This window comes from Schistocerca gregaria, chromosome 8 (assembly GCF_023897955.1).
Source record: "Schistocerca gregaria isolate iqSchGreg1 chromosome 8, iqSchGreg1.2, whole genome shotgun sequence".
NCBI lineage: Eukaryota > Metazoa > Arthropoda > Insecta > Orthoptera > Acrididae > Schistocerca > Schistocerca gregaria.
Genome location: NC_064927.1, coordinates 447,737,520 through 448,881,501, shown reverse-complemented (window position 1 = coordinate 448,881,501; position 1,143,982 = coordinate 447,737,520). Strand labels below are relative to the sequence as shown.

At 43.3% G+C, this 1,143,982-nt stretch overlaps 3 protein-coding genes, 1 non-coding gene and 1 pseudogene across 4 annotated transcripts; 3 read left to right on the top strand and 2 right to left on the bottom strand.

The window, feature by feature from the left end:
- Positions 1–56,978: 56,978 nt before the first annotated feature.
- LOC126284344 (protein CUSTOS-like) lies at positions 56,979–65,373 on the top strand. The gene is made up of 3 exons (XM_049983198.1): positions 56,979–57,138; positions 57,303–57,429; positions 64,538–65,373. The coding sequence occupies exons 1-3, from the start codon at positions 57,048–57,050 to the stop codon at positions 65,058–65,060; spliced, it is 741 nt and encodes a 246-aa protein (XP_049839155.1). The 5' UTR covers positions 56,979–57,047; the 3' UTR covers positions 65,061–65,373.
- Positions 65,374–97,033: 31,660 nt separating this feature from the next.
- Positions 97,034–236,918, top strand: LOC126284641 (sarcoplasmic calcium-binding protein). The gene is made up of 6 exons (XM_049983718.1): positions 97,034–97,305; positions 201,481–201,600; positions 221,354–221,521; positions 221,707–221,847; positions 232,049–232,129; positions 235,249–236,918. The coding sequence occupies exons 1-6, from the start codon at positions 97,180–97,182 to the stop codon at positions 235,396–235,398; spliced, it is 786 nt and encodes a 261-aa protein (XP_049839675.1). The 5' UTR covers positions 97,034–97,179; the 3' UTR covers positions 235,399–236,918.
- A 70,930-nt stretch (positions 236,919–307,848) lies between these two features.
- LOC126284370 (nuclear pore complex protein Nup88) lies at positions 307,849–787,239 on the bottom strand. The gene is made up of 15 exons (XM_049983242.1): positions 786,606–787,239; positions 539,204–539,373; positions 347,470–347,595; positions 343,962–344,094; positions 325,742–325,860; positions 322,896–323,088; positions 322,112–322,275; positions 321,482–321,567; positions 320,534–320,823; positions 320,019–320,132; positions 318,803–318,882; positions 313,340–313,486; positions 311,300–311,459; positions 310,921–311,009; positions 307,849–308,096 (listed from the first exon to the last, which is right to left on the bottom strand). The coding sequence occupies exons 1-15, from the start codon at positions 786,816–786,818 to the stop codon at positions 308,033–308,035; spliced, it is 2,148 nt and encodes a 715-aa protein (XP_049839199.1). The 5' UTR covers positions 786,819–787,239; the 3' UTR covers positions 307,849–308,032.
- Trnat-ugu (transfer RNA threonine (anticodon UGU)) lies at positions 329,859–329,932 on the bottom strand. The gene has a single exon. It is a non-coding gene; the product is annotated as a tRNA-Thr (tRNA).
- Positions 787,240–1,034,346: 247,107 nt separating the features above from the next.
- LOC126285690 (5S ribosomal RNA) lies at positions 1,034,347–1,034,463 on the top strand (annotated as a pseudogene).
- The last annotated feature ends 109,519 nt before the right edge of the window (positions 1,034,464–1,143,982 follow it).

Sequence of the window (1,143,982 nt, the reverse complement as noted above, 5' to 3'; positions counted from 1 at the left end):
ACGAACCCAGCTGACTGTCTCGTCCTTTCCTTCCCAATGCAACAGCGTCAGCTTGTGTAAACTGCCACCTCCTGTCCCCTCTGTCCGTATCCTTTCTTTCAAATCCAGGCCACCCCAACCTCCACTCCCCCTAACTGGTGACGTGTAAATCAACTTTCCAAACAGCTGTCTTCCAGCTGCATTAAATAAAAGCGTCAGTACATCCTTCACATAAACCAGTTCAAACACCAGCAAACAACAGCACAAAAATTGTAACAGTCATACTGTAGCTGGTGGCCGAGCGGTTCTGGAGCTGCAGTCTGGAACCGCGCGACCGCTACGGTCGCAGGTTCGAATCCTGCCTCGGGCATGGATGCGTGTGTTGTCCTTAGGTTAGTTAGGTTTAAGTAGTTCTAAGTTCTAGGGGACCTATGACCTCAGCAGTTGAGTCCCATAGTTCTCAGAGCCATTTTTTGAGTTTCTAACAGTCTCAGTTTTCTTCCTTTTGTTGTGTACTTCTTTGCGGACTTGGTATTTCTGTCCTTCCTGCAGCACACGTTCGGCGAAAGTGGAGTCTGACTTACGTAGTCTCCAACTACGTTCGTGTTCAATCAGTAGAACTAAAACACTGTACTTGTTATTCGGTCTTAAATTCGGAATTGTTCCATGAAGAAGTAGCGGAAGAATCCATAAACAAATAAAAATTACACTAGCTATGTAATTAAGAAAATGGTACAATAAAAATTTATGTACAAAATTGATTTATTGTTAAGACATAATTTGGTCAATGTTTTACAGTATGGTTCAAATGGTTCAACTAGGACATCACACACACCCATGCCTGAGACAGGATTCGAACCTGTGACCGTAGCGGTCTCGCGGTTCCAGACTGCGGCGCCTAGAATCACACGGCCACTTCAGCCGGCCCCTGTTAGAAGCGCTTGAGGTAAGCATACATGTAGCTCAAAATCTCCAGCTGTTTGTAATTCCTCCCTCCTCCCTTTTTTCATCTATTCTCCACATTAAAGTCATTTATGAAGATGTGACAGGGGCGTACAATAAATTTTCTAGCTCACTTAGCTTGTCATGCTGGGATGACTCCAGTTCTTCTTGTCCTAGGGGTCTGATTCTTGGAACTGAAAAATGTCACATCAGGTACTCACGGTTGGTTTCAACAAAATAAATTTAAAGATTGTTGATGCAGCATTTTTTTGTTGTTAAGGAAATATATTTACTCTCGTTTTAGTATATCATACAGTATTTTGATTTTTCACATTAACAAAGTCAAAATTACATTGTTCGCACCTATTATACAAAAATATGTCTGGGAACATCAGAGGCATGCTTACGACTCTCACACTCTGAGGAAATAACAGGGTTCACAATCTCTCTAAACACATGAATTTCTATTAGCTACCGTTACATTATTAATTTCGATTATTATTTCATAAATGAATCCAGAAAAAATATAGTAAACAGTGCAGGATTGCATAATTAATCATAGAAATTTTAAATGTGCCAATAATTCAAAATTTCAAAAAATTTCCAAAAAAACAGTTTAACTGTACATTCAGAACTACTACTTATCGATTATAACATTGAGACTAAAATTTTTATAAAGTAATTCCTTTTCATAAATTGTAGCTTGAATTATGACATACTGTATGAAAGTTTTCAGAAAAGCAACTGAGATAATACTGACCAGTCGAAAATTCGAAAAATAATACTGGTATCGACAACTACTGCTGATAAAAAGTAATGCTAGAGGAGAATGTCCCATTACATGGTTCTCACTGATCAACTGCAGCTGAGCACATCCCCACTTTTAAGCTTCACATGATGCAATCAACCAGGCACATACCTACAACCCACCACAATGGCACACTTTGCTACACAAAATCAGAACATAATAGAATTTCCTATTCCTTTTCCTTGCTTAGCCCACAGACTTCAACAATATATCTTGTAATACTTTGATATTGTATATCTTAATCGCGTACTGTGTTAAATATTGTCCGTTTCATAAAAGTGTTATTTACAATGTAAAACATGTTTGTTGCTCAATATAAGCTTTAAGGTTCAGTTACATATTTCTCAACCAATGTCAGTACCTCGCAAATTATGGCATCATAGCCATACAACCTGTAGTACCGTAACATTATGTATTTTAATTGTTGTGTATATTACTGAGCATCGCCTAAAGGTTAGTTTACGATGTTGAAAAAGATGTTTGTTGCACAACATAAATGAAGAGTGCTCAGTTTAACAGCTCCTCAGACATGTCAAAAACCTTTATAACTATTTAACCTGTAATATTGTGGAGTTTAATTATTTATTGTCTTTAACATTGTACATTGTATAATGTGTATTTTCAACATTAACAAACAAGTCTGATGCAAAGCACTCTATGCTAATGATTGTATCATTGCCTATAATGTTTCGTTACCTAGGAACTAGTGTCCCTTTCAGACGTTAGTCAATTGCTTCCTGAAGATGGCCTAGTAAGCATAAAACTAATTTGCGGTAAACAAAAATCAGTAGCGCAAAAACATTGAACTTACATTAAACCTTAAATAGTGTAATTTTATTTGTAAGCTCGCTTAATTATTTTAAAACAGTTCAAGCACACTCCTACCCATTGGTAGTGAGTGAGTTGAAACAACAACAAAGAAGAAAGAAAATGGAAAAGTGAAACAGGCATCACATCTCCCCCTGTTTTATAAGAATTAAGGGAGCAATATTAGTTTTACGTTTTGTTGTTGTGGTCCAAAGACTGGTTTGATGCAGCTCTCCGTGCTACTCTATCCTCTTCATATCGAAGTAAATACTGCAACCTACATACCTCTGAATATGCTTAATGTATTTGTCTCCTGGTCTTCCTTCAAGATTTTTACCCCCTACACTTCCTTCCAGTACTAAATTGGTAATGTCTTGATGTCTCAGAATGTGTCCTATCAATTGATCCCTTCTTTTAGTCAGGTTGAACCACAAAGTGCTCTTATCGCCAATTCTATTCAGTACCTCCTCGTTAGTATGCGATCTAACCTTCAATATTCCTCTGTAGCACCACATCTCAAAAGCTTCTGTTCTCTTCTTATCTAAACTATATATCGTCCATGTTTCACTTCCAAACATGGCTACACTCCATACAAATATTTTCTGAAAGGACTTCCTGGCACTTAAGTCTATACTCGATGTTAACGAAGTCCTATTCTTCAGAAACACTTTTCTTGCCATTGCCAGTTTACATTTTATATCTTCCCTACTTCGACCATCATCAGTTTTTTGCTCCTCAAGTAGCAAAACACATTTACTACTTTAAGTGTCTAACTTCCTAATCTAATTCCCACAGCATTACCTGATTTAGTTCTACTACATTCCATTATCCTCGTTTTGCTTTTGTTGATGTTCATCTTATACCCTCCTGTGAAGATACTGTCCTTTCTGTTCAACTACTACCCCAAGTCATTTGCTGTCTCTGACAGAATTACAATGTCATCAGCAAACTTCAAAGATTTTACTTCTTCTCCTTCGACTCAATGTCCTACAGCAAATTATTCCTTTGTTTCCTTTACTGCTTCCTTAGTATTCAGATTGAATAACATCGGGGATAAACTACAACCCTATCTCAGTCACTTCCCCACCACTGCTTCTCTTTCGTCCCTGTTCAGTCTTGTAACTGCCCTCTGGTTTCTGCAAAAATTGTAAATAGCCTTTCACTCCACACATTTTACCCCTGCCACCTTTAAAATTTGAAAAAGAGTATTCCAGTTAAGATTATCAAAAGCTTTCTCTGAGCCTACAAATGCTATAAACGTAGGTTTGTCTTACTTTTACTTACGTTTCAACTGCAACGAATTGATGAGATTAAAATCAATAACAGGAATGAAACAGGACCTACACCAATAGAATGCAAACATCACATAGTTTATTTTGCACATCCTGATATAATAATAATAATAATAATAATAATAATAATAATAATAATAACAAATTGAACTATTACAACTTGGTAGTCCAAATTGATCAGCTACCAAGCTGCACTCTCTCTTTGTATGATCAAATTGTCTCCCCTTTCTCTTGTCTCTATGTTTGGACACATCTGAATGTTGTGCCGAAAACAGAATGTCTCGAGTGAGCTCTCTGACTATGGAAAAAATTTATCAGTGGCGAATGAGCAGCACTGTGGAAGTCTAAACTACTCAACTATACGGAATGGTAAACGCCATTGGAGGACGATACAACATTTCACACGGGCCCGATTCCATTCTTTTATTCAAACAGAAGAGCTTATTCACTATCCCAATACATTTGTATATCAGACAGTACCGAACCAGAAGTCAGATCATGTGCCCTAGCTCTGATTAAAGTTTTTGGGAAACTTCCCTCATTCGTCAAGTTCATCACAATGCCAGTAGTTAGTATCTGTGTATCATTGATAGCTGTTGCAATTTTTTCTGCATTACATGCATATCTTCGGCATTAGCAGGTGAGATAATCTTAACAAATGAGTGCTTTTGTGAGCCAGTCTTTCGCTTCGCCATTGATATACGTAATAAATATGATCTTATCAGCCATGTACTGTTCCATGCCCAGAGACAAACGATCTGTCATTCGATGATGTCCATATCAGTTCAGTAATTGAGGTAGGGAGAGTGTATTTTCACAGTCCCAGAAGTTGTTGCATTTAAAATATCTTAAAACTCAGAACGAAGTAAGAATATCCATTTACTTTCGTTTTCTCCAAATAAAGGCTTACCAGTGGCACAGGCTGCCAAAGATTATGTCTCGATAGACATTTCCTCACCTTTTTGACATAATATAAAAATTCTCTATCTCTGCATTGCTATAAGGTGTTTTTTGTTTTTTGTTTTATTTGGAAGATAATAGTTTTCTTAATAAAATCATGTCCTCAGTTAGGAAATACTGTGTTCAGGTTCTGCCACTGTAGTAGTCTTACATTCTTTACTTCAATCCAAAAACTTTTTTTTTTCCTAAAACATGCTAGTCCCAAATATTATTATATGTTTGCAGTTGATCAGCTGCATAGAGTGTCACGTTCTCTGAAAAGGAGACTTTGTAATTTTCAATTTAACAATTTTTATAAATTATGTTCATGTCTTAATTTCATGTTCGAATTTCTTTCTTGTAGCTTTTTTATAATTCTCTTATATCCAAACCATCAAATTCATATATTCTGAGTATTTTACGTGAGCTACATATTCAAGGACACTACATATTATTCTGAAGAGTCTTTGGATAGATATTTCAAATTCATCAAAATTCTGTAGAACAATGTGAAAACTTCAAATTAATTATGGAATGTAACAGAACCTTCTATACCATTCTGGATAACTACAAGTGAAAAAATAAACGACATTTAAATAATATTGACAACTAATCAATATAATCCTTGTGTTATTTTTTATCATTGTGATTTTGAAATAAAAACTGTTTCTCCAGGTGATTTCAGAATGTAACAATACCTGCTAAATGTTCAAATGTGTGTGAATTCCTAAGGGACCAAACTGCTGAGGTAATCGGTCCTTAAACTTACACACTACTTAAACTAAATAATGCTAAGAACAACACACACACACACACACACACACACACACACACACACACACACATGCCTGAGGAAGGACTCAAACCTCCAACAGGAAAGGCTGTTCAATCCGTGACATGGCGCCTGTAATTACGCGGCCACTCCATGTGGCAATACCTTCTAGAATAATATGAGACCATCCAGATAATTCTGTTTCTGTGGCCTCACATAAATAAGACGGCATACGTGAATTGACATATCAGATGTTAACAACAAACATGGGCAGCAGTCGCCAAATTTGTAGTCCAGTGATACCTGTAAGCATATGTGATTTTTTTAAGGGTTATGTTCGAAATATATTCTGATTGGCATACAGAAGGGTCATGTGTGCTTTTTCTTTTGTATCAGTGAAAGAGTGATGTATGATACAAAGTGAGGCGGACTGGACTCCCTATTTTCAAACAGTCACTGAAGAGCACGCATGTGCAGTAGTGGAGTCGGAGTAGTGGGGATAGGTGGGAGAAACGACGCCATCTTCAGTAGGCACCATGCGTGGTCTGGTGAGCATCGCGGCTTTGTCGTAGAAACGATCTTTAAAAACGATGATAGTGTTGTGATGACGCAGAGGGCTTTTTGAAGGCGGTTTGGTTGGAATCGTTATGACAGGCTTCCTGAAGATAAAGTCACTAAGAAATGGATTACTAGCGCTAGGGCGACAAGATGGCGGCCTTTGGCGGGAAGTTTGAATTTTGGCAGGAAAGTGACACGCCCCCTCCCTTTCCCTCCCCCATATAAATGGCAAGAAGTTAAATTACAACAGAATGATGCCTCACACCACAGTTATCTATACTAACCTAAGAAAATCGTGGGATGATCAGGACAACTGGGCTACATCCACTAACATAAGTCATCCGACCGCCACTTCCTGCTATGAACTGGCCCCAAGAAAACTGTGAGAAGGTAGGTAACCTGGCTTACCTCCAGTTGTGGGAATTGGTATCAACCTGCACTGGATTGCTGGAGAGAGGAAGGATTGTACTTTATTTATTTTCGAACTATTTATTTAGGGATGGAGTATATATACCACAGTGATACAGAACCGCTCTTACATGCCACACAGCATACAGACCTGCAAACTACTCCTAAATCACTCATGTATAATGCTCTATGCACATGCCTGCTAATTGTAAACTGTGAAAATAACGCATTGCACAGCCTACAGACATGCAAACCACTCGTAAATCATGCAATACATTTACATCCAGAGAACCAAACAACTCCTAAATCTTAAAAATAATAATCCATCTAAAAGACTCTGCAAACATGCTGGCTAATCGTCAACTATCGAAATCATGCACCAGTATTTATTTAAACATTTATGGACAGCACCACCATCCAGTGTGTTCGCCAGGAGGTCTGGACTCCAATTGACTTATTACACACTACCACCAGCAGAGGGCGCTGTCGTCCGTGACGTCATCTGTTGACGAGACTACCGTTATTCAAGATGGCGGCCTACATTGTGTTCACCATGAGGCCTAGTACATATTGACACCACCAGAGAGCGCTACCGTGGACTAGGAATGAATCTTCGCGAATGCCACGCCCACCTGGACTTGGAAGGAAATACTTAAAGTGTCCACCACGATCCTCAGCCGACCGCCACGTCCCCTTACCAACCCATGTTGTCGGTCTATCGTTAACTAACGTGTACTAAAGTGTACTAACGTGCACTAACGTGTACTAATGTGGTATGTAAGTGGTATTTGCGACTCCCTCACACCGCTCCAGCTTGATAATTCTATAGTATTTGTAGCGCATTCTGTCTCGAGACCATATCAGAGGTTCTGCGATATATCCACTTAGTTATTAGCAATGACTGACTGAGAAGGTGCACAAACAGTAGTAGTAGATGATGTGCCGAGTGAGGTCATAAGAAAATGTACACTAACTTCCCAGATCTCTAGTGTTAGGCTATCCGCTAGAAATGATGTCCATGATTTGGAATCGGGTCTTTCCATTCAACCACATACGTGTGTTGGATATTGATAATTCATTTAATGATTGCAAACATTACTCAGTCACTTTTTCCTAACCTAGCTGCCACAGTAAAATTCGAATGTGATTTGTCACCCCCCCCCCCCCCCTATGCATATTACAACTGCTCCCATTTTTACAGCTTTCTGCATGTGATTACACCATTTTAAGCTAGAACTGAGCATAACTCGGAGAAAGCCATATCTACCACCTTCTGCAACCCATGTAGAAACAGAACGACCGTCTTTTGACCATTCGTGGAAATGGGCCCAATGTGTTACGTCTCCAAACTAAATACAGAAACTACAGCCCGAAAGAGATCCAAGTCCAATCAAATCAGTCAGCCCCACATCCTATCATTGTTCATCCGACGAATCAACGACGCTATTTTGTGGCAGCCCACACATATCCTGACCAATAGCATTCATAAATTGCAGCACTAGTCTGTTCCTGCCGCTGGTTACGTATTGTCTGTAAGTAAATTGTTTGAGGTTATGTTCGATGAGATGTCGCTTTTTGAAACAGAAATAAAAACTGGGATTTGCCTTGGCTCTTTTAGAGATAACAAGGCTAAGAAAAGGCGAGAGAAAGCTGTGGGGGGAAAAAAGTGGCTTATGCAAAGAAAGCGTGGCTACCTAGTAGCAATCTAGTATTCCAAGAAGGAAATTCTTTGGACAGCGCTGCAGCTCCAATGTAACTGCAACCTCTGACTCAGTCAGCTCTAGTCTTGTGATGTGTACCAGTGTGTTCTGTATGTGTCTCTGTCAGTTAATTAAGTGTAGACACTTGGTATTCACAGTCTTCTTCATTCCATCTGGAATATTTCTATCTATGTCTACACTAGATTTGTGATCCCATGTGGAATAACACTACCAGCTACAAGCTATTTTGGTTCCTCCATCTCATTTTGCGAGCATCAACAATAGAACTAGCAACCAAATTTTTGGCTGAAGACCAGCAGTTACAAGACAGTGTCTCATTTGGTGTTGAGTTCAGTAATTTAAAACAACAGCCACGACTATTGCCTCCATTAAACGTGAAAGTGACGTTCTCTCATGCAGCGTTGGTGATAACAACAACGACGTTCTTCTAACCGAAGAATGTGTACCAGTTCAGATATGGATGCCACTCTTCCACAACCAGACAAGATACTTCCCAGTGAACTGCCACAGACAGACATTGATTGATGTTGTTCGATCATGTCGCACCTCACATGTTGCATATGATGTTCTTCCAGGAGTGCTAATTCTGCAAGATTCGCAGAACAACTTCTGTGAAGTTTGGAAGGTAGTAGACGAGGTACTGGCAGAAATGAAGCAGTGAGGACGGGTCGTGAGTCGTGCTTGGGTAGCTCAGTTGGTAGAGCACTTGCCTACGAAAGGCAAGGTCCCGAGTTCGAGACTCGGTCCGGCACACAGTTTTAATCTGTCAGGAAGTTTCAATACGTATCCAGTCTGGTCAGGCTATGCACAGATACTCTCCAGGATTTTTACGTCCATTCCACGGCCTCCACAAGAAATCTAGTCTGTTATCGCTTTCCGAGCTATATGGACCTCAGAATTTACATAGCAGTGTTGTGCGGCCTAATTCATCAACCAAGCTGCCATCATTCCGCCCTGAAAAACCAAACATGTCGTTCGCTGTCATCGAGTGACATTCCATGATCAGAGCGCTACTGATGATAGTTCAAAGTTCGTCACCTTACTGTGTCACCTCGGCCAGTATGCAGATCTTATTACTGGTGTAATATCTTCACCTCTGGATATCAACAAATACGGTGCAGCAAAGACTGCTGTAACTCAACATCTCGCTCGAAGACCACAAAAGCAACTACGTCAAGATAACTATGACGAACGTTTAGGCACAAAAATATTTTCTGACATGAGCATTATTTCACTATTTCACCGATCTACCACCAGCAGGAAAAACTCTATGTGCCTTCCATCTCCATGCGGCAAACTGTTCACACACTACAGTGTATGGCCGGCCGGAGTAGCCGAGCGGTTCTAGGCGCTACAGTCTGGAACCGCTTGATCGCTACGGTCGCAGGTTCGAATCCTGCCTCGGGCATGGATGTGTGAGATGTCCTTAGGTTAGTTAGGTTTAAGTAGTTCTAAGTTATAGGGTACTGAGACCTCAGAAGTTAAGTCCCATAGTGCTCAGAGCCATTTGAACTACAGTATATGGAACAGAACCTTGAATACTTCACTTCAGTTTGGAAGACCATTTCTCTTGAAAATTTTTCATGTTGATATCAAAGAATTTGGGGCTTCGTGGCGCTCGCTGTATTGCAGTAGCTTGAGTAACGAAGATTTTTATGAGGTAAGTGATTTGTGAAACGTATAGGTTAATGTTAGTCAGGGCCATCCTTTCGTAGGGATTTTTGGAAGTCAGATTGCGTTGCGCTAAAAATATTGTGTGTCAGTTTAAGCACAGTCGTGTATAATTTTTCTAAGGGGAGGTTTCATATGGCGAGGGACTGAGACCTCAGAAGTTAAGTCCCATAGTGCTCAGAGCCATTTGAACTACAGTGTATGGAACAGAACCTTGAATACTTGACTTCAGTTTGGAAGACCATTTCTCTTGAAAATTTTTCATGTTGATGTCAAAAAATTTGGGGCTTCTGATCTGTCTGTTGGAACTCTCTTCCATCACAGCAGCAGATGTTCTGTCACTGGATTTATCAGCAGTTCTCTATACGTCATGAAGCCAGTGACCAATGACTATGGACCTCAGCTCACAAACTGTCAATTTAGTCGACACGCGCAAGCACTGCCTCTCATCGCCACTGGAATGTGACATACCTTCCAGCAACGCATTGATGTACGACAGGAAACACTTCACCTAAGCAAAGACCTCACACAACACGTGACAGAATTCGCTTGTCAGCAGACGAGCTCACTACTTCGCGTAAAATACCTGAAACAATTCAATCAGGAGCGGCCTCATCACACTCCTCCTCTCTTCACAAACAAGCCACCATACGATAGCAGATACACACCGCCAGAGCAGCTTGCAACCACTTCATCTGCATCTTTACAGGTCAGTCATGTGCATTGCTCTTCTGGTGCTCTTGCCTCACATTACTCGCAGGTGCAGTTCCAGCAGTACACTATTAGTAACGGTACAGTTCAAAAAATGAACACCATCACCACCAGTTCAACACAAAGCACCTAGAAAGGTTTCTGATAGACTCCGCATAACTAAGCTTGATACAGAGGAGTATCTGCGATTGTCATCCAGCCACCACCAGTTCAACACAAAGCACCTAGACAAGTTCCTGATAGAATCACCACCAGTTCAACACAAAGCACCTAGAAAGGTTCCTGATAGACTCCGCATAACTAAGCTTGACACAGAGGAGTATCTGCGATTGTTATCCAGCCACCACCAGTTCAACACAAAGCACCTAGACAGGTTCCTGATAGAATCCGCATAAATAAGCTTGATACAGAGGAGTATCTGCGATTGTTAGACAATTCAGTTGTCCTCGGGATTTCCTCGTCCAGCCACCAACACAAAGCTCCTAGACAGGTTCCTGGTAGAATCCACACAACTAAGCTTGATACAGAGGAGTATCTGCGATTCTCATCCAGCCACCATCATTTCAACACAAAGCACCTAGACAGGTTCCTGATAGAATCCGCATAACTAAGCTTGATACAAAGGAGTATCTGCGATTGTTATCCAGCCACCACCAGTTCAACACAAAGCACCTAGACAGGTTCCTGATAGAATCCGCATAAATAAGCTTTATACAGAGGAGTATCTGCGATTGTTAGACAATTCAGTTGTCCTTGGGCTTTCCCCATCCAGCCCGCGCCCAAGAATGATGGCAGCTCCAGACTATGTGATGACTATCAGGCACTTTATCAGACAATTACTCTGCCCATTGCTTGATAGGTACCTCAGTTTTCAGTGTATTGGTTTATAAGAAAGCATATTTACAGATCCCCATGAACCATGTACCTTGCCGTTGGTGGGGACGCTTGCGTGCCTCAGCGATACAGATGGCCGTACCGTAGGTGCAACCACAACGGAGGGGTATCTGTTGAGAGGCCAGACAAACTAGTGGTTCCTGAAGAGGGGCAGCAGCCTTTTCAGTAGTTGCAGGGGCAACAGTCTGGATGATTGACTGATCTGGCCTTGTAACATTAACCAAAACGGCCTTGTTGTGCTGGTGCTACGAACAGCTGAAAGCAAGGGGAAACTACAGCCGTAATTTTTCCCGAGGGCATGCAGCTTTACTGTATGATTAAATGATGATGGCATCCTCTTGGGTAAAATATTCCGGAGGTAAAATAGTCCCCCATTCGGATCTCCGGGCGGGGACTACTCAGGAGGATGTCGTTATCAGGAGAAAGAAAACTGGCATTCTACGGATCGGAGCGTGGAATGTCAGATCCCTTAATCGGGCAGGTAGGTTAGAAAATTTAAAAAGGGAAATGGATAGGTTAAAGTTAGATATAGTGGGAATTAGTGAGGTTCGGTGGCAGGAGGAACAAGACTTCTGGTCAGGTGACTACAGGGTTATAAACACAAAATCAAATAGGGGTAATGCAGGAGTAGGTTTAATAACCAATAAAAAATAGAAGTGCGTGTAAGCTACTACAAACAGCATAGTGAACGCATTATTGTGGCCAAGATAGACACAAAGCCCACGCCTACTACAGTAGTACAAGTTTATATGCCAACTAGCTCTGCAGATGATGAAGAAATTGAGGAAATCTATGATGAGATAAAAGAAATTATTCAGGTAGTGAAGGGAGACGAAAATTTAATTGTCATAGGTGACTGGAATTCGTCAGTAGGAAAAGGGAGAGAAGGAAACATAGTAGGTGAATATGGATTGGGGCTAAGAAATGAAAGAGGAAGCCGTCTGGTAGAATTTTGCACAGAGCATAACTTAATCATAGCTAACACTTGGCTTAAGAATCATAAAAGAAGGTTGTATACATGAAAGAATCCTGGAGGTACTAAAAGGTATCAGATAGATTATATAATGGTAAGACAGAGATTTAGGAATCAGGTTTTAAATTGTAAGACATTTCCAGGGGCAGATGTGGACTCCGACCACAATCTATTGGTTATGAACTGTAGATTAAAACTGAAGAAACTACAAAAAGGTGCTAATTTAAGGAGATGGGACCTGGATAAACTGAAAGAACCAGAGGTTGTAGAGAGTTTCAGGGAGAGCATAAGGGAACAATTGACAGGAATGGAGGAAAGAAATACAGTAGAAGAAGAATGGGTAGCTCTGAGGGATGTAGTAGTGAAGGCAGCAGAAGATAAAGTAGGTAAAAAGACGAGGGCTAATAGAAATCCGTGGGTAACAGAAGAAATATTGAAGTTAATTGATGAAAGGAGAAAATATAAAAATGCAGTAAATGAAGCAGGCAAAAAGGAATACAAACGTCTAAAAAATGAGATCGAGAGGAAGTGCAAAATAGCTAAGCAGGGATGGCTAGAGGACAAATGTAAGGATGTAGAGGGTTATCTCACTAGGGGTAAGATAGATACTGCCTACAGGAAAATTAAAGAGACCTTTGGAGAAAAGAGAGCCACTTGTATGAATATCAAGAGCTCAGATGGAAACCCAGTTCTAAGCAAAGAAGGGAAGGCGGAAAGGTGGAAGGAGTATATAGAAGGTTTATACAAGGGCGATGTACTGGAAATGGAAGAGGATGCAGATGAAGATGAAATGGGAGATACAATACTGCGGGAAGAGTTTGACAGAGCACTGAAAGACCTGAGTCGAAACAAGGCCCCGGGAGTAGACAACATTCCATTAGAACTACTGACGGCCTTGGGAGAGCCAGTCATGACAAAACTCTACCATCTGGTGAGCAAGATGTATGAGACAGACGAAATACCCTCAGACTTCAAGAAGAATATAATAATTCCAATCCCAAAGAAAGCAGGTGTTGACAGATGTGAAAATTACCGAACTATCAGTTTAATAAGTCACAGCTGCAAAATACTAACATGAATTCTTTACAGACGAATGGAAAAACTGGTAGAAGCGGACCTTGCGGATGATCAGTTTGGATTCCGCAGAAATGTTGGAACACGTGAGGCAATACTAACCTTACGACTTATCTTAGAAGAAAGATTAAGAAAAGGCAAACCAAAGTTTCTAGCATTTGTAGACTTAGAGAAAGCTTTTGACAATGTTGACTGGAATACTCTCTTTCAAATTCTAAAGGTGGCAGGGGTAAAATGCAGGGAGCGTAAGGCTATTTACAATTTGTACAGAAACCAGATGGCATTAATAAGAGTCGAGGGACATGAAAGGGAAGCAGTGGTTGGGAAGGGAGTGAGACAGGGCTGTAGCCTGTCCCCGATTTTATTCAATTTGTATATTGAGCAAGCAATAAAGGAAACAAAAGAAAAATTTGGAGTAGGTATTAAAATTCACGGAGAAGAAATAAAAACTTTGAGGTTTGCCGATGACATTGTAATTCTGTCAGAGACAGCAAAGAACTTGGAAGAGCAGTTGAACGGAATGGACAGTGTCTTAAAAGGAAGATATAAGATGAACATCAAAAAAAGCAAAACGAGGATAATGGAATGTAGTCAAATTAAATCGGGTGATGCTGAGGGAATTAGATTAGGAAATGAGACACTTAAAGTAGTAAAGCAGTTTTGCTATTTAGGGAGTAAAATAACTGATGATGGTCGAAGTAGAGAGGATATAAAATGTAGACTGGCAATGGCAAGGAAAGCGTTTCTGAAGAAGAGGAATTTGTTAACATCGAGTATAGATTTAATAGTCAGGAAGTCGTTTCTGAAAGTATTTGTATGGAGTGTAGCCATGTATGGAAGTGAAACATGGACAATAACTAGTTTGGACAAGAAGAGAATAGAAGCTTTCGAAATGTGGTGCTACAGAAGAATGCTGAAGATTAGATGGGTAGATCACATAACTAATGAGGAGGTATTGAATAGAATTGAAGAGAAGAGGAGTTTGTGGCACAACTTGACAAAAAGAAGGGACCGGTTGGTAGGACATGTTTTGAGGCATCAAGGGATCACAAATTTAGCATTGGAGGGCAGCGTGGAGGGTAAAAATCGTAGAGGGAGACCTAGAGATGAATACAATAAGCAGATTCAGAAGGATGTAGGTTGCAGCAAGTACTGGGAGATGAAGAAGCTTGCACAGGATAGAGTAGCATGGACAGCTGCATCAAACCAGTCTCAGGACTGAAGACCACAACGACAACATTTACAGATCCCTACTATGTTCCAAAGAGAGCTATCACTGCCCCTTGTGCACTGTTATAATTTCTTTATATGCTCTAGGGTCTTAAAAATGCAGCACAAAGCTGACAAAGATTTGTAGATTATGCTATTTTTAAATTCACCTTTTTCTGCAGTTACCTCGATGACATTTTACTACCTCCCGAGAGGAACACGAGGAACACGAAGAGGAGCAGTCGCGTGTTCCAATGAGGAAATTCTATGCAAAATGCTGCAGCTCCGCTGTAGCAGCGTTTACTGACTCGCTCGACTCCAGTCTTGTGTTGTACACGCATGTCAGTTAATAAAGGATAGGTATGTGATATTTACATCTCGTTCATTCCATCTGGTGTATCTCTACCTATGTCTACACTACAAAAGAAATCCACCCACACCCTGTGACTTAAGGAGCTAGGAGTCTATGATTTCCTTAAGTACCTAATATTGAATAAAACATTCGTTTCAGAGCTGCTGAACATCATGGTAACATTCTTAAGGAATACAGTCATGAGACAGAGGCTGTAAGCTGCAAGAAGAAGCTGTTATTTACATTAAGACCCGTTCATACTGACGTCATTACACCGTCACATCACATCACCACCACGTCAGGTTCTATTCACACTGACTGTGATATCACGTCACGTCAATTTGCTTCGCCTAGTACTGAGCAGTGAAAGTGAGGTCATGAGTTACCGTTTGTGGAATAAAAAGTCACAGTATACCACGGCAACGTCACATCGCACCACCATCACGTCAGCTTCTATTCACACTGACTGTCACGTCACGTGACATCAGTTTGATTAGCCTAGTACTGAGCGGTCAAAGTGAGGGTGCGAGTTACCATCTGTGATACAAAAGGTGAGAGTGTAGTACCGTACTTGAGGTACTAACGACGATAGAGTTTATTAATGGCCAAAGGAAGTTCGTAATGTATGTTTCTGGTCAATCTAGTGTGGTTAAATGCTGAGAAGTGAAACAACATTTCAGAACATATCATCTGCTAGCGAAAATATGTACATACAAACACATCAAACAATATTTATAAGGGAATAAATAGTGACAGTGTACCTTATCCATTAAGTTTCTTTTTTTGAGGTAACTAATAATGTCATAAATAACTGTATTTTTCTCCTTCGGTAACATTAACTCCTTCACTTGAAATGTAATTAATGAAAATTGATTTAGCTTATGTTCCTTTTTGTATACCGTCGACGTGTCAGCTCTCTTCTGTTATTGTAAAACCTAAATACTTTTTCATTTTTATGTTTCTGACCTGGTTGTGGAACAAACACTCAATGGAAAAAGTATCCAAGTCATCATGGAACATTTGCAATTTGCCACGAAAACTAAGCATAATAATAGAATACAGATTAAGAACAAAGAAACGTATGAAATCCGCTATTATAACATGAGTGAGTGTGGAGAAAACAGGTCGACTTCCAATGTCAACAGATAACGCCATTGCCAAATCTTTCTTCCCGAGAAAACTTGACGTGACATGATGTGACGTGGCAGTCTATTGACGGCCTTCTGAATGCTGCCGTTTGAAATCCGCTATGGAATGTTTTGGCGTGATGTGATGACCGTATGAACTGGCCTTGAGCGCTTCTAGCCACTGGAAGAGGTTAAGAGGGGATCTCAAATACAGTGCTCTTGTATCTCCACAGTTATTTTCGAAACTGATTCCTGAAACTTGCAACATGATGTGTAACTGACTGAGTGTAAAACAAATAAAAAATTATAGTCAAGTGAGCTTAATTGTCATCATATGCAGCGTAAATAGCCGTAATAAATAACAGTAATAAAAGAAACCGGCAGTCTCGTAAACTGACATACGGCCGGGAAAACAGTGTGCTGGCCACATGCCCCTCTATATCCGCATCTAGTAACGCTAGTGGACTAAGGATGACACGGCGGCCGGTCGGTGCCGTTGGGTCTACACGGCCTGTTCGGGCGGGGTTTAGTCTTTTTAATAAAAGAAACAGAAGATATCTCTTTAGAAACTCTGTCATCACATCTATATCCGCCTCGCTGTCTACCAAATTAGTCATTTTACACAGAGTATGCGCGCGCTGAGACAGCAGGCGATCGTCATTCAGGAAGTTGGTGGGACAGCGCTACACATAGCCCAATTTTTTGCGTGGGGGGTCAGTTGTCGGATGATCAGACCCAAACGACCACCCGACAAGAAAAATTGTTCTGGATTACATTTAGCTGAGTCGAGTCCTGCACGGGAATGGCAAGCGGAATAAGACGTGATTGCTTGAAGTTACTAAAGTAGCCAGGAAACTATACAGATGAAGAAGAGAAAAGTGCCGTTTGTATTAATCATTTGTCATTAGCAATAAGTGTTGAGTGAAACAAAACGTTTTCATTTACCTGTTGCCCTCTAATAGTTTTATGGTTCCAGTCTTCAAAGTAGGACATGACGGTACATCTCCTGTCCCCCACCCCCCCACCCCCACCCCCCACCTACACCTTACCAGTGGCAAAGAGTCAGAGGACAATCTTTGTTTTAAAAAAATGCGGGCCAGACCAAACTGATGTAAGATTAAAATAAAAACGGATGGTAAAGAGATGATCATTATATGGCAAAAAAGGAGCTGACAAGTGGTACAACAACCAGCGTAGCGAACCACCCAGGCGTACTGACGTATTTAGCAAATTGTGAAGTGCAAAAGGGACTCAATTTAAAATGTGTAGAACAAATGCTGCAACTGAAAGAACACGATGGAGCAGTTTTAAGCATTCTGCACAGCCCCAACAATTCAAGACAAGTGTCGCATGAAGCAACTCCGTGCTTTTCCTGACGCAGAATTTTTGGTGGTAACAAATGCATTTTTGGGTGCGAAACAGCATGTGAAGATATAGTGTTATCTGTGTTGTTGTTAATATTTATTCAAGCTGAGCTGTGATTCTTAAGCTAGTACTATTGCAAATTACAATTATGTATGAAACAGGAGAAATATATACTGGGATAAATAATGAATAGTATGACAGAAAGTAGAACATGGAGACGAATCTATGGATTCAAGATTTTTGGATGGTAGCGAAATCAGAATGAGAGAAAAGTTACATACGGTAATACGCCTTGTTCGGCGTCACATCAAGATCTGTAAAACTAATTGAGAATAGAACATAAAATCAGTGCATTAATGGGTTTAATAACGCGAAGGGAGGTGTAATGGCCAAAAGAGAAGGAGGAATGGGAGGCACTGCAGCTGAAGAAGATGGAAAACTTACAGATTTTTTTGTCAGTATCTCTTAAGCCGTAAGAATATATAGCCAAATGCAAGGAATTACCAACAAACAACTGGGAAAGAAGTTCCGTATTGGAACCAGGACTACTAAACCAATCTGAAACAGAGCAGCTGTGGGAGAGGAAATTAGAGTAAGTTTGAAATTATCTAAGAAAGAAAACGAGAGAGAAGAATCGAACACACAAGCTGTGCGTAGTGATGCACCAAATTCGAAAAGACTGTAACAGAAAAACGTAAGAAATGTGGCTGACTCTATAATCAGATGAAACAGCGAGGAATGAAATCGCCAGGAACAATAACAAGCTGGAAGAAGTTATACAGAAATGAGCTAGACAGGAATTAAGGGAAGAGTCGCGTACACAGCGGAACTATTTTCATAGGTTATTATGAGTCTTAGCTAAGTGGAATTAATACATTTGATCCAAAACGCTCGAACCACCATATCGCATTTTTGGCAGACTTCGAAGGAGGCTAGCCTTCCGATGGGACGGAAGGGGAAAAGATTGTTTTTTTTACTGACGAAACTAACTCACGTGACACTTGAGTGAAAGGAATAACAGTAAAAAGATAGATTATTTGTGGTGACGTTCCTGGAAGAACACCAGTTGAAAAAAAAAACAGATTGCAATAAAGTTGACGTCAGTAAGTGAACCCAAATACAGAAGAAAGCGTAGACAGAAGAATGAAAGACGATGAAAGAAGAGTAAGATGGGAAAGCAAGACAAAAGATCCGCGATCATCTGAAGAACATCAGATGAGGACAAAAGAAGAAAAGAAATAACATATTTTACAGTGCGAAAAGGAGATAATGCTCGTTCCACAATTCCCACAAACGTGACGTCATATTGCAGTCACGTGCAATATCGACAACCACCTGATCGCCTATCGACTTTGTGACAAGGAAAAATACGAATGTTGTTGCTCCTCGATTCATTCGTAGCAGTTTAAGCTGTTGTCTCAGGTTCCTGCCTAACCACCCACTCAGAAATCGCCACATATTTGGGAACAAATAGCCATATATTTGTGTAAAGGCAGAATATCAATTTTGCGTCGGTTCGTTTCAGTAGCAGGATTTAAAGCTGCACTCTCAGGTCTCCGCCTAACCACACACTCAGAAATCGTCACATATTCGTAAAGAAACAGCAAATCATTTGTGACAAGGAAGAATTAGTCCAGTGAAACTGTCACAAAAGAAGCCTGTACCTTCCAAAAGATGGGGTAGAAGATTTTATTTTTTAACTCGTTAATGTTGTTGCTTCTATCGCTTTGACGTCTATTTCCTTTTTTAAAGAGCACAAAATTCTCTACAAATTTGATTCTTACCATTTTTTCTACTCCCAGTATCTAAGGCGCTACAGCGCATCAAAAAATACCAATTTTTCAAATTTCGAGCAATATGGCAAATTACCTAATTTTTGAACACTGTTATTTCAGTTTCTGTTTGTGTAGCATAAACATATCACTCATCATGTTATTCATTGGAATTTACCATCTCACTCCGCTGCAGGGCCAGGACAAACAGTATCATATTCAGTAACTATAAACACATTCACGTCGGATTGTGTGAAGTTTATTTGTGTTACAATATGTAATACGATTGCATGCAGGTGCCGTACATTTTCTACTGATGATTGACGTTAATGATCAGTTATAAGAAAAAGTATGTAGGAATTGTTCTTTAGCGCACAAAAGTGTATTTATTCTTTGGCGGGCGGAAGGCGATTATCTCTGGTGATTGTTCACAGCGCGCTGACAGCTATTAGCACACAACAATAAGGGTCCTACAGTTTGGAGTCGCTTCCATTCAGTATATGTTCTGGTGCTGAAAATGAGTATGTCTGACATGAAATTGTGTTTCATTTGCGAAAAAGCTGTGGTGAGTGGTGGACGCAATGTGAAAAAGAAAGCACTGAGCACACTTATCGATTGTAGTGCTAAACACAGGGAGTCTGCTCACACGCTCAGTGAAGCGATGGTGCATGAAGCATGCTACAAGAAGTACATTAATGAGAGAATGATAGCAGCTAGCCTTCGACATCCTCAGGAAACAACAGGCTTGCTACGTCGGTCGCAAGGAAAAGATTAGTTCAATTTCAAAGAGAAATGCTTCTTATGTGCAAAAGGGAATTCTGATGACTTTTTAACCAAGCAGTTTAGATTGCCATATGCCAAACGAAATTTTGTTTACAAAGTAATGAAATTGGAAGTGCAATCGACAGTATTAGAACAGGCTAAACGACGTGGTGATGAATTTGGGCAACAAGTGATAGAGCGAATTCAAAATGTAAATGATTTAGTTGCTGCAGATGGGTGGTACCACAGAGAAAGTTCTTTCACCGTGCTTCAGCTACTGGGCAGAAACGAGGTTACCGACCTGCAACACAAGTAGATGAAGGCATGGAGGCTATATTTGCCTACCTGGAAACCAATAGGAAGAATGTCAGTTTTCTATGGACGATCTATTAGAGCAAATACCCACATCACCTCGTCCAGATATTCGAACTGTCAAGGCTCGCCTTTTCCAGAAATATGGTGACGATGTGGTGATAGCTGAAACAGTTTCAAAGCCAGCAGTCGTATGTTTCAAGAATGTTGGGCACCAGCTACTCAGTGAAAATTGGTACACCAAAAGAAATTCAGATCCTCAGCAAGAAAAACTATGAATCGTCAAAGCAGCTGCAATATCATATAAGATGATATAAGATCAGTAGTGTGTGATGTAAAACAGTACCCTCCTTCTGATAATTTTTTATGTGATGTAGAATCTGTCATACCAGAATCTGTAAGATTGCTCTTTGAAACTATAATTTTGAAACACAAGCGGTCTCCCAGAAAATGGGGGGAAATACGCTCATGCACTCAAAAGAGCTGCGAGGTCACGTTCATTTAAGTCATCACTTTTGACTGCTATTAGTGCATACTTGTACCGGAAGTTTAGCTCAAAACATCTCATCCCTTGGCTTTGCAGCATCTTATACGGAAGCTGCCCTATTGGAAGTGTCTTCAATCCTTCAGCTTGACAACGAAAGACAACGAAGTGACGCATTTTGCCAAGTTGTGTTTGATAATGCAGATTTCAATGTAAACACCCTAGATAGAACTGGTACTTTTCATGAAATGGCAGGTATAATATGTGTTACTCCTAATGATGCATTGCTTCCTCAGAAAAATATTAAAAAGTTGAATCATCGTCCCTCAGCTCAACTTGTTAGTGAAGTCGGAAAGAATGACATACAGACATTCCACAGAACACAAGTTGGAGGGCTGAAGGCTATAAAAATTGAAGATTTGGACACAATTGCTCCTGCAAAAGGTGAGATCGTCATCTCAACAGCGGAAATTACGTGGTTATATTGTAAATGCTCTCAGAAAGCAGTTGTTTCAGGATGGAATGGTTACATGGAATGCTTGACGGCAGGCAAAGAATATGAACGTTCTAAAATAAAGTGTCTTCCATTTCTTAATTCATCACCAGTCCATTATGACACCATATACACTGCTCTGATGATACCTAGAGATGCATGTAAAAGACATAATCAGACTACATGCTTTGTCACATTTGATCAGCCTCTGTATTGAAGGCAAGGGATATTGTCGAAATTGACCTTCCTGAATTTCGTAATGTGGAGGTCCGACTTGGAGGATTCCATTTCCTTATGTCGTTCATGGGATGTATCGGTATGATCATGGGTGCAAGTGGATTAAAGGATTTTTTTGGTGTAATATTCGCTGAAAACAGCGTTGAAAAGATTTTGTCAGGACATGCATGTTCCAGGGCTGTGCGAGCGCATTTATTGTGTCACCTTGCTTTGGCCTGTCAAGTATGGGATCACATTGAGCTAACAGAAGATGAACGTGGGATATTGAATGACATGTCTTCTCCTTGTGGTGAGTCAGAACTGTCAGTTGGCCAGGATACCAGTGCTCTCAGGGAACAAGTCATAAAAAAATTTGTAACTGTCCAGAAAACGAGGCACAGCAAAATTATGGGTTCAGTACTACAAGATGGCCACTCTCATGAAACAATTTATTGAAGCGGATCGATCAGGCAATTGGAAACTTCATCTTGAAAGCGTGCGAAAAATGCTTCCCTACTTCCATTCAGCTGGACATTTTATATACGCTAAAATTGGCCATCTCTACTTACAGGATATGTTGAGACTCGAGGAAAAAATGGATTTGTCAGAATAGGAGAAGTTCACAATGAAAGGACATTTTACAATCCGGCGATCAGAAAAGTATTGGCCAGGGGTTCCTTCTGACACGACTATAGAACAAACATTGATGAGAACCATGAAGAGTTCTGGAGGACTTACTTCTGGCCGAGCAATTACAGATAATGTATTAACCAGACGGACATTGGGTATGATTCACATGCAGAACATTTGTGAAGAAATTGAGTCGTGTTGCGAGTTGAGCGCAGTAACATCAGAACAACATGTAGATGCAAGACGTTGTCGCATCGAATGAGATGGCATAGACTTGCGTAAGCTCCTTGATTGGTTTTCAGTGCACCCTCCCTTCCCTGAAAGTGATTTTATAATGTCTATCAGCAGTATTGTTGTCGGAACGGAGGATGTTAATTGTCATATGTCTCACCAAGAGGGGGAAAAAGGCATGAAAAGAATAGTGGGTGACAATTTCCACGATGTAAAGTTCCGTAGAAAAGATAAAGTTGTGACTCTCCTTTCTGCGTTCAATTCTGTAAAAGCTGGGAGCACTAAAACTACTCCCGTTGATCCTGTAACTCTTTTCCAAAGGATTTGTTTAATGAAACAAAGTGAAGAAGAGTTAAAAGCCTTTCTGAAATATGAACTTGCTCCATACCCAATGTCCCTATTCTCAGAAAAAGGCATGCGAAAAGGGACAAAATCTTCATTCTACAATGCCTTCGTTCCAGTGGAAGATGTGAAGTCAGGTGGACCGAGTAAATTTTTTGTCATTGATGGAGGGTACCTCATCCACAAAATGACTTGGACTCGAAATGTTTGCTTAAAGTCAATAGCCCAAAGCTATGTTTTTTACCTGCAACGTCATTTTGGATCTCAATTTTCTATTGTATTTTATGGGTATCCATGCGTGGGAGACAAATGTAGCACAAAGAGTGTTGAGAGGATTCGTAGGTCCAAAAAACATTCTTCGGTTGAAGTTGTGGTTGAATCAGAGATGGTAAACCAAGTCCCTCAGGACAAGTACTTGTACAACGAAGGAAACAAGATGCGTTTGATCACACTTCTTACAAAGGAATATTTCGAGTGTAGCATTGAAGTGCACCAGGCACAAGAAGATGCTGACGTTATGATTGTAACATCTGCCATTTCAACAACCAAAGATTTTGGAAGTGTTGTCATTGTAGGACAAGATGTTGACCTGCCTGTTTAGGGCAAGGCATTGAAAACGCCAGGAAGAGGAAATGCAGAAGACAAGTGGTTTTCCACTGCATCTTACAAGTTTGATAGTGAATATATTCTGTTCACTCACGCCTTTAGCGGATGTGATACAACATCCGCTTTTTTTGGTCAAGGAAAAATTAAGTGCTGCAATATTGTTGCGAAAAATGAACACCTAACCTCATCGCTTTGCACGTTCAATAAACCACATGCTACGTGTGAAGAAATAATAACAGCAGGAGAACAGGTTACTATCCCATTGTATAGTGGAGGTGTCAGCAGTTCCCACACACTAGACCATTTGTGGTACCAGCTATTCGCCAAGTCTGCCACAACAGTAAACTGAATCTTGCACGGTTGCCACCTACACAAGATGCTGCACAACATCATTCGTTGCGGACTTACCAACAAGTCCAAAGTTGATGGGAAACTGGAAACCTCCTGAGAAATGGGGCTGGAATCACAGTGACCACGGTCCAATACCCGTTATAATGAGCCAAGATCCAGCACCTGAAGCATTTCTTCACATTATTTCATGCTCATGCAAGCTGAACTGTGGCGGAGCGTGCTCCTGCAGAAAAGCGGATTTGAAATGTTCTTCAATTTGCAAGAAGTGTATTGGGGTTAACTGTGAAAACGTGATAAAATTTTTATATAAAGACAGTGAAGAAGATGTTATTAAGGATGTTGAGGAAACCGCTGTCGAAATCAACGAACTTGCTGAGGCTGACTCGCTGTTTAAAGGTCAATCTGGGATCAACTCTATGTACGGACCCTGAATCCGTAACTCAAGGTCTTTCCGGTGGCACTGAGGAACCTGGCCCATCAAAACGTTGGAAGTGATGCTCATATCTGTCTCAAGTGCGCTAAAGTGCGATATTACAAGTATTACGCACCCAGAACTGCCAACATTTTTAGTAACTGACAATGCATTTTAATTGTAATAAAGCTACTTATTTCTATGGCCCATAGTGAACTTCAGGTAGTGATGTAAGAATCACAATAGTTGGGTGCCCAGCAATCCTCATGTTGCTTACAGAGAAATTGAATACCTGAAAGTGAGGTGGTAAATTACAACATACAACATGATGTATAATGTATTCATACTACACAAACAGAAACCGAAAAAATAGCGTTCATAAATAAGGTATCTTGCCACTGTGCTCAAAATTTGAAAAATTGGTATTTTTTGAAGCGCTGTAGCGCCTAAGATATCGGGAGTAGAAAAATTGCAACAATCAAATTTGTAGAAAATTCTGTGCTCTTTAAAAAAGAAACTAGGCGTTAAAGCGATAGGAGCAAATGAAACTGAGATATTTTGAAAAAAGCTGAAAAAGGCCGAAATTTTCCAAGTTTTTTGACTGCAGAAAGTTTTCCCAAGTGAAATTTTTTTGGCAAATTTTCTAATCTTTCCCACCATACGAACGAGTTGAAAAAATGAACTTTTCTACCCTACCTCTTGCAAGGTATATCTGCTATTCGACTGGACTAGAATGTGAAAGTTGTTGTTACTCGTTTCACTTGCAGTAACTTAAGCTGTCCTCTTACGCTCTTGCCCAACCACATACTCGGAAATCGCCACATATTCGGAAATAAATGTTTCGTTACCTTGAAACGGCAAGCTGCAAATTATAAAACTAGTGTGGAAAGGCAGAATATGAATTTCATTGCAGCTTGTTTCAGTCGCACCAACTGAAACTGTACTCTTAGGTTTCCTCCTAACCACACAATAGGAAGTAGCTAAATATTGATCTCATCCTTCGTTCTCAAACCAATGCAAATAACATTGAATACTGCACGACATACTTGTGTTACATTCGCAAGATAGTCACAGAACATGTTAACAACGCTAACATGAAAAAATATATATATTTGCATGTTCTGGGAAGCGAAACTACACTAGCCCTAAATCATGTGATGTTTGTCTCCTGTCTTAGTTATATCGTTGATACGTTATCAAGCGACACTTAACTATAATGGTGATGTGTTTGTGAAAGATTTTCAGTGCTCCGTTACCTTGAAACGGTATACTGCAAATTATAAAACAAGTGTGTTTCATGCTTAATTTGTAAATTATCACTCCTGAGAGAGCACTCATTTGTTGTTGTTGTCTTCAGTCCTGAGACTGGTTTGATGCAGCTCTCCATGCTACTCTATCCTGTGCAAGCTGCTTCATCTCCCAGTACCTACTGCAACCTACATCCTTCTGAATCTGCTTAGTGTACTCATCTCTCGGTCTCCCTCTACGATTTTTACCCTCCACGCTGCCCTCCAATGCTAAATTTGTGATCCCTTGGTGCCTCAAAACATGTCCTACCAACCGATCCCTTCTTCTAGTCAAGTTGTGCCACAAACTTCTCTTCTCCCCAATCCTATTCAATACCTCCTCATTAGTTACGTGATCTATCCACCTTATCTTCAGTATTCTTCTGTAGCACCACATTTCGAAAGCTTCTATTCTCTTCTTGTCCAAACTAGTTATCGTCCATGTTTCACTTCCATACATGGCTACACTCCAAACAAATACTTTCAGAAACGACTTCCTGATACATAAATCTATATTCGATGTTAACAAATTTCTCTTCTTCAGAAACGCTTTCCTTGCCATTGCCAGTCTACATTTTATATCCTCTCTACTTCGACCATCATCAGTTATTTTACTTCCTAAATAGCAAAACTCCTTTACTACTTTAAGTGTCTCATTTCCTAATCTAATTCCCTCAGCATCACCCGATTTAATTTGACTACATTCCATTATCCTCGTTTTGCTTTTGTTAATGTTCATCTTATATCCTCCTTTCAAGACACTGTCCATTCCGTTCAACTGCTCTTCCAAGTCCTTTGCCGTCTCTGACAGAATTACAATGTCATCGGCGAACCTCAAAGTTTTTACTTCGTCTCCATGAATTTTAATACCTACTCCAAATTTTTCTTTTGTTTCCTTTACTGCTTGCTCAATATACAGATTGAATAACATCGGGGAGAGGCTACAACCCTGTCTCACTCCTTTCCCAACCACTGCTTCCCTTTCATGCCCCTCGACTCTTATTACTGCCATCTGGTTTCTGTACAAATTATAAATAGCCTTTCGCTCCCTGTATTTTACCCCTGCCACCTTTAGAATTTGAAAAAGAGTATTCCAGTCAACATTGTCAAAAGCTTTCTCTTAGTCTACAAATGCTAGAAACGTAGGTTTGCCTTTTCTTAATCTTTCTTCTAAGGTAAGTCGTAAGGTCAGTATTGCCTCACGTGTTCCAGCATTTCGACGGAATCCAAACTGATCCTCCCCGAGGTCTGCATCTACCAGTTTTTCCATTCGTCTGTAAAGAATTCGCGTTAGTATTTTGCAGCCGTGGCTTATTAAACTGATAGTTCGGTAATTTTCACATCTGTCAGCACCTGCTTTCTTTGGGATTGGAATTATTATATTCTTCTTGAAGTCTGAGGGTATTTCGCCTGTCTCATACATCTTGCTCACCAGCTGGTAGAGTTTTGTCATGACTGGCTCTCCCAAGGCCGTAAGTAGTTCTAATGGAATGTTGTCTACTCCGGGGGCCTTGTTTCGACTCAGGTCTTTCAGTGCTCTGTCAAACTCTTCACGCAGTATCGTATCTCCCATTTCGTTTTCATCTACATCCTCTTCTATTTCCATAATATTGTCCTCAAGTACATCGCCCTTGTATAAACCTTCTATATACTCCTTCCACCTTTCTGCCTTCCCTTCTTTGCTTAGAACTGGGCTGCCATCTGAGCTCTTGATATTCATACACGTGGTTCTCTTCTCTCCAAAGATCTCTTTAATTTTCCTGTAGGCAGTATCTATCTTACCCCTAGTGAGATAAGCTTCTACATCCTTACATTTGTCCTCTAGCCATCCCTGTTTAGCCATTCTGCACTTCCTGTCGATCTCATTTTTGAGACGTTTGTATTCCTTTTTGCCTGCTTCATTTACTGCATTTTTATATTTTCTCCTTTCATCAATTAAATTCAATATTTCTTCTGTTACCCAATAATTTTTAGCAGCCCTCGTCTTTGTACCTACTTTATCCTCTGCTGCCTTCACTACTACATCCCTCAGAGCTACCCATTCTTCTTCTACTGTATTTCTTTCCCCTATTCCTGTCAATTGTTCCCTTATGCTCTCTCTGAAACTCTGTACAACCTCTGGTTCTTTCAGTTTATCCAGGTCCCATCTCCTTAATTTCCCACATTTTTGCAGTTTCTTCAGTTTTACTCTACAGGTCATAACCAATAGATTGTGGTCAGAGTCCACATCTGCCCCTGGAAATGTCTTACAACTTAAAACCTGGTTCCTAAATCTCTGTCTTACCATTATATAATCTATCTGATACCTTTTAGTATCTCCAGGGTTCTTCCACGTATACAACCTTCTTTCATGATTCTTAAACCAAGTGTTAGCTATGATTAAGTTGTGCTCTGTGCAAAATTCTACTAGGCGGCTTCCTCTTTCATTTCTTAGCCCCAATCCATATTCACCTACTATGTTTCCTTCTCTCCCTTTTCCTACACTCGAATTCCAGTCACCCATTACTATTAAATTTTCGTCTCCCTTCACTATCTGAATGATTTCTTTTATTTCATCGTACATTTCTTCAATTTCTTCATTCTCTGCAGAGCTAGTTGGCATATAAACTTGTACTACTGTAGTAGGTGTGGGCTTCGTATCTATCTTGGCCACAATAATGCGTTCACTATGCTGTTTGTAGTAGCTTACCCGCAATCCTATTTTCCTATTCATTATTAAACCTACTCCTGCATTACCCCTATTTGATTTTGTGTTTATAACCCTGTAGTCACCTGACCAGAAGTCTTGTTCCTCCTGCCACCGAACTTCACTAATTCCCACTATATCTAACTTTAACCTATCCATTTCCCTTTTTAAATTTTCTAACCTACCTGCCCGATTAAGGGATCTGACATTCCACGCTCCGATCCGTAGAACGCCAGTTTTCTTTCTCCTGATAACGACATCCTCCTGAGTAGTCCCCGCCCGGAGATCCGAATGGGGGACTATTTTACCTCCGGAATATTTTACCCAAGAGGATGCCATCATCATTTAATCATACAGTAAAGCTGCATGTCCTCGGGAAAAATTACGGCTGTAGTTTCCCCTTGCTTTCAGCCGTTCGCAGTACCAGCACAGCAAGGCCGTTTTGGTCAATGTTGCAAGGCCAGATCAGTCAATCATCCAGGCTGTTGCCCCTGCAACTACTGAAAAGGCTGCTGCCCCTCTTCAGGAACCACACGTTTGTCTGGCCTCTCAACAGATACCCCTCCGTTGTGGTTGCACCTACGGTACGGCCATCTGTATCGCTGAGGCACGCAAGCCTCCCCACCAACGGCAAGGTCCATGGTTCATTGGGTGAATGCATTAACCGTTGATAAAACATTTGTAACATCTTATTATAACAAAAAGTGTGATATATCATTCCAAATGACATAACGTTTGCAGTGAAACAAGCATTACCCGCCAAAGGAAAAAGTAAACGACAAACTACAAGCCTATTTACAGAGTAGTAACAGCAAGAACATAGCGATATTTGATAAACAAACTTGATGAGCGTGAAAGACGTAATGTGATATTTGTAATGAAAAAGAATAAGCAATTCTAGCCAAAAAAGGATTGCTTTTGAGGAAGCTAATGTAGTGTAAGCAAGGACTAATAACGATCTGTACATGTGTGGAGCAGGACTGCTCCATCCCTCATTTTCCAAGGAGCCAACAATGGGGGGACAGATGGCAACTCAGCACATTCACGGGAAAATGTGCTCACTCCATCATTACCTATTCTGCCAGCATTGGTTGACATATAGGGCGCGGTGCAGTAGATCAGCTCGCGTTGAAGCAGCTAGCAATCTTTGTCAACAAACACCTCATTCCAGTAGTGTGGGCGCGTGCGTCTGCCGCACAGATTTACACCTAATTGTGGCGGCACTTCCCGATAGTGTAATAGTTTCTGGCCCTAAACGAAAATGGTATAATTTTACCATTAACGTATACTTTTTCCATTCGCTTCAACTGTGACCAATAATGAAGAACATACACTACTGGCCATTAAAATAGCTGCACCAAGAAGAAATGCAGATGATAAACGGGTACTCATTGGACAAATATATTAGAACTGACATGTGATTACATTTTCACGCAAATTGGGTGCATAGATCGTGAGAAATCGGTACCCAGAACAACCACCTCTGGCCGTAATAACGGCCTTGATACGCCTGGGCATTGAGTCAAACAGAGCTTGCATGGCGTGTACAAGTACAGCTGCCCATGCAGCTTAAACACGATACCACAGTTCATCAAGAGTAGTGACTGGCGTATTGTGACGAGCCAGTTGCTCGGCCACCATTGACCAGACGTTTTCAATTGGTATGAGATCTGGAGAATGTGCTGGCCAGGGCAACAATCGAACATTTTCTGTATCCAGAAAGGCCCGTACAGGACCTGCAACATGCGGTTGTGCATTATCCTGCTGAAATGTAGGGTTTCGCAGCGATCGAATGACGGGTAGAGCCACGGGCCGTAACACATCTGAAATGTAACGTGCACTGTTCAAAGTGCCGTCAATGCGAACGAGAGGTAACCGAGATGTGTAACCAGTGGCACCCCATACCATCACGCTGGGTGATACGCCAGTATGACGATGACGAATACACGCTTCCAATGTGTGTTCACCGCGATGTAGCCAAACACGGATGCGACCATCAGGATGCTGTAAACAGAACCTGGATTCATACGAAAAAATGACGTTTTGCCATTCATGCGCCCAGATTCGTCGTTGAGTACACCATCGCAGACTAATCATTTGCATATCACGCCATCTACTTCCTGTAAGTTAAATTTCTCGTCTGTAGCACCTCATCTTCGTGGTGTAGCAATTCTAATGGCCAGTAGTGTACATGCCAGTTGTGCAGTGGATGTTGTTTAGAACAGGCTTTGACTGCTGTGACACCGCTATACACGGATGTGAATGTAAAACAACTCGTTCCTCATCATTGCCATTTATCTTGAAACCTGATCCATGTATCATGAAGCTAACTAACTTCATTAGCTTGTTGTACGTTGCTGTTACATCACTAGATTAGTGGCTTTGAGGCTAAATACCTCTTAATACCACTGTTCATCCAGATTTTATTCAACCACTACATATTCTGAATATTATAAACATAATTATAGCTTAGAGAACAATGGGCATATTCTGGAAGATGCTCCATGTTCGAAGTGCCTCTGTTCCCAGCTGGATAGTAAACTGTGGTGGCACCAACACTTGGATAAGTTAACTAAAAGCCTCAGTCCTGCCTGCTTTACACTAGAAATCCCTTACTGTGTTGGCCACTAGACAATGTTGCTAGCATACTTTCACTCATTTCTATCCTATGGCATTATCTCATGGGACATTGAACTAAGGTGGAAAAAGTGTTTATTCTACAAAAGTTCTGGCGTTACTGAGCTGTTGTTGCTTGATTCAGCTGGATCTTTCAAGACTTCAGTGAAGTTCCGAACACTTTTTGGAACCAAAACCTTTTTCGCAAATGCTTTGGAATTAGTTCGAGCACATGTCACCTTCTTACCCAAACTATAATCGTAGAAAATATCCATCGATGATTTGTTTCCACAATCCACTTCTGTAGCTGATACTATATTAGACAGTACAAAAAATTATTGCTAGATCACCTGAAACGTTTGAGAAGATTTGATGATGCCTTCACTGCGTTTTGGGGGCTCTGATAATAAACTTCTGTACGAGAATGTTGGTTGCAGTCAGGCATTACCCCTTTGAGCAATGGTGAAACTATGCTTACATCGCACACAGTAAGCTTGTGGAATCAGTAGATTAGCAAATAATATAACAAGTGTTTTTAAACAAGAATGTCTCTACTGAATAATCAGGTTTCATGAGTCCTTGTTACTTCGGCGCCTTATTTATACCATATCTGCTGATTGGTACAAGGTGAGCTCATCCATTGGCTGTCTGTACTAACCAAGAAACAAGTAATCATTCCCACTATCACACGACCCCTCTAGATGTGTAGATTACGTCATGTTTTCTCTGCTCCTTGCATTGCCTTGAGCGTCCGCCCCCGGTAGCTGAGTGGTCAGCGCGACAGAATGTCAATCCTAAGGGCCCGGGTTCGATTACCGGCTGGGTCGGAGACTTTTCTCCGTTCGGGGACTGGGTGTTGTGTTGTCCTAATCATCATCATTTCATCCCCATCGACGCGCAAGCTGCCGAAGTGGCGTCAAATCGAAAGACTTGCACCCGGCGAACAGTCTACCCGACGGAGGCCCTAGTCACACGACATTTATATTGCCTTGAGCCAAACCATCTTCTTTCTGTAGGAGCACGGATTAAGAAAAACTACATGTCGACAGTGGTATCTATTATCATAGGAAAATGTTTTGAGATTTGTCTGTCAGGGATTTCGAACTATCGATAGTACTTCACGGGATTAATATTTATGACAATGATCATTGTCGAAGTACACATGAGAAAATGTCCAAATGTGTGTGGATTCCTAAAGGACCAAACTCCTGCGGTCATCGGTCTCTAGACTTACACACTACTTAAACTAACTTATGCTGAGAACAACACATATACCCATGACCGAGGGAGGACTCGAACCTCCGGTGGGAGGGGCCGCGCAATCCGTGACATGGTGCCTCACACCGTGCGGCGACTCCACGCGGCTACACAGGTGACTGAGGCGGTAAATAAGGGAGCTAGGAGGGTTAACAAAAATTGCTGGAATACAGGAAATCTCGGGGAAAATGGGAGAGTTGGTCACTTTACCGCACACGTACCCCAGCTCTGCAACACGGTGAACAACATGTCTTCATACATAAAGCGTTGACAGATTGTGAATATGTTATTCTCTGGGATATCACAACTGCGCAGTGTTACTACCTCCTTACACAGGATCACATCCTGTCCTTAATCCTTAAGGGACGAGAAAATATCTTCGACATCCTGCTACACAGAAAGCCTTCAATGGTCTCCTTATAGCAATTAACCACACGATGTACCACAGCTTCTGAGACAGATAACCATAATAGCACATTACTAGCTGGCCACTTGCTCATTGCTCCAGACCACCCCGAGCACAGCCGAGGACTGTCAACAGTGACCTCCCTGCCTCAAACCTTGGCACCAACTAGCAGGCGGTGTATGACACAACTCCTACAGTTGACAACACTATACTCACCACCGCCATTGTAGAGATTAGATTAGATTAGTACTTGTTCCATAGATCATGAATACGACACTTCGTAATGATGTGGAACGTGTCAGCCTGCTGGTATCATGCCCAGTTTGGCGACAGTGCACGCAGTTACCAGTCTCCCTTTGTGTTTACAAGCATGAAATGCAGTCTGCCATAGGTGCTGCAGCTCATGTAGAGACGTCAAGTCCCAACAGTCAGCACAAGGACCTCAAGCACACTCAGAACATGATGCCATATGTCACAAGTGAATGTAATTATCTGAAGTATGCCACTTTGATTGTCTGATAGTCACAAACAGATGAAACTGAGTGCAAGGCAAATGCTGTTAGAGTTCAGTCTTTTACATAGGTCGATTATGTGAACTGACCAGTTTAGAGGCCCGCGGGGAATGGCTGTGTGGTAAGAGGCGCCATATCACGAATCGCGTGGCCTCTCCTGCCGGAGGTTCAAGTCCTCCCTTGTCCATGGGTGTGTTTGTTGTCCTCAGCGTAAGTTAATTTAAGTTATTTTTGATAGTGTGTAAGTCTAGGGACCAATGACCTCAGCTGTTAGGTCCCTTAGGAATTCCCACATATTTGAACATTTGAACAAGCTTAGAGTGTTGTTAATGTATAATTCCATTAATCAGGAAGACTCAACTATCAATATTTCTTTGTCATCACATTTTATTTCAATATTTTCCAGTTTTTCGTTGCTGTTTGGAACTGAATGAATTCAGCCTTGTTAACATTGTGGGACAGACCATTTAAAGGAAATCAGTCTAGAGCTTCCTTGAATATAGTGATGCAAAGTTCTCTAGGCTCCAGTTGGTTACTTTGTCTATCATAATGGTTATATCTTCTGCAAATAGGGTGAAGTGAGCTTTTTATGTCATAAACCATGGCAGATAATTGATAGAGATTAAGAAAAGTACAGGACCAAGCACCAAGCCCTATGGTACTCGACATTTCATTGTGCCCAAATCAGAGTAGACAGCTACCATTTCTAGCACGTGAACTACGATAAATATCACATTCATCCGAAAACATAAACTTGGCATGGTTCACTGCATTTCGAAACAGAGTTAAAAAAGCATGACATGTTAAACTGCATTCGTTCCAGTCTGTACCTGACAACCCTTTTACAAACGTCAGTCGAAAATACCTGACCTTAAGGCCCTTCTTCATGAGATCTCACATTTCTTGTCCTCGATATACCGAGTTCTAACTCGTTTATGTTTCGCCTTCATAGGAGGCTACTCAGTCGAAGCAAAGTCTCTTGCACATGTGGCTTCTAGCGTCTTCTTCCCTCCTCTCCTCGGCCTGTCTTTAACACTGCCAAAAGCAAAAGCACAGCTTCCAAATCCACAAGTGTTACATTTCGTAGTGGAGCCTTATTAAATCTTTCTCGGAGTGGTCCCATAATCTGTCTCATTGACTGTCCTGTGTGTTTTCGTCTGTGCACCCACGCACTTGCCATAAAGCGCTCCTTGACTGTGTAGCTACAGCGACAACTCACATCTGCCGTGGCTACAAATTAAAGCTCGACTTCGACTGTGAAAACGCGAATTCCAACAATTGATAAGAAGAAACATTGCTGCCAACCTGCATAACGGCATTTCCTACTAAGGAGAAAATATAAAATTGCGGTAAATGAAACTGCCAAAAAGGAGTACAAACGTCTCAAAAATGAGATCAACAGGAAGTGCAAAATGGCTAAGCAGGGATGGCAAGAGGACAAATGTAAGGATGTTGAGGCACATATGAGTAGCGGTAAGATAGATACTGCCTACAGGAAAATTAAAGAGACTTTTGGAGAAAAGAGATCAACTTGTATGAATATCAAGAGCTCAGATGGAAAACCAGTTCTAATCAAAGAAGGGAAAGCAGAAAGGTGGAAGGAATGTATAGAGGGTTCATACAAGGGCGATGTTCTTGAGGGCAATATTATGGAAATGGAAGAGGACATAGATTAAGATGCAATAGGAGATACAATATTGCGTGAAGAATTTGACAAAGCACTGAAAGATCCAAGTCGAATCAAGGCCCCAGAAGTAGACAACATTCCAGTAGAGCTAATAATAACCTTGGGAGAGCCAGCCAAATACCTTCAGGCTTCAATGAGAATATAATAATTCCAATTCCAAAGAAAGCATATGTTGACAGGTCCCAAAATTACCGAACTGTCAGTTTTATAAGTCAAGGCTGCAAAATACTAATACGAATTCTTTACAAACGAATCGAAAATCTGGTAGAAGCTGATCTTGGGGAAGATCAATTTGGATTTCCGTAAAAATGTTGGAACACATGAGGTACTACTGACCCTACAACTTATCTTAGAAGATAGAACAAGGAAAGGCAAACCTAGGTATCTAGGATTTGTAAACTTAGAGAAGGTTTTTGATAATGTTAACTGGAATACTCATTTTCAAATTTTAAAGGTGGCAGGGGTAAAATACAGGGAGCGAAATGCTATTTAAAATTTGTACAGAAACCAGAAGGCAATAATAAGAGTCGAGGGACATGAAAGTGAAGCAATGGTTGAGAAGGGAGTGAGACAGGGTTGTAGCCTATCCCCAATGCTATTCAATATGTATATTGAGCAAGCACTAAAGGAAACAAAAGAAAAATTTGGAGTAGGAATTGAAATCCAGGGAGAAGAAATAAAAACTTTAAGGTTTGCCAATGACATTGTAATTCTGTCAGAGACAGCAAAGGACTTGGAAGAGTAGTTGAACAGAATGGACAGTGTCTTGAAACGAGGATCAAGATGAACATCAACAAAAGCAAAACGAAGATAATGGAATTAAATCAAGTGATGCTGTGGAAATTAGAATAGGAAATGAGATACTTAAAGTAGTAGATGAGATTTGCTATTTGGGGAGCAAAATATCTGATGAAGGTTGAAATAGAGAGGATATAAAATGTAGATTGGCAATGGCAAGTAAAGCGTTTCTGAAGACGAGATTTGTTAACATCGAGTATAAGTTTAAGTGTCAGGAAGTCCTTTTCGAAAGTATTTGTATGGAGGGTAGCCCTCTATGGCAATGAAACATGAACGATAATTAGTTTAGACAAGAAGAGAATAGAAGCTTTCGAAATTTGGTGCTACAGAAGAATGCTGAAGATTAGAGGGGTACATCACGTAAATAATGAGGAAGTGCTGAATAGAATTGGGGAGAAGAGGAATTTGTGACTCACGTTGACTAGAAGATGGGATCGGTTGATAGGACATGTTCTGAGGCATCAAGGGATCACCAATTTAGTACTGGGGGGGGGGGGGGGGGGGTAGCGTGGAGGGTAAAATAGTAGAGGGAGACCAAGAGATGAATACACTAAACAGATTCAGAAGGATGTAGGTTGCAATAGGTACTTGGAGATGAAGAAACTTGTTCAGGATAGAGTAGCATGGAGAGCTGTATCAGACCAGTCTCTGGACAGATGACCACCACAACAACAACAACTAAGCAAGGGTTATGTGGGTAAGGGGGCTTCTCGCCCACCCTTACAATATGTACAAGAACACCACAAATAATCTTAATAATTTTACAATTCAAATCACCTTCAAACCAAATGGAACTCCCTCAGAATCATTCACCTTACGATGATTCCTTTCCTTGAAGCCAACGGCATACTAGAAACGAAATAAGAACGACCCATATCTTTGTTATATACCGCTTCAATCTGAAATGTCCAGTAAACAATGATATCATGACTGCTGAAACTGACAAGACCAGGAACCTTTTTAGCATCAGAACAACGTACTATAGCAGCAGTTATCCATCCTGCACGTCATCACATTTAGTTACAGTAAAGTTCAACAGACAAGTGACAAACAACTGCAGTCCCTGTAAAATAACTTGCTCTCTGACTTTAGACGGTGTAGTCACTAACACACCATCGATAGCTGTATATGTTAACTCTTATCCTAACTTTTAGTTAACAGTTTATATTTATGTCCTTATATAATTAAGTTATAAAACATAATATATGAACATTGTTTATTGCACTCTGTCATTAACAGAAGCAGACAACTGGTCCAGTTTGTTTCTTAGACCCATTGTATTCTGGCGAAAAATATGAAGTTTGTCATTTCCTAAACTCTTTGTTCTGATGTCACGGTTTTTTGTAAATTGCAATTAGAGGTTATAGGATGTGTACCTGCAGGTTTATGACTTAAGTCAGTTCTGGAACTGAGGCTGGATACCAAAAATACTGTAGAGTTGTGCATTTCCTGGTTCTTGTCTTTCTTCTTTTTTACTTATGTCAACAGCAAATGATGAACGAAGGGGAGCAGTAGTTGTAGGTTTGATGGCTACGTTTTGAGATTCCAAGTTCACTATTGCTGCACCTCACGTTTTCGATAATACTCCTGTTGATTCTTCCATTGTTTCCTACAGGTATGGTTGGATCTTTTAATTTTACCACTGCTGATAATGGAACTGGTATGCTGTTTACTTTACTTGTTGATAGAACAGCTTTTATTTCCCCACCCATAGCAACTTTACCCTTGTTATTTCGGTGCAGACCATGAATTGTAAAGTGCTCTCTTACAGAATTGTCAACTAGTATGAAAGTTGGACTGAGAAATGATTTACATTTTTTAATTTCCTGTTAGTGGTCATGATTTCAATTTTAGAATAATATTTTTCTATAAATCGTGCCTCCATTAAATAGTCACAGTAAAAAAATAATATGTGGGTTATTTCGAAGTTTATCTTTCAGCACCCTCATTGCTTAGAGATTGTAAGAAGCTTTCACAGTTTTTTAGAATTTCAAATGAAAGGCGCCTCTGGTTTGATGGTGCCACTTATGTCAAGTCTTTGTTGAGCATTATGGGAAATTTCCGCAATTCCTGTACCATGGCTATCTTCACAAACAAGAATTTTGCGATTTTTCTTCAGTACATGGTTATATTACTATTATCTTTTGCATCCGCTTCCCAATCACCGATTTTTTGTCATTTCTTTTCCTTCGGATTTACAGTCTTAGTGTTCAAGAAGATCGAATTTGTCATCCATCTACAAGACAAATTTCTCTGTTAGCACTAAACGAGCTGTATTTTTAGGCCTAATATAATTATGTTTCCTGTTGTTTTTCGTCCTGCACATATTCTTCACGATGAGTTGTGTTAATACTAATTAAATATTCCACAAATAATTTTCTGTTACTGGAACTTCTTCTCTGAGTGTTTCTACCACAGATTCTTCCAAATCGACATTAAGTTTTGTTTTCACAAATTGTTGGTGGCTAAACCAGAGTCACAAGATGGGTTTGTCGTATTTAAATTCGCCAAACAAGATAGGTGTGTCCACAGATGTACCACTGGGGACATTCGAACACCTTTTATCACTGTTTTTTCACTTACTGTACTGTTTAAGTTAATTAGATTCGGAAATTTTCCAGAGCGATTTTGTACTATGTCTACAGTTACAAGGAAGTCAATAAAAAGGTCAAATCGAATAAGGTGAGGATATATGTGATTCATCCTCTGGTGCCAAACCTATAAATACGTTTCCATGTATTAATACTTAAGAGGCACACACTGTGACCGTGCACTTGCAGATAGCATTTCTGAAATAGACGTATCCCAATTACTTTCAAGCTTGCAAGTAATTAGATATTGGAAACAACAACCAGTCTCATAATTTCTAAGAATCATTAAGTTACGATAGCAGGTATACCAGATGGAAGCTTCGTGCTACACGGGGCTCTCGGCACTGAAGCGCTCATACTCGATACGACCACGAAAGTCGATACACATCTCTAAAGGTCGGAACTGGACTTGTACCATACTATTTTCGTCGAACTTCTTTGACCAAAGTACTTCACTGTAGCAGTTATACTATAGTAAAATTTTTCTTCATAGTTGTCTGCGAATGGATGATAAACAGTAAATAACAGCATATGTGGTGGCAACGTATTGCCTCAAAAGAAAGAGAAATGGAAACGATTGTGGGTGAAACAGAGAATAGTGAGATAAAAAGTGTAAGTAGGCTGTTCACGTTTTCTTATTGGTAACGCCACATAGCGCTCTGTATGAAAAATCACTGGCTGTGCTGTGCGCAGTCTGTGGCTAGTTTGCATTGTTGTCTGCCATTGTAGTGTTGGGCAGCGGCAGCTTGATGCTAACAGCGCGTAGCGTTGGGCAGTTGGAGGTGAGCCGCCAGCAGTGGTGGACGTGGGGAGAGAGATGGCGGAGTTTTGAAATTTGTAAGAATTGGTGTCATGAACTACTATATATATCATGACTAGTGAGGTAAATACATTGTTTGTTCTCTATTAAAATCTTTCATTTGCTAACTATGCCTATCAGTAGTTAGTGCCTTCAGTAGTTTGAATCTTTTATTTAGCTGGCAGTAGTGGCGCTCGCTGTATTGCAGTAGCTTGAGTAACGAAGATTTTTGTGAGGTAAGTGATTTGCGAAACGTATAGGTTATTGTTAGTCAGGGCCATTCTTTCGTAGGGATTTTTGAAAGTCAGATTGCGTTGCGCTAAAAAATATTTTGTGTCAGTTTAAGCACAGTCGTGTACAATTGTTTAAGGGGACGTTTCATAAAAGCTCTAGGTGTTCAACAGAATGTGCTTCGTAAGCTACAGTGAGACAGCATAAAGAAGAACAAAAATTGTTTGAGAATGGGCGAACTAACATTTCAATTTGCCCTCATGAAAGCGCCCCCCCCCCCCCATATTTGTGTATTTGATATTCGTTTAAGAAATGCCATTTCTTAATTTCATTCATTATAATCGATATGATCATATAGCCTGAAACTGTGTCACTGATGATTTGAATAATGAAACACTGCACTAGTTAATATTTTTTCATGATTAATATGACATTTTCGACGTTGTATTCTCATAGCCAAACGAATATCCACGTAGGTATGTGGATATTACATATGGTAGTAATGTAGACTACACTGTTAACAGTCAACCATGTAATGATTTGAGTAGATTTATTCAACATGAGAACACAATACAACACGACATTTTACAAAGCACGGGACGAAATGTAAGAGAAGAGAGACAAGTCAAAGAAGTCAACCTAGAGGAGATACAAAACCAGCGCATACACTTTGCTGTGATCAGCACTCACCATAGCCCCCCGCCCCTTCCCTAGTAGTGCGGAGCATGGGGTAAGTGTAGAGCTGGAAATAGTATCTGACAAAGTCTAGAAGCCATCCAGAGGGGACATAGGTGGTCTCCCACGTGAGAGCAGAATTGGTCTCCGGCACTCGAGGTGAGAGCAAGCGACGGCAGGCAGAGAGGCACGTGGATTGAAAGGATGCCATCACCTGAAACAGATGCTGCTAGAGAGTCGATATCGGCGTCGTTGGGGACACTGAATATTGGGAGAGGTAGGACATCGAAGCCCAGCGATGTGTGCTGTGGTGGGATTCAAGAAACTTTGAAGATGATGCCATCGCACACTCTGATAGGACATAGATGGTAAGACTGCAGACATTGACATGGAACACTGACCTGTGTAAAGGAACAGAATCATACTCAGAGGAAGAGACACTGCACTCAAGGAGGTAAGATCCCAAGAGGAGTCAGTCGGAAAAGAAATGGTAACCTTGTCTGGGGGCTGACAACTGTAGAATCAGAACTCTCATCCATACTAGGTGGGACATGAGCTAAACACCAGGCTAGCCTGAGCCGATTAATGGAGACTGTTTGCGTCTTCTCATTAAATAGAATGTTAAAGGTTTTCTGTCCTCTACTGAGCACTCTGTGTGGCCCAGGTAACAGGGCTGGAGTGCAACTCTGACTGAGTCAACATATAGCATAACAATCCGCAATGTTTGAGGTCTTTACATCTGAATACACGAGGAATAGTGTGAGCCCTTGGAGGGGGTAAATATTTTAGAAATGCATTTGTGCGCTTGTTTAACAAGTTCCAGGAGATCATCTGTAGTTAGAATGGGCTCTGGGGCGACAAACTGAGCAGGTAGGACAAGGACTTCGTCATGTAAAAGTCTGCTAATGAGACTTGGCGGTCGTCTTTATGCACTGTGTGCACCCTGAGTAGTTCTAAGCTGTTACTCTAGGGATATTATGCTGTTGTATGGAATTTTTCCACTCCATAGAGCACACAAAGGCATGGTAATAGTCAAAGAGCGACCGAATCAAGCATTCCAGGCATTGACGAAGGCAAGAGCTACATTCTCAGCCTTGATATTGGAGAGTGTGGTAGCTTCAACCCACTGTTCATACAATCGATAATAGACAGGATGTAACGGGAGCAGTGAGAGAGGTAGAGGAGTGGTGATGTTGATGTGGAAGTATCATAATCTGCCCCTCAGTATGCTAAACATTCTGAGGGGTGACTGGGCATGTCTACCAGCTTTGCTCCTTTGGCACAGAACTTATGCATGAGTCTACACCCTACAGTCCTTTTTAATACTCAATCAGATGAATCATTCCGTTGTGATGGTAGCCATAGCTTCAATCCCCAGATGGGTGAGGTCATGAAGGGAGTCCAAAACTGCACGACAGACATAGGTTGGGACAACTGGGCAAAGTCTACCTATGGAAGTGTCACAGTAGGTAGGTGTCATGGAGCCTGGGAGGAGGTGTTCTCAGGCTTTAGAGAACAGTTCAAATCCTGAAGTATTTATAACAACTCTGGGTCATTTGCTCGTAGGCCGGCAAGCTTGTTCAAATTGATGAGGACGTTATAGAGTTCACATGGGAGAGATAGTCCATGAAGGCATTGTCCACACCCTGTATATATCACATATCAGTGGAGTATTGAAAAGGGAGGTCCATGTGCCATAAGCATTGTGCAGATACACCCTTGCTCAGGTTTCGAATCGCAGCTGCTAAGGGACAGTGACTTGTGTAGTTGGTGAACTGGCAGACCTCAATGTCATCACGAAAGTATTGTACTGCTTCGCAGACTGCCAGTAATTGATGGTCAAATGTGGACCATTTACACTGCGAGGCTGTCAGTTTCTTGGAAATAAGTTTCAAAGGCTCTGTTATATCGTACATGTGTTTCTGTAACGTCACATCTATTGACGAGTCACTCACATCAGTCTGATGGAGATATGAAAAGTCTGGGGTGGTTCAAAAATGGTTGAAATGGCTCTGAGCACTATGGGACTTAACACATGAGGTCATCAGTCCCCTACAACTTAGAACTAATTAAACCTAACTAACCTAAGGACATCACACACATCCATGCCCGAGGCAGGATTCAAACCTGCGATCGTAGCAGTAGTGTGGTTCCGGACTGAAGCGCCTAGAACCGCTCGGCCACCGCGGTCGGATAGTCTGGGGTGGGATGGGACAGACTAACAGCACAGGACAGATCCGACTTCAGTGCGTTGAAAGCCCAATGCAAGTCTTCCGTCCAAGGAACCTTTCTTGCACCAGAAGTGTTTTTCTCTTTAAGGACATCAGGGATGGAAGCCTGTTAGCGATTTAACATGAGGAAAGTGTCACCTCTAAAAGTTCGTAATGCCGAGAAACCGCCGCAACTCACGATAGTGACAGGGAAGACGAAGGTGTTTAATGAAATCAACCCAGTCAGAGGTAGGACAGATGCCTTCTGCTGAAACTGCATGGCCCAGGATCGTCAGGTCTCCTTTGCACAGTTTACATTTCTCATGGTTTATCTTGACAGCGTTCCTCTGTAGTATGTTCAGAACATTAGCAAGGTGCAATTCATTTTCAGCCTCACATGAGGAGAAAATGAATAGTCATCTAGGTACACATATGCATATAGTATGTTAAAAAGCACGGAGTCAATAAAATGTTGCCAGGTCTGGAGAGCGTTTTTTAGCCCATATAGCATATTACAGTATTCAAAGAGGCCAAAGGATGGGTTTTTGGAATGTCCTCTGGGACCATTAGGATCTGATGATAGGCTTTGCAGCAGTCCAAGACACTGGATACCGACGCGCCATTAAGCAGCTGCACAAAGTTTTGTATGTGCAGGATTGGATAGTTGCCTATAAAAGTGCAAGCATTAAGAGCCCTAAAATCACCACAGAGCCTGGTCGAACCATCTTCCTCTTGCATGAGGGGTATGTGAAAAGACCAATTGCTATCTGATTGGCAAACAAACTAAGAAGCTCACTAACATCAATTAGGCCTGGCAGAGTTCTTTTTGGATTGAGCTGGCGGGTTTTATGACGAACATGAGGTCCCTCAGTAGTACTGATTTTACGGTAAGTACCTTTAGCAATGCCTGTAGGTGAGAGTCATCTGGCACCACAAGGGGAACTTTATGGTCGACTTGTGAAGTGGAAAACACTGTCATTTGGTAACAAAAGGTATAGTTTTACTGACCTGACTAGTTCAGGCAGCTGTTGTGGGGTCCACACTCAGTACTGTCGTGATGGAGTTATGAAATTGTTGCATAGATGACAATTGTTGCAGCAGCCAATGTGCCTGTGCCAATTCCTCAGATGCCACTTCATCCGTTGCCGAATGACATTGTTGTGCTTGCGGAGAGTGTCAGTTGTAGTGCACTCAGAGGTGAAATAAGTGAGCTGTGTTGTAAGGCAAGCTGGTAAAGATGAGCACTCGACCAAAAGTGTGTGAGTGGATCCTTGACAGAGGGTAGGCCTGAGGAAGGGCCAAACGAGCCTAGAGTTTAAGTTCCTGAAGCATGATGCAGCAAGGCAGCTTTGCAAATATTTGGCGAAAAGCCAAAATGTTGTAGAAAGTCCATGCCTATAATGGGTTCGTCAGTGTCTGCCACAATGAAAGTCCACATCAAAGTGAGTCCAGGAGCAAGTTGCACTGAAATTTCATCTGTGACAAGGATGTTAGTAATAGAGTTATTCATGGCGTATAATGTTGATTTAGTAGTTGTTATTTTTGTCAGAGTTAGTACTGGGGTTATCACACTGGTCTCAACACCCGTGTTGATCAAAAACTTATAGCTGGATACACTATCCAATATGTAGATGTGGCCACCTCTGGGCGTGGCAGACGTCTCCATTGAATCTGTAGGCACCGAGAGGAAGTCAGGCAGTCCAGCATGTCTAAACCAGACCATGTGTGGAGTTTGAGTATGCACAAGGTGGGCGACCATTATGTAGAGCATCACCAATATGGAGTGGAACGAGCACAGTGGGTACTCTGAGTGGGGTGTGTTGGCCATTGCATGTGCACTATCTGTCAATGGAGTGGTGCAGGTAGGAGCACTGCCAGATAGTAGTTGAGCAGCTCTCAGAGAGGGTCATGTGCTGGGTACATGCAATGCAAATAGGTTACTGCCAGGAGACCACCTGTCACATGTGGACTGCACATGCACTACTCTGTGTTCTCTTCCAGCAGGGTAGGAGGGGGCAGTGGCGGCGGTTGCTTCTTTTTTCTGGACATCATTGGTGGTGTGGACCAGCCGACAGTGTTGAAGTAAGGTGTAAGCTTGGTTGGCGAAGCATAATCTCGAGTCTACAGGTTCTGGTACATATGAGAGCAGATGAACCTGAAATTCAGGCAGAACTTTAATGAGCCACACAGTCCATAGAGCCAGACCCAGCATGACAGTGGCGTCAATGAGATTGTGAACACAGTGCCACAGCTGCAAAGGAGTTCTTTCCCCCAGAGACTCTTCATGTACAATTTGGTGAATCACTTCAGATAAGGCACAGGGAAGGTGCTTGATAATTATGTTCTTTATGGCAGAATATTTATGATGAGAGGGCTCACAAAGCGCCTACTCACTAAATAGGTGGAGGAGATTATCATTTAATGTCCCATCGACAACAAGGTCATTAGAGATGGAGCACAAGCTCGGATTAGGGAAGGATTGACAAGGAAATTGGCCATGCCCGTCCCAGCATTTGCGTGAAACGATTTAGGGAAATCACTGAAAACCTAAATCAGGATGGCTGGAGACTGGTTTGAACCGTCGTCCTCCCAAATGCGCGTCCAATGTGCGAACCACTGCACTACCCTACTTGGTCACTAATTAGGTCCATGTGGTCATGGAGAGGGGTGATCAGGTACACAACGCGAGAATTGTAATCCAGTCTATAATAGAAGTTGAATAAGTTCGCGATGAGAGCAAACCAAGTGTATGGGTTGTCTGTTGAGGGTGGAGGCAACGTTAGCAGTTTGCCCATGAGTGAGGGGTGTGGGTAAGCCGATGTGGGAGGTAGGTCAGCTGGTGTCAAGAGGTGAAATCGTGATTGAGTATAGGAGGTTGTCCAGGAGATGCATTGCCCTGGGCTGTTGTGGTGTAGGGCTCACTGAGTGGAGCAGTGGGCACAGAGACAAGGTTGACTTGCATAGTAGAAGGTGGCACCATCATCAGATGCAGCAATGGGGAGCATGCAGACACATTATGGGATGCATCACCCAAGGTCTGGGTTTGGTGGTAACAGTGTACAGCACACAAAACAGGTGCAGACACGGCGCGGTCGACCGGGATGACTGAGGTGATTGGTATCATCAGATGTGAATCTGGTGAAAGCCTGAGTACAGTGAATGCCGTATGTGTTGTGTCGCCTGAGGCCCCAGTGCTGGCAGATGGTGCATGGAAACGTGGTCACCTGGCACAGCAGGCACAGCCATAGTTGTGGATGACGAAAACAGAATGGTAACGGAAGGCGCAAGCAGAGTACATGTTGCCCTGAACACAGTATGTGGTGTATAATGGTTTGTGGCACCCCAGCTGCTAAATGTCTGTTCAAGGTAGAATCACACACTGGAACCATACTGTATGCTAATGCCACATCTGAAATACATGCGAGGCAGAGGTTAAGGCATCTGAGCAGGTACACACAAGTCCAGTCCAGACGGAGATGCAGAATGTGAGATGCCAAAACCATGCAGTTGTGGAGCCCCATAGGTTACAACATGTGGATATGGTGAAACGACAGGCACATATTCATGTTCCATTTTAATGGTTGTCTGGATTGTATGTTGCACTGGGTTCTCTCAATCTTTATGTGAAATGCCTTGTGGAAGCACTTAAGTGTGTTAGTAATGGTGGAAGATCCATTGTGCGTAGTAAACAACACTTCTGGTCGAACAATTTTCGAGGAGATGAAACAAATCACAACCACAGTCCGTGATCACAAATGTGGAAATTACAAAAGGTAGTGATGTAGACTATGCTAGTAACAGTCAACGATTTAATAATTTGTGTAGATATCTTCAACATGGGAACACAAAACAACACAACACTTTATAAAGCATGATGGGAAACGTAAGAGAGGAGACAAAGTCAAAGAAGTCAGCATACAGGAGAATACATAACCAGTGATTATGCTTTGCTATGGTTCACACTGGCCAAAGGCATTTTATGTGGTGTTCATATGTGAGTTGTTCAGCCTGTCTTGCCCTCCCACCCCCCCACCCCCCCAGTTGTGGTTTTATGATTTACTGCAATCAGACAATATTTCTTTTGAGAGATTTTCCAAAACTCCACATAAAATACCTATATAAATATTTGTACTTGATCATGAGAATAAATTCTTGCAAATCATTGTGCAAAATTGAAAAAATACTTAACTGGTCCAATATTTCATTATTTAAATCATTATTGCTATTTCTGTTAAAGATTGTCTCATGGCTAAGTTAAGATTTTAGGAATGGGTGAAAGCTATTCCCCCCTTCAATACAAAACTTGAATCACAGATTGTACCATTTTGCATATTATTTCAGATACATGTGAACAAATATATAAATCACCTAATGAGGAAGTTTGAAGGTTAAGTTAGGTTATTTAGAGTACAAATAGATTTGTTTCATTTATTTACACTTTGAACAGAGTTGGTTTTTCACATCTGCATGGAAGCCTAACATAATCCACAGTGCAGGAACTTCAAATGCAGGTGATTGGTATAGCTTTTTCTCTGTAAGATTCCAACCGCTTATTATGGTTCTTGTAGGCAACATTCTATGTGTTATGGAGAATTTCGCATTCTTCACACTGTGGAGTGATCACTGTGGTGTAGCCACACAACAAATATACTTCATCATTTTATAGTCTACTTGCCCTGAAGCCAGCTGGGCTACTTGTAAACAATGACCTTCGTTCCCCAGAAATTTCCCTACTACACTGTCAAAGATTCGACCAAAGGGTTTTGATAAGTATTTATCATTGGTCATGAACCTGACATTCTTAATGCCACACAGATGTGCACTTAGCCTGTATTTATTGTGGACCACAGTACACATCATAGTGATGCAGCGAAGAGGTGAACCTAGCTTCTCCCAGATAAGCCAAGGCTAAAAAGAAAAGGCCATTTCTAAATACGGGAAACAAACATAACTAATGTAACAAACTTATACAATGCTAATTGGTCACTAACAATGGGTCTTGGGGATCCATAGAAATGATATATTGAATCCAAACTCTTTATTATACATCTCAGGCTTGGTCCATCATCAGATAATCTGTAAAAATATATAAACATCATGAGCACAAAAATGCTTCATGACCCACACAGTAAGACAAAACAAGTGACATTGTGCACTTACAGAATACATACCAATGTACATAATAAGCAAGTTGCGTGAGCACTGGCACACAGTGCAGAAGAGCAGAAGATTTTACAAAAAAAGGGGGGGGGGAGCAGTAAAGTGAACAAATCATGGTAACCACAGCAAAGTAAACTAGTAGCCTGTCAGATGGTGTGCCAAACATAGTGCCCCAAACAATGTCTAATACAAGAAAAATTACAGGAAGTAACAAAAAGGCAACATTTAGCCATGTGTGACAATGAATATTAGCAAAATTCACAGTATTAATGAGGACAACCTGCATAGTATTGTGAAATACATTAAAGCATAGATGTATTAAATGGCAATAACAAATTACAGTAGTAGCTTATACAGGCTACATTATTCAAACTAGAGTCAGGGATACAAGGAATGGAGGGAATAGGATATTTCACATTTGCTTTAATTTTTATACAAGTACAGAAATTCATAATTAAAGTAATATAATAAAACGATATGAATAAATCATAAAGCCATTCATAAAAAAAGCTGCTACACGATGGCATACTGCACTCAGGACAGTATAGACGCAGTCCTTCCCCTAATTTTTAAGATCGAAAAACACAATCATACAATCGAAACTGATGAAACTACATAGGCAAACAGCAATATCAGTGGGACATCCTTCCATATAAAATCAGTGTCAACAAACATTAGGATGACAGCAATTGAAAATAATGAGCAAACCATCAATTATTTATTTCAAAAAAAAAGAAAAACTATTGCAGGAGGAATAGGCTCCGCTCGGGGTGGCGATACCCAGTCATCATTATCAGCTACATTTGTACGTAATAACATGAACTAAACTTCAGCCAATAGAATTCCAAGTGTCAGACCATCTAAGAAAGTGAGATACACATTTTCACAAAGGGTCGCTTGGGCGCCTCAAAGTCCAGTATCCATTCATATAGAATGCCGATTTGACTTCGTGCTCTCTGTTCTGTTTGTATAGGGACAGTATTTATTGCTTGAGTATGTACCAGTCCTGGGGATGTTAAAGTTACCCCCAAGGGTCCCATCAGCCCTGCCTGTAACATGTCAGAAATGTGTTTTGGAGCAAATATCGACTGTTCTGGACTTTTTGATTGGAGTTTCATACTCCAGCCTTTGCAACTGCCTCTTCCTCTGTTTCCTGTCTGGTTAAGACATGAACATCGTACCCACTTCTTGGTCTCTTTGATGATTTCCCAAGTTGTGGTCTGGCTGCAGCTCTTGATTAGGAGGCTGATGATGAAGCAGGAACTGCTGATGAGGCAGGAACTGGTGATGGAGCAGATGACAAAATTTCTGTAATACTTCCATCTTCATCTAATTCAGAGACATGTAGAAAGAAACAACGAATTTCATTCATAATGTTGCTATGCCTAATCTCTAAATTTATGATATTCCTGAAATACCTTAACTTGGAGCCTCAAAAATTGAATATCATTACAATATCATGTTGTCTTCTGCATGTCTACATTGTACAGGGAACTCCACAAGCTGTCTGCATGAGCTGGTTGAAAAACAATACTACTGGCAATATCACAAGACATAGTGATCGAGTGAACAGAGATCTTTTGAAATCGCAAATGGGGAGGCTTCTGAATGCAAGCACTGCAACAATAATAATGGAGACAAATTTCCTAGCTATTTTCCTAATAAGAAGAAAATTCCTGGAAAGGTAACACCATCTTACAACAATTAAGCAATATAAAGGAGCATTACAGTAGCGTTCGATTCCACCCATCTGCTTTGACCAATGATATCATCACTGTGGACGGAACCAAATACAAAGTGACGATGATTACATCAATACATACACACGCCAACAATCGAGAACAAAAATAAAAATGACACAGAAACGTCTCACTCCAAAAATAAAATGAAACTATAAGGGCAACCACGGAAAACTGAGGGTTTAGGGTAGGGACAGACTAAATATAAAACAACAAAAAACCACTGTACCATCCCAAAACAAATAATATCCAAAAATATTTAAATTACAGCAATCCCCAACACCGACAAAACCACAGTAATAGGACATTTCCCTTGACCTGTACAGCTCAACCGCAGCTATCGATACCATAAAACCAACTTCTACAACTCAGAAAAGTGGAACCAGAACCCCAACAAATCAAAACTCATATACCCTATACTGGTTGGATGGTTGAATTAGGAGAGAGGACCAAACAGCGAGGTCATCAGTCGAACTGGGTTAGGGAAGAATGGAGAAGGATGTTGGCCATGACCTTCCAAACTATCCATCCTGGCATTTGCCTGAAGCAATTTATGCACCCAAAGAAAACATAAATAAGGATGGGCAGACGTGGGTTTGAAATGCTGTCCTCCCGACTCTGTGTCCAGAGCGCTAAACACTGTGCCACCTCACTCAGTCACCCCATATTCACTACATCAATTAAAACACATCTGACTTACTATAAAGGTATTGTTGTTGTTGTCTTCAGTCCTGAGACTGGTTTGATGCAGCTCTCCATGCTACTCTATCCTGTGCAAGCATCTTCATCTCACAGTACTTACTGATACTGACATCCTTCTAAATCTGTTTAGTGTATTCATCTCTTCGTCTCCCTCTACGATTTTTACCCTCCACGCTGCCCTCCAGTACTAAATCGGTGTTCTCTTGATGCGTCAGAACATGTCCTACCAACCGGTCCCTTCTTCTTCTCAAGTTGCGCCACAAACTCCTCTTCTCCCCAATTATGTTCAATACCTCCTCATTAGTTATGTGATCTACCCATCTAATCTTCAGGATTCTTCTGTACCACCGCATTTCAAAAGCTTCTATTCTCTTCTTGTCCAGCCGGCAACAGTGGCCGAGTGGTTTTAGGTGCTTCAGTCCGAAACCGCGCGACTGCTACGATCACAGGTTCGAAACCTGCCTAGGGCATGGATGTGTGTGATGTCCTTAGGTTAGTTAGGTTTACGTAGTCTTAAGCTCTAGGGGACTGATGACCTAAGATGTTAAGTCCTATAGTGCTGAGAGCCTCTCCTTGTCCAAACTATTTATCGGCCATGTTTCACTTCCATACATGGCTTCACTCCATACAAATACTTTCAGAAACGACTTCCTGACACTTAAATCTATACTTGACGTTAACAAATTTCTCTTCTTCAAAAACGCTTTCCTTGCCATTGCCAGTCTACATTTTATATCGTCTCTACTTCTACCATCATCAGTTATTTTGCTCCCCAAATAGCAAAACTCCTTTACTACTTTAAGTGTCTCATTTCCTAATCTATTTCCCTCAATATCTCCCGACTTAATTCAACTACACTCCATATCCTCGTTTTGCTTTTGTTGTTGTTGATCTTATATCCTGATTTCAAGACACTGTCCATTCCATTCAACTGCTCTTCCAAGTCCTTTGCTGTCTCTGACAGAATTACAATGTCATCGGCGAACCTCAAAGTTTTTATTTCTTCTCCATGGATTTTAATACCGACTCCGAATTTTTCTTTTGTTTCCTTTACTGCTTGCTCAATATACAGATTGAATAACATTGGGGACAGGCTACAATCCTGTCTCACTCCCTTCCCAACAACTGCTTCCCTTTCATGCCCCTCGATTCTTATAACTGCCATCTGGTTTCTGTAAAAATTGTAAATAGCCTTTCGCTCCCTGTATTTTACCCCTGCCACCATCAGAATTTGAAATAGAGTATTCCAGTCAACATTGTCAAAAGCTTTCTCTAAGTCTACATATGCTAGAAACGTAGGTTTGCCATTCCTTAATCTAGCTTCTAAGATGAGTCATAGGGTCAGTATTGCCTCACGTGTTCCAACATTTCTACGGAATCCAAACTGATCATCCCCGAGGTCGACTTCTACCAGTTTTTTCATTCTTCTGCAAAGAATTGCAGCTGTGACTTATTAAACTGATAGTTCGGTAATTTTCACATCTGTCAACACCTGCTTTCTTTGGGATTGGGATTATTATATCCTTCTTGAAGTCTGAGGGTATGCTGCTTGTTTCATACATCTTGCTCACCAAATGGTAGAGTTGTGTCAGGACTGTGACAGACCATCAGTAGTTCCAATGGAATGTTGTCTACTCGCGGGGCCTTGTTTCTACTCAGGTATTCCAGTGCTCTGTCAAACTCTTCACGCAGTATCTGATCTCCCATTTCATATTCGTCTACATCCTCTTCCATTTCCGTAATATTGTCCTCAAGTACATTGCCCTTGTATAGACCCTCTATATACTCCTTCTACCTTTCTGCTTTCCCTTCTTTGCTAGAGACTGGGTTTCCATCTAAACTCTTGATATTCTCTTTTCTCCAAAGGTCTCTTTAATTTTCCTGTAGGCAGAATCTATCTTACCCCTAGTGAGATAAGCCTCTACATCCTTACATTTGTCCTCTAGCCATCCCTTCTTAGCCATTTTGCGCTTCCTGTCGATCTCATTTTTTAGACGTTTCTATTCCTTTTTGCCTGCTTCATTTACTGCGTTATTATATTTTGTCCTTTCAACAATTAAATTCAATATCTGTTACCCAAACTATAAATATACAACACACATTCCTGAAGAAACTCTTGTGACATTGGATAGAACTAAGGTTTACTACTTTGATATCAAAGGAATAAAAACATGTAGATTCACACATAAGAAACACAGACATGTATCTCTACATGCAGCGGGGATCGACGCCCCAATTTTTGGTCGATAGGCCTACTGTGTTTTAGTCATTGTCACCTTTTGCCTCCATGTTTATATTATTCTAAGTTGGACAATCAACAGCCAAAAGTGGGAGAAGTATGCAGTGCATGTAAATGTCAAATTCTCAAAACTAATAACACTGTCAGAAATGCTGTCACATGTTAAATTTGCCATTAGAGACATTTCATTCAATGACATATTCACTAGTTAATCAGTGTTGGAAAAATGCTGTATCTTCTGCTTTAAAAGGTGGAATATATCGTCACTTACATCCATTTTATTTTTATGCCTTCCACATGCCTTTGTAATGTGTGCACTGATGTAAGCATCAAACATTCTGACAAAACCTGTATGCCTGGGTGCTGTAATATAAAAAATCTAGAGCGAACAATTTATTTTCTTCTGTCCATCTTACAGCACATTTCTCCTTCAGTGGCATCATAACCTGACATAACAACAAGTCAAGGGCATCTGTTTTTAAATGTCAGGATCCCATAGACTTCAAAATTTGTTTGTCCTTCATTTGATCCTTCTGTCGCTGTCTGTACTTAAAACGATATACACTATCTTTGTCCTATAATAGTCTTGCACGAAGTCTAGCGATCTGCACACACTGACACTTAACACGCTTTTGCACTTAATCTAACCACGTCATCGTCAAAGCAGGTCTTTATTAACGATTCAGATGAATCTGGCACTGAGATATGGAGAGTTTAAATGGCTGCTTTTGTGCCATAGGAGTGTTTTACAGTTTTAGACGAATTTTTGAACCTTTGTGGCAGTTTGCTCCTCGTCGTCAGTTGAGTTGGCTTATTTGGGATGTCGAACAGTGTGGGTTCTGCATTGCACACGAATTTATTATTGTCTGTATTCCTGAACTGGTTTTATTCGAAGTGTAGCGAAGAAAACATTATATTAAAAGATAAACAGGGTCTTTTTTCTTAAGATCTTCTCGTGTGCTATTCACTAGCCATTTTCTGCTCCTAAAACGAAACATTAATCATTTACATACACGTAGTCTTCTAGTGAATCATGGCGATGTAGGTTGGTAACATGATGGTATATACCTCTCATGGTCTGTAGAAAACCTACAAATGACAGATGAGGTGTCTTCTTCTTATTATTATTGCTGCAGTTTATTGCGCTGAAGACGCTACCGTTTGAAAAAAACAATTGTACAAACAAAAATAAAGAACTACTATTCGCTTTCACGATCGCGCCGAACTCAACAGATTTACTTACTGGCCGTTTGGCGCGCTGCTGGCACAGCAGGCAACAAAACTGAAGGGAAGTGTCGCGACTATTGTGTTACACCGTAGGGCTTACTCTCTTCCATTTTTTTTAATCGTTTGCTAAAATTTTTTCACAAATAATTTATTTTTTCCATGTCTTCCAGTTTTGTATTACTGTAGCCTATTTGATATATTTTCAGTAGTTCTTCGTAGGCGGCTTTTTCTTCGGAATGATTTCACAGTGATCCGTTTTGCTGGTACCACTCTACAAAATTTACCATCACAGACGAGCTCATTTTGTGAAAGACAAATTCCAACGGAACTGAAAAACAGAAACGCTTAAGGACCAACGTGGTTGAAATGAAAACACGTACAAACTAGCACCATGTGGCTAATGCTTGCACTGCAAGAAACAGCCGACACGGATGGAATTATTCCTGATATGCTCTGCCTAACTGAACATCACTTGGAAGCCACAGAAATTAATCAGATACATTTAAATAGTTATAAAATTGATTCTTTCTACTGTCGGAGCAATTTAAGACAAGGCGGTGTGGCAATTTACACACACAATACTATTAGGTCACAAGTTATAGATGTATCTAAATATTGTATTGAACAGCACTTTTAATGTTATGCAGTCAAATTAGAGCTTGAAACACAGTTCCTGATCATAGTAACAGTTTACAGGTCACCTACAGGAGACATTCAAAAATTTCTCTTTCAGCAGAAACAGTTCTTACTTAACTTTATAGAAACAATAGTAACGTCATTGTATGTGGTGACTTTAACATAAACTTACTCACAAAACAACAACAACCAGAAACTATTAGAATCACTACTGTTAACCTTCAATCTGCTCCCCATGATCTCATTCCCAACAAGAGTATATGGGCACAGCAAGACCCTGATTGATAATCTGCTCCTAGATCCCACAAATTACAATGAAGTGATGAAGCAAATGGTCTGTCTGATCATGACGGTCAAATGACAACCCTAAAACTTGACAGCAGAAAAACAACACATGGATATTGTAACCAAGTTAAACACGTAAGATCAATAAATGCTGAATCTACTTGCTTGTTCAAAAATACTTTATGCCATGAACAATGGGAGGAAGTATACCAGGCTGACACAGTGAATTAGAAGTTCAGCTCATTTCTGAACTTATTCCTTAAACATTTTGAAGCTTCTTTCCCCCAAAGACAGATTAAAATCAAACCAACCTGTAGTAAAAGGAACGAGTGGCTAACTACAGGCATAAAAATATAATGTAACAAAAAGAGACATCTGTATGTACAACAGAGGACTAGTACAGACCCAGCAGTAAAGTTACATTACAAGAAATACTGTAAAATTCTAACAAGTGTAATCAAGAGGGCCAAACAGTTGCACTATGCACAATAAATTAGCAACTCAAACAATAAAATAAAAACCATATGGCACATAATAAAAAATGAAACAAATAGGAACATAAAACCTGACAATAATAAACACAAAGCTGCAGCCTAAGATTTCAACATTTTTTTCCTTTCTGTAGCTGAAAAAACAGTGAACCATAATAAATAGGCTCCCACAGAAGCTATTGAACTACTTAACCACATGCAAATAACATCTAAAGTAGCACTTCATTTCAGAAGTACAACCCCTAAAGAAATTGAAAAAAAACCATAAAATCACTCAAAAACTCAGATTCCTGTGGATACGATGGCATATCAAGTAGGATTCTAAAATCATGCGCAGACTTTGTCGGTTATGCATTGTGCTATTTGTGTAACCAATCTATGGAAAGTGGTATGTTCCCAGATAGATTAAAACATGCAGTAGTGATGCCAATCCACAAAAGTGGAGGAAGGGATGAAATATCCAACTATTGGCCCATCTCCCTGCTGCCAGTATTCTCTAAGGTATTTGAGAGAATAGTGTATGATAGGATTTATAGTCACACTACACAAAATGGCTTACTGGCTTCTACACAATTCGGCTTTCGTAAGGGCTCTTCCACAGACAGAGCTATATTTAACCTCACACATGAAATTTTGGGTGAACTAAATTACAAAAGGTATCCAGTGGGGATATTTTGTGACCTAGCCAAGGCATTTGATTGTGTAGATCACAACACAGTCTTAAAAAAACATCCACATTATGGCATTAAAGACAAATCTTTGGCTTGGTTAGAATCATACTTACAGAACAAGAAGCAAAGGGTTGTCTTAATGGGGACAGGAACAGCATTAACATCAGACTGGGGAAATGTAAAGTATGGAGTCCCACAGGGCTCAATTCTTGGGCCATTAGTTTTCCTGATCTACATTAGTGATCTACCAATCACATTAACAACAGAGCAAAAATAGTAATGTTTGCTGACGATACAAGTATCCTCGTAAAAGGACCAAACTCAACAATGCAGGATACAGCCATGACAGTCTCTACTCAAGTACACAAATGGTTCACTGCGAATAGCCTAACTTTAAATATTTCAAAAACCAATATGATACAGTTTCTGACAAAAAATAAAAACATTAAAGCTCCTGAAATACATGTTAACAATCACAAAATTAATGAAACACATACAAAATTCCTAGGTATCCAGATAGACAGTTGCCTAAGATGGAAAGAACAATTTGATCCGCTGGTCAAGAAACATAGCTCATCGTCCTTTGCACTAAGAGCTCTCCATCAGTTAGTAGACAGAGAAATAATGTTGTTGTCATACTTTGCATATTTCCATTCTGTTCTCTCCTACGCCATAATCTTCTGAGGAAATGCTGCAGGTGTTGAAAAAGTCTTCAGAATACAAAAACGAGCAGTGAGGCTAATATGTGGGATCCCTAATGGGACATCTTGCAGAGGTCTCTTCAATTCTCTCAGGATACTTACCATCACAGGTCAGTATATATACTCACTGATGTTACTTGTAGCCAACAACAGGAAACTGTTTCAGAAAAATTGTGACATCCACAACCATGACACAAGGGAGGTGCATCTCTCACTAAAGTACATAGGGGAGTTACTGAGTCAGGTATAAAGGTCTTCAATAAGCTCCCCATCAATATAAAAAAGGAAATAAATAATGTACAGATTTTCAAAAGGAAACTAAAATTATTTCTCACCAAACAAACTTTTTATAAAATGAAAGAATACTTAGAGTTATGATGTACAAGAGTGCGGGGAAACTGCCTAAGAAAAGCATTCCCTTAAAGATAAAGTGTGATGCTGTTACTTGTAGTTTAACTGAAATTGTGGTGATAAAATGTAAATTTATCTGTTTCATTATGAGAAAATGTCAACTCCCCTGTATCCCACTCTCTTGAGTATTCACTTAAGCTTCTTGTTAAGGAATGCAGTTAAAACTTGTATTCATTCAAACCACGACCATGAAGAAAATTTACTTCCTTATATATGTCAGCAGCATAATGCACTGTCACTTATTCTACTATTTTAAATAATCACTTAAACTGTTTTTGGCATAATGCAGGCTTTAATACTGCATGCAAGTAATTGATCTTGCAAAATAAACCAATGTCTCTGCAATGTGATATATAAATGTTAATGTACTACTGTAATTGCATCAGTTGACTTGCCCTATATTACTTGTACACTAGCTGTATAATATGTAATCAACAGGACCAAATAAATAAATAAAAATAAAAAAAAGCTGAGCCCATATCTGAAAAGCGAATGTTGTCAATTCGTCAACACTCGGCCTCGCACACGTATGTATCGACAATATTGAAAATAATTTGGTTTCCATGAATACTTCTCATCGATATTTCTAGTAATGACAATACGTAAATAAATGCCCTCAGACGATCAATATATTGTCGGTTTGACAGTATTATTGAGCGTGTGAGGCCCCTTTGAAGTCACCAGGTGGCGAGGTCGAATGGCATGTCATTTACATGTCTTTGGTGCGATGTTCTTTGACAAAAAATTTACGAAGTGTGTGTTGTGTTTGTTGTCGTGAAGAGCCGCTTGAAGTAGAGGGATACAGTGACAGTGGAAATATGAGTTCTGAATCATCAGAAGACGAAAACATTCAGCAACTCAAAGATGCACTAGATGTCTCCATGTTCAGTAGCAAATCAGACGCTACGGGTAATTAAAATAATGTGATTATTGTATGACAATTCATTTTGCGGTGGACGTCTTTAATTTCATATTCTCCGTGATGAGCGACAATTTTTGTTTCAGTATGTTTACAAACCACTTCTGTGTGGAGCTGAGAAATACTGTGGTAAAATGTTAATGTTAAATTGCAGAGGGACGAGATGAAAAACCATCTAACAGAATATCAGTGGACGAGAAGACTGAACAGCCTAACGCACTGAGAGTAACACCAGAATTCCAGGCGTTCGTTGCAAAACGCTTGGCGAAAATGATTGACAAGTGAGTTCTGAAACTCCGTATTCATCGTGAAACTGAATCAAGTGTTAATTCTTCAAATTGCAGTGGGAGATCGTTGTATGTTTCACATCGTTCAGGTAACTTTGAAGCACTATCTTTAATTTTTTAGGAACAATATCTGGGCATCTAACCTTTTGTAACAATTCAGGGCATATATATTGAAACATAACTTCAATTCCGGACAAAGCTGTAGAATTTCTTATTTGATACATTTTGTAGTTCAGACCTAGCGTTTTGAGAGGTAGAGGTAATTGTTGAATTGCCTATTATTACCATTTTGCGTTCGCAGTGTTCTGTTATATTTTATTATTCCAATAATTTAAATTTTGTTACATATGTTAAGAGTATTTTAGTAATAGTGGAATGGGCTAGAACTGTGTATTGAATTTGTTTTAGGTGCTCACGTCTAGTAGAATGTTATTACTGAATCGCTGGCAATAAAAAATGCTGAAAATTAAACCGCTGAAATCTTGATTGTTATGACACTGATGTGCAGTGTAGCCCAAGATTTATGTTTGACACAAATATTGGCTCCAACTTAGGTTTTTCGTGGTTTCTTAAATAAAGTTAAATATTGGGATTTTTAAAAGGGTACTGCAATTTCGTTCCCTGTTTTTGTCCTACTGTGTCATTCTGACAGGGTGAGAATCCTTTCTGATCGGTTAGCCCATTTTTGCTTTTAGACAGCACATATTGTTGCAACATTCACTCCACCTTTAATACACTTTTCATTATTAGCAGAAAAGTTTGACTTAGTAATACTTTTACTTCATATAACAGAACTGTGTGTTTTGGTATAATAACTGCAACTATTTGCCATTTACTAACTACGAGTGTGTAAAATATGTTAGTGTCTGTAATGACCATAACTTTGATAGTTTATAGTTGAGAATAGATGTAAACTATTGTAAAATTCAGAATACCAGTAAACTGTCAGCTGTTCCTTTTTCATACTCTTAAGCAATCAGTGGACACAATCTGCCATTATTTCCACCTTGTGGTTGTCTAAGCTTACTAGTGCTGTACGACTCACTACCGATGAATGGGCATGAACTGCTTGATTATGTTGATAGAGATGAGGGAAAGACTGCATGTATGGCTTCATGGTTCTCCTAGAACAATTTAGGAAACAGTTTGTCCAGGCTCAACTATATTTCCAGTTCGCAGTTGAAACTTGGTGTGTTGGCTCTTTGAAGACCTTATATTGCTTGGGAAGGGATACTGTCTGACCACCGCAGGTAAGGCAATGCTGGGTCACCATTGCATTCTTTCCCGAGTGAGGTGGCCTAGTGGTTAAGTCGTTGAAATCCTATTTGGGGAGGAGAGGGATTCAGTTCTCATCTGCCCATTCAATCTTAGGTTTTTTGTGGTTCTTTAAATTAAGATGAATACTGGAGTTTTTAAAAATAATACTGCTGATTGTAAGGGGATGGAGGGATAGAAAGATAGCAAAATCTTTCTCTCCACTCGTATTAAATGGGAGAAATAAAAGTACTTGTTTATAATAAATATTTTTTCAGTTTTATATATCCATGGTTTTCAATGCAGCATTATCCACAGAAAAAGAAAATTTTGTCTGATGATATAATATACAGTGGTAAGCAACAATACTTTAATGAAAAGTGACATTCTACTGTTTTAATCTGCCTCCCATGTAAAGCATTCAACAAGAATGAGTTGTAAAAATCAGTTGAGAAGGCTGTCAGGTAAAAGTGCACCTGTGTCTATGATTGTAGCATTGCATGCAGATCCTGTGACATCTTATTCTGAACATTGGTAGTCGGATACAGTGAGAGTTGGTTGTTGGTTACCAGTTGGTTGGCAGTAGCCAGTCATAATGCTGCTTCATAACTTCCTGTGGTCCACAACAAAAGATAATTGATATTTTGTTCAACTAGATTATTCTCTCATTTGTATTGCCCAAGAGGTGTGTTAATGTGGATGGATCCGATGTTTTCTATAACTTGATGCCTGAAAAAACACTATCTTTCAAGCACAAAAAATGAAACTGAGGAAAATGCAACTGTTGGTGATTTTGTGTTGTAATTCAGATGGTTCTGAGAAGCTTAAACCATTAGTTATTGGAAGATACAACAGTCCATGTTGTGTTAAAAATATCAACTTCTTCAATCCACTATGCGCATATGGGAATAACAGTAAAACTTGGAAGACCAATTAGGTCTTCTGTAGCTGGCTCGTGAAGGTTCAACAACAGATGGCTTTGGCAAAAAGAAATATTTTGCCAACTGTGGACCATTTCTTGGCACATCACGTTGATGACCTGGAATTTCTGAACATGGAAACTATCTTCTTACCACTATGTACCATCTCTTGCCTTTGGATCAGTAATAATTGCCTCAATTAGAGTGTAGTTATGGATGCCAACTTATTAAGGCTGCCAATCCTGCAGAGGAGCAATTGTGAACAGTTCCACAGTAGAATGTACTGGAAGCTATATACAACATATCTGCTGCTTGGGATGAATTTCCAGTGGACGTGATAACTAACAGTTTTAAGAAGCCCTGGACAGCAACTGATAATGCCACTAAAACTGAAGAGGAAACCGATGATCCAACATCTGAACTTACTAACAGTGCAGATACAACTTTGGATTCCAGTGCTCCTATTCTACAGGCTCACACCGGGTTGATGCAGTCTTGTACTGTTAATGTAGAAGAATGAATGCAGGCAGATGGCATCATCTGTGCTGCTGAGGAACTCTTCAGTACTGCTGTTGTTCCATGATTCGTATGTAATTGTATCATTTGAGAAAACAAAATAAAGACCAGCATTTGACAGTATGTACATTAGGGTGACCCGGAGCTATACTACAGAAGTGCCTTTACTAACACATGTTTTAGTATTAATAAAATTATGATATAAATTATATACAACAAGGTAAATATATAGGTCTTAAAGTAGGGTTACTGAAAATAAGTATACCAAATGATAAGGCTTTTTTTAGTGATAATGTGAAACTGCACAGCAAAAATTCAGAATTTCTTGGTCAATGAGGGTTATCTTGTAGTTGTCCAATTGAGCTGAAATTTTGCACATATTGTTTTTTTTTACTGATTATAAGAAACTAGGGGGGTGGGAGCTGAAGTTGGAAATCAAGTGACACCATTATGTACATATGCTTTCTCAGTGAAACAAATGTCAGAAATACTGTTCTACAGAGACAGTGTTGTTATTTTTCTCTTAGAGCACCCTCATTCATTGGTACACAATAACTCAATAATTTGAACTTCGTTAAACTCAATTGGCTACATTTGGTCACTTGAAATTCTCTTAAACAATGGTCTGCTGTAATTCAAAGTCCAGGGGAAATTCTTTTAAGCTGTTTTTTATCTGCAAGGAGCTTAAACATGTTATTCACACTACCAAGATTTCAAAACTCATCAGTAGCTACCACCAGTGATAATTTTGGTCTATCTGCAGTCCACCCACATATATGGTATCTGAAAATTTTGTGGAGCAAGTATATAATTTTTTTGCCATAGAGAAGATCATATGAAATTATAGAAATGTAAATTAAATTGCGAGTATCTTCTGTATGAGACAATAGATCACATGGCCACACAGGGTGTGGTGTTTCACAGCATAGGTGATACAGTACGGTACATTTTGTGATGCGATCTGACTCCATACCCATATCATAAGTCTACACTTCATCCAGTCCTGCAGAGGGTGTACATATAAAACACACAACATATGTGTAAGAAGTGTCTGAACATGGGTTTATGTCTTCAAATTAACTTAACCCTATTGTGACATACAATAAAAGATTGAAAGCCTTTAGTTAACATTTCCTTTTATGTGGGTGTTTATAATACAGCACTTAATTTCAAAAAGATGTGACTGGATTTTGTCATCTGTCAGTATTTGTGTTTAACTCAGGATTTTCTTTTATTGTAGCACTTTATCCTACAGGTGCGCTTCATAGCTATTTTTTCCAGGATATAAGTGTCCTACGCACCTAATATCTTCACTGTTTCTTCCACCCTGCACTCCATGCCTGCCTCTGTTAATCAGTAGACCCAGATAGCTGTTCTCTGCTTTCGAAATTAGTTCAAAATATGAAGCACAAAGAATCGTAAGGGTCTAAAGCAAGTCATTGTCGATTTAGAGATTTTCAGCATATATGGATGCTCCTGACATCTTTCGAAGTGTGTTATATAAATAAGGGATGAAGTAGTGAAGGCAGCAGAGGATCAAGTAGGTAAAAAGACGAGGGCTAGTAGAAATCCTTGGGTAACAGAAGATATATTGAATTTAATTGATGAAAGGAGAAAATATAAAAACACAGTAAATGAAGCAGGCAAAAAGGAATACAAACGGTCTCAAAAATGAGATCGACAGGAAGTGCAAAATGGCTAAGCAGGGATGGCTAGAGGACAAATGTAAGGATGTAGAGGCTTATCTCACTAGGAGTAAGATAGATAGAGCCTACAGAAAAATTAAAGAGAGCCACTTGTATGAATATCAAGAGTTTAGATGGAAACCCAGTCTGTAGCAAAGAAGGGAAAGCAGAAAGGTAGAAAGAGTATATTGAGGGTCTATACAAGGGCAATGTACTTGAGGACAATATTATGGAAATAGAAGAGGATGTAGACGAGTATGAAATGGGGGATAAGATACTGCGTGAAGAGTTTGACAGAGCACTGGAAGACCCGAGTTAAAACAAGGCCCCGGAGTAGACAGCATTCCATTAGAACTGCTGACGGCCTTGGAAGAGCCATTCCTGACAAAACTCTACCATCTGGTGAGCAAGATATATGAAACAAGCAACATACCCTCAGACTTCAAGAAGAATATAATAATTCCAGTCTCAAAGAAAGCAGGTGTTGGCAGATGTGAAAATTACCGAACTATCAGTTTAATAAGTCACAGCTGCAAAATAATAACGCGAATTCTTTGCAGAAGAATGGAAAAAACTGGTAGAAGCCGACCTCGGGGAAGATCAGTTTGGATTCCATAGAAATGTTGGAACATATGAGGCAATACTGACCCTATGACTCATCTTAGAAGCTAGATTAAGGATTGGCAAACCTACGTTTCTAGCATTTGTAGACTTAGAGAAAGCTTTTGACAATGTTGACTGGAAAACTCTCTTTCAAATTTTGAAGGTGGCAGGGGTAAAATACAGGGAGTGAAAGGCTATTTACAATTTTTACAGAAACCAGATGGCAGTTATAAGAATCGAGGGGCACGAAAGAGAAGCAGCGGTTGAGAAGGGAGTGAGACAGGGTTGTAGCCTGTCTCCACTGTTATTCAATCTGTATATTGAGCAAGCAGTAAAGGAAACAAAAGAAAAATTCGGAGTCGGTATTAAAATCCATGGAGAAGAAGTAAAACCTTTGAGGTTCGCCGATGACATTGTAATTCAATCAGAGACAGCAAAGAACTTGGAAGAGCAGTTGAACGGAATAGACAGTGTCTTGAAATCAGGATATAAGATCAACACCAACAAAAGCAAAATGAGGATAATGGAGTGTAGTTGAATTAAGTCGGGTGATATTGAGGGAATTAGATTAGGAAATGAGACACTTAAAGTAGTGAAGGAGTTTTGCTATTTGGGGAGCAAAATAACTGATGATGGTCGAAGTAGAGACAATATAAAATATAGACTGGCAATGGTAAGTGTTAACATTAAGTATAGATTTAACTGTCAGGAAGTCGTTTCTGAAAGTATTTGTATGGAGTGTAGCCATGTATGGAAGTGAAACATGGATGAGAAATAGTTTTGACCAGGAGAGAACAGAAGCTTTCGAAATGTGGTGCTACAGAAGAATGCTGAATATTAGATGGTTAGATCACATAACTAATGATGAGGTATTGAACAGAATTCGGGAGAAGAGGAATTTGTGGCACAACTTGACTAGAAGAACGGATCAATTGGTAGGACATGTTCTGAGGCATCAAGGGATCACCAATTTAGTACGGGAGGGCAGCGTGGAGGGTAAAAATCGTAGAGGGAGGCCAAGAGATGAATACACCAAGCAGATTCAGAAGGATGTAGGTTGCAGTAGGTACTGGGAGATGAAGAGGCTTGCACAGGATAGAGTAGCATGGAGAGCTGCATCAAACCAGTCTCAGGACTGAAGACCACAACAACAACATATAAATACTTATGTATAAAGTGTATTATAGTAATCTTAAATATGTATGCCCAGAAATGACTTTTAGCTGTATATTTATAACTTGATTTATCAAACGTGTTATGCATAACATGCTTTGTAGGCAACAGGACCAATAAAATGAAACAGCTTCACCTATATCTGTAGCCGTACATTGTATGTACGGATATTCTCAAAACGCTATCTCACCAGTTTCTTGGTTATTCATTGCCATTTGGGGGCAAAGTACAAACTGTAATTTTATTGCTCAATTGCTATCTAGGGTACACAAGATACTTAAATGTGTATGGCATGTACATAGCAGTAATACTTCATAATTGGAGGTTTATCAACAGCTTTATCTGAACCTCGCGCCGCAGACTATGTTCAACGAAAATAATGAGGTTCTGCATTGCATTTAATACCTGTTCTTTATGTTCTAATTTAGTTTCACATTAATTACAAATTTACAACTTAGACACTTTTGTCACTAGTGTATACAGGAAAAATTCATTAATTGACATTAATAATAAATACAATCTTAAATATTAATATTTATTAACATAAAGTGAGTGCATTATTTTTTTCATAAGTAGTACAGGATATTAAGACTCGCTTAAAAAGATGTTCAGAACTATGAGACTGGTAGTTTGCCCATAAATTTGATTTTCACAAATATCTATGTTTCTCAGAACATTCTTTCTCTGCTCTAGTCCCTTAAGGTTCTCAGTGTCTCATTTCTTTTGCTGTGTGGCTCATCTCCTAGGATCTTATAATGTGCCCTTTTTATCGTGTTTTTTTTTTTTTAAAAAAAAGGCTTGATAACCAGTAATTCCACCTGGCTTTACTGTGCACAGCACAAGTCATCACTGATTTTCATACCTAATTGAAGAACTTTGTTTCGTATTGGATGCTTAAGACTAGTATTCTATTCCACTGTAATTTAATATTCCTCTGTCTTTTTGTTTCAGCGAGCTGGAGGAAGTACCCAGTGTCAACAGTAAACAAAAGCAGGGAAAGAAGAAAAAGAAACCCAAAGGTGGTGTTCGACTTCTGTCATCATCATCAGAGTACTTGACTGCGGAGGATCCGATAATTGTGTCTACTAGCCACAAGAAACAGCAAGCTGTTGATTTTGATGAAAGTAGTGCAGCTATGGAAAGATTTTCTGAAGCTGCTGTTCCATCTGACTGGATTACATCCAAAGAAAGTGTTAAAGGGTGGATTCCTTTTGAAAAAGGTGAAGTCATAAAAGTAAAAAATGGTGTCTGTGTTGAGGTAATGAAAAAGAAATTGCCTGATCAGTCTGGTGAAGTTTCACACCACACTATAGAACATATTAATGGTGAACAATTCACTGCCAGGAACTTGCCACTCAAAGTAACAAGTGATAGTACCACCACAAAAAGAAAGAATGGTGAGGAAAGTAGTCATAAACATAAAAAACAGAAAAGAATCCATGTGTCTGCTCTTGCAAATAATTATACTGAATGAATGTAGAATCACAATAAATCGTTAAAACATTTTGATTATTTGCTGCTGATTGTTTTTAGCCATTACTGGAAAATTTCTACCTTGAAACAGATAATACACGCCTGTCACTAGTGATATAGAATGCTACACAATGTCAAATGTTAACTATTTTGAGAAAGTGAGTGGAGGGCTTCAGGCACGTGTCCAAGCCGCATGCTTTGAGAGATAGACAGTGGACAGATGAACTTCATATTGCACAGTCAGAGTTGCCAACAATGGCAGACATTACCTCACTTAATTACACAGCTGCATGCTCGACACATTTGACACTGGCATTCATTGGACTGAGCATGTCTGCGCAGAGGTTGCTAAACAGTGAGTGTGTTGTGCATCCGTAACTCGCACCAGCGTGTTGGGCTTATGTCCTTAGTATGGTCAATGCAGTTAACAAATTCAAGCTTTCGCAACCCACGGTTGCTTCAGCAGGAAAGAGGGAAAGACGAAAGGATGTGGGTTTTATGGGAGAGGGTAAGGTGTCATTCCAATCCCGGGAGCGGACAGACTTACCTTAGGGGGAAAAAAAGGACAGGTACACACACACACACACACACACACACACACACACACACACACACACACACACACACACACACTCTGTCTGCCTGTGTCCATTCATGCGAATGGACAGTTTGTTGCTGGTCATTCCCACATAGCAAGAAGGTGTCCACGATCAAAGGCAGAGCCACAGGTGAAAGCACCCACTTGATTTACCAACTGACCTGCCTACACTGTGAAGCTTTCTATGTTGTTAATTGACAGAAGTTTGTGGCATACATTATTGGCTGTGGTTTTTGCACACACTTTTTTTTGTCTCTTGGGTGCAGTACACTTTTCATTCCACTTCTAATGTGCACAGCTGTGCTAAGGACATGTCTGAACATGATGGCTCATCAGCCACTGTGACAAATAGCCTTACCGCGCCAATGTCATTTGTGCAAATTTTTTTTTAACAGCCATGTCACTGTTGTGGCTAATTTTTAGAAAGGAATATATCATGATCGGCTGGCAATACCATAATATATAGTACGTACACTGAGCTAGTGATACTGACAATGAATTCTTTTTTATTTGTACATTAATGTTTTCATTTGTAAATAATATTAAATTGAAACCCCAATCAAGTCCAAATCCAAAGGTGGGGTCAGCAATGAAATGCTGCTACACATAAAACTAAAAGAGGACTGTGATGGACAGAAAGTCAGCTATTGATACAAACAAATACTTCAGAAACGATGAATACTATAAAAAAATTGCTGATAATCATATTTGAACTGGTGTTTCAGTGGTTCTCATTGAAACCAACTACATCACCCTGGATCTAGATCCTGTCAGTGGTCTTCTGTATGGTGGTACTAGCAGCTCCCCGCCCTCTGATTGTGTTTGTTATGTACTCTTCTCTGTGAGGAGCATCGAAGATAGCCCCTCGTGTCGAAGCTTCGCGTTTGTTCAATGGGTCTTCAGTTTCCTTGAACCTCTCATAAGCCTGCAACTCCGGATTGCAGTAGGGCTTCATATGGAAGACGTGGATGGCATCTGTGAGCTTTTGTCTTTTTGACAAAGAATCATAATTATTGACTTCACATATGACATCCAAAAAGCAAAGAAGGGTATATTACAGCTGAAAATGGTGCTTTTGCATCATTTCCGGTAGTCGTAAGTGCGACGCAGGAATAAAGATCCATACCAAGTCTCCTGGGCTGTATCTCACTGACCAGTGCTTGTCATTCAGCACTCTGTCTTCCTCCTTATATGAACCATCTGCCGTACTTCTTTGTTCCTGGTGATGAGGTGTTGCATGTTGGCATGCGAAGTATCATCCCGTTGAAATGGGAACAGTGCATTCATTGTCATTTTGTCATCGCAGCTGTGTAGCCGAAAGCACAGTCTAAAACCTTTAATGTGGTGCTTTGCTTCATTGTATGCAAATATCAAAAAGGGTGGTATTACAAAACAGTCTGTCTTTTTACGTCAACATACATGGAGAGCATATCTTCCAAAGTCTTATTAAAATGGCCTGTGGGGCCATTCATGTATTGATTGTATACAGTTGTGATGTTACAGCGTGAAATCAGCTCTGACACTAGCCTCAACTGGAAAAATTTTCACGGTGAGGGGTAATCACGCTGGGTCCTCTGTGCTTCAAATATCTGCTACGAGGGACTTCGCAATTTCTGGAGATTCAGGAGTTGCCCCAGCTTTAATGATAGCTTAGCAGGTGAGGTAGCCAGTGCAGACTATTGTTCATCAATTCCTGTTTGTGAACTGCAGGAATCTTTCCAAGAGGCTGATTTCAGTGTAGTGGAATGGTGCTGCTGCAGCTAGGATTGGTGCCAGATCCCCGAATGCAGTTGCGACATGTGCCTCCATCTGTGGCATTCCTTACAGTGGCTCACATAGTGTCTAATGGGTCAGTAGAGACTTGCCACCCTGATTCTGTCTAGAATCTTCACAAATCCCACGTGTTGGAGCATCTTGGAAGTACTCCAGGATAACTGGCCTTTGTTGAACTGGGATGATGAACAACAGTTTTCATTCTATTGGATCACAGTCCCTATTGTACAATGCTCCATTGATTGGAATTCTCCTTCGAGGCTTTTATGGTTTTCAGAAATGCTAGATTTTCTCCTGTTCAGCAGCGATATCGCATCATGAAGTGATACCTGATACTTCATCTACACTATTGTGTTCCTTGAACGACAGTCAGCATCCTGGTGTTTGAGTGTGCACTTGTATACCTTTGTGAATGACATACTCTTGAAGCCTCATCTTGGCAGTTGGCCCTGCAGATCACTCAGGCTAGTTAGACAGCATAGAGAATGGTTGTCCATCATAATGGACCACTAATGTCAGTGTGAAGTTCTGTCATAGAACACTTGTACTGGAGATGTTAGCCCCTCCTTAAGGACAAGGAAAGATATTTCTTGGCCGTGCAGTTTGAGGCGACATGTCATGGATTGTGCGGACCCTCCGGCCGGAGGTTAAAGTCCCCTCTCGGGGCATGGCCATGTGTGTTTTTCTTAGCATAAGTTAGTTTAAGTAGTGTGTGTGACTAGGGACCAATCACATCAGCAGTTTGGTCCCTTAGGAATTTATACACATTTGAACATTTGATATTTCTTGCACCTCATTCCAGAAAAATTAGCAGAGTCCTTTTTTGTACATTCGAATAGTGGTGGAGATTGGTGCTAAAGATTGATACCTCTTCAACATTCTTTATTATGTCTTGTTGTGTGGGGTCAACTTTCACAACTGCTTTCTCTTGTGCACTTCGACGTTTCTGGCTGTCATACGCAGCTGTACCTCTCCTCTTGTTATATGGTGTATGAGAGGGGCAAAATCGTGGTGGTCTTTCACAACTGCAATAGGGATCACATTAAGCATGCCCTTTTTTCAGATTCTTTTCCACAGTTTGCTGACACCATTTCATGATTTCCTCTGACATGACACCTTTTACCAGAAGAGCATGGTACATATTTTTTGCAACTCCTTACCTCATGTGGTAGATTTTTGTCAGCTTCATATTCAGATTCACAATGTGGTATAGGTCCAGAACATCATGTACGTACAACTTTGTCATTTCCCTGTGATGTTGGTCCGTGTTCATTTGTTCTGATAAAAGGACTTGCTGCGGATTGTCATAAATGTTTTTTTCAGTTCAGCAAGGAATTTGTCCCATCTATCAAACTTCTCCTTGTTGTTCTTAAACAAGTAAAGGTACAAATTTACCAAACATCTCATCTCATCCCACCTGTTGCTTTTTGGCAACTCAGTCGAATCCTTTCAACCATTTTGTTGGGTTCTGGCCAGTGTCTCTGGGAATCGCTGATAGGTGTCTGACTTACTACTGTTTTGGAATCCATGTATCTCCTGAATATATGGGCCTTAGGAACAATATACTTCCTGTATTCTGGTTCCTGTCTGTGAAGGTGATGGCTTTTACATTGTCTAATTGAGCCATGGTGATTTAAGTATTCTGAAGTACCTAGTGTCTCCACCAAAAAAATCATATTCAAACCACAATCAAGTTCAAATCTGAAGTCAGAGTCATCACTGAAATGCAGCATATGGAAAGCTCTTTCATTAACTCAATGTGCAGCCAGAACAGAACTGAAATTTTCAGTGAAGAACGCAGCTTGTGACGAAGCAAACTGGGATATATTTTACTTCCCCTCATGTTGTGTGGTAAATTTTGAAGCACGGCATTTTACACAATGCTACTTTACATTCACTACACTGGTAGCTTGTGTCTTTTCGCCACACTTCTCTAGTCAGGTTTTTTTTTTTTTTCCTCTCAGAGAACACACTACACACTGTTTTTGTTTCTATTTCTTAACTACTTCTGTCTCAATCTTTTCCAGGAAATGATTTCCATTTGATAGTCTTGAGAGTCCAGATGAACCAGGTCGGGGTACAACATCTTTGCTTTGTGCAAGATCTGCACAGATAACTGTCATGAAGTGAGATGTTGTGAGGTGTTTTCCAGTAACCTTATTATATAATATTATGGAATTTACAATCACCATTAGTATAACATGGAATGCCAACTTTCTCCATCACTTCACAGTTCGATGTTCAAGTGCGCCATATGTCATCGCTGATCTGATAAGTCAATAACCAAACTTGTTTTTATTGTAGTCCACTACACAGGCTGACTTTGACTTCTCTCTTCCTCTCTGATCAGTGAAAGTGACCATCTCAGCAGTGTGCCTTGTACTTATCATGTGCATGCACATTTCTTTTGTCCTTCCAACACAGTGCTAACATATTTCCTTTACGCCTGAAAATAAGTTCACCTCGCTGAAGATTCGGATCTTTTATAGCACGAGGCAATCCCTGCCGAGATTTTCTTGTTGTTCCCACAAGAGCAGTTTTTGCAGCTTCCAGTTCTGAAGTAAGTATTGGACTTGTGTAGAATCTGTCTGTAAACAAAGTGTAGCATTTTCCTGACAGATTGGCAAGCAATGTCTTTACCAGAGTCACTGTGTCAGACCTTTCACCCGCGTAAACGGAGAAATTCCAGAAGTAACCTGAGTCAGATAACTTGTACAGTTTGATACCATATTTATTTGGTTTTTGTGGCATGTACTGTTTGAAATACACACGACCTCGAAATTTACACATGCCTTCATCTATTGTAATTTTTTGAGATGGTGATACGCACGCAGGAAATTAGCACACACATTATCTAGAATTGGTCTCACCTTGTGCAGTGGGTCATAGCCAGTTTCTCCTTTCCTCTTAGCTAAGGAATTATCACTAATGTGGAAGTTTCTCAAAATAGAAAGAAATCTGTCACGGCCCAAGATGTTTGGACAGAAATCACACGAAACAGGGTTCTCGGACCAGTGCTCTCGTATACGCGGCCTCACACTTACACACAGATGGACTACAATTGCCAGAAATTTCCTTATTTCCATAAGTGTAACTCCTTTCCACTTTGATAATGAGCAGGTGGGTGAAAGGGAATTTGTGCTTCGTAATTTCCTGATGCATTGTTGAGCATACAGATTAGTTTGTTCCTTTATATGTTTCATCATACTGTCTGTCAGGAAAGATGAGAGAAATTCTAGAGGTGCACTGTTCTGGTCTAAACTGACAACATTGCTTAGTCCGGATTGTCGTGAGAATAGATCAATATCTGGTGCCTGATCAGTAGTCGTCCAACCTTCCTCAGAATCAGTGCGGCGCGCAGGTCTCAGATCCCCCCTCGCTGTCAGTCTCACTCATTCTTCAGGCACATATCAACGGGATTAATTGCTGCTGCAGTGCATGGACACCTGCTCTCCTCTTCTGAATCTATCAGAAGAGTAATATTTGCAAATAAATTCATTATTGCGTAATAATAGTTTTTTCAGTGAAAATCTGAACAAAAATTATACATGTTTTGTTGTCAGAATTCTTTACCTGAACTGCCAGAAACTTCTTCTTGAACATAGTCCACATCATCATCAGAGTCATCTACAATATCTTCCTCTGACAAATCAACGTCACTTTCTTGTAAATCACGATTTCTTCATCCGTCAAGCCACTCTTTGCCATGTTGACGCTACTGAGACCACGCGGGAAAAAATCGTCGCTCACAAAAAAACAACAAATGAAAAGGGAAACACACCCTTCCACAGCATGCCCGCACCATCTAGTGACCAATACTCGAACTACAGTCAATTCAGTGCCTCCCAGACAAGTGGGAGCCGTAAGAACACACAAAGGAAGGAAGGGGAAGAAGGAAACTCGCGCCCGTAAAATTACGGGCCGGACTTTCGGGCAGGCTGCGCACGCCCGTATTTTTACGGGCGTCGGCGCCTAAGTGTTAATATGAATTCTGAAGTTTGGAAAGAATGTTGTGTAGAGGTGCTGGCAAGTGCAAGCCACAGCTCCAGTCACTGCTGTGATTGCAGTAACCAGTTGGTGCACATTCAGTCATCACAGCTGGTCCCCACACATCAGTACAACCACTCGACAGGCAACCAGCGGCATTGCTGAAATCCAGTATGCTACTGCCATGTGGCTCAGAGAAGCAGCATCACTCCCACGCCACCCACTAGAGCAGTAACCATCGTCATTTATGCTGCGGGCCACCTGTTGTACGGTCCAGTGTTGCTTCTGAGAGGCTGAGTGTTACAGAGCCACCACTAGACTGTGAGGCAAGAATGCGCGGCCAGCAGTTACTCAGCAAAAGCTGCACTAACTGCGTGCCTAACAAGGACGCTCTGCTCCAAGGCGCACAGCACTGTATTCAGGCTGTAGCAGGATCCAGTCAACACATTGTGGGTTTGACGCCCCTCTACCATCCACTGTCATGGGCATTGGATCTCTGGTGTATGCTAAATGTAATAAATAAATCAACTAGTCCCAATTAGAAGTGCAAATACTGACATTCATTATTTGAAATGTGCAAGAGATAGTATATTGAGGTAATTTTTATTGGAACAGCTAGCTGATGAACATCATTCAGTGTTAATGGCATCGACTCACCACATAAAACAAAATAAATTTTGTAAAAATACTTATCCTTGGGGTGTAGAGCAATCTTATCGTAGGTGTTTTCATGTAAATTAATAATTGGGCAACTATTTTTACATGATATTGTATTCACTGTTTCACCACGGGACAAAAACGGATATTTTTACTGTCTTTGTTTCACTTACAGATAGTTAAAAAAACCTTTTACAACTTCATTGTATGCTGATGAGTACATACACAAAGCAGATCTTTCTTCGACATAATGGGAACTTAACTTGTGGGTGCTGCCACTTTGGTATAAGTAAACATGCAGTAACATCATATTACAACCTATTATTGACATGTTAACAAAATTAAAATTTTGATTGTAAATTATGTGTTTACAAAAGGTTAAGTACAGTATTGAGTTTCACAAAAGGACAGAAAATATTTGTCATAAGCAACATTAGAGAAAGTTAGCTTTCTATACAAATTTTGTAAAATGTAATTTTTAATTGGCTCCAAATAACATAATACTAATAACAAAATTATTTTAATTGCTATTATTTGCACAAGGTCTGTGTTAGAGTTGTACATTTTAGTTTCACAAATTTTTTATTGCATTATGAAATATTTCATTAAACAGAATTAACACTGTAATTTTTTAAATAAGAATCTTACATGATAATAGTGGTGCTGTAACACTGAAATAGTTACATTTTTAAATTTGATATCATATGACATAGTATGTTGTAAATTCTACGCTTGTATAAGGCAAAGTCACCTTTGAGCGTTTACTCATATGGTAATGGAAAATCCTGTGGTGAATACAAGGATCAAATACGAGATGTGAGAATTTTTGGTTTTTGGAAAGAAATTTATTTCTTTGCCTGTGTCAAGATTATCCTCTTCAAAATAGTTCCCATCATATATTAAAAAAAAAAAACACACACACACACACAGACACGTGCTTTTCTCAGTTTCTGAAACACTTCTGGAATTCTGTATTTGGGATAGCTATCAGCTGTCTCAACAATGTCTTTTTAATCTCATCTGTGGTCGTAAAATGACAGCAGGTTCTTTTTGGGAACAGAAAAAAGTTACATGGAGCTATGTCGTGAATATAAAGGCTGAGGTTTCATTGCACCATTGTTTTTGGCCGAAAATTAATAATCAGATAACATAGAGTGAGCAAGTGTAATTATTTTAGTGTAAAAGCCACAAATGGTTTGTCTACAAGTCTAGCCTTTTTTCCCGCAATTCTGCATGCAAATGGCATTAGGCTTGTAAGTAGTAGTCATTGTTGATCATTTGAACTTTGAGTCGTGGTACACCATATTGATAAAATCAGAGAATGCGACGAGTGTTTGACTAAATCAGTTGAGATTTTTACAGTTTTGGTATACACAGTGCTTCCACTGGAAGACTGAGCCTTTGTTTTTACTATCTAAAACAGTCTTGATCACTATTATGGTGACCGGTTTCAACCTCTACTGTGGTCATCTTCAGACCAATGAGTAAGAACCTCCTTCTGCTGAATGTGATTCTCCAGTAGGAGGAGGTTCTTACTCAAATAAATTGTGATCAAGACTGTTTTTGATAGTAAATATTTGTAACACATTGATCACTCTTCACTCTCATAATGTATTTAAAAGTAATAAGCCTTGGTTGTCACATGATAACTATAAATCCTTTCCCTCACATTCCAGTAGTTCTGCTTCATTGTCGGCTTCATCTAGTGACTTCATCAGTTTTTTCCATTCTTATATAAAAATTGAATAAAAATTCTCTTATTCATTTTTATACAAAATAAATAAATCACCAGTGCTACCAAAACATGCACAACCATTTTGACAATTGACAACAGACTAAATATCCAGTATGGCAAATCATGTTTAGATACTTTTTAGTTGGGTTATCCAACACAACACTGAAAAAATTGTACAAATTAGACTAGTACAGCAAACAAAATTCTCATTAAACACATCTCATATAACTTGTTGCGATATTACAATGCAGAGTCCAGGATAACAATATGGGAAGGAGGGATTGCTCCTCATCGCGTAGAGATGGCGTTGAGTCACAGACAGGCATAATGAAAAAGAATGTTGTTGTTGTTGTTGTTGCTGCTGCTGTGTAAATCTGGGTCTCTCTACTTCTGGAGAAGGGCCTTGTCCAAAACAAATATTTCTAGCTTTATTTTTTTATCATGCCCATATCTATCTCAGCACCTCCTCTGTGATGAGGAGCTATCTATTCTTTCCATATTGTTATTTTTTACCATGTAATGGTCATTTAGTGGCAGATAAGCTCATATCCAAAAATCTGAATATACAAGTTTGATTTGTGTGTTGATTTTCAGAGCACTCTTATACATGTAGCTACTTATCATGAAGCAGCAACTCTGTTATTTTAAGTAACTCTTCAATGAACATTGCTGTTGTCATTTGTACTGAGTTGCATCTCAGACAGACACTGTTCTGTCACCAGAGAAGTATTCTTCTATACTGTACAAAGTTTGCACTGTTAGTATACACATAATTTTAGAGTCACTATTGGGAAGCTGTTCTGTGTCTTAGTTAATCAGCATCTTGGTGTGTCCATACTCTCTTTATAGTGAGTGCTGTATTTGTGATCTTAATTTCTTTTCCTGTAGTACTCATGGTTTGTCTTTGTGTGAACAAGGTAGTTGAAAATATATTGGCTCAATAAGCTAAAAAATCGTATGGTATTGGGGAAGCTGTTCTACGAACTCCCAAATCCTACCTAAATAACAGGCAACAGATTGTATCAGTGCACAGTGCAAGGAGCATAGACCTACCAAATTAGTTTTTCACAGTTTCGTGCAGCGAGATAAGTTTTTGCTTTTATCGATATTTGTACTTTATCTAAACCTTCCCATTAGAAATGGGAGTCACAAAGTGCAATTTGTGTGTGTAAAGCAGGCAACACATCAAAACTATAAGCTTGACATACTTGCATGATCAAGCACTTCATGCAAGCATGCCTGAATGTCTGTTGGGTAATTTTATGCAAGCATCGGACTGAACAGTTTCGCAATCATATCAAATTACAGGGTGTGTATAATTCAAGTTCTAGTTAGTAAGAGAACCACCACTCCAACTACAGGCCACTTGACCACCGTGTTATCCTCAGTGAAGGATTGAAAGGGTAATGCAGTATGTAAAGGGGGACAAAAATCTAATAGTCTATGGCGACTGGAATGCAGTTGTAGGGGAAGGAGTAGAAGAAAAGGTTACAGGAGAATATGGGCTTGAGACAAGGAATGAAAGAGGGGAAAGACTGATTGAATTCTGTAACAAGTTTCAGCTAGTAATAGCGACTACCCTGTTCAAGAATCACAAGAGGAGGAGGTATACTTGGAAAAGGCCGGGAGATAAGGAAAGATTTCAACTAGATTACATCATGGTCGGACAGAGATTCCGAAATCAGATACTTGATTGTAAGGCATACCCAGGAGCAAATATAGACTCAGATCACAATATAGTAGTGATGAAGAGTAGGCTGAAGTTCAAGACATTAGTCAGGAAGAATCAATATGCAAAGAAGTGGGATACGGAAGTTCTAAGGAATGATGTGATATGTTTGAAGTTCTCTAACGCTATAGATACAGCAATAAGAAATAGCACAGTAGGCAGCACAGTTGAAGAGGAATGGACATCTCTAAAAAGGGCCATCACAGAAGTTGGGAAGGAAAACATAGGTACAAAGAAGGTAGCTGCGAAGAAATCATGGGTAACAGAAGAAATACTTCAGTTGATTGATGAAAGGAGGAAGTACAAACATGTTCGGGAAAATCAGGAATACAGAAATACAAGTCGCTGAGGAATGAAATAAATAGGAAGTGCAGGGAAGCTAAGAGGAAATGGATGCAGGAAAAATGTGAAGACATCGAAAATGTGGAAAACATGGATAACGAGAAGGGACAGGATGATAGGACATCTGCTAAGACATGATGGAATGACTTCCATGGTACTAGAGGGAGCTGTAGAGGAAGACAGAGATTGGAATACGTCAAGCAAATAATTGAGGACGTAGGTTGCAAGTGCTACTCTGAGATGAAGAGGTTAGCACAGGAAAGGAATTCGTGGTGGGCCGCATCAAACCAGTCAGTAGACTTTTGACAAAGAAAAGTCTGGCTCTGGGGTTGTCTGGAAGATTTGGTGTTGAGCGCTTCAGTTACAAACGGAGCCGAACTGAAGGCACACATTGCGCATTGCATGCTGAAAGTGACCCGAAGACACTCCGATCTGTTGCGAAACAGATACAATGCTCTGGAAATATGTGACGAAATAAAATCTTGTGGCGAGAGAGTGGTAGTAGTGAGTGTCGTGAGAACAGAAAGTGAACAAGCCACCGAAAAGTTCGTTCCACCTAACATACAAGCAACTGTTAACAAAAACCTAGAGCGAAAACTTAACAACTCAGCCCATAATGTGCCCAAAACGTTAACATCTGTTAATAATATAATACATAGAGACTGAAAAGAAAGAAGATCGTATAATAGACTGCAAAACTTCGGAAGACTCTAGCACAACAAATAATGCTTTTACTGTATATACAGGGTGTCAAAAAAGGTACAGCCCAACTTTCAGGAAACGTTCCTCACACACAAATAAAGAAAAGATGTTATGTGGACATGTGTCCGGAAACACCTAATTTACATGTTAGAGCTCATTTTAGTTTCGTCTGTATGTACTGTACTTCCTAGATTCACCGTCAGTTGGCCCAATTGAAGGAAGGTAATGTTGACTGCGGTGCTTGTGTTGGTTCAAATGGCTCTGAGCACTATGGGACTTAACATCTGTGGTCATCAGTCCCCTAGAACCCAGAACTACTTAAAACCGACCAACCCAAGGACATCGCACAAATCCATGCCCCAGGCAGGACTCGAACCCGCGACCGTAGCCGTCGGGCGGTTCCGGACTGAAGCGACTAGAACCGCTCAGCCACACCAGCTGGCGCTTGTGTTGAGATGCGACTCATTGCTCTACAGTACTAGCATCAAGCACATCAGTACGTAGCATCAAGAGGTTAGTGTTCATCATGAACATGGTTTTGCAGTCAGTGCAATGTTTACAAATGCGGAGTTGGCAGATGCCCATTTGATGTATGGATTAGCACAGGGCAATCGCCGTGGCGCGGTACGTTAGTATCGAGACAGATTTCCAGAGAGAGAGGTGTCCCGACAGGAAGACGTTCAAAGCAATCGATCGGCATCTTAGGGAGCAGGGAACATTCCAGCTTATGACTCGTGACTGGGGAAGACGTAAAACGACGAGGGCACCTGCAATGGACGAGGCAATTCTTCGTGCAGTTGACGATAACCCTAATGTCAGCGCCAGAAAAGTTGCTGCTGTACAAGGTAACGTTGACCACGTCACTGTATGGAGAGTGCTACGGGAGAACCTGTTGTTTCCGTACAATGTATGGCGTGTGCAGACACTATCAGCAGCTGATTGGCCTCCACGGGTACACTTCTGCGAATGCTTCATCCAACAATGTGTCAATCCTCATTTCAGTGCAAATGTTCTCTTTGTGGATTAGGCTTCATTCCAACGTGATCAAATTGTAAATTTTCACAATCAACATGTGTGTGCTGATGAGAATCCGCACGCAATTGTACAATCACATCATCAACACAGATTTTCTGTGATCGTTTGGGCAGGAATTGTTGGTGATGTCTTGATTGGCCCCCATGTTCTTCCACCTACGCTCAATGGAGCACGTTATCATGATTTCATACGGGATGCTCTACCTGTACTGCTAGAACATGTGCCTTTACAAGTACGACACAACATGTGGTTCATGCACGACGGAGCTCCTGCACATTTCAAAGTGTTTGTACACTTCTCAATAACAGATTCGGTGACCGCTTGGTTGGTAGAGGTGGACCAATTCCATGGCCTCCATGCTCTTCTGACCTCCACCCTCTTGACTTTCATTTATGGGGGCATTTGAAAGCTCTTTTCTACGCAACCCCGGTACCAAATGTAGAGACTCTTCGAGCTCGTATTGTGGACATCTGTGATAAATACGCCATTGTCCAGGGCTGCATCAGGGATTCCATGTGACAGAGGGTGGCTGCATGTATCCTCGCTAACGGAGGACATTTTGAACATTCCTGTAACAAAGTGTTTGAAGTCGCACTGGTACGTTCTGTTGCTGTGTGTTTCCATTCCATGATTGATGTGATTCGAAGAGAAGTAATAAAATGAGCTCTAACATGGAAAGTAAGCGTTTCCGGACACTTGTCCACATAACATATTTTCTTTCGTAGTGTGTGAGGAGTGTTTCCTGAAAGTTTGGCCGCACCTTTTTGTAACACCCTGTATACTTGCCGACAGTCTCGGTAAAATATTGGCAGAAACCCTACATAACTCAGGATGCAGTGTTACTAGCATAATAAAACTTGATGCTCCACTGAAAGAGATCGTCAATAACTGCGAAAATCTGAGTATCAAGATAAAGAAAAATGATCCTAGGGAGCGGAGTAGACATCCGCTGCAGTGATGTATTACCAACAAAACGAGCGCTAAGAGAGACGCTCGAAAAGGTCAAAAATGTACATATTATGGTAACCAGCATTCCATAAGATATTTTTTTTAATGAAATCTTGTGTTAACGTAGAAACCAAAAAAAAACTAACACACTGCTTCACAAAATAACGAAGTGCTACCCAGATTCAACATTTGCCCAGCTAGATTTCAGAAAACAACATTTCATAAACAGTGGAGATCTCCTAAATAGAGCAGGACAACTGTATGTCTGTGCTCAAATTATGGAAACAATAAATAGTCTCAATGATCAACACAAACTGCCTGGTATCCTCACTATGTCAGTTAACTGAGCGAATGGAAATTTGCAAGAAAATATCTAAGATGACAGAGATACCTAACATACCGGTACCAGTATCTGAAGGAGTGGTAGAATATGGGATACCAGCAGGAATGTCAGGAACATCCAGCAGAGTTGGAGGGAACAATTTCTTCAGATGAGAAAGCCTACAAACCTAGTGTAAACTCGTGCACCTGAAACCTCCAAGGATGAAGCTGTCAGCACAATGCAACACACTTAATACCTCATGCTCATCTGTAACTAGGACTGCAACCACACCAACAGCGAAGAACCATTCTACTAGATCCAGAAACTCATCAGCTGCTCTGCAGACATCGCAAAGGAAGAGCCTGAGGATAAGACCTGCTGTGTGTAGTGACTATTCTTTTATGGGATCTTCACAATTCAAAGAAGAAGAAAAGGCACAATCTTCAGTGTCAGCAACAAGAAAGTACAAAGGTAAATAGTGCAGCAAATCCACTACATGAAACTTTAACATTCGTATGCCAAAATGTGCAGGGACTAGAAAGTAAATTAGCTGAAATAGAAGTTCTATTAACTGACTATCTAAAAGATATCAACATACAATGCGTAAGTGAGCACTGGGTAAAAGAAATCCTAGCATAATTATAACAAATTTTGAAATGATTAGCAAATTTTATACAATCAACCATAAAGGGGGTGGGACATGTTATTATGTTACGATGGGGTAGAATCAAAATAAATTAAATGTAAAACTAAAATGCATAGAAAAAGATTTTTAATATAGTATATGTGAACTAACCAAATTAAAAATTACTATTATTTGTTTGTACTGATCACCATTGGCAACTTTGCCATTTTTATGGAAAACCTTGAGGGACTACTGAATGAACTTAAACATAATGTAATTGTTCTTGGTGATTTTAATGTTAACTTTAAGAATGATTGTAGTAAATAACAGCAACTGTGCAATCTGTTGTTGTGTCATAATATGATGGCAACAGTAAATGAAGTTACTAGATTCGGAAATATGTCTGAAACTATAATAGATCAAGTATTTATAAACAAGGGCAAGTGTGAATATAACACTGAAGTAATTGACACTGTTTTCTCGGTTCACAAGGGTATCAAACTGAGTTTAATTGTCACATCTTACAAGGACCCTGTTATCAATAACAATTACAGAGAAAGGAGATTTGTAAATGATGGCAACATAAGAATTTTTAATTACATTCTGGAAAATAACAACTGGGGTAGTGAATCAAGTGGTGATGTCAACACATAGTTTTACTCATTCCTTGAAAGCTACAAATACTGCTTCGATGTTGCCTTTCCTATAAAAAGGGTCGAAACTAAACATAAAACCAATACATGGGTTACACAGGGGATTAGAAAGTCATCAGACACTCTCAGAAAGTTAAATAAATCAGCCAGAAAGAATGTAGCACTAAAAGCACATGTGAAATGTTATAGAAGCCTGTACAAGAAAGTAATAAATGCAGCTAAGAAGCTTGATAATGATTCATATATTGAGAAAGGTAACAACAAACTGAAGTCAACTTGGGAGGTAATAAATAAAAATATAGGTAGACACAAAACAAAAGATAACAGCTTTGTGATTAAAAGTGAGGCTGCAACTGATAAGGACCCACTTCAGATTGCCAACATATTTAATAAAAATTTTACAAATATAGCCATAAATTTAATCAAAACTAAATACAATTCCAATAGCAATGTAAAAATCCCCATGAATGACATGATAATGTTCCTTTATCCAGTAACTGAATCAGAGGTACTAAATGCTATAAATAAGTTAAAAAATAAAATGTCATGTGGGTTTGATGGGATTCCTGACAGTCATTAAGCAAAGTGCAAGAAACATAGCCTCACATCTCACTGAAATTACAAATGAATCTTTTAGGCAGAGGTGTTTCCATCGAAACTTAAAATGTCAACTATAAAGCCACTTTACAAGAACGGTGATAAATATGATGTTAGTAACTTTAGGCCTTTATCAATGTTTCCAGGTTTCTCAAAAATAATAGAAAGGATAATGTATCATAGACTATACAAATTTCTTATTAAGAATAGAATATTGGTTAATGCGCAAAATGGTTTCTTTGAAAATAAATCAACTGAAACAGCTATATTCAATTTTTTGCAACTTGTTCTCAATTCCATAAATAGAAAGGAATTAAATTGTGAATTGTTTTTAGACTTATCAAAGGCCTTTGAAGTCACCAACCATATGGGATACATCGAGTTGCCCACAAATCGTTTGAATCATATCTGTCAGACAGGTATCAGAAGGTGGAGATAAGCTGTGCAGACATATTCATCAAGATTCGAGAAAGCTTTGTACGGAGTACCCCAGAGATCTGTATTAGCGCCATTGCTGTTTTTAATATTTATCAATGACCTACCAAGTCAACTATCTGAAGCAGAGGCAGTACTGTTTGCTGATGATACAAGTTTGTTTGTTAAAGCAAATAGTGAAGCTGACTTACAGGAAAAATTCACATTAGCAACAGACGAAGGAGACAGATTGTTTAATGCAAACAGGCTCATTGTGAATGCCAAAAAAACAATGTGGATCAACTTCAGACATATTACAAATAAAATAAAAACTAACCTTACAGTAGAACTGGGTAAGTCAAAGATTGAACAAGCATCATACACAAAATTCTTGGGAGTATGGTTTGATGAACACTTAAGATGGGAAAAGCATGTAATGTCATTGAACAAAAAATTAAGTCAAACATGTTATATACTTAGAATGCTTAAAAGCTCATGTAATATTAAAACAGTGTTATGTGTTTATTTCTCATTCATGCACAGTTTATTAAGATACGGGTACAGTTTTTGGGGAACAACAGTCTAACAAAACATTCATTTAGACTACATAAGAAGGCAGGCAGAATAATAAAAGGTATAGGATATAGAGACTCTTGTAGGCATGCTTTCAAAGAATTAAAACTCATGATACTACCATCCTTATACATACATAAAAAAGAACACGAGGAATTTTCTACATTAAATGGAGAATTTCACAACTACAAAACGAGGAATAGGAATGATTTCCACAAAAAACAGCTATGTATCACAAAAGTGTACTATACCAACCCAAAATCCTCTACAGTGCTCTCCCCAAAGAACTAAAAATAATACCAAAACTACACATATTTAAAAGAGAAGTAAAAAACATGTTATTGAGCAATAGTTTTTACAGTATTGAAGAGTTTATGAATCATTGACAATAAAAGTGCAGTTAATATTTCCCTGACTTAATAAATATGTGTAATTTCTCACATTTAAATACTTGCTGTTTGTATGAAAGTGTGAAACAGTGTTAATGTAAGAATGGAAATAATCTTTGATGTGAGAATCACTAGCTTTTTTTAATGTTGTTATTCTACTTGTATATTTTTATGTTAATGTACTTATAGTTCTATTAAAATTGTAATCTCTAAGTGACAAGTAAATTCAATTATAAATTTTCATGTATATGTATTTTAAATTGTAATGTTTATTGGCAAGTCGTATGTCATTTTGATGATACTACAAGGACGCTAATAAATTGAATTATTGTTTCTCGATTTGAACTTGGGGCACGAAACGGTGGACAACGTAGTTAACATCTCTTGTGCCAGCCTCGTAATAATTATAAACCGGTGTCATTTTACTTTTTGTACGGTTTTTGGCCTCAGGACAATTAGAATTCGATTTTCCCCACCCGATGTGGCGCGACCTTGCTGTTGTGGATGGACTTACCTGGCTAACAGTGCTACAACTGTTTGCTGCCGACCTTTTGCAGTCATGCAGATTGATGAATACAGATTATGTGATGTGCAGCTCAAACCATAGTCGTTGTATTACAATTCATTAGTCATTTGTTGCAGATCCCATTTACGTTAAGAAACCTACAGCGCCATCTATTGGTAAAATTTCAGTTAAATTTTTTCTTCGGTGACGTTACCCCTTGCGTCAATAATATACTGTTCAAATTTTACGTCATTCTAAGCACTGTTTCCCTTTCTACAGCGTTTTGAAAGTGGAATTTTAATTATGGACACCCTGTACATATGAAGAACAGAAATTGAAAGCCAGAATGAGATTTTCACTCTGCAGCGGAGTGTGCGCTGATATGAAACTTCCTGGCAGATTAAAACTGCCCGCGAAAGGCAAAGGTCCCGAGTTCAAGTCTCGGTCGGGCACACAGTTTTAATCTGCCAGGAAGTTTCAGAAATTGAAAGGATTTTAATTGCCAAATCTTACATTTATCAGAGAAGCAGAAAACAACGAATCTCTCTTTGTGCGTAACTTACTTGTACTTAAAAAAAATGAAAACGTATTCTGATGGCGCAGAATTATGCCGCCCACCACATCAGTGAAAAAAATATGAGGCAGACTTGAAAATAAATAATTGATTAAGAACATCTTTGATGCTTCTTAGTGCCAGTACAAAATTTATGTTTCAAGTGTCATTAATGCGGAGGCACTATGATTTATTTGGGATAATACACTACAGAAATACAACGGTTGTATTGTAACTAGTAGAATTGTAGTCAACAAAAAATATTTCTCGTCTCTCTTAAATTTATTACAAGAATTACAAAATTAAATTCACGAAAAAATTTTTCTGTTTTGATCTCTGTGTCGTACATAACACCATTCTTGGGATAAGATGTTGCAAAGTTTACTGTAAATCCACAGTCTAATATAATAGTCGCGACACTTCGCCTTAATTTTGTTGCCAACTTGACCAGAAGAAGGGATCGGTTGGTAGAACATGTTCTGAGGCATCAAGGGATCACCAATTTTGTATTGGAGGACAGCGTGGAGGGTAAAAATCGTAGAGGGAGACCAAGAGATGAATACACTAAGCAGATTCAGAAGGATGTAAGTTGCACTAGGTACTGGGAGATGATGAAGCTCGCACACGATAGAGTAGCATGGAGAGCTGCATCAAACCAGTCTCAGGACTGAAGACCACAACAACAACAACTGGTCCAAGCAGCCAGTAAGTTAAATTGTTGAGATTTGCGCGATCGTGAAAGCGAATACCACTTGTTTATTTTGGTTTGTACAACGGTTTTTACAAATGGGAGCATTAGCATAGCACAATAAATTGCAGCAACGACAAGAAGTAGATGCCTACAGGAAGTACTGCCCGCAACCTCCAGACAGCAGCCGACCTCACCTGAGCAGCAGACCGAGAGGTCGCAGGCAATGATACAGTCAGCTACATCCACCGCCCTCTCTGAACCACCTCGCCTCCAAGCTTACCTGCTATGCTGGCGCCATGGAACTTAAGGGGATGTCGCAACTGCCGCACTCCCTGTGCGCACCCAAACAATTCCTGCGGGCGCATTTAGGCGTGACATCCCGCCATGATCATCGACGGGGCCTACCTTCCGACGCTGCACCACTTGCTCCAGCTGTGCAATGCCTCTATGTCATGGACCTGTCATCGGGCATGCACTTTCCAGTCGACACCGGCACCGATGTCAGCATTATCCTGGCCAAGTTAGCAGGCAACACACTTTCTCCTGGTAACCTCGCTTTGATAACCGCAAATCATTCTCCTATCGTGGTCCTGGGCTCCATCAAGATGTCACTTCGCCTATCACCAGTCACGACCTTTTCTAGGGCCTCCCACATCGCTGACGTAGATAAACATGTGATTGGGTTGGAGTTTCTACCACTACAAACTTTCACCAGACCTGCAGGCCGCAACACTCTGCCACGCGTCTGGTTCTACTGTTCCGTGCTCGAACGAGTTTGGCACAACTCCACGCTCCACCTCATCGCTACGCTGTCCACTTGTGCATCTCTGCTCGAATGTATTACTGCATGTCTCTCTGAGTTGACGGATACCCGCATGCGGATCGACGGGTGCTGCCTTGGCTGAACTGGTTCACGTATAGAGTACTATTTGCAGTCTGTCTGCAGAGCCAGTTCTTTCGGATTCGTCAGCTGCTTCTAGCGCATCTTCATTCTGCATCGCTCCTAGGTCGATCTTACCATCCCCTGCTTCCTCTTCCACACCGTCGCAGCTCAATCTACAGGACACGCATAATCCCAGTCCATGGGATCCCTCGCTTCGCGTGGCTGCCATGCCACGCCCTCCATCATTGTCTGCCTCCGTCACACTGCTTAACATTGGCTTGCCACAGACACACATGTTCACACTTCGTAGGATTCATTGCATCGTGTGGCTGCCGCACCATGCTCTCAGTCGTTGTCCGCCACCGACACACCGCCCACGCCATTCTGAACGTCGTTTTCAGTCATAAGAGGGAGTGCAAGAGAGGGTGCAGTTATGGGATGAGTCAGCGGCTGACTGCGTTCTCCCAAAAGGAACTGATCGCCTCATCTCCCAGTTGGATAAATGTCGTGGCACGTGACGTGATTAACTGTGAATGGAACCATTTCATGTTACCGTTAATGCGGGTGTTCGGTTTTCGTTTGACTGTCCCGTATACACTGGTGTGCAAAATTGAAGCAACAAACGGAAATTTTGCAAGGCCGCGTTTATTTTGACACAGAACAGTATAAACAGGTGAAATTAAAGTAGAAACAACATAAAGTATACACAACGTAGTCAACTGCAACATGCATAACGGCAGTCAAAAATTATCTTCGTTTTTTCCAACTTACAGGATTTGCACACACAACTGGTGAATGTGCTCAGTATGAGGTATGACCATCCATGGCACCAATACAGGCCTGACAACGATGGAACATGCTGTGAACAACGTCATCAATCTCATGTTGAGGCAATAACGGCCATTCTTCCTGCAGAGCTGCTCACAAGTCTTGGAAAGGGGTTGATGGATGCTGACATGATGCAACCCCTCTCCCTAGCGCATCCCAAACGTGTTCTATGGGATTCACATCGAGAGAGCGAACAGGCCACGTCATGCGTGCAATATCTTCTGTTTCAAAAAAAACACCTATGCTCTGTGAGGTCGTTGAGCATTATCGTCCATTAACACTGAGCCTGGGCGCACAGCACCTCGCAACAACGCGCATAAGATCCAAAGATCTCCTCACGGTACCTGAAAGCAGTGAAATCTTGCTGATTCACCTGTACAATTTCCTGAAGAGGTGTTTGAGTGGTCAACATAATCCCTACACACGCCATTGGAGATTCTCCTCGGTATCGGTCTCTTTCCACAATGTTTGGGTCTCGAAATCGTGTTCCATGTGTCCTTCAGATGCGAGTCCATTGAGAATCACTCTTCAGACCAAATCGGGACTCATCTGTGAAAAGAACATTGGCGCACCGTTCGATCGTCCAGGTGCCATGTTGACCGTTCCACTCTAGACGTTCCTTTCTGTGAAGACTTGTCATCCTGCTGAAGCCTTCTGGACACTGTTTTCCTCGATACAGCACGTCCAGGGGATGCTGCGAGCTCACATGCAGTAGTAGGAGGTAATGTCGTGTCATTACACCCAAACAAAGATCCACTATTTCTGATGCCAGACGTTGTCAGCCCTGTCTCGGTCTCCGGCATACAGTTTCGGTCTCTAGATACTGTCGCCTTATCCGAGAAACAACAGAACGAACCACATTAAGCCATAGGGCCACATCAGATAGCGACTGTCCTGCTTCCATTCTTCCTATGGCCCTCAACAGCAGAGAGTCTGTAGGCGTCTTCTGTATGCCATGCTCCACCGTCTGTGACTGTGTACCCTCGAATGTGGGACTACCCTGCAAACACTACCCCGCTTGAAAAGTGACCTGACAGCATTGCTGGCGTTGTTGTCCCTTGATCTTCCACGCAGAACACGATCGGAACGACATCTGTTGACAGTCTGTATTATTATATCGTGCATTACATACAGGACGGGGAAATAACAGTTTGTTGTTTAATTTTGGACACCAGTGTACATATTTTTCCTAGCAAATAAATGACAATTAATCGTCTGTTTCCAGGTATTCAGCTAAGTTGTTTCCATTGTCTGCACAATATTTCCGACACCGACGCAGTCATCTTCTCGAGGAGCTGCGAGTTTTACTGTTATGTGCACTCGCTGCTTCATTGGCAACATACCCGTAGCACCTGAAGAAGATGACTATAGTGTTGTCCGAAATACTGTGAATAAAAAGAAAACAAAAACTCGGCTGAACACCCCGAAGCACACGATTAGTTAATCATTCCGAGAAAACCCGAGCTACCTCAAATTAATATCGATCTTTTGAAGTCTTTGGGTAATATTTCTCCCATTGTTTCGCTTCTCAACAATTTACTATACAAAATGCGTCACGAGCGATCATTATGAGTTTTCCTTTGGTCATTAATATACGTTATCATTGCTAGTTGCTCAAAGATACTATATTCCGGCTTTGTGTATGACTGTGGCCATCTCGTCATCCCACTTTCGCCATTCGGTACTGGACAATGGGAAGTGATGTGTTGACACTGCGTCTAGTGTGAAATCACCTCCATTTGATGGTACTCTGTTGTTCCGAGAAGAGATATGGTGTCGCTCTGGTTCTGAGTCGAGTGGAAAGCTTGGCCCAGAGACCCCGAGGGTTCTGTTACAAGCTACGCAGTGTCTTCATAGACCTGCGCCATAAGGTTAATAGTTGTAGCCCCCCCCCCCCCCCCCAATAATGGGTCAGGTGTGCACTACACATCAGAGACAGGTACCTAAGTAGCTAACTGTTTGTGGGGTGCACACTTTTATTATTATTATTATTAAAAAATTATTATTATTATTATTATTATTATTATTATTATTATTATTATTAGACGAGTTTCCATCCAATCCAGATAACGATAGCTGCAGGAATTCCAGAAGTGTCAGGATAAGATCCAAGGAAATGCCTTTGACAGCTGAATAGCGGATAACTGTAGGAGCATTCGCAACAGTGCCACAGTTTTAAGGGCCCATAAAAAGCACTCTAGCTCACATAACATTATGCAAAGAAAGCTGGTTAAAGTCTGAAGTTGATAGTAGTGAGATCTTCAGAGAAAATTTAAGCGTATACCGAAAGGATATGAGTAATGGAGTATTTGTCGCAGTAGACAAGAAACTCAAATCCAACCGAGATAAAAATTAAAGCTGCATGTGAGATTGTTTCAGCAAGATACAGAATCAAATGTGGTCATAAAATTACCATAGGGTTCTACTGACAAAAACATTCGTCTCCTAATGTAACCGAAAACTTCAGATAAAGCCTCATTACTCTTGTACTGTCATAATTGAGGAGACTTTAATTCTCCAAAAACCAACTAGGGTAATTACAGTTAGTGGTGGGCGTGAGAAGACATCCTGTGAAATATTACTAATGTCTTCTCTGAAAACTACCTAGAACAGATAGTTCATAACCCCATTCATGATAGAAATATATTTGATCTGATGGCAACAGACCTGACCTCTTTGAGGAAGTTCACACCGAACTGTTATCAGTGACCATGATGCAGTTATAGCAAGAAAGAATACCGAAGTACATAAGGCTAATAAAACAAGCTAAAAGTATAATTTCACCATACTAGACATAGAAGCAGCAGCGCCATACCTCAATGCGGAGCTTGAAACTTTTAGATTAGGCTAGGAGCATGTAGAAGAACTATGGCTCAAGTTTAAAAGAATAATCGAAACAATAGTTGGACATGCACTACATAGATATGTACCTGTTATAACAATTCAGGATGGGACAGATCCTCCATGGTAAGCAGTCGCTGTAAAGAAACTTCTAAGAAGCAGAGACTACTGCGTAATAGGTATAAAACAAAGCACAGGTCTATGGACAGAGAGATGCTGAAGGAAACGTGTTTGGCAGTCAAGAGAACAATGCGTGAACCATTCAGTAATTGCCGTAGCAGAATATTTTCGAAAGGTCTTTCACGAAACCCAAAGAAATACTGGTCGTATGCAACCAAAGTTAGCGTCAGCCACTCATGGACGAGGAAGAAACTGAAATTGACAGTAACAAAGCTAAAGCAGAAATGTTTAACTCTCTTTCCGAATGTTCCTTTACAAAGATAAACTCAAGAGTATTGCCCCATTTTAATTCTCATACCACTAAAAAGAAGAGTGAAATAGATATTAGTCTCAATGCTGTTGAGAAATAGCTGAGATCATTAAAATACAAGGTGAACAACTTTACTTCCGCCATTTTTTCCCCAACAATTGAGAATTTACTGACACAAATTGGTTACACATATATCATTCAAAGTATTTACCATCGCTGACCACTACTTTCTTCCGTCTTTCGGGCAGTGTACGAATCCCGCGTCGAAAAATTGTTCATCTTTTGAAGCGATCCACGAATCGATTCAATTTGTGACTTCTTCATGAGATCGGAAATGTTGGTCAGCCAAGCCATGCGCCATTGATCAAAACAGGTGATAGAGGGAGCAATGTCTGGAGAATACGGCGGGTGGGGTAGGACTTCCCATTTTAACGTTTCCAAGTACTTTTTGACCTCTTTTGCAACGTGAGGTCGAGCGTTGTCGTGTTGCAAAATCACTTTATCGTGCCTATCGCTGTATTGCGGCCTTTTGTCTTTTAATGCTCTGCTCAGACGCATTAATTGCGTTCGATAACGAGCACCTGTGATTGTTTCACTTGGTTTTAACACCTCATAGCACACGACGCTGATCTGGTCCCACCAAATGCAGAGCTTGATCTTGGAGCCGTGAATATTGCGTTTCACCGTCGACTTGGAAGCATGGCCGGGATATCCCCATGATTTTTTGCGTTTAGGGTTATCGTAATGAAGCCATTTTTCGCCCCGGGTCACGATGCGATGCAGAAATCCCTTCCGTTTTTTTCCTCTGAAGCAACTGTTCACAAACACACAAACGCCGTTCAACGTCTCTTGGTTTTAGCTCACACGGGACCCAAGCTCAGTCTGTTTGAATCATGCCCATTGCCTTGAGAGGTTTCTAAATGGCTTGCTGTGTCACTACCACTAATCGTGCCAATTCTTCTTGAGTTTGACGCGAATCTTTACTCAGCAATGTCTCCAATTCTGCTTCTTCGAAAATATTCTCTCTTCCGCCACTATGCCGGTCTGCGACGTTAAAATCACCCTTCTTGAAGCGTTGAAACCACTCACTAGACGTTCTTCCACTAATAGCGTCCTTACCATACGCACTTGAGAGCATTTGATGAGATTCAGCCGCTGTTTACTTCATTGCTGTTGTTGTGGTCTTCAGTCCTGAGACTGGTTTGATGCAGCTCTCCATGCTACTCTATCCTGTGCAAGTTTTTTCATCTCCCAGTACCTACTGCAACCTATATCCTTCTGAATCTGCTTAGTGTATTCATCTCTTGGTCTCCCTCTACGATTTTTACCCTCCACGCTGCCCTCCAATGCTAAATTTGTGATCCCTTGATGCCTCAGAACATGTCCTACCAACTGGCCCCTTCTTCTCGTCAAGTTGTGCCACAAACTCCTCTTCTCCCCAATTCTATTCAATACCTCCTCATTAGTTATGTGATCTACCCATCTAATCTTCAGCATTCTTCTGTAGCACCACATTTCGAAAGCTTCTATTCTCTTCCTGTCCAAACTATTTATTGTCCATGTTTCACTTCCATACATGGCTACACTCCATACAAATACTTTCAGAAACGACTTCTTGACACTTAAATCAATACTCGATGTTACCAAATTTCTCTTCTTCAGAAACGCTTTCCTTGCCATTGCCAGTCTACATTTTATATCCTCTACTTCGACCATCATCAGCTATTTTGCTCCCCAGATAGAAAAACTCCTTTACTACTTTAAGTGTCTCATTTACTAATCTAATTCCCTCAGCATCAACCGACTTAATTCGACTACATTCCATTATGCTCGTTTTGCTTTTGTTGACGTTCATCTTATATCCTCCTTTCAAGACACTGTCCATTCTTTTCAACTGCACTTCCAAGTCCTTTGCCGTCTCTGACAGAATTACAATGTCATCGGCGAACCTCAACATTTTTATCTCTTCTCCATGGAATACCTACTCCGAATTTTTCTTTTGTTTCCTTTACTGCTTGCTCAATATACAGATTGAATAACATTGGGGAGAGGCTACAACCCTATCTCACTCCCTTCCCAACCACTGCTTCCCTTTCATGCCCATCACTCTTTATAACTGCCATCTGGTTTCTGTACAAATTGTAAATAGCCTTTCGCTCCCTGTATTTTACCCCTGCCACCTTTAGAATTTGAAAGAGAGTATTCCAGTCAACATTGTCAAAAGCTTTCTCTAAGTCTACAAATGCTAGAAACGTAGGTTTGCCTTTCCTGAATCTTTCTTCTAAGATAAATCGTAAGGTCAGTATTGCCTCACGTGTTCCAATATTTCTACGGAATCCAAACTGATATTCCCCGAGGTCGGCTTCTACCACTTTTTCCACTCGCCTGTGAAGAATTAGCGTTAGTATTTTGCTGCTGTCACTTATTAAACTGATAGTTGGGCAATTTTCACATCTGTCAACACCTGCTTCCTTTGGGATTGGAATTATTATATTCTTCTTGAAGTCTGAGGGTACTTCGGCTGTATCATACATCTTGCTCACCAGATGGTAGAGTTTTGTCAGGACTGGCTCTCCCAAGGCTGTCAGTAGTTCTAATGAAATGTTGTCTACTCCTGGGGCCTTGTTTCGGCTCAGGCCTTTCAGTGCTCTGTCAAACTCTTCTCCCATTTCATCTTCATCTACATCTACATTCTCTTCCATTTCTATAATATTGTCCTCAAGTACATTGCCCATGTATAGACCCTCTATATACTCCTTCAACCTTTCCGCTTTCCCTTCTTTGGTTAGGACTGGGTTTCCATCTGAGCTCTTGATATTCATACAAGTGGTTCTCTTTTCCCCAAAGGTCTCTTTATTTTCCTGTAGGCAGTATCTATCTTACCCCTAGTAAGAGAAGCCTCTACATCCTTACATTTGTCCTCTAGCCATCCCTGCTTAGCCATTTTGAATTTCCTGTCGATCTCATTTTTGAGAAATTTGTATCCTTTTTGTCTGCTTAACTTACTGAATTTTTGTATTTTCTCCTTTCATCAATTAAATTCAGTATCTCTTCTGTTACCCAAGGATTTCTACTAGCCCTTTCCTTTTTACCTATTTGATCCTCTGCTGCCTTCACTATTTCATTTCTCAAAGCTGCCCATTCGTCTTCCACTTTATTTATTTCCCCCATTCCTGTCAATTGTTGCCTTATGCTCTCCCTGAAACTCTGCACAACCTCTGGTTCTTTCAGTTTATCCAGGTCGCATCTCCTTAAATTTCCACCTTTTTGCAGTTTCTTTAGTTTTAATCTACAGTTCCTAACCAATAGATTGTGGTCAGAGTCCACATCTGCCCCTGGAAATGTCTTACAATTTAAAACCTGGTTCCTAAATCTCTGTCTTTCCACTATATAATCTATCTGATACCTTTTAGTATCTCCAGGGTTCTTCCACGTATGTAACCTTCTTTTATGATTCTTCAGCCAAGTATTAGCTATGATTAAGTTATGCTCTGTGCAAAATTCTACCAGACGGCTTCCTCTTTCATTTCTTACCCCCAATCCATATTCACCTACTATGTTTCCTTCTCTCCCTTTTCCTACTCTCGCATTCCAGTCACCCATGACTATTAAATTTTTGTCTCCCTTCACTACCTGAATAATTTCTTTTATCTCATCATACATTTCATCAATTTCTTCGTCATCTGCAGAGCTAGTTGGCATATAAACTTGTACTACTGTAGTAGGCGTGGGCTTCGTATCTATCTTGGCCACAATAATGCGTTCACTATGCTGTTTGTAGTAGCTTACCCGCACTCCTATTTTTTTATTCATTATTAAACCTACTCCTGCATTACCCCTATTTGATTTTGTCTTTATAACCCTGTAGTCACGTGACCAGAAGTCTTGTTCCTCCTGCCACTGAACTTCATTAATTCCCACTATATCTAACTTTAACCTATCCATTTCCCTTTTTAAATTTTCTAACCTACCTGCCCGATTAAGGGATCTGACATTCCACGATCCGATCCGTAGAACGCCAGTTTTCTTTCTCCTGATAACGACATCCTCCTGAGTAGTCCCCGACCGGAGATCCGAATGGGGGACTATTTTACTTCCGGAATATTTTACCCAAGAGGACGCCATCATCATTTAACCATACAGTAAAGCTGCATGCTCTCGGGAAATATTACGGCTGTAGTTTCCCCTTGCTTTCAGCCGTTCGCAGTACCAGCACAGCAAGGCCGTTTTGGTTATTGTTACAAGGCCAGATCAGTCAATCACCCAGACTGTTGCCCCTGCAACTACTGAAAAGGCTGCTGCCCCTCTTCAGGAACCACAAGTTTGTCTGACCTCTCAACAGATATCCCTCCGTTGTGGTTGCACCTACGGTACAGCCATCTGTATCGCTGAGGCACGAAAGCCTCCCCACCAGCGGCAAGGTCCATGGTTGACGGGGAGAGCTGTTTTTTCTTCATATCGATACAAAACAGTAACACCTCCCGCAAAAGACGAGAATTAGGCTCGTAAACTGACATTTTCAATCAAGAACTACTTTATGATGCAGACACAAATCGACTAATGTTTGAATGAGGTTATGTTGACAGAAGTCCAAGCTAACTGCCTGACGTCTGCGATCTGTTTCTTTCGACCGCTACTTACCGTTGTCGCCATCTATCGGCAAACGGCGGAAGTAAAGTTGTACACCTTGTACAATAAAGCATCAGTGCCTGAAGGAATCCCTACCAATTCTACAACCAATTTGCAGTGAGTTAGCCCTTCTGTAAACTATGATCTATCGTAGATCCCTCGAACAAAAAAAGAAGAAAGCGTAGGTCACACTTGTTTACAAGAAGGGTAGCAGAAGTGATCCACATAACTACCGTCCAATATCCATGACAGCCATTTGTTGTAAAATCTTAGTACATATTCTTAGCTCAAACATAATGAGATACCTAGAACAGAAGGACCTCCTCCACGCTAAAGGGTATGTGCTCGTAGATGTAACTTCGGGTGTACCCCAGAGAAATGCTTTGCATCCCTTGCTGTTCATTTTGTAACCTCAGGTTTTTCACAGGTGTGGCAGTTATGTACAACGACGTACAGTATGAACAAGACTTACAAATATTCAGTCATACCTTGACGAGTTTTCAAAGTGGTGCAAAAATTGGCAGCTTGCTTTAAATGTTCAGAGATGTAAAACTGTGCACTTCACAAGAAGAAAAAAGCATAGTATGCTATGAATGTAATATGAGACACAGTTGGAATCTGTATACTCATAGAAATACCTGGGTGGAACTCTTGGTAGGGACATGCAATGAAACGACCGCATAGGGTCCGTGGGTAAAGCAGGTAGAAGACCTCGGTTTATTGGTAGAATAATATGGAAATACAATCGGTCAACAAAAGAGATTGCTTAGAAGTCACTCGTGAGACCGGTTCTAGAATATTGCTCAAATGAGTTGGACCCGTACCAAATAGGACTGGCACGGGATATCGAACGTATACAGAGAAAGGCAACACAAACGGTCAAAGGTTTGTTAGACGTGCGGGAGGGTGCGACAGAATTGACGAAAGAGCTGAACTGGCAGAGTCTTGAGGGCAGAAGGAAACTATCCCGAGAAAGTCTGTTAACAAAATTTCGAAGAGCAGCTTTAAATGACGACTCTGAGCATGTACTACAACCCCATCGTTGCCGTAGGGAGAGTGAGGACAAGATAAGCATAACTACAGCACCCATCGTTGCCGTAGGGAGAGTGAGGACAAGATAAGCATAACTACAGCACCCATTTAAACAACCACTCTTCCCGCCCTCCGTACGTGGATTGGATGGGATAAACCCTAATAACTGGTACGGTGCGACGTAGCTTCTGCCTCGCTCTTCACATTAGTTCGTAGAGTATAAATGTAGATGTAGAAGTCCCGTTCCGCTATGTTCCAATGAGGTCCAGTGTGAATCGGCCTTTAAGCAACAGGTTGGTGCTACAAATGAAAAAGAATATAACGTGTATCGTAGGAGACGTTGACCCTACAATTGATCGTACAATATGCGTTAGACGAGTATGTGCCAAGCAAGATCGTAAAAGATGGAAAAGAGCCACCGTGGAACAACAACCGAGTTAGAAAACTGCTGCGGAAACAAAGGGAACTTCACAGCTACATAAACATTGCCAACGACTTGCAGGCAAACAAAAATTAGGCGAAGCGAAATGTAGTGTGAGGAGGGCCTTGCGAGAGGCGTTCAATGAATACGAAAGTAAAGTTTTATGTACTGACTTGGCAGAAAATCCTAAGACATTTTGGTCTTATGTCAAAGCAGTAGGTGGATCAAAACAAAATGTCCAGACACACTGTGACTAAAATGGTACTGAAACAGAGGATGACAGACTAAAGGCCGAAATACTAAATGTCTTTTTCCAAAACTGTTTTACAGAGGAAGACTGCACTGTAGTTCCTTCTCTAGATTGTCGCACAAACGACAAAATGGTAGATATCGAAACAGACGACAGAGGGATAGAGAAACAATTAAAATCGCTCAAAAGAGGAAAGGCCAGTGGACCTGATGGGATACCAGTTCGATTTTACACAGAGCACGCGAAGGAACTTGCCCCCCTTCTTGCAGCGGTGTACCGTAGGTCTCTAGAAGAGCGAAGCGTTCCAAAGGATTGGAAAAGGGCACAGGTCATCCCCGTTCTCAAGAAGGGACATCGAACAGATGTGCTGAACTATAGACCTATATCTCTAACGTCGATCAGTTGTAGAATTTTGGAACACGTATTATGTTCGAGTATAATGACTTTTCTGGAGACTAGAAATCTACTCTGTAGGAATCAGCATGGCTTTCGAAAAAGACGATCGTGTGAAACCCAGTTTCTTGGCATCCGCAAGGCGTTCAATACAGTTCCCCACAGTCGTTTAATGAACAAAGTAAGAGCATATGGACTATCAGAGCAATTGCGTGATTGGATTGAAGAGTTCCTAGATAACAGAACGCAGCACGTCATTCTCAATGGAGAGAAGTCTTCCGAAGTAAGAGTGATTTCAGGTGTGCCGCAGGGGAGTGTCGGAGGATCGTTGCTATTCACAATATACATAAATGACCTTGTGGATGACATTGGAAGTTCACTGAGGCTTATTGCGGATGATGCTGTTTTATATCGAGAGGTTGTAACAATGGACAGTTGTACTGAAATGCAGGAGGATCTCCAGCGAATTGACACATGGTGCAGGGAATGGCATTTGAATATCAATTAGACAACTGTAATGTGCTGCGAATACATAGAAAGAAAGATCCCATATTATTTAGCTACAATATAACAGGTCAGCAACTGGAAGCAGTTAATTCCATAAATTATCTGGGAGTAGGCATTAGGAGTGATTTAAAATGGAATGACCATATAAAGTTGATCGTCGGTAAAGCAGATGCCAGACAGATTCATTGGAAGAATCATAAAGAAACGCAATCCGAAAACAAAGGAAGTAGGTTACAGTACGCTTGTTCGCCCACTGCATGAATACTGCTCACCGGTGTGGGATACGTACCAGATAGGATTGATAGAAGAGATCCGTACCAGATAGGGTTGATACAAGAGATAGAGAAGATCCGCCGGAGAGCAGCGCGCTTCGTTACAGCATCATTTAGTAATCGCGAAAGCGTTACGGAGATGATAGATAAACTCCAATGGAAGACTCTGCAGGAGAGACGCTAAGTAGCTCGGTACGGGCTTTTGTTGAAGTTTGGAGAACATACCTTTATCGAGGGGTCAAGCAGTATATTGCTCCCTCCACGTATATCTCGAAAAGAGACCGTGAGGATATAATCACAGAAATTAGAGCCCACACAGAGGCATACCGACAATCCTTTCCACGAACAATACGAGACTGGAATAGAAGGGAGAACCGATAGAGGTACTCAAGATACCCTCCGCCACACACCGTCAGGTGGCTTGCGGAGCGTGGATGTAGACGTAGACGTAGACCCGAAGTCACAAAAAATTAAGCTGTAATTGTTAAGCATCGATACTCATGCCCCTGTGATAGCAACAGAATGCCCCGTCGTTTTATTATCGGGGGGGGGGGGGGGGGGGGGCTGACGTTGTTTCTTTTGCCCCCCAATAATAAGACGACGGGGCACTGCTTCCCTCCCCCTTCCTCTGGTTCCCGCGTTGCGGCGTGTTGATCGCGCATGCGCACTGGTGGCTGCGTCGGGGTTGGTAGGCTAGCCCGCGCGGGTCCGCGGGCCAGGCTTCATTCTAGCGTTGCCTCCCGTCCCAGACGCAACAGGTGTCGCGCGTGTTAGGTGTGGTGGTGCACTCTTGACTCTCTGCAACAATGGCTTCCTTTCTGGTGAGGTCCGGTGTGCGGGCGGTGTTGGAGGCGGCGCTGTCGGGGGCGGCGTCGGCGGGCGTCGTGACACCCAGGCGTCTGGTGGCGGAGCAGCAGCGCCTCTTCAGCAAGGTAAGCCGGCAATCATCTACTTAGAGACGCGTACTTTGCACCCGGGCGATTGCTGCCTTTCAGAAACAGAGTATGTGTAAACAGGTTTTTCAGAGACCGTTACTCGTTACAGTTTGCAACATGTTTCCAATTACGGCCCTTCCTTCAAACACAAAGAAAGGCAGTACAAAAAATTTGACATGAAACCACACAGATCTTTGTTTTCTGTGTAAGCATGTATTTTGAACTTCTCTGTGCATCATAGATAGTTGTCCTCTTGCACCGTACTCTGTGTTCTTCACAAGTTTGTAAACAGATAGCCACAGCGAATGGAAGAAACTCAATACGACACAAGAATACAGCAATTTCTGATTAAAAGAGTAGACTAGAATACTTGCTAAGATAAAACCATGTATTTTCATTACTAGCTTCGCGCCCGGTGTTCCGCTCACATAGACTGTATGGTCTGCACAGATTAGCTTTTTTTTTTTTTTTAATCGAATTTTTATGTTTACAAACTGCAACACCTTTTAACCTTTTACACGCTAATTAAAGCCATAGAACAAGGGTCTTTTCCGAATGTACTTCCGACCAAAAAGTAATTCTGGTAGGTGGAGTCCAAGGTTTTCGTTGATCAGGTCTTTTGCGTTCTTATCGTAATATTTCCATAGAAACTTTCATCCCCTAACGCAGATTTCTTTATATCCAACAGAGAAGTCAAATACCAGTTTTCATAACTATATCTTTAAAATGCTTAGTAGTTCTTTAATAATGATTTATTTTCTAACATATTTCACTTTCGTAAAATTCTTCTTAAACAACGTCTACAATAAAAGATCAACACCCTCTCCAAAATTCAAGACTCTGTCTTGAACGGTTTGGGCTGGGCCTTGATGAGTCAATGAGTCAGGACATTGCCATATATAAGCAAGTTAACAACAAATTGTGATTGGTAGCGGTCTCTCAATATCCTCCCACACCATCGCCTTGTATCTCTACTAGTGTGTGTCAGTATTATAGCAATCAGGCAACAGTAGCTCCGTTTCAATAAACATGCCACTCGATTCCTCTTCACTTTCCGCTACGACAGACTTGCCAGTGTGCAAAGGCGGCCACACACGTGACTGCAAGTCTGACAAACATGCACGACCAAGCATTCTTGACTGACTGTGGCGCAATTTTGTGCGTTATGTAGGACTGTTTAAGCTGCTTGACGCTTCATCGATTTTAAATCATGCAAGCTCGTGCAAGCGTATTAAAATACGTAGCAAAATTTAGTTCTAATGCAACCTTCCTAGCGATCTTATTTCGAGTAACTTTAAACAAATCAAGGTGGACAAGTTTATTCGAGTATATGAAAACTAGCCCTCCTTCAACAACATTAAATCGAAAGGCTATCACGGTAAGACAAAGAGGGGCGTTGCATGTGGTACACTTTTCACAAAACACCATCCATACTTAATTAAACTTGTCATTATTAAACCGATAAATTCTCCTGGAATCGATTGCAGTACGGGAAAAATTGAAGGAAGAGCCAAAGTACACAAACCAACAGTCACGTATTACAGATATGTATAGATGCATACACCCAAAGACAATGGGACGGAAATCGTGAGATTTGATGTACATATACAGACAAACAAATGACAGTTTCAGAAAAATTAGATAATTTATTCAAAAGAAAGCAATTAAGCAAGTCAGTAATGTGTTGATCAACCTCTGGTCCTTACGCAAGCAGTTATTCGTCTTGTCATTGATTGGATGTCGTTCTGAGGGATATAGTGCCAGTTTCTGTCCAGTAGGGCACGTTGTTGTTGTTGTTGTTGTTGTTGTCTTCAGTCCTGAGACTGGTTTGATACAGCTCTCCATGCTACTCTATCCTGTGCAAGCTGCTTCATCTCCCAGTACCTACTGCAACCTACATCCTTCTGAATCTGCTTGGTGTACTCATCTCTCGGTCTCCCTCTACGATTTTTACCCTCCACGCTGCCCTCCAATGCTAAATTTGTGATCCCTTGATGCCTCAAAACATGTCCTACCAACCGATCCCTTCTTCTAGTTAAGTTGTGCCACAAACTTCTCTTCTCCCCAATCCTATTCAATACCTCCTCATTAGTTACGTGATCTATCCACCTTATCTTCAGTATTCTTCTGTAGCACCACATTTCGAAAGCTTCTATTCTCTTCTTGTCCAAACTAGTTATCGTCCATGTTTCACTTCCATACATGGCTACACTCCAAACAAATACTTTCGGAAACGACTTCCTGATACATAAATCTATATTCGATGTTAACAAATTTCTCTTCTTCAGAAACGCTTTCCTTGCCATTGCCAGTCTACATTTTATATCCTCTCTACTTCGACCATCATCAGTTATTTTACTTCCTAAATAGCAAAACTCCTTTACTACTTGAAGTGTCTCATTTCCTAATCTAATTCCCTCAGCATCACCCGATTTAATTTGACTACATTCCATTATCCTCGTTTTGCTTTTGTTAATGTTCATCTTATATCCTCCTTTCAAGACACTGTCCATTCCGTTCAACTGCTCTTCCAAGTCCTTTGCCGTCTCTGACAGAATTACAATGTCATCGGCGAACCTCAAAGTTTTTACTTCGTCTCCATGAATTTTAATACCTACTCCAAATTTTTCTTTTGTTTCCTTTACTGCTTGCTCAATATACAGATTGAATAACATCGGGGAGAGGCTACAACCCTGTCTCACTCCTTTCCCAACCACTGCTTCCCTTTCATGCCCCTCGACTCTTATTACTGCCATCTGGTTTCTGTACAAATTATAAATAGCCTTTCGCTCCCTGTATTTTACCCCTGCCACCTTTAGAATTTGAAAAAGAGTATTCCAGTCAACATTGTCAAAAGCTTTCTCTAAGTCTACAAATGCTAGAAACGTAGGTTTGCCTTTTCTTAATCTTTCTTCTAAGATAAGTCGTAAGGTCAGTATTGCCTCACGTGTTCCAACATTTCTACGGAATCCAAACTGATCTTCCCCGAGGTCTGCATCTATCAGTTTTTCCATTCGTCTGTAAAGAATTCGCGTTAGTATTTTGCAGCCGTGGCTTATTAAACTGATAGTTCGGTAATTTTCACATCTGTCAGCACCTGCTTTCTTTGGGATTGGAATTATTATATTCTTCTTGAAGTCTGAGGGTATTTCGCCTGTCTCATACATCTTGCTCACCAGCTGGTAGAGTTTTGTCATGACTGGCTCTCCCAAGGCCGTCAGTAGTTCTAATGGAATGTTGTCTACTCCGGGGGCCTTGTTTCGTCTCAGGTCTTTCAGTGCTCTGTCAAACTCTTCACGCAGTATCGTATCTCCCATTTCGTCTTCATCTACATCCTCTTCTATTTCCATAATATTGTCCTCAAGTACATCGCTCTTGTATAAACCTTCTATATACTCCTTCCACCTTTCTGCCTTCCCTTCTTTGCTTAGAACTGGGCTGCCATCTGAGCTCTTGATATTCATACACGTGGTTCTCTTCTCTCCAAAGGTCTCTTTAATTTTCCTGTAGGCAATATCTATCTTACCCCTAGTGAGATAAGCTTCTACATCCTTACATTTGTCCTCTAGCCATCCCTGTTTAGCCATTTTGCACTTCCTGTCGATCTCATTTTTGAGACGTTTGTATTCCTTTTTGCCTGCTTCATTTACTGCATTTTTATATTTTCTCCTTTCATCAATTAAATTCAATATTTCTTCTGTTACCCAAGGATTTCTAGCACCCCTCGTCTTTGTACCTACTTCATCCTCTGCTGCCTTCACTACTGCATCCCTCAGAGCTACCCATTCTTCTTCTACTGTATTTCTTTCCCCTGTTCCTGTCAATTGTTCCCTTATGCTCTCTCTGAAACTCTGTACAACCTCTGGTTCTTTCAGTTTATCCAGGTCCCATCTCCTTAATTTCCCACATTTTTGCAGTTTCTTCAGTTTTAATCTACAGGTCATAACCAATAGATTGTGGTCAGAGTCCATATCTGCCCCTGGAAATGTCTTACAACTTAAAACCTGGTTCCTAAATCTCTGTCTTACCATTAGATAATCTATCTGATACCTTTTAGTATATCCAGGGTTCTTCCACGTATACAACCTTCTTTCGTGATTCTTAAACCAAGTGTTAGCTATGATTAAGTTGTGCTCTGTGCAAAATTCTACTAGGCGGCTTCCTCTTTCATTTCTTAGCCCCAATCCATATTCACCTACCATGTTTCCTTCTCTCCCTTTTCCTACACTCGAATTCCAGTCACCCATTACTATTAAATTTTCGTCTCCCTTCACTATCTGAATAATTTCTTTTATTTCATCGTACATTTCTTCAATTTCTTCATCATCTGCAGAGCTAGTTGGCATATAAACTTGTACTACTGTAGTAGGTGTGGGCTTCGTATCTATCTTGGCCACAATAATGCGTTCACTATGCTGTTTGTAGTAGCTTACCCGCATTCCTATTTTCCTATTAATTATTAAACCTACTCCTGCATTACCCCTATTTGATTTTGTGTTTATAACCCTGTAGTCACCTGACCAGAAGTCTTGTTCCTCCTGCCACCGAACTTCACTAATTCCCACTATATCTAACTTTAACCTATCCATTTCCCTTTTTAAATTTTCTAACCTACCTGCCCGATTAAGGGATCTGACATTCCACGCTCCGATCCGTAGAACGCCAGTTTTCTTTCTCCTGATAACGACATCCTCCTGAGTAGTCCCCGCCCGGAGATCCGAATGGGGGACTATTTTACCTCCGGAATATTTTACCCAAGAGGATGCCATCATCATTTAATCATACAGTAAAGCTGCATGTCCTCGGGAAAAATTACGGCTGTAGTTTCCCCTTGCTTTCAGCCGTTCGCAGTACCAGCACAGCAAAGCCGTTTTGGTTAATGTTGCAAGGCCAGATCAGTCAATCATCCAGACTGTTGCCCCTGCAACTACTGAAAAGGCTGCTGCCCCTCTTCAGGAACCACACGTTTGTCTGGCCTCTCAACAGATACCTCTCCGTTGTGGTTGCACCTACGGTACGGCCATCTGTATCGCTGAGGCACGCAAGCCTCCCCACCAACGGCAAGGTCCATGGTTCATGGGGGGAGGTAGGGCACGTTAGACATCCAAAATCCCGAGATGATTGGATGGCGTTGCCCGTAATACTCCAAAGATTCTCAAATGGGAAGAGATCTCATGACCTTGCTGGCCAAGGCAGAGTTTGGCAAGCACGAAGAGAAGTAGTAGAAACTCTCGCCGTGTGGGGGTGGGTATTATCTTGCTGAAATGTAAGCCCAGGATGCCTTGCCGCGGAGGGCACCAAAACGGGGCTGTAAAGGCGTCGCGGGTGCCAACCAAATGTCCCGCTATGAAAAGAAATGGCACCCCAAACCATCGTTCATGGCTGTAGGTCCGTATGGCGGCCGACGGTCAGGTTGGTATCCCGCTGTCAAGGATCTCCATAAATAGCTTCAACCTGGAATCTTATTGAGTGTAGTAGAATTGACCTCTGTCATGAGTCCCGCTTCGAAATGGCGAAACGTGTCTGGAGATGCCCCTGACAGCCGTGGGATATCAGCCTAACTGTCGCCCACCACTACGGCCCGACAACAGGGAGTAATGGTCTTGGGTGCCATTTCTTTTCAGGTCTCCTTTGCTTATCATCCACGACGCCCTTACAGCATAGCGGTATGGCGACGATATTCTACGCCCTGATTTGTTGTCCTTCGTGGCAAGCCGTCATGGGCTTACATTTCAACAGGATAATGCCCGGCCGCACACGGTCAAAGCCTCTACTGCTTGTCTTCGTGTTTTCCAAATCCTACTTTGGGTAGCAATTTCATCTGGTCTCTCCCCAGTTGAGAACGTTTGGAGCATTATGGGCAGGGCCTCCGACCATCTCGTGATATTGACAATCTAATGTGTGTATTGGACAGAATTTGGCACGATTGAATAATAGCTTTCATAAGGGCCAGAGGTGAGCCAAAGCGTTACTGAGTTGCTCAGTTTTTGAAGCTCTTTGTCTAGGATAAATCATCCCATTTTTGTGAAATTGTAATCATATGTTTGTCTATACATGTAAATCACATCTAAGGATATCCGTTCCATTCTTTAATTCCTTCGTCGTGCGTTGCTCTTTTATTATTTGGTGTCATCATAGAGATTGTTCTGTTTACTCCGAAATAACTATAACAGTCATGTGGATACATCTTGAAAGCAGACTTCGTTTTTTCTTCTATTCTTTGTTTTTCTTTTTTTTTCGTGCCAGAAAGGGAAAACCAGCCGAAACTAGCAAATCATCTTCCTTCGTGCTCTACGTATTGGTAGCACAGGCTGATATTTGAGCGAGCTTGCTTGGACTGTGTAGAAGAGAAGGGTATTTGTGCATGCTCTCACAAAACGCTTGACAATGCCTGCTTGTCAAGTTTGCAGTTATCTGTCTGGCCACCTTAACACATCATTTGCTGTAAACCTCTGTCGGCTCGTGCTAGTCGCAGTTGTAAAAGCCAGCGGGACAGTTCAGAAGCGGCTTCAACTGAATTCTATTAGTCAGAAATGGAATGGGCCATTGAAAGTGTTTGAATTCTGCTCCTTCACTCTGATTGGTTCAAAGGCCTAAATGTTGAACAATTTCGTACAGCGGTTTTAGAGCTTGCGAAATTAGTGTGTCGGCGGGGGACGTGTTTTAGCCGAATATTTCAGAAGTCGGGGGAAGGCGACCGTGCGTGTTCGCCGAGTTATTTCTTGCAGTAAGCAAGGAGTGAGAGGTTTTCATCGAAGCTAATGAATCATAAGCGTTTCCCTGGACATTTGAGGGTTTTTCTCGCGAGGTACGGAAGGAAGATTTCAAGTGACCCGTTATCTTGCTAGCTCTTGCGGCTGCGAGACGTCGAACCCTAATCTTGCTCCCTTTTCTTTGAGCACACAAGGCGCGTCGAAGCTGTTAGAGAGCCAAAGCGCGGCGCTGCCGTCTGTAAACAATGGCTGTCTACTCGGTGACAGATAACACTTACTGAGGCGAACGTCCGCTGGCTCCTATAAACACACTGCAGGGTATCCGCTGCCATGCATTCACTCGCTGCATCGGAACCGTTGTCCGGGTGGGCGGTCGGAGGGGGGGGGGGGGGGGGGGGCAGATGCAGTCCCAGCAGCAGTTACGGGCCTTGTCCGCTGTCAGCGGGGGACAGGGGTGGCCAAGGAAGGCGTGTAGACTGCAGGACTCAGGCAGGCCAGATGGCTCAGACAAAGACCCTGTGGCGACGGTCAGAGAGTGGCTGTGTGACGGAGCTTCCTTCACATTGTTAAGCCAATCAGGTTCGTTCGAGTAAGGCTATCGCAAACGAAAGGAATCGTTTTCAAACTGTCTCTACTGCACATGCGCAGAACTCTTACCCGAACGCATGTTTTGGTGTTTCGTTGTCTGACTACTTGTGAAATGAAATGATCGTATGGCACTTATTGGCCGGGATATCCACGTCGGGGTTCGGCCGCCGTATTGCAAGTCTTTTTAGTCGACGCCACTTCAGCGACTTGCGTGTCAATGATGATGGACACACAGCACCCAGTCCCCCGCCGGGAATCGAACTCGGGCCCCCTTGCGTGGTAGGCGGTAACGCTACCGCTGCGCTACGGATTTCATTTCATCCGACCACCTGTAGCGGTAGTTGACACCTCTGGTCACTTCGCTTTGCTCAAATGTTTCTGATGTAAATAATGAAACCGAGCACCGGGTACGTATTTTTTTCATGTTAGGCACTACGCGTTTCGAGAATTTATTCTCGTTGTTAAGTGAAAATATTTACGTAAGTATTTTGTGTGCTGTTTGTATATGTGTTGCGCCTCTCGTGCGCTGTATTGTGTTTTTGACGTTAAGATGCAATACTGTGCCTATTACATTATGCAGGAGACACACACACAGTGAAATTTCACAAACAGCAAGAATGATGTGCTGCGTGTGTCTTGTTTTCTGCATAATGGAGAAGGCAAAGTATCTTATAACCACAAAAAGACGGCTACAGTACAAGACAGGTAGCACGACACACAAATATTGTAAACATTTGATTATGGTGATGTGAAGTTATCGAAATAACCTCGCGCGAAGCACGAAAAAATATGGAAATGGTTTAGTGTTTCATTTCCACATTTAAAGAATAAATGACAGCTGCAGTCTTAACAAAAACATCGAGTACAATGATTCAAATTGAGTGAAACGTTCCTGATCTCACTTGTGGTCAGCGTTTCTTGGAGAACAACAAAATGTTAACTGAAGACGTTCGTAATTATTCCTGACACTGTTTTCTTTGACATATTTTGATTATATATAATGAAAAAATTTGATCAGCTTGTCTCATTTTATTACCAATTAGTGCCAATATTAACAAACAATAATTTAGTAAATACCAAAACGTTACATATGCCAGAAATTATCTAATTTGAAGAAAAATTATCGTAGGTTTAATTGGTTCCAAATGTTCAAATGTGTGTGAAATGTTATGGGACTTAACTGCTAAGGTCGTCACCCTGACTCACACTGTGTCTACAAGAGCGTAGCATGCTTATTTCTACCTGTGCCACATCCCCTCTAAAGGGAGCCAACTTAATATGCGCATGTCATTTATAGCAATGAGTGTAGTATGTGACACCCCCCCCCCCCCCCCCGAATTAACGGCTGTTGTGATTGGATCCTTATATGAAAGAGAGAAAATTAAAAGATAGTGAGATCCTTTAGCTTTTGACACCCCAGGCTTTAAGCGAGAAATCCGGGTTCGAGACACGGTCCAACATAAATTTCCACTGTCGTCATTCCATTCTTCATTTGATGGTTGTCCATACTGTGAATACAAGTAAAGTTTCAAAACGGCTGTAGTCGCACTCCACGTTCCTTTGGAGGAGCTCGCGCGTCGAAAGGAACACTGCATCGTAATCAGAGTAACACAGACACTGCAATATTGCAGTACGTGTAGGTCTACTGACGAAGAGTGAGCCAATGTGTACCTTGTTTATGGTTCAAATGGCTCTGAGCACTATGGGACTTCTGAGGTCATCAGTTCCCTAGAACTTAGAACTACTTAAACCTATCTAACCTAAGGACATCACACACATCCATGCCCGAGGCAGGATTCGAACCTGAGACCGTAGCGGTCTCGCGGTTCCAGACTGTAGCGCCAAGAACCTCTCGGCCACCCCGGCCAGCACCTGGTTTATGGCTTCACCAAATTCAATGCAAGCATGGCATGACGGGACACTTTGATGAGCTTTCCCCACAGCGACGGCAACCACATCACACTAATTTTGCACTTGAGAGTTTTCTCATTACTTTCTGTTTAGTGTTGTACGTTTTGGTAATTTCATACTTTTTCTTGGTCGCTGATTGATTCGGGAGAGGGGACCAAACAGCGCAATCTCCGCCCAAACGGATTAGAGAAGGATGGGGAAGGAAGTCGGCCGTCCTGTTTGGAACGAACCTTGCCGGCATTTGCCTGAATCGGTTTAGGGAACTCACGGAAAACTTGAATCGGATGGTCGAACGCGGGATTGAACCGTCGTCCTCACCACTCCGCCATCTCGCTCGGTGAGACTGCTCTGCACATGCGCGCGCTGACCTCTTTGGAGCAGGCTTATTAAAGGGTTTGGAGCCAGTCACAAGAATTTCCTCTGATCAGTCGAAACTAGTTGCAACCGTCCATTGGCCGCAGCTCGATTAGTTTTCTCCCAATCACAAACCACGGGAACTGGAAGAATGCCTGCGTCGAAAGTATTCGCGTGGATGCAACAGTATCTCGATCGAACCTGATCGTCACACGGGACAAGACAGCTGACGTTGACGGGAAATCCATCGTGCTGGTTAACCTTCTCACGGGCGGATTTTTTTGTAGCAATTCAATGAAGATCATTTTTTTTGCTATCCTCTTAGAATTGTGATCACTGACTATATTTTTTGATGGTTGTTTTGTGTTTAGGACCAAAAACTGCGGTAGTACATACATCACCTAGTGCTTTTGTGAGGTATTAAAAATATGGTAGTAAATGGATTCTCCACTTTCCTTTTGTGAGCTGTAATGTGTTGCCATTATACGTAAAACTATAATGAAGTTTTTTTCTGTTCTTATTTTATGTTTTCTTTTACTTTATTGTAAAAAAATTCATATTGTCGATATTAAAGTTCACTTACCACAACGTGAAAAGAATCCTAGAAACTTTAGCATGCAATAAATGTATGAGCTGATACATGTCACAATGTGTTCAGACAACAGTAGTGATCGTATAAAAAACACAAACTGACTGTTGTATCAGTTTTCATACACCAGGTGCAGTGTACTACCACAAGATTTCAGGCATAGACAGAGGTGGTAAGATGTATCCCTAAGTTGGTGGTAAGTACGCTTCGCAAAGACCACAAAAGACAGATTAATTTTGTGGTAAGCATACTTCCCAAGCCCCTTCTGGAAACTACTTTGGTGGTAACCATACTTTCCTAGAAGCATTAAAACATTGTTTGGAGGGATACATACTTCCCACAGTCCTGAAGGCTATATTGCACAGCGAACAGAAACTAAAGAATGGTACGGCGGACTGCCACTAGATGCCAAGAGAAGCGGTAACACATGTTCGCTTAAACGTTGTAAAGAAATGTAGTTAGTGGGAAGTACAGTATATCCCCCATGGCCAGCGAAAGCGTTAACGTGATTTGCCATTGTAGCGCTATCCAGCGCTGTATCTGGCTCGCAAATCACACAATTGTTTATCTGTTACACAATGGACACGCGTAAAATTTCTACGTCAGCTCTATTAAAACGCTCATTTCCTGGAATGTCCACACGCTATTTATGTTGTTCCATAGTATACATAACGGAAAATTTCAATATCCATGAACGTCTTATATGACACAAAGGAAAGTTGTCTGCATCGACAGTAAGAACGTGTGCTTATAGTACTTTACAGCACCGGACAAGCTCACTCCCGTTATTTCTCAAAGTTTGAGGCTTTATTATGAGAAATTTACAATAACTTTTCGATGCAAAGTACTGACCATCATTAGCCAGTACCTTTGTCTTTTGTGGTCGGCTCAAACGCATCAGTTGCTTTCGATAGCGTTCTCGTGTGATTTACTGAGTATTCCGTCGGTCGTTGGAGGAACATAGACATATTAAAACTTGAATAAACAGTATTAATGTTCCACTATAATAATTATTTAATGGTTCATTATCGACTAATATTTTGATAGCGCTATGTTTACAAGTATTTGTACTAGTTTAATAAGAAAGTCCCAAACCTTCTAAAAAACGTAGGGGCGAAAAAATATTCGACATAGCAAAAGGAGAAACCTTTACCCATTGCTTCGTAGCTCGACATCTCGACCAATAATGCTACGCTGAACTTCTACACAACGATTTTGTAATTTAGATTAAGATGTTTTGGAGGCTTTAATCGACGATATGTTATTAACTGGCATTTGATCATAAATCTTACAAAGTACGACGCAGCAACAGGAAGGCGTTGTGTGGCATAAGCGAAAGTTGGTAGGCCTGATTCTACATCTGAAACATGATGTCTATTCAGATTTTGCGCCAGTCGCGTAGAGTGGCGTTATTAGTGCCGCTATGAGGATGTAAACCACGTCTGATTTAAATACACGCTCTAAGGGCCGTGAGCGTTAGTTAGCTTTGGGATTGGACGTGATGTTCATCTTACTCAAGAATGCCTTTAAGGCAACAAAGATGCCTTTACGAACACCTCACTGGGTTGAATAAGGTCGTGTAATAGGGCTACGAGAAGCTGGATGTACCTTCTACAATAGGGTCATTGCAAATTTTGGCGATACACATCTGAGTAAATTAGCTTATCACGCTTATTTTCATTCTCTGCTTTCGTATGGCACCATATTCTGGGGTAACTCATCATTGAGTACAAGAGTGTTCATTGCACAAAAGTGTGTAATCAGAATAATTTCTGGAGCTCATCTAAGATCATCCTGCAGACACTTATTTAAAGAGCTAGAAACCTTCACTGTAGCCTCACAATATATATATATATATATATTCAGTTATGAAATTTGATATTAACAATCCGAACGAATTCAAAAGTAATAGTGTACATGGCTACAACACTAGGAGAAAGGATGATCTTCACTATCAAGGTTAAATCTTTGACTCAGAAGGGGGTAAACTATGCTACCACAAAAGTCTTTGGTCCCTTATCTAATAGCATCAAAAGTCTGACAGATAGCCATATACCATTTAAAAGGAAATTAAAAGAATTTCTTAATGGCAACTCCTTGTGCTCATTAGATGAATTTTTGGATATAGTAAGTGGGTAATTTCCCCAAACTCCACAAAAAAAAGAAATATTGAGTGTCATGTTACGAAGTGTCGTATTCATGATCTATGGAAGAAGTACTAATCTAAAGACTTGACAGGAATGCAGCCACTGTTCATGATTGCTGGCAGCGGTGATCACGAGAATGTACAATCGCAAGAAGAGGGCTCCGAACCACCACACGTCACTACCGAGAGGGAAGACCGTCGTGCCTCGAAGTGGACAGCTTTAGATTTATCTACATTTGTATACAGTTACGTATTTTTAACACCAGACCGACTGGAAAGATTTGATGGGGGATTCAATGCTGGAATGCTGAAAGCTTGCGTTTTGTGGGACACACGGTTGCATATCATGAAGGTATCCCAGTACGTCGTCAATGATTTTATAAACCATATTTTATTAAAAAAGTATTTAAGGTTACTTAAATGTATAATAAATACATTATATACATTATACTGACGGAGCCTTCCAAGTGTACTCACAGCCTTCACAGAGCACGATCCAGTGCGTGTTGAAAGATTCTGTCAAGGGTGTTACTAGTGCGAGGTACTCCAGAACAGCTTCCGTACAGTTTGGAAAACAGGTTAGACACCCTTGTAAGCGGAGGTCAACACAAAACTGTTCAGAAGAACACTGCCCAAGGCTGGAGAGAATCCAGGTAAGAGTCACAGCCCGGCACACAGTTTTAGTCAACTTTTCATTACTGGGATTCAGTCATGTAAACTTTTTTGAAAGACTTGTTTACGCCAGTGACTGTTAAATTTTTATTTCCATTATGGACATGTGTGCTCGCACTACTTAGCAGCATAACGAATGTATGTAACAGCAGATGACAACGACATGTAAATGTGCCAGCGTGTGTAAAGCTGACATGGCTTAAAGCCAAAACATCTGCACTTGATAATGGCCTAAGGCCGAAATTGCAATAGTGGAAATAAAAAGTTTAACAGACACAGTCGTCAACATGATGTCTTTCACAAAAAAAGGAAAAGAAAAACAGTTTTAATCCGCAAGAAAAATTCTAAACAGCGCACACTCCCTCTCAGATGGAAGGATTTGTTTCAGCCAAGAGCAGATTATAGCACGATACCTATTAACAGTGCCCTCCTATTACATCTTTTTGACGCAGACGGTATGAAAAACTAATTAGAGCACCCATAAAGGAATACAAGTGAAATAGCCGGCCGGTTTAGCCGAGCGGTTCTAGACGCTTCAGTCTGGGACCGCGCGACAGCTACGGTCGCAGGTTCGAATCCTGCCTCGGGCATGGCTGTGTGTAATGTCCTTAGGTTAGTTAGGTTTAAGTAGTTCTAAGATCTAGGGGACTGATGACCTCAGATGTTAAGTCCCACGGTGCTCAGAGCCATTCGAACACTCGCTGTAAATAAAACGGAAAGAAAATTGAATATATGTTTTCTTGAGAAAGTACCTCCGTCGCCGACTTATCAGTGATTTGTGGATTTGGAGAACAGTTTCTGGGACCCATTACAAAAGCAGCATCCCTGAATTGTGCCACCCGGTCACGTCTTGTAGTTCGATAACGTTATCTTGTCCGCTGCGTGAGCTCTCCAAAGTCCTACTGTTCCGCTATGTCTATAAACAGACGGCTGCTCCAACTCCGTTTCTACGTGAGCGTTCAATACGTCACTGAGGCGTTTACAAAACAGTTTACGCTTTGCTCATCATTCTGAAAGGAGCACGAGGAATGTATAGTAAACTAAATTTGAGCTAAACTTAGAAGAGACAGTGAGTTAATCGTTTTCTTAACCGTTTTCTGCTTCCATCTTTTCGGCCACGTCTCCTTTGGACGTGCTATGGCAACGCTATATGGTTTCACAGCACTGTCAGTTTGCAAAATCGTAATCTTTTTATGCTTGTCTGTTACTAACAGTAGTGGTGGTGGTGGTTCAAAAAATAGTTAAAATGGCTCTGAGCACTATGGGACTTTACATCTGAGGTCATCAGTCCCCTAGAACTTAGAACTACTTAAACCTAACTAACCTAAGAACAGCACATAACACCCTTTCATCACGAGGCAGAGAAAATCCCCCGCCGGGAATCGAACCCGGGAACCCGGGCGTGGGAAAGGAGAACGCTACCGCACGACCACGAGCTGCGGACACAGTGGTTAAAACAACTGAATTTATATCCACTGGTCCTCAAAACTCTGAGTCTGATATTGTGCCCAGATAACTGAATGATTTTTTTAATAAATAAATAAACGCATATTCGTTCGCCTTTATGGACCCACATGTTCCTGTACCATACATTAAATACTTCCTGCAAGTTTCTCTAATGAGTAGTACCCCATTTTCAACAACCAGACATGAACTTTGAACAGTTGTAAAATGCACCGTGGACACGTCAGTGAAGATTTGTTTCGTTTTTCAAGATATTGTCGTCAGCGCCGTTGCGACAGGCATCTGTTTCTGCGGAAACACAAGTGATTTATAAAACTTTTTTCCTACTTCAGTTACTTATTGTATTAATATTTTTTAGCACGACGCGCTCTGATAGTATGCTGCTTCATCAGATAGTTTACAGTTACATTTGGCAGTAAGGTTATGTATCGAATTTTACCCCTTCACAGAAAGATTTATTTATTTCAGTGTGTGCTTTAAGTGACTTGTATTTTTAAATTATCTGACTGATGTCCTTACTTACATTTTTGGCGAATGTGTATTTGTCTGGCACACAGAGCACAGTATTTAAAACTACATCACTTAAAGCACTTTCACATTCAGTTGTTTCCTTCCCAAAGATTATTAACTGTTAAGATAACACTTATTTCAGTTGCTAAGATAGCACAAACAATAAAAATATAATAAGACTTTTACTAAGGGGCTCGTACAGGTCACTTATGTATGACCTCCCAACACCTGAAATATTCATTGTAGGCTATTCGTTCCCTACGCATAAGTACTCATTTTGGAATGGTCTGCTGTCCGTTTATTTTTGATCATGCATTGGTATGTACTGTACGTTCCAATACCGTACTTCCATTACCAGGCAAGTTAGTGAGTCAACAAATGGACCCAAAATGTATCTAGCTCAACAGAACTATTTACGCTTACAGTGCCTGTTTTACTGCTGTTACAGCTAAGGCTATTTCACACATCAGAAAAGTCTGAATGAACATCTGACGTTCTTGAAAGTGGCGTTCTGGAGTATCGTATGGACGTTTCGGTCATTTCCTTGCTCGATTGATCACTGCTTGTGATGCCAGCAAACTCTAAAATTTGTATATGAACCATTCACCCCAACTCATCTGAAGGTACTCTTCAATGGTTTCGCGCTGGTATTGTCACTACTAAGTTAAATTAAATACAAGAGGCAAACTGAGGATCTGAGAGAAATTTCCTTTTACAGTTAAGAAATAAACTTGTACACAATTATTGAACTACTGTGTTTCAAGGTTTCCGTTCTACAAGTAAAAATATAAATAAAAATCTTTGGAGTACTGCTTCTTCAGTCATCATTTCCAAATACTTGCAAGTGTACTGCGTCCATCGGCGTCATTATCGAGTGGACGTCTTCTCCAAAGAGAAAAATAAACCTTCCACAAATGCTACATTGCTGATAGAATTGCGTATAGGATACAGGCCAACTGCGCGTTTTGTTGGAAGTCCCTTCCTTTGCCGAGTGGAGAACTGTACTGTTTACTGCTGGAAGTAGGTGGTCGTTGTCAACAGGTTGTTCCGCGTCCGGTACCAGTCCTTTGTAGCAACAGGTAGAAAACGTTTGACGTCTCACCAGGGGAGGGAACTTCAACATGGCAACAGGGGAAGTGGTGTTCCTTAAGCTTCCCCAAGGCCTCTGGTGCACCGGCGGTGTCAAGGGGTCCCGTCTGGTTCCAGTTCTCCACTCCAGCAAGACACAGAACAAATGCCGTTCTTGAAAGACACGAACGATTCTCTCTAATCCTTGTCAGGAATTTGGTAAGTTTTTGTTAAAAAGGGGAGGGAAGACAGGGCGAGTTGTTGAGGCTATGAATTACAACTGAGTCACCTGTGGTTCTTACTGCATTCGTCTCTTGGTCCCCCTGTACCATTTTTAACCCACACACTTCCGTCCAATTCTAAGTTGGGTGATCCTTGACGTCCCATACTGTCTCAGAGCAACCGAGCCCAGCAATGCGAAAAGCAGAAACGCTGAAGTCCGTTTTCAAATGTTCCTTTACATACGAAAACCCAATTTAATAATCGCAGCCGATTGGCCGAGCGGTTCTAGGCGCTACAGTCTGGAACCGCGCGACCGCTACGGTCGCAGGTCCGAATCCTGCCTCGGGCATGGATGTGTGTGATGTCCTTATGTTAGTTAGGTGTAAGTAGTTCCAAGTCCTAGGGGACTTACGACCTCAGAAGTTGAGTCCCACAGTGCTCAGAGCCATTTGAACCAATAATCGAATCAGTGAAAGCTACCACCGTCATACCGTAGCAAAATATCTTGCTGAAAACCCAAGGAAATTCTGGTCTTACGTAAAATTGGTAACCGGGTCAAAGGCTTCCCTCCAGTCACTCACTGATCAGTCTGCTCTGGAAACGGTAGACAGCAAAACGAAAGCTGAAATTTTAAATTTAGCATTTGAGAAATCATTCACGCAGGAGGATCGTACAAACATACCGCCGTTTGAGTCTCGTACAGATCCCCCGTATGAAGGACATGGTGATAGACATCCCTGGGGTTGTGAAGCAGCTGAAATGGGTTGAAAATAATTAATCACCAGGTCCTGATGGGATTCCAATTCGGTTTTACAGAGTACTCTACTGCATTGGTTCCTTACTTAGCTTGCAATTATCGCAAATCTCTTGCCCAACGTTAAGTCCCGAGCGACTGGAAAAAAAGCGCAGGTGACGCCTGTGTATAAGAAGGATAGAAGTACGGATCCTCAAAATTACAAACCAATATCCTTAACATCGGTTTGTTGCAGGATTCTCGAACATATTCTCAGTATGAATATAATGAATTTCCTTGAGACAGTGAAGTTGCTGTCCATGCATCAGCACGGCTTTAGAAAGCATCGCTCCTGCGAAACGCAACTCGCCCTTTTTTCACATGATATCTTGCGAACCATGGATGAAGGGTATCAGACGAATGCCATATTCCTTGACTTCCGGAAAGCGTTTGACTCGGTGCCCCACTGCAGACTCCCAACTAAGGTACGAGCTTATGGGATTGGTTCCCAAATACGTGAGTGTCTCGAAGACTTCTTAATTAATAGAACCCAGTACGTTGTCCTCGATGGTGAGTGTTCATCGGAGGTGAGGATATCATCTGGAGTGCCCCAGGGAAGTGTGGTAGGTCCGCTGTTGTTTTCTATCTACATAAATGATCTTTTGGATAGGGTGGATAGCAATGTGCGGCTGTTTGCTGATGATGCTGTGGTGTATGGGAAGGTGTCGTCGTTGAGTGACTGTAGGAGGATACAAGATGACTTGGACAGGATTTGTGATTGGTGTAAAGAATGGCAGCTAACTCTAAATATAGATAAATGTAAATTAATGCAGGTGAATAGGAAAAAGAATCCTGTAATGTTTGAATACTCCATTAGTAGCGTAGCGCTTTACACAGTCACGTCGATTAAATATTTAGGCGTAACATTGCAGAGCGATATGAAGTGGGACAAGCATGTAATGGCAGTTGTGGGGAAGGCGGATAGTCGTCTTCGGTTCATTGGTAGAATTTTGGGAAGATGTGGTTCATCTGTAAAGGAGACCGCTTATAAAACACTAATACGACCTGTTCTTGAGTACTGCTAGAGCGTTTGAGATCCCTATCAGGTCGGATTGAGGGAGGACATAGAAGCAATTCAGAGGCGAGCAGCTAGATTTGTTACTGGTAGGTTTGATCATCACGCGAGTGTTACGGAAATGCTTCAGGAACTCGGGTGGGAGTCTCTAGAGGAAAGGAGGCGTTCTTTTCGTGAATCGCTACTAGGGAAATTTAGAGAACCAGCATTTGAGGCTGACTGCAGTACAATTTTACTGCCGCCAACTTACATTTCACGGAAAGACCACAAAGATAAGATAAGAGAGATTAGGGCTAATACAGAGGCATATAGGCAGTCATTTTTCCCTCGTTCTGTTTGGGAGTGGGACAGGGAGAGAAGATGCTAGTTGTGGTACGAGGTACCCTCCGCCACGCACCGTGTGGTGGATTGCGGAGTATGTATGTAGATGTCGATGTCGATGAAGATAAGCTATACTGTAGTTGTTTGTGTCAGTGGTGAAATTAAATACAGTGATGGAATTCGCAACAGATTCTGTATGGAATTTTAGGCTGTTAGCCTCTCTTTTATTCATAATTTACCGTAGATCCAGTGCACAAAACACCGTGCCAGGTAGCTGGAAAAAAGCACTGGTCAAACCTGTCTACAAGAAGGGTAGTAGAAGTGATCCACAAAACCAACGTCCAGTACGCTTGACATCCATTTACTGTACAATATGGTTCAAATGGCTCTGAGCACTATGGGACTTAACCATCTGAGGTCATCAGTCCCCTAGAACATAGAACTACTTAAACCTAACTAACCGAAGGACATCACACACATCTGTGCCCGAGGCAGGATTCGAATCTGCGACCGTAGCGGTCGCGCGGTTACAAACTGAAGCGCCTAGAACCATTCGGCCACACCGACCGGCATGGTACAATATAATACGCTTGACATCCACTTATTGTACAATATAAGAGCATGTTCTGAGCTCAAACAAAATGAGATATCTCTAACACAATGGTGTCCACCTTGCTAGCCAGCATAGATTGAGAAAACTTCGATCATGTGAAAGCCAGCTCACACAGCTTTTCTTTCGTGAGATCATGAACACTATGGATCAAGGCAGTCAGGTAGGTGCACTATTGTGCTTATCAAAACTACACTCTCACGGGGTGCCAAACAAAACTTGTGACGGAATTGAGTATTTTTTGGTGAGGAAGACACAGCGTGTTGTTTTGGGTGGATAGTTAGCGGCAACTTCGGGTGTGACGGTGTTCTTGCCGTTGATGTTGTAAATTAATGCCCCTGTAGACAATATTAAAAGTACCCTCTGACGTTGACCAATGATGCAGTTTCCTATAATCAAGTACTGCCTAAAAAGGCTACACAAATATTGTCGGATCTTCACAAGATTTGAAACTGGCGCACGGACTGGCAACTTTTTTTTAAACATTCAGAAATGTAAATCTGATTTCTTCAGCAAACGGAAAAACATAGTACCCGCGCGGGGTAGCCGAGCGGTATAAGGCGTCCTGTCGCGGTTCGGACGGCTCCCTCGCTCCCCCATCGGAGGGGATAACGCTACAGGAATTTTGCAACCTTGAAGCAAAATGACATAGCAAACCAACCAGTCAGGACATGAGAGGCGAGCTAGTACAAAGAGAGTAATCCAGACAAAGAGAGTATTCCTCGCCAAAAGAAGTCTAATAGTTCCCAGCATAAACCCTAACTTGAGAAATAAAATGACCGGATCGTACGTTTGGAGCACAGTATTGTAGGGAAGTCGATCTTGGATTATGGGGACACCGGTAAATGACAGAATCGTTGCGTTTGAAATGCTGCCTATTCATATAAAAGGTACGGCCAAACTTTCAGGAAACATTCCTCACATACAAATAAAGAAAAGATGTCATGTGGACATGTGTCCTGAAACGCTTACTTTCCATGTTAGAGCTCATTTTACTTTCGTCAGTATGTACTGAACTTCCTCGATTCACCGCCAGTTGGCCCAATTGAAGGAAGGTAATGTTGACTTCGGTGCTTGTGTTGACATGCAACTCATTGCTCTACAGTACTAGCATCAAGCACATCAGTACGTAGCATCGTCCGCAGTTCGTGGTCGTGCCGTAGCGTTCTCGCTTCCCGCGCCCGGGTTCCCGGGTTCGATTCCCGGCGGGGTCAGGGATTTTCTCTGCCTCGTGATGACTGGGTGTTGCGTGATGTCCTTAGGTTAGTTAGGTTTAAGTAGTTCTAATCTAGGGGCTGATGACCATAGATGTTAAGTCCCATAGTGCACAGAGCCATTTGAACCATTTTTAGTACGTAGCATCAACAGGTTAGTGTTCATCACGAACGTTGTTTTGCAGTCAGTGCAATGTTTACAAATGCGGAGTCGGCAGATGCCCATTTGATATATGGATTAGCACGGGGCAATAGCCGTGGCGCGGTACGTTTGTATCGAGACAAATTTCCAGAGAGAGAGGTGTCCCGACAGGAAGACGTTCGAAGCAATTGATCGGTGTCTTAGGGAGCACGGAATATTCCAGGCTATGACTCGTGACTGGGGAAGACCTAAAACGACGAGGGCACTTGCAATGGACAAGGCAATTCTTCGTGCAGTTGACGATAACCCTAATGTCAGCGTCAGAGAAGTTGCTGCTGTACAAGGAACCGTTGACCACGTCACTGTATGGAGAGTGCTACAAGAGAAGCAGTTGTTTCGGGACCATGTACAGCGTGTGCAAGCACTATCAGCAGCTGATAGTCCTCCACGAGTACACTTCTGCGAATGGTTCATCCAACAATGTGTCAATCCTCATTTTAGTGCAAATGTTCTCTTTGCGGATGAGGCTTCATTCCAACGTGATCAAATTGTAAATTTTCACAATCAACCTGTGTGGGTTGACGAATCCGAACGTAATTGTGCCATCACGTCGTCAACACAGATTTTCTGTGAACGTTCGGGCAGGCATTGTTGGTGATGTCTCGATTGGGGTCCATGTTCTTCCACCTACGCTCAATGGAGCACGTTATCATGATTTCATACGGGATACTCTACCTCTGCTGCTAGAACATGTGCCTTTACAAGTAAGACACAACATGTGGTTAATGTACGATGGAGCTGCTGCACATTTCAGTCAAAGTGTTCGTACGCTTCTCAACAACACATTCGGTGACCGATGGATTGGTAGAGGCGGACCAATTCCATGGCCTCCACGCTCTCCTGACCTCAACCCTCTTGACTTTCACTTTATGGGGGCATTTGAAAGCTCTTGTCTACGCAACCCCGGTACTAAATGCAGAGACTCTTCGTGCTCGTGTTGTTTACGGCTGTGATACAATACGCCATTCTCCAGGGATGCATCAGCGCATCAGGGATTGCATGTGACGGAGGGTGGATGCATGTATCCTCGCTAACGGAGGACATTTTGAACATTTCCTGTAACAAAGTGTTTGACGTCACGCTGGTACGTTCTGTTGCTGTGTGTTTCCATTCCATGATTGATGTGATTTGAAGAGAAGTAATAAAATGAGCTCTAACATGGAAAGTAAGCGTTTCCGGACACATGTCCACATAACATATTTTCTGTCTTTGTGTGTGAGGAATGTTTTCTGAAAGGTTGGCCGTACCTTTTTGTAACACCCCATATATATATATATATATATATATATATATATATATATATATATATATATATATATATATATATATATATGCACCACACACACACAACTACCTCGGTAGCAGCAGCCTCTGATGAGTAGTGCACACCTGACTCGTTTTGGGAGAGCCTATAGTTTTCATCCCCATGGCGCAAGCCAAGGAAGCAGCAGCTTAGCATGTCACAAAACCTTTGAAAAATCCAATTCGATGTAAAAGGGAACCTTTAAAGCGTAAGTCTGGACAGGTTAAATAAGTAAATAGACAAATACAGTTGATTAGGGTACTAGCATAGTCATTAATGTTGTTCCTAATGATATATAATCGAGATTAACCTCGACAGCATACAGGTTGCTTGTAGAATCGACAGTACAAGAAATCTGTTGTCTTGCCACAAAAAAGAAAAAAAAAATATCTAAGGTCCAGCTTCCTTATGGTGCGATTTGTCGTTATTAACGTAGTCTAAAATCAGAAGAGCACTATAGGCATTTGAGCTCGGTTCCTCCGTAATGCGAGCGGAGAGCTTTGGACCGGTGAGCACCAACAGGTTGGGTGTAATCTGCCATGTAGCCGGTTCCTGCTTTGAAATAGAGAACGGCGAAAACTTCCACGCTTCTTACAAGACCAGTCCACTGGTTGCGCTAGTGGTGCTGTTATTAAGGCCGCATTGTGGGGTAATTAATACTCCGGCCTCCCATTCGAGAATTTGCCCTAGAATTTCAACGAGCCTTAATAACATCGTTTGCTGTGACATTTAACTGCGTCCCGGCCAGGTGCTGTGGAATCGGTACGGCGCAACTTTCTCTGCAACTCGCGAAAGCATTGCAGTGTGTGTATCGAACAGCGCACGCCGACGCAAGAATTGAGTCTGGCTGTGTCCTCGATGGCTACAACGCGGCCATAGCAGTAGGGTCAACACGGAGCGAATGAAGGTCGACACCATGCACTGAGGTGACATAAGTCATGGAATAATTCCTAATATCATGTCCGCCTCCGTAGCGCAGCGGTAGCGTTACCGCCTACCAAGCTAGGAGGCCCGGGTTCGATTCTAGGCAGGTGACTGGGTGTTGTGTGTCTTTCATCATCATTGACACGCAAGTCGCCGAAGTGGCGTCAACTAAAAATAAGACTTACAATATGTCGGTCGAACCCGAAGGCGATATCCCGGCCAATAAATCCCATACGATCACTTTATTCCATGTCGAATCTCCTTTCCGCTGCATAGTGCAGAAACTCGGCGTGGCATGGACTCAAGAAGTCTTTGAGAGTCCCCTGCAGAAATACTAAGCCATGCCGCCTCTAAAGCCGTTACTAATTTCGAAAGTTTTGCCGGTGCAGGATTTCGTGTACGAACTGACTTCTCGATTATGTCCCATAGATGTTCAATGTGGTTCAATCTGGGCTGCCAAATCATTAACTCGAATTGTCAGGAATGTTCTTGAAATCAATTGCGAGCAACTGTGGCCTGGTGAGATGGCGCATTGTCATCCATAAAAATTCCATCGTTGAATGGCTGCAGATGGTCCTCAAGTAGCCGAACGAAACCATGTTCGGTCAATAATCGTTTCAGTTGGACCAGAGGACTCAGTCAATTGCTTGCAAACACAGCCCATATCATTATGGAGCCACCAACAGCTTGCACAGTGCCTTGTTGACAACTGCGTCCATGGCTTCGTGGGGTCTGCGTCACAATGGAATCCCACTGTCAGCTCTTATCAACTGAAATCAGCACTCATCTGACCCGGCCACGGTTTTCCAGTGCTCTAGGGTCCAACCGAATGGTCACGAGCCCAGGAGAGGCGCTCCAGGCAATGTCGTGCTGTTAGCAAAGGCACTCTCGTCGGTCGTTTGCTGCCGTAGCTCATCAACGCGAAATTACGACGCATTGTCCTAACAGATATGTTTGCAAAGTGTCCGAATATTAAAGTAACGTGAATATAGGATTGAATTATGTTTAAATAGTACTATAAAAGAACTTATGTACGTGATCTTAATAAAGTTTATGCTATTATTTACAAGACACATCACGGTATATAATACTTGGTTATATGTTTTGTTTGTTTTGTTACGAATAAAGTTATGATACAACAAGGTTAACGTATCATAGTGTTCGAATATTAAAGTGATTGGCTGTATATCATGATTGCCCTACTTTGTGCGATTGCGTAACAGCAAGTCAAGCGTGTAGAGTCAACAAAGTGTGGTATTTACATTTATACAAATACGATGAACTTTGTACGGCTTATTACTTTGACTGTATCATTTTTACATGTGGCACTCGGTGTGATTAAAAAAAAAAAAAAGTGGAGTCAGGTCTGAAGATGGTCATTACTGACGGAATGTAATAAGTTGATACTAAAATTTTGTGGTCCGTAACCAGAATAAATATGTAAACATATAGCTGGAAATTGTCCTTATATTGTCTGGGAACACTGCAATCTTATATCCAAAACGTTGGGGCATTCAGCTCAAACGTAGCGCCGGAAACCTCTAAAGTGATGATGACCAGATGAGGTCTGCGTCCTGTGATAATTGCCCATAAGCGGAGAACAATACACTGGCAAATGGATGGGGGAGGAGAGGAATTAGTTTCGACTCGGAAAGATATTATTAAGGAACCCATATTGGTACTAATAGAGTTTTAAGCTGTTTTTAAAAAGCTGTCGACAGCAGTTCGGTAGATTAGGTGTGGAACGTCCTTCTGATCATCCACTTATCAGTTAGTCACTCTGCTGCAAATTTGACACTTTGTAACACGCCCGGAAGTACAAATGGGTGGGGTACTTGAAACTGACTTCTCGTTTCTTGACCGTTGCTTTTCTTGACCGTGCGTCCTGTCCACACCACGTACATGATAATCCCGCGGCGGTCGTACCGTTCTGCTCCATACTGCTGTTGTCTTGCCTGGAATGATCTATCGAAATATGCAAGCGGGTTTAGGGGAGCCACACATCGTTAAAACTCAACACTGTCCTATCTCTGGTATGAACATCTATATTCTGAGACGATATGGAAATCTCAGGTTGCACTGTTTACTCTCTTAAATCGTAAATGTTTATCCCAAATAACAATCTTGATGATTAACAGTCCAATAAGATCATTCGGACGAGCGTACGCGTAACTGACACGACGCGGGTGATTGTTGATGACGCGGAAGCCGAATGATCGAACGAAAGTTCTTACGCTCGTCACACATACAGATATCTGGTAATAGTTCTTGTCACTAGTAAGGATATAACACTGTTCGGAAAGCTAATTTTTCAGTTCTCACTTGTACGAGCGTGCGCGTAACCGTCGCGGCGCGGCTGATTGTTGATGATGCGGAAACGCGATGATCGAACGCACGTCCTCACGCTCGCTACATGGCTCTGGCATTTCACTACACTCTTTTATGGTAACTAATTTCTACTGATTCACCGAACACGGCGCGGATGATTGATAATGTGCGACACGCAACGAGAGGATACACAAATACGTTATCGGCGGCACTGCTCATTTTTAATTACATCTCGACGCACTTTCCTCTGAATTACTTCCATATTTAATCACTTTCCTGTAGTCGCACTTGTAACAACACTTCGACATGAATACTAACAATGCTTCTTGCATGCAGAGCTATACACCACACAACGTAACAGTTTCGTGTCCGTGCTCGACTCTCTAGAGACGCGGCTGCCCGCAAAGATACTCCACAACTAAGCCAGCGATATGACAATACGCTTACAACTTCAGCTCTACGTGATGCCCCAACTGTATAGCATGACTCGTCGCTTGTGACAAACGAAAAGTTTTGGTAGACGTGATAGTGTTTCATATGGCTGATACTGACTTTTACCTGTCCTTCCTCGCTCTTCACGCGGCCTGTAAACGTCTGCTTCAGTTTTATTGTTTATTTACAGCTGCCATACCTTTCTATCCACCCGTCTCCGTCGCTGAGCGGTAATCGCTTCTAACTGCCATGCTGCTTCAGTTCCCGGTGGAAGTAGGGAGTTTTCCTTGGTGGGAGGAATGGAACGGGGTGCCTTCAGCCTGGGGTCGCTCACTGAGGAGAAGTGGCGGCTTAAATGTCTGGACAGCCGACAACGGCTGGGAGAACAGGGTAACGACCCGATGTTCCTCCATACCGCATCCGAATTACGTCATTTGACAAAGACTGACACGGCGGTCGGTCAGCATCGCACTGCCTTATGGGTCTCGTCGCGTTGTTTATTATAATTTCTTTTTATTTGTAGATCTATCTGTTAACTCGCCTAAGAAGCCAAAGTCGCTAACGTACGCTCGGGCGGTGGCGCTCGATACGGAGGTGCGCCGGTTCGAACCCTGGTGGTGGAAAACCTTCACTGCGAGTATTCGGTGGCGTAAAGTTCCTGATCACCAGTCTTTGCGCCAATGTCCTGGATTAAATTGTAAATCTCTTCGCAGTGAAGTGAGGGCATGTGACGATACGGATGGAGATCCGTCCGTGGCTGGTGGTTGGCTGTGACCCAGTATCAGGTTTCACGCTCTGCCTTCCGTTCATACACAACACAGTAGCCCAGCCCAACACTACACCGTACAGACACTCATCACAGCCGTCCACACGACACAGATACGCGCTTGACACTTCAAAACAGACCAGAGGAAGACAATGGCCAACCTCCCCTACGCCATTGCCTATAACTGCGATGCAGGATTCGTGCTCCCGCTCCCCTGCGTTAATTCTCAGAGTATGAGGTTACGCCGAATTTGACCTGTCTGTTATTACGTCATTACTCGTTTGATAGATATGTTGTTTTGAGAGAAATATCTTCAACAACATGTTAATACAACTGAAATTACAATATTTAATTTCTTCTTCACGGATGGATCACTTAGGGCCACGCGTAATCAACATTTGTTGGCCTTCCTTTTCGCCCAGTATTCCTTCATATAACGAATGGGCCAGCTTTCGTTGCGTAGACCACGTATGTCGGTTAGTTTCTCTCTCTCCTTCCTCAAAACCCCGTGTGTTTGTGATTTTTCTGATTTTATTTCTATCATGTAGACTTGGAGACCCTAATTGTCTCAAGTCTTCTTCCGTCTGTTTGTACCAGTTCGGTCTTGTAGTTTTGTTCTTTAAAAATGTATGGATTTTGTGCGTTAAACTGTTTGAGTCCATTCTTTCTAAATGCCCCATGAATTGGATTCTTCTCATACGCATTGTCTGTTATTTTGGAGATATTTTTTATATATTTCTGCATTGGGTCTTCGAAAATGCACACCATCTTCAGTTCTTGGTCCTAGGATTTTCCCCATTATTTTACGTTCTTTCACTTCTAATTATTATTAGTTACATTTGTAATTATTTTACAGAGAATCTTTAAGGATTCTTAATTATGGGTATGAAGAGGGCTTGAGGGCTCTGATTTATTCAGTTATGAGAAAGCCGAAATAAATGACTGGGTGAGGCCTGGGTCAGCACATCCAACACTACTTGCGTCCTCTATTTACCCACGGCGCGAGAAACTGAAACCACCATCAGGACCCTAAGGGAAATAGTCTGTATGCCTTGCTGGAGAGTTGAAAGGGATCCTGTGTGTTCGTCAGGATACGTCGGGCGCCTTGTTATCTACATCACTGTGATAAACTTATGGTGTAACGAAGGTTTCGAATTTGCTTTTGATGTGTATTTGTTCATCATAGGAGGTATGAACATAATCGATGTAATGATTCATGGACCGTGGACGAAGCTTGTGCCAGGAAGAGAAACGCATTCAGCAGGTGCATACAGTATTAACTCTCCCTTGTAGCAGCACTTCCTACACTATGCCATACTGCGGCTGCCCATAGTCAACGTGGACAATATACGGATAGATAACACAAGTCATGAGATACCTCTTAATACCGTGTCGGATATCCTTTTGCCGGGCGTAGTTCAATGGGATGCATGTCAGACGGTCTGGGTGGACAAATCATTCGCTCGAATTGTCTAGCATGTTCCCCAAACTAACTGCGAACAACTGCGGTCTGGTAACATGGCGCACTTTCACCACACAAATTTCATTGTTGTTTGGGAAATGGTTTCCAAGTGGCCAAACAAAACCATTTTAAGTCAATGCTCCGTTTAGGTCGACCAGAGGATCCAGTCGATTCCACGTAAACACAACCCACATCATTACGGAACTACCACCAAATTGCACAAATTGGCTTCGTGGCTTCATGGGATCTGCGTTACATTCAAACCCTATTATCAGCTCTTCCCAACTGAAATCGGGACTCATCTGAACAGGTCAAGGTTTTCCAGTCGTCTAAGGTCGAACTGATATGGTCACGAGCCCAGGAGAGGCTCTGTAGCCGATGTTGCGTCATCAGCAAAGGCACCAAGTCGGTCGTCTGATACCAAAGCCCATGAATGTCACATTTCGCCCCACTGTCTTAACGGTCACGTTTCATCGTACGTTCCACACTGATTTCTGCGGTTCTTTCACTCGCCGTTGCTTGTCTGTTAGCACTGACAAGTCTACACAAAAGCCGCTGCTCTCGGTCGCTAAGTGAAGGCCATCGACCAGTGCGTTGCCGTGGTGAGAGGTAATGTCTGAAATTTGGTATTCTCGGCACACTCTTGGCCATGTGTATCTCAAGTGTTGAACTCCCAAACGATTTTCGAAATGGAATATCCAATGCGCCTAGCTCCAACTACAATCGCCGTTCAAAGTGTGTTAACTCCCGTCGTGCGACCATAATCGCGTCGGAAACCTGTTCACGTGATTTAGCTGAGTTCAAATGACTACTCCACCAATGCACTGCCCCTTTATACCTTGTGTGCGCGATACTACCGCCATTTTGCATACGCAAATCGCTATTCCAAGACTGTTGTTACCTCAGTGAACAGAAAGCGTCAGGTTTAAAAGTACTTCTCCAATGGGATATAAAGCTGGAATCTCATTGGATCACACGTAGAGTAAAAATCGACGATTTCAACATGAGAAAGGTGACTGTTTCCTTTCAGAATTGTAGACAATGAACTGTGTCGAAATTGCAATCGCAATAAATAATTTTTAACAATAATTGCACTATGGATTTGGACTCAGTTGATTCTTACCGCCTCGTAATAGCGGGCCGTGCGTGTAGCGTTTAAAACTTTTTATTTGCATTCTTCACAGACGATTCTAAGGAACTGGAATGTGGTGTACATAACCTTCACAAGCGATGCAGAACAAGCGTTCCACGTTCGCAGATAGGAATCATCTGAGCACCCACGCTAGCAGTTTCGCGAATCGAAACGAAAGTGAGATTGCTAGCCATTACGTCTCCGGCGCTACGGCACGCATGCTTTCGCCGTTCGCCTCTCGCTAGGAGCAAAAGTCACATTGTGTGCATATCGAGGTTAATCGCTGCAATTTCAGCGTCGCTCGTGCAAAAGGAAGGTGTCGACACGGCTGTGAAACCGGGCGCGGTAGCCGCGAGTGTGCGTGACATCGAACCTAGGTTGGCGCTTGGCGCAGAGGACTGTTTTCGGTATTTACACTTAGATGCACTTTATCAAGACCCTGTGTGTAATGGGAAGCTACATTCTTGCCAAGCGCTCTCAGGGAGATCGGGTGCGATATTCTCAGTGACTGCAGTAGTACGTCTCCTGAATTCTGCCAAAGTTCAACGTTGTTAAGAATTGTAACCTTTAACAAAATGCCACAGGTAATACTCTGGCCATCGTCCTGACTCATAGGTATGGGTTTACGAAACTACCGAAAAAAACAGGTGATCACCATGGATACTAAATACCAGTATTCTCTCCCCTGACCTCTCAATTCCTGCTAAACATGCCTGATAGCTTTTCCTGTCTTTACCTTGAACAAGTCTTCGCCTTCAATTTCCTACTGGCAGGTGTAATTAACCCCAGACTTTTGCTTAGTCACAAGTAAACAGTCCAAGCTAATATTAGAGATAAAGGACATGTGAGGAGCTTACGATACTACTCAGATAAGTCTTATTCAGAGTAGAATTAACAGATACATTTACATCTTCAACTGAATTTACAATCCTGATCACTTTTTGACAAATGCAAGCACAACACGATAGGTAGCAAAGCGTTCTTAAGTAAATCAACATTTCAGCAGACATTGTTCAGGTAAATGGAGGATAAAATTCGTAAGAGGTAAAGAAAACGACAGATAATAGGGCAATATACAGCAGCAGTAGAACATTTTGCATTACCTGAGCGGCGGTATGGATGAAACAAGTTATCACGACTGGCGAGCAATAAAATTATAAAACAACTGACAATTGTAAATCGACAGCCTTTCTTTAGCTTGTGAGGTTTCAGCACAGAGGTAAACTACAGATATGACACATAAGCTGCCATACGAATTGCAGAAACGCGTATGGTGTTCTCTCGAAGCCAGCTAAAAAGTAGGGCGACAGCTCTTCTCTGATTATTTGAAACCTCATCATAGTCATCCTACTTTTTTTGCCTAACATAATTGAGTCTTTGAAGCACGTTCTGAAAGGACCAATTTCGATTTTACGTTGGCACGCTCCGGTGACTTTTCACGAACCATGTCACCTTGCAAGTGTATCACTGCATATGAGGTCAGGCTTATATCGCACAAACTCTCGGTTTTAACGGAAATCGCCACCTTTTAGATAATTAAGAACTGACTCGATAAAATAGTGGAAAAGTGCTTCTTTGCCTGTTGAACAGCACTATACCCTAATTATCATCGCCCACGAAGCACAAACGAAATTAATATCAAACTTTTCTACCCATTAATTAATAAGCATTTTCATTACTCTCGGTGGCTTCTCTTACTATGCAATTGAAGAATCCTGATGCAACCACTCATTGAGGTTGTAGCAGCACACAATGAGCCAGAAAGCTCAAGAACTGACATCCTACAACAGCTCTCTAGGCGAAGAAAAATGAAGCAGACATGTCACTTAGATATTACTCAGAACACACTACATTTAGATTGTCACATGCGATCCCAACCGCGCGGAATTTCCCAGATCCGTACATCATGTCCATATACCTACTGAATTCCCCAGATAAGAGAAATGTTTCAAATTTTCAGTGCACTGTAATCCTGTTGCGTAGCGACCATCAGAACCTCATAAAATACCTTCCTCCATCCCCATTTCAAAGAATCACTAGGCTGCGTTGTGTGTACCACTTGTTATTGTACATATCCATCGAGCAGCAACTTGCAATAACCCAGTACAAAGCACGTTTTCGTGAAGCGTTTAGTATTCCCATGAATGCAGAGGTTCTCCAGGTTGTGGGAGTTGAGATATAAGTAAATAACATACTGAAACTAGATAAAAAGCAGACATGCACTCGATCTTCTCTATAGTGATCAAAAAATCTACTGGATCGATCTGGTAAGATGGAAATGAATCGTATCTACCATCCACTCTATGGGACTTACGGTACATAGTATTTCGAACACTGACTGAGGGTAATAATATATTACTTTGATTCTGCCTGTGGGCTTTTAAAAAGCTTCTTGCCTAAATTATCTTTCTGGCCTTACTTTCCTGTAATTTTGGTTCAAATTCCCAAAATTCTAAGTTTGTTTGCGTCACCATCTTGCGCAGCAGCTGTTAAAGTCTTTTACTACAGGTTATCCGTCTTGAGCTGACTGCAGTTTAATGAAAAGAATCACACCAGACGCGTTCCGCTTTTATTAAAACAAATAGTTTCACAAGTTGGCGACACAACGTGAACGAAAACAAACGAACAGACATAAGCACTGTTGCAGTACGGAATGAGAAACAGTTTAAGAAAGTGAAATGTAGGTAATGATGCTCAGGGAATACTGCAGAATGCCAAAAACTGCCAAGTGCAGATGTTAAATGAAGCCTGTCGACGCCAACCATTGTTAGCAAGAAGGGAAGTAGCAGATTGTGCAAAGAAACACCGTAAGTATCTTGCAGACCGACTTCATAAAGAAAACGCTGTTTTAAATTTAAAACAATCAAAAAATGTACGAACGTATGTGTCCAATTTACAGAATAACTGTTGAGGTTGGCAGGAGAGCCAACACCGTGTTACTAGAGGAGGCCGAAATGCACGCGTTTTAGCTCACGCAGGCTGGCGTGAGGTCTGGAACAGGACAAGGAAATTAGAATTTAGAAAAACGGACGTAGCTGGTGGAATACTTAACTTTAATCCATTAATGATGAACGTCGCTCTTGACGGTACATGATTCACAATATCAATAGTAACTGAATATGGCGCCTTGCTAGGTCGTAGCAAATGACGTAGCTGAAGGCTGTGCTAAACTATCGTCTCGGCAAATGAGAGCGTATTTTGTCAGTGAACCATCGCTAGCAAAGTCGACTGTACAACTGGGGCGAGTGCTAGGAGGTCTCTAGACCTGCCGTGTGGCGGCGCTCGGTCTGCAATCACTGATAGTGGCGACACGCGGGTCCGACGTATACTACGCACCGCGGCCGATTTAAAGGCTACCACCTAGCAAGTGTGGTGTCTGGCGGTGACACCACAATAACCACGGAAGATGCTTTATAAAGAAAAGTTAAACGCGTCTGGTCTAATTCTTTTTAAGTAAAATTGCACTCAGCTCAAGGCGAATAACCTATAGTAACAGATGCCAAAATTCTAAACGATCAGCGTTAATACTGTCGACACACTGCAAAATTTCCGGTTTCGTGTCACACAGATCTCTGATGTCTATTGTCTGAAGTGTTCTAACGACGATTCTTCACCAGTTTCGTGCCCACCTCATATACAGGGTGTCGCACGAAATGTGTTACCATTTTGTTTTTGAATATAAGCTTTATGTCAATACAATCTGAAAGGATCATATACTACAATGAAGAGCCGTCCATGGAGATTTGCTCTAACTCAGCACATGCTCAATATGTCCACCATTTCGTTTCCTAACTTCCTTCAAACGAACACTGAAGTTAGTGATTACCCTACGGCACATGTCTTCGTAGTTTCACTGCAAGCTTGAAGAATAAGTCTTCTGAGCTCCATTAAATCACGTGGACGTTTCGGGAAAATGTTTTCCTTTAGGTACCCCCAAAGGAAAAAGTCACATGGATTGAGATCTGGACTATTGGAGGGCTAATTTTTTCCGTCATTGAAGCGATCTGGAAACCTGAGTGAAATGATCCGCATGTCGAAATGCTCGTGTAAAAACTCCAACACAGTGTTTGCAGTAAGTGGCCTTGCTCCATCTTGCATGAACCATTGCGTGTTGAAGGACAAGGCAGTGGCAAGAAGCGGTGGAATGAAGCTATTGCGAAGCATGCTCAAATAGCGCTCGCTGTTCAGTTCTTCAAAGAAAAAGGGTCCAATAACTCCGTGACTGGAAATTGCTGCCCACGCTGTAATGCTCGGAGCATAATGTTGTCGTTCATGAAGCACTTGGGGGTTTTCAGTGGCCCAAAAGTGTACATTTTTTTGTTAACCACACCGTCTAAATGAAAATGCGCCTCGTCTGAAAACCAAACGTTGTTGAGTTTCTTCCCTATCCTCCGCCCACTGAGCAAACAGTAGTCTTTGCTGTTTGAGTTCTTCAGTGAGCTTCTGTGCACAGGTAATCTTCTATGGGGTCATCTTCTATGAGAACATCTGGAGGTCACTTTTAACAATGCGTTGAACGGAGCGTCTGGATATTCCCAGTTGCACTGCTGCCTTTCTACACGATTTCCCGGGACTTCTCTGTACAGAAACTCGTACCGCTTCAACATTCTCCGGCGAACAAACAGGCCTAGGCCCAAGTCGCTCCGCTTGCAATACTGTTCCTTCCTGTACAAATTTATCGTACAACTTGTGGATGGTCTTCTTGCAACGGACCCATCGTGTGTTAAAGTGTTGTCGAAAACGCCTCTGAGTCACAACAAGGCTTTTCGTTTCACGAAAAAGTAACACAATTGCCGATCATTGCTGTGTCGTCAGTCTTCCATTGTCAGCCATTGCTGCTTATTAGTCTCCTAAGCGGCAGTATCGTGAATCACACGTCATTTCTTAACTCATTTGTTTTTCCAAGCTCTGGTGGTACTGCTTTAGACATCCCAGTGGTATACCTGATGTGCGTCGTAAATTGTGAAAGAAACAATTGGTAACACATTTCGTGCGCCACCCTGTATTTCTTCTTTAGTCTCATCCGTAACGAATATATGTCAAAAATTGTCTGTTATGGACATAACGTCGACGTTTGAAAAGAACCTCATCTTGTTCTCGCTACAAACTGCTCTTAACAACTGTTTTACCTCTGCCTCTGGTCGGTAGGCCTCACCATTGGCTGTTGCTTGATTTGTAACCATTTACGATACAATCGCTTGCTTTGTACATAGTTTCGTTTCAGTTGATTACTTTTGGGTAATTTTTTCCTTGTTCGTGGCACTTCCAATGTGTTTTTCTGTACGTTCGACTGGAATCCTCGCTAATCATTTTCAGTGTAAGAACTTACTGGCCTTAGGACCACGTAGTTCCGAAGTCGTTGTTGGAGTAGAGAAGCTATCATCAATCCGAACGTTCGTTTGGCCAGCACAGAGCTTTACTAGGCACCACCCTGTTCGACACGGTATATCTTTGCCTTCCTGCGATCTTTGAACTGTCTTATTCGACCAGTTATAGGAAGACCATGGTCTCTGAAGCGCGTTGCAGTTGGGCGTTTTTCACTTTGACAGATCATTGACACTGTGAAAAAAAAAAAAAAAACGGAAAGCTGCATCCACCACATGACTGTATTTGTTGCTTGATACGTATCCACCGAGCAGCACCCTAGCGCCCGAAGAGACTTTTTTTTCCTAAGGCTCAATTTTTCGCATGCTTCTTTTTCAGTGGGTACATATTTTTAGCTCCTAAACCATTTATTTTCTAAACTTTACTTTAGTTTTCACTTAGTAGTGGTCCGTGTCATTGTAGCGTCTCCTCTATACTCCTGTACCTCCAATCCAGTTTCACAAATTTTAATTCTGTTTTAAGTTCTGTTACTGACCTAATTTTTAAAGCATATTTACGTACATCTGTGCTGGAAGAACGAGCTTTCTACTCAAGACCAGTTAAAACTTCAACGAAATAACCGCACATGTTAATTTACAACTAGTTTTTCGTTATCGGCAATTAAATTTATTAGTTGATTCTTTTAAATCTGGCGTTTAAAGTTCTTTCTGTTGGCACGTAGCAAATTTGATTAGAATCTTTGATCTTCCTGAGTTCTTTGTAAAAAATTTGGTTTTTCTTAAGACTTTCCTCTGGTGTAGTCACGTAGTTGTACGAATGAAATTTTTAATTCCCCTCTCGAAAATAATGAAAAAAGAACAAATTAATTTTCTCTGATCCTCACTCAAGAGCAGCTACAACCTCAAAATGTACTGCAAATGGACAAGTGTGGATTATTTATTGTCTTAATAAGCCATAGTTTTAGTCAACTCCCATCTAATGATAACTATAGTCACCTGCTCAGTTCCATAAGAATGATCTTTCACAGCCAAAAAGTAGAAACCGCATTAATTATGGGACCATAATATTTTGCCGAACTGCTAAGAAATCACGTGCAACGAGAAAAACTCTTATTTGTTTCTCACCATCGCATTATATTCCGTATTAGTATGCCAGGAATGCTGAGAAAAGGATAGATGATCAGAAATAATTTGTGTAGTGAAAATTTTTTCGTTTTGATATGGTCTCCCGAAAGTCTTCAGCTAACACACAAAATTTGCTGTATGCTTCCAACATGTAATATAAACAAAGAAAGAACAATATACTCCAATCTCAGAAGAACCATTAACAAATGTTTACGTTTAGAAGAAAAAACGTAAACACCAGCAAAATACACCATAAAGAAGTAAAAACAGATAATATAAACATTAGTTTTAATGTGACTTCTGAGATTTTCCCGGCGTATTTGTTCTTCTAATAATTTCCGGGTATGCAGCCGGATCCCGTCGATATTCTGCCACGATATTTCGGCCTAGAGACGTACGGCCATCATCAGGTGAGTACACAACTACTGAAAAGCCCAGGTGCAGTCGCGGTATTTATGCCGAATCTCGCGCATGCGAAATGTACTGGCATCCTACGGCGCATGCGTCACGTGTTGACATGCGCAGCATAGCCGAGTTGTACGTGCTGCCCTCGGTGGTGAAAGTAAAAGATCATCTAGTCATTGAGTATCGAATGACGCTGTCTATTCCTCTGTGATTGTATAATTTTAATAACAGGATTCCAATTTTTATCCAGTTGAAAGCCGTTGTCACGATTTATAAGATTATCGGCAAGACGTATTTCCAGTGATTCCTTGATTACGGAATCCCAAAATCCGGAAACCGGAGCAAAAATTTTTGTTCCATTGTATTCCATTGAATGTCCCAATGAAATACAGTGCTCTGCTACTGCCGATTTTGACGGTTGCCGCAGGGAATCGAACCCGGCATCTCGTGCTCGGGAAGCGAGAACGCTACCGCGAGACCACGAGCAGCGGACTTCATATAATTAGGCGGGATATTAGGGACTCATGACGCTCGTGAGCAAAAGAATCTGTGCTGCCTCATCCCGTCCCCCCCTCCCCCAGTGGACTTGAAATACAGATAATTATTAAAATTTACTCATTAAGATGTCTTAAGGCAGGCTAATTCATCGCTCGCAGATTACATCTACATCTACATCCGTACTCCGCAAGCCACCTGACGGTGTGTGGCGGAGGGTACCCTGAGTACCTCTATCGGTTCTCCCTTCTATTCCAGTCTCGTATTGTACGTGGAAAGAAGGATTGTCGGTATGCTTCTGTGTGGGCTCTAATCTCTCTGAGTTTATCCTCATGGTCTCTTCGCGAGATATACGTAGGAGGGAGCAATATACTGCTTGACTCTTCGGTGAAGGTATGTTCTCGAAACTTCAACAAAAGCCCGTACCGAGCTACTGAGCGTCTCTCCTGCAGAGTCTTCCACTGGAGTTTATCTATCATCTCCGTAACGCTTTCGCAATTACTAAATGATCCTGTAACGAAGCGCGCTGCTCTCCGTTGGATCTTCTCTATCTCTACTATCAACCCTACCTGGTGCGGATCCCACACTGCTGAGCAGTATTCAAGCATTGGGCGAACAAGCATACTGTAACTTACTTCCTTTGTTGTCGGATTGCATTTCCTTAGGATTCTTCCAATGAATCTCAGTCTGGCATCTGCTTTACCGACGATCAACTTTATATGATCATTCCATTTTAAATCACTCCTAATGCGTACTCCCAGATAATTTATGGAATTAACTGCTTCCAGTTGCTGACCTGCTTTTTTGTAGCTAAATGATAAGGGACCTATCTTTCTATGTATTCGCATCACATTACACTTCGCTACATTGAGATTCAATTGCCATTCCGTGCACCATGCGTCAATTCGCTGCAGATCCTCCTGCATTTCAGTACAATTTTCCATTGTTGCAACCTCTCGATACACCACAGCATCATCTGCAAAAAGCCTCAGTGAACTTCCGATGTCATCCACCAGGTCATTTATGTATATTGTGAATAGCAACGGTCCTATGACCCTCCCCTGCGGCACACCTGAAATCACTCTTACTTCGGAAGACTTCTCTCCATTGAGAATGACGTGCTGCGTTCTGTTATCTAGGAACTCCTCAATCCAATCACACAATTGATCTGATAGTCCGTATGCTCTTACTTTGTTCATTAAACGACTATGGGGAACTGTGTCAAACGCCTTGCGGAAGTCAAGAAACACGGCATCTACCTGTGAACCCGTGTCTAAGGCCCTCTGAGTCTCGTGGACGAATAGCGCGAGCTGGGTTTCACACGATCGTCTTTTTCGAAACCCATGCTGATTCCTACAGAGTAGATTTCTAGTCTCCAGAAAAGACATTATACTCGAACACAGTATTTCAGAAGGGGAGCAGTTGGCGGCACTTAACGAATTTTACACATCATTTCAAAGCTTTTCGAAACATTTTCTCGTTGACAATCTCCACAAAATAATGAAGACTTCATCGGTTATTACATGTTCGCTGTTCATACCGTTTTAATTTATTATTTCTTTCCTCCCAACTCTTCATTTCCCATTTTGTTGGCAGCATCCACATATATCACTGAATGTACCTCAAAAATTGTCATTGCACTGAATGTACCTAAAAAATTGTCATTGCACGACACATAATCCAGGAAATATGACGTCATAAGGTTTCAAGCGGTTTTACACGGGGAAGTGCGCTTCTTTCAGTTTAAAGAATCCATTCAGGAGGACAACGGTTCAAATCCGCGCCCCGCTATCCAGATTTAGGTTTCCTGTGATCTTCCTAAATTGATCCAGGCAAATGCCACTATGGTTCCTTTGAAAGGGCAAGGCCGGTTTCCTTCCCCATTCTTGAAACATTCCGAGTTTGTGCTCCGTCTCTAATGACCTAAGTGTCGACGGGACGTTAAATCCTTCCTTCCAATTTTAAATAATCAGGGGTGGAGCGCGGGTGGAGTGGAGTGGGGTGGGGTCACTGATTGATTATTGAATGCTTACATTATCATGCTACCTACTTCACTAGAGTTTTAAACGGAGTATTGTGTATACACTCGGCATGAATATTCATACGGAGAGTTGTGGCTAATGCATGTGCTTATCAAGTGAACGATCTTGGAGGGTCGTTAGCATTCCATCTGTCATTTTACGTAGCATCAGGCGAGCTCCTTTTTGAAGAAGGAGAACTTGAGACTTGTAAACAGCCCGAAACCTTTGGTAACAAGGTATTCAGCAGGTGCCCTGGCATCGTGTTTACATACATATTGTTAACTGTCATTAATCTTCTAGCTACTGACTTTAAAAAAACCACTGTGGTAGTTTGAGGAGATCCTAGAGTCTACATTCAGGCTCATCTGATTCTAATCCATAAATAATACATGAAGTCTGGCCTTCAAGTAGTATTGTATTGGTATTATTTTTGTACCCATATGGGGTCGAACGTTTAAATGCTCCGCTTGTATGACAGAAATACACAAAAATAGTGTACTATAAGGATTATAACTTTTACACAGCGACCAGCCACAGCTACTCTTCCAATTCTTTGTGGTTTGACGCAGCTCTACATGCTACTATATACTTTGCAAGTCTCATCATCTCCGAATAGCTACTGCAACCTTCAGCCTTCTGAATCTGCTTACTGTAATCATGTCTTGGCCTCCCTCCATGATTTTTAAACCACGCACCTCCTTCTAATACTAAACTGGTGATGCCTTGTTGTATTATAATGTGTCATATTGACCGATCCCTTCTTTTAGTCAAGCTGTGATACATATTTCTTGTCTCCCCAATTCTGTTCAGACCACCTCATTAGTTACGTGATCTACCCATCTCATCTTCAGCACTGTTTTGTAGCACCTAATTTCAAAGGCATGTATTCTATTCTTGTCTAAACGGTTTCTAGTCCATGTTTGACTTTCATCCTAATACTTTCAGAAAAGATTTCCCAACACTTACATTCATATTCGATGTTAACAAATTTCTCTTCTTCAGAAATACTTTTCTTTCCATTGCCATTGTGCATCTTACATCCTCTCCATTTCAGCGATCATCATTTATTTTGCTTCCCAAATAACAAAACTCCTCTACAACTTTAAGTTTGTCCTTTCCTAATCTATGTCCTTCAGCGTCACTTGATTTAATTAGACTATATTCCATTATCCTTGTTTTGCTTTTGTTGATGTTCATCTTGCACCCTCCTTTCAAGACGCTGTTCGTTTCTACCAACTTCTCTTCTAAAGTCCTTTGCTCTCTTTGTCAGAATTAAAAGGTCATTGGCAAACAATCAAGTTTTGATTTCTTGTCCCTGAACTTTAATTCCTACTCCAAATTTTTCATTGGTTTCCTTTACTGCTCGCTCAGTGTACAGATTGAATAACATCTGAGATATGCTACAACTCTGTCTCACTCCCTTCTCTACCACTGCATCCTTTTCATGTCACTGGACTCTTATAACTGCCTTTCGATTCCTGTATTTTATCCTAGATATCTTCAGAATTTCAAAAAGAGTGTTCCAGTCAACTTTGTGGTAAGCTTTCTCTAAGTATAAAAATGCTATAAACGTAGGTTTGTCTTACTTTTACTTATGCCTTAATGAGAAACAGCTTCAGCTGCAAGGAACTGGTGAGATTAAATTCAATAACAGGAATGAAACAGAACCTACATAAATAGGATACAAACATTGCCCAGTTTACTGATACAATAAGAAGAAGAAGAAGAATAACATATTGAATTATTACGACGTGGCAGTCCAAATTGGTCAGCCACCAATATGCACTCTCTGTTTATATCATCAAATTGTCTCCCCTTTCTTGTCTCCATGTTCTGACGACATCCGAGAGTTGCACCGAAAGCAGAATTGATGTCTCGAATGAGCTCTCTGATAATGAAAACACTGCTATAAAGCACGTTTGCCTCTCCTTAAACTATCTTCTTAGCGAAGCAGTAGGGTCAGTGTTGCCTCGCGCGTTCCTACATTTCTCTGGAATTCGAACTCATCTTCCTCGACGTTGGCTTCTACCATTTTTTCCTTCTGTAAGGAGTTCTTGGTAGTATTTTGCAACCATGGCTTATTAAAGTTGTAGTTCGGTAATTTTCACACCCGTCAGCAACTACTTTCTTTGGAATCACAATTATTTTTTTAAACTAATAGTGTGGTAATGTTAACAGCTGCAGAACGTTATCTGTAGAGGTCTGCGCAGATAAGAAAAGTGCAATCCGCACCGCATCCGCATATATTTAAGTTTTGAATGAGTGATTAATAGTAATAGACAGTAGTACTTAATTATAGTATGTAATAGGGTGCCATTTCTGGGTCAGCTTAACTGCTTTTGACTTCTTAAATCACAGGAAATGGTCTATACCTACTATAAAGCACACCATTCCAAACAGGAAGGCATTGGCGCTCCGGAGCACACACAGTAGCGGCTCGGATCTCGTGAGATTGGAAACGCTCTTTAAATGATGAAAATACGTGTATAGAAACAATTATATTTCGCTGCTCTTGTGCCAAGGCAGCTGAAAATGAGGATGGTTTTAAACTGTTACTAGCACATTGCATCATTTACCGACAGTTTTTTTTTTAGCTCACTGCTTGGATGTGTCCAATTTTGAAGCCATTCATGTCAGCTGATGATTATATTATAGCTTATGCGTCAGTCCTTGTCATCTCCAGGTGAAAATATTTACAGTATTAGGCCTACACTGCAAAACACCGGCGCACCTGTGAAAAAGTTAAACTGCCAGCAATAATTGACGTTGTCTGGAAGAAATAACTCGTCTGCCGAAGAGTGACAACAAAATCAGTGGTTACAGAAATTACGAGTGGTTGGATGAGGTAGCAGTTTCTTAGCACTCATTGCACCGTACTTGGCCCCCACATCAATGAGAAACTGTGCCGTCTCGAGAAACCCAGATCCACAAGCAACTTCGAATGGCAAAATGTCTTTGCTGACAAGATTGATAAGTTTTTCTGTCGCGGCTGTCTTCAAATTTGGCGGAACTTCAGGAACTTTCGCGTCTCTTGGTATTTAAATAAGTAATTATGCTACTTTGTCGAGCCTCACACGAATGTTTTAGCAAAAGTTCCACTTTTGTGTCCAGCGTAGGAATATACTTTTTTTACATGCAAAACAAGCCACTATATCTTTTGTCTTTTCGTTGCCATCAAAGACGTATGCGGGTTTTTTTTCCAAATCGGCGATTTCAATTTGTTTTCCTTCACTAATGTAAAATAACCTTTTTTCATCTTACACGAAATTGTATCCATCGATATGGTGTTCATTTGAAGAAAGAACTCTCACTGATATTTGCTACGATGCACGTTGTCACTCGGTCACTACAAAGCGCTAACTGAAGACAGCGGAAAATTGCAATGGGCACCTGTCTGGTAGATAGTGGGCAGGTTTGCCACCCATAGAGCACTTCACTGGCCACACAAAAGACACGGTCGCGGAAACGGATTAGGCGCAGGTCTCTTGGGTACAGCTACGTCGGTCGTAGCCAGGGGCTGAGGACAACAGACATCCGCTCTACCCCGGCCCTGCAAGATTCCAAGAATATCAACAGACTTGAAGTTTTGAACTAACATTGCAACATACGTACTGGGCAGATGCCTTGCCCATTATCCGCAGATGACCCACGGATATCCGCGCCGGTCGCGATTTTATCCGCCAAGTAACAAGATATCCGCATCCGCGCAGACCTCTAGTTATGACATCACGTGTAGCGGCAAGAGCGAAGTGAGGAGGAAGTGGTGTTACATTATGGGTATGTTTTCCATGGTTAGGGTGTGGTCACCTTATTGTGCTTAAGAAAACGCTACGTGTTGAGGGCATGAAGACGTCTTACAGCACTGTGTATTGCGTCCACTAGAGGAACAGTTCGAAGACTGTGACTATTTGTCTCAGGACGACTATGCACCCCGTCATAAAGCACTAAATCTGAGGCAATGGTCTGTGGTTAACATCATTCCTGTAATGGGCTAGCCGCCCTGAGTCCCAACTTGAACCCCATGGACCGTATCTGGAATGAGTTAGAACGTTTCCTTCCTTCCAGATACCAAGGGCCAGCCGGCCGGAGTGGCCGAGCGGTTCTAGGCGCTACAGTCTTTCTTCGAAAAAGAATAGTCTAAGATTCCTCCACAGACATTCAGACACCTCATTAAAACTGTCCCAGCAGAGCTTAAGCCGTCATAAAGGCGAAGGGTGGGGCACACCCCACATTAATGTCCGCTAATTGCTGTCCAGATACTTTTGTTCGCAGCTTCGTTACTGTGTAGGCCGTGCATCTGCTGCCCCGTTGAAAGCGGATTTCTGTGCTTTATTCGGCCCTTCTCGACTTCCGCAGTAAGTGCCGCTTATCTCGATCACCTCTGGACCTGTAGGATACGAGATAGTGCGTCTGCCTGGGACCTGCAAGAAAAATACTGCAGCAGAAACTTCTTCGAAGATAGAGCAGTAATGGCGACTTGAAGCTGTACGGAAAACAGTTTCGGTTCAGTCACAGGGTAAGTTCCTGTTCCAACTACAATCCGTAGCAAGTTTTTCCTGCTGAATTGCTCTACAAATGCTTCAGTATATTTTTTTTTTTTTTTTTTTTTTTTTTTTTTTTTTTTTTTTTTTTTTTTTTTTTTTTGCTAAGAGACGTTTGTTAAGATCGATGCCCGTATGTACAATGTGATATTGTCTTCGGTAGTGTATTAACTCGGGCATCATGCTACAAATAAAGGTTTGGACTTGTAATCATGCTTGGCAGGAAGAATTCTTCCCCTCTCCCCCCCCCCCCCCCTTTCTCCTCTTTCTAAATTATCTTCCATCTATGGTACAACTCTTACTCGCATTTAAAAAGTGTGAACGTCCACGCTGATTTAGTTATCACGTCAGAAATGACCGGGGTGAACCTGTTCAGTTTGGAGGAAGACCAGGTCATGCCATCTCGTCTACAACAGCTCCTACAAAATGCAGCCGGCCTAAGTGGCCGAGCGGTTCTAGGCGCTACAGTCCAGGTTCGAATCCTGCCTTGGGCATGGATGTTTGTGATGTCCTTAGGTTAGTTAGGTTTAAGTAGTTCTAAGTTCTAGGGGACTGATGACCTCTGCAGTTAAGTCCCATAGTCCTCAGAGCCCACAAAAAGCAGAAAATTTTGAGTCCGCCAGAGTATTGTAATAATCAGTGAAACATCTGGATCGATAACTCCTTTAAGCAAATAAACTTATCTTCTATAATAATTGTGGAAACTGCTAGCGTTAAGTTTTCTTTTTCCATAAATTAAAAATATTCTTGTTATCATATCTGAGCTTTTATGTGTGTCCTGCAGTGTTTGTCTTGAGTAAGCGTAGAATTGTCTTTCTAAAAGCAGTATTTCTCTTGAGAAACGCGCGCATATGATTCGAAACATCTTGACTGGAACTCACACCTAGTAATGCTGTAAACTATGCTGATGTCTCTTATTACCAGTAGCATATACGTACCCACAGATAAACCAACAATAATTTTTCTAGTGAAAAGACAAATGACACCATTCTGTTAGCACGTTATTCAACATCGGTGGAGTGCTGTGCTTCTGTTGATTCCTTGCATCTTTATACCTGGCTACCTGTTGGGATTTATCATTGTCAGAGCTTTCAGCACCATTGCAAATCTGTTACTTCGAGCAAATGCACCGACTGGAAAATCGTGGATTCCTTTTTCTGCACATCCCTTGTTCTGTATTTCAGCTTCTGAAATGAGCAACCACGTTTCCTCCAGAATATTCGAGACTTCTCCGCTGTGGATAATCAGGTACACTACTAGCCATTAAAACTGGTACACCAAGAAGAAATGTAGACGATAAATGGGTATTCATTGGACAAATATATTATAGTAGAACTGATATGTGATTGCATTTTCACGCAATTTGGGTGCATAGATCCTGATAAATCAGTACCCAGAACAATCACCTCTGGCCGTAATAACGGCCTTCATACGCCTGGGCATTGAGTCAAACAGATCTTGGATGGCGTGTACAGGTACAACTACCCATGCAGCTTGAACAGGACACCACAGTTCATCAAGAGTAGTGACTGGCGTATTGTGGCGAACCAGTTGCTCGGCCACCATTGACCAGACGCTTTATATTGATGAGAGATCTGGAGAATGTGCTGGCCAGGGCAGCACTCGAACTTTTTCTGTATCCAGAAAGCCCCATACAGGACCCGCAACATGCGGTCGTGCATTATCCTGCTGAAATGTAGGTTTTCGCAGGAATCCAATGAATGGTAGAGCCACGAGTCGTAACACATCTGAAATGTAACGTCCACTGTTCAAAGTGCCGCCAATACGAACAAGAGGTGACTGAGACGTGTGACCAATGGCACTCCATACCATCACGCCGGGTGATACGCCAGTATGGCGATGACGAATACATGCTTCTAATGTGCGTTCACCACGATGACGCCAAACACGGATGCGACCATCATGATGCTGTAAACAGAATCTGGACTCATCCCAAAAAAATGACGTTTTGCCATTCGTGCACTCAGGTTCGTCGTTGAGTACACCATCGCAGACGCTCCTGTCTGTGACGCAGCGTCAAGGGTAATCGCAGCCACGGTCTCCGAACTGATAGTCCATGCTGCTGCTAACGTCGTCGAACTGTTCGTGCAGATGGATGTCGTCTAGCAAACGTCCCCATCCGTTGACTCAGGGATCGAGACGTGGCTGCACGATCCGTTACAGCCATGAGAATAAGATGCCTGTCATCTCGAGTGCTAGTGATTAGAGGCCATTGGGATTCAGCACGGCGTTTCATATTACCCTCCTGAACCCACCGATTCCATATTCTGCTAACAGTCATTGGATCTCGACCAACGCGAGCAGCAATGTCGCTATACGTTAAACCGCAATCGCTATAGGCTACAATCCAACCGTTATCAAAGTCGGAAACGTGATGGTACGCATTTCTCCACCTTAAACGAGGCATCACAACAGCGTTTCACCAGGCAACGCCGGACAGCTGCTGTTTTTGTATGAGAAATCGGTTGGAAACTTTCCTCATGTCAGCACGTTGTAGGTGTCGCGACCGGGGCCAACCTTGTGTGAATGCTCTGAAAAGCTAATCATTTGCATATGACAGCATCCTCTTCGTTTCGGTTAAATTTCGCGTCTGTAGCACGTCATCTTCGTGGTGTAGCAATTTTAATGGCCAGTAGTGTACCATCTCTTTCGTGATTTACTTCCGTGTTCATCATGTCCGATCGGGAGGACGTCACAGATAATTATTCGAGGAAGTGCATTCCAAATGCTGTTAACGAAGATCCAAGCAGGTTGCCACATCGATGAGTGGCTTGAAGACTATTTAGGTCTGGTACTGAGACTGTTCAGCAGAGACAAGGGTATCGTCAGGTGTGCCCCGCGGAAGATAGGATCGCTCTTGTTCTCAGTGTACACAAAAGATCTGACGAACAGGGTGAGCAGCAAATAAACAAATAAAAAAAAGGTTCAAATGGCTCTGAGCACTATGCGACTTAACTTCTGAGGTCATCAGTCGCCTAGAACTTAGAACTACTTAAACCTAACTAACCTAAGGACATCACACACATGCATGCCCGAGGCAGGGTTCGAACCTGCGACCGCAGCGGTCCCCTAGAACCGTGCGGCCAATTCTGCCGATGATGAGCAGCAGTCTTCGTCTATGAAATTTTGTCATATGATGACATGGTTAGAGACCGTGGCTGTTATTTGAAGACAAATGCTGACGTTGTTGGGATAGAAACCAGCCACAAATTTACTTTTAGTTCCTTTATTCAAAGGGTACCGTTACCGGTTTCAAATCGGCGTGATTCATCTTCAGACGGTTTACACGCTTTCCTTATAACATGTGGTGTGTTTTTTTTACAGATTAATTGTCCTAAAATATAAATAATACATAATTATAAGCACGCCATACACGGATGGTCGCGTTACAGATTTTCGTTGCGTGTGACTAACGTGAAATGTCAGTTTGGAGTGTTTGTTTTCATAACATTCGTCCAACAGATGTGAATACATTCCCACTTCATTCGTATTGTTGCACACGTAAATTTTCTCACTGAACACTTTAGATTTGTCACTGAGAAGATTTCTACCACGCACCACATATTTAGATACATAAAAAGAGCTTAATTAACACATGAATATCAAAGATGCTATGATATATCGTAACATTTGAAGATGTCCTATGTTTGGAACGGATCATATTTTCAATTGCGCAACTGAAATGCATTTTACACTAGTACAGAGACATTGATTTTTTTGAGTTGATACTGTTACATTAATTATAAAGTTGTTCCTTTTTTTGTTACTGTACAGGTAAAGTAGTACATTATTTAATTACATTTAGCATCATGAGAACTAAAGTAACATTTGAATTTGCTACTTGATCTGCAGATAGGAGTACTAATATTATTTGCTTTGGAGGTTGGAAAATAATTTTTGGAAGTTTTTCAGCCGGCCGCTGGTGGCCGAGCCGTTCTAGGCGCTTCAGTCTGGAACCGCGCTACCGCTACGGTCGCAGATTCGAATCCTGTCTCGGGCATGGATGTGTGTGACGTTCTTAGGTTAGTTAGGTTTAAGTAGTTCTAAGTTCTACGGGACTGATTACCTGAGATGTTAAGTCCCATAGTGCTCAGAGCCATTTGAACCATTTTTCTTAAGTTTCTCAGGAAAGGGGTGTTAGGTATCTCTGTTTGTTCATTAAGGATATAATCTTGGGTGCTGTTTATGTGCGTGTGTATTTCTATTTCTTCTAATATATTCATGGTGGCTGCTTTTTCTGCTGGACGTAAAATTTTTAAGTTGTTCTCAGTGTTTCTCACTGAATGGTTTTCTTCAGCAATATGGGCTGCAAATGCAGATTTGTTCAAGTTGCCAAGTCTGCGACTGCTTACTGATGACGCTGTAGTCAAATTGTCGTGGAGTGGCTGTGGGAAGATAGAGAATGACTGGGCAGAATTTTTATTTCGTGTAATGAAGACAGGTTATTCTAAATGTGGAAAACTTAAGTTATTGCAGATGAGTAAGGAAAAACAGTCCTGCAATGTTCGAAAACAGCTTGACACTGTCATATCTATTACATATATTACCATAACGTTGGAAAGCGATATGAAAAGGAACGTGGGCCTACGGTCCGAAGTAAGGCAGGCGAATGGCTGACTTGAGCTTACCGGGAGACTTTACTTACTAGCTCCTTTCACGTCTAGCTCGCGGAGACCATCAAGGTAGAACTGAGCCAACAATGTCACACAGGCGCCAAGACAACCATTCTACTTACGCCCCATCTGTAAACTGAACGAGGAGAAACCTAAATACACGGCACAACGAAAAACACACTCTACCGCGCACTTATTACTCATTTGCAGAGTAAATATGTAGGTGTGATAGTATTAACGTGAAACTTCGTCTTTCATTTAGTATCACTTTGTCATGTGTGGCTTTAATTATCAGCTTCCCAAATGATTACTTCAAGATAGGCAAATATTTCTCCTCTGCAGTACAGTCCTTGCTAATCTATAGCAGTAATACGGCAAGTTCGTATTTTAAAAATGTCTCTCCTAAACTGTTTTCAATAATATCAAATCTTGCAACTGATCGCTTCTTCCAAACAACTCTCAGGGTGTGTCGTTTTCATATATGCATTTTTAGGGTTCCGTCATCAATCGGTAAAAGTAGAACCCTTTTAGGAACACTTTGTAGTGTGTCCAAGTTTTCAAAAACCCTTTTTCTCAAGAACGCATAGACGTCTCAAGTTGAAATTTATGCCACGTATTGAGATCTACAGACGCTTGGCGATGTAAAAAAAGTGAAGCTTCTAAGTCATTGCAATCAAAAGATACTCCTTTTGCCCGCATCTCGTGGTCGTGCGGTAGCGTTCGCGCTTCCCACGCCCGGGTTCGATTCCCGGCGGGGTCATGGATTTTCTCTGGCTGGGTGTTGTGTGATGTCCTTAGGTTAGTTAGATTTAAGTAGTTCTAAGTTCTAGGGGACTGATGACCATTGATGTTAAGTCCCATAGTGCTCAGAGCCATTTGAACCATTTTTGATACTCCTTTTATTTCACATATGTTGATACTCGCAAACTCACTCATTTAAAACTAATGGGTACTTCGCCTTGGCGTAGAATCATAAAATTTGGCAAGAAGAAAGGTTTCACAGTACAAGCAAAGGGAAAAAAATTAAGAAATTGTTTATTTGTAGTAGTATCACACATCTGTTATTCTTCTTCAAACTTGAAATTAAAACATTCTCGAAAGGCTTGGAATCTCTGGGACGATATCTTGCCAGTATTAATGTCGAGGACAGGTAAAAATTGTTGAGATTTTCGATTCCCGGAGTGTATGAACTGTCTACATACCGGTACATAATTAAGTTGCTGCGGAACCCTCAGTGCTAGAGTCCTACTTGCACGTGGACAGTTTTTCTGTTTTCGAACCTCACTACTTCCACTAACACCGACGTTATCAGAGAAATGGCTAGTATCATTGTTCTTTGTTCTTCGGGATCTCTTCCTTCAGAAAAGAAACACTGTCCGAGCTTCTCAACCGTCAAATGCGCTTGGCGCCTGAAAGGCATGTCGTGGGGGGGGGGGAGGGGGGGGGGGAAGATTCTGGAAATTCTGTTCATTTTTTCCACAGGTCCTCCAGTGACTCGTTCGTCTGCCCTCAACCTGCCGTCAGAAAGGAAATGTGAGCCGTCAGCTCAAGGGATTAGGGACCAAACCGTGTACCCCACTAAGTGGTTTTTTTCACCCATGTCCCGCCCCAGTCCCTGAGCGTATTGTCCCGTGCCGAAGAATGCGGTTGGCTCCTTCGTTCAGTAGGCCTGCAAGGTGGCCACCTATGTTTGTATGAAAATACGACAGTGACACTGTCTCTGGTGGTGGGGTTTGTGCTTCCTGAAAGCCTGGCTCAATAAGTTGAGCCCAAAGTCTTCTGACAAATTTCGGATGCTGTTCAGGGATGCGTTCTTAGTGTTTTCGCGTGGTCCACGGTGGCGCGTTACACACTAGCAACATTTCGATTGATTTCTTACCCCCCTCTGCCCTTGTATTCGTGTTGCACTGAAAATAACTTCACAACATTGTAAATGTCAACCGCACTGAATCTTGCTTGGCAAAAAAATTTTGAAAGTGGTCATTTCGTTTTTGTTATATGGTAATGTATGGTTATATTTAGTAGTATTTTGCCTGCGTGGTAAAATAAAGTTGAACTCGTGATTCGAGAAGCAGTTATGCTCGTATTTAAGTTCGTAAGTAATGTTGTAATTCTTGAAAAGTGATCAGCAATGCATAAGTTAATCAGAAATGCAACATTAAACTGTGTACTGCAAAGCTAGTGGCGATAAAACAGAACGTTCTATTGAATAGAAAACTGTCCTGTTAGCAATAATACAAGCAATCTGACTGCGAGAAAAATAGAAATATAAATAAATACCAAAAATGCCCTGTCTGAAAAGTATGTCAGTGTTGAAATGTTAGTTTATCGCACGTAGATTATTAATTGACTACCTGTTTGCGCAACGAATAAATGCTGTGCTGCTGCTGTCTCCAAAATACTGCGGCTGCTGTTGCTACTCTAGTTAAAAAATAAAAATTCAAACTACTAGAAACGAGATGTGCAATAAGTGATTTAAGCTACAGAGACATCCACAAAACTTCTGTGCTAATAAATCTCGTTACTGCAATGATCATTCGCGGTTAAAGTTCTGTTACTGGGAAACTCAGGAAAGCTAAATTATAAATGTGAAACTCGAAATAAAGAGACAAATGCTGATTTATGGAAAAACAACAAAGTAACTGTACTAACCAAACTTTACATCACGAAGACAAATTATTTTAACACTTGGAATATTAAAAATTCACTTGTCGTTAATAGTGGAACAACGTGAACAAATTTTAATTTCTTACAAACACGAATGATATCCATCTTTGAAGAAATATCAGTAAATCGCGCATTGTAACGTTATCACAAAAATCTCCAATTCTAAATCCCTGACCAGATTAATTGATGTCTCGGCAAGTGTGCTATTACAGTACCTTTCGAAGTCTTCTGAATGAGTTGAGAAAATATCTCTCCGTAAATGAAAAATATAAGAAAATTATAGTTATCACAAAGCACCGCCTAAACATATCTTAATCCATAACAAGATACAACTCGCCTCCTCTCTCTCTCTCTCTCTCTCTCTCTCTCTCTCTCTCTCTCTCTCTCTCTCTCTCTCTCTCCCTCTCTCCCTCTCTTTCTTTCTTTCTTTCTAAGACTGATTACACTGAGCAGCGAAGGTCTCTCGCAGCACAACCTCTTTGGCAGAGATGTTGTCCGTTATTGCTCAGATGCTATTGAAGCTTTACTTTTCCTTGTGACGTCCAAAATATTACCAAATTTACAATTTTCTGTATAAAACAAAACTCTTATAACTGTTCCATTCAGTCACGGTACTTGGTGACAAGAGTAATCCCTCTCTTCCCATGTCGCCCTCAAACCTGCAGTTAGTACTGTTCGGTTCTGTCTCGTGCTACTTTAACCGGCAGTGTCAGTTCTGCATAAACAGTGATAGACAGCTGTAAGTGCGCATTAAATGTATTCGCCGTTGCGAATATCGACACCCATCAGCTGCAGAATGGAATGACGACAATGAAGATTTGTGCCGGACCGGGTCTCGAACCCGGATTTCCCGCTTAGCTCGACCGGTCGCATTACCATTTGGCTATCCGTGCACCTCTCAAGACCACACCCAAACTTCAATATGTCGTCAACAATGCGTCTACGACGTACGCGTACATCCATTATGTGTATTCCCGTACAGGTGGGACATTTTAATTGAAAGTCGCTTGATCGGTTTCAGCACGTCCAAAGGAACATTGGGTCGTAATTCGGAATAACACAGACACTGCAATATCTTACTCACCTGCCGACTCCGGCCAAGGGTGATTGAAGTAAAATGTCTCACCTTTACTGGAATATACACTCCTGGAAATTGAAATAAGAACACCGTGAATTCATTGTCCCAGGAAGGGGAAACTTTATTGACACATTCCTGGGGTCAGATACATCACATGATCACACTGACAGAACCACAGGCACATAGACACAGGCAACAGAGCATGCACAATGTCGGCACTAGTACAGCGTATATCCACATTTCGCAGCAATGCAGGCTGCTATTCTCCCATGGAGACGATCGTAGAGATGCTGGATGTAGTCCTGTGGAACGGCTTGCCATGCCATTTCCACCTGGCGCCTCAGTTGGACCAGCGTTCGTGCTGGACGTGCAGACCGCGTGAGACGACGCTTCACCCAGTCCCAAACATGCTCAATAGGGGACAGATCCGGAGATCTTGCTGGCCAGGGTAGTTGACTTACACCTTCTAGAGCACGTTGGGTGGCACGGGATACATGCGGACGTGCATTGTCCTGTTGGAACAGCAACTTCCCTTGCCGGTCTAGGAATGGTAGAACGATGGGTTCGATGACGGTTTGGATGTACCGTGCACTATTCAGTGTCCCCTCGACGATCACCAGAGGTGTACGGCCAGTGTAGGAGATCGCTCCCCACACCATGATGCCGGGTGTTGGCCCTGTGTGCCTCGGTCGTATGCAGTCCTGATTGTGGCGCTCACCTGCACGGCGCCAAACACGCATCGACCATCATTGGCACCAAGGCAGAAGCGACTCTCATCGCTGAAGACGACACGTCTCCATTCGTCCCTCCATTCACGCCTGTTGCAACACCACTGGAGGCGGGCTGCACGATGTTGGGGCGTGAGCGGAAGACGGCCTAACGGTGTGCGGGACCGTAGCCCAGCTTCATGGAGACGGTTGCGAATGGTCCTCACCGATACCCCAGGAGCAACAGTGTCCCTAATTTGCTGGGAAGTGGCGGTGCGGTCCCCTACGGCACTGCGTAGGATCCTACAGTCTTGGCGTGCATCCGTGCGTCTCTGCGGTCCGGTCCCAGGTCGACGGGCACGTGCACATTCCGCCGACCACTGGCGACAACATCGATGTACTGTGGAGACCTCACGCCCCACGTGTTGAGCAATTCGGCGGTACGTCCACCCGGCCTCCCGCATGCCCACTATACGCCCTCGCTCAAAGTCCGTCAACTGCACATACGGTTCACGTCCACGCTGTCGCGGCATGCTACCAGTGTTAAAGACTGCGATGGAGCTCCGTATGCCACGGCAAACTGGCTGACACTGACGGCGGCGGTGCACAAATGCTGCGCAGCTAGCGCCATTCGACGGCCAACACCGCGGTTCCTGGAGTGTCCGCTGTGCCGTGCGTGTGATCATTGCTTGTACAGCCCTCTCGTAGTGTCCGGAGCAAGTATGGTGGGTCTGACACACCGGTGTCAATGTGTTCTTTTTTCCATTTCCAGGAGTGTACATGATGGATGTACAAGTTGTGGGCGCTTGGTTGACGACATATGGAAGTTTGGGTATGGCCCTGAGAGGTGCGCGAATACCCAAATGGTAAGGAGACCACTCTCGATGAGAGGAAAATCAGGCTTCTAGTTCTGGCTAGCACAAATTTTCAATGTCGTCATTCCATTCACAGCTAATGGTTCTCCGTATTCGCAATTGCAAATACATTTAATGTGTTTCATAACGGCTGTAGTCGCAGAGCTTGTGCCTTTCGACATGCATGAACGTCCAAAGGAGCTTTGAATCGTATTCAGAATGACACGAGCACTGCAGTATCGTACTAAGGGTAGGTCTACTGATGAACGCGTTAGTCAATGTGTACCTGGTTTACGGCTTCACCGAATCCAATGCAAGCATGACTCGACGGCACTTTCATGAGCTCTTCCCGCAGCGACTGCAACCACGTCACAGTATGTATGCACCTGAGAGTTTTTGCATTACATTCTGTTTTGTGTTGTACGTTTTGGTGATTTCGTACTGTATATTCCTTCACAACTGTTAAGTTGTCCACAGGAATAAAGGTAATAAGGATAACAAACCGCCGGCCGGTGTGGCCGAGCGGTTCTAGGAGCTTCAGTCTGGAACCGCGTGACCGCAACGGTCGCAGGTCCGAATCCTGCCTCGGGCATGGATGAGTGTGATGTCCTTCGGTTAGTTAGGTTTAAGTAGTTCTGAGTTCTAGGGGACTGATTACCACAGAAGTTAAGTCCCATAGTGCTCAGAGCCACTTGAACTCCCTGTACACCTTACTTCCGAGGTGTAATGCATTATTTACAGATACCAAATTCAACGATTCGAAATTCTTTGGCCTGATAAATTTTTTCTGGCCCTTGACGTAGCTTTTGCCTCTGGCAGCCTACATGTTTGAATTTCAGATCATCTGTAACTAATAGGCCAGGTCGGTCGATTCGTTAGATGGAATATGGTGAGAACACACTACGAAGGATCACTTCCAGTAAATCAATGTGTAGTTTAATCCGTCTTTAGGCTGCAGACAGCTTTACGTAAGGGGGTACTACTATTACTTCTTGTTTAGAGCAGGGAACAAATATGCGAATTTTATATTACTCTTTAGTTTCTAGTGGGGCAGTGTGTCCAGTGCTCCAGTCCAGTATATAAATAAAGATATTTGTCGATCTGCTCTGATAGTAATAAAACCCCTGTTATTAAAATTGGCGGTCGCTTACTTGCTTCAACAAATGGCGAGCAGAGGAAGCTTTTTGAGTGGCGGGAGTAAACAGAGGCTGGTTTGGTTTCCACCTCTTGTCGTTTGTTGTTTACGGAATGAAACAACGAAAATGTTCAGATATGTGTGAAATCTTATGGGACTTCACTGCTAAGGTCATCAGTCCCTAAGCTTACACACTACTTAACCTAAATTATCCTAAGAACAATCACACACACCCATGCCCGAGGGAGGAATCGAACCTCCGCCGGGACCAGCCACACAGTCCGTGACTGCAGCGCCTTAGGCCGTATGAAACAACAGGTTTACTGTTGCCATTCACTGCTGATTTATTTCCACAATGCGTTTCGGAAGGTTAATAAACTTCCATCATCATGTGGATTAATATTACAGGCATGTGTCGTGTTAGGACAGAGGGTAGCCTGAGGCACAGTCGCCAATGGCCAGGGACTCCTTTTCCTGTCGTCAAGTCATGACGCACGCACGCACGCAAGCACGCACGCACGCGCGCCCGCCATTATCATCAGCATAATTTTAAAACCCTATAGCTGTTACAAAGTGCGATGGTGCGTTTGATGTGACACTACAGGAAAAGCAGCATCTGACCAATGGCGACGATGCCACAGGTTACCCCACAGTCCTAAAATTACATATACACGCCATATTAATCTACATAAATCCACCTATTAATCTACATGGTGACGCAGGTTTATTAACCTTTCAAACAGGGTTATGGATATAATAGTGACTGGAAACAGGAAACGTGTTACTTCATTCGAATGTCAATAACAGTCACGGCAAAGCCTAATCTAAAATGTTCGCATTCTGTTGTTTACTTAGAGTGTGAGAGTAAAATAATTAAAATGTTACTATGGTGGTCTAGGGGTAGCGTCTTTGATTCATAACCAAAACGTCTTCGGTATCGGGTTCGATCCCCGCCACTGCCTAAATTTTGATAAATAATCAGCATTGGCGGCCGAAGACTTCCGGCATAAGAAGTCAGCCTCAATCTGCCAACGGCCTTGTCAAAGAGGGCGGAGGAGCGGATAGAGGTACAGGGCACTCTCTTGTCCTAGGGGTGGGAAATTGCCCCTAAAGGCGGAAGAATCAGCAATGATCAACGACATGAGGATGCAGAAGGCAATGGAAACCACTGCGTTAAAGACACGTAACGTGTATCCACAGGACATGTTGCCTGTAGTTGAAGAAGTGTCATGACGATCTCTCCATTGGCAAAAGATTCCAGAATAGTCCCCCATTCGGATCTCTGGGAGGGGACTGCCAAGGGGGAGGTTACCACGAGAAAACGATTGGATAATCAACGGAAGGATAATGTTCTTACGAGTCGGGGCGTGGAATGTCAGAAGCTTGAACGTGGTAGGGAAGCTAGAAAATCTGAAAAGGGAAATGCAAAGGCTCAATCTAGATATAGTAGGGGTCAGTGAATTGAAGTGGAAGGAAGACGAGGATTTCTGGTCAGATGAGTATCGGGTAATATCAACAGCAGCAGAAAATGGTATAACAGGTGTAGGATTCGTTATGAGGGTGTGTTACTGTGAACAGTTCAGTGACCGGGTTGTTCTAATCAGAATCGACAGCAGACCAACACCGACAACGATAGTTCAGGTATACATGCTGACGTCGCAAGCTGAAGATGAACAGATAGAGAAAGTATATGAGGATATTGAAAGGGTAATGCAATATGTAAAGGGGGACGAAAATCTAATAGTCATGGGCGACTGGAATAGAGTTGTAGGGGAAGGAGTAGAAGAAAAGGTTACAGGAGAGTATGGGCTTGGGACAAGGAATGAAAGAGGAGAAAGACTAATTGAGTTCTGTAACAAGTTTCAGCTACTAATAGCGAATACCCTGTTCAAGAATCACAAGAGGAGGAGGTTTACTTGCAAAAGGCCGGGAGATACGGGAAGATTTCAATTAGATTACATCATGGTCAGACAGAGATTCCGAAATCAGATATTGGATTGTAAGGCGTACCCAGGAGCAGATATAGACTCAGATCACAATATAGTAGTGATGAAGAGTAGGCTGAAGTTCAAGACATTAGTCAGGAAGAATCAACACGCAATGAAGTGGGATACGGAAGTTCTAAGGAATGACGAGATACGTTTGAAGTTCTCTAACGCTATAGATACAGCAATAAGGAATAGCGCACTAGGCAGCACAGTTGAAGAGGAATGGACATCTCTAAGAAGGGCCATCACAGAAGTTGGGAAGGAAAACATAGGTACAAAGAAGGTAGCTGCGAAGAAACCATGGGTAACAGAAGAAATACTTCAGTTGATTGATGAAAGGAGGAAGTACAAACATGTTCCGGGAAAATCAGGAACACAGAAATACAAGTCGCTGAGGAATGAAATAAATAGGAAGTGCAGGGAAGCTAAGACGAAATGGCTGCAGGAAAAATGTGAAGACATCGATAAAGATATGATTGTCGGAAGGACAGACTCAGCATACAGGAAAGTCAAAACAACCTTTGGTGACATTAAAAGCAACGGTGGTAACATTAAGAGTGCAACGGGAATTCCACTGTTAAATGCAGAGGAGAGAGCAGATAGGTGGAAAGAATACATTGAAAGCCTCTGTGAGGGTGAAGATTTGTCTGATGTGATAGAAGAAGAAACAGGAGTCGATTTAGAAGAGATAGGGGATCTAGTATTAGAATCGGAATTTAAAAGAGCTTTGGGGAACTTAAGGTCAGATAAGGCAGAAGGGATAGATAACATTCCATCAGAATTTCTAAAATCATTAGGGGAAGTGGCAACAAAACGACTATTCACGTTGGTCTGTAGAATATATGAGTCTGGTGACATACCATCTGACTTTCGGAAAAGCATCATCCACACAATTCCGAAGACGGCAAGAGCTGACAAGTGCGAGAATTATCGCACAATCAGCTTAACAGCTCATGCATCGAAGCTGCTTACAAGAATAATATACAGAAGAATGGAAAAGAAAATTGAGAATGCGCTAAGTGACGATCAGTTTGGCTTTGGAAAAGTAAAGGCACGAGAGAGGCAGTTCTGACGTTAGGGGTAATAATGGAAGCAAAGCTGAAGAAAAATTAAGACACGTTCATAGGATTTGTCGACCTGGAAAAAGCGTTTCTACAATATAAAATGGTGCAAGCTGTTAAAGATTCTGAAAAAGGTAGGGGTAAGCTATAGGGAGAGACGGGTCATATACAATATGTACAACAACCAAGAGGGAATAATAAGAGTGGACGATCAAGAACGAAGTGCTCGTGTTAAGAAGGGTGTAAGACAAGGATGTAACCTTTCGCCCCTAGTCTTCAATCTGTACATCGAAGAAGCAATGATGGATATATAAGAGAGAGGTTCAGGAGTGGAATTAAAATACAAGGTGAAAGGATATCAATGATACGATTCGCTGATGACATTGCTATCCTGAGTGAAAGTGAAGAAGAATTAAATGGTCTGCTGAACGGAATGAACAGTCTAATGAGTACACAGTATGGTTTGAGAGTAAATCGGAGAAAGACGAAGGTAATGAGAAGTAGTAGAAATGAAAACAGCGAGGAACTTAACATCAGAATTGGTCACGAAGTCAATGAAGTTAAGGAATTCTGGTACCTAGGCAGTAAAATAACCAATGACGGACGGAGCAAGGAGGACATCAAAAGCAGACTCCCTATGGCAACAAAGGCATTTCTGGCCAAGAGAAGTCTACTAATATCAAATACCGGCCTTAATTTGAGGAAGAAATTTCTGAGGATGTACGTCTGGAGTACAGCATTGTATGATAGTGAAACATGGACTGTGGGAAAACCGGAACAGAAGAGAATCGAAGCATTTGAGATGTGGTGCTATAGACGAATGTTGACAATTAGGTGGACTGATAAGGTAAGGAATGAGGAGGTTCGAAGCAGGATCGGAGAGGAAAAGAATATGTGGAAAACATTGATAAGGAGAAGGGACAGGATGATAGGACATATGCTAAGACATGAGGGAATGACTTCCATGGTTCTAGAGGGAGCTGCAGAGGGCAAAAACTGTAGAGGAAGACAGAGATTGGAATATGTCAAGCAAATAATTGAGGACGTAGGTTGCAAGTGCTACTCTGAGATGAAGAGGTTAGCACAGGGGAGGAATTCGTGGCCGGCCGCATCAAACCAGTCAGTAGACTGATGACCCCCCCCCCCCCCCCAAAAAAAATGGTTTCTTTCAACAACCTGTCCGCAACTCGACGCTACCTTGTGACACTGGGGGTGGATCGGGCACGTATCCAATCCATACGTCGGCTAAATGACCGTTACTCTGGTACACTGGCGAGCTGGAGTGTGATTTTAATCGGTTTCCCACGCTCGTTTACGCAAATGCTTGGCTGGTCCCCCAATCTTCAAAATGATTCTAATGGCTCTAAGCAGTATTGGACTTAATATCTTGGTCATCAGTCCCCTAGACTTAGAACTACTTAAACCTAACTAACCTAAGGACATCACACACATCCAAGCCTTAGGTAGGATTCTAACCTGCGACCGTAGCACCCCAGAAAATACGATAACTCGCACAAAAAATTTTTACTCATTTCAGACAGATGACGCACATGGTTTTCGCTCGCCCTCCCCCCCATCCCCCCTCCAAACCCAATGTTAACTGAGGATTGTAGCAACAGGAAGGTGATCCGACCCCCCCCCCCCCCCAGGTTAAAATAAAAAATAAATTGACAAATTCTGAAAACAGCGGCCCTTTCCGACGGGACAAGTTATAGGAAACAAATATTACGTTTTGCTGTCAGTAGCAGTTGTGTATTGTCAACAAATGGTTATACTTAGTAAATTGCCCGTCTGAGGTTTTTAAGATCGTAATTTGAACGTTACATGAAAATAAGTGAAGTGAAAGATAACGACCCGCCGATATTTAGGCCACCAGAGACTGCGACAATGTCGACAGGAAACAGACTGCAGTGCTTCTCAAGGAACAGTGAAGGTATTCCCTTAGCTTATGATGAATGGTGCAGGATCTGGCAGTTAACTCTGAATGTAAATAAATGTGACATATTGTGCATACATAGGAAAAGAAAGCCACTGCTGTACAACTACGCTATTCGTCAGAAATTGACGGAAAAACTATCTACAGTAAAATATCTAGAAGGAACGATCCAGAGCTGTCTTAAGTGGAATGACCACATGAAACAAATAGTAGGAAAAGTAGATCCCTGACTGAGATTCATAGCAAGAATCTTGGGGAAATGTAATTCATGCACGAAGGAACTGGCATGCAACACACTTGTTCGACTAATTCTTGAGCATTATGCATCAATCTGGGATCCTTACCAGATAGGACTGATGGAAGAGACAGAGAAGGTCCAACGAAGAGCGGCGTGTTTCGTCACGGGATCGTTCAGTCTGGGTGAGAGCGTTATTAAGTTGCTCAGCGAACTCCATTGAGGTATTGTGCATCACGGAGAGGTTCATTATTGAAACTTCGAGCGAGTACTTTGCGGGAAGAGCCGAACAACATATTACTCCCTCCCACATACATCTCGCGTAATGACCACGCCGAGAAAATTCGAGAGATTAGAGCCAATACAGAAGCTTACCGACAATCATACGATCCATTCACAAACAGGGTGGGGGGGGGGGGGGGATCAGTTAGTAGTGCCAGTTGCACCCTCCGCCACACACCACTAAGTGGCTGGTGGAGTATGATGTAGATGTAGAACATCGGTTCCCGTCAGATCACCGCAGTTACGCGCTGACGGGCTTGCCTAGTATTTGGTTGGGCGACTGGATCCGCTGAGCGCTGTTGGCAAGCGGCTTGCCCTCAGCCCTTGAGGCCTATTGAGGAGGCAGTGAGAAGTGGCGATTCCGGTGACGAAAACGGACAACGGACGGGAAAGCGGTGAGCTGACCACATGGCCCTTCATCCCCGCTATCACCCGGAGACAACATTCCATTAGAACTAATGACAGCCTTGGGAGAGCCAGTCCTGACAAAACTCTACCATCTGGTGAGCAAGATGTATGAGACAGGCGAAATACCCTCAGATTTCAAGAAGACTATAATAATTCCAATCCCAAAGAAAGCATATTGATAGATGCGAAAATTACCGAACTATCAGTTTAATAAGTCACGGCTGCAAAATACTAACGCGAATTCTTTACAGACGAATGGAAAAACTGATAGAAGTCGACCTCGCGGAAGATCAGTTTGGATTCCGTAGAAATGTTAGAACATGTGAGGCAATACTGACCACTGGACTCGCATTCGGGAGGACGACGGTTTAATCCTGTCTCCAGCCATCCTGATTTAGGTCTTCCGTGATTTCCCTAAATCGTTTCAAGCAAATGCCGGGATGGTTCCTTTGAAAGGGCACGGCCGATTTCCTTCCAAATCCTTCCCTAACCCGAGGTTGCGCTCCGTCTCTAATGACCTCGTTGTCGACGGGACGTTAAACACTAACCACCACAACAATACTGACCCTACGACTTATCTTAGAAGAAAGATTAAGAAAAGACAAACTTACGTTTCTAGCATTTGTAGACTTAGAGAAAGCTTTTGACAATGTTGATTGGAATACTCTCTTTCAAATTCTGAAAGTGACAGGGGTAAAATACAGGGAGCGAAAGGCTATTTACAATTTGTACAGAAACCAGATGGCAGTTATAAGAGTGAGGGGCATGAAAGGGAAGCAGTAGTTGGGAAGGGAGTTAGACAGGGTTGTAGCCTCTTCCCAGTGTTATTAAATCTGTATATTGAGCAAGCAGTAAAGGAAACAAAAGAAAAATTCGGAGTAGGTATTCCATGGAGAAGAAGTAAAAATGTTGAGGTTCGTCGATGACATTGTAATTCTGTCAGAGACGGCAAAGAACTTGGAAGAGTAGTTGAACGGAATGGACAGTGTCTTGAAGGGAGGATATAAGATGAACATCAACAAAAGCAAAACGAGAATAATGGAATGTAGTCGAATTAAGTCGGGTGATTCTGAGTGAATTAGATTAGGAAATGAGACACTTAAAGTAGTAAATGAGTTTTGCTATTTGGGGAGCAAAGTAACTGATGATGGTCGAAGTAGAGAGGATATAAAATGTAGACTGGCAATGGCAAGGAAAGCGTTTCTGAAGAAGAGAAATTTGTTAACATCGAGTATAGATTTAAATGTCAGGAAACGTTTCTGTAAGTATTTGTATGTAGTGTAGCCATGTATGGAAGTGAAACATGGATAATGAATAGTTTGGACAAGAAGAGAATAGAAGTTTTCTAAATGTGGTGCTGCAGAAGAATGCTGAAGATTATATGGGTAGATCACATAACTAATGAGGAGGTATTGAATAGAATTGGGGAGGAGTTTGTGGCACAACTTAACCAGAAGTATGGATCGGATGGTAGAACATGTTCTGAGGCATCGAGGGATCACCAATTCAGTATTGGAGGGCAGCGTGGAGGGTAAAAATCGTAGAGGGAGAGCAAGAGATGAATACACTAAGCAGATTCAGAAGGATGTAGGCTGCAGTAAGTACTGGGAGATGAAGCAGCTTGCACAGGATAGATTAGCATGGAGAGCTGCATCAAACCAGTCTCAGGACTGAAGGCCACAACATCCGCTATCAGCGACGCATATACGCTGGATGACACGTGCTCGATCGGTACACTTGTGCCTTAAGGCCTGGTGGGAAGGAAGTTTTTATTCACGGTGTAGCTACCCTTTTAGCACATCCCACCAGTCTTCTTTCAGACCTACAGCGAACGAACGTGTACTTATGTAGTAGCCCCAATACTGTCGCAGCTTGTCTTATCCCAATTTTTTTTCTCTCGTTTTTCACGTCATCTGCTAACTGGATTCTATTTCTACTCACCCTTCGCGAGATTAGTTAACTTCTAAAGATTTCATACACTGCTATACTATTACTCGATGAACTGTTATAGAGGATGTGATGAATCAACATTGTTTCTGCCTCATTGTTTTCAGCTGCTATTTGCTTTGGGTCCACATTTCTTTTATTCTTCGAGATCGAAAATATTGTTTCTCCTTTCCTTCTGCCCAGTTTCTTTCTGTCCTGAAAACTTTTCTGTCACGTCTTCACAATGTGTCCTGTTACTTATTGCGTCTGTGTCGACTCCCACATTTTCGATCTCTCTTCCAATTCCTATGTCATGTGATTTTCGATTTATAATTGTTTAGTAAATCAAACATTTTTGTTTAGTCATTCTGTGATTATTCATCGTATGTAAGTGTCCATATAATTTTAATCTTCTTTTTCTCATTACCTCTCCTGATTTTTCAACTTTCAGCTAGAGTTGAGTATTAGATCTTAATCTGTATTCTCATTCACTGCTGCTTTTATTTATGTATTACTTAGCCCTCGCTTACTTCTGACCAGGAACAACACGTACCAAAGATATTACAAAACTTTCCCAATAATAATAATAATAATAATAATAAAGCATCCCGTGGAGGCCCGGGAAAAGAATAGGCCTCCGATATGTTCTGCCAGTCGTAAAAGGCGATGAAAAGAACAAACCACTAATAGGGCTAACCCCCCTTCTAGGGTGATTAGTTGGTTCAGGACACAACTAAAGAAGCCTCGGACAAGCGCCGTCATGGTCGGGGACGACGCTTGAACCCTATGCCCGCCCACAATGGTAACGACACAGCTAGCCAACTGGAAAATGATTTAAATCCAAATAGAGCTGTTTTGCAGGATATGCTTCCTGCAACCACCCTAGAAGGAAAACAAAGACAGAGGATGAGATGGTCAGATTAATTTAACCGACACCTCATGTTCTGTTATTACCAAGCAACAAACCTAGGAACCAACACAACTGGATACAGATCACAAGTATACACAACATTTATTACCAGATACCCAGAATTAAAATTTTTAACAGAACGACTAGCTGATCAGATCCGTGTAATAATCAAAAATAACAGGATACCCCAGTCAGAATTAGAAAACATCAAACAACAAGTACAACAAATACTGGAACAAAATAATGTGCAATCAGAAGAAGAAGAAAATACAGTAATGGACTCACACATCCCAGAGCAAACAAACAAAGAACAACACGCATCAATTAAACAATCAGAGGAAAACGAAATCTTAAGACTGTCACCAGAACAAGTACAAATAGAACACGAAGTGACACACATGTTAGATACAGAAGAAAAATTTCAGCTGACATATATAGAATACAAAGAGACAAATACAGACGTTAGACCATTCTTGGATAGACCGCCAAATAACCCACAAGTCGAAACAACAATAAAAACTATAAACACAATCATAAACAACAAAATAAATGAAAACACAACTATGGAAGAGTTACAACTACTGGTTTATATAGGAGCACTCACTACACTAAATATACACACTAGGCAGAGATCAGAACCAACCAACACACAGGAGAAACCCACAAAACCAGCATGGCAACACAGGCTACAGATCAGAATAGAAAGCTGAGAAAAAGACATTGGACAGCTAACACAATTTATAAGACATCAAATGTCAGGAAAAAAACGAAAAGGGTTAGGTAAAATCTCACAACAAGAAGCGATAGAGCAATTAGATGAAAAGAAGCAGAAATTACAAGCATTGGCCAAACAACTTAGAAGATACAAAAAAAGTGAAAATAGAAGGAAACAAAACCAAACATTCAACACAAACCAAAAGAAATTTCACCAGACAATAGATAACACACACATTAAAATAGACAATCCACCAAACATAACAGACATGGAACACTTCTGGAGCAACATGTGGTCAAACCCGGTACAACATAACAGGCATGCACGGTGGATAGAAGCAGAAACACACATACAAGATGATACCACAAATGCCTGAAGTGATAATTTTGCAACATGAAGTCACCAAAGCAATTAATTCCACTCACAATTGGAAAGCCCTGGAAAAGATAAAATAGCAAATTTCGGCTAAAGAAGTTCACCTCAACACATTCACATCTAACTAAATTATTTAACAGTTACATTGCAGACCCATACACATTCCCTAATACACTTACACATGGAATAACTTATATGAAACCTAAAGATCAAGCAGACACAGCAAACCCAGCTAAATACCGCCCCATCATATGCCTACCAACAATATACAAAGTATTAACTTCAGTGATTACACAGAAATTAATGACACATACAACACAGAAGAAAATTATAAATGAAGAACAAAAAGGATGTTGCAAAGAAGTACAAGGATGTAAAGAGCAACTGATAACAGATGCAGAGGTAACATATCAAGCTAAAACTAAACAAAGGTCGCTACACTACACCTACATTGATTACCAAAAAGCTTTTGATAGTGTACCCCATTCATGGTTACTACAAATATTGGAAATATACAAAGTAGATCCTAAATTGATACAGTTCCTAAACATAGTAATGAAAAATTGGAAAACCACACTTAACATCCAAACAAATTCAAATAATATCACATCACAGCCAATACATATTAAGCATGGAATATATCAAGGAGACTCATTAAGTCCTTTCTGGTTCTGCCTTGCTCTGAACCCACTATCCAACACGCTAAATAATACAAATTATGGATACAATATTACTGGAACATACCCACACAAAATCACACATTTGCTACACATGGATGATCTAAAACTACTGGCAGCAACAAATCAACAACTCAACCTATTACTAAAGGTAACAAAGTATTCAGCAATGATATAAATATGGCTTTTGGAACAGACAAATGTAAGAAAAATAGCATAGTCAAGGGAAAACACACTAAACAAGAAGATTACATATTGGATAACCGCAGCGACTTCATAGAAGCGATGGAAAAAACAGATGCCTATAAATATCTAAGACACAGACAAAAAGTAGGAATAGATAATGCAAATATTAAAGAAGAACTGAAAGAAAAATATAGACAAAGACTAACAAAAATACTGAAAACAGAATTGACAGCAAGAAACAAAACAAAAGCTATAAATACTTATGCTATACCAATATTTACCTACTCATTTGGAGTAGTGAAATGGAGTAACACAGACCTAGAAGCACTCAATACACTTACACGATCACAATGCCACAAATATAGAATACATCACATACATTCAGCAACAGAAAGATTCACATTAAGCAGAAAGGAAGGAGGAAGGGGATTTATCGACCTAAAAAACCTATATTATGGACAGGTAGACAATTTAAGAAAATTCTTTCTAGAACGAGCAGAAACTAGCAAAATACACAAAGCAATCACTCATATAAATACATCGGCTACACCACTGCAATTTCATAACCACTTCTACAACCTTTTAGATCACATAACATCAACAGATACGAAGAAAGTAAATTGGAAAAAGAAAACACTACATGGCAAGCACCCATATCATCTAACACAGCCACACATCGATCAAGACGCATCCAACACATGGCTAAGAAAAGGCAATATATACAGTGAGACGGAAGGATTCATGATTGCGATACAGAATCAAACAATAAACACCAAATATTACAGCAAGCATATTATTAAAGATCCCAATACCACAACAGATAAATGCAGACTTTGCAAACAACAAATAGAAACAGTAGAAGCGGATGTACAATACTAGCAAATACAGAATACCCCAGAAGACATGACAATGTAGCAAAAATAATACATCAACAGCTTGCCTTACAACATAAACTTATAAAACAATACGTTCCCACATACAAGTATACGCCACAAAATGTACTGGAGAATGATGAATACAAATTATACTGGAACAGAACCATTATAACAGATAAAACAACACCACATAACAAACCTGACATCATACTCACCAATAAAAAGAAGAAATTAACACAACTAATCGAAATATCCATACCCAGTACAACAAACATACAAAAGAAAACAGGAGAAAAAATTTAAAAATACATCCAACTGGCTGAGGAAGTCAAGGATATGTGGCATCAGGATAAAGTTGACATTATACCAATTATACTATCAACTACAGGAGACATACCACACAATATCCACCAGTACATCAATGCAATACAGCTACATCCAAACTTATATATACAACTACAGAAATCTGTAATTATTGATACATGTTCAGTTACCCGAAAGTTCCTAAATGCAATATAACACATACCGTACAGTTAAAAGGAAGTCACGCTTGATCAAGGTCTGCGTCACTTTCTACTTCTGACCAGACATAACGTCTGAGATAAGAAAGAAATAATAATAATAGTATACAGGGTGTCTACATGGACAAGGAAAAATAATTCCCGGTTTTCCCAGTTGAAAATACACTTTCTCCCGGGTGAAAATACACTTTTTCCGTGTTAAGTGACAGTATACTTTTTCTCGGCACTTATCACTCCTTTTATGTTTTATGGTTTTATACACCGGCGTAGAATTTCCCGGCACTTCAGAAGATGAAACTCGGGGGAAAAAACACGTTTTGGAAAGATCTTTGATGTGCAGCAACATATACACTGCATATTTCCGTGTTACGAAGGTATAAATTCGGATTCCGCCAAACACCGCATGTTACTTTCCGAAGCATTAAAATCGAGTTTTGCGACGCGCTTTTGTAAGCCAGTCACAGCCCATGTTACCTGATCTCGCCAGCTGACGACAGCATTTGACACGTGATGTAGTCAGCCAATACCAAGATCACTCTTAAGTAGCGCGAACACACAAATAAGAAAAATTAATAGCTTAAATTAATGTAGAATTGTTGCTACAAGAAAAGAAAAGCTATCACATATAACATTGGTCTCTAAGATTTATAAGCTGCAAGAGAAGCTAAGCTTCCACATATATTGTTGATCTTTTTTGCGCATCATACATCACATAAACGCGCCAGTAAAATTTTTTGATAACGACGTAAATGTCTGGTCTTCTGGGCTCGAAATTCTTAATATGGTCGTCCCCAAAGAGTTGATTTTTAAATGAGTCAAACGCTCTGTGATTTAAGAAATTCATTGTACACTCTCTCATATAGTTTATCTTACAAAAAAGGAAATTTACTTTGAAAGTAACGCTTTTCAAAGCAATATTCGCAACATTTTCCCGTGATCTATTAGAAAGGTACGTTTCAGCAGTTGCCAGAGAGCGCCAGATAACAGACGTCACTGCTCTTGCGCAGCTACGATGACACAGGAAGCCCGCATTAAAACGAATCTAATGTAAAAAAAAACTGTCACTTCACGCTCATTGAAGGTAATTTGTTGTTAAGAAGCACTGCACAGTCTTCCTAAAGCCTTTGACACACTTTGCTGCTGGAAGACGCTTGTACGATCACTGTGTTTTGCTGTTGTATATGTCGCATTTTCTTTGCGACTTAAGTTTTATTTTAGTTTTTTCCTCTCGTTCATGTTTTGTTGCTGCAGTATTATTCTGCTGAAGCGGGATACAGTAAATTTTTTTGTTAGAGTATTGGTTTTTACCAGTCAAAATCACAAAAATTTAACTGAAAACTAAAACAATGAAAAATTCCCGGAACGCAGAAAGATTCCCGGGTTTTTCCCGGTTTTCTCCCGGATGAAAAAATTCCCAGGTTTTTCCCGGATCTCCCGGTTGTACACCCTGAGTATATGTTATTAAGAGTGATGTAGATTAGCTTAGCACATTTGTAGCCATGGTCAGTACTACCTGAAGTGGAATGGATAAAGGAAGATTGAAATGACAGCGACAGCGGCTGTTAGGAAATAAAAGAATATACATAGAGAACTCTGCGGATAAGGGGTAGAGAAAAGTTCTGGGGGAGGGAGATTGACGAAATGAGCTGCAGGAGGAGGAGGGGGGGGGGGGGGCTACTGTGATAGAAGGTGGACCTCTAGCAGTCTTTTGACCTTTGAAAGAACTTTAATTTCTCTGCTACTTTGAGAAATATTGTTCCAAAGTCTGGTTTTTGATACAGAAAGTGATTTACAGAACATGCCCATGCTGTGCGATAGTACAGAAAGAATGTGACTTTGTCGAGAACGAGTATTTCTGCCGTGCTGTTGGTGTAGTCAAGTAAGAGTTGAAGACAAATAGGAGGGAGTGCAATAATTGAGAAGAGGACAGAGATGATATAGAGTATCATAGTCTCTACACCTATCGGCACGTAGCCATGATGACAATTCGTAGGCTGCCGTGATATGGTCGATAAAGTGTAGGTCACGAACGTATAGTAAACAGCCATTCATCGCCAGTTCCAGCCTGCGCGTGCTTCTATACAAAAGCCCTTTCAGAATAGAATCAGCATACTCAACTATGATGAGTATTTGTGTCTCCATCAGTTACTATTTAAGCTCGAAAAGAAATACTTTTTATATTTCTGTAGTATGGAGTGACGCTGACACCTTCTTACGGGCTTCAGTTGCGTGTTCAGTCCAGTCTAAATGATGGTCTAGTATCATCCCCAAGTTCTTTGCTGAAGAAGAAGAGGTTATTTCTGTGACGTTTAGGATAAGTGGTGCAAGAGATTTTCCGAAGTGAGTGGTAATAAATCTTTTATGAGCTACTGAGAATGCTTGCGTTGCAGACAGGTTAAGTTTCAAACGTCTGCTCTGCGCCCAAACTGACAGGGCAAGCAAATCGGGATTTACATGCCGATTGGCTGTGCACAGTTTCGATGGACTTGCAATTAGATATAACTGAAATCGTCTGCGTATATGTGCAGTGGCGGAGAATAATTCACAAATCATTAACAAATAATGAGAAGAGTAATGGGCCCAGTACTGATGTTTGCGGGACCCGTGAGTCGGCATCCCTCCATTGGGACCGTCTTTTTCCAGCCACTAAACACTTTTGGAGAGATGTAAGGCATGAGTGTACAGCAATTTAAGACAAATTTCGACTTTTTGATCCTAGTATTTTTCTGAGGCTTCTTCTTTCAGTCTTTCCTAATATTTAGAAGTGTCATTTCGTAGTCAGTTAAAGAGTTTCCGCCATATAGAATATTTCTACTCTGACCACCGTTTCAAGGTGTTCTGCGTTTGTGATCCAAGATTTAAAAAAATTTTAGTATATGTGTTTTTCATTATTTGAAGGACCCTCTCCATTTTATTTATTTTATTGTATTGTCTACTGCTGTCTTTCTTTCATATTATTTGTGATCCTAGACGTTGTATTGTTACTGCGCCAACAATGATGTGCAAAGGAGGTGGTGTTACCCATTATTGACCTTAAGAAAACCCTCAACGCGAAAGGATATGAACACATTGTACGGCATTCTGTTCTGCGTACAGTACAGAGACAGTTCGGAAACAATGACTGACTGTATCGACATAGACAATGCAGCCTCCTTTAAAGCAGCATCTTTCACGCAATTGTTTGTGGACAATATTAGTCCTGAAACGGATAGGCTCTTGTAACATTATGCGATTGCCATATCATTTTAAATCGTTCACTAATCGAGCAGTCGCTCGGCAACAGCTACAGTTAGCAAATAATGTTGCTAGAATGCAAAAGGTGAACGACCTGTGTCGTAAGTTGTTTATTGTCGAAGCGCCGTCAGAGTTGCACTTTTTTTTATGTACGAGATATTCTCGATGAACAGTTACTCATTCTTCTCTTGTCTCTTGTAACTTGTGTCGGACGCGCATGTGTTGCCGCCGTATTATTATCGTTAAAAATAATTTTATTTTAGTGTAAAGTAAATGTGCTATACTAAAAGTGCAATACTGCATAGCAGTAGATTTATTGTGCGACGTGTATGTGAAAACGTCAAAGGAATTATTTTCATTACGGGAAGAGAAGTGCCAGTCAAAACAGCATTCATGTTAAATTCTTCATTGTAGTGTAAGTTCATCTATTAATTGCCATAAATTCATAGTTAAATGGAACTGGTGTATGGACTATTTATTTAACGTAGAATCTATGTCTCAATCCTTCACGAAGTTATTTAATTTTTTTTATGTTTCTGCCAAATAGAGAGTTCACAGTCACGAATTCTTTTGTCGAAGTCGGACGGAAGTTGCATGCGGCGAAATATTTTCTCTGCGCCATATCCTACTGGTAAATGCATGATAAACTACGGTCCCTCAGGAAATTCATGTTGAGCTATCCAAAAATAATTATTTTGAATAGGCATTTACTCTCCTCTGCAATGCAACTTCAGACTGATCAGACGATCCAACAGGAAACAGCCGCACACGGTCGGTGCTCACAAATACATTTTCACCGCTGATTATAGCTATATGTTACAGCACAAAAGTAAACATATTGTTATAATTAGCGACTACGAACGGGGACATTTGTAACTGTATGTTTATGTATACACATTACGTAAATATATCGTTATACTCTGCATAGTGTCTCGACCTGAACCTAGTGGGACACCTTAGGGATGAGTTAGAGCGTTTGCTTTGATCCAGACCCCAGCGTCCAACACGACTACCTTCTCTGATTTAGCCTCTTGAGATAGAATGGGCTGCCATTCTTCCACAAACATTCAGAGACATGACTGAAATTGTCCCCAGCGGAGGTGTAGTCGTCATAAATGCCAAGAGTGGGCACACCCATATCCATAGTGCACCTTAAACGACTTTAGTAAGCTACGGGGAATCTAAATCTGGATACCCAGGTGGGGTCTGAAGCCAGGCCTCCCCAAATGCCACGCGTCTGGAGACGCGGCCGGGGATCTGAACAGCAGTCATCCGTAGTGCGAGTCTCGCTTCTTGACCCCCGCGCCACCTGGGTCGGTGCGATCACGGCACTCTAAGACGTCGACCTTGCCACGCCCGCTGCTGCTGCCGCCACGGTGGGGTCCTCTGCGTGGCGGCCTCTGGGGGTCAGTGAACCCCGGTCCCACGCGGCAGACACGTGGACACGAGCACCAGCCTTTATCGGCTCCAATCTCGTCTGACCTACATCATGGGGGACGCCAGCATCTTCTCTGAGACGCGTTTTCTACTTCGAGCTGGTTCCTCTCTCTCTCTACGACGCCACGTTCTTCGCCTCAGCGAGAAAAGAAATATAAGCGACACATCCTGTGCAAACGTCGCACTAGATTTGACAGTATTTTCGCCCAAGTTGTGTGCTTTAAAGCAATGAGAGATGTTTTAGTGTGTCTGAGAAATCTCGTAATACGTCTTATGTCGTAAGTTGTGATTTTTCTCTCATGCAAAGTGTTTGCTGACACAGCGAAAACGAATTCGTGAGTGGAAGCGGTTTCGTCTTACCTCCAGTCGGTACGATTAAGCCGTAGCTTTGTTTCCAAACACCTGTCTGGGGAAACGCTCGTACTGTCTCTGCAAAAAGCGCATTGCGTCTTTACGGGGAGGTGGTAAATCGGCCGTACAATAAGAAAGTACAGACACTAGCTCTTCTGAACACGCGCATTTATTTTCGACAGTACAGGTGCTTGTACTGAAACGTCCCCTTAGAAAAATTTATGAATGACTGTGCTGATAAACCTCTTACATTATTTGATCTTCAAACAGCTGAGCAGAACTGAACGTACTCAGACATTTCTCTCTTTACTTATTCTGATCAACACTAAACTCACACACAATATTTTTTGAGCAACGCAATCTGACTTTCAATAATCTCTACAAAAGAATGGCCCTGACTAACAATAACCTATACCTTTCATGGATCACTTACCTCACAAAAAAAATCTTCGTTCCTCGAACTGCGGCAATACAGCGAGCGCCAATACCGCCAGCTAAATAAAAGATTCAAACTACTGAAGGCACTAACTACTGATAGGCGCAGTTAGCAAATGAAAGATTTCGATAGAAACAATCAATGTATTTACCTTAATAGTGTTCAAAAGTCATAATATATATCAGTTCATGACATCCAGTCTTACAATTTTACTGTCTCTGATGGACACACGTTCAGATCATCTGCTCTCAAAACTCCGCCATCTCTCTCCCCACATCCACCACTGCTGGCGGCTCACCTCCAACTGCGCAACGCTACGCGATGTTAACAGCCAACTGCCCAACACTGCAATAGCAGATTCCAACAATGCAAACCAGCGTCAGACAGCACACAGCACAGCCAGTGATTTTCATACAGAGCGCTACGTGGCGTTACCAATATAAAAACCTAAACAGCCTACTTACAATACAAGGAACCATTCATTTCGCTTATTCTCTAACGCAAGGCTTGCTAGATAAACAAATTAAGCGCGACCAGCAGTTGGTTGCTAGTTTGTTGTGGTCGTGCAAACAGACGTCACGATTTTTGGGAAAATTTTGAATTAAGAGTTGTGGTACTGCACTTAGTTTTGAAAGATTGAGCTTCAGTAATATACAGGACCAAACAGGTTCCACATTAAGTGACGCCTCCATTATTTTCTGTAAGCAGCTGAACTTGAGTGATCGCACATCCACTGAAGCGCCCGAATCCTCCTTAGACCCAGGATATTCCTCAGTAACATCTTCTCTAGCGAATCAGTCAACGTCTTCTCGGTGTTCGGCAGAATCCATTCTCTCCCATGGCAACCATGAACATGTACACGTGCACCTCTCTCTCCAAGTCAATTAGAGTGGCTTTGACCAACTCCTAACCAACTTCATCTGTCTCCCGTCCCATCATCTCAGTAACAGGAAATTCTCAATCTATGTGCACCTTGATGTCGAGCAGGCTATTAAGATACGTGGCATTCCGGTCTCGTCTTAAGTCTCCAGACAAATGCTTTTTCAATCAAATTTTCGTCTTATTGCTCCCTTTCTATCCAACCACCAACGTACGTAATCATAAATAACACCGATTCTCACATACTACATCCCATTCGATGCGTGTCCCCAACGCCATTTCTTTTTTCTACTTTGTATATTCTCTACACTGTTGATATGCTGGAATTTCTCGTAGACAGTTTGACATGGACTGCTAACTAAAACAAGCAAACTGTTTTATTAGGTCACTGAATATTATAAATGCCCACACTTTTTCATTGGTGGAGTTAAAAATATAAAGCAATTATTGCATTTTTCGTTGACAAACTCTTTTTGAAACCATATCAAATTTTTCTGATTATGATAATGATGAATTCTGACATTCATTAGTTCCTCCAAAAGCTTGTGAGGCTGGACGAGTAGTTACGAACTTGTGCCTCATCTTCGCTGTTATACAATGATTTTACAGCTGCGCTCTTGAGGCGTTCAGGAATTATTCCTAATTTAAGTGACGCATCAAAAATATGGTTCAAATGATTCAAATGGCTCTGAGCACTATGGGACTTTTTATCTGAGGTCATCAGTCCCCTAGAACTTAGAACTACTTAAACCTAACTAACCTAAGGACATCACACACATCTAAGCCCGACGCAGGATTCGAATCTGCGACCGTAGCAGTCGCACGGTTCCAGACTGAAGCGCTTAGAACCAAAATGGCCCCTAATAAAAGTGAAATATGGCAGTGTTTTGATAAACTTGACAATAATTAAGTGAAGTGCAAAATCTGTTCCTCAAGTTTGAAATCCTCGCGAAATACAACAAACGTGCATAACCATTTGAGAAAACACACTACAGCAGCAACAAGCTAACGTTACGTGTTTAACAAGATAATAGGAGACTGCATAGAGCGTCACATATTTGTTAGAATAAAGTTCCAGATTTGAAAAGAAATGTAATTTGTAACGAAAACAAAAAAACTGACTGATTATTCTACTTAAAACTTGTGAAAATGGACTAGCTCTCTCTGTTATATAGGGCTAACATCAACAAAACCGACGAACTGCAGGGATGGATTCCTAACTAGAAATGAAGGATTAACGGTCAGAAATCATCCCAGAACACAGTACAGGGCTGCATCGCATCCACGTCACAACATATGTTCAAAGTTGTCTCTATGGTATCGGTTATCATGCAAGATACACATAATCGTACTTTGGCTTACACCATGTTGGCGGGCCACTTTCCTGGAGCTTTTAGTAGGATTCGTCTCAACATCCTGTAGGGCCACGTCCTCCATATCTGGTGTACACACAATCCACCGCCTCCCTGCACGTTCGTCTGTCGGAGAGGACCCATGATCACACAAACGCCCAAAAAGGGTTTGAAATGTTGTGTAATGCGGTTTGGTGTCTGTGAGGGTACTTGTTTTGGTATAGCCGTCCTGCCTCTCGACCGTTTCCATCTGCTTCGCCGTACACGAATATCATCTCGGCTTGTTCCCGACATGAATACCGGACCAGTCTGCTGCTTAGAGTACTCCGCGTCAATCACACAGTCTGCGACGGCCAAGCAACACACGACACGTGGTCAGCGCCATCTACCGTGGTAACGATGCATTTCCGGACTCATGTTCATGTTGTTGTTGTTGTTGTTGTGGTCTTCAGTCCTGAGACTGGTTTGATGCAGCTCTCCTTGCTACCTTATCCTGCGCAAGCTTCTTCATCTCCCAGTACCTACTGCAGCCTACATCCTTCTGAATCTGCTTAGTGTATTCATCTCTTGCTCTCCCTCTACGATTTTTACACCTCCACGCTGCCCTCCAATGCTAAATTTGTGATCCCTTGATGTCTCAGAACATGTCCTACCAACCGGTCCCTTCTTCTCGTCAAGTTGTCACAAACTCCTCCCCAATTCTATTCAATACCTCATCATTAGTTATGTGATCTACCCATCTAATCTTCAGCATTCTTCTGTAGCACCACATTTCGAAAGCTTCTATTCTCTTCCTGTCCAAACTATTTATCGTCTATGTTTCACTTTCATACATGGCTACACTCCACACGAATACTTTCAGAAAAGACTTCCTGACACTTAAATCTATACTCGATGTTAACAAATTTCTCTTCTTCTGAAACGCCTTCCTTGCCATTGCCAGTCTACATTTTACATCTTCTCTACTTCGACCGTCATCAGTTATTTTGCTTCCCAAATAGCAAAACTTCTTTACTACTTTAAGTGTCTCATTTCCTAATCTAATTCCCTCAGCATCACCCGACTTAATTCGACTACATTCCTTTATCTTCCTTTTGCTTTTGTTGATGTTCATCTTATATCCTCCTTTCAGGACACTGTCCATTCTCTTCAACTGCTCTTTCAATTCCTTTGCTGTCTCTGACAGAATTGAAATGTCATCGGCGAAACCTCAAAGTTTTTTATTTCATCTCCATGGATTTTAATACCTACTCCGAATTTTTCTTTTGTTTCCTTCACTGCTTGCTCAATAAACAGATTAAATAACATCGGGGATAGGCTACAGCCCTGTCTCACTCCCTTCCCAACCACTGCTTCCCTTTCGTGCCCCTCGACTATTATAACTGCCATCCGGTTTATGCACAAATTGTAAATAGCCTTTCGCTCCCTGTATTTCAATCCTGCCATCTTTAGAATTTGTTCATAGGACCTTTTTTTCTCTGTTTACAGCTAAGAATCCGTCCCTGCAGTTTGTCGGTTTTTTTTTTTTAATGTTCACCCTGTAGGTAGATTTTCCAAAACAGAGATGGGAGATTGAAGCATCTAGAATCTACTCTAATATTTTTGTAAAAGTATCGGTACTTTTCGTTTGGTACCGTGTACCCATGTGACAAGCGCCCGTGGAGTCTTGAGGGAGAATGGAAGGGGTAATTTGAGCAGTAATCGGTCTTAATATCGTGTTTACGTTGTAGCTGATTAAATAGCAGAGAATTTGGCGTGAAATGTGATGTAATCGTTGCATACAATGTAAGAAGGCATGCATCATGGGCGTACACAGCGAGGGGCAGGGGGGGGGGGCGCTGCTGTCTTCCCCACCGCCCCTAGAAGCTATTCGCAGGTTTTCAGTAGTTTACTGTTTTATTATTCGGGAGGACGACGGTTCAATCCCGTCTCCGGCCATACTGATTTAGGTTTTCCGTGATTTCCCTAAATCGTTTCAGGCAAATGCCAGGGTTGTTCCTTTGATAGGGCACGGCCGATTTCCTTCCGCATCCTTCCCTAACCCGAGCTTACGCTCCGTCTCTAATGACCTCGTTGTCGACGGGGTGTTACACTAACCTCTTCCTTCTTCTACTGTTTTATTTAATAAGAAGTGCTGTATGTTGTTTCGAGTCCTTGTTTCCTGAAACTAGTATGACCTGCCCCCCCCCCCCCGCCCCCCCACCAGTTCAGATCCTGGGTACGCCCTTACATGCAGTGTATGTTCTGACCTATTAAGTAAGCCAAACTGACGTCTTTAACGGTAGTTTCACTTCAGTACGAAGCAACGTTACGGAGGTCGTAAGGACAATCCACTGGCAATGAAACTGATTGGTAAGCAATTCGGTGCTGTAATGTACCGCAGAGCGCAGCGTATATTGAAACACGTAGTCCGCCTGTGGTGTAAGACGGCGTAACGAGCTGCAAGTGGAATGAAATGCTCTCCTGCGGGCTGCAGCGGCGGCGGCGGTTGCGGTGGCTGTAGAGGGGGAAGCGCTTTCATATGGGACCGGCTGACCTTGGACTGCACCCTCTTCTTCCTCCGCTGACCCACTGTCCTTTGTACGTTCGCCCCGTCCCTCGCGTTCCGTAGCTCTACCTGACCGACAATACTAACAAATCAGCTTTGTTTACTAGCGCACAGTTACTTCACACTAATTTTCCACTCATCTGAGTGTTTATTAACCATATTTACGATCGATTTTACACCTTTTTTATTACTTCGTCTTGTAACGGAACCTATTAAAGGCTTTACTTTACCGAAGTATGCGATACCCTCCAAATTCAAACATTTTAACGAGTATTTATGATCATAGAAAAGTTATTGTGTATGTTAACAATGATTGCAAAACATGTCTCCATAAACAGTCAACCCTTTATATTATACTAAATAACTGACCCACACAAAAGTTAATATCACTTGATCACTGATGCAGCAAATGTCATCATGTAAAAACACTAAGTTCATTTTAAATAATTAATATCAAGTACGAAAAATAGTGGCCAACTTACGTATTTTGGATCGCCTTAAATAAAAATCACCCAGTGAAACCTATTTGTTCAGTAGGACCGTTTTCACTCAGTACTCACGTAAACACTCCTATTTTAGACGAAAACCAACGTAATTCTTAATAATTCATGTTATTTACTTATTTATGCAAATTAGAGAAGTCAATTGACAAACTTCTAAAAAACGGCGTTTTTGTAACAATGAATTATTCTGTCAAGTCAACAAATCTGTCATTTTAATAACCTGTTAAATTATGTCACTCGATATAAATTAATAACTTTTCTGCACAAATTACGATAACAGATGTACATGTGACTTATAAACTATTATCTCTTTTTAGTAGTTCTTCGACAAGGTTATAAATACAAGCAGCAAGAAGGGTCGGGAGGGGAGTCTGAATGTCACTTTGGTAAAGTGTATGTGTGTTATTGTTCGAGGTGGATAAACATTGCAAATAACCTGTAAAAGAAGTGCTACTTTGTGTTGTGTCGTTGTCTTTGGTGGACAGTGGATTTAAGATGGCCACCAGAGTAATAAATATTTGAAGTTTAAATATTTCTTGGTTTCGCTCATTATCATCAAAAACACGGGACCTCATCTTTTTACCCCTAGACAAACAGATTTAGAGCCAGCATTAGCATCGATACACAGCAGCGATCCAGCAAGCAGCAGCGATTACCACAATGCATTTTAATGGCGCCAACCTAACATCAAGTGCTAACAAGCTCCGTAAATGGGAGTGAAATAGTGCGATTATAACAATATCTACGACTAGGCGACTATTATAATCTTCAGGTAGAAAAGGCTTCGAAACCCTGTGCAAATAAAGAAAACAGACACAGTAGAGTGTAAAATCTGTATAAAAGCAGCCTTCGTGCTCCAGTACAAAATCTACCATATGCCACAGGTACTGGCACCGGTTGAGGACTGCCACGAACAACTAAACACGTATAAATTTTTACATCTGTATACATTTTCCGCAAGCCACCATACGGTGATTCGCGGAGGCTTCCTTATACCACTGCTACCCATTTCTAAACTTGTCCCACTCGCAAATGGAGATGAGGTTAAAACGACTGTCTATATGGCTCTGTCCGAGCCCTAATTTCTCTTATCTTGTCGCGGCGGTCCTTATGTGAGATGTTGAGAGGTACCCCTTTGCCGGGGGGACCGTTGTGCGATCAGCCGCAAATGCCAGTTCAGTAAATTTCCCCATTTCTTTTCACTAAACGTCTCCTTAATACTCGCTTGTTGATGGAACCTACCGGTAACAAACCTAGCAGCACACTTCTGAAATGCTTCGATGTCCATCCGACCTGCTGGGGATCCCAGACACTGGAGTAGTACTCGGGTATGGGTCGTACTAGTGTTCTAAACGCGAGCTCCTTTATAGATGAGCTCTACTTCTCTAAAATTCGGCCAATAAACTCAGGTCGACCATTCGACTTCCCTACTACCGAAATTACGTTCCCGTTCCATTTCAAACCGCTTTGGAATATTACGTCTAGATATTTAAGCGACGTATTAAATAGCACAGCACCAATAACATATATTCCAACATTTGAGGTTTGTTTTCTGAGTGAGGGCAGACGGGGGAAGTACCGTCATACCACCCAACACCGAACGCAACATATTCTCAAATGGCTCTCAGCACTGTAGGACTTAACGTCTGAGGTCATCAGTCCCCTAGAACTTAGAACTACTTAAACCTAACTAACCTAAGGACATCTCACAAATACATGCCCGAGGCAGGATTCGAACCTGCGACCGTAGAACATTTTCTCAGTTGAGTAGCGCTGCAGTCAATGGGAGACAGTGTTGCAGCGTAGCGGAATATGGTACACGTAGGAGGCAGAGACGGCGAGTTCACATAAACGACTGTCGTCTTATGGAGCTAAAAGTTTTACTGATTTTTTTTGTTATTTTTGGTTTATACTTAACTGAGATAAGCCTTTCAATACTTTTTAATTGTAATGCAGGTAGATAGTATGTTTTCCGGTCTTTTAGCATGGGTTTTGTAACTTTTCGAGCCTTAGCAAAGCCATTGAACTCTCATCTCATTGGGTTAATATCGACAGACGAATTCCGAGCAATGTCGACAGCTTTAAGTTTAGCGATGTCAAGGCGAAGACTGAACGGCTCGCGCACAGTTTACAAACTTAGCCGCTTCGGAAATGCTTCACCCTTTACCCAGAAAGCAGATGATCAAACGGTTCTGGACGTCAGATAAATCGCTCCGCTTCCGCATTATGACAGCTACAGCACTGTTATCGGCATCACCCCGACAAGCCTTCTATACTCTCCACTGCTGGTGTTATTACACACTGACGTCGAACATAGGCGGTGGTTACGTTAATGTAATTGGGCCGTGTGCATCAGTAATGTATTTTAGTGCCAAGTGTGTGTCATAGTTAACGCGGCTTTCTTTTTTATTAAGTCCATTGTAACTTATCTCTGTAAACAGCTAAAAATATCGCACAAAATTTTCGCTTATAAGAAAGCACTGTATACATATAAGGACAAATATCTCTGGATTCTTTGTTTGTGAGAAAAGATGTAATTTTATGCACTTCTCTACCTACTGCAAAAGTCAGCGTGATACCAAAGGCCAATTATTTATAATAACTGAATTTCCTAGCATTTCACAAACTACCTTCTATGAAATTTCCGTCGAATTTATTCTCTTCTACTCTATTTATATAGAAATAACGTGACAGAGTAACACAATGAAGTGGCCACAATGCACCATCTGAAGATGGAAATTTCTCACCGGCATGCACTTTTAACATTAAAAATGGATTCAACAATGACAGACCGCTATTTGTGAATAAAAAGTTATAAATCTTATATGTTGTCTCCTTTGTTTTACTGCCTCTTTCTGCTGTTATAAGTCTTGTCACAGACCTTGGATGGACATCATTATTATTTTTAAAATGCTGTATTATTCCAATCTCTGATCACAAATGAATTCTTTAGACGGTGACCGGTTTCAGCCTGTAGTGATCATCTTCAGTGTGTCATTTAACATAAAACAGCAATATGTATCACAATATACTGTCATACACCAGGGAAATGTACAGATAAAATATGGTATAATGTACCTTTTTTACACCATGTCCTAAAGTGATACGGCCATAATGGCATCGTCAAAACATATAAATATAATCAGCATAGCATCGTCACATAGATTTAAAATGTGGTGTAGAATAGGCCACATCGTCCACATAGTGATTATTGCCAACTAGCTACTGAGGTATAGTTGTCTTCACCTTTCCTAGATGACGCTACTGTGGGTTTGCTTATACACTCCTGGAAATTGAAATAAGAACACCGTGAATTCATTGTCCCAGGAAGGGGAAACTTTATTGACACATTCCTGGGGTCAGATACATCACATGATCACACTGACAGAACCACAGGCACATAGACACAGGCAACAGAGCATGCACAATGTCGGCACTAGTACAGTGTATATCCACCTTTCGCAGCAATGCAGGCTGCTATTCTCCCATGGAGACGATCGTAGAGATGCTGGATGTAGTCCTGTGGAACGGCTTGCCATGCCATTTCCACCTGGCGCCTCAGTTGGACCAGCGTTCGTGCTGGACGTGCAGATCGCGTGAGACGACGCTTCATCCAGTCCCAAACATGCTCAATGGGGGACAGATCCGGAGATCTTGCTGGCCAGGGTAGTTGACTTACACCTTCTAGAGCAAGTTGGGTGGCACGGGATACAGGCGGACGTGCATTGTCCTGTTGGAACAGCAAGTTCCCTTGCCGGTCTAGGAATGGTAGAACAATGGGTTCGATGACGGTTTGGATGTACCGTGCACTATTCAGTGTCCCCTCGACGATCACCAGAGGTGTACGGCCAGTGTAGGAGATTGCTCCCCACACCATGATGCCGGGTGTTGGCCCTGTGTGCCTCGGTCGTATGCAGTCGCGTGCATCCGTGCGTCGCTGCGGTCCGGTCCCAGGTCGACGGGCACGTGCACCTTCCGCCGACCACTGGCGACAACATCGATGTACTGTGGAGACCTCACGCCCCACGTGTTGAGCAATTCGGCGGTACGTCCACCCGGCCTCCCGCATGCCCACTATACGCCCTCGCTCAAAGTCCGTCAACTGCACATACGGTTCACGTCCACGCTGTCGCGGCATGCTACCAGTGTTAAAGACTGCGATGGAGCTCCGTATGACACGGCAAACTGGCTGACACTGACGGCGGTGGTGCACAAATGCTGCGCAGCTAGCGCCATTCGACGGCCAACACCGCGGTTCCTGGTGTGTCCGCTGTGCCGTGCGTGTGATCATGGCTTGTACAGCCCTCTCGCAGTGTCCGGAGCAAGTGTGGTGGATCTGACACACCGGTGTCAATGTGTTCTTTTTTCCATTTCCAGGAGTGTATGTAGTCATCATTTACACAAAAATATAATCTGATAAAATCACATTAGATAAAATGCATGTAGCAGACTTATTAAAATTGATGACTATCATAGAAACCAATTGTGATACATTAAAAGATGAATGCAGTTACCTACGTAAAATTATTAAAAGAAAATATATCTGATCTGTCTCTTTTTCACTTCATATATTTTCTTTTAATAATTTATATCTGATCTGTCTCTCTTTCACTTCATATATTCCAACTGAGGCGCCAGGTGGAAATGGCATGGCAAGCCGTTCCACAGGACTACATCCAGCATCTCTACGATCGTCTCCATGGGAGAATAGCAGCCTGCATTGCTGCGAAAGGTGGATATACACTGTACTAGTGCCGACATTGTGCATGCTCTGTTGCCTGTGTCTATGTGCCTGTGGTTCTGTCAGTGTGATCATGTGATGTATCTGACCCCAGGAATGTGTCAATAAAGTTTCCCCTTCCTGGGACAATGAATTCACGGTGTTCTTATTTCAATTTCCAGGAGTGTATAAGCAAACCCACAGTAGCGTCATCTAGGAAAGGTGAAGACAACTATACCTCAGTAGCTAGTTGGCAATAATCACTATGTGGACGATGTGGCCTATTCTACACCACATTTTAAATCTATGTGACGATGGTATGCTAATGATATTTATATGTTTTGACGATGCCATTATGGCCGTATCACTTTAGGACATGGTGTAAAAAAAGGTATGTTATACCATATTTTATCTGTACATTTCCCTGGTGTATGGCAGTATATTGTGATACATATTGCTGTTTTATGTTAAAAGACACACTACTCACTAGATGTACATATTCATATATTTTAGACCTGAAGATGGTCATTTCAGGCTGAAACCTGCCATCGTCTAAAGAATTCATTTGTGATCAGAGACTGGAATAATAAAGCATTTAACAGTATTATATCACTGTTTGTACACGCGATTATGCCGCAGTTGGTGAGATTATTATTTTCATTGAAAAAGTATTTGGAGTCATAGGTGACTGCAAAGGGTGACTAAGGGGGCTATTGCCTCTTACAATCTGAAAATATAGGGGTACATTACAAGGTCCTCTAGCATTTATAGCAATGATTTGATTGTTATTCTTATGAAATTTGTTTCGGTTTTTGCACTTAGAGGAGTATTAATTTGCCAGCATTAACTTGTTTGTTTTATCACATTTCAGTACAATTTTCTCCATCGTTCTGATTTCAGATTATTTTCAATGAGAACCTGACATAACTATATTAATAAAAAAATCTGCATAAATAGCTCGGATATACTGAAATCAATCACAAAAATTATGTAGTTTGAGATCGTTAAACGAAAACAATAGCTTTCATATTCATATGAATAATTTAGAGATACACACTTCGCTTATACTAATGAAACTTGCTTACCATTTTGTTTTCAAAGTATTCTACTTCAAAACGTAGACTGGTATCTATTAATCGTTTAAGACACTCTAAGTTTTTTTGTAATTCCTGTTGAATTTAGTTCTTGGGGAAATATGCTTTCTCAAATTAAGTGTATCAGTTCTATAAAAAAGCAGAAATTTTAGAATATTGCCCCCCTGTTGGAAAAATTTCTGTGGGCACCCATCTGTGTAAGCCCATTTTGATGAAGTGATTATTGCTTAATCCCAATCGTAATCTCATCACTAAACTGCCGCATTTTTACTTATTACAGTGTTTCTACTCTTGTTAGTTTTGGGTTTGCGTAATGTTATTAATTTTGTAAAGTACTCCATGACGTCGAAAGGGTATGGACTCTTGTGGGTTCTCGTTCCAAAGAAGCCATGTGTGTAAGTAAGAAATTGATTTCCGGCAACATTACAGCGTGTGTCGTTCTAAGTAGTTTTCGTTCTACATTCTGATACACTGAAGGTAAGTTTCCTTCCGTTCTACGTAGCATATGCTAAGTGCCCATAGATGTAGTTGTATTTTCGAGTGCACTGGTTTGCCAGTGGAGGTCAGGGCTTTCTGTAGCAAATCTCAGTGGTTTTGCTTACGTTGCAGTTCAGTAAACCTAAGCAATTTCATGGTGATACAGGAGAGGCCATATTGTCTGTATGAGAAGCATGGTGTTGTACCAAATACTTTCCCAAACGTCGGCCAGTAGTCGGAGTCTAAACCAAGGAAGACATTGTCATTCCATATCATCTCCGTCCTCTACTGAATATCCCTCTAGCCTAAACTTTCTTCCCCTGGCATCCGCCCGTCTGATCGTGGGTGCGTCATAGGCGGTGACTCACCGCTCCACAAAACCTTGATCCGCTTCTCCACAAATCATTGACAGCATTGTTTGCACCACTTGGAACGAAGTCGCGCATTCGTTCTCGTGATTAATGCGTTCTGGGCAGTAGGGCGACCAAGAAAACATTGCCCTAACGGCTCTCGACGGATCGTTCAGTCACTGACCCTTTTTCCTGAGATATGCGTGTCACATCCTCTTCGTATGCATTTGCGACGTTTCTATATAATTACAGTAAGCTGTTTAAACAGGCCGCTAATAAATTCTCCTCGAACGGTGGACCTGTGCTTTAACCAGAGAGACACCTTACTCTGTAGAAATTATTAGAGTCTCAGATGTACCATCAGTGACCACTTACTTATTCATTTTGCTCTAGCTTCCTGCTCCCACCGTATAATGATGTAAGACGTGTCATAAACGTCAAATATTTAGCAGTGTTAAAAGTACAAAATTGAACCGATTTCTCGTATACAAACCTGCGTTGCCTGGTGAAACGTTGTTGTGATGCCTCGTGTAAGGAGGAGAAATGCGTGCCATCACGTTTCCGACTTTGATAAAGGTCGGATTGTAGCCTATCGCGATTGCGATTTATCGTATCGCGACATTGCTGCGCGCGTTGGTCGAGATCCAATGACCATTAGCATGATATGGAATCGGTGGGTTCTGGAGGGTAATACGGAACGCCAAGCTGGATCCCAACGGCCTCGTATCACTAGCAGTCGAGATGACAGGCATCTTATCCGCATGGCTGTACCGGATCGTGCAGCCACGTCTCGATCCCTGAGTCAACAGATGGGGACGTTTGCAAGACAACAACCATCTGCTCGAACAGTTCAACGACGTTTGCAGCAGCATGGACTATCAGCTCGGTGACCATGGCTGCGGTTACCCTTGACGCTGCATCACAGACAGGAGCGCCTGCGATGGTGTACTCAATGACGAACCTGGGTGCACGAATGGCAAAATGTCATTTTTTCGGATCAATCCAGTTTCTGTTTACAGCATCATGATGGTCGCATCCGTGTTTGGCGACATCGCGGTGAACGTACATTGAAAGCGCCTATTCGTCATCGCCATACTGGCGTATCACCCGGCGTAATGGTATGTGGTGCCATTGGTTACACGCCTCGCTCACCTCTTGTTCGCTTTGACGGCACTTTGAACAATGGACGTTACATTTCAGATGTGTTACGACCCGTGGCTCTACCCTTCATTGGATCCATGCGAAACCCTACATTTAAGTAGGATAATGCACGACTGCATGTTGCAGGTTGTGTAAGGGCCTTTTTGGATACAGAGAATGATCGACTGCTGCCCTGTCCAGCACATTCTCCAGATCTCTCACCAACTGAAAACGTCTGGTGAATTGTGGCCGAGCAACTGCCTAGTCAAAATACGCCAGTCACTACTCTTGACGAACTATGGTATCGTGTTGACGTTGCATGGGTAGCTGTACCTGTACACCCCATCCAAGCTCTGTTTGACTCAATGCCCAGGCGTATGAAGGCCGTTATTACGCCCAGCGGTGGTTGTTCTGGGTACTGATTTCTCAGGATCTATGGACCCAAATTACGTGAAAATGTAATCACTTGTCAGTTTTAGTATAATATATTTGTCCAATGAATACCCGTTTTTCATCTGCATTTCTCCTTGGTGTAGCAATTTTAATGGCCAGTAGTGTATTATGCGTTCATTCCCCTCTCGAAGTATGTAACGAGAATTTCAGAATACCCTGTATATCGCGCAGACGTCCAATTTTTCCCTGGTACAGTACAAATATATGTATCGCTACAGATTATGGTTTAACTGTACCAAAAACGTTATTTAAAATAATTTTCTCAACAGTTTTTTGGTCTGTAAGCAACAAACAGTGGCATCCATTGTGTATTCGGCACCTTCAGACTTCATTCAGGATGTTATGTACCGAACTTAATGTACAATGTGCAAATCGGAAAAAACTACGCTATGTTAACAATGGAATGACAGAACCAGCTGAGTAAGTTTTGCGTTTGATGCAGTTTGAAGATAAGTACTGGATGCTCAGCAAAGAGAATGAATAGAAGAGAAAAATAAGTGGCATGAGGGGTTCTTGACAAAGTAAGCAGGTATTACAAAACCAAACAACCGATATCTCCGAAGAGCAAAATTTACAGTCAATGTGTCTTACCAGTTCTGTTTGTAGCAATGAGCCAGACAGCTAGTTACAGACCTAACACTCTAAACGTGCTAAGTACCATTTTTTTTTTTTTCAAAATAGATTTTATTCGCTCTAAAGGAGCTACATACAAGCAAGTAATTTTACGAAAAGCGCTTCATCATATGACGTATTTAACGAATCGTAACAGTGACGAACAGAACGCGCTGGTTATAGCTCTTCGTTCCATGCGTGCTTGGCATTCAGTATTGAGTCACATCAGTTTAACGCGATAAAATAATAGTTGTTATATTGTTTGTGGTATGGATCTGTTTTTAAATTTGTGGTAAGTAGTTCCTATGGGGCCAAACTGCTGAGATCATCGATCCCTAGGCTTATACACTACTTAATCTAACTTAAACTAACGACAACACACACACCCATGCCCAAGGGAGGACTCAAACCTCCGACGGGAGGAGCCGTGCGAACCCTGGCAAGGCGCCCAAGACCGCGCGGCTATCAAAGCGGCTCTTGTTACGGAAGTAACACTTGTACATTAGCAGTCGATGTGCAACAAGTATTGTTTGTTGCAACTCTTACGCACTCGAATATGCTCTACTTACGCCAAATTTCATTCTACGACTTCTCTATTCACGCTCATGACAACACTGAGGCAATAATGTAAAGGTGGCATGAGAGTGAAGAGTCTCTTGGAGCTAACAAATACCATCACACCTGCTCTATGTTCTGAATGGCACTACAAATACCGTTAGTGTAACAGGTAGCAAACGGAAACTTGTGATTTGGAGTGACGGCTGCTGTGAACAAAACAATAACTGTATTTAGACTTGAAGAGCCCAAGAAACTGATCTGGGCATGCGTATCCCAATACATAGATATGTAAACAGGCAAAATACGGCGCTGCTCGGCAACCCCTATATAAGACAACAATGTCTGATGCAGTTGTTAGATCAGTTACTGCTGCTATAATGGCAGGTTATCAAGTTTTAAGTGAGTTTGAACGTGATATTACAGTCGGCGCACGAGCGATGGGACACAGCATCTCGGAGTTAGCGAGGAATCCGGTAAAACATCAACTCTCCGACATCGCTGCGGCCGGAAAAAGTTCCTGCAAGAACGGGACCGACGGCAACAGAAGAGAATCGTTCAACGTGACGGAAGTGCAACCCTTTCGCAAATTGCTGCAGATTGCAATGCTAGGCCATCAACAAGTGTCAATCATCGATATGGGCTTCCTCAGCCGAAGGCCTGCTCGTGTGCCCTTGATGACTGCACGACACAGAGCTTTACGCCTGGCCTGGGCCCGTCAACACCGACATTGGACTGTTGATGACTGGAAACATGTTGCCTGGTCGGACGAGTCTCAGTTCAAATTGTATCGAGCGGATGGACGTGTACTGGTATGGAGACAACTTCATGAATCCATGGACCCTGCATGTCAGCAGGGGACTGTTCTAGCTGGTGGAGGCCCCTAATGGTGTAGGACGTTTGCAGGTGGAATGATATGGAACCCCTGATACGCCTAGAAACGACTCTGACAGGTGACACGTATGTCATCATCCTGTCTGATCACCTTCATCCATTCACGTCCATTGTGCATTCCGATGGACTTGTGCAATTCCAGCAGGACAATGCGACACCCCACACATATAGAATTGCTACAGAGTGGCTCCAGGAACACTCTTCTGAGTTTAAACACTTCGGCTGGCCACCGGACTCGCCAGAAGTGAACATTATTGAGCATATCTGGGATACATTGCAGCGTGCTGTTCAGAAGAGCTGTGCACCCTCTCGTACTCTTTTGGCTTTGTGGACAGCCCGGCAGGATTCATGGTGTCAGTTCCCTCCAGCACTACTTCTGACATCAGTCGAGTCCATGCCACGTCGTGTTGTGGCACCTCTGCGTGCTCGCGCGGGCCCTACACGATATAAAGCAGGTGTACCAGTTTCTTTGGCTCTTCGGTGTTTATAGGTTAGGTTAGTGGTGTTTAACGTCCCGTCGACAACGAGGTCATTAGAGACGGAGCGCAAGCTCGGGTTAGGGAAGGATAGGGAAGGAAATCGGCCGTGCCCTTTCAAAGGAACCATCCCGGCATTTGCCTGAAACGATTTAGGGAAATCACGGAAAACCTAAATCAGGATGGCCGGGATTGAACCGTCGTCCTCCCGAATGCGAGTCCAGTGTGCTAACCACTGCGCCACCTCGCTCGGTCGGTGTTTATACACTTTCATCTACATCTACGTGGATACTCTGTAAATCACATTTAAGTGCCTGGCAGAGGGTTCATCGAACCACCTTCACAATCCTGTTATTCCAATCTCGTATAGCGCGCGGAAAGAACGAACACCTATATATTTTGAGTACGAGTTCTGATTTCCCTTATTTTATCGTGGTAATCGTTTCTCCCTATGTAGGTCGTTGTCAGTAAAATATTTTCGCATTCTGAGAAGAAAGTTCGTGATTAGAATTTCGTGAGAAGGTTCCGTCGCAACCAAAAACGACTTTCTTTTAATCATGTCCAGCCCAAATCTTGTATCATTTCTCTGACACTCTCTCCCATATTTCGAGATAATGTAAAACGTGCTGCCCTTCTTTGAACTTTTTCGATGTACTCCGTCAGTCCTATCTGGTAAGGCTCCCCCACCGCGCAGCACTATTCTAAAAGAGGACGGACAAGCGTACTGTAGGTAGTTTCCTTAGTAGATCTGTTACATTTTCTAAGTGTCCTGCCCAATAAAACGCAGTCTTTGGTTAGCCTTCCCCTCAACATTTTCTGTGTGTTCCTTCCAATTCAAGTTGATCGTAATTGTAATACCTAGGTATCTAGTTGAATTTACGACTTTTAGATTAGACTGATTTATCGTGTAACCGAAGTTTAACGAATTCCTTTTAGCACTAATGTGGATGACCTCACACTTTTCATTATTTAGGGTCAACTGCCAGTTTTCTTACCATTGAGATATCTTTTCTAAATCGTTTTGCAATTTGTTTTGATCCTCTGATGACTTTATTAGTCGATAAACGACGTCATCTGGAAACAACATAAGACGTCTGCTCAGATTGTCTTCCAAATCTTATATGTAGATAAGGAACACATTCATAATCAGGACACGTACATTAGTATGTTCTGCAAAAATGATTAGCGCTTCAGTCACCTCCGCGCAGTATGTGTCCTGTTGCCTAGTAAGTACAGGGTGTCATTTTTAACTCTCCCGAATTTGATGAAATTGTTGTTCGGTTTATGGAGGAAGGCGTCAATGACATAGATCGAGAAATAAACGAAAAAGACGACGATTTTACATTAGCCAGTGATCACAGTTCTGCTATTGAACAAGAGCATCATTCAGAGGAAGAACGTCAGGAAAGTTGTGATGGGAATCTGTTTCTTCAATAAAATACTTAAAGCGTCTGTTAATATGTTCTGAGTGGTGATAAAAATCTAGTTCCCAGAAATGAAGGTCAATTTGACGGACTTTCTTTTGGCAACTTTCGAGTGGAATTTTTAAGCGCAAATTTAAACCCTGGAATTTAGTTTTATTTTAAAATTTATTTGCTACAGAGATTGTATAATTTTTCAGAATGTAAAATTCAGTACTCTAACAGCCTATGTATGTGTACTGTTTAAAAGAACCACGCAAATTTATGTGCCTCTGCGTGATAAATAGTAAAATGCTGCAGGCTTTGATTAGTGCAATATAATAAACTAGAAGCATTTAAACAACGCTTAAATATTTGTAAAAATAAGTTTTATGTAGCATATGTTAAAAATTTCGAATCATTTTTGCTTTAAATCTCGATTTAAACATAGGGGCCCCAGAGACCCTACCTCGTGGTATACGTTACAGAAAAGTCACCTCGCGAGTTAATGGCTAAAAGAAAAACGCCTTTTTGCTTGCTGCATGTTAAGTTTTTTACTTAATTTTTTTCACCTAGATGGTGGACGTGTTTCACCTTATTTACAAGGCATCTTCAGTGAATGTCCTGAAATATTAGACGATTTTTTTCGTTTGCACATGTAGGCTTTTGTACGCACATAGAGGTTGTAAATTTAAAACAGTTCATTGTTATAATAAAACGGAAACGGCTATACAGTTCGGGGCTAGTGCACTGTTTATAAGCCAAACAATTTTCCCTGATTTGGAAACTGGCTGGAAGTTTGCAGTTTTCCTTTTGGTCACTCTGTTTACGAAATGTAGCACTGTAACTGCCATTTTCTTTGTCTAGAATGTACTAGTTTAAGCGTTGTCAACTTTCTGAGCTTTTGCTTTCATTTTATTGTTTGTTTGAGTGTGTGTGTACTTTTCCTATTTTTATTTTTTTTATTTACTGATTTATGCATTTTTTGGTTTATGTATGTATATATTTTTCAATTGATTACCATTGTTACCGTGTTCCGAGCATTGTCTGGAGAGGCTTGGTGACAACATACAAAAAAATAGTCTCATTCGTTTGCGTCACCTTGAAGTGTAGTGCAGCATTCGATAAATGTTATTTGGCCTATCATGATGACGTCTAACTTACGTTTTGAAGTCTCCTCGTAGTTGAAGATTTTACTACAGGGAAAAATCCAGAGCAGAGCTTTATCCAGCAGTGGACATCGAATTGCTGATAATGACGATGTAGTGATCAAATCTGATGTAGTGAACGAAGCTGTATATCGTTACAGAATTGTTTCCGTTAAGTCTTGTGCAACGGAGAACGTCTACTCAGCATTATCTAGCACTGGACCTTATGCGCAGAAAGGAGAGTCAATACAGTGACAATCGGACATGTGTGGTAACAGAAAACAAAATTTGTTAGTATTCTAAGATTGCCGATGTGAGGACTTGGGTATTTGTTGTCAAACAGCGTGCGTGCGTCACGGAAGACAACGCCGTGGTCTGAAGCACGTCATACGCCGGAGTTCTGTTTGCCCACGGATACTGACTCGTTTTATCAGACAGCTGCGGCTCCTTATTTACAAACAATAGAACACGGCCCGAAGAAGTGGGTGCGTGGCGATACGGAAACCACTGTGTTCTGTTGCGTTACAAGGAAACTAGATAGGAAGAAGTCAGCGCCGATGCAGATATGCTCAATAATATATGCTTTGTGGTTAAATGTTAGATATGGAGAAGTCAAAGAAATGGCTTACCATGAGGAACTTTTCTTTCAACAATGTTATTAACACGTATACCAATGACTAACCACTTCCGGCGAACATAAGGGGTTTCCTTTATGCCGGCGATTTGGCATTAGAGAGTCAAGAGAAACCTTATGAAGATGTTGAAGCTCATCTGAAAGATGCATTGAGAGATTTGTGTCTCTATTGCTTAAACAATCAACTTCGCCCAAACCCATCTAAAACCTAATTTCATCTTAAGCACAATGAGGCACGTCGCAAACTTAACATCACATGGCAAGGGATACAGTTGAGTAGCCTAGATGCAAAACTGTCCATGTCCTCCATAACCGGTTTTGAGAAGAAGTGGAAAAACTGTTTTTACTGGGTAAACACAAACTGCCCTACACTGTATGTTGTGTACATATGTATGGATTATTACAAAACCATTTGAGCTATTGAAAAAAAATCAGGAACTCAATCATGTAATATATAAGCAAAATAAAAATGAACTTGGACAGTTTTGCGTCTGACTTTGCAGATGGCCACTTTTGTATGCAACTGAAATGGACATGGACAGTTTTGAACCTGACTAGCTGTACATGAGGAGAGGATATGGGGTGAACATAAAACGGTGTATTCAGTTTTTATTTCTTTTAATATTTCTGAAGGTACATGGTGTAACAACTGACAACCTGCAATCCACTTAATACATCATATCTGGAACAATGTCTTCATGTTCTCCTGCTAGGCATTCTGGTTCAACTGATGCCCCTGACCCGCTGGAACCTAGTAATGTCATGTACCACAACAAGGATTCACTTTCCCTCCATGACTCACTATAGTGTTTCTCGAGGAGATTTGAAACATCCTCTAGTTTCTTTTCATTAATAGGAACAACCGTGTTCGTAATGCAGCTCGAGTTTGTGTGTCCTAAGTGTTTCCCATGTTTGCATACGGACACTGGTAGGTTGATTTCAGAATTATAATTAGGCTCCCCTTGGACTTTTATAGCATTCTGAGAATGTGTATAACTTTCAGAATAAATAGCTCTAAGAGACCACACAAGTACAATGTTTACATGCTTATTGTAACAATCTTGCATTACAGTCACATGACCCCAGCCTTCAATGCGATTTGTCAAAAGGGACAAGGCAAGTTTTGCACCCAACTTACTGATGGACATGGACAGTTTTGAATCTAACCACACTTTTCGTGAGCTGCTTTCCACAGGACATGGAGAGCTTTGAGCATAAATAGCATTTCAAGCATGTGTAAAATGTCATGCTCTACAATCCAAAGTAGCCCACTCAATTTTTTTTTAAGTGGACATGGACAGTTTTGCATCTAAGCGACTCAGTAAATACGCCCCATCCGGAATATCTAGGAGTCACTCTGGACCGAACTCTGACCTACAGTCAGCACTGCGGGAATACCAGAATGAAGGTGGAAGCCAGAGATAACAATCTCGCAAGATCAATGGGTATCTCGGCCACAAACCCTGAGGACGACGGCACTGGTAACGTGTTACAATGCTGCAGTGTATGAGTGCCCAATCTGGCACCAATCTATCCACGTAAACATAGTTCTATCCACATAAACATTGTTGACAGGGCGCTAAACGAAACGTGTAGGCTTGTGACATGGTGTCTGAAACCCACGCCACTTGTAAAATTATTATTGGTTAGCACACACAGCCGGCGCCAGATGTTCATCGTGAAGTAGCTGCGAACGGGGAAAGAACAAACCAGGAAACCTATCCCTTATTTAGGCACGTTGCAGAAGCCCCGAGGTTGAGGTACAAAAGTAGTTTCCTCAAGGCCTCTTCAATCTTGTAAGGAGCAGCAACTACAGCAAGGAAGCAACTGTGGATTTATCATCTTGAGAATAACACTACCTGGCGTCTCCATTCGAAACCACCTCCCATGTGGGCATGAACTGATCGCGTGGAGGTCGCTCAACACTTTTCGTTCTGGAGCTGGAGTTGGAAGAGCGAAGAGTAGCTAGCCTCCAGAATGGCACTTCCCTGTGGATACCAACGGTGACTGCGGGAAGCCACACACCATGGAGCGCCTTGTGGATTGTCGACTGAGTCCTGCATCTCACACAGGTGATGTACTGCGTGCAACTCCGAGCGCAGTTGTAGTTGCAAAATTCTGGCCAATAGTAGAGTGACTCGATTATTCTTCCTTTCATTTTATAACCTGTCTTCACAACTCGTAATAATGGGGTTGTTCATAGTTACTCATGATCTGCCGCAGTCGTCGTCCTGAGTGCATTAACAGTCGATGTAACTCAACTACTGGAGGGTTAATTTAGTTTAATCTTTTGTTAAGTTTCTTCATTTTTATTATACTTTCAAAACAAAATTGAAGTATTATTACAAAGGCAAACAATACTTAAAATACAGAAGGAGCAGCTACATGCTCACTGCACATAAACCAAAACCAGACTGCCTCTCTTTGCCAACATGGCTGTAACTTTTTCTACTTTCGTAACAATTTCGAACAATCCTCGGCATTGTTTAAAATTATTTCATTAATTAACAGTTAAAACTCTCACCCTAAAACAAATGACACATTTCATTGATTACGTGGATTCTTATATATTAAACACACAAGTGAATTCTAGTCTATATGCTAATTGTATCGTTTATAAATGCTTAGGTGTCAAATGTTAACAATGCACTTGTTATATTTACTAATTATAGAAGATTCGTATCATGTAAAATGTTCCTACCAATTAATGATCTTCTAAATATTAGTGTAATTAAGATTCAGTAATTGTTTTCTTTGTAACTTTTTCACAAGTACTGGGTGATCAAATAGTCAGTATAAATTTGAAAACTTAATAAACCACGGAATAATGTAGATAGAGAGGTAAAAATTGACACATACTTGGAATGACATGGAGTTTTATTAGAACAAAAAAAAGTTCACAAAACGTCCAACAGATGGCGCTGGACAGCAAAACGTAGTGACTGCGCATGCATAAAAGGAGCTGTAATGAGAAAGAGAATCAGATGCGTCGGCAGTCGCAGCAAGTTGACGTTACCTGAAAAGGCGCTTTTAGTGAGGCTGTATATCAGAATGGGGAATGCGCTAGTTCAGCGTTACGATCCTATCGCTATAGGAATGGGATTCGAACGGGTAAAGATCCGTTGACAAATGCAGCTGTGGCGAGAATGATTTTGAAGTTCGAAGCCACAGGTTGTTTAGACGATAGACCTCGTAGTGGCCGACCGAGCACAAGGCGTAATGCTCCTGAGACAGTTCAGGAAGAAATGGAGACTGTAGCGGGTTCGTCTATGTACGAAGAAGCCAGCGCTCGTGCAGTCGCACGTCGCACCGGCATTCAATACACTACTGTTTGGTTGGCACTTATGCGTACCTCCGATGCTATCCGTACAAAATCCATCGCCATCATGAACTGTTACCTGGCGATTAAGTGAAGCGGTGTGGATGTTTCAAAAGATGGCGGAAGATGACGATTGGTTGAGTAACGTGTTGTGGACCGACGAAGCTCATTTCACACTTCGAGGGTCTGTCAACGCCCACAACTACACAATTTGGGCTACCGAAAATCCTAGAACTGTCGTGGAACCTCCATTGCACGGCGTGAAACTCGCGGTATGGGTTGGATTTACCACATCTACCGTTATCAGGCCTTTTTTCTTCGACGAAATGCGTGATTCTTTTTTTGTAATTGCTACCGGGACGGGTGAGAGGTACGCCGATATGTTACAGAATCACATCATCCCCAGCCTGGCTGATAAAACACCTGCTGGAACGTACGATCTTTATGCAGGATGGCGCTCCACCTCATATTGCTAGGCGCGTGAAAGATCTCTTGAACGCGTCGTTTGGTGATGATCGTGTGCTCAGCCGCCACTTTCGTCATGCTTGGCCTCCCAGGTCCCCAGACCTCAGTCGGTGCGATTATTGGCTTTGGGGTTACCTGAAGTCGCAAGTGTACCGTGATCGACTGACATCTTTAGGGAAGCTGAAAGACAACATCCGACGCCAATGCCTCACCATAACTCCGGACATGCTTTACAGTGCTGTTCACAACATTATTCCTCGACTACAGCTATTGTTGAGGAATGATGGTGGACATATTGAGCATTTCCTGTGAAGAACCTCATCTTTGCTTTGTGTTACTTTGTTATGCTAATTATTGCTATTCTGATCAGATGAAGCGCCATCTGTCGGACATTTCTTGAACTTTTGTAATTTTTTGGTTCTAATAAAACCCCATGTCATTCCAAGCATGTGTGTCAATTTGTACAGCTCTATCTATATTATTCCGTGATTTATTCAGTTTTCAAATTTATACTGACTTCTTGTTCACCCGGTACATATTTCCATACACCTCTGTTAGAAATTACTCTTTATGGTTTAAAAAAATGGCTCGGAGCACTATGGTACTTAACATCTGTGCTCATCAGTCCCCTAGAACTTAGAACTAATTAAACCCAAGTAACCTAAGGACATCACACACACATCCATGCCCGAGGCAGGATTCGAACCTGCGACGTAGCTGTCGCGCGGTTCCGGACTGACCACCTAGAACCGCGAGACCACCGCGGCCGGTTATGGTTAAAATGTACGTGTTTAATAAGTTTCAATTTTCTTTTAATGATGATAATCATGTATTGTTTATGACTCGAATAAAAAAGTATCCATTTGGGACGGAGAGCCATTATATTGGAGGGAAAACACAATGTCCCACCACCAGAAAGTGTAGATGCCTTGTTGATATTTCCAAGGGCGAAACATGGTGACGTCCCCTTTTTTCTGCCTTTCCGCTCATTTGTTCGCGCAGGGTGGCCGTAATTAAACTTTCGGTTCTTGAGGCCCCCCCCCCCCCCCCCCCATGACAAACGAATGATCCTAGGTCGATGAAACTTTATGGAAACATTTTTGAGAACAGGCGGAAGAGACATAACGAACAAACTACTGAAAGAAACACATTTTAATTTCCACGTGAGCGGATAACGTTTGTTAGTGCTATGCTTACGTTCCATGTTACAAAAGGTTGCTTAATGTGACGCCCATCTGCATCCACGACAGCTGGAACCGCACAGCAGGTACCGTTTAACAACCGCTAGCAGCACTTCTCGAACGGTGAACCTTGGAAGCTTCAGCTGCCGTGACACTGCTCGAGCACTGCTCCCAGCATTCTCAGCCCTTGTAACAGTAACGTCTTCAACGATTTGTGGCGCAGTTGGACGTCGGCCACTGCTCGAGCACTGCTCCCAGCATTCTCAGCCCTTGTAACAGTAACGTCTTCAACGATTTGTGGCGCAGTTGGACGTCGGCCTCTTCCAGAAGCAATTCCCCACCGTTAGTTAATTCGAACTTCCGAATGATGTTCTTAAACCCCGGTGCGCAAAAACCTCTCTGTATCCTTTACGGACACTACTCGCGAGGAGTGGCAGTATTTGTGCTATTGTTTCGATAAAACAGCTTTACGTGTATATCCCTGCTCACATTGTCCACTCCCACGTTGACTGACTGCAACTGCAATGAACACTCATGCTTGTGTTCCAACCAGATAGCACCGTTCCAGTACTGGCACCTAACATAAAGTCGTGACACTAATGCTATTAACAACGCAAATCCTGCAGCGCACATTCTGAACATCAGAGTACCATGTAGAAGTAGATGTGGATGTAAATGAAAAGTGCCTACCTGTAGGGACATGTCCCTACGGTTGGCAGCGATGAGTCGAACTTATCCCAGACTCGACTGATTGTCTCTCTACCCGCTTAGAGCTAGCGCCACTTGGCAGTCCATGTGCCTACCATCGACATATGTGAGGCAAAAAAATGTGTTTATCGTTGGGTAAAGGATCGCGGATCCGTTACAACTCTGAGCTGAAGACCGTAAATCATGGAAAAGTCCAGAGCAGTGGATGTCTAAGGCTGATGATGATGATGATGATGATGATGATGAATACCAGAGCCAACTGTGTGATGGCCTGGGTGTTCTCTCCCAGTTAGGGATCCACACAAAGTTTTCGTCAGTGGCGGAATGAATTTTTCACAAACATTTTAAACAATAACACTTAAATGCATTAAAAAGGAAAACGAGCAGGAGAATGTGAAATGAAAACCTGTGAAAGGATCGCAATGTCGTTGTGGAAGAAGGTTCCACCCCCTTTAAGACCACTGAGGTCCCAAACTTGCGGCTAGAGGGGCACAGCCGCACACCCATGTTAGAGAGCCTGCGTAGGGAGAGAGTGGCCAACCGGACGATACGGCGGCCATTTTTCTGCCAAACTGCGGGCGGGACTTTTGAATGGCCAGTAGTGGAGTGCACACTCACCGAATCAAAAGCACAAGACAATATGGCGAGGTCATTCGTTAAATGCCTTTCTTCACAGCTATAATATACTCATACTAGCCTACTACGGACAGCACAGGTAAATTGGATACAGTGGCTGTAAAAATTATTCGTTACTTGCATTTATCTCCTAGACATATTGCAATGAAAGTAACGTAAATAAAAAATATAGTGTATAGCATTTTTTGTATCGTAAGTGCATAACGCTAAAGGTTTAACGTATCTGTATTACGTCAGATGAGTGAAAGTCGTAACCAGTTGTTTACTTGTGACATGCAAAAAGTGTGAGACGTATTGGTAATTCTTGTCACGTCTTCAAATGAATTATAGATGTCAAAAACAATACTGTACAATTACTAATGTGTTTACTTCAAACAAGTAGGCCAACCGACTTCATCGCAAAACGCTTCATTATTTCACCTCGTATTTAAGATCGCAAGCGCTAATTACGTACCAAAAACGATATACAACTGAATCGAACATGCATGCACAACGCATAACAAGTCTCTAAATAATTCAAATACCTTTTAATCATTTCCAAAAGTCATCTGAACTTCAATTCAACTCAAAAGCACGGCGAACATAGGAAGCTCGAGAGATATTTGGCAGAAAAATGGCGCCAAAGCTAATCAACCAATCACGGGCAATCACGGCCCACTCTCTCTGTATACAGGCTCTCTAACCCATGTGACTACAAGAACTAACATGCTCATGTATCGATCGTCCTCTGCACTCAATCGTGTTGAAAATAGTGTAACGGGAGCTTCATAAGAAGGGCGAGTGGTGTGTAGTGCGTTTCTGGACGGCGGAAAGACTACGGAAATTCATCAAATAATGGCGCAAGCGTACGGAGAGCACTGTATGTCCGTTGCAAAGGTCACGGTGTGGCACAGTGATTCAGGGAGGAATGGATGTCGTTTCCTTTTAATGCACGATCTACATTGCCGGTGCCGTTTTATACAACATGGGTGCAATCGTTAATCAAGAGCGCAAAGTATACGCCCAATGGAAGCATCACATTCTTGAACCAGCGCAGGACCGGGCAAGATAGCGCAGTGGTTAGCACACTGGAATCGCATTCGGGAGGACGATGGTTCAAACCCTCGTCCTGAAATACTAATTTATATTTTCTGTGATTTCCCTAAATCGCTTCAGGCAAACGCCAAGATGGTTCCTTTGAAAGGGCACGGCCTACTTCCTTCCCAATCCTTCCTAATCCGATGGGACCGACGATTTCCGTTTCCTCGGAACCTACCTACGTACCAACAAGCGCAGAAAGCATGTCGAATGGGACACTGTCTCGAACATCTTGCGGCACTGTGCTACGGATGGGAATGATTTCCTGGCTCAAGTGGACGCTGGAGACGAGACATGATGTCATCACTTTGAACCCAGCTGAAGCTTGCAGAGTTACTGCCACCCAGCGATCCAACAATGAAGCATAATTTATTACAGTTATGGTTATGCGTGAATCATGGACGATAAATAGTTTGGACAAGAAGAGAATAGAAGCTTTCGAAATGTGGTGCTACAGAAGAATGCTTAAGATTAGATGGGTAGATCACATAACTAATGAGGAAGTATTGAATCGGATTGGGGAGAAGAGAAGTTTGTGGCACAACTTGACCAGAAGAAGGGATCGGTTGGTAGGACATGTTCTGAGACATCAAGGGATCACCAATTTAGTATTGGAGGGCAGCGTGGAGGGTAAAAATCGTAGAGGGAGACCAAGAGATGACTACACTAAGCAGATTCAGAAGGACGTAGGTTGCAGTAGGTACTGGGAGATGAAGAAGCTTGCACAGGATAGAGTAGCATGGAGAGCTGCATCAAACCAGTTTCAGGACTGAAGACCACAACAACAACAACAACAACATGGTTATGCGTTTTTCCAAGTAATCCACGAGAATTATTCCTTGGGAATCAAAAAGCAGAAAAAGACTGTGGCTATTATTTGACCAGCGGATAAAACGGGCTTGTTTTCCTCAGTGTACTTTCATCAGCCTTTGTCCTCGTTTTGAGTGCCGTTTTGACTCTGGTGTGGAATAATGGAGCCATGTTTCTTCATCAGTCACAAATTGTCGCAATAAAGTCTTGCGGATTGCGATTAAACATCGCTAGACATTATGTGAAACGTTGTGCCGGATGCGCTTTTGGTCGACAGCTAGCATTGACAGCACCTACCTAGCTTTTTCATAGCCGATTTTCCGTGCAGGATATTATGCTCTCGTTTAGTTGAGATGCCTGCAGTCTTAGCAATCTCACGAACTTTTCTTGGGGAATCTTCCATTACCATACCACGGATTTTGTCAGTGGTTTTCTTCGTGGTGACCTCAATTGGACTGCTTGAGTGCGTTTCGTCTTTGGTGCTTGTCCGACCACGTTTAAATTCGTTAATCAAAAAGTAAACAGTCTTCACCGATGGTGCAGGCTCTGCTTAAACCTCATTCAAATCTGTTTTGATTTGTGCGGCAGTTCACCCTTATAATGAAAATGTTAAAAACCAGCGCGAAGTCTCTGTTTTCTCAATTATCAGCCGCAGTCGACACACTGACAAATTCCGATGGCTGTCAACAATGAACGCTGTACATTATTGTAATTTTTTATACGATCCTTGAAATAATCAAACTTACCAACCATGAAGGCGCAACAAAAATGTTCAGTTCTTTCATGGAAATTCGCCTTATCAAACCATCCCCGTACAAGTTTGTTTACAGGCCTCCGGATCAACCTTTTTTTTTCTTTTTGTGCCTCTCATACTACCCAAAACAGTGTGGAATGGGATCTTTTCCACACCATCTTGATAACACTACAGTCCGCAACGGCTACTGCGAAGTTCAAAATGGTTCTGAGCTCTATGGGACTTAACATCTGAGGTCATAAGTCCCCTAGAACTTTTTTTAAAAAAAACTTTATTTCAATAACAACAATAATAGTTATATAAACTAACCCACCACCTTAGTGATTAGTGGGTCCTAATGCTAATACAATATTGTATGTTATCAGCAGCTATTACAGTTATTAATATGTTACAATTACTTTGTGAGCTACAGACAGTGTGACACAGTACATTGTTAATCTATACACTACTACCTAGTTGTTAGTTTTCCTACCTACTTGTTAATTCCTAACTGCCTGCAGCGCCATGGGTGTGTCATCCTAGATATAAACTTACTTCACGGCCTTGCTCATCGAGCTAATCGCTATGAGCGTGGCCCTGACACTGGGCAGGTCAAAACTGCTTATCGCTGCAGGTTCCTAGTTCAGTATCTACTTCTAATGCTACTAACTACTACTAACTAACCTACGTCAAATCCGGTGCTGTCTTAGTCGGGAATGGGTGTACCTCAGTCCCCCTAGCCCTGCACGTGGTGGATTCCAACTAAAAGTCGACCTGTCCACGCACAGGCGGTACAGGATTAGGGTACTAGGACACGTTCAGTGGTTGGTTCTAGTCGCGAAAGTCCCTCAGGTATGTAGTCAGAACTTTTCGTTATACCACATTTGCCAAGTTGTTCAGAGTTTCGAAAGTCTCTTCGTGTCTTAATAAGTCTTATGTGTTATTTGGAAGTTCTTGTCTTAATGTAGCTGCTACATCATCGAAAAGGGGGCACATGTAAACCACATGGTCGGGAGTACCCTCCAAAGCGCCACAGTCACACTCAGGTGTGGCCCTTTTCCCAAACCGATATAGGTATGTCGGGTAGGGCCCATGACCAGTGAGAAAATGTATTAGACCCCGAGTTGGATCGAAATACCTCATGCCTAACCTTCCTTTAACACTTGGCAAGAATCCGAAGGTTCTCCTGCCAGATTCATCCATTTCCCAAGATTCCTACCATAAGTCCTCACCCCTTCTTCGTATTTCTCCCTTATCCCCTAGAACTTAGAACTACTTAAACCTAACCAACCTAAGGACATCACACACACCCATGCCCGAGGCAGGATTCGAACCCGCGACCGTAGCGGTCGCGCGCTTCCAGACTGAAGTGCTAGAACCGCTCGGCCACAGCGGCTGGCTACTGCGAAGTGCTTGGAATAAAATGGCACATTGGATCAACTGGCCGCTTCGTAATCCCGGCCCGAACTGCATCGAGCATCTATGAGCCGAACTAGAGCTTTGGTCGCTGGCCGCATAAATTCAAAACGACTACAAATCTTCACCACGTTTCAGAAAAAAACTGAATAACTATCCCATTCACTGTACCAGAACTTAATAAGCATTTCCGGTAGAGAAAACACTGTAAAAATAATGAAAGCTGGGTCTTAACCGTCGAGCATGTCTTCGCCATTTTGAGTATGTGGGGTAGTCAGTATTTGCAGAGTATCAACATGCAATTACAGTTTCATCTGTCTAACAGTTTAAACCAAGGTTCTTTCGATATTACAAGAACATGAGTTGACAGAGGACTAAAAAAATAATGCTTCAATTTAAGTGTATGTGCTTGTGCAAACTTTCAGTCTTGTTGATATGCTTTCGCAATCAAAGAACGATAAAGTACATTCTGCAGCTCGGACAAGTGCGCCAAATTTTCCGCGCGATGTTGAAACATACTTGCATCAAATGCTCAACCACTATCAGTCCCTTCTCGTGGGACAGCCAATACTAACGCGACATATATGAATGGATCTACGAAGAACGATCTACACTGAAGAGCCAAGGAAAGTGTTACACCTGCCTAATATCGCTTAGGGCCCCCGCGAGCACGCAGAAGCGCCGCAGTACGATTTGGCATGGGCTAGACTGAAGTCTGAAGGTAGTGCTGGAGGGAATTGACTCCATGAATCCTGCAGGGCTGTCCATAAATCCGTGAGAGTACGAGGGGGTGGAGATCTCTTCTGAACAGCACGTTGCAAGGCATCCCATATATGCTCAATAATGTTAATCTCTGCGAAGTTTGGTGGCCAGTGGAAGTGTTTAAACTCAGAAGACTGTTTTTGGAGCCACTCTGTACCAATTCTGGATGTGTGGGGTATCGCATTGTCCTGCTGGAATTGCTCAAGTCCATCACAATGCACAATGGACATGAATGGATGCAGGTGATCAGACAGGATGATGACATAGTGTCACCTGCCAGCGTCATATGGAGACGTATTAGGGGTCCCATATCACTCCAATTGCACATCCACCACACCATTACAGAGCCTCCACCAGCGTAAACAATCCCCTGCTGACATACAGGGTCCATGAATTCATGAAGTTCTCTATACCTGTACAAGTCCATCCGCTCGATACAATTTGAAACGAGATTCGTCTGACCAGGCTACATGTTTCCAGTCATCAACAGTCCAATGTCGATGTCGACGGGCCCAGGTGAGGCGTAAAGCTTCGTGTCGTGTAGTCATCAAGGATACACGAGCGGGCCTTCGGCTGCGAAAGCCCACATCGATGACTGACATTTGTTGATGGCCCAGCATTGAAATCTGCAGCAATTTGCGGAAGGGTTGCACTTGTGTCACCTTGAACGATTCTCTTCAGTCATTGTTGGTCCCGTTCTTGCAGGATCTTTTACCGGCCGCAGCGATGTCGGAGATTTGATGTTTTACCGGATTCGTGATATTCACAGTACACTCGCGAAATGGTCGTAAGGGAAAATCCCCACTTCTTCACCACTTCGGAGATGCTGTGTCCCATCGTTGTAGCAACAGTAACCGATCTTACAGCTGTGCCAGACACTTATTGTCTTATATAGGTGTTGCCGACCGCAACGTCTTCTGCCTGTTTACATACTCCGTATTTGGATACGCATGCCTATACTAATTAATTGGGCCTTCAGTGTATATGTATATTTGTTGAAGTGTTTCTGGAATAATAGGCGAAATTATTGTGGCATGTGAGTAGTTTATTGCAAGCTGGAATAGCTTTCGCGTGTTGCTAAGAATCTTAACCTAACCATAATATGATATTTAGCAGACATGGCTTTCGTGATTTAAATAACGAAACGCTGCACCAATTGCGTATTTGTTAAAGCTTGGTGTGACACGTTTCGAGAATTACTCTTTCTATCAAGTGGAGATATTTTCTTAGGTATTTTATGCGATGTTTGGATGTGTGTTGTTCTCCCTCTCCCCCTGCCGTCGTCTTTTTGTGGTTTACTGCAATCGGAAAATGGGACAAAATAACACCTATCCACAGTTTTACCAACAATTGTTTCCATTTCTTTTTCACTTTAAGAAACGCGCTCACTAGCACCATTAGATTAAGTGACGCTGTATCGACGAGTGACTGTTCGGCATCCATTGCGGAGCCACGACGACGAAAAATTTTGCAGTAGTTTGGCGGAAGAAGTTGGACGATACATTTGACATGTTTGTCGACGATCTTTTACAATGTAATACTGACTTTAATCGGATGACCATGCAGCAGACAGAAGTGTCACGTATTTAGGCTGACCAGACGTCCGGATTAATCCGGACATGTCCTCCTTTTTAGCTCTTTGTCCGGGATCCGGGCGGATTTTTACAGTGTCCGGCTTTTTCGCAAAGTTGAGCGTAATACAGTTAAATATACAATTCGTCCCGTTCTATTGCTCTTTTCTTAAGTACTTTAACTATTGGCACAGCCTTCGTGACAAACACGTACAAAGGCGGTGTCAGTAGATGGCACCACGATCGTCGATGTTATTGTTGATCTACCTATAAGCGAATGCAAATATCGATTATTTAAAATTTTCGTTTCGTATCTTCGCTTTGTATTGGCTTGGCTTCCTGTAGTGCACGTGTGATTTGAGAGTGTAATTTTTAACAGAATGAGTTACGTAAAATATTTGGCTATGCCTAAACGAAACTGAACATTTTCTGATGTCTTTTCCTGCAAAGATGTGGAGCTGGAACGTACGTCTCAGTGACCAATAAAGGTAAGAAATAACTTTACAGATTAACTGCCATGGTTTTATTTCATTGTTTCATATTCATTCAATTTACTTGTATTCGGAAGGTTAAAATGCAGCTTACATGTCGTCAGCTCCTGCTTGAATTATAGATGTTGGTAGCGGTGCGTCGAATGAAGGGAGGTGAATGTTCTTACGTTTTTCGCTTTGTAAACAATTTCTTGTTGACATAACAAAGCAATTGACGGCACACTCTCACCACAATCAATGTTTTTAATTTTTTTTATATTGCTCAGTTAACGGCCACCTGACCATCAGTAACAATTAACTACTAATTTTACCGGTAATTCCGGGCAGTCACGTGACTTGTCCAAAGCTGACGGGTGGTATCCTCATCAGCAATTGACCCGTTTGATGTGTCCTCTTTTTTCTTCCGTTGTCCTCCTTTTTGAAGCTGTTTGTTCTTTTTAAACAGTTGCATCTGGTCACCCTACACGTGTTGGCTACCTCTTTGTTGCAGAGCTTCCCGGCGCGGCTGTACCGGAAGGAGGCGGCCGGCCGCCCCAGCGCCCTGGAGCGCCACCTCTCAGACTCGGAGTCCGACAGCGACTCCGATGACGAGCACCGGCCCAGGGAAAAGGTAACCACAGCTGTGTCTGACGCAAGCGTGAACACGAACCTGCCCTTGTGGCAACAGATACGAGCATGCTTAAAGATTTACACTGTCCAGTCACGTTAATGTGGCCACCCTGCATGACCAACTTTCGCAGCGCGGACTGCTGCGAGACTTGAAGGAAGAGAGAATGAGCTGGAAGGTGCCAACAGGGACGTGGAGCCACGCCGTGTCCACAGCTGCGCTAGCTTCCTCTGTTGTGGATCCATGGCACGAAGTGCCCGACAGAGGTGGTTCCACTCCTGAACTTTTCTTTTATTTCCATCATTGCTTCTTCGATATACAGATTGAACAATAGGGTAGGGGGGGGGGGGGGGCCTACATCCCTGTCTTACACCTTTTTTTCATCCGAGCACCTCGTTTTGGTCGTCCATTCATATTATTCCTTCTCGGCACTTCTATACAGGGAGGTCCATTGATAGTGACCGGGCCAAATATCTCACGAAATAAGTGTCAAACCAAAAAAACTGCAAAGAACGAAACTTGTCTAGCTTGAAGGGGGAAACCAGATGGCGCTATGGATGGCCCGCTAGATGGCGCTGTCATAGGTCAAACCGATGTCAACTGGTTTTTTTTTTTAATAGGAACCCTCATTTTCATTACATATTCGTGAAGTACGTAAAGAAATATGAATGTTTTAGTTGGACCACTTTTTTCGCTTTGTGATAGATGGCGCTGTAATAGTCGCAAACATATGGCTCACAATTTTAGACGAACAGTTGGTAACAGGTAGGTTTTTTAAATTGAAATCCACAACGTAGGCACGTTGGAACATTTTATTTCGGTTGTTACAATGTGATACATGTACAGTTTTGAACTTATCATTTCTGAGAACACATGATGTTAGAGCGTGATTACCTGTAAATGCCACATTAATGCAATAAATGTTCAAAATGATGTCCGTCAACCTTAATGCATTTGGCAATACGTGTAACGACATTCCTCTCAACAGCGAGAAGTTCGCCTTCCGTAATGTTCGCACATGCATTGACAATGCGCTGACGCATGTTGTCAGGCGTTGTCGGTGGATCACGATGGCAAATATCCTTCAACTTTCCCCACAGAAAGAAATCTGGGGACGTCAGATCCGGTGAACGTGCGGGCCATGCTTCGATGACCAGTCCACCTGTCATGGAATATGCTATTCAATACCCCTTCAACCGCACGCGAGCTATGTGCCGGACATCCATCATCGCCACATCGCCATTCTGTCATGCATCGATAGAACATTACGTAGGAAATCAGCATACATTGCACGATTTAGATTGCCATCGATAAAATGGGGGCCAATTATCCTCTTTCCCATAATGCCGCACCATACATTAACCCTCCAAGGTCGCTGATGTTCCACTTGTCGCAGCCATCGCGAATTTGCCTTTGCCCAATAGTGCATATTATGCCGGTTTACGTTACCGCTGTTGGTGAATGGCTCTTCGTCGCTAACTAGCACGCGTCAAAAAATCTGTCATCGTCTTGTAATTTCTCTTGTGCTCAGTGGCAGAACTGTGCACGACGTTCGAAGTCGTCGCCATGCAATTCCTGGTGCATAGTAATATGATACGGGTGCAATCGATGTTTATGTAGCATTCTCAACACCGACGTTTTTGGGATTCCCGATTCTCGCGCAATTGTCTGCTGCTGATGTGCGGATTAGCCGCGACAGCAGCTAAAACACCTACTTGGGCATCATAATTTGTTGTAGGTCGTGGTTGACGTTTCACATGTGGCTGAACACTTCCTGTTTCCTTAAATAACGTAACTATCCGGCGAACGGTCCGGACACCTGGATGATGTCGTCCAGGATACCGAGCAGCATACATATCACACGCCGGTTGGGCATTTTGATCACAATAGCCATACATCAACACGATATCTACCTTTTCCGCAATCGGTAAACGGTCGGTCCATTTTAACACTGGTAATGTATCACGAAGCAAATACCGTCCGCACTGGCGGAATGTTATGTGATACTACGTACTTATACGTTTGTGACTGTTACAGGGCCATCTACCATCTACCACAAAGCGAAGAAAGTGGTCTAACTAAAACATTCATATTTCTTTACGTACTACACGAATAAAAAATGGAGGTTCCTATTTAAAAAACAAAAACAAAAAAAAACGCTGTTGATATCAGTTTCACCTATGGCAGCACCATCTAACAGGCCAATCATAGCGCAATCTGGTTTCCCCTTTCAAGATAGACGATTTTCGTTCTTTGTAGTTTCTTCGTTTGATGCTTACTTCGTGAGATATTTGGCCCGATCACTATCAATGGACCACGCTGTATATTGTATATTACCCGTCTCTCCCTATAGCTTATCCCTATTTTTCTAGGACTTTCGAACATCTTGCACCATTTTACACTGTCGAATGCTTTTTCCAGGTCGACAAATCCTGTGAACGTGTCTTGATTTTTCTTTAGTCTTGCTTCCATTATGAACCGCAACTTCAGAATTCCTCTATGGTCCCTTTACCTTTTCTAAGGCCCAACTGATCGTCATCTAGCACATCCTCAATTTTCTTCTCGATTCTTCTGTATGTTGTTTTTGTCAACAACTTGGATGCGTGAGCTATAAGCTGATTCTGCGGTAATTCTCGCACTTGTCAGCTCTTTCATTCTTCGGAATTGTGTAGGTGATATTTTTCAGAAAGTCAGATGGTGTGTCCCCAGACTCGTACATTCTACAACCAACGTGAATAGTTATATTGTTGCCACTTCCCCCATTAATTTTAGAAACTCTGATGGAATGTTTTCTATCCCTCCTGCCTTATTTGACCTTAAGTCTTCCAAATGTCTCTTAAATTCTGATTCTAAGTTACTTCAAACCCGTCTTTGCAACTACTAAAATGCGTGTTTACCCTGACGAATCAGAACATTATGGCCATCAGTGAAAGAGTTTGTTGATTCGCCTTTGACGTGAAGTACAGTAGCGAATCTCCGTGGCACAATTTCGACAAGTCCTTGGTAGGTTTCCGGAGGTATGTGGCACCAGATAGGTACAGCTACGCAAAGGTCACGCAATCTTGGTAAATTACAGGCAGGTGGTTTGTGACCGTGGAGCTGGTGCCGAGCAATGTGTCCGGTGTGTTCCATCAAATTCAGATCAGGCGGACTGGGTGGCCGAGACATAAGCATGAGTTTGCAGTTACGGTTCTCGAGCCACTGCTGCTTTGTCACGCAGGAGGTTACCTTCCTGAAACTTCCTGGCTGATTAAAACTGTGTGCCGGACCGAGACTCGAACTCGGGACCTTTGCCATTCGCGGGCAAGTGCTCTACCAACTGAGCTACCGAAACACGACTCACGGCCGGTACTCACGGCTTTACTTCTGCCAGTACCTCGTCTCCTACCTTCCAAACTTTACAGAAGCTCTCCTGCGAACCTTGCAGAATTAGCACTCCTGAAAGAGTCGTGCTTGGGTAGCTCAGTTGGTAGAGCACTTAGCTGCGAAAGGCAAAGGTCCCGAGTTCGAGTCTCGGTCCGGCACACAGTTTTAATCTGCCAGGAAGTTTCATATCAGCGCACACTCCGCTGCAGAGTGAAACTCTCATTCTAGTTACCTTCCTGCAAGACGGCATCGCCGTCGGAGAAAACGTTAATCGGCCAAAAGCGCATCTGGCAAACGTTCCAACACAATGTGTGGCTATGTTTAATCGCAATTTACTAGATATTTTGCGCTGATTTGTGACTTTTTATGAAACCTGCAGCCATCATTACACACCAGAGTAAAAGCGTCAGTCAAAGCAACGGACAAAGGCTGCTGAAAGGGCATCGAAGAAGGCAAAGACCGTTTCGTTAACTGGTAAGATAAATTTTCAGTAAGGTAATGGTCAGCATTTTTTGGGACTCCCAAGGAGTAAACCTCATAGATTACTGGCTCTGAGCACTATGGGACTTAACATCTGAGGTCATCAGTCCCCTAGAACTTAGAACTACTTAAACCCAACTAACCTAAGGACATCACACACATCTAAGACCGAGGCAGGATTCGAACGTGCGACCGTAGCAGTCGCACGGTTCCAGACTGAAGCGCTTAGAACCAAAATGGCCCCTAATAAAAGTGAAATATGGCAGTGTTTTGATAAACTTTTTAATCACACTAGTGTTTCCCATTCGTGGTAGGTGGCGCTGTAATCGACAAATATCAAGTGTGCCTGTTTTTGCGATTAACAAGCGACGCAGTTGACTCTACATTTCATTTACAATTTAAATGTACACCTTTGCGTTCTGACGATTGATATTGATGCAACGAAAACCATTGTAATATGGTAAAATGCCCATGAAGTGATACTGACAGGCACACATGCCATGGATACTCAACGATACCAAGCACCACAATGGTGAGACATAGGAGATGGCACCACCGACGAGTATCGAGGTCATGTTTAGTTAGTAGCATCTTTGGAAAGAAAGCACACCAAGTTTCAGCCACATTGGTCTACTACTTTTGTGGCTCAAATTGCTCGTAGCACTATGCGACTTAACTTCTAAGGTCATCAGTCGCCTAGAACTTAGAACTAATTAAACCTAACTAACCTAAGGACAGCACACACATCCATGCCCGAGGCAGGATTCGAACCTGCGACTGTAGCGGTCGCGCAGTTCCAGACTGTAGCGCCTAGAACTGCTCGGCCACTTCGGCCGGCATAGACTACTTGCAAAAAGGCAAAATTATAACGGGACCCTCTTATGCTCTATTGTTGGAGCGTTTGGAACTTGCGTTGACTGAAAAGACTAAGGTTGGCACGCAAAAAAGTGCTTCTTTACCAGGATAATGCACCATCTCACACAGCAGCGACAACAATGGCGAAAGTGCATGAACTGGGCTTTGAATTAGATCCTCATCAACCCTGTTCAACAGACGGAGCCTCAAGTGACTTCTTACTGTACTCTGACTTGAACTTTTGGCATGGTGGGAAGAACTTTTCATCAAATGGTGAAACTGTAGTGGCAGTTAACGATGAGATGAAAAAGCTATAGGATCGCTGAACACAGTATGTGTCCCTCGAAGGAAACTATGCCGAGAAGTAAGGTGAGTTGCTCAAGAAACAACATTTTTCCTTGCTTTTTTATCATCAGAATTACCTAACTACCCAGGTATACAGGGTGAGTCACGAATATATGCAAATATTTTAATATGTTATTCTACAAGTAAAACGAAAGAAGAAAGTTCATATAATCATTCGTAAACAAATGTTTAGTTATGGAGTTACGGCCAATAAAAGATTTTGCATGAAGTTTCGCTAATATGAAGCCATAGCAAAACTGTACAAGGTTAAAGTACGATATCCATTTATTTTGTTGTTATTGGTCTGGTGAATCTAATAAAACATGTCCCAGACGTGTATCTGCAGTAGTTTTCCAGAACATCCAGGGAAGCAAAGATTATTACTTGCTCGCATTATGAATGCAGTAGATGAAATTAAGAACAACCCTGAGAAACTGAAACAAACAACAAAATCTGTTCATACAGCTAAATGCATTGATCCCAGTGGAGGCATTTTTTGAACTTTTATTGTGAATGTATTGTGAAATTGTATGTACACTGTAAAACTTCCTTAACACTGAGCTTCGTTTTTTCCTATTTAACATGACTTCGGGTGTGCTATGGTATTAATAAAAGCAGATTAACTGACACATTCATACAGTTTCAGTTATCGTTATTACTATCATTTTTCCAAAATTAAATTCTGCACAACTTTTTTTCGAAACTTTGTGCAGTTGTCTGGAATTTAAAAAAGAAATTGGGCCAAGTAATTATTGTTGTTGTGGTCTTCAGTCCTGAGACTGGTTTGATGCAGCTCTCCATGCTACTCTATCCTTTGCAAGCTTCTTCATCTCCCAGTACTTACTGCAGCATACATCCTTCTGAATCTGCTTAGTGTATTCATCTCTTGCTCTCCCTCTACGATTTTTACCCTCCACGCTGCCCTCCAATGCTAAATTTGTGATCCCTTGATGCCTCAGAACATGTCCTACCAGCCGGTCACTGCTTCTCGTCAAATTGTGCCACAAACTCCTCCCCAATTCTATTCAATACCTCCTCATTAGTTGTGTGATCTACCAATCCGATCTTCAGCATTCTTCTGTAGCACCACATTTCGAAAGCTTCTATTCTCTTCTTGTCCAAACTATTAATCGTCCATGTTCCACTTCCATACATGGCTACACTCCATACAAATACTTTCAGAAACGACTTCCTGACACTTAAATCTATACTCGATGTTAACAAATTTCTCTTCTTCAGGAACGCTTTCCTTGCCATTGCCAGTCTACATTTTATATCCTCTCTACTTCGACCATCATCAGTTATTTTGCTCCCCAAATAGCAAAGCTCCTTTACTACTTTAAGTGTCTCATTACCTAATCTAATTCCCTGAGCATCACCCTTCTTAATTCGACTACATTCCATTATCCTCGTTTTGCTTTTGTTGATGTTCATCTTATATCCTCCTTTCAAGACGCTGTCCATTCCGTTCAACTGTTCTTCAAAGTCCTTTGCTGTCTCTGACAGAATTACAATGTAATCGGCGAACCTCAAAGTTTTTATTTCTTCTCCATAGATTTTAATACCATCTCCGAATTTTTCTTTTGTTTCCTTTATTCCTTGTTCAACATACAGGTTGAATAACATCGAGGAGAGGCTACAACCCTGTGTCACTCCCTTCCCAACCACTGCTTCCCTTTCATGTCCCTCGACTTTTGTAACTGCCATCTGGTTTCTGTACAAATTGTAAAAAACCTTCCGCTCCCTGTATTTTACCCCTGCCACCTTCAGAATTTGAAAGAGAGTATTCCAGTCAACATTGTCAAAAGCTTTCTCTAAGTCTGCAAATGCTAGAAACGTAGGTTTGCCGTTCCATAATCTTTCTTCTAAGATAAGTCGTAGGGTCAGTATTGCCAAGTAGTTAATAAATTAAAAATTTCACGAAATTACATGTTTGCTTCTCTGGATGTTCTGCAAAACTTCTGCAGATACACATCTGGGACATGTTTTATTAGATTCGCCAGATCAATAACAACAAAATAAATTGAAATCGTGCTTTAACCTTGTACAGTTTTGCGATGGCTTCGTATTAGCGAAGTTGCTAAGTTCCAAGCAAAATATTTTATTAGCCGTTACTCCTTAACTAAACATTTGCGGACTCATGTTTATATGAATTGTTTTCTTTAGTTTTACTTGTACAATAGCCGGCAGCTGTCGCCGAGTGGTTCTAGGCGCTTCAGTCTGGAATCGCGCTGCTGCTGCGGTCGCAGGTTCGAATCCTGCCTACGGCATGGATGTGTGTGATGTCTTTAGGTTGGGTAGGCTTAAGTAGTTCTAAGTCTAGGGAACTGATGACCTCAGATTTTAAGTTCCATAGTGCTTGGAACCATTTGATTTTTGAACTTGCACAATAACATATTAAAATATTTGCATATCTTCGTGAAACACCTTGTATGTTCAAAGTAATTCCAGCAGAAACGGTGTTACATTTCTCAGCGTCTTCTGCTGCTACCAATGCAGATTTGTGCTGCATTAAACATAATATCTGTTTGACTTGTCTTGTTAAATTTTCTCAAAATAATCTTTCTGCAATGACTAACACAGAGAAACAGGTGTATTTCGGCAGTACAACGTTGTAGCTACGCAGATACAACTTTGATCGGCCAGAAAATTAAAATGGTGCTGTTTTCTCAGAAGTTGCATGAGCATGAGCAGAACATTAAAACAATTTGTGGAATGGCATTTGACATCATACATACTGCCTGCGTCCAGAAGGCCAGAATAAGTAAGCATGAAAAAGTTTTTTGCTATCCTGTAAAATTTGCTTTCTGTTAGGTACAACAGTGTGTGGGTGAACGATTCAGTTCTAGGCTGTGAAGATGGGTGATTATCTGCAGGTGACGCACAATAGACTTGGTGGGAGAGACGTCCACAGCAGCACGCGGGCCCCGGCACGTACGCAGCGCGGCACAACGGGAAGTGAATAACAGGGGGCGAAGAGCAGCGTGAACTGCTGCAGGGGGAAAGCATCTGGCAAGTAGGACAACGCTGCACCTAGAACAAGGAATTTTAGGGGCAAAGATCTGGCGAAAAAGGTGCTAAAAAGTTGTCAGTTCAAAAAGCGAAAAATTTGTTATGCCTCTGCCAAGCGCTTCACCGTGATTTGCGAAGTATGCATGCAGATGGGTCGAAAAACATTACGTCACAAACCGCCCAAGGGAATGCACCCATGAAAAAAATGTATTGAAACATGTCACTGAAGGCAATGGCCTACTTCAGTCACTCATACAGAAAGCTACAAAACAAAAAACTTTCCGTATATTGCTTCTCCAGTTTTCAGATTGGAGCGACCGTGTACGAAATGAAGTTCATCTTGTAGTTCTTCTTTACCTGATAGCTATTTAGCCATTTTCACAGCAGGAATCATCTGGCAAAACATCTAAAAATGTGCACACAGCTCAAAACTATTACAGAAACACGACAGCTTTGAACCAAGTACGTACCCATTTCCCCATATAGTACAGATGAGCGAAGGCGGTAACGGAAGTCGCTGTAGTGTGTGATAGTTTTGTATTCTGCCAAGAGATTTCTCGATATTTTTAACGTAAAATTGTAATTCGTTAAAGTATCAAAAGAATCATTTCACATATTTTAAGTTATGTCACTGACTTCTGATTTAAAAATGCAAAAAATCTCATGTGAGACTTTTGATACGTAAGCACTAGCCATGCTTGGACCACAACATACTTTGAAATTTTTTATCATTGTGACACCAACAGCCAAATTCCTTGAGAAAAGGGGCAAACACATAAACACATAGGCTTCACTTGTTCTTCATCCAGTGTTTCCATTACCATATTCTCCTTCGCGGCACCCACCTCGCACACACCTTCGTAGACAGTTCTTCGTGCAGGCTATCATGCACTCGCCCAGTTGACATGCCTACAGTCTCAGAAGTTCCACGAATTTTTATTCTGTGATCTTGCGTTACCATATCATGGATTTTGTCAATAGTTCTCTTTGTGGTGACGTCAAATGGAAGGTCGGAGCGCGCTTTGTCTTTGGTTCATTTAATCCAAAAGTAAATGGTCGTCAGTGATATTGCAGAGTCCGCGTGAACTTGCAGTTCTGTTTTGATATGCGTGGCAGTTCAACCCTTCAAATGAAAATGTTTAGTTACAGCATAAAACTCCTTATTTCCAAGTGCAGTCGACACACACACACCAATTGATATGGCTGTCAACAATGACTTGTACGCTGTATATTGTTGAACTTCTGTATACGGCCCTTGGAATAATCAAATGCAACAAAATTGTTCCATTCTCTTATGGAAATTAACAGACTTAATCAAACCATCCTCGAACATTCATCATCGCGTACCTTACCGATTCCTAATGCAAATGGTAGCAAGACACACTTTCCTCTATTGTTCGTCTCTTCGCATCAGACATCTCAGTGCACTGGAGAGCCAAGAATTGTGTCTGCGTAAAATCTCCGAAACAGCTATGCCTTATAATCTGCCGATACATCTCCAAATGAAACTGACAGTGGCAAATTTCTTCCTTAAAAAAAGCTAATTGTATTATTTTGAATATTCCTCTCAAAAAACTGAGATATTTAGGGAATTCAGAGATACGCTCGAATGACAGCATTTCGCGGTCGAGAATGACAGTTTGCTGTTTTACAACCAACAGGAAGATGTTCTTGACAGTCTTGGATACTGCTGACATCACCGTGATGCTTCAACCATTCTGTAAAGGACATAGTGTGCTAGCAATACTATTGAATGAGATTTAACCTCTTTGTAGCTCCGTGTGATCGGAGTTTTCGGTCTGGTGTGAGGGTGGGACCTTAAGTGACAGTTGAAAACCGTTCAATGGTATTTGAATGTGATCTGAAGCAGCAAAGAGTGATTACGGTTTTTCAGTACTCCTGTTTCACACCATCCTGTGAGATGATCATGGAGGAGTGCGAGATCGACACATGTCTGAAAATAACAGCAAGGTGTCCCTCTAACACTGCCCAGTTCGGCAAAACCATCGGTGGTACCTAACCACTGTTATTGAGAATTTTAAAAATGCATCTTTACAGAGAAAGTTTGTGAAGTAGCCCTAGGCTCCTGCTGGTAGGCAACCAATTAGCACCCATCCAATGCTAGTTGCCTGCCTGCAGGCAACTGTGACTACTTCCCAGTCTTTTCCTCAATGATGTGTGGGTTGTGGACAGCAAAAATGAGCTTGAGGGTGAGTCAATACAATCCATAATGAAGGACAGCAAAAATTAGAGCTTCAGCATCAACATGGAGGGAAAACAACCTCAGACAGATTTAAGAACAAGAGCAGCAAAAAGGAAAGAACTATCAACTCAATTGTTGAGCACCACACATATACCACTTATTGCCAGATTTTTATGTATCTTAGAATTTTGCGACCCAAAGTTTAATATTTGTCAGCTATTCTGTCTCCTCTTAATTGTAGTTTATCCAAGTGAATTTTTGTTTTGATGTAATACATGGAGAACATGAGGAACTGATAAAATGTGTGAGAGGGAATGGGAGTCTGATGGTCTTGGAAAGCTGGACTGCTGTAACATAAATATGAATAATGTAGTGTTGAAGAAAAACATGAGATAGGAGAAAGATTTCTGAAGTTCTGTGGGGTAAATCTCATCTGGTTGTCCTTGATAGATACAAAATGACCCATGTGAGATTGGAAATTGTAAAATGTTAAGAATAAGGCTGTTGAGGTGCTGCCGAAATGTATCATGTTAATCTTAATTAGTGACAGTATTATGGGAAGGATAGATTGGTAATCACCATGTAGTGGGGATGTTGAGTCACAGATAGGTACAGCAGAGACTGTCAAACAAGTAAGCTTTGGGCCAAAAAGGCTTTCATCCAAATTAGACAGCACACATATATACACTCACAAAATGCAACTTAAATACATATGACCACAGTCTCTGGCTGCTGAGGCCAGACTGTGAGCAGCAGCACATGATGGGAGAAGCAATCTGGGTGTTGTGGGTAAGGAGGAGGCTGGGATGGAGAGGGGAAGAGATATCAGGGTAAAGGTGGAGGACAGCAAAGTGCTGCTTGCAGGAGAATACAGGGATGAGATGGGGAGAGGGTATGGCAGCTAGATGCAGTCAGTAGGTTAGACAAAGAGTGGAGAAGTGGGGGAGGGGGGGGTCGAAAAGGAGAGAAGTAAAAAGATTGTGGATCCATTAGTGGAATAGAGGACCATGTAAGGATGGAGTGAGAACAAGGGAGTACTACACAGTTTGCTATTCCACTGCAACCCTCCCTCCCCCCCACACCCCCTCACTCTCTATCTAGCCTCTTAGCTGCACCACCTAACTGCCCTAACCTATCTCCAACTTGTAACTGTATGCTCTCACAAGCAGATCTTTTACTGTTCCCCACCCCCAGCTTCCTCCTTACCTCCACCACCCAGATTCCTTCTCCTGTCATGTCCTGCTGCTCGCTGTCTGCCTCAGCAGCCAGAGATGGTTGTCGTGTGTGTGTGTGTGTGTGTGTGTGTGTGTGTGTGTGTGTGTGTGTGTGTGTTTATGTCTAATTTGGATGTTTGGCTGAAAGCTTACTTGTTGGCAGCCTTTTTTGATGTGCCTGTCGGCTCTGATATATGGTGAACAGCAATCTATCCTCTATTCCAGCCTGGATTTTCGACTGTTTAATTTTAGTTAATGGCAGTTGTGGAAGTGAAAAAAAGTATTAACCTACCAAATGCACATGGAATTGGGTGCAGATAAATGACAGAAATGTACCTGTGTGATGAAGAGAAGCGTTCCCAACACTATGGAGGAAGAGCAGGAGGAGATTGTTTGCAAGAAGCAGTTGATTCAATATTATTTCTGAATGTCACAGAACACAAAGTAACATTAAGTTAGAAGGGACCAGTGCATACCTTTAGGATTGCTAAAAATCAGTGGAGAGGGGGGGGGGGTTATGGAAGCTGAAGAAGGGTGCCAACAGTGTACAGAGACAGTGACATAATGCCTAATACCTACAAAAATCAGGTGGCAGCAATGAAGTGGAGAAAAAGAAATTTCCTTAAAAGACATGTGTTAGGTAGAAGTAATGCACACATATTTGAAAGCTGTGCACATTAGCAGTATGTTGTGTTGTGTGTCCAAGTTACAACACAAGTGACAATGAGTGTGGTTTTGTTCTCTGTGTGGTTTGCAGTCTGGCTGCCCCCCTCCTAGGGCTTGTGACGTCTGATGGTGATGATGAGTTTTTACACCAGGTGGTTTATCAGCAAGTGGTTCTTACTGTGGCGTTTCAGCATCTCAGTCAACAGGAGGAGTCAGACCCAGGAATTGCAAAAACATGCCTCTGTTTTGGCCTGTTCTGGTCTGTCAGTCTACATTGCCTGCCGCGTCTCCCCGTGCACTTTCGGTTTTGCCTGTCATTCCCCAGTCGTTTATCCCTAACCATTTCCAGCTTATGATGAATATGGCAAAGATTGGGAAGCCTTTGAAAAATGGTTGCAGCAGTATTGTCATGCATTTGGATTGACTGATGTTGCCTTATGTTGTGCTTTCTTTTTGCTTTGGTTATCACCTTGCATGTATCAACTCCTTTGCCAATTGGCCCCCAGCAGGATCTGTCTGCACTCTCTTTTGATAAAATGTGCAACCTTCTTTTGAAATACTACCATAAACACACACATCTGCTGCTCAAGTCGAGTTTTAATGGTGTCGCAAGAAACTACAACATTCGTATAAGACTTGGGCAGCTGAGCTCCACGGTGTAAGCCATTGTTGTCACTGATGTACATAAGGAGTCATATGCTAATCAAATGGTTCATGATGCAATCATTCGGTTGGCCCTCGATCATGAGGTTCATGAACGGGCCATTCAGTGTGAACCCCCACACCCCCTCCCCTCTCCGATGTTCTGACCATTGCACAATCGTTTGATATTTCGAGGGCTGCTGGTGCTCAAATTGAATTGTGGTGCAAAGTTGCAGAAGTTTAACCTGCTTCCAGTTGCCATTTGTTGGACGATCCACAGGAGGACATGGCAGCTGGCCCAACTCACTGCGGCAGCGACGGTCACAGCAGCAGCACGGAAAGCCTGATAATAAACAACAATGCAAGCGCTCCATGCTTCCCTCTTGTCCATCATGTTTTGTCACTTGTGATAGGCTGGATTTCCTAAGTGGTGGGCTGTTTACCGTCAGTGCAACAAAATGGGCCACATTGCTCCTGTTTATAATGTAAAATTCTGACAGACTATTACAGATGTCGAGATGGATTTAAGTTGTGTATCAGCATTCTTTGTCGCACCCAATTAGCTCTTTATTGATGTCAAGGTTTATCAGGGAATTTTGCAGGTGCAAGTCAATACTGGTGCTGCCGTGTCATTACTCAACTTTCAAATGTACATGGACTTTGGTTCACCCCCTTTAGTGCCATTTTCACATACATTAGTCACCTACAATAAACAAAGCTTTCTGATGTTAGGTAGTTTCTTGGCCCCAGTAACATATAAATCTATGGTTTGTCCACTAACTTTTCAGGTGGTGAATAATCACCCACCAAAAATTTGTTAGATTTGGACATCTTTAACCATTTTGGATTTCCTATTTCCAATGAAGGTAATCTTGTGTCTGGTCATGTGCCTTATACACAACTTGACTCTTAATTTTCTGAATTTTCTGCCCTGTTTACTGCAGGTTTGGATTGTGCCAATAATTTCAAAGCCCACATAACCACGAAACCTTCAGCCACAGACCCCATTTCTTTCGGGCTTGTACAGTGTAGATGGCACTCCATGACCAGGTCAAGGCAGAGCTTGACAACCTCTTGGCATCTGGGTCATCCAACCAATCGAATCCAGCAAATGATCTACCCTCTTAGTCATTGTCAAGATGACATTGGGACCATTACTCCTTTGCACTGATTTCAAAGTTGCTGTCAATGCTCAGTCTATCATTGACACATATCTCTTGCTGCAACCTGATGAACTTTTTGCTGAGTTCATTGGTGGTCAGTATTTTTCCAAGATTGATGTCTCCAATGTAAATTTGCAGCTTCCTGTTGATGCTGACTCTCAATGGCTCTTGGACATTAACATGTCTTTTGGCTTTTATCAATATCTGTGGTTACCATTTTGTATGGCCAGCCCCCCAGCAATTTTTCAACAGTTTCTTCAACAACTCAAGAGATCTGTTCATGTTTATGCCAACTATGAAGATGATATTGTGGTCTCTGACTCCTCCACTGCTGAATATCTCAACCACTCACGTACACTCTTTTCGATATTACAGGCCGCTGGGTTAAAATGAAATTTGGAAAAGTGCTGCTTCTTTCACCCTTCTGTTGTTTATCTTGGCTTTGAGGTCTCTAGTGCTGATATCAGACCCCTTTATCAATGTCCCTTCTGTGTCCTACATCAGTCAAGGAACTCCAGGTCTTTTTAGGTAAGAATGCTTATTATCATCAGTTTTTACCAGATGCAGTGTTGGTTGCACAGCTGTTACATGCCTTGCTGCCTGAGGGGACATCTTTCCACTGGTAACTGGTGTGTGAAATGACATTTTCCAAACTGAAATCTATGTTACAATCTGTATCTTGCCTGGTAACCTACCTACCAGGTCAATATTTAGTGATAACAAAATGTCCAGCATGGGCTGGGGGGGCAGTGTTAGCTCATAAATATTCTGATGGCTCTGAGTGGTCTATTGCATATGTATCAGAGATGCTTAAATTGGACCAGACTAAATATCCACAAATAGAGAAAGAAGCCCTCACCATTATTTAGACCTTAAAGAAGTTTCATGTTTTCCTGTACGGTGTAAAATTCCATCTCATCACAGATCACAAGCTATTAGTTTTGCTGTTTAATTCCTCAACGTCATTGCCAGACAAAGCTGCGCATCACCTTCAACTTTGGGTGCTGTTCCTCTCTTGGTACAACTGCCATGGCTAAACATTTGGACCCTGCCATGCTCTCCCATCTTCCAGCTGGTCTGACCCAGTTTTTGATCAGGAGGAGTTACTCTGTTTCCAGTTGATTAATGCGCTCAATGAACTGTTGTCGGTTTTCCAATCACTAGCTCTTGGTCACGCAGGCTAGTGCTACTGATCTGATTTTACGGAAAGTGGTATACTGCATATAACCTGGCTGGCCTGAGGCCCTAACCACTGTGCGTTTCAGCATTGTTTCTCTGTCATTGGTGGAGTTCTATTTCTTTATATGGATTATTCAGCCTCTCACATGGTGGTTTCCTCTGCTCTCCATTCGGAGATCCTGCAATTTCTGCATGCTGATCACTGGGGGGTGTCACGAACCAAGGCATTATCCCGCTGTCATGTGTTTGGACTGGTTTGGACAGTGACATCACTCATTTGCTTATGATATGTTCTCAATGAGCATCACAGCAAGCTGCCCTGTGAGCAACAATCTCTCTGTGGGTGCAGCCTTTTCAGGCCCAGGACCGTATCCACATCTATTTTGCCGACCCTTTCCTTAATAAGGCATACTGGCAAATAGTAACTGATGCATTCTCTTGGTTCTCACATGCTGTTCATTGTCTGTCCCCTTTGGCCTCTGCTACCATGGCAGCCCTGTCAAAAGTTTTTTCCATCGAAAGACATCCAGCAACATTGGGTCTCTCATAATAGGCCTCATTTTGTGTTGGAGGAGTTTGCCTGCTTCTGCAATGCCCATGTATTTTGTCACATTTTTCCCCCTGCCTTTCCATGCACAGTCCAACAGTGAGGCCAAAAGGTTAGTTAGAACATTCAAAATGCAAATGAAGAAATACATTACTCAGTCCCTGTCTGATATTGCCTCAGATCAGTTTCTGTCTTCCTGTCGGTTTATGCTGTTCAGCAACAACAGCCCAGCAGAAATCCTCCAACATTGTCAACCCCGGCCGCTCCTGCATCTCCTGTGGTCCGGCTGGGAACTCCAACCTGTGCAGGCATCATCCCGTTTCCAGCCTGGGGTGGCTGTCTGGGAACATGGGTTTGGTCATCACTCAAAATGGATTCCCGCCTTCATATCCTGTTGCCGTGGCCACCGTCTCTGTGATGTACATACAGAGGAGGGTCTCTGTGCACATCATTACAACCAGATGCACCTGCACATGGACGACCAGATAACCCTGGCCGGGGCACCGACGTTACCACACGAGCCTCCTTCACTCAATGGGTCATCTGATGAGGCTGGGTCCTCCATCACCAGTGGATGAACCTGGCACAGCTTCTCCAATACTGCTACCAGTACGAATGCAGCCGCTGCCCACACCAGAACTGTCTCCTCTGCCTGAGCCGTCAACTGTGGGGGCGTCCTACTGTATGGGCTGTTACAAAAAGATGCACTGCACTGCTGCCTGCCCATGCCCCAAGTAATTTCAACCATATGCCCTCAAATCAGCACATCATCTGAGTGAGAGGCTCACAGAAGAAGAAGCCACGGACATCTGGTGAATTCGAGCTGTTCCCCAAAGGGAGAGGAAAGAAGTAATGTGCGCACCCTGGAAAGTCATGTACATTAACAGTTTGTTGTCATCCATGAGAGTGCACTGTGAAAGAGCAATACTGTTAACTTCTTATAGATCCCCCTCATGGGCAAGTGCCTATTTAAACCATACCTTGCTATACTCGTGCTCAGTTATTATGTTATTACTGCTTGCATATATTTGCCTTATCTTATTATGTTCCGTGTATATTACGGTGATTGGTGTACATGCTACAGTCCAATAAAGTTGTACTAACATTCTAGGTTGTTTGTGTGTGGAAGTTACAACAGTAACATTTCAGCTTACTGTCACTGTTGTTTAGTATGTATGTTACAGAAAAAATGGTGGAAAGGAAGCAACATTTCAAATTAGAAATAGATATTTCAAAAGAAACATGTCCCAGTGCTAAAATTAACAGACAAAATAGTCCTGCTGGTAAAAACTAAAGAAATTTTATGAGAACTGTGTAACGGTTAGAATACTTGGCGCAGGATTTTGATTAATGGTTAACAAAGCAAATACAGAGATAGTGAAAAATAGTAGCAAGGAGTGATTTATTAAGTACTCAATATTAGGGAAGGCATTGTAGATAAATTCACCAATCGGAGATGCAAGATAACAGAAGATTGGCGAAACAAAGGAACATGAAAAGCAAGTAGGGACCATCAGAGAAAGAGTTTGTCAGTAAGTGTTCTGCTGGTTTCAAATACTGACATATAATCAAGAGAAGTTTCTGAATGTTTATGTCTGGTGCATCATATGGAAATGAAATAGGGGTTGTGTGAAAAGTGGTGAAGCAGAAGCTGAAAGCAATTAAATTTTGATACTAGAAATTAATTGAACAAACACAGTGTGAAATAAAATGAAGGGTTAGTCAGAAAAAGGACATGGGAAGCAATCTAAATAAAACACATTAGCAAATGATACATAAGGAATAAGATTAAATGTGCCACAAGGCTTGGTAATTGGGCTGTTTCTGTTCTTGGTCTACATAAATTATTCATCCAGGACAATGGGGGATCCTTCAAAAACTATAATGTTTGCTGTTAACATAAGTGTATTAATAAACTGCCTAAACAGACTGCCTAGACAGACTGGAGAATAATGCAACAGGCTTAGAACTGATTCACAGACAACAGCTTACCTCTTAATAATATAAAAAATGGCATTATCCAATTCCAAGCAAATTGAAATGATTTACAGATGACAGAAGTAGAGGTCAATGGGCATACATCAAATGAGGCTTTGTGTATGGTGTTCATAGGCATCCAGATGGATAATAAATTTTGGTGATGCCGGCATGTGAATAAATTGACTAAAAAGCTCAATTCTGTTTGCTTTGCACTTAGAAATCTCTCTCATTGTTTATATTTTGCATACTTTTGTTCAACTCTGTCCTATGTCATAATCTTCTGCGCAATGCAGCTGAGATCACAAATGTATTTATTCTATAGAAGTGCATTGTAAAAAGATGATAGCCATCTAGCAAAAATCTTGACAGGAATCTAGGCATTATTACACTTATGTGCCAGTACATGTGTTCCATAATGGTATTTGTGGTTAATACTAAGTTTCAGATGAAATTTGCAATTTACATCCACAACTAACAAACTACCACACAAGAAGCATAAACAATACTTGTATATTTATTTTTATTTATTTATTTATTTATTTTTTGTAACATTCATTATTGTTTCTGACCATATCCTTAAACAAAGCACATATGAATAACAAATATTCATATTCATCATTTGTTACTCATAAGCACATTGGTGGACTGTATGATTACACTTAAGTTTGACGGTATGGTTTGAAAGTGGACGTGATGGTCCAGAATTAGTCACCGCAAAGAGATAACTGTTATTCATGAAATATTTCATGCCCAAGTTGCTGATCCTACCCTCCATTATGTTGGAACTTCATAAATTCTCATATAAGTTTCATACATCCATTTTGTATGGGGAGGTGGATGACAGGTGGCGATTACCATCTGTTGTTAAATTATGCAAAGATAGCTAGGCTGCTAAGAGCTTTGACAGAGAAAGGCAAGGTTCTGGGTTTATGTCCTGGTCTGTCTCACAGTTTTAATCTTACAAGAAATTTCAAAAACAGGACACACTTCACTGCAGAGAGAAAGGTTCATTGCGCAAAAAACATGTTCCAACATTAATTTTGTATAATTATACTGATAACCAATAAATGTGTGTCTTCTCCAATCAATATATTAATAAACATGAAAAAAAGTTTAATTTGGTACAGGAAAGGCAGTTGTCGTCATGGCTTCCAATGGCTCTTCAAACATATCTAAGCAGTATTGTGCTTCACTGATTGTGCAACACACTATTACAAAATGTTAATTTATAAGGTACTAATATGTGAAATAAGGGAAGGAAACCATGGTGAGACTCGTAGCCACAGAATTGTGCATTTGAGTTTCTGTGTGTGTGAATGTGTGTAATTTTTTTTTTAGAAAAAGAGTAAGAGCTCAAAAACAAGTGTCAGTAGTGTTTTCTGTTCATAAACATGCGTGCCACACATCAGTCTGCTGTAGGTGAGCGGTTGCCTTTCCCCTATTTTGCAACTTCTTTCAGAAAGGTTTGTGGCAGAGCAGTCTTTATTATAACTGGAATGCAAATGCTTATGTAACAGGAAAGATTATGAGAAATTTGGCTTTTATTGCCATAAATAATGTGTGTTTGCTATCAAATACATCAGCATTAATGAGCCTGTTTGTCTCTTACAGGAATTATATAGCCATTCATTTTTTTATTTTTTACAAATTCTGATACTTAGTTTTTTATAACAGGATATATTAATGATGGTCAAAGCCTCTTTGCTACTCTTGTTGGTTCATTCTTGACTGTTTTGTACTACTTAAATGTGCAGAAAATGCTGAAATGTCAGAAGGAAGTTGTATCCTACAAAGAAAAGCAAGGCAGATTAACTAAATGTATAAATTACTGTATTTTTTCCAGTCCAAAGTGCAATAAATCTTTTCTTATATTGTCCTATGGTAAAAATCAGGTCTTGCTCATTCACAGCTTTGTATAGATTTGAGCACATGGAATTATATTACAAAGTCTGTATTTGTTCACAGTCACATTTATCATTTTCAGTGTAACTTATTTCACAATATTACTCTTGTACTGTCCACTCAGACAAATTTCTTAAAAATTATGTAACTTATATTCTCTTAACATTTAAAAACAAAACTTTCATTATTTTTTTTGCTGTAGGGTAACACAGAATTTTGGCGAAGAAAAATTCGGACCTTTCATGGACTCATTGATTTGAATCATGATGGTGTAGTATCAATGGATGACTTTAATATTTTGGCAGACAGATTCATTAACCTGGGACACCTGACAAAGAAACAGGAAGAAGAGTTCAGAGCAGCCCTTCAGGTATTATAAAGTATATTTAACAATATTCAACTCAAATCTAGTCAAACAATTGACTTTAGATACTTTTTCACTGCAATCCCACAAATGCTATTAGCATTACATAAATACATCTGGAAATAACTTACGACTGTTTTTGTGGAATAAAATGCTGTTGTTATTGCTCACACTAAATCTGTTTTTCCCAGGTGGTGTGGGAAGAGCAATGGGGTATTGCACACCCATATAACTTGGTTACCACAGAACAATATTTGGAGAATATGCATCATGTGATCAATGACAAGTCCCTTAAAAGGAAAGCACATCATTTTCTTCCGCATCTCTTCAAGGTACACTATGCACTAACACATTTTCATGTGCTGGTTTCATAATTTGCAACTCTGTAATTTTTTTTCAGTTGTATTAAAAACCAGTTACAAAAGTAATCCATTTGCACAATTTTCTGTTCTGAAATTTTTCATAAATGTTTGTTATCTACAGTAGTCATACCTTGGTACTTGATATGGTAACTGACTTTAATGTCAGCATTCAAGTCGGAGAACACTTAGACGCATTCCTTATATTTTGTGAAAAGGTTTACAGATACACTGTGAATAAATTACTTCATGAAAAAGAATACTGTATAAGAAGAAGAAGACTGAATTACTGACCAGTACTTATCTTAAAGAGGTGGAAAAAGGTAGGAAATTATGTTGTATGAGTGGTGTCTGGAAAGTAGTACCGTTTTGTTCTAACACACCACTGATGTTGCTCTTCTGCACATTCACAGTCATCTCCCTGGGCCATTTCCTTCCATTGACACCATTACAGCTGGATTCTGTTGTGTTTACATTTGTTGCTGATTTTTCAAAATGTTTAAAATGGTCTCTGAGCCCACAGACAGTGAAGTGCATTCTATAATATGATTTTTGAGTGCAAAGAATTTTAAGCCAGCTGAACTTCATCTTGTAAAGATTTATGGTGAAAATGTAATGACTGGTGGAATGGTGAGAAAGTGGGTGAGACAATTCAATTATAGATGACCCAATGTTTATGGCGAAGCATGGGGTGGTTGGCCTTGCGTTATCAATGACTGTTTGGTTGAGAAAGTGAATGACAAAATTAGTAACGTATGGTTCACAATAGGAATGCTTTGTGATGAGTTTCCACAAGTTTCATAAACAGTTTTGGGTAAGATTGTCAATCACTTAAATTTTCAGAAATTGTGTTGCCATTGAGTTCTGAAAATGCTTAAATGTGTCCACAAAATGAAGCAACTTGGCAGTGCTTTGACATTTCTTACCCAATGCAGTGATGAGGGAGATTAATTAGTAACAAAACTGTGACCAGTGATGAAACTTGGATTTCTCATGTCACTCCAGACTCATCCAAGATCACCCTGCAGACACTTATTTAAAGAGCTAGAGATCTTCACTGTAGCCCCACAATATATATATTCACTTATGAAACTTGATATAAACAATCTGAACAAATTCAAAAGTAATTGCAGTGTACATGGCTACAACACTAGGAGAAAGGATGATTTTCACTACTCAAGGTTAAATCTAACTTTGGCACAGAAGAGGGTAAATTATGCTGCCACAAAAGTCTTTGGTCACTTACCTAATAGCATCAAAAGTCTGACAGATAGCCATATAGCATTTAAAAGGAAATTAAAAGAATTTCTTAATGGCAACTCCTTCTACTCATTAGACGAATTTTTGGTTATACTAAGTCAGTAATTTCCCAACACCCTCCAAAAAAAAAAAAAAAAAAAAAAAAAAAAAAAAAAAAAAAAAAAAAAAAAAAAAAAATTTGAGTGTCATGTAATACTTTGTGTAATGTAATTTCTTGCATAGACACCTTTTATTAACCTGACACGTTCCACATCATTATGAAGTGTCGTATTCATGATCTGTGGAACAAGTACTAATCTAATCTAATCTAAAACAACAGTCAATTGAGTGGTGGTACTGATTATGCCCCAAAAGACAAAAATTCAAGACAATTTTGTCAGCTCAAAAAACATGTGCACTGTGTTCTGGGACAGCATACAGTTCAAAACAAAAGGCATGAAAAAACTGAGAATTCCAGCATACAGTTAAAAACAAAAGGCATGGAATGCTGAGTCAAGACATTGTGTTGCTTCATGACAATGCACGTTCCCATTGTGCTTGTGTCATTCAAAAGCTTACTCAGCAATTCAGTTGGGAGCAGTTCAATAACCCATCATACAGCCCCCATCTCACACCTTCCAGCTACCACTTTTTCTTGAACTGGAAGAGTGATTTTGGAGGAAGACACTTTGACAGCTATGATGGTGCAAAAAACTGTTTTCAGAAGTGGCTGTCTTCACTGGTGGCGTCTTTCTACGAAGAGGACATGGAAAAGTTGGGGTCCTGCTGTGACAAATGCCTGAACAATGGTGGCAAATATATAGAAAAACAGTTTAAGAAGTGCTCTTTCTGCTAGAAATAAATTTTTGTTTAAAAATTTTTTATGAGCTTTTTTTTGCAAAATGGTATTTACATTCCAGACAGCCTTTTACTTGGAATTTTGTCTCTCAGCGATATATACTTATCATCCATTCTGTCTCCTTGAGAGTTTATAATTTTCTCAGATGATATTTCCTTCTGATTTTATGTTAGTCTGTTACTTACCTGCAAATTAATTACAATAATTACAAAGTGAACCAGAACTCCACTGATAAACTTTCAGAAACTGTTCAGAGACTCCTTATGAATATTTTGGTGTAAGGGACCCATGGTCTGTCAGCTCATTACAGAATTATTGCATTTCTTTTTGTTTCTCTTTCCAGTTCAACTTTGTTCTGTATTGCACTGAAAATATCTGCTGAGGATTGAAAATGATTATAGTATGCACTGTGTGTCTCTTCGCTCTCAAACTTGTGTTCAGTAATGAGCTGTTCTTCCAGTGACACTAACTACCCTGAGGTACTTATGCATCTGAGGATTGTTGCATTACCCTGCGTTGTGTGTTATACATTTTGGTTATTGCCTATAAAAGGCTTCTTCACGTTTTTAAAGGTATTTCCACTGGAAAAAGGGTGATCATGGTAACAGACCAAATAAATCATAATCACATTATTAGTCTGTAATATGCTGCCAGAGACCAAAGGCCCTTGCACCAAATTACTCAGAAGGTATCCCTGAGCAACCTCTGAAGTTTTTCAGTGGAATTCTGGTTCACTCTGTATTATGACACAGAATTGCTGGCCAGTACTTAATTTCAAGACAAATTTCAGTACCACTTATAGATACATACACTATGTGATCAAAAGTATCAGGACACCTGGCTGAAAATGACTTACATGTTCGTGGCACTCTCCATTGGTAATGCTGGAATTCAGTATGGTGTTGGTCCATCCTTAGCCTTTACGACAGCTTCCACTCTCACATGCATACATTCAATCAGGTGCTGGAAGGTTTCTTGGGGAATGGCAGCCCATTCTTCACGGAGTGCTGCACTGAGGAGAGGTATCGATGTCGGTCGGTGAGGCATGGCATGAAGCTTGCATTCCAAAATATCCTAAAGGTGTTTTATAGAATTCAGGTCAGGACTCTGTGTGGGCCAGTCCATTACAGGGATGTTATTGTCATGCAACCACTCCACCAAAGGCCATGCATTATGAACAGGTGCTCGATCATGTTGAAACATGCAGTCGCCATCCGTGGATTGCTCTTCAACCTTGGGAAGCAAGAAGGTGTTTAAAAAATCAATGTTGGCCTGTATTGTGATAGTGTCATGCAAAACAACAAAGGTTCAAGCCCCCTCCATGAAAACACTACCACACCATAACAACACCACCACCTCTGACTTTTACTGTTGGCACTACACACGCTGGCAGAAGACATTCACCAGGCATTTGCCATAGCCTCACCCTGCCATTGGATCACCACATTGTGTACCATGACTTGTCACTCCACACAACATTTTTGTACTGTTCAGTCATCCAATATTTATGCTCCTTATACCAAGTGAGGCATCGTTTGGCATCTACTGGCACGATGTGTGACTTGTGAGCAGCCGCTCGACTGTGACATCAAAGTTTCCTCACCTCCCACCTAACTCTTATATTCTGGCAGTGGATCCTGATGAAGTTGGAATTCCTGTGTGATGGTCTGGATAGGTGTCTACCTATTAATCTGTCAGTCAACAGATGAGGTCAGCTTGTACGCTTTTGTGCTGTATGTGTCCCTTCAAGTTTCCACTTCAATATCACATTGGAAACAGTGGACCTAGGGATGTTTAGGAGTCTGGAAATCTTGCATACAGACATATGATACAAGTGACACCCAATCACCTGACCATGTTTGAAATCTGTTAGTTCTGCGGAGTGCCCCATTTCTGCTCACTCATGATGTCTAATTACTAGTGAGGTTGCTGATATGGAGTACCTGCCAGCAGGTGGCAGGACAATGCAGCTAACATGAAAAACATATGTTTTTGGATACTTTTGATCACATAATGTGTAAAAGTACACACAGTTACCAATCCTTCAGGATTAATAGTTCTGTCATTAGGGAGAAGAGAGTTCTTCACTTGTCCTCAAAATATGTGGATCCCTGTTGTCCCAAGGCCTGAGTAACCTGCCCTCACTCTTTAACTTTCCCCAGCCTACAACTCTCTCCTTCCCAACAAATGCAATATTAGTTCTGAAAGCTAGGATAATGCATGTCCTGCTTGCTATACATATCTATTGACAGTACTGACAACTATCCTGAAGGTAAGTACAGGGCAGCAATTTTGTCTCATAAATTTAGTTTTCTCAAGAGACTCTCCTTTTGATATGTTGTACCAGCTGTCCTCCAGTAATAAGAGATTTGAAACAGTCAAGCTATGAGATAAAGAAGTCCTTTTCTTCTTGTTCATAGTTTGTATTTCCATTTCATAATTGCCTGTTTGATTATATGTTGTATCTTGATGTGTTGCACATCCTGAGGCCATGCAAGAAGTAATTGTGTTAAACTTAATAAAAATCAACGCCACTAAGCTACAGCAAGTCTTAAAAAAAATATTAACTGTCAAAATTTGAGACAAACTTGAAAACTGTAAGCTAATTAATCTTTACAGTAGCAAATAAATACAACCCTTTGCCAACTACTGATGAACTTAACTATATTTAAAAAATATATAGTTGTTGAATATTTTTATCTCCTTCCTGTCTACAACCATGTTTAAAAATTTATATTATTGAATACAGTGTGTTTTAATATATCAGGGAGTATGATATTCATGAAGAAAATCTGTCTGACTATTACTGGGAAGGTTGTGCCACTTTGTACCCTATAAGAATATACGAAGACACTTAACACACAGGAAAGGAATTTAAAGTAACTTTCTTCTATGCTCGACAATGTGCCTTATCAATAATACCGTTGAAGATGTGACCTTGTCACAGTTTATTACACCTGTTCTTTGTCTCTAACAAAAACCACCAAACAAACAAATTACTGTGGTAAAGCAAACAATATGTCAATAATGATGTGATTGTTCACCTGTCCTAGCCCTTTTGTAGTTGGTTAATGGAACAGTTACAGAAGCTGATCAAAAGAAAATTTACTTTGAGCCTTACAGACTTGTGCAGTGTACAACAACATTTCTAATTATTGTGACATCCAAAAAGATTGGCATGAAAGAAGTCAAATTCAACTCTCTTGCTGCAGAAATGTCTACTATCTATCAGTGTTTCTGGACTCAAGCATTACATACAAGAATGTTGCTCTCATAGTGGCAAGACTTTAAAGTAACAAATTATGCCTCAAGGTTTTACAGAACGGTTATTGTCTTTTATCTCTGACTGCTTCCTGTCATATGTATCAAAAGGCATATGCAAGAACTAAGAACATAGATTTACTGAAAGTTACAGTTTTGGTGTCCCTCTTGTTTAATGTTTACACTCCTGACATACTTAGTATATTCTTGGAGAATGTGAAAGTTCTTCAGTATACACATGATATGTGTTTCTACATCAAGGATGTGCCTTACAAGAAAAATGCCTATGGAACATCCCTGCAGCTAACTTTTCCTGTAGTTTTTTTCCAACTTGCAGTGACTCCTCCTGAGGTAGTTGAACTGTGCCATGTCCCTGTAAAGAAATTGTGAAATAGGACTAAGCATCTATTAACATGGGAGATGCACATTAGTCACATTGCTGACAAACTAGTTATCAACATAATCAAAACAGTGATAAGATTTTGGTGGTGCTGGGCATCTGGACAGCTCCATAGCCTTACCAGTAGATGGTACACCCAGTCATTTATTAACCCTTGAGCGAGTGTGCCTATATGTAAAGTGACATTGTCTTGTACTGTTCCATTGTTGTTTTACAATTGCAAGCCTGTACCTATTCTTTCATTATTGCTTCACCCAACACTCTGCTATGTTATGCTATCAAATGTCCAAGTGAGCAGTAGCAATGTAAAATAAACAGTGAGGTAGATGAGAAAATATTTATGGTCCATGCAAGAAAATGACTCAGATTCCAAGCTAGCAGTGCAGTTCCACAGTGAAACATTTGTCTATGAGACAATGAGTAATCGAATAAACAGCTGGGTGGGACCAGATGCAACTGCACTGTTTAATGCTGAGAATGGGTAATTAATATGGGATAACACTTGTATGCAGCAACAGAGTGATAAAATTAATTTTTATTTATATAATGAATTATTTATATAATGAATTTTTATCTTACTATTGTTTAATGAAATAGTGATTTAACTCACATAATGTAAGTTCATTTCATCATTGTTTGATTGAATTAAGATTAAACCATGAGCCTGTTCTTACGTGTTTACCTTGGTAACATAAAAGATGGTGCACCTGCCCAAGGGTTAAAGGAGTGTCTGTTGTGGACCTGCATTGGAAAATTGTTTTGACAGAATTAACAACTGTCAATACAGAGTGGCAGGTTTCTGTGGGGGCAATCCAGTCCAGTCCACTCCTCTCCAGCCAATGCACAGGTAGTTTAAGCACCAAAACCTCCAGCTGTAGCCCCAAGCCAATTTTCTTTTGAAAAGAGCTCCAAATTTGACTAAAAATGCTTCACTGGACACTTTGAGATAGCTAGGATTCTTACTCCTCTAGTATAAACATATCTACACGTTCAGGAGATCTCTGGGAAGGCTAACTCAACTAAAAATCTTTAATACACCATTCCAACTAATATGTCATTTCTTCTGAATATTGTGCTGACATAAATAACAGCATTATGGTGCAGTCTTTAAGACAGAATCCAGAAATAGTCAATATCCACACTGAAGGCTTTGAAACTATCAGATCCATTGGAAGGGCATTCTACAGCCCAAAGTTGGTTTATTCAAATTAATAACAGACACAAACATCACGAATGAGGAATTTGTTGCCATACTGGAAGCTGTAGATTTATGTTTGTTGAGACAACAGCTCCATAAATTACTCAGTGATTCACTGTTGGCCCTAAGAGTTCTAAAGAAGTAATTCTTGAGCCTTCCTGATTGACACTGTGAGGTGTTGGGTGTTCTGCCAGACATCAGTGTCATCCTTGCACAATATCTCCGACAGTGTGGTTCATTTCCTTCATCAATCCTTTCCTTTGTCATAGCTTGCCCAGATTTTTGATATTCTTGTATGTCTTCTGCTCATAGTGTCTCAACCCTTTGCTTTGTCAAAGTTTGTCCAGCTTCTTAAAATGCCAATATATCTTCATCATAGAGTCTCTACTGTGACACAAGTCACAATGTTGAAATATTGTACATGGATGTCACTGATATCTGGCAGAACACCTGGTGCCGCAAGATTTCGTTTCTAAAGAACTTTAGTGCCAGGAGACAAAACCTTATTGTATACAGGATCACTGAAGTGCTGCTACCAGTGTGTGAAAAAGACAAATCTGTTATCATCACCTGTATGAAACCACATATTGGAATTATCAGTAATGAATTGCTGATCGCGGAGCCAAAGAAACTGTTCTTGAAGCAGATGTAACTTGGACTGAAATTCTAATTCTGGATTATCCTGAAATTCTAATTATTGATTATTGGCATGCATTATTTAGAGATACGATAAGAGATGTCTCTGCAGATGTTCACATCTAGCACCAGTGCAATACATCAAAGATGTGTGCAAAAACAATTAGTCATGATGTGCAAGATTTGTGTACAAGCCATATGAATAAACAGGCTGTTTGTTGCAAACTAAAAGTTATAAAATGAAAAGAAACCATACTTGAAGGGTGTGTACAACTCTGGGACGGTAAAACTGACTGTTAGGTAAACCTTAGTAACTAGCAACCTAATAAAAAAAAAAAAAAGCAGAAAGGTGAAAGAAAATGCCAGTATGCTTCATCATCAAAGGTGCATTTAAGTGACACTGAACAAATGGCCTACAGGAATGGATTTGCAATACCATTATAATTTGGACTGTAAAGGGAATACTGCTTGCAAGAAATGTGTGTGTGGAATCAGTGGCAGTGAGTCCATACTGGCCATGGTTTTCCTCAGATTATTCCAAGTATTTGCTGGAATGGTCTCTCACAACAGGCTGTGGTTTTCATCTTTCCCATTTGTGCCTATTCTTGGTACTTTCAAATTAACATATTATTGAGATACTTTATAAAGCTTGTCATTATTGTTATTATCATCACAATAATAATACTAAACATTAAATGATCTACCAAAGTATCAGAAATAATGGCAATGTTAAGCTTACTATTCTTGGATAGCTCTGCTGAATGAATGAAAACATGCTTACAAAACAAATATTTTTCTATATCTGGAAAAAAGAAGTTGACAGTTGCATAGATTACACAGTATGGCAAGAACTGGAATGAAATAATATCAAATAATTGTATATGACATAAAGAACCTTTTTAGGATATAATAACAAGGCTTTGAAGGAAAAAGGTTCCATAAGAAATGGGAAAAATATAAAGCATGGTCTACATTCATGTGTAAAAACATGATACCCATAGTCAAGACTTTGTGTAGCTTATTTTCTTCTCAGTTTTCTTAATAGCTCACAGTAAGATTCAGTACTGATTGTCCTTCCACATGCCGTAAAACACTCATAAAGTAAAGAATTACGGTCTCAAAAAATTGTATCCATGATGGCTTATAAAGCTTGGCTTTTGTTTTTTGGTTTGATGTGTGAGGCAATAGAAACACACACCGCTGACTGACATTGTGTCTCCATGTTAACATTGGTAAACTATGTCTCACCATCAGTCATAATTCAGTTCAGTAGGGCTTGTCCTTCCACATCATAATGGAAAAGAAAGTCTAGACAAGCAGTAGTAGACAAATATGAGTGAATAGTGTGGCATTACATTATTTAATGAGTTTTTTGTAAATAAATTATTGTATACCAGGAGTAAAATCTAATGATTGTCTCTAACTAGAAGTCTGTAAATATATGTGTATACGAATTAGCTTATTGTAAATTGATCTAAGCTTGTAAATACTTTGACATGTCCTATATCCTTGTAAAAAGAGATCTACGGATGAATAAAACTACTACTACTACTACTACTACTACTAGTCATTCATTGACATTGTGGTTTGCTGAAAGGCTTCTTGGAACGCAACAAGCAAGCAACTTATGATATATTAATTATTTAGTCACAATCTCATTCAAAACACTCAGAGAAAACTGCAGAAAGTTGTGTGGCACTAAAGATATCATGTGATACAGGTTTTCGCAATGTTTTCATCAATTTTCTGTAGAAGTTCATAGTTGACAACAAACAGATACACACTTGAAATCTTCTTGAATGTTCATCCTTTCTTTTAACACCTTCACTGAACACTTAGTTCACATACAACACAAACTTAATGATAAATGTCAATAGATGAGAGTTGGTTGTTTTTTTTTTTCCACTGAAAACTATTATTACAGAACGAATTTCTCAATTGGTGGGATTTTCAATTGCAACATTAAATTTGAAAAGTTGTTGCAGGTGACTGGGAAGAAATGTGACTTTCTCACTATCACAAGTCTAAGCACACTGACATACTGTGTGAGTCAGTGTTCAGTGTACTGAATGTCTCCTGCCCCCCCCCCCCCCCCCCCCCTTCTCCGCAGCTACTTCTTGCTACATAAATATTTTACTTTCCAGAGAGATCTCATAACATCCCATTGGTCTTCAACCACAAGCTGTGCTTCTCTACAGCTCAGAATAAAAACTGACCAGAAAAAAGATCTAAACTGAACTCTCTCTAATTACTTCACAATCTAATTACAAATGGCCAGTCTTACAACTGTTGTTGCATTTTTCATATTCTTCTACTGATTACACATGGTAAATTCTCACACCTTGGTGCAGCTTTGGTTTGTAAGTGGATCAACTGTAGCTAGAAATTTTTATCCCATTGTAGTACTTATGTATCATTTGTCACTGCAGACTGTTTTACCGAATCTGCCATAATTGTTCTGTAATTCTGTTTTAAGTAGTGCAAGCTCATGACATTGATTGTCTAATTGAGTGATCAGCTTGAATGTAAACAATTTAATGAAATTCCACCAGAGGAAATTTAACAGCACTTCTTGTTTCAGGCTATTGACAAGGACAAGAGTGGTGACATATCTGTTGAAGAATTCAAATTGTTCTTTCAATGTTTGAACCTAGGACCAGAGGTAAGAAACTGATGGTGGTGGTCGTGTTGAACACCACAGATATTCATGTATTGAGCAATAGTCTCTCCTTACGTTTCCTCAAAGTGAGAGTTATGGATGACATGCGTCACATTTCCTCTGGAATTGATAATTCCAGTATTGTAAGGAACAGGTTTATCAACTGCCTGGTAGGCTGGGAACATAAGGTCAACTCTTTTGGTTCTTTTCAAAATTTAATTATATTATATTTTTAGACTGTGTGTAACTCATACATGAGAAATGAACATAATGAGTATTTATTTAAGAATAAACTAGATTAAAGTAAGTAACAAGCTAGCATTTCAGGAATCATTTAACAAAGAGTCTTCAGTAAACTGCAAAGGATGAGAAAAGCCAAATAGAACAAGGCAACTACTAAAGAGAAGAAAAGAATTTCTAATAAACAATAACAGGAGCTTTTTGAAAGACATCATGTAGAAATTATTTATTTTCATCATTGGACTTACCATCCTTATCAAATGTTATATTGCAAAACACTGCTTCAGCATATGTCAAACTTTAAAAATCCACTGAATGTACATATGTGATTGTTGTACCAAGCCTTTCAACAGTCTCAACACCCTTAATACAAATCATGATAAACCACTGTTCTTATACACAGTATACAAGTTAATTGTGCATTTGGTGTCAGCTGCCACAATTGACATGTAAACAGTGTACAAGAACAGTGGTATCTTGGGATTTGTGTTAAGGAAGCTGACATTCTTAAAAGGCTCAGATATGACAAAGAAATAATATTCAGAATGGAATGTTACAACATTGTGCAAGAGTCTGCAGCATATTACCGACAGACATCAGTCAGTAAATTGAAAATCCCTAGATATTTAAAACTAAAGTAAAAGAATACGTTATTAGCCAACCCTACAATATTTTATCAGAATATCTGGATTCTAGTACTTAACTTAACCACACAATTCATAAAGAAGTGAATTTTTTAAAATAATGTAAACATATCTAGACAGCCGATAGTGGTCTGTATAGTGTTGTATAAATGTTCTGAGGTTTTAGGTGATAACAGCTCTGAGTAGTAGGAGAAGAAGAGCCTTGGCTTTTTTCCAAAGTATCTGCATTTTTCTTAATATGTATAATTGTACATAGAAGCAATTCCCTTAATTATTAGTGTGGTAGATGAGCACTAATAATAATTTGTTGTTAGCCTACTTTACGGAAGTATTCTACTGCACCTGCTTCTGCTTATTAACCCTTTCATCACTGTGAGTGTGTATACCCATCCTGTTACTCCATTCCCCAGGTGTTAGGGATGTGTATCTGCATGCCTCTTGGGCTTTCCTACAGTGCTACGAACATCTGAATGCATCCTGAGTGCTGACCTGTCACTGCTGCAGCAAGTTACTTCCACATCTGAATGAAAAAGTTTTGAGTACTTAAGTATTTATCATACAATATATGTGTATCATTGTGTACTATCAGTTGCAAAAAAACTCATTACAACACCTTGAATTTTTTATAAGATATGATGATTTTTACAATTACATGATTCGTGGTGTGCAAGGATGTGAGTGGATGCATTGCACCTGTCCATCCTTCAGATATAAAACACCATAACTCGAGAGCAAAATGAGACACCCTTCTGCTGTCATTTTAAATAAAATTTAAATATCTTATCTGTACTAGATTCACTGCAATATACTAACTAAAATCAGCCATACACAAAGTTTACACCATGTATTTTTCCTCTGTGAGCTCTTTAAAATTTTTTGCAATGTTTTACGTAATTTGATGAAGCACAATAAGTATGATCAATAATGAAAATAAATTCAGTTCTTTATCAATTAAAGATAATCAGATTGTAGGATGTGCCAAAATCACATTTTTTCATGTAATAGTTTTTGAAAAATCAGATGATGAGTATTTTTTATTGGCCAGAATGCAATCTCATGGCACAGGACCCGGCATTTGGCGAGCAGTACAGCCATCACAAAAGACGTCTCAGCACTGAATGCAAAGAGCATGTCTGAAGCAGTGAGAGAGTTAATGCATTAACATGACTCATTCCACATCCCTGATTGCTTCTCTTCTCCATGATGTGATGTGTGGGACATTATGTATGTATGTGTGTGTGTGTGTGTGTGTGTGTGTGTGTGTGTGTGTGTGTGTGTGTGAATGAATGAATGAATGAATGAATGAATGAAAGAATGAACTGCAACAAATATTTATTTGTGGACTGGGAATTTGAGCGCCTGAGGTATTGTTGAATATTGAATTAAATGATATTATTTTACAAAGCATTTTTTTTGTTAAGATGATCAACTACATGAAAATTCTAGCTTGAAAAAATAAGAATCAGAAACAATTTACCATGAAAGTATTTTGATATTTCAGATAACTATTGTACATACATAGTATATGAGGTAGAAAAAGCCAAAACATTACTATTTGCACCAAGCGTGTTATCAAGGCATATTGATTTGTTCCACCTTCCTTTGTTTCATGCTTCTTCTATATCCATGCCATATAGAAACTCAACCCCCCAGCCCTCTCCTACCTGCCATTACACACTCCTAAGTTGTAAGCTACTAGCTCCCCTGAACTGTGCAAGTGGAAACTGATCCTCCAGCACACTTGGCCTAAGCCTGTGTTAAGTCACTTCCTCATTCACCCGTTTACCTCTCCTTTACCACTTTGTCACTATCTTTGTACTCACTTTTTTCTCACTTGTCGTCAGTTCTGGAATCATTGACGACATTTTCAGCAGTTGCTGAGAGCCTTCAATCTTTCCACCTCAAAATACTTCCCTATCCATGGTTTTACCTCAGCACCTCCCCTTCTCCTTGCTGCCCAATTCTCAATCACTTCCTTTCTCTGCCCCCCTCCCTATCCCAACATCTCTTCAGCAACCACCTCTAGGCAATCATTGTTGTTCCATGCAAGGACACACACACACACACACACACACACACACACACACACACACACACACACACACACACACACACACACACACGTGGGAGGGAGAGAGAGAGAGAGAGAGAGAGAGAGAGAGAGAGAGAGAGAGAGAGAGAGAGAGAGAGAGACTCTGAAGATCTTACAAAAGAAAATATTTTTGTGTTTTGTTTCAGAAAGCAATTCAGAGCTTCACTGCTATTGATCTGAACCACGATGGACATCTTAGTGATGAGGAGTTTATTAAGCTTGGAAGGGAGTATTTTATCACAGAAGATGAGTCAAAGCCAAGTAAATACTTCTGGGGTCCTCTCATCAAGCCTTAATGTGCCGAAATATCTGGCGAGAACTGATAATGATGATGGTAATAACTTTAATAATGCAAACCTGAACATTCGACAAGCATGTCATTGACAAATGTACTTTTGTCCTACTGAATTTTTATTCAGCTAATAGTAGAGAGAAGTTACTGCTGCCTTGTGACAACAAATATGACACCTGAAAATTGCTACAATTCTAGAGGCAGAGTAAAGTGAAGAAACTGTAATCTTCACACTGTGGGATGTATGTTAAAATGTAGGATCATGTTTTAAAGTGTAATGAACTACAGAGTAACTAATTTTTAGTTGTTTAATTTCAAGACGCTGTTCAGCAATGAATTCAGAAGGATATTACATTCTCCAAATTTACGATACAAGAAAATTACACAACAACTTTTTTCTGAAAAAGTAACTGGATCATTAGAGAGTAAGGAATAAAAATTGTTCAGAGTATCAATTAAATCTCATTCAGAAACTGTGTTGAAATAGTATGACTGCCATGATAAATTTTCTGTCATTACCAAAGTAAAATTCTCAACCAGATCAGTATATATTAAATGTATTTTCTGAAATAATCTATAAAATTGTATTTGATAAAGAAATTGTGTTAATCAGGATATTCTAACTTCATAATTCACATGAAATATATTAATAATGTGTACAATACTAGGTGATGTTACAAATTTTATTTTAATGTGAAGGTGGTACAGGGGTGCTAATAATGGTTGTTTAAAACTGGGTAATTATTACAATAGTGGAAAATTTTGGATGGGCTGAAATTATGATTGACGGAATAGACCTTAAAGGTCAAGTGATGAATGATGAACAGGTACGTTAAAAAGGAAGTGAGTAATGCAGGACAGTGTAAATTTCATAAACCAGCAATATTCACTTATTTGTAATGTCTGTCTCTCATTTGAAAAGAGGAATGATTCATCTTCTCAATCATTATTAAGTACATACATTAATGTGTGTTCGAAGACATGTGAAGTATTTTGGGTTACTGGATGGTTGGCTGTGGCGAATCAAGGGATGTTATACCTTAATATTTAATGAGCTGTATTCACTGCCATTTGCATTTAAGTGCAATGTGATCATTTATATCAAAGTCGACACCATCTCTAATATTTGGTAAAGAGATTGTCGTGCATTCACAGCTTAACTCTTTAGGTTTGAACTGTTAGGGTGGGCAGTTTTTTCCCATCTAAGGCTTTTAGACACTTTATGTGTGTTATACTTTTTGAGTGAATCATCACCTAGTATTGCAGTAATTAAAAAGAGATACTCACTCAGAAGCTGAAGCTGTTGATAAGCAAAACCAACATTTTATATACGTTTTTAAATATTTTATGTCTTGAGTAAAATTCAGTGAGCAACACATTACATGAAAAAAAACGTGTCTTCCAATACATGGGTATATTTCCTACTTTTATATGTTTTGTAATTTCATGTTTTGTAAGACATAGAGATAATGGATGGTCTGTAAGTGACAAAGAGACTAAATAAAGTATATAGTCCTTGTTTTATTTCAGTGTTCATAGAGAACAATTTCTTGTTTTTGTTATTGTTATTGTTAATATATAACTTCACTCAAATCATTTGTATGACATTTTTCATGAATATTAACATAAAACTTCACAAGTGCTGAAAATTACCAACTAAATCATAAAACATACGTAACCTGTTCAGTGGTGAAATATGTTTTCTCCTGAATATTTTGGCTTACTAGGTTTTGTCACAGCTTATGTGTTATGCAGAACTCATCAAAATAATAATTTTGCCCTTTGTTACAAACTACTCCTCTGTTGCTAATAAAAGTCACCAATTATTCTTGTGCACTTTTTTAGGAATAATAATGCTAAGTTTGTGCAACCATTTTAAGCAAGAAGGAAGTTCAAAATAGTACTTAAGTCTATAATGTACTCAAGTGTTTCTCATGGATCTTTGTTGAAAATATGACTCGTTGAAAACAATGATGTCTTGGTGTACGATAGGGTTCTTTTAAGTTTGACAGTCTGGACACTGCATAATTAAATTTGTTCATCAGAACTTTTATTTTATTCACCTCACATTTCAGTAAAATGTTGCAAATTCAGTTTCCATTCTGATAAAATACATTTCTTTGAGTATAATAATTTCATATCAACTCATGAAAGCCACTTCACAACAGCTCAGGCCATAACTCACTGACAACTTGTTATGAAAATCAACAGGTACAAAGACACAGAAGTCACAGTTCAACGATTTTATAATACATAAATCTTTTATATCCAAGGAGTTCCATACACAAGTGAATACTTCCTTTATGAATGTTTTCAGAATAGATTATTATACAAATAGTAATAATGACATTAATTTTTAAAATATAATTACAATTTCAAATCAAGCTGGAAATAAATCTTGTGTTAATTGTATATATTATTTCTGTTTATGAAAAAATATAGGTGTGGATTATGTTATTATATTTATGATTTTTATTTCATGGATTGTGGTTTGAATTTAATGTGAATATCATATTCTACAATACATGACAGAGATAGGAGTGCTGACCAGTTACATTACACCTTATTGGTGGAAAGAAAATGCTTAATAACATACACCCTTACTCACACAGCCAGAAACTTGACCTGGGGAGAGGAGCTAAAAGAAGTTAGCAAGCTCCGCCTTCTTCTTGTGGTGCAGCCACTACTTGTATGCTTTGTGTTTCATATGAAGCATTTACACTCACTGTGGGAAGTCTTATACATGGTGTTACAAAAAGGTACGGTCAAACTTTCAGGAAACATTCCTCACACACAAAGAAAGAAAATATGTTATGTGGACATGTGTCCGGAAACGCTTACTTTCCATGTTAGAGCTCATTTTATTACCTCTCTTCAAATCACATTTATCATGGAATGGAAACACACAGCAACAGAACATACCAGCGTGACTTCAAACACTTTGTTACAGGAAATGTTCAAAATGTCCTCCGTTAGCGAGGATACATACATCCACCCTCCGTCGCATGGAAACCCTGATGCTCTGATGCAGACCTGGAGAATGGCGTATTGTATCACAGCCGTTCACAGTACGAGCATGAAGAGTCTCTACATTTGGTACAGGGGTTGTGTAGACAAGAGCTTTCAAATGCCCCCATAAATGAAAGTCAAGAGGGTTGAGGTCAGGAGGGCATGGAGGCCATGGAATTGGTCCACCTCTACCAATCCATCGGTCACCGAATCTGTTGTTGAGAAGTGTACGAACACTTAGACTGACATTTGCAGGAGCTCCATCATGCATGAACCACATGTTGTGTCATACTTGTAAAGGCACATGCTCTAGCAGCACAGGTAGAGTATCCCATATGAAATCATCATAACGTGCTCCATTGAACGTAGGTGGAAGAACATGGGGCCCAATCAAGACATCACCAACAATGCCTGCCCAAACGTTCACAGAAAATCTGTGTTGATGACATGATTACACAATTGCATGCAGATTCTCATCAGTCCACACATGTTGATTGTGAATCAAGGAAGTACAGTACATACTGACGAAACTAAAATGAGCTCTAACGTGGAAATTAAGCATTTCCAGACACATGTCCACATAACATCTTTCCTTTATTTGTCTGTGAGGAATGTTTCCTGAAAGTTTGGCCGTACCTTTTTGTAACACCCTGTATATGAGTCATAGGTAGAGCCTGTGATGGACAAGGAACTCTTGCATTGTTCCAGTGGAAACAATCATAACACAAGCCAGGAAAGTAAAACATGCTGGTCAACAATGTCTGCTACTGTGTTTCTATTGATTGTGTGGTTGGATCACTAAAAGTGGCAGTGAGTAGACACAAACACAAAGGCCCTGAAGTTATCTGAGTTTTACTGATTCATAAGTAGGGATCCTGCTGTAAAGGAAACAGTTTACAAGACTGTATTTGAACAAGTGCACATATAAAATGGAGTCACACATAATCTTACAGCTATTTTCTGTGCCCTCTATGACAAAAGTACTGTGCTAAGTCACAAGCTTGCTTTAATTATAACTATTATTGAGAATTAAACAATTGTTAATCACAGTTAACTACATAGATGATAATTAATGCATAGTACAATCTGATCAACACTCCAAGGAAATTGTTTTCCCATCCTGACCACATTCTTTAAACTTTACACTTTTACATCAGAATAGTTGTAATGTTTATATCTTTTCCCCATTGTCATGCATTTATTCCAGCATTGTAGCTATTTTTTTTAAAACAAACATCTATCAAGATTGACTGTTCGCCCATCCAAGAAGCAAAATAGACATAATTCACTTTTACAATAGCTCAACTAAATTTGGTTCCAAACCAGCTTCAAATATGTAGAGGTCTAGGACCACATAGCCCAACAATCTCTGAGCTATTAATATTCTCATGTGAGGATCACATCTGTGCTTCAGATTACATCAAACCGCCATCTATATGCTGAGCAGAATTCCCAGTGCACTCATAGTTGAGAATTACTCTACACTCTTGTTAATACAGCCATTCCTTGCACATATCGATGCCATTTCAGTGGAAGTGCTGAATTACTGAGTGTCTGAAATTTAGTTCAAACACCTTCAGGGCACACTTTATTAAACCCAAAGGTACTTTCCTTTTCATATGAAACTTAGTTGTGAGTGTGTACATATACAGTAGTATTAATCACTATGGAGCATGTCCTGAATTTATAATTGTCAGAATGATGATAGATGAAGGCACCATTCATTATCACATAAATGCTTTAAAAACATGACTTTGGTAATGCATGTATGTTGTTATTGCATTATATACTCCAGAGAGATGTCTGCAGCTTCAGTACTAGCAGTGTGAGAAATCTTCACTCTCTCTCCTCCCCTTTCTTCTTATTCTTCATTTTGATCATTACTTCCATTCAAACTTTTCATTGTTTTTCATGTGTTAAATTTTGGTCTATCTCTGTTTACTTTGTCTGACCACTTAAAGCTTAGTTTTAACATTCAGATCATGGTCATCAAATACTCTTTCCAAAAGACAAGCATATACAGTACTTGCACACTTTAGTCAGTGTAGAATTTCTGCATCTATGTCTGAATTTGTAGAAAGGTGCCTTCCCAGATATGGAAAATGCTCTACAATCTCTAGATGTGTTCCATCAACTGTGATAACCGGAGCTGCTGCAGTGGGATTTGGGACTGGCTGATAAACGACTTTCATTTCGTCTAGCTCTATACCAGCGGATTTGTATGCCTGACTGAATGCATGTAGGGTAATTTGTAGATCCTCACCTGTGTTTGCCAAGATAATGTTATCAGCAGCGTACTGAAGTTTGGTGGCAGCTGTTATGGTTATTTTGCTTTTAGCTCGGAGTCTGCTAAGGTTGAATAACTTACAATCAGTCCTATAAGCTATTTCAACACCCAACTGTAGGTTTTCCTTAACAAGGTGAAGTACGGTCCCCACAAACAATGACAATAACACATCCCTGCTTGACTACTGTGGTATTCTTAAACATTTCTCCGGTCTGTTACTGGCAAGGACAGCGGCACTCATGTCGTCATGTAGAAGCTGAAGTATTTTGATGTATTTTTCAGGACATCCATTTGCTGCCAGAATTTTCCAGAGTGCTTGTCAATTAACAGAGTCAAAGGCTTTAACGAGGTCTATGCGTACCATGTACAGGGATTGGTTCTGTTCTTTGGATTTTTCTTGCAATTGCCTTGCACAGAAAATCAAATCCAATGTTTCTCAATTAGGTCTAGAGCCACACTGAGTTTCAGGTTGAATTTTTTTCAGCCAGAGGAAGTAGTCGATTGAAGAGAATCCTAGCAAGGATCTTTCCAGCTGTTGAGAGTAGTGATATTCCTCTATAGTTTCCACAATGGTTTTTATCATCGTTTTTTAAATATAATAATACCATCAGTGACATGTAGATCTGCAAGGTATCATCACTTATCTTGGTGATAAGGATACGAAAGTTTTGGGTTAGTTCGATGCTGCCATTTTTAAATAGTTCAGCCAGGATTCAATCCAGTCCAGGTGCTTTGTCATTCCTCAGTTGGTGGATAGCTTCCTCAACCTCTTGAAGAGAAGGGTCATACCTCATATGGTCCTGAATGGGTTTCTGTGGTATTTTTGTAAAAATGCCCTCATGCACCTCTGGATCTCTGTTCAGGAGTTCTTCAAAGTGCTCCTTCCACCAAGAGCTGTTAGATGCTGAGTTTTTGAAAAGGGGGCTTAGGCCTTTAGTGGAGGGGCCATATATCACTTTTGTGGCAGTGAAGTTGTTGGTTGCTGCTAAATCTTCCATTTTGGCTGATTTTTAGCCCATCATTGGTTTTTGAGAGCTCTGGTTTTCCTTTGAACATTAGCTTTGACATGGAGATAAACTTGTTTTCTGTGAACTGATTTTGGATCATTTTGTTGTATGCCTTCTTTTTTTATTTTTATTTATTTATTTATTTATTTATTTTATCTAACATGCTTTGAATTTCATCGTCATTTTCATCAAACCAGTCTTGAAGTTTCCTTTTGATGAATCCAGTTGATTCTTGGCAAACCAAAAGCATGATGGTTATCAGTATTGACCAGTGTTCTTCAACATTGTTGGAGTACTCAGCAGGCAACTTTTGGTCCACAGTGTTCTGGAACTTCTTTTGGACCTCTATCTTTTAGTTGTTCAAGATTTAGCAGATGTTTTTCTTGTTTCTTTTGCTTCCACCATTCGGGTGGCACTTGTAGAGCCATTGCTGAATGGACCATTTGATGTTCTGTCCAGAAATCATGAGTCTCAGCTACAGTTCTTGTGATCCTCACTTCACATTGATCTCTAGACCACACAATCACATACTCTATCAGATGCCAGTGTTTTGATCTGGGGTGTTGCCATGTGGAAAACTCTTACTGTAGAAGTACTTCAAGGGGTGGAGGATCATGCATTTATATCAGAAAAGGAACACAGTTCAAATCAAGGCATGACCTCAGTACAGCAAGTGAAGACAAAAACTTTGAAATATCAGCTATTGAATTAACAGTGCTTGATAGCACCAAGAAATTAATCATTTTGTGTGTATATAGATCTCCCAGTGGTAGTATGGACACTTTTTTTCAATAAATTAACAGAAGTTCTAGATAAAGTCTCAAGTACAAAGATCAGCATAATTCTGTGTGGAGACATTAACATCAACACAAATATCGTAAATGAATCCAGCAGCACCCTCATGAAAATCCTTCGAAGTTTTAGCATGTCCCTATTGGTCAATAGTGCAACAACGGTTACTACAATGACTGCATAAGTAATTGACCATGTGGCCACAAATGTGGACAGGAAAAAATGTGATGTAGCTATAAAAGATCTCGGACTATCAGATCATCTCTGTCAAATAACAACAGTAAAATCAGGCATCAAATCATTCCCTAAACTACAAGCCTACAAGTGACATCTATCAGAAATCAAAATAAAAGATTTTTCAAAAGAGCTAAAACAATGAAGCTGGGATAAAGTGTATAAGGAAACCGATGCGAATACAAAATTCTCCACATTGTTTAAATTGAACTTTGAAATGGGCATTTCCAAAAGTATGCATGGCTGTATCAATATCTCACAAAAAGATATGAATAACAGCAGGTATTAAGAAGTTCTCCCAAACACTTAAACAACTCAGTTCCGTGAAAAAGATTCACGATGATCCAGAATTCTTAAATTTCTATCATAGATACAAAAAGATCTATAGGAAGATGCTGATTACTGCAAAAAATTCATTTAATGACAAAATTATATATACAGCAGAGAATAAAAGCAAAGCCGTCTGGGATGTTATAAAAAAGGAAATGAGGAGAGGCAAACAAACGCAGAATAACATACTGCAAAGGGGGGGGGAGGATAAGGTAATAAATGAGCCACTACACTTAGCAAACTATGTAAATTAGCGTTTTTCAAGTATTGTAGAGAAGTTACAGCAAAAATTCCCCAAAACAAATAAAACACCTGTAAATAATGTTGTGCTAAATACAATGATGTTACTTCCAGCCACAGAGAATGAAGTCAATAAAACTGTTCAAAAACTAAAAAAATAAAGTCTGTAGATATAGATGAAGTACCAATGTGTGTACTGAAACAATGCATAGGGATTATACAAAGCCCCTTAACAAATATAATAAATGAATCCTTCACATCATGGACATTTCCAGAGCAGTTAAAACAGGCAAAAGCTGTACCTTTGCTTAAGAAAGGTAATGCAGAAGACATAGAAAATTACCAGTCCATTTCCCTGCTGTCAGTATTCTCAAAAATAATAGAAACAATTATGAAAGATAGATTAATGAATTACCTAAATAAATAGAATCCTAAGTGGCAAAAATATGGAGTCGGCCGTAGTAGAATTCACAAAAGTTGTACTTGATGCTCTTGGTAAAGATGAGTGTGTCACAGGCATATTTTTGGATCTTTCTAAGGCATTTGATACAGTCTACCGCAAGATTCTATGAAATAAATTAGAAGCATTAGTAATAACAGGGGTATCTAATAACTGGTTTCAATCATACCTAAGAGATAGGGTACACAGAGTAGAGATAACACATACTTCAAAATACTAGTAAAATACTTATCAGAATCAAAATACATTAATATAGGGGTTCCACAAGGTAGCATATTAGGACCAATACTGTTCCTGATATAAATCAATGACTTTCCCAGTGGCTTTACTCATGGTGAAAAAAATTCTCTTCGCTGATGACCACAATATTATAGTCACTGAGAAAACAAGCGAACTCCTTGCTGAGAAAGCAAATGAAACTCTTAAGGAAGTTTATGATTGGTCAATAAGCAATAAAGTGATATTGAACACAAAGAAAGCTAATGTCCTGAATTTCAGTTTGAAGTGGAAGAATGACAATGTTAAATTAAATGTAGATGGCACCTTTATAGACTGTGTAACAAACGCAAAATTTCTAGGAATGAATATTGATTCTCAATTGAAGTGGTGTGAACACACAAAGGTACTTTCAAACAGAATGTCATGAGCATGTTATGGACTTAGAATCCTATCATCAGTGTGTAACATGCAGTGTCTTTTAGTTACATATTTTTCATATGTACACTTAATTCTTAGCTATGGGATATTTTTTTGGGGAACAAACACCCAGAATATGAACACAATTTTCAAATTCCAGAAAAGAGCCATAAGAATAATAACCAAAAATACTAGTTGAGCTCATTGTAAAAATCTATTCAAATCACTTGGGATTTTAACTGCTCCATGTGAATACATTTACCAGTCAGTTGTACATATCAAAAATAACATTTGTAATTACTGCACAACAGCTCTGTCCGTGACCATGCAACAAGAGATAGGCTCAACTTAATTTACCAAGAAAAAATAAACACAAAACTAAAAACAGCATTTTTTACCAAGGAATAAAATTGTACAATAAATTACCAAAAGAGATTAAAGAAATTGCACGCAGCTGCATTTCCTGTCAATGAAACAAAATAGTACATCACAGCTCTCCACCACTCAGCAAGTTTGACGTCCCTAAGGGACGTTTCTGTCATGTACATATGAACCTTATCGGTCCCCTGCCTCTGTCGGAGGGCCACAGGTACATCCTGTCCACAATAGACCAAATGTTGGAAGCCGTCCCCTTACCCAACATCACAGCAGAAACTGTGGCCAAAGGATTCATTTCTTCTTGGATCACTAAGTTTGGCTGCCATCCACCATCACAACCAACCAGGGTCGACAGTTCTAATCTGTACTTTTTACGATTCTCTGTAATCTGTGTGGTATTAAAAAGATCCATACAACAGCCTACCACCCATGAAGCAACGAGTTGGTGGAACGATGGCAGCGCACCCTTATAACTGCACTCATGTACCATGACTGTCTCTGGTCTGAGGCACTTCCATGGGTATTGCTGGCCCTATGTGTTACATTTAAACCAGATTGTCCCAATTTCCAAATTCGTTTTCGGCTAAAACGCATTTTTACCTGGGGAACTAGTTCTGCCCCAAAATCCCAGGGATTCCCCCTCCTTCCCAGACTTTATCGGAAGGATGCGTGCACACTTAAGAAAAACCGGCTACACCCACCTATCAGCCATTCCCCACTACACACTTACGTGCCTACTGCACTCACCATTTGCTCACACTCCATGCTCAGGCACGACTCTGTGAGACAACCCTTACAACTACCTTTCTCGGCCCCTTCGATGTACTCCGGAGGGGCGAGATGAAGTTTGACATTATGATAAAAGATGGCCCGCAAAACATTTCTCTACACAGGCTCAAGCCTTCCTTCATAGACTTCGACAACCCTCTGCCATCCCAGTCGGACTGCCCGAGCACGTTTATTTTGACAAACTCTCTAATGAGTTCTTTCAACCTACGGTTGGGTTTACTCCATCCAACAAGTCACCATCACAGTTTGCAGGTTCCTCAGGCATGTCATCATCATCCCCATTCACAGGTTTTGAAGACATTTCAGGCACTAGAGACATGGACACCCCGACCTTCATTTTGTGCTGCAATGTACCACCTGACTGCATCAACGAAGTGTCGATTATGGTGATAGATAATTGAGTGCTTGTACTGCTCGCTGAGAGCACAAACCCAACCCTCACCAAGGAACGCAACATCAAGATAGTGCACAGCTTGTCCCTCCCACAAGAGTGTGACCCATGATGTGTTCGAGCTTTCATTTCTTCAGACAGCTCAGTATGCATTCGGGGAAGACACACTCACACACTGCCTCCTTTCCCATACCTCTACTCCCAAGTTGGCTGACTCATCATCCCCCCTGCTGGTTTTGAGATTATGAGTGGGACCAGCGACCCCCCTCCGCACCTTCGCAAGCCGACGCATTGGAGATGGAGCTTTTGCCGAAGCTGACACCCACACGACAGCCCCTCAGGGCTCGTAGGCAATGGCCATACTCTGTACTGCGGAGGGGGGGGGGGGGGGGGGGGGGGGGGAGGAGACTGTGTGGTGCCGATAGGTCACATTGACCACACAAATTACAATCTTTGGAACATTAACTGCTCTGATGAGCTGCCATGTTTAATTCAGTCTACCTTTGTACTTCATGCAGTGTTCATGTGTATCAGTATTGATGGTAAAATATATTTGTATATAGAAAACTTGGGAACTGTTTATTACATATATTATGATCCGTATCCAGAATCCCATAATGTTCTTGTGAAATAAGAGTTTAAAATACAGTGTTGTTGTTATAACAAATGGATTAATATTTTCATTTGAAGTAAGAAGTTTTTTTTAGTCTTTCTCCCAGTCATTTAGTTTTACTGTAACATGTTTTAGCTGGCATGATTTCATCATTCTGTGCTGTTGCTGTTGATTATACTATAATTTTTCAGGTGAAATTCTTTCAAAATTCCATTGTTTCTTTTGTTTCTTGTTCCATGTTTCCATTGTGCAAGCTCTAAGCATTTCCATTGTAATTCAGATTTTTAATGGCTCAATGAACAGTGTGAATTTCATAGCGTTGCTGCATAATTTCAGTGTTCCAATTTTTTTTAGTGCATGGTTTGATTTTGGTTTTAGTTTTTGAATAACAGTGTTTATTTAATTTCCTGCACAATGAATGCCAATTATCTTTGTCTCTTATATAAATCTGGGCAGTGAGGCATGGTGTCTGCAATAGTAATTTCTGTTTTTGTAACAACAGTAAAAAGCAGGCAAACACGTTTATGCTCATAATGAATGAATGATCGAGTCAGAGCAAATAACATTCACTTATCTACCGCTACTTCTGATTGTCCACTGGCACTTTTGAAAAGCTGTCAGATAATTTTTTTTTCGTTTTCTTCAGCACACAGCACAGCGAATGTTTTATGTACTGATGATTTCATGTTTCTTTCCTTACAGCTATTTTTTGTGTACATTTTTCGTGTGAAATTTTCTATGTTTTTTTATGTGATGGATATTTATTATGTGTAACAAATATTCAGTACATGTGACAATGTTTCATCATGTGTTTCATTGCCATTATTCAATGGTTACATCATTTTTAGAAATTTATTCTGCGTGATAAACCATATTACAATTTAACATTTGTAGTATAATGGTTGTCAATCTCACTTTGTTACGACAATGAATACCAGATGCGTCAGCGCATGACAAACAGCAACGGATCCTGATGCAACACAACAAAAGTATGTCATCTATCTCAGTTAATAATGATCAGTTACCATTTAGCATCAATACAGTAAATGACATGGAATGTAATCTAATTATACAAATACAGGGAAATGTGCCTATACCTGGAACAGAACAAAATTCTGAAACAAGTGATAATAGTCAAACTAAACAAGAATCACTAGCTGGCAAGTTGCTATTCTATAATATGCAAACTGGGCTGGAAACAGTGAATAACACAGATATGAAACTTCCTGGGAGATTAAAACTGTGCACTTGACAAAGACCCAAATTTGGGACCTTTGCCTTTTGCAGGCAAGTGCTCTACTGACTGGGCTAGCCTTACTTCTACCAGTACCTCATCTCCTCCTGGAATCTTGTCTCTTGTCTCATTCTCGAAACACAGATGGATAACACAGAGTCAGGTTTTGCATCATTTGTTTCCAGCAGATTGGATGTTTGATGGTATTACTAACTGATTAGTTTTAGAAACTGACATTGAGCAAATTAAAAACACGCAAAATACTGACCGCGCAGAAATAATGGCAAAAATTAGCAAGGTCACCCCCAATGAAATAGTTATCAAGGTAAAAGAGCAGACTACATTATTACAACAGAATGTCAAAGAAATTACTGAAAAAATCAAACCCTTGCACTTACGATTTGAAGTACAGGAAGAATAAATAAGTAACATCTCCAAACAAAAAGATGGAATATGCACAAAAACGACAAATTTGGCTGCTGACTATGATTGTGATTCCAATGACTCAGGGACTGTGCACTTTGTGGACACAGCTGAATACCAATATCTGAAACATTTCAAGAAAACCAGATAAAAATCAATAAACAACAAAAGAATGACATTGCATCTGTACAATCACAGTTTTTGTCTATTGAAGAAAAATTGAACAATAATAGCAGTAGACAAGAGTTTATACCTAATAACACATGTCCACATGTGAAAACCTAGATGACAATAATAAATTATGGCACCTGGGAGATTACCAACATGAACCATTTCGTACGTCAAGACATGACAAGGAACAGAGCACTTGGTGCAACTGTGAAAACACTGCGCAAAGGTGCCAAGATGCATTTGATTATATGCAATTCCACACAATGTGAAAGTTCAAGATTATCAAAAATTTCACTAACAAAATTCATCCTAGGGCATAGCTTGTTCAATTTATCTGTGTTACCGCTTAATCGGCCCCTTGAATACAAGCTAGAATCATACATGGATACCTAGAAAATGAACCAGCAGTCAGAATGTGATCAGTTATAAGAGAGTGTTAATCAGAAGAGGACATTTTTAACTGATAATGGTTTACATCAAAACAGGATAGAATCAAGCACAGTATAATTATGTTGAACAGCTTTGAACAATGGGAATTCTCAAGTCCAGTACAGTATTTCCAGGACATGATAGTGCAGAATCAATACCTGTACCATCCGCTCAGCCCACCTGAGTAAATTAGAATTTGCCTCATGAAATTACCTGCCTCTTTATGTCAGATAATCTAGGCAAGCAGGTGTAAGGATGATTTAGAAGGATTTTTGAGCCTTTTGCAAGAGTTAGAATTAGACAATGATCATACTCAAACAGGAAAATCAGCTGATTACAAGTTTGATAATTATGATTGCTTATACTCACAACATGACAATAGTAGATCATATAATAAATTTCATGATAAAAACAGTCACAAACATGATCATAGACACCATCCTTAAGGCAAGCAAATCGGACACCAAAACAACTACAAAGACAGGCGCAGTTTCAGAAGCCACGATTTGAATTCTCATTCTGGAAATAAATATCATTTTGGGGGAAAAAAAAAACCAGTCGTAAATATAATAACAAACACAATAATTATCATGGACATTCATGTAATCAGCAGTGTAATAAGGTGGGTCAAAGCAACACCTGGCATAGCTATGGAAATTCAGGCAACAACAAATATCAGAATAAAAGTCAGCAAAACAAGTCTATATGGCAGAACTCCAGTAGACCACCATCACAATGGCAGGTAGAAATAGTTGGAATTAGATAACCAATACCTAATGACAGTCAGTGACAGGCTAAAAGGAATGAACAATGACTTCAGGTTCTGGCAGCTGAAGGGAAAAGGCAGCGAACAGATGACTCTGCTGCTAAACTATTAACTTAACGCAATTTGAAGATGTTAGTGCAATATCAGTTATCAGTGAGTCAGCATACAATAAATATACAAAAACAATATTTTTCTCTAAACTACCTCCTAGGAAAATTAAAATGCAAGTTGCATTTGGAGAAAAACTGTTGATGTTAAACATGAGACCTTTCTAGAATTTACTTGCAGGGAAATAGTTTTGCTATTAACTTTCTCATTGTGCCATTGATCTCTACTTAAATAATTTTAGGTGTCAGTTTCTGTAATCATTTCAAACCAATAATGAACTTTAATGATGCAGAAATCAATCTAACAATTTTGAATCAACATGTTGTTTTAAAATGTCATTTAAGATTGGTTAAATCCACAAGAAGAGATTAACCATTTATGTTTGTTGTATAATGATTCTTTTCAATGCTTACCCAATTCTGTTGATACTAATACAGCTTATCATTGTATAAACAATGACAGTTACTACCAGGCAATCAATTTAAGTACATTAATCCAGCAAAAGATTGAAGAACCAGAGCATTTTGATGAACATGACAGGAAAAAACTAAGCAATTTTTTACAAGTAGACCTGGCACCATCAAGGGATTTCAGTACTGGTTTCAGGTTAGCAAGCACAACAAATTCTATGCAAGACTTTATGCAACATTGGTTCATTACTGAGAGAAGGTGAAGGTTGAGATACAGTAAATGTTAGAAAATGGCGCTACTGAGCCAGTTGCCGCCTCCTACAACAGTCCATTACACATCAATGTCTAAAGAGATGGTTCAATTAGGTTGGCCCTGGACTCACATCAGATCAGTACTATCATTCTTCTGGAAACAGTTCGACCCCAAACACTTGATGAATTGTTACAAGTTTCTGTGGCATACAAGTATTGTCATCTACAGATTTATGATTCAGTTTTTAGCAGATAGGGTTACATCCTGACTGCAGGAAGTACACAACCTTTTTATGCTTGGGCCATGGTACCAGTTCTGTAAATTGCCTTTGGTTTAAATATGTCATCAGTAGCATTCATTCATGGACTAAACACTATTCTTCCAGACCAACTAAAGAGACAAATTACCACCTAGGTTAATGATATTTGGATAGCAGAATCATCTTGATCAACAGATACCAAAATCTTAGAAAATTTGTTGCACATTTCTGAAGATTCAGGTTTGACAGTAAACTTAGATAAATTACATTTTGGTAAGATGTGTGTGAAATTTTTAGGCCATAATCTTTTCACTAGAAGTTATTGCACCTGACGCTGCAAAACTTGAAGCAATCAGAGCAATCCCACCGCCTACTACTAAATGATAAGTTAGAAGCTTTTTAGGAATAGTAAATTTTTTCCATAGATTTTCAAATTTGAAAATTTTGATTGCACCATGACACCATTGACACTAGAATGACTAAGCTCAATTAGAGTTTGATATACTAAAAGAGGCACTGCTTACCATACCTATTTTAGCTCATCCTGAGCTCTTGAATGATTTCTGGTTATTTACAGATTCTTCCAAAATAGGACTTGTAGCCCATCTTTCCCAAGAGCATATTGACGATAGAATCATGGTCCAAAAGAGTATTGCATTTGCCAGTAGAGTGTTAAGTAAATCAGAAAGAAATTACTCAGTCACAGAATTAGAGGCCTTAGCCATTGTCTGGGCTTTTAAAAAAAGTAGGTATTGTTTACTTGGCAAGCATACAAAAGTTTATTTAGACCACAAATCGTTACAGTTTTTAATGACCTCCAAGTTAAACCAGGGGTAAAATACAGGGAGCGAAAGGCTATTTACAATTTGTACAGACACCAGATGGCAGTTATAAGAGTCGAGGGACATGAAAGGGAAGCAGTGGTTGGGAAGGGAGTGAGACAGGGTTGTAGCCTCTCCCCGATGTTATACAATCTGTATATTGGGCAAGCAGTAAAGGAAACAAAAGAAAAATTCGGAGTAGGTATTAAAATCCACGGAGAAGAAATAAAAACTTTGAGGTTCGCCGATGACATTGTAATTCTGTCAGAGACAGCAAAGGACTTGGAAGAGCAGTTGAACGGAATGGACAGTGTCTTGAAGGGAGGATAAAAGATGAACATCAACTAAAACAAAACGAGAATAATGGAATGTAGTCGAATTAAGTCGGGTGATTCTGAGGGAATTAGATTAGGAAATGAGACACTTAAAGCAGTAAATGAGTTTTGCTATTTGGGGAGCAAAGTAACTGATGATAGTCGAAGTAGAGAGGATATAAAATGTAGACTGGCAATGGCAAGGAAATCGTTTCTGAAGAAGAGAAATTTGTTAACATCGAGTATAGATTTAAATGACAAGAAGTCATTTCTGAAAGTATTTGTATGGAGTGTAGCCATGTATGGAAGTGAAACATGGACGATAAATAGTTTGGACAAGAAGAGAATAGCCTTTTAAATGTGGTGCTACAAAAGAATGCTGAAGATTAGATGGGTAGATCGCGTATCTAATGAGGAAGTATTGAATAGGATTGGGGAGAAGAGGAGTTTGTAGCTCAACTTGACAAGAAGAAGGGATCGGTTGGTAGGACATGTTCTGAGGCATCAAGGGATCACCAGTTTAGTATTGGAAGGCAGTGTGGAGGGTAAAAATTGTAGAGGGAGACCAAGAGATGAATACACTTAACAGATTCAGAAGGATGTAGGCTGCAGTACGTATTGGGAGATGAAGAAGCTTGCACAGCATAGAGTAGCATGGAGAGCTGCATCAAACCTGTCTCAGGACTGAAGACCACAACAACAACAACAAGTTAAACCATGAAAAATTACATCAATGCACACTAACATTGCCGGAATATAATTTCACTATCTGTTACATTCTCGAAAAAGACAACATCATTTCTGATACTTTATCTCATACCCCAATTGGTTTAGCTGTTAACAACATAGATACTTCACAAGACAAAAAACTCAGGTTGCTTTATCAACAAAAAGTAGCTTCTGAAAAATTTATTTCAAGTTCATTACTTGACATAGCAGAGGAACAAAATCAAGATCCCATTTGGAATGGTGTTAAATAAAAATAGAAAGCCAGGAGAAGTACAGCTATCAGACAGTTTTGTTTGGTCAGAAATGGTATTCTCTTTGAATGTAGCATTGTAGACAGTGCACTTTGGGTGATGGGTATTACAGAGGAATTTGTCAACAAGCTGATATGAAACATGCAGTTAAGCTATGCGTATTTTGGTCCACAGAAGTGTTTACACAAATTATGGACCATGTGCTATTTTAACAACATGGAAAAAAGAATATGAAAATTACTTGCAAAATGTAAACACTGTCAAAAGGCCAAATCTTCCACCATTTCACATTTTGCCACATTGTTTCCAATCATCTATCCAAGTAAGCTAAAAGAATTAGTAGCCATAGATTTACTAGGGCTGCTAGTTAGATCAAGAAATGGTTTTTATTATGTCTTTGCTGCAAAGGAGTTGACATCTAAATTTGTATCACTTGCCACTTTGTGTAAGGCAACAGCTTAACACTGCCTAAAGCTTTCATTAAGAACTTTTTACAGCATGTAGGACATGTTGGCAAGGTCATATCAGACAACAGTCCTCAGTTTCTATCAACATTTGGCTATGTACATGAAAGAGAAACAAGATCAAGCCAATATTTATTTTATTATATTGTCCACATTCATATCCATCAGAAAATGTAATGAAAGAGATTAACAAGTTGTGCAGACTGTACTGCCACTGTCAACACACAAACTGGGACAAATATATCACTTTATTTCAAGATGTCTTTAATGAGCTTACTTGTGACTCAACTTCTTTGCCACCAGTCTTAGTATTAAAATACCAACAGCCACCAGGCAAAATCAAATAACAACATACAGTTCCCTCTACCAGAAAATTATGGCACAAAGATATCATACAACTAGCCTTAACAAATATTTCAAACACAGCTAAATACTGGAGGAAATCTCGTAAGATGAAGGCACATATCAGGAAATTCCATGTAGGACAACAAGTTTTGGTCAAATCTCATCTGATATCAAGTAAAGGTAAGTCTCTTAGTTTAATTCTTCCTTCTCTGCAACGGACCCTTCAGAATTAAAAATAGTGCACAAGCAGGTAACTGAAGTTGAAACACCACATACACAGAAATTCAAAGGAATTGAGTAAATACTATGTTGGCAATACCTGATACTGTAGATAGTGATATGTATGGAATTTTAGGTAGCTCATTAGGCATCGAATGAAATTTTGTTTTCTGCTAAGTTGGTACATGGTAAACAAGTATACTGAGAGTATTGTATACAATTCCATGAAATATGTTAGGTAACAGCAGTAAACATTATTCAGATTTCTTGGTTTAGAATGATGAATGGAAGTATTACTGTAAGTGATTTTCTTAGCAAGCAGCTAATGACGTAACTTTTCTAGTGTTGTATTGAAAAAGTGATGAAGTTTTACGAGATATGAGGTTATTTGTGCATTGAAACCATTGTGGCTATATTTTGGTGGTGATGTATGGTAAAGTTTACGATGAGTAATATGATGATATACATTGATGATATTTGAGGTAATGATGGACAGGGGCTGGTTAGGGACTTTGTTTTGTATTGACACACGTTGTTGGAAGAACGGTACATTTAGTAGGTTGCAAGCTAAGAAGTGAGTAAGCAGTGACGTCATATGAAATGAATGACGTGAAATGTTTTACACACTCTATATGAAAATTTTTGCTTGAACACCTGGAAGAATTAATGTATGAGTTAGTAAAATGTTAGATGGAATATGGTTTGCCACTTAGTTGTTTTTACTGACCACATTTCTTGTGGATGATGTTTTGTTAGCATGACAGCAGTATTTCCTGCAATTTTCCTTTAGATACTTTTGTAAACTTAAAAATAATTTTATCACTTTGTACTGATATTTTACCTTTTCTGTTTGTCAGACATCGTGAAAGTTCATGATGATAAAATTTTTCTGAAAAATGTTCGTATTCTGAAAGATCATGGGGCATGGGGGAGACTTACTCAAAAACTATGAAAAATGAGAGAGGAAATCTGTCACAAAGATAAAGAGCAAAATTCTGGTAATTACTAACAGTATTTTTCAGAAAACACTTTTAACTTATTATACAACACATATTTAGTATAGGCATCACCTTGGGACACCAATCTAATTAAGCTAGCATAGATAATCAAATATTTATTGTTTACTTTTCAATGTCATCTTTCTTTACTTGACAGAGAGATTGATTTATGATGATATGCACTACATTTTGCTCTGGTTAAACCAATTTTTGCTATGATGTAATACACTTATGGGAAACGGGAATACGGATAACTGTATATGCAACAAACTGTTCCCATAATGTCTATACATACATATATTTCAGCACAAAGAAAGATACATGAGTACACTGTACAAGGTAAAAAGGCAGTGCGAGGTGACAGGTGCACATCTGGAAGCTCCATGTCAGTCAGGACGGCATGCGAAGGTGCGGTGATGGGCTGCAGGTCCATATCATAATCAGACAGCCAGTGGGGGCGGACTATGCATTGGCCGGCCCGGGAGTAGAGGTGTGGGGAGGGGTGCAGTGTGCGAGTGTACGTGCCCCTAATGCAGATCGAGCCAACCGAGGAGATGAATGCACGAACTCTTGATGGATTGCACTCTCAGGGGAGGGACAGGCTATGCACTATCTTGACATCTAGTTCCTTGTTGAGTGTTGAGTGCACAGTATCTGAAAGGAGCATGAGCACACAGTTGTCTAAAGTGACAATCGACACATAGTCGATGCGGCTAGGTTGTACAGTGCAGAGCAAGTTGAAAGTCGGGGAGCATGTCTCTCCAGTAGATGAAACATCATCAAAACCTGCACCTGGGGTCTTTGACGACATCCTTGGGAAACCTGCAAACTGCGGTGACGAATCATCAGAAGGAGAAGACGCAACCATGGGATGAGCTAACTCATTGTTGGGCTCGGCAATGGAAAATTCATCTGGATGGTCCGGCTGGGATGGCAAAGGGATGTCGGAGTCCATGAAAGCAGGCTTGAGCCTGTGTAGCGATACGGTCTGCGGTTGATCTTTAACCATAATGTTGAACATCATCTCACCCCTCCAGACTACTTCAAAGGGGCTGAGGTATGGGGGTTACAGGGGTTGTCTAACGGAATCATCCCTGAGCATAAAGTAGGAGCATGTGTTGAGTGTGGCTGGCACGTAAGTGTCTGGTGGGGAATGACTGACAGGCAGGTGTTGCCGTGTGTGTCTAAAGTGGGTGCACATTCTATAATAAAGTCTGGGGAGGTGGGGAAATCCTCAGGTGCTTGAGGCAGAATAAGTTCCCCAGGTAGAACCAGGTTCTCATTGAAAACGAGTTCAGAGATGGTTTCCTGTAAGTCAGGTTTAAAGGATGAATGGAGACTGAGTAACACCCAAGGAAGCGCCTCAGACCAGAGGCAGTCATGGCATCTGAGTGCTGTTTTAAGGGTGTGGTGCCATTGTTCCACTAAACCGTTGCTTTGTGGGTGGTAGGCTGCTGTATGAATTTTTTTAATACTGCAAAGGTTACATAGAATCGTGAAAAGTGCAGGCTTGAACTGTCAACCGTGGTTGGTGGTGATGGTGGATGGCCAACTGAATCTAGCCTTCCATGTTGAGATGAATCCCTTGGCCACAGTTTCTGCTGTGATGTTGGGTAAAGGAACAGCTTCCACCTAATGAGACATGTGGTTGATTGTGGAGAGGACGTATCTGTGGCCCTCTGAAGGTGGCAGAGGGCCAATAAGGTCGATATGTACATGATGAAAACGTCCTTGCAGAATGTCAAACTTCCTAAGAGGGGCAGAGATGTGGCATCCGATTTTGTTGCGTTTGAGGAAATGCGACTGCATGCCCAGTTTTGAAAGTCCTACTTAAAATTTTTCCAAACAAAATGCTTGGTGATGAGGGGTGTGGTGGCATGGTTGCCAGGGTGGGTGAGGTTATGCAAGGCGTCGAAGGCTTGTTGGCACAATGTGGGGGGGGAGCAACGGCCGCAGAGTGCCGGTAGAAGAGTCGCGCCACACATCGTCCAAAAAGTCGGTGAACTTGGCTTTGGTAAACACAAGTGATGTCTGAGGATCCTTGAGGAGAGCTTGAGATTCCTCATCAGAGGCCTGGAGAGTGGTGAGGTCAGATAAATCGATGATGCATGAGATTGTATTGATCCGCAAAAAGAAATCAGCGGGGATGTTTTCCATGCCTCTGATGTAGCATACATCTGTAGTAAATTGAGAGACCAGGTCGAAGTGGTGGAAACACCGAGGGAGTGGGTCCTCGGGAGGGTTGCAGAAGGCACCTGCCAGTGGTTTATGGTCAATAAGGATGAAGAAAGAACAGCCCTCGATGTCAGGGCGAAAGTGTTTGACGGCTTCATAGACCACCAGAAGTTCTCTATCAAAAGTGGAGTATTTCTACTGTGCTGTAGACAGTTTTTTAGAGAAGAAATGAAGGGGTGAAACTGTGTCGACTTTGCGTTGCTGTAATAATACCCTGACCATGATGTCGCTGGCATCCGTAGTGATGAACAGCTCGGCAGATGGATCGGGGTGGGCAAGTATGACGACATCAGCTAACACTGTCTTTAGAGCCCTGAAGGCCTCTAGCATAGGTTCAGTCCAATGAACTGGCTTAAGGCCCGAAGTCTGTTTGCTGGGCAGTGAGTCCATTAGAGAGGTCAGCCTGGCAGAGGCAGAAGGTAGATGTCAGCGGTAGTAATTTATAGTACCCAGGAAACGTCAGAGTTCTTTGTAAGTAGTTGGGGGTGGCAATGACGTGATAGCCTGCGCGCAGGATTTGGGAGGCTGTATTCTTTCTGCGAAGACAGTGTAACCCAGAAATTTCACAGAAGTCTGGTGCAATTGGAATTTACCTTTGTTGACCTCGACACCATAGGAGTAGACCTGGGATAAATGATCTTCCTGGTCCTCAGTCGACTTGCTGAAAATGAGGATGTCATCCAGATATGTAAAGCATAACTCGAACTGTTGTAATATTGAGTCAATGAAACGTTACCACATTCGTGCCGCATTCTTTAAGCTGAATGGCAAGAAGTTGTACTGGAACAAACCGAACTGCATGATGATAGCAGTCTTTGGAATGTCTTCCAGCACTATGGGAATGTGGTGATAGGCACGTTTACAGTCAATCACACTGAAGATTGTGGCGCCCGATAACATATGGGTGAAATCATTTATGTTCAGCACTGGGTAATTGTTCATGACAGTATGAGCATTTAAGCGTCTGTAATTGCCACACATTCGAAAAGACCCATTGTGTTTGGTGACAAGGTGAACTGGTGAAGGCCAATTGCTGTCTGATGGCTGCAGAATGCCTGCCTCCAGAAGTTCGTTAATTTACTTCCAGGCCGCGCGCAACTTAATGGGGTTGAGGTGTCTAACCTTGTGCCTAACAGGAGGGCCAACAGTGGTGATTATCTTGTGTGTCATTCTGTCAGTGATGGAAGAGACTGAGAACTGCACACAAGGCTGAGTAACCTCCTAACATGAAGTTTGGACGAGTGGGGTATGATGAGGTGTAACCATTAGTGCGAGTGGGAAAAGGCAGCATGAAAGTCACATGCCTATTACACGAATGTGGCGAGCACTTGTTTGTAGAGGTCAGCTGTGCAATCTTGTGGTACCAACAGTATGAATGAGCTGGATGTGGCAGTAGCAGTGATTGTGTTAATGGAGGAGGTTAGTCCTCATTGATTTGTTCCGGACTGTAAACCGGGATGTACAGTGCGTGTGCGATTCTTGAGAGCTCGGACAGAGGAACGAGAAAATGAGTACGGCCTGGTGGTGTAGATAGCGTGGAGGTGGAACAAGCCCTGCCTCTGTCTGCAGATGGCCAGTAAACAGGTGGCATAGTGCCAACCAGTGGTGAGAGGTGTGTCGGTTGTTTTTGTCACAGTAGTGCACACAGCTGATCTGCAATATGAAGGTGAGAGCCGATAGACTTGAAGGAGTGTGGTAGAAATTTAGAGTTGTCGTCAGTCACCTGATGTAGCTCGCAAAGGTGCTCCACAAATGTGAACCATGAAACGGTGTTGTCCTCGTATAAAGGAGGTAGCTTCCCTGTAACGTCCAGAACAACGGCCAGTTGCAATCTCCCTGATGAGTCACGGAAGCACGACGTGGCAGACACGGTCGGTACCGTGGGAACAAATGGATGAGCAGCGCATGAGGTAGGCTCGTAAACTGGACCAGATGTTAAAGGCACTTTACTTAAGTTGTCCACCTCAGAAATGATGCTGAAGGCCGGCGCGTTTGGCGCAGATGGTACTGTGGAAGGAGTGAGCTGCTGTATGGTTGTAATCGGGAGTCCTTGTGACTGGGGGGGGTGGGGGGGGGGGGGCATGGTTTGGTACTTGGTGTGGCAACAGTGAGAGTTTTCTGTGCACATCGGGAATGCATCCTATGTGGTGGGTCTTAAATGACTGGTGAAACCTGCTGGCGGTCACATTGTCATAGTACAATGTTTCTGGATGGCGAAGTACCATCAGATGTGCTTAAACCCAAGTGGTCGAGAAACTGGGGGACTGATCTGGTGGTTGAGCCTGGTGAACTTGATGTATAAAAATGTCCATTATTAAATTGTGAGGAAGGCAAAACTGGCATAGCTTGATAGCAGTTGACCGCATGTGCGGTTTGCACGAATGGCGGCATTGCACACAGCACTACTGTAACTGACATTGTGGCGCATAGAGGATCAAAGCACATGTGCGAATTTGGGTCCCTTTGAACACTACCCAAGCGATTGATCGTTACACAATTCTGGAAATCGTCCGCTTCACCTTTCACATGTTGGCGTGCACAGTCCGGCGATATGAAACATAAGTCCATTGTTTGAGGTAAGGGCATAAGACTCAGCCATTGTAGAGCTGCAAAGTTTGAGGTTAACTTCATTGGAGATCGTGAATCACTGTCTGTTAGCAGTGAAACAACTGTTGGCAGGGGATTGGAGTGGCCTAGTAGTAGTAGCTGAGCCTCCAAATCCTCGTATAAAACATTGGATGAGGCAGCCATGGCGTTGAACATAAAACCTGTTGATTCCACACAGCTGGCGTGGAAGTCACGGAAGACATAGAAACTTTGGGGTCACCAATATGGGAAACAGGAATACAGGTAACTGTATATGCAACAAATTGTTCCCATAATGTCTATACATACATATATTTCAGTACAAAGAAAGATACACATGTACGCTGTACAAGGTACAAAGGCTGACTGGAACATTAACATGGCGGCTCGTCAAAGCAGTTAGAGTTCAAAGATCATGCTTTACGTGGTCAATGTGACCTATCAATGCCACACACTGGTGCACGTGCTATGACAACTTACTTTTCTATGATTTTGTGTTTTTCAGTGTTTCTTTGTGTCCAGTTGCATTACTAATAAAAAAATTTTAAGATGCCATTCTGTATAGTTTGCATGGCGCTTCTTTTTCTTGTAGTTAGATGCTTTGCTCTTTTTTATGTTGTGTGAATGAGTCTGATGTGCTACTCTAACGTCCGTGAGATCTCCATACTTAAACTAATAGATGTAATTTAGAAAATCATGAGTTAGCAATAAGCTACTAAGGTATAAGTTAAGATGATGGTTAAACATGGTTGAGACAATGAGAGGCAAAGAAATGATTTGAAGTGATGATGCAAGATTTAAGGTTTGAGAAAAGAATGTGGTTTTACATGAGGTAATGATTTGAGAAATGCACGGTTGACAAAAAAAAAGGTTTTGAGTTTATGGTTCTAATAAGTCTACGTATGAAGTTTGAGCAATATTTGAGGTCTAATTTGAGTACTATGGAAGTTTTTTTGATTAAAAAATGAAATTTTAGGAAAATGTAAGTGATGAATGGGAGGTTTTAGAAGTAACTTCTGTGAGATTTAAGAAGCTGAAGGATGGAAATAATTTGATGAATTTTTGAAGTATAAGTGATGAAATACATATCTGATGCATGCATGGGGATGTCTGACAATTTTGGGTGAACATGACTTGTTGACATATGACTGTATGACAGCTCCCTTTCCCCTTCCCTAAACACATGATCATGAATCCAAGGCACATATCTGAAATTTTATGGTAAAGATAATTTTGGTACCAAATAATATATGTTTCTAATGATAAGTTATATTTCTTTGATTTTCATGGGTTAATGTAAAGATGCTGATTTGTAATATGTTTTTGATTTTTTCAGAACACATGTGGATTTGTTGTTATTACACTACTATGTTTCTTATTTTGTAGATTTCTTATTTGCATCTTATGTGATTTCTTTGCATGTTTATTATTAACAGTTTATTCTCAATGTTTAAATTTTCATGATTATCTTTTTATAGCACAAGTGTATATGTCATTTTGATGTAAATTATTATATATCTTTGTGTATTCTTTCTTGTGAATGTAATTCTTTATCACGTAAAAAGACTGTACATTATTTTCATACTTTGTAGTATTTTTGCAAGTGCCAGTGTGACAAAGCAAGCTGGGATCTTTTTACTTCCTCTCTTGTTTTGTCATTTGCCTCCTTAAATTCATTTTATTTTCATTTTTGCCTAATTACATTAATATACCTGAGTATAATCTACATTTTCATAAAACAGAAAGGTTGGCCCTCAGTCTTAAGAGATGATGTTGTTGTTGTTGTGGTGGTCTTCAGTCCTGAGACTGGTTTGATGCAGCTGTCCATGCTACTCTGTCCTGTGCAAGCTTCTTCATCTCCCAGTACCTACTGCAACCTACATCCTTCTGAATCTGCTTAGTGTATTCATCTCTTGGTCTCCCTCTACGATTTTTACCCTCCACGCTGCTCTCCAATGCTAAATTTGTGATCCCTTGATGCATCAAAACATGTCCTACCAACGGATCCCTTGTTCTAGTCAAGTTGTGCCACAAACTTCTCTTCTCCCCAATACTATTCAATACCTCCTCATTAGTTACATGATCTATCCACCTTATCTTCAGCATTCTTTTGTAGCACCACATTTCGAAAGTTTGTATTCTCTTCTTGTCTAAACTATTTAGCGTCCATGTTTCACTTCCATACATGGCCACACTCCATACAAATACTTTCATAAAAGACTTCCTGACACTTAAATCTATACTCAATGTTAACAAATTTCTCTTCTTCAGAAACGCTTTCCTTGCCATTGCCAGTCTATATTTTATATCCTCTCTACTTCGACCATCATCAGTTATTTTACTTCCTAAATAGCAGAACTTCTTTACTACTTTAAGTGTCTCATTTCCTAATCTAATTCCCTCAGCATCACCCGATTTAATTTGACTACATTCCATTGTCCTCATTTTTCTTTTGTTGATGTTCATCTTATATCCTCCTTTCAAGACACTGTCGATTCCGTTCAACTGCTCTTCCATGTCCTTTGCTGTCTCTGACAGAATTACAATGTCATTGGCGAACCTCAAAGTTTTTACTTCTTCTCCATGAATTTTAATACCTACTCCGAATTTTTCTTTTGTTTCCTTTACTGCTTGCTCAATATACAGATTGAATAACATCAGAGAGAGGCTACAACCCTGCCTCACTCCTTTCCCAATCCTTTCCCAACAACTGCTTCCCTTTCATGCCCCTCGACTCTTATAACTGCCATCTGGTTTCTGTACAAATTGTAAATAGCCTTTCGCTCCCTGTATTTTACTCCTGCCACCTTCAGAATTTGAAAGAGAGTATTCCAGTCAACATTGTCAAAAGCTTTCTCCAAGTCTACAAATGCTAGAAACGTAGGTTTGCCTTTTCTTAATCTTTCTTCTAAGATAAGTTGTAAGGTCAGTATTGCCTCACGTGCTCCAACATTTCTACAGAATCTAAACTGATCCTCCCCAAGGTCCGCATCTACCAGTTTTTCCATTTGTCTGTAAAGAATTCGCGTTAGTATTTTGCAGCCGTGACTTATTAAACTGATAGTTCGGTAATTTTCAAATCTGTCAGCACCTGCTTTCTTTGGGATTGGAATTATTATATCCTTCTTGAAGTCTGAGGGTATTTCGCCTGTCATACATCTTGCTTACCAGCTGGTAGAGTTTTGTCATGACTGGCTCTCCCAAGGCCGTCAGTAGTTCTAATGGAATGTTGTCTACTCCCGGGGCCTTGTTTCGACTCAGGTCTTTCAGTGCTCTGTCAAACTCTTCACGCAGTATCTTATCTCTCATTTCGTCTTCATCTACATCCTCTTCCATTTCCATAATATTGTCCTCAAGTACATCGCCCTTGTATAAACCCTCTATATACTCCTTCCACCTTTCTACCTTTCTGCTTTCCCTTCTTTACTTAGAACTGGGTTGCCATGTGAGCTCTTGATATTCATACAAGTGGTTCTCTTCTCTCCAAAGGTCTCTTTAATTTTCCTGTAGGCAGTATCTATCTTAACCCTAGAGAGATAAGCTTCTACATCCTTACATTTGTCCTCTAGCCATCCCTGATTAGCCATTTTGCACTTCCTGTCGATCTCATTTTTGAGACGTTTGTATTCCTTTTTGCCTGCTTCATTTACTGCATGTTTATATTTTCTCCTTACATCAATTAAATTCAATATTTCTTCTGTTACCCAAGGATTTCTAGCAGCCCTCGTCTTTTTACCTACTTTATCCTCTGCTGCCTTCACTACTTCATCCCTCAGAGCTACTCATTCTTCTTCTACTGTGTTTCTTTCCCCCATTCCTGTCAATTATTCCCTTATGCTCTCCTTGAAACTCTGTACAACCTCTGGTTCTTTCAGCTTATCCAGATCCCATGTCCTTAAATTCCCACCTTTTTGCAGTTTCTTCAGTTTTAATCTACAGGTCATAACCAATAGATTGTGGTCAGAGTCCACATCTGCCCCTGGAAATGTCCTACAATTAAAACCTGATTCCTAAATCTCTGTCTTACCATTATATAATCTATCTGATACCTTTTAGTATCTCCAGGATTCTTCCATGTGTATAACCTTCTTTAATGATTCTTGAACCAAGTGTTAGCTATGATTAAGTTATGCTCTATGCAAAATTCTACCAGACGGCTTCCTCTTTCATTTCTTAGCCCCAATCCATATTCACCCACTATGTTTCCTTCTCTCCCTTTTCCTACTGACGAATTCCACTCACGCATGACTATTAAATTTTCGTCTCCCTTCACTACCTGAATAATTTCTTTTATCTCATCATACGTTTCATCAATTTCTTCATCATCTGCACAGCTAGTTGGCATATAAACTTGTACTACTGTAGTAGGCATGGGCTTTGTGTCTATCTTGGCCACAATAATGCGTTCACTATGCTGTTTGTAGTAGCTCACCCACACTCCTATTTTTTTTATTCATTATTAAACCTACTCCTGCATTACCCCTATTTGATTTTGTATTTATAACCCTGTATTCACCTGACCAAAAGTCTTGTTCCTCCTGCCACTGAACTCCACTAATTACCACTATATTTGACTTTAACCTATGCATTTCCCTTTTTAAATTTCCTAACCTACCTGCCCGATTAATAGATCTGACATTCCACGCTCCGATCCGTAGAATGCCAGTTTTCTTTCTCCTGATAACGACATCCTCCTGAGTAGTCCCCACCTGGAGATCTGAATGGGGGACTATTTTACCCAAGAGGACGCCATCATCATTTAATCATACAGTAAAGCTGCGTGTCCTCGGGAAAAATTACGGCTGTAGTTTCCCCTTGCTTTCAGCCGTTCACAGTACCAGCACAGCAAGGCCGTTTTGGTTAATGTTGTAAGGCCAGAGCAGTCAATCATACAGACTGTTGCCCCTGCAACTACTGAAAAGGCTGCTGCCCCTCTTCAGGAACCACATGTTTGTCTGGCCTCTCAACAGATACCCCTCCGATGTGGTTGCACATATGGTACGGCCATCTGTATCGCTGAGGAACGCAAGCCTCCCCACCAACGGCAAGGTCCATGGTTCATGGGAGGTCTTAAGAAATATAGCACCATATCTAATTTTGTGGTTAGTTTTGTGTATGTAAGCAATTTCCTAATTTATTTTGACTATTCCTAGTTAATATCTTTTATTATAGGCTGAAATCAGTAATTGTTTCGTTACTTAAATTCTATTGTTGACTTATAAACAACCATAAATTCTGTACTACTTGTAAACATTTTGAAGAAGAACTACTAGGATTCTTTAAGTATTTATTTGGCTCTATTCAAAAACATATTAGCAAAGCCAGCCAAAAGCATTGTTTCCATAACTATATCTTCTAATTTCATTATTCAAATAAATAATTCAGCCTAACCTTTGTGATAGAAGGAACTGTTAAAAAGGAGGCATTTCTCAGTGTATTCAGTTAATTGAATGAGTCATGTTTTAATTGTAATTTCTGTAACTTAAACATCAAACAATATATAGTTTCAGTGCCTATTATTGTAGGATATATGAAGGCCTGATTTTTGATCCAGAGACAGTCAGTCCACGGCCAATTTTCAGATGGGAAGTCTGTATCAATTAGAGTAATGTGCCAACTGAACAGTGGAATTACTGTAACATGAATAGGCCATGTGTTAAAACAATGACAGTGTCTGTTCAGTGTATTTGAGAAATAGTGAACTGTGTGGTTAGGTATTTACTGCTCATAGATGTTCAGCAGAAACTATTGTAGCAGTCTGCTGATGTTTGCCAGCAAGCTATTAATGAGGCTTATCTAAGTTTACCAATAGTGAACTGGCCATATATCTGTTTAATATTGGTGGGTTGTGAACATGAGAGTAAAGAACTGTGAGGCACAACTGTGCAACTGTCAGCTACATCCTTTATAGCAGTCAGTGTTGCATTTCCACCCCCCCATTTTTCAGCCAGTATAAAAATGCAGTACGTCAACACAGAGGACTATGAACGAAGAAATGGAGCAGACAAACGCCACACCAGGGGTAAAACAATTAATGAACACTTTTCTCAGATAAGGTGTAACATTTGTTTGGTTAGTGAATGAAGGACTGTGTTGTTATCTGCACTGTGATTTTCTGTGCATCACTTAGTTTTTCCACCAGAATGTGCCATTAGCAGGCAAAAACACCATTTGGCACTGGTATGCCCTCCAAAAGGTGCCTGTGCATGTGCCTGTGCATAGTGTATAAGACAACTGGAGATGTGCAAAGTGCTGAGGTGTTTCAGCTCCTGGGACAGATTGAAGTGGAAGGAAGTACGGATGGGTAAAGAAAGGAAAGAAAGACAGGTTGTTGTAAGGCACACTTGGTCTGGCTTCTCTGCTGAGGCCTGTCTGGTTAGGTTAGACCTGCCAGTAGCTACGCTATCACTGGCATAGCTCCCTGCTTCACTGGAGCGCACTAACTCTCCCGCTTGCACAGACAGTGCTATGATAAGGCGGTGCCTCCTGGGAGAGGACTTAATGATACAGCATTTATGGAACAGAAAGAATAGATTTGCATTATGGATATGTTTTTGAGATGATAATTTTTGCTGGTGTGTACTGATAATGTTAGCAATTCTTGCAACAGAGCAGTCCACCTCTCCACATCAGTTTGGGTCAGTTCAGTCTAATTCATTTCAATCTGCATAATTGTAAAAGCATTCCCTTGTAAGACTTTTGTAAAGAATATAAAGTTTTTGGTTTTCTGTGTGTTTTATGTTCTTGTGAAATAAGAGTTTAAAATACAGCATTGTCATTATAATGAATGGATTAATATTTTCATTTCAAGTAAGAAGGTGTGTTTTTTTAGTATGAGGAAATCAAATTTTCTGCCAGTTGTTTAGTTTTTCTTTAGCATATTTTAGGTGGTGTGATTTCTTCAGTCTGTGCTGTTGCTGCTGATTATGCTGTAATTCTTCAGGTGAAATTCTTCCCATATTTTGTTGTTCCTTTCATTTCCATCACGCAAATTCTATGCATTTTCTTTGTAATTCATATTTTAATCAGTGTGTGTACCATAGTTTTTCTATGTAATTTCAAAATTTCAATGTTTTGGCAAGGCACTGTTTGTTTTTGGTAGTGGTTTTTGCGTAACAGTTTTGATTTAATTTCCTGCACAGTGCAAGCCAGTTTGTTGTATCTCTATCTAAATGAATACACTGAAACACATTGTTTGCATTAGTAATTTCAGTTCAACTTTTTATAACAGAGGACAGTACATTCAGTTTTGAGTAAAAGGCAGGCAAACATTTTAATGCTCTTGAACAAACAAACCATCAAGCTAGAGAAAATAAGTTTCAGCACCTGTTGGAAACTGTTGCTTGGTTGATTGGGGGATTAAAGGGACCAGACTGCTACAGTCATAGTTCCCTTTTTCCAAAATTTCAAACACCCACCCAGAATAAAAACAAACAATGGAAAAGGTGACAGATGACACAGGACAAGAAAGACGTAGACAGAGACCAGACAAGAGGAATTAAAATCACAAAGAGTGTGACAGTGGTTGGCCGACCATAAAGACAAAAAAGGAAAAGCCAACCACCGAGAAACACACTAAAAACTCAATCTAAAATCGTAGGCTGAAGGCCAGAATCAATGCAAAAAGGACGAGCACTTAGATTAAGTGATAAAAGCCCTGCCCAAATAAAATGCAAAGCTATGCCTGCCATAGCAGTGTCATTTGTTAAAAGCGCAGGGAGCGTATCAGGCAGTGCAAACGTCTGCCTGAGCACAGCTAAAAGGGGACACTCCAACAAAATGTGGACCACCGTCAAAACAGATCCGCAGCAACATAAAGGCGGGTCCTCATGGCACAATAAGTGGCTGTGCGTCATCCATGTGTGCCCAATGAGCATTCAGCAGAGGACAACAGACTCCTCGCGAGGTACCCACATGGATGACCTCCACAAAGTCGTCATCTTCTTAATAGCATGGAGTTTATTGGGTGTGGTCAGATCGCGCCATTCAGTGTCCGAAAGCACGAAAACTTTGTGGCATAAGACTGCTCGCAAATGAGTCGCCAGGAGGCCAATGTCCAGAGTTGAATCACTGGTGGCCTGTTTGGCCAGGCAGTCAACATGTTCATTGCCCAGATGCCGACACGACCAGGGGTCCACTCAAAGACCACAGAGTGGCCGCAATGGGCAAGATTATGGAGGGACTCCTGGACAGCCATCACCAGAAGAGAGCAAGGGAAGCACTGGTCGATAGCTCGTAAACTGCTCAGGGAGTCGCTATAGGTAACGAAGGTCTCACCTGAGCAGGAGCGGATATACTCTAGGACACAAAAGATGGCGACCAGCTCAGCAGTGAAAATGCTGCAGCCAGCCAGCAATGAATGTTGTTCGTAGTGGTACCCTAGAGCATAACTGAAAGAGCCAGAGCCCTGATACAAGGATGGCAAGGATGGAAAGAAAGCGGTGGCAGAAGGCCTCCGGAGGGAGTGAGTCCTTTGGATCCTGTGCCAATTCGAGCCGAAGGCAAGAGCGGGGCACACACCACAGGGGTGTACGCAGAGGGTCCCAGAAAGGAGGTGGAAAGAGGGAAAACCCCAAGCCCGGAGAGAAGCTGTCTGACGCAGACCGCAATTGTACAACCTGACTGGGGCCTACGTTCTGGGAGGGGGACAACCGACTGAGGGAACAGGAGATGATAATTAGGATGTCCGGGCAAGCTACAAATATGGGTAGCATAAGCAGCCAGTAAATATTCACGCCGTAACCACAGTGGAGGGACACCTGCCTCCACAAGTATGCTGTCCACAGGGCTGGCCCAGAAAGCACCAGTGGCAAGTCAGATCCCACTGTGAAGGATTGGGTCCAGCACCCGCAACGCAGATGGGGATGCTGAACCATAAGGGAGGCTCCCATAATTCAGACGGGACTGGATTAATGCCTGGTAGAGCCGTAAGAGGGTAAATCGGTTGGCACCCCAGCTGGTGTGGCTCAAGCATCGCAGAGCAGTAAGATGCCCTCAACACATCTGTTTAAGCTGTTGAATATGTGGGAGCCAAGTCAACCGGGCATCAAAAACCACACCCAAAAACAGATGTGTCTCCATCACAGCAAGAAGTTCGCTAGCAAGATAAAGCCACAGCTCAGGGTGAACTGTTCGTCACTGGCAGAAATGCATAATGCAGGTCTTGGCAGCCAAAAACTGGATGCCATGCTCTACAGCCCAAGACTGTGCCTTGCGGATAGCGCCCTGCAGCTGACGTTCAGCAGCTGCAATGCCAATGGAGCTATAGTAGAGGCAGAAGTCATCAGCATACAAGGAAGCTGAGACAGACGTTCCCACCTCTGCTGCGAACCCGTAAATTGCAATTAAAAACAGACAGACACTGAGGACAGACCCTTGTGGTAACACATTTTCCTGAACTCGGGAGGAACTATGGGAGGCCGCGACTTCCACGCGGAAGGTATGATGCGACAAAAAATTTCGTAGGAAAATTGGCAGTGGAACCCAAAGACCCCAACCATGAAGCATAGAGAGGATGTGATGACGCCATGTCGTATTGTACACCTTCCGCATGTTGAAAAAGACAGCGACGAGGTGCTGATAGCACGCAAAGGCCGTACGCATGGCTGACTCCAGGCTCACCATATTGTCGGCGGCAGAGCGGCCTTTACGGAAACCACCCTGAGACAGAGCGGCCTTTACGGAAACCACCCTGAGACAGAGCCAGAAGGCCCTGAGACCTGAGTACCCAGCTCAACCTCTGGCTCACCATGCATCGAGCAACTTGCAAAGAACGATGGTGAGGCTAATGGGGCGGTAGCTGTATACCTCCAATGGGTTCTTGCCATGTTTCAAAAAGTGGATAACAATGCTTTCCCGCCACTGTGATGGAAACTCACCTTTGACCCAGATACAGTTGTAAAGGTCGAGGAGGCATCGCTGGCAGTCCACTGAAAGGTGTTTGAGCATCCGATAGTGGGTGCAAACTGGCCCAGGAGCTGTATCAGGGCAAGTGGCTAGGGCACTGTGGAATTCCCACTCACTGAATGGAACATTGTAGGATTCAGGATGGCGGGTGTGTAATGAAAGGCTCCGATGTTCCACGCGCTCTTTAATGGAACAGAAGACCTGTGGGTAATTTGTAGAAGCAGAACTCAGAGCAAAATGCTCTTCCAAGCAGTTTGCAATTATGTTGGAGTCAGTACAAACTGCTCCATTCAGTGAGAGTGCAGGGACGCTGACAGGGGTCCGATAGCTATAGAGGCGCCTAATCTTGGTTCAAACCTGTAATAGAGAGATATGGAGCCCAATGGAGGAGACATACCATTCCCAGCACTCCTGCTTGCGTTGGTGAATAAGGCAGTGGGCCCGCGCACGCAGCTGTTTAAAGGCGATGAGGTGTTCTATTGAGGGATGTCGCCTGTGATGCTGGAGCGCCCGCCGGCGATCTTTAATCGTCTCAGCGATCTCAGGCCACCATCAAGGCACAGTGCTCTGCCGAGTGGGCCCAGAAGAACGGGGAATGGCAGATTCTGTGGCAGTAACGATGCCGGTGGTGGCCGAGTGAACCACCACATCAATGGCTTCATTAAAAAGAGGCGCAATAGCGGCCATGGAGGAGAATAAGTCCCAGTCAGCCTTATTCATAGCTCATCTGCAAGGGCGCCCAGAAGAGTGACGCTGTGGCAGACAGAAAGATTGGAAAGTGGTCATTACCACACAGGTCGCCATGCACGCTCCATTGGACAGATGGTAAGAGGCTAGGGCTGCAGATTGAAAGGTCGATGGCTGAGTATGTGCCATGCACCACACTGAAATGTGTGAAGGCCCCATCATTTCAAATGGAAAGGTCAAGCTGTATCAATACATGCTCAATGGTGGCGCCTCGAACTGTTGCTACTGAACCACCCCACAGAGGGTTATGGGCGTTGAACACGCCCAGTAACAGGAAAGGTGGCGGCAATTGGGCTATCAGTGTAGCCAGAACATGCTGTGGGACATCACCATCTGATGGAAGATAAAGACTGTAGATAGTAACTGCCTGTGGTGTCCCCACCCAAACAGCGACAGCCTCTAAAGGTTTTTGTAGAGGGACAGACTAGCTGTGAAGGGAGTGAAGGTCGTAGATGCAGACACCACCAGATACCCTATCATAAGCTGCCCAGTTCCTATAATAACCCCGATAGCCATGGAGGGCTGGGGTTCGCATTGCTGGAAACCAAGTTTCTTGAAGAGCAATGCAGAGGAAAGCGTGAAGGCTGAGAAGTTGTCGGAGCTCAGCAAGATGGTGGAAGAAACCGGTGCAGTTCCACTGGAGGATGATATTGTCCATGGCTGAGAAAGGCGCGATGGGACTGGGGAAGCAGATCACGCCGCTGGATCACCTGCTGCCTCCGATTGAGCACTGTGCAAGTGCTATCCATTGCGTATGAGGGACCGGCGAGATCGAGGTCCTCAGCGGACGCCAGAATCTCCACCTTGTCCTCAGACGCAGAGCTGGAAGGTTGTGGTGGGGTGGGTGGCACAGCGAGTTCCTTGGGCTTAGAGCTCTTCTTCTTCGATTTCTCACGCTGCTCCTTGGGTTTAACTGGCTGGCAGGGCGTCACCGATTCAGTCTCCAGGACGGAGGAGGATTGCGAAGGCCTGCGACCAGCTGCTTGTGGGCACTTATACCACTGCCGGGCATCAGCCCTCCCACTTGTGGAAACCTGGGAAGGGAGGGATCCAAGGGACCCCTTGGGAGTGTGAGAAGCTGAAGAAATGGGACGCTTCTCTGGCTTAGAAGTGGGGATGGATATCCCCAATGTGTGGGGGTGTGTTGCTCCTGAGGTAGGTGGCGTAGGAGCAACAGGGCGGATAGTGCCCCCCATGGGCAAGGGGGCATGTGGAGTTGTATGGCTCTGTGATTTGGCTGGAATATGCTGAACTGATGTGGCTACCACGGTGATTGTCGTTGCAGCAGCATAGGAGGAAGGCATTCGCACAGGATGTAGTCGGTCATATTTCCTCTTGGCCTCAGTATAGGTCAGTCAGTCCAGGGTCTTATATTCCATGATTTTGCACTCTTTCTGTAAGATTGTGCAGTCTGGCGAGCAAGATGAATGATGCTCTCCGCAGTTGACATGGATGAGAGGCGGGGCACATGGAATATCGGGATGCGATGGGCGTCTGCAATCTTGACACTGAAGCTGGGAGTGCAGCAGGAAGACATATTGCTGAACTTCCAGCATTTAAAGCACCGCATTAGGGGAGGGATATAGGGCTTGACATCACGTCGATAGACCGGGTGACCTTCTCTGGTAATGTATCACCCTCAAAGGCCAAGATGAAGGCACCAGTAGCAATCTGATTATCCTTCGAATCCCAATGAACGTGCCGGACAAAATGTACACCTCAGCACTCTAAATTGGCGAGGAGCTCATAATCAGACTGCAAAAGAAGGTCCCTATGGTAAATAATACCATGGACCATATTTAAACTCGTATGGGGCATGATCATAACAACAACATCACTCAATTTGTCACAAACAAGTAACCGGCATGACTGGGCAGAGGATGCCATTTGTATCAAGACTGAACCGGACCGCATTTTGGACATGCCCTCCACCTCCCCTTGTCCTCTAAATGCTGTACAAAGAACTGAAGCTGCATGGATACAAAGGATTCCCCACCAGCTCTGGTACAGATGAGATACCGGGGTGAATACGTTTCACTGTCATTCATAGCCTTTCGTTCCTCCCATGGTGTGGCCAGGGAGGTGAACGATTTGGGGTCATACACATTAGCTTTAAAATGAGCCCTCTAATGCTTAGAGACTGCTGGTGGCTGGCCACCAGCAAGAGATGATGTGCCACACTTCATTGTATGTCATCCACCCTGATGCCACCTACTCCGACCAAGGGCCCTCCCCACGGGTGCCACCCAGCCTCAGCAAGGGCCACCTGGCAGGATGGCCGTTGCCGGGCGTCCCAATGCCCCAGGAGGATAGGCATCTACTCCTTGGCACACATGAGGAATTAATGGCGCAGGCATCAGCAGAGTGATCCCTGTATTGTCAGAGGGCTACAACCAACAGGGTACATGTCCGAACCACCACAATGGACTGGCTACCGTGCTGGATCTTAGGTCCAAAAATGCCCAAAGTCATTGTCTCAGCAAAAAGCAACAGTGCACAATGCACAGTGGTAATCGCACCCAGGAACGTATCCTTGCCCAAGAGATAGAAAACGAGCGGAGCAGCATTGCGACGACGAGAAACCCGGCTAAAGGTCTCAACACCCCCGACGGATACAGAGAATTGTCTCGCTCTTCAGAAGAATTTAGAAAGATGGAGGTCAAACCCAAGAGGGGACAATCACATCAGGCTGAAACGTTTGAGACTCCTTTCAGTCACCTCTTATGACAGGCAGGAATACTGTGGGCCTATTCTAACCCCCGAATCCGCAGGGGGGTTTGGAAACTGTCTCAGGGCATCAGCTCTGGTTGCATCCAATAATGAGGACACAACAATGCACAGATACACCCCCCTCCAATCCACCCAGCACATTCTACATCCTACTCTATTTCTATGACAGGCTTAGCCTATTTCATCAGTGGTAGTGCAATCTGTGAAAGTAATGTCATATACAAGCTCTGCTGCATTTTTTGCACAGCATTTCATGTGAGCATGCCTACCAACCAATTCCTTATCAAAATGAATGGCCACTGCCAAACGGTGGCCAAGAGCAGAGTGGACCACCCAATGGCAAAACAAGCTGCTGAGCACAACATGATTATAGTCATTGGGTGCTTCATGTCTCATGTCATCTGAATCCTCCTCCCAGTACCATATTTTCTGAACTACTTGGATGGGAGTTATTCTTGCAAAACGCCCTTTGTTCCCATAATTCTTGTGACCTCAATCTCTTTAGCACTCACACACTCTTCCCCACAGCCTCTCCTTCGGACTCTGTTCTGTCAACCTGCCCTAATCCACTACTGCATTCATCATCATTGTGTGCTGCACAAACTAAACAGTTCTGGTACCAGTATGTCAAATTACTAGCCATTACATCTGTTGTCTTCCTTGAAGTTTGAGTCATCAGCCACCCCTTCCCCAACCCTCCCTCTGCTCCTCAATTCCTTTATTCCTCCCGCCACACCACTCCCCTCCAACTGACACAACTCCCCCCCCCCCCCCCCCCCCCCCAGTCTACCTGCAGAACTGCAGTTCAAGCATTGTGTATTAAGTCAGCATAGTGTAGTTGGACAGTTTTTGGGTGTGTGTGGTGTCTGTGTGTTGGAGAGGAGGGGGGGGGGGGGGGGGTCATGTGCCTGCCCACATGCATGTGCGGCCACCAATAGCATGTTTTCACAATTAACAATACAATGAAATTCTGTTAATTTTTGTTCAAATTCCTGCTTTAATTCCTACTGTAATATACTATTACAGCTTTCACAAACAGGGAATGTGGCTGTTGGAAGATTACATATAATCAAAATGTAGTGAAGCATGTTTGATTGCACTTTCACCATCTTTTCCTGCCACCTTTACAACTGATCTCCAGCACAACTGCATTTACAGACTGGAAAAAATGTAATCTCCTGTACTGCCTCTCGAAAACCTGCTGATATGTCCTACTGTATTGACTCAAAATAATTGGAAGCATGTACATCCACATCTGTACTCCGTAAGATATCTTACAGAGCATAGCTGAGTTGAGGGTAATTCGTGCTCCCCTGTGTCCCCCTTCCCACCAATTTCCCCCCCCCCCCCCCCCCTGACGTAGCAAGCTGGGATATTTTTACTTCCCCTCTTGTTTTGCCATCTGCCTCCTTAAATTTGCATTTTTTCACTTTTAAGTAATTACCATTGACATATGTAGGATATGTTATTGTTTTTTGAGTTCGTATATTCACACATAATTTCACAGTCTTCTATTTGTTTTTGGTGGTTTTCATTGTCACGGCACTGCCTTTCTTGTATTAGAGTATCATTTTCTTTCCTTGCCTCGAATAGTTCAGTTTTCACTGTGTCAATGTCATTTTGTAGCCTCTTCATAGTTTTGTTTTCTGAGGCTTGTGATCCTATTTAATGGATTTCACACACGCAGAGCTGCTTTTCACTTATAAACCTATTATTTTCTTTCTTTGTGTTTATATTTTTTTGTTTTTAATGCCTCTATATCCTGTTGTAGGAATTTTATAACTTCATTTTTTGAGTCTACTGTATTTAAAAGTTTCAGTGCATAAACAAACTTGTCATGTCCATGAAATATCATCACTGATGAACTTCAGGTTTACCTTAGCACACTTTCGTGTAGCCAGTAGCTGCACTTTATACACAATATACCTTTCATCACTCGTTTTTTGAATTCTCTACACAAATAACTGTTTGTTTTTTGCTTTTATGATGAGAGCGAAGTGTCACTACACTTTCCTAATGATGCCATGATGAAGGATCTGGGTACCTGGCTGAAAATGACTGACAAGTTCGTAGTTCGTGGTGCCCTCCATTGGTACTTCTGGAATTCAGTATAGTGTTGGCCCACCCTTAGCACTGATGATAGCTTCCACTCTCGCAGGCATATATTCAGTCAGGTGATGGAAGGTTTCTTGGGGTATGGCAGCCCATTCTTCATGCAGTGCTACACTGTGGAGAGGTATCGATGTTGGTCAGTGAGGCCTAGCACGAAATAAGCATTCCAAAACATCCCAAAGTTGTTCAGTAAGATTCAAGTCAGGACTGTGCAGGATAGTCCATTACAGGAATGTTATTGTTGAGTAACCACTCTGCCCCAGGCTGTGCATTATGAACAGGCGCTTGATCATGTTGAAAGATGCAATCGCCATTCCTGAATTGCTTTTCAACAGCGGGAAGTAAGAAGGTGCTTAAAACACCAATGTAAGCCTGTGTTGTGATAACGCCATGCAAAACAGTAAAAGGTGCAAGCATCCTTCATGAAAAACATGACCCAACATAACACCACCACCTTCGAGTTTTACTGTTGGCACTACACACACTGGAAGTTGTCATTCACTGGGCATTCGCCATACCCACCTCCTGGCACAGATCACCACATTGTGTACTGTGATTCATCACTCCACACAAAATTTTCCACCTTTCAATTGTCCAATGTTTACACTCCTTACACTAAGCGAGGCATTGTTTGACATATACTGGGGTGATGTGTGGCTTATGAGCAGCCGCTCGACCATGAAATCCAAGTTTTCTCACCTCCCACCTCACGGATATAGTACTTGCAGTGGATCCTGAAGAATTTTGGAATTCCTGTGTGAGGGTCTGGACAGATGTCAGCCTGTTACACATTACAAACCTCTTCAACTGTTGGTGGTCTCTGTCAGTCAACAGATGAGGTCAGCCTGTACGCTTTTGTGCTGCAGATGTCCCTTCATGTTTCCACTTCACTATCATATCACAAAAAATGGATCTAGGGATGTCTAGGAGTGTAGAAATCTCGCATACAGACGTATGGCACAAGTGACACCCAATCACCTGACAACGTTCGAAGTCTGTGAGTTCTACGGAGCACTCCATTCTGCTCTCTCATGATGTCTAACGACTACGGAGGTTGCTCATATGGAGTACCTGGTTCGGTAAAACAATGCAACTAATATGAAAAATGTATGTTTTTGGTGGTGTCTGGACACTTTTGATCACATAGTGTGTGTTTCATAAGACAGTAAGTTCTACACAATGATCCTAATTTCTTTTGTTGCCTGCTGGAGCTTTCTTAGAATGAGGGCTAGTGTTAGTTAATTCTACTTCTCTCATATTGTATGACTTACAAATTCCTGTAACCATTCCTCCAAATTAGATAAAGCCTTTGGAGTTCTAATTATTTCCCCAAATTCTTTGCACTTTTCTAATGCTATAACATGTAATTTGGTCTCTGAGATTTGATCCTTTACCTGTTTAAATTCTTTTAAGGCAAACTGACCTAAGTTGTTAATCCTGCCAGCTATTTCCTGAAGCTGGTAGATGCCATGTTTCTTGACTTACGCAAGGCATTCGATACAGTTCCCCACAGTAGTTTAATGAACAAAGTAAGAGCATATGGACTATCAGACCAATTGCGTGACTAGATTGAGGAGTTCCTAGATAAATGAACGCAGCATGTCATTCTCAATGGAGAGAAGTCTTCCGAAGTAAGAGTGATTTCAGGTGTGCCGCAGGGGAGTGTCATGGGACCGTTGCTATTCACAATATACATAAATGACCTGGTGGATGACATTGGAAGTTCACTGAGGCTTTTTGCAGATGATGTTGTGGTGTATCGAGAGGTTGCAACAATGGAAAATTGTACTGAAATGCAGGAGGATCTGCAGCGAATTGACGCATGGTGCACGGAATGGCAATTGAATCTCAATGTAGACAAGTGTAGTGTGCTGCGAATACATAGAAAGATAGATCCCTTATCATTTAGCTACAAAATAGCAGGTCAGCAACTAGAAGCAGTTAATTCCATAAATTATCTGGGCGTACGCATTAGGGGTGATTTAAAATGGAATGATCATATAAAGTTGATGGTCAGTAAAGCAGCTGCCAGACTGATATTCATTGGAAGAATCCTAAGGAAACACAATCCGAAAACAAAGGAAGTAGGTTACAGGATGCTCGTTCTCCCAGTGCTTGAATGCTGCTCAGCAGTGTGGGATCAGTATCAGATAGGGTTGATAGAAGAGATAGAGAAGATCCAGCGGAGAGCAGCGCGCTTCGTTACAGGATCATTTAGTAATCATGAAAGCGTTATGGAGATGATAGATAAACTCCAGTGGAAGACTCTGCACGAGAGATGCTCAGTAGCTTGGTACGGGCTTTTGTTAAAGTTTCGAGAACATACCTTCACCGAAGAGTAAAGCAGTAAATTGCTCCATCCTACATATATCTCGTGAAGAGACCATGAGGATAAAATCAGAGAGATTAGAGCCCACACAGAAGCATACCGACAATCCTTCTTTCCACGTACAATACGAGACTGGAATAGAAGGGAGAACCGATAGAGGTTCTCAGGATACCCTCCGCCACACACCGTCAGGTGGCTTGCGGAGTATGATTGTAGATGTAGATGCTACTCTTTGACTTCCTCTCAAACTTAATCACATTGGTTATCTACTTCATTCTTCAGCTCCTTACATAACTTTGTCAAAGTGTTTTCCAAATTCATTAACTTAATTTCTATTGTGTTAATTAATTTGTCCTTAGTTGACTTTAACTTGGTATTTAAATCCTTAACTTTCTGCATGAGGGCTTGTAGGCAATCAGGAGCCTCTGCAGCCATACTGCATGTGCCTACTGGCATATAACACAAATATACCCTTTTCTTTTGTTCAACTACAACTCTTCTTCTTCTTTTGGTGCCTTCCAGTTCGAATGTTGGTAGACATTATGGCTATTCTTCTCTTGTTGGTTGCAACATGGAATAGTTCTGTTGGAGACATAATGAACCAACATGTAAGGTTGTCAAACCAAGATATTCATCTTCTTCTAGGGCCTCTTTTGCTGTCGATTTTCCCTTTAAGTGTTTTTTTGTAGCAAATTATATCTATTTGTATTACACATTATATGTCCTAGATATTGCAACTTATTACTACTTTGCAACTTTTGGCATTTCACTATCTTGATTAATTTAGGTGTTGTGTTCATTCTTCTCAAAACTTCTACATTTGTCATTCTCTGGGTCCAAGGTATTCTCAGAATCCACCTATAAAGTGACAGTTCAAAGGCCTCCAGCTTCTTATCCATGACTTTATTTAAGGTCTGCATCTCCACACCATATAGGAGGACAGAATATACATAGCAGAGCAAAAGTCTGATTTTTGTTCTTAGAGTTAGGTTATGGCTTTTGAAGACAGCACTCATTTTCTGAAACACACTTCTTGCTTGCTTTCCTGAGTGCAACCCTAGATTTCTTGAGTTACCCCAATTTTAATTTATTATGGTTCCAAGGTATGTATATTGTTTTAAACTTTCTATAGTTCTTTGGTTTATGAATAAGTTTACTCCTGTAATATTTTCATCACTTACGATCATGAGCTTTGTCTTTGTGGTGGTGATTTCAAGCCCATACTGACTGCTGATTCTTGTAATTCTATTGATTAATAATTGTGACACTTGGATAGGATCAACAAATATAATAGTATCATCAGCATATTGAATGTTGCTTAATCTTATTACATTTATCAAAATTCCTTCTTCCAGGGCTTCTCTAAATATAAATTTTGAGTACATATTAAATACTGTGGATGGCAAGATATATCCCTATCTTACTCCTATGAGAATTTTGACTGCTTCAGTGTGTACTCCATTAACAAACAACGCCAATGTTTGTTTCCAGTAAAGGTTCCTGATGATTCACATGTCTTGTGACAAGGCAAGCAGGGGTATTTTTAATTCCCCTCTTGTTTTGCCATCTGCTTAATTAAATTTGTTTTGTTACTTTTAGCTATTTACCATTAGTATATGTGAATAGAATCTGCATTTTCATAAAAGAAAAAGATTGGCCCTCAGTTTTGAAGAATATAACACCAGATCTAATTTTGTGCTTAATTTTGTGTATGTAATTGATTTTCTAAACTATTTTGACTATTACTAGTTAGTATCTTTTGTTAAAGGGTGATATCAGTGATTGTTTCATAACTTAAACAAATATAAATTCAGTAATAATTGTAAACATTTGGAAGATGAATGCTAGTAATCTTAAAGTATTTATTTGGTTCTATTCAAAAACATATTAGCAAAGCCAGCCCTTCATTAATTCCAAAGTAATTAACAGTTTTGTCCAAAGTATTGTTTGCATAACTATATATGTTAATTTAATCCTTTAAACAAATAATTTGGCCTAACTCTTTTTGATGTATTCAGTTAATTTAATGAGTTAGGTTTTAATTGTAATTTCTGTAAATTTAACTTTAAACAATGTGTAGTTTCAGTACCTATTATTGTGATGACATATAAGGGCCCAATTTTTGGTCACGAGACAGTCAGTCCACAGCCGAGTTTCAGACAAGTAACCTGTGATGGTTAGAATAACAACAATGCTTCAAAGTAACTGTGTAATAAGTGTGAAACAATTAGGCCATGTGTGAAAATAGTGACGGTGTCTGCTCCATATGTACCTGATTATTCTTCAAGAACTGTGAACTTTTTGGTTAAGTTTTACTGCTCGTAGATGTTTAACAGTAGACTATTGTAGCAGTACGTGGAGGTTAGCCTATAAACTATTAATGAGGCTTATGGAAAGTTTAAATAATAGTGCGCTGGCCATACACAAACAAATCTGTATATCAGGGGTTGTGAGAAAGTGAAATTAAAGTACTATGAAACACAATTGTGCATCTGTTGGCTACATTATTTACAGTAGTCAGTGTCAAAATTAAAAACCCCATTTTTCAGCCAGTGTATCAATGCAGTACATTGACACTGAGGACAATCAACGAAGAAATAAACGCAGGTGGAACTGCTACAGTGTCTTTCTCCTTTCCAATATTTCTCAAAATCTCCATCAGTTTGTATGTTTTACTCTATCAAAAGCCTTCTAGTAATCTATTATGCAAGCAAATACATTTTTATTTACATCTCTAAATCTTAGAAACAATACTTGTACACTGCACCAGGATTCTCTCATACCCATGGCATTAACAAATCCAAACTGGTTGGGGGCTATCTGTTTCTGACATAGTCTATATATTCTTCCATGCATCACCCTCAAAAACAATTCTGAGATCCGGCTCAATAAAGAACTGATTGTCTGCATTGTTCGGCATTTGGCTTTTTGGGCAGTTGATTTCAGTCACTCCAGTGGAATATTTCCATACACATAAATTTGATTGAAAATTTCCCTTATTTTACATGATTTTCATCCATCAACTTTAAGAACTCTAAAAATCAATAAAAACAGTCTTGAATGCATTTTCAGTTTTTTAATTTGCTACCAACCAGTTTTAGCCCTTTCCTCAGACCATCTTCCAGCTTACTACTACATCTACATCTACATCCGTACTCCGCAAGCCACCTGACGGTGTGTGGCGGAGGGTACCCTGAGTACCTCTATCGGTTCTCCCTTCTATTCCAGTCTCGTATTGTACGTGGAAAGAAGGACTGTCGGTATGCTTCTGTGTGGGCTCTAATCTCTCTGATTTTATCCTCATGGTCTCTTCGCGAGATATACGTAGGAGGGAGCAATATACTGCTTGACTCTTCGGTGAAGGTATGTTCTCGAAACTTCAACAAAAGCCCGTACCGAGCTACTGAGCGTCTCTCCTGCAGAGTCTTCCACTGGAGTTTATCTATCATCTCCGTAACGCTTTCGCAATTACTAAATGATCCTGTAACGAAGCGCGCTGCTCTCCGTTGGATCTTCTCTATCTCTTCTATCAACCCTACCTGGTGCGGATCCCACACTGCTGAGCAGTATTCAAGCATTGGGCGAACAAGCGTACTGTAACCTACTTCCTTTGTTGTCGGATTGCATTTCCTTAGGATTCTTCCAATGAATCTCAGTCTGGCATCTGCTTTACCGACGATCAACTTTATATGATCATTCCATTTTAAATCACTCCTAATGCGTACTCCCAGATAATTTATGGAATTAACTGCTTCCAGTTGCTGACCTGCTATTTTGTAGCTAAATGATAAGGGACCTATCTTTCTATGTATTCGCATCACATTACACTTCGCTACATTGAGATTCAATTGCCATTCCGTGCACCATGCGTCAATTCGCTGCAGATCCTCCTGCATTTCAGTACAATTTTCCATTGTTGCAACCTCTCGATACACCACAGCATCATCTGCAAAAAGCCTCAGTGAACTTCCGATGTCATCCACCAGGTCATTTATGTATATTGTGAATAGCAACGGTCCTATGACACTCCCCTGCGGCACACCTGAAATCACTCTTACTTCGGAAGACTTCTCTCCATTGAGAATGACGTGCTGCGTTCTGTTATCTAGGAACTCCTCAATCCAATCACACAATTGATCTGATAGTCCGTATGCTCTTACTTTGTTCATTAAACGACTATGGGGAACTGTGTCAAACGCCTTGCGGAAGTCAAGAAACACGGCATCTACCTGTGAACCCGTGTCTAAGGCCCTCTGAGTCTCGTGGACGAATAGCGCGAGCTGGGTTTCACACGATCGTCTTTTTCGAAACCCATGCTGATTCCTACAGAGTAGATTTCTAGTCTCCAGAAAAGACATTATACTCGAACATAATACGTGTTCCAAAATTCTACAACTGATCGACGTTAGAGATATAGGTCTATAGTTCTGCACATCTGTTCGACGTCCCTTCTTGAGAACGGGGATGACCTGTGCCCTTTTCCAATCCTTTGGAACGCTTCGCTCTTCTAGAGACCTACGGTACACCGCTGCAAGAAGGGGGGCAAGTTCCTTCGCGTACTCTGTGTAAAATCGAACTGGTATCCCATCAGGACCAGCGGCCTTTCCTCTTTTGAGCGATTTTAATTGTTTCTCTATCCCTCTGTCGTCTACTTCGATATCTACCATTTTGTCAACTGTGCGACAATCTAGAGAAGGAAGCACAGTGCAGTCTTCCTCTGTGAAACAGCTTTGGAAGAAGAAATTTAGTAATTCGGCCTTTAGTCTGTCATCCTCTGTTTCAGTACCATTTTGGTCACAGAGTGTCTGGACATTTTGTTTTGATCCACCTACCGCTTTGACATAGGACCAAAATTTCTTAGGATTTTCTGCCAAGTCAGTACATAGAACGTTACTTTCGAATTCATTGAAAGCCTCTCGCATAGCCCTCCTCACACTACATTTCGCTTCGCGTAATTTTTGTTTGTCTGCAAGGCTTTGGCTATGTTTATGTTTGCTGTGAAGTTCCCTTTGCTTCCGCAGCAGTTTTCTAACTCGGTTGTTGTACCACGGTGGCTCTTTTCCATCTCTTACGATCTTGCTTGGCACATACTCATCTAACGCATATTGTATCATGGTTTTGAACTTTGTCCACTGATCCTCAACACTATCTGCACTTGAGACAAAACTTTTGTGTTGAGCCGTCAGGTACTCTGTAATCTGCTTTTTGTCACTTTTGCTAAACAGAAAAATCTTCCTACCTTTTTTAATATTTCTATTTACGGCTGAAATCATCGACGCAGTAACCGCTTTATGATCGCTGATTCCCTGTTCTGCATTAACTGATTCAAATAGTTCGGGTCTGTTTGTCACCAGAAGGTCTAATATATTATCGCCACGAGTCGGTTTTCTGTTTAACTGCTCAAGGTAGTTTTCAGATAAAGCACTTAAAAATATTTCACTGGATTCTTTGTCCCTGCCACCCGTTATGAACGTTTGAGTCTCCCAGTCTATATCCGGCAAATTAAAATCTCCACCCAGAACTATAACATGGTGGGGAAATCTACTCGAAATATTTTCCAAATTATTCTTCAGGTGCTGAGCCACAACAGCTGCTGAGCCCGGGGGCCTATAGAGACATCCAATTACCATGTCTGAGCCTGCTTTAACCGTGACCTTCACCCAAATCATTTCACAATTCGAATCTCCGTCAATTTCCTTCGATACTATTGCACTTCTTATCGCTATAAACACGCCTCCCCCTTCACTGTCCAGCCTATCTCTGCGGTATACATTCCAATCAGAGTTTAGGATTTCATTACTGTTTACGTCTGGTTTCAGCCAACTTTCTGTTCCTAGTACTATATGGGCGTTGTGACCGTTTATTAATGAGAGCAGTTCTGGGACCTTTCTATAGACGCTTCTGCAGTTTACTATTAGCACATTAATATTGTTATTCCTTGTTGCATTTTGCCTACTCCTGCCTTGCCGCGTCTCAGGAGGCGTCTTGTCGGGCCTAGGGAGGGAATTCTCTAACCTAAAAAAACCCCATGTGCACTCCACACGTACTCCGCTACCCTCGTAGCCGCTTCCGGCGTGTAGTGCACGCCTGACCTATTCAGGGGGACCCTACATTTCTCCACCCGATAGCGGAGGTCGAGAAATTTGCACCCCAGCTCTCCGCAGAATCGTCTGAGCCTCTGGTTTAAGCCTTCCACTCGGCTCCAAACCAGAGGACCGCGATCGGTTCTCGGAACGATACTACAAATAGCTACTGCCATTATGGCTGCAGATGGTGGCAGACAGAGTGAGACCCATATTATTGTCACTGCACTGGTATGGATCTCCCTCCGTCTGCTACCTCCAGCAGCTGTAATGGCAGTGATAAGCCTGAAGATGGTCTGAGGAAAGGGATGAAACCAGTTGCTAACAAATAAAAAATCTGAAAACATGATTGTTTTTATTGATTTTTAGCATTTTATGCAGATCACTGATTTCCAATCAAGAATGGTTTCTAAAATTTTAAGAACTCTGCTTCTGCTTTACTTCCTTATACACAAAAATTCCGCATGTCCAGTGTCTCACTGTGATGCGCTTTTACGCTGATCACCTGCCACCCTACCTCAAATCTCTTTCCTCATTACCTTAGCCAGCTTCATCCTGACCCACAACTTCTTCACTTTTGAAGGCCAGACATACCAACAATTAAAGGGAACAGCCATGGGTAGCAGGATGGCCCCCTCGTACGCCAACCTATTCATGGGTCGCTTAGAGGAAGCCTTCTTCTTTTACCCAGGACTGCCAACCCAAAAGTTTGGTACAGATTTATCGATGACATCTTCATGATCTGGACTCACAGTGAAGAAGAACTCCAGAATTCCCTCTCCAACCTCAACTCCTTTGGTTCCATCAGATTCACCTGGTCCTACTCCAAAACCCATGCCACTTTCCTTGACGTTGACCTCCATCTGTCCAATGGCTAGAATCACACATCCGTCCACATCAAATCCACCAACAAGCAACAGTACCTCCATTATGACAGCTGCCACCCATTCCACATCAAACGGTCCCTTCCCTATAGCCTAGGTCTTCGTGGCAAATGAATCTGCTCCAGTCCAGAATCCTTGAACCATTACAACAACAACCTGAAAACAGCTTTTGCATCCCACAACTACCCTCCCAACCTGGTACAGAAGCAAATAACCAGAGCCACTTCCTCATCCCCTCAAACCCAGAACCTCCCACAGAAGAACCACAAAAGTGCCACACTTGTGACAGGATACTTTCCGGGACTGGATCAGACTCTGAATGTGGCTCTCCAGCAGGGATATGACTTCCTCAAATCCTGCCCTGAAATGAGATCCATCCTTCATGAAATCCTCCCCACTCCACCAAGAGTGTCTTTCCGCCGTCCACCTAACCTTCGTAACCTCTTAGTTCATCCCTATGAAATCCCCAAACCACCTTCCGTACCCTCTGGCTCCTACCCTTGTAACCGCCCCCGGTGTAAAACCTGTCCCATGCACCCTCCCACCACCACCTACTCCAGTCCTGTAACCCGGAAGGTGTACACGATCAAAGGCAGAGCCATGTGTGAAAGCACCCACATGATTTACCAACTGACCTGCCTACACTGTGAAGCTTTCTATGTGGGAATGACCAGCAACAAACTGTCCATTCGCATGAATGGACACAGGCAGACAGTGTTTGTTGGTAATGAGGATCACCCTGTGGCTAAACATGCCTTGGTGCATGTCCAGCACATCTTGGCACAGTGTTACACCGTCCGAGTTATCTGGATACTTCCCACTAACACCAACCTGTCAGAACTCCGGAAACGGGAACTTGCTCTTCAGTATATCCTCTCTTCTCGATATCTGCCAGGCCTCAACCTCCGCTAATTTCAAGTTGCCGCCGTTCATACCTCACCTGTCTTTCAACAACTTCTTTGCCTGTGTACTTCCGCCTCGACTGACATTTCTGCCCGAACTCTTTGCCTTTACAAATGTCTGCTTGTGTATGTGTATGTGCGGATGGATATATGTGTGTGTGTGTGTGTGTGTGTGTGTGCGCGAGTGTACACCTGTCCTTTTTCCCCCCTAAGGTAAGTCTTTCCGCTCCCGGGATTGGAATGACTCCGTACCCTCTCCCTTAAAACCCACATCCTTTCGTCTTTCCCTCTCCTTCCCTCTTTCCTGAAGAAGCAACCGTCGGTTGTGAAAGCTAGATATTTTGTGTGATTGTTTGTGTGTTTTATTTATTGTGCCTGTCTATCGGCACTTTCCCGCTTGGTAAGTCTTGGAATCTTTGTTTTTAATATATTTTTCCCATGTGGAAGTTTCTTTCTATTGAAGCTGTGACTGTTCATACTCATTTCTATCATATTTACTTTGATAAAACTCGATTTCCTTGCATTGCTCCACTTTTTCCATTTTATTTTCCCTCCCTCACTTTCCTTCTGATGTTCATATTTATCTTCCTGTATTCCATTGGATTGGCCTTATTTAATCTCCTTTCCTCCATTAGATTCAGCATCTCATCTGTCATCCATGACTTCCTCTTCTTTCTCTCTGGTTTCATGTACTTTTCTTTTATTTGCTGTACAATATTCTGTAGTTTGTTCAATTCTAAACTGACATTGCTGCTTGTGATGTCTTCTGCATTAATCAACAAACTGAGATCTGTTTGTATATTCTGTTTGACTATCGGGTCTTACATTTTCCTCAAATTGTAGATCTGCTACGCGAATTGTCACCTCACAGAGTTTACACTAACCCAATAACACAAAAACAATGTCACACTATCTCCACAAAATATTTAACAGGTTCAAATTTAAACAGCTCACCATTTCTGTCAAACTACACTCTTCGGTTGCATAGTGAATGCAAAAGCGTGTATAATGTGATGCACCATGATGTGTTAAGGAGATGGGACCTGGATAAACTGAAAGAACCAGAGGTTGTAGTGTGTTTCAGAAAGAGTATTAGGGAACAACTGACTAGAATGGGGGAAAGAAATACAGTAGAAGAGGAATGGGTAGCTTTCAGAGATGAAATAGAGGGTGCAGCAGAGAATCAAGTGGTAAAAAGATGAGGACTAGTAGAAATCCTTGGGCAACAGAAGAGACATTGAATTTAATTGATGAAAGGAGAAAATATAAAAATGCAGTAAATGAAGCAGGCAAAACGGAATATAAACATCTCAAAAATGAGATTGACAGGAAGTGCAAATTGCCTATGCAGGTATGGCTACAGGACAAGTGTAAGGATGTTAAGGCATATATCACTAGGGGTAAGATAGATACTGCCTATAGGAAAATTAATGAGACCTTTGGAGAGAAGAGAACACTTGTACGAATATCATGAGCTCAGATGGAAAACTAGTTCTAAGCAAAGAAGGGAAGGTAGAAAGGTGGAAGTAGTATACAGAGGGTCTATACACAGGCGATGTAGTTGAGGGAAATATTAAGGAAATGGAAGAGGACATAGATGAAGATGAAATGGGAGATATGATACTGTGTGAAGAGTTTGACAGAGCACTGAAAGACGTAAGTCGAAACAAGGCCCTGGAAGTATACAACATTCCATTAGATAGCCTTGGGAGAGCAAGCCCTGACAAAATTCGTACCATATGGTGAGCAACATGTATGAGACAGGCGAAATAACCTCAGCTTGAAGCAGAATATAATAATTCGAATTCCAAAGAAAGCAAGTGTTGACAGCTGTGAAAATTACTGAACTATCAGTTTAATAAGTCATAGCTCTACCCGATGTTATTCAATCTGTATATTGAGCAAGCAGTAAAGGAAACAAAAGAAAAATTTGGAGTAGGTATTAAAATTCATGGAGAAGAAATAAAAACTTTGAGGTTCGCCGATGACATTGTAATTCTGTCAGAGACGGCAAAGGACTTGGAAGAGCAGTTGAACGGAATGGACAGTGTCTTGAAAAGAGGATATAAGATGAACATCAACAAAAGCAAAACGAGGATAATGGAATGTAGTCAAATTAAATCGGGTGATGCTGGGGGAATTAGATTAGGAAATGAGACACTTAAAGTAGTAAAGGAGTTTTGCTATTTAGGAAGTAAAATAACTGATGATGGTCGAAGTAGAGAGGATATAAAATGTAGACTGGCAATGGCAAGGAAGAGAAATTTGTTACATCGAATATAGATTTATGTATCAGAAAGTCGTTTATGAAAGTATTTGTTTGGAGTGTAGCCATGTATGGAAGTGAAACATGGACAATAACTAGTTTGGACAAGAAGAGAATAGAAGCTTTCGAAATGTGGTGCTACAGAAGAATGCTGAAGATTAGATGGGTAGATCACATAACTAATGAGGAGGTATTGAGTAGGATTGGGGAGAAGAGAAGTTTGTGGCACAACTTGACTAGAAGAAGGGATCGATTGGTAGGACATGTTTTGAGGCATCAAGGGATCACAAATTTAGCATTGGAGGGCAGCGTGGAGGGTAAAAATCGTAGAGGGAGACCAAGAGATGAATACACTAAGCAGATTCAGAAGGATGTAGGTTGCAGTAGGTACTGGGAGATGAAGCAGCTTGCACAGGATAGAGTAGCATGGAGAGCTGCATCAAACCAGTCTCAGGACTGAAGACAACAGCAACAACAACAAGTCATAGCTGCAAAATACTAACACGAATTCTTTACAGATGAATGGAAAAACTGGTAGAAGCCGACCTTGGGGAAAGATCAGTTTGGATTCCATGGAAATGTTTGAACACGTGAGGCAATACTGAGCCTACGACTTATCTTAGAAGATAGATTAAGGAAAGGCAAACCTACATTTCATGCATTTATAGACTTAGAAAAAGCTTTTGACAATGTTGACTGGAATACTCTGAAGGTGGAAGGGGTCAAATATAGGGAGTGGAAGGCTATTTATAATTTGAACAGAAACCAGATGGCAGTTATAATAGTCGAGGGGCACGAAAGGGAAGCAGTGGTTGAGAAGGGAGTGAGACAGGGTTGTAGCCTATCCCTAATGTTTTTCAGTCTATGTATTGAGCAAGAGGTAAAGGAAAGAAAAGAAAAATTTGGAATAGGAATTAAAATCCATGGAGAAGAAATAAAAACTTTGCAGTTTGTCAATGATATTGTAATTCTGTCAGAGACAGCAAAGGACCTGGAAGAGCGGTTAAACAGAATGAACAGTATCTTCAAAGGAGGGTATGAGATGAACATCAACTAAACAAAATAAAGATAATGGAATTTAGTTGAATTAAATAAGGTGATGCCGAGGGAATTAGCTTAAAATATGAGACACTTAAAGTAGTAGATGAGTTTTGCTATTTGGAGAGCAAAATAACTGATGATGGTCAAAATAGAGAGGATATAAAATGTAGACTGGCAATGGCAAGGAAAGCGTTTCTGAAGAAGAGAAATTTGTTAACATCGAGCATAGATTTAAGTGTCAGAAAGTCATTTCTGAAAGTATTTGTATGGAGTGTAACCATGTATGGAAGTGAAACATGGACGATAACTAGTTTAGACAAGAAGAGAATAGAAGCTTTCTAAATGTGGAGCTACAGGAGAATGCTGAATATTAGACGGGAAGATCACGTAACTAATGAGGAGATACTGAATAGAATTGGGGAGAAGAGGAATTTGTGGCACGACTTGACTAGAAGAGGGTGTCGGTTGGTAGGACATGTTCTGAGGATTGAAGGAATCATCACTTAAGTATTGGATGGAAGCATGGAGGGTAAAAATCATAGAGGGAGACCAAGAGATGAATACATTAAGCAGATTCAGAAGGATGTAGGTTGCAGTCATTGCTTGGAGATGATGAAGCTTGCACAGGATAGAGTAGCATGGAGAGTTGCACCAAACCAGTCTCTGGACTGAAGACCACAACAACAACAATTCTTTTATGGCCCCCTTCAGTTGTAGTCAATTTTTCAGCCCCATAAAGGAAAACTGAAACATTAGAGATTTCACCACTCTCGATTTAGTAAGTCTGGTTAGAGTTTGATCTTTCCAAACCACTGGCAGTTGCAATACAGCATCCCTACCCAGAGCAATTCTATGGGATATTTCTTGTGGAGGATAACCCTATTTCTGAACAACAGAGCCTACGTAGACAAAGCAGTCATCTCTTTCATACTCTTATAGTTCACCAGTAGCTGGCTGTGACTCACCTCTATCAATTATCATGATTTTGGTTTTTTTTCTTTTTCACTGACAACCAAAGTTTCTCACTTTCTCCTTTCACCATAGTCAGTAGTTTCTTCATTTCCAACTGTGGTTCTGTACACAGAGTGGTGTTATCAGCAATTCTTTAATTGCTTATTCTTCATCGTCCAATATGGATTCCACCAGTCCAGCCTTGAAGACCTTTTTTCTCACAAAATATTCTTCAAGATGTTAAATAGAACTGATGATAAAATGCACCATTGTCTAACTCCTTTACATGGTTCAAAATAACTTGAAATTGTCTTTCCTAGTCTGATTACTGCCTTACTATCAGAGAACAGATTTCTGATAAGGGTAACAAGGTGACCAGGAACACCCTTTTCTGCTAGTACACTCCACAGTAGAGGAGGAAGAGATTAGAGTTTAACGTCCCGTCGACAGCGAGGTCATTAGAGACGGAGCGCAAGCTCGGGTGAGGGAAGGATGGGGAAGGAAATCGGCCGTGCCCTTTAAAAGAAACCATCCCAGCATTTGCCTGGAGCGATTTAGGGAAATCACGGAAAACCTAAATCAGGATGGCCAGAGACGGGATTGAACCGTCGTCCTCCTGAATGCGAGTCCAGTGTGCTAACCACTGCGCCACCTCGCTCGGTCACTCCACAGTACATTCCATCAAACACGGTTGAAAGTCTTGCAATAGTCCAAGAAACAAAAAAATAAAGGTATATTGAATTCTTTACATTTCTGAATTAGCTGTCTGCCATTGAGAATCTGCTCCCATGGTCCTTTATTACGCACAAACCCAGCTTTCTCTGGTGGTATTTCTTTATCTATGTACACTCTCAGGCATTAATGGACGGCATTTAGAAGAATCCTACTTGCATATGAAATCAAAGAAATTGTTTTGTAGTTTCTCACAATGCTGTTATAATTACCAACAATGCTCAGTTTTCTATCCGTGTTCCATTTCCCCATATGCTGTTACATGTGTCATGCACGATCCCCAAACCTAGATCTCCAGACACTTTGATCATTTCGGTAGTAATAAGGTGAAGTCCAGGTTATTTTTGAATTTAGCTACAGCTTTTTGAACTTCTGATTTAAAATTTTAAGTTCCTTCTCTTCTGGAATGTTTGCATGGCCAAGTTCTCCATTGTTATCTGTCTAAAACTTTTTGCAGTATTTCTTCACCAGTCAGCTGCTAGTTCCATATTGGTTAGAGGTGTGCCATTTTCGTTTTCTATCTGAGGGATCTTGTTGATTCCTTTATTACACTGAACATGCTCCTGGTCTCATTGTAGTCCCAGAATTTCTCAATCCTCTCGCATTTCACTGACATAATCATTCTTGTCTCTCCAGCAACTTTTCCGCATTAACTCAGATAACTTGCAGTCCAGGCAGTTTTTTTGTCTTCAGAACTTTTCTGTCCTCAATGATTTTTTGGTGGTCTCAGCAGTAGGTCAGTTACTTTCATTCTTCACTTTTCTGCTACTCTTGACTTTTTCCTGAGCAGTTTTAACTAATGTCTCCTCCAGAAGTTCCATACCTCTGGGGATGTCATATTATCTGACTGGTTGAAATTTTTTTCTTGCACTCAATTCCTAAAAATTTCATTTTCAGCCATTTGCTCTAGTCTTCTTGTCTTTGGAGGTGTACCTTTACATTTTGACAGTTTCATTCTTGGTTCAAGACTCAGAAGTTAATTGTCAGAAGCACAGTCGGCATCTGGAAGATTCCTAATGTTTTCAATGCATAATTTCCATCTTAGACTAATCAAAGAATCATCATACTGATAACAGTAAGTTCCAGATGCAAAGTATTCATGCATGGTGTTGGAAGCACGTGTCGGTGATAAAAAAACTTTTTTTCCTGACAGAAAAGAGTCAATCAATATCCTTTCGCGTAAACCTCGACAGAAAAGTACTTCATCTGCTAAGTCACCTTAGCTTAAAAATGTTCTTGCACTATGCCCACTTTTTGGCTAGTGATTCAAGATGGTTGAAAAGAGACTCATAAAACTCTTCCAAATCTTAATGATAAGCTGCTCAAGTTGGTGCATATGCCTGTGTGACATTTAACTTGCAAGATCTACAGTTTTGACCATCACTATTAGCAACAATCATAAGTAAGTTTCCAATTAATAAAGTAACCAGCCAATCAGTTGTCCGAAGGCCTACTGTTGAATTTTGGCTCGTATCATATGGTGGCTGACAGTCTGTATTCAGTCACTGCAGCATTCCAAGGTAATAGCATTAATGGAATTATCTCATCTACTAGAAAATTGTACTGTATTGTCATTCACTCTTCTGATGTGTTCACTGCCTTTCCGATTAGTTTCTGCTAATCCTAGTATTTTGATTTTAGTTTGTTAGTATTCCCTTCCCAAAATCAGTAATTTTCCAATTTGGCACAATCCATATATGTTCCAAGTCACAGTCTTGTGTATATTCCTTTGTTGCTCACAGTTTTGTAGCATTGGAATGGTTTCCTATTGCCTTCTCCTGTTGGTTGGGACTACAAAGGAAAATGTAAAGGATTAAGTAAATGTGGATAGGATCAGTGGTAAGGTCATGGTTGATCCTGGATAAGGAGATAGGACAAACCAAGAGCTTGTGTAGGTACGCTCACTAACTCCCTGAAACAGGATTATCCTTCACTGGGATTGTGAAGCAGTTGATATCCGCTACCAGATGTATGTTATACATATTACGTATACGTACTACACTAATAACATTATATCAACCTCAGAATTCTGAGATAATGTCTGTCCTATCCTATTGCTTCGACACTTTTCAGTACTGTTGTGACTTGAAGGAATTCTCCCCGTCTTCGCCAGACTCTGAGAGTGCTGAACAATTCTAGGTGTACGTAGTGAGGCGAGGCCACAGCTGTCCACTAGGCAGAATCATCTCTGATAAAACTCCTGAACATTCAAAATGTGTTCTAGCAGAGCACTTCCAAGATATGACCCAATGGAGTACTTATTTTTTTTACAGAATGACAAGGTAATGAAGCTACATTATATTCTTTGTTCAAAATCCAACCAGTGGGGCTCAATAACATTCAAATTATGTGCAGAACGGTTGCAGACTATTGGTAAACTCACAACAGAGCAGTGCTGCTGTTAGGGGATGTGGCCTTTCCTGGGAGAACCCTGCGACTGCACTACAGGGGCACTAAAAATCAGTTGTCCATTTCATGTCTAGCTGTGTAGGGTAGTGTATGGTGAATTACATTGGTTCAGGTCATGGGATTTTAGTTACCAGCATCAGTCAGCTCAGTTTGTATATTTAGTGATGGATAAGTATACTACATTGCTGAAAAATGTGCACAATATGAAGAAGATCGAACAATGGAAAATCCAGGATGGAATGTATCAATAAGAGAGAAGGAAAGTTGCTACTCACCATATAGCGGAGATGCTCAGCCATGATAGGTACAATAAAAAGATTCATGCAATCAGCTTTCGGCCATTAAGGCCTTTGTCAGCAGTAGACACACATACACACATGCACACACACACACACACACACACACACACACGCAAGTGCAACTTGCACCCACATCTGCAGTCTCAGAGAGCTGAAACTACACTGCGAGGGGCAGCACCAGTGCATGATGAGAGTGGCGACTGGGTGGGGGTAAGGAGGAGGCTGGGGCAGGGAGGGGGAGGGATAATATTTTGGGAGTGGCAGACAGTGAAGTGTTGCAGTTTAGACAGAGGGTAGGAGAGAAGGTGCGGAGGGGGGAGGGGGTAAGTAGCAGAAAGGAGAGAAATAAAAATAAAAGAAATTAAAAGACTGGGTGTGGCAGTGAAATGATGGCTGTGTAGTGCTGGAATGGGAACAGGGAGGGGGCTGGATGGGTGAGGACAGTGACTAACGAAGGTTGAGACTAGGAGGGTTACGCAGTCCACCATCTAAAAACTGATCCCAATCTCATAATCCCACCTGCAGACAACGGCTCGACCACCATAGTTTTGAACCGGAAGGATTACGTGGCAGAAGGACTCCGTCAGCTGTCAGATACTTCCATCTACAAACCATGCCACAGTGATCCCATTCCAGCAATCCAGCAGGATCTCCAGTCACTACTCAAATCCTTGGGCCCATCCCAGAACCTCTCCCCAGAGTCCATCTCTCTACTTACCCCAACCACTCCCCGCACTCCCCCTTCTACATGCTTCTTAAAGTCCATAAACCCAACCACCCAGGATGCCCCATTGTGGCCAGTTACTGTGCCCCTACTGAGAGAATCTCTGCTCTCGTAGACCAACACCTTCAATCTATTACCCGGAACCTATCCTCCTATATAAAAGATACCAATCATTTCCTTGACCTATTCTCCACAGATCCTCTCCCTTTACCACACGGTGCCCTGCTCGTCACTATTGATGCTACCTCCCTGTACACTAACATTCCTAATGCCCATGGCCTTACTGCTGTCAGACACTACCTTTCCAGACACCCTATGGATTCGTAACCAACAACCTCCTTCCTAGTCTCCATGACCAACTATATCCTCACCCAAAATTACTTTTCCTTTGAAGGCATTACCTACAAACAAATCCGTGGTATGGCTATGGGCACCCAAATGGCACAATCCGATGCTGACCTATTCAAGGGCCATCTAGAGGAATCCTTCCTAAAAACCCAGAATCCCAAACCCCTCACCAGGTTCAGATTCATTGATGACATCTTTGCTATCTGGATTGAAGGCGAGGTCACTTTATTCACATTCCTCCAGAAGCTCAACAACTTCTCCCCCATTTGCTTCACCTGGTCCTACTCAACCCAACAAGCCACCTAAGTCCCACAGTCTGGCCACATATGTGAATTCCCCTCGTAACTCAGTACCATCCAGGACTGGAGCAACTGAATTACGTTCTCCGCCAGGGTTTCGATTACCTCTCGTTGTGCCCTGAAATGAGAAATGTCCTACCCACTATCCTTCTCACCCCTCCTACTGTGGTATTCCACCTTCGAATGAACCTACACAATATACTCGTCCATCCTTACACAGCCCCTGCTCCCAATCCCTTGCCTCAGAGCTCACACCCCTGTAATAGACCAACATGCAAGACACATCTACCACCACCTACTCCAGTCTGGTCACTAACATTACCTATCACATCAAAGGCAGGGATACTTGTGAAACCAGTCATGTGAACTACAAGCTAAGGTGCAACCACCGTGCAGCATTCTATGTATGCATGACAACCAACAAGCTGTCTGTCCGCATGAACGGCCACCGACAAACTGTGGCCAAAAACACAAGTGGAGCACCCTGTAGCTGAACACGCTGCCAAACATGATATCCCTCATCTCAATGACTGCTTCACAGTCAGTGCCATATGGATTCTTCCCAGCAACACCAGCTTTTCTGAATTGGGCAAGTGGGAACTTTTCCTTCAATACATCCTACATTCCCGTGACCCTCCTGGCCTCAACCTTCGTTAGTCACTGACCTCACCCATCCAGCCCCCTCCCTGTGCCCATTCCAGCACTACACAGCCGTCATTTCACTGCCACACCCAGTCTTTTAATTTCATTTTTATTTCTCTCCTTTCCGCTACTTACCCCCTCCCTCCTTCGCACCTTCTCTCCTACCCTCAGTCTAAACTGCAACACTTCATTGTCCGCCACTCTCACCATATTATCCCTCCCCCTCCCCACCACAGCCTCCTCCTTACCCCCATCCAGTCGCCACTCCCATCATGCACTGGTGCTACCGCTCGCAGTGTAGTTTCAGCTCTCTGAGACTGCAGATATGTGTGCAAGATGTGCTTGCATGAGTGTGTGTGTGCGCATGTGCTTGTATGTGTGTCTACTGCTGACAAAGGCCTTAATGGCTGAAAGCTATGATTGTGTGAATCTTTTTATTGTGCCTATCACGGCTCAGCATCTCTGCTATATGGTGAGAAGCAACTTTCCTTCTCTCATATTGTTACAATATGAAGAAGAGATACTTGCAGAATAAAGAGTGTTTGGTCATCTCTAATGTGACCACAACTTGTATTAAAGAGTTGACAAAAAAAGAACTGTTGGATAATATTGCCAGTCCCAATCAAAGCACTGCAGTTTATACAAAAGTCAGCCTTGCCACAACAGGACGTATTGGAAAGGAAGACAAATATAAACTATATGGTTTAATGGAGTTGCTAAAAATAAGAGGTTTGAGAATTTTGAGAGAAAACCGTTTGTTACAGACAACTATAAAAAAATGGTAATTTGATAAATGGTGGAGGACTTTACATAAATAACAAAATAGTGGTGATGTAATGCAAATTACTTATTTCAGTAAAATAAAAAATACATTTTCCTCGGCAAAAAGGTGTTTTGCACAAGACTCTGTATGAAATAGGATTAATGAGGACTAGATCTGTGACAGAACTGATGTAACTGACTGGCAATGCAAACAGTTGACACAAATAAGGAAATTGAGGGAGATGGTACATGAACTTGTGTTCAGATGAACACTCATTCTGTTCCATATTTACAGTAGACGTATGAATCCTGATGGACGACTTTCAATTCTACATTAATGTAATTTACTTTACAACACTGTGTTTCATAAGAAGGGAACTGTCTTCTATATGCCATATAGTACTGACTCACTTATTAAAAACAAATGCTGCCCAGATGTATCTGCACATTATGCCACTGCTAATTTAAAGTCCATGTCACAGAAGGACCAGTGCAACATTGTGAAACAGCTTGTAGAAGCACCTTGTCATGTGACTGGGTAGGCAGTGTGGGGGCTTGCCTGCTTGTTCACGAGTTTAGTAACAGACTATACTGTGCACCGAGAGAATTCATAGGAATCATCCCTGTTAGACAGCAACATCTCACCATAATATCCATTCCGATAACTGAAACCCTTCACATTTCAAAAAATACCTTCATCGTGTTAGCCTGGTACCTGTGGACACTGTATCTGCAGTGAAAAGCAGGAGTTATCTAAATATGTTGACAATCTTGGTAGAACTGTTAGTGATGACAGCACTCTGTCCAGCAGCACATAAACAGATTTCCTGCACTGTTACTTCCCATAACCTAAATAAACCTGTTCCCACTACCATCCAGCCACTGATCGTGGCTCACATGCCCCACAACTTTCAGAAATTCTTGTCATGCGTATTATTGAGGAATACCCACACAAGATATTGTCTCCACTCCCAAAGTGGTATTACACCATTTATCCAAATTATACAATATCCTAGTGGAGTCTTATATTCACTCCTGTTCCAAATCTTGGGCACCAAGTGTCCTCAAAGTAAGTTTATAGCCCAGCAGGGGGAAAGTGACGTATGAAAGCAGACATGTCATCCACCAGCTGTGTTATAGCTACTGTGGAGATGTTTATATGGATGTTACAGCTAACGAGATTTCCACTCTCGTGAAAGGCCACCACCAATTTGTGGCTAACCACAAACTGAACCACTCCACAGCTTCACACGTTGCACATAACATCTATAAGTTCAACAGATATTGCAGCACCCATGCCATTTGGATCCCTCTCCACCCCCTCTCCCCTGCATCAGCTCCTTTGAATGGAATGGGTGTAAACTATCTTTCAGTCATCCTTAACATATCCTACCATCCTGCAACCCTCCCCCAGGACTGAGCCTTTAACAGTCCTATTCTCAGCCACCCTCTTCCCATTTCCTTGCCTTAAACCTTTCCTCTCTGGTCATTTTTTAGCCCACTCCTCTGCATTCCAACATTGAACACTCCACTTTGCCCTCTCCACACCCAGTGTTACCACACCTGTGCAGATGAGCATTTACATGTTTATATTTGTATATATTGTTGGTAATGAGGATCACCCTGTGGCTAAACATGCCTTGGTGCACAGCCAGCGTATCTTGGCACAGTGTTACACCGTCCGAGTTATCTGAATACTTCCCACCAACACCAACCTATCCGAACTCCAGAGATGGAAACTTGCCCTTCAATATATCCTCTCTTCTCGTTATCCACCAGGCCTCAATATCCGCTAATTTCAAGTTGCCGCCACACATACCTCACCTGTCATTCAACATCATCTTTGCCTCCACACTTCCGCCTTGACTTATATCTCTGCCCATACTCTTTGCCTTTAAATATGTCTGTTTGCGTATGTACGGATGGATATGCGTGTGTGTGTGTGTGTGTGTGTGTGTGTGTGTGTGTGTGTGTGTGTGTGTGTGTGTGTGTGCGTGCGCGTGCGAGTATATACCCATCCTTTTTTCCCCCTAACGTGAGTCTTTCCGCTCCCGGGATTGGAATGACTCCTTACCCTCTCCCTTAAAACCCTCATCCTTTCATCTTTCCTTTTCCCTCCCTCTTTCCTGACGAAGCAGCCGCCGGTTGCGAAAGCTCAAATTCTGTGTGTGTGTTTGTGTGTTTTTTTATTCATTGTGCCTATCTACTGGCGCTTTCCCGCTTGGTAAGTCTTTGTTTGTTTTTAAGATTATGTGAGCGAGTCTATGCTTCAACATACATCTGCATTTTTACTCTCCCAGTCACCTTATGAACTTATGCCATGTTAATCCTCCCCCCCCAATCCCCCTTTCTTGTTGCAGTTGTGAATGGTGTGCAGGAAGACTAACAGTTGGCAGGACTCCATATCATATCACACTGAAACTCTGTACTCGTTAACACCATCTCAAGATATACTTAGGAGGAAGTTGATTGATCCTTCTAGGAACATACGCTTTTGAAATTTGAACAGTAAACCACACTGTGTCACATATCATCTATACTGTAGTCTCTTTTTTCCATGATTAGTGTTATATGGTGACTCTACTTTAAATCACTCTGTACTCCCACATATTTCATGCTTGCAATAGTTTCGAACAACTATATGGAAATTATAAAGTACTGTTTCTTTGTTTTTCCCCCACCTATTAATGCTCAATATGTTACATTTGTTTACACTGGGTTAATTACCAATCCCTGTACCAAGTGTCAATCCTCAACAAGTCATCCTGCATTTTGCTACAATTTCATAGTGTTTCTATATCCGTCAGCATCATCCATAAAGTGCCATGCAGCTTCGAATGTTATGCACAAGGTCATTTATGTACAGAGGATTCCAAAAAAATGTAGCCACTGTTTAAAAGTCCATAACTGGCAAACTAACTGACGGAGTTGTATCATCTTTGGTAGTGTAATAGTTTGTAGTTCTGTCAATCGCCACACAAGCGTTGTATTTTGTTGTTTTGTTTTGTCAGACGACAGTCGCCAGAGAGTCAATGTTTTGTTCTTAGTTGCACTTAGTTACTTGAGTAAACATGGCTGGCGCAAGGCTTACATTCGATGAAAGGAAGTCAGTTTTGAAGTGATATTTTAAGTACGAAAACATTAATGAGGTACAACAGCAATAGCGAAATGAGTAACAAACAGAGCCACCGACATGTTTAATAATTCGTCGCATTCGAGACAAATTTGAAGCCGAAGGCTGTGTTAGAGCACAAACAACGATCTGGACGACCTATAACAGTAACAAGTCCAGCTAACTCCCATGGTGGGTTACAACAATTCACTCGCTCACCACAGAAGTCTGAGAGACAGTGTGCCCGTGAAACTGGAGTGAGTCGCTCAAGTGTTCGGCAAATTTTGAAAACAGCAAAGTGGAAGTGCTTCATCCTACGATTGCTACACGCAATGAACAAGGATGACCTGCATCATAGAATGGAGTACTGTGAGTGGTTTACTAACATGGTGCGCAACAATGAAGAGTTTGCAGACTTGATTGTGTGGTCTGATGAGGCAAAGTTCAAACTCAATGGTATAGTAAATCGCCACAATTGCATCTACTGGGCCGCCAAAAATCTGAGTGTCCATGTAGACAAAGCCGTGAATTTGCACAGGAGTAAATGTGAATTGTGGGTTGTCTTACTGGTGCTTGACTGGGCCATTCTCCTTTGACGGCACAGTTACCGGTGAGGTGTACCTTCAGAAGCTTCAGACATTACATTTTACCTGCCATCCGAGACTTGTATGGAGATGGAAGAGTTTTCTTTCAACAGGATGGTGCCCCAGCCCATTACCAAAATCGTGTTAGGGCGTATCTCAATGAAAATCTACCAGGAAGATGGATAGGCCATAGAGGTGCTGTGGAGTATCCACCACGTTCCCCAGACCTAACTCCTCTGGACTTTTACCTGTGGGGAACACTAAAGGACATGCACATTAGATGAACTTCGAGAATCCATAGTGCATTCATGTGCAAATATCCAACTGAACACGTTGCAGTCAGTAGTTTGTGCTGCAGTTAGGCGGTATCGTTTGTGTGTGGATGTCAATTGTGACCATTTTGAACACCTACAGTGATATCTTCAAGTTGGACTTTAAGCTACACTTTCACCAAAAATGAGACAACTCTGTCAATAGTTTGCAAGTTATGGACTTTTAAACAGTGGATACAATTTTTTGGACCCCTCTGTGTAATGTGAAGAGTAATGGTTCTGTAACACTCACTAGAGGCATCATAAAATCTAATTCTAAGTCTAACAATTTCTCTCTGCTGTGAACGATAGGCTATGTTCCATTTGCCAGGAACTCCTAAATCCAGTTACAAAGCTGGTCCTGTATTCTGTATGCTGATCTTTAGAGAAACCTTCTGCATTGTGTCAGACATCTTCTGGAATTCTAAGCAAATGGTATCAACCTGGGTGTCGATATGTATTCAGTTCTGCTCCTTGTGGACTGTTCATTTGCAAGCAAGAGGGCAATCCTTATTTTCATATATTCCCTCATCTAACATATCTGCATGATTCTTGATAGCATAGCACCTGTAAAACCAAGAGAAATAAATAAAAGGAAGCACAGACTCACCCAATTAGAGCCACTCTTCATGTGTAACAGGACAAAGTTAGCAGTCCTCTTCCAACCACCCTTGATTCATGTTGAATGGTCTCGGTACCATTTGCACCATGACAAAACTTAAAAGACTCTTGGTGGTGATCAGCATTTTGGGAAATGACACCCCAACATTGATGTTCAAGTCTGTGCAGCTCCTTTTGGTCTGTGATTATACAGTTGGGGGGAGCATGAACGCATTCTAATGCCTCTTGAGTTGCAATATGCACACCGTTCTTTGCTGCCATCTTCTTCCATATTCAGAAGTAATGAAAAATTTGTTTTCAACCATTATTGATCTATGCTGCTGATGTATTTTAAGAATAAGTATCCCTTCATCACCTGGCATGTTGTTGCTCTTGATACTTGTAATATGATGATATTTTTTATCAAATAATTGTAAGCAAAAGCACTTTAACAACATGCCATCATTGGAACATGTCAGAGGTTTCCTATTTTGCACCACTTCTGTGTAATAGCAGTACACCAAAATGTGTAATACATCATTTCTCCTACTGTAGACTTACTTCCTTTGCAGCAATAGATAGTGAGAATCAAATGGTACAAATGCTCAGTATTTCCATTAAACAAAATAGCTGTTTCCAACAGACTTATTGATGAAACTGCACTGTGAAATATTACCGTATTTACTTGAATGTAAGCCGCACTTTTTTTCTGGTTTTTGTAATACAAAAAACCACCTGCAGCTTAGAACTGAGGGCAAAGTAAGCGAAAGTTCTGAAAAATGTTGGTAGGTGCCGCCACAACTAACTTCTGCTGTCGAATATATGTAGCGCTACACAGGCATGCTTTGCAGGCACAAAGATTAATACTGGAACCAAAACCTCAGCATCAGAAAATAAATTAAAAAAAGGTGGAAGATGAGCTTTTTTTTCCTCCGCCTTGAGTTTCTACCACTGCATTTCCATACATTATCCATTGAAGTAAATATAAATTCCGCATTGTTCATCTTCGAATGTAGCAGCATTTCAATGTACTACGAAAATCCGACTGGCAAGACTGTTAGGTATGTTTGTCAATATGGCCAACTCTACGTTCTGAATTTTTGCCTTCCTGTGAGAAGAGATGGTTGCTAATAGGAACTTTTATGAATTGTGAATCACATGCAGTATTCTCTTCACCATAAGAATAATATGAATATAAACATTTTGCCATGTATTCTTTCGTGTTTACTGCTATCTCATTTAAATTGTGTCTGCCTAATAAACTACGAAACTAGAGTGAGACAACAGCAAACGCGGAAGAATATACATATCATGTCATGTTTATATTCATATTATTCTTATGCGTAATAGTGATACAGTCAGAAATGAAGCACGGCAATTTTTAAATCTAATTTCTGTGCAGAATTTAATGTACTAAAGAGGCGTCTGCAAAGATTTTCAAACGGAGAAAAATTTTCGCTAAACTCTTGTTCAGAACATCATCTATCATACACAGTCTATTATTTGGTTCTTGTTGATCATTATCAAAGAAAGCAGCAGTGTAAGTATCAACAAATAGCAATCTTTTTCCACTGTTTCGTGGTAGCATGCACAAAAGCAAGCCATGCCGCAAGTGGCAACAGGCCGTAAACAATCATTATCAGAATGCGACAAACAATGCATGACACAGTACAGTAATGCATCTTCAGCTTAGAGTGACGTAAACACCTATAACAAAGAGAATGGCACTTATCCGATCAAAGAAAAATAAGCAATCAATTCAAACCAGACAAAGCCCATGAAAAACGAAGGGTACCTGTATAAATACAAACGAAGCACCTGACACATAACAATGGCTACCTGGTAAAGCTTAATTGCTAAGCTTACGTCTAGAACCAAACTACTGTAGTTGTATCATCATTCATTCGACCTAAATTGTGTGTCATATTACAATGGACCAACTTTGTTTTGATTTGGAGGTGCGGCCTAAAACTTTTCTCCCCCCTTGAATTTCGAGTCTCAAATTTCAGGTGCAGCTTAGATTCGAGTGTGGCTTAGATTCAACTAAATACGGTAGCTGCTGCTTAATTTAGTTTAGCTCAGTTTAGTTATGATGTTATTCATGAGCTTATTAGCAACAACTCACTATGGTTTGAAGTGCATTCGTGGGTTTACAAACATTACACATTTTGTCAGTGAAATATATTTAGTTGTTGGTTATTTAAAAACTTGGATTTTTTGTTTAGTCTTGAGCTATAATAAAACTTTATAAATGTAATCTACTGACACACAGGTATTAGCTGTTCAGAAACAGATCAGCAGGAGGAGGAGGAGGAGGAGGAGGAGGAGGAGGAGGAGGAGGAGGAGGAGGAGGAGGACGAGTTGTCGACCAGAAATGATTGCAACTAATTTTTAAAATTGTTTTCACTGGGTTCCTGTAGTCATGTCCTAGTTTATGAACCACGGGCAACATATGAGTGGCCAAGTAAGTGGTCTCGACAGTCGGGATACCAGTTACTTTGGAATAAGGCTGGGCATCTCGGACATATTCTGAGTCGTGGTCACCTTTGTGCTCATACGGCAAAGACTACCAAATCCACCGGTTAGTCCCTCAACCGTTACGGGGAAAACCCAATGGGACCCGGGGCAAGTAAGGCTAACAACCTGCTTCCCTTGTACTTTAAATATGATGCTGGCAACAATCAGAGCAAAATGCCTCGGACCTTTGGAGGTGACGGAGTCCCACTTCTAACTCACAAACCAGGGACTCCTAAGATACGACTTGTCAAACAAATGATAATGAAATGGGGAGCTATTAATATCAATGGGGGCTACTCTGGGCAGAAGGCAGAGGCTGCAAGTAAGATGGGGCTGGACGTTTTAGCTGTTAGTGACATTTGAGTAAGGGGTGAGAAGGAAGAGGAAGTGGGAGAATACAAGGTCTACCTGTCAGGAGTCAAAGCAGGAATAGCACAATGGGGTGTAGGGCTTTACATCAGGAAAGAAATGGAACCCACCATAGTTGCAATAAGGTACATAAACAAACGACTGATGTGGATAGATTTGACAGTGTCTAGCAAGAAAATTAGGATTGTGTCAGTATATTCGCATTGTGAAGTACAGATCAAGATAAGATGGATAGTTTTTATGAGGCACTCAGTGATGCAGTTGTTAGAGTAAAGGACAAGGACAGTGTTCTGCTCATGGGTGATTTTAATGCCTGGATTGGAAATCGAACAGAAGGGTATGAAAAGGTATGGGTAAATTTGGAAAGGAATTGGAGGCCAACAGGAACGGGAAACAACTCATGGATTTCTGTGCCAGTATGGGCTTAGTAATCACAAACTCCTTTTTTTAAACATAAGAACATTCACCGGTATACTTGTGAAGGCAGGGGAACCAGATCTGTCATTGACTATATAATAACAGATCAGGAATTCAGGAAGGCTGTGAGGGACACACGTGTATTCAGGGGATTCTTTGGTGACACTGATCATTATTTAATCTGCAGTGAAATTGGGATTGTGAGGTCGAAAGTGCAGGAGGTCTGGCCCATATGTAGGAGGATAAGAGTGGAGAAACTTCAGGATAAGGAAATCAGGCACAAGCACATAACAGCAATCTCAGAAAGGTACCAGTTAGTTGAATGTAGTCAATTACAGTCATTGGAAAAGGAATGGACAAGGTACAGGGACACAGTACTAGAAGTGGCTAAAGTATGTCTTGGAACAGTAGTGTGTAAAAGTAGGATGAAGCAAACAGGTTGGTGGAATGACACAGTCAAGGCAGCCTGAAAAAGGAAAAAGAAGGCGTATTAAAAATGGCTACATACTAGAATTCAGGTAGACAGAGAAAGTTATGTTGAAGAAAGAAACAAAGCCAAACAGATAAATGCACCATCCAAGAAGAAATCTTGGGCAGACTTTGGAAACAGGTTGGAGACTATGGGTCAAGCTGCTGGAAAACCATTCTGGAGTGTAATTAGCAGTCTTCGAAAGGGAGGTAAGAAGGAAATGACAAGTATTTTGGACAGGTCAGGAAAACTGCTGGTGAATCCTGTGGATGCCTTGGGCAGATGGAGGGAATATTTTGGAGAGTTGCTCAATGTAGGTGAAAATACAATCAGTAATGTTTCAGATTTCGAGGTAGAGTGGGATAGGAATGATGATGGAAGTAGGATCACATTTGAGGAAATGGAGAAAATGGTCAATAGATTCCAGTGTAATAAAGCAGCTGGGGTGGATGAAATTAAGTTGGAACTCATCAAATACAATGGAATGTCAGGTCTTAAATGGCTACACAGGATAACTGATGTGGCCTGGGAGTCGGGACAGGTTCCATCAGACTGGACAAAAGCAGCAATCACACCAATCTTTAAACATGTAAACAGAAAATATTGTAACAACTACAGAGGTATCTCTTTAATCAGCGTTTTGGGTAAAATCTTCTCAGGTATTGTTGAAAGGAAAGTGCGAGTATTAGTTGAGGACCAATTGGATGAAAATCAGTGAGGGGTTTAGGCCTCTTAGAGGTTATCAGGACCAGATCTTTAGCTTACGGCAAATAATGGAGAAGTGTTATGAGTGGAACAGGGAATTATATCTATGCTTTATAGATCTAGAAAAGGCATATGACTGGGTTCCTAGTAGGAAGTTATTGTCTGTTCTACGAGATTATGGAATAGGAGGCAAACTTTTGCAAAGCAATTAAAGGTCTTTACATGAATAGTCAAGCAGCAGTTAGAGTTGATGGTAAGTTGAGTTCATGGTTCAGAGTAGTTTCAGGGGTAAGACAAGGCTGCATCCTGTCTCCACTGTTGTTCATATTATTTATGGATCATATGTTGATAAAAATAGACTGGCTGGGTGAGATTAAGATATGTAAACACAAAATAAGCAGTCTTGCATATGCGTATGACTTAGTTGTGATGGCAGATTCGATTGAAAGTTTGCAAAGTAATATTTCAGAGCTAGATCAGAAATGTAAGGACTATGGTATGAAGATTAGCATCTCCAAAACGAAAGTAATGTCAGTGTGAGAGAGAGATAAATGGATTGAGTGCCAAATAGGAGGAACAAAGTTAGAACAGGTGGACGGTTTCAAGTACTTAGGATGCATATTCTCACAGGATGGCAACATAGTGAAAGAACTGGAAGCGAGGTGTAGCAAAGCTAATGCAGTGAGCGCTCAGCTACGATCTACTCTCTTCTGCAAGAAGGAAGTCAGTACCAAGACTTAGTTATCTGTGCACCGTTCAGTCTTTCGACCAACTTTGTTGTATGGGAGAAAAAGCTGGGTGGATTCAGGTTACCTTATCAACAAGGTTGAGGTTACAGATATGAAAGTAGCTAGGATGATTGCAGGTACTAGTAGATGGGAACAATGGCAGGAGGGTGTCCACATTGAGGAAATCAAAGAAAAACTGGGAATGAACTCTATAGATGTAGCAGCCAGGGCGAACAGGCTTAGATGGAGGGGTCATGTTACACGCATGGGAGAAGCAAGGTTACCCAAGAGACTCATGGGTTCGGCAGTAGAGGGTAGGAGTAGTTGGGGCAGACCAAGGAGAAGGTACCTGGATTCAGTTAAGAATTATTTTGAAGTAATAGGTTTAACATCAGAAGAGGTACCAATGTTAGCACTGAATGGGGGATCATGAGGAATTTTATAAGGGGGCTATGCTCCAGACTGAACGCTGAAAGGCATAATCAGTCTTAAATGATGATGATGATGTCTAAACAGCATCTCTAATTCTTTGTGGCTGCATAATTTGCTCCTTTCTGGGCAACAGTAAGTTTTGCTTGTCAATAGTGGAGATCACTTTTTGTCCTAATGTTATATTTATGAATGCAACTATTATATTCAAACTGTGACTGATTCATCACAACAAATTTCATAGAAGAGCAATTGTGCTGCCAGTTATTTCAAAGAGAAAAGTTTTTTCAGAAAACTATGAATTTATAATACACAATTTCTGGATAGTACTTGCCTTCAGGCGAAGTATCAATACAGCCAATAGACACACATAAAAGTACATATCCTATCCTAGCTTTCAGAATAAATAGTTCCTTCCTCAGGGAGGAGAAAGCCTGTTCTTCTCCTGACAACAGGTGGGTACTTCTCATTTTCGAGGTCTGGGTGACCAGCCCTTCCTTTTACATCTTCCCCAACCTTCCTGAGGAAGGAACAGAACTATTAGTTCCAAAAACTAGGATAGTGTATGCCCTTTTAAATATGTCTATTGATTGTAATGGCATTTCTTCTAAAGATAAGTGCTGGTCAGCAACCCAGTATCATAATTTTATGTTTTTTGAATGTATTGTCAGCTGTTGTTAGTAGGTTAGAGATTTTTTTACAACAAACAATCCTGTAGGAGGAATTTACAACTGAAGTGGTATTTTCAACCTCTACTAGATTTTTTTTGCTTAAGTAGCTGTTTATATGAAGTTTTAGGGTGGACTCTAGATGATATCTTTGCACAACGTTTCCTTGTAAGGAATACTTTGAGTCTAATGCAGAAGTGCTGCATAATTTTTTTTTGTCTTAATATGGTAAAGGAGAATGCAAAGTAAGCCAACTTTCAGATACTTTTAATAGAAAAATAAACAGTCATGCACAGAGCATATGTCATTGAACTTGAGCATTTCAGACCTATAATACATAATTTCCAATTCAACTTCTGGTCAAAATGCAGATCCATGCATTTTGAATATGCAGTTCTACATAAAGTAATTGTTCTGAATGCTTGTATTAAATCTGATGTTCCTTCTGTTGTTGCACCTCTGTTGGGTTTGATATGACACCAGCATCACTGACAAAGACCACCATTTCTGCTTTATCAGTGCAAAATGGAAAATCATTTGCATAGATACTCTTTTTTATACCTTTGGACCAAATTGTATTTGGCAACCCTAAAGAGATTGTTTTAACTTCTGTCGTATAATTTAAATTATCATGTCATGACAGTTACCTGTGACTTATGTTTTGCACAAGAATAGTATTACGTGGCCAAGATGTACATTTTATAACTGAAATTAATTCTCTTGCTGTTCTTGATGGCCAAAGGAGTCCTTATTAGCAAGATGATCAGTCCAAGGAAAATGAACATTCTGCAGTGGAGCTCATTTAAATAGAAGCGAAGAAATTTATTCTGAAGGCACATGTCTCCACTCTGTACAAAAATATGGCCTGAACAGAATATCCAGCCATTCAATGTCTCATATTAATATTTGAGTTTTTACTCCATGACAGTATTCTTCCTTTTACAGATTCAGACTTTATCACTTTGATATGGCTATTAGGGAGTTATGTGACAATGTATTATCATGTCTTTGTGTAATTTACTGAACAGGATAGAAAGAAAAAAAAATGAGTACAGATGGTATGCCTGTAATACAGAAAAAAAGGTAGGTACAATGTGACGCATTTGCAAGACACTTTGAAAATATTTGTCGACATTTCACTGAGTCTGAGAAAACAAGCAGCCAAGAACATTTGCTTTCACAATACAAAACAACTGCATTTTATTTCTTAGAAAAATAATTTAATACAATTGGTACAAAATCAGTGTGCCATACAAAACAGGAAATATGTTGCACTTTAGTAATGCTTTCAACCACACAACATACTATTAGTACTAAAATAAATATTTTCACAGCAATTCTTTGCACACCACAGAAATTTCATTAACAGTAAAAACTAGCAATCATGTTTTCAGTTCCTTCTTGATAAAATTAATTGTCTTGACTAGTTCTCCAATGCTATCTTCCCTGTAATGAAAACAAAGTGTCCAATGAGCCAAACTCAGATAGTATAATAATAAATTCCATCTGCTCACACAAAAACAATGTCAAAGAAAGGTAATTGAGCTACATTACTTAGTATCTGAAGGTAATTAATTAATAATTAAAAGCTAATACACTGAACAATCTATTATTTTTCTAGTACAATTACTTTAAAATCAGGCTAAAGCTCTCTCTTTTATTTATTTACATTTTTTGTATTTATTCATTAAGCTAATGATAAAGTCAAATTTTACACTTATCAGTAACATTAACTTCACTGTCTTCTGAATAAAGGCAGGGAAAAAGGGAGTCAGCTACAAAATAGGTCACACATTTATGCTTGGAATAAAATAACTTTTTGACAGACATACTGCTATAGCAGGAAGCAGCGTTGCTAGTGTGCAGCCAGCCAAGCTTGACAAGGATCTGCATTTGTGCACGACACAGGCAACACAGCAGACACCTGGCTCTCAAGCAAGAGCTATGCTTGGCTAGCAGTTGTCTCCTACCACTCGACTCAATGAAAGGTGAATCACATCAAGCTGTAATAATATTATTGAGCAGCTACAGGGGTATGTTCTGAAATGAAACACAAGAAGATACGCATTAGAGGTAAAAACAATGAGATTGCTTTGGCACCTGTTAGTTGTGGTGGCCTAGAGGGACTGGCAGACATGTGATACCAGTGTTTGATGAGTGCATAGGGCAATTATCATTCTTTTCGTGCACACAAAGCTTTCTGGAGGTGAAAATATTTAATGTTGTCTTGGGTGTCTAAGTGGTGCTGGCAACTTTCCTCTAGCAAATATTTCACGAGCAGAGGAGTTTGGGAAATTAATGTGGGAGGTGCTGGTTTCTTTCTGTAAACTACTGAGATGTAATTACATCATATAGTGAATTTCCATGGGACCTATCTTGTCTGAAGAACGTGGACTGCAGCACCAGACACTCCTTTCATGATAATAGGGATGAAATGAACATTTTTAAACACACACTCTCTCCTATTAGAAAAGAGAGAGAGGTGCATAGAATGAATGATAAGCTACTTAACTTCTAGACAATGACTTTAACACTGCAGTAAGCTTGGCTGAGGTGGTGGCAGGAAAATAGGAACAAAAGACTCGCAGCTGATGTTGCTGTGACCATATGTAGCCCATAGATGGCTTGCGATTGGTCAGCATACATCATCATTACATCCCGTCTGCACTGACGGTGAGACTGTGAAGGTGATGGAAGATTTAACTGAAAACTTGAGATTTCACCCAGATTTGAAATAACAAGTAAACTGAGTGTGTTTTATGTAATGATGTCATTGATGAAACTTCAGTCACATTAAAAATTTTCTCATTTTCATTCATACTGTCTTTATTTCACATCTGCTCTTTGTGTGATAAAATTAATACATACAGTCATAAGGAAGAACTGTCAATCGGAAACCCTCACATGATAACATGACATTCATGAATTTATGTGCAAGCAGGGTGACCCAAAAGCCAGTTAACATTTGGAAATGCATTAATTCATGGAACAATGTAGGAAGAGATGGAAAAATTGGAACATGCCTGAAATGAAATGGGGTTTTACTGAAACCAAAAATGAGAGCAAACACTGGACAACAGATGGACCTAGATAGCAACATGTCAGTGATGCTACATGAGAATCATGTCAGCATGACGGGTGTTACAGAACTGTATTACCCCTCGCCTGGCTGATGAACACCTGCTTGAAGGTATGACTCTTATGTTAAACTTAACAGGGAGTAAATGATATCCTAACCCCATATTTTACACATTAAATAACTATTGATTTACATGAATTTGGTATGTGTAGTGATCCATGGAACACATCTACCGCGCATAATGAAATTTATCTGTACACATGCAGACAAACATATCATTATAATTTCAGAAAAATTAGATGATTTATTCAAGGAAAGAATTTCACAAATTGAGCATGTCAGGAACATGTTGATCCACCTCTGGCCCTTATGCAAGTAGTTATTCAGCTTGGAATTGATTGATAGAGTTATTGGATGTCCTCCTGAGGGATATTGTGCAAATTCTATCCAACTGGTGCAACAGGTCATCAAAATCCCAAGATGGTTGGAGGGCCCTGTCCATAATGCTCCAACTGTTTTCAGTTGGGGAGAGATCTGACAACCTTGCCAGCCAAGATAGGGTTTGCCAAACATGAACACAAGCACTAGAAACTCTTGCCATGTGTGGGCGGACATTGCCTCACTCAAATGTAAACCTAAGATGACTTGCAATGAAGGGCAATAAAACAGAGTGTAGAATAATGACCTATCGCTGTGCGGTAAGAGTGCCATGGATGACATCCAAGTGGATCCTGCTATGAAAAGAAATGGCACCATAGATAATTACTCCTGGTTTTTGGGCTGTATAACAGGCGATAGTCAGGTTTGTATCCCTCTGTTGGCAGGGGCATGTCCAATCATGTGTATTGACCTGGAATCTCATTGACTGGCATAGAACTATCTTCAGTCGCATTTCAAATCGAGCTCCGATGACCAGTGAAGACATGTCTATTTTTAGGTGAACACGACTGCTTTAATTTAAAAAAAAATAAGATTACTAAATGCCAAAACTTAATACATTATGTCCAGCCTAAGAAATTGGTTTTGGAAAAAGTATTCCACCAAAATTTAGAAAAAAAAGGAGAATGTTTCATGAAATAAAAAGATAAATATGTTTTCTTCTTTGGTTTATCAAATAGCAATTCACACTGGAGGCTGTGATTCATTTACAGTTACTTGTATTTTATATCATGTAGGGGGGATGACACTTACATTTGCTTGAGAGTTACTTTCAGATTATTTATTCGGCCTGGTCCTAGTTGAATTTCCTTCTCCTTCAGCTGGGCTTGCCACTGCAACACCTGAAATCATTAACCTATTTTAAAGCATACATATGAAATGCATTTTAGTGCTATTAATCTTAGCTACTATTAGAACTGTGAAATTATTGTACAGTGTCCACTTTTAATAAACTATGTGGCTTAGTCCGTATGTACCAGACTACAAATCCAAAGTACTGGGATCTGAGAACAACTTTACTATTTCACATCAATAAATTATACTTTTTAGAGAGTATGTGGCCACTGATGAAAGTATCCAGAAATAAGGTTAACTTGATTTTTAAAAGCTTACAAAGCTTAGCTATAACAACCTGCTCTTTGTGATAGGATTCCTTTGCTTTTACTTGCTTCATTGCTCTCTTGTAAACCTTGAGTTTCTCTTCCACTTCTTTAAGTTGTTTCTCTAATTTTTTCTCAGCAGCAGACACCAAAGGCTGACATCGGACGACCTGACGAAGAATCTTTTCTGCCCTGAAAATGGAACAGCAATTATTTTTATAACAGAAAAATTTAGTAACAATATTGTTCCAGACAGACATCCAGGGCATTACATAATGAATTGTTAGTTAAGAGAAAATATGGCAGTTCTATGTGCAAAATAAATTTCTGATTGGAAAGACAGAAGCTTATCATAATAAACAAAAATAAGAAAATGCAACCATAACCTTGTAAGGAACCAGTAACACTTTTACATGGATATAATGTTTAGTGAGTTTTGCTTGTAATCTGCACATATTTTTGCCAGCAAGAAATGCAGTTACTTCCTCAGCACCCAAATGAAATCGTAGTTAAGGAGGGAGTAGAAGTTAATCATGTTTTTCTTTGTGTTTGCATGTTACAAAGATGTTTGTTATATATTTTGGAGAGGGAGAGGGATAGGGAGAGATTAATATTTTTGTAAAACTTGGACACACATTTTTTGCAGACTGCAGCTTGTTACTCTCTTAAGGCCATCACACCAATATCACAAAACAAAAAGGGTATTTCTCATAAAATGTGTATAGTAAAATGTACGAGCATCACTGATAATGAGCTTTGTAACAGCAAACTTGTCTTATTTTTTGGATAATATAGGTCTATGGCCTGCTATCCTGGTGACTGAATTTTCCAGATATTTTACAGCATACAGTACTTTGTTCACTTCACAAACGAAGTCTGATTTACATGGTTACCACTGTTGGACTGTTACTGCTACAAACACAGCAGTACCAGCACAACCTGCAGTTGACTGATGTGACATATGTAGACCCATGCAACAGTGCAGAGACTTTATTAGCTTTCATGCTATCACTCTTTTTCCAGTTCATGCAAGTTCTCCCACTCATGTAAAAGACACCCACACCCACATCCCCACCCATGATCATAGTGGTACTGACCACTTATGAGTGGTTTCTCTCTCTCTCTCTCTCTCTAACCCCCCCTCCCCTCTCCCGCCCGGCCCTCTGCGTTGAAAAATCTTCACAATGTACTGCATTTAGGAGATAAGTGGTTACCAGGAAGCAAAACACTAGCTATAAGAATACACTACCACATTGCTAGAGTATGACCCATCATTTATTAAAGTAACACAGAAAGTTATTTCACTTAAAGTAAATCTGTTCAATCTACTCAGAGGACGTCAGTTTTTCACTTTGGTTTACCTTCATAAGTAGGAGATTGGCAATGTTATTGCAGTACCCTGCTTATGCGTCAGAAAAAATTTTATGACAGTTCCTGATTATCAGCAACCACTAGTCTGCTCCTGGTAGCTGAGTGGTCAGCACGACAGAACGTCAATCCTAAGGGCCCAGGTTCAATTCCCAGCTGGGTTGGAGATTTTCTCTGCTCAGGGACTGAGTGCTGTGTTGTCCTAATCATCATCATTTCATCCCCATCGACGCGCAAGTCGCCGAAGTGGCATCAAATTGAAAGACTTGCACCCGGCGGACAGTCTACCCGACAGGAGGCCATCCTCACACGACATTTACATTATTTAGCAGACACTAGTAATTAGTCATTTTGAGAATTCTTTTCAGCTTTGGTACCTGGTTGTCTCAATGGTGGTACCAAAGTAAATTTCATTTAGGTTTTAACAATATAATGAAAAGGCCTACTCATCATAAAGCAGAAAGACTGAGTTGCAGAAGGGTCTTTCTGCAACCCAGCATCTCTGCTATATGGTGAGTAGCAACTATTCTTTTCATCACATTCTTACATTCCATCCTGGATTTTCCATTGTTTCATTTTGGTTTTAACCGTTATCACCAAGGCTGGTTGAAATACTGAGAATAATAACAACATATTAGACTGACGCTACAATTTAATTCCAAATCATTACTAACTCGTCCAGAATATAAGGTTTTTTATTTTACCTTTTACTGAGCTCCTCCTGTTTGTCCTTTGTGTCCTCATACTTTTCAGCTAACTGTTCTGCAGCTTGTTTTAGCTGTGTTTTTTCTTGTTCAAGATTTTCAAGTTCTTTTAACTGTCTTTCCTTCATCAAACGCAGTGTTCGTGCCCTGCATGCAAACAAGTATTATGAAATATCTTTATTTACTACTACTACTACTACTAATAATAATGTTTCTGAATACCGTTTAAATTTTGTATTATCTATAAGGACAGGGTAATGTGAATGGCTTATTATTAACAGCACGGTAGCATATGTCAGTATTTGAGGGGGAAAAAAAAGCAACAGAAAATACATATTAGTAAGGCTGGTTGCAATTTTCAGCACAACAATATGCCACAGTTTTTATTCATTCTTAGTAAATAACAACAGTAACAATAAAGTTAAAAGAAGCTTAGTTACTCATATGTAGAACAGAAGTAGTTTCCTAATTACAAAAGAACTTATAGTGTCAATGATCATCTTCAATTCTTGGAAAATACTGTTAAAAATAGTTACTGCACAGTAACAAAACTTTTCAGAATGGTAGTGTAGGATGTGACTCCCATACAGGACTGCCTTGTACTCAGCTGTTACATTTAGCTCAAATGGTTTATAGTAGTGTAACAATAATCATTAAATAGTTTCAGACAGACACTTTGTTGAAATGTGCCTTGACTAATTCCACATCACCGAAGATTCTCCTTCAAGGTGGGATCTATGAACATGATGAATGAATGGGGGATGAATTGTGAACTGAATAGATTCTGCTGTTCCTGCTATACAAAGTATAACAGGAAATTGTCAACAGCAAATTGCATAATGCAGAGACTAGATGAAACACAATATCAGTGTTAAGTAGTAGTCTACGTGAAGTTCATGAAGTAACATGCTTATGCCTGGATGACACATTGTATTACAGAACATTGCTATAACAGAATAGTCTAATGCTCAGAATATTTCTAGTATTTGCAAGAGATGGGATAATTGTAATTTTACGGTGTAATACTGCAATAGAAGGGTTGAAGTGCTATTGAGATCATGATGATTACAGTGTTATGCAGTTATAAAGTTATTAGTCAAATACCAATACAGTTAGGAATTACAGGAAAATAATGTTGTTGGAGACATTATGCTTAAGGAGCTGATGTTAAAGGCAAATTCAGTTTGCAGAAAAATAGAAGAGGGAGGAGGAATTAATCCTGCAACTATCTGTCAACAATAAAGTCTACCATATTTACCCAAATGTAAGTAGACCTCAAATGCAAGCTGAACCTCAGAAATGAAACTTCGTGGGCGGATTTATATTTAGCCTATTACAGTTACATTACAAACACTGACATCAGTTAGAATTCATGATATCTCTCTAAATATTCTGAGCAGACCTAGGGTAGCTGGGGCCACTAAAAACTTTACAGATGATAGCGCTACATGTGTTCGAGTCTTACGTCAGTCTTCCCATATTACATTAATGTCATCCAATGTATTTCTTTATTTTAATGAAATATAGTGTTTTCATCCAGGAAAGTTGCAGTTTGGCTTGACAGAGGATCACTACTGATTTAAAAAATATAAATTTGGTGAAGAGCAGACTACATATTCAAGACACTGATTTGTATATTTTTTTGTTAGATGTCAAACAGTGTGCTTTATTAGATTACCTTTTTTAACATTCTAAACAATATAATTTGTCAACACAGAATCATTTCCAACACAAGTGGTCAGTACAAACGGAAAACTGTAAGCTTTGTTATAATGCAGAAAATCTTTCCCCAGCCGTGTCTCCTATGTCTATCCATGTTGTTTGACAAACAAGTTAGGACACGGCCACCTAGAAAACAGTTGGCCATAATTAGCAACCACATACAGTTAGACGGTGAGTGGCAATATCAGGCGAGTATCCCTTTGCGCATGCTTAAAAAGAATTGGGATTTTTCAAGATTTCTTATGTGCCTGGTGAAATGCCAGTGTAAAGCTTCCCTCCTAAGGACATCAGCCGACTAGAAGAGCACATCCCCCCTCCCCCCATCCCCGAAGAAGATGCTCAAACAGGCTTATGGTAGACCAAACTGACCTGTGCTATGGAGAAACTTCAAATAATGTGGCAAACATGAATGCAAATTTACAACACATAACAAACAAACAGACGTAAATAGCTACCACATAAACATGCACATAAGAAACATACGTCATATCTTCTTATTTGTAGTAGCACATGCTCACTGACTGGCAGGATACCATCAAATATCTACAAAGAAAATAACTTAGAAACGAAAAGCGAAAGTGAACTATCACATATGCATCTAGGGTGTTCAGAAATTCCTGGTATAAACTTCTCGGAATTGTAGAGCAAAGTGTGTAAATAATATTTTTGGAAGCCATGTCCAGAAATGTAACACTTTTACAAGTAATTGATTAGGTGTGACCCAGTACATCATTTGTTTTACAATTTCATTCAGTAATAGCCAAAGAAATTGCTTATGGACTTGCCGACAGGCTCTCTTCGAAGTGATGCAGTCTGATTCAGGTATGTAGTGTCTTCTTGTAGCATCTCAGTCAAGCCTGCTGACAGTGAAGGTACCCTTCCTCAAAGCTGTTGGATGCTGTGATGAACGATCTCGATAAAGGCGACGAGCATTTCTTCTGCTACTGTAAGCTTTGCCATTTCAAAGGATCTTGTCACTGTATTCTACATATATGTACTCAACCATGTTGCTCTAACACTCACAGACACATGAAAGAGGCTCAAACCAGGTCAGAGAGGTAGGATAGACACCAAATGGCATCAGCTGATCCAATGTAACTGATGCCATGTTGCACACCTACCTAGCAAACATGTTTTCAAATGGTTATATATTTTTAGACGTGAGTTCCCCCTCTACAAGTCCTAGAAGTTTGTAGTAGGAATTTCTGAATAGTCTTTAATTATTAGCAGATGATTTTGAGTCATCATCAAAAATGGTTCAAATGGGCCTGAGCACTACGGGACTTAACTTCTAAGGTCATCAGTCCCCTAGAACTTAGAACTAATTAAATCAAACTAACCTAAGGACATCACACACATCCAAAGCCCGAGGCAGGATTTGAACCTGTGACCGCAGCATAAATAATGAATGGCAGCATTTTATGGACATTGGCTTTACAAGCATACATGACAGAAATGCGTTATTTTCATTACTCGTGGACAGTATCTTGACACATTAGTACTGTTTTGCTTCGACTGTGTAATTTGTTGGCATATCAAAATACATTGGAGTTGGGTCTGCATTACCTACCTGACCTAAAAATAAAATTATTGTTGGTGCGCCATATGATTATGAAATGCTGAAATTTGATGTGTTTTTCCTCATAGTTTTCTGGTAGCTTCTGTGCAACTGAAGTGTCCCTATGAACGATTTTATGCTGCTGAACAAATTCATGTGCTTTAACTTGGATAATTTCTGCACTCACAGGTAAGCACTTTGTCACTGCTCTCTAACAGAATCATTCAGCACAACTTCCAATGTATAACAGTGGCCACATTTTGATCCAGAAAATGTTTTTCTATTGCTAGAACAGGCAAAAAGCTGTTCTTTAACTGTCTCCACCATCTCATGTTACTCTTGTTGATCCCATAATGCAACCTGTAGCATGATGTGATGTTTTCTTGGCAAGGAAAATCACTTCTTTTTTCAACTTTGCGGTATAATGAACACACTTCATCATAGTAGCTAAAACCTGGCACTTCACAAAAGTAGACTGAAACAATGGGTGGAATCTAAATGTATCCTCTACAAATGCTGTAGCAAGTGCTGCTCTCATTGGCCTTGGGATCAATGGAAGAAACATAAATTAAGTTAGGAGAGATTTGCTGCTGTGGAAAAGTTTCACCCACTGTTTGCAGTGTGGCTGACATATGACTCATATCAGTCATTTGTTATGACAGAAATCTCTCACGGAAGTAACATGGTTTCATAGAACTTCACTATTAAGGACACTCATGTTCAAATGTGGAACTTATTTGTACTCATGAATACGTAATTAATTTAAGGCAATGAAACACTTATTATTGTTACGTAGCAAACATTGGCAGCACTGATAAAGGGCTCGATGTACACTGAAGTGTGCTGGCAGCTTACAAGCAGAGCTGGAACTGTCAAAATGTAAAACTGTACTTATCAAGCTTGCCAACTTGTGAAAGTTTCTTAAGAGCGCCTGTTTTAATAGTGTGTATGTAAAGAGATTTATTTATTTATTTATTTATTGCTATGAGTATTTGAAGAACTGCTGAATTCAGAGGTAAGCAATATTAAATTTGAATTTTCCCCATGATAAAAAATAAAAAAGATTCAACACTCTAAAAATGAACACAACAGCATATGTGGCAAAATAACTACTTATAGCACCTTCTAGTGCATTGTTTGGAATTGCCTTAGGCTCTGCTCTTGACTCTTAAACTGCAGATGCATTTCTGGACCATGAAAATTAGGAAAAAGGTCGGGTTTGATTTGGGTACAGGATAGACTGAAGCAAGAATTAAATATCACAAATGCCATTCTCCATTTTGGAAGTTGTGGTACATTCTGTGGTTCTGAGATTTGTAGCATTTTTTATACACTTTTGTCTTTTACACTGCTGTTGTCTTATAAGAAAAGGAATCTTGCTTTTAAAAATTTAAGGTGGATCCTCTTTTGATACTCCAACACAACTGTTTGACCATGTTCTAGTTTCTTTGGCAACTCTTACACACATGAGTTTTCACAGTCTGTATTTAGTATATAAAATCATTCCTGGGACTCATGTTTTCAAAGCTAAATTGACAGTTTTATAAGAAAAAAAATCTGATTTCATAGTAAAGAGCAGTATGACTACCAAGCAATAAGCAAGCAACAACTGATAAGTGCAGAACAAAGTATTTTAACATCATTATCTTCAAGCCATTAGGCAGGTGCATGTCAACTACATAACACTAAATGTGAATGCATTTGTATAGAAAACAGTGAAAGAAATATGATAACTATATACTTCAGAAATAAAATAAAAGTACCGAAAACACTAAATTAACTTTAGCATTCAGTATTCTCGACAGAATTAATTAAAAGTGGAAAAAAACCTTGCTTTTGGAGCTATTAGTCTCTTCCTCCTATGGAAAAGAGGGATAGGTCGGCAAAGGTGAAGAGGAGTTTCATGACTCTCGTACTTGACGATGGAGGAGCCCAACTGTGGTGGAATCAAGGGGAAACATGCAACCTTTACCAACCTGCACGTTTTTCCTTCCTCAGGAAGGAAGTAATAGGTCCAAAAGACATTTTTTTTCACTTTTAAAAGTGCCTATTGGTGGTACAGCAATTTTGCAGTAACTTACATTAACATGAAAACATAGTGGTAAATTAACTTGAATACTGTTTCATCTTTTTCACTTCACAGAGCTAAAGTGTCTTGAAAAGGGCTGACAAATGCAACATACCGTTTATCAATTTCTTCTCGGACTTGGTCATGCTTCAAAAAATATTCTTCTCGCAACAGCTGTGTACTCTGGTTTACAAGCTGTAATTTCCAAAAGCATGTATGTTGATATTACAAATTTAAATGGAATAGTTTTGTCAAGAAAAATCTACAAAATAATCATGAAAATTGCTGAAATAAAACAGCAATGACAACTATGAAGTAAGTTTCAATAACACAACAGGTCCAATTGGCCATTAAACAGAATGTGTGTTTTATCAAATAAAATTATAGGTATAGAGGACCAATGGAAAAATTGGGAAAAGAACTTCAGGCCACAAAAGCTGAAGCTAAATGTAACATACAGTACACAAAATATTTGGATTGTTTCGAACTGGAGCTGGTGGAAATATTTACATAGGGTGTAAAAAAACTATGTATATGAAATTTGAGTGCATTCAGACGAGATAAAAAGAAACACTGTTTTCACTGTTTTATGGCACAGAAATGTCACAGGCACACTACCCCCAGCCCCCCCCCCCCCCCACCCCCCTCCCAAAGCTAGTGGTCCATGAAAGTTCAGACACAAGTGATGTTGAGACATGGTGTTCGAACTACTGCAGCATGTTGCTTACCTCCTGTGGATTTCTTTATATGGTGAGTTTGGGATAGGTGACACCAACAGACACTCTAGAAGGGTGGACTATCTGTTTGACTTAAGCTGTAGCCAGTATTGATGAAACATCTGGTTGTTTCAAGCATTGGCACGCATATGCCAGGTGACATTTTCAGCAAAATCTCTAAAACAATATTCATCACACACTTAGAACACTGACTCTGAACATGTCTAGCAGCAAAATCTCGTGGACACCCAGTGTGACTTTTTGTAACATTAAAAAAAATCTCTTTTTAGCTCCTCTAAATACTCTAAAATTTTGTAATCATAGTTCTTTTTGCACACTGCATGTTACATGACACAACAGTCCACTTTAACCACCCTGGTAAATATGCATAAATAAAAAGTGAACTCAACTAGTGCAGCGTGTATTTAAGTATCTAACTTTATAATAACAAGTTAAAGTACACTCAACTGTGCAATAGCCATATTTCTATTACAGAACCAAGAGTCTACATTGATGAACAATTAATGCCTTCATATTAGTAATAAAGCTGGTTGTCAGTTACATTAAGCAATAAAAATTTTAATTTGTGTATCAAAACTGTGAATTAGTAAATACCTCCATATACTTTTGAGGTGTAGTGTTTGCTTGAGGTCCCAGTTTCAGGATTGGCTGTGTTACATCATGTTTTAACATATTTGTAATACGCATGTTGAAAGGTTCTTTCAGCATCTATAAATGAGAGAAAATGTTGAAATTATAATTAAAAGGACAGGCTAAATGATGATCAAGTTCAGGGGCATTATAAGCTACATACGTAACTACACCTACTAGAAAAATAACCAATACATCCTTTTCACTGAGCTTACCCAAATAAATCAAGTGATACTTGCTGCCGGTATCCAACAAACTATTATATTTAAATTTTTCTTTTCATACAATTTCCTCTAGCTTAGGGATTCAGTAACTGTTTCAACATTTCATTAACTTATGAACTTTATAGTAACCAGAAAGGGAGAAAAGGGCAAAAAAAGAAGGTTTACAGTCTTGTGCCAAAAGACTGATGAAACAAAACAAAGAGAGACAATACATATAACACGCTGTCTATTGTGTCCTAAGATGTAGAAACTTACTGCTTTGAGTGGTGATTCAGTTTTTTCTTTCGTAGATTCCAGTCTATCTGCACACTCTAGTGGAAGTGGCAGGGGAATCGAGGCCAAAGTAAGGCTGATAACCTCTCCACTAGCCAGAAGGGCAACAAGCATAACTGGTGTTCCAGGTGTCTGCACCAACCCAAGAACAGGCAACACTGACCCTTCCTGTGGTATGCCTGTTTCTGACGAGGAAGCTGCAGCTCGAGTGCACACTGCGTACTCCACCACAGCATTTTGTGACAGTATTGACGTGCACAGATGCAATTTGTCTGACAAAAGTTTTGGACATTATTAAAGACTTGAAATTCAAATTTCAGATACATTCACTACATAAAATATGACTAGTTTTAGCTTATTAACACATAATTTTTAAATTTAGTGTTTCAATTAAGAGTAAATCAAAGTATGTTACGAAGTAATTTTATTTTTATGGAAAAACTCATTGGACTTTTGTAGGATTTGTATTTTAAGAGGTTTAGATTTTCCAAAAACAACTGCAACCATTTTCCTATTTTATGATATGAGGAAACTGAGCAACATCAAGTTAAAACAAAAAAACCAACAGAAACACAATGACTGTCTTGAAAACAAAATTCTCTTATTGTATCTTTACAGCCAGCCAGTTCAGACACCTTAGCAAACCATCATCATTTGATATGAACATTTTACACAGTAATTCATCAAAAGAATGCATACTAAAGTGATTGTAAGCATAACTGCACAAACCAGGCAAGGCATTCACTCATCAAATCATTTAATGATTTGTTTTTAAAGGTTGATACCAATTAGGTGACCCAAGGCTGGAGAAAAATAGAGTAACAGAATTTTGTTCCAAGTTTCCGTAGCTACCTATGCACAAATAATGTAATAACATATTACTGGCGAATCACCTATAACAAAAGCAGATTATTAGCTGAAGGTTCTTACCATCATCACAATCTAGAAACTGATCAAGCTGAGAAACAGTCGGTATGAAGACAACGTGGACTCCAGTATCATGACTGCAAAAATATCTGAAACAGAAAAATATCACTTCTGTCATCTATTTTCAGCAAATAAGAATAGATCCAAAAACCTTGAAAAACAATCTTAATAACCATATGATTATAAAATAGGTAAAAAGTTTACCCAGGTTTTTAAATATAATATCACCAAGCCAAAACCAACTGCTGTAGTCACTAACTTAGGTTTTCGCTGCTGTGGCTAAATGGCTCTGAGCACTATGGGACTTAACATCGGAGGTCCCCTAAAACTTAGAACTACTTAAACCTAAGTAACCTAAGGACATCACACACATCCATGCCCAAGGCAGGATTTGAACCTGCGACCGTAGCGGTCGCGTGGTTCCAGATTGAAGCGCCTAGAACCACTTGGCCACAGCAACCGTTGCTCACATATTATGTAAGAATTCATGGTTGCAGCCTGTTATTAAAAAATTAAATTTCGCAGTTTAAATGTTTTACATTCAGTAAATCTCTGTTCATATACGAACAGTAACATTTTCTACTTTCACATTATAATCTGAAGAATTATTAAATACAGGCAGTAAGAAATCACCTTGCAGCTGAGATACAGTCAGCATGTAAGTAGATGGGACATGTGTAGGTATCAGCAGAGTCATTCAGTGCCAATCCAAGCTCTAATTCAACAGCTTCAAACACATGCAGACTCACATCAGCAGGATGAATGGTGTATGCCGAGCTCTCCTGTGACACCAGTGACTGTAACACAATTAAACAGGATTATTTACATTTTCCAGCAATGACATTTTTTTATTTCATTAAATGTCCCAACTACCTTATTTTTACAAAATGCATGTAATTCACAGGATGAGCCACAGTATGCATTTGAACCGATTACTAGCCAACTTTGTGAGAATATTGTTCATACTTTCTAAACACGTTCTGTGCCAGACACAACACACTAATTACATACAAAATGGAAAAATTCCACTACTTGTGCTTTTTGATAGAGTTTCAAACTTTGGTCTCCAATCATTAATATTGCTACCACTTTTAGCCAGTAACTCTTTATATCTTAGTTAGCTTGGTTCTCCTGCAACCAGCCATTTTTGTCATCGATTACTGTCTCAACTGAGAATGTACCAAACAATTCTGCACAGAAGAAAATCACTATGAGCTTATAGACTGGGACTGGCACTCTCACCTTTCTTTTGGTGACTGATGAGTTGTTTTAAGTTTGTTTTGTGAGTATTTTACATTATTATTCTTGTTACTATTTTCATTTTGATGATCCACAGGTAAGCACCTTGTTTGATACATTCAATCAATGGAACAAACTAAGAAAGTAAAAGGACAGAGAAATTAGAACAACAAATTACCTTGTCATCTTCATTATCAGATTCTGCATCATTATTCAACAGAAAACAGTGATACAAGGTTCCAGAGCATGATGCAATCACAACAACTGGAGGCACACATTGGAGACAAAGAATGGAACAGGAGTCCACACCATAATTATCATCAGCAGGTGGAAACATTGATATTGGACCTTGCAGCAATGGTTTTTTGAAGCTGAAAATAAGATCAAGTAATCAATGATTATGCAAATAGATTCAGGAAGAGCAACAGAAATAAAACAAAGAAACATGGATTGGGAAGCAAGCGTTCACATTTTATTTCTTTCAATTTTTCTCCTTCTCCAATATCTACATAAAGTGTACTGATTACACTGTCTGCCATATGTTTGGTATTTTTTTCCTTTTCCTTACTCTTCCAAGCTAAATGTCTTACCCGTAATTGTTCCACCTCATTATCCCTCTATCACTACCTGTCAGTTATTGCCTGTAGTTTATACACAGGGCTTTCATTAAGACTAGACCTTTGGGTGTGGGGGAGTGGGGAGGGAGAAATTTCAAATTTTATTATTTATTAGTCTTCATCACATAAGTTCCCTGCAAATTTACATACCTGTACAGTGATGTACAATCTGCAAGTTCACCACTCAGCTCTGAAAAAAGTTTTCCACTCCAGCAGTCACCTCATCACTGCCAAAATGTTGTCAACATGGTCGTTACTTCTCTTTGTGAACTCAAAAAAATTGTGGGTGCCAGGTATGGTGAAAAAGAACGATTTCATTGTCTAGATGTGAAAAAAGACCAACAGTTCATTGAGCAGTGAGAGTAAAAACACTGTCAAGCAGGAGTCAGGAGTTGAACACCTCTGGCTATCATCCCTCACCTATTTTGCTACATCTTAGGCAACAGACTGGGCTGAAAATTTTGGTAATACTTCAAATAGTGGACAGTTCCTTTTGTGTGTAGTCGCAAAGACAGGCACCATAACTTTCCGATAAGTCAGTGCACCTTTGCCTTCTTAGGTGGAGGGAAATTTGCTTATTCCTATAGTTTACTTCATCCATTGTGATTAGCAGGCTTCCTTTGAACAGTAGTTAACAAACGGGGATCCATCAGACCAACACTTTGTCATGTGGAGTTATCCAGGAGCTTGAGGGCCAATTATACACTAATATCAGCCTGTCTAACAATTTCTTAGGCAAATGTTTTGTAAATGCTGGGTTGTCATTTCTACTTTTTATTTCACCATAGATTACGAATGATGAAGGGCACATGTAGCAAAACAAACTGTGAATCTAGCCTAAAATCATTTCTTCAGGACAACTCCTTGTATTCCATATCTAAATTTTATATTAAAAACTGGTAGCTTATGTTGCTTAGTGAAGGTGGAGTGTATTTAAAACTGAAATGTTCATTTTTATCAAATTTAAGCCAGTGTTCATATAACTAATCTGTAAATGGTGAAATTACAAACAAGTTGTTTGTACCTATCTTGTAACCTTACTCATTCCACATCATTTCACAAAAAAATTATGGAAATCATCAGTGGATCATATAACGTCTACTTTTGGAGAAGACATTGTGGTTGAAAGATCAAATGTGTAACAGTCTTTTTGTTGTGTCTATATGAAACTCAACATCTCCTTTATGTGAGCAGCAATGAACATTGCATTACAGGCTGATATTTCTGGAAGCAAATCAACAGTGAAAGCAAATCAAGATTCAGTGACGAATGTAGATATAGAATAAACTGTTTGACATACTGCAGCTGGAAACTGTGATGCAGAAACAAACAAAACAATAAATACATGTGAAATGGAAAAAAGTGAATGGGCAGAAGAGGGACTCTGATACAGACTTGGAAATTGATATGGGCAAGGGGAAGGAGTGGGAGGAGAGGAAGAGGGAACTGGGGAGGAGGGGGTGGGGTGGAGATGTGGCTTTTCACTAAGTATGAACCACAATTTTAATTATGTAATATTCAGAGTAATCACTTTCACGTAACAGATTGTATGTTATGGCATCTGTTGCTTTTTTTCCCCACAACAGAACATTTCTCTTTGGAAATTTACCTTAACTTGGTTCATTATGTGTTAGCCATGGGAAAGTCTGTGACAATGTGAATATATCACACAAAGAATAAACGTAGTTACTTGTACAAGAGATGTTTATTCTCAAAAAGAATTAATCTACTAAATAGTTGCTGATATATTCTACAAACGTTTCATTAGAAAGTGTAAAGATTGTCTCTTTTACAATGATAAGATAGTTAATATGGCCTCTTGTTGAAACAAAGAAAGGAAAATATTGGCAAATACAGTAGCAGCAACAACAACAACAACAACAACATGACATACGAGAGATCGTTACGAACCATGAAGAGGGGGCATTAAATGGCAGGGAGTAGACTAAGCTATCGGACAAAGTCCTTTAGAGATGTATTACCTATGAAGTGGTTGTCTCTGAATTGTGAATTTTCCCCTACAGCAATGAAAGAGTTAGGTATTAAAAATACGACCAAGAAACCTTTCCTTATAACAAATATTTTCATAACTAAGACTCAGAATGACTACATAAAGACAGACTCAAGTGTCTGAAATGTGGAGGAACCAAAGCCTGTTGATGTCAGTGAGTCAATATATATATATTTTTTTTTCCTAGCTGAGCTAACAATGACAGAGATCCAAAACATTATCTTTCAGGATTACTTAACAAAACTGTCTGTACATTCAGATAACATCAATTCAGGTATAAACTTGGAAATATCATGATTTCAAAAATATTTTTACGTGATGCAATACACACACTGTACTGTGCAGGACTGACTATGTAACAATGATCATGTAATTTATCTGAATGATTTCTGTCACCTTTCTGAGTCCACTGAAGTTACAACATAATACACATCTCCATTGCCATATAAAACAAGGATGGGCCACTGAAGAGAAGGAGATGTATTGCGACCACCAGTTATCTGAGAGGTAGTTTCCTGAAACAAAGGATTGAAAACTATGATAACATGTAATTTTTTAGCAAAATACAAGACAAAATAAGCACCATGATATTAACTGAGATACAACCACAGACACTACCTACTGCAGTCTAAAGACAGTTAAAGAGATGGCCACAAAAACATCACCATTTGTTATGTAATAAATATTAGCACTTAAAAACTGATTTATTTTCAAGCAGAACACATCCAAAAGCTTATAGAATTTTCAACTCTTGGAACTGCAGGATGACTGCAACAGGGTAAGTACATTCACACATGCAGTATGGAACAGGAAGCTTGTGGAAGATAAGGGATAAGTGGTATGGAGTATGTAATGCAGCATGATCACTGAGTGTAGAAAATTCTCGTGACTGTCAGTAGCTGAATATTTTCCTATATAACTGTTGCCTCTTCCCACACCACAATAGGAAGACATGCTATGATGTCTTTGGAAATCATCATCATTACAATAAATCTTAACTGACAGAATTGCCCTAAAGCATTTCCAATATTTTGCACTCTCAATAATCATTTTACGAAGTGTGGAATTTTCATCATTTCTGATCTAATCTATGAAACAGTTCGTTTTCCCTGGAACACCATCTTGTACATAAAACTTCCTAAGCAGTATTAGTCTGTGTGCAAAGTATTAAAAGACAATTATATTACTAACCTTTAGTATGGGAGACAGAAAATGTAACAGATGTATGTCATACTTTAAATTATATAAGGAGGGATTGTCTTCTTAGTACTGGAAATTTAAATTATACAATTATGCATTTGTACAATAAAACACCGAGTCTTTGCATACTATGGAAAGCTACAAAATTGTTAAGGCACTGGAATCATATTCGAGAGGACCTGCACTGAACTGGTTTTCTCGATTTAGAATTTGCACAGTATACCTAAAAGCACATCAACTGAATGATGGTAAGATTCCTCAAGGGAAACTTATCATTCCTTCCATATGATATATTTCAGGCGTCCTAGTTAGTGAAACAGCCTAATAGTAGATTGTTGCAATAATTTCCTAAGGGGCATTTCTAAAAAGATAAAGGATCACACATTTACATATTATATTCGAAGTTAGCTACCATGTGGTAAATGGCGGAGGATGTTTTGTACTAATATTAGCTACTCCTGATCAGGTTCTACGAGTAAAACAGTCGAAGGAACAATGGCGGATAACAAAAGTGCCTTAATATTTCTTATAAAGAACATCCATAAAAAGTTACAATTGCACACTGAACTGGGTCTCAAACCTGGATACTGCGCATTTTATGTATTATCAGGTATCTCATTTGTGCATACTTCAAGGAACAAATCAAAATTTAAATCTATAACTAGTTTTCATTCATGTTTTATATGCACAGATAGTGCAGTTATTCAGTGTTATGAATGCCAGGAATCCGAGTTCAAGACACAGTTCAGCACACAGTTTTTATTGTTAAATTCAGTTGCTTTTTTTTATGTACTGGGTATCACATTTGTAACTGGTTGCTATAATGTGGAATTTGTCAGTATGTTTACAAATAACGAAAGTTTTGTCAAAGAAAATATGACAATATGTTCAACATTTATGGAAGTTGACTTTCAATTTTAATTTATAATAAAATTTAATATTATTACTCACTCACTTAAAACAGAAATTAATCTATGAAATTTGAGTACTTCTCAAACAAAAATGATTTCCATTTGCTTTTAAGATTGTTTTCATTGTCTGTGAAAACCTTTAATTCGCTATGGAGGAAACAAAACTTTTTTAGTACTGCCCATTTTGCTCCCTTTGTGGCACAAAAATTTTAAGTTGTGGATAGTGGAAGCTCATTTTGTGCCTACTGTTGTATGAATGCTCATTTCAAGATAAGAGGAAGCTGTCATATGAGCATGTTATTAATATGACTGGTTTCTCAGGTTTGAGGGTGAACTACAGATAATATGCTTGCAACATACAGTATATCAGTAGAATGAATAGTTTGTGATTATGGGTGGAAATGTCCCAGAAAATTATTCAATTTGACATAATATGTGGAAGTTTCTTTTACCAGCGGACTCGTCAGTAACACTGTAAAATAGAGCACAACAGTTTTTTGTGTGTCTTGTTAAAAAGTTGAACTGCATTTTATCATAGTTCTTCAGAAAAATGTGTCTTACATTAATTTTCTGCACTGCTGATTTCAGGTGGTCCTTCAATTTCATATCATTTTATAGCCTTACCTCTACCTATTAGAATGCCATCACGTGCCTTAGAATTTTACCACCATTGTTGTCAATTGTTACACTTCAGTTCTTTCTGTTGTTTATGCACACTGCCTGATGTTTATCAAAGTCAAGCTGCTACTGGACTGTAAATTGATTGTTCTGGATTTTGTTACAAAAGTCGAGTGGTGTTGCCTTCCAGCAAGTAATAAGATCAGGAGTGAACAATCTGGGTGTCTTGTTGACTTCCTCTGATAGATTGTTTATGTTCACTGAGAACATTAGTGGTTCTACTACAGTTTCTTACAGTACTGTTCCAGATAATTTTGTTTCTTTTGGAGATCCCACCTCCAGGGTACCGTTTTGGGTTGTGCCAGTCAGTAAATTTTCAAATTAGTTACACATTTGGTGAAATACTGTAGCTGCTACAAGAGCGAAGCTGGGTTCCTACACAAAAGTAATGTGATGCCACCGCTCGTGGTATTCTGTAGTGGCACCATGTGTTTCCATTCACACAGGAGACTACTAATTCTGTACTGCTGTACAGCTTTCAGTACGGCGGCAAATGAAATCACAGTAGTATTTAATGTCCTGCCAACAACTCATTCGTTAGAGATGGTACACAAGCTTGGATTAGGGAAGGATGGAGTAGGAAATTGGCCACGCTATTTTGAAGCAACCATCCTGGTACTGACTTAAGCAATTTAGGGATATAATAGAAAACATAAATCAGGATGGCTGGATTTTGGTTAGAATTGTCGTCCACCTCAATGTGAGTCCATCGTGCTAACCACTGTGCTATCGTGCTCAATTATTAATGTTATAGAGCAGGTTATGGCATTAGAGGTGCGACAAAAGTTAAATACAAGGAATACGAAAACCAAATGTTGGATACAAAGATAGACTTCGTGCAGTATTAAATTGTAGGCCACAAACATTTTTACACAAGAAATAACACTCTAAGATGAAAATACTGTCAACTATGCCAAACCAACCAACAACTGGCATGTAAATTCATCTGCAGACACACCACTCTCCAGGATTTTAGAATCTTACTGTAGTCTTGATGTAGGCAGTCCGAATAAGGCTAACATCATGCTCTGGGGCATTTCCCGCATACGATCCACAATATATACAGTGCTCAGCCTCTCAGGCCACAATGTTTGTAAGACACACCCTTATGGTTACATTTTCGAGATTGTGGGATACATCATTCATTTGCAAATATTGCATGCAACCCCCCCCCCCCCCCACACACACACACACACTTGTAGTAGCAGAAGCTGTGAAAGTGTGTAACTGCTGACCACTGTTTCGACTTTTTTCACACTGAAATAGAATTTGGTACAGCAGCAATTACTCCGTGATAACTGCGACATAACACCCTTATTTCCAAATACGGTCACTAGGTAGCAGTCGGATGGTGCTATTCAATGGCAGGGAAAGGCCAGTGGCGTCACAAAGTAGAACCGAGTTGAACTTTTTGTCGCATGACCGAAGTTGCATCACCTGAGTAACACCATGCCGTGACACTCCATACGCCACTAGCTGTGACGTCACTTCAGTTACATGTGTGAACCTGGCTTAACAAAGAAAGATGAAGCTTCACATGTACACTGAAGCAATGGGTGTGATATTTTGCGAAAAAACTGCACAGGAAAGTGCACTGGAACCCACAGCCCTTGGCACACTCTATCGGATGTGCTGGGAATAATGACGGAAATGATCACTAACTGAAACCCTCAGCTGCCGACAGGTGGTGTTGATATACCTCGATGTGGACAGCTGAAAATGTGTGCCCCGACCGGGACTCGAACCCGGGATCTCCTGCTTACATGGCAGACGCTCTATCCACCTAAGCCACCGAGGACACAGATGAATAGCGTGACTGCAGGGACTGATCCCTTGCACGCTTCCCGTGAAACTCACATTCCCAACTGTCCACAATTCTACATATGTAATGTACCTTGTAGACATTTTCCCACTCACTCATCTGTGTCCTCGGTGGCTCAGATGGATAGAGCGTCTGCCATGTAAGCACGAGATCCCGGGTTCGAGTCCCAGTTGCGGCACACATTTTCAGCTGTCCACATCGAGGTATGTCAACAACACCTGTCGGCAGCTGAGGGTTTCAGTTAGTCATCATTTATTCCAGGGAAAATCTGCACGGTCATCAACAGTATTCTGTTCTTTCGAGAACAGTTACTGTATTCATATATAATGACGGAAACATTTTCGGACCGCATGGCGTGAGGCTCGCGTTCCCTTTCTTCATCCTGGCGCAAACAGATCGCCGTTTCTGAGAGTTATAAATAACGCCCTTTATGGAAGCGGAAGGAAGCGGGAATAGAAGCGATAAAAATGCACGCCACGGCCAGGGCGGAGGCGGGGGCACCGCGACTGTTACCAGGCAATCAATTAGACAAAATATTTCAAAGATTAATAAATTCAAAACTAATGGCGCATGGACTTAATGGCGTTGAAAATCTCCCTTCCTCCTCCTGCTACCCACCCTCTCCGACTTTCGTCTGGAGGAGTTGCCAGCAAAGTGTTTCAGAGCGTGGTGGAGGGGGTGGGGGGTTTCCAGGCGGGCGAGTTGCCGGCCGTTGCCTTATTGATAGAATTATAAGGCGCGCCAGAAGGCTGCGGCGGACTTTTTAAGACCCGTAAAGTTGGGACTTTTCAATAACTCTGCCGGTATCCGGGAGGGGAGGGGCCGGGCTCGAGGACCCGTGCGGTGCATGGCTAATCAGGAAGAAAATTAATATGTTTCAATTGGAGAATTCTGGTTTAAGATCGCGGGGGTGGGGAGGCGGAGGTGTCGTCAGCGCGCTCGCGAGGGGCAGCGCCGCCGAGGAAACCGACCGCCAAGGGAATTGGACGGCACAGAAAATTAGGGCGGCTGGGGGGGGGGGGGGGAATCGAGTGGAATATAGATATCAGGAGATGATGGCGTTTTTATCTTGTTTTACGCCGCTTATTTCTTCGGGGGATGGTCCTCGAGACATCGTAATTTTTAAATCAGACGTCCTCCTCGATCCAATACAAACGAAAATAGATGACGCGGCCAGAGTTTAGCGGTCGGGTCGGCGCGGTCGGGGGGGGGGGGGGGGGGGGGGGGAGGCGAGCGGTGGGAAAAGGTGGGGGCGGCTGGATTGGAAGAAGAGTGGATGGAAAGAAGAGGGAGGCACGGGAGAAGCTTATTGCGATTGAACTTTTTCTAAATGCAACTTTTACAATTTCCTCTGCAAATGAGTTTTCTCCCATAATTGGCAATTATGGTCGAGAGATCCGAATTGCGCTGTCGCTCTAATGTTATAAAAAGACACGCACACTTCTCTTTAATACAAGGCGGGGCCGAAGTCTGCTCGCGAGGGCGGCGGGCGTTTGAAGTTCTCTCTTTCTGTTCGTTAACGGTCAGAGAATACAACTCGCTGGGCAGGGGACATTTCGTTTCTTACACTACCGGTGCTTAACGACTCTGTTTCAACTAATGTTCCCCCACACGCTCACAGACACACGCTGCTCTCTACGAAAATACGGCACGTTGGATGACGGGAGTAGCTGTTTCGATAAAAGTCGGAAGACTTTATTTGGCTGTGGGCCCATATTCACACTTTTCAGTCGCAACTTTTGTTAGATTTTATGTTTGCTAGCACACTGACATTGTCGTAGCCATATTGTTGGTCGCGGCTGCCGTGTAAGAGCACAAGTGCAAGTGAACACCCTAACCTTCCACACCTTGCGGATTTATTGGTTATTTTTCTTTGAATGTTGTTGAATGTAACACAGATGCTGCGATCTGAAAGATACGGCACTTAAATGTACCGCGCTACTGCTCCCCTAGACTCCATGAAACCTGGCGTCAGGGACGCAAGGAAACCCACAGTTGTGCACGTTTTGCAGCTTATGCCCATGCGCAACTCGTGTGACGTAATTGCCTTACGGGCCAAATACATATAGGTTAGAAAAAAAACTTGCACAGTTCACTCAACTAAAAGTTTACGTCAGTGCTACCAGGAGGTAGCAAACCGCGGCGGACGTTTCAGTCCCGTTCACTCGGTATAAATGCTGCTCGACGATGGCACACTCCTCATATACGCTGATTCACTCACTATATATTGCTGTAAAATAAGATCGGACCTCAGTATATGTTACAGCTGTACTGCCAGTAAACCTATTTTGTGGGTTTCTGAATGAGTTATCGTATATCAGGTTATGAATTTTATCACACAGTACTCCATTCGAGGTGCTGAGAATCATGAGGGCCTCAAGCATATCACCGTCCATTGTGAGACTGTGGCATTTATTCATGCTTCTGAAATTTGTTGGTCTTACGGTAAGTCAGGTTTATATGTGCGTAGGTCCACACTGTTTATATGAAAGCACGCGAATAGCTGTATCACTGGTTTCTCTGATATTCACTTAAATGTGGGATCGACAGCGGTGTGCTTTAGGTACTTATGGATCTCAGCGCCTCATGTGTATTCTAGTCAAGTGACCATGTTTGTAAAAATTACTACTCGAGTTTCATTATTTCCACAAACGGCACTTTATGTGCACTGTAAACATGGAGTATGTTGAACGCTAACAAAAAAAAGTATAGCTGTCAGGACTGATCGTGAATCGTGCTTGGGCAACTCAGTTGGTAGAGCACTTGGTCCGGCGCACAGCTTTAATCTGCCAGAAAGTTTCATCTCGGCGCACACTCCACTGCAGATTGAAAATCTTATTCCGAAAAAAAGAGAAGTAAATTACCAGGGATAGTTAGCTGCAAAGAGACTAGCGGCTCCGAGAACGGATCCTTTGCTTGAGAGAGCGACGAAATCAAGCGAGCGTGACTACAAGCGAACTTTTATCAGGGAAGTGAACAGTTAGCACAAGTTGTTGCGTGGATGCAGCGAAAGAATATCCGATTTTCAGCCCGGAAGTAAATCGTGAACTAATACATCTGCTAGTAATCTTGTACATTTGTCCGAAAAAAATGGAAATCCGAAAAAATGGAAAACTCCCACTTACACAAAAATTCAAAATGGAGAGTTGCGAAAGCTTACACATTATTGCCCTAAACTTTATTTAATTATGTACAAAACAACAAAATTCGACAAAAACGACTGTTCCTTTTGTCAGATAATTTATGCGTATTATTATTACTGTTGTTATTGTTACTGGCAGTGGCTGTAGTTCTATAAACTTGTTGATAATCGTAACATATAGGAGACGCTATTAATTTCAAACTCTCAAATTTATCTGAATCTAAAAATTTGCGAACACCCAGGATGTACACTCATGAGCCGCCCCTGCATATTGTTTACGTGTAAACGTCGCCCGGTGGTTATGATCATATGCGGAGCACATCCACGTCCCAATACTTTAATAATATAGTTTCCTTTACCTGTGTGGAGGCGCACTGAACTGGGTGAGCATGATGAACGTGACTACGTTAGTTGCGCCGAGGAATCTGTGGAAAGCGACCGAGGTTGGCGCCTTGTATCGTAGCAACCTTCTTAGGTTGGACACTTCAGTACGTTGCGCGGTATCGTCTGCAACTTCATCGGATAATTTTGTCTGATATGCGACGAATCGTGCCTGAGTGCGTGGAAATAACTACGTTCTTTTGTACGTTGATATAGCGTTATTTAAATCCTCTAACTCGAGGTTATATAACACTTCCCTTGGCACCCTCGTGCCACCTTGACAAATGAGTACCCGTCATCAATTTTCCTCTCTTTTCCGTTAATCTAACTTCAGGTTACGAGACTTACAAACAACATGCAAGAATCTGTAGACGAAAGTTTTTCCAAGTACTCCCCACCTCTGTTCACACGATCTATCGAAACAGCGTTCTTTCGGCACTATTTCTGAGTCTAGAAACAAAAAGAAGCTACACTGCAAGGCCTGAAAACAGTGGCCGCTGGGAGCACACGTCGTGTCCTTTGTGAATTATCTCATCATCGTTCAACACTTTCTAAACAACTGCAAAGTAATGACGGTTAACTGACCTTGAAAGAAGGGAGCATCCTGCAAGATGCAGGTTATGGGCAGCTACGGCCCTCACTTCCTTCCCGCGTTGGGAAAAAGGAAATTTATCAACTTCGCAGGACGAAGCCCTATCCTGCCCTGCCACACACCATACAGAACATGTAATGGACACGGCCAGTAATTGCAACTCGAGCCATTTATCGCAAAACTGTTTCGCCGTTTGGTACTATTCTCTTCTTTAGACTAAAAATGCCAGTTGACTATAGGTTCTGAAGGTTTCCGTAACTGTTGTACGTGTGGTTTGTATTGTTTTTTCGCGTGTTACCAGTCAATGTCAAAAAGTACTTAAATGTTTTTATAACAGGTAGCAGGGTGTCATGCTACCTGTCTGACAGCAAACTAATATATGCAAATGTTTGGTTCGATGATTTGGGCCAGGAGAGCACACCGCAAGGTCATAGCTCCCATCTGATTAGGGAAGAATAGGTAAGGGAATCGGCCGTGCCCTCTCAAAGGAACCACCCGGCATTTGCCTGAAGCGATTTATGGAAATCACGGAAAGCCGAAATCAGGATGGCTGGACGCGGGTTTGAACCGTCACCTTCCCGAATGCGAGTCCAATGTCCTAACCACTACGCCACCTCGCTCGGTTTAATACGTACAAATCTGACACAAATTATAATCTCTCAATTAGGAAAATTGTAGGTAACTATTATAAAGTAGTAGCATTAGTGTGTCTGGTGATTAATAAACAAAGTGTTAAGGTTTATTTTGTAATAAATTGTGAATAGCGTTCTTCACCCACCTCCCTTCCACAAGATCAATAGGATAGCAGCCGCCACCGCCCCCCCCCCCCCCCCCCACACACACACACACACAAAAGCACAGCTGCTTTGAGATGAAAAATTCTAACTGCACAAACCCAGTGATTTCGAAAAACTGGCAACATCGTTTTAATGCTGTATAGGCAATGTTTTTGGGTGTGGATATGCTTTCACAAACATTACGACAATTTTTGTTGCAGTTTTGTAGATATTCGATGCATGTTCAGGCTTTCGGTCAAAAATCTCAACCTATTCTGCAGACGATGTTGGCGCGCACCACTTCTTTGACTTGTTTTTCTTCTTTTTAATGAGAGAACCACCAAATGAGGTCGAACGTTTTCCCTGTCGAGTAATACACTCCTGGAAATGGAAAAAAGAACACATTGACACCGGTGTGTCAGACCCACCATACTAGCTCCGGACACTGCGAGAGGGCTGTACAACCAATGATCACACGCACGGCACAGCGGACACACCAGGAACCGCGGTGTTGGCCGTCGAATGGCGCTAGCTGCGCAGCATTTGTGCACCGCCGCCGTCAGTGTCAGCCAGTTTGCCGTGGCATACGGAGCTCCATCGCAGTCTTTAACACTGGTAGCATGCCGCGACAGCGTGGACGTGAATGTGCAGTTGACGGACTTTGAGCGAGGGCGCATTGTGGGCATGCGGGAGGCCGGGTGGACGTACCGCCGAATTGCTCAACACGTGGGGCGTGAGGTCTCCACAGTACATCGATGTTGTCGCCAGTGGTCGGCGGAAGGTGCACGTGCCCGTTGACCTGGGACCGGACCGCAGCGACGCACGGATGCACGCCAAGACCGTAGGATCCTACGCAGTGCCGTAGGGGACCGCACCACCACTTCCCAGCAAATTAGGGACACTGTTGCTCCTGGGGTATCGGCGAGGACCATTCGCAACCGTCTCCATGAAGCTGGGCTACGGTCCCGCACACCGTTAGGCCGTCTTACGCTCACGCCCCAACATCGTGCAGCCCGCCTCCAGTGGTGTCGCGACAGGCGTGAATGGAGGGACGAATGGAGACGTGTCGTCTCCAGCGATGAGAGTCGCTTCTGCCTTGGTGCCAATGATGGTCGTATGCGTGTTTGGCGCCGTGCAGGTGAGCGCCACAATCAGGACTGCATACGACCGAGGCACACCGGGCCAACACCCGGCATCATGGTGTGGGGAGCCATCTCCTACACTGGCCGTACACCTCTGCTGATCGTCGAGGGGACACTGAATAGTGCACGGTACATCCAAACCGTCATCGAACCCATCGTTCTACCATTCCTAGACCGGCAAGGGAACTTGCTGTTCCAACAGGACAATGCACGTCCGCATGTATCCCGTGCCACCCAACGTGCTCTAGAAGGTGTAAGTCAACTACTCTGGCCAGCAAGATTTCCGGATCTGTGCCCTACGTATGATTCAGAGGGGATTACATTAGGAAATGAGACACGGTAGTAAATCGTTTTTGCTATTTGGGAAGCTAAATAACTGATGTTGTTCGAAGTAGGGAGGATATAAAATGTAGACTGGTAATGGCAAGAAAACCGTTTCTGAAGAAGAGAAATTTGTTAACGTCGAGCATAGATTTAAGCGTCAGGAAGTCCTTTTTGAAACATGGTGCTACAGAAGAATGGTGAATATGAGATAGGTAGATCACATACCAATTAATGAGGAGGTACTGAACAGAAATGTGGTACAACCTGGCTAAAAGAAGGGACGCTTTCTGAGGCACCAAGGGATCACCAAGTTAGTACTGGAGGGAAGCATGGTCGTAAAAATCGTAGAGGGAAACCAAGAGATACATACAGTAACCAAATTGAGAGGAATGTACGTTGCAGTAGTTACTAGGAGATGAAGATGCTTGCACAGGATAGTTTAGCATGGGGAGCTGCATCAAACCAGTCTTTGGACTGAAGAGCACAACAACGACAACAACATCCTGAAGAGCCTATCAGAGCGACTAACATCATACACTGTAAGGGCGCGAGAAAACTGACCGCTCTTGTAATTCTAATTCTCTGGTAAACGGGACGCTCACTAAGAGACATAAAAGAACGCTCGACGTTTCTGTAACGACTGTCGGAAAGTACTGCCTCGTGCAGCGAGCGCTAGGCGAGAAAACAGGCGGCGAGGAAACGCAGATAGGGAAATCCGTGTGGCAGTGGGCGTCTATAAACAGGGTGCTTTTATTTTTTCTATCTGGCGCACCTATCGGCGCCTGCTGGCGTACCTACGCCGCGACCCTTTGCCTGCCTGCGTTCCGGTCCCTCGCAAAGGGTCAAGGAGGCCGCGGCAGAGCGCCCGCGGGCCCTGCTGTTTAATTCATCAATCCGTCTCTGACGGCCAGAAAAACACGCCCGCGGCGGCCGCAGCAGCCACGCTAAAACGCCCCTTCGATTGGAGCGCTGGCAGAGACTCCCGTCAGACAACCGGCGGCAACTCCCCCTCCCTATCCCTCCTGTGCGCAACAGCAGCGAAAAAAAAAGAGTAGGGGAAAAAAAAAAAGACGAGCGCGGAACGTGCTGCCGATCACTGCTGCAGCAAACGCTCATCATTAGCACTCGTGAATGGGCGTAAAAGAAAGAAAAACAACGGAGGGGCCAGAATAAAGACAGACTAGGCAGGTGGGTAACCGAGCCTGGTCGGTTAGGGAGACAGAGAGGAATTAACTGAGGTGCTTTGGTGCTTGCAAATTGTGGCTCCCCCTCCTCTCTCTCTCTCTCTCTCTCTCTCTCTCTCTCTCTCTCTCTCACCACAGCGAGCACGATTTCCCACACCACGTCCGTTGCTGTCGCCCTCCGTCCAGTCAGCACCACTTCTGACGCATTCGTAATTTGAATAAACAAAGCGGCGTCACAATTGACAGCGAAGCGATTCGTTTGTTGTTCGGCCGGCATTCGATACTCTTTCCGCAGTCGGTCAAAGCCGGCTGGAATCTTCGAATTACGAGGGGACAGCTGTATAAATGGCCAGTCGATGCTCAACGCTGGTGCCGCCGTAAGCAATGAGGCGCTTCCGTGGTTGACTTTATACTCTTTCCGCTTCTAATCTATGTAACACAGTGTCCATTCAGACAATTAACAATATCAGACCCAGCTGCTTTTGCTTTTAAGCGCAGATGATTAATACGATGGGAGATAAAAGAGTAATGCCCCATGCGTCATAAAAAATTAATAATCGACGTGTAACAGCGGAATTAGTACAGATCATAACCTGAACTACCCTCTACACAGCACTACATCTACATACATACTCCGAGAGCCACTGTATTGTGCGTGTTGGAGGGAACCCTGCACCAATCGTTTCTTTCCTGTTCCACTCACCGATACAGCGAGGGAAAGAGACTGTCAATATCCCTCCGCATAAGCTCTAATTTCGTGTATCTTATCTTCGTAGTTCTCAAGTGAAATGTACGAGGGTCAGTCAAAAAGTAATGCCTCCTATTTTTTTTCTACGTTTAATTGTCAGGAAATTTAAATGCAGTTACATAGGTTGAAAACCACAACATTGAGGATCATTTTGTCATTTTTCAATGTAATCTCCGCCCATCTCTACAGTTTTGGTCCATCTTTGAACAAGGGCTTGTATCCCAGCACGGTAAAAATCACAGCTCTGCTTCCTAAGCCATTGACGCACGGATGTTTTGACGGCCTCCTCATCTTCAAAATGAATCCCACGATGAGCTTCTTTTAGTGGCCCGAACAGATGGAAGTCTGATGGTGCCAGGTCAGGGCTGTATGGGGGATGAGGCAAAACTTCCCATCCAATTTTGACAATCTCGTCAGAGGTGTGACGACTGGTGTGTGGTCTTGCATTGTCATGCAAAAGAAGAACATCTGCCATTGATTTTGTTGGGCGAACTCGCTGAAGACGTGCTTTAAGTTTTTTGAGGGTTGTGACGTATTGAACAGAATTTATTGTGCATCCCTGCTCCAAAAAATCAACCAGAATCACACCCTCTGTATCCCAGAAAACTGTTGCCATAACTTTCCCTGCCGATCGCACAGTTTTGAATTTTTTCTTCCTCGGCGAGCTTGTGTGACGCCACTCCATTGACTGCCTCTTTGATTCGGGTTCAAAAAAATGCACCCATGTTTCGTCCCCGGTCACAATTTTTTTCAGAAACTCATCTCCCTCCAAACGGAAGCGCTGCAAGTGTTGGGAGGCTATTGTTTTCCTTGCCTCTTTATTCTGATCGGTTAACATTCTTGGAACCCACCGTGCACAAACTTTTGAGTACCCCAATTGTTTAATAATCGTGATCACACTGCCTTTACTAAGAGAAATAATGCGACACACTTCATCTGCAGCCACCCGACGGTCACCACGAATGATGTCATCAACTTGCTGAATGTTGTGTGGAGTCACTGCACTCACCGGCCTGCCGCTCCGCTTTTCGTCAGTCAACGGTGTTTGCCCTTCAGCTTCCTTACAACGACGAACCCATCGGCTAACAGTGCTGACATCCACTGTCACAACACCATACACCTTCTTCAGTCTTTCATGAATGCGTATGGGCGTTTCACCTTCTGCATTCAAGAATTCAATCACACAACGCTGTCTCAAACGAACATCGATGTCGGCCATCTTACAAACTTCTGCTGTGCTGCCACCTGTTGACACAGAAAGTTACTACTGCAGTGGATTGCAGAAGAAGGTTTGAGGAATGGCGCCAAATTCAAATTTTTCACTTAACTTAATTTTTTTAAGTAGAAAAAAAAATGGGAGGCATTACTTTTTGACCGACCCTCGTATGTTGGCGGCAGTAGGATCGTTCTTGCAGCCAGCTTCAAATGGCGGTCCCCCAAATTTTCTCAATAGTGTCCTTCGAAAAGAATGTCGCCTTCCTTCCAGACATTCCCATTTGAGATCCCGAAGCATCTCCGTAATACTTGCGTGTTGTTCGAACTCACAGGTAAGGAGTCTAGTAGCCCGCTTATATATTGCTTCAATGTCTTCCCTTTAATCTGACGTGATGCGGATCGCAAACTGTCGCGAACAGGTGACACTAGCTTCCTACACAATGTGACCTAAAGTATCCGGACACCTGGCTGAAAATGACTTACAAGTTCGTGGCGCCCTCCATCTGTAACGCTTGAATTCAAAATGGTGTTGGCCCACCATTAGCCTTCATGACAGCTTCCACTCTCGCAGGCATACGTTCTGTCAGGTGCTGGACGGTTTCTTGGGGAATGGCAGCCCATTCTTCACGGAGTGCTGCACTGAGGAGAGGTATCCGTGTCAGTGAGGCCTGGCACGAGGTAGGCGTTCCTAAACATCCCAAAGGTGTTCTATAGGATTCAGGTCAGGACTCTGTGCAGGCCAGTCCACTACAGGGATGTTATTGTCGAGTAACTATTCCGCCACAGGCCGTCCATTATGAACAGGTGCCCGATCGTGTTGGAAGACGAAATCGCCATCCCCGAATTGCTCGTAATAGCGAGAAGCAAAAAGGTGCTTAAAACATCAGTATAGGCCTGTGCTGTGATAGTGCCACGCAAGACAACATGGGTTGCAACCCCACTCCATGAAAAACACAACCACACCATAACATCACCGCCTCCGAATTTTACTGTTGGCGCTACACATGCTGGCAGATGACGTCCATCGGGCATTCGCCATACTTGACACACCTGCCATCAGATCGCTATATTGTACACCGTGATTCGTCACTCCACACGTTTTTCCACTGTTCAGTCGTCCAATTTTTACGCTCCTTACACCAAGCAAGGCGTCGTTTGGCAATTAACGGCGTGATGTGTGGCTTATGAGCAGCCGCTCGACCATAAAATCAAACTTTTCTCACCTCCAGCCTAGTTTTCATAGTATTTGCGATGGATCCTGATGCTGTTTGAAATTCCTGCGTGATGGCCTGGATAGATGTCTGCTTATTACACATTACGACCCTTTTCAACTGTCGGCGGTCTCTGTCAGTTAACAGACGAGGTCGACCTGTACGCTTTTGACCCGTACATGTCCCCTCACGTCTCCAATTCACTATCCTATCGCAAACAGTAGACCTAGGGATGTTTAGGAGTGTGGAAATCTCGCGTACAGACGTATGACACAAGTGACACCCAATCACCTGACCACGCTCGAAGTCCGTGAGTTCCGCGGAGCGTCCCATTCTGCTCTCTCACGATGTCTAATGACTACTGAGATCGCTGATGTCGTGCAACTGGCAGCACAACGCACATAATATGAAAAACATATGTTTTTGGGGGTGTCCGGATACTTTTGAACACATAGTGTATTGCGATCTGCTTTACAGATGTACCACACTTTCGTAAAATTCTCCAAGTACACAGAAATAGACCATTCGCCCCCCGTATCACAATCCTCGCGTGCTCTTTCCATTTCATATCGCTTAGCAATGTTAGGCACAGATATTTAAATGACCTGACTTGTGTCAAGCAGAACACTACTAATGCTATATCCCACCGTTACGAGTTTGTTTTTCCTACTCATCCTCATTATCTTACATTTTTGTACATTAAGAGCCACATGCATGCATTATACCAACTAGAAATTTTGTGTGTCATCTTGTATCGTCCAACTATTTCTTATGGAGCTGGTCGTCTTCTAGTAAAAAAAAATGTGGATGCAAAGTTGGCTTTACTACTAACATTAACTTGTAGATAAATCTTATTCACAATCTCAAGTCCACAGTTGCTCTTAAACGCAGTTCGGGAATTTATAAAATCACTTGCGATACGTGTCCTGTTTATTATATAGGACAAACTGGAAGATCTTTCTATGTCAGGTATAAGATACATTTATTCGAAAAAAGAGGCATTAATGTACATAATACCATCTTTGCTGATCAGCTGTCACAAACCGAAAAGTGTTGAAGAAATTCATTTTACATAGGGAAAAGAAATGTTACATTCTAGATGTGCTCGAAGAGCTGTAGATTTTTAAGCATATTTCGAAGAACGAAGGCCTCATCCTCAACGAACAGTTACAATTAGCTAATAAAATTTTTTTCGGTGGCTTTAATCCACTACTCGTGAATTTTTGATTCCTGTATTTTTTTTATGTCTTCTTGCCTATAGTTCCGACAAATCTTTTTTTCAAATCTCATATAGGTGTGTACTACTAAAGTTTCCTTCATGCAGATGTTTTTGGACCGTGCAGCTGTTCGCAAACATTGTTCAATGCTTTGTACTTTATGTAATGGGCATTTCATTAAAGCCTAATAAGTGGCTCTCAACTGTACTTCATTTGTATTTTCAAAAATACGTTACGCTCTCACCCTTTGAATTTTGCTTTTATAATTAACAACTGTTTAATTCGAATATTTGTAATGTCTCAAGTGGGCACACGTCACTCTCCGCGAACGATAAACAGCGCAACTTCGTGGCAGCAATGTTAAGCCACGGGCCGCTCAGTCTGAGGTTCCTTGCAGAATGTACGTACCAAAGGCTGGTACGTTTTTAATTTTTGACTTGAGTATGTCTGCTCTAAACTTAGACTATTGCCTTCTCGCAAAATAACTTTACGTAAGTAACCTTTCTATGTTAGAATATTTTTTCATCTTGGTTAATGTCCTGTCAAATTCATTTTTCTATGCATTACTTTATAAGACTTTTTAAATTTTCATTCTGATGAAGACATCCTTAGAGGTGTCGAAACCTAGGTAGTAAACGTATTGAACAATTATTTGCAACCGGTTGACGGTGTTATTTCTCCATTGAAACTTATACACGGTTGCTGAAAGACAGAAATGTTCAAAACTGTAAACTTTCAGTATAGCATACAGCCCTACTGTTTCATACACGTCTGTGCAGATCAGCAATACATACTTATACTAACTCGTAGTAAGTGAAAGTACAGCCTAGTCACATACTTCACTAAAGCATAATTACATACATTTCTCTTACACGCAATCTCACATCAACAAGGTTAGTACAGCAGACAAATCTTCATGGGTTATAGACAGTTTAATAGTTGTTGTTGTTGTTCTGGTCCTCAGTCCTGAGACTGGTTTGATGCAGCTCTCCATGCTACTCTATCCTGTGCAAGCTTCTTCATCTCCCAGAACCTACTGCAGCCTACGTCCTTCTGAATCTGTTTAGTGTATTCATCTCTTGGCCCCCCTCTACGATTTTTACCCTCCACGCTGCCATCCAGTACTAAATTGGCGATCCCTTGATGCCTCAGAACATTCCCTACCGACCGATCCCTTCTTCTGGTCAAGTTGTGCCACAAACTCCTATTCTCCCCAGTTCTATTCAATACCTCCTCATTAGTTATGTTATCTACCCATCTAGTCTTTAGCATTCTTCTGTAGCACCACATTTCGAAAGCTTCTATTCTCTTCTTGTCTGAACTATTTAGCGTCGATGTTTCACTTCCATACATGGCTACACTCCATACAAATACTTTCATGAAAGACTTCCTGACACTTAAACGTATACTCTATGTTAACAAATTTCTCTTCTTCAGAAACGCTTTCTTTGCCATTGCCCGTCTACATTTTATATCCTCTCTACTTCGACCATCATCAGTTATTTTGCTCCCCAAAAAGCAAAACTCCTTTACTACTTTAAGTGTCTAATTTCCTAATCTAATTCCCTCAGAATCACCCGACTTAATTCGACTTCATTCTATTATCCTCGTTTTGCTTTTGTTGATGTTCATCTTATATCCTCCTTTCAAGGCACTGTCCATTCCATCCAACTGCTCTTCCAAGTCCTTTGCTGTCTCTGACAGATTTACAATGTCATCGGCGAACCTCGAAGTTTTTATTTCTTCTCCATGGATTTTAATACCTACTCCGAACTTTTCTTTTGTTTCCTTTACTGATTGCTCGATATACAGATGAATTAATTTAATCGTTATAGACCGTTATGAAAAACAACACACACAACATACACATGTTCATGGGTTATACACAGTTTAATCGTCATAGGCTGTTATGAAAAACAACAAACGTTATCCATTATAGTTCCAATGTCACGTCCACCTGACGTGAGATACGCTGCTACCTTGAGTTCACGAGCTTTTAACGCCATGCGAAGTGACGCACCGAACTATGGAAGACAATTTATGTTTGGCAGAAGCGTTGCTACTGAGGCTTACCTCGGGCGGGGTAAACGTGAAGTCGACGGCGGTGTCTCCCAGGGCGGCGAGGAACGGCAGCGAAGAGGCGGGCATCCGGCCCACCACCCACACGTTGTGCAGCGCCGGCTCTCCTTCCAGCGTGTCGTAGACCCTAAAACCACGTGCGAGCAAAATCTGTGATTCAACGGCTGTCCGCCGACAAGGTAATACGCATGGAGGTAAGAATAAGGGGAGATGGTGCTACGTATCCCCAGCCGCACTACGTTTTGAAGTCATGGGGGCGTGTGTGTATTAAAGTCGCTAATTGCACCATATACGCATTTAACATCATCAAATTGTTTGTTTCGAAGTTTTTGTGTAACATAAAATTTTGTAAAGGCGAAATTCCGCGTTTCTTCTGATTTAAAATAGTTTTTAATGTAATATTACGAATAACTAGAAGTAAACGATACAATCTTGTTAATTCAGTAATAAACGTGTATCACAAACTCGGGTTGTTTGTTTACTTATTCTTACGATCATCTGATACAATCATCTGATTAGACGAAGCAATGCCAGATTTACGAAAAGTGACGACGTCTTCTCCGATTTTTGTGACATACAAACCAAAACTTTTCAGTTGTTTGAGTTCAGAATGATGTATTGGAACACTGTTACACTGCCTTAGCTAACAGACATGTCATGTAAGTGCTGCTGCCACAGTTGATTTGTTAGTTACTAAAAAAAAAAAAAAAGTGCCCTAGTATCAGACTAGAGCTGCTGCATACCACTTAAGAGAAGAAATGAGGGTATGTGTTGAAGTGTGTATGAACTGTATGGCAAAGAGTTTTGTTTTCTTCCTCAGGGTCAATGTTATCCAAACTGAAAGTACCTTTTTTGTGTATAACAAACACCTAATTTATATTTCTTGGGATTCTCCGCAGTTCTATTCCACTTTACAACAGAATGAAGTTGTGCACAATGTGCCAGGTTTGTTGGCTAAACATTAACTCACATTTATTTTATCAGACTTATTTATCTGCTGCTTCATTGTTTAAATAATTAACAACAAAGACACATCATTTGGTTGCCTCTTCAGATATGTGTGGTGGTCAGAACCGCAACCAGTCTGTTACACATTAGTAAATAGCTACTACAATAGTTGTAAAATCACACTTAGCGAAACAACTTACACATGAAATGTTATTCCCTCCGATTTCGCATCACAATCAGAACGATTCGTACACCCGAGCAGCACACAAGTCACCATAATAGCGCAAAATCCTTCCAAAAGCGAGCGACAAGCCTATGCACACAAGCTACCCTCGGCTTCAAATAGCTTCGCAGCTGTGACGTCACGGCGTCTCCCTCTATTCTTACCTCCATGGTAATACGTTCCACTCCTCTGAGGCAATCTAATGCACTGACTAGCCGTCCTCTAGCCAAGCTCTCCTGCTAGCGGGTAAAGGTTTTGATCTTCTCACCTGCTAGCTCACGCTGTGCTTTCACAAGGCCCAGTCACATTGTCATCACCTACCCAATGCCTAAATAAAACCACCTTTAGCGTCCCGGACGTGCAGGAAGAGAGTCAGTGATGTTCTGGAAGGTACCTACAGGGGTTTGGAGCCACGCCAACAGCAGCGCAGTGGCCAGCTGCGATAGGTTTTTCGGATGCGGGTCCACGGCGCGAATGGCCAGATCGAGGTGGTCTCTCAGATTCTCGATTGGATTTATATCCGGTAAGGTTGCCGGCCAGGGGTAAACTCATCCTGGTGCTCTTGGAACCACGCATGTACACTGCGAGCTGAGCATGCAGAAGCGGACATAGTCCTCACGGATAGATGTGTACTTGTGTTGATCCTCTATGCCAACAGAAAGACGAGATCACCCAGGGAATGCCACGAAAACATTCCCATACCAGAACGCTCCGACGATTGTTGCGATCGCTACGGGCGTCGTAGCGGAGGGCTCAGATGGTTCAAACGGATCTGAGCACTATGGGACTTAACATCTGAGGTCATCAGTCCTCTAGAACTTAGAACTACTTAAACCTAACTAACCTAAGGACATCACACACATCCATGCCCGAGGCAGGATTCGAACCTGCGACCGTAGCAGTCGCGCGGTTCCAGACTGAAGCGCTTAGAACCGGACGGTGAGGGCGGCAACAGGAGTAATTTTCTAGAGTCTTCACTTCATACTGCTGCTTAAAATTTTGTAAGTGGGCTTCTGCGGGTTAACTGGCATCAATCTTCAAGCGTTTGCCGATCTAGGTTCTCCAGTATCTCTGCGACGCTCTCGCGTGTGTCAAACGAATCTGAGACTATTCGTTTCGTCCTCCTTTGTATACGTCCAATGTGTCCTGTAATGAGTGAAGTGCTTTCCGGAAGTCCGGAAATACTGCGACCACCTGACTGGCTTCATCAATGGCTTTCAGAATATCATGTGAGAAAAGCGCGACTTGGGTTTCACGTATCGATGTTTTACAAATCGATGCTAGAGAGGGAGGGAGGAGGGATGGAGGAAGGGGGGGGAGGGAGGGAGGAAGGAAGGGAGGGAGGGAGAGAGGGAGGAAGGGAGGGAGAGCGCGTTATGAGGTGTGTGAAAAAAGTAATCAGACTGGTTTTTTACCTACCGAACTTTCCATTTTCCTAACAACAATACTGTCCCCTTCAAAGCAGTTCGCATCCGCAGCTATACATCGGCGGAGTCGTTGTTCTTAGTTTTGGTAGCAGAGCTATTTGTCTTAAATGATAGGGCCTATAACATGCCAGTCACATTCTTTTTAAGGTTCTTCAGAGTTCCAAAATGACGTCCTTTTAAGCCCTTTTTCAATTTCGGGAAAACAAAAGAGTCACAAGGACTCAGATCAGGTGAACAGGGAGGCTGTGGAAAAAGAGGAATGCCTTTTGAAGTCAAAAGTTCTGTGCTGGAAGTGGCTGTGTGACAAGGGGGGGGGGGGGGGGTGTATCATGATGCAGAATCCACACGTCTGCAATTTCCCGTCTCACTCGATTCACCCTTTTCCTGAGCCTTTCAAGGGCATCTGAGTAAACCACTTGGTTGACAGTTTGTCTTGGACGAACAAATTAGGTCTGATCTCACAAAAGCACAGACACGTTTTCGTCGGTTTTTGAAGCTGAAGGTCTCCCTGAGCGAAGTTCATCTTCACCGTGTTCTCGGCCTTCGAAAAATGATTTCTGCCGGCGAAAAACTTGTGCTCTTGATAAGGAATGTTCCCCATAGGGTTGTTTCAACTTTTCTAAGGTGTCATGCTAGTGGACTCCCCAAGTTTAACACAAACTTGATGGGATACCGTTGCTCTAAATTCCGCTGTTCCATTTTCCTAACACACAACAAAAACACATCTTCACTGAGGGTTCTCTGAAAAGTCACGTGATGGCTGTACGCAGCTGAAACTCGGACCGAGCACGTGGAAGCCACGATCACACCGGTCTACACTGACAGAATAACACAGCAGTGTCGGCCTGATTACTTTTGTCACGCACCTCGTCCGAGACGGCTGGGCTAGCGGCGGGCGCCTTACCGGATGGTGTTGTTGGAGGCGAGCACGACGAGCAGCGAGTCCGCGTCGGAGCCGGGGTGCCACTGCGCTGCGCGCACCTCCACGTGCTGGTTGCACAGCCAGTGGCGCTGGTCCACGCCGCGGCACCTGAAACACGTCACACGGCTGGTCAGCCGATCCAAGGCGCGCTGGGCAGGCCGCGGGACACCCTCACAAAATAGTGGAACACCTTATGTCAAACTACTAAGTACAGTGACACGAAAACTACGAATCTTGACAATGGCAAGGAACTCTACAAAATCGAGTTCAGTTTCTTGTCGACGTGGATGGGCTTCAGGCAGCCTCCTGCTGCTGCTGCTGCTGGCAACGATACGGTTCCTGAGTCCACAGTCAGAACCGGCAAGGCACACGAACTCGAGTGAGCCACGACAAAATGGGAAAGACCCCTCCCCTTCGCCGCCTCCCCAATAACAGCAAAATAACAAAGTAAATATTTTCTACCAAAAGATTTGTAGAGATTAACATGTAACAACAGTTTTGCAGAAACTAAATACAGCGAAGAAAAGAAAACTACCGAATGTCTTGCATAAGGCGCAAATCCTTATCAAGTAACACACGCACGTTACCAGAACGTGCAGGTTACCTGAACGTAGCCGAAAATGACTGAAGGGAACAGTATTTCCCACCATTTACAACTATCGCAAGGCCATAGTCAACAGACCTATATTCACAGACGTACTGCAGAGCGACATTAAGAAACTGGTGAATGAAAGTTTCGATTTTATATTGTGTACTTTGAGGTTCGCCGATGACATTGTAATTCTGTCAGAAACAGCAAAGGACTTGGAAGAGCAGTTGAACGGTATGGACAGTGTCTTGAAAGGAGGGTATAAGATGAATAGCAACAAAAGCAAAACAAAGATAATGGAATGTAGTCGAATTAAGTCGGGTGATGCTGAGGGAATTAGATTAGGAAGTGAGACACTGAAAGTAGTAAAGGAGTTTCGCTATCTGGGGAGCAAAATAACTGATGATGGTCGAAGTAGAGAGGATATAAAATGTAGACTGGCAATGGCAAGGAAGGCGTTTCAGAAGAAGAGAAATTTGTTAACATCGAGTATAGATTTAAGTGTCAGGAAGTCTTTTATGAAAGTATTTGTATGGAGTGTGGCCATGTATGGAAGTGAAACATGGACGCTAAATAGTTTAGACAAGAAGAGAATAGAAGCTTTCGAAATGTGGTGCTACAGAAGAATGCTGAAGATTAGATGGGTACATCACATAACTAATGAGGAGGTGTTGAATACAATTGGTGAGAAGTGAAGCTTGTGGCACAACTTGACTAGAAGAAGGGATCGGTTGCTAGGACATGTTCTGAGGCATCAAGGGATCACCAATTTAGTACTGGAGGGCGGCGTGGAGGGTAAAAATCGTAGAGGGAGAACAAGAGATGAATACGCTAAGCAGATTCAGAAGGATGTAGGCTCCAGTAGGTACTGGGAGAAGAAGCAGCTTGCACAGGATAGAGTAGCATGGAGAGCTGCATCAAACCAGTCTCAGCACTGAACACCACAACAGTTGTGTACGTTCTGATGATGTCAAACTCCTGAGAGATTGTTGTTATTGTAGTTCTTAAATCAGTTCTATGACACTTCTCAAATGTACAGACGAATGCTTTTGAAATGCTGTAGGCCGTTTCTCTGAAATTCAAGTTCTTGGCAGTAATGCGATATACTAACAAGGGGAGGACACGACGCTGGATCACAAATTTACTTCATACTTTGGACACCTTTAGTAGGCAATTAAAACAACATAATGTGGAAGTAGTAGAGCGTACTCCACTGGCGATTCCGAAAAAATTGCAACAGAAGTTTTACGCGTCTATTATGTAAATCATGTACCGCTGAAAAGGTGCAGACCGTAAGAATTCCTCGTGGTCACGTGGTTAGCGTTCGCGCATGAGTCATGGACAAAGCGACGATTTCAATCCTGGTAGCACTTATATTTTTGATCACTAGTCTCGTTACTAGAAAGACATTTCAGAGGTATTATAATGAAACAAAACCCACCAACATTTTCATGAAGTTGTAGTGAATTTCAAATGTTACTTGACTATTTACTATTTGTAATTACATTTTCAAAGACGAAGGACAGGTCTGGAAAGCCGAAGTGCAAACTCGATATATAATTATGCGAACGACGTTATTACAATCAGTAATATAGTACGTCACAAAGTGCCAGACTAAAAGAGTGATGTAGAATTACTTGTGCTCTCTACATCATCCGTTCGAAGAGGTTTTTTGTCATACAGACATGGAAAACATAAATTGAAATTTCATGCAAATATACGTGTCTTTTTCATTATATAGCTTTTCAACTGTCATATAAATTAAATAACGAGACCAGTGATGGAAAAATATAGATTAAAAAATAGGTGTTTGCGGATTCGAACCATTACAACGTCAACGAACGTCTTCCCACGCGCAAACGCTAACCACATAACCACAAGGGATTCTTACCGCCTGCATATTTGCACGGTTACATGATTTACATAATAGACAAGTAAAACTTCTCTTGCGATTCTCTGGGAATTGTCGGAGTAGTGCACATAACTACTTTCACATAATGTTGTTTTACTGGCCTATTAAACGTGCGCAAAGTTTTAAGTAAATCCGTGATCCCAACGTCGTGGCCTCCACTTGTAAGCACTGATGTCGACGTATTATTATTATTATTATTATTATTATTATTATTACTATCATACGCATGTGAGGCCAGTAAAAATTGGGGGTGGGGGGAGCGGGTGGGCGAAACTTTTAACTATCCGATTGTCTCCCGTACTACCGTAGGGCTCGACGAGCATTCGGAGCAGAAGATGGGGGCACTCACCGGACCGGAGTACAGCTAGTTAGCGGGCCCGATTAACTGCCGAGTAAATCGGAGCTTCTGACTAGAGTGCTGCCCAGTCACCCTTCCGCCTCCACGCAGCTGCGTCTAAATATCAGTAACCTATTTAACCACTGGCTTAAAATTATAGAGATCACGTCGTTTCAAGGAGAGTGGGATGATATTTGCAAACACTTGACCGCAGAAAACGTTATGTTGTGTATCTTGCGCACAATTAACAAGCCTCGTTGTGTATTTAACAAGAGGTACCTAACTGTTACTACCAAAATCTACTTACAAATGCTTAACGAGTGTCTCTGTGAGTTAAGGCAAACGGAATACATTAATATGATCAAAACATCATGTTAAGACAGGTGCAGTAAAGTAGTGGGATACCGTTTGTTGGCTGGGCGGTTCCCAGCGATACTTCAGTCGTCGAAAAGCAAGAAAGTTTTCTTCACTTGAGCTCACTGGAAACTTTCCTTGGCGAATGTAACTGTAGCGTCTTAATGTAACTGTTTTCAGTGTAACTGACTGAGATAAGTAATTGTTGAGCGAACTGTCTTGTCTGTTTTCTCGATTAGAGTGGAGGCGAGAAGACGACGACAGCCACCACATAGGCCAATCCTAACGTAAAAGTGCCTGGAGGCAGCCATTACCGACAGTCGCAACGTAATCTGCAGAGACTTCCGACATGACTGCCTGGAACACTACGGAGAAGTTTGCAATTGAAGTAAGACTCTGGCGGAAAATCAAAAACTGTAGGCGTACCGCCCATAGTTAACGTTATTCTTGTAACGAAATTTCGTCACTGGGAAGGATACTGACCACTTTCCATGCCGAGAGACATCGAGTTCAGTGACCGCGGACTCAATAAGGATTACTTTTCAAATAACAAGATTACTGAAATTGATATTTTTTCACGCAAAAGAATTTTGAAAGTGTCTCAGCCTAGAACACTTTCCCGGCCAAGTTCGCCTCGATAGCTGCATTGCGGCAGATTGCTAACCGAAAGGGCCCTGTTCGAGTCCCAAACCAATAGAGAATGCAGTTGGTCCATACGTGAGGACTATCCATTAGCCTGGTAAATCTCTGCTTCACTTGCGTCGCTGTCATAACAACATCTTCCACTCCAGTCTGTTCCGTGATTCAATTGTTTTCCTGTCTCTTCTGCTAATTCCTATTGTGCATCTGTCCATAGCTCGCTGAACAACCCTCAGCTTTTGCAGTAAAGGTTGCAACTTTTTCTATACTTCAGGTCGTCAAAAAATCAAATTCTGAGTCCCCACTCAATGAAACCACAAATGCAGCTTATAGATTATATCCATAACATATAACGAATTAAACTGGCTGAAGTTGATTCGAGGATTTTGGTCCTAGAGTTCACTCATTTCGTAAATAGAGTTCACAGTAACAACATGCATCGGCCATGTTCTCACACTGTTGCCAACCTACATTTGTGTTACATTCATAGGATACCGAGTTTCGACATATTCTGAACTGCTTTTCCGCACGTCTCAAGAATCTACTTATAGACATACCTCGCCTCACCAGTTTAAAGAGTATGAAGTCACAAAAAAGTATAAATATGTACTCCACAGTAGAATTAAACTGCCTGAAGGCTAGCGCTATTTACATTAGTATTAGCTTAAAAGAGTTCTTCTCTGATATATTAAATTAGTTGGAAAGTATATTAATACGCTAGCATTGCACTATTGTTTCCACGAGTAGTTCTACCATCGTAACAAAATAAAATAAATTAATTTTTACGAAATTTAATATACCTGCGAATTGGTGCGTGAAAGTGACTCATATTCAAGGAATTATTGTACTGATTCCAAAAATGATCTTAGTTTCAGCAAGCCTGTAATATATTTGAATTTACCGAGGATTTATTATTATAATTAATATTTACTAATATTAATTCATCTGATGCGTTCGTGTTACAGCAGCATGTGACATTTTCCAAACAAAGTGCTCTGACACTTTTACAAACTAAAACGTCCTTAAAAGAAAGGGGTGAGAACAGATTGCTGTGGAAATCAGATGTCCAAAGAAGAGTGCGACGTATTGGCCACCTAAAGAGACATCAGGGACTCAGGTACATAGACCACATTATGAAAGAAGAGTGGAGTTCCGCAACGAACTGGACTGCTGTAGATCAGTCCCGGCACTGATCATGACAGAAGGGAAAAAGGGCGCAGCTGTGCAGTTAAAGGCAAGCTCTGTTCGTATTTTCACGTTTTTACCAGCCAAACATCAGCGGACTCAGGTGCCCTCGACAGACTAAACGAGGGGGTCCAGTGTCTGACAGTCTTGTGAAGTATACAGGAAAGGTGGTTCAAATCTACGGCCGACCATTCTGATTTAGACAATTCGAGATTTCCCCTGTATTTTCAGGCGAATGCCGAGACAGTTCCTTGACGAATTTAACTATGAATTCCTTCGTCAACCTTGCCCAAGGGATTAAGGGTTCTTGTCAGCAACGAGTCCTGTGATCTTGCTTCTTTCTCCGTTTATCGCTGGGAGACACCACTCCCTGCGCTAAGACAACAGTTTGAGAGACAATGCGCTACAGCGAGTACTTAAACTCTAGAGAGGTACAGAGGGTATCGGCTGAGAACTGCAGCTCTACGGGTGTAAATACCGACCGGTCATGAATCCCAGGGAACTGCCGGAGCCCCCACCGGCAGTAGCGGACCGGATTAAAAACCAAACTCTGCAGGGTCCCCCTCGGGCCGGTGGCCGATCTCGGTCGAAATGCGATACACTTGGCGCCCTAATTCTTTCCCGGTGCGCAATTAACGTGCCACCGAATAAGAAATACAGCTACGGCGTTTTATTGCCCAAGGTAGCGAGTGTACGTTTACCGTCACGGGCAGTCAAGTATTCGGCGCATTTTATTTTCAAGATTAGCCCGGCGCGCTCGGCCGCTATCCCGAGAGCAACTGTATATCCTCGGCAATAAAACGAGCCACTGCACCATAAATCGAGGTTTCCCCTCGGTCGGCTGCCCCGCCGGCCAGACTCGAATCCCAATCCAATTTCCGCTAAATACCGCAATAACCAAATATAAAATCAATTCGCCGAACGCTCTCCTGTTCCTTTTTTTCGCCACCCCTTTCCTCGTCCCGCGCAACCCCTTTTGTGTGTGTGTGTGTGTGTGTGTGTGCGCGCGCTGAGCCGACCGACTTCTCTTGCGGACTCAGACCGCACAATACCGCGGTGTTCTCCTCCTTTTCTGCGACCTCCCCTCTCCCCGCCTACCGCAGTCCGTCCAACCCCTGGAGAATTCGCCGGCAGAAACACACGCGAGTGGAGCCGCAAAAATCCGAATAAAAATCGCGCAGACTCGGGGATGGGGCGCCTGCCTGCACGGGAAGGGGGGTAGAGAGGGTTTGGGGGGGGGGGGGGGCGGTGTAGCTGTGGCCGACCGTAGCTTAATCCTTGATCCCCGAACGAACGCTTCCTCGGGGCGAGCGAGGACGTCGGCCGGGGGGTGGGGTGGCAGCGGAAAAAAAGGGAAAGACCGACCGAGGGTGGAGGAACGGCAGCGGCGGCCCTTTAGCCGGTAGCGGCTATAAAAATTGAAATGGTCTCCGGCGCTGGGTCCGGGCCGTGAAATACGTCTCGGGCGAACGCTGGCCGCAGCAAAGCTACATTAGTAGGCATTCCGCGCAGCCGGCCCGGGCTCTCAATCCGGGAGAGGAAGAATATTTAACTGCCCGGGATCCGGGGCGATTGGACGCGGCCTACTGCACGCCGCGTTTGTTTCGTGACGCCCGGCTACAATCACTGTCGCGGCCGCTCGTGTGCGCCAAGTTCTGCGGCAATTCGGCTACCATCCGTCTGATTTCCCCCTACGATCAATAACGGTACACAGCGTGTACACGATAAGCGTTTACAACACACCACAGTGAACTAGGGCAGGTCGAGAACAACAATTTGATACGTAACATTTGTGGTCTGTAAAGTCGCGAAACTAGACTGAAATTTTCAGTCTGCAGCGGAGTGTGCGCTGATATGAAACTTCCTGGAAGGTTACGACTGTGTGCCGGACCGAGATTCGAATTCGGGACCTTTGCTTTTCGCGGACAAGTGCTCTACCGACTGAGCTACACAAGCCGTCATCACAACTTTACTTCTGCCAGTACCTCATCATCTCCTACCTTCCGAACTTCACAGAGCCTCTCCTGCGAAACTTGCAAGACTGAACACCCACGAAACGCAAAGGCTCCCAGTTCGAGTCTGGGTTCGGCACACAGTTTTAATCTGCCAGGATGTTTAAACGTCAAACTGCCCTACAAAAGACGCCAAAGCTATGTGGCCTGCTCGCGAGATTTTGGAAACCCACCCGACTTTTAAGTGGTCCTCACACGCTCAGTATTTCTTGCACAGTAATATTGTGTCAATACATTAAACGGAAGTGCGAGACCAAGAACGGCACAATATTATTGCGCATATGTATTGCGACTGAGTTGTTTGCCTTGGAGAACACAGCTAAAATATTGTACAGAACGGGCTCAGCAAGTCTGAAAAGCTTCCGGTGAACATTTTAAATGGACCAGCGGCTTAATCATTGCAAAATAAGATTCGTAAACTACAACAACTTGCAAATTAAACGAATGAACTGTGAAATTTTTAGTGTATATGCAATGTTTTCTGTGTATTTTCCTACTGTACAAATTGTGGCAAACTAAATAAACAATTAATTACTGATTACTTATTGAAAGCTTACACGATATTACGTCCGTGGCGTCACAACTGTAGCAAAAAATAAATAAAACACGTATGCTCAATGTCATGACACCATGATCTTCAGATTCCGTTGCTATTGCGCGCAACGAGATATTTCACGGTGGCTACTCAAACGTGGAGAAGAAAAAGAAGTCCCTGAGAATTCCAGCCGTGTGGAGGGGGATGGTATCAGTGACCTCCTGATAAATTAATGGTGAATGGTGAGGTGGTGCGGGGAAGGCATATCACTATAATAACTTTCATTTCTTTCCTCTCAGCTGAGATATAATAGCCACAAGCAATAGTTTACCCGTAGTTTTTAAACACAGATAATTTGTATTGCTTTTCCAGAAGAATCGCCGTCACGTATTTTTTGGTGTTTCCTAACAGCTGGGAATTTCATTTCTCACAGTACCACATAGTGCTTTTATAAACGTCCTATAGCACACGCCCTGATCTTTCGACATTTATTTTTTTAATTCCTTCGCAGAAATTCATTTGGAGCAAATTGGCAAGTACTGTCGTTTATTGCGCAATACTACCCTTAAAAGGAAAAAAAAACATGTTCCGCAATATCTTGTGCGGCCTTCTAGGTTTTTAAAGTTTCGCATTGTCCTTTTATGTGGTAGCGGTCGCGCGGTTCCAGACTGAAGCGCCTACAACAAGCTCTGCCACACGGCCGGCCGTCTGCCAATGACGTTGATTGAACATCTTTATTGGTCCACACAGGTAAAGGTCACAGAATGATGGACAACTCTTGGGAATTGGTCTTATAACTGCTTAGTAGAAACTTCTTTCGTGAATGAGTTACATCTTCTTTAGGTTCTTGTATAGACTGTGGCAGCAGCATGGTCGCTCAGTCTTCTGCGAATGCAAGTTCTCTAATCTACCGTAGCAGACCGAACGAGTTCGAATCCTATTTCCATTAATTTTGCGACTACAACTGCTGAGGTGTGTGGCGGTGCATTGTCGTGATGGAAAAGGACTTTTTCGTGGTCCAATTCCCGGCGTTACTCTTGCAGCTCGGTTTTGAAACTGTCCAATAACGATGCATAATATGCACCTGTAATAGTTTTACTCTTTTCAAGATAGTCGATGAGGATTATCCCTTGCGAATCCCAAAAAACAGTCGCCATAACCATTTCCGGCCGAAGGAATGGTCTTCGCCTTTTTTTAGTGCAGATTCTCCCTTGGTAACCTGTTGTTTAGATTGTTCTTTGATCTCAGGAGTATTGTAATCTACCCATGTTTCATTCAAAGTGACGAAACGATGCTTAAAGTCCTGCGGATTCTTCCTGAACAGCTGCAAACCATCCTTGCAACACTTCACACGATTCCGTTTTTGGTCAAGCGTGAGCAATCGCTGAACCCATCTTGCGAATAGCTTTCTCGTGTCCAAATGTTTATGCAAAATATTATGACCCGTCCATTCGTTATGCCCACAGTACTGGCAATCTCACGCACCTTAACTCTTCTGTCACCCACCACCATATCATGGATTTTATCAACGATCTATGGAGTCGTAACCTCCACAGGGCGTCCAGAACGAACAGCAAAACTTGTGCCCACATGGCCACTCCGAAAAGTTTGAAACCACTTATGAACTATTCTAATAGAAAGTGCAGAGTCACTGTAATGTTTATCATGCTTCTCTTTAGTCTCCAGAGGAGTTTTGCGTTTCATAAAGTAATGTTTAATCACCACACGAAATTCTCTTTCGTCCATTTTTTGACAATCACTCGACTTCCTTGTTCACACGAATGCCAAACACAAAGCAATAGACCAATATGGCTGAAACTTGGTGTGCGTTCTTTCCAAAGGTGCTACTAACTAAACATGACCTCGATAAGCGCTGGTGGTGTCCTCTTTCGGACTTTGCACGGGATATTCAAACGCCCTTCGTACATGCTGATAAAATTAACAGAGCTCTAGACTAATTTGAGACGGGTCTATCGAATGGGCAAGTAAAATTCGGCTTTGAAGTCATTTTTCTTGTAGCGGGATACAAACCGTCGGTTTCCGTCGACACTGGACGTCGCAAGATACACACGATGAACAGTTTTTTTGGGCTGACTCCAGCTACATAATGCCAAAATGAAACCGCAAATTTCTGTCGTAACAGCAGAGCAAATGCACCGTATGACTCTTCATAGGGGCACACTGTAAATGTGGACGCAGGCTTTGCACAATGCTCTACGATACCACTGACTACATAATAATAACCAACAAATGCACAATAATGTGTGTTCATACCTTCAACGCAGATACATGGCGCCGTCTAGATCAAATTCTTCTTTAGCAATGATACGGCAACGTAACTACAGCAATAGTTGGGCGTAATGCTATCTTGTACACGCAACATGTACATACGCACAAAGAAGCCAACAACTCTCGCATTATTCTGATAGAGAAATACCCTTTAACTTACGTGGCTGTAACATGCGATGTATTGTCAATGGCAAAACGGCAAAAAGGAAACAGTAGAGCAGAAACACCAGAACAGGATTTATATTTTTTTATTTTTCATTTTTTGTCGTCAATCTTTTCACTAGTTTGACGTGGCCCACTGTGAATTCCTCTCGTGTGCCAACCTCTTCATCTTCGAGTATCATCCGTACCCACCGTCCTCGACATTATTTGTTGGGGATATTCCAATCTCAGGCTTCCCGTGCCCTTTGCACACTATACTGCTCCTCTTTGGAACCACTGATTCGTCATATGAATCGGACAGAAATTTCCTGTTATAATTTTTATTCTGCAGCGATTTAGAGATTTATATGTTGATGAGGAATGTTAAGATTTAGCGTTCCGTCGACGACGCTGTCATTTGAGATGGAGCGCAAATATGGATTAGGCAAAGATGGAGAAGGAAGTCAGCAGTGTCCTCTCCGAAGGAACCACCCAGTCGATTTAGGGACAACAATGAAAATACAAATGCGGAGGGTTCTACCAGTGTCTCACAACTGCATCCCCTTGCTCGGGATACATCGAAGTTCCACACTGCGGTTTACTAGGGATGTCATGACGAGATGGGCAGAAAGTCCGTTTTACAATTGAGGAAATAGTTTGAGAAGAATGTGACAAATGCTTAGCTTTCGTCGACCATCACAAAGTAGTTTCCCCAGATATTTGGTTGTTTGTGTACATTTTCAAATAGGATATCATTTCTACACCGTAATTACAACCGTGACTGTAACTTTTTAAAGTCTTATATAATGAGAGAAACATCGCAGTAAATTTCTATTTCGATTCTTTTTATTTATTTATTTATTTATTTATTTGCTCACAATGGGAAACTTTAACATCATTTGCTGTATAGAGTCTACCATATCCCACGCGTAAAAGAAACTGCGTTAAAATTTATTTCTTTACACACATATGTATGAAACACATTATTAAATACAATAATTAAGGCTGAAAACATAACATTAATCAACGAAAGAAGGGAATAAATTTCGAATCAGTGTTCCTCCTGCTACGAAAAGAACGAAATATTAATCTGAAATACTTTTAATATTTGTTTTGTTTCCATACAGTGGAAGAGCAACCAAACTTCTTTGTCGTCCAGCAGAAGTACATGTAACATCATTTCTGCAGAATTTATTCTATAATGATGTTGCTGAGAGGAATGCCTTTTACTGAAATAGACTTCTAGTATAAGGGAGGATATTTTTTATAATAGTTTAATGACAGTCCTTGCAAAGCGATCCGTTGTAGATTTAATGCAACGGATCACTTTTTGATCACGGATCTCAAGTCGGTCGGTAAGATCGAATCCAGTTACTGGCGTGTAACATTGACGGACACCAAACTGTTATTAACAGGTAATATTTTAGTTAATTAGAATATCAGATGTCCAATGGTTATGTCACATACCATATTAAGTATAAAATGTCCTGTTTTACACCTTACTGCGATAAGGTACGCGAAACATGTACATCCGAATCAACCACGGAAGTCAACAACTCCGGCATTTTATGAGGGTTTCGCAATCTAGAGTTAAAAGCGAGATATTGCAGGTGTTACTGTAAAAGTTGTAAGTAGGCTGTTTAGGTTTTTATGTTGGTAACGTCACGTAGCTCTCTGTATGAAAATCACTGACTGTGCTGTGTGCAGTCTGTGGCTGGTTTGCATTGTTGGAATTTGCTATTGTAGTGTTGGGCAGTTGGATGTGAACAGCGCGTAGCGTTGCGCAGTTGGAGGTGAACCGCCAGCAGTGGTTGATGTGGGGAGAGGGTTGGCAGAATTTTAAGAGCGGACGATCTGGACGTGTGTCCACCAGAAAGAGTAAATCTGTAATACAGGATATCGTGAACTGATTATATATATGACTTTTGAACATTATTAAGGTAAATACGTTGTTTGTTCTCCATCAAAATCTTTCATTTGCTGACTATGCCTATCAGTAGTCAGTGCCTTCAGTAGTTAGAATCTTTTATTCAGCTGGCAGTAGTGGCGCTCGCTGTATTGCAGTAGTTCGAGTAACGAAGATGTTTGTGAAGGAAGTGATTCATGAAAGGTATAGGTTATTGTCAGTCAGGGCTATTCTTTTGTAGGGATTATTGAAAGTCAGATTGCGTTGCGCTAAAAATACAGGGTGATTCAAAAAGAATACCACAACTTTAAAAATGTGTATTTAATGAAAGAAACATAATACAACCTTCTGTTATACATCATTACAAAGAGTATTTAAAAAGGTTTTTTTTTCACTCAAAAACAAGTTCAGAGATGTTCAATATGGCCCCCTCCAGACACTCGAGCAATATGAACCCGATACTCCAACTCGTTCCACACTCTTTGTAGCATATCAGGCGTAACAGTTTGGATAGCTGCTGTTATTTCTCGTTTCAAATCATCAATGGTGGCTGGGAGAGGTGGCCGAAACACCATATCCTTAACATACCCCCATAAGAAAAAATCGCAGGGTAAGATCAGGGCTTCTTGGAGGCCAGTGATGAAGTGCGCGCCTCGGATAGTTGACGTTCAGGTAGTTACGGATAGATAAGTGCCAATGTGGTGGCGCTCCATCCTGCTGAAATATGAATTGTTGTGCTTCTTGTTCGAGCTGAGGGAACAGCCAATTCTCTAACATCTCCAGATACTGGATGCGTGCTACATTTTCATCACTCGTTCTCGGCCGTCCAGAACTTTTCCCTTTGCACAAACACCCATTCTCTGTAAACTGTTTATACCAACGTTTAATACATCACCTATCAGGAGGTTTAACACCATACTTCGTTCGAAATGCACGCTGAACAACTGTCGTCGATTCACTTCTGCCGTACTCAATAACACAAAAAGCTTTCTGTTGAGCGGTCGCCATCTTAGCATCAACTGACACTGACGCCTAGTCAACAGCACCTCAAGCGAACAAATGTACAACTAAATGAAACTTTATAGCTCCCTTAATTCGCCGACAGATAGTGCTTAGCTCTGCCTTTTGTCATTGCAGAGTTTTAAATTCCTAAAGTTATGGTATTCTTTTTGAATCACCCTGTATTGTGTGTCAGTTTAGTGTTGATCAGAATAGGTAAAGAGAGAAATGTCTGAGTATGTTCAGTTCTGCTCAGTTGGTTGAAAATCAAATAACGTATAGGTTTGTCAGCACAGTGATTCATTAATTTTTCAAAGGGGATATTTCAAAAGTGTCTCCCAATTAAAAAGGAGGCTATACTCTAAAATAAACCGTGAACAAATGAAGCCACTCGTCGGGGCCTAGTGCTTCATATGTAAAAAAAAAAAAAAAAAAGTGGGCATTGACTGTAGCCAGTCAGATAGACAGTGGACGTTCTAAGGTAGTTCTTTTGCTACCAGAGAGAAGAATATGCGGAGTCGACGAGTAGATGGAGGGTCGATGGATGACTTCAAAAAACATGGAGGAACAGCACAGATGTGTATCGTTGCGGACATGAATGGATGAAAATGGTCTGAGGAAGCCTTTAGCCAGCAGAGGATGCCAAACGGACGATCACGGTCTCTATTGGTGTACGTCGTGTAGAGCCCGAAGGCGAGCTCCGGTACGCGGCTGCCGCTACTCCAGCATGCTCCTGGAGGGATGCAGGGTCGCTGCGTGAGTCAGTGTGCCGTGAATCAGGCCTGGTGCTCCGCGATCGATATCCATCCTGACCTACTGCCCGACTCTTTCCGCGAGCCACGCACGGCTCGATTCGAAATGAACTGAACTAAACCGAACCGCACCGCACAACAGGGAAAGTCTTTGCGCTTAAGCCGTCGGCACACGGACCGTGCTGTGGAACGTTAACGTCGAGCGTGCCAAGTTCAACGTGCTGCTGAAAGCTCAAGAACGATGCGACTAGTGCATACGGTACGTGCGCCCCAACGTGGTATACGCCGTCGCAACGCACTCCAGCGGCAGTTGAGGGATGTTTCTAATTCGTAAATAACACAATTTACTCAACGGGCGCGCGTAAAATTCCCACGTTAGCTCTATTAAAACGCATATTTCTTCCATCGTCCACGAAAGGGAAAGTACCATGGCCAATCAATAAGGACACAGGCTTATAAAAGTTCAATTACTAACAGTGAGGTACAAATTTGGAATACTTCTCCGCATAAGATAAACATTGTTTCATCACTCCCACATTTTAGTAAAAACCCCAGGTCAGTCTTACTTGATCACTGTTTCTACCCAGTAGCAGAATCATTGCAACATGTGAATTACGAAGTGTAAAAGAAAAAGGAGCAAAATATCTTTATACCAGTAGCGCAAGCTGTCCTGTAGATTAAGCCAATCGAACAAAGTCACCCCTCAAAAAAAGTGAATGTTGGGAAATTTTTTTTTGGAACTTTCAAGACGGGAAGCACTGCCCCAACTTCCGACAATATTGAGGATCGAGACGCTACTCATTACACTAAACCAACAACTCTATCCTTGAATCTAATCATACTATTTTACGGCTTGCTGAAAACCTTAATCGTAGATATGTTACTAACTGAAATTTATTTATAACAAATTGTACCAAGAACAATGCGTTTTGGGTGGATCTTCAGTATGTAGCTGCCTTCAAATAGCCTACTCTCACAATACGTAAGTTACAATAATTCTTTTGCAACGAGTATAATGTTTCTCATTATTTTATTGCAACGAATCACAAAGTTAGCAACGGGTTTTCCACTGATTCTCAATTTGCTGGTGCTCAGAAACGGCATATATACATATAGGCTTGAAATGAATGCCAACATGGCGCCTCACAACTCTGTACTGAAGGGAGACGGCGTGCGTGTGACGTAGGTGGCATCGTCCAATCTCATTGGTCATCGCTGAGACGCACGCTCAGAATATCTGACATGCGAGATACTGCTCTGCACGTTCAGAAAGACTCCCGAACGTGCTACTCCACGCTATGACGTCAGAAACTCGGCACGCTCAACGTCCGGATGCACTGTCCGTGTACCGACGGCTTCACAGTGCAGAGCTGTGACGACACGAGCCGAGCGGCAGTGCCCGTGCGCTTTCCAACGGCACTCCTTTAACGTAACTCAATGCAACACCTTTGCAGCAGCGCGACAGCAGACACGCACGCGGCGCGCTATTTGACAGCACGACCGTGCTTGCATTCAGTTACGTCAAGGAAATGCAATGTGACAAGAGCACGACGACTGCCCGGCGGGCTGTGTCCCTACAGCCTCCGAGATATAATCGCATCTCTTCTGTTGCTGCTGCTGGTGCTGTTGTCCTCAATCAGAACTTTGGTCTGACCCAACTCTCCACGCTAATCTACGCGTCTTCATCGCACAAGCAGAGGTCCTCAGTGGTATAGGTGGGCTGTCGCTTCTTCGAATAAAAGAGAATTAAATTAACACCAGGTTTTTCGCCTGTCACAGCAGAGTAATGGCTAGCGTAACAACCTGGAAAATTTAAGAGGGCGAGTTCGAATCCTCTTACGTTCCTATACATTTCTTTTTTTTTTAAAAAAAAAAATAATTTTTTCAGTTATTTGCTTCAAATCTAATGTTTTTCAATTTTCTAATCCTTTGATAAGTCGTTTTAACCATTGTGTTAACTTTCTTATTTGTTCTCATTTCTCCACTGAGCTCAGAATCACAGGTGGATTTGCAGTTACCAATCACAAATCAGTTTTTTTGTTTATTTTTTGCGTTGTCCTCACACATTTGTTTTGAGTGTGTGTGTGGCATTTAAAATGTCCAACATCCCAAATTCATCAACCAGTAAATGTCATGACGAAAGAATGGAGAAATTTGATGAGGAACTATGTGAATGTAGAAAGATTTTATAGTTTGTCCATTGCGGGAGAACAACGTGTGTTTCAAATGTTTGTGTGACGATTGCCAACTAAAAAACTGTGCATGGAGCAAAGAAAAATAAATTTTTGTGACTGTTGCACAATCAGTATGGATACTAATAACTATTAGGTTTCTTAGTCACCTGATCGGTATTTTTAAATTATTAAATTTTACAATACATACATATAAAGAATTAAAATCATACGGACAAAGATTTCAAATCAAAAGCATGACAGGAAGGCAATATGAGAATGGTTTAAATGGCTCTGAGCACTATGGGACTTAACATTTATGGCCATCAGTCCCCTAGAACTCAGAACTACTTAAACCTAATTAATCTAAGGACATCACACAACACCCAGTCATCACGAGGCACAGAAAATCCCTGATCCCGCCGGGAATCGAACCCGGGAACCCGGGCGTGGGAAGCGAGAACGCTACCGCACGACCACGAGCTGCGGACAATATGAGAATGAATAAGGAAGTTAATACAATGGTTAAAATGACTTGGTAAAGATTACGGAAATTTAAAGACATTACATCTGAAGCACGTAACTGAAGAAAAATAAAACTGAAAAATGAAACAAACTTTGTAGGAGCGTGACTGGATCCAAGCCCGCCATCTTCAGCTTTCCATTCTGTTACAATATCCATTACACTACGGTGGCAGTCGAAAATCCGGTCTTAATTTAATGCTCTAGACAACAGGCTACATTGTTTTTCGGCTTTTACTCGTAAACGAGGGCTCACCAGGGTGAATGGCTTCAGGGTGTGATACCTGGGTTCTTAACCTACACCACCATAAGGTGGTTCCAAAGAGCTGATTCCACCACTGGGGAACTCTCCTTGTCGGCGTAACTGTTGCACCCTACATCCGTTTCAACCTGCTTACTGTAGTCAAGCTTTGGTATTCTCCTCCAATTTTTACCCTTCCCCCTACATTAAACTTCCCTGATCAAATTGAACTTCACTTGGTGCCACAGTATGTATAGTATCAACCGATCCCGTCTTTTAGTAATAAATTTCTTTCCTGCCCAATTCGATACAGTTACCCCCATGTTAGTAATTCTATCTACCAATATTATCTCCACAATTCTTCGGCAGCACCATATTACAAAAGCTCTTCTTGTCTGAAATGATTCTCGTTCACGTTTTACTTCTGTATAAGGATACACTCCAGACGAATACTCTGCTGTGGTTTCGATGTAGGTCGAATTCAGCACTGATGTAGATAAAGCTTCTCATGAGCTGTATGTAAGACACTTCATTTTAAACCTCAGTATGATCCGTGGTCTGATTGAAACTGTTAGTTTTGAGCAAATTGGTATACAACTACTGTACGAAGAGTTCTTGTTACGGGGCAGCCGCAATTGTGTAAGGCTATTTTGTAAAATGAAGAAACCGTACAACAATTGCTGAATCAACAGTTTTATAATGTTTACAAGACCGGTTTCGAAACACTTAAGGCTCCATCATCTAATGTAAACTATAATAAAGAAGATATTAACAGAATCTTCCGTCGGTTCTTGGTAGAACAACATTACATTAATAAATGAAAAGCAGCAATTTGCTTTTGTTCTACAATATTACTTTTATTGCTAACTGGTTTTCAGCTTACAAGGCCATCTTCAGATATTTATTGAGTATTATCACCAAAGGAGTTAAATGTTAGCAGACAACATTGGAAGAGAAGTAACACATCTAGAGTGAAGTAGAAACACGCAGTAAGTAACATCTTTGCAATGAAATAGTAAAAACTGAACAGTGAATAAATGGAGTTGACAGGAAAACCTTTAGCACAAAATAGGAATAGCATGCCTACATAACAGTTTCTATTAATAAACGAAACTAATAAAATAAGATAAAGTTAGTACTAGACAAGACTGCATCAAGAGGTATGAAACATGGAGAGTGATACACAACCAATTAAAAAGAAAGTTCCTTATGTATTCTGTATTTACACTGACAACTGTTTCTTCTTTCAATTTGTTGTGTATCACTCTCCCTGTTTCATACCTCTTGATGCAGCCTTGTCTAGTACTAACTTTATCTTATTTTATTAGTTTCGTTTATTAATAGAAACTGTTATGTAGGCATGCTATTCCTATTTTGTGCTAAAGGTTTTCCTGTCAACTCCATTGTTATTTATTCACTGTTCAGTTTTTACTATTTCATTGCAAAGATGTTACTTACTGTGTGTTTCTACTTCACTCTAGATGTGTTACTTCTCGTCCATGTTGTCTGCTAACATTTAACTTCTTTGGTGAAAATACTCAGTAAATGTCTGAAGACGGCCTTGTAAGCTGAAAGCCAGTAGTGCCACACAGCTCGGCCACCCCTATCTTAGAATCTGTACATTACATGCGTGTCACTACATTTCTAGAATCACGACCTACCACTACCATCTTGGACTACGTTTACGAAATTGCCTCTTTTATTCTACAGACTTGGTTTACGACGACTTTGTCTTGCTTATGGTTTTCGGTCGTTCTAGCTGGCTGGGTCCCTTGTCTTGTGCTACTACGGTTTCGGTGCATCAGTTGGAGGCTTAAGCGGTTTCGCTGCTCTACGCGAACCTGCGGTTGATCCCTTGTTTTTTAACTTCCAGAAGACCTTCGAAAGAGTTCCGCACTGTCGCCCGATGAATAAAATACGAGCGTACGGAATATCACACGAGCTTTGTGATAGGACTGAAGAGTTTTGGGAAACAGAACACACAGTGTCACTCTCTACGGAGAGAAATCTACAGACCTGAGTGCAGACTTATGTTATAGGATCATTACTTTTCACAACAAACAACAACGGCCGTGGGAAGTGTCACTGTGGTGGTGGGCGTCAGAAGCCTGATCATCTTGCGACCGTGGAGTACATTCCCGGGAACACCGGTACCAGCAACCAGGTACAGCGGCAACGTTCGTACCAAGCCTTTCTGCAGTATAGTAGAAGGAACATCCAGCTTCTCGTAGCCCTATCACCCGGCTTTGTTCAAACTCAGTGAGGTGTCGATATTGCGGTCTTTGTCGCCTTAACGGCATTCTTGACTTACACTCACGACCGTTGCAGCGTGTATTGAAAGCAAATCCGATTTTCACCCTCATAGTGGCGCTACTGTTATGCGATTGGCGCGAAATCTGAATAGACAATCTATCAGATGTAGAAACACGTGTACCAACTTTCATTTATGTCGCACAACTCCTTCTTGATGATCAGATTTTTTTTTTCAGTGAATGTAGTAGACAGGAGATGTTGAGCTACCTCCAGTGGCAAAGCTGCAAGAGAGGCGTTGCGCATCACGGCGATAGAAATTCCGATAGCGTGTGTTCCACGTAGAGTCAACTAATATATCGCTGCCTCCTATGTACAGCTTCTGAAAAGACCATAAAGGTAAAATTTGAAATTCTACCTCACACGGAGGCTCTCCTACAACCGATCTTCCCGCAGACTACTCGCGACTGGGACAGGAAAATGGGGAAAAGTGAGAGTGTGTGGGTGGGGGAGGGGAGGGGAGGAGAGGAGAGGAGAGGAGAGGAGAACGACAGAGGTAGACAAACTACTCTCCGCCACACTCCACAAGTGAACTTACACAGTATACATGGCGAAATCAAACGATAATCATTGCAATGGTTCCACTGAAAAGTAATCACCAGACACGTTAAGAGATATATCCCATTGGGAGACGAGATGACCAATTCCTGTTTCGTAGAACGCAGTCGGTCGCTTACCCACAATCTCCACTTCCGCGGACGATTGAAACCGACGTCTAAGCATATCTTTCTTCAGGTTGCCAAAGATGTGAACAGCACACGGTCAACGATCTGGGCTGTGTGGTGGATGTTGCAGCGCTTCCCAACCAAGTCGCTGAAGCGTAGCCTTCGTCCGATTGGTAGTGTGGCGTCGGGTTTATCGTGCAATAGGATGATTCCGCCCTACAGCACTCCTGTGCGTTTTGACTTTGTGGCGTGTCGCAGTTTCTGCACATTCACTGTAGCGCTGATTACTGATAGTGGTTCCACAAACGAGGAACTCTACGAGCGGAGGTCCCCTGCAGTCGAAGAATAAAGTCATCATGACCTTACGTGATGCAACCGTTTCGAGTCCGAGGGCAAACGGCAAAGCCAGCAGTGGGAATATCACACATCTCGCTCCCCAGAAATCGACAACTGTTCACACAAGTTCCGGTAAGGTCGTGACGACTTCCTTCTTCGACTGCAGGTGCTTCTGCTCGTCGAGTTCCTCGAGCGTCGAACCGCAATCGATGCGCAGCACTATGCTGAAACTGTGACGCGGCATAAAGTCAAAACCCCCAAGAATGCTGTCGGACGGAACCATCACAACGGCCGGCCCTACACTGCCAATAGTACGAAGACTATGCTTCAGCGATTTCGTTGGGAAACACTGCAACATCCTCCGTACAGCCCGGATCTTGTGGTTTTCACATCTTTGGCTACCTGAATATTAGTTAGTTGATTCTGAGGAAGGGGACCAAACAGCGAGGTCATCGGTCCCATCGGATTAGCGAAGGGTGGGGAAGAAAGTCGAAAGGGCACCTTTCGAAGGAACGAACCCGGCATTTGCCTGGAGTGATGTAGGGAAATCATGAGAAATCTAAATGAAGACGGCCGGCCACGGGTTTGAACAGTGGTCCTCCGTAATGAGAGTTCAGTGTGGTAACCACTGCGCCACCTGGCTCGAGGGAGCTGAAGGAGGACATGCACGGACGTCAGTTTCAGTCGGGCGCAGAACTGGATAGGCAGGTGCGCTTGTGGATCAGTCAGTGGCTGATTGCGTTCTACGAAATCGGAATTCATCGTCTCGTCTCCCGGCGTTCGGTTTTTATTTAACTGCCGCTCACACAAACAGAAATGTTTCTATTGTGAAGATACCGAGCACTTGGTACCGAGAGGAACTGCCGCCGATCGATGCCTCCGCGGCAAGTGGCGGACGCAGGAGCTCAAAGATTTTAACAGGGCGGCGGAGCGAAGTGCGGGCGAGGGGCTGAAGACTGGGGCAGAGCGCGCGCGGGCTGCGGCCATTTCTTGCTGCACTTTCACCCCCGGCCGCCTGAGGGAGCCTCTGTCCGGCAAGGAGGGGACAGCCGCGCCGCCCAGCCTCTGTCCCGCTATTTAAAACAGTGATAAATGGATTTCCCGGTCGCCGTCCCCATTTCTTAGCGCCCGGGTCTTTCTCCCCCACCCCTATTAACGCGGGGGATCCGCGGCTGCTCGTGTGTGTTTTTTTTTCCTCTGTCGGTTGATTCCTTTTGTGCGCGTTCCCTTCGGCCTCTATATATTTTTTGTTTACTCGGACATTTGCATGTCGCTCCGTCCTCCGTCCCGTCCCACCCCAGAGGCGTCGCACGCACGTGTGTGTGTGTGTGTGTGTGTGTGTGTGTGTGTGTGTGTGTGTGTGTCCGCTTCCGTCGCTGTTCGCAGTACGTTGCGCATACCGATAGCGGGCCCGCCGTCCAGAAATGAGGAAGTCCCCCAGACGAACCGTTCATGCCCCGCTGCACACTTTGTTAAGACGCGAAAATTACCTGCTTTTTTATGGTGTGTCCGATTCACAGTGGTGAGCAAGTAATCTCCGCTGGTAAGGCTGGTCTTTAGCACCGAAAAAGGGCGAAGAGAGGCAGCACGATGGTCTTGGCCGGAATACAAATGAAGGGAAATAATGGTTTACGACCTCTATGGTTCAACGTTCGTGATGAGGCAGACTAAAAAGAAAATAACAGAAAATTTCTCCATCTACAATTTACTTTGTTGCTAAACCTATGTACAAGCTATGTTGCGAGGACGTCATCTTTATCTTCTTCTTTTCCCTCCTCCTCACACGCACCCTGAATGCCACTTTCAACTTAACAAAGAAGAGATGTTGGCTCGCCACTTTCTCGGCAGAAATAAGATGTTCCAATGACCGCTCAAATAACGAACAAAAAAGGCTGTGCTATGAAAAGAGGTAGCCAAAACGTGAATGTATTGCAAAAGGAGCGCCATCGACTCCTTTGACTTTAAATCACTCTTTTTCTGGAATCTGCAATCTCTCTGTCTTGCAGTAATTCATTTTCTGTTTGACGGGGATCTCTTGGGATAGATCTCTAAACGTTCCCGTCGGTAAATACGCAGTACCAACTTACGATGTACAGGACGTCTTAGGAAAGCGAGAAGGTACGCTTTTTCACAGACACGTCAAGCTAACACAATAACCGCCCCGTCAAGAGCGAAGGCAATTTGCTACATTATTAAAGCTTGTAACGTTTTTTTATTTGATGAGATGTACAGGGCGTCACAGGGTGAATGGTAGATATTCAGCGATGTGACAAGAATGATCATTCGAAGCAAAAGAGCCTAGTAAACATGGGCTCTAAAATGGATACCTTAATGGCTATGAGCACTTGTTTATCTTCGCTACCGTCCATTTCTTCTATTGAACAAGTGCTCATATCTCTTAAGGTATCCATTTTAGAGTCCATGTTTACTAGTCACGGCATTTGGTTCAAATGGCTCTCAGCACTATGGGACTTAACATCTGTGGTCATCAGTCCTCTAGGACTTAGAACTACTTAAACCTAACTAACCCAAGGATATCACACACACCCATGCCCGAGGCAGGATTCGAACCTGTGACCGTAGCAGTCGCGCGGTTCCGGACTGAGCGCCTAGAACCGCTAGACCACCGCGGCCGGCTAGTCACGACATTTGTCTTAAGAGATTTATGTAAACAATGGAAAATATAAATACGTATCCAGAATGGTAGATCACTTGCCCGCGAAAGGCTAAGGTTCCTTGTTCGAGTCTCGGTCCGCCACACAGTTTTAATCTGTCAGGAAGTTTCATAAATAGGATGGCCCCATATGCGCGACTCCTGTGCCCTGTCACTCAGGTGAGGCGTACGCGGTAGTCTATTGCGTGCATAATTACGGCCAAATAAACAATGACGTCACCTAAAAATTACATACCTGCTGTGCACCGTGGTTCGAATAAATTGTAAAAAAAAAACTGTAGTAACTTCAACATCCCTATCCTCAACCTCACGTGAAAATGTTATATTAACCAAAACTGTTCATGAGGCATGCGCCGAAAATTTCAGTTGGTAATGAGATCACTAAATTAGGAACAGCTCGAGTATTGACTCTTAGTTAATTTCTGGTCTTCAGAACAAACATACTCTACATGAAATGCCGCTGCTATTAGTACCTTCCCAACGAAGGCTATTAACCAGCTACGACTAAGCCGTTTTATTAAGAACGGCGTTGAAAAATGTGTTTTTTAATAGCTGGGTGGTTACCGACAAGAAATGCACGATAATAATTCATATCGACTATTTGCTGTAAGACAGGAAGCATTTAATACGCAACAGGCAGAGGCTGGGTGCTTAAAGCAGCGGAGTTGTGAGAATGACAGGGACCCAATTGGAGATCACTGCACCCAAACGGAGAACCTCGTCACTTAAATGGCAGAAATAGTGACTTCTGTCCGTGGGAAGTGGTGGAAGTGTGGACATGGTAAATATACTGCCCGACAATCTAATATCACATCTCTTTTTACTTAAAAAAAAAATTAAAAATACAATACGAGAAAACGAAAGGGGATGAAGAATTATTGCTGGGTACCAGCTAACCTCCTACCCACAAATCAATATGGCTTTAGGAAGCAGCCGGCCGGAGTGGCCGTGCGGTTCTAGGCGCTACAGTCTGGAGCCGAGCGATCGCTACGGTCGCAGGTTCGAATCCTGCCTCGGGCATGGATGTGTGTGATGTTCTTAGGTTAGTTAGGTTTAAGTAGTTCTAAGTTCATGGCGACTGATGACCTCGGAAGTTAAGTCGCATAGTACTCAGAGCCATTTTTTTTTTTTTTTTTTTTTTGTTGAGGAAACAAAAGTAATGCGGAACGCGGCTCGTTCTTTCACACGCGATTTTCTTCAAACTGTAAGATAACAGATTTCATATCACACTTCCGAATATGTGATTAGGCTGAAGAATTTTTGAGTGACAGGACCTAGTACGCTATTCCAAAAAGTCACCAGAAAGAGACGTGACTCTTCTCTGTAACTGTGAGAAGCACACTGATACCCGTAAATTATTTGAACACACTGAGACAGTTTGCCGATCACGTAGTTTACGTTGTGATCACAGAAGTTTAATTACAAGTGTTCTCTCTTTATGGATCGAGGAGAAACCCTAACATGTGTTGCTCGTACCATGCTAAGTACCCTCTGCCATGGCCTTCACAGTGGTTTGAAAGCATACTTGTAGATGTGGACCGGTTTTGAATATGAGTACCTTTGTTTTAAATGCATGCACACTTTTGAAAGCAACGACTTTTGTCTATTTTTGACCAATTAATTCAATTGGCTGATCGTCTGTTCGACATTTTTATTTTTGTAATTGGTAATTTGGTTACCAGCAAAGGCAATGTTAAACAACGTCAGCTGAAGGTTACAACCATGAAACAACGTCCGCTGAAGGTTACAACCATGCTTCACAAGTCGACGAGTATTTAGTGTCTGGTCGTAAATTACACCTCTCCATAAGCTGCGCGGGATGAGCCGAGCGGTCTCAGGCGCTGCAGTCATGGGCTGTGCAGCTGGTCCCGGCGGAGGTTCGAGGCCTCCCTCAGGTGTGTGTGTGTGTGTGTGTGTGTGTGTGTGTGTGTGTGTGTGTTTGTCCTTAGGATAATTTAGGTTAAGTAGTGTGTAAGCTTAGGGACTGATGACATTAGCAGTTAAGTCCCGTAACATTTCACACACATTTGAACATTTTGAACACCTCTCCATTCCTACAAGCGCTTTGGAAAATCTTGTTTCCCCTATTTAATTACTTTGCTTTAAAAATCTATCCGTTTCATTGTTACATATTTACTATCTAATGTCAGGTCCAAGTGCAACTGGCCAATGAAATTAAAGAACGGAGCAATGCTTGTGAATAATAAATCTGTCTAGAATTCATATACATTGAAAAAGCTTTCGGACATCAGCTATTATATACACAGGATGTTACGAAGTCTTTGTGACAGGCGTCCTGTGGGTGATAAATCACGTCATGGGGAACAACTTTCGTTAGAGGCAAAATGTTAATTCACGTGTCCCAGTGACGCTACGCGTCTTTTATGATTGTTTATGCCTCTGAGAGGAGACAGGCTGTCAAGCATAAGACGGGGTGTACCTGAGCGCGTGTTGCCTACAGTCCTGTTCAAATGGTGTAAATGGCTCTGAACACTATGAGACATAACATCTGAGGTCATCAGTCCCCTAGACCTTAGAACTACTTAAACCTAACTAACCTAAGGACATCACACACATCCACGCCCGAGGCAGGATTCGAACCTGTGATGTTAACGGTCGCGCGGTTCCAGGCTGAAGCGCCTAGAACCGGTCGGTCACAACGGCCGGCTACAGTCCTGTCAAATACTCCGCGTGGAAGGGGGAAGAAAGTGGAAAATTAAAAGTTCCTGATTAGCTTTAAAATACACTAACGGAAAAAATCGGATTACCAAAAAGGGGTTGTGCAACATAAACGAAACACGGTAGGCGTGTTTCTACATCTGAAACATGATGTCTACCCAAATTTCGCGCCACTATGAGAATGCAATCAGACTTGTTTCAAATACAAGCTATAACGGTCGTGAGCGTCAACTATCTTTGAGACTGGAATTGGTGAGCTGACGTTAGTCAAGAATACCGTTAAGGCGACAAAGCTCCATTATCAACATCTCAATGAGTTTGAACGAGGTCGGGTAACAGGACTAAGAGAAGTTGTATGTTCCTTCTGATACTGTAGAAAGGATTGGCAGGAATGTTTATGGTTACTGGCACCGGCGTTCACGGGAATGCATTCTACGGTCGTAAGAATCGCGGGCTCCGGACGCCCACGTGGCAATATCGAGAGGCAAGACGATCATGTTCGGCGTATGTCTCTGGCGCATCGTACTGTATCTGCAGCAGCAATTTGAGCAGCTGTTGGCACCACAGTGTCACAACGAACTGTTACAGATCGGTTACTTCAAGAACAGCTCCGAGCCAGACGCCATGTAACGTGCATTCCACTGATCCCAAATCACCGCCATTTGCAACCAGTGGTGTCAAGCGGTAGCTCATTGGAGGGCAGGTTGGATGTCTATCGTATTTTCTGATGAATCTTACGTTTGTCTCGGTGCCAGTGATGGCCGAGTGTTGGTCAAAAGGAAGCCATTTGAGGGCCTGCAACCACCTTGTCTGCGAGCTACACACACTGGACCTACACCAGGAGGTATGGGCTGGGGTGCGACCTCGTATGACAGCAGGGCCCCCTGGCTGTAAATCTGTACGTCAATCTGACGATTCGACCTGTTGTGTTGCCATTCATTGACAGAAATCCAGGGGTTGTTTTCCAACTCGATAACGCTCGCCGCCATAACGCAATTGGAACGCAACATGCTCTATAAGAGTGTCGACATATTGCCTTGGTGCGGTCAATCACTAATGTTTCCAGTCGAGCACATTTGGTTCTTCATTGGACGACAATTAAACCGTCCCCGTATTTACCAACCACGTGCAACACGCATGGAACTGCATCCCATAAACTGACATTCGGCTCATGTAAGACACAATTCATGCAAATTTGCATGCTTGCATTCAAGAGTCTGACGGTTACATCGGTTAGTACTGTATCAACATTTCACGTCAGAAATGTCTTATTTCGAGCTTACATTAATCTTTTATCTTGCAAGCCGCGCGGTTTGAGGCGTCATGTCAAGGACTGCGCGGCCCCTACCGCCAGAGGTTCCAGTCTTCCGTCGGGCATGTGTGTGTGTGTGTGTGTGTGTGTGTGTGTGTGTGTGTGTGTGTGTGTGTGTGTGTGTGCGCGTGTGCGTGTGTTGTTCTTAGCATAAGTTAGTTTAAGTAGTGTGTAATTCTAGAGACCGATGACCTAAGCAGTTTTAGGAAATCACGAACATTTGATCTTGCAATATTAATTCACTTAAATATGTTACCTCGACAAATATATTCCCGAAATTTCAATACTCTGCATTAATTATTTTTCGGTGTCGCGTTTTTTTTCCATCAGTGTATCTTTCTCCGCCTGGAGACATTCAGTCTGATGGGTCCATTCTACTCAGTCAGTTTCAGAAAATAGATTTTATGTTTTATGATATTTTTATAGGTACAAACGTGCAGAATATCATATCAAAGCCGCGAGTTGATACCACACGTAGGAACAAAGGTACGCGTCATTCAGTTGGAGCACGCTGGAGCTACCTATGGCGCGTCGGAGAGCAGATGGGAATGTGTACATGCTCGACACCATTGGTGAAATATTTGATGGAACACATGAATGCCAGTCGGTATGCCCCATCGGGAAATTCGCTCCAAGACACATCAACTGCGTCTCTAGACCCACAGCAATACCGTGCTTTATGGTGGCTCCAACTTTCAGTGAAGGTTGCAGACCCAGTTTGAAAATGTTGCGAATCACCAGGATCGAACATGGACACCACGCACAAACATTAGTGGTCGATCGTGGTAATGATCGTTTGCAGGACGTTCACCGCCGCGGGTTGCACGATTCGTGCGAAGCGCTGGCGGCCAGGACAGCTGCGAGAACCGATGAGCGGCAGGGTGCGGAGGTCCTGGAAGGACTCGTGTACGGTGCCGGCATAGCAGGCTGGCTGTGATTATGAACATTTTTACACACATTCATTTTTAATCTGACAGAAATCATCCTTTTATCTTTGTACGCGCATTTCTCGATACACTGCTCTTCAAGCTGACGGAATCGATTCTGGGCACAGTAATAAAGATGTCTTTCTGAAATCTGGCTGAATTGCTCCTCGGGCGTGTCCGCAAGAAGTAATAGGCTATTTTTTCGTATTTTAATTTAATCATTAGTTACTGTGAAAAACGTGACCAAACAAACAAGACAAAACTACATCTATGTTTCCAACGTCCACCATTTCATTTGTAGTGTCACCGCCAGACAGCACACTTGCTAGGTGGTAGCCTTTAAATCGGCCACGGTCCGTTAGTATACGTCGGGCCCACGTGTCGCCATTATCAGTGACTGCAGACCGAGCGCCGCCACACGGCATGTCCAGTCTAGAGAGACTCCCTAACACTCGCCTCAGTTGAACAGCCGACTTTGCTAGCGATGGTTCACTGTCTACATACGCTCTCATTTGCAGAGACGACAGTTTAGCATAGCCTTCAGCTACGTCATTTGCTGCGTCCTAGCAAGGCGCCATATTCAGTTACTATAATTAATTCAAGAATGTATTCTGAAAAGATAATATTGTGAATCATGTACCGTCAAGAGCGACGTTCATGATTAATGGATTAAAGTTAAGTATCAAACTAATTACGTCCGCTTTCTGAATACTCATTCCTTGTCATGTTCCATACTTCACGTCAGTATAGTTCTTTCCTCCTCACGCCAGCCTGCGTGAGCTAAAACGCGTGCATTTCGGCCTCCACTCGCAACACGGTGTTGGCTCCTCTGCTAACACAAAATCATTATTTTTCAAATTTGAAAACAACTGTGCAATTAATCCGTGCGCAATACCATACAGATAAAAAAAAAACAGTTTTGTTTTTTGGGTTCAAACAAGATTTGCAGACTGCAGGACTTCCGACATACACTCACGTCATTCTGGACAGAGCAAGTTTAACTCCTCGGATAGTGGGCTTAATAATGACTGAATTTCTTGAAAGAATTAAAAAAGTTGTCCAAGGACAATAAATAATGTGCAAAAAGATTACGGTGATTTGGTCATTAATTTTTCAAAAAAAACCCTTATTTTATATGCTGAGTGAGGAGAATGGACCCATCTACATCTATATCCATACTCCGCAAGCCACCTGACGGTGTGTGGCGGAGGGTACCCTGAGAAACTCTATCGGTTCTCCCTTCTATTCCAGTGTCATATTGTTCGTGGAAAGAAGGATTGTCGGTATGCTTCTGTGTGGGCTCTAATCTCGCTGATTTTATCCTCATGGTCTCTTCGCGAGATATACGTAGGAGGGAGCAATATACTGCTTGACTCTTCGGTGAAGGTATGTTCTGGAAACTTTAACAAAAGCCCGTACCGAGTTGCTGAGCGTGTTCGAGATCAACAGTCTTTGCGCCAAAGACCTAGATTAAATTTCAAAGCTCTCCGCACTGTTTCATAAACGTGACGGTGTTGATGGTTACTCATACGTCGGATAAGGAAGTTCCGCTGGGTGGCCTTCAAGGTGTTATTCGAGAGGAGTGGATCATGTGCAGGCACTGGGTTTCTCTCTGTCCATTCCCTCAAGATCGTCGTACGACACACGCGTAAAATATATATATATAGTTCAAATGGCTCTCAGCACTATGGGACTTAACTTCTGAGGTCATCAGTGCCCAAAAACTTAGAACTACGGCCACAGCGGCCGGCGCCATACGTCATTTACGTAAAAAAGACCTACACCTGCAGCCTTACAATTTTACTGTTGCGCACGAGGTAAAGCGTTGGGACGAACTGTGCCTGCTCAGTGTTTCAGGCGGCCCCTCAGTGATGTGGAATCTCGACTTTTGGACCTCAGTTTTTCAAGTCTTCCGATGAGGCTTAGTCTGGCTTGTCAGGGTACGCGAACTTGCCGAACGTGCGCCATTCTCCATAAAGAAATCCCCATCCGAGTACGGGACAGGTTTTACGTTGCCCGCCCCTGTGCAACGGCGGCGCAACCGGAGAATGGAAGGCGACAGCGCGATATTGAAACTGCGCGCCCGGGCAGCGCGGCACGGCACGATAGGACACCGGCGCCCGGGCCCGCTCCGTTCTGCATAATCGCTCTATCCGGGAGAAAGACGCGGAGGAAGGGTTGCGGGGGCGGCAGCTAATACACGCGCGACCGCAGGGGGTGGATCTTGACCGGCGGCCGCTGTGAAAGAACTCCATTCCGCCCCCCGGCCGCCGCCCCCGCGGTCGGCCGGCCCTTCCGATGGTATCTCCTTCCTCCTCCCTCTGCAGATCCGGACAGCCCGGGGGCCGCCGGCACTCTTCCTCCACCCGCGCCGCTGGCTGCGCGCCGGCCCAAAATCATAAATTATACAATAGAAGCAGATTACTTAAATTGGTTATTTGTATCCATGGCAACCCGATAGCGGGGCGCCGGCTAGAGGAGGAGGTGGAGGAGCGGGAAGATCAGAGGCGAGAGCTTAGGGCGCGGGCCAATCCCCGGCGACCGCCGAAAAATAAAGCGCTGCCCGCCGACGGCCGCAAGGGCCGGGAGGGGGCGAAAACGGCCGAAAGGGACGCGAGAGGGAGGCGGGCGTTTTATTCCTGTCTTCCACGCGGCTTTCTCGCAATTTTTGCTCTCTCTTCGGCAGGCGGCGAGGAGCGCGCCCCTGCTCCGTCTCCACCTCCTCCTCCTCCACCGTCCTGCTCTCCCTCGCTCCCGCGGCCGTCCATGTGTCACTGTATGCGTGCGTTCTTGTTTCCCCTCTTTCGAGGGGTGGGGGGAGGACGGCTGCTGTCCAGTACCGCACCGCGCCTCTGTGTGTGTAAGTCTTTCTTTTTAATTGAAAGCAGTCGAAGTGTGGGTTTATTGATACGGCGCGTTTTTCCGTGGAGTGGCTACCAGCGCTACAAATTAACGATCCTGTCCTTGTCTTGCGACCCTCGTATAGCAATTTCTCCTCTTTTTTACATCCCCCCCCCCCCCCCTCCCACAGATCTTGTATCCCCGTCTGCATATCTGTATCCTCATCCCCTCTTCCACCCCAATTCCGTCAGCGCGCCGTCGAGGAGGCGGCTTCCGTAGTTTTTACTGTTTCTTCCACCCCTTCATTTTTTATTTTTTTTTCCAATTTCGTGCTGTTCTTACTTGTACGATGGGACGAGTAGGAACGATTAATGGCGACCGAGGCTTATTACTGGGGGGAATTGGAATTTATGGCAGCAAAGGAAGGATTAAGGACAACGGAGATTTTCACTTATGCGGCTGGTGCGATTGGCGATATAGGGAAATTAATGTGGAGACCGTCGACGACTGCAAAAGACCTGCGGACTAGGGAAAAGCGCAGTCTGTGGGGCCGGGAACACAGAATTCGTGGGTAATGATCAGAGCAGACAGACCAGACACGATTTCAATCGCCTCTACTCAACAAATCCAACGATACTACCTACCACAGTACTCAAGGCATTACGAAAACGAAACTCAGTAACTGCACTGACAGCAAAGACCTTTGCAAACCCGGGAACAGTTCTTCAAGTGCGTCGCTCCCAACATGCTGCACGTTTCTGAGAAAAAAGATAATTATTGCAGAAGGTCCAGCTTCAATCATTTGTATACCCATGTATAATACAGTTTAGTCACATGTATCCTCCTTTGCGTAATGTCCACAACGTGCATGGTTTAAATTTGGGCCAGGTAGGTCCGGGCCTAGACAGTCACGAGACCTCAACTGAAGCTTTTGTGCGCACACACTAATCAAAGAGTTGATGTAACTTAAAAGAAAAAAAGATAAAAACACAAAGGAGATGGCAAGACAGCAGTGCTGCCGTAAGCCTAGCGTTTGGTTCACTCATACATTTCAGTTGGAGAACGATTTCTAATGTCGCTGGCTGTAACTTGTGAATAGTTGTATTTCATATCTATTTTTATCCAAGTTTATAGTCCTTACTTTATAGCTTCTTGCGAGTTTAGCTACTTTTTTTTTCAAACAGTCTATCCACCACGGTGAGCAGAGTTAATGACAGCCGTTAATTTATTAGAAATGGCTCTGAGCACTATGCGACTTAACATCTGAGGTCATCAGTCGCCTACAACTTAGAACTACTTAAACCTAACTAACCTAAGGACATCACACCCATCCATGCCCGAGGCAGGAATCGAACCTGCGACCGTAGCAGTCGCGCGGTTCTGGACTGAAGCTCCTAGAACCGCTCGGCCATCGAGGCCGGCCGTTAATTTATTAGAAGAAGATTTACTGCTACATGATATTTACGACACGTATGACGTTCTCCCCGTAAGAAAAGCTAGTTAAAGATAACTCCATACAGTTTTACTCATAATCCATGTGTTCTAAAGCAAAAACAAATGTTGACGCGTCAAGTCTGTGACAGTGAAATAAATGGCGAAATATTTGGGCGACAACAGCACACTTGCACGTCAGACAAGATGTGCACGGTTACTAACAGTGGCAAAGACGACGCCTACGCGACGCCACAATTAAAAGTCCAAAGTTCTTATTTGTTTGTTCTAATACTACTGAGTGTTATGTACCTCTATGTGATCTCTTGACTGGAATTTCGCAGATCTGTGAGGCGGTAATTCTGTACCGAATTCAGTAAACAACACATATCTCTTAGCATTCGTCGAACCAATGCTAAAGAATAATTTTAATAACGCGTATCCTATACAACGTGAGCGGGAGCGTGAACAGATCACAACATCAAAAATAATTTTAAAGCATCTTTATTGTCCTTGCAGAGTGCGGCTGACAATTGTCATGAAGAACGAAACGCATGACAGTTATGTTATGTGGGCTGCACAACATCAGGCGAAATCTCTCACCAGGCCATCACACTTGGGTGAATATTTTGCAGTATCACGTATTTTTTCGATGTAAACAGAAATATACGCAACCGTCTACCGTACAACGACCAACGATAGCTCCTGTGAACTGGAGTACGGTATTCATTATAACGCAAGGTAATAGGTTTAGATCGTCTCATAATGCTGCGTTATGTTATGGTGAAGAATTACAATAGCTTTAACGGTCAAGGGAATATTAGCGGTGTGTACATTCTCACACGCCATATCCTTTTGTTTTAGTATACTGGGATGAGCCACGAAAACAGCCGACTGTTACTGAGTTCCAATTATCATCCATTGTAGACTACCGCCGAACAATCAACACACACTTATCCACGAGTTTCAATGGAATCACAAATACGATTTGCATTTGGGTCACACTGCATTGCGCTACTTACTACAACGATTTCACAATTCGTGTGTTTTTTGAATCCTTTACTTGCATCCTTTGAATTGTGTAACGTTTTATGCTCGACTATTTTTACACAGTTAATCCTATGGAATACAAAATGGGTTTTTCCTATTTCTGTGGCTCGTTGTTTGCATACATATTAAACATGAAGTTTGTAACATTAGAATTCCCTTGAATCTAGGTACTTACGAGACAGCCCACTCTTCGCCTACTGAGGTAAATTTTCCTTATGGAGGCCACCTCTTACCTGAAACAAGAGAAAGTAGTCTTAGAAGGCGAAGACAAATGAAGAGCTATGAACGATTTACATACTCACAAGCTAAAAAGGGAATAAAACAATATTACTGTTATTTTGTTTTAAATAAGTAGAACTTAGAAACCACCCGCTGTAAAGTCATAAGTGTAACTACCATGTTTGTACGACAGAAATCGCTAAAGCCTTGTTAATCTCTATCCCTTTCACATCCTGTCCCTACAATTGTGTACATTAACTTTTACTGTATTTTAGCTGCAACAGCAGTATTTTCCCCCACGCAAACCTCAGGTACATATTTGCGAATGTTCAATTTTTTCAAGATGCGCAAGTACTGCCAACTGTTGGGCATCACTATGAAAATACACTGTTTGACCAAAAGTATCGGGACACCCCCAAAAACATACGTTTTTCGTATTAAGTGCATTTTGCTGCCACATACTGCCAGGTATTCCACAACTGCGAGCTCAGTAGTCATTAGACATCGTGAGAGAGGAGAATGGGGCGTTACGGGGAACTCACGGACTTCGAACGTGGTCAGGTGATTGGGTGTCACTTGTGTCATACGTCTGTACGCAAGAGTCCCACACTCCTAAACATCCCTAGGTCCACTGTTTCCGATGTAATAGTGAAGTGGAAACGTGAAGGGACACGTACAGCACAAAAGGGTACAGGTCGACCTCGTTTGTTGACTGACAGAGGCCGCCGACAGTTGAAGAGGGTTGTAATGTGTTATAGGCAGACATCTATCCAGACCATCACACAAGAATTCCAAACAGTGTCGGGATCCACTACAGGTACTATGACAGTTAGGTGGTAGAAGGTGAGAAAACTTGGATTTCATGGTCGAGCGGCTGCTCATAAGCCACACATCACGCCGATAAATGCCAAACGGCGCCTAGCTTGGTGTAAGGAGCGTAAACATTGGACGAATGAACACCGGATAAACATTGTGTGGAGTGACGAATCACGGTACACAATGCGGCGATCCGATTGCAGGGCGTGGGTATGGCGAATACCCGATGAACGCATCTGCCAGCGTGTTTAGTGGCAACAGTAAAATTCGGAGGCGTTGTTTTTCATGGAGGGGGGCTTGCACCCCTTGTTGTTTTGTGTGACACTATCACAGCACAGGCCTGTATTGATGTTTTAAGCTTCTTCTTGCTTCTCTCTGTTGAAGAGCAATTCGGGAATGGCGACTGCATCTTTCAACACGATCGAGCACCGGTTCATAATGTTCGGCCTGTGGCAGAGTGGTTACACGACAATAACATTCTTTTGGAACATAAACTTCGTGCCAAGCCTTACCGACTGACATCGATACCTCCTCTCAGTGCAGCACTCCGTGAGGAATGGGCTGCCTTTCCCCAAGAAAGTTTCCAGTACCTGATGTTCAAAATGTCCTCCGTAAGCGAGGATACATGCATCCACCCTCCGTCGCATGAAATCCCTGATGCGCTGATGCAGCCCTGGAGAATGGCGTATTATATCACAGCCGTCCACAATATGAGCACGAAGAGTTTCTACATTTGGTACCGGGGTTGCGTAGACAAGAGCTTTCAAATGCCCCCATAAATGAAATTCAAGAGGGTTGAGGTCAGGAAAGCGTGGAGACCATGGAACTGGTCCGCCTATACCAATCCATCGGTCACCGAATCTGTTGTTGAGAAGCGTACGAACACTTCGACTGAAATGTGCAGGAGATCCATCGTGCGTGAACCACATGTTGTGTCGTAGTAAGGCACATGTTCTAGCAGCACAGGTGGAATATCTCGCATGAAATCATGATAACGTGCTCCATTGAGCGTAGGTGGAAGAACATGGGGCCCAATCAAGGCATCATCAACAATGCCTGCCCAAACGTTCACAGAAAATCAGTGTTGATGACGTGATTGCACAATTGCGTGCGGATTCTCGTCAGCCCACACATGTCGATTGTGAAAATTTACAATTTGATCACGTTGGAATGAAAGAGAACATTTGCACTGAAATGAGGATTGACACATTGTTGGATGAACCATTCGCAGAAGTGTACCCGTGGAGGCCAATCAGCTGCTGATAGTGCCTGCACACGCTGTACATGGTACGGAAACAACTAGTTCTCCCGTAGCACTCTCCATACAGTGACGTGGTCAACGTTACCTTGTACAGCAACAACTTCTCTGACGCTGACATTAGGGTTACCGTCAACTGCACGAAGAATTGCCTCGTCCATTGCAGGTGTCCTCGTCTTTCTAGGTCTTCCCCAGTCGCGAGTCATAGATTGGAATGTTCCGTGCTCCCTAAGACGCCGATCAATTGCTTCGAACGTCTTCCTGTCGGGACACCTACGTTCTGGAAATCTGTCTCGATACAAACGTACCGCGCCACGGCTATTTAATCCATACATCAAATGGGCATCTGCCAACTCCGCATTTGTAAACATTGCACTGACTGCAAAACCACGTTCGTGATGAACACTAACCTGTTGATGCAACGTACTGATGTGCTTGATGCTAGTACTGTAGAGCAATGAGTCGCATGTCAACACAAGCACCGAAGTCAACATTACCTTCCTTCAATTGGGCCAACTGGCGGTGAATCGAGGAAGTACAGTATATACTGACGAAACTAAAATGAACTCTAACGTGGAAATTAAGCGTTTCCTGACAAATGTCCACACAACATCTTTTCTTTATTTGTGTGTGAGTAATGTTTCGTGAAAGTTTGGCCGTACCTGTTCGTAACACCCTGTATACTCTCCACTGCTAGTGCTGTGCTACCTGCCCTCCGTGAGTCGTTATTGCGCACCGACGCAGAATACAGGCGACTGTCACGTTAATGCCACTGGACCGCGTAATTTATATTTTCAAATGGAATGTACGTTTTAGGTCCTTTGCACCTTTTACTTTCCTTGTTTTATGATATTACTGACGAATTTTTTCGGCGCACCATGCATTTCACGTAAGATACCACTTGCGGCAGGTGCAACATCTGCAACGACTCGTGTAGGTGCGCGGACAACACACAGCGGCAGCGCGGCAGGTGCCGTGTGGACGGTCCGAAGACTGCCCAATAAAACAGGAGCGCGGGCGGCGGGCACCGCCCCCTGCCGTCCGCGAGCAACACCGGACCGGGCCAGCCGGGATAAAAGAGGGGAAGGAGAGCCCGAGAGGAAGGGCTCGGCACGCCAGGGAAGCGAGGTTTATTTTTATCGCAGTCCCGCTATTGGTCGCCGGCGATTCTTCGACAAGTTACGCTCGATCGGATCGGTCGAGAGCCGCCTCCACAAAAAAGGGACGAAAAAGAGAACGGGCCAGAGAGAGGCGCCGGGTCGCCGGTGTATTTTATCGGCGGCGCCCGATTGGCTGTTTTCCGATCACGAGGCGGGGCCGACGCAGGGGGGTGGGCGTCCTGCACAGCGGAGGGAAAAAAATCCTCTTCCGCAGCACGGGAAAAGTCCGCGCTCGCAGCGGCGTCGGGGTCGCTGCTGTATCTGCGTGGCACTTCCGATAAAACAGAATGTGCCGAGCGATAAATCGAGAATACGTGGTGGGCGGTGAAGTAATGTGGCACATTGGCAAACCTGTCAAACTTTCAAAAATAAAGAGATCCAGTATTTTTTAAAAAATCAGGAGGGACGAATGATCAAAAACTGCGGTTCATTTTCAGTATAATCCTAAGCAGCTGATGTAATTCTTCATTTATGTAAAACGACCACAAAAACACAAATGGAAACATTAGAACTACCAAAAAAAATTGATTCCGTACTCCTAGTATACCCCAGGTAATAGGTTGGGATGATTTCTGGTTATTCACACAATCAACATTTTCTTGGTGCTTCTTTGTTTCCACGTGTTTTGAAACTGCTTTTTTTCATCATGTGATATACAAATGTTACATCGGCAAAAAGTACAAAATGCTAGCAAAAGACCTTTCATAGAATCCGTAACGCACGGAAACTGTTCCGAATATTGCTTCAAGAAAACAAAATTACGATGCTTTGGCATAATAAAAAACAAAACACCGAATCAAAATACTAAGAATATGACGAAAAGATACAAGTGAAACAACTTATTACCCAAAATAATGCTTTTCAGGTATTCGTGTAACAAAGTAACATTCATACCATCTACTCTAAAGATTTATACCGACTACAAAAACATCGTACAGCAAGCGATTTCACTTAATCACAATGCCCGCCGGGGTGGCTGAGCGGTTCTAGGCGCTACAGTCTGGAACCTTGCGACCGCTACGGTCGCAGGTTCGAATCCTGCCTCGGGCATGGATGTGTGTGATGTCCTTAAGGTTAGTTAGGTTTAAGTAGTTCTAAGCTCTAGGGGACTGATGACCTCAGCTGTTAAGTCCCATAGTGCTCAGAGCCATTTTTGAAACTTAATCACAATGATAATACACAAACACAAGTCCAAACAGAGCACACCACTCAGCAACACGAGTATACAGTCTGGGCAAGAAAGAGGAAAAGTAAGAATCGATATACAAGTTGTGCGCCACTTCCCAATTTTGATGAACTTCCAACCATATATTGCTTAGAAACTACTAGTGAGTGAGGGAATTCAGCACAAATGTCAAAAAACTGTAATGGTGGGTTTTAAACACAAATACCTTCGGACTGACGATATTTGCAAAAAACTTGGAAACATAATAGCATAATTGGGAGACGGGACGAAAAGCGGGAATTCGAGAGTCTCCCACCTGAATAGGAAGAGTTCGCAGGTACGCTTGAACTTTACGATTAATATTTTGTACAAGTGGTCTACACAAATATTTATCTCTACATGTGCAACATACTTGAAAATACCCTGTTTGTGAGTGTTTTGCAGAGTTTTTGATTTTTAGACGCGTCTGAACTTTTTTGTTACATAGCTATATGTAACTTACAATGTCCGTCCAAAAAGTTCCGAGACTAATTTTACTCGCGGCGTATAAGTGACGCCAGTGCGGTATCTACGGCGGCAGCTTGAAGTAAAAAGTGTAAACAACAGGTGTGCGACAACCACTCAATTGTGAGCAGGCAGTCTGAGGTAGTGGTTGTGCAACATCTCTAAATCTCTAAATCTCTAAACCAATTGTTCGAGACATTCTCCAGAATATTTTGAGGAAGAAAAACAGCGTGTGCAATGCTTGTCCCGCACACCTTGACTCCCGAATAAAAACGATGCCTGTCGTGACTTGGTTGACATGCAAAATGCGGAGTATCATCTATAGGGAAAAAAATCATCATTAGTGATATGACTTGATATTATGCATACGAACGAGCCACAAAATGGCGCAATGCAGGAATTCACATGAAGGGTCTGCGCTTTGACGACACAGTCAACATTTGAGCCAAAGCGACGCACGAGTTGAGCAACATCCCAAAGAAGGACTTTTCTGATAATTTCATACAGTTGTATAAACTTTGTGTTTATTGTACTCAAGTGAAGACAGAGTATGTAAAACACTTACAGTATGGAAATGGAAATGCCGTGTGGCTAGGACCTCTCGTCGGGAAGCCCATTCGCCTGGTGCAAGTCTTTCGAGTCGACGCCACTTCGGCGACTTGCGTGTCGATGGGGATGAAATGATGATAAGGACAACACAACACTCAGTCCCTGAGCGTAGAAAATCTCCGACCCAGCTGGGAATCGAACCCCGGCCGTTAGGTATGACATTCCGTCGCGCCGACCACTCAGCTACCAGGGGTGGACAGCTACAGCATTAAAACAACTATCTTTTTTCTGTTATTTTTACTAATCCAGTCTCGATACTTCTTGGCCAGACTTTGGAAAATAGTATCGACTAAAAAGAAAACTGAACTTCCTTCTCACATTTTTATACAACTAAACTCGTGTTACAAAAAATTAATAGTTCCACAAGGAGACAGTATTTAATGTACAGTCGATCGTTGGATCTTAATAAGCCCATTGCCACCACATGTGTCCATAAAAACAAATAATCATTCATGGTTTTTGATCCTCTATTTGAAGAACAATTTACAGGACTAGGGTTCAATATCTTTTTCGAAAAAAAGTAAATTCTTCTTATGATACTTATGCTGCCTACAAATGTTGCAGAATGTTTGTGCTTTGAACAGTGAGCCCTTATTTCAATGAGAACTGGGAGTAAAAGATTGCTTTTGATAAGAGTTTTACACAAATACTTAAATGATATTAATTCTGATGCGTATCTATCCTTGCACAGAGAAATGTGAGAATTTTGTTTGGTTTCGACACTGAGAAATATGCGCACAGCATTGCTATTAGTCTGAGCAACCATCTGTTTTCTGATAAAAAATAAAAGTAATTTATATTGGCAAGTAAGAGTTGCCACTTAATTCAAGCAAGTTGCAAACAAGTCATTCCTAAACGCGAGTACGCACTAAATTCCTTTTATACACACATTGACAGTTTGCATAACCGCTATCACTTAATTCAAAGATTTTTCGCCACCTCCGCGTCAAGAAGTCCCCACTGTACGTCCGCAACATGTGATGTATCACATTCGCTGCCGTCAGATTCATATATTCGAACGCGTCAGCAGAAAAGCTCTTTCTTGACTTTAAACTGAACCACGCTTTTTTTTCCCTTCCTTCTACTTCGAAGCATCTCTATTCCTTAAACAATACAACTGAACAGTAAATCAGGACCGTAATACTCTTACTGGCTCTGAGGACTATGACACTTAACTTCTGAGGTCATCAGTCCCCTAGAACTTAGAACTACTTAAACCTAAATAACCTAAGGACATCACACACATCCATGCCCGAGGCAGACTGTAGCGCCTAGAACCGCTCGGCCACCCCGGCCGGCAATACTCTTACTGCATCTATTTCTGGATTTTGCACAGAACGTTACATCGAGTTTCAGCAGCAGCGCACCACTTTCACATTTCCAGTAGATCTAGCACTGTATATTAAGGGCTCCGTAAAATTTTTTGTGTTTTCAATACCATCAGTTATGTTACTTCATAGCCAGAAGCTACTTCGTACTTATGCCGGGTCAGAAACAACTCAGATCTCTATGTTGTTGAGTTTTAATATCTGCAATAAGTATTTAGACCCACGTTCAAGACGTATCACGCAACAGTTTGTTTTAGTGGTTCATCTTCGTTATGAAATTATTTTGAAATAACTGCAAAAAGTATCCTAAACCAGGATGTCATATATATTTCACCATTTACGTAAAAAAATTAATACTCTAAAAGTTTTTAAGCGATAAAGTTCTAGTTGATCTTCATGGACAGTTTTCTTCGTTAATTTTGTAGCTCACTGCAGAATCTACGTGGTTTTAATACCTTTAGACGTAACACGTCTTTCAAAGTTCTATTATTGCTACGCGTGTTAGGCGTGTCATATGATGTTTAAGGTAGCCGTCACAGAGAATCGCCCTTCATTTTTAAATGAGGATCAATTATAATGGTGTTAGTGAACGCCGGCCGGAGTGGCCGAGCGGTTTTAGGCGCTACAGTCTGGAACCGCGCAACCGCTACGGTCGCAGGTTCGAATCCTGCCTCGGGCATGGATGTGTGTGATGTTCTTAGGTTGGTTAGGTTGAAGTAGTTTTAAGTTCTAGGGGACTAATGACCTCAGCTGTTAAGTTCCATAGTGCTCAGAGCCATTTGAACCATTTTTTTTGTTAGTGAACATCATAAACATAGCCGCACCATTTTCCTTATTTTTTATGCTCACTGACCTGCTCGCACTCTGAGACTAGAGAACTCTAAGACAGACACAAGTAGGGGCCTACTGCAAAAGTAACAAAACAAGAAACCATTGCCGAGCGCCTTTGAAAAGATTTACACTGATGAGCGAAAACATTAGCGTACTGATCCGCCTTTGGAATCCACACAGATTAAACACTACTGGCTATTGAAATGAAGATGACGTGCTACAGACGCGAAATATAACCGACAGGAAGAAGCTGCTGTGATATGCAAATGATTAGCTTTTCAGAGCATTCACACAAGGTTGGCACCGACACTTACAACGTGCTGACGTGAGGAAAGGTTCAAATAGCTCTGAGCACTATGCGACTTAACTTCTGAGGTCATCAGTCGCCTAGAACTTAGAACTACTTAAACCTAACTAACCTAAAGACATCACACTCATCCATGCCCGAGGTAGGATTCGAACCTGCGACCGTAGCGGTCGCTCGGTACCAGGCTGTAGCGCCTAGTACCGAACGGCCACTCCGGCCGGCGACATGAGGAAAGTTTCTAACCGATTTCTCATACACAAACAGCAGTTGAGCGGCGTTGCTTGGTGAAACGTTGTTGTGTTGCCTCGTGTAAGGAGGAGAAATGCGTACCATCACGTTTTCGACTTTGATAAAGGTCGGATTGTAGCCTATCGCGATTGCTTTTTATCGTATCGCGACATTGCTGCTCGCGTTGGTCTAGATCCAATGACTGTTAGCAGAATATGGAATCGGTGGGTTCAGGAGGGTAATACGGAACGCCGTGCTGGATCCCAACGGCCTCGTATCACTAGCAGTCGAGATGACAGGCATCTTATCCGCATGGCTGTACCGGATCGTGAAGTCACGTCTCGATCCCCGAGTCAACAGATGGGGACGTTTGTAGGACAACAACCATCTGCACGAACAGTTCGACGACGTTTGCAGCAGCATGGACTATCAGCTCGGAGACCACGGCTGCGGTTACCCTGGAAGCTGCATCACAGACAGGAGCGCCTGCGATGGTGTACTCAAGGACGAACCTGGGTGCACGAATGGCAAAACATTTTTTCGGATGAATCTAGGTTCTGTTTACAGCATCATGATGGTCGCGATGAACGCACATTGGAAGCGTGTATTCGTCATCGCCATACTAGGGTATCACCCGGCGTGACGGTACAGGGTGCCATTGGTTACATGCCACGGTCTCCTCTTGCTCGCATTGACGACACTTAGAACAGTGGACGTTACATTTCAGATGTGTTACGACCCGTGGCTCTACCCTTCATTCGATCCCTGTGAAACGCTACATTTCAGCAGGATAATGCACGACCGCATGTTGCAGGTCCTGTACGGGCCTTTCTGGATACAGTAAATGTTCGACTGCTGCTCTGGCCAGCAGTGTCTCCAGATCTCTCACCAACTGAAAACGTCTGGCCAATGGTGGCCGAGCAACTGGCTCGTCACAATACGCCAGTCACTACTCTTGATGAACTGTGGTATCGTCCTGAAGCTGCATGGGCAGCTGTACCTGTACACGCCATCCAAGCTCTGTTTGACTCAATGCCCAGGCGCATGAAGGCCGTTAATACGGCCAGAGGTGGTTGTTCTGGGTACAGATTTCTCAGGATCTATGCACCCAAATTGCGTGAAAATGTAATCACATGTTAGTTCTAGTATATTTGTCCAATGAATACCCGTTTATGATCTGCATTTCTTCTTGGTGTAACAATTTTAATGGCCAGTAGTGTAAATATGTATGTACGTATGTTCCACATCTACTCCTAAACCACTGGACCGATTTCACCCACACTTGATACACAATCACTTTCTGTCTGGAAAGAAATACTGATGGGACAGGAACCACCAGCCTGGAAATTTGTGGTAAGTTCCTATGGGGCCAAACTGCTGAGGTCATTGGTCCCTAAGCTTACACACTACTTAATAGAACTTAATCTAACTTACGCTAAGGACAACACACACACCCATGCCCGAGGGAGGACTCGAACCTTCGGCGGGGCCAGCCGCGCGAACCGTCGCAAGGCACCTCAGAGCGCGCTGGTATTATGGTGGAGGTGATAACGTCGTGACGGTGAGCTGCACGTTTCGGGCAGCTTTTCGCATGGATGACGGCGTATCCATAGACGGCGATGATCTGGTGCAGCAAGAAACACGATTCATCCGACCACGCGATACGTTTCCAACGTCTAAGGCCCACCACAATGATACCGTGTCTACTACAATCTTCACTGATGGCGTTGGTGAGTCAAGTATTGGACGTCCGATGTGTGGCCCGATTTTGAACAATGTGCGCTGAACGTTGCGCTCCTAAACATTTGGGCTACACCAAATGTGTAGTCCCCGTTACATTTGTCACAGATCGCCGCCTATCCTGCTTTGCAGAGCCAGCAGAATTCCGAATTCCATGGTTGCCAGCTTGCTTCACACATTTGCACCACACTGCGCCTTCCGCCTGTGAGCATTCCCTATTAAAGGGTAGACACGAATGGCTCTCTGGTAGTATGCTGTTGATGGACGACGTTGAAACCACTAGCATTACATCTACTATCACCAAGGTGGCATACGCCCTCTTCAGATCAAAATCGCCGTCCTCTTACCAGGCGTACCAATTTTTTTTCCTGATAGTGTATTCCTGTTAATAAGGCTTCTCTCCTTTCCTAGCAGCTAAGTCACATCTTACAGGAATAAAATTCAGTTGCCGTGATAGAAAGAGTCTCTACTCACTAGATTCCAAGGGGGGACAAACGGCCCTGCTCCCCACCCTCCACCTCGCGGACGCCTATGACACCAACTACGTTCTTTGCTGGATTCAAGAGGTAATTTGAGACCTAGATAGCCGGCCGGTGTGGCCGAGCGGTTCTACGCGCTTCAGTCTGGAACCGTGCGACCGCTACGGTCGCAGGCTCGAATCCGTCCTCGGGCATGGATTTGTGTGATGTCCTTAGGTTAGTTAGGTTTAAGTAGTTCTAAGTTATAGGGGACTGCTGACCTCAGCTGTTAAGTCCCGTAGTGCTCAGAGCCATTTTTGAGACCTAGACGACGACCTACTAAGTGGACAGACGACGTCAGAAAACATGTAGCAGCGACAGGCTGCCGACGGAGACACAGAAAAAAGAGCAGGGAGTGGCAGTGTGTGCTGGCGTTAAGAGCGTCCTGAGGTGCACCTTTATGTAGCTTTTCTCGGAAATAGGTCCCCACGTCGTGTTTTGCAGTCAGAAGGAGAGAAGGCTTGCGTCTCGCGAGAGGAGACAGCAGGGAGACGTGGCGGCCACGCCACCTGCGGCCGCTGACCAGCGCCGCGGTATTGACTCGCCGCCGCTCCCACACACACACACACACACACACACACACACACACACACTCGCCGCCCGCCATCTTGGACTCGGCGCCTGCCCTCTTTCCTGCGACGAGTGGCTACCACTCCTCTCTTTTTTCTTCTGCCTTTTGTAGCGCGTGGTACGGGAGCAGCCGAATGGGAACTGTAGAAGTGAACTGTGAGGTCCGCACACGGTCCAACTTCAAAGTTATTGCTTTGCTTTCATTCCTTTCTTGGCTTTGATAGGCAGCTGAAGTGCGGCAGGTGCAAAACCATCGCGTTTACATCACACTGGTCCTCTATACAGCATTCAGAGCAGACACTTCTCAAGATTCGTGCGTGGGATCAAAACAACGTACATCGTTGTTGTCACTTTTCATATATTCTGTATTGCAGGCCAATTAAAGACCACATTTAAGAGGCTAGGTCAATTTTGTGCTTTCTCCAATATTCCTTCAGCACTTCATTTTTATCTTTCCTCTCTTCTGGTACCCATTTGTTTCACTGTGTTCTTCGTTTTATTTTGTATTAGCAAGCTTCTTATTTCTTAAGTCTGTCTCCCTCTTTTCTTCCTTATTCACATAATTTCCTCCAGGGTTGCACGTATCTCTCTACGGGCATTAAGCACACTTCCAAAATTTTTATAACCGGCTTAAGTGGCCGAGCGATTCTAGGCGCTACAGTCTGGAACCGCGCGACCGCTACGGTCGCAGGTTCGAATCCTGCCTCGGGCATGGATGTGGATGATGTCCTTAGGTTCGTTAGGTTTAAGTAATTCTAAGTTCTAGGGGTCTGATGACTTCAGATGTTATGTCCCATAGTGCTCAGAGCCATTTGAACCAAAGTTTTTCGAAGCAAGTGCTTTTTTTTTCCTTTTTGCGCCTTCTACATTCCTCGAATGTGGCTGGAAAATTTCAATCTTCTCTCTAATTTCTTACGTATTTATTTCTACTAGTGTCTACATTTTCGTATAACTTTTTAATTTAAAAGTTTATGCTGTTGTTCTATTGCCCCCAGCCCCTGTTAACAGTCTCTATTTTGTCCCGATATTGTCATTTCCTTTTATCCACCTTTGAACTAGTGTTACTCAACACGTTCAACCTGCGCGAATTGCAGTCTCGTAGCAACGTTGCATTTATAGAGCGTAGTAAACATCTTTAGTTAAACAGTACATTCTTTCGAAATTTCGCATTGGTGGGTCACTTGTACTTTGCATTCCATTCACTGCAACTTTTTAGAATGGTTTTTTAAATGCTTTTTCTGTTACTAGGCGCACCAGTATTTGGCTGTACAACGCTATCAGGAGAAGGGTTTGTCTACAATGAAATTTAATATGCCGAGGGCTTCTTTTGTACTTACTCTTTGGTTCCTTGCACACTGGACAGGACAATAGTACGCGCTATAAACAACTTCTATTCAGTTTAAAATTCACACATCCCCTTTGCATACCAATTGCTAAATTGTTTTCTTCTGAACCACTGCACAGACACTGCTATGGAGAAGTAAATGAGAAACTGGAAGGTCTGAAATTGATACAATGTGAATAAGAACGGGGAGGAACATATGGTAGGCTGAGGGAGTGCCGACAGTGAAGGCAGCTGATGACACGACCACATAAAACACACTGCCGTAAAGGCGATTCTCAAGAGGGAAGTATGAACACGTCTGAGGGCGTTCACCGAAGAATGCACGATTACAACATCCATAAAGTGTAGCGAAGGTACAAGAAATTTCGCCCGTAAATAAATGCGGTTGTGAAAGCTTGCAATTTGTCAAGAATAATTAGCGTCAATTTCTCCATACTAACTTCTCTCTGTTGCACGTTCCTCGCAAGGTATAAATTCGGACATTAGTATGCTAGTTTTAGATGTAATTTATGTTGCCAGCTAGACACTGAAAAAGATTGTTTAGCGTTCTGTAAGCGGTGATTTGACACACTTTTTCAGCTTTCAGAGGAATTCGTGACACCCTTGTGTTATCTGGAACTCGTGCTTATACATGGCTCCCCATTAGAAGTGAATCACCTTTCAGCATCCTTGTAAATATATCAGGCAAATGTAATTTCTCCATATCGATCCACACTTCTTGGCCAAATAACGTCTCCCTTAAGATTTACTAGCATAATCAGTATTACAAAAGCTTTACGCATTTGTCCCCAGTGTCCACAATTTTACTGCATTTCTCGGATTATGAAATATTCATACAGGTGTACTTTGTAATCACCCGTTGCGTGACTCTCTGTAACAATTATCACCAACATCTGTATACACTTTAAGCAGCGTTTATGAATTTGGTTCTGTTTATGGAGTTCTTGGAGGGAAAACAAAAATTAAGAACATTTCTATTCTTATTTATTTCTCCTGCGTTATGAAGAGTGTGCACAATGAAATGTAGGGATGCTGTACAGCAAAAAGATGTCACGATCCTCGCCGATGCTAAAACAACGGCCGTGTCTACAGCGAATTCTAGTGATGAAATAATTAATGTAATGTGCCTGCAAATAGATGGCCAGAGATCAAGGTAACATCTAAAAGATGCCTTTCTTTTACTACTCTAAGAAACTGATTGTTAATCCGAAAAGCATACAGCATTCCTAAAGTTCTGCCACTCAACGTAAAATACGAGTAATTGCACATACTTCAAAACTGATGGTCAATCTGGACAACGCATTTTCAGCACATGCAAAGCGGCATGGGATCTGTTTCAGCTAGTCACAAACATATGGCAATTGCCATACAAGCATGGTAAACTGGAAAAGCAATTATCAAGAAAGTCAGGAAAAAATTTCCATTGCGGAACAAACCACTGTCCATCCGTATCAACATACATCTGCCCTAATAGCTTAAGTTAGAATAACCCAACTTCTAATGCAAGACTATACCCTCCTCCAAGCATCAAAGAACGCGCAAAATATGAAAAAGTAATTGGCATATATGGATATAAATCGCTGGTACGAATGGCTTACTATCGAAACTTCCAACGCCCATACGTTTGTTGCTGTCATTAATCGAAGAGTGTGGTACGACGGCGAAATTGAACGTGTAATTCATTTCCTACGGAGCATTACTTCTACAGCAGATTATCTATCCATGACGGTCACAGACATTTCAAAATACTGTTCGAGTAAACTGTTCATTTAGCTCTGCTTTTACCTTTTACTCTCCCCGGTATTTCCAAAATGTAGTTTCATTTTTATACGGTTGATTCGCTGTCCAGCTTTACAAATACTTTTAATATACATTGGTACACTCAGCACTATTTTGATTACTGTGCGAGGGTACAGATACTATTGGTTCACGATTACCATGAATGACTAACCTGTGCGGCTTCTAGGTCAATTTTTTCTGCACTTCTTCGCAAAATTTTGGAGCACTCAGAATATGACTGAGATCGCGCCGTGCGGGGTTTTTCGCATTTATCCGCACGTCACAATTTCAGGGTGGGGGAGAACAATTTTTATTTCGGAATTTTGTTAAAGCTGTATATGTTTCTTAGCCTCGACCGTCATCTTGTTGAAAGTTAAGGCATATTGCCGCCACATGTAGTTCCTTTTTCCGTTCATTTCAAAGCTCTTTCAAACTGTGACTATATACCTGGACAGCCTACTGCTTCGATATTGATAGCTTTCCTGTCCTCTATGGCGTCATTCCGTAATTCTGCACTTCCTTCACTTCTTCAGCGTGTTTTGTGGGGCAACAGGTGAGCGTCATTGTGCTAACTAATACTCGAGTAAGTTTAGGTCCGTATTTCTTTTTTCACAATAACGTCCTTATCGACTGCTATTGACGCTTCATAGTGAAGGACTGCGAAATAGTTACACAACCTCTGAAATATCTTCGTTGTTTGACTTTCGTATTTGTTCACTCCTCTTAATCCCACGTTCACTCTTAAGTTATCCACTTAATCCTGTAGTCGCATGTTCACCCCTAGCACTGTAAGTGTGCACTAGTACATGTTTGTGATTTTCTTGCAAATGACTACAGAACCCATCATAGGAAGACTCGGCTCATAAACAATGGGTGAGTTTGAGAAATAACGAAAATGTGCTCACGATTCTATGATTTCTAAACATAACGTTTATCACAACAATAGAGAACAGTAAGATTGATTTTCAGAAGCCTAGAACATTACTACAGCTTAACATATTAAATCAGTCGCGCCGCAACGATTTTACTAACAGGAAGTCCTAGTTGCCTGATCGCGCTCTGTTGTTCTTCTGTGAATAACACTAATGCCTCTCCCTACTCCTGATCTTGATAAATTTAGCTCAAATTTTTCCACTGTCCTGTTTAATTCTGCAGTCCTGGGAAATGGCTGTGTATTTATCTTTTAATCACGCCTTTTATGGCTCTGAGCACTATGCGACTTAACTTCTGAGGTCACCAGTCGCCTACAACTTAGAACTAATTAAACCCAACTAACCTAAGGACATCACACACATCCATGCCCGAGGCAGGATTCGAACCTGCGACCGGAGCAGAAGCTCAGCTCCAGACTGTAGCGCCCACGCTTTGTAGTTCTTTCTTCAGTTCTCGTAAGCCACTTGTAATGGCGCGTTATACACATTTCATACATACATTTTCATTTTTCTCCCGGTTTCATTCCTTCCCAGAACCCCTACCTTCTAGAGATTCTATCTGCCACCTCCATCCACCGCCCCCCCCCCTTTCCCAGCGATTCCCTTTAATTACTATATGCAATTCGCTCTTTGCTAAGACGCCTTTAGCAGTGTTGCTTACAGCTTATAGCTTTAAGTGCTAGACAATCCAATTCATTTCTCATTTGAAGTACCCCTTCTCAAATCATAGATTTTTATTCTCTTGAAACCTAAACCGTTCTCCGTGATTATCACCGCATTAAGAGTATATCATACGTAATTGAAGTTCAATATTTAGTTTCTACGTCTCTTCTAAACTGGTGCAAACCATGAAATACTTTGCACTCCTTTTCTGTCTTTCCGTATATTTCTTAATTAATATGGGACTCCTATGGCCACGTAAATAACTGCTTCTGATTTCACTCATAGTTTTTGCAATACATTTTCATTCAATCCCAAATTCTGCCCATTTTGCACCAGTTTTCTCTGGATACACAAATTTAAAACGTTCTTTCGAAACGTATCTCTGTTCAGAATTTCATGTTCTATGGTCTTAATTTCTTCAAGACGACTTTTGGTTTCTTGGAGCCGCTTGCACCAGGGCGAGATTTTGGGACTGGCATCTTCGAAAATTCTCTTACATGTGCCATTTTCATTCATCTGAAATAGACTGCTATAAATCATCAGCTAACGTTTCGTCATCGTTACATTTAGTTATTCAATTTTTTTGCACAGATCTTCATTACTTCTGTTCCTGTTCCGCCTGTATAATGAAGTACACGAGTAATTACAATACGAAAACACAACACGATGTGGACACAGATTGTGGGGACAGTTTCCCAGATACATAAGTGCTGGGGCAGATTCCCCGTTTCCGCAGAACACAGACGCTTAATACATACAGCCTTGGCTGGTTCATTGTGTACTCTGCTTCACTCTGTTCGATCGAGTTGAGTTTTGCCTCCACAGCTGAGTACCAGAGACGCAGGGGAGCTTTAGGCAGAGGACGACACTTGGGTCTGCCGGCACTACGTGTGCCACATCGAGGATGTAGTTCAACTAGTTTTAAATCACCTTGTTGATCTGTCGCCATCCGGCCACAAATGAGACATTAGTCGCGAATACTTCAATTAAAGAATTATGTTTGCTGCTGTTTAACGAGCTTTGTTAAGACAACGTGTAGACAGTATTCACTAACTACTCGGATTACACGACAAACCGACAGGTAAACAATCCATGTTCCGATGAATCCGCAGCAGGCTAGTATCCCTAGCGTATAAAACGCATGGCACTAACTTTACAGTAGCGTCGGAGCTGCCTCACGTAAGGATCAAGTGCCTGTGCATGGCCACTATGTGGCATACTACTGTGCACGTATGACGTAACATCATCGCTTTGATTTCATTGAGTATACGAATAAATGTGCTATTAAAGCATCGTTAGGAAATTCGAAGCACATTCAGCAGAGCTATATTTTAACAACATAAAAGATCCACACATGATTCATGCAACTGACATTCTGACGGGTGGTAATTCGACAGTTTTGGATTTCACAAAAAATGCAGCCATTTTTATTTTCCAATCCAGACAAACAAACCTAGTTGAACACATTCTGTGACTCAAAACACATACATTTATAAAACCGGGAAACGACAGATTTTGAAACACAGGCGAACATACAACACTGTTACGGATAAAGCATATCGGGCAAAAGAGTATGTTTAGTTCACACTTTAAAAAATAAAGGCATCTCAAGTGACCATCTGGAGTTATAATTAGTATCGTATGCGTCACTATCAGGTAGAGAAGTTGTAGCACGTTTTCAGATTTTAGTTATTTTGGTTGGCATTATGGCTTGCAGTCGATAACTTTACTTGTCTTCGCTTGCATGACGAAAAAAGACGTAAATATACAGTAAATTCTTTTTTCCATTTGATAGATGGATAGTAATTAATGTGAATATCGTCATTTAGGGAATAAACGAAACCTGTAACCCCGAATTGATTGAATTTAAACGTCCTGTGGGGTTAAAACTCAAACCCAGAACCTTTGCTTATCGTGCGCAATGCTCAGCTGACTGATCTACACAGGAAAGATGTACGAACCGCCCTCACAACTTTAATTTCATCAGTATCTCTTTCAAATTTTCCACATATCAGAGAGGTTCTCCCGCATGCCTTACGAGACTAGCACTCCTGGAAGAAGGGATACTGGAAAGGAATGGGTTGCCTAAGTAGGTAACGACGGAAATAGGCAGGGAGGGCAGGATAAAAATAACAATCAAGCCTGAAAACTTCAGTCAGTTGAGCATTTGCCCTCGACAGGCAAAGGTTACGCGTTCGAGTACCAGTTCGGCTTGCTGGCCGGAGTGGCCGAGCGGTTCTAGACGCTACAGTCTGGAACCGCGCGACCGCCACGGTCACAGGTTCGAATCCTGCCTCGGGCATGGATGTGTGTGGTGTCATTAGATTAGTTAGTTTTAAGTAGTTCTAGGGTACTGATGACCTCAGATTTTAAGTCCCACAGTGCTCAGAGCCATTTGAACCATTTTTAAACCAGTTCGGCTTACAGTTTAATCTGCCAAGAAGTTTCAAATCAGCAGATAATGCACTGCGAGAAGATAATTATTTTCTGAGAGAATACAGTCATGTAGGACTAAGACCTCCACAATATACTTTTTTTTAAAAATGTAAATGATCGTTTATGCATAACCCATTCGTATACGCGTGTGTTTTTTTGTACCTACCAGAGCGCCATGTATAATATAGACAAGTAACAATTATAGATTAAATCTAAGTGAAAATGTAAATGTTCGTTTCTTTAAAATTTACATCTCCCAAAGACCTTCAACGATCGCTTCGGAATTTTGATACAACACTGTAAAGAATACGCGCGTGTTCTTATATACCTACTTCCTTCATATATATCCACACAAATACAGAAAAATTATAAAGATGTACGTATGTTCCACATCTCCTACACCAATGTATCGATTTCAACCAAACTTGGTACGAATATCATTTACTGTCTCTAAAGAACCACTGTGGGGGTAAGAACCAACCACCTATCACCGGGGTCGGGACGGGGATGAAAAAGTAGTCATCCACGAAGCAAGAATACCCATACTTGAGTTGTCCAGCATTTAAGAATGAGAGCTTTTAGAGGCTTGCAATAAACTTTACTCCGTAATTTCAAACCTTTAAGAAACTTTTTCTAGTTGACGACCCCACTGATGAAAGGAAAACAGTTTCTCGGTAAGTATATTTTCACTGTTGCTGCAATAAAACTGCCAAATGAAGCATTACTCTTTAGTTTATCACTGCCTTATTACTAAACTGTATTCCTGACACATTTTGCAGACAGTTTTCACATACACACTAAATGTACAGAAAAATGACATCACTGTACGACACTATCTGCATATGCCGCTGAATGTACCAGATGTACCTGCAAAATTATATCATTGTACTGCACATAGTTCAGGATACAGGACTTCACAAAAATAAAGCTGCGTAAAAACGAAATTGCAGGGCCAAATTCGTTAGACATACAGGTGAAAGAAGTGTACAAATACATGTGAAATATATTAAAAGTGTGTGAAATATATTTGACATGTGCGCATGCGAGCAAAGCCACGGGTGAACAGCTCATCCTAGACCCCTGGAATTACTTCAGTCAAATTTGGTACATATGTTAGTTACAATCTAGAAATATATACTGTATGGGTAAGAACTACAAGCTTGCTATTGGGGTGAGTGTCATGACTTAGAGAGAGAAGGGAGAACGAGGAGGTGGACAAACAAAGAGGGATAAGGAAGAGATAGGCAGAGGTAGGGGGAAAAGGAGATGGACGAAGGGAGGGGCAGGAGAAGGAGAGAGAGTGGGGGGTTGAGGAGATGGACAGAGAGAAGAGGTGTTATAGATGGACTCAGGGCTGGAAGTGACGTACAGAGAAAGGAGGGATGGACAGAGAGAGGAAGGAGAAGAGGTGGATAAAGAAAGAGGAGATGGATAGAGAGAGAGGGAAGTAGGTGGATAGAGAAAAAGGGCCAGAGGAGATGGACTGAGAAGGGGACGAGAGGAGATGGACAGAAAAGGAGAGCAGAAGATTGACCTAGAAAGGAGAGAGAAGGTGATGGTGAGAATATATATACAGAGAGAGAGAGAGAGAGAGAGAGAGAGAGAGAGAGAGAGAGAGAGAGAGAGAGAGAGAAGATGGACAAAGAGGAGAGGTGGGGGAGATGGACAGAGACAGTTGGCAGGAGGATGTAAGACCGTATATCCAGTACCCATTGATATTATAAACGTGTGCTTTCTCTTTCCTTGCTATTCCATTTAACCAGACTGAGCCACAGTAACGCGCTTCCAGGAACAGCTATTTGATTAATAAAGGTGGACACCGCTAGAAATAGTAAAGAACTAGTATACAGCCGTTCGTTCGTCGCGTGATACTGTTTAACTGAAGACACTGCACATTTTAAGACGCCTAACCGCGCTTGCAGCAATCACAAAAAAGCCAAAGCCGAACTGGAAGGCTCTTATCACTCATTCCGCTACGTGGCCGGGCCCAAGTTAGATGAGATGAGAGGTGGCTAGGGCCGCGGAGATAAAAGCGTGGGATGGGTCCGCTTCCCCATTTTTATTCCCTCGAAAGGAATCTATCAGAGGTGCGGCGAGCCAACTCGCTGGAAGAGGAAATTAAGATAATTCCTGGGCGCCTCTCCTCGGCCGCACATAAATTCCTCGCGAGTTGCGGAGGCCGCCTCCACGGCGGAGTGGTGAATTCATTAGATTACGTAACCGCCATTAGGGCCGGGCCGGCGGTTAACCGAAGTGCGACAACCGCTAGAGATCGTCTCCGGTTGCCGCGAGACGCGCCGGCCGGCCGTGTGTGACGCCCGCGAGGAGGGGTTGGCCAGAACCAACTGTAGCGTCGCTTCTGTTTTTTTCGTCCCTTTTTCGCCTACCCCTCGCTCGGCCGAGCGCTCTTTCTATTTCCGCGGGCGAGACGGGGGAAGGTTCCTGACGTTATCTGGCCACGCCGGCGTGAGGTTTCCTCGCCGCCGGCCGCAATCTGAAAAGCGTCGCCGCCATTTGCATGCGGCGTCCCTCGTCGCCGCTAAGAGAGTGCAGTCGCCGGCGCCTACCTGTTAGGCAACCGCGCGAGGCCGGCGCAACGCGGGCTCTGCAGGTTCAGGAGGGCAGGCGCTCTTCCCCGTTGGCCAATAGACCACCAGGGGCTTAGTACGGCGGACTCGCTCGCGATGGCCTCCTCGAACAGCTTAGATAATATCGCCACTAAATACACAGTGTCCCAACATGTGTACTTTTACTTTGAATATCTCAATTACAACGCTCACCAGACAAAAGAAATAGTCCTCCCCAGCAGAGATCAAGCTACCACCGTACAACATCCCCTCTCGCCTTGATAATGCCCAAAATTCGGCAAGGAAGTTTCTTCATCTGAAGCAACTCACTGACGAACTAAAATTGTGTGCTGGACTGTGACGCGAACCTGCGACACTTGCCTGAAGCGACTCACGGCCCGCTTTCACAGTTTTACTTCCCCCAGTACCTCAGCTCCTAACTTCCAAACTTCTCGCAAAATCTCCTCCATACATTGCGCGACTAGCAGTTCTGGAAGAAAGGATATTGTAGACATGGCTGAGCCACAGTCTGGGAGATTGTTTCTAGAATGCGCTAATACTATGTTTCCGCAATATCCTTTCTGTCAGGAGTGCTAGTCTCGCAAGTTATGAAGGAGAATTTCTGTGACGTCTGCTGCAGATGAGGTACTGGAAAAAGTAAAGCTGTGAGGGCAGGGTGTGAGTCGTGATTGGATAGCTCAGTGGGTGCACTACTGCCTCGGAAAACTCGTTGAGATGAACCTACATTCACTGACGGCACCAAATCCTGACAGGTTTGAAACTAATTGTCATTGACAAAAATGGTTCAAATGGCTTTGAGCACTATGGGACTTAACATCTCTGGTCATCAGTTCCCTAGAACTTAGAACTACTTAAACCTAACTAACCTAAGGACATCACACACATCCATGCCCGAGACAGGATTAGAACTTGCGACCGTAACGGTCACGCGGTTCCAGACTGAAGCGCCTACAACCGCACGGCCACACCGGCCGGCTGCCATTGACAAATCGTGACAATGTAGTTTAGCATCTTTTTACGACTACTGTTCTAAAGCGTTGTTACATGGCTGCGATTTGTACACCATTCCTTGTTGACACCTTAGATGGCCCACAGTGACACATCAATAAATAGGACAACTTTATGCAAGGTGTGCTCACCAGTATGTCCGAATGCGACAGCTCTCCCTTCTACCGTTCTGTCACATGTACCCATCTTATTGTAGTGATCCGTACGATCGATAGGCACACTATTTCACTGTCATGTGTTACATCAGCGGTGGAGGGTAACTTCCTGGTACCAGTTGTACACAGTCTAGAGGGCTCTAACGCAAGCAGTTCGTTGTTTGTCCGGCAAGTTTACATTAAAATGTCCAAAAGTCTGCGAATACCCAAAAATGTCAGCATTGCTGTTAAAACGGAAAAGAAAATAGCTTTGGTACTACGAGGGACAAGATCTAACTTGGAGGTAGCACGAATGTAGCTGCTATACTGCGACCATTGGAAAGTATATCTCTTAAGAAGATCCGGAGACGCACATACAGTTGCCTGCCCTTTATCTTGCTTTATCCATCTTTTGCAATTCAATTTTTGTCGTAGTTTTTATTCATACACATTTCGCGTAACTGTATCAAGCATCTGAAATGGATTTTTACGTGTTTTATGCAGAATGTCTGTCCACTGACTCGTGTGTAAACACCTTTGGTCTCAACTCCAAGAGAGAGAGAGAGCTTTGCACGTAACATTGCTGCCTCAACCTTGAAATGTAATCTATAACACAGCTGGAGGTCTAGATTAACGTGACGGTAGTGTCGCGTACACAAGATAAAAAAGGGCATTCTATTAGCGGAGATGTCATTTGTTCTCTGGTGATTCATGTGAAAAGGTTGCCGACGTGATTATGTCTGCACGACGGGAAATAATAAACTTTGATCGTACTAGACCCTTGCGACATTCCATTTCGGAAATAGTCAGCGAACTCAGTATTACGAGCACAGTGTCAAGAGTATGCCGAGAATTACCGAGTTTCAGGCACTGTCTCTCACCACGGACAAAGCAGTGGCTGACGGCCTTTACTTACCGACCGAGTCTTGCGGTATTTGCGTAGAGCTGTCAGTGCTAACAGACAAGCAACACTGCGTGAAACAACAGCAGAAATCAACGTGGGACGTACGCGAGTGCCTTTGCTAACAGCACGACACTGCCTGCAGCGCCTCTCCTGAGACCATATCGGTCGGACGCCAGACCGTGGCGTGGTCAGATTGAGTCCCGATTTCAGCTGATAAGAGCTGACGGTAGGGCTCGAGTGTGGCGCAGATCTCACGAAGCCATGGACCTAAACTATCGACAAGGCACTGTGAAACCTGGTGATGGTTGTATAATTGTGTGGGGGTGTCTTTACATGGAATGGACTGGATCCTCTGGGCCAACTGAACTACTTGGAGACCATTTGCAGCCACACATGGACTTTATGTTCCAAAACAACGATGGAATTTTTATGAGTGACAATGCGCCATGTCACCGGGACAACTGTTCGCGATTTGTTTGAAGAACATTCTGGACAGTTTAGCGAATGATTTGGCCATCCGGATAGCCCGATGTGAATTCCATCGAGCATTTATGGAACACGATCGAGAGGTTAGTTCGTGCACAAAATTTTGCGCTGGCAACACAAACGCAATTATGAACGGCTATTAGAGGCAGCATGAGTGAATATTTGTGCCGGGAACTTCCAACGCCTTGTTGAGTCCATGCCACGTCGAGCTGCTGTACGACGGCGGACTAAAGGAGGTCCGACGTATTAGGAGGTACCGCATGACTTTTGTCACATCGGAGTATAAGGCAAAGGCCCGAACGAAGTTCCTCGCGAATGTTTTAGAAATGCCCTAGGATGCACAGCATGATTACACACGAAACGCGAACTGTGCAGTTCTGGGGTGACTGTTGGCGACTCTGCGTATGCGCTGAAGACTGCGGCCGAGCGCTAGATAATCTTTCCAGCGGATGACGGAGATGGGAGGGGGAGCTGTGGATGAGGGCGATTTGTAAAGGCGCGATGTCGCCAGCGCTGCGCAGCCCGCAATCTTGGTGGTGGACCGCCGCCTCCGCCGCCGCCGGGGCAATCATTAATGCTGGTTGGCCGCTGGCTAGCAGCGCGGGTGCCACCATCTCCCCCAACCCCCCCCCCCCCCCCAGAAGCCGGTCTTAACACACCATTTACCGGGATCTCGCCATATTTCTAATTACTTTTCCGCGACCGTCCTGGCATGGCCGACCGAGCCTTCGCTTTCTCTATCTCTCTCTTTCTCTCTCCCTTGCTCGCTCGCTCCAGCTCCCTCCTGGTTTTAAAACGCTCCCTGCCGGACCAACGATCCGGAACGACCAAGAGGAAAAGGGAAAAGACAGAGGGAACCGCCGATTACGGATTAAAAACAAAGTAGGGGAAAAAAAAGAGGGGAGCAAGAGAAAAAGTAACGGGGGAAGAGCGTGCGACGGTAGGAGTTAAAGCAGCCACCGGCGACGCGGAGCGGGCCCTGGAAAGGGTTGTTACGAAAATAACGACTTTATTTTACATCTAGGATTGGATGAAGACGTAGCCCGGAACTGATATAGGGGCGGACGAGGCACGTATTCAAACGAGGATGTGGACCCGTCCACATTGCGTAACGAAAAAGAAAGATATTTTCCCGTGTCCGTTTTCTTTTTTAAGAAAGAAAAAAAAAAAGACGTTCCAAACGTAAGAGGAGCCCCGGCGGTCGCGAGAGGTGGAGTAGCGAGAGGAGGGGGAGCAGGGGGCCGTGGCGAGGGAATTCTGAGGCAGGCGCGACCACGAAGACTCGAGCGGAGCGAGTAGGAGGCCCGTTCCGTAATCCAATCCATTTACTGCACAAAAATAAACCCACGTATCCACTCCAACAATATATACAATAAAAATAGCGAGGGGGACCTCGGTCCTGCTCGGATCTATGAAAAAATGATCTAATGAAACAGAGTTCGCTGCCACATCAACGTTCCTCTCGAGGAGCACACTTGGTCCCTCCATTATTGCTCTTAACTCCGATCTCGAGTGGTAGTGTGGCAAGACCGAATACGCTAATAAGGGTGCACGGCAAGGCTAAATGCGCCATTTCCATCTGCATCGATTCGTATTAGCAGCGACAGAGCAGTAAATGCACTGCCGTAACGGATGACGAAGAGAAATTCTTGAAACTGATTACAAGGTGCTTCAGTTAATGGGTATAATAGAAGCTTGTAAATTAACCTCGTTCATGTCGATGAAAAGAGTTGTTTGTCAGGAAGAGTACTTAAGAACTATTAACACGGGGCAAAACAATACACGACAAGTGAATGAGATTAACAAGCACCGTGTGTGTGTGTGTGTGTGTGTGTGTGTGTGTGTGTGTGTGTGTGTGTGTGTGTGTGTGTGTGTGTGTGTGTGCGTGTGCGTGTGCGTGTGTGTGTGTGTGTGTGTGTGTGTGTGTGTGTGTGTGTGTGCGTGTGTGCGTGTGTGCGTGTGTGCGTGTGCGGGTGTGTGCGTGTGTGCGTGTGCGTGTGTGTGCGTGTGTGCGCGTGTGGACGCGCGCGCGCGCCTATGAGCGTTTAGCGAACATACACCTCCATACTCAGTTCTGACGCGTTATACTTGTGTTCTAAAATAGAATTGTTGTCAATGTAACTACTATACACTGGAATTCACTAATGACGGAGATTGGGCTGAATCTACCAATGCAGTGAACTATAGTCTTCGTGATGTTTATACAGGTGCGGAAAAACGATCTGACCGAAAGTGTAGGGCAGAAAGAATCCATCAAAGGCATTTCAGTATATGAACTAAGAGTTGCAACTGCATATTTTCGGCGCTACAAGAACGTAATTGAAATCTGACATATGGAAGACTTTATTAAAAATGAAAAATAATTCACGGAAAATGTAAACGTAAACAAAATGTTTGGACTAATCAATCGTCATGATGAGAACAAGAAAAAAAAAAAAAAAAAAAAAAACCTCGTTCAAATGGCTCTGAGCACTATGGGTCTTGACATCTGAGGTCATCAATCCCCTAGAACTTAGAACCACTTAAACCTAACTAACCTAACGACATCACATACACCCATGCCCGAGGCAGGATTCGAACCTGCGACAGTAGCGGTCTCGCGGTTCCAGACTGAAGCGCCTAGAACCGCTCGACCACAACAGCCAGCAGAACAAGAAAAACTTGAAGTTACGGATTACGGATTACGGATTACGGATACACGTGTACTGTACGTAGCTGATGTGCCTTATAACAGAAATGAAACAAACACATGTCCGTGTTTTATGTTTCAGTGCCCCATAAAAAGGTCAAAGTAAATGAAAAATGAATATCCTATTGTACAGACTTACCACCACTCAACTGATATAAGTATCTTGTAGCAAATGTTCAAACTGTCAACCGTTTTCACGCTGACTTAGCACCGAAAATATTCAACTGTGACCCGTAGTAAATGTACCCAATTTCTTCGTTTGATGCTGTCTTTCTGCCCTACACTTCTAGTCAAATTGTTTTTTTCGCACCCGGTATATGTCAACACTAGCTAAGATGTTAAGTGTGTCATAAGGTTTACAAATATAATACATCTCAGTGAAACTATCGCTAGCAGGCCGCGGTGGCCGAGGGGTTCTAGGCGCTTCAGTCTGGAACCGCTCGACTGATACGGTCGCAGGTTCGAATCCTGCCTCGGGCATGGATGTAAGTGATTTCCTTACGTTAGTTAGCTTTAGGTAGTTCTAACCTAACTACATCACACACATCCATGCCCGAGGCAGGATTCGAACCTGCGAGCGTAGTGGTCGGTCGCGCTGTTCCAGACTGTAGCGCCTAGAATCGCTCGGTCACACAAGCCGGCCCGAGAATTCACATTTATCACACGGTTTCCTAGCTTTGTCTTCAGTTCATTTAAACAAGTCTGTCGGTCACGTAAAATCATCTTTTTTTAAAAAATAGTAATCTGTTGGGAATTCAACAGTTTTCAATATTCACTATATATATATATATATATATATATATATATATATATATATATATATATATATAGAGGGAGAGAGAGAGAGAGAGAGAGAGTATCGATTTCCCTCTATAACGTTTGTTGGGTGCAATGAAGAGCTCATATCACTCACCCGCTAAATACGACTAATTTTCGTAGCTCACTGTAGACTGAAGTTTATACTTAACAGCTATAACCTTGTTTTCCACTGTTTTAAAACTCCGGCATCTAAGCTGATTTGGTTGTTTTTATTTATTTCTGTCGAGAGTGTCCTCGATACCTATTATTCGATTGTGGTTTAGTAGCTCGGATAAGTTTTCAGGGAGTGCATCACGTAGCTTCAACTGTCCTAAAAAAACAGTTTCGTCTGTGTTTTATTTTACGAACTATTCAGTGGTAATCGGCGTTAATGGACTAAAAGGACCTGACACACGGTTTTCTTGGTTAAACTCATTGTTCTGTATACATGTCTCCAAGAACCGGAACAGCGCCGTGTCCATTTAATTTAGTATTAAATGTGGCATTCCTCCCGCACCTCAATATTGGACTTACACTGGCTCACGACTAGGGAAAAAGTTTTGCAGCAAACGACACGGAACTGGGAGCCTCCCAACACTTAACACTATTTAGCCTTACAAATGAGATTCCTCTGATTTTCACAAACAGAGGGTTAAGGTGCAAACCATAATCGAATTTTCCAACGCCTTAAGATCCAATTCACGAGACGCCAGTATTCTAGAATTTGCCGCACCAGCGTCTTATGTGATTTCCCTTACAACAAATCTACGTCTTCCATTCCCATACCCCTAATGCGATCGTCCCATTTCGTATCGCTAAGCCATTAATATCGTAATCAGATGCTATACTGTTCTCATTACCTGTTATAGTCATTATCTTACATCTATCCACACTGTAGTGAGCTGCCAATCACTACACTAACTACAAATTTTGTTCCAGTATTTCTGTATTTTCTTACGATCGTCTGTGATATTTTGATGTACATAACCGCATCATCAGCGAACGATCTTATAGCGGTGCCGATCTTATTTGCTAAATAATTTATGTATACTGGAAATGTTAGGCTTCTTATTACACTTCCTTGGGGCAGACTTGCTGTCACTTTCGTTAGTAACATGTGCTGCCCAGTATAACGTACTACGTTCTAGTAGCTCTATTAGTGAAATATTCCTCTGGACAACCACATATTTGCGAAGATAATCCGTATGACCGCCTCGCTGCTACAGACAGGCAGCAGTTTACGTCCTTCGGGATGCATGGACGATAACGAAATCTTGTTTTTCTTCTTTTCATTCGTCTGTAATAATACAAAACTACAGTATTGGAGATTTTTTTTACAGAAGCTCGAAATTTATCGCTGATCTCAATGCGAGGTGCTTATAGTAGTTTCAACAACGAAACTTTGTCTCGAAACCTGGTAGAAAATCCAAAGAGATTCTGTTCTTACTTAAACTATGCTAGCGGCAAGACACAATCAAAGCATCATCTGCGCGATAGTAACTGAAAGACTATCGATGACAGTGCTGCTAAAGCTGAGTTACTAAATACAGCATTCCAAAATTCCTTCAAAAACACGAAGTAAATGCTCCAGAATTGGAACTAAGAACAGCTGCCACACGAGCAACTTAAAAGTAGATACCCTTGGATTAGTGAAGCAACTTAAATCACTAAATAAAAGCCAGTCCTCCGATCCAGACTGCATACCACCTAGGTTCCTTTCAGAGCATGCTGCTGCAATCGTATGCAACCGCTCGCTCGATGAAATATTCGTACCCGAAGATTGGAAAGTTGCACATATCACACCAATATTCTAGAAAGGCAATGGAGTGTTCCACTAAATTACAGGCCCGTATCATCAACGCCGATATGAAGCAGGATTTTGAAACATATATTGTGTTGGAAAAATATGAATTACCTCGAAGTGAACGGTCTATTGACAAACACTCAACACGGATTTAGAAAATATTGTTCTTTGTGAAACACAACTAGCTCATAACTCACACGAAGTTCTGAGCGCTGTTTACAAGGGATTTCAAATGGATTCCGTATTTCTAGATTTTCAGAAGGATTTTGACACCCTAACTCACAAGCGGTTTGTAATCAAATTGCGTGCTTATGGAATATCGTCTCAGTTACGCCACTGGACTTGTGATTTCCTGTCAGAGAGGTCACAGTTCGTAGTAACTCACGGAAAGTTATAGAGTAAAACAGAAGTGATTTCTGCCGTTCCCCAAGGTAGTGTTATAGCCCCTCTGCTGTTCCTTATCTATAAAAACGATTTAGGAGACAATCTCAGCAAACGTCTTAGGTTGTTTGCAGACGATGCTGTCGTTCACCGTCTAGTAAAGTCATCAGAAGTTCACAACAAATCGCTCAACGATTTGTTATCTCCGTGGTGCGAAAATTGGCAGTTGATCTTAAATAACGAAATGTGTGAGGTTACCCACATGAGTGCCAAAAGGAATCCGTTAAACTTCGGTTACACGATAAATCAATAAAATCTACAGGCCGGAAGTTCAACTAAACACCTTAGAACTACAATTATGAACTATTTAAATTGGAAACAACAGATAGAAAATGTTGTGGAGAAAGCAAACCAAACTGGCAGAATACCTAGAAGATGCAACAGATCTACTAAAGAGACTGTCAACACTAAGCTGTTCCATCCTTTTTTTGGAGTGCTGCTCGCGGTTTGGGATCCTTAACAGATATGATTAACGGAGTACATCAAGGAAGTTCAAAGAAGAGCTGCACATCTTGTATTATCGAGAAATAAGAGGGGGGAGGGGGAGAGTGTCACAGAGATGATACAGGATTTGGGGTGAACATCATTAAAACAAAGACGTATCTCGCTAAATTCAATCACCAACTTTCTTGTCCGAATGCAAAAAATATTTTGTTGGCGTCGACGTACGTAGGCGGAAACGATCATCGCAATAAAATAAGGGAAATCGGAGCTCGCGAATTTTTTACGCCCGCTGTTAGAGATTGGAATAATAGAGAATTATTGTGAAGGTGGTTCGATTAACCTTCAGCCAGGTACTTAAGTGTGATGTGCAGAGTAGCCATTTATATGCGGATGTACATCCCCAGCGTTTGAATCTGCACTGAACACACCGAGTGTAGTACCAGATAGATCCGAAAACTCCGCCCAGAGGCCCTGGCAGCCGCCATAGGTCGGACCGACCGCCGTGTCATCCTCTGGTAATACCGTCACTGGATGCGATATGTGGCGGTATGGGGTCAGCGGTCAGCACACCGCCCTCCTTGCCGCTGCCAGTTTTGATGACCTGGTGCCACCATTTCTCTGTCAAGTTGCCCCTCAATCGGTATCACGGAGCTGAGTGCACCCCGTTCCAGCCCTCCCAACAAGGTAAGATCCCTGGCAGTACGCTCCACATGACAGTCAGTCGCGCTGAATAACGAACAGGAGCTGAAGCCTAGATACAAAGAGTACTCTCCGTCCTCGAAGCTCGCAGACGCCAAGTGCAGTCAGCATCCGTCCCTTCAGTGTAGCGCGAGTGCGGAACTGCGCTATCGACAGGTAGTCGGTAACGAAGTCAACTCTGTCGAGTAGCTCGGCATGCGCGCGGCGTTAAGAGTGAGGTGCCAGAGACAGGCAGGTGAAGACTGGAAAGAGCTGAGTGGAACAATAGAGCCGGCGGCCGGCAGTACTGTGGTAGTGTGTTTCCGTTCCGGCTCGGCCGAGGACAAAGTCTGCGTTGTCTCCCACCATCCCGCCTCGTCACAGGGGCGCGAGTGCGCTGACCGCACACCACGCCGGGTCAGCCGGCTTTCTTTCGCTCAGGAGCAGCAGGCGAGCCGCACGTCTCTGGTTATTAGTTGCTCCGGCCCCGCGGCCGGGCTTATTTCATCTCCACGAGATGCAAAATACATATATAATATAACGTGGGGAAGGGGAGGGCACAAAAAAGAGGGAGAGAGAGAGAAGAGGGCGAACGAGAAAAAAATCGCTTGCGGTTGGCTTCGGACATGTCTAAAAACAAAAGCGCGTGTAGCGGTCAGGCTCTGGTTCCCTCACACACACACACACACACACACACACACACAAACACACACACACTCGCGGACTCATACGCGAGCTCCGGAAAACACAGGATACGAGGAACGGAGGGGAGGGGAGGCGAGGGAGGAAAAAAGGAATAGCAGGAGGAGGTGGAGGAGGAGGAGGAGGAGGAAGAGGGGCAGAGGGAGGCAGGGGCGGGCTTGTGAGCTAAGCGTTTCCGTGCGTTATGAATACGAATACATTCCTTAATGATGGCTCCCATGTTAAAAAGTGGAGGAAAGAGGCACGGCCGTATCCAGCCAGCCCTCACTCTGCCGAATATGCGCGCGCGTGGTCGCTTCAAAGAGGGCACAAGCGGTGTCTGCCGGTGGAAGGGGATGTGTATTTAGACTTCAGCCGTGCACACTCTTATATGGATTTCATATCTGCTCCTTCCTCATTTCCCTTGCCGGACCCGTCTTTGTTTTTTATATTATTTTTTTGGGGATATGGGGGGGGGGGAGGGTGCCGTCCTATGTCCTATACCTCGCAACGCCCCCGTCTGTCCACCCCAACCCACCCCTCCGTGTGTGCGCTGTGGCCGCCTCCACCCCCCTCCCCCACTAACTCCGTCATCTCTGTGAGTGTCTGGGACCGGAGTCCTCAGCTTTTTATATATATAGAAATGACGGCATTTCCATGTAGGAGGCGTCGTGTCAGCGCCTTAGGGGTTGCGGTAAAACTGGGAAACGCACACGGGTACAGCGGCTTGTGGCGGACAACCGTGGAAAGGAAAAGCAAACTCTACAGGGTCCAGGAGGCTGTTCCCGAGGCGGAGGCGGTCGGCACGTATTAAAAGTATAATTTAGCGCGTGCAGCAGCACCCGCGGCGTGCTCCCCGTCCACACACACACACACACACACACACACACACACACACAAAAAATAAGTAATGCCACCACAGAAAGTCGCACTCGCGCCCCTGAACACTTCCTCCGCTTGTTGCATCTCAAAATGCACTCCGTCCTCCATACGCGAAGTGCGGTCCCCCAATACGCTATAACTGCACCTAAACAGCTCTACAGGTACGAAAGTCATGCATGATGTTAACAGACCACACATTTAGAGGAATCGATGCAGCCTGCCACTCAAACAAAAACAGTAGCAGTAGCAGTAGTTCAAAGACAAGGAGAACACGACAAGAACCGTAATCTGATTTCCCAGGAACTTCGCTCACTGGAAGAAGGGTCAAAAGAAGCGAAAACGTGTTCTGGATTATCCGTAGATACTCGATAGTTTCTGAAAAAAAACAAGGTCTAAGTTTTCGAGGTGCTCTACGTGCCTTTCACCACTCAACACGAAATGGTGGCTCAGTGGTTAGCGTCGTGGCTTCTGAATATTGCGTCCGTGGTCGAAATCTGATTACTACTTTATTTTCGTTTTTCATTTACATATCCTTCACTGTAAAATTTTGCTTCACGAATGTTTTCCGTGTATATCGATACAACGTTGTCCTTAATACTCTACTAATTACGTATCAGATGAACGAATTTAAAAAAAAAAACGAATCAGAAAATTAATTGAAATTGTTTTCGGTGAAATTCTTTTAGTGTGTCTTGATTCATCATCAACTGCAAGTACCAGTTCTCGAGAGAGTGGTCTGGTATGGATGGTTTGCCGCGACATTACTGCCAGCACGTGAAATCATGACTGGTCTTAACGACGTTTCTTTCCCCAGTGAGACTCACACGAAGAATGTCACTGTGGCAAACCTGCTTCCGCTTGATGCCCGTGATGTTCCGAATATCTTCATTTCGAATGTTCGTATGGTTGGTATCGTCCAAGGTAATGCACCACACCTTCCTGAAGAATAAATGTGAGAATTGATGTGAGACTGTGACTGGAACCCCTCAACATATAATACACAAATATGCTACATAATAAATATTTTGACACTTATTGTGAAATCCAGTTGTAATTTTCCGATTGATTTAACGCTCCTATATCCCTAATTTGGTAAAACACATTCGTGTAGTAACCTTCTACGGACATAATCATATAAATGAACATAATAAAAATATAATAAAATATCATAAATAAAAACAATAATCGGGTTTCGAACACGGGGCGCAAAATTAAGAAGCCGCGACGCTAACCTCTGAACCAACATTTCGTCTGAGAATATGGAGGGGTAAAAGACACACAAAGCACCTCGAAAACTTGGAGCGTCGCTTTTTCGGAAACGGTGGAGTATCTACGTATAAGCCGAGACACGTCTTCGTTTATTTTGACTCCTCTTGCACTTAGGGAAGTTACTGGGAAATCAGGTGATGGCACTTGCCGAGTTCCCCCTCATAGTTCACTTTCTCAGCGACCATGGGACACATCCGGTTTATCTCCGTTGGGCAGGGAAGAGAGAATCGGCAGTAGGTCCAGGATATCCAGAACGTGTCCTGTCTGAATGTTCTTCCCTCGCGCAGGTTGCCACGGAAACCAGACAGCAGTTATAAACAAAAGAAACGACTAACTTAGTAACTGACCGTGAGCAATATCCATCCTTAAGCAAACTCCCTAATGGAGTCCTCAACTATGCTCAGTTGGAGTATACTGCATAGAAATACTGAAGTCGAAGTGGCGTATAGGTTTCCTTAAATCGACACGGTGACCACAAAGATCCATTAATCTGGAACGACGCTGTGATATGGTGTGCGATTAAATTAAAATAAGCAGATGGGGACGGCGCTATAAAAAAGCGTTGCAACATCGTCATCCTTGTATAACAGAGCTAAGTAGAAAAATAAAAAGATAAGCTGCAGCTTACCAAATGTGTGAAAGTGAAGTACTGTGTCGAAGGCTCTACAGTAGTCGATTAACACGGTGTCAATCTGAGCTCCGTATAGGGTTTGTAATATGAGAAATACGAAAGCTCTTTATCCTCCCCTCGGCGGCATCGACTTTTTTCACATACTCGGCTTATTAAGGCCGGTTACTTAGTTACTGCAATGGACAGTATAATACTGTTCTACAATCATGCACCAAATAAATGTACAGTGGTTAATTATACTTATAGGTATTGTGTTAGGTTCCTTAGAAATACATCTCCAGAAAGTAACATACATAACTCACTTTACAGTCTCCTTTCAGATAGCGCTACTACAATACGAAACGCAGTTTTACTTTAAGCAACCGAGCGCTACTTCTGTTACATCTGCATATAACATGTGCTTATAATTTAAGTGCAGCTGCTCACAGAGACCCATTGTGGACCGTAATTATCGTATTGCCGTGAAACTTCGTAGATATTCTAATGCGTTAATGTGGAGCCGAATTATGCTGGTCAGATGTGAATGCAAGAAAGACGTATGTTTCCATATGTAATGGATTAGAAACGGGACGTCGCCAGAAAACGCCAAACAAATGAGAAAGGCATAATGCTGATATTGTTCACGGCCACTTACATAGTTTGTTCAATACGAGCACCGGAGACGTAGACGAGATGCTGTACACTGCCAGATTTGCACATGGTGGTCAAAATTGGGACTAATTTTTTTCCAGTATTAATCGCTTCCGTGCTAACGCATAGCTCTTCACACACGTAACAACTGTCAACCAAACACCCAGAATGGCCCGTCACAGATATTTGACTGGACATTCTGGGTGTTTAGCTGACAGTTATTGTTACATGTGTGAATGCATGATTGTGTAGTCTTCTACGGAAAGCAGGCGCAAATATAGGTTCCTTGTTACACACATGTACGACTGGATGTTTTTGCCGTTCATGCTATGACTATTGAGGAGACGAGACTGGTAGCCTAAATAAACAGCTTTAAAAATAACGACTGTTGGAACACTATTGTTACAGTTCATCGACCAGTCGCAGTCCCACGCTCTACAACTGCAACATAGGTGTACGGTCACTGGAAGCAGTCACTTCAATTTAAATATCTAGGAGAACGCATAAGGTGCGATTGAAAGTGAAACGATCACATGAAACCAACCGCAGACGGGACAGATTTCAGAGAGGTTCACTGAAGGAATCGTCAGGAAAGGAGGTAGTTTACAAAATCCTCGTTCGAGCGGTACTTCAGTACTGTACGACAGTCTGGGGCACTTACCGGATAGGAATGATAAAGGAAATAGACCAAAGAAAAAAAAGGCCCGCATTTAGTCAAAATAGGTTCGTTCGGTACAGAATGCGTCAAGAAGATGTTCGGCCAACGTCAGTGGCAGTTGCTATAAGAAAGCGCTGTGCATCATGTTGGGCATTACTTTTGAAATTTCCAGAGCGTATGTTCCTAGTAAGTTAATCAATATATTGTTTTCCCCCACGCGTATCTCGCAAAAAAAAAAAAAAAAAAAAAAAAAAAAAAAAAAAAAAAAAATTAAAAATAAAAAAAATAAAAAAACTATGAAGGTAAAATTAGACAGATACGAACTCTTATGAAGACTTACCAACAACGGCTCTTTCCGTGGTTCATTTGCGTATGGAACAGGAAAGGCGGAAATGGCCCTGGTACACGAAGTACCCTTTGTCATACAGCGCACTGTGGTTTGTAGAGCATACAAGTCGATGAACGTACCAAAGTGAACACTGTCGTTATTTGTGCGTGACAGAATCAGCCGTTGTGTTCATAAAGCAGCGTCTTGACTGGAGGAGAACACAGCAAGTGCCACTACACCGTTTCCCAGAACCTTCGTTCAATGGAAGAGGGTTCAAAATAGGCGAACATGTGTCTCGATTTAATCATAGGTACCCGACAGATTTTGAGAAAACGACGCTCAAAGTTTTCTAGGTACTGTAAGGGCCCTTTAGCGACTAGACAGTCGAACTAAAGCGGTGGCAAAGTGACTGGCGTCATGGCTTCACACATTTACGCCTTATGTTCGGAACCCAATTATTATTTTTAATTTTGTTTTCTATTCATCTACCCATGACCAGAAGATTACTACACGAATGTTCTCCAGTGTATAATGAAATAACGTCCCTATTATTTGTCTACTAAGTGTATGTCGAATGAATAAAAAAATAAAAATAAACGGATGGAAAATTATTTTGAAATGCTTTTCGATGAAATTCCTGTAGTGTACCTTGGTTTATCATTCACGTGAGCGCAGCAAATGCTGCTGAAGAATAAACATGAGGATGAACTATATGAGTTGAGAACCGATACAGGGTGTTCGGAAATTCTCCTTGCAAAGTTCTAGGACTTGTACGGGGGAGTGAGTATATAATATTCCGAATTGGAGCCCATTTCCGAAAACGTCATGCATCGACACTATAGAGCTTCAAAATTATAGGCGCCAGCGGCTGTAAATCTATGTATACACAGGAGGATTACGTGACGGTGTTACAAACTAGCAGCGCGGAGTGGGCGTGCGGTTTAAGGCGCCATGTCACGGATTGCACGACCCCTCCCGCCGGAGGTTCAAGTCCTCCTTCGGGCGTTTGCGTGTGTGTGTGTGTGTGTGTGTGTGTGTGTGTGTGTGTGTGTGTGTGTGTGTGTGTGTGTTATTGTTCTTAGCATAAGTTAGTTTAAATAGTGTGTAAGTCTAGGGACCGATGACTTCAGCAGTTTGTCCCCTTTGGAATTCAAACACATTTGAACATTTACAAACTAAGTATGGTGGAAACTGATAACTGTATCGATTTAAGGTAAGGGTGCGTGGTTCGGAAACAAACAAGTCGAAAGCTACAAGAAAAAATCATTCTGGGACGTCTACAGTGGAATACGAGCAAATGTACCGATATGAGTACCTGCTGCTCAGAATATAGGGTAGGTGTGGAAAAAAAAGTCAAGTAGACATAGGTCCAAAATGTATATCCTTCGAGTTATGAACACTTCTTCAATGGAGAAAATGTGTTTCACACTGGCGAAGATGAATTATTCGTCATAGTTCCTAATGTATGCATTTTAGAGCCCATGTTTACTGGACACTATTTCCTTGTTTTGGTCCATACCGTCACCTCTGAAAGTTGCCTATCCTACAATCTTAGCAAGAACAGTACCGATACATGTGTTCCAGTGTCAGAAGTACCAGAACGATTTTAGCTTTCGAATTTGTTCGTTTCCAGTGCAGGAATCTAACCTAAAATTGATATATTTATCCCTCTCGATTATCGTAGCAAGTTTGTACCATCATCACGCAATCACCCTGTACCTCGTGTAGACACATTTACATGCGCCGATGCCTATAACCTTTCCGGGGGCATGAATTCCTATTCAAAACATCATGCACTCACTCCGTTCTACAAACCCTACAAGTATGTAACAGAAATTTCCGAACACCCTGTATGAGAATGAAATACAAGAACGCAAGAATTTAAAAAGGATTGCAAACCCTGAAAATGCCAAAGAAACAGATATTACGTAGGAAATGTTTGACGCTTGTGAAATCCAATCATAATTTGAGAATTAATATAATGCCCTTGTGTCCGCTAATTTGATAAGGAGCATTTGTGCAGTAACCTTCCACGGACGTGGGTAGAGAAATGAAAAAAATTAAAAAAAGGGAAACTATTGGGATTCTTTGGAAATGGAAGAGGGTGTAGATGAAGATGAAATGGGAGATATGATACTGCGTGAAGAGTTTGACAGAGCACTGAAAGATCTGAGTCGAAACAAGGCCGGGAGTACACAATATTCAACTGGAACTACTGACGGTCTTGCGAGAGCCAATCCTGACAAAACTCCACCATCTGGTGAGCAAGACATGTTAGACAGGCGAAATACCCTCAGACTTCAAGAAGAATATATAATTCCAATCCCAAAGAAAGCAGGTGTTGACAGATGCGAAAATTACCTAACTGTCAGTTTAATAACTCACGGCTCCAAAATACTAACGCGAATTTTTTACAGACGAATGGAAAAACTAGTGGAAGCCAACCTTGGGGAAGATCAGTTTGGATTCCGTAGAAATATTGGAAAACGTGAGGCAATACGACCTTACGACTTATCTTAGAAGAAAGATTAAGGAAAGGCAAACCTACATTTCTAGCACTTGACTTAGAGAAAGCTTTTGACAATGTTGACTGGAATACTCTCTTTCAAATGCTAAAGGTGGCAGAGGTAAAATACAGGGAGCGAAAGGCCATTTACAATTTGTACAGAAACCAGATGGCAGTTATAAGAGTCGAGAGACATGAAAGGGAAGCAGTGGTTGGGAAGGGACTGCGACAGGGTTGTAGCCTTTCCTCAATGTTATTCAAACTGTATATTGAGCAAGCAGTAAAGGAAACAACAGAAAAATTCGAGGTAGGTATTAAAATCCATGGAGAAGAAATAAAAACTTTGAGGTTCGCCGATGACATTGTTATTCTGTCAGAAACAGCAAAGGACCTGGAAGAGCAGTTGAACGGAATGGACTGTGTCTTGAAAGGGGGGTATAAGATGAACATCAACAAAAGCAAAACGAGGATCATGGAATGTAGTCGAATTAAGTTGGGTGATGCTGAGGGAATTAGATTAGGAAATGAGACACTTAAAGCAGTAAAGGAGTTTTGCTATTTGGGGAGCAAAATAACTGATAATGGTCGAAGTAGAGAGGATATAACATGTAGACTGGCAATGGCAAGGAAAGCGTTTCTGAAGAAGAAAAATTTAACATCGAGTATAGATTTAAGTGTCAGGAAGTCGATTCTGAAAGTGCTTATATGGAGTGTAGCCATGTATGGAAGTGAAACATGGACGATATATACACTCCTGGAAATTGAAATAAGAACACCGTGAATTCATTGTCCCAGGAAGGGGAAACTTTATTGACACATTCCTGGGGTCAGATACATCACATGATCACACCGACAGAACCACAGGCACATAGGCAAAGGCAACAGAGCATGCACAATGTCGGCACTAGTACAGTGTATATCATCCTTTCGCAGCAATGCAGGCTGCTATTCTTCCATGGAGACGATCGTAGAGATGCTGGATGTAGTCCTGTGGAACGGCTTGCCATGCCATTTCCACCTGGCGCCTCAGTTGGACCAGCGTTCGTGCTGGACGTGCAGACCGCGTGAGACGTCGCTTCATCCAGTCCCAAACATGCTCAATGGGGGACAGATCCGGAGATCTTGCTGGTCAGGGTAGTTGACTTACACCTTCTAGAGCACGTTGGGTGGCACGGGATACATGGGGACGTGCATTGTCCTGTTGGAACAGCAAGTTCCCTTGCCGGTCTAGGAATGGTAGAACGATGGGTTCGATGACGGTTTGGATGTACCGTGCACTATTCAGTGTCCCCTCGACGATCACCAGAGGTGTACGGCCAGTGTAGGAGATCGCTCCCCACACCATGATGCCGGGTGTTGGCCCTGTGTGCCTCGGTCGTATGCAGTCCTGATTGTGGCGCTCACCTGCACGGCGCCAAACACGCATACGACCATCATTGGCACCAAGGCAGAAGCGACTCTCATAGCTGAAGACGACACGTCTCCATTCGTCCCTCCATTCACGCCTGTCGCGACACCACTGGAGGCGGGCTGCACGATGTTGGGGCGTGAGCGGAAGACGGCCTAACGGTGTGCGGGACCGTAGCCCAGCTTCATGGAGACGGTTGCGAATGGTCCTCGCCGATACCCCAGGAGCAACAGTGTCCCTAATTTGCTGGGAAGTGGCGGTGCGGTCCCCTACGGCACTGCGTAGGATCCTACGGTCTTGGCGTGCATCCGTGCGTCGCTGCGGTCCGGTCCCAGGTCGACGGGCACGTGCACCTTCCGCCGACCACTGGCGACAACATCGATGTACTGTGGAGACCTCACGCCCCACGTGTTGAGCAATTCGGCGGTACGTCCACCCGGCCTCCCGCATGCCCACTATACGCCCTCGCTCAAAGTCCGTCAACTGCACATACGGTTCACGTCCACGCTGTCGCGGCATGCTACCAGTGTTAAAGACTGCGATGGAGCTCCGTATGCCACGGCCAACTGGCTGACACTGACGGCGGCGGTGCACAAATGCTGCGCAGCTAGCGCCATTCGACGGCCAACACCGCGGTTCCTGGTGTGTCCGATGTGCCGTGCGTGTGATCATTGCTTGTACAGCCGTCTCGCAGTGTACGGAGCAGATATGGTGGGTCTGACACACCGGTGTCAATGTGTTCTTTTTTCCATTTCCAGGTGTGTAGTTTGGACAAGAAGGGAATAGAAGCTTTCGAAATGTGGTGCTACAGAAGAATGCTGAAAATTAGATGGGTAGATCACATAACTAATGAGGAGGTATTGAATAGAATTTGGGAGAAGAGGAGTTTGTGGCGCAGCATGACAAGAAGAAGGGACCGGTTGGTAGGACATGTTCTGAGGAATCGAGGGATCACAAATTTAGCAATGGAGGGAAGCGTGGAGGGTAAAAGTCGTAGAGGGAGACCAAGAGATGAACACAATAAGCAGATTCACAAGGATGTAGGTTGAAGGAAGTACTGGGAGATGAAGCAGCTCGCACAGGATAGAGTAGCATAGAGAGCTGCATCAAACCAAACAACAAATTGGGATTCAAACACGGACCCAAAAGTGAGAGTCCACGACGCGCCATCAGTTCGATTGAGCTTATTGTGGGCCAAAAGGCTTCTAAATTACGTCGAGAACTATGACGGCCGGCTTCTCAGAAGCGATCGAATATATTCGGATGCGGCGAGTCACGTGTTCGCTTACTTTGACCCCTCTTCCTAACGCGAAATATCTGGGAAGTCGGGTTACGGCACTCCTCCTGGCGGGAGCCGACGGCGAGAGGCACAGCAGGCCAGGCCACGCTGTGCGGGAAGTCGCCAGCCCCCGCCCGGCGCGGCGCTCAGATCTCGAGTTTGGGCGGCGATCGTGTCCGTGGCTAATGAAGAAGCGCTGCCGAGGGCATTAATTAGGGCCATCGAGGGGCGACGAGGGCGGCCGAGAGGCGCGGGTCGTGCCTCACCGCCGGTGCTCCGCCGCGCAATTGGCTCTCCAGCAGGCCCGGTTTATCAGCCACTCGTCCACAAGCACTAACTGCCGCACTACATTATACTGCACGCTCACAGCTCCGTCCGTGGGACGCAGTTCTCATACATGCAGCTACAGTCTCTCAAGTTCGAATCTTACCTGTCCAGGCAAGACCCACTTTTGGGGTAGTTTTCCTTCAAGAACTGTAACGGATTTATGACACGATTAACTCTATCGCAGATGCGTGTTTTTCTGCTTTTCAAATAACTTCTAGAAATCTAGACCCTTCCGTTGCTAAAATTTTACTAATAGAGCTGATGAGGTTCGAGACCTACCCGTAGCGTTACATCGCTAGACAGAGAGCTGGTCGAACGGCGCATCGACTACCCTCCTAGGATTAGAAACAGTGGGCGCCTGGGTGTGATTATTAGGCGATTACGTTACACGTGAGTCTTGCTCAACATCAGGGCTTCCCCACCTTTTCAGCTGGTGGACCCCTTCTTCAGTCGAAAATCCAAGGCGGATCCCTAGTCTGTTCCCAATTAGCCGGCCGAAGTGGCCGAGCGGTTCTAGGCGCTACAGTCTGGAACCGCGTGACCGCTACGGTCGCAGGTTCGAATCCTACCTCGGGCATGGATGTGTCTGTCGTCCTTAGGTTAGTTAGGTTGAAGTAGTTCTAAGTTCTAGGGGACTGATGACCTCAGAAGTTGTCCCATAGTGCTCAGAGCCATTTGAACTATTTTGTTCCCAATTACCCCCCTCCCCCTCCCCACCCCGAAGTATCAAGTCTTTGGTTTAGAGATGAATGAAAGCAACGTGAAGGTCAAAAATGGACTTATGAAATAGGTAGTGCACTGAGCGATACGTGCCAGCGAGTGCGGTGATTGGTCGACAAAGCCGTGAGCCGGCGCACAAACGACCCCCATATTGTTGCAAAACAGTCGATCAGAGAAGCCGCATTCTCCGGCACTAAGCTGTGTAAGCATTCTCACTTAGGAACCGCAAAGGCTGCTTGGGAATACGACCTGAACTAAAAGTACACATTTTTTTCATACAGAAAATAGTAATGAATTTGATTTTTACATTTTTATTCAATAATTTTACTCATTATTTTACACGATTTGGTGAAGGGTGGCCGCGGACCACCTAGAAAGAGCCGGCGGACCCCTAAGGGGTCCGCGAACCACACGTTTGCAAGCCCGCCCCCCCCCCTACCCCCCAAAACACACACAATTCCATATATACTCGTATGATCCCTACTGCCCCATTCGATGTGTTATGAGAACTGTTTTGTTTTTGCTTTTTTGTTCCCATATTACTTTCATTTACCCAGAATGGGATATTTTCCACCCGCCAGACTAACCTATTGCAATTTCCTTCGGTTTTCCTGTCACGCTAAGTGTCCAGTCGTGAATTTTCTGTCTAAAAATATTTCTGTCTGGTATATCGCTACTTTGTTCAGCTCTCCTCTTACTACATCGATCTCTTTTATTGTTTTGATTTTAGCTTTTGCGTGACTCTCGTAGAAATCCACAACCTCTCTAGTTAATGTGGTTGGCTCAATTCCTTTGGTATCTTGGTACCGTTTTCAGTATCGTAATTTGCTCTTAGCTTACATCTTTTTTTTTCAATATATTTTGAAGTTAAAATTTTCCTACTTACTTGTCGCTCTCCCTTGCGGGATCGGCAATAAAACGGCCACCAACCAGCTATGAGCGCGAGCGAATCAGCACTCGCCAAGAGCTTGTCTCAAGAGCTTTTCATGCCGCGACAGACACTCGCTAAGGCTAGGAATTTTCAAGATGGTGCGCCGATCACTTCGTCGACGGCATCAACTTCGCACCTATGTTTGGGCCACAGATTACGAGCGTAAAAAAATGCTACAATCTACCACAAGAAAGCGCGTAAAATTTAATTTCTGTTTTATTCCTCATCACTGCGTTCCTTCATACATATTGAACAATTGTATTTGATGGAACACAAGTTACTTCAAGCTCTCTGTACATTAGGAAAAATTAAATATTCAGTTTTTTTATTTCGTTAATAATAATAATAATAACAACAACAACAATAATAATAATAATCATGGCATTGCGCCTTACGGCGCCACATATGGACTACGTTACTGTAGGGCGGTTTCTGCAGTACAGCTTATTATCTAAATTATTACTGTACAGTTAGCTTAGCAGATTTAACTGTCAGGATTTAACCAGTACTCTTCGCAGAAAATCTGCGTCCAAAGTAACCAACTACGGACAGGGATTTACAGTTTGCGTAGTTTTGGCTGTTCAGCTCTAACCTTTATATTCAGCTAATTTAATTAGTAACTGAGCTCAATAGCGTAAAGGGTATTAACTGGGGCTATACAGTTTAGATACACTCCCGCGCGCTCGTAGTTCATTGGTGGTTTTTTTTATGGCTGTAACTCCACAACGGCGCATTTCGGAACTACGGAAATCCAGAAAATTTCACCTGACTGGACGTCCTCTACTCTGCTCTCACTTTACTCCCATGTTGTTTTTCTTCAGTCTCAGACAATTTTTGAACAGAAACTTTCTGAACAAATATATGCATTTGCTGTTCAATTACGCTTTCTAAGTCACAGTGTTCATCGCAGATTTAATGTGTAGGACGTGCAGCTAAGTAAGTAACTAATAACCGTGGAGGTACTTGAATGACTTATTTATCCCGTGTAGGAAACAATTATAGTAATCTTTAAATGGAGCCACACAAAGAAGAAAATATTGACATCATCATCATTTAAGAATGATTATGCCTTTCAGCGTTTAGTCTGGAGCATAGCCCCCTTATAAAATTCCTCCACGATCCCCTATTCAGTGCTAACATTGGTGCCTCTTCTGATGTTAAACCTATTATTTCAAAATCATTCTTAACCGAATTCAGGTACCTTCTCCTTGGTCTGCCCCGACTCCTCCTACCCTCTACTGCTGAACCCATGAGTCTCTTGGGTAACCTTGCTTCTCCGATGCGTGTAACATGTCCCCACCATCTAAGCCTGTTCGCCCTGACTGCTACATCTATAGAGTTCATTCCCAGCTTCTCTTTGATTTCTTCATTGTGGACACCCTCCTGCCATTGTTCCCATCTACTAGTACCTGCAATCATCCTAGCTACTTTCATATCCGTAACCTCAACCTTGTTGATAAGGTAACCTGAATCCACCCAGCTTTCGCTCCCAAACAACAAAATTGGTTGACAGATTGAACGGTGCACAGATAACTTAGTCTTGGTACTGACTTCCTTCTTGCAGGAGAGAGTAGATCGTAGCTGAGCGCTCACTGCATTAGCTTTGCTACACCTCGCTTCCAGTTCTTTCACTATGTTGCCATCCTGTGAGAATATGCATCCTAAGTACTTGAAACCGTCCACCTGTTCTAACTTTGTTCCTCCTATTTGGCACTCAATCCGTTTATCTCTCTCTCTCACACTGACATTACTTTCGTTTTGGAGATGCTAATCTTCATACCATAGTCCTTACATTTCTGATCTAGCTCTGAAATATTACTTTGCAAACTTTCAATCGAATCTGCCATCACAACTAACTCATCCGCATATGCAAGACTGCTTGTGTTCACATATTTTAATCTCACCCAGCCAGTCTATTGTTTTCAACATATGATCCACAAATAATATGAACAACAGTGGCGACAGGTTGCAGCCTTGTCTTACCCCTGAAACTACTCTGAACCATGAACTCAATTTACCGTCAACTCTAACTGCTGCTTGACTATTCATGTAAAGACCTTTAATTGCTTGCACAAGTTTGCCTCCTGTTCCATAATCTCGTAGAACAGACAATAACTTCCTCCTAGGAACCCGGTCATATGCCTTTTCTAGATCTATAAAGCATAGATACAATTCCCTGTTCCACTCATAACACTTCCCCATTATTGACAAGTAACCGAAAATCTTGTGTTTAAAATAACATTTTTATGATGACTGCGTACAATCTTTGATCTGGATATGGCTATGCATGTAGCTTTCGTTTCTCTGTTTTGCTGGGCGAAGGTACGTAACCGGAAGTATTATATGGTATGCTGCTCTTCCACCAGCCCCCCCCCCACCCCTCCCCCCAACGATTCATCAAAAATTTCTATAACAACGAAAACGAAACATGCGTTAAACTCAAGGTTAGTATCCGAGAAATGGCATACGCACGCCGCAACCGAAAGCGAACACCTTCGTGTCTGCACCTCATCACGAATGGAGCGCGAAGGCGAAAATTTGCTGAGGACTGCGGGGGTGGAAAGGTGGTGGGGCACAGAGAGAGAAAGATAGGAGGGAGGTGAAGGAGCCTGGTTAGCGAGAGAAGGTCGTGCATCATAATGAAGCTGAAATAATATCGCGCGCGCTCGCGGCCCTGTTGGAAATAAAGGGCCAAATCTAATTAGGAGAAAAACCTTTAAATCTTGGCGATTTTTCACACTTGGCCAAAAACACGGAAATTCTGTTAAGATAATCATTCCTCGCGGCTCCAGGGGCGGCCGCTGGAAAGTTGCGACCATCTTCGCCACCCTCGAAGCCAACTTTCCGCTCGCCTCTCCTTCCCCTGCAGCGCCGCCGCCGCCGCCGACTACGCAGTCAGCGGCGGTCAACTGACCACGTCACAAGCTACACATCCAACACACTGCCACGTCTGAGGTCTGTGTCCTCAGTTATCAGGCGGCTGGAGCGTATTATTTATTCTTCCTTGTGGTATGAGGCGTACCTGTCAAGTGATGGCTGTTAATATCTACGAACCTGAACGACGCTGCCGGAATTGTTGATATTATCAACAATTCTTGTCGCTTGTAGTTGCGCATAAAACATCTGCGCAAATTCTCCAGATGCTGCAGTTTTCAGCCTGTTTTATCGCTATCCAGGTTTCCCTTCCGTCTCTTAATTTCACTTTAGTCGTGCCAAAAACTGAGTGGAACTACGACTGCTCGTTCATTTCTTAAAAGTAACTGTCTTCATGTTGATCTTTCCGGCGCTTAGTAGATAAGACGCAACACTAAAAGAAAACCAATTATTACGAACATGTTAATACACTCAGAGTAAAAAGGAACCTCACAAATAGCAGCACAGGAATTACAGATCATGAATCGACTAGGGATTTACACAATCGGCCGCGCCATTTAGAAGCAGCCCTCCAAGCGCTGACTACGAGCCATTCGGAGAAACACCGGAATACGTAAATACCGATAGGGAAACGATATCAACATCCGTGTTTCACTCGAATTCGAGTCCCATTGCACTTTGTAGTTCTACACTCCGCCACCACTACCAATTTCACGTCCACTGTAGATAAAGATCTCTAGACCTTTCTGCTAATTATAGTTCAAAATGTTTCAAATGGCTCTGAGCACTATGCGACTTAACTTCTGAGGTCAGCAGTCGCTAGAACTTAGAACTAATTAAACCTAACTAACCTAAGGACATCACTCACATCCATGCTAAGGCAGGATTCGAACCTACGACCGTTGCGGTTGCGCGGTTCCAGACTGAAGCGCCTAGAACCGCTCGGCCACACAGGCCGGCGGTTTGTTATCTTTATTACCTTTATTCCTGTGAACAACTTAACAGTTGTGAAGAAGTCTACAATATGCAATCACCAAAACGTGGATTCGGGTCGTAATTTTCGTTCTCTAGCTTTGAAACTTGCTCCAGTTATTTATGAGCTCCACTGGCACACTCTGACCGAATTCCGGCTTTCTAGCTTTATTACTTAGCACCACTTATTTTTCTTTTTCTTAAAACGGCATTTTTACGGAAACTATCAAGCCTTATTATATAAAGATTTGATATTTGAAACGTTATTACAATAAAATATATGATACAGTTTTAAAGGTAAATTTTGACTTTTAATTTTATACTTAATTGTGGTGCAACACTGGCGCGCTACGCGCAGACGCGGAAGGTGACGTGGCGCTACTAAAGTGCGCGTCATTTACGACGAAGGCCGAGTTTAGGTTCGTTCTACGCATGTGACGTCACAAGACAGGCAGCCAATGAACAGAGAACGACGTTGCCAGAGCTCGACTGCAGTGCAGAGCACGGACGAGTGTCTTCAGTTTTAGAAACGTTCAGTCATAAATAAAGTAATTGAACAAAAGCAATGTCTTGATAGCAGACTTTCTTTTATAGAAAGTTTGGAAAAAGCATTCTTTATACCAACTGCTTCATATTCTATTAATTAAAACATCAAGCAATAAGTCTCCTAATTCAGGCGATAACAAAGAAAGGCGTTTGTATCACTCTCACTAACCGCTTTTTCGCGAAAAAGAACAGCGGCAATTGTTTATTTCCTGTTGTACTTCGACGAAAAGTGAGTAATTCATAGTCATGCCAACAGTGTTTGTCGGTATTTCGCGTGATATTTTAAAGTCCTCCGGGAGATCTACTGAATGACGAGCTGCGATAGTGTCATGGTTAACGTGTATGGCTGCTAAGCGAAAGGTTCAGAGATCAAACCTTATTCGGTGCTTAATATTTTCTTTATTTAAAAACAATATTGAAGTGTCTTACTTCATGAATTTTATTCGTTTGAATGTAATTTTTTGAAATTTCTAGTGGCAACTAAAATCGACCACACGGAAAGTAGACGCTATGGACTTTTACCTCTGCAAACTCTTCAAAATTTCGTGCAGTGCTTTACCACATTTAATGCTGCACAATAACTGCGTTGAACATCGAAACAAAATTAAGTCATTTATGGGGGGAAGGTATCAGTCAAGAAGATGTGTAAAAATCAAATTTTTGGGCCAAATGGTTTTTGTGAAATCGAATGATAAAGTGTGTCAAAGCAGTCGAAACACCATGTTTCTGCACAGGCGAGCACGTCTCTGTAGCAGCGAAAGGGTTAATGCGGCCGTGGTGGCTTTACTTCATAAACTGCGCGCCGTCTCGTAAACGTAAGTTTGGGAAGTATACTATGGCGCTGCTTCTCTTGGCGCGTACAACTTGCAACGCAGCAATCTCCCGCGTCTGGGCGGGCATGCACGGACCGCCAAGATAAAAGAATTGAACTATAGCAGTGAATTGGGTAAGTCCCGGCGCACTCGCTCGTCTCTGTATCTCACACACGACACAGCCCATGTTTCCTTCAATAGCACGAGAAAACAGGACACGCAGATAAGCCATTTCTCAACATTTCAACAGCAATAGTCAATTACTGAAAATTATTCTAGAGGGAAATGTTTTCATGCAACAAATACGTGAAATTATTCACCACTTTCGAGTTCACCTCTCCGCTGTCGCCATTTGTGAGAAGGGTACAACAAGGATGGCACCCTTGCGAAACGCCAGTCGAATTCACTGACGAAAGGCCAGCTCACTGTTAAGTTCCCCTGCCATCTCCCTCCTCCCCAGCCCCTCGCCCTTTCCGATACGACCTGCAGCGCAGCGCCACGCAGACAGTGAACTGCGGAGGCGCGCTACCCGGGCAGAGGTATAGCGGCTCGGCTTGTCGGGGCGAGGTGGTAATGGCTGCGACTGGGAGCTGCAGGCGGGCACAGCAGAGGCCGCTAATGACGGCGCTGTACGCCGGTCACGACATCCGCCGGCCGCCCGGCGTGTACCCGCGGCGCGGACACAGGCGCAAAGGGCTCCGATTCGCCGCCCGACAACGCCCCTTTTCCGCTGTAGCGCGCACACGCCGCAAAGAGAAAACCAAAATAATATTTCGGCGGATCAAAGTAGCTCCCATAATTACCTCGTTGTCTCGCCTAGGGCGGTGGCCGCGACAGAACTCATCTTACTCCGAGGACGCCATCACCCCATCATCATCATCATCGTCGTCATGATATTCACTGCCGTGAGCGCTGTCGGCAACATCATATCTGCAGTCACACTGCCCAAACCACAAAATACGCTTCACCCTCAGTTACACAGTGACTACGTAACGAACTGGCGCAGTGGTGAAACACTGGACTCTTGTTCGTCAGGGCGGCGTTTCAAATTTAGTTTTTCCTCGATTCCAGTAAATCGCTTTTTGAAGAAAAGCGGAATGCTTGCTCTAAGAGTCCTAGGCCGACTATACTTCCATCTCTAGTGACCTCTTGGTCGACGGTAGCACAGGTTCGACAGCACCATACAACCCTTCTGATCTGCAGGTAACTACAGCGTCACAAGAGGAAGAAGCACACTAGCAGCAAGTCGACCACTCGCCGCTGTATTTCCGAAGTTTTGTTGATAAGTCAGTACCCTTGGAGAGTTCCAAAACTGTCAGGAATTTGTCTGTAGTTTCAGAGACGAGGAGCAGTTCGCACAACGCATACAAGCTTACAAAATACACTGACAGAACTATGAGGAACCAATCCCACATATATCAAACTTTATAAAGACGTTCACAACATAATGTAAATGAAATTCGGAACTGATGGCCACCATCAAGACCAGTATGACGCGTGACACCACGGTAACGAATAAATTCTTGCAGTCGTTGCAACATGGACGCAAACAAGCTTCGAAATTCATTCTGCTGCATCAGTTTATGAAGATCGTTAACTGGCGGTTGGTATGAAAAAGTACATCTTCCCGTCGCATTCCAGACGCGCTCTCTGGGTGATAGATTAGGAGACCAGGCCTCCAAACAAGCATACGTACATTCCCTCAAGGCGTTCGCTGTGTGAACAGTATTGTCAGGTCCTCCACTACCCCGCTAATGCCGTTTCGTACCCTGGTCGTGAAGGTTACATAATGGTTTACCATGCTTACCGCATACAGCCAAGCATTCATCCTGTCTTTAGTTGTCATCTGTTTTTTAGTCATAGTTAATCGAACAATCCTTACGATCTTCATGAGTATGATGCTCCCATGCTTTTGGAGCCAATGACTCGAACTTAACCACATTCCGAAATATGATGATAAGCTGCAGGTGTGCATCCTCTGGGCAAGTGATGTCCACCTTAAATTTTTCAGTAGCGTTAAACATTCCCAAAAGCGACCGTACACGTACACCATTCTTCATCAGTAGGAATGGTGTTTCTCCGATGAAAATACTAAATCTAAATTTACAAATGCACTCGACAAGCCATTATTGTACAGACCATGGTGTGGAGGGTACTCCGTATCAACAACATCGTTTTTCCCATTCCACAGCCACAGTAAGAGAGAGGAAAAACAGCCGTCTACATGCCTCTGAACGTGAAGTGGTATTTCTTTACCTTGTTCTCACCACCCCTACGCCACGTATGTTACATTGGCCCATAAAGTTGATTTTTTTTCTTTAAGTTTAGGTCCACACAAAAATAAACAAGGAATGAACAACAAATTAATCAATAATGTATTCTCTGTTGTTTACAATATCTTCACAACATTCAACAAGCTGTCTCGACGGTACAAATCACCTGCTTTGCATTCGAAGAAATCGTCCAGCCAATCCTACAATTCCACGTCATTATTAAGCGAGACGCCTTGCAATGCATTCGAGAGAGATCGGAACAGATGAAAATGCGAAAGCGCCAAGTCGGGAAAATATACGGAAATATGGCAGCACTTGCCAGACAAGCGTTTCAATGGCGTCCTCGTCAATGTGATGGTGTCGTGTTACAGGAGAACGCCATGTCGCCGATCAGCTCTTACTGCTGGATAGCGTTGCTGAATCGTTGCATCTGTTGGACGCAAAGTTCCGCATTCGCTGTTTGGTTCCGATCAACCAATTCGTGGTGGTCATGCATGTCCTTGAGGTCCAAACTGCTGTCTTCGAATCTTTTATACCAATTTTGAGGCGTCGTAAGAGACAAATCTTTCAAGTAGCTTATGTGGGTTTGGCAACTCGATTAAAACGGCAGGAATTGTCGAAAATGCTCTTTTGTGTCGACTTGACTACAGCAGTGGAATAGAGTATACACGCAGAGTTTCACGAAAGTAATAGTACATTGAAGCACACATGTATCGAATTTACTATGAAAGTCATCGATACATCTTTTATAACACGAGTAACAAAATAAGGCGTTTGCATTTCCTGTATAGTAATTGGTATCGACGCACTCACTGTTCTGTTGTTGCACTTCTAGTACTTTGTCCAACCCCCGTTCTTTCTAATTATCTAAAAACATTGTTTCGGCGTTGATTTAGTTAGGGCTTGCACCTCTTTGAGTGAAACTGTCTGCCACTCATCTTGTATCGCTCTTTTCAGCTTACGTACGGCCAGAAGTTGCCTTCCATTGCGATAAACACGTCTTACAAGTATTCCCCAAAGATTTTGCACGGGGCCCAAATACAGGCTGCGTGGAGGCCAGAGCAAGCTACTGATATCTTTCTCTTCAAACAACTTTTTTTTGCTGTAGCAGAAATATGCACAGATGCATTATGTTGCTGATACATTAGAATTTCGTCTCCTAGGTCCTCATACATTCCAATCCACTCGGTACATATCAGAGTTCATTTTAGCCTGTTTATATTTGGGTGTTAGAGAAGGTTTCTTCAGTCGTTTCTTGAAAGCAAGACAAAATTTGTCGTGCATCTCTGGTACGCACTTGCAACAGTAAATCAGCAACAAGATGACGAAAATAATGGTTTGTGGCCCCTTGGTTTGCGCAGAAGTAACCGTTTCTATGCCTCGGATAACTTTCTACATTGCCCATCGTGCGCGAAATTCACTGTGCTTGAACAGTTCATCTTCTTGGCAGTTAGACGATCACAGAGTCCGTTTCCTATCTGCAGTAAAGGCACGTAGGCACAACTAACACCGCACAGCACAGAGCTTATACCGAGTTACACCTTCTATCAGCTGAATCCTTTATCCCTTGTTATATACTATACAACTGACATCAAATGCGATACCATTCGACTGCATTTGTCAGTATACTAGATTTCACAGTATTCCATATACACTGTGCACAACTATTCCAACCGACCATATTAATCTTTCTGCAAATACCTATGCCTTCATACTGATATCCCTTGTTGTTGTTGTTGTTGTTGTTGTTGTGGTCTTCAGTCCTGAGACTAGTTTGATGCAGCTCTTCATGCTACTCTATCCTATGCAAGCTTCTTCATCTCCCAGTACCTAATGCAACCTACATCCTTCTGAATCTACTTAGTGTATTCATCTCTTAGTCTCCCTCTACGATTTTTACACTCCACGCTGCCCTCCAATACTAAATTGGTGATCCTTTGATGCCTCAGAACATGTCCTACCAACCGATCCCTTCTTCCGGTCAAGTTGTGCCACAAAGTTCTCTTATCCCCAATCCTATTAAACACTTCCTCATTAGTTATGTGATCTACCAATCTAATCTTCAGCATTCTTCTGTAGCAGCACATTTCGAAACCTTTGATATCCCTTACTGTATTTAAATGACCTGTAGAGACTAGAAAGTACATCAGCTTAAAAACACTACAAACAGTATTTTGCAGAGCACATAATTCTCTATCGAATAACATAAAACGCATTGCCAAAACTTATTATTTTTAACGCAAAATTTTCACTGAAATCAGAAAGTCAGGGCTTCAGGACGAACCCAAAACGACAGTGGCTTAATAGTAGTAGAGTCTTCTTCGAATACTGGTTCTCTGAATCTACCGAACAGATTCTCGCGAGAATTAAGTTGTCTTTCTTCCGAGAGTCCCCATTTACTAAACGGTAAGTGTGTTGGGTCCGGAATCCTGTTGAATTTTTTGAGCACCATTTTAGTCATGGACTGCATTATTTATTATAATTTGGACATTTGTAATTCCGAGTTTTAAGTCATTTGTAAGTGGTAAAGGTACATTTGCCTTGGGTTCCGTCACCCAATTTTCAGCAGCGAGTCCAACGTAAGACACGGCGTCTCAACTCGAGGAAGAGCTCACACATGTGCACAGTGTCAAGAGAAGTCGCGAAGTGACGTTAGAGCACGAGCGTAATTAGGAACGACGGAAACAACTCCGCGCGTGTGATAACCGAGATTATCTCGTATAGCGAGGCGCACTTTCGCCGGCGTTTCTCCACCTTGTACCCATCCACAACACCTCGCTGCCGCCCAAGCCCTTCAGAGCGCGGCGCCAGTTCTCAGGGCACTGATGCTGCAGAGACACGGTCTGCGCTTCTGCGGCAGAGAGTCGCGTCGCTAAATATATTTATTTATTTCCTCACCTAAAGCCGGCAGCGGCAGCACTCCGAAGTGTAGCGAAAACTTTGGCCGTTCCGCGACGCACCGACGAGAGGGAAGGAAGTAAGCGAGGAGGAAGGAAGGGGGTTTTATGACTTAGTTCGAGGAATAAAAGTCGTCGTTATAAATTAGAATTAAGTAACGGCTTGCACGGCGCTGGGAGGCGGCGGGAGTGGGGGTGGCGGCGAAGTGGGCGTCGTCTGAGTCCGCGACGCTGAGTGCGGGCGGCGTCGTCACCTCGGGCCTTAATGCACGGTAAATCGTGATTCCGCGAAGACGGTAACGCCGGCGTGGAGGAAGCGCAGGGAGCCGGCTGATTAGCGCGACGCCGTTTTAATTGTCTTGCGGAGAACTTGTCAGCGCGCGCCGCCGACACAACTTCACACTTAGCCCGCGCGCCCTGACCCGCCACACTGGGAGGCCATATTGATTAAGCTAATCAGCGCCGGTACATAGGCTGCCCCCGCTCGGACGCCGGCGGCAGGCGTCTTACGTGCTGGGCTGCTGCGACGGCCCCGACGTCTCCCGGCACAGAACTCGCCCCGTGTGCAGCAGAGAACTCTGCTAACGGAAGGCGCAGCGGGTGTCGGAAAAGCGCTTTACAGCGCAGCGGATGGTGTTTGTAAACATTCAGTGCGACAAAGCGGTTACGAAAGGATACTGAAGATATGAGCACTGCTAAGAAGCGACTAGCTAGAAATGTGGAGAAAGCGAACTAGAAGAGACGTGTGTTAAGAGATTATGGCAATAGGTACCTTGGCAGTTTATACCGTAAGGGTAAAACCGATATGGGAAGAGAGAGACCGAAATGTAAAGGATTAGTCCGTGATGACGGTATTACCTTTCATCGATGATGGACAGGGGTAAATGTATCCATCTGACGTAAGGGCACCTGGCCTGGAAGACAGGTCAGGAGCTATAATCGAAAATCGTTCAGATACCTCTGACAGTGGACCTCTTCTACTGCAACGTCTTTGGTTTCTAAATTTTGGGACAAGGTAGTATGGACCAAAACAACCAAAAATGTCTACTAAACATGGGCTCTGAAATGCATATTGTAAGAGCTATGGGCACTTGTTCAGCAGCAAAGTTAGGTTGCAGAGTAACAACGAAGAGTAAGTGTTCATAGCTCTTAAGATATCCACTTTAGAGCGCATGTTTACCGGACTTTTTTTTCTTATTTAGGTCCATACTAATCTCCTCCTAAAATATGGAAAAAGTAGCTTCCAGTAGAAGAGGCCTAGTACCTGTGGTGTCAGAGCGATTTTCGCTTATAACTTTCGACTCAGCTGTTTCCGGACCGCTGGTATCCTAACCTGAAATTTATACATTTATCCTTCTCCATCACCCCTAAACTTTGTAACTTCATCATGGAATTATCCCATGTACAACAGAGTCAAGTTACTGCAAACAACCTACGACACAGAAGCTACGCCATCGGACTTTCGTAAGAATACCATCCACACAATCGTGAAGTTGAGTAAGCGTAAATTAAAGTGACCACACAAGCAACTGAACAGATAACACAATAAGTCGCTCGACGGTATACTATAGGAGGCTTAGTAAAAAATTTGTAATTCTCATTTAGAAAAATTACGTTACGTAATTATTTTTATTTTTATACTTTTTTTTTTTATTTTTTTATTTTTTTTTTTTTTGCGGGTAAATGACTGCAGTCCTGGTAGACATTAACAACCTTGCGCCACAGTGCCATAGCACGCCACTTGGAGCCAAAACAAGAAGTTGCGGCCCACTCATAGGGTGCAGATGTGTTTTGGCTAGCGGCGTCCTATGACACTTCGGCGTGGAGATTTGTTTGTACTGTATTAGGACTGTAGATGCACCAAATATAATGACTGATTTCCAACGGTACGCGCCGGTACGCCGTATCGGTATCTGACAAAAAAGTGTTAAATAACGTCTAAAGAGGAACATTTGTGGTAAGGTCTTCTGGGACCAAACTGCTGAGGTCATCGGTCTCTAAGGTTACACACTACTTAATCTAACTTAAGCTAAGGACGACACACACACACACACACACACACACACACACACACACACACACACTCATGCCCGAGGGAGGATACGAACCTCCGACTGGGGAAGTCGCGCGGACCGTGACAAGACGCCTTAGACCGCTCGGCGTCTAAGTGGTCTAAATTTACGTTAAAACGCGATTCTCTCCGGAAGGTCACAGCACAGGAACTACTTTTTTTCCATGCTATACTCAAAACTTTATTACTATCAGTCGTACAGAAGAATGGAACTGAAAACTGAACATCTTTAATTTGACTATCACTTCTGCTTTGGCAAAATTAAGGGCACCAAAGAGCAGTTATGACGTCCAGCTTCAAAATTTTAACAAACCCCAAGAAAATTCTAGACGCTTTCATAGTATATGGCGATCTACAAAAAGTGTCCGACAAGAGAAAGTGATGCTCAAATCCTCAGACGGAAACTGATATGCACTTTAGGAAAAAATAGGTAGTATACTATCAGTACAAAACCGAAGAGAAACCAATAAAAATGAAAGCCTTAGACAAGTTACTGCCATGTTGAACCAGTATATCGAAACAGCAATGAACCATATAAGAGAAAGGTTCAGATGTGGGATTAAAACACATAGGTGAAATCATATCATCAGATTCGCTGATGAAATTGCTGTCCTCTTTAAAGATGTACAGGACCCATCAAACGGAATGAACAATTTGTTTGGCACAGAAATGGATGGAGAGTAAGCCAAAGAAATATTGAAGTATTAAGGAGCAGCAGAAATCGACAACGTTAGCATCAAAATCGGGGACCATCTAATCGGCGACGAGAATAATTTCTGTAGCCGGCAACAAGAAGAATTTCTCGGACCTTCGAACAAAACTATCGCACGACTGACGAAGCTTGGACAACATAAGATGCAAAGTAGAACCTGAAAACTGAACTGTTCTCCAAGATCAATGTAATAGTGTCGAACAAGAGGTTCACCATTCTGGGAAAAGAAGTGAATCCAAGTGGCCGAGACAGTTTTAAAGAAGAATTCTCAAAACCTAGTTGACTGACTTAAATAAAAAATAATGAGATGGTCCTCTGTAGCAACGGCGAGCAAAGGATTACGTGAAAAAAATTAGAAACAGGGACAGGATGGTGGTACATGAAGGAATATTCTCCGTGGAACTAGAGGGAAAGACAGAGAAAGGCGGAGATTGAAATACACTCCTGGAAATTGAAATAAGAACACCGTGAATTCATTGTCCCAGGAAGGGGAAACTTTATTGACACATTCCTGGGGTCAGATACATCACATGATCACACTGACAGAACCACAGGCACATAGACACAGGCAACAGTGCATGCACAATGTCGGCACTAGTACAGTGTATATCCACCTTTCGCAGCAATGCAGGCCGCTATTCTCCCATAGAGACGATGGGAGACAGATCCGGAGATCTTGCTGGCCAGGGTACTTGACTTACACCTTCTAGAGCACGTTGGGTGGCACGGGATACATGCAGACGTGCATTATCCCTTGCCGGTCTAGGAATGGTAGAACGATGGGTTCGATGACGGTTTGGATGTACCGTGCACTATTCAGTATCCCCTCGACGATCACCAGAGGTGTACGCCCAGTGTAGGAGATCGCTCCCCACACCATGATGCCGGGTGTTGGCCCTGTGTGCCTCGGTCGTACGCAGTCCTGATTGTGGCGCTCACCTGCACGGCGCCAAACACGCATACAACCATCATTGGCACCAAGGCAGAAGCGACTCTCATCGCTGAAGACGACACGTCTCCATTCGTCCCTCCATTCACGCCTGTCGCGCCACCACTGGAGGCGGGCTGCACGATGTTGGGGCGTGAGCGGAAGACGGCCTAACGGTGTGCGGGACCGTAGCCCAGCTTCATGGAGACGGTTGCGAATGGTCCTCGCCGATACCCCAGGAGCAACAGTGTCTTCAATTTGCTGGGAAGTGGCGGTGCGGTCCCCTACGGCACTGCGTAGGATCCTACGGTCTTGGCGTGCATCCGTGCGTCGCTGCGGTCCGATCCCAGGTCGACGGGCACGTGCACCTTCCGCCGAACACTGGCGACATCGATGTACTGTGGAGACCTCACGCCCCACGTGTTGAGCAATTCGGCGGTACGTCCACCCGGCCTCCCGCATGCCCACTATACGCCCTCGCTCAAAGTCCGTCAACTGCACATACGGTTCACGTCCACGCTGTCGCGGCATGCTACCAGTGTTAAAGACTGCGATGGAGCTCCGTATGCCACGGCAAACTGGCTGACACTGACGGCGGCGGTGCACAAATGCTGCGCAGCTAGCGCCATTCGACGGCCAACACCGCGGTTCCTGGTGTGTCCGCTGTGCCGTGCGTGTGATCATTGCTTGTACAGCCCTCTCGCAGTGTCCGGAGCAAGTATGGTGGGTCTGACACACCGGTGTCAATGTGTTCTTTTTTCCATTTCCAGGAGTGTATATCCTGCAAATCACTGAGGACTCTGGGTGTTACATGCCCGCCCGGCTAGCCGCGCGATCTAAAGCGCTGCTTCCCGAACGGGAAGGCGAGCCAATACCCGGTACGAATCCGCCCAGCGGATTAGTGTCGAGGTTCGGTGTGACGGCTAGCCTGTGCATAGTTTTTATTGTGGTTTTCCATCTACCTCGGCGAATGCCGGCTGGTTCCTCTTATTCCGCCTGTTACACTGTCGGCGATTGCTGCGTAAACATAGTTTCCAAGTACGCGTATACCGTAATTACTTTACCATGCAAACATTTGGGGTTACACTCGTCTGGTATGAGACGTCCCACTGGGGGCCGAACCGCACAAGAACCCTGGATTCAGTGTGAGGCGGCGGTGGGGCGGGTGGACTGCTGTGGCTTGTTGTAGGGTTGTGAGCCACTGAGGGCTACGGCGAGACGAAGGCTCTGCGTCGTTTCTAGGTCCCCAGTTTAATACATACGAACATCGTCCGAGATGAAGGGGCTGTCGGAGGAGATACAGATGGTGGCGGGCTTCACCAGAGCAGTCAAGTCTGATGACGATACTGAAAAAGGGGGTAAAAACTCCTAAAGTAGCACCAATGGCCTACGTTAGATCACTCAAAGTTCAGTGAGGCTTAACAAAAAAAGATATTTCACACTAATTGTTTAATTAAGTTCAAGGCTCTGAATGTATGCAAATCTTATACTTCGCATTTCTATCTAAAATACACTTATCACAATAAATTCGGATAATTTTGATACAGATAAATAAACTGCATTCTTGACCCTACAAAGGGACCCATCGACAGCCGCAGCTAAACTGCTAATACGACAAGTCATATTCAATTCGTAAGCACCGCATCAGCTACTTTTAGCTTTAGATTTATTAGAAAGTCATCGTCAGATGATCTGTTTAAAAAGAAAGAACAAAGTAAATACTAAAATAAATGGAATCTTTTTGAGACTCGTATGTCTCAAGGAAAATCTAATTATGTAAGATCTATAGATCAACTATAGCTGGGGTACGGCAGGATCTCCCCATTACTTACAAAGCTGAGGTGCTATTCCAACACCGGAGAACTTCGGGAAAAATAGGCTGAAGGCGTGATTTGAGGTTTGTGTAAGGGAAGGCACTGGACTAGGGTAGTTCGTGCAGCTGTGCTTGTTACCTACACTGCTACGGTGATGTAATGGCTAACACAGCTGCCTAGTAAGCATGAGACCTGTGTTCAAGTCCCAGCGCAGGCACAAATTTTAATTCATTTTGTTCAGCTTCCATCACTTCAATATGTTCAAAGTGCGACTGAATCGGCTTCTCAAGTTTCTTCTGCGGATTGCCTCACATGGAGAACTCTCATCCCATGCATAAGCAGTGTAGACAAATGTTTGCCTTTTTCCCGGAAATATGAACTTCTGCCCCACGAAGTCACGAGAGACTGTATTGACTGTGGTGCTGCCAAGTCTGTGAAACAGCGTAAGAGGAGTGCGGACACAGAGATTCCATTGCGATTTCATTGCAGGCTTTGTGGAAAGCGAACCAGCATCAGGAAAAATACATGGTTCGAGTCCTCTAAATTGTCGATTGAGACGAGCATAATTCTTATGTCGGGCTGGATTCGTGATTACACTGTGCAAGCCACAGCATCAGAAAATGGGCTATCGGCGAATACCGTCTGTGATTACTTCGTATTTTGCTGAGAAGTGTGCTACGTCACAGTGGCAAACGACAGCGTGCCAATTGGTGGACCGCATAAAATAGTGGAAGTAGACGAGTCTCACATTGCTAGGCGAAAGAATCAGAGAGGGCGGCCTACTAAAACTGAAGTAGATCGTATTTGGGTTTTTGGTGGCATAGAAAGGGTGTCACGCATGTGTTTGGTTATCAGGGTACTGTCGCGAGTCAAGGTGGCTCTAGTGGGTTTTATAAAGCATTTCATACTGCCAGGAACAAAAGTCATCACCGACGGGGTTCAGTCATACCACAGTCTCAGAGCTGAAGGGTTCGAGTACGAATTTGTGAACCACTCTGTCGAGTTTGTCTCTTCAGATGAAGCCAGTGTCCATACCCAAAACATAGAACGCCTGTGGAAGTCTGTCAAGTCAACCATAAAAAGAGAAGGCCGTAAGGACAGAGGGACGAACTCTATTTATTCCAGTACCTATACTTTTACAACTTGCGTCTCCAGGGAAAAGTCAACGCATGCGACACTCTGCCGATATTCCTAAGCGATACTGGCAGAATATACCCCGGGTATGGCAAAAAAGGACTTGTCCCTGCAGCTTATACATCGAGCGGACTCTCACAAGACGATAGCACCGACGGCGACTAAGTCGTCTCCTTTCAATTTACCAGTGCTTCTCTAAAGCTTTTCTTTTGTCGTTCTCTCGTGACAACTTGAAACATACTCGTAACGCGCGCCACGAGACCTCCATAATCGATTTACTATCGCAACTTCGATATGTATCGTTTGGAGCGTTCCAACTTCGATAGGCAATCATTCTTGGAAATTACCTTACGAAACACACATTTTTCTCGCTTTTTTACCAGCCTTACCAAATCAGCCTCGTATACCGTGCTCGGCCTGGTACGAACGCTAAACAGAAACAACAGCAATACACTGTCAGAGAGAAAAACAACTCTGATGATTTACGTACCCGCCGACGGTGTGCACAAGTATGATTTACATTGACATCCGACCATCCCTTCCGGGTACGTCACTTTTGTTGTCAGGCAGTGCCTCGCTTTCTGGATATTCCTCGTATAATTACTGCGAATTCTACAGTACAGTAAATTTGCAGTCGTTAATCTCGGCGACGATATCCCGCGACCTTGTGTCTCATGCAGCCGTCGCGCTGCGGAGGCGGTGTAGCGTATGTCGCCGGCGCGTGTGTATATGTGTAAAATACGCGGAACGAAAACTTGGGAGGCCGCCCGTAGCGCTGCCGCGGCCGTAATAAGAAAAGGCTGGCAAACGTACGAGGCGGCGAGGGCGCGGGCGTGGCTGCCGTATCTCCGGTTGTTGCTGTAACCCGGCAACCCTTCGCAGGCGCCTCGGCACCTCCCCCCACCCCCGCATCCAGCGCTCGCGCCTCCAGAAAACCGCAGAAGTGGCTGAACAAGTTGGCGCGCCCCCGTAAACAGCTAAACGCGTCTTAGCCCTCGCGAGCGCTAAGTATCTCCGTATCTTATTTCGAGTGTTTGCACCGCCAAGTTTTTATTTAAGAGCGGTGTTGGGATTCGCAAAGCGAGCAGCGCTACCTCCCGCGGCCGTATATATATAAGTAGCGTCTTTAGTTAACCGTGCGCGTTTCATTGTTATTAAGTTTGTGTGCCGACTATGAGGATAATTTTTTTTTTAAAGAAAAAGTAAAACTCTGCCCCGTTTCCTTGAAACTCGAGCCCAGTTTTTACGTTGCGAGGGTGTTCGTTATTGCGCTTCATGCAATTAAGATAATTTCCTAAAATGTTGGACTTGCGCGCTCGGACTACGTATTTCCGTCTTCTGCCTACGTATCCGAGGTGGATCTTTTTTTGTGATACCTCGCCGTGCGTTGGTTAAGAATCGTGCTGCCTTACAGCATGCGAACTTCTTATGTCAGTATCATTTGTGGGAGGGGGAACTCTTCCGACCCGTTTTGTGGCAGCGTTTCCGGAAATGAGCAGTACTAGCTATGTTTAAGAAAACTGAAAAATATCAGGCTGTGTCTCCGAATTGACTCAATAATTCTTGACAGAGTGCGTTTGGATTGTGTTTCTCAGGCTAGGGCGACAGACATTCATAACCTATTTCAAATTCTTAGAAAGTCGCCATAAGGCGGTTTAAAAAGAAACAAAGCAGGTTATATAAATCACTAGGAAACTACATTACAAACTCATAAAAATATCTCTGTACAGCTGTTCTCACATGAATGCATCACATATTAGCTCATAATAGTACGACTGAACGAACTACGAGAAGCGCCGAGAATCTGCTTCCGGTGAACGTCTAACCAACCTACACCACAAGTTACACGTAATTTTACTAGTTTTCGCTTTGAGAAGGGCACAAGCTTTATACGGTCAAAACCTCTGTGCAGTGTGGAAATGAATACAAGATGTTATGAGAGGCGGACCACAGGTATAAAACGAGGCGGGAAGTATTGCGTAATCATTAGAGAAGAAATTACAGCAGAATGAATGGGTCAGGATATCTGAGTGACTTCGAACGGAGCGTTTCAACCTTTCTAAAGCTGTGCATGTGGACCGCTGGCGACGTGATTGTGAAATGGAAATGTAAAGGAACATAGAAGCTAAACGGAGACCACGCTGACCTTCATCTACATGGCTACTCTGCAATTCACACCTAAGTGCCTGGCTGAGGGTACATCGAACCATTTTCATACTACTTCTCTACAATTCCACTCTCGAATCGCGCATGGGAAAAAGGAACACCTAAATTTTTCCGTTCAAGCTTTGATTTCTCTTACTTTATTGGTTCAAATGGCTCTGAGCACTATGGGACTTAACTACTGTGGTCATCAGTCCCCTAGAACTTAGAACTACTTAAACCTAACTAACCTAAGGACATCACACACATCCATGCCCGAGGCAGGATTCGAACCTGCGACCGTAGCAGTCGCGCGGTTCCGGACTGCGCGCCTAGAACCGCGAGACCACCGCGGCCGGCTTCTTATTTTATTATGATGATCATTTCTCCCTACATAGGCGTGTGTCAACAAAATATTTACGCATTCGGAAGAGAAAGTTGGTGACTGAAATTTCGTAAATAGATCTCACCGCAAAGAAAACCGCCTTTGTTTCTGTGACTGCCACCCCAAATCGCGTATCATATCAGTGACACTCTCACCCCTATTGCGCGATAACACGAAACGGGCTGCCCTTCTTTGCATTTTTTCTATGTCCACCGTCAATCCTACCTGGTAAGGATCTCACACCGCCCAGCAATATTCCAGCAGAGGATGGACAAGTGTAATGTAGGCTGTCTCTTTAGCGGGTTTTTCGCATCTTCTAAGTGTTCTGCCAACAAAGCGCAGTCTTTTGTTTCGTCTTCCCCACAATATTAGCTATGTGGTTTTTCCAATTTAAGTTGCTCGTACTTGTAACTCCTAGGTATTTAGTCGAATTGACAGCCCTTAGGTTTATGCGATTTATTCTATACCCCAAATTTATCGCATTTCTTTTAGTACCCATGTGGATGATCTCGCACTTGTCTTTGTTTAGTGCCAATTGCCACTTTTCGCACCATACAGAAATTCTCTCTAGATCATGTTGTAATTGGAATTGATCGTCTGATGATTTTACTTGACGGTAAATTACAGCGTCATCTGCAAACAATCTACGGGGGCTGCTCAGATTATCACCTAAATCATTTATATAAATCAGGAACAGCAGAGGGCCTATGACACTATCTTGCGGAACGCCAGATATCAGACCTCATGGAAGGAGTGACGGGGGCCGTCGAGCATTGCGGGGAGTGCCTGTAAAAAAACGTGAAACCAAAGGAAGGAATCACTGGTGAGTTCCAGAGTGTTACCACCTGTCTACTTAGCTCACTGACTGTGCGTAAGGAGGTAAGAGCTCCTCATAAGCCACACGTTTGTGTGGCCGATACTAAGCGACGCTCGAGGTGGTGGAAAGAGCGACGCCACTGAGAAGTGGATGACTGGAAACGAGAGATTTGAAATGATGAATCATCGCTCTATCCTGCGGCAATCCGATGGCAGGTTTGGGTTTGGCGAATGCCTGCCGTCATCTGTGGTGGCAGCAGTGAAGTACGGAGCAGTTGGTGTGGAGGTGTTTTTCATGACTAGGGGGCTGTTACTGCGCTTTAGAAAAGGCCAAATTCAGAAGGATATGAACGCAGTTTACAGCATTTTGTACTGCGCACAGTAAAAGAACACTTTGAAGACGAAGATTGTTCGACAGTACTGCCTGTCACAAAGCAGCGCCTGTGGGGCAACAGTTCGTGGACAATAACATTCCTCAAATGCGCTGATGTGTCCAGAATCCCGACCTGAAGCCAGTGGAACACCTTTAGGATTAGTTAAAACGTCGGCTTCGCTCCAAGCTGCCATGTCCAACATCACTACCTTCTCTGGTTTCGCCTCTTGAGGAAGAATGGGCCGCCATTCCTCCACAGACATTGAGATACCTCGTTCAAACTTCACAGCAGCGTTCGAGCTATCACAAAGGCGAAGGATGGACACATCGTTTATTACTGTCCACTAATAGTTGTCCGGATACTTTTGAACAGATATAGCACTAATGTGCTGTTAACTGTAATCTTCGGATCGAACTGTCAGAACGTCGAGATATGTAAAGCACGATTCCCATTTATTTTGTTGTTATTGATCTGGCGAATCTAATAAAATATGTCCCAGACGTGTATCTGCAGTAGTTTCCCAGAACATGGAGAGAAGCAGAGAAGTAATTTCGTAAAATTTTTAATTTATTAACTACTTGGCCCAATTTGCTTTTTAAATTCCAGAAAATTACACAAAGTTTTCAACAGAAACTGTAGAGAAATTGACTTTCGAAAAATGATAGTAATAATGTTAACTGAAATTGTATGAAAGTGTCAGATAATCTGCTTTCAATATTACCATAGCACACGTGAATTCATGTCAAACCGGAAAAAAACAAAGGTCAGTGTTAAGGAAGTTGTACAGTGTACATACAATTTCACAATACATTCACAATAAATGTCCAAAAGTGCCTCCACCGAATTCAAAGCATTTAGATGCATGTGTATGAACAGATTTTGTTGCTCGTTTCAGTTTCGTCTATTGCTTTCGTAATGCGAGCAAGTAATGCCTCACGTTTACTGACTTTGGCCTCATAAACTATGTCTTTCATCCACCCTCATACACAAAAATCCATTGGTGTTCAATCGGGCAATCTGAGTGGCCACAGACGTGTAGCACAAAGACGAATCCATTTCTGGGGAAAAAGTTCATTTAAATGTGTAGCAACGACGTCGGTGAAACGTGGAGAGCGCCGTCATATTGAAAATACATTTGCAATCGCGTAGCAAGGGGGCATTTTTTCTTGAAGGCATTGTAAGTACGTCTCGCCAGTTAGACGCCTAGGAAAATGAATGGTCCAATAAAGTGTGTGTTTATTATACCACACAACACATTTATGATAAATCGCTGCTGGAAATTGCATTGCACAACTGTATGTCGGTTTATTTCAGACCATACGCGTTCGTTATGTAAATTCTTTATACCATCTCAAGAAACTGTGCCCCATCAGTTCATAAAATGTATTTGCCGATTAGTAATTAATCACTTGCACAGCTCCAAGCGAAATGCAGGATCTCCCGGATGTAAATCATACACTTTTTGGTTATGGTAATGGTATAGATTATTGTACTTAAGTGTACGCCATACCTTAGATTGTGAAATGCCTAATCGTTTAGAGAAACGTCATGTACTGGTACCCGGGCTACGCTGAACAGAATCCAGAATATCCTCATCATCATCTTCACATGTCGAGCGCTCGTACTGATTATTATGAACGCCAGGTAGAGAACCTGTCTCCCGTAACATTCGAAATAGTCCACTAATGGTTCGTGCATTCGGAATCCTACGAGTTGGATAACGTACGCGATATTCGTTAACTGGAGTCGTAGCTTTACCATCACATTTGCCATAGATAAACACCATATCGCCGTATTCCTCTGTCGTAAATTTAAAAGGCATCCCTGTCTCATAAATAATCTACGAACTAAAACATTTACTATGTGGTTTCACTTAAATAAACTGTTGTTATTGTCCAGAATGAGATTTTTACTCTGCAGCGGAGTGTGCGCTGATATAAAACTTCCTGGCAGATTAAAACTGTGTTTGGAAGGTAGGAGACGGATACTGGCAGAAGTAAAGCTGTGAGTACCGGGCGTGAGTCGTGCTTCGGTAGCTCAGATGGTAGAGCACTTGCCCGCGAAAGGCAAAGGTCCCGAGTTCGAGTCTCGGTCGGGCACACAGTTTTAATCTGCCAGGAAGTTTGTTGTTATTGTGTTCTTTCACTGAAGAATACAGAAAACTAACTCGTTTCAAGGTTAGGAAATGACTGAAACAACTCAACTCACTAACGTTTGCCAACAATGACAAACGTTTCTACATTCTAAATGAAACGTAAAAAAATATTACTTGTGTAATAATCTTTGCTTCCCTGGATGTTCTGGAAAACTACTGCAGTTACACGGTTGGGACATGTTTTATTAGATTCACCAGACCAATAACAACAAAATAAATGGAAATCGTGCTTTACTTTAACCTCGTAGAGTTTTACGATGGCTTCATATTAGGCTAAGTTGCTAAATTTCAGGCAAAATCTTTTATTAGCAGTAACTCCTTAACTAAACATTTGCGGACCTATGTTTACATCAACTTTTTTTCTTTAGTTTTACTTTCAGAATAACATGCTAACATACTTGCATATCTTCGTGAATCACCATGTATAGTCACAGCTGTGTGTGTGTGTGTGTGTGTGTGTGTGTGTGTGTGTGTGTGTGTGTGAGAGAGAGAGAGAGAGAGAGAGAGAGAGAGAGAGAGAGAGAGAGAGAGGAGTGTAGCGCTCAAGACGGCAACTCATTAATGCGAGCAGCAGCAGCAGCAGCAGCCCTGTACAGCAGTGTGTTTTATCCCGCCGAGTGGTGCTCGATGCTCAACAGTTTCGAGCTGAGCAATAATTATTCCAAGTTGGAGAGCCACTAAGGGCTTGCAAGAGGATAAAGCTAATCGAAAACGACGCGAGGGGAGGTATCTGCTTTAGTGGGCTTCGAGTTTCAAGAGGACGGAGAACGCGGGGGAGGCGACGACGATTCACGAGAATTCAAAACGCGATGAATCCGAGAATCAAGCATTTTTCATCACTGGCGGTCGCGCCCGACTTCGGCAGAAAAATAAGTTATGAAAAATCACCTTATACTTCCCGAAAACTGAAGTAAAGTAATACGTATCATCTAAAGGAATGACAACTCTGAGCAAGTTACAGGTTAACACAAAATCCCAATAGGATATATTTACCGTTGCAGCCGTCTGTTATTCAAGGTGCATGGTTGGAACATCCCCAGATCGGGAGAGAATAAATTATTTGTGGGCAGTTATTGTGATGGGCTTACAATTTCGTTCGGAGAAGGTTAGTTGTGGAGGTTGAAACTTATGCGGTAAATAAGCGTCAGAGTCATTCCGAAAAATACTGTCATATGATTTATTATTATTTGCAGCTCCTGCACATTTTGTTAATTTGCTTCACACGTCTCCCCTAGAATACAAGCCAGGTGAGCCACGCCCTATACAGTAAAAAGATCGTTAACATACAGAATAATTTCCAATACGCGCTCCGAATGCTGATGTCTCTCGGCGGGTTTTCCAGTCACCTGCCAACTTATTGATTTCCTTTTACGTCTTTTACCTATTCTCTGTTTATGAATGAGTAAACGGTGGACGAATAATTAAATTTTTACGATTGGTTAATCGTGCATCCAAATTTGACTATCAGTGACTGTGGTACGTTTTCAAATCTTACTCGAGCTGACGATTCCATTTTCGCGTAAAAGGAAAGAAAACTATTCGCAGATGCCTTCTGATCCCTCTGTAACTCAGCAGCAGTAGCAAGCATCAACACGTTATTAATTCACACACACTCCGTTAGCTAAAGTGTTTACTTATCCACACAAAGTGCGTTAGTGACATAAATGTATGTTCAGTAACCAAGAAAATTACGGATATGTTCGCTTTCAAACCAAGCAACAAGCGATTCACCTTGACTTCAATTACAGTTCAAAAATGGTTCAAATGGCTCTGAGCACTACGAGACTTAACTTCTGAGGTCATCAGTCCCCTAGAACTTAGAACTACTTAAACCTAACTAACCTAAGGACATCACACATGTCCATCCCCGAGGCAGGATTCGAACCTGCGACCGTAGCGGTCGCGCGGTTCCAGACTGTAGCGCCTAGAACCGCTCGGCTATCAATTACAGTTACGCCGTCGTCAAACATATAATTTCATTAGTTAGAATTCTGACTTTTAATGTGGTTCTATCGTTATTTGTGCTTCAACAGAATTATAGGAATGTAGTACACGTCTTTGGTTTACTTTACTATGACTTCATTATGATCTTGTTTGAAAATTTCCTGTGTGTTATCGTTGCTATCATACTACTGTTATCCACTTTTGCACGTTCTTTTATGATTTGAGTAATAGCAGCCTCACTGAAGGTTGCAACCGGTTGTGGGTGAACGAACAAACCACTTGCGACTGGAGATTTTTATTTATATAGTCATTACTCAACAATGGCAACTCACATTCTTATTATGTAACTGCCGGGTAGGTAAGGGTTAATCAGAAGAAAAAGTAGTGCACCCACTTTCAAACGCATGCCCGTAGTTTAAAGTCGTACTAAACCTCTTACGGACAACACCCCTGCTGCGATCGGTGGACCACCTCATTCCGACAATTAATGCAGAAATAAACAAACACCGCCTGGATCGCAACTTCTCATTTAGTGGCTACCCGTTTTAATCTTTGTTGCAGATTATCTTCAGATCTGGTGCTACAAAGTGCAGTTTATCAACAGCTGTGTAAAGCTAATGTGCATTAGCCGGTAAATAAAAACTATGATCCAGATGGTGTTTGTTTATTTATTACAACAAAACGGTCACGATTCCCAACACATGGCGTCAATTATATAATTCAGAAACAATTGTCAGACACTGGGCGCTGTAAAAACTAATACGAAAAATAAGAAAACCTCTTCGAATTTTAAAATTCTGTTCTACAAAAACGAATGAAACACAAAATACTTTTGGCAACTGACCTGTGGTTGGAACTAAAACCTACTCCAAGATAAAAGTAATACTTAATATCTAAACTGCTGTACACTGACCCTTGGGTTTCAACCTTAATTTCACCATACCAGTACCAGCGCCTAATAGCAAGCCATGACATTCGATGATTGTATTTGTCGCATTCTATTAATATATGTATAATTTCTAGTCAATGAGGCAGGTTAGGCAAAGTAAATAAGTGTATACTACGGTAATATTCCTAGTAGATTTTACCGTGTTTGTAGCAACGCAAACTGTCAGTATTTAATTCAGGCTTTATTCGAAAGTTGTTGATTTGTAACGTGAAACTGAGGGATGCTGTAGTAAAAATAAAGGAAACAATGCAGATTTATCATATAGCGCTAGAAAATGCAATATCCTCAACAAAAATATGAAATAAAAAACAGCAAAACAACAATATATGAAAAACAGCTGCAATACTTTATCGTAATATAAAATGATTCCGTTATTCATAAACAACTTTTACATTTATGGATAATAACAAGAAATTCTTGCCTTTGATCATGATGAAGAAAACAACAATAACGTTACTGTATGTATATATTTATGTCTGGATATGTAAACAATACTTGCATCAAAAGTAATTGCTTCGGTTACATAAAAGGGCAGAAGTTCCAAGATGAACAAATTTTTATTACTTATAAATTGCTATTTTTATTCTGGAAAAGGATGTAAAATACACAATGGACTAACACTGAATGATGTGCGGTTCTAATTACGTGCACATCAAACAACTAAACAAAGAAAGAACAAAGGAAGTTGTCGGGTTCCCAATTTCTTTGTAACACATTCATTTGCGTTTCTTTCCCTACAAATGCTACCACTACCATCGATAATCGTACCATTTACTACGTTATTTCTGTAGTGTATCAAAATTAGCGAATCGTAGTTTTGGTAGAGCGCACCTCTAATTTTAACACAGTTTCTGTAGTATTCATGTGTCCTCCTCGTAGTCTTGGCAGTGAAAATTTATTTTCTCGTGTTGCCGAGTTGAGAAACGAAAGAGGGCTTGGAATTTGTTGTTGACCTGCCAAATACAACTGTCTAGTTGGACAAAGATGGAGAATAAAATCGCGGCTTCATCTAAGGATCCATCCAAGCGCTGGCTTCAAATAATTTAAGAAATTACGAACAATCTATGTATTGTCCGTCAGACGGATCGTTGGAACACTTTTCTGTTCAACCTCCACTGCAAGGAGTGTGTGCGTTCGTATTACCAAGTCGAGACTAAAAGCCACATGACTGCCTCTTCAACAGCAACAAAGAAATTCATTATCTGAAGTAACATTAATCTTTGTTTTATAGTATCAGGTGCAATTTGGATGAGACGAACAGAAAAACACGTGCCTTACCGGCAGCAGCACACTACGTTCGCAGTTGTCCGGCGCGAGGCTGACCACTGCCGCACAGTGCTGCCGCCGCGCTGTGCGGCGTTCCGCGCAACTACCAGCAAACGAGCGGCTTCCTCGTATGCAACAGGGGGCGCCTCGCCGTCAGGACTCTTGTTATCGACTGACTTGTGAGATGCTCCGACGCCCGCAAGCGCAACACCGCGAGAGTACCACACATTGAGGGACTTGTAAAGAAATCGCGGTTGGACTGGGGAGAAAAGTGAAATGTTTATTTTTTATGAAGTCTAACTTTATGTGTGCATTGTCAAATGAACTTTCCCCGTGTCACATATTTCTCTGCGATGAGGTTTTGTTTGTCGAGTGCTCAAATGCGCGGTCATCAGCGCCCGTACAAAGTCCCAATTGTTTCACAGTCCAATTTTTTTACATAGTCCAATCTAGCCACTGTCACGGATGATGATGATGAAATGATGAGAGCAACACAAACGCCCAGTCCTCGGGCAGAGAAAATCCCCAACCCGGCTGGGAATCGAACCGAGGACCACGTGATCCAGAGGCAGCAACGCTAGCCACTAGACCACGAGCTGCCGATTTTCTCTACGATGACTAGCTTGACATTAAATATTTCAATAAAAACTGAAATAAGTTACTTGCTAAGAACACAAGTTTTTGGTATATGAGGATGTTCCAAATTTAACATCCCTCGCACCGTAATCACAAATCACCATATATCCACATGGGAAAAAAAAAACCGATTAGGAGTGAGTATTCTCACAAGGAAGGACGCTATTTCGTGATTATAGCTGCAAAGCTGATTAATGTTATTTTTAGAGGGGGAGAAGCTGTGTTGAAAATAAAACTTTGCATCTGGTCATTAGTAAAATATCGAACCATGTGCTCCGTCTCCAACAGTAAGGTAAGTCAGTTGTCAACTTCATGTATGGAGCGAAGCAATACAGGCAATAGAGGCTTTTTAAAGTAGTCGTGCTGCTTTCAAATGGCTGATGTATAACACCAAACCGGTTTCCATTTCTCTGTTTCTCGACAATTTATCGGCGACGAAAATTCATCCGAAGCTGACGGAATTCTAGCAGAAGTTTGTCGCTCATCTTACAGAGATAAGAAATGTTACACAAGTTTTACACATGTTTCGCAATGTAGAACTCCTTTCTAAAAAAAATATTTTTTATGTTAAATTTTGTGTACAGGTTTTCAATCAAAGAATCTATGTTCATATTTTCGCTATCCGTGTAATAAAAGTTTTTTTTTTTTTTTTTTTTTTTTTTTGTAGCAGCTGGGATAGGCCTGGCTGCTCACATTTGTCTCTCTGCTTCCAGCTATAAGAATATTAGCACTGTAGGCTCTAACTGTTAATCATCCTTAACAAACCAAGATGTTTTCAGTTACTAATTTGCTGCTTCTTTATTCATTCGCCAGATCACATGTTTATCTCAATATTATTGTATTACGAGTTTTATTTATCAGTACTTCTCGCAGGGAAGACGAATCACATCAACGCGGCACCCATTCACCATTGGTGTGACTTCATTACTAAATTTCAATGTTCATTTTTACGGTTTGTGTCCGCGGAGCCTGCAGTCATTCATACTGGTACAATAAGTAACGAGTTTTTCGGATCAATCACAACTGAGATCGGTTATCAAAATGCGATATGCTAGTTACATTGTCTAAAATTCCATTGGTTCACATCCTCGGTTGCGCCGCTCCACACATCGATCTGTGACACTTACAAACTTCATTCCGGTAAACTTCTCAAATATTTTAGTTGGCGGACGTGGAAACCGACACTGTAATACCTTTTTATTTCACGTGACCTAGGTTTCGGATTTCAGAAACCAGTATTTTACTGTTACTGTTCGACGTGTGGCATTCGTGTCTCCTGGTGCAGTGTGAAAAAAGCAATCTTCAACAACTACGGAAATTAAGTGGCAATTCAAAATACATCAAGACCTTACAATACACAGCAAACGATATGAGATATACAAGACGTAATATCTATTTTGTAGATTACAGGCTACGCATATAATTTTCACACAATATCACACTCAAAATAGAGTATTATACAATGTTATCATATTGACAATATTATATTTAAGATTGAAAATAAAAGCAATCTAACTGCGTTTTGCTCCGCTAATCTTTATTACGCACAACCTTTCAGCTTATAAGGCCATCATCGGGCGACAAGTGACTGGACTGGTCACATATCACCAAAGAAGGCCCGAAACCTTGTAAACTGGTTCGTAATAAATATTAGCGGTTGCGCGAACAAAATAGTCTATATTACCTGCTGGCCAAATTTAACCATCTGTAGCTTTGAAACTAATATAGAGGGGACGATTGCTGCCACCTCCTTCAGCTGGTTGCGCGTCGCTAGGACTGATTTTAGAGTTTTAGATCTGAAGCAGGCCTAATTCTGCCCAGTCTGTAAATATTATTGCAATAAAGCGCAACTTGTCATCTCTTCAATCTTAGAAACGAAATTATCCTACCAATGATGACAGAAGAACCCACTGTTGAGAAAAACTGAGTAGCAACCGGTAATTTGCTTAAGACAGTGTTAATACTGTGCCGTGAGAAATACCACATTTAACCCGTGATTTATTAGATACACTCCTGGAAATGGAAAAAAGAACACATTGACACCGGTGTGTCAGACCCACCATACTTGCTCCGGACACTGCGAGAGGGCTGTACAAGCAATGATCACACGCACGGCACAGCGGACACACCAGGAACCGCGGATGCACGGATGCACGCCAAGACCGTAGGATCCTACGCAGTGCCGTAGGGGACCGCACCGCCACTTCCCAGCAAATTAGGGACACTGCTGCTCCTGGGGTATCGGCGAGGACCATTCGCAACCGTCTCCATGAAGCTGGGCTACGGTCCCGCACACCGTTAGGCCGTCTTCTGCTCACGCCCCAACAGTGCAGCCCGCCTCCAATGGTGTCGCGACAGGCGTGAATGGAGGGACGAATGGAGACGTGTCGTCTTCAGCGATGAGAGTTGCTTCTGCCTTGGTGCCCATGATGGTCGTATGCGTGATCATGTGATGTATCTGACCCCAGGAATGTGTCAATAAAGTTTCCCCTTCCTGGGACAATGAATTCACGGTGTTCTTATTTCAATTTCCAGGAGTGTATTACCCTATGAATGTCTCAGATCATCACTTAATTTCTTTCTTGCATAGTTTGGGATCTTCCTGTAATTGGAATAGCTACTTAATATCTTTGGTGTTTGTAGATTATGTTTCAATGCACATCAGAAGACGTGAATAGCACATTTTAATCTCGTAGGCGAATGAGAATTATTATCTGCATTACAGGTGCCTCCATTGTAAACCACTGTGATGTACAGGGCGGAGGGTACTTCCCTCTGTACCAGTAATTATCGTTCAATTCGCGTACGGAGTGCGGGAAGAATGATTGCCTTATGTCTCTGTAGGCGCTGTAATCAATCAAATTTTGCTTTGGGCCCCTAAGACAGCAATACGTAGGGGGTCGTAGTACTTAATAGATTCATCACTTAAAGTTAGTTCTGGAAACTCACACAAGTACGCTTTCACTTGATAGTTTGCATCTGTCTTCAAGTGTTTGCTGGCAAAACTAGTGACCACTCGGGCTGTCCTTCATTGGATACGTTCAGTACTCCGCGTTAGTCCTATCTGATGCGGGTTCCACACACTAAAGCAATATTCTACGATTGATTTGTATGCAATCTCCTTTGCAGACCGATTGCATTTCACTTATATTTTATTAATCAACGAAATTTGGGACGTGCTTTACCTACGACTGAGACTATGTGATAGTCCCATTTCATAACCCTACCAACCATTTCACCCAGGTGTTTGTATGCGATACGTGATTCTACCCGTGAATCAATGATGTTATGATCACAAAGTACTACTTTTCGGCGTTTCTGCAAGATTTTACATTTCTGAAAATTTAATACAAGTTGGCAATCATTGCACCAAGTCATATGGGCAAGATCAGACTGTATACTTGTACAGATATTATCAGACAGTAATTCATTAGAAATAACTGCATCGTCTGAAAAAAACTTACGGCGTGCGTGTGCGTCGCTGACCGATTCTTATACGTTGACCGCAAATCTAAGTTGCATAAGTCACCTTAGTTAAGTGAGCCTGAAGTGGCTCCACACAGATACAGCCAGTCCGTTAAAGCCTCAGTTATGCTGCGATCTAGAGTCGCACACCACAAAGTGGCCAGCACATCAAACATTTAAAATAAAGCAGCAGATATGTATTAAGCCGTCACTAATACCTCAAATCCCACACTCCTGCACATAAAGGTTCCAGTGACGTCCGATCAAAGGCGTCACATTTTAGCTGCCAAAATCAGCAAGACTTTTAAACGAATGGTTACTAGAATTTTGAAATCAATTCACTTTCGCGAAAGCCATATTCTAGCATCTAGGCCAGGAATTAATAAAAAATGTATCTCTTATTTCCAGACGTGGATTCATGAACTACAACGACAGGGGAAATTTTTTTTTTCAGATACCTATACCCGTTAGCAAGATATCGCGAAAGGGTAATTTGAATTAAATACACACTTCACAAAAAGTTTTGCATCACCTCGGTTCCGAGAGTTCCGGGACCTCTATAGAAAATTCGAATGGAGATCAACATAAACATCATTTCCGCCCTTTTTATTGCTGATGAAAACCACACAAGGCATGTTGTACCTCCTTACAGCGTGATCTTCAGAGGTGGTGCTCCAGATTGGTGTACACACCGGTACCTCTAATACCCATTGGCACCTCCTTCTGCATTGATGCATGCCTGTATTCGTCGTGGCATACTATCCACAACTTCATCACGGCCCTGTTGGTCCAGATTGTCCCACTTCTCAACGGCGATTCGGTGTATATCCCTAAGCGTAGTTGGTGGGTCCCGTTGTCCATAAGCAGCCCTTTTCAATCTATCCCAGGTATGTTCGATACGGTTCGTCTGGAGAACATACTGGCCACTCTCGTCGAGCGATGTCGTTATCATGAAGGAAGTCATTCACAAGATGTGCACGATGGGAGCGCGAATTGTTGTCCATGAAGACAAATGCCTCGCCAATATGCGGCAGACATGGTTGCACTATCGGTCGGAGGATGGCATTGACATATCGTAGAGCCGTTACGGCGCCTTCCATGACCACTAGCGGCGTACGTAGGCCCCACATAATGCCACCCCAAAACAGCGGGGAATCTCCACCTTGCTGTGCTCACTGGGTAGTGTGTCTAAGGCGTTCAGCCTAACTGGGTTGCCTTCTAACACGTCCCCGACGATTGTCTGGTTGAAGGCATATGCGGCACTCATCGGTAAAGAGAACGTGATGCCAATTATGAGCGGTCTATTCGGCATGATGTTGGGCTCATCCGTACCGCGCTGCATGGTGTCGTGGTTGCAAAGATGGACCTCGCAACGGACGTCGGGAGTGAAGTTGCGCATCATGTACCTACTGCGCACAGTTTGAGTCGTAACACGACGTCATGTGGCTGCACGAAAAGCATTATTCAACATGGTGGCGTTGCTGTCAGCGTTCCTCCGAACCATAATCCGTAGGTAGCTGTCATCCACTGCATTAGTAGCCCTTGGGCGGCCTGAGCGAGGCATGTCATCAACAGTTCCTTTCTCTCTGTATCTCCTTCATGTTCGAACAAGGTTCACTCCGAGACGCCTGGACATTTCCCTTGCTGAAAGCCCTTCCTGGCACAAATTAACAATGTGAACATGATCCAACTGCGATACTGACCGTCTAGGCATGGTTGAACTACAGACAACACGAACCGTGTACCTCCTTCCTGGTGGAATGACTGGAACTGATCGGCTGTCGGACTTTCTATATTTCTTTCAGTATGACATTGAATATTTTAATATTAAACATATACAGCTAGACTGTACAGGCATACAACCAGAAAAAATGCAGAAATGAAAGTACAGAATATGATGACTACCTCAGAATCAAAAGACGGCGGAGTCAACAATACGAGTACTAACTTGCACTAAAATTTAGTGGAAATTAAAATAATAGCGTATGACGACACTGATAGACAATCTATCGTCAATATTATGAAAGAATTCCGTTTAGATCCAAAAACAACCAACATTGTCCACGATAAATTAGCAAATACTTAATCGAAAACCAGGTACCGTAGAGCATTCTCCAAACACATTTAGATAAAAACAGGGGTCAGCGAGGGGATGGATTGCCACCTTTGCTTTTCAACTCCGCCCTGGAAATCAGGGAGTGGTGGAAATCCGACACTGCCTTGATAACAGACACAGCAGAGAATGCCGAAATCCAAATAGTAAATGTAACTGTGAGCACGGGGGAAAAATCGGTTTACAAAATTATTTTCCAACGATAGAATTTATAACAAACATTAAAAATTGTCCGTAGAAATTACTCATAAATCAAAACAAAATCAAGAAAGTCAGCTCGTTTATTTATTTATGTGAGTGGCTAGGCATGAACAACAATGAGGACAGTCCAGAGATAAGAGGAAACAAGATGGACTTTAAATTCATGCACACAAGAAACACATTGAAGAAGAAAGCTTTATTGTGGAACACCAAAATTTATCATTACAACACAGTAGCCGGACATGAGGCTCTGTACGTAGCCGAAACACTAAAACTGGCGCGGAAAAATGGAACAAACAGAATCACGAAAATAGGTAGAATAGGGGGTGAGAAGCATACTTGTCCCACGGACAACGGAAATGGAAAGTAACGTGGTGTCATTCGAAGAGCGAGGTGCCAAAGTAATGTTAGTACCTCGCAACGTAACTACATGAAAAGGCAGTCACTGCGTGCCGCATCGACGTGTGAGCGACACCGGCGAAGCCACGCCCAGAAACGTTTCGCTACGCCGGAACGGATCTTCCACTCGCGGGCGAGCACAGTACTGCTCAGTCCACTCCGCGAGCAACTCATAGACTAAGACGTCGGTACGGTCTTCTTCTAGGTCAGCTGTGTGATCAATGTATTAGGCAGAACTCAACGTCGAAGTTACTGCTAAATGTGTGAAAGACTTTTACTTTGTCAGTGTGAAAATAATAAGTTACTGTTCAAAGGCAGTTGTAAATACTCTTGTGGAAGTGGATTGTACGAAGTTAAGTATATCTATGATATAATAAAGTGGACTAATATTTCAAGTGTTATAGTATCCTCTGGGCCAGACCAAAAATCCTCCGTTGTACCAACAAGTTTATCTTCGCCCGGTATAACATACCAATCCACGACATACCAAAGAACTTCGTGAACATGACGAGAACATAATACACCATTCGCATAAAAAGAATGCCATTCTCCGGACTTTTGGTTACAACGAGTGACAAGTGACTGAAGAAGAAAAGCTTTACAAAAATTACGACTCTGAAAGAACAACCGGCATGGTTTACGAAGAGACAAACTGACGTCAAAGAGACAAACATCAACGTAACGGACGCACATAACAGGAATTTATTTTGGCACAAAATTAAGAACGTTATCTTCTGGGACTAAAAAAAAAAAAGAAAACGAAACCAGTCTCAGAGTCTACGAGCCGCTGATCATTAGTTATCAAGCTAATATAGGCGACGAGGAACAATAAACAGGGTGTTTGTTCTAACTTGTGACAGCTAAATATCTCAAAAACGATGCACCGTAAGAAAAAAAAACATTTCTAATGAAAAGTTAATATTCGTAAAAGGTACATCAGTCTGTGGTACAATTGGACATTTCCTAACCACCCCTCAACTTTGCACTTTCAAGTGGGAGTCCCTCATTTTTTATACATATTCGGGTTCTACGCCATAAAATACGCACGGTTTAATCACACTACTGTTTCCCATTCGTGGTAGGTGGCGCTGTAATCGACAAATATCAAGTGTGCCTGTTTTTGCGATTAACAAGCGACGCAGTTGACTCTACATTTCATTTACAATTTAAATGTACACCTTTGCGTTGTGACGATTGATATTGATGCAACGAAAACCATTGTAATATGGTAAAATGCCCATGAAGTGATACTGACAGGCACACATGCCATGGATACTCAACGATAACAAGCAGCACAATGGTGAGACATAGGAGATGGCACCACGGACGAGTATCGAGGTCATGTTTAGTTAGTAGCATCTTTGGAAAGAAAGCACACCAAGTTTCAGCCACATTGGTCTACTACTTTTGTGGCTCAAATGGCTCGGAGCACTATGCGACTTAACTTTTGAGGTCATCAGTCGCCTAGAACTTAGAACTAATTAAACCTAACTAACCTAAGGACAGCACACACATCCATGCCCGAGGCAGGATTCGAACCTGCGACCGTAGCGTTCGCTCGGCTCCAGACTGTAGCGCCTAGAACCGCACGGCCACTCTGACCGGCACTTCTTTTGTGTTTGGCATTCGTGTGAATCAAGGAAGTCGAGTGATTGTCAAAAATGGACGAAAAACAATTTCGTGTGAAGATTAAACATGACTTTATGGAAGACAAAATGCCTCAGGAGACTAAGGAGAAGCTTGATAAACTTTCCGGTGGCTCTGCACCTTCGATTAGAACAGTTTATAAGTGGTTTCAAAATTTTCGGAGTGGCCATATGGGCACAAGTTATGCTGAACGATCTGGCCGCCCCGTGGAGGTTACGACTCCAGAAATCATTGATAAAATCCATGATATGGTGATGGATGACAGAAGAGTTAAGGTGCGTGAGAATTCTAGTGCTGTGGGCATCTCGAATGAACGGGTCATAACATTTTGCATAAGCATTTGGACACGAGAAAGCTATCCGCAAGATGGGTTCCGAAATTGCTCACGCTTGACCAAAAACGGAATCGTGTGAAGTGTTGCAAGGATGGTTTGCAGCTATTCACGAAGGATCCGCAGGACTTTAAGCGTCGTTTCGTCACTGTGGATGAAACACGGATACATTACTATACTCCTGAGATCAAATAACAATCTAAACAATAGGTTACCAAGGGAGAATCAGCACGAAAATAGGCGGAGACCATTCCTTCGGCCGGAAATGGTTATGGCGACTGTTTTTTGGGATTCGCAAGGGATAATCCTCGTCGACTATCTGCGAAAGGGTAAAACGATTATAGCTGCATATTATTCATCGTTATTGGACCGTTTGAAAACCGAGCTGCAAGAAAGAAGCCAGCGATCGGACCGCAAAGTCCTTTTCCATCACGACAATGCACCAGCCCACACCTCAGCAGTTGTGGTCGCAAAATTTATAGATATAGGATTCCAATTCGTCCCCCCCCCCCCCCCCCCGCCCCCTATTCTTCAGACTTGGCTCCCTCGGACTACTACTTGTTCCCCAATTTGAAGAAATGGTTGGCGGGTCAAAGATTTTATTCAAACGAGGAGGTGATTGTAGCTACTAATAGCTATTTTGCAGACTTGGACAATTCCTATTATTCAGAAGGGATCAACAAATTAGAACAGCGTTGGACGAAGTGTATAATTCTTAAAGGAGACTATGTCGAAAAATAAGAGAGATGTACCCCAAATACGTATGTAGTTTTTATTTTTGCACGGACTTTTCAAACGCCCCTAGTATTTAGTTATCTCAAGCTAAAACCAACGCCTTGTATATAGCATAAATAAATAAACAATAAACGGTGTGTTGCAGATTTTTTAATTCAAAGTGTGTTCCCAAATGCTATGTTTACAGGCTGGTCGCCACGAAATTCCCTGTGGTTGGGCCTTGTGACGGTACGTCACATAAATAGTGACATTTTTATTGGTTGTAAACCGTAATTAAGTATTTTATGAATATAATTATTGTAAAAGACGTAATTAATGTTCTTGAAACAACTGATATGCAGCGATAGTATCTTTATTTAACGTCTATGAAAATAAAAAAGGATCGAAAGAGAAGCAATTGTACGGCCGAGGAGGAAGGACGTATTTTGTGGCACACACACTGTTTTGTTTCAGTATACGGAAGGCAGCCATTGAGCGGCTAGACAAATTTTATGTAAGTTATTCGTATTTATTGCTAAAATAAACTTATTATTATCATTACAAAATGAATTTCTTTGTAATAGTTGTCACCTCAAATGCTCGCAGCGGATAATTATTTTTAATGAGCATTTTTTCAGTAATTTGTGCTGCGAGAAGCTCATTTTCCGATGCAGATTCTGGTCGGCCATTACGCGCCGAAGTATTAATTTATTTTTCAAAGTGTTAACAGTAAATGTAAATGCGACAGATTTCGTCATAAGAACCTTTTTAAATTTGCAACAGATAATTAATTTACGTTAAAGTTCATGTTTTCAAACTATACAGATTCCAGGAGTTCGAAAAGTTTTATCTTGGCCGCTCCACGGCAACAATCGAAATTCTGTCAAGCCTTGCTTTGCAATCAGTAAATAGAAATTAACAAAATTACATTCAATTCAGTTAACGGCAACTATATTTTAGTCATCACGTTCAAAATCTAAAGATGGTACATGAATAACTAAGGCGCTTCAAGAACCCGTTTCATATTTACTTATGCACGTAAGTAAAAGTGATAAGGAAAGACAATATCCCTGAGAGAAAGAAGCCTGCTGATAAATTAAGAATATATAAAACATATATGTAATTTCCTTTGTATATTATGTAACGAATGCCAACGACGTGACAGCCTGCACCACTGGTTGACATGGGTGTGGGTGTACACCCTAAACGCGACCGTGGCACCTCTGACTCTGGTTAACAAAGACCCCTCCGTCAGTCGGAGGAGAGCGACGCCAGACACCGATGCAGCCCCCTGAGCTACACGTACACGCACACGTGCGCGCGCGCGCTTCGCCCTCTTGCGGCAGAGCGCAGGACGGCCACCATTACGCGACAAGCGGCGATTTCGTGGCGGCTGTGCATCGTATAATTAATGCGGGGGTGGTCGGGCCCGGCAGGGCAGAGCAGAGCAGGGTAGAGGTTCGGTATGCCTCATTACGGCGCCTCGCCTCGCTTTGCCCCGCGGGGACCGCGACAAAAATCTCGGCCGCTAAATTACTAATACCTCGCCGGAGCAGGCGGCGGCCAATCTGCTCGCTCCAGGCCGGCCAACTTATTTCCTTAAAACACTCCCCCCGGCCCCTCGCCCGCAACAACCGCATCTGCCTATCAATCAGCGAGTCATACTTAGCGAAATTAACCTTACCTATGGGCAACAAACGCAGCTTCACCACGAGGTTGCGGCGGAATCTCCCCTCCTGCCCGAAGGACAAGCGAGTGGCGGGCAACAAGATGGGAGGACGCTGTTTGGGGCTCTCCCGGGGATTGGACCACATAAGAAAATTATGATTTAATGGGACCGCTCGCTGCTTCTGTCTCGGCCTCGCTCCCGCCTCCCCCTGAGCGCGACGGCCGCAGATTTTTCTCCTGTGCTCAATTTGCCGTCTCTCATTCGCCTCTGGCCTTGAGGCTAAACGGCTCGAAATGGAAATTTGCTTGATTAACGCGATGAGGGGACAGCGCAGATTCTCCTTCACCCCCCTTCCTCACTCTTTTTCTATCCAGAGACCTGTTTGTGTGTTTTTTTTCCCCTCTTTTCCTTAAACTGGCATCCTCGAGTTGTCGGCGCAGCAAGCACGGAGCGTTCAAAGACAACACGTGTGAGTACGCCCCGGCAGAAATGATGTGTGCCACGCGGGGGACGCAATCAGGGTGTCGCATTCCGTTACGGAACATCTCTCCACCTTGGATCTCCTCCTTTACCTACTTGCTTATGGACGTTCTTACCTGAAGAGTGGCATGAGATTCGTTGAACAGTAGAATTTCAAGCGCGAAATCGAACAACGTCTTCAGGATGTGTGGCAGCGTCAAAGTGTTAATTTTTCAACCGTTTCGTAAGAAATGCCAGCAGCAGCGTAGCTCTGTATATGCTCTCTTATTATGACACAGAAAATAGGAGACAAAGGAGGGCCAGCGTAGACGAGGAATCGTAGAGCTGCGCTTTAATTGGTCCAGTAAGTACATCTTATGACCTGCAATAGTCACCGCAAAAAGTTGGTTCGCTTTGCAGCATTACGTGGCCACCTAGCCAGAAGAATTTTACTGAAACCGACAACGCAATCGTAGGCCGATATTCAACCTGGAGTAAAAGAGAATCTGTAACACACGAAGAGGCAGCTAAAACGAGTGCTTCTTCTTCAACGGCACATTTAATTTTAAACGGAACTACACTCATGCAAAATATTATTCGATGATCAATGAAACTGTTTCAAACTGAGTCACTTGCGACTTTCTACAACGACAATGACCACTGTGAAAAAATATGACGGCTGATCAACCACTGCAATTGACTTTTTTCTTGCACCTTCCATGACAGTTTCCTATCTGTACCATAAATGTTCGAAAACAGCGGGTTTTTGTGTATAATGTTCATAGGCGGCAGCACTCTCGTACAAGAAAAGCTGCGGCAAGCGCATGGTGAAGATGCACAACCTGATGCAACAGTGTTTAGGTCGTTCAAGGACTTCATAGAAGATCGACTTGCCTATGTTAAGAAAGGTGGCCTGGTCTTTCGGCTTCCGCTGCGACTGAAGTGAACGTCAACGTAGCTACTATTGTCCGTGAGGATCGGCGGATAACAATACGTAACCTCAGCGAAGTGTGGAGAATTTCATATGGCAGTGTCACATCTGTTGATTCCCGAAAAGGCTGTGCGAAAGAAGTCCAGCAGACAGGTGCTGTGTTTCTGGAATAGATTATCAACGATGAGGAGTCATGTTGCATCATTATGACCCTGAATGAAAACAAACGAGCACAATGTGGACACTGCCACGTTCTCCAACACAAAAAAGGCGAAAGTTGTTCCATCTGCACGAAAACTGATGGAGATGATTTACCAACATACAATTCCCCTCACACTACTGTACAGCAGCATACTACACGTCCATATTAGCAACAATGAGAAAGCCCATTGCCGGGAGAGGACCAGAACTTTCTGGGACTGGATGGCGACTTCATCATGACTATGCGCGGCCTCATGCCACAAATCAAGTCATACATTTTCTGTCTCAGTTCAAAATTACGTATTTACCACGTCCATGTTGTAGCCCCAATATTGCACTCTCTGGTTTTTTTTTATATTCCAGTCACTAATGGCAAAGCTCCAGGTTATTCGATTTGGGGACTCTGAAGCAGTGCCGAAGAAAAGTGAGGCGATTCTCAAGGACCTGTCAAGGAATGGGGTGCACCATGTGTTCGAGGACTGGCAGAGAGACTATTAAAAGTGCATTCAAGTAGAAAACATTAAGATAGAGCAATAAACATTTGTGTGGGGAAAAAAATCAAGTGTTTGTTGCTCAGCATTGTAGCATCCGAATGATGTTTTGATAGCTCATGGTTTGTGTTGTGATTGAACTTTTTATTACCACAGTGACATTACAGCGTTGGATGTGGCAAGGATTCACCACTATAGTGATTAGAGAAACTACAGAAAAAAAGACAGGATGGCTGGGCGAGGTTTCAACTCCCCTACTTCTGCATGAGAGTTCATTGCCTTCACCGTTGTGGTACTTGCTTCATTGTATGTATGAGACAGGCGTTTGCCGGTAAATCATGCACTGCCACAAAACTGGACGGAGAGAATATTATCCAAAACGCTGTAACGACTTGTTTCCGCGTGATCTACTGCGAAAACGTGCGCCGCGAAATAGTGCCATATTTCCTTGATCTATGATGAGAGACGAGGTGTCAGCATCGCTGATTATCTGGTTCAACCATCAACTGTTCTCGCGCCCTGTGTAAAAACTAATTGCAACTACACTAGCTGCCTTTCTCCTTGTATCTTTGAAGAAAACGATTAATCCTTATATTTCAAACGATGCTGAAAGCGAAGTGATCGGAAGATACAAAGTCAGCAAATAAAATTTTAGGTAACTTTTCTGAATACCCCGTAAAAGTGTATACACGGATTCACCTGTCAATTGTAACAAACGACCATGCTACTAGTAGCAGGGCCAAGAAGTTACATACTGTAGCAAAACACAAAAAATTAGAGTTACCCCTTAACGAAAAATACGTCCGCGACAACTTCCATCCTTGGAAGGGGGGGGGGGGGGGAGGGGAGAAGCGGGAAGTGGTGAGAAATCAAGAACCGCTGCCTTGATCGGACTGAAAACTTAGTTTATCGTATTCTCAAGCAATAATAATAATAATAATAATAATAATAATAATAATAATAATAATAATGAAAAGTAATCAGAAACACGGCATTATATTGAAAGGAGGCGACTACCTTCGGCAAAAGAGCTTCTACATCTACATCCATACTCCGCAAGCCACTTGACGGTGTGTGGCGGAGGGTACCCTGAGTACCTCTATCGGTTCTCCCTTCTATTCCAGTCTCGTATTGTACGTGGAAAGAAGGATTGTCGGTATGCTTCTGTGTGGGCTCTAATCTCTCTGATTTTATCCTCATGGTCTCTTCGCGAGATATACGTAGGAGGGAGCAATATACTGCTTGACTCTTCGGTGAAGGTATGTTCTCGAAACTTTAACAAAAGCCCGTACCTAGCTACTGAGCGTCTCTCCTGAAGAGTCTTCCACTGGAGTTTATCTATCATCTCCGTAACGCTTTCGCGATTACTAAATGATCCTGTAACGAAGCGCGCCGCTCTCCGTTGGATCTTCTCTATCTCTTCTATCAACCCTACCTGGTGCGGATCCCACACTGCTGAGCAGTATTCAAGCATTGGTCGAACAAGCGTACTGTAACCTACTTCCTTTGTTGTCGGATTGCATTTCCTTAGGATTCTTCCAATGAATCTTAGTCTGGCATCTGCTTTACCGACGATCAACTTTATATGATCTTTCCATTTTAAATCACTCCTAATGCGTACTCCCAGATAATTTATGGAATTAACTGCTTCCAGTTGCTGACCTGCTATTTTACAGCTAAATGATAAGGGACCTATCTTTCTATGTATTCGCATCACATTACACTTGTCTACATTGAGATTCAATTGCCATTCCGTGCACCATGCGTCAATTCGCTGCAGATCCTCCTGCATTTCAGTACAATTTTCCATTGTTGCAACCTCTCGATACACCACAGCATCATCCTCAAAAATCCTCAGTGAACTTCGGATGTCATCCACCAGGTCATTCATGTATATTGTGAATAGCAACGGTCCTATGACACTCCCCTGCGGCACACCTGAAATCACTCTTACTTCGGAAGACTTCTCTCCATTGAGAATGACATGCTGCGTTCTGTCATCTAGGAACTCTTCAATCCAATCACACAATTGATCTGATAGTCCGTATGCTCTTACTTTGTTCATTAAACGACTGTGGGGAACTGTGTCAAACGCCTTGCGGAAGTCAAGAAACACGGCATGTCCAGACGCAGGAGTAGGACAAGAGTGGAATTTGTGTTATATATCTCAGGCGTGAAAAGTACAGTGAACTTTGGACGCGCAGGTGAAGAAAAGAGTTTAGCACCAATTTAGAGTATGATGTTAAGGTGAAGAAAGATTTTCCTCTACATTATCAAGATGGGCGATAACATGTTTATCAATAATATAATATATGGAACGTAACATTTTTAAAAGGGAATAATTGTATGAAAGAGGTCAGGGATGATGGGAAGAGATTAAAAAAAGGCACAAAAATCAATGAGCAGCACTGCAGAACAGATTTAGCTACAGGATATGTTTGCAGTGGTATGTGTTTGCTTTTCGAGGAGTATACGTCACCTCAAATATTGCCGCGACTTGGTATATCTACAGATTTCAAGCCATCTTCAACAGACATGTCTTTTATACCGCATGAGTTTCGTATTAGATTGGGCAGGAGCCGGTTGGAAGAAATGAATTATGAAGGACAGAATTAACTGATGTATTTAGTGGAAACTGACCGGAAGAGTGCGTTAATTATTTAAATCTGAAATATTTATTTAACAGTACACATGTGAATTTAACAAACAATCTGGGATACCTTACGAAGGAGCTCTGCTAAAATAAACTATCGGCAACATCGACATAAGCCAGATAAGCTTCTACTCAATACCTGAGCAGAAAGGGCAATATGTGGTTTTCTTTGGTCAAATTGCACTTGAGTGTTATTTTATTGATCCATGTAAACATATTAGTTGCCACAGGAAATAGGAAGCAGATTAAGATGATATGATATTGTGAAAAGAATGTGACACAGCACTGTAAGACGTAACTTGAAGCAAGGCCTTTGGAGTAGATGACGTTCTCAAAGAATTATTAAAATTCCTAGGGCAGCCACCTATGACAGAACTATATGAAATTTGTAAAACACCCTCAGACTTCAAGAAGAATGTAGTAATTCTTATTCCAAAGAAGAAAGGTTTTGACAGTTGTATTACAGAACCATTGGTGTAATAAAGTCATGGCTGCAACACACTGATACGAATTATTTTACAGAAGAACAGAAAAACTAGTAGAAACCGACGTCGGGGAAGATAAATTTGGATTCCGGAGAAATGCAGGAACATGCGAGAAAATGCTGACTCTGCGACTTATCCTGGAATATAGTCTGAAGAAAGGCGAACCTACGTCTGTAGCATTTGTGGATTTAGAAATAGCTTTTGACAATGCTGACTGGAATACAGTCTTTGAAATTTTGACGGTCGCAGGGATTAAGTTCAGGGGGTAGAACTTTATTTACAACTTCTACAGAAACCAGACTGCAATGATGAGAGTCGAAGGGCATGAGAGGTAAGCCGTAGTTCAGAAGGGGGGAGGGGGGAGACAGAGTAGTAGTCTCTACCCGATGTTATTCAGTCTGTGTACTGAACGAGGTTTTAAGGAAATCACAGAGAAATTTGGAAAAAGAAATGAAATTAACGGATAAGAAATAAAAACTCTTGCCGTTTGAGGAGTACAGTAAAGTTATGACAAAGACGGTAAAGGATGTTGCCCAGCAGTTCAACGGAATGGATCGTGTCTTCAAAATAGTTGAAATGGCTCTGATCACTATGGGACTTAACATCTGAGGTCACCAGTCTCATAGAACTCGAACTACTTAAATCTAACTAATCTAAGGACATCACCCACATCCGATGCCCGAAGCAGGATTCGAACCTGCAACCGTAGCCTTCGCGCGTTCCAGACTGAAGGGACTCGAACGATCGTGTCTTCAGAAGAGTTTGTGAAGACAAACATATGTAAATCAAATCTAATGAAATGTTGACGAATGAAGCCAGGTGATGCTGAGGGATTAGACCAGTGAATGACGCACTAAAAAGAGTAAACGAATGTTGCCATCTGGGCAGAAAATAACTGATGACAGGGAGAGTATAAAACGCAGACTTAGAATGGCAAGAAAACTATTTAAGAAAATGTTAGCATCGAACAATTTTCTTTTCCACAAGCAAAGCATATTTTTGGCATCAGCTGCACAATTGTATGTTTGTTATCTACCGGTTTCTGTTATTACAACCATTTTCACAGGCGAAAAACAGTGTACAGCAATGGATGAAAAGCACATTTTCCTCAAATACGACACAACCAAATGTAGAACATACGTAACTGTCATAAGGGCCTAACTGAACATACTCCATGTAAACGTGCTGTAACTTCGCACAATTACATCAATGCCAGTCGTCCAAGTACTGCATAAACTCAATTCTGGGAAACTCTAGAATACATCGATATGGGTGGCCAATGAGGTCTACATCCCTGTTCTATTCAAATTCAGGTCTCGCTGGTCTAAGTCGTTCAGTACTCTGCAGCTGTTCACTTCAGTTTTATGTCAATCGTGGAGTCGTCACCACCATACTCTAGACTTATTCCGTGGATTTACTGTGATTGTGGCGAGGCTCAGCAAGTTCATAATGACTGTGTTAAGACAGAGTCTTACGACGGTTATGCGTGTTGTACATTTGGTTGCGTCATATTTGACGAAAAAGTATATTTGACCCATTGGTGTACATTTTTTTTTTCTCCTGTGAAGATGGTTGTAATAACTGAAACTGGTGGAGAATAATCGTACAACTGTACAGCTGACACCACCCACAAGTATGCCTTGTTTGAAATTTTTAACAGGCGTAGACATTCGCTTACGAAATGATTTATAAATTGAAGGCGAGACGGAAGACAAACTGGCTCAAAAATCTATTATTAGATTTTTGCGTATTTGAAATTTGTTCTATTTCCTGCGTAAAACAGTTTTTGTTTCATATAAATACGGCAATTTTTCGTGAGTTACGATGGGTTTCCTGACACTCTGTGGGATCTGGCATTTAAATGCCACGCCGCCTTTTTTTTTTGCGCCATGCAGAGATAATGCACATGTTTCTCTTATTCCCCGTACGTTATTTCTTGCTTCATTAAACAACGAGCTACCAAGGTTTTTTTACAGAGTATCTACTATAGACACTCATCGCTCCAATCGTATTTGTTATTGTTTTCGGGAGTAGTAAAAAGAAAGAGAGAAATATACAGGATTATTATGGCTTGGCCATAAGAAGAAATGCTGAGAATTCGACAAACATGAAATAAGGTGTGTGGTCTATCTTTTTCCATAAGCTTTCCACAAATGAAAATCCTCAGCACTGTCTTTGTCCGAATGATTCTGACGGTGCAAGTACATGAGAAGTGCAACGTAGGACCACAAACATTCTTGACCAGCAGCAGTAATGAATGAAATTAAACCTATATTTAGAGATCTTTGTAAAGGTACCTTGTTGCAGAAATGTCTTCATTGGAAAACGCAAAATTTAAATGAATGCGTGAAATTCGCCATCTGCACTCATTTACGGAAAATTGTATTTGTTCAAATTACAACCCTGAAATTTGTTGTTTCTGATGCTGTTTTATGCTTCATTGTTGGTGTAAAAAGAAAACTGGACGTTTTGGAAGTATTGAGCATAAAATAAAGTGGAAATACTGCAAGATCTTTGGAGCAAATGGATAAACACAGAATCCGCAAAGCAGAAATTGATAATTTACAATGCACAAAAGAAGCTAGACAGAAAATTTGGCCAATTTGTACTCAGGATGGTAATAAGATATTACAAATAAACTGAGAACCACCATCCCAACAGAAACTGTTTAATAATAAATATTGTATTTAAAAAATGAAAGTTTATTAGCGAAAGAATTAAAAATAATTTTCTTCAAATCCATAAGATGTGTTTGGTTCTTGTTACTTTTAAATGCAGGCATAAGTTATATACGTTCAGTAAAAATTTCAATATTTTAACACTTTAGTTCTTTTGGAAAGTGTACCTTTTCGAAGGGTGAAACAGCATTGGCAGATAGGGATTAAAACTACCTTTCGTCTGCCCTGTTAGGAGGCATTTTCTAAAGGCACATTTCTGAAATGTAGACTTGTACGCAATTAAAACGCGAATGATAAGGAGTTTAGACCAGAAGAGAACAGAAGCTTTTACAATGTGGTGCTGCAGACGAAGGGCGAAGATTAGACGTGTGGATCGAGTAACAAATGAGATGGTACTGAACCGAACTGAGGAGAAAATAAATTTATCGCACAAACTGACTGAAACAAGGGATCGACTGGCACACACTGAGGCATCAAGGAATAGTCAACAGGTAGTGTGAGGGGTTTATGGAGACAAACGGCCAAGTACAGGCACAAACTGATGTAGGTCGCAGCAGTTATGCAGGGATTAAAGAGCTTACAAGGACAAGCTTGGTGAAGAACTTCAGCAAATCATCTTTGCGCAATCGAAGACCACAGCAGCAACAATGAGAAGAACGATAACTTATTGAAGAAGGCACTTGTGATTTTAAAAAGTTGAAACTAATCAAGTCATCCGTAATTTAGGGTCCGGTAATGAGATGTCGCTTCGGTACTACTGGATTAGGTAGTAGATGAACACATTTTGTTGTTGTTGTTGTTGTTGTGGTCTTCAATCCTGAGACTGGTTTGATGCAGCTCTCCATGCTACTCTATCCTGTGCAAGCTTCTTCATCTCCCAGTATGTGCTGCAGCCTACATCTTTCTGTATCTGCTTTGTGTATTCATCTCTTGGTCTCCATCTACGATTTTTACCCTCTACCTTGCCTTCCAATACTAAATTGGTGATCCCTTGATGCCTCAGAACATGTCCTACCAACCAATCCTTTATACTAGTCAAGTTGTGCCACGAACTCCTCTTCTCCCCAATTCTATTCAATACCTCTTGATTAGTTATCTGATCTACCCATGTAATCTTCAGCATTCTTCTGTAGCACCACATTTTTAAAGCTTCTATTCACTTCTTGTCCAACCTATTTATCGTCCATCTTTCACTTCCATAAAAAACTTTCAGAAACGTCTTCCAGATACTTAAATCTATACACGATCTTAAAAAATTTCTCTTCTTCAGAAACGTTTTCCTTGCCATTGCCAGTCTACATTTTATATAACGTCTACTTCGACCATCGTCAGTTATTTTGCTCCCCAAATAGCAAAACTCATTTACTACTTTAAGTGTCTAATTTCCTAATATAATTCCCTCAGCATCACCCGACTTAATTCGACTACATTCCATTATCTTCGTTTTGCTTTGTTGATGTTTATCTTATACCCACCTTTCAAGACACTGTCCATTCCGTTCAACTGCTCTTCCAAGTCCTTTGCTGTCTCTGACAGAATTACAATGTCTTCGGCGAACCTAAAAGTTTTTATTTCTTCTCCATGGATTTTATACCTACTCCAAACTTTTCTTTTGTTTCCTTTACTGCTTGCTCAATATACAGATTGAATAGCATCGGGGAGAGGCTAAAACCCTGTCTCACTCCATTCCCAACCACTGCTTCCCTTTCATGTCCCTCGACTTTTGTAACTGCCATCTGGTTTCTGTACAATTTGTAAATAGCGGTTCGGTCCCTGTATTTTACCTCTGCCACCTTCAGAATTTGAAAGAGAGTATTCCAATCAACATTGTCAAAAGCTTTTTCTAAGTCTACAAATGCTAGAAATGTAGGTTTGCCTTTCCTTAATCTAGCTTCTAAGGTAAGTCGTAGGGTCAGTATTGCCTCACGTGTTCCAACATTTCTACTGAATCCAAACTGATCTTCCCCGAGGTCGGCTTCTATCAGTTTTTCCATTCGTCTTTAAAGAATTGGCGTTAGTATTTTGCAGCTGTGACTTATTAAACTGATAGTTCGGTAATTTTCACATCTGCCAACACCTGCTTTCTTTGAGATTGGAATTATTATATTCTTCTTGAAGTCTGAGGGTATGTTGCTTGTTTCATATATCTTGCTCACCAGATGGTAGAGTTTTGTCAGGACTGGCTCTCCCAAGGCCATCAGTAGTTCTAATGGAATGTTGTCTACTCCCGGGGCCTTGTTTCGGCTCAGGTCTTTCAGTGCTCTGTCAAACTTTTCACGCAGTATCATATCTCCCATTTCATCTTCATCTACATCCTCTTCCATTTCCATAATATTGTCCTCAAGAACATTGCCCCCGTATAGACCTTCTATATAATCCCTCCACCTTTCTGCTTTCCCTTCTTTGCTTAGAACTGGGTTTCCATCTGAGCTCATGATATTCATACAGGTGGTTCTCTTTTCTCTAAAGGTCTCTTTAATTTTCCTGTCGGCAATATCTATCTTACCCCTAGTGAGATAAGCCTCTACATCCTTACATTTGTCCTCTAGCCATCCCTGCTTAGCCATTTTGCACTTCCTGTCGATCTCATTTTTGAGACGTTTTTATTTCTTTTTGCCTTGCTTCATTTACTGCATTTTTATATTTTCTCCTTTCATCAATTAAATTCAATATTTCTTCTGTTACCCAAGGATTTCCACTAGCCCTCGTCTTTTTACCTACTTGATCCTCTGCTGCCTTCACTACTACATCCCTCAGAGCTACCCATTCTTCTTCTACTGTATTTCTTTCCCCCATTCCTGTCAACTGTTTCCTTATGCTCTCCCTGAAACTCTGTACAACCTCTGGTTTAGTCAGTTTATCCAGGTCCCATCTCCTTAAATTCCCACCTTTTTGTAGTTTCTTCAGTTTTAGTCTACAGTTCATAACCAATAGATTGTGGTCAGAGTCCACATCTGCCGCTGGAAATGTCTTACAATTTAAAACCTGGTTCCTAAATCTCTGTCTTCCCATTATATAATCTATCTGATACCTTCTAGTATCTCCAGGATTCTTCCATGTATACATCCTTCTTTTACGATTCTTGAACCAAGTAGTAGATGTAGATGAACACATAACGATATCGAAATGTTGTAGTGTTTCCCGAACTCAGTGAGCGCTTATCGAAGGAGCCTGAGAAGACAAGATGACAGCCAGGAGCGGAATGATGGTAATCGCAGGGATGGGGCACGGGGTGTCTGCACTCACGCAACAATGCTGCAAGCGCTCCGTGTCGCTCTCGATTTGGTGCGAGTGACACACGGCAACAGGCGAGCCTGCCGGGCTGCCGGCAGTACGAGGCCTATATGACGTCACGCAGGAGACTCGGATCCAGCGGGGGGCCCGCGTATTTCGTGCGTGGCGGCGGTGAGGGCGCTCCAGGGACGCGGACGAGGGCCCGGCGGCCCCACAAGGCAGCTGCGCGGCTGCAAGATGCATGACTGTCGCCGCGCCGATAGCAGGCGCCGGCTGTAAAATTAAAGAAACCTGCGAGGCCGGGGCTACGGCTGCTGCTGCTGCTGCTGTTTTATTCGCCGTCCCCGGGGACAGGTGCCGCGTGGCGTGCCCGGGCCCGATTCGGCGGCCTGGCATGCGCGCGCCGCGCCGTAAAAACGGCGGAACGGCTGCCCGGAGGACGCTGCCGCTGCTGCCGCCGGCGTCGCGACGCCGACGCCCGCCTTTATGGGTCGCCGGGACGCGGCGATACCGTACGGCTTTGTCTCGGCGGGGGACGGGGGCGCAGCTCTATCTCACCACGTCACCACCTTGTACAGGCTGTATTTCTTTTTTTTTTTTTTTTACCTTTAACAAACAGGACAGTCACGAAGGTGAAGGAGGTGACACCTCCATACTTGCAAATCAGACGCGGGGTAGACGTAGTGTGTTTAGGTAAAACGTTACCCTGCCCTCTCCTCTTATTTTTTACGTTTATCGTAAGCAGAGCAATCAAGAATGAGTCTGATCGGCACACATCCGACAGTATCAGTTCCCAACATTTTCCAAAACGCCACGCAGAAAAACGAGATTTTTCCGGGGCTCGTACCTCAGCTTCTCTTGGTGATACAAAGGTACGGTCAAATGTCTTGAATAGCCCTCGGGCTAGGGACCATTTGTATACTTAACCAACAGATCGTCCTACTGTAAATACCCTACAGTACAGGGTTAAAGTTTCAATATTTGCAGCGCGGTGTGGCCGGGCAGTTAGAGGTGCCACGTCACGGGCTGAGCGACCCCTCCCGCCGGAGGTTCGAATCCTCCCCGGGCATGGGTGAGTGTGTTGTTCTTAACATAAGTTAAACTAGTGTGCAAGTCTAGGGACTGATGACCTTAGCAGTTTGGTCCCTTAGGAATTCACACACATTTGAACATTTTTTTTTTCAATATTATGTACTTCCTCCTGCTACGCAAATAGGGCAAATCGGTTGGTTCTTTTTCTATTAGATGCGTTTTTCACCAGTTTTTACCGTCAACGCCGGATATCTAAATAACTAACCCCAGTAAATCGCTCAGATTTTAACGGTATTTTCTCTAGGCGTTTATCTAAAAGTGTAATCTTCCCGTTTCCAAGAAACTTCATCCGTAATCGAGAAACACCCCAATAGCATGATTTTTTGGTACCAAAACGGAGTCGCGGATTCCAATACGGCTAGCACAGACAATGACTCAATTTTTTACGCTGTCTTCCTCAGATACCAATCTCGAATACCCTCAAAATGTTTCTTGTTACCTTTATCCGTTTCCGAGAACTACGGTTCAAAACTACCCTACTTGTATGCTAAAATCCGGTGTGAGGCGAAAACGTAGTTTACAAAGCGAAATAGCACGGAGGAAGATGCTGCTAAGTGCCCCCGTTATCACCAGAAGTGTTCTGGGAACCCCATGTTGTTGTACTGAAGCGCATGCAACATTTTCATCCACGTAAAATCAGTTTTGACGTATAAAATTATAGCGTTATTGCGTCACGTAAGTGAACTACCAAATTTTAATTGTCTTATCAATTTCTTTTCATATGACTGACGTGCGCTGCTGTAGCAGGGAAAAGGTGGAATACGTGTGTGAAATCTTATGGGACTTAACTGCTAAGGTCATCAGTCCCTAAGCTTACACACTACTTAATCTAAATTATCCTAAGGACAAACACACACACACATGCTTGAGGGAGGCCTCGAACCTCCGCCGCGATCAGCCGCACAGTCCATGACTGCAGCGCCGGAGACCGCTCGGCTAATCCCGCGTGGCGAAAAGGTGGAAACCGGAGGAAAAAATGCTCCGACTGGAGCACAAAAAAGGCGAATGTATTTCTGTTTAAAAGTGGGGTATCAGCTGCCTCATTCTAAATACCTCAGCAGCTTTAAAAACTTTCCCAAAAATTGTGGCTTGCGAACATATTCGCGCTTTTTTATGTGGGCAAGGAAGGAGACAGTGCTAGTGGGAAAGAGACGGAACAGTAATAAATACTGGATGATGGTAGACAGTGGCTAAGGTATAGTAAGAGTGAAAGAGAGAATGGCAGTGCCACGAAAGAGAGGGTGGTGCAACACAGATGACAGTGGCAAAACTGAGCTAGGAAAAGAATGTAGGAGGCAGTGCCAGTTGGAGAGGAGTAACGAGAAGGGGGAACTGGAAATGAGTGAGAGCCAGTGATAATGAAAGACAGAGCATATTACAATGATTTCGACGAAGAGAGAGGTAGTGGCAACGAGAAGATACAGCGGCAGTGGGAAGGAATGAATGAGACAGTACCAGTAAAGTAATTAGGACGTGGACTGACCAGTAATTATAGTCGTTTCCTAAATAGTGGGGTCCGCGGATTTCCTCGTCCTAGGGACAGAACGTCGCCCCCTTCACGGAAGTGCTGAGTGGCGAATGTAGAACAAAAGCAAATTACACCAGGAATCACTTTTGTAATCTGTAGAAATGTTTACTATATTTACATGCCGTTACATTAGTCGACAATGAAATTTTTCTTAAAGATAAAGGGTTATTCTCGTTTGTTTTCGGATCCTGATTTCAAGTAAAGTACTTGAACATGCAGTTTTGACACAAATTTAGAATTTCTGTGGGATATGCAACACGTAGCTATGTAATTGTTAAAATAACGCCAGTATTGTTTTGTGGAGGTTTGCAGTGTAATCTGTAACCGAAAATATTGTTGAGCATTATAGTCTATGATACAGCTACCTGCATATTTCAGAAGCCTATACATTTTACATGCCGTTTTACTCGCCAACTATAGCAACGAGTGGTAAGTCGCCTGGTGCCGGCTTCTGAGAATTTCATAGCTTCAAGAGCTTATATTACTTCTCTTGACCACTTCTGATACATCTGTGGGAAACTTGTAGCGAAAAGGCAGCACCCAACTAGCTGACACTTTCAAGCATTTTCACCAGGCAAAAATTATCATCAATATGTTTGGAAAAATCCATGAAGAACACAGTGCTGTCTTGTAGATTGTTCATTCACAACTGGCTTCGGCAACCGACAATCTTCGCGGCGGAAAGATATCGTTAACAAAGGCAAGAACACATGACATTCATGCTTTTAAATATGAAATGAACACTGATGACTTGAAAAACTTCAGAAAACGCAAGTACTCAGCAGTATAGCAATGGCTGAAAGAACTGCATGTAGACTACTCTACTTGCTGCTGTTTGAGTCAGTGCTATAATGCTTGTATCTTCTAAAGTTTTTCACATCATCAGTGTTCTTCACGTCACGTGTTGTTACCTTTGTAAAAGATATTTTTCCGCTGCGAAGATGATCTGTGACCGAAGCAGGTTGTGAATAAATGATTTACAACGCAACACTGTGTTCCAAATGTCAGACATTGTCAAAGAAGTGTACTTTACGTACTTTGGCGTAGAGGTTGGGTTTCAGAACAAGTTATGGGCCATAAATCGAATGTGTTCAAGTGGTGAGGAAGGATACGTGCTTCCTATGCAACTGAGGCAATTAAGCGGAAGACAAGCACTAGTCTCAAAAAATTTGGCCAATCAGAACGCCAGAAGTTTGAAGGGAAAACGTATTGTTCGATTCGGTGGGAGGGAGGGAGGGAGGGAGGGAGGGAGGAGAGAAAGAGAAAGAGAGAGAGAGAGAGAGAGAGAGAGAGAGAGAGAGAGAAGGAAGGTTTCCGGGTCCACATAAAACTTGGCATTATGTGGCTGTTCAAAATGGTTCAAATGGCTCTGAGCATTATGGGACTCAACTGCTGTGGTCATTAGTCCCCTAGAACTACCTAAACCTAACTAACCTAAAGACATCACACACAGCCATGCCCGAGGCAGGATTCGAACCTGCGACCGTAGCAGTCGCACGGTTCCGGACTGCACGCCTAGAACCGCGAGACCACCGCGGCCGGCTATGTGGCTGTTGGAAAGTAAGATGAAAAACAGCAGTTTTCGTCAGGCCTGACGTTCGGAAACTTCTATAAAGCATCTGTGGGCTGTGAGTGAAGAACAGGGAGAAAGGTTCCATCAAAACAAAACATATGGAAGGAAGATACCAGGACCGATGGGATGTCAGCATGATCGCTGACTACTGCTGGATACTGCACAGGGAGTGTCCTCTGGCAGTGCACATAAGAAAACCCAACGGAGATCTGAGGGGCAAAAAAAAAAAAAAAAAAAAAAAAATTATTTCTCGTATTAGACCTGAACAACGTATTACTTCATTATAGTGTCAGGAGTGCCTTATTTTATCATGCTGTTTTTAATAAAGCTTTTTTGAATGTGTGTGATTGTTCATTGCCTTGTATGACAAGAGGAAATCCCTTATCATTCCTGACTTAACATTTAAAAAAATATTAGAATCACTTAAAATGATCAAAGAAAATATTACAAAGGACAAATTTGTAGACTTGTGTTATTGTATCTAATATACAATCTCATATGGGGGTTTATCGGCACTCGCTCTTACCACTCACTATTCCGGAATTAACAAGGGGGAAACTGGTAGTGCCACATAAGGTACCCTCCGCCACACACCATAACGTGGCTAGCAGAGATTACTCGTGGACGCAAATAAACGTAACCACCGAACAGCTCTGCGCCCTACGATCTACACTAACCTGGAGCAAGTCCCTTCTTACAACCAGCTGCAAGATTCATTTTCACGTAGTCTTGTCGCACATTTGCACTCACACATTTCACTAAACCATTATCTGAGAAATCTGCAATGTGGCGCTACAGGAAATTGCAAGATTCAGTATGAAGTAGCAAACAACAATTTAAAACATGAAACTGACCTTGGACTATGGGGAAGTCGTGGAACAAACAACAGGTCCAGTTGACATTGGGATATTGTTTAATTTTCCCATTTCTCTACTTAACTGCTCTTTCTATTTCCGACATCATTCATCTTCCAGTGTGATACAGTTATCTTTTCACAGCTGACAGTACCATGTTAGACAAACAAAAACTGTGAAATAACTGTCACTGCCATTTATATAAAGCTAAATAAATAGTAATAATGTATTCATGAGGATAGGAACTGGGTTCGAAAATGCTTATAAGTAAGTATCGATACCAAAAACTGTCAGTGTCATTTGATACCGTTTTTCGGCGCTCGTAAGATAAATACAGGAAGCAGCTGTACTCGAAGTCTTCTGAGTTGAAGGAGTACAGAAAGTTCAAACTAAGCTCTTTCAAGGAACTTTTAAGACTCGTTTTCTCCAAACCACTTAATAAGTCACTCACTGTCGTTGTTATGCAATATAGTACCAGGGCACTATCTAACACGAGGTCACTCAGCTTACAGATGTTAAAACATTGCACATACCTATAACAGAAATTAAGGAGAAACGTATAACCGTGCTGCTGAGTCTAAAATCTGCGTCGTTTAAGTTCACTAGTGGCAGACTCGAAATCCTAATGGAATATAGTCGATGAATTGTGTCCCTAGATGACATTAAACGGATGTGGTGGCTCTAAAGGTCAAACCAAGTGACATTTACCTCCAGGAATCGCTGAGTTACCGACTGACGCTAAGTTCGATTTTCTGGATGATATGTCGTAAACTGCCATTTTCTTCGCTCGCTGCCGGCTGGATAGGTTAGCCACCGGGTGAAAAGTAAGAAGGAAATGACCAAATATGCGGCGTGAAAGTTATCAATTACCGCTAAGACCATTACTCGTATCAGAAATCACGCAGTCAGCGAAAGCTGTTGTCTTCCGCAGGGGCATAGCACGGAGGCGCTCCTGAGGCAACGCTGAAGAATGGCCGTGCCGTGCGCAATAACACACAAAGACCCGCAATTTATTCGTCTAATAAATAATTTAAAGTTTCGGAGGGAAAAAAGACGCGTAAATTTATGGCACACATTAGGCTGTAGTTGCAAAGATGTATAGAAGAGCGTAAACGTAAATTAAGAACTTGTTTAGCAGTTTATTTTGCACACGCCGGCGAGAACAAAAGACACAACTTGGTACGCCATTAAAACAGCAATTAAAATGGGAGAGGGGGGAACAATATCTTCAATGAACGGACGGAGGAGGCGCAGCCGACAGTACCTGCTGCACAGGCGCCGGTGTAACACTTGCTGTGCTCCGTGACAGATAGCGGGGAACTTATCTGCTCGCTGCACTGGAATGCGTAAAAGCGCTACACGCGGCCCAATACTGGACGTGAAACAGACGACAGTAATCAATACATACAAGGCCAGTCACGCAGTCTGTTCGTGTTATATGTGTGGTGTCTGTTCTTTCGGATACGTCCAAAAGAAAAGACACCACATACATAATCAAGGTGATGACGGCCAATGATCCCTTCTGTGCAGATGCGCAGCAAGCTCGTACTCTTACGGGAATCGGCGATATGCCGCGAGTAAGAAGGCTAATGAGCTGGAGCACGAAATCAGTAGTGTGTGGTACAGGTTGAGAATTCGTGTCTGGCGGAAGGCGCGCAGGGACAGTCCATGCGGTTATGGTGACCACTGTATCTTGATGGAGTAGTGCTTAGCGCAACTGCGTAGTAAGCAGGAGACTCGGGTTCGAATCCCCATCCAGCACTAATTTGATATAAATCAATGCGCACTGGCAGCTAATGTCTTTCCTTCCATTGTGTATGTTGACGTTACCCGCCAAAGTATATTACCACTTAGCTACAAGAATTTGACACCAGTAATGTTATCTAAATCCCATTCGATGCAGGCAGATTTGCCAGGTTTCCCTTCAAGATGAGCAGAAATAAAGTCGATTTCCAGTGACAAAGGAGCGTAAAGTGAATGCATTTGGTACACAAGGTGATTCATCACAAGAATACGGCGATCAATATTTCACAAGAACATTCATCTTTGTCTTAATTTTAAAATAGATAAGGCTATAAAAACACCAATATGCCTACAGACCGATTACTTCACACGAAACAACTAACTCACACACTAATTAATAATTCTGTATATAGATCCAGCTGGAAGATCCGTAAACCGGACCTAAATTGTAGGAAAATTTTCTAAGGAAATTAATTACAACACTAGAACATTCTGCATCTTTAGGAACTGTAAAAAGAAGAAAAGTATGTTATGTTGCGCATAGTTCCTCTTAATGTACATGAAGTCAAGTTTCCTAATTCTTTTAGTCAATACTTGTAAATCAATCTACTTGTAAAGTTTGTGTCTTAGCTGAAATTTAAATGGCTACATCATTCATGCATGCACAAATTTAGACTTCAGCTGCTCACAAGCTACAGTAAGCATTCTTTCCCACAAAAAAGTGACCGTGAAAGAAACAGATTCAGTCAGAGTAGCTGGCTTTGGTGTTCAGTATTTGAAGTAATGAGAATAACCTAAATTCAGATCGATATGTTGTAACTGAACACCGAGAAACTATTTATTCTACTGCAGTCGCTCTGGGACCTGTACACAGTCACCTGCTCCCTATTTGATCAGTAGATCTTGCAGCACTTTCGATATACACCAAACCTCCCGAAGATTGAACAGCCATACAAACTGAGCACAAGAAGATAAAGGACACAAGCACAATCATACACATGGCGACATTATAGATTACAATGGCTTGAAATTAACGCTGTTTCTGCAACATACAGGTAAATCTAGACGCTTTCAGCCAAGAGAGAAACGAAGGAAGGTCTGCAATACATCCACAATAAAGAAGCGTAGCCTTGTGACTGAACATAAAAGTACCATGAGATCGAAGTCAATGACGATTGTTGGAAACCAACGGGATTAAGGCAGTCGTTATGAATAAACAAAACCAGCTTTCATAAAAACGAAATAGAAAATACAAATTTTGGACACATTGACTTACATCGACAGTAGGGAGTGCAGCTTGTTAAATAAACACAAGATTATATTTGAATAAACGAGAATTGAAAATTACGCATCGAAATACTGGGACTCTTTGATCAGGGAAGCAAATGAAATCAGACTGTGTGATGAGAACTTAAATAGAGGCGCCGTCTACCCACTTAGCAATACATGAAAACAAGCACCTGGTAAAGAAAGATTACAGAGGAAAAATTCTCATAGTTTAAAGCCCGATGTAAGCGGAAGCGCTGAAAGCGACGATAGACCATAAGCGAAAGTGTAATCTATGGATGCAGAAGGCATCACATCAGCCCGTGCCATCTCCGCGACGCAATCCAGCCAATCACACAACGTCCGCTGGGTACAAAAGAGTGAGACTCGCCAGTTCGTCGACACTGAGACTTAAGCCCCTTTACGGCGTTTGTGCCACGTCCCTCTCAAGGTTTATTTCATTTTTGTTGCTTTGTTTTAATGCACAGTACAGAAAGATGATGTGCGAGAGGCTAGCAAGTAGGTAGGATCACAAGGCAGACTCACCAAACAACGCCACTTAACATTAGAGGGGGTGGACGAACAAGAGCCGTTTCGAACTGGAACAGAGACAGTGGGGATTCACTTACAACGCTGGGCGCGAATAAATGAATCGTGTATTATTTAAATTTACTGTTTACATATTAATACACAGCTCCAACCGCACTGGTGACTTTCCTGTACTGAGAATCTCAATATAGCTCAATTCATCAGGACATGATAATTACAAATTTTAGTTACTGTCAGTGCTGATTGATGGAAAGGATGGACTAATCACATATGCACCCTGAAAGGACAGCCACCAAACAGCTACACTAACTCACAACTAGTTGGTTCAAATGGCTCTGAGCACTATGGGACTCAACTGCTGTGGTCATCAGTCCCCTAGAACTTAGAACTACTCAAACCTAACTAACCTAAGGACATCACACACATCCATGCCCGAGGCAGGATTCGAACCTGCGACCGTAGCAGTCGCACGGTCACAACTAGTCTACGATCGCTTTCTGAGGAGGTAATACATGAATCCTTGTATAAAATATGATCTCATATAAAAACGAAAGAGTTTGTTGAAAAATGGGTTCAGATGACGTGCTTGTGCGATGTTGTGTTAATTCAACGATGGGTGGCACAAGGGAACTAGTGTGTGAATTATTAAATTGTCTCGTAAAGCATATTTGTGAGACCTCATGTTGAGTCTAAGGTCGTGTGAAGCATTTTTTGACTTTGCGGAGCTAGTGAATTAACGATTAATGACAAGGAATCTTGTTATTAATGTTACCTATAGACTGGCCCTGCAAATCGTTTTACTAATTCTGCAATTGGCGAAATAAGTCAAAATTAGTTTTTACGATTCTTATAATGCTTAGTATTTAAACTTACCCACTTGTCACATTATCAGACACAGTTTATGGCACAAGTGTTAAGAGTTCGCGAACGACGGAGACGAACGCAACTGGGACAGCATCTATGACGCGCGACGCGAGGTAAAACAAGTTGGATACAATTCAGTTACGGGATGTAGGGTGCTGACGCAATAGAATTCCATCTGTAAATCCGATGTTGCTTCACCCTGAGCATACTATGATGGACGACATTTCGAACATTCATTCTCCTTGCCTGCTGTGATAGTGTTACACTTGCCATCCCTTCCGTAGGGTAAAAATGCCTTTAAACTGCGCTTAATCTTAATACGGTCCATTGTTGTTGTTGTCGTCTTCAGTCCTGAGACTGGTAAGATGCAGCTCTCTATGCTACTCTATCCTGTACAAGCTCCTTCATGTCCCAGTACCTACTGCAGCCTACTTCCTTCTGAATCTGCTTAGTGTATTCATCTCTTGGTCTCCCGCTACGATTTTTACCCTCCACGCTGCCCTCCAATACTAAATTGGTGATCCCTCGATGTCTCAGAACCTGTCCTACCAACCGATCCCTTCTTCTAGTCAAGTTGTGCCGCAAGCTCCTCTTCTCCCCAATTCTGTTCAATACCTCCTCATTAGTTATGTGATCTACCCATCTGATCTTCAGCATTCTTCAGCTTTCGAAAGCTTCTATTCTCTTCCTGTCCAAACTATTTATCGTCCATGTTACACTTCCACACATGGCTACATTCCATACAAATACTTTTAGATAAGACTTCCTCACATTTAAATCTATACTCGATGCTAACAAATTTTTCTTCTTCAGAAACGCTTTCCTTGTCATTGCCAGTCTACATTTTATATCCTCTCTACTTCGACCATCATCAGTTATTTTGCTCCCCAAATAGCAAAACTCCTTTACTACTCTAAGCATCTCATTTCCAAATCTGATTCCCTCAGCATCACCCGACTTAATTTGACTACATTCCATTACCCTTGTTTTGCTTTTGTTGATGTTCATCTTATACCCTCTTTTCAAGACACTGTCCATTCCGTTCAACTGCTCTTGCAGGTCCTCTGCTGTCTCTGAGAGAATTGCAATGTCATCGGCGAACCTCAACGTTTTTATTTCTTCTCCATGGACTTTAATACCTACTCCGAATCTTTCTTTTGTTTCCTTTACTGCTTGCTCAATATACAGATTGAATAACACTTTTTTTTTCCTTTACTGTTTGCTCAATATAGAGATTGAATAACATCCATTATACCCTTATTATAGTGTCACACCGTAGCGACCATGATAAGAGGCAATTTTATCCAAATTTAAAGTGATTTCCATAAATCGATTAAGGAAAATGTCGTTATGGTTCCTCTGAAAACGGCACGACCAAGTTCCTTCCCAATCTTTCCTGGTCCGAGCTTGCGCTCTGTCTCTAATGACCTCGTTGTAGACGAGAGGCCAGATTAAAATCTTCTTTCCTTCCATATTTGACGCGCCGAGTTAACCGACAATTTTTTGTCCAAGCTGCTGTGATGTTTTGTAGGGGAACTGATCGGACTACAGTGGCTGTCACAGCGAGAATTTCCGCGTCTCTTAGCAACGGTCCCGTAACGGTTAGTGGACGCGGCCAGCGTGGCGTCGCGGCGGCGCCCAAACTTGTTAGGTATTCCAAAGTGTCCCTTCCTTCCTCCCCTTCCTCCCTCCGCCTGGCAGGCGCGCGTGCGCGCACACACTCTCGCCGGCGTCTTAATGTAAACTTGGCCGGTGTAATCGGAAAGTTGGAGCCATAAAACACAGGTGTTGCGTCGTTTTAATAGCTTGCAAGATGTACTGGCGGCGGATTTATAGCGCGGCCCTGACTGGGAGATAGCTCGGCCCGCCGTATGCCGCTGCTGCGCCTTCGCTTCTTGCCTCTTGGGAAGAACTCACCACCTCCCCCCCAACTAACCACGGAGGCGGCGCCCACGGCCGCACGGCGCGCCACCCGCCGTGATATATGGGTAATTAATAAACAATTTGTAGCTATCTGCATCGGGAATTGGCTCGCGGGAGTAGCGGCCTCGTGTGCCTCCCCGCCTAATGACACGTATAAACTTTCCCGGCAATAAATAAGCCGCACTAGCGCGGGTCGGCCTCCGTGGAAATCCGCAAGCGACTCGCGGCCTCACGCGATGACGATGCCGAGGTAACTGCCGCTTCTCAATACCTGTTTCCGGCGCACAAACTTCAGTGCAGTTCATTTTCTCTGCGCCGGCAGACAAAGAACTCCTAGCTGCGACAGAGCTGGTTTCAAGAACCCGTTCGCCTATAGCGTGGTTTCAATTAGTTGGCATCAGATGTTTAAAGTCCGGCGACAAGTACTGATACACGCAGCCACACGACCGCTCCGCTCTAGGCGGCGATAGGAAACTGCTTTAGAGCCTACTTCACCTACAAAAATCACGCAGTAAATCTGAAATTCTCGATTCGTACGCTACGGCGCCTCTACGCGTGACAAAAATTCTTACGTCTTAGCAAACACGGGCATCGTCTGCCCGAACCTCAGAGAACGCAGGGGTGCACACAACTGGATCCACTACTGTTGGTTTCTCTCATGAGAAGCGAGCCTGGCCTAGCAGCAATAAGTCATGCGGTTAAAAACACCACTGGGTACCGGAATCAAACACTCTAACGCAGTGGTCGTCAAACTTTTTAGGGCAAGAGCTAATGCTGACTTCGAGGGCGGTACCTCGGGTCCCACAATTACCGATCCTGTTATTAATTGGTATCCTGCAAAAGTCAGTATTTTATGAGCCCCCAAACAGACCAGCTGATATTAAATTACCCGCCCCTCGAAGTACCGATCGTTAAAAGTTGGCCTTATTCGTAACGATTCGTATCGACTGTTTTGTTTGAAACTGCTTCTATCCTTAGCGATCACAAAAGACGTGACACTGTGACTGTCTGACGAAACGGTCGCAGGTTCGAATCCTGCCTCGGGCATGGATGTACGTGATGTCCTTAGGTTAGTTAGGTTTAAGTAGTTCTCAGTTCTAGGGGACTAATGACCACAGCAGTTGAGTCCCATAGTGCTGAGAGCCATTTTTTTGTCTGACGAAATGGTGTTTTGTTGTCCGTGTGAGCGGATGATTAAAATGATCAAAACTTTGACTGCACGCCACATAAACATTGCACGAAGTCAGGATAATCATCTGAATCGTCGGTAGTCTTCCTCACTGTCATTGTCAGCAAAATCTTGATCCAATTCACACAAAATTTCGTCGTCCGTTGGACAGCGTTAAGTCATGTTTTTCGTACTGAAGGAACAGCTGCCACCCTCCACCAGCTTGACTTCGCACAATAACCGGTTGTTTAGAAATTACAAGTTCCTCGCAACACAATGAAGACCGATGGAGACCGTTTATATACGTGGTTTAGTATACAAAAAGCGGGAAAAGTCCGTCAGTCAATCGGAATTTACGCGTCCATCATTTGACGGGGTTGGCAGTCGAAGTGTCAATAACAGTAATTACACTTGCATTTAAATGAATTATGCGGTATAAAGACGATCACAAATGTTTAAAACTGCTCAAATGTGTGTGAAATCTTATGGGACTTAACTGCTAAGGTCATCAGTCCCTAAGCTTACACACTACTTAACCTAAATTATCCTAAGGACAAACACACACGCCCATGCCCCAAGGAGGTTCGAACCTCCGCCAGGACCACCCGCACAGTCCATGACTGCAGCGCCCAAGACCGCTGCGCTAATCACGCGTGGCCACAAATGTTTATTAAATGTTTTGAATGTCGTTTTTCTTCTACTCATTGGGTTCTATTACAACTTTCTTGCTGAAAAGACGCACCGCAAGTGAAGCTAAGCATATAAAGATGCATTCACTGATTCACGTTACTTCCGTTGGAAATTTATACCGTAACAGGTGATCGGCAAGCGGCACAGGTGTTGTCACGCCGCACAGGAGTTTTCAGCATCGGAAGCCGAACAAGGTACACGTATTGTAATGCTTACCGAAGGAGCTACGTTACTAAATGACTTCCCTAATTACGAAATTGAGAACTGTACGATCTGAGTTACGTCGGACGTAGCGTCGGAGTTAGGTCAATTTTGTCTGATGTTCATGAATAATCACCTTCAGAATTACGCCAATTCTGAAGAAACAGGTAACTCCTACCGTAATTAAAATCAAGAACAGATTTCTGATATCTTTCAACAAATCATAGAGTTCTATACCATTTCAAAGTTTTTACGCGGTTTTCATACAGGACAGAGGGACTTTAAACTTCATACTTGTTATGAGTTAAATTGACAAAACTGCGGCAAAAAAGCGCCGTTTTTCGAGGGTTGCACAGAGCAAACGGAATGCGATGCGAAACACTGAAAAGATCCTTTGCCGAGATAGCTATTTTGTTACTCATAAAAAAATCTCTCTTTCTATTCTATAGTTTTCTACAGAATAGAAAGAGATATCTTTTTATTGATTAACAGAATAGCCACCTCAGCAAAGGATCTTTCCAATGTCTCATATCGCATTCCGTTTGCTATGGGCAACGCTCGAAAAACGGCGCTTTTGTCGCAGTTTTGTCAATTTAACTCATAACGAGTATGAAGTTTAAAGTCCCTCTGTCCTGTATGAAAACCGCGTAAAAACTTTGAAATGGCATAGAACTCTATGATTTCTTGAAACATATCAGAAGTCTATTCTTAATTTTAATTACGGTCGGAGTTGTCTTTTTCTTGGAATTGGTGAAATTCTGAAGTTGCTTATTTACGAACTTCAGACAGAAATGATCTAACTGCAACACTACGCCCGACATAGCTCATATCGCGTAGTTCTCAGTTTCTTAGTTAAGAAGTTCATTTAAATATAGCTATTTCGGTTCTCCTTCGGTAAGCGTTACAATATCCGTGAGATCGTACTTCTGACTACATAAAAACCTTTTCAAATGCAGCCTGTTGGCCAAAATTTCCTATGTGGGTAACCTCGAAGCATCTGATCACGAAGACGTCAAGGCCGCACTTTCAGGCAAATGTTCCTATACTCCACGTGTCAGTATGACTTTCAACGAAAGCTGGCACAGCCAACTGTGATCTGCACCTCAGTCGGCATACACTGCAAAAAGCGGGACTCGTGCGGCGGGGAGCAGAGACTGCGCGGCCGACTTTGACTGCGCCGGGACTGTACACCCAGCCAGCCTTCTACCTCATCTAGCCTCATTGGCCGGCGAGCCGAACCTTATTGCTCGTCTATATTTAATGATTCATCAGCGACGGAGAAAAGGGGGGCGGTGCCTACGCGGTGGACGAAAAGGGCCGGGAGAGGGGAGCAGAGGAGGTGGAGGGGGGGGGGGGGATGGGGAGCAGCAGCTGAGCGCGGTCGTGGAACGAGATCTGATAGCCGCAAAGGGAAAGAGCGGCTGGCCCAGCAGCGCGCCAACCAGCCTGGCTGATTACCAATCGACGCTCCCTCACAGGGCGCCAGCGACACACTGTATTACCTTCTTCCCCAATCAACGGGAAATGTTCGTGTACGGGAAGATACGGTATGAGGGAAGAGAAAGGCACAGATTGGGAAATACTAAGTGATAGTGGTCGTAGAATGATCATCGGAAATAGTTAAGCATACTGTATGGCTGAGTGCCTTCAAAAGAGATTACAACATGTATATCAATAGAAGTAAAACAAGAGTAATGGAATGTAGTCGAATTAAAATAGGCGTTGCTGGGGGAGTTATGGGCCCTGCACACTTCAATATTTAGTGACAATTCTAGTTTTTCAAACCTTCAATATATTAAAAAGACCTCTCACTGTGAAGTTGACAATGCGATTTTACAAGGTTAAGATGTCGAACAGCTAAAAGAACGCGTACGCTGCAGTTATGTTAGCTTACAAGCAACAGAAAACAACGAAAAAGAGGAAATGGGTCCGAGAACGGTTGGAAAAAAAGAACGATTGATTGCTCACTCGTCAATTTACTGACTCAAGTCCAAGCCACGGATCCCAAAGATTTAACAAATTATTTTACGATGAGTCCAGCATCGAAGTCACGTTATTAGCGCTGATACGGGATAAAAGAGAGAAACTAATTACGTTAACGAGAGAGACAATAGCAGTCGACAAGAGAATAGGAGTAACTTACAGAATGCCACCGACAGGCAGGTCATTCTAATGCTAGAAGTTTAGTTCTGTAATATCAACTAGCACAATTAGAAAAATTCTGTGGAAATCTGTGAAGCAATTAAACCTGCTTCGCAAGGACCTGCTAAGGCAATTAATCTAAAACAGTTTTTCTTCGCGCTTTGGGACAATTTGGTGAAACTGACATGTATTTCGTAGACCTCTAATAAGTCATTGCAGATATATGAGGTATTTTTCAAAATGGGAGGTTTATCCAAAGTGCTATGTAAGACGCAAATCTACGCTGGATTCTCACATTAATGAAGTAAGTATAGTCATACGCAATCCTCCGTTAACCACCATAAAGTGGTATATGCAATGATTATCCTTACATCGGCATATTAAAATTACTTCCTGTTAAAAGACTCCTGAAAAATTGAATCTGAGGTATGATCTAATAATAATCAGTGGACACCAACACCGCGTGGCTGGTTCCTGAAGCTCTGCCAACATGTGAATATTGCCAAACAGTCATAACTTCACCTCACATGCTCAGTATGTATTGACAATACTGAAAATATCTTTAGGTCCATCAACACTGCTCGTCAATATTTCTAGTACTGACAGTGCGGCAGTACGCGCCCTCAGACAGTCAATAAACTGACAGTTTGACAATATTATTGATAATGTGAGTGCCCCATTAGATTAGATTACACTATAAGTAATATATGAGTTTTGGTATTCGGACAGCAAAATAACATGACTGAAGAAGTTCAGAGAATACACAATGTACACTCGCAGTAGCAAGGGAACTTTCTGAAAAAGAGGAATTTGCCACACGAAGGAGTAAGGAAGATTAGGGTTTAAGTACCACATATATCGAGGTCATTAGAAACGGAGAAGCAGAAGGATATCGGACTTGTCCTTTCAAAGGGACCATTCCGGCATTTGCCTGGAGCTATTTCGGGAAATCACGGACTGTCTAAACCTGGATGGTCGGACCGGGTTGGAACCGTCGTCCTACCGAATGCGAGTCCAGTATGGTAACCGCTGCTCCACCTCGTTCGGTAGGAATTTGTTAGATCAAATACAAATTTTAAGTGTTAAGAATGTATTTTCTTAAAGTAGCTGTCTAGGGGCGATAAAGAAATGAGCAAAGAATATGAGGTTTTGATAGATAATGCTGCAGATGAATGCTGAAGATGACGTGGGTTGTTCGTATAAGTGATGAAGAGGTATTGAATCGAATCGACAAGACAAGAAATGCATGGCAAAAGTTTGTTAGAAGAGGGGCTCGTTCGATAAGAGACATCCTCAGCCTTTAAGGAATCGTCGATTTAGTAATGGAGGGAAAAATTTGAAGAGTAAGACCAAGGTTTAACTACACTAAACCGGTTCAAATAGATGTAAGTTGCAGATGCTTGTACAGGGTATAACAATTTAGAGAGGTGAATCACACCGGTCTTCGGACTGACGACGACGAGAAGAACACGTTCTGAACTTTCAATGAAAAGATGAATACTTTTTGAAAGTTCAAAGTGCAGTGATCTACACAAAGAAAAAGAGTTACCGCTTGTATGAAAGATCATCACCTGAGAACCACTTGACCAATACCGTTGATCTTTCTATTGTTGTGTTTATAACCGCAAGGAAAAGGTTTCTACGAAAGAAATTTTTTGGAAAATCCAATGGAAAAGTCGGAAAGTAAAAACAATTGTGAAAGATCATCACTTGACAACGGCTCGACTAATTTTTAATTTTTTTTGTGGTGTTCGTAATTGTTTTTGGTAAGGTTTTATTTGGTAAGACGAAAATATAAACAAAATGGCGTCTAGTTTGACAGTACAGCTATCACATGTTTTCATACAAAAGAAATCAATTTGACAGTTCCATATGTTAAAAAAATGTAAATACATATGTGACATATAAAGGAGAATCGTTGTTACGGAAAATCTCTGAAACATTTTGGTGGATTTACTTCAAATTTTTACACGGTGCTCAAATGTACATTCAGACAAAAATGGACATAGACGAGGAGATGGAGGGAGAGGGGGGGGGGTGCACGAGATTATGCACAGAGATATGGGGAATGGGGGATGAAAAAATGGGCACACAGAAAAAGGGAGGGCCAAATCCCATCCATATTTAGCAACTGCGAAGCATTGCCGGGTTCGCCAGTTAAAATATAAAATCTTGTTTCTCGGCATCTGGAAAATCACACCGCGAAAATGGATGATCTGTTTTTCGGGAATCATTTGTCGTCTTTTGTTTTACACATACTACAAGTGCCAACCGGGAAGCAATCTGAATTTTCTAGTGCATGACGACAATTAGGGTCCGCGTGGAGTACAATTCTGTACTGACGTACGCAATATCTGGTGCGTACGCGGCTTTGCAAGTGAGAAAGCTGCATCGTCGATCGCTGGACTACAGTTATCATCCAGAATTAGAGCTGCCAATTCATCTCCCTACTGTTGCTAAATCTGTATGGCAGTACGATTCTTGGCGCAAAACGTATTCTCAAGTCTCCTCTTGACGTCCACATAAAGCAAGCAAAAGTCGTTGGTTGTTGAATCCCAGCCGTGTTCTTGCTTGCCCTTATTCTGTTTGGTGGAAATGCCTGCACTTCAATGTCTGTCGTATTGATACGCGTTGCCGACTTTGGTGTGGCATCGCGGTCTTTGGACGATACCACAATGGTTTCTTGAAGACCACAAAGTGCCTTACTGATATGGCAGCCAAGTGAGATGATGAGTTCTAAGGAATTGAAGCCTCATCCAACTACCATTACGAGAAATTTAAACGAAAGTGCCGATTCTCTGCGTAAAGCTGCTTCGAGAAACGTGACTTCCAGAATGCATAAAGATTATGAAGACTATGACGATCGGACTTTATATTCCTAGTCCAAGTGATGTGATAATTTGAGACAGGCGCAAGTCTGCCGTCACAGCACCAAGGTTCCGAATGGGTTGAAGTTTATTACAGTACTGTAATATGCTCGCGTGTGGTTATGAACAACAGATTTCCAGATGGGGCAGCGTATTTCTTATTTGTGCATACTTGTAGCCATGGATAAGCAGGGTGTCCACAAATGTTTACAGTGATTTCAAGATTAAATATTAATTATATTTACGACACTAACGTTTGTTTTCGTTAGAGGTCTACTAGGGAACCCATGTAGTTTTAGTACAGCTGTATCTCATTTCGCCACAAGAAGCATTGCCGGAGCTGCATCGTAGAAATGTTCCCCCCCCCCCCCCCCCCCCCCAAGGAAAAAGCTCGTTGTGTTGTGTGGCTAGCAGAAATCAAATAATCTATTATCGTGCAGCGAACGTTTGTGTGCCGTTATAGAAAGAAAGCACCTGAAGTCAAGTTAATCAGAACATGGATGGAAACCTTTTTAGCAACGGGGTCGGTTCAGAAAAGGACAAGCAGCGACAAATCATCTGTTTCGGAGGAGTCTATGGGCCCAGTTCAAACCGCATGCACGAGGTCGCTAGAAAAATCGATTAGACAACTTCGCGGGAGCTTCAGAAGCCAAGGAGTACACTGCCTAAAATGGTTCGTAAACGCCTTAAGTTGTATGGCGTACAAGGTCCAAACTGTTGAGGCATTTCAACCAGGTGATTGAATACGATGTGCACAATGCTGAACCGTTTGGATGAGGAAAATGATTTCTTGCAGCATGCGTATTTTCCCGAGGAGGCTACATTTCATGTTTATGTCTCAGTTAACCACCATGATGTCCGGATCAGAGTATCGAAAAATCCTCATGCCGTACACGACTTCACCAGACATGTTGCAGAATGTGCGGCAACAGACTGAATACCGGCATGATATTTTGGGTGTTGCAAGGAGTACACATGTTTAAGAGGTTTAAATGTTGAACTGTTTTACCTGTAGTAACTGTTTATGTAAGGTTCAAAAGTTAGTGTAGAACCACACGTGGTATAAAACATGTTGCATTTATTGAATACATACAGAGGAGGAGAGGGGGGGGGAGGAGGAGATTAGTGTTTAAAGCCCCTTCGACAACAAGGTCATTAGAGATTTAGGGACGCAGCACAATTTCGAATCAGGGAAGGATGGAGAAGAAAAGCGGCCGTGCCCTTTCGAAGGAACCATATTGCGAAACTTCCTATCAGATTAGAACTGTATGCCGGTCCGAGACTCGAACTCGGGAGCTTTGTCTTTCGCGGGCAAGTGCCCTGCCGACTGAGGTACCCTTGCAGGACTCACAACTCGTCCTCACAGTTTCAATTCTGCCAGTACCTCGTCTCCTACCTTCCAAACTTCACAGAAGCTCTTCTGTGAACCTTGCAGAACGATCAGTCCTGGAAGAAAGTATATTGCGGAGTCATGTCCGGAACACAGTTTTAATCTATCAGGAAGTTTCATGAAATCTCATTCTTAAGCATAAGCCATTTGCCTGAAGCGATTTAGGGAAGTCACGGAAAGCGTATATCAGGATGCCCGATAGCAGATTTGAACCGTCGGCCTTCGGAATGCGAGTCTAGTGTGCTAACCACTGCGCTACATCGTTCGTTTCCAACAAAGAGTTAAGTTGTTTTGTTATCGGGGTAAACATTTATGGACACCGTGCTTTAACACGGAATGGAAACTGCTGAGCCATAAAAATACTAACACGAAAGAAATTACTCTCAACAAGTGTAATGCACTGCGAATGCATAGAAAGATTACTTATCATTTAGTTACAATATAGCAGGTAAGCAACTGAAAGCAGTTAATTCCATAAATTATCTGGGAGAAGGCGTTAGGGGTGGTTTAAAATGGAATGATCATATGAAGTTAGTTGTTGGTAAAGCAGATGCCAGACAGAGATTCATTGGAAGAATCCTAAGGAAATGTAATCCGAAAACAAAGGAAGTAGGTTACAGTACACTTATTCGCTCACTGGTTGAATACTGCTCATCAGTGTGGGATCCGTACCCTCCGCCACACACCGTCAGGTGGCTTGCGGAGTACGGATGTAGATGTAGATGTAGATAGGGTTGATGGAATAGATAGAGAAGATCCAACGGAGAGTAGCGCAGGATCATTTAGTAATCGCGAAAGCGTTACGGAGATGATAGATAAACTCCAGTGGAAGACTCTGCAAGAGAGACGTTCAGTTGCTCGGTACGGGCTTTTGTTGAAGTTTCGAGAACATAGCTTCACCGAGGAGTCAAGCAGTATATTGCTCCCTACTACGTATATCTCGCGAAGAGACCACGAGGATAAAATCAGAGACATTAGAGCCCACACAGAAGCATACCGACAATCCTCCTTTTCACGAACAATACGAGACCGGAACAGAAGGGAGAACCGATAGAGGTTCTCAAGGTACCTTGTGCCACACACCGTCAGGTGGCTTGCGGAGTATGGATTTAGATGTAGAACGTCGGCAACATTAACTCGAATACAGGTCGTTACACGCACCGTATAACACAAATTCTCCGCGTAAAACTGTACTCTTCAAACCGAACGCTAAGCCCGAGTTGTCCGTAGGCTCTCCTCGCGCGGGCCGCATATTCCTCGGGGGACGTCTGCGCAGACAATGACGACACGGCGACTTTATTAATCCGCGACACTTTTTGTTTCCCTCTTTTAATTTTTCGGGCGGCGGCGCGTATCAGAGAGGAGAGCCAAGTCGGGCGGGCAGCGCGGAGAAGCCAGCCAGCCAGCAGCGGCCTGGCTCAGCGCCCTGTACGTGGCCTACAGATTAGGCGCGCCTGATACGCCAGCCGGCCTTCCATGCATTAAATTCCCTTATGCGGAGTATAATGAGGAACGCGGGCGTGTGTGCGCGTGCGGGCCGTGCTGCAAGGGTGGATGTTATATATCAGAGACGCTCAGGCGGGCCGGCTAGGGAAAAGGGGTCCCCACGTCATAACGTCGAGATAGAGACATTTCTGAAATCCCTTTTCCGACCCTCTCACACACACGGCGCCGGGGACATGAGGGCACCAACACGCGCGCGCCCACAGGGACAGGGGGCGGCGGCGGCGGCGGCGGCACGTTACTTACTTAACCCCCATAGCCGCCCGAGGCGATAAAATACGGGCGCTCGCGCGCGCGCACACACACACACGGGCCGGGCTCGCAGCCAGTGGATTATCAGAGATACATACCCGCTTACCCTTTGAAATCAAACACGACGAAAAGAAAAAGGGACGGGGCGGGGCGAGGCGAGGCGAGGGAGAGAGCAGGGCAGGGCTGCAGCGTGGGCGGCGGACGTGCCGCTGACAGCCCGGCGGCGGCCCTTGGGCTCTCCGCCCCCGCGTCCAGTGGTCCGGTCGCGCGCCGGCGTTTTTAATAAACGGCGCGCAAGATTACCGAGCTCAATAGCGTTGGTTGGCGTTGGACGCTGCCACCGAAAAAGCCCAAGACATTCTTCTCAACGAACAGTATGCATTACTGTTTTTCTCTACTCATTTCTTTTTATCCTATCAAATGATTTCTTAACCTCGCCAATGAAGTGAAATTAACAGGGAAGCGCTTCAATAAGGCCACCCTCTTGTGTTTAGTACCTGAAGTTTTATTTTCATTTTTTTGTCCTCTCGTTCATGTTTTGCTGCAGTATTATTCTGCAGAAGCGGGATGCAGTAATATCCTTCGTTAGAGTATTGGTTCTTAGCAGTCAAAATCACAAAAATTTAACTGATAACTAAAACAATGAAAAATTACTGGAATTCTAAAAAATTCCCGGGTTTTTCCCGGTTTTCTCCTGGACGAAAAAATTACCGGGTTTTTCCCGGATCTCCCGGGTCGTACACACCCTGCTGAAGTTACTTTCCTTAAGTAAAATTCTGTATTTTTACCTCCACTAACAACTGTAACAAGTTTTCCATAAATACATGTCTCAAAGAAAGAAAATCGTTAACGATCCTCAAGATGGCTACTCAAACTAAAAAAAAAGTCTGTGAGAACTTGAGGCGTGAGGAGGAAGACGGTGTCAATAAGCTCTTTATAAATTAATGGTGAGCGAGGAAGGAGGGTGCGTCGTGGCATACCACAATAACGAATTGTCTTTCCTCTCATCTGTGCTATACCAGCCATAAGCTGTACCCCGGTTTTTAGACGTCGATAATTAACATAGAATAATATTCTTAGAATTAACACACTCTGAAACTGGCTCTGGGCACTATGGGACTTAACTGCAGTGGTCATCAGTCCTCTAGAACTGAGAACTACTTAAACCTAACTAACCTAAGGACATCACACACTTCCACGCCCGAGGCAGGATTCGAACCTGCGACCGTAGCGGTCGCCCGGTTCCAGACTGTACCGCCTAGAACCGCTCAGCCACTCCGGCCGGCAACACACTCTGAAATATTAAGTATTTTAAAATTAGTGATCTCGGTTGAAAAGAAAATTCCTTGAGATTTTATGAAATTCCTGAGATTTCCCCTATTTTTCCCGGCAATATGTAATTCCCCGAGAATTCTATGTTTCCGAGAACAGTCGCCACCATGGGTGTAAATCGAAATTAATTCGCTGAATCCGAATTCATTGGCATCAGCTATAGGTCTCCTAGCCAACAATCACATACGAAAATTTGTGCCGGACCGGCATTCAAAGCCGGATTTCCCGTTTATCGAGAGCGGTCGCCTTAAGAACTTCGGCTATCCGTGCACGCTCGCAGACCGACTCAGCTTCCATATGTCACATTGTCTACATCCTTATATCGTAGTGCACTGAATTCATCGCATAATGTTCGCAACATTACATAGATTGCAGAAACAGGAAAAACAAGACAACGAGGAATCGAGACCAGTGTTGTTATCGTTGTGTGCCCGCCAAGGCTTGTAAAACTTACATACCTGTCTGAAACCACAGACAGTGTTGATCCAATTATTTCTTACAGCTGCGGATGGTCAAAAGTGTCTGCGGTTTCAGATACGCATGTAAGTTTTACAAGCCTGGGCGGGCACACAACGATAACAACACTGGTCTGGATTCCTCGTTGTCTTGTTTTTCCTGTTTCTGCAATCTAAGTAATGTTGCGAACGTTAGTTGGTGAACTCAGTGGACTAGGATATAAGGATGTAGACCGTATGACATATGGAAGTTTGGGTCAATTCAGGGAGCGTGCACGGATATCCGAAGTGGTTAAGAGGACTGGCCGCGATAAGCGGGAAATCGGGCTCTGACTGCCGGTGCGACACAAATTATCGTATACATCTAGTACAGCTGATGCCAAGGAATTCGCATCCACCGAATTCATTTGGAATTATAACAAGTTTATGAAATGATAGCAGGACTCAAAACAATGATTAATTATTTCTATTCGAAAAAGAAGAATCACAAAGAACTTGTAAAATAGCAATAAAGGAAATCGGGTGCCAATATGGGCCCCAGGAAAAAAAAACCACAAGTCTTAAAATGTTTTAATAAAGCTGGATAAAAGATTACAGAACAGCAGACTAGCTCCATGTTTTCCAAGTTTGAGGCACACACCACAGTACTTTACGGTTGGAAATGGCCAAGTCTTCACCGGGTCACACTTTTCTCCCCGAAACATTTCGGGATAGGACAGCGCTGCGCTACAGGAACTGTATCGGTACGTCTGCCGCTACCGAACAGGCAAATTGGAATTTTTTTCGTCCTTCACAGAAGGAAGAAAAAAAGACGAGAGGGAAAAGAGAGAAGCAGGCTGTCTTGCGCCGGCGAAATCGACACGCAAAATTAAGTCTAAATCGCAGTTTTCTTTTATTAATTTTTAATTACGGCGGGCCCGGTGGCAAGATTAACCTGCGAGCCGCGCTAATGACCGCCGCAGCTGGATTGGGTGGGCGCCTTACCGAAGCGGAGCAGGGTGTAGCGAAGGGTGGTCGAGCGAGTGGCCGGTCGAACGAACGAACGGCCGACCGGGACGAAAAAGAAAAAAAGGAAAAAAGTCGAGGGAGGAAAAGAAATTGCTGATCCTCAATTAAAACTGCTGCTTCGCCTCCCTGCGCGGCCGCCGTACCTTGGCCCTGCAGCCCCCGGCGCTGTCAGCCAATCGGCGCGCTTACCCATCACTCTTCCTTCTATACTTTATTCATTATCGGCGCGCCCCGGAAAGTGGGTTCATCAGCAATCCTCAAAGACAGCGGCGGCGGCGGGGGCCGGGCGGAAACGCGACCGCCCGGCTCAAGGGCGCGCCGGCGCGGTCGCCATCTATAATTTGTATTAATTAACTGCCGAAGCGCTCGCAAGGAGCCGCCGATGTTGCGCGTCGCGCTATCGCGCTAGAGCGCACACATCGTTCCTTCACGGCTTTACGGTACTAAAATAATTCCCGTATGTGCTTCTCACCCCTCTGCTCGTCCAATACGGACTACAGCGTCGCCTTCACATTAAATGTGGATATTTAGCCTGCGGTGTTACTGGCCTACAATAGAAACGCTTCCAAAAGCCCACTGCCACCGTTGGGCCTCCATACCTACCCCTACATCCACATTTATACTCGGCAAGCCACCTTTCGGTGTGTGGCCGAAGGTACTCTGTGTGTCAGTCTCAGTTGACCGTTTTCCTCTTTCGCGGGCAGAGCGATTGCTGGTAAGCTTCCGTGTGGGTTTGAATCCCTCTCATGTCATCGTTATAGACTTTTCGTGAGATACACGAGTAAGGAAGCAGAATATAGGTTGTCACTTCTGGGAATGTACGTTCTCGCAAAGTCAACACTACACTCTGCCGCGATGCAGAATGCCTCTCTTACAGCACTTGCCACTGGAGTTGAGTGACGAGGGGAAAACGGCAAGTGCCACCATCACCCGATTTTCCAGGAGGTTCGCTCAACGGAAGAGGAGTCGAAATAAGCGAACACTTGTCTAGGCTTATTCATACGTACTCGACCGCTTCGCAAAAAACGGAGGTCAAAATTTTCGAGGTACTATACGTGCCTTTTAGCGCACGATATCCTCAGATGACATAGTGGTACTGTAGTGGCGGCGTAGCTTTTAGATATTGCGCCCTGTGTTCTAAACACGATTACTACATTTACATTATTACATTTTATAGTTTTCATTTATATATCCACTTCCCTAGAAGGTTACTACACGGATGTTGCCTACCAAATTAGGGGATACATGGGCGCTATATTAACTATGAAATTTCAACTGGAATTCACAGTAAGTGACACACATTTATAATACGTGCGCGCGCGGGAGTGTGTGTGTGTGTGTGTGTGTGTGTGTGTGTGTGTGTGTGTGTGTGTGTGTGTGTGTGTGTGTGTGTGTGTGTGCGTGCGCGTGCGTGCGTGCGTGCGTGCGTGTTCAAATGGCTCTGAGCACTATGGGACTTAACTGCTGTGGTCATCAATCCCCTACAGCTTAGAACTACTTAAACCCAACTAACCTAAGGACATCACACACATCCATGCCCGAGGCAGGATTCGAACCTGCGACCGTAGCGGTCGCGCGGTTCCAGACGGTAACGCCGAGAAACGCTCGGCCACTCCGGCCGCCCGCCTGTGTGTGTGTGTGTGTGTGTGTGTGTGTGTGTGTGTGTGTGTGTGTGTGTGTGTGTCTGTCTGTCTGTCTAGGGGTTACAATATTTTTGATTTATCATATTCTGATATTCCATTCGCATATCCGTTATATTTTTCTCGTATGTCTTCAATACGATTTGGTGTATTCCCTTGGATAATGCTGATCGTAGGAACATTCGATACATAGATATTCCAAACACCACGAGCATCATGCGAAAGCATGTTTGCCACAGTGACATTTCTTCGCATGAATCTCATTTGGGAAAGAAACAATTCGTTCATCTGACCCAATTTGCAGACGAATAAAGACAACGTTGTATCAATATACACTGAAATTCGTTCGTGTAGTAATTTCTGCAGACCATGGTATATAAATGATGAACAAAAATGAAAGTAATAATCGAGTTTCGAACTCGGGGAGAACAAAACTTTGACGGTCGTTCTTTGTCGTCCCCGGTTTCGTTACTAGTATGATACCTGAGCGAGTAGACAGACTATTTTGATCTATATACTGACCTTTGGTTAGCCGAATTGCAACAAGTTTGGCCAAGGACCGTAAATAATTATAAAATAAGCTGCCTTCTACACGAAAAGAAAAGATCAATGACCGGTCTCAAGCCAAGACTATCTAGCCCTTTATTTTAACCGTCGAACCTCTATAATGATCTGCAAAGGAACAAAGTTTAGTGTTTAAGATACCGCCCAAGCCGTGGCAGCTGAAGACGGAACAGAAGCCTGTAATGTACGAGGAAGGATATCGGCCGTGTCGTTATCAAAGGACCGTCCCGACATTTCCTTGAAACGATTGTTTGACTGCTGGAAACTGACAGGCCGTAGACTTGGCAATTATATCTCACTCTCAAAAATCTAAGATTTGAAGAAAGAAGGAAATCGCTCGTAGTTCGTCGATGAAATAATTTCTGTGAAAATAGTAAAGAATCAAACACGTATTAAAGAAGGCAAACTCATGTGAAGATACTGTCTAATGAACAGCTGAAAACACACAGGTTGCTTTCTACAGACACCAGAGCCGTAATGAAAAGGGGGCACAATGCACGCTACGTAACGGGAACACGGAGGTCAGTGCGTCACATCTATCTGCAGCGGCGCAGACCGCTAATCAGTCGCATCCGCAAATACGAAGCGGCGCGGGCAACAAAGTTGTGCCGTTAACATCAATTACCGGAATGCCTCCTCGAGGAATACTGCATACTTTCCGACCCAAGTTGCACACGATGATTATTCCTAATTCGTTCGAGGCGAGCGCCATCGCCATCGCAGCTAAACTTCGCATCAGACAAATAGACTGTTTAACTGCCCCGCGCGGTACTCCTCTTAATGCCCGCGCCGGTATTCTTGCATAATGGCGCAATTATATTTGCGATTAAGTCTGATTTAACTTGGTTAATGACGGTCTGTATCTCGCGGCCGTTTGCGGTGTTAACGGGCGCCCTGCCGCAGGTATCCCCAGCGCATTCTTGGCGGATTTGTCGCGAGGATTAGTCTCCAACCGTTAATCACGGACATTAACAGGTGTCTGGTAGAGCCACGGTGGTGCAACTCTAACACAAACAGGGCACGGGGAGACTGGGTTGTGAGCCTTTCCAAAACGTAGTTTACTAAACTAGAACTAATTTCGTTTCAAATCCGTCACAATTCCTCTGAGAATCAGTTGTTGTTATTAGCAAAGACACCAAGACAAACATGAAACTTCCTGGCCGATTAAAACTGTGTGCCGGACCGAGACTCAAACTCGGGACCTTTGCCTTTCGCGGGCAAGTGCTCTACAAACTGAGCTACCCAAGCACGACTCCCGCCCCGTCCGCACAGCTTTACTTCTGCCAGTACCTCGTCTCCTACCTTACAAACTTTACAGAAGCTCTCCTGCGAACCTGGAGAACTAGCACTCCTGAAAGAAAGGATATTGCGGAGACATGGCTTTGCCACAGCCTGGGGGATGGCAAAGGTCCCGAGTTGGAGCCTCGGTCCGGCACACAGCTTCAATCTGCCAGAAAGTTTCATATCAGCGCACACTCCGCTGCAGAGTGAAAATCTCATTCTTGAAACATCCCCCCAGGCTATGGCAAAGCCATGTATCTGCAATATCCTTTCTTTCATGAGTGCTTGTTCTCCAGGTTCGCAGGAGAGCTTCCGTAAAGTTTGGAAGGTAGGAGACGAGGTACTGGCTGAAGTAAAGCTGTGAGGACGGGGCGTGAGCCGTGCTTGGGTAGCTCAGTTGATAGAGCACTTGCCCGCGAAAGGCAAAGGTCCCGAGTTTGAGTCTCGGTCCGGCACACAGTTTTAATCTGCCAGGAAGTTTCATATCAGCGCACATTCCGCTGCAGAGTGAAAATCTCAACCAAGACAAACAGTTTGCAGCTTTATGCGACGTGAACAATTTGCCTCCACGCTACAGTCCGGAGCTACGATACATCTACGAAGAGTATTCAATAACTAGTGCAACACTTTTCTCTCGGCCAATTTTAATTATACGAAGCCTTCAAAATGGCGCCTGTAACGGTGGTACGTTCCAAACAGAGAGCTGTGATTAAGTTTACTTTGGTGGAAAATCAGATCTCCGCATATATTCTTAGGCGCTTGCAGAATGTCCACGGAGGCCTGGCAGTGGGCAAAAGGATGGTGAGTCGTTGGGTAACGCATCTGTCATCACTGCAACGAGGTCGCCGAAACCTGCTCGATCTCCCGCACAAAGCTGGACTCCTGCAACATTGGAACGCGCGGACACACTCATTCGAGGTGAACGATGGATCACATTCAAGCACCTCGCTGCCAACTGGACGCCTCTGCTGGTCTGCGCATCTACATCTACATCCATACTCCGCAAGCAACCTGACGGTGTGTGGCGGACGGTACCTGAGTACCTCTATCGGTTCTCCCTTCTATTCCAGTCTCGTATTGTACGTGGAAAGAAGGATTGTCGGTATGCTTCTGTGTGGGCTCTAATCTCTCTGATTTTATCCTCATGGTCTCTTCGCGAGATATACGTAGGAGGGAGCAATATACTGCTTGACTCTTCGGTGAAGGTATGTTCTCGAAACTTTAACAAAAGACCGTACCGGGCTACTGAGCGTCTCTCCTGCAGAGTCTTCCACTGGAGTTTATCTATCATCTCCGTAACGGTTTCGCGATTACTAAACGATCCTGTAACGAAGCGCGCTGCTCTCCGTTGGATCTTCTCTCTCTCTTCTATCAACCCTATCTGGTGCGGATCCCACACTACTGTGCAGTATTCAAGCAGTGGGCGAACAAGCGTACTGTAACCTACTTCCTTTGTTGTCGGATTGCATTTCCTTAGGATTCTTCCAATGAATCTCAGTCTGGCATCTGCTTTACCGACGATCAACTTTATATGATCATTCCATTTGAAATCACTCCTAATGCGTACTCCCAGATAATTTATGGAATTAACTGCTTCCAGTTGCTGACCTGCTATTTTGTAGCTAAATGATAAGGGACCTATCTTTCTATGTATTCGCATCACATTACACTTGTTTACATTGAGATTCAATTGCCATTCCGTGCACCAGGCGTCAATTCGCTGCAGATCCTCCTGCATTTCAGTACAATTTTCCATTGTTGCAACCTCGTGATACACCACAGCATCATCTGCAAAAAGCCTCGGTGAACTTCCGATGTCATCCACCAGGTCATTTATGTATATTGTGAATAGCAACGGTCCCGTGACACTCCCCTGCGGCACACCTGAAATCACTCTTACTTCGGAAGACTTCTCTCCATTGAGAATGACATGCTGCGTTCTGTTATCTAGGAACTCCTCAATCCAATCACACAATTGACCTGATAGTCCGTATGCTCTTACTTTGTTCATTAAACGACTGTGGGGAACCGTGTCAAACGCCTTGCGGAAGTCAAGAAACACGGCATCTACCTGTGAACCCGTGTCTAAGGCCCTCTGAGTCTCGTGTACGATTAGCGCGAGCTGGGTTTCACACGACCGTCTTTTTCGAAACCCATGCTGATTCCTACAGAGTAGATTTCTAGTCTCCAGAAAAGACATTATACTCAAACATAATACGTGTTCCAAAATTCTACAACTGATCGAAGTTAGAGATATAGGTCTATAGTTCTGCACATCTGTTCGACGTCCCTTCTTGAAAACGGGGATGACCTGTACCCTTTTCCAATCCTTTGGAACGCTTCGCTCTTCTAGAGACCTACGGTACACCGCTGCAAGAAGGGGGGGCAAGTTCCTTCACGTACTCTGTGTAAAATCGAACTAGTATCCCATCAGGACCAGCGGCCTTTCCTCTTTTGAGCGATTTTAATTGTTTCTCTATCCCTCTGTCGTCTATTTCGATATCTACCATTTTGTCAACTGTGCGACAATCTAGAGAAGGAAGCACAGTGCAGTCTTCCTCTGTGAAACAGCTTTGGAAGAAGACATTTAGTATTTCGGCCTTTAGTCTGTCATCCTCTGTTTCAGTACCATTTTGGTCACAGAGTGTCTGGACATTTTGTTTTGATTCACCTACCGCTTTGACATAGGACCAAAATTTCTTAGAATTTTCTGCCAAGTCAGTACATAGAACTTTACTTTCTAATTCATTGAAAGCCTCTCGCATAGCCCTCCTCAGCCCTCCTAGCGCACCCGAGAGGAGCTCACAAACCTTCGCTGGACTGTTCCTCACCCACTCTATAGCCCGGATCTCGCATCTTCCGACTTCCGTGTGTTTCGCCCAATACAGGATGTACTCTGCGGAAAGCAGTACGTGGACGATGGGGAGGTTATTGATGTCGACCAGTAAGGTGGAGTTAGGCCGTCGCATTGAACGGAGACTGTGCTGAAAAATTGTTCAAATGGCTATGAGGACTATTCGACTTAACTTCTGAGGCCATGAGTCGCCTAGAACTTACAACTAATTAAACCTAACTAACCTAAGGACATCACACACATCCATGTCCGAGGCAGGATTCGAACCTGCGACCATAGCGGTCGCTCGGTTCCAAACTGTAGCGCCTAGAACCAAAAGAGTGGGGAATGATTTGGTGTATTGGAATCCTGAACAAAACCAGCTTGCTTTCAGAACTGAACGTCCTCATATTTGCAAATGCATTTTCTTTCTTCCATTTTTAACTCCATGTCCATTAGACTTGGATATCCTGTACCGTCGTAATATCATTTCAGAATGATAAACAGGTGAAGCCTAAATTTACGCCGGCCGCGGTGGTCTCGCGGTTCTAGGCGCGCAGTCCGGAACCGTGAGACTGCTACGGTCGCAGGTTCGAATCCTGCCACGGGCATGGATGTGTGTGATGTCCTTAGGTTAGTTAGGTTTATGTAGTTCTAAGTTCTAGGGGACTAATGACCACAGCAGTTGAGTCCCATAGTGCTCAGAGCCATTTGAACCATTTGAACCTAAATTTACTTTAGGAAGTGTGGTGGCAGTTACCTGTCGCGATTCATGAAATAACAGAAGAGGATGACAGAATGAGAGAATGGACTAAGAGTTCAAACTACACCTACATCTATACTCTGCTAAACCACCGTCAAGTGCGTGACAGAGGATAAGTCCGAATGTGCCAGTTATTAGGAATACTTTCCGTTCCATTCACCTATGGGGCGCGAGAAGAAAGAGTGCTTAAATGCCTCGGTGCGCGATGTAATTAACATAATCTTGCCCTCACGATCCGTTCCGGCGCGATACGTAATAGAATTCTAGTATGTCCCAGAAGTCATAATTTAGAGCCGGTTCTAAAAAACTTTGTAAGTAGGCTTTGTCGTGAGAGTTTAGTCTATCTTGAACAGTCTGCCATTCCAATATTTCGACCCCACAGCGCTTCTGGGTACTATTTACTATAGATTACAAAAGACTCACCCCTCGACAAAAGGAGCAACTTTGTTTTGGCTCTACAACTGCCGCATCCATTACAAACCATGGTAAGCATGCCTTCAGCTTGTCTAGCCTCTCCTCCATCTCTGTTTTTTTTTTTTTCCAGGGTTCTAAATGTTGAACATTTCTAACTGGTCTGTTAGAACTACAAATAGTGGGAGTGTGTGTGTGTGTGTGTGTGTGTGTGTGTGTGTGTGTGTAGCACGGGAATCCCACAATGCGGCGCACGGTGCTTTAGTAGGCGCTACGTTGTCATTGCCTGCAGCGGGCTACATGATAGTGCGGCTACATTGTTGTGCTGTAACGCCCACCGTCCGTAAGATTTAAGACTACAGACCCAGATTTAAGAGGGTCGAACATAAAAGAAATTAAATCTGAGATTAACTATTTCTCCAATGAAGACTTCGATAGAGACAGAACAATCATAACGACAAGCTGAAGGAAGAATTGGTAAAATACACAAAAGAAAATTATGTTAGCCGTAAAAGCACGGGTCCATGCGTGTTTGCTGCAGAGAACGTAAAGAATGAGATATTTTACCTTCGGGTCCCAGTGACGAATCCGAAAAGACTGTGTGTTTTACATGGTCAACAATAGATGCAGAGTATGCAATGCAATAGAGAGGCTCACTCAAAATGTTCTAAAGATTATCCATATCGAGTTTGCCTTAACAGCAAACGAGACCGCGAATTTTAAGAGTTTGGCGATTTAGATACTTAATAAAGGTAATTTCTTGTCGCGTACGTTCCTGTTTCAGTACGACTTGCAGTGCACTGTGCACGTCATCATTTGTATTTGAGTTCTACATAAATATACGCAAATGTGCCTTAGGAAAAAAAAAGGTAACAACTTACCCCCCGCACTAAAGGGTTGCCTCACCGAAGGGGGGACGGGCTTTTACGATACACATACATCACCTTAGCTCGTTAAAGCTATATTAAATACAAAATCTACAAAAAAAGTGTGTTCTTTCGAACAGTCTTACAATAGGCGTTTTCCAGCAACTGAGATCTTCATAAAAATAGGGTATTTGTCACAATAATTCCCACCCTCCTCTACACAGGAAGAACAAGCTATGAACTTTTAAACATCAAGACGTTTCCCAGGAATGATATGACACGAATACCACAGTATGCATGGCAATAAGCGATGTGCAGTGCGCTGACAGCGACATAGATTTTATGGACATTAGGTGTGAGGCACGTTTTCATGCCTCGCCTACCATCTCCTTATGCGGGACACATCCTCAGAGGCTGGAAAGACGTCGGCAGTTTAATTTTCAAATGCAAACTTGTGCTAGCCCGACGCTGCAGAACTGTTTACTGATACCTGTACAACAGCAGAGTCGATTTACCCACGCGCGGAGAGGTGCACCACTGGGTACCACATCAAACATCTGTCCATGAAGGTACTGACTGTCCTGTCCCACATTGCAATAAACGTCGTAACGCGAAACATTTTATTATGGCTCTTGGTTATATGTAAGCTAGTGGTCGCTGTAGAATACGGTAGTAGTGGTCTCAACATGTAATCCAGTGCAAGCGATGAAGCAGCCTCGTGCGGAGAGCGTTGCCTGCGACTGTACGTGGGCAGCGTCCGAGGAGGCAGAGCACGGACTCAATCTGAGAGAGCCGCCGCCACGAGGAACAAATTAATTAATGAATAAATAAATCGGCGGCGGTCCGGCGGCGCTCCATCTGCCGGCACGTGGCCACGCCCCAGCCCGCCCACACACACTGGGCGTGAAACACTCTCCACCACCTGTCAGCGAGCGTGCTGCACCTCGCTCAGTAACGTACTACACGGCTCGCAGGACAGCACAACAAACACACTAAACCTGCTGATTCTCTTTACCGCTGGCATTTTTCGTGCCAACGGAGGAATGCAACACAGCATCACGTCAATAGGATCCGTAGTGCCAGACAAAGACGTGGACCTCAGACGCAGCCGGTGCAAGACAACCGGCTTGTCGAAATCATGGAGACCAGCTTCTGCATCTGCTAGAATGGGGGGGAAAAAAAAACGACAACTTTGTGTTCTGCCTTACGGCAGGACTTGTCATGAGGGAAGCCTCGTCAGACAGGTCCACCGCATGAGCGTCTACGGAAGTGATTCCAGTGGTGGTTTCCCGTTGCCTTCCACTGATGATGATGAAGTGATGAGGACAACACAACACTCAGTCCCTGAGCGGAGAAAATCTCCGACCCAGCCGGGAATGAAAGCCGGGCCCCTTGGCGTGACAGACCGCCGCGCTGACCACTCAGCTATCGGGGCGGACGCTACAATGAAGGAGACCACATTTTATTAGTCCAGCGCCGAGTGCCGGGCTACGGTTGGTGGTCTGCTCTTAGCCCATTTACTGCTGAGTGCGCTATTAACAGTCCGCACGTCCGTGTGCTGTCGGGCCGTTCCACGCGGCTGTTCTTCCATTGCTAGGCACGATACGTCATGTAGCACGGCAGCGCCTTTTCTTCGTCGCACGCTACTCTTGTTTTTATTCTCGCCAATAATTTCTTATACTAGTGTACGCTGAATATTCTATGTTGTTAAAGTTCCTGGAACTAAACACCGCGCGAACAGGCCATGAAGGTCCAACAGACCGGCCGCTGTGTCTGCTAAGCCCACAGCTGTCACTGGATGCGGATACGGAGAGGCGTGTGGTCAGCACACCGCTCTCCCGGCCGTATGTCAGTTTACGAGACGGTGAAGTTCCTGAAACGTGGTAAAATTACGAAGAAGCACAACGAAGAAAGTTTCTTTTGCGTGATATATTTCGAAGCAAGGCCGAACACGCTCTCACATCACATTCTTTACAGCAGTAACTCAATTCCTTTCGCTTTTTGCTGTCGCTACACACAATGCATCTCTTTACTAATGATTCAACGTTGCTTCCCTTTTTCGAAGCTGCAATGGATTTTCCTCGTCTTATCGATGACCGCTTGATGCTTTCCTTCGTAGTATGTCTTTAAAACCTCACGACTGAGTCTGAGATGAAATTCGCCGACTGATGTACTCTTTCCCTGTAAATAACCTGAGAATTTAACCGGCACACGTCTAATTTCTTTTGGTAACCATTTCAGTATTTTGCGAACACATTCCGTTGAGTTAAGTAGCACGTCGCATTTATCCACTGCAACCATAGACTAGCGTAATACAATACATATTTTGGTTGAAATGTTTCGCTATTAGTCTGACGTTCCATGATATGTCAAAGGACGGGAATAAGAGACACTGTCCTCAGTTTTAGACGAAGAAAAAATGGTTCAAATGGCTCTGAGCACTATGGGACTTAACATGTGAGGTCATCAGTTTCCTAGAACGTAGGGCTACGTAAACCTAACTAACCTAAGCACATCACTCACATCCATGCCCGAGGCACGATTCGAACCTGCGACCGTAGCAGTCGCGCGGTTCCGGACTGAAGCGCCTAGAAGCGCTCGGCCACCTGGACGAAAAAAGAGGAAACACTTCCTCAATATCACTTTACATGAGAATAGTTTCTATTTCCTCGTCAGGCAGCACGCCCTTACACAGCCTCGAACACAACGCAGTAATACAAAGCGAGTCACGTGACCGAAAGACTGCCGCTTCTGCCCTCAGAGTCCCACCGAGTAACCACTACTGATCCTCCAAACCGCTTGGGCGTGCTACAAGTGACGTCGTGTTACCATTTCCTACGACAATCTCTGAAAGTATGTATACGACGTTCGCACCCCTAGCATGCTCAGCTCCTGTCGCATATAAACGTCGTTAGCTCTGGAGGCGCTACGATTCAGCACGGATATATACGTCGCTGGCAGTTAAGGATTAATCAAGTGCAGGTAAAACAATAACAGAATTATGAATAATTACTATCTAGATCTAGCATTATGTTCCAAATCTTCTTACCCTTTTTTTTTATCAATGCTCCTAGTTTCTTTCCGTTATTTTCGACGATTTTTCGCAGCTACGCCATCATCAATGCTGGGGAGTCAGTATATGGACATATCGCTTCCGACAGGCAGCGCCGTACTGTCTATGACGAGACGATGTAGGTAACGTCTATCAAATTACAGGTTCCAGACTAACGTACCTTACCATTTTGGAAGGTAAACTTGAGTGGAGCGAATTTACAAATGACAGAAGAGTCTATGGCGTGTTCCCGAACAGCACGGGAAGGACACATCTGAATCCAATTCACATTATGGTACAGCTCATTAGCAGCCATGGTTCATAGCCTCAATATTGGTTTAAATTTCTGAAACGTCACTCACAAATGTGTCCGTTTATGGCTGACATTAGGGAGTAAGTTTCTTCTAAAGATTTGTACAACCTTCTAAGATACCGAGAATTATGTTCATCAGTGCACACAGAGCTCTTTAACCTCCTTGCTCGATCTCTTTCCAGCAAAATGTTAGTTTATATTTAAATGTTATCAGTGTGTAATTGACTTTTCTGTACATTCTTAGATAATTAGTGTGTAGAACGTAGTATAAGAATCAGAATAGCACTAACCGAGCAGACTAAATATTGTGTAGTAACTTGTACAGAAACACGACAACAGAGCCTACATTCAAAGACTTCTAAAAGATCATTGAATTCATGAATGTGGGGAGGAGATGAGAAACAAAATACCAGCAAATTGATGGGACTCAAGTTTTTCTTTCCTTGGTGATGGGTTAATGCCAGCTACATTCCAAGTCACTTTATTTTATTTTATTTTACTGTCGTCACCATATTATACGAAACATTTTGTTTTCCTACAAATAATGTCACGATTGTAAATTGAACAATAATTGATTACACATAATATGGCGCTACTACTGTGCCAAACGACCTGCAATAGAAAATCAAGAGGGCAGACCTTGATGAAGTTGCAAAAAAAAATTTTTTTTAAGTTGTCTCTTCAGCCAACACTTGATCTTGTGGGGACCGTCCTCAAGTGTCAACAAAGGCTGTAAGTATTATCTTTAAAGCCGTAGAGCATCTCTTCACCTGACATGTTGTAACTGTAATTCATTTTTCTATGAACATGTAATCATTTTCTGCCACAAATTTTTTCTCTCGATGATGCACAGTAATTATCAACCGCAACATAAGAAATCACGAAACTGGTAAAATGAGGAGTGTTTTCTATCTCGAATAAAGGGTTGTTTTTTTTGCTATTTCCTTCTACAAAAGGTTAATTTCTCGCTTCTGCACAGATCATTTAAAAACCCTCCCGAACAACGGATTTTGCAACAGCAAACACAATAAACGAGATCGGCAAGCTGGATTTCGTATTTTATCATTAGTCGGACACTTTCAAAGCGTCTCGGACTGTGAAATGTAGTGGGGAATAAATCGTACAGATCTAAGTGAAATGGTTTTCTGTAGCTGGCAAATGGATATTTTATCAGTATCAATGGTTTTCAAAAGCCAACTACCATCTGTTGACACTGCTCTCTAAGTGTATCTAGAAACACTTTTCAGTGATTTATACCACAGTCGGTGGAGTTCCATTTTGAAATGCCATCATCTGGTATGACAAGGGTTATTACCCATACCCCCTTTCTCTGCACAACTGTGCTGTATGGTGTACTCTGCTCAAGCATTTAATCTGTCTGCTGTCAAACAGTAAATTAGCACGTTTGTTATCAACAACTTTGTCTGTCTTGTGCTACTACCAGTTCTCGAATCATCGGCAGATGATAATTTTGGCATAAGCTCCAGGGGATCATTAGTGTAATATCACTGTGTCTCTGCGCATTATCAGACCGAGCGATATTTGTGCAACAGCTCAGCATCTGCTCAACTGTGTCCTCAGCTCCTTTGCAGAGTCTCCACTTGGCATATTCTGCTCACTTCTTGATTTTGTATTTGATGGCGTTAGTTCTGATGGCCTGCTCCTTTGAAACCAGGTCCTTTCATTATCTCTTTTTCCTTCGATTTGCCCCAAAAACTGTCCATGGAGCGTCTTACTGTGCAGGGTGTCGTCAGTCCAGCACTGGGCTGCAGCTTTGCTTTTCGGTCAGCCGAGGGCCGTATTATTTCAACAGCGCCTTTCTTTAAGCTGAACTTGCACCATGTACTCTCTCATTCGTTTTCTGTAATCCTCCATTCTTTTTTCATCCAAGATTGAGTCCTTCAACAAAGGATTTGCACTACAGCGTTTGTATTTAATATTGCGTAATAGACGACTTACCGTTATTGTAGTTTACTGCTACTTGAAATAGACCAAATTCGCAATGGAATACTACTAATTCACAGTAAAGATAAGTGCAAGATACAGCAAGGAGCAGCAACGTGTTTTAATACTTCTATATTCTAATTCCCAAGCGCGAGTGTTGCTGGGGGAGGGGAGAAACTGTCTGAATCCTAGATACGAATGAAAAATGAGTGACAGTCTGCATACGGCAAGCAACTACTTGAGAGAACATTTCGCGTGCTGTTGATGCGTTATCAGTCGCACGCAGTGCCCTCCCTTTGCTGCGCGGGTCAGCCTAGCGGCCAGGGGCTCACCCACAGCGGGCTAGGACAGGAGGCTACACTTTCAATTAGAGCGCGCTGCGCCTCGCGCGTTGTAACACGGCACGGAACTGCGGCAAAACACATCGCCCCACCGCACGTTCGTGGCGATAACAAATTACTGAGTTAAAACAATAGTGAAAGTGCTGCACTCACACGCGAATGAGCATTCGTGTACGGAGCGCATAAAACGGAAGGTGGGCGTGCGCTTTCAGCCTGTTGCGTTGTACGGACAGAGTGACCAAAAATGGCGAGAGCTTTGGTGATTAGTGTGGGGTGGGCGTTGTTGCTTTATCACGAGTGCTGCGTAATACACTCAGTACACACTGTAGATAATTTTCGCTGTGCTCTTATTAAGAACAACTGCTGACGCGGAAGGCGTTCTACGCTATTTCCAGTTTTGATATGGACCACGTAGCTGACGTAATCAACACTGAAGATGCCGAGTGGGAACTACGTGAGAATTAAATTACTGCTGAGAATCTTGCCTATCAGTTGTGAGTTTTTTCACGAACAACTCGGTAAGACTTCATCGACATCAGTTCTCTGCCAGTCACTGAAGTGTGAAGCAAAGAGGACATTTTTTGTACCACATCTTCATATTTATTCTCGATCCATTCACGGATGGACCGCGATAAGAATGACTGGTGTACGCCTCCGCGCGCTCACAGTTGGATGGTGAATATACATTACAGTTTCATAGCAATATTATTAAATGGCTAACCTGACGTACGGTTCAAGTTTCAGGCTGCCTGTGTACGCAATTCCAGGGCAACAAAATTTTTATTTTCAATATTTCATTCTGTTATTAACAGAATCTAAAAATTTAAAATGCTGTCATAATCTACGCATTCAGAGAGTTACAATTTCAAGTTAAAGGTTTATCACAGTAACACAGATACTACTGTGTGCATGCATCGAGTGAGCATAGCTCCTGGTGCGCAAATTTCCCATATTATATTCATCCAGTATTTGAGAATGAGAGCATTTGACGATTTTTTAAAAAAAACTTTACCAATGATTTCAAACCTTTTCCAAACTTCTTCTCGGTTAGAACATTACACATTAACTAATCAGAAACGTCATAGTGCATGTAAAGTTGTTTTATACATGAGTTCAATTACTTAAACAATTTGAGGTCGGGTTACTAATTTTGCACTACGTATATCGAGTCGCTGGGATTGCGCAGACGGCATTTAATCTTGGAAGCTGTGAGTATGGCTCTTCAAATCGATCAGTTATATAAGTTTGGGAAACACAACTTCCATACAAGTGGTTTAACATGTTTAACAATAGCGCTCTTCAATGGCCAGTATAGACCAAATAAATTTAGTCCTTTCTTCCTTTAGTACACCACCACTGAATGTGCTGTCAACTGACATAGTAACAGTCCACACTATTCCAACTATGGAACTATGAAGGGCTTTCGTGTTTGCAGAGTGTACAATAGTCACAGTAAAACTGATAGTCTGTAACCATCTACGTGGCCCGATCGTTCAACAGTTATTCACTCTTCGCAGTGGGAGATCGCGTTTCCCAACATGATGACGTACCGATACATATCGTTGGAAAAGTTCATTATTTGGTAGAAAGAGGATGGAGTTAGATACGTTATGTCAGCTATGCAACTGCGATATTTGAAAATTATCGAAAGAAGTGACGGGAGAAAGGAAGGACGGTTAGGGGCATTTACGTCGGTACAGTTCGGTTGGACGAGGATGAGTTTCGGAGATAGGCCATGTTCGTTTCAAACGACGACGAGCAAGCAATGAACAAAGAAAATAACGGAAAATTTAAATGCGGGACGGAGACCTGAAACTCATTTCTCCAGAATCGGGCGTCTTAAACACAGTGCCAAGTCTTTTGGTGAAAGCGTTGAGAAAACTTTGAAAGTACTGAAGACTACAGAATAACGCAAAATTCAGTAGTAGGACCGGTCAAACAAAAACTGCCTTCAGCAAGAAGAGGAAGAAGATCCGAACTTTAAAAAAAGCTCCAGAGCTGAAATCACGAAAAGGTTTCTCAAAGCCGACAACTAATTTTGGCTTCATAGGAAAATTATAACATCCACATGTTGGGGTTACATTAAACACATTTTTAATACACCACCTTCAGCACTATTTGGCCGAAAGCGAATAAGGAAGACAGACTGTCAATAATGAAAGGTGGTAATTCATGGTGGCAAATGAAATGAAGTATCATTACTCCAAGCTCAATCCTCTCACCAATAAAATAATTGTTATGGTTAATACTTTTGTGCAAACCGTTGCATGTCGGCGCGAACAGGGGTCAACAAGAGAATTTACTATCTGCCTTCGCTACGGAGTCAAAGGGTGAGTGCGGTGGGGCAGTAAACGTGGAACGGGAGAGTGGAGGCAAATGCACGCGGGTAGAGCCGCCAGCCGTGCAGACGCTTGTTGACGTCAGCTGGTGCGCAGCAGAAATACTAGTAATAGCAATGGCGCACGGCAGGCGGACCAAATGAGCAGACGGATGCAGCACGGCCACGGCGCGGCCCTTGTTTATACACAAGTTATCGCGGGCGCGGTGGTGGCCGCGTGCAGGGCGATTACGCCGGCAAATGTAGCCCCGGGACATTTTTTACGCTCTTCTGCTACACGTACGGCGCGCGGTACCTCCGCCAGCAAGTATTTATCTGCGTATCTGCACGCCCGGCATGCGAGGTGCCGAACAGCCGACGAACGAACGGCGGCGGTGAGTAAAGAGTGAGGGGGGGAACCGCGAGGATATATAACTTTCCGATATCCGGCGATGGGCCGCCCGCGCTGTCATTGTCCATTGACGCCGTTACTCAATAGGGTGGCGGTATTCTGCTCTGGCGGTGCAGAGGCAACACACCTCTTATCGGCTGGGCGACGCAGACGAACGGGCAATACTATCCCTCCCCCATCCCCCCCACACGGCGGGCGCGCGGGTGTGTGTGTGTGTGTGTGTGTGTGTGTGTGTGTGTGTGTGTGTGTGTGTGTGTGTGTGTGTTGCTCCTGCCGCTCTTGCACGGCGCATACGCTACGTGCGAGCGTTTGTGTGCCGGCGCGGCGTGGCGGAGAGCGAGGAAGATAGAGCGAATAGCCAATACAGGCGAACAGCGAGGGTTGGGGGCTGAACTTCTGCCGCCGCGCGGTCCGTGGGCTATAAAATAAGGAAAAATTACATGCAAACCGCGTATGGCTTGAAAAGATAAAAACAACTGTTGCAAACTCATCGAAAAAAATGAACTACGATGTACAAAAAAAGTTAATTTTTTCATTTTTTTTTTTACCCTCCGCGTTCCGCGTCGGGACCCTCCGCGTACGTTAGGGGTTGTGGTGGCAGCGACTGATACGCGCCGCGGATGGACGCCAGGGATTTATGCTGCCGCCGAAAGTCCCGAGCAATACTTTGCGTGGTTACACTGTGACGACTAGAGCTTAGTTGTGTGAAACACAGACCGGATGCAGAAATCTTCCCCCTACACCAAAAGCATCATTAGAGATGCGGTCGTCAATATGTGACCCTTTAAACGGAGCAAACATTTGAGGAACAGCTGAAGCTGACCATTGTTTCATAAAATCTGGCTGCTGATCAGTAAAAATAAATGTAATGAGATCAGAGTGCGAAAGATACCGACGCTGTTTGGCTACATGATGACACAGAAAGAATTAGAGGCACACGCTAGGTTTCGCCAAGGGTGTATTTACATCTGCATCCATACTCCGCAAGACAACGTACGGTGCGTGGTGGAGAGTACCCTGTTCCACACCACCACTTATTTCCTTTCCTATTCCGCTCGCAAATACACTCCTGGAAATTGAAATAAGAACACCGTGAATTCATTGTCCCAGGAAGGGGAAACTTTATTAACACATTCCTGGGGTCAGATACATCACATGATCACACTGACAGAACCACAGGCACATAGACACAGGCAACAGAGCATGCACAATGTCGGCACTAGTACAGTGTATATCCACCTTTCGCAGCAATGCAGGCTGCTATTCTCACATGGAGACGATCGTAGAGATGCCGGATGTAGTCCTGTGGAACGGCTTGCCATGCCATTTCCACCTGGCGCCTCAGATGGACCAACGTTCCTGCTGGACGTGCAGACCGCGTGAGACGACGCTTCATCCAGTCCCAAACATGCTCAATAGGGGACAGATCCGAAGATCTTGCTGGCCAGGGTTGTTGACTTACACCTTCCAGAGCACGTTGGGTGGCACGGGATACATGCGGACGTACATTGTCCTGTTGGAACAGCAAGTTCCCTTGCCGGTCTAGGAATGGTAGAACGATGGGTTTGATGACGGTTTGGATGTACCGTGCACTATTCAGTGTCCCCTCGACGATCACCAGAGGTGTACGGCCAGTGTAGGAGATCGGTCCCCACACCATGATGCCGGGTGTTGGCCCTGTGTGCCTCGGTCGTATGCAGTCCTGATTGTGGCGCTCACCTGCACGGCGCCAAACACGCATACGACCATCATTGGCACCAAGGCAGGAGCGACTCTCATCGCTGAAGACGACACGTCTCCATTCGTCCCTCCATTCACGCCTGTCGCGACACCACTGGAGGCGGGCTGCACGATGTTGGGGCGTGAGCGGAAGACGGCCTAACGGTGTGCGGGACCGTAGCCCAGCTTCATGGAGACGGTTGCGAATGGTCCTCGCCGATACCCCAGGAGCAACAGTGTCCCTAATTTGCTGGGAAGTGGTGGTGCGGTCCCCTACGGCACTGCGTAGGATCCTACGGTCTTGGGGTGCATCCGTGCGTCGCTGCGGTCCGGTCCCAGGTCGACGGGCACGTGCACCTTCCGCCGACCACTGGCGACAACATCGATGTACTGTGGAGACCTCACGCCCCACGTGTTGAGCAATTCGGCGGTACGTCCACCCGGCCTCCCGCATGCCCACTATACGCCCTCGCTCAATGTCCGTCAACTGCACATACGGTTCACGTCCACGCTGTCGCGGCATGCTACCAGTGTTAAAGACTGCGATGGAGCTCCGTATGCCACGGCAAACTGGCTGACACTGACGGTGGCGGTGCACAAATGCTGCGCAGCTAGCGCCATTCGACGGCCAACACCGCGGTTCCTGGTTTGTCCGTTATGCCGTGCATGTGATCATTGCTTGTACAGCCCTCTCGCAGTGTCCGGAGCAAGTATGGTGGGTCTGACACACCGGTGTCAATGTGTTCTTTTTTCCATTTCCAGGAGTGTAGTTCGAAGGAAAAACGGCTATCTACAGGATGACTCGGATGCCCCTACCACTGGGTTTTACGCAGCCCGTAACGCCTTAAAGGAACACGCGCAAGGTTTTCGTATTCTCACGCTCGATACGAGCAAACGTTTAGTCCTGTAGAAAAGATAAGCAGAATATTTTATAGGAAATTTAATGTCGTTAAATTTTTTTGCTGGAAGCTAATGATTTCGAATTATTTTCAACAAAAAAGGATTTGAAGGTCACTTTTGTATGTTTTTGTTGAATAATTCAAAAACTACGACCTCTAGCGAAAACACACCCCAGTACAAAGTTTAAATACACAAAATTTCTTGCAAAAAGGCCCTGTTCATTCTTTCTGTAGAACAAATAGTTTGCACATGGCGAGCGAGAAAATATGGAAATTTTGCGAGTTGTATTTGAAGGCGTTGCTGGTTCCATAAAACCCAATGGTAGGGGCAGCTGAATCACCCTGTGAATGAGTCCGTACGAGCACAGTATCCATGCGGACCAAATTAAGGTACAACAAGAACAATGTGCTAACGGAAAGTAAATCATGTAGCAATGTGAGTTACGGAACAATTGTCCGACTGATTGACTACTGTAATTCTGGGACCATGAAGAACTCATTATGTCATTTCAAAGGGACCGTCTCGGCATTCGCCTTCACCGATTTACCCAAAAGACAACGGAAAAATCTGTATCTGGATTGCCGGATGAAAATTTGAAAAAAGTATACCGAGCGGTCTTTTTCTCCGGGCACCATCCGCGAATGTAAGTAGGGAGTGATATAATGCAACTGGCTCTGGATGCACACAATACACGAGAGGGTTGCGGATGAAGATGTTGATCGAACAGATCATAGCTTCAGATTTCGTATAGGGTGTCGTATTATCTTTAACATTTTTATTTTCTTTCCAAGATGCAGCTCCAACTCAAGGGTGACCTTCATGCTTCCTCGGTCGTTGCAATTATAGGCCATCCGCTGAGAGTTTAACGTACATCATATGCATCGGAGAAAACTGTGTCGCCCACACTGAATTACATGAATACAATGGTCAATAAGCAACATATTAAAAAAGATACAAGACGGAAAATTAGTGGGATCTGCAGCAGATTCCAAAACCCGTAAATGTGCACCAACTGAACATTTTCAGAAGCATTTATTCAAATGAAATTAATTTTCTTGCCACTATATTTTTTATTTTGATGGTATTTCATATGTGAAATACCGATTTCGAGACAAGAGTATGTGATCTACAGGCACCTTTGCAACAGAAATCACAATTGGGATCGTCTATAATACAGTCATCATCTACCTACATATACTGTTAAAGTATACTTCGGTTACCATTCATCTATGTAAACATGACAAAGTAGTGAAATAAAAATAATTACAGATAACAATAGCTGTAGGATTTACATAAAATATTATCAATTGTGTAAGTACTTGTGATGTAACCGTATCTACAGGAAACACATTTCAGAGTATATATAGAATCATTATGTGGGGTTCTAACTGGGAATGCCAATAAAAAATACTACAGTACATATATACTCTTACATGTGTTTCCTGGAGATATGGGAATACTATAAATACAATTTTGTACAATAGACAATATTTTATGCACATCCAACACATAGTACCTGTAATTATTTTATTCGACTATTATGTCATTGTTAGGCTATTATGTTAACTGATCAATACCTGATCAATATCTGTTGTTAGATGTTGATTAATGTATGTGATCGCTTACGTGTTTTGTTAGACAGCTGAAAATGAGAGAAATTATCTTCAAATCAATAGTACATGCGTGACATAAGCATCAAAATAAATTTAAAACAGAGCTTGAAGGCAATTGGCTTCCATTGCAGTAACAACAGAATCTCTGAATAATTTAACTTTCTTTGAGCGACACCTTGGGCCTCATACGAAGGGGCGGGGGTGGGATTTTAAGGGGCCACTCGAAGAGAAATTTAATTTTTACCTACCATGGTTATTGATAGAAGCTTACCATTTACACATTTTGAATCTATATGTTACAAGATATCACACCAGATATTTTGATATCACACCAGATATTTTGAAGTGGAAAAGAAAATAATATACAGGAAACACATGTATTTTTTCTGAAGGCCTAAATACGTATCAGTTTTCCGAAACCAAACGGCTACTATGGCCAGTACCAAAGCAACAGGATCCCATGTTTGTTTCTCTGATTTCCGGGCACATTTTCTAGGCGTCATCACGCCCTATTGTCTGAAAGGATTCCAAGCGGTTGCAGCAGACCGTTTTCAATCGGATTTACGGCAAATATAACAGAACAGAGACATTTTAAATAATATAGCTCAATTAACAAATAATTATCACAGAGGTATAGAATCACGGATGGTAGTCTTGTATGTAAAAGAACTTGGAAGTCAGTTTTGCCTGTTGTATTATGCATGTTTTTTGGAAGTAACTCCTATCAGGGTGAATGCCTGGGATGCTTTTCCCAACGAGTAGTATAGCCTCTTTTTTTATCAGTGACCCACAGAAGAAAGTATCAAACTGAGATAAATAACAAGAAACTATCAAACTGAGAAAAATAACAAGGAACTACATTTGTAGGACAAAAGACTGTGTTTATACATTGATATGGTGAAAAATATGTTGTTATTCTCCATGTAACTGAGGTAGCAAAAAGTAATATAAATGACTTCTTTTACCTCAGATGACTGAAAATTTTTTTTTTTTGCTACAGATAACAGAACAAGCCGCCTCTGTCAATCTCAATAACAACTATGCCGATATGTATAAGAACAAGTCTGACCACTTCTGCACAGGCATCAGCAATGTTCAGGGAACAAAAATGTAATGGCCACTTTCCCCATCCTGGCCACCTTCCCACACCTTCCCCTACCTATCTTACTATTTATCGGTAATCTACATAAATTTGTATATTATATCCACTAATACCAGTAACTGCAATATAAGACACGATTCCAAATGCTTTGAATGCCATTTTACTTTTACTCTTTGCATTGCACTAGAACTGTCTAATTTGATTTCATATTACTTACTACAAACATGTTCGACATTTGAAGATCATCGTCTCTTTAATGTTCATTCACGAATCCATGTTACTTCCGTTTGACATGTATATCGTAGTTGCTGATTGGTCCACATTGGAAGACAAACACTAATATATCCCCCTCCCAGTTGTATTAATCCTGCAGTGGCCGAGCTACGTAAGCGGCAAACTTAGCTCGCGGCCGAATTCACCAACGGCAAATAAAATTAAGCACCTCTAAAAATATTAATGTCTCTCCAAGTATTTTTGTTAGTTACTGAGCAAGACAGCTGAGATCTGTGGCCCGCAAGAATACTTGTTTCGGGCCGTACGCGCCCCCAGGCCTCGGTTTGACGACCACCGCGGTAAGGTATTTTAAATACGATGCCATTAGGTGAAGGAAATGTAATTCAAGTCAGAAACAACTGACTTTCACGACACTCGTTCGACCAATTCTGGAATGCTGTTCGTCAGCCTGGAGCCTTACCAAACAGGATTAACAGCAGTGAGTACTCGTTTTGGCAAGACGCAAAGCGTTACGGAAAGGCTCAACAAGCGCCCTTTACAGTTGAAATCCGGAGAGCGTACGCCCCAAGATGAGTAGTACAACATATTACTCGGTCCCACACGTATCGGGACTGATGCCCACAGTAGTTAAGTTCCATAGTGCTTAGAGCCATTTCCCACACGTACCTCAAAAAACGACCGCGACGGGAAAAAATTAGAGATGTTACACGGAGGCGTATGGCAATCGTTCCTCGCAACCATTGGCGAATGAAAGAGAAAAGTGGCGAACTACAGTGGTTCCGCCACACTCTGCAAGATGGCCTGCGGAGTATAGATGCTGATGTCGTATGGAATAGTTCCACACTCCAGGAAAGGGCGTAGGGGGAGCAGACGCAGGAATCCTGCACCGCCGCTCGTGTCAAGGTCGTAGTACAGGTGGGTCTTCATTGTCTTCCTCCGACCTGTTTAGAAGTGCCAGTTTCGTACCTGTGTCGTGTGGGAGGACGTGACGAGTACTTGTAAAGTGTAGTGTTGGATTTGCGTTTTTATGGATGAAGGGAATAGAAGAGGGTGAAACTCGTCGCCGGCACGCAGTGTACTTGTCTGGGAAAGCACCAAGGAGGCTGCCGCGATCCAATGGACTAATCACCATCAATGGCGTCACTCGCCCTCACTTCATGTGACACTGCGGAGCGTTTTGGAATTCAACCCAGGACATTGGCGCAAAAACTGGTGATCAGAAACTTTACGCCACCACCTCTCCTCCTCATGCGGGTCAAATACTGGCAATGCAAATTTTATTCACTAAAAGGACTGGGACCGGCTTATCCGCGAGTCGAGCGGGACCGCCTAGGCGTGCGTTACCGATCTCGGCTACGGAAACAATATTTCAGATTTTGTGACCTGGTAGTATGGGTAGAAAAAGAAAAAAAATGTCTACAGGCTCGGCTGTTTCACAGTGACAGTATAACGTGTTCCCATTTGTTTACAGCGCCGTGTAAGTCGTTAGTAACGGCGAAGGGCTTGCAGCAGAAGAGATGTCTTTAACAGTAGCTGTTGTGTTGGCTGAAGAACCAACACCATGTTACTAGTGGAGGCCGAAATGCTCGCGTTTTAGCTCACGCAGGCTGGCGTGAGGAGGGAAGGACTATACGGACGTGAGGTCTGGAACATGACAAGGAATTAGAATTCAGAAAGCGGACGTAATTAGTTTGATACTTAACTTTAATCCATTAATGATCAACGCCGCTCTTGACGGTACATGATTCACATTATTATCAGTTCAGATTATAGTACCTGAATATGGCGCCTTGCTAGGTCGTAGCAAATGACGTAGCTGAAGGCTATGCTAAACTGTCGTCTCTGCAAAGGAGAGCGTATGTAGACAGTGAACCATCGCTAGCAAAGTCGGCTGTACAACTGGGGCGAGTGCTAGGGAGTCTCTCTAGAGCTGCCGTGTGGCGGCGCTCGGTCTGCAGTCACTGACAATGGCGACACGCGGGTCCGACGTATACTAAAGGACCGCGGCCGATTTAAAGGCTACCACCTAGCAAGTGTAGTGTCTGGCGGTAACACCACAGTAGCGAAGACGAACAAATGCCCACAGGTCTCGTCGTATGCATTTTAGAGCCCACGTTTACTGGACATCTTTATCTTGGTTTGGTTCCTATTACTACCTTCTAAAATACGCTTTTTTAAATTTTGTTTTTTTTATTGGACACTGTACATGATGATAGTCTGCCGTCTCGAATTCCTTTCAATGTCTTTCCCTCCTCTTACATGGAGATAATAGTCGGGCCAGTTATTTTCCTTCAGAGTTCTTGCCCTTCAGTGTGTGAACATGATAACCGGAAATTGGACAAGGGCTGGGAATGCCAGTGCATGAGCAGAAAGGCACACCCCGAGGTCGGCCGCCACCCCCTTAGTACTAACAACTGCTCGCGCGAAACGAACACGCGAGTAATTAAACTACGCTAGCCGGCCACCAACACAAGGGGACAATTAAGGGCAGTAACCCTTATCTCGCATTTTTAAGTCGGCCTGCTTGTACTCGAGTTGCAGCTGCTTACACCACACAACACACTCCGACACGGCGAGCCGTATCAAATATCTAATCTTTTAATGAACAGTCGTGGTTAAAACACGGATAGCAATTATCTTAATACCGTAAATAAAGCCCACAAGACTCATTTTTGGGGAAGGAAGGAGCGAAACGAAAGGGTAGGGCGCAGTTCTCCGGGCCCGGCGCTACATAATTTCTGCTTCGCCCCCACACCTCCCAGGCACTCTCTCTTAGAGCCGCCGCGGCGGCACATTAAAATGAAGCAGTTATAGGAGGAGTTTTCGGGAGCCCTAAATACCGGCGCAGATACCGAACCTTACTCGCCGTCGCCGCCTCGCAGAAACCAGAGAGGTGGTATGAGAAGGGAGAGGTAGCAGTGCAGTTTGCCCTGCGGCCGCGCGGAAGAAATGAGCCTCACCGCTCGTTCTGTTATTGCCTGCTAATACCGAACTTTAAGAAAGTGTAATACGTTGGTCTCCTGCCGTACCTCGCCCTGCTAGGGTGTGTACAGTTTGCGGGCGGGCGACAATAGATTGTGTAGAGGTTCGACCAGCGAAGGGGTGGGGTGGTGAAGGCTCGAACGCTAGCGGAAAGGAAGGGGTAAAGAAAGAGAGGAACACGGGGCGGCTGTGGGAAGACACGGCATGGCGAGAAATAAAAAGTAAACAAAAAAGGGGAAAACGAATGAAAGAAAACGCTGTCGAGAGAACGAAGCGCCGAAAGCGGGTGACGGCCGAGGGGTGTTGGGGGCAGGGAGAGGGAAGGAAAAAAAAAAGAGTTGAAGATGGTCTGCCACCAAAGGGAGGTGAGGGGGGGGGGGGCGGGATGGGAGGGGCCAGTGGGGAAGGGGTGGGAGGAAAAGGAAGCGGGCGGCGGGGCAGAAGGGAGCGGCTTAAAAGAGAATTTAACGATGTCGCATTATTCTAAGTGGATGTTGGGGCCTTGGCGGCGGCGCGTCGGTATAGAGTTTCCAAAAGTGTTGATTAGCTAAATTAACCGCGGAAGAGGCGGAGGGCGCGCGGCTGGCAAGAAGCGAGCGCCCCACACCAGACCAGCCAGCGGAACGTCGCGGCCCGGCCGGCGGGATCTCGATAGCTGGCCTACACCGGCGGCCGGCTGGTGTGAATACACCTCCGTATCCACTCTCTCAGACACTCAGTTCTGGTACAACTAAACGAACATTGTCCTGTCATCACGTTCCACTACGAAAATAAAAACATCACCTTAACTCAGTTATATGATGAAGCCTACTGACAGCCTTGGGAGAGCCAGTCCTGACAAAACTCTACTATCGAGTGAGCAAGATGTATGAGACAGGCGAAATACCGGAAGACTTCAAGAAGAATACAATAGTTCCAATCCCAGAGAAAGCAGGTGTTGACAGACGTGAAAATTACCGAACTATCAGTTCAATAAGGCACAGCTGCAAAATACTTTACAAACGAATGGAAAAACTGGTAGAAGGTGACCTCGGGGAAGATCAGTTTGGATTCCGTAGAAATATTGGAACACGTGAGGCAATACTGACCCTACGACTTATCTTAGAAGAAAGATTAAGGAAGGGCAAACCAGCGTTTCTAGCATTTGTAGACTTACAGAAAGCTTTTGACAATGTTGATTGGAACACTCTCTTTCAAATTCTGAAGGTGGCAGGGGTAAAATACAGGGAGCGGAAGGCTATTTAGAATTTGTACAGAAACCAAATGGCAGTTATAAGAGTCGAGGGGTATGAAAGGGAAGCAGTGGTTGGGAAGGGAGTGAGACACGGTTGTAGCCTCTCCCCAATGTTATTCAATCTGTATATTGAGCAAGCAGTAAAGGAAACAAAAGAAAAATTTTGAGTAGGAATTAAAATCCATGGAGAAGAAATAAAAACTTTGAGGTTCGCCAATGACACTGTAATTCTGTCTGAGACAGCAAAAAACTTGGAAGAGCAATTGAACGGAATGGACAGTGTCTTGAAAGGAGGATATAAGACGAACATCAACAAAAGCAAAACGAGGATAATGGAATGTGGTCGAATTAAGTCGGGTGATGCTGAGGGAATTAGATTAGGAAATGAGACAATTAAAGTAGTAAAGGAGTTTTGCTATTTGGGGAGCAAAATAACTGATGATGGTCGAAGCAGAGAGGATATAAAATGTAGAACGGCAATGGCAAGGAAAGCGTTTCTGAAGAAGAGAAATTTTTTAACATCGAGTATTGATTTAAGTGTCAGGAATTCGTTTCTGAAAGCATTTGTATGGAGAGTAGCCATGTATGGAAGTGAAACATGGACGATAAATAGTTTGGACAAGAAGAGAATAGAAGCTTTCGAAATGTGGGGCTACAGAAGAATGCTGAAGGTTAGATGGGGAGATCACATAACTAATGAGGAGGTACTGAATAGAATTGGGGAGGAGTTTGTGGCACAACTTGACTAGAACAAGGGATCGGTTGGTAGGACATGTTCTGAGGCATCAAGGGATCACAAATTTAACACTGGAGGGCAGCGTGGAGGGTAAAAATCGGAGAGGGAGACCAAGAGATGAATACATTAAACAGATTCAGAAGGATGTAAGTTGCAGTAAGTACTGGGAGATGAAGAAGCTTGCACAGGATATAGTAGCATGGAGAGCTGCATCAAACTAGTCTCAGGACTGAAGACCACAACAACAACATACTGATAAGAACCCAAACGTTCTCACACAACTAGGATATTAGTGGAACAGGTTTACAACTGGTTCACAGCAAACTTCTTAACTCTTTTTCACTGGATACTTGTCGCTTGTCGTCAACTGAGCTGTCATACACAGTTGACAGTCTTCGTCGGTTGAACTGAAGACGTCTGGTAGGTGTTCAGCAGAAAAATCTTGCGTGGAGAAAACGACGACCGGCTGGACTCCGGAAACATCATCGACTGTTCACTACGCCGGGAAGTTTTCTAGATTCACAACGTAACTTTCCACATTACAAATAAACTCATATTGCGCAATCCCAAGCAAATGAAAATGACTTACAGTAACGAGAAACAGAAACGGTGCACACACTAAATGAATCTCATGTCAGCGTTAAGTTCTTAGATATCCAGATGGATCATAAACAGAGATGGCAACAGCAAGTAGATAAGTTAACTAAAATGCTCAGTATCATCTGACTGGCGTTAGTAATAATGTACTGACCTGAGGTTGATACTGACAGTGTAGTTTGCATACTTTCACTCAGTAGTGTCCTACGAAATAATCCTCCGTGGCAATGGAGCAAAGGTAAGAGGAAAAAGAGAAAAAAAAAAATATAATGAAGACTGCTCCACGACTTTGGGATTCTAACAGCTGTATGCCAACAGACTAACTCCCTAATGGTATTTTTATATAAAAATGAGCCTGGAGAGTGAAATGTGAAATCCACTACGACAATATTATAGGTAGAAATAATTTACTTATATACTACGCATCCCTGTCCAGTGTTCAGATATGAAGATTTTTTTTCTTTTTTTAATAAATAAATATTGGTACAAATGTCTAACTGCTTGCAAGCATTCATCTGCCACGAAATTGGAAATCCTCAAATGTTCAATTCCATTCCGTTTTAATAGCCACTCCTATCCCACACTATGACTCAGGGGTGTAAATTAGGATTAACATTAATCTATATTAAACATCCCATAACTTTGCAGCTAGCATAGAGACAGCTGATAAGAGTTCACTGCAAAGTTACATAATGCTTAGTTTGAAATATTAGACAAAAACAGATCTAAGTAGTGTTTACGGTAGAGCAGTCTTTTTTTCCAAAGTAGCTGCTTAAATAATCTAGAAACAATTCCCCTATTTATCAATGTGAGTAGATGATCACAAGTGTAACGGGGTGTTCGTGTGATCTGCAGAGATTAACTGCAGTGGGTGCTGCTGCCCGTTTGTTTCACATGCCTGCAAGGTATCCTGTATGGCGGAATTTATGGAACACGGTGTGGTAAAAACTGCATCAGAGGGTTAAAACGCTTGTGGAGATACACGCAATGTTTCAGTCTTCTCGGGCGTTTACAACCAACTGATAACATAATGGCCGCTTCTATGGCCGGTGTCGGTGATCACTTCCTGTAAGGCTTTTTTTTTTTAATTTGAGGTAAGGTCTTATGGGACCAAACTGCTGAGGTCATCGGCCCCTAAGCTTACACACTACTTAACCTAACTTATCTTACGGCAATCACCGTCAGTGACAACGAAAATCTGTGGCTATTTACCCCGATGATCACTACTACTGAATACGAACAATTCGAACACTGTTCTCGCTATATGTAGTAGTAGGCACTGAAGTATTCGTCTTCCGTAGCAGTAAACATCAGATAATCTACAAATACTTTCGTAATCCCCGCTCAATGGTGCAACAAATGGAGACAACCCTTTGGCAGCATATAACTGAAATTCCTTATGATCAAGGCGAAAAACGCAAAATTCAGATGAACCAAGTAAGATCACAAACTGTGTGTTTTCTCAGATCAGCTAGGAAATCGTAACGCAAACAACAGTACTGGATCCGCTCCTGGGATTAACGAACCTTGGGACAGGTACATTAGGTAACCTATTTACCTATAACGAAGGCTTTTACGACTGGTTGTTCTTAAGTTGCTGCCAGTCTTCTGGGTTGTATGGCTGCGGGTGCAAAAAACTTTTCCGTTTCTGATGTTTCGACCGCGCTACAATGGACATCTTCGGATGTGCTCCGGGCGACGTACAATCTTGCTGACTCACGAGTCGGACGTCGGAGAGCGAAATGCAAGGGGACAAATAGTGAACTATATGAAAAGAAACGCAAGTTAGTTACAAACTAAGGTGTGCACACACTTTATTCAACATGTAAACGTCACTACAGATATTCGGATTTAGTTATGACATGTCTGATATGCATGCCATCACTGGTGATGTGGCGCAAACGAATAGCGAAATTCTGCATGACCCGCTCAAGTGGTGATGCTGTCGATAACCTCCTGAAGGGCTGTTTCCCGCTCATAAATGTTTTGGAGTTACTGCTGTACCCCTTGTCTTTAACATAACCTCACAAAAAGGAGTCACATGTGTTCAGATCCGCAGAATGTCAGCCAATCGAAACACATGCCAGTGATCTGAGGTACCTCAGAGCCAGATCGTGGTCCCCGAAATGCTTCTCCAGGACATCAAACACTCTCCTGCTTCGATGGGGCCGACCTCCGTCTTGCGTGAACGATATCCTGTCGAAATCAGGGTCACTTTCGATAATGTGGATGAAATGATCTTCCAAAACTGCACGCTCCGTTCGTAGTCACCATGCCATCAAGGAACATCGCACCGATTATTCCGTGACTGGACATTGCACACTACACAGGGTGAAGAGACTTCTCGGTCCCAGAGCACGGCCTTCAGTCAGGAAACCAGGAAGTGAAGTTTCCCAAAACCAGAATTTTATCTACAGTGAAACTATTATCCACAACTACATAGAGAAGCAGTCGAAATAAACAAACAAGGGGATAATTTTAACAGAAAAAACGAAGCCATTAAACTTAGTGATATATGACAGTGGCTCTTCAAACTCGATACGTAAGTTTTTATTCTCGACAGGCGACAGTCGATAGTTCAGTTATATCTGTGACAAGGATTCTCTCTGCTAATCACGGGTAAACTCGACCACTCCCATGGTACACAGTATTTATGTCACTTTCTGAAGTCCGACTTGTCAGTCGCCAGGAGCACCTCCGAAGATGTCCAGTTTAGCTCTGGACCGAACATCAGGAACAGAAAAGTTTCTTTGACCACGGGCATACATCACGGACGACTCACCAGCAACCAACCTGTTTAAAGCTTTTGCACAACAAGTTAGGTGCATTACAGAATTGTTCCCTTCCACACCCTTGAAACACAGGAGACAAATATTTAAAGGATAAAAATTCGATAGTATAATTCTCCCACAAACGTCTTTGATGTCTTTTTTGCCCTTAGGAAACATTTACGTGATGTCAATCCACAGAAACAACCGCTATGTCTATGAACAGTTAAGTCTAACACAGCAATGTCTGTGTAGTTTCAAAATTCATGACGACTTACGTTTATCCGCTTAAGAATTGTTTCGATGGTGAAATTGATACACTGCAAGCCAAAAGAAAGATGCAACACGAAAGAGCTGTGCAAATTGGTCACAAACTGATATTCATACAGGTATCGACGGAATAGGCAAATCTGTAAACCTTGTTGGCCGATGGATGAATGTGTGACGCTGCAGCGCAATTTCACCGCGCACCTGGCAAAGGATGGTGAACAGGGGACATGTGGATACCAGGGCATTAAAGACTTTGCGAATTTCATTCCGCATACTCAGTTGGACAGTAGCTTGGCCTCGCAGACAGGCGTGTGAACAATATACGAAGACGTCCGCATTTGAGAGAGGACGCGTAGGACGATGTCATCGGCGAAACGTTCTGCAAATCTGGAAGTTTTTAATCCACCGATGGTAACGCAACAAAGCTAATAGATGAGTTCACGCAACAGAAAAACGTGCACGTTTCGTGTTCTACTGGGGCCAGCAGTAAAAACTGGCGGTAATTACGGGAGCAAAGTTCGACACGTCAGCCTGACGTCAGCCGCGCAGTTGTCGCAATGCAGAGCGAGGTGCGTGGCAGAAGCCGCGGCGGGCAAATCGGATTTGCAGGTTTTGCGGCGTCGCCTTAGCTGCCTCCGCAGATCGCTAATATTTAGTGTGGCGAGAAGCGGCGCGGAGTCTGGGAGCGGTTAACAGCGGCGCGGGAGATTAAAAGCGAAACGTCGTTAACATTAAGCAAGGCGCGCGCGGGTAAGGGTAAGGAGGCGCCTCGGCACGGGGACTTAGTTTTACGAGGAGGCGCTTCTTATCTGGCGCGCGCCAACCGCCCGCGCAACGAATCAAAGCTTAAAGCATGGATTTTTGCTAATGTTTATTATGTTAAGACGGACGTATCTCGCTGTTGCCAGGGCCGTTGGCGCCGCTTGCGGCGGCTGTTTGCCGCCGGTCTGCGGTAATGGCACGCGGCGATATTAAGCAGCGGTGGGTGAGTGGGAGTGCCCTGCCCCCCTCCTGGCACAGTGTCGCTTTATTGGTTGCTGCGTGGGAGGCTCGTCTCGGGCTTAGCCGCAGCCGCCGCTTCTTGCCGAGCCGTGGGCCTGCGCGTCGCCGGCTCGGGTTTTGCCTCGGTTGTCGCCCGCCTGACGTCTAATAGCGAAGGGGGAATACCCTCCACCCCTTCCTCCACAGATAAGACGCAGCCCGTTCTGCCGGTCAGCGGAAGGTACAGCTGTCAGTGTAGGAGGCTTTCCGACAAACGTGTTATCCCCTTCCATTCCACTGACGCTAAAATAGGCGACAGGGAAGCAGCAGCAAGCTCCACTGCCAATGGTGACATGCCACGGCCTACTCTAACACCCAGATATTCAGATGTCAGACACTCATCTCAGTATCGAATGTTGTCTGTCGATAGAGTATCAACCAAAACTCCGATTTAGTTCGTACTATGTGCTGCCGTCAAGCAGAACGGGCGTAAACGTTAATTAAAAGTAACACCAGAACTACGCAGCACATGAAAAGCGTAACTGTGTGTCACTGTTAGGTTCAAATGGTTCTGAGCACTATGGGACAACTGTTGAGGTCATCAGTCCCCTAGAACTTAGAACTACTTAAACCTAACTAACCTAAGGACATCAGGAACACCCAAGCCCGAGGTAGGATTCGAACCTGCGACCGCAGAGGTCGCGCGGTTCCAGACTGTAGCGCCTAGAACCGCTCGGCCACTCCGGCCGGCTGTCACTGTTAGGTATAACTTCCGTGGAGAAGCTGGTAGAGCGTCAGATCGTCGTACCAGTGGTTCTGGGTTCAAACCTCAATGACGTCACCTTACTTTTTACTGTATTACGCGTGGAAGTGTTACATGTGACAATATGTTTATGGCATGTAAAAGGGCTATTTGAAATTTTCAGCAATGTTCTCTGGGCAGTCTGATTTCGCTTTGTTTCTTTGAAACTAGAAAACCCATTGCATCAGACATGCGGAAGTAATGGTGGTATTAGTATTAGTAGTAGTAGCAATACTAATAATAGACATAAAAAACTAATAGTAGTAGTAATAATAAGTACAAACGTTCAAAAATCAATGCCCGCATGCACGCAGTCGCGCTTACACACACACACACACACACACACACACACACACACACACACACACGTCATTTACTTAGGATCAAAGGCTGCACAATCATGTTTTCATACGAAGCAAATTAGATCATATAACAGCTTTAAAAAACACCTTAAGCTCTGCCAATTCACCCACGCTTTTCCTGTGCTTCGTAGTTCTGGTGTTACTTTTAACTACCGTATACGCATGTTCTACTGGACGACAGCACATAGCACGAACTAAATCGGTGTTTTGATCGATACTCTATCGACATACAACGTTTGGTAAACATCCGAGTGTGTGACTCTCCAAGCATAAAAACGGGTTTAAGAAAATCAACATGTGTGAAACATTGCTAGATCTATTCATACCCAACTTCCAGCCTAAAGATGCAGGCAAATAGGATAACTCCATCTTCCTAGACTTCGGAAAGGTGTTCCACACAGTACCATATCGTGAACTACTAACCCTATAATCATAGGAAATAAATGACTGGAAGAATATTTAATTAACTGAACCCAGTATGTTATACTGAATGACTAGTCCGCACACACGAGTTCGCTGGTGATGCTGTTCTGTACAGCAAGTACCGTCGTTGGCGGATCGTAAGACACTGCAGAACGACTTGGACATTATTTCCACTTGCTGTAATTAATGTTAGCTCTCTTTAAATGTGGAAAAAAATACGACGAATGCTTATAACGAAGTGGTAGAACCGGAGAGTATCCGATTACATGATTAGCACCCAGTGGATAGGGAGATGTAATTAGTTGCCGGAATTGTAGCTGACTGTGATCTGATTCGAAACACAACCTTGTTCGCCGATATCATGCTTGCATTGAGGTTGATCGCTGTCAGTTTCAGCACATTTTGTAAGATACAGCACAATGGTATGTTCATTGTGCCAATTACGGTATTTGCGGTTAACTATCGTAAATAAAAAGGTACACAATAATGCGATTTTATTCCTGTTAACTACTTAAGCAGGCTTTTCCAATTCCAGGTTTCCTACCTCAAATTGTTCAGTTGAGCATCCTGTATCTCCTGTTAAATTTTTTGCTCCCTCGTACGGAAACATCCTGTATTTTGTTTCGTCAGTTAAAAATCGAATGCGTAACGAATGAAGCGTTTTACTTGGAGGGTGAGTGGTGTGTTCGCCTGAGGGCGTCGGCGGATGGTTGGATGACTGGAGAAGGGAGTAACTTTTTAGACCGATCGGCATCACTGTAAACACGCTTAGTGGCCGCTGCGGGCACACGCGACGCTTCGCCACTATGGCGTGCGGCGTCGACGTCGGCGTCCGCGCGCTGGGTGTTGTCGCGTTCCGTGCTCGCCGGAGACGCGTCGCGCCCTTACTGCGGCCCGACACGCCACAATCAGATAAAAAACACGAAAATAGTGATAAAACATATGCATATTAGCCGTATTAATTTAATTGCGCCGCCCGTTAATAGCTCTTGATTGCAATTAGAGTAAAAGCAAACGGCGCGGGCCCGGCCGGGCCGCGCGAGCAGTCGCGGGCGAGCAGAAAAATTAGTGTCGGCGACGCCGCGCGGGATAAATGGCTGAGCGGGCTTTACATCGCGTGTCGCGCCCCCGTCTGTCTCTGCGAGCGACCCGCGCCTCTCCGCGGGGACCGAAAAATGATTCGAATTAGTGATGAGCACACCGCTCGCCGCGATCTTCCGTGTAGAGCGATAAACGAGCGCAAAGATTGTGGCGAAATCTGCCCATTGCGGCAGAGTTGAAGGGCCGCTGGTTGCGGAGTCAACTCGACCGTCGGTGATCTGCTGCGTTTCACAGCGTGGCACCTATGCGTTTAGGCAGTGTCTGACATGAACACAGATTAAACCAAAGAAACACCTCTTATGATATAATAATCGCCGCTTATTGTATCATGTGCCATGTTAAATCTGTTACTAAATAACATAGATTTTTTAACATAGAGCGCAATTTAGAATAAGATTTTAACACAATAATACACAAAATACAAACACATCAATAGTAATTCCTAGTACGACGAAGTGACAAGTTATGGGATAGCGAAATGGTTCAAATGGCTATGAGCACTATGGGACTTAACCTATGAGGTCATCAGTCCCCTAGAACTTAGAACTAATTAAACCTAACTAACCTATGATCATCACACACATCCATGCCCGAGGTAGGATTCGAACCTGCGACCGCAGCGGTCACGCCTAGAACCGCTCGGCCACACCGGCCGGCGATAGCGAACTGTTCATATAGTGAAGGCGGTAGGATCGCATACACAAGGTATTGGCAGAGCTGTCACTGATACTACGGCGATTCATGTGAAAAAGTTTCAGACGCGACTGTGGCTGCAGTACGGGAATTACGAGACTTTGAACGCGGAATCGTAATTGGCTCTAGACGCATGGGGCATTCCATTCCGAAAACTGTTGGGGTATTCAATACGCCGACATTCACAGTTTCAAGAGTGTGCTGAGAATACCGAATTTCAGGCACTGCCTCTCTCCACGAACAACTCTGTGGCCAACGGGCTTCACTTAACCACCCGGAGCAGTGGCATTTGTGCAGAGTTGTCAGTGTTAACAGACAAGCAACACTGCATGAAATACCCACTGAAATCAATGTGGGACGTACGACAAAGTATACGCTAGAAAAGAGGGTGAAATTTTGCGTGAATCGGTTATGGCAACAGACGACCGACGCGAGTGCTTTTGCTGGGGGCACGAGATGGCCTGCAGCGCCAGTCCTGGGCTCGTGACCATATTGCTTGGACACTACACAACTGCAATACCGTGACCTACTCAGATGAGTCCCAGTTTCAGTTGGTAAGAGATTGCGATATGTGTAGACCCCACGAAGCCATGGACCCCAAGTAGTCGGCAAAGCACTGTGCAAGCTGGTGGTGGCTCCGTAATGGTGTGGTCAGAGTTTACATGGAATGGACTAGGTGGTCTGATCCAAATGAACCGATCACTGACTGAAAATGGTTATCTCCAGCTACTTGGAGACCATTTGCAGCCATTCAGAGACTTTATTTTCCCAAACAATGATGGAATATTTATGGACGACTGTGCGACATGTCCCAACTGTTCGCCACTGGTTTGAAGAACATTCTGGACAATTCGGACGAATGATTTGGCCACCCAGATCGCGCGACATATATCCCATAGAGCGTTTTAGGGGCATAATCGAGAGGTCAGTTCGTGCACAAAATCCTGCATCGGCAACGCTTTTGCAATTATGGGCGGCTATAGAGGCAACATGGCTCAGTATTCCTGCAGCGGACTTCTAACGACCTGAGTACATATCGCGTCGACTTGCTGCACTACGCAGAGCGAAACGCTGTCCGACACGATATTAGGAGGTACACCATCACTTTCGTCACCTCAGTATACAAATAAACGGAAGTGTCAGGTGGTACCAGGAAACACACATATGAAGACACTTCTCTTTGGCGATGGCTAAAAAATTGTTCAGGAGGGAGAAAATTACTTCCACTTTGCAATATACGAGTGTCACTCCAAAAGAAATGCACACTATTTTTGTAAAAATACAGTTTTCATTCTGCATGTGTGAAAGTTTTATAGTGTGTAGATACATCCTTCCCACTTGTTTACAAACTTAGTACAACCTGTTACCGTAAGTGGCGGCGTCACAACATGGCTGCTACACTTCACGTTCGTCAGAAGTAAGGTGCTATCATACAATTCCTGTGCTGTGAAAACGAGGCAGTGGGAAACATCCACAAGAGGTTGAAAAAGGTGTATGGAGATGCTGCTGTCGATCGCAGTACAGTTAGACGGCGGGCAAGCAGGTTACGTGGCGAAAGCGGGCACGGCAATATTGACAATTGTTCTCGCAGCGGCAGGCCTCATACTGCACACACTAAAGACAATGTGCAGAGAGTTAACGAACTGGTGACTGCTGACAGACGCATCACAGTTAACGAACTGCCACGCTACGTTGGCATAGGGGAAGTAAGCGTTTGCAGAATACTGAAAGTGTTGGCGTTAAAAAAGGTTTGTGCCAGGTGGGTTCCCAGGATGTTGACAGTGGCTCACAAAGAAACAAGAAAAACGGTATGCAGCGAACTTTTGGAACAGGACGAGAATGGTGGAGATGAATTTCTTGGAAGAATTGTGACAGGTGATGAAACATGCTTCATCATTTTTGCCAGAGACGAAGAGGCAATCAATGGAGTGGCATCATGCAAACTCACCCAAAGAAAAAAAAAAAAATCAAAACCACACCTTATGCTGGAAAAGTTATGGCTACGGTGTTTTTCGATTCCGAAAAACCCTTGCTTGTGGACATCATGCTAAGTGGAACCACCATAAATTCTGATGCATATGTGACGACACTGAAGAAACTTCAAGCTCGACTGAGTCGTGTTCGACCACATCGGCAAAAGCAGGATGTTTTGCTGTTGCACCACAATGCACGGCCATATGTCAGTCAAAAAACCGTGGAAGCGATCACAAAACTCGGATGGACAACACTGAAACACCCACCTTACAGTCCTGACCTGGCTCCACGTGACTATCATCTCTTTGGGAAACTGAAAGACTCTCTTCGTGGAACAAGGTTTGAAGATGACGACTCCCTTGTGCACGCTGCCAAACAGTGGCTCCAACAGGTTGGTCAAGAATTTTACCGGGCTGGTATGCATGCACTGGGTCCAAGATGGTGTAAGGCAGTTGAGAGGGATGGAAATTATGTGGAGAAATGAAAATATTGTTCCTAAAGGATGTATCTACACAATGCAAAACTTTCAAACATGTAGAATAAAAGATGGATTAAAAAAAATAGTGTGCATTTCTTTTGGGGTGACCCTCGTAAAATAATAATTAAAAACAACTTTACAGGCGATTAAAGAAGTTTGTCTGCAAGACGGACGGCAGCCGAGACGTGGTATGAGAATCTGCACGTGGAGCGCTAATATCTGCAGAAGGCCATTAAATCCTCCACCAGTGAAGTCGCGAAGCTCGGAAGGAGGCGGATTGGGCGTGGTTAGGTTGTTTGGGGGATGGAAGGGGGTCAGGGGAGGAGGCAAGGCGACGAAGGCGTTTACACTAGAGCGTCGGGCGGCACTTATTTTGTATTCGTGTGCGAAAGGCGGGCGCGAAGGCTGCCGAGGGCATAGCAAAGTCTGGCCGCCGGATTATGTAATCGCCGTTATTGGACTTGGGAATATTGTTTTAATGTTGCCATAAGCTCTTATAATATAGGGGATTCCGGCGGGCTTGCGGGTGTTAGAAAGATTGCTCATTACGGGGCAATTTCCAGTCCGCGCAACGACGACATGGCCGACCCACTGCCAACAATTGGCACCGCCGCGGGCTAAGCTCCCACTTGCCTTCTCCCTCCCTCTCTCTCTCTCTCTCAGGGAGAGGACTTAGACGCAAACACGCGCAACGGCAGACGAACCGCCACCGCAAAATGCTTTGCGCAGCATTTTCTCGGCCCGAGCGCGACCGCAATCCCTCTCGCGCAGTCGACGCCAGTACAGACGAAACTTAGCGAGGCGCCGCAGTTATGCATGTTAAATAATATGTAGCCGTTTCCTCGGCGCGCCTTTCCTACGTGTGAATGAGCCCGGAGAGCGAGTCATCTTAAGGCGCCCCGCACAGGATAATGCGGACTGCTGTTATGCATCCGGAATCGACAGAACTTCTGCCCCCCCCCCCCCCCCCCCGAGACAGTACACGCTGCACGTTTCTTCGAGCCCGGCATAATCAGTGATACCAAAACCGCCACAGTATCCGCGCTCATTTTAACCCTGAGATATTGCATGGCGGCCACGCGAGTCTGATAGTTCTCGATGTTTGACTGTAATAATAATGGGTGCGACAGGAAATCAGAGATGGGGGCTATCGCTGAAGTAACTGGTTTTCGTTTATACGGATTTTCCTCTTTTACACCAGCTTGACTGTTAATATCGTTCAAAATATCCGGTTTCTAAAATAACAAGACTTTCGTTTTTTATTCCTGTTATTCCATGTAACAAACGTAGAAATAGAACAAAGATTGAAATATTTTGAGTCCCTCAGCTTAAAAATACACAGAATCAAACTGTTACTTTAAAGAAGCCAATAAGAGAGAACTTAAGTGTGTCCACGATTCACTGCTTTTCTCGGAAAGTGGCAAGTGGCCGAATACTGCAAAAATCATCAGTGTTCTTTTACTGATTCAAATTTTTAGAAACTCTGCTCAAAAATCATGTTGTAATCGGGGATCCTAATACTGTTTGGGCATTACGAATAATCAGTGCAAGAGGCTAAAAACTGAGGTCGAAGAACTTTGTCGGTTTCCAAGTCGTACAAGCAGATCTGCTACTTTTTGTTTTTATTTTATACTATGAATGAATTGCTGTTAGGTTTATAATTTTTACTGTTGCCGTAATTTCCTTCCAGTTTTAGTATTTCATAACAATCGTGCACAAATCTTCAATCTTTTAAAACAAATGACGCGTTGTACTTGATTGCTACACCACTTCAAAGAAATATTTCTAGAATTGGGTTGGTGCCGCTCTGCAATACACAACGGGTGTCCGGCGTCGACAGCGAGGAGCTGCCGTATAGACCAGGTGCAGGCAGGTCTTGCATAGGAACGTCCACGCTTACCCCAAGCCACGACACACGGCAACAGGGACATTACTGTCCCATCAATGCTGTACTAATTCTTATGCCACGTGTTTGCTGCCCATTTCTGTCGGTATTGTTATTAAAATAGCACTGACCGCTTTCCTCATTTTCTGTAACGAACGCACTACTTAAAATAAATGCACATTTTCCGAATAACAGTTACTCCTGTTTTTAAAACAACGGGTAAATTAAAAACAAAAAATTAGCACTATTTCTATCGCTAATCGATATTTCGGTATTTTAATCTGTTATTACTAATAATTATAAAACACCTGTTGATAATCGAGACCAAAAAAATATCGGAAAATACCGGTTATTCAGAACTAAAATACCGGTATCGGTTTTAACCGGTTTGTTTTTCCCATCCCTACAGGAAATACGAGAAAGTTGGTTAAATTTTCTGATAATCGAGATTATGAACACGCTGATTGTTGGCAAGTGATAAGTAGTATCTTCAGCTCGGAGAGACCGATTGTATCTACCGCTAGAAGTGATCGCAGATTCGCGAATCTCTAAGAATGCGCACACAGTGGGACCCACTTCGGTGAATTCTGCCGACGACCGACACTGGCCAACCATTTCAAACAAATGCGCCATTACGTGCGCGGCCACACTGCAGCCGATCTCATAGCCCGAACGTACTGATTTCAGAGGAGGATCGATGAAATTCAAAACAGTTTTCGTCGGTCGAATCGCCAGACGTCCTCACATACGAAATATGGACTGTGATAAACTGATAATTTATGTGAAATAGATGATGAGGAAGGACGGGGGAAAGGATTTGTGGGAAATTCCTGACGTCCTGCTGGACAAGGCATTGCGGTAATGCAGCGGTCAAACTTGAAAAGTTGTGCCGGGCCGGGACTCGAATCCGAATGCTCTGCTTCTCCAGAACGGTTGCCTTAATCGCCTCGGTCATCCTGACACCTCTCCGCCCCATCCAAATTCTCAATTTATCGGATGTTCCAATTTAGTGTCCGCCGTCCAAATTATTGATTACCATAGTTCGGACGATACCAGTACATCCGCACTGAAATAAACGCCAAGAAGCTGTCGCGCTCATGTAAGTGGAGTCTGTACTGCCCGACATGTCCGGTCCCGGCATAAATATTCAACTTCCGTCATTGCATTGCCACAATGTCTTATGCAGCTGAAGTCGATTCCCACCCATCTTTTCTCTTTCTTTCCCCACCAGCGACGCCATTACGAGTGGTGTTCATATATACGAGGTGTGTTCAAGAAGTAAGATGACTGTATACTTTTATGAAAAACCATCTGTTTATTCATCAATATTCATGTTGTCCCCTTCAAAGTAATCCCCCTCAGTTACAATTCACTTGTGCCAACACTTCTTCCAATCCTCGAAGCAGTTCTCAGACGCACTTTTTGGTGCAGCCTTGAGTACTTCCAACGAAGCAGTTCTTTTCCTCAATCATTGATAGATAATCTTCGTCCTTTCAAAGGTCTCTTCTGTTTTGGGAACAGGAAAAAAGTCTCAGGGGGCCAAATCCGGTGAACATGGTGGCTGAGGCATATTTGTCGTGTTGTTTTTGGTCAAAAAATCTCTCACAAGCAACGATGAATGAGTAGGTGCATTAGCGCGATGCAAAAGCCATGAATTATTTTCCACAATTCCGGACGCTTTTGGGTATTGCTTCTCGAGATCGGCGCATAATATCACGGTAATACTGCTTCCTAACCGCACGACCTTGAGGCAAAAATTCATTATGCACACGCCAAGGTAATTGAAAAAGTAGTGAGCAAAACTCTGACATTTGATCGACCTAGGCGAGCTGTTTTGGGACTTGGCTCTCCGGGATGCTTACATTGCGACGATTGGGCTATGATTTAGACGTCATAACCGTAAACCCATGTCCCGTCATCAGTTTTAAGCAGATCAGGACCATCACTGATGTAATTCAAGAGCTCTTAAGCTATGCTCATGCGACCGTTTTTTTTTTAATTAAAATTGAGAAGTTTTGGAGCAAACTTTGCTGACATACGTCTCGCGAAAAAAAAAAAAAAAAAAAAAAATCGAAAATATTGCATGACACGAGCCAACGGATATGCCGACATCCTCAGAAACTTCTCTTACGGTAATTCTTGTAATGCAGAATCGGAACTATTTATCAGACATCCAAAACGGCATGATCACTGGCTTTTGGGTCAAGGGTGCCGCGCGGGATTAGCCGAGCGGTCTGGGCGCTGCAGTCATGGACTGTGCGGCTGGTCCCGGCTGAGGTTCGAGTCCTCCCTCGGGCGTGTGTGTGTGTGTGTGTGTGTGTGTGTGTGTGTGTGTGTGTGTGTGTGTGTGTGTGTGTGTGTGTGTGTGTGTGTGTGTGTGTGTGTGTTAGGGACTGATGACCTTAGGTATTAAGTCCCATAAGATTTCACAGACATTTGAACATTTTTTGGGGTCAAGGATGGATGCATTTCCAAAACAGCTAATTCTGTAAACTATTCGTTCCTCAGCTGAGAAACATAGCTCAGCTGACCACGGCAATGCGAGTCGGCACAGATCCACATCCCTATCGGTAGGTTTCAGAACGACAATGACTCCCTTCTTGGAAGTCTCGCAGCAGTCCGCGCTGCAAAATGTGATTGATCAGGCTTTTGATAGGTTGTCACATTGACGTGACTGGACAGTGCAAAAAACCACCAAACACGGAGTTCAGCTCAGTATAAGGTCTGCTTGCGACATAAAACAGACGTCGCACCTCAATGGCCATGTTCCTGTCAACACAGACACGGCAGACTCTTCCTCCCACGCTTCGCAATGTAGCGGGGCGTTGAATTCCACGCTGTGACGTCACCAGCTCCTTGTCCGCGAACGTTTCCAGGTCCCGTGAGAGGACGCCTTAAGAGTTCTGCTCCCTACCTGCAGGTGACGGACGGCTTGCCGCCCAGGAAGCCGCCCCCGCGCCCCCAGCGTCGCGGCAGCTCCAGCACTGAGATGCCGTGCGGGCCCACCAGCGCCAGCTGCGTCGCCGTCTGGTTGGACCGCAGCAGCTCCACCTCGTGGATCGGAGGGTCTGTCGGCTGCAGCGTCTGCAGCAACACCACCAAAACACTAAACTCACAACATGGCACTAACAATCTCTTCTAGCATCCGTACTGCTACTCTTTCTATTACGAGTTTGCCAACATTATTACCGTGACAAGCAAACATCATCACATGCAAGGTATATTTGAGCACAGTCGCTGGAAGTTCGGATAATGAGTATGTGAGTAGACACCTTCTCCTCCCTTTCAAAATTATGTTGCACGTCTGTAGGAAAAACATGCCGTTCTGTCCTTAGTAATAATAATAATAATAAACTTGCATTTAGTTACAAAATCGGTAGATTGACTGCCGCGAGTAATGAGTATAGTGGGCATGGGCACTACAAATGTAGTGTGTGGACAGGAAGCTGGATGTGTGGGTCTCACGGGGAGCGTGCCAAATGTAAGTCCCTGAAGTCGCACTATCCTCTGTGTCCTCGATGGTTCAGGCGGATAGAGCGTCGGTCATGTAAGCAGGAAATCCCAGGAACGGGTCCCGATCGGGGCACACATTTTCAACTGTCCCGGTTGATAATTATCAACGCCTGTAAGCAGCTAAAGGTCTGGATTTCATTGTAATTTCATTCTTCGAGAGCTGCAAGACATATCCGAAAGAACAGATACCATCTTCAGAATGAGATTTTCACTTTGCAGCGTAGTGTGCGCTGATATGAAACTTCCTGACAGATTAAAACTGCGTGCCGGACCGAGAGTCGAACTCCGGACCTTTGCCTGTCGCGGGCAAGTGCTCTACCAACTGAGCTACCGAAGCACGACTAGCGATCCGTGCTCACAGCTTTACTTCTGCCAGTACCTCGTCTCCTACCTTCCAAACTTTACGGAAGCTCTCCTGCGAACCTAGCAGAACTAGCACTCCTGAAAGAAAGGATTTGCTAGTTCTGCAAGGTTCGCAGGAGAGCTTCTGTAAAGTTTGGAAGTGAGGAGACGAGGTACTGGCAGAAATAAAGCTGTGAGGAAGGGGCGTGAGTCGTGCTTCGGTAGCTCAGTTGGTAGAGCACTTGCCCGCGAAAGGCAGAGGTCCCGAGTTCGACTCTCGGTCTGGCACACAGTTTTAATCTGCCAGGAAGTTTCAGATATCATCTTCATAAAAAATACCTGTATGTTGCGAAAGGTGGTAATTGTCTATAAATAAGAAAACTGTGAAGTTATCCACGTGAGTAGTAAAAGAAATCCACTAAATTTCGGTTATAAGATAAAACACACAAATCTAAAGGCTGTAAATCCAACTAAATACTTAGGGGTTACGATAGAGGATAACGATCACACAGATAATGTTGCGGGGAAAGCAAACGAAAGACAGCGACTGATTTGCTGAACACCTAGAAAATGCAACAGGTCTGTTACAATACTAAAGAGACTGCTTATACTAGGTTTGTCCGCCCTCCTCTACAGTACTGCTGCACGGTGTGGGGCCCTTATCAGACAGGAATGACGGAGGACATCGAAAACGTTCACACAAGGGCAGCTCGTTTTGTACATCGCGAAATAGGGCAGATAGTGTCATGGGTATTATACGCGAATTGGAGTCACGATCATTAAAGGAAGGGCGTTTTTTCGTTGCAGCAGGATCTTCTCATGAAACTTCAAATCACCAATTTTTCCTCGGTTTGCGGAAATATTCTGTTAGCGTTCACCTACGTACGGAGAAATGATCATCATAATAAGAGAAGAGAAGGCTCTCAAGGGAATGTTTAAGTGTTCTTTTTCCCACGCACTGTTCGGAAGTGGAAAAGTAGAGAAATAGCTTGAAGGTGGTTCAGGCGTTTAATTGTGAATTGTATTACATAGATGTGGACTGCCACGGCCACTCACGTATAGGTGTAAGTTTAACGTGCCTACGATAATGATGGCTGAGTTCTGTGGCTCTGGATACAATTACTAGTCACACTATTTATAGCTCCCTTCATGACAAGTCACCTACCGGGTTCTTATCCACCTTTAATTGGCCTAATACCGTCATATTTTCATCGTTATTTTGTTTCTGTCAACTACATTTCAAAACACGAAAACCGTAATTTGACCCTACGTGTAATTTTCGGCGTCTGCAAACACGTTAAGTCGGCCATATTCCGAATGTTGTGCTACAGCACTATATCAGTCAATACATACATTACTCAAAATAACGAGTTACGAGATACAGTATAAAAAAGGAGTACTTAACCATAGATTAGATGTAAATAGACGGTTTGGTAAAACTGAGTAGCTAAAGAGACTTTTTTTCTCTTTTTATGTGCAGAGCAGTTACAGCGCATGACACGCGTTTCACTTACCAGATATTCGTCCTTGCTATTGGTAGTCCCTAACTTTTAGGTTTGTTTCGTTCTGACTGTGTTTTACTGCACCAGTATCGTTACTTCTAACGATCACAGCTGCATCTGGCTTGTTGTTGTCACTTGTCTTACCGGCCAACACTGTTCGATAAGAACAAAGAAAATATTTGGATCTACGTAAGGTGGAGTAGTGATGTATTTATAATTGGATAGGGCCTCTACTTCCCAGTAACCCATGTCGCATAACCAGTTGCTGGTACTATCGTCATAACAAGAACAGGTAAAAACTAACTATTCCATTGCATTAAAAAAATAGTGTTTCGGAACCTATTTCGGTTTTGTACAGAACAGAATCCGGTATTTGCAAACTAAATTCAATAAATTTTCGGAAAAATCAGAGAAAATGCACCCGACGACACTTTCGAGCCATACTGGTTTGTAACCAACAATGAACGCCATTAATTCTTAGCGGGAGGCTCTTTAGGATGCGATTCAAAGAAAAGCATGATCATCAGGTCGTATAATACTTCCACAAACTGTCCTAAATTCTCCTTCGGAGTAATCAGTCCACAATGGGGCGAACTATCGTGGGAAGATGACATGCGAAATGTAAAATTAGATTTAGTAATTGAAAATTAAATCTGTTTGCTATGTATGTACTACTAGGTTTTGTTTAGTCATATTCTTCAGTAGCCAAACCATCCTCTTTCTCTTTAGAATTTCTAGTTTTCCGAGTGACCTTCCCGCACAATGTATTATCTTACTTTTGAACTCTTTAGGTGATATATACGAAGCAACATTGTTCTGACAACCACAAAGAGTATTTAAGCGTATGTGCAATTAAGACGCAGGGATTTGTATTGTTCTAAACCACTAAGTGTTATCATGAAAACTTATATGGTCTAAACTTGGTATCCGCTTTATAATAGGCAGGAAGAAAGGAAGGAAAACAGTCCCGTCTCACTAAGACGTTGCCCCTAGTGGCAATATGTGATTTGCAAATCTACTTCCAACGCTTATTTGCTGTGTATGGCACTGAACTGACACTGCTGTTGTTACTAATGACGTTAATTTTGCTACTGTTCTGAATTATCTCAGCTTGATTGGATCATTCTCGGTATTCTCCTTCGTTTGTGTATTTTAAAGTTCGTTACCTTCTTCCATATGGCAACAGACTAATTAGCACGATGTCTGTTTATCAGTAACTAATGCCTGCAAGACGACACAGGACAGCGACTAGCGACTACATGTTTTTCATGCATTTCGTGATGAGAAAACTATAAACTCTCTACTGTGACAGTATTTCGTGGGCGTGCCGCCCACCACGCATCTCAGTTCTTTCCCCTAATGATACATTATAATAATTAGTTAATTATATTTACCACGCTCTCTCCAGGGACGCGACTCCCTCATTTTTTTGTGTCACTTTTAGCTTAATAAATACGCCGCTAACGAGTGGCAGAAACAACAGGATGTTACACTGACGAATACAGGAACGGCACCTACGACGAACCTGTGTGTGGAGACCTAATGAAAAACAACTATTGTGCTTTTGTCGCATATGAGCTATGTACACTCAGTGTCTCCAAAATACACACTTTCAACGTAATTCATCTTTGTCCATCTAGTGACACATCTGGAAGATAATGCAGTGACAAGCATCGAGTTGAGCGGAGCCTATGAAACAGGCACATAGAGTATCTGGTAGTCGAAAATACTTACTACGCTTACATTACTGCATCTTGCTTCAACAAGCTAAGTGTTTGCAGGTAATGCCAGTCGATATTGGATTAATTAACCATGTTTATGTAAGAGATATTGTGGAAGACAAAGAAGGAAGAAAAATTCGAGTTCAACGCCACGTCAACGACGACAGTATTAGAGGGGAAGCACTAGGCTTGGAACGTGGATGATGAAAGTATTCCGTCAGAGCGATGTAGCGGGAATCGTCTGGCATTCGTCTAGTTCATCGACTTGGCGAAATACCTCATCTCGAGTGAGCGTCCATGAATAACCTAGATCGGTGTGGGTTCAAGTAAATTCTTTAAAAACTGAAAGTTATGTAATTTATTTCGTTTATTATTGGCCTTAATACATTAGGTGACAGGCACTACAGAACACTAAACTGTAGGCTACTGCAAGGAGCGATTTTCACACATTCTTGCAAGCTTTCGCAGAGGATTTTCCTTGCCGCTCAGCTGCACACAACGCTCCGACGAATGGCTAACTCTTCTTTCCACTGTCTTGCTTATGCCCTGATGCCGCTGATTGCAAGAACGAATATGCGGAAATTGCTTACTGCGGCGCAAACAATGCCGTATTTGGCCGGGGAACACTAAAAAGAGGTCCTACAGATTTGTGAGGAACAGTACATCGGCGTACGACACTTAGCTACGTATGTTTTACTTTTGTATCTACATAGCTACCCCGCAAGCCAGTATACGGAACATGGCGGAGGGTACCTTGTACCACTGCTTCCCTGTTCGATTCGCAAACGGAGCGAAGGAAAAACGACTATCTATATTCTTTCATGCGAGCCCTGATTTCTTTTACCTTCTCTTCGCGCTCCATACAAGACGTGTACTGTTCCCTGAACTTTCTTGATAGTGTTTTCCGAAAAGAACGTCTTCTTCCCTCCAGGGATTCCCACTCGAGTTCACGCAGCATTTCTGTAGAACTCGCTTGATTAAAATCTCCCGGTAACAAATATAGCAGCACGCCTGTGAATCGCTTCGACATCTTCCTTTTACCCGGCATTCAAAGTGTGGTCAAAAAGTAACGGAAATTTTTTGAGTTTGCGGGCTTTATGCATCCGATTTTCAATTTATTTTATCTTGTTGGTATATGTTTGCATTTTCAGCTTTTTGACTATTTGGTTTACTGTTGACAGTCGAAAAGGTTATACGTGTTTTCGAGGGCTCCGCGAATTTTTACTTTCCAAAAAGATGGATCGAGAACTTGTACTAAGTCAATAAAATTCTTCTGGGTTAGAGACCGCATTGTCATTTATAAAATTCCAACGTTTCGGCGTCTGTTGCAAGACGCCTTCCTCAGGGTGTATTGCTAACTGCTGCATTTTTCAAACGAAAGTTAGTACAAGTTGTATGTAACCGTAGGCTTCCGCGGACGTTGTCAATGTCAATAAAATTCTTCTGGGTTAGAGACCGCATTGTCATTTAGCAACACACCCTGAGGAAGGCGTCTTGCAACAGACGCCGAAACGTTGGAATTTTATAAATGACAATGCGGTCTCTAACCCAGAAGAATTTTATTGACATTGACAACGGCCGCGGAAGCCTACGGTTACATACAACTTGTACTAACTTTTGTTTGAAAAATGCAATAAAGTGCAACACCACATTCGAAATATTGACTGTGGCTTTTGGCGACAGCCGCCATCTCTAGCGGTGGTTTGAACTCTGTTCCTCCCGAGTGTCAAGTCCATCGTCTGAGACAATGTCACGCCTACACAAGCGTCTATGCGACATTATTTTCTTTCGCCCCCGTTATGAAAAACAATAAAAGAGTAGCAGCCAGGCCAGGAATGAAAAAAACGCTGACGGTTGATTTGAAGACAATAGTGCATTCATTACCTGATACAGTCCCTATGAATGTGTGTTGTTGGCGCGCATTACTAATGATGGGTCGGCATCTAAAACGTACTCTGAAGAGTAAGGCGCTCTTGAGAAAGTTTGTATTGCTTGTAGCAATAAATTGGGGAAATTTAGAGTTCAAGGATATGACTGAACTGGATTTACATGCCGTTCTTATAACGGACGTAACAGGTGAAAGTTTATAACATACAGCAAATCACAACAAGCCGCCGAATTATGTGAAATTAAAGATGAGTCAACGTTGGAGTGCCAACATAAAGCTGAAAATAAATTGTTTCAATGTGCAAATCAGTTTTACCAAGGTATTCTTGTATTTGGTCTAGAGTCTAAGAAAGATTCAAAACATGAAAGTGAGGTTAAGTACCAATCATTTACGTGTAACATCTGTGTGTAAGAAAGTAGTGTACATGACATATTTTAAAAGGAAAGGAAAGGAAAGGCGAATTCTAAATAAAGGAAACTGTTTACAGCCTATGATTGCTCTTCAGGGCTTTTTTCTTTTCCTTATTTACTTTTTAAGGAAAAAAAAAAAGAAACAGGACTGCAACCATATTAGATTCTATCCCGACGACTTCTGCCTGGCATTCTTAGTACCAAACGATGCAAGACGGAGTGAGTTGGTTTTCACATTATAAGGAAATAAAAGAAATGTGTCTGCTGCAGCAACTGTGTTGGAAGAATTATGATATTATAAGCCAGATTGCGACATCCTACTAAAATAGTTTACAGACTCTTACAGGAATAATGCATACATACCTAACGGTGTTAGGTGCGCACACAGACAGTATGATTTCAGATTAGGGCGTTGCCGACACTTGTGGTTAACGTTTACTATAGCCTCAATAGATAAAGAGAAGTCCTCAGACACATAGCGAAGCACGTCTATAAAATGGCCTCTTGGATAAGGAGGCGTCGTTATAACGGTGAAGTATAGGCTTACCAAAAAGTTGAATAGGGTAAAGAAATACTGGGGTGTAAATATGAATTTTGTTTACATATTAGGTGGCAAGTGTTGGCTAGACTGTATTAGATATTGAATGGCGTCCACCATACGTTCAGCTGTTAGCTGCACCCGCCAACAGTTTCAGAACTCTCAGAGACGGCAGGAATTGGAATATGGTGACAATTTTACATTACCGCCAACAACAATGTATGAACGTAAGGTCTCACACGGTGAAATGGACGAAAGATGGGTATGCCGTTGTCGTCCATCGTCCATGCCAACGTACCTATACGCGCCCGTGCGGAGGGGCGGAGGGGGGGGAAGGGGAGGGGGAGGGGGGGGGGGGAGGGAGGGAGAGGGAGAGAGGGAGAGAGAGAGAGAGAGAGAGAGAGAGAGAGAGAGAGAGAGAGAGAGATCAGAAAAAAGAAACCGAAGTCGTTACGTTTGCTGCTTGTTAATATTGCCTTTTTTTCTCTCTTGAGTTTCAAAGCCAATAAACTGGCGTCTATTGCTGTGTTCACGTAAATAATATAAGAATATAAAAATTTGATGGCAAGACTTAGCGGAAGCATCTTAACTCACAACGCACTCAAGAAAAGAAAAAAGAAAATACGCTATCTCGTTCAAAGTTTTCCTTGCCCCTTGCCGATGCCGCTGGGTATTACATTTCTTGCAGAGTTGCGAATCTGCTCTCCGCATAGGAAGAGCTGGCAGACTTTGGTTATTTATTTTATGCAATCAATGCACGCAATGAATTGCAAAGCAGCAGACAATCCCGCGGGCCGTATTACAGACGCTCGGCGCGCTACGGCGGAACTATTGGATTGTATTTTTCAATCAAAAACCGGCGCTAAACGTCCCACGCTAAGGCGGCGATGGGCGAAGGGAGCGAAATGAGGACCGAGAGTTCCAAGGGGCGGAAAGAGGAGGGGAGGGGAAGGGAAGGGGCGGCAGGCCGCGCACTTTTAACGGTAGAGGCATCTTTTTGTATCGCATCTACATCAATACTCTGCGAGTCGCCTGATGGTGTGTGGCGGAGAGTACTTGGGATACCACTAACTGAACCCCAAATCCCTGTTCCACTCACAAATAGCGATGGGAAGAATGACTGTCGGTAAGCCTCTGTGTTAGCTCTAATTTCTCGAATTTTCTCGTCATTTTCGTTTCGCGAGATGCATGTGGGAAGAAGTAACATGTTCTCCAACTTTTCCCGAAATTACTCTCTCGAAATTTCTGTAATAATCCTCTCCGAGTCGCACAACGCCCTTCTGCACTGTCAGCTACTGGAATTTGTTCACGGCTTCATTGGTTCCAAGACAGCTTCTCGCTATCTTCAGATGCTTACTGACATGTTGCTGCAGTGCCTCGCCAATACATACGCTGACTCGCTAGAAAAGCGCAGGCACGAAGGCGTGGGGCTGTAACGTCACCGTAGACGAATCCTAGAGCACGGCTGCACCCCGTGCCACTTGTCGGAGAAACAGGCCACAGTCTCCGCATGCATATCTCTGTAACGCCCTCGCGCGGGCTAATGGATTCCGTGACGAAACGCGCCGCTCTTCGTTGGATCTCTTCTCTCTCTTATATCAGTCCTACCCGATAAGGATCCCACATCGACGAGCAATACTCTAGAATCGGTCGAACATTTATTTATTGGTATTTCAAATGGACGTTGCAACTTACAAATCACAGTAAGAGACACAAATGACGTCTAATTATTCGCAATACAACTAGGGCTTATAAGCTACAGACTGGTGGTAGGGGTGAACAACAGTCGTTTCCAATAATGGAATGGGAAGCTATGGACAGCACGAACTGCACAAGCAGGACTCCTTATGGACGTTGGTTGTTTCGTTTTACAACAATCTGAATAATACGAGGAGAGATTATTTGACGGTACAGGTACCGGGTAGTGAGTGGGAAACAAGTATTGTATGTATTAGGCGAGGTTTACACCAGAGCGAACACGTGTGCGCGAGCATCTGCGAACGACAATTCTCTATGGTGCAGACGGTATGTGAGCGCCGCGAGTTGCAATCGGTCGTGATCGGGTCGCATTCGCTAGTGTTCGCTTCTCGCTTCTGTTCCGCTAGTAGTCGGGCTTTTAGCGAACTAGCAACAAAAATTCGCGTCCTCTCCGCTTCTGCCCTAGCAATACAGAAACCTTTCGTCTGCTGTCTTATCTTGTCTACTTCTGTTGTTCACATTATCAGCGACAGCTATGAAGTGGTCTGAAGACAACAGATTATAGATATCACAGATGCGTCTAAGATCCAAGAGATTCACAGAACAAATGGCGAAGAAAAAGGAATACGTTCGATAGAAGATTGCCGAAGCACCGAAAACTCCAATCGGGAATCCGAGAAAGACGATAGTTTCGATCACGCGAGAACGGAGTGAGGAATCAGAGGCTTTTTATTTATTTTCATTAAAACTGAAAAGCGCAATAAATCTACTTTAAAGTAAACAAGTGCGAACATGTGTATATTATCCTTATTAAAATTAAAAAAATACAAAAGACCTGATCTTGGTTACGTTCACAGTAACTGCATTCACATGGCTAATGTTTCACTGTTACTTTAGATATTTTTTATGATAAATTAAAATGGTTTATCTGATACCACGCTACCTGCCCTCTAGCAAATTACGTATCAGATTATAATGTCACATTTCATTAACTGAATTTTGTTTATGCTATCTTCCTTATACAAACTTTTAATAAAATCCTTGCTGTGCCTCGCATAGGTCGCTGCAGACATCAAATACATGAGGTACTGAAATGCGAAACAATCACTACCGTAAATTTCTGCAGTTGCTAATAACCAGAGTGTAACTGTTACCCTTTCTTCAGGTTATGATGGTTCTGCGTTTAAATTCCCTCATCAACAGCAATGAGAAGCCGATATATGTGCAGAATTTTCGAACAATACTCATATGAAAGTGCGTGACTGGTAGCACAGTAATGCATTCAGTACTATAATTGGAACCGGACTCCGTTTTTCATCTCACCGTGTTCTCCCGGCTGGGACACACTGAACACACTTCACGAATCGGTCTGGCGAAATACTTTCACTTCCGTTCCAAAAGCGTTATTTACATTTTATTATCGCAAGTTTTCACTCTCGGTGCAATTAAATTATTTACAGAGCGTAGAGCCACCGTCTGTAGGTTGACATGCGTCGAAAACAAGCTTCAAAAATTATTATTATGCAGTACTGCTGTGTTTACCTTCGCTTCGGATACACAATGGTAATTTAGGGAGAATAATTACACAAAGATCGTATTTATATAATGCGGAGCCGCCTGCTTACGTTCGTGACTCGTTTGTTGTTCCTGGTTTTATAGCGCAGCAACATGTCACCGTTGCACAAGCTTGCGGACGCTCCCCGCAGTAATTTGCAACCGAAAATGAATCGTCGCTGACGATTCCATAATTACATCCGTGACAGAAAAGCGTCATTACGATTAGTGAAATCAACGAAAGCACAAGAGCATGCAGTTTGTGCCCAGAAACTCGTCAAAACAAATGCCGCTAAAGAGTCAGTTCCAATCATTCACTCACGGGGCCGGCCGGAGTGGCCGAGCGGTTCTAGGAGCTTCAGTCTGGAACTGAGCGACCGCTACGGTCGCATGTTCAAATCCTTCCTCGGGCATGGATGCGTGTGATGTCCTCAGGTTAGTTGGGTGCCCTTAAATCTGCACCTACCGATTCTGCACCTCGTAGTCTGACAGGACGTTTTACTACTGTGAATTTATGTCCATACTTTACTACGCCGCACAGTTCTATTTGTTGAAGTGGGGAAGGGGTGTATGTAAAATGGCTCAAAAATTTTGAATTTTTTTGCCACCAGATACTTCTGTAGCACATTAAAAATAAGGTCTCCAAATTTTGAGAGTTAAATTCGTGCTAAAAATGATGTCAAAGCCATTTGTTTCAACCAATGCGCAGTGACACGCCCCCTTTTCTACAAGATTCTGCCCTTGTTTGGGCTGTTTTATTACTTCCTGGCATCATAAAAGACATCTGCAGTGTATATAAGACAGTGAGTCCATTGAAGATGCGATCAATTACGATTTATTAAAGAAATGCACGCGCGATGGAACACAAAACCCGAACGAAAGCTTTAATAACATCATTTCGAAATTACATTATTTTGCTTATCTACCATTGTTAAAATTTCCTAATATGAAGCTTGTCTGATGTTAAATTATGGTAGCACTGGAAGAATCAAGACGATTATGAGATTCACTGAAAACCTACTGATGATGTGCGTATTTGACAGCTCTGTAACGTCAGTGAAGGATATTGCTAAAAGGGCATGCCAATGACGAGACTAGAAGAAAAGAGCTACATGAAGACCAAAAAGATTGAATTTATGCTAATGTTCAACGTTAGGCATTTATTTCTTGTATTAATGCCAAAAAAATCTTTTTTCTTCATTACCCGCAACTTTCATTTTTTGGCGTATAAGGAACATCATCCGCTCAACCACTGCAGACAAAAAGGTGACATTTGCTACAGACTTTGAACTTATTGTAACAAAACTTCTTGTGGTGCAAAATATTTCAAAATGCAATATTACAAAATTTATTTAAACTTTTGTGAAATAAAAATCATACGCACAAATATAAAAAATTGTTGCGAGAGTTTTATGACTGATTTTAGAAAATTGATACACAAATTTGTTCATCTAATTACTAAGAATATCGTACCAATTTTTGAAGGTGGTAAGTGCAGTATCCTTTGAGAAAATGTTCCTCATGTCATACAATGTGTTCAAGAAGTATCCAGCAATGACTTACATTATTTGACAAAAAAGTTGAAAAACTTTCAGGTTATAGCCTATAACATAACGACAACAAGTGCAAACTTTGATTCCATTCTCATACATTAGCTTATACGTACCCGAGTATTTATCTCATACCCCCCGCAAAACTGGTTATCTTTTTATTCATAATTTCTTTAAATTACTCTAGTGAATTCTGATTTAGTTTCTTTGTACCCTTATGGGTCGACCAGGAAAGCTCAGTAACTCCGAACGTGTACTAGTCATTCGATGTCACCTGAGTAACACATCCATGACGGGCATTTCAACTTTTCCAAAGCTGGCGACGTCGACTGTTGGTGGTACCACCGTGAAGTGGAATCGCGAAGTAAAAGAAAACCACGCACACCACCTGTAATCGGCGAAAGAAATCACTCGTCAATATCAAATTGCTACCGGCAGTTCGGCCAGCACAACGACTATGGGTAAGAGGTTAGAAATCATTGGCTACACTGGTCGAGGAACTCCCCATTAGCCGAAATGGAAACGAGTGATTTGGAGTGATAATCGGGCTGTATCCTGCGGCAACTCAGTGCACGGCTATGGGCTCGGCCAGTACATGGAGAACTTTACTTGCCATCACGTATACACTCCTGGAAATGGAAAAAAGAACACATTGACACCGGTGTGTCAGAGCCACCATACTTTCTCCGGACACTGCGAGAGGACTGTACAAGCAATGATCACACGCACGGCACAGCGGACACACCAGGAACCGCGGTGTTGGCCGTCGAATGGCGCTAGCTGCGCAGCATTTGTGCACCGCCACCGTCAGTGTCAGCCAGTTTGCCGTGGCATACGGAGCTCCATCGCAGTCTTTAACACTGGTAGCATACCGCGACAGCGTGGACATGAACCGTATGTGCAGTTGACGGACTTTGAGCGAGGGCGTATAGTGGGCATGCGGGAGGCCGAGTGGACGTACCGCCGATGTGCTCAACACGTGGGGCGTGAGGTCTCCACAGTACATCGATGTTGTCGCCAGTGGTCGGCGGAAGGTGCACGTGCCCGTCGACCTGGGACCGGACCGCAGCGACGCCCGGATGCACGCCAAGACCGTAGGATCCTACTCAGTGCCGTAGGGGACCGCACCGCCACTTCCCAGCAAATTAGGGACACTGTTGCTCCTGGGGTATCGGCGGGGACCATTCGCTACCGTCTCCATGAAGCTGGGCTACGGTCCCACACACCGTTAGGCCGTCTTCCGCCCACGCCCCAACATCGTGCAGCCCGCCTCCAGTGGTGTCGCGACAGGTGTGAATGGAGGGACGAATGGAGACGTGTCGTCTTCAGCGATGAGAGTCGCTTCTGCCTTGGTGCCAATGATGGTTGATGCGTGTTTGGCGCCGTGCAGGTGAGCGCCACAATCAGGACTGCATACGACCGAGGCACACAGGGCCAACACCCGGCGTCATGGTGTGGGGAGCGATCTCCTACACTGGCCGTACACCTCTGATAATCGTCCAGGGGACACTGAATAGTGCACGGTACATTTAAACCGTCATAGAACCCATCGATCTACCATTCCTAGACCGGCAAGGGAACTTGCTGTTCCAACAGGACAATGCACGTCCGCATGTATCCCGTGCCACCCAACGTGCTCTAGAAGGTGTAAGTCAACTACCCTGGCCAGCAAGATCTCCGGATCTGTCCCCCATTGAGCATGTTTGGGACTGGATGAAGCGTCGTCTCACGCGGTCTGCACGTCCAGCACGAACGCTGGTCCAACTGAGGCGCCAGGTGGAAATGGCATGGCAAGCTGTTCCACAGGACTACATCCAGCATCTCTACGATCGTCTCCATGGGAGAATAGCAGCGTGCATTGCTGCGAAAGGTGGATATACACTGTACTAGTGCCGACATTGTGCATGCTCTGTTGCCTGTGTCTATGTGCCTGTGGTTCTGTCAGTGTGATCATGTGATGTATCTGACCCCAGGAATGTGTCAATAAAGTTTTCACTTCCTGGGACAATGAATTCACGGTGTTCTTATTTCAATTTCCAGGAGTGTAGTACGGAGGAGGTGGTGTGCGGTGTTTTCCACGGATAAGGTATGGTCCCTTCACTGCGCTTAAAGAAAGGACAAATTAGGACTAACACGAAAAAAAAATACTTCATTCTAATACAGAATCCCCTATGTCTTCCATATCGAATACCATTCCTTCCTCAATCAACTCAACTGACGAGCCCTCCTTGTCACACAAGACTTCAAAGAACTCTTTTCACCTATTCATTTTCTCATGTGCGCACAACAGTGGAATTCTCAGTGCAGTCCTAATGTTTACTCCCTTGATTTTCATTTCACCAATGGTGGTTTTGAATTTTCTATGTTGTGCTTCAGTTCTTCCGAGGACCACTTCTTTTTATTCCATCCAATTTTTCCTGCATCAATTTCGCTTAGTCTTTCTCGCACTTCCTACACTATGTGGTCAAAAGTATCCGGACACGTGGCTGAAAATGACTTCGAAGTTCGTGGCGCCGTCCATCGGTAATGTTGGAATTCAATATGGTGTTGGCCCACCCTTAGATTTCTTGGTGAATGGCAGCCCATTCTACATGGAGTGCTGCACTTTCGTCCACTGCTCGATGGTTCAGGTTTTATGGCTTCGGCACCACGTTGCTCTGCTGCTGGCATTTGCATCACTGATGAGTGCTTATAGAATTCCAGTTTCCCCAGCAATTACTTGCTCCAGAAACTCACTCCCTGCTGACTGGGTTCGCGAGTGTGACATTTAGTTCTGCAGTGACTTTTCCAGCTGTTGTTCCCTTATTTTTCATCAGAAACCTCTTCAATTACCGTATGTCACAATCACTCAACGCAGACTTCCGCCCGGGTTGTGGCTTAGCAGGTGGTGTATTTTTCCTTTCCCTCTACTCCCCGTAAAACTTCGATATGGTGTCGCAAACACTTCCGCTCCCTTGATTTCGCAAGCGCCCAATATACGTGCAGCGACAGTTTGTCCACGTTCGAATTTACTTAGCTAAGACATACTGCATTCATAACTACACAGAACATTGTTCTGACCACGACTGACACTTGGCACGTGTTGAGGACATTGCACACGAACGGTTCATGACCAAATACAGCAGCACAGCCTGCACGCTTCGCTAGTATCTGCATTTATCTTGAATGTTGCATTTCTCGAACCGCTATAGATGCCATTACTGATAAATATGTTGTGCAGGTCTGTTGAAAAGTTACTAATTAATATATCTAGACATCTAGTACGCGCTATTACAATTTGGTGTTTCTTGCATGCCACCTCTATGGTGTGCACTTTTAACAGCCAGCAATGTGCTATCGTGTGTGAATAGAGCGATACGTCAGTGCTCCATAAGCCCTTCCCCCAGCAGAATGTGAGCAGTTGGAGGCTCGGACACTGTGGCTATGGGACGGGCTGGGCTGCTACCGAACCGAACGGGCCAGAACCCGACGCAGCGGCAGAGCAAGCGGTGCGCCGACGGCCGCTGCCGTAGCAATCTGCGCAGCGTTCCCCGCGGCTGGCAATCTGGTGTGGCGCGTATCGAGGCGCCGGGGATTGGTTTCATCGCCTCGCCACGCTAGCGTTTGCTATCTTGTTCGGTGCGCCACCCCCGGCGCTCTATTGATTAAAAAAGACGGTGCACGACGGCAGCAAAAGAGGAAAAAAGAAAAAAAAGGAGTCGCCGGCGCGCTCTTCCCGCCGGCAATTTGACGCCCCGTCCCGCCTGAATCGCTCCCGCGGGCTCGCCGGACCGAGCCGATCGCCCCCCGGTGGCGAGGGAAACGTCGCAACGACCCCGCTACCTCGGACGCTGAAAGCTATACGGACGAATTTTGTGCCGGATGATATGCACTCGGAGGTACCTGTTGCCATATTAAGTAAAAATGGCATTCTGTTAGCAGAGGCGTGCACGGTGCCAAGCACTGTCCGTGAGCAGCTGTTGAAGTTCCTGTCACACGGAGAAAGTGTTTTCTTGACGGACAGTTAGCCTACCTCGCACTCAGTTCGTTGTGGAGTATCTTCCTCCTCCTTTTAATCAACCTAATTGCAGATTCCCAGGCCTTACTAAGAATGTAACCGCTATTACGATTGATCAGTATTTTGCTTACTCCAATTTCGACTGACTCTCTAAGGACACAGTCCCAGACGTTAGACGTCTGTTTCAGGGCCTTAGTATGGTCGTAATCAATTACCTGGGATTCCGACAGGCAGTGTCCTGCGACGTGTCAGGCTGCTGCAATCTGGAGCGCCGTTCGTAGTCTCGACAACGATTTTCGACCGTAGGCAGTGCCTGACCTAAAGGCGTCTTGGCACATTGGTTGGATATCTTCTGGACGTCGGAGTTCCGTTGTCCGAGATTGTCTTTGATACTACCACGCAGTGCCCGTACAGAGGTAGAGATAAAAGCAACACGACGGCTCCCAATGGGTCATTTCATCAGCGCATCTGATGATGGCAACACGGTCGCTTTCTGAAATATCGTCCCCGGTGGACACACACATCTGGCAGTTCACCCGTGAACTATTTTGTCACATTACAAGCTTCTCTCTAAAATTATAGGCAGCAAGTCGGACATTTCACAGAACGACAGAAGTCGTACCACATTTGTGTCACTGTCAGTTAAAATAGAGGACAAATATGTAGGTAAATTAGATGGTGCCTTCTTGTCTGAATATAAAACACAGTCAACTAAAGTTTGGCGCACTGTGGTCTGAACCTAACAAACCCCACAGATAGGAGTGTCATCCCACCGAAGCAAGAAGCTAAGCGTCATAGGACTTAGTCCTATGCACAGAGTGAAAAGGATCTCATGCTTCTGAAATAAATCGCTTTCAGTTGTGCATGAACCTCTACGGAAACACGGCCGGTTTCGTGATAGATCTTCCGGTGTACGTGTACAAATTAGGAAACGTACAATTAAATTATGATTAAAAAACAGATACCTATCCTAATAATCTCTGCTGTATGACAACCAATATGAAATACTCAACTGAGTAAAACATTAAAACCATGATATGGGAAGGAGGGGAAAATCAACCTTCTCCAAATAAAATACTGTCAGCCGCAACAATTAGGGTGTCATAGTTCATACTGACCACCTGAAAAACTGACATTTTGAAGCTCGTTTACCTACGACGAAAAGAGCAAAATAAGAAAATAAGAAAACAAGAAAAGGTACAAGCCCCAGCTAGTAACACTGAAAGCCATTGCTTAAGAAAACTCACTTCATACCAGGAAGCGACGGACAGCATTCCTCCAAACGCCTCGCGGTGCAGGGCTTCACTGCTATTCAATCTGCTCGTGTGTATCTTGGAGGGCAGCAGCGCCAACGTACACACAGAAGGGAAAGTTACAAACATTTTCGCGACTTTCCAAACATCATGAGAATGATTGAGGCCCCCGTTACACATCATAACCATACAAACTATAAAATATTTCAGTGTAAAAGTTGTCAAAACCAAACAGACCAGACACAAGAGCTTATAACAAGTCCAGCGTCAATAACCAAGCAGTCGAACAACAACGACATATTCTTGAAGGGCAATCAAAGATCAACAGTATATTGTAATGCCTTAACTCCACCTGATTGTTAAGGGTGTGTTGATGGGTACAGTTTTAGATTCCGAATAATTTTAATCTCTTCCATAATGTTTACGATCTATTCCTTTACTTCTCTGTGTACGATTTCTAAATTGTGAGATACGCCTGTTATGGAGTGGCCAGAACCACGCAAGTGGCTACTTAAAGTAAACTGCTGTTCTCGCAACGTAACACCAAATCCTCTGCCAATCTGCCCCACATACTTGCAGTACAACTGATGTAGTATATACCATTAACGTCGTACTTTTGATAACCTATCTTCTGTCTTTGACAAAGATTCTGTGGGAATAAAAACGCTGGTTTTATCTTTTTTGTCCTTAACTTTTTGCTTTCTTTCTGCGAAGCTGTGCCAAAGTATGGTATCCTTTGGTAACCAATGAATTCGTCTTTTCGTCGTCCAACCACCGTAGTGTGATTTGATTACCATTTGACCTCTGCTTCTACCTAGCGAATTCTTTTTACGCAGTATACCATTATTAATATTCATAGTATCATATCCACTGACATGTGCAATGTGCAGCATCCACTAAAACTCCCGACCATGTGCCTCCTTACACAAGGGTACACTGTGAAGGCAATACAACGTTGATCTACGAGGGTGAGTCAAATGAAAACCTTAAACTTGTAATAACAAATAGAAATTTCGCGCCGTTATCCTGTATGTTGGTAAGCGTGCTACAAACAGCGTGCAGAATGGCCTGTAGGTGGCAGCATAGTGCTGATGCACACATACCGTCGCAGTTTCAGTATAAAGATGGCCGCCCCACCTGCTACTTGCACCAGGGAAGAACAGCGTTCTGTTATTCGGTTTTTGCGTAGTGAAGGTGTGAAACCTATTGAAATTCATCGACGAATGAAGATTCAGTACGATGAAGCATGTTTGTCACAGCAGCAAGTCTACGAATGGAGTAGGAAGTTTGCAAATGGTGTGACTTCAGTGGAAGATGCTCCTTGTCCAGGTCAGGCACAACGAGTTGTGACTCCACAGAACATTGCAGCAGTTGAATCCATAGTGAAGGAAAACCGCCGAGTGACAGTGAATAACATTGCAGCATGTTTACATATTAGTCATGGGTCAGCACACCATACTGTGCATTATGTGCTCCAGTTTCACAAAGTGTCTGCAAGATGGGTGCCACGGCAGCTGACTCATGAAGTGAGAGAACGACGTATGGATGCTCACGAAGAACTTCTTCGGCGCTTTGAACGAGAAGGTGATGGCTTCCTTGCAAGAATCGTTACTGAGGACGAAACCTGGGTTCACTTCCACCAACCGGAAACGAAGAGAGCGTGCAAGGAATGGCGCCATTCCTCATCACTAAAAACAAAGAAGTTTCGAACAGAACCATCAGCAGCTAAGTTTACACTGACTCTCTTTTGGGACTAAGAAGGCGTCATTTTTGAGCATTACATGCCTAGAGGGACCACTGTCACCAGGGAATCATACACAGATCTCCTAAAAAATCATCTGCGGCCTGCAATCAAATCAAAGCGACGTGGATTGCTGTCAGCAGGTGTTCTTTTGCAACATGACAATGCAAGGCCCCACACTGCCCGTGCAACAGTTGCAACAATCACAGACCTGCATTTTGAATGTCTTTCTCATCCACCACACTCGTCAGACCTTGCCCCAAGTGATTTCCATATGTTTGGACCACTCAAAGACGCAATGGGAGGAAAGAAGTTCCGTTCTGATGAAGAGGTACGCCACGCGGTGCATGAGTGGTTGCGCGGACTACCAAAAGAATTTTTTTCTACAGGAATTTATGCACTTTCTAAGCGCTGGAGGACTTGCATTGTGTGTGTGTGTGTGTGTGTGTGTGTGTGTGTGTGTGGGGGGGGGGGGGGGAGAGAGAGAGAGAGAGAGAGAGAGAGAGAGATTACGTTGAAAAGTGATACAGCTTTGTACCACTTCTGCACAATAAATAATATTTAAAACAATATTTAAGGTTTTCGTTTGACTCACCCTCGTAGAAGCTGCCATCTTGTCGCAAGGGGAGATCAGAACTGCTGTGTATAAAAGGATCCGTCATTGTAGTCTTTCTAAAAATATCATGTTCAATCCTTGTATCCTGAAAGGATTTATATCTAAATAAAGTAGCCATCCTTCCTCACTGTGTTCTATGGTAAATTGCACCTTGTAATGTACAGCATTTCAATAGACAACTATTTGTTCGGGGACTCATCAAGTCTGCCTGACAGGAAGGAGGAACCACATGGCCGAGCTGTTGCCTTTACTAGACGCAACTTGCTGTCTATCACTTGCAGCCCCTCTTCTTCCCGTCTGTCCCTGACCATATACTTTAACAGTAAAGGGACAGCGTGTAGGAGTACGCCACTGAACTATCTGATTATGGCGACACGCCGCCTCGGCTACTACATCTGTAGCCACGTGCCTGGCAGCAGTCAGAAAGACACCTCCTCCCCCGCTCTCACAGAGAGAATAACTCCAGCGATTAATCGCCACGTGTGCGGCCCGCCCCCGCAGGTGCCGTCAAGGCGGCCGCAGGTCATCTCACGCGCGGCTGGCCAGCCCACGCCCTCGGCCGCAGCAGTCATCTGGCCACATCACACGGAGCCTCCCCGGGGGCCGGCCGCCGCCCTCGGACACGGTCGAAGGCGCCCTGATGGCTCATCGCGGCTTCACTTTGACGGCTGCGAGATCCGCCGGCTTTTATCTCTGTCGCGCAGATTCCCCAAGAGTCGCCACCCGATAACATCTGGCCGCCCGCCGCTGATGGCGCGTCAGGCGGTCGAGTGCCGACACCAAGAAATGAAATCGTCTTCCGGGGACGGCGAAAAAAAAAAGTTCCCTTCCAACCTCCACCTCCGGACAGGCGAACGACCCCGCCCCGCGGCGAGGCTAAGAAACCGAGCCACACTGCGCACTGTACCGCGGAGAACTACAGAAAACTTCACTCACTACCCTCGCAACGAGTGCTTCTCAGTTTCGGCTGTCAATTTCCTAGCTTTTGTAAGACTCGTACACGGTGAATGTGCGGAATGCAGTTGGCTGTTAGAACGGGCGGTTTTTTTTTCCTCCGGGAAAGAGAAGGGGCCTGCTCAGGTTCCTGAACGCAGGATTTGTGCTTCTGCGTCTACCTGATGAGTGGCGAGTTGGCGAACATGTTCGAAAACTTTTTCTGTGGTTTACCGGAAGGTGTTACTACGACAGTTACATCCGACTTATGGCAGTTAACGTAAAGTTGCACTAATTTTGAGCACCTGTGTCGATGTTCTAAGCGCAGACACTTTAATTTGGAGCGCGAATAAACTGTCGTTTTAACTTGGAAACTTTACATTCGCCTACGTCATTTTGTATCTCTGCGCTACAGCAACTGTTTTACCTATATTATAGACAGTGGAAGAGACACAGTGAGATTGTCGGACTTTATTCGAGGGTTCGTGCAAAAACTTGAACGGTACGCTCCTAGCACACTTGATTATCCTATTTCTATTTGTGTACCGAGCGAGGTGGCGCAGTAGTCAGCGCAATGGACTCGGCACATTGGGGAAGAAGACGCTCAACCAGATGTAGTTTTTGTATGTCCGTCCTTGTAATTGACGGTCTATGTGACTTCTGTCGTTCACTTACGTAATAAAATAAAACTACAGCCTTCCTTTTGATGTTGTTTTATTATATCGCAAGGTGTACGGTGTACTGAGTCAGCGAAACAGATTACAATATAAAGAAACAATGTGAAAACGAAGGCTGCCTGTGTCTCATTTCATTACGTAACCAGATTTAGGTTTCCCGTGATTTCTTTACCTCGCTTACTAAAAAGGCTGACATCTTTCCTTTTGAAATGAGCCGAATTCCTTCGACGTCGTTCCCACAATCCATCTTGCGCTCCTCATTCTCTAATGATCTCGTTCTCAACGGGGCGTTAAACTCTAATCTGCCTTCCTTATTCTATTAATGCACGCAAAATTAGCAGAATGGTACGTAAAAAAGGCAGTTCCCTATACTCTGACATCTGTGACTTATTTATCACGAAAAAACGAAGGTTCAGGTTTAACGTCTCTTGGGCCTCGCGCTAATTAAATCTACATCAGAGTGAGAATGTCCCTCCGACGTACAGCCCAGTGTACCTCTCTCCGGGAGAGAAACAAAAACAGTTCAGATGTCTATTTTCTTTACAGTTGCAACCGGCTTAGGTTTCCCAAAACCGTATTTTTTTTTGTCTTTGATATACACCAAAACCTGTTAAAAATGTTGTCGTGCATCCCTTCACTGATGCGGTTTTTTTTCTAACATAAAATACCGAAGCCTGTTTTCTTCAGCAGTAAGGTGCCACGACATTCTTTAAGCCATGGCTTCTTTCGCAAATGGAAAGATAGAAATATTTGAGCACTGAAACTGTGGCATAAGGTGGATGCGGAACTGCCTACGTTTGGGACTCAGTAGAAATGCTTGAAAGTTTTTCGAGATAATAAAAATTTCCTCCTGTGCCTTATACAGAGTGTATAAAAAGTACGTTTACAAAATTTGACACATGCTTCCAAGATCTTGAACTCTTTCATTGTGGGTAGCGTCGAAGGCAGGGTTGTGCAATGATCACGGACGGCCAATACCGCTTTAGAAGTAGTGTGGCCACCCTACAAGCAGAAATCGGCTTACGAAAACTAAAGAAGGCTAACGACACACACATTGCTTTCGTCGACGTAGAAAAAGTGTTTGACAGGATAGACTGGCAACGACTTTTTGAGTTATAGAAGTAGCGTAACATGAAGTGTAAGGTTAGAAGAGTGATACAGAGACGATGTAGAGAAGAGGTGGCATCGGTAAGATGTGAAGAACATCAAGACGAAGCTACTATTCAGCAGGATGTACGACAGGGCAGCCCACTCTCTCCTGTCTTTTCCAATGAACATATTCAAAGGGCAACTGATGTCAGGGAGAAAAACTGGGAGCTGTACGAGGAATTAACATCCACTGACATACAGAGATTTGATTATGATAATGCAGTGTTATGGGAAGATGCGGAACGGATTGAAACCATCCTGAACTGTGCCTATAACATGAAAATTAAGAGAGATAAAACAAAAATCTTAGTGGTCAGTATAAAAAAAAAAACCATTGCCCAACGATCACTTTACAATGAGCGACTGTAGAGCACTGAATCCTTCGCCTACCTAGGGAGTAATATCACGTCAGATGGAAGATCAAAGAAGAATATCGCAAGCCGAATCTACCAGTCAAAGTCTGTTTTTAACAAGAGAAGAAACCTTTTCACATTCAGCTGCAGAGTGAAAAATCTAAAGAAAGACGTAATAAACACGTTTTCAGTCTGTGAAGAAAGAGAATAATTTTTTTTGTGAATTCCTTTGCATAGAAAGTTATAATGGTTTGCTCGAAAATCGTATATTTTTTTAAGAAGCGTCGGTGAGTTTTGTTTCATGATCAGAATTAGCTGTCTTGGATGTGATCTGTGCAGCCGCCATTGGCTATCTCATTGATATGACTACTGATTGTAGTAATCATATAAAGCCTGATGGCTGTATTACGAATTCCTATTCGCCAGTGACAGCAAGATTGGCTCACCCTTGATATTTAAAACTCACGGTCGCAGAATAATTAACTGAGCCAGCTACTTCTAAATCCTAATAATTCGTGTTCCCAATATTTGGTTTGAACCGTTTGTGCAACGTGCGTCTTAAAAAAACGCTACTGCTGTACTGATGTGAAACATGGGCACTCGGAGAAGCAGAAAAGCATACAATAAGAAAACAAGAGACAGACGGAGACTACACTACGTAAACCAGATCGTGGAAGATATCAGCTCCACCACTAATACACCTCTCGAACAGGAATGCCGAAGATATAAAAGGACGACGAGCTGTTGCTAACCAACTTGGTGGTTTAAAGCCAAAGAAGAAGTGGAGGAAATGAAAAGAAATTCTTTTTTCAATTGCCAAAATGTAACACATGCACCGTTTCGCTGCTAGGGGTCAGTGAAGGCGTTAATACTAGTGATGTTCAGACACGGTGTTCAAACTACCGTGTGATGAATACTGTTTAAGAAATATTGATGAAAATGTCGTCAGTTTACATTAAGGCAAAACTGGCATCTGCGTGTAAATTTTTGTCTAATACGCTTAAAACGACCAGACGTTTCACGAATAATAGGTGGAGTTTCAACCAAGTGGGCAACTAGTTGTTCTGCAGTGACATCAGTGCCTCGTACACCAAACTCTTTGTTTCCCTTAATAATAAGAAATTCATAGGATAGCATCTACAGCAACATCTCTAAAACACACTGCAGTTTCAACCCCGTGCATCATCATCATCATCATCATCATCTATTTCTTCTTCTTCTTCTCCTCCTCCTCCTCCTCCTACTTTTTCTTCTTCTTAATGGTCTGTTTGGCCTTGGCGGCCCTGTGTGTTCTCTCATTGTTCCAATCATTTCTGTTCCTGGCTTTCGCGATCCACTCTCCTTTTCTCAGGCCCACCGCCTCCATATCGTTGTCGATATCATCATTCTACTTCCCTTCATATTTTTCTCTCGACAACTATCAGCTTCTGTTCGTCTGCTTTCCTCAATCTAAATGTTTCAGCCCCGTGCAGAGCTACTGGGAGAATTACACTCTGGTATATTCTCATTTTAAAACTTCTCGGGAGGGCTCTACCGCCCAGCACGTTCCGCACGCCAAAATATGCTCCATTTGCTGCTGCGATTCTTGCCTTAATCACATTTTCGCTTCTATTCTATCCTGTTCGCTAAGGATCCATCCCAAATAAATAATATGTTTACTCTTTTAAAAGTGGATTCATGAGCTGTCAGTGGAGTACCGTCACTGGGTGCCTTGCTCACGACGATGTTAATTTGTAACCATAGAGAGGTAATAATGCACCTGTCATGTTTTTATCACTGAGAAGCGCGTTTCTTTTTACCTCTTCTAAACACGTTAAAATTATATATACCACACGTTGTTTTATTTGCACCGCGTACAGCGACGTCATCTTAAAGCCCTGTTCTTCAGTTAGTACATTCCAATGTAATTTCCCTTTGCGCTAACAATAAGTGAAGGTTGCACTACGTATCTGCCTGGGAATGCTCTTTACTAATGATTATTTATGGTTACGCACACCTAGAGGCAATGTCCACGGGAAACAGCTACCACCCAAACGAAAATCTTAAGTACTTATTAATATAACTTTGAAGAAAAATGATCTAATTTATTGCGTGAAGTGGCCTGGTGAGACACGATCTAATTTATCATGGGAAGTGGCCTTTTGAAAAATAGATTACACACAGCATTTATCGAAGTATGAGTATAAGGAAACAGCGAGACTATAACATCCCTAGCTCTCCTAGGATGAAATAAGGGTTACAGGAAGTAAGACGGTAAAATGAAAGCAGTACTGATCGAGTACAACTGTGCTCCCATTCACGATAATCACAGGGGGATCTGAAATGTTCGTGTTTACACGAAGGGCAACTCTATGTTGTTTGTTCCATAGTAATTTCCCCCACAGATTTATTTATTATTGCACTTGGAGAGGAGACTCAAAATATTGCAAATAATCAGTTTTTGCGTTGAATTAATATTAATGTGAAGAAATTACAATATGGACTCATTTAATTCTTTTCATAATCTGAGCAGTCACATAGTTTAAATTACCACTCTGTTTATTTGCATGTACATGTCTATACTGGAGGCACACGCTAAAATGACAGCGCAGTATGCTGCCAGAGGAGTCCACATAAAATTACGCAGCTCACACATAAAGAGGGGTGCTGTGCGATAATTCGTTTTCCGCAGCAACGGAAATATTGCAGCGGTGTCAGGCCAATCCAGAAGGTTACAGAAACCAATTGGATATTACACTTAATCAAAGGGCTGCACTTTTTTTTTTTTTTTGCTGCGCTAGCGGCGTGCCGCCGTACTTCATTGTGTACCACCAGCACTGCAAACATATACCTGCAGACAGACAAAAGTATATATATATATATATATATATATATATATATATATATATATATATTCTGTGTCATGGCCGAAAGAGCCTCAGCAATTAATGTGCCCCGCGCAGCAAGAGCACATGATCTTTACATACGCTCATGAACTAAATACAACCAGTCTGTCATTAGGACTTGCATCACCATCACTTGACTCCAATTCAGCGATACTCAGTGGCACTGTACTGGAAGTGTTCTTACAAGGGCAAGGTTGTTATTACTGAATGAATTAGATTGTAGCTTTGGATTTTAGTAATGCTATTGTTAGTTTCAGATTTTAGTGCTGCTATTAATGGTATTAAGGAAAATTTTAAAATAAGAGTGCAGTGGGCCCTGTGCAGAAAATTACAGTATAGAGATGTGTAGAAATAGGACGACTGGAAGTACATGAAAGGTTCACACTAAAACCTGTGTTTGAATAATTCTGAGCTGCGCTCGTTTCGACGCCAAATATGTCCTATTAGTAGTTATCACTGTGAAATGTGGGATGTAACGTACATATCTGGCATTAAGTGTTAGGTAAACCATCTGGAGTTGAAGCGTCATGAACTTTGTCTTACCGTAGCGGCTTGCTGTTGTGGTCTTCAGCCCTGAGACTGGTTTGATGCAGCTCCCCCTGCTACTCTATCCTGTGCAAGCCTCTTCATCTCACAGTACCTACTACAACCTACATCCTTCATAATCTGCTTGGTGTATTCATCTCTTGGTCTCCGTCTACAATTTTTACCCTCCACGATGCCCTCCAATACTAAATTTGTGATCCCTTGACGCCTCAAAACATTTCCTACCAACCGGTCCTTGTAGCGGCTTATTGCTTGTAAATTTTTCATGCCTCGAAACTTTCTTTCCTATGAAGATTTTCTTATGATGACTATTTTCGTAACGTACTATAGATAAATGTAGTATTAGCGTCTTAATAAATGTCCTCTGTATTCATTTTCCGAGTTTGAGTAGTTGAAGATCGACGGCACAATGGCGGCTGTGGGTGATGTGGCTGACAACTCTGTGCGCTTATGCTACTACGGACTGACCTATATCCTCCGCGGTGGTCACCAGGGGCCTAGAGCGGCGGCAGCCCGCATTGCACGCCTGTGTTGCGTAACTGTGGATCTCATGCAGATACAGTAAGGTGTAGCCGTGTTGTTCTAGGCGCTACAGTCTGGAGCCGAGCGGCCGCTACGGTCGCAGGTTCGAATCCTACCTCGGGCATGGATGTGTGTGATGTCCTTAGGTTAGTTAGGTTTAATTAGTTCTAGGCGACTGATGACCTCAGCAGTTAAGTCGCATAGTGCTCAGAGCCATCTGAACCATTTTTGATAATTAACATTGTAAGACTGGTGATAATCAACTTCTTATGACTGTCTCTGAAAATTGGGCAGCGCTGGATATCCAAGCAGTATTTAAAATTAAAACGGGAACATCAACGTTAGAAGAGTAATCGCAAGCAAAATCTAAAGCGCAGTTTAGGCGATAATCACAGAGTTCTCTGCCACAGTCGGGCTTATTGATACTGCAGCAAGTACCCGTCTGCTAGCCGCGAAGGGGCAGGAGATGTCGCCGTCAACTTTTCCACAGAGGTAATTAAACAGCGAACAGGAACGCCCTGATTTTGCTACGCTATTATCCGGAAGTACGGGCCTGGCGATTTAACGAGGCCGGAAAAGTTGTACATGTTGCGCCATTAAAGAGCGCAGGCAAGTCTCGGCTGCCGAAGTTCGGGCAAGTCGGCCGATACCAGTCGCAAGAGGGGGCCCCGCTGTCCCCGCGGCAGCGATACGAGTTCGCCGATAAGGCGGGATCGGGGCAGCGGGGCGGGGCGGAGCCGACTCATAATTACGCGCGCTGTCCCGTTCGGCGCCCCGAGGCCTGCGCAGGTATATACGCGCGGGCTTCGCGTGGCGGCGTAATGAGCTGCGACGCCGGACCGTGCGTGCGTGCGCGGGTCGCAGCGGATAAATTGGGCGCGGACTGCGGCGGCCGCGTAATGTTTCGGCGGCGGAACAGCTCCGTCACGAACGGCGGAAGCGCGCCCTGCACGAAGAGCAAACACGACCGCGACGCCAAACACGTACCTTTTTTTTTTTCCTTTTTGCTTTTTACTTTGTGTCCGCGACCCGGCGGGGCTGCCGCTCTTGTCGACACACGCTGTTAATCAGCGCGCTAATAAGACAGTCTGTGTTTCCGGCCAGCCGCGATCAATTAGTCTGCGCGCTTTCGTCGTCGCTGTAGGTATTAACTCTATGCCAGCTCTGCCCACTGGCTCTGGAGGGGCATTCGGTAATGAGCGACCGCCGTGTCAGCCTCTGCGTCATTCAAATGCGGTATAAGAGGATGGTTCAGTAATTAGTACAATTTTCTTAAAAGAGGTCAGTTTTATTCAGGATTCCAGTACACCGTATTATTCCCCACCCGCTGGGCTACAAGACCCTGTGTTTCAACATAATCGCCGCTCAATGCGACACCCTTACGCCACCTCTCTGGCAGGGCCTGTATGCCCGCATGATACCACTATAGTGGTCGACGTCGCAGCCATCTTGCCGCATTAATTACCTCCCCATCTTCCACATACTGTTTCCTGGGGTGTGCGCCCTTCATTGGGCCAAACAGATGGAAATCAGCCAATGAGACAGACATATAGGATGTAGACAGGACGAGGAAGAACAGTCCAATGACGTTTTGCAGGTTGGCAACTGGTGGACGTGTGTATCAGCACTACGAATAAATACAGGGTGTCCGAAAAGTCTTTCTCTGATTACATAAATTGATAAATCAGGCTAGAAGTAAGATACAGATATGAAACTGGTGTCTAATTGTTTACAAACTATAAAAGTTCTTTTTACACATCAGTAAACTTCCACATGAGCACCCTTGGTAGCACGTAGCACATCTAGGCGATATTCAGTTTCCGTCCACACATTAGCCAACATCACTGGAAGGATCCATTCAACGATTGTGGTTACCCATTGCAACAGGGTTTCAAGATCTGGTACACGTGTTCGGTAGACCTCGTCCTTGACTTCTTTAAGACTGGCTGCGACGGCACAGGGAAATCGTCTGAACGTAGTTCGATGAACCCTTTGTCAGGCACTTAAGTTGGCTCTGAGCACTATGCGACTTACTTTCTGAGGTCATCAGTCCCCTAGAACTTAGAACTACTTAAACCTATCTAACCTAAGGACATCACACACGTCCATGACCAAGGCAGGATTCGAACCTGCGACCGTAGCGGTCTCGCGGTTTCATACTGTAGCGCCTAGAACCGCTCGGCCACCTTGGCCGGCGGCACTTATGTGTAGAGATGTTGGTGTACGTGTACTGGTAGGCGGTTGGGAGTTAAAACTGTAGTATCATTTACTCGCAACGACAAAACTGTCGAATTTACCAAAAAAGGCCTGTTTAGCGTCTTCAAGTTAAATTAATTAGGGGACACATGTTTTCCATAGAGACCAGCATCCATTCGTATTTAATAACAGTCGGACGAGTTACAATGTAGGGCAGCGCTAACTCAAAAGATGGGCTCGGGGTGCAGGAGCTACACGATTATGCATTATCCGTAATCGAAAACAAATTTCAGTTTGTATATTACGAGAATGTGTGTGAACTGAATGTGATCTGTACGTGAAGGACTAATCTTCAATTTGTGACCAATTGAGAATGTCTAAGCATGTGAAATACTGTTGTGCAATAGAGGAGTCGGTCACGTACACTCATGTGAAACGAAAAATATGGTAACAACCGGTAATTATATTGGCATTATGGAAATAATTTTTGGCCGTTTATATAAATTATATTTCAGGATTGTGATTGGTCAATTAGAAGAGCTTCTTTGTCATATGAAAACACGCACTCCAGGCACTGGTCATCACTAGAATCAGCCAACCAGAGAAAAGCGTGTACCTGCGTTCTGCAGTGCGAAGGTGTACGTCACGCATGTAAAATCACTGCAGAATTTTAAATAATAATTGTTGGGCAGTTCACCAGAGATTTTTGCAATTAGAGTACGGTCTTGAAAGCACTTCTGTAATTTGGCTATTCTGCGAATATACCACCTCCTCCAGTCCAATAAGTTGCAGAGACTGGATTAGTAAAAAATAAAGAAACGTTATGATTGGGATTTTATTACTTCAGGTTTTATACATTGTGTCCCCCCACTTGAGTACAAAAAACAGAACGTTCATACAACCACGGGAAACTGTAAGAAAAGTCCTTCTTTGCAACATGTTCAACTCACGCGTTACAATGGCTCACGATCAAAGCGTTGACTCCCATTCATATGAATACCCGCACTTCCTCGTTCTGTGGTAGGTTCGTATTGGTAACACGTAGCATCGTAACCTGCAGTTTTTTTTTTTTTTTATCCACGAAAGGAATTGTCCGCGCTCTGCATTCCAATCAAGTCGCGGCAGGCGTCCAGGTGCACACACGTCTCTCTTATTTAAAACAACTCTTGATTTACACATGTTACTCCATTGTGGTTTGTGACATAATCACGTTGATACACACTACAGCCGCACGGCCGCTACTCAACACCGCCTGTTTGCAACTCACTGGTCCAATGCGCATTTGCTGCTTACAGTTGTTAGTTAAAACTGGTACTGCAGCTACTGCGCTGACGTCGCTTATAAGTGAACAATAAAATCAGTCTCGGGGCTTTTGGACGGACGTGTGTCGCAGCGGAAATGCGGAGGTTGATGAGGAGAGTGAAACTATCTCATTACAGCCACATGACTTACAGCCACGCCGTTGCACGTAGAGATAAAGAGGATATACTGAGGTGATAAGTCATGGGATACCTCCCAATACCGTGACGGGCCACCTTTTGCCCACCCTAGTACAGCAACTCGACGTGGCATGGACTGAACAAGTAGTAGTAAGTCCGCTGCAGAAATATTGAGTCAAGCTGCTTCTATAACCGTCCATAATTGCGAAGTTGTAGTCGGTGAAGGATTTTGTGCACGTAATGGCCTCTCGATTACGTCCTGTAAATGTTCGATGGGATTTATGCCGGGCGATCTGTGTGGGTGAAGCATTCGCTCGAACTGTCCAGAATGTTCCACAAAGCAACTGTGGACCGGTAGCGTCGTGCATTGTCATCTACAACGACTGTCCGCCCACGGATTGTCAATCCTTTGGGCCCGGGTTCGATTCCCGGCTGGGTCGGGGTATTTTCTCCACTCCACTCAGGGACAGTGTATTGTACTGTCATCATCATCCTATCATCCTCATCGACCGCAGGTTGCCGAAGTGGCGTCAAATTGAAAGACTGACACTCGGTGAACGGTCTGCGCGCGGGGACCCTAGCCATACGATTACATAAATAAGTCCACAAAAACTACATCGTTGTTTGTGGTCATGAAGTCCATGAATGGCTGTAAATGGTCAAAGTCACCGAACATAACCATTTCCAATCAATGGTCGCTTCAGTTGTACCAGAGGACCCATTCCATTCCGAACGAACACAGCCCACACCGTTATGGAGCCACCACCAGCTTGCACAATGCCTTGTGGACAATTTGGGTCCATGGGTTCGGGTGGTCAGCGCCACAATCGAACCCTACCATCAATTCTTACCAACTGAAATCGGAACTCATCTGACCAGGCCACGGTTCTTCAGTCGCCTTGGGTCCAACCGATGTGGTCTCGAGCCCAGGAGAGGCGATGTCGTGCTGTTAGCAATGGCACTCATAAAGGTCGTCTGCTGACATAGCCGATTAATACCAAATTTCGCCGCAGTACCCCAACGAATACGACCGTCGTACGTCCCACATTTATTTCGGCGGCAATTTCACGCGGTGTTGTTGATCTGTTAGCAGTGACAACTCTACACAAATGCCGCTGCTATTGGTCGTTAAGTGAAGGCCGTCTCCCACTGCGTTATCCGTGGTTAGAGATAATGCCTGAAATCTGGTATTCTCCGAACATTCTCGACAATGCGAATCTCGGAATACGGAATTCCCTAACGATTTCCGAAATGGAATGTCCCATCCGTCTAGCTCGAACCACCAGTCCCGTCGTGCGGCAATAATCACGTCGGAAACCTTTTCACATCAATCAGATGACAACTCCGCCAATGGTATATGTGCATATCGCTATATCGTGACTGCCGGTCGGGGTGGCCGAGCGGTTCTAGGCGCTACAATCTAGAACCACGCGACCGCTACGGTCGCATGTTCGAATCCTGCCTCGGGCATGCATGTGTATGATGTCCTTTGGTTAGTTAAGTAGTTCTAAGTTCTAGGGGACTGATGATCTTAGAAGTTAAGTCCCATAGTGCTCAGAGCCATTTGAACCGTTTATACCGTGACTTTCGCCAGCCCAGTGTATGTTTTTGGAAGTTGGAAATTTGTGGTAAATTCCTGTGGGACCAAACTGCAGAAGTCATCGGTCCCTAGGTTTACACACTGCTTAATCTAACTTACGCTTTGGACAACACACACACCCATGCCCAAGGGAGGACTCGAACCTCCGACGGGGAGAGCCGCGCGAACCGTGGCAGGGCGCCCTAGACCACACGGCTGTATGTTTTTATGTATTGTCCAATAAAGAACAAAAACAAACAACTGCTTCACCCACATTACATTAGGCTTTTCGTTATATTTACCCTAATAATTTTGCTAATTGCTTGCTTGAATTAGTTACGAATTACACATAAAGCAGTGACTCTCTTACGGGAAGCTACGTAATAACAAGTGCATCACTGGTATTATAATTTGGAAATGGTGGGCCCCATTCATTCGGGAGCATTTCGCTAACGCGGGCGGCCATATCTGGCGGGCAGAGAGGCGCGGATCGCGGAAATAGAGATTGCCGGAGCGGCTGAATTATGCGAGACTCCCACCTCGCCCGCATAAAGGTCCGTTTGGGATTCAAACGGTGGAGCACGCCTCACCCGCGTTCGCCATAATAGCGCAAGACTATAGGGCAAAAAAAGGGGAAAAATTGCCGAGTAAACGAATATCCGGGCAATAAATTTTCGGTTAGACAACGGTCTTATAAGATAAAAAAATAATGCCGGGTATATTTCATTACTAGGTAATAGCCTCGCGCGATCCGGAGCAGCCAGATAGATCTCCCTCTCCACCGGGGCCATGTGCGCTGAAACGATCCGCATCTCCCTTTATAAAGTAATAATTTCAATAATTTATAACGCCTTGTTCATTTAAATTAAGCAATATTACGGATTAAAGAGTTCCAATTTTCTGAAGCTCCGTTTCCTCTTTCTCCTCTCGAGCCCTCCTCGTCCTTTTTGTCAAGAGGCTACATAATGACTACCGCATACGCAGCGAACGATAAACGTGGCAAGGGAGAGCGAGATCGCAGCTCGATGCATAAGATGATTCCAGCCCGTCCCGTCCCAGATGCCCGTGTGCGGTTTCTTTTCCTTCCATCCACTTAATTTCTTAAAAAATGAAGGTAATTTTTTACGTTAAATGAAACGATATAATGAGAAGATCGAGGTGTGGTGCGGCTGCCCCCCTCCACCACCCTCTCTATTTCGCCTTGGCCGCAGGACCCTCGCCTTCAGGGAACTGGGCACAGTGGCAAATGATCGAGCTCCTTATAATAAGCACCGCCCAAAGGAGAAAACTGCGGAAGACTCTTTCGGAGTACGTATCGAGGAATTCACGACTCCTACTTTAACAACAAACATAAAATGTTTTGCTCTAGACAAATAGAATACTGAAATAGCGACAGAAGAGACGATTCATGTTTATATTTACCATAACAGTGGTAAACAGGTATTTTCGAATAAAATATTTAGGTACAGAAAACTTAGCACTCGACCGGCGGGGCAGCCCTGAACGCGTAAATATCGCAATAGACACCCATGTCGGGCTTCGTCCGACACAAATTTCAATTCGCTCTTACTCGCACTTTGCATGTCGGGGCTCCCACCGCCTAATTTCTTGTACGGAAGTGTTCTGACATCTGTTGGCAAGCGGTATAACTGCGAGGAAACACATTTGTTGAAGATATACCGTTCAAGTTTCTAGTTAACTTCTAAGGGCGCATGCGGTGTTCGGAGCTATAAAAACAAAAATGGCGAATTTACGTGACAATCCTAAAGCAATACAGGAAATAGTGGAAGAAAGTGATAGTGATATAAGTGACTTGAGCGATGACAACAGTAATTATTCGACAAAACAGTGACAGTGAAGGTGAAGGTGGAAGTGAAAACACAGAAATTGATTGAGATGAACACGCAGAGTCTATAAGAAGTAGTAACCAGTACATCGAACAGCTTCATCAGGAAACTAAAAGAAGTGGTTGTCTGAGATGTTTTTCTGGCTGTTGGAGGCAGCAGTAGTTAATAGCTTCATTCTGTACACTCGAGTTAAGCCACAAGAGATATAGAATGGCACTTCTGAAAGCCCTGTTTACGGAACACAAACGGAAGAAAGAGGGGAAGACCCTCTAGTTTCGACGTCGGGCACAGGTTGCCGAAGTAGCCGCGTTTCACTCAATCTAATGAAAAGGGTAACAGTAAGTATTACGCTGTAATACGTCGATAAAAGCTGGTAGAAGGGAAACTGTTTACTACTGCAAGTCATGTTTAAAAAAAACCAGAACTCCGTGAGAGTTTTTCGGAAAGAATCACACCATGACAAAACATAGGATCTAAATGACGAAAGACAAGAAATGAAACACAAAGCATGACATATTCAGTGTTATAATGTATGTGTAATTTGTTCTGTTGTATAATTTTAGTTAGTCGTGACACAGTTTCATTACATGTAATAGAGGCTGCTTTCAGAGCAAAGATTACGAGCACAGTGCAAGAAGAGATTGGAAAAAATCGAGTGGAAAGGGTTACGTCCCTCTAAATTACTGACAAAAAGCCACCCAACACGGCTAACACGAAAAATTGTTTTTACGAGGCTGAGTCAAGTATTTGCACTTTTCGTTCTAATCGTCTTTATGTTGGCAGTTCGGCTTGGTGCCATAGCCTGCAGCTGGGTGGCGTGGTTATCTTTGCTTGTGGCAGATATACAGCATTGTAACAACTACAGTTCGTTTCGCGCTCTTGCTAAACAAACATGGCTGCGCCACTACGTCTGCACCAGTGAGGAACAGCGTTCTATAACGTCCTGTTTTTGTTTAAAGCTGAAATCCACAGAAGACTTTCAGGACAATACAGGGACAAAGTTTCGCTTCAGTGAAATGTTTACCCGTGGATTAAAAAACTCAAAACCGACCAACTAGAGTGAACAATGAGGGAGGAGCAGCACGTTAAGTCACATCCGCTACTCACGGCAGGAATGAGCAAATCTGTGACCTGACTGAATAACCTACGTAGAATCTCCAGCCAAAATATATTCAAGAGTTAACTCTCTGCAGAAAGAGTAAGGGTGACAGTATTTTGGGGTACACAAGAGCCAATTCTGGAACACTAGGTCGCAAACGGGTTAATAATCAACATTACAGAAATATGCACGGCAAAAAAGCTGAATTCTGTTATTCGAAACAAACGTCGAGGCCTACTGTCGAACAACATTCTATCTTTTCCGTGACAAAGCGCCTCCACATACTGCCGCCCACACAGTTCAAACTCTTCAAAATACGCATTTCGAAGTGTTGGAGCATCCTGCAAACAATTCTGATCTTGCCTGATCATATATCCATTTGTTTGGTCCACTCGGGCATGGTGCAAGAGGTCCTTGATTTATCTCCCATGATGAGATTAGTTTAGCTGTGTTGCTCAGTGGGAAAAACTTTTTTCTCACGATACTGAAAGTTCATTGAAATGGAGGGTAACTGTTCAAGAATCATAAGATTGTAAACTTTGCACTGTTGTTGTAATAAATTATAAAATTGTTGTGCAGATACTATTTCACTTACACTATTATTCCAAGAATTGGTCAGCTTTTTGTAGAAAATATCTTACTTCTACCGCAAGTTTAAGCGTCCACACGGAAAGAACAGACTGCATAAACCGCTGCTAACTCTGCTTCAGCTGTTTAGCAGGACAATTATACCTTTGTGAAGGTCACGAGGTTTGTTATGTTGGTACCCTTTTCTTATGTCCTGAAGCAACTTCACAAAGGAGTAATATGTATAGTACGTCTTATTTTCAGGGCAGGGAGAGCAGTCGGACAGTGTTCTGTCACTCCGAAAGATTGCGAGATTTGTTACTCAGAAAGAATGAGAGATTTGCGGGCGTCTTACGGAGGAAAAATCCCCGGCAAGTGTGAGTTCATTTTTCTACCGACAGAAACTACAGACAAATCGTGCTATGTCTGAGCCTGCAATGAACATAAGGAAAGATGATGAAGTAGAATAAAACTAAGTACACTTCCTTACAGCAAGCACTGTGTATTAGATTCCGGAATTCACGTAGTCACTACGCAAGACAGTACTCCAATGTTCCTAATTTGCAATGACTTATACAACATACTTTATAATAAAGCTTCATGCTGACAGTAACTTAAGTACCTCAGTTATACGCAAAACTGATTATGTCTATGGCAATCAAAAGAAGAAAACTATTATGTATTCGTAACGTTTGCATTATAATTATTAACAAATGGTTTATTTTCGTCATGCCGCTAGATGTGAAATACGAATACCGTCGTAATTTTATAGGCTAACGTATGGTTTTATGGTATACAGGAGAAGGCAGAAGGTACCCTGTATTACACGGTACGTTAACTAAACTTATTTTTTGCTAGAAGTTTCTTCGCCACTGTGTAATAAGGCTGAAAACGTAAAGAGGTTCCAACACTTTAACGCAGATTTAGCTACGTTTGTAATCTCCACTGGCTCCCGATTTGTTTTGTTATGCGATTTTAGTCATAACAATACGCCGTATGGGAACAACTAATAACGAAATCTTAACCGGCCGCTACTTTGCTGCTATTCCAAACTTATCCAACTTTCTGTGTTATTGGTAATTGATGTTCAAATGTGTGTGAATTCTTAAGGGACCAAACTCCTGAGGTCATCGGTCCCTAAGCCTACACACTACTTAACCTAACTTACGCCAAGGACAACACACACACACACACACACACACACACACACACACACACACACGAGGGAGGACTTGAAACCACCGACGGGGGCAGCCGCCCGGACCGTGGCAAGACGCCTGAGACCGTGCGGCTACCTAGCGCGGCTACGGGTAAAGTGAATAATTAATTGGTTCATGAAATGAGATGAGGTAAGTAGCTCATCTCTCTGTCGTTACAGCGATCGCCCGAAATCTACGAGAGTAAAAAATTTATTTTCTTCTACCGTGATTGACGACAACGGCGGTAAAATGCAATCAGAAGGAGGTGGAGAAAAACGGTGTAAAAGGCACATGTTGAAACCTCAAACTTCTGATTGGGTGCGGCTACGTGGTACGGTCAGATGCCGATGTCAACAAAAGTAAGAAAGAATTCGCCGTTCTGTGTCAGCGTAGAAAGTCGCCTGGTGTCACCACCACTTCGCCGCAGAGTCGCGGACGTTCGTCGCCGACCTGTCATAGCGCGGGCGAGCATCATCAGAACCTAATCCACCCCTCCGCCCCACTCTGCAGAAGAAAGCAGAAGGGGGAAACGTGGGAGTGAGGTGAGAGGGGGAGGTGGTGGAACGGGTAGAGAAGTGCGGTGTGGCCAGGCCGGTGGAGGGGAACTGCTCGCTCCAAGTCGTTAACTCCATTCTGCCAATTTTATAGATTTATGCAAATAGCATCCAATATCGGAAAGTTCCCACCCACAAAACGCGCGCACACACACACATACACAACAAAGCCGAATGCTTACAAATAAAGACGGGGAACGACGAGGAGAATAAAGGGTGGAGAAAGACGGAAAAATGAGGGATGGGTAAGCAGGCGGGGAGGTGTGGCGTCGTGGCCTCTCGCAGTCCCGCCGTGGAGGGTCGAGGCGGCAAAAGAGCGAAAGTTGCGCTCCGCAAACAAGGCACGTAGTGTGAGGAAATAACCAAAAGACAAGTGTGTTATGGCCCGCATAAATCAGCGGCCGAGCGCCGGGAATACTGCCCGAATAACCAGCAGTGACAATAAAACGGTCCAATCTCCATTTTATACACACGCGAGGGCCTGCTAAACGTGAGTGCAGTTCGGTGCAGGGCCGCCGAACTGCGACGTCTACCGAGTACTAGGCAATACTTCTTATGAGCGAAAGACTAAAGGTAGTACACCAGTGAAGAAGCGTTTCTTCTCAGAAGCCTTGGCTGATCAGACGGTATCTGAAAGTTTCGAAGCACAACGAGGTCATTAGAGACTGAGCGTAAGTTCTGATTAGGGAAGGACGAGGATGCAAAATTGGCCGTGCTCTTTTAAAGCAACCATCCCAGCAGTTACCTTAAGTAAATAGGGATGGCCGGACGGGGCTTTGAACCGTCGTCCTCCCAAACGCTAGACCTGTTTGCTAACCACGGCGCCACCTCGTTCGGTTGGAACTCCCGAGACTGATGGCTGCAGTCCGCAAGTTTCAGCCAATATTCTATGTAAAACTAGTACGAAGGAAGTCCCAAACATGTACTCGTTTCTGAGCGACCAGTAACACAGGAATACGGTATGAACGTTTCCACAATGATGACAGATAGTACGAAAAGTCTATTGTAAATCAAAATGCCACTTAAGGAAACGCTCAGAGTGTTTAATTATCTTCCTCTACACGAATTGCCAAGTTTGTTGCCATTATTATTCCACAGCAACATCACCTGTCTTATGCCATCTACAATGTTTCAAGAAAGTGAAATTTATATGCTAACTGCAACATTGATAATTTTTTAGATGTACGAACCACAAGCTTTTCTACTTTCTTTCCGATCATGATGGGCGTATCTTTTTAGTTTCAACCATACAGTGATAATTTCCTTCCAGGAGACGTATTCGCAGTTGCGAATAAGAACCAACATCGGCTGTACACTGGAATGACGACAATGAATATTCTTGCCAGACCGGGACTCGAGCCTGGATTTCCGCTTTTACGCAAGAAGACGCCTTGACCGATTCCGCAATCCGTGCACGAACCACGGCCGGACACAACCTCCATTTATAACCACGTGTCTGATCGGATAAATAGGAAATTGTAGTGCATGTGCTATTTCGAATTACGTTGCGATGTTCCTTCGGAACAAGCGTCCAAAGCAACAGCCCGCCGCGAAGATTGTGTTACGTGATTGTGACGTGTGTTTTTCTTCTCTCTCTCTCTCTCTCTCTCTCTCTCTCTCTCTCTCTCTCTCTCTCTCTCTCTTACACACACACACACACACACACACACACACACACACACACACACAGACACACACAAGTTTATCTAAAGTTACATTTGAGCTTGTACTACTGCTTCTACGGGTGGTTTCGAAATGAAACCACTGGGGCAGTAAGTACTTTTGATATACATTTATTAAATTTTAGGTCCATTTTGCTTTTATTTAGAACTGTTTTAGGCATTATGACTTCATGAGAGTTTCGAGATGTGGGATTACGTCCAAGAGAAATGCTAACCTACTTTGAAATATATCATATGAAATGGTGGGTGATCAAAAGTTGTATGTCTCAGTGGTTCCAAAGTGAAACCACCTCCTTAAACCACTGACTGCTTACATTTTAGCACTTTCTTCTTGTGTTCGTTTCTTACTATGATAATGAAGGTTAATTTTCTGGAAATTTTAAATTTTTTCATATTGTTCGGATCGAAAGGGTTTACACTGGCTGCGTCCTTTGAGAGGCGGCACGGCGTTGGCACTCTGTGACGTTGGTATACAATGTGTGTTGCCTATCATCCAATAGTCTGCTCCGCGTGAAAGGCCGTAAGCCGCACAAAACCGAAATTTCTGATTCGTTTCTAAAATATCTTCCCCCGCTTGGACACAGTCATTCAAATGTTCTGTTTAATGAATCTCTCAGTTTTCTGGGCTCAGTACTATGCTGCACACTTGGATAGTAAACCCTACTAGTTGGCTGAAATTTCATTGTCTCAGGGATGGCGAACACTAAACGGACACTTAGAGTTGTCGCTGAGAAGCAACAATGAACATTTTGTTTGTAACAGAAGCTATTTTCCATAACGTGATCTATCATCTCTCGCCTTTGTTAGCGCAAGACTTTGAAACACGATTCCTCTTTAACAGTTACGCTTGTCATCATTCCTTATCTATAATGGAGATATACAACAATGTATTAATAAAAACACAGAAATGTTGAGATGATGGTTTTTAACGGCTCAGGTGTTGTACATGGGATTCCCCCACTTGAGTAACATGCACAAAACCTTCATATAACGATGTGAAACTGTCAGAAAATGAATTAAACGTTATAGTGACTTGAATTACGGTTATGTCGTCAAAGCGTTGAGCTTTCATGGGAATTTCTGCACTTTGTCGTTTTGTTATAGGTTAGTACTGATAACAAGTCTCGTCAGCCGAGATGATTCTTTCCAAAAAAGAACTGTCCGCAATTTTGAATGGAGTCGCGGCAGTGTCGATTTTGTTCGGAAGTCACGGTGCTCGAAGCAAACTTCCCACACACCTTCCTTTTCTTCAAAACATTCTGGAGAACATCTTGAACACTTCATTTAGAAATATCTAGTTCGTTGCTCCTATGCTATTTGTGACAATGTTGACACACTACGGCCGCACGTCAACTGGTTAACACTGCCTGCTCACAACTGAGTAGTCTAATGCACATCTGTTGTTTACAACAATTGTTAGTTCAAGCTGTCACTGTAGGTACGGCACTGACGTCGCATGTACGACAGGAATAAAATCAGTCTCGAAAGTTTTTCGACAGACGAAGCATGAATCAGAGGTCAGTACGAATGGTCAGTAGACTGGATTCAGTATTCGGGGTCATGAGAATGAATGCTCGCGAGGGAAAGGATACCGGCTGCAATCAAAAAAAGACATTACTTTTCAGCACGCCTTCGTTGTTTGAAAAATAATTTTGTTCTAGAAATGACATGAAAAAGTCAATGTGAAATTGTCATTAAATGTGACAAATTTCGAGGGCATATGAAACTACTTTCATGGTTCGAGTATAACAATAAAAGAAATAGTTCACGCTACGTACGGGCATGTATCATAAACACTGCTCTTACTGTTTATTTTTTAAATGTTACCGGGATTTACTTTCCTGATACGCGAGAGATTTCTATTTCGAAGTTCTCCTTTCGGGCCAATCAACCACCTATCTAGTTTTGACTTCTTATTCTCGGAACATTTTACTCCAAGTAATGTAGACGCCCATATTTTTTATATACGGTTCCACACACCATTTTTTTTCCAGGGAGTAAAGGTATGCGATGATAGGAATGTTTTACTGTGCGGTTAACAGCTTAGTCTTATCTCCCGACCTGCTGAAGCTACAATGTTTCTTTTTAACGATACAAATTACTATTTTAATGCAATTCGATAGTTCTTTTAATACTTATTACTGCTTCCGGGTTGGCCGAGCAGTTCTAGGCGCTACAGTCTGGAACCGCGCGACCGCTACGGTCGCAGGTTCGAGTACTGCCTCGGGCATGGATGTGTGTGATGTCCTTAGGTTAGTTAGGTTTAAGTAGTTCTAAGTTCCAGGGGACTGATGACTTCAGAAGTTAAGTCCCACAGTGGTCAGAGCCATTTGATTTGAACTGCTTCCACAGAACGGTTTCGAAAAATATGAGGCCCACGTCTGACGGCATGGCGCAGCTTGAACTCCACTGTCCGTTGTTTGTATGAAAATGATGTAAATTACCTGTGAAAACAACTTTTGTACTAAATTTTGGAAAAAAGGGGTTGCTTTTAGAAAATACTAAGTGAGAGGTTCTTTGCGTGTGGAATTACATCTCCTCCTCCTCTTCTTCTGGTGTGATGCTGAAATCGAGAATTACTGGTGCTGTTTTGCTCCTGTGTCATGTAGGTTGACGGTTGAACATACGTAAGACCACGTGACTTGGCAAACATCTCACTAGCTCCAATGGATGGAGCATCCGGATAGAAGGGGCCTATTATGGGATGTGCTATGCTATAACTTCCTTGATTCAGTAGTACTAGTTTTAAGTTATTTGCATGGTGTATGATGGCTTTGTAAATCACCAGTTTTTAAATGAATAGTAGTTGTACGAACCTCAAAGCATAATCATTTAGTTATATCACCTTTAGTGACAAGTGGAGTTTTTTTTTAAATTATTTATAAAGGGGGTAGAGACGGTTTATACGGAAGTGACGTGCGTGCAAAAGGCACCGAAGAACGAGTCATCGCCAGCTCCCTGAATGTGATTGATGCAAGGTGTTACGAACAACTTGTCCATAAAACTGGCTCTTTTCCACAAATTTTCGTACTACACATCGTAGAAACGCGAGAAGATCAATCTACGCTGGCAGCAGCGATGGGAGTGGCCGTAAAAAGAGACACATCAACAAACAAGAATTCATAACGCAGCTAACATCCGTCACAACAAAGGACCACGGTGGAATATTTATCCCGCGGAATGGAGGGGAAGAGGCGGGGGAGGGGAGGGGAGGGGAGGGGAGGGAATAACAACCGCGGAAAAAATGAAGCCTCACGCACACACGCGAAAAAAGAACTTTAAACGACAACAGTGCTTCTCGGTGTACAAATAGTGTGTCATTACGCCGACGCGGCAGTCGCGAACGACGGAGTGATGGTAGGGGGAGGAGGGACTGGAGTGGGGGGGGGGCAGGGGTAGAGGAAATGCTTTCCGTAACGATTTATACACAGCCACCTCGGCGTCGACGGCGCGCCTTCACTCCCGCCACAACGCGACGGCGAAATGGCAAGGCAATGGTGTAGAACCACAGCACAAAATGAGAGTCATTTTATGAAAATGTCAGAACAAATTGATTCCTGACGATACGGGGCGCCGGGCTCGCAGCGAGAGGTGGGAGGGCTGTAGAGAGGAGATTTGGGGAGGGGGACAGGGTGCGTCTGACGTGGTGCTGAAAATATTCCCCAGCTCTGGCCGGAAACGTCGCCGTCGCCTTCCACCGCAACATTTCGGCCTCAGAGCTCGTAGCGTACGTCACCCGGATCCTATCTCCAACTCCCTCCCACGTCCCCCCTCCATCTCACATACATCAGACCGCCTGCTCAACTGATTACAAATGTGACGTATGTGCAGCTAAATAACGGCTGTAGAATATATAATACAGAAAAAAGGACATTTTACCGCAAGAGGAATGTATCTAGACATCACGTGCAAGTGTCAAGGATTTGCGAAAGCGCTCTGGCATAAATGGGGCAGTGCGGGAGGAAAATCACACATGCATACAAGTTCCCTAACAGGAAAAATATTACTGTGCTCCAGCGTGTCGCAACGGAGACAAGTGGCAATATAATATCAGGTAATTTATAAATAAAATGCGTCCAGAATGATACAAGATGTCACCTTCAGCTTGGGCCGATCCTTGTGTACCCCCTCCCCCGTCTGACGTTCAACCAAATTTACGTGAAGCTGCAGATTATCTCGAGTGCAGTGTTTGGTCTTCGCTTAATATAATTTGACCTGCACGATAAAAGACATGTCCGTTTTCAAACCATTTACTGTCACGACTGTCACTACCGAACCTTCCAATTTCTTAAAACTGATTTTTTATTTTTCTCTTTTTTCTTTTAATTGTGTTCCAGAACACAAAATGCAAAAAACAGACGCTTACCGCTCATTAGCATAATTCCGCGTCCAAAATGAGAGCTTTCATAACGGGAGTAAAGACGCGAAAAAAATTATAATGAGGCGGTGTGAATGCTTGAAGGAGTCTTTATTGGTCCTAGTCACAAGCTATCCCACTTCTGTTTATAATATCTAGGATTAAAAAGAATGGTATAGTACTGCTCATTCTCAGTAATGATACTTCAGGTTTATATATTGCTAAGGCTTCTTTTGGACAAGAATATATCTCTCTTTTGACTGTTCCTCAACCTGTCAGTTACAGACGGACACATCAGGGCAGCTTAATGATAATGTAAGAATAGCTGTACAGGGAGCACCATCATGCAAGTCGTAACGGGAGCCCTGCGATGAAGTGTAGTATGATGATGGACGACAATTCTCGGACTGTCTTCTAGAGTTTCATCTGCAGCCAGTAGGTGATCAACTGTAGTGTACCACTCTGTAGTTACTATCCCGAGTCAGCTGTCAGTCTTTTGTCTTATGACGACTTTGGTGAAGAACGAGATCGTCATTTTGTTTTTCAGCATTATCTTCCTTGTAGATTTCACTATGATGAAAGTAATCGACTAAGGTCTAGAAAAGGTCTTCACGGTTTCTTTCTTAGATTAAAATAGTAAATTCAACCTACTGCAACCTCTAAGATTTTAAATATACAGAGGAAATAACCATTATAGGTGATATGAAGCACACAGTTTCACCATTACATCCGACGGACTCTGTTTTCGTGAGATATTTCGGGGCTCAAGGAAACGAAACTCTCCGAACGAGGAGTGTGTTGTGTAACTGCTTCCTGAAACAATTTATGACTTGTGTCTGCGCAATGTAGGATTATTAGAAGGGGACTAAAAACACCTTTGTATTGAAATGTCGTGTAAACTATGAAACTTCACATTTCATTTATATCTGAGAAGAAGTGGGCTAATACGGCACGTGAAGGCCATGTAGTGTGTGCAGTCGAACAGCTCACCTATTAAACAAATTACGAAGCAACTAGAAACCTGTTCAGTACAAGAAATAGACATACACAGTTGCAAATGATTAGATGGTGAAGCGTGAACATTATATACTAGCATGGAGAACTGCATCGAACAAGGCGTTGGGCTGAAGACCGTAACATAGGATTCCGATCTAGAAATATTGTTTCTGCTAGTATGTTAACGACTATGCATTGACACGAAAAATAGCCTAGAATTTGCTATGGAACGCTGCTGGTTGTCAACGAGTAATAATCTTTGTTGAGCTACGCTTCCTGCTTCGCAGACAGGATGTATGTAGACGTATCTGATGAGACAAAAAAACCAACACACATCGTGTAACAATTTCTGCAATAACCGAAGTATAAAGCACAGAGGAAGGTGGTTTGAGGAATATTTTCGGTGCATCCTCCATGACTAGTAATTGTTGCGGACGACTGTATTCACCGATTTGGCAACGAGCCAAATTCACCCACCTAATGGAAGATAATGCGCGTTGGCAAACTGTCACAGGTGTCCGAAAATGAATACAGTATCACAGTACTTGCCTACCTAGAGTCATATGAATATCTCTGACTCCACCTTAATTACTGAGTTCGATGCAAGCTCCAACACCTGTAAGAAGGAATGCAGACGGCCTGGCTCCAGAAACCTATGACGAGCGATAAGCACCTGACTGAAGTTATCTTAAGGTTGTTTACGTGCCGTGTATCTGCTGCTAACAGTAGTGAATCGGGTACCTGCAAGTGGTCGCAATTCTGACTCGAGGGTGTAGCTTGTAGAATGGACCACAGTAGAGTATTTGTGACAACTATGTAGCGAATAGATGTAATACATGAAAGAGGAAAATGAGAAAGGATGAAGAGAAATAGGATGTAGGGAAACGTGTATGAGTTTAAGTATCTATTTGGGAATGCAGACCTTCGTGTATTACGGATCCAGTAATTACGCTACAACTATTTCACGAGATAACCCATGAGGATATTTTTGAAACTGTGAAAATGTACGTCGTCTCTTATGTTACGGACCAGGCTATTCCATACTATGGGATCTTTACTACACAGAAGCAGTTGGCGTAAATGCTTGTAGTATGATGTGGAGATATGAGTGTGGGAGAAGTAAAGAAACCGGTATCTGTCGAATGTTGTTAATGTGGGAATGTTGTATTTGAGGTGAGGTGTTTGGGGCTGGAATTACTGATGACTCGGCAAAACAAGCACGAAGGCTTTTAATGGTGGCTTTGGAGTGCACGTAACTAGCATAGTTATCTGCAGTAAGTGGTGATGTTGCGTGTCGGCAACAAGTTCCACGCACAATTTAGGGTGATGTCAAAGCGTCAGGACTTGTCACTGTATGGACCTGGGCATAAGATGCTACAATAATCGAAAATGGGGAAAACTATGACCATAATCACTATCCTTGTGACGCCTCTGAAACGAAAGCTTGTTATATTTTCTGAAGTCAGCTGCAGGAGTGAGCGCACCCCGAGAGATAGGAATTAAGGAGACGCGTCACACGGTGCTGCCAGCACACAGAGACGACATAAACTCGGAAACTCCTGCCCGTCTTACTAGGGGCCGCGAGATCCCTCCGCGCTGAGCGTCAATTTAAATCGCGGGGAAATGTCGCAGACGTTTCACTGCGCGTAACAACCGGAAAAAAGGGCGTGGCAGCTACGCATCATCATGTCTCTTAATTATTATTATTTTTACTCTCTCGTGTTATTCTTTCCGTCTTTTACAGCAATTTAAGAATCTTGTGCTCCCTCGCAGGTCCGGTTTCACCAAATTAAATACAGAAGGGCGACGGCCTGATCCTTATAAAGAGGCCGTAAATGAAGACGTTGTCACTCAGACACGACGGGGGGGAATGAAAAAGAAAGGGCAAAAAAAGTTGCGAAAAAGGAGGTAGTAAGCATTCTTACTTCTGTAGCCAGAGAAATTTAGAGTCTCGGCATAAAATGTCTTCTTGATTCCTATTACTGATGTCGCCCTTGCAGAAAGCAATTTTAGTGGAATGTAATAATAATAACAATAAAAAGGTGTGTCACGATTTCACAGGACAGTGAGTGAAGGAAAAAAGGTCATTTGTTCTTGGTACATTTAATTTATCTGGGGACCAGGCAGAGGGCACGTTAATTACCGAGTGAACGGATACTATTTGCGTCACACTGCATCTGCATGCAGCCTCTGAGCTAAATGATCCAGAGGCGGAAGTCACATTTACAAATACGTTAACTTTTTTACAATACTAGTATCATGTTAAGGTAAAATGTACATAATGTATAAGTTTAGGAGACTTAAATGATATATATTTATGAAGCAAACATGTTGAATACTTGCTTTTTTTGTGTAGGTTCAACAAGTTGCTTTCATTAGCAAAATCCTTTATTGAAATATGTATCGTACTTGATCCTCTCCTCGCGATAAGGAAAGACCTCGAGTCGCATCCGGCCGCTGTGGCCGAGCGGTTCTGGCGCTACATTCTGGAACCGCGCGACCGCTACGGTCGCAGGTTCGAATCCTGCCTCGGGCATGGATGTGTGTGATGTCCTTAGGTTAGTTAGGTTTAAGTAGTTCTAAGTTCTAGGGGACCGATGACCTCAGATGTTAAGTCACATCGCACTCAGAGCCATTTGAACCATTTTGAACCTAGAGTCGCAGGTGCCTGCCTAATCGAGGATAAGAAAACAACCAAGAGGAACTGTCATGCGGAAGGCTGAAGATATTAATGCAGGGAGGCCACATGCAGCAGTGGATATATACACTGATCAGGCAGAATATTATGACCACCGACCTACTATCGATAAAAATCCTGCAGGCGATAGCCGTTAGCCACGTTGCGTGGCGAGAAATGACTGCTATTAAGACACACGCGCAGTGCATGTGTGAGCACTATCAGTGAGCGTCTGTCCATGTGCAGAATGGGGAAGGCGCCCGCGACCTATCCGAGTTTGCCGAGGGCAGATTGTAATGGCCCGGAGGCTCGGTGCGAGCATTTCGCAAACTGCACGGCTTGTCGTGTGCGCGAAGAGTGCTGTCGTGAGTTCCTTCAACACGTGGCAAACCAAGGTGAACCCCTTCCAGACGTCGTGCGGTTGGGATGTCACCCTCATTACAGCGGTCAGACGTCATAGGATGGTCAGATTGGTGAAACAGTACAGACAGCAAACTGTGGCGGGACTAACAGCAGACTTTAATGCTGGGCGGAGTACAAGTGTGCGTGAACATACAGCGCACTGGACACTCCTAATGACGACACGTGCATGACCCAATGTTAACACCACAACGTCGGCTACTACCACTGAAATGACCATTGGCATTGGCGCAGTGGCAGAGTGTTGCACGGTCTTAAGAAACCCGATACTTTCATCATCAAGCCGATGGTAGTGCGCGAATCCATCGTCTTCCAGTGAAACAGCCTCTTTACACATGTACCGTGTGACGGAAAGAAGATGGCGGCGGCTGCATTATGCATTGGGGAACATTCACGTCGGCATCCATGGATCCAGTTGAGTTCCTGGAAGCCACCTTGACGGCCAAGGAGTATCGTACATTGGTTGCAGACCACGTACACACGTTCATTGTGATTATGTTTCCCGACGGCAATTGCATTTTTCATTAAGGTAGTGCGTCATGTTACAAAGACGGGCATGCGGTGGAGTAGGAAAACAGTGGCGAATTCCAATTGATGTGCTGGCCCCCTAAGTTGCCAGATCTGAAACCGATTGATCACATCTGGGATGTGATTGAACGTAGCGTCAGAGGTCATCGCCACATCTCAGGAATATACGGGAATTAGGTGACTTGGGTGCGCAGATGCGGCGCCAGCTCCCTCCAGTGATCTAACAAGACCTTTCTGCTTCCACGCCACGACACATCGCCGCTGTTATTCCTGCGAAATTTGGACATACCGGCTGTTAGGTAGGTGGTCATAATGTCCTGGCTTATCAGTGAATGTGTGTGTGTGTGTGTGTGTGTGTGTGTGTGTGTGTGTGTGTGTGTGTGTGTGTTTGTCCTATTAGTATTCTAAAAGAATACGATCTGGGTTAATATACGATACTGAAACTTTCAGTACGTACGCCTGGCGTAATATTAACCAAACTAGAGATACTTACTGAACTTAGTACTGGATGTGGAAAAAAAAGTTTTATCGTTGAGTCACCTCTAGCAGCAACAGAGGTGGAGAAACTGGACAGCGCCACGTAATCGTGTAGAGCTGCTTGACACAATCACGTCGACTAAATGAAATGATGGAATGGCATCGCTGACTGGGGCTCTTCGGCCGTCTAGTGCAAGTCCTTTTATTTGACGCCACTACGGCGACCTTGTGCGTCGATCATGATGATAAAATGATTATGAGGACTACACATCCGCGAGCGGGTAAAATCTACGACCCGGCCGAGAGTCGAACCTGGACCCCTCGCATGGAAATCGGCCACTCTGATCACTCAGTCACGGAGGCGGGCACGTTGACTAAATATCTAGACGACATCAAATGGATCCATACGCAGTGCCGGTAGCAGGCAATGCGAATGGTCGTCTACAGTTTGTTGGGAGAATTCTAGGAAAGCGTAGCTCATCTATAAAGGAGATAGAGTGTATATACGTAGTGTCTCTTCTTTCGAAAATCAGCGAGTGTGGAGGACATGGACGGGAAGTGCAGATAGGAGGCGCTATGTGGATATGTGAGTCGGCCGGAAAGGGTGCCGATATAGTCCGCGCATTTTTCAATAAACGCTGTGTGCGGACGGCGCAGCTGTTACCGCAAATGGCTAATAAGAGAGACATCCCGGGTTCGAATCCCTGCCTGGCACAAATTTTCAATCGTCGCTGCTCACTCCGATGTAACTGATATCAATAGTTCCCTTACTTTACTTTTTCTTCCTTTCTAGCTTCAGTTACATAATACAGACGGAGTAGAAAAAGTTAATGCGACATATTCTTGAGTGTTTGGGATCCACAACGGGTCTTATTAAAGGCAGACATCAAATCAGTTCAGAGGCGGTCTGCTACATTGGTCACCGGCAGCTCGATCAACTCGCGTGTACTATGGAGGTGCTTGGTGAACTCAAATGGCAATTTCCGAATGGAAAACGACGTTCTTACATCTAAACACCGTAGAGAAAGTTTAGAGAAGCAGCATTTGCGATTGACTGCGGAACCATCTTACTGCAACGCGCGTGGAGCGCGAAGGCAAAACAAGAGAAACGAGCACTGTTACTGAAGCATACAGACTGACACTTCTCCCGTGTAGAAGAGGGAAGGGAGCGACTGGTAGTCGTATAAGGTACCAGTGTGGCGGCTTGCCGAGTGAGGGTGCAGAAGTAGATAATAAAAAAATTCTTTATTATTCAGATGTAACTATTCATAAACCCAATGGTACCCCACGAAGTACTGCTTAAAGAACTGTTAGCGACAAAGGGACCATATACCTTACATCTTTTACGAATGGAACACTACGAAACGTTTCTAGAAACGAATGAATAGATAAAATATTTAAACCAGTTCACGAAAGTACCACCAATGTACAATAACCAATAGAAATGCAATAAATGTTGGCCTGGAGTGTGATATTAGGCAGACTGAGGTAATCTCCACTATCTCCGTCGTCGCTGAGAAACAGCGTACGAGGAAAAACAAAAAAAAAACAAAAAAAAAAAAAAAAAAAACGGGCTAGTGAAGAATAAATACAGAGTGCCAACAATTCCAAGAAGGGAGAGCGACAAGAATGGTCTGATTGAAATGCAAATTTATAACGGCAAGAACTGTACAGTAATTTCTCCCGTGCTGATTAACCGACTTGTAATAAAACAAAAGTGGGCCCAACACAAAGATGGCGAAGAGTTTTACGTCGCCCCGTATCTCGCGTTTAATCAGCGCCGGGTGCCGAAATATCCAGAATAAGGAAGCACGTGGGGTAAGTACAGGCCCCAGAAGGACGCCGGGCGGCCGGGAAAATTAAATAAAATTACGCAGAAACTTTTCCAAATGGTCATTTGCTCGGAAGGAGCCCTGCTGCGTATTAGGCCGCCGACAGCGGCAGGTGGGACGCGAACAAATTACCCAGGGACCGGACCCATTTGCTTAAACATTCAGCACGCAAATGTCGCTTTCGGGGGGGGGGGGGGGCATCGCGTTCGCCTCTGCCTTCTGCAACTGGTTACCAAAAAGTGCGTGTACACTTGATTTTTGTATGGTTTTTGGGTGTGCCGCCGGGTTAAAGATTTAGTTATTATGCATAATATTTCGCAGACTTACCTATTCCTTCCGATCGGTCGGCAATGTGCAGTCGTTGCGCGGTTTGCTAGCATGCTACAGGCAACAAACACACGAAAAATCACCATTTACGTCATCAAATGAAGGTCAGATCACTCAACAAAGCGCTGACCGAGCAAGGCATGGCAGTAGTGTGACGACGGCAGTTCAAAACCACTTCGGACCATGTTCGATTTAGTGTTTGTTCTCCGAAATTCCTTAAGGTAAATGACCACGGTCAGTTTCCTTTCCCATTTACCCGTACCCGAGCTTTTAGACCGTCTCTAAGAGGACATCGTCGTCAACGAAATGCTACAACCAAATAATTCTTGCTTCTTCTGTTCGAAATATTGTCCTCTGAAAAAGAATCGTCGACTCAGAGGGACACCGAAAGATAAACCACAAAAATAAAAATTTCCGACGTATTTTACTTACAGATATCACTCGAAGAACGACTTTTCTGCGACAGACCATGGATGCCGGTAACGAAGTAAGGGAAAACATGCGGCATTTTAAGAAACACGCACATGCATTTTTTTTTATAATCGAAAGTCAAATGTAAACGAGACAGCTGGAAAACAGTATGCAAACTGTTCATTATTTTAAAAGTAATCGCCATAACTGTTAATACATTTATCATACAGTGAGACAAGACAGTCAATCCCTTCATGAAAAAACTGTTTGCGGTTGTCGACGGAACCATGATTTTACCCAGACATGCACCTCTTCGTCCGAAGAAAATCAACGGCCGCGGCCGCCAATATCATCCTTTAGGGCTCCAAAAATATGGTAATCGCATCGGGAGGGATCGGGACTGTACGGATTTTGTGTAAGGGCTTCCCAGCGTAACTTCCGCAGCGTAGTGGAAACCTTGGTAGTATGTAGGCCCTTATATTTTTGTAGAACAATTTGAGAAATACCACTTAGCGGAAGGTTACTACTGTATGGCGCAACTGATATACTGAAGATGAAGACGATCTTCTAAATGGCAACGGTCATGACAAACGTAATGTCGAATAGCAGGCATCTGCCACAAAGGATTTATCTACGGAGCAGCTGAATTCTGTAAAATTACTATCCTACGATTTCCACTTTGCTGGGAACGGGTTATCCAGAATGCTGTTGACTAGTGTGATGGCCAGTAAAACTTACATTTTTTTGAATTTTGTATAAGTTGTAAGCAGATAGTTGCCGCTATTAAAGTTATAACCCTCGTACAACGAAGAGATCTAGTAAAATACGATGGATAGGTCACTTTGAGAGAACGGCGGAGGGCAGAATACAAAAAAGTGATGAAAGGTGTGATCCATGCTACCAGACGAAAAGGGAGCTCTAGAAGGAAGTGGATTGATGATGCAATACGGAGAAGCATGGAGGAAAATAGCTGAAGAAGCCAGGGCTCCCCGATAGCTGTAGTGCTGCAGCAATGGTGGTGGTGGTAGTAGAAGAAGAAGAAAAAGAAGAAGGGGGAGGAGGAGGAGAAGAAGAAGAAGAAGAAGAAGAAGAAGAAGACTTCTTTGCTTCCGCCTGCAAGTTATTTATGCTTGTTCATGTTAATTCCAAATGAGAACAGAATAAAAAGCTCACAAGTTTCAGCATTCAGTCACCTGTTGCAAATCAACTACATCAGTCAACTGTAACAGTAGATAAGGCCCTAGCGTTGTTCTACGCATGTTTATGTCTACATAGGAAGATAGAAGCAGGTGATTAGTTGGCTAAAAAATGGCTCTGAGCACTATGGGACTTAACGTCAGTGGTCATCAGTCCCCTAGAACTTAGAACTACTTAAACCTAACTAACCTAAGGACTTCACACACATCCATGCCCGAGGCAGGATTCGAACCTGCGACCGCAGCAGTTCCGCGGTTCCGGACAGCGCGCCTAGAACCACTAGACCACCGCGGCCGGCGGTGATGAGTTGTTTCACAAGTTACACCAAAGCGGAGAATTTCATTAATTAGTTATTGTAATAGTGGAAGACATATTTAGAAACGTCTTTTATGTCCCGAGGATGCTCAGAATCTGACTGAAATCGATTGTCAACATAAAAACAAGCACAGCCGTCTACTGCATGGTGCAATTCTTTAACTAATAAAAGTTTATTATTACTAACAGACGACCCCCAGAATTTCAGTTCAAACCTGCTTGTATTTCTATTTCTCCACACGATATTCTCCCTCCAGAGAAGCGGAAAAATAATTACCAGCCGAGGGATTAAGGTTTTCCGTCCCTCGCCTCGGGAGCGGACAGGGAGACTTATTTTAGTGTGTAGAACTTAAGCCGAGTTCTTTTTCTTCGTCCGTTCGGCTTTAACCAGCCGGCGCGGGACACGGATGCGGCGGGGATGTAGAAAGAGGGTGATGCCGAATAAATGATGATGATGACATGGCTGCTGATGTGTTTAAGCACCGAACCCGTAATGAGACAGGGTGCGCACGAAATGAAACCGGGAGCAGGAGGAGAACATCCATTCTTGTAATGAAGCGGGGGCACGCCGTAGTTTATTAGAGAATGCCCTTCTCTGCCTTCTCTCAGGTAGGGCTCCTTAGATACAAAACGACACGGATATCACGGAGAAAACACTTTTCACAACATAATCGAACTGCGCAGACCGTAATATCTGGGCACAGGCGAGGTTTTGATGAGACCGCGTTAGTGCGTACCATGATTCGTTGAACAACCTTAAGTTTCTCTTTTCGGACGGAATCAATGAAGTACACTCCTGGAAATTGAAATAAGAACACCGTGAATTCATTGTCCCAGGAAGGGGAAACTTTATTGACACATTCCTGGGGTCAGATACATCATATGACCACACTGACAGAACCACAGGCACATAGACACAGGCAACAGAGCATGCACAATGTCGGCACTAGTACAGTGTATATCCACCCTTCGCAGCAATGCAGGCTGCTATTCTCCCATGGAGACGATCGTAGAGATGCTGGATGTAGTCCTGTGGAACGGCTTGCCATGCCATTTCCACCTGGCGCCTCAGTTGGACCAGCGTTCGTGCTGGACGTGCAGACCGCGTGAGACGACGCTTCATCCAGTCCCAAACATGCTCAATGGGGGACAGATCCGGAGATCTTGCTGGCCAGGGTAGTTGACTTACACCTTCTAGAGCACGTTGGGTGGTACGGGATACATGCGGACGTGCATTGTCCTGTTGGAACAGCAAGTTCCCTTGCCGGTCTAGGAATGGTAGAACGATGGGTTCGATAACGGTTTGGATGTACCGTGCACTATTCAGTGTCCCCTCGACGATCACCAGAGGTGTACGGCCAGTGTAGGAGATCGCTCCCCACATCATGATGGCGGGTGTTGGCCCTGTGTGCCTCGGTCGTATGCAGTCCTGATTGTGGTGCTCACCTGCACGGCGCCAAACGCGCATACGACCATCATTGGCACCGAGGCAGAAGCGACTCTCATCGCTGAAGACGACACGTCTCCATTCGTCCCTCCATTCACGCCTGTCGCGACACCACTGGAGGCGGGCTGCACGATGTTGGGGCGTGAGCGGAAGACGGCCTAACGGTGTGCGGGACCGTAGCCCAGCTTCATGGAGACGGTTGCGAATGGTCCTCGCCGATACCCCAGGAGTAACAGTGTCCCTAATTTGCTGGGAAGTGGCGGTGCGGTCCCCTACGGCACTGCGTAGGATCCTACGGTCTTGGCGTGCATCCGTGCGTCGCTGCGGTTCGGTCCCAGGTCGTCGGGCACGTGCACCTTCCGCCGACCACTGGCGACAACATCGATGTACTGTGGAGACCTCACGCCCCACGTGTTGAGCAATTCGGCAGTACGTCCACCCGGCCTCCCGCATGCCCACTATACGCCCTCGCTCAAAGTCCGTCAACTGCACATACGGTTCACGTCCACGCTGTCGCGGCATGCTACCAGTGTTAAAGACTGCGATGGAGCTCCGTATGCCACGGCAAACTGGCTGACACTGACGGCGGCGGTGCACAAATGTTGCGCAGCTAGCGCCATTCGACGGCCAACACCGCGGTTCCTGGTGTGTCCGCTGTGCCGTGCGTGTGATCATTGGTTGTACAGCCCTCTCGCAGTGTCCGGAGCAAGTATGGTGGGTCTGACACACCGGTGTCAATGTGTTCTTTTTTCCATTTCCAGGAGTGTACAACGAATTGATCAGTGACCCAAGACAGAACCATGTCCCTTACAAACCGAGTGCTCCCAGTAAGATTGGCCCCAGCTAAAGATGTGTCTTCCATGACGTCCCGATGTTGTGACTTTGAACATGAGATGATAATCGGCGTAATACGCATGGATCGTAGCACGTCTAAGATTACACAAGAGTTAAGATTTTCTTGGGCCACAGCGTCAGACACGAATCTGTCGTTTCGCAAAGAGTTTCGTTTGCACAGGCGTGGTCAACGGTCTACTGCGAGTCGCACTGGCGCCGACTTAAAGGCGGAGCGTCAGAAAATTGTCTTTGACATGACAAACGCAGTGCACAGACTTCTGCAGCGTACGAGGAAGCGGTGTAGCAGAAACGTTTATGTATGTTATCCTGCGCTACATCATCCGCACGTGATGCATCCTTGTTGCTTCTCGTACATATGGGACTTTGTCACTACGGTCGGATTTCATTTTAGAAGATACATCACTTGAGGCAGTTAGAACGGGAAACATTATTTTAACATTTTCGGATTTTTATCTCTTCATAAAATTTGCTATTTTCGGAACAAAATTACATATCACTTATAAACTCACATGGGAAGTATTTTATTTTACTTTTTTAAATATAATCTACTCCGGTTAAAATTGTTACAATTTTTACGTGCATTACTTCAAGATTCAGAAGGATGTAGGCTGCAGTAGGTACTGGGAGATGAAAAAGCTTGCACAGGATGAGTAGCATGGAGAGCTGCATCAAACCAGTCTCGGGACTGAAGAGCACAGCAACAACAACAGCATCATCAACAACAACAACAACATACTTCAAGAGTTAATAAAATAGGTAACTTTATATAGAAGGCTGTGGACTACTGTGTTATAAACGTCATGTCCAGAAGAGGACAGGCACCAGGCTGCGGAAGTTGAAACGAAGTTGGAGAGAGAAAAAACTTTCTGATTGCAGGCTGACAGACAAATTGATTGATGAACTACAGCAGTATTATGGAATGGCGATTAGAAATAATACTGAGGATCTGTTGGAAATGAATTAGGCAATATGGTCTACCTTCTTCCACAGATTCTCAAGGACACCACCTTTGCCCTCCTGGACCTGATCCATGGTGCAATTACCGCAATGTCCAGTACTCAAACAGTTCATACAGCCATAAACATTCCATCCCAGCAGCAGTCATGCTATCATAAAACCTATTTACAGAGACCTGCCAAATCCTGAATCACTGAAGAAATGTCTGCATGGTCAGACTCAAAATCCCAATGTATCGTTCAATAATCTTATATGGACTCGCTTACCAAACAAATATTTTTGTTGGAATGAAGATACTAAAGTCGGGAGTCAGTGGTGCTGTTATTGCATTTAATGATGGCACCATTGGTAGGGTGAAAGTGTTACAGCATATGAAAATTAATCCTGGAGCAGACTGCATCAGAGAACTCGACGGATGGACAAGGTTCGCATTGATAAAGCAGAGTATGCAGCACAGTTGGCCACTAAGGAGTCCAAGAAAAGAAGAAAAAAATTGCAAAAAGCTCAGGAGGATGATAGACAGTACGGGGCAGGGTCCTTTTGAGTGATTAAAAATAAAAAATCAAGCATTTATTGAATTGCAGTCTTTTGAAACTTTAGAAGCCGTTCCTGAAAATTCATATTTTCTGTTGCATTTTTCCCTAAATCTCAGAAACCTCTTCGAATGGAGCATTCAAATTTTCAGGGAGTAATAACATACATGTCATGAGTCTACTGAACTAGTAGAAGAACATAATGTTATGTATAATTAAGATTATTTAGAATAACATACAAAACAACAAAAAATTTTAACCGTATAGTTAAAAAAATGTATTTGCGAAAGCAGTGGCTGAAATGCAATTATAGTAGTTCAGTACACTCAGAACATACAGTTTAATGTCCTGTAAAAGTTTCGTGTCAATGGTTACAGTGGTTCCTGAAATACAGGGAAGCCACGTCACTGAATTTAACATTGTCGGGATAGGGCTTTCCCACTCCCCTTAAATCTAGAGCAAGGTCGTACTGAATCGTCAGACTTCAAACGTGGAAACTCTGTACTGTGGCTTATCTATTCTGTTTCCATCCAGTGTTTCTATCCAGAAACTATCCGGTATTTACATACGCCGGAAAACTGTTTGAAAACCATACGCAGAAAGGAATACGGAATATCAGATCAACTGTGATTGGATTGAAGATTTTCTGTAAACAGGACACATGTCATACTGAACGGAGAGGTCTTCGGACGTTAAAGTAACTTCGGGTGTGCTCCAAGGGATTCCCTTAGGACCATTACTTATTTATAGTCGGAAGTTCCGTGTGGCTCTTAGCGGATTATGCTATTTTATAAAGACAGGTCGCAACACTAGAAAATTACAGCGAAATACAGGAACGCCTGCAGAGGACTGACGCTTGGTCGGGGAGAGCCAACTGACTCTCTAATGAACAAATGAAACGTATTGTGCATAGACACACACTTTGATGAACGACTACGGCAGTTTCTTCCAGAAGGTATCTATGTGTACGCCTACGGAGCTGTTTCAAATGGCACGACGACATCAAATAAATGGTGGGTAAGGAAAAAGCCAGACTGAGATTCACTGGAAGGATCCTCGCGAAATGCAGCCAATCAACGGTGGACGTAACTTACGAAACGCTCGTTCGACCAATACTAGAACATCGCTCGGCATTCTGAGATCCGAACCAGATGCCACTGGCAGACGAAATATTGAACATCCAAAGAAGCGCAGCACTTTTCGTTAAAAATTCAATGAGTAGGCACGAAAGCGTCAACCAACTCCAATGGCAGAGGCTGCGAGAGAAGCGTACTGCAACAGCGTTTGATTTAACAGTTAAGACAGCGTATGTTCATGCAAATGTCATCTAATACATTGCTTCCTTCTGAGTATATCACACGAAAATACCACGAAGATAAAATCAGAGAGATTCAAACTCACGCGGAGGCTTACCAGCAATCATTTTGCCCGTGAACCGTTCACGTGTGTACAAGCAAAAGGAAGTGAGACTGGCACACAAAGTACCCTCCGCCACAGTCCCCGAGGTGGTTTGCGGAGTTGTAGATGTAGGAAGGAAGGTTATGTTTTAACGTCTCCCGCCGACGACGAGGTCATTAGAGACGGAGCACAGACTCGGATTCGTCGAGGTTGGGGAAGGAACTCGGCCGTGACCTTTTGCGGGAGAGCTAAATTAGGATGGCCTGACGCGGATTTGAACAATATTACTCCCGAAAGCGAGTCCAGTGTGCTAACCACTGCGCCACCTCGCTCGCTCATACCCAGGATGGCTGGTGTACCGGGGCAGCGACTATGAAATGGCACGCGAATTCGGTTTGTATCTCGTCCACCTCCTACAGTGGCAAGATAGTGCCTCATCTCATACGAGCGGTCTCCTCTTTTCCTTTCATTAATCCCTATCAACATGAAGCCTCTTTTGTCTTGATTACTATTCAGCAGAATGAGAACCCGTACAGACAATAGCGGTTTCTATAGGACGAGACATCTGCTGCACTGCTCTCGGCTCACATTCCATTCTGCATCGTATGCCCTCGAAGTACATGGAATCTCGTGGTATAATCTGGGAAAACACTACGTCAAACATTAACTCCAGCTCACGTTGTCATGTTTCATGAAAATGATATTCTGTTGCACGCTATAAACAAGAGCCTCACTTTTCGCTTAATATGCACTGGGTCACAAACGTGAACTGCGTCAATAAGCTGTGATGAGACATGTTGTTAACAGACAACATTTGCCACAAGATACACCGCAACTTTATATTCAATCTTTGCAGAAAAGTTTGTTTTTATGCAACTACTTTCATGACATGATGAGCAGTTTAAATCACACATCAGAACTGAGTGTTCAGTATTAGAGATCAGTCAAAATTTTTGGTGAAAGTGATCACCTTGGAGTGGTATTGTGTATTAAACTGGGGACCTAGAAATGATGGAGAGGCTTCGTCCCGCCGCAGCTCACAGTGGTTCACAACCCCACAACGGGCCACAGCAGTCCACTCACCCCAACGCCGCCCCACACCGAACCCAGGGTTATTGTGCTGTTCGGCCCCCAGTGGACATGCAGCTGATGTTTCTCTTTGTTCAGGATTTTATACTGTGGATGCCTTCGTTCCGAGAAGCACATAACATATACTAGTAGCACTATTATCTTCTCTTCTGACCACCGCAACGTTCCCGCAACAATGTCAAAAGTAGATCACGCGCAAACAGCATACCAATGCTCCTGCGCGCGCGAAAGTAGAATGTACGCGAACTTCATTTAACAGTACGCTGAAACACCAACGACCAGTGGAACGCGAAAGAGCCCCTAAGAATGCGAGCCGAAAATGACCGAAAGCCGGCTAGTGTCTACACCATTGAGAACGCTCTGTCCGCCAGCGTTCGCTGCGGTTTAAGCCGGTCTCAAAGAGGCGGGTAGGCAGCATGGAAGTGACATTTTACTCGACACATTTATTAAATTCGTCCGCGCTATCCGCGGGGCACGCAGGGAGGAATTACTCATTCGGAAAGAATAAGAAGCACAAGAGAGAGAGAGAGAGAGAGAGAGAGAGAGAGAGAGAGAGAGAGAGAGAGAGAGGGAGGCTGTAGTCTCTTCCCCCGACTCCTTAACGGGAAACCGATACTTGCTGCGGGCATCTACTTTGTCAAGATCTTTCCCCCGCCGACTTCTGAGCTGTCACGTTTTAATTGATTCAATCAGTCGCACGAGATGCGGCGGCACGCGGGACGCGGCCAAACGATCGGCCCGATAATGGAGTAGCGCGAGCGATCGTCTGTGGGCGATACATCAAGCGGGCCGCGAATGTTAATGTCACCGGGCGGGAGCCGACGCGCGTAATCAATGCGAGGGCCGCTCCAGCTCCAGAGCTCCGGCTCCGGCTCCAGCTCCAGCTCCAGCTCCGGCGCCGCCCGCCCCCTCTGCCGGTTGTCAGACGCAGGGCGCGGCCCGCGGAATAATGCCGGCCGGCTCAGACTGTTTTAATAAATACGGTAGACGGCGACGGCCGCATTAACCAGCGGCGTCGCTTCCGCTCAGATGGGCCCCGAAATTCGACTTCCGGCGAGACGGAAAGTTGGGGATTAGCGACGTCAAACACGGAAAAGGCCGGCGCTGTCCGCTGCAGGCCGGGGTCCGGCCTGTCATCCCGCTGCGGGGGCCGAACGCCCAAGGTCGCTGCCAAACCGTGCCACTGAACGACGAAGTCAGACAACACGAAAACTCATCACATCTCCTGTTATTTTTCCCCATGCTTTGCTGAGCTTGTAACATGATATGAGAAGAAACTCAGTATGCCATTGGACAGTGTGTAACACAAGCATCCACAATGTCCACGACACACACACACACACACACACACACACACACACACACACACACACACACACACGTTCTTATTCATATAGCGTTGGACGTTTCTCAAAGCTGCATCAGCTCTTTTTACTACGGTCGCTGAAGCTCCTAAAATTACAACACACATGGGTTGGTCATAAAGATATAATTATCATGTATACATGCACACTGAAGCGATGAATGGCATGTCAGCTGTCCTTATACACTGTTTAAACTGGATTTTCAGCGTTTATAATACGCCCAGCTTATGTAAATAGATGTGCTACTGTGCACTACTTTTTTCTGATGTAACAAGCATCTGTGAGCGATATATATATGTGGGAAAAATATATCTAAAAACAAAGATGCTGTAACTTACCAAACGAAAGCGTTGGTATGTTGATAGAGACAATAAAAAACACACAAACACACACACAAATTTCAAGCTTTCGCAACCCAAGGTTGCTTCATCAGGAAAGAGGGAAGGAGAGGGAAAGACGAAAGAATGTGGGTTTTAAGGGATGTGCGGATGGATGTGTGTGTGTGTGTGTGTGTGTGTGTGTGTGTGTGTGTGTGTGTGTGTACACAAGTGCATACCTGTCCCTTTTTCCCCTTTTCCCCCTAAGGTAAATCTTTCCACTCCTGGGATTGGAATGACTCCTTACCCTCTCCCTTAAAACCCACATCCTTTCGTCTTTCCCTCTCCTGCCCTCTTTCCTGATGAAGCAACCTTGTGTTGTGAAAGCTTGAAATTTGTGTGTCTGTGGTTTTTTTTATTGTCTCTATCAACATACCAACGCTTTCGTTTGGTAAGTTACAGCATATATATATGTTTCGAATAAGATTTTTAAGACCTGGAGATGACAGAAAAGTCTGTCGAAACCGGCTGTCTTACAGAAATATTAATGCTAACTAGGCTGTCGAATGTTTTTAAAAAGTAAAACAGATCGCTTCTTCGATATTCTCAAAATGAGGAAATTCAAGCTCGCTCTCTCTTATCGAGGGATTTCACTAAAACGCGTCTCTGCGACAGTTTGATCCTTCCGCGCGTGGACATAACTGTCTGTGATAAGGTGGTGGTGGTGGTGGTGGTGGTGGGTAGTGTTTAACGTCCCATCGACAACGAGGTCATTATAGACGGAGCGCAAGCTCGGGTTAGGGAAGGATAGAGAAGGAAACCAAAATGATGTGCGTGAAAATGTGCGATCTGTGACGGTGAAATAAATAAAGCTGTAGTACTCTTTCCTGCCTGCCGCTGCTGAACGTAAATGGAAAAATGCTAATTCGTTGAAGAATCTGTTATTGGGGCATTAAGATATTCCAGAAGAGTAGGCTCACATGCTGTGCCACAAAGTTTCACTGTTTTCTTTCTGATCGCCTGCAGCATCAGCAAAACCAGCAGATGAAGATCCGTAGTCGAGTTTGAAAGGGAGACTGGAACTCCAGTAACTTATCTGTTACACAGGTGGAATACTCTGCACAGTCGACTTGTTACTAGATGTTACTCAAGATTAGAACTTATCACCTTCTCCATGTATTATTTGTAAGAGTGGCAAATTGATTTATGTTATTTCTCTTTTTACTGTTTTTTCCATTTCCTCTCATTTCCTGAAAAAGAAACGACTTTCCGTTAATTGTTGTTAATTTCCTCTCATCATTATATTTTTGTGCGAGGGTTAGACCTTTAATAGTGGCAACTATATATTTACAGCTCGTACAAAACAAATACGTCTTTCAAAGTTTTACTGACCTTCAAAGTAGTCACCAGCAGTGTGTATAACCCGTTGCCAGCGATGTAGAAGTCGTAGAACACTCTTAGCAGTGCCATTTGTGTTGACAGCTCGAGCGGCGCGATCTATTGCCCGACGAATTTGTAATAGTTCTGAAGCGAATGCCGTGAAGTGTTTCCTCCAGTTTAGAAGTCGAGTTGAACTCATCAGGGCTTAAGTCAGGGGAGTGCAGTAGGTGATATAGAACTTAGCAGCCCCATCAGTCAAACAAATCAGTAACAACTTGCACTGTACGTGCTTGAGCATTATCCTGCAAATTAATGGTGAGGTCCTGCAGAAAGTGTCATCACTTCTGTGTCTATGCTGTTGATTTTTCGAACACAACCTACAACAAAGGCTTGCACCAGGGCACTGAGCCACACGAAGTTATTATTTTTATTTTTTGTTACATTGGAAGCCCACTTCAGTGTGGAGATTGCTTTTCACTTGACAGGAAATGCTCTATCGTGAGAACAAGTTTTCTACATTCACAAATATACTCCGCATGTAAGCGCAAGGCGCATGGCGGAGTGCACCTTGCACTACTACTAGTCATTTTCTTTCCTGTTCTACTAGCAAATGGCACGAGACAATAACGACTTTGTATATCCCTCCGCACGACCTCAAAGTTCCCTTGTCTTCATAATTTTACACGAAACATTGGTCGGCAGCAGTAGAATCGTTCTGAAGTCAGTCTCAATCTTCCCTTGCTTTGATGTCTTCCTTTAATCCGACCTGTCGGGGATCCAAACACACGAGCAGTATTCAAAAATGGCTCGCACTAATGTTCTACACGCGATCTCCATTACACATGAGCTAAACTTTTCTAAAATTCTCACTATAAATCGTACTGCTATCTTTACGCGCTCGTTCAATTTCACTTCGCTTTGCAACGTTACGCCCAGACACTTGACTTTGTCAAGCAGTACACTACTAATGCACTATCTGAACGTTACGGGATTGTTTTCCTGCTCATCTACATTAACCCACATTTAGAGCAAGCTTTCTTTTGTCACAATAAGTCGTCTTACATCCTCCTACGGTCACTCAGCTTCGACACCTTAGCGTACGGCACAGCACCGTCAGCAAACAGTAGCAGATTGCTCTTGACCCTATCCGTCAGATTATTTATGGGTACAGAAAATAACAGCAGTGCTATGACACTTCACTATGTCAATCCTAACGTTCAAATTTCTAGGTTTTCAGATAGATAGTAAGCTGCCGTGGAAAGCCCACGTTCAGGATCTTGTTCAAAGACTTAATACTGCCATTTTTACTATTCGAACGGTATCAAAAGTGAGTGATACTTCGACACGTAAATTAGCCTACTTTGCTTATTTTCATTCACTTCTGTCGTATGGTATTATGTTTTGGGGTAACTCTTCCCATTCTAGGAGGATATTTTTGGCTCAGAAACGGGCAGTTCGGGTAATGAGTGGTGAGAGTTCACGAACTTCTTGTCGACCTCTGTTCACTAGTCTGGGTATTTTGACATTGGCCTCTCAATATGTATATTCCTCATTGTCGTTTCTTTTTACCAATTTTAGTTTATTTTCAAGAATAAGCAGCTTTCACTCGGTTAATACTCGGCAGAAATCAAACCTCCATTTGGATCGGACTTCCTTAACTCCTGTGCAAGATGGTGTGCAGTATACTGTTGCATCCGTTTTCAATACGCTGCCACTCGAATTCAAAAATCTTAGCAGTAATCCACGTGCTTTCAAATCGAAACTGAAGAGTTTCCTCATGGGTCACTCCTCCTATTCCGTCGAGGATTCCTTGAAAAATTAAGCTGATTCTTATAATATTCTGATAGCGTTTACTTAAACTTATGGATTGACTTTTTTTCAAGTTCATGAACACTTATTTTTATCTGTAGTTTCTTTTGTGTTGTAAGTTCATGTACTGATACGTTCCATGACCTTGGAGATTTGCTCCTCAATTTGTTCCTACGGAACTTGACGTGTAAATAAAAAAATAAATAAATAAAAAATAAAGTTACCTTTGTCTCTGATGAGCACCCGCCATCGAGAATAATGTAAGTGGGTTCAATTACTTAAGAAGTCTTCGAGGCATTCATATATCTGGGAACCTAACCTGCACGCTCAGATCTTCGTTAATAATCTGCAGTGAGGTTCGACGTCAAACGCTTTTCTAAAATCTAAGAACATGGAATCTACCTGCCGCTCTTCATTGTTCCAAGATATCGTGAGAGAAACGGGCGAACTGACTTTCGTACGAGTGATGATTTCTAAATCCGTGTTTATTTCTGTCTCGAGGAATATTAAGTCTTAGGCTTCTCACCTAGAGTGAAACATAAGCCAGATTTGTTTTTCTGCAATAAGCTACATTGGCCTGTTCTATCCAGCCGAGTAAATGTGAAAGATTACAAATTTTGTTCCAATGAGTGTCTGGTCTCTAATGTTACATACGGCTACAATAAACTGGCGTCTGTGTGAAGTTAATGAGCAGTACAACTAAAGAACGACAAACGTTGTAAGAACAATAAAACTCTTCACATACACGCACACGGAAGGAAGACACCGTGCTGTTTCCAGAAAAAGACACGCGAAATGGAAATACAGATGACAACTCGCTTTACGGTGGTGCTGTCAACGCGACACTTTCATTTCGGAAGATAACAGTTACCGGGCTGTCAACAGGGAGACGGGCCCGTAGGCGCGCGCAGACGCTTCATTTCGGCCGCGAAAGGAAACCCGTCGCCAGGCGCGGCTGTGGCGCGCGCAGGCTAGAGGCGTGCGCGAGCGAGCGGCAGGAAGCGAGAATAATGTTCAATTGCAGTGAAAATTTAAAGCCGCGTTCGGGGGCGACACTGCGGGATCCGGATGCTGACAAACCTCTCCTCGGGGACGCGCGGAGTCGCAGGGCCGAGCCGAGCCGCTTATTAATACGATAACGAAGTATGAAATAAATTATCACCGGCGGCTTCCCATATGTGCGCCATGTATTATGCATGCGGGCGGTGCGCGCTTTCCTGCCACCTGCCTCTAACTTATCCTCCGGTGCGGGGCGGAGGGCCGCGCCCGGCCAGTTTATTAGTGGACAGAGAGCGGACGCGCGGCAATCTGCAGGCGACGCCGCGCCGACTGCATTGCGCCCACACCTTGCCGATGAGTGCTCTCACACCCACTTGTTTGGCGCCGCATCCGCTAAATAAGTAAACACCGGCTGAAATGAAAACAATGTTCCAAAAGGTTCAGTCTTAGGTCCAGTGCAGTTACAATGGGGCAGAAAAATGAAATGGCGTTCCACGAGGATCAATTTTTGGCCCACTTCTGTTTGGGGCGTAGTGCCTTTACATAGCGGGCACAGCAGTTAATACGAGCGAGCAGATTTCTGCAGAGATGAGTCATGGCGATCTCGTAACAGATGTACGATCTGCTCCAGTAGCCTGATTCATGTAGTTACGGCTGTGGCCGAAAGGTGGCAGCATCTTACCGACTATAGAATTTTTAGTAGCCAAAATAATATATTTCGGAAAAAAATATTTATATTTTATAAATGTTATGTCTTCTCTTAATTATTTCTCATTTAATACGCTTAGTTATTAATGTGGTTGAAGATGTGAATGTAAATAATGAAGTAAATGAATATTGTTACTTCTAATAACTACCATATTCACAGGGTAAATTTGCAGAGTAAAGTGCATGTCAGGATGTGGCTGAGAGTGCACGGAGGCAACCGGCCAACGCGTCTGATCTCGTCGGGGGCCTGTCAGTAAACGAGGGCGATCCACACGCCTCGTACGCGCAGCTCGGCACGGTGGGCGCTCACACGTCATCTCCTGGACCTTCCTGATTGGCTGCTGTAGGAGCTCTGCCTAGGCAAGCGACACTTCCCTAAGCGTCACCCCGTCAGCAGAAAGGTTGCCTGTTCGTCGAGCACGTGAGCAAGCCGTGGGATAGCGGCACATACATTTCGATATTTGTGGCTTCATAAATTTATTGTATTATCTTGCTGATAAATATTACTAAGTCGTGATTGGTTCGTAATAAAAGAAGCGGGAAGGTGCGGTTTACTACTGGTGCCCGATTGGCTATGATGTAAATCAGCCAATCACGGAACAGTACGTTCGTGGGTATTTTGTGGCCCACAGCGGAGCTCAGCCATCATCATGTTCAGACGCGTACATTAGGCGCTCTGAATCGATGCAACAATTCTGCAGAATGATGAACAAAACGTGACACAATAATGAACAAAACTTGATCGTGGAGTGCCGCGTACTGATCGAGAACGTGTGAGAAAGACGAACACGCAAAATTCCGATTTTTATGTGTAAATTGTGATTTTCAACTATCCAAAATTAACCTGGCGTCTTATGCAAGTATTAACCGCGAAAATTCTTAGTGGGCAATTTGAGCGGGCAGTCTGTCACACATGATCCGTTTTGTAAACGTTTTAGTAACTGGTTCGGTTAGGTACCTAAAGCTGGGTATTATGCGTGATTGCGATTGCGTGTGAGTGTCATGATGAGAATTACCATGCTGCTGTCACTTGCATGGAAACTGAAGAATATTTAAATTATAATTCTAAATAATGGTGTTGAAACAATTAGTGACTCAACTTCTTTGTTATTTGTTATAATACACAAATACACGCACATACGCGCCGCGCATTTTCTGTATCAAAAGGTACAGTATCACTGGCAAATTTAGGAAAGGGTGCCGACAAGTAATGACTTCGAATGGTAATGTGAAATTCTTAAAGCTTTTAAAATAAAACAAACGATATTAACATTCTTCGCCTTTATTCTTCATGTCTACGTATTTGCAACCCTGTGCCACAAGAGGGCTCCGAATTGTAGCGTGTAACGTACCTTTGTCGGTTCGTGAGAAACAAAGCGTGCTGTAATCGAGTTTCGAATTCGTAGAGCTCGTCCACACATGGAGAAACCTCTCCTTCAGTATGACAACGCCACACCACACACGAATGCTGCGTAGGCGCCAGTAACGTTTTTCACTTTATTTTTGGAGCTCGTTTTTGCCATGTTATGACGGGTTGGGGACTTACTACTTTTTGTTTTCTGATCTTTTGGTTCATTTCATCATATGGAGTAGTGCTGTGATGTGAATCTGCATCATGGTCACTGAAGTTTATTGCCTCCTCACTCCCATCGTCCGTGTCTGGAGTTTATTCATGCAACACTTCCATAGTTTCCAATAAAGTACTTCGCCTACTCCAAGTCCTGCAGTAGAAATAAAGCGCGCTCTCATGTTCCCTTCAACGTAAAACGATAATGGCAAAATATATGGTAAATAAAAATTGACCAAAATTGCTATTAAATGATTACCCATGCGGAAATATATTTACACAACATTGCACAAACATGAAGTTACTCTATGACAGTATGTACTCTGCACGAACGAGGGATAAATAGCTAACCAGGTCGAATTCACTGACAAAGCTGTTAACAGCCGCTACAAAAACACTCGCGTCGTGTACTGCTTACACTACGTGACGTCACGGGATGTTTTACACGTATTGTACATTGGTGGTTTGCATCATGTGGGAAGAAAAGCACACAAGCCAAGATTGCCAACTTCAGTGACTTGAAAGGTGAATCGCCAAGGTACAGTAACAAATTTTCTTCAGAGAATAAGCAAAAATGGAGAAGTGATTTATTCAGTACACCAGCCTGAGTATTTATGGGTTAATATTGACTCCTTGCAACTGTTGTTAAATCGCTTTCTTTCGAGATTCAACACAACAGCAATATGGACACTAAAATGTATGAAGTAAGGGTAATGTTTTTCAAAATGTTATTAAATGATTCTGTACGGGTGGAACTTATAAACTACACGAGATTCCGGCTGCGTGCCATGCTGTTGTCATGAGGTGTCGAACAAAGTATACGGGGAAAATACTGAGCGCTTTCTACTTCCCCACCACGTAGAATGTTTAGAAAGCACCTAGTTACAGCCGTGTTTTCCGAGGAGCAGGAATTTTCCTCTGCGTAGTAAGTAATGCGCCCGGCCTACTGCGTCGTCCACACAGCAGTGACCAAAGGCCGAAGATGTTTTCGCTCAGAGAGCAGTGTGTAGCGCGCCAGCGCTTTACACCAAACGTGATAGGACCACTGGTTCTGGACGCGTCGAATACAATGCACGGTGCGTTCTACTGACGGAGTGCCAAAGACGGTGGAAGAGTATCCGTGATCGCCAAAGAACAGACAGTAAAGAAGAAAAAAATATCACAGAATCTGCTGCAAAGAAAGACAGCCACCTGCTGCGATAGACTGGGATTTCTAGAATGTATGGAAGATGAAAAAAACGCTTTTTCACACGTTATTCCGCATACTGGAAATATGGAAAGGCGCCCTAGCGTGTTGGCGGAACCCAATAACAGCCTCTGCGACAACGGTGATGATAAACATCCAGAAATAACTTGAATCCGAGACACTTTCCCCCGAATCTCAACAAATGTCGGAAAACCACCTCTTTTGGCCGCATGCCAACTACCTTCGACCGACAGGAGGAAGGAAAGTTGTCCTACTAAAAATATTTAAATGAGAAGCAAGAGTACAGACTTCACTTTACAAATTGCCTGAAAGGGCTCCCGAAGCCGCCACCACCACAAGAGGATAAAATAGACATATTCTTCAAAATCATGGCTATGACTGTGGAAAACGTGCAGACAGGTTTTATTACGCCGATCAAGATGATAATTTTTCGAATGGTCACAGAGACGGAAATGTGAAATCGACAGGGTCAGTAAGAATGGTTCAAATGGCTCTGAGCACTAAGGGACTCAACTGCTGTGGTCATCAGTCCCCTAGAACATAGAACTACTTAAACCTAACTAACCTAAGGACATCACACACATCCATGCCCGAGGCAGGAATCGAACCTGCGACCGTAGCAGTCGCGCGGTTGCGGACTGAAGCGCCTAGAACCGCTTGGCCACCGCGGCTGGCGAATAATTATACATCACGGTCTTTGACTGCTGTAAGTCACAGTTATTAAGATCAAATTTTTTTTCCCTTCTTATCTTTTGAGACAGTCAACAGAAGTATTTCTGAACCACTTCTTGAATGTCGTAAATTATACAAGTATACCCTTTTACAGTCCACAAGCTGTAGGCTATTTTGAATATCGACAAGTTCCCGAGGTCCACCATTGGCAGGTCCAAAACAACTCTTGGTCACTTTACGACATTGCCACTGGAGCATTTGGTTTCTCACCGAATGACCTTACTGATGAGCAGCACTATTACAACAAATAATACAGAACGAGACAATGATTTGTGTAAGATTCCGTAATTTACATGCATTGTAACTCACTAGAATATACGAAAACTGCTTTGCGGTTGGATATATTTGAGGTTTCTGTTTTGTGTTACGTACTTATGAAAGGTATATTTTTCAGTGAAATAGTTGCAAATAACAATTATAAAGAAGGACTGACCTCTTCGTGCAGCGTAAAATTCCTGTTCCACGGAAAACAAGGCTTAAGATCGCTTCCAAGTGTAAGCATACTTGTTTCATTCGTCAGTCCGGTGACTGCCGCAGGAACGATGCGTGGCCGCAATGGCTCTGACCTCAGGGACAGCGGACAGGAAGCGTGCACAAACACGACGTGGAGGGCACGCAGGGTGGGAGGGAGCGGAAAAGATCGGGAAGCGGCGATGATGGCGGCTGGGAAGGGCGCGGCGGGGCGCGTTGTCGCCATTTGCTAGCGTGTATTTACGGCGGTTTAATATACCGCTAGCGGGCCGCGACCATAAATCGCCTTCCGCCGCGCAGCCGAGCCAGCAAGGGAAGGGAAGCGGCCTGTGGAACGCCGCGAACAGAGCCGCGCCGGCCGTCTGCCTGCCTGCCTGTTGCGGGGGCGGCGTGGGCGGCTAGCTGGCTGCAGCCGCGTCACAGCTTTGCGCCTCCCTGAGGGTGGGGAGCGCCGAACACGCCCGACTGCTGCTGATGCTGCTGCTGCTCCGGTCTGGAGCCACGCGGAAGGCAAACTAAACGCACTCGCGTCCCATTCCAATCCTGGCACGAATCAGTCTTTTATCCGAGAGGGAACGTCGAGTTGATTTCGTCTACTTCAACAAAATCCTTAAAATACTATGGGGGTCAACTGAACTTTCCTTTTTAGGGTTCCATACCTCCATCCGAAAGTACGGAACTATTACAGGATCTCTTTGGTGTCCGTCTGTCTGTCAAAAACCCCATTTATCACGAATTAGTTTCTGTACGGAGTTGAACTTTATGTCATATATCAAGGTATACAGTCTCTTAACAGTGTCAAAAATTAAAGCTTCTAGGTCAATTCAATCACAAGGTATGCCATTTACGTCATATTTTGATACTCGCAAGCTCACTAATCAAAACATATAGGGTACTCCCGAGGACCAAGAATCATGAAACTTGACAAGAAGCAAGGTTTCGCGATAAAACTAAAAGAAAAAATCCAAAAATCGTTAATTTGTAATTACATCGCACAAAAAAAATTCTTTCATCAATTGTTATCCGACTGCGTCTGTGTCCCTCTGCTAAAGCCCTTTTCTCAGCAGCGGGTTGACGTATATCGTGCCTGTATCTACAATGAAGAGCCAAAGAAACTGGTACACCAGCCTAATATCGTGTAGGGTCTCTACGAATACGCAGAAGTGCCGCAGAACGATGTGGCATGGACTCGACTAATGTCTGGAGTAGTGTTGGAGGGAATCGACAACATGAATCCTGCAGGTCTACCCATAAATCTCTAAGAGAACATGGGGGTCGACCTCTTCTGAACAGCACGCTGCAAGCCATCCCCGAGGGCAAGCCATCCCCGATATGCTTAATAATGTTCATGTCTAGGAAGTTTGGAGCCAGCGGAAGTGTTCACACTCACAAGAGTGTTAGTGGAGCCACTCTGTGGCAATGCTGGACGTGTGGTGTGTCACATTATCCTACTGGAATTGTCCAAGTCCGTCGAAATGCACAATGGACGTGAATGGATGCAGATGATCAGACAGGATGCTTACGTACGTATCACCTGTCAGAGTCGTACCTAGACGTATCAAGGATCCCATATCACGCCAACTGCACAAGCCCTACACCATTACAAAGCCTCCATCAGCTTGAACAGTCATTTGGGGGCATGTTCGGTCCATGGATTCATGAGGTTGTCTCCATACCCGTACACGTCCATCCGCTCGATACAATTTGGAACGAGACCCCTCCGACCAGGCAACATGTTTCCAGTCATCAACAATCCAATGTCGGTGCTGATGAGCCCAGACTAGACGTAAAGCTTTGTGTCGTGAAGTCACCAAGTGTGCGCGAGAGGCATTCGGCTCCGAAACTCCATATCGATGATATTTCGTTGAGTGGTTAGCACGCTGACACTTGTTGATGGCCCGGCACTGAAACCTGCAGCAATTTGCGGAAGAGTTGCACTTCTGTCACGTTGAACGATTCTCTTCAGTCGTTGTTGGTCCCGTTCTTGCACGTTCTTTTTCGGCCGCAGCGATGACCGAGATTTGAGGTTTTGCCCGATTCCTGATATTCACCGTGCACTCGTGAAATGGTCGTACGGGAAAACCTCCATTTGATCGCTACCTGCGAGATGTTGTGGGCCACTTCTCGTGCACCGACAATAACAACACGTTCAGATTCACTTAAATCTTGATAACCTGCCGTTGTAGCAGTAGTAAGATCTAAGAACAGCGCCGGACACTTGTCTTACATAGGCTTTGCCGACCGCAGCGCCATATTCTGCCTGTTTTCGTATCTCTCTGTTTGAATACGCATGCCTATACCAGTTTCTTTGGTTCTTCAGTGTATATAGGTAACAAGCAGAAATCGAGATCCTTGCTTTCTCGGATGGGTTAGCTATCTGTAAACATGATTTTTTACGGAACCGTCGGTGGGCGAGTCGTACTCTCACTTATCAGATTTTTTTTTTCGGACTCCTGCGCAGATGAAGACACGTCAACTCTTCCTGTTCAATACTCAGTTGTGATATAATCTACAGTCTTTCCTCTTACTTAAAAACCTCGGGCAGGGATGTGTGTGATATCCTTAGGTTAGTTAGGTTTAAGTAGTTCTAAGTTCTAGGGGACTGATGACCTCAGATGTTAAGTCCCACAGTGCTTAGAGCCATTTGAACCATTTGAATTTGGGGATAAAGCAGCAGGTGTTGTGGTCTTCAGATCACAGGCTGGTTAGATGCACCTGTCCACGCTAGTCTAGCCTAAGCAAGTCCCTTTCTCTCTGCAACCTACATCCGTTTGAAACTGCTGACAGTATTCAAGTCGTGGTCTGCCTCTACAAATTTTAGCACACTTCTCTCCATTACCAAGTCAACCACTAACTGATGCCTCATGATGCGGCTCATCAATACTTCATGCTGCTCACCGCCTACCATCTACTGATCTCCGAAACTGACCGTCTTCCGACAACACCACATCGCAGAGCCAGCAGAAGCCAGCAACAGAGCTCCTTGTGGTCCGTGTTCCCGTTAAACTCTCAGGCGTCTTAGGGCGCTGACACCTGTCACGGGTCGGGAGCAGATCAATCGCCTACGCGACTACCGACACCCGGTACATCGCGACTGGGTTAACGTAGAACTCAGAGAGGAGCAGACTACGCTCCGCAACCGGCGCGATAAACACTCGGCGCTGGGCCGCCGCCGCTCTGCCGGCGTCGCTGACAGCACCTCCTGGCTAGAATCCGATACACAGCTCAATTATACAACAGCCGAGACTGTTGCAGACGGACGACGACTTATAAACCTTGTGAATAAGTCACTGAACTCTAATAATGTTTAACTGGCGTCGTTGACGCTTCACAGGTTCCCAACAGCTATCTCGTCTCACGTCTGACGCCCGACGCATTTCACATTAATGACACATCTGGCACTAGCGACCTGCCACGCAAAGGACGCAGGACAAGACGGGACCAAACGGGCTCCGCCCCTCGAGACAACCCTCGGCTAGCTCGCCCCCCGCTCCTCCCCTCATTTAAAAGGGCTTATCATTAAACGGTGGCAAACGGAGAGCGAGGAGAGAGAGGAAACATAATTTACTGGACATTTTGATACACAAACAATCTTTAATGAAATTCTTGTCCTTCATTAATAACACATTATCCGGCGGCGGCGGTGGCGGCGGCGTGCCGACCTCTGGGGTATGTCGGGCCGGGCGGGCAGAATTTACAGCCCCGTGCCTCACGCCGTCCCGGCTGCCACGAAATAATTTCGGCGCCGCGGCAGAGCGGGGCCGCGCACGGTAGCAGATGGCTGGGGGGCGGAGACCAGCATCTCGCAGACCGGCCGCGCCCCCAGGCACTGACCGGCAGCGGCGTCGCGTCGCCCGGGTGCTGTGGCATTCCACGGACCGCCCGTCTCTCTGACTGACACTGTCCGCCCACAAATATATCGCGCTGGCGACGCCGGGGCCGCGCTGACGCTTTAAACGGCCGTGGAGGTCGTTCCAGCATTCATTCCGCATTCCAACGACGCGCGCTTCACTGCAGAATCGATACCCGCTTTAATGAACACTCCAGTCCTTACGTGGTACAGTGTTTAGTGTCGTTACTAAAAGAAAAATAAACCTGAACATCGCAACGTTTAGAATGCACGTCTTTTTTCCTCTCCTGGACTTAATGTTTTAAAAACACTGAAACAATCATTTAACGAGACACTGAAGAACCTCAGTATTTGAACATAAAATTACGAACAACTTCAGTTGGAAAGACCACATAGATAATATTGTGGGGAAGGCGAGCCAAAGGTTGCGTTTCATTGCCAGGACACTTAGAAGATGCAACAAGTCCACTAAAGAGACAGCTTACACTACACTCGTTCGTCCTCTGCTAGAATATTGCTGCGCGGTGTGGGATCCTTACCACGTGGGATTGACGGAGGACATCGAAAGGGTGCAAAAAAGGGCAGCTCGTTTTGCATTATCACGTAATAGGGAAGAAAGTGTGGCAGATATGATACGCGAGTTGGGATGGAAGTCATAAAAGCAAAGACGTTTTTCGTCGCGGCGAGATCTATTTACGAAATTTCAGTCACCAACTTTCTCTTCCGAATGCGAAAATACTTTGTTGAGCCCAACCTACATCGGTAGGAATGATCATCAAAATAAAATAAGAGAAATCAGAGCTCGAACAGAAAGGTTTAGGTGTTTGTTTTTCCCGCGCGCTGTTCGGGAGTGGAATGGTAGAGAGATAGTACGATTGTGGTTCATCGGAACCCTCTGCCAAGCACTTATATGTGAATTACAGAGTAATCATGTAGATGTAGACGTAACGCAGAGCACTCTACTTTCTACAGGATCCGGCACAAAGACCTCCCGTATTTGGAGAGGCCAATGAGTTGTGGTGGGAGCACTAAAGCCGTGGGTGTATACATCTACAGCGGTGTACGTGCCATTCTCAGTACGAGCAATGGCTTGGGTAGGCGAGTATCGTGTTGTTGGAGAGAATCCGTAAAACCGATTAGAGCTTGTGTATCGAACTATGAAGCATCAGGTTATGCACTGAAAATAAAACCTACTGGCCGACCTCGGACTAAAACAAAGACGGTGAAAATGTTGCGAGTGTGAGAGCGTTTGTCCAGCAATCACCAAAGCATTCAGAACTTAAACACGAAACTGGCCTGGGAATGTTTGACAGGTGTGTAAGAAGAATCCTAACCCACAAAAATATCACTGGACGAGTCGTAGTTAGGGAAATACGATGTCACAAATGTTATGATGCGGGAAGAACTAGTTTTTGCTCATAACAGAGCGCAAATTACCCAATCTCTGCTCATCAACCAGTATTTGATAATGACAGCATTAGCGACTCTGAACATAAATTCAAACCTTCTCTATACTTTCTCTCGCTTCGAAGGTTAACGTCAAAAATTTAAATCATTTGTAAATCAATCATAAGTTCGAAGATATTTTATACACAGGAATTCGATTCATTACAGAATCAAGTATTTAATGACATCAAATTAACGTAGGGATAATGGCGTCATGATGTTAATAAAAATTACAGTAGTCAAACGTTCTAAACCATGAATTTGACGATAATAGAACTAAAAATGCTATAGCTAGTGTTGGGAAGAAAGGTCAATTTGGAAAAGCACTTAAACATCGAAGCAATTCTACAGTGTATGAGATCCTTCATCTCAGCAGTTTATCATTCCAGTGATCATGCTAAAGAAATCAAACGTTGGATTTAATATTTGAATTTTCAAAACTTTCCAAATGTTTCTACGACTGCAATTCGATATTATCGGTCTGCAACAAAAATGGTTCAAATGGCTCTGAGCACTATGGGACTTAACTTTTGAGGTCATCAGTCCCCTAGAACTTGTTGCTATTGTGGTCTTCAGTCCTGAGACTGGTTTGATGCAGCTCTCCATGCTACCCAATCCTGTCCAAGCTTCTTCATCTCCCAGCACTTACTGCAACTTACACCCTTCTGAATCTGCTTCGTGTATTCATCTCTTGGTCTCCCTCTACGATTTTTACCCTCCACGATGCCCTCCAATGCTAAATTTGTGATCCCTTGATGCCTCAGAACATGTCCTACCAATAGGTAGTTGTGCCACAAACTCCTCTTCTCCCCAATTCTATTCAATACCCCCTCATTAGTTATGTGATCTACCCACCTAATCTTCAGCATTCTTCTTTAGCACCACATTTTGAAAGCTTCTATTCTCTTCTTGTCCAACCTATTTATCGTCCATGTTTCATTTCCATACAAATACTTTCAGAAACGCCTTCCTGACATTTAAATGTATACTCGATGTTAACAAATTTTTATTCTTTAGAATCGCTTTCCTTGCCATTGCAAGTCTACATTTGATATCCTTCCTACTTCGACCACCGTCATTTATTTTGCTCCGCAAACAGCAAAACTCCTTTACTACTTTAAGTGTCTCATTTCCTAATCTAATACCCTCAACATCACCCTACTTAATTCGACTACATTCCATTATCCTCGTTTTGCTTTCTTTGATATTCATCTTATATCCTCCTTTCAAGACACTATCCATTCCGTACAACTGCTCTTCCAAGTCCTTTGCTGTCTCTGACAGAATTACAATGTCATCGGCGAACCTCAAAGTTTTTATTTCTTCTCCGTGGATCTTAATACATACTCCGAATTTTTCTTTTGTTTCCTTTATTGCTTGCTCAATATACAGATTGAATAACATCGGGGATAGGCTACAACCCTGTCTCACTCCCTTCCCAACCACTGCTTCCCTTTCATGCCCCTCGAATCTTATAACTGCCATCTGGTTTCTGTACAAATTGTAAATAGCCTTTCGCTCCCTGTATTTTACCCCTGCAACCTTTAGAATTTGAAAGAGAGTATTCCAGTCAACATTGTCAAAAGCTTTCTGTAAGTATACAAATGCTAGAATCGTAGGTTTGCTTTTCCTTAATCTTTCTTCTAAGATAAGTCATGAGGTCAGTATTGAGTCACGTGTTCCAACAGTTCCACGGAATCCAAACTGATCTTTCCCCGAGGTCGGCTTCTACCAGTTTTTCAATTCGTCTGTAAAGAATTCGTGTAAGTATTTTGCAGCTGTGACTTATTAAAGTGATAGTTCGGTAATTGTCACATCTATCAACACCTGCTTTCTTTGGGATTGGAATTATTATTTTCTTCTTGAAATCTGAGGTTATTTCGCCTGTATCATACATCTTGCTCACCAGATGGTAGAGTCCTGCCAGGGCTGGCTCAGAGCTTAGAATTACTTAAACCTAACTAACGTTAGGACATCACACACATCCATGCCCGAGGCAGGATTCGAACCTGCGACCGTAGCGGTCACGCGGCTCCACACTGTAGCGCCTAGAACCGCTCGGCCACCCCGGCCGGTGGTCTGCGACAAAAACGCACACGGTTTGTCGGCCACGACAGAGCTGGCAGTTTGGCGACCGTGGCAGGATAAGAAGCCCAGCGCTGCTGGCAAAACGCAGCGACTGCTCCAAAAGCTCTGGTGCGCTGTCAGCCGGGGATCGTGATGGTGGGACGGTGGGCGGAGGCCCAGCTGCGGCTGATCGGATCAGCCGCGTCGCGCACGGAAGTGGCGCCCGGGCCGGCCACACGCATCCCGAGGTGTCGCTTAATTAGGCCTGCGGGCCACACCTCGCATCACGCCAAGGAGACATTAGGGCCGGGCGGTTCCGACAGGCGCCGCATCACTGACTGCCTCGCTGCTGATGCCCGCCCAATTATCCGCTGCGTGCTCCAATTCAATCCACTCTCGGCCACCGTGTTTTAAAAAATCGCTCTCACACTTTATTAAGCACGCTTTAATACGCGCCGGCGGGTAGGGGTACAGTGCACACATATCTCCGGTAACGAAAAGCTGAATGACACAACACTAACAACATATGCACTCCCGTTCTCACGTTATTTGGTGAAGCAGCAGCTTTCAATCGAGATAATTAATAATAATGATTGGAAATAGGAGTCTGCCTCAACAGCTGCAATAGCTGAGTGGTCAGTGTGGCACAATGCAACGCAAGGAAGCTGGTTTCGATTTCCGGCTGGGTCGGTGATTTTTTCCTCTCGGGAATTGGGTGTTGTGTTGTCTTCATCAACATGTCATCTGCATCGACAAGCAAGTCGCTGAAGTGGTGTCAATAAAAAAGCTTGCAACAGGCGACCAGTCTACCCGATGGGAGGCCTAGCCATATTACATTTCATAGTAAATAGAAAACAAAGAAATACATTTGTCACAGGTGTTTCGTATACAACCCTAGTCTCTGATACCCATTACAATAGTCCTGATACCCATTACAATAAATATCATAGGGAAAGAAGGGGGCTACATAGGGAAGGGACTCTCCAATTATCTTTCTGAAGGCACCGCCCCTGAAATAGTCTGAAATGATATTGACAAACTACAGGATATCCAAAAGGACCGGACAGAACCTCTCCCCATACAAATAAATTCTGTAAAGAAAGATCGCGGCCGGCATTACACTCTGATGTTAAAAGATATCGCCTTAGTTCTTGCACAGCCGAACATAGGGGACAATTGTCCTCCATGCAATGGCCAAGAAAGCATAAGTTTATTTTGAATTCTTGACTGAGATACACGAGAAATGACACGAGTGCAGCTTATGCGTCGCGTTTAGCAAAGATGTTTAATGCCGACTGCTAAACGTTGGTTCTTCGACAAAAATGAAGATTGGATACTGCAGGAGGGTAACGATGCGAAGCATCGCAGCACACCTTTGCAGCTACTGGAAAAAGGAGAAAGGTGTGCAGGTGCTGGATTTGCCCTCACAGGCGCCTGACGCTAATCCTATTGAAAATGTATGGTCTTACATCGAAAAGAAATTGCAACGAGAAGAGATCACTTTGAAATACCTGTCGACGCAAAATCGACGCATTTGGAGGTCTCTTTCAGGTGAATACCCGGAATACTTGGTTTCAAGCCTTTTTCGGAGGTGACGAGCAATCGTCGACGGTGCGGGTGATGGGACGTTTATTTATTGTATTTGTATTTTTCTTTTGTTGATATATGATGTGCGTACATGTTTTCGTTTGTTGTCAAATACATTTTTCTACTGATTAACCCGACCACGATCTTACTCAACAGGTTGTGTACTTCCACTGCCTGAGCCAGTGCGCCACTTCGAATGAAGAGGATATACAGTAATCCGTTTAAATTGTGCCACTGTTTCACGAAAACTTCAAAGATTTGATATTTTTCTTATTAAGTATGACTACCGTAGAAGTAGTATGGGTAGCTTTCAGAGATGAAACAGTGACGGCAGTAGGGGATCAAGTAGGTAAAAAGAGGAAAGCTAATAGAAATCCTTGGGAAACAGAAGAGATATTGAATTTAACTGATGAAAGGAGAAAATATAATAATGTAGTAAATGAAGCAGGCGGAAAGTGGAACAAACGTCTCAAAAACGAGATCGACAGGAAGTGCAAAATGGTTAACAGGGATGGATAGAGGACAAATGTACGGATATCATTAGGGGTAAGATACATGCTGCCTACACGAAAAATAAAGAGACCTTCGGATAGAAGAGAACCACCTGTATGAATATCAAGACCTCAGATGGAAAACCAGCCCTAAGCAAAGAAGGGAAAGCAGACAGGTGGAAGGTGTGTGTATATAGAGGGTTTACACATGGGCGATGTACTTGAGGTCAATATTACGGAAATGGAAGAGGACGTATGAAAATGAGAAGGCAGATACGATACTGCCTGAAGAATTTGACAAAGACTGAAAGACTTAAGCCGAAACAAGACACCGAGAGTAGATAAAATTCCATTAGAACTATTCAGAGCCTTGGAAGAATATAATAATTCCAATTCCAAAAAAAAAAGCAGGTGCTCACAGGTGTGAAAATTACCGTACTGTCAGTTTAATAAGTCACGGTTACAAAATACTAAGACGAATCCTTTAGAGAAGAGTGGAAAACCTGGTAGATCTTGTCTAAGATTAGTTCGGATTCCCGAGAATGTCTGAACACGTGAGGCAATACTGATCTCACGAATTCTGCTAGAAGTCAGGTTATGGAAAGGAAATACTACGTTTATAGCATTTATACACTCAAAGCTTTTGATAATGTTGGCTGGAATACTCTCTTTCAAATTCCAAAGGTGGCAGGGGTAAAAAACAGGAAGCGAAAGGCTATTTACAATTTTTACAAAAGCCAGATAAGGGAAGCAGTAGTTGAGAAGAGAGTGAGACAGGGTTCCAGTCTATCCCCGATGTTATTCAATCTGTATATTGAGCAAGCAGTACAGGAAACAAGAGAAAAATTTGGAGCGGGAATTAAAGCGCAGGGAGAAGAAAAAAAAACTTTTGAGGTTTGCCGATTATATTGTAATTTTGTCAGACAGAGCAAAGGACTTGTAAGTGCAGTTGAGCAGAATGGACAGTATCTTGAAAAGAGGATATACGATGAAAATCAACAAAATCAAAACCAAGATAACGGAATGTAGTCGAATTCAGTCGGGTGATACTGAGGGAATTAGATTAGAATATGAGACATTTAAAGTAGTAGTTTAGACAAGAAGAGAATAGAAGCTTTCGAAATGTGGTGCTACAGAAGAATGCTTAAGATTAGATGGGTAGATCACATAACGAAAGAGGAGGTATTGAATAGAATTGGGGAGAAGAGAAATTTGTGGCACAACTTGACTAGAAGAAGGGATAGGTTGGTAGGACATGTTCTGAGGCATCAATGGATCACCAATTTAGTACTGGAGGGATGCGTGGGGGTTAAAAATCGTAGAGGGAGGCCGAGATGAATACAGTAGGCAGATTCAGAAGGATGTAGGCTGCAGTAGTTACTCGGGAGATGATGAAGGTTGCACAAAATAGAGTAGCATGGAGAGCTGCAGCAAACCAGTCTCTGGACTGAAGACAACAACAACAACAACAACAACAACGACTACAGAGTGATTCGATCAGCCGTGTAATTCTTCAACGCATATGCAGAGCTTCTGAGCCCTGGTGAATGTTTCGTATCTCACCTGTGTAAGAACGTCTTATTTCACCTTTTTCTCCTCCTCCTTCTTCTTCATAGTGATCTCCTCGTAAAAGAATGAAATCAATTCTAGTATATTCCACTAAAAAATTAAAATGAAACTTGAGTTACCTGTCGATAGCACAAAGGTGGAACTCTCGCATTTCAGCAGGGGCCATACGTAAATTAGCTGACAATCATTTTTGAAGGATTATGCATCAGGGCTCCTCATGGAATCATCAGCGTGCAACGAATATACATCCAAGTTATGCGACGGTGATATGTATAGGGACAATTTCTATATTTTTTATTCCACAGAAAATAGAAATTAAAATGCTTTTTGTTTTAATATACAGGGTGCCCAAAAAAGGTGACACATACTGATACATATTATAGTGTTCGTCAATTATATAAGAAAAATTCCTATAATTATCTGTCCGAAAAAACTGTACATGTTGCGATGTAGGCCGTTGAAGATCCGCAGTCCACAGCCTGCATTTTATTTACAGATGATAGATGATGCAATATGCTAAAGATATGGCGTAATAAATTGCTACAACACGCTTCTGTGGGGAGATGCAAATTCTCGAGCAACCATTGAGATGAGGCATTGGATCGCTTCAGTATCAATGCAATGGGAGGATTAGTCGTTGACAGATTCATAGGCCCTTACATTTTAGCAGACAGATTAAAAGGTGCTGTGTATCGCAGATTCCTGCGCGATGAATTACCTGCACTACTGAAAAAGTTGCCCTTGCAGAAATACCACGACTGTGGTTTATACATGTTGGGGACCATCCCATTTTCTACAGATCGCGCGGCAATACCTCACCGCAACGTTTCATGGGCGATGGATTGCTCCAGGAAGTCCAGTAAGCATTGTCTCTCGTTCGCTGCACCTAAATCGACTCGATTTCTGGCTATGCGAACATTTAAAGACAAAGGTGTAAGTACAACCCATCAACAATGTGCAAACGATACAGGAGCCTCTAACCAATAGATGAGGCGAAGTCCGATCGGATCTGAAGAGTGCGTGGTTCGCTGCGAAGAAGGCCTGAAGGATGTGTCAGGATGGCATAGTAACCACCTGCACCACTGCCTGTAGCGTCCCTTCTACGTATACATAGTTTACAGAGCTTTCAAGCAATGAAATACAGACGTTAAGATCGGTAAAACTGATGAACATATAAAAGAATGAAAGCGTGTTAATCCACAGTAGCTGTATTTATTGAAGTCCTTGTAGATTCGCACTACCAGTTCCACAACATTTTCAATTTCATCTTCTGGTGCATCTACTGCAGTTACACGTAGTTATTGTACTTTACGATTGGCAAGGTGTAATGGTCGGCGCCGACTATGAAAATTACACAGTGATAAACGAGCTTTCATTCAGTTATATGTTCATCAGTTTTACCCACATTAACATTAACTTGAAAGTTCTGTAAATTATGTATACGTATTGTGGCCATTGTCACCCTTGGTATATTATCTGTATTTGTTCGAAGAGATTTCGAGATTGCAGCCGGTCGTCGAAAACTTCGCTCTAGGATACTTCAACCGGACACCTGCCAGTCATCTTCAGGTGAACCATCGAAGTCTTCGATGGCTCACCTGAAGACGACAGTTAGGTGTCCAGTTGAAATATCGTGGACTGAAGTTAACGACGACCGGCTGCAATCCCTAAATCTCTTCGAACATTTGATTCGCTGGGAAAATTTCACATTCCACACTATCTGTATTCTTACACGGTAAACGAATGAGAATGAGAGAAATGATTGGCCGTATCTCAACACGTACTGTTCTTGTAGTCGGCCTCCGTAGCTCACTGACCAGCGTGTCTGAGCTGCTATACATTCCTGATAATCTCTCATTGGTGGCACGGGCGCACTCAGCTTTGCGATGTCAACTCAGGGGCTACTTGAGTGATAAGTAACGGCTCCAAGGTCGAGAGAGCCGACAACGGCCGGGACAGCAATGTGCTGACCCCCCCCCCCCCCTCCCCATTTGGCATCCGAATTACGTCATTGGCCAAGGATGACAAGACGGACGATATGTCCCGACTGGCTCTGTGGGACACAGCGAGGTGCTGGTTTCCGAGCGCATCATTATGGGCACTTTTCTTCCAGTTTTAAGAAATACTACCTACTGGAGGAATATGTGACATTTTTAACCACCCTACATATGGTTCCCAGCTCTTTAAATGTGGTCGTTGGCGGTTTATCTCCTGTGGTTTGGTGCCAGCAATCTTTACGAAGACACACTGGTTCAAATGCCTCTGAGCACTATGGGACTTAACTTCTGAGGTCATCAGTCCCCTAGAACTGAGGACTAATTAAACGTAACTAACCTAAGGACATCACACACACCCATGCCCGAAGCAGGATTCGAACTGCGACCGTAGCGGTCGCGTGGTTCCAGACTGTAGCGCCTAGAGTCACTGGACAGGAGACTCAAATAACAGCGGTTTATCACTGCAGGGCCAGTAAAATCACAACTAATTTAGCACCCAACGTTGGGCCCCACTGAAGGAAACGTTACAATGTGTTTTTTCGCTGTTACTGCCCGTCCCAAATATGCGACAGGTACATCGATAGGCGTGACGGACGGCTACGGAGGCCGCACAGGGTAAAGGGAGCATTGGCGTAGGCGTGGCGGAAGCCCCCGCCCCTCACACTCACTCTCACGCCTCCCCCCCCCCCCCCCTCCCTTTCCCTCGCAGGCCCAGTAATTACGGCAGCCGACAATAATCGGGCCGTATTTATGCGTCACCTTGGAGAAACACTCCCCGTGCCGTTAATACCGAGTGTAATCCCCCAGCCGGCGTGTCTCATTACGCGCTGCCGTCTTCGGCGTGCGTGCCCAGCAGCCGCCGGAGCAGGAGGAGCAGAAACGGCCCACGGGCAGCCAGCCAGTAATTGTCGCGCCGATACACGCGCCTGCCGACAGCCTAACGGCGACCACCAACCTTCTCCAGGTTTCTGGGCCGGTCCCTGCCGTACGACGCCTGGCACCCGCGCTCCATCCCTCAGACGTGTTTCTTTTGCCCCATGCTGTCCACCAGCGTGAGGTAAGAATGGCTGAAATATATGAAGCTACAAATGTCATCCTTTAACTACTTCTATTCCTCTTTTTTTTTTTTTTGCCAATCACTTTCTTCCCAGCTGTTCTTTGGGTAGGTAATAGCCGTAGTTGTTATCTGGAAGGCGAAATAATACATCCTAGAAGAATGGTGGTCGCCACGACAGTATTCGGTAAACAATCATCAGATTGCTCCAAGAAGTGCCTTCACTTTTTGCGATGATAAATCTTTCAGTCTTTTACTTTTTTAGTGGAGTCACCTTCTGTACTTCCTCTGGGCGAAATTTCGTGAATAAGGGAATCCATAAAGAGGAGTCGATAATATTCGAATTCCATAGTTGGTCGAGCGGTATGAGAAGAAACGAGAATCTTAGCTCAGGGGCAGACTACGGTAACTTCATGTAGTCACCATCAGTATCACGATAAACATACTTACTTACGATCCACGTCACATGATCATTGCTTTGCTCATCGTCGGGTACGTAAAATTCACTTGGACGTACATCACGGGAGGGAGAGAGAGACGGTGGGACGGTGGGACGGGGGGGGGGGGGGGGGGGGGGGGGAGGGACCATCACTTGCGTACTTGTAGGTAGATTCGCTACTACTATTGTACAATACAGTGCAGACATCCCGCGCTATGTGAGTCGGTACAAGACGAGGAAACATGTTAGACTGCCTGCGAAAGCAGACTAAGCGAAAGGATAAAAGAATGTCTTTGGAGCCAAAGCGGAAAAATCAGTATATAATTTCAATTGAAATTATTTGATACATTATTTTTCATCTTTTACTTTCTTACCACAAGAATTACACCATTACAAAACGCAGATACCGATTCAACCAGCCGCTGGTCATCAGTATATTGCCTTTAGCTGAAATAGAGGACACATCAATAATCATAATACAGGGCTACTATAATTGATTCATTCATTTTCACAGAGTCCTATGTTTTCCAAAGTATTAGGTGTACACACATGACTTATACACGAACAGAACCGTAAACTCAGAGTTTGTGTTGTGTCCATCGGCTGGCGTTGCGACTGCGGTGTCCTGATAAAATGACATCAAAGGAAGAAAAGACTGTTTTGTGTGTTGGAATGTGCGAGATTTTTATCTGTTCTAACATGGCAGTGTGCATTCGGAAACAATGATGCAAAAGAACCGCCATGTAAACAGGGCTTTGTGCGTTGGCCCGACAATACCGGCCGACCAAGTGTGCCATCTGCAACCGTGGAGAGAATGAGAGTAGTCCTTAAAAATCAATGGTACGCACAAGCTACGCACTTGGAATACCGTATCCAAATATGTAAAAGATTCTGCGACGACCAATACATTTCAAACCGTGCCTTCTACAGCTCGTGCAACATTAAAAGTAGGAGATTATGACCGGCGCCTTCAATTTTGCATCGGAATGCAAGAAGCACTTGAGGATGAATATTTCGTCTCCAACCTGATGTTCAGCGGCGAAGCACTCTTCCAGTTAGCTGGGAAGGGTAATCGTCACAACATAAGAGTATGAGACCCTGAAAACACTCATGAAATTGTGACGCACGAACGAGATTCGCAGAATGGTAATGTTTTCTGTGCAGTATTCCAGAAGAAACTGTATAGGCCTTTTCTCTTCTGTGAGAAGACTGTACCTCTTACCTTGATATGCTGTAAATGCCGTTTCTACAACTGATTGCTGATTCTGAGAATTTCATCTTCCAACAAGACGGAGCACCACCTCATTGGAGAATCGATGTTCATCGCTACCTAAACAAAGAACTTCCGTATCGTTGAATATGGCAGAGTCGTGAAGATGACGGGGCTCTATTCCCTCCCCCCAAGTTCGCCTGACTTAACGCCTTGTGACATATATTACGGACTGTGCTTAAGTACCTCCACTACCAAGAGCATTGGAACAGCTCAGAGAATCCATCAATGCTGCCGTAATGACTATTGGCAAGGTGTTGCCACATAAAGCATGGAACGAATCTGACTGCCGCTTAGACCTGTGACGTGCGACCAAAGGAGCACTCGTGGAACATTTGTAAAGCGCAAAATGCGAACTTGGCGAATTCACAGCTCTGCTCATCTGTCAGTTATACTTCTACATCTAATACTTCGATAAACACAGGTCTCTGAAAACGAATTAATAATTTTTAGTTGCTCCGTACACTGGAAACGTAAGCACAGGTACCAGAATGAGGAACAGGAGTGCAACGTTTGAGGTACAGGATTGCGATCCTCTCTTTGACCATTCCTGTATGTCTACAACATTCACGTAATGACATTACGACACTCCTCTGAACTAATTTCGCGAATGCCATCATCTGCGTGGAATACAATGAATTCGATCGTGGGAGGCTGACTTAGAATTTTGATTCGATTCCTGTACCAGTCAGTGAATGTGGAAACAATGTGGGTGGCGGACAAACGAGAATGTTTGGAGGGCGGTTTCCACCACCCATGCCGTGTCGTCAGCTCAGGTTACTTAGTTATTTCTCTCAGAAGCACCGAATACGATGACAGCACGAGGACTGTCAGTAATGAAACGAAATATTCAGCCAAGAAAAGTAATTACAGTGGATCAAAGACGAGTAATTGAGTCGGCCGCCGTGTTTCATCCTGTGCACGCCACGGAAAGAAATTATGGGCCCATTCTCCTTGCGCGGAAGGTGATAGCGAGGAGGATGCGTGACCGGCCAGCGGCGGTGGCGTGCTCCCGGGAGATTGGGCCGTTTTATACGGCGCCCTCTGTCCCTCTTACTCATCCTTTTCAGGCGCTGCGCCCGAGATACTTGTCTCCGACAACGAGGACGGCGCGCCGAGGCGAGGCGGTGTCATCGGCCACGCAAATAGCAATATACATCACTGCCCAACGCGGACAAAACAACAAAACCGAGCGAAGGGCACGTCACAGTGTCACCCGCACCTGGCACTGTCTATAGCGGACTTCCACTGTGCGAGCAATACTGGCAACACGATTAAATCGAACAAACGACAGGCTATCTCCTGAGATGAAGGGCCTCATCTATAAGGGGTATTAATTAAAATTTAATTATCATTTCGAAAATATAAAAACACGTAATTGATTTTTGTTTGTTTGTAGGTGTAAGTCTGGAGACCTGGGTAATACTGAGGACTTTAGAATTGCCCCACGCACAACATTTTTAAGACACAGTTGCCTTCCGCATAAGTGTCATTTCGAAACAAGTGCGCATTGAGCTTATGCAGCATGTAGCCGAAGCTGTCATTATTGATATCTGAAAACATATTTTCACAAGGTATTTTTCTGCCGTCAACTTTGAAAACTTTTTTCCGCCTCCTCGAACGCAAAATGCATAACATGAAAGACGCTAAGTCATATGACGAAGTTACAGCTTATATTATGTACGTCCGCATACATCGTAAACTGCACCAGATACAAAAAATTAAGCTTTTTACCTATGGAATTTAGAAAAAAATTGTGAACTTACTAGAAAGAATATAATTATAAACGAAATGGCAATCGATACGGCGTGAAAGAGGATTTCCGCGAAATAACTGGTTTCGGCGTCTTTTTTTAGCACCTTTTTCATTGATATCGTTTGGGAATGTTTCACCACGATTATTGGTAAGTGCTGTTGTAATGAGGTGTTCAGTTCGTGAGACATCGAAAGCTACGTAAAACTGCACAAAGTTCAATTGCTCATGTGTTGATCCATTTATGAAATATTTTGGAGGGGAAAGTGTGTTAAGGGCAGCATGAATGGTTGAAGTCCAATTTTCGACAAGGAATCTGCAGCCCAGGATAAACTCCTGCGTCACTGCACGCAGCGGGAGCTCACGAACGCCACTCCACTGAACCGATGTTCACTCTTAATACAAAACCCACGAAAGAATTGGCATGAATGCATTGGAAATCCACAGATGTGTTGTACATGTACAGACAAACAAATGATTATCATTTCAGGAAACATGGGTGATTTCTTCAAGAGTATGAGCTCCACTATTAGAGCAAATCAATAACGCGTTCGCCCCTAATATAAGTAGTTACTCGGTTTGGCAGGCTTGGCACTGACTGATAGATGAAGATGATGTTTGGTTTGTGGGGCGCTCAACGGCACGGTTATCAGCGCCCGTACAAATTCCCAACCTTTGCTCAGTCCAAACTCGCCACTGTCAGGAATGATGATGAAATGATGAGGACAACACAACACCCAGTCATCTCGAGGCAGGTGAGAACACCTGACCCCGCCAGGAATCGAACCCGGGACCCCGACTGACTGATAGAGTTGTTGGATATGCTCCTGAGGAATAGCGTGCCGAATTATGTCCAATTGGCACGGTAGATCGTCAAAATCACGTTTTGGTTAGAGAGCTCTACCCATAATGCTCCAAAAGCTGTCAGCTGGGGAGAAGTCGGGCGACCTCACTGACCAAGGTAGGGTTTGGCAAGCATGAAGACAAGCAGTAGAAACTCTCGCCTTGCGCGGGCAATTATTATCTTGTTTATGTGTAAACTCAGGATGGCATGTCATCAAGGGAAATAAAATGGGGTAGACTATCGTCGACTTACCGCGGATGACAACCAAAGGAGTCCTGTTGTGAAAAGAAATGGCACCTCAGACCATCACTCCCGGTTGTCGGGCCATACGGCGGGCGGCAGTCACATTGATGCTGTTCGGGCATCTCCAGACACGTCCACGCTGGTCACCGGGGCTCAATTCGAAGCAGGACTCATCACAGAAGACAATTCTACTCCCATCAATGAGATTCCAGGCCGAAAAAGTGTCTGGAGACGTCCCGGACGGCGGTAGGTTACCAATCTGACTGTCAGCCGCCAACCAAGAGTGATGGTATGGGATGTAATTTCTCTTCAAAGCAGCAGCCTTTCGCCTGACATTCGTGGAACCTTACACCACAGCGGTAACTCGACAATGTTCACTCTGTTCTGTTCCTCTCGATGGCAAGCCGTCACGGGATTTCTTTTCAACAATACAATACACGCCTCCGCACTGTTAGAGTTTCTACGGCTTGTCTTTGTGTTTGTCAAACCCTACCTTGCTTAGTAAGGTTCCCGAATCCTCCTTAATGGAGAACGCCTCGATCATTAAGGGCAGAGCCCTCCAGCCAGCTCGGCATTTTGACGATCTAACGCGCCAATTGGATAGACTTCGGCACGATATCCCTCAGGACGACAACCGACAGGTGCATCAATCAATAGCAAGCCGAATAAGTGCTTTCATAAGGGCCAGACATGGACCAATGCGTTATTGACTTGCACAATTTGTGAAGCTCTTTGTCTTGAATAAACCATCCAATTGTTCAGAAACAAATGATTTGTTTGTCTGTACATGTAAATCACATCTATGGACTTCCGTCCCATTCGGATAATTCCTTCAGGGTGCGCCATTATTTTCAGTGTATTCACTTGTCCAGACTGCTCTACTATTGCGAAGATGCGAAAGGTGCTTGTACATACGAAGAATTTTAGACAATGAACACAGAATGTTGTTTACAAAAGCCGTGCGAATGGCTAGCCACGATATAGTACTCATTTGAGTAGTATATCGCCCGGATGTGATCCTTCCTTTGCTCCAAATTTCTGCGCAATCTCCTTGCGGCTGCACTGGGACCCTCGCCGTTTTTGGCTTCTGGTAGAGCGTAAGAACACACATGTCGTTAACTGTTTGCCCAATGCTAGAGACTTGGACACAGCGTAACGATGAAGTTCACGGTCAAAAACCAGCCGTATACTAAAACGCCACGACCGACAGCCCTTCAGTAACGCGAGTAGTCTAGTTTCTTCTGCATCGAGGTGTTAGTACGTGGCCGCGTACGTTGTACACGCATCGATGTGGCCAAGAGTAAGATCGACGAATATCTGCTTTACAATTGCAATAACGGTGGAATATATGTGTGTGTGTTGCAGGATTCTGCAGGTGTTTTCTCTGGGGCTGGTGGCTGGTACACGCTCGCCCTCGCCGCTTGCAGACTAGTTCGCCAGAATTTCACGAGTGCACAGGCGGCACGGCTGCTCCTCTGCGGCCGAGGACAATTCGCCAGAGTTTGTCTTTGGGCGGGCTGATAGCCATGCATTAATCGCGTAACGGCGCTCTGCCCACCGCTGAGGAATAGCCAATGTCTTGAGAGTCTTCGCGCCTAAACAAGCAAACTTCGCACCTGCTACTTCCCTATCCCATCACAACTTGGATAACTAGCTTATCTTGAACCTCAGCCGGGCCCATAAACAAACTTTAAGGTGGCCGCGCTGCAGCACTCGCCGGAACTTGAGGTCGCCGCCGATACCGCCCATTAACTTTCGATTTATCGCGCGCCCAGCCACTGCCGACGAAGGTGACGCAATATTTGCTCTTTCCTCGCTTGTTTCCCAAGTAATCAGTTCACTTCAAAGGCTTTTAACAAGCGGAAAATACTCGGCGATCATCGGTCAGAGGTGGTTCGCCTCGATGTTCAAAGAGACATAAAAAATTAGTGGTAACAGCGTCATTGTGGTATGTAAAGTGAAGCCTGCCTGAAAGACACCGGTCAACCGGTCAAATTACGAGGTGAAAAAAAAAAATCATTAACCTATGGAGGGAAAATGTGTAGTTCCAGGATATCCTAGAATACCGCATTTGTTTACAATAAACCGTTCTTCGACTAGTATGATAGTGGCCACTTTCCTACCTTCGGCTCCGAAAACCCTTATCGATGATGTTTCGTTAAATGGTTCGCACGCTGACACTTGTTGATGGCGCAGCACTGAAATCTGCAGCAATTAGCGGAAGGGTTGAACTTCTGTCACGTTGAACGATCCTCTTCAGGCGTCGTTGGTCCCGTTGTTGGAGGACCATTTTTCGGCCGCAGCGATGACGGAGATTTGATGTTTTACCGAATTCCTGATATTCCGGTACACTCGTGAAATGGTAGTACGGGGCAATCCCCATGTCATCGTTACCTCGGAGATGCTGTGTCCCATCGCTCGTGCGCCGGCTGTAACACCACTTTCAACCTCACTTAAATCTTGATAACCTGCTATTGTAACAGCAGTAAGCGATCTAACAACTGCACTTGCTGTCTGATATAGGGGTATTCTGCTTAATACATAATTTGCATATTCTGTATATGAATACGGATACCTATATCAGTTTTTTTGGCGCTTGTGTGTATATTTATATACCGCGTGGCACTTCAGTAAGAAAACAAAAACGCGCGTATTATAACGCTACGTTATGTCAAAATTTGAAATCAGTGGTGCAGAATTTTCGGAAATTAACGATTTTGTACAAACGGACATTTACTTTTTCATTTATATATATAAAATCTGCAGATGCATATTCAGAGTTTATAAAGAGATGTTTTCTGAGTGATGTGAGACACATTCTTCTGAGCAAGCAACTCGTTAACCCTTTCGTAGTTGATGGGTCATGTATGTCCCACTAACTTTGAGCGCCAGTTCGAGTGTCGGGATATGTGTTACCCAGCTCTGCACGGTGCTGCCATCTAGGGACGACTGTACTGAACCCAAGAAAAAATTTGGACTGCACTGCAAAGGCAGGAGTGCTATTTCTGCAAGGTTCGCAGAAGAGCCTCTGTAAAGTTTGGAAGGTAGGAGACGAGGTACTGGCAGAAGTAACACTGTGGACATGGGGCGTGAGCCGTGCTTGGGTAGCTCAGTTGGTAGAGCACTTGCCCGCGAAAAGCAAAGGTCCCGAGTTCGAGTTTCGGTTTGGTACACAGTTCTAATCAGCCAGGAAGTTTCATATCAGCGCACACTCCGCTGCAGAGTGGAAATCTCATTCTGAGAACAAAAGCTGTTTGCACTGCTTGTGGTGTATCACTTTGTGCCACACCATGTTTTTCCAAGTTTCATGGAATGTAAGGTTTTGTAAGTATTGGTCATGTATCATGAAAACTGAAATATAATGAATATTGTTGACACTGGCTCTACACAAATAAAAAGATTAGATGCTTGTATAATTTGTAGTTATTTTATTCTCCACAAAATCCAGTTTATGGCTAAAAAAATAAAATTACAAAATCAGTCAGTCAGCAGATAAGGTATCTCGCGTTGGTCCATGGGACATATGTGTCCCGCTTCCTGTTGTGAAAAAATGGGGAACTTAAAAAATATTTTGGTGGTGAAAATATAATAATGGGATTGAAAAGAAAACGTTATCACTTTAATATTTTAAAAATCTGTAAAAAATGAATTTTGTCTATGAAAGGGTTAAACAAATTTGTTAGTATTCATCGTGCAATGTACTCACACACTTAAACGAAAAACTAATGAATCGTGTACTACTTAGTGGGAACTTTTCACGGTGGAGATTTTTGTCGTCTACTCATAGCACAGTGTTACGGGAGTACTCCAGTGAATAGCGCAGACGTCTCCAGCAATGAAGTACTCGAGAGATTTAGCGCTCCGGAACACATTTAGTGCGAGAAGAAATGGCGCGTCATTTTGGCGCAGTTGGACACAGGAAGGATCCGAGGGTCTCGTTGCTCGGAAAGAAGCGAAACACCGTCCGGGAGTCGTATCCTCCAAAAAATTTTAACTGGACGCGACTGCTGGAACAGTGAGAGAGCCCACGCCGCAATGGAGACAGAGTCTTAACGACAACGGCTTCAGAATAAAAAAGTCTCGGCGAGCTGAAGGAAGGAAGACAGACCAATCAGCGCGCGGATGCGAACGTTCAAGAAAATCTGCATACGAATGGCGGAGCCGCTCAAAAATAAAAAGGGCGCGCGGGGAGAGGGAGGCGGGGGCGTGGCGGCGAGGAGAAAGGAGCGGAAGGCAGAGGATAACGGAGGTCCACCCGGGCACCAGGCAGTGGCTGATCCGGCGGCCGTGAAGAGACGCCAGCCGCCTAGGTACAGGTGGGAGAGGCGGCCGGGTACTAGTTATGTAGATGCGCGCGCCTCGCTCCGATAAACGCCACCGCGCGCCGGCCAGAGGAAATGGGAGAGGGCGGACGCGTGTTCTGCTACGGCGACTGTCGTTAGCGAGGTCGACGTCTATTGGTTGCTGTCTGCCGGCAGGTAGGAACGGGAAAAACCGACCGGTTACAACCGATACCGATGTTTTTGCTCTGAATTACCTTGCATTTTTCGGTATTTGATCTCGGTTATAAGAGATGTCTTTTTATTCTGTGCTAATAGCCGAACTAAAAAAAACGAAATACACGACTGGCCATTAAAATTGCTACACCAAGAAGAAATGCAGATGATAAGCGGGTATTCATTGGACACATATATTATACTTGAAGTGACATGTGATTACATTTTCACGCAATTTGGGTGCGTAGATACTGAGAAATCAGTACCCAGTACCCAGAACAACCAGAACGGCCTTGATACGCCTGGGCATTGAGTCAAACAGAGCTTGGACGGCGCGTACAGGTACAGCTACCCATGCAGCTTCAACACGATACCACAGTTCGTCAAGAGAAGTCACTGGCGTATTGTGACTAGCCAGTTGCTCGGCCACCATTCACCAGACGTTTTCAACTGGTTACAGATCTGGAGAATGTGCTGGCCAGGGCAGCAGTCGATCATTTTCTGTATCCAGAAAGGCCAATACAGGACCTTCAACAAGTGGTCGTGCATTATTTGCTGAAATGTAGGGTTTCGCAGGGATCGAATGAAAAGTAGAGCCACGGGTCGTAACACATCTGAAATGTAACGTCCACTGTTCAAAGTGCCATCAATGCGAACAAGCGGTGACCGAGATGTGTAACCAATGCCACCCCATACCATCAAGCCGGGTGATAACGCCAAACACGGCTACGACCATCATGATGCTGTAAACACAACCTGGATTCATCCGAAAAAATTACGTTTTGCCATACGTGCTCCCATGTTCGTCGTTGAAGGGATTGAGACGTGGCTGCACGATCAACTACAGCCATGCGGATAAGATGCCTGTCATCTCGACTGTTAGTGATACGAGGCCGTTGGGATCCAGCACGGCGTTCCGTATTACCCTTCTGAACCCACCGAGTCCATATTCTGCTAACAGTCATTGGATCTCGATAGGCTACAATCCGACCTTCATCAAAGTCGGAAACGTGATGGTACGCATTTCTCCTCCTTACACGAGAAAACACGACAACGTTTCACCAGGCAACGCCGGTTAACTGCTGTTTTTGTATGAGAAATCGGTTGGAAACTTTCCTCATGTCAGCACGTTGTAGGTGTCGCCACCGGCGCCAACCTTGTGTGAATGCTCTGAAAAGCTAATCACTTGCATATCACAGCATCTTCTTCCTGTCTGTTAAATTACGCGTCTGTAGCACGTCATATTCGGGTTGTAGAATTTTAATGGCCAGTAGTGTATCAATTAGCCATAGCAGCATTGCTAAAATTATTCGTTTTTTAACAAACATTTTTAAAAAAGGAGTAATTTTATTCGTACAGTCTGCGTTGGTTTGAAATGTCGCTTTATTACAGAAAATGGGTAAAACATATCAATGTTATTTTACTACTAATATCAAAAGAAACGAGGCCCAAACACGTGACATAAGAGGTGGTACAATACTGCTGCCCCTGTTGCCGTGTGCCGTGGCTTAAGATATGCACACGTCGGTGTCATGTCCAACACTTGTCCACACCTGGGACTATACGGTAGTTTCACGCTGTCGCCGCCAGACACCCGTTGTATAGCAAAATGGTACCAATGCTGGTCTGGAAATATTTTTTACGAAGTGACGTAAGAATGAAGTGCAATGCTTCGTTTGCTTCTACAGGATTACAGATTTCTCTGCCACTTGTATGAAATAATAAAAGAGGAAGGAAATTACGGTGACAATAACAAATTAATAACTTAACCATTCATTCATACGATACAATAAAATACAAATTAACTGATTTGCTGCCTTTTTGTACAAAATACGCCTTTATCTGTTTGTAGCCGCTGAAAATGGACAAATTAACACGAGAAACAGTGTTCTTCAACATCAGTTTTCACCCTGTAGCATTGACTATTCGTAAAGCCCAAATAGTGGCCTGATCCCCGATTACAACATGATTTGTGAGCAGAGTTTCAAAAAATTAGAATTAACAGAAGAAAAACAGGTGATTTTTTGTAGAGTTCTTGCCTATTTAAAATTTTGATTACATGTATCTTGAAACAGAGAGTCAAAATTTTTCGATCCTTGTTCGATTTCTACGTTTACTAAGGGAAATAATAAAAACGAAAAAAAAAGAAAACGATTATTTCAGAAATCGGTTATTATGGGTGGTCTGGTTAAACTAGAGTGAAAGGACTCGATATAACTGAAAAGCGGTTGTTTCACTGACAATCGCCATCCCAAGCGGCACGACGACACTATCCTCGGTATTTCAAACGGACTATGGGACTTAACATGTGAGGTCATCAGTCCCCTAGAACTACTTAAACCTATGTAACCTAAGGACATCACACACATACATGCCCGAGGCAGGATTCGAACCTGCGACCATAGCACTCACGCGGTTCCCGACTGAAGCGCCTAGAACCGCTCGGCCACACAGGCCTGCAAGTTATTTCTTTCTGCACCCTGATGACGAGCATCATAGCGATTATTATGTAGCTGATGTGACTCTACCGATTTTCTCAACCGTTATTTTTTTTTAACTGTTCTACATCTACATCCATACTCCGCAAGCCACCTGACGGTGTGTGGCTGAGGGTACCTTGAGTACCTCTATCTCCCTTCTATTCCAGTCTCGTATTGTTGTGGAAAGAAGGATTGTCGGTATGCCTCTGTGTGAGCTCTAATCTCGGGGATTTTAACCTCATGGTCTCTTCGCGAGATATACGTAGGAGGGAGCAATATACTGCTTGACTCTTCGGTTAAGGTATGTTCTCGAAACTTTAAAAAAAGCCCGTACCGAGCTACTGAGCGTCTCTCCTGAAGAGTCTTCCATTGGAGTTTATCTATCATCCCCGTAACGCTTTCGCGATTACTAAATGATCGTGTAACGAAGCGCGCTGCTCTCCGTTGGATCTTCTCTATCTCGTCTATCAACCCTATCTGGTGCGGATCCCACACCGGTGAGCAGTATTCAAGCAGTGGATGAAGAAGTGTACTGTAACCTACTTCACCCGCCGCGGTGGTCTAGCGGTTCTAGGCGCTCAGTCCGGAACCGCAGGACTGCTACGGTCGCAGGTTCGAATCCTGTCTCGGGCATGTATGTGTGTGATGTCCTTAGGTTGGTTAGATTTAAGTAGTTCCAAGTTCTAGGGTACTGATGACCACAGATGTTAAGTCCCATAGTGCTCAGAGCCATTTTCTTTGTAACCTACTTCCTTTGTTTTCGGATTACATTTCCTTAGGATTCTTCCAATGAATCTCAGTCTGGCATCCGCCTTACCGACGATTAACTTTATATGATCATTCCATTTTAAATCACTCCTAATGCGTACTCCCAGATAATTTATGGAATTAACTGTTTCCAGTTGCTGACCTGCTATTTTGCATCTAAATGATAAGGGACCTATCTTTCTATGTATTCGCAGCACATTACACTTCTCTACATTGAGATTCAATTGCCATTCCCTGCACCATGCGTCAATTCGCTGTAGATCCTCCTGCATTTCAGTACAATTTTCCATTGTTGCAACCTCTCGATACACCACAGCATCATCTGCAAAAAGCCTCAGTGAACTTCCGATGTCATGCACAAGGTCATTTATATATATTGTGAATAGCAACGGTCCTACCACACTCCCCTGCGGCAAACCTGAAATCACTCTTACTTCGGAAGACTTCTCTCCACTAAGAATGACGTGCTGCGTTCTGTTCGCATGACGTCCGAACCTCTAGGAGCCGGCAGCACCGTCACCGCCCACTCTAGCACGCGGTATGAATCTTGTGCAGCGTGCCCTGCGGAGGCAACGCGGAATACCGGAGGAGCAGCCGGCAGTGGCTGCTAGGGGCCGTTGGACGTCGGTCTCCGAGACAAACGGGCCGTCCCGAATCTCGATATCGTCTTGTTCTGCTCCCGGCCGGGGCTCCGAGGTCCTGGGGACCGCTTCTTAATTAAAGATGGGACTGTAGGAGGGGGCAGGGGGTGGGGGTGGGGGGGCCACTGCGCAGGCAATCCCCGGCTGCAGCCGCCGCTCGCAGTAATTATGGCGCAGGCTGTACCGCGCCGACCAGCGCGCAGTGGGACGGGGTGGGGCGAGGCGGCGGGGACAGATTAAACCTGTACTGTTGGCGTACTGTGCCGCCGCCGGGCCACATCTGTATCATCTGCGCGCCCTCGCGCCGCCTCTCGCGAGCGGACCGGTTGCAGCCAGCGTCCTGCGCAAGAAACCGAGCACCGCGCCAAACGAGTGCTTGTTTTTGCAAATTCCTCCCTGTGGATGGCTCGACGTGCCCAAATAGGATTAATTTGCGCTAAAGAAAGGCGCAGCACAATCGAGCAGCTCCCTGCGTCACAGTGGTTAAGACGCGCAAAGGATGAAGAAAGTTCATACCCCGGCACGGCCACGTCAGCCTCAATTTCACGTTGTAGCTGATGTCAAAGGCCGCTATTATTTACGTTTATCAAGCGGCCGGTGACATACAAGCGTCATTCGGCAGGTAAAGTACGTTTTGTTACGACACGTGACCCCCCCCCTTCCCCCCCCCCCCCCCTCCCACTACCGCCAACGACCACTGACTTTGGTACTCATGCGCTTCGCTACGGTCCAACTTACTGCTTAGCTGTGCGACTTTAAAATGCACAAAACGCCTGATCCATCGAAATTTACATACAGATAGCTGAGGTTTAAGGTAATGTGATGAACGAAGCGTCAGTTCGGAAGTGATTCATCATTATGAGATTTTCACTCTGCAGCGGAAGGTGCGCTGATATGGAACTTTCTGGCAGATTAAAACTGTGTGCCGAACCGAGACTCGATCTCGACACCTTTGCCTTCGTGGGCAAGTGCTCTACCACTGAGCTACCCAAGCACAACTCACGCCCGGTCCTCACAGCTTTACTCTGCCAGTATCTCGTCTCCTACCTTCCAAACTTTACAGAAGCTCTCCTGCGAACCTTGCAGAACTAGCACTCCTGAAAGAAAGGATATTGCGGAGACATGGCTTAGCCACAGCCTGGGGGATGTTTCCAGAATGAGATTTTCACTCAGCAGCGGAGTGTGCGCTGATATGAAACTTCCTGGCAGATTAAAACTGTGCGCCGGACCGAAACTCGAACTCTGGAAGTTTCATATCAGCGCACACTCTGCTGCAGATTGAAAATCTCATTCTGGAAACATCCCCCAGGTTTTGGCTACGCCATGTCTCCGCAATATCCTTTCGTTCATGAGTGCTAGTTCTGCAGGGTTCGCTGGGCAGCTTCTGTAAAGTTTGGAAGGTAGGAGACGATATACTGGCAGAAGTAAAGCTGTGAGAACGGGGCGTGAGTCGTGATTAGGTAGCTCAGTTGGTAGAGCACCTGACCGCGAAAGGCAAAGGTCCCGAGTTCGAGTCTTGATTCATCATGTTTAACGGTGGACGGAAGAATATTCGCGACGAAAATCGTTGGGGCTGACCCTCAGTAGCGACTGATTGATTCAAACCGAGAACTGAAATAAAAATCTGAGAAGGCAGGTGTTTCAAATTTAGTAGACAACAATAATTCTTTCCAGACATTTCAAGAACTTTTTTTCATGAGACTGTTAGTGCAAATCTGAGCTATAAAAAAGTATGTACCAGGTCGGTCGCTCGAAATTTGTCAGGCGAGCTCAAAAGCATACGAATGGTAGATTCATTGACATTTCTCAGTCGCTATGAAAAGGATGACGATAAATTTCTGAATCACATGGTCATTGGCAATGAGACCTGGAGATCAAATTTCACACCTGAAACAACGCGCCAATCAATAGACTTGCACCATTCGTAATGCCGAGGGAAACCGAAAAAAACAAAACAAATTTTGAGCACCAGAAAGATTGTGGTTACGGTGTTCTCGGATCTTATGGGTGTCCTGCTTATCGACTACTTGCCTAGAGGTGCGATCGTAAATGCAGCATCCTATTGTCGGACGCTTCAACGACTTCGGCGTGCCATTAAACACAAGCGGTGCGAAGTAGTCCTTAACGAAACGCTTGTCCACATGCAGCGGGAGTGATACAGGACATACTCTATCGGTTTCTTTGGAAATTTTTCAACACCCGTCATACATCCGGACTAAGTATGCAGAAAGTATAGAAAAGCGGGTAAAACGGCACGACAAGTGCCTAAGTTTGAACGGTGACTATTTAGAAAAGTAGCTTGGTTATCAAATTGTATGTAAAATACAGTTTTGTTTAATTATATGAAATAATTTTTTTCTAAAAAGCGTTATTTACTTTCTGTATGACCCTCGTACAGCAAAGTTGAAGTACAAGGGGCAGTATGACTATCTTGGATAAAAATGTCTAACTCGCACATAGCTTCACTTTGAAAATCTGGCGGTATATCAACGAAATATCCGGCCGTGGCGAAGTGGTGCCAACAATTTGACCAATGCCCAACAGCCGTGAGAGGTAAAGGCAAGTGGGAAGTCAAATGTTGCACCGTACTATTTCCATCTTGTCGGCAAGCTGAAAGAACGTCTGAGGGAAAGAGATTTTTCGACTATGATTAATTTCACACATTGGTTCTTAAATAGCTCCATGACAAAGCAGCGGATTTGTATGGTCGATGATTTGAACGACTGGTACAACATTCTTACTTTTCTTTATACAGACTATGTTTACAGTGACTACGTCGAAAAATAGTGACTGTGTTGAAAAATAGCGTCATGTGTCTATGGTACATAGAAGTCTAGTGCAGAATTCAATGTAAGTTACTTGGCTTTCCATAACGAGTGACTTATTTAGGTCGAAAAGTTACTAAAAATATTATACATTATAATTTGTAGAATATCATGTATCGGATGCTGGTTCAATCGATAGTGTGTGATGGCTCTAATAAAAATATTACAAAATATTTTTCTTGAGCTGTTCACTTTGATGTCCACTGTTCGTCAAGTCCTAATAAGCATACATAACCTTAAAATACGAAGGAATGTAGCATTGCCCTGTATTCTGCTAGGAAATACCAGGTGCACAGATGATTCAAATACGATGTCAATGGGTTTGGGACGTTCAGAATCTGCCCTGTTTAGCTAAGTGACCGTTTACGATCAGGGATTGGCAAAGTAACCGATTTAGCAATATCACGAAAAAAATATAATAATTCACCGAGAACATTACAGAGAGTACTTCAGCAATGAATCTGGTAACTATAAGCACATTCACAAAAATATCTGAGTGACGTACAAAATAGGATCTAGAAGTTTGAAGGGAAAGACGTTACATTACTGTCTGCAAGGGAAAAAACTATTCTTACATAATTATCACTTTCGATATAATAGGAATTCTATGGGAATTCGGTTATTTGTGGAATTTGAGCCGATATACCGGACAGCATATCGGCAGTTGTAGATGTTCTTGTAAAGACTTAACGAAATGGCAACCTGTATGAATGCGATACAAGGAAAAAATCTACAGCAGACACAGTAATGAAACTGGACGTCCATGATTATTTATCCTTTAACGATATGAAACATCACACACTATTATATAAGTTACAGGAAGCGTCTGGTATACTCTTATCAACCATTTATCCTCAGTACGTTCTTAGAGATATAGCTAACTACTGTAGCACTTGGTGGGTGACATGTGCATATGCTGGGAACAACCTTTGTTATCACCATTCACATTTTTCAATCTGAATTCTCGATGATCTACTTTAATTTAGAATACGTTCTAAACATGCATATATGCCTATCGAAACAATTTTATGTTACATCGGCAGGCAACTTGCACAGATATAACCAATTCCCTTGTTTTCTGAAGCGTACTGTGTGTAGTCATCTACGAGGGCTGCACGTGAATTCTCGATGATCTACTTGAATTTAGAATACGTTCTAAACATGCATATATGCCTATCGAAGCAATTATATGTTACATCGGCAGGCAACTTGCACAGATATAACCAATTCCCTTGTTTTCTGAAGCGTACTGTGTGTAGTCATCTACGAGGGCTGCACGTAAAGTAATGTCCGTTTATTTAAAAAAAAATGTGAATGAAATTACAGAATTTGTTTTACGATACTGTGAAAGTACAGACACCAATTTAATTTTCCGTATTTCTGCCAGTTGCATTGAGACATTTGTTGTGATTTTGAAACTCAGCAATCTAAGAATTCCGCAACCTGCACCCATCTGGCATTAAATTTACAGCAACCCAAATCGTCGGTAGTCACTCTGTGCAGAATAGAGGGACTAAGCTGTGGAAAATAAACACGAAGTCTAAGATGGTGAATCTGCAGCTTTCTCTTACCCTTTCATCAACCAAATGAATCAGATCTGATTTCAAGATACTCGGTCAAACACTTATATCCTCGGATCATGGACACTGTTCGCCCATTTTTGAATATACGGCACCTGTCTTACACGTTCTTCACTCATTACCGAAGATCTGGGCTATCAGAAATTTACCAGATTGGTGAAGCCGGCAGAATTCTACGACTGCGGATTCTGAAATGTCGCCAAGCGCTACAACATGTGTCCCAATATGGCTAGAAACAAGGTGGGACAATAAATTAGAATGTGCATTTTCGTAGTCCTGTGAAACAAATACTGTAACTATAATCATATTAAAAGAAAAATATAAACGAGAGTTACTTTACGAATAGTTCTCGTATATCTTCGCGAGCTACGAATAGGCAAAAGTAACTGACAGTTTACTCACCCCTTCCTAGTTCCAAAATGGTAAAATACACAAAATTACACCTCACGACGCTTTATTTTATTAATGTTATTCTTCCTATTAAAACGTATAACGAGAGAGAAAATATAAAACAAACTCACAAACTTCAAGGATATTTCATTCCGAATACGCGTTTGCCTTTCATTAACAAATATTTACAGTTGTCGCTGACTGAATAGGGAAGATGAGTTTCTCAAACACACACCAAAAACAGTTTTGCATGACCCCGCTTCCCAGAACTCCTGGAGATAGACGTTGAATGTGAATGTTGTATCACAGACACAGTCTCTTTAACTGTTCAGAGACGCCACTAAACCTGCCCAAACAAGTAAACAATCGTGGAAGAGCAGCGCATATTAGATGGACGAGGTTCGACAGCCGATTAGTTCCAGTCACTCCACCAGGAAGGAGATACACGGCTCTTGTTGTCTGTAGTTCAACCATGCATAGACTGTTAATACAGCGGCTCGATCGCGTCCGCATTGTTACTTTGTGCCAGGAAGGGCTCTCACAAGGGAAATGTCCAGTGTCTCGGAGTGAAGCACAACGATGTTTTCCGGAGACGGGGTTGGTACAGAGAGACAGGAACTGTCGATGACGAGTCTCGCTCAGGCTACTACTGCAGTGGATGACCGCTACCTACGGATTATGGCTCGGAGGAACCCTGAAGGCAACGCCACCATACTGAATAATGCTTTTCGTGCAGACACAGAACGTCGTCTTACGACAAAAACTGTGCGCAGTAGGCTGCATGATGCTCAACTTCACTCCCAAAGTCCATGGCGAGGTCCATCTTTGCAACCACGACACCATGCAGCGCGGCACAGATGGGTCCAGCAACAAGCCGAATGGACCGCTCAGGATTGGCATCACGTTCTCTTCACCGATGAGTGCCGCATATGCCTTCAACCAGACAATCGTCGGACCCATGTTTGGCGGCAACCTGCTCAGTGTGAACACCTTAGACACACAGTCCAGCGAGTGCAGGAAGGTGGAGGTTATCTGCTGTTTTGTTTTGGCATTATATGAGGCCAACGTACGCCGCAGTTGGTCATGGAAGGCGCCGTAACAGCTGTAAGATACTGAATGCCAACCTCCGACCAATAGTGCAACCCATATCGGCAGCATATTGGCGAGGCATTCGTCTTCATGGACGACAATTCAGCTCACATCGTGCACATCTTGTGAAAGTCTTCCTTCAGGATAACGAAATCGCTCGACTATAGTGGCCAGCATTTTCTCCAGACATGAACCCTATCCCACATGCCTGGGATAGATTGAAAAGGGCTGTTAATGGACGACGTGACCCACCAACCACTCTGAGGGATCTACGCTGAATCGCCGTTGAGGAGTCGGACAATCTGGAACAACACTGCCTTGATGGATTTGTGGATAGTATGCCATGACGAATACAGGCATGCATCAATGCAAGAGGACGTGCTACTGTATATTAGATGTACCAGTGTGTTCAGCAATCTGGAGCAGCACCTCTGAAGGTCTCGCTGTATGGTGGTACAACATGCAATGTGTGGTTTTCATGAGCAATAAAAAGGGCGGAAATGATGTTTACGTTGATCTCTATTTCAGTTTTCTGTACAGGTTCCGAAACTCTCGGAACCGAGGTGATGCAAATTTTGTTGTTGTTGTTGATGTGTGTATATACAGGCTACTAATGCATTACGAACGTCACACCTTAAAGGAACTTCAGGTATTCTTGAGTGTCACATGAGGTCCATACACGTTTCCGACGACAAGTTCGCTACTTTTATGTTTCCACTCCATAAACATTAAGTTTCCGTGACCCTAAACGAAAAAGGAAATACACATGAAACATTACCCGTCAACCTGTTTCAGCTGAGCAAGTAGAGGTCTTCAACAATGAAATTGCCATATGGAGTATCTCTCTCTCTCTCTCTCTCTCTCTCTCTCTCTCGACCGACACGATACGTGCGAGCGCGCACAAACGCACACACACGAACTTTTGTTAAAAATCCTTTAACTGTGCTTTAGATAATCATTTATAATACGACTGGGATACCAACCATGTGGTAAGTTTCACTGTATGATTGGGTGATGGCAGTAGAATCCCTCCTGGTCGTAACCCCTGTTTGTACTGAGGGTCGTGAACAGTCATGAAATGGTGCGTTATCAGTCTCCGCGGCAATGGAGTCGAATCGTGAAAGTGACGTAGAGCCAGAGGCTCGAAACAAAAGGACAAACGGGAGGCTATCGCTGTCCCCTGGGACTCCCAAGCCGCTCCTTAATACGGTCGCCCCGTAAAAATAAATTTCATTCGCACAAAAAGAAAACGACGTAGCGGGAGAGTCCCCGACAAGGGAGAAGAAAGTAATTAATCGATCCGAATTTGAGATAGGAGGAACAAAAGGGGTGCATCACTCCATGAGGAAGAGAAGCCTCGGTATTTTTCGCTTTTTTGATTCCTTTACTCTCGACTCCTTTCCCTACAGCCGCCACTCTGAGTAATGCTCGAGAGATAAGTATGTGTGTTTATTTTTCCGTCTCTCTCCAGTTTCGTTCCTCTCTGTTCCCGCGAGCAGCGCCAGTGTAGGCCGGTCGTAATTCCGCAGAGGTTCTCTCCCTCTCTGTCTTCGTGCCATCCTTTACAATTATCTTTTGTTCCAAGTAATACCCATTATTCGTATTGCAGATACAGGAAGTTGGAGAGATGGCCGCGGCGTGAGGAAGCCGTGTGGAGGACGAGAAAGAGGAAGAGAGACGGAGGAGGAGGAGGAGGAGGAGGAGGTGATGGTGGCGGCGCGATTAAAACTAGAATCCAACATGCATTGAAGATATGGCTCCCGCTACCCCTTTATCGTCCACCAAAGGCTCAGTGATGCGATTCGTATGCAAACTACATTTGATTATCCCCGAGAGTAAATACCGAAAGAAGGGTAAGGCCGTGAAATAAGAAGGGCCCTGCACGGAGGTGAAGCGGAATCGGGGGGGGGGGGTGGGGGGGGGGTGGAAATGGTCCGGCAGGGGCGGGGGAGAGGAGGGGGTGCCGGGACGGAGGTTGGAATGAACCGGGGCGAAACCAGCAGGCATTACGCAGCCGCGGGATCTCTGACCTCGCTCAGTCCTGACCAGCTCCGTCCTCGAGAGGAGGCGCGAGGGTAAAGTGAACAAACGACAAAGAAACGGTGCGCCATTCTCGTGACTTCCGTACCCTATTTCGAAGCATGTCTGTTCCTGCCACAAAGAATGCTACACTTTGGAGACACCAATCGGCCATCAGCAATTTAAATGTTTGTCGACTGCAGGAACCACCCGATACCTACCATTGCTTCGATTTCAAATGAAGTTCTTCGTTGAGGAAGAACAGGGAGACAACTATGCAAATCAGTGTTATCGTAGCGTATCAATGCAATAACATTTTATCGTGTTTCAAATGTTTCCTTTAGCAAAATGTCAGCAGCGGATAAGTGTCCCAGGAAATTCATGACACATTTATTAATTTATTACGGTTATCGGTGACTGAACATCATCTGGCACGAAAAAATTGGCTACTCCAAGTCACACGTCGATTACGCTCAATCACGCGATAGTATTAACTGTCAGTTTCATGAACAGTAACATACAAGACCAACACTTTTCATACATCAACAACCTGCCTCATACACACACAACTTGAATCTGCCCACATCTAGTCAGGACAATTCAGCATATTGCCTGTTTCCAACGCTCATTTCCATTTTGTTGTGTGTGCATGAAGCAGGTTGTTGCTGTATGAAAAGTGTTGGTCTTGTATATTACTGCTCATGAAACTGACGGTTTAAAACAATTGTATGGTTCAGCAAAATCGATATGTGAGTTGCAGTTCCCAATTTCTCCGTGCCACATAATGGTCAGTGACCGAAAACGGTAAAAAGTTAACAAATAGTTCTAATGCAGCGAAGTGTCATATTTTTCGGGTTTCCTATCGCGTCAATTCGCAAAATGAGAAGTGATGTTCCCAGAAACGAGAATTTTAAGGCAGTAAGGCAACTAATTACAATCATAGACTGTATGAAAATTACATATCCGCTGAATTCATTTTTTTTTTTTTAAGTAGAGTAAAAGTAATTCAATCTATGGGCATCGTCGTCGACTTTTAAGTTTATATGACAGGTTCGAACCCCTTCATTGGAATGGGACTGGAATGGGTGTCGATTTTTAATGCCGGCCTTACTTTGTATGTTCGATATACCAACGAATTTGATGTAATGATTTGAAAATCTACAACAATAACGTTAATACGTTACACATACAAATTTGTCTTGGTCGCAATATTAAGAAGCAGTTACACAATTTGTTTCAGTTATCGAACAGCCACCTTCAAAACTACAATTAATAAGACGGAAATAATTGTCAGTAGGAGAAATCACACTGGTAAAACACAAGCAAAACATATAATTAAAAAAATTGAAATTCATGCACAATAACGTACTCTATCTCCTAATGCCACAGGCATTTGATAAAATACTGCGACACATTGCCAGTAGGGGCGAACCGTAAACAGCCTCATATTGTTACGGCGCTCAACACAAATTTATGGTGAACTATTATAGATCGCGCTTTTCCTTAACTATGTCCGCTGTTGCTCACAAATTTAAAGGGTGATGCAGTGAGTTCAAGGATGGATGGGTGGAAAATTCGTTTTAACGGGTCTTGGGCGAGCCAGAAGTAATAAATTATAATTTAAGGAAGATGGTTCTCTTCTAAATGGCTGTCACTATTAAAAGATCGAGTAGGGTACATAAAGAAGAAGATTAGCGACAAAATTCTGTCGAGCCTTATAGCCTGAGAAAGCACTTTACAGCTGCTGTTTACCAAAAGTATGTGCTTCATCCTGACTTACTGTGCCTCCAAGTCTCTAATGTGGAAGAAATTCAGTGCACTCATAACGCTACGTTCAACTACCAGAAGAATGACTTCTACTTGACCCTTTTATTCCACCAGGTGCGCCTTCAGAAGAACTGCGCGCACTGAGAACTCTTCCGGTCTAATCTCAGAAAGCAGCTGTAAACACAAGAAACAACTCTAGAATCCCGCACTTTGCTGCTTCCCACCAGAAAGAGCAAGACCATCAACAACCCCGTAAACACGTATCGTGTCGGTAGGTACTGCACGTGTAATAGTACTAGTAAATATTATTATTATTATTATTATTATTATTATTATTATTATTATTATTATTATTATTGTTGTTGTTCATGTTTGGGCCCTACTGGACCACGCAATGTGCAATACTGAGCATTTTCTGATTTGTTTCAGCTTTTTCTTTTTGCCCATGTTACTTTCATTCTCTTACAATGGGCTCATCTTCGTTCGTCAGATCAAGCTAGTCCGATCACCTTGGGTTTTTCTGCCACATCAACTGACCAGTCGTTAATTTTCGACCTTATTTTTTTATGTCTTTAAATCAAGTTGTGTTTATCCTGCTTTCTTCCACTCTTCTTTTACTGCACCATTCAATTTCTTTGAAATTTAGCTTTAGTGCACTTTCCATATAATTCCACAATCTGTATAGTTACCCTGGTTGGTAACAGTCTTTCATCAAGCTCACAGAACTTTGGCCAGCGTTTCTTTCATATCCGAATAAATGCTGGTATATTTCTCAATTTCATCATTTGCACTTAGTCCGTATGTTTCTTCTTCAGTATAAGTTGGACCTCGAATTTTTCTTATTACTTTTGGCGCTCTTTTTCGGAATTCTTCAAAACGCAGTGTTTCAGCCCCATAAGGACAGTCTGGTCTCACGACTGTATTGTAGCCTTTCAGTGTGGTGTATTCTGAGTAGCATTTTTTAAAAGATGTCTTCTGTACGCTTGAAAGCTTGTCCCACTTTGTGAGAACGAATTTCGTAACCAATCTTTTATAGGTCAGTTTTCTCAATCGTTTCGCCTAAATTTTTGAACCGAGAAAATCTCTGGATTTATTTTAGACGTTTAGGCGCTTGATAGTTGCTAAACCTGTATTTTCTTTTTTCAAATGACATTTGGACTTCTACTATTTCTGATGTTTCTTTAAGAATTTCTATTGGTCTTTGTGCTCTTTCGGTGCCCTGGCATAGAATCGCCGGTAGTCTGCAACAGCTAAGCAGTCTTGGTTCTTCCTAATTTAATTGCTTCGTCAGTTTTAAGCCCTTATGAAAGTTTTCGCCACTGTTGAATTACGCAGTTGAAATTCAATGGCAAGAGTCGAGCATCTTGTCTTATTCCTGTTCCCATTTAAAACTGCTGCGGAAATCTCTCTCCTGATATATAACTGAGATTTTGTATCATTTACTGTTTCGCTAGTAACTCCAGTCATTTTGAGGTCCACGCAATGTTCTTTCAGAATTGGAAGAAAAAGTAACGGTACACTAACGCATACTTTTTCTTCACTCTATGAACGTACAAAGTACTTTTTTACTACAAATATTTTGATGCCTGAGTATTAGTTTCAGAACTAATTTTTTTCTGGCCAAATTGGTCTGAAGCGTGCTTGACATTCACCAACTCTGCATTCAAGTCGTTGTTGTGTTCTGTCTTGGAAACAAAGAGATAGAATTTTGTATGGGACAGTGAGAAGGGAGACCCCTTCATAGTTATAAATATTTTTGTGGGAGGTGTAAAGATGTAATTTTCCAGCCATCCGGAATTTTCTCAGTATGCTAAACGTTTTGCATGATCTACATGATTTGTCTTCAAGTTTTTGGGCCTGCTGGAATTTCTGATAAAAATCTTTCTGTGGGTTCAGGGAAATTAGTTTTTTGCAGATATTTGCATTTGCCTTCCTGAAGCAAGGTTTTGTTTTAAAAATTTTATAAAAAGTCCTGTCATTTTTTAATGGACATCTTCGTCAATTGCACGGAGTTGACTGTTCTCATATTGCCTTTATTTGCCAGATTTTGTAGCGTCTAATCTACCTGACATGAACACTCATGTACTTTTTCTGATTGTTACTATTCTATGTTTTGAATGTCTTGTATCGAGATTATACCGCCATGACTTTTTCAGCCTTTGTAGATGACGTTTTGACCAGTTCTGATGAGCTTCTGTTTGATTTGTTACCAATTTTATCCTTGCGCTTTGTCGAGTTAGTCTGTTAACAGCAATGGTTTGATTTTAGTAGTAACAAATTTAGAAAGTACTGACATGTTGCTGAATCTCTGGTATTTTACATTTATTTTTACTCGGATTAGGTAATGGTCTGATTCAGTATCTGCTCCTTTGCGTAAGTCAACATTTAACATTTCCTGGCGATGTGATTACGAAACTACAATATGATCAGTTTGGAAGTTCTCTCTTAAAATGACTTGACACAATTTTGAGGGTGAAATTTCTACACAGTTTCACAAGTATCTTTCCGCTCTGATTGATCACTGACGTCACCAATTGTTTTACTGAATCTTCTCGCTTTCCCTTACTGCGCTTTAAAACCTCATTCACATTGTTTTTCGGAATTTTAGAGACTGTATTTTCTGCTGCCTGCCAAGACTTTTTTTTCTGGGTTTGTTTTATTTTCTTGGTTGTTAGGTACATGGGTGTTAATTAATGCGTACGTTTTACGTACACATTTCAAGGAAATTGTAATTAACCTGTTCTCCACAGGCTTAACTTCGATTATGGTTCTCATAATGTCTTGTGAAACTTCGAATGCCACATCCAAAATTGTTATAATGTTCGTGTTGCGACAGTTAAGACAGGATAAAAAGGTAATTTCGTTTTTTCAAATAAATATCCCAATTCAACACTAGTCATTTCCTCGTTAATAATTGCTCCTCGTTTAATAGAAATAATGACGCCTTGAATCTTTGATCATACGAACTTCAAAACGAAATAAATGACGGAACAATCGATAAGGGGATACAAAGTACAAAATCGTGTATAATGGTTACCTCGCCCATTAACAAGAGACAATTGCGAAAAAGTAACATGTTGAGAGAGAGAGAACTTGCAGGAGGAACGTAAAAGTAATGCCTCAAGAGAGGATCGAGGACGAAAAGTCTGGTGATACTCTCCGTGAGGTATAGTGAACAGGCAATGGAATTTTCGATTAAGTCAAGGAATCCACCCGTTAATTGAAAAATAATAGGTTTTGACGCAAGAGAGCTCACGGAGTCCTACTACCGAAATATTTCGGCATCTACAGAACAATATGAATTATACGAAAGAACGAATTCAAAATAACCTAAAGAGACGTTACAACTCCGTAGAAGACGTAAGAAAAACTTCAAAAGGCAAAAGAATGATGATAAACAGCGAATAGGACTAACCGGCTGTTATGTGACGAATATTGTAGACGGTAAAATATCGGAAAGGGAGGAAAAAAGTTGTGGTTTAACGTCCAGTCGATGAAGAGGTTATTACAGTTGGAGCAGAAGCTTTCCTTTCAAAGGAACTATTCCGGCATTCACCTTAAGCTATTTACGGAAAATACGGAAAGCTAGATCTGGATGACCAGTCGCAAATTTGAACCGCTGTTATCCTCAATATGAGTCACGTGTTGTACTGTAAGATATAAGAGTGAAGGGAACAGATGTCCCAAAACATACAAAAATAAATCGAATAATTACTAATTATTAATTACTTCTTATTGCTGTGAAAATCTTTAACGCGCTTCGACTGCCGCATCATAAGACGACCGTGTGTATTTAATACCTCTACCTATTCAGTTACTCACTGTAATGTTGTGACGAGGTATGTAGTAATACATTTACAGTTATCAGCAGAGATAAATGGAACTGCAGTTGCATTCGTGACACGATCAAAAGAGTTACGACTGCAACGGTAGGGCTTTTGGGCGTGTCCCGGTGCAGGAAGGTTCACTACAACAAAAAGTCCCGCTGATGCACGGCCACAAATAAACCGGATGGTTTTAATTTTAGAAAGTGTAAAAATATTTGAGCGTGACTGTAGCGTCGGGTGACACGGCCAAACTGGGTGTGGCAAGCCACAATGATAGAAGCTAATATCTATATGCTCACGGACACACGTCACGCTAAAATTATAATTAATTAATGAGTTAAACAAAAAAAGGGGGAGGGAAAGGGAGCGGCAGGAGCTCGAAATGGGGGGGGGGGGGGGCTAGGGAGGGCCGTGACATGGCAGCAGGCCGAGGGGAGAAGGCGGCGAGAGGGCAGGGAGATAATGAAACCTTATAAGGCAAATGAACCACGCCCAGATGATAATTATATGAGAGAAATACCTGTCAAACAGAACGCCGCCTTAAAACGATGGACAATTAAAAAGAGGAGGCGGTAATTTGCGCGCCGACATCAAAGCGGCCGCGGTAATAACCGTTCGGGCGGCGAGTGGCGCGGCACGGCTTGCCGGAAGGCCGGCCGCCCGCCACAGGCGCCGACTAATTCTTCGGCGGCCTCGACAACGCGGTGGCGATAAATCAGCGAGGCCGCGCCCCGCCCCGCTGCACAACTCTTTGGTGACAATTAGAGGCATTCACGACAGCCGAGGCGAGATTTGTGGCCGCAGCAGGGCTCAAACGCGAAGGGGACACGCCCAGTCACCACCGGCTGATTTCGTATTAGCTGCTTCTCAAAGAGCGGATCGTTCGTGAGAACGCGTGCTACGTGCCGCCTCTCCACCGCCTACGTATTAATCCTAGGACGTCTAAGGGGGGGAGGGAGGGGGTTCGTTGAACCCATATTTTTTTTATGTCCCCTGCTTTTGGCCAAGCAACTTTCATACTACATATTCCCTTTGAGTTATTGTTTGTTGGCTATTTTATGAAACGCCCCCCCCCCCCCCCCCCCCTTAGGCTTCCATGCTATAGAAAATTTCCCTTAGTAGGATTTCGTATTTCTCATCTCTACAACAACCCAAGTTAGTTTCTTGTTGGTTGGTATTCTTGATATTCACAACAATCGGTTTACTTTCAGAGGAAGTGATTGTTGATGTCAGCCAGCTGTTATTTATCTTGTAAACTTGCAGTGAGTTAGTGCAGTTCCCAACATGTAATCCTCCAGTAACTTTGGTGTCCTACACAGCAAAAAAGTAAAAACTTACTGATGTTGTCAACAATGCACCAAGATAAAGGCACTGTTTGAGGAGAGAAGAATAAAACCGAGACAAATACATATTATAATTCCACTAAAGGTGGAATTGATACCATTGATCAAATGGCGCGTATGTACATCTGCAAGAGGGGAACTCTCTCACCGACATTTCTGCTATCAATGCACCATATTCATCCAGCAACATCCAAGATGGAATGAGAAGAAAAATGAGAAGAAACACAACAAACGGAAACTTTATCTTCTGCAAGCTGGGATGGCACTAGTGAAATTGCAGGTACAAGAAAGAAGCGTCAATGCAAGAGTGTTATCTCACCAAATTGTTCAATCAATGGAGACTATTCTACAAAAAAAATCAAAAAGTGACAACAGAAGCACGTCAGCCTCCTGCAGGGAAAGGTCGGTGCCTCATTTGTGTAAGAAAAGCTAAAACAAAAAAGAAGAAGTACAACAATCCAAGTAAACCAAAACATTATTGTGGACAGTGTCAAACATGTAAAACACATTCAGAAAAAATTGTGAAGTGTGTCTCTTGTCTTGAAGTTGGGGGAGTCAGAGTAGTCTATTGTATATGAACACATCAGTATTTTGGATTGTAATATGCCAATTATATATTCACTCAGTCCAATATTTATAACCATTAACAACACTATTAAACCGATGCCTTAGATAGAATACATAATCCATTTTGAAAATTGTAATGTTTCGTCAGTAAACTTATTTAATACCTGTGCGCTCGCCGAACCCCCCAGCCCCCCTTAGGCATCCAAGTTAGAAAAAGAAAGGCTTGGGCGTCCTACGGTTAAGGGGGCGTGTGATTCACTACACTCTTTTTCAAAATGACCTCCGGATTGACGCTTCGGCAGGAACAAGTGGAGGCGCTGAGCATAGTTGCCACATAGGCACAGAACACACGCGCAATCTTACGTCTCCTCCAACTCGAACTCGTAAACTGTTCAATCTACAAAAGCGTAACTGGCATCAGTGTCTTCTGGATAATCTGCATTAAGTTTCCATATTAGTCTTATTTGTAGAAACACTTTTTAAAGTGACACACAGAAAGCTCTAGAAACTTCATCTTTTTTCACTTCAGACCAGGATTTCCCGGACTGTGTTCCGCGGAGTATGTATAAGTGCTACTATACTACTGTCCATTAAAATTGCTACACCACGAAGATGACGTGCTACAGATGCGAAATTTAACCGACAGAAAGAAGATGCTGTGACATGCAAATGATTAGCTTTTCAGAGCATTCACGCAAGGTTGGCGCCGGTGGCGACACCTACAACGTGCTGACATGAGGAAAGTTTCCAACCGATTTCTCACACACAAACAGCAGTTGACCGGCGTTGCCTGGTGAAACGTTGTCGTGAGGCCTCATGCAAGGAGGAGAAATGTGTACCATCACGTTTCCGACTTTGATAAAGATCGGATTGTCGCCTAGCGCGATTACGGTTTATCGTATTGCGACGTTGCTGCTCGCGTGGGTCGAGATCCAATGACTGTTAGCAGAATATGGAATCGGTGAATGCAGGAGGGTAATACGGAACGCCGTGCTGGATCCCAACGGCCTTGCATCACTAGCAGCCACCTTATCCGCATGGCTGTAACGTGCCGTGCAGCCACGTCTCGATCCCAGGGTCAACAGATGGGGACGTTTGCAAGACAACAACCATCTGCACGAACAGTTCGACGACGTTTGCAGCAGCATGGATTGTCAGCTCGGAAACCATTGCTGCGGTTACCCTTGACGCTGCATCACAGACAGAAGCGCCTGCGATGGTGTACTCAACGACGAACCTGGGTGCACGAATGGCGAAACATTTTTTTTTTTTTTTTGGATGAACCCAGGTTCTGTTTACAGCATCATGATGGTCGCATCCGTGTTTGGCGACATCGCGGTGAACGCACATTGGAAACGTGTATTCGTCATCGCCATACTGGGGTATCACCCGGCGTGATGGTATGGGTTGCCATTGGTTACAAGTCTCGGTCACCTCTTGTTCGCATTGACGGCACTTTGAACAGTGGACATTTCAGATGTGTTACGACCCGTGGCTCTACCCTTCATTCGATCCCTGCGAAAACCTACATTTCAACAGGATAATGCTGTATCCCTTTCTGGATACAGAAAATGTTCGACTGGGCAGCACATTCTCCAGATCTCTAACCAATTGAAAACGTCTGGTCAATGGTGGCCGAGCAACTGGCTCGTCACAATACGCCAGTCACTACTCTTGATGAACTGTAGTACCGCGTTGAAGCTGCATGGGCAGCTGTACCTGTACACGCCATCCAAGCTCTGACTCAATGCCCAGGTGTATCAAAGCCGTTATTACGGCCAGAGGTGGTTGTTCTGGGTACTGATTTCTCAGGATCTATGCACCCAAATTGCGTGAAAATGTCATCACATGTCAGTTCTAGTAAAATATATTTGTCCATTGAATACCCGTTTATCGTCTGCATTTCTCCTTCGTGTAGCAATTTTCATGACCAGTAGTGTATTAATAACACAGCAGTTTCTTATAGTTTGACGACACTAATATTTTTTTTCTTTTTTTTTTAAATACGATTGCTGGCCGGAGTGGCCGAGCGGTTCTAGGCGCTTCAGTCTGGAACTGCGCGACCGCTACGGTCGCAGGTTCGAATCCTGCCTCGGGCATGGATGTGTGTGGTGTCCTTAGGTTAAGTTAGGTTTAAGTAGTTCTAAGTCTAGGGGATTGATGACCTCAGATGTTAAGTCCCATAGTGCTTAGAGCAATTTGAACCATTCGAAGTACCGCATCTACCAACTGCAGTTGGTAACTCTGTTTAAAAACGAGTTGAATGTTGTACATACGTATATCGTGTAACATGTGGTTATGAGGCAATTAGTATGCTATGGTGATGCGAATTGCAGCGGTGGAAGCATTTTGTCCAAAGTGATTCTGTCACGACAGCTCAGCGGACAGTGCGATGGAACAGCAACGATCGGCATTTGGCTTTACCCGAGATGTACTGTATTCTCAGGTGAAGAGCCACTGGTAGTGTTTTGAAGCGCCAGTCAGGCCGGAGAAGAAATGTTTGGATGTGTGAGACCGTGTGGAACGAGAGCGCGTATCATTTGAACACAATGCCGAACGGTCAGCCAAACGAGATACGCAAGCGTGACAACTGTCGTGATGTTGACTGGGTCGCTTACTGCCTCATTTTATGTTTCAGACGTATAAACAGCATGTGGTTCAGGAACTGACTCGGCAACTACACTTAACATTCTTGCAATGATTCATCGAGAACCACTGATTCTAAATCAACTGTTGAAGTACGATGAAGCAACCTTTCTCATGACTGGATATGTTAAAAAAGGAAAGTACTTTGGTCTCGGGAAAATCCACGACGTCTACATGAAAAGTCCATACGACTTCAAAAATTTTGTTATGGTGTGCAGAAGGCATGTGTGTGGTTATCGCTAAGTATTACTTTTCCATTCTGAGATGACTTCGGACAATAGTGAACGGCAACCGGTATTATGAAATGTTGCAGAAACTCCTCAGTCTGGAATTGCAGGCATGCTGATTGCTGGATAATATCTGGTTTCAGCAGGATGGTGCAACGGGTAACACAGTATGCCCATGTATATTCTGGCAAAAGTTTCCAAACCTTCTGATATCCCGGTTTTCGATGTGACACGGCCACCCTGTTCCCCACATTTAACAGCTCCGTGTTACTTGCTATGCAGTTATGTGAAGGACTGGGCGTTTACTAATCGTTTGCGGACCACTGATCAATGTAAGACTGCGATTTGCTGTGAAATAAGCGCCATTCCACAGGATATGTTATAGCGTGTTATGGGAGACTTTAAATGCAAATGTATTTGCTTACGCTTTACCGTAACTGTTACTGATATCGAATGAAACAACAAGTTTATTGTTACCAGTCACTGATTTTATTTCCGAAACGCGTTTCGGAGGTTCAGACCTCTGTCATCAGGGGGATTTGTATGGATTAATGTGTCATGTATTTGTTGTGCTACACCTTTAGAGAAACTTCTGATACTGTCTAGCAGAGAGAAACAAAACACTGTTTCAGCACCTGGCCCATAGTCTTGCGTCATGTGCTGAAATCATGTTCTGTTTCTCTCTAATAGTGCCACAGGTTGCTCGAAAGTCGTTAGACACACACATACATGCCAGATACATCCACATAAATCCACCTGATGGAGGTTTGAACCTTCGAAACTTCTTGTGGAAATAAAAACTGGTGACTATTAACAGTAAACATGCCATTCCATTCGGTGTTCTGGAAGCACTCCCTGCGACCCTTTTAGCAGTGCAGGCAGGTAAGAGGGGATCGCTTGTCGAAAGTTATTTTCAAGTTGTAATTAGGTCTACCGATGTTTTACACACTGAAGTAATTGCCCATTTACGTAGTTGTATTGCATGACTGAAATGACTTCTTCCATTCGGCATGTTTCTGTTAATGATGTTGACAGATTCATTACGTATGACCCTGTATGTATACAGAATCGTTTGTTGTTCTGATCGCTGTGCATCTCGTATTAGGCGAGGCTATCCTATGGAATCTGTTCGGCTCTGTGGTATGGCAGCTGCCTAAAAAGACGGGTCGCGGTTCTTCACGTCTGAAGTGTGGCGACGCCCTGAAGTGGAGGGGAAGGGAGCCCTCTGCCGATATCATCGGTGCTTTCTTCCCCGAGCAGGCGCCGCTATGCCAATTACTCAAACCGGCCGTCTCTCGTGAAGAACGTCTCTCCAAGGCGGCGCGTCGCTTCCCCCTTCCGCAGCCCATCTCTCCGCCGCACACGAAATATAGACGCATCGAAACATTATTTACGACATTTTTTCCCCTAACAAGGCCTCTTTCTTTCCTATAAAGAAGACTAGTGGGCCCACCCTTTTACGATAAAGACGAGAATAATGCGAATTTTTTCTCCTCACCAGACGAGGAGAAAAAGAAATAGTTGGTTTGCATTAGTTATCTCAACTGTGATGTTATTTCGCATGCAGTGTAAGTGGTAGATGCTTATAATGAATGCGGAAGTCTTTTTTCCCTTTTCTGCGATAAATAAACGTTATTGACACCGCTGGAATTGTCAGTATCTTAGGCGAGCCTTTCACGATGTGCTTCCAGCTCCTCTCACAGGACGTGAAAACACACGTGGACGAGGAGCTGCTGACGTCAGAGCGTGGAATTCCACATTCCACTACACTGCGGAGCGTGAAATCAAGAATATGGCATATCAGATTTTTTTCCATGTGGCGAGCAATGTGGCCAGTGAAATGCGACATCGTTTTCCGCCACAAGCAAAACATAGGAGCTACCATAGTGCATGGCGTTAAACGTCGTATTTTGTGGGTTTTCTTTTTCATCGAGTACACGGAGGCACTAGCAACTTGATGTTGTCTCGAAAACGTGTCGTTTTAGCTACGTTCCCTTAGTGCTATTCGAATGGAGTAGGGATTTTACATTCTTCACTCTCTCTTCACATTTACATGACACCGCAGTATATGCATCTCCGTTACTGTCATCTGTACTCGAGAGATACGCGTAAGGTACTACACACCGCGAGATAAGGAGTCATTGTGCGCGGAGCACGAAAATCCTTTCCGATTATGTGGCTGAACTTACCCCAAGGGGTCTCTCAGCGAGCAATGACATTCGACTCTTTTTATAGTCACACTTTACGTGGAGGAATCCAACAGCGGTAAAGTTTAGATTTTTTGACGTATTGGTTCTCTAGCGCAGTGTTTTTCAACGTTTTTGTATACGCGACTCCTTTCCGATTAAAAACATTCTGGCGACCCCCAGAACCATCATAAAAGTATGTCAGCGATTGCAAAGTCAACGTATTTAATTTTCTTTCTACTGATTTAGAAGAGGAAAAGGAACAAGAGATGCTATTGGCCTGCTAAGAACTAGAGGGGAAAGATATATGGAAAAGGGTAGAGAAATCTTTGCTGTCTTTATAGATTTAGAGAAGGCTTTTGACATAGCAGTGGAACAAGCTGATGGATATCTTCAAGAGGAAAGGAGTAGATTGGAAAGAGAGACGACTGATAAAGAATCTATATTTACGCCAGAAAGTAAGGATAAGGATTGGGAATGAAATGTTAGAAGGAAGCAGCATTGGATGAGGTGTTAGACAAAGTTGTTGTCTTTCCCCACTGTTGTTTAACGTATACCTTGAAGAGATTATTGCGAAAAGTTTAGATGGGAAAAGAGGAATATGTATAGGTGGAAAGAGAATAGAATGTATAATAGTTGCTGATGACATGGTATTAGTGGCAGAAAGTGAGCGGACAATGAATGACATGGTCAAAGATCTGAATGAAGCTTGTGTGGAATATGGGATGCAAATAAACACAGCAAAACAAAGAGTATGGTCATCAGTACAAGACGCAGACTGTCCAATATTAAAATAGGAAAATCTACCATTAGCAAAGTAAGTGAATTTAAATATCTCGGAAGCACAATAACTGAAGACTTGAGATGCCACGAGGAGGTAAATGGAAATGCCGTGTGGCTAGGGCCTCCCGTCGGGTAGACCGTTCGCCTGGTGCAAGTCTTTCGAGATGACGCCATTTCGGCGAGTTGCGTGTCGATGGGGATGCAATGATGATGAAAGACACACAACACCCAGTCACCACGAGAAAATCCCTGGCCCCGCCGGGAATCTAACCCGGGGTCCCGTACGCGGGAGCGAGAACGCTACCGCAAGACCACGAGCTGCGGACACGAGGAGGTGAAAACTCGAATTGCCATAGCGAAGGAGGCATTCAACAGAAAGAGGAGACTCTTATGTGGCAAATTAGATAAGCGTCTAACGAAAAGGCTTGGCAAATGTTTTGTCTGGAGTGTGGCACTATATAGAGCAGAGACGAGAGGATGAAAGGTTAGAAGCGTTTGAGATGTGGATGTGAAGGAGAATGGAGAGAATAAGCTGGATGGCAAGAGAGGGCAATGAAAGAGTATTGGAAAGGGTTAGTGAGAGAAGATGACTGCTGAAGGTTGTAAGAGAAAGGAAATAGAACTGGTTGGGACATTCATTGAGAAGGGAGTGCTTGCTAGTAGATGCTTTGGAAGGATTGGTTTGTGGGAGAGGACTGAGAGGAAGAAGGAGATACAAGGTGATAGACGACATAAAGGGAAGAGGAAATTATGCAGACCTGAAGAGGATGGCAGAAGACCGGACAGCCTGGAGAACTACCACGTGAAAACCTGCCTTTAGGCAGAACACTGATGATGATGATGGTACTCTGATCGAGTGCAATGTGAAAAGAGGTTGCAGTGCTCTGCTGCAGGCAGAGATGTATAATTATATTCTTTGCCGCGTTACCAGCCATGCTGCAATTGCTTTCTCCTGCTACCGCGACCCCCTTACAAAGGCTTTTGCAAACCACCTCCTCCTCCTCCCCCCCGGGTCGCATCACAAAGGTTGAAAAACACTGCTCTAGCGGATAGACGAGGCAGCTTCGAGACAGTTGTTTGATTTACTTATTCACGACAGTTTACACAGAAGACTCGTGCCCATATGCGGTGGGTGGATGTCGAACCCACGGCCCTCGGTGCCCGGTGCGTAGTCAAGATGCCAGCGCAAGCTACGCCCAGGAGCGAAGTGCCGTTGCGGTGTAGGCATTCCAGGCCGGGCGGCGCGCTACGTCAGATGCTTGCGCTGCTATGCTGCAATTAAGGCGGGCGGAAGGCCTGCCCCAGTTGTGAGGAATGGTGGAAGCTCATAATTTTTAACATTTTTATGCAGCGACTTCAACTGATATTGTTTGTATAAGTATATACAGCCTACAGTTGCAGGTTAACTTTATCGTTTACCTAGGTTTCAACGTTAGTAATGACGTCTTCTTCAGAACCTGCAAAAAGTTAATATTATAATGTGCTAGTAAATTATATTAGATACGGTCATCCTACAGGTTGCAACGTATAGTACTTACATAAATTATTATTTAAATGTTTGCCTAAAACAAGCCATGTCCTAAGTCAACTTTACAAAACTTGATGCATAACCATAAGGTTTTGTCACTTCTGTGAAACAAGCTGTAGCAAATTCACTTTTAAGCCCGTTGTATGGGCCTGGTCGCGTGACTAGAGACTGCGGACCGCGAGGGCTTCGCGGTCTGCCTCACAGAGGGCGGCGCGCATGCGCGACACGTATAGAATCAAACTCTAATTACGCACGCGTCAGATAACATTTTTGCTATGAATTAATTTTATACTTTAGTATTGTAAGTTAATTACAGTATCCAGCATGACTACGTTTTACATTCTACTACAGAGCCTTATAAACTGACCAACAAATTTCATGTGAACATCTGTAGGAAAGGTTCTATAATTACAGAAACTGTAATGGTCACATGCATTATGAATTATTGTAAACCTAATATAGGCTGGAAGCCTTCGAAGTATGCCCTATTTTTTAGATACAGTTGATCGTTCAGTAAATTGCCTCTATCTGTAATTAGGTGTGTATAAATTTGTAGTTCCTCAAGCGTGTCGAGTCTATATCCCTTAATTTCATGATGTTGTAGCTCTATGTCATGTAAAGGTTTAGGTGTATGAGCCATTTGCACCAGATGTTCCGCAAAGGCTGACCCCCTTGTTCCTACGCCCTTTATTGGAAGATGTTCTTTAAACTTTCCTGCTATAGCTCTGCCTGTTTGACCTATGTAATATCATGGGCAATCATCACACATAATCTTATATACATCCAATTTCGCTGACTTATCGCAGTTTTTCTCAAGGGAATGAACCAAATTTTGCTTTAAACTATTACTCGTCTAGAAGGAAATTTTAAAACCTGAGTTTTTCAACAGGCGTCCTATCTTGTAGGACACATTACATATATAAGGAACCGACAACCATTTCTTGGTCTGATCTTGGGTTTGAGTATTTGTGTTTACTAAAGTCGTTGTCCTTTTTCGCGTTTTCTTATGATATAATTGCCTCATTATCTTTGGATCATAGCCATAATTCTCCAGAAGAAATAAACCAAGTTTTCGCAACGTTTAACAGTCTACATGAAAAAATAAAATTCACACAAGAATTGGAATCAGCTGATAGATGACTAAATTATCTTTATTTAACGATGACTATTAAAGATGCTAAAATAGAGTTGAACATATTCCGGAAGGCAACTTATTCAGACAATATCATTCCAGCCGATTCAACCCACCCCCAAGCGCATAAAATGGCCTTTTTCTATTGTAGTATCCATCGGGCGATTTCTATTCCGTTGTCAGATGTCAACCCCGAAAAAGAATTACAAATTTTCGAGAGTATTGAACAGAATAAACCTTATGGTTATGCATCAAGTTTTATAAAGTTGTCTTAGGACATGGCTTGTTTTAGGAAAACATTTAAATAATATTTTAAGTATGTACTACACGTTGAATCCTGTAGGATGGCCATATCTAATATAATTTACTAGCGCATTATAATAGTGACTTTTTGCAAGTTCTGAAGAAGACGTTAGTACTAACGTTGAAACCTAGGTAAACGATAAAGTTAACCTGCAACTGTAGGCTGTATATTATATAATGATGGAAGCGTACCACCCGGCGCGCGAATTATGGTCTACACGTCTGGCAGACGGCGCTTGGCGGCGATGGATGCCCAGCGGATCGGCAGCTGGGAGGGCCTAAGTTCGATCCTCGGGCAATTGTGCTGTGGCTGGATCTCCAAGTACACAGTCACATAGGATAGCGAATGGAGGCAGTTGTTCCAGGGGATCGAAGGTAAGCGACGACGGCAGTCCGTTCTACAGAGGTCGCTCATTAGCCAAGGCGGTCATCGCTGACACAACCGGTTTTCGGTTATACTGATCTCTTCCACGTCAATATACGCGTGCTATCAGAACTGAAGAAAATAACCAGTTCCTGAAGTAACTGCTTTTCGGTTTTGTATTCCTGCAATTTCATGTACTAAACGTAGAAATCAAACAACGACTGAAAAATTTTGACAGAGTTTCAAGATATATAGAATCAAAATATTAAACAGGCAAACAGAAGAAAACTTAGTCCGTCCACCGTTCGCTGCTTTTCTAGAACAGTGATAAGTGGTCGAATACTGCAAAAAAAAAAAAAAAAAAAAAAAAAAAAAAAAAAAAAAAAAAAAAAAAAAAATCACACGTAGTGTTCTATTGATTTTAATTTTTTGAAACTCTGCTCAAAAATCATGTTGTAATCCGGGATCATACGACTATTTGGACATGACGAATAGTCAGAGCTGGAGGGTGACAGCTGAGATCGAAGAACTCCGTTTTTCGCATTAATTTGTACGTTTTTATGGGCTACACGGAATAAAGGCATATTGTGTAGATTGAATTGTTAAGTGTTTTAATTATTACTGTTACCGTAATTTTCTTCTCTTATTATTTCATAGAAATGGAAGACAAATCTTAAACTTTTAAAACAAATGTAGCGTTGTACTACATTCCTACATCATTTCGTAGAAATATTTCCAGAGTTGGGTTTGTGCCATTCTGCAATACAACGGATGCCAGGTGACAGCGAGAAACTAAGCCATGGCACACGGCAACACGTTCATTATAGTCTCAGCAATGCTGTACCAATTCTTGTGCAATATGTTTGTTGTTCGTTTCTGTCGGTATTGTTATTAAAATAACACTGATAGATTTTTCCACTTTTTATGATAGCGCACTACTTGAAACCAATGCAAATTTTACAAACAAAAGTAACTCCGTTTTTAAAAAATGTTTATTCAAAAACAACTCTAGCACTGCTGCTATGGCTAATTGATCTTTCGGTTTCGTTACTCAGTTATTAGCAAAAAATAAAAACGACCTGTTATAGCCGAGACCAAACAAATACCGAAAAAATGCCAGTTATTCAAAACAAAAATTGCGATATCGCTTTTAAGCGGCCGGTTTTCTCCATCGCTATCGCTCATTCGAAGCCACTTGCCGGCTGGACACCCTCTACTTATGAACTCCGGGGCCAGCCTGTTGAGCACACGCCACAGGAGTCACGTGGTCCATTTGTTGCAGTGCCACCATGGCGTTCTGCGTTCGGTAATATAATTGGCTTAGTGTGGTGGTGACATGCTGCTCTATCTGTAACAGCGAGCAATTGCAACAAAGAACGGTTCCACCAGCTATGGTCACTACATCTGTGAAGGGACAAAATCCTGTATCTGAAAATAATCATGAAGTCGAAACTGAAATGTTGGTGACTGGAATTAAACTGACAGTCAACGACGAAAATGATGTCCATCACAACATTCCCAGATTTGTACAAAGAAAAAACAGGTAACTTCATTGAGTTACAAACAATCTCTCCTGTGCCAGATAGTACAGTCTTGACCAACACCTGTAGCTGATACAGCGGATTTTGTCACTAGGTCTGACCACGTAACAATGACAGACATTTACAGACGAATTGTTGTGGGTCGTAGTGAAGGAATAAGTCTTGAGCATTACTTTTAAGGGTCAAAGATGAGCAGAGGAGCCAGGAGGAAAGGCACCAGAAATAGCAACAGTGTATCAACGGCTGTGAGCGGCGGACTCCCGAACAGAAACGAGCGGCAGAGCGGGTAAAAAGGAGTAAGGACGTCGACTGGGACGTACACGTCAAAATTTTATCTTACGAGAGCAGCAGCGAGAAACTGCGGAGCCCTGATTGTGGCCCCGGCCGTGGGGGGGGGGAGTCAGCGCAAATCGCCGGCCACGGGAGAGCGGCTTACGACGCCTCCACTCGCTCACGTAGGCGGAAATGCCAGCGCGACATTTCTGCGCCGGGAATATCTGATATACACGCGCGTGTATATTTTCCGATGAAAAATTCGCAGTCGTATATCAGTCACAATTTGGGCCGCGCTGCGCTGTGCGGCGGCGGCGACGCCGCGCCCATCAGGGCAGGGCGGCTGGAAAGTCGAATTGATGACTCTGGCGAGGTAGGGGCGGCCGCACTCGCGCCTGATTAGGCGAGCACGGGTGTTCCCGCCAGATAACTGCCGCTTCACCGCCATTCGTCACAACGGGCGTTAGAAGCGATCGATGCACGGCCGTCGACTTGCCTGTGACGCAGTCTCTGCATTCCACGACTTCATTCCGAGGGCCGTGTCTGATAGAGCGCGACGAAAACGACGAAGACACGTACCACTTAACAGTCAGTCCACACTGAAGTAAAGAGGCGGGAAGAAACAGTTCAGTTGAACAGCCGAAGGACGAATATCGACCGTGGCCTTCTCAAAGATACCATTCATGCTACACTTGAAGTGCACTTGGGAAACTAAGGATAACCTAAATCAAATGCAGTTCGTACTGCTATGGCAGTCATCAGTCACAACACGGGCGGAAAAAATAGCAACACTACGAAGGAGTTGCGCGGCATAAACGAAAGTTGGAAGGCGTATTTCTACATCTGAAAGATGATGACTATTCAAATTTTGTGCCAGCCGCATAAGAGTGGCGCTAATAGCGCCACGATGAGACCGCAATGCTGTACGGACATGAGCATTTTTTACCTTTCAGATTGGACGTACCGAGTTGATAAGGCGGCAATGACACCAAATTTGAACAAGGTCTCGTAATACAGCTACTAGTAGCTGGAAGTTCCTTCTTTGGCACTACCGAGAGCGAAGACGAACGTGTTCTGGGTATGGCTCTGGCGTCTCGTACTGCATCTGCAGCAGCGATCTTAGCAGCAGTTGCACCACAGTCACACAACGAATTATTACAAATCGGTTACGTCACGGACAGCTCCGAGATATACGACCGCTAACGTGCATTCCACTCACGACAAACTATCACCATTCGACTTTAGTGGTGTCCAGCGAGATCTCACTGGAGGGCAAGATGAAGGTCTGTTGTGTTTTATGGTGAAAATTAGTTCTGTCTCGGGGCCAGTGACGACCGTGTCTTGGTTGCCAGGAGGTCAGTTCAGGGCCTGCAGCCGGTCGGGGTGGCCGAGCGGTTCTAGGCGCTTCAGTTCAGAACCGCGCGACTGCTACGCGCAGGTTCGAATCCTGCCTCGAGCATGGATGTGTGTGATGTCCTTACGTTAGTTAGGTTTAAGTAGTTGTACGTTCTAGGGGACTGATGACCTCAGATGTTAAGTCCCATAGTGCTCAGAGCCATTTGAACCATTTTCTAGGCCCTGCAACCAACCTGTTTTCGTGCTAGACACACTGGACCTAACCCTAGAGCTACTGGTTCGGGTGCGATTTCGTACGACAGCAAGAGCACTTTCGCAGTTATTCCACGCACCCTGGCAGCAAAACTGTGCGTCAATCCCGGTGGTTCGGCCTGTTGTGTTGCCATTCACGGCCAGCATTCAAGGGAGTATTTTTCCAACAGAATAACGCTCGCCCACATATAGCTTGCTTTCAACATTCTAGCGGTTACATCGGTTATTAATGTACTAACATTCCACGTTTGTGATGGCTTATACAGCGCTTACTTTGACATGTGATCTTTTGCAATGTTAATCACTTTAATAAGTTACCTACATAAATGTATTCCCGGAATTTCATTACACTACATTAATCATGTTTTAGAGGTACGATTTGTTCCGTCAGCGTGTATCTCAGTCATACTGTCTGAATATGTCGTGACAAATGGGAATTTGTGCCAGGCTCGGATTCGAATAGGATCTCCAGCTTATAGCGTGTAATCACCTGAACCATTAGGCTATCTGAACACGCTTCCAAAAAAATGGTTCAAATGGCTCTGAGCACTATGGGACTCAACATCTGTGGTCATAAGTCCCCTAGAACTTAGAACTACTTAAACCTAACTAACCTAAGGACATCACACACATCCATGCCCGAGGCAGGATTCGAACCTGCGACCGCAGCAGTCGCGCGGTTCCTGACTGAGCGCCTGGAACCGCTAGACCACCGCGGCCGGCAACACGCTTCCAGCCTAATACCAAGGCCACAGTTAAACTGACTACAACTACAATCTGGAATAAATTTCCATTTGTCACGATATATTCATTATACTGTAGGTTCGGCACCTCTGAGAGCATTTCACGATTTCATTTTTTTGCGGTACACTTAACTCATCTCCATTCACTTCTGTTATTTTATTTCTGTGGATTTAATTAAACTGGTCTAGAATTTTATTTCTTTAAATTGCGATCGTTCAGAACTATTTTTACCCGCTGATCATCTGCTAATTCACATTCATGTGAATATAGTATGCACTCGATGCACATTTTACAGGTCACGCTCAATTAACCTAGTAATATGGAACGTTATGTTAAGTCCACAGTATAAGTGAGGTAGGTCTCACTGTGACGCAACGTTAACTGGGATCGTCTTACAACCATCACCGATCTTCAGCGAACGATTTGCCCACCACAATGCAGAATAATGTCACATAAAGTACAAAACGAGAATGAGAGAGAAGAACTTTGAAATCCAACGATGTTCAGTTAATGATGCAGGAATACATACTTGTAGTCAGTTGTAGTTGTATCACTCAAGATGTTTCATTCACGATATAATTTTTGTCGCAAGTTGATATCGATAAGCTACCTTACGCACGAGTAGAGTGCTGCTACTACCCGTAATATTCCCCCTCGCCCTTTCCCGTTATGAAGTTAACCAGCTGCCGGCGATTATTAAAAGACAATAACCTCAGGCGAAAAAAAGCCAAAATAGGTATGACTTTCAAAAGATGACATAAACGTCGATGCTGGCGACTGGTATGAAACTTGTTTGCGACTGTGATCGAAACTAAAACTGTTTTCTAATTTCCTCTTCTGTTCGCTAATGACAGGAAAAAAAGCAGCTGTTATTAAGCCTTTGTATCACATTTTTCTTATTTTACCAGAATGGTAATTCAAAAGACGTTTGTGGGAGAACATGATGATGTTGTTGTTGTCTTGAGACCAGAGACTGGTTTGATGCAGCTCTCCATGCTACTCTATCCTGTGCAAGCTTCTTCATCTCCCAGTACCTACTGAAGCCTACATCCTTCTGAATCTGTTTAGTGTATTCATCTCTTGGTCTCCCTCTGCGATTTTTACCCTCCATGCTGCCCTCCAATACTAAAGCGGTGATCCCTTGATGCCTCAGAACACGTCCTACCAACCGATCTCTTCTTATAGTCAAGTTGTGCCACGAACCTCTCTTCTCCCCAATCCTATTCAGTATCTCTTTATTAGTTATGTGATCTACCCATCTAACATTCAGCATTCTTCTGTAGAACAATATTTCGAAATCTTCTATTCTCTTCTTGTCCAAACTATTTATCGTCCATGTTTCACATCTTTGCACTGAATCTTCCTGTGTGCATGGCCTCGTAATTTTAACAGTAACCTTCTCCGTAATGCACGACGCCTATCCTGTGGAGGCTGGCAATGTCCTTAACGCCGTCTAGCTTTCTAAATGAATACGCGATGAAGCGCATTACTTGTTCTGGGATTTTTTGAACCTATTCTATTAGTCCTATTTCGTAGGGACCCCACACTGAACAAAAGTAAAGGCCGAATGTTGACAGGCTTGATTTTTCTGCCAAAAGTTGGCATTTTCATATTGAACCCTTTTCGTGGTCAAAGGAGAGGGCTGCAGATTTCATCACTTGTCAGACAGCGCCTTCAAACGGTTCGCTAAGTACAAAATAAAAATGGGGTAATATCTTCCGTGATTAGCTTCCCATGGACAAACGTGTATCTTCAATTAAAAGTCGTCAATGATAATGAAAAATTAGTGGTGTATGTAATTATAAAAATAATACTTCTTAATTATGTTTGAACTGGAATATAAAAACTTCACTGAAGTGCACACGAGGCATGTTATTCGACGAAAGCAAAACATTTACGAAGTATCGCCACAAGTTTTCAGTTTATACAACCCACAGTACTGCAGATTGAAACTGCCGACAAGCTCAAACCCATGTTGTGCGTCTGCCATCTTTATGTGTATCCTGCTAGCTATTGTGAAGTGCATTGCAGATGGTACTTCCCAGTGATCACTTCTAAGGGCTTTTTGCCGTTCCGTTCACGTCTTGAGCGCGGACAGAATAATAGTTCCTATGTCAACGATACGTCGAGGATTGTAGTGTATTACAAGCGCTCCTTCTGAAACTTTGTAAGCAGGCTTTCAAGCGATAAGTGTCGTCTATCTTCAAGCACCGGCCAATTCAAATTTTTAAGCATTTACGGCGTCTCGAACAAGACTGGCCATTCGTGCTGCCTTCCTTTGCATACATTCAACATACCTACTATTTGATACAGGTCCCACCTGAGCAATATTCTAAGATGGGACGAGCAAGTCTTTTTGTAAGCAATCCCCTTTGTCCCATCAGTTTCTTTTGCCAGAGTCCTGCGATTTAACCGAAGTCTGCCATGTACCTTACCTACGACTGAATATGTGAGATAGCCGGCCGGAGTGGCCGTGCGGTTCTAGACGCTACAGTCTGGAGCCGAGCGACCGCTGCGGTTGCAGGTTCGAATCCTGCCTCGGGCATGGATGTGTGTGATGTCCTTAGGTTAGTTAGGTTTAATTAGTTCTAAGTTGTAGGCGACTGATGACCTCAGAAGTTAAGTCGCATAGTGCTCAGTGCCATTTGAACCAATATGTGACATAATTTCTTATCACTACGAACTGTTACACCCAGTTTATTGATTCTGACTGTGAGTTACAGATATTGCAATCATAAAAGAACGGTTATGCTTTTTGTGAAGAGCAAAATTTTACATTTCTGAACATTTAAGGCCAGCTGTCAATCTTTGTGCCACTTAGAAATGTTATGAAGATCTGACTCAACATATGCGTTTTTTTCCCCCAGACAGTACCCCTGCAGAAACTGTGACGTTACGATTTTCTACCAGGTCATTAATCTTCCTGCCACAAGGTGGAATATCGGGACACATATCACAAGGCCGTGTCGTATTCGACACTTGGCTGAAAAATGTTTTCCCCTTATACATTACGTTCATTTCGATTACATGCATAACACACAGTAGCGCTGTTTCATGTGCAAAGAAAAACAAACAAGACGTGTTGGATCCCACACTCCCTTGTGGTGGGAAGGTTAATATACAGCATGAAAAGTGTGGGTCCCAACACACTTCCCGGGGATACGCCTGAAGTTGTCTGGCTGCACCGTACATCAAGTTAGTGGCCTGACCTTCGGAAGTGACCTAAATAGCAGCCGCTGTCACCCCCAGGCGGCAGCTGTGAATGAAGCACGCCCTATCGGCTATTGTGGGGAGCGTGAGCAGTCGTTCGGCAGTAGTGGAGTTGGACCGCGAGTTGGAATGTTCTGAGACGCCAACGTGTCGTCGACAACTCCCGGAGCAAGAACCGCTCAATGGCTCGTGTACGTCGCCGGCAAACACAACACCGACACCCATTGTGCCCGCGCGCGTCTTGTTTACAAACAAACAAAGCGGGCGACCTGGCCGTCTATACGTGTCGGGCGTCTGCGGCGCGCAGTTGGTTCCTCCCTTTCTCCGCTAGGAGTTCCGCCCGCGGCGCCGCAACGCGATTCGTCTTTCCGGCGCTATTAACCTATGGAGGCGGTGTTGTCATCGGCAGGAACCCGCCCGATAAATCAAACGGCCTCCGCCTCTCCCTCTTGGCGGCCTTCCTCCGCTTTCACCTTTATCTCCGTCCCGCTCGAACCGGAGGGACCCACGCAGATAGTGCCGCCGCTACCACTTCCGCAAGCTCCACGCCAACTGCCGCACAGCTTCCTAATGGCTTAATTGAATTCCGATTAGTAAAAGATGGCGCGCGCGGGTCGGTGGAGGGGGCGGGTAGCGTGTGCCGACTGCGCCGGGGCGTGCCGCCTCAGTACGTGCCCTCCCGATGAACTAACAGCACTTCCTCAGTACGCCTGGGGCTGCCGCTTTTCCGGAACACCAGTTCTCCTCGACGGGCGCATTGTATACAATGGAGGTTTCGATCTTACACTGTAGGCGTCATTTAAGAAGGGATTTTTTGAAAATCGACCGCGCGAGGGGGGGGGGGGGGGAGTGGAACAGGGGATGAAAGTTATTTTTTCTGAAAAATATCGCTATTAAGTCAATTTTGAAGCTACACCTGCGAAAACTGGTATTTGGCATTTGGTTTTTCGGTCAGAAATAAAGAAATACGTATTTCAGAATTTTTGGAAACTTAAGCCTATAGCTGTCAAATAGTGGGTGAAAGCTTTTTAAAAATATTTTATTATTTAAGAACTAATAAAATATTTTTGAAGCTACGTCTATGAACACTGATATTTGACTTCTAGGCTACAAATAAAAAATGTGTGTTTCAGTATTTCTGGAAATTCAACCCTTAAGGAAGTGAATTTTTCAGAAAATATTTCCTTACATTTAAAAAATTTAACGCTCGATTTATGAAATTTCGTATTTCGAGTCTTGGTCAGATGTAATGAAATATTTGTTACAGGATGGAAGTTGCTATGGAAACATTACAAGAACGCAAAAGGCACGATTAACAAAATGGCTCTGAGCACTATGGGACTTAACATCTATGGTCATCAGTCCCCTAGAACTTAAAACTACTTAAACCTAGCTAACCTAAGGACATCACACAACATCCAGTCATCACGAGGCAGAGAAAATCCTTGACCCCGCCAGGTACGATTAACGAAAACTTTGGACTTTAGCTACCAGACCCGCTATTTGGTCAGAGGTACATTTGGAAGAAACCATGCTTATATGGCCTGAATTAGCGAGAGAGAGAGAGAGAGAGAGAGAGAGAGAGAGAGAGAGAGAGAGCGCAGGGGCGGAAAGAGAGAGGAAGGAGGGTATGGACAGAGATGGGAGGGCTGGAGAGGATGGTAGGCGAGAGAGGGTGGCAAGAGGGGATGGACAGGGAGAGAGGGGGCAGGAGGGGATGAACATGGAGAGAGGGGTCCAGGAGGGGATGGACAAGAAGAGAGGGGGAGGAGGAGGAGATCAACAGACAGAGGGGAGGATGAAATGGTCAGTGGGAGGGGATGATGGTCATGGGCAGAAAAAAGGGAGGGAAAGAGAGATTGGCTTAGGTGTGGGAAGAAGACACTGACAGATAGGGAGGCAAGGTGGTGATGAGCAAAGGTAGGTGGGGGAGGGGGGAAGAAGATAGACCATGTTATGCGCGCAATATATGTGACATATGTAGGCAGGTGAAGCAGTGGGGTAAAGGCTACCATTTTATTAAAAAGTCAATTACGCATTAAATCGTCTTATTTTTATAGTACAAGAAGTAGATGCTCAAATCTTTTTACCTTACGAAGCTAGAGATAAATACTCAGTCATCCAACGTACCTGAAAACAAAAAAGAAAGTCGTCATTAGAAAAGATGGATAGCATTCATGACAGGTGGTTAGTGATGCAAGAGGGCAATTTATTTAATGGCCTCTTTACCAATTATTGAAACAGTGAACATAAAACCCTAAAGTCAAAGAATCAAGACGTGTGCTAAAACATGGTGTTCGATGACTAATGACGAATGAAGTTCATTTTAGATTTGCTGTATATGGCTTAATATTCGAATACTGTCTGGTTATTTATTAAATGGTACAGTAATGTTTGCCTTAGGTAAGCAGGTAGTTAACCTTTTGTAAATGCTATTACTGTGTCCGTGCACTAAAACAGATACTCAAGTGCGGAATGTTACTCCTTGTTTTCCATATTCCTTGTGTAGCTCCTCTTGTTCCTTCCTGTGCTGTTTGTATGCAAAAATAATATGGCTCATTTTGGCTCTCCTGAAAGGGGTCTTCGATGTGTATAGACGTCTTTAATTTTTAGCCTGTGGAGATGGCTCATATAATAAGCGTGTCCCACGTACATCCTAATAACCGATGTAGTATGCCATTTTCTATAATTCAGCATTACTTTCTTGGGATGACAGGTGGCATAAAATCTAGTTCTACCAATCTGCGTTGTGACCCAAGAGGTGAACACGGTTGGTTGAAGTGTTTCTTTAAAATGGCCTTTTTCCACGGACTGTAAAAGCTCTAATTACTGATGACTGTACTATTTGATGTGGAAAACATATCACAAACACAATTTTCGTAATCACTTCGAAGTATGTATTACTCGACTAATTATATTATCCGCAAAAAAGATAAGACCTATTTCCGGAAGTTGATCACAGTGCAAGGTCGCAATCCAAAGTCAAAAAAACTGTCAGTCACGATTCGTAGTTCATTGATAAAGGTAGCCGTCTATATTGTGGCAATATAATAAGCATAATTTGTTATGTTTATATCTTACAATTTATGCACACAACACAGTAAAAAGAAAAAAAATTAGTGTCTACGATTTCGACAATCTGATGTAATTTAGTTCACACGGATGACGTGTGCCGCTTCAAACATACAAGCAAGAGCATACGCGTACAAACAACCATTCGGTGTTCATACTTGTTGCACAATGCGTGTTGCATTGTTTCTAGTGTCAGAAATTAAAGTTTCACATACTCTTTTCGAACGAAGCATGCTGTAATTTATCTTGGGTGACTTAGGGGAATCACGGCAAACCCAAAGCTGAGCGACTGGAGTGGGTTTGAACTGCCGCCCTCCCGGATGAGAAACTAGTGTCTTATCAGCTGCCTTGGCCTCCTCACTGAGCGGCATCTCCTCGTGTCTATTCTTTACAGTACTTCCCGTCAATCTAGAATTTATTTTCCTCTTTGCTACCCAGTCCCATTTCTTCGATGACGTAGCCACAACCTTTTGGTTTAGGGGAATTATTCAAACCGGAACTGCCAATTCGCCCTTACTCATGTACGTCTCATAGTTTCTTCTGATTTTATATTCGATACCACATAGCGCTAAAGCGAAACTTCCTAGCAGATTAAAAGAGTTTCAATCTGCGAAGAAGTTTCGAATCAGCGCACACACTGCGGCTGAGTGAAAACTCATCCGCAAGGCTGTGGCTACGCCTTTTTTTCGAAACATTCTTTCTTCCAGAAAAGCTAGTAGCGCACGGCATGGGGAAGAATTGAAGTTTGAACTGTAGGGGACGAGGTACTGGTGGCAGTAAAAGCTATTTAGGGCGTATTGTTAGTCGTGCTTTGGTAGCTCAAGCGGTTACAGCACTTGCCCACGAAAGGCAAAGGTCCCATGTTCGAATCCTGGTGCTAGTCACAGTTAGACTCTTTCTGGAAGTTTCAAATCGATGCAAACTCCGGTGCCGACCGAAAATTTATTCTTGAAGTGATATACCCTTGCAATCCACATTACTGCTTACGATGGCAATTAAATCATATTTAAGACATGTCGTACCAATAGTTCCTTTTGCAACTAGCTTGGCGTTGGCTGCTACAGTATTATAACCACATTATTGCAGTAGACTATGGGTCAAGCAATTCTTTGTATTTTCCATTAATATTTTTCCCTACTGAAATCGGACTCTTTACGTCTCTTCAGCCCCAGTCTCGACGCAGCCTGACTGATGTGAGATTCAACTACTAATCGTACAAAATACTCTGTGTTCTACAAATACATGTTTGGCCTTTTATTGGAAATTTACAATCGCAACATGATTAAATTTATCACTTCAAGATGGAGCTACACCATTAATGGAGCAATTATGATTCTTCCAAGAATAATTCTTACCTGAGAAATTAAATTTTTAGTTCTCTATTCTTTCATGCTCAGTGAATATATCACTACTAATGCATTAGTCCGGGGTCCAGCCTTCGATCAGTGCTACGGGAGGACTTCGAAAAGTAAGTTACCCATTATTATGGCAGTCGAAATAACCTTCACTGAATGCCACACCACGCTTCAAAGTTACACAGTTATTAGATACTATTTTTAAAAATAGCCACCAAGTCTCTGTGGACAAAGATAAGAACGTTATACGAATCGTTCAGCCCGTCGCCTACAGAGATCCGCTCCTTGGTAACGGGACCATTCTCGAATGGTTCAAATGGCTCTAAGCACTATGGGACTTAACATCTGAGGCCATCAGTCGCCTAGACTTACAACTACTTGAACCTAACTAACCTAAGGACATCACACACATCCATGCCTGAGGCAGGATTCGAACCTGCGACCGTAGCGGTCACGTGGTTCCAGACTGAAGGGCCTAGAACCGCTCGGCTACAACGGCCGGCGGGAACCATTCTCGAACCGCTGTATAAACTTCCTCATTACTCGGAGACGGCTATGGCTCAGCTCTTCGATAGCCTGGACATTATCATCTGTGATCGATATCCATCGGCTTCCTTCCCCATCATCATGAAACACGTCTGTGCGGCCTTCGTCAAATTGATGGCACCATTTCACTAAGGCTGGACGCGACACTGCGTTTGTTCCATGTACCGCCAGAATTTCATTGTGAAGCTGTGTGATATTTAGACGTTTTGCCCTCGACAATCTTACTGTCCTCTGTACTTCAACTCTGACGTCACGTTTCCAGTTGTCGCGCCATTTCACTCCCATAGTGTTACGCTCCTGTTGACTGTACTGCAGCAGAAGTAAGTCTGCTGGAAACCTGAACCTGGAACAATCACTTCATCGTGACAACGTGCTACTCTTTTTTATAAATATTTTTTTAAGTTTTGGTTTTTGGAATGTGCCTATTCAGCTACCTCATTAGTGGAATGTCAATTATGACGTTATCAGCGGACGACACAACACCCAGTCCCCGAGAGAAGAAAATATCCGACCCGGTCGGGAATCCAACTCAGGCCCCTTCAATTGGTAATTAATCCGCGGTGCTAACCGCGCAGCTGCCGAAGTGGACCGCCACTCTTGTTGCACAATGGTCCTAGCGTGGGACGACATGTGTAACTTCCTTACTATAAGTAATGTGAGAAACGCAAAGGTGCTCCGGAGCTGGGCACCCACGTTAAACTGCAGGTCCACCTGCAACTGACTAGAAAGGTCTGTTCAAAAGTTGGGGGAAGACATTGGCATACTATTTCTAATTGGGACATGCCTGGAGCAGAACGCACCGCAGTGTTCAAACCAATCTCCGGATTGAGCAAGCTTTAGTTTATTTTAGCACATCACTTCAGGAACAGATAACTTGCGGGAATGCAACCTAGTGAGACTTTCGACAACCGCTGATATTTCGAAAGGTTGTTGCGTCCCACGTCTGTGTTATCGGGGATTAAGCGACAGAGGCTCGCGGGGAGTAAATTAACCGGCTGGCCTATGTGAGAGGCAGTCTTGACCTAGCTATCCTTCCTTACAAAATAAAATAAGGATGAGAAGGTCGCTTGATTTGATCTCAACAAGAAGTGCGTTACAATTCCTCGTTTATTTTCTAAAGTGGCCTTTCTTGTGCTGCATTTACTGGTTGCGTTTCGTAACCAGAAAGATAAATTCTTTATGCAGGGACGGTGATTTGATGGCACCGTTCAGTCAATACCGAATATCATTGTTAACTGGTACTGTACCTACTCTACAAGAAACACAGTTCAACACTGGTCTCTTTTAGATCTTCCAACTGCTCTGACTCTAATTCTACATTTCTCTCAGACTCACTCGAGCAGCACCGTGCTCCTTAGCTTTGTTCGGCCTCTCCCCTTCCCGTCTGTCTTTGGCATGACGCGATCCTCAAGGCGTGCTGCATACTCATTGGTTCTAATTTGCACGCGTCCTTAGTATATTTCCACTGGATGGGTAGAAGGGGAGAGGAATAAGTCCATATACTGTGTTTCTGTTATTGGCTTCACATGACCACTGTGGGGAAGGCAATATAAAAATTTCTGATGAATGGGAAAGCTCGAGTCGGAAGAAGTGGAAAAAGTACCAAAAAAAGGACATTTATGTTGTGGCCCTTCATGACACATTTGAGGTAGTTTTTCTGCTATAATAACTACAGAATCAAACTAATTATAAACTTCAAAATTTAACTATCCATTACCAAGATACTGGAGGTCATGGTAGCAAAATTGTTGCAGAATACCTGCAACACACCACCTCTCTCTGAGAGTCTTCCTCTATCCCTGTGCTCGCTGTTACTTCAGAAAGCTTTCCGTTTCCTTATACTAGGTACAATTGGCTAGAATACAATGTAATGCTGCTGTGTTCACATCCCTCCCATCCGGTGGTCGCGGCCATCCCGCACTCGCCGTCGGATTACACATGGCACCCTGCGATTCCCGCTAGTGCATTGAATCTTTTTCTTTACAGGTCTTTTAATGATACGAATGTTGAACTGTCGAAATATAGGCCTGTTGTTGAAAAAGTCGCCCGGCTGCACTGCCGTAAGTTGTTGGAAAAAACGTCGGAACCCAAGTTTCAGAAGAACACACTACAACATTACATTTTCTTCAGATTATTTTTGTTCAGCTGATTTCAGAGAAATGTCTACCTATACGTTTCAAATCGAAGTTTTTCGTAGTTGAATTTACTGGAGGATCTAGGCATTTTGGTGCATTTCTTATTAATCACACTGCCACGTAATATTACAACATTTTTGATGAATAAGCTGTACAGTCTCCTGACTGTTCGACACAAACCTCCTTCACACTAACAGGTACCTGAAATCCTAGTCGCTGCCAGATGAGCTGGCTAGCAGCTATGCGGCAGAAGCGGACGTCTTGGAGGCGGGCTATCGGCGGAGAAGCGGTATCTTGCGCCGCCGCTGCCGCAGGATTGTCCAATGCGGTGGCTCCGGTTACCCGGGCTGGGCCCGGTGCTTTCTTGCCGCCAGCCAACGACAGACAGCAAACATAAATACCGAAAGCCGGCTCCTCTCTCCCGCGCAGAGGGAACTGCGGCCGTGCGGGGGAGGGGACAATTTAATTACTGCGGGACGTGATATCTGGGCTGCGGTTGACAAATGTCCGGAGCCGCTAGCGGGCGGTTCGTTACGGCTGGCGGGCCTGCAATCTAATCTGGCTCAATCTGCAGGTGGCACTTGCTGCCTGCTCAAGTAAGAATTCCTCTGCCTCCTTCAACCCTTGCCTTGCCGGCAGTCTCTCTCTCTCTCTCTCTCTCTCTCTCTCTCTCTCTCTCTCTCTCTCTCTCTCTCCATTTTCGGCTCGCGTCGGTAGTAGTACACAGAACTTGCTCGTTAATTGCAGGCGGAATTAAATCGGCGGCGCCGCAGAGCGTCACAAGAAACAACTCGAGACGCCTTCTGAGGAGAGATGCCCCCACTGGTGCGTCTGAGTCTCCACCGCATCATCCTGCCCGAGCTTGCAGCGTCTTCGTAGGCATCCGTGGCCTGACCTGGGGGATCATTAGCTTTTCCTCGGCGTTCAGACTAGGGTCACTCGTCGACGGGTCGCACTGCGTGAAATAGACGACTCTGCCCCTCTCTGCAGCACTACCTAGACAGAGCACAACATCTTCCTCGCGGACCTCGGGTCCTAATAACCAAGATATGGATGTACGGAGTATCCTCGTAGACATGCGAGAGGTCGATGAGTGTTCTCTTGTAGCACCCAGCTTAGCACTGTGTGCACGACATCATTAGCTACTGTGGACAATCTACATCTACGTACATAATCCGCAAGGCGCCGTACAGTGCATGGCGCACGGCACCCTGTGCCACTATTAACCATTTCCTTTTCTATTCCACTCGCAAATAGAGCGACGGAAAAACGAATTTCTATACGCCTTCGTATCAGCACTAAGTTCTCACATCTTATCTTTGTGGTCCTTACGCGAAATATATATCGGGGGCAGTAGCACATTCTGCAGTCAGCTTCAAATGCCGATTCTCAAAATTTTTTCAACAGTCCTTCTAGAGCAGAACTTCGCCTTGACTTGACGGACTCCCATTTGAGTTCCTGATGGATCTCCGTAGCACGTACGTGTTTTTCGAACCTCCAGGTAACAAATCTAGCACACCGACCCTGAAGTGCTTCGACGTTCTCCTTCAATCCGACCTGGTACGGATCCCAAACACTTTGTACGGATCCCAGACACTTTAGCAGTACTCAAGAATAGCTCGCACCAGCGTCCTACATGCGGTCTCCTTTACAGATAAATCACAATTTCCTGAATTTCTCCCAATAAACCGAAGTCGACTACTCGCTTCCCCTACCGCAGTCCTCACACGCTCGCTCCATTTCATATCGCTTTCCAACGTTGCGCCCAGATATTTAAACGACATGACTGTGTCATTAACTCACATTTTTCTATATTTATAGCTAACTGCCGATCGTCACACCAACTACAAATGGTTTTCTACGTCATCTTTTATCTGCCTACAGTCGCTCAACAACACCTTCCCGTACACCAAAGCGTCATCAACAAACAGCCGCAAACTGCTGCTTACCCAGTCCGCCAGATCATTTACGTATAAAGAAAATAGTAGCAGTCCTATCACACTTTCCTAGGGCACTCCTGACGATACCCTTGTCTCTGATGAACACACTCCGTAGAGGACAACATACTGAGTTCTATTACTTAAGAAGTCTTCGATCCACTCACGTGTCTGGGAACCTATTCCATAAGCTCGTACCTTCGTTAACGGGGCGGTCGGGCATCGTATCAAATACTTTTCGGAAATCTAGAAATGTGGAGTCTGCCTGTTGCCCTTCATCCATAGCCGCAGTATATTCTGTGAGGAAAGGGCAAGCTAAATGAGAGTATATTAAAGGATTCTGCAGCAAACTGATGTTAGCGACATTGGTCTGTAATTCTGCGGTTCCGTTCTTTACCTCTTCTTATATAAAAGAATTACCTGTGCTTTTTTTCAGTCGCTTGGATCTTTGCGGTGGTTTGATTCCCGACCGGGCCAGGGATTTTCTCTGCCTCGTGATGTCCTTAGGTTAGTTAGGTTTAATTAGTTCTATGTTCTAGGGGACTGATGACCATAGATGTCAAGTCCCATAGTGCTCAGAGCCATTTGAACCATTTTTTTTTATCTTTGCGGTGAGCGAGAGATTCGCTATGTTCTGCAGTGGGCCATATTTCACTGGACGACAAGGCTAACAATGGCAATTACCTCCCTCGCTACGACGATCACTTATGGCGGCGTAGTACTGACGAAATGTACACACGGAAACGGAAAGGTTAACAAGTTGGTAAGTAAATGCGAGCTCAAGTATGGATGACTGGATATCTTTTTCCCTCTAGTACGATACTAGGAGACTGGGGCACGCTCTTGACTGCTGGACGCATTACCTCCTGCAGAGGTGTAGACGGCAGTAAAGACGCCGCCACACAGCATTTGCTGAGGGTTCTTTACGAGCGGCGACACGTGTTGACAAGGCGCTGTCCTGGCGTCTTGCTCCTCTGCGGTGACAAGCGCTCCTTCACCCTCACTCGGCGGCCCCCAGACGCTGCTTTATCATTCCTCCCTCATCCGTGGCTCCGCCAATAAGGAGTATCGGCCGGGCAGGGCAGGGGCAGAAACGGCAGCGGGTGTGGGTGTGGGTTATTGATTACAGGCGGCACAACAAGCCTCCGGCGCGGCCACAGGAGGATACACAAATAGCCTATCGATTATTCCATCAATCCGTCAGAGTGACGCGGTGGGCGTCTTGATTGTCGGGGAGCCGCCACGCGGTTCCTCCGGAAAGGTCAGCGGACGGCCCTAAGCGAACGGCGCATTTGGGACCAGCTGCGCGGCCGCACATGCCTAACGACACTCGGACACGAATACGACAAAAAAACTTCGCTGCCGCACTCAGTAGTATCCATAACACCACTAAAAATAGTTTCCGATAAAACGATGCGAGTGCTCGTGTTGATACATTTCCTTAAGTCGTTTCCGATTCGTGCTACCAAGAAGAACGATTCTGTTCGTTTCTTTCTCAGTTCCTCACATGACGCTAATGGATTCTAATCAGTGGCTTCTCGGTTTTCCTCTCCCTCCTCCTATCCTCCTATTTTTTCTTCATCTTGTTCCAGCACATTTTAACATAACCATTTTCCTGTGATGTCGCTCCCATATCCTTGGACGCAAACAGGAATCGGCGCAAAAATAGAATTGATCGTCGCCGTAATTTACAGCGCTTAGTTCTAATTACTCGCTAAACATGCTAACCGGGCACATGCAGCCACTAATGGTTCAAATGGCTCTGAGCACTATGGGACTCAACTGCTGTGGTCATTAGTCCCCTAGAACTTAGAACTACTTAAACCTAACTAACCTAAGGACATCACACACATCCATGGCCGAGGCAGGATTCGAACCTGCGACCGTAGCAGTCGCACGGTTCCGGACTGCGCGCCTAGAACCGCGAGACCACCGCGGACGGCAGCCACTAATGTCCGACTTCATGTTGAAAGGCGTAGTATGTCCGAAATACTGCAGTGTCAGTTTCAAAAAATTATTATTTTGCACTTATTGTTACATTCTGATCTTTTCTGCTGATTTTTTTTCTGAAACTTATAAACATCATATGTAATTTTTGTTTATTTCGCTGTCATATCAGTCCTTATAAATGAGCTTGAAGTATGACACAAATAGTCTGGTTGTCCGAAACTATATGCAGCTGTATACAGTTATACAAAATTTCTTATTCCACCACCATTCGAACTAGCTAGCTGCACGTCTACAGCTACAGCAGTATAAAAATCAGAAATATCGATTAACTAGATGTGTCACTATACTTTGGCGAATTTTGTTTCACCTTGCAGATGCTTTTGTGAGGGATTATTCTCACTTTCTTGTTCAGAATTTTTTAAACATACTGTGAACAAGTCATTTATCAATGACTATTTCCGAAATGAACAGTTCTGGCCCTGTCCTAAAGCTTATCTAATGTTGAGAATTTGTTATCGATCTAACAGATTTTATGCTTTCTTGTCGATATTCAAAATAGCCTACAGCTTGTAGACTGTAAAAGGGTATACTTGTATAATTCACGACATTCAAGAAGTGGTTCAGAAATACTTCTGTTGACTGTCTCAAAAGGTAAGAAGGGAAAAAAATTTGATCTTAATAACAGTGACTTACAGCAGTCAAAAACCGTGATGTATAATTATTCTCCAGCCGCGGTGGCCAAGCGGTTCTAGGCGCTTCAGTCCGCAACCGCGCGACTGCTACGGTCGCAGGTTCGATTCCTGCCTCGGGCATGGATGTGTGTGATGTCCTTAGGTTAGTTAGGTTGAAGTAGTTCTAAGTTCTAGGGGACTGATGACCTCAGATGTTAAGTCCCATAGTGCTCAGAACCATTTGAACCATTTTTTTTTACAATTACTCAAGAAAAATTCCGTTTTCCCTATTAATATTTCCGACACATGTAGAAACCAGATATTTAAGTACTTTGGATGAAGTACCAGATGGATAGCTGGCAAGAAAATCAGCTACTCAGAAAAAACGAAAAGTAGATGGTCAGAAAGAAGCTGCCTAGAACTACCTGGGAAGGCACATACTCAGAAAGAAGGTGCCTAGAATAAAGGACAGCTTTCTGGGAAGACGGCTAAGCAGGAATATAGCTTACAGCAAAACGTTCTGCAGGTTAGAAAGTACAAGCCCATTAAAGTACGTTTTGCTTAGGCAGTGTCTTGACTCGGCAGCCAGTAGTAAATCAGCAGGATACAATTTGCCGGCGCCTGCAGTGAATATCGGAAATGAACCGCTGCTAGCTAGTGTTCTAGCTAGGGCTGGGGAGCCAGGGCCTGAGGCCACAAATCGCGCGGGCAGAAGCGGCCCGCGGCGCGCACAATGGCGCAATGAACTCCCGGGGCATTCCAGCGCGCGCCCATAAACACACTACAACTCACCTCCGGAGCCGCTAATTGAAATCAGCAAATTAAATTAACACGGTATCCGCCGGCGGCGGCGGCGCGCGCGATATATCAGCGCCGGGGCATTATCGGCTATAATCGCTGTCTGCGCCGCTCCGTGCACCGCTGCCGCCGCCACCGCACGCATCGAATTTCCCGGAATTTATTGCACTCCAGACGGCGGCCGGCCACACAAAAGGCTCCGGCCGCCATCCCTCTCCTTAGCTTCACCACCGGGGCGAGTCTCGCTTTAGTCAATTTCCAGGAGCAACCTTTTACCATTCGGCGCCGTGTACACGGTAATTGAATTTTGCGACAAATTAAAACAGAGTCGATACAAAAGCACGGCACGACACAGCACAGCCTGCAAAGAGGCGGTGGACCAGGTTCCATTCCCGGTCCTGCACAACGTTTGAATATGCCAAGAACTTTTATATCGATAGGGTTGAAAATGGTACATTCTTCTAACCAAATCTCTCAGCAATGTTCAAACTGAGAATTCAGGAGAAATATATGGTTAATAGGCGCCTACTCGCATATGGGGTTCCAATTTAACGGAGTGTTGGAACGTTTCCTTCAACAAGACTACAGTCATTTCTTTCCTTCAGTCCTCGTCAAAAATCAGAATGTATTCCATCCGTAACGCCATCGCTACAAATGGAATTCCATACGCTAACCAAAATAAACAAAGCCTTTAATAAACCGCACTGCAGCCATTTCCAGGATTTTTTTGCTTATTTATTCACATGAAGGTTCTGAGACATTCATTCTCACTACCAACTATTCTTATTCGAACAACATTTAAAAAAAGATCAATCAAAAACACAAGAATTCACGTGAATCATTTACGTCGGCAACTGTAATTTACCAAAGCCGTATAATGCAGCTAAATGAGATTTTATGTACGAAAAGCGTTCAATTAGAAATCCAACACACTTTTTTCAGAAATCAGGTTTTTTTTATTCAGGATTCCAATACACCTTTTGGCTACTTGTGCCAACACCCATACAATGTTGCCGCGCGATGTTGCCGTAGGGTCTGAGGCGCCTAGCCACGGTTCGTGAGATAATTAATAACAATTAAGAAACTTATCAGTGATGCAGGATATTAATAAATCGTTAGGGCACTCTCAATATGTACTTTATTAGTATAGAAGATGCATAAATCTGCTGGTAACCTATCGGAAATGTGAATTTCTGAACGATGTACACCCTGTACCAAAATGAATGACAAAGTACTTATTAAGAATGTTCTTATTTCTGGTATTGATTCCGTGAACCGAGCTGTTGATTTAGAAGAGGAATTTCATTAAGATATAAATACACTGAGAAGTAATAGACTGCTTATCAATTACACTGAACATACTTCTGCAAGACATTCTTTAATTCACGCTCTTGGTTTTATGATCCTACAACGTGATAGCGTCAGACACGTTAGAAATATCGTATAAGTTCATTTGTGTGGTTTGTGTTACAGCTGAAGGTACAGTTATGATGTCTGGCTTTTGTTTAATTCTACGAAAACGACTTACGCACAAAATTTCTCGTTATTTTCAGCCAACATCTGAGACACTTTTGGAACAGTTAAATGTACTCTTGGTATGCACCTGGGCTCTGGAGACCAAAAGGATGCAATCAATACAGAACACACCACGAATTCTGGAACAGGTGCAGGAGGCCAGGTGCGGAAGGGCCGCGCCACCGCTGGAACTAGGGAGCGGAGCGGATGGCCCTTTGATGAACGCCTCCGCCTCAAGACGCGATGCGATACGACACTGGCGAGGGTGGGGGCGTGCCGTGCTCCGTATTGATTGCCGGTGCCGCTAATTACCTGCCCTGGCTGGCGTTGCCGCTGGAAGAGGATCGATGAGTTCATCAATCATCTCGCTTCCGATGCTGTGGTCGCGCACCGCGCCTGGACGCCAGGCCGCCCGACCAACTCGGGACCTGCGCGGTCCACCCTTCCCTTCCTCTCAAGGCGCCTCCAATATTCCAGGCGACGCGCCCGGATAGGCTACAGTATCTCTTGCGTCACACGCTGTCGGCGTTCGATACACACTTAGTGGTCTACAGCGACGTATACCACAAGCAGAATTATCTTTAAACCACTGATGATTAACCTCTCATTACAATAAAGGCAAAGCCTTCATCTTCACGGAGGTTGGTTTGAACATTGCGTAAATAAAAAAACATGGTACCATTTCAAATAGTATGTCGTTGCCTTCCTCCAATCTTTGACAGGCTTACACTATCAATTATACGGTGTTTAAACGACAACACATTCGACGAAACTATTGAATTGTTTATGGCTCTATTATTGTCCAACTTCGGAAATTACCATTCTCGAGTGCTCACAACAGTATTCAGCACCAACACAACAAACATCTTATAGGACAGAAAGTATGTACACTGTATATAGAGAAATTACGCCCAGAAAAGAAAAAAAGGCTAATTAGCGGAAATGTTCTGTGATACTTTACACTGGAACAGTGTCGCACAAAATTTCTCACCTGTTTGTAACCATAAACATAGATATAAATTTCAATGCAGCGAACAACTTCAGACACGTACTGAGACTCACCAAGGATTGTGTGGATGCATAGGCTACATCAGGTATTTATAAAATCATTTCTAGGCCATGCCACAATAATTATGCAGATCAGACCGGACGATCCTTCAACAGACTTTCCGTGAGGTACGTCAGAATGATCGGACACAGACATGACGTTAAGTGCAGACTTACGAGATTCAGGACATAATGTTACTGGAAACCTAACAGATAGTTCACAATTTCTACACACTGCTAAGATGGGGAGAAACAATATACTAGAGGAAAATGAAATCTATGAGCACATAAAACGTATCCTAAAACGATTTGGAACGAACAAACTGACTTGCGTAAAAGGAAATTCTAAGAATCGTTTAATAAAATTTTCGAGTACTCTCATTAGAACAGTATTTGAAACATAGTATAATAACTATTGTGCTAATTTCATGAACCAAGGTTGACTTGTTATCTTGTTCTCAATGTATATGATGATCATTATTTATTGATTCCTTATCTTTGAACTTAAACAAACGTAAAATTGATCTTTTCGTTCAAACAGTGCGATTCATTGATTGATTCCTCTATGTACACTGGTCAAAACAATTAGGGGATCAGTTGAGGTATCTAGGTTCTAAAGTATTGTCATCAGCAGAATAAACTAAAATGGTTCCACGTCTTTCTGTCGGTTTTACGGAGTGGAGACAACAACATTACGGTCACCGAGATAGTGGTGATAACGGAAAGTTGCTGCAGAGGGGGTGAGCCGTAGTTGTGTCCGGCTCTTCGAAAAGCGCGCCAGGCGTAGTGCTTTCGCTTCGCGTCTAGTGTTTGCGGTGGCGCTTTCGGTTTGGCGCGCTGTCTGGATCACTAGAGTAAGTGTACGGTCGCGTGACGACCGAGGAGTACGTACAGGGCGGTGTCCGAGAGAGGTGGTGGCGCGAGCGTGGCCCTGTTGTTGAGGGTCGTCAACTGCTCGCCAAGTGCTTTGCTTGACCTCTTGGCTGTCAGGGGCTAAGTCTGCCTTACCCGCATGTACGTGGACTATGAAGCTTAGAAGCCGTGGTGCAGGAGATCAGCGCCTGGGACAGTATGTCTTCTTATCGGCCGTTGAAACCGCTGGCAGCGGTTGGCTCTGACGAACATTTGGAAGTGCAACGTGGTCCCGGCGCTGTTGTGGAGTGCGACAAGTTGAGTACTGTTTTTATGTAACAGAGTTAGTTAAGGGGTTTTTCAAGTTCTAGTGAAGTGTGTGTGTTTCTTCACCAGTGGTTTTGTTGGGGTCTTCCCACCACATTTTTCGTTTGCCTGTCCGCGGGAACGTGGTAATTGCTTCTTGGTCGGACCGTTTCACTCACACCTAGATTGGGTGATTTAGGGTCGGTGTCGCATGTCTCTGTGGTTCTGGCACCGTCTGTGCAGGCACCGTCCTTGCTACATCTTCTGGTCTTGGGTAACTCGGGGAGGTGGTGGCTTGTAATGGAAGTTTTGGGGCTGATCTGCTGTGGACCTGTAGACCATCAACTATTCCGCCTATTCTGATTTGGGTCCATTTTACACGTGCTACACCGAGCTAAGGAAAATTTTTTTGGGAACTCCCTTTAATGTGAAGTTTTGTGTGCTGGATTATTCACATTTATCTTGTAACAACTGACATGTGTAATATAAGTTATTTAACTGGCAAGAGACAACTAAAGGAATTGTTCTCTTATAGCTACAACAAGTGTAAAATATTATTGGGAAGTTATTAACATCATACCTGGCAATCTCCTTTTCATAAGTATAATTTATCAGCTATTCGAAATTGTTTTTTAATTTTTTTAAATGCCAGACTTAAAAATTTATTACTGAGAAAGCCTTTTAAAATAAAAAGTTAACCTTAGCAGTGTGTGTTATTTCACCAGCACCTCCTGGCCCCTACTTCCACGATAACGTTTTGGAATAATATGTGTACTTGAGTAGTTGTTTGTGAATAGCCCTAATTGACGGTTCAGGGGGCTGGTGTTGACTTGTTTTTACTCTACTAAACGAATTACACATGCCGTTGGGTTCAGATAATGTAGTAAGCAGGTAGTGCAATGCAACAACAATGTGACTTACCCGAAGCTATTTCATGGAGAGCCATAGGACGATTGGAAGCGGGACAGACACACAGGGAAGTGGCTGCAGCTATTGGAGTGTCCTAAAGTGTAATTTCCGGGACCTGGACGCGATTTCAGACAACAGGAAGGCAAGGCCAACGTAATCCACGGGTAACATGAGCAAGAGATGACCGTTATCTCCGGTTAACAGCCCGTCGAGACACGAGGCTGGATGCAAATCAGCTGCAACGCACCATTCAGACAGCAACAAGACGCACAATATCAACACAGACAGTTCGAAATCGCCTTCGGGAATGTGGCCTCTACGCACGGTGGCCTATGGTATGTGTCCCATTAAAACGACGACATCGTGTTTAGCCAACAGAAACTGGAAGGAGGAACATCAAGATTCGAGTCTTAACGCATGGCGCCGGGTGCTGTTCACAGATGAGTCAAGATTTTATCTTCAGCCGGACAAACGTCGTTCCCTTATCTGGAGAGAACGTGGAACTCGGAACAATCCTGCTTATGTGCAGGTAACATCACCGTATCATGGAGATGGACGAATGGTGTGGGCAGTAGTCAGTATTGGCGGACGTACGGACCCCACAATGGCGCTTTGACTGCTCAGAGGTATACAGACGAAATCCTTCGACTTTTTAGTGTACCTCACACTGGTGCTACAGGAGAAGGGTTCCTTCAGGTGGATGAAAACGCTCATCCCCACAGAGCTGCACTGGTGGACAACATTCTTGGAGCTGAGGGAATTGAACGAATGGAACGCCCAGCTTGTTCACCGTAGTTAAACCCGAATGAACATGTCCAGTTCAATTGGTTCAAATGGCTCTGAGCACTATGGGACTTAACTTCTGAGGTCATCAGTCCCCTAGAACTTAGAACTAATTAAACCTAACTAACCTAAGAACATCACACACACCCATGCCCAAGGCAGGATTCGAACCTGTGACCGTAGCAGTTGCGCTGTTCCCGACTGTAGTGCCTAGAACCGCTCGGCCAGAACATGTCTGGGATGCACTTGGCAGACGCACTGAAGCCAGACCAGCACCTCCCACAATGGTTGCAGAGCTAGATATTGTACTCACGGAAGAATGGCCAAATATCCCTCAAGAGGTGATTGATACTCTAATACTGTCCATGTCACGCCGGTGTGCAACTTTATTGGCCGTCCGAGGCAATCACACACCATATTAGAGAGCAACGAGGTTGACAGTTTCACAATTATGGTAGTTCCATGGTGCCTCGTTCTACGTAAAAGCCAAATAAAGAGCTGACACAGCAAAATATTGTACTATACCACACACAAATTACAATTAAAACGATATCTGAATAAAATACGTTACTTCATGTCTATTGTGTATGATACCTCACATGATCCCCCAGTTGTTTTGAGCAGTGTATGAAGAACTCATTTTTCTCATGTTTAATAATAGAAATATTCGCTCACATTCTAAATCTAGCAAATAATAACGCACAATATATACTGAACGTACGATATCGAAGTAATAAGGATATTTACACCATAAAACTGTATTATTATTCCACTGTGCAACAATTACGCATTTAATGTTATCAACCTTGTATTCGTATGGCGTAACACTTATTATGTTGGTTGTAAGTATACTCCAGTGACCACCTGATGGGCAGTACAGACAGTAAATAATTCAGTCTTTTTGGCTAATACGTCGTGTAAACACTTCTGTATGACTGCAGTACCAAGTATAGAAACTAAGAAGTTATAGGGACTCTAAAGTTGAACAAAGACCCTGAACCACAATATAATTCAACATTTACAAATCACAGCCAGACATGAAAGAAGGGGTAAGCGACAAAAACTCCTTGGACCGAGATGGGCTTGAACAGAGACCAATTGGAAACGAAATTAAGAAATTTCATTTCACTGCAGAATAGATATTGGAGTTGTCCCCTGATCTGCCAATGTACACATGAGGATTCTTGCAAAGCTAAAACTCTCTTTTATTTCATCAAATTATTTCATCTATGGGACAATATTGACTAAGAGTGTGGATCGCTTGGTAGCACACATCCTGAACAATCTAGGAATGATCATTTTGGTGCTCGAGGAAAGTGTGCGGCATATTACGAATTTACAGAAAGAGTTTTAAACCAGTTAAAGACCGAGGGAGGAGCGTGGCAACATTGGGGGAGGGTGGGGGTGGGGGGGGGGGGGGGGGTGGAGGGGTTGCAGACTACAAAAGACATTCTGAAGCCAAATGTCGAAGTAGTGGAATAAAAGCCCACTCCTAGACATGTGTGCCTACGATCACTAAAAAATGCGAGCCTCCGCTTCCAATGCCGGATCCACGCATCACTTAAGGTCACAATCGCTGCAGCAAAGCACGTTGCAGTACACAGGCAAACTCTCCTTGGGTAGCAAAACCCAGGAGCGATGTTTCTTGTGACTTCTCCCGCAATCAACGGAATTCTGTACGTTTTATAGTTCTCGCATTTCAGTTCCTTGGAAACATACTCAGTTCTTACCAGACACTCCATGCCCATAAAATTTTTAACTGCATGATAGGCAGCTATTTAACCGTCTGTTACTGTAACTTCTGGTTCCATTATAGACCATCACCACGGTTTCTGTATATATCAAAACAAAACAAAACAAGAAACAACTAGAAAACATACAGCCAAGTCAATTACACACAGATAGTACAAATTAATACTTACAGTATTAATCACATTAATACTTACAATATTAATCACATGCCATCTCATATCATATCAACATGGCAATCCATATAATAAATGCCCCATCTACAGAACCGAACAGATATTCTTGCACAAGAGATGGTTTCTACAGTTTCAAATCCCACTTATTAACTGAGCAGCAGCTACGTGTAAACATATAAAAAACTATAGAACCAAAGATATTTGTTATGAAGAACAAAGCAAAGAAAAGGTATAACAAATGCTTCTTCATGAATTCAGTGTTACAAGTTATTAAACATGTTACGTAAACAATTGACTCTAGACACAGGAACAGAATTTTTTTTCTATAAAATTACAATCCAGCTGTACAAGAATATAATGAAAAAGGAAAACAATAACATCTCAGATGCAAAAGTGAAACACAGGAATGTATGAAAAAAAGAAAGAAAAAATACTTACGTCTTTGCCTTGGTTCAGTCTTCATAACATACATCGTTGATTCTATGCTCTTGGATACGTTTGCACATAGTTGATGATCAGTTATACGTGTGATTTCAAACTGGATATACCACTTTTTGTTTGGTTAAGTACGCGTTCAGCAGTTCATATGAGGTGGTACTTATACTGATTACCATACTGACATGATATGCTATGGCGTGTGATTAATATTTGATCTTTTATAAGTAATAATTCATACCACTTACATATGACTGTTTGGATTTTGTGCACTTATTTCTGCTTCGTGCTTTGTTTAGATGTATACAGATACCGTGCTGATAGTCTAAGATGAATCAGAAGTTATCATAAAAGACAAGTATTTGGCAATCGCCTCCCAAAAAGTGCAATAAATTCTTTTGAATAACCAGTAAACTTTCCAATTCTGGAATTGACGCACGGTCACAATACTGCTGTATAATCCTGCAAGTAGAATCGAACAGCTGCCTTTCCGCCCAGAACATTTATGTGAATACTATTTAGAGTGATGTGGGCGGTAATCTTTCTGAGGACTCGTCGAGTGACAGGAGTCTGGCGACCGTCTTTTATTCACATATTTGAACTAGCCGCACAGGGACAGTCGGTCGAAATAATCACTGAGCCAGGCGCTATAAATTAATCTCAGGTGAAGAAACATTACAAGTAAAAAACTCTTCTGCACAACATATGGTATAAAGCATCCGCCTTGTAAATGATAAAGTCGCCATTGAGAGCGAGAAACCTTCGTCAACAGGTTTTAAAAACTCGACACGTTGCCAGCGCGACGCCTGCAAAAAGGTGGAAAACAAAGCACTACGACAATGGCAACACGCAAACACAAGGGGGTGGAAGGGGGAGGGGGGAGCACAAGGCGGGGGGTGGGGGGTGGAAGGGGGAGCGGTGAGAGAGAGAAAGAGAGAGGAGAGGAGAGGAGAGAGGAGAGAGAACGCACAATATAAATGTTCGGTGCCGAACCATTTAAAAACGAATACAAGGGGGTTTTGTGTGGCTTTACAGGGCGCGCCATACGTGCACCTCCATACACGGATGTGTACAACAGTGTGCGTACAACTGGTATAGATTATGAGAGAGAGAGAGAGAGAGAGAGAGAGAGAGAGAGAGAGAGAGAGAGAGAGAGAGAGAGAGAGAGATCGATTATCTGAAAAAATGCCAGCTGCAGAGGGGAAAGGCTGCAAGATTAAATTACCCAAAGAATCATTAAGTACTTTTCAATTTTCGGAGTCGATGAAACGAAGCAGTGAAATGCGTGTGTGTGTGTGTGTGTGTGTGTGTGTGTGTGTGTGTGTGTGTGTGTCCCACACTGCAATGCGCGACTGAATGAAAGGCTATCGCTGTAATCGCCAGCGCGGGGGTGCTAGTGTAGCCGTTTCTGCTTTTTCTTGCTCTCTTTTGCTTCTCTTTCCATTGGTATGCAATAAAAATCGCACCACAGTGAAACTGCTGGGTGAAGGGCAAAAATAAAGGTACAGAGGGAGAGACGAGGCAGTGCGTATAAGCCAGGTCCACCACAGTCGCAGCTGGATATACACTGCTAAAGCAGACAGTCCGTACTATCCTTCTCGTTCTACAACGTCTATTTATGCACAGTGCTTTGCACCCATCATACTCCTCCCAATAGAAAATGAATGGTCAAGTCGATCGCACCAGCGATGCCCGTGGCAGAATTTAACGACTATCTGGAATACTACGGAGCATATGTAGAAGTCCTTATTTCGTCTGTGTGATAACACTAGCGATTTTCACGAAAATAAAGTCCTCACTATTGAACAAACGGGACTGCCACAACATAGAAATATCTTAATTTCCAGTTTTATTAGAAACTTATATCCTGAAACAGGTTTTGTACAACACAAACCATGCTGCACTCAATGGAAGCTTGTTACCGTGGCAATTCATAAAAGTTAAGAACCAGTAACAGAGATATTGACACTTGCTATCCGGTTAACAAAAGACAAGATGTACTTACGTTAAAAAACCTAATAAAAGGAAGCCAAGTGTAAAACGCTAATTAGCCAACAGAACAATCAGGAAAATAAAAGCAATGATCCTCGGAAGGAAGGGTACTATACGATCGCTCAAACAGTATGAACAAGAAGAAAAGTAAATCGTAAAGCAGAGGCGTTTTGTAACTTGGAGATTTCGTAACAGACAATCCCAAACGCACAGTCATCCTCAATAAATGTGCTACACGAAAAAGAACATACCACTTGTAAAAGCTGACAAACTGACTAAAGACGAAAGCTACCAATTTCGGAAAGACTATTTATGGATTCGAATTGGAATCACTATCTCCATAAATAACATAACAAGGACACAAGTCCGCCGGACGAAGCGGACCAAAACTTTACTTATTTTGCGTTCTTCTGTGAAGACTTCGTGTATAGGAGAGAGCGATGCTCGAGACATATGGGCACGTGGCTCCATCTTGTTGTCAAAAGCAACACTAGCTATATATGTTCGTTAATTTGAAGATAAACGTCTGTAATGGCACTGGTTTCAAAGAACATTCGAAGTTCGAACTTACGTCTTACAGTTACCCTTGAATTAGAGACATCTCCAAAGGACCGCCACTTTATAATCGACTCCTGAACATACTTTTTGCAGGAATATTAGAGTTCAGGATTTGTTCATGAAAAGCTTCACAAATCATTTAAATGAGCCACTACAAACGTAAGATTAAACTATACGCACCCTTTCATTCACAATATTCGGCACGTTTACTTGATTAAATTAGAGACCGCTGAAGATATACTCACAGCACTTTCAAGCAAGAACTGAAACTGTGACAATTAACTACGACGCGATCGGTACGTGATCGGAAGATTGGGCGAGCGGGAAAAAGTGAAAGCACAACAAATTGCTTACGGAGAGGTACCGCTTCTGTCTTGGACACAATTTTACTGTCCTAATGGTAAACAGTGTGTTCCCCAACCATTTTTACACTCAATACCTCCCTCTAGGGCGATGGAAGCTACTCCCTGATGTCTTATCACACGTCCTATCATACCTTCCCTTCTTCTTGTCAGTATTTACCACATGTTCCTTTCTTCGCCGCTTCTGCAGGAAACTCCTCATTCATTACATAATCAATCCACCTAATTTTTAATATCCTTCTATAGCTCCACATCTCTAACACGTCGACTGTCTTATTTTCATGTTTTGCCACAGTCCATGATTCCTCCAAACTACGTTCTCAGAAATTTCTTCCACTCATTAAGTCCGATGTTTGATACTAGCAATCTTTTCTTGGCCAGAAATGCCCTTTCTGCCGGTGCTGGTCTGCTTTTTATGTCCTTGCTTCGTCTGTGATGTGTTAGTTTGCATTATTGCTTCTATTTGTTTTATGGACGTAAGGCCATGGTCCAACGCATACTTGCCTGGCTAACGTTCCGTTTTCCAATGCTGGCGGCATATTTAGAGGCTTTAAGCCTCAGAAAGCAGTTGCAGTCTCAAAAAAGTTCATTAAGCCGAGCTGTTGACACTATACACGCAACTGACGCTTCGTGTCATCATCACACCGCTTCCAGAAGCCGATGAAAAAGACAGTGACAGCGCATGTGTTACGAATTCCAGCAGACGTCTTCGGCGAGGAGCGAGTAACTATTTTAGACGAGTTCAATAATTTTTAACTACGCTTTAAACGCATGCAAACTCACGATAGCGCGCGACCACAGGTTATGACTTTTGGTGGATACCTTTTCAATTACTTATTGATTTCCCGTGGGCCCTGCATGGAGCAGAGCGAAAGCGAAGTATGGCGGACAAGCCAACTAATATGACGTCACAAGTTCACCGCGGGGCCCGCAGTTCTTGTGGGCCCTCTACCTACGATCGGGGAATCGCCCCGATGTGTGCTATGGAGCTTGTAGTGGGGATGGCTGCTTGCTTTATTCAGCACTACAGCCCACAACATTTCAGATTCCAATCGTTTTTCTTTTCTATTAAAGTTGGTTTTGTGCTTCTGAATTCCTATGGCCGCTCTGCAACATCATGATGACGCTACGAACACGCTGCTGCGTGGGCAGATGAAACAGTTTCACTGGCTGAGCTTGTTTGAGAATGTAACTGCTTTCCGTGCCGTTAAAGCCTTTGATGGTGTCCGCAGGACTGAACGACGAAACATCACGCAGAGAATTATGTCTTGGGGCACGGCCTTATGCTCATGAAAACACGTACCAGCAAAAAAGGCAAATACCGGTCGCGAAAGCCTACATTTGTGTGTTATTTTGCTTCCACGGTAGCAGTATTCTATAACTTTATCTTCTTCAGGGTGACGACATTTGACATTGAGTTTGTCGCTAAGCTCATTTCTGCTACTCCTCATTAGTTTAATCTTATTTCCGTTTAATCTCAACCCACATTCTGTAACTCTTCTTCAGTTCACTGGGCATCTAGGTAAGACGCAATAAATTTAATAAATACTTTTCACTTACACGGACGACTGAAGCGCCACATGAAAACCTGTAACCAGGGTTCGAATACCGGCCTTCATATAAATTTTCACTCTGTGCTTCAGTCTGCGCATAATCGTAGATGTAAGAGTTTTGAAAACGACTTTGGAACCATACACATACTTGCTATCCTTCAAAAACAAAAAATCGGGAGATTCAGTTTTAAAAACCAGGAGATATGAATGATCAAAAATCTGCGGCTCATTTTTGTATAAACTCAAGACTGATTAGTCTCTTTCTCTATGACGTCACATAGCTATATAATGGCTATAAGAACACAAATGAGAATACGGAAAGAGGACAAGTACAATTGATGTACAGGTCGGGCGCACTTCGTGGTTTCTTAAACATCGATACGTATACTGACTAAAATTGACTACTGCGCAAACGAAATCGAACCACTGGAAAAAAAAACTGAATTTTTTTCAATACAAATATCTTAGGCTTGACGATAATTAGCAAAAATCGAGAGAAATAATGGAATAATTGGGAGGCGGAAGAAAAAGTGGAAACTTTGGAGCCTCCTATTTAAATTGGAGGAGTTGGCAGGTATGCATATAGTTTCACTGAAGTATTTTACGGTCAGTTACGATCAGCTACTCGTACACTGGAGGTGTGCAGCACTGACCTCAGAAACCGACACGACTGAATAAATGTTAGTGTTCAAGTGGGACTGTGTTGTTCATTACTATAATACGATCACACGGTGTTGCTCGGTACCACCGTGGCAAATATTACCAATATCAACAAAGCCTGACAGCACCGGTGGGGGGCGAGCAGACGTCGTAACAGATAAGGTGGTCGTTAATACGACAGCGGCGAATTCCGCCGTATGCATATGGAGGCCGCAATCTGTGAGGCGGCTGCAGCGGCCGCGGGGCCGCGGGGCCTCGGGGCGGCCATTCTGCGGGCCGGCGACAGAGCCCGGCGCCGCATTATGCATGCGGGGCGCGCGCGACACCGCCGCCGAGCAACACTGATTTGTTACCGGCCGCCGGCGGCGGCGAGGTCGCCGAATTAATGATCGGATGCGGCCTGTCCGATATGTATGCGGCTATGCGATGAGGGGGCGGCGCCGTGTCCGGCAATCGAGCGTGAGGGACGCCGCAGCGGCGGTCGCGGCGTCGCCGACAGCCGGATGGGGCCGCAGAGGCCGCTGGCCGCTACCTGTCGCACTGGCGCGGCGCAGCCGTCCCGCCTCCTGCCACGTAGGCTGCGCCGTCAAACAAATCGCTCTGCAAAATTTGTAGTTGTCGCTATAACATAACTGCATCCGAGTGCTTGTTCCTTACCTGCCTGCAATCAATGAGTAAAACTTCCCGGCAGATTAAATCTGTGTGCCGGACCGAGACTCGAACTCGGGACCTTTTCCTTTCGCGGGCAAGTGCTCTACCACTGAGCTACCCCAGCACGACTCACGACCCGTCCTCACAGCTTCAATTCTGCCAGTACTTCGTCTCCTTCCCTCCAAACTTTACAGAAGTTCTCCAGCGAGCCAACGTTTGGAAGATAGGAGACGAGGTACTGGCGGAAGTAAAGTTGTGAGGACGTGGTGTGAGGCGTGCTTGGGTAGCTCAGTGGTAGATCACTTGCCCGCGAAAGGCAAAGGTCCCGAGATCGAGTCTCTGTCCGGAACACAATTTTAACCTGCCAGGAAGTTTCATATCGGCGCACACTCCGCTGCAGAGTGAAAATCTCATTCTGGAATCAATGAGTACTTCACCTCTCTTTCTCAGAGCGCCCTGTGTACTACATATGTAGTACCTTTATCACTACAACGACACTTCTTATCCTGTCACGGATCAACTGACTGCCGTACAAACTTTGTAGGATTATTTCAGGAAATCTCAATGAAAAGTAAATAGTGAAGTAGTTTTCCGCCTACACACTAGTACAGGGGTTCCCAACAAAATTTTCTCGAGGACCCCCTGACCGAGCATCATTGGTACCTTGTCATATCACAGTATCAAGTACCTAAAAAAGCCAAATTATGAGTCTTTTTATACGTTTTCTATTTTTGACACTTGGAAATAAAACACTGACATATTCATTATTGAAAAAATATTGAGCGGCCAAAACAAAAATCTGTCATCATACGAAATATATTTAATATATATTTTATTCTAATAGCATCTTGCGGACCCCTCTGGCATAGCTCGCGGGCCACCAGTTAGGAACCACTGCACTAGTAGATTCATATGCTGACATGTACTGCTGCGCGTCTGTTGGATAGTAACTCACACAAATGCACTGAAGATGGCTACTTATAGCTCAAATCTGGATATAAGAAATGTGGACACAATATACAAATAATAATAAAAAAGGGTACTGCGACTACTGCTGTGTTTCTATCCTTCCTTAATAGCGAAAGCGATCCCATCCACATCTACACTACGCAAGACACCTTCCGGTGTGTGGCGATCGCGAACAGTGCGCGGCAATACCGACTGTACGCAAGCATCGGAATGAGCTCGGGTGTCTGATTTGATCCTCACCGTCCTTCCTCAAGATACACATAGCCGGAAGCAATATATTGTTTGATTCTTCAGGCAACGCAAGGTCACAAAATGTTAAGAGTGGACCGCACTATGGCGCAAAAGAGCTCTCTTGTAGCGTTGCCATTGGACTTGAGTGAGCATCCCCGTGACTTTATCGTGCATATAAAACGAACCCGCAACGAAAGGCGCTCCTCTTCTTGCGAACTTCTCTATTTCCTCTTTGTGGCAAGGGTCAGTGAGGCAGGCCAGCTATACGCAAGTATATGTCGAAACATCCTTGTGCGATTAATCAGGTGCGCATTCTTTCTTTTCCTTTTTAGGGTTCTGTATCTTAGTCGGGAAAAACGGAAATCTTACAGGACCATTCGATTCTCTGTCAGTCCGCCCCTTTTTCTTAGGAACGGCTGAACGTATCAAGTTGAAATTTATGTCGTATACTAAAATCTATAGACCCTATCAAAAGATGTCACATTTTGATACTCCTCACCAAACCCTATAGGGTACTTCCCGCCGACGTAGAATCATGAAATTTGGCAAGAAGACAGGTTTCGCAGTACAAGTAAAGGGGGAAAAATCGAAGTTCGTTAATCTGTAATTGTATCATACGAAAAAAATATTTGTCATTTTTTATTCCGACGGTCTGTCTGTCCGTCGATTACGATGATAATTTCTCAGGAACAGGTTGACGTATCAAGTTAAAATTTACGTCACACAATAAGATGTATTGTACCTTGGCGCCGTTTAAATTTTATGCTTTTGGGTCAAAGCAAATAAAACATACCACCATTTCTGTCACATATTTTGATATTCGCAAGTTCACTCATCAAAATCTGTATGGTACTTCCCGTTTACCTATAATCATGAAACTTGTCAAGAAACAGGTTTTCGCAGTAAAGGCGAAGGGAAAAAATCTGAAAATTATTGATTTACAATTATATCACATGAAAAAAAATTTATCATTCTCGAAGTTTTGCAATTCCGGGACCGATATCCTCCCATTATGGATATCAGTAACACGCAAAAATACGTCGGAACTCTCGATTCCCAAGACTGATGAAGCATCTACAGGGTGACAGTTATTGAACTATATGAAATACAATCGTCGTAACTTCTGATCGGTTTGTGTTAGGACGTTCAAACTGCACGGTTGGCCGCGGGGCGTGATCGGTATTAGTATACCCATATGGTTTAATTTGGCGACGAAGCCCACTTTCATTTGTATGGGTTCGTTAATAAGCAAATTGAAGCACTTGGGGGACTAAGAATCCGCATTTCGCGATCGAGAAGTCTCTCCACCCTCAACGGGTGACTGTGTGGTGTGCAATGTCCAGGTACGGAATAATCGGTGCGATTCCTTGATGGCACGGTGACTACCAGACGGTACATGAAGATTTTGGAAAATGATTTCATCACCATTATCTAAATCACCCCTGATTCTGACAAGATGTGGTTCACGCAAGTCGGAGCTCGACCCCATCGACAGTGTATGATGTCCTACAGGAGCACTTATGGGACCGCATTATGGCTCTCGGTACGCAGAGGCCGCTGGAATGGGTCTCGATTGGCTGACATATTCTTCGAATCTGATTCAATGGAGGCCACAGTTTAGGAATTATTCAAGAAAAACTCGTTTCAAGGTCACTTTTTTACGTTTGTCTCGAATAATTCGAAAACTACGACCTCTAGCGAAAATGTATCCCAATACAAAATTTAACTACATTCATTTTCCAACAAAAAGGTCTTGTTCATTTTTTCTGTAGGACTAATAGTCTGCATTTAGTGAGCTAGAGAATATGAGAATCTGCACGTGGTGTTTGAAGGCGTTGCTGGCTGTATAAAAGCAGTAGGTACTGGCTGATGATACCCTGTATATCGGTTGCGGCAGTGTTAGTGGCATTTGGACGCCGGATGACATCTTCACGCCACCACTCTCTCCACGAGGGAATATATGTAGCCCATATGTCTGCGTCCAATGCATCTCTAGTGTTTAAGTGTGATAATGTTTTCTAAGTATTTACGCAATGTTTATCTGAGGCGGCACGTGGACTCCAGTCAGCTTTTTATCTAGTTGGTTGTGGGAAACCCCCTAAAAACCACGTCCACGCTGTCCGGCCCGCCTAACGTCGTCTTTAATCGGCGAGGCGGATTCCATCCGAGGAATACTCGTCTCCCCGTGTCCCGCATTTAGTTCGCGATCTGGGCTAGTCAATTAGGCGCAGATTCACATCCGACAAATTTTAGCTCCACCTCCTAAAAATCTTTTAAAAACAGCATATCGCTGGGCCCGCGCTTGCCCGCGAACACCTGCCACGCGCCATGCGCGCTACCTGTTGATCGGAACGCAGCGCCGGACGAGGCTTAGGGGCGGATCAGGCAGCCACACGCAAACAGCCGCCGGCTGCCGGCCGGATCGGCTCGATAGCTCCGTTCCCGAGGTCCGGGATTACCGGGGCTTCTTGCCGATGCCGCTGCCGCGTGTCCGGACTAAGATTACTCCGGCAGCTGCTCCGTCCCTCGAGGGACGCGCTGCGGGGGCTATCGCCGGATGACGATGACAGAATATGTTAAAGAGGAAATCGCGCAACACGCAGGTGCATACGTAAATGCCTTCCTCACAAGGTACGTGTTTCTCGACGGAAAAGGTGGTTTCTAATGTGATTGGTTCACGCACAGAAACGAGCTAGTACAGAGGAAGTTTACGGCTTCGTATTTCAACGTGAAGCATGCTACGCGTATTTCAGAATCTGCTTTGGAACTTCTGAGGCAATAGTTCCAGCCCAACGCATTTTATATTTTTCAAACACCCGCGAAAGCGTCTCGCCGCGCAATGTTTATTGCTAATTTCTCCACGTTCGGAGCATTCTCTTGTATATTCAATTAATGAAAGGCCGCTACAGTTGCTGGTACAGTATGTGATCGAAAGTATCCGGACACCCCCAAAAACATACATTTTTCATGTTTTGTGCATTGTGCTGCCACCTACTGCCAGGTACTCCATATCAGCGACCTAAGTAGTCATTGGACATTGTGTGTGAGAGAGAGCAGAATGGAGCGCTACGCGCATCTCATGGACTTCGAACATGGTCAGATGATTGGGTGTCACTTGTGTCGTACGTCTGTACGCCAGATTTCCACACTCCTAAAGATGCCTAGGTCCACTGTTTCCTATATGATACTGATGTGGAAACGTGAAGGGACACGTACAGCAAAAAAGCGTACAGGCAGACCTCGTCTGTTGACTGACAGAGGCCGTGGGCAGTTTCAGAGGGTTGTAATCTGTAATAGGAAGACTTCTATCCAAGCCATCACACAGGAATTCCAAACAGCATCAAGATCCACTGCAAGTACTATGACAGTGAGGCGGTAGGTGAGAAAACTTGGATTTCATGGTCGAGCGGCTGCTCGTACGGCACTCATCACTCCAATAAGTGCCAAACGAAGCCTCGCTTGGTGTTAAGGATCGTAAACATTGGACGATCGAACAGTGGAAAAACCGTGTTTGGAGTGACGAATCACGGTACACAATGTGGCGATCCGAAGGCAGGGTGTGTGTATGGCGAATGCCCAGTGAATGTCAACTGCCAGCGTGTGCAGTACCTACAGTAAAATCCGGAGGCGGTGGTGTTATGGTGTGGTCGTGTTTTTTTATGGAGGGGGCTTGCACCCATTGTTTTGCGTAGCAATATCGCGGAACAGGCCTACATTGATGTTTTAAGCACCTTCTTGCTTCCTATCGTTGAAGAGCAATTCGAGGATGGCGACTGCATCATTCAACACGATCGAGTACAGCCACAGCTGTGGCGAAGTGGTTACACGACAATAACATCCCTGTAATGGACTGGCCTAGACACAGTCCCGACCTGAATCCTACAGAACACGTTTCACCGAGCTACATCGATACCTCTCCTCAGTGCAGCACTCCGTAAAGAATGGGCCGGCATTCCCCAAGAATGAAAATTCTGAAGACAAAAAATAAAAGGAGAATTTTCAAACCCACTTGAAAATTTCCTGGAATGGAAGGCCGAAACCGATCGTAGATTCAAAGTATATATATCAGCAACTGGAGCTGCCTTTCATTAAATGTTTATGGTGGAGAGAGAGAGAGAGAGAGAGAGAGAGAGAGAGAGAGAGAGAGAGAGAGAGTGTGTGTGTGTGTGTGTGTGTGTGTGTGTGTGTGTGTGTAGTCCTAAGGAATCAAACTGCTGAGGTCATCGATCCCTAGACTTACACACTACTTAACCTAACTTATGATAAGAACAACACACACACCCATGCCCGAGAGAGGAATCGAACGTCAGGCGGGAGGAGCCGCGCAATCCGTGAAATGGCGCCTTTAACTATCTCACCTACTCCTTTCTAAGTGATGTATTTAGGCACCTGAAGTGATGTATTTAGGCAACTGAATAATATAAATCAGTTGTTAGGGGTAAGGTATCTACATCCCGTTCACATGGTGGAACACATGGACCGTCTTCGTAAAAGAAGGGTGGTGAAAATTTCTGTCACGATATTGTGTACCTCGGGGAGCGATAGTGCATAAAAATATAACGAAATCGGACGCTGCTCGTAGAATCTCTTTACACAGTGAAGACACGTCTAAGCTGGTGAAGTCAGCCATCTAAGGTCCACTCGTCACTGAGCTGCGTAGTAAACTCGGGACACTTTCTCTGCTTGCCTGGACGAATTTCTGGTAGATACCGCAGCGTAAGATAGTTCCATGTCCTGTGTCTCAAGCTCCACAGCGAAAAATACTGCGGTTACTGTTGCGGTAAGGTACTTTATTCCACAGGACGGTATAATGTGTGGTGGCATAGTGATAAAGGTATTGGAATGGGTTTTTTTAATTGAGCAGGCTACAAAATGATGGCCGGCCATCGTGATTAGTGTACTCTGGTAACCCAACTCAGCGATCACTCCTTGAAAACTACGCTATGCCGAAGGGTCGCTGCGTCACCGACTGCCACTTGCGTTATTTGGACGCTATATGGAGGGGCGTATGGCCTGCACACCACTCTTTCGGTCGTTGTCAGTTCTCCGAACCTTGGACTTGCTAACAACTGTCATTCAGATTACTTCTCACTTGGTGGCTGAGTGTAAGCCGTTCGAGTCCAGTCACCAATAAAAATATCTTATAAATACTGGGAATTGAAGCCAGGCCCTCCGCGTAGCCCTCAGACAAGCTGACCGTTCAGATACGGAGGCGGACTGGGGTTTTATATAACATACTCTCGAAATATTAATCAGTAGTTTAAAAAAAGAAAAAAAGAGGAAGAAGAAGAGTGCAGTTTCAGTCCGATAACGTGGTTGTGTCCAGTGTAAACACTGTGGACTGGCGAGGAAACTCGCCGCTGTTTTGCGTTTGAACGACGCTCCATGAAAGTGCAGAGGCGGGCTCCTTCCCCCCGCACGTGTTTCAGACGGACACGCACGCAGCCGTAGCAGTAGCCGCGGCGGTTATTGCCCACCGACTCTGTCGGCGAGTTCTTTTCGCCGCTCGAGTGGTAGGAAAACACACTCGAGGAAACGCGGCCAGCGCCGTAACATACATGTATTGCACGCATATCGCCCTCCTCCAAACGCGCTCGCTGCGGCCTGCAACACGGGCACACGTCATCATCTCAGACCGCTGGCGGTGATTCCGGGCGCTCCAAAAAAATTTCCATGCAGTCCCATCGATGGCCGTATCCTGAATGAATGCAGCACACATCTCTTGAACCCCCCCCTCCCCCCCCCCCACCCCCACACACACACAGGCAAAACCTAAAAGACTGTCGACAGAGTAGCGACAGTCGCGTCTCGAACGCAATTTGATTCGCTGACACCTGGTGTGTATTTAAGAAATTCGTGTTCTAGCTGCAGCTGTCCAACGCGTACTCCAAATATGGACTTAAAACTTTGACGGGAGGCCAAGTAGGCGCACCAGAGGACAGCTGCAAACACATATCCGGAGTATCTCTACATCCAGCTTGATAAAGGGTCGTAGATGATACACGAAACTCCCAAGAAAAGAGGGGGTAGGCCTGACCTCAAATGCCAAATATAAGTAATTCGTGACAGAGGGCGGGCCCAAACTGTGTTCACGACAAGATGCTAGTGGTGCACCACGGTCAAGACTGGGACCTGTTGCCGCCTCCTGGCGCAGGGCAGCTATTCCGGAATTCGTCTGAAGTGATTAGTGGCCTCACAAAAAACTTAAATAAGGACGGAGGCGAGTTATCTGAACTTATCCAGCATGCGCTCAATGTCTTAATCGCAGCGACAAGTTATTGTATCCAACCCACATACGGTCAGTCGGTCCCAGAGTAATTTGAAGGCATGGACCACAGATTACAGAGAAGCTGACGCAAAGAGAATGGGTGGAGTTGGAACGCCTTATACTGGCAAATTCTGAACATGAAGATAACTTCAAATTACTTGCACTGGCCGTACGGTTCTAGGCGCTACAGTCTGGAACCGAGCGACCGCTACGGTCGCAGGTTCGAATTCTGCCTCGGGCATAGAAGTGTGTGATGTCCTTAGGTTAGTTAGGTTTAAGTAATTCCAAGTTCTAGGCGACTGATGACCTCAGAAGTTAAGTCGTATAGTGCTGAGAGCCATTTGAACTATTTTTGAAATTACTTGCACAGTCAGTTGGAGTAGAGAACATATATAAATTCATGTATTGAATTCCAAATCTCTCTCTCTCTCTCTCTCTCTCTCTCTCTCTCTCTCACACACACACACACACACACACACACACACACACACACACACACTTCGCGAAGTAAAGGTGCCTACACGCGAAAGAAACATGCCATACGACTTACACATATTTTTAAATTAATTTATCACTAAACAGTAGACATCCGTGAGCGAGCTCTATAGCCTTCGGTTAAATATTAATGGGCGAATAAAGAAATAATGACGTATCTTAACAACTGACTCTTGCTGCAGCAGAGAATTGACATCTTGTTTTAGGACCACAGAGATCTCTTCGCACGTACAACTGGAAATCGAGCCAGACTTTCATCGAGTGAAAATCATTTGTATTTATCTTTATTAGGCCTTGTGGCCCATCAGTTTACATACCTCGATTTTCTTTTACATGACGTCTGCATTCAAGTTATAGACCTACAGATTCTTGATTTGTAGAACAGAGAAGAAATTTCTTTTTGTTGTCCCCTTTTATATCGAGGCAATCCCCTCGCTGGCACCCCCTTCGCCCATCTACTAACGCAGCTTATTTCGTTGTGTGGCCCAACAGTTTATAAACCGACATTAAAAATACTGTTCCCTTCCATCCAATAACACGGTGCAGGTCCACCGTCCCCCTTTTTTTCGTTTTTATTCTCGCCGTGTTATTTATTGGCGTGCCATTTATAACGTATCGGATTTAGAGCAACAGTAAAAGCCGCTTGGCTTATGGGCGGAACTGCGGGGCAGCTTTCCCCATTCTGAGATTTATTAGTTCCCCCCAACGTTCACACCCGGTCATGCCGTGTTGCAGCCACATTTTTATTCATCCACCGCTTTGGCAGTGCCATGAAAAAAGGAGAAAAAAGAGAGAACGGGCGCGGCAATGCCGCGGGATTACTCGCGCCGTCACTTTTCAATGCGCCAGCTGTTGAAGCGTTCACTTGCTCGCGCCGCACGCTGATCCCGATAAACAGTTTTTTTGAATCGTTGGCTTTTGGACTTCGATTGCGCGCCGCGTGTACGGACTGCAGCACTGCCCGCGCGGCGCCGGTCTCCGTACTGAATGTGCCATCGCGCGCGCGGCTTTTGTCGGATTACCTGTTGTTTCCACTTCACGCACTTGTTCTGGTTGCATGTTCAGTTGCGGAAGATTAGTGAAGACGGATAAAGCACCGACTATCTGATAAGGAGTTAAACGTCGAAACCGCCAATAGCTGCCAAACTTTTGCGATTGGGACTGAAAATGAAAAGTTTTATAACAACATAATCGCTGATGCTCAGCCACCAAAAGGCTAATTCAAGGCAGTCGACGGCAGAAAGTGCTAACACAGAAGAATGTATTTTGATAATTGTATGTTATGTATTTACTTAACTCCGAGTACAAGGAGTCTGATACAACAAGACAGAATTATTTGTAGACAGTGCATTAAAGCGTTAGGTATGGAACCATTCGTTCCGAGCAAGCTGTGTATTGGAAACGATAACAAATAGACTGAAGTTGGACGCTTAAGATAGCACCAAGTTTTCATTCTCAAAATAATTTGAATCGCCTCCGTACTAAACTGGAGGTTCGAACTGCCTTGCACCCCTGCAATTTAAGCAACTCCTGGTTATAGTTTTTATTTGTTTGTTTCGTCCTTCCTCAATGTTAACAGCATTCCCTGACGCGGACACCCCACAAGTCGCTGTGCGGTCGCTCCGTAAAATTACGTTTCGGCCTGCGATGATGGTAGGTAGTGTCAACGTCGCGACATGATGAGAAAATGGAGCAGATGAGACTATGCTCACTTACTGTTCAGGAGACTGGGCGCTAATGTTACGGATCACATTCTAAACATCTACATGGCGACACAAGAAATGAATGAATGGTGGGAGGGAGTAAGTTGAGTGATTAACAACTTGTCGTCTGTGGGATATTTACAAACAGAGCACTACACAAGAGAATTATGGTGCAAATAAATCACTATGTACTATTTAACTCTTCATTTAACAATGCTAAAAGAGAAAAAGAAGAAATATTTCAGTATTTTTCCGACAAATATGGGGCCAGCTGAACGTGATGTATGCATACAAATTTATGTTTATAAATCATGTACAACTATTTTTATTTGCATAAAAATAAAGTAACATTTTAATCACTGGAATGATCTATTTGCTCCTGAGTAGCATCCTATAGTCCTTAAAAATGTATAAAAATAAATTGTAATACATTTTAAGAAAATAGTACGTTGCTCAAAAGCAAGAAGTTCATTCCAATGCTTAAAATATTACTTCATTTTCATGCAAATCAAAGTAGATGTACCTATATCTGTTTTGTAACAGTGAACTGACAATGTTTGTGTGAAAGTCTTCCTTCTTTGCGGTCAAGCCATTTTTTTTTTTTCGCGCACCTTGATGTACACGTGCCACCTGGTGACAAAATACAGCGCTCCAAATGTTAAAGAGCTGTCGAGTATATCACCAATGTCGCACCAAAATGTTACCGAGAATCCACTCTACAGCCGCTGCTTACGTGGAAAAAAAAAAAAGATTCAGATGGCTCTGAGCACTATGGGACTCAACTTCTGAGGTCATTAGTCCTCTAGAACTTAGAACTGGTTAAACCTAACTAACCTAAGGACATCACAGACATCCCTGCCCGAGGCATGATTCGAAACTGCGACCGTAGAGGTCTCGCGGTTCCAGACTGCAGCGCCTAGAACCGCACGGCCACTTCGGCCGGCTTACGTGGCAAAAACATATCTAAGAACTACGTCCAGATAGTCTCACGGCAGCCGCCTTTTTTCGCGATGTGTTTCAGTACAATGCACCTGAATAGCCACATCACTAATCTTTTCCTTTATACCGTCCGTCAAACGCCAGTTAAAAAATTCACACTTACTTCCACATCTCAGTACAACATCGCACAGAAAAAGCCCTAGTTCATTTGAGTAGTGTATAAAATAGCAGATCCTTTAAATTTTAGGGGAAGCATGGTTTTCAGCAGCAAATCATTGTAATATCTATTGAGTTATAAAGCAGACATTTGGGAATTAGATATGGAAGAACACATCTCGTCAATCAATCGCGACGGCTTTCGGGACAGACGCATACTCTCCTGGTGAAATTTTCAATAACAGTTTTGCATTAATGCCGTGGTGTCTCGATGATACAGCGGTCAGTTTCGGCGTCTGTTGCTTGGGTGGTTGTGGGCTTGTTGGCGTAAACTTGGTCCTGATGACCAAAATGGGAGGTGATATGATTAGGGTTGTCGTGCATGATCGTCATTGTTTTATGGGCGGTGTAGCAAGCGGCGCCGTCCTGGTGAAACCATACATCTTCGAGAGCAGTATCTTCCAACTGAGGAGCAAAGAACTGGGTTATCACGTTATCACAACGTCAGCTATACCGTTAAATGCATGACCTGGATCGTTTCCAAAGAAAAATGGTCCAATGGCTCCTCCAGATCATAACATACACCCAAGAGTGACACGTCGTGGATGCATTTTTTTCCCCTCTCCCAAGTCATTCGCGAATTTTCTACGCCCCAAATGCGCCAACAGCGCCTATTAACGAATCCACTGAAGTGAAAATGGGGCTCGTCGCTGAAGATGCTTTTCTCCACAAATCAGCATTCACTTCTTGTTGTTCACAAGATCAGACTGGTGAACTCTCCTCGGCACAAGTTGTTTATTAACTCTTTGTCTACAGTCGACCTGTCACACTTATCGACCAATCGAATCGTGAGAGCAAAAAAGTGTGGAATTCATTTCTTGCACTCTTATTGCACCACCCTTTGTTACTTTATTCTTCGAAATTCTTATCGATGCGAACATTTTTTCCTTTCCTTTTTTTCGGTTGACAGCTAAGGGGGCTCACACTCTAAACAAGCTCTTTTGTTCGACACGTTATTCCCCCCCCCCCCCCCCCCACCTCTTCCCGCAGTTTGAGAAGAGGTCCTCTCTATTTGAGTGCACTCGTTAAGCCCGTACGGTATTATAAACAGTTCTTCCAGCGTGGCGGCGCAAATCATAAACGACGTCTACGACACCAGATACGAGGAAGACGCGGCCAGTTTGCGAGCGTGGCGCCCATTTACATATTTTGGAATGCCGCACCACAGGCAGCTCTCTAGTGGCGGAACACGTTGCGGTGCGGAAGACCGGCGCACGCCGTTTTACGACGGCGCCCGGGTCGCAGGTAGGGCAGGAAGCGGGGGCGGCCGGGATAAAGGCGCGCCTAATAAATCCGGCAGCAATAATACACTTGTCTAACGCCGCCTTTTATTGGCTGTTCCCGGCGCGCGGCAGAGCAGCGAGCGTCGACGTGCCCCTCGCTGGCGCGATAGCTTATTGACAAGTAGGTGGGCGTAACGGGGTTAGGGCGCCATCAGCGGCGCGGTATAAAACAGATTATGACGGCGGCGAAGGGCTTTCTTTATGGGCTCCGGCGGGCGGAAGCATATTGTCGCGCTCTAAGCGGCCGGCTACGTGCAGCGCGCACGGCTGCTCGGTCACTGGCGCCAGCGCTTCGATCAGCCGGCAGCGCCGGGTCGTATAACAATATCAGACACCGCAGCAGCCCCACCACCGTGCCCCATCTATCTTCGTTCTCCTGCAAAATCGCAATTTCCTCCAATATGTGCGGCGCCGAACGTACATAGCAAACACACCTTTGTAGACGAGCGAGTGATTTTGGCGGGAATAGAAGATTATCTACAACAAGAGCGATGTACCTGCTTGAGAATGTGGCAAATTAGTGTCATCTAAATATACCAAAATATGACAGCGACGTTACAAAACTGCAATTATCAGATGTGTCCACTTATGGGCGAAAATAAGTTTTATTATCACTGTGTAGGTTGAAAACTGTTAAATATACACTAGTGGCCATTAAAATTGCAACACCACGAAGATGACGTGCTACAGACGCGAAATTTAACCGACTGGAAGAAGATGCTGCGATATACAAATGATTAGCTTTTCAAGTCATTCACACAAGGTTGGCACCCGTGGCGACACCTACAACGTGTTGACATGACGAAAGTTTCCAACCGAATTCTCATACACAAACAGAAGTTGACCGGCGTTGCCTGGTGAAAAATTGTGATGCCTCGTGTAAGGAGGGGAAATGCGTACCCTCACGTTACCGACTTTGATAAAGGTCGGACTGTAGCCTATCGCGACTGCTGTTTATCGTATCGCGACATTGCTGCTCGCGTTGGTCGAGATCCAATGACTATTAGCAGAATATGGAATCGGTGGGTTCAGGAGGGTAATACGGAACGCCGTGCTGGATCCCAACGGCCTCGTATCACTAGCGGTCGAGATGACAGGCATCTTATCCGCATGGCTGTAACCGATCGTGCAGCCACGTCTACAGCAGCAGCATGGACTATCAGCTCTGACACCATGGCTGCGGTTACCCTTGACGCTGCATCACAGAAAGAAGCGCCTGCGATGATGTACTCAACGACGAACCTGGGTCCACGAATGGCAAAACGTAATTTTTTCGGATGAATCCAGGTTCTGTTTACAGCATCATGATGGTCGCATCCGTGTTTGGCGACATCGCGGTGAACGCACACTGGAAGCGTGTATTCGTCATCGCCATACTGGCCCATCACCCGGCGTGATGGTATGGGGTGCCATTGGTTACACGTCTCGCTCACCTCACTTTGCACAGTGGACGTTACATTTTAGATGTGTACGACCGTCGTCCTACCCTTCATTCGATCTCTGCGAAAAACTACATTTCAGCTGGATAATGCACGACCGCATGTTGCAGGTCCTGTACGGGCATTTCTGGATACAGAAAATGTTCGACTGATGCCCTGGCCAGCACATTGTCTAATCTCTCACCAATTGAAAACGTCTGGTCATTGGTGGCCGAGCAACTGGCTCGTCACAATACGCCAGTCACTACTCTTGATGAACTGTGGCATCATGTTGAAGCTGCATGGGCAGCTGTAATTGTACACGTCATCCAAGCTCTGTTTGACTCAATGCCCAGGCGTATCAAGGCCGTTATTACGGCCAGAGGTGGTTGTTCTGGGTACTGATTTCTCACGATCTATGCACTCAAATCGCGTGAAAATGTTATCACATGTCAGTTTTAGTATAATATATTTGTCCAATGAATACCCGTTTATCGTCTGCATGTCTTCTTGATGTAGCAATTTTAATGGCCAGTAGTGTATGATGCAAGAACTAGAGCTGTCTATGGAGCCAAGCCAGAATAACATAGGAAGTGGTCCTGTCAACGTCAGATGTTTGGGCCAAGTAGCAGACATGTCCAAGGCTTTCCTTGTCCTTGCACGACACAGTTGTCAGATTCTGGCATATGAAACACATGCAAGAAGTTCTCTATGGCTGATGTTACACAAGATATATGTTTACACTTTTCGTCCCGTCAAAAAAGGCTGTTTCAGTCTAGCATTAAGAGTGCTGATCATATAAAGTTCATTATTTCAATGTACAGGTTCTTTGACACTCTACTGGACACAAGTAATAGTTCGCTGTTGTGCATTATTACCACAACTTACCTATCATGGTTTCGGTAATTAAGAAACGCTCAAAATCGACGACTTTTCCTGAGGAAAATGTTTATAAAGTGACCCTGCCACTTACAACTGAGAAATATAGCGATGTCTTGACGTTCCCCAAAAGCTACCTGCCAGCCTCAGACATGTAATTTTATAATAACCTGGTCTGCGACAGAATCCTCGCGGATGCTACTTACGGTTCTTCATCAGGAGAAGTACAATTAACTATTTATTAATCTTTTCCACCTATGACTGTTATTAGGATACTTAATATTTGTTTTTAGTTCTCAGACCCCCCCCCCCCCAAATAGTCGGCTAAACATTCAGTAACCTGTAAAGTGATAATATTTGTTGTTTCCTTAATTAATTGTACACGGACATAACATTATAAATAAAAACAAAATTACTTGATGCAAGAATTAGACAAGTTCGATCTTCTAAAATTCAATAAATCCATACATATTATAAAAATGGTTTGTGTGTGTGTGTGTGTGTGTGTGTGTGTGTGTGTGTTTGTGTGTGTGTATTTTCCACACTCCATTCATTGTCGTTTTTTCCGTTCGAGGTGTTGAATCCATGACGATGTTCGACAAAAATGGTCACAATTAGCCTCGTAACGCGCAAGCAATTCCGCAGATGGTCCTTCGTTCTTCTTTATCGTCTTCCATTAGGCGGCGAGGAACCCAGCGGGCAAACAGCTCCCCTAGTGGTGGAAGAGTGTGTCAGCACTGCCAACACAGACGCCCAGTTGTGCAGTGAGCCGTTTGATTGTGATCCGTTTATCAACTCGAATGAGAGTGTCCGCACGTTCCAACACTGCAGGAGTCACTGCTGTGTGCGGCCGGCCCGCACGTAAGAGATCGGACAGGTTTGCGCGACGTAACTGCGACGATGGCAGACGCCTAGTCCAACGATTCGCCGTGCTTTTGTTAACTGTCGGGTCTTCATTGAGATTCTGAAAGTGCCTATGAACATCTGCGATGCTCTGGTTTTCCGTCAAAAGAAGCGGAGTGACAGCTCTCTGCTTGGTAAGTACCTCCGTTACAGACGCCATTATGTTGATTACGAAAGGCGCCGCCACCTATCGGAACTTTACGAAACTATAGGGGCTGAAACGGGAATATTCCATGATGTCTCACAACAAATGGCGCAGTTTTTTTTTTAAATCTAAATTGATCGAGTAAAAAGACGTTGCATTCCTTACTGAAAACCCCTGGTAGAAGTCAAAGCAAGGAAAAAGGCAGCTCTCACTTCCAAAGAAAAGATGGATATGGAAGATTACTTGAGGGTGATACAAACCAGGGATAGGTGAAACCTTTTTGTAGTAGTGGTAGTAGTAGTAGTTAGGAAGGTAGGAGACGAGGTACTGGCAGGAGTAAAGCTGTGAGGAGGGGGCGTGAGTCGTGCTTGGGTAGCTCAGTTGGTAGAGCACTTGCTCGCAAAAGACAAAGGTCCCGAGTTAGAGTCTCGGTCCGGCACACAGTTTTAATCTGCCAGGAAGTTTCATATCGGCGCACACTCAGCTGCAGAGTGAAAATCTCATTCTGGAAACATCCCCCAGGCTGTGGCTAAGCCATGTCTCCACGGTAGTAGTAGCAGCAGTAGTAGTAGTTGTTTTTGACTACGACGAATACGACAATGACAATGGTGACGGAGCATCAGGAGAATATACGAGGTATCCTCAATACGACTTTCAATTTGAGCCCATTTCTCGGAGACTTTTGCGAAACGTTTGAACGCGCACATTAACAAAAATGTGCCGTACTCTTATTTTCTAGAGCTTTCGAACGCCGTTAAAAGGCATGTGTTCCCTATGGAAGATACACCATACTTCATTTAATATCGCAAAAGATACAAGAGTTAAGCCCATTACAAATGCAACAAAATTACTTATCCCTTTTCATACTGTCATTTGTCAAAAATGTCATTTCGTTACCTTTAACCACTCACAAAGTTTGACGTATTCTACGCGGCTCAACCTATATACATATGACTCATACACGAGAGAGAGAGAGAGGGGCAGTGAGGGAGGTAGGCACGATTACATTGCTGCCCCAATCACATTCTCGTCACGACCGAGCGGTGGTCAGGACATGCCAGACTCCCGTGCCCATTTTTCGCCTGCGTTGTGCACGACGCGACATGTGCGCGTTGGGCGAGAGAGCTGCCGGATCGCGATCCTCTCGCAGCCCAGCCCAGCCCAGCACTCGGGTGGTGGAGGAGGGGGGGAGGGGGCGGGGTGCGGCCCCGTGATGGGTCCCAGAGCCGATGTTACCGCCGCTTTCATTGGCCATTACCCGTAATAGCTGCCGGAAAACACTCAATCCGCCGGCCGCGCCTGGCCGGGGAAGCCTTTACTGTCATCAGATACTTGAGTGCTGCCGACACATTACCTAATCCTTTTCCCGGTTTTACGAGCGGCTCGTCCTGCGGCCGAAGATGGGCGCCGCGGAAAGCAACCTTCCTTCCTTCCTTCCTAGCCCAACGTCATCAATAATGGAGTAACGGCTGCAGGTGCTTCCACCGTGCTCTGCTTCCCTTTTTCCCTCGAACTAATATCCTCAGCTGTTCCGTGCACAGTGCGACAGTAAAAGGAACCAGGGAACTACGAGCCGTGCCCTTCCCATAAACTCGTTAGTGCTAGAGGCACAACCAGGCGACAGTATCGAAGAAATCCCTGATACAGCAAGGTAATGCATTTCTGGCTTACTTCTCAATATAGTCACCAACTCGACCGAGCAGCTGTCGCAGCAGCAGACCGTCGGTTTCGTAACACCGTTCTTACAATAGCACCCAGCTTAACAGGACCCACTACACACTTCCCTATAACGAGATGTCAGAAGCGAAACTGATGATACAAATTTTATCACTTTCGACAATCTGCCGCATTGGCTGTCGTTGGCTGAATTAAAATATTCTTTTACTTTGGATACTCCACTGTTAAACAGTTTTGGCCGTATAGCCATGTTTAAATTGAGGAATGCATAATAAAACCGTCAAAAAGACCTGCTTGAGTTACAGTCTTGACATCTATCTAGAAGTACATTGTTATAATGTTGTTGGTTGGCAGAAGTAAGAGCGTTCGTGTACCGAAAACACCGCGGCCGTCTGGTTCGGATCTGATCAACGTTTGGTAAAAAGTCTGAGCACACAGAAATACAACGCATGCAAAGATAACCAAGGTATCATTTTACCATACTATCGACGATCAATCTCTGAAATTGGCCACACTGGTCAAGTACGTCTTTGGAGGGAACTGGCGCTGAAGTTCTCACCGTTTAGCGCCCTAAAGCATAATCACCACCACCATAATATTCGCGTGAAGAAGCAAAAGACCAGAGGTTCTAAATGTCAGATCTCATATTTGTTAAAGACAGTGTATCTCTTTTTGTTCATAACTTATTTGTATCCAAAAAATTGAGAAGGTATTCTATGCTGCTCGCCTGATCGCTGTAATAACTAATGAGACAAATGAGAAAATAAATAATTTATTAAGAACGTCCCACGTCCCATATCAAGGCACTCACTGATTCTAAGTGCCAGTAAGAAGGATTTGTTTCAAACGCCGTTAATACTGAGGCACTACATTTTACTTGTAATAATACAAAAACAAACAAAAAATAGCACTTCTGTTTTCCCGTGTAGAACTATAGCCGTCCAAAAACCTGTATCACATCTCTTAAACCGAGCGAGGTGGCGCATTGGTTAGCACACTGGATTCGCATTCGGGAGGACGACGGTTCAATCCCGTCTCCAGCCATCCTGATTTAGGTTTTCCGTGATTTCCCTAAATCGTTTCAGGCAAATGCCAGGATGGTTCCCTTGACAGGGCACGGCCGATTTCCTTCCCAATTGTTCCTTAACCCGAGCTTGCGTTCCGTCTCTAATGACCTCGTTGTCGACGGGACGTTAAACACTAACCACCACCACCAGCACATCTCTCAAATTTTCACACGTAAATAACAAAATTAAATCCAAGAAAAAAATTCTTTACGTATTGATTTTTTTTCAATTTATTGATTTTTTACACATCCTCATTCTTGTGACAAGAGGATGTTATGTTTACTGCAAAACTCCCCGCACTGTTACGAAAAAAATGGTAACATCGTCAACAGGTTTTCTGTTTTGCAATTGACAGACACGCCTGGTTTTACAGATGAAGTACGGTACAGAATACAGCAGTCATCGTCTTTCCTCGTTTGAATAAACTTTTCCATTCTTCTGTTTCAGAGTAAGAATTTTTACAAGCTATTTGAAATGGATTAGTATGAGACACTGCAGTCATACTGCTTTTTAATTTTCTTACTATTTTTGAAACCCAATTCGTCTCCTTCCGTTACAAAGATGTTTACTGATGCAAACAAAAGCTTGTATGCACTCTAGTTATCACACAAGCTGTATATCAGCCAAAAGGAGGATACTTTGACACACGGCACTTACAAAGCCAGAGGGAGTCATTGTTTAGCACAAAGACCAACTGTCATCTAGAAATGAATGCCTGAAATATTTTCTCCATGACTTGACAATCGGAACTGGTCTACGTACAAGCAACACTCCACCGAAACACACAAAAGCACTGAAAAGTGAAAAATGTCACTTATAACGTTTGACTTTTCACTCGTATAACATACCGCTGGAACCGTCACAAAATATTACTCAATCACTCCTCTTACTCTCGTAAAACATAGACCGTTCCATTAGTTATGTTTGATAACGCAACGGTTCCGTCACTGAGATATACTGGTGAAATTGAAGCTGTGAAGGTGGGTGGTGAGTCGTGCTTAGGTTGCTCAGATGGTTACAGCACTTTCCCACGAAAGGCAAAGGTCCCAAGTTCGAGTCTCGGTCCGGCTCACAGTTTTAATCTGTCAGCCCACACTCCGCTGCAGAATGAAAATCCCACTCTATAATTTTATTCTTGTTTCTTCACTACAGAGGTAGTTACGTCGAAGTTTTTGAATATTATATAATTATTCTCTTCTTTTTTATCCATTGACGGTCTGGGGAAGACTGTTGGCAGGCAGAAACCGATTTTTGTCTTCAGCCTGATTTGATGCGGGCCGCCACGAATTCCGTTCCTGTGCCGGCCTCTTCATCTCAGAGTAGCACGTGCAAACTACGTCCTTAATTATTTGCTGTGTACTCCCATCTCTGTCTTCGTCCACAGTTTATACCCTCTAAAACTCTCTCTAGTGCCATGAAAGTTATTCACTGGTTGGGATTGGGTTGTTTTTTGGTGAAGGAGAACAGACAACGAGGTCATCGGTCTCATCGGATTAGGGAAGGACGGGAAAGGAAGACGGTCGTGCCCTTTGAAAGGAACCATCCCGGCATTTGCCTGGAGCGATTTAGGGAAATCACAGAAAACCTAAATCAGGATGGCCGGACGCGGGATTGAAACGTCGTCCTCCCGAATGCGAGTCCAGTGTATTCACTGGTGCTTTAACAGATATCCTATCATACCGTCCCTTCTTCTTATCAGTGTTTTCCGTATATTCCATTCTCCTTCGATTCTGCAGAGAACCTAGAACAGTCTACCAATTTTCAACATTCTTCTGTAGCACCATACCCCAAATGCTTCGAGTCTCTTCTGATCTACATCTACATCTACATTTATACTCCGCAAGCCACCCAACGGTGTGAGGCGGAGGGCACTTTACGTGCCACTGTCATTACCTCCCTTTTCTGTTCCAGTCGCGTATGGTACGCGGGAAGAACGACTGTCTGAAAGCCTCCGTGCGCCCTCGAATCTCTCTAATTTTACATTCGTGATCTCCTCGGGACGTATAAGTAGGGGGAAGCAATATATTCGATACCTCATCCAGAAACGCATCCTCTCGAAACCTGGCGAGCAAGCTACACCGCGACGCAGAGCGCCTCTATCGCTGAGTCTGCCACTTCAGTTTGCTAAACATCTCCGTAACGCTATCACGCTTCCCAAATAACCCTGTGACGAAACGCGCCGCTCTTCTTTGGATATTCTCTATCTCCTCCGTCAACCCGACCTGGTACGGATCCCACACTGATGAGCAATACAGGTCGAACGAGCGTTTTGTAAGCCACCTCCTTTGTTGATGGACTACATTTTCTAAGGACTCTCCCAATGAATCTCAACCTGGTACCTCCTTTACCAACAATTAATTTTATATGATTTAATTTTATATGATCATTCCACTTCAAATCGTTCCGAACGCACACTCCCAGATATTTTACAGAAGTAACTGCTACCAGTGTTTCTTCCGCTATCATATAATCATACAATAAAGGATCCTTTTTTCTGTGTATTCGCAACACATTGAAATTGTCTATGTTAAGGGTCAGTTGCTACTCCCTGCACCAAGTGCCTATCCGCTGCAGATTTTCCTGCATGTCGCTACAATTTTCTAATGCTGCAACATCTCTGTATACTACAGCATCATCCGCGGAAAAAGCCGAATGGAACTTCCGACACTATCTACTAGGTCATTTATATATATTGTGAAAAGCGATGGTCCCCCTAACACTCCACTGTGGCACGCCAGAGGTTACTTTAACGTCTGTAGACATCTCTCCATTGATAACAACATGCTGTGTTCTGTTTGCTAAAAACTCTTCAATCCAGCCACACAGCTGGTCTGATACTCCGTAGGCTCTTACTTTGTTTATCAGGCGACAGTGCGGAACTGTATCGAACGCCTTCCGGAAGTCAAGGAAAATAGCATCTACCTGGGAGCCTGTATCTATTATTTTCTGGGTCTCATGAACAAATAAAGCGAGTTGGGTCTCACACGATCGCTGTTTAAGTAATCCATGTTGGTTCCTACAGAGTAGATTCTGGGTTTCCAAAACCGACATGATACTCGAGCAAACTCGTTCCGGTTTTCCTACCGTCCACGTTTCACTATCGTAAAATGCAGTGCTCAAAACATACTGCCTCAGAAATTTCAACCTCAAATTTATGTCTGCGTCTGACACTAGTAGAGTTCTCTTGTCCAGGAATGCCCTTCCTGCCAGTGCTAGTCTGTTTTTTATGTCATCCTTGCTCCGTCCATCATGGGTTATGTAGCCTGCAACGAAGCAGAATTCCTTAACTTAGTCTACTTCGTGATCACCAATTCTAAAGTAACCGGCTGCGTATTGTCAAACGCTTTTGTGAATATGTCGTAAGAAAATAAATAAGTTAATCTATCTATCCGAGTTCGGTTGGCAAATGGAACGGGAAAGTGGACGGGAGAGGGAGGGGAATGAGTACTTCGCACTATACACAGTGTGCGGCGACTCGTGCAGCGAAGGCGTAGAGGGCTTCCGCCCAGCAATGTTCTCTCATTGCAGCGGTTGGTCGCCTCAGCCTCGCGGTCGGCACTTGAAGGAATTAGGTGAGCTAGCAGCGGACAGGAAGTAGGCACCGGCAGCGGCTGGGCGGGTCGGGGCTTCCCCCAGATCCCAGATGAAGAAAAGCGAGCGGCGCAGAGCGCAGAGTGATGGCGCGCCGGCGCGGTCATCAGGGCCGACGTGTAATAATCCGGCCGCGGGGGACTCCCCGCCCCGCGGTAAACAATGTATCGGTATTTGTCTTGATCAGCGCCGCCCGTGGGGACCTCGGCGCGCTGATAATGCAATTTTCCTCGCATCCGTCGCGGCCTGGATTCCTCCCATCTCTCTCTCCCTCCGCCCACAATTCCTCAGGTCTTCCCGGAGGGGGAAAGACGACAAAGTTCCGCGTGAGCTACAAGCAAGCAAGCAGTGCTAGTGTTTTCTTACTGCGAGGCTGTTCTCTTCCACAGCAGTATTACGGTCGGGTGAATGCGCGAGAACTTGTAAGCCCCCGGAATATTTATATGCTTTTTTTTAGTTGATTATTGCTTGCTGTAGCTTGATGGTCGGATAATTGGGCTTTGGACATCACTAAGTAACCCAGTATAGAGAGGGAATTTACTGCCGAGTATATACGCTAATAATTACAGATCTGACCCCGAGACTACGAAGCATGCTCTATATATTCTCCTACACTGTTTTACGATTCTGTCCCTTCCAAAATACTATATCAATAATGAAGAGAACACTTCTGTACGACTCAGTCAATTTTATTCCACTTTAAATTCATATAAAACGTCCCTACTTGTTCCGATTGCGCTCATTCTACGAACGCAGTCTCATTTATCAGGAGCCTGTATGAGTTTACCACTGAAGGCTCATTACCGTACGATCACACTTTCGTTACGTAACAAGTCTGTGGATACGAAGTTTAAATCCGACTTCAAAACCATCACTTTTACACACTCGGGAGCTGCTCTGCAATCATGCTCCGGCTGTACTTACAACATTTCGCAGTATCACAAAAATAATTCAGTTTCTTACGCGCTCCGAGCTCGGGGGACCTGCCTTGCAGGCTTCCTCAGACTCGACTGACTCATCTCTTCACGCTTAAAGATCTTCAGGTGAAACCTGTCCCTTCTAGAATGCTGCGACATCACCGTCAGCGATATTGCACCGCTCAAGCAAACAAAGTAAGGGTAGTTTCGATCCTTTACGTATACTACTGATATCTGTATGCCTACTACCTTCACTGGGAACATTTCGTTTCGTCGTTCTTAATGTCTATGGTTTACAGATATTACGCAGAAAATTTTTTTGCAACCATCAACTCGCTCTAAAACCTTAATATGTGAAGAATGTAGCATTCCAGGCGACATTAATGGAATAATTATTCTTTCGCCATCAAAATACAATGTCCCCGAGTATACGCTCCCAACACTGTATGTATCAGCGAAATGGATTTGCAAATTAAGTCAACACGGCACAACACATATTTTGGAGTGTTTCATCAGCATTCCGCTGTATTTCATTAACACACTGACATCTGATAACCCATTCAGCTGTTTCAGTGATGTATTAGTTCAAACGAGCGATTCTGGAATTAAAAATTTCATCATCTGTCCTCGTTGCGGTATCCCAACATAACTGAAAACTTATGATTCTAAACTGAGCCAAAATATAACCACATCGAACATCAGTAGGCTATAGAAAAAGTAAGATGTACCGTTTCTTGTGTACAAAAAGGAGTGAAACTTCCGTAATGTATGTTTGGTACATTTTTTGTTTACGTTATTATGTTAGTTTTCGATGTACTGACTTTGGATCACTTTATGTACTCGAAATCTTACAACGAAAGACACTGTTACAATCACAGAAGATGAAAACGTGTGATTTAGAAAACGACCAGGTAAATTAAAGGCTATAAATAAAATAGCTGAATGGACATGCTCGAGTACAAGCTATTGGATATTTTTTTCTGTACCTTGCGGCACAAGAAGCGCAAACCCTGCAGTTAGAATATCATGACCGGAAACAGCACGACGTGTGCACGAGGTAGCTATCGGTGCATTTGCAAGGCCACATAGCTCAATGCAATATTTAGATTATTAACGACAATTTCTATCTCGAACAGCGCAAAGTAACAGTGAATCTGATCCTTTCTTCTGTGCTTGCTCTCAAAAGTACTTTTACAACTGGGTCTGCAGGTCTTTCGAATCACGAGTGCGTTCGGATCTGAAAGTGAAATGAAGTTACCCGGTGCGTTATCGGGACTATGCGATGAACTTGTCACAACTACCCAACCGTCGCGATTGAAATAGCGTGCAATTTCCTAACGAAGTGTATACAACGGGGTGTGCACTATAGGACATTTCGCTAGACCTTTTATTTCACATACTCATAACATATTTACCAGAAAACAGAAGTGAGGTGGCAATAAATTTTTGCGTTTGATAACTTCTTAAAATGAAGGAATGTTAGAAAAAGAAAGGAAGAGTAGCATTTAATGTCCCATCGACGACGGGATCTTTAAATACGGAGCACGTGCACGGTTTTTGGAAGGACAACAAAAGAAGTCCGCAATGTGCTTTTCATATTAACTGTCCCGACATTTTCCTTAAGCAATTGTGGGAAACCAATCGAAATCTACATTTGGCTAGACAGACGGGGATTTGAACCGTCGTCCTCCAGAATGCGAGAGCAAGGAGTTATCACTGGAGAAATGTAAGAAAGTAAGTCGTGGGCTCCCTGAATTACTGAAGGGAGAGTGGACCTGCAGTGGTGTCCTTCTGGTTAACAGTACCATCATTTATCTGAAATCATGTAGTCTCAGTAAGGTCAGGTGGTCTGTGGTTGCACCCCAGTTTCGCCAAAGAAGAGACCAGTGTCTGCGTATTAGTGTCAAAAAGTGTAGTCAAATGTAGCCCATAATCATGTTTACGACAGTTCTTATTTTTTCTGACGAAAAACGAACTAACAGGAGGTAAACAGAAAGCTACAGATGCCAAATCTTCACCGCCCTTACTCCCCGCTTCGAAACTCGCAGTTCTTATCGAGAGGAAGCGAAAATTGGCTGTCGCTCTAAAGTCTGAAATATTTTCGACGCTTCTCCCACTCACGTAGCGCGGGCGCATCTCCGCTGAAGTAGTGGAAGGCCTAGCTGATAAATTATTTTGTTTTTCGTTCACAGTATAAGATGGAAACGGGGGTCGGGATCGCTCGCCGTTTTTTAAAGTTTTTTTCCGTTTCAGGGAAAGGGAGGACGTAAAAAAAAAGTTTCGCCTTCGCGGCAAGTTCGGGTGTGAAAAATGAGTAGCTTAGTTAGGGGGCCAGGACGGCGCGGCGGGACGGACTCGAACATAAAGGCGACGAAGAGAAATCGCCGATTTAGAAAATGCTGGGAAGTGCGTGGGCGGAGCGCGGGGCCGGTGCCAACAAATGCCGCCACTTAATCTAAATTGAGTTAAGACAGAAGCTATCCGGCAACGTCTATATAGCGGAGGCGGCGGTGGCTGCTGCCCCTCGGGACGCACACAAGCTCCCCCTAGGCACGCCCTGGTCTGGCCGTGCAGTCGGTGCTCGTCGCCGACCACTCTGCCATGCAAGACGTATTGGGCCAGCTGACGGCTACCACTGGTCGCAGAATTCCTGCGTGTCTTCTACTGCCGGATGGAATGGTACAGCAACTACCCCACATACAGAGTTGTTAATAATCACCTCCGGCGTTCTGAAAATCGTCAGGTTCGGTAGGAATATGGAGGTCAACAGTATAAAAAGTCTGTCACCTTCACCACATCGGAGCGCAATACCTTCACGAGCCTTGGCAACATCATGATGAGGTTTGGCTTGTGGGGCGCTCTGTGGCGTGGAGGGGTGCTCAACGGCGTGGTTATCAGTTCCCATACGAAATCCCAATCTTTTCACTGTCCAGTCTCGCCATTTTCCGGAGTGACGATGAAATCCGAGGACAACACAAACACCCGGTCTCCGAACGGAGATAATCCCCGACTCGGCCGGAAATCGAAACCGGGACGCCGTGATCCAGAGGCAGGAATGCTAACCACTAGACCACCAGCTGCGGATCCTTGGTAACATCTGTGACTCGCTGTGTTGTGGATGCACGAGATATCCATGTCTACCTTTTCACGGTACGTTAAGAGACGTTCATGGAACTTAGCCGGGTGCATGTTGGACATTTACTAACAACATTAATTTGTCAAACCTTCAACCGACTGTTAAACCACAAAAAATTGTCAATATGTCGGACGTCAGTTGGTAACGCTACTTAAGAACCTTAAGAATGACGTGGAACACCCAAGAGTGTTCCAAAATTTTATTAGCTACAGCTACATCCGAACAGGCCTCGGAACGCGCAACGGTACCGAACGACCGCAGTGTCATCTTCAGCCGATACGCGTCACTGGATGCGGATATGGAGGGGCACGTGGTCAGCACACCTCTCTCCCGGCGGTATCTCAGTTCACGAGCCCCTACTTCTGAATCAAGCACTTCCTCAGTTGGCTTCACAAGGGCTGAGTGCATCCTGTTTGCCAACAGTGTTCGGTAGACCCGAACGGTCACCCGTCCAAGTGCTAGCCAAACCCGACAGCGCTTAACTTCGGCGACCTGAAGAGACCCAATGTTACCACTGCTCCTGGCTTATTAGGTATAGCTGGCAACAAAAATTGAAAACAATGAAACAGAGGAAACTGGTCTGAGAATTGCTCTAAAGAACCGACATGTTGCATGCTGAAATTGAAACCACGGACCCGAAAGGTCTCTTACACTTTCACACAATTCCTGCACTGCACCACACTTTATCAATGTTTACAAGGCTTAAAGTTGGGGAGCAAAATGCGTTAACGGGAGAAGCGATCGCAGTTGATGAGAGTTTAGGGTCTGGCAACAGGCAGGACATACGAACGCTTAACGTTTATTGATCTATATCTGCAAACAGAATTAAAGAATATGGCAAGACTGACGCATTTCGTAGAGCTCTTACTAGTCACTGCAAAAGGATGAGAAAAACGCCGACAAACTTTAGGGACAGGTTCCTTACACCAACACAAGAAAAAAAAATTATAGTAAACGAGGGCTCTAAAGCGCATACCTTAAAAGACATGACCACCTGTTGAGTACAAGTGACGTGTTTCACTATAGTGAAGATGAACAAGTGCTAATAGCTATTAAATAATGCATTTCAGATTCCATGTTTACCAAACTTTTTTTCATTTTTTGGTCAATACTTTCTCCTCTCTCTTCGCCTCTACAAGAGATCCGTTTCGTAGTATCGAAGAAGAACAAGTCCTCATGTCTCTTATGGTATACATTTTAGAGACCATGTTTACTAGATATTTTTTACTTATTTCTGAATAAGGAACCTGTCCCTAGAGAATGTAGATGTTTTTTGGGACACCCTATGTATGAAGTGCTTTTCAAAGTACTGCATCCCTCAATGGTCAAATGAGAGTGGTACTAAGCTAGCGCCAACTTGCTCACATTGTTCATAAATATTTCACCATCGATAAGGCCTGACGCTGGTTGTTTGGTTGGTTTGTTTAAAAGAGAGGGGAGGGGGGGGGGGGGGAGAGATGGACCACACGGCGAGGTCATCGACCCTTGTTGCCAGTAAAATAATTACACAACGCAAAGAACAAAGAAGGACAACCAACACTACTATGGACAAAAACAGGAAAGGAAAACCATAGAGAAGCAAGAAAAACGTACAAAGGGTAAAAACAAGAGAGCAGGTGACCGTGGCTGGCCGACCACGAGAATAAAAAGGAAAAGCCAGCCACTCTGCGACACATTAAAACATCCACCCTGAAAGAATTAGAGTGGAGAACTCAAAGGGACAAAGGACATGCGCTAAAAGTTATAGAGAATGATAAAACCCACCGTCGCGTATAAAACGTAAAACTAAATTAGCCGATGAGGCGTTGTCAGCTAAAATTAAAGGCAATGATTCCGGTCGCAGGGCAGCAAAAGGACGGCTCACCAAGATATGGGCCACTGTCAGCCGGGAGCCACACCGACACTGAGATGGGTCATCACGGCACAGGAGGTAGCCGTGTGTCACCCAAGCGTGGCCAATGCGGAGCCGGCTGAGAGCCAAAGAGTCCCTGCGAGAGGCCCGCATGGAGGACTACCACACATTCGTAGTCTCCTTAATGGCACGCAGTTTGTTGTGCGTGCTGAGGTTATGCCATTTCGTCTCCCAAAGCCGCAAAGCTTTGCGGCGTAGTACTGAACGCAGGTCAGTTGCAGAGAGGCCGATCTCCGTAAGCGGTTTCCGCGTAGCCTGTCGGCAAGTTCGTTGCCTGGGACTCCGACGTGACCTGGAGTCCAGACAACACCACTGAACGACCGGACCGTTCCAGGGCATAGATGGACTCCTGAATGGACGCTACCAAAGGATGGCGAGGGTAGCACTGGTCGTGAGCTTGTAGGCTGCTCAAGGAGTCAGCACACAGGAGAAACGCCTCCCCAGGGCTTGAACGGATGTGCTCAAGAGCACGAGATATAGCCACCAGCTCGGCAGTGGAAACACGGCAGCTATCGGGCAAGAAATGCTGTTTAGTATGTCCTCCATGGACATACACGAAGCCGACGTGAGCATCAGCCATCGAGCCGTCGGTGTAAACCATTTCGTGGCCTCGGTACTTGTCAAGAAACGAGAGGAAATGGCAGCGGAGAGCCGCGGGGTTAACTGTATCCTTAGGGCCATGTGAAAGGTCCAGGCGAAGTTGCGGCCTAAGTGTACTCCTTGGGGGTGAACGTGAATGGATCTAAAGTATAGGTGGTAAAGGCAAGGACTCCAGTTCAGAAAGAAGGGATCGGACACGAACCGCAACTGGAAGCCCTGACCTGGGCCGCCGATGCGAGGGATGAACAGCCGTGGGTGGGAAAAGGATACGGTAATTAGGATGCGCAGGAGAATTGTGAACGTGTGCTATGTTGGTCTTACAATGCAGGCACTCCGGTTTCCACAAGGACGCTGCTCACTGGACTCTCCTAAAAGCTCCTGTCGCTAGGCGAACGCCACAGAGGTGTACTGGGTCGGGTGAACACAACGCTGAGGGCGCAACATAAAAATCCATGAAATCCGCACCATGCGGTAAAAAGGTATACATAGAAAACTTTGTTTTTAAAATGTATAAATATTGTCTTAAAAACTCGAATTTATGTGTGTACAAGTAGTAAAGAGCGTTTTCCTGCCTCTCTTTTTCTTCAGTCTTCTGGCTCGTTTGATGCGACCCGCCAGGAATTCCTCTCCTGTGCCAACCTCTTCATCTTACAGTAGCACTTGCACCGTGCGTCCTCAATTATTTGTTGGATGTACTTCAATCTTTGTCTCCCTCTAGAGTTTTTGCCCTCCACGGCTCCCATTAGCATCACGGACGGCATTCCCTGACGTCTTAACAGATGTCCTATCATCCCGTCCCCTTCTCACCGCCAGTGTTTTCCACATATTCCTTTCCTCTACGATTCTGCGCAGAACCTTCTCATCCCTTACCTTATCACCCCACCTAATTTTCAACATTCGTTAGTTTTATGGAAAAGCAATAAAGAACCTAATGATAGTGCTGAAGCTTCACCGGGACATATCTGGGGTATAAAAAGTAAATGAAAAATTGCGTTTTACTCAAGGCGGACCCTCTCCAACATAAATCGATTTATAAGCAAATGTGGACAGAAGAGCTTCCACCTCAAGACGATTAAAACCTCTTTCATGTTATATATACAATTACACCGCCAGAGAATTTAATCTTTGCAGTCCTACCTCATACACGTATTTACGTGTCCTGGCGATGCTGCTGTGCTACCATTTCAATGTTAGGACGCTCAAATGATCTCCGTTTGGAAATCTAGTCCTTTCTGGTGTCAACGGTTTCCCTGTTACGCCGAATACAGAGTATATGGTCCAAGGATAGTGAGAAGGTGCCGCGAGCAGCGTAATGGCTGGAAGTACTTCAACATCATTTTACAGATGCTAAATCTCTCTCTCTCTCTCTCTCTCTCTCTCTCGTCCTAAATACTTTAAGTGTCTGCAAGAGAAGTATGATACTGAGATCTGTGGGGGCCTTCAGAACATCTCTAGCGGGGCCCTATTAGTCATAATGGGGCTCTGACCACTGGACACCAAAATAAGGGAACAAGCGGCTTGGTACTGGGCAAAAAAGGGAATTATGAGAAAATTGTAGACATCATGGGCGTGAGGCTGGAAGACAAAAGGGAAATAAGGAAGAGAGCGGAGGAACATTAGCAGGGGTCTTGGGAGGTATAAGAAACTGGACCTAGAACTTTTCAGTTCATACCAGATGAGAGGGAGCGCTTAGATATGAAATATTTTGAACCAACACGAGGACTGATCAATTTTCTCACTGGTCATGGATCCTACCCGACATACTTAAGTCGATTTGGGAAAAGGGCTACACCCGCGTTTGAATGTGGCGTGTCAGAGGGTACTCCTGACCATGTGGTTTACGAGTGCCCCCTTTTCAATGATGTTGCGACTACATTTCGAGACAGACTTCCAAACCATGACACATACCAACTGCTTAGACGTGAAGACACTTTCCAACTGCTAAATACATTGGCTAACGAGGTATCACGGAAAGTTTTAACAGAGTACTTGAGAGACATGAACTAAATAACAGACAACCAACACCGATTGCGTCCAGAGCCCTATTCGCATACCGCCTGTGAGGGGACTGGCCGACTTTCCATCATAGTTGGTTCAAATGGCTCTGAGCACTATGGGACTCAACTGCTGTGGTCATTAGTCTCCTAGAACTTAGAACTACTTAAACCTAACTAACCTAAGGACATCACACACATCCATGCCCGAGGCAGGATTCGAACCTGCGACCGTAGCGGTTGCGCGGTTCCAGACTGTAGCGCCTAGAACCGCTCGTCCACCCCGGCCGACGATTCCCTTATAATGTAAAGTTCTTTACTCTTAATCCTTTGCGCTTTCATATTAAATGGCCATTGTATACAATACCAACTGTAGCTCACTTGTAATTAGCGGCAACGGAATTATATCAGTTGTATAATTATTATGACCCACTAATCAGATAAGGAAGTGGGTTAACATTGTGTAATTACTATGGTTTGTAATAAAGAACTTTTTTTAAAAAAAAGTGTCTGCAACGTGTCAATTCCTGAAAGATGGGTGCGAAATATCATAGAAGTCCAGTATGCGTGTTCAAGAGAGCTGCAGTCAGAAGAGGGCTAACCAGTGTGTATTGGCGGGGGAGCTTGCGGAGTGGAGAGCTGAACTGCCCGCATGTTCGCCACTCGGCCCCGTTAGATGCGTCGTCGCGTCAGAGCGACAGGGGTACTCGGACGTTCCTCGGCCAGTTGGTCGTGCAGCTGGACCCGCATGCGGACATCGATAGTCCTCACCGAGTCTCGGTCAAAGGCGGGCAGTATGAGAAGGGGCGGAGACAATGCCGGCCGCTGGCTACCAAACGCTCTCGTCACGAGGGGCGCTACTTCATACGCAGATCTCTTCGTTTTCTCTGCAGCGGAGAGTACGCTGCAACGAGCACTCGAGAGCAGTTACTACCGCGCCCTGGATCGGGACTCGATCTTGAAGTCCCGCAATTCGTGGGATGTGAATTTCACAACTTCCTTCTGCCGCTGGTTCAGTAAGGTAAAAGCTGTCATCAATCTGTAGAGAATATCACAGCCTTTTCCTACGAGGTCAAGCTGAAGGTGGGATACACATGCCTTCCTCAGACGTCGAAATGACCAGTTATTGGGGGACCTGCAGTTTTAGATGGGATCCGAATCACGGAGCTACTGGGAATTTTTCACACACACACACACACACACACACACACACACACACACACACACACACACACACACACACACACACACACACAAGCACTGACGGAAATGAAAGAACCAACAAGTAACGGAAGAAAATCGACCCACGAGGTATTGCTTTGGAATCTGACGTTTACCCTGTTGACCCCTGAGCCACATATATTCCGCTAGGCAGTAAAAATGTACAATTTCAGTAATGTTTATATGAACGCTTGTCCGAAAGGACAGACACCACTCAGAATCCGTAGCTGTGAAACATTACATGAAAATTGAACGAGGATTACTGCTATCAGCTGCAGCGGGACATCAAGCGGAATCAGCGGCGAAGAGCGAAAATGTGTACCGGTCCGGGATTCGAACCCGGATTTCCTGCTTACTAGGCAGGTGCGGTAACCTCTGTACCGTCCGGGACACAGCGTTAACACAACTGCACGGAGTACCCCACCCCGGCACGCCTCACGGCCGATCCACAATCTCACCGGGCGCCACTAACCCCCAGCCCCTGTCTATTAAACTTCCGTTCGCTACTCAGAGATTCCAAGACATGGTAGGATGTATGTGTGCATTCGCACTAAAGGAAGGGGATCCACTGCACTGCTAGGCTTGTCAATTATATGAATGCCCAGTGTCGAGCGGGTTTCGAACCCCGGTCCGGCACATATTTTCGCTCGTCGCTGCTGAGTCCGCCTAATATCCAACTGCAGCTGACGGCAGTAATCCCCCTTCAGTTTACATATCAGCAATGTTTCTCACACTTTGGTGAAGTCAATCTGTGCCGTATCCTTTTTCCCTCATGGGTGTCGGTCCTACCGCACCGCGGAGAGATTCTTGTCATGTTTGGAAGGTATGGAGAGAAGCCAAACAGGAAGATGAAGCTTTTGATTCTGATTTTGAGCAGCGCTCTGACAGAAGGAATAGAAGCGCACGGCCTACAAAAGGCATGTATCCGGATTCGAGCCCCTGTCGCAGCTTTTTGTTCCAAATTTTAAACTAAATGATACTCTAGATACTATCCAGTAAAAAAACGGAATGCGTTTTCACCGTATGAATGAAATATTTAACAGGAAGGAAGAAAAATTCGGGTTCACCATAGCATCGAAGCTGAGGTATGAGATTCAGCAGTAGCTCGGACTGTGGAAGGAAATCAAATGTGACCTTTTTTAAGGAAACAACCCAATATTTGCATTAAACGATTTAGGGAAACCATGGCAAACCCACAAGCGAATGGCCGGACGGGGATCTGAATCGTCGTGCTCCCGAATGAGAGTGAAGAGGAAAGCTCGAAAGGGGAAGACAAGCTACGAGGACTGCAAGAATCTTAAGGCATTTACGGGGCGCATGATGTATCTTTTGCATTTCTTGCTTTCATGTTTTCGTTTTCTTTAAAGGCAAAGAGAAAAGGTGAAGCCGTAGCCCAGCCTACAGCCTGTGCCTACCGTCATGTTATTTTTGATTTTCAAATGTTAAAAAACGTAAGATTTTTCCCCCTTTGCCTCGGTAAGAGGAAGGTCTTGCTCTCTGCCAATGAAGGAAGGTAAACGCACGTTATTTTAGAGCGTAATCGGCGGTAGCCATTTTGATTATGGGAATAAATGAAAAGTCTGTATTTCTCGTGTGTGTCAAGAAATAATACATTCATATTTCGTTAGTGAAAAACTGAGTTGTTATTCCAAGTAGTACTGTAATAAGAACTGAAGCCCACCTATGTACTTCGGAATTATCACGAAGATTCGATTACCATATAATGGACACGGTCAAGATTTTGTAGAAGGATACGGCGATCGGACGTAGTATTATTAATTGGTAAGCATAAATCTACAGCAAGAGGAAGACTATTTCGTCCATGCAGAACTAATATGAGCTCATTTACGGTCACAGCCCAGCTTACTGTGCTTGTCCGAGCGCCGAAAAATTAATCTCATTAATTCCATATATCTAAACATATTTTTTATTACATTATAGACACCAATTCCATAACAATCCTCTTTTTCTCTGATAGAGTCCATATAATTTTCTGACAACATTAGAAGTGCCATTCAAATTCCACAACAACTTTATCATTTCCACGACCACTTCAAGGCTATAACCTGCTCAAGTTGGCAGATATTTACGAAACGTTACAAAGGTTATCATATATCTCTTCTGCCGTTACGTTTTGGACATGGAAGCTATGAACAGCGTTTGCTGGGAGACATTGTTTCGGAGCGTCCAGTTCTTCCTCGTTCCATTAAGGCGTTTCAATGCAGGTTTTCGTTTTCGACATTCAAAAACTATATTTATTGCTGAGTATATCTACCTCCGTGCAAACTTTTGCTTACCCAAGCGCAATTCTGCTGCCTGAAACTTATACATGAAGATAATGACAGTAACAAATTTATTAAACTGCTGTAAGTTGCGTTGCTTTATTTTTCAACGTTCATGCAATGACAACACAAATAGACTAAAATTTGACTTCTTATGCACATCACTGTTATTTTTAACGCAAGGTATTTTAGACCCTACATAATGAAACGTGTGTGCTTTTACAAGCCCTTAAAACCCATTTCTGGAACGTCTGGAAAGTTGCCTTTTAATGTCATAATTTTCTTTCTTCTCCCTCTCTCTTTTAGAGCCTCGTTAAATATGTGTCGTACGTATTTTATTCCGTAGGAACAAACAATACTGATGAGCGAGCTCTGTGTTGTAATTGCTTGAGTATCTGCAAATAAATTTGGCTTTACTGAAAAACTGTGTCATGGATCCAATACCTCCTTTTCAATTTTTTTCCGCGTTTTCAAACTTCAGCTAGTACTGATCTCATCTGAAGTAAGAAGATTTGGTTTGTTTTAATCTTAGGTACACAGTGTATTTTTTACTACGTGAGTTACGTGCCATTCCCTCAAAGTTTTTAGTATTGTTACAGTATTTAATATCAACATATGAATATTTATTTATTAAAATGACATAGCTTTCGGAGATGATTAATGATAACGCATTTGAGTGGGGCATATACTGAGACATGAAATTCTCCTGCACGCCATATTGTAATCTTTGGGAGTGGGTTAAAAATGGAAATGATGACACAGAGGAACGAACATGAGTCAGATACCGTAGGATCGCAGGACTTAGGGCACAAGACATGTCTAATTGCAAAAGGCTCTGAGCACTATGCGACTTAACTTCTGAGGTCATCGTCGCCTACAACTTAGAACTAATTAAACCTAACTAGCCTAAGGACATCACACACATCCATGCCCGAGGCAGGATTCGAACCTGCGACCGTAGCGGTCGCTCGGCTCCAGACTGTAGCGCCTAGAACCGCACGGCCACTCTGGCCGGCTGTAATTGCAAATGTGGATCCAACGATCATGTTGCTTAGAGAGCTGCAGAAAATCAATGCTATGGTTCTGAACTTAAAGTTACACCAGTTACAGAGCACCCAACAGACAAAATTTTCATTTTATGCAACTGTGGCTACAACAAATTCTCATCTGATTGGGGGAAATGTTGAGTAGTAGAAACAGGAGTTATTTGTACATAACTAGTGCCGCTCAGGCTTTTACGTGTTGCGTTGGTGAACGTTAGGCCTAAGTTATACACAGCAGTACATGCGCCCGAACAAGTGAAACGGGCCTCACATCAGAGCATTTCGTATGAGTCGTACAAGCAAATGCTGAGAAGTAATTAACTCGCATAAACAAACCGGGGATCCCGTATTGCAGAAGGGCAATACAAGTCCCGCCTCGTCCATAATACAGGCGCGGATCGTTAATTATGTATCGGCTGGAGAATACACGCGCCAAGTGTTGCGGGCGATGCTAAGTGGCCAGCCCAGCTGTTTGCACGCCGCCCCCTGCGCTACGCTTCGCCTCTTTTAGGCGCGCCTACATTATTCATCGCTACATTGTGTGGCACAGCGCACTAAAATTTCTGTTAACTCGGCGAACACCGAGAGCTAGTCCCGAGTGGCTAGTCGCGCCTGCGGAAAAGCAATGGCGATCGTCAAAATTGCACGGCCGAGAAAGACCTAAGTGACTAAATGAACTTTTGTGCCACAGATTAGGTACATATGAAAGCGCAAAGAATTAAGATTACAGAACTTCACATTATAAGGGAATCAATATGATCTGCGAGGCAACGCTGCAGCACCAGAAGAAACTAGCAAAGCGCAAGAAGACCTGTCGAGTATCTATGCTTGCTGCGTGAACTGACTGTTGACCCTCGACGTTGATAAATATAACTTAATGCACGTAAAAAGGATGGAAGAGTCACTACTCTTAGACTACACCAATTAACAGAGGAAAGCGATAAGCTCAAAAGATGAACATCGCGTTTCTTCACCGGTTCATTTATTAAGCACGAGGCCTTTAAAAGAATACGGCTAGGAAACTCAACTATCAGTCGCTGCAAATGAAGTGTCGTACATTACGGAGAAGGTTATTGTTGAAATTCCAAGAGCATACCTCCAAGAAGTCAGGCAACATATGCTTCGGAAATTGCCAGACGGGAAAAGCGCACTAAATAAAAGCTCATACGGAGCCTGACCGACAGTTCTTCTTCCCTAACACCATAGCTGAGTGAAACAAGAAAAGGAAACCAAACATAGTGATGCCAGAAATACCCACCGCCACAAACCGTAGGGTGGCTTGTGTTCATACACTGACGAAGTAAAACAGTATGACCATCTGTTTAATACCGTGCTGCTCCACCTTTTGAATGCAATACAGCAGCGATTCGTCAAGTCGTTGATAGGTTTCCGGAGGTATGTGGCGCCAGATGTCTACGCAGAGGTCAAGCAATTCACCTAAGCTGAGGGACGGTGGTTTGTGGGCGTCCCAGCTGTGTCCATTCAGGTTCACATGAGGCGAATTTGCTGGCTAAGATATCAACATGAATTGACCATCATACTCGTCAAACCACTTTAGCACGACTATGTCCTTGTAATGGAGACAGTTATCTTGCTGGAAGAAGTCATCGCCTTCAGGGAAGACATCATGTATGAAGGTGTGCAAATTGTCCGCAATAACGTACACTTAGTTAAGAGCTGTCATGAATCTTTCCATTACTACAAACGGTCCCATGGGAGCCCAGGTGAATGTCCCCTATAGCATAGCACCACCCCACCGGCCTGTATTCTTAGTGCTGTGCATGTTTCGAGCAGCCACGAATTACAATAGCATTGCATTGGCGTGGTGTTAGCGGACAGGCGCATAACGGTGTCTGACGTGGTACCCACACTGCGTATTGGCCGCGCTCAGGACCATCAAATGTTCCATGATGTGTTGGGCCATCGAAAGATGTCTGGAAGATGTGTGCCGAGGAACATGACCCCACAAGAGTGCAAGAATGGGAATCAGCCTCGATCACCAGATGCGGTGCGTGCGAGAGGGGAAATGAGTTTCTGTTTCAAAGGAATCACCCGGCATCTGCCTGGTGCGATTCATGGAAATCACGAAAACCTAAGTAAGTATGGCCGTACGTGGATTTGAACCTCGTCCTCCATAATTCGAGTCCAATGTGCTGATCACTGGCCGCGGATGCCCAGCGAGTCGAAGTCGGTCGACAATACGACAATATTTGGCGGTCGCGATACATACTTGTCTGGAACTGTCACGTTGCCATCTGTGTGTATGTCATCACTATTTCTTTATTGCCTTTCAACGACGCCTGCACATGACTCGCAGACGTCTGGATTGTCAATTAGTTGTTTCCTTTCCTCTTCCACTCGCAGACAGACTGAGGGAAAAACGCCTGTCCATGTGTCTCCGTGTGAGCCCCAATTTCTCATATGGTGTCTTCGTGCTCCCTACGCGAAATGTATGTTGGCGGCAGTAGTATCGTTCTGCAGTCAGCTTCACATTCGGGTTCTCCAAACTTTCTCCGCAGTGTTCAGCTGTGCAGTAATTCATTTGCGCAACTTTTTTCACTCCCTTTTCGACGCTGCTGTATCTATCGCAGTAATTTCGGCACTGGATATTTTAGGTCTTTCTGGATTCCTTAGGATGTGAGCTTTCCTCTGTTTTGCGTTTTCTATAATTCCGAGCAAATGTACACACATCAAAAAAAGTTTTGCATCACCTCGTTTCCCAGAACTCCTGAAGATATACATTAACTGCTGGTATTGTATCACAGACACGGTCCCTTCGACTGTTCAGAGATTTAAACAACCATGCATTAGTATAGCACATATTAGACGGAGCCGACAGCCAATCAGTTCCAGTCATTCCACCAGGAATGAGGTACACGGCTGGTGTTGTCTGTTGTTCAACCATGCCTAGACGGTCAATACCGCGGTTCGATCGTGTCCACATTGTTATTTTGTGCCAGGAAGGGCTCTCAACAAGGGAAGTGTCCATGCGTTTCGGAGTGAACCAAAGCGTTGTTTTTCGGACATGGAGGAGATACAGAGAGACAGGAACTGTCGATGACACGCCTCGCTCAGGCCGCCCAAGGGCTACTACCGCAGTGGATGACCGCTACCTACGGATTATGGCTCGGAGGAAGCCTGACAGCAACGTTAACATTTTGAATAATGTTTTTCGTGCAGCCACAGGACGTTGTGTTACGACTCAAATGTGCGCAATAGGCAGCATGATGCGCAACTTCACTCCCGACGTCCATGGCGAAATCCATCTTTACAACCACGACACCATGCAGCGCGGTACCGATGGGCCCAACAACATACTGAATAGACCGATTAGGATTGGCATCACGCTATCTTCACCGATGAGTGTCGCACATGCCTTCAACCAGACAATCGTAGGAGACGTATTTGGAGGCAACCCTGTCAGGCTGAACGCGTTAGACACACTGTCCAGCGATTGCAGCAAGGTTCCCTGCTGTTTTAGGGTGGCATTATGTGGAGCCGACGCACGCCCCTGGTGGTCATGGAAGGCGCCGTAATGGCTGTACGATACGTGAATGCCATCCTCCGATCGATAGAGCAACCATATCGGCAGCATATTGGCGAGGCATTCGTCTTCATGGACGATAATTCGGTCCCCCATCGTGCACATCGTGTGAGTGACTTCCTTCAGGATACCGACATCGCTCGACTAGAGTGGCCAGCATGTTGTCCAGACATAATCCCTATCGAACTTGCCTGGGATAGATTGAAAAGGGCTGTTTATGGACAACATGACCCACCAACCACTCTGAAGGATCTACTTCGAATCGCCGTTGAGGAGTGGCACAATGTGGACCAACAGTGCATTGATGAACTTATGGATAGTATGCAACGACGAATACAGGCATGCCTCGATGAACGAGGACGCGCTACTGGGTAATAGACGTACCGCTATGACCACCACCGTTGTATGACGGTACAACATGCAATGTGTGGTTTTCATGAGCAATAAAAAGGGCGGAAATGTTTATGTCGATCTCTTTTCAATTTTCTGTACAGGTTCCGGAGCTCTCGGAACCGAGGTGATGCAAAACTTTTTTTGATGTGTTTACGAGCCACCTGAGACGACATCTTTCATTACTTGTGATTTTCAATTTAATGCCGATTTCCAATTATATTCCGGAGAATATTTGTGTGTCGCTCTGTGTCCTAGTACAGCTCCGCAAGCTCTTCACAATGACACGAGAATCAAAGTCCCAGTCAACAATCAAAGTCCTAGGTACACGTGTTTCTACTCTGCATCTGTTTGCAACTTCACAAAAAGCTAATTCGCAACAATCACGAGCATGTGCCTACAGTGGTACGTTGACGTCACAGGCAAAAAAAAGAAAAGAAAGAAACTGCGCGAAAGACTGTTGTGGGGTCAAACACTGTTTACATTGTATTAGTCTCGTAATTATTAGCGATTCAAATCTGACGGTATTTTGTAACGCGGGAATGTTCAACTGACGAGCGAATAGACGTTTTTACGTCAATAACGTGTCAATTATTCAACAGCTATAAATGTTAAAAATTTCTGCGTACGTCAGACAATTCGCCACACTGCCAGCTGTAACTTAGCGAAAACCGCGCCTCGATATACCGGGTGATCAAAAAGTCAGTATAAATTTGAAAACCTAATAAACCACGGAATAATGTAGATAGAGGGGTAAAAATTAACACACATGCTTGGAATGACATGGGGTCTTATTAGAACAAAAAAAAGCAAAGTTCACAAAATATCCGAGAGATCGCGCTGTCAACGCCCACAACTACAGAATTTGGGCTACCGAAAATCCTAGAACTGTCGTGGAAACTCCATCGCACGACGAGAAAGTCACTGTATGGGTTGGATTACCCACATCTACCGTTATCGGGCCTTTTTTCGTCTAGGAAATGGTGATTCTGTTTTCGTGACTGATACCGTGACGGGTGAAAGGTATGCCGATATGTTAGAGAATCGCATCATCCCCAGCCTGGCTGATAACACCTGCTGGAAAGTACAATGTTTATGCACGATGGCGCTCCACCCCATTTTGCTAGACGTACGAAAGATCTCTTGCGCGAGCCGTTTGGTGATGATCGTGTGCTCAGCCGCCACTTTCGTCATGCTTGGCCTCCCAGGTCCGTGCGATTATTGGCTTTGGGGTTACCTGAAGTCGCAAGTGTATCGTGATCGACTGACACCTCTAGGGATGCTGAAAGACAACATCCGACGCCAATGCCTCACCATAGCTCCGGACATGCTTTACAGTGCTGTTCACAACATTATTCCTCGACTACAGCTATTGTTTAGGAATGATGGTTGACATATTGAGCATTTACTGTAAAGAAAATCATCCTTGCTTTGTCTTATTTTGATATGCTAATTATTGCTGTTCAGGTCAGATGAAGCACCATCTGTCGTAGATTTTTTGAACTTTTGTATTTTTCTGGTTCTGATAAAACCCCATGTCATTCCAAGTATGTGTGTCAATTTGTACCTCTCTATGTACATTATTCCGTGATTTATTCAGTTTTTCAAATTTATACTGACGTTTTGATCACCCGGTACGTACTCTTTTTGGGTATAGTTGGAAGGGCCTGTTTTACTTGCTTCGCCCAGTGTCGCTGGATTAGCGTTCTGATGACACCACTGGTGGCACCAGGAGGCAGCGAAATGACGTCATATTCTGATAAAGCACTCTCTTTGGAGTTGAGAGGAACCACCAAATTGTAAACCCAGTTTTTCGCGGGCGGTGGAAATTGTAAGAATCTCCACTGCGGGTCGCTAGGCCGAGTGCCGCGCGTCTTACGTTTCTCGCCACCTCGCGCGGTCGAAGAGAACAAAGGGCGCTGCCGAGAGTCCGCGGAGCGGGCGTCGAGATAATTGGGGCCCGAACACGGGGCCGCGGGGGCGGCCACTCGGCCGTCGAGGGCGTCACTGGAGCGCCGGCGCGCCCCCGCCGCCCGCGCCCGGATGAATAAAAGAAACGGCCAGCGTAATAACGATGCCCGGCGGCGCCGAGGTGGCACGGGGGAGCAATTACACAACTCGCAGCGTCGAGTAAACCCTCGACAGCGGGTCGCAGAGGTGGCGGCGCCATTGTCGCGGGATCAGATCGCGCAGGTGGGCTCGCGGCAATTAGGTCGCGATCGTCCGCTCGACGGCGGCCACGAGGAGCAAATTCAGTTCTCCGAGCGTTCCGAGGAGAGGCCGCTATTGTTCCCCGAGGGCCTGGGGAGACGCTTAAGAACTGCGCCGCTGCTCGACCGCGGAAGAGATTAAACGCCGGATAATTATATGCTACACCAAATCGGGGAGTAATTTCTGTGCTTCACAATCGAATAATTTCATACACTTTCCACGGGGGCACGTATTTTATGTTGCAGTTGGAGTGTTTCCGACAAACAAGTGGCAACCCTCGTAAGCAGTTCAGAACACTGGAGCAATTCCAATGTCGGATCCTTCACAATAAAAAAGATCCAGAAGTACGTCCTAACACCCGAAAAACGACAGTTAAGAACTTTTAACATTGCAGTGCGTCAGCAATCGTGAATAATTTAACGATTATAAAGAATCCGCCTGGATTGCAAATAGAAGCCTGATGTTGACCTAGGTTCGGCGAGGATAACCACGCCTTCTTCGGAACACACTAAAACTACAAACTGCCTGAAGAGGAATGGTCCAACATTAATACAGAATGCTAGTCTTTTGCCCTTATGGGCGTTCTGTATTAATGTTGGACTGTGCATCTTTAGGCAGTTTGTAGTTTTAGTGTGTTCCGAAGAAGGCGTGGTTATCCGCGCCGAAACCTAGGTCAACATCCCATTTCTATTTGCAATCCAAGCGGATTCTTTACAATCATTAAATGAGAGGTAGTTAGGGAGGACCAACGCAGTGGCACACCCGCAATACGCAACCAAGCCTGCTGCACATTGAGTAAATGTTCTTTCTTTCTATTTTTTATTTAAATTTTGGTTATCGACTTACCGCCGTTCACTGTAAGACTCTCACTCGCTGCGCTGTACACTCACTAGTGATCTCATTATGTTAAATGGGTAAAACTGATTATGTGATTTATTTGGGAATAAACATGTAAACGGTTACTTTCTTGAACTTTTGATACGATTTACTGTACCGTTAAATTGTTTTCGAGCCATATTTACACTCCTAATAACCCGTCAGCGTAAATCACAGTTGTAGTTCGTCATCCATAACAGATACCATCAAATTTATTTGTTTACAAAATTGTAGAGAGTGTCATAACACATTTATTTTGTGAACGGAACAAAATCGTATTTAGCTTATATTGTACTACACGTACCATTTAAGTCTACGAGCATGCATGTTTGTTCGTTTGTTTACTGAGGATTTAAAAAAAAATCGTAAGTGCTCAAACCATGACTTAAAATTGGCAATTTTCTAGGGAATACACTCCGTAGTTCTTATTACTCGATTGTGTTAACTCCATCGAGCGCACAGTAAGGTGTAACATTAACATTTGTGTACCCGACACAGCTAGGTCAAAATTTTCGGCAGAAGCAGGAAAGCGCCACCCTTGACGGAGAGTTTGCCATTTCTTGCGTTTCATCAGGCACTACAGACTCTATATGATTCCACAGTGGGACTATCTCCATAACTGTACGAATAATAGTCAAAACAGAACTACATCCCTTAACGCATTAAATATTTCTTTAGATCACGAGTAAATGATGGATGCACTGGATAAATACTTGGAAATCAATGAAATTGATTTAAAAATTTGAATTGCAGCCGATATTACGATAGCAGTATTTAAATTCTGAGCAAATGGCATCAAATAATAAACTAAGCTTTGAGAGCAACCGCCGGCCGGGATGGCCGTGCGGTTCTAGACGCTTCAGTCTGGAACCGCGCGACCGCTACGGTCGCAGGTTCGAATCCTGCCTCGGGTATGGATGTGTGTGATGTCCTTAGGTTTGTTAGGTTTAAGTAGTTCTACGTTCTAGGGGACTGATGACCTCAGATGTTAAGTCCCATAGTGTTCAGAGCCATTTGAACCATTTGTAGAGCAACCAATCTAATGTCCAACGGTATACCAACTACGCTGTGAAATATCGAAGAATGCTACCCAACGAAAAATGGACAACGTGGGTGTACTTGTATGGCCAGAGTTGAATGATTCGTCATGGGGTTAACCGAAAAGCATGGAAAAAGCGAATGTTTGTATCCCACGAGAAGCAAGCAACAAAAAGCTTGTTGCTAAGTTCAGTCTACGTACATGCACATGACTACTGACGACTCGTGATTTTCGGGAGATGCGCTCTAACCTACTCAAATACCAGATAATACCTCACTGCGTTTCAATCTCACAATCTCTCCCCCCAGCACTGAATGTTACGGTGCAAAGAAGAAACTATTTTGTTTTCACTTTACAACTATAGAGGTACCGAATCAATTATCTTTATAGATAATTATATGTATGGTGTGTTTATTGCGGACATCCCCGAAAAGACTGACACCACAAATATAAATACACCGACAAGCTGAAACACTGACCACTGCCCACCCCGCGACTTTGGAGGCAGTCTGGTGGCGATACGGGCACATGACGCGAGAACAAGGGTACGTAAGCGGAGCAGACAGAGACAGGGGATCATGCTAGCCAAGATATTGGCTGCAAATGGGGAAATCCATTGAGATAAACGACTTTGAAATAGGGCAGATTGTTATTACGCACAGCCTGTGAACGAGTACCTCGAAAACGGCGAAGCTGGTAACATAATCACGTGCTATTGTCATGTGCATCTGCGGAAAAAGATAGAGCAGTGAAATTACCACTAGGCGCTAAATGGTTGGATGTCCACGGCTCTTCAAATAACATGGGGTTCGGAGGCATGTCTGCTCTGTAAAGTAGGATGGATTGTGATCTGACACCTCTGCCGAAAGAGCACACTGCTGGTGCACGCACAAATGTTTCGGAGAACACCATTCATCATACAGTGTTGAACGTAATAGTTCTGCAGCAGATCACATGCTGACCCAACGACGTCATCAATTACGATTGGAGTGGGCACGGGACCAATGGAAACGTGTCGACTCTTCGGGTTGATCACATTTTTGCTACACTAGGTCGATGGTCGTCTCCACAAACGCAGTCATCGAGGCGAAAGGCGGCTCGGAATGTGCAGCGCGCCACGAACTCAGGCTGGTGGGCACACTATTATGCTATGGGAGATATTCTCCTGTGCTTGCATGGGACCTGTGATAGTAATCAAAGACACGGTGACAGCTGTGAACCACCTACATGCTTGATGTCTTCCCCAACGGCGGCAATATAAATGTCCTTGTCCCGTAGACAGAATTGAGCTATAGTGGTTTTAGGAGCATTATAATGAAATTGCATTGATGTCTCGGCGACCTTTCGGCATGTTGATCTATTGATTAATAATTATGGCAGAAAAATGAACAGGACACCATTTTATCACGAATATCAGCCAATCGTATCACTACTCGTTTAGTCTACGTCGAAGTATCTCTTGTCTCCAGTAAATTTCGCTGCGGCCTGACCAGTCTAACGATGACCGTGCACCGAAAATACGAGACGGGAATCGCACCGGCAGATAACGCCAAAGACGAGCGCGCGGAGACCTGGAAGCCCTCGCGTTCGTCAAGCAGTGCGCCGAGAACAAAGGGGACTCTGAACACCGGCTGTTGGGGGTGCCCACATCATCGGAAGGACCGCGCCCCGCATAGCGGCCGCTACCCGCAGTCGCGAGGGGTGCGCCGGCCAACTAACAGTTCTGTTCGTCCGCCCAGAAAACTTTAATAAGAGAGAAACAATCGGCCGGCTAGGAACAATTAGCTAAGCTAAGCGAGCGCGCCAGTGTGTGCGCTGTAGCAGATAGCTTGGCGGGCCGGCTCATGCGGGCAGCACAAAGAACGGCAATTACAGGGGCTGCGGCGGCGGCGGCGGCAAGGGTTCCGTGGCTTCTGCCGCTGCCGTCGCCTAAGGGCGCGCGCGCCATGCGGGGGGACTCTTCACTGCGAGGTAGCGCGCTCACGTTCCAGCTCAATAACGCCACGATTCGCCAAATCTGCATTCACGACCTTCCGTGAAAGTAAGTTTGGTAAACAGCCAAGAGACAACGTAAGGCGACACGGTTGCTAGCGTGACTCTTGCGACAATTTTATTCGAACTGTCAACAGGTCTATCAAGCAATTGATGGGTAACATGTCGTTAGCAACAGGGCGGTTGTGTCGCCATCTTGGCTATTAAGGCATCAAGATGCAGCTCCCAAAATCTGGTGGAAGCGGAAGTTTCTCTGTCTAGCCCAGAGCTGGTCTTTCCTTCAGTCGCCTAAGTTGGCAGTGGTCGCAGACTCTACGCTATTGAGTTCCCCACCACAGCAGCTGTTTCCAGCACGTACTGGAAAAGGACTTGCGAGAACTCCTGGCAGCAGATGCACAGGAGGGCTGTAGTGGATGCAGGGAACGAGCAACAATAAGTGTGTAAGTGGCTTCATTTTCCGCTTAAAAAAAGGGCGTAAAAGTTTTTTTTCTGTTTCGGCGTTAGGCCAAAGTCACGCGTAATTCACATGTACTGATCCACGATCATCAGGGGACATTTTTTGCACATTTTAGTAGAGTATGGATGGATGAATTTTTAACAGTTGCGAGCTAAATAGCTTGATTATCGCCGCCTTTCACAAGATCTTTGTTACGGCGAATGAGGAGTACTCTTAAAACTAAAACCAAAAGCCATATAACGATAGCCACAACAACAAGAAATGCTGCATAAAAATTCTATAATATTTGCGCCAACAAAGATGACACTCGGCGCGGAAGCTGATGCCAGCGACCGTAGATGGGAAACGCCTGTACGGTCGTTCTCATCAGCCACCGCGCCGACTGTCAACTTTGTTTGCGCGTGTAATAGATCTAGTGATACCGTTGTCACATGTTAAAAGAATTAATAGAAGAGTTGGGGTCAGCAAGAAAGGTGGTTGATCGCGGAACTACAAAGATGCGCAAGCCACTAAAAAACACATTAAAATCTACGTCCAATTATAATGTGTAGGAGTCCTGACACCACAAAAAATGTCAACAATTGGGGGGGGTGCATTGTTTCGCCATCGTCTAAAATGGACAACAAGTCTCTCGGTACACCAAAAGCATCCGTCTAATCAGCCGAGGGATCAAGTAATAAAAGTCTTCTCCTTCAGCAGTGAGGAAATAAATGTTCATTTCAAACTGCGCCTTCCACAGTTTTTAATACTGCAATTCTCATAAATTTACATGGGAGTAAATGTGTAACGTACTACTCTATACTAATTCTTTAAACAACTTATCTTCTAAGAACATTGGCAATCAGTAACACTGTCTGCTGTTTGTCTATGGTCTTCTGAACAGAAATTTTGAGCTCAATCCAAACCTTTGGCTTAAATTCTTTAGCCAGAATAATCTTCTCCGTCCGTGACCACGTCTGCCATCAATCTTTCCTTGAAGTATTAGCTGCAACAAGTTGTATATGTTCGGTGCATTATATGACCAAATTGCTCGAGTTTTCTTCTCTAGAACATTTGTGGCTGTGGAATTGAAGGTTCCGGTGTCACCTTTCACTTAAGTATCTTTGAACCACTACACTGTTTCATACTCGTGGAGATTTTCTGGAAAAGTTGAAGGGAACCAGTGGAGGACTAGGTAGTGACAGTTGGCAATGGTCGGACCCAGTGGTCTTGCTGAAAGCAACTGGCTTGCCACAGAACGTCCCGTCTTTCATAGTGGATTACTGACAATCTTAACCGGTCTTTCTGGCCAAAGCTAGCGATCCTTCTTTAGAATGATTCCCTTAGTGTAGCAGTGGCGGTAACTTATCTGAGCCCACGGACAAATTTACTGGGTATATAATATTCTCACTGAAGTTCACGATGGCTAATTTTAACACCCTGAAACTCCACTGAAAGCCTTTGCCTTCACTTTTTATTAAGCGCAACAGGATTGCTCAACAAGATCGGCAGCAACTGAAAATGCTCTAAAACTCAGGTAACCGTGTCATTCATGTAACCCAAACGACTTTTTCTTTAGAGTACAGAAATAGCGTCTTTTCTATACCTTTTTGCGCCCATGTAGTTTCGCAACTAAAATCGAAGTAATTCGTTTCTTGTCTCTTCAATTTTTCCGGTAGAAAACATTTGTGATAATCGGCAACATGAATGAAACTTTATACATCTGTCTAACTGATAAACAAAAAAATCACAGAGACATTACTGACGCGAAACTATGAACGATTACAAGCCGCCTGTCTTGCCTCCTTCCATTCCTAAGCTAAATTCATCTGCCTCTTGTCACGACTGGCGATGGGCAGGATACTTTAGTTTCGCCATGCTAAAATGCTCATGACGTTACCTAATGCTGGGGGATGTATTTTAGAAAACTGCAGTGGTTATCGGCCGAGGCGTTTAGTTCCATTCCATGAATGTGTGAGTACCGCTCAGTTCGCGGCAGATGAGTCCGCACGGCATTCAGACTTACGCGTGTCAAAAAGCCACCTTGAGAGGGCTCGCCAGACCCCTCTATCAGTCAAGCTAAGGCGGGGTTCGCGGTGTTCGGCACGGTTCGGTTCTGTAGAAGTCTGAGGGCGGCAGTCTCAACTGCTGGATACCACTTAATAATTTATGTTGGGAATCCCACATCCCGGAATGTCCTGGCCTGCGCGTTTGGTCGAGATGCTTCGCGCAATTCCCCTTACACTCGGCAGGCTTCCGCAAATTGTAAACAACGCTCTGATTCGCCCACCGCCTACTGACCTGAGACTGGAATTTCTAGAGCAGACTGTCGAGGAAGACGTGCTCCGATTGATCCGCTTCTGGAGACATTTTGTGATGGGAATTTATTAAACGTGTCAGTATTCGCGCTGTTGGCGGAAACCAGTAAAATTTTTCCTGAACAGTGGTTGCGACCGGAACGGCAGAAACACCAGAGTCGGGAGCGGACACGCGAAGATGAACACTCGAGGTTAGTATGAATCAGCACCGGCGATAGGTGGGCATTGATGTTTGCAAAGGGGGCGTACCGCTCACATACTGATACTATCGTTTTCACTTACTATTCAATCAACCACTGGAGTAACTAAAATTTTTTGTAATTCTAAAGAAGAAAAATTTGTTAACATCGAGTATAGATTTAAGTGTCAGGGAGTCGTTTCTGAAAGTATTTGTATGGAGAGTGGCCATGTATGGAAGTGAAACGTGGACGATAAATAGTTTGGACAAGAAGAGAATAGAAGCTTTCGAAATGTGGTGCTACAGAAGAATGTTGAAGATTAGATGGGTAGATCACATAACTAATGAGGGGGTATTGAATAGGATTGGGGAGAAGAGAAGTTTGTGACACAACTTGACTAGAAGAAGGGATCGGTTGGTAGGACATGTCCTGAGGCAAAAGGGGCACACCAAACTACACTCTGCTGTTGGCTACTTACACTACAACAAGAACACGGCTCAAAATATTCCAGACGACTATCACTACGAGTTTTATACTATATACTGCACCAAGCAGCACCACAGAAAAATGTTACAAGTTGGAGTCCCGCACGAATACTTGTTCGAAGCAAAATACAGTACAAAACATTCTTGAATTTAAGAAGTAAAACAGAGTGAAAGCCATTAAGTAACTTTCTTTCGTTCTGTCTAGTCTTTATCTAGTACGAAGCCTGCGTTTTCAGGATTCGGTGTCTTTTAATTTAACCTTACGGCCGAATGCTCTTCCTAACGCCACATCGTCAAGGTAACCTAAGCGACCGAACTCCGGTGCACAATCAGTCTTTGAATCGTGCAAACTTTATTGTGTGTTAACGTATTTTACCTGTTTGTGTACAGTATTCTCCGTGGCGGAATTTGGGAACCAGCCCAGCATTTGCCTCAGCAAGCGTGAGAAACCGGCCGGTACGAGGAGGTCGTAAGAATCTCAATAACGAATGTATTAATTTTCGTTACCAGGATCAAGCGTATCACTGCAAGAATATCTTAAATTTTTACGAACTTACTCTTCCAGCAGCAGAAGGTGAGACAGTACAACATCGAAGGAAAGCAGGGAGTTATGCAGTGAAGGTACCTGCAACAAATAAGAAAATGGTTTATTGAATCAACAGTGGAAATGTCGAATGAATATGAAGTAGCAAAACGGTCTAAATATTTTACCAATGACTGCAATGAACCAAAGACATATGAGGAATGTAAACTTAGAAAATCACACTGTAGCAAACGAACGAGTACGCACTTCTAAAAATTACCGGAAAAAAAGAGTCAGTGCCAGACTAAATCCTGAAGAAACATCAAAAGACAGCTCTTCTGAGGAGCTGCTCTTACAGAAAGCACTGAACTATAAAATTTCGCGAGAGCACGGAAAATGTTGTTTAAGACAAAACAACCTGCGTGCACATGGAAGGTGCATTTGACATCAAAGGCACACTAGTTTCCTTCAACAGTTAAATCACTGGTGGCTGAACACCGCATTTGCACCAGCTACTCGAGGAATCAACAACCTTCGGATCCTGCGCACAGTTTCCTTTCTATGTAATGCATTAGATCCACATAAAACTTATCTTTTTGCACAAAGGAATTTGTGCTCCGAGTTGTCGCTGTTTGGGAACCCACCAAACTTATAATCAATACAGGGTCACAGCTCCACAGAGACAGGCGTGTGTGAGATTATATATAAAATCTGTATTTTGCACAAAACAGCAGTAACAGCTGTCGGATATGCTGCACAATGTCGAATGAATCGAGTCAAAATTTTTTGAAGTCTAAATACAAAACAACAATTACGTATCTTTCCTACACATGCTAATAAACAACACTACATAAATGCAGTTCATATTTTACAAAATTAATCTTCAAGCAAGGAGAGTAGGATCATAAGCCCAGCCTATACGTTCAGTACAAAAATGTCTGTATCTAATTAAATTAACACATGTTCCACAAATAAACCTCTCCTCCTCCTCTGCAAGAACATGTTTTTCACAGCACCATTCCTTGCCGTTGCCCTGACACTGAACCCAGTCAACATGTTCTGCAGATATTAGATACTCGTATTTAATCTTGCAGAGCTCACTATGTATGTCATTATCTTCATCTGTTCCTTCGGATGATTGTGATGATTCATCCCTTCTTAACCTGATGTTTCTTCCAAATGTCTAACTCAGAAAACGTTTGTAGATTGAAGCCCATTTCCTGTAATCGCTTTGATCCGTCTACCATTGGAAATGTTTCCAAATCGGAATTTTCTCATCTTACTTGTCCCTTACTAAAGATTGTTTAAACACCTTTTACCTTTGTTGCGTAATCTTTTCCTCTCTGTAATTGGCTTTGTAGAAGGGAGTCAGGCATCGGGAATAATTCCGCCTCACGATTAGATTATCATGTAGTTTTCGGTCCACAAACAATGTCTTTCTTTTCTGTTTACCCATTTCAAAAGCAAATAAAAAATACACAGACCTATATAAATAAAAATGTAAATGTTCGTCTGTTCAAACTTGTGTACCTCCCAAAGTTTTTCACTGATTGCTTTGAAATTTTGACACAATGTTACATTCGAATATGCGCGTATTTCTTCAAACCTACTAGAGAGCCGCATAATATATATTACTTAATAATTATACGGGAAATAAATAAAAATATAAATGTTCGTTTGTACAAAAATCGTAAATCTCCGAAAGTTCTTCGCCGATTGCTTTGAAATTTTAACAAAACTTTGCACCCGAATACGCGCAGGTCTTTTATATATTTATTGTTAAATATATAAGATACAAATAAATATGTGAAATTTAAAAGGGAAACGTTATTCTTCCAAAAATCTCAGAAAAATCTGGACCGGTTTACTTTAATTTTTACACAATACGCTAATTAACATTCAGAAGGACACAGGCTATACATTTTTAATGTATATGGGATGTAAATATAAAACATATAATACTTGGACGTTGTCAGCAAGCTGGAAAGTTGTATTTATGGCTTACCGGCTTATGATTTGAATACTACACAGAATTTGAGTACGCAGTAACAATAAACGACGCTCTAGTTAGAGAGATAGAGAGAGAGAGAGAGAGAGAGAGAGAGAGAGAGAGAGAGAGAGAGAGAGAGAGAGAGAGAGAGAGAGGAGGGGGAGATGGAGAGAGAAGGGGAAATAGAAAGTGGACAGAGAGGGGAAAGGAGGATGAGATGGGCAAAGCGGGGGGGATTACTGGAAATGGACAGAGATAGGGGGAGAAGTGGATTAGGGACGCACATCCAAATCTAATACATATTAGAAACATGTGCTTTCTCTTTTCTTTTCTTTACCATTTAACCTGACTGAGCCACAGCGATGCGTGGCCGGGAACAACTAATAAATAAATTAATATTAACCTTTTTCAAATGCACTGTACTGACCCGATTCGCCGGAAAATCTTCCACAAACTTCAATGCAGGAATGAAAGAACCTAGCAATGTCCTCCACTTAACTTATACATCAAGATCCAAAAGTCATTGTAGATTAACGTTTCCCTTAACATTTCGTAGTTGACGATAAGGCGGGTTTTCCTAGAATTGGTCCTATTCACTTCCCCACCCGATTCGACCGATCTTATACAATACTGGCATATCGTATTCTTTCCCGTCTTTGGCTCACGCGGTTTATTCTTCTGTATGACAGATAGCTTACATTGGTCTTTAAGGCAGTATTTAAACGCCTGTCGTTAGAATAAACTTGCCTTTCTACTCACGGTACATTCATTAGAACACTCACCTCTTCGGGGCAATTAAATACGGCTAGCGGTAATTTCCGATGCTCCGGCGTCAGCGGAGTGTGAAACGCAAATACGACCTCCGTCCGCTGTATAACGCCAGAGAGAATACCGACTAGGAGGACTTGTTTTCCCAGGAATAACACCGCATTCGGAGAGCAATAAAGCGACTGTGAGCACTGAGTCTTCAGTGAACGAAAGACGCCGCCTTCGCGTAAGAACGGGTCATCCAAATTAATCCCACTGTGCCTCTCTGTGATCAGGCCGCGGTGGGCCGTGTTTGGCATTCCTGTAAACACAGGCAGTAGCGGCAGAGGACAAAGGCTGGTGCAGTCCCTCCCACGGGAGGACAGAAGCGTACCGTCGGACCAAATCGAGACGGACCTTCGCTGCGACACAGCGAGAGGAAGCTGGAACCCTCCTACTCGAGTGGCTCCAGATCTGCAGAGTGGAAGACTGCATCGCACGCAGCTGACATCTCGCCGTCATAAACATAAAGACCACTAACCCGAAGAACTGGGGGGAAAAAACAAATTTATGGCACAACTTGCCAAAAGGATGGACTGCTCGACAGGATGCACCTTGAGGCATCAACTTGTAGAGAGAGACAAAAGCACGAATACTGAAAGCAGGTTCAAAAGAATGTAGATTGCAGTAGTTATGCAAAGGAGAAGAGAAATACACAGGGCAGGCTAGAGCGGAGAACTGCATCAAACCAGTCTTCGGACTGTAGTCGACAACAACGACAAAAAAGCAACAACCCCGAAGGCTGTCACACCCTCACAAAGCTACAGGCCGAATCGAGAATTGTAACTGTATCTCCTCCTTTCCCCGGCGCCATCGGTGAAACTTGTGTACAAAGCAGTGCCAGCAGTATAAATGATTTTAAATAATGAAAAATATCCATACCACGGACCAGCGCCTATGATTTTTTGGTTACCGCATTACCCACTGAACTAACAGAATAATGGGGAGTAATATGCCGTAGTTTCATTTACTGCAAAAGCAAAACAGTTTCACCTCCGAATACACACTGCGTGTCCAACTCATATTATAAGCGGTTTACGATAGTAAAATAAGACTTCTGAGGGGTCTTACTAAATTAAATAAAGAGGGGAGACCGCGGATGTTTAATGCTCAGAACTTTCACCACATAACGGGACACAGAAAAGTATTAATGCGTTTCTGAAATAGAAGTTTCACCTCCGAATACTGTAAGATACCATCAGCGCTATTAGCTACAATATGTGTCGGGCGTTCACATGGTTTTCATCAATGGTCGGATCTGTCTCACTATGGTGCGCCAGATAAATTCGGCTGTAAGTCAACATACTCGGAGTGACTAATCGATCGTCGAGTATCCGCCTTCGTTATTTACACGCTAATAATAATAATAATAATAATAATAATGTGTGTGGTTGTGTGACTAAGTGGATGTCCGATTACCGACACATATGTTCGGGGTTCGATTTTCGCGGGCACTGAGCATTTTTTCTGTTACTGACCGCTTCTGGCAATGTTTCTCACGTGAGGAATACCTAGATGCGCAGCGGTAAACAGTCCACGTTAAAATGCAGGCACCTAAAAAAACTGGCTGAAAAGCTCGGTGCTGTGATCGTGTGAAGCCAACGGCATAAGATCTTCATGAGCATTATGAGTTGTCACCACAGTTTGTATTACTGCATTGACTGCTAAGCTGGCCGTTATGCGTCGTAGCAGAGTTTTTCCGTAATGTGTGTTATGAGGTCACTCGATAGCCCATAAAACAGAAGAAACACGACCTCGCTCCGTAAAGCTATGTGGCGATCAAGTTTAATAATATATATATAACAAGACTATATCATTATTTTACAGAAATGCATCTGACTAAAGGGAAACTGGACAACCACAATAACAATACCTGAACCCTTTTCAATACTTTGGTGATACCGCTCCACAATCGACGCTGAAAGGAAGTAATGACAGCAACATGTAGCACTGTATATCTTAGATATCCTTAGCATACAAGCAGTGATTTAAAAAATATAAATAAAATAAAACGTAAATACGAAAGCATAAGAACTGAGCTTCTAAAAATGTGCGAAAATAGATTTGCAAGTGCTGGCATCAAGAGAAATATCTGTAATCTCAAGGTACATCCAAAATTCATAGAATAAACATAACAAATAACGAATCTTTACGTAACAACAAACTCAATGCATAAAATGCCGTGTATTTGTAACCAGCACTTGAAGGCGGGTCTACAGCTTTGGAAAACAATATAAACCATTTAGGGACGTCATTTTGTCATCGAAGGTTGCATTTATATCTCTCTGAGTAGTTTTACAGTCACGGATGTAAATATTTTCGTTATGGACCAAATTAACTACACCACCTTACTTCAACGACTCCATGTTGGACTCACTCGACATCAAATATTGTAGACATAGTATGGTCATATAGTGTACCTCTTACTACAAGTACCTAGCCAAGATGCTTGAATCTTCTGTAATAGAAAATACGGCTCAGAATTTGTCTTCAGAAACTCGATAAGACTTACGGAGAAACTCACATCTACAATAAAAATGTCTCTCGAGACACGCACTAAAATGAAAGACCCCACCACTTATCAAATCAGAAGCAGTGTATGCTAGCGAAACTCTCATACTTCACAAGAAAAGCGTCATGGAAAAAGTCCTGAATGAAGAACTCAAAATTCTTCATCGAAATTGACGAGAAGGTGGCTACAAACTAAAACCTCTGTAACATCTGAAAAATTAAACAGTATCGCCACACATGCGAAAAAAAGAAGATTAACATTTTATGAATGCATCCGTAGACTCCCAGCAACAAGACTTATCCAAAAACTTAAAATACGTGGAACAACTGAGAACTGGCCTCTAGAATCACGAAGAAAAAATAGGCAGAGAAACTCCTACAAAGTTTGAGAGAGAAAAGCGTACAGACAAAATAACTGATAGATAGGAAGTGCAACTGGAACCGACATTTTAAAGAAAATGGACTGAAGGAAGAAGAGTAATTCACGGACAAAACTGGCCACGTGGCGAGTAGATCTCGCGCACTGAGGGTTCTGCAAAACTTAATTAGGTATACACAGTGTTTATCCACCCTGGGAATCGAAAATATCCACGATTTTTGCCTGTTATTGATACTGGCAAGATAGTGTTCCCAGTAATTGCAAGATCCTATCAAAATCTCTACAGTAGTTCCTCAGACAAGCTCGGACATACAAAAAGAAACGAGGAAGGGTCTTCATTTTATACATGCAGAGGGAGAGAAGTTCCAATAAAACATTTTTTTTACTAATTTGAACACGATTACAATTTACGTTTTATGTTTTCATGCAGTATTGTGCGTCTGTTATGCTTTTCACGGATAATGAATGGAACGTATGTTCTAATGGCAAAAAGATATTTTTATGTGAGATAATTACAGTTTAACATTTCTTTTTTTACTTTACTTGTACTATGAAACCTTGCAACTTGCCCGAATTTCTATGATTCTAGGTCAACGTGAAGCACTCTATAGCTTTTGATGAGAAAGTTTGAGTGTCAAAAATGTTACATAAATGGTCGTATTATATCGTTTGAAGTAACTTAGAATTTCAAAATTTTTTAAACCTCCGAGAGACCATAGATATTCATATACGACATATATTTGACTTGATACGACCACCCGTTCCGGAGAAAAAGAGTTCTAGACAGACAGACGGGCGAACAAGAAAGTGATCCTATTAGGGTTCGTTTTTTTACAGATAGAGGCACGGAATCCTAAAACGAGAACTGCAAAGAAACACAGGCAACTGAATCATGCAATCCAGTGAGGTCCAATCGAACATAATGATAATAATAATAAAATAATAATAATAATCTACATCTACATCCATACTCCACAAGCCACCTGACGGTGTGTGGTGGAGGGTACCTTGAGTACCTCTATCGGTTCTCCCTTCTATTCCAGTCTCATACTGTTCGTGGAAAGAAGGATTGTCGGTATGCCTCTGTATGTGCTCTAATGTCTCTGATTTTATCCTCATGGTCTCTTCGCGAGATATACGTAGGAGTGAGCAATATACCGCTTGACTCCTCGGTGAAAGTATGTTCGCGAAATTTCAACAAAAGCCCGTAACGAGCTACTGAGCGTCTCTCCTGCAGAGTCTTCCACTGGAGTTTATCCATCATCTCCGTTACACTTTCGCGATTACTAAATGATCGTGTAACGAAGCGCGCTGCTCTCCGTTGGATCTTCTCTATCTCTTCTATCAACCCTACCTGGTATGGATCTCACACTGATGAGCAGTATTCAAGCAGTGAGCGAGCAAGCGTACTGTAACCTACTTCCTTTGTTTTCGGATTGAATTTCCTTAGGATTCTTCCAATGAATCTCAGTCTGGCATCTGCTTTACCGACGATCAACTTTATATGATCATTCAATTTTAAATCAATCCTAATGCGTACTCTCGGATAATTTATGGAATTAACTGCTTCCAGTTGCTGACCTGCTATACTGTAGCTAAATGATAGGGGATCTTTCTTTCTATGTATTCGCAGCACACTACACTTGTCTACATTGAGATTCAGTTGCCATTCCCTGCACCATGCGTCAATTCGCTGCAGATCCTCCTGCAATTCAGTACAATTTTTCATTGTTACAACCTCTCGATATACCACAGCATCATCCGCAAAAAGCCTCAGTGAACTTCCGATGTCATCCACAAGGTCACTTATGTATATTGTGAATAGCAGACATTCCAGACAGTTGGTAAAGAGGCTTGGGTAGGTTAAGAGTAAATACAGGAGCTTTCGTATTTGTAACAGTGAACATCTGCCACGTGGCGTTGTAACACAAACGTGACACTGTGCGGTCTGTTCGCCCCACTTGGGGCCTCGATGCAAGTCAGCTAGCGGCCGTAAAGCAATGTGGCTAAACTGTCGCGGGGGCGGCGTGGGAAGACGAACAGGCAGAAGCGTCTGCTGGGCAGTACACAGTAATTGCGACCATACGGCGTCGGCGTCTCGACTGCCGGGCAAGATGGCGCCAGCACGACGCCTCCGCCGCCGGCGCTGCTGCAATTTTTATTTGGGCAGAGGACACAGCAGCGGGGGCGGCAGCTGCTGTCTAGCAGACGGCCCAGGGTAATGAGACTCGTCCTCAAGTCGACCCTTGATGGCATTTTTAACTAGTGTTTAAATGGGAAGCACGTCCAAATACACTTGCTAAGGCTCGCGGGGGTGGCGGCAGGGGAGGGGTGGGCGGAGGGGCGGTGGCACGCGAGGGTTTAAGTGGCGACACGCGGTGGATGGCTGCGTCGGGAAAGGGGGTTAAGAGGGGCCGGAGGAGCACGGAGGGCGGAGGGGGGAGGGGAAGAGGCTAAACCGGCGCCAACCCTCCCCCAACAGCCGGCTCGGTCACGCCGCTGGGAGACTCGTTACTGGGGAGGCAAAGCCGGCAAGGAGCGTGCAGGAAGGGGGGGGGGGGGGGAGCCCAGCAAAGAGAACCTTAGCATGTCATTCACACTTCTTTAACCCGACACAGAAGATTACGCCTGAAGAAGTCCTTCCGCGGGCGACTCCGCCAGCCGGAGGCTGAATGTTAACTAATACACAAGGAGCCGGCAGTGGCGGCTAATCTGGCGCAACCTCGGCCCCCGCCCGCAAGGGGGAGGCACGACGGTGCTCGATCGCGTCTTACGGCTGGTAGGCGCCGAGAAAAAACATTCAACAAGTTCGAAGGGGTAGACAAACTGAATAATGACGCTGCTGCAGTGCCCACTGCCACCTCAAAAGTTACAAAGTATTCTCACTTTTTAAGAGACAAGCACGCCTCCTCTTCTGTGCGACTCCAAATCTGCAATCACCTTGCTTAAAAAGGTCAGCAAGGGATGCTCAAGCCATCTAATAGCCTACTTGATACTGACCCGCCTAGAAATTTGTCGGATCAACGTACCAAGTAACGAAATGCGTGACGCTGTTGCGAGGAAATCCATGTAAGATGGCAAAGAAGAACAGAAACTAATACCGTTGCAACACTTCCTGCACAAGATAAAGCACGTTGCCAGAAGAAGAGTGGGGAGAAGACAGGAGACCCTCATAATGACACTGGAAAGAAGCTAGGCTACGGTAACCCCAACGATAACAAGACCTCGGTACCATAGGCTCAGTTGCGAATGAAAGACGTACGTTGTGACCGAGCGGTTCTAGGCGCTTCGATCTGGAACCGCGGGTTCGAATCCTGCCTCGGGCATAGATGTGTCTGATTTCCTTAGGTTAGTTAGGTTTAAGTAGTTCTAGGGGGCTGATGATCTCAGATGTTAAGTCCCATAGTGCTCAGAGCCATTTGAACCATTTCTTTGCGAATGATAGGGAAGTGTCATTAGATCTCAGACGAGAAATTTAAGTATCAACTTTTTTCTGAAACTATGTATCCTTGGACGGAAGTGTAACGCACCAGAATTCAAATGCTTGGGGCCTAACTTCCAAACACAAGCGTTCAAACTTTCATTTGAATTTTGTGTGTTTCCTCCCAAGCACCGGTACAATAACTCGTCCTCCGAAAGAAAAAATCTGGTGCGTGAAAAAGGCCGGTATCAGGCAGATGCATTTTTTTGTTCAACCGCGAATGACAAACACTTCCGTTCCGTATTCAGAAATACAGTTTCAGGGATGGATTGTAAACACTTTGGATCCAAAAACGGAATTTAAAAAACAATCGGTTTTTTGAACCAAAAGATAGTGAAGGGGACAGACAAGGGTGATGCTCGATTTTCCAATCGATATTGACGTATTTTTTTCAATAAAATAACAAACAAATTACCAGACGGACGTCAGATCTTCAGTGTACACCCTTAAGATTGTATTACGTACTTTATTAGGTAAAAAACTTGCACCCAGCGTACACTACATGACATCGACTAAAGCCTTTTGCAGAATGCAATGCCGGTTGGTGGGAGCTCTGAATGCCACAATTTTCAACATTTCAACTACTGCTTTGGAACTGGTGATGTCGTCCAACGTATTACGTAGGAATATTTTAAAAAATGGGTTTCAACAAAATGGTGACACACAGAAATGGAAGTCAAATTTTTCGACAAAAGTTCTATATAAGTAGTTCTATCAAAAATGTAAATTAAAGTACATCGCAAAAATCCTACGTACTGCAGCAAGAAAAACGCCTTCTCACAACTTGCATAAAATTATAATGCAATTGTATGTACACTAATACGCCAAAACATTATGATCATTGCCTACCACAACGATGGATACAACTTACTGGCGTTGCGGGCACAAGACGCAGTAATGTAAGTATTTAATCGGAGCAGACACGGATGGCGGATAACTGTAGCGAAGAAATGAGTTCCAAATGAGGAAATCCTTTGAGATAAGCGACTTTGCCAAAGGACAGCTTATTATTACGCACACCCTGAAAACGATTATCTCGAAAACGAGGAAGCTGGTCGAGTGTTAACGTGCTACTGTCGTGAGCGTCTACGGAAGTGGCTAGGGCAGTGAAACTACCACTAGGCGCTAGACAGTGGGACGTCAACGACTCTTCACAGAATGTGGGGTTCGGAGGCTTGTCTCCTCTGTAGAGTATGATAGATTGTGATCTGTGGCATCTCTGTCGAAAGATCACAATGCAAGTGCACGCATGCTGGTTCATCGTACATTGTTCAACATGAAGCTCCGTAGCAGTCCACCCCCCATGTGTTAACATGCTAGCCCAACAACATCGTCAATTCTGACTGCAGTGGCCACGGGACCATCGAGATTCGACCATCGGTCAATGGGAATGTTCGGCTCTTCGGGTGAATCAAATTTTTGTTTCACGAAGTCGGTGGTCGTCTCCACAAACGCCTTCATCAAGGTGAACGGCGGCTCGAAACGTGCAGAATGCCACGAATGCAGGCTGGTGCGAGCAGTATTAAGCTATGAAATAAATTCTCCTGCACTTCTATGGGACCTGTGGTAGTGATTGAAAAAAGCTTCGAACCAACAGCATCCCTTCATGCTTAATGTCTTCCCCGACAGCGAAGTCATCTTTCAACAGTATACCTCTCTCTCTCTCTCTCTCTCTCTCTCTCTCTCTCGGAGCCAGAACCTTGCTACACTCTAGTTGATGTCTCGGCGACCAAATTTGTCTGATATGAAACCTATGGAACCCATTTGGGTTGCTATCGGGCGCCATCACCGCGTACGCAAATCAGCTGCCCGTTACTTACACAAATTACATGACCAGTGCGTAGGAATCTAACGGCACTTACTTCCACAAACATATCAACAAACTGTCGTCGGATACGTGATACGCAGAATCACACACACACGGCCAAACAAGCTATTACGCATGTGGTACTAATGTTTTGGCTCATCAGTGTATATTTCACGAGTCATAGGTCCCGTCAACTTGAAAATTGTTTTTCAAAACAAGCGTTTAAAGTTGCAATCTGTCTTTTTGAATATTAAAATTGGTCAAACCTTTAATCGCCAATGCCAGCACTGTACATTTGGCCTTGGTTTCGCCAATGACGAAACACTGTCATTTTGACGAAGTTAAATCGATGAACTGACTTCCGCTTACCAACCGAAGCCTTTTTTGCACAACTTAGTTTACTTTTCGAACCTCTTCTACCTTATGTTAAATACGTTCCATTGTTATTTTCCAGCATCCAGCATTCAAGTTTTACTTCGCATACAAAAGAAGCGAAACGACTAGTTCAGCAGACGCGAGGCAAGCTCGTAATTTAATACTGTTTACCATAAACGAATAATGCTACGAAGACAAACCTTGTTGAGAACAGTATTTTAGTTGGTATTACTGCCCTCTGTGATACTATCCGAAACTAACAGGACCCATATTTTGTCGGTAACTTTACAGTATTACATCTGTTGCATTCCATTCGAGCGCCGGGATGCGATGAACCCCAATGACGTAAATCGCGCTCTTAGCACATTTTAAATAAAAAGAAAAGGCTAAAAAATTGCACCCTTAATTCGAACTTCTCACAGCCAGTAAATAGTTTTCGCGGGTTTGCCGACGGATAATGTTGTGCAAACTCCACAATATTTTTGGTGTCATGTCGTGAAGAATCGGAAAAGTCCTAGGTAGATATGACATTAAGTATGGTTTTCGACCATCTGCAAAACTGAGAAACATGCTGGGTTCGATTAAGGATGATCTTGGCCAGACGAAACGTGGTATGTATGGGATTCAATGTGGAGCGGCAAACATAGGCGAGTACAAGAAAGCTGCGATGAACATCAGCGTCATACACCCCTACGCCAACCTGAGAAGTCGGCAGTTGTAGAACACCGTCTGGAAACAGGACATCGGAACACTTTATGACCAGACGGAAGTTTTATCGTCAGCATCATCTTTCTGAGATTGTGCCAGTGAGGAAGCAATCCATATTTGTGCAGCTGATAATGTCATCAGCAGATATGCGGGATTTGAAATGAGAACAGCGTGGAACATTGCATTGGCTGCTATTAAATGACGACGAGTAAATAAAGATTTTTCGATGGCAGGCCTGTCATAAAACTGGTCTAGCAAGGTTTTTAGTGAGTGACGTCTGGTCGCACTGTTAGTAAACACAGTGTACAGCGCACGCGCAGGAGGGGCGCTCTAAGCTTCCCGGTAAAGGGCTTTTGAGTATGGCGCCATCTATCTGCCAATCATTGCGCACGCTTGATTTCCGCGCCTGCGCATTCTTCGCGCTCGTGTTCTATACAGGGTGTTATAAAAAGGTACGGCCAAACTTTCATGAAACATTGCTCACACACAAAGAAAGAAAATATGTTATGTGGACACGCGTCCGGAAACGCTTACTTTCCATTTTAGAGCTCATTTTATTACTTCTCTTTAAATCAAATTAATCATGGAATGGAAACATACACCAACAGAACGTACCAGCATGACTTCAAACACTTTGTTACAGGAAATATTCAAAATGTCCTCCGTTAGCGAGGATACATGCATCCACCCTCTGTCGCATGGAATCACTGATGCGCTGAAGCAGCCCTGGAGAATGGCGTATTGTATCACAGCCGTCCACAATACGAGCACGAAGAGCCTCTACATTAGGTACCGGGGTTGCGTAGACAAGAGCTTTCAAATGCCCCCATAAATGAAATTCAAGAGGGTTGAGGTCAGGAGAGGGTGGAGGCCACGGAATTGGTCCGCCTCTAAGAATCCATAGGTCACCGAATCTGGTGTTGAGAAGCGTACGAACACTTCGAATGAAATGTGCAGGAGCTCCATCGTGCATGAACCACATGTTGTGTCGTACTTGTAATGGCACATGTTCTAGAAGCACAGGTAGAGTATCCCGTATGAAATCATGATAACGTGCTCCATTGAGCGTAGGTGGAAGAACATGGGACCCAATCGAGACATCACCGACAATGTCTGCCCAAACGTTCAAAGAAAATCTGTGTTGATGACGTGATTGCACAATTGCGTGCGGATTCTCGTCAGCCCACACATATTGATTGTGAAAATTTACAATTTGATCACGTTGGAATGAAGCCTCATCCGTAAAGAGAACATTTGCACTGAAATGAGGATTGACACATCGTTGGATGAGCCATTCAAATGGCTCCGAGCACTATGGGACTTAACAGCTATGGTCATCGGCAGAAGTGTACCCGTGGAGGCCAATCAGCTGCTGATAGTGCCTGCACACGCTGTACATGGTACGGAAACAACTGGTTCTACCGTAGCACTCTCCATACAGTGACGTGGTCAACGTTACCTTGTACAGCGGCAACTTCTCTGACGCTGACGGGTTATCGTCAACTGTATTAAGAATTGCCTCGTACATTGCAGGTGTCCTCGTCGTTCTAGGTCTTCCCCAGTGGCGAGTCATAGGCTGGAATGTTCCGTGCTCCCTAAGACGCCGATCAATTGCTTCGAACGTCTTCCTGTCGGGACACCTTCGTTCTGGAAATCTGTCTCGATACAAACGTACCGCGCCACTATTGCCCCGTGCTAATCCATACATCAAATGGGCATCTGCCAACTCCGCATTTGTAAACATTGCACTGACTGCAAAAGCACGTTCGTGATGAACACTAACCTGTTGATGCTACGTACTGATGTGCTTGATGTAGAGCAATGAGTCGCATGTCAACACAAGCACCGAAGTCAACATTACCTTCCTTCAATTGGGCCAACTGGCGGTGAATCGAGGAAGTACAGTACATACTGACGAAAGTAAAATGAGCTCTAACATGGAAAATAAGCGTTTCCGGACACATGTCCACATAATATCTTTTCTTTATTTGTGTGTGAGGAATGTTTCGTGAAAGTTTGGCCGTACCTTTTTATAACACCCTGTATACAGAGCCGTCGACGTGCGGATACCGCCAGTCGCACCTAGCCATCAGCAAGGTTCAACCATCTGAAGAGGTCGCACAGATGCTCCGAGGAAATATTGTAGAATTTGCATAACGTCTTCCGGCGGCGAACCCCTGAAAACTATTTACAATATATCCGCCAGAAAAGCTTGTGGAGCCACTCCTCACAGAACTCTCTCCACAGACTGGAGTGACTATTAAATGACATAAAATGGTGACTAATTTTTTTTTGCGATTTATTGGTGGAGTATCAACTGCTTTAACAGGCGAGACAATAAGTTGCACACTGACTATCCTACCCGGCAACTGACAGTACCGACAAACGTAGTGGCCGCGCCCGCACCCTGCTATCCGCTTACCCCCCTCTACCCGGCACCCACTACCACCCCCTTAACAGTCCCACCTCGCGTGGCACGAGAAGCAGAAGAGAGTGAACGGGAGGAAGACTACGAGGAACAACACGAGGCGGCTGGCGAATTAACTGCCACGCAAAATAGAATTAACTGGCGGACAAAAGTAGAGGCCGGTGAATAGTAATCAAGCGGGACGAGCGCCGGCAGAATTAAGGAACAGGGGAAAAGGAGGCGGTAATTGTCGTCAGAGAGCAACGTTCGAAGGGGGCGGGCCTGCAGAGGCCGCATCAATCAGATTAGCTGCCGCAGCGGCAGGCGTGGGGGCGGAGGCGGGGGCGGGGGCGGCGCCGTGGTCACCGCCTCGGTTCGCTGCAGACGTCGATGTCGCCGGCGGCCGGCAGCGGTCTCCGCCCCCACTCTGCCAACACCTTAAAAATTTGAATCAATAATCCCTAGTATACAGTGAGCAAACAAGTGCCATGGGATAGCAATATGTACATACAGCGTAAAAAGTATTTAAACCGACAAAGTCTGGGAGGTTTTAGGGGACATCAAAACAAATATTTTTCCCTAATGTCATTTATTCCTATGAGGATTATTTAAACCGGCGGAGGCTGCATTATGCTCTTCAGTTGTAGGCAACTGTTGTCCACCAGTGTAGTAGTGCACTGTCTCTGTTTACTAATGGAGCGATACACCTGGAGTGAGTACACTGATACGGTTGGTGCGTACCACGAAGCGCACCACAACAGACGAGCTGCACAGCGGGTTTATCAACAACAATATCCTAATCGCCGTCTCCCGCATCATACGACCTTTGCAGCTGTGTACCACCATCTGCGTGAGACCAGGTGATTTAGCAGATTATGTGGACAGGAACGCCGTCGCACGGAAAGAATGCTGCAGTTTGAGGAAGCTGCCTTGCAGCATGAGGAGCGGGATCCTTCAATCAGCACTCGTGCAATTACACGTAACATGGGGACGAATCATACGAATGTAAGAGCAGTCCTTCGAGAACAGTTGTTACGTCCATTTCACTTACAGCGTGTCCATAGCCTGGAACCAGTTGATTATTCACCTAGAGCAGAGTTTTCGCAGTGGTAGCTGGAACAGTGTGAAATGCATCCTACATTTCCATCCTCTGTGTTGTTTACCGATGAAGCAACGTTCGGGCATGGTGGAGTCTCCAACATGCACAATTCGCATGTTTGGAGTGAGGATAACACACATGCCGCAGTTACTAGTGCTCATCAAGTGCGGTTCTTCGTTAATGTGTGGGTCGGTGTTGTTGGGGACTGTTTAATTGTCCAGTATCTGCTACCTAGACCATTAAACGACAGGCAATATTTCAATTTTCTCGCCAGAGCATTGCCAAAATTACTGGAAGACGTCCCGCTCCCTACAAGACGACGCATGTGGTTCCAACACGACGGGGCGCCGGCACATTTCACTCGTCGTGTGCGTCGAGTCCTGGACCGACGGTTCCCAGAAACGTGGATTGGCAGAGGTGGTGCTGTACCATGGCTTGCTCGGTCCCCAGATATGTCCCCTCTGGACTTTTTTGTGGGCAGAGATGCGCAACCTTGTTTCCGCAAGTCCTTTTGCATCAGAAGAGGATCTGGTTGGCCAGATAGTAGCAGCAGCAGGAACGATTCGGGATACTCCTGGGGTTTTTGCCCGCGTCAGACAGAACGTGATCCGACGGTGTAACCTTTGTTTACGTATCAATGGAGGCATTTTTGAAAATCTACTATAACTGAAATTGGGTTGTGTCTATGTATTGCCTTTTGGTCATAAAAAAATGGAAAAGTGTTTGTCGGTTCAATTAATTTGCAGCCAGTCCGCTGCCGGTTTGGATACTCCTCATAGTAAAAAATGATATTAGGGAAAAATATTTGTTTGGATGTCCCCTACAACTTCCCAGAGTTTGCCGGTTTACATACTTTTTTCCCTGTATACAGATGACGGCGGTATAGCGTAGCCAAAGGCATAAAAGCGCAGTGCATTGACGGAGTTACCATTTGTGGTTACTTGATTCATGTGAAAAGGTTTCCGACGTGATTATGGCTGCAGGACGTGAATTAACGGACTTCGAACACGGAATAGTAGTCGGGGCTCGACATATGATTGTTTGTTCGTTTGTTTTAGGGTGAAAAAAAAACTAAGAGCTAGGTGTATAGGATATTCTGTTCCGGAAATCGTTAGGGAATTCTATATTCCGAGATCCACAGCGACAAGAGTGTGCCGAGAGTACCATTAACATCAGGCATTTCCTCTCACCACGGGCAACGCAGTGGCCGACGGCCTTCACTTAATAACTGAGAAGTTCAAATGGCTCTAAGCACTATGCAACTTAACATCTGAGATCAACAGTCCCCTAGACTTAGAACTACTTAAACCTAACTAACCTAAGGACATCACACACATCCATGCCCGAGGCAAGATTCGACCCTACGACCGTAGCAGTAGCGCGGTTCCGGACTGAAGCGCCAGGAGCCGCTCGTCCACAGCGGCCGGCTCTGTGAGCAATGGCGTTTTCGTAGTGTTGTCAGTGCTAACAGACGAACAGCACTGCATGAAATAACCAAAGAAATAAATCTTGGAGGTACGACGATCTTATTCGTTAGGACCGTGTGCCGAAATTTGGAGTGAATGGGCTATGGCAGCAGACGCCCGACCCGAGTACCTACGCTAACGGCACGACATCGCCTGCAGCGGTTTACCTGGGACCGTGACCACACTAGATCACTAAATGTTAGTTGCCTAGTCCCAAATTCAGTTGGTAAGAGCTGATGGTACGGATCGAGTATGGCGCAGACCCCACGAAGCCATGGACCCATGTCGTCAACAAGGTATTGTGCAACCTGGTGGTGGCTCAATAATGGTGCGAGATGTGTTTACATGGTCCTGTGGTACAACTGAACTGATCACTGACTCGAAATTGTTTCGTTCGGTCACTTGAAGCCCATCTGCACCATTTCTGGACATCGTGTTCCCGAACAACGGTTGAGTTTTTATGGACGACAGTGCGTCATGTCACCGGACCACAATTGCTCGCGACTGGGTTGACGAGCATTTTGGAAAAAATCGAGCGAATGATCTGGCCACCACTCGAACATTTATGGGACACAGTCGAGAGGTCAATTCGTGCACAAAATCCTGCACCGACAACACTTTCGCAATTATGGACAGCTACAGAGGCAGCATGGCTCATTATTTCTGCAGGGGACTTCAACTTGTTGAGTCCATGCCACGCCGAGTTGCTGTACTAAAAAGTCCGACACGATATTAGGACGTTTCCAGTGACTTTTGTCATCTCAGTGTAAGGAGAAGACACCTAGATAAATTAAAAGAACCAGAGGTTTGTCAAGAGTTTCAAAGGGAGCTTATTAGGCAACGACTGACTGCAACAAAGTTGAGTGACGTAACAAAACGGGAACGGCTACAGATCCATAGAAATCCTTGGGTAGCGCTCGAGATATTAAATGTAAGTGACTAAAATGGGCAAAAGAGTATTTACACGCACAAAAAATGAGACTGACAAAGAGAAAAATGACAAAGCACGAATGGCTAGAGGAAAAATGCAAGACTGTAGAAGCTTGTATGACTATGGAAAGATAGATGCAGCTTGTATGAAAATTAAAGAATCATTAGGAGGAAAGAGAGGCATCTGTATGAGTATTAAGAGCTTAGATGGCATGCAACGACTAAGCAAAGAGAAGAAATCTGTAATTGTAATATACAGAGGGGTTATACAAGGGATATGAATTTGAAAACAAAATTACAGAAAGGGAAGAGCAAATACATGAATATGAGATGGGAAATATGATACTGTTAGAAGAGAACTGTTACAGAGAACTGAAAAAAAACTGAGACTAGGTATCTGCGGCAGACGACATTACATCAAAATCATTGAGACCCTTGGGAGAGCGAACCATGACAAAGCTATTGGGGTGCAAGATGTATGAGACGGGTGAAATACCCTCAGACTTCAAGACGATTGTAATAATTCCAATTCCATAAAAGGCAGGGGCTGACGAGTCTGTATATTAGCGAAATATCAGAGTGGAAAGCCGTAGAAGCCGACCGCGGGGAAGATCTGTTTGCAGAAACACGAGAGGCCATACTGACCCTACGGCTTATTTTTGGCAGAACTTGTAAATGAAGTGCCAGGTTCATAGAATACATTGTAACGTTACAACCCCGACAAGGGTCGTCATGAGTAGGGACGCGCGCGGTTTCGGACCATCAATTTCCACAGACATATCCGTGTTATGTTTCTCATTTTCAGGATCCTCCAAATCTCTTCCTTCTTGTAATAAACTTGAAAGTTTTTCGCAATCCTTGTTTTGCGTGTGAGCAAGCCGCCCGATTCGACAGGGAAAAAAAACCCTTATATGAATTCCGCCGACAGTCCTCCGAAGTCTGTACGTTCGGTAAAAGATCGGCCATCTTCAGCCGATGTCGATGCCACTGTGACCGCACCCTAAGCTGCCGCTGTGTTACATTGAGTTCCAACCCACTTATTGGCGTGTGCTGCAGTACCGCACTGGCTCAACATTAACAATGCAAGAGGCAGAAGTTTTGCGTATTTGCTGTAGAAAACGTGGTTTCCGAAAAAACTGTTTAAAACTTAATTTCTGTTTCTTTTTCCACTTATCTTCGTTCACACTTACTGCTACAGTAAATGTTACAACACATCTACATTCATGTTCACTCTGCATTAGAGAAAAGATTCCACGATTAAAACCTTTCCACCTTACAGTACAACATGTAGCCACCTTACTGTACTGCTGTCTCTGCAATAGACTTTATTTATTATCTTAGCAGACATAACAGCATTACGGTACTTTTACCGTAGTTGACTTGTCTACTTTACCCAGTAAAATAACAGCAAATTGGCGTCTAGCGTAACCAGTCATGGCTAGAAATTTAAAATGTATCTAGCTTTGACTGTTCAGATGAATCCAATAACTCAGCTAATTTAATTGGTAACTGTACTCCTTGGCGTAAAAGGTATAAGCCGGGGCATACTAGTTCTCTTCAATGTGCTTGTCTCTGGCTGACGCTTAGCGGCCGCAAATGTACGACGATGCGTTTCAGTCCCATGGTTGTTTGGATAATTTCGCTACATTCGAAATCCCCTACCCTTCTCTGGCATTATCAACATGATTTTTTTCTCCACCCAGCAAAGGAAAAAAAAAACCTTGTTGAAAACGTACACTAGGCCTAACGTCAAAGATGCAGTTCTGATTAACGCTATATGTTGCGATGAGGGCAATAACGGTCCCCTAACAGCAGCCCGTGCCACTGTGCAAAATCACCCGTCGTACATCTGTAATTTAGATTATCTGAAACTCATGGTCTTTCATTATTTTATAACGGACCGCGCGTATCGTTGATTTTCCACCACATTCAAGAGACAGACATTCAATGGCACTACCTTGCTAAATTCGGCGGGATAGTGATGAGACCTTCCTAGTTAAAAAAGACATAGATTAATTATGTAGCTTTGGTATTAATCCTAGTGCTTCACATTATATATGGTGCTAGTTGCGAAGCAGTAACATTGGTTTTTATTTTCCTGTGCATGTTTTAAGTGAATATGGCACAAGAAAACATAGAATTCGTAGTGAAAGAGAGTGTAGATGAGATTAAGTATTTTAAGGTAACACGGCCAAACGAATTTATGATGATATGCCTAGTTACATTGGGTGGTAACTGCCCTTCATATTCCACTATCAAGAATTAGGTTGCTGCATTTAAAACAGGGCATTTCAGCACTGAAGATGAAGAGAGTCCTAGAACACCAATTCAAGTCGCAGTTCCGGAAACTGTGGGTGCTGCTCATTCCATATCCTTGATGATCGGAGAATAACTGCCAAAAAGATATGAGATTCCTAGAACGTGTGGGGTCATTCTAATCACGAGATTCTGGCCAAGAGAGAGCTCTCAGCCAGATGGGTTCCAAAATGTCTCAATCCAGACCAAAGACGTGAACGAGCGGTTGCTTCACAGTTCAATTTCGGCGGGATCATGTGGGATTCTTGTATCATCATGGACTAAAGATGGCTATACAGTTATGATCCAGGGACCAAAGAACAATCCAAAGCGTGGGGACACAATGGTTCTCCAAGTCCAAAGTAGTTCAAATTACAAAGATCAGCAGACAAGTTCGTCGCATCTCTGTCTTGGAATAAAGGTGGGCTCCTACTTAATGACTACTTACAACATGGTAAAACCATCAGGGCAATGTACTTTGTTGAAACTTATGGACAAACTGAAGCACCAACTGGGTCTCCAAACGTCGAGGAAAGCCGAGAAAAAGAATCTCGCTTCCGCAAGGCAACGCCCGTTCTCAGAGGCGGCTACCATGCAGCAAAATTGGCAACCTTCACTTTGACATCCCCAAACATCCACCCAGTTCACCTCACTTGGCTCCCTCAGACTATTATCTGATCCCAAACCCCATGAAACATCTAAATGGCAGGCGATTTTTAAAACTTTGAAGAAGCCCGAAGGGATGTAGATGACTGATTTGCAGCACAATTCAAAGGGCCCCTCGTACACCGGTTCCTGACCTATCACCGAAGTGAAGTTAAGCAACGTGGGTGTGTCCAGTACTTACACGGGCAATCGTCTTGGTGTAACTACGTGCTGTTGGCTGCTTTGCCTTTGCCTTTATGGCAAAGGGGTGGTGGTGGTGGTGGTGGCGTAAAGTTTGTGATCACCAGCATATGCGTAAATGTCCTTGGTTAAATTCCAAACCTCAACGCAATGTCTCACGAAGTGAGGACACGTGACGCTTTTGATGGCGATACGTCCGTCGGATATGGACGTTGAGCTCGGCTGCCCATTTATACTATTGGAGATTAGTAGGCTGTGTGTCAGCGCCAGATTTCACCCTCTCCCTTCTCTTATTATCATACAGCACAAACATGGCAAGACTAACAATTACACTTAAACACATCACTGTCGAAAAAAAACTTTCCAATTACGCGGCAGAACCTGGCCTTCGGGGTTTCCCAGGCAACAATGCCATACGACTTCACTCTTTTAGGAGACACAGCGGAAGTAAAGACGCAGTTTGCGGAAATTCTACGACGCCAACCCCCTCGCATTGCATTCCGATGTCGAAAGTGCAGCTTCTTGGCTGTTTCTGGGCTGGTTTCAAACGCGGAATTCTTTCCCACGTGTGGCGCGTGCCCGGTGTTTACTGCCCGAGCCATCTCATTCCGACTCCAGCACATCCCCACCCTCTGCACCTCAGCGAAGACACGTGTGCACGGTAGACGCACGTCACTCCCCTCCGCGCGATTTCGTATTCGGCCCAAATTCGCGCCACCCCTCCCTTCCACCTCTCCCTCTCTCCTCACCGAGGCCTTCGCTGTGCATCTTATTCCCATACATACACATGCGCGCCAGTACGCGAGACTATTTCGCCTTCCTCCCCCGTGCTCGAAATACAGACATTTGTCACCTTTCATATGCAAAATAAGGAAGAACGTCGCTACTTTTCACCACCAAGGGGGTAATATTGAAAGGGGGGCGGCGGGGCGTGCGACGAGCGCGGAGCCTTCCCTTAAGAGTTGGTAAGGGAGGGTGGCAAGAATGTTTATGTGAATTCAGAGACCAATATTCCCGTATATATATACTGCGAACATGGCGGCGCGGCGTGGCGCCGCTCTATAGACAATACTCGCCGGCATTCTATACGCTCGCCAGTCTCTTTATTTCTGCTGCCGCAGTCTGGGAATAGTTCCTTTCTGCTCGCTCTTCCCTCGCCTCCCACACTGCATTCAGCTCCGGCGTTATTTTATGTCTTTCAGATGTGCGAGCCGCGCTCCATTCACCCTGTCAGTCATGATTTTTGATGTGGGTTTGAAATATACTTGCCTACATTTTAGATTATTGCCGCCCGTAAAGCGCGCTCTTTTTCGCCTTTATTTTAATGCCGCCGTATATTTGTTCGGCTCCTCTTTCCCGTGCTTTGCGAAAGGGTCGTTTCTCTTCTTTTTTTTGGAATTTCGTATCAGATGAACAATAGTTATACATTTCCCCGAGCGTCATGAGCCGCTTTCATCCATTTCTGGGAACGGGCGTGATACCCACAAGACGATTCTCGGGACATTTCGGTCCTCGATTAGCCACAACCGCAGCGAAAAATTGGCATGAGAGATGAAATACTCTCAACTTATTTTTCTCTGGTGGTCGACAGTAATATAAAATAGTCTCTGTGGTATCATCTTAAGCCAGATTCATAATCAGACTGTAAATAACGGATATAGTGTTGCACAACACACTTCTGTAGAGAGCTGTAAGAAGCACGTTTCGGGCTCAAGAATTTAGAAACAATTTCTCCTGAATCCTATTACTGTTTCACCGTAACTTGTCAACTAAGAAGCTAAATGGCCTCCAAATTACGAAGCAAACAAATCACAATTCCTTTGACGTGATGAGTCTACATTTTCTTACTACACTACTGGCCATTAACATTTCTACACCACAAAGATGACTTGCTACAGACGCGAAATTTAACAGACAGGAAGAAGATGCTGTGATATGCAAATGATTAGCTTTTCAGAGCATTCACACCAGGTTGGCGCCGGTGGCAACACCTACAACGTGCTGACTTGAGGATGGTTTCCAAACGATTTCTCATACAAAAACAGCAGTTGACCGGCGATGCCTGGTGAAATATTGTTGTGATGCCTCGTGTAAGGAAGAGAAATGCGTACCATCACGTTTCCGACTTTGATGAAGGTCGGATTGTAGCCTATCGCGATTACGGTTTATAGTATCGCGACATTGCTGCTCACGTTGGTCGAGATCCAATGACTGTTAGCAGAATATACAGAATACGGAATCGGTGGGTTCAGGAGGGTAATACGGAACGCCGTGCTGGATCCCAACGGCCTCGTATCACTAGCAGTCTGGATGTCAGGCATCTTATCCGCTTGGCTGTAACGAACGGATCGTGCAGCCACGTCTCGATTCCTGCGTCAGCAGATGGGGACGTTTGCAAGACGACAACCATCTGCACGAACAGTTCGACGACGTTTGTAGCAGTATGGACTATCAGCTCTGAGACCGTGGCTGCGGTTACCCTTAACGCAGCATCAAAGACAGGAACGCCTGCGATGGTGTACTCAACGACGAACCTGGGTGCACGAATGGCAAAACGTCATTTTTTTCGGATGAATCCAGATTCTGTTTACAGCATCATGATGTTCGCATCCGTGTTTGGCGACATTGCGGTGGACGCACATTGGAAGCGTGTATTCGTCATCGCCATACTGGCGTGATTGTATGGGGGTGCCATTGGTTACACGTCTCGGTCACCTCTTGTTCGCATTGACGGCACTTTGAACAGTGGACGTTACATGTCAGATTTGTTACGACCCGTGGCTCTACCCTTCATTCGATCCCGCGAAACCCTGCATTTCAGCAGGATAATGCACGACCGCATTTGCAGGTCCTGTACGGGCCTTTCTGGATACAGAAAATTTTCGACTGCTGCCCTGACCAGCACAATTTCCAATCTCTCACCAATTGAAAACGGCAATGGTGGCCGATGGTTCAAATGGCTCTGAGCACTATGGGACTTAACCGCTGTGGTCATCAGTCCCCTAGAACTTAGAACTACTTAAACCTAACTAACCTAAGGACATTACCCACAACCATGCCCGAGGCAGGATTCGAACCTGCGACCGTAGCGGTCGCGCGGTTACAGAAATGGTGGCCGAGCAACTGTCTCGTCACAATACGCCAGTCACTACTGTTGATGAACGGTGGTAACGTGTTAAAGCTGCATGGGCACCTGTACCTGTACACACCATCCAAGCTCTGACTCAATGCCCAGGCGTATGAAGGCCGTTTTTACGGACAGAGATGGTTGTTCTGGGTACTGATTTCTCAGGATCTATGCACCCAAATTGCGTGAAAATGTAATCATATGTCAGTTCTAGTATAATATATTTGTCCAATGAATACCCGTTGATCATCTGCATTTGTCCTTGGTGTAGCAATTTTAATGGCCAGTAGTGTATTTCATTTGCCTCGATCAATCGAACTATAGAGCAAGACTCTTCAACAATTACTGAATCAATAAACAAAATTCAACAAAGGCTGAATACCAGACAATAATAAATATAAGAATAAAGAGAGATGTGCTGCATGAACAATGACGATCAGTCAAGTTTCTTAACAGTTTTATTAGATGGCTTGGTAAGAACTAAACAGTGTCGGATCAGCTTTTAAAATGTTTCCCCTCAGGAAAACAAGTTTTGCAAATCGTGTCATTGCTTGTAGGCTATGGAAGTAGTTTCAAATATCTCAAGAATGTAGGAATTAATACGAAGTCTTTGGCCAATCTCAGAAGTACTGAAAGCCGGTGGCTCATTTCGGAACACACAGCGTCCCACAAGGGGCCACGTCTATGGGGAAGTAGAAGAGTGGCTGAAGTCTGGGTTTCTTCACTGATATCGATCAGTACAAATGGGAAACGGAAAGTGATCCTACAAGACAAGGAGCGTGCAGCAAGAAACAGAGTCTTCGAATTTATTACAAAATTTATACATAAGGAAAGACTCTGTAGGATTTAGGAGCATTATTTGGTAAAATTAATGGAATTGTAGAATCTAGAAATATCGTGCTTGTCTATTTTAGTTTCGGTGACAATCATCATCACAGCATATTGTCATGCCGTAACCACAGTAGTCCAAATTCAAAAGCAGTGTCTTCAATGATATACAACACTTTGAAAACACATTTATTGCGAACGTCGACTACATCAACAACAGAACTGAACACCTGGGCGGAGAGTGCTGCTACTTATACAAACATCGAATATTCCAGAATATATAAACATAAAATACTTCGAAAGCCTTCCAGAAATGATAAATACTTAATAACAAATAACTGTTGGTGGTCGGGTTTGAACTGTCGACTCGCACCCCCCAGACGACAACGCTAACCATTACACAACACTGCATGCGGCATGGCTCGCAGCAATTTTTAGCTCTTCTCACGCCGCATGCGAGAAACACTAGCACCGTGTATCCCAATAATTAATTTATCACGGTCATAATGGATATAAACCTGTAATAAGTGTCCAGCATTCAAGGCATTTCTTCATTCTGTTGCCTTTTAAATTTTCATGAAGCATTCGGTTCATAAAATATGCCACATGGCACATTACAACATCAACCAGAGAACGCCATGTATCACAACTGGTGTAAGATAGTTGGAGCGTACACCAGCGATTAGCACGATATTGGTAATCTTGCTGGAAATTTAAAAACGTGACTGGCGGCAGGTTTCTTTTTACACATTTTCAATATACTAAATCTCACCCCCGCTCTATGCCCCTCCTTCTCTCCCCGAAACACACACACACACACACACACACACACACAGCAGCTTACCGGCTTAACGTGAGCTTCATGTACATTATAGCTATGTTCCACAAAATTTTTAGTGCCGACATGACACTTACGGCAAGTAACAGCTTCATTTCAAAATGTAACCCAGCGGTCACAACATGTTAGTCTAATATTAATATTTCCGTCGCAGACTAATTAATCAACAATCGGCAAATGTCGTATGACTAGGGCGTCCCGTTGGAGAGACCCTTCACCGGGTACAAGTCTTTCGATTTGACGCCACTTCGGCGACTTGCGCGTCGATGGGGATGAAATTATGATGATTAGGACAACACAACACCCAGCCGCTGAGCGGAGAAAATCTCCGACCCAGCCGGGAATCGATCCGGGCCCTTGGGATTGACATTTTGTCTCGCTGACCACTCAGCTACCGGGGGCGGACAGCAATCGGTGAATTATGAAGAGACACTCTACAGATCGATTCATTAAATAGCGAGCAGACTTATGAAAAGACGTCGAAACTTTTTAAAAAAATTATAATAATCACCACGGGATCGACAACAATTCCCTTTCATTTGACCCACTATTAATTTCATTGTAGCATGGTGAGAAAGATGTGCTATCAACCCTCAACGTTAACGACGCAAGTCGTTTCATTTCTTCCCAATACCCTGTTCTGTTTATCCCTGTTCAGCAGTTAAGAGTACACTGTTACTCGCCGTCGAGCGATATTTACACTGCCACACGCGGTCACTAAATAATTCGCATCTAATTTAAATGGAAGTACCTACATTCATAACTGTCTTAGAAGAACTACCGATTCTTCACTACCCTTGTCAATAGAGAGAGAAATACATGTGAAGCATCAGAAGCCAACGGTGATAGTTTAACAGATACATATTATAGATTTACTTCGCGCTGTATCACCATTAAAGACACGTACCTGAATGCAAATATTTCAGAACACAAAAGTACTACATCTTTTTGGCGGAAGGCACGCAAACGTCATTCTGTCAAAGGCACGCACCGTTTTTCTAAACATTCAGACGCAAAGAACCTTACCTTTGAACTTCGAAATAAAAGGAAATTTCGCGGTAATTAATCATTTAATTAGAAATGCTGATACCGCAACCCCGAGCTGATGACTCGATAGGTGTAATGGAGCGTGTGATTAAGAATGATGAGGACTTTATACTCAATACAAGATGGCCAACCGTGCCGTGAGACTGACAACACCTCCAGGTTCCCTAATTGAGTAATTAGCCCATCCCGCGGCGGCCACACCAAAAGCGAAACAATTACCTCGTCGTGATAAATGAAATCTGATACCAAGATCATAAATACCTGACAGAGATTCTGGAACAAAAAGACGAGGAACTGTAATTAGAAGGCCGCATCCAGTGTAAAGGACGGAGGTGAAAATCTGCAGCCACGTTCCTTCTGAAGTATTTAGTCAATGATTTTATACTACAAAGTAAGAATAATGTTTGACTAGAATCTTTGAATATTACTGTATCCCTTTGATTATTATTATTATTATTATTATTATTATTATTATTATTGTATTAGGTTTGGCTTCTTCGCCATAAGACCATCTTTCATACACACATTTACTTTAAATACAAATCGAGGATATCAAGATTAAGGTACTGACCAAGTCATATAATAACAAATGAGTGTGTAGATTCAAATTTTACGATAGTAAAACTACATCTTTGACCTATCATCACAGCCAGTCACGTTTGCCAAGGGCGAATGTTGACATGAGGTCTAAAAATTAAAAAAAAAAGTTACATCCTAATTTTGAATACACGAGAAGAAACAAATAAAGCCGACGAATCTGATAGCTTTTCGATCAACGCATTTACCAATATGGTGGCAATTAAATCTCACGTTGCTATCATGTTAAGCCACCTTTATGCACGAGTGAACGGGAGCCAACACAAGAGAAAGTGCATTCCCAAATAGTAATCGGCACACAGCATACAACTACACATAGCTAAGAGCCACAGTCTAATGCATCATAGTTGCCAACCGTAGGGGCACGTCCCTAAACATGTGAAATTTTTTCCAAAATGTAGAGACGTAGGCAAAAATGTAGAGACTTTTTTTCCAGAAAGGAAAAATTACAAAATAAGAAATTAATACAGCTGCAACCTGCATAAATTTTAAGCAGGGTATACGTATGTCACCGCTGGCCTAAAATACGTGACGGGGGAAACACATATTTGCAGTTTAGCGCTCCTCGTGCAGATGAGTTGCTGACTCATAAGGTACAAATTTAGCAAAGATATAACACAGATTCGGGAATACGCATGGCGAGATAATCCATTTTCAAATGCGATACTTATTTGGATCATATAACATAAATTAAACTACAGCTAATGTAATTGCGTAGGCTTCCGCGGCCAGAGTCTGTCGACATAAGTTTTCTGGGTATGATACCGCGTCATAATGTATATTTACATGTATTTTATACATTATGACGCGGTACCATACCCAGAAAACTTTTATCTCGACTAAACTACAGCTGCTGCGATACAACGCAATGATTAGAAGAAAAATGGACACTGTTCAGGAAACCCTGACACTAGCAACAATCGTGAATAGAAACCAATCAACGTTAACTGCTTCGAACGCGCTCGACATGTGACGACTGAAACCAGGGGCCCACCAGACTACTTTTAGTGCGTCCACTGTGATCTCAGTAACATTGTTACTTTCACATTTACATTCTTAACTTCCGAGGAGGAGATTGTGTTTCTGTCTTTGTTGTTAGTTCACATGTTGAAAATTAAGGATAAACAGCTCGCACAGATGAGTTCAATTCCTTTAACCTTAACATAAACTTCTACAGGTTGTTTTTTTTTATGGGTGTGTAACTGTAGTATTAGTATTTTTTGTTCTGGCTTCAACACCGAAAAAGGAGAGAGTGTTACAAAATAGCTACAGTAAAATGAGAGGAACAGCCTACCTCAGATGTGCATAAACGTCTCTGTAACGCGGTTTTATGGAACACTGATACTTCTGTGTCACTTCAACCGCAGCATCTGTTCGGTAAGAATTACGAGTTGTGTAAGTCAGAACTGCGGAACATCTTAAGAATCTTAGCAGTGGTACTGGTTTCAGCATTTATCCTGCACCTGTTTAATTTTACCTTCATTCAAAAAAAAGTCAGCTTTCAGAAGTAAATTTTTAACTCTTGAAATACGACGTTCGGAATTTCACAACATAATAATCTGAAGATTGCGACTTTGTGAAACACAGAAACTACCTAATTGAGGAAATTAGCTTTTTTTCATTCAGTCTAGAATTTTTTGCGTTTATAGGGACTTGCAAACATACGCAGTCGGCGACACTCACTGCTGCTGAAATTGTTCCCGTCTATCAGCTGGAACGATACGACCGCCCGAGAAGTCATCGGTTAGAAAAAAATGTTTGTTTTTAATTATTTTTCTACTATGTTAAAGAAACAGCTACTATAGTTTTGTTTCCAAGTATTAACAAATTATCGGGGGCTAAAACAGCCGCATTTCACTGATTCCGTGGACATAAGCTACAGCTGATTCCTCAAAAAATATTTTCGAATGTTTGTTACTTTATCTGCTTGAAAGCAAGAGAAGTATATACTTCTCTTGCTATCTGTTCTTACTATGATAGGCCCTTCCTTTGACACAAAAGTTGTGTTGGAGTCTAATGATACACATATTCTTACACTCCATTCGACACTGAAACAAACGAATATTTTTGTAACTGTATATACTTTTTCTTCGAACGCATGTCTTCAAGATTCATGCCGTTTGTGGCCTCGATGCAGCAAAAGATATGGAATTGGCTTCTTCTGCATTGGAAACAGTTTTATTGTTTTTGATGTTTTATCATCACATCTGTGTGGTTTTTCCTTCAGCTTCAGTTGTGGTGGCTTATTTGGTACATTAAATAATGTAGTTATTCCATTCCACGCAAGTTTTAGACGTTCCAAATCCTCTAATTCCTGTAGCTTACAGGAGAATCGTAAATAAACGGTCCTCATTCCTCCCAGGGTCCAAGGGATACTAAAGAAAGGCAAATATGTTGTCATTTTTTAATTGCTGCTGACGTTTATAGCACTACATACGGTCTGTGTTGTGAAAACTATGTTAGAAATCTATAATTACATTCACATGCGACCATCTTCCGAAAGACAAAAAACAAATTTCGGACACCGTTTTTGGCTGTCTCATTTACATGTTAAGGTCTGAAGCTGATTTGTTAGCCCAGCTAAATATGGTGTCTGTGAAACAGCGTCCAGATTCTGATTTAGTCAGCACAATTGCTATATCCCTTCACTACTTAAGATACTAGAGGTAGACGGTTTCGTAAAGTTCATGGTCGGAAATGGTTTCCTGGAATGGTAGTGACGGCAAAAAACACAAGAAAGGAAAGCCAAGAACATATGAGAAAACATCTTCATTATGCTTACAGGGGAAACTCCCCATAGCAACTCCCTCAGCTTCAATGATAGCCCGTAAAAAACTGAACACAGATCAAGCATGAAAACAGGAAATATGGAGACTAGAAACAGTGGACGGTCCAAGCTCAAGACACGCAACATCAAGCAAATTGCAAGAGCCAAGGCGTCGTGGTTGTGTGGTCGCGATGCTGGACTGCGGAGCGGGAGACTCGTGGTCAAATCTCAATCGTGTCCTTTCTTTCCACAAAATTATGAACTTTCTGTCCGTTTACCGATGTGTCTGTTCTCCTTCCGTAGCCATGGCAATTCTCATACTATGTAGTGGCTACAGAATATGAGTCAAGTGGTAAGAATATATTACCGTGGAACATTGTGAATTACCTCGAAGAAAATGGATTCAGAAAACATCGTTCTTGTGAAACACGCCTAGCTCTTTACTCGCACGAAGTGCTGAGTGCTACTGACGGGGGATTTCAAATTGATTCCGTATTTCTGGATTACCGGATGGTTTTTGACACTGTACCACACAAGCAGCTTGTAGAGAAAATTGCGTGCTTACGGAATATCGTCTCAGTTATGTGGCTGGATTCGTGATTTCCTCTCAGAGAGGTCACAGTTCGCAGTAACTGACGGGAAGTCACCGAGTAAGGAAGAAGTTATTTCTGGCGTTCCTCGAGGTAGTGTTGTAGGCCCTTTGCTGTTCCTTATCTACATAAACGAGTTGGGAGACAATCTGAACAGCCGTTTTATGTTTTTGCAGTTGATGCTGTCGTTTATCGGCTAGTAAAGTCATCAGAAGATCAAAACAAATTGCAAAACGATTTAGAAAAGATATCTGCACGGTGCAAAAATTGGCAATTGACCCTAAACAACGAAAAGTGAGAGGTCATCCTCATGAATGCTAAAAGGAATTCGTTAAACTTCGGTTACACGATAGACCAGTCAAATATAAAGGCCGTAAATTCAAGTAAATACCTGGGAATTACAATTACCAAAAACCTAAATTGGAAGGAAGACATAGAAAATGTGCGGAAGGCTAACCGAAGACTGCGTTTTATTGGCAGGACACTTAAAAATGTAACAGACCTACGAAATAGACTGCCTACGCTACGCTTGTGCTTCTTCTTTTAGAATACTGCTGCGCGGGGTAGGATCCTTACCAGATACGACTGACCGAGTACATTGAAGTTCAAAGAAGGGCAGCACATTTTGTAGTATCGCGAAATAGAGGAGAGTGTGGCGCTGAAATGATACAGGATTTGGGGTGGACATCATTAAAACAAAGGCGTTTTTCATTGCGTCTCACCAAATTTCAATCGCCAACTTTCTACTCCGAATGCGAAAATATTTTGCTGGCGTCGACCTACATATGCAGAAACGATCATAATAAAATATGGAAAATCAGAGCTCCCACGGAAAAATATAGGTGTTCGCTTTTTTCCGCGCGCTATACGAGATTGGAACAATAGAGAATTGTGGAGGTGGTTCGATCAATCCTCTGCCAGGCACTTAAATATGATTTGTAGAGTGTAGATGTAGATGAAAGTAAATGTTATGAATAGTGAGAGTAGGCGACATAAATGAAAACAACAAATAAACGGGTGTGAACTATGTTACAACAAAAAAATTCAAGAGTCAAAGCTTCCAAAGCGCAATGCGAGAGTCATAAAATGTGGCACGCGGGTAGACCAAATAGGAGGTACATACGTCTGGAGGTCCCTTCCTTACACATCGCTGCTGCAAACGGCTGTTACACCACGACACAGACACAAAAACAGCGAACAGATTCGTCAATGACCGTATGGCCAATTCATAATTTTGAGGGAAAGAAATGGGGCACACGCAAGAGAAATTTGAACACGGGTCTACCGCTTCGCAGTCCAACACCGTGAGACACAACCACGACGCCGATGTTGCTGATCTTAAGGCTGGACCGTTCACCGTTTCTATTTTGCTTCTTTTTTCACAGTTTGGAACACCTCCTTCGTGTTTTCATCTTTAATCCATGTTACGTTTTTGACGGGCTATCCAGTGGGCCATCTTACCAGTAAATCTGAGAGGGGTGCGATGGGGAGTTGCCCTTGTTAGTACAGCTAAAACGCTAGGACGGCTTTGGTTGAGGCACTTGTTGCAGGCCCGTTATTTTCCAGAACGTAAGCTCTTCCAGGCAATGGAGATGTGAGGCCTGTAACACGGTCCGGGGTCTTAATTTCGAACACATTCTTTGATGACGATCGTTGCCTATATTTGTTCTTATTTCTTGCTTTCTGCTGTACTAACAAGGGAACATCCCCATCGCAACCCCCTCAGATTTAGTTGGCACAGTGGATAGGCCTTTATTTATTTGTTGTTCCGTGGGACCAAATTAAGGAGAAGTCTCCATAGTCATGGAAAGAGTAAATACATGAAATTATAACATATTAGAAACAGATAAAATGAAATATTAAAAAAACATATTCAGGTGACAAGTCGTAAGTTTAAATAAAAAAAATCAACGATGGAACACTGGAGTTTGCTTGATTTTTTAGCTTTTCCAGGAGCTCCTCGACAGAATAGGAGTGAGCCATGAGGAAACTCTTCAGTTTAGACTTAAAAGAGTTTGGGCTACTGCTAAGATTTTTGAGTTCTTGTGGTAGCTTATTGAAAATGGATGCAGCAGAATACTGCACTCATTTCTGCACAAGAGTCAAGGAAGTGCATTCCACATGCAGATTGGATTTCTGCCTAGTATTAACTGAGTGAAAGCTGCTAACTCTTGGGAATAGGCTAATATTGCTAACAACAAACGACATTAAAGAAAATATACACTGAGAGGAAAAAAAACTGAACACAGATCAATCGAGAAAACAGGAAGAAGTTGTGTGGAACTATGAAAAATTTTTCAAGGCCTATCCACTGTGCCAACTTATAACTAAATCTGAGGGGGGGGGGGGGGGGGGGGCGATGGGGACGTTCCCTTGTAAGCATACAAAACGGTCTTCTCACTCTGTTCGTGTCCATCCTTTCTTGTGTTTGGTGTCGTCACTATTGTGCCAGGAAAGTGTCACGGCGTGAAGTCAAACGCCGGCACGCCAATCGGGAACGAGAGAGCAGAGAGGGCTGAAGAAAAAGTCAGCCAACCGCACGCTGACCGACACCTCTCAAGGATGACAACGCGACAGCAGTGGCCTCTATAAGCGAAGAGGACATAAACCCGACTGGCCGCGGAACGGTTCTACAGCAGCTTGAAGACTAGCAACTAGATAGAAGCGTCAAAACTCATTACTTTCCTCGTACTTTCTACGTAGCTCAAACTTGGAATTGTTATACTGTGGAGATTTCTTATTTTGTCTATCGTCCTTTGCTTGCGACTCATCTGTACAACACAAAGTTAAGTACTGTATTATTTTTTTTTTTCCTTTCGTACTGAAGCTCATTAATACGATTTGTTTGAATGTTGTCTAGCGATCCGAGAAAGCTGGTTTCCTGCACACCCCATATTCGACGACTGGGTAGGAATTCAACAGAAAGCGTTTTCGATTATGCATTGCTCTGCGATTTCCCAACGTCTAGGTGTACTCTACACCTGCTGTAAATTTGTAACCACTGTGCTGAAAGACCCTGTACAAAACTATTCGTCAAGCTAAATTAAAGATCCGATAGCTACACGAGGAAAGACGAGTACTGAAACAGATCAGGATAGTGGCATAAAGTAAAAGCACGAGTTACATAGGCCACTAAGGAACTTGATACTGCTGCGAAAAAATACGCAAACTGGAAAAGTGAGCCTGGTGGGAACTGGATGCAGCAAATGAAAAACTAAGTTTTTAGGAAGAAACTGCTCAAATGTGACACAACTAACTCGATAAACTTTGAATTACAACACATTTCACGAGCGAATAAATATGCTGTGAAGCTGTAGTCAGAATACCCAACTCCTTGAACAGACGTGTACAAAATGATCATGAGTGAGCACCACATATTATTCTTACAGCTCAGTTTTCAGCAACAAAGACTGTCTTTCTTAAAGATGAATAACCTCAGAATATTATTCTATATGACATTACTGAACGAAAATATGCAAAAAACTTCCTGAATTTTTCTCTCCCCATAATTTGCAGTAAGTAAAAATGTGGCTGAACCATGCCACACATTTTTGCTCTAGGGGGCTTATAACAGGTCATGTCTACATTCAGCATCATGTCTACATTCAGCTACCACCTAACGATTTACCACAGCTGAGATGCAGAAGAGACTACTGCTTTCATTACTTCAGACTTGTTATCCAAAGTGTGCGAAGATTTGAATTTTAGGTTGGACATCTGCTGTATAACTAAAGGTGCACAAACTGCACATCTGTAAGAAAAACTAGGTTAGTTCATCTTTAACTTGATGTAAAATTTGTTGTAAATAGTCAAAAACATCAGAGATTTCAAGTACATTGACTGATCTTTACAAAATTTTAGAATGTTCTCTCAACAGCACTCATGTTACTAAAATGTTGTGAATACAAATTCATATTGTCAGGCCATGACCTCACAAATATTTCTTATGTCATAGTGTGACACTGAACACATTACATCAGTGACTAGGCTAATCTTGCAGTTACTGCTATTACTACGAAAAACATTTGCAGTAAATTATCTGTAGACTACATGTAATGCACTGAACCTCCTTTTTTGCTCATTACAAGACGAGAACACAAAATTCTCCATCTGCTTGAGCATATTTCAGGATTATGTAATCTGAACAATGGGTCATTAGTTTACTTACTGCTTCACATCTATATTTAATTTAGAGCTTTTAATGTACATCATCATCTAGAACCTGAGTGGAGCTCCTATGGAAGCCAAAATTTAATATGGTGAAAAGACCGAGAACAAATCTTGACCGCGTACCCATTTATAACACAACATATTTTTTGACCCATAAAATTACACATTTTAAGTAGACCCACAAGAATTACCAGCTGAAAACAAAGTAAACATGTGAATTATTAAGCTTAGTGTGACAATATGAAGAATGTACAGAAGGTTTTGGCAACTTAAAATATTTATTTTACCGATCTCCTGAAATATAGATATATAATTGACAAGGAACACATAGGGCACTATGTGTATCACTGTCTTCTCTCTACCCACAAACAATACACAGAAATAATGACTGTATATAAGCTTCCATATGAGCTCGAATTCCTCTCAGTTTACTGTCACTGTAATTTTGTTAGATACATGTGGGTGGAAATAATATGTTTCTTGACTCTTTCTAAAACATACACTATTGGGATTTTAACAGTGGTTCATGTCATTGGCTATTGATGCAGGCCCCCTGCATTCAATACCCAGTGACAAATTTTTCTGTTATGGATAGGTCAGGAAAGGGATGCTCTCAGTTCTCTTATATACAACTAATGATCGTATAAAAACTATGAGAGTTTTTTTATCTTTACACAGCAATTTACATTTGTGTGTAGTTGTTTCAATTGGTAAACAAGTGGGGAAAAGCACAAAAAACTACCAAGCTGTTAAGCACCTGGATACATTAGCAGTGCAGGGAGAAAAGTCGAGTAAAAATATGACTATGAACCTCAATAATAAGAATGGCTCTTTTGGCTATAAGCTGTCATGCTGACATTCCCATGCCCTCTATGCAATAATCATTTATAATTTAGTGCAATCATGATGTAGTATGGGTGACACGCTGCTTGAGATGCTGCAAATTATATGAATAAGAGAGAAGATTACTTTGACATCCCATATGGCCAGCACACAGAAAATGAATGTATCATTAACTTTTGACGATGAGAATGGGCTTTCTTGCAACTAGCATTACCTAAGTAGGCTGCTGGCTGCTGGAAATACTGAAACTATGTAGCTGAAAACAAGTCATCTATTCAGCATCTGCTGCACTCGGGTATTAACATACTCATGTATGCAAAATCACATTACACACTTGTTGTAATAGTTGCACGAAGCACTCACACAAAGCCTCACTTAACTGTAAGGACTCATCTTCCGCTGTATGGACTATGGAAATTGGATGATAAAGTGTTTTGCTAAGCAGAATTTATCAGCCTGATCTATATGTTTGATTATTAAAATATATACAAAGAAAAGTATTAACATAGCCATGTCTCTAAACAATAGTTTTCTAACTGAATATATGTTCTCTCTTTTCAGCTTGGTCTTTTCACATTTTTGTTTTGTTTATATATTTGCAACATGCTCCATTACAATATTTGCAATTAGTGAGTGAGTGTGAGTGTGTGTGTGTATTCTGGTGTAGTGTCTGTGTTGGATGATGATAATTATGATGATGATGATGATGATGATAGAAGGGAGAGGGTTCGACCCAGTGGTGGCACTGCTCGTGAATAATACCGAGGGGGCCATCAAGCTTAATGTCCCCCACTGACTAACGGACCACAGTCAAAAGAGTTACATGCCTTCACTTCACGAGACACTCTGGAGAGGGTTGGTATTTGAACCAAGAAACTGTCACAAAGTCTGATGATCAGGAAGTTTACACTACCCCCTCTCATCCCCTTCCAAGCCAAATACTGTCAATGAAAAATTTTTTCGACACCAGGAATTGAACCGACTTACCCCTGGGTCGAGTGCTACTGCACAAGGTGCGTCAAGTGACCTTGACCCTGCAGTCAGGTTCAAACCACAGCTGTGCTGCTGCTCTTTTTAACTGTATCTCTCAACGTTTGCAAGTGCTCATTTGTATATATAAAAACCACAAACCATTTACACTTAAGTTACCTTCTGTAAAGCAAACAGCCTATCAAATTATTAAGCTCAAATCACACAGAATAACTCATAGGTAAAATTCTGGCCAGTTACTATTATTAAGAGTCAAATTTAAGTCTTGACATTTAAAATTTTCCAAAATGACTTCAGCAGCACATAATCAATTTCTTCTCCCATCATTGAAGAAAATTGTTATATAGTCTGCTTTCTTATGACCTCAATACTTAAGTACTTCAGTTCACTATTCAAAAAGTTACTGCACTGACTTAAAAATGGCTCACCTAAATAGCTCAGTAAGGCTTTTCACATTTTGTTGCACATTATTTTGTGGAATGTTATGACATCCTTTCTTATTCATAACAGCCATTGTAAAAATTGGATTTTAATTTCAGACATGTAATTGTAAATAATTTTCAAAGGAATTTAATTTTACAGTACATATTATTCACATTGTCTTTTGGTACCTTAGACTTTTATGTCACAATCTATTTATAGGTGGTGGAAAAAAATAAGGGAACACCAAAACCAACACATTACCATGCCTAATATGGTGTACAAAAATTATTTGCATTAAGTACAGCTTCCAGTTGTCTTGGAATGCGTTGTTTTTGACGGAATCTTAACCATTTTTCCTGCAAAACAATGGCAAGTTCAGATGGATAGCAATCATGCACCCTTCTGTTCAAAGTAAACCACAAAGGTTCATTAATATTGGGATTTGGTGACTGTGACAGTCAGGGGAAATCCAACAATTTATCCTTGTGCACACACAAAAAGAGCTCTGGATGATGCAAGCTTTGTGAGCAGGGGCCCTGTCAATTTGAAACATAGCACTGCTGCCACTGAGGAATTAATATTGTACCATGAGATGGACCTGATCATACAAACAGATCACATAATACTTGGCAGTAATCCTATGTTGCTGAGTCACTACACGGCCCAAGGAACACCATAAACTGGCTGCCCAAACCATCACTGAATCACCTTCATGTTACATTCTTGGCACTGAGCAGTCTGCATGATAGGCTTGAGATGTGGTACATCAGATGTAAATTTGACCAGAAGTTGGAAACAGTGTGAAACATGACTCACCAGACCAAATGACTTTTTTTCCATTGCTCTGCAGTCCAGTGTTATGGCTTGAGCATCTTGTTTTTCTGTTACAGGCATTTCCATCACTAATGTGTATTCATACTGCAAGCTACCATTTTGTTATTTTGGTGCCAATAGGATTTGCAAGCGCGACTTTCACATCTGCAGTGGCTTTTGCAGCTGTCATCCCCTTACTTTTCATCACAATCATCTTCAATGATGATCTATCATGATCACAAGGCACTACTGAGGGAATTTAGAGAAGCAGTATTTGACGCTGGCTGCAGAAGGGTTGTACAGCTGCCAACATACATTTTGAATAAAGACAATAAAGATAAGATGACAGAAATTAGGAGTTGTACAGAGGCTCAAGACAGTTATCTTTCCTCGTTCCATCTGTGAGTGGAACAGGCAGGACAGGGAATGACTAGCAGCAGTACGTGATATCCTCCACCAAGCAACTGTACAGCGGCTTGCAGGGTACATGTGCATGTGATCAGTCAAAACAAAATTTCATTCACATTATGACTTATCAGACGATATTTTGCATGCTTTCTCTGTTCGTGGTGTAAATCATCAATACGGTGCCTCTTGAAACACCAAACACATCGGCTACCTTGGTTACGGAAGCACCCACCGTAAGAGCACAAACACTTACCCAGGTTCGAATCCACTTAGCTCTGACACAATACACTCCCAATTACACAGAATATTGTTCTAACCACAACAAACACTTGCAATGTACAGGTGCCATTTGTGGTCAATTGTAGGAATGGCTAGCATTTACATTTATGTTCAAACAAGCAGTTCTCGTCATGTTCCCATATTTTTGTTCATCTCCTATATACACTGACATAAACCCCAAAAAAATGAAAGATGTATGAAAAACTGTAAAGAAGCAATGATTGAAAATGACAATATATTGTCCAGTATAGATGAAATAAAGTATACAGCTAAACGACACAGTGGACTTTCCAGAACCCAATGCACCCTTCCTATTTGCGTCAATAAATGACCAATGCATGGGAATAAGGTATACAATTTCTTTCCTGAAGTCTATTGGGAAAGATAAGTCACACGAAATTACACAAATATGATCTCACTTATTAGGTTTCATTAGAAACAAGGACCATAGGCAGTATATTCCCAATTTTCTCAACATATAATTTGACTGAGATTCCAAGTTCAATCTTCAATTTATCTATTGTTGTAGAATGATCGATGCACCTAGGTTGGATTTTACTCATCTAATCCGAAGGTTAAAAGAGTGATACTTTCTTCCCAAAGTCACTGTACAACCTGTCACCTTTATGGGGTCTTCCAGAATGTCTCCAGGTTTTAAAACATACATACATTTTAAGGCAGTCTGCTGGGTGGAGGATTTCACATTCTTGTAACAGTCTGGCCACAGTCAGAATAGCAGTTGAAACACAGGGCAATAATGAAACTATAATCATGATGTATGCCCAGAAATGTATGCATCACTTCAACACGCCTGCAAGCAAACAAGCGACTTGCAGCATACTTAGTGACATGGTGAAAATACTGCAGTTTCAGCTCACAAATTTAATTTTATTGGTAGGCCTGCAAGAGTGGAAGGACACCCCCTCCCCACCAAATGAAAACATAGGTATGATGGCATCAAGACAACAAGGATAAAGTATTTTTTTAGCTACATGTATACATAACCCACATAATTGATTGCAGAAGGAACCTACAAATATACAATATAATGACTGTCAAATGCGCAAAATCATGAAAAATAACTAATTTGTTTATAAACAGTTCCTAGAAGTTCCAGCAGTAAAAAGATGAAGGACAATAAGGGACAGGGATAACACAATAAAAATGTGATCAGTGTATCAGCTTTGAACACAATAAGAAACCAAAACTCATCTGCATATAATTTAAAAAGAGACCACTCACCAAACAGCAGAATCCTTGAGTCCCCCCCCCCCCCCCCCACATATCTGTGCTCCTACATGGTAATGCCTGGACAAACAATTAGCACTATGTAGTAGTGTGTGTGTGTGTGTGTGTGTGGTGTGTGTGTGTGTGTGTGTGTGTGTGTGTTGGAAGGGGGGGGAGGGATGGGTGGTACCTTTTACTCCTAAATTATTTACATTCTGCCAAAACTTTCCTACCATATTGAACTCATTTCTATAATCAGACATACTTTCCTAAAACCCTTAACATGCTGAGGTTTAAAATGTATATACTTTTGCCTCCACTTACTAAAACAAGAAGAATACATGTTGTACCTTGAGTAGAACAGAAACAAATGTATGATAATAAGAAGTGAATTAGTTTTCACAATTCTTCAGCATTAAGTAGTAACAGTCAGCTGCACATTCAATAGTAACAACAAATTCTAGGCAATGGCACAGATTTTTCAATCTGCACACTTGATGAAACTACAGGCAGCTCTGACAATTTGTGCAAAACAAACAATAAATGCTACAATTGATATTTGATAGCTACTACGGGTGAATGGCTATGCTATAATAAAAAAGGTCCCAGAGTTATTTGGTTTCATGTTACATGGATTATTTGCATGACTAAAAAAGAACATACACTTATGAGTCAGAGATTGCTACCCACCACCTTTCACATGCTACAATAATAAAAATTCTTCTATGGAACAAAATGAGTTGTCAAGGAGAAATTTTAAAACAAATTTGTTTTAAAATTTCACTTTGTTGTCTGTCAGAAATTTTTCATCACTACGTAAGATAACAAAAATTGTTGTTGCAGCATTGCGCACCCCTTATCGATCTTAATGCGGCACAATAAATGCCATTTTTTTTTCTTCTGGTTACCGTAATTATGTATCTTACTGTTCATTCTCGGCTGCAGTGGATTATTTGCAACAAACTTCAAGAGGAATAAATATACTGTAAAGCAGTAGACAAAATGCATAAATCCTTGATGTCTACAAGACGACCATGGGTAATCACCATATGCTATTCGCACAGCAAGTTTTTGAACAGTGAAGACTCTTTCTTAAATATGAGTTACCCTAGAACATTACCCCATATGACACTACCACATGAAAATATGTCGACTTACTGGCTTCTCTCTCCCCAGGCTTTGCAATGGTTCTAAGTGCAAACGTGGCTGAACTAAGGTGTTTTAGGAGTTCCAAAATGTCCTTTGTCCAGGTTAAATCCTCATCAAATTGGCCATTCAAGAATTTTGAAGTTGCCATCCAATTCATTACTTCTTCACTACATGCTACAATTATCACTGGTGTAGTATCTCCAGATGTGCAGAACTGAATATGTTGTGTCTTTTTAAAACTGAGAGTGAGGCTTTTAAAAAGACTGTATAACATTTCTTCTGTGATTACAATACTAGTTTTCCCCAAAAAGAAATAATTCTGGTTGTAGCACATTAGACGGAAGGTTGTTTACATATATGAGGAACAATAGTAGATCCAAGATTGAGTCTTCAGGTACCCCATATGTGACCTCTTGCCAGCTATAATAAACTCTCCTGACTAGAATGGTTGAATTACTAAATACATCTTTCTGGATTATTTTTGTTAAATGTGATAATATTCACAGGATGACTATACCATCAGTTCTATAAAACCTCAGTTTATGTGGGAAAATATTGTGATTCACACAGCTAAATGCCTTGGATAGGTCACAGAAATTAAAACCAGCATTGTTTTTTATTTAACGCTTGTAAAGTCTGGTGAGTGTTGGTGTAAGTGGCAGTCTCAGTAGAGCACCTCTTCTGAAATCCAAACTGTGACTTTTGAGAACATTATTGTTTCTCGGTTGGGATACTATTCTAGAATAGGTCACCCACACAGAAATTTTGGAAAAAAGTGTCAGTAGTGAAAGAGGTTGGTAGATAATGACATCTCGCCTGTCATCTCTTTTATGGAGGGATATTTCGGTCTCTCTGGAAAAATGTCTCCAGTTAACGATGCTTTACATATTTAATACAAATACAGCAGATCACATAAGCAGCAGTTTTTTTCAGCACAACACAGTATTTTATGTACTGTACAAGTGTGGTAACCTATTGCTTGACTTGAAGGATGGGACAGAATCAACTCTACAGGATATCAACAGGTTTCTACTTGGCCACATTATCCAGCAATTGGATGTTAAAAGTACACAGATGGTTTATAAAGAGAAGGTTCTGCCTATATAATTTTGCTTAGAAAATTCGTATTGTAAACTTCCAAGAGAGTATGTTCCTGGAAGGGTCAACCAATATAGGCCTACTGCTTTGTCCTATGCATATCTCATGAAAAGACCATGTAGATCAAATTAGAGGGACTGGAGCTCACACAGAAGCTTACCGACAGTCATTCTGCCCATGAACAATTCACAACTGGAAAATGAAAGCATGAAGCACCTTCTGCCACTCATGACCCGTATGGGTAGAACAAGTAAACTTAGCTCCTGTAAGGACCACTATGCAAAATAAAGTCTTTGCTACTGATATGCAATCATAATCTTGATCGTTTTCCCCTGGTGACCTACATCTACATTTATACTCCACAAGCCACCCAACAGTGTGTTCACTGGTTCACTAGTGTAAAGAGAAACTCTCATTTTACTTACTTTCATCCACACCACCAACCTTCCCTCAATGTAGCTAATCCAAGGAAAAATTTCAAAATGAAGCTCAGTCTGTGTTGCAACATTAGGTACGGTATACCTCTAAACATCACAAATTCAGTAAAATGGACAAACATATTAGGAGTAAGTTTCATGGTTAGGTGCTGCACAGCAGAAAAAAAGTCTCATCCACATCATGCATGTACAAGCAACTGTAAGGCCATATGCGAGTGACGGTGAACTACTTGCACTGAACACCACTCACTGAATGATAAAATGTGGTGTTCACGGCAACAAAAACAAAACAACTTATGAAGTGGATGAAACAGAAACACAAATACATTTTTATTCCACTGAAACCCCCTTTAATAATATTTGCCAACAATAAACCGTTCCATATGCCAAATAGTATAGCGATTTTCAGAGTAAAAATGTAAAATGTGTGACTAATAATTTAGAGCTTGGTTATTTATCATATCAATAATATTTCCTAACCAAGATTTAAAAAAAAAAAAAACAGCTAAATTCAAATGCTGGCTATTGTTTTATGACCTACAAACAATTTTTCAAATAAACTTTTGTCATAACATTAAATGTAAGACTATTTAGGCTACTTAGTGTAACAGTTCTACTCCTTAATGAGAACATTCTTTTTTTATATAACAAAAATATGTACAACACCTTTAGAAATATTCCAATGGCAATAAAACTGATAAAATCATGTGTCAAGGTATTCCTATGCCACTTTAAGAACAGTTCCTCCATGCAGTTGCATATTTCTGAATGAGGAAACTGTATTTTCATGTAGATATGTTTTCTGTTTGCTTATTTCTGTGTGTGATCTCATTCACAGCACAAATTTGCTTCACAGGCTATTTTTCATTAATAGGCCTATTATGAGATAAGGTAACAGGACTATGAGGCCAAAAATATTACCCTTTTTATGTTTCATGCAACAAATGCAACAAAAATGCAATTAATAATTACTATCTAGCTGAGAATTGGAATAACCCTGTATTTTTAGACTGTACTGTTGCTGAGATGTAGAAAAATCACACTCAACAACTTACAAAACAGTTACAAAAATCTTTAATCATTATAAAAATAATTATTACACATGGTGCTAGTTGAAAAGCAAGCTCTAGCTGTAAAAGTGAGCAACTGGCATCTAAATCCTGCCACTTATAATGTTTATCTAGGGCAATAGCTTTTCCACTATGAAGTTCAAGATACAGGAATAAACAGCAAGTAGTTGACACAGTAACAACAGTGCAGAGCGGGAATTACTACACAACCGATGGTGCTACAACAAGTAAATGCTATTCAGCAGAGAATTATGTGAGCCCAGTAGAGAACGTACATGATAAATATCGCCCAGTTATCTTACTTGTTGTGTAATACCTATCAAAGTATTCATAACGTCGAATTTTTGTAACTAACAGTAGTTCATTCAAAAGAAACACCTTATTATTATCCAAACACTCTTCTTTCGACAAACAACTGAATACTTTTTGCTACCCACATCGTAATCACGAATGACAACACACACAATGACAAAATAAGTGCATAATCTAAATACACAGAAAACAACTGACCTTGGATAAATTATCCTTGATATTACAGTCATAACAACCGATATGCCTTTCCATTGCAACTGTCTAAAAGATAACATAAACTCTACGGGAACACTGAGAACTGTAAACAACTAGCACGATTTGTAAACAATGCGTATGTACGCAGTTCCCGAGACTGTACAGTAATCATACACAGTTATAGAGGATGAAACGACATTCCGTAGACATCTGGCACCTCTACAACGTATAAATAACAATTATTTACCTGATGCATGAGCGGTCTGTCCGGTTCTTCATCTCTGCAAAGCTTCAAGTTCAGCGTCAATACACAACTTTCCTCGGGATTCCACACGTAAAGCATATCGTCCTTGCATTCTAAAATGTTCTGTGTTTTGCAATTTACTTTTTTCAGATGTTCGCGCAATGTTATAAAAAGATAATGGTTTGACAAACCGAGCCTATCCGCGGGAAGCGCCATGTTTGTTTGGCTTCTATCTCAACGTGCGTGCCAAGCAGTGCTGCCAACGGAAATCAGCAGAAGCCAACTGTTATCCAGTGCTCTCTAAAGAAATGAGCCTAAATCTACATGATTGCCAACGATAATGAACAGAGGAAAAACATTATACTTTTCCCGATGGCTATACAGGTTATCCGAAGTCACAAGTAAGGAGAAGAAAGACTCATTGTAATTTTTAATTATAGATTCACTTAATATTTTTGTAAACGAAGAAACCTTCCTTCTGTGAGTATAAGAAATAGTTTGGTTTAAAGAACAACTACATTTATAATTTGTAAAACGGACCTGAGTTCGTGGTGGAGGTGTGCTACCATAGTAACAGTACCTATGACTGATTTTAAAAATGCTGGGAAGTCGCATAAGTTATACAGAACAAGATGATATAGAGTTCTTTGTTGTCCTCATGACGCCTTTCGGGCACAGCCACATCATCAGATGACCTGATAACAAAGAACTGCAAATACAGCTTTACCAGAGAAATGAATTTATATAAATCGCACATTAATTATACAAATTTTGAATAATATAAGTGCATTCCATCTAAGGTCATTACTGCATATGATTTGACAGGGACGTTGAATAATGTCCGTACTAATGTATTTCAAAACACGTGCCATCGTATAGAAGAAGTAGGCCTAACCAGCAGCTGACGACTACAGTGTCAAGGCACTGCTCATGGAGCGTTTGCATGAGCTCGTACCGCTATGTTATGGTTCCGTTAGCGGTGCGTTGTCACGTAGCTACTGGCTACGTCTACTTCTTGTACACGACGGCACATGTTTTGCTTGACGTTTGTACTTACGTTATTCAACGACCTTGTCAGTGCATAATGATCCTAGATGGTATGATGGCTCTTCAAAATTGTGCGCAAGTAATTTCATTTGAGATTTATGTAATCTCATTTCTTTGGTAAAACGGTATTGTGTGATATCTTTATTTGCACTACTCTTTATTATTTGTTATCAAGCCATCTCATTATGAGCTATGCCCGAAACGTGTCATGGGCACAATACTTACTTACTGCGGTGGCCACACAAACCGCAGTCAGTCTTTGGCCTCACTAATCAGCCTCCTTCAGCGTCCTCGGACCACACATTTCTTCTTCAGACAGCCCCAGCGTACTCATATCCTCTCTGACCTGATCGATCTATCGGAGTCGTGGTCTTCCCCGTGGTCTTTTGCCTCTAATATCTTTCTCCACTACCTGCCTGATGATCTGGCCTTCTCGACTCATTACATATCCATACCACTTCAGCCTTTTTTCTTTGATCACTGCCACGATGTCAATCGACTTGTATAGCTCCTGCAATTCACATTCTTTATTTTCCTCCACTCATCTCCATCCTTCACTGGCCCAAAAATCTGTCTGAGGATAGCATTCTCAAATTCAGGAGTTTTCTTTCTATCTTTTTGGTGATGGTCCAGGTCTCTGTTCCATATAAGACTCTCAGGTTGTATGATTGTCTTGTAGATCTTGGTCTCTGAGGATCTCGATAGGAGCCAGGACTTTAACAGTTTTCCCAGAGCAAACGTTATCCTGTTTCCTGCTTGTATTCGTGCGCTAATTTCCTGGTCTATCTCGTTCCTTTCACTGATTATAGCCCCAAGATATTTAAAGTCTTTTACCCTTTCAAAGACTTTGTCCTCCATCTTCAGGGGTCTCTCATCATTTTCTCTGCTAACTACGAGGTATTTGGTCTTATATTCAACTTCAGGCCTGCTCTCATTGGCTCTTCCATTAATGTGCTTGTCATCTGAACCAGGTCTTGCTCTTTCTCTACTATTAAAACTACATCATCCGCATAGGCTAGGGTGTTGATCCTTCTTCCCAGCTGTATTCCTGTCTCTAGGCTTGCTACCTTTCTCAGGACTCCCTACAGAACCAATTTAAACAGAAGATGGGAGAGGCAGTCTCCTTGTCACACTCCAGTCCTCACCTTGAAGTTCTTTGATGTGTTTCCATTTACTTTCAGCATGCATGTTGTCTCCTGGGTGTATATCTGTGTCGGTTTTATGAGTTTTCTGGGAACTAGAGCCCTTTCGAGTTCTTGGCATATTGCTTGTCTATTCACACTATCATATTCGATCTGGAAGTCCACAAAAAGGCAGTAAACATTTTTGCGGAATTCCCAGCTCTTTGCTAGCACTTGTCGTATTTTATGTAAAAGTTTTACAGTTGCCTTTCCATTTCTGAAACCTGCTTGTTGGAGTCCCAGTACTTTCTGGATATGTGATGTTAGTCGCCTCAGTAACAACATGCTTAAGATCCTATAAGTTGTACATAGTAATGTGATTCCTCTATAGTTGCTACATCTCATTGAGTCTCCTTTCTTTAGTATAGTGCAGAAAACAGAATACATCCATTCTTCTGGAATCCTTTCCTTCTTCCAAATTAAAGAGTTGAAGTGGTATAGTCTCGTTTGTAGAATAGCTCTTCCCTCCTTCAACATCTCTGCAGGTATGGCATCTATTTCTGGTGCCTTTCCCCTCTTCAGTAGTTTTATGGTCGCCCTTACCTCTTCGATTCTTGGTAGTTCATACTCCCCCAATGGTACAGTATCTCTGTTTTCTCTATACGATTCTTCTTCTTCATTTTCTGTTGTAGCACTTACGGTGTCTATATCCACATTCAGGTGGTTTTCGAAGTAGTTTTTTCATTCCCCCATAGCTTTCATTTCATCTGTTATTATCCGTCCTTCTTGACCTCCGGTCACGTCAATCCTTGGATTGTATCGTTTCTTGAAGAACCTGACTGTCCTGTAAAAGTATCTTGTATTTCCTACTGTCCAGTCTTCTTCTGCCAGTTTTATTTTACTGCTTATGAACTCTCGCTTTTGTGTTCGAAGGACTTGTCTTGCTTCTCTAGCCACTTCCATGTATCCCCACGTTGTTCTTTCATCCTGTTCGTTTGTCAGCCATAAGAGCTTCGCTGCTTTTCTCTTGGTGACTGCATCTATACACCTATCATTAAACCATCCTCTGCTCTTCCTCCTTTTCTCCATTGGTTTCAACACATCACTTGCAGAATTTTTTAAACCTGTCTTGATTTTCGACCATGAGCAAAATAAAGTATTCAATACCATCTGGATCTGTATAACTTAGGTGACTTACCAGCATTTGTAAATTCATTTTCATAGTTACTGTTACAATCCCTAATCCTCAGGAATACAGTGTAATGCGTCACTAAATATGTATGACAGCTGAAAACAGCATTGCAGGCCGTATCCGAAGACGTGTCATTTCTAGCACAGATTGTTATTCATTCGAACAGTTAGGAATTTCTCAGATGAACTCACCCCCGCACATAAATTACTGGAATATACATTCAGGAACTAAGAATGCTAGTGCAATTCATCGTCTCTTTTCTTCATTGTAGTTTGTTAGTCCTTCGTTGTTTACAAGGAAGGAAGTATCCGAGATATTGCCGAAAACGCATTCTTTATTTACTCGTGGAGAACCGCTGTTGCACTTTGACGTGTCACAATACTGAGTGCTTCATAAATGAATTCTATCAGCAATTTACATGCATTCATCGGGGGGGGGGGGGGGGGGGGATCGCCTCTAGTTCCTCGTCCCCGAGAGGTAAAACTAAATTCAAATGCGAATTAGTGCGGAAGTTACGCAAGGAGATTTAAAGTGTTAGTCAGTAGATTAGGTCATTTCCCCTAGCCGCCAGATTTTGTGGGCCTGGGAGAATGTACTATATTCATATACCAGTAGCATGTGATTCCCCCTCCTGTTCGGCTCTCCAATTGTGCATGCAAAATACTAGCAGGATTTCCCGATCTGCCACGGCAGCGGGAGATTCGCGTCGGCCCAACACCAATTCAGGTCATTTGCATTGCCCCCATTATTTTCATTGCTGCTGTTGTTGGATCACACAGATTTCAGTAGCCTGTCCAGACAGTCCGTCCAAATGGTGTCGAGTTTTTCGGTTTTGTGCGTCATGAAACGAGTTTTAACGATAACAGCTTTCTTGGTTCAAATGGCTCTGAGCACTATGGGACTTAACATCTGTGGTCATCAGTCCCCTAGAACTTAGAACTACTTAAACCTAACTAACCTAAGGACATCACACACATCCATGCCCGAGGCAGGATTCGAATTTGCGACCGTAACAGTCGCGCGGTTCCGGACTGAGCGCCTAGAACCGCTAGACCACCGCGGCCGGCTAACAGCTTTCTTGTCTAAGAAACAGAAGACGTCATATAGCATAAGACTGCGGTTCCACACGTGCTATGTGGACCAATTATTTTTTGTTCCTATATTAATTTCGAGAAAGAAAACTGGCATTCTACGGATCGGAGCGTGGAATGTCAGATCCCTTAATTGGGCAGGTAGGTTAGAAAATTTAAAAATGGAAAAGGATAGGTTAAAGTTAGATATAGTGGGAATTAGTGAAGTTCGGTGGTCAGGTGAATACAGAGTGATAAATAAAAAATCAAATAGGGGTAATGCAGGAGTAGGTTTAATAATGAATACAAAAATAGGAGTGCGGGTAAGCTACTACAAACAGCATAGTGAACGTATTATAGTGGCCAAGATAGACACGAAGCCCATGCCTACTACAGTAGCACAAGTTTATTTGCCAACTAGCTCTGCAGATGACGAAGAAATTGATGAAATGTATGATGAGATAAAAGAAATTATTCAGGTAGTGAAGGGAGACGAAAATGTAATAGTCATGGGAAACTGGAATTCGACAGTAGGAAAAGGGAGAGCAGGAAACATAGTAGGTGAATATGGATTGTGGCCAAGAAATGAAAGAAGAAGCCGTCTGTTAGAATTTTGCACAGAGCATAACTTAATCATCGCTAACACTTGGTTCAAGAATCATAAAAGAAGGTTGTATACATGGAAGAATCCTGGAGATACTAAAAGGTATCAGATAGATTATATAATCGTAAGCCAGAGATTTAGGAACCAGGTTTTAAATTGTAGGACATTTCCAGGGGCAGATGAGGACTCTGACCACAATCTATTGGTTATGAACTGTAGATTAAAACTGAAGAAATTGCAAAAAAGTGCGAATTTAAGGAGATGGGACCTGGATAAACTGACTAAACCAGAGGTTGTACAGAGTTTCAGGGACAGCGTAAGGGAACAATTGACAGGAATGTGGGAAAGAAATACAGTAGAAGACGAATGGGTAGCTCTGAGGGATGAAGTAGTGAAGGCAGCAGAGGATCAAGTCGGTAAAAAGATGTGGGCTAGTAGAAATCCTTGGGTAACCGAAGAGATACTGAATTTAATTGATGAAAGGAGTAAATATAAAAATGCAGTAAATGAAGCAGGCAAAAAGGAATACAAACGTCTCAAAAATGAGATCGACAGGAAGCGCAAAATGGCTAAGCAGGCATGGTTAGAGGACAAATGTAAGGATGTAGAGGCTTATCTCACTAGGGGTAAGATTGATACAGCCTACAGGAAAATTAAAGAGACCTTTGGAGAAAAGAGAACCACTTGCATGAATATCAAGAGCTCAGATGGAAACCCAGTTCTAAGCAAAGAGGGGAAAGCAGAAAGGTTGTAGGAGTATATAGAGGGTCTATACAAGGGCGATGTACTTGAGGACAATATTATGGAAATGGAAGAGGATGTAGATGAAGATGAAATGAGAGATACGATACTGCGTGAAGAGTTAGACAGAGCATTGAAATACCTGATTCGAAACAAGGCCCCGGGAGTAAACAACATTCCATTAGAACTACTGAAGGCCTTGGGAGAGCCAGTCCTGACAAAACTTTAGCATCTGGTGAGCAAGATGTACGAGACAGGCGAAATAGCCTCAGACTTCAAGAAGAATATAATAATTCCAGTCCTAAAGAAAGCAGGTGTTGACAGATGTGAAAATCACCGAACTATCAGTTTAATAAGTCGCAGATGCAAAATACTAACGCGAATTATTTACAGACGAATGGAAAAACAGGTAGAAGCCAACCTCAGGGAAGATCAGTTCCGTAGAAATGTTGGAACGCGTGAGGCAATACTGACCCTACGACTTATCTTAGAAGAAAGATTAAGGAAAGGCAAACCTACGTTTCTAGCATTTATAGACTTAGAGAAAGCTTTTGACAATGTTGACTGGAATACCCTCTTTCAAATTCTGAAGATGGCAGGGAGCGAAAGGCTATTTACAATTTGTACAGAAACCAGATGGCAGTTATAAGAGTTGAGGGGCATGGAAGGGAAGCAGTGGTTGGGAAGGGAGTGAGACAAGGTTGTAGCCTCTCCCCGATGTTATTCAATCTGTATATTGAGCAAGCAGTAAAGGAAACAAAAGAAAAGTTTGGAGTAGGTATTAAAATCTGTAAGTAGGCTGTTTAGGTTTTTTTTATTTGTAACACCACCTCTGTATGAAAATCACTGGCTGTGCTGTGGGCTGTCTGTGGCTGGTTGGAATTGTTGTAATACTCGCCATTGTAGCGTTGGGAAGTTGGCTGTTAACAGCGCGTAGCGTTGCGCAGTTGGAGGTGAGCCGCCAGCAGTGGTGGATGTGGGGAGAGAGATGGCGGAGTTTTGAAATTTGTAAGACTGGATGTCATGAACGGCTATATACATTATGACTTTTGAACACTATTGAGGTAAATACATTGTTTGTTCTCTATCAAAATCTTTCATTTGCTAACTATGCCTATCAGTAGTTAGTGCCATTCGTAGTTTGAATCTTTTATTTAGCTGGCAGTAGTGGAGCTTGCTGTATTGCAGTAGTTCGAGTAAACAAGATTTTTGTGAGGTAAGTGATTTGTGAAACGTATAGGTTAATATTAGTCAGGGCCATTCTTTTGTAGGGATTTTTTAAAGTTAGATTGCGTTGCGCTAAAAAAATATTGTGTGTCAGTTTAAGCACAGTCGTGTATAATTTTTCAAAGGGACGTTTCATATGTCGACCCTTAGCCAAGGATACCTCACTGGAAAAAAAATATATATTGTGTGTCAGTTTAAGCACAGGCTTGTATAATTTTTCTAAAGGAGACGTTTCAAATCCAGGGAGAAGAAATAAAAAAAATTGAGGATCGCAGATGACATTGTAATTCTGTCAGAGAGAGCAAAGGACTTGGAAGAGCAGTTGAACGGAATGGAAAGTGCCTTGAAAGAAGGATATAAGATGAACATCAACAAAAGCAAAACGAGGGTAGTGGAATGTAGTCGAATTAAGTCGGGTGATGCTGAGGGTATTAGATTAGGAAATGAGACACTTAAAGTAGTAAATGAGTTTTGCTATTTGGGGAGCAAAATAACTGATGATCGCCGAAGTAGAGAGGATATAAAATGCAGACTGGCAATGGCAAGGAAAGCGTTTCTGAACAAGAGAAATTTGTTAACATCGAGTATAGAATTAAGCGTCAGGAAGTCATTTCTTAAAGTATAAGGGAAGGAGTGTAGCCATGTATGGAAGTGAAACATGGACGATAAATAGTTTGGACAAGAAGAGAATAGAAGCTTTCGAAATGTGATGCTACAGAAGAATGTTGAAGATTAGGTGGGTAGATCACATAACTAATGAGGAGGTATTGAATAGGATTGGGGAGAAGAGAAGTTTGTGGCACAACTTGACTAGAAGAAGGGATCGGTTGGTAGGACATGTCCTGAGGCATCAAGGGATCACAAATTTAGCATTGGAGGGTAGCAAGGAGGGTAAAAATCGTAGAGGGAGACCAAGAGATGAATACACTAAGCAGATTCAGAAGGATGTAGGTTGCAGTAGGTACTGGGAAATGATGGAGCTTGCACAGGATAGATTAGCATGGAGAGCTGCATCAAACCAGTCTCAGGACTGAAGACCACAACAACAACACATATTAATTAAGATTATTAAAGGACATCATTCACCAGTTGTACGTTTTCGTCGACAGTGGACTATTTTTGAAGCTGCGGCTGTAAAGTTAAAATAGAATGTAGGGAGTATTTCCGAGTGGTAAGCACAGAGTATTCTGATGATCACCCAACAACTTTAGATGCTAAATGGATCAAACTATCTGACAAAATTAAACTGATTTTATTTGCTTAGGCAGCGATAAATGAGCGTTCACGGCTAAAGTATTTGTTGATGTAATGAGTCGTCTTGAGCCATTTGTAGCATACCTTACCTTGCGTTATTCCGTATATCCATCAGATCGTGCGTCGTTTAGTGTGACGTTTGTGTGTGCGCGCGAGCGCGTGTGTGTAATTTTGTTTACATAACCGTCATAAATATAGCTGCACATAATTATGTAAAACGATAGTATCTTCCTTAATATTTTCCTTTTTCTGATAATTTCGTTTTCAAACTTCCTGGCAGATTAAAACTGTGTGCCGCACCGAGACTCGAACTCGGGACCTTCGCCTTTCGCGGGCAAGTGCTCTACCAACTGAGCTACCCAAGCACGACTCACGCTGGAACGAGACTCGAACTCGGGACCTTTGCCTTTCGCATGCAAGTGCTCTACCAATTGAGCTACCCGGGCCGTGAGTCGTGCTTGGGTAGCTCAGTTGGTAGAGCACTTGCCCGCGAAAGGCAAAGGTCCCGAGTTCGAGTCTCGTTCCGGCGTGAGTCTTGCTTGGGTAGCTCAGTTGGTAGAGCACGTGCCCGCGAAAGGCAAAGGTCCCGAGTTCGAGTCTCGTTCCGGCGTGAGTCGTGCTTGGGTAGCTCAGTTGGTAGAGCACTTGCCCGCGAAAGGCAAAGGTCCCGAGTTCGAGTCTTGTTCCGGCACACAGTTTTAATCTGCCAGGAAGTTTCATATCAGCGCACACTCCGCTGCAGAGTGAAAATCTCATTCCGGAATTTCGTTTTCTTCAGTATATGTGGATATTTTCTGGCTCACATGTATCTGGTTATCCTGATTTATACGTGACATCTAGGTACGCTACGCCCATGTCACTATAAATCACAGCAAGTCTCCTTTTACGAGTATTTTATCACTTTCATAATGATGCCTTTTCATTACGTACGCATAATTACCATTTTTACCCTTAGCCTTAAATAACCAGATTAGCCACAATTCTAATTCGGATTTTTATCCTAAATAGGAAACTTAAGTAGTCAATTACTTTTTTTACAGAAAGCATAATGTTCTCAAAAGCGCAAGATATAGAGCATAGTTTTGTATCGAGCTCCCCCGCAGGGAAAAATTCTGGATGCGTTATTGGCCAACGGTGGTAAACTCTGGGCGTTCATGTAGACCAGTAGCCGTCTAGTAGCGGCTAAGTGTTTATTTATGCCAATAGCTACTTGGGGGTGCTAACTGCGATGCGTACATGCATGTATGTATGGGGACAGGGCAGAACACATAGCGTTTATGAATTTAACGCTGTATATGGTTTCTTGTTCCAGACCAAACGAACATGTTGAGGATTCAGAGCCTGCAACGACCGACACATCGCAGGTCCAAGATGATTAGATCAGATGTCCTTCAGCTTCATTACGTACAGGTTAAACTTCGGTTTCAGGCATTATGAAAACGAGACTGGTCTATATATTCGAACAAATACTTCAGACAGAATAGTTGCTACATACTTCACAGTAACTTCAAACCACCTGCTTAATACAAATTTCCGCTTTCTAATCACAAGAGAGGGAAGGTTGAAAATAGATTTTGGGAAAGAGAATACTTAGATAACTACAAATCATAGTTGTCTTTGTCGCAATCAAAACACAGCCTGTTTTGCAAGATATATATTTCTCTTGCGCCTGCTCGTTAGGGTGGTCGTCATAGAGGAATGAAGCTAAACACATTAGTGATAGTACCCCTAGCAAGATTCTCTAAGTTTCCAGGAAAAGATGTATACTTCAAAAAACACTGCAAAACGTTAAGTCGTCAGTAAGCTTTACAACGTGCTAACGAACGTTTGGTTTCTTATCAAAACTCCAAGAAACCAAGAAATCCACAGAAAGTTAAGTGAACATGTACAGAATATAAAGAGCAAATATAAACTGAAAAAACCTGTCATTTCCTTTGCAACACGTTGTATTTCTTGGTAGGTAAAATATATATTTTAGAGGTCACATGGATGATGGTTCTTTTTGATCAAAATGCGCCCAAACCGTCAAATAAAGGTAACTCGAAAATCCTGTGAAACTTCGTGTCAAACAATGTGGAGATATTGTATTAGCCACACAGTATATTAAAAGAGATAACTACATTTCTCAATGAAGCTGTACAAAAGTATTTGATTGAATGCGGTGGCGAAGAAAATATTTCGCAAAAATTACACAGAACCAAAGAAAACTGATTCTACAGTATTCGGCTTTTTGAGACCACTGATAATACTCACAAAACTCATTTGACCATTTTCTGAGATTTTTTTACCAAGATATGATCAGAGAAGATTTCATATGTTTTGTCAATTTGCGGAAGACAGAAAAAAATCTGTTGGAACAATCTCTCAAAATTCAGCACAGGAGTAAAGTAAACAAAGATCACTTTTCAACTTGTGAAAGTGGCAATAGCCAAGGGGAGTCTTTTGAACGTGAAAAAAATGCCAACATTTGTGACAAGAAAAGCAGATGTAAAGAATAAAGATCCCTGAATGACTAGAGAAAAATTAGGTAAATATGTGGTAAATACTATGAGGAGTTTTAATCTCGCTCTTAGTAAATGCATTGGTATTGCAGTCGATGGATGCTCTGACTTGTCTTTACCAGGTGCTCTGACGTGCAACTAGCGCAGAATTTAATTGGGATCGTTAAAGAAGTTGTCTTTTTTTTTATACTTTCACCAAGAAGAAATGCTGTACTCATAAAGCAATAGGGGATCAGCTAGACCCCATGTATGAAACCATGTGGGATGAAAGGCATTTGTCTGTAATGTTACCCAAAAATAATTTTTTTTTTTGAAAAAAAAAGCTTGTCATGTTCTAAGGAAATTTAGCAGTGGACAAATTTTTCAAGTGACACTTCTAGCGTAACAACTAGGACCATTTTGCTTGCAAACAGTGGTAGAGAATTGAGCATACCTCTCGTGTGCCTCTTTGTAGGTTTTTCCAACAAGAGACTATTGATGTTGGCAATGCAACTGCGATCTTGACTGATATTTTCTCAGTTTTTGGAGCAAAACGAGGAAATATGGTTGCAGAGTTCAGCCTGATATATAATCAAGACCATAAAACATGCGAATATTACAGACAGCACCATTCAAACACAAAGAATCACATCTCGACACGTTAATAGGCCTAACGCTGCTCCACGTGCTATGGAATGTTATTTTAGGGTGAGTATGTTTATCCCTATGCTTGGCACAATAAATCCAGATCTAAGAAACAGATCGTCCAAAAATGTTGTCAGTCTCTACAGTTTCTGTACACTTCCACCAAAAGTCTGCTCATCTTCAACAAGGTCCATGGAGTAAGTGATTAGGAAAGAAGAAACTGTGGCAACTAAGTACTACAAAGGGAATGAGGTGACGAAAGTGACTGGATTCCTCAACTGAAGGTAGAAATCGAGCTGCGGGTGCCAAAATGGAAAAGGTAAAATGCAAATTAAACACTTCCATGAAGCAGTGCAGTTGAGTGTTTGCCATGTTGCACTCCAGAAATTTCCCTTCAACTAAATTTTTAAAGTTGATCCTTTTTTCTCTTCCTGCGTCAACTCCAACAGCATAAATATCTTCCTCAACACTGTAACTAATGAATACTTTGTCGAAAACCACGGTGGACAAAACAGCTTAACTTTACTTGCTTTGTTGTTTGGTATGTTCGTAGAGACACCATTGTTAAAAAGAAAAAAAATATAGACAGCATATTGAGAAGGGGAGAAAGAACAGAAAATATACGTTTTCGTAAGTGAAGCTAGTCTGAAACATTCTACATTGCTCCCTCTCGCATTTGAAGTTAATTTGATTTTGCGTAGTTGGTACTAATCGAAACAAAGCATATTGGTTGACAACTGTCACCGAGAGAAAAGTAGCCATTGTCCAAACCCTAACCAACAACGTATAGTGAACAACCTAACAGTACCAGGAAGTGGAAACATAGCAGAGGTGTGTGACGCAATTGAAATGCGGATCTTTCTGTTAGTCCTGCATCTTCAAGGGCCATCCGTACAATTTCGGCTTGTTAAACTTACCTGACGTTACCTGCAGTGCACCTGCTAATACGTTCTGCTCCGCTATATGAACTCTGATAATGAGTTATTCTAAGACAAAACTACTCTATGGGATATTGGTCCACCCATAATGAGCAGCAGACAAATCTGGTAAAATCTAGTATACTGTTGAAGCCCAGTGTCTATTTTGTAGGTGTACATTAGTTACATCAGTTGCACAAAATCACGAGTGCTTTTATCAGAACCGTAAGTCTTTCCTCTCAACACGACACTACTACAGAAAAATGTTACTCACGTACGGATTTACAATTCTAAGCTGCCACAACTCTTCTTTGCTGTGCATAATATCATTTGTGCTGAAACTTCCTGGCAGATTAAAACTGTGTGCCGGACCGAGACTCGAACTCGGGACCTATGCCTTTCGCGGGCAAGTGTTATACCAACTGAGCTACCCAAACACGACTCACGACCCGTCCTCACAGCTTTAATTCCTCCAGTACCTCGTCTCCTACCTTCCAAACTTCACAGAAACTCTCCTGAATTTTTGAAGATAGGAGACGAGGTACTGGCGGAATTAAAGCTGTGAGGACGGGTCGTGAGCCGTGCCTGGGTAGCTCAGTTCGTAGAGCACTTGCCCGCGAAAGGCAAAGGTCCCGAGTTCGAGTCTCGGTCCGGCACACAGTTTTAATCTGCCAGGAAATTTCATATCAGCGTACATTCGGCTGTAGAGAGAAAATTTCATTCAATCATTTGTGCTGTCTGCGAGATGGTACTTCAGACCACAATACCAAGATTCTGTAGGATCTGCAGGGAACTAATAACCCTACATTCTTCAAGACAAACGAAAATAACCTAAACCCAGCGTCTTGAGCGGGTAGTCATCTGCGACGGTAAAGTTACAACGCTGGGACAGTGAACGCTGGAATAATGATAGCATCCTACTCACCGACATGAGCTGGAGTGATAGTATCTACCTTATCATAAGCTTTGTTTGTTACCTACCCTCGTCTGTGTAGCTGTCACAGGTAAATATGTACACTGTCAACACCAATCATATTCACTTCTTACGCAACGATACTTCATTAGACATGAGCAAAAACAAAGCTTATAACGCCACAGAAATGGAGCTGGCATTTTCGCATGTCTGAGCTTTTCCAGTGCCAACCACGTTCTCACTAGCAGTGACGCATCACCCCTACGGCTGCCCATCCTGGACTACAGTGATAGACCATCCACTTTAGAAATATTAATTCTTCTGATATTACAGGGTGTTACAAAAAGGTGCTGCCAAACTTTCAGAAAACATTGCTCACACACAATAAAGAAAAGATGTTATGTGGACATGTGTCCGGAAACGCTTAATTTCCATGTTAGAGCTCATTTTAGTTTCGTCAGTATGTATTGTACTTCCTCGATTCACCGCCAATTGGCCCAATTGAAGGAAGGTAATGTTGACTTCTGTGCTTGTGTTTACATGCGACTGTTTGCTCTACAGTACTACCATCAAGCACATCAGTACGTAGCATCAACAGGTTAGTGTTCATCACGAACGTGGTTTTGCAGTCAGTGCAATGTTTACAAATGCGGAGTTGGCAGATGCCCATTTGAAGTATGGCTGAGCACGGGGCAATAGCCGTGGCGCGGTACGTTTGTATCGAGACAGATTTCCAGAACGAAGGTGTCCCAATAGGAAGACGTTCGAAGCAATTGATCGGCGTCTTAGGGAGCACGGAACATTCCAGCCTATGACTCACGACTGGGGAAGACCTAGAACGACGAGGACACCTGCAATGGACGGGGCAATTCTTCGTGCAGTTGACGATAACCCTAACGTCAGCGTCAGAGAAGTTGCTGCTGTACAAGGTAACGTTGAGCACGTCACTGTATGGAGAGTGCTACGGTAGAACCAGTTGTTTCCGTACCATGTACATCGTGTGCAGGCACTATCAGCAGCTGATTGACCTCCACGGGTACACTTCTGTCAATGGTTCATCCAACAATGTGACAGTCCTCATTCCAGTGCAAATGTTCTCTTTACGAATGAGGCTTCATTCCAACGTGATCAAATTGTAAATTTTCACAATCAATATGTGTGGGCTGACGAGAATCCGCAAGCAGTTGTGCAATCACGTCATCAACACAGATTTTCTGTGAACGTTTGGGCAGGCATTGTTGGTGATGTCTTGATTGGGCCCCATGTTCTTCCACCTACGCTCAATGGAGCACGTTATCATGATTTCATACCGGATACTCTACCTGTGCTTCTAGAACATGTGCCATTACAAGTACGACACAACATGTGGTTCATGCACGATGGAGCTCCTGCACATTTTATTCGAAGTGTTCGTACGCTTCTCAACACCAGATTCGGTGACCTATGGATTGGTAGAGGCGGACCAATTCCATAGCCTCCACGCTCTCCTGACCTCAACCCTCTTAACTTTCATTTATGGGGGCATTTGAAAGCTCTTGTCTACGCAACCCCGGTACCAAATGTAGAGACTCTTCGTGCTCGTATTGTGGACGGCTGTGATAGAATACGCCATTCTCCAAGGCTGCATCAGCGCATCAGGGATTCCATGCGACGGATGGTGGATGCATGTATCCTCGCTAACGGGGGACATTTTGATCATTTCCTGTAACAAAGTGTTTGAAGTCACGCTGGTACGTTCTGTTGTTGTGTGTTTCCATTGCATGATTAATGTGATTTGAAGAAAAGTAATAAAATGAACTCTGAAATGGAAAGTAAGCGTTTCCGGACACATGTCCACATAACATATTTTCTTTCTCTGTGTGCGAGGTTTGTTTCCTGAAAGTTTGGCCGTACCTTTTTGTAACAACCTGCATCTCATCTTAAATTGACCGCTGCACTGGGGACGCTCTCAGAATGATACCTGACGTAATTTCTGCTCCATCCAGCTATGATAATTCGTAACTTTACAGGTTCCTTTGAATTTTTCAACGAGGTCTTAACTTAGGCACGACTGTTCCTGCAAAACTTTGCGATATTTTCGTTTCAATCTCTGTTAGTAACCTCACCCCAGTCTTCAAACTTCCAGAAGTCTTAGCCTGAATTCCCGTCATGCTGACTTGCATTTTTATGGGCGCCCGCGCTCTTCTCTGCAACCATTTCTGTCGGTGGTCGTCACCTGCTCTTGTGCATTCCAATTAAAATTCAGATGTCTTGCCATTCTTCGCTCGCACGACACGGTCTTCACCAATCTCACTCTAATAGAATTTTACGTCTTTCTATATATGATTCCTTTTGTCTTTCATTACTATAAGTTATCAACTTACTGATGTTGAGACGACTGTAAACAGTGGGAAGACATTCCACTGCCATGTCTCGCCACCCCCCCCCCCCCCCCCCATTCTCCTCCACTCACCGGTTGAATAACAGTATCATAAATTCCTCTTTCTGCTATTACTCTATCATGTAGCTATATACACTCCTGGAAATGGAAAAAAGAACACATTGACAGCGGTGTGTCAGACCCACCATACTTGCTCCGGACACTGCGAGAGGGCCGTACAAGCAATGATCACACGCACGGCACAGCGGACACTCCAGGAACCGCGGTGTTGGCCGTCGAATTGCGCTAGCTGCGCAGCATTTGTGCACCGCCGCCGTCAGTGTCAGCCAGTTTGCCGTGGCATACGGAGCTCCATCGCAGTCTTTAACACTGGTAGCATGCCGCGACAGCGTGGACGTGAACTGTATGTGCAGTTGACGGACTTGGAGCGAGGGCGTATAGTGGGCGTGCGGGAGGCCGGGTGGACGTACCGCCGAATTGCTCGACACGTGGGGCGTGAGGTCTTCACAGTACATCGATGTTGTCGCCAGTGGTCGGCGGAAGGTGCACGTGCCCGTCGACCTGGGACCGGACCGCAGCGACGCACAGATGTACGCCAAGACCGTAGGATCCTACGCAGTGCCGTAGGGGACCGCACCGCCACTTCCCACCAAATTAGGGATACTGTTGCTCCTGGGGTATCGGCGAGGACCATTCGCAACCGTCTCCATGAAGCTGGGCTACGGTCCCGCATACCGTTAGGCCGTCTTCCGCTCACGCCCCAACATCGTGCAGCCCGCCTCCAGTGGTGTCGCGACAGGCGTGAATGGAGGGACGAATGGAGACGTGTCGTCTTCAGCGATGAGAGTCGCTTCTGCCTTGGTGCCAATGATGGTCGTATGCGTGTTTGGCGCCGTGCAGGTGAGCGCCACAATCAGGACTGCATACGACCGAGGCACACAGGGCCAACACCCGACATCATGGTGTGGGGAGCGATCTCCTACACTGGCCGTACATCTCTGGTGATCGTCGAGGGGACACTGAATAGTGCATGGTACATCCAAACCGTCATCGAACCCATCGTTCTACCATTCCTAGACCGGCAAGGGAACTTGCTGTTCCAACAGGACAATGCACGTTCTTATTTCAATTTCCAGGAGTGTATTAGTGAGATTTAACCAAAATATTTTTTCTGCACGCTATATATTTTCGGGTTCTGGTGGCTACATTCCCTTTGCTAGTATTACCAATTTATTATAAACTTCATCAGTATTTATCACTGATGACTGCAAGGAAACGTCAGATGATACTCATCACCATCAGTTTTATTTAATTCCATGTAAAATGTATCTATCACGAAGCTTAATTATGACACATCGAATTACACTAAGATGATGTCTTTATGTGATCTGCATATAGTTTCCTCTGTTACTCTGTCGCAGTATTTAACACTTCTGCTGTTGCATCACTATACAGTTTCACACATTAGTGTTGGTACAGTGACCAAAAAGACATGGGGAGACTGAATCTGATTTTTCACCTTGAGGTCTATCAATAACATGGGACACGGGACGGTACTTTCGTGTACTACATAGCTGCAACGATGTGGCTTCCTTCCTCTTTACTGCTACTGTCTCCTCCAATCCCTACTCCATAGCTTTCTTTTTCAGCTGTTGGCTAGTTTACAAATCTCAGAATTTTGGCCTTGCCATGGTGCCTAAAGGGCACCAGTTGTCCTGCCACATAAAAAAGTTTGTTTCCGACCAAGGGCCAGGTTTCCCTTGTTGGATTAACTCTCCATATAGTTCTGGCATAGCCTTTCGGACGGTCAGGAAAACGTTGAACGTTTGCCACTTTTAATCATCATGGCATATTCCGGCTAATGACTACAATTCTCAAGTTTATCGACTTTTCTCCATTAGTTATTGTACCATTACAATCTTATCTATTGAATATGACACTTTCTTGGTTCTTAATCTCTAGACCTCTGCATATACAGGGTGTTAAAAAAAGACTACCCAATATTCCAGGGGATGATATTATGCACCAAAACAAGACAAAAATGTCTGATGATCATGTGTTCTACAAAGCATACGTTCTGATATATGACATGGACACAAGTTCATAGCAGGTGTTCTTGCGATGTCGTCCATGGCAATGCATTACTTGTCCTACTAAAGACGACTACCCGAAATTTAACGTTAATTACAACCCCTGGCATGGAATACTACAAGGTAGAAAGGCATCACGAACATGGCGGCGGATATGAGCACCATTATTGCTTAGGCGCTCCGTATCACACCAGGGTCAACAGCTTACTGGGATACTGCCGTGCAGTATCGATGTGAACATTGGTTGCCTCAGTGGTCTGCAGTGAGTTGTTCCGTTTATGTTGTGTGGCTGTACTGTAGCCTTGTTACATCCGTTTACATTCACGTACGTTTCTTCTAATTCCGGATGCATACTGTGATATTTGGCGTACTTACAGGTCACGTTTAAAGTACAGGTTATTGTGATGTTTATAGTGTGGCACAACACATTTCCTCTCTTGCAGATACGCTGACACTACATAGAAATGGAGGTCTTTTATTCCACAATGGAAATGGCAGACATCTTTTACTGCTGTGGTTTAGCATATGGAGTTAACGTGAGAGCCTGTACAGTGAACAATTTACAACATGCTGGCTACCATCTGTTAAGCTGTTTAGTTGATCGTTCCCACGTCTTGGGAAAACAGGCTCTGTGGCACCCAATGAAGTGGACAGTGGGGGGCCTCATTAAGTTCACATGCCTGAAATGGAGGAGAGTGTTCTAGGTGCAGTGGACTACAGTCCTGAAACCAGTGTGTGATGAATAGCAGCATCTGAAGGTGTTAGTCATCCTCTGGGGTGTCTGGGCGGTATTTCATGAGCAACTGTTGTATCCGTACCATGCCCAGCGCGTCCAGGCCCTTAGTGCACAAGAGCGATCTGCCACAGTGCAGTTCTGCCAATGGTTCTTGCAGCAGTTTGGTGTAGATCCACAATTTGCCTTCAAGATTTTTTTTACTGATGTGTGGTGTTCACATGAGATGGAGGTGTAAATTTCCTTAATCAGAATATGTGGGCGATGAAAATCCCCATGTGGTTCCAGAAATAAGGCATCAGGATCGATTACCAATCAATGTGTGGGTAGACATTCTTGGAGATAGATTACTAAAGCCATACGTGCTAGCACAGAGATTAACCAGGGCTGGTTATCATCACTTTTTGAAGAACACACTGTCTATCTTGCCAGAGGGTATGCCACGTCAGGCCAAACTGCAGATTTTGTTTATGCTTGATGGCGCAACAGCACATTATCTCTGCATTGTGCGTCGGCACCTGACGAGGACATTTGAAAGCTGGTGGACTGGCTGGGGAAGTCCCATACTTTGGCCTGTTCATTACCTGGGCAAAAATTGACTAGACTTCAGTTTATGGAAACACATGAAGTATTTGTTCTATGCCAATCCAATAAAAGACGCGCAGACACTTCACAATTGTGTCTTCTGTGCCTCTCAGCACATTCAGAATGAACCAGGGGGATTTCAAAGAGTGCTTAACTCCTTACACCAAAGAACAGAAGCATGTGCTGAGATGAATGAACATCATCTTGAACACCTCCTCTGAATAAGTGGTCGTATGTTAGAATATAGTTTGTATTATCCGTGGCTGTAAGACTTTTTTGTTGTTTTGATGCATACAGTCATCCCCTTATACACTGGATAGATTTTGAACACACTGTATATGTGCAAAAATTATTCTCCACCTATTCTGGCGCTCTGCGCTGCTCAGTCTCTGTTTCCTCAGCCTGTTGCATAATATTTACAGATTAATCAATTGTTTACGACACAGGACACTCATCTTCCATACACAAGAACCCCAACCTTGTACATATCCTACATTTCATACTGTTACCTTAGTTTCAAGCTCCATTTCCTTTATATGTAGGCTTACTTTAACCCTTTAATATTAAACTGTGGAAACACTATTAATACATAAGTATCTCAGGATATTGCTTCCAGTATTCTGTTTTATTTGGAAGTATGCCTCATTTCTGCTTAAAATGAACTTTGTTCATTTCCCTATACTTCAGTCCTCTATTCACAATGATCTAACTTCTTTCATGCTATCTTTCACCACACCATGTCCCCTTATTATTAACTTGGCATGTTCTCTTGCCACTTCAATAACATGCCCACCTATTACTTCATGGAAATATTTCTGATGCCTGTGTGTACACTAAAAAGAAAAACAACTATAGCTCAAACAAGAGAGAAAGATAATAGGACAAGAAAAGAAAGAATTGTTCTGTACAGCTCAAGTGCACACAGTTGCTCAACTGTGGAGCTTCCCAAAGGCCAAAGATTTCCCTTACACGTTACCATTATGATAGCACCTTCTCCACCATCATCTGTTCATCTGCCTGCAAAATGTCTGTTCCTGGTTCCCTCACTATATACTCCTACTTTCCTTTTAACTCTAAAAACGTATAGATTTATACTTCATACTTCTTTTTCGTTATTGGGTTCAATACTACTCTGAAGTTCAGAGGTTCCCATAACCAGCTCCTTATTCTCTAAGAATGGTACTACTGCCGTTTTTTTCTTTTTTTTGCACATGAGTTTTTATATGATACAAATCAGAATTTACATCACAACAAATTCAAAAATATCTACACATATTAGCATATTAACACTCAGTTTTGGAACAATAAAAAATATGTGCTCTATGACTACATGCTCAAATTACACAGTTAGTTTTACTTCATGCAGGATTGCTTTGGACAACTTCCCTGTAGCATTGTAGATTTTAACATTGGAGACTGGCCATATCCACAGTGCTTGTCAAGGCTGTAAAGTATTCATCTGAAATCGCTGAAATCTCTGAAGCATTATCAACAAATAATCATGATGTAATCACAGCCATCATATTAAGAGTTGACAAATCTAGGTATTACCTGTCTAAATGTAAAATGTTGATGTCTCACTTTAACAGAAAACAGCTACATACTTTAGATGTGTATAAAAATGCAGCATTTTCTGCTAACCCTACCATTGCATCTATGACTTTACATTTCTAATGGAATGTAAACCATGTAGCACATCCAAAACCTTTACTTATATTTTATGTCTCTCATGTCCAAAGTATCATGTAAATCAAAGTATATTGCTGCATGTCACAGCAGTGCCACGTTTTATTTCCAGGACACTTACAAGATGTAGCAGATCTACTAAAGGGAGGCTGCATAAACTACGCTTACTATTGTATGCATACTGTCAGTATGAGAAATCTGTATTTTTCTGTTGTTACAGAACAGTTAAATAGTACTAAATAAGTGTTTAAATACTCGAAATCTTTATCAGGGAATGGTTTAACCATCTTTGCTGGTGCACCAGAAAAAGTAAAACATCACACATACCAAAACAGGGAACAGGTGACTCAAAATACACAAATGTCTAAAACCAATTACATAAGACACAATATGCCATAGATTGTAACAGTTAAAATGAAAATACTGTTATGTTTGGTTAATCTATCCATTTAAATTACATTCTTTTCATTACATCAGAATATACCATCAATTTTACATTCAAAACAGGTAAATATATTATCAAAAGGCCCTAGTTGGACTGATCAATATCACAATAACAAATTAATTAAACTTTTATCATAGAAAAGACATTCGTCTGCATATCCATTGATAAGTAAATGGATGTCTGACTTGTCATAAAATAAGTATGTGTATGTACGTATAAATTGCACATCACATAGTTAGATGGGGATGGCCATAAGTAATACATACATATCTCATGATGGCTAGAACTTCACTGAATATTTATAAAAATGCAGAGTCAGTTATTTACATGGAATATCACTCCCATCACAGTCATCAAAAACTTTTTAATTATTCATACAACAGCCATTAAACACATATACCATACATGTAAGATCATAATGGCATAAATTAAATATGACAATGTACTAAGCGGTTTTTTAGAATGTGTTACAAATCCATAGGTTTTATTTTAGGTAATTGACAATGACACAAATATATTGTTAAATGGGAAACAGGGCAACTGAGAGCACAGGAAGACTGTATTTCTATCAAACACAATGAAAAGTTTGTTAACAAGAAGTCAGAAGTAGTAAACATCCTTAATAATCATTTTTAAGTGTTGTGGAGAAAATAGGATATAGCTATTCATTAGAAAATGCAAGGCAGTATATAGAAGAGGCAGTACCTATGCAACTTGATAAAAGTGAAATGAAACACACCTCTCCTACTGAAATTAGGAAAATTATAAATGCTGGCCAGAGTGGCCGAGCGGTTCTAGGCGCTACAGTACGAAACAGCGCGACTGCTACAGTCACAGGTTCGAATCCTGCCTTGGGCATGGATGTGTGTGATGTCCTTAGGTTAGTTAGGTTTAAGTAGTTCTAAGTTCTAGGGGACTGATGACCTCAGAAGTTAAGTCCCATAGTGCTCAGAGCCATTTGAACCACTTTTTGAAAATTATAAATTCACTCAAAAGTAAAAGCTCACATGGAATTGATGGCATTTCCAACGGAGTACTAAACGCTTCTTACCAAGAAACAAGTAGGATTCTTAGCCACATATGCAGTAGCTTACTGAAGCAGAGCATTTTTACAGACAGATGGAAATGTGGTATTGTTAAACCACTGCATAAAAAAGGGGATAGATCTGATGCTAACAACTGCTGACCAGTCCCACTTCTGACAGATTTATCCAAAAGTCTTGAAAAAGTAACGTATTCAAGAGTAGCAGCAAATATTTGTAAAAATGATGTACTAATGTAGTGAATTTCATTTTCAGAAAGGCTTTTCAACAGAAAATGCTATATATGCTTTCACTGATTAAATATTAAATGCAGTGAATATCTGAACATCACCCATTGAGATGTTTTGTGATCTCTCAAGAAATTCTTCTAGATAAGCTTAAGTAGTGTGGTATGAGTGGGACAGTGCTCAAATGGTTTAATTCATGCTTAACTAGAAGAATTAGAAGGTTGAAATTAACAGTACAGATAGTCTACAAAAACCAGCAGAGTCCTGTAACTGGGAAGGTATCAAGAATGGTGTCCCACAGAGTTCAGTCTTGTTTCTCTTATTGTTCTTAATATATATTAGTGACTTGCCGCTCTGTATTCATGAAGATGCAAAGCTAGTTCTTTTTGTTGATGATGCAAGTATAGTAATCATGCCCAACAAACAAGAATCAGCTGAGGTATTAGAGGTACTGGTGTGACCACCACCTCTGAAGGTCTCGCTGTATGGTGGTACAACATGCAATGTGTAGTTTTCATGAGCAATAAAAAGGGCGCGAATGATGTTTGTGTTGGTCTCTATTCCAGTTTTCTGTGTAGGTTCCGGGACTCTCGGAACCGAGGCGATGAAAAACTTCTTTTGATTTGTGTATATTATCTTGGCAGGTATGATTTCCTGAGGTAACTTATGTTAAAGCGTGTATGACATGTGATACATCTGTGATAATTTTCATGCAGTCCATGATGGTTCAAAACCGAAACCTGTAACATAATAAAAATGACATTATTACAGATAACACAGTTCAGCATTTTTCAAAATTTTTAGAAACGCAAAGGATCAGGAACTGGTACAGAGGCTGTGGCTAAATAAATCAATCATTCACGAACAGTCTTAATATCATTTATTATTATTATTATACCGTCAACCGGTTTCAACCCGACGTAGGAGTCATCTTCTATTGGTCGACTGCTGGTGGTGTCACTCCTGTCTGATAGTTTCCTGTCGTTTTGTAGACAGGAGTGACACAACCAGCAGTCGACCAAAGGCGCAAACGCCCAGAAGATCACCCCTACGTCAGATAGAAACCGGTTGGCAGTATAATAATACTTATAAATGAGATTAAGACTGTTCTTGAATTATTGATTAATCATACTAATCGCTACTTCTCTCAACAACCATGTTGTCCAAAAATCTAAATAAATGTTACATATTATGCATATACAGGAGAAGAATACTAGTACTGTTCTATTATGCTGTTGCTGCAAACAGCAGCTGCCGTAAAATACCAAGGAGTAAGCATTTAATGCAACTTAAAGTGGAATGGGTACAAAAATAACGAAAGATACGTGGCTGAAGGAAATCTTAAGGAAATGCAATTATCCTCGATAGAAGTGATTTACAGAACACTACTACTAATAAAGCCGCATTACGTGATTAGTTGTGACTGGGTTAGGAAGTGTCATAAGGCTGCTATAATCCATATCAAAAAACTCTGAAAGAAAAGCTCCGAGAAAAATCATGTTTTTCTCGTGAAACGTTGTTGGTTAAATTTCAAGAAACAGTGTTTAACGAAAACTGTGTTGCTATTATGCTGTCACCACCGTATATCCGGCGCCGCGACCTTAAGAATAAGATAAAAGAGATTATGATACTTACAGATAAGATAATAACTTTTTCCTTGATCAGTACTGTTATGATATACCTCCCTCAGTGCATTGAACATTGCCTTACTGAATATGTATTTAGATGTAAGCTGTTCCCATGTGATGATGTTCTCTATGGGAGGGTTGCAACACCAGTAGGCTGTAGTGATTTACAGAAAGACCTTCAGAGAAATGACGACTGATGTAGGGAAACGAGTTGGAGCTGAATGTCAGTGGATGTAATGAACTGTGTGTAAATAGGCAAAGATATCCGCTACTGTTCCATTACACTATTGATGGGAAATCACTAGAAACAGCAGCAATCGTAAAACAGCTGGAAGTAACCATCCGGAGCGCACTCAAATGTGATGAGAACGTAGAGCAAATAGTAGGAGAAGCAGATGCCATACTGAGATGCACTGGAGGAATCTTAAGGAAATGTAATCCATTCGCAAAGGGGGTGGCTTACAAAAAAATTTTCGACCGATTTTTAAGCATTGCTCGTTATCCTGGGACCTTTATCAGCTCAGGTTGATAGAACATGTAGACAAGATTCAACGAGAGCGACGCGTTTTGTCCACATTAATATCTACTAATAAGTGTCCGTATACTTTTGATCAGGTAGCGTTACAGATGTACCTGTCAATTTCGGCCGTGTATTCGAGTTCCATATATTGGAAATTCGCTAAATACATTCACAAATCTTACCCAAAGTGCATTTTTTTTATTCGTTAAGACGAATAAGAGGATTCAAGCAAATCGACCGCTGAATGGTGAGCAGGCCTACATAGGGAAGAACTGTCATTCTTGGCACTGCCTTATGCATTTCGCGGTAATGCAAAAAGGAGCCACCCTTATTTCAACTATTTTTCCGGCGTCAGCGGTCAGTCCTATCTGGCAATAATCCCGTAACGTGCGGCAGTAGTCGAGAAGAGGCCGTACAAGTGTGGCGTAGGCAATTTCGTTTTAGTATAGATTTGCTGCATCTTTGAGGTGTTGTGGTGATGAAAAACCGTCTAATCCTGCCCCTTTCATGTGAACTGTGCGCTGCTGTGGAGGATAATCACCATTATTTTACCCTGTTTCTGTTTATGTTGAGACGTTATTTAAGAGACGAAACACGCTAAGTAATTCGGAATGTTACTGTTGCATCGTGATTGTATTCCTTGAGAATATTACGCTGCAGTACGCCCCGTATGAAACACAACAACTAAATTCTCTTCATTCAGGAATAAGGTTCACGATGGCGGTGGAAGAAAGTGGAGAACTAGTGTCCCTGGACGTTTTGGTGATGAAAAAAGAGGATGGCAGCTGCGTCACACAGTGTACCTTAAACTTACACACGCGGGCTTTACAGACCACCGCCTGCTACCATCCTGCACAACGAGGTGGCGTGCTTAGGACGTTGGTCCACAGACAACTAGCCAGATCGAATTCTGACAGCTTCTTTCATGAGCCACGGCACCTCCGTAACTTATTGTTAGAGAATGGATATTCTGAACGGGAGATTCGCCGTGCCTTATGTCCGGCTCGTGTTAGAGAAAAACTGAGGAGCTGGAAGAAAGTGATGAACAAAGAGGAATGGTCGTTTTGCCACAAGTCGGCGGAGTTTTGTTGTGTACATAGTTCGAGTAGTCAGCGCATACACAACTTTCCCACTAGAGCGCGCCCCAGTAAGCACAACAGCGCAGGCGCAGCGCTCGTCCATCTCCGCACTACGAGATGGCGCTGTCTTAGAGACAGACCAAATTCTGCTTCCGCCGATCCGCGTATTAATATCTAACGCAGCCAATGAGATTGCTGCTAACGTAGAACCTTTTCTCCTCGCGGATCACACTCGCGCAGTGATACCTGAACGCGCGAGGTATTATAAGAAGTGTACAGACATCCGATCAGTCAGTCTGCATTTGTCTGCACCAGTCTGCATTTGTCTGTACCTGTGTATAGTCAAGTTTCAGTCTGCGCCTAATAAGATTAACATATTCCTGCACATAGCCATGAAGATAAATGTATAGACGCTTTTGTCAAGTATCAGAGATACGTGAAAATAAGATTAAAATACCAAGACCAAAGGAACTTCAGATTGTCAATTGTAAATAGCATCCAGACCCAAGTTAAGTAATTTTTATGCTTGTTATTATTTTAATAAATCTGTGTGAAAATTAATCAAGTTCTGTTTGCCGGCAGCGGTGGTCTAGCGGTTCTAGGTGCTCAGTCCGGAACCGCGCGACTGCTACGGTCGCAGGTTAGAATCCTGCCTCGGGCATGGATGTGTGTGATGTCCTTAGGTTAGTTAGGTTTAAGTAGTTCTAAGTTCTAGGGGACTGATGACCACAGATAGTGCTCAGAGCCATTTGAACCATTTTGAACCAGTTCTGTTTAAAGTTGGTCACCGTCAATCTGCTACTCTAAGCGTGCAAGTGGCGTTTCTATCGTCTGACCTAACGGCAGAATATAAACACGCCACGATAAGACCACGAGACACATTGCTGACACTCGCCTACTTCGTTAGAGCGACAAGTCATATAATCTGATGGAGTGTGTACCGAAGGTCTTACAGTACGCGCACCACAAGTTTCTTCGAAAATAGGAAGATTATTGGAGAAATATGAAATATGAAATTAAATGTGTCTTTCGTGTCCAATGAAAATCAAAGCTCTTTTAGGCTCAGTGAAAAGTGGTCTTGGCTTAAGAAGACACTTGACAAACCTGTAGCACCGTAGAGGACAGTTGGGTAGAACTTCGACGATACACGCGCCTGGACCAGCCAGTCCGCAGTGGCCGAGCAGTGGCTCAGTACAGGCCATTGGACGGAATACAAAAACACTGAAATTCTGTCGTCGACTCTTCTTACAGGACAGCATTAATAAACGAGCGTTGGAAATTCGCAACTGTATTAGTTTGCTTAACAGGGACACAGGACACCAAGTCAGCACGGCATGGGGCCCAGCACAGGCCATGTTAAAATCACAGCGACCACAAAAAAAGAACTGCTGGTCGTACGAGGGAAGACTCTGCGTTGGCGACATAGATTTTCGGCTGACAACGGCGAGGACGGAGGTACGCCAGCGTGGAGATGTCGGCAGACAGGCTCCCGACATAGCAAGCTGGGGAGGTATGACTGACGCCCCTCTACGTGGCTTCTCTGACTGTCATAAACAGGAGGCTGCGGTCACAGCCTGAGCGTAAAATGCAAATATGAATTACTGCATTAGCTGGGGGTATCTTACGGATCAATACAAAGACCCTGGTAAGTTAACCCCAAAAGTTTAAAAATAAATAAAGTGAACGAACATCCATATTTGACACCAAGAAGTGTGGATTGTCGTCGTTCATTCTACGGGCTAGGGAAAAAAAAGAACAGTCTGAGCAGAGTGTTCGCCGCGCCTGAAGATGTCGATCAGTTGCGCTCACGAAACGAAATATTGTGGAGTTTTCTTAACGACATCCGACGTCTCGCCCTAGTACCATATTTATAACTGCATTAAATGAATTTGTAATTGCGAATGAGGACAACGATCAGCTGGAGAACAGAATGACGACAATGAAAATTTTTGTCGACCCGGGCCTCGAATCCGGATTTCCCGCAAATAGCGAGCGGTCGCCTTACCATTTATTTTTTTTTTAAAAGGAACCTTGCCGGCGCGTGGCGGTGCGGTTCTAGGCGCTGCAGTCAGGAACCGCGGGACTGCTACGGTCGCAGGTTCGAATCCTTCCTCGGGCATGGATGTGTTTGATGTCCTTAGGTTAGTTAGGTTTAAGTAGTTCTAAGTTCGAGGGGACTGATGACCTAAGATGTTAAGTCCCATAGTGCTCAGAGCCATTTGAACCATTTGAACCTTGCCGGCGCCCAAGGAGAGGTCTGAGGGCAAAGAGGGGAGGAGCCGCAACCCGAGTCCTGGCCACGATGTACCGTTTCCACCCTCCAGAGACCAAGGCAAGCATAAGGAACGTTCAGTAGAGGTACAATGAACATCGTTTCATTATTTATTATTCTATTCGTTATTTTTTATCTATTTATTTAGTTTTGGCATTAAAGCCACCGAGAATAGCAGGAAACTGGCGTCACCCTAGGGGGAGGTCGTAGGAACATGTCACACTAAGAGGAACATTCCGATTACTAGTGAACATATCGGTTCTAAGTGTGGACGAGGTGGGGATCAACCGTTCATGACAGGAACAACACAGCTCTGGGGTGGGTTAAGGAAGACACTTCAGAGGAAATTGGAGAAAGGTTGTCTGTATTTTGGATTTCGGACAACTGCAAACTGGCGTTGATTAAGGCACTGCCAAAAGTCAAGGACACATTTCTCGCCATCAGCAAACAAGCAGTGTGCTGCGTGTCCACAAATCCACCTCACAGAGTTCATCTTCGCTTGCGGGAAGTATCCCGCTACGCAAGAAAAAGGAATAAAAGTGGGCCAGAGTTAATACTTTCATCCTTCTTTACCTCCTCTGCATTACTGCAGATGACGTGTCACTGAGCACATTTGTACTGTACATGCATTACACGTGAGGTGCCTAGTTCTTTCCACCACCCTGTGTGGAATACATAAGTTCTTGTACACTTCACTAACCTGCTGTCTTCATGATGGTGATGTCCCCAACACAGAAAACAGCACGCAGGTCGTAGATTCTTTTTCTTGAGGCTGAAATTAACTTCGCAAGGAACTGCTGCTACGAATAAACTATAACTCATTTGAGATGCTACTCGCGTTTTTATTGACATAGACAAGAGAAACTATTCTTGATCACAATGTATTGAACATATCTTTCCACAGTGATTATGTCTGGCAAAAATAACATGAAATACATCCTGCCACAGACATGTCTGTCTACTGGAACCGTCAGAACTGGAGAATAAAATTACATGAATCAAATACTACTATTACAGACAACATGTCTGTACCTAGCGACGGTCGGAACTGTAGTAAATAAAATTGCATGAAACAAATACTGCTATAACAGACAACACGTCTGTCTACTGGAACGGTCAGAACTAGAGAGCCGGACTGCCCGAGACACTTCGCTCGCCAAGCCAGCAAGGCGTGACCCGAACGCCACCGAAGTGCATCGGCAGTAATATCATCAGTCCTTTGTTTTAGTACTACTTTGATTTTAATAAATTTGTAATGACTGATTGATAGCTGGCTGTTGAGAGATGTTTATTTAAAAAATGAAGTAATTTGGATGACAGGTTTAATTAATAATAGCAACTAAAGTTTAACGGTTTGGTGCCCTACTGCTGAACACAGCAGCCAATCACAGAGCAGCAGCATCATGCAGGCAGTCTTTCTCACGGGAATGGTACCGAATGTAAATCTGTCACCGGTACCTCATCCCACATTGCGTCGTCTCTATGCTTCTTGCATCTCCATTGCCCTGGGAATAGCTTCTTGGAGCCTAATATGATGGCTGAATAAGCCAGAAATATTACACCGCTTCCGGAAAGAGGAGCAGTTGATTAGGTATCTGATGAGGAGTTGTACGGATAATTAGGGACAGCATCTGTCGCACCAAGAACCAGACACATCTCGCCGATATGCACACCAGGTGATGCTCGTCTGTGTCCATAACAACAATAACATCACAGTCGACACAGAACGGGGTGTCTGCGAGTGCATTATGTGAAGACGTGAGCGGCACATTTGCTTCCCATTGAGAGTAAGGTACCATGCAGACTAGACGCCAGTGTCAAGATAGGGAGCGCACACCGATCACCAAGCGGCACGCCAGTCGACGTGGGGAAGCTTCAGTGACCTGTGCTGCTAAAGGAAACCACAGATCGCCTTTGTGGATGTCAACTGCGCCAGCAGTATCACAGTTCGGACGAAGTTCAGTTCAAGGAAAAAGTGGCGAAAGTAAAAGAAGGGCGGCGGGACTTCCGAACAGATAGGTTCAAAAATGTTTCAAATGGCTCTGAGCACTATGGGCCTTAACTTCTAATCATTCATGGTGGTGTCTGTTTGTTCTATATCGTGTCTCCCAACACTTTCGCGCAACGACGCTCTGAGCGTGTTTTTTAGGGAATTGACTAGTTTGAACCTGGGACCTTATGCTGGTAAGGAGACGCCAGAACACACATGACATGTAGAATTTAGAAGAGTTTAGGGAGACTAACAGTGATATAACCAAATACTTAATGATCTCAGAGTCAGCTCCACTGCTCTCCCTGTAAAAGAATCTTAATACTAACTAAATTTAGTGGAAGGGGTTCAAGGCTTTTCTATTTTTAGCTCCACTGCTCTCCCTGTAAAAGAATCTTAATACTAACTAAATTTAGTGGAAGGGGTTCAAGGCTTTTCTATTTTTAGTTAGCTGGTAAAATAACGTCGAAAAAGCAGTTAAGTTTACCATTGGAAATTTTATTCTACTCACAAAACGTTGTTTATAAATTGCACTATTGATAAAAAGAAAGTGTTTTAATACAGGATGGTAAAAACCAACTGCGTTCAACAAAAAGGTGAAAAAATATTCCCTGAATGGGTTTCCAAGTTCTACAATGGATCGAAGGATGATCTATGCCATATCACGTCTATAATCTAGGTTTAAATTAAGTTTCACAAAAGAGAAAACTATCAAAATGGTCTACAGTGACCCTCGATTATCTCTAATTACCTATCTAAATTACAGTGGCTGATCTGGCTTCTCAGTAACTATATAAGAGAAAAATCATCGCGTTTCAGATCGTTTCTTCAAGTGGCAAATGTGAACACCATGAGTTTTAATTGACGATCGACACTAGTATTACGCAAAAAGGGGGTGTAACATATGAGACTTCTGCAGTTCTGAGTGAAGCCTTATGCGCTAAAAAATGCGGCATCGCGTGCGTTCATTACCTTGTCGATGTTCAGGCAGCGTCAGGGCGGCAGCGGCCGGCGCACCAGCCATCCAGCTCGCCGTCTCGGAACTAACTCTCTCCTAACTTCTCCTTACTACAATTTACCGAAGTTGGTTTTAAAAAAAAACTATCTGGCTGTGTTTTCATCTGACCAATCAGAGTCTCAATGTTGACCTTAAGCTCCGCCTACAAAAATTCTGTCTATCCAATTAGAAACGTTATACTTTTCGTGGTGGGGCAATGTTTTTTAAAGTTTGCAGCGTAACAGAGACACGAAAAAGTCTCACGCTAAAAACTGCAGCTGGTGTGGTCCTTTTAGCGTTATCGTAAGACCTATACTGTTCTTCTGGAGGGCTCTATCTTTTAACATGGGCTGGGGGGTGGTCCTAATGTAACAGAGACGCGAAAAAGTCTCACACTAAAACTTGCGGGTGGTGTCGTCCTAATGGTTAGCTGGCGACGTGGGTGTCCAGTCCGTCCCTTATCGTAGGGACTTCTAGCTTAACACGGTTCTGCTTTCGGCTTCTGTTCTCGTTTCTCCCCTCGGAACTGCGTCGGTCTCACGGTGGGAAGGTACGACATGCATTTAGGCATTCTTGTGTTAGTCTGTGGTATTCCATTTGCTCACTCGTTATTCGTATTACTTTGGTTAATTTAATGTCAAGATTTATTCGGAACTATGTGACATACTACTGGATTTGCTTATCATGTCAGGGTTTTCATGGAAGGTGTTGGATTTGCCTGACACCTTACAAACTTCTGAGGTCATCAGTCACCTAGAACTTAGAACTACTTAAACCTAACTAACCTAAGGACATCACACACATCCATGGCCGAGGCAGGATTCGAACCGTAACGGTCGCTCGGTTCCAGACTGTACCGCCTAGAACCGCTCGGCCACTCCGGTCGGCGAACAGATAGGTGATGAGAGAGAGTGGAGTGCAAGGGCCTCCAGCAATGTGCTGATAAGGCACTTAGGACTACGGCGCCACAACTTCACGTGGGAGCCAATGAAAACGGCTACCGCTCTGTCAGGCACATGATACAGAACCAAACCGCCCCTGCTCCGCGGGAGGGAGAGGCTTCCGTACCTTATCTTGAAGAGAAAGCCGTAGCAAACAAACGAACTAAATGCCGCTAGTATGCGTCGGTCCATGGATGGCCGAACAGGAAGTGTCTGTGCCACGTGGGTGTGTGCGTTGCAGTGCTCGTAAACGGCGATCTAAGATCCCAGCTCTTAGTTGAGAAAGTAGAAGTCAGCAGTTGAGGGCAATTATCCGCCGCAGATCACTTCCGAAATCGAGTCCTAAGCATCGGAGAGTGTCAGCTACATGCAAAGGAGCAGCACTGTCCGCACGATGTTCCACACCCATGCCATGGCGCTCGATTTGCGGAGGGCAGTTACCAGAAGCTTCGCTGTAGGTAATAACCCTCGCCAGAGACTCCCTGACCTCAGCACCGGTACGAAGAACGATGACGAGATCGTCTGAATATGCAGTGCAGCTGAATACACGGTCACCGAGAGACATCCCAGAGAGGCGCTGTCGGAGGCTGCATAGCAACGGTTCCACGGCGAATGCATACAACGGTGCAGAGAGCGGGCAGCCTTGACGCACTGATCGACGGATCGAGATGGGAGGAGTAAGACGGCCATTGTAGAGTGCACGAGAAGTAGACGGCAGTATCAGGGTAGCCCATATTGCGGACCACCCCTTCCAAGAAGTCGCATTCGACTCGATCGAACGCCTGACTGAAGTCAAGAGCTGCCAAAAGTTCAGGCATATGACGAGCGTGAGCATGAGCGATTATGTCCCGATAGCGGCAGAGGGCAGCTCGGATGTCATTGGTACCTGCCAAAGAAGTCTGATCGGGGAGAAAGCATGTACTGAGTTACTCGTTTAAGTCGACCAGTCAACAGCCGGGTAAAGATCTATGTATCGCTGTTGAGTAACGTCAAGGGGCTGTAATCGCATATCCGTGTGGTACCTCGAGGCTTGTGGATGGGAATGAGGAAACCATCGAGGAAACCGCCTGGAATCGGCACGAGAGGTGACATAAGTCCTGACAATTTGGCGTCCACACTGGCGCCAGAAGGGGACGAAAGGTCTGATAAAACTCCAGTGGGAGGCCGTCTGGGCCAGGCGACCTGTTCGTTGAACCCGCCTGGATAGCGTCATGGACTTCTTCCTCTGTGATGTAACATTCAGATCCATCGTCGCATCCACGGGAACCGAGCCAAAGGAGAGTCTGGAGACCGCCGTAATGTTGGCAGGGAGGTGACGTCGTTCAGAGTACACCGTAACGTAATGTGCATGGAGGGCAGACCTGATGTCTTGTTGGGTATCAAAACAATGCCAGTCAACAGTCGGAAGAACATTAATCAAATTGCTCCGACGGTGGAGTCGTCCCGCTATGACATGATACAAAGGTCGACGCTTTTGCACTAATCCATCGTGTGTGCAATGTGCGCGTCAAGACCATAGCTCCTTCAAAGTAGCGGCGAGAGCGGGACGTGAGCTGTGCCTTGGCAGGATTGTCCATTTCCTGGCACTCTGGCGAATACGGCATCATAGTATATTCCCGGAGAATGGTGAAATACAATTTCTGACTCCTTTGCTGCCATGCCGCAACCTCCCTTCCATAACCAGTCAAGGCCTTGCAAGAGAGCAGGCTTTGCACAGAGCACCCACAATGGCAGGGCAGACTGGTAGGCATCACAGCGTCTAAGACAAGCTGCCCACGTCGTGTCGATGAGCTGTCGGCAGTCGGGTGAAGTAAGGTGCTCAGTTTCCATGGCCGACGACCGCGCCACACCCTTTGGCGGCAGAGACTGATGGCGCAGATATACGCGTCATGGTCAGAGAACGCAGTGGGGCAGACTTCAGCAGCCTGCATCCCACTGACAATATCGTGGGAGATGTAAACACGAACGAATCGGCCGGAAGAATGGCTAGTGAAATGCGTAAACCCCGGACGGCCGCCACGAATCCCAAGAATCCACGAGACTGAGGTGCTGGAATTGTCGCTAGAGCCACGCACGGAGAGTGATTTCGTAGTTGGTCTTTGGGCACCAGGGTGCAGCTGAAATCGCCTCCCATGATTAGTGTATCCTGCAGACCCAGGAAGAGAGGCGTGACTGTCTCTGAGATGACGGTGGAACGTTCGCGGCGGCGACCTGAACCAGATGGCGCATAGAGGTTGATGATTCTGACGCCACTAAACGCTAGAGCCATACCTCTGGCATCAAGAGGTAGCCAACTGCATCAGCGAGGATACCGTCACGTAAGAGAATCGCCACCCCACTACCAGCAGGGGAAGCATGAGGGACATATGCTGTAAAACCACGGGGAGAAGAGGAAGTTGCGACACGCACCTCCTGAAGGAGAGCAGCGTCAAATTCCGTGGCATACAGCATGTCACGGAGTAAAGCTAGTTTGTGGCGTACGCAAATAGTGTTGATATTGACCGTGGCTATGCGGTAAGTCTGAAAAGCAGTCATCGCCAAGAGGACAGGCGATTCAAACACGGGGGAACCACAGGGAACTCCCTGTTAGGCCCTCACTGTGAGGGCCGAACCCACCAAGGGAGGTCCATCGTTCTGTACACGTCCAGAATGTTCATGCTCAGCATCGGTTCAGTGGATTATCAGAGGTGCGCCCGCAGGTAGCGTCAGACACAGAAAGGGAGGCAACCACATCAGATTCGGGCAGGGGAAGGTCGGTGTCAGGAGGTGGACGCTGAATGGGGATGGATGCAGGGAAGATGTCGGGTCGTAAGGTGTCAGGGAGTCAGAGGACAGCGCACCATAAGTGTCAGGGTCGTCATCCTGTGCAGACTTCCGATGGACGCAGTCATCAGAAGGGGTACGGCGTTGTCTCATCCGTTTCCTCGGCGACCTTTGATTCCTAACATTCTGCACCGTGTCGGGTGGCCAAATGGCAGAAAGGCGGAGGTGGATAGAGCTCCATGATCAACAACATTGTGGTCGGGACAGACAGCTTGTGCTTACTGACGGTTGTCGTTCATTTGCATTGCCTGCGACAAGGGTGTAGGAGAGCCAGGTGAACCGTCCATCGCGTCGTCGAGAGGAGCCGACACCAGTACCGACTGATAAATAGGGGGTGTGGCAGGCAGCACCACCTCAGACGCATAGGACGAAGGTAAGACATTGGGCACCGCAGCAGGAGCGACGTCTCCGATCGGCGTCTGAACCATTCTACGTCGGGTACATTCAGAATGAACCCTGCTTTCGTGACCACAACTTCAACAGGTGCGCGGCTGGCCATTGTTTATGACGACAGCTCTGCAGCCGGCAATAACCAAGAAGGAAGGAACGTGTTTCCGTAGTTAATTTTGATCTGACGGGCACCACTGAGGACGCGGTACGTTTCGACCGTCACCCACGTTTTAGCCATTTGGACCACAACGTCCGCCGGTACTTCAAAAATGATTCAAATGGCTCTGAGCGCTATGGGACTTAACATCTGAGGTCATCAGTCCCCTAGAACTTAGAACTACTTAAACCTAACTAACCTAAGGACATCAAGTACATCCATGCCCGAGGCAGGATTCGAAACTGCGGCCATAGTGGTCTCGCGGTCCCAGACTGAAGCGCCTAGAACCGCTCGGTCACACGACGAGGGCCGGTACTTCAAACAAGAGTTCGGAAACCCGCAACGTCCGGAGGCCAAAACCAGCGTGGTCAACCATGACAGTCCCTACATGTCCGTCAGAGAATCGAAACTTGAGATCGTTAGCGTGGCGCAGCACAACTTCGGCGCACAGATCATCATTCGACAGCTTTATGTACACGGTAGTACTGAGAATCGAAAAATGTATCCCGCGAATCTTGTGGCTGTAGACGCTTTTCATCCCGTATAAAACTTACAACGTCATGAGGTTTCGGTTGTTCTCAATCTAAGGGAAAAATTAATTTAATTGTGGCTTGGCGGTAAGAAAACGCTCTGATGGTCAGTGAAGTCGGACTCTGAGACAAGCCGCCACGCGGAAGTAAACAAGGGCGCGCTCGCACGCAGGCAGCACAACACGCGAGAAGCAAACAAGGCGTGTGCGCCTCGCCACAGGCAAAGGCCGACTGTAGGAAAATCATTACAAAAACTAAGTATTAGACATCGGCATTCAGAGGAGATTGCCACTATTTGAGTATCCGCGCACGACCCACTGCCAGACCCGAAATACCATACGTCGTCATCCACGAGTGTGCGACCTTCACTTATGTATATTATGTATATTCCCGTACAGGTCAGACGTCATACTCGAAAGTCGCTTGTCCGGTATCGGCAGGTAAATAGCTGTGTTGTTCTGATTGCATCGCCGTCATAGTAACACAGGTACAGCAATATCGTATCATATTTACAACTGCTCCGTCGGGAAAGCCTCAAGCAATACCTGAAACACAATGCACTGCATATTTCACACTCAGCTGTCAGTCTTACCAGTCATAATTTTTTTTAAATGCAGCATGTGATTTGGATTGTGTATACATACACTACTGGCCATTAAAATTGCTGCACCACGAAGATGACGTACCGTAGGCTTAGTACTACAATGACGGTAGATTTTTATGTCCATTTCATGTCCATTGAGCGCTCTTTTATATAGCCATTGTCCTCTTGAGTCGCTCGTGCGGCGTCACGATAAGTAATAACAGTTTTTCTTTTTACACTTCACTCAAATTTAGACGGAACACGTTTCTATACACTTAGTAAAAAATCAGATCAGACCGCCACAAATCTGCGTCCGTCTTACTTAAGAAAAACAGTACAAATGTTTTAGCGCTCAAGGCTTCATCTGTTCTCCAGCGAACAAAATAGTGAAGGATCGCATATCTATCCGTATTCTTCTGTTTATGTTGCCGCCCAAAGACCGCGAATTACATCATTTAGGAAATTCCACCGTCGCTATGCGACGCCTTATTATACATTAATCATTCTTTATAAACAAGTATCTGCTTTCTGGCTGAAAGTGTTAACTCTTTGCTGTTTTAATGAAGCCAAAAATAGCGAATATCACAACTTTAAATAACAAAGAATACACACTCCATAATTGCAGATACACAGTTACATAATACACTCCTGGAAATTGAAATAAGAACACCGTGAATTCATTGTCCCAGGAAGGGGAAACTTTATTGACACATTCCTGGGGTCAGATACATCACATGATCACACTGACAGAACCACAGGCACATAGACACAGGCAACAGAGCATGCACAATGTCGGCACCAGTACAGTGTATATCCACCTTTCGCAGCAATGCAGGCTGCTATTCTCCCATGGAGACGATCGTAGAGATGCTGGATGTAGTCCTGTGGAACGGCTTGCCATGCCATTTCCACCTGGCGCCTCAGTTGGACCAGCGTTCGTGCCGGACGTGCAGACCGCGTAACACGGCGCTTCATCCAGTCCCAAACATGCTCAATGGGGGACAGATCCGGAGATCTTGCTGGCCAGGGTAGTTGACTTACACCTTCTAGAGCACGCTGGGTGGCACAGTATACACGCGGACGTGCATTGTCCTGTTGGAACAGCAAGTTCCCTTGCCGGTCTAGGAATGGTAGAACGATGGGTTCGATGACGGTTTGGATGTACCGTGCACTATTCAGTGTCCCCTCGACGATCACCAGAGGTGTACGGCCAGTGTAGGAGATCGCTCCCCACACCATGATGCCAGGTGTTGGCCCTGTGTGCCTCGGTCATATGCAGTCCTGATTGTGGCGCTTACCTGCACGGCGCCAAACACGCATACGACCATCATTGGCACCAAGGCAGAAGCGACTCTCATCGCTGAAGACGACACGTCTCCATTCGTCCCTCCATTCACGCCTGTCGCGACACCACTGGAGGCGGGCTGGACGATGTTGGGGCGTGAGCGGAAGACGGCCTAACGCTGTGCGGGACCGTAGCCCAGCTTCATGGAGACGGTTGCGAATGGTCCTCGCCGATACCCCAGGAGCAACAGTGTCCCTAATTTGCTGGGAAGTGGCGGTGCGGTCCCCTACGGCACTGCGTAGGATCCTACGGTCTTGGCGTGCATCCGTGCGTCGTTGCGGTCTGGTCCCAGGTCGACGGGCACGTGCACCTTCCGCCGCCCAATGGCGACAACATCGATGTACTGAGGAGACCTCACGCCCCACGTGTTGAGCAATTCGGCGGTACGTCTACCCGGCCTCCCGCATGCCCACTATACGCCCTCGCTCAAAGTCCGTCAACTGCACATACGGTTCACGTCCACGCTGTCACGGCATGCTACCAGTGTTAAAGACTGCGATGGAGCTCCGTATGCCACGGCAAACTGGCTGACACTGACGGCGGCGGTGCACAAATGCTGCGCAGCTAGCGCCATTCGACGGCCAACACCGTGTCTGTGATCATTGCTTGTAAAGCCCTCTCGCAGTGTCCGGAGCAAGTATGGTGGGTCTGACACACAGGTGTCAATGTGCTCTTTTTTCCTTTTCAAGGAGTGTATAAACCTACTTCTATAGGTATAAGTTTTGCCAGGAGAAGTGTTATAATTGATGAACTGTGTTATTGTGCATGAGTACACTTCCACAAAAATACCCCACACGTGCAGTAACAGACCTGACAACATTTAATAAAACAGTGAAACAAGTAGACGCCTTGTATTTCGGGTGTCGAGATGAAGACCAAGATAAATGGTGGGCTCCACAAGTGAGTTGCACCTCGTGTTTGGCTACACTGAATGCTTGGGCGCACGGTAAAAACATCTATGTCAAGTTTAGTGTGTCTACTGTTTGTTGTGGAGCCACATATCATACATCAGATTGCAATTTTTGTATGGGACCTCTGCTGTGTCGTCCGAACAAGACAAGGGCAGAACAAAAGCACCACAGGTGCAAAGATGCGAGCTGGTGCCAGTGTCGTAGAGACTCGCCACTTGCTCGAGTTCCACCAGCTACACAGACGGCTCTGAGGATGAAGATATCGACTTCTTCTCGGCCCATTACCGGCCGAGTACAATTATCCAATGACTGGCCAACGCACAGAAGCCTACACGGAAGATAGTAGAGCAGCTCTCGCCCATTTGTTTATAGAGGATCTTCCAGGGCTGACTTACACAGGGAATGTCGTTTAGTGAACTCTTAGAAGTGAACAGAGAGTAGTTGTAAATTGGATTTGCTAAGTACTGTCAAGTTTTCCTTAGATTATTTGCACTTAGGCATTGAGTTCTTTTCTTGTGTTACATTACAAGCAGTATTGCAGACTTAACCATTCAGCAAGTCACAAAGATAAGTAGACTTTTCAACACATTTGTGACTTTTTTACTATGTTGTTGGAGTGCTGTAGAAGCTTCGTTCTCCTATCCTGTTATCTGACTCTGCAGCACAGCTGTGTAATGGTAGCAGGGAGAAATTGTTTTAGGGGTGTACTGCACCAAATGCCGTTTCTCACAAACTCGGCCTACCGTAACAACAGTGGCAAGTCGGTCTCCGCAGCAGTTGCGATGAGGCCTTTAGAAAACTGGTGAAAAAAACCTCCCTTAAAAAAAGGAGTCAATACTAAGAGGAAGAGGAATATTCAACGTCCTGATATACCAACTGTCCTTCACCCTGTGGCACATGGCGAAGAACTGACAGTTACTGCCCCCCCCCCCCCCCCAGATGTACCACCATTGAATAGTAAATCAGTGATAGGGATGATGCTGAGTCATATAAAAGTTTATTCATCTATCTGTGACGCTGACCCTACATTTAAATCATCAGCAGCAGCAGCATCATCTCGAGAACCACCCGAAATCACACATTGTGAATGCAGTGATCTGATTATGAATTTAGATCTTCTGAGGCGTACAGCCAATCACTTGACCTTCCGACTCGGCAGTGGAATCTGATCGCTGACACAGCACAAGCGTCTGAATTTCGGGAGCGTCAGAAAAAATACTGGAGTGTCATTTCAGTACTGAAGGCGACATTACATTTTGCAGAGACATTGGAGGTTTGTTGAAAGACATAAACACTACACTCAAACCAGACGAATGGAGCCTCTTTGTAGGTGGTTCAAAAATAAGCCTGAAGGCTGTGCTGTTACATAATAGTAATGAAAGGCCAATCACCCCTGTCACTTATGCTGCCTTAGCTAAAAGAAGTTATATTGTGTCACAAACTGTGTTAATTGCAATAACCATGAATAGCTGGTATGTGGAGATTTCAAAGTCATTGTGATGCTGTTGGATTTGCAAGGGGATTACATTAAGCACTGCTGCTACCTGTGTAAGTGGGATGGGCGCATTAGAAAAAAACGCTACAAAAAGAGGGAATGGGCTTCAAGATCAGCTCTGGCACCTTGGTCAAAAAATATTGTCGAAGAACCTCTAGCGAAACCGAACAGAACTGTTCTCCCAACACTGCACATTAAGCTGGGACTCATGGCGGCATTCGTTAAGGCAGTGCAAAGGAATAAAACAGCATTTCAGTATTTGTTTAAGAACTTCCCACGACGTACCACAATGAAGCTCCCAAAGGGAATATTTATTGCCCCACAGATATGTCAGCTGTTGGACATTTCTCGCATCGAACAGTGGTCTACAGGACTGTGGACTATTGCTATGTCGCCTGATTTGTGCTGGATACTACAGATAGATGTAGAGGCAGGCAAAGAAACGCTGTGAGTAAACTAGGTAAATTCAGTTAACGTGTGTATCTTCTTGATTATGACAGCAATATACATGTACCATAAAAAAGAGGTGAGAATCGAGAGAAACGATGGCTGGCTGGAAAAAATAAAAGTTACTGAGGTGGGCTGGAGCTTTTGGGAGAATGAGTTGCAAAGCTTTAAGGTCGGGCATTTAGAGTGCAACAAACAGCTTTCGATGCTTTAAAAAGAAGTGGCCCAAGACTGAGAGATGTTTTGTTGCTAATGATTGTTAAGAGAGTTTTTTATTGTTCATAAATTTAGTTTTATTGTAACACGCCTTCCCCTCTCCCTATAACATAGAATTTCTATTTTAGCGGTGGCAAATTTAGTGAAAAGCTATCGGCAATTATTCCATGTTTCTGTTTGTATCTTTTACTGTCGTTTGCAGCATGGGTCATTGAAACTTAGTAGATAATATATTGTACTGTATTATAATTAGTAACTAATCAAATGCATTTATAATTAAAATAACTGTTTATTAGACAACAATTGCAGCCTAACAATTCTTCACTCCACACTCATACTCGTCATTATCTTTACAGTACTACGTATTTTTGCTCTGGTTGGTGTTACTTGAGAGGGAAACCAAGGAGACATTTAGAAAGAGAATTAAAGTTCTCGGACAAGAAATAAAAACTTCAGAGGTTTGCCGATGACTGGTAAATCTCTCAGAGACAGCAAAGGACTGCGAAGAACGTTTGAACAGAATGCATAGTCACTTGAAAATGGTTTATAAATTGAACATCAACAAATATAAATGAAAGACAGTGGCATTCAGTCGATTAAAATAACGGAATTAGAACAGGAAACGACAAAATAAAAGTTGTAGATGAGTTTTGTTTTTGGACAGCAAAATCACTGATGATAGCAGAAGTGTAGACGATATCTCGGATATAGAAGTATGAAACCAGAATTTCCCTATAGATGGTGCTAGATATCAGTGTCTGCAGCACCATCTGCTCCCTGTAACGGCTGACAGCGAATGTCAACACACAGTAACCCAAGTTCCGTAACTGGACTTGTTTCAAACCCATAAAAATGTCGAGTTTTGTGCCTACGATCTACGATTTGCGGACAGCATTGGTTTTCTGTTATTGTTTGAAGAAACCTACTGCAGAATCGCATCGAATGCTTGTCGAAGCTTTCGGCGAACATGCGCTTGAGAAAACTCAGTGTTTCGAGTGGTTCCAAAAATTCAGAAGTGGTGATTTTGACGTGAAAAACGACGAGCGTGGAAACCACCGAAAAAGTTCGAAGACAACGAATTGCAGGCCTTATGGGATGAAGATGATACTCAGACTCAACAGGAACTCGCGGGGCAGAAAGCTATGAGAAAGGTGCAGAATATGTGAAAATTTGTTCCTCAAGAGCTGAATGAACGACAGCAAGCAAATCGCTAGACCACTTGTGAAATGCTACTCACCAGATACAAAAGAAAGTCGTTTCTTCATCGAATAGTGATAGATGATGAAAAATGGGCATATTTTGAGAATACTAGCCTTCGTAAATCATGGGTGAATCCAGGCAAACCATCGACGTCCACTGCAAGACCAAATCGCTTTGGAAAGAAAACAGTGCTCTATGTTGACGGTTGCACCAGGTTTTAGCAGGTCATAATGGACGACACCCTTCTGATCAGAAGGGTGTCATCCATTATGAGCTGCTAAAACCTGGTGAAACGGTTAACACTTATCGCTGCCAGCAGCAAATTATCGATTTAAATCGAGCATTACGTGAAAACAACCAGAATATGGAAAATTGGACGTCAAATTTCAAACAGTGGACATCAGGAAACGTTTCATGAAAATTTATTATAAATTATAACGCACATTTCAGCTAGAATAAACTCATCATCATCTGCATCAAGGATTGCGACTTTTGGTTCGTTCTGTCTCCTTCGAAATTGGTCAAGTCACCTGTTCAGTGGTCCTCCTAAAGATCGTTTGCCTCTGGATGTATATTGTTTTACAGCTTTAGCGATTCCTGCACTTGACATACGGTCTATAAGTTCTTTCCATTTTAACTGATATTATTTTATTGTGCCAGTTATGTTTTGCATATTCAGTTCAGCTCGGACGTCATCACTCCTCTTTTTATCCACCAAAGTATATCCAGCCACGTGTCTAAGGAACTTGTTTTTCCACACGTCTCGCATCTCTCGTCTTAGGAGTCCAGTTCTCGCATCCTTACACTAACGCTGGTATCGCCATAACCTTATAGAACTTTAGTGGAGTATTTCTGTGAATTTTCTTTCCTAATGTTCTGAGTAAAGTTCCACAGTAATAGTTAAATACACTCCTGGAAATGGAAAAAAGAACACATTGACACCGGTATGTCAGACCCACCATACTTACTCCGGACACTGCGAGAGGGCTGTACAAGCAATGATCACACGCACGCCACAGCGGACACACCAGGAACCGCGGTGTTGGCCGTCGAATGGCGCTAGCTGCGCAGCATTTGTGCACCGCCGCCGTCAGTGTCAGCCAGTTTGCCGTGGCATACGGAGCTCCATCGCAGTCTTTAACACTGGTAGCATGCCGTGACAGCGTGGACGTGAACCGTATGTGCAGTTGACGGACTTTGAGCGAGGGCGTATAGTGGGCATGCGGGAGGCCGGGTAGACGTACCGCCGAATTGCTCAACACGTGGGGCGTGAGGTCTCCTCAGTACATCGATGTTGTCGCCATTGGGCGGCGGAAGGTGCACGTGCCCGTCGACCTGGGACCAGACCGCAACGACGCACGGATGCACGCCAAGACCGTAGGATCCTACGCAGTGCCGTAGGGGACCGCACCGCCACTTCCCAGCAAATTAGGGACACTGTTGCTCCTGGGGTATCGGCGAGGACCATTCGCAACCGTCTCCATGAAGCTGGGCTACGGTCCCGCACACCGTTAGGCCGTCTTCCGCTCACGCCCCAACATCGTCCAGCCCGCCTCCAGTGGTGTCGCGACAGGCATGAATGGAGGGACGAATGGAGACGTGTCGTCTTCAGCGATGAGAGTCGCTTCTGCCTTGGTGCCAATGATGGTCGTATGCGTGTTTGGCGCCGTGCAGGTAAGCGCCACAATCAGGACTGCATATGACCGAGGCACACAGGGCCAACACCCGGCATCATGGTGTGGGGAGCGATCTCCTACACTGGCCGTACACCTCTGGTGATCGTCGAGGGGACACTGAATAGTGCACGGTACATCCAAACCGTCATCGAACCCATCGTTCTACCATTCCTAGACCGGCAAGGGAACTTGCTGTTCCAACAGGACAATGCACGTCCGCATGTATTCCGTGCCACCCAACGTGCTCTAGAAGGTGTAAGTCAAGTACCCTGGCCAGCAAGATCTCCGGATCTGTCTCCCATTGAGCATGTTTGGGACTGGATTAAGCGTCGTCTCACGCGGTCTGCACGTCCATCACGAACGCTGGTCCGGCTGAGGCGCCAGGTGGAAATGGCATGGCAAGCCGTTCCACAGGACTACATCCAGCATCTCTACGATCGTCTCCATGGGAGAATAGCAGCCTGCATTGCTGCGAAAGGTGGATATACACTGTACTAGTGACGACATTGTGCATGCTCTGTTGCTTGTGTCTATGTGCCTGTGGTTCTGTCAGTGTGATCATGTGATGTATGTGACCCCAGGAACGTATCAATAAAGTTTCCCCTTCCTGGGACAATGAATTCACGGTGTTCTTATTTCAATTTCCAGGAGTGTAATTCTGACTTACTTTGTACTTCATTGTTTGCCCTGTATATAACACTACGTCCTACATATTTAAATGTATTAATATGCTCTATGATCTGTTTGTTCAATTTAAGTCTTAACTCTCATGGATTGGTGTCCTGAAAATACCACTGATTTTGTCTTTGTGTTGGAAGCGATCAGATTGCCTTCTCTGGCTATTTTACTTAACGATAGCTCCTTGTAAATAATTTTCATTGTGACTAACAACTTCTCGATCGTCTGCAAAAAGTATATTAACATCCAAATCGTTAATTTTAAAATGTTTTACTGCCGGTGCCCAAGCTAACATCGTCGACTTACATATTAAAAAGAGTGGGTGAGAGGGGACACAATTCTCTAACTCCTTGTTTTTTTTTCAGCCATACTATTTCTTGCTGCTATTTTTATTTGTATTTTGTTAGTTTTATAAGAACCCTTTATAGTTCTTGTAACATGGAATGGAATCCCCCTGTTTCTAAAAATTTCCCACTCCTGAATGCAATATTCAGTAAATCTCTACAAAGCGTCCAGAATTAATGGCACTATTGTACGCAGATGTTTGAAGTCCATGTTTCGCTGTGACTTTTATTACGGGGTTATTATTTCACGTATTAGCTTTCTCTTTGTTTACTTTTTTTTAAACAGTTCTCTGAGGACGCCGCCGTATAAAGATTCATTATAATTCGTGATTAGTCGTGTTATTCATTACATGAAGTCTGCCATACGAGTCGGAGAGGCAGGCTGAAGGCGAGCGCCGGGCGAGAGGACGTGACGCGGGGATTTGGAGCGGTTGGAGGCGGGGAAGACAGGGGATTACAGAGGACAACCGCAATGTTACGCGCGCAATATTTCTTAAGAGAATTCGAAATTAACGGCTCCAATCTCCTCTCCCAGACAATGCAAATTGAAATTTTATTGGAAAAAAAGCACGAAAATCCACTTAAAAGGAGGTTAGAATGAAAAAAAAATGATAAAAGGGGAGGGCAGAAGGGCCTGCTTCGGTGGGAGTTGCGTGGAGCGAACGTGACACAGAGACGAGCACGGCTGTGCGAGAGATCGGCGGCGAAATATATTGCTTTTAGAAATGAGTGAATTAGGGACACGCAGGTTTAATTGCAAGAAGTGTCGTTGTTTTTTTTTTTTTTGTTTTTTATTTGTCTCTCCGGTTTCCCCCGCGTCCGCGAGTTGCGGCAGTGTCTTTGTGCGCCGGCGTTGCCGCCCCACCCCGTGTTTTAATAAGCAGCTCCACTCGCGGTCCGATCAATCTTGGCAACGAAATTTAATACAAGGCACAAAGACCCGGCATTAACGGGGCTCAATTGCTAATCCCGCAGAATCGATCTTGGCAACTTTTTAATATGCGGGGGTGGGCGGACTGGCGGCAGCGTTAGCGAGAGAACCGACAGAGAGTTTGGAGCCACGGCGACGGCTTCCGTAGGGGGTCGAGGAGCGCCAGCGGGGGTGGGGACAGCAGGGGCGGGGTGGCGCCCGGATCGGCAAGGGGTGAAACGGGGGGTGCAGCGCAGGTGGCGCCGGCGTCTGCCGTTGCTGCCGCGGAAACAGCCGAGCAGTCGACGGCGGCGATATTGTCGACGTCCGCCGCCGCGGTTCCGCCGGTAGACGGGCGGAGGGGCGGGGGAGGGGGCGGCAGAGCTGTTTGAAGTGACAGACTGCCGCCGTTGCCGTCGGTTTTGAACTCTTCCCCCGTGCTTTGCCAGGTTAAAAAACAGAGTGGCGCGGCGGGGGAAAGAATGACGGTCGCAGGGGCCGATTATCTGGCTGCCTGAGCCTGTTTTCGTTTACCAGCTAATAACAGCCCAGCCACATTCTCTCTCTCTCTCTCTCTCTCTCTTCACTGTTCTCTGTCGTGAACGACGTGTGCCGTTCGTCGGTGGGAAAATTCAGTGGCACCTGGTAGTTTGTCGACACAAAGCGTCTGATATGAATATTAGCAGGCACAACTTTGTATTAATATTGTCTACAGTTACGTGCAGGCTTAGGAAGGGGCCTGTTACGCTCCAGTCTGTCTGTAGGGTAACATGGTCTAAATATGATGTAAAATCGCAAAACATGTCTGTATTTTTGAAGGAAAAAGAGTAACAGTGAGGAAAAATTGCAAATGTTAGAGAGTATAAGCTGCTTTAAAGTGACACTTACTCAATTATGCAGTTACCAGCGTAGACTAGAGAAAGAAACAGTGTATCACTTTTTGAGTTGAAATTCTTAAACATTATATACCTCTTCTAAAATATAATACATATGTAATATTTTTAATGAAATTGTATGTTTAGTAAGCCAAAACGCTGCTATATATAAAGAATTTTTTACGATATTTCTTTTTTTGGTGCTGTAAGAATATTTCTGCTCAAAGGCCATTACCAAGTTATCTTCAAATACATAGTGTTGTTACTGCGTATATCTGCATCCGTTTGTAATTGATGACAATTTTTTGTATATCTGTCATGGTACTTACTTCGGAAAGACATCATTAATGCTGTCGCTGTCTAATATCTTGTACTGCTGCTTATCGTAGGTGTAGCTGAAACGAAATTTTGGATACGTAATACGTCAGCAGTGGAATTTGTTGCTGAGACGTTACTTATCTACAATTTGGCAAGTATCTCTAGATGTCTAAAACTGCCTGATTTTTCTATTCGAGATTTTTCTCTTTAGCTGAATTGTCCCAGCTGCCAAACCTAACCATATTTAAAAATATATATAACGCAAACGGCCAGATATCGGTGTCCAACGGGCATTTCCACCATCGGACACACTAATGAAGTGACTGTTTGAGGTTCTGTGTGGCGATTTCATTTCTTCTGCCATCCCTCCGACCATCCATTCCCTCCTATCTGCTACCCCCCCCCCCCCCCAAGCTCTTCAACAGTCGACTTACTGCACCGTACTTGGTTCCTGCCCATGGACACATGGTGGTGCATCTCTTTTCCTGTTCCGCCTGCCCCAAAAGTAAGTTCGTTGTGGGATATATCTTTCGAGTATGTAGATGTCTCCTTCGTCATATGGTAACATGAAGAGCCAAGCTGAATGATTTCCTCATCTCAGTTCCATGCACCAGAACATTAATCGAAGTGGATGGAGTGCTCCCCTTTCTTTTGGTCCTAGTAACGAGAAGAACGGAGGGCACTATGAGCCACAGCGTACACCAGAAGAAGACGCAGACTGACCTATACCTACATGCTAACAGCTGCCACCAACCGAGACGGAGAAACGGGTGCTGAAAACATTGGTATATAGGGCTCCCAATCCGTTAGATAATGAAAGTTACATATTTACATAGCCTCCCTAAAGTTGTACCCTTACAGTTTCCCAACAAAATCTTCAGCACATACCGGCGATAATTGCACTGTGGTGTAGATATTTTTGCCAGCCGGAGTGACTGAGCGATTCTAGGCGCTACAGTCAGGAACCGGGCGACCGCTGCGGTCGTAGATTCGAATCCTGCCTCAGGCATGGATGTGTGTGATGTCCTTAGGTTAGTTAGGTTTACGTAGTTGTAAATTGTAGGGGACTGATGACCTCAGATGTTAAGTCCCATAGTGCTCAGAGCCATTTGACTCATTTGACAGTTTGATACCGAAGACTTGTGGTCTGTCAGTCGGGAAACTACCTCAGACTGGCCTACAGAAACTACCTAATGTACAGCGCATGCCGTCGCACGATATTTTCAGTATTCTCTCTCGCTCTTCGAGCAAACTACTAGCCCTAGAGAAAAATGAAAAAGGAGCTTTTTTTTGTAGGAAATATAATGTAGTTTAATTTTATGGTGCGACATGTTTTCTCTGGATTGGAAGAGCAGTTTAACGGAATGGACAGTGTCTTGAAAGGGGGGTGGATATAAGATGAATATCAACAAAAGCAAAACGAGGATAATGGAATGTAGTCGAATTAAGTCGGGTGATGCTGAGGGAAATAGATTAGGAAATGAGACACTTAAAGTAGTAAAGGAATTTTGCTATTTGGGGAGCAAAATAACTGACGATGGTCGAAGTAGAGACGATATAAAATTTAGACTGGCCATGGCAAGGAAAGCGTTTCTGAAGAAGAGAAATTTGTTAACATCGAGTATAGATTTAAGTGTCAGGAAGTCGTTTGTGAGAGTATTTTTATGGAGTGTAGCCATGTATGGAAGTGAAACGTGGACGATAATTAGTTTGGACAAGAAGAGAATAGAAGCTTTCGATATGTGGTGCTACAGAAGAATGCTGAAGGTTAGATGGGTAGACCACATAACTAATGAGGAGGTATTAAATAGAATTGGAGAGAAGAGGAGTTTGTGGCACAACTTGACAAGAAAAAGGGACCGGTTGGTTGGACATGTTCTGAGGCGTCAAGGAATCACCAATTTTAGAACTGGAGGGCAGCGTGGAGGGTAAAAATCGTAGAGGGAGACCAAGTGATGAATACACCAAGTAGATTCAGAAGGATGTAGGTTGCAGTAGGTACTGGGAGATGAAGAAGCTTGCACAGGAAAGAGTAGCATGGAGAGCTGCATCAAACCAGTCTCAGGACTGAAGACCACAACAACAACAACAACAACGAGTTATTCAAGAAAAACGCACAGAAATAATATTAAATGTGTTCTATCGTGGAAACCAGTTGGCATAGGACATATTCCCATTGAAGGTTTTGTTCAGACACACTATCACCCTTCAAATCGTGTACCTTTCCTTCTGACTCACCCTGTAGAGTTTCCCCGTCGCGCCTCTGTAGGTGTCCACTTCTCGTTTTGCGCTAGTGTGAGTGCATCCGGAAGTATCTATAACGCGTATCGCCCGAGAAACGAGGCTGTGGCCAGCGAGACGTAACTAATAACTAATCAAGGAGCGTGGAGGCGCGCGCTCCCCAGGGCAGGCAGCCCGGCAGGGCACAGGCCGCGCTCCTGTTTGCCCGGCTGTGTCGGCTGCGCTGTGTAAATCGTGGCCGTTCCTCGGACGGCTCCTTCAAGGAGGGGGGTGGGCGGTCCTTCCGCCCCAGCGGCCGCTGACCAATAAATTAGGGCCAGGGAAGCAGCCCGCGGCCGACGGTAATTAAACACACAATTTACTGGACGCCGACGCCGCAGCCGTGGCCGTGGCCGGGAACGCGACGCCATCAGGAGGACGCCGTCACGTGACACGGAGGTCGCCCACGGCGGCGGCGGCGGCGGCGGCGGCGGCGGCCTGCCTACGACATTCTGAGGCTCCGTCCGGGGCAGGGCGTCTGTTCACCGAGGCTTTCCACAGGTACACTGCTCACCATCAAAATTTCGACTTACACTACTGGCCATTAAAATTGATACACCACGGAGATGACGTGCTACACACGCGAAATTTAACCGACAGGAAGAAGATGCTGTCATATGCAAACGATTAGCTTTTCAGAGCATCCACACAAGGTTGGCGCCGGTGGCGATACCTACAACGTGCTGACATGAGGAAAATTTCCTACCGTTTTCTCATACGCAAACCAGCGTTGCCTGGTGAAACGTTGTTGTGATGGCTCTTGTAATGAGGAGAAATGCGTACCATCCCGTTTCCGACTTTGATAAAAGTCGGATTCTAGCCTATTGCGATTGCGGTTTATCGTATCGAGACACTGCTGCTCGCGTTGGTCGAGATCCAATGACTGTTAGCAGAATATGGAATCGGTGGGTTCAGGAGGGTAATACAAAACGCCGTGCTGGATCGAAACGGCCTCGTATCACTAGTAGTCGAGATGACTGGTATCTTATCCGCATGGCTGTAACGGATCGTGCAGCCACGTCTCGATCCCTGACTCAACAGATGGGGACGGCTGCAAGACAACAATCTGCACGAACAGTTCGACGACGTTTGCAGCAGCATGGTCTATTAGCTCGAAGACCGTGGCTGCGGTCACCCTTGACGAAAGAACTCGTCTAACAGCATTCTGCACTTACCGAGTGGTATGTAGACTCCCTTGCAGAAACAACGAAGGTGAACGAGAATTGTAAGTTATCGCACCCCAGACTATTAGGCCTTGGGTGGGGCCAATAAGTTGGACGAATGCACTCTACGAGGGAGCATTCATTTGTTTTACGTCGCATGCGCAAACGACCATCACTTGAGAGTGAAAGGTGGCATGAGCCCCCTCTCATATTTATACCTTACTCTGAGTAATTCGATTTTCCTCTCTAATTGCATGCGGTGAAAAGTTGCTATTCCTTCACACGCGGACTTCCCACGCAGCGTCTCTCGTCACCCGAGTGGTCCTGTGACAGGCAGGCTCTGCCGATCTTGGAAGGGTTAAGCTGATGCGTGTGAGGGAGTCGAGTGGATGCTTTCCAGGCGCCAACATTATCATAAGAGCGGCGGCGACACACCCACAGGGGCCTGACGTAGCGACTGGGCTAGAGAATCCGTTACGTAGTGAAAACGCTTTCTGGCGGGCTACCAGCGAGGCGTGGGAATAACTTGTGTTCCCATGCAGTCTTGGCTGGTAAATTCCCGCGTTTTCTGCAAAATCATAACTGTGATTGGCTTGCTCACGGGATAGCTCCGTGACGTAGCAAAATCGGCGCAGAAATTGGCGCCAAGTATCTCCATTGGTGGACTAGTAGTGCGTCGACAATAGAGTGGAATTTTTCACCGGTTTTTGAGTTGCTGATTGGAACGTTGAACCACGGACACTGTCGTGAGGGCGGGAATGTTCTGTGTTCGGCTTGTACGGGTGCTCTTGGGAGAGTCGGCCTTCGCCTTTCAGTCGGAGTAGGTTACAAGACTGAGCTCTCGCTGCTCTGGACAGCCTGTCTTCCGTCGGCTGTCTAATATACTTTTATTTAATTGTAACTGTTGGACGAAGTTGCTGAAGTTTCGACTTCAATGTAACTTTCCGAGTACAGTTGCCAATTGAGCGTTCTGCGCACAAGCGACCTATGTTGTCCGTCCGTCTTGAGCAGTTTTGGTTAAAGTCGACTGTATTGGAGTTACTGTGTGACTTCGCTTGTTAAAATCAATCACTGTACCGTCAGTGATTGTGTAGCGAGCCTTCTTTGTCTCCCCCAGAGGTGCATTTGTGTTGCTAGGAAGTCTTTAGTCTGGAGAAATCAGACCACGATAATTTGTTTTGGGCTATACTCGCGACATTATCATCACCACGACGGGACGTCGAAGCAACCAGCCATCGCCTCCGGTATGCCAGATCGTGTCCTTGCAGTTAAGAGGACAGCTTGGCGATGTACGTCCGCAGCACCGGCAGATTATGGAATTTTGCTAGGTGTTAATCAGAGCTCAGCAGAGCGCGCCTGGTCGTCTTTTCTAAATTTGTTCTGTCTTGGGTGTTCATTGTGTGAGTTCTCGCTACCGTAGCAGCAATTAATGGTGGGTTGGCTGGGTGCTTCTCTTAAGATTTGAATCGCAAGGAATTGGCTCCACATACCACCTGATCATAAACGTCACAATCCAGTTTCTGGACAACTTCATCTTCACAGCGTTTATCTGAGTATCCAATTTGAGGTATTGTAAATGTTGCATGTGTTTTGTTTGTTATTCTGAGTTTAGTCGTAATAAATCAAATTGTTAGTTTGGACATAACTTTCATTCTGTTGAACGGTAGAGCAACCGTTTCATTTCTCACTATGTTAAAGAAAGTTTCGTTTATTTAATTAATTTGTATCAAATTAAATTATTGCAGGTGCTAAACTCTTTTCTATTCCACTTGCAGGGTCGATTACAGTCAGTTCGCGTTTCTTCTTAATCCCTGTGCAACAGCAGAAGTCGGAGTTAGAAAAGGGGGCTTAGAGCATCATTTCCATGTGAAGATTCTAGAAGAATTTAGTGTTAAATACACTGCTAGCCCCGGCACCTCGCAAGAGCGAACAGAGTCTACCTTTATCACCGAGCGAGGTGGCGCAGTGGTTAGACACTGGACTCGCATTCGGAAAGACGACAGTTCAATCCCGCGTCCGGCCATCCTCATTTAGGTTTTCCGTGATTTCCCTAAATCACTCTCAGCAAATGCCGGGATGGTTCCTCTGAAAGGGCACGGCCGACTTCCTTCCCTAATCCCATGAGACAGATGACCACGCTGTCTGGTCTCCTTCCCCAAACCAACCAATCTACCTTTATCGCTGAAGTCCACGGTGCGCCATTCTATCTTCCAAGTGATCCCCTGAAGGCATCAGTCTACCTATGCACGACCAACGCGAGCAGCAATGTCGCGATACAATAAACCGCAATCGCGATAGTCTACAATCAGACCTTTATCAAAGTCGGAAATGTGATGGTACGCATTTCTCCTCCTTACACGAGGCATCACAACAACGTTTCACCAGGCAATGCCGGTCAGATGCTGTTTGTGTATGAGGAATCGGTTGGAAACTTTCCTCATGTCAGCACGTTGTAGGTGTTGCCATCGGCGCCAACCTTGTGTGAATGCTCTGAAAAGCTAATGATTTGCATATCACAGCATCTTGTTTCAGTCGGTTAAATTTCGCGTCTGTAGCACGTCATCTTTGTGGTGTAGCAATTTTGATGGCCAGTTGTGTAGCTGAAATCTAATAATGTAGCAGCAATGTCGCGGTACGATAAACTGTAATGGCTATAGGCTACAATCCGACCTTTATCAAAGTCGGAAACGTGACGGTACGCATTTCTCTTCCTTACACGAGGCGTCACAACAACGTTTCACCAGGCAACGTCGGTCAAATGCTGTTCGTGTATGAGAAATTGGGTGGAAACTTTGTCGATGTCACGTGTTGTAGGTGTCGCCACCGGCGCCAACCTTGTGTGAATGCTCTGAAAAGCTAATCATTTGCATATTAAATCATGTTCTTTCTGTAAGTTAAATTTCGCGTCTGTAGCACGTCATCTTCGTGATATAGCAATTTTAATGGCCAGTAGTGTAACTGAAATCTAATAATGTTTTCCTAGAGCCGAAGACGCATCGCAGGTTCCCATAAGCTATCCTACCTTCACGCAGAGGTTTCTCCGCTCGGCTCTGTGTAGCAGGTTGGCAGGGAATCGAGTCACTGTCGAATACGAGAGAGGTGTTCGCTCTGTCAGAAGGGCGACGAGCCAGATTTCACCACACATTGCCCCACTATACTGACAAAGGAACCTCCCCATCGCACCCCCTCAGATTTAGTTATAAATTAGCACAGTGGATTGGCCTTGAAAAATTGAACACAGATCAATCTAGCAAACAGGAAGAAGTTGTGTGGAACTATGGAAAAATAAGCAAAATATACAAACTGAGTAGTCCATGTGCTTGATGGGCAATATCAAGGAATACATACGCTCAGGACCGCCGTCGTCCCGTGGTCAGCGTGAGCAGCTGCGGAAGGAGAGGTCCTTGGTTCAAGTCTCCCCTCGAGTGAAAAGTTTACTTACTTTATTTTCGCTAAGTTATGATCCGTTCGTTCATTGACGTCTCTGTTCACTGTAACAGGTTTAGTGTCTGTGTCTTGCGAGCGCACCGCAAAAACGTGCGATTAGTAGACGAAAGGACGTGCCTCTCCAATGGGAACCGAAAACATTTGATCGCATGGTCATAGGTCAACCGATTCCTCCACAGGTAAACACGTCTGATATATTCTATACGACACTGGTGACGGCATGTGCGTCAGATGACAGGAATATGTTATCGACCCACCTAACTTGTACACTTGACGAATGGGTAAAAAGATTCTTCTACCTTGTCCGATTTAGGTTTTCTTGTTTATGTGATAATCACTCCCGACGGACTGTCGGACAGACAATAATTGTCTGAAAAAAAGAAATTAAACTTACACTATCCTTGATGTTGCCTATCGTGCACATGGACTGCTCAGTTTGTATATTTTGCATATTTTTTTCATAGTTTCACACATCTTCTTCCTGTTTTCTTGATTGATCTGAGTTCAGTTTTTCAAGGCCTATCCAGGATGCCAACTTATAACTAAATCTGAGGGGGGTGCGGTGGGGAGGTTCCCTTGTGAGAACAGAGAGAGGTGTAAAGACGGGTTCAGCGTAGCGAGGCGTCGGTCTGGGCCGTTGGCGGCGCGTGGCGCAGCACAGCTGACGCTGCAGGCTGGGGCACTCGCAGTGATTGATCGCGGACCGGCCGAATCATCGGTCAGGACGGATAGCGGATAGCGGATTGCGGGCGCTGCCCGCGCGGGACGGAGATAAAGACGTGGGCACAGGTGTCGATGCGGCCGATATTAATGGATCCGCCGCCCCCGCGCCGGCACCTATCGCCGCCGTCTTTCTTGCAGGCCCTCCAGATGGGCGCCCCAAGTGTTTCGTCGGCGGGCGCGATCTGTCAGCTGTCTCTCCCCTGCTTGTGTGTGTGTGTGTGTGTAGGTGCTACTGGGCGATCGGAGCCGCCTCGTCTTCTGCCCGCCCTGACACAGATATCTCTTTTCCGAACTCAACATTGACGAATTGCTGCTTCGCACTACACACAATCAGATCCTTCTAAGCCAAGGAGAGATTCTAAACCTTCTGTAAGACGTCGTTGTCTCCTAATCTTCATTGCTTACGTATTCCGCCCTCACAATCATATTCCGCACATCAAGACGCTTCATTCGAACCCAAACTCGATGAGATAAAGTCAATGTTGTATGAATTCATGTAAACGTTATGCAATTAACAAGTAAGCGCACCGTGGTTAAAATACTCGAGGCTGGCGTACACACGTACATTCCAGACACGACGGTCACAAAATCTTTTAGTGCGGGAGAGAAATCGCACAACGGGACGCCGGTCCCTTCAGAGGACGACCCAGCCTATGTCGGCCAGTGACCGCCCGTTTACCTGACGGCGTGGGCCCGAGTGAAAGAGGGGGAACAACCCCGTGTTAGGCTTAAAAGCAAACTCCGCTACATTGTGTGGGAGCGTTCAGCCTACGCATTCTTTACACATAGCACGCAGTTTCAGAGATTTTCACAGGGAGACAGCAAACGCCAAACGCCAATGCTACAGGTTTCCGGATTGGTCGCCTTAAACGAAACGTCATTCTCCCGTTTTAGAAGAGCAATGCTGATTGGCAGATGATACTTCTGACACCTTGAGCTGAAGGAGTATGGAAGAGACCGAAAGTTATACCCCTTAACATCTAGCGTGGAGAGGCGCCGTTCCATTGTCGCACTTGGAGCGAGAAACACGTTTCTCCTCAGTACTTCACTGGGAGAGCACCTCTGTCGAGAGCGAATCGAATGCTACTCTATATTGAGTCCTTTTGGTTAAGCGTTGTTCACTGTGTTGGCCGACACACTTATTGTGCGGTGTGAACGGACAGAGTTATAGTTAAACGCCTGCAAGCGAATTTTGAGCGGCATCGCGGTGGACAGGTTATCTGACCGGTGTACCACGCCAATAGTTAGACTAGGGGCGAATAGGAATCCTTGACTTCATCAAGGCGTAGGGAGAGTTTGATTGGCGAAGGTCAATCCAGATAGAACGAGAGTTATCTTATTTGTCAGCAGCGAGCGGTGCAAACAGTAGTCATCGCAGCTTACGGCATTGTGCGCTACAGCTATTGCGGCCCCATATTTCCTCCACAACAGTACACTTCACTACATTTCACACGAAACAGCCTCGACCGTACCTAGCAAATTTCTGAAGGATAATTGTTCAAGTTGAGTAGGCGCGCCTCTCAGCCATTCTGACAAGTTAACAATCATCTTAAACTTTGTGTAGAAATTTCATTAGCGAATCCTATCCTTGAAAGGTAACTTCACATTACGAAAGGAACCAGGATATAACTTGTTTAATTCATAACTAAAAGTGCCATTGTGATTTCTCAGAATTTTTGCAAAATAAATAATAACTTTCGTTAGTTTCATGTTTTTCTTACACTAACTAGTACTACTGCAGTACCCAAGTATCCCACTAGCTACGTAAGAAATTTTGTGAATTTTTGTGTAATTTCCTTACAGCGGACGACTCCAGAAGATATTTATTGCTGAACGTTTTTCAGGCATTTCTATTTAGAACGTTAGGAGCGTCTGTCTGACTTCTTTAGTAGTGTGGGGGTGGAAATTGCATCTTGCAGGAGCCACAGGGTAAAGGGTACGTCTCAGATCAATCCGTTGCGCAGAATAACAGAATAACAGATCAACACCACACCTCAGACTTCTAACGACGCATCGATTTCTTTTCCTGTGTATGTCAAATGATTAAGTTTTGTATATTTTGTATTATATGTGCGCTCTAATATCAGTAATTCAGTGACCTTTTATGCAAAGCTAGATAAGGCAAAATAATGTACATCTCAATAATTGCGAGAGAAATTAACATAATGTTATCTCTGAATTTTTGTAAGTTGTACATCACTTGTCTTTGATAAACTGTCATTCTCGCCTTCTTCCTCAGCTGGCCTGCTCTCTCATGCCGTGCCCATTGCGTGTGTAACCATTTGTGAGTATTAGACAATAATAATTACAACGAAATAATAAGCAAAGGACCTGGAAGAGCAGTTGAACGGAATGGACAGTGTTTTGAAAGGAGGATATAAGATGAAAATCAACAAAAGTAAAACGAGGGTAATCGAATTTAGTCGAATTAAATCGGGTTATGCTGCCGGAGTTAGATTAGGAAATGAGACACTTAAAGTAGTAAAGGAGTTTTGGTCTTTGGGGAGCAAAATAACTGATGATGGTCGAAGTAGAGAGGATATAAAATGTAGACTGGCAATGGCAAGGAAAGCGTTTCTGAAGAAGAGAAATTTGTTAACATAGAGTTTAGATTTAAATGTCAGGAAGTCGTTTCTGAAAGTATTTGTATGGAGTGTAGCCATGTATGGAAGTGAAACATGGACGATAAATAGCTTAGACAAGAAGAGAATAGAAGCTTTCGAAATCTAGTGCTACAGAAGAATGCTGAAGGTTAGATGGGTAGATCACATAACTAATGAGGAGGTATTGAGTAGAATTGGGGAGAAGAAAATTTGTAGCACAACTTGACTAGAAGAAGGGATCGGTTGGTAGGGCATATTCTGAGGCATCAAGGGATCACCAATTTAGTATTGGAGGGCAGCGTGGAGGGTAAAAATCGTAGAGGGAGACCAAGGGATGAGTACACTAAACAGATTCAGAAGGATGTATGTTGCAGTAAGTACTGGGAGATGAAGAAGCTTCCACAGGATAGAGTAGCATGGAGAGCTGCATCAAACCAGTCTCAGGACTGAAGACGACAACAACAACAATAAGCAACCAGTTCCATAAAAGATATTTCATTTCTTTACTGGTGTCGGACAATTAGTGCCGTTCTTCACTAGGTTATACTTATCGCATTAATGTGATAGGTATAACCTTCTCCTGAATGGTGCTAAGTGCCCATGTGATAGATATAACCTTCTGTAGGAAGGCGCTTAGTGTACGAAACCAGTAAAGAAACTACTGATTGCTTATTATTTCGTTGAACATGACTACAGTTGCTTATTGTGGATAAAATACTACATAATGGAATTAATTAACTGAGAATGGTGTACACGTATTTATTGTAAAACTATTTAGCAACGTTTTCGCATCTGACAGACGAAATTTTCTAGTTCCTGCAAGTACTTGCAACACTTTCAGGAATAAAGGAGTTGCCGACGAACAATTAGCAGTCATTTTCTACATCTCAGGCACATCGCTAGCTACTAACGGTTAGCAAACTTTACCAGAAGCTGCAGTTACTCCTTTATTACGAGGTACTATGTCGAAGAGCGTGTAAAGCTGGTGCCCCTGTAAAAATTAATATTCGCACAGTCTTGAATTAGGAACTGTGAGCCTGTTATTCTGGGAATTCAGTACTAGTCTACACACTCTAATTCTCAAAACATATTTAGTTTTCTTTGTCAATCTAATTCTTCTTCTCGGTCAGAGAGGGAGAGTTACAGTCAGCACCAACCCGCTGGTACGCCTAATAGGCAGTGTTGGCTCCGATCATGAACTCAGTGACAGTGTTAGCCGTTCTCTGCATCTTCATCCTTTAAAGAGACACTTTTTTCCCAAAAATGGATGACGTGTCGTAGTGACGGAAGACATTTGTAGTAGAATTTAGTATTTTGGCTGTTGAGGGAACTTTCCATCGCGAAAATCACCTGTTTCCTAGGAATGTAAACCACATCGTGATGCAGAACACCTGTTTTGCTGCATCTGGCACTGCATTTGGGTGAGCCGCTCCATGATACTATCGTGCTTGGTTCAAATGGCTCTGAGCACTATGGGACTTAACATCTGAGGTCAACAGTCCCCTAGACTTAGCACTGCTTAAACCTAACTAACCTAAGGACATCACACACATCCATGCCCGAGGCAGGATTCGGACCTGCGACCGTACAGCAGCACGGCTCCGCACCAAAGCGCATAGAACCGCTCTGCCACAACGGCCACTATTGTGATTACTAAACGAACCTGTAGCAAAACCAGCTGCTCTTCTTTGGACCTCCTTTACTATCAGTCCTATCTACCATGGATCCCTTAGTGGCGAGCAATATTCAAGTATTGGTCGATCCAATGTTTTGTAAGCTACTTTCTTCCTCTGTGGATTACATTTCCTGAGGATTCTTCCACTGAATCGCAGTCTGGCATCTGCCATTCCTGTAATTAGTTCTACGTTGTCGTTCCACATTAAACTGCTCCTTACGCGCTCTTCTAAATATTTTATGGATGTGACAGCTTCCAATGATTGTTCTGCAATCGTGTAGTTATATAATAACGGGTCTTTTTGTCTATTTATGCGCAATCACAACCACTTTCGGTCATACGTTGCCTACTTTAAGAATTTACACAATATGAGCCCTGTGCCGAGTGGTAATTCGGAAATTTGTGGTAAGTTCTTATGTGACCAAACTGTTGAGGTCAGCTGGCCGGGGTGGCCGAGCGGTTCTAGGTGCTAAAGTCTGCAACCGCGCGACCACTACGGTCGCAGGTTCGAATCCTGCGTCGGGCATGGATGTGTGTGATGTCCTTAGGTTAGTTAGGTTTAAGTAGTTCTAAGTTCTAGGGGCTGATGACCTCAGCAGTTAAGTCCCATAGTGCTCAGAGTCATTAGAACTATTTTGTTGAGGTCATCGATCCCTAAGCTTACGCACTACTTAATCTATCTTAAAACTGACTTACGCTAAGGACAACACACACACCCATGCCCGAGGGAGGATTCGATCCTATGACGGCGGGGGGGGGGGGGGGGGGGAGGGTGGGGGGTACCACGCGTTCCGTGATAAGGCGCCTCAGACCGCGCGCTACCCCGCGCAGCCCCGTGTCGAGTCGATAGCTTGCGCCCGGTGGGTTGAGCACTGCCTCTACCGGTTAGTGTCTTTGGTTTCCTCTCTGGTGAAAAAGGGGAAGTGGATTTTTGGAAAAGAAAGGACAGACGGAACTGGTCTGTTACGGTGCATGGTGTGTCCGGTGGAACGTAGGGGACTCTTGGAGAGCACTTGGTCAGGATTGCTGGCGCACTGTTTACCTGGCGTGAACGCTGGCGATCGGCGTTCTCCGTGCTGGACCAGGACCGGCCTAGTCCTGCACTGGCGTAGTTGTTCGCGCAGTACCCAACTTCCTCCCGGAGAGTCTGACGCGAATCGGCGAAGCCCACCGCTCGTGTCCCCTTCTGCAGAAGACCGCCGGAACGCCTTCACCACAGGATTTTGCCGGGCACCGAGTCAGCGCCTTCTTTGGGTTTCTTGATCGAGGAAAGAGCGCGGTTCTGCTTCCCTACGTTTATAGCGAGCGTCATTTTAATGTTGTCTAGTGACTGTTGGTTGTGCTTGAACCAGCTTGGCGCTGGTCTTCTGCTTGGTTTTTCAATTTTCGATTGCGCCTCCCTCTCCCACCGTAATGTAATTTCGAACGGATTTGCGGCACGTGCTTAACTCGTTCGGGTGCGGAAATTTACATATGTCTAGAGCAAATGTTTTTAAAAAATTTTGGGCTCCTAGTTTAAAGTAAAGTGCACACTGTGTTTTTGGTGATTTGATTTTAAGGCCTTCAGGCCTGTTCCCTTATATACAACCACAAACGTTAAGAAGTCTTCAGGCCACAGGTGGCCCATCGGGACCATCAGACCGCCGTGTCATCCTCAGCTGAGGATGCCGATAGGAGGGGCGTGTGGTCAGGACACCGCTCTCCCAGTCGTTAAGATGGTTTTCTTTGACCGGAGCCGCTACTATTCGATCGAGTAGCTCCTCAATTGGCATCACGAGGCTGAGTGCACACCGAAAAATGGCAACAGCGCATGGCGGCTGGATGGTCACACATCCAAGCGCGGGCCACGCCCGACAGTGCTTAACTTCGTGGATTTTTTTTATATGTTGCTTAAATGATGCTTGCCTCTGTGTTGTCAAAACTTCAAACACTGTGCTAAGAAAATTCCACAAGGACATTTGAAGTTCTTACGAGCCTCTGATTTGATCATTAAAGGGAGGTTTACTACCTTTTGGTTCAAAAGAACGATTTTTTAAAAATTGCATTTTTGGATCCATAAAAATGTTTAGAATACACCACTGAAATTGTTTTTCCGAATACGGAACGGAAATGTTTGTTATTCGCGGTTGAACAAAAAAATGTACCTGCCTGAAATCGGCCTTTTCCATGCACCAGTTTTTTTTCTTTCGGAGGACGGGTTGTTGTACCGCTGCTTGGAGGGAAACACATAAAATTCAAATGAAAGTTTGAACACGTGTGTTTGAAAGTTAGCTCCCAACCATTTGCATTCTGGTGCGTAGACTGTGGAGATTGCGACTTTTCTGGCAGTGAGCAGCTTCAACTAAGGGCATTCAGCGATTCTGAAGACCATGACAACGATGGATGCCACCCTGGGACTCTATTCGACGCAGTTCGCCAAGCATTCGGATGCCCACCGGATTCAAGCGGCAGAAAACCGCGGGTCTGGAGCAGCACAGGATGGCCCAGATCGAGCCGAACTCCCTCTACGGGGAATAGGAAGGATTAATTTATGGACGCGGAATAGCAGATTGAACTTATGTTTCATAATATTGCATTTATATGTAGTCAAAACTTCAAACTCGTTTTTCTCGAAATGACGATTTTTATCGCGCGGTATATTAACTTCAAATCTACTGAATCGATTGGCATGATTCTTTCTTTCTGACGCAGCTAACTAAATTGTCTAGGAGTTGTACCACTTTTTGTGACATACCGCGCGTGGAGGTCTACATCGAAATTTTGTTTCGTTCCGACGGCACTCCAGCCTTTACTCATCGACATTTTCGGTTGAAAAAATTCTGCTTTGTAGAGGAAATATCAGTAAATATTTTCGGGCTAAAGATTGTAAACCTCCCCTTAAGCTAACAGCAGGCCACTGGTATATCTTGGGTTGTTGATGCTAGTTTAAAGGTGATATTGTGGTGAAATTGATTAAACATTTCAGACACTAGTAAGTTTGATTCTTGGGCGGTAGCAATTCCAGCTGTAAGTCAGTATTTCGCTCGAACTTGTTAACTTCAACTACCATCACGAAGCGAGTTAATATTCAGTGGTGCTTCAATCGTAACAGTAGTTCCTGGATTTCTTTTAGAGCCGGGCCAAATCTTTGGTTTCCTTTATCCTGATCACTGATTAAAAGAGCTCTGTTGTCGCTGGGCAACTGGGTTCCTATGTCTACCTCTGGGGTCCGTCGTGTTGTCTTCGGGCTTGTGTCCAGATATATATATATATATATATATATATATATATATATATATATATATATATATATATACTCCTGGAAATGGAAAAAAGCCGTGGCATACGGAGCTCCATCGCAGTCTTTAACACTGGTAGCATGCCGCGACAGCGTGGACGTGAACCGTATGTGCAGTTGACGGACTTTGAGCGAGGGCGTATAGTGGGCATGTGGGAGGCCGGGTGGACGTACCGCCGAATTGCCCAACACGTGGAGGGTGAGGTCTCCACAGTACATCGATGTTGTTGCCAGTGGTCGGCGGAAGGTGCACGTGCCCGTCGACCTGGGACCGGACCGCAGCGACGCACGGATGCACGCCAAGACCGTAGGATCCTACGCAGTGCCGTAGGGGACCGCACCGCCACTTCCCAGCAAATTAGGGACACTGTTGCTCCTGGGGTATCGGCGAGGACCATTCGCAACCGTCTCCATGAAGCTGCTCTACGGTCCCGCACACCGTTAGGCCCTCTTCCGCTCACGCCCCAACATCGTGCAGCCCGCCTCCAGTGGTGTCGCGACAGGCGTGAATGGAGGGACGAATGGAGACGTGTCGTCTTCAGCGATGAGAGTCGCTTCTGCCTTGGTGCCAATGATGGTCGTATGCGTGTTTGGCGCCGTGCAGGTGAGCGCCACAATCAGGACTGCATACGACCGAGGCACACAGGGCCAACACCCGGCATCATGGTGTGGGGAGCGATCTCCTACACTGGCCGTACACCTCTGGTGATCGTCGAGGGGACACTGAATAGTGCACGGTACATCCAAACCGTCATCGAACCCATCGTTCTACCATTCCTAGACCGGCAAGGGAACTTGCTGTTCCAACAGGACAATGCACGTCCGCATGTATCCCGTGCCACCCAACGTGCTCTAGAAGGTGTAAGTCAACTACCCTGGCCAGCAAGATCTCCGGATCTGTCCCCCATTGAGCATGTTTGGGACTGGATGAAGCGTCGTCTCACGCGGTCTGCACGTCCAGCACGAACGCTGGTCCAACTGAGGAGCCAGGTGGAAATGGCATGGCAAGCCGTTCCACATCCAGCATCTCTACGATCGTCTCCATGGGGGAATAGCAGCCTTGTAAGACTGGATGTCATGAACTATCATATATATTTTGACTATTAAGGTAAATACACTGTTTGTTCTCTATTAAAATCTTTCATTTGCTAACTATACCTATCAGTAGTTTGTGCCTTCCGTAGTTTGAATCTTTTATTTAGCTGGCAGTAGTGGTGCTCGCTGTATTGCAGTAGTTCGAGTAACGAAGATTTTTTGTGAGGTAAGTGATTTGTGAAAGTTATAGGTTAATGTTAGTCAGGGCCATGCTTTTGTAGGGATTATTGAAAGTCAGATTGCGTTGCGCTAAAAATATTGTGTGTCAGTTTAAGCACAGTCGTGTATACAATTTTTCTAAAGGGGACGTTTCAGCCTGCATTGCTGCGAAAGGTGGATATACACTGTACTAGTGCCGACATTGTGCATGCTCTGTTGCCTGTGTCTATGTGCCTGTGGTTCTGTCAGTGTGATCATGTGATGTATCTGACAATAAAGTTTCCCCTTCCTGGGACAATGAATTCACGGTGTTCTTATTTCAATTTCCAGGAGTGTATAATGGCTCTGTGCAATGTGGGACTTAACATCCGAGGTCATCCGTCCCCTAGAACTAAGAACCACGTAAACCTAGGTAACCTAAGGACATCACACACATCCATTCCCGAGGCAGGATTCGAACCTGCGACCGTAGCGGTCGTGTGGTTCCAGACTGAAGCGCCTTGAACCGCTCGGTCACAAGGACCGGCTCTCACTCTCTCTTTCTCTTTTTTAATTAGTTCTTGTATTGTTAGTTGATAAACTGTTTTTTAAAAAGTGCTTGGTAACAAATGATGTTCAATAATTTTTCCCAATACTTCTTCTTGAACCTCTGTTGGTTGGTGTCCTCCTAATATACAAGCTCTTGTTGCCTTTGATGTCATAAGACGCATTAGGCGAACAAACGTTCACAAACTGCAGTGTCACGAAAACGTTTTCGTGCTTTACCCAGTTAGCCTCTTTGTTAGTGGATAAGTAATAATATAATGTTTGAAGTGTTGTACTAACAATATGATTTTCTCTGTTGAAATGGTTCAAATGGCTCTGAGCACTATGGGACTTACCTTCTAAGGTCATCAGTCCCCTAGAACTTAGAACTACGTTCTAACCATGCCCGAGGCAGGATTTGAACCTGCGACCGTAGCGGTCACGCGGTCCCAGACTGAAGCGCCTAGAACCGCACGACCACACCGGCCGGCTTTTGTCTGTGTATGTATGGAGAGGGAGGAAGAAGAGCGTATGAGGAGGCCAGGCGGGGGGAGGGTGTGCGTAGACGTGCGAGTAAATATAGGACTTCCAGCAGAATGTAATTGGGTAATATTTTGCTTCGAATCTTCACGTATTATAGTCTAGTTGAATGGATGATATTCCATAGAGGAAAGAAAAAAAGTCTGAATGTGATTTGCGAATATTTAGAGTTGACCACATTTGTAACACCCTGATGTTGACTTAAAGGACTTTGTTAAGCCACTGAAAAAGAACAACTCCTGTAAATGGTTATTGTTTATTAACGACGACGTGTTACCTCCTTCTTCACGTGACAGTTTTAACATGTCAGCGTGGGTCAGCGACGCAACATCGGAACAAGATCTTAAAGTAAATTTGTCACCGAACGAGACAGAACAATGACTGAAAGCAGTGCCATTGTACCTTAGGACAAAAAGAGCGGGTCTGATACGCTGAAGTGGATGGAGCTGAGAACGGCGCAGTGTAACCCATAGGATTCCGGGCTGAATGTGTATCCGCGTCAGGGCGTTGGCTAAGTCGGATGGGGAGTGTGATCTTTGATATTGTGCGTTTCTAACGGTCCATAACAGCACCAGTGTCGAATTTCTTAGATTTTTGGGCTCAATTTGATGTCGATGATATTGTGAGACACATAGAAACACAACATATTGAAGCACTCATTCCCCAGCTAAATACTTTACATCCTGAGAAAGGCCATTGCAACACGTCAAACACGGCGGACATTTTAGCATTTTTATTACTTTATAAGATGGCTCATTTTAATGACTCTGAGCATAATATTCTTTGCGACAAGGCCTGCAGCTACGATGGATGTTTTAAATGACTTTGTGATGCTGTCAACTGACTTTTCTTTATTAGATGTACGATCGTACAATTTTGCCCTTGTGCCATTTTCAAGTATCTAAAACGGAAGTATTTTGCATTGAATGCATTAGTATCACTGATGAATTTAACATAAGAAAAAATCATGTCCCAAGATATACTAGGAGGATTATAACTTACCTTATAAAACATTCTTTAATGACATATTATACTATATACGTCTTTGTTCCTATGTTGTAATTATGACTGTGTATAATTATCATAGCCGGCCGCTGTGGCCGAACGGTTCTAGGTTCTTCAGTCGGGAACCACGCTGCTGCAACGGTCGCAGGTTCGAATCCTGTCTCGGGCATGGATGTGTGTGATGTCCTTAGGTAAGTTAGGTTTAAGTAGTTCTAAGTCTAGGGAAATGATGACCTCAGATGTTAAGTCCCTTAGTGCTTAGAGCCATTTGAGCCATTTTTTATAATTATCATGAAATGAACTGGAAATGTTTTTCTTCATTATCGAAGCACGTCACTGTTGAGCAGTTGTTACGAAGATCCTATCTCGAATAAAGTCGATGCTTTCCTCACCTATCTCGATACTAGTTTCATGCGGCCCGTCACGAATTCTTCTCCTGTAGCAGCCTTTTCATCTCAAAGTAGCACTTGCACCCTATATCCTCAATTATTTGCTGGATGTGTTCCAATATCTGCTTTTCTCTACAGCTGTTAACGTCTGCAGCTCCCTCTAGTAACATGGAGGTTATTCCCTGATGTCTTAACAGGTGTCCAATCACCCTGCACCTTCTCCTTGCCAATGTTTTCTGCATATTTTTCGTCATCGGTTCTGCGGAGAACCTCCAGATTCCTTACCTTATTAGTCCACCTAATTTTCAACAATCTCCTGTAGCATAACTTCTCAGATGCTTCGACTCTCTTCTGTTCAGGTTTTCCCATAGCCCACGTGTCACTGTCACCCAGTGTTATGTCCAGACGTACATTCACATACTTTCTTTTTTAAATTGACACAAGGAATGCCCTTTTTGCGAGTGCTAGCTGTTTCTTATGCTCTCCTTCGTCCGTGATCCTCAAGTCTGATGTTAAGTTCCTAGCTGTTGTCATTTCTGCTTCTTCTCATTACTTTCGTCTCTCTTTGATTTGCTCTCAATCCGTATTCTCTTCTCATTATACTGTTCATTCTATTCACCAGATCCTGTAGTTGTACTTCAGTCCTCAGCGTCTACAGCACACCAGCTCTGTCATAGAGCTGAAGAAGTAGCATAGATTTACGTACCCGTCTCTGTCGTAGAAACTCAGTTCAGCAGTTTCATCCTCAGCTGGGACATTGTCATTATTGACGCTCGAGGCTGCAGCTCTGTGTACTAAATTTTGCGCCCTGTATAGCCTGACATCCTGCAAATGTAGTTGCGTATTCTTCCTACAATACGAGATGCAACGCAAGATTTCCGAAAATATTCCCGTAAAAATCAGAGAACTTACTGTTTGATTTCTAACATCACCTTCAAAGTAGACCCCTCGCTTCTTGTAAGCAACACACCCGGGTACTTCTCTGTTGTTAGAAGCAGTGCTGGGAACTCTTCTGGGCGAATCATGCACAGAATTAGTTGTGATTCCGCTCGAATCTCTTCCGTGCAGTCAAAACGCCGCACTTTCAGCTACAGTTTCATTTTTGGGAAAAGGAAGAAATCGCGTGGGCTAGGTACACTCAAGTGACAAAAGTCATGGAATAGCGATGTGCACATGTACAGATGGTGGTAGCGCTGCGTACACGAGGTGTAAAAGAGCAGTGCATTTGCGGAGCTGTTCAAATGGTTCAAATAGCTGTGAGCACTATGGGACTTAATCATCAGTCCCCTAGAACTTAGAACTACTTAAACCTAACTAACCTAAGGACATAACACACATCCATGCCCGAGGCAGCATTCGAACCTGCGACCGTAGCGGTCGCGCGGTTTCAGACTGAAGCTTCTAGAACCGCTCGGTCAGAGTGCCGGCGCGGAGTCGTTATTGGTACTCAGGTGATTCATGTGAAAAGGTTTCCGTTGCGATTATAGCTGCATGACGGGAATGGTAGTTGGAGCTAGACGCATAGGACATTCCGTTTTGGTAAGCGTTAGGGAATTCAGTATTCCGAGATCCACAGTGCGAAGAGTCTACCGAGAATATAAAATTTCAGGCGTCACCTCTCACCACGGAAAAGGCAGCGGACGACGGCCTTCACTTAACGACCCAGGGCAGCGACGTTTGCGTAGAGGTGTCAGTTTTACCAGACAAACAACACTGCTTCAAATAACCACTGAAATCAATGTGGAACGTACGAAGAACGTATCGGTTAGGACAGTGCGGCGAAATTTGGTGTTAATGGGCCATCGAAGTAGACAACCGACGCGAGTACCTTTGTTAACAACACGAGATCGCCTGTTGTTGATAATTCTTCCGGGTTATATGGCCGTGGTCCATGGAATTCTTCTATTCCTAACGTTTCGTTCCAATACAACGTTGGACATCCTCAGAGGTACGGCTGGTCCTGCCGACTGACGAGTCAGGCGTCGGAGAGCGGCCTAAATACCGAGGAAAGTGGGCGTGGTCTAGCTTGCACATAGTAGCAGGGAGAAAACTAGTCAAAGATAAAACGTAACTATCAATAATAGTCCGTCATAGATAAAAATCACTTATCGATTCTGTAACGCCACTGTCCATATCTCGCTTAATTTCAAGGCCTCTTCTTTTCTATTAAAATTATCTTCATGTTTATAAATTTCAATAGCCTCCCTATACAGTCGTGGATAATAGTTCGTGGTAGCACTTAAAACTGCTGTAATTAGGTCTTAAAACTCTATTAATTTCTCTGTTTGAGTACCCATTCTTTTCGAAGGCCTGTTTCAGATGGTTCAGCAGGCCAAAGGACAAGGATGGTACACAGCAATGGAAGAACACGGTGTCTTTACCTTTCATTAGTAAAGTTACAGATCGAATCGGCGAAATTTTGCTGAAACATAAAGTGAAACCGGTATTCAAATCTACCAGAGAAATAGGACAAGTACTTCGTTCTGTTAAAGATAGAAGGCCACCATTGTCATCTAGCGGTGTGTATAAAATTCCGTGTACTTGTGACAAGGTCTATATTGGTACTACGAAAAGAAATGTGAATACGAGGGTAAAGGAGCATAAAAGTCTTTGCCGACTGGGAAAAATAGATAAATCGTCCGTTGCGGAACATGCACTTCAGTCAGGTGACCATGTAGTTAAGTTTCCTGAAACTACAGTTTTAAGTGCTACCACGAATTATTATCCACGACTGTATAGGGAGGCTATTGAAATTTATAAACATGAAGATAATTTTAATAGAAAAGAAGAGGCCTTGAAATTAAGCGAGATATGGACAGTGGCGTTACAGAATCGATAAGTGATTTTTATCTAAGACGGACTATTATCGATAGTTACATTTTATCTTTGACTATCTTTCTTTCTGCTACCACGTGCAAGCTAGACCACCCCACTTTCCTCGGTATTTAGGCCGCTCTCCGACGCCCGACTCGTCAGTCGGCAGGACTCAGCAGGACCAGCCATACGTCTGAGGATGTCCAACGTAGTATTGGACGAAACGTTAGGAATAGAAGTATTCCATGGACCACGGCCATATAACCCGGAAGAACTATCAACAACAGTACCATCCGGTCGTAAAAGCCTTCATTGTACTACATCGCCTGCTGCGACACTCCGGGATTCGTGGCCGTATCTGTTGGACAGTAGACGACTGGAAAATGGTGATCTGCTCAGATGAGTCGCGATTTGAGTTGGCAAGAGCTGATGGTAGGGCTCGAGTGTAGCGAGGAGCCCACGGAGCCATGGACCCAAATTTTCAACAAATCGGTGCGCAAGCTGGTGGTGGCTCCATACCGGTGCGGGCTTTAATTACATGGAATTGACTGGATCCTTCTGGTCCAACTGAACCGATCATTGACTGGAAATGGTTTTGTCCGGCTGCTTGGAGACCACTTGCAGCCATCCATGGACTTCATGTTCAAAAAATGGCTCTGAGCAGTATGCGACTTAACTTCTGAGGTCATCAGTCGCCGAGAACTTAGAACTAATTAAACATAACTAACCTAAGGACATCACACACATCCATGCGCGAGGCAGCATTCGAACCTGCGTCCTGGGAGTATTGTTACACAAAAAAATCATTATTACCATAAATAATCACGTTATTAAGTACTTTTAAATGATAACGAAAGGTCTTACTGTTTCTTAATGCTTTTGGGCTTAAGTCAGCACATACGTTTAATATTATGTTTATAACTCTTAAGTATTCAGAAATCTTCCATAATTTGATACAGCAATGTACACAAAACATGCCAGAAAAGACGATTGGTCGCTTGTTCACAAATCTGTCTTAAGTTTATTCATAAATAAATACCACATGTGTTAAAATAGATAACTAGTTCTAGTCAGATTCCAGTCAACTTCACCCGCTCCTGTGGGAGTCTGTCTTTTCTACTAATTTCAGAAGACTTGACCCTGTGGATCTGTAACATACTATTTTCCAAAAAGATATTCCTTTTCCTTGTTTATGGGAGCTATCCCATCGTCTACTTCTTTTTGAGGAAGCCCAATGTTCTTGTTGAAAAAATACGCTCTGGCTTTGTGTAGTGTTGCGGTGTGGGCTTCGAGTTCTCCGATATGGGGCTTAGGAACTACTTGGTCCTGAACTCTCAGGGCAGACTGCTGGGGAGTAAACAATACTTTGTCCTTTTCTAGTGCCTTTTTCCCATGGTTTCATCTGAAGTGACGAGATTTTTGCACAAAGGGATCGACCATGATTTAAAATCTACTATTTCGCTTGTTTTTGCTGAATAAACTTTAAAGCGACCAACGTTGCTGGATTCGGTGATACGTGACATACTGTATATTGATCTGCAGTAAGCATTTGGTCTTACATTCGCTACTTCCTTTTCACGTCACCGAACTCACAGTCAGGTGGTAGATAAGAGTACCCTCTAATGGGAAATTAATGACAGAGTTTTTTAGATCTGTCACTCTCTGTTAAGATCAATGACGTTCTTGTAAGCGTATATTTCCGATTTTGGTCTGCGCATGCATTGCTGAACAAGTGGACCTCTTATGTTTTTGGTGACGCAGTTCTCAGTGTAATGGTATAGAAAGGTGCACGCGACGCTAGAAACTTTCTTACCTTGGCCATCATGATGACAATGAAACAGACCTTCGTTTTATATAGTGTATCTGAAGTTAAAGACCCACAGTTGCCTGAGATAAAAAAAATTATTGTATTCTTTTACTGTCTTGTTTCTTCATCTTTTTCTGTGACTTCGAACTCTAAGCTCGTCATCTTAATAACTGAAGTCTACAACAAAGATTACCAATTGGTTTAACATGAGTTCAGACCTGCCACACTTTTATTTCACAAACATGACATCTCCTGGAGTTTGGTTCAAATGGTTCAAATGGCTTTGAGTACTATGGGACTTAACATCTGGGATCATCAGTCCCCTAGAACTTAGAACTACTTAAACCTAACTAACCTAAGGACGAGACACACATTCATGCCCGAGGCAGAATTCGAACCTGCGACCGTAGCGGTCGCGCGGTTCCAGACTGAAGCGCCTAGAACCGCTCGGCCACACTGGCCGGGTCCTGAAGTTTTTGTCGGTCCATTATGGCCAGGGAACTTTTCCTGGTACGTACCTCTCAAGTCAATAAACTTTACCAACAGCCGTACACTTTAGGTTATTTTATTTCGAACGCTACCGGTTTCGGGAATTCACTTTGCCATCTTCAGGCCTCATACACTTTTTTCGTGTCAAGAAGCTTATCGTATAGTTCCATAAAACTAGATACTGTGAATCCGAATCGTTGTGCAACTGATTCATACGAAAGGCGCATTATTTCAAGTTAAAACGGTGTTCTAGTACAATGAAAGAGCGCTGTTAATTTCACGTGAACTTTATGTTGTCCTAAACCACTGAATAACAAATAATTTACCCACAAAATATTCAAGAAACTGACAAAAATGCCAAGAATCGTTAGATGAATGAAGAGGGGATTTATATAGTTAGCTTGTGATTCATATATGTAATATAGAGAAAGCGGATTCTGACCTATATGAACCGAAACATGTTGAATACTATCATTTATAATGGCTCAGCACGGACGTGAATTGTTTGCACTCACCTTACACGCCAAGCACTGCGACGCAGTGCGCTTTCTAAGGAATCGTAGCTCGTAACAATGCATGAAGCAAATTCCATTGCAAATTGGGTTGGGTTGATTTGGGGGAGGAGACCAAACTGCGAGGTCATCGGTCTCATCGGATTAGGGAAGGATGGGAAAGGAAGTAGGCCGTGCCCTTGCAAAGGAACCATCTCGGCATTCGGTTGAAGCGATTTAGGGAAATCACGGAAAACTTAAATCAGGATGGCTGGACGCGGGATTGAACCGTCGTTGCAAATATTCACATACAAGTGCAGGCATCAACTGCCACGCAAACTGTCCGTCTACATGCAAACCACAGTCAAAGGACAGTACAAGATTCTTTCTGTCCCGTTCGAATACACTGCAACGACGCTGGCCGCGTTGCTCTCTTATTGGCCGCCACACACAGCTCGCCCATGAACGTCTCTTGGACAGCCCGCCTCGACTGAGCACAGACTGTCTTCACCTCGGACGTCGATTACTGGGCTCAGATTGTCTTAACAAAAGTGCTCGCGACTTAGCAGACGTGGTAAATACACGGTCTAGTCACATTAATGTGTCGGGCGTGTGCGGAAAACAGTGCAGTCGTTGTAACACGGAAAGACCACGACTATCGGCTTTTGGACCAAGTACGAAACGTTTCCGAAACGTTGGAAGAAGTCTAATGGGGTTGTATGGGGCAGCCAAATTTGACTTTAATATTCATGTTAATTAAAATGAAACTATGGTATTGTAAACGGTGTCTGTATCTGATAGGCTTTATAACGCGGATTACTGTCTCTGCACGACCTCGGAGCCAAAGATACTGCTTCTGGTCTGAGATTGTAGCGTTGGAGTAAGAGTGTGCTTGTCGCACAATTGTAGGTAGCGGTCTGTGTGCGAAAGACGATGGAGTAGGCAGTTTTTGTGGTGTTCTACGTGAAGCCACCAAGTGTTAGATTAATGTAGAAATTGCGAGAACATGTAAGCATAAGTATTCTCACAAGCAAGGTAAAAGTGTTAAAAATTATGATTTTTGTTTTGACAGCACGATAGTATAGGTAAATTGACTGGTAATTATCAATTGTTGAGTAAACTCAGAATGTACGTAAACTCGTTTGATAAAAAGGTTAGTTAGTTATTTCAGTTTTGTAATGTTTCTAAAATGTGTTGACACAGATGAATGTAATTTGATGATCTGCATTTGTGCTGGTTTAGTGAGGTTAGATAATACTTGCTGTAGAAATCTCATTGTTCGTAAATCAGTTAGTAAATAAGATGAATTTTTCTGACCAAATTCAGCTGTCAAATGTTTTGAAAAGACAAGCTTAACTTGCAATGTAATTTTTCTAAAAATATCAGTGTTAGTAATTCACCACAATCAGTACCGCCTCCCTGTCCGGGTAATGTGTTTTTCAAAGAAATTGGATTTTTCATAAATGTTTTATTTATCAGCCAAAACAATTTCATGTGCATTTAAAAGTATTGCAGCCAGCATTACACATCGGTGAGCTAGTAGCTAGCATATTTATATTTTTCTCATGAGAGACCAGAATATATCGCGTTCCACCGTTGCGGCTTTCGTAGTAAAACATTTTAATTTATTTGTTATGTGCACAGCTAGCAAAGTTATCATTTTTAACAGGACGAGAGGATTCTGTGCCTAAGGGGCTGAATGTGACAGTATTTCTTTATTGGTTCTGGGAGTTGCATTGCCCGATCAAAGCGTATGAAGCTTTTGCTAACAATTACACAGAATAAGCACACGACTTTCAGTGACAACACGCTACAAAATAATTCGAGTTTAGTATCGATTCCACAGTTCAATCTTTCTTTCAACGTAATTGAAACGCCTGCTAAACCCACAGGGCAGAACAGGTAATAGGATTGCGGAAAGGGGCCAAAAGTTGAGGTCAGTTTCTCCTTCTAATTGTCATTTATTGTACTTTAATAACCTTTACAACCAAAGCGGCACATAGCCGGATCTTAACCGAATGCAACTCTTTCACTGCTGAAGGCCTCCATCAAGAAATCTTAACAAATCAACAAGATAAAAATCCAATTAAGATAGCATTAAAACAATTTTTAAAAAAAGCAACAAATGCAAGGTGCAATACAAATTGCTGAGGGCCACAGTTAAATTTCAAAATTTTAGAATATATTACCAATGACTTTTAAAGGCAGAAGGCCAACAAGAAATCTTAAAAATCAACAAGATTAAAATCCAATTAAGATAGCAATAAAATAACTAAAAAAAGAAAGGGCCACAAATGCAAGGTGCAACACAAACGGCTGAGAGACACAATTAAATTTCAAAATTTTAGAATATATTATTATTGACCTTTAAAGGCAGAAAGCCAGAATATTTAACAGCAAGAAATATTTAAAAATCAACATGATAAAAATCCAATTAAGACAGGAATAAAATAATAAAAACGGCAACATATGCAAAGTGCAATACCAATGGCTGAGGGCCACAGTTAAACGTCAAAATTTTAAAATATATTACCATAATATTTTAAAGGCAGAAGGCCTCAATGTTTAAGCTTCAAAGATAAATTAAAAAAATAATTTTACAAAATTTTGAGAGTACAAAACAAATAACTATAAGCCTAAAATTTAAGGTAGCTGACCACAGATAATTAAACACCGGTGGCACTCAGAAAACCTCCAGGGAGGTCGGTCTGCCCTCGTACACTTAGGCGAGACAGGTGGTGAGCTCAACTATACTTGATCCATCGGAACCCAACCAGGGGACAGCCAGGAACCAACCGACACAACGACTTGCTTCTACATCTACATCTACATCCATACTCCGCAAGCCACCTGACGGTGTGTGGCGGAGGGTACCCTGAGTACCTCTATCGGTTCTCCCTTCTATTCCAGTCTCGTATTGTACGTGGAAAGAAGGATTGTCGGTATGCTTCTGTGTGGGCTCTAATCTCTCTGATTTTATCCTCATGGTCTCTTCGCGAGATATACGTAGGAGGGAGCAATATACTGCCTGTTTCCTCGGTGAAGGTATGTTCTCGAATTTCAACGAAAGCCCGTACCGAGCTACTGAGCGTCTCTCTTGCAGAGTCTTCCACTGGAGTTTATCTATCATCTCCGTAACGCTTTCGCAATTACTGAATGATCCTGTAACGAAGCGCGCTGCTCTCCGTTGGATCTTCTCTATCTCGTCTATCAACCCTACCTGGTGCGGATCCCACACTGCTGAGCAGTATTCAAGCATTGGGAGAACAAGCGTACTGTAACCTACTTCCTTTGTTGTCGGATCCAATCAGTACACGAGAACTCGAACAGGAAAGGTTGCAGACGTGATTATCCACAATGAACCACCGAAATACACCACAACAAGAATGGACGGGGCTTGGGTACTTCAAACCACTACTCAACTTTGACGTCCTGGGTCGGCGAGCCACGAAGCTCGCAGCGATGGGACAGCTCCACACACGCTCCGACACTGCTCAGGGACCGGCAGCGGACCCAGCCGACAGCGCCGCGCGGAGATCCTCCCTGGTCCCCATCAGCCGACCGACTCCTTTCAGAATGCCGACAACACCTCAAACGGTCATCAGTGGAAATAACACCAACTACACACACAACCAAACACTTGCAGAAAGGCCTGAACGATACGCAACAGTAACTATACACACGCGAAGACAAATCGGGAGTCGATGTACACACACACACGGCCGACTCACGATTGGCGAGCCCAAACGCGTAGTCCACTAGGACAAAATTCATTTTTATTTTATTTATTGCCAAATTGTAGACCTGTTATCTGATGTTTAAAACAGGTCGTACATCTTAAAATTTCGTTTTTCATCTTTTTACAATTTTCTTTTCTTTTGTTTTATCTACAACTTTTACAAAGAATGATACTTTTCAAAATAACCATAATTTAAGGTTGAAATATAAATTAAATTTTGTTGTTTATTGAGAAGAATATAAAAAGAAGATAGTATAGGGGAGAGATCTGTTAGTCTGTTAGTACCATCACCGAATGTGACTGACGGTGAATACCTCGGAGTGGTTTCTTCGAGCCGCTGACCGCCAGTCACACACACACACACACACACACACACACACACAACACACAAATGGTTATTACTAGAGAAATAATGTTGCTTATCCTATTTATTACTAATCCTATGTATTAACTACTTTAGGTGCCCATCCATGTATAACATTTGGTGTTTTCTTGGCTAGATCGCCAGCACTTTTGCTTATTCACTGTCACCTCTCAGCTTCTTCCCCCTGTTCCTCCTCATTGTCATTATTTTCGTTGTCACTGTGGGTATCGCTGTCCATCCTCTGGAGATTGTTGTTACGCTGCACATCGGCATGCCTGAAATGTCGTGTCCGCATGTACTTTTCATGTGTTGTTTTTGAAATACTGTTTGTCAGTGCGTTTAATTGTGCTCATTGTTCTTCGTCTCTTATTGCTGTGTATATATCTATGCCTGTATCTGTGTAGTCTAAGTGTAGTGTACGTCTATTGTTCGCGTATTGCCCGCAGAAAAAGACAGTGTGTCCTGGGGTACCTCCTTCCCACATGTGTATGTGGGTGTCTGCCTCAGACTCACGCGGTTTGTGTGCGTGGGATAAGGTCCGTGTCCGGTTAGGAAATGTACCATACCGCGGCTGGGATCGATATGTCTCATTCTCAACCGCTCCCTTGTGTCAGGGAGGAAGTTGTGCAGACCGCAACTCGTGGTCGTGCGGTAGCGTTCTCGCTTCCCACGCCCGCGTTCCTTGGTTCGATTCCCGGCGGGGTCAGGGATTTTCTCTACCTCGTGATGACTGGGTGCTGTGTGATGTCCTTAGGTTAGTTAGGTTTAGGTAGTTCTAAGTTCTAGGGGACTGATGACCATAGATGTTAAGTCCCATAGTACTCAGAGAGATTTGAACCATTGAAGTTATGCAGTCTACGTCCCTTATCACTTACATCCCACTCACCTTGGCAAGTATCCACACGCCAACTTTTAAGGTGACATATCGTCTCCATCGCACACCGCTTATTGAGTGTACCTTATCTAGTCTCGCCACCTTTAACCAGTACCTTGCAGCTCAGTATTTGATCGTGATATCTATGGGGCATATTTAGAGCACCACACACAGCCGGTAGGACAACGGACCGACGATCCACCAAGACCGCGGCCCGGCTCAGGTGATGCGTGGCGGTAATGGTCGGGCGAGCCATGTCGATGCAGACCTCACTGCTGCTCCAGCCCGACTGCCTTCTTAGTGCCTTTTGCCACTCCCCGACGGACAGGACAGGAATGCGCTCCAAACGCGTTCCTACTGACTGGAAGACCCGAACTCGCAACTGCGTTACGACAGACAACGACGGCGAAGTAATAGCAGTCAAGCAAAGATACTACGAGAGGAGATATATCGATACTCGCTGCTAACGCCGCTCGCGGTCAGGCGAAGCAGCAACTAAGTAACAGTAGTAATTTAAGTTAACGTAGTGAGGTGGAAGTACATTAAAAACAGGGTGGACAAGAGAACACGACCCATGCACGGCTTAGTAATCCTAAAACTTTCTTTTTAAAGAAGGTTACAACGAGTGAGTTTGGAAACTGTTCGCATGCTGCCGTTGTTAAAGTACACTGTGTATGGCGAAATGGCGCTATCCAAACCGGCACTGAGCTAACTGTTGTGCACCACAGGCCACAAATGACAAGGATGCTGGCCGACTACGGAGATGTGTGCGGGCGAATAGCCGCGCATCTGTTGGGCAACTGAACGCCTAGATGAACGAAGGGGATACAGCGAGTGTCTCCTGAACGACAGATCAGCGAAAGTTGCTGCGTCCGGGCCCCGGCAGCAGGAGCCTAGTTTGTACGCTCAAGCTGAATGGTGTTCATCGGCGACGAAGGCTGCAATTTGCACGGCAATACCGCAACTGGTTCAAGAATCATGAAAGAAGGTTGTATACATTGAAGAACCCTGGAGATACCAAAAGGCATCAGATAGATTATGTAATGGTAAGACAGACATTTAGAAACCAGGTTTAAAATTGTAAGACATTTGCAGGGGCAGATGTCGACTCTGGCCACCATCTATTGGTTATGAACTGTAGATTAAAACTGAAGAAACTGAAAAAAGGTGGGAATTTGAGAGATGGGACCTGGACAAACTGAAAGAACCAGAGGTTGTACAGAGTTTCAGGGAGACCATAAGGGAACAATTCACAGGAATGAGGGAAAGAAATACAGTAGAAGAAGAATAGGTAGCTTTGAGGGGTGAAACAGTGAAGGCAGCAGAGGATCAAATAGGTAAAAAGACGAGAGCTAGTAGAAACCCTTGCGTAACAGAAGAAGTATTGAATTTAATTGATGAAAGGAGAAAATATAAAAATACAGTAAATGAAGCAGGCAAAAAGGAATACAAACGTCTCAAAAATGAGATCGACAGGAAGTGCAAAATGGCTAAGCAGGGATGGCTAGAGGACAAATGTAAGGATGTAGAGGCTTATCTCACTAGGAGTAAGATAGATACTGCCTAGAGGGAAATTAAAGAGACCTTTGGAGAAAAGAGAACCACTTGCATGAATATCAAGAGCTCAGATGGAAACCCTTTTCTAAGCAAAGAAGGGAAAGCAGAAAGGTGGAAGGAGTATAAAGATGGTCTATACAAGGGCGATGTACTTGAGGACAATATTATGGAAATGGAAGAGGATGTAGATGAAGATGATATGGGAGACACGATACTTGTTTGACTGAGCACTGAAAGAACTGAGTCGAAACAAAGCCCCGGGAGTAGACAACATTCCATTAGAACTACTGGCGGCCTTGGGAGAGACAGTCATGTAAATAATCTTCCATATGGTGAGCAAGATGTATGAGACAGGCGAAATACCCTCAGACTTCAAGAAGAATATAGTAATTCCAATTCAAAGAATGCAGGTGTTGACAGATGTGAAAATTACCGAACTATCAGTTTAATAAGTCACAGCTGCAAAATACTAACGCATGTTCTTCACAGACGAAGGAAAAACTGGTAGAAGCCGACCTCGGGGAAGATCAGTTTGGACTCCGCAGAAATGTTGGAACACGTGAGGCAATACTGACCCTACGACTTATCTTAGAAGAAAGATAACGGAAACGCAAACCTACGTTTCTAGCACTTGTAGACTTAGAGAAAGCTTTTGACAATGTTGATTGAAATACTCTCTTTCAAATTCTAAAGGTGGCAGGGGTAAAATACAGGGAGCGAAAGGCTATTTACAATTTGTACAGAAACCAGATGGCATTTATAAGAGTCGAGGGGTATGAAAGGGAAGCAGTGTTTGGGAAGGCAGTGAGACAGGGTTGTAGCCTATCACCGATGTTATTCAATCTGTATATTGAGCAAGCAGTAAAGGAAACAAAAGAAAAGTTTGGAGTAGGTATTAAAATCCATGGAGAAGAAATAAAAACTTTGAGGTTCGCCGAAGACATTGTAATTGTGTCAGAGACAGCAAAGGACATGGAAGAGCAGTTGAACGGAATGGACAGCGTCTTGAAAGGAGGGTATAAGATGAACATCAACAAAAGCAAAACGAGGATAATGGAATCTAGTCGAATTAAGTCGGGTGATGCTGAGGGAATTAGATTAGGAAATGAGACACTTAAAGTAGTAAAGGAGTTATATAATTCAATTTTTAAATGTCTCTTCCTTATAAATACTGTTTTTAATTCTTTTCGTAATATAGCACTGGGGACGCTATATGTATTTTAGGCGGTGCATTCTCTGCCGCCGATGTAAGGTCCGGGCAGTAATACGTGCAAGGTCGGGACTGCAGTTAAGCGAGATGTACGCAGTGCAGTGCCCGATCGCAGGTGTTTCGCCGTACTGACTAGCGAGGACGACGGACAGAGCAGGTGCGGTGGAGAGGTGGTGGGGGAGGGGGCAACGGTCCCTGCAAAGAGGTTCGCGAACTCATTAAAAGCGCCGATAAATAACAGCTGACCGCGTGCTAATATAAGCGCCGAGGCGGGTCGTCGCCGGCGCCGCACCCATAATCGTTTTTAATGCGAGCGCGGGCGTCCATCACGGTCGCCGTACGTGTGGCCTCGCCGTGATAAGTGAACCGCCGCACACACAATATAAAACACAATCTTTATATGCGCCACCGCGGCCGACAGTTTTTTTATTATATAATTTTTTGTAGGTGCCGGTAAAAAACAGGAAGGGCTAGCCAGCGCTTCGGAGCAGCCCCTAACACGATGCTTATAGCAACCCTCACCCCCTTTCATCCCCCTCTCGCTGACCAATTCCGTCCTCCTCCTTCCCCTCTCTCTCTCTCTCCTTTCTCTCTCTGTCCCTCGGGCACGCGCACACGAGTGCGTATGTGCGAACGGTCCCGCTTATGCAAACTTCTCTCGCGTATGCGGACGACCCCGGTGCGAAAATAGCCGTGTACACACAACCTAAATCTTCCCTGTGCTCGCGGGAGTGGGGCGGGTTGGAGGTTCGGTTCGGGCACTTCATGGCTGCGTGATTTGTGGCCACCAGAGTCAATATCACGCGACCGCACTGACATCATGTGTGTGTGTGTGTAGGTGGGTCCTACTGCGGCTACCGCACCTCCTGCGGGCACCGGCCTCTGTCGGCCCACCTGACATTTTTTACACCTCTCTTTCTCGCCCCCTAGCCTTGCCTTTTTTTGTATTAATATGGTTCCGCCCTTAGCGCACGTCGTCTGTGCTCGCTGAGATAATCTATGGCAGATTTAAAACTTCGGCTCCGTACCGGATTTATTGGCAATTAAGGCACGGCCTCTAAAGCGCGATTTAACGTTTCAAGCACGAAAAAAAGGGTTCTTTCTGGTGCGAAAATAATAAAGCGTGAAAATCTGATAATTTAGTTACTCTAATAAACCGTTTTAATCGCTTAAGAGATCACGGGAAAGGGCTTATCACACGATGAGGTTCTTCTTTCTCCACGATGCTTTTTTAATTTTTAATTTTTTTTGGCGTCTGTGCCGTGAATTGTCTGAGTTGTCTTGGTGAGGACATTAACACTTACACTCTCTCAGAAGGAAGCATCTAACAATTTGAAACCCCTTAGAAAAAATTAAAAATGACAGTGCTGGAAAACCTCTTACGTTATTTGACACAGAAACTGCTGAGTAAAACTGAACGTACTCAGACATTTCTCTCTTTACTTATTCTGATCATAGCTAAACTGACACACAATATTTTTAGCGCAACGCAGTGTGACTTTCAACAATCCCCACAAAAGAGTGGCCCTGACTAACAATAACGTATACCTTTCCTGAATCACTTACGTCACAAAATCCTTCGTTTCTCGAACTACTGCAATACAGCCAGCGCCAATACTGCCAGCCGAATAAAAGATTCAAACTACGGAAGGCACTAACCACTGATAGGCACTGTTAGCAAATGAAAGATTTTTATAGAGAAAAAAACAATGCATTTACCTTAATAATGTTCGAAAGTCATCATATATATGACCTCCATCTTTACAAATATCCTTTTTCGGCGGACTGACGTCCAGATCGTCCGCTTATAGCAACCTATCAAAACTGTGGCATCTCTCTCTCCACATCCACCACTACTGGCGGCTCACCTCCAACTGCGCAACGCTACGCGCTGTTCACATCCAGCTGCTCAACACTATAATAGCGAATATTCCAACAATGCCAACCAGCCACAGACTGCACACAGCATAGTCAGTGATTTTCTTACACAGTGCTACGTAGCGTTACCAACATAAAAACCTAAACAGCCTACTTACAAATTGCTAAGCAGTCAGAGAACTAGCAATAGCTTGATTTATAATTTTGTTTTAAAATGGAGACTAAGAGTTTAGAGATACTACACGCAATCCGGATACGTCGCATAACACTTGTGTATACTGTGAAGTAAAGTATCATTCAACTGAAAGAAAATAGAGGTTGATAAAAATATGACATATATGAATGTCTTTAGGGTAACGGTAGACTATTCTCTCTGAAGCGTCGAAACCAGATAACATAGTAATGTCGGACGTGTGGGTCTGGGGCCACAGATGCTGCTTTATCACATGGTGCATTGTTATGTGGATACAAACAATACCCTTCCGTATTTAGCGTTTTGTTAAGTGAAATGTTTCAAATGGCTCTGAGCACTATGGGACTTACCATCCGAGGTCATCAGTCCCCTAGAACTTAGAACTGCTTAAACCTAACTAACCTAAGGACATCACATATATCCATGCCCGAGGCAGGATTTGGACCTGCGCCCGTAGCAGTCACGCGGTTCCGGACTGAAGCGCGTAGAACCGGAACCGCGGCCGGCTGGTAAGTGGAATAAGAGGTCCACACACTAACTAGAAAAATCCCCATATCATATCACCACCTCGTCTGTACTTTGCTCTTGGCACCACATATGATGGCGGGTAACGTTATCCTGCCACTCGTCGAAGCCAAACCCTTCCATCAGATTCTGTGCGGCTGGTCCCGGCTGAGGTTCGAGTCCTCCCTCGGACATGGGTGTGTGTGTGTTTGTCCTTAGGATAATTTAGGTTAAGTAGTGTGTAAGCTTAGGGACTGATGACCTTAGCAGTTAAGTCCCATAAGATTTCACACACATTTGAACATTTTCTTCCATCAGATTACCGTGGAGTACAGAGGTTCATCACTCCAGGTCGTTAGATTAGATTAGTGCTTGTTCCATAGATCATGAATACGACACTTCGTAATGATGTGGAACGTGTCAGGTAAATAAAAGGTGTCTAGACAAGATATTACATTACACAAAATATTACATGACACTCAATATTTTTAATTTTTTGTGGGTGTTTGGGAAATTACCCACTTACTATATCTAAAAATTCATCTACTGAGTAGAAGGAGTTGCCATTAAGAAATTCTTTTAATTTCCTTTTAAATGCTATATGGCTATCTGTCAGACTTTTAATGCTATAAGTGTCTGCAGGATGATCTTGGATGAGCTCCAGCAATTATTCTGATTACACGCTTTTGTGCAATGAACGCTCTTGTACTCAATGATGAGCTACCCCAGAATATGATGCCATACGAAAGCAGAGAATGAAAATATGCGTGGTAAGCTAATTTAGTCAGATGTATATCTCCAAAATTTGCAAGATTCTACATCTACATCTACATCCGTACTCCGCAAGCCACCTGACGGTGTGTGGCGGAGGGTACCCTGAGTACCTCTATCGGTTCTCCCTTCTATTCCAGTCTCGCACTGTACGTGGAAAGAAAGACTGTCGGTATGCCTCCGTGTGGGCTCCAATCTCTCTGATTTTATCCTCATGGTCTCTTCGCGAGATATACGTAGGAGGGAGCAATATACTGCTTGACTCTTCGGTGAAGGTATGTTCTCGAAACTTCAACAAAAGCCCGTACCGAGCTACTGAGCGTCTCTCCTGCAGAGTCTTCCACTGGAGTTTATCTATCATCTCCGTAACGCTTTCGCAATTACTAAATGATCCTGTAACGAAGCGCGCTGCTCTCCGTTGGATCTTCTCTATCTCTTCTATCAACCCTACCTGGTGCGGATCCCACACTGCTGAGCAGTATTCAAGCATTGGGCGAACAAGCGTACTGTAACCTACTTCCTTTGTTGTCGGATTGCATTTCCTTAGGATTCTTCCAATGAATCTCAGTCTGGCATTTGCTTTACCGACGATCAACTTTATATGATCATTCCATTTTAAATCACTCCTAATGCGTACTCCCAGATAATTTATGGAATTAACTGCTTCCAGTTGCTGACCTGCTATTTTGTAGCTAAATGATAAGGGACCTATCTTTCTATGTATTCGCATCACATTACACTCAGTGTGTTTTTTCCAGTTCAACGCCTCATCAATGCATACACCTAGAAATTTTGAATATTCCACCTAACCAGTTCGCTCTGGACACCACCTCAAGCGTCGCTTGGCACTGGCTGCAGAAATGTGTGGTTTACGAGGAGCTTCTCGAACTCTGTAGCCCGTTCTTTTGAACTGCCTACGCACAGTGTTTGTGCGATAGCATTCCTTCCACTGATTTCATCCGAGTTTTTACATCCGTCCTCCGCTCTGTTCGCCGGTCCTGTCCGTCATTACATGAGATCTGCCTTGCCTTCGTTTAGCTCTGGTTGTTCCTTAACGTTTCCGCTTCATAATCACATCACCCGCAGTCGCCTTGGGCGGCTTTAGAAGGGCTGAAAAGACCCTGCTGAATGAGTTACTCGGGTGTGACATGCAATGGTTGGTCCACGTTCGAAGTCACTGAATTCATCTGACGGACCAATTCTGCTGTTACTGCTTCTCCAATGACAGTAAAATACTTTTTTCCTTTATTGTTGTTTTAACACCTTACATAAAAAGGTGGGCCAGCAGCGGCATAATTACGCCGCCCTTCGGCCACAGACAGTACATATAGAATCAAGGAAGACAGAGAAACATAAAACATAACGGTGGACAATAACAGTATACACATGAGCAAAAAACACGAAGCCGTTCACAGGCATAGAAAAATAAGAAACGGTCAGCACTGTACACGAACACTGATGATTGATATGACACATGTGAACGATGGAGCGTGGGCGGCGAAAACACTGAAGCACTAATACGACGACTCACACAGAGAATCGATGGCGATGATCTCCAGCGCGCGAATGTTCACTTGACATGTGCGAGTCTGGGTACCTGCCAAAAGGGGAAAGGTGGGGAGGAGGGAGAGGGGAGAGAGTAGATGCCAGTGGCAGAGGAGATTGGGGGGAGCAAAGAAGGTACGGGGGTAGAGGAAGCCCCGGGGGAGGAGGTGGGGGGAGGAAGGGAGGAGGGAGAGGAGGGAGAGAGGGTGCCCTAAGGAAAACACACAGGATGTGGAAGAGGAGGATCAAAGTTGGTAGGAGGGGTAGATGAAGGGGATGAGGGCTTCATCAGGGAGAGGAAGTTGGCGGAAGCCACCTTGGCCCAGGGTATGGAGAGTGGAGAGATGGAGAGCAGGTGGGAATTGGGAATACAGGCGTGGCAGTGGATAGGGGTGTGAGAGGATGGGAGAGACAAGCAGGTGAGGGGGATCATGTTTACTGGAGGTATAGAGGATCCGTATCCGTTTGAGGAAAAGGAGGAGGTGTGAGAATGGAATAAGGTCATACAGGATCCGCGTGGGGGAGGGAGACAGATGCGTAGATGAGACAGAGAGCGCGGCGTTGTAGGATCTGAAGGGATTTGTAAAAGGTAGGAGGAGCGGAGATTCATGCAGAGTGGGCGTACAAGAGGATAGGGCGGATGAGGGACTTATAGGTGTAGAGGGTGGTGGAGTAGTCCAGACCACATGTACGGCCAGAAAGGAGCTTGAGGAGATGGAGTCAGGAGCATGGCTTGGCTTGGATTGTCCGCAGATGGGGGTCCAGGAGAGGCGACGGTCAAGCGTGAAGCCAAGGTACTTAAGGGTGGGGGTGAGGGCGATAGGATGGCCATAGATGGTGACATAGAAGTCGAGGAGGCGGAAGGAATGTGTGGTTTTGCCGACAATGATCGCCTGTGTTTTGGAAGGTTTGACCTTAAGTAACCACTGGTTGCACCAAGTGGTGAACCGGTCAAGATGGGATTGGAGAAGGTGTTGGGAGCGCTGCAAGGTGGGGGCAAGGGCAAGGAAGGCGGTGTCATCGGCGTACTGGAGAAGGTGAAAGGGGGGTGAAGGCGGCGGCATGTCCGTGGTATACAAAAGGTACAGAAGAGGGGAGAGGACGGAGCTTTGGGGCACACTGGCGGAGGGGAAGTAGGTGTAGGAATCCGTGTTATGGATGGTGGCGTAGGAAGGACGTTGGGAAAGAAAGGTCCTGATCAGACAGACGTAGTTAATAGGAAAGGCGAAGGTTTGGAGACCGGAATGCCACACACGGTCATAGGCGCGTTCGAGGTCGAGGGAGAGGAAGATTGCAGAGCGTCGGGAATTGAGCAGTTCGGGGAGGAGGTGAGTGAGGTGAAGGAGAAGGTCGTCGGTAGAGAAGGACGGCCGAAAGCCACACTGGGTAAGGCGAAGGAGGCGGTGCTGGCGGAGATGCTGGTGGATGCGTCGGGTAAGGATGGATTGCAAAATACTCCCCGCTTCCTGTTATATTGGCGCGTTTGCCTCTCCCCGACAATTCCCCATTACCATTGCTAAGGGTTATAAGTATACAGCGTGTTTCAAAAGGACTTTACAAGTTTGAAAATTCATATAAATTAATTCGTAGTACCTACAGAGGCGATTGTAGTGTCAATTTGTAGGTAAATGCCACAGTGTAACATAACAGTCGCGACACTCACTGGTGTAAAAGTTGTTGCCGTTTGACAGGTGGAGCGACACTAGGGTCCCAAACTGCTAGTAAGGTGAACGTCAGACGCGCCGTAAGCTTAATGTTTGTTTGCATCCTGTTCCTACGTAATTTACGAAATATCTGAGTTATTTTCTTGCCTCCAAGGGTTTGTATAGTATCAGAAGGCGCATATGTTTCGAAAAATGATTCTGAACCAAGAGCAAGTATGGACAAAAACCGTGAATCGAGTGGCAAGTACAACACATTCGTGAAGAAACACTTTCGACGTTGGGTAGAATTGCAACTTACCACGTTGATATCAAAAGAATATAACCACACAGATTCACGCATAAGAAGCACAGACATGTACCTCTACATGCGAAAGCAATCGACAGCTTATTTATCGTTCGGTAGGCCTACTGTGTTTGTCATGGTCGCCTGTTGCCACAAGCACGACCTTCATCTTTATATTATTCTAAGTGGGACAAGCAACGTCCAAATAGTGGGGAAATATGTTGAAAACTTTATAATGTGCTGATTACATTACATTTCACGCAAAACCAAATATTTGAATGATTTTCAAACAATCTGTCGGTGAACGACGTGCTAAAAAAAAATGTCGTCGCACGAGGGGAGCAAGAGAAATAAAGTGACTAATAACAGAAGTGAATGAAATACATACCTACAGACTTCAACATTCGTTTGTTCTTGTTCACTTCATACATACCTACAGACTTCAACATTCGTTTGTTCTTGTTCACTTCATTCTTCTGACACAATTTCTGTCGCTGTCTGTAGGCACTTCCCTTTTCCTGTAATAGTTTTGCTCGAAGTCTAGCGATCTAGACATTCTGCCACTTCACACGCTTTTGTAAGACACGAATAACCACTTCACCGTCAAAGCAGGTCTGTGTTGACGATTCACACGAATCTGGCACTGATACATGGATATTTGAACTAGCTGCTTCTGTGTCATACGACTGTTTTACAGCTTAAACGGATTGTCGAATATTTGTGGCCGTTTCCTCCTCATCGTTAATTTACGTGGCTTATTTGGGATGTCAAACAGTGTGGGTACTGCATTCCACACAAGTTTATTATTGTTGCAGTCATGGACTGGTTTTGTACGGAATGTAGCGAACAAAACCTAATATTATTATACAGGTAAACTGGGTGTCTTCTTCCTGTTGTTGTTGTAATTTATTGCGCTACAAACGCTCCCGCTTGTAAAAACCATTCTATAAATCAAAACAAACAACCACTATTCGCTTTCATGATCGCACCGAACTCACAGTTTAAGTTACTGGCGGATTGCGGCGCTGCTGGCGCGGTAGGCAACAAAATCAAGGCGAAGTGTCGCGACTGTTAAGTTAGACTGTGGTAAATACATCAAGTTTTGTTTCGCATAGTTCGCTAGTGCCGAATCTCACCGTAAGGAGCGCTAGCGACAGTTGCGTTAAAGATGGCTGCGTTCACCTGACCCGAGTGTAACAGCTGTGTGTTTTCGTTTGAGGAATCGAAGTCGGCGAGAACAGTTCGGCGTAATTTCCGTACCAAGTACGCTAAAGATCCATGTAGTAGGCATACAGTTTATGAGTGGCCTCAATGTTTCGTAGAAGGAGGGTGCTCGGTAAGACATGGGAAATCGTCAGGTCGTCCAAGCACATCTGACGATTTCGTGGAGCAAGTGAGACGAAGTTTTGTCAACAGCCCTACGAAATCGACCCGGTGTGCGTCTCACGAACTGCAGATTCCACTTACGACTGTTTTGGCGTGTGGTGAGAAACCTTTTGCACTTGAAACCGTACAGTTTGATGATCGTAAAAGCAATAAGAGACACTGATAAAATTGTTTGCAAGAACTTCTGTGCGAATATGTTAAATCGATTACATGATAATGAACATTTCTTGCACAAAACCATCTCTTCTGATGAGTCGACTTTCCACTGAAGTGGCAAGGTTAACCCACATAACTGTAGGATTTGGGCAGTGAAAATCCATATCAAACATTGCCACATATTTGTGATAGTCCTAAACTGAAGGTTTTTTTTGTGCATTGAGCAAGAACGAAGTGTACGACCCCTTTTTTCCGTGAGAGAACGACCAACAACATGGTGTACCTGGATATGTCACAACAATTTTTGATACCATGGTGAGGATGACCAAGAACGAAATGTTTACTTCATGCAAGATAGTGCACGACCCCACTACCTGGCTAATGTCTGGGATTTTCTCAGTGACCGCTTTCCAGGTCAATGTATTCGCCTTGACACGCCAACTGCCAACCTGACACCACTCGGTTTTTTAACATGTGAATTCATCGCGGATATCGTCTTTGTACCTCCTGTGGCGGCTTCTCTACCTGAACTTAAAGCCGCCTTGAGCAAATTACACCTGCACTGTGTAGAGTTGCTCTTGGGGGGCAAAAAGAAAAAAGAATTGATATTTTATATTTTTCCTAAAAATGTCGAAAAAGTGAATATTTTGGTGGACCACTTGGCAACACAATCAGGGATTGATTACACTATTATAATAACATACGTTGAGCATTAAATACCTGAATAAGAGAAACATTATCATTTCTGTGCATTTTTATATTCGCGATGTAGTCATACCCGGAACAACACTAAGGCAGCAGAAGATTTATAGACTTAAAAAGAAATGCAACACACACAATTTAAAAAAATTGGTTCAGAAATAATAGGAAAACGATAATGTTCCTTCTGCCTCATGCTGTGTTCGCCCATCAGCGTGATCGTAATTTATGGTTAAGAACTAACACAAAATAATTATCAATTGAGTAAATGAGGAGATGGAAATCATCAAGGTTAATTTACTAAAATAAGCACACTTATCTTTAACAAACCTTTTTTAATGCTACGTACCTTTTCATATTAAATTACAATAGATGACCATTGGGGTTAAATACTTTATACCTAAGACTCAAAATGTCCTCTTGATGCTGTCTGTTCGTAATCAGTTACAAGAAACTACATGTTTTTTGATTGTAAAAATAACAATTAGCATATTCACTCAATATTTTCACGTGAAATATCAAATACATTTGCGGAACGCAGCACGTCCGCGTCCGCCTTTCATGGAATACAAACAGTAAAAGGTGAGGAGCCAAATCCCTCATTTGCCTTGAAACTACAGAATTCTTTTTTTATATATCATTAATCGATACATGTACCTAGAGATTACAGGCACCGCGCAAGAACGGCAAAGATAAAGAATAATAGATTCTGTCGCTGCTATGCGATGGTACATTTATTTCACTTTACAATTGTTCGATAACTTTAGGCCATCAGGCGTTTACTATTCAGCGTACGTTAATGTTTGTTAGGCAAAAATTACTAATATTACAAATGGTACAGCGAGTTTGAGAAGAAATTGACTTCCGATGGGATGTGTGCAAGATAACCAACGGAAGCCACATACAAGAAAAAAATGGTTCAAATGGCTCTGAGCACTATGCGACTTAACTTCTGAGGTCATCAGTCGCCTATAACTTAGAACTAATTAAACCTAACTAACCTAAGGACATCACACACATCCATGCCCGAGGCAGGATTCGAACCTGCGACCGTAAAAGGTCGCGTGGTTCCTGACTGTAGAGCCTAGAACCGCACGGCCGCTCCGACCGGCCCACAAACAACATCTTTAGTTTAAGGTAAAAGGCTGGACGTGTTTCCCTACAAAATAACACTAAACTCAGCTCTACATCTTCTTTCAATAAATTTATACGAATTTCAAAAAATGTAAAGTCCTTTTTGAAACATCCTATATTTCTGATCAGATTACATCGAGAATTAGTAAATGTATCGTGCAGCTGACCATACGGAGAATTTTATGACGACACAAATAAATTTTAATATTTACACGTGCCGACTTGTTATACTGACTTTATTTCTTTGTTTGTTTAAATTAAACTACTACTGCTTTCTATGGACAAGGAAGAGCCTTCGAAGAAGGACGACATAACGCTTTGACACGTTATCAATCAGTGACAAGAGAGCAGAGTCACAACCCACTCTGCCATTGCCAGAGGAAGAGGATACAGTACCAAAAGTAAGCATACACGTAACTACGGTACAGTTCGTGTGTCTGTTATTATGAGAGTCTTCCAAGAGTTCAAAATGTTGACGATGAACGCTGATAAGTGCTATAAAGCGAGTCCGGAAGATAATACTGCACGTTGAATTTCGTTTGGTCTTACAGCAGCCTCCGGTCCTTGTTATACGCAATTCCCTGCTCCTGACGGACTGCATACATACAATATGAAAGAGATACTCTGGAAATAAAATCGATAAAAATAATAAAGACAAAGATATTGCTGATTATGTTGGCGGTGGGAGGGGGGGGGGAGGGGGGGGGACGTTGCCGTTGCTGTAGTTAATACACTACTGGCCACTAAAATTGCTACACCACGAAGATGATGTGCTACGGACGCGAAAATTAACCGACAGGAAGAAGATGCTGTGATATGCGAATGATTAGCTTTACAGAGCATTCATACAAGGTTGGCGCCCGTGGCGACACCTACAACGTGCTGAAATGAAGAAAGTTTCCAACCGATTTCTCATACACAAACAGCAGTTGACCGGCGTTGCCTGGTGAAACGTTGCTGTGATGCCTCGTGTAAGGCGGAGAAATGCGTACCATCACGTATCTGACTTTGATAAAGGTCGGATTGTAGCCAATCGCGATTGCGGTTTATCGTATAACGACATTGCTGCTCGCGTTGGTCGAGATCCAATTACTATTAGCAGAATACGGAATCAGTGGGTTCAGGATGGTAATAGGGAAAGCCGTGCTGGATCCAAACGGCCTCGTATCACTAGCAGTAGAGATGACAGGCATCTTATCCGCATGGCTGTAACGGATCGTGCAGCCACGTCGCGATCCCTGAGTCAACAAATCGGGACGTTTGCAAGAGAACAACCATCTGCACGAACAGTTCGACGACGTTTGCAGCAGCATGGACTATTAGTTCGGAGACCATGGCTGCGATTACCCTTGACGCTGCATTACAGACAGGAGCGCCTGCGATGGTGTACTCACGACGAACCTGGGTGCACGAACGGTAAAACGTCATTTTTTCGTATGAGTCCTGGTTCTGTTTACAGCATCAAGATGGTTGCATCCGTGTTTGTCGACATTGCGGTGAACGCACATTGGAAGCGTGTATTCGCTATCGCCATACTGGCGTATCATCCGGCGTGATGGTATGGGGTACCATCGGTTACACGTCTCATTCACCTCTTGTTTGCACTGACGGCACTTTGAACGTTGGACGTTACATTTGTGATTTGTTACGACCCAGTGGGTCTACCCTTCATTCGATCCCTGCGAAACTCTACATTTCAGCAGGATAATGCACGACCGCATGTTGCAGGTCCTACACAGGCATTTCTGGATACAGAAAATTTCGACTGCTGCCCTGGCCAGCACATTCTCCAGATATGTCACCAATTGAAAATGTCTGGTCAATTGTGGCCGAGCAACTGGCTCGTCACAATACGACAGTCACTACTCTTGCTGAACGGTGGTATCGTGTTGAAGTTGCATGGGCAGCTGTACCTGTACATGCCATCCAAGCTGTGTTTGACTCAATGCCCAGGCGTATCAAGGCCGTTATTACGGCCAGAGGTGGTTGTTGTGGGTACTGATTTCTCAGGGTCTCTGCATCCAAATTGTGTGATAATGTAATCACACGTCAGTTCTAGTATAATATATTTATCCAGTGAATACCTGTTTATCATCTGCATTTCTTCTTGGTGTAGCAGTTTTAACGGCCAGTAGTGTATGATTTTAGAGCCACTGGGGAATCCAGAGTTCTTGATCTCCTCAACGTACATGAGCCATGGCGGTCTTCCTCTTTGAATTCCCGCCCCGGGCGCCTGACGTACGCCAGTTCTCGCGTCTCGGAGCTTATATGGCCAGGGGGCCTGGTGTGGTGAAGCCTCGCTTGGCTGCGAGGAGCAGCGGCCGATCGCACGGGCAGTCGGTGTTTTGAAGCCGGACCCCAGGGCGAGGCGCGTGGGCAGTATGTGCCGTTCGGCCCAACTTGGTGTGTCATGGACTGTTCGGTAGCCTTTTAAACGTTTTGTCTATTTAATAGTTGTGGGCACGGGTGTTATCTGAAGACGTAACATTTGTGTGATCTTGGGTATCTGATTTTGCTGTTGGTTCTTCTCGATGGGAGTCACGTTATGCAAGGAACTTTCAGACCCCATAAATTGCCTGATTTGAGTCGTGTGGCGTGACTTAATAACTTGAAACGTTGCCTTGCAAGAGGTTCAAAAAATGGTTCCAATGGCTCTGAGCACTGTGCGACTTAACAGCGGAAGTCATCAGTCCCCTATAACTTAGAACTACTTAAAACTAACTAACCTAAGGACATCACACACATCCATGCCCGAGGCGAATTCGAACCTGCGACCGTAGCGGACGCGCGGCTCCAGACTGAAGCGCCTAGAACCGCTCGACCAATACGGCCGGCTTTGGAAGAGGTTACGGTAACGTGTAGCAACCGGTGACACTTGTTATTGCAGTTCAATTTCCCACGTTCAACAATAGATTCGATGATTTGGTAATTCTGTATATTGTTTTAATTGCAACCATGTTTCGCCTTATACCAATTGTTTTAAGAGCATCATCTGAAGTGTCAGTTGATCTGTACAAGAACAGTGGTCATGGGGTTGTGTTAATGAGAATGACAATGGAATTTAAACGCTCCCTTACTCTGTTCCAGTTTTCTACAGTTGTGGCACGCTTTGACTGTTTTGAACCTGGACTCACTGCGTGCTCATCGTATTGCGGCTGTTAACATCGCCTCTGTACACCGGTTTCATGGAATATACCGTCGCCGGCTACCCTTGGGCTGCCTTCACTAAAGTTACGTAAATTATTGTTTGAAATTTTGTATTAAATTGTGTATATTTTGATGTTTTGGGCTTTGTGGACTCAACTGCTCTTTTTGGACCCTCTTGTTGGACATAGTATGGAGCTCCATTCGGTCAGCCTCGTGTTGGTCGGTTGTACACGAATCGCACCTGTCATACTGAGATGTCGTCTGGAATTGTGAAAATATAGCCTTATTGCGGCCAAGATAAACACGAAGCCCACGCCTGCTACAGTAGTAAAAGTTTATGTGCCAACTACCTCTGCAGATGAGGAAGAAACTGAAGAAATGTATGATGAAATAAAAGAAATTATTCACGTAGTGAATGGAGACGAAAATTTAATAGTCATGGGTGACTGTAATTCGATAGTAGGAAAAAAGAGAGAAGGAAACGTAGTAGGTGAATATGGATTGGGGGTAATAAATGAAAGAGGTAGCCGCCTTGGTAGAATTTTGCACAGAGCATCATAGCTAACATTTGGTTCAAGAATCATAAAATAAGGTTGTATAGATGGAAGAAGCCTGGAGATACTGACAGGTTTCAGATAGATTATATAATGGGAAGACTGAGATTTAAGAACCACGTTTTAAATTGTAAGATATTTCCAGGGGCAGACGTGGACTCTGACCACAATCTATCGGTTATGAACAGTAGATTAAAACTCAAGAAACTGCAAAAAGATGGGAATTGAAGCACACGTGACCTGGATAACCAGACTAAATCAGAGGTTGTACAGAGTTTCAGGGACAGCATAAGGAAACAATTGACAAGAATGGGGGAAAGAAATACAGTAGAAGACGAATGGGTAGCTTTGAGAGATGAAAGCAGCAGAGGATCAAGTAGACGAGGGCTAATAGGAACCCTTGGGTAACAGAAGAAATATTGAATTTAATTGATAAAAGGAGAAAATATAAAAATGCAGTAAATGATGCAGGTAAAACGGAATACAGACGTCTCAAAAATGAGATCGACAGGAAGTGCAAAATGGCTGAGGAGGGATGGCTAGAGGAGAAATGTAAGGGTGTAGAGGCTTATCTCACTTGAGGTAAGACAGATACTGCCTACAGGAAAATAAAGAGACCTTTGGAGAAAAGAGAAAGCTTTTGAAAATGTTGAGTGGAATACTCTATTTCAAATTCTGAAGGTGGCAGGGGTAAAATACAGGGAGCGAAAGGCTATTTACAATTTGTACAGAAACCAGATGGCAGTTATAAGAGTAGCACTTGTAAAGGAAGGAAAAGAAAAATTCGGAGTAGGTATTAAAATCCATGGAGAAGAAATAAAAACTTTAAGGTTCGCCGATGACATTGTAATTCTGTCAGGGACAGCATAGGACTTAGAAGAACAGTTGAAAGGAATGGATAGTGTCTTGAAAGGAGGACATAAGATGAACATCAACAAAAGCAAAACGAGGATAATGGAATGTAGTCGAGTTAACTCGGTTGATGCTCAGGGAATTACATTAGGAAATGAGACACTTAAAGTAGTAAAGGAGTTTTGCTATTTGGGGAGCAGAATAACTGATGATGGTGGAAGTAGAGAGGATATACAATGTAGACTGACAGTGGTAAGGAAAGCGTTTCTGAAGAAGAGAAATTTGTTAACATAAAAGTATTGATTTAAGTGTCAGGAAGTCGTTTCTGAAAGTATTTGTATGGAGTGTTGCCACGTATGGAAGTGAAACGTGGGCGATAAATACTTTAGACAAGAAGAGAATAGAAGCTTTCGAAATGTGGTGTTGCAGAAGAATGCTGTAGATTAGATGGGTAGATCACATAACTAATGAGGAAGTACTGAATAGAAGAGGAGTTTGTGGCACAACTTGACAAGAAGAAGGGATCGGTTGGTAGGACATGTTCTGAGGCATCAAGGGGTCACCAATTTAGTATTGGAGGGCAGTGTGGAGGATAAAAATCGCAGAGGGAGTCCAAGAGATGAATACACTAAGCAAAGTCAGAAGGAGGTAAGCTGCAGTACGTACTGGGAGATCAAGCAACTTTCCACAGGATTAGAGGTGTTTGGAGAGCTGCATCAAACCAGTCTCAGGACTGAAGACCACAACAACAACAGCCCGTTGATAGTAAATAAATGGCACATTTGAGGTTCACCGGGTGTTAAAAGGAAAAGGGTGTGAAACTGTTAAGTATTACTGTGCTTTGAAGGTTACTTATGTGTTAGTTCGCTAGCCATTTGTAAGCTGAAGAGTAAAAGATATTTTTTCCCTCTTTCAGGGCTTGTTACTGCCTATTAGATCTAATTGTTCAACTATTTGTTATTTAAATGTTTTCATAGGTTGACCTTCCCTCACCTTTTATTTATTTATTTATATATTTACCTTTTGCTACAAGTCGGTTCTAATTACTAATTATTTGTTCGCTTCCTTTTTAAATGGCGTTCTTGAGCCGCTATGCATAATCGTTAACTCACTGAATCACTTAACTGTTTTCTAGGATATACGTTTACAGAATTTTCACTGTCAGATGACAGTTATATCAATAATTGCACACTCGTTCTCTTATTAGTTAGTTAACTGCTCATTGGGGCGAGATTTAAGGAAACTTGTTCTGTCCGCCTGAAGGCAGCTCTAAATTTGTGCACCTGTTAGCGTTATTAAATTAGCTATATGCCGTTGGAGGTGTATTTTAAGAATTTTTTTCCTCGTTGTCTCGAGGCAGCCGCAAGTTACTCTGACTTCCTGTATAACTTTTAAGTTTTTAACCTTTTGAAATGAGTTGTGCTTCTGTGATGTCTTAAAGAAGCACCTGTTTCCAGATATTAGTTATTTGTTCATTTGTTGAGGCATCTTCTGATCTGTGTTTCCTAAAGGTGGAAGTTTTGACTCTCAGATTAAGAACTGCTGTCAGACACAGCTTGTGGAATTTCACTATTATCTTAATTAAATTGTCACTAAACTAAGGTGCGTAATTTCTTAAATTTGAAAAGTTCAGAGTGTTGTTTTTAATCCTGTTGATTGTCACTATCGGAATTTGGTTATTGTTTTTAAGTAAATATGTTTTAATTAACAATGGTGAATCGTATGAACCCCAATCCTTCACTTAATTTCCTGTTTGTCTGCTTGAGGCTTTAATACATTAATCGGCCAGCAACCGACATCGAATATGGAGAAGTATTTCCACTGTTGCCAAGAGTAGCTCATTTACGATGTATGGTCTACTCAGAGACAGAAAGCAATGATCCTTAATAAAATCTTACCAGAGGACTGTGAACTCGTTACCCGTTCGTCTCGTAAACACCCGGAGCAGGCGTCGGGTCTCGTGTCGGAGCCTGCACTGGGCGCCTTTGAGAGCCAGACCCCTGCCGACGTCAGCGCAGGTGCGGGCTTGTGTTCACGGCAGAGCCACGAGCCGGCAGCAGTCAATCAGTCGACACTCGCTGGCAGTCGACCGGTCGATGGTTGTAATCAGGCCTGACGCCTTCGCGCTCCGTTGATTGGGACTCGCGAGGTCAGCGCCTGGGCTACAGAAAAAAAAGACGGCTTTTAACGACGGCTGCCTCCATCCGAGGCAGTGAATGTCCCCCCTGCTTCTGGCAGTCTCTGTATAAATACAATTAACCGAGGAGGTCGCCGGGAATACAGCGAAATACATGTCCCTGCGTCAGCAAACTGGGATGTTGGAAGCACGATTACAGCTTACTGTCTTTAGATTAGATTAATTATTCATTCCATAGACCCACAAAAGAGGGGATCCACCTGGGTGTGGAACATGTCAGATAAACACATTACAAAAATGTAATTAGAAAAAAGTTGAGTTTCATTAATTTTAATGATCCTCAGTCAATAAACAGTAAAATTATGTACGTGAATTAAAATTAAACTTCTAATATTTACAGGTTTAATACTTACATCTGCTTTCATTAAATCCATCATTCACACAGTGGCTAGTTACTTGGCTATTGCAACAAAGTATTGTCAAAAATTAAAGTAAATTGTTCATTTCAACGATCCTCAGTTAAGAACAGTCAAATTATGTACGAGATTTAAAATTAAACTTCCACTGTTTACAGACTTAACACTTACATCTGCTTTCCATACATCCATCATTCACACAGCAGGTCGTTACTTGGCTGTTGTAACCAAGTATTGTCTAAAATTAAAGTATAATAAATTTTCATTAAAATGGTCTACTGCACTTGTTGAAAAATTCTTGGATGGAATAGAAGGAGTTGGACACCAAAAAATTCTTTTAAATTATGTTTAAATTGTGCCTTGTCTGAAACTAAACTCTTAATGATTGCTGGTAACATATTGAAAATATGCATTGCTGAATACTGGATTACTTTCTGGGCAAGAGTAAGTGATTTTAAATCTTTATTTATATAGTTCTTATTCCTAGTATTGATACTGTGTACTAAGCAGTTACTTGGAAAAACCGATGTATTATTTACAACAAACTTCATTAAGGAATAAGTATACTGAGAAGCTGTGGTTAGATCAGTTTAAAAGGAACCTGAAAGACTTACTAGTGGCCAACTCCTACTCCATTGACGAATTTTTTAATAGGAACAAATGATGTACGTATACATTCATACTATTAGTACTGTTATTTCAGTTTTTTTAAAAAAATTGACATGTTCCACATCAACGAGGATTTTCTCAGCACGGATCTATGGAACGAAATAATCTAAGATTTGTAAAACAAAAATTGAAAATTAACTATTTGTAAATTATATTGGTTGGACACCAAAAAATTTATGAATGCAGAGTAATTAAATTTTGGGAATACATTTGTCTAGGTAACTTATTTAAGTGATAAACATTGCAAGATCACAAGTTAATGTAAGTACGAGATAAACCATTCGAAATGTGAAATGTTGGTACATTAATAATTAGTGTAACAGCCAAAATGTTGAATGCAAGCATGCATTGTGAGGTACACGTGCCGGATGTCAGTTTGTATGAAGGGGAGTGTCGCCCTAACCGCCGTCTGCTTCACGTCTGCTGTGCACCGAGCTACATTAATTTAAGTATTAACTGTATTTTTCTTACTTGTCACTTCTTCTTCGGTGTGTTTTTGCTTTTAGGAAGATTTAATTGTCGAGTGCTATTAATAGTGTTCCATAGATTTCTTGTTTGTTTTGAATACAGTCAGAGAGAGTCCCTTTAGTCAGCCATAGTGCCAGTAGTGCTAGTGTTTGTTTCCAATACAGTCCAGAGACAGGTAGTGCTGTTTTCATTGTTTTCTACAAGAAGTGGTCAGCAATCACAGTTTAGTCAATAATCAGTCGCCTTTAGTGAATTAGCACTCTAGTTAAAAGTTAAGTCTCTTCAGTAAATTGATTCCTTAGGATGGATAGGATGTGTGACTGCTGTGTACGGACGCAGGAGGAGCTGGCCACTCTTCGCGAACAGCTGAGCATGTTGATGGCCGCGGTCAGCCGTCTTCAGGCTGCTGCCTCGGAGTGTAGCGGCAGTGGGGAGTCTGGTGCGTCGCAAGGTACACCCCAGGTGTTACATGCGTCACCCACTGTCCCTGCTGTCGAGACATCTTCGCGGGTACCGGGCGTGGTTGGGCCACCCTCTCCCCAAGGGGAGTGGCGGGTTCAGCGGCGTTCGCGGCGCACGAGGCGGAGGGTCAATGTGGAGGCTGGCCGTGTGGCATCGCCCGCTCTGCCTGTGAGTGGACATGTGGCCGCTCCTTGAGCAAGGTCCGAGCAGGCATACGGGGGGAGGGGTTTATTAGTTATTGGGAGCTCCAACGTTAGGCGGGTGACGGAGCCCCTTAGGGAAATAGCGGAAAGGTCGGGGAAGAAGGCCAGTGTTCACTCTGTCTGCTTGCCAGGGGGTCTCATCCGAGATGTGGAGGAGGCCCTACCGGCGGCGATAGAGAGCACTGGGTGCACCCGACTGCAAATTGTTGCTCATGTCGGCACCAATGACTCCTGCCGTCTGGGTTCCGAGGTCATCCTCAGTTCGTACAGGCGGTTGGCGGAGTTGGTGAAGGCGGAAAGCCTCGCTCGCGGGGTGGAATCAGAGCTAACTATATGTAGTATCGTTCCCAGAACCGATCGCGGTCCTCTGGTTTGGAGCCGAGTGGAAGGCTTAAACCAGAGGCTCAGACGATTCTGCGGAGAGCTGGGGTGCAAATTTCTCGACCTCCGCTATCGTGTGAAGAAATGTGGGGTCCCCCTGAATAGGTCAGGCGTGCACTACACGCCGGAAGCGGCTACGAGGGTAGCCGAGTACGTGTGGAGTGCACATGGGGTTTTTTTAGGTTAGAGAATTTCCTCCCTAGGCCCGACAAGACGCCTCCTGAGACGCGGCAAGTCAGGAGTAGGCAAAATGCAACAGGGAATAACAATATTAATGTGCTAATAGTAAACTGCAGGAGCGTCTATAGAAAGGTCCCAGAACTGCTCTCATTAATAAACGGCCACAACGCCCATATAGTACTAGGGACAGAAAGTTGGCTGAAACCACATGTAAATAGTAATGAAATCCTAAACTCAGATTGGAATGTATATCGCAGAGACAGGCTTGACAGTGAAGGGGGAGGCGTGTTTATAGCGATAAGAAGTGCAATAGTATCGAAGGAAATTGACGGAGATTCTAATTGTGAAATGATTTGGGTGAAGGTCACGGTTAAAGCAGGCTCAGACATGGTAATTTGATGTCTCTATAGGCCCCCGGGCTCAGCAGCTGTTGTGGCTCAGCACCTGAAGAATAATTTGGAAAATATTTCGAGTAGATTTCCCCACCATGTTATAGTTCTGGGTGGAGATTTTAACTTGCCGGATATAGACTGGGAGACTCAAACGTTCATAACGTGTGGTAGGGACAAGGAATCCAGTGAAATATTTTTAAGTGCTTTATCTGAAAACTACCTTGAGCAGTTAAACAGGGAACCGACTCGTGGCGATAATATATTAGACCTTCTGGTGACAACAGACCCGAACTATTTGAATCAGTTTATGCAAAACAGGGAATCATAAAGCGGTTACTGCATCGATGATTTCAGCCGTAAATAGAAATATTAAAAAAGGTAGGAAGATTTTTCTGTTTAGCAAAAGTGACAAAAAGCAGATTACAGAGTACCTGACGGCTCAACACAAAAGTTTTGTCACAAGTACAGATAGTGTTGAGGATCAGTGGACAAAGTTCAAAACCATCGTACAATATGCGTTAGATGAGTATGTGCCAAGCAAGATCGTAAGAGATGGAAAAGAGCCACCGTGGTACAACAACCGAGTTTGAAAACTGCTGCGGAAGCAAAGGGAACTTCACAGCAAACATAAACATAGCCAAAGCCTTGCAGACAAACAAAAATTACGCGAAGCGAAATGTAGTGTGAGGAGTGCTATGCAAGAGGCTTTCAATGAATTCGAAAGTAAAGTTCTATGTACTGACTTGGCAGAAAATCCTAAGAAATTTTGGTCCTATGTCAAAGCTGTAGGTGGATCAAAACAAAATGTCCAGACACTCTGTGACCAAAATGGTACTGAAACAGAGGATGACAGACTAAAGGCCGAAATACTAAATGTATTCTTCCAAAGCTGTTTCACAGAGGAAGACTGCACTGTGCTTCCTTCTCTAGATTGTCGCACAGTTGACAAAATGGTAGATATCGAAATAGACGACAGAGGGATAGAGAAACAATTAAAATCGCTCAAAAGAGGAAAGTCCGCTGGTCCTGATGGGATACCAGTTCGATTTTACACAGAGTACGCGAAGGAACTTGCCCCCCTTCATGCAGCGGTGTACCGTAGGTCTCTAGAAGAGCGAAGCGTTCCAAAGGATTGGAAAAGGGCACAAGTCATGCCCGTTTTCAAGAAGGGACGTCGAACAGATGTGCAGAACTATAGACCTATATCTCTACCGTCGATCAGTTGTAGAATTTTGGAACACGTATTATGTTCGAGTATAATGTCTTTTCTGGAGACTAGAAATCTACTCTGTAGGAATCAGCATGGGTTTCGAAAAAGACGGTCGTGTGAAACCCAGCTCGCGCTATTCGTCCACGAGACTCAGAGGGCCTTAGACACGGGTTCACAGGTAGATGCCTTGTTTCTTGACTTCCGCAAGGCGTTTGACACAGTTCCCCACAGTCGTTAAATGAACAAAGTAAGAGCATACGGACTATCAGATCAGTTGTGTGCTTGGATTGAGGAGTTCCTAGATAACAGAAAGCAGCATGTCATTCTCAATGGAGAGAAGTCTTCCGAAGTAAGAGTTATTTCAGGTGTGCCGCAGGGGAGTGTCATAGGACCGTTGCTATTCACAGTATTCATAAATGACCTGGTGGATGACATCGGAAGTTCACTGAGGCTTTTTGCAGATGATGCTGTGGTGTATCGAGAAGTTGCAACAATGGAAAATTGTACTGAAATGCAGGAGGATCTGCAGCGAATTGACGCATGGTGCACGGAATGGCAATTGAATCTAAATGCAGACAAGTGAAATGTGATGCGAATACATAGAAATATAGGTCCCTTATCATTCAGCTACAAAATAGCAGGTCAGCAACTGGAAGCAGTTAATTCCATAAATTATCTGGGAGTACGCATTAGAAGTGATTTAAAATGGAATGATCATATAAAGTTGATCGTCGGTAAAGCAGATGACAGACTGAGATTCATTGGAAGAATCCTAAGGAAATGCAATCCGACAACAAAGGAAGTAGGTTACAGTACGCTTGTTCGCCCACTGCTTGAATACTGCTCAGCAGTGTGGGATCCGCACCAGATAGGGTTGATAGAAGAGATAGAGAAGATCCAACGGAGAGCAGCGCACTTCGTTACAGGATCATTTTGTAATCGCGAAAGCGTTACGGAGATGATAGACAAACTCTAGTGGAAGACTCTGCAAGAGAGACGCTCAGTAGCGCGGTACGGGCTTTTGTTGAAGTTTCGAGAACATACCTTCACCGAAGAGTCAAGCAGTAAATTGCTCCCTCCTACGTATATCTCGCGAAGAGACCATGAGGATAAAATCAGAGGGATTAGAGCCCACACAGAAGCATACCGACAATCCTTCTTTCCACGTACAATACGAGACTGGACTAGAAGGGAGAACCGATAGAGGTACTCAGGGTACCCTCCGCCACACACCGTCAGGTGGCTTGCGGAGTATGGATGTAGATGTAGATGTAGAGGAGAGGTTCCATGCCTGTTGCACTTGATCAGTCAATACAGGGACGTTTAATGGTGTTTATGGATGACGATGGAGTAGTCGTCGGATTATGTCCCTGATCGAGCAGGCCAAGGACCCATGTCGACACTCTGTAGAGCATGTTGGGTTACAACGACGGTATGTGGGCGAGCGTTATCTTGTTGAAAAATACCCCGTGGAATGCTGTTCACAAATGGCAGACCAACGGGTCGAATCACCAGACTGACGTACAGATTTGCCGTCTGGGTACGTGGGGAACAACGGGAGTGCTCCTGCCGTGATTCGAAGTCGCACCCCATACCATAACTCCGGGTGTACGTCTAGTGCGTCTAACCAACACCGGCTCGAAAGAAGGCCTCGGCGCTTGTTGGTGACGTCACGTCAGCTAGGCACGGCGAACGCCAGGTCAGTTGCAGGCAGAAACGCCTGGGCGTGCTTATCACTATAAATCTCTTATTTTTGGGCAAAATGTTTGGCATTGTTTTGGATTCTGCAGTTTTATTTAGATGAAAGATTTTCTTACTATCGTAAAGCTACAAATGAAGATCATAGTTCTGTATTACTGAATCCTGTCGAAAGAAACGTAGATCAATGTGAGAAGCCGCTTTGCCCTATGCCAAGCTTCGTAAATTTTACATTCAAGTAACTATATTTGCTTGATCCATTTTGTTATCAAAATTTACCCCAACCCCCCTACAATGAACTCATTTCTTTTATTTATTTATTTTCGTTTGACATCGTCACTGGAAATGTGAACTAATTTACATGTTTAAAAGTCCAACTGTTGCCAGTCATTAGATTACTGTCGTTTTCAACGAAAGGAATTCTAAACAGGAAACAAAATAGCTTCATACATCGAAAATACTACTGAGCTTAAACTTTTTTATGCACCTTAGAAAAGATAAATATTTCCCTCTTGCAGCTGAAAGGAGAAACTTTAGAAGGTAAAAAATTTTATTTGATAAAACACGGATCTCTCTTTTGCCTCTTCTTCTGTCCCCCACCCCCTCCACCAACGTGTACAATCGCAAGATATTTCAGTAACATTAAGTCCTTCTCACCCCATAGTCAACCAAGATACCTAAACAAGAGCAACAATATGTTCACAGTTTCTTGTAAAAGCAACCCAGTACAAACGCAACCTCCTCAGATTTACAAATAAAGTAAAGAAGCACGAATTCTGTTGCTGCTGGACCATGAAGTTGTTTTTGTATGTCAATCACTAAAACAGATGGAAATTTAATTTCAGAAGTACACTATTTGTTAAGAAGTGTAATGATTTGCACAATTAATTGGTTGCAGAAATCTCTCAGAACAATGTGTGTTGGTCAACTTCCGCCTTAGTTTCACATTTTCCTCTGTCAGAGATGGAGACACCACCATTATGAGTCTGCCTGCAACAGACCTGGCGTTCGCCATGCCTAGCTGACGTGACGTCAAGAAACAAGCGCCGAGGCCTTCCTTTGAGTCGGTGTTGGTCTAGCACACAAACAGGCTAGTTGCAGGTTCTCAATTGGCCTCCTAACCATCACACGGTCATCATTGGTACCGAGGGACTACCTGCTTTCCTCAGAAATCACAACAGAACTGCACCCTGCCCTCCAATGAGCGCTCGCTGACACCACTGAAGTTGCAAACAGCAATGGTTTAGGCTGAGTGGAATGCACGCTACAGGTCGTTTGGATCGGAAGCAACATAACAGTTCGTTGTGTAACTGTGGTGCCAAATACTGTTCACATTGTTGTTGCACAGCTGTACGATGCGCCTGAGCCATAGGCCGAACACGATGGTCTTCGCTTTCGGTGGTGCCACGTGACCTTCCGGAGTCCGATCTTGCGGCCACACATTCTCGTTAGCACTGCTGCCAGCAACCATGTCTACAGTGGCTATGTTACTTGACAGTGATACATCATGCGAAAATTTCTATTGTCCTTAAGTACCTGTGTACTTTGTCCTCCAATTCGCAAGTACTGACAACAATTACACGTTACGTTTTCTCTAAGGGGTCCTAAGACCTTATTGTCTTTCGTGTACCCATAATTACTTAACTTCATGGTATAAGTATGATGCTTCGCATATCGAACGAACTTTTTATTATTTTTTATTGTTCTTTTTCCTTGTCGCAATCTTAGATAAAATTTTTCCTTCTGTTCTGGAATAAGTGTTGAAGCGTTTACAACTAGCTGGACCTATTTCTTAATGAGATTCTCAAATGCCAATTTCAATTTTACACAGTTCAACGGAAATTGTAGACAATCATTTTCTGCCTGTATGAAATGAGATAAAACTTTTTTAAAATTTGTATTCGAAAGATAAAAGGTATTACTCTATCATGAACTGTAAAAGACGATATGTTGCATGAGAGTTAAAAATAGGGTGTTCTTATTTTCTAATAAGACCATTGTTTGACTATGCAAGCACGCCGATGTTTGCTCACCACCGTGCCATCCACTAAGAGTTTCTTATAGGGCCAACAGCGAACTACATCAAAGCGGAAGAACTTCATTGGCGGTGTTGTTATGGGCACGTCCAAACACGATGGCTTGTAAGGGTTTGCTTGTAGTGGTCGTATTAATTTACTTTAATAGCCAAACCATCGTTGTCTGGGGTGTTGTTTAATGTATAGGCAGCTGCAAAGACAACTGCTGACCCTAATTGAGGGGGGGGGGGAATTTCTTTATCTAATCGTAGTAAAAGAATTGTTGCAGAAAGAGCGAAGTAAATAACTCGGTACCGCTGTTCGCACCCCGACCCGTGGGACAGACCACTAACAGCGGGCAACCGGCGACACGGCGAGAGTGAGACAGCCGCCAAAGAGAACATGATCTCGCCGACTGTAGATTGAGTTTATTCAAAATATTGTAAAATAAAGGAGTCCTCTGTCGTACTTTGTCTTGTAAAGATATATGCGCCAAGCTCGAACTGATTCCAGATGGACATAAGAGTAGCTTGTGAGTCAACCAGATCATAGAATATCGTAAGATCGCCCCCCTCCCCACCTTTTTACTAAACCTCCAGAATTGTCTCAGTTTAGTTAGAGAGTCCGTAGGAGTTGGTATAACAGCCGTAGAGTATGACCGGCCGTGCATTTGAATCCAAAACTTACGGTGATTAAGAGATCCGTCCTCGGATTATCTTGGGAGTCGTCTCGTAGGATTTCTTCGTACCTCTTATGGCCCTAAAGCTTTCGTAGTTGATATCGCTCACAGAAGCTGTATTAGCGGCATCGGATTCTCTGGAATTTCTAAGCGATGAAGCAGGAAGCTATATTAGTCGAAATAATGTTCATGGATTTCCTTATGTTGTGTTAATTTAAGTAAACACCGTTATCTGACAATATTGAAACAATCCATCACTTTTACCTCAAAACTAGCTATTTCTGAGAGCGCAGTCTTACGACGGAACTAGATCGAAAGGCATACTATCGCTGACTGGCGACTATGGTGCGCAGTCTAGATCTCGTGAAACATCGTAACTGTTCGTACAAATTCGTTATCTTAAACATTTTTCATTTGTTTATTGAAATGACAACTTTCTTGCGTCACGATGTTGTTGTAAGAAAGTGTTTATGACTAAAAGGCTTCTTCTAATATCTGTCGTGGAAACAGTGGTTTTGATGGTAAATATACTGTATATTAAACAGAATCACTTACTTCGAGCCAGAATGGCTGTGGTTTCTGAAATGGGCGAATTACGCCCCGAGGAATTTCTACGAAAACACTCTCATGGAAGGAACTGACACCAAGTTGTACAACAACATTCACCGTTTAATTTCAAACACAAATATGTAAACATCATTACCATAAAAAACAACAATACAATTAATCAATTAAAAGAAGGTTACTTTAGACTATCAATTAATCCAGAGTTGCTTTGCGAATCTCAAGACTGTGTAACGTGACTAACTAATAACATCAAAATCAAGGTTCACGGTTTCGCTAATGTTCAGACTAAAACGATAATTGATTTTTTTTCTTTTAAGAAATACAGATCAGATTCATTAACCCTGGGGAATCTGCCCACTAAGTGGAACTAGTTGAACAAAAATTGCACCCTGTACGAAAATTAACTGGATCAAAATTACAAGAATAATTAAAATTTTATCAGTAATATTTCCTTAGAAATAAGAGTCAGAAATAAGAGTCAGAACAATATAAATTTAAAGGAAGACTAGGCCTGTAAAACTATTAATCAACACGGTAACAGACCGGATGCAAGGACGTAGAGCAGCAGAGTAAGCAACTTCTTGGAACATCAAAAATAGATAACTTTCAGTTATTACAAGAAATTTCAAAGGCCAGAGGCCAGTTTCCAACCACAGTGAACAATAACTTGACTTTGCCAATTAGTTCGTGGACTGTTTGCAACAGGTACACTATACAGACGGGGTCCCTGTGGAATGGTCAAACATACCAACGTGTGTCGCCCGATGTCTAGGTGTCTCTTTGGGATCGCAGTTGTGGGGACTGGCCAGCGCGACCATCTCAGCGACGCATCCGTAGACGAATAACGCAAGCAAGGGAGACCCACACAAGCAATTGCATTAACAACTAGGGTGGGAGGTAGACTTAGGATACACAACTTATTAGTCGAGATGCAAGAGGGAAAACTCGCGGTAACTGCACAGAGAGGTAGGCCAAATTTGAATTACAGAATGAAGATTAAATTTTTCTAGTAAAAACTTGCACCAGATCACTGAGCTTGGGAGTGATGCAAATTCAAGAAACCGCCCGAAATATATGGGCCTTACTTCCTTGAAACATCAATAACATGAAAAAGTTTACAGACACAATAAAATACAATTAATCTGCTGACTAGGCAGCACAGCAAACTTCCAGAAGTCTTAAGTATGTAATTTGCAATAAAGTATAAGCTGGGTTACAAGCTTACATCACCAAGATCTGCAGTGCCGACTAATGAAGGGGTGTTTATAATGTGCCATACGCATTTCGTTTCTTTTTATTTGTGACGCATTTTCAGTGGCGACTTGTGGACTTATCATCGCATGTATGGCGTCCTGGAGTTGTACTTAGTTTGTCGGCGTACTAGGATGTCTGATTTTCGGCATTTTATGCATACATTTCGACTTAGCGCCTCACTTCCACTGTTCACTGTGTTTTGATTGGCGTGTTTATTGTATGTAAAATGCTTTCGCAAATGAAAAGAAGCGAAACGCGCATGGTACAAGACAAACAACCTTTAATTTCATGGTATTAATCGAAGCACACCCCCAACATTGAATTTACGTGTTAGGAAGTATTTTCTGAAAGTGCTAGGTTGGGTTGTGGCCTTGCACGGAAACAAAACGGGGACGACAAATAGTTCAGAAAAGAAGACAATTGAGTCTTTTGAAATGTAATGCTACAGAAGAATGTTGGTGGGTGGGATAACTAATGAGGACATGCTGAATAGAAATGGGGAAAAAAGAAACTTATGACACAACTTGACTAAAAGAGGGGATCGCTGGGTAGGACACATACAGAGGCATCAAGGAGTTGTCGATATATTTATTCAAAGGACGTGGGTTGCAGCAGTTATGCAGAGGTGAAGAGGCCTATACAGGATAGACTACATCTACATCTACATTTATATTCCGCAAGCCACCCAACGGTGTGTGGCGGAGGGCACTTTACCTACCACTGTCATTACATCCCTATCCTGTTTCAGTCGCGTACGGTTCGCGGGAAGAACGACTGCCGGAAAGCCTCTAATTTTACTTTCGTGATCTCCTCGGGATAAGTAGGGGGAAGCAATATATTCGATACCTCATCCAGAAACGCACCCTCTCGAAACCTGGACAGCAAGCTACACCGTGATGCAGAGCACCTCTCTTGCAAAGTCTGCCAGTTGAGTTTGCTAAACATCTCCGTAACGCTATCACGCTTACCAAATAACCCTGTGAGGAAACGCGCCGCTCTTCTTTGGATCTTCTCTATCTACTCCGTCAACCCGACCTGTTACGGATCCCACACTGATGAGCAATACTCAAGTATAGGTCGAACGAGTGTTTTGAAAGCCACCTCCTTTGTTGATGGACTACATTTTCTAAGGACTCTCCCAATGAATCTCAACCTGCCTTACCGCATTACCATCAATTAATTTTATATGATCATTCCACTTCAAATCGTTCCGCACGCATACTCCCAGATATTTTACAGAAGTAACTGCTACCAGTGTTTGTTCCGCTTTCATATAATCATACAATAAAGGATCCTTCTTTCTATGTATTCGCAATACATTACATTTGTCTACGTTAAGGGTCAGTTGCCACTCCCTGCACCAAGTGCCTATCCGCTGCAGATCTTCCTGCATTTCGCTGTAATTGTCTAATGCTGCAACTTCTCTGTATACTACAGCATCATCCGCGAAAAGCCGCATGGAACTTCCGACACTATCTACTAGGTCATTTATAGATATTGTGAAAAGCAATGGTCCCATAACACTCCTCTGTGGCACGCCTGAGGTTACTTTATCGTCTGTAGACGTCTCTCCATTGAGAACAACATGCTGTGTTCTGTTTGCTAAAAACTCTTCAATCCAGCCACACAGCTGGTCTGATATTCCGTAGGCTCTTACTTTATCAGGCGACAGTGCGGAACTGTACCGAACGCCTTCCGGAATTCAAGGAAAATGGCATCTACCTGAGAGCCTGTTTCTAATATTTTCTGGGTCTCATGAACAAATAAAGCGAGTTGGGTCTCAGACGATCGCTGTTTCCGGAATCCATGTTGATTTTTATAGAGTAGATTCTGGGTTTCCAGAAACGACATGACACACGAGCAAAAAAAATGTTCTAAAATTCTACAACAGATCGACGTTAGAGATATAGGTCTATAGTTTTGCGCATCTGATCTGCTCGACGACCCTTCTTGATGACTGGGACTACCTGTGCTCTTTTCCAATCATTTGGAACCTGCCGTTCCGCTAGAGACTTGCATTACACGGCTGTTAGAAGGAGGGCAAGTTCTTTCGCACACTCTGCGTAGAATCGAATTGGTATCCCGTCAAGTCCAGTGGACTTCCCTCTGTTGAGTGATTCCAGTTGCTTTTCTATTCCTTGGACACTTATTTCGATGTCAGCCATTTTTTAGTTTGTGCAAGGATTTAGAGAAGGAACTGCAGTGCGGTCTTCCTCTGTGAAACAGCTTTGGAAAAAGGTGTTTAGTATTAGAACTAGCGGGGAAACCTGCAGCACTCCAGGCTTCCGACTGAAGACCTCAGTAAACAACATCTGGAATTACTGGAAAGTCACATTGTATTGAGCAATTTTTCGCAACGATTCTGTCGGACTAGAGAATGACACACTACCAGAAAGAAACAAATCATTTCCGACGTTCCATGGCATACGCGCCAACGGCCATCTGTCCGGTGGAGCATAAGCCGTGATTCATTTGAAGAGGCCATCTGTCGCCAATCATTTGACGTCTAGGTGCTGTATTGGCGTTAAATTCCTCTGCGCCGAGGAACAGCAGTCAGCATGGATGCATCAACCAGGCGCCTGCTGCAGATCCCCACGCGCAGCAACATTTGCTGCACGGTCGTGTGGGAGACACTGTCGATAGCCCTCTTCTACATCTACATCCATACTCAGCAAGCCACCTGACGGTGTGTGGCGGAGGGTACCTTGAGTACCTCTATCGGTTCTACCTTCCAGTCTCGTATTGTTCGTGGAAAGAAGGATTGTCGGTAGGCCTCTGTGTGGGCTCTAATCTCTCTGATTTTATCCTCATGGTCTCTTCGCGAGATATACGTAGGAGGGAGCAATATACTGCTTGACTCCTCGGTGAAGGTATGTTCTCGATACTTCAACAAAAGCCCGTACCGAGCTACAGAGCGTCTCTCCTGCAGAGTCTTCCACTGCAGTTTATCATCTCCGTAACGCTTTCGCGATTACTAAATGAACCTGTAACGAAGCGCACTGCTCTCCGTTCGATCTTCTCTATTTCTTCTATCAACCCTATCTGGTACGGATCCTACACTGCTGAGCAGTATTCAAGTAGTGGGCGAACAAGCGTACTGTTACCTACTTCCTTTGTTTTCGGATTTCATTTCCTTAGGATTCTTCCAAAGAATCTCAGTCTGGCATCTGCTTTACCGACGATCAACTTTATATGATCATTACATTTTAAATCACTCCTGATGCGAACTCCCAGATAATTTATGGAGTTGCTGACCTGCTATATTGTAGCTAAATGATAAGGGATCTTTCTTTCCATGTATTCGCAGCACATTACACTTGTCTACATTGAGATTCAATTGCCATTCCCTGCACCTGGTGTCAATTCGCTGCAGATCCTCCAGCATTTCAGTACAATTTTCCATTGTTACCACCTCTCGATATACCACAGTATCATCCAGAAAAAGCCTCAGTGAACTTCCGATGTTATCCACAAGGCCATTTATGTATTTTGTGAATAGGAACGGTCCTACCACACTCCCCCTGCGCCACACCTGAAATCACTCTTACTTCTGAAGACTTCTCTCCATTGAGAATGACATGCTGCGTTCTGTTATCTAGGAACTCTTCAATCACACAATTGGTCTGATAGTCCATATGCTCTTACTTTGTTCATTAAACGACTGTGGGGAACTGTATCGAATGCCTTGCGCAAGTCAAGAAACACGGCATCTACCTGGGAACCCGTGCCTATGGCCCTGTGAGTCTCGTGGACGAATAGTGCGAGCTGGGTTTCACACGATCGTTTTCTTCGAAACCCATGCTGATTCCTACAGAGTAGATTTCCAGTCTTCAGAAAAGTCATTATACTCGAACGTAATACGTATTCCAAAATTCTACAACTGATCGACGTTAGAGATATAGGTCTATAGTTCTACATATCTGTTCGACGACCCTTCTTGAAAACGGGGATGACCTGTGCCCTTTTCCAATCCTTTGGAACGCTACGCTCTTCTACGGTACACCGCTGGTACATCTGGGCGGTCAGTTGTTCAAAAGTTGCGCAGCTATTCCACCGTACACATCTCCGCAGACGTCAGTCACCTCTGTCAAGCATGGCCTGTGCTGCACCACAGTCGCCTCGGCGCCGATTTCGTGTAGCGCCCTTTTGCCATACACATTATACTTCTACCATGGCGGCAAGCGAACAGCTTACAAACGTAGCCGTTCTGGAAATACTCCCACCCTTAACCCGAAAGCCAACGTCCATGCCCTTTTGGACGCCAGATAAATCGCCCCGTTTCCGGATTACGACAACGACTGCGCTTTTGTCCACATTCCCCGACTCGCTGTATATAACCTCTGCTGCCGGTGCTGCCACCTGCGGTCTGTAAGTGGTTATTGCACGTTGACGTGTAACATACGTCGTGGTCACTTTACTGTGAGAATACGATGGCGGCTGCATAATGGTCTCTTAATTTAATCAGCAGGGTTTGATAAGAACTGCGTCGTCTTTTTTTAAATTCCCCGAGCATCCCTTCTACATTTTCGTATGGGCTGTACCGATCTGTTTGAACTGTAGCAACCAGTCTGTAAATTTGTATGTTGCCTGTTGCTATACCTACTGATAAGCAACCTTGGAATTGGTCGTATCAGCGTCTTGTAAACGATTTATTTTAGCGTATGTCAACACTTTTCCAGATCCATTTCAACTACAGTACTTTATCCATTCGCTTTTCGTAATATTGATTTTGCTTGACCGTCCCTTTTCATACCGCTTCTTAATGTCTTTCTTAGCGTTTAGACGCTTTATTGGCGTTTATCCTTCCTGAGGGGTCTGTTGCTTTCATGATTTAGCAGATTTATTTTGTTTCAAACTGGATTTTTCTCCATGCTTTCGCCCACACAATTATTCGACATCTCCCCCTCCCCATCCCTCCGTCCATCCTCTCCCCACCCCTCTCTCTGTCCATCCCTTCCACCACCTCTCTGTGACGTCCAACATCTCCTTCTCCTCACTCTCTGTCTTCCTCTTCCCCCCACCTGTAATCCTACCCTAATTCTCCCTGCTCACTCTCCATCCCCTTCTGTCTCTATCTCTCCCTATCCATCCTTCCATACATGCTGCTACTACACTGACACAAATACACATGTCATGCAAGGCAGTCAACACACTGTGTACAGGAAAACCGTTTCTTGCCTCTGATGTATAGTGCATAAATTTGAACAATGTTGCCCAGAGGAGTATCACGATTTAGTGATACAAACGGGTTAAATAACGGTCTAGCTCACAATAATACTTTATTACCGACTGCTTTTGACTTCTAAATAAAATTGAAACTGGTCGTTAATAAAATATTGCTGCGTTGTAGACTGTTGTTTTAAACTTGATGTACAGGCTGTCATGTAGGGCAGGTCTATAAAACAAGCTGATACTGTTCCTTCACAGCATGCCTCTTGTGCAGTGCAGCCTGCATGTTAGGGATTGAGAACTGTTTCTTGCCTCTGACATGTACACTAGACTGCAAAGCAGGTCGATCAGGCAGCGGATATTCTTCCTACACAATATATCTGCCATGCAAGGCAGCCTCTACTACAGCACCTGGAAAAAACATGTTCCTGTGTGCATCTCTGGTTCTATAGGAGCTGAGATGCTATAAATCCCACTGTGCTGATACTTGTGAGGCCCACTGTTTCTATGCCAAATCTGGATGAAATGGATCCACTGATTTGGGAGGAGATCCCTTATATATATTGTTTCAAAAATGACTGGTATATTTGAAACGGCAATACAAACTAAACGAACAGCGATAGAAATACACCGTTTGTTGCAATATGCTTGGGACAAAAGTACATTTTCAGGCAGACAAACTTTCGAAATCACAGTAGTTACAACTGTCAACAACAGATGGCGCTGCGGTCTGAGAAACTCTGTAGTACGATATTTACCACATACCCACCATGCGTAGCAATAATATGGCGTAGTCTCTGAATGAAATTACCCGAAACCTTTGACAACGTGTCTGGCGGAATGGCTTCACATGCAGATGAGATGTACTGCTTCAGCTGTTCAATTGTTTCTGGATTCTGGCGGTACACCTGGTCTTTCAAGTGTCCCCACAGAAAGAAGTCACAGGGGTTCATGTCTGGCGAATAGGGAGGTCAATCCACGCCGCCTCCTGTATGTATCGAATAGCCCAAAGCAATCACACGATCATCGAAATATTCATTCAGGAAATTAAAGACGTCGGCCGTGCGATGTGGCCGGGCACCATCTAGCATAAACCACGAGATGTTCGCAGTGTCGTCTGAGGCAGTTTGTACCGCCAAAAATTCACGAAGAATGTCCAGATAGCGTGATGCAGTAATCGTTTCGGATCTGAAAAATGGGCCAATGATTCCTTTGGAAGAAATGGCGGCCCAGACCAGTACTTTTTGAGGATGCAGGGACGATGGAACTGCAACATGGGGCTTTTCGGTTCCCCAGATGCGCCAGTTCTGTTTATTGACAAAGCCGTCCAGGTAAAAATAAGCTTCGTCAGTAAACCAAATGCTGCCCACATTCATATCGCCGTCATATCCTGTGCACTATATCGTTAGCGAATGTCTCTCGTGCAGGAATGGTAGTGGCGCTGAGGGGTTGCCGTGTTTGAATGTATGGATGGAGGTGTAAACTCTGGTGCATGAGACGATACGTGGCGTCATTTGGACCGCAGCTGCAACACGGCGAACGGAAACCCGAGGCCGCTGTTGGATCACCTGCTGCACTAGCTGCGCGTTGCCCTCTGTGGTTGCCGTACGCGGTCGCCCTACCTTTCCAGCACCTTCATCCGTCACGTTCCCAGTCCGTTGAAATTTTTCAAACAGATCCTTTGTTGTATCGCTTTTCGGTCCTTTGGTTACATTAAACCTCCGTTGAAAACTTCGTCTTGTTGCAACAACACTGTGTTCTAGGAGGTGGAATTTCAACACCAGAAAAATCATCTGTTCTAAGGAATAAACCATGTTGTCCACAGCACAGCACATATATATACACTCCTGGAAATTGAAATAAGAACACTGTGAATTCATTGTCCCAGGAAGGGGAAACTTTATTGACACATTCCTGGGGTCAGATACATCACATAATCACACTGACAGAACCACAGGCACATAGACACAGGCAACAGAGCATGCACAATGTCGGCACTAGTACAGTGTATATCCACCTTTCGCAGCAATGCAGGCTGCTATTCTCCCATGGAGACGATCGTAGAGATGCTGGATGTAGTCCTGTGGAACGGCTTGCCATGCCATTTTCACCTGGCGCCTCAGTTGGACCAGCGTTCGTGCTGGACGTGCAGACCGCGTGAGACGACGCTTCATCCAGTCCCAAACATGCTCAATGGGGGACAGATCCGGAGATCTTGCTGGCCAGGGTAGTTGACTTACACCTTCTAGAGCACGTTGGGTGGCACATGATACATGCGGACGTGCATTGTCCTGTTGGAACAGCAAGTTCCCTTGCCGGTCTAGGAATGGTAGAACGATGGGTTCGATGACGGTTTGGATGTACCGTGCACTATTCAGTGTCCCCTCGACGATCACCAGAGGTGTACGGCCAGTGTAGGTGAGCGCTCCCCACACCATGATGCCGGGTGTTGGCCCTGTGAGCCTCGGTCGTATGCAGTCCTGATTGTGGCGCTCACCTGCACGGCGCCAAACACGCATACGACCATCATTGGCACCAAGGCAGAAGCGACTTTCATCGCTGAAGACGACACGTCTCCATTCGTCCCTCCATTCACGCCTGTCGCGACACCACTGGAGGCGGGCTGCACGATGTTGGGGCGTGAGCGGAAGACGGCCTAACGGTGTGCGGGACCGTAGCCCAGCTTCATGGAGACGGTTGCGAATGGTCCTCGCCGATACCCCAGGAGCAACAGTGTCCCTAATTTGCTGGGAAGTGGTGGTGCGGTCCCCTACGGCACTGCGTAGGATCCTACGGTCTTGGCGTGCAACCGTGCGTCATGCGGTCCTGTCCCAGGTCGACGGGCACGTGCACCTTCCGCCGACCACTGGCGACAACATCGATGTACTGTGGAGACTTCACGCCCCACGTGTTGAGCAATTCGGCGGTATGTCCACCCGGCCTCCCGCATGCCCACTATACGCCCTCGCTCAAAGTCCGTCAACTGCACATACGGTTCACGTCCACGCTGTCGCAGCATGCTACCAGTGTTAAAGACTGCGATGGAGCTCCGTATGCCATGGCAAACTGGCTGACACTGACGGCGGCGGTGCGCAAATGCTGCGCAGCTAGCGCCATTCGACGGCCAACACCGCGGTTCCTGGTGTGTCCGCTGTGCCGTGCGTGTGATCATTGCTTGTACAGCCCTCTCGCAGTGTCTGGAGCAAGTATGGTGGGTCTGACACACCGGTGTCAATGTGTTCTTTTTTCCATTTCTAGGAGTGTATACATAATCATATTGTTACTCTTCATTTATTGTGACTGAGGTTGAGAACTGGCCCAGTATCTGTTTAAAAGAGAGTGGAAACCCACTTAATAACCATCCTCAGGATGGCCAGTCTACCAGACCATCATTTGTTAATCTAACTCCACGGATTTGATTTAACTCTACCTCATGTCCCCGTCTCTCGCGGGCTGGTCCTTATACTTCCTAGTATTGCACCTAAATACTTACGCATTGTAGTTTGCATACTATCAGGTTATTTCTTTAGGTTACAGACATTGTATGTAAGGTAAATCTGTCATCGAACTGAAGATTTATTTTTCATTTTGTCCCCATAGAGTCATCTTAGCAGTTGAAAGACTATTCGACAGTGTGATTGAGGCGACTTTCGTTGCACTTATGGGATATGAGTACAAGGACAACGTGAAACACAATCCCCAAGCAGAGAAAATCTTCGATGCGGTCGGGAATCGTACATTGGTCCCTTCGGTTAGCAATCCGCTGCGCTGATCCTGCAGCTGCTGAGGCGGACACGATGGGTGGTTCAACGTTACAGCGCTTTCCTAGGCAAGGTCCTATTAGAACTGATACGACCTCACCTTCCTCCGGTGTCTGAACAGAGTTTTAAAGTGAGCTACAGTGTGGCGCACTGTTTAACATGAACTCCAAGGACGGCGCAACTCGAGTAATTAACAAACATTGCCAGGGGTAAAACAAGTAATAAGTTAAATATATAAATCCTAGAACTGACGGGGAATTGAACACTAGACTTCCATATCTGGTAGTTGTTTGGCTGATTTGGAGGAGGGGAATAACGGCGAAGTCACTGGTCCCATCGGGTTGGGGAAGGATGGGAAAGGAAGTCGGCCGTGCCCTTGCAAAGGAACCATCCCAGCACTTGTCTGAAGCGATTCAGGGAAATCACGGAAAACCTAAATCAGGATGGCCGGACGTGGACTTGAGCCATCGTCCCCCAACATCTATTGACAGAAACTTAATCAATGAGCTATCTAGCTTCACTCTTCATTAATCTGTAAGATGGCAAGAACTATGCCCCTTACATGAAGTCATTAAAGATCACCTAACTCAAGTTGAGCGAACAGTAGGGCTGAACAAAAATGAATGACAAGGCACAATGCACCTTGTAGAGTGTATAGTATAGACGTATTGGCATAATTAATGTCGGGTGATGGTTTTAAAGTAATTCACACGACATGAAAACTTTGTGGAAACGCGTCGATTTACTGGAGGCTAGTTTATCCCGGGGAAGTGTTCAAGAGTTGACCGATTCTGACTGGGAGTGGCGAAGGGAAGCGACAATAGGCAGCTTAGGGCAGTTCAAGCTCTGAGAAAGCGGTAACGGGGCACGGCCTCCAGCTGCATTAAGATGAGTGACAGTGAGTGGGTGGTTCACCCCATGCTGGTGCACTGGAAAGCAGATAGAGAACTTGTGAAACATGGGAGAAAGCCGCGCAAAGCTACGGTGGAGCGGTCAACGGAGGCCATAATATGTGTGTTCATGGCTATAGCTACTTCACACTGAATTCATGGTCCGCAGAGTCTGAAGTAAATCAGGTGACTAACGGCAGAATGAAATAAGCCGCCCTCCGATGGGAACATAGGACCAAGGAATTTGAAGTACTCCCCTGGGAGTCAGAATTCCGGAAAAATTGGTGTTTGTGCAGATGCTAACCTTGATGGGTGACCTGGGAGGAGCTAAATAGCAGAAGTTGAGAGGAAGGGAAATTTTGTGGGAAATTGTTCACTTCCCAGAGCAGGCATTGGTAGGCGCTGGGAAGCGACGCATAATTAACGCGACTTGCCCTGCAATTGGCGTAAGCGATTTTGCTGGAGGGGAAACCGAGACAAAGAGCGAACTGGGAGAAGCCTCCGTAGAGGCCTTCCATTCCCAGCTTGCCTAGAGATTGGTAGGCGCTGGGAAGCGACGCATAATTAACGCGACTTGCCCTGCAATTGGCGTAAGCGATTTTGCTGGAGGGGAAACCGAGGCAAAGAGCGAACTGGGAGAAGCCTCCATAGAGGCCTTCCATGCCCAGCTTGCCTAGAGTGCGGACGTGGCGTTCTTTACTCAACTTGCCTGAGAAAGAGTGAGCATCTCTGCAGTTTAGGACTTAGCAAATGGAACGATTGAGCTTGGAGACAGGAAGTTTTGGTTCAGCTATGTACTGAGCAAGATAGCTAGAAGTGAATAGACGAGCGCAGCCCTGCAGCACCACGAGGTCGGGCGACGTCCACAAAACGACGCCGTCTCACTGAATTCGGTGATATTGCACCCGCTCCGGCCACTGATTAATTTGTTGGATCACGTCGGCAAAGTTTCCACGAGGGTTTCATGGGCTGTGTATTGTAGAATTCTTCTCGCACTTCGAATTATGCCTAGGTCAGTCGATAGGAATTACTTTAGACTTATCCGCTTTATTCCACGCAAACGCAATTTATTACCACTGCCTGATAGGAGAGTCATGTAATGTGATGATTAAAGGTCGTGAATTAAAATAAATTTGTGCTAATCGACTGAATCTGTTTTCAATCAAGTAGTTGAAATCCCAAGTCACTTTCTTAATTAATTTTATGTTCAACATTTGCATCTGGTGTTCAATAGCTGAATATAACATCAATTTGCACCCCTTTTTAATTAAAATGGATCAATTCTGAATCAATTAATGTCAACACTGCCACCGCAGTTCAATCAGGAGTCACAGGGCCTTATTACTTTCTTTGCATTATCCGATATTGAGGCAGTTTTGCACTCTCTGTTGATCTGTCAGTCAATTACCTGGGGTGAACACACGCCAAAACCAGATAAGTGACCGGTGCGGTGTTACAAATCTACATTTAAATAGAACCACCATTCATTGAAGCACGTGAAAATTATGTATGAATATTTTTCGATTTTCTTATGATCATCCAATGGTGATGGAAGAAAAAAATGGAAATGGATAGGGATGAATAAAGCTGGGTCTGTGTTGACGGTGTGACGGGAGAAGAGCTGTTTCCTGCTGGGCATAAGACAGACAGCTGGATTACGACGTGAATGTCTCTGGGAATCTTAGCACAGTGTCCAGTCCCCTTGTTCCTCTTTTCCTCTCCGGAAATCTTTTCCGCTTCCATAATTCCTTCTTCGATGTACAACGTCGAGGAGCTGTATATTCCGGCATTCGGACGGCGTGAAAGTTGTAGGAGCAGAACAGGCCGGACTGCCGGATGGCGTCGAAGCTGGAGTGAGGCGGCGGCGCCTGCGGCAGGAACCGACCGGCCGGGCCCCGGGGGACAGCGGCGATGCGAAATGTTTTGCATATGAGCCGTCGCTCCGGCAGTCGGGGCGAAGCGGCCGATGAATTTCCCCTGACGTCGGCCGGGCCTCTGGGGCCGAAACGAAACCGGACCGCCGGGATGGCGTTAAGGGTCGAAAGGCGTGTGCCGGCCGGGCGATACGGCAGCAGCAGTTCGGAGAGCGGGAGGCCCAGAACTGGCGGATAACAGCGGTCCGCACTCCGGCCGCCTCACAGGCCCCGGCTCCAGGCTGGCTGGCCACCGGCTCCAGGCGCGAACGACCGCCGGCGCCCTGGAGACTCCAGCCGCTGCCGACGACGCCGACTCTCCCCGGGGAACTGTACAGCGGGCGCAGCTGTTTACCGGGACGCGAGCAGGCAGGCACTGCCCAACTTCGGGCGCTGCGCCCGTAACTATCCATATATGCATAACAAGTGGCCTCGGAAACAAAAACAAGTGGCAAAACTTTCCTTTAATGTTAAAATGGTTCAAATGGCTCTGAGCTGTATGGGTCTTAACATTTGAGGTCATCAGTCCCCTAGAACTTAGAAATATTTAAACCTAACCAACCTAACGACATCACACACATCCATGCCCGAGGCAGGATTCGAACCTGCGACCGTAGCACTCGCGTGGTTCCGGACTGAAGCGACTAGAACCGCTTGGCCACCGTAGCCTGCTTCCTTTAAGGTGCAACGTTCCGTGTGTGGAAAGAATCAGGAGAACTTTTGTTATAGGATACTCCACAGGCCACCTTACGCAAGTGGCGAAGAGTTGTCCAGATACCGCTATCACTTCCTCAAGCACCCCTGTCCCATTCTTCAGTGTCGCCAGGAAATCGTCGGTAAACCTCGGTTGTTGTTGTTGTGGTCTTCAGTCGTGAGACTGGTTTTATGCAGCTCTCCATGCTACTCTACCCTGTGCAAGCTTCTTCATCTCTCAGTACCTACTGCAACCTGCATCCTTCTGAATCTGCTTAGTGTATTCATCTCTTGGTCTCCCTCTACGACTTTTACCCTCCACGCTGCCCTCCAATACTAAATTGGTGATCTCTTGATGCCTCAGAACATGTCCTACCAACCGATCCCTTCTTCTGGTCAAGTTGTGCCGCAAACGTCACTTCTCCCCAATCCTATTCAATACTTCCTCATTAGTTATGCGAACTACCCATGTAATCTCCAGCATTCTTCTGTACCACCACATTTCAAAAGCTTCTATTCTCTTCTTGTCCAAACTACTTATCGTCCATGTTTCACTTCCATACATGGCTACACTCCATACAAATGCTTTCAGAAATGACTTCCTGACACTGAAATCTATACTCTATGTTAACAAATTTCTCTTCTTCAGAAATGTTTTCCTTGCCATTGCCAGTCTGCATTTTGTATCCTCTCTATTTCGACCATCATCAGCTATTTTGCTCCCCAAATAGCAAAACTCCTTTACCACTTGAAGTGTCTAATTTCCTAATCTCATTCCCTCAGCATCACTCGACTTAATTCGACTACATTCCATTATCCTCGTTTAGCTTTTGTTGACGTTCATATTATATCCTCCTTTCAAGACACTATCCATTCCGTTCAACTGCTCTTCCAAGTCCTTTTCTGTCTATGACAGAATTACAATGTCATCGGCGAACTTCAAAATTTTTATTTCTTCTCCATGGATTTTAATACCTACTCCGAATTTTTCTTTTGTTTCCTTTACTGCTTCCTGAATATACAGATTGAATAACATCGGGGAAATACTACAACCCTGTCTCACTCTTTTCCTAACCACTGCTTCCCTTTCATGTCCTTCGACTCTTATAACTGCCATCTGGTTTCTGTACAAATTGTAAATAGCCTTTCGCTCCCTTTATTTTACCCTGCCACCTTCTGAGTTTGAAAGAGAGTATTCCAGTCAATACTGTCAAAGGCTTTCTCAAAGTCTACAAATGCTAGAAACGTCGGTGTAAGCCCAGATTTCTATGGTTTTCTGGTCGTAGTCATATCGCGAGATGTACCTTCTCGGAAAATTGGAAATTTGTGGTAAGTTCCTATGAGACCCAACTGCTGTGTTCAGCGGTCCCTAGGCTTAGGAATAAAAGTGAGACAGTGTTAATACTTTCATCCTCCTTTACACCCTCTGCATTACTGCACATGACGTGTCACTGAGCACATTTGTTCTGTGCATGCAGTACACGTGAGGTGCCTAGTTGTTTCCACTGCACTGTGTGGAATACGTAAGTTCTTGTACACTTCACTAACCTGCTGTCTTCACGATGACGATGTCCCCAGCGCAGAAAACAGCACGCAGGTCGTGGATTCTTTTTCTTGAGGCTGAAATTAACTTCGGAAGGAACCGCTGCTAGGAATAAACTATAACTCATTTGGGATGCCACTCGCATTTTTATTGATATAGACACGAGAAACTATTCTTGACCACAACGTATTGAACATATCTTTCCACAGTCATTATATCTGGCTAAAATAACATGAAATACACCCTGCCACAGACAACATGTCTGTCTACTGGAACGCCGGCCGCGGTGGTCTAGCGGTTAAGGCGCTCAGTCCGGAACCGCGCGACTGCTGCGGTCGCAGGTTCGAATCCTGCCTCGGGCAAGGATGTGTGTGATGTCCTTAGGTTAGTTAGGTTTAAGTAGTTCTAAGTTCTAGGGGACTGATGACCACAGCAGTTAAGTCCCATAGTGCTCAGAGCCATTTTTTTTGTCTACTGGAACCGTCGGAACTGGAGAATAAAATTACATGAATGAAATACTACTATTACAGACAACATGTCTGTACCTAGCGACGGTCGGAGCTGTAGTAAATAAAATTGCGTGATACAAATACTGCTACAACAGACAATATGTCTGTCTACTGGAACGGTCAGAACTGGAGAGCCGAACTGCCCGAGACACTTCGCACACCCAGCCAGCAAGGCGTGACCCGAACGCCACCGAAGTGCATCGGCAGTAATATGGTTAGTCTTTTGTTTTAGTAATACTTTGATTTTAATAATTTTGATATGACTGATTGATAGCTGGCTGTTGAGAGCTGTTTATTTAAGAAATGAAGTAATTTGGATGACAGGTTTAATTAATAATAGCAACTAAAGTTTAACGTTTTGGCGCCCTACCGCCGAACACAGCAGCCAATCAGAGAGCAGCAGCATCATGCAGACGGTCTTTCTCACGGGAATGGTACCGAATGTAAATCTGTCACCGGTACCTCATCCCACATTGCGTCAGCTCTATGCTTCTTGCATCTCCACTGCCCTGGGAATAGCTTCCTGGAGCCTAATATGATGGCTGAATAAGACAGAAATATTACAACACACTAGATAAACTAACTTACGCTGAGGGCAACATACCCAGCCATGCCCAAGGGAGGATTCGAACTTCGGACGGAGGAAGCCGCGCGAACCGTGGCAACGTGCCCAAGACCGCGTGGCTACCCCACGGGGCCACCTTCTTGGAAAAAATAAACATCTCCGCCGTGCACATCTGCCTCGGGAGTTTCTTGATCATCTCATAACCGCCCCCGCAGCTTTACTTCCGTCAGTACCTCGCTCGTATCTTTCAAACATCACAGAAGCTCTTTTGCATACACTAATGAACTAACAATCCTGGAAGGCAGGATAATGTGGAGAAATCGATTAGCCACAGCCTAGAGCACGTGTGCCCAACCCGCAGCCCAAAGCAAGTATCAGTGCGCGACGAGAAGTGAACCTCCATCATATGATCGGAAAAAATCCTTAAAATTCCGTTTATTTAAAGTTGTGATATTGAAGATTTTCAATTTGAACGCCGCCACACGGTGTTGTTGTTTCTTATCTCATTTGTCCGTAGATCGTGGTCTAGTGGCTAGCGTTGCTGCCTCCCGGGTTCGATTCCCGGACAGGTCGGGGATTTTCTCCGCCTGGGAACTCGGTATTTATGTAGTCCTCGTCATCTCATCACCACTCGGGAAGTGCTGAGACTGGAAATGGAAAGATTTGGAACTTTTACTGGCTCTGATGACCGCGCTGTTGAGGGCTTCACAAACGAACACCAGCATCTTTAATTTTTTTTTTCAGTTTTTATCTCTGCAGTTGTTTTCAATGTTAAGTATATTATGTGCGACCCAAAAAATACTCGTCTTCTTCCAATGTGGCCCAAGCAAGCTAAAAAGTTCGTGACACCTGGCCTAGAGGATTGTTTTCAGAATGAAATTTTCAATCTGCAGTGGAATGTGCCTTGATTTGAGACTTCCTAGCAGATTAAATAGTATGTGCCGGGCCGAGACGCGAATATGGGACCTTTGTCTTTTACCGTCTGATGTACAGCTGCGAGGGCAAAAAGTTTTAATCTGCCAGGCAGTTTCTGATCATGGTACACTCCACTAAGTGAAAACTCATTTTGTAGATACAAAAAATTTAATTTTTCTTACATGCTGATACTGTACAAGGCATTTCCATAATGATCATACACACATCAAAAAAAGTTTTGCATCACCTGGATTCCGAGAGTTCCGGCACCTGTACAGAAAATTGGAAAGAGATCAACAGAAACGTCATTTTCACCCTTTTTATTGCTTATGAAAATCACACATTGCATGTTGTACCACCATACAGTGGGACCTTCGGAGGTGGTCGTCAGACTGCTGTACAGGCCGGTACCTATAAACCCAGTAGCACGTCCTCTTGCATTGGTGCATGCTTGTATTCGTCGTGGCATACTATCCACAAGTTCATCAAAGCACTGTTGGTCCAGATTGTCCCACTCCTCATTGGCGATTCGGCGTACATCCCCCAGAGTGGTTGGTGGGACACGTCGTCCGTAAACAGCCCTTTTCAATCTGTCCCAGACATGTTAGATAGAGTTATGTCTGGAGAACATGTTAGTCACTCTAGTCGAGCGATGTCGTTATAGTGAAGGAAGTCACTCAAAAGATGTTCACGATGGGGGAGCGAATTGTTGCCCATGAAGACGAATGCCTCGCCAATATGCTGCCGATATGGTTGCACTATCGGTCTGAGGATGGCATTCACGTATCGTACAGCCGTTACGGCGCCTTCCATGACCACCAGCGGCGTACGTCGACCCCACATAATGCCACCCTAAAACAGCAGGGAACCTCCACCTTGCTGCACTCGCTGGACAGTGTGTCTAAGGCACTCAGCCTGACCGTGTTGCCTCCCAACACGTCTCCAATGAATGTCTGGTTGAAGGCATATGCGACACTCATCGGTGAACAGAACGTTATGCCAATCCTGATCGGTCCACTCGGCATGTTGTTGGGCCCATCTGCTGTCGTGCTTGCAAAAGATGGACCTCGCCATGGACGTCGGGAGTGAAGTTGCGCATCATGCAGCCTGTTGTGCACAGTTTGAGTCGTAAAACGACCTCCTGTGGCTGCACGAAAAGCATCACTCAACATGCTGGCGTTGCTGTCAGTGTTCCTTAGAGCCATAATCTGTAGGTAGCGGTCATCCACTGCAGTAGTAGCCCTTGGGCGGCCTGAGCGAGGCGTGTCGTTGACAGTTTCTGTCTCTCTGTATCTCCTCCATGTCCGAACAACATCGCTTTGGTTCCCTCCGAAACGCCTGGACACGTCCTTTGTTGAAGGCCTTCTTGGCACAGAGTAACAATGCGGACACGATCGAACCGCGGTGTTGACCGTCTAGGCATGGTCGTACTACAGGTAACTCGAGCCGTATACCTCCTTCCTGGTGGAATGACTGGAACTGATCGGCTGTCCGACCCCCTCCGTCTAATATGCGCTGCTCATGCATGGTTTTTGACATCTTTTTGTGAACAGTCAAAACGACCGTGTCTGTGATACAGTGTCCACAGTCAACGTCTATGTTGAGGAGTTTTGGGAAGCGGGGTGACGCAAAACTTTTTTTGATGTGTGCATAAACCTTCAGGATTGGTGTGGAAGGATAAATGTACGAATATGAGACAGAGAAACTCGGTCCGGAAAATTTACAACGGAACAGTGAACATGTTAAAGTTCGAAGTAGACAATTATGTGTAAAATTTTTGTTTAGCTGCACAACCTACATAAGATTCTACAACAGAAGTATTTGTTCAATGCCGCATCCTACAGATTTTATGCAGACAAGGCATGGTCTCACGAAGTTCTATCGAGTCCGTTCAAAATTTACCAAATTTTAAATGCAAGCGTTGTAGGTTATAATTAACTGTCACCATTATGTACATCAATTGAGGCTACTTTAACCACTCAAAGTCACTGTAACCCCTCGAAGTTATTGTTATTTGCAGTAGTGTTTGAGCGGGCCTCACCTATCATCAGATGACTTATGTATGTATTGTATTTACAGCTTTTGGATAACCTGTAGTTCTGTCTTTCAGTAGCCACGGGATACTTTTCCGGTCGTGTTTACACCGATCAGGGGTTGCATACAACTGCTCATCCTCTGATAAGTATCATCCGCACACTCCTATGAAATGTGGAATTGACCAGTAGGTTTACGAGAGGCGGACCTGCCATTATACAAGGAATCAGTCGGACGAATCACTTGTCGTATACAAAGTGTTACTTGACAGTTACTGTGCGTAGGGAGTTAAAAAGAATTGGCTACAAAGATCGAGCACCTCCCCATGAGTCACAAATTTCTGTATTCAAGCGACACTTGAGGTGGTGCAGAGAGCTACACTAGTGGTCAGTGGATAACTAGAAACAAATGATTTGGACTGATGACTCACGCTGTACCCTGTAGCGTTCCAGTGAGGATACATGGAATAGGTGGCGTTACGGTATGGGGGTGTTTCTCGTGGTTGGGTCTGGTCCCCACATTGTCTTCTAGAAAACACTAACTGCGGAAGTATATGAACACATTTTACAGTATTATGTACTCCGTATAGTAGAGGAACTGATCGGAGGCGATGATTGATTGTATTAGCATGAAACCCTGTCTTAATGCAGGGTCTGTGAGGTAAAGGTATGTGGACAATAACATGCCTGACATGGGCTGACCTGCCCAGCGTTACGACCTGAATCTTGTGGAACACCTTCCGGATAGGCTAAATCGCCTTTACTCTAGACACCGGCGTCCAACATCACTAACGTCTCTGGTGAAAGAATGACTGCCATTCCTCCACAGACATTGAGAAAAGTCATTGAAAATGTCCCTAACAATGTTCAATCCGCCATAAAAGCCAAGGGTAGACACAGCCCGCATTAGTGCCTACTAACAAGTGTACAGATACTTCTGATGAGACAATATGTATTGTAAATACGACAGCAAAGGAACTTGTGATATCGTGTACAGCTGTATCTGGTATAAATATGAGTGGAGAGCAGCCTCCGATGACTGAAAGACAGTGGCACAGGTTACACAAAAGGCGTAGATACAATAAATCCACGCCTTATTAAAGGACATAAATCTACCTGATGATAAGGTATGGCCGTCCGCAACGTACAGCGGAAATAATAATAAAATATGACTGTATGCAGTAATATTTCGTTCCAGTTGATTTTATTAGCGCTGATCGAAAAATATCACAGAAAGCGAAAATTCCTGTCGCGAGACCCTCTTCTCGGCCAACGTTTCAATACAGGACTTCTCATAAGGTCTTGCTTGGAGAAATAGACCGAGAACCGACCAGGGGACGAGTTCGACACAAAACAGTGACTCTTTCTTCCTAGCCACCTCCCAGGGAATGGCTTACGACGTTACCAAGGTACTGCATTGTATTAACAATGATTTTCAGATTTCGGTATCTACTGGTAACGTTACCCCACAGCACTTTTCCTTTCGCAACTTTGGACTCTGTCATTTCTACCATCTGCAAATTTTGTACGGTTAGTTAGTTCCGTGTTCCACGCATGAAATTCACGATAAACGTTATGAAGTGGAAGGTATCGATTGAACAAACATAGAGCACATATTAAAAAAAGTGACTACGTACAGGTCATTTACAGTTTTTTCTGGATAAACGGCTAACTATTCTTAGTCAAGAATTCCTCTATGGAGTAGAAGGAGAAACATCTTTAACCTATATTTGAGAAAACGTCCTCCGTCTGCCAGACATTTAATCTCCAAGAATAGATTGTCACTTTTTTTATAGCACCATGTTTGACCCATTTCTGTGCCAATGCTGGGTTCATTAAAGGTATTGCAGATCATTTATCTTCCTAGTATTGTACTTGAGAATATCTCTGTTATTATGAAACTCACATGAATTATCAGTTACAAATGTCATAAGTGAATAAAACTACTGGGATCCTGTGGTTAATATTCCCAGTTGCTTAGAGACATATATGTAGTATATATAAATCTTAATACTTTCATTAATGACATGAATACTTTTTGACTGAGTGAGGAGCCATTTCAGAATATCTCATAAGACATCAGTGAACGAAAATGTGTAAGATATATAAACTTGTTCATTTCTATATCCACAAGTAGGCAATTATTCTTACAGTAAAAGTAGCCAAACTTATGTTTTAGGAGGTCCACTATAAGGTTTTTTAAAGTTTAAAATTTCAGCACTACGCACATTTAAGAATTTAGAACTTTCTACCCTGTTTATTATTGCTTGTTGATATTCTAAGGTAATAGGAGGTGAGATATTTCTTGTAGTACAAAACTATATGAGCTACGTTTTTTCAAACCTTGAAGCTACTTCATTTGTGCAGAATCAGTCAGTAACTTTCCCCAAACATCGTTTGTTGTTTTCTCTGTCGATGGCTGTTTACTCAGATTCACAACAAGGATTGTATAATCTGCAAACACTGCTAATTTTGTCTCGTGCTTCAAATAAAATGGTAAAGCATAAACATAAAACAAGAACAGTAGTGGGCCAATGATCAGACCCTGTAGGATTCCACATGGAGGTAATACGCCGCACCTTTTTGTATTTCTCGGAAAGCAAATGGTAACTGTTTCTTAAACAAAGATTAAACTAGACACGAGCTGAACTATGCATTCCACATAAACTTACCTTCTGTGATAGAATATCCTGATAGACACAATCAAATGCCTTCGGTAACTCACAGAAGAACCCAACTGGTGATGTTTTAGTATTTTAAGATTTTATTATGTGTACAGTAAATGTGTCAGCAGCCCTCTGAGTAGGGGGCCCTTTTGAAATGTAAACTGTGATTGGCTAAGTGTCCCATTACTACATGGGTAGGTAACAACCCTGGAATACATTATCTTGTTGTAGAAAATCATGTGAGGAGTGACACTATGCCGAAGTTGTTTACATCTTGAAGTTACTCTCCTTTTAGTGAGGCTAACAATGGTACATTTTAATCTATCCTGGAGAACACCCTGATTCAATGATGCTTTATGTAAGTGACTAAGAACATTAGATATTATAGGGCCATAACCTCTAGTATCTTTTAGAAATATTATTCAACCCATACGAAGTTTTACTCTTTAGAGTGATGACAATCTTCCTTATTTCAGATGAGGATGTGAATTCATTTTTATTTCACTAAATATCTTCTCCATTGTTTCTTCGGTGTACTGTTTTGCTTTATGATCTCAACTGTATGCATCAATTTTCTTAACTATTTTTACAAAGTAATCATTACAAGTATCTGTTATATTTGAACTGTCTTTGACAGTGCTTCCTTTCTCTTTGACAGAGGATTGTCGTTTTCTGTGGCATCTTTCTCTGTGTTTCTTTTCACAGTATTCCATACTGATTTGATTTTAATATGTAATCTATCCATTCAGGCAAGTTGTCCATGCTCTTGGAGTCTTTTCTACTTCTCTTAAAGATGTGTGACACTAATGTTTATGTTATGAAAGTATTTCTGAATGTTTACTTGTTCTGGCCCTTTTCTTTGTGAAGATACTGTGATTCCTGCATTAATTAAAGGTTTTTAGTTACTTCTCAGTTTTGCACTGAATTATGCTTTTAGGAAAACTACTTTCACAAATGAGTACAAACTCGTTAAGAAATATCTCGAATTTGGAGCAAGCATTAGGCTTATTATAAGCTCCACCCCAGTCAACATTTCTAAACTTTATTTAAAATCTTCAGTTTGTTGTTATTAATCAGCCTTACTACTTTCTTTGAATGTTTCTGATTTGACAATCCGTTTGGCATATGATAGGCACGAATTTATTTACCTTGCATAAATACATAATCAAGAATGGATACTACTGTCTTGAGCAACTCAGGTAGGGAAATACATGACTGATACTATAAGTGGCTAACAGTACCTCTACATCACTTTTCTTGTCGGATAATAAACCGTTCCAATTTTTCGTAATTCTCTCCCAATTTTACAGCAAGAAACCAGTCAGTGTAACAATCATAAGTACAACATTTCTCGGTAATAAGTCCTAAGCTCATGCCTCTATACCGAAATCTATAAAAAATTTAATTATTTCTATAATTTAGTGTTTATATTTCTCTTTTATGTATGCAACAACTCTTCCCTTATTTATGGTGTATCTACATGAATATGATTCTAATTTATAAACAGTTTCATTAAGTTTTATATCCTTCTGGTCGTATGGCATTCAGACAGACAAATTCCCTTGATTTCTTTCCAGCTACAAAGATATTTCAAACAAATTATAGACTCATTTACTTTATTTTTTACTTCTCTAACATTCTGATCAAGAAAAATGGTTTTTCATATCCTTCTATTCTTATAAAATGCACTGGGAGTCTCTGTCAATTTAATTTCCTGTAATACTGTTTGTATGAATTCTGAATTTAACATAAAGTCTGTGTCTCTCCTGACGGTAATAGTCACAAAGATTTTACTTTTTTTTTTATTTTTTTTTTAGCGGTGGACTCCCTCGTGTTTGATGGTAACAGAATTGTTGACTTATTCTTACACCTCATATTCTGGTGTAGGCCATGAGAAGTATTAGCCCCAAGAAAATAATCCGCATATCCTAATCTGTGCACCTGGAATTCTTCCTCTACACTATTCATTCTAGTTCAAAATTAGCTACATCTGTATGTCTTCGTAGATATCAGTTGTGATATAATTGGATGGCTTGGAGTCGGTCGATGTATGTATAGAACTTTGGTTCCTCGGCTGCTGGAGGTCCATTGACAGTGGCATAGGGTCCAGTGGGTACATCTTGGTCATACGACTTCTTTGCAGAGATACTAGGGTTTGACAGTTTCTTTGTCATTGGTTTTCATGCACAGCAATTTTAGGCATGTTTGTTAGTAGCCAGGTGTAATCCTGGAAGTACAATTAAAGTACGTTACAGATCATAGTGTTCACAATTCTAAATATTGGTCATTGAAGAACACTTATAGAAAACTTTCAACTCAGACACAAATTTATTTTAAGAAAAAGTCACTTCACGCAGTTCAGATCTACATTAAAATCGGCGCCTGTTTAACTCTACGCCTTAAAATTGTGTTAAGAACTAAGTATTCCTTTTTTACGATAAGTCCATCGCCACATGTACTTGAGACTTATACTATTTATTCTAACATAACGGAAAAGGAAAGTAGTCTGAAAGTTCATGTTTACTTTTCTTCTACGAAACGTTGACCTAGGCTTCTTCTTGTATCTAGTATTCGTAGCGCATATCTCCAAATCTTTTTTTAACATCCTCTTATAGCTTTAGTATTCAAATACTTCTAGTTTCTGCTTCTCCAATTTTGCCGCGGCCCACATTTCACATTCCTATAATTCTGTGCTTCGAAAGTTATTTTTAGGAAACCTCCAGCTCAATTCTGTGCACCAGTGAAGCTTTTTCAATTAAGAAATATTTTTTTAATTGCGTCAGTTTACTTATGATGTCTCGCAGGCAGTATTTACCTCGTCTACTCTTACTTCCAAGTGAGGACACATTTTTCATTTTTTTATTCTGTGCGAAATTCTTTGCCAGTTAACCTGTGAATTGTCTTTAATATTCTACCTTCTTACACTCTGGATTAAGGCTATATCATCAGCAGATATTATCATTAGTATTTATTTCTCGTATGGTACTCAATCCATCAATTTATTTCCAGTTCCATCACTGCGTCTTCGACACACTACTCAAATAACTGTGGAGCTAAGTCACAACTCCATATTCACTTATGTTCTTATTAAGCAGCCTTCCCTAATACTTCACGTCATACGTGCATGAAGCTATTCCTTTATTTTTGTCATTAGACTTCTGTTAAATTTAATTCTGTCTACGATTTCTTCCATTTCTGCGCCGACCTCTTCGTCCTTTATTCCGTTCATTCATGATCCTTAGCCTGTTTTAAGACGTTATGTTCAATCTATGCACAAATTAGCAAGTCCAGGATTTTAAAGTTCGAGTGCCTCCAGCCTTTATACGTTTCTCCTTTTTTCGAATATCACTCCACTCTGCACTATTCTGCGCACTTCGTTTTGGTGTCGTATTTTCAAATGCACCTAGTTCCTATTTTTTTATATTTGTTATATTCATCACTTCACTTCTAAGATCTTTAGTGCACCAAACATCACTTTGAGGGAACATGATCTGAGTGATCCAAGAAAAACGACTTTTTGTTTGTTTTGAGATCAACTGTTGAGGAGTAGTGTCAGGTTAAGAACGATTTTGATTTGTTTGTTTGTTGGGTGTCAACCTTTATTGGATCTAATGTCACGCTGCTAATAAAGTAAAATTAAATTCGTCTTGAGTGAGCTGCAAGGGACAGTAATTTGACAGTTGATAGAAATATTTGTGTACGTATTGCGCGTTGGGGTTTGTCTCGGGATCTTCTACCCACGTTTGATGTACGGTTTTTCTGACGTACTGGCATTGTCAGAGATTCAGCCTCCACCGACAACGGAGTGGCACCACAATAGCAGTAACAATTTCGTAATATTTGTTTAGCTTATCTTGGCTCCCTTGAACTCGATTTCAGTTCATATGACCCTCATGCAATTAGTAAATCGGAAACATAACCAAAGAAGTAGGAAATTGATTTCCTGAGGGTAAAAAAAGAACTCAGATAAGCACCACGACGGTTTCTGTCTCTTCTAGGGTACGAATCCAGGCAGAGTCATAACCGCTTGCAGTTGTTCAAGGAACTTGCTTTCATCTCACGGGTAGACGTGCAAAACGCGTGTGAAATGTGTTTGGAACTTACCCGCAATCTCTCTTGTTCCAGAAATTATTATACCAGCTGCAGCGAGACCCGAATTCAAGCATTCGGTCGGACGCTAATTCGGCAGAGTAAATACCGACCCCCAGCGACTGTTCAGCCACTGCGCGGGCGATATTTTTTATTCCTGTCCAGAAAAACGCGAAAGCGGCCGAAACGACTTTGGTTTTGTTTCCTTTTGCACATTAAATAATAATAAAGTTTGACAACAGCGGATGGCGGCCGTGTGCGCTGTTGTTTACAGTGCATTATGGAATTCAGAATATTATGTATGCAGAGACAAAATATTACGATAGCTCTTCTGATATATCGGTGGAAATGAAAGAAGTGCTTGCAATATTTTAAGCGAGTGTGATTTATAAGCAAATAGCATTAGCGCCAGTACCATTAAAATGGATATTTCTTGTGAACTGATGTTACTTATGCATAGCCGGAGAGCTTTTTCCGACCGTATGAAGATTCGTTTCACATTTTCTATTGTGCTCTCCTGGCTGAAATATGTCTAGCAGTGGTTATACTCTGGGATACGTTGCGAAAACATACTGTAAATATTTATTTCCTTAGAGTGTACAGTATACCTGTATTACATACTGTGATAGGCAACTGGATATCTTTATAAACAAAAATCATTTGCCGCATTATAAAATACAGTCATTTGAGAAAGGTTCGATAGGTTTGGCTAATTTCTTTGCTGTGTTCATCTGTCAGCATAAATTTGTACGAAAGAAAATTTTTGAAAAATCTACAGAAATATTCGAATATTTGGATGGCATTTTTGTATGAAAATCTCAATGAAAGAAATGTGATATGGTCGGTTTTTTTGTCAATTCTGCTTTCACGTGTTTTCGTAACAAGGAATTCGGCATGGAGCATTGATATTTTGCGAAAAAGAATACAATTGACAACGATATTTCAGTGCGTTATGGGTGGTATGGTGGTGTGTTTCAAAGACTGAATTGATGTCAGTTCGTGGTAATTTGGTGTGTTGCAAACATTCAATTGATTTCAGTCGGTGGTATATTTGTTTGGGAAAAATGCCACCAGTGAAGTGATGAAATATCGTTCTACGTACGCACAACGCAAGCCAGCAACATACTACATGGTTGTCGAGTCAGTGAGACTGACAGAGTGTAGACAGCGTATGGAGGCAAATGTAATAAGAATTTCCGAAGTGCGATTCATTATGGCTCCGGAACAACGAATACAGTCGAGTTCAACTCTCTCACTTGGAACTTACGCTTAAAATAATTTAGAATGTCAAACGTGACATTTCGAACTTGAAAGTCGCGAGCTCTATCTTCTTATCTCGTGTTTTCTACTGAAAATCTCGTGATTGTACTCTTGTTAACTTTACTATTATAGAAATTGATTAAATTTTTTTAAAAGTGGTCCTGTGCGCAACAAATAATTTACTTGGTCTTTCTGCTGCCACTGCTTGATCTGCTGCATTCCATTATTTAATAAAAAACATAGAAAACCTGTTATTCATGCTGAGTGCAATGCATGTTCTGTATGGCGGCTCCTGCTGTTGCTGCGGCTGCTTACTACAACTACATATAATTCAAGAGAAAGGGTTTGGTCAAATCTAAACTCGATAAATGATAACCAAAACAAGTAATTCCTTTTTTCAAAAACTATATTCTGAAAGCGATTCTTTCTAATTCAGTTAACAAAACGCTAGAAGCTCTTTGAACAATCGCTTCGTATGTAAATGTGCCTCTGGTGGCATTAATGTAATATTACAAATTAATCAAACTCTTGAGACAGACTGAAATACTTCTCAATTAAATACATGTGAAACAATTCCTTGACAATTACAAAAGAAATCAATGACAAAAATCAATACTTAATCTATTCGCCTAACAATGGTTTCCCTTAAGAATTCAACTCCTATCATTGTCAAAATTACCGTCTGCTGCTACGCACTTTAAATTAATAAGCGCGCTGCAAATTATAAAAAATGTCAACTCATTACCAAATCCTATGTCGCTGCTGGCGGACACGGCAGTACGGCAGCTCGGCGACGACCCCTCGCCCAACACACGAGAGCACCACAGCAGGCGGGCTCCTACACTGGCTTCCAAACTGCCACTACTTAATCCGTGCGCTGCGAAGCGCGACAACAATATCTTAGATTGCACAGCTTGTGTATGCGCGCTGTAGCCAACCTTTAAATCCTAAGAGAGTATTGCCAACTCTCAAACTGATCGTTTGGCCTTCAGATACGATCCAGCAGTCGATTACCCGGCGGTTGTATTCGTCGACAGTAAAACAATGAACAATGTTTGTCAACAATGCAGTGCTTTTAGTTTCGACACGAACCGCCAAGTTTGTGTTGTACTAGCGGAAAGGTCGAACTACCACAATTGACACCGCCACCAGAACCACCGGCTCTTTGTTTTCTGGCTAAGAACCTCGATCGAAGCATTTCTTGCAGAATATACATAAGTGTATCAGTTCCTACTAAAGACAGCATATGGGGCGAATATTACCGAAGAACGAGGTTCTAACCCAACTTTTAAGGTAAATTATTTTTCAACTGTATCACACAAACGAACACCAACGATTCACAAATCAACAGTTTGTTTTCATTTTTACAGCTTACTGAAAATGTTTTGTTTCGATTCACAGATATTCAAGGAAAGATTTGGTTGGATGAATTCCTTCTCGACCAACTGACTGACTGGCTGACTGACTGACAAACAGACAACGCACATCCTAAACCACTGGAGATACAGACGTGTTAAACAATAAACGCTTTCTGTTATACTGGTTGCGCGAAAGTACATACGAAGCTGTGCTATGCAAATGTTCAGTTTTGATTTCGTTTTCGCAATCATTTTTAACAGAATATACGAAAGTTGTGTTTATGGCTAACTTTCTAATCTTATTTGTTTGCAGATTAAAACCCTAAGAAATAATGTCACTAAAACTACTGTCCTCACAGATCCAGATTAAAACCGATGTACATATTAATTTTGACTTCTATTTCCAATCAAGGTCCCGTTTGCAACAACAATAAATAAGGTGAGAAAGAGGGAATGAAGGAGATGGACAGAGAAGGGAAAGGGAAATGGATATGAAGAAGGGGAAGAAAAATATGGATATCGAGATGAGGTAGGAGGAAGTGGGGATACAGAGAGTGTCGTACAAGAGATGTACTGGGAGCGGGAAAAGTGATGGCGAGAGTTGAGGGGAGGGGGTGGAGAAGATGGACGGAGGGACGGGACAGAAGGAGAAGTATAGGGAAATGGGGGAGATGTACATCCAACTCCCATACATATTTGGGAGTTGAAAAACGTCGTCGGGTTCGCTACTGTGAAGTAAAGATCGATGTTTATGTGTTAGAACGAAATTGTAACAGTATGATATTACAGATTTGAAAAATTACGAAATCAGATGAATCATTTTAGGAAAAAAATCGAAGAATTATTGTGTGTTAGATAAGCTACCAGTGTTTATTAAAACTTGTGGATTCAAAAAAATTTCTTATTAGTAAAGTTCGCAAGTATGTATTTTTTTACACTCTTATCTAGTTTCGGCTACATTAACCATCGTCAGATATAATGGAGTCAACATTATATATTTGTTCAGGTGCAACATCTTCAGAATAACATATGCATTTCAGTTATGTTCTCACTTTGCCACTATGCGCGCGTGGGAAGTGTTTGATTTTGTTGTTATAGGTCTCGTAAACTTCAATATGAAAACGGCTAATTGATGGCAGCTGAAACTAGTGATCAGTTTAAAAAAATGTATATACTTGCAATCTTGACTAATGAATGACTTTTTTGCATTCAAAACTTCTAAGGTTAAGCTCATGAAGGTAACTGTAGACGATGTGATAGCTAACTAGGACAACGACAGTGTAAGAACCGTTTCTGTCTCCGCCGTGAGAGACTGTTGGTACAACTCAATATATTGCGTATGGATACTTGAGGGGACCATCTCGGATGCGGAACGGGTGTCATGCAGAGCACAGGGTGCAGCCAACTGCACATCATGTCCCACGTCGGTAATCTCTTGAGGGAACCATCTCGGATGCGGAACGGATGTCATGCAGAGCACAGAGTGTAGCCAACTGCAGATCATGACTCATGTCGGTACTAATGACATGTGTTGCTGTGGATCGGAAGAGATTGTCTCTGGTTACAAACAACTTTAATTGGAACTATCAAGTATAAAATATTGTGGGGAAGCCGAACCAAAAAGTGGGATTTGTGCGCAGAAAAAGATACAGCAAATCTACTAAGCCTGTCTGTAGTGTTCTGGGGTAAAATGGTTCAAATGGCTCTGAGCACTATGGGACTTAACATGTGAGGTCATAAGTCCCCTAGAACTTAGAACTGCTTAAACCTAACTAACCTAAAGACGTCACACACATCCATGCCCGAGGCAGGATTCGAACCTGCGACTGTAGCGGTAGCGCGCTTCCAGACTGAAAGGCCTAGAACCGCTCGATCACATCGGCCTGCGTTCTGGAGTAATGCACGCGCCATTATCAGTATTTGACTAAGTACTGAGATTGTAAACACAGGTCTGCAGACCAGGTCTACTAACTAAAACTGCCTTGTGACAGACATCGGAAGACCCAATGATACCGACCGACCGCCGTGTCATCCTCATCCGACTGACGTCACCAAATGCGGATAGTGGAGGGGCGTGGGGTCAGCAGACCGCTCCCCCGGCCTCTGTCAGTTTTCATGGCCTGGAGCCACTACTGCGCGGTAAAGCAACTCCTCAGTTGGTATCACCAGCATGAAACACCCCTGTAGGTGACAGATCCAAGTGACAGTCACCCCCGACTATCCTTAACTTAAGTGATTTGACGGGAGCCGGCGTGTCTGACACTGCACGGCCTTTGATAAACGATGTCTGTGGCAAGGAGTGTTGCTTCTTTCAGTCGTTACAGTCTACGTACAGGGCGTCTTTCCCTGTCTATCTTCTCTTAACTTCCTGTGGCTTTCCACTATCTTCTCTTAACTTCCTGTGGTTTCCCAGTTCTGCCTATGGACTAGAGAACCGTATCATACTTGTCGCTGTCAGCTGTTATGGTCAGCCTCTGAATGTGCACCTTAATCTCGCTGGAATATTACCAGCCAGCGTCTCATTCAAGCAACCAAAAAGAATTCTGTGGAGTTGTAAAAAAATATCCGCTACCAGTCACAATAAGAGGTTGTTTATTCGTCACACGACCGGTTTCGGACTTGCGCCTATCTTCAGGTGTTTATACATTCACGTACATGTTTGTTCTGTTGGAGATCACTGTATAAATACAAAAAAAAAATTGCTGGTGACTACACAAATACAAGTGAGACAATTGTAAGTGGTAAGGCAGCATTTGACGAAAATATATCTGCACTTACAAAAAGATGAAGCACCATTATTACAGTTATGCTGTGGTGATAGTTTTGCCACTTAGTTACACACTTACGGTCATTTTCTCGTCCATATATCAGTTTACCAAGTATAGCTCCATATTACACTATTATGATGTGCACTCGTGAAATACACTATGTTTACATACAAACATGTGGGCTGTGGTCAAAGAACTTCGATGTAGCAGATGTAAAGATGTTGCTCACACAGAAACATGTAGGTTCTGGTCAAAGAACTTAGCTAAAGGAAGTGCAAATGTGTTGCATATATAGAAATTAAAAAATTTAACAAATTTAACAAATTTAAAATAAACAACGTTTTATTGTGACTGGTAGCGGATATTTTTCTACAACCCCATAAAGGAACAGTCACGGAGTTCGACAGCATCCACTGTGGATAAAATTCATTCAATCCTGTGCAACCTGAAATTTCAGCCCCATTTTCGACACTCTCATCTCTCATGCTACTGTATTCTTCGAAAGTTAGCTGTGAGATCTGTAAACTGATTCATGCGAAAATTTCATAGCCTTGTCTGTGAGATTACACTTGTGTAGATAAGTGCAACACTCTCTAGGATGTGTTTAGCGGTACCGGAATACAATATATGCATGTTGAGGGGTTGTAGTGATTCGCCTGTCACGGTCATGGACGATGAGATAACGTCGAGGAGGCCCTTATGTGCACCCTTTGTTTCGACTCTGCATTCATAAGTACTCTGAGTAGAGTGCTGAACACAAAAAAAAGGTTCAAATGGCTCTGAGCACTATGGGACTTAATATCTGAGGTCATCAGTCCCCTAGAACTTGGAACTACTTAAACCTAACTAACCTAAGGACATCACACACATCCATGCCCGAGGCAGGATTCGAACCTGCGTCCGTAGCGGTCGCGCAGCTCCAGACTGTAGCGCCTAGAACCGCTCAGCCAATCCTACCGGCTTGCTGAACACAGTTTGCAACACTGATGCATACGTATTCCCTTTGAAAAGCTTTGGCCATTTGAACGACGCCGTACTGCGGGCCTGCCTGAATCAGGACGGACTTATCGATGTAACTGGTGCGCATGTCGGGCACATTGTATCGGTGGTTCTTCGCTGTGGGGCATTCCTATACGTGTAGACCAGTTTTTGGACGTCCGCGTATTGCTGGCACTCGTGAAAGTCGACGTATTGTGTGACCAGCGGTGGCCGACCGAGCATCATTCAGGCGAAAAAATCCGGGAACATGTTATTCTTGGAGTGTTTTCAGGGACCGTGGGAAACCGTCTGTTGTAGTTGGATTAAGATCACACGCTCCTCTTGCCAGGCTACCAATGACAGCAAGACATTGTGAAGCATGGCTACTTGGGTGTCGTGAAAGAGCTGACTGGAGAGTGTAAGAGCGATCTGCTGTCCTTAGTGATGAGAATAAGCTCTGCCTGTATGTGAGTGATGGACGTGCACGGAGGGGAGGGTGGGGCAAGACGGGGAAGGGCTATGAGCTACAGTTGGAGTGCTGCCATCTGTGGATAGCTACGTCAACATCATCAATACACAGGTCCCAGTGTGTTGACATTGCTGAACCTTAGTTTCGCGGCGGTCTCTGTGAGCTTTTCAAGGTACGTACAATTGTTATACTGATTTGCAATGGTTTACACCTTTCGAGGTCCTAGAACATGTGTTTCGTGTACATTTGTCCAGACTGTATATATAGGACTGAATAGTACGTCTTATTAACAGTAAATTTCTGTGTTAGTAGTCAATGTACACTACATAGTGTTCATGTAGGCGTAATATAACCTGACAGAATGGTAGGGGGCAAGAAGGGGTGGGGCAAGATGGGGAGCTTCCCCGTCTTGCCCATAATATTTCTCCAACCATTACGTTCTTATCGTCTCATGTGTTCACCTCGCTGCGGGTTTAGAATACGTACATTATACGTTCAATAAATTGTAAATACACTCCTGGAAATTGAAATAGGAACACCGTGAATTCATTGTCCCAGGAAGGGGAAACTTTATTGACACATTCCTGGGGTCAGATACATCACATGATCATACTGACAGAATCACAGGCACATAGACACAGGCAACAGAGCATGCACAATGTCGGCACTAGTACAGTGTATATCCACCTTTCGCAGCAATGCAGGCTGCTATTCTCCCATGGAGACGATCGTAGAGATGCTGGATGTAGTCCTGTGGAACGGCTTGCCATGCCATTTCCACCTGGCGCCTCAGTTGGACCAGCGTTCGTGCTGGACGTGCAGACCGCGTGAGACGACGCTTCATCCAGTTCCAAACATGCTCAATGGGGGACAGATCCGGAGATCTTGCTGGCCAGGGTAGTTGACTTACACCTTCTTGAGCACGTTGGGTGGCACGGGATACATGCGGACGTGCATTGTCCTGTTGGAACAGCAAGTTCCCTTGCCGGTCTAGGAATGGTAGAACGATGGGTTCGATGACGGTTTGGATGTACCGTGCACTATTCAGTGTCCCCTCGACGATCACCAGAGGTGTACGGCCAGTGTAGGAGATCGCTCCCCACACCATGATGCCGGGTGTTGGCCCTGTGTGCCTCGGTCGTATGCAGTCCTGATTGTGGCGCTCACCTGCACGGCGCCAAACACGCATACGACCATCATTGGCACCAAGGCAGAAGCGACTCTCATCGCTGAAGACGACACGTCTCCATTCGTCCCTCCATTCACGCCTGTCGTGACACCACTGGAGGCGGGCTGCACGATGTTGGGGCGTGAGCGGAAGACGGCCTAACGGTGTGCGGGACCGTAGCCCAGCTTCATGGAGACGGTTGCGAATGGTCCTCGCCGATACCCCAGGAGCAACAGTGTCCCTAATTTGCTGGGAAGTGGCGGTGCGGTCCCCTACGGCACTGCGTAGGATCCTACGGTCTTGGCGTGCATCCGTGCGTCGCTGCGGTCCGGTCCCAGGTCGACGGGCACGTGCACCTTCCGCCGACCACTGGCGACAACATCGATGTACTGTGGAGACCTCACGCCCCACGTGTTGAGCAATTCGGCGGTACGTCCACCCGGCCTCCCGCATGCCCACAATACGCCCTCGCTCAAAGTCCGTCAGCTGCACATACGGTTCACGTCCACGCTGTCGCGGCATGCTACCAGTGTTAAAGACTGCGATGGAGCTCCGTATGGCACGGCAAACTGGCTGACACTGACGGCGGCGGTGCACAAATGCTGCGCAGCTAGCGCCATTCGACGGCCAACACCGCGGTTCCTGGTGTGTCCGCTGTGCCGTGCGTGTGATCATTGCTTGTACAGCTCTCTCGCAGTGTCCGGAGCAAGTATGGTGGGTCTGACACACCGGTGTCAATGTGTTCTTATTTCCATTTCCAGGAGTGTAGAATGGCATTCGTTATTACAACTCTTTCCTAATTAATTACAAAGTATGCCTTAGGCTATATGGTGAATAAAAATACACAAAACGTGCAAAGTCAGTACTCTTGCCATGCTTTAACAACTGACTATTGGAAATATGGTATTTACTGTATAATATAGATTACCAAGAATGATATGACTCAATAGTATGTTCCACGTGTTTTATTTCAGATGGTTCGCAAGTATCGGCGACAAACGTTTAGGCAAGATTGGTCATTGGAGTCAATGGAAGGCGATGTAAATGCTGTTATGGAAGGTCATATGGGTTCTTTCAGGGCTGCTCGACAGTTCAACGTGCCACAGAAATCTATGGTTCAGCGTCGGAGTACCCACGACACTTGTGCAGGGACAGAAAGTGATGATGACGAAGCTGTCCACACTTGTGTGCTATGTGAAAGTAAGAGGCCTAAATAAAACGTAATACTTGAGTCTACAATTCGCAGAACCATGTTTCGAAACCTTATCGTCACATGATTTCGTTTTTCCAGTCCTTATTTAAGCTTTAGAGATGAATTCATGCTAGTTCACCATCTTACCCCGCATGTGGGGCAAGATGGGGATTTGGTAGTTAATGTTTCAAATCGAGATATTTCTAACTAAATGTAACACGTTTGCAGGTTTCTTTGCGTGCTATTGTAATTCAGTGGTTAAATAAACAAATGATAATCAAACCTACTTGAATTTGTTTGTTTTTGTCCCTTTTGTAAGGGTTTAAAGTTAGCTTCCCCATCTTGCCCCGCCTTCCCCTATATGGCGAGGATCTGATGAGCTGCCTATTCCCAGTGCATTCGCCTACGGCACAGAGATCCCATCCTAGGCTTCATGAGGGCCATCAGTTCCAAATCATGGTTACATTTGTTGTTTCTGCAGAGTAAGGTAATCACAGGACGCTACACTGCACAGGATGTTGTCCCCATGCTGCTATCATTTCTTCGACAGGAAGGTGAGGAGCCTTTTCACCAGGACTATCGACGTCCATGTACAGCGGCTGCGACGCAATGTTCTCTTCGCGGTGTACAACAAGTGGCCTGGCCAACAAGATCACCTGATAACCCACCAACTGAACAAGTGTGGGACATGAAGAAGCCGGGTCTTACTCGTTCTCCAGGGCCTGTAAGAAGTACTGGCGAATTGCAACAAAAGATGCTAGATGCTAGTCGCGTGGTTTGAGGCGCCTTGTCACGGATCGCTCTCTGCCTCGTGATGACTGGGTGTTGTGTGCTGTCCTTAGGTTATTTAGGTTTAATTAGTTCTAAGTTCTAGGGAACTGATGATCATAGATGTAAAGTCCCACAGTGCTCAGAGCTATTTGAACCATTTTTCACGGATCGCGCGGCTCCTCCCGCCGGAGGTTTGAGTCCTCCCTCGTTCATGGATGTGCGTGTTGTTTTTGGCAAAGTTAGTTTACGTTAGTTTAAATAGTGGGTAATTCTAGGGACCGATGACCTCAGCAGTTTGGTATCATATGAATTCACACACATTTCAACATGTTTTTGCAATATTCTAGTGACAATTTGTCGCAGGATGCCAATTCGGTACCTTTGGCGTTGTTTGCATGCGAGAACACAGGCTTGTGTTGCCGCCAGAAGACGATTACTGTGTACTGACGTGAGTGTTTTGGGACACTTTACTATGACATGTGTGAAGCCATCGCAAAACCGTAAGAGGTTGAAGAAAAATTTCCAAGACGTGTATCTGCAATAATTTTTCAGAACATCCAGAGAGACAAAGAAGTAATTTCATAAAGCTTTTAATTTATTAAATACTTAGTCCAATTTGTTTTTTTAAATTCCAGACAATTGCACAATGTAATCGACAGAAGTTGTAGAGAATTTAATTTTGGAAAAGTGATGGTAATAACGTTAACTGACTGTATGAATGTGTCAGACAATCTGATCTTATTAATATTATAGCATACGTGAATTCATGTTAAACCGAAAAAAAAACAAAACTCAGTGGTAAGGAAGTTGTACAGTGTACGTACAGTTTCACAATACATACACAATAAATATTCAAAAACGTCTCCACCGAGTTCAATGCATTTAGCTGCACGTGTATGAACAGATTTTGCTATTCGTTTCAGTTTCGTAGGGTTGTTCTTAATTAATTTCGGGCAAAATATTTTATTAGTCGTAACTCCGTAACTAGACATTTGAGGATTATTAGTTTCTGAGCACCAGATCTACATGTTTGAGAGAAAAGCTTCGTGTTTTGCGCGCTGGATGGTGTACGACGAGTATGTTCTGTTGTCAGCAGAGGGCAGTCAGTGAATCGCATTAGGTTTAGCCCACCTCCCCACGAGAGACAGGCAGTTTTGCGGAAGTGAGGCTGTTGCCTACTTTTTCCCATAGTCGGCCGCTCGGGGTAGCCCTGCGGTCTGGCGCCTTGCCACGGTTCGCGCGGCTACCCCCGTCGGAGGTTCGAGTCCTCCCTCGGGCATGGGTGTGTGTGTTGTCCTTAGCGTAAGTTAAAGTAGTGCTTAAGCCTAGAGACCGATGACCTTAGCAGGATCTTACCACAAATTTTCCCATAGTCGAAGGATCCAGCGGCGTTGTCGAGCTGGGGGCAGGCGGCACCGTGATGCAACAGCAATCCCTGAGTTTGACGTTTTTGCCTTTTCTGTGCAAATATCAAGCGCGGAGAGAGTACGGTACCACCTGCGTACGTGTGGGGAACGTGGATACCTAGAACACATACTTTTTCACTGTCACCGATACAGAGCAGCACATCAGACACCCAAGCAGTAAAACAATGACAAGATCCGAGCAATAAGAGACAAAGACGAGTGGGAAATAGTAAATGAAATCGCTGACGATGTCCCAAAGGACATTACGTGACGAATACAGGCAGACACATCGTTTAACAGAACCCTGCAAGACACACGAAGCACGTAAGACAACAGTTCCAATTCATGCACCATCACAGACCGCACCCGAAACACAAGCTCAAACAGCAAACACTTTCACCAAAACATAACGCAGGCAACCTTAAATAACATCTGAAATAATTAAACTGCATCAGAATAAACAGTGTAATGCAATCAATACTGTAAACCGGTTCTCGCTTAAGTATAAACAACAGACATATCCATCCCGCAATCATTACACCGCTGTTGGGCTGTAACTTTCGTAACTGAACACTTACTACGTAAGCAACGTAACAGGTAAAATTCAAGACACATAATACAGGAACTGAACGTTAATTAATAACCCCAAGAAACAACATACTTTATACTCACACAACATTGCGCTTTTCACGATGTACATAATAGTTATAGTGTTTTTGTAATTAGTGTTTAGAAATATTAATTCTTAAATTAAACTGTAGCGAACTGGGACTGCAAAGCTGAAAGTAGTTCCGAGGCTTTCAGACCAGGCTGGCTCATATAGGGTAACATTTCTTTCTCTCTTTCTAGTTACGTCTTTCCTAAAAAAAAAATGGTTCAAATGGCTCAGAGCACTATGGGACTTAACATCTATGGTCATCAGTCCCCTAGAACTTAGAACTACTTAAACCTAACAAACCTAAGGACAGAACACAACACCCAGTCATCACGAGGCAGAGAAAATCCCTGACACCGCCGGGAATCGAACCCGGGAACCCGGGCGTGGCGTCTTTCTTATCATCTATCACCATATCTTCTTAATATCTGAATGTTTTTGTAGTTTCTTTCCTTCAAATTCTAATGGATATTTAAATTATTATTATTCATTGCGGTTGCCGACAATAACAATAATATGAAACATGTTTTGTAGTCTACATGAAAAGCTGTGAAATGAACGACCTGTTATAAAATGTAAGGCAACAGGTCCTAAATGTGTAATAAATCAAATCAAATCAAAATCATCACACTAATCAATCACAATAAAGTTTTCCACTCCTTTCACCACAAGAGACCAATTACAGTGATGAGCCAAATCATTATGACCGCCTGCTTGATAGCTTGTTTGTCCGTCTTTGGAATGAAATGCATCACTGGTTCTGAATATCACGGATCCGACAGTTTGTTCTTACGTTTGTGGAAATATGCGGCGTTACAAGTCTGCGTTCATGTCATCTAATTCTCGTATATTACGGGCGGCTGATTTGCGTACTCGGTGATGGTGCTCGATAGCGATCAGGATGGGTTCCGTAGGATTTACATCAGGCGAATTGGTCTCCGAGACATCAATGTCAGTTCATTATAGTGCTCATTAAACCACTGTAGCACCGTTCTGGCTCCGAGACACGGACTATTATGCTGCTGGAAGATGACATCGCCGTTGGGGAAGAAATGAAGCAAGAAGGGATGCAGCTGGTTCGCAGCTGTCTACGGTTACTAACGAAGGTCCCACGCAAGCACAGGGCAACGTCTCCCATAGCGTAATACTACTCACACCAGCCTGTGTTCCTATCGCGCTGCACGTTTCGACCGCCGTTCACCTCGTTGACAGTGTTTGTGGAGACGACCATCAACCTAACCTAGTGTATCGTACTGCATGAAATGGATATTCGAAGTCGAGTATCCCGCACACACTAGCTGCTCACAGCGGTACGTAAAGGTGAACGTCCGCATTGAGCCGAATAACACAGAAATTGGACATTTTCTGATAGGGAATGAGAAGAGCGGTCCGACGTATCACGACTTTGCGTCTTTTTGAATGATGCTGATCCACGAGTGTACTCAGGCCCGTTGGCGCTTTTAACCAGCAGCGTGTGGAGGGTGTTGTTCAGGGTGGATTTGTATGAAGTTTCGGGGGTGTCTTCGTACCACTGCTTAGGCCTACTCATTCAGGAGGATGAAGTAGAATTCTCAGAGACCAAATGCTACTCTTTCTTACAGAATAGGCTTCATCCGGAGTATAATGAGGACAACTGCGTCTTCCAAGTTGACAACGACTTTGTTGAAAGGGCCGCACACGTTCGCTGCAGGTCTGACGAACCCCCTATTGCACGCCTGTTGAACTGCTAAATCGCCCGGTATTAATCCTAGACAAAAGACGTGTCTGGGGTTGTTCGGAACACGGGCGAAACGTAGCAATCATCATCCCCCCCCCCCCCCCCGTTTGGTAATTACACGGGATCTAATCGTCAGTGAGTGGCTTCAGGATCAGAAGGTATGCCTGAAGAAACTTGTGAACTCTAATTCGCCAAATTGATGCTATTAGGGCTAGGGCGATGTTACTCGGTATTAGGACAGTCTGTCCTGCCTCCTTTTTTTGTACAGCGTACTGATGATCATTTATAGCACAGATACTACAATTATTTCCGTCGTCGGCTAGCGTAAAGCTCAGGCAGATGTGAATACCGACGCCTGGTGGCGCTGGTTCGTAGAGACAAACTGCAATATAGCTCGCAGTGCTATTGCTTAAGTTTGAGAATCGTTAGACTAGAATAAGAAGGACATATCTAAAGTAAAGAGTTACTAAATTTAATCGATGAAACGAGAAAATACAAAAATGCAGTACATGAAGCAGGCAAAAAGGAATACAAACGTCTCAAAAATGAGATCGACAGTAAGTGCAAAATGGCTAAGGAGGGATGGCTACAGGACAAATGTAAGGATGTAGAGGCTTATCTCACGAGGTGTAAGATAGATACTGCCTACAGTAAAATTAAAGAGGCCTTTGGAGAAAAGAGAACCACTTGCATGAATATCAAGAACTCAGATGGAAACCCGGTTCTAAGCAAAGAAGGGAAAGCAGAAAAGTGGAAGCAGTATTTAGAGGGTCTATACAGGGGCGATGTTTTTGAGGACAATTTTATGGAAATGGAAGAGAATGTAGATGAAGATGAAATGGGAGATACGTTACAGCGTGAAGAGTTTGACAGAGCACTGAAAGACCTGAGTCGAAACAAGGCCCTGGGAGTAGACAACATCCCATTAGAGCTACTGACAGCCTTGGGAGAGCCAGTCCTGACAAAACTCTACCATCTGGTGAGCAAGGTGTAGGGAACAGGCGAAATACCCTCAGACTTCAAGACGAATATAATAATTCCAATCCCAAAGAAAGCAGGTGTTGACAGATGTGAAAATTACCGAACTATCAGTATAACAAGTCACAGCTGCAAAATACTAACGCGTATTCTTTACAGACGAATGGAAAAACTGGTAGAAGCTGACCTCACGGAAGATCAGTTTGGATTCCATAGAAATGTTGGAACACGTGAGGCAATACTGACCCTACGACTTATAATAGAAGAAAGATTAAGGAAAGGCAAACCTGCGTTTCTAGCATTTGTAGACTTAGAGAAAGCTTTTGACAATGTTCACTGGAATAATCTCTTTCAAATTCAGAAGGTGGCAGGGGTAAAATACAGGGACCGAAAGGCTATTTATAATTTGTACAGAAACCAGATGGCATTTATAAGAGTCGAGGGGCATGAAAGGGAAGTAGTGGTTGGGAAGGGTTGTACCCTCTCCCCGATGCTATTCAATCTGCATATCGAGCAAGCACTAAAGGAAACAAAAGAAAACTTCGGAGTAGGTATTAAAATCCGTGAAGAAGAAATAAAAACTTTGAGGTTTGACGATGACATTGTAATTCTGTCAGAGACAGCAAAGGACTTGGAAGAACAGTTGAACGGAATGGACAGTGTCTTGAAAGGAGGGTATAAAATGAACATCAACAAAAGCAATACGAGAATAATGGAATGTAGTCGAATTAAGTCGGGTGATGATGAGGGAATTAGATTAGGAAATTAGACACTTAAAGTAGTAAAGGAGTTATGATATTTCGGGAGCAAAATAACTGATGGTGTTCGAAATAGAGAGGACATAAAATGTAGACTGGCGATGACAAGGAAAACGATTCGGAAGAAGCGAAATTTGTTAACATCGAGTATAGATTTAAGTGTCAGGAAGTTGTTTCTGAAAGTATTGGTATGGAGTGTAGCCATGTATGGAAGCGAAACATGGACGATAAATAGTTTGGCAAGAAGAGAATAGAAGCTTTAGAAATGTGGTGCTACAGAAGAATGCTGAAGATTAGATGGGTAGATCACATAACTAATGAGGAGGTATTGAATAGAATTGGGGAGAAGTGGAGTTTGTGGCACAACTTGACAAGAAGAAGGGACCGGTTGTTAGGACATGTTCTGAGGCGTCAAGGAATCACCAATTTGGTACTGGAGGGCAGCGTGGAGGGTAAAAATCGTAGAGGGAGACCAAGAGATGAATACACTAACCAGATTCAGAAGGATGTAGGCTGCAGTAGCTTGCACAGGAAAGGGTAGCATGGAGAGCTGCATCAGTCTCAGGACTGAAGACAACAACAACAACAACTACTACTACTACTGAAGGCACTAACTACTGATAGGCATAGTTATCAAATTAAAGATTTTGATACAGAACAAACAATGTATTTACCTTAATAGTGTTCAAAAGTCATCATATATGTATCTTTCAATTCATGACATCTATCTTTACAAATTTCCTTTTTCTGGCGGAAAGACGTCCAGATCGTCCGCTTATAGCAACCTCTGAAATCTCTGGAATCTCTCTCTCCACATCCACCACCGATGGCGGCTCACCTTCCGTTATCCTCGTTTTCTTTCGTTGATGTTCGTCTTATATTCTCCTTTCAAGACACTGTCCATTCCGTTCAACTGCTCTTCCAAGTCCTTTGCTGTCCCTGACAAAATTATAATGTCATCGGCGAACCTCAACGTTTTTATTTCTGCTCCATGGACTTTAATACCTAGTGACCGATCTAGGTGGCGCAGTGGTTAAACACTGGACTCGCATTCGGGAGGACGACGGTTCAATCCCTCGTCCGGCCATCCTGAATTAGGTTTTCCGTGATTTCCCTCAATCGCTCCAGGCAAATGCCGCGATGGTTCCTTTCAAAGGGCACGGCCGCCTTCCTTCCCTAATCCGATGAGACCGATGACCTCGCTGTCTGGTCTCCTTCCCCAAAAACAACAACAACAACATTTTAATACCTACTCTGAACTTTTCTTTTGTTGCCTTTACTGCTTGCTCAATATACAGATTGAATAACATCGGGGGCAGGCTACAACCCTGTCTCACTCTCTCCCAAACCGCTGCATCCCTTTCATGCCCCTCGACTCTTATAACTGCCATCTGGTTTCTGTACAAATTGTAAATATCCTTTCGGTCCCTGTATTTTACCTCTGCCACCTTTAGAATTTGAAAGAGACTATTCCAGTCAACATTGTCAAAAGCTTTCTCTAAGTCTACAAATGCTAGCAACGTAGGTTTGCCTTTCCTCAATCTCTTTTCTAAGATAAGGCGTAAGGTCAGTACTGCCTCACGTGTTACAACATTTCTACGGAATCCAAAATGATCTTCCCCGAGGTCGGCTTCTGTCAGTTTTTCCATTCGTCTGTAAAGAATTTGTGTTAGTATTTTGCAGCTGTGACTTATTAAATTGATAGTTCGGAAATTTTCAGATCTGTCAACACCTGCTTTCCTTGGGGTTGGAATTATCACATTCTTCTTGAAGTCTGAGGGTATTTCGCCTGTCTCATACATCTCGCTCACCAGATGGTAGAGTTTTGTCAGTGCTGGCTCTCCAAAGGCTATCAGTAGTTCAAATGGAATGTTGTCTACTGCCAGGGCCTTGCTTCGACTCACGTCTTTCAGTGCTCTGTCAAACTCTTCACGCAGTATCGTAACTCCCATTTCATCTTCATCTACATCCTGTTCCATTCCCATAATATTGTCCTCAAGTACATCGCCCTTGTATAGACCCTCTATATACTCCTTCTACCTTGCTGCTTTCCCTTCTTTGCTTAGAACTGGGTTTCCATCTGAGCTCTTGATGTTCATACAAGTTGTTCTCTTTTCTGCAAAGGTCTCTTTAATTTTTTCATACATCTTCATCTATAGTTCGCAGTATATCATGTGAGAATGGGGCTCAGCTTCAATAAGGTTTATTATACTCGAACTGAGAATACGTTCAAGGATTCTGCAGCAAATAGAAGTTAACAGTATTGGGTTTCCGTTGTTTACCCTAGAGTGCACGTTCCCTGCCGATCGCAGCGCGGCGCCCGTGCGTTTGTCGCCCGCCGTCAGCGCGCAGCAGTCCCGTGTCGCGACTTCCGGCGCCGTCGCCAGTAATCAGTGCGTGGGCAGGGCGGGGCCGGCCGTGCCCGCAGCGCCGCGGTAATTGAAGCGGCCGCTCGCGGAACTGCGCGCCCGCCCCGGTGACACGCAGTGCGTGACGCGCCCACGCCTCGCGTGTCTCCCGTCGGCGCGATTGTGGGCGGGCCGGCGAGCGCCCGATACCATCTGCGCCGAGCAGTGACTGATCGGCCGGCGCCACTGCTCGTACGTCGACGTCGGCGGGCGCAGCGCTGCAGGCGGGGGAAATGCCGCGTCTTGGAAGTCAACCCGGAGGCGGAAGTCCACTTGCAGCTGGGACCTTAGTCTGCGCAACAGGAAAGAAAGGACACTTCCTTCAAAAGTGATGAAAGCCGTCGGCTACAAACGCCTCAAGTGTTAGGTATCGACGAGCGAGTTGCGAATTACTTTTCGTCTGCCCGAGAGGTCTTATCTTTCGTTTGCTAAACAGAAGCATGCAGGGACGGATCCAGGATCTCGGTCAGTGGGGGGGGCAAATTTTTTGGTACCTGCCTTCCAAAAAATTAATTCCAAATAAAATTAAACAAATTACTGCATTACCTAAAACATATTCTTCATAGACGACAAGTGCACTTGAAAAACTCTGTGTTTGTCTGCTAATGTAAAATAATCTATAGAAATGTAATTTGCTAGACCTTCCCGGCGATTTGATGACATCTCGTGGAAATCGGGTTTTCTGTCGGATATCAGCGTCTTCCAAACACGAAGTCTCATGGAACACCTGATTAAGACGTCAAGTAATGACGTCGAAATAGCGTGTTTGGAAGACGCTGATATCCGCAGAAAACCCGATTTCCACGAGATGTCAATCTATAGAAATGCTAATTTGATTTGTTTCCATTCTTAAATCTCCGAAATTAGTTCACCAATTGCTTTCATTTGACAGAATGTTGCCATCGAATTCGGGCATGTGTTTATATGCAGCAATGACGATACGACTGCGATAAGTTATAATAGGGTATTTGACTGTGTTCAGGAAATCATCTTATGTTGTTAATTACGTCATTTTATGCTCATAATAAGATGTTTTTTTCTCACGAATGTAAATACTAACAAAAAGAAATTTCTTTCATTCTTCGTGTAACAAAAAAATAAAGAAATAAAAATAAAAATAAAAAAATAAAAAATAAAGAAATAAAATAAAAATGCAAAAGTATGAATAAAATGAAATTTAATATTAAATATGTATATTCACAATACTGCTCTTAAATATTAAATTCTAATCTCATTTTACGCCCACTTTTTGAAAATCTTGTAATTACTTTTTCTACGTCTACAGGAATCTGATAATGAATATGCGTAAGTGCAAGACCAAGGAGGCGGTTTTCATTCATCGATGTTCTTAAATAAGCAGATGCTTTCTTCTACTCCGGCAGTTTCCTTCGCTATTTGCAAACACCAGTTTGTTTCTTCAGTATTTGACTTCTGAAATAGGTAAACAGTTTAGAGTAAAGCCACAACTCTAAGTTCTAACATTGTTATGAAATTCATGCTTTTTTGAGATTGCGATAGAAGAATACGCTTAGTACCTCAGAATAAATTATACCGATGAGGAAAACGCATCTTCCTCCGTCTTTAGCAGAGTTGCCCTCTGCACTTTGGAGAAAGAGAAATGAATCTGAGTTTTCTAGATTTCAGTATCTGTCTGAATCTGCTGACCGTAACATCCACATTCTTACCGTATGAGAGAATGGATTGAGAATGAATCCACAGACGTTATTTTCGTGTACATCATTACATTTGGCTAATTATTGTTTGTTCATATTCCGCGTCAAAAGTGAGAAGAAAGCCAAAATGGGGGAGAAGCGTTCATCCAAATCGAAAATGTGCAATTGCAGAATAAAAGGGACTGTCGTAAGGTTCTGACTATTTGCAACTAATGAGAATATTTTCAAGTATTCCTTCGGTGTTCATCGCCTAATTATCAACACCATCTCTTTGCAAATTGCCACTAGAAACAAAATCTTACATACCCGCTGCGGGGAAAGTGCTAGAAAAGGGACACAGATCGCTCACGCCTTACCGAATATTATCATTTTATTCGTAACTATAGTTGTTTCTTCTGTAGTTTATTCGCTAACTGGAAGAGGTTTCAAGGTCTCGTTTTGAATTGTTACACCAAACTGCGTGCCATTGTTTACATCTTCGACTTCAAGTAAAACGTACTAGATAGGCCGACGTAATCAGCCCCTAAAACAGTCGGAAAAAAAAGATCGGTCATGCACCAGGGGGGGGGGGGAGGCAATTGCCCCCTTCCCCCCCCCCCCCTCTGTATCCACCCCTGGAAGCAAGTCTTCTTGCAGTACCTCAACCTTAGCAGTATTAGTGGAAGTATTGACTAGCACACAACCTCACACAAACAGTAATATATTGATTATTCCTTGCTACTGTAGTGTTATCTTGAAGCTGTGAGAAAGGAGGACAGGCGTTCCAAGGCGCGGAAGCAGAGACCATGCTGAGGGTAGGCGAGACTAGCAGACATATTGTTACATGAAGTAAACCGTAAGGGGAGAGCCTTGCGAAAATGCAGACGCCCCAAGACGCTGTCTCGGGGCGTTAGTTACTCTTCAAGGAATTAACAAGTAACTTCATACACTCAGTCGCAAAAGTATTCGGACAGCACGTAACGGCGCATAATTTTGCAGTTTTCCGCATGAACAAATACAGAAATTACACTTTGTAATGTATTTGGGACTCTGGGTACGATGTCGCAACGTGAAACATGCGTCAAATACGAAGAATTGGTGTTGGACATGTGTCTGTTACGTAATATTTCCTGCAAACGGCATGGGAAGGTGTAACAAAAGTATTCGGACAAAGGCGGACAACGTGAGAGAATAGTTCATTCCGAGACGCAGAGAGGGTGAAGCGACTGCAGTGTGTACGACATTTCCGCGAGACGATAGCGATGATTAGTAAACAAGTATCATCACGCGAAGGGGAAAACCTGCAGGGAAATTGCCGCAATAGTGAACATCAAGAAAAGTACAGTTCACGACACTATTAAACGGTTCGAGAAAGAAGATCGATTGGAACTCCGTTGCAGTACAGGACGGCCACGGACATTTTCACAGAGAGATGAACGTGTGATTGTGCGAAACGTACAACAGAATCCGAAAATATCTGCCACACGAATTGCAAGTGAGCTGGAGGGTGCCCTTGGTATAAAAGTTCATCCCGAAACCGTGCGGAGAGTACTAAGACGATCGCAGTACCATGGTCGTGTGGCACGGCGAAAGCCATTCATAAATGCAGCGAACCAGAAGAAACGTATGCAGTTTGCGAGGGAATACGCTGAATACGATCAGGCTCGGTGAAATCGGGTGATATTTTGCGACGAATGTAAATTTACATTATGGCAAAGCGACGGAAAGACGAACGTGTGGCGAAAGACCAATGAAGAGCTGAATTCCAGGAACCTCAGACCAACAGTTAAGTTTGCAGGTGGGAGCATCATGGTGTGGGGATGCATGTCCGGCAGTGGTGTGTGTGATTTATTGTTCATTGATGATACGATGAACAAGGAAGCGTATTTGAATATACTGCGAGGGCATTTGAAGCAGAGTCCACTACATCTAGGTATTGCGAACAACTTTCATTTTCATCAGGATAATGATCCCAAGCATACCGCTCATATTGTACAAATGTGGTTGCTCTTCAATTGCCCAGAAGTATTGCATCCCCCTCCCCAATCACCAGACCTTAACCCAATCGAACATCTGTGGGATAAATTGAAACGGACCCTCCGCGCGGACAACATCTATACGAAGGAGACCTTGAAAGAGAAACTGCGCCAAGAATGGACAAATATAGGCCCAGATTTCACGAAAAAACTCGTGAAAAGTATACCTAGTAGATTGGAGGAGGTACTGAAAATGAAAGTTGAACCCACAAGGTATTGACATTTTCGTCGTACAACTTATGAACATTTATTGGACAGTGTCCCAATACTTTTGTAGCAGCAGGGTGTGCAGGATGTTTCACGCATATACACTCCTGGAAATGGAAAAAAGAACACATTGACACCGGTGTGTCAGTCCCACCATACTCGCTCCGGACACTGCGAGAGGGCTGTACAAGCAATGATCACACGCACGGCACAGCGGCCACATCAGGAACCGCGGTGTTGGCCGTCGAATGGTGCTAGCTGCGCAGCATTTGTGCACCGCCGCCGTCAGTGTCAGCCAGTTTGCCGTGGCATACGGAGCCCCATCGCAGTCTTCAACACTGGTAGCATGCCGCGACAGCGTGGACGTGAACCGTATGTGCAGTTGACGACTTTGAGCGAGGGCGTATAGTGGGCATGCGGGAGGCCGGGTGGACGTACCGCCGAATTGCTCAACACGTGGGGCGTGAGGTCTCCACAGTACATCTATGTTGTCGCAGTGGTCGGCGGAAGGTGCACGTGCCCGTCGACCTGGGACCGGACCGCAGCGACGCACGGATGCACGCCAAGACCGTAGGATCCTATGCAGTGCCGTAGGGGACCGCACCGCCACTTCCCAGCAAATTAGGGACACTGTCGCTTCTGGGGTATCGGCAAGGACCATTCGCAACCGTCTCCATGAAGCTGGGCTACGGTCCCGCACACCGTTAGGCCGTCTTCCGCTCATGCCCCAACATCGTGCAGCCGGCCACCAGTGGTGTCGCGACAGGCGTGAATGGAGGGACGAATGGAGACGTGTCGGCTTCAGCGATGAGAGTCGCTTCTGCCTTGGTGCCAATGATGGTCGTATGCGTGTTTGGCGCCGTGCAGGTGAGCGCCACAATCAGGACTGCATACGATCGAGGGATACCGGGCCAACACCTGGGGAGCGATCTCCTACACTGGCCGTACACCTCTGGTGATCGTCGAGGGGACACTGAATAGTGCACGGTACATCCAAACCGTCATCAAACCCATCGTTCTACCATTCCTAGACCGGCAAAGGAACTTGCTGTTCCAACAGGACAATGCACGTCCGCATGTGTCCCGCGCCACCCAACGTGCTCTAGAAGGTGTAAGTGAACTACCCTGGCCAGCAAGATCTCCGGATCTGTCCCCCATTGAGCATGTTTGGGACTGGATGAAGCGTCGTCTCAGGCGGTCTGCACGTCCAGCACGAACGCTGGTCCAACTGAGGCGCCAGGTGGAAATGGCACGGCAAGCCGTTCCACAGGACTACATCCAGCATCTCTACGATCGTCTCCATGGGAGAATAGCAGCCTGCATTGCTGCGAAAGGTGGATATACACTGTACTAGTGCCGACATTGTGCATGCTCTGTTGCCTGTGTCTATGTGCCTGTGGTTCTGTCAGTGTGATCATGTGATGTATCTGACCCCAGGAATGTGTCACTAAAGTTTCCCCTTCCTGGGACAATGAATTCACGGTGTTCTTATTTCAATTTCCAGGAGTGTATATTGCTAATAAATGTGTTTGGGTTTCATAGTGTTTCTCGAGTATTCATTGTGAAACTTCCCACTGTCCGAATACTTTTGCGACTGAGTGTATGTCGTCTAGACGCTGTGGTAGGTTGCCACCGTAGAAGTATGTAACCAACAGGCACGTACTAGAGTATAAAGCCAGATTGATACCAGCCCTGAGAACAGCAACGTCAATGGACTCACAAGGGTTAGAAAGAGCGAAAACGCCAAAAACTATTGACCTAGCAGTCCCTACTCCGGGGAGCCCGTGTCTAAATAACGTATAACAATAATGTTGCAAGCCTTACTTGGCAGAGCAGTTACGCTTAGCTTTCAGCTGAACAGTGTTGATACCAAATACGGACTTAGTGCAACTGCATTAACATCCCTGCCTTAGGAGCAGTAGAGGAGACCTTGCTAAACCGTGATTGGCAGGCACCTGCAAGAGATCTACGGGATTGGCTGGGTGGCTTTAAGTGGGAAAAACAGTACCCCCACGCCACTCTTTAAAACCCCTACATCCGCATGTTGGCAGAGTTCTCAGTCAGACGATCTGGGTGCCGCATCCACCTCCGTCGACTCCAGCCTCGGTCCAGCTCCGCGTAAGTCTGCTCTCTCTGACTTGGAGTGCCTCAGTGAACAGTGTCACATTCAGTATGTTTTGTTTTGCAACTAAGTTGTTGCCTTAAGATGCTGATAGTATTTGCTGCTGTGGTTAGCATCCACTCCTGGGACTTCTGCACTGGATTCTGTTGTGACAACGTTATTCATGCTTTTTCTAACCCTAGAACTAGCCTCCAGTGTATTAGTTAGCCCTGTCTGGAATAAACAACTATTTCAAAACCCTGTTTGTCCTAGAGTCTCCACAACGAGTTCCCTGCCGAGTCTCACCACCTGCGTTTCTAGTAAAATCCTATACCAGTGTTGGCTCAGATAGAAGAAAAGAATCAAGTGTCTTCACTGTGAATTGTCCTTCTGCCTTCTGCTCTGTACCGCTCGGGAGCGCAGACTGACCAGCAACTCCTTTTTTCTCTCTCCCACCTATGTCAGGGCACGACAACACTACAGAACATATAAAAGAACACTCCATACCAAGACAACACCGAGATGACAAGACAATAAAGGGATGTAAGAAAACGAAAATTATACCAGATAGCTTGGACGTATAGAGACGGACAACTGAGACATGCTACATGTCGGTAGGTCAAGGAAACCTTCTAAAATACGACTTTTGCCACAAGAAAATGTCACTACAACGAATTCGTGGCAAGAAATACGTAATAGAACATTTGGGGAGAAGCATATAAAACACTAACAGGAAAGTTTATAAAACTCCGTTAGTTATGGATACGCTACAGCAGGATGACACTACAGTGGCTGGAGGATGGAGAAACACTGCACAGTTCCTCCTCAGTAAACTCTTCCCCGACAATGTCATTCACACAGACAACAAACCACACTAAGAGGACACCGACAAACTCCGTACAACACAGCTACAGTCATCTGCCTGGTTAAGCACGAAGGAGCTGCTGTAGCAATAACAGAACTAAAGACGAAAAAACACACCATGTCCGACAAGATCCATCCAGAGACACTCAAAAGACTGACACCACAGAAACGAACTGGCCTACCCACAGTCTCGACATAAACCCAATGGATCACCTTTCAGATCGTTCGAGACACAAGCGGACATCACTATCTTTTCTAGACTCGGCTCTTGACAAAGAATGGGCTGTCATTTCTCTTCAAACATTCAGATACCTCAGTGAAAGTTTCCTTAGCAGAGTTCAGCGAGCTATAAAGCCGAACGATGGATGCAACCCATATTAAAGGCCCCTAATATGTTTACGTATACTTTTGATCAATTAATGTACGTTACATCAAAATTATGTGTTTCAAAATTTTTATTAATTATTGTAATTGTGAAATAGACACTTAAATACGTCTTATAGGACCCGAGGGTGCTCAGATTATCAACTACATCGATTAGCAGAATAAAGAGAACTGTGTATTGCGTGATGCAGTTCGCATCCTTTATTAAAGCTGTTCACCACCGCCTACACAAAATATCTGTAAGAATAAGTTCACCTTACACGTTTAGTTTAAAACTGAGGACTCTCTGCAACTGCGTTTGTGGATGACGACGCCGTGACGTTAAACAGCAAGTGAGGTTCAGAAGTCTCTTGCAGACGTCGTAAAGCAGAAAAGTCGGTGCCGTCATTTCCGAAATCCACACCAGTGCACACGCTACATTTCCACCTCGAAAAGCAACCCAGCTATTCAGGCACAAGCACCATGCACGGTGGTGCTTTTTTTCTTCTTTTTTTTTTTCAAAAAGCCTCATCCACCTTTTCCGTTCCTCTCCACCGTTACTGCCACGAACCAAAGTCGTAATTCTCACATTGTTTCCGCACAGATTTTTATAATGGAACAGTGAGACGTAGCGCAGTAACTCAGACGGACTTAATAAACCGCGGCCGAGATACATATTTTTTTTTTTTTTCGAAACGGGGCCCTGTTGGAGCAATCTTTCGTCCGGGCAGCACACACGGCCACGGCTGCCCGCCCGCTACGTGTTTGCACTGGCCGCGGAAAGAAAATAGCGGTCGGGCCGGGCGACGCGTGCAACGTATGGAAATGCGATATCCATAAACTTAACTAACCATAATCCCCGATGCCGTCCGTCTCTGGCGTGCTCACTCTCCCGGCCGCACACGACCTTTCCTCGCCCATCCCGTCTTCTCCGCTGACCGCGGGCTTCAGCCGGCCCCCGCCGCAAGGGCGTCGCTCAATTTACCTGTTTAAAACATTCAAATCTGAATTTCGTTCTCGTACGGGTGGCAGCTCGACGGCCACGCATTAACGAGGGCGGAAGTGGAAGGACTGCAGGGGAGGGGGTGGAGGTTCACTTGCGTAGCCGGCGAGGTTACGGCCCGACCACAGAATTGCCCGTATCACCTTCCCTGGCCGCTTTATCGAACGCTCTCCGCCCCCCCCCCCACTCCTCCCACCCACCAGAGAAAAAAAAAACCTGGACTTGCCGAAAAAACCGGCGCTGTTCTGTTGTCTCGCAGCCAGCAGCGGGCGGCCACCCTCCCTTAACGCAGTGTAGCGGCCCCTTTCGGTCCTCATAAACAAACGCCGTGCGAGGGTACAGACAGCAGTCGCGCGCTTGCGCGTGCTCGTTTGTGCCCGCGTGTACGCAGCGCTGTACCTATACACAGTCTCCAGTAGAAATGAGAATTTAGTGCACGCGTATTACGCGACACTGCGACCCTCGCGAAATGCCCTCGCGCGATCATCTAGAATACAATTTTAGGAGTTTCCAGATGCGCGCGGCAGCGCCCGCTGGAATTTATAATTATTATTGCCGCCACCGCGGCGCCGCCGTCGCTGCCTCGTTGTCACTCCCCACCCCCGCGATCATCTGGCAGCCCCTACCCCCTCCCTATCTCCACCCCTACCACCCACGCATCGCTGTGTACGCCGGTCGCCGTGTCGGTTTAATAACTCGCCGAGGCTCGGAACTTTCCTGTCCCGGGCCCACGTTCCCCCTCCATGCTCCTCTTTCCTTGTTCCTGTGTGCTCCACCCCCATCCCGCAGCTACCACTACCACCCCCTTCACTCACTCTCACACCATTTCACCCTTCACTGCCTTAGAACACACTCTCTTTCTTGGAGGACGTCTCGCGGACAGGCTCGGCGCCCATGAATTCTTGAATGTGTTCATGAATAAAACTCTGACCCAATGACGCCTTCCTTGCCTCCCACCCTGGGTTAGCCAGCGACACGACAACGGTGTTAAAACCCGCAGTGACGGATCTCAACACGAATAATTATAATCCATTATTGAAGCTGTCACTGGCCCAGAGAGGAGTTCATTATGCAGCAATAAAAATATTTGATCGTCTGCCTAACAACATAAAATTTCTGACAGTTTACGAAGCGAGTTTCAAATATAATTTAAAATTATTTCTCCTGGACAACTCCTTGTATTCCATTAATGAATTTCTAATTAAACACTGGTTGCCAGTAAGAAAATAAAAGAAAATTAAGTGCAGTTGCTTGGGCAACGGCCTTGCCGCAGTGGATACACCGGTTCCCATGAGATCACCGCTGTCGGGCGTGGTCGGCACTTGGATGGGTGACCATCCACGCCGCCATGAGCTGTTGCCATTTTTGGGGGTGCACTCAGCCTCGTGACGCCAATTGAGGAGCTACTCGACCGAATAGTTGCGGCTCCGGTCAAGAATACCATCATAACGACCGGGAGAGCGGTGTGCTGCCCCCGCGCTCCTCCTATCCGCATCCTCCACTGAGGATGACACGGCGGTCGGATGGTCCCTGCAGACGGAGTAGTTGCTTTAGTAGGAATAAAATGATAATGTATTCATTAATGTTAACGCTAATGGTGTACGTTGTTGTCATGATCCCCCCCCCCCCCCCAAATAATGGTTTGTTGCAGCTTTCCATGCTGCTCGTTCCCCTATAAGCCTCATCATCTCCATATACCTATTGCAAACTTCTGAATGTGCTTACTGTATTTATCTTTTAGTCTTCCTCTACGATTTTTAGCCCCCTCACTTCCGTCCAACCCATCCTATCTTCTAGTCAGTTTGTGCCACAAATTTCTTTTCTCCTCAATTTTCCATTCAGTACCTTCTATTCTCTCTTTGTCTAAACTGTTTATCGTTCACGTTTAACTTCCGTACATGGCTACGATCCAGACAAATACCTTCAGAAAAGACTTCCTAACACTGAAATCTACAGGGTGATCAAAAAGTCAGTATAAATTTGAAAACTGAATGAATCACGGAATAATGTAGATAGAGAGGTACAAATTGACACACATGCTTGGAATGGCATGAGGTTTTATTAGAACCAAAAAAATACAAAAGTTCAAAAAATGTCCGACAGATGGCCCTTCATATGATCAGAATAGCAATAATTAGCATAATAAAGTAAGACATAGCAAAGATGATGCTCTTTACAGGAAATGCTCAATATGTCCACCATCATTCCTCAATAGCTGTAGTCGAGGAGTAATGTTGTGAGCAGCACTGTCAAGCATGTCCGGAGTTATGGTGAGGCATTGGCGTCGGATGTTGTCTTTCATCGTCCCTAGAGATGTCGGTCGATCACGACACACTTGCGACTTCAGGTAACCCCAAAGCCAATAATCGCACGGACTGAGGTCTGGGGTCCTGGGAGGCCAAGCATGACGCAAGTGGCGGCTGAGCACACGATCATCACCAAACGACGCGCGTAAGAGATCCTTCACGCGTCTAGCAATATGGGGTGGAGCCACGCTGGTCATGATGCGATTCTGTAACATATCAGTGTACCTCTCACCTGTCACGGTAGCAGTTACAAAACCAGAATCACGCATTTCCTCGAAAAAAAAAATGCTCGATAGCGGTAGATGTGGTAAAACCTACTCATATCGTGACTTTCTCTTGGTGCAATGGAGTTTCCACGACAGTTCTAGGATTTTCGGTAGCCCAAATTCTGCAGTTGTGGGCCTTGACAGACCCTCGGAGCGTGCAATGAGCTTCGTCGGTCCACAACACTTTACTCAACCAATCGTCATCTTCCGCCATCTTTTGAAACGCCCACACCGCAAATGCCCTCCGCTTCACTAAATCGCCAGGTAACAGTTCATGATGCCGATGGATTTTGTACGGATAGCATCGGACGGTACGCATAAGCGCCAACCAAACAGTAGTGTATGGAATGCCGGTGCGACGTGCGACTGCACGAGCGCTGACTTCCCCGTGCATAGACGAACCCGCTACAGTCTCCCTTTCTTCCTGAACTGTCTCAGCAGCATTACGCCTTGTGCTCGGTCGGCCACTACGGGGTCTATCGTCTAAACAACCTGTGGCTTCGAACTACGAAATCTTTCTCGTCACAGCTGCTTTTACGGACCTTTACCGGTTCGAAACCTCTTCCTATGGTGATAGGATCGTAACTCTGAACTAGCACATTCCCCTTTCTGATAATACAGCTTCACTAAAAGCGCCTTTTCAGGTAACGTCAACATGCTGCGACTGCTGACGCATCTGATTCTCTCTCTCATTACGGGCTCCTTTTATACAGGATTGTCTTGCACCTTCACTGACGTTTTGATGTCTTGCGCCATCTGTCGGACATTTTGTGAACTTTGTTTTTTGTTTTCGCTTCTAATAAAACCCCAAGTCATTCCAAGCATGTGTGTTAACTTTTACCTCTCTATCTACATTTTTCCGTGGTTTATTAAGTTTTCAAATTTATACTGACTTTTTTATCACCCGCTATATTCTGAGTTAACAAATATCTCTTCTTAAAAAAGGTTTTTGTTACAATCGCCAGTCTACATTTTATATCCTCTCTACTTTGGCCATCATCAGTTATTTTGCTACCCGAATAGCAAAATTCATCTCTACCTTAAGTGTCTCATTTCCCAATCTAATACTCTCAGCCTCACCTGATTTAAGTCGACTACATTCCATTATCCTTGTCTGCCTTTCAAGACACTGTCCATTCCGTTCAAACGCTCTTCCAAGTCCTTTGCCGTTTCTGGCAGAATTACAGTGTCACCGGCAAACCTCAAACGGTTTATTTTTTCTGAGTGTGATCACCACTCGAAATTTTTTTGTTTTGTTCCCTTTACTCCTTGCTCTATATACAGATTGAATGGTGTCGGGGTAGGCTACAACCCTGTTTCACTCTCTTTTCAACCACTACTTTCCTTTCATGCCCCTCGACTCTAGTAACTGCCATCTGGTTTAATAAATAATATTTCGCTCGTTGTATTTTATCCCTGCTAACGTCAGAATTTGAAAGAGAGTATACCAGTCAACACTGTCAAAACCTTTCTTACTTTACAAGACAGCATAAGTTTATAGCGTTTGTAGACAACGCTATAAACTTATGCTGTCCTGTAAAATAAGTCCAAGGGTCAGCATCGTTTCGCATGTTCCTAAATTTCTACGAAACCCAAACTGATCTTACCGAGGTCGGTTTCTACCAGTTTTTCCATTCTTACGTAAAAAGTTCCTGTTACTATCTTCCATCCATGACTTATTAAACTGTCAGTTTGGTAATTTTGACGCCTGTCAACAACTGCTTTCTTTCGAACTACAATTACTACATTCTTCTTGAAGTTGAAGGGTATTTCGCCTGTCTCATACATCTTGTACACCAGCTGGAATAATTTTATCAGGCTATCAGTAGTTTCCGATGGAATGTCGTGTACTCCTCGGGCCTTGTTTTGACCTATGTCTTTTAGTCTGTCAAATTCTTCTCGCAGTATGATATCTCCCACCTAATCCTCATCTACATCCTTTTTCCTTTCTGTAATATTGCTTTCAAGTTCATCTCCCTTGTAGAGACCCTCTGTATACTCCTTCCACCTTTCAGTCCTTTGCTTCTTTACTTAGGATTGATTTTTCATCCGAGCTCTTCATATTCATACAGCTACTTCGTTTTCCTCCAAAGGCCTCTTTAATTCTTCTGTAGGCGATATCTATCGTTCGCCTAGTGAAATTTGCTTCTAAATCCTTACCTGTGTCCTCTAGCCATTCCCGCTTGGCCATTTTGTACTTCCTCTGAACCTAATTTTTTAGTTTGTATTTCCTTTCTCCTGCTTCATTTTCTGCATATTTAAAGTTTCTCCTTTCACCAATTACATTCGATATCTCCTGTGTTAACCATGTATTTCTACTAGGCTTGGTCTTTTTACCTGTTTGATCCTCTGCCTCCTACACTATTTCATCTCTAAAAGCAACCCATTCGCCTTTTACTGTGTTTCGTTTCCCTGTTCTAGTCATCCGTTGCCTATTGCTCCATTTGAAGTTTTTTACAACCTCTGTTCCGTTCAAATTATTCAAGTCCCATCTCTGTAATTTCCTACCTTTTTGCAGTTGTTTCAGCTTTAATCTAGAGTTCATAAACAATAAACTGTGGTCGGAGTGGCGGTCTGTCCATGAAAATGTCTTACAACTTAAAACCTGGTCCCGAAATCTCTGTCTTATCATTATATAATCTATCTGAAACCTTCTAGCGTTCCAGGTCTCTTCCACATACACGACTTTCTCAATTCTTAAAACAAGTGTTAGTGATGATTAAATTATAGTCTCTGCAAAATTATATAAGGCAGCTTCCTCTTTCATTCTTTTCCCCGAGTCCACATTCACCTATTATTGTTCCTTCTCTTTCTTTCCCTACTATCGAATTCCAGTCCCCAATCATAATTAAATTTTCGTCTCCCTTGACTACCTGAATAATTTCTTTTATCTCTTCATTCATTTCTTCAGCCTCTTCACCATGTGCGGTTCTAGTTGGCATATAAACTCGAATTAGTGTCGTGGGTATTGGCTTTGTGTTTATCTTGGCTATAGTACTGCATTCGCTATGCTGCTCACAATAGTGTACCAGCGTTCGTATTTTCTTATTCATTATTAAATCTGCTCCTGCATTATCCCTATTACATTTTGTATTTATAGCCTTGTATTCAACTGCCACGGAACTTCGCTAATTCCCAGTACAAGTAACTTCAACCTATCTGTTCCCATTTTTATATTGTCTAAGCTACCTGCCCGTTTAAGTTATCTGACATTCCACGCTATGATCCATAGAACACCAGTTTTGTTTCTCCTGGTGACACTCTCCTGAGTAGACCCCGCCCAGATATCCGAACGGAGGACTATTTTTCCTCCGGAATATTTTACCCAATAAGATGCCGTCATCATTTAAGCAACCAGTAGCGCTGTAGGACCTTGGGAAACATTACAGCTGTAGTTTTCCCATTGCTTTCAGCCGTTCGTAGTGCCAGCACAGCAAGGCCGTTTTGGTTGATGTTACAAGGCCAGATCAGTTTAGCATCCAGACTGTTGCCCCTGCGATTACTGAAAAGGCTGCTGCCCCTCTTCATGGACCACACGTATGTTTGGTCGCTCAACAGATACCACTCCGTTGTGGTTGCACCTACGGTACGGCCATTTGTATCGCTGAGGCATGCAAGTCACCCCACCGAGATGAGCGAGGGGTATGATTATCCTGTTAACTGTCTTGTTCCACATCATTTCGGTTAAAGATTCGTTCAAGTGATCTTGACAAGGTAGGGAGCACGGCACAATTCTGCTGGAGTGGAATGCTGAATCACAATTTGAGGCTACAGTAAAAAAGTAAAGAAAAAGAGATTTATTTGAAAAAACCGAGATGTAAACACTAGTAATAATACAGTCACAGAACAATACTATTATAAGCAGCCGATGGTATACTCATGGTTACAGAATTACCTAAAACAAAATTTTTAAAAATTTACCATTCACTGAAGCAAATAATTCTTAAAGGGATGCAAGGTATGGCACAAAACTTTACTAAAACTGTATTACTATTACATAAAATTAATTTCAAAATTAAAATTTAAAAAATGCTGATGTAAGTTGAATGAACGAATTTTGACCCAGGCAAATGATAATCCCTTACCAATGTCGATACAGTAATAGTTTATAGCAATCAAGGTTTCAAAGTATTCAAATTGTCTTGGAAGAAGAAGTCTGTCGCATCTGAGCAACCTGATTAATAAACAAAGAATCTGCAACTTATAGAGAAGACAATAACAACAAATATCGGCAATACAGTTTACAGCAAGCAAGGTTTCAAACTATTCAAATGTAAATCGTCTTAACAGCAAAAGTCTTTATCACATTTGAGCAACTTGATTACTCAAAAAAGAATATGCAATTTACAACGAAAAGAATAAAAACAAATATCGGATGTTCGTAACATAATGCAGCAGGGTGAAGAGAGTAAACACAAATTAGCACACTATTGACGGCTGGCGTTCAACTTCGGGCGCGAGTCTGAATTTCATGCGCAACACCCGACCGGAAACAACAACCAGCACGGGCTGTACACTGACAACAATTTTCTATAACACACACACAAAATCAACATTAACTTACAATTCACTTAAACAAATCACCACAACGGTAAAATACAGGATCATCAAGGTAGCAAAACAGATGCTGATAAGATTCGGCTCAAATTTTCTTGCGTTCGCTATTGCGTAATAAACTGTAGCTGCAGTTGACGTAAATTCTGCCGTTCCGACAGCTTGAATCGAATTAACATTCATATAATGTAATCTGCAGACTCACTCAGGACTTTGACTTTGTAAAGAACGAAAACCTGCACTCAGTGTTAACTACATACACCAAAAAAGTATGGCATCACCCCGGTTCCCATAACTCCTGACGGTAGACGTTGACTGTGGACATTGTATCACAGACACAGTCGCTTTGACTGTTCAGGGATGTGACTAAACCCACCAAAAGAGGTAAACAACCATGCATGAACACCGCCTATTAGACGGAGGGGTCCGACAGCCGATCAGTTGCAGTCATTCCACCAGGAAGGAAGTACACGGCTCGTGTTGTCTGTGCTCAATCATGCCTAGACGGTGAATTCGGCGGTTCAATCACGTCCGCATTGTTACTTTCTGCCAGGAGGGGCTCTCAACAAGGGAAGTGTCTAGGCGTCTCGGAGTGAACCAAAGCGATGTTGTTCGGACATGGAGGAGACACAGAGAGGCAGGGTCGATGACATGCCTCGCTCAGGCCTCCCAAGGGCTACTACTGCAGTGGATGACCGCTACCTACGGATTATGGCTCGGAGTTACCCTGCCGGCCGTGGTGGCCGAGTTGTTCTAGGCGCTACAGTCTGGAACCGCGCGATCGCTTCGGTCGCAGGTTCGAATCCTGCCTCGGGCATGGATGTGTGTGATGTCCTTAGGTTAGTTAGGTTTAAGTAGTTCTAAGTTCTAGGGGACTGATGACCTTAGAAGCTAAGTCCCATAGTGCTCAGAGCCATTTCAACCATTTTTGGAGTTACCCTGACAGCAACGCCACCATGCTGAATTATGCCTTTCGTACAGCCACAGGAAGTCGTGTTACGACTCAAACTGTGCGCAATAGGCTGAATGACGCGCAACTTCACTCCCGATGTCCAAGGCGAGGTCCATCTTTGCAACGACAAAACCATGCAGCGCGGAACAAATGGTACCAACAACATGCCAAGTGGAACACTGAGCATTGGCATCACGTTCTCTTCACCGATGAGTGTCGCATATGCCTTCAACCAGAGATTCATTAGAGACGTGTTGGGAGGCAACCCGGTTAGTATGAACGCCTTAGACACACTACCCGGCGACTGTAGCAAGGTGGAGGTTCCCTGCTGTTTTGGGGTGGCATTATGTGGGGCCGAACTACGCCGTGGTGGTCATGGAAGGCGCCGTAACGGCTGTACGATAAGTGAATGCCATCCTCTGACCAGTAGTGCAACCATGTCGGCAACATACTGGCGAGGCATTCGTCTTCATGGACAATTCGCACCCCCATTGTGCACATCTCGTGAATGACTTCCTTCAGGATAACGACATCGCTCGACTAGAGAGGCAAGCATGTTCTCCAGACACAGTCTATCGTAGATGCATGGGGTAGATTGAAAAGGGCTGTTTATGGACGAAGTGAGCCACCAACCACTCTGAGGGATGTACGCCGATTCGCCGTTGAGTAAGGCGACAATCTGGACCCACAGAGCCTTCAGGAACTTATGGATAGTATGTACGACGAATACAGGAATGTATCAATGCAAGAGGACGTGCTACTGGGTATTAGAGGTACCGGTGTGTACAGCAATCAGGACCATCGCCTCTGAAGGTCTCGCTGTATGGTGGTACAACATGGAATGTGTGGTTTTCATGAGGCATAAAAAGGGCGGAAATGATGTTTATGTTGATCTCTATTCCAACTTTCTGTACAGGTTCTGGAACTCCCTGAACCCAGGTAATGCAAAACTTTTTTTGACGTGTGTATTAAGGATACCGCGCTTTAACGGCACAATGTTTTCAACAAGCTACGAGGGTCATTTTGAAAGCAGCGCCTCCTATTTTTTGTAGTGACTTTGGATGTACGTGCCAGGTGTCGTTGGTGTAATGCTAATGCTTGAGCGTTCCTATTTTCATTTGCAGGTGGTTCCGTTGTTCTGCGATAGATGATGCCAGCATAAGAGTGTTCCAAAATGGAGTCTGATATAGACGCGCGTATAAAACGGCGAAGTGTGATTGAATTACTCACTGATAAAGAAATTGCGCCGATGGAAACCCATCGACGATACAATAGATGTGAGCAATGTGAGGCGATGGGTACGGCATTTTCAAGGTGGTGAAAAGGGTATGCATGACAAGCCACGGCCCGGTCAACCCTGCACAGCTGTCATTCCTCGCTGCTTGACCATTTCATCCATGCTGAACGGTGCATAACGACCAGAGAATTGTGTGAAAAGCTGAATGTCCTCTGTAATACCTTGGAGCCAATGTTGGAACATGTTGGTTATGCACAGCCTGGTAGAAAAAAAATGGTTCAAATGGCTATGAGCATTATGGGACTTAACATCTGTGGTCATCAGTCCCCTAGAACTTAGAACTACTTAAACCTAACTGAGGACATCACACACATCCATGCCCGAGGCAGGATTCGAACCTGCGACCGTGGTAGTCGAGCGGAGGCTGGTAGAGGTGGGTCCCGCAGATGCTTACAGAAGAACAAAAAACTCTTCGGATGGAAGTTTGCCGGGATCTGCTGGACCAATATGAAGGTGAAGGCGGTAATTTTGTAAATAGCATCGCCACCGGAGATGGGATGTGGTGTCACCACTACGCGCCCGAATCCTAAAGACAGTCCGTGGAATGGCGACATGCGAATTCTCCTTCAAAGAAGGAAATCAAGACACAGTCGTCTGCAGGCAAAGTTATGTGCACAGTCTTCTGGGATAGCGACGGTGGAGAAACTGTCAATTCAGCACGCTACAAGCCCACATTGACTAAGCTCAAAGCCCGAATTTCCAGGATAAGCCCAGAGAAGAAGACCAACTTTCACATGAAACATGATAACGCCAGGCCCCACACTAGGTTTGCGACCACTGCAAAAATCGGCTGGTCTGTCTTACAACATCCTCCGTACAGTCCCGATTTAGCGCCTTCAGGATTTCATCTCTTTGGTCCTCTTAAAGATGGCGAACACTATCAAGACTTAGATGCTATTGTCAAAGCTGTAAGGAGATTATCAGCCTCAGCTGGCTCCAATTTTTGTAAGCGCGGACTGCAGACTCTGGATCAAATGGTTCAAATGGCTCTGAGCACTACGGTATTTAACTTCTGAGGTCATCAGTCTCCTAGAACTTACAACTACTTAAACCTAACTAACCTAAGGACATCACACTCATCCATGCCCAAGACAGGATTCGAACCTGCGACCGTAGCGGTCGCGCTGTTCCAGACTGGCTATGATTCATCGTTGGCAAAATGCATAAAGAATGGTGGTGATTATGTGCAGAAATGATAGTCTGTAGCTGAAATATTGCTCTATGTAGCTGTGCTTTAGGGTTTTTTTTTAATAATCTCCTGCAGTTTCCACGAATAAAAATTGCAGGCATTACTTTCGGAATGACCCTTGCACAAACTCCCACAGGCAGAAAGCGGCACAGAAAAATTCAAATTCAGTCGAAAGTTAACGTTCAGCACGTTGTCGAGGACTTCATTGACAAATCGTGAAAGTAGCAGTTGACTCAGTTAAGTTACAAATTTGCCAAATACTGGCTGCAACTGGCAGCATCAATAACTGACAGCAAAATCAGTCAGTGCACAAGTCAGTTAATACCACTCCCGATTAAGAGTGATGCAAACTCAACATTCAAGCGATTTAGACAACCCTCGAACAAACAGAGCGGCCACGCGGAGTGATCACGGTTTGAAAACGATCCACCAGACAAATAGCTCACCATTTGAAAATTAATCCAGGGAGCGGGCGTAGATGTACAAGCCAGGCCAAACTCTGGGGGTCTCGTCACAGTGCAAAGGCGGAATGACTCTTGAACAGGGGCTGCGTTTACTGTCACTGCAGCCACACTGCAGTTCCGCTCGCCAACAGCCACTGACAGTCAGCACGGCACAGCAGTCGCGCGCGAACTGATCTACTTGCAAAGGCCTGTGCAGACTCTCTGCCTGCTCCTTCCTTCTGCAGAGCGCCGGGCCTCGCATATGGGGAGGACTCTCGCCAACCAGCGTCCGCAAAGCATATCGTTTAGACAGGGAAAGCAAGAACATCGCAGGAGGTCACGGGAAAGGTCTAGGGAACATGTACCTAACTAACTAAGGCCGATATTACAGTATCAAATTTCTTTGTCAAACATTTGATCAAAGATGTGATCAAATATTCGTCATATGTATTTGAGAAAGATCTTTGACGTGGCGCTAAAATGAGGTATTACACTGTCATCATATTTTTCGTCAGAGTTCAAGATGGCTGACAACAACATCTTGTTGTCAACAGCAGTTGCATGTACCACAGTTGTACTGCGTGCACGTGCGGAAGAAAAGCGGGGGAAAAAAAGGAAACGTTTCTGGGTAAAATGGTTCAAATGGCTCTGAGCACTATGGGACTTAACTTCTGAGGTCATCAGTCCCCTAGGACTTAGAACTACTTAAACCTAACCAACCTAAGGACATCACACACATCCATGCCCGAGGCAGGATTAGGCGCGGTTCCAGACTGTAGCGCCTAGAACCGCTCGGCCACCCCGGCCGGCGTACCTGGGGGAAACCGTGGGTTTGACGACGACACGATAAAAGCATTCAACAAAACTTGTTACGTGAGCTTATAGTGGAGGACGTTAAGTTCAAAAATGGCTCTGAGCACTATGGGACTTAACATCTTAGGTCATCAGTCCCCTAGAACTTAGAACTACTTAAACCTAACTAACCTAAGGACATCACACACATCCATGCCCGAGGCAGGATTCGAACCTGCGACCGAGGACGTTAAGTCGTTCATCAATTACTTAAGAATGGGTGAGCATACATTTCTGTATGTGCTCAGTGAAGTGTATCCTCATATCACAAAGCACAATACTCATTTAAGAACTGCTATATCTGCAGAAGTCAGGCTCACTGTAGCATTCAGATTCCTTGCTTCAGGAGAGGGTTAGGTTAGCTAAGGTTAGGTCTCCAATCTTCTTAACCTGTTTTTGTGTTCAGGGTGCATCACGTTGTAAAACATCTCATCAGCTTCATACATATCTATTAATTTTGTAGTTGCCAGTACACACGAATTGTATTTACTGGCAATGGTTCAAATGGCTCTGAGCACCATGGGACTTAACTTCTGAGGTCAACAGTCCCCTAGAACTTAGAACTATTTAAACCTAACTAACCTAAGGACAACACACACATCCATGCACGAGGCAGAATTCGAACCTGCGACCGTAGCGGTCACGCGGTTCCAGACTGTAGCGCCTAGAACCGGTCGGCCACACCGGCCGGCTTACTGGCAATGTTTATGAAAACACTACAGGTGACAGTACGCCAGGCCACTTCTTTGATCAAATCCACAGCGATGCCCTAGATTAGATCAAATATTTGGCGACAATTGACAATGTTCCCTATTCCACCAACAAATTTATTTGATAAAAATATTTGACAAAGATATTGGACAAAGAAATTTGATAGTGTAATACCGGCCTAACCAACAGCTGTGACATCGACCTAAGAGACGCATTTTATTCGATTAGACGTCACTTACTCCGCTCTTACTTTAATATCATGCGGAGTTATTTTGATAAAGGAGAAGTCCCATATTAGTTCTGAATGGTTGATAATACTGACATCAGAAGGGCATTTGCTGGTTTTGCTGCAGCTCAGGGGATATTTAAAAACCATAATTATTTGATTAACATGACTGTATCAGCTGGTTCGGCATATGCGCAGCGCACTAGCTTGTGAGAATGGGACGCGAACCTAGCCACGGATTAACGATTGTGGGCTGATATATAGACCAGCATGAATAAGGATTTTAGGTGGTTTCTGATGTTCGATTTTCCCCATGCGTCATACAGGTTTCTTCTTTCCGCAGAGCTCGAAGCTAGCTATCAACTCGGAAGCTCTTTGACGAGGATGTGAAACAGACTTTCACCAAAATGATGAATAAGAAGATTTTCTTCCCACTTGTCATCCTTTTCCCGTCACTCAGCGAATGACTCAAAGTCATTGTCCTAGCCTTACATTCGGATGTATTTTTTTTTTCTTTGGGTCATCCGTCTTCTGACTGGTTTGATGCGCCAAGAATTCCTCTCTTGTGCCAATCTCTTCATCTCAGCATTTGCAACCTACGTCCTCAGTTATTTTCTGGATATATTCCAGTCTCTGTCTTCTTCTACAGTTTCTGTCCTCTGCAGCTCCCTCTAGTACCATGGAAGTTATTCCCTCATGTCTCAAAAGATGTCCTATCATCTTGTCCCTTCTCCTATTTCTCAGTATTTCTCATATATGCCTTTCCTCGCCAAATCTGCGGAGGAACTTCTCATTACTTACCTTACCATTCCATCTAATTTTCAACATACGTCTGTAGCACCACATCTGAAATGCTTCGATTCTCTTCTGTTCCGGTTTTCCCACACGCAGTGCTTCACTAAAGTACAATGCTGTGCTCAAAATGTACATTCTCAGAATTTTTTTTTCCTCAAATTAAGGCCTATGTTTGATACTAACAGACTTCTCTTGGCCAGGAATTCCCTTTTTGCCTGTGCTAGTCTCCTTTTGATGTCATCCTTGTTCGTCCTTCGGTGTTTTGCTGCCTAGGTAGTAGAACTCCTTAACTTCATCTTCTTCGTCAACATCAATCGCCTGCCGGAGTGGCCAAGCGGTTCTAGGCGCTACAGTCTGGAACCGCACGACCGCTACGGTCGCAGGTTCAAATCCTGCCTCGGCCATGGATTTGTGTGATGTCCTCAGGTTGGATAGGTTTAACTAGTTCTAAGTTCTAGGGGACTGATGACCTCAGAAGTTAAGTCCCATAGTGCTCAGAAGCATTTGAACCATTTGATCATCAATCCTGATGTTAAGTTTCTCGCTGTTCTCGTTTCTGTTGCTTCTCACTACCTTCGTCTTTCTTCGATTTACTCTCCATCCATACTCTGTAGTCATTAGACTGTTCATTCCATTCAGCATATCATGTAATTCTTCTTCACTTTCAATCAGGATAGCAGTGTCACCAGCGAATCTTATCACTGATATCCTTTCACCTTGAATTTTAATACCACTCCTGAAATTTGCTTTCATTTCCATCATTGCTTCTTCGATGTACAGACTGAACGGTAGGGGCGAAAGTGGTGTAAGAAGTCCATCTGCTGGTTGGGCTCTAGCCCATACATGCGAAGAAAATGTAATTTTTTAACTTCTATTGCTACTCGATCTCATTAGCAGTGAGGATATTTCAAACACGTAACTATTTGAATAACACAGCTGCATCAGCTCGTACTGTGAATCCGTGGCGCAATAGCTTGTGACAGTGGTAGGTGAACTTAGCCCCGGATCCATTGTGGGCTGATACATTAACCAGCATGAGTGAGGATTTTAGGTGGTTTCCCGTGTTCGATTTTTCGCATGCGGCATCCAGGTATTTTATCTCCACAGAGCACGAAACTATCATCTCGGATTATGTTTGGCGAGGATATGAAATAGATTTTCACCAAAACGATTAAAAAAGGCTTTTCTTCCCATTTGTCATCCTTGTCCGGTCACCCAGCAAATTAGCCTTACATTCGGATGTAATATTTTAGGGGGAAATAGAAAAAACAGGTGTGACTCAACCGTTATACAACCAACTGCCTAGCACATACACGCACCAGTTCACTGTTGTTAGTCACGTCCGTGGTGGGGGAATGCATGACGACCTGCTATAAGTTCTACCACGTTTACGACGCTCCAGAGCTACGATTTGCTCTCTCAAGGGGTAATTAATATTTTCCCTAGCGAAGGTATTCTTTGTAGCGGCGTCACCGCAGAAGACAGTTTTCGTGTAAATTTGCGGCAGCGGGTGACAGCCGTACTCAAAAGTTAAGAGTGGGCATATTGATAATAACTTTGTGCAACATGAAGTAGCAAGGTATGTCGAGCCGACATGGGTGTAAGACCTGTCGAAATGGCGTGCCCAGTATTGTGTATTAAACTGGGGACCTAGAAATGATGGAGCGGCTTTGTCCCGCCGTAGCCCTTAGTGGTTCACAACCATACAATAGGCCACAGCAGTCCACCCACCCCACCGCCGCTCCACACCGAACCCAGGGTTGGACAGCGCCCCTCACCCCCCCCCCCCCCCCCCCCCCCCGCCGGGAACGTCTCATACCAAACGAGGGTAATCCCAAATTTTTGCGTAGTAGAGAAATGCAATTATGGCGTCCGTGTACGTGGAGACAGTGTTTGCGCAACAATCGCCGACGTAGTGTAACTCAGGCGGAATAAGGGGAACAAGCCCTCATTCTCCGAGGTAGATGGAAAACCGCCTTAAAGCCATGCACAGGCTGGCCGGCACACCGGGCCTCGACACTAATCCACCGAGCGGATTCGTGCCGAGTGCGGTGCGGCACGCTACATTTTGCGGCCCTGCCAGTGTCCAGCAATGTTCATTTGTCTAGCTAAAAGCTGTAGTAGAAAATACTAGACCACTACTGTCCATTGCAGGTCGCAGCATACATAGAATTGTCCGGTAAACGGGATGCTAGCTACTGAAATAAAAGTTTTAACTTCTCAATGTAAATTTTCAGGCGCATTTTTACGATAAAGATCACAGCTAATACTGCCAAGTCCGTACTAAGTGGCAACACAATGTAAAGCTCAGACGCACACCACAATCACACACGTAGCCAGTTTACCGAAGTTAATAATAGTTCACCGGATCGTTTAGTAATGAAAATGCTCGCTCAGATGTTGTGCACTCTGCTCTACACGTAATACCTGTTCCAGTCTTAGAGCGCACAACACGCCACGTGGTTTTAAACTAACAGTCAAAAGCAATAATTTTGACATTCCGTCCGAAATTCCACCCGACTTCCACTGTACCCTTCACTGAAATACACTTTGTACTACTTCTCGATCTCGTAATTAGCATTTTTCAGCGATTTTACAGTACTTTCGTTCGAGCTGCTTTCAGTGAGATGTTACCAGTTGGCACCCTCAGCCCCGACCTCCCTAGATCACACCAAAGGCCTTGTTCGCAGCATAGATTGACGCGAGCCTGCATTTTCCTGATTGGCTGATGTCACAAACAGCAAATCAGGTTGCAGTATTATCCCGAGCTAACACGCGCTTTACTTCAATGACCCATCATAGTAAAACCTTTCTATGGCAATTGCTAAATAAATAAATTTAGAAAAGTATCAAATATAAAATTACTCCTTCTGAAATTACCGATTAATTTGTGTTCTACTCACGATTTATTAGTACCATAAACTGACTGCACATTTAATTATAGTAAATCCCCTGTGTAGTTTAACTGGTACTTCGTGAATAAACAAAACAATTTTTATTTACTTCTGTTCTTCTTCACTCATACCACACTTACACTGCTTATTACTACACATACAAAACAATTATAATTATGCAAATACATTAAATAGTAATCAAACATAACTTTGCAACATTGTCTTGACTACGACTGCTAGCACTGTCCGTCAACTACTGACCTCTGCCGCCTACTAGTACAACTACGTGCAGCTCTGTAACTCAGGTCCATGTCAGCTGGTGACACCTGTCGATGACTCATGCCTATAACGATATCGTCCTAACAACTGGCAGCAGCGATGCGAAGGCGCTACGCCTCACAGGAACAGGCACTCCCTCCGGCTCAGGAAGCAGCATGTTAGACTGCGTGTCTAGCTGAGTGGGTGGGCTGCATGTAACTGTTGTTGCAAGCCGCCATCGAAACCAGCGTACTGGCGCTGATGTAATGCGTCTCAGTGCATGGATTGAGTAGATCCATTTGAAGACATATGCTCATTGCCGAGTATAAATAGGGGGCAGTCACGTGATAGTAGTACCGTCGACTCTCCTGGACCCCACATCTCCGGACAATCCAAGCCAAGGCACGCTCCCGTCTCCATCTCCTGAATCTCCTTTCCGGTCGTACGTGGGGTCTAGACCCCTCCACCATACTCCACACCTATAAATCCCTCATCCGCCCTATCCTTTGTTACGCCCATCCGGCCTGGATCTCCGCCCCCGCTACCTTTTACAAATCCCTCCAAATCCTTGAACGCCATGCTCTCCGCCTCGCCTATCGCATCTGTCTCCCCTCCCTTATGCGGATCCTGTGTGGTCTCATTCCATTCCCCCACCTCCTCCTTTTCCTTGAGAGGCTACAGATCCAGTACACCTCACGCAAACTCGATCCTCCTCACCCGCTTGTCTCGCCCATCCTCTCCCGCCCCCGCCCGCTGCCGCGCCTGTATTCCCACGTCCCACCCGGTCTCCATCTCTCTACCCTCCTTACCCTCTCCCAAGGTGGTTTCCGCCAGCTCCCCCTCCCTGATGATGTCCTCCTCCCCTCCATATACCCCTCCTACTAACTTTGATCCTCCTTCCCTCTTCCTGTCTCTGTTCCTTTGGGCATCCTCCCTCCCTCATCCCTTTCTCCCCACTCCTCCCCCGGGCTTCCCCTCCCCTGTCCCTCTACTCCTCCTCCCACCTCCTCAGCCATTGGCGTCTTTGTTCTCCCCTCTCCACCCCCCACCCCCCGCCGCCCTTCTTCCCCTCTTGGCAGGTCCCCGGACTCGCACACACTACGTGGACTTTTGCGCGCCGGAGATAATCGCCATCAGTGTCTCGTGTGTGCCGTCGTGTTTAGTGTTCAGTGTTCACCGTCGCACTCCATCGTTCACCTGTGCCATCGCCGTCTTCCGTGTTTGTGCGTCGTGTCAACAGTTTCAAGTGTGGACCATCGTCAAGTGTGAACGGCTCCGTGTTTGCCTTTCTGTGTCAACTGTTTTCTTGCCCACCGTTCTGTAACCTTTGTGTAATCTTTCTGTTTTTTCTCATTTTGTATCCTATGGCTGAAGAGCAGCATAGAACGCTGCTGACAGCCTGCCTGTTGTACAGGTTTTAAAATTACAATAAAGAAAGAAAAAAAGTGATAGTAGTGTCTTTAGTGTCACAGCTCTCATGGACGACGGTGCCGTGCTACAGGGTGCCCACATGAAGCTTCCGACGGAGACCGCCGTTCCAGTGTGTGGCGTGGCTATGGATGGACCCTTTGAGTTCTCAAGGGATTCGGAGCCAGCCCATAGCGGGCTAGACCGCGCCTTCCAACAGCGCGGTCGACTCCTGCCCGGATATGAAGGGGGATCGCATCCCGGCTGCTTCAGAGGAGTTCCACTCACCAGTGAGCCGTGGTAAACTTTGCTGTTTTGAAGAGCGCGCTGCAGCGCTTAGTGTGAAGCAGACGCCTTCCGTTTCTGGCAGTGGCGCCGCTGTGGCAGTCGCAGCTTTGGTGTCTCCCTCTGGTGGGAAAGGGGAAAAGTTGCCTGTTAACGTACATTTAAGGGCGCTATGAGCTCGGCAGGGGGTCAGTCTGTGAGTCGGAACGAGTCTGGTCAGATGGTCAGTCTGAGTGAGGCTAGCTCAGTCTCGCGTCACCAGTTTCTGGTCTGTTTCTCGTTCGCATTTGCGGGGCAGTCAGTGTCTGTCTGTCGCCCGTAGTGCTAGTATGTGTTAGGCCGCCAGTCTGCTCGAGTTTTGTCAGGCAATCGTCATTGGCGGTTGGATCAATCGGTCGGTCGGGCGCGCACTGGGATACGACTTGTCCGTCTTGAGCGTCGGCGCATGTGAGGTCGCCACGTCAGTCCAGTGGGCCGTGCCGTATAGCGAGGGGTAGTGGCTTCGCGGCCGACACGAGAGCAACAGGAGTCAACCCACGACATCGACCTGGCCGACGCGAACTACGACGCCGTGAGACGGGAGATCGGCGCGCCTTCCTGCGTCCATTGAAGCGGCTGGCAGCGGACGGTTTGGGAGAGCGTTTTAGGGGTGCTGCGCCAGGTCTTCGCCAGACATCGCAGTTTATTAGAAGTTGAGTGATTTATGATATGTTGTTTCGTTTGCTTGTTAAATTCTACTTGGTCAGTCTGTCGTCCCCAGTTGCTGATCTGTCACATTTGTTAGGCAGTTAGTGTCTGTCTGTCGGTTTGCCGTACGTTAATAGCTGCCTCTGTCAACTTTGTCGGATTCAGTGTTAACGAATTTATTGCTTAAGGTGTAAAGGCCGAATTCCTGAAATATGTTTTATCTTGCCTGTCATCTTGCCAGATGGTATATGCGTAATGTAGAGCATGTTGGTACATTTTATGTAAAACTGCATTTCATGGATTTTATTGATTCAAAAATGGTTCAAATGGCTATGAGCACTATGGGACTTAACATCTATGGTTATCAGTCCCCTAGAACTTAGAACTACTTTAACCTAACTGACGTAAGGACATCACACAACACCCAGTCATCAGATTTTATTCAAATGGTCATTTTAATATATACAGTTGCCACCCTTCCATCGTATAAGTTCTTTTAAAAAAAAAGTTGCACTTTCAGTGGCAGATAATTTTTAATGTGAGTGTTTTGTACCATTTCCATCCCTCTTAAGGGGTGCATAGTTTATGTGTTTGTGTGAGTTGTTACAATTTTTAGTTTGACGTAATCTGGTGTGTTGCCGATTTGCACCAGTGTGGTCTTTCAGTGATTGCTGTGATTACGGCCATGTTAAGAGGGAGTGGCAAGGTTCTCAGCCCGTAAGTTCATAAAAAAATTAATTTTTGCCTGTGAATAAATTGTAACTTGTAACTTGATATTTAGAGAGTGCTTTCTGAATATAATTTTTAAATATTTTTTTTTAAAAAAGAAAGTGTTTTGAGGAATAAAATTTCCATTTGTTGAAATTTAATTAGCAACTACTTTCACGCTCGCATAGTGTGATTAAATGTGTTAATGTTCTTGATGAATCGGTAGTAACTAAGGTAAATTCTTTAAGAAAAGATTTTTGAAAGTAAAAATCCACGTTTCAAGCAGCATCCGCCTTCCGCCGTCTCGGGAGCGGGTCGGCGTGGCGCAAGTGCAACTTGTCAGCGGTGGCCGGCGGGCGGTCAGCACTGAAGAGTCGGGTGGCCCGCCGTGGCTGTCGCGACCGGGCCACGGGCAACCGGGCTGCGTCCTCGGCAAGGCAGAGCGACTAAAGCGCCCAGCGAGCGGAATTCGACTTGAGCGGGACGACGGGCACCTTCTCCGTACCGGAGGATCAAATGGTTCAAATGGCTCTGAGCACTATGGGACTTAACATCTGAAGTCATCAGTCTCCTAGAACGTAGAACTACTTAAACCTGACTAACCTAAGGACATCACACACATCCATGCCCGAGGCAGGGCCGAGCCTGCGACCGTAGGCCGGCCGAAGTGGCCGTGCGGTTCTAGGCCCTACAGTCTGGAGTCGAGCGACCGCTACGGTCGCAGGTTCGAATCCTGCCTCGGGCATGGATGTGTGTGATGTCCTTAGGTTAGTTAGGTTTAAGTAGTTCTCATTTCTAGGAGACTGATGACATCAGATGTTAATTCCCAGAGCCATTTGAACCATTTTTGAACGGACGAACAAGGAGTACATGAAAAGGAGACCAGCACAGGCAAAAAGGGAATTCCTGACCAAGGGAAGTCTGCTAGTACCAAACATAGCCCTTAATTTGAGAAAGAAATTTCTGAGAATGTACGTTTGGAGCAAAGCATTGTACTTTAGTGAAACATTAACTGTGGGAAAACTGGAACAGAAGAGAATCGAAGTATTTCAGATGCGGTCCTACGGACGGATGTTGAAAATTACGTGGAATGCTAAGGTAGGCAAGCTAAGTCGCACAGTGCTCAGAGCCATTTTGCGACCGTATCAGCAGTGTGGTTCCGGACTGAAGTGCCTAGAACCGCTCGGTCGCAGTGGCCGGCACTCCGCCTGAGACAGAGGAAAATGAAATCTTCACAGTCTGCCGCGGCGTCTCTCTGCAGCCGTGAATTGCACTGTGCTCCGCCCCACAGCCTCTATTCCAGCATCCCCGTACCTCTGGCGACTTACTTCACCTTACAGACAAGTCTAGAAAGTGGTCGTGACAATGTGCTTTGACAGAGAAGATGGTTATTCCACATCGGCAAAAGAGAATGTAATATCGTGAACGAAGAAGTGCGTGTTGAAGGCATGCGAGAGATCGTTAATGCCACATTGCCCGTTCTGTGTTTGGGGGCAGCCCCGCCTGCACGTTGGCGTGGTCTCTCCATTACGGCGCGCAGTGCGCCAGGAAGAGGCGTCAATTAGCGGCGCGAGCTTTGCGCCCAAAGCAGGGAGGGGGTCACGCGATCCGCGCCGGCCTGCGCCGTTTTTCTGTGTCGAAGCGTCAGAGAGAAAGAGAGAGATAGAGAAAGAGAGAGAGAGAGAGAGAGAGATGCAGGCGGCGATGATTACCTAATGGACGGGCAGCGCTGACTGATTGCGATTAATCGTGTGCCGCTAATGCGGCAGCGAGCACCGCTGGCTCTGACTCATTCTTGACAGGCCGGCGCATCCCGCGGGATGTCCCACACGGCGCAGTTCATTGCCCTCGCCACCTGAAGTCGGTATTGTCTGTAAGCAGGCAAGGCATAAGTAGGTCTCTGAGGAGGAGCTGCGATTCCATGAGGTGCCTTCCGGATCGCCAGCGATCGTAAATACGAGGATGTCAGAAGGCAGATGACCAGGACATAAAATTACACTGAGGACATGGTTCAAAAAGTTGTGGGGGAGCAAGTACGTTGAGTAGCAGGTGCGAATTAACACCGGGAGGTACGCCCATATTCCCCAATAAACTAACCGCACAATCTACTGTCTGAACGTTTCGCCATACTCGTACGCAACAGCCTGCTAAAATTTTTGATAATTTAAAATTCGTTGCGAATATGGTTTAGATGCATGTAAACGTAATTAATCTTGAGTTTGGACCTCCTCAGTTCAACACGTCGCTAAAATCTGAAGATACAAAGCTGAAATTTTAATAGCACATGTGCTTCGGTATAAAACATTATGTAGCAGTTTATGTACAGTTATGCTGAGTATTTTACAAGTTGTCGACGCTTTACCGAAATTTCACATCCACTGAAATGTGAAGCTAAAGAGCCCACACTATAATAGTTGGGTGTTAAGTATAGAAACATCGTTTGGAAGTTTTTATAGCGTTATTTCAATATTTTCAAAGCTATCCCAAAAATTTTGGGTTGTGGTCGAAAATGTAGTATATTTATTATTTATTTTGATATTTAGAATTAAGTTGTCATATAGTTATTACAGAACCATATTCTCTGTATAACCTGACAAAAAAGTGCCCAGTTACCAGGAAATTAACGTATTGTTAGTGGTGTAGGGTGTATTATTTATGGTCCCCCCCCCCCCCCCCCCCATGAACCACGGACCTTGCCATTGGTCGGGAGGCTTGCGTGCCTCAACGATACAGATAGCCGTACCGTAGGTGCAACCACAACGGAGGGGTATCTGTTGAGAGGCCAGACAAACGTGTGGCTCCTGAAAGGGGGAGCAGCCTTTTCAGTAGTTGCAGGGACAACAGTCAGGATGATTGACTGATCTGGCCTTGTAACAATAACCAAAATGGTCTTGCTGTTCTGGTACTGCGAACGGCTGAAAGCCAGGGGAAACTGCAGCCGTAATTTTTCCCGAGGCCATGCAGCTTTACTGTATAATTAAATGATGATGGCGTCCTCTTGGGTAAAATATTCCGGAGGTAAAATAGTCCCCCATTTGGATCTCCGGGTGGGGACTACTCAAGAGGACATCGTTATCAGGAGAAAGAAAACTGGCGTTCTACGGATCGGGGCGTGGAATGTCAGATCCCTTAATCGGGCAGGTAGGTTAGAAAATTTAAAAAGGGAAATGGATAGGTTAAAGTTAGATATAGTGGGAATTAGTTAAGTTCGGTGGCAGGAGGAACAAGACTTCTGGTCAGGTGACAACAGGGCTATAAATACAAAATCAAATAGGGGTAATGCAGGAGTAGGTTTAATAATGAATAGGAAAATAGGAGTACGGTTAAGCTACTACAAACAGCATAGTGAATGCATTATTGTGGCCAAGGTAGACACGGATCCCATGCCTACTACAGTAGTATAAGTTTATATGCCAACTAGCTCTGCAGATGACGATGAAATTGATGAAATGTATGATGAGATAAAAGAAATTATTCAAGTAGTGAAGGGAGATACTTAAAGTAGTAAAGGAGTTTTGCTATTTGGGGAGCAAAATACCTGATGATTGTCGAAATAGTGAGGATATAATGTGTAGACTGGCAATGGCAAGGAAAGCGTTTCTGAAGAAGAAAAATTTGATAACATCAAGTATAGATTTAAATGTCAGTAAGTCGTTTCTAAAAGTATTTGTATGGAGTGTAGCCATGTATGGAAGTGAAACATGGACGATAAATAGTTTAGACAAGAAGAGAATAGAAGCTTTCGAAATGTGGCGCTACAGAAGAATGGTGAAGATTAGATGGGTAGATGACATAACTAATGAGTAGGTATTGAATAGAATTGGGGAGAAGAGAAGTTTGTGGCACAACTTGACTAGAAGAAAGGATCGGTTGGTAGGACATGTTCTGAGACATCGAGGTATCACCAATTTAGTATTGGGGGGGGGGGGGGCAGCGTGGAGGGTAAAAATCGTAGAGGGAGACCAATAGATGAATACACTAAGCAGATTCAGAAGGATATAGGCTGCAGTAGATACTGGGAGATGAAGCAGCTTGCACAGGATAGAGTAGCATGGAGAGCTGCATCAAACCAGTCTCAGGACCAGACCACAACAACAACAACAAGTCTAGGGGACTGATGACTTCAGATATTAAGTCCCATAGTGCTTAGAGCCATTTTAACCATTTCTTGTTCATCGTTTTCGAAGCAGAGATCTTGCAGAAAGATACGTAGAGACTTATTACAGGTTAAGGGAAAAGTTTTAGAGACCGTGAGACGTTAAGCCACAATATTCGGAAGCGGCAGCAGTCTAACAAGGAGGGCGATGACCAGCGGAGTTTGTTCAGCAGCAGTCAGCACTTCGGCAGATCAACGACTTAGCAGATGGGCAGTGCTTCCAAGGTGAACAACGACCAGTGCAGTTCGCACGTGAGCCGTCAATGCTCCAGGAACTGCCAGCATTCTGAACTCACGTGCGTGGCATATATGGCTATGTGGAGGAAGGCAGAGCCATGCCCCACCACGCCATGATAGAGGTAAAACAAGCATGGCCGGCACGTGTGTCGACTGTGGTCACGTTTTTGTCCAACGTGAGAAGCATAGATCAACGACCGAAGGGTGAGTAGCTGCCCTAGAAACTTGGCGACGTTAGCGAAAGCAAACGGGCATGAGGGGGTACTTCAAGGGAGACGAAGAGACGTCGCCTGGACGGATGGACCGATGGTTAGTCAGCGGACATCATACTTCGCTGCAGTGTCTTAGCAGCTATGCCGCGCGGTGTGGAATCCTTACCAGGTAGGATTGACGGAGGACATCGACAAACTGCAAAGAAGGGCAGCTCGTTTCGTGTTATCGCTCAATAGGGGTGAGAGCGTCACTGATATGATACGCGAGTTGGGTGTGGCAGTCATTGAAATAAAGGCGGTTTTCTTTGCTGCGATATCTGTTTACGAAATTTCAGTCAGCAACGTTCTCTTCCGAAGGCGAAAATATTTTGTTGACCCCCACCTACGTACGGAGAATTGATCATCATAATAAAATAAGAGGAATTGGAGCTGGAAAGGAAAGGTCTTTATCCCACGCGCCATTCGAAAGTGGAATGGTAGAGAAGTAGTATGAAAATGGTTCGATGAATTCTCTGCTAGACACTTAAGTGTGAATTGCGGAGTAACCATGTGGATGTAGATAGAAGAATTTGTCGGTACTGCGCCAATAGGTCAACACAAAGATGTTACTTACCCAGGTGGCTGGTGTGGACGAAGGGACTGGGGCCTCACCAAATGGGTCACCTGTGAACCAAGGAGTTGATGAACTCCGCCAGAAGACGCCAAACCTTAGAGTCGCTGGTTCGATTCCGGGATGGAACACTCCGCGCTACGCCGTAGCCGCTTGTTAATAACGCAACGAGCGAATTGACGAGGAGAAGATCACGCCGCCGACGCAGAGTGTCACGGACACCGAACTGAAAGGGAGAATACGCCATTTGGCGCTCCACTGCAGCATGAGTCGTCCCGTACCAGCGATCACTGGAATCTGCACACCACGACTCTGCGCCGCACCGCTCCCACAGGAAATTGAGCGAGTTAAAACACATCGTATTACTCTGTTTAAAGGATCTTATGCGTCAATAAATGTCTATAGTGGAGCCACCAACGTTTCACTCATACATCACCCACTGAACCAAGGAGAGAACCCATTCCATCGCCCACAAAGTGTCGCTTTCACTCTCCCCCCCCCCCCCCCCCCGCCCCCAATCCCTGACCAAACAATGACCTATGCTCCCCTCTATCATGTCACTGACGCTCAATATGTTGTTGTTGTTGTTGTTGTTGTTGTGGTCTTCAGTCCTGAGACTGGTTTGATGCAGCTCTCCATGCTACTCTATCCTGTGCAAGCTTCTTCATCTCCCAGTACTTACTGCACCCTACATCCTTCTGAATCTCCTCAGTGTATTCATCTCTTGGTCTCCGTCTACGATTTTTACCCTCCACGCTGCCCTCCAGTACTAAATTGGTGATCCCTTGATGCCTCAGAACATGTCCTACCAACCGATCCCTTCTTCTAGTCAGGTTGTGCCACAAACTTCTCTTCTCCCCAATACTATTCAATACTCCCTAATTAGTTATGTGATCTACCCATCTAATCTTCAGCATTCTTCTGTAACACCACATTTCAAAAGCTTCTATTCTCTTCTTGTCCAAACTATTTATCATCCATGTTTCACTTCCATACATACCTACACTCTATACAAATACTTTCAGAAATGACATCCTGACACTTAAATGTATACTCGATATTAACAAACTTCTCTTCTTCAGAAACGATTTCCTTGCCATTGCAAGTCTACATTTTATATCCTCTCTACTTTGACCATCATCAGTTATTTTGCTCCCGAAATAAGAAAACTCCTTTACTACTGTAAGTGTCTCAATTCCTAATCTAATTGCCTCAGCATCACCCGACTTAATTCGACGACATTCCATTATCATCGTTTTGATTTTGTTGATGTCCATATTATACCCTCCTTTCAAGACACTGTCCATCCCGTTCAACTGCTCTCCATGTCCTTTGCTGTCTCTGACAGAATTACTATGTAATCGGCGAACCTCAAAGTTTTTATTTCTTCTCCATGGATATTGATACATACTCCGAATTTTTCTTTTGTTTCCTTTACTGCTTGCTCAATATAAAGATTGAATAACATCGGGAATAGGCTACAACCCTGTCTCACTCCCTTCCCAACCACTGCTTCCCTTTCATGCCCCTCGATTCTTATAACTGCTATCTGGTCTCTGCACAAATTGTAAATAGCCTTTCGCTCCCTGTATTTTGCCGCTTCCATCTTCAGAATTTGAAAGAGAGTATTCCAGTCAACGTTGCCAAAAGCTTTGTCTAAGTCTACAAATGCTAGAAACGCTGGTTTGCCTTTCCTTAATCTTTCTTCGAAGATAAGTCGTAGGGTCAGTATTGCCTCACGTGTTCCAACATTTCTACGGAATCCAAACTGATCTTCCCCGAGGTCGGCTTCCACTAGTTTTTCCATTCGTCTGTAAAGAATTCGCATTAGTATTTTGCAGCTGTGACTTATTAAACTGATAGTTCGGTAATTTTCACATCTGTCAACACCTGCTTTCTTTGGGATTGGAATTATTATATTATTCTTGAAGTCTGAGGGTATTTCGCCTGTTTCATACATCTTGCTCATCAGATGGTAGAGTTTTGTCAGGACTGGCTCTCTCGAGGCCGTCAGTGGTTCCAATGGAATGTTGTCTACTCCGGAGGCCTCGTTTCGACTCAGGTCTCTCAGTGCTCTGTCAAACTCTTCACGCAGTATCGTATCTCCCATTTCATCTTCATCTACATCCTCTGCCATTTCCATTATATTGTCCTCAAGTACATCGCCCTTGTATAGACCTTCTATATACTCCTTCCACCTTTCTGCTTTCCCTTCTTTGCTTAGAACTGGATTTCCATCTGAGCTCTTGATGTTCATGCAAGTGGTTCTCTTATCTCCAGAGGTCTCTTTAATTTTCCTGTAGGCAGTATTTATCTTATCCCTAGTGAGATAAGACTTTACATCCTTACATTTGTAATCTAGCCATCGCTGCTTAGCCATTTTTGCGCTTCCTGTCGATCTCATTTTTGAGACGTTTGTATTCCTTTTTGCCTGCTTCGTTTACTGCATTTTTATATTTTCTCCTTTCATCAATTAAATATATATCTTCTATTACCCAAGGAGTTCTACTAGCCCTACTTGATCCTCTGCTGCCTTCACTACTTCATCCCTCAGAGCTACCCATTCTCCTTCTACTGTATTTCTTTCCCCCATGTCTGTCAATGGTTCTCTTATGCTCTTCCTGAAACTCTGTACAACCTCTGGTTCTTTTAGTTTGTCCAGGTCCCATCTCCTTAAATTTCCACCTTTTTGCAGTTTCTTGTGTTTTAATCTACAGTTCATAACCAATAGATTGTGGTCAGAGTCCACATCTGCCCCTGGAAAGTCTTACAGTTTAAAATCTGGTTCCTAAATCTCTGTCTTACCGTTAGATAATCTATCTAACCTGTCAGTATCTCCAGGCTTCTTCCATGTATACAGCCTTCTTTTATGATTCTTGAACCAAGTGTTAGCTATGATGAAGTTGTGCTATGTGCAAAATTCTACCAGACGGCTTCCTCTTTCATTTCTTATCCCCAATCCATATTCACCTACTACGTTTCCTTTTCTCTCTTTTCCTACTACCGAATTCCAGTCACCCATGACTATTAAATTTTCGTCGCCCTTTACAATCTGAATAATTTCTTGTATTTCGTCATACATTTCTTCAATTTCTTCGTCATCTGCAGAGCTAGTTGGCATATAAACTTGTACTACTGTAGTGTCACAAAACCCCGACCCGCTATAGTGGGTGCAGATACGGCAGAAAGCGCATTTCAGAGCACAATAGCTACTCAAAGTTCTGTTTAAGAAATCTTGTAAGGTATTTTCACTAGCATAGAGAGTAAAAACTTATGCGATTTGTTCTTTAAATATTTATGTACTGAAGGGAAAATCTGAGGTAAATTTGATCCCAGTTGGAACAATATAAATTTAAGGCATCCAGAAGGTTGCTTTTCAAGCACATCTACGTCTACATCTACATGGATACTCTGCAAATCACATTTAAGTGCCTGGCAGAGGGTCATCGAACCACCTTCACAATTCTCTATTATTCCAATCTCGAATAGCGGGCGGAAAGAATGAACACCTTCATCTTTGTGTACGAGCTCTGATTCCCCTCATATTGTCTTGGTGATCGTTCCTCCCTATGTAAGTCGGTGTCAACAAAATATTTTCGCATTCGGAGGCGAAAGTTGGTGATTGGAATTTCGTGAGAAGATTCTGTCGCAACGAAAAACGCCTTTCTTTTAATGATGTCCAGACCAAATTCTGTATCATTTCTGTGACACTCTCTCCCATATTCCGCGATAATACAAAACGTTCTGCCTTCCTTTGAACTTTTTCGATGTACTCCGTCAGTCCTATCTGGTAAGGATCCCAGACCGCGCAGCAGTGTTCTAAAAAAAAGGACGGACAAGCATAGCGTAGGCAGTCTCCTTAGTAGGTCTGTTACATTTTCTAAGTGTTCTGTCCACGATTGGGTGCACTGTCGGTTGAGGAGGTAGTGTTTCGTTTGCAGTCGGCACTGACGACATACTCGTATAGGTAGTCCGGCACAGTATTTGGGGTCAGTGTGTTGCAGTCGGTTATCGGATGAGTCCCATACCGTGATGAGCGGGTGTTGTGTGATGTCCTTAGGTTAGTAGTTGTAAGTTCTAGGGGACTGATGACCATAGATGTTAAGTCCCATAGTGCTCAGAGCCATTGAACCATTTTTTTTTGAGTCCCATACTATTGCCGCGCCGGGTAGCCGAGTCTTGTCACGGTGATCGCGGCTCCCTCCGTCGAAAGTTCGAGTTCTTCCTCGGGCATAGGTGTATGTGTCGTCCTTAGCGTAAGTTAAAGTTAGATTAAGTAGTGTGTATGCTTAGGGAACGATGACCTAAGCAGTTTGGTCCCATAAGATCTTACCACAAATTTTTAACCAATCCTATCAAAACCTCTTGATATGTGGAGAAACTGTAAGTTATCACGTGAGAGACTGAGACCGTGGTTGATTCACATTGCATAAAACTGAACTTTCGAGTGAATATTAGACAGCTATCTGCCTCATTCCTTCCTGTTTAACAGCTGTTTCAATGCCACTCGTACTCAAAAACTAGGTGGCGATTGGCTTGTTAAATTTTCCGCATTAAGAGAGTTAAAGTATCTTAGATTAGGCAGGCTGATGTTTGGTAGAGAAAGAATTTGTAAAACTGTGCTGATTTCGAACTGTGATGGCTGCTGAAGATAGCAGACAATAATATTTAGCTGAAACATTAGTATTTTGTGCTTAAATTACAAATGAGATGTCAGTATATGAATCCTTTCTTAGTTAAATTATTTCACCAGTTGCTTCTTCAAGACATCACAGTGTCAAGTAAGAATTTTTGTTTCAGCTGTAGGAAACAGGGATACGCCCAACTCGTTTACGACTCTTCGCAGGATACCTATCTCAGTAGCGTACAGGCTCTTATCGCGCAGTGGATAAAATGCTAGGACGAAGCCGAATAGCTTAAAATCAGACCATTCGCTCCACCACAGGGTATATACGCTGTAACTTCCAGAACACTTAAATAATACTTATATCATATTCGTGATGTTTAATTCATACCACTGCTCCATAACGGAAAGAACTGTGGAATCAAAATCAATAAAAACAAAAGAAATGAATAAAAGAAAAGAGTGTGGCTCAACTTCCTCCGAATTCTCTGTTTTTGTTCGCTTCTGAAATGTTCTCGTTCTGGTGGAGGCGCTGCGCTCGAGGCAGCAGCTCGGTTTCAGCGGCAGTGGCCGCGCGGCAGTACGGCGGCCGGAGTCATCGATGCAGGGGAGTCTGATGGAGCGGCTCTGGTGGTGTGGCAGAAGTGGTAGCGGGAGTTAATATGCCCGAAAGGTTTTCAGAGCGATAGGCCCACAGGTGTTTGCGTTCGGTTGAAAGGGGTCATCGTCCGCCCTGGCCACTTTCCACTACTTGCAAGGGAACCTCCCCATCTCACCCCCCTCAGATTTAATTATAAGTTGGCACAGTGGATAGGCCTTGAAAAACTGAACACAGATCAATCGAGAAAACAGGAAGAAGTTGTGTGGAACTATGAAAAAATAAGCAAAATATACAAACTGAGTAGTCCATGCGCAAGATACGCAACATCAAGAGAAATATGGGCTCAGCGGCGCCGTGGTCCCGTAGTTAGCGTGAGCAGCTGTGGAACAAGAGGTCCTGGGTCAGGTCATCCCTCGAGTGAAAAATTTATTTTCTTTATTTTCGCAAAGTTATGGTATGTCCGTTGTTCGTTCATTGACGTCTCTGTTCATTGTAACAAGTTTAGTGTTTGTGTTTTGCGGCCGCACCGCAAAACCGTGCGATTAGTAGACGAAAGGATGTGCCTCTCCAACGGGGACCGAAAACATTTGATCGCAAGGTCATAGGTCAACCGATTCCTACACAGGAAAACATGTCTGATATATTCCATACGACACTGGTGATGGCATGTGCGACACATGACAGGAATATGTTGTCGACCCACCTAACTTGTACACTTGGCGAATAGGTAAAAAGATTCTTCTACCTTGCCCGATTTAGGTTTCCTTGTGGATGTGATAATCACTCCCAAAAAAGTGATGAAAAGAAAAGAGTTTGTCACATAAACTGCAACAAATGGATGCAACAGTTTCACAGTCGCACAGTTTTCCCTGTGCCCTGTCAAAACATATGTTATTAATGTTTTCAAATTTTTCCGTGTGTAGACCGTCAAATCCTTCATATGTCCAAGCAAATCTGAACATGTCCTGGGATTTTGGAGGGCGAAGTTGATTATGTGTGAGTGCCTGAATTTGATAATTGCCCGAAAATAAAAAATTAAACTTTTCACTCTAGGGAAGACTTGAACCAAGGACCTCTCGTTCGGCAGCTGCTCACGCTAACCACGGGACCACGGCGCCCCTGACCCAATTGTACCTTTGATGTTGCATATCTTGCGTATGGACTACTCAGTTTGTTATTTTTTAATAGTTCCTCACTACTTTTTCCTGTTTTCTCGATTGATCTGTGTTCAGTTTTACAAGGCCTATCCACTGTGCCAACTTATAACTAAATCTGAGGGGCGGGGGGGGGGGGGGGGGGATGCGATGAGGAGGTTCCCTTGATAGTGATCTTCTTTAACTTATGGTATTCGGTGGAGTGGCTGTAGTGCTGTGATCCCGGACACAAATTTGATCCCAGTTCCAAAACTCTGACTTAGCTCAATTCCCGAAAGAATGAGCGTGGATACTGTCGCCTTGGTGCCAGTTGTTTCATGTTTATTCAGTTAATCTGAAGCCTCGCCCGGCGTACTCTTCTAGATATTTCCTGACATCTTTGAGATAACAGGTGTTTATTCCTAAACTCCTACCTTGAGCTGTCCAGATAGCTGTTTTCTCCAGATCTGATATAAGTTGGTTTAACCTCTGCATATGTCTGCCCTCTGCCATCTCTTGAGTTTTTCCGGGTCTCCGTGGCGTCTCTCCCGTGGTTCGGTTCGATACGGTGGCGTGGGGGTTACGAGCCTTCGTTTCTGCCCGCTCCCTTTTCAGCCTCTGGTAGCTCGGTGCTTTCACACAGACTGTGGTTTCACAAAGGCACTGAGCCATTTCGTACCAGAGTTATATTTCTCTACCGCCTGTATTTACTAGAACTATTTTTGGGCAAGTGGTATGGAAGCGACCGTTAACACACGCCTTAGTGTGTTCTAATTTTGCCGGCGTGAGGGCCACGCCTTGCAGAAGAGGACGCCGGTCTGACGGGGTGGAAGGACGCCCAGATCTGCCACAACTGAGGGACGACGCCTCTGCAACCGGCTCACCGAATCGAGTGTTACGTAACGCAGTTTGTATGCATTTCCAAAATTGTCTCTCAAATCGTTGATTATTTCTTGAATGGTTAATATCTTAAGAATTTTCGTGTTTGGTTCAAATGGCTCTGAGCACTATGGGACTTAACATCTATGGTCATCAGTCCCCTAGAACTTAGAACTACTTAAACCTAACTAAACTAACAACATCACACAACACCCAGTCATCACGAGGCAGAAAAAATCTCTGACCCCGCCGGGAATCGAACTCGGGAACCCGTGCGTGGGAAGCGAGAACGCTACCGCACGACCACGAGATGCGGACTTTCGTATTTTCTTAACTGAAAGACAGTGTAAGGTTTTATTAGGATTCATTAAGTGTGATGGAATCTGTGGGATCCTGCCCGTTAGTCTAACATAGGGTGCCTAGGGAGCTGTTTTCTCGGATAGCTAGACAACATACAAGCTAACTGCATGAATAAGAGTTTATTACAGTGAACTGAAGTGACAATACTTAACTTTGCCTTTTTACGACAGGGGTTGCAAGCAATTGGCGACACGCAAATAATCAATGTCCTTCGATATATACAATTTCCATGCAAGCAGAACATAAGTCAGACTAAAGAATTATGATGATGGCTTTTTTTTTTTTTTTTTTTTTTTTTTTTTTTTTTTTTTTTTTTTTTTTGCTGTGTGCAAATGTCGGTGGGAAAGTGAGAGCAGACTCAAAGCAACGGCTGAATAACATTAGGGCATAGCACGTTGAAGGTGTGGTGTTGGAACTTTTAAGTTCTGTGCCACCTTGAAAGTTTACCGTCTAACCTCTTTGCCTAGGGACGCCAGATGAAAGTTGATGTCGTCAAGCCCTGCATGAAAACTGCACAACGAATAACTGGGGAGGGGAGCTTGAGAGCGCTACCTAGAGAGCGTGCCCTTTCTGTACGATACTAGGCAAGGGGCTGGAGGACTCACACGTTGATGTTTGGGTCCCTGCATTCTATATCTTTTATTTTAAATGAATTCCTTTAACTTGACTTCTTTATGATATTTAAGGTATGATAAAGATTGATGACAACTGATTACCTATTTATTTTAAACATTATCACTCGACTTTACAGCGATTGCAGAAATTGTTCTAGTTTACAGATATTACAATTTTACAACTAATAGCTCGGGTATACTATATATTCATCTACACGCACATTTCTACGGGCAAGACGGAATTGCGTTGGCCAAATGTATACCTCGAAAGTCTCCCAATATTTTACATAGGACATCCACTATGTGAGGAGGATAACGGGCAAACTGGGGACCAGATGCATTAACACAGGGGGTCAAATTTCCGAAATTAAACGAGAACATTCATTTCCTTACACAATCCAAAGCTGGAAATAAAGGAATTAGTACAAATGTTCAAATACCTCTCTTCCACGCGTGAACATTAAGACAGACGCACTGACGGCACGTCTGCTCATTTACCCGTCTTCTGTAACACCTCTAGCATATGGCGGGAACCCGGAGGTTTTCCTGGGCCCCGGTGGAGGGGGTGGTCGAACCACTTGGCCGTGACCAACCTCTCCACCCCAAATCTTGTGACACTGGAAAGTCTTTGACTTTTACCTGCCTGTGCTGTCTCTCTGATCTCCTACCCAGGAGTAAGGTTGGCACTACTATACTACAGAACTACTCCCCTACAAAGATTTGGCCACGCTTTACGGAAAGGTGTGAGGAGGATTAGGAAAGTTCATGTGCAGATTCACATGCACGTACAAGAAATGCATAATACACGACACATATAAATACGTATTATGAAGCCTGACACATGTCTTTCCACCCGTCCACATGGGTTCTGTTGCACCCGCGGCCGGCCGCGTCGCGTAATAAAATTGGCTGCGGAGCCGCCTCTGTTTCTATTTCCCGGTGCGAGCGAGCAGCGAAACCTGCTGCTTATAGAGCGGAAACTACTGTACCGTTTCAACCTTCCGACACTGGAAGTTCAGAGAAGGAGTGCAGTAATACGCCAACTGTAAGGTGAAGGTCAAAAGTGGCTGGAAGGGAACGGGCTACTGCTAGTGACTGTACAAAACGGACAGAAAAACGTGGCCGTCAGTCACAGCCCGAATCCGAGTTCTCCAGGATGGTGAGAGGAACGGGGTGCCGGTGCCAGCACCGTGGAACTGTGGTGCCGATGGTTTGTAGTCCTGCGACTGTCTCTCTACTGGCTGACGTTGTCTCACAGCCTTCTCTGCGGTTACTTTCCAGGCCGACGTGCCGGCCCTTGATGTTACGCCGGGACAGAATCACTGAGACCTTAATATTTTAAAGTAATTGTACATAATGGGAAGTTTGTCTTCAAAACACATTGAGGTGTCCCTTAAATGGACGTTTTTCTTAAATGGTCATTACCTTTACAAAATTCCTGTTGCTTGTTTATCGCTAAACATTCTTGACACGTTAAGAGTTTTAAAGGATTTAAAAACATTTTTAGGGATGCTCTTAAATTGTTTTTTTCTCTTATGTCCCTTTAAGAATTGGATAGTTGCAAACCTTTCTCAAGCGCTTTAGTTCAAATGGTTCAAATGGCTCTGAGTACTATGGGACTCAACTGCTGTGGTCATCAGTCCCCTAGAACTTAGAACTACTTAAACCTAACTAACCTAAGGACATCACACACATCCATATCCGAGGCAGGATTCGAACCTGTGACCGTAGCAGTCGCACGGTTCCGGACTGCGCGCCTAGAACCGCGAGACCACCGCGGCCCCAAGCGCATTAGTACCCCTGTAATTACTCTACGTGTTTTTAATTTAATTTCTTCAAACCTTGTTATTATATTTATTAAAATACTAGAAACGTTTTCTTATTAAAACTTTTTGAGTCATTTTTAAATAAAGTGTATAAACTAAATGGGTGAAAGTTGCTTTCTCTGATCCTTGATTAGCCGCTCCATGTTCCCTTGGGCTTGTTCTAAAACTGTTATTACGTTTTGATTGGCCATCTCAAAAATAAACTGGCAAACGTGATGCTGAAAGAGTAAAACTGAGATCATGTACAAAGTTTTAAATACCTAAAAAGCACAGCAGAAAGCGACAGAAAGGGCAGCACAAAAAATTAAAATCTATATTTTGTACGGGAGATTTGTGGAAAAATTGATAAAATGTTTTGTATGCTGTATGTGTCTACATGACACTGAAAAGTGAACAGTGTAGGTAAAAGACAGAGAAAAGCTGAAGACTTCTGAGAATGGAGGGGGTGGAGGATCTGAAAAATAAGTGGCATGGAGAGTGGGAAAAATTAAGGTCCTGGGAAGAGTGGAAGGAAGGAGACGGATTGTGTAGCAAAAGATGTTAAAAAACTTGTTGAGGCATTCATTAAGCAAGAAAGAATGTCTTACAGAACCCTGACAAGGTTATGTGGAAGATGAGGTGAAGGACGTGGAGATTTAGATCTTCTATGATGTGCTAGACAGAAGCATATACAGTAGAGTTCACAAGCAGGCCAAAAGTAGAAATGCAATGTACACTCCTGGAAATGGAAAAAAGAACACATTGACACCGGTGTGTCAGACCCACCATACTTGCTCCGGACACTGCGAGAGGGCTGTACAAGCAATGATCACACGCACGGCACAGCGGACACACCAGGAACCGCGGTGTTGGCCGTCGAATGGCGCTAGCTGCGCAGCATTTGTGCACCGCCGCCGTCAGTGTCAGCCAGTTTGCCGTGGCATACGGAGCTCCATCGCAGTCTTTAACACTAGTAGCATGCCGCGACAGCGTGGACGTGAACCGTATGTGCGGTTGACGGACTTTGAGCGAGGGCGTATAGTGGGCATGCGGGAGGCCGGGTGGACGTACCGCCGAATTGCTCAACACGTGGGGCGTGAGGTCTCCACAGTACATCGATGTTGTCGCCAGTGGTCGGCGGAAGGTGCACGTGCCCTTCGACCTGGGACCGGACCGCAGCGACGCACGGATGCACGTCCAGACCGTAGGATCGTACGCAGTGCCGTAGGGGACCGCACCGCCACTTCCCAGCAAATTAGGGACACTGTTGCTCCTGGGGTATCGGCGAGGACCATTCGCAACCGTCTCCATGAAGCTGGGCTACGGTCCCGCACACCGTTAGGCCGTCTTCCGCTCACGCCCCAACATCGTGCAGCCCGCCTCCAGTGGTGTCGCGACAGGCGTGAATGGAGGGACGAATGGAGACGTGTCGTCTTCAGCGATGAGAGTCACTTCTGCCTTGGTGCCAATGATGGTCATATGCGTGTTTGGCGCCGTGCATGTGAGCGCCACAATCAGGACTGCATACGACCGAGGCACACAGGGCCAACACCCGGCATCATGGTGTGGGGAGCGATCTCCTACACTGGCCGTACACCTCTGGTGATCGTCGAGGGGACACTGGATAGTGCACGGTACATCCAAACCGTCATCGAACCCATCGTTCTACCATTCCTAGACCGGCAATGGAACTTGCTGTTCCAACAGGACAATGCACGTCAGCGTGTATCCCGTGCCACCCAACGTGCTCTAGAAGGTGTAAGTCAACTACCCTGGCCAGCAAGATCTCCGGATCTGTCCCCCATTGAGCATGTTTGGGACTGGATGAAGCGTCGTCTCACGCGGTCTGCACGTCCAGCACGAACGCTGGTCCAACTGAGGCGCCAGGTGGAAATGGCATGGCAAGCCGTTCCACAGGACTACATCCATCATCTCTACGATCGTCTCCATGGGAGAATAGCAGCCTGCATTGCTGCGGAAGGTGGATGTACACTGTACTAGTGCCGACAATGTGCATCCTCTGTTGCCTGTGTCTATGTGCGTGTGGTTCTGTCAGTGTGATCATGTGATGTATCTGACCCCAGGAATGTGTCAATAAAGTTTCCCCTCCTGGGACAATGAATTCACGATGTTCTTATTTCAATTTCCAGGAGTGTATCTGTTGAGTTCAGGTGCCGTAAATAATATAAGAATATAATAATTCCAATCCCATAGAAAGCAAGTGTTGACAGGTGCGAAAATGACCGAACTGTCAGTTTAATAAGTCACGGCTGAAAATTACTAACGCGAATGGAAAAAACTGTTACAAGTCGAACTCGGGGAAGATCAGTTTGGATTCCGTAGTAATGTTTTAACACGTGAGGCAATACTGACCCTACGACTTATCTTTGAAGATAAATTAAGAAAACACAAACCTACGTTTCTGGCATTTGCAGACTTAGAGAAAGCTTTTGATAATGTTGACTGTAATACTTTCTTTCAAATTTTGAAGGTGGGAGGGGTGAAATAGGCTATTTACAATTTGTACAGAAGCCAGATGGCAGTTATAACATTCGAGGGGCATGAAAGGGAAGCAGTGGTTGAGAAGGGAGTGAGACAGCGTTGTAGCTTATCCCCGATGCCATTCAGTCTGCATACTCAGCAGGGAGTAAAGGAAACAAAAGAAAAATCTGGAGTAGCAATTAAAATCCATGGAGAAGAAATAAAAACTTTGAGGTTTGCCGATGGCATTGCAATTCTGTCGGAGACGGCAAAGGACCTGGAAGAGCAGCTGAACGGAATGGACAGTGTCTTGAAAGGAGGGTATAAGATGAACATCAACAAAAGCAAAGTGAGGGTAATGGAACGTAGTTGAACTAAATCAGGTGATGCTGCGGGAATTAGATTAGGAAATGAGGCACTTAGAGTAGTAGATGAATTTTGCTATTTGGGGAGCAAAATAACTGATGATGGTCGAAATAGAGAGGATATAAAACGTAGACTGGCTCTTCGGAAGAAGAGAATTTGTTAACATCCAGTAGATTTAAATGTCAGGAAGTGCTTCCTGAAAGTATTTTTATGGAGTGTACCCATGTACGGAAGTGAAACGTGGACGATAATTAGTTTAGACAGGAAGAGAAGACAAGCTTTCGAAATGTGCTGCTACAGATGAACAATGATCTCGTAACAATTGACTAGTTACTGAAGAGAACTGGGGAGAAGAGGAATTTGTGGCACAACTGAAATAGAAGAGGGGATTGATTGGCAGGACTCTGAGACATCAGCGGATCACCAATTTAGTATTGGATGGAGGTGTGGAGAGTAAAAATCACAGAAGGAGACTAAGAGATGAATGCACTAAGTAGATTCAGAAGGATGTAGGTTGCAGTAGTTACTCGGAGACGAAGAAGCTTGCAAAGGATAGAGTAGCACGGAGAGCTGCATCAAATCAGTCTCTGGACTGAAGATCACAACAGATAATATTGAGCCCTTTCCACTATTTGTTACGGGCAGCTTAACGTAGGCGGTGGGTGGAATAGTTGTGCAATAGTACTATGCTCTGATACGGTCCCAGAGCATATAATTCTTTTAAAAAAAGACGTATTCATTATCTGTTACCAGTTTTTCTAGTCCTATTTAGTATACATAATGTCCTCATAGTGGCCTAATTTATTTTTCATACGACATTACCGGTTCACATGAATGGACATAAATTAAGAATAACTTCGGTAAAGAAACACCTGGGTTACAAATATAGTTAACTGAAATATCAGTCTTATTCAGGAGAGCTTCAAACTGCCCCTGCAGACTTTTAGTGACGATGTCTTCACTATATGCAGGATTGTTTGCCATAGTGCAACACTGTCGCACTTCGGAGATGTCTTCAGTTTTCTATTATACAATGAGTCTGTGTATTTGCCGTCTTTGTTTCTAATTTGATTTAGAATTAGTCAGGATTTTATTGGGAGATTAAAGCTAGTCTGTTTTTCTGAGATATATCAGAATTTCTTGGGTGTCACAATTTCAGTATGTTTCCAGGCTCTCTTTCAGTATTCAGCAATATCAAAATTTATTTTCTAGGCGTGTAGCTTCCACAAAAAGTAATTTTCTGTTCAAAATTGGTTTAATATCTATGTTTACAGAGAACAAATGGAAAGGAAGGCTTTGGTTGTCTTGTGGTGGAGATATACGACTTAGAACTGGTAGCTGTACGCTTTGTGTGCTTTACTTCGACGTCTGTTTTCTTCATAGGGGAGATGTTAAGTCGAATGAGGCAGCAGTATTCTGTTACTGAATAAACCAGAGGTAAAGCTGTTGTTCGTAATGTAGATACCGAAGAGCCCCAAATGACACTACGTACCTTCCGTACAATGTTATTGCTTGTACGGAGTTTTGCAGCTGTCTTTATCAGGTGTTCCTACTTACAGCTTAAAGTCCTGTCTAAAGTAACTTCTAGATAGTTAAGAGTTCTATTATGAGTTAGGGTGACGTTCTAAGTTCCATGTTCGTAATTTTATTATTCAAGTGAAAGCCGGAAACTTTTGTGTTAGTTGAAATGGGCGATGACTCCGTTTAAGGAAAGAGTTTCATATTCAACCAAATGTTTGTCAGAACATCCTCTGTTTTCTTAATCAGGCGAGCCCATTTTTTTATCTATTTAATATTGATTTCCATTTTAATTTTAATGTTTATCATTCCCTTTTACACTGTTCAGTTTATTATTATGCGTTGCCTGACAGAAAGGTAAGCACTCAGGAGACGAGGAGGAAACGAAAGGGAACTTCACGATTTGAAAGGGCATGAAGCCGTAAGCACGGGTACCGTGCTTTCGAACGTTAACCTTGACCGTGCCTATTTCAACGTATTGGTGAGCGCTCAGAAACGATGGGACTCGTGCGTTTGGTACGTGTGCCTCAACGCACTCCAGCGGCAGTTGTCGGCTGCAGCTGCCTCGCGGATCGCAATACGTACTGACACAATTAATTTTCGTATACAATCATTATCAGTTTCCACGTATTAATGTTGGAATGCGCTCTGCACGCTTTAAGACTTGAAATAAATAAATAATTACTTTCTGAGCAGCTCTCCTATTATTAATAGTGGGACATCACCTGGTCCAAATGACAGAACTTACTATTTTTATTGCAAATCAAAGATGTCTGCTGTTAGTTGGTGTTAACACGACCTCCCATCTTGGCTGTCGGAGGCGGCGGCTGGTGCTGTGACGCTCGTTGCAGCGAGGGGGCACGGAACGTGGGGCGTGGGGCGGCCTCTTCTGCTCGGCTGGCGGCCGCTCCTCAGGCTTCAGCCTCACTCCCCAATCATGGTGAACGCTCACCGGCGCAGCCCAGCGGCGCTCCGTCGATGCTGATGCGATTAGACGGCCGCCGCCACCGCCGCCCCTCCAGGCGGTGCCACGTCGCCGACACATCGCCGCCTTCGATCGGCAACTTCAGGGGACGCACTTGCCCTGCAGGAGTGCCCGACCAAAGGTCTCCACTAGCCGCAGGATAGCACGTTTTCACAGACACGGTGACCCAAAAGTACATTAACATCTAAAAATTCGATGCTCAACGGAATAATGTAGAAAGAGAGGTAAAAATTGACACACATGCCTGAAGCCAATTGGGATTTTATCGAAACCAAAGAAAGTGGAAAAAATGTCCAACAGATGGCGCTTCATATGACACAAAAGCAATAATTAGCAGAACCATTTTTAGCAAAGATGATGTTCTTTACAACATATGTCCAGCTTGGTTGTTCGGATGCTGTCTTTCAGCTATCCTGATGAGGCCGAACGATAGCGTTAGACTTGCGACTTCAGGTAATTCCACAATCGATATGTTGTAGTTGTTGTGGGCTTCAGTCCTGAGACTTGTTTGATGCAGATCTCCATGCTACTCTATCCTGTGCAAGCTTCTTCATCTCCCAGTACTTACTGCAACCTACATCCTTCTGAATCTGCTACCAACCGATCCCTTCTTCTAGTCAAGTTGTGCCACAAATTTCTCTTCTCCCCAATTCTATTCAATACCTCTTCATTAGTTACGTAATCTATCCATCTAATCATCAGCATTCATCTGTAGCACCACATTTCGAAAGCTTCTATTCTCTTCTTGTCCAAACTATTTATCGTCCATGTTTCACTTCCTTACATGGCTACACTCCTTACAAATACTTTCAGAAACGATTTCCCGACACTTAAATCTATACTCGATGTTAACAAATTTCTCTTCTTCAGAAACGCTTTCCTTGCCATTGCCATTCTACATTTTATATCCTCTCTACTTCGAACATCATCAGTTGTTTTGCTCCCCACATAGAAAAACTCCTTTACAACGTTAAGTGTCTCATTTCCTAATCTAATTCCCTCAGCATCACCCGACTTAATTCGACTACATTCCATTATCCTCGTTTTGGTTTTGTTGATGTTCATCTTATATCCTCCTTTCAAGACACTGTCCATTCCGTTCAACTGCTCTTGCAAGTCCTTTGCTGTCTCTGACAGAATTACAATGTCATAGGCAACCACACGGATTGAGGTCTGGGTACCTGGGAGGCCAAGCAAGATGGAAGTGGCCGCTCAGCACACCGTCCTCACCAAACGGTGTGGGCAACAGATCTTTCACGCGTGTGTCAGTAAGGACATACCCGTGGTCAAGGGGTGCCGGCACTGTATCTCAGTGGGTTTGGTCAACGGGCTAGCTGCCCTCTGCAATAACACTAACTAAATACAAATGAATGAAAAAATCTCAGTGAATGGACCAACGACGAACTTGAACGTGTTTCATGGGACGGCCTCCCCGAACAAAATGCGATCAATAAAAAAAAAAAAAAGGGAGGGGAGTAGCGTATTTAATTCGTAATCAAAACGTCCTCGGTCCCAGATTCGATCACTGCCACATTTTTCATTTTGAATAATAATCAGCATTGGCGGCAGAAGATTTGCGGCATAAGAAATCACACTCATTCTGCCAACGGCCCTGTCAAAGAGGGCGGAGAAGCGGATAGAGGTTCAGGGCACTCTCATGCCTTTCGGGTGGGAAACAGCCGCTATGGGTGTAAGAATCAGCAATGATCAACGGCATGAGGATGAAGAAGGCAGTGGAAACCAGTGCATTACAGGGTCTGTAACTAAAGAAGGTTCTTCACGACCTCTCCATTGCCAAAAGATTCCGGAATGGTAAACCTTTTGGATCTCCGGGAGGGGACTTCCAAGGAGGAGGCGACTTTGAGAAAAAGACTGAATAACGAATGAAAGGATAATGTTCTACGAATCGAGGCGTGGAATGTCAGAAACTTTAACGTAAAAGGGAGCTAGAAAATTTGGAAAAGGGAATACAAAGTCTCAATCTAGATACAGTGAGGGTCACTGAAGTGAAATGGAAAGAAGACAAGGACTTCTGGTCTGATGAGTATGGGGTAATATCAACAAAGGCAGAAAATGGTATAGCGAGAGTAAGATTCGTTATGAATAGGAAGGTAGGGCAGAGAGTGTGTCACTGTGAACGGTTCAGTGATAAGGTTGTTCTCATCAGAATCAACAGCAAGTCAACATCGACAGCGATAATTCAGGTATAAATGCCGACTTTGCAAGCTGGAGCTGAAGATGAACACACAGAGAAAGTATATGACGATACCGAATGGGTAATGCAATACCTAAATGGAGATGAAAATCTGATAGTCCTGAGGGACAGGGATGCGGTTGTAGGGGAAAACACAGAAGAAAGGGTTACATGTGAATGTGGGCTTGGTACTAGGAATGAGAGAGGAGAAAAACTAATTGAGTTCTGTAATAAATTCCAGCTAGTAGAAGCGAATACTCTGTTCAAGAATAGCAAGAGGGAGAGATATACTTGGTACAGGCCGGGAGGTACGGAAAGACTTCAGATAGATTACATCAGTGTCAGGCACAGATTCTGAAACCACATGTTGGATTGTCAACAGCACCCAGGACCAGATACAGACCCAGATCACAATGTAGTGGTGACGAAATATAGGCTGAAGTTTACGAGACTAGTCAGCAAGAATGAATTGGCAGAGAAGTGGCATATGCAAGTACTAAGGAATGAAGGGTTACGCTTGAAGTTCTCTAAGGCTACAAATACTGTGATAAGGAATAGCTCAGTAGGCTGTTCAGTTGAAGAGAAATGGACATCTCTAAAAATGGCAATCATAGAAATTGGAAAGAAAAACACTGGTACAAAGAAAGTAACTGCGAAGAAACCATGGGTAACAGGAGAAATATTTCAGTTTATTGATAAAAGAAGGAAGTACAAAAATGTCCAGGGAAATTCAGGAATACAGAAATACAGGTCGCTGAGGAATGAAACTGATAAGAAGTGCAGGGAAGCTAAGGCGAAATGGCTGCATGAAAAATGTGAACGAATCGAAAAACAAATGGTTGTCGGAAGAACTGACTCAGCATATGATGAAGTCAAGAGAACCTTCAGTGAAATTAAAAACAAAGGTGGTAAAATTAAGGGCACAACAGAGATTACACTGTTAAATGCAGAGGAGAGAGTGGTGCACGTGGCTGCTATTGAGAGGCGTGGTAGATGGACGGTATGTCATGAGGCACTCTCCCAGTTCGCCACTTGCAGGTTCCTCAGGGGAGCTGGTTGTAACCTGTGCACACCGGTGGTCGCACTAAAAGAAGCGTGACTTTTAACCCCTACGTATCACATCTAGTGACGCCATTGGCAGTGGAGGATACGGCGGTCTGTCGGTACCGAGCGGCCCTCTGGACAGAGTTTAGTTAGTAGTTCTTAAAAGCTGTGGTACATCCATTTGAATGATACAGAACGAAGTAAATTTCATTCTTAACATTGGCTCTTAGGATGGACTCGGTATCCGTTTCACTGGAGTAGACTTACGGAACCGGCATACTGTCATGGGATAGCGATACGCACATGTACAGTGGGTACAGAAGGGGAGGGGGGGGGGGGGGGGGGAGAGTATCGCGTACACAAGATACTAAAGGGCAGTGCGTCGGCGGAGCTGTTATTTGTATTTAGGTGCTTCGTGTGGAAAGATTTCTGACGTGATTATGGCCGCATGACGGGAATTAACAGACTTTCAACGCTGAATGGTAGTTGGAGCTAGACTCATGGACATTCCATTTCGGAAATCATTAGGTAATTCAATATTCGGAGATGCACAGTGTCAAGATTTTGCCGAGAATACCAAATTTCAGGCATTACCTATCCTCACGCAAAACGTAATGGCCGATGACCTTCAAGTAACGTCCGAGAGCAGAGGCATTTGCATAGAGTTGTCATCGCTAACAGACAAGCAACACTGCCCTGAAATAACAGCAGAAATGAATGTGGGACGTACGAGGAACGTATACGTTAGGACAGTAACGCGAAATGTGGCGTTAATTGGCTATGGCAGCAGACGAACTACGCAAATGCCTTTGCTAACAGCACGACATCGCCTGCAGCGCCTCACCTGGGTTCCTGACCATTTCGGTTGGATTTTAGGCGAAAACCTTGGCCTGGTCAGATGTCACGATTTCAGCTGGTAAAAGCTGATGGTAGGGTTTGAGTGTGGAGCAGACCCATGGAGGCAGGACGTCAAGAAGGTTGATGGTGGTTCCATGATGGTGGGGGTTGTGTTTGCATGGAACGGTCTGGGTCTTCTGGTCCACTTGAACCCATCATGTTCGGCTACATGGAGACCACTTGCAGCTATTCATAAACTTCCTAAATAATGATGGAATTTTTGTGGATGACAATGCGGCATATCGCCCGGACACAATACCGCATTGGTCTGAAGAACAATTTGTATAATTCGAGACAATTATTTGGTCAACCAGATCATCCCATGTGAATCTCATAGAACATTTTTGGGGCGTAATCGAGAGGTCAATTCTTTCAGAAAATCCTGCACCGTCGACACTCTCACAATTATGGAAGGCTAGAGAGGCAATCCCAAAGAAAGCAGGTGTTGACAGATGTGAAAATTACCGAACTATCAGTTTAATAAGTCACAGCTGCAAAATACTAACGCGAATTCTGTACAGACGAATGGAAAAACTGATAGAAGCTGACCTCGGGGAAGATCAGTTTGGATTCCGTAGAAATGTTAGAACACGTGAGGCAATACTGACCCTACGACTTATCTTTGATGAAAGATTAAGGAAAGGCAAACCTACGTTTCTAGCATTTGTAGAGTTTGAGAAAGCTTTTGCCAATGTTGATTGGAATACTCTCTTTCAAATTCTGAAGGTGGCAGGGGTAATTTGTACAGAAAACAGGTGACATTTATAAGAGTCGAGGGGTATGAAAGGGAAGCAGTGTTTGGGAAGGGAGTGAGACAGGGTTGTAGCCTTTCCCCGATGTTATTCAATCTGTATATTGAGCAAGCAGTAAAGAAAACAAAAGAAAAATTCGGAGTAGGTACTAAAATCCATGGAGATGAAATAAAAACTTTGAGGTTCGCCGAAGACACTGTAATTCTGTCAGAGACAGCAAAGGACTTGGAAGCGCAGTTGAACGGAATAGACAGTGTCTTGAAAGGAGGATATAAGATGAACATCAACAAAACCAAAACGAGGATAATGGAATGTAGTCGAATTAAGTCGGGTGATGCTGAGGGAATTGGATTAGGAAATGAGACACGTAAAGAAGTATAGGAGTTTTGCTATTTGGGGAGCAAAATAACTGATGATGGTTGAAGCTGAGAGGATATAAATTGTAGACTGGCAATGGCAAGGAAAGCATATCTAAAGAAGGAAAATTTGTTAACATCGAGTATAGATTTAAGTGTCAGGAAGTCGTTTCTCAAAGTATTTGTATGGAGTGTAGCCATGTATGGAAGTGAAACATGGACGATAAATAGCTTAGACAAGAAGAGAATAGAAGCTTTCGAAATGTGGTGCTACAGAAGAATGCTGAAGATTAGATGGGTAGATCACATATTGGGGAGAAGAGGAGCTTGTGGCACAACTTGACTAGAAGAAGGGATCGGTTGGGAGGACATGTTCTGAGACATCGAGGGATCAGCAATTTAGTATTGGAGGGCAACGTGGAGGGTAAAAATCGTAGAGGAAGACCATGAGATGAATACACTAAGCAGATTCAGAAGGACGTAGGCTGCAGTAGGTACTGGGAGATGAAGAAGCTAGCACAAGATAGAGTAGATATGAGATCTGCATCAAACCAGTCTCAGGACCGAAGACCACAACAAAAACAGAGAGGCAGCATGGCTCAACATTTCTGCGGTGGGCTTCCAAAGACTTGTTCAGTGTATACCACGTGGAGTTTCTGCACTTGGCCGGGGATAAGGAGTTACGACACGGTATTAGGGCTTTTGTCACCCCAGTGCGTGTAGTAGTACAGAGGATCACTCGACTGGAAAAGAAAAGTGGCATGCGGCCAGGCAGGCAGGACGGCCTAACAAACGAGGCTGCCCTGGAGGACGTATGTTCCCCGGGCGGCGGCGGTCCGTCCAATCAGAGGCCGCGATGGTATCGGTCCGCGCGCTGGCGGAGCCCGCCGTAGCGCTAATGAAATGACGGACGCCGGCGCTCTCTGTTAGCGGGCAGATTTTAATATCAATCACGCGCCGGACCACACCCACCTGCCGCCCACTGCCGGCTGACACCTGCTCTGCCGGCGAAACGTCGCTGTGGGTGGCGCCTCACGAGCCGGACAGCTACACAATCGAAAACAAGGCTACAGCATGTAAATATGGCCCGATTACTCCTCTGATAGTCATCTTTCTGAAAACAGTGTGACGTTTCCCGCTATCACAAAGGGATCTGACCTCACTTCACGGGGCTCCAAATAGAGTAGAAGCGTACGAAACACTGTGCGACGAAGAAGGCTGGGATAGTTTTTATTCCCCTCTTGGTTTGCCATCTGCCTCCTTAATTTCATTTTTTCACGTTTTACAGTTTACCATTAACATATGTGAATATGATCCGTATTTTCGTAAAAGAGGAAGGTTGGCTCTCAGTTTTTTCTAACCTTCCCCTCACTTATCGACCTTAATGACAGTGAAAAATAAAACCGCGTGCACCTAATGGAAATTTGGGAAAAGCAATCGTCACAGAAGTTAATTTGTCGGTGAAGAGGGAGTGTAATATCTCTTTATATTCGATGAATTATTCTGATACAATTCTACCCTTGAATGACGTTTACAAAATTTCTATTTTCATACTCGCAGAATCCATGCGCAAAATAGTTTCATACAATAGCTATGCCATGTGCGCATAATTATTCTTTTTAGTACTCTCTCTGGTGGTTGTTAGGAGAAAAAAAGCTTCCGAGATTGTCTTCCTGTCGATTAGCCTCAGCTATGTTTGAAGAACTGTAATCTGATTATTGAGATTTATGACCGAAATAACTGGTACGAAATTGTACGATTAAAAGGGAACTATATATATTGCTCCTTCAAACAAAGGTGTGTGTTTGGCAACTGGGAATTGATGATATTCATCGATATATTGCGTAGCTGTTAATCAGAAGGGAACTTCCGAAAAACTGGATACGAACCTGCATTTAATAATCCAAGAGCTCCACTACTTCAGAAGGTTTAACTTCCTCAAAGCCAAATATCCGCTTGATCTGAGGTTTCCCGACTGATTATACAACGCTCCCAAAATTAAGAGACATTTTATTTGTACAGATTAGCAGACTGCCGCAAAGCTCGAGCCACCAGAGAAGCAGGATCATCGCCTGATTTCATTCTAACAAGTACAATTTCTGAATCATTTCGAGTGACTGAGCTATGACTGTGTTTCATATCATGAATGATTGATTGCTCGAACGAATTGAGAACTACATAGATAGGAGGATATATTACAGGAGGAAAGGGTTACATCTAAATGAAAGGAAAAATGCAAACGACATTGGCAAAATTAATAAACAAAGTAAATGTGCGGTCGTTAGATTAACAAGTAATTGGCGTTAATTAGATATTTGAGATTTGGGGAAAATTAAGGTCTCCAGTCCTATGGACAACTACTATAATAACTGAAAATGAAAGATTAATGCACATATAATAAGCACTAAAAGCGTGGCAACTGAAGATTGACACGTGCTGAACACGCTGACTTAATTTAGCAAAAGAATTAATGAAACCGGAAAATTGAAAGCTAATTTAGTAACTGAAATTAATAGTGAACTTTGTTTCTGAAGCACTACGAAATTCAATAATATAAGGTTAATCTTGGGCTACCTCAACAATCATATCAAAAGCTACTTGAATCTACGCAATATAGAAATAAGAGATTTAACTTTGAACTTGAATTAAATGATTCTGAACAATTAACAATAGTAAAATTTAGTACATACCAAGCTGAGCTGCAGTCACAAGTAAGCTAAAATATGGCAACAAAGCTCGCACTCTTAATTTCTGCTTGTGTAATCTAAATATTGTAGCCAGCTATGAACACTTTAACTGAACTTTGAAATTACAGAAGTGAAATGGAATGATATTACTTTAATGCTGGCATATGAATTTCAACGACACTCGGGTTCATTGCAGAAAAGGAAAGGACCCTGTTTGGTAATGCAATTGGGACAATGAGCAACAAAGGTTCATGCTAAGTCGCTGCATTTTTGTGATGCAGCAGTTTGAAAAGCTGAGGTCTGGCATACAGTTCTAAAACTTTACGTGCTTTTAGTCTTCCTTGTTGGTTGATTGAAGGTTTGCAGTCGTCGATCGGGGAGGTGGCGACAGTCACTCATTGTCGGCCCTCGCTGTTGCAGGAGCTGGATGTTGGCGCGCTTTCTTCTCGACACGGGCACCAGGCGAAACGGGCTCTTCATGTGCGCCAGCTAATGCTTCCCGTTAGCGACACGTGTCAGAAACTATCATAGCAAGTCGAGCGCAATTACATGCTGTCAAACCCCGAAACCGCGGCAACTCGCGGGAGCGTCACACAACACACCTGCTCCACCGCCCTACTCCAGCCAGACTCTGCTCTGCCCGCGCTCCACGCGGCAGAGTCAACACTACCAAAGATCCTAAACACTTTGGTTCTCCACACAACCTATCGATGTAATCGTTCGATAGCATAGTTTTCCCTAGACAAGACCCAGCATAAAAATACAAATAATATCCACAAAACAAACCAATTATACATCGACATATGTATTAAAACCATTACCATATACAAAGACACAGAAATGTTATATTTTCAGGTAACAAAATAAGGAACAAATTTATAGTACAATAGATGGAAATAGGAGGATATGCTTTTCCGGCGTTAAAAGTTGTAAAGGAGTTAACACCAGATCTAATTTTGTGCTTAGTTTTATCTATGTATTTGATTTTGTATTTTATTTCGGTTATTCCTTGTTAGTATCTTTGTTATAGGGCGAAATCAGCAAATTGTTTCGGAACTTAAATTCCGTTGTTGACATGTAAACAAATATAAATTCTGTAATAACTGTAAACATTTGGAAGACGAAATGCTAGTAACCTTAAAGTACTTATTTGGCTGTATTCGAAAACATGTTAGCAAAGCCAGCCCTTAATTAATTTCAAAGTAATTAACAGTCTTGTCAAAAGTATTGTTTGCTTCACTATATTTGTTAATTTCACGATTTAAACAAATAATTTGGCATAACCCTTGTAGTAGAAGAAACTGCTAAAAAGAACCAATTTTTCGATTTATTCAGTTAATTTAATGAGTTAAGTTTTAATCATAATTTCTATAAATTTAGCTTCGAACGATGTGTAGTTTCATGGTCTATTATTGTGATGATATGTAAGGGACCGATTTTTGGTCACGTGGCAATCAGTCTACGGCTGAGTTTCAGACGAGTAACCTGTGCTGGTTAGAATAACAACAATGCTTCAATTCTACTGTGAAATAAGTGTTAAACAATTAGGCCGTGTGTAAGAACAGTGAGAGTGTCTGCTCCATACGTACCTTGTAAGTAGGCTGTTAGGTTTTTATGTTGGTAACGCCACGTAGCACTCTGTACGAAAATCACTGGCTGTGCTGTGTGCAGTCTGTGGCTGGTTTACATTGTTGTTTGCTATTGTAGTGTTGGGCAGCTGGATGTTAACAGCGCGTAGCGTTGCGCAGTTGGAAGTGAGCCGCCAGCAGTGGTGGACGTGGGGAGAGAGATGGCGGAGTTTTGAGAGCGGATGATCTGGACGTGTGTCCATCAGAGACAGTAAATTTGTAAGACTGGATGTCATGAACTGCTATATATATTATGACTTTTGAACACTATTAAGGTAAATACATTGTTAGTTCTCTATCTAAATCTTTCATTTGCTAACTGTGCCTATCAGTATTTAGTGCCTTCATTAGTTTGAATCTTTTATTTAGCTTGCAGTATTGGCGCTCGCAGTAGTTCGAGTAACGAAGATTTTTGTGAGGTAAGTGATTTGTGAAAGATATAAGTTATTGTTAGTCAGGGCTATTCTTTTGTAGGGATTATTAAAAGTCAGATTGCGTTGCGCTAAAAATATTCTGTGTCAGTTTAGTGTTGGTCAGAATAGGTAAAGAGAGATATGTCTGAGTAGGTTCAGTTCTGCTCAGCTGTTTGAAAATCAAATAACGTAAAGGGTTTATCAGCACAGCAATTCAATAATTTTTCTAAGAGGACGTATCAATCTGATTATTCTTCAAGAACTGTGAACTTTGTGGTTAGGTTTCACTGCTCGTAGATGTTCAACAGGAAACAATTGTAGCAGTATGTGGAGTTTCGACTGCTAACTTTTAATGAGGTTTATCAGAAGTTAAACAATAGTGCACTGTCCAATAACTGTGTAATAGTGGGGGTTGTCCAAAGTGAAAATTAAGTACTGTGAAACACAACTGTGCACCTGTCGGCTACATGATTTACAGTAGTCTGTGTCGGAATCCACAACCCATTTTTTCAGGCAGTCTAGCAACGCAGTACATCGACACCGAGGATAATCATCAATCGACGAATAAATAAAAGCAGGTGGAACTGCCACAACTGGCGATCGAAGAATGTGTTGAAGAAATTCCCATGGTACGCTGGGTGGGTGAGTTGTTTCCTGGCTATTTGCAGCGGCGCGCATACAGATCTGGGTTTCTCTTCTGGCTGTAGGCGAAACCCATGTCACATCCTGCCATGTGGTCGCCAAATTTCTGGCATGGTGGGTCCACCGGCTACCAGGTGGACTACCGGTTGTTCTATTACATCTACACAATCTACATTGAAACCTCCCCTTTGAAATAATAATGAATTACTGTGCTGGAAAACCTCTTACATTATTTGTTTTTCAAACAGCTGAGCAAAACTGATCAACACTACAATGGGGAATATTCCAACAATGCCAATCAGCCACGGACTGCACACAGCACAGCCAGTGATTTTCATACAGAGCGCTACGTGGCGTTACCAACATAAAAACCTAAGCAGCCTAGTTACATAGCCCTGTCATTGCTGTTTGTGTTAATTTGTTATGTGCTGCTGCATTTCCTCGTCCTTTAGTATATATCTGAGCTGAGTAGATTTAAGTTAGCTTAAGAGGGGTAGACAATATAAGAAACTAACTATGAAGAATAGGGAAAGAATGCATTGAGAAGTTATATGAAAAAGATTTGGGCAAAAATGAGTATTGTACAATGAGAAATATTTATTTTGAAAGAGGATACGTACAAAACAGTAGGGTTTAGGGACAACATGGTTAGATAAGATTTTTTTTTGCAGGAGGAAATGTTGAAATAAGAGGAAAGATCTATGGAATGAAGTTTTGGGTTGGACTGCAGTACCAAATGTTATACTGAAAATGAACCCTGTCCTTTCCTTTTGTGTTACTCCGCTATGTGTATTTTTGTTTTTCCTGTCTTTATGTGTTTAGCTAATAAGATTTATGTTGAAGAATTTTTTCTAATACTAAGCTACATTCACTATGACGAGGAATACATATATAATTTGCATTAATAATATCTTATTTACTTTGTAAAGACGTTTAGACATTATTTTCTGAAACTATTCTCATTATTTTATTTATTTACTTCTGTCATAATTCCTATAACACTGATGTACATGTTTATTTCTATTGTTTTGTAAAGCCTGTATTACTACAAATGTTATCTGTATTATTACGTTTTTAATGATGTTTTCTGTACCTTTGTGATTGTATTCTCATGTTATAAAACTGTAATTGACACAAGTTCATCAAATTAAGTAACTTGTAAGAATTCATTTCACTGCAGACATTTCTGTTGGTCACAGTATATGCACAATATGTGAAAAGCTGGGACTATTAGTGTTTGCACGTGTGTTAATAATTCAGCAACGGACTGGTTAACAGCATTGCTGGTTCTAAGGATAATTCCAAAAACTTTGTGAGTGCACTAGTGGAGGTTTCAACATCTACATCCATACTCCGCAAGCCGCCTGACGTGTGTGTGGCGGAGGGTACCTTGAGTACCTCTATCGGTTCTCCCTTCTATTTGAGGCTCGACGGAAAAAAAACTGCGACACCAAGAAGGCTTTGTGCAATATAAACGAAAGTTGTTAGGTCTCTTTCCCCATCTGAAAGGTGATGACTATTCAAATTTCGCACCAATCGCGTAAGGTTGGCTCTAGTACCATCACTAAGAGGATACAAATCAGGTCTGATTTAATGCTGTAACGGTCGTGAGCGCTAGTTGCCTTTGAGAGTGAACGTGGTGAGTTGATGTCAGTCAAGAATGCCTTTAAGGTGACAAAGACACCACTATCAACACCTCACTGAGTTTGAAACAGGTCGTGAAATAGAGCTCCGAAACGCTGGACGTTCTTCGTGCGATATTTCAGAAAGATCCGGCAAGAATGTAGCTACTGTATAGGGTTGCTGGCAGCAGTGGTCTCGAGAATGTACGGTCGCAAAAAGACCGGGCTCCGGGGGGCCACATGGCACTACCGAGGAGGAAGACCATCTTGCTCGGTGTATGGTTGTGGCGCGTGTTTAAGCATCTTCAGAAGCAATTTGAGCAGCAGTTGGCTCCACAGTGACTCATCGTAATGTTGCAAATCGGTTACTTCGAGAACAGTTACGAGCCAGACGCTTTGTCACGTACGTTCCGCTGACCCCAAACCACCACCACTTATGACTTTATTAATATCAAGGGTCAGCCCTTTGGAGAAATTATTTATTTCAAGTTTCTGCTACCAGTCACGTTTTATTTTATGCTTAATCTAACATAATGGAACACGTTTCGAACATGTTTTGTTCATCTTCAAGTGTTTGTACATACATACAGACATCGAGAAAAGTTACTTAAAAATAAACAGTCTTAAACTAGATTAATCTAGAACACTTTATTTTTTACTGTAGCTGCTGGTGTGGCATTTGGGGGGAAGGAGGGGGGCAGTGTATATCTAGAAATCGAAGTCAGTGATGTCTTCTGCTGTCTTTCTTCTTTGTTGTAGACTATGTATATCTCAGCAGTTACATCATCTTGCTGCCTCACTTGCATCACTGCGGCGGAGCTGTTGACTGACATTACACTACTGCACATTATATTTTGTCACTGACTACCACTGCACAAATTGCTTCGATGTTATACACAGAACACAATATGGCGGATTGTAGCATGTGAGTCTGTATCGATTATCGAGGTTTTGTATCTATATTCTTGGTTCTAGTCAATTATTTACATTGACATTTCTTGAATCTATTGAATTAGAACTGGCTTAAGACTGTTGAAGAATTTTGAGTTTTTGAATACGGTTAGTTCATTAAGAATGTTAACTCCATGCTTTGTGTTATGTATGAAAATTTCCATTTCTTCCATGATATCCATTCTTTACTTTTTCCTATTTTGTGTAAAATTTCGAGGTTGTCTTCGATTTTCAAAGGGTGGCCTGTGTCTTTTATGTGAGTTGCTACTGCTGATGTTACATTTATCAAGCCTTTAGCAGTCTAAATGTTCTTTGAATCGGGTTCTGAAATTTCTGCCTGTTTGGCCGATATAATATTTATTACATTGGCTGCAGCTAATTTTGTAAATGCCAGATGCATCAAGACTTGTATCTGGTGGTTTTATATTGTGAATAAGCTTCCTACTTAGTTTGTTGTTGGTGCTGAAGCTAATTATTGCTTCTGTGTTTTTGAATAGTCTTGCTAATTTGTCAGACACTATTCCAAGATATGGCATTTTTACATATTTGACTGCTGGAACACTGCCAGTTGTGAGCGTAGTTTGATGTTGTTTGTTCAGATTATTTTTTATATGCTGTGACATGGTATTAGTCAGAGAGGGGACATATCCATTGTTTATTGCAGTATATGTTACGGTTTCTATTTTTTGTTGGAGTTTTGTATGTTGAAGCGGCAATTTGTGTGCTCTGTACAGCACTGCTCTGTAAGCAGCTTTTTTTGTGGGAGGAGGGATGTGTTGAGGAGTTTGGTATAGTGGTGTCAGTGCCAGTAGGTTTTCTGTAAACATTGAAAGCTGCCTTTTGGTTCTGTTTTGATATTTTATGCCAAGAAAAAGTATGGTGTTGTCTTCTTCCTGTTCAAGGGTGAAGTGAATATTTTTATGGAGTCTATTAAATTTGTTAAAAAGGTTTGTCACTTCATCCTCTGTGCCATCAAATAGAATGAGGGTGACATCTGCATATCTCTTATAGAATTTAACGTTGCTTGTGATGCTATCAGTTAGTGTTAGAATATTATATTCTATATGGTTGATTAATATTTCAGCTAATGGGCAAATGAGAGGGCTTCCCATTGCTAGTCCTTGGTCCTGCTTGTAGCTTTTGTTGTTAAAAGGGAAGTAATTATGTGAGAGCACTACATCTACAAGTTCTTTGGAGGGTAGTTGGTGGTCTGTTATGTTTTCTGACGGAAGCTGGCCCTGCCTCGTTGCCAGTGACGACGGTGTGTTGGTACGAAGGAGGCCAACTGAGGGCGTGGAACGGACCTGTCTGCGTCCCGGACACACTGGACCCACACTTGGAGTTACGGCCTAGGGTGCAATGTCTTGTGATAGCAGCAGCACTCTCGTGATTGTCACACGAATGTTGAGTGCAAATTTGTATGTCATTCTGGTGATTCGAGCTGTTGTGCTGTCATCTATTAATAGTATTTCAGGGGGGCGTCTTCCAACAGGTTAACGCTCGGCCGCATACCGCTCTTGTAACCCAGCGTGGTCTATGAGTGTCGACATGTTGCATTACCCTGGTCGGTAACCGGGTCTGTCTCCAGTCGATCACATATGGAACATCATCGGACGACAGCCCCAGCCTCATCCACAACCAGTATTAACCATCTTGTATTGACGCAGAAAACTATAGGCCTATATCTCTGACATCGATCAGTTGTAGAATTTGAGAACAAGTTTTTTGCTCGCGTATCATGTCATTTATGGAAACCCAGAATCTACTCTGTAGGAATCAACATGGATTCCGGAAGCAGCGATCGTACGAGACCCAACTTTATTTGTTCATGAGACCCAGAAAATATTAGATACAGGCTCCCAGGTGGATGTTATTTTCCTTGACTTCCGGAAGGCGTTCGTTACAGTTCCGTACTGTCGCCTGATAAACAAAGTAAGAGCCTATGGAATAGCAAACCAGCTGTGTGGCTGGATTGAAGAGTTTTTACCAAACAGAACACAGCATGTTGTTCTCAATGAAGAGGCGTCTACAGACGTTAAAGTAACCTCTGGTGTGCCACAGGAGAGTGTTATGGGACCATTGCTATTCACAATATATATAAATGACCTAGTAGATAGTGTCTAAAGTTCCATGCGGCTTTTCGCGGATGATGCTGTAGTATACAGAGAAGTTGCAGCATTAGAAAATTGTAGCGAAATGCAGGAAGATCTGCACCGGATAGGCACTTGGTGCAAGGAGTGACAAATGACCCTTAACATAGACAAATGTAATATATTGTGAATACATAGAATGAAGGATCCTTTATTGTATGATTATATGATAGCGGAACAAACACTGGTAGCAGTTGCTTCTGGGAGTATGCGTGCTGAACGATTTGAAGTGGAATGATCATATAAAATTAATTGTTGGGAAGGCGGGTGCTAGGTTGAGATTCATTGGGAGAGTCCTTAGAAAATGTAGTCCATCAACAAAGGAGGTGGCTTACAAAACGCTCGTTCGACCTGTATTGCTCATCAGTGTGGGATCCGTACCAGGTCGGGTTGACGGAGGAGATAGAGAAGATCCAAAGAAGAGCGGCGCGTTTCGTCACAGGGTTATTTGGTAAGCGTGATAGCGTTACGGAGATGTTTAGCAAACTCAAGTGGCAGACTCAGCAAGAGAGGCGCTGTGCATCTCGGTGTAGCTTGCCTTCCAGGTTTCGAGAGGGTGCGTTTCTGGATGAGGTTTCGAATATATTGCTTCCCCCTACTTATACCTCCCGAGGAGATCACGAATGTAAAATTAGAGAGATTCGAGCGCGCACGGAGGCTTTCCGGCAGTCGTTCTTCCCGCAAATCATACGCGACTGGAACACGAAAGGGAGGTTATGACAGTGGCACGTAAAGTGACCTCCGCCACACACTGTTGGGTGGCTTGCAGAGTATAAATGTAGATGTAGACCGACCAAGTGCAGCAGGCATGGGACTCCATCTCACATAAAGGCATCCGGCACGTCTACAACACAGTTAATGCACGATTGCATGCTTTGAGTCAACATACCGGCGGTTACATCCATTATTACCCTACCAATATTTCACATTTGCAGTGGCTGTACTTGCGCTTACAGTTAACCCGTGATCCTGCAATGTTGATCACTGCGATATGTTACCTAGACAAACGTATTCCCGAAATTTCGTTGCTTTACAATTACTATTTTTTGGTGTTGTGCTTTTAGTTCCGTCATTGTGTATGGAAGTATTTAAACTCAGTAGAATGATGCCAAAAAGATAATCAGATTAAATGATGGAATACTAGTTTTGGTGACTAATGTTCCTGCTGCCATAACTGCAACCTTTTCTCCTATTTCCTGATATATGATAACTTGGCTAAGGAACTTCCTGTCTCCTTGACTGTTGCAGTATCAAAAATCGAAACTACAACAAGTGTTTCAGCCAGAAAATGTAGAATAAGGAACAGGGAGGAGGGTGGAAATTCTTAACATATTCAACCGTTCAAAACAATAAAATTCCAGGCAGCCTTTGCAGAATTGGACAACACTAATCAAAACTGTTGGTTTATCCCTAGCATTAGCCGTCCTCCGCAGGAACAAAAATTTATAAGAGAAAATATCCAAAAATGATTAAAAGATTCGTCCAATCACTAGGGAGGTTCTACGCAGTAAAACTGTGGGAAAGCTATCTCAGAGGAGGAATATGTTAGATGCTGTTGACCATGAGAGAAAAGAGATTTGGCTGCACAGGATGGCATGGCGTGCAGTCAGCTGACTGAGCAGACTGAAACGCGTGTAATTTTAGTGATCGCGATAGCCACATGCATCATTTCGCGTGACAACTGAATTGTTGGCGCATATGACTCTATGCATAAATGAACGCAAGTAGTAGAGGCCATCCATGCCAAGCAAAGCTGGAGATACAGCTCCAGAGTAATTGCAATCAGCGACCTAAAAACCAGAAGGGATCGATAAGAAACTATGTCATGGAGGGGCTGGAGAGTATGACTCCATTAGTTTTATTGCCTTAGTGGTTGCCTCCATAGGTTAAAATGTAGTAGGTGCAGACTGATGTCCCTAAATTGCCCCAGACAGAAGCTGGGATGGGTCCTAAGAAAGGGCACGGCCGATTTCCTCCCCATTCTTCAAATATTCCGAGCGTCTCGAATTACTTCAGTGTCGACGGGACGTTAAATCATAATCTTGCTTCCTTGCTGCGAAAACTCAAGTACTGCTGGGGCCAGGGTGACTCTCTTACCCGTAGATCGGCCATTCTGAAGTGGAGCCACTCGGAAACCCTCCCTAAAGGTAGTTCTCCGTCCACAATCGGGTGGACACACAATCAGTTTGTACTAAACAGCTATATTCTTCAACACTCCATGCCAGCTTGGAACTTTTAAAAGCAATATGCTTGGTAGGTAACAAAATTATTTCGGCCTTACCATCGTACTTCAGCAACATTTCGGTAAGTCCAGGAAACAGAGCAAAATTGGTTTTATTGCGGGAATTTGCGTATTAATGTTTTCGATTTACTAAATACGTGTGAAATCGACCCATCAATCCCCTTCTGTATGGATCTGTGATTGTATCTTATACTAGCCGAATAATTTTATTCGCTTCCTTTCTAAGGACTGGATGAACAGTCGCTGAGACCTCTGTATCTGTGTGTGAAACATCAAGGAAAAGTCTGACGCTTACAGCTTTTTCCATAGCAGATTGAGGAACCATTAGCTAACTGCAGGTGGTGCTGGATAAAACTATCTTGGCCAGAGTTAATTCATTCCCATTAATTTCATTTCTTTGTCAAATTTGAGAATGATTCTTTCATCTGACTCTTCCCCTACTGACTTTGAATTGTAATCCTGTTTCTTTGTTTCAGCGATTATCGGCGAGAGTTGCGGTAGTCAGATGGAGATAAAGTGTAGAAATGTTAATGGTGAACATATTCCAGGCCATCGGTCGGAACTCGTCATCTTCCCTTACAGTAGAGAGATAGCTACCGGGTTTGTAGTTACTGACTCTGGAATTGCAAGAATTTTTACATCTACATCTACATGACTACTCTGCAATTGACATTTAAGTGCTTGGCAGAGGGTTCATCGATCCACAGTCATACTATCTCTCTACTATTCCACTTCCTAACAGAGAGCGGGAAAAACGAACACCTAAACATTTCTGTTCGAGCTCTGATTTCTCTTATTTTATTTTGATGATCATTCCTACCTATGTAGGTTGGGTTCAACAAAATATTTTCGCATTCGGAAGAGAAAGTTGGTGACTGAAATTTCGTAAAAAGATCTCGCCACGACGAAAAACGTTTTTGCTTTAATGACTTCCGTCCCAATTCGCGTATCATATCTGCCACACTCTCTCCCCTATTACGTGATAATGCAAAACAAGCTGCCCTTTTTTGCACCCTTTCGATGTCCTCCGTCAATCCCACCTGGTAAGGATCCCACACCGCGCAGCAATATTCTAACAGAGGACGAATGAGTGTAGTGTAAGCTGTCTCTTTAGTGGACTTGTCGTATCTTCTAAGTGTCCTGCCATTGAAACGCAACCTTTGGCTCGCCTTCCCCACAATATTATCTATGTGGTCTTTCCAACTGAAATTGTTCGTAATTTTAACACCCAGGTACTTAGTTGAATTGACAGCCTTGAGAATTGTACTATTTATCGAGTAATCGAATTCTAACGGATTTCTTTTGGAACTCATGTGGATCACCTCACACTTTTCGTTATTTAGCGTCAACTGCCACCTGCCACATCATACAGCAATCTTTTCTAAATCGGTTTGCAACTGATACTGGTCTATATATACTGCTATATATACTTTCACTAATGAAATATTAAATGCTCTGAGTAACAGGAAGTCACCCGTTGGGATTTTTTGTGATATATCAAAAGCTTTTGACGGTGTAAATCATGGAATACTTCTAGATAAGCTCAAATACTGTGGTATGAATGGGACAGTGCTCAAATGGCTTAAATTTTTAGACCGTCTCTCGGGTGAAAGCAATACTGGCAACCCTAATTTGCAATGACTGGAAGTGTAACAGTGCGGAGAATTTATTTCCGTCCACGAGAACACGTGTCTGGTTACTAGGAACAGTTCGTCGCGCAGTTTGCCTCGCGCGACGCGCATCGCCGAGGGTACCGTGGATTGTGGGCGGTTCACACACTATGACGTCCCGCAACGCCTCGGAAGGAGCGTTTTAGCATGTTGCAGCCAATCAGAGAGGAGAGCGACTGCTCTTCCTGGAAGCGGGAGCAATGTGCGCCCACTCATCCTTCTAGAGTGCGCAAGCAGCTTATGTATCTAGCGATCGATGCTCTAGTAATTTTGTACAATGGGTGCTCCACAAATTGTATTAGAAGTGTAACATAGGCAAACACTCGGCGAAGTAAGAAATCAGGAAAAGAAGTGTCGGGTACGGCCTTTCTGCCATACATTCCCAGAGTGACGGACAGAATCGGCCGTATGTTTCACAAACACGGCGCAAAGACAATTTTCAAACCGACAAGGAAGATCAAAGAATGTCTTAGATCGGCAAAGTATAAAAGGAACCCACTTGCAATGTCGGGAGTATACAGCTTACCATGCACATGCGGAGAAGTTTTGTCGGAATGACTGATCCTCCAGTCAACACTAGGATCAAAGAACGTAAGAGACATTGCAGGTTGGGGGAGGTGGAGAAATCGGCCGTGGCAGAGCATGCCCTGAGTGAGACCGACCATGTAATACGGCCGTCTGCGCCTTCAACCACGTGGTTACCTCTTCTTGAAGCTGTGCGACTCATTACTCGATAGCATCGTTACTGGTGACGAAACATGGGTAAGCATGTGAACTACGAGACAAAAGTGCAGTCAATGCAGTGGGGGCACACAAATTCCCCCCAAAAACCCAAGAAATGCATGCAGACAATGTCGGCAAGGAAGATGATGGCGACTGTCTTTTGGGACAGAAAAGGTGTGATTTTTGTGGATTTCCTGGAAACAGGCACTACAATAAACTCTCAACGGGATTGCCAAACTCTGCACAACCTCAGAAGAGCAATACAAAACAAGCGCAGGGGAAAGTTGGGCTCAAAGATCTTGCTGATTCACGACAACGCCCGGGCCCACACGGCAAATGCCACTCGTGAAGTTCTCGAATCTTTTAAGTGGGAGTTGTTTCCTCATCCGCCGAACAGTCCCGACCTGGCACCGAGCGACTTCCACTTATTCCCAGCAATGAAGAAGTGGTTGGCTATGCAGCGTTTTGATGACGACGCACAGCTTCAAGAAGAGGTAACCACGTGGTTGAAGGCTCAGGCGGCCGAATTTTACGACGAAGGAATTTCCAAGCTCGTCCATCGGTACGATAAGTACCTTAATTTAAATGGCAACTACACTCCTGGAAATTGAAATAAGAACACCGTGAATTCATTGTCCCAGGAAGGGGAAACTTTATTGACACATTCCTGGGGTCAGATACATCACATGATCACACTGACAGAACCACAGGCACATAGACACAGGCAACAGAGCATGCACAATGTCGGCACTAGTACAGTGTATATCCACCTTTCGCAGCAATGCAGGCTGCTATTCTCCCATGGAGACGATCGCAGAGATGCTGAATGTAGGACGTGCATTGTCCTGTTGGAACAACAAGTTCCCTTGCCGGTCTAGGAATGGTAGAACGATGGGTTCGATGACGGTTTGGATGTACCGTGCACTATTCAGTGTCCCCTCGACGATCACCAGAGGTGTACGGCCAGTGTAGGAGATCGCTCCCCACACCATGATGCCGGGTGTTGGCTCTGTGTGCCTCGGTCGTATGCAGTCCTGATTGTGGCGCTCACCTGCACGGCGCCAAACACGCATACGACCATCATTGGCACCAAGGCAGAAGCGACTCTCATCGCTGAAGACGACACGTCTCCATTCGTCCCTCCATTCACGCGTGTCGCGACACCGCTGGAGGCGGGCTGCACGATGTTAGGGCGTGAGCGGAAGACGGCCTAACGGTGTGAGGGACCGTAGCCCAGCTTCATGGAGACGGTTGCGAATGGTCCTCGCCGATACCCCAGGAGCAACAGTGTCCCTAATTTGCTGGGAAGTGGCGGTGCGGTCCCCTACAGCACTGCGTAGGATCCTACGGTCTTGGCGTGCATCCGTGCGTCGCTGCGGTCCGGTCCCAGGTCGACGGGCACGTGCACCTTCCGCCGACCACTGGCGACAACATCGATGTACTGTGGAGACCTCACGGCCCACGTGTTGAGCAATTCGGCGGTACGTCCACCCGGCCTCCCGCATGCCCACTATACGCCCTCGCTCAAAGTCCGTCAAGTGCACATACGGTTCGCGTCCACGCTGTCGCGGCATGCTACCAGTGTTAAAGACTGCGATGGAGCTCCGTATGCCACGGCAAACTGGCTGACACTGACGGCGGCGGTGCACAAATGCTGCGCAGCTAGCGCCATTCGACGGCCAACACCGCGGTTCCTGGTGTGTCCGCTGTGCCGTGCGTGTGTTCATTGCTTGTACAGCCCTCTCGCAGTGTCCGGAGCAAGTATGGTGGGTCTGACACACCAGTGTCAATGTGTTCTTTTTTCCATTTCCAGGAGTGTATGTGGAAAAGTTGTATTTAAGTGTGGCTTTCATCTGTATATAATAAAAAATAATTCCAATACTTTATTTATTTTTAATTCCAAAACTTAATGTACTTTGTGGATAGCTCTCGTAAAATTCTCCGACACGAAAGTTCTGGCTGTAGAGAATCACTGTCACACCCGCTTGTTTAGAGAAGCTGTAGAAATACACAAACATTGAAACACCTTCAACCAGAAAGAGGAAAGCCTTAAGGTTAACGGATCTTGGCTTCCCGTACTGCAGCCAACGACCGTCGCAGGTAGCAAGAGGAGAACCGCACCGGAAATGACCGCGGAGAAGCCCTCGGACGTTCGCGCGCCAGGTAAATACAGTCTGCAGTCCCGAGCTCGGCTCCAGTTCACCACCGGCAATGGAGGGTGAAGCTCTGACAATGCCAGCCACTCGTGCTGCCGAAACGTCAGTAAAATCATCAGACGAACGTCGGCCGAAGAACCCGAGACAGTAGCAAATAGGCAGCTTGTCAACAACTGGTCGTGAAAGCCTTAACTATTTTGTAGTTTTGTACAGGTTTTGTAACCTTGTTTTTGCTGAGAAGCTGGGTAGTTAGGAAAGTGATGGGATCCACCGCAAAACTATCTGAAAAACTGTTTGCGTGTATCTAGAACTGTAGGGTCCTTAACGTGCCTTCCTGGGACACGCCCGATATTACTCTGGATGCTATTGACCAAGCGACATCCAGTATAACGTACTTGGTGCTATTAGGCGGAGACGCTTTAATAAAAACACAGACCAACAGGACAAACCCTCAGCTTTCACTGCCAAAATGGTCGGGTCACAGCCTTTGCTGCACTCTTTTCTATTAGCCTAAAGTAAACTCCTTCTTCATCCACCTCAGCAGACCAAGTGATCTTTCGTGCCGCTCCAAATGGTCCTTCTCTGCGTCCCAAGAAGTAATGTGTAAATATCCAGACTTCTTTGCCTCCACTTTTTTTGACCTGTGCAGGGGAATAGGTGGATGCTGGACAAAAGCAGAAATGATTAAAAGTGCATATAATCTGATGGACAGTAACTTTACTTGACTTGAACAGCAGATACAAGAGGTTCCATATACAGCGCTTCGTCGTCGTAAATAATCACGAAACAGAAACTGTACTGTAAACTGCTGATGCTTCGACTGACTGTAAGTCTGGTTGTGGTTGGTGTCGTTGCGGCTTCTTCTTATATCGGCTCGATTGTATGGTGGCGTTAAGTACGCATGCCACAGAAGTTGTGTGTTCATGACATCCGCGGACTGGCGAGGTAGTTACATGGTTTATTGCCAACCTTGATTACATTTTCACGCAATTTGGGTGCATAGATCCTGAGAAATCAGTACCCAGAACAACCACCTCTGGCCGTAATAACTGCCGTGATGCGCCTGGGATTTGAGTCAAACAGAGCTTGGATGGCATGTACAGGTACAGCTGCGCATGCAGCTTCAACACGATACCACAGTCCATTAGGAGTAGTGACTGGAGTATTGTACCGAACCAGTCGCTCGGCCACCATTGACCAGACGTTTTCAGTTGGTGAGAGATCTGGAGATTATGCTGGCCAGGGCAGCAGACGAACATTTTCTGTATCCAGAAAAGCCCGTACACGACCTGCAACATGCGGTCGTGCATTATCCTGCTGAAATGTAGGGCATCGCAGGGATCGAATTAAGGTAGAGCCACGGGTCGTACTACATCTGAAATGTAGCGTCCTCTTTTCAAAGTGCCGTCAGTGCGAACAAGAGGTGACCGAAACGTGTAAACAATGGCACCCAGTGCCATGACGATGGCGATGACGAGTACAAGCTTCCAATGTACGTTCACCGTGATGTCACCAAACACGGATGCGACCATCATGACGCTGTAAACAGAACCTGGATTCATCCGAAAAAATGACGTTTTGCCATTCGTGCAGCCAGCTTCGTCGTTGAGTACACCATCGCAGACGCTTCTGTCTGTGATGCAGCGTCAAGGGCAACCGCAGCCATGGTCTCCGAGCTGATACTCCATGCTGCTGCAAACGTCGTCGAACTGTTCGTGAAGGTGGTTGTTGTCTTGCAAACGTCCCCATCTGTTGACTCAGGGAACGAGACGTGGCTGCACGATCCGTTACTGCCATGCGGATAAGATGCCTGTCATCTCGACTGCTAGTGATACGATGCTGTTGGGATCCAGCACGGCGTTCCGCATTACCCTCCTCAACCCACCGATTCCATGTTCTTCTAACAGTCATTGGATCTCGACCAACGCGAGCAGCAATGTCGCGATACAATAAAGCGCAATCGCGATAGGCTACAATCCGATCTTGCAGTTTGTGTATGGGAAATCGGTTGGAAACCTTCCGCATGTCAGCACGTTGTCAGTGTCGCCATCGGCGCCAACCTTGTGTGAATGCTCTGAAAAGCTAATCATTTGCATATCACAGCATCTTCTTCCTGTCGGTTAAGTTTCGTGTCTATAGCACGTCATCTTCGTGGTGTAGCAATTTTAATGACCAGTATATACTCCTGGAAATTGAAATAAGAACACCGTGAATTCATTGTCCCAGGAAGGGGAAACTTTATTGACACATTCCTGGGGTCAGATACATCACATGATCACACTGACAGAACCACAGGCACATAGACACAGGCAACAGAGCATGCACAATGTCGGCACTAGTACAGTGTATATCCACCTTTCGCACCGCTGGAGGCGGGCTGCACGATGTTAGGGCGTGAGCGGAAGACGGCCTAACGGTGTGAGGGACCGTAGCCCAGCTTCATGGAGACGGTTGCGAATGGTCCTCGCCGATACCCCAGGAGCAACAGTGTCCCTAATTTGCTGGGAAGTGGCGGTGCGGTCCCCTACGGCACTGCGTAGGATCCTACGGTCTTGGCGAGCATCCGTGCGTCGCTGCGGTCCGGTCCCAGGTCGACGGGCACGTGCACTTTCCGCTGACCACTGGCGACAGCATCGATGTACTGTGGAGACGTCACGCCCCACGTGTTGAGCAATTCGGCGGTATGTCCACCCGGCCTCCCACATGCCCACTATACGCCCTCGCTCAAAGTCCGTCAACTGCACATACGGTTCACGTCCACGCTGTCGCGGCATGCTACCAGTGTTAAAGACTGCGATGGAGCTCCGTATGCCACGGCAAACTGGCTGACACTGCCGGCGGCGGTGCACAAATGCTGCGCAGCTAGCGCCATTCGACGGCCAACACCGCGGTTCCTGGTGTGTCCGCTGTGCCGTGCTTGTGATCATTGCTTGTACAGCCCTCTCGCAGTGTCCGGAGCAAGTATGGTGGGTCTGACACACCAGTGTCAATGTGTTCTTTTTTCCATTTCCAGGAGTATATATATATATATATATATATATATATATATATATATATATATATATATATATATATATATGTGTGTGTGAATTCCTTACGGGCCAAACTGCTGAGATCATCGGCTCGCTTCCTTCTCCGTCCTTCCGTAATCCGATGAGACCGATGACCTGGGTGTTCGGTCTTTTGCCCCAATCTACCTAGAGAATATCCAAAGAAACTAAACTAATCTCCGTCCGAACAGGCCTTGGAAGGCTCAACTGTAGCGACCGACCGCCGTATCACCCTCAGCCCATGGGCGCACTGGATGCCGATGTGGAGGGACATGTGGTCAGCACACCGTGTAAGTAGGCTGTTTAGGTTTTTATGTTGGTAACGTCACGTAGCGCTCTGTATGAAAATCACTGACTGCTGTGTGCAGTCTGTGGCTGGTTTGCATTGTTGGAATTTGCTATTGTAGTGTTGGGCAGTTGGCTGTTAACAGTGCGTAGCGTTGCGCAGTTGGAGGTGAGCCGCCAGCAGTGGTGGATGTGGGGAGAGAGATGGCGGAGTTTTGAGAGCGGATGATCTGAACGTGTGTCCATCAGAGAGAGTAAATGTGTAATACTGGATATCATATATTACGTCTTTTGAACACTATTAAGGTAAATACATTGTTTGTTATCTATCAAAATCTTTCATTTGATAACTATGCCCATCAGTAGTTAGTGGCTTCAGTAGTTAGAATCTATTATTTAGCTGACAGTAGTGGCGCTCGCTGTATTGCAGTAGTTCGAGTAACCAAGTTTTTTGTGAGGTAAGTGATTCATGAAAGGTATAGGTTATTGTTAGTCAGGGATTATTGAAAGTCAGATTGCGTTGCGCTAAAAATATTGTGTGTCAGCTTAAGAACAGTCATTTATAATTATTCTAAGGGGACGTTTCAACCGTTCTCCGAGCTGTTTGTCAGTCTGGAGCTGCTACTTCTCAATCAAACAGCCCCTCAGTTTTCCTCACAAGGGCTGAGTGCGGCTTGCCAACAACGCTCGTCAAACTGGATGGTCAACCATCCAAGATGTTGATGATGATATTTGGATTGTGGGACGCTCAACTGCGCGGTTAGCAGCGCCCGTACAAATTCCCAACCTTCGCAAAGTCCAATCTTGCCACTCGCAAGAATGATGATGAAATGATGACAAGACAAACACCCAGTCATCTCGAGGCAGGTGAAAATCCCTCACCCCGCCTGGAATCTAACCCGGGACCCCGTGCTCTGAGAGCGAGAATGCGACCGCGAGACCACGAGCGGCGAGACATCACCCATCCAAGTGCTAGCCCAGCGCGACAGCGCTTAACGTTGGTTGTCTGCGGCAAGGCCGTTGGCGAAAATATCCAAAGAAAAGCAGTACATCTCGTTACAGGTTCATTTAGTAAGCGAAACAGCGTCACGGAGATGCTCAGCCAAATCCAGTGGTAGATGATACAAGAGAGGCGTTATCCATCACGGTTCTAGGCGCTTCTGTCTGGAACCGCGCGACTGCTACGGTCGCAGGTTCGAATCCTGCCTCGTGCATGGATGTGTGTGATGTCCTTAGGTTAGTTAGGTTTAAGTACTTCTAAGTTCTAGGGGACTGATGACCTCAGATGTTAAGTCCCATAGTGCTCAGAGCCATCTTTTTTTATCCATCACGCTGTGGTTTTCTGTTAAATTTCCTAGAGAGAACACTCCACTCTGGAAGTCAACGACTCAGGTCCACCATGACAGAATGTATTCTCTGGTGCTACGAACATGCACTCTCACATTCAGCTGTTATGCGATACCTCATAACCTGTATCCGTTCTTTGGAGAGTTTGTGTATGAATAAGGCATGGTGTATTTTACACGAGTGGTTTCCCCTGAATCCATGCTGATTCTTAGGTAGGTCACCTTCTATACTGTGCTGTAGATAAGGACCACCGTATCACATCCTGCATCCATTCAAACTGGTGGGCCCTCGTTTGCAAGTAACAGATGGAAAATAAATTGGGATTTTGCGTGATTCTCTCCAGCTTTAATCAATCAGGCTGCTGCTGTAGTGTGACAGTCCGCATATCCTCCTTCCACGCAAAAAGTTCTAGTTTCGAATATCGTCAGTTGCTTTAAAATTTTTACTGTCTTGATGCATTTGATCGTTATTTTTATTCAATTAACTGATTAAAATTTAGTTTTCTTATTTCTATTCCTTTGTTATTAGGTCTACAACTTTGCTTCCTGCGTTTTGCCATAGACGGCAGTAGCGGCAAGTGGGGTTGAGGTGGTGGGTCATAGGTGTAATACAATAAGCTTAGGCATCTGCGAACATGCCACAAAATATTAGTCGATTTGTGATTGCATCATTAGGTACCTATTCCTCGCCATTTCGTGGAAGTTTTAATTTTCTGCTTTAACATGAAGAAATCTGTGGCTCTGGCTCTTAAAATACTGGGTAAGACCAACGGTGAGGGAACTGTTAGTGGAAGAACGTTCAGAGAATGTTTTCAATAACTTAAGAACGGTGATTTTGATGTCAAAGACCAGCATGGCGGTGGAAGACAGAACGCTTTCGTAGCTACTGAAACAGACGAAGACAGTCACAGGACATCATTATCGAAAGCAATTGATGCGTTCGAGCGCAGCACTGAACCACAGACGGCCACAATACAGCGATAGACACGTGAAGGTAATTTTGCAGCAGTCAGTGCTCGACCCCATGTCGCAAAAACCGTCAAAATATACATGGAAACGTTGAAATGAGAAGTCCTATCCCACCCGCCGTATTCTCCATACGTTGCTCTCTCTGGCTACCACCTTTTTCAATCAGTGGCATACAGTCTGACTGACCAGCACTTCCGATCGTATGAACAAGTGCAAAATTGAAGCGACTCTTGGATCCCCACAAAAGACGCCCAGTTCTTCCGCCACGGCATTCGTATGCTATCCGAAAGATGGGAGAATGCAGTGGCCAGCGATGGGCAATACTATGAATCATAATTTTTTTTAAGTTTCTCACAACAAAGCCCCGAGTTTCGAGATGGGCAATACTGTGAATCATAATTATTTTTGTAAGTTTCTCACAACAAAGCCCCGAACTTCGAGAAGAAACGGCGGGAGCAAAGTTGTAGACCTAGTTCATCATCTTAATCAACGAATTAACTGTTTCAATTGCTCTCCTTCTTTTTCCACTTCTAATCTTTGTTCATGTGAATTTAATTATCATCATTTATTGATTTCGATTTAATTTCTTCTCTTTTATCATCTTATATTCTCTACCATGTTATTGCGCTCATTATTTTTATTCCTCATTTTCCTGGAATTATGTTTTATTTATAGTCCTTTCTTTGGTTTAAATCTTTATATGCGTTACTTTTGTGAACGGTGGAATAAGAATTTATGTTTTAAATGTTTATACGACGATTGCCATTGGAACAAAAGTACAACTTGTAACGAAAAATACGTTTTTGACACCATTGTGGAGTCTATATGAACAGATTATTTCATTTTTCGTTTTCTGACTGATGAATCGTCGTTTTCAAATGTTTAAATATTATGGTAGATAACTAAAAATAACGAAATTCACATGCAAAAATATTTCAAGTGGAAAAACAATGACAGGTCGAAGAAAAGACAGCAACTGAAGTAGTTAAAACGCCGATTAAAATTACGTGACAAAGGAAACGAAATTTTAAAAAAATTAGTACCTGACGAAAATCGAACATATAACGTCTTGCATTTGAGGACTGCACAATAACCGTTTCGCTACAGCTGTCTGGCCAACATTGCTCTTTTTAAAGCTGCAGAGCATCACGTGAGATTCCGAAATATTTTTGTCGATTACTCGCAGACGGGCGCTCACTAAGGTAAACGAGTCCAGAGTCTAATCCTTGCACCATAACCTACATCATCGCGTAGGTGGTGCGAGTCGCCGGGTAGCAGTGTATTTAACACTAAATTCTTCTAGAACCTTCATATTGAAATGATGCTCTAAGCCTCCCCTTCTCTAACTCCGAATTTTGATGTTGCACATGGATTAAGAAGAGACGCGAACTGACTGTAATCGACCCTGCAAGTGGAGTAGAAAAGAGTTTGGCACCTGCAATAATTTAATTTGATAGAAATTAATTTTATAAAGGAAAGTTTCATTAACGTAATGAGACATGAAAGGGTTGCTTTACCGATACACAGAATGAAAATTCTGTCCAAAATAACAATTTGATTTATTATGACTAAACTCAAAATAATAAACAAAACACATGAAACATTTACATTACGTCAAATTGGATACTCAAATAAATGATGTAAAAGTGAAGCTGTCCATAAACTAGCTTGTGACGTTTATGACCAAGTGGTATGTGGAGCCAATTCCTTGCAACTCAAATCTTAAGAGAAACACCCAGCCAACCCAACATTAACTGCTGCTACAGTAGTGAGAACTCAGACAATGAACATCCAAACAGAACCACGTTAGAAAGAAGGGAACAGGGTCGCTCTGCTGAGCTCTGATTATCACAGAGCAAAATTCTCTAATCTGCCGGTGCTGCGGACATACATAACCAAGCTGTCTTGTTAAATGCAAGGACACGATCTGGTGTACCCGAGGCGATGGCTGGTTGCTTCGACGTCCCGTCGTGGTGATGATAATGTCGCCAGTATAGCCCGAAACAAATTATCCTGATCTGCTTGTTCCAGACTAAAGACTTCGTATCAATACAAATGCGCCTCTGAGGGAGACGAAGAAGGCTCGCAACACAATCACTGACGGTACAGTGAATGATTTTAACAAGCGAAGTCACGCAGTAACTCCGATACAGTCAACTTTAGCCAAAACTGCTCAAGACGAACAACATAAGCCACTTGTACGCAGAACGCTCAATCGGCAACTGTACTCGGAAAGTTACGTTGAAGTTGAAACTTCAGCAAATTCGTCAAACAGTTACAATTAAATGAAAGTATATTAGACAGCCAACGGAAGGCAGGCTGTCCAGAGCAGTGAGAGCTCAGTCTTGTCACCTACTCCGACCGAAAGATGAGAGCTGACTCTCTCAAGAGCACCCGTACAAGCCGAACACAGAACATTCCCGCCAACACGACAGTGGCCGTGGTTAAACGTTCCAATCAGCAACTCGAAAACAGGCGGAAAATTCCACTCTATTGCCAGAGCACTACCACTCCACAAATGGAGATTCTTGGCGCCAATTTCTGCCCCGATTTTGCTACGTCACGGAGCTATACCCTGAGCAAGCCAATCACAGTTACGATTTTGCAGAAAACTCGGGAATTTGCCCGCCAAGACTGCCTGGGAACAAAAGTCATTCCCACGCCTTGCTGGTAGCCCGCAAGAAAGTGTTTTCCCAAAGTTTCTGCGAAGTAACGGAATGTCTAGCCCAGCCGCTCCTTCTGGCCTCTCTGGGCGTGTCGCCCCCACTCTTATGACAATGTCGGCGTCTGGAAAGCATCCACTCGATTCCCTCACACCAGTCGGCTTAACCCTTCCAAGATCAGCAGAACCCGCCTGTCACCGGACCACCTGGGTGACGAGAGACGCTGCGTGGGAAGTCCGCGTGTGAAGGAGTAGCAACTTTTCACCGCATGCAATTAGAGACGAGAATCTAATTACTCAGAGTAAGATAGGAGTATGAGAGGGGGCTCATGCCACCTCTCAGTGGCTTCAAACATTTGGTCCCACAGAAATCGACGAAATTGGTATGCAACTCTGTGTGTGCGGTTGTTTACCGTCTTAGTAAACGGGAGTGCCTGCACTCTTTTCTAGACACTCGAGACTGTTGATTGCGCGGAAGATGCTCGACAACCGCGACCAGCTCTGTGAGGTCCGCAGCGGTGGAGGGGGGAGGGGGGTGGCGCAGACGGCGTCGTGACCACAGCTTTGTGGCAGTCGGCCGGCGCGCAGTAATAAGTCGCGGGCGGCGGGCGGGGAAGTCCCCGAGGACGCCGCAGCGCAATCGATAGTCGACGGCGGCGATCAGAGGAGCGCGGGCACGCGGCGGCGGCGTACGTGACGGCTTCATCTGCCGCCTCCGGGGAAATGCGGGCCGCCGCTGTCGTCCATTACTGGCGACAACGCCTGAGGGGGGAGGAAGGCAGGGCGCAGCACGCGCCGGTCGATACGTGTCGCTCATCGCTCTAGATCGCGCTCCGGCTATTAAGGGACCACACGCCACGCGTCTCCGTGGCTTGCAAATCCCGCACTGTTTCACTTTCCACGGATACCTTGCTTCCTGTCAGGTCTGCAGCCTTTCGGGACCGACTTTTTTAAAAATTCATCTGAACAGGAGACAGCGTCATATTGTAACATGATGTGGCGACGTTTCGACAGTATTATAAGTGGCCTTCATCTGGGTATGTAACACTATACGAGGAATATGATCTTCACTCCATACACTATAATTCCGTTAAACAAATCTAAATAAAATATGAATGCATGGTTTTGCGGCGGTATACGGGGTGAAAAGTATTTAAACCGACAAACTCTGGGAGGTTGTAGGGGACATCAAAATAAATATTTTTCCCTAATGCCATTTTTCCCTATGAGGAGTATTTAAACCAGCTGAGGAAGATTTCTCTGGCTCCAAATTAATTAAATCCACAAACACTTTTCCATTTTTTTATGACCAACAGACAACACATTAACACAACCCAATTTCAATTACAGTAGATTTTCAAAAATGCCTCAATTGATACGTAAACAAAAGTAAACAAAGGTTCCGTGTGACACGGGCAAAAACCCCAGGAGTATCTTAGCTCAAATGGTTCAAATGGCTCTGAGCACTATGGCACTTAACTTCTGAGGTCATCAGTCTCCTAGAACTTAGAACTAATTAAACCTAACTAACCTAAGGACATCATACATATCCATGCCCGAGGCAGGATTCGAATCTGCGACCGTAGCGGTCGCTCGGCTCCAGACTGTAGCGCCTAGAACCGCACGGCCACTCCGGCCGGCGGGAGTATCATGAATTGTTCCTGCTGCTGCCAGTATCCGGGCAACCATATCCTCTTCTGATGCAACAGGAGTTGCGTAAACAAGGTTGCGCATCTCTCCCCACATAAAAAAGTCCAGAGGGGACATATCTGGGGATCGAGCAGGCCATGGTACAGGACTAACTCTGCCAATCCACGTTTCTGGGAACCGTCGGTCCAGGCATCGACCCACACGACGACTGAAATGTGCCGGCGCCCCGTCATGTTGGAACCACATGCGTCGTCTTGTGGGGAGCGCGACGTCTTCCAGCAATTCTGGCAATGCTCTGGCGAGAAAATTGTAATAGTGTCTGCCATTTAATGGCCTAGGTAGCAGATACGGTCTAATTAAACAGCCCCCAACAACGCCGACCCACACATTAAAGAAGAACCGCACTTGATGAGCGCTAGTAACTGTGGAATGTGGGATATCCTCACTCCAAACATGCGAATTGTTCATGTTGAAGACTGCATCACGCCCGAACGTTGAATCAAAGGTAAACAACACAGAGGATGGAAATGTAGGATGTATTTCACACTGTTCCAGGTACCACTGCGAAAACTGTGCTCTGTGTGGATAATCAAGTGGTTCCAGGTTGTGGACAAACTGTAAGTGAAATGAAGGTAACAATTGCTCTCGAAGGACTGTTCTTACATTCGTCTGATTCGTCCCCAGGTTACGTGCAATTGCACGAGCGCTGATTGAAGGATCCCGCTCCACATGCAGCAAGACAGCTTCCTCAAATTACAGCGTTCTTACCGTGCGACGGCGTCTCTGTCCAGGTAATCTACTAAATTACCCGGTCTCACGCAGACGTTGGTACACAGCAGCAAAGGTCGTATGATGCGGGATATGGCGATTAGGATATTGTTGTTGATAAATCCGCTGTGCAGCTCGTCCGTTGTGGTGCGCTACGTAGTACGCACCAACCGTATCAGTGTACTCACTCCAGGTGTAGCGCTCCATTAGTAAACAGAGACAATGCACTACTACACTGGTGGACAGCAGTTGCCTACAACTGACAAGCGTAATACGCCCTCTGACAATTGAAGATCGTTATACGGCCTCTAACAAGTGAAGAGCGTAATACGACCTCCACCGGTTTAAATAATCCTCATGCGAAAAAATGACAGTAGGGAAAAATATTTGTTCTGGTGACCTCTACAACCTCCCAGAGTTTGTCGGTTTAAATACTTTTCACCCTGTATACTGATAAAATTCTCTCGTTCCTCCAGCCACGCTAGGTGGTCTAAAATCGACAAGCTTTTGGCCGAGTATTCCGTGGTCATCGTCAAGACTTCATTGTACAGCCGCACTGCATTCTGTGACGTCAGTGGTGCCATATAAGGTAATGTTGTCGTCGTACACTCGCCGAGCCCGCTTAAACGTTCCGACGGCTGGGTCGCAAGCCGTGCTGAGCTGCAGGCCGGCGTTGCGCTTTACCATACGTCAGACTTGCTGCTGCCCCATGATGGAGACAGATCGGTCTCTGTTGTCCTGTGGATTTCGAGCTGTTGAGCTATGCCTCCGAACTGACGATAGACGTGTTGTGAGCCTGGCGTCTTGGTGTCGTCCTATTGGCTGGCGTGAACGGTTTTGTCCAGGGATGCTTACGAATTCCCCGTCACGAAGCAGGTGAGACGCTGCACCAGACTGCGGATATGTCTATTTGTTGACTGGGCGGTCCTCTCGTAGAAAGTTTCTGTCGAAACCTGTCTTTGACGGTAGGTATATCTGAGACCCGTACGAGGTCGGCCGATGGAAATTCCCGTGGCAGATGTAACGCCAGCGGCAGAGCCCGTTTCTGGAGTCGCTACAGGCGTCCATTGTGAGTCTCCGTTGCGTTGTCCCAGACGACTGCGGCGTATTCGAATATGAGATGAGGGTGACGTAAGTCGCCACACCTAGGTGTGGAGGTAGTGTCGTCGATGAGTTCAGAAACGGGTGCAGTTGGATCAGTAGACCCCTGGCCTTTAGGACGATGTCGTCAATACGCTGTCTCCATGTTAGCCTCCTGTCCAACGTTACTCCCAGGTACCTCGCTGTAGTGCCCCAAGGAGCTGCGGTTCCCCTGATCGTAAGTCTTGGAAGGTGGGCTACCAGCCTTCTTCGTGATAAGGAGCGCTTGCGTCATAGCTCGACTGAAGCTAAATCACCACCTCCTTGTCCGCAGCTCGTAGTCTTGCGGTAGCGTTGTTGCTTCCCGCGTACGGGGTCCCGGCTTCGATTCAGCCGGCACTGTAGCTCAGCGTGTTCGGTCAGAGAGCCGGTTGGCCTCTGTAATAAAAAAACTGAGTGGAAGGATCAACAAACGATCTCGAACGGATGTCGTGTGACGTCCGCAACGACCAAACACAACGATCAACAACGGAAAAAAAAAATCCCGGCGGAGTCGGGGACTTTTTTTTCTGTCTCGTGATGACTGGATGTTGTGTGTCTTTCATCATCATTTTCATTATCATTGACTCGCAAGTCGTCGAAGTGGCGTCAACTAAAAAGGGCTTGTAATACGCCGGGCGAACTTCCCTGCATGGGGCCTGCCGGCCAACAATGCCATACGATCATTTCACGACCTCCTTGCCCACTGACGGAGTAGGGCAGTCGCTTCTTATATTCTTCGCTAGAGCCTTTGAAACTGTAAGAGGACAGCATCATTAAACAAGCGCGAGGCTATGTACATCGTGGAAACGGTATCATTTATTACCATTATTACCATCTTTAACATAACTCGGAACAAACCACTGATCTTACATGCTGATTACATGAGAACTGAGGCAGTTGTAAAGATACGTTCACAAGTCATATTCTCTTTCCTCTTGTCTGAGGTACAGACCAGACAGCGCAAATACAGACCTGGTATGTAAACAGTGGTAAGGGAAAGTCCATGAGAAGCAGAGTTAGTACATGTTAAACATGGTACATCGTGTACCTTATTCAAATTAATTGATAGTTCCACGACAAACCGAGAAATAGCAGCTCTATCTCTAATTATCTCACTAATAGCAACATTGTAAACAGTGACAAATGCCAGGTGCATTGCTGTTAGTAGTGGTAACATGTACAGTGTTCGTGCCACGAGGGGTTCTAGGCGCTTCAGTTTGGAACCGCGCGACCCCTACGGTCGCAGGTTCGAATCCTGCCTCGGGCATGGATGTGTGTGATGTCCTTAGCTTAGTTAGGTTTAAGTAGTTCTAAGTTGTAGGGGACTGATGCACTCAGAAGTTAAGTCCCATAGTGCTCAAAGCCATTTGAACCATTAAGTACGAGACTTTGTTGGAAATTTGCTGTGCAGTTTCTAAAAAAAAACAACTTGTCACTTCCTATTGTTTACAGCCGAGGAGTTCAATTGTAATCATACTGTCATGATATGATTTTACGTTTGTTGACAGAACACAGCAGTCTAATAATGATACTGTCATATACTGGCGGGAAAAAACCGCAGCACCGAAAAATAATTAATGTAGAGCAATGACATTTTCGGAATATATTTGTCTAAGTAACATTCTGAAGTGGTTAACTCTGCATGAACACAGGTTAATGTAAAAGCGAGATTAGTCATTGCAAATGTGAAATGCTGGGACATTAATAACCGGTGTAGCCGCCAGAATGTTGCAAGCATGCAGACGTATATGCATTGTGTTATAACCGGTGTAGCCGCCAGAATGTTGCAAGCATGCAGACGTATATGCATTGTGTTGTACAAGTGTCGGGTGCCAATTTGTGTAATGGGGTTCCACACCTATTGCTCTTGGTCGGTTAATACAAGGACGGTTAATGCTATTTTTCGATGCCACTGGAGTTGTAGTCCGATGATGTCCCATATTTGCTCGACTAGAGGCAGATCTGGTGATCGAGCAGGCCAAGGCAACTTCTCGACGCTTTGTAGAGAATATTGGGTTACAACAACGGTATGTGCGAGAGCGATATCCTGTTGGAAAACACCCCCAGGAATGCTGTTCGTGAATGGTGGTACAAGAGATCGAATCACCAGATTGACGTACAAATTTGCATCCAGGGTGCGTGGTATAGCCACGAGATTGCTCCTGCTGTCATAAGAAATCACACCTCAGATAGTGTCTCCAGGAGCAGCTCCAGTGTGTTTAACAAGCAGACAGGTTGATTGCAGACTCTCTGCTAGTCTCCTCCTAACCGCATGCGGCCATCATTGGCACCGAGGCAGAAGCGGCTTTCATCAGATTCCTTCACCCTGTTCACCAACGAGTTGACACCACTTAAGTCGCAAATGGCGGTGATTTGGTGCTGGAGAAATGCACGGTGCAGAGCGCCTAGATCGGAGCTGTCCTTGCAGTAATCCATTTATAACAGTTGATCGCGTCAATGTAGTGCCAACTGCAGATCAAATTGCTACTGCGGATGCAGAGCGGTGAGCTAGAGTCATACGCCGAACACGACTGTCTTCGCTGTCAGTAGTGCCACGTGACTGACGGAAGCCCTGTCTTCTTGAGACCAATCAGGGTCGATCCAGAAAATAAAGTCGATAGTTGCCAACCGCAAGGTGGAATGAGTATAACATCTTTGAGTAGGAGGATATTTGATGGTTAAGAGAGCTGGGCGCTCGCAGCAAAAAAACTCGGTAGTCACAGATAGGTGCCCGGAGGAAGCAGACGTGTGGTGACAGCTTTAAGGCAGGATTCGCGCTACGCATTTTTCAGGTTGTACACTGGGCAAACTTTACCACTTTAATGGGAGGATCTATAAAATGATGCCGGCCGCGGTGGTCTAGCGGTTAAGGCGCTCAGTCCGGACCCGCGCGACTGCTACGGTCGCAGGTTCGAATCCTGCCTCGGGAATGGATGTGTATAATGTCCTTAGGTTAGTTAGGTTTAAGTAGTTCTAAGTTCTAGGGGACTGATGGCCATAGCTGTTAAGTCCCATAGTGCTCAGAGCCATTTCAACCATTTTTTTTTATAAAATGATTTCAAAATGGTTTTTGTTAGATAACGTTCACAGTTAGGATTTGTATGTCCAAGTTTTGATGCAATAAGCGTTTTGTATTTTTTTTTGTAAGAGTGATTCGTGCTGCAAAAATGTTGGAAATGTATTTTAACTATATATACAAAAAAAAAAAATGGTTCAAATTGCGCTGAGCACATTGGGACTTAACATCTGAGGTCATCAGTCCCCTAGAACTTAGAACTACTTAAACCTAATTAACCTAAGGACATCACACACATCCATGGCCGAGGCAGGATTCGAACCTGCGACCGTAGTGGTCGCGGAGTTCCAGACTGCAGCGCCTAGAACCGCTCGGCCACCACGGCCGGCAATTATATATACAGGGAGTTACAAAAAGGTACCGCCGAAATTTCAGGAAACGTTCCTCACACACAAATAAAGAAAAGATGTTATATGGACATGTGCCCGGAATCGCTTAATTTCCATGTTAGAGCTCATTTTAGTTTCGTCAGTATGTACTGTCCTTCCTCGATTCACCGCCATGATTTCATACGGGATACTCTACCTGTGCTGCTAGAACATGTGCCTTTACAAGTACGACACAACATGTGGCTCATGCACGGTGGAGCCCCTGCACATTTCAGTCGAAGTGTTCGTACGTTTCGTAACAACAGCTTCGGTGACCGATGGACTGGTAAAGGCGGACCAATTCCATGGCATCCACGCTCTCCTGACCTCAACCATCTTGACTTTCATTTATGGGGACATTTGAAAGCTCTTGTCTTCGCAACCCTGGTACCAAATGTAGAGACTCTTCGTTCTCGTACTGTGGATGGCTGTGATACAATACACCATTCTCCAGTGCTGCGACGTAGGTTGGGTGCATGTATCCTCGCTAACGGAGGACAAAGTGTTCTGTTGCTGTGTGTTTCCATTCCATGATTAATGTGATATGAAGAGAAGTAATAAAATGAGTTCTAACATGGAAAGTTTGGCCATACCGTTCTGTAACACCCTGTATATTGAGATCAACATTGTGTTTAAATCTAACAGCCTGAACTTGTATTGAATATGAAAATGAGTAATAAAGTAAAGTTGCCCACCAAATGAAAGAACGTAAAGAAAATGAGGCCTCTATGCAACATATATGTGCTGTTCATGATTTGAAATCGATTTTGGTATAGCTAAAGTTATCAGAAACATGAAAGAAGGTTGTATACATGGAAGAACCCTGGAAATGCTAAAAGGTATCTGATATATTATATAATGGTAAGACAGAGCTTTAGGAACCAGGTTTCAAATTGTAAGACATTTCCAGGGGCAGATGTGGACTCTGACCACAATCTATTGGTTATGACCTGTAGATTAAAACTGAAGGAACTGCAAAAAAAGTGGGAATTTAGGGAGATTGGACCTGGATAAACTGACTAAACCAGAGGTTGTACAGAGTTTCAGGGAGAGCATAAGAAAACAATTGACAGGAATGGGAGAAAGAAATATAGTAGAAGAACAATGGGTAGCTTTGAGGGATGAAGCAGTGAAGGCAACAGAGGATCAAGTAGGTAAAAAGATGAGGACTAGTAGAAATCCTTGGGTAACAGAAGGAATATTAAATTTAATTGATGAAAGGAGAAAATATAAAAATGCAATAAATGAAGCAGGCAAAAATGAATACAAACGTCTCAAAAATGAGTTCGACAAGAAGTGCAAAATGGCTAAGCAGGGATGGCTAGAGGACAAATGTAAGGATGTAGAGGCTTATCTCATGAGGGGTAAGATAGATACTGCCAACAGGAAAATTAAAGAGACCTTTGGAGAAAAGAGAACCACTTGCATGAATATCAAGAGCTCAGTTAGAAACGCAAAGAAGGGAAAGCAGAAAGGTGGAAGGCGTATATAGAGGGTCTATACAAGGGCGATGTGCTTGAGGATAATATTATGGAAATGGAAGAGGATGTAGATGAAGATGAAATGGGAGATACGATACTGCGTGAAGAGTTTGACAGAGAGTAGACAACATTCCATTGGAACTACTGACGGCCTTGGGAGAGCCAGTCCTGACAAAACTGTACCATCTGGTGAGCAAGATGTATGGAACAGGCGAAATACCCTCAGAGTTCAAGAAGAATATAATAATTCCAATCCCAAAGAAAACAGGTGTTGACAGATGTGCAAATTACCGAAAAATCAGTTTAATAAGCCATAGCTGCAAAATACTAACACGAATTCTTTACAGGCGAATGGAAAAACTAGTAGAAGCCGACCTCGGGGAAGATCAGTTTGGATTCCGTAGAAATACTGGAATACGTGAGGCAAAACTGACCTTACGACGTATCTTAGAAGAAAGATCAAGGAAAGGCAAACCTACGTTTCTAGCATTTGTAGACTTAGACAATGCTTTTGACAATGTTGACTGGAATACTCTCTTTCAAATTCTAAAGGTGGCAGGGGTAAAATACAGGGAGCGAAAGGCTATTTACCATTTTGTACAGAAACCAGATGCCAGTTACAAGAGTCGAGGGGCATGAAAGGGAGGCAGTGGTTGGGAAGGGAGTGAGACAGGGTTGTAGCCTCTCCCCGATGTTATTCAATCTGTATATTGAGCAAACAGTAAAGAAAAAAAGAAAAGTTCCGAGTAGGTATTAAAATCCATGGAAAAGAAATAAAAACTTTGAGTTCGTCGATGACATAGTAATTCTGTGAGAGACAGAAAAGGATTTGGAAGAGCAGTTGAACGGAACGGACAGTGTCTTGAAAGAAGGGTATAAGATGAACATCAACAAAAGCAAAACGAGGATAATGGAATGTAGTCGAATTAAATCGGGTGATGCTGCGGGAATTAGATTAGGAAATGAGACACTTAAAGTAGTAAAGGAGTTGCGCTGTTTGGGGAGCAAAATGACTGATGATTGTCGAAGTGGAGAGGATATAAAATGTAGACTGGCAATGGCAAGGAAAGCTTTTCTGAAGAAGAGAAATTTGTTAACATCGAGTATATATTTAAGTGTCAGGAAGTCGTTTCTGAAAGTATTTGTATGGAAGTGAAACATGGACGATAAATAGTTTAGACAAGAAGAGTATAGAAGCTTTCGAAATGTGGTGCTACAGAAGAATGCTGAAGATTAGATGGGTAGATCAGATAACTAATGAGGAGGTATTGAATAGAATTGGGGAGAAGAGGAGTTCGTGGCATAACTTGACTAGTATAAGGGATTGGTTGGTGGGACATTTTCTGAGGCATCAAGGGATCACCAATTTAGTACTGGAAGGCAACGTAGAGGGTAAAAATCGTGGAGGGAGACCAAGAGATGAATACACAAAGCAGATACAGAAGAATGTAGGCTGCAGCACATACTGGGAGATGAAGAAGCTTGCACAGGATAGAGTAGCATGGAGAGCTGCATCAAACTAGTCTCAGGATTGAAGACCACAACAACAACAACAACCTATTTCGGCAACGTACCACGTAAAGTAGAACCAATAGGAAGAAAGAACGCTCGCTACGTCTCGAGCAGAAAGCAGGACAACAGAATCCCCATGAAAGCATTTGAAGGAACTCTCCAGGCAACAAGACCATGTGGCCGACCTCGTGCAAGGTGGGACAGTGACACAGAGAGGGACATCGCGGCATTGGGAATTTCCGCAGGGTGGAGAGAGGCTGCGAGAGATAGAAGGCGGTGGAAGCAGATCGTTGATGCAGCTCGTGGTCTACAGTGCCTGTGATCGCTGAGAAGAGAGAGACAAATTATCCAGTCACGTAACCCGTTATGGGCAAAAATCACCAAGAACGGAGGGAAATAATTTCTTTTCTGTTTGTCAGCAAGCCGCCCTCTGGCATGTTAGCGTTCTTTGTACACTTATGGCAGTATTCCTTACTAAACTGGAATTATTTTATTCCTGTTTTCAATCATATTTCTTAACACTCCTGTTCTCTGAGAATTTCAGGTTATTTTACTTCAGGTATTTTTGTTGTATAGAAACATGTGTAAAGTGGACGGTAGTCAGAAACTAGCAGTAGTGACAAAAAAAAAAAAAAAAAAAAAAGGAAAGCCAGTTACACCCTATCCTTGAACTTTCTGCGCGTAAACGTCATCAAAACCTTATGTTCTCAATGGAAGAAGAGGAATTTTATCGGGAGTGATGTGATAATACTATCTTAGTATAATCTAACATTTTACATAGAACACTTGAGAACAGAGATTAACAGCAAAGGATTTTTTTCACCTATCCTTACTTCGTAGAAACGTTAAAATCAGCACGTCTCGTTTTAATGCCTTTGCTTTTTTTGTGACTCATGTTAATTATCGCAAGGTCGCTTCTACCTTTTAAGCTGAAGGCGTTAATTCTGAGCTTCTGCAAAGCGATGGGTATAAAAGCGGTTAGTATAAATTTCTGAACTTATTAGCGGAACGACGTGACCCCAGCATAAAGTCGATTGGAATCTGCAGCAACACGCATGTCCGAGCACAAAGCGACCCTCGCGGCAATTATTTTAGCTTATATGTTAAACCCTTTGTTCCCGCTTTGATTCGGCAGAAAGTCACTCTCTGCTCTTCATTATATAAAGAGAACCGACAACCGTAGGTCGTGTGGGTCGTACGAGGAATCTGAGTATTGCCGCACGAGTGTGGAAAAGTTGTCGAGTTGCTCCCAGCAGATATTCATTTACGAGACACACGTAAATAAAATCGGGTTGTTTTCAGTAATTAATTGGATGCCAGAAGCTAAACTAATTGCATAAAATTTCCTCGTGACAAAGATTTAAAGAGGGAATTAATAATCGTCGCTGCATACGCAGAATCTAACTACATCACATGATTTTCACTGTGTTATTAAATTATTATTACGAACCTTCAAAGGGAGCTCAGGGTTTATTGATTTATCTCGCATTTTGTTTTTCTGCCTGGGGCCCCGAAAAGTTGCCATTCTATAACTGCAACGTTATCAAAGTTCTCGTTGTAAGTTTGAAATACAGATTAAACAATAAATCTAGGAACAATATATAAAATTAGGTAATATGTTGAATTGTTTCGTCTTCTCTGAAGACACAGTTAGTGCAACGCAATATTTCCGAGATGAGCTCACTTTCCGCGAAAATCTTACAGAAAATGGAATCATAACAACTTGCAAAAATACTTTCTTTCCTGAAATAATTTGTGTAAGATTTTCGAGGCTAAAATGAGTAAGAATTCACGTCCAATGAAAGAAATTCTACAAGGATTAAATTAATTATCGCGCAAATAGGCAGATTTAAACTGTTTAGGATAAGTCAGCGTTTGAATTAGCTTAGGACCAAATACATCGAAATCTTAATTATCTCTGTTGTTGCTGTTGTGACCTCTGATTTCAGTCAATAAAAAGCAAAACACGGGAACAATGATGCGATAAAATATTTACTGAAGAATCCAAATTGCTGAATGTAAGTTGATAACTAGTTTCTATATTGTCAGCATCCTCTGATAATGACAATGAAAAATGTATACGATGATTCCATGTCGTTTCACGTAGCGTTATTCAAAATTATTTGGACACTTTCAAGGGATCGTAATAAAAGTATGTAAGATAAGGTATTAAATGACTATATGTACGAAAACACTAACTCAGGAAATTTCTTACATCATGCTCACAAATGTTCAGTGGCTCAAAAACATGGCTCTGAGCACTATGCGACTTACCATCTGAGGTCATTAGTCCCCTAGAACTTAGAACTACTTAAACCTAACTGACCTAAGGACATCACACACATCCATGCCCGAGGCAGGATTCGAACTTGCGACCGTAGCAGTCGCGCGGTTCCGGACTGAAGAGCCTAGAACCGCTCGGCTACCGCGGCCGGCAAATGTTGAGTGTGTGAACCGTAAGTCACACTGCGCAATTCGATGCACTCTCGCCCCAAAGCGTCCGCATCGATCTCCGTCACCGCTGTCCTGTACGTGCTTGTAAGTCAGCGATGCTTTGGGAGAGTGGAGATGTGAGAAGAGGGTCGTTGCAGTAACCCACCCCACATGTAAAAGTGACCCAGTGGCAGGCCCGGTGAACGTCGGGGCCATGCCACCAACTGGAGACTGCCAGTCGATACACATCCGATCTATCGACGTAGTAGCGCAGTATCCGTAAACTCCTGGCAGGCGAACACATCTCTATTGAAGAATGAAATTGTCACTGTCGTCTTACAGTTGATGCATGAACCACGCAAAACGTCTTCTCCAAAGTTTTGCATCACATCGGTTTCGAGAGTTCCGGAACCTGTACAGAAAATAGGAATAGAGATCAACACAAACAACATTTCCGCCGTTTTTATTGCTCATAAAAACCATAAATTGCATGTTGAACCACCATACAGCGAGACCTTTAGAGGTGGTGGTTCAGAGTGCTGTACACACCGGTACACATCAGTAGCACGTCATCTTGCATTGATGCATGCCTGTATAGGTCTTGGCATACTATTCACAAGTTCAGTAAAGCACTGTTGGTCCAGACTGACCCACTCCTCAACGGAGATTCGCCGTAGATCCCTCACAGTGGTTGGTGACTCACTTCATCCACAAACCGCCCTTTTCAATCTATCCATGTTCGATTGGGTTCAAGTCTAGAGAACATGCTGGCCACTCCAGTCGAGCGATGTCGTTATCCTGAAGGAAGTCATTCACAAGATGTGCACTATGGGAGGGTGACTTGTCGTCCATGAAGACGAATGCCTCGCCTATATGCTGCCGATATGGTTGCACTTATCGGTCATAGGATGGTATTCACATATCATACAGCCGTTACGGAGCCTTCCATGACCACTAGCGACGTACCTCGGCCCCCATAATGCCACCCCAAATAACAGGGAACCTCCACCTTGTTGCACTCGCTGGATAGTGTGTCTAGGGCGTTCAACCTGACCGGATTGACTCCATACACATCTCCGACGATTCAATGGTTGAAGGCTTATGCGAAGAGAACGTGATGTCAATCTTTAGCGGTCCATTCGGCATGTTTTTTGGCCCATCTGTACCAACCTGCATGGTGTCGTGGTTGCAAAGATGGACCTCGCCATGGACGTCGGGAGTGAAGTTGCCCATCATGCAGCCTCTTGCGCAGAGTTTGAGTCGTAACACGGCGTCCTGTGGCTGCACGAAAAGCATTATTGAACATGGTGGCGTTGCTGTCAGGGTTCCTCCGATCCATAATCCGTAGGTAGTGGTGATCCACTTCAGTAGTAGAACTTGGGCGGCCTGAGCAGGCATGTCATTAACAGTCTCTGTCTCTCTGTACCTCCACCATGTCCGAACAACATCGCTTTGGTTCACTCCGAGATGGCTGGACACTTCCCTTGTTGAGAGCCCTTCCTGGCACAACTTAACAATCCGGACACGATCGAACCACGATATTGACCGTCTAGGCATGGTTAAACTACAGACAACACGAGCCGCCTACCTTCTTCTTGGTTGAATGACTGGAAAAGATCTGCTGTCGGACCCCCTCCGTCTAATAGGCGCTGCTCATGCATGGTTGTTTACATCTTTGGGCGGTTTAGTGACATTTCCGAACAGTCAGAGGGACTGTGTCTGTGGTAGAATATGCACAGTCAACGTCTATCTTCAGGATTTCTGGTGTCCTGTTGCCAACTATGTGGAAGGTGTAGTATACCGTTAGCAAAACCTGCTCTGTTGATGGTGAGGATGGAGCGGTCTGCTGCCTGTCCAATTTCTGGAACAGTTCTGTTAAAACAACTTTGATTTTGGTGTCCGGCCACCTGTGACCAGTCACCAACCCTTTGTACTTCTCCCTGCCCTCTACTGTTCCTTCATCTTCGGAATCAAATCAAAGTCACAAGGACTTAAGTCCGTGGAGTATGGTCGATGGTACAGTACTTCCCAGTTCTATCGACCGAACAGAGCAGCCACAGCTTGCGCTGTATACACCAGCGCATTGTCATGTAAAATTATGGGTGGGTTTAGCAGAAAGTGTCGCAGCTTCTTTCGCAAAACTGGTCGCAGGTGATGTTCCAAAAGCGAACAGTAGTACTGTGCCTTCACGGTCTGTTGTGGAGGAACGTAATGCGTTAGGATAACACCATCACAGTCGTACACGAGAATCACCTTAACTTTCACCATACTGGCGCTCTGACGCACTTTCGACTTTCGTGGCGACCCATAATGACCCCATTCGTTGGAGTGGCGTTTCAGTTTTGGCTTCGTGGCATACGCTTCAGAACTGTTCCAGAGATTCGACAGGCAGTAGACCACTGCATTCGCACCATCAACGGAACAGGCTCTGCTAACGGTGTACTACGCCTTCCACATAGCTGGCAACGGGTTCTTCTCAACGCTGGGGACTGCTTTGAAGGAAAGTAACAGGACAAAAAAACATGTAACTCTTTTGTATCGGTTGTGAATAAATAGTTGCCACTATTTAAGTTCGAACCCTCGTATATATAGAGTGCTTTCCATATAGTTCCTGACGTATTCAGTGTATCCAGATTTCCCTACGCTTTTTGGTGTCCCATATGTCTCTCAAAATATTCCGCTCCTCCTTCTCCAGCTGTATACAAGGTCTCTTGCCGAGTGTTATCTTTTCTGTATGCCTCAGACAGGATCACACTCGGCAAGACAGCTTGTATACAGCTGGAGAAGGAGGAGCGGAAAATTCTGAGAGACATATGGGGCACCAAAAATATAGGGATATCTGGATACACAGAACACTACAGGAACTGTATGAAAATATTGAACTCATATCGAGCAAGATACGGAAGAGGAGGTTACGATTTGATGGGCACATTATGAGGATGGACGAGGAGAGGTTGACTAAGAAGATATGGAATGCAACATGTCATACGGGAAACAACTGGGTGAAGGAACTCAGAGATGACTGTAAGGCTGTATGAATAAAAGAAAGGAATCTGCAGGCAATAGTACAGGGCAAGGAGAAGTATAAAGGGTTGGTGGATGATCACAGGTAGCGGGACACCAAAATCAAAGTTGTCTCAACAGAAGAAGAAAGAAACAGAAGAAACGAAAGAATGAAGAGGTATTGGGAAGAAAGAAGACGTACTAAACAAGCCACACGTGATCCTGAAGGGTCCTAACGAAGCAGAAGAAGAAGAAGCGTGGTATCCAAAATTAAAAGAAAAAAAACAGAAATTTTGGAAGGTTTTATCTATTGTATTGTATGGAACCAGGGACATAGAAACGACGGATAGGCTTCGTCCCCGCCCTAGCCGTCAATGGTTCACAACCTCACAACAGGCTATAACCCCATTCTCCCTGCTGCTCGCAAGTCTTGATGAGTGGTTGGTGAATGTTGACTTGATGCAACCCATCTACCGGCCGACGTGGCAGAGCGGTTCTAGGCGCTTCAGTCCTGAACCGCGCCACCGTACGGTCGCAGGTTCGAATCCTGCCTCGGGCATGAATGTGTGTGATGTCCTTAGGTTAGTTAGGTTTAAGTAATTCTAGATTTTAGGGGACTGATGACCTCAGATGTTAAGTCCCATAGTGCTCAGAGCCATTTGAACCATTCTTGCAACCCATCTCCGCAGTGCATCCAGACATGCTCTATGAGATTCAAATCGGAAGAGCAAGCAGGCAACGCCATGCATGCAATATCTTCCGTTTCCAAGAAAACATCAACAGCACATGCTCTATGAAGTCTAGCATTATTGTACATCAATACAAAGTCTGGGCCCAAGACCTCGTCACGGTACCTGACAGCAGTTAAACTTTACCGATTCACCCGTACAATTTCATGAAGAGCTGTTAGAGTGATCAGCATAATTGCTGCCCACACTGTTAGGGATCCTCCTCGATATCGATTTCTTTCCACAATGCTTGAGTCCCGAAATCGTGTTCCACTTTCCCTCCAGATGCGAATCCGTCGAGAACCACTCTCCAGACTAAATCGGGACTTATCTGTGAGAAGAACACTGGACCACTTTTCGATCGTCCAGGTGGCATATTGACGACTCCACTCAACTATTCACCGTAATTTTGTAATCTGTCAAGTCTTCGTTGACATTCTGCAAGCACCTACGAATATTTGCTATGATCTGGTTTTCCGCCAGAAGAAACTCAATAACAGCTCTCTACTTGGAACTCACCTCCGATACAGAAGACATATTTAAGGCTAAGTATAGCGTCGCCATGTATCGAAAATTCATGAAACTGTTGGGGTTGAAGCGGGAATATTCCACGATGCCCCACAGCAAATTCCACATTTTTTTCAAGAGAACTTGACTGAGGAAAAAAGTCTTGCATTTCTTATTGCACGTCCCTCGTACATAATTAGAGAACTTGCACTAATTCATTTTGACAGGATTGGAGACAAAAAGGAGACATGGAATATTCAAAGTAATGATCCCAGTATTCATCTGAAATGTTTTAAAAAATTACACCGACGGAAATAGAAATTGTTATATCATGAACACAGACGGAACGTTACCCAATTGACATTACAGTATTCCAGTGCCTATGGTATACTTAGAAATTGCATTACTATGCGGTATAATTGTCAATATTTTCCAGACAGAAAGGAAGTAATTTCTACAGAAGAAGAATGATCGTAAGTATATGGTGGCTGCTGGACATATCTCAACTCACTGGATGTTGTTGCTGGCTTCTGTACTGAAATTCAATGTTGGCAGCACGCTACGATGTGGTGTTGTAGAAACAGAGTTTCTCCATCAGAAGATGGTAGGTGGCGATCAACGAAAGCATTCAGCAGGTGAAGTCCGTCATTTTGAGTACATCGTCGGCTAGTTCACAGTCCGTGCTAAAACATCTAGGATACAGATTCACTGCAGTATTGTAATCATGGATTTAAATGGTTTTACTGTGAATCTCATCCATCCCAATGACCGACTCATGAAGAGAGCTGGAGAGTTGGGGTACTTAAACAGAGCTAGCGTGGGGTAATGACGCAGTGCTCTGTTCGTAATGACTCGATGCGTCCTCTGAAATATTCACTTAACAGTCTGCTAATTGCTGTGTGAATCCCTCAACATGTGCTGTAGTGAAAGACATAGTTTGCTGAAGAATGTCTTCCGAGCTGATGAATACGCTTGTCTCGCCTCCTTTGGTTTTCTGTGGCAGTCCCCTTTCTGCTCTATGCATATCCACGTTTGGTGTCATAATATGTCGATGACCTGGCCCACATGAGACATACTGGCTCGCTTCCGGCTTCCTCCTCTGTCTGTGACATTAATTGAGTTTGTTTGTGGCAATGAGGATCAGTAGTAATAAATTTTTTATGATTTATATTCCTTACTATTCTGTGTCTTAACAAAATGTTCTGTAAGTCACAACATTCTGTCGTAATTACTGAAATGGACTACGCGATATTTTCTGCAGAACACTTCCTCGTCTTTACAAACCCAGATCAAGGTCTATTAAAAGTTGTTAAACTTTCCATAGTGTTGAATGTTAACCATACAATACCTTTATGAAACGAAGCTTACTTCATCATTATTTTAAATAATATTGTCTAGGGGTATCACCTAGGACTAGTAATCAAAACGTCTTGGATCCCGGATTCGAAAACGGTCACTGTTTAGATTATGAATAAAAATCACCAGCAACGGCGGCCGATGCCTCCACTTATAAAGAGTCGCCTTCGTTCTACCAACAGTCTTACCAAAGAGGTTGGAAGAGCAGATGGAGTTTTTGGCCAACCTCTTGCTCTTGGGGTGTATAACTGCTTTAAAAGGAGAAAAAATCAGCAATGATCAAAGATATGATGACGCAACAGGGAACTACTGCATTAAAGAGACACAGTTTGTGTCCGTACGGAATGTGGCCTGTAATTGAAAATAGTGATGATCTCTCCATTTTCAAAATATTTCGGATTAGTCCCCCGTTCAGATCTTCGGGTGGGGACTCCACAGAAATGGACAATCATGAGGAAACAATTCAACAACCCACCAAAAGATAACATAGTACGAGGATGAGCGCGTAATATCATAACTTTGAACATGATAGGGAGGTTAGAATATAAAAAAAGGAAAATGCCGAGGTTCCACGGTCAGTGAACTGAAAACAAGGGTTTCCGGGCAGATGAATATAGGGGAGTATCAACAGCAGCAGAAAATGTCACAACGGGAGTGAGAGTCGTTATGAATAGGAAAGCAAAACAGAGAGTGAGTTACTGCAAAAAATTCAGTGATCGTGTTGTTCTCACGACAATAGCTAGCAAATCAACTCCAACATCAATAATTCAGTTATACATACCGACTCCGCAGGCAGAAGATGTAGAGAGAACTGAAGATTGCAAGAGCTGACAAGGGTGTGAATTATCGCACAGTCAGCTTAACAGCTCATGCATCCAAGTTGCTGACAAGAGTAATATAAAAAGGAATGGACAAGAACATTCAGGTTCTGTTAGATGACTATCGATTGGTCTTTCAGAATCGTAAAGGCACCAGAGAGTCAGCTCTGACATTTTGATAATGGAAACAACATTAAAAATAAATCAAGACACGTTTGCAGGACGTGTCGACCTGGAAATAGCGTTCGACAATGTAAAATGGTGGAAGACGTTCGAAATTCTCAGCAAAATAGGCGTAAGCTGAGGGGAAAGACGGTTAATGTACAATATGTACAAGAACCAAGAGGGAAAGTAAGACTGGAAGACCAAGAACGAATTGCTCGGACTAGAAAGTGTGTAAATGTTCAAATGTGTGAGATCGTATGGGACTTAACTGCTAAGGTCATCAGTCCCTAAGCTTACACACTACTTAACCTAAGGACAAACAAACACACCCATGCCCGAAGAGGACTCGAACCTCCGCCGGGACCAGCCGCACAGACCATGACTGCAGCGCCTTAGAAAGTGTGTAAGACTGCGACCAGGGATACAGTTTTTCGCCCCTTCTTTCCATCTATACATTGAGGAAGTAATAATGGAAATAAAATAGAAGTTCAAGAGTGTAATTAAAATTCAACATGAAAGAATGTAAATGATTGATTCGCTGGTGACATTACTATCTTAAGTGAAAGTCAAGAAGAATTACAAGACATGTTGACTGGAAAGAGGCAACGGCCTTGCCACAGTGGATACACCGGTTCCCGTGAGATCACCGAAGTTAAGCGCTGTCGGGCGTGGCCAGCACTTGGATGGGTGACCATCCAACTGCCATGTGCTGTTGCCATTTTTCGGTGTGCACTCAGCCTCGTGATGCCCATTGAGGAGCTACTCGACCGAATAGTAGCGGCTCCGGTCAAAGAAAACCATCGTAACGACTGGGAGAGCGGTGTGCTGACCACACGCCCATCCTATCCGCATCCTCAACTGAGGATGATACGGCGGTGGGATGGTCCAGATAGGTCGCTTGCGGCCTGAAGACGGAGTGATTTTGAATGAAAAGAACAGCCAAATGAGTACATAATAAGGATTGAAGGTAAATCGAAGAAAGACGCAAGTAATAAGAAGCAAAATTGAGGTCACAGAGAAACTTATCAAAGTTGGAGACCACAAAGTAGCCGAAGTTACGGAATTCTGTTACGCGAAAAGCCTGCTAGTATCAAACATCGGCCTTAATCTTAGGAAGAAATTTCCTAAAATGTACTTATGAAGCACAAACTTGTATGGTAGTTAATCAAGGATTGTGGGAAAATCGGAAAGAAGAGAATCGAAGCGTTTGAGCTGTGGTACTATAGAAGGATATTGAAAATTAGGTTGACCAATACGATACGGGATGATGAAGTTATCCACAGAACTAGCGAAGAAATGAACCTACTGAAAACATTGACAAGAAGAAGGAATAATGTGGCAGTGACAGCGGTGGAGAGGGGGGGGGGGGGGAGGGAAGGGAAGGGAAAAGGGAAGGGTGCTAACACATCCACATTCAAGATATCATAGCGAGTAGCAGACGCTCAAAACTGTATAGGAAGATAGAGAATGGACTAAATTGAGGAAATAACTGGGGATATAGGGTGCAATTGCTAATCTGAGACGAAGATATTAGCACAAAAGAGAAAAACCAGTCAGAAGACTGATGAATCAAAAAACAAATAAGTACCACATTCCTCAGCTTAGTAAATGTTGCAGTGAGTACTGTTTCTGTAAATGTTTCCAATAGAGTCGTCGATAGCATCTCTGATTTCAAATTAGACATTATTTATATGGAATGCGGCACATACGTGCTCCGTCCGTGATGTGAAAATTACAATGGATGTAGTGTTCTAGAACTGTCCGTAAGTCGCTCTGTGCCATCTATTTGCTATTTCAGAAATGTCTTCTGTTAATGTAAACGAAACAGGAGTGACTCAGATATAAGGCAGCTGTCAGTTCGACTGAAGCACGTTGTACGTTTAATTGACTGTGTGGAAAATCACGCGCATCGTCATGTCCCCATCTTTAGCCCTTGCAGATGTCAGAAACGCATCTAGCATTGAAGCCAATGCTGCACTATGTCCATAACGGATCATGATAATAATCATTGTTATCAATCGCTTATAATGCAAAAATGGAAGAAAATAGTTGTATTGGTAGCGTTCTATAAGTATTAACGACAAAGTAATTATTGTTTGGAAATAATGCGATTTAATTTCCTAATAACCAATCGCCTATTATAAAAGTAGTCAGTCAGAAGACCTGGCAACAGACTCGTTGAACCTAAACTAAATTGATATAATAAGTTTAATAGCGTACTTACTCAACTGACTAGTTCCAAAATTACATCGCATATTAATAATGCAAACTGTGGTACAACTGTCGTGGGTTCCAGAACCATAAAAGTTTCCCTTGAGTATTTTTCCCAGTTAACACAAAGTTCGAATTATGTTGTCGGAATTATTTTCACTTCACCCGACAATAAACGTCTCTGATCACTTCCTCAGACGTAATGTATTTTAAACGTGCTTCAAGAGTCTTTAAATAATCTTATTAACGAATTTTGCAGTCGCGTACCACTTTTTCATCGACTAGCCCGATCGCGATAACTGAAGGTAGAGAGCTCAATAATAAGTTACATGTACTTTTATATGTATTAAAAAACAAACGCGCCCCTATATCTTTCTGTTCCACTTGGTCTTTGCCACTTTGCTTTTTATTACTTTTCATTATATTGCTTCCTAGTAATACTCAGCAGTTATTAAAGTTTCGTATTACTATCCCCTTTTTAATTCTTCCCGATTTTAATTAATATGATGCTAATTGACAAGCCTGCCCGCAAAGTACCGTTATAAGGATGACGAAATATCTTGTTTTACCCATACAACTGTAACCCAAACGTATAAACTGAATTAGTATATCTAATATACACTCCTGGAAATGGAAAAAAGAACACATTGACACCGGTGTGTCAGACCCACCATACTTGCTCCGGACACTGAGAGAGGGCTGTACAAGCAATGATCACACGCACGGCACAGCCGACACACCAGGAACCGCGGTGTTGGCCGTCGAATGGCGCTAGCTGCGCAGCATTTGTGCACCGCCGCCGTCAGTGTCAGCCAGTTTGCCGTGGCATACGGAGCTCCATCGCAGTCTTTAACACTGGTAGCATGCCGGACCGCAGTGACTCACGGATGCACGCCAAGACCGTAGGATCCTACGCAGTGCCGTAGGGGACCGCACCGACACTTCCCAGCAAATTAGGGACACTGTTGCTCCTGGGGTATCGGCGAGGACCATTCGCAACCGTCTCCATGAAGCTGGGCTACGGTCCCGCACACCGTTAGGCCGTCTTCCGCTCACGTTCCCAACATCGTGCAGCCCACCTCCAGTGGTGTCGCGAATGGAGGGACGAATGGAGACGTGTCGTCTTCAGCGATGAGAGTCGCTTCTGCCTTGGTACCAATGATGGTCGTATTCGTGTTTGGCGCCGTGCAGGTGAGCGCCACAATCAGGACTGCATACGACCGAGGCACACAGGGCCAACACCCGGCATCATGGTGTGGGGAGCGATCTCCTACACTGGCCGTACACCTCTGGTGATCGTCGAGGGGACACTGAATAGTGCACGGTACATCCAAACCGTCATCGAACCCATCGTTCTACCATTCCTAGACCGGCAAGGGAACTTGCTGTTCCAACAGGACAATGCACGTCCGCATGTATCCCGTGCCACCCAACGTGCTCTAGAAGGTGTAAGTCAACTACCCTGGCCAGCAAGATCTCCGGATCTGTCCCCCATTGAGCATGTTTGGGACTGGATGAAGCGTCGTCTCACGCGGTCTGCACGTCCAGCACGAACGCTGGTCCAATTGAGGCGCCAGGTGGAAATGGCATGGCAAGCCGCTCCACAGGACTACATCCAGCATCCCTACGATCGTCTCCATGGGAGAATAGCAGCCTGCATTGCTGCGAAAGGTGGATATACACTGTACTAGGGCCGACATTGTGCATGCTCTGTTGCCTGTGTCTATGTGCCTGTGGTTCTCTCAGTGTGATCATGTGATGTATCTGACCCCAAGAATGTGTCAATAAAGTTTCCCCTTCCTGGGACAATGAATTCACGGTGTTCTTATTTCAATTTCCAAGAGTGTATTAATCATAATATTAGACAGACCACAACTTCGGAAATATTAAAGATTATCAAAATATAAAACCAGGCCTGCAATCGGCGTTAAGTTTTCTTTAAGTGATACTAGACATATCAGTCCGCAATTGTTTTAAATTTCGAAAAAATAAATTTTCATTCACTATGATGGCAGAAAGGGTATAAGAATAATAATGGACTGAAGTAAGTTTACCACATTCCGAGAAATTTCGTATGCAAAGGAAATCTGTTTGAAGCTAATATTAAGTTAAAATAGTGCCACACTTCAGGCAGCTTAATTTTATTATGAAGTACACATTTATACTTCGATTTTGTAACCTCAAGCCCATTGAAGTGTTTGAGAGAGGGGTATCCGAATTTGATTTTTAAAGAGTCACTAGAAGGCAGTTCAGACTGAACTGATGTTGTGATAGGTCGTGTAGATCTACACTTTTACTTTCTGTGAACGCCATCAAAATGTAGGTTGGCAACAGTTCGAAAACATATCCTGCTAAATTGTTTTATGAATTGTTTTACGTAATAAATATTATGATACGAAGTGATGCTTTGTCTTACCAGTATACACAGGGTACAAGTGAGCTCTGGAACCAGAGACATGCACCCTGTTTAATTCGTCACGTGATACTAATGAAACCTTCAAGTTGAATTTGTAACATCCTTGAGGACACACAGTTTATTTTATTGACACTAATAGTAGAAAGTGTCATAACCTGCAGATACAGCTGCGGGTATCCGTAACGACGCAGACTTTAATCCACGAAGCCAGTATTACTGTAGATGCAGACGAATGCATTGGTGGATATTCATATCGAGGCAGGCCTCGAATTTAACATCTTCAAATGGGAAAATCTTTCCCTTGAGTTTTGAGAGTTCAGTTTAGCAGGAGCGTTATGATGGTCGATCGGTATTTTAGGTTCTGACAACGCCTGCTCATTTTGAACGACAAACCCAAGTTCTGTTTCGAGATACGTATATGGATGGCTAGACAGAGTTTGCAGCTGTTGGGATTATCGAGTTGGAAGTCAGTATATACAACTTTCACCGATAAAATTCTTTCACGGCAAAAGATGTCCACGTTGTTGTGCAGAAATGGTAAGATTTTCTTGCTGTGGAACGTGGCTGCAGTCGTTGCAGGACGCAGTTGCAACTTCGGAGGATCTGAAGTTCAGTCGTGTGAGCCAGTCCCGAATGCGGGCGCATGAAGAGTTGAAACCAGTTGCAGGAATCAACGTGAATAAGCTGCTTCCTGTGCAGTACCTCGGCAACACGCGCTCCGAGATAGAGGTAAACAATTGCTTGCCAGCTCGCAGCGATACGCCGAGCAAATCCATAAAAGCTGTCGCTCCCCCGCCCAAAATTACCTCGCGTTATGCGCAAACAAGAACGATAACGAAGAGCGCCAGCCGGTATCTCCCTCGCGATATCGTCCGCTGTCTCGGCGCCCAAGTTTCACTATTACCGTAAAGAGAGCGCGTGTGTGTTGCGGTACAGTCTAACACGAGAATACAGGCGCTACCGTGAGCTGCAGGCACCGAGGGTGCTCGGGCAACAATGAAGTTTGTATCGCTAATTCTCTTCTTGAAGATATTAATCATGTCCGAATAGCACAGTGCCCTTAAAACACAAGAGACAGAATAAAACAAGTAATCGTTGTATTCTGGATATGAAGGAATATGCTCGCAGTAAACTGAGGGGTAGACATCTATCTGCTGTGCATGTGCATTTCCTCTCTGCCATCCGCTATTTTAAGAAAGTTGACGTGTTGGGCAAGGAAAGCAAGCTGCATCAGGAACTGTTCTCGATTTGAAATTGCCGTGTGCAAACTACTTAGGTGAGTTTAAGAAGCACGGAAGATATCAATTTTAAGAGCTGTGGAATGTGCTCTAACAAAAGAAGTAGTATTACAAACTCAAATTCGTTTACTGTTGTGGTTTACGAGGAATTATTTGAACCTATTAACGAGTTTAACAATTATTCAACTCCTTCTCAACTATGCCTGTTTTCCTTCAAATCCATACAGAATCAACATTTTCCGTTCTCTTGCATGTGCATGTGATCCTCCTTCACTCGCTGGTTTACACCACATCTTGTTTTGATGTCCAAATTTGACTGTGGAAGATCGGAATTTTTGAAGACATTGATGTAGGATGCAATTTCCCTCAGTCAGCTTCTTTTATTTTGTTTGCTAGAGGCATTAGGCTTTGTAAAGTGATGGTTAATTTCCTTAAGAGTATGAAAAAACCTGTAGTTTTTAATAGTATTCATATTTTCATTTTCCTGTATCGCTTATGATTAAATTTAAGAAGTAATGTGGAGTGGTGTTTCAGAAACGTCCAATTTACTTATCATGCGATTTGTTAAAAATTATTGTGGAAAAATTGTGAAGGCTTGAGTTTTTATTTATGTAAATATGCTTTTATGTATTGTAATCATACAGTTAAGTACACAACGTAAACATTTATTTTAGACAGCTAGATAGAGTAGAAACTCGAGAAACACTACTAAAAAAAGGTATTCTACATGTCTGAGGTGAGTTCAATGGCAGTGCTGCCAGTACTATGTTATGAAGAAATTTTCGAAAGTCCAAAACGTTCACCGTTATCGTACGTTAAATACAATAGCGAAATGGGATGATTGTTCCTGAACAGTGTTTCTAAAATGTTCCTGTGCAAGATAAGGATTAGCAATGTTATGTTTCGCCGAAAATGGCATAAAATTTTGAGAAATTCTGAAAAAGAAGACACAACTGCAAAACAAGTAACAGTTCAACAAACCATTAAAAACAGTAAAAGTAGTTCATAGAAGATACGTTAACTTTCTTTGCCACTCGTACTTGGAAATATCGTGACACACTCTCGTTGCTTCGGTTCAAGGACTTGGAAACTGTGGCTCCCCTTAAAGGACATGGCGGCCACTGAGTGACGCGCGTTTCCTCGGCTCGCGAGTTTTTCCGCTCATTGAAGGTGTTACAGAGAAGTGCGACAGTCCACAACGTGTGCATCTGACTAAACAAGTGTTACTTGCCGTGGTGTATTGTTCTCCGTCGATTACCACAAGTGATAAGTGATAAGTGAGTGAAAAATGGGAAGAGCACGAGTAAGCGGCAGCAGGCGAGGCTACAGGCGCGCAGGCAGCGCGGGCGCCCGGTCTCCGGCGGCAGGTGAGGCCCCGCTTCCCGACATCGGGGAGCTCGTCCGGTCCCAGGTGAGTGCGGCGCTGCACAGCAAAGACACGCTAGACGTAATCGTCCAATCCATCACGGACTCTGTGACGGCCGCGGTCATGGACAAACTGCAAGAGTCTGTCGGGCGCAACAGCACCGAAATCCAGTCTCTTAGAAAGTCCTTGGCCGCACAAGAGAAAAAAGCCGCCGAGCTAGAAGCTAAACTGTCTGCTGCCACCGATGAAATTGAGCAGTATCAGCGAAGGAACAGCTTGCGCTTGTTCGGGGTAGCTGAAAACGATCGCGAAAACACCGACGACCTGGCCATTAGCCTCGTGCGTGAGAAACTTGGCGTGCAGATCGACGTGGCCGATATTGACAGAAGCCATCGTGTTGGGCGCAGGATACCAGGCGCCACGAAACCCAGGCCTATAATAATTAAATTTGTGTCGTACCGGAAAAGAGCTGAAGTGTTTGCTCAGAAAAGAAAACTCGCCAAGAGTGGGGTTACCCTGAGGGAAGATCTGACGCGCGAAAGACTAAAAGTTTTGAACGCTGCGATCACACAGTTCGGCCTTCAAAATGTATGGACCCAGGACGGCAGGATCGTAGTCAAGACGGAAGGAGGGAGGAAAACGGTGACGAACATGTTCGAACTGAAAGACTGAGCGAAATCTCGCGAGACACAAAGTCTCATATTGTAATCTGTCTAATATAAGTTAATTTTTATTCTTTCTTTTCATGTTTTAGCTTAAATATAGCTCCGTTATTTCTATAAGTACCATAAGTACTCTATTTAAAATCAGTCAATTATTTCACATAAATATTGTTTCTTTATTTGTCTATCATAAGTGCTCATGTATACTCATATTGTCAGTTAAATGGGAATTAACATTCTCCATTAACAGGAATCTCCTTACAACCGCCTTTCTATATCTGTTATTTTCATCTTCGCCACTACTACTACTACTACTATTATCTTTTTCGTAACCACTACTGCCACTTTCCATCTTTCTTTTCGCTCCCTTCTCCGATACTTCCAGCGTGTTTTTCACCTTTAGTTCACAGACGCTTGAGTCAGTCACGACCTTGGACACCTGTAAACATGTCTTCCCCCGCGAAATCCAGCTTTTGTCCCTCTTCCGGCCAGCAGGTAAACGGAGCGCGCTCGGTCCTACAGGCGGCCACAATGGGACGGACCGGTTCCGGCGTCGGGCTCTTTGTGGCCCACGTGAACGCGCAGTCGCTAACGGCTCACTTCGACGAGTTCTGTGACCTGTTCTGCCAATCGCTGTTCCACATTATCCTCGTCTCTGAAACTTGGTTGAAACCAAACATTTCTTCCGACGCTATCCGAATCGCTGGTTACTCTCTCCTAAGGGCAGATCGTGAAACACGACGCGGGGGTGGTGTGGGTGCCTATGTTCGCTCTGATCTGACACCTACTGTACTATGCACATCGGATGCAAAGGGCGAAGGAGAAGCAGAGTTCTTGTTTTTCGAAATAAATACATCAAATCAGAAACTGCTAATTGGAGTAATCTATAAACCTCCAAACGTCGGTGCCATGTCCTCCTTTCAGTCTGCCCTGTCCTCACTCGTGACACAGTATGAACACATAATCATTATGGGCGACACAAACATCGACTTACAGTTAAAATCTCCCTCTGCCGAAAAACTAAGGCGACTGTTCCACTCCAATGATATGAGTTTAACACCGCTGGACCCAACTCACCACACGTCACACAGCCACACACTCATAGATATAATAGCAACAAAGCGACCAGATAAACTAATCCGCGCCAATCAGACATCCGCTCCGGGACTCTCTGCTCATGACGTGATATTCTTAAATTACTCAGTGCATACTACCAAAGAAAAATCTCACCTGGTAACCTACAGAAACTTAAAAAATGTTAACCATGACGCTCTTCAAAAGGATTGCTCAGACATCCCTTGGCATGATATAAGCAATGAACCGACTTTAGACGGAAAAATTCGGCAATTATGTAGCAAAATTATTGCACTGTATGATAAACATGCTCCTCAACGCACTGTCAAGGTAAAGAGAGCTCCTGCTCCATGGCTCACCACTGCATTACGCCAGTTAATGAATAAACGTGATGCTGCACACAGGGCCTTCAAGCGTAACCCAACTCCCGAGGCGTACGAAGCTTATAGGAAACTCCGAAACAGAACGAAGCAAAGCGTGAGAAATGCCAAAATCAGACATGCCCGCTCTGTCGTATGCGGCATATCAAAACCTGCTGCACTGTGGAAAAAGCTGCGCAGTTTCGGTATAGGGAAGCGAAGATATGACGCTGTTTATCAAGCGTCTGCAGAAGAATTAAACGATTTCTTCTCAACAGCTGTAATCTGCCACGCAGCGACAAATTACCAGCCCCAAGATATCAATCTCTTGAGAGACAAGTTTTTCCTAAAACATGTCACTACCGGCACAGTACACAAGGCAATTATGAGAATCTCTTCCGAGGCAGTAGGAAATGATGGAGTGAGCATTGGCATGATTAAAAACGTCGTAGCCACTATTATTCCAGTTATCACAGACATCTTCAACCTGTCTCTTGTCAGTAGTATATATCCTACTGAGTGGAAGCAAAGTTTAATCCAGCCTATACCCAAGACTGACAATCCTAAGTCGCCAGGTGACTACAGGCCGATCAGCATACTACCTGCAATATCTAAAGCCCTAGAATACATCGTCCATGAACAGCTGACGGATTACCTCAAAACTCATAACATCCATGACGAATATCAGTCAGGCTTTCGAAAGCACCATAGTACAGCAACTGCATTAATCAAAGTAACTGATGACATTAAACATGCTATGGACAGACGTGAAGCTACTATCCTAACACTGCTTGACTTTAGCAAGGCTTTTGACACAGTTGACTTCGATATATTACTAATTAAAATGAAACAGCTGAATTTCTCAATCAGCGCAATACACTGGTTCGACAGCTACCTCAAAAACAGAAGTCAACAAGTCGTTTGTGGGTCGGAAAAGTCATCATGGAAAAGCGTGCACTCTGGAGTTCCCCAAGGCTCCGTCCTTGGTCCACTACTCTTCTCACTGTATATTAATGATATTTCTTCAGTGATTCACTCCTGCAGCTACCATCTATATGCTGACGACATCCAACTGTACATAAGTGCAAGCCCCAAAAACATTGCTGGCGCAGTAGCGAGTATGAACGCAGATCTTTGCTCTGTTTCTCGATGGGCACAGAACCTAGGTCTGAAACTAAACCCCAAGAAATCCCAGGTCACACTTATATCTCATCCAAAGTTAATCAGCCGGTACTTTCGCGAAACGGTCCCTAAAATACTCCTCAATGGTACCCAACTACCATACCAAAAAACAGTAAAAGACCTTGGAATAATCTTGGATGAACACCTAAACTGGGAAGAACAAACAGTCACAGCTTGCCAGAAATCGCTCTCCTCCCTACATGCAATTCAAAAATTTAGAAAAATATTTCCAACCCATGTTAAACAAAAATTAGTCCAAACACTAGTCTTGCCTAATCTTTACTACTGCGATGTAGTTCAACACGGCACGAATAGTGAAAATTCTAGATGCCTCGAGCTAGTGATGAATGCTTGCGTCAGATACGTGTGCAATATTCGGTTGTATGATCATATCAGTCCTTCATACTCCCAGCTAGGTTGGATACGCCCACATAAGGCACGCGATCTCCACACGATGTGCTTACTTCATCGATTTCTTAGCCACTGGTGCCCTCAATACTTATCTTCTCACATTAAACATCTATCATCATTCCACAATCGCAATACCAGATCGGATACGTCTATCATCTTGGCTGTACCTTTACATAACACAAAATCTTTCTCCGTGTCATTCTCCATCTCAGCCATACGACTATGGAACGCACTCCCCTGTGATCTGCGTCTTATCCAGAACTACTCAACATTCAAGAGGGAACTCAAAACTTACATATTAGGGACGGTATAGCCACCATTGTGCCCCTAACATCTCTTTCTTTCTTCTCTCCATCACAGCTTCGAATTTTACCATTCTTTTTCTCTTCTTCAAACCTATCTACCTCTTATATATCTCTTTCACCCCATTCTATCGTCTTATGTCTCTGCTCGATGAGAATAACTCACAAGCTGCAAGAATATAACGAGAAAATTCCCAACTAACTGACATTCACAAAAGAAATGTATGTTTACTTTCATATACTTAGTCACTATTATTATTATTATTATTATTACTATTATCATTATTATTATCATTATTATCGTTGATTGTTATAATTATTTTTATTGTTATAACTATCATTGTACTACTGTTATAATCTCAATTTTTTTTTCGTTTGACATCAATACTGCATAATACGTTAAATGTTCTTAATGTTATTTAGTAACTGTAACTCGTTCAATCTGAGTATGCCTGGTTAGGTGTAAGAGAGGGCCTGAAGGCCCTAATCTTGCCAGGTAAAATAAATGCATAAATAAATAAATAAATAAATAAATGATATTTTTCCGATAAATCAGTCCTAAATAAGCGGCAAAGCGATCCGAAGACCTGATATGCGTCCAGAAACGCCGTTTTTACGCCCTAGAAACACGGAATCAAAGTAGTAAAGGCACACGTTGCAATATTCCTACACGTAAAACGCTGTCAGACGCTGTACTTCTAAAACCGGTTCCCTGCATAGCACGGTTATACATTGCACTTTTATTTGACAAAACCTTGTGGTTCGTGGTGTGGGTTCCTCTAGTCATGTCCTAGTTCATGAACCACGGGCAACGTATGAGTGGCCATAAGTGGTCCCGACAGTCAGGATACCAGTGACTTTGGAATAAGAATGGGCATCTCGGACATATTCTGAGTCGTGGTCACCTTTGTGCTCATGCGGCAAAGACTACCATATCCACCGGTTAGTCCCTCAACCGTTAGGGGTAAAACTCAATGGGACTCGGGGCAAGTGAGATTAGCAACCTGCTTCCCTGGTACTTTAAATATGATGCTGGCAACAATCAGAGCAAAATGCCTAGGACCTTTGGAGGAGACGGAGTCCCACCTCTAACTGATAAACCAGGGACTCCTAAGATACGACTTGGCAAACAAATGGTAATGAGATGGGGAGCTATTAATATCAATGGGAGCTACTCTGGGAAGAAGGGGAGAGCTGGCAGAGGGTGCAGGTAAGATGGGGCTGGACGTTTAAGGTGTAGTGACATTCGGGTAAGGGGTGAGAAAGAAGAGGAAGTGGGAGAATACAAGGTCTACCTGTCAGGAGTCAAAGCAGGAATAGCACAATGGGGTGTAGGGATTTACATCAGGAAAGAAATGGAATCCAGCGTAGTTGCAATAAGATGTGCAAACGAATGACTGATGTGGATAGATTTGACAATGTCTAGCAAGAAAATTAGGATAGTGTCAGTATATTCGCATTGTGAAGGGACAGATCAAGATAAGATGGATAGCTTTTATGAGGCACTCAGTGATGTAGTTGTTAGAGTGAAGGACAAGTACAGTGTTCTGCTCATGGGTGATTTTGACGCCAGGATTGGAAATCGAACAGAAAGGTATGAAAAGGTTATAGGTAAATCTGGAGAGGATATGGAGGCCAACAGGAACAGGAAACAACTCTTGGATTTCTGTGCCAGTATGGGCTTAGTAATCACAAATTCCTTTTTTAAACATTAGAACATTCACCGGTATACTTGGGAAGGCAGGGGAACCAGATTTGTCATTGACTATATAATAACAGATCAGGAATTCAGGAAGGCTGTGAGGGACACACGTGTATTCAGGGGATTCTTTGATGACACTGATCATTATTTAATCTGCAGTGAAATTGGGGTTGTGAGGCCAAAAGTGCAGGAGGTCAGGTCCATATGTAGGAGGATAAGAGTGGAGAAACTTCAGGATAAGGAAATCAGGCAAGTACATAACAACGATCTCATAAAGGTACCAGTTAGTTGAATGTAGTCAATTACAGTCATTTGAAAAGGAATGGACAAGGTACAGGGACACAGTACTAGAAGTGGCGAAGGATGTCTTGGAAAAGTAGTGTGTAAAAGTAGGATGAAGCAAACAGCTTGGTGGAATGACACAGTCAAGGCAGCCTGAAAAAGGAAAAAGAAGGCGTATCAAAAATGGCTACATACTAGAACTCAGGTAGACGGAGAAAGTTATGTTGAAGAAAGTAACAAAGCTAAACAGATAATTGCAGCATCCAAGAAGAAATCTTGGGAAGACTTTGGAAACAGGTTGGAGACTATTGGTCAAGCTACTGGAAAACCATTGTGGAGTGTAATTAGCAGTCTTCGAAATGGAGGTAAGAAGGAAATGACAAGTATTTTGGTCAGGTCAGGAAAACTGCTGGTGAATCCTGTGGATGCCTTAGGCAGATGGAGGGAATATTTTGAAGAGTTGCTCAACATAGGTGGAAATACGATCAGTAATGTTTCAGATTTCGAGGTAGAATGGGACAGGAATGATGATGGAAATAGGATCGCATTTGAGGAAGTGGAGAAAATGGTCAGTAGATTGCAGTGCAATAAAGCAGCTGGGGTGGATGAAATTTAGTCGGAACTCATAAAATACAGTGGAATGTCAGGTATTAAATGGCTACACAGGATAATTGAAATGGCCTGGGAGTAGGGACAGGTTCCATCAGACTGGACAAAAGCAGTAATCACACCAATCTTTAAACATGGAAACAGAAAAGATTGTAACAACTACGGAGGTATCTCTTTAATCAGCGTTGTGGGTAGGTGGATTCAGATTACCTTATTGATAAGGTTGAGGTTACGGATATGAAAGTAGCTAGGATGATTGCAGGTACTATTAGATGGGAACAATGGCAGGAGGGTGTCCACAATGAGGAAATCAAAGAAAAACTGGGAATGAACTCTATAGATGTAGCAGTCAGGGCGAACAGGCTTAGATGGTGGGGTCATGTTACACGCATGGAAGAAGCAAGGTTACCCAAGAGACTCATGGGTTCAGCAGTAGAGGGTAGGAGGAGTCGGGGCAGACCAAGGAGAATGTACCTGGATTCGGTTAAGACTGATTTTGAAGTAATAGGTTTAACATCAGAAGAGGCACCAATGTTAGTACTGAATAGGGGATCATGGAGGGATTTTATAAGGGGGCTATGCTCCAGACTGAACTCTGAAAGGCATAATCAGTCTTAAATGATGATGATGATGATGATGGTGATACCTTCCGCACGCTGTCACTGTGACAATATTTGTTCAAAGCTTAATATGAATGAACGCATGTTTCGTCTGAGTAAACCACTGGCAACCTTAATTCTGAAGCTTAATTTTTTGGTAAAATTCTAATGTATTATGTTACTTGAAACTATTTTGTTTCGTTCGTATATGATGACTTTTTGTCATGGAACCTTCTGAAACCAAGTCCTTTGCATGGAACAATTTCCTCACTTTTTTTCTTCCTGGCTTTGAGTGATAAAAGCTGTAAGGTTTTCGCAAGGTTGGTGTTGCTGTGTATTGTTCATAATGTCGCAGAAATTTCTGCCTGACAACATATTTATATCTGTCATTAATACGATGTTTTGTGCGTGCATTTTCTTTCTTCTGCCTATCAGATACTTGAATAGCTCCACTTTCAGCGTCATGTCGCTTCTGCTGTGAATTGCACTCAGTCGAATTGCCTAACGTGAAAATTTTGCTTCCAAATTCCATGTGCTTTTACGTCCACACTGTTACTAGTTTCTCATTATCAAATCCTTAACGAGATGAAGAAGCTATCTGCTATGGCACTTCGGCGATCACCTTTTTGGTGCTTCCAGTGCGAAGTGGCGTCATATACTGCTTGGAACTTGTAAATAATAAAATAATATATATATATATATATATATATATATATATATATATATATATATATATATATAGAGAGAGAGAGAGAGAGAGAGAGAGAGATTATTTATATTATTATTTTTATAATTTTTGTTGAACTGAATTGAGATGGATGGAAATATTTAAAAATCAGTGAATATATTTAAACCATGATAAGGTGGCATCGGGCATATGCTTTGAGAATTTCGTCGTCGTAAGAAGGAGGTTCGTGGGCCACGTTATTTCTGAGCTAAAATGAGATAAATACTGAAAATACAGTTTACATATAATGTTGAAATTTTAGGATCATGGATTAAACAAATAATGAAATCACAATAGCGTTAATCGTAACTATAATTACTGAAGTGCACTATGCTACTTACATTGGGAATACAATATTAATCACTAGTGATATGTTGATTATCCGCACGTAGGTATCTCCTCCGTGCGCAGTGGAAATTTCCTTATACAATTACTAGTGTGCGCGAGTATGCGCCCTGCAGTACGCAGTGACTTTTATAAAATTAAAGAGTTTAAATTAGAGCGGCCAGTCTAACGCGCGAAGCTCTCCCTCGACTCCCTTCCAGAAAAGATAAAAGAAGAAGTAATTAACAAAAGACTAGACATCCTTTCTGTGTCTCACCAGCGATCACATGCGACCGCGCGCAAGATAACTTGCATTTGCTTTCATTCTTTACTAAACAGGGTTCTCTGACTAAGAAAAAATAGAGTTACATGCTATGGCTAAAAATGTGCTTTTAAAAACTGGAGAGAAGGATTCATCGTCAAATGCCCACAGTTATCATATTGGGAGTGGAATCACCTTGCTTACGATTCCAAGCAAACTGATCGCGCGGATCTTCCTTAATAGAATCACGTTACAAGATAGATCAAAGAAACTCGCTTGAGAGTGGTAATGGAACAATCAAAGGAATTCGTCACTAGTCGTCACATTCGTTTTGTTGACGTTGAGAAAGTCTTCGTCTACATTAATTCATTTGCGCAAAATTTCTAAGAGTACGCGATGCCAGACAAGACAGTAAAGGTTACCAGGGCGACTTATAATAACCATATGCCGAATCAGTCAGGAGGGTAATGTTACAGAGCCCTTCGTATGGAGCTCGCCAATGATGTGTTTTATCTGCAACTATGTTTTTACTGGTGCTGAATGAAGTGGTAAGGAAAGTTGTGGAGAAGAAGAAAAGAGGGATACAATGCGGAATCAGTAAGCGATTGGAAGATCTTGAGTTCGTCGGCGACATCAGCCTCCTCTCGCGTAGCTGTGTTAACATGGAACGAAAGTTGCGGGACGTTGAGCATGAAGCTAAGAGTTTTGGGCTGAAAGTGAATGTCACCAAGACAAAGATTATGAAAATCAATACAAGAGACAGGAGAAAGCTAAGAGTGACCTTGAACATGAAGCCAAGATTGTTGGACTGAAAGCGTATGTCACCAAGACGAACATTATGAAACTTAATACAAGGGATAGGAGAAAGTTAAGAGTGAACATTGAGGATGTTTGAAAGATAAGCGAGTTCACATTCCGTGAGTCTTGCTACTGAAGACGGAGGAGAAGCTGCCGAAGTCAAAGCAAGGATCAGAAAGGCGAATGAGGCCATTACCCAGCCGTATCCGGTATGGAGGGCAAGAGAGATTTCCATAAGAACTGAACTACGAATATGTTGAACAAAGGTGAAAGCAGTACTGCTATACCAACGCTAAACTTATAAGGTTAGCCGTACAGTGACGAAGAGTTTTAAAGCCTTCCTCAGTGGATATCTTAAGAAAATTCCTAAAATCTTTTGAACAAATGTGATACCAACGAAGATTCTCTGAATCGAATAAGAGAAAAACCTATCAACGTCTAAATCAAGAGAAGGACGTGAAGCTGTATCAGACACACCCTCCGAAAACGTCGGGATGCTGTAGATAAAAACATTTCTCTGCAGGAACCCGCAGTGTAAAAGGAATCGAGGAAGATCGTGGAGATCAAGGAGGAAGACAGTGCAGGCAGAGTCTAAGAAGGAGGGGAAAACACAGAAACCTTCCCGTCTCCTCTATATCACTTTTTTTTTTTTTTTTTACTCAACCTTCCCTTCTACAATAACCTATGAAACATTTCCTTAGGATTTCTACCTCTTGCTTCATAATAAAAAAAAGAAATCTTCCCTTTGAAATTTATTCTCTTTCTCAATCTTTGCATACAAATTTAATTGCTGCTTATTAAAAGTGATTTCTTGATTATTTGGACGAAACATAGAATGTGTCGTCGTCGTGGCCCTCAGTCGTTATCTGCAATAACCCAAAGCTGTTCCTTACCTTTTTTACTGTTACTTGATCGCCATCTGACTGCTACACCGAACTGCTACATGAATATACTTACTCTGGTTTACTATACTCTATTAACTGCTGGTGGGCTCTCATAATAAGAGGCTGTATTAATTACCAAAGCTGGCGTTATTCTTCAGTAGCAAAGCTGAAGTTATTCTTTAATTAATTTGACTGAAGTTACGTAATTCATAGTTACACTTTTTCTTGACAACAATAAAATTTTTGCAAAGTTTTACGTTGATGGTTATTTGGGATGGATTATAATCAGTAATGCAACATTGCTGGCAAAAATTAATTATATTGTGAAAACGATTCAAATGTTTACTGTTGGTAACGAAATGATTTTAAAAACGTTCAAGTGGTACTTACTTTTTACAATAATCTTACAACTAGCATTGCGGGAACATACCTTCAGTAGTCTTGAGTTCCGCAAAGAAAATAATTCAATAATATTAGTTTCTCTTGTGATAATAGTTAGCTGATGTCTATGTACATCCGTTCATAATCGCTTGTAAATCATAGCAGGTGCCTGGCAGGCACACAGCTTTTCTCAACCTCTCGCTTCAGACCTGCTACCGACTCACTTCACATCTCGCTCACTACTGACTTCCTACGAACGCTAAAATGCTTTCTGGTGCAGACAGTCCCTGCTACCATTACAAAATGTATCAATGCGCGGTCTTTCCCGCTCTTTTCTTAAAATGTATCCATACGCGGTCTCTCCCGCCCTTTTTAGAATTATATCAATTTCCGGTCTCTCTTGGCAACAATACTTTGATGCAGACATTCCCTGCTGCCACAATTATTTCCAACATGACAAATATTAATTATTCCTACTCAATACTATTAATATAAAATAAACATCTTTCATAAATTGTGGTTTGACAATAGACAATAGAAATATACACGTCTTACAGCATTTGCAGAATTGAAGATCCTCACCGAAAATCGAGTGCGCTGACGGAGTATCGTCGACGTACTATGCTCTGCATAAGGGCAACAGGAAGTAAGTCAAGTAAGTTGCAACTGGAACGCAGTGTAATCAACCTACTTCCCATTACAGGTATTCGCAGTTGCGAATATGAACTACCTCAACCTGTATAATGGAACCGCAACAAAGAAAACATGTGCCAGACCAGGAGTTGAACCTAGATCTTCCGCTATACGGGAGCAGTCGCCTTAACCACTTTGGCTACCCGAGCACAACTCACGGCCTCACCAAACAGAGCAGAGACATTTTATTTGTAAGTCGCCGGCCCGGTACGGGCTGATAAATACGAAATTTCAGTGCGTGTATTGTGAAGAAGTACGATGCAAAAAAAAAAAAAAAAAAAATCGGTTCAAATGGCTCTAAGCACTATGGGACTTAACATCGGAGGTCATCAGTCACCTAGAACTTAGAACTACTCAAACATAACTAACCTAAGGACATCATACACATCCATGCCGATGCAGGATTCGAACCTGCGACCGACCGTAGCGGTCGCTCGGTTCCAGACTGTAGCGCCTCGAACCGCTCGGCCACAATGGCCGGCAAGTACAATGCAATGTTCCTTCAAAGATGCCTTCACAAGACAGGCACTGTAATTTCGTATTTATCGTCTCGTGCCGGGCCTGTGACATACATATAAAATGTTTCCAATTTACAAAAATAGCATTAGTGGGATGTACGAGGACAGGTACGACACATGGACGAATTACATATGGAAGTTCGGGCCTGAGCGTGAGCCGTGCTCGGATAGTCAAAGCGGTTAAAGTGAATGCTCGGTTAAGGCGGGAAATCCGGGTTCGAGTCTCCATCCGGCACAAATTTTCAATGTCTTCATTCCATTATACAGCTGGTTCATATCCGCAGGTGTGAATACATTTCATGCCTTAAGTCTTTCACTTTACTTCTTCATAACCACATTTCAAAGCTTTCTAAATATCTTTCTTTTTCTTTGTTTTTAACTGTCTGTCATTCTCTGGTGTGTAACACTACATTCCAGACATACCAGGACATCATCTTTTCAGCGCTATTGGAATTCTCCTCGCCACAAAGAAATTGAAAACCATCCTTTGAACCAGAAACTAATTTATATAAAAATACAACTTATCACATGACCACTTTTCCTTCTTCCATCACGATGGAAAGATTAAATGAGCTTAAACTAGTTTTTAATGGAATCTTTGCTCGACTATTTTACGAACTACACTTTGTTCAAAGTAATTAAAATAAATTATGTTCCGAAAAAATTAATTTCTCTTGGAAAATTTACTCTTTCTGCATCTTTGCGAATAAAACATGATCTTTGTCTCATTTTATTTATCCCAGGTGAAGTTCTCTGATTGAAATATTTTGTAGTATGTTCAAATGCGTATTTCTCATTGAAACTGATGAATATAGGTTTGGAAGTCGTTTCTCTGCTCTACGTAAAACGCTAAAGTCTTATCAACCTGCACAATATTTGGTATGTAGGACATCCGCAACTGAGAGGCATGACAGTTAATTTAGAGAGATCCACTTGAGCTGTACTAACTATTTATTCAAACCATGACCGATTTCGGGATTTTTTAATCCCTTCTTTAGGTGTCGGGAACTGTAACATACAAACGAGAGGAGGGTAGAAATATAATGCATCGTATCTATAAAACATTTACGATGCAACATACCCGTACAGATATGTTGCATTCCGTTTCTACGCTCCTCTCCTTTGTACGATAGTTTACCTGAAGAAGGGATTTTAAAATCCCGAAACCGGTCGTGGTTTGAATAAACAATTCGTATAGCTTAAGTGGATCTCTCTGAAACAGGTATCTTATGAATCTGGTTACTGATAGTGAAAATGCCCCTCTCAATTCACTTGCTATTAGTAGAAACATTCCCAAATAGTTGCCCAGTGCTTCACAGTAATGAGTTACAGGAGGAATCGTCAAGAGCAGATTTTTGGCCTATAACAAAGGGTAATACTTCAATTGGTGCGTTAATTTAATTAACGTACACTTATATACAATTTTCTCCCTTCGCTGATAATGCGGTTCTTGACTAATAAGATCCTGTTCTCGAACCACACAATGGTTCTCAATTTTTTGTCGCTTAATGGTATGGTAGCCCGCCTGTATCAGATCGCCAGTGTGTTAAAAAAAAGTAGCTGAATACAGTATGTGAATTCACGCAAGGCCGCCAAAGGACAATACTAATAAGATCCTGGCCCTGGTGCGAGGACAAATAAACGGTCCCAACAATGGGCGTTACTTTCTTTCGTGCCTCATTGATTGTTTTTCCAGGCACACTACCCCAATTCTTCCGCGTGCGAAGCCTCTAATGAGGTTTCTTAGCACGAGAAGAATGCCCACACGAGTGACTGTGGGGGTCGGCTGCTGGGAGCCGATATCGGCGGTGAAAGGGCAGGCTTATTACGTCACTTCCGGCGGTCTTTGTGTCGCGGCCGCCGGGAGGTACCGACCTGCTGTCTCTGCCTAACGAGCACTGTGCGACCCGAGTGCACAACTTGGCCGGCAGCTCTCTGCGGTGGAGACCTCGTTTCACAATGGAACCATGAAAACTTTGCTAGTTTTCGTAATACGCAGAGATCCAATAGCAATGTTACAAATCCCTGTTAGGTTCACCTACGATACCATTTCGTTTCAGGTCATGGCGCATTTGAGGAACATTATCGTGCCTGATTCTAAACTATACTCCCAACCAATTACGGTTTCAAATATTTCCAGTAACTCAAGGCAACATTTATTTACATCACTAATGAGTTGTTGTTATACGGGGTGTTCAAGAAGTCTCTCCGCAGTGCCGTATGATTTGTTAGCCGCGCGTGCCATATGCCGCAGTGAATATACCGAAATGAAACTCGGTGAAATGCAAGTCATTAATTTATTGAATATTCATTTCTACATACAAATTTTCATATTAAACGTTGAAAGTGTCCTCCCTGTTGTTGAATACACAATTCAGTTCGTCTAATCATGTTTCCAAACGCAAGCTGCAACATTTCTTCTGTAACAGAAGCAGTGAAAGTCAATATAGCAGTTTTCAGTTCATCGATGGATTTGGACAGTTTTTATAGACAGTTGCTTTCACTGCAGCCCAGAAGAAAAAAGTCAGGTGGTGTTAGGTCAGGCGTTCGTGGAGACAAAAGCCCCTGTGAAATTATGCGATCACCAAAAACATCAGCAAGCAGTGACACTGAAACGCGAGCTGTATGCGCGGTTGCACCATCTTGTTGAAAATAACCGTTCTCCTATGAATGGGCACAGAATATCACTGCAGTATCGTTGTGCGTTTTTTGTTTCGTTGAAAAATATGTGACCCACAATCCGACCTCTAGAAATTGCAATCCAAACTCCTATTTTCACAGAATGAAGTGGTTCCCCATGAATACACAATGGATTTTCAGTACTCCACATACGAGAATTTTGCGAGTTCATGTACCCGGATAAATGAAACCAAGTCTCATCAGTGAAAAACGTTTCATTAAGTATATCCCTTCCATTTTGTTGAAAGAAGTTTTTGAACCACTGACAATAATGCAGTCTCTTGCCATGATCAGTAATTTTCGGCTCTTGCACGACTGTCACTTTGCATAGGAAAAGTTCAAATTTTTTCCTTACACCTGTATGGGCCGTTCCGACAGTAACATCGATTTCCTGGGCGAATGTTCTTACTGACTTGTTCGGACTCATGGACATTTTATCGGAAATATCGAGTAGCTTGTCCTCAGACAAAACGCTACGACGATCACATCTCGGTGCATCTGTCACTAAACCCGTACTTCGAAATTTGTTAGTCAAATCTCGCACAGTAGCGCGATGTGGGAGTTTTGTCTCCGGGAAAACTGAATTAAATGTTTGACGAACTGAAACTGTATATTTACCTCCAGCTTTGAACACTTGGTCGACTAAAAACACACGTTCTACAATGGTTAGCATTTTAACAAAGGCAAAAACGAAACAAACGACCAAAGGAACTAAAATGTTCACATCAACACGTAACGACACACACCAACAATACTACTGACGCTGGCTGAGATAAACGAAACAGAAGAATATTGGGAGAGTCCACTTGAAGGGAAGTAACCCTGGCAGGCGAACAATCATACGGCACTGCAGACAGACTTTTTGAACACCCCCTAGTAGTCGGTCCAAAGAGTGGTCTGATGAAGCTCGCCACCTCATCTATGCTGCACGAGTCTCTTCATTTTTGAACAACAGATGAAACCTACAGAGGTTGGACAAAACATACGGAATACCGCGAGAAATGCAAGCTTGTACATACATGCAGATGCTAGCCAAGCGTGCAGATGTTGCTGTTGCGTTTGACCACAAACGGCACTTACGCAGTTGCGAGCGTCAGTCGTGTCGGAACTGTGTTCTGTGTAATTAGTAAGAGCGTAATGTCAGAGCTAAATGAATTTTAAAGCGGGCAAAGTGTTGGTACTCGTGTGATGGGTGCTTCCGTTATGAAAGTAGCCGAAGAGTTTGCTGTTTAAAGAGACGCTGGGTCGAAGATTTATACCACTGTGGTGTGCGTACTGTAAGACCTTCAGTACACACACCATCAGATTATCTGACGTATCGCTCTAACGAAGTAGGTGAGTGTCAGCCATATGTCTCGTGGTCTTAACGTGGCGTGTTTATCTTCTGCTGTTAGGTCAGACGATAGAAATGCCACTTGCACGCTTACAGTAGCAGATTGACAGTAACCAACTTTAAACAGAACTTGATTAATTTTCACACACATTTATTAAAAATAATAACAAGCATAAAAATTACTTAACTCGGTTCTGGATGCTATTCATAATTGACAATCTGAAGTTCCTTAGTTATTGGTACATTAATCTTATTCTCACATATATCTCTGATACTTGACAAAAGTGTCGATGTATTTATCTTCATGGCTATGTACAGGAATATGGTAATCTTATTAGGCGCAGGCTGAAACTTGACTACAGACTGGTGCAGACAAATGCAGACTGACTAATCAGAGGTCTGTACACTCGTTATAATACCTCGCGCGTTCAGGTATCACTGCGCGAGTGTCATCTGCGAGGAGAAAAGGTTCTACGTTAGCAGCAATCTCATTGGCTGCATTACATATTAATACGCGGATCGCCGAAAGCAGAATTTGGTCCGTCTCTATGGCAGCGCCATCTCGTAGTGCGGAGATGGACGAGCGCTGTGCCTGCGCTGTTGTGCTTAGCGGCGCGCGCTCTAGAGGGAAATTTGTGCACGCGCTGACTACGCGGAACTATGTAAACAACCACCACTTACAGGAAAAAAGGAAAAACTTTGTCTGCTAAGCCACAAAGTGGACGAAAGTGTGTGTTGAATGATCGTGACAAACGGTCACTGAAGAGGATTATGACGAAAACGAAGAGGACGACAGTTGAAATACACAAGTGAATATCGCACACGCAAACCATGTCAGCACCAAAAGAATACGAAGAGTGCTGGGAATTGAAGGGCGAGATTGAGTTCCAGAACAACACACAATTATGCAAATGCCCGTGACAGGAAACCGCCGTTACCGAAGCCATAAAACCTGGGCTATACGTCAATACAAGAAAGACGTTTGGTCGGGTGAGTCTTCTTCCACACTGTTTCCAAGTCTTGCCCTACTTAACGTGCCCTGCTGCAACATGACGGGGGTTCGGTGATGGTTTGGGCAGACATATCATGGTATTCTGTGGGCCTGATGTTTACTCTGATGTGTCACACTACTGCCAATGACAATGTGACCATTCTGGCTGATCCTGTGAATCCCATGGTACACCAGTGTTTATCAATTCCGAGACGACTGTATGCTGTTTTGAATCCCAATGGTTTTCCTCCATCGTATTAGACATGATATGTGTTATATTTTTTGAATTTCCATATTTTTGTCCATCCCCTGTACATCCAACAATCCCTGCCTATTGCAGTCAAGCCTTTGTATGTTTTAAAATTTATTCCCTTAACGCTTCCTTGAATTACCAAATTAACTGTTTCTTGATGCCTTGCTTGTGTCTTATCAACCAATTCGTTCCTCAATTCGATTCAGTACTTCTTCATCAATTACTCGATCTACCTGACCAATCTTCATGTTTCTTCCATAACATCAGTTTTTAAATCTATTCGCTTGTTGTGTGTATCAGTTATTATTCATGTTTCAGTTTTATGTAAGCCTACACTACACACAAGTACCTACCACATAGACTTCCTAATACGTAATCTGTTATGATCAGAAGAAAGTACTGTCGTCTGGCCATAAGTGTGGGCTCTTTCACTGCTCTGGAAGAGGACTTGTTGGCTCTACAACATGTGAAATATTAGTTCACTTCATTACACGAGTGAATGAAAAGATTTACATAAATTGATACAAAGCTTTTCCACAGGTGTGCTTGACAATTTTCAACTGTTACTGACTATTAAAGCAACATTTGATGCACTAATTAACGAACTCTTCTCTTGAAGTGCAACGTTCAACATTTACAAAAATGCAGTTCCATCTGAGACTTGAATAACTTTTTAGTTCTACTTGATGAGGCTGACTGCCTTAGCTGGGATCACATACTGGACAGAGCGCTTCCAGGCACTGCTCCATATTGACCTCCATGCGAGAGCGCTGCCGTGCTGAGAAGTACGGCGTCTGTTCTCTGCCATTCGTCGTTACGGATTACAGCGCGGAATCACTAATGTCTGTGGTATCGATGTGCGTTGCCGACTTTGTTGTGGCGGCGTGATCTTTGGGCGATGCCACATAAATAGTTAACTAATAACTTTGGTTACAAATTGATGACATTTTTTCCATTATTAATTTCACTGTATGTCTGGATTAGCACAACAGATGAAATAAGTACGCCAACCACTGGAAAGATTTTTCAGTCACTTCATTCATATTAAAAGACAACCCTCTTTTCTACAATATTCAACACATGGTGTGGTTCAAATGGCTCTGAGCACTATGGAACTTAACATCTATGGTTATCAGTCCCCTAGAACTTATAACTACTTAAACCTAACTAACCTAAGGACATCACACACATCCATGCCTGAGGCAGGATTCGAACCTTCGACCGTAGTGGTCGCGCGGTTCCAGACTGAAGCGCCTAGAACCGCTCGGCCACCGCAGCTTGCTTGAAGAAGAGAAACTTCGACTAAATTTCCTTTGGGTTCTAGAACGTACAGTTTTGTAGAAGGGTGTACCGACATTTCGGATGCTATTAATAGTGGCCTTCATTGAGGTTCACACAACACCCAGTCATCACGAGGCAGAGAAAATCCCTGACCCCGCCGGGAATCGAATCCGGGAACCCGGCACATTGTTTGACTTCTACATGTAAAGGCTACTATGATACGGTCCATTTGAAATCATTAACTTCTCTATCAAATCAATACGCAAACAAGAAATCTTCAGGCACATTTGTGATTAATATTCTTCTATATCAGAGGCTGCTGAATTTTTTATCTGGAGAAAAAATATTATGTTTAAGACTATCAACCTGTTTTGGTTCCTTTCACTAGGATGACAGTTGATTTTAATGTCCTGTCCACACACCAACAGCTAGAAATGTGTGCTGCTGTAGATGGCTCATATTTCGAACTGTTGATGACATAAATGGCGTTTTAAAGAAATGGTTATGGCCACGTCCTTCATTGAGTTACACCCGAAGCTACTTTTACATCTGAAGATTTATCTGTTTGTATTTGGTAGGAATTCTTCAGTTCAATCACAAAGCTAGTCCCGTATTCCAGAGTCATGTATTTTATTTATTATGTATCAGCGCGGAATTCCATGGAACACTTTCTTGCAGAACTGTTCTCTCAGGAACATGACGTCAACTTGGGCGCTGGTATTTGCTGTCTTTTGGGTCTCGCATACGAACAGATTGAGATGGTTGCAGACGATCGTTGTTTCGGGGATATATGCTGCTCCTTTGCAGGACACTTTCGGTCTCCAGAAACAGCAATGCTAAGGGAATAAATAAAAAAGTAAAAAGAAACGTCCTGTACACAAAAAGTAAAAGTTCTCTTGACACGCTATTGGTCGTGCGGTAGCGTTCTCGCTTCCCACGCCCGGGCTCCCTCGTGATGACTGGGTGTTGTGTGATGTCCTTAGTTTAGTTAGGTTTAAGTAGTTCTAAGTTCTAGGGGACTGATGACCATAGATGTTAAGTCCCATAGTGCTCAGAGCCATTTGAATCTTTTTTTTTGTTTTTTTTTTTTTTTTTTGACACGCTATTCAGTTAAGACTAGTACATGATGTACGTGTTTGATCTATTGAGCGACAAACAACGGACTCTTCGTATGAGCTGGCAGCGTGTTCCAGGAAGTTCTGGAATAGACTGTGCTGCCCACGTAAAAGGCGGTTAGGACGGCCCATATACGGCTCAAGGCTGCAAAACCCGTTGCCCGCGAAAGTACAGTATGGAAATTACTTGTTTGCGCTAAGGAGGCAAGTTTGAGCGACGGCGTTACAGAAGATGGCGGTGTGCGATAGCTGAAGCCCTTTGCCTTGCAGAGGCCGAAATACGAAGTCTACAGCCGCGTCGCCTGCGCTAGTCGGGACCCTGTTGAGGGCGACTGCTGTAGCTGCAGCCCGTGTCCCGCTCAGGACTCTGGACGTCGCTTCAAAGGATCAGGCTTGACAAAGGCAATAATAATGTCGGTTCAAGAAGTCAGCAAAAGGTGGCAATGCAGTTACATTGTTACTGAAATCTGCGTAATGTTTAGTTACGTGAGTTTTATTTAATCTGATGTCCGAAAAAGCTTTGTCAGACCACGGTTACTTAGGGAAATATTAAACATAAGACTAAAAAGAAAACTTTTGTATGTCCGTTCTTTTGACTGGAGGTCTGGGGTACCACTGCCGTTCACTATAGTAAGAAAATGTAACGCCTACAGCAGTCCTTGTAATCTTATGTATTGTGTAGCTACAATTTCGGCACTTCAGTGCGCCATCTTCAGGCCTTAGCTGATGTTGAAGGGGTTATCACTATCCATAAATACGGTGCATCAGCGGCCAACAAACTGGTTTACTCAGATTATCTGTAACTGTGATGTCGTCTGTACTACATCACAGTTACAGATAATCTGCGTAAACTAGTTATGTTGGCCACTGATCCACCGTTTACATGGATCGTGATAACCCCTTCAACATCAAATAAGGCCTGAAGATATCGAACTCAAGTGCCGAAACTGATAGCTATACAATAAGTAAGATCTTAAAGACGGCTGTAGGCGATTCATTTTCTTGCAAAAAAGAAAATTTGTCGAAGCACTGGTTATAGGTAAGGTTGCCTGCAGAAGTGGCAAAAGTGTCAAGGATGGAGCTATCTCATCTGTCACTTAATAATGGAAGCAAGAATGAATAAAAATCAAGAAACCTTTGCGGAATTTGTCGAGCACTATATTAGAAACACTGAGAGTAACATGGATTAAAAAAAGCAGAATGTGAGGACATAACGAAATAACCAGTTTTTTATTTGATTTGTACTGCGTCAATTAGTATGCCTTTACTTCTATGCTTAAGCGAACTCAGGTAAGCCCTGTTTATGAGAATAATTTTTGTAATCATTTTATGTTAAAATATGCAGTAAAATTTTTTTTTGGTGCATGTATTCGAAGAAGTATCCTGCAAGGTATTCCAGCTGCGTCCCAAATCTATGGAGTTGTTAAAGAACTGTATCGCAAAAATGTTGTAAAATGTAAAGACTTCTAGTTTGATTTCTGAAATATACAGATGTTAAAATTTATGAGAGTACGTTGTATTGCGAAAACTGAAACACTCAGTTCATCGTTAAAGTTATGCTGATGTCGAAGCCTTTATTTGGCTAAGGTAGTGAAAAATTATTTTTCCGAACACTGTCTTTGTTGAAGTATCTGCAATAACTTCAGGTTGAAATGCAATGCTGAGATGTATCGTGAAACAGAGGCCTGCTGAAGTTGCTGAAGACAGTTCTTGTAATTAAACTGTGTTTTCTTAAAGTTTCGTATCAAACAATTCACGGAGTTGAAGCAGGTTGAATGTTTTCATGAATTTGAGACTGGGACAGTTTTGAGGGAAAGTGTCTTAATAGCAGTGATTTCATTAATTTGAGAATGGAAAAAAGTGATGTCAGAATTTTTTAAAGTGTTTTGTGATAAATAATTGAAGAGCTTAATTATCAAAAAGTCCTTGAGGTCAAATTTGATCTACGTAGTGACTAATTATCGATCTCTTATAAGCTACGTACAAGAACTTTATCGTTCTTTTCGCGAGATTTTAACTGTCGCAGCAAATCAGAAGAGACTTTCCAAACTAATTACAGGCATAAACCGTTGTTTAATCAAGTTATAATGACGAAATATTTACGTTAAACGATGTTTGAAAATTTGAAATTAAAGGTTACGTTACAGTGTAGTTAAACAGTATCGCTGATAGCGAGAATTTTGCTGACTCGACGCTGCATTGTTTCACGTAACATTACACAACTAGCGACTTACAACGCAAAGTAAGTCACAGTTCGAACCTCTCTTTCTCTTTAGGTTAGAAAATCGATTCCCTTAACTTTAATCAGCTCAGTCCGGAGTAAAATTACCAGTTACATTCATCCCAAAGCAAAGTTAAAAACTTCGAGTGAGGGTTCGTCCCATTCCTATACACACGATGAAGATTGTATGAATAAAAGTATAGAAGTATATTACGGAAAAAGAAAGCTTCTTAACGTCATAATTCAGCAGTTAGCGGAGCGGGGTTTCTCAGATTTAACAGAGATAATTGTTGCTGCAAAGCTACGTTAAGTATTGTGCAGAGAGCTCGTAGCCGGCATGGCTGCTCAGCGTGTTCGGGCAGAGGGTTACCTGCCCTTTGTAATAAAAAAACTGAGTTAATCGATCATCAATGAACTTAAATGAATGTCTTACGACATCCGCCACGAGCAGATGCAATGAGCAACACCGAACAAAAATGAGATTAAAAAAAAAATTGGGGTAGCGTCTTTGATTCATAGTCAAAACGTCTTCGGTCCCGGGTTCGATCCCCGCCACTGCCAAAATTTTGATAAATAATCAGCATTGGCGGTCGAAGACTTCCGGCATAAGAAGTCAGCCTCATTCTGCCAACGGCCTTGTCAAAGAGGGCGGAGGAGCGGATAGAGGTTCAGGGCACTCTCTTGTCCTAGGGGTGAGAAATTGCCCCTAAAGGCGGAAGACTCAGCAATGATCAACGATATGAGGATGCAGAAGGCAATGGAAACCACTGCATTAAAGACACGTAACGTGTATCCACATGACATGTGGCCTGTAGTTGAAGAAGTGTCATGATGATCTCTCCATTGGCAAAAGATTCCGGAATAGTCCCCCATTCGGATCTCCGGGAGGGGACTGCCGAGGGGGAGGTTACCATGAGAAAAAGATTGAATAATCAACGAAAGGATAATGTTCTACGAGTCGGGGCGTGGAATGACAGAAGCTTGAACTTGGTAGGGAAACTAGAAAATCTGAAAAGGGAAATGCAAAGGCTCAATCTAGATATAGTAGGGGTCAGTGAAGTGAAGTGGAAGGAAGACAAGGATTTCTGGTCAGATGAGTATCGGGTAACAACAACAGCAGCAGAAAATGATATAACAGGTGTAGGATTCGTTATGAATAGGAAGGTAGGGTAGAGGATGTGTTACTGTGAACAGTTCAGTGACCGGGTTGTTCTAATCAAAATCGACAGCAGACCAACACCGACAACGATAGTTCAGGTATACATGCCGACGTCGCAAGCTGAAGATGAGCAGATAGAGAAAGTGTATGAGAATATTGAAAGGGTAATGCAGTATCTAAAGGGGGACGAAAATCTAATAGTCATGGGCGACTGGAATGCAGTTGTAGGGGAAGGAGTAGAAGAAAAGGTTACATGAGAATATGGGCTTGGAACAAGGAATGAAAGAGGAGAAAGACTAATTGAGTTGTGTAACAAGTTTCAGCTAGTAATAGCGAATACTCTGTTCAAGTATCACAAGAGGAGGAGGTATACTTGGAAAAGGCCGGGAGATACGGGAAGATTTCAATAAGATTACATCATGGTCAGACAGAGATTCCGAAATCAGATACTGGATTGTAAGGCGTACCCAAGAGCAGATATAGACTCAGATCACAATATAGTAGTGATGAAGAGCAGGGTGAAGTTCAAGACATTAGTCAGGAAGAATCAATACGCTAAGAAGTGGGATACGGAAGTTCTAAGGAATGACGACGTACGTTTGAAGTTCTCTAACGCTATAGATACAGCAATAAGGAATTGCGCAGAAGGCAACACAGTTGAAGAGGAATGGACGTCTCTAAAAAGGGCCATCACAGAAGTTGGGAAGGAAAACATAGGTAGAAAGAAGGTAGCTGCGAAGAAACCATGGGTAACAGAAAAAATACTTCAGTTGATTGATGAAAGGAGGAAGTACAAACATGTTCCGGGAAAATCAATAATACAGAAACACAAGTCGCTGAGGAATGAAATAAATAGGAAGTGCAGGGAAGCTAAGACGAAATGGCTGCAGGAAAAATGTGAAGACATCGAAAAAGATATGAGTGTCGGAAGGACAGACTCAGCATACAGGAAAGTCAAAACAACCTTTGGTGACATTAAAAGCAACGGTGGTAACATTAAGAGTGTAACGGGAATTCCACTGTTAAATGCAGAGGAGAGAGCAGATAGGTGGAAAGAATACATTGAAAGCCTCTATGAGGGTGAAGATTTGTCTGATGTGATAGAAGAAGAAACAGGAGTCGATTTAGAAGAGATAGGGGATCGAATATTAGAATCGGAATTTAAAAGAGCTTTGGAGGACTTACGGTCAAATAAGGCAGAAGGGATAGATAACATTCCATCAGAATTTCTAAAATCATTAGGGGAAGTGGCAACAAAACGACGATTCACGTTGGTGTGTAGAATATATGAGTCTGGCGACATACCATCTGACTTTCGGAAAACCATCATCCACACAATTCCGAAGACGGCAAGAGCTGACAAGTGCGAGAATTATCGCACAATCAGCTTGACAGCTCATGCATCGAAGCTGCTTACAAGAATAATATACAGAAGAATGGAAAAGAAAATTGAGAATGCGCTAGGTGACGATCAGTTTGGCTTTAGGAAAAGTAAAGGCACGAGAGAGGCAATTCTGACGTTACGGCTAATAATGGAAGAAAGGCTAAAGAAAAATCAAGACACGTTCATAGGATTTGTCGACCTGGAAAAAGCGTCCGACAATATAAAATGGTGCAAGCTGTTCAAGATTCTGAAAAAAAGTAGGGGTAAGCTATAGGGAGAGACGGGTCATATACAATATGTATAACAACCAAGACGGAATAATAAGAGTGGACGATCAAGAACGAAGTGCTAGTATTAAAAAGGGAGTAAGACAAGGTTGTAGCCTTTCGCCCCTACTCTTCAATCTGTACATCGAGGAAGCAATGATGGAAATAAAAGAAAGGTTCAGGAGTGGAATTAAAATACAAGGTGAAAGGATATCAATGATACGATTCGCTGATGACATTGCTATCCTGAGTGAAAGTGAAGAAGTATTAAATGATCTGCTGAACGGAATGAACAGTCTAATGAGTACACAGTATGGTTTAAGAGTAAATCGGAGAAAGACGAAGGTAATGAGAAGTAGTAGAAATGAGAACAGCGAGAAACTTAACATGAGGATTGATGGTCACGAAGTCAATGAAGCTAAGGAATTCTGCTACCTAGGCAGTAAAATAACCAATGACGGACGGAGCAAGGAGGACATCAAAAGCAGACTCGCTATGGCAAAAAAGGCATTTCTGGCCAAGAGAAATCTACTAATATCAAATACCGGCCTTAATTTGAGGAAGAAATTTCTGAGGATGTATGTCTGGAGTACAGCATTGTATGGTAGTGAAACATGGACTGTGGGAAAACCGGAACAGAAGAGATTCGAAGCATTTGAGATGTGGTGCTATAGACGAATGTTGAAAATTAATTGGTCTGATAAGGTAAGGAATGAGGAGGTTCTATGCAGAATCGGAGAGGGAAGGAATATGTGGAAAACACTGATAAGGAGAAGGGACAGGATGATAGGACATCTGCTAAGACATGAGGGAATGACTTCCATGGTTCTAGAGGGAGCTGCAGAGGGCAAAAACTGTAGAGAAAGATAGAGATTGGAATACGCCAAGCAAATTATTGAGGACGTAGGTTGCAAGTGCTACTCTGAGATGAAGAGGTTAGCACAGGAAAGGAATTCGTAGCGGGCCTCAGCAAACCAAGGCAGTAGACTGATGACAAAAAAAAAAAAAAAGTTGCAGTAGGTACTGGAATATGAAGAATCTTGCAAAGGATAGAGTATCATGGAGAGCTACATCAAACCAGTCTCAGGGCTGAAGACAACAACAACGACATCCTAGCAAGCGTGCCAGAACCAACGTTATCATTTGTTCGATCGTTCCTCCTCTATTCTTGCACGCACACTACATTCCGACTGCTTACAGCGCCATATTTTCATCTGCTGTCAGTATGTGGAACTATTTTTTGTTTGAGCATATTCCGCGGGAACAAAGATTAATGGACATACCTACGATGTTTCAGAATCCTGCCATGTATACAGCCGTACTGCAGCACTCCAGACACCGTCAGTTTATATGAACGCATTCGTATAACTTATTCGCCTAGATGAGTATTGGATCCATCTTCCTCAGTGTGGATGCACAACTACCTCCGGCCTCCTTCGCGAATCTCAAAATAGCGGGGGAGATGGAAATGGACAGGGACAGCGGATAGTGGGTGGCGGTCGGTCGGACTATGGGTTGGCCGTGAGGCGTGAAGAGAGAGTCCATGGAGGGGCCATAAAACTGTGTCCCGGATGGTGCAGTGGTTTACGCAACTACCTAGTAAGCAGATCTGGTAAACAGTTTCACTCGTCGAAGCTGATCCCGTATTATGTCCCGATGCAGCTGATATCACTAACCCCTTTACTGCACTTTCCATTCTGCCCCCTCCACCTTTAATTTGCAGAGTGGAAACCGTTGAAATATACAAAAAAAGTAAATTAGTTACAAACAACGGCGTGCACACACGTTTTTCAACATGGAAACGCCAGTACAGATATTCGGATTTAGGTTATCACATGTTCGATATGCCTGCCATCATTGGCGATGATGTGGCGCAGACGAATAGCGAAATTTTGCATGGCCCGCTGAAGTGTCGGAACATCGATGCTGTCGAAGACTCCTTGAATAGCTGGTTACAGCTCAGCAGTGGTTTTGGGTTGATTGCTGTACACCTTATGTTTAAGGTAGCCCCGCGAATATAGTCGCATGTATTCAGATCTGGAGAACAGGGCACCTAATAGAGGTCCATCCTAGTGGTCTAGGGTACCCCAGAGCCAGAATGTGGTCCAAAAATCGCTCCTCGAGGATGTCAACCACTCTCCTGCTTCGATGGGGTGGTGCTCCGTCTTGCATGAAACACATCTTGTCGAAATCAGGGTCACTTTGGATAATAGGGATGAGATGATCTTCAAAAAGCTTCACGTATCGTTCGGTAGTCACTGTGCCATCAAGAAATATCGTACCGATTATTCCGTGATTGGACACTGCACACCAGACAGTCATCCGTTGAGAGTAAAGATACTTCTCGATCGCGAAATGCGGATTGTCAGTCCCGTAAATGAGCCAGTTTTGCTTATTGACGAAACCATCCAAAGGAAAGTGGGCTTCGTCGCTAAACGACACGATATGAGCATTCTATTTCTGATCGTGCCCCGCGGCCAACCGTGCAGTTAGAACGTCCTAATGCAACCCCTTCAGAAGTCATTACGATTTTTTTTATACAGTTCAATAATTTTCACCCTGTACATATACCGCAGTACCGGCCTTGCCGCAGTGGATACACCGGTTCTCGTCAGATCACGCAAGTTAAGCACTGTCGGGCGTGGCCGGCACTTGGATCGGTGACCATCCGGGCCGCCATGCACTGTTTCCATTTTTCTGGGTGCATTCGGCCTCGTGATGCCAATTGAGGAGCTACTCCACCGAACAGTAGCGGCTCCGGTCAAAGAAAACATCGTAACGGTCGGGAGAGCGGTGTGATGACCTCTCGCCCCTCCTATGCGCATCCTCAACTGAGGATGAACACGGCGGTCGGATGGTTCCGAACGGGCCACTTATGGCCTGATGACGGAGTGCTTGTACGTATACCATCAGTTTAATTACAAGCGCCTGGTACACTGATGAACGCCTTTTGCAGTTTGACAGATTCAGTGAATGTCTCTTGATTTTTCTTAAGCCTTGCTTCCATGATGGAGGTCAAGGTCAGAGCTTCCTCTGTAGTACCTTTAACTTTGCTAAATTCAAACTGATAGTTACCTAACAGATACTCCATACGATAAATAAATGTTGTTGTTGTGGTCTTCAGTCCTGAGACTGGTTTGATGCAGCTCTCCATGCTACTATATCCTGTGCAAGTTTCTTCATCTCCCAGTACCTACTGCAGACTACATCCTTTTGAATTTGCTTAGTGTATTCATCTATTGGTCTCACTCTACGATTTTTACCTTCCACTCTCTTCTCCAGTACTGTATTGGTGATTCCTTGATGCCTCAGAACATGTCCTACCAACCGGTCCCTGCTTCTTGTCAAGTTGTGCCACAAACTCCTGTTCTCCCCAATTCTGTTCAATACCTCATCATTAGTTATGTAATCTACCCATCTAATCTTCTGCGTTGTTCTGTAGCACTACATTTCGAAAGCTTCTATTCTCTTCTTGTCTAAACTATTTATCGTCCATGTTTCACTTCCGTACATGGCTACACTCCATACGAATACTTTCAGAAACGACTTCCTGACATTTAACTCTATACTCCATGTTAACAAATTTCTCTTCTGTCGTGGTTGGCAGGAGAGCCAATCGTGTTTTTCTAAAGGAGGCCGAAATGCACGCGTCTTAGCTCACGCAGGCTTGCGTGAGGTTTGGAACATGACAAGGGAATTAGAATTGAGAAAAACGCACGTAGCTGGTGGAATACTTAAATTTAATCCATTAATGGAGAACGTCGCTCTTTATGGTACATGATTCACAATATCAATAGTACGGATACTGGCGCCTTGCTAGGTCGTAGCAAATAACGTAGCTGAAGGCTATGCTAACTATCGTCTCGGCAAATGAGAGTGTAGAAGTCAGTGAACCATCGCTAGAAAAGTCGGCTGTACAGCTGGGGCGAGTGCTAGGAAGTCTCTCTAGACCTGCCGTGTGGCGGCGCTCGGTCTGCAATCAATTAATGGTGGCGACACGTGGCTCCGACGTATTCTACCGGACCGCGGCCGATTTACAGGCTACCACCTAGCAAGTGTGGTGTCGGGCGGTGACACCACATTCCTCCCCCGCAAATCGGCGTACGGTTGTGGAGTAAGACTTCCGCCTGCCGTGGGGAGGACCCCATGTTGACGTATGCGACGAGGTGGGGAGCCTAACAACAGGCGAGGCTGTGCCACCCGCACCCTGCCATTCGGAGCGCGGGGAGCTAGGAAACGCCTAAAAACCTGCTCCAGGGTGCACGCCAACATGCGTTGTATGCGCCCGTAGAGAGACAGGAGGGGCCGAAGGGTCGACCTCCATCGGGCCGGGGCACCCGACGGGCGAAGACGACATATGGTCCGGAGCGGGCAAGAGTTCTATGTTGGACGACAACTGGTCACTGGAAGCGATCGGCGGCGCGTGACCCAGGGAGGCGCCCGGTGGTTGCAGCGACGCGTCCACTGCGGGCGTCGCCGGCGGGAGAACAGGCGGCGGCGGCGGTCGCAGCGGCGCGTCGCCATGGGGCATAACGGAAGGCAGCGTCGGTAACACTTGGGGCTGAGGCGAGCTAGTAGATGGGTCTCCGGGGTGCTGACCGGACGGCACCGTCGCTGAAAGCAGACAGCGAGCGCCAGATCCCGTGCGACGACAGAGGCGCAGCTGATTGAGATGCCGACGCACCTCACCAGAGGCCCCCAAAACCAGATACATAGCGCGTCCGAGGCAGCGAAGAATGCGCCCTACGAGCCAACGCCGTGAACCTCGATAGTGGCGATAGTAGAGAACGTCGCCTGGAGCAAAAGCAGGTGTCGGCCGCTGCACAGGAACCTGATGCGGCGGATGTAGCAAAGATATCAAGGTTCGATGATGACGACCGTGGAGCAACTCAGCCGGCGAGCGACCATCTCGAGGCTGAGAGCGATACGAGGACAAAAAGAGCAATAACGCGTCCTCCCGAGAACGCGACTCTTTCAACTTCAACATCTGTGACTTGAACGTCCTGACCAATCGTTCAGCGGCACCGTTTGACTGGCGAAAACGGCACTGACGTCAGATGTTGAATACCATTAGCCTTGCAGAATGACTGAAATTCTGCGGACATGAATTGTGGGCCATTGTCGGAAACAATAGTCTGTGGAAAGCCTTCAATGCAAAAGATAGGGGATAACGCTTGGATGGTTGCAAATGACGTCGTGGAAGACATCCGGACAACAAAAGGAAAATTACTGAATGAATCTACCACAACCAACCATCGAGCATTCCAGAATGGACCAGCAAAATCGAAGTGTAAGCGTTGCCAAGGGGAAGTGGCTTTTGGAAATGCAAAGAATTTCCGCGGTGTTGCTGATTGTTGTTCGGCACACACCAGGCAAGAAGAGCACATATTCGTAATCGCGGCATAGATTCCGAACCAAGTACAGTGCTGACGAGCAAGTTGTTTCGTTCTCACTATAACCCAATGTCCTTGGTGGAGAAGCTGTAAGACAGAGGACTGTAACGAACGTGGTACCACGATCCTGGACTGATCATTATCAGAACGCAACAGCAAAACACCACGTCGTACAAAAAGTCTCTCCTTGTGAGCAAAAAATCGGCGAACCAACGGGTCCCCGATCCGTGACTTTGACAAGGGCCATTGTGTAGCAACAAAACGCAGAACTGTAACAAGGACAGGGTCGGCAGCTGTGGCTATAGCTACGCGACGAATATCAATCGGAAACGATTCGACCAAGTCATCGGTTTCCGCATCTGTGTATGAACATGCAAGCAAGTTCGGAGGAATTGAAGGCCCTATCCTCAGCAACAGGCAAGCGGGACAACGCATCGGCGTTTCCGTGCTTAGCAGTGGACCGATACACGATATCGTAGCGGTACTGCGAGAGGAAAATAGACCAGCGAATGAATTTCTGCGCTGTACGTGGAGGTACAGGCTTGGTTGGATGAAAAAGCGATGTCAAAGGTTTGTGGTATGTGATTATGGTAAAGCGACGACCATACAAGAAATCATGAAACTTTGTAACACCAAATACGAGAGCCAATGCTTCTTTCTCGATCTGTGAATAATTTCTTTGCGCAGACGAGAGCAATTTGGACGCAAAGGCAATAGGGCGATCGTGCGATCCATCTTTGTGCGCAAGCACAGCTCCGATCCCGAAATCCGATGCATCCACCATCAACAAAAGGGGCTTCTGGGGATCGAATGGCGTAAAGCAAGTATTGGAAAGCAACGCCGATTTCAACTGGCGAAAGGCGCGTTCGCATTCCGTCGTCCAGACGAACGGAACACCCTTACGGCGTAAGCGATGAAGCGGAGCTGAAATGGAAGAGGCGTGTGGTATATAACGTCGATAATAATTAATTTTTCCCAGCACACTCTGTAGCTGCTTCACATTCTGCGGCTAAGGCAAGTCGTGTATGGCACGAAGGTGCGTGGGACTAGGATGTATGCCTTGGACACTGAGTACATGTCCCAAGTATGGCAAGAACCGAGCAAAAAACACACATTTGTCCTTCCGCAAGCGAAGACCATTTTGTCGCAAGACCTGAAATAATGTTCTGAGATTGGCCAAATGTTCTTTTTCTATCTTTCCAGAGATCACAATATCGTCCAGATAATTTGCTGCAGTAGGGACCGACGCACAAACAGTTTGTAGATATTGCTGAAACTATGCAAGGGCGGATGCACACCCGAATGGCAGTCGTTGGAATTGATACAACCCAAGATGCGTGTTAACCTTTGTATGTTGCAAGAAGGCTGCACTGTCCTAACACAGGGATCTCTTGTCCGGAATAGCTACTTAACGTAACATTTGCGGCACGCAACGGAGGTGTGCCCATCAGTTTGTAAGTGTCTTGATTGATCAGTGAAACTGTAGCTCCGGTATCGAGCTGGAATGGTATCACTTTGCCGTTAATGTCCAAGTCTACAAAAAGTTTATTGTCCTGCTGACGACAAGAGCGACTGTCTCTAGAGATAGTGGCACTGGGCGGAGTGGAATGAACTACATGAATTTCCAAGGGCGAGCCTGAGTATCCTTGGTTCGATTCCGATTCCGGCGCGAAGCAAAGGGCCTGGAGCGGTTTTGAGCTTCCGATCTTAGCTTTTTCTGGCAAAACACTCTAAACATGTCTTTTTTTACGACAATAAAAGCAAATAGCTTGGCGTGACGGGCAATTCTCACGCGAATGTTTAGGAGCACACCGCGGGCATGATTTGATCGCTGCATTTTCTTGCTGGCGCGGCACACGTGGCTGAGAGCCTGGCGGCAGCGGCGCAGCCGGGCGCGAGGGCTGTTTATCGCTCCGTGCAGCTCGCCCGGCGGGCCGGTTATCCTGACACACTGCTGGCGAAGTTTCAAATGATTCCTGAGCAAAGTCAAGTGTGTCCTGCCGATCCAAGATGTCCATCACTTGTTGAAGGGAGTGATTGACTAGTTTCAAAATCTCTTCCCTTATACGAACATCAGAAACGTTCTGTGCAATTGCATCACGTACCATAGTATCTGAATAAGGGAGGCCACATTGACACTCAAAAGCACAATTCCTAGTAAGGCCTTGCAAGGTTGCAACCCACTCCCGAATAGTCTGTCTGCCGTACGTTTTGTACGAAAGAAGGTATACCGTTTGGCAACTACATTGACTGATTCTTTGAAATATGCATCTAATGCAGACAAAATTTCTTCGTAGGACAGAGTTGCTACGTCACGCTGGGGAAATAATTTGACTATCACACGGTACGTATTCACACCAACGGACGAAAGGAGAAAAGGCTCCCGCTCGTTACCTTGAATTCTGTAGGTGGCGAGATGGAATCCAAATTGGCGTGACCACTCCGTCCAGCTTTCCAGTGCAGCATCAAAAGGTCGAAAAGTGGGTGCAACAGCGTGTTGTGGCTGCGTTAGCGGTGAAGCGGCTGCTGCCGCATCGTTTTGCATCGCACGTAGACCGTGGACAAGCCGTCCAAGGGCATCCAGTAAGGCCTGCGTCTGCTGATTCTGTAAGCTATAAAATTGGGACAGTACATCTGGAGATTGTGGCGAAACCATTACACAAGTAAATCAGAGCAATATCGATACAAACGCGGTTTTGCCTCGTCGACAATGTTGTGGTTGGCAGGAGAGCCAATCGTGTTTTTCTAAAGGAGGCCAAAATGCACGCGTCTTAGCTCACGCAGGCTGGCGTGAGGTCTGGAACATGACAAGGGAATTAGAATTGAGAAAAACGGACGTAGCTGGTGGAATACTTAACTTAAATCCATTAATGGAGAACGTCGCTCTTTATGGTACATGATTCACAATATCAATAGTACGGATGCTGGCGGCTTGCTAGGTCGTAGCAAACAACGTAGCTGAAGGCTATGCTAACTATCGTCTCGGCAAATGAGAGCATATACGTCAGTGAACCATCGCTAGCAAAGTCGGCTGTACAACTGGGGCGAGTGCTAGGAAGTCTCTCTAGACCTGCCGTGTGGCGGCGCTCGGTCTGCAATCAATTGATAGTGGCGACACGCGGGTCCGACGTATACTACCGGACCGCAGCCGATTTGAAGGCTACCACCTAGCAAGTGTGGTGTCTGGCGGTGACACCACATCTTCTTCAGAAACCCTTTCCTTGCCATTGCCAGTCTACATTTTATTTCGTCTCTACTTTGACCAACGTCAGTTATTTTGGTCCCCAAATAGAAAAACTCCTTTACTGCTTTAAGTGTCTCATTTCCTAGTCGAGTTCCCTCAGCATCACCCGACATAATTCGATTACATTCCATTATCCTCGTTTTGCTTTCGTTGATGTTCATCTTATATCCTCCTTTCAAGACACGATCCATTCCGTTCAACTGATATCTAGGACAGAATTACAATGTCATCGGCGAACCTCTAATTTTTTATTTCTTCTCCATGGATTTTAATACCTACTCTGAACTTTTCTTTTGTTTCCTTTACTGCTTGCTCAATATACAGACTGAATAACATGCCCCTCGAATCTTATAACTGCCATCTGGTTTCTATACAAATTGTAAACAGCCTTTCGCTCCCTGTATTTTACTACTGCCACCTTTAGAATTTGAAAAAGAGTATTCTAGTCAACATTGTCAAAAGCTTTCTCTAAGTCTACAAATGCTACAAACGTAGGTTTGCCTTTCCTTAATCTTTCTTCTAAGATAAGTCGTAAGGTCAGTATTGCCTCACGTGTTCCAATATTTCTACGGAATCCAAACTGATCTTCTCCGAGGTCGGCTTCCACCAGTTTTTCCATTCGTCTGTAAAGAATTCGTGTTAGTATTTTGCAGCCGTGACTTATAAAACTGATAGTTCGGTAATTTTCACATCTGTCAACAACTGCTTTCTTTGGGATTGGAATTATTATATTTTTCTTGAAGTCTGAGGGTATTTCCCCTGTCTCATACATCTTGATCACAGATGGTAGAGTTGTGTCAGGACTGGTTCTCCCAAGGCCGTCGGTAGTTCTAATGGAATGTTGTCTACTCCCGGGGCGTTGTTTCGATTCAGGTCTTTCAGTGCTCCGTCAAACTCTTCACGCAGTATCGTATCTCCTATTTCGTCTTCATCTGCATCCTCTTCCATTTCCATAATACTGCCCTCTAGTACATCGCCCTTGTATAGACCCTCTATATACTCCTTCCACCTCTCTGCTTTCCCTTCTTTGCTTAGAACTTGGTTTCCATCTGAGCTCTTGACATTCACACAAGTGGCTCTCTTTTCTCCATAGGTCTCGTGAGATATGCCTCCAAATCCTTACATTTGTCCTCTAGCCATCCCTGCTTAGCCATTTTGCATTTCCTATCGATCTCATTTTTGAGACGTTTGTATCCCTTTTTGCATGCTTCACTTACTGCGTTTTTATATTTTCTCCTTTAATGAATCAAATTCAGTATTTCTTGTGTTACCCAAGGATTTGTACTAGCCCTCGTCTTTTTACCTACTAGGCGCTCTGCTGCCTTCACTACTTCATCCCTCAGAGCTACCCATTCTGCTTCTACTGTTTTTCTTTTCCCCATTCCTGTCAATTGTTCTCTTATGCTTTCTCTGAAACTCTGTACAACCTCTGGTTCTTTCAGTTTATCCAGGTCCCATCTCCTTAAATTCCCACCTTTTTGCAGTTTCTTGTGTTTTAATCTACAGTTCATAACCAACAGATTGTGGTCAGGGTCCACATATGCCCCTGGAAATGCCTTACAATTTAAAACCTGGTTAATAAATCTCTGTCTTATCATTATATAATCTATCTGATACCTCCTAGTATCTACAGGATTCTTCCATGTATACAACCTTCTTTCATGATTCTTGAACCAAGTGTGACCTATGGTTAAGTTATGCTCCGTGCAAAACTCTACCAGGCGGCTTCCTCTTTCATTTCTTAGCCCCAGTCCATATTCACCTACTATGTTTCCTTCTCTCCCTTTTCCTACTCTCGAATTCCAGTCACCCATGACTATTAAATTTTCGTCTCCCTTCACTACCTGAATAATTTCTTTTATCTCATGATACATTTCTTCAATTTCTTCATCATCTGCAGAGCTAGTTGTCATATAAACTTGTACTACTGTAGCAGGCGTGGGATTCGTGTCTATTTTGGTCACAATAATGCGCTCACTATGCTGTTTGTAGTAGCTTACCCGCAAAACTATTTTTTTTATTCATTATTAAACCTACTCCTGCATTACCCCTATTTGATTGTGTATTTATAACCCTGTATTCACCTGACCAAAAGTCTTGTTCCTCCTGAAACCGAGCTTCACTAATTCCCAATATATCTAACTTTAACCTATCCATTTCCCTTTTTAAATTTTCTAATCTCCCTGCCCGGTTAAGGGATCTGACATTCCACGCTCCGATCCGTAGAACGCCAGTTTTCTTTCTCCTGGTAACGACATCCTCCTGAGTAGTCCCCACCCAGAGATCCGAATGGGGGATTATTTTACCCCCGGAATATTTTACCCAAGAGGCCGCCATCATCATTTAACCATACAGTAAAGCTGCATGCCCTCGGGAAAAATTACGGCCGTAGTTTCCCCTTGGTTCCAGCCGTTCGCAGTACCAGCACAGCATGGCCGTTTTGGTTAGTGTTGCAAGGCCAGATTAGTCGATCATCCAGACTGTTGCCCATGCAACTACTTAAAAGGCTGCTGCTCCTCTTCAGGAACCACGCGTTTGTCTGGCCTCTCAACAGGTACCCGTAAGTTGTGGTTGTACCTACGGTACGGCTTTCTGTATCGCTGAGGCACGCAAGGTTCATGGGGTCCATGGTTCACGGGGAAGTCGCCCTTGTGTAGACCAAGTATATACTTCTTGCACCTCACTGCTTTCCCTTCTTTGCTTAGAAATTGGTTTCCATCTGAGCTCTTGATTGATATTCGTACAAGTGGTTCTCTTCTCTCCGAAGGTCTCTTTAATTTTCCTGTAGACATTATCTATCTTACCCCTAGTGAGATATGGCTCTACATTCTTACATTTGTCCTCTAGCCATCCCTGCTTAGCAGTTTTGCACTTCCTGTCGGTCTCATTTTTGAGACGCTTGTATTCCTTTTTGCCTGCTTCATTTACTGCATTTTTATATTTTCTCCGTTCATCAATTAAATTCAGGATTTCTACTAGCCCTTGTCTTTTTACCTTCTAGGCCCTCTGCTGGCTTCACTACTTCATCTCTCAAAGCTATTCATTCTTCTTCTACTGTATTTCTTTCCCCCATTCCTGTCAATTGTTCCCTTATGCTCTCCCTGAAGCTGTGTACAACCTCTGGTTCTTTCAGTTTATCCAGGTCCCATCTCCTTAAATTCCCATCTTTCTGCAGTTTCTTCAGTTTTAATCTGCAGTTCATAACCAATAGATTGTGGTCAGAGTCCACATCTGCACCTGGAAATGTCTTACAATTTAAAACCTGGTCCCTAAATCTCTGTCTTACTATTATATAATCAGTATCTCCAGGGGTCTTCCATGTACACAGCCGAAAAAGCTTTTGACAATGTTGACTGGAATAGTCTCTTTCAAATTCTGAAGGTGGCATTGGTAAAATTCAGGGAGCGAACGAAAGGCTATTTACAATTTATACAGAAAGCAGATGGCAGTTATAAGAGTCGAGGGGTATGAAAGGGAAGCAGTGGTTGGGAAGGGAGTGAGAAATGGTTGTAGCCTATCCCCGATGTTATTCAATCTGTATATTGAGCAAGCAATAAAGGAAACAAAGGAAAAGTTCGGAGTAGGTATTAAAATCCACGGAGAAGAAATAAAAACTTTGAGGTTCGCCGATGACATTGTAGTTCTGTCAGAGACAGCAAACGACTTGGAAGAGCAGGTGAACGGAATGGACAGTGTTTTGAAAGGAGGGTATAAGATGAACATCAACAAAAGCAAAACGAGGATAATGAAATGTAGTCGAATTAAGTCAGGTGATGCTAAGGGAATTAGATTAGGAAATGAGACACTTAAAGTAGTGAAGGAGTTTTGCTATTTGGGGAGCAAAATAACTGATGATGGTCGAAGTAGAGAGCATATAAAATGTAGACTGGCAATGGCAAGGAAAGCGTTTCTTAAGAAGAAAAATTTGTTAACATCGAGTATAGATTTAAATATCAGGAAGTCGTTTGTTAAAGTATTGCGCCCAAAAATCAGAGTTACAAGTACGTCAAAGATCATAGTGACGAAAGAGTACACATAAGAATAATATCATTGCAATATAAATATATCGATGTATCACAAATTAAATCAAATCTGAATGTTGTCTCAGAAATATGTCAACTACTTTGCAGAAACGCAGTGGAATATTACTGGTATCGAGAGGTTCAGGTGAGCTGGCTTAATGGTTACGTAATTCAAGTACCATTACAGGCTGTCTCGCCGTGTCAGGTACCCCCGCATCCAATTACCCGCAGGTAGCCGCGGCGAGTACCTTCAGAGCGCCGCCAGGTGGCCCGGGCTCGCTGCGAGCGGATCGCGGCGAGTGACGGATCCGCGGAACGAGCCAGCCTAACAAGTAATCTCATTATAAGCAGCAGTCGCGGTCCGATCCCTGCCCCTCAAATTGGCAGCGGGCGGGGAGCAGCCGAGCCGGGCTGAAGGCCCGCCTAACAAGGCGAGGCGGCCGGCGTCTTCTTCTTGTCGACCGCCCTCTGCCCGTCTGCCGACGTCGGAGCGGAGCTGCGGGGCCGCCGGGATTGGCCCGCCGCCGTTTGGAAGAAGCGAACCATTCAAATTGAGTGCCACCGGAGGAGCAAGTGAAGGGCGAGGAATTTCCTTTCGCTCGGGTCCTCGCGCAGCGCAGCGCCGGGCACACGGCGCGCGGGTCTATTGGAGCCGTGAAGAGGCGAGTCATCCCCAGGAGGGGTCAGGCGGGCCTCGGCAAGCGCCTCCCTCTAGCCGGCCGTGCGACAGCCCAGACGCGTCTTCTGTGCTTCCTTCTCCTGCCCTGCGCCCGGCTCTTCTGCACCATTCCTCCCGCCCCACCCCTCCCCCCCCCCCCCAAATCTTCTCCCCCTCCCACTGCCATGACAGCCCTCACGCGCGCAACTTTTATTCGAACAACATTTTCCGCCGCGCGATTTACATGTGATTTCTCTCTTTCCCTCTCTGTCTCTTATTTTCTTGCGGCATTTACCGCTACGAGAAGTCAACGAGACGAGAGACAGGCATTGTGCTCCGCCTGCGTGTATGTATAGAAATATACATACGAGCATCAAAAGAAGGCTGCGGGGAAAGACTGCCTGCAGTCCGAGCAGCGAGCGGAAGCGAGAGGGTAGGGGCGTATAATCGGAAACTAAATAAGAATGGCAAAAGTATAAATCTGTCATTCGTATTATGATGCCGACCCGAGGACTGTCGTGAAGGAACAAGTTTGCGTACGCCTCAGGAAGTTCGCTTCTTTCTTCCGCTGTGACTTCGTTGCTGCTCTGATGCTGATATTTCCGTGCATTTTACGGTTGGAGCGCGTTGATAGGAAATGCCTCTGTCTTTTCCCCCGCGGACTTATTTTAATGTGCCTGCATATTTGCTGTACTTCAGCGACTGCAATTGTTGCGCATTTGTGAGATATTTGCAAGGCTAACAACATGCGTACTTTCACGATACACCAATAATTATTTCTTGGAAATTAAATACACTACTGGCCATTAAAATTGCTACACCACGAAGATGACGTGCTACAGACGCGAAATTTAACCGACAGGAAGAAGATGCTGGGATATGCAAATGATTAGCTTTTCAGAGCATTCACAGAATGTTGGCGCCGTACAACGTGCTGACATGAGGAAATTATTAGGGTTGGTTCGTATGGGCGAAGATACCAAACAGCGTGGTCATCGGTCTCATTGGATTAGGGAAGGATCGGGAAGGAAATTGGCCGTGACCTTTCAAAGGAACCATCCCAGCATTTGTCTGGAGCGATTTAGGGAAATCACGGAAAACCAAAATCAGGATGGCCGGACGCGGACATGAGGAAAGTTTCCAACCGATTTTTCATACAATGACTGTTAGCAGAATATGGAATCGCTGGGTTCGGAAGTATAATACGGAACGCCGGGCTGGATCACAACGGCCTCGTATCACTAGCCGTCGAGATGACAGGCATCTTATCCGCATGGCTGTAACGGATGGTGCAGCCACGTCTCGATTCCCTAGTCAACAGATGGGGACGTTTGCAAGACAACAAGCACGACGTTTGCAGTAGCATGGACTATCAGCTCGGAGACCACGGCTTCGGTTACCCTTGACGCTGCATCACAGACAGGAGCGCCTGCGATGGTGTACTAAACGACGAACCTGGGTGCACGAATGGAAAAAAGCCTTTTTTCGGATGAATCCAGGTTCTGTTTACAATATCATGATGTTAGCATCCGTGTTTGGCGACATCACGGTGAACGCACATTGGAAGCGTGTATTCGTCATCGTCATACTGGCGTATCACCCGGCGTGATGGTATGGGGTGCCATTGGTTACACGTCTCGGTCACTTCTTGTTCGCATTGACGGCACTTTGAACAGTGGACGTTTCATTTCAGATGTGTTACTAGCCGTGGCTCTACCCTTCATTCGATCCCTGCGAAACCCTACATTTCAGCAGGATAATGCACGACTGCATGTTACAGGTCCTGTACGGACCTTTCTGAATACAGAAAATGTTCGACTGCTGCCCTGGCCAGCACATTCTCCAAATCTCTCACCAACTGAAAACGTCTGGTCAATGGTGGCTGAGCAACTGGCTCGTCACAAAACGCCAATCACTACTCTTTATGAACTGTGGTATCGTGTTGAAGCTGCATGGGCAGCTGTACGTGTACACGCCATCCAAGCTCTGTTTGATTCAATGCCCATGCGTATCAAGGCCGTTATTACGGCCAGAGTTGGTTGTTCTGGGTACTGATTTCGCAGGATCTATGCACCGAAATTGCGTGAAAATGTAATCACATGTCAGTTCTAGTATACTATATTCTTCCAATGAATACCCGTTTATCATCTGCATTTCTTCTTGGTGTAGCAATTTTAGTGGCCTGTAGTGTATTATCACCTAAAGTAAATTAATACTAAACATTTTTTTCATATGCTATAGTTCGGAAGGCAGCGTTTTATTAAAAAAATTCTCAGTAGCCTAGCTTAGTTTCTTAAGACAATTGTGTTTAGTATATTCGTTATCCACAGATGAAAATGAAAACTGTCATTTCTGCGCCATAAAGTTTTAACTATCACCCAAAATACATAATATATGTTTTTTGCAGCTATATATGCTTAATTATTATAAATATTTTTCAGCCCAGTTTTATTGTGTGCAACATAAATTACTACAAGTATTAATCTGATAAAAACATCATATAATTTCATTCTTTGTGAAAAGTCTGGGACTGCAACAATCACTGATGAACCAAAACATTATGAACACACAGTTAATAGAGTGTTTCTCCACCTTTGCAAAGCAGCAATACGACAGTAATTCTACGTGGCATGTATTCGACCTTGGTAGTGTACACAGCAAAAAAATGGTTCAAATGGCTCTGAGCACTATGGGACTTAACTTCTGAGGTCATCAGTCCCCTAGAACTTAGAACTGCTTAAACCTAACTAACCTAAGGACAGCAGACACATCCATGCCCGAGGCAGGATTCGAACCTGCCACGGTACCGGTCTCGCGGTTCCAGACTGTAGCGTACACAGCACAAATGTATTATGGACAAATGTAAAAAAGTGGTCAGACAGGATGCTTACTTACGTGTCACCTGTCAGAGTCGTCTCCTAACGCATCAGGGGTCCTGTATCACCTCAATTGCACACGCCCCACATCATTATAGAGCCGCCACCAGCTTGAACAGCCTCCTGCTGAAATGCAGGGTCCATGGATTCACGAGGTTGTCTCCATACCTGTAAACCTCTATCCCCGCGATATAATTTGAAACGAGACTCGTGTAAACAGGCAATATGTTTGCAGTCATCAACAGTACCAATGTCGGCATTGACGGATGCAGGCGAGGCGTAAAGCTTTGTGTCGTGCAGTCATCAAGCGCACACGAGTGGGTCTTCGGCTCCGAAAGCCCATATCGATGACGTATCGTTGAATGCTTCGCACGCTGACACTTGTTGATGACCCAGTATTGACGTCTGCAGTGATTTGCGGAAGGGTTGCACTTTGTCACGCTGGACGATTCTTTTCAGTCGTCGTTGGTCACGTTCGTGCTGGATCCTTTTCCGTCGTCAGCGACGTCGGAGATTAGATGTTTTACCGGATTCCTGATAGTCACGGTACAGTCGTCAAATGGTTGTATGGGAAAATCCCTACTTTGTCGCTACCTCGGAGATGCTGTGTCCCATCGCTCGTGCACCGTCTTTAACACCACGTTCAAACTCACTCAAATCACGAGAATCTGCCATTCTAGCAGCAGGAAGCGATCTAACAAATGCGTGAGACACTTGTTGCCGACCACAACGCCGTATTCTGCGTGTTTACATATCTCTGTATTTGATTCTGCATGCCTATACCAGTGGCTTTGTTGCTTCAGTACTTCCCTACTGTGTGATTTGCCCGCCAAGATATGAGGCAGTATTCAGTCTCACAGGGGGCTGTGATCATAATGTTTTGTTTTACATTTGATGACAGACTACAGTTTCAAATATTGAATTTTATTCCTGAATTTCAACTTAACCGTAATAGGTACAGATGTACTACCTTAACCAATATGAAAATTCGTGCCAGGTTGCAACTCGAACCCCGATCTACTGCGCGTGATAAACGGCATATCTGGGTTCGAGACCCAGTCCAGCACAAAGTTTCATATGTCACTTCAGGTAGAAAATCTACAGGGTGCACCAGAAATGCAGCGACAATCTACGAGGGATTGCAGAGAATGTTTGGAGAAACAAACCGCGGATAGGAAATCGTGTCTGGAAACGTCATCTAACGAGGCTACAGAACGTCGAAGTTACAGGCGCCTGTCATTGGGCCACCCATTCGGCAGAAATGAGACTTTATAAGCTGACGGACTGTAGGCGGAAAGTCTCGCAGTGTTGTTTGTTATTCAGTGAGCGCGTCTGATTGCCACGATCGCCAATGGAGAAGCTGGAGCTGCTTGCTGTGTAGACATGCATGCCTCGTTATGAATGCGATGCTCTCTTGCTTTTGTGCATGACGGATATGGACACAGGTTACATCTCCAGCTTTATTTTTCTCCTGTTCACAGAAAAACAATGAAGATTTTGTAAGAAAGTAAGGATAATAGTAAACTGAGGATGGAAACCTGTATCCGAAACCATCATTCACGTAAGCAGTACAGAAGAGCGTTCATAGGAGACAAGGCATGTCTACTCAGCAGCCAGCTCGATGTGCTTCACTTGCGATCGTGGAAATCAGTCGCGATCACTGAATAACAAACAACTTTGCGAAACTTTCCGCTTACAGTCCGTCAGCGTACAAAGTGACATTTGCTGCTGAAGGAGTGGCTTAGTACAGGCGCCGGCGCCTACAACGTCGACGCTCTCTGGATGACATTTCTGGACACGGGTTCCTATCCTTGACCTGTACCTCAAGACACCCTGCATAACCCCTCAAAGTCTGTCACGACATTTCCAGGACATCCTGTATACCTGATACAATTAACTGGAATCTGGGGAAGCCCGCCGGTGTGGCCGAACGGTTTTAGGCGCTTCAGTCCCGAACCGCTCGACCGCTACGCTCGCAGGTTCGAATCCGGCCTTGGGCATGGATGTGTGTGATGTCCTTAGGTTAGTAAGGTTTAAGTAGTTCTAAGTTCTAGGGGACTGATGACCTCAGATGTTAAATCCCATAGTGCTCAGTGCCATTTGAACCATTTGAATCTCGGGACTAAATTTTGTAATGTTTCGACTTTATTACATATCGCTGTGTTATACCCGAAATTACAACTGTGTTCCATAAATGACCTATCCCGGGTAATATTGTAAGCTCTGCACATTATGGAGTCCTCATGCAATGGTTAATTTCCTAGATATCCTATGAAGACATTGTTCCGCAAATGACTGAACTATTCCGGTTAGAAATTATTATGGAAACTAGTACCATGGCAAATAGACAAAAGCGGATGTCCCAGTATCAAGTTTCTTTCAAATAAAATAAAATTTAGCTTAATATTTCCATTTCATTTATCCATGCCTCGGCTTTCTCGTAGGTCTGTCATTCGGTAAAAGATAATGCGTTTCAGATGGGGGAAAGAATAATTTAATGTAAACGACAGGAATGGGTTCAAATGGTTCAAATAGCTCTTAGCACTATGGGACTTAACATCTGAGGTCATCAGTCCTCTAGGCTTAGAACTACTAAAACCTAACTAACCTAAGGACATCACACACATCCATGCCCGAGGCAGGATTCGAACCTGCGACCGCAGCAGCAGCGCGGTTCCTGAATAAAGCTCCTAGAACCGCTCGGCTACAGCGGCCCGCGACAGGAACGGAGGGAGAAGCTATAGCAAATAATGTAGTGAGTGTATTGGAAGACACAGCAGCTTGTTCAATAATTATGTATCTCTGGTCAGAGTAATAAAAGAAAAGCAAGATCTCTATCCTCACTGTCTGAACGTATTTAAAAATGTATAGGACTACTTCGTCACGCAGTTCGAAATAATCTGTGTAATTTATCGCTATAAAGGATTTGCGTGAGCGGAAGTTTATGATAGCTTTATCAGGTACGACTACGGCATTAATGCCAATAAATAATGGGACACTCGTGATGGTGATGTAATCGGGAGAACATTATACACAAACGCAATAACGTTTGTTTTCCTTCCACGCTTCATTGAACGAGGTCATTGTACACATCTATTAATCACTTGTATGGATTCGTACTGTATCCTTTATTGACAACGGTTTTACTAAAAGCATATCGGAAAAAATTTCCCTTGCTATAAATGAAAGAACATTACAGTTTTGATAAGGTAGTGCGAATTAAACACTTCAAATGGTTCAATGCAAAAAAAAAAAAAAACAATAGTAATTAAATTCGCAACCGGGAAAGCTAAACAGTTCCATCATATTGGTCTCCATGGAACCTTAGGTATAGATCATGCCTCCCACACATGTGTCTACTGCTCTTGGATACAACACTGCTGTGGTATGAGAAGGTATGCTATCGAACCCTTCTCTTGCCTCATGTAGGAATTATGAACGCCTATACTACATTTAATTTCGTTTTAATCGTAGCAGGTAAACGGAATATCCAGGGAGATTGGTCCATACCGAAAATGTTTTCTAAATTACGAACCACCGAATGAGGTACAGGAATTGTGAATCAGCAGATAAACCCATTCAAAGGATAGAAAGTAATTTGTTAAAACACCTTCTATAGTATTTAGATGAAAAGTTCCCGAACATGGTAAGGTTTAACTTGTCAGTTCATGTATAAATATTGCTGATCATACTAATGCACAAAACTATGGAAAAGAAATGGAATTCTGGCAAATAACGACCCGCTTGACTTTAGGCAAAGTAAAGGACCATGATAAAAGCGTCCTGAGAGATCCCCTCTCTGTTTCGACCAATAAAATTAATTTTGTAAGTTGCGATCGAAATAGCAGAGCATGTAGTAAATATGGAACCTAGCAGAAAATCAGCCTCAACAATATTATACATCTCTCATTTGATCACCCTTTGGCTTACTTTATTGTGGAGTCGTTCAATTTTTGCTGAGTATACTACCAACTGAGGAGATTTGCCAAATATGGCAGGTAGCATTTGCCAATAAAACTATGAAATGCGATGGTTACCTTGAGTAATTGAAGGCGACAACGACTTGGAACTGAAAATAAACAGAACAAATGTTATTAAATATAGTAATGTACTAAATGTTCTGCGTATGGTGGCCTCACAAAAGAGACATAAAATAAAGCGGTCAGCCGCATATTTCATAAAAGCGTGTTGTAGGAAAACTAACAGTATATGATATTAATTTGGATTTCGGAGAAATGCTGAAACACACCTGACAATGCTGATCCTACGACTTATCTTAGGTTAAGGAAAGTCAAACATGCATTTATACTATTTGTGTGTAAAGGTTTTGACAATTCTGACTGGAATACACTTTGAAATTCTGAATGGAGTAGGGATAAAATACAGGTAGCTAAACGCTATTTACGGTTTGTACAGAAATCAAGTGGCGTTTAAGAGTCGAGGGGCGTGAAATGGAATCAGTGGTTGAGAAGGGAGTGAGGCAAGGTTGTAACCTATCCCCAATTTTACTCAGTATGTACACTGAACAAGCTGTAAAGGAAACCAAGAAAAATCTGGCGTACGAACTAAGCATTAGGGAGCAGAAATGAAAATTTTGAGGTCTGCCGATGACATTGTGACTCTATGAGAGACAGGAAAGGTCTTGGAAGAGCTGTTGAACGGAATGGGCAATGTCTTGAAAGGAAGATACAAGACGAACATCAACAAAAGCAAGACAAGGATAAAGGAATTTAGCCGAATTAAATCAGCTTATGCTGGGATAATTAGCGTAGGAAACGAGAAACTTAACGTAGTAGATGAGCTTTGCTATTTGGACAGAAAAATAACTTACGATGGGCGAAATAGAGAGGATATAAAATGTAGACTGGCAGTAAGAAGGAAAGCATTTCGGAAGAAGAGAAATAACATCGAATATGGATACAAGTGCTACGAAATCTTTTCTTAAGGTATATGCCTGGAACGTAGCCATGTATGGAAGCGAAACACGGACGATAAACAGTTCAGACAAGAAGACAATACAGACTTTTGAAATGTGGTGTTACAGAAGAATGTTGTTGATCAGTTGGGTAGGTCACGTGACTAATGTCGAGGTATTGATTACAGTTAGGGAGAAAAGATATTTGTAGCACAACTTGGCTATAAGAAGGGATTGGATGATAGGACACATCTGAGACATCGAGAGATGACCAGTTTAGTATTGGAGGAAAGTGTGGGGGCAAAAAATCGTAGAGGGAGACCAAGAGTTGAAAACCGTAACCAGATTCAGTAGGACGTAGGTTGTAGTAGTTATTCGTAGATTACAGGACAGTGTAGCATGGGGAGCTGCATCGAACCAGTGTTCGGACTGAAGATCACCACCACCACCACCACCATCACCACAACAACAATAACAACAACATAATATCTAAACACGGCGAACTCCCATTCTATCATAGATGAGCGCCCAATTTGAAAGTCAGTAAGTATCTTAATTGTAAGAAAATAGGAAATTAAAGAGGTACTATAGTCATTGAATAGCAGTAACAAGACTGCCCAATAGGAACTATTTATCATGAACGCTAATAATTTACGAGGAAATAATTTAAATAATCTGCCATTCACTGCGGCACACTGCAGCACTTCGCGAAAGGTAAAATTTTAGCTCGCTTCAGAATCCAACACTCATCTAAAGTAAAAGCTGTCTCAGTCCACTAACACCTGCGACTGATGACATAAAAGGGAGACCAACATCACTCTTTTTTTACACATGCCGTGGCTGACATGCGGCACTGCCTCCTGGAGAACTCTCATTAACACATTGCTGGAATGAAGATGCTGCTGGAACGCGAATCTGCGATCAAAGATCCGCAGCACTGGTGCATCTCATTTACATTTACAGAGTGGACGTTAATAAAACGGACAAACTGCAGGGACGGATTCCTGAGTAGACATGGAGGGAAAAAGTCTTGCCCGCCGTAGTGGCCGAGCGGTTCTAGCCGCTACAGTCAAGAACCGCGCGACCAATACGGTCGCAGGTTCGAATAGTGCCTCGGGCAGAAGAATAGGAATCCGTGTCTGAAAATGTCATTCAAAGACGCAACAGATCCTCGAAGTTACAGACGCCTGTCATTGGGCCACCCATTCGGCATAAAATGTGACTTTATAAGCTGACATACCGTAGGTGGAACTTCTCACAATGTTGTTTGTTATTCAGTGAGCGCGTCTGATTGCCATGATCGCCAGTGGAGAAGATGTAGCTGGTTGCTGCGTAGACATGCATGCCTCGTTATGAACGCGATGCTCTCTTGCTTTTGTGAATGACGGTTACGGACACAGGTTACATCTCCAGCATTATTTTTCTCCTGTTCACAGAAAAACAATGAAGATTTTGTAAGAAAGTAAGGAGAAAAGTAAACTGAGGATGAAAACCTGTATCCGAAACCATCATTCACATAGGCAGTAAAGAATAGCGTTCGCTCGATGTGCTTCACTTGCGATCGTGGAAATCAGTCGCGATCACTGGATAACAAACAACTTTGCGAGACTTTCCGCTTACAGTCCGTTAGCGTACAAAGTGACATTTGCTGCTGAAGGAGTGGCTTAGTACAGGCGCCGGCGCCTACATCTTCGACGCTCTCTGGATGACATTTCTGGACACGGGTTCCTATCCGTGACCTGTACCTCAAGATACCCTGCACAACCCCTCAAAGTCTGTCACGACATTTCTAGGACATCCTGTATACCTAATACAATTAACTGGAATCTGAGGAAGCCGGCCGGTGTGGCCGAACGGTTCTAGTCGCTTCAGTCCCGAACCGCGCGACCGCTACGCTCGCAGGTTCGAATCCGGCCTTGGGCATGGATGTCTGTGATGTCCTTAGGTTAGTAAGGTTTAAGTAGATCTAAGTTCTACGGGACTGATGACCTCAGAAGTTGTGTCCCATAGTGATCTGAGCCATGTGAACCATTTTTAAAACGTCCTACCAACATGTTTACGGAAATGCATCAAAAAAATGGTTCAAATGGCTCTGAGCACTATGGGACTGAACATCTGTGGTCATCAGTCCCCTAGAACTTAGAACTACTTAAACCTAACCAACCTAAAGACATCACACTCATCCATGCCCGAGGCAGGATTCGAACCTGCGACCGTAGCGGTCACGCGGTTCCAGATTGAAGTGCCTAGAACCGCACGGCCACGCCGGCCGGCTGGAAATGCATCGTTGCTACGTAGATAGCACTGACGAATGAAAGTACCGCCGCGCGGGATTAGCCGAGCGGTCTCAAGCGCTGCAGTCATGGACTGGGCGGCTGGTCCCGGTGGAGGTTCGAGTCCTCCCTCGGGCATGGGAGTGTGTGTTTGTCCTTAGGATAATTTAGGTTAAGTAGTGTGTAAGCTTAAGGACTGATGACCTTAGCAGTTAAGTCCCATAACATTTCACACACATTTGAACATTTGAATGAAAGTTCCTCTGGCCACGTGGCGTGTGTTCCTTACGTGTTACAGGATGTAAGCATCAGAAAGGTCCGCTATTAGTGTCGGTAACAAGCCGAGGTGGTCTTTTGTATAAGGCCAAGCAGATTAAAACCGTCGTGAGACAGCACTTTTTGTGGAATCCGGCCCTCCAAATCTGGTGCACGCACAGTCCGTCGCCTCTCTGCACGTTCGTCTCTCTGAAAGGACTCATGATCACACGAACGCCCCATACGTCAGCGCCATCAGCCGTGGCAACCATGCATTTCCGGACAAATGTTCATAGGACCTTTTTCCCTCCATATCCAGTCAGTAACCCGTCCCTGCAATTCGTCGGCTTATTAATGTTCATCCCGTATAGTGTCGCTGATGCCACTATCCTGAGATTTTCACTTTGCAGCGAAGTGTGCGCTGATATGAAACTTCCTGGCAGATTATAACTAGGTGCAGGACCGAGAGTCGAACTCGGGACCTTTGCCTTTCGCGGGCAAGTGCTCTCCCAACTGAGCTACCCAAGCACGACTCACGCCCCGTCCTCACAGCTATACTTCTGCCAGTACCTAGTCTCCAACCTTCCAAACTTTACAGAAGCTCTCCTGCGAACCTTGCAGTTACAATTTTCTTGTTGTCTTCTGGTTCTTTCGTTAATTATAAATGCTATTTGAACCTTTTTACGTCGTGTTTTATGAATTAACATAAAAAATATGTAGGCAGGTATTCCGATTCGTATTTCGGTGACCTTTCACCTGTGCAGTAGTAACTCTCCGTTGAGAGCTGTATGAAACCAGTCTTTAGACAGAAGACCGCAACAGCAATGTGGTATAAATTTTTGAAAGACGTAACCACCATTTTACTGTAGAACATGTTTTATTCCACAATCTAGGCCTTGGATCATTATCAAGTGTTACAACTGCAACAGATTAAAGGACAGTAAAAGCACAAGTATCAGAAAAATAGCAGAGTAAACAACTAAATTAAGGCACGGGCTTCATTATTTGCTCTGCTACTTATGCATCAAGTGAATGTGATAACCTTTTTTCTTTTGACGAAATTGGTTTATACAACAAAAGATAAATATTTTGACGATGACTTGTGTTCTACTCAAGTCTTATGATTTTGTATACGTAACTAAGAGACCAAATCGTACAACCCACACATTAATTTAACTGTTTGCCTTGCTATTTTTCTGACACTTGTACTTTTATTTTGCTTTTTCTGTTGCAGTTGTAACATTTGATAATAGCCTAAGGCCGAAATCTAGATCGTGGAATGAAACATGTTCTACAATTAAATGGCGGTTATATCTTTCAAGGTTCGCCGATGACATTGTAATTCTGAAGAAGAGAAATTTGTTAACATCGAGTATAGATTTAAATGCCAGGAAGTCATTTCTGAAAGTATTTGTATGGAGTGTAGCCATGTATGGAAGTGAAACATGGACGATAAGTAGTTTGGACAAGAAGAGAATAGAAGCTTTCGAAATGTGGGGCTACAGAAGAATGCTGAAGATTAGATGGGTAAATCACATAACTAATGAGGAAGTATTGAATAGGATTGGAGAGAAGAGAAGTTTGTGGCACAACTTGACTAGAAGAAGGGATCGGTTGGTACGACATGTTCTGAGGCATCAAGGGATCACCAATTTAGTATTAGAGGGCAGTGTGGAGGGTAAAAATCGTAGAGGGAGACCAAGAGATGAATACACTAAGCAGATTCAGAAGGATGTAGGTTGCAGTAGGTACTGGGAGCTGAAGAAGCTTGCACAGGATACAGTAGCATGGAGAGCTGCATGTCTCAGTCTCAGGACTGAAGGCCACGACAACAACCACAACATATCTTTAACAAAGTCATTGTGGCTCGACACCAAGGTAAAACCTTTAATGGTACGAGTTGCATACCTGTCTAACAGTAAGATTCATTTATGGCACTGAAAGTCTTTTTTTATGTCATAAGTGCCAAAACAAATAGCAAGTACTGTCCAGTTAGGAAAGGTTGGAACATATTCATAAGAGTGATCTATTTCTGTCGACATGTGGCAACTGTGGTGTGATTTCAAAGAGCCTGAGCCTTGCACGGCTCGCGTTCATCCCATTAATTGTTTGTCATCTTCTATTACGGTAGTACCGCCTCGTTTTCTTATTCCGTTTACTGGCGTCACTTAAGTTCCTGCCCTAGTTGCCCATGAATGGCAGCAGCAGCAACGCGTATTTATAAGCACACTGTCGTACCGTCTCTGGAGTGACTGATAGTATTTCCGAGTGGTCGTGTGGCGGGTAGTGAGTGAGTGGGAGACGCCCCAGCAGTGCAGATGCGACGGAGCAGCAGTCCAGTCGGGCGGTCGGCATGGAGCCGTAAGCAAGCCCCCTAGTGTGGAGTCAGCTGGAGCTGCTGGCGGCGTGCATGCACTGTTGGAGTGTGAGGTGCTGCTTGCGGGGCCTTAGGAAGTCACAAATGAACCAAAAATATTGGTATCTTAACTAAAAAGGCCAAAATTATAAAAACATAAAGTATGAAATAATAAGAACCAAAATCAACCAATAAAAGAAAATACAAAGTATTAAAAAAATCATTAACCCTAAATAAAACTAACAACTAAGGTAATCTAGCAACCAAAGTATAAAAAATTAAATAAACACCAGCCTGCAACATGAAAGTTCAGTCCTCACTTAACTTACTGTCGAGCCTCAGTTGTTTACATTTCTTTGTTTCATCCTGGCTGTCACTTTTGGTTCATTCCCACGAGCAACAACAGATTCCTGCCACGTTCCTGTGAAATTTAACTTAATTTATTCCCTGTTATGGAAGTTCACCAGTGGAATCTTCTGCCTTGTGGCCGTTGACGTTCCCGCTACCTGCCCTGGTCGTTGACGTAATTTTAGGCAGTGTATTTTGCTCTTCCAGCGCGGCGTGTAGTTCGACAACTGAGGTGTTGTTTGTCGTTGTGGGCGCCAGTATTCTGCGTGTCGTGTATTGAAATCTTGTGGTTGTTTTGCTGGTTGCGTGGAGCGGAACTGATTTGGTTGATTGGTCGGTCAGCTGTCTGTTGGTTGGGTTGTTTCCAGATTAAGAAGCCGTTGGACAGCTGCCTGTCTCACCTAAATGAGCGGTAGTGTTACAATCCCAGGGCGAAGCTTGGAAAGTTCTGAGCGCCGTTCCTTGTGTCTTATGTAGTAATTTCCCTGATCGGATTTTAGTTATTTGGTTGATGTATGGCTTTCAGCTGAGTATCAATATCTCTTAAATTAATGGGTAGGTAGGTGGTTAGTATTTAACGTCTCGTCGACAACGAGTTCATTAGAGACGGAGCGCAAGCTCGGGTTAGGGGAGGATTGGGAAGGAAATCGGCCGTGCCCATTCAAAGGAGCCATCCCGGCATTTGCCTGAAACGATTTAGGGAAATCACGGAAAACCTAAATCAGGATGGTTGGAGACGGGATTGAACCGTCGTCCTCCCGAATGCGTGTCCAGTGTGCTAACCACTGCGCCACCTCGCTCGGTTTAAATTAATGTACTTGTTTTGTCCTTAAGGCACGAATTTGTTATATTTTTATATGAGGCCTTCAGCCGAATTTTACTGGAGAGGTTTTAAGATAAGGCCTTCTGCCTTTTAGATTGAAACTGTTTCTAGGCCTTAAGCCGTTAAACATATTTTGTTGATATGTGGCCTTCAGCCAAGTATTAATATCTCTTAAATTACTGTCCTTGTCTTGCCCTTAAGGCATGAGATTGTTATTCTTTATTTTATATGAAATGTTTTAAGGTATGGCCTTCTGCTCTTTAGACTTGAAACTCTTCTTCTAGGGCTTAAGCCGTTAAATTATTTGTTGGTGAGCAGCCTTCAGCCGAGTTTTAGTATCTCTTAAATTACTCTTCTTCTCTTGCCTTTAAGACATAAGATTGTTGTGCTTTGAATAGGGCCTTCAGCCCAATTTGCATGAAATGATTTGAGATAAGGCCTTCTGCCTTTTGATTGAAACTCCTCTTATTTATTAATATGCAACCTCCAGCCTAGTTCCGTTAAAATTAAATTGCTAAGGCCTTCAGCCGATTGTATTGAAGGTTTAGAACATATTCTTGGTGAAACCTCCAGAAGAACCTTGTATTTCAATTTTGCTTAAGCCTTGTGTCTTGATCTAAAGTTAATCAAAGGAGGTCGACTAAAGTTTTGAGTGTTTTACATCCTTGTTGTAATACTGTGTGTTGATAAACAAAGTTTGTATGTTGAGTACAACTGACAGCAACTCATTTTGGCCCCTTTCCACAACTAATCCGCTCTATCCTGCTAGCCCAGGCATTTCAGAGTCCTTTATAGGGGACTCCGTCTTTGTTTAATAATTATTTCAGTATCGGCGGTATATAAATAATTCGTAATGGACATCACAGCACGGTTTAGAGAAAACATTCGCTGCCTGCTTCGGCCACTGGAGACATTACGAGCTGCCCCGCGCCACGGGCTGCGTCACATTTGTTTACAAGCAGTCCACGTCTTCTTTATTAATCCGTCCTGCAGATTACACTACTTCCCCTTTTACCTTCCTTGCGAGTTCAAAGAACTAAATTACACGCACTTGGTATTCCGGAAGCTGTTGCGAGCGGCGCGGTTCCTGAGCTGATATTACAACGTCGGATCTGCGCGCAGTCGCCTTGGCTTGGCTCTACGCGACGTCGCATTATGGCGGGGGTGGGGGGTGGTTTGGGGAGGGCTGGCAATCAGGACACGGCCCTCCCCCTCGCGCCGCTACTGTGTTTCATGTTCCCTTTTTTAATTTCAAACAAAATAAGACAATTTAAGTAACTGAATTTTTGTTAATATTTTAGTCCCTTGGACGACATACACCCCCGCTCCGCCCCCCTCTCTCCTTCCGCGTTCCGGCCAAGTGGAGAAGCTTGCCCGCGTCCTTTTTCGTGTTTAAGCTCGATATGAAAGTGGAGGCAGATCTCCTTTTTTCTGTCTGTCTGTTGCCGTGGAAACGCAAAAAAGTGCGCGTAAGAATAATAATAGGAACAATTTTAATTTTACCCCGTGGCGCTCACTTCCCTTCCTCCCATTCTCATTTTTTTATTTTTTTCCCCGCCCCCTGTTGTAAATGTGAGTCTTTAAGAAACACGTCACATCCGGGGGGCTTTCCCCACGCGGGGGCGGTGGGGCGCATTTCCTCTAACTCAAAGGGGTGGCTTAGTTTCCTCATTAGGCCAGGCTAAGCTTCAGAACTCATTAAGCCGCTGCCCGGCTGCGCAGTGGCCGTCCAGCACCAATGTGTGTGTGTGTGTGTGTGTGTGTGTGTGTGCCCTAGGGAGGCGTGACGATTCGAATGTTGCTCACTGAATTCAAATTTGCACATCTGTTTTCAGCACAGCCTTCTTCTTGAGGAATTCGTTCTTTCTGGACAAGATTATCCTATAGTACACAATTAAGTGTCGTTAGTTGCATACGAGATTTTAGTAATTTGGAAGAGCGCTTGCAAGCGATATATGTCGAAAGTGCAACTGTCAGGGAGCCAGATATCGACTATGAGAATTGACGTAATGTGTAGCAAAGCGAGCGGCTTTTCGAATACGACATGAAACTAACATCTTGTGTAAAGTTGAGGTTCCCCACTGCATTTGTTTCTGCGTGTAATTTAGCCCAACTTTACTTCCCACTCTATACAAGTCTACGTATTACCACAAGTACGTACTCACGAACTGTTATCTAACTTAAACTCGTATGCCAATTTTGACTAAACAGAACCTAATTTGAACTGCACTGTAACTGATCTGAATACAACTAGTATTTATATTAACTCAAGTAAAACAATTATATGGCCCTAATCAAAATTTCTACTTGCCTCGCGTCTTGACAACGTTGTTGCAGATATCTTGAAAGGATAACAGCAGATGGCAAGCAGGCAGCGGCTAGGCTAGATTACTGTCTCTAAATACATATTCAGACTGTTGCATCTATTATAATTACTCAATTATAAACACTGAGATATGGAGAGTAACTATTCCTATGAGATGACATTCCAATACAACGATTTTAGAATGAAATATGTATTCAAAAACACAGACTAAAACTTCACTTCCTCACATAACACTGATCTGAAGAATACTATGCTTAAGTAGGTGAACAATGATTTAAAGAGAATTCAGTGTTATAAACGAATTTCTATAAAAGTCAAACGGCTTAATCAATTAATACGTTAATGCTTGACTCGAGGAAGTGGGGTGGTCTTTCTCTCAGCTCTTAGCGAGTTACCTAGCTGACAGTAATCATTCCTAGCTACACAGTGCTGCAGTCTTACCTCAGACTTCTTCTCTTCAAAAATAATAACATTATTCACAATTTATATCCTTTTCGCCTTCCAGCATATACATCATATTCATCCATGCTGTCCTTTACGATAAATCTTTCTTCATCACAAATCATCACAACACTACTGAATACGTCCTTCACCTACCACACTACATTTAAGAATGTAACAGATTGCTCAGAGGCAAGGACGGTGCCATGACAAGGCCGAAGGCTGTTTAACAGTAACATAGCTTGCTCTCTCTCTCTCTCTCTCTCTCGACATCGATGACATACCAAAAATTAAAATAACATGACCACCTTACTACGTTAATATCAGAACAGAGTAATAATTGTATCGATTTGATATATTTAAAAATAGACGCGGCTTTATATATTGGAAGTATTTTTTAATTACTTCTACAAAATAGAGCGCTATAATAAACTCCGAGAAACGAGCTCACTTACGTTTTTAATAAGCTTCTATACTCTATACACCTGTACACACACTGAAGACCATGCGGCTGCCGTGCCAAGCAATCTCCATTTCAAATTATCAACGTTTTGAATGATTTATTTCTTTAAATTAAATCATGGGGCTTGGTACGTGGACGGGTGAAGGTAAGTGACAGAGGTTTTAACTATCAAAAATAATAGCACATTCGGAGGAGAAGGAAGACTGTAAGAACGATTGCCGCCTGTTTCAGTCGCAGCAATTAAAGCTGTACTATTACTTTCCTGCCCAACCGCATCCTAGGAAATCGTGACATATTGCTGCGACTGAATCGAGCAGCAATCAAATTTACAGTCTTGCTTCTCCTCTGAATGTGTTATTACTTTTGACGGTAAAAACTGATCCACTTACCTTCACTTGTCCATCCAACCAGTCCCATGACTTAATTAACAAAAACAAATAATTACAAAGACCGATCATTTGAATGGGAGATTGCTTGACAGACTGTACACAATATCCATATCGTTCATCTTTTGTCGTTGTAGTTGTCATCGCTGTAAACAAAACTGATATCTGGCTGCGTGACTGTCACATCTTCGATATATATCGCTTGCAAGCGTTCTTCCAAGTTACCAAAGTTTTGCAAATTTCTTGGAAAAATGTACTTCTTCTACCTCTTTATTGACAGTCTCCACCTTACAGAAAGCTGATCGTCAACGAGCAATGTTCCACTCGGTCTTCATCTATATCTGTCTTCAAGCACAATTATACACTCCTGGAAATTGAAATAAGAACACCGTGAATTCATTGTCCCAGGAAGGGGAAACTTTATTGACACATTCCTGGGGTCAGATACATCACATGATCACACTGACAGAACCACAGGCACAAAGACACAGGCAACAGAGCATGTACAATGTCGGCACTAGTACAGTGAATATCCACCTTTCGCAGCAATGCAGGCTGCTATTCTCCCATGGAGACGATCGTAGAGATTCTGGATGTAGTCCTGACACATTCCTGGGGTCAGATACATCACATGAGCACACTGACAGAACCACAGGCACATAGACACAGGCAAAAGAGCATGCACAATGTCGGCACTAGTACAGTGTATATCCACCTTTCGCACCAATGCAGGCTGCTATTCTCCCATGGAGACGAACGTAGAGATGCTGGATGTAGTCCTGTGGAACGGCTTGCCATGCCATTTCCACCTGGCGCCTCAGTTGGACCAGCGTTCGTGCTGGACGTGCAGACCGCGTGAGACGACGCTTCATTCAGTCCCAAACATGCTCAATGGGGGACAGATCCGGAGATCTTGCTGGCCAGGGTAGTTGACTTACACCTTCTAGAGCACGTTGGGTGGCACGGGATACATGCGGACGTACATTGTCCTGTTGGAACAGCAAGTTCCCTTGCCGGTCTAGGAATGGTAGAACGATGGGTTCGATGACGGTTTGGATGTATCGTGCACTATTCAGTGTCCCCTCGACGATCACCAGATGTGTACGGCCAGTGTAGGAGATCGCTCCCCACACCATGATGCCGGGTGTTGGTCCTGTGTGCCTCGGTCGTATGCAGTCCTGATTGTGGCGCTCACCTGCACGGCGCCAAACACGCATACGACCATCATTGGCACCAAGGCAGAAGCGACTCTCATCGCTGAAGACGACACGTCTTCATTCGTCCCTCCATTCACGCTTGTCGCGACACCACTGGAGGCGGGCTGCACGATGTTGGGGCGTGAGCGGAAGACGGCCTAACGGTGTGCGGGATCGTAGCCCAGCTTCATGGAGACGCTTGCGAATGGTCCTCGCCGATACGCCAGGAGCAACAGTGTCCCTAATTTGCTGGGAAGTGGCGGTGCGGTCCCCTACGGCACTGCGTAGGATCCTACGGTCTTGGCGTGCATCCGTGCGTCGCTGCGGTCCGGTCCCAGGTCGACGGGCACGTGCACCTTCCGCCGACCACTGGCGACAACATCGATGTACTGTGGAGACCTCACGCCCCACGTGTTGAGCAATTCGGCGGTACGTCCACCCGGCCTCCCGCATGCCCACTATACGCCCTCGCTCAAAGTCCGTCAACTGCACATACGGTTCACGTCCACGCTGTCGCGGCATGCTACCAGTGTTAAAGACTGCGATGGAGCTCCGTATGCCACGGCAAACTGGCTGACACTGAGGGCGGCGGTGCACAAATGCTGCGCAGCTAGCGCCATTCGACGGCCAACACCGCGGTTCGTGGTGTGTCCGCTGTGCCGTGCGTGTGATCATTGCTTGTACAGCCCTCTCGCAGTGTCCGGAGCAAGTATGGTGGGCCTGACACACCGGTGTCAATGTGTTCTTTCTTCCATTTCCAGGAGTGTACAAGTGTTCGAACATGTGTGAAATCTTATGGGACTTAACTGCTAATGTCATCAGTCCCTAAGCTTACACACTACTTAACCTAAATTATCCTAAGGACAAACACATACACCCATGCCCGAGGGAGGACTCGAACCTCCGCCGGTACCAGCCGCACAGTCCATGACTGCAGCGCCTGAGACCGCTCGGCTAATCCCGCGCGGTCACAATTATACATAGCAGTAATCATATCGATACAAATAAAGTATATGCTACCACTGTTATGAGGAAAATACTCAAATTCGCTCGAATGTAGCAAATCACTTAGAAACTTTGAAGTATTGATGTTAAACAGAAATAGTTTCAATGAGATTGATACAAACGAAATGCTATAAGTGAAATAAGAAGAATAGTTACGTAAGTTCACGCCAGTCAATAGATTTTACAAAGGAAAAAAGAAAAAGGATAAAAAAGACCTAAAATGAGCGCATAAAATGAACAAGTGACCTTAAAATTTAGCTCTCGCTGCTTTCTTTTTAATATCTCTACGAGGACAAATAAGTGCTAGAACCATCGCAAAAACAGCTCAGCGGATCATGGTGCTGAAAATAATAAACAGAAGAATGGGAAAGAAAGTTGAAGATCTATTGGATGATGATCAGCTTCGCTTTCTGATAGGTTGGGGCAATTCAGAGGCAGGTCCGACGTTGCAGTTGATAATGGAAGCCAGGCTTAAGAAAAATCAAGACATGTTCATATGATCTGTCGACCTGTAAAAGCGTTCTATGATGTAAAATTGTACAATATCATCAAAATTCTGGAAAAAAGAAAATGAGAGTAAACTGTAGAGAAAAGCGATAATATGTAACGGGCACTCAAATGAAAACTATATAGATGGAAAAAGTAAGTAAACTGTTCATTATTTCCAAAGGAATAGTGATAATTGTTAATACATTTATCCCGTCATGAGATGAGACGATCAAGACCTTCATGGAAAAAATGTTAGCTGTTGCATACGGAACCATCATTGCACCCAATGGTGCACCTCTTCCCCCGAAGCAAATCGCGTATGGGCGGGTATTATCCTGCAACATAATGATGCCATTTGTCAACATGTCTGAGCGTTTGGACTTGACGCCATGCTTCAAATTTTTCAAAGTGTCCACGTACCGATGTGCGTTAATTGTGGCACTGTGTTCCATAAAGTCTATGGGCAGCGAGCTCTTGAAGTCAAAGAAAACGGTCATCACTTCCTTCTCGAAGCCTGCTTGCCTGTTCCGACTACGTTGGAGAAGTTCCGCTGGGAAGTCCTTACACATCCTCCATACAGTCCCAATTTCTCGCCATGCGGTTTCCATATTTTTTGGCGCCCAGAAAAATACTGTCTTCACTGTCGATATGCTTCGAACAAAGGGATGCACGTCTGGGTACAATTACGATTCCGTAGGCAATCGCAAATATTTTTCCTTGAAAGCCTTCTCTCCTAATGGTGAATATAGAATCGAAGACGTAATGATGAAAATAAAAGAAAGGTGCAAGAGTGGGTTTAAAATTCAAGGTGAAAGTATATCAGCCGTAAGATTCACTGATGAAATTGCGATCCCAAGTGAAAGTGAAGAAGAATTACAGAACTTGTTGAAAGGATATAAATAAAGAATAAAGATGATAGTAATAATGAGTAGCAAAGACAAAGTTAGCGATAAACTTAACACCGAAACGGGGGCCCAAGAAGTGGACAAAATTAATGAAATCTCCTACCTCGCAAGCAAAATAAAACAAGACGGATAAAACAAAGAGTTCATGAAAAGCAGACTTGCACAAACAAAGAGGGAGTTCTTGGCCAAGGGAAGTCTACTAATATCAAACACGTCCTTAATTTGAGGAAGATGTTTGTAATAAAATGTGTTTGGAGCACGAAGTTGTATGGTAGTGAATGATGAACTGTGGGGGAAACAACAGTTGATGCGTTTGAAATAGAAGAGTGCTGAACATTATATTCAGTGACAACAAAAGGAGTGAGAAGATTCTCTACAGAAACGGTGAAGATGTAACATATGGAAAACTCTGACAAGAGAAAGGGACATGATAGGACAAATGGTTCAAATGGCTCTGAGCACTATGGGACTTAGTCATCAGTCCCCTAGAACTTAGAACTACTTAAACCTAACTAACCTAAGAACATCACACATATTCATGCCCGAGGCAGTATTCGAAACTGCGACCGTAGCGATCGCGCGGTTCCAGGCTGTAGAGCCTAGAACCGCTCCTCCACAACGGCCGGCCATGATAGGACATGTGTTACGACATCCGGGAATAAGTTTCGAGGGATTAGAGGTAGCTGAACAGAGTAAAAACTGTGGGGGAAAAACGACTTTAAAATTATTCACTTTTTTTTAGAGTCATCACTCTTCTGATAGGTTTGATGCGTCCCGCCACGAATCTGAGAGTACCATTTGCAGCCTACGACCTAAATTACATGTTGGACGTAACACTTCTATCCGTTATGATGTGCAACACTGCGGCTGTGATGAAAAAGGTTTCCACAAATTACTGCAGTCAGTCCCAGTTTGTTTTATTTTAAATTTTTATTTTCCGTTTCCTATTTCGAATCAAAGAGCAGCTGACATCATGATAACGTGCTCCATTGAGTGTAGGTGGACGAAATTAAAATGAGGTTTAACATGGAAAGTAAGCGTTTCCGGACACATGTCCACATAACATATTTTCTTTCTTTGTGTGTGAGGAATGTTTCCAAAAAGTTTGGCAGTATCTTTTTGTAACACCCTGTATAACAGCGACTTATGAACTTACGTGATTGCTTGCATGGATATTATATAGATCGAAGGACATTGATTATTTGCAAGTCGTCAATTGCTTGCGACACCTATTTCTGAAAAGGCAAAGTTAAGTATTGTCAATTCATTTTTCTGTAATAAGCTCCGTTAGTAAGATTTGCTTGAGTGTTGTCTAGCCATCCGAGAGAAAACAGCTTCCTAGGCTTCCTATGTTAAACGAGAGGGCAGCATCCCACAACTTTTACTTAGGATAGCAAAGCCATCAGCGAATCGTATCATTGATATCCTTTCGCTTTGAATTTTAATTCCAATCTTGAACCTTCCTTTTATTTCTATCGCTGCTTCTTCGATGTATAGATTGAACAGTAGGGGAGAAAGACTGTAGAGTGTATATCACTGCTCGTCTTCTAGGCCGAGGCTAGCTGGAGCGGCGCTTATATTCGTATAGGGCCGCTCCTGTCGTGGTGTCACCAGAGTCCGCGTTGTATTAGCTGGCGTCGTCTCACAGCCTTCTCTGGGTTACGTTCCATGTCGACGTGCCGGCGCTTGATGTTACTCCGGAACAAAAGTGAAGAAGAATTATGTGATCTTGTTAATGAAAAGAACAGCTAAATGAGTACAGAATGTGGACTGAGAGTAAGTCGAAGAGAGACGAAAGTAATGAGAAGTAGCAGAAATGAGAACAACGAGAAGCCGGCCGCGGTGGTCTCGCGGTTCTAGGCGCTCAGTCCAGAACCGCGAGACTGCTACGGTCGCAGGTTCGAATCCTGCCTCGGGCATGGATGTGTGTGATGTCCTTAGGTTAGTTAGGTTTAAGTAGTTCTAAGTGCTAAGGGACTCATGACCATAGATGTTAAGTCCCATACTGCTCAGAGCCATTTGAATCAATTTTTAGAACAACGAGAAACTGTTCTTGTTGTGGTCTTCAGTCCAGAGACTGCTTTGATGCAGCTCTCCATGCTACTCTATCCTGTGAAAGCTTCTTCATCTCCCAGTACCTACCGCAACCTACATCATTCTGAATCTGCTTAGTGTATTCATCTCTTGGTCTCCCTCTACGATTTTTACCCTCCACGCTGCCCTCCAATACTAAATTGGTGATCCCTTGATGCCTCAGAACATGTCCTACTAACCGATCCCTTCTTCTAGTCAAGTTGTGCCACAAACTTCTCTTCTCCCCAATCCTGTTCATTACCTCCTCATGAGTTAGTGATCCACCCATCTAATCTTCAGCTTTCTTCTGTAGCACCACATTTCGAAAGCTTCTATTCTCTTCTTGTCCAAACTATTTATCGTCCATGTTTCACTTCCATACATGGCTACACTCCATACAAATACTTTCAGAAACGACTTCCTGACATTTAAATCTATAATCGATGTTAAAAAATTTCTCCTCTTCAGAAATCCTTTCCTTGCCATTTTATATCCTCTCTACTTCGACCATCACAGTTATCTTGCTCCGCAAATAGCAAAACTCATTTACTACTTTAAGCGTCTCATTTTCTAATCTAATTCCCGCACTATCACCCTATTTAATTCGACTACATTCCATTATCCTCGTTTCCCTTTTGTTGATGTTCATCTTATATCCTCCTTTCAAGACACTGTCCATTCCGTTCAGCTGCTCTTCCAGGTCCTTTGCTGTCTCTGACGGAATTACAATGTCATCGGCGAACCTCAAAGTTTTTCTTACTTTTCCATGGATTTTAATTCCTACTCCGAATTTTTCTTTTGTTTCTTTTAGTGCTTGCTCAATATATAGATTGAATAACATCGGGGATAGGCTACAACCCTGTCGCACTCCCTTCCCAACCACTTCTTCCCTTTCATGCGCGTCGAATCTTATAACTGCCGTCTGTTTTCTGTACAAATTGTAAATATCTTTTCGCTCTCTGTATTTTACCCGTACCACCTTCAGAAACTGAACATCATTATTGATGGTCACAAAGTAGATGAGATAGGCAGCAAAATAACCAATAACGGACAGAGCAAGGAGGACATCAAAAGCAGACTAGCACTGGCAAAAAGGATATTACTGGCATAGAGAAATCTATTACAATCAAACATAGGCCTTAATTTGAGGAAGAAATTTCTGAGAATGTTCGTTTGGAGCACGGCATTGTGTGGTAGTGAAACATGGACTGTGGGAAAACTGGAAAGGAGGAAATCGACCCATTTGACATGAGGTGCTTCAGATGAATGTTGAAAATTAGGTGGACTGATAAGGTAAGGGCTGAGGAGGTTCTGTGCAGAGTCGGAGAGGAAAGGAATTTGAGGATAAGACCTACAAAGAGAAGGGAGAAAATGATAGGACACCTGTTAAGCCATCAGGGAATGACTTCCATGTTAGTATAGGAGCCTGTAGAGGGCAAAACCTGTAGAGGAATACAGATATTGGAATACATCCAGCAAAAAAGGGAGGGAGAAATTATCTCCTCTTTTTAGATCGACGAGTACCGTTAAAGTATCTTGATGTTTCTTCAGTCTCGTCTTCATTGTCAAGTGCACCACTTCCTTATATTTGCGGAGATCAAATACAAACGTAGACGAAGCTGATGTTGCATCTATTGCTATGAAGCTGAAAATCACGGTCATAAATATGACTTGGATTAATTGTTGCACACGAAATCAGACTACTAAGAATGGAAGCCAGTAATGGTAGGGCAGATAACAAAGGCAGAAGTCCTTTCATGACGGCAGTAATGGAAGGGTGGCAGGGATAACTGTGCAGAAGGAACGGCGACGGTCGATCAGCGTCCTGGATGTCAGATGCCTCTCCGTCAGGCAAAGACTGCGAGCGAAAACCCGTTTATCGCGGCCGGAGATCGGCGACGAATAAATCGCCAGTTAGCCATCTTAATGGCGGCGCTAACCCATATTAGCAAGCGGGCGCGGCCGGCACGAGAGGCAGCCGTTAAAATGCCTTCCGCTGACAGCCGCCCCCGCCGCCCACGCAGTGTGCCGCCAGCCACAAGTGTAGGCCCGGTTGCCGGCAGCTCTAAACGAGCCGCTTCCCGAGCCCTACAGGTCCCTCTCCGGTTCGTGGATTCTTGGTCACACGTCAACCTATAAACATTTAGTTGTTGTGATGTTTCTTTTCAGTTGCACCGAGCAAAGTTCCGTAATTAAGCTATTACATCCTATGATAGTATCCCTAGTGGACACCAAAAATTTGTCCACGTTCTACCTTGGCAACTTCCGAAAGACGAACCACCTGTTTCAGTGACCAGTAGACTCCCGGCTAGAGGCAAATGGTGAACGGGTTGCGGCAGATGCAGAAGCTATTGCACCACAGGGGAACAACCGAGTACCACAACCGAGCACCGAAGCCTGCAAGCGAAGAAAAATGACACCATAGAAGCCGAGAGATATTGTCATATTGTCATACATCTACATCTGCATCCATACTCCGCAAGCCACCTGACGATGTGTGGCGGAGGGTACTTTGAGTACCTCTATCGGTTCTCCTATTTCAGTCTCGTTCGTGGAAAGAAAGATTGTCGGTATGCCTCTGTGTGGGCTCTAATCTCTCTGATTTTATCCTCATGGTCTATTCGCGATATATACGTAGGAGGGAGCAGTATACTGCTTGACTCCTAGGTGAAAGTATATTCTCCAAACTTCAACAAAAGCCCGTACCGAGCTACTGAGCGTCTCTCCTGCAGAGTCATCCACTGGAGTTTATCTGTCATCTCCGTAACGCTTTCACGATTACTAAATGATCCTGTGACGAAGCGCGCTGCTCTACATTGGATCTTCTATATTTCTTCTATCAACCCTATCTGGTACGGATCCCACACTGCTGAGCAGTATTCAAGCAGTGGGCGAACAGGCGTACTGTAACCTACTTCCTTTGTTTTCGGACTGCATTTCCTTAGGATTCTTACAATGAATCTCAGCCTGGCATCTGCTTTACCGACGATCAACTTTATATGATCATTCCATTTTAAATCACTCATAATGCGTACTCCCAGATAATTTATGGAATTAACTGCTCCCAGTTACTGACCTGTAGCTAAATGATAAAGGATCTTTCTTTCTATGTATTCGCAGCACATTACACTTGTCTGCATTGAGATTCGATTGCCATTCCCTGTACCATGCGCCAATTCGTTGCAGATCCTCGTGCATTTCAGTACAATTTTCCATCGTTACAATTTCTCGATATACTACAGTATCATCCGCAAAAAGCCTCAGTGAACTTCCGATGTTATCCACAAGGTCATTTATGTATGTTGTGAATAGCAACGTCCTACGACACTCCCCTGCTGCACGCCTGAAACCACTCTTACTTCGGAAGACTTCTCTCCATTGAGAATGACATGCTGCGTTCTGTTATCTAGGAACTCTTCAATCTAATCACACAATTGGTATGATAGTCCATATGCTCTTACTTTGTTCATTAAACGAATGTGGGGAACTATATCGAACGCCTTTCGGAAGTCAAGAAACACGGCATGTACCTGCGAACATGTTTCTATGGCCTTCTGAGGCTCGTGGACGAATAGCGCGAACTGGAGTTTCACATGATCGTCTTTTTCGAAACCGATGCTGATTCCTACAGAGTAGATTTTTAGTCTCCAGAAAAGTCATTATACTCGAACATAATGCGTGTTCCAAAATTCTACAACTGATCGACAAATAAGCATACCAGTGACAAAGCAGAGTGTCGTAAGGAGGCCTAGGTACAATGCAATAATAAGTATTCAGGTGCCGAACCAGTTGAAAGAGGCTCGAAAAAGTGAAATTATGAAAGTCTGAAGTCACAAGGAAAGCTAACACCGAGAGGAAAACCATGAAACATGATGCCATTGCCACCTCCAGCGCTGCAATGCACAAGGGAACCGCTAATACAAATACCTCACCATTCTTAATTAATAGCTAATTGCTGAGTGTTGACTGCTGGCTACCCAGTGTGTAGCCTCAGCCCTTGGGTCTGTTGCAGCTATCCATTGAGTGAGGAGGCTGTTGAGATCGAAACTCGGCATGCATAACTGTCTTCGAACGCCCATGGAGTCACATGAAATGAAATGAGCGTATGGCATTTTTGGGCGGGAGGCCCCATACGGTGAAGTGCAAGTCTTATTTCAGTTGATGCCACATTGGGCGAATTGCGTGCCGATGATGAGGATGGAATGATGATGAGAATACAACACCTAGTCCACGAGCGGAGAAAATCTCCAACCCGTCCGGGAATCGAACCCAAGCCCACTTGCATGGGAGGCGAGCACATTAGGACCAGGTAAGCAGGTGGACTATGGAGTCACAAATCTAGCATGAAGGACGCTGCTGCCAGGCATCACTGGTTGGTTGTGGAGGCCACCATCACCCTGCAGACCTAATTGAGGCTTTACCTGTGTGACTAGCATGTTGTCCATCAGCCGCCTCCCAGAGGGAGGGCACTGCTGCTGCTGCTCATCCTAGTCCTGAGGCTGGCACAGATGCTGCCGGCACCTCTCTTCAATGGGGGCTGAGAGCCAACGTATTAGTCAGCGAGTACTTCAGTTCGGCCAGAGGGCTTGGCTCCTGAGTGAAAATTTTCGTCATCAACGAAAATATGTAGAGCAGGAGGCCGCCAGCATCCATAGGTTGACGACCAATTTGCGACATAACTTGAAACGTCCCCATAGAAAGATTTCTAAATTACTGTGCTGGTAAACCTCTTCCGTTATTTGATTTTCAAACAGGTGAGCAAAAACTGAACGTGCTTAGACATTTATTCTAGGTTCGAATCCTGGCAGGGTCGCCATATGAAACGGCCCCATAGAAAGATTTATAAATTACTGTGCAGGTAAACCTCTTACGTTATTTGGTTCACAGTTTTTTAAAAGTGTTTCTAAATGCAGTCTTATCATGTTTCTGATTTTTACCTTTTTATTACAACTGTTTTTACCTAAAAGCGAAGGAAATCATGTCTCTTATAGATAAAAACTTTTATTATATTTTCACCTTTAAAATTTTTAAATTTACTGGAATATATCGTCTTCCGTTCACTATTCTTTCATCTCATTTAGATTTTCTTGTCAACTGGCTAAAGAGCAGGTTGGCTCTACCGCTGACATCCCCGCTCCCCACCCACATGGAAGAAGCAGGCTGAAATAACAATAAAGTTGACCTCAGATGGTAGTATCTCTCCATCTGTTCCAGGGCTGTGAATCTCCCATTCCCAGCGTTGGGCAATGACACCTGTTCTCAGAGGTCGGTGAGTCCACTCTCGACCAAGCGATGTCTATTCACGTAACAGGCATTACAGTTTGGGCACTCCATCCTGTACACACCTGATTCGTGGTGCACATTTCTTTTATCAACGCCAATAGCCCAAACATGTCCAAGGTTGTTTGTGGTTGAAAAGTAAACTTTTATGTTTTGTTATTAGAAAACTGATGTCATTTTTGTGCCAAAGGTGCCAAAGTAAGTCAAGCGAATATTTTTGTTATTTGTGACTTCCATTTTATTGTCGCCTACAGATTAGTTTATATTCTGATACTTTTTTGTAGTCTCTTGTAAATTTTATCTAAGGAATGAGGTGGGGGAGAGGGTAGCTGTCGAATGGTGCCCAAGTCTTTTTCTCGTTCAGCTGCAGAGAGTAGGATCCTAAGAATACTGTTTGTAGAAAAATAAGAAAAACGAACTCTTATGCTCATTTGGGTGATGCGAATGGTAGTCAATCATAATATAATTTTCTGAAAATTCCGAATCCGTATTTCTCTGTTTTATTTTTGGTACTGAAATCTAGGAAGTTAACGGAATCGTTGGTTCCATTTCACAGGCGACTTTGATTTTTTGATGTAGTTTTCTGAACTTACCTACTAATGTATGGATTACATCATCATTGCCGCTAACCAACACAAGACTGTCGTCAACGTTCCTAAAGTGGTACTCTATCTTTATTGCTAGATCTGGATTTTCAATAAAAACTTGTTTTCGAGATATTTAATAAATATGTCTGCTAATAAGCCAGATTTGGAGGTTCCCAAGCATAGCCCATCGTTTTGAGGACACATTTCTCCACTAAATTTAAAGTAATAGTCCTTCAAATCCAGCGACAACAAACCATTAAATTCGTTAACTTCATCATTATACAGCATATTTTGATCGCACAATTTTTTCTTAATAGTTCCGATAGTACTGGTAAACGGTAAATACGTATAAGGGTTCCTGTATCCAGAGATATAGGAGTGTTCTTGGTCATTTCGTAACTATTTTTGATTGAAAATAGCCTAATACAGTGTTACTGTTTCTTTAAAGAATTAAGAGCTTCCTAACAACTTAACTGAACGGGCTCTCTTACCATCAGCGATTTGTCTTTGCAAAGAATCTTTGGCTCTGAGCACTATGGGACTTAATATCTGAGGTCAGCAGTCCCCTAGAACTTAGAACTACTTAAACCTAACTAATCTAAGGACATCACACACATCCATGCCCGAGGCAGGATTCAAATCTGCGACCGTAGCAGTCGCGCGGTTCCGGACTGAAGCGCCTAGAACCGCTCGGCCACCGCGGCCGGCAAAAGAATCTTCACAGACTTAAATCTGCTCTGTAAGTAACTATAACATCGTCACCGTTAAATCTGAGGTTAAGGTTGTCTACAATAGTTTTTCTTTAATAGAAGTAGGCCTCTTGAATTCATGCGTAATTATTTTATTCAATGCTGCAGAAATTTTACTCGGATCAAATTTTGAAACCCTTAGAGTATCTGTTGCATATTTCACATTCACAAGTGTGTGCGTGGTAGCTCTATTTCCTCTGTAGGTGTTCACATTGTACTTCAACCTGACACTACTTTTTCCTGTTCATTAAACATAATTTTTATCAGATTAACTACTTTTGGATAGAAGTCAATGATCTGTTCCCTGCCCGTATTAGTGCATTCTGGTTGTCCCATAGGACCTAGAGTTTTCTTATGTCTTACCCTTGTCTCGTTAGCTGTTCTGCTAACAATGTCACTTACAACACTAAATAACGTATCAAACGTTAAAGAGGTTAGTAGTTCAAAATACAACTTATACAACTCATAGTTAATCGTTTCTTTTTGATAAATAAGTCTCTGATTTCACTTCGTATAATTACCACGTCACATTTATGTTTGCGCTTTAACGCATTTGCATTCCTGCATTTTCTGTTTCGCTTTACAAGCACATACCTTAGTGTAATCACATTCACAATACGTGCTTTGCTAAACGCAATATGTTCGGTGGTTTTCACCAAATTTGATTCTTAAATTTTTGTATTCACAATAAAATGCAATTTCGCAGCTCGGTAGACTGCTTATGAAATCAAAGTTGATTCTTTCCTTTCTGCACAGTGTCACCAGATTCTATGAACATAAGGATCGACGATGATATGGGCAGCCGGTCGCTTCTCTGCTAAGGATTATGTGATCATTTTGGCTGATCAGGGACCTCCCATGGCGCAGCTTTTGTTCCCCAGAGATGGTGCTGTGTTGCAGTAAGACAGCGCCCCTGGTCACGCAGCTGGCGTGGTTCAGGACTGGTTTTGTGAGCACGACGATGAACTGTGGAATCTCCCCTGACCACCATAGTCACCAGGCCTCAGCATTAGTGAGCCTTTGTTGTCTACTTTGGAGAGAAGAATGACGAAAACAATGCCAGTGATGAAAGAAATACGGGTAGTGAGGTTAACAGAGACTTAAGTGAAGACTGTGATCACATGACTTGCATAAGTATTACTATCTGCATTGCAACATAAAGAAATGCAGTTAAAAGTGGCGAATTGTGTCTTGTAAATTCAGCTATATGACAAATGCTGAGTTTCTCTCCCCCAGAATTAAAGGCACGGCTTATATCCGTGCAAATGCGGTGTTTCAACAAGAGGCACCTTATCGAAGATTTACACCGCATGCAGGGAAAGCAGATGCGCAGTAATGAGAATCACTCCGGAGAGTTTCTGTCGCTACGTCTGGTGCCTATTTTGATTTAGAACAAATTTTTTTAATCTCGTATTAGAAGGTTAACGATTTATGAAAAATAATACGGGATCTTATGTATGCTTCAAACACTTGGTAATGAACATAAAAGAAAGATGCTTTTGGGAGAGAGATCCTTGGAAGAACCGTTGGTCCAACCTGTGAAAGAGAAAGGTGCAGAAGGATGTACAATTATGAACTGTGTATTGTAAATAAAGATACACCTATTAAAATAATGTTGGAATCAGCCAGATTGAGATGGGAGGGACACGTGGAACGTCTAAGTAATACAAAGCCGGGCATGTTGGTCTATTCGTAAAGTGCATTCTTACAGAAGTTGCGGGATCGAATATCGATGGGATCACCAAAATTTTCAGTCTGCTTTTAATCTAGGCTTCACCTTTCAGAGATGAGAGGAGTCCATGTCAAACCGCAGGTTCTCTTTCCCCAGTTAGATAGTTCTGGTAGATTAGAGACAAAAAATGGCTCTTAGCTCTATGGGACTTAACATCTATGGTCATCAGTACCCTAGAACTTAGAACTACTTAAACGTAACTAACCTAAGGACAACACACAACACCCAGCCATCACGAGGCAGAGAAAATCCCTGACCCCGCCGGGAATCGAACCCGGGAACCCGGACGCTGGATGCGAGAACGCCACCGCACTACCACGAGATGCGGGCGATTAGAGACACGTAAGTCGTGGATGTGGGATGCAATTGGAGGACTTGCACCCGGACACCAAGTCACACAAAAATTATTGATTAAAAGCTGTTACCTGCGGTTGCTCGTGCTATCAATAGTTTAGTTTTGACGAGTGATTATGAGTAACTAAGTTGCTATACGTGCAATAACGCCAGCTGTGCTCACGCCTGTTAAAGTAAGCTTAGCTCATGATGTGCACCCACTCCAATTGCCTCAACATTTGGCGACGCGGCGCTTTACCTTTCGAGATTTCTGTTTTTTTCCCCTATTTCCTAAAGCAGCCTACATTCTTCTTCGGCATTCAAGGTGTCTCCATACCAAATGCCATCGACATTAGTTTAGAGGTTTAGTGCGTAATGAAAACGTAACAGACGAACACACTTTCCCATTAACAAAATTTTTTAATTTACCTTACGATATCTTTCATTTCGTGATCCAATTTTGATGAAATAGAACCCATATGTTGCCCCGAGCTACTTTACACGCAGAGCATCCATAGCCGAAATATTCCAAGATTTGAGTAATTAAAGGTACTGCGACTGTTAAAATTCATTATTAGAGAACACGCCCGGTTTCGCAAATTAAATTTGCACCTTCAGGTTTACAGTTTTATTATTAGTATAGATATTTGACAGACAGCGGTTAGTTGGCGTCAGCAGCAGCAACTCTTCCTTGGAAATTTGTGGTAAGGTCTTATGGGACCAAACTTCTGAGGTCATCGGTCCCTAAGCCTACACACTAGTTAATCTAACTTAAACTAACTTACGCTATGGACAATATACACACCCATGCCCGAGGGAGGACTCGAACCTCCGACGGAGGGAGCCGCGCGAAGCGTGACAAGACGTCAGAGCCCGCCGGCTACCCCGCGCGGCATTTATTCCTTCCCAGTCTGTCTACAGTGGAGGTTGGGGATGGTCTCAGCCCGTAATATTTTATCATAGACGCTCGCACATTCGTGAGTCTGAAGTTTTAAATACCTGGATATTAATCTTGGGAATGGCGTTATCCGGTTTAAATAGAAACTTTCGTCATCTGAGTTGAGGCACCCTAAGCTGCAAATTTAATTTGCGAAACCGGTCGTTTTCTCCAATACCGAATTTAGCAGTCACAAGGGGCTCGTTTATTCAAATCGTACGCTGAATTAACTGCGAAAACCTCATGAAGATTTGTCTTGTAGTTTTGGACATGGTTCAAATAGACAAACAGACACGACGGTTTTAGATGAAATTTTAAATTACGATAGCTTCAGTTTCGTGATCCGATTTTGATGAAATAAAGCCTGTGTGTTGCCCCAGGCTATGCTTAAGTAACCTGTGGAAATCTCATGAAAATTCGTCTAGTGCTTTTGGGGATTAGCGAGTACAGACATACTCGTACACAGCTACGGTTTTACAGTTTTGCTATTGGTATAGATTTTTGAAAAGTTAGTATTTGAAGCGATATTAAATGAAAATCCAAGCATCGAAGAAAAGGGCATCGAATGAGAACGAGACAGGTAGACAGAGTCACAGAGAGCTGGCGGGCGGTTCTAGGCGCTTCAGTCCGGAACCGCGCTGCTGCTACGGTCGCAGGTTCGAATCCTGCCTCGGGCATGAATGTGTGTGATCCCCTTAGCTTAGTTAGGTTTAAGTAGTTCTAAGTGGATTGGGCTGGGGTGGGTTGTTTGGGGGAAGAGACCAAACAGCGAGGTCATCAGTCTCATCGGATTAGGGAAGGATGCGGAAGGAAATCGGCCGTGCCCTTTCTTATTTATATAAATGATATGCCTTCTAGTATTACAGGTGATTCAAAAATATTTCTGTTTGCTGATGACACCAGCTTGGTGGTGAAGGACCTTGTGTGTAATATTGAAACATTATCAAATAATGTAATTCATGAAATAAGATCGTGGCTTGTGGAAAATAATTTGATGCTAAATCACAGTAAGACTCAGTTTTTACAGTTTCTAACTCACAATTGAACAAGAACTGATATTTTGATCAGACAGAATGGGCATATTATAGCCGAGATGGAACAGTTCAAGTTCCTAGGCGTTCGGATAGATAGTAAGCTGTTGTGGAAAACCCATGTTCAGGATCTTGTTCAGGAATTAAATGCTGCTTTATTTACCATTAGAACAGTATCTGAAATAAGTGACAGTTCAACACGAAAAGTAGCCTACTTTGCATATTTTCATACGCTTATGTTGTATGGTATTATTTTTTGGGGTAATTCTTCTGATTCAAAAAGGGTATTTTCGCTCAAAAACGGGCTGTTCGAGCTATATGTGGTGTAAGTTCGAGAACCTCTTGTCGACCCCTATTCAATAGTCTGGGAATTCTGACATTGCCCTCACAGTATATATTTTCTTTAATGTCGTTTGTTGTTAGCAATATTAACTTATTTCCAAGAGTTAGCAGCTTTCACTCAGTTAATACTAGGCAGAAATCAAATCTGCATGTGGAATGCACTTCCTTGACTCTTGTGCAGAAAGGTGTGCAGTATACTGCTGCATTAATTTTCAATAAGCTACCACAAGAACTCAAAAATCTTAGCAGTACCCCAAAAGCTCTTAAGTCTAAAATGAAGAGTTTCCTCATGGCTCACTCCTTCTATTCTGTTGAGGAGCTCCTGGAAGAGCTGAAAAATTAAGCAAATTCCAGTGTTACGTTGTTGATTTTCTTTATTTAAACTTACGAATTGTCGCCTGAATAAGTTTCTTGAATTTCATTATATCTGTTTCTACTATCGTGTTATAATTTCATGTACTGACTCGTTCCATGACCATGGAGCCTTCTCTTTAATTTGGCCCCAAGGAACAACAAATAAATGAATAAAATAAATAAAGGAATCATCCCGGCGTAGTTCTAAGTCTAGGGGTCTGATGACCTCAAATGTTAAGTCCCATAGTGCTCAGAGCCATTTACACCATTTTTGAGAGTCCCCGAGAACCTGCAGAAAATGTGCTTTTGGTGGTTGGAGACTCGAGCATTAGATCGTGATAACTGGTGGAGAGGTGTCTCCGAGGGCCGGCCGTTGGGGCCGTGCGGTTCTAGGCGCTTCAGTCTGGAACCGCGTGACCACTACGGTCGCAGGTTCGAATCCTGCCTCGGGCAAGGATGTGTGTGATGTCCTTAGGTTAGTTAGGTTTAAGTAGTTCTAAGTTCTAGAGGACTGATGACCACAGATGTTAAGTCCCATAGTGCTCAGAGCCATTTGAACCATTTTGTCGCCGAGGACAAGGTTTGCAGTGGGCTCTAGAGCGACAGAAGAGGAAGAAGAAGAAGAAGAAGTAGTTTGGCCTGTGGTTGTGTGGTCCTTAATGGACGAGTGAGGACAAAGTACTGTCGGGTGCCGTCGTCACAACAGCCGCAACTAGAAATTATTTTGCACTTAGAACGTCAATAACACTTAACAAGTCGGTCCCTACACAATGTACTGATTTGTTTTCGCTGGGAAAAAGTGAACGATGACCTGTTTAAATTTATTTATTTATTTATTTATTGTTACTTCGGTGCATGGGAGCGGTAGGGGAAGTACCGTACTCGTTGCTGGACATATGGCACCTGACAGATGGCCGCCCCTTCTGAAGAAGCTAATGGAATCTACCGGAGCTTGAGATAAAAACATCTCAGTATTGGCAAATTATTTTTCGAACCGGAAAATTCACGTATAATACCTTTCACGAAACAGAGTAGTTTGATAGGACTGCCTGTAGACAGCAGCGAGAAAATGCGCGAAGGGCAGTAATTTAGCTATAGAGGGCGTCTACGCTTAACATTGTGCAGACAGAGTCACGGGGAGCCGGCCGTTGTGGCCGCGCGGTTCTAGGCGCTTCAGTCCGGAACCGCGCTGCTGCTACGGTCTCAGGTTCGAATCCTGCCTCGGGCATGAATGAGTGTGATGTCCTTAGGTTAGTTAGGTTTAAGTAGTTCTAAGTGGATTGGGTAGGGGTGGGTTGTTTGTGGGAAGAAACCAAACAGCGAGGTCATCGATCTCATCAGATTAGGGAAGGATGCGGAAGGAAGTCGGCCGTGCCTTTTCGAACTAACCATACCGGCGTAGTTCTAAGTCTAGGTGACTGATGACCTCAGATGTTAAGTCCCATAGCGAACAGAGCCATTTGCACTATTTTTGAGAGTCACCGAGGAAAAAAAAGTGTGTGAAATAATATGGGACTTAACTGCTAAGGTAATCAGTCCCTAAGCTTACACACTACTTAACCTAAATTATCCTAAGGACAAACACACACACCCATGCCAAAGGGAGGACTCGAACCTCCGCCAGGATCAGCCGCTCAGTCCGTGACTGCAGCGCCTTAGACCTCTCGGGTAATCCTGCGCAGCAGTCACCGAGAACGCGCAGAAAATGTGCTTTTGGCGGTTGGAGACTCGAGCATTAGATCGTGATAGCTGGTAGAGAGGTGTCGCGGAGGACAAGGTTTGCAATGGGCTCTAGAGCCACAGAAGAAGTAGAAGAGGAAGGAGGTAGTTTGCCCTGCGGTTATGGTGGGACGTGTGAGGACAGAGTAGTGTAGGGTGCCGTCGTCACTACAGCCGCAAGAGCAAGTCTGCCCGGTTTACACGCGCAGCAGGCGAGCCGTCTGATACCGTGGACAGCGTCGATGGCGCGCAATCGCCGCGTACGATCGCGGCCGGAGCCGACGCACGGTAGCCAAGTTGGCCTCGGCGCCGCGGAGGAAGCGCCGGCTGCTGGCGGCGCTGATTAGCCGCGGAGGAGGCGAGGCGGTGTCGCGCGGCGGCCAGATCAATAGCAGCAAGTGGCGGCCGCTATCTGGCCGCCGGCGCCACTCGTTTGCATACAAATCCGATTCCTCGTGCCGTCAGCGCTCCCAGCACGGCACACCACGGGCTGCCCGTCTTATCGCCGGCTCGGACGCGCCGTGGCGACCTCCGCGCTCCGCCTATCTTGCAACTAACCGCTGCCACCGTGTAAGCCCGAGCCGAAGAGGTGGCTGCTATCACTGTGTAACACTGTTGAAAATCCTACTTTTCTTTCTGAATGAGTGGCGCTCTACCATGCGTGTAGTCCATCAGCAAAGGCGGTGGCTTACAAAACACTCGTCCGACCTACACTTGAGTATTGCTCATCAGTGTCTACATCTACATCTACATCCATGCTCCGCAAGCCACCTGACGGTGTGTGGCGCAAGGTACCTTGAGTACCTCTATCGGTTCTGCCTTCTATTCCAGTCTCGTATTGTTTGTGGAAAGAAGGATTGTCGGTATGCCTCTGTGTGGGCTCTAATCTCTCTGATTTTATCCTCATGGTCTCTTCGCGCGATATACATAGGAGGGAGCAATATGCTGCTTGACTCCTCGGTGAAGGTATGTTCTCGAAACTTCACCAAAAGCCCGTACCGAGCTACTGAGCGTCTCTCCTGCAGAGTCTTCCACTAAAGTTTATCTATCATCCCCGTAACGCTTTCGCGATTACTAAATGATCCTGTAACGAAGCGCGCTGCTTTTCATTGGATCTTCTCTATCTCCTCTGTCAACCCTATCTGGTAGGGACCCCACACTGCTCAACGGTATTCAAGCAGTGGGTGAACAAGCTTACTGTAACCTACTTCCTCTGTTTTCGGATTGGATTTCCTTAGGATTCTTCCAATGAATCTCAGTCTGGCATCTGCTTTACCGACGATCAACTTTATATGATCATTCCGTTTTAAATCACTTCTAATGCGAACCCCCAGATAATTTATGGAATTAACTGCTTCCAGTTGCTGACATGCTACACTGCAGCTAAATGATAAGGGATCTTTCTTTCTATGTATTCGCAGCACATTACACTTGTCTACATTGAGATTCAATTGCCATTCCGTGCACCATGCGTCAATTCGCTGCAGATCCTCCTGCATTTCAGTACAATTGTTACAATCTTTCGATATACCACAGTATCATCCACAAAAAGCCTCAGTGAACTTCCAATCTCATCCACAACGTCATTTATGTATATTGTGAATAGCAACGGTCCTACGACACTCTCCTGCTGCACACCTGAAATTACTCTTACTTTGGAAGACTTCTCTCCATTGAGAATGACATGCTGCGTTCTGTTATCTAGGAACTCTTCAATCCAATCACACAATTGGTCTGATAGTCCATATGCTCTTACTTTGTTCATTAAAGTCGGGTTGACAGAGCAGATTGAGAAGATCCAACGAAGAGCGGCGCGTTTCGTCACAGGGTTACTTGGTAAGCGTGATAGCGTTACGGAGATGTTTAGCAAACTCAAGTGGCAGACTCCGCAAGAGAGGCGCTCTGCATCGCGGTGTAGCTTGCTCGCCAGGTATCGAGAGGGTGCGCTTCTGGATGGGGTGTCGAATATATTGCTTCCTCCTACTCATACCTCTCGAGGAAAAAATAGTTCAAATGGCTCTGAGCACTATGAGACTTAACATCTGAGGTCATCAGTCCCCTAGAACTTAGAACTACTTAAACCTAACTAACCTAAGGACCTCACACACATCTATGCCCGAGGCACGCGTAGGGGTCGCGCGGTTCCAGACTGAAGCGCCTAGAACCGTTCCGCCACAGCGGCCGGTACTATCATCGTGTTTTAAGAGCAATAATGCCATATCGTACAGCTATCACAACCCGGATAAGAGGGCTTATGAGCCCAAATTTGTCAACACGAACCCGTTATTAGACTAGGACTACGGGCACGCACAGCTCTAGCCCATCTTCCTCTCACGCCACAGCATCGATGTGTACTGCCGTCAGAGGATCACTTGGAAAATGGAATGGAGTGGATCCTGCCTGCACCCAAGTTATGGTCATCTGCGCATACGACATATAGACCTGGTGAGCGCTGTCTTGTTGAGTGCATTCGTCCAAGACGCACTGGCACCGTCCCAGACTTTATTGTCTGGGGTGCGATAAGCTACAACCCTTTTCACCTTTGGTGTTTCTGGAGGGGACGCCAACCAGCGCTCGGTACCTACAGAATGTTGTTAGACCCATTCTTTTGCCGTTCTTGGAAAGGGAAGGTGATGTTTTATTCCAAAAGGCTAAAGCTTTCGCATGAACTGTCCATGAAACTCAAGATGCTTTGCAAGACGTGCAGTAACTTCTCTGTCCAGCACGATCTTTGAACTTGTCTGAAATGGAGCATGTGTGGGGTATGATGCGACGAGAAGTGATTCATGCGACTCGCGAACCAACAACCCTTCTAGATCTACGTGGACAGGTCGATCAGGCGTGGCATAACGTATGTAAGTAGGTTTTTTAGGTTTTTTTATTGGTAATGCCGCCGCCACGTAGCGCTCTGAATAAAAATTACTGGCTGTGCCGTGTGCAGTCTGTGGCTGGTTTGCACTGTTGTCTGCCATTGTAGTGTTGGGCAGCGGCAGCTGGATGCTAACAGCCCGTAGCGTTGTGCAGTTGGAGGTGAGCCGCCAGCAGTGTTGGACGTGGGGAGAGAGATGGCGGAGTTTTGAAATTTGTGAGAAATGGTGTCATGAACTGATATATATATTATGAATATTAAGGTAAATACATTTTTTGTACTCTATTAAAATCTTTCTTTTGCTAACTATGCCTATCAGTAGTTAGTGCCTTCAGTAGTTTGAATCTTTTATTTAGCTGGCAGTAGTGGTGCTCGCTGTATTGCAGTAGTTCGAGTAACGAAGATTTTTTTGTGAGGTAAGTGATTTGTGAAAGGTATAGGTTAATGTTAGTCAGGGCCATTCTTTTGTAGGGATTTTTGAAAGTCAGATTGCGTTGCGCTAAAACTATTGTGTTTCAGTTTAAGCACAGTCGTGTATAATTGTTCAAAGAGGACGTTTCACATAGACCAGTCTTGTATAATTTTTCAAAGGGGACGTTTCATATGTCGACCCTTAGCCAAGCATACCTCACTGGAATCTTCTGATTTTTTCTTGTAGTTTGTGTAATTAATGTAGATTTTGTTTATTGCTAGTGCGTAATTGTAGAGAGAATCTCCTTTGTAGTTGTAGTCTTTCATTGTTGTACAGTACAACAGTTGTAGCATGCATGTAGAGTTGCACCATGTATTTCGCAGCTGCGCTTGCAATTAACTAGATATTATTTTCTATGTTAATGTATTCTCTTATTTTTGCTCTTCAAATTGTTTTTTTTTATGTGTTGTCGTGTGAAATATTGTGACAATAATGGCGTGTGAAAAACGTAATACTAGGCTCCAAAGTAAATTGAGAAATGACAGTGAAGACGAAAGCAGTGTGTTAGCGCCACCGAGTAATGAATTAACTAATGTTCAAAGTAGTAATTTGGTAATTGTACATAGGGAAATGGAGCGGGCTGCAAACAATGGTGTAGACAGTCAAATAAGTAGTGAACAGGGAACAATTATCGATCGATCAGTCGGCAACAGCTCGCCTCAGAATTCCGAAATGACAGGACACATTCTTGCAAATACTGTAGTTTCAGGTTTTGCGTCCTCACCGCTTTCTCAAATAAGTCAAGACACATTTTCTGTTTTTCAAACTGCGAATATTGCCGGTTCAAATGCATTGCCGAATAGCACTAAGGAACATGTTTCAGACACCAGTGCATTGTTATTACAATTAATGCAACAAATGGGACAAAAGCTTCAAAAGTTAGACACAATGGAACAAAATCAGAGACAAACACAGCAAAAGCTTCAAAAGTTAGACACAATGGAACAAAATCTTCAAAAGTTAGACACAATGGAACAAAATCAGAGACAAACACAGCAAAAGTTAGACGCAATGGAGCAAAAGCTTCAAAAATTAGACTCAGTGGAACATACGCTTGAACAAACACGTGAAGATTTAACTACTGAATTACATAAAATCGAATCGAAATGTCAAAAAGTCTGTAATGACGTAAAAACACAAATTTGTGAGCATTTCCAACCTATTTTTTCGCTGCATGAAAATGCATTACAGAATCACGAAGCAGCCATAAAAGAACTGCAAACAATTGTTCATGAAAATCATGAGACCTTGCAAGCTAAAATTGACTCAGTTGCATCTACCGATTCGGTTACGCAACTTGCAAAAACTCAAGAAAACTTAAAGGACACAGTAGATACTCTGAAAATTGGTTCAGAAAGACACATGGAGGACATTAGTTCATTATCAGAAAAAGTAGTTGAGCTTTCGGATCAGCTAAATAATTTATCTATGAAGGTAGATGATAATCTGAATGACACAAAACCGGTAGTCTTTAATGACACAGAAGAGTTCGAACAAATTAGGAAATTCAAACAAAATCAGAATCAAATTAATACGCAACACCAAAGAGAAATCCGGGAAGTACAAGAACAGCTGACACAGGTAATACAAGAATTACGTATTTCAGAGGACACTCGCACTCCAATACGGAAAGAGGGATATAAAAATACGGAACTGCCACAAAATAACAACACAGGGCACTTTGGAGATTATGAAAGAAATTGGCAAAGTACACCGAATTTTGAGATGGAACCGCCGAAACGACGTAACAATGACCGATATGCGACCCGCCGACACGATGATTTTGACTATAAGCTGTTCATTACTACACGTAAATTCAAAACATTTAAGAATTCTGGCAACGACATTCATCCACAAGCGTGGCTCCATCAATTCTCTCATTGTTTTCCTCCCAACTGGTCACTAGAGCACAGATTAGAATTTATGTGTGGCTATTTAGAGAATGAACCAGCTGTAAGAATGCGATCGGTCATTCACAATTGCCACAGTGAAGGAGAATTTTACCATGCCTTCCTCTCAGCATATTGGTCTCAAGCCACACAAGACCGAGTAAAACATGGCATCATAATGATGAAAAATTTCGAACAATCTGAATTTTCAAGTTTTGTGAAATATTTTGAAGACATGTTACATAAGAATCAGTATCTTTCAAACCTATACAGCCCTTCAGAACTCATCCGCATTTGCTTAATCAAATTGCCTGAACATTTACGGCTTATTATTTTGGCAGGCCGTTGCAAAGACGACATTGAAGCTTTTCAGGGACTCTTACAAGAATTAGAAATTGACACTGACAATCGCGGAACGCGAAAACAGGAACACAACAATTACAGGTCACATCCGTCGCAATTCCGCGATGAAAGAAATAATAAGTGGACACGACAAGGCTATTCTCACAACACAAATCGTGACCAAAACAGACACCACCCGTATGACAGGGAAAGGTCACCTCTCCGCGGTAGTGACTATCACAGAGACAGAGAAACAGACAATATGGGAACCAAAATAATTATTATCAAGGGAGACAGAATAACTTTAGACGTAACGGTCCACCACGCAGTTACGATTCAGGGAGAAATTCTCCACCACATGACCCACAAACAAGAAACTATGTAAACTACCGACAAAACGACAGACCTGAATTCCATCAGAACTGGCGAGCTTCAAACAGAGCTGGGCCTTCTCGTCAAGGTGAATTTGTGGAAGTTAGGTCTCCTAATCCCGATAACGGCGCGCGCCAACAGAGACAATAACTCGCACCGCAGGCAGCCGCGTGCTCCGGCTGGCGCAGAGAAAAATAACATAGACGCTAACCTTGAGAAAAACTCCAGTATTCTTTACCGACGTAATCACATGATAATTGCTTTTCAGTTGACAGTCCGCGTACTAGAAAGAGTAAAGGTTTACACCACATTTCATATTTAAAACCGTTTATTGAAAGATAATCTGCTTTTTAACTTTGTCTTTGCCATAAAACATTTCACTTCACATTTCTAGTATGCTTTGTCACACTGATAAACTGTTAACATGCAACAATGTTTGAAGTTTACTATCCAGTCTAGAACCTACGGAACATATTTAGACACTATTTACGAGTGCATTGTTATAGTGAACAGACAATATTAAGGTAAATACATTGTTTGTACTCTATTAAAATCTTTCATTTGCTAACTATGCCTATCAGTAATTAGTGCCTTCAGTAGTTTGAATCTTTTATTTAGCTGGCAGTAGTGGTGCTCGCTGTATTGCAGTAGTTCGAGTAACGAAGATTTTTTTGTGAGGTAAGTGATGTGTGAAAGGTATAGGTTAATGTTAGTCAGGGCCATTCTTTTGTAGGGATTTTTGAAAGGCAGATTGCGTTGCGCTAAAACTATTGTGTTTCAGTTTAAGCACAGTCGTGTATAATTGTTCAAAGAGGACGTTTCACATAGACCAGTCTTGTATAATTTTTCAAAGGGGACGTTTCACGTATCCCAGGGCAGTAATCGCCATATGCTGTACGTCATAGTGAGCGCCTGCATTGCCGCACGTGGAAATTACACCACACCCTAATACAGGTGTTTCAGCATGGGACCTGGTACCTCAGAACCGCTTGTGCTATTGATCTGCAAATGTAATAGGTTAGTTAGGTTTAAGTAGTTCCTAAGTTCTAGGGGACTGATGACCTCAGATGTTAAGTCCCATAGTGCTCTGAGCCATCTGAACCACAATGATCCTGGCGAGCGCCTGTGCTGCGTGGACGTCCAGAACCTCGTCTACGGGTGCGGAAATGTTCACAGGACCACTGATATCAATATCGTTGAACAATTGACGTAGCACGTCCAACTTGAGTGGCAGTTTTCCGAAAGCACCGTCCCGTAACTCGAAATATCACAGTTTGACGCCTTTGAAACTCGCTCATTTGTTTGTACAGCGTGTTTCAAAAATGACCGGTATATTTGAAACGGCAATAAAAATTAAACGAGCAGCGATAGAAATACGCCGTTTGTTGCAATATGCTTGAGACAACACTACATTTTCAGTCGGACAAACTTTCGAAATTACAGTAGTTACAATTTTCAACAACAGATGGCGCTGCAAGTGATGTGAAAGATATAGAAGACAACGCAGTCTTTGGGTGCGCCATTCTGTACGTCGTCTTTCTGCCGTAAGCGTGTGGTGTTCACAACGTGCAAGTGTGCTGTGGACAACACGGTTTATTCCTTAGAACAGATGATTTTTCTGGTGTTGGAATTCCACCGCCTAGAACACAGTGTTCTTGCAACAAGACGAAGTTTTCAACGGAGGTTTAATTTAACCAAAGGACCGATAAGCGATACAATAAAGGATCTGTTTGAAAAATTTCAATGGACTGGGAACGTGACGGATGAACGTGCTGGAAAGGTAGGGCGACCGCATACGGCAACCACAGAGGGCAACGCGCAGCTAGTTCAGCAGGTGATCCAACAGCGGCCACGGGTTTCCGTTCGCCGTGTTGCAGCTGCGGTCCAAATGACGCCACGTGCCAGAGTTTACACCTCTATACATACAAAATTCAAACGCGGCAACCCCTCAGCGCCGCTACCATTACTGCACGAGAGACATTCGCTAACGATATAGTGCACAGGATTGATGACGGCGATATGCATGTGGGCAGCATTTGGTTTACTGACGAAGCTTATTTTTACCTGGACGGCTTCGTCAATAAACAGAACTGGCGCATATGGGGAACCGAAAAGCCCCATGTTGCAGTCCCATCGTCCCTGCATCCTCAAAAGGTACTGGTCTGGGCCGCCATTTCTTCCAACGGAATCATTGGCCCATTTTTCAGATCCGAAACGATTACTGCATCACGCTATCTGTACATTCTTCGTGAATTTGTGGCGGTACAAACTGCCTTAGACGACACTGCGAACACCTCGTGGTTTATGCAAGATGGTGCCCGGCCACATCGCACGGCCGACGTCTTTAATTTCCTGAATGAATATTTCGATGATCGTGTGATTGCTTTGGGCTATCCGAAACATACAGGAGGCGGCGTGGATTGGCCTCCCTATTCGCTAGACATGAAACCCTGTGACTTCTTTCTGTGGGGACACTTGAAAGACCAGGTGTACCGCCAGAATCCAGTACATCTCATCTGCATGTGAAGCCATTCCGCCACACACATTGAAAAAGGTTTCGGGTAATTTCATTCAGGGACTACGCCATATTATTGCTATGCATGGTGGATATGTGGAAAATATCGTACTATGGAGTTTCCCAGACCGCAGCGCCATCTGTTGTTGACAATTGTAACTACTGTAATTTCGAAAGTGTCTGCCTGAAAATGTACTGTTGTCCCAAGCATATTGCAACAAACGGTGTATTTCTATCGCTGCTCGTTTAGTTTGTATTGCCGTTTCAAATATACCGGTCACTTTTGAAACACCCTGTAGGAAGCACGAGTGCGTGTCGGTGACGTGGTAGCCTGCTTGCTGCGCTCATTTGCACCACACTGAGCCTTCTGGCTGTGACCATTTCCTTTTAAAGGGTAGACATAGCGGGCTCTCTGGTAGTACATAATAATTCCATACCTTGAGGAAACTTCTTCTTGATGATACCCCCCTCCCTCCCCATAAGCATGAAAGGAAAAAAAATTTACCACGTACTACTATCAAGCAGTAAAACTGCAGCATCAGGTATAATGTTTTAATTTACTACTTCTTTATTACTAACTGCATTCACTATACTTTTTCACAGTGTTGTCTCACACCACTGAATGTACCTGCAGAACTATATTATTTTTTTGTCCGAGTCTTAGTTCATGGCTCCAAATGCATTGGGATGCGCCAAGACCTGCCGCGTCGTGCATAACGTTTAAAATTATTACTTCTCTGTTACTAACTGTATTCGCAACAAATTTCGCAAACACCGTCCACCCTTGCCGCTGAATATACCTACAATATTTTATTATTCTACGACACGTACTTCACAAAATATGAGCCATAAACACTGAGAAGCAGAAAAAACTGCCACATCATGCATGATGTTTTAATTTCGTTACGTCTTTACTGCTAACTCTATTCGCAACACATTTCACAGGCATTGAAAATGTGTGCTGAAAGTACCCGTAAAATTGTATCGTTGTATGAAACATTGTTCACGTGAAATGACATCATACAGATTGAGCTGCCTGAAATTCAGTCTACAGGACGAAATTCGCTACAGATACAGATCAATACAAATTTGTGCGAAATGTGTTAATATACGAGGGTCACTCCGAAAGAAATGCACTCTATTTTTTTAAAATCCATCTTTTATTCTACATATTTGAGAGTTTTACAGTGTGTAGATACATCCTTTACTAACAATATTTTCATTTCTCCAGATAATTTCCATCCCTCTCAACTGCCTTACGCCATCTAGGAACCAGCGCCTGTATACCCGCACGGTAAAATTCTGGACCAACCTGTTGGAGCCACTGTTTGGCAGCGTGCACAAGGGAGTCATCATCTTCAAACCTTGTTCCACGAAGAGAGTCTTCCAGTTTGCCAAAGAGGTGATAGTCACGTGGAGCCAGGTCAGGACTGTAAGGCGGGTGTTTCAGTGTTGTCCATCCGTGTTTTGTGATCGCTTCCATGGTTTTTTTTATCTGACATCTGGCCGTGCATTGTCGTGCAACAGCAGAATATCCTGCTTTTGCCGATGTTGTCGAACACGACTCAATCTACATCAGTAAACACTTCCGGGATAAATTGCAGTGGTCGATCTGTAGATCTTCTTCTCCCTGACGTTTCGTTCTCAACTACGGAGAACATCTTCCGAGGTGAGTCGACGACTGGCTGCTAGGAGCTCGGGTCGCCGCTTATATGGAGATTGTAGAGGGCGCCACCGCACGTCACGTGGCCTCGATGTGTGGCTATCTCTGGCTATCGTCTGTTCTCCCGATTGCAGGCAGTCGAATGTCACGTGACTGATGCAACGTCGACAGCCATATTTTGTCCAATTTTAATCCTTCTTCTTTACGATTAAAATTGTATTGATGTTTATGGATTTCAATTGCCTCTCTATACATACGTGTATAATAATGCGACGTCCTCGCTAGCACGCTTGTCTCACCGAATTTTATTTCGTGATCTCCACCCTTAAAAACATGTTCCGCTACTGCCGATTTGTCGATATGTCCCAAGCGACAGTTTCTTTTGTGCTCCGTCAAACGTGTATTGATGCTTCTTTTTGTAGTTCCTATGTAAACCCTGCCACAACTACACGGAATTTTATATACCGCTGGGGTGGCTAGGGGGTGACGAGCAAAAGAAACTGTCGCTTGGGACATATCGACAAATCGGCAGTAGCGGAACATGTTTTTAAGGGTGGAGATCACGAAATAAAATTCGGTGAGACAAGCGTGCTAGCGAGGACTTCGCATTATTATACACGTACGTATAGAGAGGCAATTGAAATCCATAAACATCAATACAATTTTAATCGTAAAGAAGAAGGACTAAAATTGGACAAAATATGGCGGTCGACGTTGCATCAATCACGTGACAATCGATTGCCTGCAATCGAGAGAACAGACGATAGCCAGAGATAGCTACATATCGACGCCACGTGACGTGGGGTGGCGCCTTCTACGATCTCCATATAAGCGGCGACCCCAGCTCCTAGCAGCCAGTCGTCGACTCACCTCGGAAGATGTTCTCCGTAGTTGAGAACGAAACGTCAGGGAGAAGAAGTTCTACAGATCGACCACGGCAATTTAGCCCGGAAGTGTTTACTGATGAAGACGCCGGCCGTGAAAGCCTACATGGGATGATACGACTCAATCTAGTTTGAAGTTTCTTCAGTGTTGGCACATATGCATCAGGATTTATGGTGGTTCCACTTGGCATGATGTCCATAAGCAAGAGTGGTTCGGAATCGAAAAACACCGTAGCCATAACTTTTCCAGCTGAAGGTGTGGTTTTGAATTTTTTTTCTTGGGTAAATTTGCATGATGCCACTCCACTGACTGCCTCTTCGTCTCTGGCAAAAATGATGGAGCATGTTTCATCACCTGTCACAATTCTTCCAAGAAATTCATCTCCACCATTCTCGTACTGATCCAAAAGTTCGCTGCATACCGTTTTTCATGTTTCTTTGTGAGCCACTGTCAACATCCTGGGAACCCACCTGCCATAATCCTTTTTTAACGCCAACACTTTCAGTATTCTGCAAACGCTTCCTTCCCCTATCACAACGTAGCGTGACAATTCGTTCACTGTGATGCGTCTGTCAGCAGTCACCCACTCGTTAACTCTCTGCACATTGTCTGGAGTGTGTGCAGTACGAGGCCTGCCGCTGCGAGGACAATCCTCAATATTGCCGTACCCGCCGACTAACTGTACTGCTATCGACAGCAGCACCTCCATACACCTTTTTCAATTTCTTGTGGATGTTTCCCACTGTCTTGTTTTCACAGCACAGTAATTCTATGACAGCACGTTGCTTCTGACGAACGTCAAGTGTAGCAGCCATCTTGAAGACATGCCGTGACGGCTCCACTCACGGGAACAGGTTGAACTAAGATTGAAAATAGGTGTGAATGATGTATCTACACACTGCAAAACTTTCACACATGCAGAATGAAAACTGTATTTTTACAAAAAAGTGTGTATTTCTTTTCGCGTGGCCCTCGTATACGTACACGCTCTCCGTGTGCCACAAAGTGTGATCTCAAGATTATGATAACGATTCCAGCAGACAAGAAACGTGTCCAGGCGTTACAGTACGGTACGTCCAACAGATATCTCACCATCAGTGCCCACAGCCGGCCACGGAATACTGCAGGCAACCTTGCTCGGAACCAGCCACTGGAATAGTTGTCTCCAGACACACAGTCTACAGACGACTCAACGGACATGGTTTATTCCCTCGGAGACGTGCAAGGTGCATTCCATTGACCCCTGGTCACAGGAGAGTCCGTAAAGCCTGGTGTCAAGAACACAGTACATGGTCATTGGAACAGTGGTCCCAGGTTATGTTCACGGACGAGTCCAGGTATAGTCTGAACAGTGATTCTCGCCGGATTTTCATCTGGCGTGAACCAGGAATCAGATACTCCTTAATGTCCTTGAAAGGGACCTGTATGGAGGTCGTGGTTTAATGATGTGGGATGGGATTCTGATTGGTGCACCTGTACCCCTGCATGTCTTTGAGAGAGGAACTGTAACAGGTCGGGTGTATCGGGACGTCATTTTGCACCTGTATGTCCGCCTTTTCAGGGGTGCAGTGGATCCCACCTTTCTCCCGATGGATGATAACGCACGGACCCAGTGAGTTGCCATCGTGGAGTACCTTGAAACAGAAGATATCAGGTGAATGGAGTGGCCTGCCTATTCTCCAGACCTAAACTCGATCGAGCACTTCTGTGATGCTCTCGGTCGACGTATCGCTGAACGTCTTCAAACCCCTTGGACACTTCAGTAGCTCCAACACTTACTGGTGCAAGAATAGGAGGCTATATCCCATCAGCTGCTCGACCAGCTGATCCAAAGTATGCCAACCCGTTGTGCGGCCCGTGTACGTGTGCATGGTGATCATATCCTATATTGATGTCGGGGTACGTGCGCAGGAAATAGTGGCGTTTTGTAGCACATGTGTTTCGGGACAGTTTTCTCAACTTGTCACCAATACCGTGGACTTACAGACCTGTGTCGTTTGTGTTCCCTATGGGCCTATGCTATTAGCGCCAGTTTTGTGTAGTGCCACGTTGTGTGGCACCACATTCTGCAATTATCCTTAATTTATGAGCATGAGTGTATATATTCAGGGAACGCTGGGTCCTCAGCTAGTTCAGAACAAGCACACCGGATTAAAAATGAATGTATTCACAGTTGCAAATATGCACAACCGTCAGCTCTATAATGGAATGACGACAATGTAAATTTGTGTCGCTGGGACTCGAGCCCGAATTTTCCACTTACCGCAAGCACTAAGCGAATCATTAGGTATCCGAGCACGTTTCACAGCCAGACCCAAACTGTAGTCGCCGTAATGCAGGTTCCTTCGGACATGCATGCATGTTCGAAGGAACATTGCATCATGTTCCAGAACATCACAGGCACTGCAATAGCGTTAAAATCAATCATCCGCTGGGAAGCATTTGAGTGTGTATGTGCCGAGGACCACGTCTAGAAGACGTTCCATTCCTAAATCAATGTGGGAGAAGGTCTGGTGTTTCCCTTAAGGCGGCCACGACATTTAATCCCCTTATTTTTCTCTGACTGACTTTATGTCGACATTATATTTACACTCTGAGCTACCAGGTGGTGCAGCGAAAGGGAAGTAAGCACGTCGGGCACAAAATTAGTGACTCCTACGAGACATCACACTAATACCGTGTAACACTGCCTCTAACCTTAATGGTAGAGCTGATGAAACGTGAGGTTGTTGACCGCTACTTTTCAACTTATGATCCTAACAGTTCCAGATATATCCAATGGGATTAAGACTGGGTGGTCCAATCGATGTGTGAGGTGCCGAATGTTCGTCACATCAGGGACGTATCCGTCCAGAGATGCGAACACGGCTGTTGTCGTCTCTAGCGATGGGAGTGTTCACAGTGAAGCCATCATGAAGGTGTACAACCAACTCTTGCTCATCGAGAATATTGAAATAAACATCCTGATTCATTGAGAATAAAATTCTTCTGGGCCATTGTCCTCGTTGTCAGTACATAAAATTCTGTGGCGTTTCGGCCACTATTGCAACTGTCCTTTCTAAGGGCTTTGTGCCGCGTTGGGCTGACTGCCAGCCAACTAAGCTCAGCACTAGGCCCTGAGGAAGGCCACATGCAATAGTGGTAGAAATGTCGGAGAATTTTATATACTGAAAACGCGGCCAACTACCAAGATGAATTTTACTGACAGCGGAAGCCTACGCTTATATCCTGATTCATGCTAACGGTAACGAGAAACACCTCAAAAACATCACAGAATCACCTCTGGCCAGAACTACAAAATACTGTGTGTTGAACGCCACACTGGGCCATCTCTATACTGGACACCTCCCGTCATTTGAAAAGAGGCAAAATCACGACTCGTGCGAACACATCCAGCTGCTATCTACTTTTGTGTTCTTGGAGCCATTGAAGATGTGCGGTTTATAAAGTGTCAATCCACTTCCGTATACTGTCTTTCTGTTATAATATCCCCCGTCACACTTCATGTTATGAGGTACACTCCAATTAATTTTCGGGTTTATAACTGACTTTGCCGGTCGCGGTGGCCGTGCGGTTCTACGCACTTCAGTCCGGAACCGCGTGACTGCTACGGTCGCAGGTTCGAATCCTGCCTCGGGCTTGGATGTGTGTGATGTCCTTAGGTTAGTGAGGTTTAAGTAGTTCTATGTTCTAGGGACTGATGACCACAGATGTTAAGTCCCATAGTGCTCAGAGCCATTTGAAACCTTTTTTTATAACTGACTTTGATTAATGCTTGGAATTTGTAATATTCATTGTGGCTTATAGTAACCAATCATTGTTGTCTTTTCATCACTGAAATCTATTTCTTTATGTCTTGCGTTGGCAAGACGTGCTCCTGCCTCTAGTTGTGTTAGACCGAACGTACACGTTATGTTGTCTTTGGATGTGTGTAAATAAGTCATACCTCGCGATGTTTGTGAATTCCAGTAACCCTGCATCTTCGGAGATGTCCTTTCGCTGCAGTGGAAGTTCTCGATGATGACCTCACATAGGATTCATGAAACGTAGATGCAGATTGCGAGTACGATACCACCACAGCTGTCCGCGAATCACATAACTCTGCGAGCACTATGGGTAGCAGACACCACGTGCTCAGATAGCCGAAGCGTTTAAGGCGACCGCTCGCTTAAATTGGGAAATCGGGCTTCGAGCCCCGTACGACACGAATTTCCATTTGTTTCCAGTGGATTGTGTAGCTGTGGTGGAATCGTACTCGCAATCTGCATCTACGTTTCATGAATCCTATGTGAGGTCATCATCGAGAACTTCCACTGCAGCGAGAGGACATCTCCGAAGATGCAGGGTTACTGGAATTCACAAACATCGCGAGGTATGACTTATTTACACACATCCAAAGACAACATAACGTGTACGTTCGGTCTAACACAACTAGAGGCAGGAGCACGTCTTGCCAACGCAAGACATAAAGAAATAGATTTCAGTGATGAAAAGACAACAATGATTGGTTACTATAAGCCACAATGAATATTACAAATTCCAAGCATTAATCAAAGTCAGTTATAAAAAACGGGTTCAAATGGCTCTGAGCACTATGGGACTTAACATCTGTGGTCATCAGTCCCTAGAACATAGAACTACTTAAACCTAACTTACCTAAGGACATCACACACATCCAAGCCCGAGGCAGGATTCGAACCTGCGACCGTAGCAGCCACACGGTTCCAGACTACGCGCCTAGAACCGCAAGACCACCGCTGCCGGCGTTCAGTAATAACAGACTGTTTGCAATTACGACATGTTTCTATGTTTCCGGTATGTCCGACTGGTTTCTAAACTACATTCCGTATCTGCAGTGTGTCTCAAATCTTTTTGATCAGATTGAAGCAGATGATACTACGTCCAGTACTGCTTATATTGAGATAAGGAACCAATGGTCGGAAATGCATATTTATTGCCTTATGGACGTACGTAGTGTGCACCACATAACAACAACGTAGCTCGTAGTAAATGTTCAAAGTGATGACAGCGAGTCTTAGTGCATGTATGAAAACAGCGCATGCAGTTCTGTCGCACTCTCGCAAATATCTCGTGTGTATGTTGTGCACTGGAACAGTCAGCTGGTGATAAACAGCGTACGCCCCTGACCACCAAACAGACGTACTGTACACAACTTAGCTCGTAGCACGTGTGACATGTGACGACCGCATGCATCGCACCGGCGAATTAACCTGTGCCGCACGCACACCACTAACGCTGATGTCAGTTGTCCATTGCATCAGACGGCTTGTGATGTGTTCATTGTGAGGCGTGGTGCTGTGTCCAGTGCATGACGCATAGTCAAAGATAGAACGTTACTTGTCACTAGAGCCGGCAGACATGCATTTAATATACGGTGCGGCAGGATGCAGTGCCTGTAAAGCAACATGAATACACAGTGAATCCTTCCCAACCGACTTCATCCTAAGTGGAAGAAGTTTATCTCCGCGGATACCAGCTTACAATAGACAGGGTCGTTCACGCCACAGAGACCTGGCCAAGGTTCTCACCGAAGACATACCCACACACCAGAATTTGAGGAGATGGTGTTGGATCGTGTGGTCGACCACTCAGCAATAAGCACCTTTCAACTTTTCCGTGAAACGCATGTTTCGAAGGATACGGTACTGAGGGAATGGGCGTTACGCTCTATCATAAAGAACGTATGTAATCATTGTGACCAATGGGTTTTGAGCCCCGCGACCACTTCTGTCAATGGATAGTTATCAAATGCAGTGCTGTAGTGCCGAGTTTCGTACAGTTTGTATTGTTCAGGGATGAGGCCTCATTAATCTGTGATGGTGTTTCCAACAGCTGCAGCAGTCATGCCTGGAGTGAGGACAATCCCCACGCCACCCACATTGGTGGCCACCAGCAACGATTCTCTGTCAGCGTATGGGCTTTCATTGTCCAAGATCACCTAACTGCTTATTTGCTACGTCCCTGTTTGAGTGGTCCACGTCACCTGGTGTTCCTGCGGGATTTGCTACCACACTTCTTGGAGACTGTATCCCCTGTTGTCCGCGAAATGATATGGTTTCGACACGACAGTGCACCAGCTAACTTCGGCGAGCACCTAACAGCACGTGCCCTCATGTTACTTTGGAAGGGGAGGTCCGGTCCCATGGCCAGCACCATCCCCGCATCTCACAACTGTGGCCTTTCTCCTCTGGGCTTACGTCAAGACGCTGGTGGATGAAGCCCTCACAGAAACGGATGAAGACATGCTTGCTACGGTCTAAGCTGCCTTTCTCCTGGTACAATGGACACCAGGAATCTTTGAAAGAGTAGGGCAGAAGTTCATGGGCTGTTGTCAACCTTGCATTGAAACTGTCGGTATTCACTTTGAACAATACTATGGGCTACCTTGTTGTTACGCAGTGTATTCTGTGGATGTCTACAACACAATTGTTAGACATTTCCGACCATCGAACCCCCATATCAGTATAATTGGTTGTGGACTCACTATCACTGTTTCAACTTGACCTGGAAGGTCTGAGACACTATGTAGAACTACAGTCTGGGTTTTCAGTTTCCACCTACGGACGCTTAAAGATTTGAAGGTAAATATGGCCAGAGTAATCTGGGATGCAAAAGGGATTACTCTTACAGACTCCGTTCAAAAGGAATGACTGACGACTATTGCACAAGTCATCTGTACCAACTGCGTGAAGAAATTAGAGAAAAAAAAGCGTCCTTCATAAAGGTAAACAATCCCCAATACAAATTTTCGATGGGAATACTGAGAGATTTAATGTGCGAATTGTTCGCGTGATTTAGTGCCCTATAATTTCTGGTAGCTCCAACACCTAAGGATGATTGTGGCCCGAAAATAGTTTGATTCAGCTGTACTGACGACGGCGGCAGAATAAAACTTCAGATGTGAAGAGTGAACAAAAGGATTGACCCTAAACGAGACTACGTCAAAAAATGATTTCGTTCCTTCTGCCACTGAACGACTGAGAACATTTCATGGATTCCTGGAACGCGGCAGTATTGCAGTACACGTAATTTCTTCCGCTTGAAAAAGTTTGCCGAGGTAGAGTCCATCTGCCTCTTTGTAACAGGAACAGGAACACAATTTCATATCGTATTATGATCAAAAAACAAAATTTTACAAGACAAACAAATAACTGATTACTCCTAGGATTTTTTTTACGGATTTTAAAATATGAAGTTATTGTGTTTGAGGCTTACTTCTAGAAACATGAAAAAGTGAAATGAATTTGCAATTCTGTTCTTCAGATTTCAGGAAAATTTGTTGGAATTAATACTGTAAAAGCGATTAATAAGGTAAATACATAACTAACCAATTATTTTATTGTTACTATCTTTTAATACAAAATGAAGTTTTCTGCAATAAACATTTCTTGCTGCTAACTCAGTAAAATATCCTTTATATCAAATTAACATATGTTATTATTGAAAAGCATATTATTACACAATAAAAATTCAAATTTATCAATTTCATATACAATTCTCAAGGTGTTTTTGCCAAAATTCTGCAATGATGTACTATACTACTTAAATGCTACTTTGTGTGATTATTAAACAAAACTGTTAATCAAAATCTTAATCTTATAGTTACAAGTTTTGATTTATAAAATATTCATAATAGCCATCGTATTGATTTCTCTTCAAATTTTTTACCATTCTCCTTCTTTTTCCAAACAGCCTCAAGCTGACATACTAACTTATTCCTCAGTGCCAGTTACCATAGCAACTGAATCAATGATGTTAGCATATAAGTGTAAATCTTCTATGATACTCCAATCATCCTCAATATGCTTACGTAGCAAATTATTCACACCAGTCTTCTTTGCTTCCATCAATCTACTCTAAGCTGATTTAAATTCATGGGCATGTTTGCTTTTCTTTTGGTTCCTCTTGAATTGTTCCCTGCAGAAATTTCTTCCTCCACAAACGAAAAAGCTGGTCCCTCACATACAGTGCATAAGTGAAAGATAACAATATCTTTGAACACCTAGCATTGTGGAAGAAAGTGTGCTCTCTGTCAGTGTAACCAGTTGAGCAAAGCAATTAGTGAGCTTGATGAGATGTTAATATTGGACACGATATGATTTGAAACACACATTATAGAGGACTGAATTTGATTTGATAAACAACTAGTTTTCAGAAGCTATTTATACTGTTAGTGAATAGGAATTGTTAAAATCTTATTTTACAGCTTGAAAAATCGCTTCGGAAACTATACGAAAATGTACGTAGTATTCTCAGTTTTGTCCATTGGTGGACATAATACGATCTGAAACGACACTCCACCGGTCTTCCTTCAAATGTGAGCCTTGTCAGCTGTTCGCATAGAGCGATTGTCACTACATTTATCAACAAAATCACTCTAGTACATAGCTGTAATCCGGCATTATTTCCTAGAGACTGTACCGCATGCGGATGAAATATTTTCCATTTCCTGGGCACGGGAACATGATTTTATTAATGCAGGTTCCGCGTGAGACGACTCGACGGCAGAGGAACTGGAGGGGTGAGAGGGGGGGGGGGGGGGGGAGGTGGATGATAAAAACACAACAGGTCCCGCCCCGAAAAGAGCGTCAGGCGCGCCCATTTCATTAGCCCGTATCAACTCCTGCGGCCGAGGCCTCCGACGATAATAAATAAACCTAATAAGCAGGAAAGACAATGCCCTTCACAACAATACCAACTTAGACAATCGCCGCTCCGCGCAGCACGCAGAATGGCTCACGATAAAATTTTTTCGTTCCTAATTCCGGAAATACAACGTAATATGTGTAAGAACGCTGCAGGGCAGTATATCGCATTTTTGCCGACTGCGAAATAATTATTTTCCGTTTCATTGTCGACCGTTGCTTCCGAGAAATAAAAATAACAAAAAAAGGAGAGATGAGTTGGAGCTGGGGTATAGCATGAGATTGGGGAGGAAGGGAAGCTGTGGCGAATTTACTTTTGTTCCCAGTTTCGTGAATACGTACTCACATGTTTTTCGCTCTGCATTATTGTTAGTAGTGCAGTATTTTTGCGGGCGGCAGCGGAATGGTGGCTTCTTCGGGATATGTGGATGAAAATTCCGTGACCAGACATGCTTATTTCTTTTTTAATTATGCGCATTACGAACCATACGCTTCATCGTTAGGCACATGTACAGAGTAATTTTTTGTTTTGTTTTTGTTTGGCGAATTATATGTAAGCCTATTGCTGCAAACAACATTCACAAAAATGTAAGAAAAATGATGCTGTGCAATGGCAAGAAAGCACACACGAGAATTGTCGAAATGAGCCGACATCCTTGCGAAAGGAATTACTTTTGTCATATGCGATGATAAAAGTAGCCCGATTCTATTTTGAACATCGACATCTACATTTACAGAGACACTCCGAATAAGACCGTACGGCGCGTGGCTGACAGTATCCTGTAACACTACCAGTGATTTCCTTTTCTATTCCACTTGCAATTACAGTGAGGGAAAAACGACTATCTATGCACCTCCGTATAAGCACTAATTTCTCGTGTCTTATCTTCGTGTCCCTACACACAATATATGCTGGCGGCAAAAGTTTTTGCTTCCCATTTTTGAAAACATATATTACGATGCTTGTACCTATGTGAACAGAAATATATACTTCCAACAGAGGTATAGTCTTTCAACTCTGTTTATGCATAGATCCTGAAATTAATCAACAGGAAGAAAGAAAAATACTATTAATACTTCGCCTTTTTCCTCCCATTTACGTTTTGCAGTTATTTAATTCCTGTCATTTGGTGCCACAATGTATTAAGAAAATCAGCGTTATTTATAGCAGCACTAAACTTCAGAAATTTCGGTTCTTTGAAAACTATAATTACGAGCGGCAGACATCGTTTTCATACTATTTTGTTCCATATTTGAGTGGTATTGGCGCTCCTAGAGAGTTTTATTTAGTGCTCGAATCTAAATAAAAATGTTCTACTCTTTTTTAGGCTTCCTAACATCCGCTCTGTCTTATTTATGTAGTTCGTTTCCGTCACTGAAAACATAAAGTAAAGTGAAATTCTTTATTATGTCAAATAAAGTATTATCTGTCCTTAACATTTCTTATACCTGCTGATTGCTACTATTATTTCCGGATATGATTAGCCAGAACAAACTAGATGAGAGTGTTAGTGTATTATGAGGCTGTTGTTGGTATTTTTTAAGCAAATGCCTACACGAAATTCGAAGATAGGCGCCACAATAAGTTTCTGGTTCATGAATACTTCGTATGTGTAAGTGGAGCTGCGCCATTAAAATAATCCCTACAACATCACTAAGTCTGTGAATGAAAGTATGGACCATATAATAAATTTCTAATACTTTCGTCACCAAAATCTGAAATTACACGTAGAACAAATGTTACTGGACTCAGGTACTTTAGAAGATCTATAACATGTGGTTTCCAGTTCAAGTTCTGGTTAATACATATGCACTCTTAGAAATTTTGAGCTATCAGTTTTACTAACTTTATTGTTTGTAGCCTCGTATCAAAACGTACTAAGTGTGGTTTTTTTGTATGTTAAGTACTGAAGACCAGTCTTAACATTTTTAATTTTTTTTATTGCTCTTTCTCTTGTTGCGGCTCTGCTGCTTTGCATCATCAACAAAGATAACAGTTTCTTCCGTATCAGTGTACACACCAAGAACTATAGTGGTCCAAGAATTGAAACCTGTGGGTTTTCAATAGCAATTTGTCCCGATTCCAAAGAAGATTTATCATGACAGCTGCAATAGATATCTAACATGTCAGGCTTTCTATCATTTAAATATGAAGTAAACTATTTACTAATAACACTTTCAAAAGGCATAAACTTTTAACTTCTCCAAAAAAAGTTGTTATTTGCACAGCCAAATGCCTAGATACAGGGCAGATGACAAAAAATTTTGGTAAGTAAAATCTTATCATTCAGATAACTTAACATACACATATCAAAATGATAGATGGCCTGGTCAATGAAGGGATCCTTTTGAAATTCAATTGTGACCGACTAAATGTCTTACATTTACGTAAACTTCACCTCGCTTAAAACATCTCTTCAAGGACTTTTGAGGATGAAGTTAATAGTGAAACTGGTTCGAGGTTATTAAAATCTGTACTATCATCTACAGGGTGTTTCAAAAATGACCGGTATATTTGAAACGGCAATACAAACTAAACGAGCAGCGATAGAAATACACCGTTTGTTGCAATATGCTTGGGACAACAGTACATTTTCAGGCAGAGAAACTTTCGAAATTACAGTAGTTACAATTGCCAACAACAGATGGCGCTGCGGTCTGGGAAACTCTATAGTACGATATTTTCCACATATCCACCATGCATAGCAATAATATGGTGTAGTATCTGAATGAAATTACCCGAAACCTTTGACAACGTGTCTGGCGGAATGGCTTCACATGCAGATGAGATGTACTGCTTCAGCTGTTCAATTGTTTCTGGATTCTGGCGGTACACCTGGTCTTTCAAGTGTCCCCACAGAAAGAAGTCACAGGGGTTCATGTCTGGCGAATAGGGAGGCCAATCCACGCCGCCTCCTGTATGTTTCGGATAGCCCAAAGCAATCACACGATCATCGAAATATTCATTCAGGAAATTAAAGACGTCACCTTGCGATGTGGCCGGGCACCATCTTGCATAAACCACGAGGTGTTCGCAGTGTTGTCTAATGCAGTTTGTACCGCTACAAATTCACGAAGAATGTCCAGATAGCATGATGCAGTAATCGTTTCGGATCTGAAAAATGGGCCAATGATTCCTTTGGAAGAAATGGCGGCCCAGAACAGTACTTTTTGAGGATGCAGGGACGATGGGACTGCAACATGGGGCTTTTCGGTTCCCCATAAGCGCCAGTTCTGTTTATTGACGAGGCAGTCCAGGTAAAAATAAGCTTCATCAGTAAACCAAATGCTGCCCACATGCATATCGCCGTCATCAATCCTGTGCACTATATCGTTAGCGAATGTCTCTCGTGCAGCAATGGTAGCGGCGCTGAGGGTTTGCCGCGTTTGAATTTTGTATGGATAGAGGTGTAAACTCTGGCGCATGAGACGATACGTGGACGGCGTCATTTGGACCGCAGCTGCAACACGGCTAACGGAAACCCGAGGCCGCTGTTGCATCACCTGCTGAACTAGCTGCGCGTTGCCCTCTGTGGTTGCCGTACGCGGTCACCCTACCTTTCCAGCACGTTCATCCGTCACGTTCCCAGTCCGTTGAAATTTTTCAAACAGATCCTTTATTGTATCGCTTTTCGGTCCTTTGGTTACATTAAACCTCCGTTGAAAACTTCGTCTTGTTGCAACAACACTGTGTTCTAGGCGGTAGAATTCCAACACCAGAAAAATCCTCTGTTCTAAGGAATAAACCGTGTTGTGTACAGCACACTTGCACGTTGTGAACAGCACACGCTTACAGCAGAAAGACGACATATAGAATGGCGCACCCACAGACTGCGTTGTCTTCTACATCTTTCACATCACTTGCAGCGCCATATGTTGTTGAAAATTGTAACTACTGTAATTTCGAAAGTTTGTCCGCCTGAAAATGTAGTGTTGTCTCAAGCATATTGCAACAAACGGTGTATTTCTATCGCTGCTCGTTTAGTTTTTATTGCCGTTTCAAATATACCGGTCATTTTTGAAACACCCTGTATCTTAGATAAGGGCCTAACAATGGCATACTTTAATGTGTCTCGACAGGTATGTAGTGAGTGTTTAGCATTAAATATGTGGCTATTACAGTAGCTGTATGAAAAGAATATGCTTTTAATATTTTTCTGGAAAAGTTATCAACCTCACAAGGATTTTTGCCGAAAAGAGAGTTCATTATTTTACTGCTTTCGGCGGAAGAAGTTGGAGTGATTGCGAACTGACTGAATTATTGTGACACTGATTGTCGCTTATACTGCTATGCTTTGTGTTTTGAGCTGACTGTAATCAGTCTCTAATTTAATTTCAAAAGTGATTAGCAAACAGGTTTGCTGTAAGTTTGGTGTCATGAAACATTTGGTCATTATTTTGGATTACTGACATACTTTTCCAGTTCCTTCTGACTATGATACAGATTTTTTGATTTTATTTTCAGAGTAATTAATCTCTGACAGTACACACAAATCGTTTTTTTTATTTTCTTGTAACTCATCTCAATAAAGAAGAATATATTTTATAATATGAAATCAATTGCACATCTGTGCTTATCTTGGCCAGTGAGTATAGTTCTCTCTTTCTGCTACACGAAACTTTAATGCCTTTTGTTGGACCCAGTTCCTCTGATATACCGTAGGTGTCATCTTTCACGGTTTTCATCGGACACAGATGTAAAATATGGAGAGAAATTTGTTTAGGAATGCATTAAATTAGCATTTATATCCATTGCTTCATATAATCCAATTCAGCCTTGCTTTTCGTGTTCCTCCTAAAGGTGTTTTTTCTGAGTTCATTAACTACGCTAATGGTTTGAGTAAGTAACATATTCTCTTCATTGTTAGAAACATATACCGGACGTTCCTGATAACTATGGCAGGGGACTGGGGTGTAATAAGTATCCGCTAAGATATTATATTGAAAATGATGTGGAATGTGTTTGAGGGATGTAGGTGTTAGGACTTGAGTGTGATGCCAGTTGCACTAGTGAAGAGTGAGTTAGACTCTTGTGAAAGGATATGGAGTGTTTTGACATAAAAGGAAAGTGAGATGTGTCGATAGATGAGCTTCTTATGCTGGGGGAGGGTACTGGGTGCTGGGACTCACCTTCACAGGAGATTTAGGACAGGCGAACATGTTCCTGTGTTTGAAGAGTTGTAGGAACTGCATGAGCTGCTACAGGATATGGATGGGAGAAAGTAATTGGATATGGAAAGCGGGGCAGAGTGTTTGTATCCCAGGATTTCGAACTTGGGAATGGCATCAAGCCATAAAGCTAAAAATAGAAATTAATTTGTGAAATCATGAACAAGAGCAGACCATGTATGATGGAATAAATACTAGAGAAGATGTGGAGACACATTCTTGAGGGATGATGGGAAAAATTTAGAATTAATTAAGCTAAAGAAAATGAAAATATGGAGACCAAAATTTAATTCAGAAGTTTCAGTAACTAAAGAGTGGGAAAATTGCTATTCCGACTGCAGGCTTGACATTGAAATGCAGAGAACAAACAAAATGCTAGGGGAAGCAGAGCAAGTATAACGACTGTAGGTAATTTACTTGACATCTTTTCGTCAAGTAAACCAATTATAACAACCGATGCCGAGGAGGACAGAATTTCAGTAAAACATTCAGAATTATTAAGCCACTCTTCACAGATAGTTTCATTCTGTTCAATATTCTTCTAAATAAGTAACCTGAAAATGGCTTCGTTTTCTTCCCTTAGTGTAAGGGATATAATATACTTCTTGAAACATTTAAACTTGGTCGTATAGTAGTTAGTAGAGATTCTGTAGCGAATTTGATCTCGGTGTTGCCTACAATCAGGGCAGGGGCAGGTGCACCTTCGACCTTGAATGCATTAAATAGCCTTTCCCCTCCCACCCTCATCCCTCCACCTCTCCCTCTCTAGCCAAACAAGGTATTAAAACGAGGCAGCCAAACAAATTGTAGTGTCAACAAATATATAAATTAATAAAGCAAAGAAATAACGAATGGTGGAAGAGGCCCAGTTCTGCTTTGTTCCCTATGACACCCTCCCTCTCTCTACATAATCATAACATAGCATTAAAACTAGACACCCAACCGTGATGTAGTTTCCATAAATAAATAAAATAAATGTAGAAACATCCAATATAGCGGAATAGCCCAGTCGTGCTGATGGTAAAAGAAACAAATCGAAGGTGGTGGAAGTTGCCCATTTTAGGTTTGTAACCTCTCCTTTCTCCTCCATTCAGAGCCTAGTATTTTAACTCCCATTAAAATGAAATAACTAATTATCTTGTAGCATTTTAGCAGCCATTAAAAAGAGGTCACAATGTAGATCCAGAGCACCCATCTGTATTCATTAACACCCTGAATTATTTGTCAAAATATTATGTTTAATATTTTCTCATCGAACTCAGGGGAGAGAACTACCAGTACCGACCAACTTACAGTACCGGCCATAGCTAGTTCTCGTTTATAGTATTAGGTGGAAGCCGTTACAAGGGATGAGCTGATAGATGCCATGATCGCACTCATGATACTTCGGAAGGTGAATCTGCAGTGATCGCTGTCTCAAGAACCTATGGATGCCAGTCATAGAATTCTGGTCCCTATTTTGACTCGACAAGAGGTGGGAATCTTCCTATACTTCCGTCAGGGGGCGTGAAGATGGCGAAATAAATCACCGAAACTGGTCGGTCAATAAAACAACGATTTGGTAGTTGAGACATGTCATAAATGGGGATCCGCATGGCGCCCTGCGACATAAGATTCGGTCTCTACGTCACTTCAAACAACAATGTGTCGACACATTCCGAAAAAATTCCGGAGCTCAGTTCACGTGACGTGTGAGGCGGGTTGATGACACCAAATATCACCGCAAATCTGCCAGCGCAACCGCAGACGTGCCATACGATGGGGAGGATGACACACGCCACGTGCCCTCATTTCACGTCTACATTCGACGCCTCAGCGATAGAGGTCAGAACGCGACAACCAGCGTTGATATCAAGCATTTTCTTACAACTGGTCGAGAAAGCATTTCAGACACTCGCCTCTCAGAATCTACGAGAAAAAAGCCTCAGGAGGTAGCATAAATAGCGTCAGTGAAACGATCGCTTGCCTCGGGCGTTGATTTCCACACATATCGCGGTCGAAACAAGCTTTGACGCCACTGACACCCCCAGACCTTTCATCTTCTCTCGAAAGACATTTTGTGGTCGCACCCCCACTGAATGCGATCGCACTCTTTCCGAGTGCAGCGCGACCGCAATTTTCGCTCTCGTGTATGGCTTGAAACCATTACGGACCGTTCAAAATCATTTGACGACATTTGAACGTAATCCAGAGAAAAAAGCGTGATCCGCATTTTCAGCCCTCCTTTTTTCGCGCCGTCCTGTGTGTGATCAGGGGGGGGGGGGGGGGAGTTGTAACATCAACGCATGTGAATTAAATGACAAAGGATCCCAATTTTAGACATTACCCTCCATGGCACCAGCCCACCTTCATTGAAAATATTAAAACTGTATCTTTATAGAGACAGGTCGCGTTCATAGGTACAAGAAAGGAGAAAACTCTTTGATACCCCTCCAATTCCAGGTGCCTGCCTGCAGGCATCTAGAACTACCTTGCAAGTTTTTCAGGAAAGACACATTTTTAAATTACTCAAACGTGAGCGGGTGCCACCGAGGGTTTTGTCAACCTTGAGGGGAGGTGGTCTCAGACGGACTCTTTGCCGTTTTCTTCACGCCAAACATGACGCCCGAAGAAGCATAAGTCCCTTTGCTGCTTCGAGGCACGTTCAAATTTTGTCGAATATTTTTGAATACTCCCTAACGGTTCAACCCCTGTACTCCTTCCACTTTTATATTTTCCTTTTTTTTGCTTAGGACTGGTTTTCCATCTCAGCTCTTGATGTTCATGCAGATGGTTCTCTTTTCTCCAAAGACCTCTTTCATTTTCCCGTAGGCAGTATCTACTTTACCCCTAGTGAAATTTGCTTTTGAATAGTTACATGTGTCCTCCAGGGTGAACACTAACGAAATCTACAAACTGAAGGGACGGGTTACTGACTGGAAAAGGAAGAAAGAAGAAGTCCAACGAACATGTCGACTGTACCCGTGGTCTAGGGGTAGCGTTTTTGATTCATAATCAAAACGTCTTCGGTCCCGGGTTTGATCACAGCCACAGCCACAGCCTAAGTAATCAGCATTGACGGCCGAAGACTTCTGGCATAAGAAGTCAGCCTCATTCTGCCAACGGCCTTGTCAAAGAGGGTGGAGGAGCGGATAGAGGTTCACGGCATTCTCTTGTCCTAGGGATGGAAAATTGCCCCTGAAGGCAGAAGAATCAGCAATGATCAACGACATGAGGATGCAGAAGGCAATGGAGACCACTGCATTAAAGACACGTAACATGTGGCCTGTAGTTGAAGAAGTGTCGTGATGATCTCTCCATTGGCAAAAGATTCCGGAATAGTCCCCCATTCGGATCTCCGGGAGGGGACTGCCAAGGGGGAGGTTAACATGAGAAAAAGATTGAATAATCAACGAAAGGATAATGTTCTACGAGTCGGGGCGTGGAATGTCAGAAGCTTGAACGTGGTAGGGAAACTAGAAAATCTGAAAAGGGAAATGCAAAGGCTCAATCTAGATATAGTAGGGGTCAGTGAAGTGAAGTGGAAGGAAGACAAGGATTTCTGGTCAGATGAGTATCGGGTAATATCAACAGCAGCAGAAAATGGTATAACAGGTGTAGGATTCGTTATGAATAGGAAGGTAGGGCAGAGGGTCTGTTACTGTGAACAGTTCAGTGACCAGGTCGTTCTAATCAAAATCGACAGCAGACCAATAACGACAACGATAGTTCAGGTATACATGCCGACGTCGCAAGCTGAAGATGAGCAGACAGAGAAAGTGTATGAGGATATTGAAAGGGTAATGCAGTATGTAAAGGGGTACGAAAATCTAATAGTCATGGACGACTGGAATGCAGTTGTTGGGGAAGGAGTAGAAGAAAAGGTTACAGGAGAATATGGGCTTGGGACAAGGAATGAAAGACGAGAAAGACTAATTGAGTTCTGTAACAAGTTTCAGCTAGTAATAGCGAATACCCTGTTCACGAATCACAAGAGGAGGAGGTATACTTGGAAAAGGCCGGGAGATACGGGAAGATTTCAATTAGATTACATCATGGTCAGACAGAGATTCCGAAATCAGATACTGGATTGTAAGGCGTACCCAGGAGCAGATATAGACTCAGATCACAATATAGTAGTGATGAAGAGCACGCTGAAGTTCAAGACATTAGTCAGGAAGAATCAATACGCTAAGAAGTGGGATACGGAAGTTCTAAGTAAT

Excerpts from the sequence above, each read along its gene's own strand:
- LOC126284344 (XM_049983198.1), top strand. The coding sequence starts at position 57,048 with ATGAGTTCTGAATCATCAGAAGACGAAAACATTCAGCAACTCAAAGAT. Across the intron at positions 57,139-57,302 it reads TAGCAAATCAGACGCTACGG|AGGGACGAGATGAAAAACCA; the intron begins GTAATTAAAATA and ends GTTAAATTGCAG. Across the intron at positions 57,430-64,537 it reads TTGGCGAAAATGATTGACAA|CGAGCTGGAGGAAGTACCCA; the intron begins GTGAGTTCTGAA and ends TTTTTGTTTCAG.
- LOC126284370 (XM_049983242.1), bottom strand. The coding sequence starts at position 786,818 with ATGGCGCTTCCCGCGGATAGGCTCGGTTTGTCAAACCATTATCTTTTT. Across the intron at positions 344,095-347,469 it reads GCCTCCAACAACACCATCCG|GGTCTACGACACGCTGGAAG; the intron begins GTAAGGCGCCCG and ends ACGTGGTTTTAG. Across the intron at positions 322,276-322,895 it reads CTGATAATGAAGATGACAAG|TCACTGGTGTCACAGGAGAG; the intron begins GTAATTTGTTGT and ends ATTGTGTTACAG.
- LOC126284641 (XM_049983718.1), top strand. The coding sequence starts at position 97,180 with ATGGCTTCCTTTCTGGTGAGGTCCGGTGTGCGGGCGGTGTTGGAGGCG. Across the intron at positions 201,601-221,353 it reads AGCACCGGCCCAGGGAAAAG|GGTAACACAGAATTTTGGCG; the intron begins GTAACCACAGCT and ends TTTTTGCTGTAG. Across the intron at positions 232,130-235,248 it reads GTTTGAACCTAGGACCAGAG|AAAGCAATTCAGAGCTTCAC; the intron begins GTAAGAAACTGA and ends GTTTTGTTTCAG.